Genomic DNA, 1,075,551 nt, shown 5'->3' on the forward strand with positions numbered 1-1,075,551 from the left:
ATTTAAAGGCAGGCGTCACGATGCAGGTAAGCTTGTTCAGTCATGTCTTCATTGCAGTAACTAGCTGTAATATGTTTTTCATATTCAGGGGCGTGCATTTCCAAATTAAAGCCTAACATCTCTGCTGCGAAAATTCCACAAGTACTTTTATATTTTTTGAGTTGGTTTTTGGGAAAGGGTACTCAATGACCCACCTCATGAAAAACAGCATTTCATGTGTAAAGAAACGCGGCACTTAAGTATGTGATGCAAGATTGTGTTAGCATGTGGCATTTTATAAATTTGTAGAAAAAATTGTATCTAAAAACTTGTCTCCGTAATTATATCTCATTATACAAAGAGAACAGAGGCACCTGTGTAGACTTGCATTGGTTATATTTTTAATTCTTGCTATCTTTTAGGGATCCTCAAGGAGACGGTGCACTTTGAGAACCTGCAGATCACCATGGGTCATAAATATGTGATCTATAGTGATCAGGCCTACCCCCTGTGGCCTCTACTCTACAAGCTATTTGGAGGTGCCGTACTGCAGCCTCGTCATGCTGCCTTCAACAAGGCAATGAGCAGTGTTAGGAAAGCCATTGAGGGGGGGGGGGTTAGCAGCGTAGCACGGGATTTTGCTTTTATTGACCATTTCAAGAACCAAACATTCAGATGGTAACAGGTAGGGCACATGTATAAAGATGCCACTTTGCAATGAACTGCCGAACATCTTTGTACAGCTGTCATGTGTCTATCTACTTTGTTTTGTGTCTTCCTAAATTGGTCAGTACCTTGTGCCTTTTCAGATATAAGTGTCGGCCTACGTCCTGCGGTAAAAAAATTTGGAACACTTTTTTTCGAGGCTGCCTTTCTCAGTAAATTATGGACAAGCATGGCAAGCAGTGACCTTCATAATTGAGGCATATGTCAACAGTCGCAGAATTCATCTCTGTATTCCTTTCAGCAATAATTGCAGCATGCAGTGGTGCATATCTTGTAAATAGGGTAAGTGCACTAGGAATGTGGACATCAGAAACAAGTGGAAAGGAGGCTTGCAGACTCACAACTGGATTTTACTAAGTAAAGATGACACATATAAAGTGCACAAAACCGCATGCTCAACGCTATACTTTTGCTTGCTGTATGTATGTCATCTTTCGGTTAGTAAAATACAGTTGTGAGCCTGTGTACGTCTATGTCCACTTCTGTTTCTGTTGTCCGTGCTTTCTAGAACAGTTACTCCATTTCTAAAATGAGCATCACTGCATGCAACAATGCTACCCAAAGATTTATGCTGTTCATTTGTTGACGCTGTTATGCCGAGATGCAGCTTTATGAATTTTTTATGGGAGATGAGCAATATTTATCTTGATTGATTGCAGCAGTGCATGACTACTTCCTCGTTGTTCCAAAATGTTGTAACTCTCAGCGCTCTATCATTCAACCAACCACTACAAGTACTCTGCAAGCCACTACGATGGCACACCCACAAGTAGAGATCTCTACAAGTAGAGATAACTTGCGGGATCTTATTTGCGAGATAGTTCGGGAAGACGTGTGCTAACTGGCTGCTACTGTTGTTCCAACAACCTCAGATGGCAATGCTTATGGACGTCCATGAAGAAGTCCAGCATACATTTGCCTACTGGCCATTTTTGACTGTAGTGGAAACTCTAGCCATAACTTATGCCTCTATAGCACAAAGTCTGGGTCGCATATCTGCACTCCAGACCCTCTTCGACTTGAACCGGTAGTTGAAGGGACGCCACCCTCCCATGATACAAGCGATGCCCAAGCCCCAGGAAAGCAAAGCATGGAGGACTTCAAGCCACTGCCTCTTGTGCTTCCATTGCGATGAGGCTAGCCACATTGTCATGCCTCTACAGACGAATCAGTTCAATTCAGTCGTGTCCAACTCTGTGTGACCTTATAAACCATATCACGCCAGTTTTCCAGTTTCCCACTATCTTTCTGGGAAAGAGTGAGGGACACAGGAGAACAGGTAGGCAGCGAACTCGATGGTTATATGGCATTCTCGTGGCATTGCAGATGAATCTATGTACAAACGAATAGGCATGCTCAATTCTGCCATTGCTGCCCCAAAACCACACACCGGCCAGCGACTACAGAAAATTGACGACCTGCACAGGGGAGCATGTATCATCAGATGTATGTGTCATCAGGCGATACATTTCATTCTTCATCACCATTCAGCACACAATCTGTGTGACCCGGCCACAGCTACTGCGGCTGTCTGAGGAAGGTTCACACTCCTTGTAGAGGAAACTATAGAGAGCAAGCTATGGAGACGAGGCTACTTCACAGTGAAGTAATAAAGATGTGCTGACGAATGGTGATGATGCATCTGCTACGGTGGCATCAACGACGACATTGCGATAGGTAAAGATGACTACGTGCCATTAAGTAGTGTGTAATGATGGCTTGGGTCCAGTGTGCTGGTGCTGAGAATGAAGACACCACTAGCTGTGTGAGCCTGAATCTACAACTTGCATTTTGGTCAATCAGTCTATGTCATGGTTATGACGAGTTGCACCGACAACTTGTCTTCTCGTAGCTGCCCTCAGGGCAGACCAAGGCTCTTACCAACCTTGACTTGATGATGGAGGCCACCCTTTTACTCACAATACACTTAAAGCAGCTTGTCCGTAAAGTCACTTGACAGCTCTTGCTCCTTCCCGAGCCGACCATTAAACACGGTACTGACCCTTAAGCACATGGTCCACGAGCACGTGCCTGAGTTCACGCAGTCAGTTTTCAACCTGCCTCCCGTTGCTGCACTGCTTACGTACACTGAAGTTGCCTGACAGGCACTGGCAGCAGTTGTCAGTTTGACGTCCCCTCGGGCAACCCCTGTTCCTGCTGCTCTGCCACCTCTTCAATGTTTTGAACCCTGGTGGACTCTGGACAATGTGCCTATTTGCTACACCTTCAGCATCGCCTGAGACGTGATGCATCAGTGCCATTGCTGTGTCTTGCCTGCTGCTGACAAAGCCGACCATTGAGCATATGCTTATGACCCTCTTCGTAACTTTACCTGAACCTCACCTCCTGAGCACCTGGACTACAACAGCCGCCATCTGTTTGCCACTGTTCCTTATTTCTGCGTCACCGCTCGGTTTCTTTCATGATCTGTCATCCGATACTGCCAGAGTAAATCTAGTGATCATAGTTCCAGAGGCAACAATTGCCTTTTCATTGATAAGTTGAGACTTGCCTTTACCGTCAAATGTGATGAAGGTTCCTGTGGCGAGCACTGAGGCTCTTACCCCTTTTAGATACTGGTATTGCTATGTCCATCTAGAATGAGAACCTGTGCTGCCAGATTCAAAGTGATGATGCCGTATGTGGTTTTTCAATTAGTGCTGCTAATTGACAGCTCAAGCCTTTGGCCTCATGTACTGCTAGAGTCATTATTGGGGGCTTTCTGCACACCACTGAATTTATCATACTTTTATTGAGCTGTTATGGCCTCATCGATTGCTCTCGTATTTAAGTTGAGCCCTTTCCTTTGGCAGCATGCTGGTCGATACCTCTACCACGTGCGCCAAACTAACTGACTAACTGTGCCATATGATGGTGCAATCCTGCTATGTTCTGCTATGCTGCTATGATCTTGTTATCTGCGACTCTTTTTAGTGGGCCTATGTGGTGGTCGTGGCACTGGTGCAGCGGTAGGTTTGGCGAACACGACATGGTGTGTGCGTGGTGGTGTTTAGGGTGGCATGTGATAGTGTTCGTGTTCAAATGCAGGGGTTTTTGTGCCTGAGTGTTGTGTGCAGCGATATGACAGCTTCGGTTCGCCACCTCGCTACTTGGCAAACTGAAAGGACGCGACCACTTTGGTTCGGCGTCGTCTCCCATGCTCCTTCGACTGCGTGACCGTCTATCGGTAGACACCTGACAGCTGTGCTCCGGACCAACGGCTACACTTGTTCTCAATGCTGACTTCGAACTGTTAGTGGCACGAGATGCTTGTGACCGCAAATATGCACTAGACCACCAGTCTGAACGCTGTACTTGAGTTGTCCCGCGTGGGCCGTCTCTAGTGTTTCACCCGAACGGTTGTGTGTGCGTTTGTGTATTGTCTAGATTAAGGAGAGGTGGCATCTGAGTTATAAAAGTGTCTGTATGTGTGAAGTGCCATCTGCTTTGGCGAACGAGGTGGCGAACCACCACAGCCTGTCTTCGTCAGGCCGTCTGATGGCTTCAGTGAGAACCTGTGCTACCAGATGCGAAAAGTGATGATGCCATTTTTTGGTTTTTCACTTCATGCCGCTAATTCACAGCTCATATATTCTTTGATCGCATGTACTGCTAGAGTCATTGTTCAGAGTTTTCTGTACACTACTGAATTAATTGTACTCTCATAGAGCTGTCATAATGTCATCATGCCCGTGACGCTTTGCATTGTAGCCCCATCCAGTAATGCAGCCACAGGTCGAGTTTTAACAACGTTTGCTTCAACGAATGCCGTAGATGCCCTCTCCCTCTGTTTCCGCACTCTTTTTTTTTCATAAACTAAAGTCGCCTTTGAACCTTCTAGATTTTAATCCTGCAAGACAGTTTCTAGTCAGGCCAAAGCTATCACGCATATCTTTCTTTTTTTTTGCGGCTGTAGGTTTCGTGGACCCTGAAAATCACTTTGTGAGCCCTTATTGTAGAAGCACTGACCTATGATATGCTTTTAGCAATTACCACTATGTGACGCGACATTTCGAATTCCTTTTGGTGAAGTGGTGACCACAGGCCACTAACAGTGTTTTCAACGTTGTAGCTGAGGCTCACTTTTTTTAGTGAGGTTGTGCACATATTTTTTTTCGAGTCATTGCATATGTTTACAATTCTAACAATGCAAATATTTCTTAAAATATGCAATTTAAAATTAGTGTAATGCCTTTTGCAGATAACTTTGGACCTGTATTTGCCAAACTGTAGCCTTAGCTACTTATGCACCATAAAATGCACGAACAGAAGCACACCGACAGCATTTGTGTTGCAAAAATGTATTTGGGGTTTATTTGGCAAAGTGAACATGGTCGAGAGAGTTTTGCAGAAAATAAACTGGTGCTATCTGCAATGTGATATAGCGCGAACATAAACAACTTTCATTCTTTCATCAGCGCAATCAGTATCTTGTCAACTGATTGCCAAGATTTCATCAGCTGATCTTCACATGTCCATCTTCACACGGGGCAGTGTTCGTCACCATGTGCTGGATAAAACATCCGTGTTGTATTCTTCTACCTTCCTGGAATGAAAAGGCGCAGTGTTCACAGAAATTACTGTAAAAATAAAGCTGTTATGAGAAAGCTGGAGGTTGTTTAATATTGCTCTTCAGCTGGTATTGCAGTGAATAACTACGCACATGATTATTCATGAAATGTCTGGGCACCTATATCATGGCACAGAAGTGCAGCAGTCTCCTCTTGTGAATGCACCTATCAGGAGTGGAAGTGCCACTCCATTTGCTCCATTCTGCTCCAAACTGCTTTTCCTGGTCTATCCTGCTCCAAAATGCAATATTGCTCCAAAACTGCTCCAAACTGGCTGTTTTAACGTTCTACCATCAAATTTAGTGCAACACGTGAACAATGTCTTTGCACCTGTGGCAACGATATAACGCATCTAGCACTGGGCTTAATACAAACGAAATTTTTGTAAGGGAAGGAAGCATGTGGCATAATAAATATTTGTTCGCAAGTAAATTTAATATGAGTCACTGGCGATTGGAGATAATTGCGAAAAAAAAATGCACTGTTCATGTGACGTAGCACCTCCTTTTAGCCTTTTGAATCGCCGGTCAAGAGAGAACCAAGAGCAGCAAGCGAAGCAGATAGGCGCAAACTACCGTGAGCCGTTCGGAAGAAAACTTGTCCGACTGGAAAAACCACATGAGTTATTCTAATGGTTGTGATCTAAGAACAAGCAGGCACTCATCGAGCCCCTTTTTTAGTAACAAGCTTGTCGGGCCTACGGCAGACAAAATCATACTTGAATCGTTATGGGTTGGTACTCCAAAGATGTCACTCACTAAGAAGCGTCTCAAGAGTTTTGGAAATCCATACAGGGCCTATTGCCAAGATTTCAAAAATGAGCCCGAGCATTGCTCAAGCAAAGAATGATAGAACTATTGGAAGGAGGTAGTGAAGTAAAAATGCCGAAGGATGAAAAGGCTACCCTTCAGTGCCATCTACATTTCCTGAAGCCACTACTGACCACTGCTCAGGAATTTATCAGCATAGGCATAGGATCAAAAAGGGATATGCACAAGATAGAGAGCAGAAATGTCACGCCCATAATTCTGAGCTCCAGATTAGTGGCATTGCTTGAGTGCATTGAAGTGGTAAACTCGACATTTGAATTTGTCAAGTCAGAATAGGTGAATGCGTTAGGTCACAAGGTCACACTAGGTGTTCAGTTATAAAGCACACCAGCAAGCGTTTTGTTTGCTGCTAGTCTGTTCCAAGTTGTTGGCCGTTGTCTTGTCAGAAATGAGTGCGAAGTTCGAGAGGCATTGAACTTGCATAAAAAGGAAGAGCTCCTCTTTTTCTGTCAGAAAGAGAAAAACAATTACTACAATTATCAGAGGCATTTGACCTTAGAAACCTGCTCCAAAACATAATTCAAATGCTCCAAAACTCTTGTTTTATTGCTACAAATCAGCTCCAAAATGGCTTTATTACTTCTCCCAAAGCTGCTCCAAAATGCTTGAGCCTGCTTCCACCCCTGACCTATGTATCCGATTCATTGATGACGGTCTTTAGTGGTAATGGCACATACCCACGGGGGGGGGGGGGAATAGGCCATGGTATATATCAGGTGCAAAAGGTTCATGGACAAGCAATTGGGTATTTTGATAATTACGAGTCTTAAACTAGAATTTCATAAAAAAAAAAGAAAGGAAAAGAAAAGGCAGTGAATTCTCCTTGTAGCAATCTACCTGGTGTGATTATATAATTGTGAACAGAACTGCACACAGGTTGTAGGGTATATCCCTTGGCACTTGCCCCGAAGGAGAGGAGAATAAACACAAATAGCATGCCTGAGTAATCACCATTTGAACGATCTAACAGTCACTAACGGTGTTCCACAAGGAAGCCTGCTTTGGCCACTGTTGTTCAAAGTGTTCATCAAAGACATTGCTCACATCGACATATCCATCAAATTTGTTGTGCATATATAGGGCGGATCTGGTACATATGATGTGGATGTGTTCAGAAATCTAAAATATAAATCGAGAGACAAAAAATAATTTTGGGAAACTATTGTCGAGCGCATGCCCTGAAACTCTGCTAGGTCTAATTCGACTAGCTGACGTCGCCCATGTCCAAGGACTCCAGGCCGTCATCTTTGCGGATAAGTTGACACCTATCTTGCACCTGTTGGATATTTATTAGTTTTACTACCACCACATGCAGATGACTGTTCTATTATGACGGGCACAGATGCAGACATGTTGACAAAGCAAAGCAAAGCCTTCCTGTTAACATTATTGTTGTGGTTGCAATCAAACAGACCTAATATAAATAGTTCAAAGACAACGCTAATTATTTTCCCAGGAAAAAAGATTTTTTTTTTAAATCGTACTGTCAGCAATGAGAGCCGGACATTACAATTGTAGGCTCGCAGAGAATACTAAGTGTCACGTTCAACAGTAATCTATACTGGGACTTGCCTGTTGCTGGCATGTGCAAAAGATTTGTCATGGTATCTGATGTTGTTTCATGTCAGTGAACGCTCCTTCTGATGCACATTGAAAACAAATTGAATTACTTTTACACATCAACCAATGCATTAAGACCACAGTGGAGGGTGGAGTAAACAATAATAAAATTTTGCCATCCTTTTCTTGGGGATAAATAAAATGCACCAAATGGGTAATTGTGGTAGAAATGTCTCCATAAAATATTACTTCTGAGCTTTTGCGTTGATTATGCACATGCACAGCAGCATGCTGCAATGACCTAAGAGCTGGAAATGCATCACGTGTCCAGGGAAACATCACATAAAAATGTGAAGCCGCAAAAAGAAAAAGCATGTGGGAACTTCCCACGCTTTGCCTGATGATGAATACATTCTGGAGAGGGGTGCCTGAGGGAGTGAGGGTACACTGCACAGGAAGATACGGTGGCTGTTTGGGAGAAGGGACATGGCCATAAAACCATTACACTGATCCATTGGGAGTTGAGTTCTACAGATGCTGTTTTGATCCGCTGTGTGTGACATCAGACATGCCCTGTGTTTTTCTGGCAGACAGAACCCTTGTTCGACTATTGCTACACTATCGAAGTGAAAAAGGGAGTTTCTATGTCTCCTCGCCAGTTCCCAAGGTCTGACTGCAGGAACATTGCTTACTAATACTGTTTGATTGACTGGCTGATTGACCCGGAGAGATGTGCCGTGTTTTATTGGCCAAAGTTCTGTGAGAGGGCTGGATTGATTGTTTAAAGGTTTCTTGTGGAGTAAAAAAAAAAGACAATACCGGCCCTGGGCAAGAGGTTCAATAGCCTATCATTGCTATGAACTCCTTGGTTTTGACCTTTTGCTCTTAAGACATTTGAAGTATGTACATAAGTCTGCAGAGGTGCAATCAAATTTCATTGTTTTTGTTCTCTCATCTTCGAAACGCCACTTTCTCTTAACTCGAAGACTCAGTTATGCCACCAAATGGAGTGTAGGTTCAAAACAGCCTGAGGCAAGAAGAGGGCTTTGTCGGGCTGGTTGGTTTATTACAATTGTACCAGTGCCACACTTCTGGCACCGATACCAGTGCCACACTTCTAGATATCTGCATCACCAATGTATCTTGTGGCCAGTGCTTATCAGCTGTGCTTTCCCTTGATATCAGTGACCACCTCCCAATTTTTACATGTTTGCCGACAGTGATCGTCAAGCAGAAAGTCACTTTTAGCTCTACTTATCGGGGCATTAGCTCTGCTTCGCTCGAGAAATTTTACACTGAAATAGAAAATATTCAGTGGGAAGGTGTCTACGCCAAATGCGATCCTAGTAAAGCATACAGTCTTTTCCTGGGTATATTCAAGGCCTGCTATGAGAAACATTTTCCCTTGGTGCACAAGTCTAACCGAAGAAAAAAAATACGCAAGCCTTGGATTACGACCACCCTGCATAAGAGAATAAAAGTAAAAAACAAAATGTACCATTCTTTCCTCCGATCACGTGACACTATCCTACTAAAACAATACAAGACATTCCGTAATAAATTAAATGCTGATTTAAGGACTGCAAAAACTTACTACTATCAGTGTCTGTTTGCTGAGATATACAACAACCCAAGAAAGCTATGGCAGGAAGTCAGTAATTTGACCAATAACCTTAAAGCTAAGTGTCCTCTTAATATTGCAGCTTTTTCTGATGGGAAGACTGATATAGAGGCATTGGACACAATGAATGAGTTTTTTGCTAATGTTGGCGAATACGTTTCCCCAAACAGAGACTGTACTAATTCGTTTTCGAGACTTCGCCCAAGGCTTGAGAATTCAGTTATGCTCTCCCCAGTTACTTCCCAAGAAGTCATCAGTTTCATGGCCAGAATTCGAAAGAATGTCGCGGCTGGACTAGATGGCCTGAGCAGTGTCCCTATTAAACATGTAGCACCTATTATAGCCAAACCACTCGCATTTATAATCAATCAAATGATTAAAACTGGTATATTTCCTTCTGACCTTAAACAAGCGCGTATAACCCCGGTCCACAAAGGTGGAAGTATTAGTGATATATCAAACTATCGCCCAATATCCGTTTTGCCCATATTTTCTAAGGTTTTTGAGAATGTTATTAATGCTCAACTTACAAATTTTCTTACTAAATACCATGCTATCAGTGAATCGCAGTACGGCTTCCAGAAAGGAAAATCAGTTGAAATGGCCTTATTACAAATCAAAGATGAAATACTTAAAAATATGGATAGCAAAAAATTCACTGTAGGTTTATTCATTGACCTCAGAAAAGCATTTGACTGTGTAAACCATAATATATCACTCCCAAAGTTGCAAGATTATGGCATACGTGGTGTTGCTCTTGATCTTATCACAAGTTACCTCTCAGACAGAAAACGTGTGTAAAAGTTAATGACCTGACTTCTTCGATTACAACAGTAAGACATGGTGTACCTCAGGGATCGATCCTGGGACCTTTGTTGTTCATTTTGTATATTAATGATATGTGCAATTTGCCTCTTTCACCGAAACTGGTCATGTACGCTGATGACACAAATATTTTTTTCTCCGCACAAACCGTAACCCAATTGCACACTGTCATAAATAGTTATTTGATCAAACTTGAAGAGTGGTTGCATAAAAACAGATTAACCTTGAATGTTAAAGAGACTAAATATATTATTTTCAAGCCTTATAACAAAGCCTGTGACACTGAGCTAGTCCTAAACTTTCAAGGTACAGCGTTGCAGCGTGCAACTTCAGAAAATTTTTTAGGCGTCTGGTTTGAAGAAACCATGTCGTGGAATACACATGTTAGCAAGCTGGCGATAGAATTAAGCAAAACAGTTGGCTGTCTCTATAAGCTGAGAGAATTACTTCCAGTGAGGCTCAAAAAAGCAATATATTTTGCTAATTTCTACTCTCGTCTTTCATATTGCATTTTAGTTTGGGGAGTTACAACCATCCATAGTTATAATAAACTCGAGCGGCCACAAAAAAAGGTGCTACGAATTCTTGAAAACTTTTATGGAAACCCTAGCCAGCTATCTACTGATCCCTTGTTTACTAAACATAGTATGCTTAAAGCAACTAAATTATATGATTACAAACTGTCTCTCTATATGCATAAACGTAACCTTCCCAATGATACGCACCGTCCCTTGCATGCTTACAGCTTACGCAGGGAACTAACGCCAGTGCCACATACACGAACAAATTATGGCCGGGCCACTCTTGACTACCGCATACCATCACTTTATAATGAACTTAAAGCCCACATTGACTTTACTGCCCCGCTTAACACATTTAGACACGAATTAACAAATTTTATGATGAGGCAATGAATAAATACTGCGATGTTCATATTCATTTCTGATATCTGATGTGTGTATAATTCTTTTGATTTTGATCTCATGTACATATCCATTTTTTTACTGTGTTGTGAAATCCTCTGCGAGATGCTGCCTGTAGGCCCCCAGGGCCCAGTCAAGCTGTCTACAGCTTTTTCCCTGGGGGCCCCCAACTTGTAGGTTGGAAATAAAGTGGATTTGGATTTGGATTCGGATTTATTTATTTATTTATTTATTTATATACCCTAAAGACCCTTTCAGGCATTACATATGGGGGGAGGAGTCACATGAACAAAGTTGGTTATAACAGGCACATAAGTAACAATTGCACTTAAGGATCAGAGAGGAAAAAAAAAAACAATTCAGGTCGCTATTTTTCCTTTTTTTTATACAGTAGTTATATGACCTAAGCAATTTTACATGCTCTGAAGAAACGAGGTATGCGCGCGCTTAATACCAAGCAGTAGGCTGAAATGAACAAGAAATAACACAGCACTACACATCAAAGAAAAAAAGTAATGAGCATTGCAAAATATTATTAAGAAAGTTAAGTCAGTTTAACATTCAATTCCCTCCAAAGCCTTGAGGAATGAACTATGGTCAGGTATGGTAGCGACATCTGCTGGCAAACTGTTCCCTTGTGAAATAGCAAATAGCAGTGGTGAATATTTAAACAGATTTGTGCGCGCATGTACGGGGTTGATTTTAAATGGATGGTCTACGCGAGCAGATATGTGGGGGGCAGGGCGAAGGAAAGTTTTTCGAAAGTCTGATGAACCATGATATGTTTGTGCATGAAAGATAGGCGGGCATTTCGTCGCCTAGTCTCAAGGGGCAATAAATTAAATCGTTGCTTGATACTGTTTACGCTAGTTGGGTAGGAATAATCGTGGGCAATAAACCTGGCTGCTTTACTCTGTAGAGATTCAATGGAGTTTGCTAAGTAAGCTTGATGAGGGTGCCAAATGATGGATGCATATTCAAGCTGAGACCTGACAAGTGTTGCATAGGCTAGGAGTTTCGTTTTTTCATTAGCTTGATAGAGAGTGCGTTTTAGAAAGCCTAATGTTCTAGCGGCCTTGTTGATAATGTGTTCAATGTGAGTATTCCAAGTAAGGTCAGAAGATAAATGTACTCCTAGGTATTTAATGGATGATACATGTTCAATGGCATCGTTTCCAATGAAATAGGTATGACGGACAACGCGTCGCCTTTTAGAAAACGTTTGAGCTTTAGTTTTGTCAGTATTTACTTGCATTAGCCACGTTTTACACCAGTCAGAAATAACGTTTAAGTCATCCTGTAAGATAATGTGGTCACGAGGGCTTTTAATGGGACGGTAAATGACACAATCGTCTGCAAACAAACGAGTACTAGAGGCAATGTTATAATGTAGGTCATTTATGTACAGGGGAAAAGGATCGGTCCTAAGACGGAACCCTGATGTACACCCGATTTCACTGAGACAGGAGCAGAGGCATTTTTGTTAATGATGACAGACTGAGAGCGATCAGTTAAAAAATCCTTGATCCAGTCAATGACCCCAGGGGATAAATTCATTGCATTAAGTTTATGGATTAGGCGGAAGTGAGGAACGCGATCGAAGGCTTTAGCGAAATCAATAAAGATGGCATCAATGGGATGAGTCGAATGAACAGAATGGTGAAGATCAGTGACCAACTCAAACAGCTGCGATTCGCAGGAACGTCCACGTTGAAACCCGTGCTGATTAGAAGAGATGAGCTTAGAATTTACAAGGTACTGCATAATTTGAGAGGCTATAATGTGGTCAAGGAGTTTACATGAAACGCAAGTGAGCAAAATAGGCCTGTAATTGTAAAGTGAATTTTTGTCTTCAGACTTAAAGACAGGAATGACATGAGCAATTTTCCAACCATTAGGCAATTTGCCTTTGTCGAGGGAGTACTGGAACAGCCTGCACAGCAGGGGTCCGGAGATGTGTTTGGATGGTTTTAACAGTTTTGTGGAAATTCCATCGGGTCCGGGACTAGAGTTGGAAGGCAAACGGTCAATGGCACACTCTACCCCATGACAGGAAACAGTGATATTCATGGAGTGACCAACAGATTCCAGAATTCCCGTGTCGGAAAAAGACTCTTCATCAGTAAAAACAGTACTAAAATACACATTGAATTGATTCGCCAAAAGAGTTTCGTCGATTGGCATGCCATCTATATCTAAACTCGGGAGAGCGTTAGAAGAATTGGGTTTTACAACCTTTCAAAATTTATTCGGATCATTCTGCATCATGCTAGCAATTTCAGTATTAAAGAAAGCATCTTTAGCTTCTTTTATCTGTTTTTTCACGAGAAGAGACTGCGCATGATAAGCCTCTCAACGCTGCTCCGAGTCCGAGACAGCTGCATGCCTGTATAGGCGTTTCTTTTTGCGTATACTGCGCCTAATTATTGTCGTGAACCATGGGTTACGATGACAAGGGGCTATTTCTAACACAGGCACACATGCGTACTGACATTCAAGAAGTTTATCACGAAGCAATACCCAATTGTCGTTGATCGACCGTTTCTCGAATCCATCGAGATAAAAAGACGAGAAATCGACCAGCATTGTCGTCATATTTTCAACGTCTGCCCGTCTGTAATCATATATTTTTTTTCTTTGCACGGTCGCATTTCTCGACTTCGAGGGAGAGATTAACATGAACGGCAAAATGGTCACTTATTTTATCAGTAACCATTGTTGTCGAATGCGCAGGGTGGTTCATGAAAAACAGGTCTAAAACGGCAGTGTCACGAGTTGGCGAAGTCACAAGTTGTTGTAAGCAAAAAAAAAGGGGGGAAAATCAAGCATTTTTATACATTCACTTTTATTTGTACACTCACTGAGGACAGTGTTTGAAGTCCAGTTGATGCCGGGATAATTAAAATCGCCTGCCGGAACTAACACAGCATTTAGGAACAACGACTGAACTTTAGCGATAGTATCATGAAGACTATCCGTGAAGTCAGAACTGGAGTTAGGCGGCCTGTAGCAGGCGCCAACTAAGATTTTCTTAAAGCCCAGACCGATATTCACCCATAAAATTTCCAGCTCTGAATCTACATCGACCATAGTAGATGGTACCGAATGTGACACTGCGATCATAACACCGCCTCCTTTAGCGCCAATGCGATCTTTTCTATAAATTGTAAATGCATTTGAAACAGAAAGTTCCGAGTCGGAGATGCTTGGGCTAAGCCATGTTTCTGTCCCCAAAATAACATTTGCATCGCACGTGTCAATTAGAGACAGCAAGTCATCCTGTTTTGGTAGAAGGCTGCGGAAATTAGCAAGAAGGAATGACAACGGACCGAGTTTGCTAACCGAGTTGGTTCTGAAATCACTTTTCTTGATGAACATCAGAACAGCGTTGGCTTTGCTTAAGTTCTACGACACGGTCACAGGACGCGTCATATCTGTAGATGCTGCCGTCTAGTTTTAGTTTGTTATAAGAAAAACTGTACTTTCCTTCATCTTTATTTGCCTTCGCGAAATCTCTCAACTTTGGAAGGAAGGCCGGGGAAACTTGGCGGTGCGTTAATGATAGACTGCGCGAACACGCCAAAGACAGAAAACCAGTCATGCCGAAGTAACATAGTCATTCATTCCATCAAGGACTGTGAGGCGCTTTTGAACCAAACCACAATTATCGCCAAATATAAAGATTTGACCTCACGCCTCATATCTGAGGCTTTTCACATTCACGAACTTGGTGACACGTGTGTCAGCCAACCGTCCGTTGCTCTATTCCCACAAGAGCTCACGTATCTTAATCGCGGACGGTTTTGATCATTGCTATGCGATATCAGGACCATGATTGTGTCGTAAATTGATTCTTCTTGTGCGCTTTGGCTGTTTGCTATATATTGCTATTTGTGTCGCAATAAACCATTTGGTTGTTAGTCAGCTCATGTGTCTGTCCCGCCTTCCTACACGTCCCGTCCGTTTGAGCTGTTCCTTCCTTCCATTCAGTCTGAGACAAGCATAACAATGCACTAAACATTGCAATGGTCTCGTGAGTGTGCACCATGAACATGAAAATTTGTGAATAATTTGTTTTCCTACTCATTTATTTCATTTATCACTGCTTTCATAAACCATTGCATTTTGTATAATGCACTGTTGCTGCTGCTGGTCCGAGCATAGTTTTGGCATGAATGCAAAAGCTAACAACTAGATTCTAGCGCAGTTGTACTAAGCAGTCTTGAGTTTTAAACTTTAATAAGTTGTTAAGGCATTGAGATAAATAACACGTTTTACAAATTGGTGCTGCTCAAAATAACGTAAATATGTCCTCACCCCTCAGTGGCACTGACTGCAGGCTTGGTGTTGACGGCAGCGGCTCCGCATTGTGCAGACTTGTGGCTGTGCCATGGAAGCAAGCAAACAAATGAAAGAAATAATTATTTCTGCAGCCATGAGATCTTGGGCTGTTTTCCGGCACATACACGACAACAGTGTGGCATAACACTTTAATGATACATGCACGAGCTTACTTTAGCACTCTGGCTACTGCAGTAAGAGAATCAAGACTGAACATTGCAGTAAATAGCTGTAACATGTTCAACAAGAACATTGAAGAAAATAATATAAGAAGTGTTGTCGCTTACTATCCCGGGAGTTGTCATGATTGCTTTCATCATCATGCGTCTCTCTGCGCACCATGTCATTCAGGCACTTGCAGGCTCATTTTCATCTGAAAGGGAATAACCATATGAGTCACAGATGTTTGTTAATTGCCAACATAATATAGGATCTAATTGTGCAGCTGAAAGGTGCGCCAGGGCACTGGAAACGTGCCACGATGCAGAAACTGTTGCCTTCATTCAATGCAATGGTGCTTAACAAGGATCCTTTTTTAATTTTCAGGTGTTTTTATAACACAATGAGCAAACCAGTTCAGCCTCTGCGACTTGTAAATGCACATAGGACTTCCAGTGCCGGAATGTTTTGTTCAACAGCATAAAATATTGGCACACTTCATTTCACGTGCTGACACAGGAACACAAGTTCATAAGCTTGGAGCAAAAAAAAAAAAATGAAAAGACCTCTTGCAATATTTGGCTGTGGCACTGCATTCAGCATGTGCTGTTAGGTAATGGTGTCAGACAATTGTCTGAGAAGATAAAGCAAATCATCTTGCAAACAGTTTTCATTTATTGTGGCTCCTGGTGGCTGTGCACATTTACATGCAGCTACACGACGTGTATTATATTATGCAACTCGAGCCATCCTTAGCAAAAATGCTGAAATATCATGTATCTAATTCGCACAATGTAAGTGGCTTTTTACTTTGCGCTGCTATTCCCCAGCAATCGACTAGGCGGTGTTCAGACGGGCGGGCCGTATGTATCGTGGGAAAGCATCATCCACCACCACTCCTACTCGGAGCGCACGCGATCGGCAGGCGCCGAGTCACTGCCATTCCGAGCTACTCGAAAGTGCCGTTTTCGTCACATATGACAACTAAGTGTTCCGTTCGGACAGTCCGCTGTCTTGTCCGCTCATCTGAACAGAGAAGGTAGTGGGTAGTGACTTACCAGAATCATTTTTTTTTTCTTTCGCTGGATGGCTTTCAAGGGCCTTTGCGAACGCCTTCATTGCGAAACGGAGCGAGCGCTCGTTCGCCGTCGGCGGATCCCTAGAAATCGTTGCAACTTCTTTGGACGGCGCCTTCTCCCTGCGCTGTACAGTGTATGTACAGGATGGTGGCGATCTCGAGCCACTTGCTGGTCGTCCGCCGCACTGAAACGCTTGCGCATGATGTTTTCTTGGCACGGGCAAGGGTATTGCAGCATTTGATGACACCATTCCTTTTTTTTTTCCTTCGGGATTCTTGGGAAAACTATGTGAACACGGGAGAACTATGTGGCCCGTTGCGCACAGCAGCACTCTACAAGCACTCGTAGCACCATCCCATCGGCGCTTGGCGGCTTGGCTCCATGGCTGCTGAAATCTCGTGAGATCTCGCGAGATTACGGCAAGCTGGACGTCACGCGCATACGTCTCCGGAGTACGTCTCCAGCGCCTGTACGTATCGGTAGTTTGCCCGCATGCGCAGTAGGCGTCGTATACGTCTACGTCTGTACGTCTCCGGCAAACGTCATACGTCTCCGACAAGCTAACTCTCTCAACTACTCCCGTGCGCGCGATAAAGCATCGGCCACCTTATTCATTCATATAGCTATTTATGCGGTGAAAAAGCGCTCGTGTTGTGTCCTACTCTTGGTCCTCGTTTTTCGCGCTAGCTTCAAAATGCACCTTATTCATGCTGCCCCGGCGGTACTCAATGGCGTACGCGTAACGTTGCAACATCAGTGCCTGCGGGGTTTTTCAGCCTCAACCACGAAAGTGCCTGGTGATCTGTCTGCACGGTGAAAACCGCTCCGTCTAGGTCGAACTTTGACAATGCGAACATTATCGCCAGGCATTCCTTTTCTGTCACGGAGTAATTCCGCTTCACCGATGTGAGCGTGCGGCTAGCGAACGCGACAGGGCGCAGCTTGCCCTCGTGTTCCTGCAACAAAACAGCTCCTGCACCGGCATCACTAGCATCTGTCTGCAAGACAAACTGCTTGTTCAGGTCGGGGAGGCGCAAACTAGCGGTATTCGCTATCGCGTGAGCCAAGGTAACAAATGCGTCATTCTGTTCCTTGCCCCAGACCCACTTCGATCCTTTCCGCAACAGCTGGTTCAACGACATTGCTAGCTCTTAACAACGAAGGATGAATTGCCTGTAGAAAGCAACCATTCCCAAAAACCTTCGCAAGGTTTTCACGTCCATCGGGCAGGGGTAGTTCATAATTTTCTGCAGTTTGTCATCGTTCGGTCTCAAAGTGCCATTATCAACCACAAAGCCCAAGAGGTTCACTCTCTTTGAGTCCAACTGCACTTTCTTTGTGTTGATCGTTAGACCTGCACGTCTCATTCTTTCAAGAACGGAATTCAGGTGAATGAGGTGCTCTTCGAACGACTGTGAGAATATCCCGACGTCGCCGAGGTACGCCATCGTGTAGTTGAACCTTGCATCGCCCAGCACAATGTCCATCAAACGCATGAACGCACTCGGGGCATTAGACAAACCAAACGGGAGTCGAGTAAATTCGAAGAGCCCGCGGTGGCAGGTGAATGCGGTTTTCTGTATGTCACCTTCCGCCACCTCAATCTGCAGGTACCCTCTGCTTGCATTCAGGACTGTGAGAACCTTGCGTTCCCTAACGCGTACATCACAGCCAGCGATCGACTGGAAATGGTACGCAACCGTAGGCGTCAGTGAGTTGAGCTTTCGATAATCAACACACAGCCTGACCGAACCATCTTTCTTTGGCGCTAGAACCACTGGGGACGCCCAGGGACTTTGTGAGGGTCTCACCGCGCCGGTATCTATCATCTCGTCAAGGGCGCTGTCGAGAAGCTGTCTCTTATGCGCGCTTAACGGCCGCGGGTTACATCTGAAAGGGCGCGCGTCACCCGTTTCGATCTCGTGCTGAAGCAAGTCGGTCCTGCCTGATTTCTTTTTGAAGCAATCCGAAAACGGGAGTAAAGTTTCCACAAGCCTTCGGTGATGATTACCGTGTCTTGAGAAAAACGCGATAATTGCTTCTAATGGGCTACCTTTCAGCGTCGCGGGGGAGCCGCCTGCCACACAAGCCTGGACGCTCGCCCGCTGGGCGGTGCATTCTTGCCTGAGTGCGCTAACAAAGGGAATGAGGGGGGTGAAGGGGCTGTAGCGATAGCCGTTCTCCCCCATGTCGAGCACAATGCCTTCGCTCGAAAGAAAATCTCTTCCCAGAATAACTGGTATGGCTAATCCGGGCAGATAGACGAAGCGATGCCTCCGCTTTCTGCCGTCAAAGCACACCAGGAGACGCACTGCTCCCTCCGCTTTTGCCGTCTCGGTTGCTCAAAGGGGTTTCGGCTGGCCTGACACGGATGTTACATCTACGGCAGGCCTCGAACACGTCGTCAGAGGCGTTGAGCCCGTGTCAACGAGTGCAGAGTAGCTTTGACCAGCTAACTGCATAAAAGGGCTTCAGCACGTAAGCATTCCTTGCGCTGTACAGGCGATGGGGACAAAAGCCTCTGCGCCGCCGGTGCGGTCGCCCGGTGACGCGGGAATAGATTTCCCTTTTTCCGCCATGGCTACCCCGAAATTCTCCCGCCGACAGGCTGGTGTTACCAATTATCGCCGCCTGCGGTCCGCGTTTCCCTGCATACCCCTGCGTTTCCCTGCTTGACACTCTCGTGCCACGTGGCCCGGCTGGTTGCAATTCCAGCAAAGCCGATCGTTCACCTGCCGCGCGGTCGGGGGATTTCGCGTTCCACGAAGCGGTTGGAGACGTCTTTTCTCTCTCTCCGCGCCTACGCGGACGTCGCTTACGAGCCCAGCTCGACGCCGCTGCTCAAACGCGTAGGGGTCAAGAGCGCGAGGAATAGCGGAGCCTTCCGCTGGCCTTTCCTGCCCTACCGTCATCGGCACGGAGTCCTGGCCTCCGGCCTAGGCGCATCCCGGCTCTAGCGATTCGGCTGGCCTGGGGGGTGGCTGGTAGCGCAATTCAGCGAGTAAATCTGCCTGTACTACCTTCGCTTCCTGTGCTAGGGCCTGGAGGTTTGCAAAACCACGTCCCCGCAAATACGGCTTGAAACGCGGATGGCATTGCCTGATCACGCGCGCGACCTGTTCAAGGTCGGTTGCCGTGGATTCTGCCCTCTTGTAGAGCTCCTGCATTGCGCGTACATACTCAAGGAGGCTCTCCTCTGGGTGCTGTGTGCGCAGAGTGAGCTCCTCAAGTATCCGGCGCTCGTAATCGAGGGGGGGGGGGGGGGCAAGAACTCGGCGCGGAAGCGATCTGTGAAGTCTGCCATTGACTGGAAGTCCGGTTGGCAGCGTCTCCATTGCGCCGCGCTCTCAACAAGTGCTACGAGAATTACCTGCGCTAGCACCACGTCGTCTGGGGAAACCAGTGCCGTCTGATAATCCTCGAGCTCTTGTAAGACTCGTGGACTGAGTTCACGTCCGTGTAGCTGAAATGGAGGGAGCCTCAACATTTATCCGCGGACGCGAAACTGTCGCCGCAGCTGCGGCTTGGTTGGCGCTAGCCACCGAATCGAGCTAACGGGCCAACACAGCCAACATTGCGGTCATGTGCTGCATAAGATCGGCTGCGTCGGGAACCTGTGCGGGCTCTGCCCCGTCCCTTGCCTCGCTCCCGGATGCTCCGGCACCCAAAACCGCGGTCCTATCTGCCACGTCTTTCCTCGGCTGCATTCTCACTGAACAACTAAGGCCGGCCGGGAGGCGCAGAACTGCCCGCGCACGACTACCACCTAGCCCGCGTCAGGAGGCTAGTCAAAAAGGCTAATGGTGGCGACAACACTTCGTAAAACTAACATATGCTAAAAATCTAAATTCAAACACAAACCACCCGACAATAAAAAACACACGCATACCCCAAATCAAAATTAAAACACTGTACAAACGCCACTATACTACATTCCGCCTCCTGCACACACACGATAACCCTAAAGTAAAAATGGCGTCGCACCTATCACAAAAAGGACCGGCTCGTCGTGAGCCTTGCCGTGCGCTCCCACGTCGGCAGAGTAATCGTCCACATGGATGCTAATTCAGCCCCAGTTGGGTGCAATTTTGTGGGTGATTCCTCTGCCCGATGGAGAAGCAAGACGCACACGCAGCGAGCCGTAGAAGAAACTTCTTTTATCTCCCAATAGGGGTCCGTCCATATGCCAATGCAGGAGGTTGCCGGGAGGCTGCTCTCCCGTCGTTGCCGGAAGAGCAGCCCGGCAGTGGTCAGCGGGAGATCCAGGATTCAAGAGAATCAAGAGCCAAAAGCGATGGCATGAGCCTCCCTTTATAGCCCCCGCGCGGGACCGGTTATCACGGAACGAGAGGGGAGAGGGAAGTGGTAAAGCGGCGGCGCATCGGTAGCCGCGGGAAAAGCGCTCCCTTTAAATGTGACTGGCACGGTCCGCACAGAACTTTCATGTCACTTACTGTCCAAATCACCTAATTTCGGAACAAAGAGACGCGCATCGTCTGCTCCTGCAGCTATGGAGACGGCCCCGCCTCCTGTGGTAGGTAACTGCTTTTGTCGCCAACACCGATTTCTGGTTATATGACTGGCACTCACTTAGGAGTGACGATGCCCAGGGACCTACTCGTGCATTATCTTCGATTGTTTTTGCAGACCTTAAACCTAATGTGCAGGCCTTGCACATTAGGCTGGGCAAAAGCAGCATAACGCCGACAAGAAATACATGCTTTCTATGCTGCAGCCATGGATAAGCACCCAGCAGCCAGAAGGTATCGCTCTCCGGGGCTCCTAAAGACGGAATTCGCAGCATAGCTCTATAAAGGAACGTTTTTCCATCCAAAAAGATGCGTTTTAAGTGCTCGAACATCATGTATGCATCGAAATAATGCATGCATTATGTATGAATCGAATTAAAACACCCTAGCCACCACGCTTCATTTGTGATATAGGGCCCCTTCTGTGCACAACCATGTTTATAAATATGAAAAAAGGAAAAGCGGTACAGCTACGACGTTCCTTGCTTCCCAGGAGAAATTTCTGGGATCGAACTCGCTCCGAAAGGTTTCTTTTTCGTCCGAGTTGCGCTGCATTTAAGCTAATATGAGCCCAAATGAGCTTAAAACATATTTTGTGAGTGTATAGCTTGCTTGCTTATGCCTCTGTGAACTTTTACAAATACATATGCTTTCTGAATGGTTGTTTTCTGCCCGCTTGTTTTCTTATTGACCGAACATATTCATACTCACTTTGAATTTGCAAACGTACTTCTGACATCTGTTCATAATTTGGTTATGCTGGTTTTAAACTTTCAAAAATTTGTTCATTTTTACCCAGTTCATAGCACGTTCTGTCGCTGGATAATAATACAGGATAATAATACACCAATACAGGCTCTTCGGCTCCTGTCAAGCTGTTGGTAGCAGCTTTAAGAGCTTAAACTTCTCCAGGATGTGTCTTTTCTCTCTGGAAAGATAAAAAATAGAAAACCACATCATTCTTGTTCAGGTTTCACCCTGGGAAGTACTGCTTTCACGCTAAAATCATCCAGAGTTTGACATCGTTAGACAGATGGCACGGTTATCCACGTCAGGACGATCCTAAGGCCAAATCACAAGCCACAAGGATGGTTGGCAACATTCTTGTTCGCCTCTGGTGTCCGGGTGAGTGCTTTGTCACTAATTGAAAGGACATGCTATATAGGTTTTAAAATGTATTTAGGGAAATCCCCCAAGGTGAAGTAGATTTGTAATAAGGGAGTGATTACCCATCTGAATACTAGCCATCTTGGCCCAGTTGGTAGAGCGACTGGGGCCGAAAGGCGGTGGTTCCCAGTTCGAACCCCGGACGAAAGTTTGAGGAAACTGTAGCCTTCCTTCTAGCCGTCGGCGGTACTCAGGTGGACGCTAATGAGTAATTACATTTTATGACATGCCACACTGCCTCCCGACCAGTCCATTGCTATCTTTCTGTCTGTGCGTTAGAGGTAGCATAGTATTGTGCGTTCTGTAAAACAAATGCTAATCGTTTACTGTCACGTGAGTCGCATTGCTGGCATTTTGTCAGTTATTAAAATTTAGTGGATTTAAAATGAAATTCATGTACTACTAGTAAGGTAGAAAGTTGGGCGAGTTGGTATATAGACATAGTTGAAAAAACGCACTGCGATAAAGAAGACAACGACTAAACACTTAAAGAACTGGACAAGCGCAGACTCACAACTAAGATTATTTGAATATCATCATCATCAGCCTGACTATCACTGCAGGGCGAAGGCCCCTCCCATATTTCTCCAATTAACCCGGTTCTGTGCTAGCTGCATCCACTTGACCCCTGCGAACTTCTTAACCTCATCCGCCCACCTAACTTTCTGCCGCCCCCTGCTATGCTTTCCTTCCCTTGGAATCCAGTCTCTTCGCATTACATGTCCTGCCCATGCCCATTCCTTCTTCTTGATTTCTACTAGAATGTCAGTAACTTGAGGTATTTCTCTGACCCACTCTGTACGCTTCCTATCTGTAATTGTTACCCCTACCATTTTTCTTTCCATAGCCCTCTGCGTTGTCCTCAACTTAAGTAGAACCCTCCACGTTTGAGCCCCATAGGTCAGTACAGGTAAGATGCAACTGTTGTATACTCTCCTCTTGAGGAAAGTATACAACAGTTTATATATATATATATATATATATATATATATATATATATATATATATATATATATATATATATATATAAACAAACAAACAGATCCACCTGTGCGGACCGGACTATCTGGCGGTTCCGCACAGGTGCATCTGTTTGTTTCTCTGTATATATATCTCATCTGTTTGTTCATATACACTTAGTTGTGTGTCTACCTTTAAGTGTTTAGGCGTTGTCTTTTTTAGCGCAGTGCGTTTTTTCAACCATCTGTACTACTAGGGTGGGGATAGACCTCCGAGGGAAGAGAAAGCTGTTCTACATTGGCCCAGGGCCGCAATTTTTCTTAATCTGGCCCTGGTCGTTCCCCGGCACCTGTTCCAAGATGTGCGCATGCACTGCTGAAAAGAGCGACAGCTTTTTATGGGCACCAACGCTTGGTACTGCAGTGGGCATTGCTCTGACGAATATTGTTTCGAGGGGTAAACATAGTAACACTCTCTCTGACATCTCCGGATGGTCCAGTGCATGGTGCGCTCGAATTTGATTGTTTTCCGACCAAATGTCTGGATCGGATAATCTAATGGAATGACTTCCGTTAGTCCAGAATGAGGCAGCTTTATGCCACTAAATTTGTATTCCCGCAGCCCAATTTCGAGGTCTCGACTAGCGCGCTCTAGCGTTAGCCTCAGGCGAATCGACCGCGGCGGCGAGGGCCGCCGCGCTCGGCGCTGCGGTCGGCGCAGGCCGCTCCGCGTGACCGGTGCGCGGCGCTCTGTGCCTGTTGTGCCGCTGCGCTGGCTGAACGGCTGAACGCTTGTCGCCGATGGTGGTCGCTTGAGCCCGCATGGCGGCCGCGCTGCTGCTGTGCCTGTTCTTCGCGAGCAGCGCCGCCGATGAGCCGCAGCTGTCGCGCTGCCCGGACCCCTGCCGGTGCACGGGACTCACGCTGGATTGCAGCCATCGCGGCCTGCGCGCCGTACCGCACCCTCTGCCCTCCGACGCCCGCAGGCTGTGAGTAGCGCACGTGAGCTTGCTGCTGGAATGCGGCCGGACAGTCCGGCGGGCGCCGCGCGAGTTGAAGGCACCACACGTGGGGCCTCCGCGTGCCTGTTGCCTGCAGCTCGCGCGCGCTCCTGTGTGTGCGTGTTGACAAACAAGCAGCGCGTGTGGTGATCGACGTTCCGAGCCACTCGCGGCCAAGTGAAGTGAGCGCGGGCGAGCCAAGGCCGCCGTTCAGTATGCTTGCTCGGAGCTGCATTGTGGCTTTCTCTGTGCTGGCTATAATAGCGTGCAGTTGGTGGTATATTATCCCCAGTTCGTCACTTCTTGATCTAGGCCATCTTGTAATGGGCCCCCGGCGCACTTTAAGCAGCAACCGGACGCATTTTACCAGCCCTGTAGAGGTGGTTGCCGCCTATGACTACATCGGAGCTGTGCTGCTTGCAAGTGCCGAACGTTCGCCTATCGTGAACTGATGTTCACCAAGTGGGCCGCTTGACGCCTGCCGTCACGACGCGCGTACACGGTGTCTGCGCCGTCAGTCCAAGCGAAGGTCGCATTCAGGACGATTGTGCGACGTGACTGCGCGAAGGACGGGCGTGTCTCCCCTTTTACGGACACTGGCGGCAGCCAAGTGATGACCAGTGTTTGCAAGTGCACACGTAGCACTCATTTGATGACTTTTTATTCTTTGTCAATAATGTGAGATGCCGAATCGTTACATGATATGATTTGGCAAATGTTCTTGCAAGATGATTAGAAGCCTAGAAAGTAGCTGAGCAGTCTACCTTGCCATTTCGTTGTTGCAGAAAATCAACATCCTGAGCCAGCATATTTTCTGATGATGATGATGTGTAGCAACGACGACGGAGGCACCTGCGAAAAGTAAAGTAAATTGTTAGCCGTTTCTTACGTGAGTAATGTATGCTCACAGCCCCAAAACCGTTTTCTTCCATGAAACTTTTGTAGAGAGCCCGTATTGCAGCCAAGCGGTGATGCCGCATATAGTGCACGCTTTGCGGTGGCTTGTTTTTCTGGGCGACAAAAATTGGGGTTGTCTTGCAGAAACGCCTCCAATGTATGCACGTTTTGAGAACGGCGTGGCTTCGACAGGTGCTCTCTTTATCCTCAATATTTAGCAACAGCTAGCGCACAGTGGGCGTGAGAGCCGCGGGAAACGCTTTGAGGTTGCACCGATAAATTGCGCAGGTCTGCGTGGATCCATACTTTCGGCACTCATCTTCGCGCGCAAGTACTTTTCTACGGGGACATGATGCCAACTTTCCGCTAAGTCTCGGCCTTCTCTGTTACATGAACGCCGTTCGCGCACAGACTCTGCTGACCTCTACCCTTAAAAAATCGCTCGCTGACGTCGTCCAACACTCACTGCAATCGGAGCGAGAATGGCGCTTCTATGACGTGTGCATTTCTTAGCATGCGTCACGTAGCACTGCTGCAGTAGAGCAATCATTTTTGTTTCAGGCTCCTAAGTATTAGCAATCTTAAATATCAGGTGGAGGTATATTCCAAGAATGGCGAGCTCCACGATAGAGCGCATCATGCCATTGATGCACATACCTCTGAACTACCCCTTGAGTGGTGAGATACAAGCCGACCGAAAAACAGGGCTTTGTGCAAAGTTAATGGGATCCAGTGCATTTGTCATGATATTTTCTAGTTCGCATTCAAACGTTATATGAGTGGAAGACAAAACGTTTATTTGTAGCGTTTATAATGCCATTTAATTACAATATTGGTTTGATTTATAGGGTGTCTTATTTTCTACAGAACGTGCACCATTAATGGAAGCTAAATAACATTTTTGTAACTTCACGATGCAACCTGGGATGTGGGTCGACAGGCAGCGTTTCACTCGGGAACCTGCGCGCACATATATAGGTTTCGACGACAGCAGGAACGGACTTTGCGCTGTTTTCAGCCAGACTTGTTTTCGCATCGAGAATAAATATGTCCTGAGCCTACATATCTTGGGGGAATATGGAAAAAAAGCAACCTCTTGCATCTGTTCCTCATAAGGAATATGCGACTCAACTTGTGAGCGCTGCAATGTACTTGTGGTTCCTGGGCTTTTTATTGCCCCTGATTATGCATGTCAAAATGCACTTTATCAGCCGGACCTTTTATTTCGCTTTTATCTGTTTCATAAAAGATGCTACCTTAATCCCCGCTACATGCCGTCTCGCATCGATCACATGCGCAGTGGGCCATCTTGATGCGCTAACATATTCCTTTTTTACCGCACTCGACTGCTGCGCCCAAGGATGCGAATCAGGTGGTGGATATTTCTGGAGCCGTCCACTACAGCGTCTCTCATAGCCACTTTGGGGCGTTAAACACCACAAACCAAAGCTTCACTTCACTTTATTACCTTAAAGACCCCATGTTGGGGTAATACATAGGGGTGGGAAAACAAAAATTATTGATTTTAGTGATCACGTTGATATCATTGAAATGGTTACATGAATTGTTTAGAAAACTTGATGGCAGCTACGTTGTGGCCGTTGCAGTCCGAAGAAAGAAGGATGCGGAAAAGGTGACGAGCCCGTTGACGAAATACTTGGAGCGAATGGCCGATGGGATATGTAGGGTGGTTGGCAAAGTGAACTGTAAAAAAACTTTTGAAACAAACAAAAAGAGGCAACGCGACGACGATGAGCAAGAGCTGTTAGATCTGATTGGGCTTTAAGTGCTGATACACTGATGTCGTCGTATGAATAAGCGAAATGAATGAACCTCGTGGCGCGATTTTGAACTGATTCAAGTGTGGTGATGAGATATGCTTGAATGGGATTCCAGATAGCAGATGCATATTCTAGCTTTGGTCTGATAAGTGATTTATACGCGAGAAGCTTAACGTTCTGAGGTGCATGTCGTAGATGACGCTTCAAAAATTCTAATGATCGGTTAGCGGATGTGACGATGTTTGTTATGTGTGTACGCCAGGAGAGATCCTGGCACAAGGTGACGCCCAAGTACTTGTATGAATGTACAGATTCTAAGGGAATGTTAGTAAGTGAATGCGTGAACTGGTATGGATTACGACGGCGATGAAAAGACAAGAGTTTGCATTTACTGGGATTAAGGGACATTAACCAGTCATCACACCATGCATGCATGCTGTTAAGATCATTTTGGAGCAGCGCTTGATCAGACGTGTTAGTAATTGTGTGATAAATGACTCAGTCGTCGGCAAACAGTCGAATATTACAAGCCAGTGTCGATGGTAAGTCGTTTATATAGATTAAGAACAAGAGGGGAGCAAGTATAGAGACCTGGGGGACACCTGAAGTAACCGGGAGAGGAGGGGAACTGTGGTCATTAACAAGGACGAATTGGGAGCTATTTGTGAGGAATTCTTCGATCCATGATAAGACATTAGGATGCAGATTTAGAGACGATAGTTTTAGCAGTAAATGCTTGCGGGGTACCTTGTCAAATGCTTTTGCAAAGTCTAGAAAGATAGCGTCAGTCTGTGAACTTAGGTCGAGATTAGTATGCAAGTCATGAAGGAAGATGGCTAATTGCGTTTCGCATGGCAAACCTTTGCGGAACCCGTGTTGTGAAGGATGAAGGAAGCTGTCAAGAAAGTTGATGATTTGAGAGATGACGTGTTCCATGATTTTTCATGGCACGCTGGTTAATGACATTGGAGGATAATTTAGTGGAGTATCATTTTTACCTGATTTATTGACGGGAACGACCTTTTGCATCTTGTAGAAAGTGACTGAGAGAACAATAAACACAAGTACACTGCGGAAATGTCGTTAGTATTGCGCAATATTTTAGAGGTAATTTCCTCTATACCAGCTGATGATGAAATTTTTCTATGAGCGACGAAATGCCGACTTCCGAGAACATGACAGCTGGCATATTGGACTGTGTGCTAGTGGCAGTAGTAGTCGGCGGGTGGGTCTCATTAGTGAATACGGAGGAAAACGTGTTGTTAAAAATTTCAGCACACTCACAGATTCTTTAGTTTAGGTTGTTTACTATCTGCCAGAATTTTCTAGGATTCTCAATCAGAATTTTCGGAAGAAAGGAACCCTTTGGTTTTGACGCTTGCTAGGTAGGCGAATCCACCAGTGTTGCATTTGCCGCGCTTGGTAATGCACACAAGTACGATAAAGCCCATGAAGAAATTGCTTTTCTATATAATTGCAATATCTTGCTGAACTCGGGCCGTGTTGCAGAACGCTACCTTGCATTGAATGTTTTATTGAACTAATTACTGAAGGCATCATTCTGCCAGAGGGCAGTAAACTACCAGTCAAGCACAAAATAGATGGCAGTCCTAATGCCACTTGTCCGGTTTTCACGAACGCATTGCTGTTAGGTTCAGAACGTGGTGTTCCCGTAAAGAAAACGGCCCACGTATTGCGAAAATGAGAGTCGTACGTTAGAGGTATGAAAATGACACTTCGCTAATGAAACGAAGCGTAGCTTGTTGGGCCGCTTGGTGCCGAAGGTGAAAAGAGGACGCGCTAACGAGGAAGGAGTGCACAAGGAAGACGGTGGTGATGCAATAAGATATGTACAACACTGCCAACTTTTATATATTTATTGGCTCAGAGCTAGGGGTACGTGATGAAGGACGAAGAAATAATTCAGTTATTGGAAAAAGATTTGCTGATTTTATCAAGTCCATGAGTTAGCGACGATGATGTGGTCCCTGCGCCCAGGAAATATATGAAGCACGATTTTCTGTTGAAAGACTCGCTACTGTCAGGTGCCGGATTCATGTTGGTTTCAGTTGTGGGTAGTCCTACAAAATGTGGTCGGCTTCGATATTTTCGCATTTGCATATCGGACATTCCGGGCGGGGATATAAATTCCAGAAATGAGGCCGCGTCCGAGTGAAGGCAACCCGGATCGCAATCTCCTCTGCAAGGGTGAGACCGTGGTTATCGCACACGGAGGGATTGAGGGATTGTTCATTTAAGGAGGCAGTGATGATCGCTAAGTCTTGATAGTTTTGAGTTGGGGCTAGACTTTGGTGGATGTATTCCTGTGCTGACACGTGGGAGATGGCGGCCACGAAGCAGAGTGCTAGCTCGACACAAAATCCAATCTGTTGGTCTGCGATTACTTGTTGGCTGTACAAAAGAACTGGTGAATGAAATGGTGTAGAGTACGATATCACGGCATTGCTGCTCATCCATGGTGTTGAGGTGCGCATTCTCTTGTAAAGCCAAGATGAGTGGAAGGCATGTAATGATCATCGTAGCCTCTCAGTTCACTGCATTAAGGTTATTTTAGCGCGACTTGTTTTCGGAGAAACAATCAAATCCACAGTCTAAACAGCTTGCTTTTTTTGGCGTAAGAAAGCCAAGCAGTCGCTGCCATGATTGGTGAATCGCCAGACCCAGAATATTTACTTGAACAGAGTGGAGTTCTGGGTCAGTTGGTAGGACATGAGTTAAAAAGATGGGACATGATTTACATGTTGTATACGAGTCCTTCTAAGCTGTGGCCGCGTCTATATAGGTCAGACTGGCAGATATCTTAATGAGCGCTTAAGGGAACACGCTGCATCCTTTAAATCATCCCAATCTAATAACCTGCCTAAGCATTGTTTGAGCTGCAAATACCATCCAATTTTCGGAAAAACAAAAGTTATTGGCCGTTTTAAAGGACAACTAGCAAACGAGCTTGTTGAGGCATCATTTATTCATAGTTTAGGAACCGGGTTGTTTATCTTAGGTTCATGCAAATTCAGTGCGTAGCTGAGCATAAGCACGTACAATTTCAGTTGTAAGTTAGCTCTTGACCTCCCTTGTAAATCAGAATATTTATATTTTGCCTGACAGACGGACCAGTGGTTTGCTCTCAGAAAGGGCAATTGATGACACCTAATTAGAAGTAATATATCGGGGATTTCATGGGATGCAATCAATAACGTCCTGGGGCACACAGCGTCGCGAAACAAATGGCCACCACTCAGGTCCTTGCATGTCATTTGAATTGAGGATGTCCATTGCGGTAACTGAATTGCTGCTGCGGGTAGATGCTTAGACAGCCATGTACTATAGATGAAATCCAACTTTAGCTGGGTTTCTCAAGCCACCACGACAGTCTTGTAGCTAGCATTTTCTCTGCCAGCTGTTGGTATTAAGGCCGTAAGTAGGCAAGGTCCGTTGGAGGCTTTCCTGGTGAATCACGATCTCCAGCTGCGACCCCTTCCCTGTTTATGGCGCAATGAAGGTATTTATTAACCTCTTACTGGATATTGTCCTGGCCGGGCGCTGTTACTTACTTTTGTCAATTACGACATGGCATCAACTGCCAGCGTCACGTGACAGAACAGTCTCCACCTGTTGAGAAAAAACCGCCCTCTGGTTACTGAATTTCGGCAATTTATATTCCTTGGCCACTTGTCGTCCTTTTCTCATGGTATGTCAGTGATGAGGCGGTGAACAATATCTGAGGTGATTTATTCTTTACCTTCTCTATAAAAATAGCTGGTTAACCTTATTTCGCTCATGTGGAGCCCGATATTTCTCTCAGAGGTATATTCATCTGCACTCTATATGGGCTCCAAATAGAAATCGGGGTGGACCATACTTTTTAAACCCAGTCACCAACGTTGATAGAACTCGCCTTCGACAAGCAGGTGGATGTTTCTGTATTTGCATCAACATTATCTTCATCGCTTTATCATCAGCAGCCCAGCCATGGACTAGAAATTCAGAGCTGTTGATCAATTCTGACTCAGATGAGACGGCTTAGCTGTCGTGAGGGATCCAATTCCGGCGGCCCCTTTTCGATGGAGGCGAAAGGCGCCCGTATGCTGTGCGATACTAGTGCACGTTAAAGAACCCCAGGTGGTCGGAATTTCCGGAGACCTCCACTACGGTGCCTCTCATAGTCTGAGTTGCTAAACCCCACTAACCGAACCTAAATTGGCTATCGAGCAGTAAGGAGGAGCCTCTGCCGCCTAAAGCAAGAGAAAACCTGATCGACGAGTGGAAGTGAAATGTTTACATGTACTGCATTACTTGGCTAATCTTTACAAGAAACAAACATGCAAACATTAAAAAGGTACATGCCAAAAGAACAGGGAGTGAGGATGGTTAACTGCGTGCACTTATGTCACTCTATGCATTCCTCCAACGAAATGCTGTCTGTCATTAGCATCGTCTTCGTGGCCCCTTGCCTATAATAAATTGAAGTGCGATTGCCTACATTTTACCGTTCACATTCGGAGAAAGAGCCGAGATTATCTTATTGTTGAAAAAATGCACGTCACCTTGCTTTCTACTGATTGCCGAGTTGGCAGGTGACATAGTAGGGTTATGCAGTGTTATGACCTCAGCCAAAAATGCACCCGAAGAAAGGAAATCTCTGACCGAGTAAAAGGTGGTCAAGCGCCCTTTATGTCGCGAGCTACCTTTCCACACAGAGAAACGGGTGCATACCTTCGGGTGCACATCACCAGTGTATTGCATTACAGCAACACTAATTAACGCTAATAAGCACCCGCTCATAAATAGTTATACTGCTAATGACGCTACGCATAAAACAGCTCCTATTTTTGTTGGATTTTGGTGACGTTTCGTTGTATATTCCAGTAATGGCGTCTTTGCATCTCATGTGTTAACTATATGCGTTCGATAGGCCTAAGATACTGGAAGGCTTACTGGGAACATTCGAGTCGACGAACTCGACGCTGTCAAGCTACTCTGCGCAACGAAAAATGATTTTGCGCAAGGTTTTCCAGCACCGTGAAGACCCTCAAAAAACAGCTAGGCAAATGCAATAGGCCAAGTATACAATGTCAAAAAACTTCCGAATGGCGACCTTCTCTTAGAAATTATGTACCATGAAAAACTCCCAGCAGTGACCAGCTTGGGAGAATGTCCAGTTGGTATCACCAAACACCGCTTTCTATACATGGTGAGGGGAGTCATCTTAGATGACGACCTAAATTATCCCTGTGAAGAAGAACTCCTCGAAGGACTAAGAGAACAAAATGCCATCAATGTGTTCAGAATCAACATCAGACGGGATAACAAAGAGAGACCGACCAGGCAAATCGTCCTTACTTTCTCATCGAGCACACTGCCCGAAGCTGTGGAGGTAGGGTACACAAACCGTACATACCTAACCCGCGTCGCTGTTTCAAGTGCCAAAGGTATGGCTCATAGACTTGCCGAGGCCAACTTACATGTGCGAAGTGTGCCTCCTACGAGCATCCCGCTGAAAACTGTGGATCCGAAACGCATCTTTGCGTCAACTGTGAGGGCAGCCATGCCGCTTACTCACGCACCTGTCCAACATAGAAACAAGAGAAAGATATCACACTAAACGTCAACCAAAACCTAACTTACAGGGAAGCACGTAAGAAACTCACATCGACTCACACCCCAACTTATTATTTTATGACGCAAAAGGGGGCGGCGTCACAGCAGTCTTCGGAAGCTGCCCAGGCATGGTGCACCTGAGGCAGTGACCTCTACGCCCCCAGTGGAAGTAGCTGGGGCGGCTCCACCAAAGCAGGACCTCGGCCCCAAGGTCTAACGGCGAGACCAAAGACCAATGTGGCCGAGGATGCAATGGACACAACAAACGACGATCGTCCGGGGCCGTCGACATCTGACAGCCCGAAAAAACTCTACCTTCCTCATATAAAGAGGTCGTTCCTAGTCCACTGGAACTGTAGAGGACTTTTAAGAAACTACAGCAATATAAAAGACATTCTTGTTTCATTCTTACCTGCAGCGCTTGGGCATTGAAGAAACCAATCTCGGTGCGCAGCATATAAATGTACTTAAAAAAATATAAAGTTTTCCGCCGCGACCCAGAGCCCGTCAGCAGACTGGGGGTGGGGTTGCTATCATACTAAGAAATGATAATGGTTAATATAAACTGAACACTCAGTTTGAAGCACCTTACTCACATTTAAAACAATCACAGTGTGCTGCGTGTATGCTGAGCCACATGGAAAAATTAACTCTCAATAATTTAGAACCGGAATGCACATTCTCCTTTCTGGAGAAGCAAAAAAATTGATTCGTGAGTCCTAATTATTGAAGATTTTATTCTATCTAATAACATTTGCGTACTAAACGCGGGTAAACCGACCTACTGCTCTCCGAGCACGGGAAAGATGGTGTTTTAGACCTATCTTTTTGTTCACCTTCTATTTTTAATGATTTTTAAATGGGGAGTGATCAGCTACCAATACTAATCCGCTTGTCAAGCAAATAGCTACGATGGAAACTAGTTGTGCATCGCAATATCAAAGCCTGGTACACGCAACAATGCCGGGATGCAAAAAGGAAACTTTCGCTGGGAAACCTTATAACATTTAAGAAGGCAGAATTTATTCGTCAAAAGCAGAAAAAGAATTTTGGCAGAGGTATGTGACGTCAGTGAAGTCTAAAAAAATTGTGGGAGCAAGTTGACACTACTCCCCGTTTACTATTCCTATATTGACCTCTAGAAGAACATTTGGGCAATATCCTCACACAACACTGACATTTTCTTAAGGTACAAAAGAGTGGCTGAAAGACTTCCCAATTTAATTACTCTCTGCCGGAAAACAGACTGCACAAGGGGCTTCTAATGAAGTGTACTATGAAATGTTAGCAAAATGATAATAAAGCGCTCCTTAAACTTTTTAATAAGATATGGGTGATAGGAAAGCTGCCAGAAGCATGAAAAAAAGGCCATTATTGTCCCATTGCTTCAACCACGTAAACTGCCAACCTCTGCCTGCAATTATCGGCCTTTGACAAGTTGCCTTGCAAAGACCTTCGAAAGTAATTTAAATATTCGATTAAAATATGTACTAGCATCACGCGAACTGCTCGACATTCTTCAATGTGGGTTCAAAAAATGTTGCTCGACCATTTAGTTCGCCTCGAAAACACCGTCCGGGAGGCATTTGCACAGAGACAATATTGTCTTTGCATACCACGTGGATTCTTCGCGACCTAGCAGACGTACGTGGTAGAATGCCTTAAAGATGTCTAACCTCAGGTACGCCTAGCTGCAACACTTTCGAGGAGCTTTGTTCAAGAAAATGGGCTGTATTTTAAGCCTTTTTGTTTTGAAAATGAATTCGATCAGTAAAATAATTCCAAAATCTATTATGTATTCAGTTTATGTTGATGACCTCCAGATACCTTCTACATTCACCAACATGCTGACTATTTAACAAGCTAGCAACATGGGCAGAAAAAAAATGGATTCCAGTTTTCCCCTCAGAAAACAGTGGTAGTTATGTTTTCACTGAAACGAGGCATACAGATTAACCCCACTTTAGGCCTCAAAGAATCTATTTTGCCTTTTAAAAATGAACATAAATTCTTAGGTGTAACTTTTAACAAAGAACTGACATTCCTACCGCACATAAATGCCCTTAAAAAGAAAGCCTCTCAGTCCCTTAACATACTCAAAGTACTGTCAAAGAAACACTGGGGATCAGGCAGAACATGTATATTACACATCTACCGCTACACTTCAGTTTAGATTACAGCTGCATTGTATACGGTTCTGTGCGACTGTCATAACTAAAGAGATTAGATACAATACATCACCTTGGTTTGCGTCTCTCACATGGTGCCTACAGAACCTCCCCCATTAAAAGCATCTCATCATCATCATCAACAGCCTGAGTATACCCACTGCAGGGCGAAGGCCTCTCCCATATTCCTCCAAATAACCCGGTCCTGTGTTAGGTGCATCCACTTGACCCCTGCTAACTTCTTAACCTCATCCGTCCACCTAACTTTCTGCCGCCCCCAGCTACGCTTTCCTTCCCGTGGAATCCAGTTTGTTACCCTAAGCGACCATCGGTTATCCTCTCTTCGCACTACATGTCCTGACCATGCCCATTTCTTCTCCTTGATTTCCACTAGAATGTTAGTAACTTGAGTTATTTTTCTGACCCATTCTGCACGCTTCCTATCTCTTAATGCTACCCCTACCATTTTTCGTTCCATAGCCCTCTGCGTTGTCCTAAACTTAAGTAGAACCCTCTTGGTTAGCCTCCACGCTTCAGCCCCATAGGTGAGTACAGGTAAGATGCAACTGTTGTATACTTTCCCCTTGAGCGATACCGGTAAGCTGCTAGACATAATCTGGGAGGGCTGGGAGCGCTAAACGCATCTACGTAGAAACAAATGAACCACCCCTTGCAGACAGAAGAATGATGCTTACATGTGCGTACATACTTACAGAGGTGGGCAAGCTCATGAGGTTTCGACCTCATGAGGTCGACCTCAACATCGCGGAGTGAGGTGAAGTTGAGGTGAGGTCGGCGATAGCTCGAAATGTTTTGAGTGAGGTCACGAAATTGGACCTCAACCTCACGTGTGAGTTTGAGGTTGAGTGAGGTCGTCATTGTGTGAGGTCGAAATTGTGAGGTCCAGGCTTTTTGCTGTTGCCCCTTTTGACGCGGAGTTCGAGCGTACTGCTGCGGTGTGCCCGCCGACTCTTGGTGTTAGGTTACCCCCCGTTCGGACGATCGGATGCCGCAGCCCCTGCGCAGCTTTCGGTATTCCACCGTAATGTCCGCAGCCCGAGGACGCTTCCCTCTGGTCTTCTTGGAAGATTTTTTTTTTATGGCATGAACTCCTCGTGCCCCCCGCCCGCCACCCCCGTTTTCTCAGACTTGTTTGTACCTATGCTTGCCGCCGGCTCAAACACCCAGGAGCGCGCAAAGCACGTAACTCACTCCGAAGCGCGATGCTTTTGTCGGATGCCGCAAACAAACAAGCAAACTAAAAAGCGAAGCAAATTGTCTTTTGCGCAGACTGCGCGAAGCAGAACTGTTTATCGTGTGCATGCCCGTTTCCAGGCGCTGACGTCACGGCTGCTGCCTTACATTCGATGAAGGATCTCGCTGTACATTACACGGAACCTTAACAGAAAATGGTGCAGTGAAATTGTTATAGAACGTGATACTGACAGATAAAAAAAATGAAAACATAAACAAACCAGGAAAACCGGCACAATACCGTCTGAGCATTTTATCGAGGTCCTCTCTTCCGAATTGTACGTCATCGTTCTATATTCCGGTCCTGTAAATTTATATTCTTATATTCTCCAGAATAACCTCTCTTTGGTCTTGTGCTGCTTGTTCCTTCTAACAGATTCACAGGTGGCCCCGAACAACTGCAACGCCGAATCATTGCAGCATGGGATCAAGGTGCTAGCGTTCCTCACATAACCAATACAGCGCTAAAACATGCAAGATGATGAGACGGACGGCACAGCTTATAAGAAGCAGCTGATATACAGGAAAGAAGCCTGCGCATGTTAACCATTTGCCTAGATAGAAGAGGCAAAAAAATTATATGGGGCTTGTATACAGTAAAGCCCAATAAAAAAAAAAAAATTTTGCTCCGCTAAGGCCCTTTGTTTCTCTCTCAAATTCTAGTGAAACCAAGCAATGCAGGAGGAGGAAGGATGATGTTCTTAGCTCCATAATATCAAGTCTCTCTTGAAATCTCTAGGCGCAGGAAAAAAAAAAAGAGAAAAGCGTTCTTCTACACGTTTTTAAAGCTTAAAAGTATAGAGATGTTTTCTGGCTCGACATTTTGGTGTCTAGACGGACGAATTAGTGTGGCAAACAGCGCGTGTCTCTTTTATGCTGCCGTCTGCTCGAGACGGAGAAATCAATCGGATGAAAATTTGTGTGGTCAGATATCAGAGTAATATATTCAGACATTCGTTTTTTCTTTAAAAATCAATTGAAATATACATGAATGAAACCAATTACATGCTAGCACTGAGGAATGCAGTACTAAGTCGATGTCTCAAGCCTTCTATACGTTCTGGGAAGCGCAGTTCTGTCTTTAGTGTGCGAAATTTCGTATTACTTTCGTCAACACGGTATTTCTTTATATATATTTTCTTATATGACATTTACGTTCGTGCACTTCCGAACAGAGAACAGGCTTCTTCCCTCGCATTTGGCTTTCTTTGGCATCTTTCCAAAGGCCCATAGCACAACCCTCCTTTCCACTTACCGGAGCGGTCATTTAGTTTCTCTTTTTTCTTTTTTTCTTTTTGCAAGTATTGCAAAGCGCGATATAATCTCTGAAAACGAAGCTGACACATTCGCTGCTGCCTTTGGTGTGTATTGGGGACAATTCGGCATTCACTGCATGAGCAAAACCAGATGCCTAAAGACGGACGGCGAAGGGAGGAGCGCGTGCACAGCAGGGAGCGTGGTCCCTCCGGGCTGCTTGCTCGCCTCCTTTCTGTTGTTCTTGTCTTTATTTTACGTTTATGTGCTGTAACTATACGACACTAACGGGGAAACGGTTTCTCTGGATGCACGTGCGGTGCATGCGGCGAAGCAGCTTCGGAGACACCACCGTGTAATCTATTAGTTCAGTCTTTAAAGGAAAACAGGTGAATAACACAAAGAAGAAGCTCGTCTCAGACTTGTTGGCGAAAGGGCATCCAGTATTCTGTTCGGACATACAAGAATTTGTACCGTTTTTTTTTTTTTGGGGGGGGGGGGGGCGAGGGGGAATTGGACATTTTGGTCCGGAGAAATTTGACGGGCGAGCCGATGTTCGCGACAGTAAAGTGGTTCAAGTTTAACCCTGTTTCCTAGCAGTTCCGAACCCTATAATTTTTTAATGTAAGTTTTTAATGTTCGAAGAAGCAATTTCCCCAATTATTGCAACACGCCACGGGATCACAGAATTATAGACAAACACCTAGGAGTGGCCGGTTGGGACCTCATAACATCCACAGCGTTCCTCTTCGAAATTTTCTGAAGGTACATTTGTTTACTCGGCGTTGGCCGAGTTTGGTGATTATTTGGTCTTTTGCTGTCTTTTCCCGTTTTTGTTTTGTTTTGTTGGGGATTTAGTCATCACGACAGGTCGTTTCATGAGCGGCTGTTATGGAAAATTCGTGCCCCCTTAATACGGACGACCCGAATTATGAACAGTTTTTCTGGAGACGAAACTTTTTCAGTGTATTTATGCCTCGTTAATATAAAAACACGCTGTCCGAGCAATGGACAGGGGAAGAATGCATACAGCCCACTTGGGCCCATGCATTTTTGTCTCGTTAATAAGGACATCGTTTGAAAAAAAACAGGGGAGTCCGAAGTTGAAGAAGGGCCGGCAACCTATGCCGATACGGCCGGATGCCTGAACGAGTCCTGTGGAGTTTGAAAGAACCAAAGTGGGCGTGTCGTCGTTTTAGGAGGGGGAGGGGCGCAAAAGCGGAAAGGAACGTACACAGCAAACCGAGGGTCCGCTAAGTAAGAAAGACAACAGGATAGTTAAGCGGGCGAGTTGGTGATCCATCATCCAAAAAACAGCGCGAACAAACGGGGACGACAGGAAGAAACAGCGCTTGTTCCTGTTGTTTCTTCCTGTCGTCCCCGTTTGTTGGCGCTGTGTTTTTTGGATGAAGTAAGAAAGAGCCCGAAAGGAGAGAATCGTGATATTTCTGGGGACAGCGGAAGCGCCGCAACGAGAGGTCGCAGTGGGGAAAACAGCAACATGTGGTCGCAATAAATTCTGCTGAACGTGAACAGAAGAGAGGCCGGTAAAAGCGTAAGATAGAAATAACAAGATGAGAGACAAGCGCCTAAACTGGCGGAGGGAACAGTTTTTCTTTCCTAGATCACAATGTGTGTTCCATGAAGCCGTTAACGCTTTTCGGTCAGAGTTAAGACACACCCACGAAATAGAGCGACAAAAGAAAAGCGACGAGCACGCAACCAGGACCGTCCTGGACGCCCTTCCTTCTCATGCTCCTGGTTTTCGTAAATGTTGCGCTGCCGAACTACCACATGTTGCGGTCCGGATGTCGGCTTCGCCTTGAGTCAACGATGCGGCCTTGACAAGGTCTGAGCTCTTCGTAGTCGGCTAGCCGTCGTTCTAAACTGTACTTCAGCTTGCAGTGTTTGTTTCATAGGAATACATGCAAATGGCACAGGAAAGGGCTGTTCGATAGCACTCAGCGGCCTGCCAACTTGACTCCCTCGCTTCCTTACATAAAGCTTACAAGTAAGAAAAAAGAGAATCAGAAGAACGGAAATGCAGGGAGGTTAACTAGGCAAAAAGAGTGCAAGGAATCAGGAGCCTGTAACCCTCAAATTTAGTCTGACTTTTGGCAAGGCGGGAGTTAAACGCAAAAGAACGGAGCTGAACGTACGCGCGAAGCGGGACACTTGTGAATACAAGCCGCAAAAGCCATCTCAGTCAGTCCAAGCCGTGAGGGACTGGACCAAAGTTCAACTAGGTCTCAGCCTCGCCAGGTCGACGGTAACATCGATACTACAGGACTCCGATAAATGGCTCAACGTCCGCATCGCAGCGTCAGCCACAGTCCGACAGCGCCCATTACAGTTCGAAGAAATGGAGTCAACATTGTTAATGTGGCTCGGGAATGTGCGCGCGAATGGTGCTGTCGTGAGTGACGAAATGCTTCAACAGAAGGCTCGCTGCCTCGGTAATATTATGGGTGCGTACCATTCCTTCTCCTCCGTCTTGATAGGTTTTACCTGTGATGACTTACGAAATTTTTGTTCAGTAAAACAGGGTGATGTCTACTGAGAAAAATTGTTCTACGCTATGTCTACGTATTACTAACTTCAGCTACTCAAGAGGATAGCTGACAAGATTTAAGAACAGACGTGACATTTCGGGTCGGCGGATTTATGGAGAAGGGGGTAACATCGAAGCTCGGCTGCTTTTAATTACAAATTTAATTAAATAAGCAGCCATTAATTATAGTTTTCCTCAAAAACATACTTTTCATTTTTATTCATGACTCGTTATTATGGATGACTCGCGTTATGGACAGTTTTGGTCGGAAACCAAAGTGTCCATACTAACGAGGTACGAGTGTATTCCTATTTTTTCCCAATTTAATGTATTCGGTCGCAAGAGAATGTACAGAGTGTTAAAAAATGCTTGGCAATCATCAATTTTTTTTTGCGAATTAAGAAAAAGAGCATATCGTCATTGTTGTCATCGTCACTAGGGTCAACAACATTTGTCTTTTCAGTATAAGTAAGAACTGGCTTGTTTTATTTCCAATACGGATTTTATTCATGTGAGCCGGATGGAATAATCTCTTCGTATTGCATTATGGGCGTATGCGTAGTAATGTGGTACCCATGTAGGCCTCAAAATAAAACGGACCAAAAGAAGGATAGGCGAGGAGGAGGAGAGGATTGCTACTTTAGTGCAGAATTGGACATGGGCAGTCTCCGAAGTTTTTCTGCTTTTATCCGGGATATTAATTGTTGTATAAAATTAAGAGTCAAATACAGCTTTCATACGACAAATCCTGGCTTGCCTATATATCCCAGGATTATCGAGAAATGTATATTTGGTTTAGGTTAAGGTTTAATTTAATGAGTGTTTTTTTTTTTTTTTTTTGAGGTCGAGCGCCCGACCTCAACCTCACATTTTGAGTTTGAGGTGAGGTTGAGTGAGGTCGCCAATGGTTACCTGAAAAGTGAGGTGAGGTCGCCTGGGGGACCTCAACCTCAATTTATGAGGTTGATGTTGAGTGAGGTCTCCAAATATTTTTTGAGTTTGAGGTGAGGTCGAGGTTTTTGAGGTCAAATGTCCACCTCTGCATACTATAGAATAAGGTATTTACCAAAGCATATCTGTTATCACATAGTAACGAAGTGCACTTTCAAACACTGTTCATTAACAAGCCCCAGTCAATCAGGCCCTTACTACTCCGCTTTGAAGAAATATGCGAAGAGTTAGAAATACTGGATACACTTTCAAATGTTGCTCAGTGGCACTATCCGTTGCCGCCCTGGTACAGCCTTCCCTCTACCTGTGACCTCACACTGACAGACATCCGAAAAAAGCGAACACCACATGAACACATATTGCAAGAATTCCTAACACTGTGAGAGAAGTATAAGGACTACACTGAATTTTGGCTCAAAAACAGTAAATTATGTGGGATGTGCAAGGCAAGAAGGTAATAAGGCTACCGAACTGTGCATCAATATTTACTGCCGAAAGTTACGCTATTTATGTAGACAACATTAGAAAGCATAATCAATTCATTAAGCTTGCTTATGGCTTTACAATCTAAAAATGCAGCACAACCTATAGTGGGAAACATCATTCACGACGTAGAAAAAATCAGGACACAAGGCGAAACCACAATATTCTGTTGGGAACGAGAGAGCTGACTCATGTGCTGCACAAGCTCGAAACATAAAGAAAATGCGCGTCTCCTTGCATCAGGTCAATGCAGAGAAGCTTGAGAAATAAATGGCAGAATAATGAAGAGCAAAATAAGCTACACACAATAAAATCCATGGTAGGAGAGGTCATTAACACAGAAGGACCGTTTCAGTGAGGGGATTTTTTGCCGGCTCCGTATTGGGCATACACACATGACGCACAATTTTTTTGCTCACAAAAAAGGAAAAACCTCGATGTGGAGGCGGACTAATCGTGAACCACATTTTGATCTCATGCACAGATAAGAAATAAACATTTTACTCCATTCTACAGCGAACACAACCCCTGCTTACTGTTAGGAGACAACCCACGTGTTGAAATTTTCATGTTCTTAGTTTTCTTAGAGAATTAGGGAACCTGAATAAGCTGTAATTTCCTAAACACTTTTCACTTAGAAAAGAAGCTCAGCAACCCTGTGTTTGGCGCATGACGGCCTTAGTTGCCTATGTGCCCAAAAAACTCTCTTTTCCGAAAATGATCGTCCTACAGAACGTGGGCGGACTATTTTTCCAGATTTCATTTCAAAGGTACCACGTGGTACTTATGGAGGTCGACAAAAAGCAGCAAGGATCATGCCACCCTTCATAGTTGCAGTCTCTAACAGAAGCGTTAGGCTCAGGGCATAAGGTGAACAAGATGGGGACATTGAAGACAATGTCAAGCATTCCATATTTCCAAATATCAAGTGCATTGGTGACACCCCTGTTGCTCTTAGACAGAGACGGAAATGCTGGAAGAGCTCAGCGGTGTCATTGATGGGAAGGACAGTAAAGAAATGTTCACAAAACGCTTGATCTTTAACAACACTTGCAGATATCTCAAATGTTTCAAACCCCTGATTTGGTTATGCCTTGCAGAAGCGCCGTTGTGCGAAATGCGCTTCGAAAGAACACCCCCATAAAAACCACAAACTGCGAACCATGTTTAATTAAGGTCTTGCCCAATACCTTAAGGAAAACATCTCGTATAAAGAAGCCCTTTGAGACCCTCACTGCGAAATTTAGCAGACGGGGTGGGGATCTCACTCCGGCCTTTAGTGAGGGCCATCTCCAAAAGAAGGTCAAGGGAGGGCTTCACACACCCTTCTTCGCGGGTCACTTAAGCGCATATAAAACCATGCATTTATGAAAATTTAGTAATGTAAAGAACGGATGTTTTCCCCAGTTGTTTTTATGTCCGCGGGAGACAAACCGAGGAACTAGGCACAGAATCGTTTTAAACAAATGTCGAGAACAAGCACCAAATATGAAGCGTTCAAATAACGGCACCAGAATCTTTTTCTTGGGTGCTAAACAAAGCGACAATTTCGTTTGCCTCCTGAAGAAACGTGCGAGCTTTCACTTTTTCTGTTTGTGCCTGTAAAGCCACACTTGATGGAATATGAAACGACGCCACTTTGTGTGCGCTTGGATGCAAGCGAGGGCAGCGACGTGTGGATTCCTTTTGTTTTCCAACCAAGTTTGTATCTAAAGAGTCCTATAAAATTAAATCATCACTCAAGGCCTTGGAGAAAAAAGCTTAATTTTCGCAAATTGGCCAGTAACGAAAATATGTGCGCATTACAACGGCTCGACACCACCAAATTTGCTGCACAAGTTTCATGAGTGCAAGCTTACTATCAGCGTGATGGAGATAGTTCCTACAACGCACACGAGTCATATACATTACCCTTTTGTTCGGCATTCGGGTCTGTGAAAAAGCACATCTTTCAGTCTTTAGATTTTCATTATAACGATATGAAATACATCGCATGCCCAAAGCGATGGTCAACGAGTGAGCCATTTTATTATAATTACAATACAAGCGCATTGCCTCTACAATGTCAAGATGGAGAAGATCATCATAGGAGGTGTGCAGAGAAGAGCAAAGGAAGCGTATTAATTCAGGCGCAGAATCACATCTAAAACAAATGTGAGTTGGTAGTCCCCCTTCACAATCCCTCTTCTCACAGCATACAACAGGGAAACATACTTTTTAAGCCTTATACACGCTCTCTTTATCAAATGCAAAAATGCAGCCGAAAAGCAAAAACTTCCTACAAGGAAACGACAATAAATTACATCAAGCAAAAAGGCTGCGGTTGGCCATGACCTAATCCTGCAAGACTTTTTAACAAATGGGGAAAAATGACGGCTAAAAAGAGAATCACCAAGAGCCACCTATAGGGGCGCCACTGAAAACCGCCTAGCGGTAGTCCTTCCGCTGCGAGAATTGCTGACGGTCGCGGTGGCGATTTTTTCTATGCCAGCCTGAAAGGGCATTGATGATCCATCTGGAAGGAACCTCCTACAAACAAATGACTGGCTGCATTTTGGAGCCCTGTTTTTCTGTGATTAAATACTTAACAATCTTTGCTCATGGTGACGCGCTTTCTTATAGGCATATCGGTTCACCGGATCGCAGGAAATCCCGCATTATTGTCCGTGGACGAAAATAAAGCAGTTGTTCAGATTCGTGCCAAATGCCAACTAAAGGAAGGTAATGGAGCAGAAATGAACCAGTGAGACATGTCTCACTGGTTCAAGGGGAATAAAGGTCGACCTACGCAATTAGAACGCATTCTGATCTTAAGGACAAGTGACGATGGATTGGATCGTAGCGTGTACAGTCGGAAATAGGTGAAACGCGATAAAGAAAGCGCTTACAAAAAGCAAATTGTACGTTTGCTTAGGTAAAATAGCAAAACATTTAAACATTCAGCTCTTAACAAACGCCGCCTATAGGCCATGCATGTACCACGCGCTCTGAACATTCAATCTTGTACCTGACGCTCATCATATCCGTCTTTGCGCCCTGGGGACTTGAAAAAACAATATGTAGCACTGTATTAAATAATTAAATTATTACAGGTTTACGCAGTAACCGACGTATTTTGTTTCCTGTACCTAAAAGCGAATGGTAGCGATAGTAAAAAATTGACAATTACGCGCCGATATTCTTTCAAGTGCTTTCGTATCCAAATATAATTACAAGCGGCTTCGCCAAGTGAACTCAGACAGTGCGCTGTCGGCTGTATTGCTTGCAGAGCTGGGACGAGTAAATAACAACTAAGCATGTTTCTTATAGCTTTCGAACAAGCCCCTCCGGGGTGGCGCAGTGGTTAGGGCGCCCAAGGATGCGGCGAAAAGCAAGGCGCCCGTGTGCGATGTTAGCGCACGTACCCCGTCTCTCATAGCGTTCATCGACCAAAGCATTGTGTCACAGATGCTGTTTACGCCACGATGCCAACCAATTCATATTCGCTCTCACCAACTGGCTTGCTATATCCCCGAATCCTGATATACAACAAAGCGTGCTCAACCACCTTATTCGCCCTGAATACACAGATGGAGAGGATTGGGCATTCTCAAATCGCCCCTCTCAAGTACGCCTACGCTTTACCCTTTCGTGGATTCAAGAAAAGGCTCAGTAGTTCTAAGCGCTACACTCTTTATCATCGAAATAAATTCCATACCAAATGTAACATACACTCGGTCTATGTTAATGACCTCCAGCTTATCAAGGTGTGAAATGCAGATACGCATTAAAGACACTTGGTAATTGGGCAGGAACAAATGAATTTCCATTTTCTCCACAAATTGCGGTTCCCTTCTCATTGAAAAAGTCTCGCATTCCTACTGCACATAAAGAACCTAAAAGTGAAGGCTACCTCAACGTTTAAAGTACTGTCGAGCGAACGCTGGGATCTGATAGCGCCTCCTCCACATTTACCGCTCTCTGGTGTTGACCTGTCTGGATTATGGATGTCTATGGTTCAGCCGTCGTATTTAAGGCAGTCATGCGAATCATATGGAGGCAGATGAAAAGCTCTCGCGTATTATACTCTCAGAATAAGGTCACCCAACAACTTCCAGAATTAAGCACATTGCCCCCATGGTGCAACCTCACTTTATCACCACAAGCCACACCGAAAGAAAAATACACTAATTGTACAGATGAACTTCAATAAGAGTTGTACGATCTTGTAATGCCATGAAAGGATATGCGCAAAAAAAGACACCGTCTTGTCGTTTCCTCTGTTTTGTGTTTGTGTTGTTCTTTTTTGCGCATCATGGCATTACAAGATTGTACAGAGTTTTACACAGATAGTTCACAAATCAACTCTTATGTTGGTTGTGCAGTAGTGGAGGGGAGCTCAGAATAAGTAATAAACCTCAGCAGTGTGCATGGATATTTACAGGCGAATGTTATGGCCTGGTAGAAAATAAAGTTATAAATAAGAACATTGAGAGCAGTGTATCCGTTGAGTATATTCAGAGCTCTAAATTACAGAAATGCAGTCATGCTAACGTAATAAACAAACAATATAAGGTAGAACGAGAGGTATGAAAGAGCACTGGACAACGAGAGACCTCAGTTCGCAGGTCGAGCCAACGTTTCGACAAATGTCTTCGACTGGGCACACCGATTCCGAAGAAGCTGGGGTGGAGGGGGAAGGTGGGTGAGAAGAAAGTGAGTGAATAAAAAAAGAAATGTTTTTTCAGTATGTGTTTCTCAGCCTGTGGCCTGAAAGAAAAATAAAAGCGGCAGGAAAAACTACGATGCGTGGTGGGTGATTAGTCAGCACCTAAATCAGGTTAACACCCCTTTTTTGAAAGGGTATTCCAAAGGGTTCTGATAAGAAATATATCTGCAGGGGGAAAATTCTCAAGCTTTCAGCAAAGGGGGGGGGGGGGAAATGACAAAGAACAGGACAGTGAACCACACCTGGCACACACACACACAAAGTTGAACGGTCAACTAAAGTAGGAAGTCATAAACAGGCGCAGTTTATGCTATTGCAGAGGAAGGATAAGTGTATACTTTGTCTACCCACACTTAGCCGTGCTTGGCAACTCTGGATCATGGTGGTTGAGCCGATGCTTTAAGGCTCCTCGGCGGAGGAGGTGACACACCCACGCTTCCCATAGAGCCTACCGGGGGTCCTGCCCTTTCACTTGTCATACTCTTGGTTAACCTTGGGTGGCTATATTGGGTTATAGTTAGGGTGTGCGAGTCATTACTTCCGCAGTCCCTTTGTTGGGCTGCATCGTAGCCGAACAATATACTCACCAAATGATCGCCTTGACCGAGGCTTCATTTTTCGATCTATCAAAAGAGGCCGCATCACTCACAGTGAAGTAGTCATTAAACCGGGTTTCTTCGTAACCAGATGTCTAAATAATACCCTGGTCTCTGCCTATACAGTGGCTCTTGAGGTTTGCAGCAAAGAGAAACTCCGTCGGTGCTCACAGATCATTAAGATAAGATAAGATACTGTTTATTTCATTTTTTCCAAAACATGGGGAGAGGAAAGAAAAAGCTGCTCAACAGCAGCTTGACAAGCTTTCACCCCCCGTATTCACACAGACAGCAGCAGAGCGCACAAAAGACCTGTCCATACAGATCATCCATACAGAAATCATACAGTGATAAATCTATACAGTACTAACGCAATGGGAATTAACCATAACCTCCATGAAACCCACACGCAGACAGCATACATTCACGCTCAACATGACCCTGTCATTTGAAAGCATAATACAACAATAAAAAGACAAACGATATCTGAGTAGAATAAATTCACTTTCTCTCAATGAACAAAACAGAATTAAATGTTTACTGAAGGAATAAATCTCTCAACATTGATTTTGGAACATTCATTAAGTCTTTTTGGTATAAATAGTTTAATATGCTTGGTACTGTCTCATCTGGTCGCCATAGTTAGTTCGGCTGTACCCAGGGCTCAGGATGCCTAGTTGTATAAAAATGCCTGTTTCTTCGTAAGTTTGCTAGATTAGTGACAGGCTTAACGTTCAGTTTCTTTTCATCTCTTATCATTTTACAAAGGTGATAGTAATAGAGGTTCTCCATGTTAATTAGTCTCAATTTCCTGAGCAAGCTATCTGCGGGACAGTCTGGTTTGGAATTTGTAATAATCCGGATTACCTTATTTTGCATTACTGAACGTTTCTAACGTTTGTTAATGCTGTCTTGCCCCATACTAAAAACAGTTTACGTGTGATAAAAACAATGTAAGATAGATAAGCAGTCTTGTGCTAAGCGGAAATAAATCCCGATTTCTATACAATAATCCTATAATGCGAGCTAAGCTCGTTATGACGTGATTTGTATGAGCACGGCCGCTCGATGGAAGCGCACTAGGTGCGGCCTGCTACGTCGCCCGAAACCGGCGGGAGGCGCCTACTTCCAGTCGCCACCGCCGCGGCGCCGCCGTTCGGGGACAGGCGCGCGCGGAGAGCTGCGCCTGGCTGCGCATTGAGGGAGGCGTCGGCGTGGTAGAAGCCTTTTATTTTAAGGATATAAGAGCTCGGCTTCACACAATTTGACAACAAGAATTAGTATATCCTCTCATGTCTAGTGTGACCATGTCAGCACTTAGCGCTTGCACGGCCAGGATGTATACTGGAGTGTACCGTGAAAAACTTATAGTGACGGTGGTTCAAGGCCACTCGATTGGAGAGCTCGCATTACCGTGATGTTGCATTAGTATCCAGTTGTTCATCACATTAAAATGTGACCCGGCTGTGAACAATTCGATGCTGTTCAGCTGCCACGGTAGCCTAATGCATAACCACTTAATTAACTATGTCGCGAATTCCGTGTGTCATTTTCACACCATTTACTCATTCCTGCATACAGCTTTTATACACAAATTGATGTCAACCTGTTCTAAGCTGCCAGTGCTATAAAATAGAAAAATGTCCTACTATGAGCAACCTCTGAAAATGCGATACGTAACCAACCTTTCTATCTCGTGACAAATTTTACGGTGGAAATATGAAGATGTTTATTAGGTTAAATCTAGATGATAACCTTGGATCTTCGACTCAGTTGGAGACCTTAAGCTTTGTACGCCAGAACGCTATCTGTGATGGCCTCCCGCATTTTGCATGACCGGACAAAGTAAGCGCGCTTGATAGAGCTGGTCTGCCTCAAGGTGCTACGTATATGCGCCGAAAGTTTTTATTACTATTTTTATTGGCTGCTCGTAAACCCATACAATTTTGCTGGTTCGTAATTTTCAATGGAAGAACGTGCATCGAGTGTTGCTGTTGTGAAATTCTTAGCTGTGATCACAAGAATGTTCACGCGTCAGAGCGCAACATGCAGCTGAGATTCAGCGAGCAGGCGAGTACGCTTATTTAATGGCCACACAAAAAAAGGAAGAAAATTACCAATCGCAGACGGAAAACCTTTCTTGAGAGATGTTTATCGCATAGCCATAAACATCGCTCCACTGTTGAGTTGACATTTCCAGCCCAGCTCGCTGTCAGTGGGGGCAGCAACTTAACGATATCTTGCATAGCGCCTTAGCATGGGCACGATCATTGTTTTTATAGATTAGCTGCAGGTACTGTGTACAGTGAGAAAAGAATTATGAAACCAAAAGTTTACACAGTTTGTTACTTCGCCGGACCTCTTCAGACTTCATCATCCTGTTAATGAAGGTATTTCTAGGCTGACAAAGCTTGATTACTTCCTTTGCGGGTTACATCAAGCCTCCCTTGTCCTTGGTTTTCATTAACCTGTAACTGGTCCAGTTGACTCATATTTCCTGCAACAGGCTCTTGCTCGACTGACATGCCGCCTCAAAACCGTTACCAAATATCGCATAAATTAAGCAACAACCTGGTAGTGATAAACAAAACTTGGGGTTCTTAAGTCTCCTTGAGGAGCCTCGTTAGAGTTCCCGCACTTTGCTACCTGCTTATTCACCGTATCCCGTAATTGCTGCCTCTGTCGCATATCATTAGAATGCAGCCTTAAGCCACCGCATTATATGAAATAGCACCCTACACATAGCTATATAAAGCCCCTCTTTACCGAAGCCGTACGAACGTGCCCTATAGGAGTATAGTGTGCGTGACTTGGGATCTAAGGGTCCCGCTTTCAATCATTCACATTTCACCCTTACATCTTATTGACTCTCTCTGGTTTGGCAGCTCCTGCCACATTGAACATGTCACGTGTTCTCATTGCGCCAAAGGTGTCTGGCCATATCACCAACTAAAGTGCCTCTTCCCAGAGAGGTTTTTTTCCGACTTTCCGCCGACAGAGCGGGCGCCGGATTTTCTGTGGAACGTGGCTTTTCATTTTATCGCATCAGCTCAAACAGTCTCAACAGTAAAACAAATGTTGTATGCACAGGCTCCTTTACTTGCAAGGCCACTCAGTCTAGCGCGGTAAAATTTAGAACATATTGCATGCTTATATATATAAAAAAACCCCTTCGTAGCTTTTTCTGATATGTTCTCACAACATAACCTGCAAGAAAAGCTTCTGGTGCTACCTCATCGTGTTCATCTGCGTCACAACACATCATTAACAATCCTAGTTCACTGACCAGCTCCCTGATAACTAAATAGGTTAAACAACGTGACGGGAACACAGAAAAAAAGGACGACGCAACTAGCGCGGTTGTGCAGTCTGCTTCTCCTGTTCCCGTCACGTTGTTTGCACGGTTAACCTATAATTAATCACCAACAAGTCCAATCTGCTGTCCCTTGCAGCAAATTCAATGGCAGCTGACAGGGCGTTATGCTTCAGCATATGGACTTTTTAACCTCAGCGCCGCTTTCATTTCAGAGGAAGCGAGTGCATTTTTACTCCTCGCTGCTCTCTTTGCCTGAAGCGAGCTCAGCAGATAAAATTAGAGGGTATCTTAGATGTCTCTTAAGCGGAGGACGGCGAAAGCCTACCCTTCTCCTATCATTTGCCTCTCATCGTTTGCCACAGTTCGTCATTTCAAGTCGTCGTTTGATATATTGGTGGTTTCTCAGTCATAATGAGTCTGTCTGCGTAGTCATTGTAGCCCTTATCATTCAAAACTAAGCAGGTTACTCATTTAGAGTCAGCTGTGGTCATTACATGTCGTCGTTTCACATATTGGTCATTTCGTAGTCATTAACAGGAATGATGAGGCATGCCTAACTATTATAGTCATTACCACACATTGCTAAGCACTTTTACTCATTTCTAATCAATTGCGGTCATTACATGTCGTAGTTTGATATACTGGTCATTACAAATCATTTTAGTCATTATTAACCATTATTAGTCATTAGCATTAGTAATTACCTCTATCAATGTCTATTTATAACTTTTATTGATTACCTATCACCATCAATCATTTTCATTCTTAATCTCCCTCCTTGCATGTCCGCTTTTGCGACTGGCACACCAGTGCACAGATGCGATGCACAGATAACAGGCACAGCTTCTGCGCATAGATTTTCGCTCCATGAGCCTAGAACGGCTTTCGCCTTAAAAAACAAACACATCCAGTCTCAACGTTAACGTGCTTGCACACGTGCACACAAAAAAGTTTGCGTTTACCACGCAGACGCGAGGCGAACGCGCCCAGAAAGGAAGCAAACCACGCGCTCAGAGCCGGCGACCCCGGCAGCGACATGTCCCCGAACAGTGGCGCCCTTAGTAGAAATAGCGGGCGCAACTGTAAGCTCCCCAAGGACGCGCTTGCCCATTGACGGCGGCGCGACGCAGCAGGCCGCACCCAGTGCGCTTCCATCAAGCGGCCGTGGTATGAGCATCCCAAAGCATGTACTCTGAGAAAAATACTCCAAGAGTTCTGAATTCGCTGACGATTTCAGTAAGCTGCTCGTTTATGTGCAGATAACTGTTTGATACGATATTTTGTTTTTAGCTCGAAAGACAATAGCCTTAGTTTTTTGTGCATTAACAACCAATCGATTGCAAGCACATCAAGAATGAAGTTTGCTTAAAGTACTGTTAGCGAGATTGACAAGCATTTCGTAATCATTTCCCTAAAAAAACAGGCTGATGTCATCGGCGTAAATTATAACTTTTGGGTCATCATCAATGTTAACAAGATCATTTATACAAATATTAAATAAATACGGTCCCAAAATGCTACCCTGAGGGACACCGAAAAACGTAGGTTTAAGTGAGGAGAAGCTACTATCTATACTAACCAACTGCATACGATTTCCAAGATATGATTCAATCAGTTTCAAGGCAACACCGCGTATACCATAAAATTCTAATTTCTTCAGTAAAATACCCCGGTTAAGGGAATCAAATGCCTTTGTGAAATTACGAAAACAGCCAGTACATACCGTTTTTCTTCAAGTTTTTCTAGAATAAACTCTTTTTGATGAAGCAGGGCAAGCTCAGTGGAACGGTTTTTCCTGAATCCATATTGAGATTCAGTCATAATGTTGTGTTTATCTGTAAATGACACTAGACGGGAATGAACAGCGTTTTCGAGAATTTTAGGAAAAATAGGTAGTATGGAAATTGGTCGGTAATTTGCTAAATTGTTTTTGTCGCCTATTTTGTGCAGAACGTAAACTTTCGCGTATTGAAGCTTTGTCGGAAATAATCCGCTTGTCAGACAAATATTGAAAATATGGGTAAGGGGAATAGCAATAATGTCAGCCACGAATTTGATCGGGCGGACTTGAAGGTCAAAGATATTGTGAGCCTTCTGTGAACCGTCTTTGATTTGTACATGCCATGATCTTCTTCTTTCATTTGTACATACCATCATCATCGTCCCGTGGCGCCGGCTCCAGCGCGCGCCTGGGTTCGTGATCGGATTAAAACGCTAGACAAGGCTTGGCTGTCCTTGCCGTCACGACCTCGCCGTCTCGACCTAGCCTTCTTTTACAAGTGGTGGAGGTGAAATTTGATCCCCTAGCTGCCTTGGGCCCTGCCTTTCGCTGGAGCTATGTTCCGGTCGCCGTTTGGCAACTGCCACCATCGCTATGTCTACCGACAGTACCCACGAACCGGCCGGACCCTCTACCTCGGCTGCACCACCCCCTCCGACTGTGCCCACACGACAGCGCGACCCGCCGCAGTTCGCTGGTTGTCGCGATGAAGACATCGATGACTGGCTTGACACCTATGAACGCTGCAGTGCCTACAACTGGTGGGACGATGCTCTGAAATTTCTCAACATTTCTTTCTACCTTATTGAGGTCGCCAGGAATTGGTTCATCAATCGCGAGCCCCACACAACTAACTGGCCCACCTTCAAACAGCAGTTCCGACAGTACTTCGCCGACCCGGCAGTTCGGACTGAGATCGCGAAGACCAAGCTTGCTTCCCGCCTTCAAGGTCCTGATGAGTCATATGCGTCTTACATAGAGGCCATACTTGCACTCTGCCGGCGTATTAGTCCCAACATGGCGGAACCTGAACGAGTACACCACGTCTTGAAAGGAATCAATTCTATGGCTTATAACACCCTAGTTGCTCAGAATCCTTCAACTATTGATTCCATTATTACGACCTGCCAACGCATCGACCAGCTGCAGTCCTCCCGATTGCAGCCCGCCAACGCTACTGGTCCACTATGCTGATCTCGATCTGCGGGCACTTATTCGAGCCATCATCCGCGAGGAGCTCCAGGCCCTCAAGCCTGTCTGTCGACATGGGTGCGATCATTCTTCCGTAACTTATAATGACGCCGGTCTCCGCATCATCAAAGAAGAGCTGGCAACAATCACCCAACCTATGGCATCTGACCCTCCTGCACCCCGCCCAGTACCGACTTACGCGCGCGTCGCAGCATCCCCCCCCTCCTTTGGTTCCCTCGCCCCGACCGGCACCAACGTACAATCACGTCAATGCAATAGCGACGGCTCAACCTGCACCACCCTATTACGCACCTTGGCGCCCCTCCCGACCAGTTTGCTACGACTGTGGCATTAGAGGACATATATCCCGCTTCTGTCGTCGCCGCCTCCAGAACGAGCGCCGTGGTTACGACACCTTCGAAAGTGGCATGCCTTCAACGTCATATTATCAACGCCGGTTTATTCCAAGCCCACCTCGAAGATCATCCCCACCTCCAGAATCCTCGTCTGAGCCTCGGAACCCATGCATCCCGACGCCGGTCCCTATCCCCATACCGCCGCTCAGTTTCCCCTCTCCGCCCTGCAACCGCTCTCCCTGTCCGCCATCCGGAAAACTAAGCGTTGCAGTTTCCGGAGGTCAAACTGCATTCTGCGAACTTACTAAAAGTCCTCCTGATCGCCCGTATAATGTGATTTCTGTTTTCGCTGAAGGATTACCGGTCGAAGCATTGATTGATACAGGGGCTGCAATTTCTGTCATTCACGCTGATTTGTGCTACCGTTTGCGAAAAGTGACGACACCATATGATGGGCCTGAACTCCGTGGAACCAATGACGTCCCTTTGCGCCCTTTAGCGAAGTGCACCGTACGAGTTGTTATTGACGGCGTCCGCCATCATGTGCAGTTTGCTGTGCTCTCACCATGTGCGCATCTGATTATTTTTGGATGGGATTTTTTGTCAATCGCTTCGGCGTTAATTTCTTGTAGTGACCGTGTTATCCATATGACAGACAGCGATTTTTCATCTGAAGTTTCTGAACAACATCATACCCTCGTTGCCGCCACTGATACTGTTTTGCCTCCTCAGTGCGAAAAACTGCTTACCGTTGTTTCTGACTACATCACTGACTGGGAGGTACTCATCGCACCATCTTATCGTCATCTTGCACGCGGTATCGCCTTCCCGTCTAGTCTTGTGAGGTTCTGCAACGGCTCAGCGACAGTAGCGGCCACCAACACTTTACGTGAATCCCTCGTGCTCCCAAAAGGAACTTCTCTCCCCTGCATGGTGGATGTTCAACCTTTGTCCTTAATGGTGCTCACCGCCCCTCTGCCTCAGCACCGTGTTTCGCCAGACGTCTCTCTTTCTGTTCTTACAAAGACTAATAATCCTAACCTCACGCCGAACCAACGCCAAAAACTGCTGACATTGCTTCGAGACCACCATCCATTTTGGATGCCACTTCCCCACCACTGGGACGGACTAGTGTTGCGCACCATCGCATCATTACTGAAGGTAACTCTATCGTGCGCCGACGGCCTTATCGGGTTTCCCTTTCTGAACGAAAAGGAATTGAAGAAAATGTAAATGACATGCTCCATCGCAATATTATTCGTCCCTCGACAAGCCCATGGTCCTCCCCAGTAGTGTTAGTTAAAAAAAAAGGACGGCTCGGTACGCTTTTGTGTTGATTACCGCGCACTCAACAAAATTACCCGCAAAGATGTATACCCAATGCCAGGAATTGATGACGCCTTTGTCTCTCTAGAAGGCGCCGAATATTTCTCGACTTTGGACCTCCGCTCAGGTCATTGGCAAATGCCTATGCACGAGGACGATAAAGAAAAAACCGCTTTCGCTACTCCCGATGGCCTTTATGAATTTAATGTTATGCCGTTCGGGCTTTGTAACGCACCAGCGACATTTGAAAGAATGATCGATACTGTGCTTCGTGGCCTAAAATGGAGAACTTGTTTATGTTACTTGGATGACATTGTCATCTTTTCGTCAACTTTTAACGACCATTTCACGCGCCTGAATGAGGTCCTCACGTGTCTCGCTTCAGCGGGCCTTCAGCTCAACACCAAGAAGTGCCACTTTGCACAGAAGGAAATTAAAATATTGGGACATCTAGTCAGCCATGACGGCATTCGTACAGATCCTGAAAAAAATCATCGCGGTCTTGAACTTTGCTCGTCCACAACGGACTACAGAATTGCGCAGTTTTCTGGAGACGTTTTTACCAGAACCCGGAGGAATGAGACTGGTCCGACCGCGGTATCTCCGCAAGCCTCCAACACCTACACAAAGGTGATGGATTCCACACTAGCACACCCCTGGGTCAGGGGAGTTGTAACTCGCTCGAAAACTCTTATGTCCGAACGAACCCTTAGGATAAATAAACGAAACACCCGAATAACGGTATCTGTAGATAGATAACTAGTCGAAACGCACAAACATGGCAGTGCTGGGGAGCTGTAGATATCTTGTGAAAAAGGGAAATTAAAGACATACTAGGATTGATGACACCTGTTGCTTTATGCATACAAGAAACAAACCTTGGCCCGACAATACAGATATTAACGAACAATTCTCACTGTTATGGTTCGGAACGAATACAGGAAGGCCTACAATTGGTGCCCTCAGACAAAATAATTTTTAATGGGATATTTTAAGTAACCCACAGTTTTAAACTTGGCGCGGCTATCATGCACACAAGACCATGGGGGATAAACGCCACACTAGGAAAGTTAACTACTTACTATAGTCATTAGCGATCCATCAGGATTTGTACAAACAAAGCTTAAGGTATGGTGGACACAAGAAACAAAATAGCAGAGCCCGGGGCACTGTTTTTAACTACCCGACAGCAGAGAATTTAACCACGAGAGAACTAAGGCAAGAGAGAACATCAGATCAACATCAGAGGAATTGCAGAAAAAAAAAAGCTCGTGACAAAATCATGTCTAATCTATAAAAGTTCACTGCCTTCAAAGACAATGTGGGAATAGGTCCCTAAAATCACTGGCGATAATACTCTGTTCACACTTAAAATATTAACAGCACCCGATACACAGACATAATTGAAAAGAGCAGGCCAATATTCGTTTAAACACTTCTAAGTCCTAAGTTTATCTAACTACACGCACACTTTCCATAACCACAAATCAATAGTAGAAAAACAAAAACTACCCTATAGAGCAGGCATGCATGAGGACTACAACCAGATTTTCACAATACATGAATTAATTAGTGTTAACCCGAAGAAAAAAATAACAGCAGGCCCAGACGATGTACATTTCAGGACGCTTGCCTATGTCTAAAGCTGCCGTAAAGGCACTGCTGGCATATAAAACATGGGTAAGTGGAAAAATGCGGTTAGCCTAAAAAAAGCGCTTTAATGGCCATTTTGAAACCCACCAAGTCCTAGCAGTTACAGACCAATAGCCCTTACTGGCTTGCAAAATGACTCATTTTGGTCTTGAATCCAGGCAACTTCTGGATGCGCATAAATGTGGCCTGAACTGATCATGCTTTCATCCACAGGCAGCATTGTGCATTCGACCTCCCAGGCAGGATAACCACTTCGTCTGGGCATATATGACGTTGCATCCATTTTGATAGTAAAAATGGCTAAAGTAATCCCGAGATCGACCTAGAGGTGGCGCCACCGTCGCTCCGGTAGTGTGGATCGGCAGCCGGCGGCGCTTGCAGGTCTGCTTCTGAGTTTACGGCGGTTTTGTTGGCGATGAAAACGTGACTTCTGCAGTATTTCTGCAATCTTGCAGAAAAAAAATCCAAGGATTTCGCCAATGCAGCGGAAGAAACACGGATTTTAGGAAAACAAGGCACGCAACCACCAGTCTTCTAGATTTACTTTGCACGTTTTTTACGCTGTACCACGCTCACGAGCCTAATACTTGGACCTGCCTAATGACAGCTTTGTTTTTCTTATCGAATTTTAAACAGTGTGCGCGTGTCTCATGCGAGTGAGACAGGCGATTTTAGTGTCAAGCCCATGGAGATACAAGGTTCGTGCTCTGACCTGCAGTACTTTAGAATAAATCGAAAAAGCCTGGTTCATTATATCGCGCTTGAGTCGAGGATTAAGCAGGTTAAGTGTAGCACAGAGAGTGTACTGCATGGCGAGTTGCTTTAGACTCAGTGCACATCAACTCTGGCTAGACAAGCACGCACAAGTATTTCCCAAAAATGAGAGCTCACAAAGACGTGGATGCTTTTCGCGGCCACTGTCATAGAATGTGATAGCGTATTACTGCATGCATGCGCCACTAACTGTAAATGATTTCCTGAAACTGAGGAAAATATAAGGGATTTGTGATGTGTGTGATATGTAATGGTAAATTAGTAGTAGTGCAATTATTTTGTTTTGCAATGCCAATAAATTTTACCGTGTGAGAGAACTTTTACACACTTTACAAAATTTGCGATAATGAGCGATTAATTTTCAGAAACGTTAAAGTGCAAGCTACGAATCACTCGCTGCGAAGACATCGTCATAAACTGCGCATGGTCACTTTTAAAGGATTTCTTTATCACTAATTATTGAGCAATGATTAAATCTTATGCGAAGTAAAATATTAGGGTTAATTCCAAAACAGATGCTCGCTATAAAACGATTCCGAAAGAAATGGAGGTCATCTTATCATGCGACTATAAAGATGTATTTATTCCCGAACTAAACACTGATATTTAAGCCCGAATGAAGCTGTTTTGCTCCCCTTGTCAGAAACGATGAGTTTGCTCGGAAGACAGCACTTAGACGAAAAGGGATTATATTGATTATAATAGGCTACCAGTAAATGACATTGATCTAGGTGTATTATCTAATATTTAGTGTAAAAATTAGGTGCAGAGAAGATGTTTCCTAAATGATTTCTCAAAAGCAAAATGTGCTCACTACCACTGTTACGGATGCGCAGAAACCTTCAACAGCAAAAACAGAAAAGAAAAAAAAAAGCATATTGGCACGGGGTTTAACGCATGAAATCGACATCGGCTATGACGGATGATTGAAGAGGCTGGTTTCGGTGTCGTTCTTTTTTTCTTTTCATTATTAACATCACTTCGACCACATGGGGTTGTTGAATGCGCAGTCGAATTTTCAAAACGGTCGTGATTGAATCCTCCGTTCTCGAAATCAGCCGTAGAGCGCCCTTACCACTGAGATGCCGCGACAGAGGTTTAAAGGCAAAAAAAAAAAAAAAACTACTCACACAACTCTATCATGCATACAGAAGGCATAGAGTGGCCTGTTCAAACTGCATTCTGCTATATGAAGCAGTCTGCAGTGGCATATGTTTTAGTATCTGAGGTATTCCAAGCAGAAACGGGAATATGCGATTTCTGAGCATTAACTTTTATTGACGGCAACGACCTATTTTGCTTTGACACGGCGCTAACGACAGCACCACTTCGTTTGAGACACCGCGTGTCAAAGGATTTCAAGCACCGAAGACCACGACGGATGATGTCCTTATCCAGCATGACATACTCGATACCGACAAGTATTTTTTTTAATGAAGCGTGGAGTTATAGACTGTTCATATTTATTTTTGAAGAGGCATATAAGTAAGCAAAAGCGCACAGGAACCACGAAACAAACAGAAACACTCCTGTACACGCCGCATGCGCGCGCGTAAATCACTGCGGGCTGGCACGCGACGCGAAAACGCATCCACACTGAATAGGTTTCGCCGCTGAGCCGCAAGGTGGCGACTCTGCTCGATCTCGAGGCCAATAATGTATTCCGTTCACGTAGATGACCTGCATGCACCTCCTCCAACTTATCTACCTGCGAGTTGGCTGCGTGGCCAGGGAGAAATGGATTTAAACCTTAAAAAAGGGTTGTATTCATATTCAGTAATGACTGCGACATTGCAATTAGCGTGAAAAAACACAAAGGACAGCGACAAAAGGTACCGACGGGACAGCACGCTAGACTTCAACTGACGTTTAATGCACACGTAACAGAATTTATACACTCGCATTAGGCGCATGCTCAAGAGACTGCCCCCCTCCCTTTCCTTTTGAAGAAGCATGTTGTCGTAATAAAGAGTAAACATTTAAACCAAATTGACGCGCAAGTGTTTTGACAAATAGATCATCTCTTTTTTTTCGTGAGGGCTATTGAGGGTGTGCTCACCCACTTATCCCCTGCCTTATCAATACAAAACGCCTCAAATATCTCCCTATCACCCTGCCTATGAAGCCGCCTCAGCACTCTCGTGTGGCTAAAAAGTGGAACACATTTTTCTTCTTTACTGCCTTTGGTTGTTATTCTGCATTTGCGGCAATGTGCGGCCAAATGGCCACCGGCCATCAGAGCTTAGTCCGGTGTTTTCGCTGCCTTTCATTGTTTGCCCAATATAACACAGTGGGATTAAACACACCAATGGTGCAGTTCACAAACCGTGTTTCGTTGCGCAGGGTTTTGCCTGGTACGCATTGTTGACCATGCGGCACATAGCGTTTGTGGGGCTGTTAAGACGACACGAATGCCGCACTTTCCCGCCGCCTTTTTGAGGCGATGGGACAAGTTGTGCATTTAGGGCACATGCCGTCATTACAGCAGCCTGCTGTCTTGCGTCCCTGTCGGAGCTCTTTAATAAGGCTCTGTCAGGGAAGCCCGCGCTACGCAGACGGAGGACCTCCTGCTGGACACTCATGTTCACTTGGTGCTCACAGGACTTCTGAAGAGCGGCTCTTAGGCAGTTCAGAGCTATTCCTCTTTTTACGGTCTTTGAATGGGCCGAATTATAGCCAAGAACTGGCTTTTTTGAACGAGGGAAGTATGTCCAACATAGTGAACGACTAATGCTGAGGTCAAGGTAATGCAAGCAACCCTCATTAGGAACCTCACGAGTAAAACTCACACCCTTACCACATTTTTGAAAGACACTAAAAACACTGCACAATGTCGTCCCTTCCATCAGGCGTCACACATTTTAACACAACAAGATAGTCATCAACATATCTAAAACTTTTTGCAACAAAAGTATTGTCCAAGCGCCAAAAAACTTTATTTGTCAATACACGCTAAAAACAAGTCGCTTAAAACCGGTGCAATGCGCGAACCAATACATATGCCTTGCTTCTGCAAGTAAGAACCCAGACGGCCATAGACGTCCGACGGTCGACCGACGGACGTCCGTTTTCGGACCTTCGGACATCCGACGGAAGTCCGGTTATGTTCGATATACGTACAGCGGACGTCCGTCGGACTATCGTTCGTGGATCCGGATCGCGTCCCACGGACGTCCGACGGGCAGCCGGAGGCGGACATTCGGACGTTTCCCGGAACATTGGTGTAAAAACTTGCCAATAACATTCGTGTAAAGCTCAGCAAGCATGTGCCATGAAAATTTCAGTCACATACTAGTGCTCAATGCCTTTGTCGTGAGAGTAAAGCAGACAATAGAATATGCAACAGGTTCAAGTTTCCTGTTGTCTGCTTTACTTTCACATACAAAGCACTGAACAGCAGTGTGCAATTAAAACTTCCATCAAAGAGGCACATATGCTAGCTGAGCTTTACACAAATGCCCCATTCCTGAAAACATGCGAAGTGCATAGGCATACCAGCATGCGAGGTTGTAAAAAAAGCATTTTTTTGCTTTATTGCAAAAACTGCATGCATGAAATAGTTTACACTAAAAAAATATCGATGTTAAGGAATGGCATGGTAAAATGCAGGCCAACTGGAGTATTAAGAATCTACTTGAATATTTTTTTTTAATTATCCTTGGCCGTGACAGCTCTTCCCTTGGGGAGGTGGTGGAGGAAAAGGTATTTATTGAAACCTAATATTTCAGAATTAGCGAGGAGATGATCGAGTTCTCTGTGGGCGGCCTCCGCAGGCCGGGATTCCAGGAGCAGTTACTATCCTGTGCATTTGCTCGATCAGCTGTTGCTGGTCTTTCAGGCCTAAGATGGAAAGAGCAGGTTGGGCTCCTCCTGCAATAGAAGGGAAAATGAAATTCAAGTTATCTGTGCTGAACTTTGATTACACATCTCCAAGGGCAACTGCCAGTTTCTCTCAATTGCTTTTTCCAGATGGCACTTTACGCATGCATCTCCATTCAGAACTGTCACATACTATATAGAAAGGTAATATAACTGCAGCAAAACCCATGCAGAATAACAAAAGATACAAACGTAATTTGACCAGAACCTGGCATTCAGTATTTTAATATTTTTATGTCGTCTCTTTGAACATGCCACTCTGACCAAACATGGCATGTTATGCTTGCTGCTATGCACCCTCAGCAATGCCCAAGACATGGAGTGCACATGCAGAGAAACTAAGCATAAAGGATGGTGTATATGAGTATAAAGCACAGCCAGAGCATTGCAGTATTACACAGGTACGCACTGGCGGCAGAAACCTGCATTTTGAGCGGTTTAACAGGCAGATTTCTAAAGTCATTGTTGCTGCTCTGAAAAGAAGTGATCAATAATAACATCATTTAAAATTGTTACCTTTTTGTTCTGTAAACTGCACATTTCGCTGGTTTCCATGTACCCTCTACCGAAGACATTCCCTGGGCGTGTCAGGGGTATATCGACATCAACATCTAGGCTACAAGCGTCTAGAAAGCGTCTCCTTAGAGCAGCTGCGACGAAGTAACTTATCTGATAACATGCAAGCTGCTGCAGCAGAATAAAGATAGACATTTGACATGTGGCTAAAGCCCAATGTGGAAGCATAGCCCGCCGCAGTGATTGCGCAGTGTTCATGCTTCTACAAGAGTTAAAAGTAAAGTTATTTGTTAACCCACAGCGCTATATGTGACATTACAATAGCAAGGCTTATAGTTACACAAAACACAAAAAGCTGACAACCACAAGCTCCTGATGTATTACCGGCAGCATGCAGCATGGATGTTAGTTACTGAAATATGGTTGCATAATTCTGGCAACCAGCTGTGCATGTATGTCATGGATTTCTCAACTACGCACAACAAATTACAAAAATAATAATGGTATTTATAAATGTAGCCAGCTGTTCACAAGAAACACTGTAGCTTTTTTATGGGGAAGGTAGTGGGCGCCAGAGAAACTGCCCCTGTAAAGGCGCCTAATTTGCCCCTATGTAATATCGGGGACAAAAGTGTGTGGACTACACAAACTGCAATCAAAGCACGTAACTTTCACATCGACCAGGAAACTCTGACCATACTTGTCTAAGTGAAAGTTGAACGTTAGTTCTTTCATGTGTGCAAGAGAAGTAAGGTCACAATTCGTTTACATCGCTATTCTAGTCCAAAATCTCCAGACATACTGTCCAGAGACTTTTGCCCCCACAGTATAAGCCACCACTTGGGTAAGAGATTAGTAAAAGGAGTGTATAAAAGACATTAGTGCTGTTGGACAGCCATAGCTATAAAAATGGTATTGACATTGGAGTACTGCCTTAAGGCGGGGCCTAGGGCATTACAAAAGCAAGAGTTAGTGTCCGCTGGTCCTCGTTTGAACGAACAAAAAGAGGGGGGGGGGGGGAAAGAAATCTACCTCAACTACATGTTTTGAGTGACACCAAGCCGCAGTTAGCATTAAAGGTATCACACAGTTTTGTGGAAGATTTGGGAGTGCTTTGCTGCTTTCTTACAGGATTGGACAAAAGAGCTCACCATCTTCAGAAAGGCATGTTATATAGAAATGAAAATAGTGAATTTACTGCATCTGGCCACAACAACTTGCACACGGAGAGGAAGATGAACTGAAAACTTTATACATGAATGTACGTATTTACAACAGGTGAAACAATGACCATGATCTATGCCGAAGATGAAAGAGATCAAAATCTAGCTCAGAACGAGTTCTCCAGGCCGCGGGGCCGTTTCATTAACTTTGGAACTTCGCCCAAGTTTCTCATCCCCAATGACAACGAACTCACACATGACTGGCTAACCAACATTTTGGCATGTCTTTCCACTTTCATAAGGTTCTTCACCCTCTCCCTAATACAAGCAATGCAAAAGGGACAACAAATTCGTTTCACAACAAACGGAATTTAGAGAATGGACCTCGAAATGATTGGCTCACTAGGTCACATGCCAAACTCTCTCCCCTAGGAAATAAAAAAAGAAAAAAAAAATCAGAACCCATCAAAACGGTGTCCCACGTGCGCAACCATTGCCCAAAGCTTGCACCCTTGGCGGCTCCTTTTACAGGGCAATTATTGCAATTATTGGCGTCCGAGTCAGCACCATTGCGGACCCCTTTAGAAGAGCCAACCCACATCCTCCCGCTCCGCATCATACCGTCACTGTTACACACTTGCCCTTTTTCAACGCTGCCATCTCCCACCATTGTTGACATCCAGGGTTGGAATCCTCAACGAGACCCCACTCAGCGCGCCTGCACTGAATAATTGTCACTTTTATGGGCTCCCCAACAAGGAAGAGGGCCTTACACCCTTCAACCTGACAGTGTTTTTTCTTTGAACGATAAGCAGTTCTTCCAAAAGAGGTGCTCGTTTCAAAGCTGTGCTGCCTCCGGGTGGTGGGTCCAGTCAGCGTACTAAGGACCCCTTAGTTGTATACTGTTCGTAAAGCTCCTTAAATAAAAATGAGCCCCCTACATGACACAGCAACGAGAACAAACTGCCTGTCCCCGCGTCTTCGAGTGCGACAGCAAAGTCCTCGGAAGAGGGTACTTCTTTCCCTCTCTGCCTACGTTTCCGTTAAGCACGTTAGCACTGTAGCTGCTGTAGCTGCCTCTCTGTGCGCGTCTCTCCGCCTCCTGTCCGAGGGCAAGTGGGAGACGGCCGCAGCTGGGCATTGAACAGGTGACCCAAAAAGAGCAGACTAATAATGGTGCCTAGCACACCCACCGATCCCTTACAGAAATCATTAAAGAAATGAAAGCAACACATCAGATAACGCTACAATGTTTCTAAGTGCAAAGTCGACAACTCCATGTAATATAAATATATGTACATCTCCGCACATTAACTAGACAGAAACAGTGCAGAGTAAACTAATAATTCAGTGTGTAGCAACACTATTAAAAGGGGATAAAGGCCACAGGGGGCTACGATTATTAGTACCGTTGTGCCTTTAAACTACAATAACATACTTGTTGCAAGCTTAAAATCAAAGATTCACACCTGTCCCACCCAGAGCAATGGAACACATATCTGACTCAAGTCTGCAGAGAAAGAGCAAGCTAGACTATTACAGACGCACCCTTGGTTGTTTTTCTGGCATTTCTGAGGGTGAAGAATCTGACTTGTCAGTAGCATGTATATGAATAAGAATCCAATGACAGTAAATGCATCAGATTTTCTTGAGTGGCTTTTCTTTGCTGACCACATATCAGGTGAGCTATAATTTATCCAACTTTGCCTAGGTTTATTCTATGAATAACAAAGCTATAGCAGGTACACAGTCGTCCACTCAGGCTGAACATGCGAGTGCGTGGCATGCATTTTTTGAGATGCCACTGCATCCATCGCAGCCGCACACCGTAGCGAAGAGGCAGACAGCGTGAAGTACCAGCCTCTAGTCCCTCTACCACCACTGGGGTCCCAAGCTAGGGATCCCTTGTTTTTGTCAGGACAGGTCCCCTCAGGGTCAGCTAGTGAGTAACCTCCTGTATTTGTATCTGATGGAAATGTTTTCCACCACCACCCACAATACGCAGCTGCGCATCATAGCAGATGTGAAGCAACAGCTTCTGGTCCTTCTACGCATCAGCCACTTTGCCTTGATGCATGCCTGCGCACCATAGTAAAGAGGCAGACGACATGACGCAGCAGCTCATGGTACCTTTACACGAGCCCCCCCAGTGTACTTCGATACGCACCATAGCAAATATACAGTCTACGCCACACAGCAGCTCCTGGTCCCTCTATGCATAAGCCATTTTGCCTCAATACGCACCTGCGTACCTGAGCGAAGAGGCAGACGTGAAGCTGCAGCTCCTGGGCCCTCCATGCACAAGCCACTTAGCATCAATGCACGGCTGTGCACTGTAGTCAAGAGGCGAAGGACGTTAAGCAGCAGCTCCTGGTCCCTCTACACATCAGCCATTTTGCCTCGATGCGCATCTGCACACCGTAACAAACAGCCAGATGTGACAAAGAAGCTCCTGGTTTCTCTACACATAAACCACTTTGCCTCAATGCACGTCTGCACACCGGAGCAAAGAGGCAGATGACGTGAAGCTGGAGCGGCTGGTCCCTCTACGCACAAGCCACTTAGCCTTGATGCATGGCTGTGACGGATGCATTGTTATTTTGCAAACTGCATGCCACACATTCCCATTCAAGCTAAGAGTGGACGACTGTGTAAACGTAAAATACTGGTTATTTACTTCAATGGACAATGACAAAAAGTAACATGGTGGACAATGTAATAAGAATTTGCTGCATAAAGTTTGTTGAAACCAGTTCTACATCCTACATGTAAACAAGCTAAAACCTTAATGTCGAAGGGATGTCCTGTGTGTTTAAAATCATCACGCTCAAACAACTTCAACACTGACAATCATGATTCAATATTAATATAGATAATGATACAATGCTCACTTTTAGCCATACCAAAGAAATGAGAATGCAAAGGGATGTTGCTGTTTTTTCCCCGTGGATGACAGTTTTCCATGCTCAAAGTGCTGCTTCCTGTTGGCCTACGAAATCGGCTACAGCAAATGGCATCTGAAAAATTTTTGGAAGCCTCATGCTAGTCTTCAACGAGAAAGGCATTGCCATACAGAAGCAGAACACAAATACTTTTACAACACACTAAAAGCACCAACTGCGGTGCTGTTTTTAGGATGACTAGGTACAGGTTTTGCTGTACCAAGCCAAATGTTAGCCTTCAATAAGGAAAGCATTCCCATACAGAAACAGAACACAAAAACTTTTACAACACATTAAAAGCATAAATTGCACAAATGCTTGTAAGATGACCAGGTACAGGTTTCTGCTATAGCCCACATCATGTGACCAGCGGTTATCAGAAGCCTTGTATGTGAGCATGATGCCCTAGATTCAATTTATGGCTATCACTGTATTAACAAGCATGGGTTTAAAGCTACTTTAATACGATAATCTAAGAACATGGTAAGAGCTTTCAGTGCGAGACATAAGCTCAGTATCATGCACTATAAGGTGCTGCATGGCTCTAGTGTAGCTTTGGCATTATCTCGCTGTCAATAATGCAGCGAAGTTCTGAGGAGCCTTTGAATATCTGTAAGGACAAAGCAACAATTTTGTTTTCATCTCACTTTTGCTCAGCTCGTGTTTTTTTATTATTATTTGTTTTTTTTTAGAGCCCGCGGCTTGCATGGCCTCCCAGTATGCCTGTTTTGCATAAAAGAAGGCGTTGCAGGCACCAGAGCTCACAGCCCAACTCTATCGCGGCGGCGCGGTATGTCAAATTCGTGCCAGAACAGCGCAGAACAACGGGTCAAGAAAAAGTCAAGTGCTGACTTTTTTTTTCTCTCATCTCATTGTCCGGTTGTTCTGCGCGGTTCGGTCCCACATGCATAACCGATATGCGCAAGGTGCTGTCCTGGTTTGTCAAAGCTGAAGGAGAGTACTAAACCTTTAGTTATTTAGTAGCTACAGCCGTTCCTTCTAGAAACTGTAGTTGCCGTAAAGCTCAAGAGAGAAAATCAGCGGCTGTCCATTATTAAAAAAAAAAACAAAAAAAAAAACCGTGACGTTTTCACAAGTGTAGGCATGTCGCACGATAGGCTCGAGTGCATAAGTTTTCTCGTATAGTTTTTACAACTCAGCACGTTGCGCATGGTTAACAAATTAACTCCTTTAAAGCTCGGGCAGGCACTCCTTTATCAGAGACAGAGAAGTTGCGCGGCTTACTGGCGCAGCGTCCAGTAATGCCGAGAAAGATGGCCTTCAGACTTGAGGCTGCACTTTAGTTAGTCGGCGCGGAGCCATCCTGTCAGTCTCGCCTAAAACACTCGACCGTTCGGCTGCTCTACAGAGCTGTTTCCTTACCCAAAAGCTCAGCACCATCGGTGCATCGAAAAGTTCCACTAAAGAAACAAAAGTTCGGTGAAATACTTACTTTGGAATCGGCGGGTGAACAAAGTGTGCCAGCCGCACCAAGCCACAGCAAAAACAATGCTAGCAGTGCATTACAGCCGTAGGTATTTGTAACTGCGCAGAAAATGCAGAACACGGAAACGTGAAGCCATCTTCCATGACTAAACTTCAACTTGTCATGTGGATTGGATTGGCTCATTTCAGATTGTTTTGAGGATAGGTTCGGTTTCGTTCTTTTTGAGCTTGCTGCTTGCTGCGTCTATTCAGCCACTGATTAAAATTTCACCGAAGCATCATGATAGAAAAATGTTTAATGGTCATTTAACTTTTAATCAAAAATTTTTGATGCAGGAATTCAACGATGAAACATGCGGAAAATAAAAAAACTGTTTAATGGAAACGCTTTCTATCGCATCGATTCGCTCTGGCATCATATAATGCAGACTTGACGGCATTGCTGATTTATACGCAGTTCAGACGAGCACGACGACTATAAACTATATCATAGCTGTGTAAAAGCAAATCCAGTGGCGGACGTACGGCGGCTGTCCGCTGGGCGAACGGATTCGACCATCCGCTTTCGTACGTACGCCGGAATTCCGGCGGACGTCCGAAATCGGCCGCCGAGTTACGGCCGAGGTCGGTTGTCCGTCGGACGTCAGTGGCCGTCTGGGAAGCATCGTCAAACTCAACAAGCGTTGAAGAAAGGTAAAAGTTAAGCAATTCTAAAAAGTCGTCAACTGAAATCCCTGATGAATTTTGGAAGACGGTCACACCCAGCGCATCAATTCGCTCCCTGACAGCTGTGCAGAGTTGTGTCTGTGGTATAGAGTAGGAAAGATCTACTACGTCGACGGAAAAAGCATAAAACGCATCACAGGCTGTCTCATATCTCGAAAGGAAGTCTATTTGATTGGAGTTTCGAATTAAAAATGGATCATCTGGTGACAAGTTAAGGCGCTTTTGTAGAAACTTGGAAAGCTCCCTCTGCCAGCAGTGTTTTTCAGTAACTATTGCCCTAAGAGGTATCCCTTCTTTATGGGTCTTAGCAGAAAAAAAACAAGCTCAGCCTGTCTTTCTCTGAGCCCACAATACTTTTTACAACAACAACAACAATAACAACAACAACAACAACAACACACACACGCACGCACGCGCACACACACACGCGCACACACGCACGCACGCACACCACACGCACACCACACGCACACACACACACACACACACACACACACACACACACACACACACACACACACACACACACACACACACACACACACACACACACACACACACACACACACACACACACACACACACACACACACACACACACACACACACACACACACACACACACACACACACACACACATACACACACACACACACACACACACACACACACACACACACACACACACACACACACACACACACACACACACACACACACACACACACACACACACACACACACACACACACAGCTGACATTACTACCCCACTTCAACAACCTGAAAAATAAATCTGTCCAAGCCCTTAACATTTTAAATGTGCTCTCGCGAAAACGGTGTGGTTCTGATCGAGCATGCCTTTTGCAAATCGATCCCTCTGTTGTAAGTTCCAAGTTGGCATATGAATGCATTGTATACGGCTCAGCAAGACCATCCTATTTGAAACGACTGAACCTTATTCATGAAAAAAAAAATTCGGACACCACTGTTGAATCTACACTGCAGAAACGTGAAAGCGTGAGCATTGCTGCTGCTGCACAGGGGGTTCACGTTTGTTCTGATTATCATCAACTAAATGCACGGTCATTATCATTGCTACTGTCATCATTGTCATTATCTCTATTTGAAGCGTCATTGTCATCGCTGCTAACATTCTCACGGTAGACAAGCAGAAGTATGATGTGCTTTTCATGATCTCGGGCATGACATAGTTGGATAAAGCGCTCGGCTGGGGATCCGAAGGATGCATGTTCGATTCCCGGTGGCGACAGGAATTTTATTTTTCTGATGACGTCATCATGATATGATTTGATTGACAGCTATAGTGTGACCCTGCTACGCTTTCTTTCTCTTGGAACCTAGTTTGTTACCCTAAGCGGCCATCGGTTACCCTCTCTTCGCACTGCATGTGCTGCCCATGCCCACTTCCACTATTATGTCAGTAACTTGAGTTATTTCTCTGACCCACTTTGCACGTTTTCTTTCTCTTAACGTAGCAGGAGGCGGCAGAAAGTTAGGTGGGCTGATGAGATTAAGAAGCTTGCAGGGGTCAAGTGGATGCAGCTAGCACAGGGCCGGAATAATTGGAGGAATATGAGAGAGGCCTTCGCGCTGCAGTGGGCGAAGATGATGATGATAGTGTGGCCAGACGGGGAAGCCGACAACATGAGCCATTAAAAATATTGGTCTGCGCCTATCATCTAGAATATACCGAACATCACCAATAGCCAGCCTTTACGTTGAAGGAAATGAGCCTCGGCTACAGGTTCGAAGAACTGCACTGACATGCACATATGTCCTAAAAGCCAGGTCTCTTTCTTAACAACTCTGCCATTCCACCGTCACCAAGTGCCCACCGAAAGCACCATTTTACGACAAAACACATTTTCTAGGCCGTTGATACTTCGCTTTGAGGAATTGTTCGCACTACAAGAAAATTATGATGCCTATACTTAATTGTACACTGATGGCTCAAAATCAGAGGCAGGAAGTGGTTCAAGGCAAAGGTAAAACAATGACTCCCGCAATGTTCTGCCGAGTAGAGCGAGTAAAAGAGAAAGATAACGACGTTTCGATGGAGGCAAAACGGCTGTGCGAAGAGTCCTTCACTACTGCGTCTCTCATAGCCTCAGTAGCTTTAGAACGTTAAACCTTACAAACCAAACATCTCATAACATACAGTTCTGTTGTGTCCCTAGCAAGGGTAACGAGAAAGCGGATGCATGCGCTGCACAAGCTCGGCTTGGTCAAGTAAAACAAGTGAATATGCCACACAGAGATTGCTTCAAGTTAATGTACAGTAAACAAAGAAATAAATGACAGGCGTCATGGGCAACAAACTGCATTAAGATAATGGAAGACATGTAGACATCGGGAATGGTTTATTGAAGCAATCCGCATAGCACATACCCAACTTACACTCAACGTTCTTCCAACAAAACTAGCAAAGCCTCTGTGTGAAAAGTGCGGCTTCGAACTCACAGTAAACCAAATCTTAATTTCTTGTACACATCTTGAAAAAAATTTCCTCAAAGAAGCCGGCCGGCCGGCGTTTCAAACAAACTATAGGTATCAGAAAATTTCAATGATAAAAAATTCTAACCTTGTGTTTGGCGCATCATACAGCCTTGGTGGCTTTTGCGCCATAAAAAAAAATCAATATAATTAACTTCACAAGCCTGGTTTCATGACGACGAGGGATGGTGGTGCTTAATTGTTCAGATGACTGAAGAGCAGCAATAATATCGCCAGAGTAATCGTTAGAGGATTCGTTTCCGCGCCTCCAGAGAGCAGTAATATTTTCAGTAGCATGCCCAAACAGCCGTAGGATTTAGGCACGGTAACTGTTAGCATAAAGGCCACGCCAGCTGTGCCGCCAATTAAGCCATGCCTATGGTCAAGGGGGATTGTAAGGTGGCCAGGATGAAAGGAGGACTGCAGGCACCCAAAGGGGGTCAACTGCGGAATGCACCTCATGTAACCCTCCATAACACGTTTATCACGCTCTGTTTGAGCTCTTGAGGTGGGTAGTTTTAATGCGAAAGCATTACCTCGCTACGTTCACAGATTTCTGTCCGCAGACTGCGTCCGCACACCGCGTCCGCAGACCGTGTCCGCAAAATCGTGTCCGCAGCAGTTGTAATTGAGAAGCGATAGAGGTTAATGAGTGGTGTCAATCGATAGAGGGTGACCTAATGTTGTCCGAAAAAATAATTAGGCCAATAAGTTAATTATGTAGTTAATTACAGGCAAGACACGCAAAATCGTGTCCGCAGCCGTTGTGAGTAATTGAGAGTCATCATCATCAGCCTGACTATACCCACTGCAGGGCGAAGGCCTCTCCCATATTTCTCCAATCAGCCCGGTTCTGTGCTAGCTGCATCCACTTGACCCCTACGAACTTCTCAACCTCATCCGCCCACCTAACTTTCTGCCGCCCCCTGCTACGCTTTGCTTCCCGTGGAATCCAGTTTGTTACCCTAAGCGACCATCGGTTATCCTCTCTTCGCACTACATGTCCTGCCCATGCCCATTTCTTCTCCTTGATTTCCACTAGAATGTTAGTAACGAGTTATTTTTCTGACCCATTCTGCACGCTTCCTATCTCTTAATGTTACCCCTACCAGTTTTCGTTCCATAGCCCTCTGCGTTGTCATCAATTGAGAGCGATAGAGAGTAATGAGTGGTGTCAATCGATAGAGGGTGACGTAATGTTGTGTCCGAAAAAATAGGTCAATAAGTTAATTAGGTAAATAATTAGAAGCAAGAAAACGTAAAAGTAAAGGCGAAATGGTCTCATTAGCCAATAGCTTGGCGCCACATTTGAATGTATGAAATACTAAAATAGTTAATTAAATCAGTCAATTAAGGTGACGTCACGCAGCCTGAAGTACAGGGCGTAGGAAGGGATTGGAGCGCAATTTGAAAGTACCAGAGACTAAAGTAGTATTAGGCAGTCAATAGGGTGACGTCAAGGATGTGACGGCACGCAACGGGAAGTATATAGAGCCGAAAAAAGGCAGAGGAAGGGATTGGCGCGTAATTTGAAAGTACCAGAGACTAAAGTAGTATTAGGCAGTCAATAGGGTGACGTCCCCCTTCATGGATCACTGCCTTGTCGTGGCGGAGGGGCTTGCGAAACTCGATGAAGTCGTGAGCTCTGCTGTGTAGGGCCACCCAAGATAGACAGGTCACAGCAGAGAGTTCTGACAAAATGTGATTCACTGGAGAAGGTAATGGCAACCCACTCCAGTATTTCCTGCCAAGAAAACCCTATGGCCAGTCACAATACCATTAAAGATATGGCGCCGGAAGATGAGCCCTCCTGGTTGGAAGGCGTCCTACATGTTACTGGGGATGAACAAAGGGCGATTCCTAGTAGCTCCAGGACGAATGAAGCGGCTGGGCTAAAGCCAAAAGGACGCTCAGTTGTGGATGTGTCAGGAAGCGACCGGAAAGTCCGATGTTGCAAGGAGATATATCAAATAGCAACATGGAATGTAAGATCTATGACGCAAGGTAAACTGGATGTCGTCAAGCGAGAAATGGATAGATTGAGCATTGATATCTTGGGTATCAGCGAGCTCAAGTGGACCGGAATGGGAGAATTTAACTCCGGCGACCATTATGTATTTTATTGTGGGCACGAATCAAAGAGAAGGAATGGGGTCGCTCTCATAGTAAACAGAAGAATGGGCAAAGCAGTGCTAGGGTACAACCCCAAAAACGACCGAATGATTTCACTTCGGATCCAAGGTCACCCTTTCAACATAACAGTTATCCAAGTCTATGCACCGACTACTACTGCTGAAGAAGCTGACGTTGAGAGATTTTATGCGGACCTACAATGCCTTTTAGACCACACCCCATCATCAGACGTCGTTTTTCTCATAGGAGACTGGAATGCTAAGGTCGGGAGTGAAGAAATATCCGGAATTATAGGCAAGTTCGGTCTTGGCGAGCCAAATGAAGCTGGGCAGAGGCTAGTAGAGTTTTGTCAAGAAAACAACCTGACCATAGCGAATACTCATTTTCAACAGCACAAGAGGCGCCTGTACACATGGACTTCACCGGACGGTCTGTACAGGAATCAGATCGATTATATTCTTTGCCGGCAGAGATGGAGAAGTGCTATACAAGCAGTAAAAGCAAGGCCTGGGGCCGATTGTGGCACCGATCATCAGCTTCTTGTTGCCAAAATTAAGCTTCGATTGAGGAAAACGCAGAAAACTAGAAGGACTTTCAGGTATGATCTGGATCAAATTCCATTAGAATATGGTGTGGAATTGAGGAATCGATTTCAAGAATTAGATCTTGAATACAGAGAGCCCGAAGAGATGTGGACCGATGTTCGTGATATAATACAAGAAGTTGCTACTAAGGTAGTTCCAAAGCAAAAGAAATGCAAGAAAGCAAACTGGTTATCTGAAGAGGCTTTGCAAATAGCTGAGGAAAGGAGGATGGAAAAAGTTATGGGGGAAAGAGAAAGATACAAGGTTCTCAATGCGGATTTTCAGAAAATAGCAAGGAGAGATAAGAATGCCTTCCTGAACATACAGTGCCAAGCAGTTGAGGACAACAGCCAATTAAGGAACACAAGAGGTCTGTATAGGACAATCAAAGATATCAAAGGAAGCTTCTGTGCTAAGCTGTGCGTGATAAAGGACAAACGAGGCAAGGACCTTACTGAAGCCTCAGAGATAAAGAAGAGGTGGCAGGAATACACAAAAGAACTGTACAAGAAGGACCCGAATGTGCAAACCCAACATAAGACAGTTGTGATTACTGATCTCGAGCCGGGCATCCTGAAGAGTGAAGTTGAATGGGCCTTAGCCAGCCTTGCTAAGAACAAAGTTGCGGAATTGATGGCATTCCAGCTGAGTTGCTTCAAAACCTCAACCATGACGCTGTTAACATTCTGCATACATTATGTCAGAAGATTTGGACAACCCTGCAGTGGCCACAGGATTGGAGGAGGTCAGTTTACATCCCCATTCCAAAGAAAGGCAGTGCCAAAGATTGTTTCAACTACCGCACGATCGCGCTTATTTCGCATGCTAGCAAGGTGATGTTGAAAATCCTCCAAGGTAGGCTGCAGCAGTATGTGGATCGGGAGCTTCTGGACGTGCAAGCTGGGTTTCGCAAGGGCAGAGGAACTAGAGACCAAATTGCCAACCTTCGCTGTATCATGGAAAAAGCAAGAGAGTTCCAGAAACCCATCTACTTCTGCTTTATTGATTATGTGAAAGCGTTTGACTGCGTAGATCACAGCAGATTGTGGCAAGCTCTCCAAGAGATGGGAGTTCCAATTCCCCTCATCTGTCTCCTCAGGAACTTGTATGAAGGGCAAGAGGCCACAGTCAGAACTGGGCATGGTCTTACTGATTGGTTTCCGATCGAGAAAGGAGTGAGGCAAGGCTGCATACTGTCGCCCTGCCTATTTAACCTATATGCAGAGTGCATCATGAGGAAGGCCGGTCTGGACGAGTCTTCAGCTGGAGTGAAGATTGCAGGAAAACGTATCAACAACCTTAGATATGCAGATGATACCACTTTAATGGCAGAAAGTGAAGTGGAACTCAAGAGACTTCTGATGCGCGTACAAGAAGAGAGTGAGAAGTTTGGGCTTAAACTGAACATTAAAAAGACAAAGATCATGGCGTCTTGCCCTATCAAGTCCTGGAGCATCAATGGACAAGAAGTGGAAGCTGTGACAGATTTTCTCTTCTTGGGCTCCAAGATTACCTCGGAAGGAGACTGCAGCCATGAAATTAGGAGACGCCTGCTTCTGTGAAAGAGAACAATGGTTAGCCTTGACCGCCTAGTAAAGAGCAGAGACATTAGTCTGCCAACCAAGATCCGTATAACTCGTGCTATGGTCTTTCCAGTTGTGATGTATGGATGCGAGAGTTGGACTGTGAAAAAGGCTGACCGCCGAAGAATTGACGCATTTGAATTGTGGTGTTGGCGGAGACTCTTGAGAGTTCCTTGGACTACCAGAAGATCAAATCAGTCGATATTGTCGACCATAAACCCTGACTGCTCATTGGAGGGTCAAATTCTAAAGTTAAAGCTCAGCTACTTTGGTCATCTGATGAGAAGAGAGGAGTCGCTGGAGAAAGATTTGATGTTGGGAAAGGTTGAGGGTCACCGGAGAAGGGGTAGGCAGTGAACGCGATGGTTATATGGCATCCTCGAGGCACTGCAGATGAAGTTATGTGATGTTATGAAGATAGTGAGAGACCGGAAAGCGTGGCGTGACATGGTTCATAGGGTCACGAAGAGTCGGACACGACTGAACTGAGGGTGACGTCAAGGATGTGACGGCACGCAACGGGAAGTAGAGCCGAAAAAAGGCGGAGGAAGGGATTGGCGCGCAATTTGAAAGTACCAGAGACTAAATCAGTATTAAGGCAGTCAATAGGGTGACGTCAAGGATGTGACGGCACGCAACTGGAAGACAGACGTCCATCAACAGCTCCGTGACATGTAAAAAATTTGAAGCAGAGTACCGCGTTCGCATAAGTTATAGCCTCTGGCGAATTACTTGGATACTCGTAGTTATATGTGCTTCATTATGGCTCTTTTTTACCTTGAGATGTTCCTCCTTCGATGTAGCTGACCAGATATTTCTAGTTTTAGTGACGCGTTTAGAAATCTTGACATCCGCCCATTTATAACGAACTATACGCGAGCCATGGCCATTTATGAAGCATCTCATTCTGCACAAACATGCTGTTGCATTGACCTTGCTCTCAGAGCACATATTTTTTATTACACTCCACCACTGTCTACAAAACGTTTGAAAACCAAGACATTAGAAGCTGTGCTATGAGGACAGGAAAACACGCAACAATAAATCTGTTACAACTAATAGGTGAGGCAATATAGTATTTTTACCGTATCATAAAATACATTTATTGCGGTGTTTTGATAATAATGTCTTTATTTCCTCCGCATTTTTTTCCTTCAGGAAGTTAGCGTGCAAATTTTCATTGAATAAAATTTTGTTTCCAAGGCTCTTGACAGAGTTGCCTGTTTTACTGCATCGCCATCTAGTCTATTGTAGTAGCGCTCTCTCTGTACGATGAGAGAAAGGGGTTGGTACTGAGAGGTAGAAGCCGGGCATTGCTTCCTCGGTATGTTTTCAAAAGTTATGCGTGTGTATGGATGAGCAATGTTGCAATCCACCTGAAAATTACCTTCTTTCAGGCGAGAGAGATTGGGCTGTCGCGCCATCATAACTGAAGCTGCAGCGTTACTGTGCCAGGGAAGACGCAACGCTCTACCTAGCAGTTGCCCGAAGCGTTTTGTGCGCGAAATTTTGAGGCGCAGCGAAACAAACTGAAAGCTTTGTGCACCAATAATTGCCGGCGAACGCGGGACACTGTGAAGCGGCAATGACCACTGGTGGTGAGACGGGGGCATATATTGAAAATTTTCCAATATCTAATCATTCCGATTTACTAAGTAAATCTAATAGTGGATATTGTGGGAAACTATTGAGATTCTCGGAGGTTTTAGAACAGTTTGAATTAATGCCTTAGTTATATTCGATAGCTCTCTCGAAGGGTCAGTGTGCGCGCGCTGGCTGCCCATTCGTCCGCTCTGAATCTCGGAGGCCACAACGATGTCATGGCTAGTCTATCGAGAGGTTCACCGTTAGTAGTAGCCACTAATTTTTCTTCTTCACCCTAAGATCACTCTATTGAAGGCCCCTCCGTGGTGGGGCGAAGACACCCAGGTGGTTGAAATTTCCGGAGCTCTCCACTACGACGTCTCTCATAGTCTGAGTCGTTTTGGGACGTTAAACCCCACAAAGCACATCATTATATTGTCACGTAGTGTGACAAGGCCGAAGGCAACGAAACACTGGCGTAATCGCACTGAAATCTTTATTTAGGCCGACTTGCGCCCTCGGAATAACTGAACAACTCGGAGATTGCAGCAATCGTCCCTGCACGGTCCGCAAAACTCCTTGTCGCCAATGACACAGACATTCCTCCAGTTTCTACTGCCCTCGTTCCACTCTCCTATGAAAGCGTTACTACTTCGACTGTCTTCTTCACACCTTCCGACGCCGCTTCACGCAATTCCTGCTTCCATTTTCTGATCTCAAGTTCGAAGATGGTCATAGTGCTATGTACGTCTCGAACCCATTTTCTTGCCCGTCCGTCCTGCTACGCGGCGAGTGTCTCGGTCGTATTGAAGAACGTGACCCCGCGCTTGTAAATACCCTTCCTACCATGCCTACTTCATAAGACGTTAATATCCTCAGCTCTTGCGATATAGCGACCGCTTCGACACCACTCAATGTTTTTCAACAGGCTTTCGACGCAGATCTTCCACTCGCGCAACGCGATCAACTCGCTGCCCTATTTCACTTCTGCCTTCGACCTTCCTCACACTGCTCTGGGTCGCACGTTTGTCGTTACTCACACAATCAACACTGATACAAGCGTACCTTTGCGCCAGCGTCCTTATTGCGTGTCGGCCTCTGAGCGCCAAGTCATTGCTGATAACGTGGACGACATGCTTCGCCGGGGCGTCATACAGCCATCTAACAGTCCATGGGCTTCTCCGGTTGTTTTGGTCACTAAGAAAGATGGTTCCATTCGGTTCTGCGTCGATTATCGTAGGCTAAACAGATCACGCTCAAAGACGTCTATCCTCTGCCACGAACCGACGACGCCCTGGACTGTTTACAGGGAGCCGAGTATTTCTTCTCTTTGGATTTGCGCTCTGGCTACTGGCAGGTGCCGATGGCTGACGATGACCGCTCGAAAACTGCCTTTATAACACCGGACGGCTTATACAAGTTCAACGTTATGCCCTTTGACCTGTGCAATGCCCCGGCTACTTTCGAGCGCCTGATGAACACTGTTCTCCGTAGACTCAAGTGGCAGACCTCTCTTTGTTATCTGGATGACATCGTAGTTTTTTCTACCGACTTTTCTTCTCACCTTCTCCGCCTGAAACATGTCCTCACGTGTCTCGTCGACGCTGGGATTCAGTTGAATTTGGAGAAGTGCCACTTTGCCGCCCGAAAACTCACAATTTTAGGCCACGTAGTTTCTAAGGACGGCATTCTTCCCGACCCAACCAGACGTCGCGCAGTAGCAGAGTTTTTGAAACCAACCTCCCTGAAGCAGCTCCGGAGCTTTATCGGCCTCTGCTCCTACTTTCGACGTTTCATCTTGAACTTCGCCTCTATCATCTCTCCTCTGACCCAGCTCCTTGCCGGCAGTTCCGACCTTTCAGCCCGGGCTCCAGCCTGCGATAAAGCCTTCGACACTTTTGGTTTAGCCTCCCATTCTCCGCCACTTTGATCCGACTGCGCCTACGGAGATTCACACTGACGCCAGCGGTATTGAGGTCGGTGCCGTCCTCACCTAACGTAAGCCTGGTTTCAACGAGTATGTGGTGGCATACGACAGCCGAACATTGACGAAAGCAGAGTCTAATTATTCTGTAACAGAAAGAGAATGTGGGGCCATTATTTGGGCCATTGGAAAATTTTGTCCCGATGTGTATGGCCGACCGTTCTATGTCGTGACCGATCACTACGCTTTGTGCTGGCTGGCCTCTCTGAAAGACCCATCCGGCCACCTTGCTCGCTGGGCTCTCCGTCTCCAGGAGTATGACATTCATGTCATTTATCGATCAGGGCTGAAGCATACAGATGCGGACCTCTTTCCCGCTCGCCTTTGCCTAGTGGTTCCTCGTCTGACCACGTCTGTGCTTACGATTTCTTGACCCTTGCTACTGTCGACATGGCCACCGAACAGCGGAACGACCCGTGGATCAGTGCACTTTTAGACTTTCTTTCAAGTCCTACTACCGTTCGTTGATCCAGAGCACTAGTGCGGCAAGCCCACCACTTCTCCATTCTCGACGGTCTCCTCTACCGCTGTAATTATTTGCTTGACGGACGGAAATGGCTTCTAGTCATCCCACGTCATCTCCGCGCCGACATTTGTGCTGCGTTCCATAGTGACCCACAGTGCGCCCACGGTGGCGTATTGAAAACCTACACGCGCCTCCGCCTGCGATTTTACTGGCGTCGAATTTACCGCTTTGTACGATATTTCGTGCGCGCTTGTGAATCTTGTCAACGCCGAAACACTCCTCAGGAACTCCTCAGCGAACTAGGAACTACTCAGCGACCGTGAACGCGTTTTCTTGTCCGACGCTATTCAGGCCCTCCTGAAAGAAGGCCGCATCATTCACCGCACCGCTACTTCTTACCACCCTCATACGAATGGCCTGACGCTCCGTACTCTTGAGTGACATGCTGGCCATGTGCGTGAACGACGCTCATTCCAACTGGGACCAGGTTATTCCCTTCGTTACCTACGCGTACAACACTGCGATACAGACCACCACTGGATTCTCTCCATTTTTTCTTCTTTACGGGCGCGAGCCAACCTGCACAATGGACACGCTTCTTCCCTACCGCCCTGATGTTTCTGAATCGACGCCACTCTCAGATGCCGCCCAGTATGCAGAAGAATGCTGTCAGTTTTTTTATCAATTTTTATGAATGTCTTCATGTTACATCGGGCCCTATACACCACGTGTCATAGATCAGTTTGTTGTTTCCGAACCATCCATCATAACTGTTTTTTATCACTTTTATGCCTGTTGTCTTTTATCGCTTTTATGGTCCTTTCACCTTTTGACGTTTGCTGCCTCTGATTAGCGTCGCCACGGTGTGCCTATATATTGTGTGTTTCCCTTCAATAAAAGATTGGTTGTCAGTGAGCGCTTGTCCGTGTCTTCTTTCTTGTGAATGTGTCGTTAGCGCTTTGTCCTTTTGTTAAAAAATGCTGCACCAACTAGCCCAACAAAATGTCCTTATTAAGGGAAGTTCCTTTTTAATTGTCCTTTGGAGGACGTCCCATAGAAAGACAGCATCCCAACACTGTAAGAAAACGTGCTCAATTGTTTCCGGGTTTTTGCACAACAAGCAATTTATTGTCCATGGGACGAAGATACCTTTATCATTCAGCCAGGTTTTAACAGGGAGCGTATTAGAGTGAAGTTTGAAAAGGAACGTTTTAGCAGATGGCCTCACGGGCATCTTCTTAACTCTTTTTAAAACGTCTTGCCCTGTTCGGCTTCGGTCTCAAAGTTGCTCTTCGGATGCCCGCAGTTTTGGGCGGCGGCTCACCACAAACACCGCCTGGCAGCTGAGTCTCCTCGACGCTTTCCTCGTGCGGACGTTTCGCGGCAATTAAGGCTGCTGTCTCCGGCCCAACCTCCATGGCATCAGTACAGGCAGGCTCAGTACTGAGATGCTCCTCAGCATCAGAAAAATTGATTGCATCTTCTGACGCTTGATTTGACGCGCCTTCATGGTCCAATGACGGAACGTGAGAGCCTGCAGTTTCATTCTCTGGACTGGAGACCGCCATCTGATGCTTTGTAAAAACAGTCATGGCATGCGCGTCCTGTTTTGTTGACAGACCTCTAATGTCAGCAGCCTCCTCCGCATCCACCTCGTCCATTATTAACTCGGACGAGTCTTCGCTGGTCCCAGGTCCGGCAATGCTAGTGTAGGTACGTGCACACTGGCTGTCTTCATGCCCGAACTGTCGACAGGTTCTGCAGCGAGGAACCCGGCACTCTTTGCGGATGTGACCCGTACTCCGCCAGCGTAGGCACAACGGGGGTCTGCCTGGCACAATGACGAGCGCCAGCTCACCGCTAACATTCAACTGATGCGGCAGGTCATCAAGCTTCATGCCAGCTTTCAGCTTCAGCGTGACGAGTCTAGTAGTTGAGCCCTTTTCTAACACACCTTTAACACGCCAGCGCTCCCGGGAAACTTCCGACAGCTTTCCGTACGGCGCAAATGCAGCACGAACATCCTCGTCTGGCACGTTGTGTAGCAGCCAGTGAAGCTTGAGTCACACTTCCTGGTTCGCCGGGTCAATCACCAAGGTGCGACCGTTTTTCACACAAAGCTCACCTACACTTACAATCTTGTTCACCGCTTCAGTATCCTTGAGAGTGACGGCCCAGGCTTGGCTCATCCGATACGCCCCCATTGCGATAACATCGGGAATTAGCGAGTGTTGTACTAAAGCATCCCGGAAATCTTCCACCTGGTACGGGCGGGCCCTGATATCGGCGTGCAAAAAAATACGGTATTCGAAACAAACCGACCTGTTGGCAGTGCAGGCAAAACAACTTGGTAAGTATTGTCCTGTTCAGCCGTCCTGTTACCGCGGCCTGACATGGCCGCTGAAACCGCTCCTGAGGAGCCCTGCATCCTGCGTCCGTTCAATGGCGTGGCCAGAAGCAGAATCCCCCGCGTTCAGTGCTCTTCCAACTAAGCTACATCGACGGCTGTCCTCCCCTCCGCTTGCTTGGGTTTGTATGTTCACTAACCGGTTTAAACATGTGAGCGTGCACCAGTGCCATCCTCATCCCTAGCGGCGGATGTGAAACATCCTGTTATACCGCGAGCGTCACGTAGCACGTGATCATTAGGTAGGGCGGCAGCTGGGCTACAGCCCTCTTACGCTACCATTTCGACCTCCAGATTGCCAGAACCGAGACCCTCGCAAGCTATTAAGCAGACAATTGAAAGGCAAATGAGGGGCTCGTTAATGAAGCATTTAAAGGAGCGAACAGCACTGAAAGCACTGAACGCGACATTCGGAGGTCGTGGGTTCGACTCCCACCATCGGCGCGTTTTTTCCTTCCGCTTTGCATTTAATGCTCTTTATTCCAATAATCACCATAAAGACAACATTCCTGTAAATGTCAACAGTATGAATAATAAAAAAAAGTTTGCCTTGCACTCTGAGACTGTTCGCTCCTTTAAATACTTTATTAGCGAGCCCCTCATTTGCCTTTCAATTGTCTGCTATATATATATATATATATATATATATATATATATATATGTTGTGAAAGAAGGCTAGGTCAAGACGGAGAGGTCGTGACGGCAACGACAGCGAAGCCTTGTCTAGCGTTTTAATCCGATCACGAACCCAGGGGCGCGCCGGAGCCGGCGCCGCGGGACGATGATGATGGTATGTACAAATGAAAGATGGTTCACAGAAGGCTCACGCAATCTGCCCGGGGGGTCGGAAGCGGCCAGCCTGGCCGCTCCTAAGTAACCGATGTACCGAGGCGCGCAAACGTTTTCAAGCGAGAAACATGAACAATTTCAGTACCACGGTGGCGTCGATCGGCTGGGGGATCAACAGGCGTGACTTTGTAGTTAACTGGAAAAGTTTGGCTGATGATCTCGTAGGCACCAAGGTTGCGGTGGTGGAATTTGTCACTAAGGCCAGGGGTGCGCAGTGGTGTATAAAGCAGTACTTCGTCACCGGGACGATAAGAGACCACGCGATGCGTAGAATCGTAGCGGCTCTTGCGGTCTTCCTGGCACGCTGCTGTATTGAGGCGGGCAAGATGACGGCATCTGGCCACACGAGATAAGAACTGGGTAGGTACTGATGTGGAGTAGTCTGGCGTACAGAAGAAGGAAGCGTCGAAAATTGTAGTGGTAGGACGGCCATAAACGAGGAAAAGTGGAGAATAACCGGTAGTCCGCTGTACTGCTGTGTTATAGGCGAAAGTGACGAATGGTAGAATAGTGTCCCAATTTCGATGATCCGGTGTGATGTACATGGAGATCATATCCGATAAGGTGCGGTGAAATCGCTCAGTCAGCCCGTTAGTCTGGGGATGGTAGCTTGAGGTTGTCTTATGAAAGGTGGATGACGCGTAAAGAACTTCGGCAACGACTGTCGATGAGAAGGCCGTCCAGTGGTCACTTAGGAGCGCCCGAGGAGCGCCATGACGCAATACAATTGATCGCAAGAAGAAATTTGCTACTTCTTGAGCGGAACCGGTCGGTACAGGTGCTGGCTCAGCGTAGCGTGTAAGGTGGTCGACAGCTGTTATATTTTAATGGTTACCCCCATCGGAGAGAGGTAGGGGACCATATAAGTCGATGCCGACTACGTCGAATGGTGTGGCGGGACAGAGAATAGGTTGTAGAAGGCCAGCGGGCGAAGAAGTCGGCCGTTTGCGACGTTGGTGCAGAGGGTAGAATGCGACGTATTTGGCAACGCTGGGAGATAGGCCAGGCCAAAAGAATCGTTTCTTTTTTTCACGCGGTCGTAGGTTTTGTCAACACCAAAGTGACCTGCAGTAGCGTCATCGTGGAGAGCCGCCAGTATACGTGGGCGAAGCACACGTGGCACGACTGGGATCCAGCGAGTTCCATCAGGGCAATACACGAAGCTGAGTAGGATGCCATCTTCGATCTTGAAATTGCGAAGCTGTCGGCGAAGCCGAGCATTGGGTGGGTCCGAAGCGGTCGATGATGGGACGGCAGTAGGCATCGGCTAATTGCTGTGAGCGGAGAGCGTGTTTGTCCTCAGAGTCGTCAAATGAAACTGTTGTGATATACGTCGGGGAAAGGGATGGTCGGCTGTGGTCATAGGTGGAAATGCATTGGGAAGCAAAACAGCAAGCCGATTCCGGAAGTGGACAGCGAGAAAGAGCGTCGGCGTCTTGGTGTTGGCGACCCGATTTATAAGTGACGTCGAAATGGTATTCTTGCAGGCGTAGAATCCAACGGCCAAGTCGACCTGTCAAAGTTTTGAGCGAAGACAACCAGCAAAGAGCATGGTGATCGGTCACAACTGTGAAGTGTCGACCGTATAGGTAAGGGCGAAACTTGGACAGCCCAGACGACGGCAAGGCACTCCTGCTCGGTAATGGTGTAGTTTTTCTCAGCTGGAGACGTAGTCCGACTGGCGAAGGCAATCACTTTCTCGCGCGAAGTTGCATCGCGCAGCAGAAGTACAGCGCCAAGACCGAGACCACTGGCATCAGTGTGCAAGATGGTTAAAGCGCTGTTACTGAAGTGGCCAAGAGCAGGGTCTGATGTGAGGGCGTGCTTCAGGTCATTGAAAGCAGCTTCGCACTGTTCAGTCCACACGAAAGGGCTGCCTGCTTTAAGTAGTTCATGAAGTGGAGCAGCAATACTGGCAAAATGCCTTATAAAACGCCGCAAATAAGACGCCAGGCCGAGAATACTGCGCAATTCTGTAGTCCGTTGTGGACGAGCAAAGTTCAATACCGCGATGATTTTTTCAGGATCTGGACGAATGCCGTCATGGCTGACTAGATGTCCTAATATTTTAATTTCCTTCTGTGCAAAGTGGCACTTCTTGGTGTTGAGCTGAAGGCCCGCTGAAGCGAGACACGTGAGGACCTCATTCAGGCGCGTGAGATGGTCGTTAAAAGGTGACGAAAAGATGACAATGTCATCCAAGTAACATAAACAGGTTCTCCATTTTAGGCCACGAAGCACAGTATCGATCATTCTTTCAAATGTCGTTGGTGCGTTACAAAGTCCGAACGGCATAACATTAAATTCATAAAGGCCATCGGGAGTAGCGAAAGCGGTTTTTTCTTTATCGTCCTCGTGCATAGGTATTTGCCAAGAACCTGAGCGGAGGTCCAAAGTCGAGAAATATTGGGCGCCTTGGAGAGAGTCAAGGGCGTCATCAGTTCTTGGCATTGGGTATACATCTTTGCGGGTAATTTTGTTGAGTGCGCGGTAATCAACACAAAAGCTTACCGAGCCGTCCTTTTTTTTTAACTAACACTACTGGGAAGGACCATGGGCTTGTCGAGGGGCGAATAATATTGCGATGGAGCATGCCATTTACATTTTCTTCAATTACTTTTCGTTCAGAGAGGGAAACCCGATAAGGCCGTCGGCGCACGATAGAGTTACCTTCAGTATTGATGCGACGGTGCGCAACACTAGTCCGTGCCAGTGGTGGGGAAGTGGCATCCAAAATGGATGGCGGTCTCGAAGCAATGTCAGCAGTTCTTGGCGTTGGTTCGGCGTGAGGTTAGGATTATTAGTCTTTGTGAGAACAGAAAGAGAGACGTCTGGCGAAACACGGTGCTGAGGCAGAGGGGCGGTGAGCACCATTATGGACAAAGGTTGAACATCCACCATGCAGGGGAGAGAAGTTCCTTTTGGGAGCACGAGGGATTCACGTAAAGTGTTGGTGGCCGATACTGTTGCTGAGCCGTTGCAGAACCTCACAAGACTAGACGGGAAGGCGATACCGCGTGCAAGATGACGATAAGATGGTGCGATGAGTACATCCCCGTCAGTGATGTAGTCAGAAACAACGGTAAGCAGTTTTTCGCACTGAGGAGGCAGAACAGTATCAGCGGCGGCAACGAGGGGAGGATGTTCAGAAACTTCAGATGAAAAATCGCTGTCTGTCATATGGATAACACGGTCACTACAAGAAATTAACGCCGAAGCGGTTGACAAAAAATCCCATCCAAAAATCATCAGATGCGCACATAGTGAGAGCACAGCAAACTGCACATGATGGCGGACGTCGTCAATAACAACTCGTACGGTGCACTGCGCTAAAGGGCGCAAAGGGACGTCATTGGCTCCACGGAGTTCAGGCCCATCATATTGTGCCGTCACTTTTCGCAAACGGTGGCACAAATCAGCGTGAATGACAGAAATTGCAGCCCATGTATCAATCAATGCTTCGACCGGTAATCCCTCAGCGAAAACAGAAATCACATTATACGGGCGATCAGGAGGACTTTTAGTAAGTTCGCAGAGTGCAGTTTGACCTCCGGAAACTGCACGTTCAGTTTTCCGGATGGCGGACAGGGAGAGTTGTTGCGGGTCGGAGAGGGGAACCTGAGCGGTGGTATAGGGATAGGGACTGGCGTCGGGATGCATGGATTCCACGAGGCTCAGACGAAGATTCTGGAGGTGGGGATGATCTTCGAGGTGGGCTTGGAATAAACCGGCGTTGATAATATGACGTTGAAGGCATGTAACTTTCGAAGGTGTCGTAACCACGGCGCTCGTTCTGGAGGCGGCGACGACAGAAGCGGGATATATGTCCTTTAATGCCACAGTAGTAGCAGACTGGTCGGGAGGGGCGCCAAGGTGCGTAATAGGGTGGTGCAGGTTGAGCCGTTGCTATTGCATTGACGTGATTGTATGTTGGTGCCGGTCGGGGCGAGGGAACCAAAGGAGGGGGGGATGCTGCGACGTGCGCGTAAGTCGGTACTGGGCGGGCTGCAGGAGGGCCAGATGCCATAGGTTGGGTGATTGTTGCCAGGTCTTCTTTGATGATGCTGCGGAGACCGGCGTCATTAGAAGTTACGGAAGAATGATCGCACCCGTGTCGACAGACAGGCTTGAGGGCCTGGAGCTCCTCGCGGATGATGACTCGAATAAGTGCCCGCAGATCGAGATCAGCATAGGTCGGGCCAGTAGCGTTGGCGGGCTGCAATCGGGAGGACTGCAGCTGGTCGATGCGTTGGCAGGTCATAATAATGGAATCAATAGTTGAAGGATTCTGAGCAACTAGGGTGTTATAAGCCATAGAATTTATTCCTTTGAAGACGTGGTGTACTCGTTCAGGTTCCGCCATGTTGGGACTAATACGTCGGCAGAGTGCAAGTATGGCCTCTATGTAAGACGCATATGACTCATCAGGACCTTGAAGGCGGGAAGCGAGCTTGGTCTTCGCAATCTCAGTCCGAACTGCCGGGTCGGCGAAGTACTGTCGGAACTGCTGTTTGAAGGTGGGCCAGTCAGTTGTGTGGGGCTCGTGGTTGATGAACCAATTCCTGGCGACCTCAATAAGGAAAAAAGAAACGTTGAGAAATTTCAGAGCATCGTCCCACCGGTTGTAGGCACTGCAGCGTTCATAGGTGTCAAGCCAGTCATCGACGTCTTCATCGAGACGACCAGCGAACTGCGGCGGGTCGCGCTGTCGTGTGAGCACAGTCGGAGGGGGTGGTGCAGCCGAAGTAGAGGATCCGGCCGGTTCGTGGGTACTGTCGGTAGACATAGCGATGGTGGCAGTTGCCAAACGGCGACCGGAACGTAGCTCCAGCGAGAAGCAGGGCTCAAGGCAGCAAGGGCATCAAATTTCACCTCCACCACTTGTAAAAGAAGGTCAGGTCGAGACGGAGAGGTCGTGACGGCAAGGACAGCGAAGCCTTGTCTAGCGTTTTAATCCGATCACGAACCCAGGCGCGCGCCGGAGCCGGCGCCGCGGGACGATGATGATGGTATGTACAAATGAAAGAAGAAGATCATTGCATGTACAAATGAAAGAAGGTTCACAGAAGGCTCGCAATATATATATATAATGTAAGATGGGGATTTATTGAGCAGATCAGAAGGACTGGGCAGATCAGCGGCGAGCACAGTGACAGCGTCCCCAGTCAGGTCCAACACGCGCAGCGATCACGATGTCACTGCCTGGAATGTTCCTCGTGCACTTCTTCCTCTTCACAATTACCCACGGGACGAAGAGGAGATATCCTGGCGACGTACGGCGTGAGCAAGATGGCAAGGTCGTAATAGGGCTTAAGGCGCTGGACGTGAACAATCTCGCGTCCGCGCCAGCGTAGATCATGAGACGGCGTAAGAGGTACCACCAAGTAATTAACCGGAGAGGTGCGCTCTAGAACTCGGTATGGACCATGGTATTTAGCAAGAAATTTTGAAGACAGTTCAGGAGCATTGGAAGGTATCCACAGCCACACAAGAGCGCCAGACGAGAAGTCCGGTATCGAGTGTTGGTTGCCATGGTTGGATTTATGGCGGTACTGGGTGTGAGCCGTAAATGCGCAGGCAATTTTTCGACAGTCTTCGGCATGCTGGGCTGCTTGAGACGCAGGCGTATACTCTGATATGTCTGGCTGATACGGGAGTATGGTGTCAATTGTAGCAGAGGGTGGACGACCGTAAAGGAGAAAAAAAAAGGAGAGAAGCCAGTAGTAAACTGCGTTGCGGTATTGTAAGCGTATGTGACATACGGAAGGACGAGGTCCCAATTTGAGTGGTTTGAGGAGGCGTACATAGAGAGCACGTTGCCAAGGGTGCGATTGAAACGCTCAGTGAGGCCATTAGTCTGGGGATGATAGGCGGAGGTGGTTCTATGAATAATGTTGCACTTGGTGAGCAAGGCTTTCACAACGCCACTCAAGAAAACGCGTCCTCTGTCGCTGAGAAGCTCTCGAGGTACGCCGTGGCGAAGAACAAATTGCTGCAAAATGAAGAAAGCTACTTCTGACGTTGTGGCAGATGGAAGTGCGGCGGTTTCTGCATACCTCGTCAGATGATCAACGGCTGCAATAGCCCAGCGGTTGCCGGCTGCAGTGTAGGGAAGCGGCCCGTACAAATCAATGCCGACACGGTCGAAAGGGCGTGGTGGGCTGGGTAACGGCAGTAACTCTCCAGCAAAACGTTGAGGAGATGGCTTGCGACGCTGACAGGTGAGGCATGAGCGAACGTACTTGAGTACGAAGGTGTTTATACCCCGCCAGTAGTAACGCAGCCGGAGAGGAGTGTATGTCTTGAAGACGCCCGCGTGACCGGATTGTGGGTCAGCGTGCAAATAGTCACAGATTTGCGAACGTAGCTGCCGGGGAATAACTAGCAATCACTTGCGGCCATCTGCGCTGTAGTTGCAGCGGTAGAGGAGGTTATCACGAATGGCGAAGTGGGAAGCATGGCGGCGGAGAGCACGCGATGAAGAAGCACCTGTGGAATTGGAGATAACATCGAGGAGAGAATTTATCCAAGGATCTTGCCGCTGCGCTGACGGCATGTCATTGATGTGAAGCGATGGCGGGGAATTGTCGGAAGAAGAAATGCTCGCGACCTCAGCTATAAGAGGGCAGCGGTAAAGTGCATCGGCGTCGTGATGCTTGTGGCCGGAGCGGTAAACAACGCGGACATCATATTCCTGAAGGCGAAGAGCCCATCTTGCCAGTCTGCCGGACGGGTCTTTCAGTGAGGAAAGCCAGCAAAGCGCATGGCGGTCCGTCACTACGTCAAAAGGGCGGCCATAGAGGTAAGGACGGAATTTAGCAAGAGCCCAAATAATCGCTAAGTACTCTTTTTCAGTGACAGAGTAATTGGATCCAGCCTTCGTGAGTGTACGGCTAGCATAGGCGACCACGTATTCAGTATAACCTGACTTGCGCTGAGCGAGCACAGCGCCGAGACCAATACCACTGGCCTCCGTGTGGACCTCAGTAGGCGCTGTGGGGTCGAAGTGAGGTAGGACAGGCGGTGCCGTGAGGATGCGGCGTAAAGTATTGAAGGAATCGCCGAACGTTGGCGACCACGACGAAAGGTCGGAACTGCCGGACAGAAGGTCTGTCAAGGGAGCAGCAATTGAAGCAAAATTTCTAATAAAGCGGCGAAGGTAAGAGCACATCCCGAAGAAGCTACGTAAATCTTTGATGGAAGTCGGTTTGGGAAAGGCTGCTACCGCACGAAGTTTGGCAGGATCTGGAGACACACCTTCTTTGGAGAAAACATGGCCAAGAATGGGGAGCTGGAGGGCGGCAAAACGACATTTTTTTTTTCAAAATCAGCTGTAGTCCGGCATCAGATAGGCAGGCCAAAACGTGCTTCAGACGGTAGAGGTGTGTGTCAAAGTCAGGAGAAAAGACGACAATGTCGTCGAAGTAGCAGAGGCACGTCTTCCACTTTCGGCTACGCAAAATGGTGTCCATCATCCGCTCAAATGTTGCCGGAGCATTACAAGGGCCAAACGGCGTAACTGTAAATTCGTACAAGCCGTCGGGAGTTACAAAGGCAGTTCTGGGGCGATCAGCCGCTTCCAGGGCAACTTGCCAGTAGCCGGAACGTAAATCTAGGGAAGAAAAGAGCTCGGCGCCTTGCAAACAATCGAGAGCGTCCTCGATGCGTGGGAGAGGGTAGACGTCCTTTCGCGTAATCTTATTAAAGCGGCGATAATCGACACAGACGCGGATAGAACCATCTTTCTTTTTTACGAGGACAACAGGTGACGCCCAAGGGCTGCTTGAGGGCTGAATCACGCTATTCGGAATCATTAGGTCGACTTGCTCTTCAATAGCCTGGTGTTCGGTTGCAGACACACGATAGGGGCGCTGTCGCAGTGGTGCGTGGGTGCCGGTGTCGATGCGATGAGTGACTGTAGAAGTTTGATCCAAAGAACTTTGATGAGAGTCGAAGGAGGAGCGAAAGTGATGTAGTAGGTTCAAAAGCTGAGTGCGCGGCTCTGGATGAAGATCGGCGTCGATGGAACGGAGGAACAAGTCTGTAGAGGGGGAGCGGGCGCAGGTGAAGGGGGGCTGAGCGCAGTCACGGCAGAGTGCGACGCGTCGTCAGGTTCCTCAGAGATCAGAAGAGATGCGGTTGGCTGGATGCTGCCGAGGCATTCACCATGGCGCAAACCAGTAGGGGAGTTAAATGGGTTAGAGACCCATAACATGGAAAGGCCAGCGGAAATAGCGATCACAGCGTAAGGCAGTGGAAGGCACTTGCGGCGCAGGAAAATATGGGCTGGTGTGAAGAGGACGGTCTCATCGCTAACAGAGGCACGGACAGTGACACGGACAGGCTCAGAAGAGCAGGGAGGAAGGTCGATATCTTCGGCGACGAGGACTTTAGCACAGGAATTTCGTGGATCAGCGTCTGGTAAGGCATCGGGCAAAAAGTCGAGAACCACACTTCAGCTCGAGCACAATCGATAATAGCAGCGTGACGGGACAGGAAATCCCAGCCTAAAATTACAGCGTGTGAGTAACTTGGCAGCACGACGAACTCAATCGTATAAAGGCAATTCTGGATAACTACTCGAGTGGTGCACGCTACTAAAAGCTTGATATGCTGAGCGCTGGCCGTTCGCAACAAAAGTCCCGCAATTGGCGTCTTCACTTTCTTTAAAGAGCTAGATAGTTTGGCGTCCATAACCGAAATCGCAGCACCAGTGTCAATTAGAGCCATGACAGCAATGCCCTCAATGAAAACTTCAATAAGGTTGGCCGGCGACAGATGAGGACTTGGGAAGTTCGACGGGGTCTCAGTTCTCGCCTCAGGAACTGCGGCCTCTAGTTTTCCTCACGTGAAGCGCTCTGTCGACGTCGCATCGGAGAGATAGAGTGGCGTCGCGGCGACGGTGAACGGCGGTCGGACATGGCTGAGCGGTCTGGGGAGAAATGGCGGCTGGCTGGAGGCTCAGTAGGCGCGGAATACTGAGGCGTCGAAGACCAGTACCCAGAACCATGAGTAGCTGGGGCCGACACTGGGAGACGGTTTCGACAATGACGAGAAATATGTCCAGCCAGCCCGCAAGTGTAACAAATTGGCGGGCTATCGGTCGTGCGCCAGGGATTGCGCGGTCTTGGAGCCGGTCGAATAAACTGCGCAGGTTTCCGAGCAGGACCAGGAGGCGGCTGAACGTAGGCAGGTTGCGGCGGAGCATATGTAGGTGGTGGTCGGGCAGCAACAGCCGCATATGTCAACGGGGCTGCGACAGGCACGGATTGAGGGGCTGGAGGAAGAGATTCAGCTACTTCTTGAATAATCTGGCGCAAACTGGGAGCTAGGTGTGAGGAAGGCTCTTCATGGCAGGACATAAGGGAGAGCTGTCGAGCAACTTCTTCCCGAATCCAGCTCTTGATTTGTGGCAGCAGCGCAGAATGTTCAGCTGCATCTGTCAGGCCCGCAAGTGACTCAGAGCGCATGGTGTTCGAACGAGTTATGGCCCTTTGTTTGCGCAGTTCATCATACCTTTGACACAGTGTGACCACTTCTGCGGCGGTGCGGATATCTCGAGCAGTCAGCACCTGGAAGGCGTCATCATCAATGCCTTGCAGAATGTGCTTAATCTTGTCGGCCTCTGACATCTGTGCGTTCACGCGCTTGCACAAGTCGACGACGTCCTCGATATAACTCATGAAATTCTCGCCAACCTGCTGAGACCGCGCACGCAAGCGCTGTTCAGCGCGGAGTTTCCTCACAGCCGGACGGCCGAAAACTTCAGAGAAGCTGGCTTTGAACACGGACCATGATGGAATGTCCACTTCATGGTTCCGAAACCATAAGTTTGCTACGCCGGTAAGATAGAAAATCACGTTGCTTAACTTCGTTTCCGCGTCCCATTCGTTGTAAGCGCTCACTCGCTCATAGGATGTGAGCCAGTCCTCGACGTCATGGTCGTCAGTGCCGCTGAAGTTGGCGGGGTCTCGCTGGCGGAGGGAGCCGGGACAGATGATGGCCGAGCCAACTTGTACGGCTTGGTGGTTAACGTCGTCAGGCATCGCAGGAGGTGGTAATGTGCAGCTGCTGAGTTCCGGGGCGAGAGGATAGATCTTAACCGGCAGCTCCACTAAATGTAAGATGGGGGTTTATTGAGCAGATCAGCAGGACTCGATCAGCAGGACTGGGCAGATCAGCGGCCAGCACAGCGACAGTGAACACAGTCAGGTCCAACACGCGCAGCGATCACGATGTCACTGCATATATATATATATATATATATATATATATATATATATATATATATATATATATATATATGCAGTGACATGCAAAATAGATAATCGGGAAAGTTGTGTGACATCCTGTATATATATATTTATATATATATATATATATATATAGCATAAGTAAATAGACGTACTTGGTTGCTAGAGGTTACATAAAAGTGAAAAATTGCTTCATACTGTTTCCAAGTTTATTTGTAGTCGACGTTTCGGCAGGAGCCCTGCCTTTCTCAAGACATATATATATATATATATATATAAACAGATGTCACACAACTTTCCCGATTATCTATTTTATTCCAACAGTTTCGGACGGTGGACCGTCCTTCTTCAAGGTAGAATTGATATATATATATATATATCACGATATATATATATATATATATATATATATATATATATATATATATATATATATATATATATATATCGTCCAGTACTTTCACGTCCGGCTTGTCCGCACCCAGATTTCGCAATGCCTGCACGACCGCCGAGGCTTCTACTGAGTCAAATGCATTTTCATAATCAACGAATGCTATGTATAATGGCTGGTTATATGTCGAGTATTTTTCTGTCACCTGGTTGATGGTATGGATATGATCGATAGTAGAGTACCCTTTCCAAAACTCGCTAGATCTTTTGCTTTATTGCAGTCTAAGGTTGTCCTAATTCTATTAGCGATTACCTTGTGGGGATATCATAGGTTATAGCTGTAATGGCTGTCTTCCTTCACGGTGTTCATATTCGACATTACTAAGCTTCAATTAAGCTAACACACACAGCTCAGCAGAATCCACATGGCCTCGCGATTCCTCTTCCTGACGTGATAGCGAACGGACGCAGGATCATGGGTTGGAGCGGAACGAGGTTCAGTGAAGGATTACAATGAGATTGTGCTGTCTATGTTGCCCACCGCACGTATTGTTTGAAACATATTTTTGCTGCGCGGGGACGTGTGTGTGAGGCCCTAGAAGGTCGAAGACTGCAGGGACGCCCGCGCTAACGTTGGTATGCTCCCCGACGTGGCGTTGGAAGGGTGTTCAATTAATCAAGTGTGCACCTTGAACATCGTAGAAGCCACAAAGATGCCGGCCGTTCTCAAGGAGCTTCACTCTTGCAAAGGCATTGTATTTGATCCCGGCACGGTGTCGCTGACGACGACATCCGCTTTTACGGTGTTCGGGAGCTGGAGTGAAGGGGTGCACTACAAAATGCTCAAGTTGAAAGCGCGTATGAAGCTGGACGATCTGCCCCACCAGGTTCGAGTTGGATGTGGTGGTTGTGCCCGGGCTCCAAGTGCAGGGATTGCACCTATGCTCGGTGACATGGCACCACCAATGAGAAGGGGCTCGCGTAGCCACGTGCTAGATGTGGGAGCTCCAAAAGCACCAAAATGGCTCCTGCCTTTAAAGCTGCCACCCTAAATGTCTGACTGGAAAGAGAAAACAAGGCCACCCCTGTGGACTTTTAATGGAGCACGACATAGATGTACTGGCTGTGCAGGAGACGAAATTGGACGGCGATCAAGAGAGCATGGTGCGATGTCGAGGCTTTTCGCCCTCGTTAGCCATGCACATCGGCTGGCTGTGTTCTTTTTGTTAACAAGTAGACGGGGTTCATCATTCGTAAACAAGTGCGTTTCTCGACTTTTCGCTGAACGGCACTGAGGGGCGCCTAATGTGGTTGACAAACGTGCCAGCTTTTTTTTTGTTTGTTTCAGAATGCAGCGCCTTTGCACAAAGACAAGCTTATAGTTATGGGCGAATTCAACTGTGTCCTCAGCACGCGTGACAAGGGGTTTTCGGGACAAAAGTACTCGAGTGTTGTTGCGAATAATTAGAAACAGTAACCTCAAGTGTCTGGATGGAGCCCGTGCTGTGAAGTATACAAGATTCGAGAGCTGTATAGCCATGTTCGGCTGGACCACATTTATGGATCCGTCGAGACCGAAATGTAGTAATTATGAAGTACTGCCGATGTCGTTTTCAGACATTTTTTAGTTATGTGCTCCATCGGGATTGTAAAGCGGGAATTCTTTTCCGTGGGAAACGTGGAAATTCAATAGTAAGCTACAGCGTGACGAATTTTAAAACCGTGCAGTTATAGAATAAATCGCAAAAGTAGACTCCCAGAAAAACTTGTATGGCAACAGTGGCAGTTGTGTAGAAAAACTTGAAAAGTTAAAGAAATGGGGCTACCTGTTTCAAGAAAAACCGAAAGAGAGAGACAGAGCAAAGGCAGTGTTTCTTAAGTTGCTTAACAGATGAAACATCTAAAGAAAACAAAACAAAAATCGCAAGTAATGGAAGAACGGGTATCGGGCAGCATTACTGAGGGCAAGGGCAGTAGACACCAATAGAGGAGACGCCATCCAAGCGAGCACTAGGGTTGCAAAAAGCGAACGCCGAAGGAAACGATATCGACAACATAGAAAGGGGCAGATCTTGTCGACAGACATTTAACACGTTAAAGAACCTTTCAACGAGCATTATCAAGCGCATACAGTCGACACTATACCATTTAGAACTGGACATGTTCCCCACTAAACAGGAAGCCATTGCTCCAGTGGACTCTGCTTCTGAAACGGAGCCCGGTGCAGCTAGTACCGAAAGAGGGGCATACGAAGGCCATCACAACCCCGAATCGTCACAGTAAGTCTGCCGGCATTCTTGCTGCCGAAGTACCGCAGCCTCTCGGCGGTAGGAAAGGGAAACAGCGCACAACTTCTCCTGCTGAAGGTGACACACCGCAAGGTATATTCCTGTGCTCATACAAACCGTTTCATAATGTGGCCGTTGCACTGTGCAACTGTTGTGATGTAAGGCATTATCTTGATGACATCTCTGCATCACTAGTGGAACACCACTCATTACTAGTGGTACTGTCGTGATGTAAGACATTATCTTGACGACGTATCTGCATTACTAGTGGAGCACCACCACCACCGATTAAATTTGATGATATCTCTGCATCACTAGTAGAACACCACTCATTACTAGTGGTACTGTCGTGATGTAAGACATTATCTTGACGACATATCTGCATTACTAGAGGAACCACCACCACCGATTAAATTTTACGATATCTCTGCATCACTAGTGGAACACCACTCATCACTAGTGGTACTGTCGTGATGTAAGACATTATCTAGATGACAGATCTGCATTACTAGTGGAACACCACCACCACCGATTAAACTTGATGATATCTCTGCATCACTAGTGGAACATCACTCATTACTAGTGGTACTGTTGTGATGTAAGACATTATCTTGACGACATATCTGCATTACTAGTGGAACACCACCACCACCGAATAAATTCGATATCTCTGCATCACTAGTGGAACACCACTCATTACTAGTGGTACTGTCGTGATGTAAGACATTATCTTGACGACATATCTTCATTACTAGTGGAACACCGCCACCATCGATTAAATTTTATGATATCTCTGCATCACTAGTGGAACACCACTCATTAATAGTGGTACTGTCGTGATGTAAGACATTATCTTGACGACATATCAGCATTGCTAGTGGAGCACCACCACCACCGATTAAATTTGATGATATCTCTGCATCACTAGTGGAACACCACTCATTACTAGTGGTACTGTAGTGATGTAAGACATTATCTTGACGATATCTCTGCATTACCAGAGGAATACCACCCAGGAAACTGCTGAACAACCACCATAGAATATATATTCAGTTTTTCACAAGCATCCGAGGTGCTAGGAGCGGCGTCGCCATCATCGCGTCAAGGAGCTGTCGCACAAAAGGTCCAGCTCAAGGGTCTAAATACTGTGGTTTCTCTGCCACCAAATAGTTGTTCTTTTACCCACCTGATAGATTTGCTGAATCAGTTACCTCAGCTTTTCCTCAAACCTCGAGACATGAACGCGCGCCACCCATTGTGGGGCAGCGATAAAACAAACACGGGAAAATGAACCCAGAGCTACTGAACACAGCAGAGACCATCGCCTTGAACAACGGTGATGCGTCACATTTTGAGAAAATACTATTCTTTACGAAATACTAGACAAGCATCGACAAATCTTAAAGAACAATTCCCCGCTCCAGCGGAAATCTTCCGAAAAGAACAAAGCCAATGCGCAATGGTAGAAGGCCGTTAGATGAAGAAGGTACAAAAAAAGGCATGGCAAATCTTCTAAATCGACCCAACGATCACAAATCATATCATAATAAAATCTAAAGCAAAATGTCCTTTTACGTGAGGATGGACACGATGAAAAATGATGAAAATCAAGAGCATGTTCTGTTAAACCATTTTGCTAATAATACATTGACGCTGACTTTTGATGTATTTAGGGATATGGGCTGCTATTTGAGAGCACCTTTCTTTATTCCGGACTGCATCAGAACCAGAACTGAGACGGTCGCATCACTGAAAAAAAAATTGAAAAAAGAAATTGGGTAGAAAAAAAAACAATATGCACTTTTCTTTCCTTAAGAGCTGGGAACAAGGAAGAAACAGTTGTTTGATAAGTCTCTACTTGAGAATGTACATGGTCAAAAAAGATGAAAATCAAGAGCAGATTCTATTAAACCATTTCAGATATAGTACATTGATGTTGGCTTACGCACTATTTAAGGAAGTGGGCTACATTTTGAAAGCACTTTTTTTTTTATTCCGGTCTGCATCACAATCAGAACTGTGATCTTGGCATCACTGAAAAAAAAAGAAAAAAAATTGCGAAGAAAAGCAAAATGCGCCTTCCTTTCCTTAAGAGCTGGGAACAACGAAGAAACATATGTTTAATAAGTCACTACTTGAGAATGCGCATGATCACAAAGATGAAAATCAAGAGCAGATTCTATTAAACCATTTCGCATATAATACATTGATATTGACTTGCGCACTATTTAGGAAAGTTGGCTGCATTTTGAAAGCACCTTTTTTTATTCCGGTCTGCATCACAATCAGAACTGTGATGTTGGCATCAGTAAAAAAAAAGAAAGAAATTGCGTAGAAGAAAAGCAAAATGCGCCTTCCTTTCCTGAAGAGCTGGGAACAACGAAGAAACATATGTTTAATAAGTCACTACTTGAGAATGCGCATGATCACAAAGATGAAAATCAAGAGCAGATTCTATTAAACCATTTCGCATATAATACATTGATATTGACTTGCGCACTATTTAGGAAAGTTGGCTGCATTTTGAAAGCACCTTTTTTTATTCCGGTCTGCATCACAATCAGAACTGTGATGTTGGCATCACTAAAAAAAAGAAAAAAATTGCATAGAAGAAAAGCAAAATGCGCCTTCCTTTCCTTAAGAGCTGGGAACAACGAAGAAACATATGTTTAATAAGTCACTACTTGAGAATGCGCATGATCACAAAGATGAAAATCAAGAGCAGATTCTATTAAGCCATTTCGCATATAATACATTGATATTGACTTGCGCACTATTTAGGAAAGTTGGCTGCATTTTGAAAGCACCTTTTTTTATTCCGGTCTGCATCACAATCAGAACTGTGATGTTGGCATCACTAAAAAAAAGAAAAAAATTGCATAGAAGAAAAGAAAAATGCGCCTTCCTTTCCTTAAGAGCTGGGAACAACGAAGAAACATATGTTTAATAAGTCACTACTTGAGGATGCGCATGATCACAAAGATGAAAATCAAGAGCAGATTCTAATAAACCATTTCGCATATAATACTTTGATATTGACTTGCGCACTATTTAGGAAAGTTGGCTGCATTTTGAAGGCACCGTTTTTTATTCCGGTCTGCATCACAATCAGAACTGTGATGTTGGCATCATTGAAAAAAAAAAGAAAACAAATTGCGCAGAAGAAAAGCAAAAATGCACCTTCCTTTCTTTAAGAGCTGGGAACAACGAAGAAACATTTGTTTAATAAGTCACTACTTGAGAATGCGCATGATGACAAAGGATGAAAATCAAGAGCAGATTCTATTAAACCATTTCGCATATAATACATTGATATTGACTTGCGCACTATTTAGGAAATTTGGCTGCATTTTGAAAGCACCTTTTTTTATTCCGGTCTGCATCACAATCAGAACTGTGATGTTGGCATCACTAAAAAAAGAAAAAAATTGCATAGAAGAAAAGCAAAATGCGCCTTCCTTTCCTTAAGAGCTGGGAACAACGAAGAAACATATGTTTAATAAGTCACTACTTGAGAATGCGCATGATCACAAAGATGAAAATCAAGAGCAGATTCTATTAAACCATTTCGCATATAATACTTTGATATTGACTTGCGCACTATTTAGGAAAGTTGGCTGCATTTTGAAAGCACCTTTTTTTTATTCCGGTCTGCATCACAATCAGAACTGTGATGTTGGCATCACTAAAAAAAAGAAAAAAATTGCGTAGAAGAAAAGCAAAATGCGCCTTCCTTTCCTTAAGAGCTGGGAACAACGAATAAACATATGTTTAATAAGTCACTACTTGAGACTGCGCATGATCACAAAGATGAAAATCAAGAGCAGATTCTATTAAACCATTTTGCATATAATACTTTGATATTGACTTGCGCACTATTTAGGAAAGTTGGCTGCATTTTGAAAGCACCTTTTTTTTATTCCGGTCTGCATCACAATCAGAACTGTGATGTTGGCATCACTAAAAAAAAGAAAAAAATTGCGTAGAAGAAAAGCAAAATGCGCCTTCCTTTCCTTAAGAGCTGGGAACAACGAAGAAACATTTGTTTAATAAGTCACTACTTGAGAATGCGCATGATCACAAAGATGAAAATCAACAGCAGATTCTATTAAACCATTTCGCATATAATACATTGATATTGACTTGCGCACTATTTAGGAAAGTTGGCTGCATTTTGAAAGCACCTTTTTTTACTCCGGTCTGCATCACAATCAGAACTGTGATGTTGTCATCACTAAAAAATAAAGAAAAAAATTGCGTAGAAGAAAAGCAAAATGCGCCTTCCTTTCCTTAAGAGCTGGGAACAACGAATAAACATATGTTTAATAAGTCACTACTTGAGACTGCGCATGATCACAAAGATGAAAATCAAGAGCAGATTCTATTAAACCATTTCGCATATAATACATTGATATTGACTTGCGCACTATTTAGGGAAGTGGGCTGTATTTTGAAGGCACCTTTTTTTATTCCGGTCTGCATCACAATCAGAACTGTGATGTTGGCATCATTAAAAAAAAAAAGAAAACAAATTGCGTAGAAGAAAAGCAAAAATGCACCTTCCTTTCTTTAAGAGCTGGGAACAACGAAGAAACATTTGTTTAATAAGTCACTACTTGAGAATGCGCATGATGACAAAGGATGAAAATCAAGAGCAGATTCTATTGTACCATTTCGCATATAGTACATTGATGTTGACTTACGCACTATTTAGGGAAGTGGGCTGCATTTTGAAGGCACCGTTTTTTATTCCGGTCTGCATCACAATCAGAACTGTGATGTTGGCATCATTGAAAAAAAAAAAAGAAAACAAATTGCGTAGAAGAAAAGCAAAAATGCACCTTCCTTTCTTTAAGAGCTGGGAACAACGAAGAAACATTTGTTTAATAAGTCACTACTTGAGAATGCGCATGATGACAAAGGATGAAAATCAAGAGCAGATTCTATAAACCATTTCGCATATAAAACATTGATGTTGACTTACGCACTATTTAGGGAAGTGGGCTGCATTTTGAAGGCACCGTTTTTTATTTCGGTCTGCATCACAATCAGAACTGTGATGTTGGCATCATTGAAAAAAAAGAAAAAAAAATGCGTAGAAGGCAAAATGCACCTTCCTTTCTTTAAGAGCTGGGAACAACGAAGAAACATTGTTTAATAAGTCACTACTTGAGAATGCGCATGATGACAAAGGATGAAAATCAAGAGCAGATTCTATAAACCATTTCGCATATAAAACATTGATGTTGACTTACGCACTATTTAGGGAAGTGGGCTGCATTTTGAAGGCACCGTTTTTTATTCCGGTCTGCATCACAATCAGAACTGTGATGCTGGCATCATTGAAAAAAAAAAGAAAACAAATTGCGTAGAAGAAAAGCAAAAATGCACCTTCCTTTCTTTAAGAGCTGGGAACAACGAAGAAACATTTGTTTAATAAGTTGCTACTTGAGAATGCGCATGATGACAAAGGATGAAAATCAAGAGCAGATTCTATAAACCATTTCGCATATAAAAGATTGATGTTGACTTACGCACTATTTAGGGAAGTGGGCTGCATTTTGAAGGCACCGTTTTTTATTTCGGTCTGCATCACAATCAGAACTGTGATGTTGGCATCATTGAAAAAAAAAGAAAAAAAAATGCGTAGAAGGCAAAATGCACCTTCCTTTCTTTAACAGCTGGGAACAACGAAGAAACATTGTTTAATAAGTCACTACTTGAGAATGCGCATGATGACAAAGGATGAAAATCAAGAGGAGATTCTATTAAGCCATTTCGCATATAATACATTGATGTTGACTTACGCACTATTTAGGGAAGTGGGCTGCATTTTGAAGGCACCGTTTTTTATTTCGGTCTGCATCACAATCAGAACTGTGATGTTGGCATCATTGAAAAAAAAAAAAGAAAAAAAAAATGCGTAGAAGGCAAAATGCACCTTCCTTTCTTTAAGAGCTGGGAACAACGAAGAAACATTGTTTAATAAGTCACTACTTGAGAATGCCCATGATGACAAAGGATGAAAATCAAGAGCAGATTCTATTAAACCATTTCGCATATAATACTTTGATATTGACTTGCGCACTATTTAGGAAAGTTGGCTGCATTTTGAAAGCACCTTTTTTTTATTCCGGTCTGCATCACAATCAGAACTGTGATGTTGGCATCACTAAAAAAAAGAAAAAAATTGCGTAGAAGAAAAGCAAAATGCGCCTTCCTTTCCTTAAGAGCTGGGAACAACGAATAAACATATGTTTAATAAGTCACTACTTGAGACTGCGCATGATCACAAAGATGAAAATCAAGAGCAGATTCTATTAAACCATTTTGCATATAATACTTTGATATTGACTTGCGCACTATTTAGGAAAGTTGGCTGCATTTTGAAAGCACCTTTTTTTTATTCCGGTCTGCATCACAATCAGAACTGTGATGTTGGCATCACTAAAAAAAAGAAAAAAATTGCGTAGAAGAAAAGCAAAATGCGCCTTCCTTTCCTTAAGAGCTGGGAACAACGAAGAAACATTTGTTTAATAAGTCACTACTTGAGAATGCGCATGATCACAAAGATGAAAATCAACAGCAGATTCTATTAAACCATTTCGCATATAATACATTGATATTGACTTGCGCACTATTTAGGAAAGTTGGCTGCATTTTGAAAGCACCTTTTTTTACTCCGGTCTGCATCACAATCAGAACTGTGATGTTGTCATCACTAAAAAATAAAGAAAAAAATTGCGTAGAAGAAAAGCAAAATGCGCCTTCCTTTCCTTAAGAGCTGGGAACAACGAATAAACATATGTTTAATAAGTCACTACTTGAGACTGCGCATGATCACAAAGATGAAAATCAAGAGCAGATTCTATTAAACCATTTCGCATATAATACATTGATATTGACTTGCGCACTATTTAGGGAAGTGGGCTGTATTTTGAAGGCACCTTTTTTTATTCCGGTCTGCATCACAATCAGAACTGTGATGTTGGCATCATTAAAAAAAAAAAGAAAACAAATTGCGTAGAAGAAAAGCAAAAATGCACCTTCCTTTCTTTAAGAGCTGGGAACAACGAAGAAACATTTGTTTAATAAGTCACTACTTGAGAATGCGCATGATGACAAAGGATGAAAATCAAGAGCAGATTCTATTGTACCATTTCGCATATAGTACATTGATGTTGACTTACGCACTATTTAGGGAAGTGGGCTGCATTTTGAAGGCACCGTTTTTTATTCCGGTCTGCATCACAATCAGAACTGTGATGTTGGCATCATTGAAAAAAAAAAAAGAAAACAAATTGCGTAGAAGAAAAGCAAAAATGCACCTTCCTTTCTTTAAGAGCTGGGAACAACGAAGAAACATTTGTTTAATAAGTCACTACTTGAGAATGCGCATGATGACAAAGGATGAAAATCAAGAGCAGATTCTATAAACCATTTCGCATATAAAACATTGATGTTGACTTACGCACTATTTAGGGAAGTGGGCTGCATTTTGAAGGCACCGTTTTTTATTTCGGTCTGCATCACAATCAGAACTGTGATGTTGGCATCATTGAAAAAAAAGAAAAAAAAATGCGTAGAAGGCAAAATGCACCTTCCTTTCTTTAAGAGCTGGGAACAACGAAGAAACATTGTTTAATAAGTCACTACTTGAGAATGCGCATGATGACAAAGGATGAAAATCAAGAGCAGATTCTATAAACCATTTCGCATATAAAACATTGATGTTGACTTACGCACTATTTAGGAAAGTGGGCTGCATTTTGAAGGCACCGTTTTTTATTTCGGTCTGCATCAGAATCAGAACTGTGATGTTGGCATCATTGAAAAAAAAAGAAAAAAAAAATGCGTAGAAGGCAAAATGCACCTTCCTTTCTTTAAGAGCTGGGAACAACGAAGAAACATTGTTTAATAAGTCACTACTTGAGAATGCGCATGATGACAAAGGATGAAAATCAAGAGCAGATTCTATTAAGCCATTTCGCATATAATACATTGATGTTGACTTACGCACTATTTAGGGAAGTGGGCTGCATTTTGAAGGCACCGTTTTTTATTCCGGTCTGCATCACAATCAGAACTGTGATGCTGGCATCATTGAAAAAAAAAAAGAAAACAAATTGCGTAGAAGAAAAGCAAAAATGCACCTTCCTTTCTTTAAGAGCTGGGAACAACGAAGAAACATTTGTTTAATAAGTTGCTACTTGAGAATGCGCATGATGACAAAGGATGAAAATCAAGAGCAGATTCTATAAACCATTTCGCATATAAAAGATTGATGTTGACTTACGCACTATTTAGGGAAGTGGGCTGCATTTTGAAGGCACCGTTTTTTATTTCGGTCTGCATCACAATCAGAACTGTGATGTTGGCATCATTGAAAAAAAAAGAAAAAAAAATGCGTAGAAGGCAAAATGCACCTTCCTTTCTTTAACAGCTGGGAACAACGAAGAAACATTGTTTAATAAGTCACTACTTGAGAATGCGCATGATGACAAAGGATGAAAATCAAGAGGAGATTCTATTAAGCCATTTCGCATATAATACATTGATGTTGACTTACGCACTATTTAGGGAAGTGGGCTGCATTTTGAAGGCACCGTTTTTTATTTCGGTCTGCATCACAATCAGAACTGTGATGTTGGCATCATTGAAAAAAAAAAAGAAAAAAAAATGCGTAGAAGGCAAAATGCACCTTCCTTTCTTTAAGAGCTGGGAACAACGAAGAAACATTGTTTAATAAGTCACTACTTGAGAATGCCCATGATGACAAAGGATGAAAATCAAGAGCAGATTCTATTAAACCATTTCGCATATAATACTTTGATATTGACTTGCGCACTATTTAGGAAAGTTGGCTGCATTTTGAAAGCACCTTTTTTTTATTCCGGTCTGCATCACAATCAGAACTGTGATGTTGGCATCACTAAAAAAAAGAAAAAAATTGCGTAGAAGAAAAGCAAAATGCGCCTTCCTTTCCTTAAGAGCTGGGAACAACGAATAAACATATGTTTAATAAGTCACTACTTGAGACTGCGCATGATCACAAAGATGAAAATCAAGAGCAGATTCTATTAAACCATTTTGCATATAATACTTTGATATTGACTTGCGCACTATTTAGGAAAGTTGGCTGCATTTTGAAAGCACCTTTTTTTTATTCCGGTCTGCATCACAATCAGAACTGTGATGTTGGCATCACTAAAAAAAAGAAAAAAATTGCGTAGAAGAAAAGCAAAATGCGCCTTCCTTTCCTTAAGAGCTGGGAACAACGAAGAAACATTTGTTTAATAAGTCACTACTTGAGAATGCGCATGATCACAAAGATGAAAATCAACAGCAGATTCTATTAAACCATTTCGCATATAATACATTGATATTGACTTGCGCACTATTTAGGAAAGTTGGCTGCATTTTGAAAGCACCTTTTTTTACTCCGGTCTGCATCACAATCAGAACTGTGATGTTGTCATCACTAAAAAATAAAGAAAAAAATTGCGTAGAAGAAAAGCAAAATGCGCCTTCCTTTCCTTAAGAGCTGGGAACAACGAATAAACATATGTTTAATAAGTCACTACTTGAGACTGCGCATGATCACAAAGATGAAAATCAAGAGCAGATTCTATTAAACCATTTCGCATATAATACATTGATATTGACTTGCGCACTATTTAGGGAAGTGGGCTGTATTTTGAAGGCACCTTTTTTTATTCCGGTCTGCATCACAATCAGAACTGTGATGTTGGCATCATTAAAAAAAAAAAGAAAACAAATTGCGTAGAAGAAAAGCAAAAATGCACCTTCCTTTCTTTAAGAGCTGGGAACAACGAAGAAACATTTGTTTAATAAGTCACTACTTGAGAATGCGCATGATGACAAAGGATGAAAATCAAGAGCAGATTCTATTGTACCATTTCGCATATAGTACATTGATGTTGACTTACGCACTATTTAGGGAAGTGGGCTGCATTTTGAAGGCACCGTTTTTTATTCCGGTCTGCATCACAATCAGAACTGTGATGTTGGCATCATTGAAAAAAAAAAAGAAAACAAATTGCGTAGAAGAAAAGCAAAAATGCACCTTCCTTTCTTTAAGAGCTGGGAACAACGAAGAAACATTTGTTTAATAAGTCACTACTTGAGAATGCGCATGATGACAAAGGATGAAAATCAAGAGCAGATTCTATAAACCATTTCGCATATAAAACATTGATGTTGACTTACGCACTATTTAGGGAAGTGGGCTGCATTTTGAAGGCACCGTTTTTTATTTCGGTCTGCATCACAATCAGAACTGTGATGTTGGCATCATTGAAAAAAAAGAAAAAAAAATGCGTAGAAGGCAAAATGCACCTTCCTTTCTTTAAGAGCTGGGAACAACGAAGAAACATTGTTTAATAAGTCACTACTTGAGAATGCGCATGATGACAAAGGATGAAAATCAAGAGCAGATTCTATAAACCATTTCGCATATAAAACATTGATGTTGACTTACGCACTATTTAGGAAAGTGGGCTGCATTTTGAAGGCACCGTTTTTTATTTCGGTCTGCATCAGAATCAGAACTGTGATGTTGGCATCATTGAAAAAAAAAGAAAAAAAAAATGCGTAGAAGGCAAAATGCACCTTCCTTTCTTTAAGAGCTGGGAACAACGAAGAAACATTGTTTAATAAGTCACTACTTGAGAATGCGCATGATGACAAAGGATGAAAATCAAGAGCAGATTCTATTAAGCCATTTCGCATATAATACATTGATGTTGACTTACGCACTATTTAGGGAAGTGGGCTGCATTTTGAAGGCACCGTTTTTTATTCCGGTCTGCATCACAATCAGAACTGTGATGCTGGCATCATTGAAAAAAAAAAGAAAACAAATTGCGTAGAAGAAAAGCAAAAATGCACCTTCCTTTCTTTAAGAGCTGGGAACAACGAAGAAACATTTGTTTAATAAGTTGCTACTTGAGAATGCGCATGATGACAAAGGATGAAAATCAAGAGCAGATTCTATAAACCATTTCGCATATAAAAGATTGATGTTGACTTACGCACTATTTAGGGAAGTGGGCTGCATTTTGAAGGCACCGTTTTTTATTTCGGTCTGCATCACAATCAGAACTGTGATGTTGGCATCATTGAAAAAAAAAGAAAAAAAAATGCGTAGAAGGCAAAATGCACCTTCCTTTCTTTAACAGCTGGGAACAACGAAGAAACATTGTTTAATAAGTCACTACTTGAGAATGCGCATGATGACAAAGGATGAAAATCAAGAGGAGATTCTATTAAGCCATTTCGCATATAATACATTGATGTTGACTTACGCACTATTTAGGGAAGTGGGCTGCATTTTGAAGGCACCGTTTTTTATTTCGGTCTGCATCACAATCAGAACTGTGATGTTGGCATCATTGAAAAAAAAAAAAGAAAAAAAAAATGCGTAGAAGGCAAAATGCACCTTCCTTTCTTTAAGAGCTGGGAACAACGAAGAAACATTGTTTAATAAGTCACTACTTGAGAATGCCCATGATGACAAAGGATGAAAATCAAGAGCAGATTCTATTAAACCATTTCGCATATAATACATTGATGTTGACTTACGCACTATTTAGGGAAGTGGGCTGCATTTTGAAGGCACCTTTTTTGATTCCGGTCTGCAACACAATCAGAACTGTGATGTTGGCCTCATTGAAAAAAAAGAAAAAAAAATGCGTAGAAGGCAAAATGCACCTTCCTTTTTTTAAGAGCTGGGAACAACGAAGAAACATTGTTTAATAAGTCACTACTTGAGAATGCGCATGATGACAAAGGATGAAAATAAAGAGCAGATTCTATTAAACCATTTCGCATATAATACATTGATGTTGACTTACGCACTATTTAGGGAAGTGGGCTGCATTTTGAAGGCGCCGTTTTTTATTTCGGTCTGCATCACAATCAGAACTGTGATGTTGGCATCATTGAAAAAAAAAGAAAAAAAAAAATGCGTAGAAGGCAAAATGCACCTTCCTTTCTTCAAGAGCTGGGAACAACGAAGAAACATTTGTTTAATAAGTCAATACTTGATAATGCGCACGATGACAAAGGATGGAAATCAAGAGCAGATTCTGTTAAACCATTTCGCATATAATATATTGATGTTGACTTACGCACTATTTAGGGAAGTGGGCTGCATTTTGAAGGCACCGTTTTTTATTTCGGTCTGCATCACAATCAGAACTGTGATGTTGGCATCATTGAAAAAAAAAAGAAAAAAAAATGCGTAGAAGGCAAAATGCACCTTCCTTTCTTTAAGAGCTGGGAACAACGAAGAAACATTGTTTAATAAGTCACTACTTGAGAATGCGCACGATGACAAAGGATGAAAATCAAGAGCAGATTCTATTAAGCCATTTCGCATATAATACATTGATGTTGACTTACGCACTATTTAGGGAAGTGGGCTGCATTTTGAAGGCACCGTTTTATATTCCGGTCTGCATCACAATCAGAACTGTGATGCTGGCATCATTGAAAAAAAAAAAGAAAACAAATTGCGTAGAAGAAAAGCAAAAATGCACCTTCCTTTCTTTAAGAGCTGGGAACAACGAAGAAACATTTGTTTAATAAGTCAATACTTGATAATGCGCACGATGACAAAGGATGGAAATCAAGAGGAGATTCTGTTAAACCATTTCGCATATAATACATTGATGTTGACTTACGCACTATTTAGGGAAGTGGGCTGCATTTTGAAGGCACCGTTTTTTATTTCGGTCTGCATCACAATCAGAACTGTGATGTTGGCATCATTGAAAAAAAAAGAAAAAAAAATGCGTAGAAGGCAAAATGCACCTTCCTTTCTTTAAGAGCTGGGAACAACGAAGAAACATTGTTTAATAAGTCACTACTTGAGAATGCGCATGATGACAAAGGATGAAAATCAAGAGGAGATTCTATTAAGCCATTTCGCATATAATACATTGATGTTGACTTACGCACTATTTAGGGAAGTGGGCTGCATTTTGAAGGCACCGTTTTTTATTTCGGTCTGCATCACAATCAGAACTGTGATGTTGGCATCATTGAAAAAAAAAAAAGAAAAAAAAAATGCGTAGAAGGCAAAATGCACCTTCCTTTCTTTAAGAGCTGGGAACAACGAAGAAACATTGTTTAATAAGTCACTACTTGAGAATGCCCATGATGACAAAGGATGAAAATCAAGAGCAGATTCTATTAAACCATTTCGCATATAATACATTGATGTTGACTTACGCACTATTTAGGGAAGTGGGCTGCATTTTGAAGGCACCTTTTTTGATTCCGGTCTGCAACACAATCAGAACTGTGATGTTGGCCTCATTGAAAAAAAAGAAAAAAAAATGCGTAGAAGGCAAAATGCACCTTCCTTTTTTTAAGAGCTGGGAACAACGAAGAAACATTGTTTAATAAGTCACTACTTGAGAATGCGCATGATGACAAAGGATGAAAATAAAGAGCAGATTCTATTAAACCATTTCGCATATAATACATTGATGTTGACTTACGCACTATTTAGGGAAGTGGGCTGCATTTTGAAGGCGCCGTTTTTTATTTCGGTCTGCATCACTATCAGAACTGTGATGTTGGCATCATTGAAAAAAAAAGAAAAAAAAATGCGTAGAAGGCAAAATGCACCTTCCTTTCTTCAAGAGCTGGGAACAACGAAGAAACATTTGTTTAATAAGTCAATACTTGATAATGCGCACGATGACAAAGGATGGAAATCAAGAGCAGATTCTGTTAAACCATTTCGCATATAATATATTGATGTTGACTTACGCACTATTTAGGGAAGTGGGCTGCATTTTGAAGGCACCGTTTTTTATTTCGGTCTGCATCACAATCAGAACTGTGATGTTGGCATCATTGAAAAAAAAAAGAAAAAAAATGCGTAGAAGGCAAAATGCACCTTCCTTTCTTTAAGAGCTGGGAACAACGAAGAAACATTTGTTTAATAAGTCAATACTTGATAATGCGCACGATGACAAAGGATGGAAATCAAGAGGAGATTCTGTTAAACCATTTCGCATATAATACATTGATGTTGACTTACGCACTATTTAGGGAAGTGGGCTGCATTTTGAAGGCACCGTTTTTTATTTCGGTCTGCATCACAATCAGAACTGTGATGTTGGCATCATTGAAAAAAAAAGAAAAAAAAAATGCGTAGAAGGCAAAATGCACCTTCCTTTCTGTAAGAGCTGGGAACAACGAAGAAACATTGTTTAATAAGTCACTACTTGAGAATGCGCATGATGACAAAGGATGAAAATCAAGAGCAGATTCTATTAAACCATTTCGCATATAATACATTGATGTTGACTTACGCACTAATTAGGGAAGTGGGCTGCATTTTGAAGGCACCGTTTTTTATTTCGGTCTGCATCACAATCAGAACTGTGATGTTGGCATCATTGAAAGAAAAGAAAAAAAAATGCGTAGAAAGCAAAATGCACCTTCCTTTCTTTAAGAGCTGGGAACAACGAAGAAACATTGTTTAATAAGTCACTACTTGAGAATGCGCATGATGACAAAGGATGAAAATCAAGAGCAGATTCTAATTAACCATTGCGCATATAATACATTGATGTTGACTTACGCACTATTTAGGGAAGTGGGCTGCATTTTGAAGGCACCGTTTTTTATTTCGGTCTGCATCACAATCAGAACTGTGATGTTGGCATCATTAAAAAAAAAGAAAAAAAAATGCGTAGAAGGCAAAATGCACCTTCCTTTCTTTAAGAGCTGGGAACAACGAAGAAACATTTGTTTAATAAGTCAATACTTGATAATGCGCACGATGACAAAGGATGGAAATCAAGAGCAGATTCTGTTAAACCATTTCGCATATAATATATTGATGTTGACTTACGCACTATTTAGGGAAGTGGGCTGCATTTTGAAGGCACCGTTTTTTATTTCGGTCTGCATCACAATCAGAACTGTGATGTTGGCATCATTGAAAAAAAAGAAAAAAAAAATGCGTAGAAGGCAAAATGCACCTTCCTTTCTTTAAGAGCTGGGAACAACGAAGAAACATTTGTTTAATAAGTCAATACTTGATAATGCGCACGATGACAAAGGATGGAAATCAAGAGCAGATTCTGTTAAACCATTTCGCATATAATATATTGATGTTTACTTACGCACTATTTAGGGAAGTGGGCTGCATTTTGAAGGCACCGTTTTTTATTTCGGTCTGCATCACAATCAGAACTGTGATGTTGGCATCATTGAAAAAAAAAGAAAAAAAAATGCGTAGAAGGCAAAATGCACCTTCCTTTCTTTAAGAGCTGGGAACAACGAAGAAACATTTGTTTAATAAGTCAATACTTGATAATGCGCACGATGACAAAGGATGGAAATCAAGAGCAGATTCTGTTAAACCATTTCAGATATAGTACATTGATGTTGGCTTACGCACTATTTAAGGAAGTGGGCTACATTTTGAAAGCACTTTTTTTTTTATTCCGGTCTGCATCACAATCAGAACTGTGATCTTGGCATCACTGAAAAAAAAAGAAAAAAAATTGCGAAGAAAAGCAAAATGCGCCTTCCTTTCCTTAAGAGCTGGGAACAACGAAGAAACATATGTTTAATAAGTCACTACTTGAGAATGCGCATGATCACAAAGATGAAAATCAAGAGCAGATTCTATTAAACCATTTCGCATATAATACATTGATATTGACTTGCGCACTATTTAGGAAAGTTGGCTGCATTTTGAAAGCACCTTTTTTTATTCCGGTCTGCATCACAATCAGAACTGTGATGTTGGCATCAGTAAAAAAAAAGAAAGAAATTGCGTAGAAGAAAAGCAAAATGCGCCTTCCTTTCCTGAAGAGCTGGGAACAACGAAGAAACATATGTTTAATAAGTCACTACTTGAGAATGCGCATGATCACAAAGATGAAAATCAAGAGCAGATTCTATTAAACCATTTCGCATATAATACATTGATATTGACTTGCGCACTATTTAGGGAAGTGGGCTGTATTTTGAAGGCACCTTTTTTTATTCCGGTCTGCATCACAATCAGAACTGTGATGTTGGCATCATTAAAAAAAAAAAGAAAACAAATTGCGTAGAAGAAAAGCAAAAATGCACCTTCCTTTCTTTAAGAGCTGGGAACAACGAAGAAACATTTGTTTAATAAGTCACTACTTGAGAATGCGCATGATGACAAAGGATGAAAATCAAGAGCAGATTCTATTGTACCATTTCGCATATAGTACATTGATGTTGACTTACGCACTATTTAGGGAAGTGGGCTGCATTTTGAAGGCACCGTTTTTTATTCCGGTCTGCATCACAATCAGAACTGTGATGTTGGCATCATTGAAAAAAAAAAAAGAAAACAAATTGCGTAGAAGAAAAGCAAAAATGCACCTTCCTTTCTTTAAGAGCTGGGAACAACGAAGAAACATTTGTTTAATAAGTCACTACTTGAGAATGCGCATGATGACAAAGGATGAAAATCAAGAGCAGATTCTATAAACCATTTCGCATATAAAACATTGATGTTGACTTACGCACTATTTAGGGAAGTGGGCTGCATTTTGAAGGCACCGTTTTTTATTTCGGTCTGCATCACAATCAGAACTGTGATGTTGGCATCATTGAAAAAAAAGAAAAAAAAATGCGTAGAAGGCAAAATGCACCTTCCTTTCTTTAAGAGCTGGGAACAACGAAGAAACATTGTTTAATAAGTCACTACTTGAGAATGCGCATGATGACAAAGGATGAAAATCAAGAGCAGATTCTATAAACCATTTCGCATATAAAACATTGATGTTGACTTACGCACTATTTAGGGAAGTGGGCTGCATTTTGAAGGCACCGTTTTTTATTCCGGTCTGCATCACAATCAGAACTGTGATGCTGGCATCATTGAAAAAAAAAAGAAAACAAATTGCGTAGAAGAAAAGCAAAAATGCACCTTCCTTTCTTTAAGAGCTGGGAACAACGAAGAAACATTTGTTTAATAAGTTGCTACTTGAGAATGCGCATGATGACAAAGGATGAAAATCAAGAGCAGATTCTATAAACCATTTCGCATATAAAAGATTGATGTTGACTTACGCACTATTTAGGGAAGTGGGCTGCATTTTGAAGGCACCGTTTTTTATTTCGGTCTGCATCACAATCAGAACTGTGATGTTGGCATCATTGAAAAAAAAAGAAAAAAAAATGCGTAGAAGGCAAAATGCACCTTCCTTTCTTTAACAGCTGGGAACAACGAAGAAACATTGTTTAATAAGTCACTACTTGAGAATGCGCATGATGACAAAGGATGAAAATCAAGAGGAGATTCTATTAAGCCATTTCGCATATAATACATTGATGTTGACTTACGCACTATTTAGGGAAGTGGGCTGCATTTTGAAGGCACCGTTTTTTATTTCGGTCTGCATCACAATCAGAACTGTGATGTTGGCATCATTGAAAAAAAAAAAAGAAAAAAAAAATGCGTAGAAGGCAAAATGCACCTTCCTTTCTTTAAGAGCTGGGAACAACGAAGAAACATTGTTTAATAAGTCACTACTTGAGAATGCCCATGATGACAAAGGATGAAAATCAAGAGCAGATTCTATTAAACCATTTCGCATATAATACTTTGATATTGACTTGCGCACTATTTAGGAAAGTTGGCTGCATTTTGAAAGCACCTTTTTTTTATTCCGGTCTGCATCACAATCAGAACTGTGATGTTGGCATCACTAAAAAAAAGAAAAAAATTGCGTAGAAGAAAAGCAAAATGCGCCTTCCTTTCCTTAAGAGCTGGGAACAACGAATAAACATATGTTTAATAAGTCACTACTTGAGACTGCGCATGATCACAAAGATGAAAATCAAGAGCAGATTCTATTAAACCATTTTGCATATAATACTTTGATATTGACTTGCGCACTATTTAGGAAAGTTGGCTGCATTTTGAAAGCACCTTTTTTTTATTCCGGTCTGCATCACAATCAGAACTGTGATGTTGGCATCACTAAAAAAAAGAAAAAAATTGCGTAGAAGAAAAGCAAAATGCGCCTTCCTTTCCTTAAGAGCTGGGAACAACGAAGAAACATTTGTTTAATAAGTCACTACTTGAGAATGCGCATGATCACAAAGATGAAAATCAACAGCAGATTCTATTAAACCATTTCGCATATAATACATTGATATTGACTTGCGCACTATTTAGGAAAGTTGGCTGCATTTTGAAAGCACCTTTTTTTACTCCGGTCTGCATCACAATCAGAACTGTGATGTTGTCATCACTAAAAAATAAAGAAAAAAATTGCGTAGAAGAAAAGCAAAATGCGCCTTCCTTTCCTTAAGAGCTGGGAACAACGAATAAACATATGTTTAATAAGTCACTACTTGAGACTGCGCATGATCACAAAGATGAAAATCAAGAGCAGATTCTATTAAACCATTTCGCATATAATACATTGATATTGACTTGCGCACTATTTAGGGAAGTGGGCTGTATTTTGAAGGCACCTTTTTTTATTCCGGTCTGCATCACAATCAGAACTGTGATGTTGGCATCATTAAAAAAAAAAAGAAAACAAATTGCGTAGAAGAAAAGCAAAAATGCACCTTCCTTTCTTTAAGAGCTGGGAACAACGAAGAAACATTTGTTTAATAAGTCACTACTTGAGAATGCGCATGATGACAAAGGATGAAAATCAAGAGCAGATTCTATTGTACCATTTCGCATATAGTACATTGATGTTGACTTACGCACTATTTAGGGAAGTGGGCTGCATTTTGAAGGCACCGTTTTTTATTCCGGTCTGCATCACAATCAGAACTGTGATGTTGGCATCATTGAAAAAAAAAAAAGAAAACAAATTGCGTAGAAGAAAAGCAAAAATGCACCTTCCTTTCTTTAAGAGCTGGGAACAACGAAGAAACATTTGTTTAATAAGTCACTACTTGAGAATGCGCATGATGACAAAGGATGAAAATCAAGAGCAGATTCTATAAACCATTTCGCATATAAAACATTGATGTTGACTTACGCACTATTTAGGGAAGTGGGCTGCATTTTGAAGGCACCGTTTTTTATTTCGGTCTGCATCACAATCAGAACTGTGATGTTGGCATCATTGAAAAAAAAGAAAAAAAAATGCGTAGAAGGCAAAATGCACCTTCCTTTCTTTAAGAGCTGGGAACAACGAAGAAACATTGTTTAATAAGTCACTACTTGAGAATGCGCATGATGACAAAGGATGAAAATCAAGAGCAGATTCTATAAACCATTTCGCATATAAAACATTGATGTTGACTTACGCACTATTTAGGAAAGTGGGCTGCATTTTGAAGGCACCGTTTTTTATTTCGGTCTGCATCAGAATCAGAACTGTGATGTTGGCATCATTGAAAAAAAAAGAAAAAAAAAATGCGTAGAAGGCAAAATGCACCTTCCTTTCTTTAAGAGCTGGGAACAACGAAGAAACATTGTTTAATAAGTCACTACTTGAGAATGCGCATGATGACAAAGGATGAAAATCAAGAGCAGATTCTATTAAGCCATTTCGCATATAATACATTGATGTTGACTTACGCACTATTTAGGGAAGTGGGCTGCATTTTGAAGGCACCGTTTTTTATTCCGGTCTGCATCACAATCAGAACTGTGATGCTGGCATCATTGAAAAAAAAAAGAAAACAAATTGCGTAGAAGAAAAGCAAAAATGCACCTTCCTTTCTTTAAGAGCTGGGAACAACGAAGAAACATTTGTTTAATAAGTTGCTACTTGAGAATGCGCATGATGACAAAGGATGAAAATCAAGAGCAGATTCTATAAACCATTTCGCATATAAAAGATTGATGTTGACTTACGCACTATTTAGGGAAGTGGGCTGCATTTTGAAGGCACCGTTTTTTATTTCGGTCTGCATCACAATCAGAACTGTGATGTTGGCATCATTGAAAAAAAAAGAAAAAAAAATGCGTAGAAGGCAAAATGCACCTTCCTTTCTTTAACAGCTGGGAACAACGAAGAAACATTGTTTAATAAGTCACTACTTGAGAATGCGCATGATGACAAAGGATGAAAATCAAGAGGAGATTCTATTAAGCCATTTCGCATATAATACATTGATGTTGACTTACGCACTATTTAGGGAAGTGGGCTGCATTTTGAAGGCACCGTTTTTTATTTCGGTCTGCATCACAATCAGAACTGTGATGTTGGCATCATTGAAAAAAAAAAAAGAAAAAAAAAATGCGTAGAAGGCAAAATGCACCTTCCTTTCTTTAAGAGCTGGGAACAACGAAGAAACATTGTTTAATAAGTCACTACTTGAGAATGCCCATGATGACAAAGGATGAAAATCAAGAGCAGATTCTATTAAACCATTTCGCATATAATACATTGATGTTGACTTACGCACTATTTAGGGAAGTGGGCTGCATTTTGAAGGCACCTTTTTTGATTCCGGTCTGCAACACAATCAGAACTGTGATGTTGGCCTCATTGAAAAAAAAGAAAAAAAAATGCGTAGAAGGCAAAATGCACCTTCCTTTTTTTAAGAGCTGGGAACAACGAAGAAACATTGTTTAATAAGTCACTACTTGAGAATGCGCATGATGACAAAGGATGAAAATAAAGAGCAGATTCTATTAAACCATTTCGCATATAATACATTGATGTTGACTTACGCACTATTTAGGGAAGTGGGCTGCATTTTGAAGGCGCCGTTTTTTATTTCGGTCTGCATCACAATCAGAACTGTGATGTTGGCATCATTGAAAAAAAAAGAAAAAAAAAAATGCGTAGAAGGCAAAATGCACCTTCCTTTCTTCAAGAGCTGGGAACAACGAAGAAACATTTGTTTAATAAGTCAATACTTGATAATGCGCACGATGACAAAGGATGGAAATCAAGAGCAGATTCTGTTAAACCATTTCGCATATAATATATTGATGTTGACTTACGCACTATTTAGGGAAGTGGGCTGCATTTTGAAGGCACCGTTTTTTATTTCGGTCTGCATCACAATCAGAACTGTGATGTTGGCATCATTGAAAAAAAAAAGAAAAAAAAATGCGTAGAAGGCAAAATGCACCTTCCTTTCTTTAAGAGCTGGGAACAACGAAGAAACATTGTTTAATAAGTCACTACTTGAGAATGCGCACGATGACAAAGGATGAAAATCAAGAGCAGATTCTATTAAGCCATTTCGCATATAATACATTGATGTTGACTTACGCACTATTTAGGGAAGTGGGCTGCATTTTGAAGGCACCGTTTTATATTCCGGTCTGCATCACAATCAGAACTGTGATGCTGGCATCATTGAAAAAAAAAAAGAAAACAAATTGCGTAGAAGAAAAGCAAAAATGCACCTTCCTTTCTTTAAGAGCTGGGAACAACGAAGAAACATTTGTTTAATAAGTCAATACTTGATAATGCGCACGATGACAAAGGATGGAAATCAAGAGGAGATTCTGTTAAACCATTTCGCATATAATACATTGATGTTGACTTACGCACTATTTAGGGAAGTGGGCTGCATTTTGAAGGCACCGTTTTTTATTTCGGTCTGCATCACAATCAGAACTGTGATGTTGGCATCATTGAAAAAAAAAGAAAAAAAAATGCGTAGAAGGCAAAATGCACCTTCCTTTCTTTAAGAGCTGGGAACAACGAAGAAACATTGTTTAATAAGTCACTACTTGAGAATGCGCATGATGACAAAGGATGAAAATCAAGAGGAGATTCTATTAAGCCATTTCGCATATAATACATTGATGTTGACTTACGCACTATTTAGGGAAGTGGGCTGCATTTTGAAGGCACCGTTTTTTATTTCGGTCTGCATCACAATCAGAACTGTGATGTTGGCATCATTGAAAAAAAAAAAAGAAAAAAAAAATGCGTAGAAGGCAAAATGCACCTTCCTTTCTTTAAGAGCTGGGAACAACGAAGAAACATTGTTTAATAAGTCACTACTTGAGAATGCCCATGATGACAAAGGATGAAAATCAAGAGCAGATTCTATTAAACCATTTCGCATATAATACATTGATGTTGACTTACGCACTATTTAGGGAAGTGGGCTGCATTTTGAAGGCACCTTTTTTGATTCCGGTCTGCAACACAATCAGAACTGTGATGTTGGCCTCATTGAAAAAAAAGAAAAAAAAATGCGTAGAAGGCAAAATGCACCTTCCTTTTTTTAAGAGCTGGGAACAACGAAGAAACATTGTTTAATAAGTCACTACTTGAGAATGCGCATGATGACAAAGGATGAAAATAAAGAGCAGATTCTATTAAACCATTTCGCATATAATACATTGATGTTGACTTACGCACTATTTAGGGAAGTGGGCTGCATTTTGAAGGCGCCGTTTTTTATTTCGGTCTGCATCACTATCAGAACTGTGATGTTGGCATCATTGAAAAAAAAAGAAAAAAAAATGCGTAGAAGGCAAAATGCACCTTCCTTTCTTCAAGAGCTGGGAACAACGAAGAAACATTTGTTTAATAAGTCAATACTTGATAATGCGCACGATGACAAAGGATGGAAATCAAGAGCAGATTCTGTTAAACCATTTCGCATATAATATATTGATGTTGACTTACGCACTATTTAGGGAAGTGGGCTGCATTTTGAAGGCACCGTTTTTTATTTCGGTCTGCATCACAATCAGAACTGTGATGTTGGCATCATTGAAAAAAAAAAGAAAAAAAATGCGTAGAAGGCAAAATGCACCTTCCTTTCTTTAAGAGCTGGGAACAACGAAGAAACATTTGTTTAATAAGTCAATACTTGATAATGCGCACGATGACAAAGGATGGAAATCAAGAGGAGATTCTGTTAAACCATTTCGCATATAATACATTGATGTTGACTTACGCACTATTTAGGGAAGTGGGCTGCATTTTGAAGGCACCGTTTTTTATTTCGGTCTGCATCACAATCAGAACTGTGATGTTGGCATCATTGAAAAAAAAAGAAAAAAAAAATGCGTAGAAGGCAAAATGCACCTTCCTTTCTGTAAGAGCTGGGAACAACGAAGAAACATTGTTTAATAAGTCACTACTTGAGAATGCGCATGATGACAAAGGATGAAAATCAAGAGCAGATTCTATTAAACCATTTCGCATATAATACATTGATGTTGACTTACGCACTAATTAGGGAAGTGGGCTGCATTTTGAAGGCACCGTTTTTTATTTCGGTCTGCATCACAATCAGAACTGTGATGTTGGCATCATTGAAAGAAAAGAAAAAAAAATGCGTAGAAAGCAAAATGCACCTTCCTTTCTTTAAGAGCTGGGAACAACGAAGAAACATTGTTTAATAAGTCACTACTTGAGAATGCGCATGATGACAAAGGATGAAAATCAAGAGCAGATTCTAATTAACCATTGCGCATATAATACATTGATGTTGACTTACGCACTATTTAGGGAAGTGGGCTGCATTTTGAAGGCACCGTTTTTTATTTCGGTCTGCATCACAATCAGAACTGTGATGTTGGCATCATTAAAAAAAAAGAAAAAAAAATGCGTAGAAGGCAAAATGCACCTTCCTTTCTTTAAGAGCTGGGAACAACGAAGAAACATTTGTTTAATAAGTCAATACTTGATAATGCGCACGATGACAAAGGATGGAAATCAAGAGCAGATTCTGTTAAACCATTTCGCATATAATATATTGATGTTGACTTACGCACTATTTAGGGAAGTGGGCTGCATTTTGAAGGCACCGTTTTTTATTTCGGTCTGCATCACAATCAGAACTGTGATGTTGGCATCATTGAAAAAAAAGAAAAAAAAAATGCGTAGAAGGCAAAATGCACCTTCCTTTCTTTAAGAGCTGGGAACAACGAAGAAACATTTGTTTAATAAGTCAATACTTGATAATGCGCACGATGACAAAGGATGGAAATCAAGAGCAGATTCTGTTAAACCATTTCGCATATAATATATTGATGTTTACTTACGCACTATTTAGGGAAGTGGGCTGCATTTTGAAGGCACCGTTTTTTATTTCGGTCTGCATCACAATCAGAACTGTGATGTTGGCATCATTGAAAAAAAAAGAAAAAAAAATGCGTAGAAGGCAAAATGCACCTTCCTTTCTTTAAGAGCTGGGAACAACGAAGAAACATTTGTTTAATAAGTCAATACTTGATAATGCGCACGATGACAAAGGATGGAAATCAAGAGCAGATTCTGTTAAACCATTTCAGATATAGTACATTGATGTTGGCTTACGCACTATTTAAGGAAGTGGGCTACATTTTGAAAGCACTTTTTTTTTTATTCCGGTCTGCATCACAATCAGAACTGTGATCTTGGCATCACTGAAAAAAAAAGAAAAAAAATTGCGAAGAAAAGCAAAATGCGCCTTCCTTTCCTTAAGAGCTGGGAACAACGAAGAAACATATGTTTAATAAGTCACTACTTGAGAATGCGCATGATCACAAAGATGAAAATCAAGAGCAGATTCTATTAAACCATTTCGCATATAATACATTGATATTGACTTGCGCACTATTTAGGAAAGTTGGCTGCATTTTGAAAGCACCTTTTTTTATTCCGGTCTGCATCACAATCAGAACTGTGATGTTGGCATCAGTAAAAAAAAAGAAAGAAATTGCGTAGAAGAAAAGCAAAATGCGCCTTCCTTTCCTGAAGAGCTGGGAACAACGAAGAAACATATGTTTAATAAGTCACTACTTGAGAATGCGCATGATCACAAAGATGAAAATCAAGAGCAGATTCTATTAAACCATTTCGCATATAATACATTGATATTGACTTGCGCACTATTTAGGGAAGTGGGCTGTATTTTGAAGGCACCTTTTTTTATTCCGGTCTGCATCACAATCAGAACTGTGATGTTGGCATCATTAAAAAAAAAAAGAAAACAAATTGCGTAGAAGAAAAGCAAAAATGCACCTTCCTTTCTTTAAGAGCTGGGAACAACGAAGAAACATTTGTTTAATAAGTCACTACTTGAGAATGCGCATGATGACAAAGGATGAAAATCAAGAGCAGATTCTATTGTACCATTTCGCATATAGTACATTGATGTTGACTTACGCACTATTTAGGGAAGTGGGCTGCATTTTGAAGGCACCGTTTTTTATTCCGGTCTGCATCACAATCAGAACTGTGATGTTGGCATCATTGAAAAAAAAAAAAGAAAACAAATTGCGTAGAAGAAAAGCAAAAATGCACCTTCCTTTCTTTAAGAGCTGGGAACAACGAAGAAACATTTGTTTAATAAGTCACTACTTGAGAATGCGCATGATGACAAAGGATGAAAATCAAGAGCAGATTCTATAAACCATTTCGCATATAAAACATTGATGTTGACTTACGCACTATTTAGGGAAGTGGGCTGCATTTTGAAGGCACCGTTTTTTATTTCGGTCTGCATCACAATCAGAACTGTGATGTTGGCATCATTGAAAAAAAAGAAAAAAAAATGCGTAGAAGGCAAAATGCACCTTCCTTTCTTTAAGAGCTGGGAACAACGAAGAAACATTGTTTAATAAGTCACTACTTGAGAATGCGCATGATGACAAAGGATGAAAATCAAGAGCAGATTCTATAAACCATTTCGCATATAAAACATTGATGTTGACTTACGCACTATTTAGGGAAGTGGGCTGCATTTTGAAGGCACCGTTTTTTATTCCGGTCTGCATCACAATCAGAACTGTGATGCTGGCATCATTGAAAAAAAAAAGAAAACAAATTGCGTAGAAGAAAAGCAAAAATGCACCTTCCTTTCTTTAAGAGCTGGGAACAACGAAGAAACATTTGTTTAATAAGTTGCTACTTGAGAATGCGCATGATGACAAAGGATGAAAATCAAGAGCAGATTCTATAAACCATTTCGCATATAAAAGATTGATGTTGACTTACGCACTATTTAGGGAAGTGGGCTGCATTTTGAAGGCACCGTTTTTTATTTCGGTCTGCATCACAATCAGAACTGTGATGTTGGCATCATTGAAAAAAAAAGAAAAAAAAATGCGTAGAAGGCAAAATGCACCTTCCTTTCTTTAACAGCTGGGAACAACGAAGAAACATTGTTTAATAAGTCACTACTTGAGAATGCGCATGATGACAAAGGATGAAAATCAAGAGGAGATTCTATTAAGCCATTTCGCATATAATACATTGATGTTGACTTACGCACTATTTAGGGAAGTGGGCTGCATTTTGAAGGCACCGTTTTTTATTTCGGTCTGCATCACAATCAGAACTGTGATGTTGGCATCATTGAAAAAAAAAAAAGAAAAAAAAAATGCGTAGAAGGCAAAATGCACCTTCCTTTCTTTAAGAGCTGGGAACAACGAAGAAACATTGTTTAATAAGTCACTACTTGAGAATGCCCATGATGACAAAGGATGAAAATCAAGAGCAGATTCTATTAAACCATTTCGCATATAATACTTTGATATTGACTTGCGCACTATTTAGGAAAGTTGGCTGCATTTTGAAAGCACCTTTTTTTTATTCCGGTCTGCATCACAATCAGAACTGTGATGTTGGCATCACTAAAAAAAAGAAAAAAATTGCGTAGAAGAAAAGCAAAATGCGCCTTCCTTTCCTTAAGAGCTGGGAACAACGAATAAACATATGTTTAATAAGTCACTACTTGAGACTGCGCATGATCACAAAGATGAAAATCAAGAGCAGATTCTATTAAACCATTTTGCATATAATACTTTGATATTGACTTGCGCACTATTTAGGAAAGTTGGCTGCATTTTGAAAGCACCTTTTTTTTATTCCGGTCTGCATCACAATCAGAACTGTGATGTTGGCATCACTAAAAAAAAGAAAAAAATTGCGTAGAAGAAAAGCAAAATGCGCCTTCCTTTCCTTAAGAGCTGGGAACAACGAAGAAACATTTGTTTAATAAGTCACTACTTGAGAATGCGCATGATCACAAAGATGAAAATCAACAGCAGATTCTATTAAACCATTTCGCATATAATACATTGATATTGACTTGCGCACTATTTAGGAAAGTTGGCTGCATTTTGAAAGCACCTTTTTTTACTCCGGTCTGCATCACAATCAGAACTGTGATGTTGTCATCACTAAAAAATAAAGAAAAAAATTGCGTAGAAGAAAAGCAAAATGCGCCTTCCTTTCCTTAAGAGCTGGGAACAACGAATAAACATATGTTTAATAAGTCACTACTTGAGACTGCGCATGATCACAAAGATGAAAATCAAGAGCAGATTCTATTAAACCATTTCGCATATAATACATTGATATTGACTTGCGCACTATTTAGGGAAGTGGGCTGTATTTTGAAGGCACCTTTTTTTATTCCGGTCTGCATCACAATCAGAACTGTGATGTTGGCATCATTAAAAAAAAAAAGAAAACAAATTGCGTAGAAGAAAAGCAAAAATGCACCTTCCTTTCTTTAAGAGCTGGGAACAACGAAGAAACATTTGTTTAATAAGTCACTACTTGAGAATGCGCATGATGACAAAGGATGAAAATCAAGAGCAGATTCTATTGTACCATTTCGCATATAGTACATTGATGTTGACTTACGCACTATTTAGGGAAGTGGGCTGCATTTTGAAGGCACCGTTTTTTATTCCGGTCTGCATCACAATCAGAACTGTGATGTTGGCATCATTGAAAAAAAAAAAAGAAAACAAATTGCGTAGAAGAAAAGCAAAAATGCACCTTCCTTTCTTTAAGAGCTGGGAACAACGAAGAAACATTTGTTTAATAAGTCACTACTTGAGAATGCGCATGATGACAAAGGATGAAAATCAAGAGCAGATTCTATAAACCATTTCGCATATAAAACATTGATGTTGACTTACGCACTATTTAGGGAAGTGGGCTGCATTTTGAAGGCACCGTTTTTTATTTCGGTCTGCATCACAATCAGAACTGTGATGTTGGCATCATTGAAAAAAAAGAAAAAAAAATGCGTAGAAGGCAAAATGCACCTTCCTTTCTTTAAGAGCTGGGAACAACGAAGAAACATTGTTTAATAAGTCACTACTTGAGAATGCGCATGATGACAAAGGATGAAAATCAAGAGCAGATTCTATAAACCATTTCGCATATAAAACATTGATGTTGACTTACGCACTATTTAGGAAAGTGGGCTGCATTTTGAAGGCACCGTTTTTTATTTCGGTCTGCATCAGAATCAGAACTGTGATGTTGGCATCATTGAAAAAAAAAGAAAAAAAAAATGCGTAGAAGGCAAAATGCACCTTCCTTTCTTTAAGAGCTGGGAACAACGAAGAAACATTGTTTAATAAGTCACTACTTGAGAATGCGCATGATGACAAAGGATGAAAATCAAGAGCAGATTCTATTAAGCCATTTCGCATATAATACATTGATGTTGACTTACGCACTATTTAGGGAAGTGGGCTGCATTTTGAAGGCACCGTTTTTTATTCCGGTCTGCATCACAATCAGAACTGTGATGCTGGCATCATTGAAAAAAAAAAAGAAAACAAATTGCGTAGAAGAAAAGCAAAAATGCACCTTCCTTTCTTTAAGAGCTGGGAACAACGAAGAAACATTTGTTTAATAAGTTGCTACTTGAGAATGCGCATGATGACAAAGGATGAAAATCAAGAGCAGATTCTATAAACCATTTCGCATATAAAAGATTGATGTTGACTTACGCACTATTTAGGGAAGTGGGCTGCATTTTGAAGGCACCGTTTTTTATTTCGGTCTGCATCACAATCAGAACTGTGATGTTGGCATCATTGAAAAAAAAAGAAAAAAAAATGCGTAGAAGGCAAAATGCACCTTCCTTTCTTTAACAGCTGGGAACAACGAAGAAACATTGTTTAATAAGTCACTACTTGAGAATGCGCATGATGACAAAGGATGAAAATCAAGAGGAGATTCTATTAAGCCATTTCGCATATAATACATTGATGTTGACTTACGCACTATTTAGGGAAGTGGGCTGCATTTTGAAGGCACCGTTTTTTATTTCGGTCTGCATCACAATCAGAACTGTGATGTTGGCATCATTGAAAAAAAAAAAAAAGAAAAAAAAATGCGTAGAAGGCAAAATGCACCTTCCTTTCTTTAAGAGCTGGGAACAACGAAGAAACATTGTTTAATAAGTCACTACTTGAGAATGCCCATGATGACAAAGGATGAAAATCAAGAGCAGATTCTATTAAACCATTTCGCATATAATACTTTGATATTGACTTGCGCACTATTTAGGAAAGTTGGCTGCATTTTGAAAGCACCTTTTTTTTATTCCGGTCTGCATCACAATCAGAACTGTGATGTTGGCATCACTAAAAAAAAGAAAAAAATTGCGTAGAAGAAAAGCAAAATGCGCCTTCCTTTCCTTAAGAGCTGGGAACAACGAATAAACATATGTTTAATAAGTCACTACTTGAGACTGCGCATGATCACAAAGATGAAAATCAAGAGCAGATTCTATTAAACCATTTTGCATATAATACTTTGATATTGACTTGCGCACTATTTAGGAAAGTTGGCTGCATTTTGAAAGCACCTTTTTTTTATTCCGGTCTGCATCACAATCAGAACTGTGATGTTGGCATCACTAAAAAAAAGAAAAAAATTGCGTAGAAGAAAAGCAAAATGCGCCTTCCTTTCCTTAAGAGCTGGGAACAACGAAGAAACATTTGTTTAATAAGTCACTACTTGAGAATGCGCATGATCACAAAGATGAAAATCAACAGCAGATTCTATTAAACCATTTCGCATATAATACATTGATATTGACTTGCGCACTATTTAGGAAAGTTGGCTGCATTTTGAAAGCACCTTTTTTTACTCCGGTCTGCATCACAATCAGAACTGTGATGTTGTCATCACTAAAAAATAAAGAAAAAAATTGCGTAGAAGAAAAGCAAAATGCGCCTTCCTTTCCTTAAGAGCTGGGAACAACGAATAAACATATGTTTAATAAGTCACTACTTGAGACTGCGCATGATCACAAAGATGAAAATCAAGAGCAGATTCTATTAAACCATTTCGCATATAATACATTGATATTGACTTGCGCACTATTTAGGGAAGTGGGCTGTATTTTGAAGGCACCTTTTTTTATTCCGGTCTGCATCACAATCAGAACTGTGATGTTGGCATCATTAAAAAAAAAAAGAAAACAAATTGCGTAGAAGAAAAGCAAAAATGCACCTTCCTTTCTTTAAGAGCTGGGAACAACGAAGAAACATTTGTTTAATAAGTCACTACTTGAGAATGCGCATGATGACAAAGGATGAAAATCAAGAGCAGATTCTATTGTACCATTTCGCATATAGTACATTGATGTTGACTTACGCACTATTTAGGGAAGTGGGCTGCATTTTGAAGGCACCGTTTTTTATTCCGGTCTGCATCACAATCAGAACTGTGATGTTGGCATCATTGAAAAAAAAAAAGAAAACAAATTGCGTAGAAGAAAAGCAAAAATGCACCTTCCTTTCTTTAAGAGCTGGGAACAACGAAGAAACATTTGTTTAATAAGTCACTACTTGAGAATGCGCATGATGACAAAGGATGAAAATCAAGAGCAGATTCTATAAACCATTTCGCATATAAAACATTGATGTTGACTTACGCACTATTTAGGGAAGTGGGCTGCATTTTGAAGGCACCGTTTTTTATTTCGGTCTGCATCACAATCAGAACTGTGATGTTGGCATCATTGAAAAAAAAGAAAAAAAAATGCGTAGAAGGCAAAATGCACCTTCCTTTCTTTAAGAGCTGGGAACAACGAAGAAACATTGTTTAATAAGTCACTACTTGAGAATGCGCATGATGACAAAGGATGAAAATCAAGAGCAGATTCTATAAACCATTTCGCATATAAAACATTGATGTTGACTTACGCACTATTTAGGAAAGTGGGCTGCATTTTGAAGGCACCGTTTTTTATTTCGGTCTGCATCAGAATCAGAACTGTGATGTTGGCATCATTGAAAAAAAAAGAAAAAAAAAAATGCGTAGAAGGCAAAATGCACCTTCCTTTCTTTAAGAGCTGGGAACAACGAAGAAACATTGTTTAATAAGTCACTACTTGAGAATGCGCATGATGACAAAGGATGAAAATCAAGAGCAGATTCTATTAAGCCATTTCGCATATAATACATTGATGTTGACTTGCGCACTATTTAGGGAAGTGGGCTGCATTTTGAAGGCACCGTTTTTTATTCCGGTCTGCATCACAATCAGAACTGTGATGCTGGCATCATTGAAAAAAAAAAGAAAACAAATTGCGTAGAAGAAAAGCAAAAATGCACCTTCCTTTCTTTAAGAGCTGGGAACAACGAAGAAACATTTGTTTAATAAGTTGCTACTTGAGAATGCGCATGATGACAAAGGATGAAAATCAAGAGCAGATTCTATAAACCATTTCGCATATAAAAGATTGATGTTGACTTACGCACTATTTAGGGAAGTGGGCTGCATTTTGAAGGCACCGTTTTTTATTTCGGTCTGCATCACAATCAGAACTGTGATGTTGGCATCATTGAAAAAAAAAGAAAAAAAAATGCGTAGAAGGCAAAATGCACCTTCCTTTCTTTAACAGCTGGGAACAACGAAGAAACATTGTTTAATAAGTCACTACTTGAGAATGCGCATGATGACAAAGGATGAAAATCAAGAGGAGATTCTATTAAGCCATTTCGCATATAATACATTGATGTTGACTTACGCACTATTTAGGGAAGTGGGCTGCATTTTGAAGGCACCGTTTTTTATTTCGGTCTGCATCACAATCAGAACTGTGATGTTGGCATCATTGAAAAAAAAAAAAGAAAAAAAAAATGCGTAGAAGGCAAAATGCACCTTCCTTTCTTTAAGAGCTGGGAACAACGAAGAAACATTGTTTAATAAGTCACTACTTGAGAATGCCCATGATGACAAAGGATGAAAATCAAGAGCAGATTCTATTAAACCATTTCGCATATAATACATTGATGTTGACTTACGCACTATTTAGGGAAGTGGGCTGCATTTTGAAGGCACCTTTTTTGATTCCGGTCTGCAACACAATCAGAACTGTGATGTTGGCCTCATTGAAAAAAAAGAAAAAAAAATGCGTAGAAGGCAAAATGCACCTTCCTTTTTTTAAGAGCTGGGAACAACGAAGAAACATTGTTTAATAAGTCACTACTTGAGAATGCGCATGATGACAAAGGATGAAAATAAAGAGCAGATTCTATTAAACCATTTCGCATATAATACATTGATGTTGACTTACGCACTATTTAGGGAAGTGGGCTGCATTTTGAAGGCGCCGTTTTTTATTTCGGTCTGCATCACAATCAGAACTGTGATGTTGGCATCATTGAAAAAAAAAGAAAAAAAAAATGCGTAGAAGGCAAAATGCACCTTCCTTTCTTCAAGAGCTGGGAACAACGAAGAAACATTTGTTTAATAAGTCAATACTTGATAATGCGCACGATGACAAAGGATGGAAATCAAGAGCAGATTCTGTTAAACCATTTCGCATATAATATATTGATGTTGACTTACGCACTATTTAGGGAAGTGGGCTGCATTTTGAAGGCACCGTTTTTTATTTCGGTCTGCATCACAATCAGAACTGTGATGTTGGCATCATTGAAAAAAAAAAGAAAAAAAAATGCGTAGAAGGCAAAATGCACCTTCCTTTCTTTAAGAGCTGGGAACAACGAAGAAACATTGTTTAATAAGTCACTACTTGAGAATGCGCACGATGACAAAGGATGAAAATCAAGAGCAGATTCTATTAAGCCATTTCGCATATAATACATTGATGTTGACTTACGCACTATTTAGGGAAGTGGGCTGCATTTTGAAGGCACCGTTTTATATTCCGGTCTGCATCACAATCAGAACTGTGATGCTGGCATCATTGAAAAAAAAAAAGAAAACAAATTGCGTAGAAGAAAAGCAAAAATGCACCTTCCTTTCTTTAAGAGCTGGGAACAACGAAGAAACATTTGTTTAATAAGTCAATACTTGATAATGCGCACGATGACAAAGGATGGAAATCAAGAGGAGATTCTGTTAAACCATTTCGCATATAATACATTGATGTTGACTTACGCACTATTTAGGGAAGTGGGCTGCATTTTGAAGGCACCGTTTTTTATTTCGGTCTGCATCACAATCAGAACTGTGATGTTGGCATCATTGAAAAAAAAAGAAAAAAAAATGCGTAGAAGGCAAAATGCACCTTCCTTTCTTTAAGAGCTGGGAACAACGAAGAAACATTGTTTAATAAGTCACTACTTGAGAATGCGCATGATGACAAAGGATGAAAATCAAGAGGAGATTCTATTAAGCCATTTCGCATATAATACATTGATGTTGACTTACGCACTATTTAGGGAAGTGGGCTGCATTTTGAAGGCACCGTTTTTTATTTCGGTCTGCATCACAATCAGAACTGTGATGTTGGCATCATTGAAAAAAAAAAAAGAAAAAAAAAATGCGTAGAAGGCAAAATGCACCTTCCTTTCTTTAAGAGCTGGGAACAACGAAGAAACATTGTTTAATAAGTCACTACTTGAGAATGCCCATGATGACAAAGGATGAAAATCAAGAGCAGATTCTATTAAACCATTTCGCATATAATACATTGATGTTGACTTACGCACTATTTAGGGAAGTGGGCTGCATTTTGAAGGCACCTTTTTTGATTCCGGTCTGCAACACAATCAGAACTGTGATGTTGGCCTCATTGAAAAAAAAGAAAAAAAAATGCGTAGAAGGCAAAATGCACCTTCCTTTTTTTAAGAGCTGGGAACAACGAAGAAACATTGTTTAATAAGTCACTACTTGAGAATGCGCATGATGACAAAGGATGAAAATAAAGAGCAGATTCTATTAAACCATTTCGCATATAATACATTGATGTTGACTTACGCACTATTTAGGGAAGTGGGCTGCATTTTGAAGGCGCCGTTTTTTATTTCGGTCTGCATCACAATCAGAACTGTGATGTTGGCATCATTGAAAAAAAAAGAAAAAAAAATGCGTAGAAGGCAAAATGCACCTTCCTTTCTTCAAGAGCTGGGAACAACGAAGAAACATTTGTTTAATAAGTCAATACTTGATAATGCGCACGATGACAAAGGATGGAAATCAAGAGCAGATTCTGTTAAACCATTTCGCATATAATATATTGATGTTGACTTACGCACTATTTAGGGAAGTGGGCTGCATTTTGAAGGCACCGTTTTTTATTTCGGTCTGCATCACAATCAGAACTGTGATGTTGGCATCATTGAAAAAAAAAAGAAAAAAAATGCGTAGAAGGCAAAATGCACCTTCCTTTCTTTAAGAGCTGGGAACAACGAAGAAACATTTGTTTAATAAGTCAATACTTGATAATGCGCACGATGACAAAGGATGGAAATCAAGAGGAGATTCTGTTAAACCATTTCGCATATAATACATTGATGTTGACTTACGCACTATTTAGGGAAGTGGGCTGCATTTTGAAGGCACCGTTTTTTATTTCGGTCTGCATCACAATCAGAACTGTGATGTTGGCATCATTGAAAAAAAAAGAAAAAAAAAATGCGTAGAAGGCAAAATGCACCTTCCTTTCTGTAAGAGCTGGGAACAACGAAGAAACATTGTTTAATAAGTCACTACTTGAGAATGCGCATGATGACAAAGGATGAAAATCAAGAGCAGATTCTATTAAACCATTTCGCATATAATACATTGATGTTGACTTACGCACTAATTAGGGAAGTGGGCTGCATTTTGAAGGCACCGTTTTTTATTTCGGTCTGCATCACAATCAGAACTGTGATGTTGGCATCATTGAAAGAAAAGAAAAAAAAATGCGTAGAAAGCAAAATGCACCTTCCTTTCTTTAAGAGCTGGGAACAACGAAGAAACATTGTTTAATAAGTCACTACTTGAGAATGCGCATGATGACAAAGGATGAAAATCAAGAGCAGATTCTAATTAACCATTGCGCATATAATACATTGATGTTGACTTACGCACTATTTAGGGAAGTGGGCTGCATTTTGAAGGCACCGTTTTTTATTTCGGTCTGCATCACAATCAGAACTGTGATGTTGGCATCATTAAAAAAAAAGAAAAAAAAATGCGTAGAAGGCAAAATGCACCTTCCTTTCTTTAAGAGCTGGGAACAACGAAGAAACATTTGTTTAATAAGTCAATACTTGATAATGCGCACGATGACAAAGGATGGAAATCAAGAGCAGATTCTGTTAAACCATTTCGCATATAATATATTGATGTTGACTTACGCACTATTTAGGGAAGTGGGCTGCATTTTGAAGGCACCGTTTTTTATTTCGGTCTGCATCACAATCAGAACTGTGATGTTGGCATCATTGAAAAAAAAGAAAAAAAAATGCGTAGAAGGCAAAATGCACCTTCCTTTCTTTAAGAGCTGGGAACAACGAAGAAACATTTGTTTAATAAGTCAATACTTGATAATGCGCACGATGACAAAGGATGGAAATCAAGAGCAGATTCTGTTAAACCATTTCGCATATAATATATTGATGTTTACTTACGCACTATTTAGGGAAGTGGGCTGCATTTTGAAGGCACCGTTTTTTATTTCGGTCTGCATCACAATCAGAACTGTGATGTTGGCATCATTGAAAAAAAAAGAAAAAAAAAATGCGTAGAAGGCAAAATGCACCTTCCTTTCTTTAAGAGCTGGGAACAACGAAGAAACATTGTTTAATAAGTCACTACTTGAGAATGCCCATGATGACAAAGGATGAAAATCAAGAGCAGATTCTATTAAACCATTTCGCATATAATACATTGATGTTGACTTACGCACTATTTAGGGAAGTGGGCTGCATTTTGAAGGCACCTTTTTTGATTCCGGTCTGCAACACAATCAGAACTGTGATGTTGGCCTCATTGAAAAAAAAAAGAAAAAAAATGCGTAGAAGGCAAAATGCACCTTCCTTTCTTTAAGAGCTGGGAACAACGAAGAAACATTTGTTTAATAAGTCAATACTTGATAATGCGCACGATGACAAAGGATGGAAATCAAGAGCAGATTCTGTTAAACCATTTCGCATATAATATATTGATGTTTACTTACGCACTATTTAGGGAAGTGGGCTGCATTTTGAAGGCACCGTTTTTTATTTCGGTCTGCATCACAATCAGAACTGTGATGTTGGCATCATTGAAAAAAAAAGAAAAAAAAATGCGTAGAAGGCAAAATGCACCTTCCTTTCTTTAAGAGCTGGGAACAACGAAGAAACATTGTTTAATAAGTCACTACTTGAGAATGCCCATGATGACAAAGGATGAAAATCAAGAGCAGATTCTATTAAACCATTTCGCATATAATGCATTGATGTTGACTTACGCACTATTTAGGGAAGTGGGCTGCATTTTGAAGGCACCTTTTTTGATTCTGGTCTGCAACACAATCAGAACTGTGATGTTGGCCTCATTGAAAAAAAAGAAAAAAAAATGCGTAGAAGGCAAAATGCACCTTCCTTTTTTTAAGAGCTGGGAACAACGAAGAAACATTGTTTAATAAGTCACTACTTGAGAATGCGCATGATGACAAAGGATGAAAATAAAGAGCAGATTCTATTAAACCATTTCGCATATAATACATTGATGTTGACTTACGCACTATTTAGGGAAGTGGGCTGCATTTTGAAGGCACCGTTTTTTATTTCGGTCTGCATCACAATCAGAACTGTGATGTTGGCATCATTGAAAAAAAAAAGAAAAAAAAATGCGTAGAAGGCAAAATGCACCTTCCTTTCTTTAAGAGCTGGGAACAACGAAGAAACATTGTTTAATAAGTCACTACTTGAGAATGCGCATGATGACAAAGGATGAAAATCAAGAGCAGATTCTATTAAACCATTTCGCATATAATACATTGATGTTGACTTACGCACTAATTAGGGAAGTGGGCTGCATTTTGAAGGCACCGTTTTTTATTTCGGTCTGCATCACAATCAGAACTGTGATGTTGGCATCATTGAAAGAAAAGAAGAAAAAAATGCGTAGAAAGCAAAATGCACCTTCCTTTCTTTAAGAGCTGGGAACAACGAAGAAACATTGTTTAATAAGTCACTACTTGAGAATGCGCATGATGACAAAGGATGAAAATCAAGAGCAGATTCTAATTAACCATTGCGCATATAATACATTGATGTTGACTTACGCACTATTTAGGGAAGTGGGCTGCATTTTGAAGGCACCGTTTTTTATTTCGGTCTGCATCACAATCAGAACTGTGATGTTGGCATCATTGAAAAAAAAAGAAAAAAAAAATGCGTAGCAGGCAAAATGCACCTTCCTTTCTTTAAGAGCTGGGAACAACGAAGAAACATTTGTTTAATAAGTCAATACTTGATAATGCGCACGATGACAAAGGATGGAAATCAAGAGCAGATTCTGTTAAACCATTTCGCATATAATATATTGATGTTGACTTACGCACTATTTAGGGAAGTGGGCTGCATTTTGAAGGCACCGTTTTTTATTTCGGTCTGCATCACAATCAGAACTGTGATGTTGGCATCATTGAAAAAAAAGAAAAAAAAATGCGTAGAAGGCAAAATGCACCTTCCTTTCTTTAAGAGCTGGGAACAACGAAGAACATTTGTTTAATAAGTCAATACTTGATAATGCGCACGATGACAAAGGATGGAAATCAAGAGCAGATTCTGTTAAACCATTTCGCATATAATATATTGATGTTGACTTACGCACTATTTAGGGAAGTGGGCTGCATTTTGAAGGCACCGTTTTTTATTTCGGTCTGCATCACAATCAGAACTGTGATGTTGGCATCATTGAAAAAAAAGAAAAAAAAATGCGTAGAAGGCAAAATGCACCTTCCTTTCTTTAAGAGCTGGGAACAACGAAGAAACATTTGTTTAATAAGTCAATACTTGATAATGCGCACGATGACAAAGGATGGAAATCAAGAGCAGATTCTGTTAAACAATTTCGCATATAATATATTGATGTTGACTTACGCACTATTTAGGGAAGTGGGCTGCATTTTGAAGGCACCGTTTTTTATTTCGGTCTGCATCACAATCAGAACTGTGATGTTGGCATCATTGAAAAAAAAAGAAAAAAAAAATGCGTAGAAGGCAAAATGCACCTTCCTTTCTTTAAGAGCTGGGAACAACGAAGAAACATTTGTTTAATAAGTCAATACTTGATAATGCGCACGATGACAAAGGATGGAAATCAAGAGCAGATTCTGTTAAACCATTTCGCATATAATACATTGATGTTGACTTACGCACTATTTAGGGAAGTGGGCTGCATTTTGAAGGCACCGTTTTTTATTTCGGTCTGCATCACAATCAGAACTGTGATGTTGGCATCATTGAAAAAAAAAAGAAAAAAAAATGCGTAGAAGGCAAAATGCACCTTCCTTTCTTTAAGAGCTGGGAACAACGAAGAAACATTTGTTTAATAAGTCAATACATGATAATGCGCACGATGACAAAGGATGGAAATCAAGAGCAGATTCTGTTAAACCATTTCGCATATAATATATTGATGTTGACTTACGCACTATTTAGGGAAGTGGGCTGCATGTTGAAGGCACCGTTTTTTATTTCGGTCTGCATCACAATCAGAACTGTGATGTTGGCATCATTGAAAAAAAAAGAAAAAAAAAATGCGTAGAAGGCAAAATGCACCTTCCTTTCTTTAAGAGCTGGGAACAACGAAGAAACATTTGTTTAATAAGTCAATACTTGATAATGCGCACGATGAGAAAGGATGGAAATCAAGAGCAGATTCTGTTAAACCATTTCGCATATAATACATTGATGTTGACTTACGCACTATTTAGGGAAGTGGGCTGCATTTTGAAGGCACCGTTTTTTATTTCGGTCTGCATCACAATCAGAACTGTGATGTTGGCATCATTGAAAAAAAAAAGAAAAAAAAATGCGTAGAAGGCAAAATGCACCTTCCTTTCTTTAAGAGGTGGGAACAACGAAGAAACATTGTTTAATAAGTCACTACTTGAGAATGCGCATGATGACAAAGGATGAAAATCAAGAGCAGATTCTATTAAACCATTTCGCATATAATACATTGATGTTGACTTACGCACTATTTAGGGAAGTGGGCTGCATTTTGAAGGCACCGTTTTTTATTTCGGTCTGCATCACAATCAGAACTGTGATGTTGGCATCATTGAAAGAAAAGAAAAAAAAATGCGTAGAAAGCAAAATGCACCTTCCTTTCTTTAAGAGCTGGGAACAACGAAGAAACATTGTTTAATAAGTCACTACTTGAGAATGCGCATGATGACAAAGGATGAAAATCAAGAGCAGATTCTAATAACCATTGCGCATATAATACATTGATGTTGACTTACGCACTATTTAGGGAAGTGGGCTGCATTTTGAAGGCACCGTTTTTATTTCGGTCTGCATCACAATCAGAACTGTGATGTTGGCATCATTGAAAAAAAAGAAAAAAAATGCGTAGAAGGCAAAATGCACCTTCCTTTCTTTAAGAGCTGGGAACAACGAAGAAACATTTGTTTAATAAGTCAATACTTGATAATGCGCACGATGACAAAGGATGGAAATCAAGAGCAGATTCTGTTAAACCATTTCGCATATAATATATTGATGTTTACTTACGCACTATTTAGGGAAGTGGGCTGCATTTTGAAGGCACCGTTTTTTATTTCGGTCTGCATCACAATCAGAACTGTGATGTTGGCATCATTGAAAAAAAAAGAAAAAAAAATGCGTAGAAGGCAAAATGCACCTTCCTTTCTTTAAGAGCTGGGAACAACGAAGAAACATTGTTTAATAAGTCACTACTTGAGAATGCCCATGATGACAAAGGATGAAAATCAAGAGCAGATTCTATTAAACCATTTCGCATATAATGCATTGATGTTGACTTACGCACTATTTAGGGAAGTGGGCTGCATTTTGAAGGCACCTTTTTTGATTCTGGTCTGCAACACAATCAGAACTGTGATGTTGGCCTCATTGAAAAAAAAGAAAAAAAAAATGCGTAGAAGGCAAAATGCACCTTCCTTTTTTTAAGAGCTGGGAACAACGAAGAAACATTGTTTAAAAAGTCACTACTTGAGAATGCGCATGATGACAAAGGATGAAAATAAAGAGCAGATTCTATTAAACCATTTCGCATATAATACATTGATGTTGACTTACGCACTATTTAGGGAAGTGGGCTGCATTTTGAAGGCACCGTTTTTTATTTCGGTCTGCATCACAATCAGAACTGTGATGTTGGCATCATTGAAAAAAAAAAGAAAAAAAAAATGCGTAGAAGGCAAAATGCACCTTCCTTTCTTTAAGAGCTGGGAACAACGAAGAAACATTGTTTAATAAGTCACTACTTGAGAATGCGCATGATGACAAAGGATGAAAATCAAGAGCAGATTCTATTAAACCATTTCGCATATAATACATTGATGTTGACTTACGCACTAATTAGGGAAGTGGGCTGCATTTTGAAGGCACCGTTTTTTATTTCGGTCTGCATCACAATCAGAACTGTGATGTTGGCATCATTGAAAGAAAAGAAGAAAAAAATGCGTAGAAAGCAAAATGCACCTTCCTTTCTTTAAGAGCTGGGAACAACGAAGAAACATTGTTTAATAAGTCACTACTAGAGAATGCGCATGATGACAAAGGATGAAAATCAAGAGCAGATTCTAATTAACCATTGCGCATATAATACATTGATGTTGACTTACGCACTATTTAGGGAAGTGGGCTGCATTTTGAAGGCACCGTTTTTTATTTCGGTCTGCATCACAATCAGAACTGTGATGTTGGCATCATTGAAAAAAAAAGAAAAAAAAAATGCGTAGCAGGCAAAATGCACCTTCCTTTCTTTAAGAGCTGGGAACAACGAAGAAACATTTGTTTAATAAGTCAATACTTGATAATGCGCACGATGACAAAGGATGGAAATCAAGAGCAGATTCTGTTAAACCATTTCGCATATAATATATTGATGTTGACTTACGCACTATTTAGGGAAGTGGGCTGCATTTTGAAGGCACCGTTTTTTATTTCGGTCTGCATCACAATCAGAACTGTGATGTTGGCATCATTGAAAAAAACGAAAAAAAAATGCGTAGAAGGCAAAATGCACCTTCCTTTCTTTAAGAGCTGGGAACAACGAAGAAACATTTGTTTAATAAGTCACTACTTAAGAATGCGCATGATGACAAAGGATGAAAATCAAGAGCAGATTCTAATTAACCATTGCGCATATAATACATTGATGTTGACTTACGCACTATTTAGGGAAGTGGGCTGCATTTTGAAGGCACCGTTTTTTATTTCGGTCTGCATCACAATCAGAACTGTGATGTTGGCATCATTGAAAAAAAAGAAAAAAAAATGCGTAGAAGGCAAAATGCACCTTCCTTTCTTTAAGAGCTGGGAACAACGAAGAAACATTTGTTTAATAAGTCAATACTTGATAATGCGCATGATGACAAAGGATGGAAATCAAGAGCAGATTCTGTTAAACCATTTCGCATATAATACATTGATGTTGACTTACGCACTATTTAGGGAAGTGGGCTGCATTTTGAAGGCACCGTTTTTTATTTCGGTCTGCATCACAATCAGAACTGTGATGTTGGCATCATTGAAAAAAAAAGAAAAAAAAAAATGCGTAGAAGGCAAAATGCACCTTCCTTTCTTTAAGAGCTGGGAACAACGAAGAAACATTTGTTTAATAAGTCAATACTTGATAATGCGCACGATGACAAAGGATGGAAATCAAGAGCAGATTCTGTTAAACCATTTCGCATATAATATATTGATGTTGACTTACGCACTATTTAGGGAAGTGGGCTGCATTTTGAAGGCACCGTTTTTTATTTCGGTCTGCATCACAATCAGAACTGTGATGTTGGCATCATTGAAAAAAAAAGAAAAAAAAATGCGTAGAAGGCAAAATGCACCTTCCTTTCTTTAAGAGCTGGGAACAACGAAGAAACATTGTTTAATAAGTCACTACTTGAGAATGCGCATGATGACAAAGGATGAAAATCAAGAGCAGATTCTATTAAACCATTTCGCATATAATACATTGATGTTGACTTACGCACTAATTAGGGAAGTGGGCTGCATTTTGAAGGCACCGTTTTTTATTTCGGTCTGCATCACAATCAGAACTGTGATGTTGGCATCATTGAAAAAAAAGAAAAAAAAATGCGTAGAAGGCAAAATGCACCTTCCTTTCTTTAAGAGCTGGGAACAACGAAGAAACATTTGTTTAATAAGTCAATACTTGAGAATGCGCATGATGACAAAGGATGAAAATCAAGAGCAGATTCTATTAAACGATTTCGCATATAATACATTGATGTTGACTTACGCACTAATTAGGGAAGTGGGCTGCATTTTGAAGGCACCGTTTTTTATTTCGGTCTGCATCACAATCAGAACTGTGATGTTGGCATCATTGAAAAAAAAGAAAAAAAAATGCGTAGAAGGCAAAATGCACCTTCCTTTCTTTAAGAGCTGGGAACAACGAAGAAACATTTGTTTAATAAGTCACTACTTAAGAATGCGCATGATGACAAAGGATGAAAATCAAGAGCAGATTCTAATTAACCATTGCGCATATAATACATTGATGTTGACTTACGCACTATTTAGGGAAGTGGGCTGCATTTTGAAGGCACCGTTTTTTATTTCGGTCTGCATCACAATCAGAACTGTGATGTTGGCATCATTGAAAAAAAAGAAAAAAAAATGCGTAGAAGGCAAAATGCACCTTCCTTTCTTTAAGAGCTGGGAACAACGAAGAAACATTTGTTTAATAAGTCAATACTTGATAATGCGCATGATGACAAAGGATGGAAATCAAGAGCAGATTCTGTTAAACCATTTCGCATATAATACATTGATGTTGACTTACGCACTATTTAGGGAAGTGGGCTGCATTTTGAAGGCACCGTTTTTTATTTCGGTCTGCATCACAATCAGAACTGTGATGTTGGCATCATTGAAAAAAAAAGAAAAAAATGCGTAGAAGGCAAAATGCACCTTCCTTTCTTTAAGAGCTGGGAACAACGAAGAAACATTTGTTTAATAAGTCAATACTTGATAATGCGCACGATGACAAAGGATGGAAATCAAGAGCAGATTCTGTTAAACCATTTCGCATATAATATATTGATGTTGACTTACGCACTATTTAGGGAAGTGGGCTGCATTTTGAAGGCACCGTTTTTTATTTCGGTCTGCATCACAATCAGAACTGTGATGTTGGCATCATTGAAAAAAAAAGAAAAAAAAAATGCGTAGAAGGCAAAATGCACCTTCCTTTCTTTAAGAGCTGGGAACAACGAAGAAACATTGTTTAATAAGTCACTACTTGAGAATGCGCATGATGACAAAGGATGAAAATCAAGAGCAGATTCTATTAAACCATTTCGCATATAATACATTGATGTTGACTTACGCACTAATTAGGGAAGTGGGCTGCATTTTGAAGGCACCGTTTTTTATTTCGGTCTGCATCACAATCAGAACTGTGATGTTGGCATCATTGAAAGAAAAGAAAAAAAAATGCGTAGAAAGCAAAATGCACCTTCCTTTCTTTAAGAGCTGGGAACAACGAAGAAACATTGTTTAATAAGTCACTACTTGAGAATGCGCATGATGACAAAGGATGAAAATCAAGAGCAGATTCTAATTAACCATTGCGCATATAATACATTGATGTTGACTTACGCACTATTTAGGGAAGTGGGCTGCATTTTGAAGGCACCGTTTTTTATTTCGGTCTGCATCAGAATCAGAACTGTGATGTTGGCATCATTGAAAAAAAAGAAAAAAAAATGCGTAGAAGGCAAAATGCACCTTCCTTTCTTTAAGAGCTGGGAACAACGAAGAAACATTTGTTTAATAAGTCAATACTTGATAATGCGCACGATGACAAAGGATGGAAATCAAGAGCAGATTCTGTTAAACCATTTCGCATATAATATATTGATGTTGACTTACGCACTATTTAGGGAAGTGGGCTGCATTTTGAAGGCACCGTTTTTTATTTCGGTCTGCATCACAATCAGAACTGTGATGTTGGCATCATTGAAAAAAAAGAAAAAAAAATGCGTAGAAAGCAAAATGCACCTTCCTTTCTTTAAGAGCTGGGAACAACGAAGAAACATTTGTTTAATAAGTCAATACTTGATAATGCGCACGATGACAAAGGATGGAAATCAAGAGCAGATTCTGTTAAACCATTTCGCATATAATATATTGATGTTTACTTACGCACTATTTAGGGAAGTGGGCTGCATTTTGAAGGCACCGTTTTTTATTTCGGTCTGCATCACAATCAGAACTGTGATGTTGGCATCATTGAAAAAAAAAGAAAAAAAAATGCGTAGAAGGCAAAATGCACCTTCCTTTCTTTAAGAGCTGGGAACAACGAAGAAACATTTGTTTAATAAGTCAATACTTGATAATGCGCACGATGACAAAGGATGGAAATCAAGAGCAGATTCTGTTAAACCATTTCGCATTTAATATATTGATGTTTACTTACGCACTATTTAGGGAAGTGGGCTGCATTTTGAAGGCACCGTTTTTTATTTCGGTCTGCATCACAATCAGAACTGTGATGTTGGCATCATTGAAAAAAAAAGAAAAAAAATGCGTAGAAGGCAAAATGCACCTTCCTTTCTTTAAGAGCTGGGAACAACGAAGAAACATTGTTTAATAAGTCACTACTTGAGAATGCCCATGATGACAAAGGATGAAAATCAAGAGCAGATTCTATTAAACCATTTCGCATATAATGCATTGATGTTGACTTACGCACTATTTAGGGAAGTGGGCTGCATTTTGAAGGCACCTTTTTTGATTCCGGTCTGCAACACAATCAGAACTGTGATGTTGGCCTCATTGAAAAAAAAAGAAAAAAAAATGCGTAGAAGGCAAAATGCACCTTCCTTTCTTTAAGAGCTGGGAACAACGAAGAAACATTTGTTTAATAAGTCAATACTTGATAATGCGCACGATGACAAAGGATGGAAATCAAGAGCAGATTCTGTTAAACCATTTCGCATATAATATATTGATGTTGACTTACGCACTATTTAGGGAAGTGGGCTGCATTTTGAAGGCACCGTTTTTTATTTCGGTCTGCATCACAATCAGAACTGTGATGTTGGCATCATTGAAAAAAAAAAAAAAATGCGTAGAAGGCAAAATGCACCTTCCTTTCTTTAAGAGCTGGGAACAACGAAGAAACATTTGTTTAATAAGTCAATACTTGATAATGCGCACGATGACAAAGGATGGAAATCAAGAGCAGATTCTGTTAAACCATTTCGCATATAATATATTGATGTTGACTTACGCACTATTTAGGGAAGTGGGCTGCATTTTGAAGGCACCGTTTTTTATTTCGGTCTGCATCACAATCAGAACTGTGATGTTGGCATCATTGAAAAAAAAAGAAAAAAAAAATGCGTAGAAGGCAGAATGCACCTTCCTTTCTTTAAGAGCTGGGAACAACGAAGAAACATTGTTTAATAAGTCACTACTTGAGAATGCGCATGATGACAAAGGATGAAAATCAAGAGCAGATTCTATTAAACCATTTCGCATATAATACATTGATGTTGACTTACGCACTAATTAGGGAAGTGGGCTGCATTTTGAAGGCACCGTTTTTTATTTCGGTCTGCATCACAATCAGAACTGTGATGTTGGCATCATTGAAAGAAAAGAAAAAAAAAATGCGTAGAAAGCAAAATGCACCTTTCTTTCTTTAAGAGCTGGGAACAACGAAGAAACATTGTTTAATAAGTCACTACTTGAGAATGCGCACGATGACAGAGGATGGAAATCAAGAGCAGATTCTGTTAAACCATTTCGCATATAATATATTGATGTTTACTTACGCTCTATTTAGGGAAGTGGGCTGCATTTTGAAGGCACCGTTTTTTATTTCGGTCTGCATCACAATCAGAACTGTGATGTTGGCATCATTGAAAAAAAAAGAAAAAAAAATGCGTAGAAGGCAAAATGCACCTTCCTTTCTTTAAGAGCTGGGAACAACGAAGAAACATTGTTTAATAAGTCACTACTCGAGAATGCCCATGATGACAAAGGATGAAAATCAAGAGCAGATTCTATTAAACCATTTCGCATATAATACATTGATGTTGACTTACGCACTATTTAGGGAAGTGGGCTGCATTTTGAAGGCACCGTTTTTTATTTCGGTCTGCATCACAATCAGAACTGTGATGTTGGCATCATTGAAAAAAAAGAAAAAAAATGCGTAGAAGGCAAAATGCACCTTCCTTTCTTTAAGAGCTGGGAACAACGAAGAAACATTTGTTTAATAAGTCAATACTTGATAATGCGCACGATGACAAAGGATGGAAATCAAGAGCAGATTCTGTTAAACCATTTCGCATATAATATATTGATGTTGACTTACGCACTATTTAGGGAAGTGGGCTGCATTTTGAAGGCACCGTTTTTTATTTCGGTCTGCATCACAATCAGAACTGTGATGTTGGCATCATTGAAAAAAAAGAAAAAAAAAAATGCGTAGAAGGCAAAATGCACCTTCCTTTCTTTAAGAGCTGGGAACAACGAAGAAACATTTGTTTAATAAGTCAATACTTGATAATGCGCACGATGACAAAGGATGGAAATCAAGAGCAGATTCTGTTAAACCATTTCGCATATAATATATTGATGTTTACTTACGCACTATTTAGGGAAGTGGGCTGCATTTTGAAGGCACCGTTTTTTATTTCGGTCTGTATCACAATCAGAACTGTGATGTTGGCATCATTGAAAAAAAAAGAAAAAAAAATGCGTAGAAGGCAAAATGCACCTTCCTTTCTTTAAGAGCTGGGAACAACGAAGAAACATTTGTTTAATAAGTCAATACTTGATAATGCGCACGATGACAAAGGATGGAAATCAAGAGCAGATTCTGTTAAACCATTTCGCATATAATATATTGATGTTTACTTACGCACTATTTAGGGAAGTGGGCTGCATTTTGAAGGCACCGTTTTTTATTTCGGTCTGCATCACAATCAGAACTGTGATGTTGGCATCATTGAAAAAAAAAGAAAAAAAAATGCGTAGAAGGCAAAATGCACCTTCCTTTCTTTAAGAGCTGGGAACAACGAAGAAACATTGTTTAATAAGTCACTACTTGAGAATGCCCATGATGACAAAGGATGAAAATCAAGAGCAGATTCTATTAAACCATTTCGCATATAATACATTGATGTTGACTTACGCACTATTTAGGGAAGTGGGCTGCATTTTGAAGGCACCTTTTTTGATTCCGGTCTGCAACACAATCAGAACTGTGATGTTGGCCTCATTGAAAAAAAAAGAAAAAAAAATGCGTAGAAGGCAAAATGCACCTTCCTTTCTTTAAGAGCTGGGAACAACGAAGAAACATTTGTTTAATAAGTCAATACTTGATAATGCGCACGATGACAAAGGATGGAAATCAAGAGCAGATTCTGTTAAACCATTTCGCATATAATATATTGATGTTTACTTACGCACTATTTAGGGAAGTGGGCTGCATTTTGAAGGCACCGTTTTTTATTTCGGTCTGCATCACAATCAGAACTGTGATGTTGGCATCATTGAAAAAAAAAGAAAAAAAAATGCGTAGAAGGCAAAATGCACCTTCCTTTCTTTAAGAGCTGGGAACAACGAAGAAACATTGTTTAATAAGTCACTACTTGAGAATGCCCATGATGACAAAGGATGAAAATCAAGAGCAGATTCTATTAAACCATTTCGCATATAATGCATTGATGTTGACTTACGCACTATTTAGGGAAGTGGGCTGCATTTTGAAGGCACCTTTTTTGATTCCGGTCTGCAACACAATCAGAACTGTGATGTTGGCCTCATTGAAAAAAAAGAAAAAAAAATGCGTAGAAGGCAAAATGCACCTTCCTTTTTTTAAGAGCTGGGAACAACGAAGAAACATTGTTTAATAAGTCACTACTTGAGAATGCGCATGATGACAAAGGATGAAAATAAAGAGCAGATTCTATTAAACCATTTCGCATATAATACATTGATGTTGACTTACGCACTATTTAGGGAAGTGGGCTGCATTTTGAAGGTACCGTTTTTTATTTCGGTCTGCATCACAATCAGAACTGTGATGTTGGCATCATTGAAAAAAAAAGAAAAAAAAAATGCGTAGAAGGCAAAATGCACCTTCCTTTCTTTAAGAGCTGGGAACAACGAAGAAACATTTGTTTAATAAGTCAATACTTGATAATGCGCACGATGACAAAGGATGGAAATCAAGAGCAGATTCTGTTAAACCATTTCGCATATAATATATTGATGTTGACTTACGCACTATTTAGGGAAGTGGGCTGCATTTTGAAGGCACCGTTTTTTATTTCGGTCTGCATCACAATCAGAACTGTGATGTTGGCATCATTGAAAAAAAAAGAAAAAAAAAATGCGTAGAAGGCAAAATGCACCTTCCTTTCTTTAAGAGCTGGGAACAACGAAGAAACATTGTTTAATAAGTCACTACTTGAGAATGCGCATGATGACAAAGGATGAAAATCAAGAGCAGATTCTATTAAACCATTTCGCATATAATACATTGATGTTGACTTACGCACTAATTAGGGAAGTGGGCTGCATTTTGAAGGCACCGTTTTTTATTTCGGTCTGCATCACAATCAGAACTGTGATGTTGGCATCATTGAAAGAAAAGAAAAAAAAATGCGTAGAAAGCAAAATGCACCTTCCTTTCTTTAAGAGCTGGGAACAACGAAGAAACATTGTTTAATAAGTCACTACTTGAGAATGCGCATGATGACAAAGGATGAAAATCAAGAGCAGATTCTAATTAACCATTGCGCATATAATACATTGATGTTGACTTACGCACTATTTAGGGAAGTGGGCTGCATTTTGAAGGCACCGTTTTTTATTTCGGTCTGCATCACAATCAGAACTGTGATGTTGGCATCATTGAAAAAAAAGAAAAAAAAATGCGTAGAAGGCAAAATGCACCTTCCTTTCTTTAAGAGCTGGGAACAACGAAGAAACATTTGTTTAATAAGTCAATACTTGATAATGCGCACGATGACAAAGGATGGAAATCAAGAGCAGATTCTGTTAAACCATTTCGCATATAATATATTGATGTTGACTTACGCACTATTTAGGGAAGTGGGCTGCATTTTGAAGGCACCGTTTTTTATTTCGGTCTGCATCACAATCAGAACTGTGATGTTGGCATCATTGAAAAAAAAGAAAAAAAAATGCGTAGAAAGCAAAATGCACCTTCCTTTCTTTAAGAGCTGGGAACAACGAAGAAACATTTGTTTAATAAGTCAATACTTGATAATGCGCACGATGACAAAGGATGGAAATCAAGAGCAGATTCTGTTAAACCATTTCGCATATAATATATTGATGTTTACTTACGCACTATTTAGGGAAGTGGGCTGCATTTTGAAGGCACCGTTTTTTATTTCGGTCTGCATCACAATCAGAACTGTGATGTTGGCATCATTGAAAAAAAAAGAAAAAAAAATGCGTAGAAGGCAAAATGCACCTTCCTTTCTTTAAGAGCTGGGAACAACGAAGAAACATTTGTTTAATAAGTCAATACTTGATAATGCGCACGATGACAAAGGATGGAAATCAAGAGCAGATTCTGTTAAACCATTTCGCATATAATATATTGATGTTTACTTACGCACTATTTAGGGAAGTGGGCTGCATTTTGAAGGCACCGTTTTTTATTTCGGTCTGCATCACAATCAGAACTGTGATGTTGGCATCATTGAAAAAAAAAGAAAAAAAAAATGCGTAGAAGGCAAAATGCACCTTCCTTTCTTTAAGAGCTGGGAACAACGAAGAAACATTGTTTAATAAGTCACTACTTGAGAATGCCCATGATGACAAAGGATGAAAATCAAGAGCAGATTCTATTAAACCATTTCGCATATAATGCATTGATGTTGACTTACGCACTATTTAGGGAAGTGGGCTGCATTTTGAAGGCACCTTTTTTGATTCCGGTCTGCAACACAATCAGAACTGTGATGTTGGCCTCATTGAAAAAAAAAGAAAAAAAATGCGTAGAAGGCAAAATGCACCTTCCTTTCTTTAAGAGCTGGGAACAACGAAGAAACATTTGTTTAATAAGTCAATACTTGATAATGCGCACGATGACAAAGGATGGAAATCAAGAGCAGATTCTGTTAAACCATTTCGCATATAATATATTGATGTTGACTTACGCACTATTTAGGGAAGTGGGCTGCATTTTGAAGGCACCGTTTTTTATTTCGGTCTGCATCACAATCAGAACTGTGATGTTGGCATCATTGAAAAAAAAAGAAAAAAAAATGCGTAGAAGGCAAAATGCACCTTCCTTTCTTTAAGAGCTGGGAACAACGAAGAAACATTTGTTTAATAAGTCAATACTTGATAATGCGCACGATGACAAAGGATGGAAATCAAGAGCAGATTCTGTTAAACCATTTCGCATATAATATATTGATGTTGACTTACGCACTATTTAGGGAAGTGGGCTGCATTTTGAAGGCACCGTTTTTTATTTCGGTCTGCATCACAATCAGAACTGTGATGTTGGCATCATTGAAAAAAAAAGAAAAAAAAATGCGTAGAAGGCAGAATGCACCTTCCTTTCTTTAAGAGCTGGGAACAACGAAGAAACATTGTTTAATAAGTCACTACTTGAGAATGCGCATGATGACAAAGGATGAAAATCAAGAGCAGATTCTATTAAACCATTTCGCATATAATACATTGATGTTGACTTACGCACTAATTAGGGAAGTGGGCTGCATTTTGAAGGCACCGTTTTTTATTTCGGTCTGCATCACAATCAGAACTGTGATGTTGGCATCATTGAAAGAAAAGAAAAAAAAATGCGTAGAAAGCAAAATGCACCTTCCTTTCTTTAAGAGCTGGGAACAACGAAGAAACATTGTTTAATAAGTCACTACTTGAGAATGCGCATGATGACAAAGGATGAAAATCAAGAGCAGATTCTAATTAACCATTTCGCATATAATACATTGATGTTGACTTACGCACTAATTAGGGAAGTGGGCTGCATTTTGAAGGCACCGTTTTTTATTTCGGTCTGCATCACAATCAGAACTGTGATGTTGGCATCATTGAAAGAAAAGAAAAAAAAAATGCGTAGAAAGCAAAATGCACCTTCCTTTCTTTAAGAGCTGGGAACAACGAAGAAACATTGTTTAATAAGTCACTACTTGAGAATGCGCATGATGACAAAGGATGAAAATCAAGAGCAGATTCTAATTAACCATTGCGCATATAATACATTGATGTTGACTTACGCACTATTTAGGGAAGTGGGCTGCATTTTGAAGGCACCGTTTTTTATTTCGGTCTGCATCACAATCAGAACTGTGATGTTGGCATCATTGAAAAAAAAGAAAAAAAAATGCGTAGAAGGCAAAATGCACCTTCCTTTCTTTAAGAGCTGGGAACAACGAAGAAACATTTGTTTAATAAGTCAATACTTGATAATGCGCACGATGACAAAGGATGGAAATCAAGAGCAGATTCTGTTAAACCATTTCGCATATAATATATTGATGTTGACTTACGCACTATTTAGGGAAGTGGGCTGCATTTTGAAGGCACCGTTTTTTATTTCGGTCTGCATCACAATCAGAACTGTGATGTTGGCATCATTGAAAAAAAAGAAAAAAAAATGCGTAGAAGGCAAAATGCACCTTCCTTTCTTTAAGAGCTGGGAACAACGAAGAAACATTTGTTTAATAAGTCAATACTTGATAATGCGCACGATGACAAAGGATGGAAATCAAGAGCAGATTCTGTTAAACCATTTCGCATATAATATATTGATGTTTACTTACGCACTATTTAGGGAAGTGGGCTGCATTTTGAAGGCACCGTTTTTTATTTCGGTCTGTATCACAATCAGAACTGTGATGTTGGCATCATTGAAAAAAAAAGAAAAAAAAATGCGTAGAAGGCAAAATGCACCTTCCTTTCTTTAAGAGCTGGGAACAACGAAGAAACATTTGTTTAATAAGTCAATACTTGATAATGCGCACGATGACAAAGGATGGAAATCAAGAGCAGATTCTGTTAAACCATTTCGCATATAATATATTGATGTTTACTTACGCACTATTTAGGGAAGTGGGCTGCATTTTGAAGGCACCGTTTTTTATTTCGGTCTGCATCACAATCAGAACTGTGATGTTGGCATCATTGAAAAAAAAAGAAAAAAAAAATGCGTAGAAGGCAAAATGCACCTTCCTTTCTTTAAGAGCTGGGAACAACGAAGAAACATTGTTTAATAAGTCACTACTTGAGAATGCCCATGATGACAAAGGATGAAAATCAAGAGCAGATTCTATTAAACCATTTCGCATATAATACATTGATGTTGACTTACGCACTATTTAGGGAAGTGGGCTGCATTTTGAAGGCACCTTTTTTGATTCCGGTCTGCAACACAATCAGAACTGTGATGTTGGCCTCATTGAAAAAAAAAGAAAAAAAAATGCGTAGAAGGCAAAATGCACCTTCCTTTCTTTAAGAGCTGGGAACAACGAAGAAACATTTGTTTAATAAGTCAATACTTGATAATGCGCACGATGACAAAGGATGGAAATCAAGAGCAGATTCTGTTAAACCATTTCGCATATAATATATTGATGTTTACTTACGCACTATTTAGGGAAGTGGGCTGCATTTTGAAGGCACCGTTTTTTATTTCGGTCTGCATCACAATCAGAACTGTGATGTTGGCATCATTGAAAAAAAAAGAAAAAAAAATGCGTAGAAGGCAAAATGCACCTTCCTTTCTTTAAGAGCTGGGAACAACGAAGAAACATTGTTTAATAAGTCACTACTTGAGAATGCCCATGATGACAAAGGATGAAAATCAAGAGCAGATTCTATTAAACCATTTCGCATATAATGCATTGATGTTGACTTACGCACTATTTAGGGAAGTGGGCTGCATTTTGAAGGCACCTTTTTTGATTCCGGTCTGCAACACAATCAGAACTGTGATGTTGGCCTCATTGAAAAAAAAGAAAAAAAAATGCGTAGAAGGCAAAATGCACCTTCCTTTTTTTAAGAGCTGGGAACAACGAAGAAACATTGTTTAATAAGTCACTACTTGAGAATGCGCATGATGACAAAGGATGAAAATAAAGAGCAGATTCTATTAAACCATTTCGCATATAATACATTGATGTTGACTTACGCACTATTTAGGGAAGTGGGCTGCATTTTGAAGGTACCGTTTTTTATTTCGGTCTGCATCACAATCAGAACTGTGATGTTGGCATCATTGAAAAAAAAAGAAAAAAAAAATGCGTAGAAGGCAAAATGCACCTTCCTTTCTTTAAGAGCTGGGAACAACGAAGAAACATTGTTTAATAAGTCACTACTTGAGAATGCGCATGATGACAAAGGATGAAAATCAAGAGCAGATTCTATTAAACCATTTCGCATATAATACATTGATGTTGACTTACGCACTAATTAGGGAAGTGGGCTGCATTTTGAAGGCACCGTTTTTTATTTCGGTCTGCATCACAATCAGAACTGTGATGTTGGCATCATTGAAAGAAAAGAAAAAAAAATGCGTAGAAAGCAAAATGCACCTTCCTTTCTTTAAGAGCTGGGAACAACGAAGAAACATTGTTTAATAAGTCACTACTTGAGAATGCGCATGATGACAAAGGATGAAAATCAAGAGCAGATTCTAATTAACCATTGCGCATATAATACATTGATGTTGACTTACGCACTATTTAGGGAAGTGGGCTGCATTTTGAAGGCACCGTTTTTTATTTCGGTCTGCATCACAATCAGAACTGTGATGTTGGCATCATTGAAAAAAAAAAGAAAAAAAAATGCGTAGAAGGCAAAATGCACCTTCCTTTCTTTAAGAGCTGGGAACAACGAAGAAACATTTGTTTAATAAGTCAATACTTGATAATGCGCACGATGACAAAGGATGGAAATCAAGAGCAGATTCTGTTAAACCATTTCGCATATAATATATTGATGTTGACTTACGCACTATTTAGGGAAGTGGGCTGCATTTTGAAGGCACCGTTTTTTATTTCGGTCTGCATCACAATCAGAACTGTGATGTTGGCATCATTGAAAAAAAAGAAAAAAAAATGCGTAGAAGGCAAAATGCACCTTCCTTTCTTTAAGAGCTGGGAACAACGAAGAACATTTGTTTAATAAGTCAATACTTGATAATGCGCACGATGACAAAGGATGGAAATCAAGAGCAGATTCTGTTAAACCATTTCGCATATAATATATTGATGTTGACTTACGCACTATTTAGGGAAGTGGGCTGCATTTTGAAGGCACCGTTTTTTATTTCGGTCTGCATCACAATCAGAACTGTGATGTTGGCATCATTGAAAAAAAAGAAAAAAAAATGCGTAGAAAGCAAAATGCACCTTCCTTTCTTTAAGAGCTGGGAACAACGAAGAAACATTTGTTTAATAAGTCAATACTTGATAATGCGCACGATGACAAAGGATGGAAATCAAGAGCAGATTCTGTTAAACCATTTCGCATATAATATATTGATGTTTACTTACGCACTATTTAGGGAAGTGGGCTGCATTTTGAAGGCACCGTTTTTTATTTCGGTCTGCATCACAATCAGAACTGTGATGTTGGCATCATTGAAAAAAAAAGAAAAAAAAATGCGTAGAAGGCAAAATGCACCTTCCTTTCTTTAAGAGCTGGGAACAACGAAGAAACATTTGTTTAATAAGTCAATACTTGATAATGCGCACGATGACAAAGGATGGAAATCAAGAGCAGATTCTGTTAAACCATTTCGCATATAATATATTGATGTTTACTTACGCACTATTTAGGGAAGTGGGCTGCATTTTGAAGGCACCGTTTTTTATTTCGGTCTGCATCACAATCAGAACTGTGATGTTGGCATCATTGAAAAAAAAAGAAAAAAAAAATGCGTAGAAGGCAAAATGCACCTTCCTTTCTTTAAGAGCTGGGAACAACGAAGAAACATTGTTTAATAAGTCACTACTTGAGAATGCCCATGATGACAAAGGATGAAAATCAAGAGCAGATTCTATTAAACCATTTCGCATATAATGCATTGATGTTGACTTACGCACTATTTAGGGAAGTGGGCTGCATTTTGAAGGCACCTTTTTTGATTCCGGTCTGCAACACAATCAGAACTGTGATGTTGGCCTCATTGAAAAAAAAAGAAAAAAAATGCGTAGAAGGCAAAATGCACCTTCCTTTCTTTAAGAGCTGGGAACAACGAAGAAACATTTGTTTAATAAGTCAATACTTGATAATGCGCACGATGACAAAGGATGGAAATCAAGAGCAGATTCTGTTAAACCATTTCGCATATAATATATTGATGTTGACTTACGCACTATTTAGGGAAGTGGGCTGCATTTTGAAGGCACCGTTTTTTATTTCGGTCTGCATCACAATCAGAACTGTGATGTTGGCATCATTGAAAAAAAAAGAAAAAAAAATGCGTAGAAGGCAAAATGCACCTTCCTTTCTTTAAGAGCTGGGAACAACGAAGAAACATTTGTTTAATAAGTCAATACTTGATAATGCGCACGATGACAAAGGATGGAAATCAAGAGCAGATTCTGTTAAACCATTTCGCATATAATATATTGATGTTGACTTACGCACTATTTAGGGAAGTGGGCTGCATTTTGAAGGCACCGTTTTTTATTTCGGTCTGCATCACAATCAGAACTGTGATGTTGGCATCATTGAAAAAAAAAGAAAAAAAAATGCGTAGAAGGCAGAATGCACCTTCCTTTCTTTAAGAGCTGGGAACAACGAAGAAACATTGTTTAATAAGTCACTACTTGAGAATGCGCATGATGACAAAGGATGAAAATCAAGAGCAGATTCTATTAAACCATTTCGCATATAATACATTGATGTTGACTTACGCACTAATTAGGGAAGTGGGCTGCATTTTGAAGGCACCGTTTTTTATTTCGGTCTGCATCACAATCAGAACTGTGATGTTGGCATCATTGAAAGAAAAGAAAAAAAAATGCGTAGAAAGCAAAATGCACCTTCCTTTCTTTAAGAGCTGGGAACAACGAAGAAACATTGTTTAATAAGTCACTACTTGAGAATGCGCATGATGACAAAGGATGAAAATCAAGAGCAGATTCTAATTAACCATTTCGCATATAATACATTGATGTTGACTTACGCACTAATTAGGGAAGTGGGCTGCATTTTGAAGGCACCGTTTTTTATTTCGGTCTGCATCACAATCAGAACTGTGATGTTGGCATCATTGAAAGAAAAGAAAAAAAAAATGCGTAGAAAGCAAAATGCACCTTCCTTTCTTTAAGAGCTGGGAACAACGAAGAAACATTGTTTAATAAGTCACTACTTGAGAATGCGCATGATGACAAAGGATGAAAATCAAGAGCAGATTCTAATTAACCATTGCGCATATAATACATTGATGTTGACTTACGCACTATTTAGGGAAGTGGGCTGCATTTTGAAGGCACCGTTTTTTATTTCGGTCTGCATCACAATCAGAACTGTGATGTTGGCATCATTGAAAAAAAAGAAAAAAAAATGCGTAGAAGGCAAAATGCACCTTCCTTTCTTTAAGAGCTGGGAACAACGAAGAAACATTTGTTTAATAAGTCAATACTTGATAATGCGCACGATGACAAAGGATGGAAATCAAGAGCAGATTCTGTTAAACCATTTCGCATATAATATATTGATGTTGACTTACGCACTATTTAGGGAAGTGGGCTGCATTTTGAAGGCACCGTTTTTTATTTCGGTCTGCATCACAATCAGAACTGTGATGTTGGCATCATTGAAAAAAAAGAAAAAAAAATGCGTAGAAGGCAAAATGCACCTTCCTTTCTTTAAGAGCTGGGAACAACGAAGAAACATTTGTTTAATAAGTCAATACTTGATAATGCGCACGATGACAAAGGATGGAAATCAAGAGCAGATTCTGTTAAACCATTTCGCATATAATATATTGATGTTTACTTACGCACTATTTATTGAAGTGGGCTGCATTTTGAAGGCACCGTTTTTTATTTCGGTCTGTATCACAATCAGAACTGTGATGTTGGCATCATTGAAAAAAAAAAGAAAAAAAAATGCGTAGAAGGCAAAATGCACCTTCCTTTCTTTAAGAGCTGGGAACAACGAAGAAACATTTGTTTAATAAGTCAATACTTGATAATGCGCACGATGACAAAGGATGGAAATCAAGAGCAGATTCTGTTAAACCATTTCGCATATAATATATTGATGTTTACTTACGCACTATTTAGGGAAGTGGGCTGCATTTTGAAGGCACCGTTTTTTATTTCGGTCTGCATCACAATCAGAACTGTGATGTTGGCATCATTGAAAAAAAAAGAAAAAAAAATGCGTAGAAGGCAAAATGCACCTTCCTTTCTTTAAGAGCTGGGAACAACGAAGAAACATTGTTTAATAAGTCACTACTTGAGAATGCCCATGATGACAAAGGATGAAAATCAAGAGCAGATTCTATTAAACCATTTCGCATATAATACATTGATGTTGACTTACGCACTATTTAGGGAAGTGGGCTGCATTTTGAAGGCACCTTTTTTGATTCCGGTCTGCAACACAATCAGAACTGTGATGTTGGCCTCATTGAAAAAAAAAGAAAAAAAAATGCGTAGAAGGCAAAATGCACCTTCCTTTCTTTAAGAGCTGGGAACAACGAAGAAACATTTGTTTAATAAGTCAATACTTGATAATGCGCACGATGACAAAGGATGGAAATCAAGAGCAGATTCTGTTAAACCATTTCGCATATAATATATTGATGTTTACTTACGCACTATTTAGGGAAGTGGGCTGCATTTTGAAGGCACCGTTTTTTATTTCGGTCTGCATCACAATCAGAACTGTGATGTTGGCATCATTGAAAAAAAAAGAAAAAAAAATGCGTAGAAGGCAAAATGCACCTTCCTTTCTTTAAGAGCTGGGAACAACGAAGAAACATTGTTCAATAAGTCACTACTTGAGAATGCCCATGATGACAAAGGATGAAAATCAAGAGCAGATTCTATTAAACCATTTCGCATATAATGCATTGATGTTGACTTACGCACTATTTAGGGAAGTGGGCTGCATTTTGAAGGCACCTTTTTTGATTCCGGTCTGCAACACAATCAGAACTGTGATGTTGGCCTCATTGAAAAAAAAGAAAAAAAAATGCGTAGAAGGCAAAATGCACCTTCCTTTTTTTAAGAGCTGGGAACAACGAAGAAACATTGTTTAATAAGTCACTACTTGAGAATGCGCATGATGACAAAGGATGAAAATAAAGAGCAGATTCTATTAAACCATTTCGCATATAATACATTGATGTTGACTTACGCACTATTTAGGGAAGTGGGCTGCATTTTGAAGGTACCGTTTTTTATTTCGGTCTGCATCACAATCAGAACTGTGATGTTGGCATCATTGAAAAAAAAAGAAAAAAAAAATGCGTAGAAGGCAAAATGCACCTTCCTTTCTTTAAGAGCTGGGAACAACGAAGAAACATTGTTTAATAAGTCACTACTTGAGAATGCGCATGATGACAAAGGATGAAAATCAAGAGCAGATTCTATTAAACCATTTCGCATATAATACATTGATGTTGACTTACGCACTAATTAGGGAAGTGGGCTGCATTTTGAAGGCACCGTTTTTTATTTCGGTCTGCATCACAATCAGAACTGTGATGTTGGCATCATTGAAAGAAAAGAAAAAAAAATGCGTAGAAAGCAAAATGCACCTTCCTTTCTTTAAGAGCTGGGAACAACGAAGAAACATTGTTTAATAAGTCACTACTTGAGAATGCGCATGATGACAAAGGATGAAAATCAAGAGCAGATTCTAATTAACCATTGCGCATATAATACATTGATGTTGACTTACGCACTATTTAGGGAAGTGGGCTGCATTTTGAAGGCACCGTTTTTTATTTCGGTCTGCATCACAATCAGAACTGTGATGTTGGCATCATTGAAAAAAAAAGAAAAAAAAATGCGTAGAAGGCAAAATGCACCTTCCTTTCTTTAAGAGCTGGGAACAACGAAGAAACATTTGTTTAATAAGTCAATACTTGATAATGCGCACGATGACAAAGGATGGAAATCAAGAGCAGATTCTGTTAAACCATTTCGCATATAATATATTGATGTTGACTTACGCACTATTTAGGGAAGTGGGCTGCATTTTGAAGGCACCGTTTTTTATTTCGGTCTGCATCACAATCAGAACTGTGATGTTGGCATCATTGAAAAAAAAGAAAAAAAAAATGCGTAGAAGGCAAAATGCACCTTCCTTTCTTTAAGAGCTGGGAACAACGAAGAACATTTGTTTAATAAGTCAATACTTGATAATGCGCACGATGACAAAGGATGGAAATCAAGAGCAGATTCTGTTAAACCATTTCGCATATAATATATTGATGTTGACTTACGCACTATTTAGGGAAGTGGGCTGCATTTTGAAGGCACCGTTTTTTATTTCGGTCTGCATCACAATCAGAACTGTGATGTTGGCATCATTGAAAAAAAAGAAAAAAAAAATGCGTAGAAGGCAAAATGCACCTTCCTTTCTTTAAGAGCTGGGAACAACGAAGAAACATTGTTTAATAAGTCACTACTTGAGAATGCCCATGATGACAAAGGATGAAAATCAAGAGCAGATTCTATTAAACCATTTCGCATATAATACATTGATGTTGACTTACGCACTATTTAGGGAAGTGGGCTGCATTTTGAAGGCACCTTTTTTGATTCCGGTCTGCAACACAATCAGAACTGTGATGTTGGCCTCATTGAAAAAAAAAGAAAAAAAAATGCGTAGAAGGCAAAATGCACCTTCCTTTCTTTAAGAGCTGGGAACAACGAAGAAACATTTGTTTAATAAGTCAATACTTGATAATGCGCACGATGACAAAGGATGGAAATCAAGAGCAGATTCTGTTAAACCATTTCGCATATAATATATTGATGTTTACTTACGCACTATTTAGGGAAGTGGGCTGCATTTTGAAGGCACCGTTTTTTATTTCGGTCTGCATCACAATCAGAACTGTGATGTTGGCATCATTGAAAAAAAAAGAAAAAAAAATGCGTAGAAGGCAAAATGCACCTTCCTTTCTTTAAGAGCTGGGAACAACGAAGAAACATTGTTTAATAAGTCACTACTTGAGAATGCCCATGATGACAAAGGATGAAAATCAAGAGCAGATTCTATTAAACCATTTCGCATATAATGCATTGATGTTGACTTACGCACTATTTAGGGAAGTGGGCTGCATTTTGAAGGCACCTTTTTTGATTCCGGTCTGCAACACAATCAGAACTGTGATGTTGGCCTCATTGAAAAAAAAGAAAAAAAAATGCGTAGAAGGCAAAATGCACCTTCCTTTTTTTAAGAGCTGGGAACAACGAAGAAACATTGTTTAATAAGTCACTACTTGAGAATGCGCATGATGACAAAGGATGAAAATAAAGAGCAGATTCTATTAAACCATTTCGCATATAATACATTGATGTTGACTTACGCACTATTTAGGGAAGTGGGCTGCATTTTGAAGGTACCGTTTTTTATTTCGGTCTGCATCACAATCAGAACTGTGATGTTGGCATCATTGAAAAAAAAAGAAAAAAAAATGCGTAGAAGGCAAAATGCACCTTCCTTTCTTTAAGAGCTGGGAACAACGAAGAAACATTTGTTTAATAAGTCAATACTTGATAATGCGCACGATGACAAAGGATGGAAATCAAGAGCAGATTCTGTTAAACCATTTCGCATATAATATATTGATGTTGACTTACGCACTATTTAGGGAAGTGGGCTGCATTTTGAAGGCACCGTTTTTTATTTCGGTCTGCATCACAATCAGAACTGTGATGTTGGCATCATTGAAAAAAAAAGAAAAAAAAAATGCGTAGAAGGCAAAATGCACCTTCCTTTCTTTAAGAGCTGGGAACAACGAAGAAACATTGTTTAATAAGTCACTACTTGAGAATGCGCATGATGACAAAGGATGAAAATCAAGAGCAGATTCTATTAAACCATTTCGCATATAATACATTGATGTTGACTTACGCACTAATTAGGGAAGTGGGCTGCATTTTGAAGGCACCGTTTTTTATTTCGGTCTGCATCACAATCAGAACTGTGATGTTGGCATCATTGAAAGAAAAGAAAAAAAAATGCGTAGAAAGCAAAATGCACCTTCCTTTCTTTAAGAGCTGGGAACAACGAAGAAACATTGTTTAATAAGTCACTACTTGAGAATGCGCATGATGACAAAGGATGAAAATCAAGAGCAGATTCTAATTAACCATTGCGCATATAATACATTGATGTTGACTTACGCACTATTTAGGGAAGTGGGCTGCATTTTGAAGGCACCGTTTTTTATTTCGGTCTGCATCACAATCAGAACTGTGATGTTGGCATCATTGAAAAAAAAGAAAAAAAAATGCGTAGAAGGCAAAATGCACCTTCCTTTCTTTAAGAGCTGGGAACAACGAAGAAACATTTGTTTAATAAGTCAATACTTGATAATGCGCACGATGACAAAGGATGGAAATCAAGAGCAGATTCTGTTAAACCATTTCGCATATAATATATTGATGTTGACTTACGCACTATTTAGGGAAGTGGGCTGCATTTTGAAGGCACCGTTTTTTATTTCGGTCTGCATCACAATCAGAACTGTGATGTTGGCATCATTGAAAAAAAAGAAAAAAAAATGCGTAGAAAGCAAAATGCACCTTCCTTTCTTTAAGAGCTGGGAACAACGAAGAAACATTTGTTTAATAAGTCAATACTTGATAATGCGCACGATGACAAAGGATGGAAATCAAGAGCAGATTCTGTTAAACCATTTCGCATATAATATATTGATGTTTACTTACGCACTATTTAGGGAAGTGGGCTGCATTTTGAAGGCACCGTTTTTTATTTCGGTCTGCATCACAATCAGAACTGTGATGTTGGCATCATTGAAAAAAAAAGAAAAAAAAATGCGTAGAAGGCAAAATGCACCTTCCTTTCTTTAAGAGCTGGGAACAACGAAGAAACATTTGTTTAATAAGTCAATACTTGATAATGCGCACGATGACAAAGGATGGAAATCAAGAGCAGATTCTGTTAAACCATTTCGCATATAATATATTGATGTTTACTTACGCACTATTTAGGGAAGTGGGCTGCATTTTGAAGGCACCGTTTTTTATTTCGGTCTGCATCACAATCAGAACTGTGATGTTGGCATCATTGAAAAAAAAAGAAAAAAAAAATGCGTAGAAGGCAAAATGCACCTTCCTTTCTTTAAGAGCTGGGAACAACGAAGAAACATTGTTTAATAAGTCACTACTTGAGAATGCCCATGATGACAAAGGATGAAAATCAAGAGCAGATTCTATTAAACCATTTCGCATATAATGCATTGATGTTGACTTACGCACTATTTAGGGAAGTGGGCTGCATTTTGAAGGCACCTTTTTTGATTCCGGTCTGCAACACAATCAGAACTGTGATGTTGGCCTCATTGAAAAAAAAAGAAAAAAAATGCGTAGAAGGCAAAATGCACCTTCCTTTCTTTTAAGAGCTGGGAACAACGAAGAAACATTTGTTTAATAAGTCAATACTTGATAATGCGCACGATGACAAAGGATGGAAATCAAGAGCAGATTCTGTTAAACCATTTCGCATATAATATATTGATGTTGACTTACGCACTATTTAGGGAAGTGGGCTGCATTTTGAAGGCACCGTTTTTTATTTCGGTCTGCATCACAATCAGAACTGTGATGTTGGCATCATTGAAAAAAAAAGAAAAAAAAATGCGTAGAAGGCAAAATGCACCTTCCTTTCTTTAAGAGCTGGGAACAACGAAGAAACATTTGTTTAATAAGTCAATACTTGATAATGCGCACGATGACAAAGGATGGAAATCAAGAGCAGATTCTGTTAAACCATTTCGCATATAATATATTGATGTTGACTTACGCACTATTTAGGGAAGTGGGCTGCATTTTGAAGGCACCGTTTTTTATTTCGGTCTGCATCACAATCAGAACTGTGATGTTGGCATCATTGAAAAAAAAAGAAAAAAAAATGCGTAGAAGGCAGAATGCACCTTCCTTTCTTTAAGAGCTGGGAACAACGAAGAAACATTGTTTAATAAGTCACTACTTGAGAATGCGCATGATGACAAAGGATGAAAATCAAGAGCAGATTCTATTAAACCATTTCGCATATAATACATTGATGTTGACTTACGCACTAATTAGGGAAGTGGGCTGCATTTTGAAGGCACCGTTTTTTATTTCGGTCTGCATCACAATCAGAACTGTGATGTTGGCATCATTGAAAGAAAAGAAAAAAAAATGCGTAGAAAGCAAAATGCACCTTCCTTTCTTTAAGAGCTGGGAACAACGAAGAAACATTGTTTAATAAGTCACTACTTGAGAATGCGCATGATGACAAAGGATGAAAATCAAGAGCAGATTCTAATTAACCATTTCGCATATAATACATTGATGTTGACTTACGCACTAATTAGGGAAGTGGGCTGCATTTTGAAGGCACCGTTTTTTATTTCGGTCTGCATCACAATCAGAACTGTGATGTTGGCATCATTGAAAGAAAAGAAAAAAAAAATGCGTAGAAAGCAAAATGCACCTTCCTTTCTTTAAGAGCTGGGAACAACGAAGAAACATTGTTTAATAAGTCACTACTTGAGAATGCGCATGATGACAAAGGATGAAAATCAAGAGCAGATTCTAATTAACCATTGCGCATATAATACATTGATGTTGACTTACGCACTATTTAGGGAAGTGGGCTGCATTTTGAAGGCACCGTTTTTTATTTCGGTCTGCATCACAATCAGAACTGTGATGTTGGCATCATTGAAAAAAAAGAAAAAAAAATGCGTAGAAGGCAAAATGCACCTTCCTTTCTTTAAGAGCTGGGAACAACGAAGAAACATTTGTTTAATAAGTCAATACTTGATAATGCGCACGATGACAAAGGATGGAAATCAAGAGCAGATTCTGTTAAACCATTTCGCATATAATATATTGATGTTGACTTACGCACTATTTAGGGAAGTGGGCTGCATTTTGAAGGCACCGTTTTTTATTTCGGTCTGCATCACAATCAGAACTGTGATGTTGGCATCATTGAAAAAAAAGAAAAAAAAATGCGTAGAAGGCAAAATGCACCTTCCTTTCTTTAAGAGCTGGGAACAACGAAGAAACATTTGTTTAATAAGTCAATACTTGATAATGCGCACGATGACAAAGGATGGAAATCAAGAGCAGATTCTGTTAAACCATTTCGCATATAATATATTGATGTTTACTTACGCACTATTTAGGGAAGTGGGCTGCATTTTGAAGGCACCGTTTTTTATTTCGGTCTGTATCACAATCAGAACTGTGATGTTGGCATCATTGAAAAAAAAAGAAAAAAAAATGCGTAGAAGGCAAAATGCACCTTCCTTTCTTTAAGAGCTGGGAACAACGAAGAAACATTTGTTTAATAAGTCAATACTTGATAATGCGCACGATGACAAAGGATGGAAATCAAGAGCAGATTCTGTTAAACCATTTCGCATATAATATATTGATGTTTACTTACGCACTATTTAGGGAAGTGGGCTGCATTTTGAAGGCACCGTTTTTTATTTCGGTCTGCATCACAATCAGAACTGTGATGTTGGCATCATTGAAAAAAAAAGAAAAAAAAATGCGTAGAAGGCAAAATGCACCTTCCTTTCTTTAAGAGCTGGGAACAACGAAGAAACATTGTTTAATAAGTCACTACTTGAGAATGCCCATGATGACAAAGGATGAAAATCAAGAGCAGATTCTATTAAACCATTTCGCATATAATACATTGATGTTGACTTACGCACTATTTAGGGAAGTGGGCTGCATTTTGAAGGCACCTTTTTTGATTCCGGTCTGCAACACAATCAGAACTGTGATGTTGGCCTCATTGAAAAAAAAAGAAAAAAAAATGCGTAGAAGGCAAAATGCACCTTCCTTTCTTTAAGAGCTGGGAACAACGAAGAAACATTTGTTTAATAAGTCAATACTTGATAATGCGCACGATGACAAAGGATGGAAATCAAGAGCAGATTCTGTTAAACCATTTCGCATATAATATATTGATGTTTACTTACGCACTATTTAGGGAAGTGGGCTGCATTTTGAAGGCACCGTTTTTTATTTCGGTCTGCATCACAATCAGAACTGTGATGTTGGCATCATTGAAAAAAAAAGAAAAAAAAATGCGTAGAAGGCAAAATGCACCTTCCTTTCTTTAAGAGCTGGGAACAACGAAGAAACATTGTTTAATAAGTCACTACTTGACAATGCCCATGATGACAAAGGATGAAAATCAAGAGCAGATTCTATTAAACCATTTCGCATATAATGCATTGATGTTGACTTACGCACTATTTAGGGAAGTGGGCTGCATTTTGAAGGCACCTTTTTTGATTCCGGTCTGCAACACAATCAGAACTGTGATGTTGGCCTCATTGAAAAAAAAGAAAAAAAAATGCGTAGAAGGCAAAATGCACCTTCCTTTTTTTAAGAGCTGGGAACAACGAAGAAACATTGTTTAATAAGTCACTACTTGAGAATGCGCATGATGACAAAGGATGAAAATAAAGAGCAGATTCTATTAAACCATTTCGCATATAATACATTGATGTTGACTTACGCACTATTTAGGGAAGTGGGCTGCATTTTGAAGGTACCGTTTTTTATTTCGGTCTGCATCACAATCAGAACTGTGATGTTGGCATCATTGAAAAAAAAAAGAAAAAAAAATGCGTAGAAGGCAAAATGCACCTTCCTTTCTTTAAGAGCTGGGAACAACGAAGAAACATTGTTTAATAAGTCACTACTTGAGAATGCGCATGATGACAAAGGATGAAAATCAAGAGCAGATTCTATTAAACCATTTCGCATATAATACATTGATGTTGACTTACGCACTAATTAGGGAAGTGGGCTGCATTTTGAAGGCACCGTTTTTTATTTCGGTCTGCATCACAATCAGAACTGTGATGTTGGCATCATTGAAAGAAAAGAAAAAAAAATGCGTAGAAAGCAAAATGCACCTTCCTTTCTTTAAGAGCTGGGAACAACGAAGAAACATTGTTTAATAAGTCACTACTTGAGAATGCGCATGATGACAAAGGATGAAAATCAAGAGCAGATTCTAATTAACCATTGCGCATATAATACATTGATGTTGACTTACGCACTATTTAGGGAAGTGGGCTGCATTTTGAAGGCACCGTTTTTTATTTCGGTCTGCATCACAATCAGAACTGTGATGTTGGCATCATTGAAAAAAAAAGAAAAAAAAATGCGTAGAAGGCAAAATGCACCTTCCTTTCTTTAAGAGCTGGGAACAACGAAGAAACATTTGTTTAATAAGTCAATACTTGATAATGCGCACGATGACAAAGGATGGAAATCAAGAGCAGATTCTGTTAAACCATTTCGCATATAATATATTGATGTTGACTTACGCACTATTTAGGGAAGTGGGCTGCATTTTGAAGGCACCGTTTTTTATTTCGGTCTGCATCACAATCAGAACTGTGATGTTGGCATCATTGAAAAAAAAGAAAAAAAAAATGCGTAGAAGGCAAAATGCACCTTCCTTTCTTTAAGAGCTGGGAACAACGAAGAACATTTGTTTAATAAGTCAATACTTGATAATGCGCACGATGACAAAGGATGGAAATCAAGAGCAGATTCTGTTAAACCATTTCGCATATAATATATTGATGTTGACTTACGCACTATTTAGGGAAGTGGGCTGCATTTTGAAGGCACCGTTTTTTATTTCGGTCTGCATCACAATCAGAACTGTGATGTTGGCATCATTGAAAAAAAAGAAAAAAAAAATGCGTAGAAGGCAAAATGCACCTTCCTTTCTTTAAGTGCTGGGAACAACGAAGAAACATTTGTTTAATAAGTCAATACTTGATAATGCGCACGATGACAAAGGATGGAAATCAAGAGCAGATTCTGTTAAACAATTTCGCATATAATATATTGATGTTGACTTACGCACTATTTAGGGAAGTGGGCTGCATTTTGAAGGCACCGTTTTTTATTTCGGTCTGCATCACAATCAGAACTGTGATGTTGGCATCATTGAAAAAAAAAGAAAAAAAAAATGCGTAGAAGGCAAAATGCACCTTCCTTTCTTTAAGAGCTGGGAACAACGAAGAAACATTTGTTTAATAAGTCAATACTTGATAATGCGCACGATGACAAAGGATGGAAATCAAGAGCAGATTCTGTTAAACCATTTCGCATATAATACATTGATGTTGACTTACGCACTATTTAGGGAAGTGGGCTGCATTTTGAAGGCACCTTTTTTGATTCCTGTCTGCAACACAATCAGAACTGTGATGTTGGCCTCATTGAAAAAAAAAGAAAAAAAAATGCGTAGAAGGCAAAATGCACCTTCCTTTCTTTAAGAGCTGGGAACAACGAAGAAACATTTGTTTAATAAGTCAATACTTGATAATGCGCACGATGACAAAGGATGGAAATCAAGAGCAGATTCTGTTAAACCATTTCGCATATAATATATTGATGTTTACTTACGCACTATTTAGGGAAGTGGGCTGCATTTTGAAGGTACCGTTTTTTATTTCGGTCTGCATCACAATCAGAACTGTGATGTTGGCATCATTGAAAAAAAAAGAAAAAAAAATGCGTAGAAGGCAAAATGCACCTTCCTTTCTTTAAGAGCTGGGAACAACGAAGAAACATTGTTTAATAAGTCACTACTTGACAATGCCCATGATGACAAAGGATGAAAATCAAGAGCAGATTCTATTAAACCATTTCGCATATAATGCATTGATGTTGACTTACGCACTATTTAGGGAAGTGGGCTGCATTTTGAAGGCACCTTTTTTGATTCCGGTCTGCAACACAATCAGAACTGTGATGTTGGCCTCATTGAAAAAAAAGAAAAAAAAATGCGTAGAAGGCAAAATGCACCTTCCTTTTTTTAAGAGCTGGGAACAACGAAGAAACATTGTTTAATAAGTCACTACTTGAGAATGCGCATGATGACAAAGGATGAAAATAAAGAGCAGATTCTATTAAACCATTTCGCATATAATACATTGATGTTGACTTACGCACTATTTAGGGAAGTGGGCTGCATTTTGAAGGTACCGTTTTTTATTTCGGTCTGCATCACAATCAGAACTGTGATGTTGGCATCATTGAAAAAAAAAAGAAAAAAAAATGCGTAGAAGGCAAAATGCACCTTCCTTTCTTTAAGAGCTGGGAACAACGAAGAAACATTGTTTAATAAGTCACTACTTGAGAATGCGCATGATGACAAAGGATGAAAATCAAGAGCAGATTCTATTAAACCATTTCGCATATAATACATTGATGTTGACTTACGCACTAATTAGGGAAGTGGGCTGCATTTTGAAGGCACCGTTTTTTATTTCGGTCTGCATCACAATCAGAACTGTGATGTTGGCATCATTGAAAGAAAAGAAAAAAAAATGCGTAGAAAGCAAAATGCACCTTCCTTTCTTTAAGAGCTGGGAACAACGAAGAAACATTGTTTAATAAGTCACTACTTGAGAATGCGCATGATGACAAAGGATGAAAATCAAGAGCAGATTCTAATTAACCATTGCGCATATAATACATTGATGTTGACTTACGCACTATTTAGGGAAGTGGGCTGCATTTTGAAGGCACCGTTTTTTATTTCGGTCTGCATCACAATCAGAACTGTGATGTTGGCATCATTGAAAAAAAAAGAAAAAAAAATGCGTAGAAGGCAAAATGCACCTTCCTTTCTTTAAGAGCTGGGAACAACGAAGAAACATTTGTTTAATAAGTCAATACTTGATAATGCGCACGATGACAAAGGATGGAAATCAAGAGCAGATTCTGTTAAACCATTTCGCATATAATATATTGATGTTGACTTACGCACTATTTAGGGAAGTGGGCTGCATTTTGAAGGCACCGTTTTTTATTTCGGTCTGCATCACAATCAGAACTGTGATGTTGGCATCATTGAAAAAAAAGAAAAAAAAAATGCGTAGAAGGCAAAATGCACCTTCCTTTCTTTAAGAGCTGGGAACAACGAAGAACATTTGTTTAATAAGTCAATACTTGATAATGCGCACGATGACAAAGGATGGAAATCAAGAGCAGATTCTGTTAAACCATTTCGCATATAATATATTGATGTTGACTTACGCACTATTTAGGGAAGTGGGCTGCATTTTGAAGGCACCGTTTTTTATTTCGGTCTGCATCACAATCAGAACTGTGATGTTGGCATCATTGAAAAAAAAGAAAAAAAAAATGCGTAGAAGGCAAAATGCACCTTCCTTTCTTTAAGTGCTGGGAACAACGAAGAAACATTTGTTTAATAAGTCAATACTTGATAATGCGCACGATGACAAAGGATGGAAATCAAGAGCAGATTCTGTTAAACAATTTCGCATATAATATATTGATGTTGACTTACGCACTATTTAGGGAAGTGGGCTGCATTTTGAAGGCACCGTTTTTTATTTCGGTCTGCATCACAATCAGAACTGTGATGTTGGCATCATTGAAAAAAAAAGAAAAAAAAAATGCGTAGAAGGCAAAATGCACCTTCCTTTCTTTAAGAGCTGGGAACAACGAAGAAACATTTGTTTAATAAGTCAATACTTGATAATGCGCACGATGACAAAGGATGGAAATCAAGAGCAGATTCTGTTAAACCATTTCGCATATAATACATTGATGTTGACTTACGCACTATTTAGGGAAGTGGGCTGCATTTTGAAGGCACCGTTTTTTATTTCGGTCTGCATCACAATCAGAACTGTGATGTTGGCATCATTGAAAAAAAAGAAAAAAAAATGCGTAGAAGGCAAAATGCACCTTCCTTTCTTTAAGAGCTGGGAACAACGAAGAAACATTGTTTAATAAGTCACTACTTGAGAATGCGCATGATGACAAAGGATGAAAATCAAGAGCAGATTCTATTAAACCATTTCGCATATAATACATTGATGTTGACTTACGCACTATTTAGGGAAGTGGGCTGCATTTTGAAGGGACCGTTTTTTATTTCGGTCTGCATCACAATCAGAACTGTGATGTTGGCATCATTGAAAAAAAAAGAAAAAAAAAAATGCGTAGAAGGCAAAATGCACCTTCCTTTCTTTAAGAGCTGGGAACAACGAAGAAACATTTGTTTAATAAGTCAATACTTGATAATGCGCACGATGACAAAGAATGGAAATCAAGAGCAGATTCTGTTAAACCATTTCGCATATAATATATTGATGTTGACTTACGCACTATTTAGGGAAGTGGGCTGCATTTTGAAGGCACCGTTTTTTATTTCGGTCTGCATCACAATCAGAACTGTGATGTTGGCATCATTGAAAAAAAAAGAAAAAAAAATGCGTAGAAGGCAAAATGCACCTTCCTTTCTTTAAGAGCTGGGAACAACGAAGAAACATTTGTTTAATAAGTCAATACTTGATAATGCGCATGATGACAAAGGATGGAAATCAAGAGCAGATTCTGTTAAACCATTTCGCATATAATATATTGATGTTGACTTACGCACTACTTAGGGAAGTGGGCTGCATTTTGAAGGCACCGTTTTTTATTTCGGTCTGCATCACAATCAGAACTGTGATGTTGGCATCATTGAAAAAAAAGAAAAAAAAATGCGTAGAAGGCAAAATGCAGCTTCCTTTCTTTAAGAGCTGGGAACAACGAAGAACATTTGTTTAATAAGTCAATACTTGATAATGCGCACGATGACAAAGGATGGAAATGAAGAGCAGATTCTGTTAAACCATTTCGCATATAATATATTGATGTTGACTTACGCACTATTTAGGGAAGTGGGCTGCATTTTGAAGGCACCGTTTTTTATTTCGGTCTGCATCACAATCAGAACTGTGATGTTGGCATCATTGAAAAAAAAGAAAAAAAAATGCGTAGAAGGCAAAATGCACCTTCCTTTCTTTAAGAGCTGGGAACAACGAAGAAACATTTGTTTAATAAGTCAATACTTGATAATGCGCACGATGACAAAGGATGGAAATCAAGAGCAGATTCTGTTAAACCATTTCGCATATAATATATTGATGTTGACTTACGCACTATTTAGGGAAGTGGGCTGCATTTTGAAGGCACCGTTTTTTATTTCGGTCTGCATCACAATCAGAACTGTGATGTTGGCATCATTGAAAAAAAAAGAAAAAAAAATGCGTAGAAGGCAAAATGCACCTTCCTTTCTTTAAGAGCTGGGAACAACGAAGAAACATTGTTTAATAAGTCACTACTTGAGAATGCGCATGATGACAAAGGATGAAAATCAAGAGCAGATTCTATTAAACCATTTCGCATATAATACATTGATGTTGACTTGCGCACTAATTAGGGAAGTGGGCTGCATTTTGAAGGCACCGTTTTTTATTTCGGTCTGCATCACAATCAGAACTGTGATGTTGGCATCATTGAAAGAAAAGAAAAAAAAATGCGTAGAAAGCAAAATGCACCTTCCTTTCTTTAAGAGCTGGGAACAACGAAGAAACATTGTTTAATAAGTCACTACTTGAGAATGCGCATGATGACAAAGGATGAAAATCAAGAGCAGATTCTAATTAACCATTGCGCATATAATACATTGATGTTGACTTACGCACTATTTAGGGAAGTGGGCTGCATTTTGAAGGCACCGTTTTTTATTTCGGTCTGCATCACAATCAGAACTGTGATGTTGGCATCATTGAAAAAAAAGAAAAAAAAATGCGTAGAAGGCAAAATGCACCTTCCTTTCTTTAAGAGCTGGGAACAACGAAGAAACATTTGTTTAATAAGTCAATACTTGATAATGCGCACGATGACAAAGGATGGAAATCAAGAGCAGATTCTGTTAAACCATTTCGCATATAATATATTGATGTTGACTTACGCACTATTTAGGGAAGTGGGCTGCATTTTGAAGGCACCGTTTTTTATTTCGGTCTGCATCACAATCAGAACTGTGATGTTGGCATCATTGAAAAAAAAGAAAAAAAAAATGCGTAGAAGGCAAAATGCACCTTCCTTTCTTTAAGAGCTGGGAACAACGAAGAAACATTTGTTTAATAAGTCAATACTTGCTAATGCGCACGATGACAAAGGATGGAAATCAAGAGCAGATTCTGTTAAACCATTTCGCATATAATATATTGATGTTTACTTACGCACTATTTAGGGAAGTGGGCTGCATTTTGAAGGCACCGTTTTTTATTTCGGTCTGCATCACAATCAGAACTGTGATGTTGGCATCATTGAAAAAAAAAGAAAAAAAAAAATGCGTAGAAGGCAAAATGCACCTTCCTTTCTTTAAGAGCTGGGAACAACGAAGAAACATTGTTTAATAAGTCACTACTTGAGAATGCGCATGATGACAAAGGATGAAAATCAAGAGCAGATTCTATTAAACCATTTCGCATATAATACATTGATGTTGACTTACGCACTAATTAGGGAAGTGGGCTGCATTTTGAAGGCACCGTTTTTTATTTCGGTCTGCATCACAATCAGAACTGTGATGTTGGCATCATTGAAAGAAAAGAAAAAAAAATGCGTAGAAAGCAAAATGCACCTTCCTTTCTTTAAGAGCTGGGAACAACGAAGAAACATTGTTTAATAAGTCACTACTTGAGAATGCGCATGATGACAAAGGATGAAAATCAAGAGCAGATTCTAATTAACCATTGCGCATATAATACATTGATGTTGACTTACGCACTATTTAGGGAAGTGGGCTGCATTTTGAAGGCACCGTTTTTTATTTCGGTCTGCATCACAATCAGAACTGTGATGTTGGCATCATTGAAAAAAAAAGAAAAAAAAATGCGTAGAAGGCAAAATGCACCTTCCTTTCTTTAAGAGCTGGGAACAACGAAGAAACATTTGTTTAATAAGTCAATACTTGATAATGCGCACGATGACAAAGGATGGAAATCAAGAGCAGATTCTGTTAAACCATTTCGCATATAATATATTGATGTTGACTTACGCACTATTTAGGGAAGTGGGCTGCATTTTGAAGGCACCGTTTTTTATTTCGGTCTGCATCACAATCAGAACTGTGATGTTGGCATCATTGAAAAAAAAGAAAAAAAAATGCGTAGAAGGCAAAATGCACCTTCCTTTCTTTAAGAGCTGGGAACAACGAAGAAACATTTGTTTAATAAGTCAATACTTGATAATGCGCACGATGACAAAGGATGGAAATCAAGAGCAGATTCTGTTAAACCATTTCGCATATAATATATTGATGTTTACTTACGCACTATTTAGGGAAGTGGGCTGCATTTTGAAGGCACCGTTTTTTATTTCGGTCTGCATCACAATCAGAACTGTGATGTTGGCATCATTGAAAAAAAAAGAAAAAAAAATGCGTAGAAGGCAAAATGCACCTTCCTTTCTTTAAGAGCTGGGAACAACGAAGAAACATTGTTTAATAAGTCACTACTTGACAATGCCCATGATGACAAAGGATGAAAATCAAGAGCAGATTCTATTAAACCATTTCGCATATAATGCATTGATGTTGACTTACGCACTATTTAGGGAAGTGGGCTGCATTTTGAAGGCACCTTTTTTGATTCCGGTCTGCAACACAATCAGAACTGTGATGTTGGCCTCATTGAAAAAAAAGAAAAAAAAATGCGTAGAAGGCAAAATGCACCTTCCTTTTTTTAAGAGCTGGGAACAACGAAGAAACATTGTTTAATAAGTCACTACTTGAGAATGCGCATGATGACAAAGGATGAAAATAAAGAGCAGATTCTATTAAACCATTTCGCATATAATACATTGATGTTGACTTACGCACTATTTAGGGAAGTGGGCTGCATTTTGAAGGTACCGTTTTTTATTTCGGTCTGCATCACAATCAGAACTGTGATGTTGGCATCATTGAAAAAAAAAAGAAAAAAAAATGCGTAGAAGGCAAAATGCACCTTCCTTTCTTTAAGAGCTGGGAACAACGAAGAAACATTGTTTAATAAGTCACTACTTGAGAATGCGCATGATGACAAAGGATGAAAATCAAGAGCAGATTCTATTAAACCATTTCGCATATAATACATTGATGTTGACTTACGCACTAATTAGGGAAGTGGGCTGCATTTTGAAGGCACCGTTTTTTATTTCGGTCTGCATCACAATCAGAACTGTGATGTTGGCATCATTGAAAGAAAAGAAAAAAAAATGCGTAGAAAGCAAAATGCACCTTCCTTTCTTTAAGAGCTGGGAACAACGAAGAAACATTGTTTAATAAGTCACTACTTGAGAATGCGCATGATGACAAAGGATGAAAATCAAGAGCAGATTCTAATTAACCATTGCGCATATAATACATTGATGTTGACTTACGCACTATTTAGGGAAGTGGGCTGCATTTTGAAGGCACCGTTTTTTATTTCGGTCTGCATCACAATCAGAACTGTGATGTTGGCATCATTGAAAAAAAAAGAAAAAAAAATGCGTAGAAGGCAAAATGCACCTTCCTTTCTTTAAGAGCTGGGAACAACGAAGAAACATTTGTTTAATAAGTCAATACTTGATAATGCGCACGATGACAAAGGATGGAAATCAAGAGCAGATTCTGTTAAACCATTTCGCATATAATATATTGATGTTGACTTACGCACTATTTAGGGAAGTGGGCTGCATTTTGAAGGCACCGTTTTTTATTTCGGTCTGCATCACAATCAGAACTGTGATGTTGGCATCATTGAAAAAAAAGAAAAAAAAAATGCGTAGAAGGCAAAATGCACCTTCCTTTCTTTAAGAGCTGGGAACAACGAAGAACATTTGTTTAATAAGTCAATACTTGATAATGCGCACGATGACAAAGGATGGAAATCAAGAGCAGATTCTGTTAAACCATTTCGCATATAATATATTGATGTTGACTTACGCACTATTTAGGGAAGTGGGCTGCATTTTGAAGGCACCGTTTTTTATTTCGGTCTGCATCACAATCAGAACTGTGATGTTGGCATCATTGAAAAAAAAGAAAAAAAAAATGCGTAGAAGGCAAAATGCACCTTCCTTTCTTTAAGTGCTGGGAACAACGAAGAAACATTTGTTTAATAAGTCAATACTTGATAATGCGCACGATGACAAAGGATGGAAATCAAGAGCAGATTCTGTTAAACAATTTCGCATATAATATATTGATGTTGACTTACGCACTATTTAGGGAAGTGGGCTGCATTTTGAAGGCACCGTTTTTTATTTCGGTCTGCATCACAATCAGAACTGTGATGTTGGCATCATTGAAAAAAAAAGAAAAAAAAAATGCGTAGAAGGCAAAATGCACCTTCCTTTCTTTAAGAGCTGGGAACAACGAAGAAACATTTGTTTAATAAGTCAATACTTGATAATGCGCACGATGACAAAGGATGGAAATCAAGAGCAGATTCTGTTAAACCATTTCGCATATAATACATTGATGTTGACTTACGCACTATTTAGGGAAGTGGGCTGCATTTTGAAGGCACCTTTTTTGATTCCTGTCTGCAACACAATCAGAACTGTGATGTTGGCCTCATTGAAAAAAAAAGAAAAAAAAATGCGTAGAAGGCAAAATGCACCTTCCTTTCTTTAAGAGCTGGGAACAACGAAGAAACATTTGTTTAATAAGTCAATACTTGATAATGCGCACGATGACAAAGGATGGAAATCAAGAGCAGATTCTGTTAAACCATTTCGCATATAATATATTGATGTTTACTTACGCACTATTTAGGGAAGTGGGCTGCATTTTGAAGGTACCGTTTTTTATTTCGGTCTGCATCACAATCAGAACTGTGATGTTGGCATCATTGAAAGAAAAGAAAAAAAAATGCGTAGAAAGCAAAATGCACCTTCCTTTCTTTAAGAGCTGGGAACAACGAAGAAACATTGTTTAATAAGTCACTACTTGAGAATGCGCATGATGACAAAGGATGAAAATCAAGAGCAGATTCTAATTAACCATTGCGCATATAATACATTGATGTTGACTTACGCACTATTTAGGGAAGTGGGCTGCATTTTGAAGGCACCGTTTTTTATTTCGGTCTGCATCACAATCAGAACTGTGATGTTGGCATCATTGAAAAAAAAAGAAAAAAAAATGCGTAGAAGGCAAAATGCACCTTCCTTTCTTTAAGAGCTGGGAACAACGAAGAAACATTTGTTTAATAAGTCAATACTTGATAATGCGCACGATGACAAAGGATGGAAATCAAGAGCAGATTCTGTTAAACCATTTCGCATATAATATATTGATGTTGACTTACGCACTATTTAGGGAAGTGGGCTGCATTTTGAAGGCACCGTTTTTTATTTCGGTCTGCATCACAATCAGAACTGTGATGTTGGCATCATTGAAAAAAAAGAAAAAAAAAATGCGTAGAAGGCAAAATGCACCTTCCTTTCTTTAAGAGCTGGGAACAACGAAGAACATTTGTTTAATAAGTCAATACTTGATAATGCGCACGATGACAAAGGATGGAAATCAAGAGCAGATTCTGTTAAACCATTTCGCATATAATATATTGATGTTGACTTACGCACTATTTAGGGAAGTGGGCTGCATTTTGAAGGCACCGTTTTTTATTTCGGTCTGCATCACAATCAGAACTGTGATGTTGGCATCATTGAAAAAAAAGAAAAAAAAAATGCGTAGAAGGCAAAATGCACCTTCCTTTCTTTAAGTGCTGGGAACAACGAAGAAACATTTGTTTAATAAGTCAATACTTGATAATGCGCACGATGACAAAGGATGGAAATCAAGAGCAGATTCTGTTAAACAATTTCGCATATAATATATTGATGTTGACTTACGCACTATTTAGGGAAGTGGGCTGCATTTTGAAGGCACCGTTTTTTATTTCGGTCTGCATCACAATCAGAACTGTGATGTTGGCATCATTGAAAAAAAAAGAAAAAAAAAATGCGTAGAAGGCAAAATGCACCTTCCTTTCTTTAAGAGCTGGGAACAACGAAGAAACATTTGTTTAATAAGTCAATACTTGATAATGCGCACGATGACAAAGGATGGAAATCAAGAGCAGATTCTGTTAAACCATTTCGCATATAATACATTGATGTTGACTTACGCACTATTTAGGGAAGTGGGCTGCATTTTGAAGGCACCGTTTTTTATTTCGGTCTGCATCACAATCAGAACTGTGATGTTGGCATCATTGAAAAAAAAGAAAAAAAAATGCGTAGAAGGCAAAATGCACCTTCCTTTCTTTAAGAGCTGGGAACAACGAAGAAACATTGTTTAATAAGTCACTACTTGAGAATGCGCATGATGACAAAGGATGAAAATCAAGAGCAGATTCTATTAAACCATTTCGCATATAATACATTGATGTTGACTTACGCACTATTTAGGGAAGTGGGCTGCATTTTGAAGGGACCGTTTTTTATTTCGGTCTGCATCACAATCAGAACTGTGATGTTGGCATCATTGAAAAAAAAAGAAAAAAAAAATGCGTAGAAGGCAAAATGCACCTTCCTTTCTTTAAGAGCTGGGAACAACGAAGAAACATTTGTTTAATAAGTCAATACTTGATAATGCGCACGATGACAAAGAATGGAAATCAAGAGCAGATTCTGTTAAACCATTTCGCATATAATATATTGATGTTGACTTACGCACTATTTAGGGAAGTGGGCTGCATTTTGAAGGCACCGTTTTTTATTTCGGTCTGCATCACAATCAGAACTGTGATGTTGGCATCATTGAAAAAAAAAGAAAAAAAAATGCGTAGAAGGCAAAATGCACCTTCCTTTCTTTAAGAGCTGGGAACAACGAAGAAACATTTGTTTAATAAGTCAATACTTGATAATGCGCATGATGACAAAGGATGGAAATCAAGAGCAGATTCTGTTAAACCATTTCGCATATAATATATTGATGTTGACTTACGCACTATTTAGGGAAGTGGGCTGCATTTTGAAGGCACCGTTTTTTATTTCGGTCTGCATCACAATCAGAACTGTGATGTTGGCATCATTGAAAAAAAAGAAAAAAAAATGCGTAGAAGGCAAAATGCAGCTTCCTTTCTTTAAGAGCTGGGAACAACGAAGAACATTTGTTTAATAAGTCAATACTTGATAATGCGCACGATGACAAAGGATGGAAATGAAGAGCAGATTCTGTTAAACCATTTCGCATATAATATATTGATGTTGACTTACGCACTATTTAGGGAAGTGGGCTGCATTTTGAAGGCACCGTTTTTTATTTCGGTCTGCATCACAATCAGAACTGTGATGTTGGCATCATTGAAAAAAAAGAAAAAAAAATGCGTAGAAGGCAAAATGCACCTTCCTTTCTTTAAGAGCTGGGAACAACGAAGAAACATTTGTTTAATAAGTCAATACTTGATAATGCGCACGATGACAAAGGATGGAAATCAAGAGCAGATTCTGTTAAACCATTTCGCATATAATATATTGATGTTGACTTACGCACTATTTAGGGAAGTGGGCTGCATTTTGAAGGCACCGTTTTTTATTTCGGTCTGCATCACAATCAGAACTGTGATGTTGGCATCATTGAAAAAAAAAGAAAAAAAAATGCGTAGAAGGCAAAATGCACCTTCCTTTCTTTAAGAGCTGGGAACAACGAAGAAACATTGTTTAATAAGTCACTACTTGAGAATGCGCATGATGACAAAGGATGAAAATCAAGAGCAGATTCTATTAAACCATTTCGCATATAATACATTGATGTTGACTTGCGCACTAATTAGGGAAGTGGGCTGCATTTTGAAGGCACCGTTTTTTATTTCGGTCTGCATCACAATCAGAACTGTGATGTTGGCATCATTGAAAGAAAAGAAAAAAAAATGCGTAGAAAGCAAAATGCACCTTCCTTTCTTTAAGAGCTGGGAACAACGAAGAAACATTGTTTAATAAGTCACTACTTGAGAATGCGCATGATGACAAAGGATGAAAATCAAGAGCAGATTCTAATTAACCATTGCGCATATAATACATTGATGTTGACTTACGCACTATTTAGGGAAGTGGGCTGCATTTTGAAGGCACCGTTTTTTATTTCGGTCTGCATCACAATCAGAACTGTGATGTTGGCATCATTGAAAAAAAAGAAAAAAAAATGCGTAGAAGGCAAAATGCACCTTCCTTTCTTTAAGAGCTGGGAACAACGAAGAAACATTTGTTTAATAAGTCAATACTTGATAATGCGCACGATGACAAAGGATGGAAATCAAGAGCAGATTCTGTTAAACCATTTCGCATATAATATATTGATGTTGACTTACGCACTATTTAGGGAAGTGGGCTGCATTTTGAAGGCACCGTTTTTTATTTCGGTCTGCATCACAATCAGAACTGTGATGTTGGCATCATTGAAAAAAAAGAAAAAAAAAATGCGTAGAAGGCAAAATGCACCTTCCTTTCTTTAAGAGCTGGGAACAACGAAGAAACATTTGTTTAATAAGTCAATACTTGCTAATGCGCACGATGACAAAGGATGGAAATCAAGAGCAGATTCTGTTAAACCATTTCGCATATAATATATTGATGTTTACTTACGCACTATTTAGGGAAGTGGGCTGCATTTTGAAGGCACCGTTTTTTATTTCGGTCTGCATCACAATCAGAACTGTGATGTTGGCATCATTGAAAAAAAAAGAAAAAAAAAAATGCGTAGAAGGCAAAATGCACCTTCCTTTCTTTAAGAGCTGGGAACAACGAAGAAACATTGTTTAATAAGTCACTACTTGAGAATGCGCATGATGACAAAGGATGAAAATCAAGAGCAGATTCTAATTAACCATTGCGCATATAATACATTGATGTTGACTTACGCACTATTTAGGGAAGTGGGCTGCATTTTGAAGGCACCGTTTTTTATTTCGGTCTGCATCACAATCAGAACTGTGATGTTGGCATCATTGAAAAAAAAAGAAAAAAAAATGCGTAGAAGGCAAAATGCACCTTCCTTTCTTTAAGAGCTGGGAACAACGAAGAAACATTTGTTTAATAAGTCAATACTTGATAATGCGCACGATGACAAAGGATGGAAATCAAGAGCAGATTCTGTTAAACCATTTCGCATATAATATATTGATGTTGACTTACGCACTATTTAGGGAAGTGGGCTGCATTTTGAAGGCACCGTTTTTTATTTCGGTCTGCATCACAATCAGAACTGTGATGTTGGCATCATTGAAAAAAAAGAAAAAAAAATGCGTAGAAGGCAAAATGCACCTTCCTTTCTTTAAGAGCTGGGAACAACGAAGAACATTTGTTTAATAAGTCAATACTTGATAATGCGCACGATGACAAAGGATGGAAATCAAGAGCAGATTCTGTTAAACCATTTCGCATATAATATATTGATGTTGACTTACGCACTATTTAGGGAAGTGGGCTGCATTTTGAAGGCACCGTTTTTTATTTCGGTCTGCATCACAATCAGAACTGTGATGTTGGCATCATTGAAAAAAAAGAAAAAAAAATGCGTAGAAGGCAAAATGCACCTTCCTTTCTTTAAGAGCTGGGAACAACGAAGAAACATTTGTTTAATAAGTCAATACTTGATAATGCGCACGATGACAAAGGATGGAAATCAAGAGCAGATTCTGTTAAACAATTTCGCATATAATATATTGATGTTGACTTACGCACTATTTAGGGAAGTGGGCTGCATTTTGAAGGCACCGTTTTTTATTTCGGTCTGCATCACAATCAGAACTGTGATGTTGGCATCATTGAAAAAAAAAGAAAAAAAAAATGCGTAGAAGGCAAAATGCACCTTCCTTTCTTTAAGAGCTGGGAACAACGAAGAAACATTTGTTTAATAAGTCAATACTTGATAATGCGCACGATGACAAAGGATGGAAATCAAGAGCAGATTCTATTAAACCATTTCGCATATAATACATTGATGTTGACTTACGCACTAATTAGGGAAGTGGGCTGCATTTTGAAGGCACCGTTTTTTATTTCGGTCTGCATCACAATCAGAACTGTGATGTTGGCATCATTGAAAAAAAAGAAAAAAAATGCGTAGAAGGCAAAATGCACCTTCCTTTCTTTAAGAGCTGGGAACAACGAAGAAACATTGTTTAATAAGTCACTACTTGAGAATGCGCATGATGACAAAGGATGAAAATCAAGAGCAGATTCTATTAAACCATTTCGCATATAATACATTGATGTTGACTTACGCACTATTTAGGGAAGTGGGCTGCATTTTGAAGGCACCGTTTTTTATTTCGGTCTGCATCACAATCAGAACTGTGATGTTGGCATCATTGAAAAAAAAAGAAAAAAAAATGCGTAGAAGGCAAAATACACCTTCCTTTCTTTAAGAGCTGGGAACAACGAAGAAACATTTGTTTAATAAGTCAATACTTGATAATGCGCACGATGACAAAGGATGGAAATAAAGAGCAGATTCTGTTAAACCATTTCGCATATAATATATTGATGTTGACTTACGCACTATTTAGGGAAGTGGGCTGCATTTTGAAGGCACCGTTTTTTATTTCGGTCTGCATCACAATCAGAACTGTGATGTTGGCATCATTGAAAAAAAAAGAAAAAAAAATGCGTAGAAGGCAAAATGCACCTTCCTTTCTTTAAGAGCTGGGAACAACGAAGAAACATTTGTTTAATAAGTCAATACTTGATAATGCGCATGATGACAAAGGATGGAAATCAAGAGCAGATTCTGTTAAACCATTTCGCATATAATATATTGATGTTGACTTACGCACTATTTAGGGAAGTGGGCTGCATTTTGAAGGCACCGTTTTTTTTTCGGTCTGCATCACAATCAGAACTGTGATGTTGGCATCATTGAAAAAAAAGAAAAAAAAATGCGTAGAAGGCAAAATGCACCTTCCTTTCTTTAAGAGCTGGGAACAACGAAGAACATTTGTTTAATAAGTCAATACTTGATAATGCGCACGATGACAAAGGATGGAAATGAAGAGCAGATTCTGTTAAACCATTTCGCATATAATATATTGATGTTGACTTACGCACTATTTAGGGAAGTGGGCTGCATTTTGAAGGCACCGTTTTTTATTTCGGTCTGCATCACAATCAGAACTGTGATGTTGGCATCATTGAAAAAAAAGAAAAAAAAAATGCGTAGAAGGCAAAATGCACCTTCCTTTCTTTAAGAGCGGGGAACAACGAAGAAACATTTGTTTAATAAGTCAATACTTGATAATGCGCACGATGACAAAGGATGGAAATCAAGAGCAGATTCTGTTAAACCATTTCGCATATAATATATTGATGTTGACTTACGCACTATTTAGGGAAGTGGGCTGCATTTTGAAGGCACCGTTTTTTATTTCGGTCTGCATCACAATCAGAACTGTGATGTTGGCATCATTGAAAAAAAAAGAAAAAAAAAATGCGTAGAAGGCAAAATGCACCTTCCTTTCTTTAAGAGCTGGGAACAACGAAGAAACATTGTTTAATAAGTCACTACTTGAGAATGCGCATGATGACAAAGGATGAAAATCAAGAGCAGATTCTATTAAACCATTTCGCATATAATACATTGATGTTGACTTACGCACTAATTAGGGAAGTGGGCTGCATTTTGAAGGCACCGTTTTTTATTTCGGTCTGCATCACAATCAGAACTGTGATGTTGGCATCATTGAAAGAAAAGAAAAAAAAATGCGTAGAAAGCAAAATGCACCTTCCTTTCTTTAAGAGCTGGGAACAACGAAGAAACATTGTTTAATAAGTCACTACTTGAGAATGCGCATGATGACAAAGGATGGAAATCAAGAGCAGATTCTGTTAAACCATTTCGCATATAATATATTGATGTTTACTTACGCACTATTTAGGGAAGTGGGCTGCATTTTGAAGGCACCGTTTTTTATTTCGGTCTGCATCACAATCAGAACTGTGATGTTGGCATCATTGAAAAAAAAAGAAAAAAAAATGCGTAGAAGGCAAAATGCACCTTCCTTTCTTTAAGAGCTGGGAACAACGAAGAAACATTTGTTTAATAAGTCAATACTTGATAATGCGCACGATGACAAAGGATGGAAATCAAGAGCAGATTCTGTTAAACCATTTCGCATATAATATATTGATGTTTACTTACGCACTATTTAGGGAAGTGGGCTGCATTTTGAAGGCACCGTTTTTTATTTCGGTCTGCATCACAATCAGAACTGTGATGTTGGCATCATTGAAAAAAAAAAGAAAAAAAAATGCGTAGAAGGCAAAATGCACCTTCCTTTCTTTAAGAGCTGGGAACAACGAAGAAACATTGTTTAATAAGTCACTACTTGAGAATGCCCATGATGACAAAGGATGTAAATCAAGAGCAGATTCTATTAAACCATTTCGCATATAATACATTGATGTTGACTTACGCACTATTTAGGGAAGTGGGCTGCATTTTGAAGGCACCTTTTTTGATTCCGGTCTGCAACACAATCAGAACTGTGATGTTGGCCTCATTGAAAAAAAAAGAAAAAAAAATGCGTAGAAGGCAAAATGCACCTTCCTTTCTTTAAGAGCTGGGAACAACGAAGAAACATTTGTTTAATAAGTCAATACTTGATAATGCGCACGATGACAAAGGATGGAAATCAAGAGCAGATTCTGTTAAACCATTTCGCATATAATATATTGATGTTGACTTACGCACTATTTAGGGAAGTGGGCTGCATTTTGAAGGCACCGTTTTTTATTTCGGTCTGCATCACAATCAGAACTGTGATGTTGGCATCATTGAAAAAAAAAGAAAAAAAAAATGCGTAGAAGGCAAAATGCACCTTCCTTTCTTTAAGAGCTGGGAACAACGAAGAAACATTTGTTTAATAAGTCAATACTTGATAATGCGCACGATGACAAAGGATGGAAATCAAGAGCAGATTCTGTTAAACCATTTCGCATATAATATATTGATGTTGACTTACGCACTATTTAGGGAAGTGGGCTGCATTTTGAAGGCACCGTTTTTTATTTCGGTCTGCATCACAATCAGAACTGTGATGTTGGCATCATTGAAAAAAAAAAGAAAAAAAAAATGCGTAGAAGGCAAAATGCACCTTCCTTTCTTTAAGAGCTGGGAACAACGAAGAAACATTGTTTAATAAGTCACTACTTGAGAATGCGCATGATGACAAAGGATGAAAATCAAGAGCAGATTCTATTAAACCATTTCGCATATAATACATTGATGTTGACTTACGCACTAATTAGGGAAGTGGGCTGCATTTTGAAGGCACCGTTTTTTATTTCGGTCTGCATCACAATCAGAACTGTGATGTTGGCATCATTGAAAGAAAAGAAAAAAAAATGCGTAGAAAGCAAAATGCACCTTCCTTTCTTTAAGAGCTGGGAACAACGAAGAAACATTGTTTAATAAGTCACTACTTGAGAATGCGCATGATGACAAAGGATGAAAATCAAGAGCAGATTCTAATTAACCATTGCGCATATTATACATTGATGTTGACTTACGCACTATTTAGGGAAGTGGGCTGCATTTTGAAGGCACCGTTTTTTATTTCGGTCTGCATCACAATCAGAACTGTGATGTTGGCATCATTGAAAAAAAAGAAAAAAAAATGCGTAGAAGGCAAAATGCACCTTCCTTTCTTTAAGAGCTGGGAACAACGAAGAAACATTTGTTTAATAAGTCAATACTTGATAATGCGCATGATGACAAAGGATGGAAATCAAGAGCAGATTCTGTTAAACCATTTCGCATATAATACATTGATGTTGACTTACGCACTATTTAGGGAAGTGGGCTGCATTTTGAAGGCACCGTTTTTTATTTCGGTCTGCATCACAATCAGAACTGTGATGTTGGCATCATTGAAAAAAAAAGAAAAAAAATGCGTAGAAGGCAAAATGCACCTTCCTTTCTTTGAGAGCTGGGAGCAACGAAGAAACATTTGTTTAATAAGTCAATACTTGATAATGCGCACGATGACAAAGGATGGAAATCAAGAGCAGATTCTGTTAAACCATTTCGCATATAATATATTGATGTTGACTTACGCACTATTTAGGGAAGTGGGCTGCATTTTGAAGGCACCGTTTTTTATTTCGGTCTGCATCACAATCAGAACTGTGATGTTGGCATCATTGAAAAAAAAAGAAAAAAAAATGCGTAGAAGGCAAAATGCACCTTCCTTTCTTTAAGAGCTGGGAACAACGAAGAAACATTGTTTAATAAGTCACTACTTGAGAATGCGCATGATGACAAAGGATGAAAATCAAGAGCAGATTCTATTTAACCATTTCGCATATAATACATTGATGTTGACTTACGCACTAATTAGGGAAGTGGGCTGCATTTTGAAGGCACCGTTTTTTATTTCGGTCTGCATCACAATCAGAACTGTGATGTTGGCATCATTGAAAGAAAAGAAAAAAAAATGCGTAGAAAGCAAAATGCACCTTCCTTTCTTTAAGAGCTGGGAACAACGAAGAAACATTGTTTAATAAGTCACTACTTGAGAATGCGCATGATGACAAAGGATGAAAATCAAGAGCAGATTCTAATTAACCATTGCGCATATAATACATTGATGTTGACTTACGCACTATTCAGGGAAGTGGGCTGCATTTTGAAGGCACCGTTTTTTATTTCGGTCTGCATCACAATCAGAACTGTGATGTTGGCATCATTGAAAAAAAAGAAAAAAAAATGCGTAGAAGGCAAAATGCACCTTCCTTTCTTTAAGAGCTGGGAACAACGAAGAAACATTTGTTTAATAAGTCAATACTTGATAATGCGCACGATGACAAAGGATGGAAATCAAGAGCAGATTCTGTTAAACCATTTCGCATATAATATATTGATGTTGACTTACGCACTATTTAGGGAAGTGGGCTGCATTTTGAAGGCACCGTTTTTTATTTCGGTCTGCATCACAATCAGAACTGTGATGTTGGCATCATTGAAAAAAAAGAAAAAAAATGCGTAGAAGGCAAAATGCACCTTCCTTTCTTTAAGAGCTGGGAACAACGAAGAAACATTTGTTTAATAAGTCAATACTTGATAATGCGCACGATGACAAAGGATGGAAATCAAGAGCAGATTCTGTTAAACCATTTCGCATATAATATATTGATGTTTACTTACGCACTATTTAGGGAAGTGGGCTGCATTTTGAAGGCACCGTTTTTTATTTCGGTCTGCATCACAATCAGAACTGTGATGTTGGCATCATTGAAAAAAAAAGAAAAAAAAATGCGTAGAAGGCAAAATGCACCTTCCTTTCTTTAAGAGCTGGGAACAACGAAGAAACATTTGTTTAATAAGTCAATACTTGATAATGCGCACGATGACAGAGGATGGAAATCAAGAGCAGATTCTGTTAAACCATTTCGCATATAATATATTGATGTTTACTTACGCTCTATTTAGGGAAGTGGGCTGCATTTTGAAGGCACCGTTTTTTATTTCGGTCTGCATCACAATCAGAACTGTGATGTTGGCATCATTGAAAAAAAAAGAAAAAAAAATGCGTAGAAGGCAAAATGCACCTTCCTTTCTTTAAGAGCTGGGAACAACGAAGAAACATTGTTTAATAAGTCACTACTTGAGAATGCCCATGATGACAAAGGATGAAAATCAAGAGCAGATTCTATTAAACCATTTCGCATATAATACATTGATGTTGACTTACGCACTATTTAGGGAAGTGGGCTGCATTTTGAAGGCACCTTTTTTGATTCCGGTCTGCAACACAATCAGAACTGTGATGTTGGCCTCATTGAAAAAAAAAGAAAAAAAAATGCGTAGAAGGCAAAATGCACCTTCCTTTCTTTAAGAGCTGGGAACAACGAAGAAACATTTGTTTAATAAGTCAATACTTGATAATGCGCACGATGACAAAGGATGGAAATCAAGAGCAGATTCTGTTAAACCATTTCGCATATAATATATTGATGTTTACTTACGCACTATTTAGGGAAGTGGGCTGCATTTTGAAGGCACCGTTTTTTATTTCGGTCTGCATCACAATCAGAACTGTGATGTTGGCATCATTGAAAAAAAAGAAAAAAAATGCGTAGAAGGCAAAATGCACCTTCCTTTCTTTAAGAGCTGGGAACAACGAAGAAACATTTGTTTAATAAGTCAATACTTGATAATGCGCACGATGACAAAGGATGGAAATCAAGAGCAGATTCTGTTAAACCATTTCGCATATAATACATTGATGTTGACTTACGCACTATTTAGGGAAGTGGGCTGCATTTTGAAGGCACCGTTTTTTATTTCGGTCTGCATCACAATCAGAACTGTGATGTTGGCATCATTGAAAGAAAAGAAAAAAAAATGCGTAGAAAGCAAAATGCACCTTCCTTTCTTTAAGAGCTGGGAACAACGAAGAAACATTGTTTAATAAGTCACTACTTGAGAATGCGCATGATGACAAAGGATGAAAATCAAGAGCAGATTCTAATTAACCATTGCGCATATAATACATTGATGTTGACTTACGCACTATTTAGGGAAGTGGGCTGCATTTTGAAGGCACCGTTTTTTATTTCGGTCTGCATCACAATCAGAACTGTGATGTTGGCATCATTGAAAAAAAAAGAAAAAAAAATGCGTAGAAGGCAAAATGCACCTTCCTTTCTTTAAGAGCTGGGAACAACGAAGAAACATTTGTTTAATAAGTCAATACTTGATAATGCGCACGATGACAAAGGATGGAAATCAAGAGCAGATTCTGTTAAACCATTTCGCATATAATATATTGATGTTGACTTACGCACTATTTAGGGAAGTGGGCTGCATTTTGAAGGCACCGTTTTTTATTTCGGTCTGCATCACAATCAGAACTGTGATGTTGGCATCATTGAAAAAAAAGAAAAAAAAATGCGTAGAAGGCAAAATGCACCTTCCTTTCTTTAAGAGCTGGGAACAACGAAGAACATTTGTTTAATAAGTCAATACTTGATAATGCGCACGATGACAAAGGATGGAAATCAAGAGCAGATTCTGTTAAACCATTTCGCATATAATATATTGATGTTGACTTACGCACTATTTAGGGAAGTGGGCTGCATTTTGAAGGCACCGTTTTTTATTTCGGTCTGCATCACAATCAGAACTGTGATGTTGGCATCATTGAAAAAAAAGAAAAAAAAAATGCGTAGAAGGCAAAATGCACCTTCCTTTCTTTAAGAGCTGGGAACAACGAAGAAACATTTGTTTAATAAGTCAATACTTGATAATGCGCACGATGACAAAGGATGGAAATCAAGAGCAGATTCTGTTAAACAATTTCGCATATAATATATTGATGTTGACTTACGCACTATTTAGGGAAGTGGGCTGCATTTTGAAGGCACCGTTTTTTATTTCGGTCTGCATCACAATCAGAACTGTGATGTTGGCATCATTGAAAAAAAAAGAAAAAAAAAATGCGTAGAAGGCAAAATGCACCTTCCTTTCTTTAAGAGCTGGGAACAACGAAGAAACATTTGTTTAATAAGTCAATACTTGATAATGCGCACGATGACAAAGGATGGAAATCAAGAGCAGATTCTGTTAAACCATTTCGCATATAATACATTGATGTTGACTTACGCACTATTTAGGGAAGTGGGCTGCATTTTGAAGGCACCGTTTTTTATTTCGGTCTGCATCACAATCAGAACTGTGATGTTGGCATCATTGAAAAAAAAGAAAAAAAATGCGTAGAAGGCAAAATGCACCTTCCTTTCTTTAAGAGCTGGGAACAACGAAGAAACATTGTTTAATAAGTCACTACTTGAGAATGCGCATGATGACAAAGGATGAAAATCAAGAGCAGATTCTATTAAACCATTTCGCATATAATACATTGATGTTGACTTACGCACTATTTAGGGAAGTGGGCTGCATTTTGAAGGCACCGTTTTTTATTTCGGTCTGCATCACAATCAGAACTGTGATGTTGGCATCATTGAAAAAAAAGAAAAAAAAATGCGTAGAAGGCAAAATGCACCTTCCTTTCTTTAAGAGCTGGGAACAACGAAGAAACATTTGTTTAATAAGTCAATACTTGCTAATGCGCACGATGACAAAGGATGGAAATCAAGAGCAGATTCTGTTAAACCATTTCGCATATAATATATTGATGTTTACTTACGCACTATTTAGGGAAGTGGGCTGCATTTTGAAGGCACCGTTTTTTATTTCGGTCTGCATCACAATCAGAACTGTGATGTTGGCATCATTGAAAAAAAAAGAAAAAAAAATGCGTAGAAGGCAAAATGCACCTTCCTTTCTTTAAGAGCTGGGAACAACGAAGAAACATTTGTTTAATAAGTCAATACTTGATAATGCGCACGATGACAAAGGATGGAAATCAAGAGCAGATTCTGTTAAACCATTTCGCATATAATATATTGATGTTTACTTACGCACTATTTAGGGAAGTGGGCTGCATTTTGAAGGCACCGTTTTTTATTTCGGTCTGCATCACAATCAGAACTGTGATGTTGGCATCATTGAAAAAAAAAAGAAAAAAAAATGCGTAGAAGGCAAAATGCACCTTCCTTTCTTTAAGAGCTGGGAACAACGAAGAAACATTGTTTAATAAGTCACTACTTGAGAATGCCCATGATGACAAAGGATGTAAATCAAGAGCAGATTCTATTAAACCATTTCGCATATAATACATTGATGTTGACTTACGCACTATTTAGGGAAGTGGGCTGCATTTTGAAGGCACCGTTTTTTATTTCGGTCTGCATCACAATCAGAACTGTGATGTTGGCATCATTGAAAAAAAAAGAAAAAAAAAATGCGTAGAAGGCAAAATGCACCTTCCTTTCTTTAAGAGCTGGGAACAACGAAGAAACATTTGTTTAATAAGTCAATACTTGATAATGCGCACGATGACAAAGGATGGAAATCAAGAGCAGATTCTGTTAAACCATTTCGCATATAATATATTGATGTTGACTTACGCACTATTTAGGGAAGTGGGCTGCATTTTGAAGGCACCGTTTTTTATTTCGGTCTGCATCACAATCAGAACTGTGATGTTGGCATCATTGAAAAAAAAAAGAAAAAAAAATGCGTAGAAGGCAAAATGCACCTTCCTTTCTTTAAGAGCTGGGAACAACGAAGAAACATTGTTTAATAAGTCACTACTTGAGAATGCGCATGATGACAAAGGATGAAAATCAAGAGCAGATTCTATTAAACCATTTCGCATATAATACATTGATGTTGACTTACGCACTAATTAGGGAAGTGGGCTGCATTTTGAAGGCACCGTTTTTTATTTCGGTCTGCATCACAATCAGAACTGTGATGTTGGCATCATTGAAAGAAAAGAAAAAAAAATGCGTAGAAAGCAAAATGCACCTTCCTTTCTTTAAGAGCTGGGAACAACGAAGAAACATTGTTTAATAAGTCACTACTTGAGAATGCGCATGATGACAAAGGATGAAAATCAAGAGCAGATTCTAATTAACCATTGCGCATATTATACATTGATGTTGACTTACGCACTATTTAGGGAAGTGGGCTGCATTTTGAAGGCACCGTTTTTTATTTCGGTCTGCATCACAATCAGAACTGTGATGTTGGCATCATTGAAAAAAAAGAAAAAAAAATGCGTAGAAGGCAAAATGCACCTTCCTTTCTTTAAGAGCTGGGAACAACGAAGAAACATTTGTTTAATAAGTCAATACTTGATAATGCGCATGATGACAAAGGATGGAAATCAAGAGCAGATTCTGTTAAACCATTTCGCATATAATACATTGATGTTGACTTACGCACTATTTAGGGAAGTGGGCTGCATTTTGAAGGCACCGTTTTTTATTTCGGTCTGCATCACAATCAGAACTGTGATGTTGGCATCATTGAAAAAAAAAGAAAAAAAATGCGTAGAAGGCAAAATGCACCTTCCTTTCTTTGAGAGCTGGGAGCAACGAAGAAACATTTGTTTAATAAGTCAATACTTGATAATGCGCACGATGACAAAGGATGGAAATCAAGAGCAGATTCTGTTAAACCATTTCGCATATAATATATTGATGTTGACTTACGCACTATTTAGGGAAGTGGGCTGCATTTTGAAGGCACCGTTTTTTATTTCGGTCTGCATCACAATCAGAACTGTGATGTTGGCATCATTGAAAAAAAAAGAAAAAAAAAATGCGTAGAAGGCAAAATGCACCTTCCTTTCTTTAAGAGCTGGGAACAACGAAGAAACATTTGTTTAATAAGTCAATACTTGATAATGCGCACGATGACAAAGGATGGAAATCAAGAGCAGATTCTGTTAAACCATTTCGCATATAATATATTGATGTTGACTTACGCACTATTTAGGGAAGTGGGCTGCATTTTGAAGGCACCGTTTTTTATTTCGGTCTGCATCACAATCAGAACTGTGATGTTGGCATCATTGAAAAAAAAAAGAAAAAAAAATGCGTAGAAGGCAAAATGCACCTTCCTTTCTTTAAGAGCTGGGAACAACGAAGAAACATTGTTTAATAAGTCACTACTTGAGAATGCGCATGATGACAAAGGATGAAAATCAAGAGCAGATTCTATTAAACCATTTCGCATATAATACATTGATGTTGACTTACGCACTAATTAGGGAAGTGGGCTGCATTTTGAAGGCACCGTTTTTTATTTCGGTCTGCATCACAATCAGAACTGTGATGTTGGCATCATTGAAAGAAAAGAAAAAAAAATGCGTAGAAAGCAAAATGCACCTTCCTTTCTTTAAGAGCTGGGAACAACGAAGAAACATTGTTTAATAAGTCACTACTTGAGAATGCGCATGATGACAAAGGATGAAAATCAAGAGCAGATTCTAATTAACCATTGCGCATATTATACATTGATGTTGACTTACGCACTATTTAGGGAAGTGGGCTGCATTTTGAAGGCACCGTTTTTTATTTCGGTCTGCATCACAATCAGAACTGTGATGTTGGCATCATTGAAAAAAAAGAAAAAAAAATGCGTAGAAGGCAAAATGCACCTTCCTTTCTTTAAGAGCTGGGAACAACGAAGAAACATTTGTTTAATAAGTCAATACTTGATAATGCGCATGATGACAAAGGATGGAAATCAAGAGCAGATTCTGTTAAACCATTTCGCATATAATACATTGATGTTGACTTACGCACTATTTAGGGAAGTGGGCTGCATTTTGAAGGCACCGTTTTTTATTTCGGTCTGCATCACAATCAGAACTGTGATGTTGGCATCATTGAAAAAAAAAGAAAAAAAATGCGTAGAAGGCAAAATGCACCTTCCTTTCTTTGAGAGCTGGGAGCAACGAAGAAACATTTGTTTAATAAGTCAATACTTGATAATGCGCACGATGACAAAGGATGGAAATCAAGAGCAGATTCTGTTAAACCATTTCGCATATAATATATTGATGTTGACTTACGCACTATTTAGGGAAGTGGGCTGCATTTTGAAGGCACCGTTTTTTATTTCGGTCTGCATCACAATCAGAACTGTGATGTTGGCATCATTGAAAAAAAAAGAAAAAAAAATGCGTAGAAGGCAAAATGCACCTTCCTTTCTTTAAGAGCTGGGAACAACGAAGAAACATTGTTTAATAAGTCACTACTTGAGAATGCGCATGATGACAAAGGATGAAAATCAAGAGCAGATTCTATTTAACCATTTCGCATATAATACATTGATGTTGACTTACGCACTAATTAGGGAAGTGGGCTGCATTTTGAAGGCACCGTTTTTTATTTCGGTCTGCATCACAATCAGAACTGTGATGTTGGCATCATTGAAAGAAAAGAAAAAAAAATGCGTAGAAAGCAAAATGCACCTTCCTTTCTTTAAGAGCTGGGAACAACGAAGAAACATTGTTTAATAAGTCACTACTTGAGAATGCGCATGATGACAAAGGATGAAAATCAAGAGCAGATTCTAATTAACCATTGCGCATATAATACATTGATGTTGACTTACGCACTATTCAGGGAAGTGGGCTGCATTTTGAAGGCACCGTTTTTTATTTCGGTCTGCATCACAATCAGAACTGTGATGTTGGCATCATTGAAAAAAAAGAAAAAAAAAATGCGTAGAAGGCAAAATGCACCTTCCTTTCTTTAAGAGCTGGGAACAACGAAGAAACATTTGTTTAATAAGTCAATACTTGATAATGCGCACGATGACAAAGGATGGAAATCAAGAGCAGATTCTGTTAAACCATTTCGCATATAATATATTGATGTTGACTTACGCACTATTTAGGGAAGTGGGCTGCATTTTGAAGGCACCGTTTTTTATTTCGGTCTGCATCACAATCAGAACTGTGATGTTGGCATCATTGAAAAAAAAGAAAAAAAATGCGTAGAAGGCAAAATGCACCTTCCTTTCTTTAAGAGCTGGGAACAACGAAGAAACATTTGTTTAATAAGTCAATACTTGATAATGCGCACGATGACAAAGGATGGAAATCAAGAGCAGATTCTGTTAAACCATTTCGCATATAATATATTGATGTTTACTTACGCACTATTTAGGGAAGTGGGCTGCATTTTGAAGGCACCGTTTTTTATTTCGGTCTGCATCACAATCAGAACTGTGATGTTGGCATCATTGAAAAAAAAAGAAAAAAAAATGCGTAGAAGGCAAAATGCACCTTCCTTTCTTTAAGAGCTGGGAACAACGAAGAAACATTTGTTTAATAAGTCAATACTTGATAATGCGCACGATGACAGAGGATGGAAATCAAGAGCAGATTCTGTTAAACCATTTCGCATATAATATATTGATGTTTACTTACGCTCTATTTAGGGAAGTGGGCTGCATTTTGAAGGCACCGTTTTTTATTTCGGTCTGCATCACAATCAGAACTGTGATGTTGGCATCATTGAAAAAAAAAGAAAAAAAAATGCGTAGAAGGCAAAATGCACCTTCCTTTCTTTAAGAGCTGGGAACAACGAAGAAACATTGTTTAATAAGTCACTACTTGAGAATGCCCATGATGACAAAGGATGAAAATCAAGAGCAGATTCTATTAAACCATTTCGCATATAATACATTGATGTTGACTTACGCACTATTTAGGGAAGTGGGCTGCATTTTGAAGGCACCTTTTTTGATTCCGGTCTGCAACACAATCAGAACTGTGATGTTGGCCTCATTGAAAAAAAAAGAAAAAAAAATGCGTAGAAGGCAAAATGCACCTTCCTTTCTTAAAGAGCTGGGAACAACGAAGAAACATTTGTTTAATAAGTCAATACTTGATAATGCGCACGATGACAAAGGATGGAAATCAAGAGCAGATTCTGTTAAACCATTTCGCATATAATATATTGATGTTTACTTACGCACTATTTAGGGAAGTGGGCTGCATTTTGAAGGCACCGTTTTTTATTTCGGTCTGCATCACAATCAGAACTGTGATGTTGGCATCATTGAAAAAAAAGAAAAAAAATGCGTAGAAGGCAAAATGCACCTTCCTTTCTTTAAGAGCTGGGAACAACGAAGAAACATTTGTTTAATAAGTCAATACTTGATAATGCGCACGATGACAAAGGATGGAAATCAAGAGCAGATTCTGTTAAACCATTTCGCATATAATACATTGATGTTGACTTACGCACTATTTAGGGAAGTGGGCTGCATTTTGAAGGCACCGTTTTTTATTTCGGTCTGCATCACAATCAGAACTGTGATGTTGGCATCATTGAAAGAAAAGAAAAAAAAATGCGTAGAAAGCAAAATGCACCTTCCTTTCTTTAAGAGCTGGGAACAACGAAGAAACATTGTTTAATAAGTCACTACTTGAGAATGCGCATGATGACAAAGGATGAAAATCAAGAGCAGATTCTAATTAACCATTGCGCATATAATACATTGATGTTGACTTACGCACTATTTAGGGAAGTGGGCTGCATTTTGAAGGCACCGTTTTTTATTTCGGTCTGCATCACAATCAGAACTGTGATGTTGGCATCATTGAAAAAAAAAGAAAAAAAAATGCGTAGAAGGCAAAATGCACCTTCCTTTCTTTAAGAGCTGGGAACAACGAAGAAACATTTGTTTAATAAGTCAATACTTGATAATGCGCACGATGACAAAGGATGGAAATCAAGAGCAGATTCTGTTAAACCATTTCGCATATAATATATTGATGTTGACTTACGCACTATTTAGGGAAGTGGGCTGCATTTTGAAGGCACCGTTTTTTATTTCGGTCTGCATCACAATCAGAACTGTGATGTTGGCATCATTGAAAAAAAAGAAAAAAAAATGCGTAGAAGGCAAAATGCACCTTCCTTTCTTTAAGAGCTGGGAACAACGAAGAACATTTGTTTAATAAGTCAATACTTGATAATGCGCACGATGACAAAGGATGGAAATCAAGAGCAGATTCTGTTAAACCATTTCGCATATAATATATTGATGTTGACTTACGCACTATTTAGGGAAGTGGGCTGCATTTTGAAGGCACCGTTTTTTATTTCGGTCTGCATCACAATCAGAACTGTGATGTTGGCATCATTGAAAAAAAAGAAAAAAAAATGCGTAGAAGGCAAAATGCACCTTCCTTTCTTTAAGAGCTGGGAACAACGAAGAAACATTTGTTTAATAAGTCAATACTTGATAATGCGCACGATGACAAAGGATGGAAATCAAGAGCAGATTCTGTTAAACAATTTCGCATATAATATATTGATGTTGACTTACGCACTATTTAGGGAAGTGGGCTGCATTTTGAAGGCACCGTTTTTTATTTCGGTCTGCATCACAATCAGAACTGTGATGTTGGCATCATTGAAAAAAAAAGAAAAAAAAAATGCGTAGAAGGCAAAATGCACCTTCCTTTCTTTAAGAGCTGGGAACAACGAAGAAACATTTGTTTAATAAGTCAATACTTGATAATGCGCACGATGACAAAGGATGGAAATCAAGAGCAGATTCTGTTAAACCATTTCGCATATAATACATTGATGTTGACTTACGCACTATTTAGGGAAGTGGGCTGCATTTTGAAGGCACCGTTTTTTATTTCGGTCTGCATCACAATCAGAACTGTGATGTTGGCATCATTGAAAAAAAAGAAAAAAAATGCGTAGAAGGCAAAATGCACCTTCCTTTCTTTAAGAGCTGGGAACAACGAAGAAACATTGTTTAATAAGTCACTACTTGAGAATGCGCATGATGACAAAGGATGAAAATCAAGAGCAGATTCTATTAAACTATTTCGCATATAATACATTGATGTTGACTTACGCACTATTTAGGGAAGTGGGCTGCATTTTGAAGGCACCGTTTTTTATTTCGGTCTGCATCACAATCAGAACTGTGATGTTGGCATCATTGAAAAAAAAAGAAAAAAAAATGCGTAGAAGGCAAAATGCACCTTCCTTTCTTTAAGAGCTGGGAACAACGAAGAAACATTTGTTTAATAAGTCAATACTTGATAATGCGCACGATGACAAAGGATGGAAATAAAGAGCAGATTCTGTTAAACCATTTCGCATATAATATATTGATGTTGACTTACGCACTATTTAGGGAAGTGGGCTGCATTTTGAAGGCACCGTTTTTTATTTCGGTCTGCATCACAATCAGAACTGTGATGTTGGCATCATTGAAAAAAAAAGAAAAAAAAATGCGTAGAAGGCAAAATGCACCTTCCTTTCTTTAAGAGCTGGGAACAACGAAGAAACATTTGTTTAATAAGTCAATACTTGATAATGCGCATGATGACAAAGGATGGAAATCAAGAGCAGATTCTGTTAAACCATTTCGCATATAATATATTGATGTTGACTTACGCACTATTTAGGGAAGTGGGCTGCATTTTGAAGGCACCGTTTTTTTTTTCGGTCTGCATCACAATCAGAACTGTGATGTTGGCATCATTGAAAAAAAAGAAAAAAAATGCGTAGAAGGCAAAATGCACCTTCCTTTCTTTAAGAGCTGGGAACAACGAAGAACATTTGTTTAATAAGTCAATACTTGATAATGCGCACGATGACAAAGGATGGAAATGAAGAGCAGATTCTGTTAAACCATTTCGCATATAATATATTGATGTTGACTTACGCACTATTTAGGGAAGTGGGCTGCATTTTGAAGGCACCGTTTTTTATTTCGGTCTGCATCACAATCAGAACTGTGATGTTGGCATCATTGAAAAAAAAGAAAAAAAAATGCGTAGAAGGCAAAATGCACCTTCCTTTCTTTAAGAGCTGGGAACAACGAAGAAACATTTGTTTAATAAGTCAATACTTGATAATGCGCACGATGACAAAGGATGGAAATCAAGAGCAGATTCTGTTAAACCATTTCGCATATAATATATTGATGTTGACTTACGCACTATTTAGGGAAGTGGGCTGCATTTTGAAGGCACCGTTTTTTATTTCGGTCTGCATCACAATCAGAACTGTGATGTTGGCATCATTGAAAAAAAAAAGAAAAAAAAATGCGTAGAAGGCAAAATGCACCTTCCTTTCTTTAAGAGCTGGGAACAACGAAGAAACATTGTTTAATAAGTCACTACTTGAGAATGCGCATGATGACAAAGGATGAAAATCAAGAGCAGATTCTATTAAACCATTTCGCATATAATACATTGATGTTGACTTACGCACTAATTAGGGAAGTGGGCTGCATTTTGAAGGCACCGTTTTTTATTTCGGTCTGCATCACAATCAGAACTGTGATGTTGGCATCATTGAAAGAAAAGAAAAAAAAAATGCGTAGAAAGCAAAATGCACCTTCCTTTCTTTAAGAGCTGGGAACAACGAAGAAACATTGTTTAATAAGTCACTACTTGAGAATGCGCATGATGACAAAGGATGAAAATCAAGAGCAGATTCTAATTAACCATTGCGCATATAATACATTGATGTTGACTTACGCACTATTTAGGGAAGTGGGCTGCATTTTGAAGGCACCGTTTTTTATTTCGGTCTGCATCACAATCAGAACTGTGATGTTGGCATCATTGAAAAAAAAAGAAAAAAAAATGCGTAGAAGGCAAAATGCACCTTCCTTTCTTTAAGAGCTGGGAACAACGAAGAAACATTTGTTTAATAAGTCAATACTTGATAATGCGCACGATGACAAAGGATGGAAATCAAGAGCAGATTCTGTTAAACCATTTCGCATATAATATATTGATGTTGACTTACGCACTATTTAGGGAAGTGGGCTGCATTTTGAAGGCACCGTTTTTTATTTCGGTCTGCATCACAATCAGAACTGTGATGTTGGCATCATTGAAAAAAAAGAAAAAAAAATGCGTAGAAGGCAAAATGCACCTTCCTTTCTTTAAGAGCTGGGAACAACGAAGAAACATTTGTTTAATAAGTCAATACTTGCTAATGCGCACGATGACAAAGGATGGAAATCAAGAGCAGATTCTGTTAAACCATTTCGCATATAATATATTGATGTTTACTTACGCACTATTTAGGGAAGTGGGCTGCATTTTGAAGGCACCGTTTTTTATTTCGGTCTGCATCACAATCAGAACTGTGATGTTGGCATCATTGAAAAAAAAAGAAAAAAAAATGCGTAGAAGGCAAAATGCACCTTCCTTTCTTTAAGAGCTGGGAACAACGAAGAAACATTTGTTTAATAAGTCAATACTTGATAATGCGCACGATGACAAAGGATGGAAATCAAGAGCAGATTCTGTTAAACCATTTCGCATATAATATATTGATGTTTACTTACGCACTATTTAGGGAAGTGGGCTGCATTTTGAAGGCACCGTTTTTTATTTCGGTCTGCATCACAATCAGAACTGTGATGTTGGCATCATTGAAAAAAAAAGAAAAAAAAATGCGTAGAAGGCAAAATGCACCTTCCTTTCTTTAAGAGCTGGGAACAACGAAGAAACATTGTTTAATAAGTCACTACTTGAGAATGCCCATGATGACAAAGGATGAAAATCAAGAGCAGATTCTATTAAACCATTTCGCATATAATACATTGATGTTGACTTACGCACTATTTAGGGAAGTGGGCTGCATTTTGAAGGCACCTTTTTTGATTCCGGTCTGCAACACAATCAGAACTGTGATGTTGGCCTCATTGAAAAAAAAAGAAAAAAAAATGCGTAGAAGGCAAAATGCACCTTCCTTTCTTTAAGAGCTGGGAACAACGAAGAAACATTTGTTTAATAAGTCAATACTTGATAATGCGCACGATGACAAAGGATGGAAATCAAGAGCAGATTCTGTTAAACCATTTCGCATATAATATATTGATGTTGACTTACGCACTATTTAGGGAAGTGGGCTGCATTTTGAAGGCACCGTTTTTTATTTCGGTCTGCATCACAATCAGAACTGTGATGTTGGCATCATTGAAAAAAAAAGAAAAAAAAATGCGTAGAAGGCAAAATGCACCTTCCTTTCTTTAAGAGCTGGGAACAACGAAGAAACATTTGTTTAATAAGTCAATACTTGATAATGCGCACGATGACAAAGGATGGAAATCAAGAGCAGATTCTGTTAAACCATTTCGCATATAATATATTGATGTTGACTTACGCACTATTTAGGGAAGTGGGCTGCATTTTGAAGGCACCGTTTTTTATTTCGGTCTGCATCACAATCAGAACTGTGATGTTGGCATCATTGAAAAAAAAAAGAAAAAAAAAATGCGTAGAAGGCAAAATGCACCTTCCTTTCTTTAAGAGCTGGGAACAACGAAGAAACATTGTTTAATAAGTCACTACTTGAGAATGCGCATGATGACAAAGGATGAAAATCAAGAGCAGATTCTATTAAACCATTTCGCATATAATACATTGATGTTGACTTACGCACTAATTAGGGAAGTGGGCTGCATTTTGAAGGCACCGTTTTTTATTTCGGTCTGCATCACAATCAGAACTGTGATGTTGGCATCATTGAAAGAAAAGAAAAAAAAATGCGTAGAAAGCAAAATGCACCTTCCTTTCTTTAAGAGCTGGGAACAACGAAGAAACATTGTTTAATAAGTCACTACTTGAGAATGCGCATGATGACAAAGGATGAAAATCAAGAGCAGATTCTAATTAACCATTGCGCATATTATACATTGATGTTGACTTACGCACTATTTAGGGAAGTGGGCTGCATTTTGAAGGCACCGTTTTTTATTTCGGTCTGCATCACAATCAGAACTGTGATGTTGGCATCATTGAAAAAAAAGAAAAAAAAATGCGTAGAAGGCAAAATGCACCTTCCTTTCTTTAAGAGCTGGGAACAACGAAGAAACATTTGTTTAATAAGTCAATACTTGATAATGCGCATGATGACAAAGGATGGAAATCAAGAGCAGATTCTGTTAAACCATTTCGCATATAATACATTGATGTTGACTTACGCACTATTTAGGGAAGTGGGCTGCATTTTGAAGGCACCGTTTTTTATTTCGGTCTGCATCACAATCAGAACTGTGATGTTGGCATCATTGAAAAAAAAAGAAAAAAAATGCGTAGAAGGCAAAATGCACCTTCCTTTCTTTGAGAGCTGGGAACAACGAAGAAACATTTGTTTAATAAGTCAATACTTGATAATGCGCACGATGACAAAGGATGGAAATCAAGAGCAGATTCTGTTAAACCATTTCGCATATAATATATTGATGTTGACTTACGCACTATTTAGGGAAGTGGGCTGCATTTTGAAGGCACCGTTTTTTATTTCGGTCTGCATCACAATCAGAACTGTGATGTTGGCATCATTGAAAAAAAAAGAAAAAAAAATGCGTAGAAGGCAAAATGCACCTTCCTTTCTTTAAGAGCTGGGAACAACGAAGAAACATTGTTTAATAAGTCACTACTTGAGAATGCGCATGATGACAAAGGATGAAAATCAAGAGCAGATTCTATTTAACCATTTCGCATATAATACATTGATGTTGACTTACGCACTAATTAGGGAAGTGGGCTGCATTTTGAAGGCACCGTTTTTTATTTCGGTCTGCATCACAATCAGAACTGTGATGTTGGCATCATTGAAAGAAAAGAAAAAAAAATGCGTAGAAAGCAAAATGCACCTTCCTTTCTTTAAGAGCTGGGAACAACGAAGAAACATTGTTTAATAAGTCACTACTTGAGAATGCGCATGATGACAAAGGATGAAAATCAAGAGCAGATTCTAATTAACCATTGCGCATATAATACATTGATGTTGACTTACGCACTATTCAGGGAAGTGGGCTGCATTTTGAAGGCACCGTTTTTTATTTCGGTCTGCATCACAATCAGAACTGTGATGTTGGCATCATTGAAAAAAAAGAAAAAAAAATGCGTAGAAGGCAAAATGCACCTTCCTTTCTTTAAGAGCTGGGAACAACGAAGAAACATTTGTTTAATAAGTCAATACTTGATAATGCGCACGATGACAAAGGATGGAAATCAAGAGCAGATTCTGTTAAACCATTTCGCATATAATATATTGATGTTGACTTACGCACTATTTAGGGAAGTGGGCTGCATTTTGAAGGCACCGTTTTTTATTTCGGTCTGCATCACAATCAGAACTGTGATGTTGGCATCATTGAAAAAAAAGAAAAAAAATGCGTAGAAGGCAAAATGCACCTTCCTTTCTTTAAGAGCTGGGAACAACGAAGAAACATTTGTTTAATAAGTCAATACTTGATAATGCGCACGATGACAAAGGATGGAAATCAAGAGCAGATTCTGTTAAACCATTTCGCATATAATATATTGATGTTTACTTACGCACTATTTAGGGAAGTGGGCTGCATTTTGAAGGCACCGTTTTTTATTTCGGTCTGCATCACAATCAGAACTGTGATGTTGGCATCATTGAAAAAAAAAGAAAAAAAAATGCGTAGAAGGCAAAATGCACCTTCCTTTCTTTAAGAGCTGGGAACAACGAAGAAACATTTGTTTAATAAGTCAATACTTGATAATGCGCACGATGACAGAGGATGGAAATCAAGAGCAGATTCTGTTAAACCATTTCGCATATAATATATTGATGTTTACTTACGCTCTATTTAGGGAAGTGGGCTGCATTTTGAAGGCACCGTTTTTTATTTCGGTCTGCATCACAATCAGAACTGTGATGTTGGCATCATTGAAAAAAAAAGAAAAAAAAATGCGTAGAAGGCAAAATGCACCTTCCTTTCTTTAAGAGCTGGGAACAACGAAGAAACATTGTTTAATAAGTCACTACTTGAGAATGCCCATGATGACAAAGGATGAAAATCAAGAGCAGATTCTATTAAACCATTTCGCATATAATACATTGATGTTGACTTACGCACTATTTAGGGAAGTGGGCTGCATTTTGAAGGCACCTTTTTTGATTCCGGTCTGCAACACAATCAGAACTGTGATGTTGGCCTCATTGAAAAAAAAAGAAAAAAAAATGCGTAGAAGGCAAAATGCACCTTCCTTTCTTTAAGAGCTGGGAACAACGAAGAAACATTTGTTTAATAAGTCAATACTTGATAATGCGCACGATGACAAAGGATGGAAATCAAGAGCAGATTCTGTTAAACCATTTCGCATATAATATATTGATGTTTACTTACGCACTATTTAGGGAAGTGGGCTGCATTTTGAAGGCACCGTTTTTTATTTCGGTCTGCATCACAATCAGAACTGTGATGTTGGCATCATTGAAAAAAAAAGAAAAAAAAATGCGTAGAAGGCAAAATGCACCTTCCTTTCTTTAAGAGCTGGGAACAACGAAGAAACATTGTTTAATAAGTCACTACTTGAGAATGCCCATGATGACAAAGGATGAAAATCAAGAGCAGATTCTATTAAACCATTTCGCATATGATGCATTGATGTTGACTTACGCACTATTTAGGGAAGTGGGCTGCATTTTGAAGGCACCTTTTTTGATTCCGGTCTGCAACACAATCAGAACTGTGATGTTGGCCTCATTGAAAAAAAAGAAAAAAAAATGCGTAGAAGGCAAAATGCACCTTCCTTTTTTTAAGAGCTGGGAACAACGAAGAAACATTGTTTAATAAGTCACTACTTGAGAATGCGCATGATGACAAAGGATGAAAATAAAGAGCAGATTCTATTAAACCATTTCGCATATAATACATTGATGTTGACTTACGCACTATTTAGGGAAGTGGGCTGCATTTTGAAGGCACCGTTTTTTATTTCGGTCTGCATCACAATCAGAACTGTGATGTTGGCATCATTGAAAAAAAAAGAAAAAAAAAATGCGTAGAAGGCAAAATGCACCTTCCTTTCTTTAAGAGCTGGGAACAACGAAGAAACATTGTTTAATAAGTCACTACTTGAGAATGCGCATGATGACAAAGGATGAAAATCAAGAGCAGATTCTATTAAACCATTTCGCATATAATACATTGATGTTGACTTACGCACTAATTAGGGAAGTGGGCTGCATTTTGAAGGCACCGTTTTTTATTTCGGTCTGCATCACAATCAGAACTGTGATGTTGGCATCATTGAAAGAAAAGAAAAAAAAATGCGTAGAAAGCAAAATGCACCTTCCTTTCTTTAAGAGCTGGGAACAACGAAGAAACATTGTTTAATAAGTCACTACTTGAGAATGCGCATGATGACAAAGGATGAAAATCAAGAGCAGATTCTAATTAACCATTGCGCATATAATATATTGATGTTGACTTACGCACTATTTAGGGAAGTGGGCTGCATTTTGAAGGCACCGTTTTTTATTTCGGTCTGCATCACAATCAGAACTGTGATGTTGGCATCATTGAAAAAAAAGAAAAAAAAATGCGTAGAAGGCAAAATGCACCTTCCTTTCTTTAAGAGCTGGGAACAACGAAGAACATTTGTTTAATAAGTCAATACTTGATAATGCGCACGATGACAAAGGATGGAAATCAAGAGCAGATTCTGTTAAACCATTTCGCATATAATATATTGATGTTGACTTACGCACTATTTAGGGAAGTGGGCTGCATTTTGAAGGCACCGTTTTTTATTTCGGTCTGCATCACAATCAGAACTGTGATGTTGGCATCATTGAAAAAAAAGAAAAAAAAATGCGTAGAAGGCAAAATGCACCTTCCTTTCTTTAAGAGCTGGGAACAACGAAGAAACATTTGTTTAATAAGTCAATACTTGATAATGCGCACGATGACAAAGGATGGAAATCAAGAGCAGATTCTGTTAAACAATTTCGCATATAATATATTGATGTTGACTTACGCACTATTTAGGGAAGTGGGCTGCATTTTGAAGGCACCGTTTTTTATTTCGGTCTGCATCACAATCAGAACTGTGATGTTGGCATCATTGAAAAAAAAAGAAAAAAAAAATGCGTAGAAGGCAAAATGCACCTTCCTTTCTTTAAGAGCTGGGAACAACGAAGAAACATTTGTTTAATAAGTCAATACTTGATAATGCGCACGATGACAAAGGATGGAAATCAAGAGCAGATTCTGTTAAACCATTTCGCATATAATACATTGATGTTGACTTACGCACTATTTAGGGAAGTGGGCTGCATTTTGAAGGCACCGTTTTTTATTTCGGTCTGCATCACAATCAGAACTGTGATGTTGGCATCATTGAAAAAAAAGAAAAAAAAATGCGTAGAAGGCAAAATGCACCTTCCTTTCTTTAAGAGCTGGGAACAACGAAGAAACATTGTTTAATAAGTCACTACTTGAGAATGCGCATGATGACAAAGGATGAAAATCAAGAGCAGATTCTATTAAACCATTTCGCATATAATACATTGATGTTGACTTACGCACTATTTAGGGAAGTGGGCTGCATTTTGAAGGCACCGTTTTTTATTTCGGTCTGCATCACAATCAGAACTGTGATGTTGGCATCATTGAAAAAAAAAGAAAAAAAAATGCGTAGAAGGCAAAATGCACCTTCCTTTCTTTAAGAGCTGGGAACAACGAAGAAACATTTGTTTAATAAGTCAATACTTAATAATGCGCACGATGACAAAGGATGGAAATCAAGAGCAGATTCTGTTAAACCATTTCGCATATAATATATTGATGTTGACTTACGCACTATTTAGGGAAGTGGGCTGCATTTTGAAGGCACCGTTTTTTATTTCGGTCTGCATCACAATCAGAACTGTGATGTTGGCATCATTGAAAAAAAAGAAAAAAAAATGCGTAGAAGGCAAAATGCACCTTCCTTTCTTTAAGAGCTGGGAACAACGAAGAAACATTTGTTTAATAAGTCAATACTTGATAATGCGCATGATGACAAAGGATGGAAATCAAGAGCAGATTCTGTTAAACCATTTCGCATATAATATATTGATGTTGACTTACGCACTATTTAGGGAAGTGGGCTGGATTTTGAAGGCACCGTTTTTTATTTCGGTCTGCATCACAATCAGAACTGTGATGTTGGCATCATTGAAAAAAAAGAAAAAAAAATGCGTAGAAGGCAAAATGCACCTTCCTTTCTTTAAGAGCTGGGAACAACGAAGAACATTTGTTTAATAAGTCAATACTTGATAATGCGCACGATGACAAAGGATGGAAATGAAGAGCAGATTCTGTTAAACCATTTCGCATATAATATATTGATGTTGACTTACGCACTATTTAGGGAAGTGGGCTGCATTTTGAAGGCAACGTTTTTTATTTCGGTCTGCATCACAATCAGAACTGTGATGTTGGCATCATTGAAAAAAAAAGAAAAAAAATGCGTAGAAGGCAAAATGCACCTTCCTTTCTTTAAGAGCTGGGAACAACGAAGAAACATTTGTTTAATAAGTCAATACTTGATAATGCGCATGATGACAAAGGATGGAAATCAAGAGCAGATTCTGTTAAACCATTTCGCATATAATATATTGATGTTGACTTACGCACTATTTAGGGAAGTGGGCTGCATTTTGAAGGCACCGTTTTTTATTTCGGTCTGCATCACAATCAGAACTGTGATGTTGGCATCATTGAAAAAAAAGAAAAAAAAATGCGTAGAAGGCAAAATGCACCTTCCTTTCTTTAAGAGCTGGGAACAACGAAGAACATTTGTTTAATAAGTCAATACTTGATAATGCGCACGATGACAAAGGATGGAAATGAAGAGCAGATTCTGTTAAACCATTTCGCATATAATATATTGATGTTGACTTACGCACTATTTAGGGAAGTGGGCTGCATTTTGAAGGCACCGTTTTTTATTTCGGTCTGCATCACAATCAGAACTGTGATGTTGGCATCATTGAAAAAAAAGAAAAAAAAAATGCGTAGAAGGCAAAATGCACCTTCCTTTCTTTAAGAGCTGGGACAACGAAGAAACATTTGTTTAATAAGTCAATACTTGATAATGCGCACGATGACAAAGGATGGAAATCAAGAGCAGATTCTGTTAAACCATTTCGCATATAATATATTGATGTTGACTTACGCACTATTTAGGGAAGTGGGCTGCATTTTGAAGGCAACGTTTTTTATTTCGGTCTGCATCACAATCAGAACTGTGATGTTGGCATCATTGAAAAAAAAAGAAAAAAAAATGCGTAGAAGGCAAAATGCACCTTCCTTTCTTTAAGAGCTGGGAACAACGAAGAAACATTTGTTTAATAAGTCAATACTTGATAATGCGCACGATGACAAAGGATGGAAATCAAGAGCAGATTCTGTTAAACCATTTCGCATATAATATATTGATGTTGACTTACGCACTATTTAGGGAAGTGGGCTGCATTTTGAAGGCAACGTTTTTTATTTCGGTCTGCATCACAATCAGAACTGTGATGTTGGCATCATTGAAAAAAAAAGAAAAAAAATGCGTAGAAGGCAAAATGCACCTTCCTTTCTTTAAGAGCTGGGAACAACGAAGAAACATTTGTTTAATAAGTCAATACTTGATAATGCGCATGATGACAAAGGATGGAAATCAAGAGCAGATTCTGTTAAACCATTTCGCATATAATATATTGATGTTGACTTACGCACTATTTAGGGAAGTGGGCTGCATTTTGAAGGCACCGTTTTTTATTTCGGTCTGCATCACAATCAGAACTGTGATGTTGGCATCATTGAAAAAAAAGAAAAAAAAATGCGTAGAAGGCAAAATGCACCTTCCTTTCTTTAAGAGCTGGGAACAACGAAGAACATTTGTTTAATAAGTCAATACTTGATAATGCGCACGATGACAAAGGATGGAAATGAAGAGCAGATTCTGTTAAACCATTTCGCATATAATATATTGATGTTGACTTACGCACTATTTAGGGAAGTGGGCTGCATTTTGAAGGCACCGTTTTTTATTTCGGTCTGCATCACAATCAGAACTGTGATGTTGGCATCATTGAAAAAAAAGAAAAAAAAAAATGCGTAGAAGGCAAAATGCACCTTCCTTTCTTTAAGAGCTGGGACAACGAAGAAACATTTGTTTAATAAGTCAATACTTGATAATGCGCACGATGACAAAGGATGGAAATCAAGAGCAGATTCTGTTAAACCATTTCGCATATAATATATTGATGTTGACTTACGCACTATTTAGGGAAGTGGGCTGCATTTTGAAGGCAACGTTTTTTATTTCGGTCTGCATCACAATCAGAACTGTGATGTTGGCATCATTGAAAAAAAAAGAAAAAAAAATGCGTAGAAGGCAAAATGCACCTTCCTTTCTTTAAGAGCTGGGAACAACGAAGAAACATTTGTTTAATAAGTCAATACTTGATAATGCGCACGATGACAAAGGATGGAAATCAAGAGCAGATTCTGTTAAACCATTTCGCATATAATACATTGATGTTGACTTACGCACTATTTAGGGAAGTGGGCTGCATTTTGAAGGCACCGTTTTTTATTTCGGTCTGCATCACAATCAGAACTGTGATGTTGGCATCATTGAAAAAAAAAAGAAAAAAAATGCGTAGAAGGCAAAATGCACCTTCCTTTCTTTAAGAGCTGGGAACAACGAAGAAACATTTGTTTAATAAGTCAATACTTGATAATGCGCACGATGACAAAGGATGGAAATCAAGAGCAGATTCTGTTAAACCATTTCGCATATAATACATTGATGTTGACTTACGCACTATTTAGGGAAGTGGGCTGCATTTTGAAGGCACCGTTTTTTATTTCGGTCTGCATCACAATCAGAACTGTGATGTTGGCATCATTGAAAAAAAAAAGAAAAAAAAATGCGTAGAAGGCAAAATGCACCTTCCTTTCTTTAAGAGCTGGGAACAACGAAGAAACATTGTTTAATAAGTCACTACTTGAGAATGCGCATGATGACAAAGGATGAAAATCAAGAGCAGATTCTATTAAACCATTTCGCATATAATACATTGATGTTGACTTACGCACTATTTAGGGAAGTGGGCTGCATTTTGAAGGCACCGTTTTTTATTTCGGTCTGCATCACAATCAGAACTGTGATGTTGGCATCATTGAAAAAAAAAGAAAAAAAATGCGTAGAAGGCAAAATGCACTTTCCTTTCTTTAAGAGCTGGGAACAACGAAGAAACATTGTTTAATAAGTCACTACTTGAGAATGCGCATGATGACAAAGGATGAAAATCAAGAGCAGATTCTATTAAACCATTTCGCATATAATACATTGATGTTGACTTACGCACTATTTAGGGAAGTGGGCTGCATTTTGAAGGCACCGTTTTTTATTTCGGTCTGCATCACAATCAGAACTGTGATGTTGGCATCATTGAAAGAAAAGAAAAAAAATGCGTAGAAAGCAAAATGCACCTTCCTTTCTTTAAGAGCTGGGAACAACGAAGAAACATTGTTTAATAAGTCACTACTTGAGAATGCGCATGATGACAAAGGATGAAAATCAAGAGCAGATTCTAATTAACCATTGCGCATATAATACATTGATGTTGATTTACGCACTATTTAGGGAAGTGGGCTGCATTTTGAAGGCACCGTTTTTTATTTCGGTCTGCATCACAATCAGAACTGTGATGTTGGCATCATTGAAAAAAAAGAAAAAAAAAATGCGTAGAAGGCAAAATGCACCTTCCTTTCTTTAAGAGCTGGGAACAACGAAGAAACATTTGTTTAATAAGTCACTACTTGAGAATGCGCATGATGACAAAGGATGAAAATCAAGAGCAGATTCTATTAAACCATTTCGCATATAATACATTGATGTTGACTTACGCACTAATTAGGGAAGTGGGCTGCATTTTGAAGGCACCGTTTTTTATTTCGGTCTGCATCACAATCAGAACTGTGATGTTGGCATCATTGAAAAAAAAAGAAAAAAAAAATGCGTAGAAGGCAAAATGCACCTTCCTTTCTTTAAGAGCTGGGAACAACGAAGAAACATTTGTTTAATAAGTCACTACTTGAGAATGCGCATGATGACAAAGGATGAAAATCAAGAGCAGATTCTAATTAACCATTGCGCATATAATACACTGATGTTGACTTACGCACTATTTAGGGAAGTGGGCTGCATTTTGAAGGCACCGTTTTTTATTTCGGTCTGCATCACAATCAGAACTGTGATGTTGGCATCATTGAAAAAAAAAGAAAAAAAAATGCGTAGAAGGCAAAATGCACCTTCCTTTCTTTAAGAGCTGGGAACAACGAAGAAACATTTGTTTAATAAGTCAATACTTGATAATGCGCATGATGACAAAGGATGGAAATCAAGAGCAGATTCTGTTAAACCATTTCGCATATAATACATTGATGTTGACTTACGCACTATTTAGGGAAGTGGGCTGCATTTTGAAGGCAACGTTTTTTATTTCGGTCTGCATCACAATCAGAACTGTGATGTTGGCATCATTGAAAAAAAAAGAAAAAAAAATGCGTAGAAGGCAAAATGCACCTTCCTTTCTTTAAGAGCTGGGAACAACGAAGAAACATTTGTTTAATAAGTCAATACTTGATAATGCGCACGATGACAAAGGATGGAAATCAAGAGCAGATTCTGTTAAACCATTTCGCATATAATACATTGATGTTGACTTACGCACTATTTAGGGAAGTGGGCTGCATTTTGAAGGCACCGTTTTTTATTTCGGTCTGCATCACAATCAGAACTGTGATGTTGGCATCATTGAAAAAAAAGAAAAAAAAATGCGTAGAAGGCAAAATGCACCTTCCTTTCTTTAAGAGCTGGGAACAACGAAGAAACATTTGTTTAATAAGTCAATACTTGATAATGCGCATGATGACAAAGGATGGAAATCAAGAGCAGATTCTGTTAAACCATTTCGCATATAATATATTGATGTTGACTTACGCACTATTTAGGGAAGTGGGCTGCATTTTGAAGGCACCGTTTTTTATTTCGGTCTGCATCACAAAGAGAACTGTGATGTTGGCATCATTGAAAAAAAAGAAAAAAAAAATGCGTAGAAGGCAAAATGCACCTTCCTTTTTTTAAGAGCTGGGAACAACGAAGAAACATTGTTTAATAAGTCACTACTTGAGAATGCGCATGATGACAAAGGATGAAAATCAAGAGCAGATTCTATTAAACCATTTCGCATATAATACATTGATGTTGACTTACGCACTAATTAGGGAAGTGGGCTGCATTTTGAAGGCACCGTTTTTTATTTCGGTCTGCATCACAAACAGAACTGTGATGTTGGCATCATTGAAAAAAAAGAAAAAAAAATGCGTAGAAGGGAAAATGCACCTTCCTTTCTTTAATAGCTGGGAACAACGAAGAAACATTTGTTTAATAAGTCACTACTTGAGAATGCGCATGATGACAAAGGATGAAAATCAAGAGCAGATTCTATTAAACCATTTCGCATATAATACATTGATGTTGACTTACGCACTAATTAGGGAAGTGGGCTGCATTTTGAAGGCACCGTTTTTTATTTCGGTCTGCATCACAATGAGAACTGTGATGTTGGCATCATTTAAAAAAAAAGAAAAAAAAATGCGTAGAAGGCAAAATGCACCTTTAAGAGCTGGGAACAACGAAGAACATTTGTTTAATAAGTCAATACTTGATAATGCGCACGATGACAAAGGATGGAAATCAAGAGCAGATTCTGTTAAACCATTTCGCATATAATATATTGATGTTGACTTACGCACTATTTAGGGAAGTGGGCTGCATTTTGAAGGCACCGTTTTTTATTTCGGTCTGCATCACAATCAGAACTGTGATGTTGGCATCATTGAAAAAAAAGAAAAAAAAAATGCGTAGAAGGCAAAATGCACCTTCCTTTCTTTAAGAGCTGGGAACAACGAAGAAACATTTGTTTAATAAGTCAATACTTGATAATGCGCATGATGACAAAGGATGGAAATCAAGAGCAGATTCTGTTAAACCATTTCGCATATAATATATTGATGTTGACTTACGCACTATTTAGGGAAGTGGGCTGCATTTTGAAGGCACCGTTTTTTATTTCGGTCTGCATCACAATCAGAACTGTGATGTTGGCATCATTGAAAAAAAAAGAAAAAAAAATGCGTAGAAGGCAAAATGCACCTTCCTTTCTTTAAGAGCTGGGAACAACGAAGAACATTTGTTTAATAAGTCAATACTTGATAACGCGCACGATGACAAAGGATGGAAATCAAGAGCAGATTCTGTTAAACCATTTCGCATATAATATATTGATGTTGACTTACGCACTATTTAGGGAAGTGGGCTGCATTTTGAAGGCACCGTTTTTTATTTCGGTCTGCATCACAATCAGAACTGTGATGTTGGCATCATTGAAAAAAAAGAAAAAAAAATGCGTAGAAGGCAAAATGCACCTTCCTTTCTTTAAGAGCTGGGAACAACGAAGAAACATTTGTTTAATAAGTCAATACTTGATAATGCGCACGATGACAAAGGATGGAAATCAAGAGCAGATTCTGTTAAACCATTTCGCATATAATATATTGATGTTGACTTACGCACTATTTAGGGAAGTGGGCTGCATTTTGAAGGCAACGTTTTTTATTTCGGTCTGCATCACAATCAGAACTGTGATGTTGGCATCATTGAAAAAAAAAAGAAAAAAAAAATGCGTAGAAGGCAAAATGCACCTTCCTTTCTTTAAGAGCTGGGAACAACGAAGAAACATTTGTTTAATAAGTCAATACTTGATAATGCGCACGATGACAAAGGATGGAAATCAAGAGCAGATTCTGTTAAACCATTTCGCATATAATACATTGATGTTGACTTACGCACTATTTAGGGAAGTGGGCTGCATTTTGAAGGCACCGTTTTTTTATTTCGGTCTGCATCACAATCAGAACTGTGATGTTGGCATCATTGAAAAAAAAAGAAAAAAAAAACGCGTAGAAGGCAAAATGCACCTTCCTTTCTGTAAGAGCTGGGAACAACGAAGAAACATTGTTTAATAAGTCACTACTTGAGAATGCGCATGATGACAAAGGATGAAAATCAAGAGCAGATTCTATTAAACCATTTCGCATATAATACATTGATGTTGACTTACGCACTATTTAGGGAAGTGGGCTGCATTTTGAAGGCACCGTTTTTTATTTCGGTCTGCATCACAATCAGAACTGTGATGTTGGCATCATTGAAAAAAAAAGAAAAAAAAATGCGTAGAAGGCAAAATGCACCTTCCTTTCTTTAAGAGCTGGGAACAACGAAGAAACATTTGTTTAATAAGTCAATACTTGATAATGCGCACGATGACAAAGGATGGAAATCAAGAGCAGATTCTGTTAAACCATTTCGCATATAATACATTGATGTTGACTTACGCACTATTTAGGGAAGTGGGCTGCATTTTGAAGGCACCGTTTTTTATTTCGGTCTGCATCACAATCAGAACTGTGATGTTGGCATCATTGAAAAAAAAAAGAAAAAAAAAATGCGTAGAAGGCAAAATGCACCTTCCTTTCTTTAAGAGCTGGGAACAACGAAGAAACATTTGTTTAATAAGTCAATACTTGATAATGCGCACGATGACAAAGGATGGAAATCAAGAGCAGATTCTGTTAAACCATTTCGCATATAATACATTGATGTTGACTTACGCACTATTTAGGGAAGTGGGCTGCATTTTGAAGGCACCGTTTTTTATTTCGGTCTGCATCACAATCAGAACTGTGATGTTGGCATCATTGAAAAAAAAAGAAAAAAAATGCGTAGAAGGCAAAATGCACCTTCCTTTCTTTAAGAGCTGGGAACAACGAAGAAACATTGTTTAATAAGTCACTACTTGAGAATGCGCATGATGACAAAGGATGAAAATCAAGAGCAGATTCTATTAAACCATTTCGCATATAATACATTGATGTTGACTTACGCACTATTTAGGGAAGTGGGCTGCATTTTGAAGGCACCGTTTTTTATTTCGGTCTGCATCACAATCAGAACTGTGATGTTGGCATCATTGAAAAAAAAAGAAAAAAAAATGCGTAGAAGGCAAAATGCACCTTCCTTTCTTTAAGAGCTGGGAACAACGAAGAAACATTGTTTAATAAGTCACTACTTGAGAATGCGCATGATGACAAAGGATGAAAATCAAGAGCAGATTCTATTAAACCATTTCGCATATAATACATTGATGTTGACTTACGCACTATTTAGGGAAGTGGGCTGCATTTTGAAGGCACCGTTTTTTATTTCGGTCTGCATCACAATCAGAACTGTGATGTTGGCATCATTGAAAGAAAAGAAAAAAAAATGCGTAGAAAGCAAAATGCACCTTCCTTTCTTTAAGAGCTGGGAACAACGAAGAAACATTGTTTAATAAGTCACTACTTGAGAATGCGCATGATGACAAAGGATGAAAATCAAGAGCAGATTCTAATTAACCATTGCGCATATAATACATTGATGTTGATTTACGCACTATTTAGGGAAGTGGGCTGCATTTTGAAGGCACCGTTTTTTATTTCGGTCTGCATCACAATCAGAACTGTGATGTTGGCATCATTGAAAAAAAAGAAAAAAAAATGCGTAGAAGGCAAAATGCACCTTCCTTTCTTTAAGAGCTGGGAACAACGAAGAAACATTTGTTTAATAAGTCAATACTTGATAATGCGCATGATGACAAAGGATAGAAATCAAGAGCAGATTCTATTAAACCATTTCGCATATAGTACATTGATGTTGACGTACGCACTATTTAGGGAAGTGGGCTGCATTTTGAAGGCACCTTTTTTATTCCTGTCTGCATCACAATCAGAACTGTGATGTTGGCATCACTGAAAAAAAAAGAAAAAAAATTGCGTAGAAGAAAAGCAAAATGCGCCTTCCTTTCCTTAAGAGCTGGGAACAACGAAGAAACATTTGTTTAATAAGTCACTACTTGAGAATGCGCATGATGACAAAGGATAGAAATCAAGAGCAGATTCTATTAAACCATTTCGCATATAGTACATTGATGTTGACGTACGCACTATTTAGGGAAGTGGGCTACATTTTGAAGGCACCTTTTTTATTCCTGTCTGCATCACAATCAGAACTGTGATGTTGGCATCAGTGAAAAAAAAGAAAACAAATTGCGTAGAAGAAAAGCAAAATGTGCCTTCCTTTCCTTAAGAGCTGGGAACAACGAAGAAACATTTGTTTAATAAGTCACTACTTGAGAATGCGCATGATGACAAAGGATAGAAATCAAGAGCAGATTCTATTAAACCATTTCGCATATAGTACATTGATGTTGACGTACGCACTATTTAGGGAAGTGGGCTACATTTTGAAGGCACCTTTTTTATTCCTGTCTGCATCACAATCAGAACTGTGATGTTGGCATCACTGAAAAAAAAGAAAAAAAATTGCGTATAAGAAAAGCAAAATGCGCCTTCCTTTCCTTAAGAGCTGGGAACAACGAAGAAACATTTGTTTAATAAGTCACTACTTGAGAATGCGCATGATGACAAAGGATAGAAATCAAGAGCAGATTCTATTAAACCATTTCGCATATAGTACATTGATGTTGACGTACGCACTATTTTGGGAAGTGGGCTACATTTTGAAGGCACCTTTTTTATTCCTGTCTGCATCACAATCAGGACTGTGATGTTGGCATCAGTGAAAAAAAAGAAAACAAATTGCGTAGAAGAAAAGCAAAATGCGCCTTCCTTTCCTTAAGAGCTGGGAACAACAAAGAAACATTTGTTTAATAAGTCACTACTTGAGAATGCGCATGATGACAAAGGATAGAAATCAAGAGCAGATTCTATTAAACCATTTCGCATATAGTACATTGATGTTGACGTACGCACTATTTAGGGAAGTGGGCTACATTTTGAAGGCACCTTTTTTATTCCTGTCTGCATCACAATCAGAACTGTGATGTTGGCATCACTGAAAAAAAAAGAAAACAAATTGCGTAGAAGAAAAGCAAAATGCGCCTTCCTTTCCTTAAGAGCTGGGAACAACGAAGAAACATTTGTTTAATAAGTCACTACTTGAGAATGCGCATGATGACAAAGGATAGAAGTCAAGAGCAGATTCTATTAAACCATTTCGCATATAGTACATTGATGTTGACGTACACACTATTTAGGGAAGTGGGCTGTATTTTGAAGGCACCTTTTTTATTCCTGTCTGCATCACAATCAGAACTGTGATGTTGGCATCAGTGAAAAAAAAGAAAAAAAATTGCGTAGAAGAAAAGCAAAATGCGCCTTCCTTTCCTTAAGAGCTGGGAACAACGAAGAAACATTTGTTTAATAAGTCACTACTTGAGAATGCGCATGATGACAAAGGATAGAAATCAAGAGCAGATTCTATTAAACCATTTCGCATATAGTACATTGATGTTGACGTACGCACTATTTAGGGAAGTGGGCTACATTTTGAAGGCACCTTTTTTATTCCTGTCTGCATCACAATCAGAACTGTGATGTTGGCATCACTGAAAAAAAAGGAAACAAATTGCGTAGAAGAAAAGCAAAATGCGCCTTCCTTTCCTTAAGAGCTGGGAACAACGAAGAAACATTTGTTTAATAAGTCGCTACTTGAGAATGCGCATGATGACAAAGGATAAAGTCAAGAGCAGATTCTATTAAACCATTTCGCATATAGTACATTGATGTTGACGTACACACTATTTAGGGAAGTGGGCTGCATTTTGAAGGCACCTTTTTTATTCCTGTCTGCATCACAATCAGAACTGTGATGTTGGCATCAGTGAAAAAAAAAGAAAAAAAATTGCGTAGAAGAAAAGCAAAATGCGCCTTCCTTTCCTTAAGAGCTGGGAACAACGAAGAAACATTTGTTTAATAAGTCACTACTTGAGAATGCGCATGATGACAAAGGATAGAAATCAAGAGCAGATTCTATTAAACCATTTCGCATATAGTACATTGATGTTGACGTACGCACTATTTAAGGAAGTGGGCTGCATTTTGAAGGCACCTTTTTTATTGTTGACTCATGAACTATTCAGGAATGTTGACTGCTGTTTGAAAGCACCTTTCTTTATTCTTGTCGGCATCAGAACCAGAACTGTGATGTTCACAGCATGGAAAAAAATTGGGTAAAAAATCGCAATGTGTGCTTTCCGTTTCTTAAAAGCTGGGAAGAAGAAGGAAACAGTTGTTTCATAAGTCACTACTCGAGGATGGATATGATGAGAAAGGATGAAAATCGAGAGTATGTTCGATTAAAACATTTTGTTAATATCGCCGCGAAACGTTCAAAACTGTATTTGTTGTTTTTTAACAGCCGGCGCCGTATGGTCTTGTGACTATGATTCTGGATCGCTTATCTGTTCTGTATTTCCGGAGTCCTCCACTACGGCGTCTCTCATAGGCTGAGTCGCTTTGGGACGTTAAACCCCACAAACCAAACCAAACCAAACCAAACCTTTATCAGTTTCGTTCTAGCGCAAGATGCACCGAGATCTGTCTCGAAGATTCCGGCCACTCGTGTACAGTGTTCGAGCTTGCGCTGGTAGCTGTTTACGACGTTGTCTAGATTGTTCTGAGCAGACTTTAAATTGAGCGTTGACGAGTGTGACGGGCACTCCCTGTTCGACGATCGACGAGAACGTTTGTTGCTATCGCCGCCGCCGAGCTGCTTAGTTCTTTTGCGGGTGCGAGTCAGCCCAATAAAGAATTCCTTCAGTGCAATCACCGACTCTTCATTTGTGTCATCGACCTTGTGACCACCACGTGACATCTGGTGGAGGTGCTAGCCTTGATCCTTCAAGTGAAGACTTCAGCCTAGTTCCTGTCACCCTTGGGGACCAGCCTACGGGTCACTGAGCCAGCCGCCGACTCCAAGGCCTACAACCGGAACACGGTCATCTGTCTGACCCCGTTCGACTCCAGAAGGCATCAACCTTGGAAATGGCCCAGCACCAGTCGTCTTCGTGCAGCCCCTGGAGCCCCTAGTCTTCCAAGGACTGCCCAGTGAAGATGCGGAAGACTGGATGGACTTTTTCGACCGTGTGGCAGAATTCAACGGCTGGAACGACGTCGCGAAACTCCGGCAAGTCTACTTTGTTCTTCAAGGACATGCCCGAGTTTGGTTCGAAAATCATGAGGAAGCTGTGAAGGATTGCGAGATTTTCAAGGAAGTGTTTTTGACTGCCTTTGGAAGTTCTGTCCGAAAGGAAAGAGCTCAGGCCCTCCGCCAATCAAGAGTTAAACTCCCTAACGAGCCACTCCTGGCGTACGTGGAGGAGATGAAGCGCCTCTTTCTCCGCACCGACCTTAACATGACCGAAGGTGAGAGAGTCAAATTTTTAATGCGAGGCGTTAAAGAATCGCTTTTTGCAGGTCTGTCCGAAATCCGCCAAAAACCGTGGCGGAAATTTGAAACGGAAGCATCTACCATCGAGAAGACTTTGGACACCCGGATGCGCCACTACGAGCGACAACTTGAGCCGGAATACTCAAGCCACTACCCCTGCGCATCTGCAAGCGGAGAGAACCTTCGGGACCTCATTTGGGAGATCGTGCGAGAGGAGCTCCGCCGATTGATTCCATCATCGCAACAACCCCAGGTGGCGACGCTTGCGGACGTCGTCCGTGAAGAAGTCCAGCAGGCGCTGGGCGTACCTCAAGCGACGGCTGCGACTGTTCCAGCACAAGAGGCAACAGCGATGAACTACGCTGCTGCATTACGCCGCCCTGCGCCCCGACGTGATGGCTTTCCGAGCCCTCGCCGCTACCGTCCTGTTCCTGAAAGCCGCCCCTTGGCCCCCACCCGCCAAGCCTAGCGACGACCCCCAAGCCCCAGGAAGTGCGACGCCTGGAGGACAGCAAACAACCGACCGCTCTGCTTCCATTGTGGTGAGGCAGGACACATATTCCGTCACTGCCCGTACAGGCGGATCGGCCTCCGTGGTTTCGCTGTCGACGCCCCACGACCCCGTCCTGGCGAGCGACCACAGGAAATCAATGACTTCCTGCGCAGCGGAGAGAATTCGTCGCCAAGGCGTCTGTCACGCTCCCCATCGCCGTACAATGCCCGATTAGCGTCGCCGGGATGCAGTTACGTGCAAAGACGGTCTCCTAGCCCCCGTAGGGGAAACTAAAGGCAGCAACCTTTGGAGGTGAGGTTGCTCAACGGCGAAAAGACGAAGATCCTCCGCCGCCGACGACCACTAACGACGACGCAGCTATTTCATTGCCGCTCCACACGACGACATCGACGACAACACGACCAGAGTGCAAGCCGACACCGTCGCCCAGCGTAGTAACAACGGTATGCCCCGGCCATGACCTGAAGAAACGACGGAGCCGAGATCGGACACCAAGGCCCACGTGCAATGCGAGGACGCGAATAAGCGACCTTGAAGTTGATGTCGACGGTCGCAGAGTCACTGCCCCAGTAGACACTGGAGCTGACTATTGTCATCAGTGGACCGTTAGCCTCTCAGCTTAGGAAAGTTACCACCGCTTGGGATGGCCCGCTGATTCGCACCGCAGGTGGCAACCTGATTACTCCATCGGGACGATGCACTGCAAGAATAACCGTAAATAGGCGTACTTACCCCACCAGCTTTGTGGTCTTGCAGCAGTGCTCCCGAGACGTGATTTTAGGCATGGACTTCCTAAATGAACATAGGGCTATCATCGATCTCTGATCCAAGCTCTTCAAGCTCTCTGCAGACAAAGCCATACCTGCTACGACGACTTCGACGCAACACGTCGCTTTAAACGTCCTCGACGAAGAATTGACCGTGCCGCCTCGATCAAGCGTCGCATTCAGCGTAGGTAGCGCAGACATCGAAACCGCTGAATGCATCGTCGAAGGAAATATCCAATTGCTCTTGGCATGAGGTGTCGGCATCGCAAGAGGCATCGCGAAATTTCGGAGAGGACAAGCTCAGGTGCTGGTAACAAACTTCACCGAAGAATACCGGCATCTCAACAAGGGCACGACGATCGCTTTTCTCGACGAATTAGCGGACCTCAAAGACGTATTCGCCCTCCACGACCAACCATTGGAAGACGCACCGGACCAAAGAGCCCAGTTTTTAACTGCATCGACACTGCATTTTCACGTGCGTCAGAGAGCGAAGCGCCCGGCTGCCCCAACAGCGTCATTCCCTACTTCGACATCGAGCAGCGCTGCCCAGCGTCAGTGACATCGACACGTGTGATAGCGGATGGTTTAAAAGCTTGTACCGCTTGTTACCACGCCAGTGGGCACGGAAGCTCAAATAGGATGAAGGACTCACGGTTCATCGTTTTTGTCATGCAGGTTGGTCATCCCCTTCTTTTGCCTAGCAAATGTTACAAGTCAGATGATCCGTTTTTGGTTGTGCTTCCGTGCCCAGAAGCGTTGCTTTTACCTTTTTTTTCTTTGTTGCTATTGCTTTGCGGTGATATTGAAGAAAATCCAGGGCCTGATAAAGCCATGGCGGAATTGCTTCAGATGGTCAAAGATACAAACGAACGTTGTATCCGAATTGAGGCTAACCAATCCAATATGTCACAGACAATAGCGGAACTTAAGGTTTCCCACGAGACAGTTTCTGCCGCTGTCACCGACATCAACGTGCGGTTGCAGATTGCAGAAAATAATATTGGCGCTCTTCAGAATTTACAGCAAGAACTAGCCAACGCACGCGAGTCGCTAAGTCACGTAGAACAAGAAGCAGCTGAGTTGCGTGCCCGTCTTGACGAAGACAGGTCCCGAAGGGACAACCTGTTATTTTACGGTATATCGGACGCAGAAACTGAGAATTCTCGTCAGTCCGAAGAAAAAGTTATCGCTATGGCTTGTGACAAACTGGGCATTAGCTTAACGTCTGAAGACATAGTTCGTGCGCACAGAATAGGTAAATATGTACCGGGCAAAGATCGACCCCTCATTGCCAAATTTTCCAGCTACAAGTCAAAAGAACTTCTCTTATCTAAACGATCCGAACTGAAGGATAGTGGCACAAGCATGACCGAAGATTTTTCTGCATCAACTCGCTACGCTCGTAAAAAGTTGGTGGAATTCGGCCTTAGCTTAAACACAACTTTCAAACTGCGGTACAAAAGGCTGTATGCAAATAATAAGTGCTACATGTTCAATGCTTCCGAGAATTCTGTTTACCAAACTTTCTTGCAACCCCCAACTGTCTCACCAAATGCCAGTGCTGCTTCCTCGAGGGCGACCAGATCAGGCCGCATCTACTCTTCCGCGAACTAGGATCACGCGAGGGGTGGCGGCAGACCGTCAGAACTATCTATACTGTTCACCAACATTCGCAGTCTCGTTCCGAAAAGAGACAGTCTGAGCGCTCTAATCAATGACACAGATGCTGATATAATCTTATTAACTGAAACTTGGTTATCTAATAAAATTGCAAACAGTGAACTCTTTCAGTGCCAGAAACAATTCAATGTGTATCGTTGTGACCGAAATGAGAGAATAGGTGGTGGTGTCCTCATTGCCGTGAATGATTGCATTGACTGTGCTCTTTTGAATATATCAACCAATTTAGAAATGGTGTGGTGCTGCTTAACCATTAGTTTTAGAAAGATCGTTTTTGGAATTTGTTACCGCCCGCCTGACTCAAACAGCTGTTTTTGCGAAGATCTTCATGACAGCTTAAGCCAAGTACTGGTACGATTACCCGGTACACCAGTTTTCCTTCTGGGCGATTTCAACTTCCCTTCAATTCAATGGACTCATTTTTGTCCGCTTGCAAAGCCGGCTTCCGCTGAAACTACTAGCTTTCTTAACACTTGCTTAGATTTCAATCTATCTCAACTGGTTCATCATCCTACACGTGTTTCTTCTACCACATCTTCTTTACTTGATTTGATACTAACGTCATCACCTGATATTACATCCCCAGTGATCCACTTGCCCGGACTCAGTGATCATGACGCGTTGCATTTTTCTGTTTCCGTACCAGCCTCTAAAAGGAACAAGCGCCTGAAACTTATCAGAGATTATAATAGAGCTGACTTTGCCGCTATCAATGCCGATCTTTCTTCTTTTCTCGACAGCATCTTATTAAATCCTAATGCATCAGTCCATGACCTATGGGCATCTTTTGAAAATAAAGCGTTACACCTAATAAAAGCATACATTCCCCTAAGGAAAGTCTATCAATCATCTAACGCGCCATGGTACACAAGACACCTTAACCGTTTATCAAACACCAAAGGTAGGCGTTTCCGAGCAGCGAAAAAATCGCCGACTGCTGACAAATGGTCCGCTTACGCCATTGCAGCAAAAGAATACACCAGAGCTTTGAAGGAAGCAAAATTTAATTTCTTTAACACCACCCTCCCATCGTTACTTAAAACAAACCCAAAGCGCTTTTGGAATGTCGTGAAAAGCCACGATAATCAAACTATAACCCTCACTAACGAATCAGGTGATGTAATACCAAGCAGTCATTGTGCTTCTGTACTTAACCTTGCTTTCACCCATTCATTTAGCTCCGCATCCTCTAGCAGCTTTCCCCCATTCATTTAGCTCCGCATCCTCTAGCAGCTTTCCCCCATTCAATTCCCCTAATTTATTTCCAATGGACCCGTTCATATTTGATTCATCTGGTATACACTCGATTATTAACAATCTAAAAAGATCTTCGTGCGGCATTGATGGCATTACGTCCAAATTCTTGCAGGGCACTGCAGAATATAGTTCCATTATCCTAAGCATAATTTTCACGAACTCCCTTAACAATAGCTCTTTACCGAAGGACTGGAAAACAGGCAAGGTGGTTCCTCTTCGCAAGTCCGGTGACAAACATAACCCCTCCAACTATAGACCTATTCTCATTGACATCAGTTCCATGTAAAATCTTTGAACACGTCATTTTCTCACATCTCGCTAACTTCTTGGAATCAAATAATTTTTTTCATAGCAGTCAGCATGGGTTCCGAAAGTCCTTTTCTTGCGAAACTCAATTATTAACATTCTGCAATGATCTTAATACATTTCTGGACACTGGCTTTATTACCGACCGTATATTTCTGGATTTTTCGAAAGCATTTGACAGAATTAACCACCACCTACTCTTATTAAAACTCGGCAGACTAAACATTGATCCTTTGGTTTTAAACTGGATTCGAGAGTTTCTTTCTAACCGCACGCAGTATGTTACCACTAATGACAGTGACTCTTCTGAGGTACCAGTCGGTTCAGGGGTACCTCAAGGATCCGTTTTAGCACCGTTGCTTTTCTTAATTTACATCAATGACCTTCCTAATCAAATCTCAAGTTCCATCTGTTTATTTGCTGACGATTGTGTCATATACCACAAGATCGAAAGCAGTAACGATACAATAACACTCCAGCATGATCTGAATAACATTGTAAACTGGTGCGCGATCTGGCTAATGGAACTAAACACTTCAAAATGTAAAACAATGAGAATCTCTCGAAATCAGTCAACGTGCTCCACTTACGTACTTAATAATACTCCACTTGACCAGGTTAATTCATACAAATATCTTGGCGTGCATATTACTAACAATCTCACATGGAATCAACACATTGAATACATTACATCGAAAGCTAACCGCGTTCTTGGCTATCTCAAACGTAACTTTTCTCTAGCCCCAGCACCTCTAAAAAAACAATTCTACATCACAAATGTCAGGCCTATCCTCGAATATGCATGTTCAATATGGGACCCAGGATATGCCACTCTAATAAAAATCCTTGAAAGCGTACAAAATCGTTCTGTCCGTTTTATGCTTAACAATTATAATCGTACTGCTAGCGTTACTGATATGAAGATTGCGCTTAACCTTCCCCTTCTTTCTTCCCGTAGAAAACTATCACGTCTTTCCCTTTTTCACAAAATCTACTATCATAACCAGATACTTAAGTCACGTTTCATTACACCAGCGTCCTATATCTCCCCACGTGTGGATCACCGTTTCAAAGTTCATGTACCTTCGCAGCGCACAGTCGCCTACTCATATTCATTCCTGCCAAGGACCTGTCACGACTGGAACCACCTGCCTGCGTCTTTAGTTGCTATCACCGACACCGATCATTTTCGCAAAGCACTAACAAATATTTCAGAAAGTGAGTTTATTCCTATATGAAAACATTTTTTTTTAGGTTTTGTTCCTTACTTCCTTTTCTTTCGCATACTGTAAGCTATCTGTTTTTGTTTATCTATTTTGTTCAGTTGCCATATTACTCATTTGTCTCTATTTTGCCGATGCAATTATGTTCTTCATCTTGTTTGTATTTCATTTATATAATGATGTGCAAAAGCCCCTCCCCTCTATAACGCTTCTTGTAAGCCCTGAGGGTACAAATAAATAAAATAAAATAAAAATAAAAAAATTTCGTCAGCCCACATTTGACATCAACCCGGCATTGACCCACAGCAGGAAAGACCAGATTCGCAGTCTTCTTCGTAGCTACAGGGAGTGCTTCTCGTCAGCATCGAAGGTACGGCAAACACCATTGGCCAAGCACCGCATTATAACGGACGAACACGCCCGACCTCTGCGCCAAAGCCCTTATCGTGTATCGCCGCGAGAACGCCAGGCCATTCGCCATCAAGTTGAGGAAATTCTGCGTGATGACGTAATCCAGCCATCGAACAGCCGCTGGGCGGCACCAGTCGTTTTGGTGAAGCAGAAAGACAGCACACTTCGCTTCTGCGTTGATTTTCGCCGCTTGAATAACATAACTATAAGAAGGGTGTCTACCCGCTTCTCCGCATCAACGCCACTCTCGACCGGCTCTGCAATGCAAGGTACTTTTCATCGATGGACCTGAAGAGCGGATATTGGCAAATTGAGGTCGACGAAAGAGATCGCGTGAAGACCGCATTCATCACACCGGATGGTCTTTTTGAGTTTAAGGTGATGCCATTTGGCCTCTGCTCCGCACCAGCCACATTTCAACGAGTAATGGACACAGTCCTGGCAGGCTTGAAGTGGCAAATTTGTTTGATATATTTGGACGACGTTGTTGTCTTCTCGTCAAACTTTGAAGACCACCTAAAACGACTGCAGACAGTGCTGGAAGCCATCAAGTTATCGGGACTAACGCTAAAAGCAGAGAAGTGTCACTTCGCCTACGAAAAACTGCGGTTCCTAGGTCGCATCGTTAGCGAGGATGGTATTCGCCCAGACCCGGAGAAAACAGCTGCAATCGCGCAATTCCCACCGCCTGCCGACAAGAAAGCGGTGCGCCGATTCCTTGGATTGTGCGCTTATTATCGACGATTTGTCAGAAACTTTTCGCGCATCGCCGAACCGTTGACGCAACTTACAAAGGCTGACGTACCTTTTAAATGGGAAGCGTCGCAAGGAGAAGCCTTTGACGAACTTAAGCGCCGCCTGCAGTGCCCTCCTGTACTTGACCACTTTGATGAAAACGCCGAGACCGAAATTCACACCGACGCGAGCAGTGTGGGCCTAGGAGCCGTTCTCGGCCAGAAGAGTGTCGGACTGGAGAAAGTAATCGCTTATGCTAGCAGGTCTCTCACAAAAGCCGAAGTCAATTACTCGACGACCGAGAAGGAGTGCCTCGCGATCATCTGGGCCACTTCTAAGTTTCGTCCGTACCTATACGGCCGACCATTCAAGGTGGTAAGCGACCATCACGCGCTCTGCTGGCTGGCTAATTTGAAAGATCCCTCCGGCCGCCTTGCCAGATGGAGCCTACGACTTCAAAAATTTGACTTGACTGTAGTCTATAAGTCGGGCCGGAAGCATTCCGACGCGGACTGCTTATCACGCGCTCCCGTCGACGCTCCCCCGAAGGACGATGACGACGACGCCTTTTTGGGGCCGGTAAGCGCCAGCAGTTTCTCAGAACAAGAACGATCAGGCCCTGAGCTGAAAGCACTAGCCTATTACTTAGAAGGAAAGACCGCTTCCCCTCCTGGTGTGTTCAGGCGACATTTATCATCGTTCGCCTTAAGCAATGACGTCATCGTAAAGAACTTCGCTCCCAACAAGGCAGCGCATCTTCTTCTTGTGCCTAAAAACCTCAGACAGGAAATTCATGCGTTGCACGACGAGCCAGCAGCAGGGCACCTCGGTTTTGCACGCACGTTGCGTCGAATCCAGGAGAAGTACTACTGGCCGCGACTGCCTGCCGAAGTTGCCCACTACGTGAAGACATGTCGTGAGTGCCAACGACGCAAGACGCCGCCGATCAGACCAGCAGGACTACTAAACCCGATTCCGCCCCCAGACCTGCCATTTCAACAAATTGGGATGGATCTCCTCGGCCCCTTTCCAGCTTCGTCTATGGGTAACATGTGGATCATCGTGGCCACTGACTACCTTACCCGTTACGCCGAAGCAAAAGCGCTACCAAATGGTACCGCGGCAGAAGTCGCCAAATTTTTTGTCGGACAAATTCTTTTGCAACACGGCGCCCCAGAAGTGCTCATCACGGACAGTGGAACGGCGTTTACGGCGGAGTTGACGCAAGCAATCCTGGAATACAGTCATACAAGCCATCGACGAACAACTGCGTACCATCCCCAGACCAATGGCCTTACGGAGCGCCTGAACAAAACGATAGCGGACAAGATCGCCCTGTACGTCGACGCTGAACACAAGACCTGGGATGCCATCTTGCCGTACGTGATCTTCGCGTATAACACGGCAGTCCAGGAGACGACCAGAGCGACCCCGTTCAAGCTTGTGTACGGCAGGGAGATCACGACGACGCTCGACGCAGTGCTGCCGCACGTTAACCAACGAGGACAACCTTGACGTCGCCGCCTACCTGCAGCGTGTAGAGGAAGCCCGACGACTCGCACGGCTGCCTATCAAAGACCAACAGTGCACCGACAGCCGACGATACAACTTACGACGACGCCACGCAGAACACCAGGACACCAAGTGGGGGTTTGGACACCAATTCGCCGTCGCGGTCTAAGTGAAAAGTTGTTGCGTTAATACTTTGGACCGTACAAAATCATTCGCCGCGTCGGACCACTGGACTATGAAGTCATTCCCGACGGAACGTCAGCATCACAACGGCGACGCGCATGCCCAGAAATTGTACATGTTGTACGACTGAAGCAATATTACGCTCGTTGAAGAACTGTGGTGTTTAAACTTTTTAGTGTTTATGTTTAAGTTGCTTTGTTTTGGAACATCGATGCGATGTTTTCTTAAGGGGGGAGCAATGCCGCGAAACGTTCAAAACTGTATTTGTTGTTTTTTTAACAGCCGCCGGCGTACGGCCTTACCACTCTGATTCTGGATCGCTTATCAGTTCTGTATTCTTTGTTTGTTAATGCTCGATGTTGCGAGTCGCACCTTTATCAGTTTCGTTGTAGTATAAGATGCACCGAGATCTGTCTCGAAGATTCCGGCCACTCGTGTACAATGTTCCAGCTTGCGCTGGTAGCTGTTTACGACGTTGTCTAGATTGTTCTGAGCAGCCTTTAAATTGAGCGTTGACGAGTGTGACGGGCATTCCCTGTTCGACGATCGACGAGCACGTTTGTTGCTATCGCCGCCGCCGAGTTGCTTAGTTTATTTGCGGGCGCAAGTCAGCCCAAGAATTTCTTCAGTGGAATCACCGACTCTTCATTTGTGTCATCGATCTTGTCACCACCACGTGACAATATTACATTGTTGTAGATATTTCAGCTATTAGGGATGCTGGCTGCATTTTCAAAGCACCTTTTTCAAAGCAGAAACAGAACTGTCACAGAAACAAAATTGGGTGGAAAAGAAGCAATTTGCGTCTTTAAGAGCTTTCTTTAAGAGCGTTCTTTAAGAGCTGGAAACAAGGAAGAAACAGTTTTTTGATAAGTAACTACTTGAGGATGAACATGATCCAGCAAGGAATAAGCTTGCAGTGCTTGCGGTGTAGGGAAGCAGTTTTGTTTTGTTGTGAATGGTTCGTTTACTCTCCATTATGGCGGTTTTTCGCATTTTTAGTTCTCAGGTAAGCATGGAGAAGGCAAGATCCAAGGGATACAAGGTGGTCGACTCTCGGGCACATACTTTGCAAAATAGTTTGTTATGCGGTATATCGCGTCTACTTTTTCCATCGCGGTTCATCAGGTATTGTGCGCAAGGCATGTCCGTAAGAGCCACTTGCGCACAACGAAACGTATGGGCCCTACGCTTTGCAAAGTTTTGCGGTCTCAGCGAGATCAGGAGACATCTGGCATATGAAAACAGTCACTCATTCCACGGCAAAGGGATGGCTGCAAGGGCCTTCAACCTGAAACTGTTGCGGCACTTTCGGGCTAGTGACGAAGCATCTTATCTGTGGCACACACGAGCCGCAACATTTCGCTGGAAGTAGTAGTCGTGACTGATTTGTGTGCCAGCTTTTCTTTACTCTGTCATGTAGTTGCATTCTTGTTTCTCGGGGTGCAGACCACGTGACACTTTTTTGTCGTTTTTCATTTCAGTGACCTGGAAGGGAACAACATCAGCGTGATCGGCAAGGATGACCTAAAAGGACTGAACAAGCTTCGCATCCTGTAAGTGACGTTTCTGGATGGCTAGTGTCGCTCAAAACCGCGCTTTTGTCAGATGAAAAAAAAAAAAAAAAAGATATGTAGACACTGAAACAGATACCTTGGCACCTTTATTCAATTGAAATAAGTACTTCAGTAGAGTTAGTTCCTTGGCCAGTTGGTATTTTTGATGTAAACTCGTAAATTTTTGGCGCAGCGGGAGACGGCAAAATAAAGACGAACACACAGCTTCAAATGCACTCAGGCAAGCGCTGGCGCACACCTTTCAAGGAAAAAGAAAAGAAACGCATCACATCTTTATCGGAAAAAAATTTGGAAATAACATCTTTTCTGCGTTACACAAAAGAACTGAAATATCGCTAACACATTCTGAGCCTGCCCTCTGAATCGGGCGGATTTTATTATGCTTCTGCTCGAAATCCTCCAGAATGCATCGGTGTACAATCCTTGCAAGTAGTGCAGTGTTAGCAGCTTCCCTGTCTCTTGTGTGCTCCCTGCCACACGTCAGGGAGATTTCGTAAACAACGCCCATTCTGCAAAGTGGTTCCCGTGCCTCTTTTTACGAACGAGCTAGGCGCCACAAGATCCTCCAGGAGCTCCTGGAAGGCTCCTGCCTTCTGCCATCCCCTTCCAAGTTCCTTTCCCGTCGAGACTCCTGTCTTGTCCGACAAGCACAGACACATAGTCTTCCCACCCCTCACATCCTCCATTATATAGCCGGATGCCCCTCCCGCCCTAAATGCTCTTACTGCTCGGGATACCCTGACACCACGCACGTGCTGTGGGACTGCCCACACAGCCTCCAATCCCGCCAACAGTACATAAACTCTCTCCCACCCAATTATCGACCTAGTTCACTTCGGGAGTGGCTCGCTCCACCTGAAGGGGCACACGAGGTGGCATGTTGGAGGGCCCTCGTGTGCCATATCAACAGGGTCCTTCCGGATGCTTAATTATTTTTTTTTCTGTGGCTCTGGACTAAGGGCCCACTTACGTTAGCTTTGTTTTTGTCTTAATTGAATAAAGTTTATTCACTCACTTACGCCCACATGTTTATTTTCACCGTTGATGCGTCGAGCCACGTGGCTTCCGCGGAGCTGAAAATACCAATGGCACATTGTGCTGATTTGCCCCCTTTTTGAGGTCATGGCAGATTTTTTCACGTAGGGCATCACTTTAGGCCTTACTTTAGCCTGCGGAGGGGTTATTGCCTCCTTACCAGTTGCGGGTTTCAAGTTCTTCGAGGCCTCTTCTGCAACGGCGACAACAGCCGACCCATGGAAGCCAGTGACCTTAAGCCTAGCCAATTGTTTGCTGAAACTGTATTGCATATCGTGTACACATGATTTTCGGAGTGCGGACTCTAAGGAAAGTTTGGCGATCCCTCTCTTGACAATTTTTGTATGGGATGAATTTAGCCCTTATTGTACTCTGGGTTAGAGCTATTGCCACTGAGCGGGGTGCACAAACTTATGATCGCAATTCGATCCAGTTGAGCTTTGCAGGATTTGTCTTTTTCGCGATGTTTTTGTACATGACTCCTTATAAAACTGAAAGACAGTGTCCACTATTCAAATATGGTGCCAATATATGTGTCTGAATGACAGCGGCCCCTAAATGCCGTAGTGTAATTTCTGAAAATCATTTCGCACTCCAGCGAACAATCAAAACGCCTTCGCTGATATTTCTCACATTTGTTTCTACCAATATCTTTGGTCCGTTCGAAGTGGGCTCACTGTTATATACCCGCGAAGAGTGTTGAAATGTGTTCAAAGCGCCACTTTATGGCCACTGAAAAAAGTGATGACTCAAGGCTCTGCGCGAAATGTGACAGCGAACGTATTTACAAAGAGGCATGAAAATGATTACGCTTGCCTGGGAATATAGCCGATGGGATGCTTGGAGGCAACCCCAAAAGGTGTCGCTATCTGTTGAGGTTGTGGGCAGGTCGACATCCTCCCTCAACAGGTGGTCTCATCAAGCTCTTTCTTGGTAACTGAAGGGACTATTGAAACGGAGAAGAGTGCGGCATCCAGCTCGGATGAGATCGGCCCCCTCGTTAAATGGGGTCCCTCTCTTATAAAAGAAAGAAAAAATCCGGTAACAGCGTAGCGAGGGAGTGAGCACTTCCTTTTGTGGTATTTGACTGAAATGTAGTGCTTCCCTTTCTACATATATGAAATAGTCCAGTTTGTTTAGGTTGCAAAAACCGTAAGGTGCTTTATATTGGTGAAATAGGATTGAGGGATACATCTTTACCACAATAAAAAAAAACGCAATTTACATCTAATTCCTTCCTGAAACATCTCTCTGCTTAATATTGGTCTGTGTTCCTCACCATACTGACAAAGAATCAGATGCTTGTATTTATCTGTTTTGTAAATGGGATCTTTCTCAGGCAACCCGAATGGATGCCTGTTGTAATCAACTTGTTTTGATCGCCGTCAATGATCCCGAGCTAACCGTGACACTGGAAGCTGCACTCAGCTGACTGACTACTGTCCCAGTCTGAAGGCAGCTTTGAAAAACTGCATTCAGAAAGCCTCTGGGTCGATCAGTGAGTGGCGTTATAGATACGGCACATTCTTTTACTCGGTGGTTATGCGACAAGGTCTCAAGATCACGTGAGCGAAACAATATAACCCCTTTCTCACAATAAATTTCAATACGGCGACGCAAAGCTGGAAAACAATCTTGGCAGGGCGCATCTATCACCAGCTGAGTTAACTAAAACAAAATGGACAAGTTTAGCTAAATTGTGACTAATTCCCTTTTATGATACCTGTTTTGAGTCTTATCCAGAAAAGCATCGAGAAACAGGCCACAATTTAGGTGAAGACTTTCTTATAGTTAATATAGTTCCTCACGTTGAACATACCCGTTTTTAAGCTGCACAAATCTAGTTGAAAGGGAGACTTGCGCATGGAAGCACGAATGAACCTTACAATAATTTATTTTCACTTGAAGATCTTCCGAACGTGCTGGAGATGTAGTTGTGAAAGCCTCAAACCTCCCCTGATATCCATACAAGCTGCCTCGACAAATTTGTTCTTTGTTCTAGAAACGCCTCTTGACATTCATCAGCGTGGTTTTAAGAAAACATCCTCAACAACACTGTCCGAGAAGCGTTTAAAGACAACACATGAACTAAGCTTTGACACAACGTGGAAGTTCCTGCCATTTCACGTGCGCTTTGGGTCAACTCCCTTGAGGAACTTAACCTCAAGCATTACGCCCTTTGCTGTAAAATAACCAAAATAATCCTTATATTTAGAAATATTCATTACTGTTTTCTTGTACGTACCACTTTGAGACCTCTTTCTGTAATATATACTTTATGCATTTCTTTATTGACAATAAACTTGGTTATCTTACATAGGGGCACAATTCCCCAGCACATAGGAACAACTGCAGTTAGCTATAAATAAGTTACGTGTTCCAGTTCACCCCACAGAAATGAGCGGCTGTCCTTGCGCGAGGCACCTGAACGAAATCGGGCTACCTGACAAAAGTGAACACACATTTCTGGACGTTGAAAAGACAGCGTCCCGATCCCTGAACACAATGAAAGTACAGTTACGAAAACAATGGAGGTCCGACAAATATTTTGCACGTCTATCGCTCTGTGGTACACTGAACCTTACAGTAGCGATGTGTGGTCAGCGACACCGTCATAGTTTCAACTCCTGAATCCAGCACAAAACGCGTGTTTCAGCTTCTCAACTGGGGCCTCGTGCGTAAAAAGCCTATACGTCGTGATGAATGAGATGAAAACCGAACAACGAGTGCGCATCTAATTAAAACTTTCTCTAAACGCCTGTGCTACCCCGGACATTTGAAACACTAGGCCTTTTTTAAATGTCCACTTTAAATGTGACTGGGGTAACATTGACCACAGACAGGGCATCTAGTATTTCTAACGCTGTTCGATATTTGTTCAGGCCTTTGGAAATCCCGAGTTAGGAATTCTAGGTCGCTGTCTGGCTCCAAGCCACTACAAACTCCCGCTACAGTGCGTCCTTCCCGCTCTAGAAAAAAGGAAGCACCGCAGGTCGCCCCCGATTACGGTTTCGTCGGTGCTGTTCCCTCACATAGGCGGGCGCCATATCGTACTGAATTGTTCCCCGGCCCCCTCGGGCTGACAACAATGGTGGTTTATGTAGGTCAACATTACCCCAGTCTCTAAGTGAACATTTAAAAGACTATTCGGCATTTATTCAGGCCTTTGGAAATCCCGAGTTAGGAATACTAGGTGCGCTGTCTGGCTCCAAGCCACTACAAACTCTCGCTTCAGTGCGTCCTTCCCGCTCTAGAAAAAAGGAAGCACCGCAGGTCGCCCCCGGTTACGGTTTCGTCGGTGCTGTTCCCTCACATAGGCGGGCGCCATATCGTACTGAATTGTTCCCCGGCCCCCTCGGGCTGACAACAATGGTGGTTTATGTAGGTCAACATTACCCCAGTCTCTAAGTGAACATTTAAAAGACTATTCGGCATTTATTCAGGCCTTTGGAAATCCCGAGTTAGGAATACTAGGTGCGCTGTCTGGCTCCAAGCCACTACAAACTCCCGCTGCAGTGCGTCCTTCCCGCTCTAGAAAAAAGGAAGCACCGCAGGTCGCCCCCGATTACGGTTTCGTCGGTGCTGTTCCCTCACATAGGCGGGCGCCATATCGTACTGAATTGTTCCCCGGCCCCCTCGGGCTGACAACAATGGTGGTTTATGTAGGTCAACATTACCCCAGTCTCTAAGTGAACATTTAAAAGACTATTCGGCATTTATTCAGGCCTTTGGAAATCCCGAGTTAGGAATACTAGGTGCGCTGTCTGGCTCCAAGCCACTACAAACTCTCGCTTCAGTGCGTCCTTCCCGCTCTAGAAAAAAGGAAGCACCGCAGGTCGCCCCCGGTTACGGTTTCGTCGGTGCTGTTCCCTCACATAGGCGGGCGCCATATCGTACTGAATTGTTCCCCGGCCCCCTCGGGCTGACAACAATGGTGGTTTATGTAGGTCAACATTACCCCAGTCTCTAAGTGAACATTTAAAAGACTATTCGGCATTTATTCAGGCCTTTGGAAATCCCGAGTTAGGAATACTAGGTGCGCTGTCTGGCTCCAAGCCACTACAAACTCCCGCTGCAGTGCGTCCTTCCCGCTCTAGAAAAAAGGAAGCACCGCAGGTCGCCCCCGATTACGGTTTCGTCGGTGCTGTTCCCTCACATAGGCGGGCGCCATATCGTACTGAATTGTTCCCCGGCCCCCTCGGGCTGACAACAATGGTGGTTTATGTAGGTCAACATTACCCCAGTCTCTAAGTGAACATTTAAAAGACTATTCGGCATTTATTCAGGCCTTTGGAAATCCCGAGTTAGGAATACTAGGTGCGCTGTCTGGCTCCAAGCCACTACAAACTCTCGCTTCAGTGCGTCCTTCCCGCTCTAGAAAAAAGGAAGCACCGCAGGTCGCCCCCGGTTACGGTTTCGTCGGTGCTGTTCCCTCACATAGGCGGGCGCCATATCGTACTGAATTGTTCCCCGGTCCCCTCGGGCTGACAACAATGGTGGTTTATGTAGGTCAACATTACCCCAGTCTCTAAGTGAACATTTAAAAGACTATTCGGCATTTATTCAGGCCTTTGGAAATCCCGAGTTAGGAATACTAGGTGCGCTGTCTGGCTCCAAGCCACTACAAACTCTCGCTTCAGTGCGTCCTTCCCGCTCTATAAAAAAGGAAGCACCGCAGGTCGCCCCCGATTACGGTTTCGTCGGTGCTGTTCCCTCACATAGGCGGGCGCCATATCGTACTGAATTGTTCCCCGGCCCCCTCGGGCTGACAACAATGGTGGTTTATGTAGGTCAACATTACCCCAGTCTCTAAGTGAACATTTAAAAGACTATTCGGCATTTATTCAGGCCTTTGGAAATCCCGAGTTAGGAATACTAGGTGCGCTGTCTGGCTCCAAGCCACTACAAACTCTCGCTTCAGTGCGTCCTTCCCGCTCTAGAAAAAAGGAAGCACCGCAGGTCGCCCCCGGTTACGGTTTCGTCGGTGCTGTTCCCTCACATAGGCGGGCGCCATATCGTACTGAATTGTTCCCCGGCCCCCTCGGGCTGACAACAATGGTGGTTTATGTAGGTCAACATTACCCCAGTTTCTAAGTGAACATTTAAAAGACTATTCGGCATTTATTCAGGCCTTTGGAAATCCCGAGTTAGGAATACTAGGTGCGCTGTCTGGCTCCAAGCCACTACAAACTCTCGCTTCAGTGCGTCCTTCCCGCTCTAGAAAAAAGGAAGCACCGCAGGTCGCCCCCGATTACGGTTTCGTCGGTGCTGTTCCCTCACATAGGCGGGCGCCATATCGTACTGAATTGTTCCCCGTCCCCCTCGGGCTGACAACAATGGTGGTTTATGTAGGTCAACATTACCCCAGTCTCTAAGTGAACATTTAAAAGACTATTCGGCATTTATTCAGGCCTTTGGAAATCCCGAGTTAGGAATACTAGGTGCGCTGTCTGGCTCCAAGCCACTACAAACTCTCGCTTCAGTGCGTCCTTCCCGCTCTAGAAAAAAGGAAGCACCGCAGGTCGCCCCCGATTACGGTTTCGTCGGTGCTGTTCCCTCACATAGGCGGGCGCCATATCGTACTGAATTGTTCCCCGGCCCCCTCGGGCTGACAACAATGGTGGTTTATGTAGGTCAACATTACCCCAGTCTCTAAGTGAACATTTAAAAGACTATTCGGCATTTATTCAGGCCTTTGGAAATCCCGAGTTAGGAATACTAGGTGCGCTCTCTGGCTCCAAGCCACTACAATCTCTCGCTTCAGTGCGTCCTTCCCGCTCTAGAAAAAAGGAAGCACCGCAGGTCGCCCCCGGTTACGGTTTCGTCGGTGCTGTTCCCTCACATAGGCGGGCGCCATATCGTACTGAATTGTTCCCCGGCCCCCTCGGGCTGACAACAATGGTGGTTTATGTAGGTCAACATTACCCCAGTTTCTAAGTGAACATTTAAAAGACTATTCGGCATTTATTCAGGCCTTTGGAAATCCCGAGTTAGGAATACTAGGTGCGCTGTCTGGCTCCAAGCCACTACAAACTCTCGCTTCAGTGCGTCCTTCCCGCTCTAGAAAAAAGGAAGCACCGCAGGTCGCCCCCGATTACGGTTTCGTCGGTGCTGTTCCCTCACATAGGCGGGCGCCATATCGTACTGAATTGTTCCCCGGCCCCCTCGGGCTGACAACAATGGTGGTTTATGTAGGTCAACATTACCCCAGTCTCTAAGTGAACATTTAAAAGACTATTCGGCATTTATTCAGGCCTTTGAAAATCCCGAGTTAGGAATACTAGGTGCGCTGTCTGGCTCCAAGCCACTACAAACTCTCGCTTCAGTGCGTCCTTCCCGCTCTAGAAAAAAGGAAGCACCGCAGGTCGCCCCCGATTACGGTTTCGTCGGTGCTGTTCCCTCACATAGGCGGGCGCCATATCGTACTGAATTGTTCCCCGGCCCCCTCGGGCTGACAACAATGGTGGTTTATGTAGGTCAACATTACCCCAGTTTCTAAGTGAACATTTAAAAGACTATTCGGCATTTATTCAGGCCTTTGGAAATCCCGAGTTAGGAATACTAGGTGCGCTGTCTGGCTCCAAGCCACTACAAACTCTCGCTTCAGTGCGTCCTTCCCGCTCTAGAAAAAAGGAAGCACCGCAGGTCGCCCCCGATTACGGTTTCGTCGGTGCTGTTCCCTCACATAGGCGGGCGCCATATCGTACTGAATTGTTCCCCGGCCCCCTCGGGCTGACAACAATGGTGGTTTATGTAGGTCAACATTACCCCAGTCTCTAAGTGAACATTTAAAAGACTATTCGGCATTTATTCAGGCCTTTGGAAATCCCGAGTTAGGAATACTAGGTGCGCTGTCTGGCTCCAAGCCACTACAAACTCTCGCTTCAGTGCGTCCTTCCCGCTCTAGAAAAAAGGAAGCACCGCAGGTCGCCCCCGATTACGGTTTCGTCGGTGCTGTTCCCTCACATAGGCGGGCGCCATTTCGTACTGAATTGGTCCCCCCCTCGGGCTAACAGCAATGGTGGTTTAGGTAGGTCAACGTTACTCCAGTCATTAAATGGACATTTAAAACATTGTTCAGCATTTAGTCATGGCCTTTGGAAATCCCTAGTTAGGAATACTACGTTTCAAAATGCAGCCCACTTCCCTAAATAGATCATAAGTCAACATCAATGTATTATTAGCAAAATAGAACCTGGTTTTGATTTTCATCCTTTTTCACCATGTGCATTCTTAAGAACTGTTTCTTCCTCGTTCCCAGCTCCTAAGAAACGAAAGGCGCACTTCTACCCAAGTGGGGATTTTAACAGGCACTCCTCCTTTTGGGGTAGTGAAGGTACTGACACAAGAGGTCAAAGTTTTGAGTACTTTATATTATCAAATAGCATGTGTCTGTTGAACACGGGAAAGCCTACATATTGCGGCCACAGCTCGGGGAAAATGAGCTGTCTTGATCTAGCTTTTTCATCACCATCCATTTTTAACGATTTCATGTGGGATGTTTTAGGTGCTCCTAGGGGGAGTGATAATTTACCCGCCATTTTAAAGTTACCATCCTGTATACCCATCATCCTATCAAGGCCACGGCGTCGGCAGCTTCACATCGCTGATTGGTCAGTTTGTAAACAAATGCTACATTGGAAAAACAATAGTCTGAAGAATTAACTACAGACGAAATAAATGAAAGGTTTTCTACATGCATAATATCAGCAGCTTTATTCCACAAACACGCATGGAAAATGCACAAAGTATGTTGGACGGAGGAGTGCAAAGCAGCCAAAAACACAAAGCGTATCCTCCCTCGATACCCAACTGCAGCGAACCTTTAAAAAGGCAAGAGGTATATAAGGCAAAAGGCAGAGAAAATCTCGTGGCATAATTATGTTTCATCCATAAACAGCTCCAATAAAATGCGTGAAAATGTTCAAACGTTCACTGGCGATTATACCCCATTTACGTTTCCAATGTTGACAACACCCGGAACACAATCAACACTCGAAGAACAGGCGAAAATTTTGGCAGAACACTTTTAAAAGTTTCGAGCTCTTCTAACTATACAGACACATTTCAGAAACACAAGTCAATAACAGAAAAACAAAATTTCCTTTTCGTGCAGGCACAAATGAATAATACAGCAAGCTAATTACATTACAGGAATTAAATGCAGTGTTATCTCGTGGTAAAAATAGGGCGAGGACCAGACGACATATATTATTCTATGCTTCACATCTGTCCAAAGCTGCCATAGATGCCCTGTTGAAATTTTTTAATAAAATATGGATAACTCGTAAAATACCTGAAGCTGGAAAAATAAAATAATAGTACCGTTTCTGAAACCCGGAAAACCACCTGCAAGCCCTGACAGTTACAGACCAACAGCCCTCACCAGCTGTCTCTCAAAATCTTTTGGAAGCATAGTAAACATCCGACTCACTTTTGTTCTTTAGTCCCGGCAACTACTAGATATATATACATCAGTGCGTGTTTAAAAAGGCATCCTCAACAACTGATCACTTGGTCCGCCTCGAAAACACAGTCCGGGAAGCGTTCATCCGCAGACAGCATTGTATCGGGGTCTTCTTTGGTCTGGATAGGGCCTACGATACCACGTGGAAGTTCCGTACCCTCCGTGACCTAGCAGACCTATAGTTTCCGTGGCAGGATGCTGAACTGCTTGATCGACTTGCTGATAAATCGCACGTTCAGAGTCCGTCAGGGCGCAACACTCTCACAACATTCATACAACAGAATGATGTACTTCAATTATGAATCCTCAGCACAACCCTATTCATAGTAAAAATGAATTCCGTAGCTAAAGTAATCCCGAAATTCATAATGTATTCTGTTTTATGTAGATGACCTCGAAATAGCTTGCACCTCCTCCAGCGTATCGACCTGCGAGCGACAGGTACAGATAACTATAAACAAGCTTTCAATTTGGGCGGACAAAAATGGATTCAAATTCTGTACACAGAAAACTGTAGCTGTTCACTTGTCACTAAAACGGGGCTTTCAAACTGATCCTACACTGTACCTTAACCAAACTCCACTACCACTTTAATTTTTTGTGTAACTTTTGATAAAACGCTTTCCTATCACATATAACCAACCTAAAGAAAAAAGCATACTGTCGTGATGAAAAATAGTTTATGGTTGAGCACGACCATCGTACTTGATCCAATAACCATCCGGTGCTTACCGAACCTCGATGTGGGAACTTTTTCATGTAAAATACACCTGTTATTCCATATTCACAAAATGCCCATCCAGAATTTTTTTCAGCAACAAGCCCAATAAAACCACTCCTCCTACGGTTTGAAGAAAGATGCCATGACCACCATGGAACACCATCCCCGATGTTTGTGACCTGACACATGAACTGATAAAACAAGAATATCTGGCGCTAGAGAAAAATCACCCTGCATTTTATACAGATGACTGAAAAACCAAACATTGTGTTGGAAGTGCGGAATGAAACAGAGAAATCAATACTTTTTCACACAGCGGAATGTTGTGCAGTTTGTGTCGCGGTGGAGAAAAGGAAAAAAAAAAAAGCGTTATCGTCAAGTTTGCATTGACCTCCATTTTGGTATAATGAGAGCATGCGCAGCGCGAGATGAAACAGGCGAACGTGCAGAGATGACATGTCCACAAAATCCATGTGCTTGGAGAAATAAACGGCACTCTACGCACCAGGAACGTTTCTTCCAAGTAGTCGTCTACGGATAGGGCACACACATCTAACGCTCAATTTTTTACCAACAAAGAAAGATAAACCATTATGTGAATTCTTTGGTGAGGAGCTCACTGTAAATCACATTTTAATAGCATGTAGCAAGATTTGAGAAAAAAATATTTTACCTTATTTTATATTCATCCCAGCACTGCTTTTAGGAGAACATGCACTAGTTCATTTTTCACAAGTTTTAACGTTTCTCTAGAAATCCAATCTGTATTTTATACTTATTACATCCCATTTGATTCAGGACTGATTTAAGGGGAACACTTTTTTCTTCAGAACATTTCAGTCCAGGTTTTTATGGCAACTATAGTAATGCAGACATCTAACCATAGCCGTAGTTGCTCATCTCAGTTGCATGCACAAATCTTGAACCAAGCCATACGTGCGTGGAAAGTATCACGTGGGGCGCACATTTTGCCTTTTTCCAAGTCAGTTGCTCCGGTTGTCTTTTATTTGAAGGCTGTGAAAAACATAGGATTTGAAACCCCATCTATCCCAGCAGGCTCCGTAGACTGTTTTATTGCATGGGAAAAGATGAAACCCAGGCATCACCAGACTGCATAATGCGATCCCGACATACACAGAGAATCCAAACCGTCACAAAATAATTGTAGAGTGGAAGTGGCCGGCCCATGGGCTGACGTGAAGCCGGCCATCTTGAGGGGGCAAGAAGCTGTTCGCCGGCGTGGCCAGTGATGCAAGGCTTTTGGGCTATCAAGCGAGCCATGTGTCCGAATCGATTTGAACCAGGTCTCGACGATATCCGAGTACTGCGGCGTTTTAAGCTCTATTCAGTCGCAGCTCTACCTCAATATCAAACCTTTGAGTCAAGCAATGCGTAGCTTGTATGGAGTAATTAATTGCAAGCCTTAATTAAACAGCGAATTAACTGCTATTAAACTTGGGACATTTTCAACATCATCGAGTCATATGTCGAATATAATTGCTGAGTTAAGTCTAGGTCCCAATTCATTCTGCTAATTGTAAATAAGTATTAAAATCTATACTATAGCTGCAAGTCGTATATCGTTGGATAGCTTATGCGAGTATAATTGCAGCGGATGAACTGCACGTCATAACAATTATCGCAAATTAGTGAATAAGAGTGAAATGTATGCTATACTTTCTAGTCTTGCAGTGTAGCTTATATCGAGTACGGTTTCACTAAATCACTTTACTAGAGCCTTCTGATTATTAGTGGTTTAAATTGAGCATTCTGCTACAGTAGAATCCAAAATCAAACAACTCTAAAAGGCACACAAAGCGTTCACCGAGTTAAGCGGTCAAGTTCTTTCCATTTGAGCAGCACCGTGCAACCCATGAATGCCGGCCCCTCTAAAGCTTAAAACTGCCTGCCTAAAGTAACAAATAAATTAATGTGCTCGCTTGAAATGTAGAAGCGAACAATCATCCAAGTTAAGATAAAAGAACTCAAAGCATGAAAAATAACAATGCATGCAACAAGCCTGAGTAAATGTTTAATTCAGGATTTTGAAAAAAGCAAAAGGAGAAACACAGCTGCAAATAATAAACCTGACAGGCAACTTTATTAAGGTGCCACCAAGTTCGGAGTGCTTGTGACCAGCTAACAAAGTAACAAACAGCATACAAGCACGGAGCCTCGTGGTTGACAAAAACATGAATACGAGCGTCAAACAGTTTGTATTTTGGCAAGCATAGAATTTAGGCTGAAAGATACTTGTTGCTGAAATAGCAAGCTAATGCACCACTCGCGCATAGTAAAGTAATGAATATAATTCAAGAATTTAAGTGTACCTCTTCCGAATGAGACATCATCGTTATGCACATTTTTTTTTAGCTACAAATAGTGACACTAGTCACAGTTAATGCCACGATACTGATTCTGGGTGGAATAGACGACGTTGGTGTCGCCGGGACAAACCCCGCGTTTATTCAGCACTGGTTTTGTACAAGATATGACTAGGCCGTTATCACAAGGGCCTTGAACACAGACCGCGCTATGTGCTGGGCTGATTGCGATACAGATTACGATACACTGGGTAATCAACTCTCACTGGTTCCTAAATAAAGTAAGCCTTGAAAGGACGGGCTTCAGTTTGGAATTAGTACTAAACATGTTCCACTGTTTTTTATGTGATGAATCCTGATTTTATGTAGAAGCTTGTAGGAATTCTTGCCCAAGGATCCAAGAGACGCTGATTCAAGTGAAAAAAAAAAAAAAACATATTTTTCTCTGGCGACACTCTAGCACTAGCTCTTTTGTTTTCAAATAAATTGTCTGAATGATTTAAAATTCTGCTTGCGATCGATGCAGTCCCTTCTCCGTTCACTTAATTACTAATTGCATAATTTTTTCTTTATAGTAGAGGGCTGCTACATACGTGTTATGAATGCGAAATAAATTCCTTATTAATCTAACTTGATTGAGCATAACCAAAATTAGTCGCCTTTAATCCACCCCCATCATCATCATCATCATCATCAGCCTGACTATACCCACTGCAGGGCGAAGACCTCTGCCATATTTCTCCAATTATCCCGGTTCTGTGCTAGCTGCATCCACTTGACCCCTGCGAACGTCTTAACCTCATCCGCCCACCTAACTTTCTGCCGCCCCCTGCTATGCTTTCCTTCCCTTGGAATCTAGTTTGTTACCCTAAGCGACCATCGGTTATCCTCTCTTCGCACTACATGGCCTGCCCATGCCCATTTCTTCTTCTTAACTTCCACTAGAATGTCGGTAACTTGAGTTATTTCTCTGAGCCACTCTGCACGGTTCTTATCTCTTAATGTTACCCCTACCATTTTTCGTTCCATAGCCCTCTGGGTTGTCCTCAACTTAAGTAGAACTCTCTTGGTTAGCCTCCACGTTTCAGCCCCATAGGTGAGTACAGGCAAGATGCAACATGTTGTACACTTTCTTTTTGAGCGATACCGGTAAGCTGCTAGTCATAATCTGCGAGTGCTTGCCAAATGCGCTCCATCCCAATCTTATTCTTCTTGTTATTTCCTTTTCATGGTCCGGATCAGCGGTTACTACCTGTCCTAAGTAGACATATTCACCTACTACTTCCAGTGCTTCGCTACCTAACGTAAACTGCTGTTCCTTCCCGAGGCTGTTGAACATTACATTAGCCTTCTGCATAATGATTTTCAAGCCTACCTTTCTACTCTTCCTGTCTAGGTCACCAATCATTATTTGGAGTTCATCCCCCGAGTTGGTAAGCAAGGCAATCTCATCACCAAATCGCAGATTACTGAGGTATTCTCCGTCTACCCTTATCCCTAACTGCTCCCATTCCAAGTCTCTGAATACTTCCTCTAAGCAAGCTGTGAATAGTACTGGGGAGATTGTGTCTCCTTGCCTAACACCTTTCTTTATGGGAATTTTGTTACTTTCTTTATGCAGAACTATGGTTGCTGTACAGCTATTATATATATCTTCCAGCACTTTCACGTACGGCTCGTCTACCCCGTGATTTCGCAATGCCTGCATCACCGCCGATGTTTTAACTGAGTCAAATGCTTTTTTCGTAATCAATGAATGCTATGTATAAGGGCTGGTTATATTCCGAGCATTTTCTATCACCTGATTAATAGTATGGATATGATCGATATTAGAGTACCGTTTCCGAAAACCTGCTTGATCCTTTGCTTGATTGCAGTCTAAGATTGTCCTGATTCTATTAGCGATTACCTTAGTAAATACCTTGTACGTAACAGACAGTAAGCTGATTGGTCTGTAATTTTTAAGGTCCTTAGAGTCCCCTTTCTTATGAATGAGGATAATGTTTGCATTCTTCCATGGTTCCGTTACCGTCGATGACACCAGACACAGCGTATACAGGGTGGCCAGTTTTTCTAGCACGATATCCTCCCCGTCCTTCAGCAAATCTGTAGTTATCTGATCCTCTCCAGCTGATTTCCCCCTTTTCATGGTTTCTGATGCTTTCTTGACCTCGTCCTTCGTCACTAGTGGAATGTCTGACTGTTTTTCCTTGCTGCTAATCTCGTTACGGTCCTGACTACTTTGGCTACTGCAGAGATCTGTATAGAACTCCTCAACTACTTTGACTATCTTGTCCATATTCGTGATGACGTTGCCCGCCTTGTCCCTTATCGCATACATCTGGTTTTTGCCTATGCCCAATTTCTTCTTTACCGCTTTAAGGCTTCCCCCGTTCTTTAAAGCATGCTCAATTTTCTCCATGTTATACTTCCTTATATCGGCCACCTAGTGCTTATTGATTAGCTTTGATATCTCGGCGAATTCAATCTGGTCTGTTGGTTTGGAAGCTTTCATACTCTAGCGTTTCTTAACCAAATCTTTCGTCTCCTTAGACAGCTTACCGGTATCCTCTCTAACTATGCTGCCGCCTACTTCTACCGCACATGCAGTAATGATATCTCTGAAATTACTGTTCATTGCTTTTAGGGTAATGTCGCCATCCTCGGTTAGAGCTGAATATCTATTCTGTAGCGAGATCTTCATTGAATCACTGCCTTGTCGTGGCGGAGGGGCTTGCTAAACTCGATGAAGTCGCGAGCTCTGCTGTGTAGGGCTACCCAAGATAGGCAGGTCACGGCAGAGAGTTCTGACAAAATGTGATTCACTGGAGAAGGTAATGGCAACCCACTCCAGTATTTCCTGCCAAGAAAATCCTATGGCCAGAAAATCATATGGCGCCGGAAGATGAGCCCCCCAGGTTGGAAGGCGTCCCACATGTTACTGGGGATGAACAAAGGGCGATTCCTAGTAGCTCCAGGACGAATGAAGCGGCTGGGTTAAAGCCAAAAGGACGCTCAGTTTTGGATGTGTCGGGAAGCGACCGGAAAGTCCGATGTTGCAAGGAGATATATCACATAGCAACATGGAATGTAATATCTATGACGCAAGGTAAACTGGATGTCGTCAAGCGAGAAATGGACAGATTGAACATTAATATCTTGGGTATCAGCGAGCTGAAGTGTACCGGAATGGGAGAATTTAACTCCGGCGACCATTATGTCTTTTATTGTGGTACGAATCCAAGAGAAGGAATGGGGTCGCTCTCATAGTAAACAGAAGAATGGGCAAAGCAGTGCTAGGGTACAACCCCAAAAATGACCGAATGATTTCACTTCGGATCCAAGGTCACCCTTTCAACATGACAATTATCCAAGTCTATGCACCGACCACTACTGCTGAAGAAGCTGACGTTGAGTGATTTTATGCAGACCTACAATGCCTTTTAGACTGCACCCCATCATCATACATCGTTTTTCTCATAGGAGACTGGAATGCTAAAGTCGGGAGTGAAGAAATATCCGGAATTATAGGGAAGTTCGGTCTTGGCGAGCCAAATGAAGCTGGGCAGAGGCTAGTAGAGTTTTGTCAAGAAAACAACCTGACCATAGCGAATACTCATTTTCAACAGCACAAGAGGCGCCTGTACACATGGACTTCACCGGACGGTCTGTACAGGAATCAGGGACACGGGGACGAACATGGCAGACAAAGGTGGAACTACTGTGTCTTCGGTAATACTAAAAGCTGTTTCTTCATTGCGGCCACTTTCAAAAAGAGTCGGCAGATGCGAGGCGTCAAAATGAACCTCTTGACTCCGGCAGTCCACGGTAGCGCCAGAAAACTTCAAGAAGTCCATTCCTAAAATGATGTCATGCGTAGAGTGGGGTAAGACTACGAATTCGGCTTGAAAAATTGCACCACCCACAGACACTTGCGCACTACACACACACGCCTCTCCACTCACACCACAAAACGTTGAAGCACGGTCATATTCAAACATCACTTTGCGTCCCAACAAGCGCCGAAACTGATTACTCCTGACAGACACAGTCGCACCCGTATCCACCAAAGCTAATGTAACACACCATCAATGAACACACGAATTTTGTTTTTGAGCATTGTAGTTGGAGGGATGTTGGCACACAGCGCATTTCCAGCGGCCTCACCCCCATTGGTCGCACTGGTTAGTTTTCCTGCTGAGAATGCTGAGGCGACTTGGAGCGCCGTCGTGGTAATGGAGAACGACGCGTACGGAAGGCGGGTGGTGGAGTAACACTTCTATCAGATGCAGGGGAGTGGTCGCGGAGATTCTGGTTATGGATGTTGCGGTAATACCCATGCTGAGTATTTGATTGTTGAAAAACGGGACTGTATTGCCGATTGTTGGGTACTGTTGGAAGCGCCGGACGGTTATAGCGAGGTGGGAACCTACTGCGGCAGTATCTGGCGATGTGCCCTTCGACGCCGCAGCGGTAGCATATCGGCGGGGAAGGTAGAAAATGCTGTTGTGGATAAGAGCAGCGGACAGCTGGGCGCGTCATAGGCCTGGCTGAATGCTCATACTGCTCAGGAATCCTGGTAGATCGAATGGAAGATCTATGTGCACTTGAGGCGACGTCATACCTTGGGGCGTCAGGCATCGACGCATTCCGGTTGGCGAAATGCATAGGAGGATAGTCAATAGAAGCTGCAACTTCAGGAGCTTGTGGTAAAGGCTGCACTGTAATCGCTTGTGGTGGTGAAGCCGGCCGTCTAGATACCCTCTGGACAGAGACCTCAGCAGATTCATGCAGGGGAAGTGGGTTGAGCCGCAGGAGTTCTTCCCCCACGATTTGCCGGATCGTCGACGGAAGATCTAGTTGGGCGTGGTCATCAAGGCTGGCCACTGTAGGCACGTTGGCCAGCCGCCCAAATTTTGGCACGATACGACGCGTTTTGAGAGCTTGAAAAGCGTGGATGTGTTTAATAACATCGGAGACGGTTTCAAGGGTGTCTTTGGCGATTAAAAAGTTGTACACGTCAGCCGCGATGCCCTTCAAAATGTGGCCGACTCTGTCTTCTTCGGGCATGTTGGAATTCACACATTTGCACAATCTGAGGATCTCTTCTGTATAAGTGGCGCAAGTTGCATCCGGCAATTGAGCTCTTTGAGCGAGGGTCTGCTCAGCCCGCTTTTTGCTCGCTACAGAGTCACCAAAACGCTGTTTGATCTCGGTGGCAAACCGCTCCCAAGTTGTCAAATTGTCCTCGTTATTCTCGAACCAGGACATAGCCGTGTGAGTTAGAAAGAAGACATTTGTGAGCATGGTGATAGGGTGCCACCGGTTGTACCGACTAACTCTTTCATAATGAAGTAGCCACTTCTCAACGTCCTCACCTTCTTCTCCTGCAAACGGTCGTGGTTCCCGGTAAGGCTGGCAGGGAATAGAGCTGGAGGGGGCAGGCCTGCCACCAGCCTGGTTTGCAGCGTCGCAGCTGGCGCGGTTAGATTCGGTGTGATCCATGATGGTTGGAAGCGGTGCCAGTCCAGCAAGGCGGCGACTACGTCGAAACTCCAGTTGGTTTGCTGCGCCGTACTTAGGGATCGAACGGAGCACCTTCCACCAAATTGTTACGATGAAATAGCAAAGGGGTGTTTATTTACAGTGATATGGCAGTGGGATAAGGTGAAGCCTACTAGCCCCCAGGCACCAACGCTTTCTCCTCTTCTTCTCCCATCACAATCCTTCATCGTCGTCAGTGGCGTGACAATATATATATATATATATATAGAACAAAAATAGGTGTTTTTGGTTGCTAGATGTATTCACGCGCAAAGAATGCTTTTTACTGCTTCTTGTTTAAGTTTTATTTTTTTAGTCGACGTTTCGTCAGGAGCCGAAACGTGTCTCACTGGACTACAATGCAGCGCACCACCGATCGGCGTTCGATTGAAGAGCGTTAGTGGTAGGCATGTTTGAATTTCACTCCTAGGTTCCAAATTTGGGTGTCAACATCACGGAATGACGATTCGTTTTGTACCACCCACCGTACCCGCCACGGTGTCTCAGTGGTTAAGGAGCTCAGCTACTGGGCTGGTTACCCGGGTTACCCGGGTCGAAAGTAGGCAAAACGCAAAGGTGTCCGCGTTCTGTGAGATGTCATTGTAGGTTAAACATCCCCTGGCGGTCGAAATTATTCCGAAGCCCTACACTACGGCACCTTTTGCGAAAGCAATACTACTCGCACTTTCAAGCCTTCGCGTGACCCGGCTGTAGTCACACCCCACGTGACGCTGTGACGTCACACCCTACGTGGGCTGGCAGGAGGCTGCCAACTTAGGTCTCTCGTTTCACATGGGACGGTTATGTCAGAATCAGCCTGCTAGGACCCTGGCATTCACGCTACCCCTATAGGCCACTAAGGCACGTTCATATGGGTTGGTTAAAGCGGGCTTTATATGTGGGCTGAGGAAGAAGAACGCTCGGTCACCCGCAGCTAATGCTTTCGCTCAAAATTTGGTTCATCAGCGTTGAACCCTTTTTCTCTCTTTCTTCTTTGACTCCTACCTCCCTCTCTTCCCCTATGGTGCTGTTTAGGTGTCCACTGAGAAGTGTCACAAATACATGCTCCTTTCCTCTAATCCAATTTAACAATTTATTGGTACGGCCCCCGGAAATACCAAATCACCAGAGGTCGTCTGAACGACTCCCTCACACATTTTACAGCTCGACTTAACTAGGCAGTTTTGTGTTCATTAACCCGTCGAACCGTTTCACACCGGTCCGATCCTCAGGTGAACAGCGATTAGACCACAATTTTGAACCAAATTGTTCGTCCTGCTCTACGCAAGGAAATAATTTTACAAAATACTTTCGGCACATTTACTGATTTTCGTAAAGCCTTTGACTTCATAACATTGTGGAAGATAAATTGCGTAGATATGGTGTCAGAGGAAAGGCATTGCTGCTTATCATATCTCGATAAAAGCGAACAATGTGTTAGCATTATTGGCTTTTGCTCCTCCTTTTAATATGTCAAGTGGGATGAGTCAATAACATTAAAGTTGCATAAAAGTCTCAGAGTAGTTTTTGATGAGCATTTTAAGTGGCCTGATCATAATCAACACATCACTGGTAATTTATCAAAAAATTGTAGGTGTGCTCTGACGATGTCATGATATTCTGCCAGTGGAGATTAAGAAAATGATATGCATTATTCAGATGAACTATTGCCATTTTGTGTGGGTACACACTTAAACCAGCTTCTTGTTGTGAAAAAAAAAAAGTGATTCGTATTATTTCATCTGCAGACCTCCATAAACCACCGTTATTTATTTTGCAGTAATACACAATATAATTTTGCTTCCAATGAAATTGAAGGAATCCTTGAAACAGGCCAACCTCGGCAACGTACTAGTTATTACTGTCAAGTCTTCATACTGGCTACAATGATATGAATGGTGGCATGAAAATACCGGTCTCAAGTAAAGTATCTTGTTGAGAAATTTTCTTAAAAATGTCATGGATAATAATATGTAGTTTTTTTTTTCTCTTGAGTGTCAGTGTTTCGTTTTCTGGCGTGCTTCTTTTTCCTATCTGTGTCATCTCAGAAAAAATATATGCTTACTAGTGTAGTTTGTATTCGTCCTCATGGATTCCACAAGAGCTGAGTGGTAGCGTGTTCTGGATTTTTATGTTTCATGTTTGCTTGTATGCATGTTTTTTTCCTTTCTATGACTTCAAATCAAGCCAGTTTATTTTGCAGGGGAGCTGCAAGAAAAAGCTGCCCCTTGGCAGCTTCACTGGCCCGCAGCATTCAGTTTGGCATAGCGGCAGCATCCGTAACCAGCACAAAACATGTAAAAAGAAAGAACTTATGTACAGTACAGCATTGCAATATAGGGTCAGTTATCATTGAATAATTCAAGCGAGAACAATCATATTTTAAATAGTATTGCAAATGAATAAAAACAAAAAAAGGAAAGAAACGCACACGAAAAGTGTCACGAATAATGTATGTATTGATACATATATTAGAACGCTCCTGAAGTTCTAGTTATGTGTTGAAGCTTCTTGTACGTGCACGAGCATACATACTCGTTTAGTAAAGACGGAAGTAGAAGAACCGAGTTGTTCTTTTAACACATTTTCTCTTTGTTGTATAAGCGCAGTCTCTTTTTTGTTGTTTCCCTTTTAACTCTGAACCGATATTTATAAAGGTGAAAGACTTTAATTATTCTTGAAGCATCTCACTGAGCGCTGCATAAGGGGCATTGTATATTTCTTTTGCAGTGGGTGAGTCATCTGTCCCCAGACCAAATGGCATTGGGTATAATAGGTTTCACCCGTGCAGGAACCTATAGAGTTAGCTCTTGTGATACATAATTAGCATCCCACCGCGTACTGGATGAAAGTACCACCCCGAGACATTTAAAATGGTCGACAATATCAGTTGTATTGTTATTGAGCAGAATATTTAGGCTAGGATGGACACACTTATTTTTTGCTCAAAAGATTACTGCTTTTGTTTTCATTAATCCACATGGAATTAACAGTGCCCAATCGTGTAATGATTTCAATGTAGTATTACATAAATACATTATTTTTGCAAATGAGACTCTGAAAAGAATAGGCTTACATCGTCGGCATATATTACATATTTTGCAGCAGTGGATATACTAACAACATCGCTGAGATATATATTGAAGAGCAACGGCCCTAAAATGCTCCCCTGTGGCACACAAGTTTCGCGGTCTATCTGAACTTCGATGGGACTGATATGTTTGTGATTGACAAGATTAAAGGCCTTCGAGAAATCCACAAGTGCCTTATTCTCAAATTAGGATCTAATTGCTCAAGCAGTGCCACGAAAGCCATATTGGAATGGTGTCATTTTCCCGAATGAGAAAATAGGCAAAATCGATACTAACCTTCGCAACCTGCATTTTATCTGTAAAGAGTGCGGCAATCAAACACATGTTACAAAAAGTGAGCAAGAATCGGTGCAATGACATCGGCTGGCAGAATTGCTCTTGTCTGGGGTTCATAGTAAGCACCATTCGAGCCCGCAAAGAAATCGCTACTTTCCGTCGGACAGCATGCGACTACCCACGGTGCATGTTTAATCGAGACCATTTTTTGCCTCAAGAAGCGTAAACTCTATTCGTCGGCTTAATTATTTTGAAATTGTTTAAAATGTCTCAGGTTTACGCGTAGTAAGAAATATCTGTTTATCTGTGGCTTTCGTATATTCCGATGCTGTCGGCGCTGCTTTAGAGGAAAGTGGATGTTGTAAATGCAAACAGTTGCGTCATGGTGTTTAGCTACAGCACTCCAGTCTGCAACGGAGACCTAGAAAGCGTCTAATGTTTGATGTGTAAATAATTGGCTTGCTGCACTTTTATTGTGTAGCCAGTTTTCGTTGCGCAAAGAAATACAGGAAGATGATCGCTAATATAGCAAGACAGGACTCCCGCATGAACGGTAGATAATACAGGATTGGCGATAAAAACGTCTAATACAGATTTGGAATGCGTAGTTACCCTAGTGGGTTCACTAATCACGTTAACAGATCTATTGGAAAGTATAATTGTATTAAATTCCCCCTGGAAAGGATTACTGCAGCTCATATCTATGTTGAAGTGAAAGCTGGAACATTATCGTGTGGTAGCAAACTGACTCTGTGATCAATACACCAAGTATTTCATGGTAATTGTGTTCTAGAAAATGGCCAACAAAACTCCTTATTAAGACAAACAACTCTCATCATCCGTGCTCTGGGTCAGCATGATATAATACTACAGAAAAATCCTCTAGGCACTCATTTCTAACAAAGCGTTGTGGGGTTGTAGTAGGGGGATAAATGCGTTTGCCCCGGCTGACAGTCCGAGCTCTCGCCGACCACTACGGGCCCTGCTCTTGGGAACAACAAACATGCATTTATTGCTGCAATAATATTGATACGTGGCGAGGTTAGTGCACGAAGGTTAGTCCAGGTTGACGCAGCACACAAAGCACAGAATCACAACAGCGTTAACCTTCTTCTAGCACTAAACGTTGCTACCACTTTGTCGTCGTCTGTGTCACTGTTTCTGATCGTTGTCTTCTTTAGCGTCCAGCGATGCAGGGCATATATGTCACATTACCCCCCCCCCCCCACGAAAAGCACAGTCCCGGTGCGCGCTAGGACGAACTACTGCAGGGGTAGTACGGCTTCATTCTGGCGACACGAACAATCTCGGTGCGTGGCATAGAGGACTGTCGCGGCGGATGTACAGGGGCGACCTCGTATGTCACAGGGGTGACTGGCCGTAAAACACGGTAGGGTCCTGAGTAGCGTGGCAAGAGCTTCTCACACAGCCCAACTTTACGAGCGGGAGTCCAGAGCAAGACGAGTGAGTCCGGAGAGTAGTGGACATCCTGGTGGCGAGAATCATGGCGCCGTTTTTGAGAATTTTGGGAGGAGGCCAGTCGTCTGCGAGCAATAACACGGGCTGCGTCAGCTCGGGAGATGGCGTTAGGAACGTAGCAACTGGCGTTAGCGGTGGGAGGCAATACGCTGTCAAATGGAAGGGGAGGTTCACGGCCGTATAGAAGATAAAACGGTGAGTAGCCCATTATGTCGTGACGAGAGGAATTGTACGCGAACGTTACAAACGGCAAATTAATATCCCAGTCACGGTGATCATCCGAGACATACATAGACAGCATGTCCGTGAGCGTGCGGTTGAGGCGTTCGGTGAGGCCGTTCGTTTGTGGATGGTAAGCGGTGGTAAAATAGTGCTTAATGGAGCAGTACCGAAGAATTTCGTCGACTACTCGAGCAAGAAAGCAACGGCCACGGTCAGTGAGCAGCTCGCGTGGATCACCATGGAGCAGGATGACGTCGTGGAGAAGAAGCGCAGCCACATCAGTTGCACAGCTGGTGGGTATCGCTCGGGTGACAGCGTAGCGCGTAGTATAATCCGTGGCCACTGCAATCCATTTATTCCCCGACGCAGAAAGTGGGAAAGGCCCGAGGAGGTCAAGACCAACTCGGGAAAACGGGTCTACTGAGATGTCGATCGGCTGCAGGGATCCAGCAGGCATAATCGACGGCTTCTTCCGTCGCTGACACCGGTCACAAGAAGCAACGTAACGTCGAACAGAGCGATAGAGGCCTGGCCAAAAGAAGCGGCGGCGGACGCTATCGTACGTACGAGATACGCCAAGATGACCCGCTGTGGGTGCGTCGTGCAGCTGTTGAAGAACGGTGGTACGCAGGTGTTCGGGGACTACGAGCAGAAGCTCGGCGCCATCTGGTCGCATATTCCGTCGGTATAAAGTGCCGTTGTTGAGCATAAACAGAGCAAGGATAGCATCAAGGTGATCGGTGCTGAGGCGATTGATTATGCTGCGAAGCTTGGGATCTAGGCGCTGTTCATGGTGAATGTTTGAAAGGTCAGAGATGGCCAACACATATGTGTCATCGTCGCACTCGCTCGCAGGTGGGGGATCTACCGGGTTGCGGGACAGGCAATCGGCGTCAGCGTGCAGTCGGCCAGACTTGTGGACGACGGAAAAAGTGTATTCCTGAAGGCGGAGGGCCCAACGACCCAGGCGACCAGTAGGGTCCTTCAGCGTAGAAAGCCAGCATAAGGCATGGTGGTCGGTGATGACGGAGAACGGGCGGCCAAACAAGTAAGGGCGAAACTTTGTAATGGCCCACACGAGGGCTAAGCACTCACGTTCAGTGATCGAGTAATTCCGTTCAGCCGCAGAAAGGAGGCGACTGGCATAAGCAATGACGCGAGTGCGACCCATCTGCTGCTGGGCGAGTATGGCACCAATACCGTGACCACTGGCGTCGGTGCTTACCTCCGTTGGTGCCGAAGGATTGAAGTGTGCCAGTACGGGCGGGTTGGTGAGACCTGCAATGAGCGCAGAAAAGGCTTCGGATTGTTCTTGGTCCAAGCAAAATGCAGCGTCGTTCTTCAAAAGATTGGTGAGTGGACGAGCCGTCTCCGCAAAGTTAGGTACAAACCGCCGAAAATAGGAGGAAAGCCCAAGAAAGCTACGCACGTCACTGGTACAACGGGGTGTAGGAAATGCCCTTACAGCACGTATTTTGTCTGGATCGGGTTGAACGCTGCGAGCGTCGACCACGTTACTGAGCACCTTGAGTTCACGTCGGCCGAAGCTACATTTCTTCGAGTTCAGCTGAAGGCCAGCTCTTCGGAAGACGCCAAGAATGGCATCAAGGCGATGAAGATTGCTCTCGAATGTAGAAGAAAATACAATGACGTCATCGAGATAGCACAAGCACGTCGTCCATTTCAAGCCGCGCAGGAGAGAGTCCATCATGCGCTCGAATGTTGCTGGCGCATTACACAAGCCGAAAGGCATCACCTTGAATTGATACAGGCCATCGGGAGTGACGAAGGCGGTCTTCTCCCGGTCCCGTTCGTCGACTGCAATCTTCCAATAACCGGAACAAAGATCAATGGAAGAGAAATAGCTGGCACCGTGCAAGCAGTCGAGGGCATCATCTATCCTGGGGAGCGGGTAAACGTCTTTCTTTGTAATTTTGTTGAGGCGTCGGTAGTCAACGCAGAATCTCCAGGTATTGTCCTTCTTTTTAACAAGCACGACAGGCGACGCCCAGGGACTGCTCGAAGGCTCTATAATGTTTTTTGCTAACATCTTGTCCACTTCATCTTGTATGACGCGTCGTTCGGAAATAGCGACTCCATAAGGTCTTCTGTGAATTGCGCGGGCGTCTCCGGTGTCGATACGATGTGTAACGAGGGACGTTTGTCCTAAGGGGCGGTCACCAAAATCGAAAATGTCACTGTACGAATTCAGAAGACTCGTAAGTGCTGTAGCACGGTCAGGGCGCAAATTAGGTGCAACCATTCCTGATATGCGAGCCTCCGGAGATGGGGACGGTGCAGGTCGTGTCGACACTTTAGCAGTAGGGTCAGGCAAAAGAGCGGCAACTGTGACGTCAGACAGTGGGGTCAGCTCGGCGAGAGTAATGCCCTCAGGAAGAACGTGCACAAAAAGGCCGAAGTTCAAGACTGGAATATAAGCGTTGTTGTTTTCTACGTGCACGATGTTATGAGGGAGAGCGATTCTACGCTGCAGTGTCACGTCGGTTATGGGGCAAACAACGTAGTCGCCATCAGGAACGGAGGGGAAAGGCGTCATGAGCACATACACTGCAGTTTCTGGTGGCAGACGAGTAAATGTAGAGGAGCGGAGACGGAGCGTTGAAGTATCAGAGGCCTGTTTGTCAGGACAGAGTGGCAGGTCCAGATGAAGCAGTCCAGAAGAACAGTCAATGAGCGCGGAATGTGCAGTTAAAAAGTCGAGTCCTAATATAACGTCGTGAGGGCAACTGGTGAGGACTGTAAATAGGACAGGGATATGGCGGTCGGCAATGGTAATTCTTGCAGTACACATACCAATAACAGTAGCTGTATTGCCATCAACAACACGAACGGTAGATGAGGAAGCGGGTGTGAGGACTTTGTTGAGGCGTTGATGGAGCGAGGAACTGAGGACGGAAATGTGGGCGCCAGTGTCAATAAGGGCAGTAACTGAGACTCCGTCCACAAACATGTCAATGAGGTTACGTCTGGGTGCGAGGGTCAGTTCCGAGTTGACAGTCCGGGTCGGTAATGCAGCGTCACTCCCGGGCGCTGCACTCGCTAGTTTCCCGAGTGGGCGCCGGCGTATGATGGGGAGGAGTTGCGACGAGGCAGCGGGGAACGAGATCGACGAGACCGTGGAGATGGAGATCAGCTGGAGTGACGGACACTTGAGACGGCTTCGGTGTGAGGTTCACCAGGGTGAGCAGGGAAGTGTCCAGGTCCATCATATGCGGGGCGGAGCTGTTCAGGTTGGGCAGGGAAGCGTCGAGGTCCGTAGTAGTACCGATGATCAGCGTTGTAATAGGAACGAGGTGTGGGAAAGGTGCGACCGCGGCAATAACGGGAAGTGTGGCCGGCTCGACAGCAAATAAAACAAATTGGCCTGTCATCTGAGGTGCGCCACTCTGCAGGATTGCGATTAACGTAGCGACGTGGGGGAGCTTGGCTAGTGTTTCCAGCAGCCACTACAGGAACAGGATGCGATGGTGACGAGGGCGGTACTTCGTTGGAGGAAAGACCGACGTTGGCACGTTCCTGTCGGACAACAGCCTGTAACATGGCCACGGTGTCAGGCACTGGAGATGGGAATGGTGCAGGAGCTAATGCCTCGAGTTCTCGCCTGACGATCCGAGTCATTGTTGCGGACTGAGAAGGCTGTTGCAGAGGAGCCAGATCATCACAGGATGATGTGGCTGCCGTGTTCGGAAGGCGCTCAAAGCGATGTACCAGGCGTCGTTGTTTAGCCTGCTCGAATCTTCGGCAAACTTGAAGCACCGACTCGACTGTAGAGCAATCCATGCAGAAGAGGATGTTGAACGCGTCATCTGCGATGCCCTTGAGGATGTGCCCTACCTTTTCACTTTCCAGCATGGAGCTGTTCGCCTTGCGACACAGCGCGAGCACGTCTTGGATGTAGGCCAGGTAGGACTCCGTGGTGGTTTGGGCGCGAGACGAAAATTCTGTTTTGGCTGCGAGAGCCCGTCCAATGGGCTTCCCGAACAAGTCGTGAAGCTTTTGCTTGCAAATTTCCCAGGTCACCAGCTCATGCTCGGGATTTTGAAACCATGTGCGAGCGGTTCCCGCCAAATAGAATATCATGGCGATTTCCACTGGTCGATCGGAGCTGGGCGCCCGAGCCGGCCTAAAGCGCTACAGAGCGAATCAGCCTTGGTCGACCAGCGGAACGTGTAGAGCGCGCGGCGGAAGTAAAGCTGAGCCAGTTTCAAAAGTTGTAGCCGCATCCCAGCGCCAAAATGTTTGCGGTTGATAAATAGGCAGGAGTGCGGCCCTCAACAACTTGCTTTCTCATTTTTTTAACGCTGCAGACGTTTTTCGATAGACGCATTTCGACATATTCGCGCAAAAAACGGTGACATCCAGCGTCCTCTGTCGATGTCGCTGAAACGGTCAAAAACAGCCAAAAGAATCCAGGGACCAGCAGCATCCGGAAGTGACCGCGTCAGCGACTAGGACTTCCGGCGAGATCCGACTTCGGTCGGCGGATCGAGCTGGAGCGTCCCGAGCTGCCCCAAACGACCAGCGGAATACGCGCAACCTATCTTAGTCGACCAGTGGAAATCGAAATCATCGTCCCGGAGCAAGAAAACGTGCTCCGTAGCGACCAGTGGAAATCGCCATCAGATTGGCCAGCATGATGGTCGCGTCCCAATGATTGTTCCGGCTACATCTCTCGTGTTCATCCAGCCAGTCGTCCACATCTGTCTTGTCTTCGCCATTGAAGATCGGAGGGTGACGGATTTTTGTGAGGACGAGTGGTTGCGCCGATGTTGTTGCGCTGGTAGGAGCTGCCTCAGTGGTCATAGTGGCCGTTGTTGACGTTGTGATCCCAGGTAGGTGGCGGCCACTGCGCAAATCCAGCTTTCGGCTGCTTAAATGGATTTATGTGTGCACACGGGGATCTTTGGTCACCTCCACCAAGATGATACGTGGCGAGGTTAGTGCACGAAGGTTAGTCCAGGTTGACGCAGCACACAAAGCACAGAATCACAACAGCGTTAACCTTCTAGCACTAAACGTTGCTACCACTTTGTCGTCGTCTGTGTCACTGTTTCTGATCGTTGTCTTCTTTAGCGTCCAGCGATGCAGGGCATATATGGCATATATGTCACAATATGTTCGCCCACGCTAGGGCGGGGGATAAACTCCGAGTCCGGAGAGGGCGAGCAGGCGGAAAAAGTCCCGCGAGGATACGTCCCCTCGTGCCGAGTTCCCGATGCCCGACTTGCTTTGCCCGCGTGCAAGACCAGACAAGACCAGGGGTGGCGCTTGTGGATGGATGGATGGAATATAGGAGCGTCCCCTTTGAAACGGGGTGGTAGCAGTAGCTATCATGCTCATTTTTCTCCCTATATCCTAATTATTGATTTAGATTGGTTAACTATACCATCGTTCTATTTATTAAATTTTTGTTTCTACATTACTAACATTATGTCACTTCTCTGCTTTTAAGCCACCAATCTTCCAGTCGTTTTTTGCTAGCTTCCACCGCCGGTTTATTCACCCGGCCACTGGTATCTCTAAACCCCAGAGCTTCAGGAAGAGTGACTGTGCCTGCATCGACTTCCGGATGGATACCACCACATTGGAGTATAATATGGTCAATTGTTTCACTGGAGTTACCACATACAGCACATGCGTCATCTTCATTGTTAAATTTCTTTTTGAAGCTGCGTGTTGTAAGACACCCTGATCTAGCTTTAAAAAGTAGGGCACTGCCTCTTGAGTTATCAAAGAAAGCTACCTTCCTGATCTGCCTTTTCCACTTTCGGTATAATTCCACACTCTGTTTCTTTTCCATAGAATTTATCCAATTTTTACCTTCTCTGTTTTTCACCTGTTTCTTAACGCTCTTTATTTCTTCGTCCTTGTGACCAGCATACTTACTAGTTATTTTCCTAGTTCTTTTCTTCCATTGTGAGTCAACGCTTTTTAAGTACAGGTATTTAAATACTTTAGCTGCCCATCTGTTACATTCCAATTTCCTCAGGCGTTCCTCATATAATATTTTACTCTGATCTTCCCGTACTTCGAATGATGCCCAGCCTATACTGTGATACTAGCGTCATTTCTCGATAGTTAAACATCAACCATCGACACTGGCGCCTTCTCGTGATAGCTAGAGTGACTACCGCGGGGGAAAGCCGACTTTAAAAAGAAGGAGGGACATTTTAGAGACCCGAAGGGAAGTTTATCTGCAATTTTATTCGTTCGGAAGGTAGGTCAAAATCGCGATTATAGTTTACTATCAGTCCCTCTACAGTTTGTCGTCATCTCGGCTTTTGATTTGCACCCTGCGCGCACAAGAATGGGCCCAATGGTATACTAAGCAAAGTGGTACGTTTTAGCTTTAGCCCTGCGTTTTGTTTCCTTCGGCAACTTTGTCAGGTTCTCTTGGAATCCTTAAGATCGCTTTTCTTTTGTAGCCATTCATCCCGCTGACGTGTCCCGGGCACTTCCTTGATAACTTGATACGAATTGGCAGACAATGGATTTAGTCATCTGCTCCTAAATTCGAGATCATTGACCTGCTGCTGGACGTCAAGCTCCTGGACAGTTTTTCTCATTGACTTAATTTCTCTCGATTTTGCACTGGCAGTTCGTCATGCTCAGCTCACTCGAATGTTCCTCTGAAGGATGGCAGCGAAACATTTCCCATTCTGTACAGACATCGATGTAACAACTGAAATCCAACCTGTCACAGACTCTTCCCACCTGAAGTGACGAAAATGAAATTCCTTCTTGCAGGCACCTGATGGAGAATGAGATACACACGGTGCACCGGAGCGCCTTCGCCGACCTCACGTCCATGGAAAGACTGTGAGTACAATTGGCACACTGTGCTTACATTCATGTATCAGAACAAAATAGAAGATGCTCTGAAAGCTAGGTGAACAATTCATGTCGCTACAAGGCACGTAATTATACAATATCTGTACAAAAAAAGGCATGAACGTTTTAACTGAACGGGTGAAAAAAGCTATAGAACATTTTGTACAAGTTGCCTAAATTAGGAGTATGGACAGTGGGTGCAGGAAAATGAGCCGTTGCCATGTCAAAGAAAATATTTACTCGCAATTAGACCTTAGTTAAATATTATTTATATTTTGCTGTTTGTACGCACCACTTCTTTTTTACGCTCAGAAGAAAGATTCATTTTAATTTGGTTTCGTTCATGATATCCGTGATTGTAAAGGAGTTTTCTATTAATCGCGCTTATATGTTTTTTTTTTTTTTCTTTTTTTTTTTTTTTTTGCGCTGGTCCCCATAAAAGAATATAGTATTGCAGACGAGAAAACGTTCGAGTATAATTTAGTAGTCTTTTTAACCACACTGGCAGCAAGTTTATTGCTTTGACGGTGAAAAACCTGTTCGTATTTTTTGAATTTGTAAACACCAGTTTAAATTATTGGTGAAATAACTTCAAGGTATTTGTAATAGGTTAATCATCCTAGCAGTTCACCCCGAAATTGCATGTTTGATTCATAGCCTTATTTATGAGAAATCGCATACTTTCTTTAGTTGTGCTATAATTTATAATCGCAATCCACATTGACGGTCGTTCGTCTTTTAAGCATTTACATGCCTGTCCGTGAAAGCGTCGTGACTGTATTATGTCGGATAAAACATCATTAGGCGATGGCTTTCTAGAGTAAAACCAAGCGTCGTCGAGAGGAAACTGTGCTCTCATTTTGGCTAGTTAACTTTCATTTCATTACCGCGGACACATTCTTTGCTATCACCAGGCGCACTTCAATACTGCCGGAGATTATGAGCACCTCAAGCTTCACAATAGCATTCGTAAAATGACTCGTAAAACGCGTCGGTATTTGGGATTTTTTGAAATGTCGTAACAGTTCTAATCTGTAAGTGAAATATTATAGCGCTTGAAAACGTTTTGTTGGCATATATAGAATCACCTAGACTTGAACAATTTCTATTGATATCTAGATATTTGAAGTCACCGGCTAGTGGAAGCATAGAAGCTTATAGATGCCTATTCGTTTAGTCAAAGGACTCACCCAGATATGTAGTTTCAGCATTTTATGCCGGAAGACTGTACCTACATTCACGAAACTCTACTTGAACTATGTTTTGTACTATACTGCATCTAGAACAGCGCAAATATTGGAACAATTCTTTTTTAGGGCAGAGCCATCTTTGCCTGTGACGAGTTGATGATCTGAATGCATCGCTGACATCCCAAAAGAATAGGTCAAAGTGAGGGCCACGCTGTAATGAGGAGCTCCTCACAAAACTTTGTCCATGCCTCGGATCCCCAGCCAAACGCTTTACCAATTGAGCCACGCCCGGGATCGTGAATAGCGCACCTTAATTCTCTACCGTGAGGATGATAGCAGTGATGATGATAGGCGGCGCATTGGACTGAACTACATTAGATTGGACTGGTTTTCATTGGACACGATTGGATTGGATTCTGCTTGACTGGAATAAACTATACTTGATTGACTGGAATGGATTACATGAGACTGGATTGGTTTGGATTGGATTGGATTACACTAGATTGCATGGGAACTGACCCTGACAACGTTTAACGCTAGAACCCTTACTAGTGAAGCTAGTTTAGCAGTGCTATTAGAGGAACTAGAGGGTATGAAATGGGATGTCATAGGGTTTAGTGAGGCTAGGAGGCCGAATGAGGCATATACTGTTGTGAAGGATGGGCATGTACTGTCTTATCGAGGTTTACCGGAGAGACGAGATCTATGAGCAGGTTTCCTTGTCAATAAGTATATTGCTGGTAATATAGCTGAGTTCTATATTATTAATGATAGGGTGCCAGTCATCGTAATTAGGCTTAATAAGCGATATAAACTGAAGGTTGTACAGGCCTATGCACCTACATGTAGTTATGATGACCAGGCAGTTGAAAGCTTCTATGAAGATGTAGAATCGGCTATGCGAAAATTAAAGACGCAGTATACTGTACTAACGGGCGACTTCAATGCCAAGATAGGGAAAAAGCAGGCAGGAGACCAGAGAGTAGGTGACTTTGGCATTGGCTCTAGGAATAGCAGGGGGGAGTTACTAGTTGAGTTTGCAGAGCGTAATAACTTAAGAATCATAAATACCTTCTTCAGCGAACGGAAGAACCGGAAATGAACATGGAAACGTCCTAACGGGGAGACTAAAAATGAAATTGTCTTCATACTGTGTTCAACCCCCGCCATTATGCAAGATGTAGAGGTAATCGGAAAAGTGCGATGCAGTGACCATAGGATGGTGAGGTTCCAAATCAGTCTAAATCTGAAGAAGGAACGCAACAGAGTAGTACGAAAGCAGTCCATCAACAAATTAGCGGTGAGGGGGAGGGCAGAAGAGTTCAGGATCTCGCCACAGAATAGATATTCAGCTATAACTGATGATGGCGACATTACCCTAGAAGCAATAAACAATAATTTCAGAGATATCATTACCGAGGGCGCTGTAGAAGTAGGCGGTAGGATAGTTAGAGAGGATACCGGCAAACTATCTAAGGACACAAAAGATTTGATTAAGAAACGCCAGAGTATGAAAGTTTCCAATCCAACAGACCAGATAGAATTGGCAGAGATATCAAAGGAAAGCTAATCAACAAGCGCAAAGTTGCCGATATAAGGAAGTATAACATGGAGAAAATTGAGCATGCTGTAAAGAACGGGGGAAGCCTGAAAGCGGTGAAGAAGAAATTGGGCATAGGCAAAAATCAGATGTATACGCTAAGGGACAAGACGGGCAACGTCATCACGAATATGGACAAGATAGTCAAAGTAGCCGAGCAGTTTTATATAGATCTCTACAGTACCCAAAGAAGTCAGGACCGTAACGAGATTGGCGGTAGAGAAAAACAGTCAGACGTTCCACCAGTGACGAAGGACGAGGTCAAGAAAGCATCAGAAACCATGAAAAGGGGGAAATCAGCTGAAGGGGATCAGATAACTAAAGATTTGCTGAAGGACGGGGGGGATATCGTGTTAGAAAAACTGGCCACCCTGTTTACGCAGTACCTGGCGTCATCGACGGTACCAGAACCATGGAAGAACGCAAACATTATCCTCATTCGTAAGAAAGGGGACACTGGACCTTAAAAATTACAGACCAATCAGCTTACTGTCTGTTACGTATAAGGTATTTACTAAGGTAATCGCTAATAGAATCAGGAAAACCTTAGACTCCAATCAAGCAAGCGATCAAGCAGGTTTTCGGAAAGGGTACTCTACTATCGATCATATCCATACCATCAACCAGGTGACTGAAAAATGCTGGGAATATAACCAGCCTTTATACATAGCATTCATTGATTCATCATCATCATCATCATCAGCCTGATTATACCCACTGCAGGGCGAAGGCCTCTCCCATATTTCTCCACTTAACCTGGTTCTGTGCTAGCTGCATCCACTTGACCCCTGCGAACTTCTTAATCTCATCCGCCCACCTAACTTTCTGCCGCCCCCTGCTACGCTTTCCTTCCCTTGGAATCGAGTTTGTTACCCTCAGCGACCATCGGTTATCCTCTCTTCGCACTACATGTCCTGCCCATGTCCATTTCTTCTTCATTTCAACTAGAATGTCGGTAACTTGAGTTATTTCTCTGACCCACTCTGCACGCTTTCTATCTCTTAATGTTACCCCCCCCCCATTTTCCGTTCCATAGCCCTCTGGGTTGTCCTCAACTTAAGTAGAACTCTCTTGGTTAGCCTCCACGTTTCAGCCCCATAGGTGAGTACAGGCAAGATGCAACTGTTGTATACTTTCCTCTTGAGCGATACCGGTAAGCTGCTAGTCATAATCTGTGAGTGCTTGCCAAATGCGCACCATCCCAATCTTATTCTTCTTGTTATTTCCTTTTCATGGTCCGGATCTGCGGTTACTACCTGTCCTAAGTAGACATATTCGCCTACTACTCCCAGTATTTCGCTACCTAATGTAAACTGCTGTTCCTTCCCGAGGCTGTTGAACATTACCTTAGTCTTCTGCATATTCATTTTCAAGCCTACCTTTCTACTTTTTTTGTCTAGGTCATCAATCATTATTTGCAGTTCATCCCCCGAGTTGCTTAGCAAGGCAATGTCATCAGCAAATCGCAGATTACTGGGGTATTCATTGATTACGAAAAAGCATTAGACTCAGTAGAAACCTCGGCGGTGATGCAGGCATTGCGAAATCAGGGGGTAGATGAGCCGTACGTGAAAGTGCTGGAAGATATATATATATATATATATATATATATATATATATATATATATATATATATATATATATATATATATATATATATATATATATAGTTCTGCATAAAGAAAGTAACAAAATTACCATAAAGAAAGGTGTTAGGAAGGAGACACGATCTCCGCAGTACTATTCACAGCTTAGAGGAAGTATTCTGAGACTTGGAATGGCCGGGCGCACTGAGGGATAAGGGTAGGTGGAGAATACCTCAGTAATCTGCGATTTGCTGATGACATTGCCTTGCTAAGTAACTCAGGAGATGGACGGCAAAGAATGATTGGTAACCTAGACAGGAAAAGTAGAAAGGTAGGATTGAAAATCAGTATGCAGAAGACTGTCACCCGTTAATAATTATGAGGATTATTAACGATTCGCCCTTAACGGTGCGCACACTCCCAGACACCCTTAGAGTTATTGGGGGTATTTGTTCCGGTCGCAAAGGAGATGCCCTCGACTTGCGTGACAAGCTCAGCCGGAATTCAGCTACCTTGTAGTGACAGAAGGGGGTGGCCATTTGGTGCCCACCTGTCGCCGGTTCAAGCCAGAGTAAGGGTCGGAGTCAGAAGTAACAAACAAAACAAACATTATACACAGCAAGAGACGATACAAAGGAATACACAAGAACACTTGAAATGCACAGACGAGAGGTTCACAGAATACAAACGCTAAACATGCAACTAGAGAGATATTCAATAACACAGAGGCTTACAATACAAGTCTATACATGAGAGAGTCACGTAAACAAACACCAAATTGTTCACCGGGCACTGTTGTAGTCTGACCCCTCGAGAGTCACGATGTGGCCGCCATGCAAGACGAGCGCCGCTCCCTCGTGGGCTTGCCAGCAGCGGGCGATTCCCGGGAGTCCAGCCGAAGCACTCGCGAACACGCCGCAACCACTGACTGACTGACTGACTGACTACACAAACGGCGCGGCCTCAATAAATAGGGCGCGCCGCGTCTGTCTGTTAAGGCGCGCTAAGGCTAGCGCGCACACACACTTAGCTTCGCTGGTGAGAGCGCTCCCTTTTCCTCCCGTCGAGCCGCGCGTCGTCATTGGCCACGACCCGTAGAAAATTCTGGAGAGCTCTGGCTTATTCCAGATGAGAAAGAGGGTGACGGCGACGCGTACAAAGCGACGGGCTCTCTCGCGCCGGGAAGGAGGCTTTTCTCGAACCTTGTGGATACTTCCATGCGGCGCCGCAAGGGCCTCGCGCCGCGCCGGCTTGATAAAAATGTGCGCCGATTTCGTGGCACTAAGGTAATGCTCAACAGCCTCGGGAAGAACCGCAGTTTACGTTAGGTAGCTAAGCACTGGAAGTAGTAGGCGAATATGTTTACTTAGGACAGGTAGTAACCGCAGATCCGGACCATGAAAAAGAAATAACAAGAAGATTAAAATTCGGATGGAGCGCATTTGGCAAGAACTCGCAGATTATGACTAGCAGCTTACCGGTATCGCTTAAGAGCAAAGCATACAACAGTTGTATCTTACCTGTACTCACATATGGGGCTGAAACATGGAGACTAACCAAGAGGGTTCTACTTAAGTTGAGGACAACCCAGAGGGCTATGGAACGAAAAATGGTAGGGGTAACATTAAGAGATAGAAAGCGTGCAGAATGGGTCAGAGAAATAATTCAAGTTACTGACATTCTAGCGGAAATTAACAAGAAATGGGCATGGGCAGGACATGTAGTGCCTAGAGAGGATAACCGATGGTCGCTTAGGGTATACAAACTGGATTCCAAGAGAAGGAAAGCGTATCAGGGGACGGCAGAAGTTAGGTGGGCGGATGAGGTTGAGAAGTTCGCAGGGGTCAAGTGGATGCAGCTAGCACAGAACCGGGTTATTTGGAGAAATAGGGCAGAAGCCTTCGCCCTGCAGTTGGTATAGTCAGGCTGATGATTACGACGATGGATGGGATTAGATTGTATTCGAAAGGAGTAGGCAGCCCACTGCCAGGCACACATGCGTATATCGCCTAGCTTTCGCTAGCCCTGGGTGAATTACCAGAGGTGAAGCACAACTAATGTTTTCTCTTTCCACTTGAGCCATGAAGCTCGTCATCCAGTCACGGTTGTCTTTCTTATTTAGTTTCAGCATTAAAAGGCCGTCACGGCGACTCCTTTCTCTCAACAGGGGGGTTTCTACAGAGCACGCCGCTATGGCACGGAAGAACGACACGGCAGAGTGTCTCAGCATGTCGCTCTCTCCTCCTCCGCTGCCGAGATGGAGGCCAGGAGGGGAAGGATGAGAGCTCCCCTTGTTCGCTGCATCGTGCGGGAATGCCGAATCCCGCAAGATGCGAAAAGCAAGGGGCCTGTGCGTTCTCAGCGTACCTAAAGTCGAAATTTCCCTTCACTACCTCCCATGGCGTGAGTCATTTTGGGACGTTAACCCCAATAAACCAAACCAAGAAGCTTAAAATCGCGGGGGTGTATACAGCGGTTTCGTATTGGTTGGTTTGGGTAAGTGTAGCCAGCTTTGAAAGGACGCTTGTTCGAATCCGGGCATAATGTTTTATATACTTATTTAGATGAGTACTAATTATATCTCCGCGCATTTTTTCGAAATCGGAGCCACTTTCTTTCTCCTGAAACATACAGGAATTTCCGGAATCACAGCAGTTTCATGCAGTTCAACCTGCGCAATAAACCGGTATATCGAATTGTACGTGATTTTGTTGCGCGCCGTATGCCTGTACGGCATCACAATTCGTATCGGAATTGTGACGCAACGATACTTGGAATTATATATGCAGTGCAGTGCTAACCGCTAAGCAAAACCGTCGATCCTGAAGGTGCGGTCAACAGACAAGAAGAGCTCAAGAGAGAAAGAGGCATAAGATGCTGAAACACTACAAGAACGGGCTGACCGCAATAGGCTAAGACGCTGTTCAACGGAAGCTTTCTCACGACTGCCGGATTACCTATTTATTTATTTATGATTACCCTCAAGGCCAGGGGAATTTCAGAGGGGAGTGGTTACAAAAATAATACAACAGAGGTTAAAGAACAAAATTGAAAAATACAAGCGTCATGTTCCTGGTTATACATTTTTAGCTGCTATAGTAAGAATATAGTTGTAAGTGCAAGGCAAAAATAACATTGTTGATTGTAACAGCAATGACTACAATTGTTAAGGGCCTGAGTATACAATGTTAGCTAAGTTGGCACGCAGGCTGTCTTGAATGCTGGCTGTCGATCTGGGAAGGTGTGCGGGAAATAAACGACTGAGCTTTGGTTTTGTATGATGTGATGTCGACTTAAAGGGCAACTCCGGTTGTTTTTTCATCATTTTGTGTTTTTAATTGAATTACATTCCTCGGCACGTCCCGACTCCAACACAAAAATCCGTTTTCCAAAATTCCAATTAGAAGTATTTTTAAAAAAGAAAAACAGCAAATCGAAACCAAAACTGCTTTCACGGCCAGAAACGACGTCCCATTTGACGAAATGGTGACGTCACACTCAGTATTAGAAAAACACTCGTACGTGCGTTGGATGGTGAAAATAAAGTATGGAAATCATGATGCACTGCATAAAATGTCTGAGGTAGTTCAATATAAGTCCCACAATTTCATAATCACACGGGAAGTGAACAATAACGCCGGTATACTGTTTGTGACGTCAGAAACTCAGTGTTGCCTGCAGAAATACTCCCAACTTAAGCCATGAAAACGGCATATTTTAAAGTCGTATTGCGCGTGAACGGATTATCGTACGGCGCCCAAATTTTGTAGAATGCGTCAGAAGGGAGAGGAGAACCTTTGGTAAAAGTTTCACTACAATATTCGAATGTCAAAAAACCCCCGGAGTTGCCCTTTAATGTGCATCATCAAGCCGGGATGAGATGAAATACGGAACAAAAATGAGTTCATCTCGTAGAATGGGGCAATTGTAGAAAATGTTATGAAATAGGCATAACCGTGAGGATTTTCGACGGGGGGCTAAAGTAGGAATATTTAGCGTGTTTTTCATGGAGGTGACACTTGCTGTACGATTGTAGTTAAGAAGGATGAAGCGGGCAGGGTTGTTTTGCACTAGCTCGAATGAAATAGTTAAGTTAGTAGAGCTTGGATTTCAATATGATGATGCTTATTCGTGTTTAGTGCGGATAAGCGTTTTATACAGCGTTAGTTTTAATGAAGTAGGAGCGGGGGAGACGTTGCGCGCAGGTAGCCTAACATGCTGTTAGCGTTGTTGATTACGGTGTTAATGTGGAGCGACCAAGTGAGAGAAGACGTTATATGGACGACAAGATATAGATATGATGTGACAGCTTCGAGTACAGTGTTATTGAGATTATATGTATTAGTAGTAGGTAATGTGCGGTAAACACGTAAAACTTTGCATTTTGAAGAATTAAGTTGCATTAGCCATAATTTACACCATGCAGATATGGAAGTGAGATCGTCTTGTAGAGCACAGAAGTCGTTAATGTTAATTTCACGATAAATAACGCAGTCATCAGCAAAAAGGTGAAGGTTAGAAGATACACAATTAGTTAAGTCGTTAATATAAATTAGAAAGAGGAGAGGGCCTAAAACCGAACCCTGGGGTACGCCAGTATCGATGGGACGTAATGGGGAAGATGTATTGTTAGTAGTGATATGATCGGAGGACCGGGAGCTATAGGACTTCACCGCAAGGCGTTGAGGAAGGCAGAAGACGGCAGGAGTTGTTAGGAGAAGAGCAAACTAAAGATTTATGTTACATATTTACAAAACAAAAACGTGCAAGCACGGGAAGGAGCGAAGTGGCTCTTAAAAAACTGAGAGCACAGGCGAGTCACACTGAAGCAGCTCTCGTAGGCTGCTTAAATCACCTTTCAGTCCCACTGTGGAACCCGCAGTTTCCCAAACGTCCAATAGGCGCTGAGCCGCTTTTTTTGGCTCCGCCCATGGCTTCTTTGGCTCCGCCCAACTGTTCCACCAGCACCTCACGCACAAACGCGCACACATACACACACCTCCTCGCACTTGTAAATACGGTATACCACTGCACAACAGCCAGGCCGTCCCCGTTGTTCTCTCTGAAACGGCGATGTCCCCATCTGGTTTCAGCATTCTTCAATGGCGCCGGTCAGGCGATGGTGCACACACCCTCAGCAGCACAATCCTGGAGTGAATTTTCGTTGTTCTTCTCGAAAATTAGGTTCTTTTCGGTGACTTGAAGACGTGGCAAATTGCACCACAGGTGCGCCCCGTCCAAGACGTTGATCAGAGACGACGAAATATGGATAACGACACTTGAGAGTTACAAAGAGATTAACTGAAGTTTATATACAAAACTTTACAATATTTACAGCAAGGTTAGGCAAAATATACATGGATCTGGCTAGCTCGGCCTAGCCGAAGATGTACACATCAAGCCATAGCTCAGAACATCAGACTGGTCTCTCGGGCTTGGTTTTAAGCCCTCCGTGTCCAGCCCACATTTCAGTTGCGTCCAATCGCCACGAACTTCAACATGATTGGTTCGTGGCCACGTGCAACTTCAGCAGTGTGAGTGAAACCCTTTCCCCACAACGAAAGAAAGAAAAACACGAAACAAAATGTCACATGCTGTCCACATTCCACTGCACACCTTGCCGCGTTCTCGCGTCAAGATCATCAAAGCAAATGAGCAGGGTCTTTAGCGGACCGCTGCCGTCTCTCGCCCCCGCTCTTCCTAGAACTTGTAAAGTTCGTGACCTCCGGCTTAGCGGCGGCGCGCCGAAAAGACGCTCGATCAGTCGGTCCTCCCGCGGACGTCTTTCCCTTTGTTCAACGTTCCCCATTCTTCCACCGGCGCCGAATGCCACCCTTCTGTCTGGACGCGGCGTGTCTGCGAATGGACGTTTCAACCGCGACGGCGGTGTCGTGTCGGCTCGTATAAAAAGCATACTGCAGGTATGCACAAAGCAGCTTAACTTCCCCCTCTTGGGTTCGATCGCCTGTCAGCCGCCCGGTGACACTCGTCACTCTAATGGCATTCCTTGCTTTATCCGGTGATCCGCGGCGCCTACTCGTCTGCATGCAGCTAGCACAAATTCATGCTACAAGCGAACCTACCACGAGGTACTGAGTACATAGCCGCTAATCCGGGGGTGCCTAGCGATACCTTACACGCCCCTCCCAAGATTTTACAAGGGGCCCAAATGACACCTGTAAAATTACAACCAACAAAAGGTATCGGCGTACGTCACGAAACTCCCCTGAGGGTGGTGAACGTAGCTCTAGAATGTAACCACTGTTACAACTTCACACATGCACTCCAACAAAACCTTGCTGGGTGAGAAACACAGGTAGTATGCACACACACAAATGCATGATACTTGTTCGAAGTCCAAGTTCGTGCGCGGCGTTCAGTTCACACTTTCACGCACGTACCGTACTGCTCGCGAACAGCACAGAGAACTCAAGTGCATGCAATAAAGGGAAATACTGGAAAATTCGGTTGCTTGCATGTCGACATCAAACACTGGCATCATAAGGCATGCAGCCCGTCCGTCACGTGTTCCACACAGCTTCACAGTGTCCCCCACGTCACACCTCACTGAGCCTTGTCAGCATCAGACGTTTCCTCCCTTCCCTGCATCCCGGCGCAATCACCACTGTCTGTCTCCCAGTTTTCGTTTGGTAACCTGGACAGTGCGTCGGGTGTTCATGCACCCCTCGGAATCCTACACAGACAGTAATGCTTACGCCAAAATGAAGGGCAAAGAGGACTCACTCGCTTGTCGGAGCAGAAGTTCGCTTCCGACCTTCGTCGCCTCTCCCTTGTCCTTCCTACTGTCGTTGTTTCCAGCCTCCTTGTAGCCGATGATCAGGATCGCGATGCCTGCAACCGGTCCTGATGACGCGCCGCTGCAGCTCCCCTTCGGGATCTTTGTTTCAGCAGCCGGTCCTTTTGACGCGCCGCTGCTTGCTCTAGATCAAGCCCTTGGTGCCTACAGCCGGTCCTTGTGACGCGCCGCTGCACTCTTCACCTCAGGATCTTGGTTTCAGCAGCCGGTCCTTTTGACGCGCCGCTGCTTGCTCCAAATCAAACTCTTGGTGCCTACAGCCGGTCCTTGTGACGCGCCGCTGCACGCTTCACGTCGGGATCTTGATTTCAGCAGCCGGTCCTTTTGACGCGCCGCTGCTTTCTCCAAATCAAACCTTTGGTGCCTACAGCCGGTCCTTGTGACGCGCCGCTGCACTCTTCACCTCAGGATCTTGATTTCAGCAGCCGGTCCTTTTGACGCGCCGCTGCTTGCTCCAAATCAAACCCTTGGTGTCTACAGCCGGTCCTTGTGACGCGCCGCTGCACTCTTCACCTCAGGATCTTGATTTCAGCAGCCGGTCCTTTTGACGCGCCGCTGCTCGCCTCAGCGGTAGCCTCCTGGCTGCCGCTGTCCTTGCTGCTGCTTCTCTTGTCTGCTCTCCTGGAATGCCGCTTCCCTCCTGCGTCTGCGTTGCAGGAACGTCGTCGTCTCTCCCCTGTGCTCCCACAGGATCCTGTCGGCTGCGCCAGTGAATTTTCGTTGTTCTTCTCGAAAATTAGGTTCTTTTCGGTGACTTGAAGACGTGGCAAATTGCACCACAGGTGCGCCCCGTCCAAGACGTTGATCAGAGACGACGAAATATGGATAACGACACTTGAGAGTTACAAAGAGATTAACTGAAGTTTATATACAAAACTTTACAATATTTACAGCAAGGTTAGGCAAAATATACATGGATCTGGCTAGCTCGGCCTAGCCGAAGATGTACACATCAAGCCATAGCTCAGAACATCAGACTGGTCTCTCGGGCTTGGTTTTAAGCCCTCCGTGTCCAGCCCACATTTCAGTTGCGTCCAATCGCCACGAACTTCAACATGATTGGTTCGTGGCCACGTGCAACTTCAGCAGTGTGAGTGAAACCCTTTCCCCACAACGAAAGAAAGAAAAACACGAAACAAAATGTCACATGCTGTCCACATTCCACTGCACACCTTGCCGCGTTCTCGCGTCAAGATCATCAAAGCAAATGAGCAGGGTCTTTAGCGGACCGCTGCCGTCTCTCGCCCCCGCTCTTCCTAGAACTTGTAAAGTTCGTGACCTCCGGCTTAGCGGCGGCGCGCCGAAAAGACGCTCGATCAGTCGGTCCTCCCGCGGACGTCTTTCCCTTTGTTCAACGTTCCCCATTCTTCCACCGGCGCCGAATGCCACCCTTCTGTCTGGACGCGGCGTGTCTGCGAATGGACGTTTCAACCGCGACGGCGGTGTCGTGTCGGCTCGTATAAAAAGCATACTGCAGGTATGCACAAAGCAGCTTAACTTCCCCCTCTTGGGTTCGATCGCCTGTCAGCCGCCCGGTGACACTCGTCACTCTAATGGCATTCCTTGCTTTATCCGGTGATCCGCGGCGCCTACTCGTCTGCATGCAGCTAGCACAAATTCATGCTACAAGCGAACCTACCACGAGGTACTGAGTACATAGCCGCTAATCCGGGGGTGCCTAGCGATACCTTACACCTGGTCTTAATGGCCATCGAGCGGCACGTGCAGCAGCATCTTTGAGTCAACAGTAGCTGGGTCACAACACGACGGCGTGGCTCCTGGTTCGCCCGTGGTCCATTGTTCAGAGGTGCCGAAAATCAAAAGACGCCGACAAAAGCGCTTGACTTCAATTAGCCTGTCGGGAAGATCCGTGCTCCTTTGTCCCCCGTCAACACGCCTCGGCCAAGGAAAAACCACATCCGGCCTTCGCTCCCCGAATGCGCGGACCCTCCGGGACGGTTTAGGGCCCCGTGCATAAGAGTAGCTACGAACTGAGAGCGGTTACAAAGAAAATATTCAAGCCAGGAAAAAAGATTTGGATCGAGGTTAAGTTTACTTAGCTTCAGGAGTAGTAGTTTATGGGGTACTTTTTCAAACGCCTTTGCGAAGTCGAGAAAGACGCAGTCGGCTAATGAGCGGCGATCGAGGATGGTAGCTTGTGTGCGAATGATACTGATTTACGCAAGACAACCGCTTACGGAAACCTTACTGTGTATTAGTAAAAAATGAATTGGAATCCAGGAAGTTTGCAATGCCCGAATATAATATGTATTCTAAAACTTTACATGGAATGCTTTTTAAGGAGATGGGGCGGTAATTCAGGGGTGAATTCTCGTTACCTATATGTATAGACGGGGATCACCTTCCCGACCGTCCAGTCAGGAGGTAGGGCACCAGTGTGGAGGGACTGGTGAAATATCTTAGAGAGTAATATTGAATAGTAAGTTTTAGCACCGTTTAGAAATTTTAAATTGATTAAGTCACTGCCTGGGCTAGAACATGTTTTAAGGGAGCCGATTATCTTCTCAATAACTCGGGTATGATTATTATTGGATCGATAGTTAGGTAGTTATAGTTTTTAGTTTGCGGAAATGTGGCGTAGTTACACGGAACAAAACTACTGCAGAAGGCAGAGTTGCAAAAAGTTGCGCATTCTTCATCAGGGATGGAAAGGCCGTTAGCGTCTAATAAGCAAAGTGTGTTATTATCAGTTGGAACCCTCCAAAACCTTTTTGGGTCCATGGAAAGAATGTTGGGAAGCGTATTATGAAGAAAATTATGCGTCGCGTTTTTCAGCACGTAAGCAGCGGTGGCGTAGCGGTAGAACATCCGCCTCGCATGCAAGAGGACCGGGGTTCAAATCCCGGTGCCGCGCAATTCTCCACCGGATTTAAAAAAAAAAAATCCGCGTGTCGATGGAATTGCATAAACACGTTTGGGGTGCGACCTGATGCCGGTGAACACCTACGGCAACGCACTCCCTCACCAGAACAGGAGTTGGCCACCCTGGTGCAGTAATTGGCCGCAACCTCCTATGATAAGCTCCATATAACCCCGGCCCTTAGTCACCAGCCACTGCGGCACAACTGACCACGGCGGCGGTCAGACCTGTGACGCAGCAGGGGGTGCTAAGAAAGTCTGGCTCCGCTGGACAGGCCGTCATTGGAAACTGACCCTGGCAACGTTTAACGCTAGAACCCTAGCTAGTGAAGCTAGTTTAGCAGTACTGTTAGAGGAACTAGAAGGTATGAAATGGGATATGGGGTTTAGTGAGGTTAGGAGGCCGAATGAGGCATTTACTGTACTGAAGGATGGGCATGTACTGTGCTATCGAGGATTACCAGAGAGGCGACAACTAGGAGTAGGTTTCCTTGTCAATAAGTATATAGCGGGTAATATAGATGAATTCTATAGTATTAATGAGAGGGTGGCAGGCATCGTAATTAGGCGTAATGAGCGGTATAAACTGAAGGTTGTACAGGCCTATGCACCGACATGTAGTTATGATGACCAGGCAGTTGAAAGCTTCTACGAAGATGTAGAATCGGCAATGCGAAAAGTAAAAACGCAGTATACTGTACTAATGGGCGACTTCAATGCCAAGGTAGGGAAAACGCAGGCAGGGGACCAGGCAGTAGGTGACAATGGCATTGGCTCTAGGAATAGCAGGGGGGAGTTACTAGTTGAGTATGCAGAGCGTAATAACTTAAGAATAATGAATACCTTCTTCAGCGAACGGAAGAACCGGAAATGAACATGGAAAAGTCCTAACGGGAAGACTAAAAATGAAATTGACTTCATAATGTGTTCAACCCCCGCCATTATGCAAGATGTAGAGGTAATCGGGAAAGTGCGATGCAGTGACCACAGGATGGTGAGGTCCCGAATTAGCCTAAATCTGAAAAAGGAACGCAAGAGATTAGTAAGAAAGAAACCCATCAACGAATTAGCGGTGAGGGGGAAGGCAGAAGAGTTCAGGATCTCGATAAGGAATAGATATTCAGCTCTAAACGAGGATGGCGACATTACCCTAGAAGCAATGAAGAATAATTTCAGAGATATCATTAGTGAATGTGCGGTAGAAGTAGGCGGTAGCATAGTTCGAGAGGATACCGGTAAGCTGTCTAAGGAGACGAAAGATTTGATTAAGAAACGCTAGAGTATGAGAGCTTCCAATCCAACAGACCAGATTGAATTCGCCGAGATATCAAAGCTAATCAATAAGCACAAGGTGGCCGATATAAGGAAGTATAACATGGAGAAAATTGAGCATGCTGTAAAGAAAGGGGGAAGCCTTAAAGCGGTAAAGAAGAAATTGGGCATAGGCAAAAAACAGATGTATGCGATAAGGGACAAGACGGGCAACGTCTTTACGAATATGGACAAGATAGTCAAAGTAGCCGAGCAGTTTTATACAGATCTCTACAGTACCCAAAGAAGTCAGGATCGTAACGAGATTGGCGGTAGAGAAAAACAGTCAGACGTTCCACCAGTGACGAAGGACGAGGTCAAGAAAGCACCAGAAACCATGAAAAGGGGGAAATCAGCTGAAGGGGATCAGATAAATAAAGATTTGCTGAAGGACGGGGGGGATATCGTGTTAGAAAAACTGGTCACCCTGTTTACGCAGTACCTGGTGTCATCGACGGTACCGGAACCATGGAAGAATACAAACATTATTCTCATTCATAAGAAAGGGGACTCTAAGGACCATAAAAATTACAGACCAGTCAGCTTACTGTCTGTTACGTATAAGGTATTTGCTAAGGTAATTGCTAATAGAATCAGGACAACCTTAGACTGCAATCAAGCAAAGGATCCATCAGGTTTTCGGAAATGGTACTCTACTATCGACCATATCCATACCATCAATCAGGTGATAGAAAAATGCTTGGAATATAACCAGCCCTTATACATAGCATTCATTGGTTACGAAAAAGCATTTGACTCAGTTGAAACCTCGGCGATGATGCAGGCATTGCGAAATCAGGGGGTAGACGAGCCGTACTTGAAAGTGCTGGAAGATATATATAATAGCTGCACAGCAACCATAGTTCTGCACAAAGAAAGTAATAAAATTCCCATAAAGAAAGGTGTTAGGCAAGGAGACACATCTCCCCAGTACTATTCACAGCTTGCTTAGAGGAAGTATTCAGAGACTTGGAATGGGAGCAGTTAGGGATAAGGGTAGACGGAGAATACCTCAGTAATCTGCGATTTGCTGATGACATTGCCTTGCTTACCAACTCGGGGGATGAACTGCAAATAATGATTGGTGACCTAGACAGGAAAAGTAGAAAGGTAGGCTTAAAAATCATTATGCAGAAGACTAAGGTAATGTTCAACAGCCTCGGGAAGGAACAGCAGTTTACATTAGGTAGCGAAGTACTGGAAGCAGTAGGCGAATATGTCTACTTAGGACAGGTAGTAACCGCAGATGCGGACCGTGAAGAGGAAATAACAAAAAGAATACGATTGGGATGGAGCGCATTTGGCAAGCACTCACAGATTATGACTAGTAGCTTACCGGTATCGCTAAAGAGGAAAGTATATAACAGTTGCATCTTACCTGTACTCACCTATGGGGCTGAAACGTGGAGGCTAACCAAGAGAGTTCTACTTAAGTTGAGGACAACCCAGAGGGCTATGGAACGAAAAATGGTAGGGGTAACATTAAGAGATAGGAAGCGTGCAGAGTGGGTCAGAGAAATAACTCATGTTACCGACATTCTAGTGGAAATTAAGAAGAAATGGGCATGGGCAGGACATGTAGTGCGAAGAGAGGATAACCGATGGTCGCTTAGGGTAACAAACTGGATTCAGGGAAGGAAAGCGTAGCAGGGGGCGGCAGAAAGTTAGGTGGGCAGAAGAGGTTAAGAAGTTCGCAGGGGTCAAGTGGATGCAGCTAGCACAGAACCGGGTTAAGTGGAGAAATATGGGAGAAGCCTCCGCCCTGCTGTGGGTATAGTCAGGCTGATGATGATGACGTAAGCATGGGTAGCCCCGTAATACGCCTCCCATTTTTCTTGACTGCCGGACCTTTTGGCAGTTCGGTAGAAGCGCGTTTTCCTATTTGACAGCCGTTTTAAGTATGAGTTATACCACGGAGCTTTTGAGTGGGAAGATATAGACCGTAACGGAATATAAGTATTTATCAGGTCAACGATTTTAGTAAGAGATTCCAGTTAGTTTCAACAGAGCTGTTATCAAAGCCCACGGAAAAAAATGGGAGAAAATCAGCGAGTTTCGGGATAATAGCCGGAAAATTAGCTTTTTTTTTATAGGTACGGATCTGTTTTGTTATCTTGCGAGCTGGTGAAGTATGTACGCAAATGAGAGCGATAAGTGGTCACTGAGTCCAGGCAGGTACGTAATTTTTGAGGCAATATTGGGATGTGTGGTCAGTATCAAATCAAGGATGTTAGGTGTAGTGTTGGTAATTCTTGTCAGTTGAGATGCTAGTTGGAAAAATGAAAAAGTGGAACAAAGGTTTATAAAGTCGGTGCTTAGACTAAAAATTGGACTCTTGGGAAGACCAAGATATGTTGGGAAAGTTCACCCAGTAAGAAAATAGGCGCCTTTGGGTGACATGTAGAAAGATCATTTATTACATCGATGATAGAAGGAGGGCGATAGCATACACGTGTTCTATGCATGTCCATCGCGAGGGATTATTTAGAAACAGCTAGTAATACGCCACCACCCTGACGTGATGTGCTGTCGCAGCAATATCAGAATCAAGCCAGCTTTCGGTGAGCGCAATAATAGGGAGTTTTAGAATAGGGGGACCCTATTGGTTAGGGGGATAGGGTAATAGCGGGGCGCGAGTGCGCATGCGCAGAACCCATTCGGACTTTGGGTTTTTGGGTCAGCGGACGATGGTCACCCTATCTCGGCGAAATAGCGTGGACCCTATCGCCGGATAGGGTCGGGGAAAACGGCGGCGTCCGGCCAAGCGGCGGCCGCTCGCCTCGGCACACATTCGTCGTTACCGTTCACGGCAAACGAAAGGCCAACGAAGCTCGTGCTATGTCTCATGATGCCCGCACCACCAAATTTAAGCGATAAAGCGCCGCATATTTTCTGATTGCTTCCGGATTCACCGAGCTGCTAGGCTTAGCAAGTTCGCCTCGTTTGGTTGCCATGGGGACCAGGCGTCGGAAAGCGCGGAAGGTTCAAATGAGGTTTCCCGGCTCAGCCTGGATTGGTTAAGGTTGGCCGATTTCGTCTTGTCTGAAGAAAACAGTTTATATAACTGGTATTTTTAAGATAGCTTTGTACAATGACAGCAGTTTCTGTTTAATAAAATAGCGTTGTTGGCTTTTATATATTTATATGCTTTTCATGGTTTACCGCCTGGGCGCTGCAATCGACAAACGCAAGCCCGCTCCGCTGCGTCGGGAAGAGCCCTATTCTAAAACTCGCCGGTCGGCTCGAACGTTGCGCCATGGCACGTTATTTTCTTGGGGGCCCCAAGGCTTGGGTTTTCCTATTCTAAAACTCCCTAATATCTGGGTTGTCCCCTTACGTGATGCTATCGGAATGTTCGGCATCAGCTGTGGCTAGCTGAGGTGTGTGTTCATGTGATGATTCAACTGGCAAGTTCTTTATCAGTTTGATGTTGGTGATGCGGTCACACATGCAGCATTTGTTGTTAACGTAAAGTTTGTTATGACGCACTTGGAACTTATGTGATTGCGGCAGGCTGTTGGAGAAATCAGTAAGCTGCTGGCGCGCTTTTCGGGTGGCTGGCGAAAAATCTTCCGACACGGAAATGTCGTCAGATTTAAGTTTAGATCGCGAGGCCAGTATCAAAGAACGAACTTTAAACGAAAGGAAACGGACAACTATGGGCCGACACCTGTCCACTGAAAATGAGCCTATGCGGTGAGCACGCTCTATGAACGAATCGGGAAATTTCACTGTCAAAGGCATTTGAAAAGGCGGCGGACACCTTGCTTTCCGTTTCTTCCCAGGTTTCACGATCGGCGGGTATACCTCGTAAGATTAAATTGTTGCGGCGAGAGCGGTCCTCAAGGTCGTCTATACGGGCCTGTAATTCATGCTTAAACCTGCCTTTTTTTCCTTCTTTTATGTTGCCTTGGGCAAATGCGCTCATCTGTACTTGCTTTCTTCACTTAGACATTTTATTTATACAAGTGCTTAGAATAAACAACGGCCCTTGGGGTAGTGTAAGATGCAGAGAAAAGAAAGCTGATTGCATCTTGGTTACGACGAGGTTAAATTTCGTGGTTACTAGATATAGACAGTTGGAAAACTCTGCTGGCGCGCCGCGCTGCGCCAGCGTGAGTTGATCACAAAGCTGCCGCAGCGCCCCTCTCCACTGCTGCGGTAGATGGGTGAGGCCATTGAGCTAATACACAGGCGGAAATTTCAAAAAACTGCTAACCATCTTTCAGCAATGCAACAAAAAATAAAACTGTGTTTACGTTTTTAAACACGTGATTGTATGCATGAAACTCCACCACGTTTGCACACGTATCTCAAGCAGGCAGGTAGCAGACGACCCGCTTGAGCCACGTCTGCAACCTCCTTGCTTCAGACGCGTCAGTAGACGCGATGGCTGTCATATGCGTACAAAAGTGGGTTTAAAAACGCAAACACAAATTTTATTATCCGTTGCATCGCTAAAAGAAGGTTAGTAGTGTTTTAAAAAATTTTGCCTTTGTATTAGCACCATGGCCTCACCTATCTACCGCAGCAGGGGGGCGCTGTGGTCGCTTTGTGATCAACTCACGCTGGACCGGCGATTGTTTTGGTCCACTGCGCACCGCACTGTTGTTCAACTGTCTCTATTTAAGAACGTTGCCCGCGGCCTCGGTTAATTTAAATGCTAGCATGACACCGAATTCTTACAGGAAAGGTCCATTCTGTTGCAAGACGGTGGAATTTGCAGTCGTGCGCCAAAAGCAGCAGCACGCAGTTGTACGTAGACGGAATCGCAGTCCAAGTGCAAATTATAGCCACAAAACAGTTGTTCTAGTTTGCGACCTGTGGAGGAGCTATGCACACAACTGACAGACATGGAGTTTCGCATGGAGAGTATGGACATCCATCGCCTGGACATTCAGCAGAGAAATAGACCCAGCAAGAGAAGAACAGCTCAGATGGAGAAGATGAAGCGGATGACGTCTTGAGCCTAATAAGAGAGCCGGAGTGAGAAACTTTCATCCCAACCACACTGCCATAGATATCAAAGAGAATATGCCCTTTCAATCGAGACGGCCGCGTGTTACTATACTGATCACGTCTTTCTTTCTGTGCATGAAATAAAATAAATCATGTGTGACGACCAATGTCTCTTCATTGCTAATCAATATAAGCTCAACAATAGGCCAAAACCAGAGGCTCTCGCTACGTATATCCTCGCGTAGCCGAGCTGCCAATTTTTTCAAAGTTATCACCCCGCATTACCTGACTCTCAACATCATTTGCATGGGCCTCAGAGCGTCGCATTCAAGCCTGTTTGGTTTGTGGAGTCCCAAAGCAGGATTTGAGAGATGCCGCAGTTCGGCAATTTCGACCACCCTAACTGGCATCGTACAGCCTTGCTTTCCGCCTCCATCGAAACATCGGGTCAATTCTGTCTGGATTAAGCCTTAACATGTACTGCGGCTGGACTAGCATTGCAAAATAAGTGCAGGGGATTTCCGAGACTATCTGTGGCGCTGCAGCGGAAGGCCTTGAGCACCCATGCTGGGCACACACACATCCGCTTTACCGTTTGTTGGGCAGCGCAGATTTCTCTCCATTCAAGCCATTTTTTTTTTGTCTTGAGGAAACATCCGAAAGACTGCCTGTACGAATTACTTTCCAGCTGATCACTATTTGGAAGGGCGCCTAATTGCTTTCGAAAACGGCGTGTCATATATCATTTCAGCGGCAACCTGCTTTGGTCATTTGTTCCAAGCTGTTTTATTTCTATTGCAGGCGCCTTAACAACAACAAGCTGACGAGTTTGCCGGACTTGCTCTTCGCCACTATGGTCAACCTTCAACGCCTGTAAGTCCCATTTTTAAAAACCTTCACGGGGATTCCCGCTCAAGTGTTAAAACTCGTTATTTACAATTGTGGAAGTGGCATATCAACTAAAATGTTCAGTGTCCCCTGGAATTAGTGCTTCCTGGGTGGCCAGGTCCGAATATTTGAACCATGCTTGCGGTAATATCTCGTGGCTTTTATTTGCCTTTTAAAAGCAGCCGAAAGGGACTTATTAAAGCGTTAGAGCCCCTTATTGCAGGACGTTGAAAGCTTCCGTTGCTCGTCTGTTTGCCGCGATGCTGTGGATTTAAAGGTGTTTACTGATTGCATAAAACAGTAATTGAATTCTAGCTAAGTTCTTAGTTTAAAACCATAATTTCATAATTAAAAGATTGCCGGAAAATTTAAATAATGATAAGTAATAAACATGCTGTGATACGTTACTTGAGACTGAATAAAACGCAGGAAACGTAGCAAAGGGCACCCTTACACGACAACGCCTATTTTCTATACAGATAGCTTTTGTAAACTTTCTGCTGTAAAAAGAGCATTTTCAAGCTGTCAAAAATGTTCAGGACTTCATCTGGCAGTTTTACGTACTCTGTGTTGGATGATGTTCTGAAATGGTGTGCTGATTATGAAAATGTGAAAACAGGAGAATTTTCGCCAATCGCTGTTAGTCAAGGGACGCCGTGCCCACATTTCGTCTTCGCCGCTGGCTGCAAAGTTGGGAAAATCTTCTCTTGAAATAAAACATGAGGAATATTTACCGACAAGAACGGCAACTATTTAAAGTTTCTCAGTGCTCTTCATTTGTTCGGTTTGTTTTGATAAACGCATTACACGAGTCAGCTTTCTTGCTTAATGACTGATGCATCCGGGACGTCTGCAGAGATTTCTCTCCAAACATCGCCTATTGAATGCGACGAATTGCCACACGCCAATTCTCTTTAATGTACTAGAAGTTGGATCAGAAAAAAAAAATCTCAAACCAGTACGGTTTATGAAATCTCATAGAAACTAACATAGCTGAAAGCTCAGCATTGCTATCGAGAAAGGTAATTTTGTTGTCTCTTATTTAGGGTACTTGGTAGTTACGTGGGGTTCAGAGGCGTAGCCAGGGGGAGGGCTTATGGGGCTTCAGCCCCCCACGAAATTTTTGCGTACTGTCATACACTGCAGACCAAAACAACCCCCAGAGCCGGAAATCAACCTGCACTTTGTCTCCAGTATGTCTTTTCACGCTCAAAAAGAGATTTCGGCGGGAATAAAAAGGCGAAAGGTGCATTAAGTTTTTTGAAATCGTTCATTGGACTATACAAAGGACAAGAAGCCACACTATCAGACAGGCTGACAAAACACGCAGAGGTGGAATGCTTGGAGAAAAAAAAAAAACGAAAAAAATAAAAGCTAGGAGGGAGCGTGACGCCACATGCGCAGCCTCCGCAGGCCAAACTCGATCTTCTCACGCCGCGCTGTCTTTCTCCATCTCGGGCCTCTTCGCATTGAATCTCGGTTGTTTTTAGCCGCTATGAATGCTCCGGTGGAAAGTCTGTCGAAGTGGTCTGCTGAGAGTCCTCGTCTGTTCGTAACACTACAGTTTGTTAGAGTGCAGATGCTGTATTATAATCAAAGTTATAAGCACTCTGGAGAGAGCGCAGGCAACCATTTTACCTGCGGGTCCGTCAGGAAGATTACGTATTCGAACTAATGCTAACTGCATGGCTGGAAAACTGGCTATGATCAGTTTTCAATTGTGCATTTAAATTAATTTTGGTCTGAAACAATACCTGGCAGACAGTTGAGAGGATGGTGATAGGTAGCCCCCCTGGAAAATAATTTCTGGCTAACGAAAGACAGGCTAACACGTCTCTAATGCAGGCCGTTTTATTTTCACACCATCGAAACGCTTCGATCCGCGGACTTTGGGCAAAGTCGGCAACAATTTATTTTACAGATATGATCAAGGTTTACTGTAAGTTGGAACATGCTAGATAACATACCTAGTGAGGCTGAACTTGAAATGCCTCAGCGCGTAATCTTTTCAGCCTTTGCCCAAACCACATCTCTACTTAGTACTACAAGGCGTTTCTCAACTCTTGGACAGACACCCGCTGTCGTGAGTATCGAAAGCGGTGGAATCCCAACGCGTTGGTTATGTTAATTGGACCAAAATTGATATAATGGACCACTCCTGGTTCAGTGGTCACTCGTGGTACCCGAAACTTGACCTCGGCCAAACGAAAAAATTATATCCAAGTGTAATGGACTGCGGCACGCAAATTTAGCCATCGGCGAAATTTCGGCCGGGTAGGCCAAAAATTCATCTCTGCCTGAACCAAAATAAGTATCCAAATTTGGCGCAGCTAGGCCATCCACAAAACAGTTGACCCCACCCTAAATAGTTACATTAAATGGCATCGTTTGTGCCCCCTGTTGTTTGCATTCGACCAGTGTCGTTTCCTATATGCGTTCTTCTTTTAGGCAAGATGAATGCGACCCCCCTTATTCCTGCTCTGTGGATGTAAGGAATCGCTTTTGAAGAGGTGCAACGAGTTTTGAACGGACACATTTGAAGCCGATAGCTGGTGATCGCTTTGACTGCTTTTTCGCTTGCCGATGCGTCCTTTAGCCAGAAATTGGCGCCCCTTGCGAATCCTGTTCACGTGCGCTTCTGTCGTACCCAGGGCAAAAAATAGCTAGTGCTGCCAGTAAGGTTAACCACATAATATGTTTGTTCCATAAGTTTCTTTCCTCGCTCAGCCGTAGACTGACTGGAATGGCCTTCCACACGACATCGCTTAAATCACCCACGTTTTGGAGTATGACTGCCATATTTAACCAATAATATTGTGAGCCTTCCGTGGATGTTCTTTAATTTGTACATGCCATGATCTTCCTCTTTCATTTGTACATACCATCATCATCGTCCCGTGGCGCCGGCTCCGGCACGCGCCTGGGTTTTGTCATCGGATTAAAACGCTAGACAAGGCATCGCTGGCCTTGCCGTCACGACCTTGCCGTCTCAACCTAGCCTTCTTTCACAAGTGGTGGAGGTGCGGGGTTTCTCCCCTATAGAAAACCTAGGCCAGGGGGCGCTGCGCCGCTCTGTGCGTCAGCGCCCTCCATGGAGATCCCGTCAAAACCTCCGCGCAGTGCGGCCGCGTCGTCTGCTCCCCGCCGCATAGAAAAGCATGCTGCCGTCTGCTCCGCGCTGCTTTCCAGCACGTGTTTGCGCGCGCGCGCTCGGTTGTTTCTCTCCTCCTCCGGCCGCATTCTGGCCGCCGTCGCGCTCCAACAAAGGGAGCAAGAAAAAAAAAACGAATGAAAAAGTGACGGCGCGCTTTTTCGCAAAACTCGTGAAAGTGTTTTTCTCTCTTTCGTGTTGAAACGATGGTTGTCGGTTTTTTTTTTTAGGTATCTCGTAGCGCTCGTATCTCGCACCTCTGTTTGTAACTGGCGGTGCCGCAGCAGCCATCGCAGAACCAAGTCGGCCTCAAGAAACAGATATATGTCATCAATGCCATCACTCGGCGCTTGTAAAGGGAAAACACATATCGTCCTATCCTCATACGCGATCCTGCTTCGGGAGCTCAAAACTGCGCATTCGCTAGAGGAGATAACTGAACTAGGAATTGCACAGCGTAGCTGTGGAATTAAGAAGACAAAGGTTTACTTGGAGAGATGTCCCCGCCTGCATGAAAAGTCGTCAGGCATTTCCTCGCTCTTCGTCTCGCGGAGAGAGGAAACTGCCGAAAAAAAATGGCATGCCTCGGCTTCTCGTCAGTGATCCAGGTCGTTAAGAAACCTCTCATCGTTAAAGGTAGATAAGTCATTGATTTCGGATGGCAGCGCCACAGCAGCGAACTCCCCCTGACCGCTGTCAGCAGGAACCAAAGGGTAAGGCGGCATGCTTTGTGCCTTTGTAGGGAACGCGTCCTAAACGCGCCGAAAGCAGGCACCACGGCGCCGGCAGCATCGCCTAAAACGTCTGTCCCCAAAGAGTAGGCCCCTTTCAAGTGAGCAGTCACAAATGGAAAGGAAGCTCCCCAACCAGCGCCCGGAGCACGTCGCTGTGTACATGCGTATCAATTCTCAACGAGAAGGCTGGAGCCTTCATTCTCTGAACAACGTGGGAGAGACATCAAGAGGTGCCGCCTCAAGTCCTTCAAAATACCTGTCGCTTGCCTCTGCCTTCGAGTACCGAATTCGCGTTTTTTTTTGTCTGAGCCTGCCAACAAGCGCTCTTTGAAAACAATGTCCGCGGCGATCAATTAATCATAATTTCTCACTTTCGAAAGCACCGATAAAAAGCGTGCCTCCAGCCAGCCTCTATGTCAGCCGGGGCACAGAAAAAAGCAAAAGTAAGAAACACCATTGGCAAAGAGCGCCGGCTTTGCGCGCACAGACGCACGACCATCCCCCCTCGTCCTCACTCTCCTTCTCCCGCTCCGCGTGCACGTGCGGCTGCCTGTAGCACGCGCTCCCGAGCGAGCGGGCTGCGCAGCCTCCGCAGACAGTCGCGCGTAGCGCGGGCGCGGATGCGCGTAGGTTTTGTAGTTCCTCTACGCTCCGCTGGAAACCAAGCGCTGCGGCGCGCACGGGAGATCCCGACCGCCATATTCACGGCGCGTTCAAATGCTCGCCGCCGAAATCGCACCCCCATTCCCCAGCCGGTGAGTCAAAAGTCCTTCTTACGTAGCGTTGCCCCTCCAAGGAAAACCTTGTTGATGTATAGCTAGTCGGCATGTTCTGTATTATTTGCAAGTGCAATAAATAGCATTGGAGTATTCCCCGTCCTCCTCCGCGGGTCGCTAGCGAGTCGGAGTAGGAGCGGGGCGGAAGACCGTCCCCCTTATACGCCCAGACTCTTTGAGAGAGTATGCGTGCAACTAATTCATAGAGAGACTCAAAAACTACATGTTAACAAAACTATTTCCTAAAGTAAATGATTAATCTCATACCAAACGTTTTGTGCATCTCTCGGCAGCATTTCAATCAAGCTCGCATAGAGCTGCTATAAGAAAACTGCTAAGAGCGTTGCCGGGGCTGCTGCATCGGCGAGCAAAAAGCGCAGAAACATCCCCGTGACGAGCGCACTGTCCTCGCGACGATCTGGTACTGCAAGTAAAGCAGCAGTCAAAGCGAGCCGTAAACTTACCGAGAGCTACCTCGCACCGATAACTATCACTTTGTGGCGCTGACAGCAGTCCACGCGTTCCGTCATTCGTGTCGGTGGACGGCTGTACAGAGAAAGCCCAAAACATGCTTTTTCAACCGCTTCAATTCACGGCTGGAAAGCGACCCTCTATCGACCACTGCTCTTCACTCACACATTGGCCAGAACGGAATCGCAGAACCTTCCCATTCTGGCACCGCGCAGAGGGCAATCTGCAGATAGTACCGGGGAGCAAGCATCTGGCAGCAATCGCCCCCTCTTGCCAGGCATGACGCCATCGCTGTCTTGAACAGGTCCCGCAGCTTATCCTGTCCGACCGAAAGTAAACACGGCGAGCCCTTCGGTGTAATCCTCTGCTGATCCGACCGTGTTTGCTGACAATCCGGGCCTGCCGTTTCCCCGCATTTTGCCCGGATCTGACTCATTATTTGGATCTTGCCAGGGGTCTTGTAACTGTCGGGAAGGCACCTTTTGCCAAAAGAAATATTAATGCGCTTATATCCTGGGTTTGGCTCATTTCAGAGCAAAACTCCTCAATTATTCTCCGATCACCTTCCCAATTTGCCCAAGAAATTCTTCCTTTTTGCATGTTCCCGTCTCTTTCAAAGCGTTGTTTCAGCAGAATACCTTGAATATTACTCATTCATTATCTTGTGCTCCCTTCGCAGTCTTCAGCCGACGTTTCCGGATCTTTAAGCCCGCTAGAGTCGTACCCATTTCAGGCTTCCTCCGCACGCTAGACCTCTCTCAATCCTTATTGCCTTGTGCTGAACCTATCTTGCCTATGGGCCTCGATGAGACCTAAGGCCGTCCGCTGGAAGGTTTTGATTCCCTTTCGCTCACTGCCTGTTTGTTATCTGTACACAAAGCTGATTGAAGTACCGTTAATTTGTTTACTTGCTTATCACTATCCCACAAGTAACTGCCAAGGAGAAATTAAAACTTTGATTCCGTCATTGATAAACCATGTCTGGAGGGGGAAAATCAAATACGCCAATAGAGGAGGCGCATGCATGACATTCAGTCACCAACTTAAGGCCTGCTTCTTGTTTGATTCAATTTCGAACAGACTGCATTACAACTACTTGGTTTACCACTGCAGGACATTTCCTTCTGCTATAACACAATTCTTCCCTTAGCAAACGTGCCCGAAGACTGGTTAACATTCGTTGCGCTGGCATGCTGCGCCCGTTTCTGCGTCGTCCTCGCCGTTGCCCATCGTAACCGCAGCCGGGGCAGCGCGCCCTTGCGTGTAACCTCCCCTTCCGGTTGCTGCGCACCAATCAGTACACGCGTCTAACAAAGACAGAGTCTGGTCGCCGTCTTCTTGCCCGACTTCACATCCAACACACCCAACTCACAGAGGAGAAATGTCGCATTCCCGAAAAATGGAGACGCGCCCTCCATGTGCGGCCTCTCCCCGCCAACATGTCCAAAGAGGACCATAATGGTCGACGCCTGGCGCGGGCGGAAGCCTTGGACCGCCATTATGGAAGCAAACCAGGAGTTTTCTATGTGGACGTCTCCGGCCCAAACCCTAGGGGTTGGTACACAGCCGCAGTCATCCACAAGGGCAAAACAGTAGATGGCCTTACGTCCAAGGCCCAGTCACCAACACACGCAGAAGAGGTTGCCATCGCCCTCGCAGCCTCTGACTCCTCCTCCAAATACATCATAACCGACTCGCGAGGAGCTTGTCGGAACGTCCAGCAAGGGTGGACTGCTCCCTTAGCTTACCGCATATACAAAGTTGCAGTCCAGATTCGGATCCCGCGTACCGATCTCTCGTTTGGGCTCCAGGTCACCAAGGTCTCCAAGGGAATGAGGCAGCCGACGCCGCCGCCCGCGCGCTTTCTCTCCGGGCATTTCCCACGAGACCCGACGCGGACCAGGATTTTGATTTCAGCCCAGTTTACAAATTTAAAGAAATATGTGAATATTACAGATCTACGCACCAAACTCTTCCCACCCCGTGCAAAGGGCTGGGGAAGGCTAACGAGCGGGTGCTCCTGCGCCTGCTCACCAATACAATGCTGTGCCCGGCTACTCTAAAACATTTTGATCCGCAATTCGACGGGCTGTGTTCGCACTGTGGGGAGGTGTCTGACACCTACCGCATGGTGTGGGCCTGCCAGAAAAACCCATCTTTGCCGCCTATCCCCAACCCCACCCGAGAGAACTGGGAGGCGACCCTGTCCGGCTGCTGCACCCTAGAGGCCCAAAAGGTCTTAACGCACCGCGCCCGGGCTGCGGCAAATGCCAATGGAGTGCCTGTCTAGGCATCCCACCTAGTGTATATACCTATATGTATTATAATACAGTCGTGCCTCGTTAATATGTACACTTTGGTTTCCGACCAAAACTGTCCATAAAGCGAGTCATCCATAATAACGAGTCATGAATAAAAACAAAAAAGATTTTATTGAGAAAAGAGAATTGTAATTAACGACTGCTTTTGTACATAACGGTGCGCACTGGACTCAAAATTCCACAGAAGACCGGCAATTTTGAGTGCATTGTCCTTGTCATTGTTGTCTTAAAATATTTTAGTGCAGTCTGAAGCGACTTGCTTACCATGACACCCGTGATGTTGGGCTTTGTGTTGGTCGAACTTTCGAGCACGAACTCCTCACTGGCCGATGAATCAGCGTCTAATTCTCTACTCACCGCCACTTCCAAAATGGCCTCTTCACTGAGCAAATTAGCCGCTAAGTAGCTGCTTGAGATTCTCCTGAGGCGAGGAAACAGCTGAGCTGTCGATACTAGTCCCTCGCAGCTTGGATTGACTGAGATGGCTTTTGCCGCTTGTATTCACAGATTTCTTCGTGTACGTTCAGCTCTGTTCTTTTGCGTTTAACTCCCGCCTTGCCAAAAGCCAGACTCAAGTTGGGGGCTACAGGCTCCTAATGCTGCGCACTTTTTTGCCTAGTTAACCTTTCTGCCTTTCCGTTCCGATTCTTTCTTTTTTTCCTTGTACTGTTTCTGTAAGGAAGCAAGGGAGTCAAGTTGGCAAGCTGCTATGCAGAGGGCTATCGAACATCCCATCTTCTTGGCGCCGTTTTTATGTGTTCCCATAAAACAAACACTGCAAGCTGAAGTACAGTTTAGAACGACGGCTAGCCAACTACGATGGGCTCAGACCTTGTCAAGGCCGCATCGTTGACTCGAAGCGAAGCCGACATACGGACAGCCTAGTGTGCAAAGTTTGGCAGTTCGGCAGTGCACAGGGACGAAAACCAGGAGCATCAGAGGGAAGCGCGTCCAAAACGGGACGCCCGGTCCCGGTTACGTGTTCGTACGTCGCCTTTCTTTTGTCGCTCTACTTTGTGAGTGTGTCTTATCTCTCACCGAAAAGCGTTAGCGGCTTCATGGAACACATATTGCGCTTTGGGAAAGAAAACTTCAGTTCCCACCGCCACTGTAGGCACTTGTCCTTCTTCCTGTCATTTCTTTCTTACGCTTTTACCGGTCTCTCTGTTCACGTTCAGCAGAATTTATTGCAACCACATGTTGCTGTTTGCCAGACTCCGGCGGCACTTCCGCTGCACCCAGAAATCTCCTGGTTCCCCCCTTTCGGGGTCTTTTCCCGAAATCGGCCGTGGGATTTGCTCCAAGGCGCCGCCGGTCCGGCGAGCGGCGGACTCCGCCCCACGAAAGACGGACCAGTGAGCGCGCTCGCTTCTCTCACGTGACTCTACGTCACGTCTTGCGTGTCGCGACCGAGCGAGCGCTGGCGGAGCGGCCGCGCGGCCATCGCGGGCTCGCATGCAGACGGCGGTGCGTGAACACAGAGAGAGAGAGAGAGGAGAGAAAGAGAGAGAGAGAGAGAGAGAGAGAAAAGCGGGGGTTGCCCTCCTGTTTGGTGCCCCGCGAAGCGCGCGCTGATAAAGAGACAACAGATGTGTTCCTTTTTTCTTTTTTTTTTTTCATTTTTCAATGCACCGGGTGTCGCAGGTACACATAACCTCCTGCAAAACTTAACGAATGGGTGTATCAAAAGAAATTTTGCAAGTTCTGGCGACCCATTCCTTTATTGATGACAGAGTTATTATATATGTTCCTATAGATTTCTTCGATTTCGCTGACTGCCATGAATAATATTATAGATGTGCGCATTTATGCTGAGCTTGGATACTGGCTTGATATATATCCGTACCCATTTGTTGTTCCGTAGTACGTGCGGTGTTTGTACTGAGGCTGACATAAGAAGGCGTTCCAACTCTGAACTGCTGCGAGAAGTCGCGACACTAAAAGCGGAATATAAGAGACGGGTAATTTTTTTTCTTATCTGAGATGCTGAGGTAACACTATTTTCAAGTAGTAGATTTGGAATTTCACTCCCTTTCATTTTGGAGCTACGCAAACGGTACCTCGTTGCAAATAGTTAATCTGGTAGTTTTTCTCGCCAACTTAAGTCGATCCAAACGCAGAACAGGTTGTTGACAAATTGAAATCATGTAAAGCATGTGGCTCACAAGTTGAGCTAAGAGCCATTATATAGACACAACCAGAACCAAAAACAAGTACGGAGTGGCAAACAAGGTTCGAGGCAGTAAAGAAGAAGTCAAAACGACTGCCGCACAGGTGAAGAAGGGAAATGAAGAGGTAATGGGCGAGGTGAGGAAAGGAGCAGAGGACAAAACTGAACAAAGAAAAGAGAGAGAGAGAGAGAGAGAGAAAAAAATGCAAGCAGCGGGTAAGTGGCGCGGCAAGAAAACTTCGTCAAGGGGAGGAGGTCTAAGAAAGCAAGTAAAGAAAAGGCATATGAATGGGGAAAAGAAATGTAAGAAAAGGTCGCAATCTCCCCGCAAGACAGAGAATTCCCTTTCAAGAGGAAGCCACCGCTTTTGAAGCCGCATTGCTTGCACTTGCAGGTGATAGCAAAATATTAAGCGCTACCTTAATATTACGAATGGTGGTATCGACAGGAACGTTTCATTGCTGGTGAACAATGCTTATATTGATAGCAGTCTTGAGTTGCGTGGAGTTTCGTACAGCTACTGAAGCACCAAAGCACAAGAGGCTGACAAAAAAATGCCGATTTTATTTAATTTTGCAATATGCAGGACGTCACAGCTAACCTCGACTTCCGACAGATTTGCGTGAAATATTATTTCAGTCGGCGCCATTCTAACTTGATTTTTTAATGCTTGTATCAAAACCATCTTGCCATGTTGTCGCGAACAATTCTTTTATTGATAGAATAGTTCATTACGTTTTCTGTGATTGTGCTCATTGCGAAGAATAATTTTATTGGAGTGAGCATAACTTTCTGCGGTTTAATACATGCTTGCTATAATTATACTCATTTTTTTAGCGCAGTACGCGTTGTGAGCTGAGATGAAAACTGATGGAAATGAACGGCGGCGCAACACGGAAACGGACACAGACAAGAAGGGGACACCACATGCGCACGTGGTGTCCCCTTCTTGTCTGTGTCCGTTTCCGTGTTGCGCCGCCGTTCATTTCCATCATGCACCAACTCGCCCCCCAGGCTGTTATTCTGAGATGAAAACGTTTTCTAGCTCCAAACTGCTGCTAGAGCACGTGAGACAGCAAGTTTCATTTTTTTTTCCCCGTACAGACGCGGAGCACACGACTTCCACCGCTGCAGAGAGGGCAGCCGCCCTCCGTATTTTTTTTTTTTGTTTCTTGCAGAAGAAAAAAAAAAGCGCTCTGACGTAGAGTCACGTGGGAGCGGCGAAGCCCCGCCCGAACAGGTTTGACGGCGTCCGGCGGCCCTTTATGTTTGAACATCGCGCCGCTCCATCCGTCGTGGGGTGTCCTCCGCCGGTGCCGCCGCGACGGAGAGGAGCCTACGTTCCGCTCCGCTTTCGCCCCCCCCCCCCCCCCCCTTTCTTATGGCGATTTCCACTGGTCGATCGGAGCTGGGCGCCCGAGCCGACCTAAAGCGCTACAGAGCGAATCAGCCTTGGTCGACCAGCGGAACGTGTAGAGCGCGCGGCGGAAGTAAAGCTGAGCCGGTTTCGAAAGTTGTAGCCGCATCCCAGCGCCAAAATGTTTGCGATTGATAAATAGGCAGGAGTGCGGCCCTCAACAACTTGCTTTCTCATTTTTTTAACGCTGCAGACGTTTTTCGATTGACGCATTTCGACATATTCGCGCAAAAAACGGTGACATCCAGCGTCCTCTGCCGATGTCGCTGAAACGGTCAAAAACAGCCAAAAGAATCCAGCAGCATCCGGAAGTGACCGCGTCAGCGACTAGGACTTCCGGCGAGATCCGACTTCGGTCGGCGGATCGAGCTGGAGCGTCCCGAGCTGCCCCAAACGACCAGCGGAATACGCGCAACCTATCTTGGTCGACCAGTGGAAATCGAAATCGTCGTCCCGGAGCAAGAAAACGTGCTCCGTAGCGACCAGTGGAAATCGCCATTAGTACGGCGACACGCAGGCTTTGGTTCTTTCCAACCCCACAGGACTCGTTCAGGCATCCCGCCGTATCGGCTGTCGCGTAGGATCGCGGGCGGCGCGCCCTTCTTTAACTTGCGTTCGGACTACTATTCTTTTTTTCAAGCACTGTACATATTAACGAGACAAAAATACATGGGCCCAAGTGGGGCGCGTGCATTCTTCCCCTGTCCATTGTCCGGACAGCGAGTTTTCATATTAACGAGGCATAAATACATTTAAAAGGTTTAGTCCCCAGAAAAACTGTCCATAATTCGGGTCGTCCATATTAACGGGGCACGACTGTAAATGTTTTCACCACCGCCACCACCACCGCACTCCTGCCCCACCGCTGCTTGTACCCCCCTCTCCCTCCGTGCACGGCCCGACCCGAGGGAGAGCGAGCCCCGCCGGGGTGGTGCAGTGGTAACTTGTAAGACGCCCGACTACTGTGCCGGAGTACCCGGGTTCGAACCCGACCTCGGCGACTGCGTTTCAATGGAGGCGAAACGAAGAGGCGTCCGTGTGCTGTGCGATGTCAGCGCACGTTAAAGATCCCCAGGAGGTCGAAATTACTCCGTAGGCCTCCACTACGGCTTCTCTTTCTCGCTTTCCACTTTCACTCCCACCTTACGGCGCGGGTGAGGTGTCCACAGAAAACAAGTGAGACCGCGCCTTTCCCTTCCTATAAATCAATCAGGGAGAGCGAAGATCGCGCGCTCTCCCTCAAAACCGGCCGTGCTCCGATTGCTGCGCGCGCTCCTGGCGCCATGTACCCCCCTCCGCAGCGCCGGCTCTGCATTAGCGGATCACGGTACGTGCATCCCTAGCCGAAACGCCACGTTGACTTGTCTCGCTAGCGGCGTCAGTCGCTGCTATCTCTTCGCCGCGCAACGTTCCTACTGGCGCTGCCTCTCGCGACATTGCTCTCTTCGCTCCTCCTCCAATGCCACCCCTGTGCGGCGGCAATCAGAGCTCCGGATCGGTGGCGGCGGATCTCGATAAGTGCACCGCCCGCAGAGCCGCCGTTCGCCACTGCGAACCGCCTGCCTAAGAGTTGTCTGTAATTGTACATAGATGTCTTGCACTAATTATTTGACTCAATCTATCGTAAATCTGGAACAGCTGCGCTCAAATTTCGCATTAGGAAGTAACTTAATCGTTGGCAATTTGTATCCTCTTTTGCCATTCACTGCGCAACAATGTGAGATATTTGAAAAAGAAGCAGCATCAAGAGTTTAAACGGGAGAGCAGAAAATACCAAGCAAGTAATTAATAACAGGGAGGACATGTAAAAAATGTTCTGTATTAGCCTGCAAACAAAAGCTTGAGATGAAGCCAAGCACGATAACTTTCTACAACATAGAGTTGAAGCAATGTACACATCAACTATTATTAGGAAAACAGACCAGAGGCCCATCACAAATGCCAGTCCAACTCGAGCCTAAATCATCCTACAGAGCATCCTTTTCTAGAAGCTGTCATGTTTAAAGGTCCCCTGAAAGGGACCTTGTAAGAAGGCGTTGTAAGAAGGGTAAACAACGCCATAACACTGATAGTTATTGAACCACCCATCATTCTCCCGCAAAAATTTTCGATCTAGCTTCTGCAACACCAGAGATATCGGCGATTAAAAATGACCCTTCCAATTTTCCCTCTCAACTCGTACGCCGAAGGGAGACATAAAAAAACAAAGAATACAAGCAAGTTCAAAGCTCCGCCCAGACATACGTCACTTCGACGAACTTCCGGTTGCCGCGCGCTCGCTCGCTGGCGTACTCCGCCAACCCGTCCTCGCTTGCACACGCCTGAGGAGTTCGCCAGTTCGCGCAGCGACGGTTAGTGTAACCGCGAACCCGTGGTTATCCTATGTTACACGGCGGACCAAACCATGGTTGCACCACTAACCGCGGTTACCGCAAACCGAGCTTGACGACCTCGGTTTGCGTCGTTAACCGAGGTTATGAAGGCGTCTGTTGACGGAAGCTACTCGTCGGCGCCCGAGTGCGCGAAACGTACGAGCGGGTCTGCTTCACAAAGTTATTCATTTGCCCACTGTATCACGTTTAAAGATCGATGTATAGATTATGGTGCCGCCCGACGTCTTCGATTACGGCCGACAGCGCAGCGACTGCGTACTGAAGCCTTGTCGTGCCTACAGTATCGTTTGAACGGCTTGTTGCTGAGCAGAACGGCAAAAAATACGCGGCCTTAGCTATGAAAGTACACGAGTTTGCAACGCTTGCAGCACGGGATGCCGCGAGCAGGCTGAGGTACGTTACACAATTACCGCGGGGGTGGAACGTGCGAGCGCGGCGAACGCCGGCGCCGTGCGTGACCGTCCCTAGTCGTCGCTAGGCCTATTGTTTCGCTTCGAAGCCGTGGGGTCGACGCTTTGGAACATGGTCAACGCTGTCGTAAATCGTCTACTTATGAAACTGCCTTATAGTGATTCCTATCCTGCCATAGTAAAATAATTATAGGATTAACTCTGCCGACGCATTAATCGCAGAGCTAGTACGAGCAGATCGGATCAGCCGAAATGCACCAGCGGCAGCTGACTTGAGCAGAAACTAGCTTGTATCGCGGCTATCGCTCTTACCAGCAATTTGCTGCTGGTCAGCGATCCTCACGAGGGCTTCATACTTGATATTCGGCTCAGTATTCCAGACGCCAACAAAGTTTAGCACGCTTTATTTCGGACATCGGTGCTAACGATCCGCCGTGTCGTTCGCGAACGGCATGCGGGAGGAGGGGCCACAGCGGCGGTGTTTACGGCGGTCGAGGAGGTGCTGCCATCGTGCGGTGCTTGACCGTGCTATTGACGCCTCGTCGGACGACACTCCGATACTCCTGAAACCACGTTATATAAACAAGATATTTGTAAATGCAGCTTCGTTCTGCCGATCCCTGCGTCGCTTCGGTTGTTGCACTTAATGGGCAATGGCCACCTAACCGATAAGGGCGGCGAGCTGTAACAGCCCGCACAGAGTTCGAGCAGCGTACGAGCAGACGACTTTCGCAGCTACCGGAAGTGTGTTCGTGACGTCATGGTTGCAGTGACCGCAGCGAATGGCAGCTTCTAGCAAGCCTTGCCAGTCAACCGAGCCGTGACGTCACGGGATTAGGAAATAGTTCCATGCGACACCGCCAAGCGACATTTCCTCTGCCCGCGAATTTCAAAAAACGCTGTTTTTTAAAAATTAATAATAAATCGCTGGCTTTGTTCCAAGGAGTTATACTATGCGTTAATGCTCAAAAGGATGTGTTCTACACACGGAACACGTTTGTCAGTGGTTTCTTGTGGGCCGTTTCCGTGGACCTTTAAAGGCAACAAACGGCAGTCAGAATGCGGCCCAAATAATACATCTTTTCAATCAATGCTACAATGGGCTGGCAATTTACCCTCTATTCTAACCGCATGTAGCTTGAATCCCTTCGTACAGGGAGAGGGGCATTTTTCGGAGTCGTAAAAACGCTACCTCGGCTCTGGGGGAACAATAACACCTCAGCGTCGGTCGGATAAGCTCCATAATGGCTGTCTTTTGCTGTTGTCCGATAAAACATGAATACCGTACAGGCATACCAACGCTTACAGGCTGGCTATCACGCCTACATAGATTAGAAAGATGAATCCCACAACAAAGTAGCAAGCACTCTGTGCAAACCCTGGATATTTAACTATTTGGAGTAAGTGGCTAGGAGCAGTTACAAGCGGTTGCCGGGTCTGTTGAGGGTGCCAGCATCAACTTTGGGAAATATGGCGGTTCTCTGGCCATAACCCGGAAGAATACCATTTTGCATTCAAGAATCGCTAGCTAAGCGATCCGCAGGCAATCTAATCTTCCTCATTCACGCAGGTAGGTTGCACCTCTCCTTCCTGCGGATCTCTCGCGCCTACAATGGGAGGAAATTGAAAATACTCAAGCAGAACAGTTGGAACAACTTAGAGCTCAGCCGCACAAAAAGAACGATCAACAGTGCAACCAGTATGACGGCCGAAAACGCTGCTTTCAAGTGAACGATGAAAGAAGCGACAATATAAACAACTTCCGCGGCATCCCTAACAGTCCCACTTGAAGCACATTTCACAAGTAATCCAACATCTCGCGAGAAAAGAAAAATGCATTCTAAAAGGACTAACACCAAAAGAAAGAACGAGCTGCCTTTTTCCTGGACTGCGAATTAATCTGGACGGGCCAGTGTGTTATCAAAGTTCAATGATCGGAAAGAGCAACCACATTCCAAATCGGTCAGCATTCCGCTATGTCGCTGATACATCTCAACAGTCCAAGTTTACAGAAAAAGAATTTATGCATGAGTAAGATGCATCTTACGTGCAATACAGAGCAATATTAAATGGGAGATCTCAACATGGATACCTTAAATCATGATTCGTACAGCTATGCATACATTGAGGTATCTAACAAACCATGGCCTACAGCATTCCTCGATCACAACTAATCGTTTACAGCAGGAAGTTTCTTTGATTGGATAGTCCAACTTGACGTGGCACATTTTTTCTCTCTTTTGAAACAGTGCAAAGAGTTCCAATTGAAATAAGCAGCAGCTCGTGTGCCAACATAAACCTGTACTTGCGCTAGGATCATAAAAACACTTTATGTCTGAATTTGCGCAAAGAAATCATGAGCCACTAATACATACCAGGTGTCGCATGGTTATTTTGAAAAGTACGTCCATGCCGCTGGATTGCATAGCGAGGTGGATAGAGCTTAGTAGTTGAGCAATATTTAACTAAAATTAACTAATGGACTTTTATTCTAGTGGCCAACGAAATGAAGGCCGTCAACATAAAACCTGTATTCTTTATCGGCAGTTTGAATCAAAAATATGCCTTTTAGAGCTGGCTTCCTGCACATTTTTGAAAACGGATATCAACGGACATTTTAAAAATGTGCTTTGCGGGAAGCCATCTTTCCGAGTTAAAAGTATTTTTCACTATAAATATTTCGAACGGCACTGAAAATAAGTAAAATTTGAAAACTGCACTCAGCTTTTATGGCCTTCATTTTCTTCATGTATAACATGGCCCCCCAAAATTAAAAACCATAAGTAATTAGGCAATTTAGTTAGATATTAATTATTGAGCACTATAATGTGCTCCGCTTTGCTCATTGGGCTAAAGAAATCAGCGGATATAGTGTGATTGCAGCTGCGGTAGTGAGTCTTAACGGAATATCTCGCCACGACACCGCATATTGGGATATCCTCGGCCTACACTTGAGTGAGTGAGTGAATAAACTTTATTCAATTAAGACAAAAACAAAGCTAACGTAAGTGGGCCCTTAGTCCAGAGCCACAAAAAAAATGATTAAAAAAAATAATTAAGCATCCGGAAGGACCCTGTTGATATGGCACACGAGGGCCCTCCAACATGCCACCTCGTGTGCCCCTTCAGGTGGAGCGAGCCACTCCCGAAGTGAACTAGGTCGATAATTGGGTGGGAGAGAGTTTATGTACTGTTGGCGGGATTGGAGGCTGTGTGGGCAGTCCCACAGCACGTGCGTGGTGTCAGGGTATCCCGAGCAGTAAGAGCATTTAGGGCGGCAGGGGCATCCGGCTATATAATGGAGGATGTGAGGGGTGGGAAGACTATGTGTCTGTGCTTGTCGGACAAGACAGGAGTCTCGACGGGAAAGGAACTTGGAAGGGGATGGCAGAAGGCAGGAGCCTTCCAGGAGCTCCTGGAGGATCTTGTGGCGCCTAGCTTGTTCTTGGCGGGCTATGGTCGGGGGGTGATAGTGGGTGGGCCAGGGAGTGCGCGAGTCTCCCGGAAGAGCTGCTGCACGGGAGAGTTGATCAGCCAACTCGTTGCCCGGCACTCCATCGTGGCCTGGAACCCAGTCTAGTGTATAGGTCGTATCCTGGTATTGGGCTAAGTGAACTGAGAGTTGGTGGAGGATGTGAGGGGGAAGCGCGTGCTCAAGAAAGGCACGAAGCGCGTCTTGGCTGTCAGTAAGTATGGTGTGCTGGCTAGGAGTGGTGTGGCAGAGTATGGCTGAGCTTAAGGCCTGGATCTCAAGAGATAAGGAGGTGGGAACATGTGAAAAGTGGGTGACAATAGGCAATTGTCTTGGGGCTATAACAGTCACTGTGCCTTGCTGAGTCTCGGCATGGTATGAACTGTCTGTATAGGTAATATTTTTCGGGTCTGGGTAGCGGTAGCGTAGTGTGCAGATGCGAGCCTTCCTGCGGCCGGCATGGTTTACTGGGTGCATGTTGCGGGGTAAGGGTGGTATATGTATACGAGGCAAAACTTTCCAAGGAGGTGGTTTTGGTGGAATCGGGGGAAGGTCGTTGACGTTGTAGTGAAGAGAGCTGAGAATTTGTCGGCCATGATGCGTCAGGCGGAGGCGCGATTGCTGTGCTAGGAGGTGCATGTCGATTCTCGCGTCGAGAGGTGTGTGGAGAGCGGTTTCTTCGAGTTTTGAAAGCGGGGTGTAGCGGGGCACCCCGAGTGCCAGACGTGTGGCGGGGCGCAGGAGTCTGTTAAGTTTTTGTTGTTGGGAGGGGGTAAGTCGTATGTATGGGAGGACATACATGACTCTAGTGTAGAGGAGGGCCTCTGTGAGGCGGCGTATGTCATGCTTCTTGAGGCCCTGGCGTCTACGTGTCATGCGTCCGATTATGTGAATAAGTTGAGTGAGCGTTCGTTGGCATCTGTTAAGCCATTCGGTGGCTTTGCCATCCTCCGTGAGGTCGAAACCGAGTACTTTGATTTTTCGCTCACGGGGAAGGGGTGTGTCGCGTAGGGTGAGGTGGATAAGATCGCGATCGGCTTGCGCTCGAGCTCGGTGAGGGTGATTAGTGACCACTACGTATTCAGATTTAGTAGGAGAAAGGGCTAGCCCTACCTGATGAGAGAAGTTGACAACTGTATCAATGCCTTGTTGAAGGGTAGATGAAATAGTGCCGGGGTTGCCTGTGGACGTCCAGAGAGTTACGTCGTCCGCGTAAAGCCCGAAGGAAAGTGACGGCACCCTTTCGAGGAGGAGTGGTAGAGGGCGAAGAGCAAGATTGAAGAGGAAGGGTGAGAGAACAGAGCCTTGGGGAACCCCGCGAGTGGGTGTCCAATAGGGTTGAAGGTAGTTAGGCAGCTTTATAGCGTGGCGACGGGTCGTGAGAAAGTTGTGAATATAATTGTACAGGCGGGAGCTGCAGGTTAGACATTTAAGTTGTTCAAGAATGGCAGAATGGTAGATCGAGTCGAAAGCTTTTTGGAAGTCGAGACCTACAATGCAGCGGAGTTGATGACTGCTAGTGTACTGATAGACCTCTTGCTGAATACGGAGCATCGTGTCTTGCGTGCAGACATGAGCTCGAAATCCGGTCATGGTCCAATGAAGGGAGTCGGGATTATCTGTGAGCCAAGTGAGGCGAGCGAGAACCATCTTCTCCATAAGCTTGCCCACACACGACGTGAGAGAAATCGGTCGAAGGGTGTCTAGGGTTGCTCTTTTGCCGGGCTTCGGAATGGGAACTATATGAGAAGTTTTCCACTCCTCGGGGAGGATCCCTGTACGCCATACTTCGTTTATGTGACCGAGCAGGGCTTCTAATGCAGTGTCAGGGAGATTGCGAAGGTGGCCATATGTTATGCCGTCGGGGCCAGGGGTCGTTCGTTGTCGAGACTGAGAAAGAGCCGTGCGGAGTTCAGCCATGCTGAAATCCACATCGATGGGAAGGTCAGTGGGATTGCTTTTAGGTGGGTCTGGTACAGGAGCTGCAGGATGGGGCGGAAAAAACTTAGTGTGGAGTTCGGAAGAAAGCGTGGAATCAGAGAGTCCGGTAGATATCTGTAACTGCGGAATGTGCGTGTGAACACGTGCCTGCCCAATCATTGCTTTCAGTATGTGCCATACTCTGGCCGTGTGCAGCTGGCCGCCAAGCGAGTCACAGAACTGGAGCCAGTTGCTGGTCTCCAGCTGGCGTGCGTAGTCCAGGGCCTCTGCTGTAATGGCCTCTAGCTTAGATCTGAGCAGACGGTTCTGCTTATTTCGCCTCCACTTCTTTTGCAGCGCGTGGCGTTGGTCCCAAAGATGGAGCAAGTGCGAGTCGATGGCAGGGACTTTGTCAGTTATTTTAATACGTTTAGTCGTTTCGTGCGCGGTCTGTGTGACATTTTCTTGCCATTCGGAGTAATTTTGAGGGGACATCGATTCAAGGCGCCTTCTGAAAAGGGCCCAGTCCGTCAAGTGAGCTCTGCGGGCGCTTTTTGTACGTTTGGAACATAGAGGAAGGTGGTAAGTGATAATAACGTGATCGCTGCCGAAGGTGAGATCAGTAGTTTCCCATACACCGCCTGGTGTTCTCAGGGACCATGTGAGGTCAGGAACCGTGTCGCGCTGGACGCTGTTGCCCTGGCGTGTTGGTGATGTGAGGTCGTTACAAAGGCTAAAACCGAGAGTTTGTGTCACCGTGCGTAGGATGCGGCCCGAGTGAGTAGTACGCGTGTAGAGCCAGTCGGGATGGGGAGCGTTGAAATCACCAGCCCATACAACTGGACATAGAGGATACTGCTGAAGAAAAGGAGTGAGCCATTTGAGAGAAGGCTTTGCGGATGGTGTCCAATAGGTATTGAGTGTTAAAATTGGATCAGGTATGTGAGGGATCTGGGTTAAAGTGCATACATATTCTGTCTCTGACGTGTTGTAGGGACTGGTATCGATTTGAACGGTTGGCAGGCTTTTGAGAACATAAGTGATGGTGTAGACAGGGGAATGTGCTTGCCGTTTGGTACGTATGCTTGGTTGGATATATGAGGTATATCCTGGAATATTGTAACGGCCATGCGCTTCTTGCAAGATAATGATTGCAGGGAGATCGTTGAGGGATCCTAAGTACAGGCGAAAGGCAGCGGCCTTCTTGCGAAGTCCCCGGCAATTCCATTGTAGTATGTAAGGGGAAGCCATGATCTAAGGTGTAGTAGCGTGTGCGGCGGGTGTTATAGGTTGACTTGGGGGAGACTCAATGGGCAATCGCTCCATGATTACATTTAGCTGTGCTTGGAGCTGAGTTTGCACAGTAGTTATGTGTTCGAGAGCAGAGTAAATCTGCTCCATGCGTGTGTTCGGCTGCTCTTTCGTAGCATTCAGTTCTTGGATGGTTTGTTCCATCCTTGTTTCGACGGTGCTGACACGAGTGGTGAGCTGTTCGATAGCAGCGAGGACGGTGGCTAGTGTGGAAGGGGTCGACTCGACCTCCATGTTTGTAGTGACGGGGGGAGGAGGAGGGAGTGTCTGAGTGACTGTGAGTGAGGCAGGGGGGTAGTGGGGCTTGGATAACTTTTTGGGGGGCGGCGACTGATTAAGTGGCTCGCTCACCTGATTGGTCGTGCTGTGCTCTGCGTATGACACGCGGCGTTTGGGAGCAGCAGGCTGCACCGGTTTAAGGGCAGGCTTGAGTGGTTGCCGGGATGGTGACGACGACGGCGACTTCTGGCCCTTTCTGCGGCGCGGTGATGAGGATGAAGTGCGGGAGGCAGGGCCAGGAGAGTTGTTTGCAGAGTTGCTGCGGGCTTTGTCGGTCAAGACAGCAAAACGGTTGCTAGTGCGGATGGCGGTGCGTGAGAGGTGTGATGAGTTTTGAGGATCATCTTGTGCATCGGATGCGGACTTGGAAGAGTCTTGGTCTTGAATGCCGCCGTGGCGTTCTATGTAAGTTTTCTTTCTTGCTTCAGTGGCGGCTTTCCTTTGAGGGCAGCGGAGGTCTGTGGGAGGGTGGTCGTCTCCGCAGTGGTGGCAGTGCGGTTCGCAAAGGCTTTGGCTATGGCCTTCATCCACTGGCCGGCTGCAGACGGCGCAGATCGGTGCTAGGTTTATATTGGGGCAAACGTCCAGTCGGTGTCCGATTTGGTAGCAGTGCGTGCACAGCTGGCTCTTTGGTTGAAAGGGGTAGCATCTGTAAGGGCACCTATTCACCAGTATATGGCGTGGAACCACTTTGCCATGAAAGGTGATTTTTATACTGTTGGTTCGGCCCATCTGGTGGGCATCGAGTATGATATGCTCGTCCACTTGCAGCATTGCTTGCAGTTGAGGTCGGGTGGCTTCGCTGATCCCGTGAATTACGCCGTGGCAGGTATTGTATCCCGAGGCAGCGTAGGTGTTGACGGGGACAGCGCTGTTGTCCGGTAGCTTGATTTCAGTAAGCTTTAACAGCTTGGTTTTGGCGGAACAGGTACACACGTCTGCCGCTATTAGGTTCTGCGTTGGTCGTAATTTGAAAATGGTTTGGTGGACTTCCTTCGGTGTGAGTGCCGCGGCCGGGGCTATGAGCGTGTGAAGAAGGTGGCCCGGGATGGTACGGACGGAGAAGCCTCCCTTTGGTCTTATGATGACTGTAGCCATTTCCTTCTGGGGAGGGTGGCGTGGCGGAACGGTCTTCCATTCCACAGCGGGGCAGAGGGCGGGCGAAGCGGAATTCTCTACTGTCATGGCTTGGTTTCAGTGGGGTCAGAGGGCACCTGTAGGCGTCTGGTCTGTTTCCCTCAGCGGGCGCGGTGCGAGGCGGCGGGTGAAACTTGAGCAGCACGGGCGAGGAGGTGCTGGGACCGACGCTTGCAGCCGAGGAGCTGCGCGCCCGCGGCCCAGCGACGCTGCGGTGGTGGTTTTTCGGCGTCTCACTCGGAGTTCTCGATGTCGCGGAATAAACTGCAATTTGCGGGTGAAATTTGGTGCGAATCTTGCCGGTTTTGCGCTGGGGTGATCCCTGTAACTTGCGCCAGGCGATGGTGATGCTAGTGGAAGCGTGAGTTGAAGAGATCCGGTTGATACGGGGTGAAGAAGCGGAGCTCGATATGGACGCGTCCGTATCGTGCGGCGACCGCAGCGCCCCTCCCTACACTTGAAATGTCTACGAACTTGCGCTTTCTGAAACTGTACCCGGGTTCGACCCCGACCACCGGCGGCTGCGTTTCCATCTAGGCAAAATAGAGAAGCGTCCGTGTTTTGTGCGATGTCAGTGCACGTTAAAGATCCCCAGGAGGTCGAAATTACTCCGGAGCCCTCCACCTCTTTCCTCCCTCCCCTTACGGTTCAGGTGTCCATGGATAAGTGTGACAGATACTGCGCCTCACTAATGCACTAATTATTATATTATATTCGTACAATAGTAGCGCCGTGTCATTCACGCGCACATAGATTCCTTTAGGTAGGGAAACCTGTAGTGTCACGCGGATGAGGCTATGATGACGTTGGCTGCGTTCGCGATTGATGGCTTTTAGGCATGTAACAAGGGGTTCTTTTATTTAAAACGATTTTTTCCCGATTCCGACTTGTCGATCTACGATCGTCAAGAGGCTGCAATAAGAGATAGCTCTCGTAGAGAAACCGCTGACAGTGAGCGGAATTGTCCATGACTAGAAATGCGCAAGGCGCGGCCGGGCAACCATGAGACCACAGACTGCAGTGTGATTCGAATGTACTTTTTCAGGATGTGCGCGCCTTCACTTTCTTGTAAAGCAATTACTATGCAAAGATGGTAAGCAGTGATGATGGTAGGTAATACAAATAAAATAATCATCCATGATAATTAGTGGGTTAATAACAACTGAAAATACTGCCGAAGCGCGCCGGGAGAAAATACGCCATAAACGTCGCTAATGTCTATAGAGCGTAACCAAATCGCAACTTAGACAAAAAAAAAAAAATACCGACCAACGGCTAAACCGAATTAAACCGTCTAACTCGGTTTAACCTTAGCTGAAAGCCTGCTAACTTTTTATGTGTGTGAGCTTAATTGGCTGTCTGCTCATGACTGTTAACATAACGGTATTTATTCAAATCACTGTTGCGATAGCTAGATAAGCCAGCACATATGCAGCAGTATAGGCTCGTTATATACACATGTCTCATGCACCGCTCCTCAGTTGTAGAGTGTGATGTATACGCATTTTTGTGGCCAAAGGCGCTATTTCATGTTTCTATTCCGAGAAACATTTTGCTCAACTTATGGGGCTGTTATAGGGGCAAAAATGCGTTTTCCCACATTATTTGCGGCTTACTGTCCATACCGCCGACCTCGATCGCGAGAACACGCCGACTACGGTGGGCTCTTTGGAACAAAGAAACAACGCGTGCTTACAACTGTCCGATAAGCAGACAGACGCGCGTCCATTGCTGACCACGCCTTCTTTAATGTTGCGTCGTAAAATTTACAACGGTCACATGACTTGATGTGATCGTACATGCAAGCACATGCTATGGATATGTCTTGAAGAACTTGCACTTTTGGCATGATCTCATAGTAGATGCCGCGCCGACTCTAGCGTGGTGTCCGCACTGGTACGGCCCGTGGACTTTTGGGTCAGCAGAGTCCTCTCTCTGAAAGGCAGATGCGGCCCGCGAGACCAAAGTGCAGATTCTGCCGGCACACTTGTGCCTTGACGCCAGGGCTGACTCGTATCGCCACGGCTGGGTGGATGCGCCAAACAGGCAGCGAGACGATGTGCTGAGGCCAGTAAGCCGGGATGGCTCCGGTGAACCTGCCTTTAACGAAAGTCACTATTAGTGAGCCTTTCAGGACTACAGGCGTGCATATACTGTTAGGATGTATAGAACGCATTTGCTTAATGCTAAACAGTGTAAAGCTGACAAATTGAATGCATAATATTGCGAGTTTTAGTGCTCACAGTGATTGTAGCATAAGTAGAAAATCCCAAAGGTATACAAACTGGTGAAAAAATATCACATATGCATCAAGCAAATGGTGTGTGGGCAGAAGTTATCGCTCAAAAGCAAAGCAACCCAGCCATGGAGAACAAAGGAAAAAAAATACAGAGCACACTACAATGAACGCTACATCGAAAGCCCTGTCACGGTGGCACTGCAGTGAATGAAGGCTTCGGGTTCAGTCCCGGCAGGGGTGGAAGCATTCCCATGATCATGCTCTTTCCTAAACTATCCAGCTACATACAAACAGATGATCATGCAAGGACAGAGCTTCATTTTGACACGGAAATGGACAAAGACAACTTGCGAAGGTGTTTTCGGTCGGCACCTACTAGTGTCAAGCGCTCCATGAAATTTTATCGCTGCAGGTCCTGAACTTCGACTGCATTCGATTAGATTTTCAGCATGCTCACGGCAACCGTACGGTACTTCGATTACCGACGACGCTAAAATAAGGAGCACCTCGGGGAATCAGCTGTTTGCTTGCAGGCCGCCATGTGCACGCCATGACGGCGCCGGCGCACCCTCGCGGCAACAAAAGTTACCTAATAGCAAGTATAACTACAAAACTAAGAACGCTTCTACTTGAGCTCAATGTTAATCAATACTAAAAATAGTATCTTGCCAAAATAAACCTTTGTCTGATTTATTTATTGCGTAATTATTGCGTCGTGTTACAAAAAGTTAGGAGACGGTCCCTGCTCAGTTTTGTGCCACACTGTGGCAACAGCATTTGCCGAGGATTTAGAACTACCGGGGCGGAGCCACGCTAAAAGTCACTGGTAATTGGACGATTTCGCATACTCGTCACGATTGACGTCTCAAGGCTGCGTCACAGCTCCGTAATTTTGACGTCACGCTCACAAACTTGTGAGCGTGACGTCAAAATTACGATGCTGTGACGCAGCCTTGAGACGTCAATCGTGACGAGTATGCGAAATCGTCCAATTACAGCGACTTTTAGCGTGGCTCCGCCCCGGTAGTCCCGAATCCTCGGCAAACGTTGATGCCACAGTGTGGCACAAAACTGAGCAGGGACCGTCTCCTAACTTTTTCTAACACGACGCAACTAATACGCAATAAATAAACCAAACAAAGATTTATTTTGGCAAGATACTATTTTTAGTATTGATTAACATTGAGCTCAAGTAGAAGCGTTCTTAGTTTTGTAGTTATACTTGCTATTAGGTAACTTTTGTTGCCGCGAGGGTGCGCCGGCGGCGTCATGGCGGCCTGCAAGCAAACAGCTGATTGTCCGAGAAGGTGCTGCTTTTTTAAGCGGCGTCTGAAATCGAAGTACCGTGCGGGTGTGGTGAGCATGGTGAAAATCTAATAGAATGCAGTCGAAGTTCAGAGCCTGCAGCGATAAAATTTCATAGAGCGTTTGACACAGAAATGGACAAAGAAAACTTGCGGAAGTGTTTACGGTCGGCGCCTACTAGTATCGTTGAGAAAAGTGCTGAAAGTTTAACGTGCAAGCTGTGTGGTTCTATTTGTTTCTCTTTAGGAAATGCAAGACGACTGTGAAGCATGTAGTGTAGGCCAAAATGAAGCTCCGTGGTTGCATGATCATCTGTTTGTATGTAGCTGGATAGTTTAGAAAAGAACATGATCATGGGAATGCTCCCACACCTGCCGGGACTGAACCTGAAGCCTTCATTCACTGCAGTGCCACCGTGACAGGGCTTTCGATGTAGTGTTCATTGTAGTGTGCTCTGTATTTTTTTTTCTTTGTTCTCCATGACTGGGTTGCTTTGCTTTTTAGCGATACCGTCTGCCCACACACCATTTGCTTTGTTTGTATACCTATGGGATTTTCTACTTACGAGCACTAAAGCTCGCAATATTATCCATTCAATTTGTCAGATTTACACTGTTTAGCATTAAGCAAATGCGTTCTATACATCCTAACAGTATATGCAGGCCTGTAGTCCTGAAAGGCTCACTAATGGAGACTGCCCTATGCAAACAGTGTACATAGCACTGCTTGTGTCGTGTTTGTGCACTGCTAAGTGCCATACTTTGCTTCCTGCTTCTGAAATGTGCCAAACCTATGACAACTACTATGCAAGCCTGTAATCATTAAGCAAATAATCCTTTGTGTTTTGCCTCTGTGTCGCAGTTTTATGCACAATACTTTCATTTCTTGCTTCTGAAGATCAGACCTGCGATGAGTACTGTGCCAGCTTACAGGCTCTAAAAATTCTTGTATGTCCTCTCTGTGTAGCACAATTGTGCAGCACGTCAAATAACTGCCGATGCTATTGCAGGAAGTTGGTTTCGCTGCTGCATATTCAAGCGTGTGAAATGCTGCAGGAAAATAAAGGTTCACAGTGGATACACGTGCTTCTAAAAAAACTTCTGTGAGGCCTTCCCATTCCGATAGGCATCACAATTGCTGCCTCGTTGTGAAACACTTTATGTACTCAAACACATGCACACACACACAAACACCAACATACACGGTTGTAAGCAACAGTGAAGGGGGGTGTACGAAGACAAATTTGACTTGACAGATGAGGTGTTTTAACGCATGGTTCGAGAAGATGCATCTTTATCACAACAGGTTTCTGGCACAGACATGAAACGAGAAGACGCTGCACTTGGCTGCCTGTGATGAGTTGGTCAGCTACGTGTGGTATATCACGGCCGATTGCTGTGCTGTGATTGACGCCAAAGCGGTCGCCGCACCATGGGCAGCTGTGCCAGCCTCTGGTGGTAGGTTCTGTGGAACAGGCTCACAACATGATTCTGTATGCCTTTTCACTAGAGGTATGCATGGCAATAGTGATCCCACTTCCAAGTAGCCAGTGCACAGATGTGACCCTTTCTTGTCCAAGCCAGCAGCACCCTCCTCGTCTGCAGGCAGGCAGGAAGACATCCAACGAAGTTATGCAACAAGGCACATGCTATACGCTCTGGCTGGTAGAGGAACGTCTAGTATTTTTGCAATCACTGGAAGCGGGTCTTCAGCACGTCGATGCAGTTATCCACCATTAACCTTGTGGAGGGGTATGCCTTGTTCTATAACCGTTATGGAGAGTCCGGACCGGGATTCCATGGCACTGGCAGCCATGTCTCCAACAGGTGCCCCTCTCACCAGCATAACCGAAAATGGCACGCTGTTAAGCACATTCTTCGTCACGTCGTTGTCGACCTCAGCAGCCTCATAAACTAACAGCCTTACTGACACAATGGAAGAGTCGCATCAAGTAGCTCATTGCCAGGTTTTGCTGACGATGACATTCATGGGCGTGCAGACAATGAATCAGAACGTTTCAGCAACACTGCTGTAAGGACAGCCTTGCACTTCATATCGGTATAAATGATGCCCCATTCCTACTCAATACAGGCATCAAACACACACATCCCCATCTTCGTTTCTTACGTAGGCATTTCAGCAATGTACTAGTGTCTTATGTTCCAGCTTTTATAAAAGCCCAAGAACGGTAATACATGTGAGGCATGTGGAGCCTACCGTTAACTTATCTTGCAAACAGCAGCGCGGCTCAGTGTCGTGAATTCGACGACTCGCAGCAGGCCGGCCTCGACCTGTGTCATGCCTGTGTGCAGCCGAGAGTGTCGCCAGAAGAAAGCATCATGCCAAGATCCCACGTAGGGAGGTTCATGGCCAAAATCATGTTGGCATCTCATATCTGAAACAGGGACATCACAAGGCTACTCGTAGACGACCGATGTGCCGTCAACAAACCCGACGACGCCGGGTATGCTGCCGTGACGAAGGAAGCCTTTCTTCTCCGCCGCCTTAGCTGCACGCCGCCGCAAACGCTTTCGAACTGTCGGCTGCGCGAAGCCGATGTTCGCCTCGTTGCCAGTAGCGGCTTGGAAGCCACTAGCAGTTCGGAAAAAGCGCAGTGCACACATTATCTGCCGCCGCACACACAGCGCACTCGGCCGCACACACCTATCTCAGTTCATCGCGTCGCACAGTCACTGTACTATATCCTTCTCGAGTAGCAACAAGCGTCGAAACATCTCGCCGGGCACGTCAAACAGTCTTCGTACACCGTCCTTCGCCGATGATCGCGTCGGGGCGCCGCCGCTACCGCCTCACGAGAACGCCGGCCGCCGCATAGATCGCCGCCATTTTCCCTTTGCGAGCGCTCACAAACAAGTTGTGAGCGGCTCGCGTCGCTCACAACCCCCGCTCACAATTGGCCCGTAGCCAACGTCATCACTTCAAGTGTGTTCATGACGTAAACAGCAGACGTCGATGATGTAAAGGACGGCCACCCCCGCGGTGTTGCCGCTGGCCAATAGGAAGATTGTGAGTGTGAGTGTGATTGTGAGTGTGAGCCGTCTGTAATACGGCCCCAGTACGCAGACGTGACGTCATTTTTTTAAACCGGATGCGACGTCATGGGTTGCAGCAAGCATTTCGCTCCGGCAACCGGGGGCCCTATTAATTCTCGACAATTCGCCATTTTGTTCAAACTGTGACGTACGCGTGACGTGTGCAGTAGGATGGTGCCAGTTTACGTAAGCACACAATCGGGTCACGCATTGTGAAGAAAAAGAGAAATAAAGTGACAGAAAAAGCGCGCTGTCGTCTGCTACTACATATTGGCGCCAAGTATGAACAACGACGATGCTCCTGCAGGAACCGCGATTTGGAAGCCTCGGGTTGCATTGAGTGAAGTATGCTGTGGAGGTGTGTCATGACATACTTGTGGTCGGACATCAGCTGCGCACGGAAAAGCGAGTTTCAGCTGAAGAGCAAGAACGGCAGTGGAATATTCGCAGTGGTGCAAAATGGGAGCGGAAAGTAGCATTGCTATTCATAAGCGCCGATCACCTCTCACGTTCACTTATCAGCGGCTTTTAAATGCAGGAACTAAAACGTTCAATCACTTGGTCGTAAACACAAGGAATCGACAGATTTCAGAAGGAATCGACAAAGTAGCTTCAGCACTGACGAAGAGGCGCCGGCGCAGCCGGTAATGTCCATCTCCGAGGACAACGCTTGCAGTCTCAAATTATCAATTACTGTAAGGTACTGGCCGTACTACCTACCTTTTTCGAAAAGCCGAGTTATGACCAGCTACCGTCAGGTCACCAAGCCTGCTTAAGTTTTATCATACTGTGTCGGCATGAGTTGTTTAGAGCGCGGAAAGCAGCTCAGAGAGAGAGAGAGAGAGAGAGAGAGAGAAAGTCTTCCACACACACGAAGTAGAAGGCTGGGCCTTACACCTAGTCGGTTAAGTTTTCATGCGCTGGTGTGCAAAAAGCTCTTGCGAAACGCAAAAGACGTCCGAGAAAGAGAAAGAAACAAAAGAACGGAATGGCAGGAAGGTTAATTAGGCGACGCACAGGCTACCTTACACGTGCAGAGGAGGATAAACGGAGAATGAAAGCGAAAGATGACTGAGGAAATCGTGGTATGGAGCTAGGGCAGCGCCGCGCGCGCGTATTCCTTACTCTCGAAACGTTAAAATGCAAATCAATAAAGGGAGATTATTTTTCGGCTGTATTAAAAGAAGCAATCAACACAAATTGTCACTCAACTACATCATATGATTAGAGCGTACCGTCATAACGTGCTCCGGAGTACTTTTTTTCTAAAAAAAAGAGCAAATGGTGAGCCCGCATGCATATTAAAAAAAACTAAATATATGTAACACATCATATGGGGCAAGCAAACATGTGCCATGTACATGGAACATACACTCCTTTAATAAAATGGAAGGTGTGAGTATTTTTGCTTGCTTTTCGCATCGTGGAAAGGCTGCTAAATTCTTTAACAATGCAGTGAGTGCATAGTGCAAGGCAAAAAAGGCAGTTTTAGGGCCGTCGTTTAAAACAGTTTTTGGTGATTCCTCGCTGCCGGTCGCGCGAAATTCCTGCACAGCCATCGAACCATATGACCCCTCAGGTAGTATTCACGACCCGACCCGACAGAAAATTAGAAAGCATCGCGGTGCTCTCTGAAATACATGATGGTTTGGTGGGCGCTGTTTAACATAAAGACAGAGAAGAAAACACGGAACTGGCGATTTTATTTCTTTTCTTTGTCTTTGTGTTAAAGAGCGCCCATGAAACCATCATGAACAACCTACAACTCGCCCAACTTTCCCTTCTGATGCTCTCTGAAATGCCTCATCTCACGCAGAAAAACCGCTTGAGTTGGCGGGCCGCATTGCAGCGCTTGGCATCGACGGCGCGAATTGATGGTATTTCTATGAGAGCAAAGCATTTGCATCGGGAGGGTAACTATGACCCTCGTGCTCCTGTAAATCTGCGACTTCAATATTAATCCTCTAAAAGATGAAGCAGCTGAAAAGTACCCTTATGACGCGTTTCAGTGCTTTACGCAATTACATCAAGATGTGTCAGCTTATTTCACCGCCCACCGAACTGTCTACCAAACTACGCTGAGCTAACAGCTGCCTGCACTGCACGTCCAATTCACCATGTTTTTTCGCGGCCGCCTCAAATGGTTCGAAATGCGGCGCCCAACTTTGGTCGTTTACAGCAATGGCAGAGCATCCTATATGTAATGAAAAGTCATTTTGGCGTCATAAATAAATGTTTATGCATGACGTATTTCCCGCCATACAACTTCACCCAATGAGATTTCAGGAGTCGGCTCTTGACAGTGGGCAGTTCATTTCAGCCCATTCGTAATGCAAGCGTAAGTGCTTCCCTTTCTATCGTATATACCTCTGTTTTCCCTCCACAATTACTTATAAATACCATCCAGAAATTATGAATACCGCAGCTAAAAATCCGTTTTCACACTCACGTCATTTTTACGTCACCGCAAAAAGCCATTTCGACACACCGAATTTTGAAAACACAAATTTGAAACGCGTGACTGTTCTGAGAACCAATCAGAGAAACAAAATGGAGCCAAATGGCGGCGCATGTTTGTCGAGAATAGGGCCCCGGGTTGCAGCAGATGGCGCCACAGTGATCTACCATAGATTACCAATAGCCGATAGCGGAGGCTATGCGAGCCGATCGTGGCAGCCACAGCTTTGCATGGCTAGGGTAGGTGTGAAAAGCGCGGCGCGTTTCTCTTATCAAAAATGGCCCCGCTGCTCACCGATGCCGCCAGGGGCGCTGATGCTAAGGCCGCGGTAGATCAGGGTGCCTTAGAACACGCAGCTACAAAAAGAAATTTAACAATGGAGATGACGCATGTGCTGTATGTGGAAACTCCAGTGAAACAATTGACCATATTATACTCGAATGTAATGGTATTCATCCGGAAGTCGATGCAGGCGCAATCACTGTTCCTGAAGCTCTGGGGTTTAGAGATAACAGTGGCCGGGTGAATAAACCGGCGGTGGAAACTAGCAAAAAACGACTGGAAGATTGGTGGCTTAAAAGCAGAGAAGTGGCATAATGTTAGTATTGTAGGAACAAAAATTTAATGAATAGAATGATGGTTTATTTAACCATTCTAAATCAATAATTAAGATACAGGAAGAAAAATGAGCATGATAGCTACTGCTACCACCCCGTTTCAAAGGGGGCGCTCCTATAATCCATCCATCCATCCATCCATCCATCCATCCATCCATCCATCCATCCATCCATCCATCCATCCACCCATCCATCCATCCATCCATCCATCCACCCACCCACCCATCTATCCATCCAGCCGGCCGGCCGGCCGTCCGTCCATCCATCCATCCATCCATCCATCAATCCATCCATCCATCCATCCATCCACCCACCCACCCACCCATCTATCTATCCAGCCGTCCGTCCGTCCGTCCATCCATCCATCCATCCATCCATCCATCCATCCATCCATCCATCCATCCATCCATCCACCCACCCACCCACCCACCCACCCATCCATCCAGCCGTCCGTCCGTCCGTCCGTCCGTCCATCCATCCATCCATCCATCCATATATCCATATATCCATATATCCATCCATCCATCCATCCATCCATCCATCCATCCATCCATCCGTCCACCCGTCCGTCCGTCCACCGTCCGTCCGTCCGTCCGTCCATCCATCTATCCATCCATCCATCCATCCATCCATCCATCCATCCATCCATCCATCCATCCATCCATCCATCCATCCATCCATCCATCCATCCATCCATCCATCCATCCATCCATCCATCTCATACATACATACATACATACATACATACATACATACATACATACATACATACATACATACATACATACATACATACATACATACATACATACATACATACATACATACATACATACATACATACATACATACATACATACATACATACATACATACATACATACATACATACCGGTTAGGGTGGATCGCTGCTCATGCTGGGGGCAAGTGTGCTGCATAACTGCATGATTTGTGCACCGTGCTTTGGCTTTAGGATGCCGCTGAAGGCGAGAACTGGACGGTGGTTTGTCGACATAATGCAATTATGAGGTCCGAGTTAAGAACTATTCACCAATCAGAATGGCATTCTGTCTAGAGCAGAAGACACGCAGTTGCGCGAATCATTTCGTTTCCAACATAAATTTGCGGAGGTTTAATTTAACGGCAGCTGGACCACTCATAAAGTTCAATTTGTGTGCTGGCATGAAAAGTAGCTGACCTCCAGACGCCTTTCTAGGACGCCCATCCTTTTCCGCGCTGCTAGGATGATTACAATGCCATCAGATTTTAATTCATATGCTTTCAGCTCGGCTTCCTCAATAATATGTGACATTTTAGTTTAGTGTCACCACCTTTAGTTGACTCCTCCGTTTGGTTTTTTCAAAGTCCACACGTCGACTAATAGCTAACAACAATCTGCCTCTTAAGAGCTTGAATTTGAAGCTGATATGATGTAAACAGAGCATGCAAATTCGCGCTTATTAGCGCGAATTTGCATGCGTGGAAAATGTTAACATATGGTGTTGCATGCTTTTCTTTTGCTCTTTAGATTATTACATGGCAAGAATACTTTGTTTCGTGCAGTGCGCTTGTATCGTGAATTAGCGAAAGGCAATGGCAAAATTGTACTGGCGGGTGCCGGACTTATGTTTCACCCCATGGAGTTCTTTTACATGGTTTGTAATCTCAGCAATTGAACGGTTTTGGATTCCCTCTTCAAAAAAATGCTCCAATGAAATGTAGCTCATGGAGCATAAAAAAAAAAATGTGATGAGTGTGCACTTACCCAGCAAAACAGAAAATGACGTGTTTCTGGCAGAACACTTATTTATTAAAGCTATTATTATGCGAGAATCCGGTCGCTGGCATATGTGGACATGATGGTACCCCAAAACGACTTCAGGTGTCCAGAGAAACAAGTGTGGCAGACACTGCACTTTTCCCTTAATCTGCAGGCCGCTAAAGCAGGCGTGGCTTCACCCTTTTTGCTTCTCTTTCATCTTCCTATTAATTTACCCCTTTCAAAAAAATTTAAAACCTTGTTAAACAGTAAAATTTAACGACTGAATTCGCCAATAGTTTTCCACATGTCAGTCACCGACTTAGCGTGGAGGCAATTTATACTGAAAATCTAGTAATTCGTTCCCTAGTGTCATAACAAGGTAATATAGGGAGTGTGTTGGATACAAAAGCCCGCCAAGGTTCTACAGCATCGATGCGACAAATCAGAGCTGGGCACGTCTTCTTTCTTCATTAGGCAAGCAGCCTTGCAATCCTCACAGGCGATGGACAACACACGTTTCCTTGCTACGTAGCCGGCGATATAATAAACATGTTACAGGGTCTCAATTAGACGTCTCTTAAGAGAAGAATGGCGAAAGCCTATCCTATAATTTGCCTCTTATCGTTAGCCTTTTGTCGGCATTCGTTGCAGTGCTACATAGAGTTATAATTGATTTCCAGAAAAGGAAAGGCGCCGTATCTATCACTTTATCCGGCAAGTGTGAGTTTGACGGGACACCATGGCTCCTGTCGCGTGGCGTTCCCTGGCGCGTGTTAAAGTGTGGCATTGTAGATGGCAGGGACGCATCCCGCCCCGGCCAATCAGAAGGCCGCAAAAGCGGGACACAACGACATCATGAGCCATTCAAGGCTTGCGCCTTATTAAGGCGGTTCTGCTGAGTAGGAAGCACTTCAGCTGCATCGGATTGAAGTGGTCGGCTTTCTTCTCCACCGTCGTTCAGTAGTTCCTCCACAGATAGCAACGACTCAGCCACGCTATCAGGCACACTGCCACCATTGGGACTTCTTTGGGACGAAGCGTTGGGCCTTCTTTTTTTTTTCTGTTGGTGGTATTCTTAAAGCGCGCGGCAAGGAATGCGAAGCTAGCCACACAGCCTTGCGGACGCCGAGGCGACAGCAAAAGAATCTACAAAATTCAGAAGGCAAAAAGCAGCTCGTGCGATGCGTTCTTACCACGCGCACAACGCTACTGCAGCAATTGTGGGCTCCTCGCTCCATCCTCGCTCTGACGGCGCCGCTGTCTTCAGCGCCCCCACGCGGCATCGGCGCGTTTTGGGGGCAGCTTTCGACGGCCGCTTTGCATACCTCAAAACGTTCCAGCCACCCTACCTAGGGGCCCTATTTTCTACACACATGGCCGCCGTTCGGCGCCATGTTGTTTCTCTGACTGGCTGTCAAAAAACGTCTCGTGTTTCAAATTTGTGGCGCGAAATTGCGGTCTGTCGAAATGGCTTTTTGCGGTGGCGCAAAAATGACGTGGACGTGGAAACGGATTTTTCGCAGCGCTCTTCATGGTGCATGGATGGTATATATAAGTAATTGTGGAGCTAAAACGAGATGGTAGAGAGAAAATCACACTTGTATTACGAATGAGGTGAAATGAACTGCCCACTGTCGAGAGCCGCCTCCTGAAATGTGATTGGCTGACGTTGTGGGGCGGGAAATACGTCATGCATAAACATTACATGATGACGTCAAAATGACGTTTCTTTACATAAAGGATGTGCTGCTGTAAATGACCAAAGCTGGGTGCCACATTTCGGACCACTTGAAGAGGCCGCGAATTAGATGTGCAGTGTAGGCGGCAGTTTGGTGAAGTAAGCTGAGACAGAAAGCACGTCATAAGGGTACTTTTCAGCCTTTTAGAGGATTAATAATGAAGACGCAAATTTACAGCCGCACGAGGGTCGTAGCTAGCTTCCCGTTTTGCTTTCATCGATCCTCGCCGTTGTTACCAAGCGCAGCAATGCAGCCCGCTATCTTAAGCCGAGCTATTTCAGAGAGCAACAGAAGAGAAAGTTAGGCGAGTTGTAGGTTGCTCATAATGCTTTGCTGGGCGCTATTTAGCGCAGAGACAAAGAGAAGAAAAGAAAGAAAGGCGCCAGTCCAGTATTTTCTTTGTGTTAAACAGCGCCCATCAAACCATTTTAGAGAGCACCGCGATGCATTCTAATCACCGGTACGTCTGGACGGTTTGTGAGTAGGGGTCATATGGTGTGATGGCTGTGCAGGAGCTTCGCGCGACAGGCAGCGAGGGATCCCAAAGACTGTCTTAAACGTCGGCCCTAAACATTGCCTTTTTTGTCTATCACTATACTCACTGAATTGAACAGCCTTCCCACGATGGAAAAACGAGCAAAAATGCTGAAAGCTTCTGTTTTAATAAAGGAATATGTGTGCCATGTACATGCTCATGTTTGCTTGCCACATGTGATGTGTTGCATATTGTAAAGTTTTTTTAATATGCATGCGCGCTCACCATTTGCTTATTTCTTTGGAAAAAAAAAATAAGTACTTCAGACCACGTGATGACGGTGCGCTCTAATCATGCGATGTTATTGAGTGAAATTTGTGTCGATTGCTTTTTTAATACAGCCGTAAAATAATATTATTTTATTGATTTGTATTTTACCGCTTCGACAGTAAGGAATACGCGCGCGCGGCGCCGCCCTATCTCATACCAGGATTTCCTGTGATCTTTCGCTTTCATTCTCCGTTCATCCCCCTCCGCACGTTTACTGTAGCATCGCCTAGTTAACCTTCCAGCTATGTGTCTCTCCCAGACGTCTTGCAAATTTCGCATGAGCCTTTCGCACGCCAGCGCATGAAAATTAGGCGTAAGGCCCATCGTGTGCCTTTCATTTTGTCGGTTGTGTGTGACACACACCTCCATCTCGCTTTCTTTGCGCTACTTTCCGCGCTCTACACAAATCAAGCCGACACAAGGTGTTAAAAACTTAAGCAGACTTGGTGACCTGACGGTAGCTGGTTATAACGTGGCTTTTCGAAAAAGGTGGGTAGCACCTAACAATAATTGATACTTTGAGACTGCGATCGTTGTCCTCGGACAGGGACCACGCCGCCTGCGCCGGCTTCGTCAGTGCTGGAGTCACTTTGGAAATAAGTCGATTCCTTCTGTTTACGACAAGGTCCTTCAAGTTTTAGTTCCTGCATTTAAAAGCCGCGGATAAGTGAACGTGAGTGGTTATCGGCGGTTGTGAGGAGTCTGCGCCAACGGATGTTCCGTTGCCTTTCTTGCCCTAAAACTTGCGCAGCCTTTCCGTGCATAGCTGGTGTGGACCATGACACACTGAGAGCGCAGCCTCACCGAGACTTCCGAATGACTCGGTTCCTGCAGGAGCGTCGTCGTTTTTCATTCTTGGCGCCGATATATAATAGCAGACGACAGCGCGCTTTTTTCTGTCACTTTATTGAAGGCCCGATTCTGTGCTTACGTAACCTGGCACCGTCCTACTGCACACGTCACGCGTACGTCACAATTTCAACAAAATTGCGAGTTGTCGAAAATAGGGCCCCAGGTCGGCTTGACAGCGCCACATGCTTGGACAGCGACCAATCAGCGCATGAGCAGGCTTGATCATGTGAGCCGATGCGGTAGCAGGTCACGGTGTTTGACGTTGGCTGATCGGGCAATGCTTTTTTTTTTTTTTTACTGATAAAACATTTTTTTTTCGGACGCCAGCTAAGGGCTCACATTTCCAAGCCAAGAGAGCAGCATCTTCACGGTAATCAGTACCTTTGTTCCACATGCCCTACCACGCGAACCGCCAAGCTTCCGTTCATTGCTGCTTTTTCACTTGAGCCGCTGGCAAGCGGTTTGAAATCAACGTGCTTGGCAATGCCAATAACATCCGGCCTTCGGTCGAAACGTCGGAGAAAAGCCTTTAATGGCTCATACTGTCGTCGACAAAACTGTTTGCGCGAGCAGCGCACCTGATTGGTCGACAGAAAAGTGACGTCACCAGCCGCCAAATTCGAAGCGGCCAACCGGAAGTCTCGTCTAACGTTCCTGCCATCTGCAATCCAACACTTGAACGCGTGCCAAGGAACGCCACGCGACGGGAGCGATGGAGTACCGTCCAAACGAAAGTGTGACAGCACTGCAACGACGCCGATAAAGAAAGGGTCATTCTCCTCTTAAGAGACCCTCTAATTTTCTCTTGCAAGCAGACAAAAAACGCTACCCTTCATGTGTAAGCGTCGGCGCTCGCACCTTTGACGTCATCGCGCGCTCAAAAACGAAACTAATTAATTAATTGGCTTTTTGGGTCTCTCTGTTTGGACCGCCATGCGTCGACTAAAGCAAAAATCGCGAATCTGAAAATATGCATACTCCTTTAAATCCTGAGGTACAGAAACGCTATAAACGAAGCGGCGAAAAAAGCAGAGAAAAATGAGGGGCTCGTAATCACTTACAAAAGTGGGAGCCAGCAGCCACTGACACAAATGAAAGCATAGAGCATTTCTTATGCTGAGAAATGTTAATTAGCAGCACAATCCTGGATATACTCTGTTAGACAGTTAACCAGATGCACAACCTCCGAATTTCGTTTCTGGCGTTTTTCCGACATAGCTATGGCTGCCGAGTCTTGTAAATTATTAGATATTGTGAGCCTTCCATGGAGCTCCACGCCTCGGTTCGCCATCATAATAAACGCCAGGCACGGCGTACCTTGCCTTGCCGTCTGTACCTGGCCTTCTTTCACAACTCGATCCCCTTGCTGCCCTGACTCGCTGGAGCTACGTTCCGGTCGCAACTGCCACCCTTGTCATGTGAACCGAGAGCAGCCCTGACTGTGCCCACACGAAAGCGCGACCCGCCGCTGGTCGAAGACGTCGATGACTGGCTTGACACCTATGAGCGCTGCAGTGCCTACAACCGATGGGACCATGCTTTTCTAAACGTTTATTTCTACCTTACTGAAGCGCCAGAAACTGGTTCATCAACCGCGAACCGCTTTCACGTTCATTTCAATGCCAGTCTAGCCCGTCGGCCGGATTCCGTGTGTCCTTCCTACTCTCCGTGGCAAAGGGATCCGTTTAAGAGCAATGCCAGACCTGAAAATACCGCTGCCACCATTGTGATGTCCCGGTTATAGGGGCTCATTTCGGGGTGGAGAGCAGGAGTCACACAAAATAGGGTCAGTAACAGATTTAATCAGAGCTGGATGCCCCCGCTCACCCGACGGTCTTGAGGTTGCGTCTGGACGCCACTGCGATAATCAGGTGCTAGAGGTGGGAGATGATGGCCATAGCTGCAGGCTATGGCCATCATCTCGCGTCTATTGAGCTCGCCGTGTACACGGTGAGCTCAATAGACGCGGCGCCAGGACTAGCGAGCCATCTTCGTATCTTCAGGCAGTCGTCCCTCGGGAGACGAGGCTGGCTTGACCGGCTCTAGAAGGTCTCTCGTTTCTCTCTGCCCCTTCGTCCTGTTGCTTTTCTTGTCCCCTCGGGTCCTTTGTTCTCGTTCCCGGAACCCTCGCCATACTCGCAACAGCGCACGTGTAGCCGTCGTGAGCGCGTCGTCGCCGCGTTCTAGCATGCCGTTCTGCGACCCTTCTCGTATCCGGTTTTGGGACAAAAGGCGACACGAGCAGGCAAAATTGTGGAGAGGCCGGTTGTTCTCAGCAACGCAACGAACGCGAAAATCCGGGACCAGGTGCAGAGAGTGGATGAGTGGAGTGTTGGCGAAGCCCACCATGACTCTCTACCGAGCGGCGGAGACAGCTATCGGCCGTGAGCACTGTTTTGACAATTCGTGCGGTAGCGGCGGAGGCCCGCTGCGGAGTGCTTCGCGCGCGAAATTTGTAGGCGGTCTGGGCACCGCTTGCGCCACCTGTGGAGTGGCGGAGGAAACGATAGGGCATGTGGTCCCCCGGTATAACACCGATCTGAACTAAGTGGTCGCATAGAACATCAATTGTGTGTGGGTTTTTGTATTGTATTGTTATTATTTTTTTGTCCGTCACGCCGACAAGCGGAGGCGACCCGTTAAAAAGGGGACAGCCGTCATCACCACGCGCAACCTGTGTCCCAAGTTCCGGCACAGGCAATTTAGCCATCCCACTCGCGGCTTATGGGGCGCTCGGAATCATCCCGGACAGCATCGAGACTCTCCTATGGCCGCGAGGCAGTGCGCGCACGCGTGACAGGGCAATGGTGAGCCTGTGTGCGTTTATCGAACAGGCGGGCTTCAAGTCCCGTTTCCTTTTCGCCAGGTAGTGCGTGCGTGACCCAAAACTCTGTGTGGGCTACCTTGGACGTATGCTGCTGGGCGCCCCACCCTGACAGCTTGTGCATTGTGTCGCGCGCAACAACTGTCTGCGACAGGACGTGCGCGCGGCTATTTATATACACCCATGTAACTGTATTGTGCACAATAACAGTGGCCGCTCGCGCGCAGGCATTGTGGACTGTGCTCGGACACTTGCGCTCAGGCGACGCGAACTCGTTGCCCTTTTTGTATTTGTAAATAATGTATCCCCCTGTCTTTCTTCCTATGTCCCCTTGCTGTTCTCTCCCCTTTTCTTTCCTGCTGGTTCAGATTTTAGATAGCGGCCGGCAACATTATTTTCCATCTTTTTGAATATTCAATAATAAAGCACCACAGCGAAGCTAACACAAGCCAGTTTTTGCTGGCTATCACAGTCGGATATTCTACAGCCACCGGCAAAGAATTTTCTATCGCAGTGAGAGGGAACCTTGTGGGAATGTTGTTTTGAACTGCCCGCGGCAGTGCCAGACAGTGCTCCACTTTTTCCAAGGGATCGACAAGCCCCGCACTAATTTTTGTTGACCGCCTGCTCCAGCATCACTAGTCAGACTGCCACATGCTTTGGTGCACGCTTCCAAGCATATGTGCTGCGCTGGAGCTCGTCCGTTTGTATCATGTCTTAACAAAGTGCGCCACTACAGGGTCAAGAATAACATGATTTCGTCATATTAGCACTAACCCTTTATTGCACAACTGCGGGCTTTTGCTTGAGCAACTGCGCTGTTTTAATAACCGGCTGTGAAAGGACGTTGCTAGTTGAAAGATTGGCTCGTGTGAGAATCTGAAACTACCTCAGGATGACATATCTTGTTGTGGCATGCACCAAAAAGGCCCACTGGGGGTCGTCGCGATTCGCGGCTTCATCTGCTGGGCCACCTTCTCACGCGTGAGGTCGGAGGGACAGCTGCACCAACAAAGGCTGCACCTGGGCCGCCGCTAATCCGGCGCGCTGGCTGTGGGGCACATCTCTGAGCCCCCAAAAATAGTTGCAAACCGTCTGCACTTGCCCCGCGGTGTGCGCGTGTGTCGGTGAATGCGTGGCTTTCCGAGGGTTTATTTTTATCGTTTCACCAATATGTGCTGCGCGAAACAACGCAATGAACGAAAAAGCGAACGCAATAAATGAAGGAAAAACATTGGTTTAGGCCGCTCACACTATGAAAGAGGTATCCTTGTTTTTGATCCGCCACACTGAGCCACCACGGGTGGGCCATAAAGCTTTACGTCATGAAAGATATTCAAAGAAATATTGACACCCGTGCCTATTATTGACGCGAATATATGAAAGCTTTTTTTTTTTTCAACAGCCGCTGACGTGCGGCAGTATCGCCGTGACTTTAGCGTAAAAAAAAAAAAGAGCATGTGCTCTTTGTATGTTTTTTTTTCATGCTTGGCGACGTTGCTTTGTCATTTTCTTCTGTATCTCGAATGATTCCAGACAGCAATCCGTTGTGCGCCTTATTCTACCGAGCGCTCTTGCTGTTATCGCCGTTTTGTTCTTTTGCGGGCGCAAGTAAAGACTACTTTCAGCGCCAGGCTTTGGCATCGTCACCAACACGTCCTACCTGGGATGATCGGCGACTCCCCGCACCAGAATGTCTTGGGGTTCCACTCGAGGAGCCAGGCCAAGCCCCGTGCCGGCAGAATATGTTTCCTCGCATCAACCGAGCAGCCCCGTTGTTAGCCGCTGCGAGTGAATTTCAGTCGCGCACTCCAGAATCCGACGTTCTTCGTTTCGAACACTCCAGCAAGTAGGTGGCGCTCGCGAATGGACGGAGGAAAAACCCGTCATTCGTTGCGCTTTATATTGTCTCAAACCTGTAATGGATCTACCCGCTGCTCTTTGAGATGGTGTTGACATCAACAGTCTGCGCGATTCGAACGCACACAGTCCTTGGGCTTCGAATAAAACAAAGTCGCGGTGTGCCGGTTTCAGCCTTTGAAAGCAAATATTCGTTTTTACGAAATTTTCCAGTCGCTCTTCGCTGTCCCCAAGAGAGAGAGCACCTAAACGGAGAGCCGTGCGATGTCAGCGCACGCGGATCCCCAGGTGGTCGAAATTTACACTTCCCTCCCTTACGGCGCGGTCCAGGTGCCCACAGAACAAGTGTGACAGATACTGCTCCTTTCCTGTCAACTAATTATTATTAAGCGGCAGCAAGTACTCAGGGTGGAGCCAGCACGGCCGAGACAAGCAGGTGGAAATGGAGAGCGCCGCTGAGGGAATACGTCACGCAAACTTCCGGCGAGCTCCGCCGATAGAGCAGTCTTGACTGCTCCACGGAGCGATCGCGGCGATTTGTTCCTGTTTGGAAGACATGATCCGTGTTCCGAATCTATGTTTGGAATACTATTGCTCCGAAAAGAGAAGGAAGTGCTCCAGCTCTGCGATTGGAATTGATCATAAGCCGACTGACGTAAGCATACTCCCCCAGGTACTCTTCGTTTTGGCTGACGCTGCGAAGCTTCGTTAGGCCAGTACAGTGCAGGCCATGCTATTCTTTGTCGGTATAATAAGAGAATGGATTTCAAATACTCAATGCGCTTTTTCCAACGGTTCCTATTGTTGTATGTTCTGACAACCGGGTTTTGTTAAGCTGTAGGAGTGAAAAATAAAAGATGCCTTTCGAATGCTCTTCTCGCTACATATACGGTATTTGGCGATATTTGGTTTCATGCGTTAACATGCGGCTCAGTAAAATGGCCATTTACAAATATGTTGGTAGTTTAGCATCAGTATAAGCGCCGTCGCTGTTGCGCTTGAAATGCTAAACGCACTATGGTTTTTTTACCCGTACTCTCGACACCTGCAGGCGACTGCGTGAGCGATCGTTCTTCAATATGTGTGCAGTGCCTCACTACTCACATTTGTTCCAGAGAGCACTTGAGCATTTTGAAGCGCACTCTCGTTTACGCAATATACGAAGGTAGACTTCCATGCAGGTTGCGTACTCTAAATGGCAGCGATGGTGTTTTTTTCTGGGACTGCCCTTCACATGTAATGAATGCACACGTTTCGCTTTCTTACTTTTTTGATTCTGTGTGTGCTTTTGAGAGTGTGTGCTCTTTGCCGTGGTCGTTGTTTGCACGTGTTTGCAAACTTGGCATCTATTCTTTCCACATGGCAAGCAACCCACAGGATCTGCTTTATCGACAGTAGAGTGGACTACATAATTTTGTAAATTTTTGGTCGTCTGATGTAACCCGCGGAGCCACAGGAAAAATTTTGAAGAGGCGATCACTCTGTTCGATAATGTTAGTGTTTTTTAGTATTTTGTTGATGTTCGGAAGGTTGTTTGCGAAGGTTAAGATCAGATTTGCTCGGTGTTCATTTTGTGCTGCCTTCCGGCCTTCCCCAAACATTGCATTGCGATCGATTAATCCCGCTTTTCGGATGGCATCATCAATAACGAGGGGCGGATAGTGGTGGTGTTTCAGAACCTCCCGCATGCGGTTGGAATTTTCTGCAATATACATACATACATATATATATATATATATATATATATATATATATATATATATATATATATATATATATATATATATATATATATATATATATATATATTGTAGGGGGTGTGTTTATTCAGTCCACACAGAGGGATTCAGTTGCTCAGGATGAATTCGCAGCAGAGCGTCAGGCGTACCGAATCACGAAGACAACGACCAACTTCTTCATCCTCGAGAGCGCCAGCACGCGATGCATGTCAGTGGCAATAACGATGAAGATTTCCACACTACAGGTTCCCCCCGGGTAGAGAAGAAGCCATCCTGGCGACTCATGGAGCCGAAAGGACAGACGGATCGTAGTATGGCTTGATTCGGTCCACATGAACTATTTCGCTTCCACGGCGACGCAAGTCCGCAGAGGTCGTAACGGGCTCAATTACGTAGTTGACAGGAGATGTTTTTTTGAAGTACTCGGTATGGACCGTGATACCGAGCAAGGAGCTTCTTTGAAAGGCCGGCGGTTGTGGCAGGAACCCAGAGCCACACCAAGGAGTTGGGTGCATAAGAAGGAGCCTCGCCAGTGTCACGATGGTGTTTTTGTTGCCACTGGTTTTCCTTTGTAAGCGAGCGAGCTAGCTGGCGGCCAGTATCCTGTAACTGAGGGATCAGTGGTAGCTGGCGGGCGACCTCTTCTCGAACGAACGCTTTGATTTGTTGAAGCAAAGGGCTGTCCTCTGATGGAGTAGAACCGCCCAGCGCTAGTGCAGAGATGGCGTCGTCTCTACCACTGGACCGCCGGGTAGAAGCGCGCTTTTTACGAAGCTCGTCATAGCTCTGGCAAAGTGTGATCACGTCATTGACCGAGGCAGGACTTTTCACCCACAGCATCTGGCACGCGTCCTGAGAAATGCCCTTTAGGATGTTTTCGATCTTATTCGGACATTAAGGGGTCGACACGCTTGCAGAGGTCAACGATGTCTTCTATATAACTCGTGAACGACTCTTCGGCTTGCTGAGTGCGCTCGCGCAAGCGTTGTTCTGCTCGGAGCTTGCGAACTGCAGGGCGGCCGAACACTTCCGAAAAATTCTTCTTAAATGCAGACCAAGATGGCAGGTCTGCCTCATGGTTGCGAAACCAGAGGTTCACAACGTCGGTCAGATAAAAGATTACATTACTTAGTTTGGTAGTGTCGTCCCATCTATTGTAGCTACTGACACGCTCGTACGTCGACAACCAATCGTCGACGTCTTGATCGGCCGTGCCACTGAAGAGGCATGGGTCACGCTGCCGTACAGCTCCATAACAGAGGACCGTGGTTGGGAGGGATGGTGATGTCGAGGCGGTATCATCCGGCATGGTGGACGCAGATGGCAATGTGCGGCTTCTTAGTTCCAGGGTGGACGGGAACGTACCCAGAAGCACCTGCACCAATTGTAGGGGGTGTGTTTATTCAGTCCACGCAGAGGGATTCAGCTGCTCAGGATGAATTCGCAGCGGAGCGTCAGGCGTACCGAATCACGAAGACAACGACCAACTTCTTCATCCTCGAGAGCGCCAGCACGCGATGCATGTCAGTGGCAATAACGATGAAGATTTCCACACTACAATATATATATATATATATATATATATATATATATTGTCACGGACAACAGGGCTAGACGCGACTAAAACGACGGAACGAAGCTGAACTAGCAAGCAAAGTTCCGCGCACAGCACGCGAGCCAACTTCGGCGTCCTTTCTTCCAGGCGCCACCTGAGAACATCAGAGACACCAGGTGGCATTACTCCCCCTCCTAAAAAAAAAGCGAAAGCACAGACTGGGCGCGAGCGATGGGCGATGCAAGTCAGTACAGAAACCGAATATAAAACGGAGGCGGTGCCCTACACAACTAAACGAGTGCATAGTACACTGCACATTACCGCGTGAAATACGGTTTCATGCGGACAACGTGCACCACCTCGGAGCGTGGTTGCCGACGCGAGGTCTGCACAGTACCCGCTGGAAGAACTTCGTATGTCACTTCTGTGACACGACGCAGAACCTTGTAAGGTCCAAAGTGACGCGACATCAGTTTTTCAGACAAGCCGGGCCGGCGCACCGGTGTCCACACCCAAACTTGCTCTCCTGGTTGGTATGTGACGTGTCGATGACGGAGGTTGTAGCGACGTGTATCCTTGCCCTACTGTTGCTGAATGTGGATGCGGGCAAGTTGACGTGCTTCCTCGGCGCGCTGAGCAAACTTTTCAGCGTCTGGGATGAGAGGGTTATCCGTGCAGCGCGGAAGCATGGTATCCAACATCGTCTGAGCGTCGCGTCCATAGAGCAGGCGAAATGGAGTAAAACGCGTCGTCTCTTGGATGGCAGTGTTGAAGGCATATGTGACGTACGGGAGAATCTCGTCCCAGGTCTTGTGCTGGGAGTCTATGTACATTGCAATCATGTCGGCGATCGTTTTATTGTGTCTCTCCGTGAGGCCATTCGTCTGTGGGTGATAGGCAGTGGTTTAGCGATGGCTCGTGTGACTCAGCTCAGATACGTCGTGCATAAGTTGTGCCGTAAACTCCGTGCCTCGATCGGTGGTTACTTGGGACGGTGCGCCATGGCGCAACACGATTCTGCATAAAAAACTGAGCGATCTCAGATGACGTGCCACGCTTCACCGCCTTGGTTTCCGCATACCGTGGGAGATAGTCGGTCGCGACTATAATCCATTTGTTACCGACCGATGTCAGCGGAAATGGGCCCAGAAGGTCGATGCCGATTTGGTCAAACGGTGTTCGGGGAGGCGCAATAGGTTGAAGCAAACCCGCTGGCTTGAGAGGCGGCGCCTTTCGACGTTGGCACTCACGACAACCTCTGACGTAGCGATGAACGGTGTCAGCAAGTTTAGGCCAATAATAGGCTTGACGAACTCGGGAGAGTGTGCGTGCAAAGCCCAAGTGGCCAGAGGTGGGCTCATTATGGCAAGCAAAAAGGATATCGGCACGGAGGTCGGCTGGCACTACGAGGAGGTACGCTCGGTCAACAGTGCTGGAGTTCTGTTTGAATAGAACGCCATTCCGGAGACAGAAAGCAGACAGATTCCGAGCAAATTGCCGAGGGATATCAGCAGCGCGACCCTGCAGGTGGTCAATGACAGGGCGAAGGTCCGGGCCAGTTCGCTGTCGGGTCATTATGTCTGAAGCACTCACCAGTCCAAGAAAACCGCTCTCGTCGTCCGTGCTCTCATCGACTAAACCGACGGGTGCGCGCGACAGCGCGTCAGCATCTTCTTGCCTCTGGCCAGATTTATACACAATGGTGTACTCAAATTCTTGGAGGTGAAGACTCCATCGTGCTAGGCGCCCCGATGGGTCGCGGAGGTTAGCCAGGCAGCACAAGGAATGATGATCGGTGACCACTTTAAACTGGCGGCCATAGAGGTAAGGCCTAAATTTCATGATTGCCCACACAACCGCAAGGCATTCATTTTCCGTAGTGGAGTAGTTTGTCTCGGCGCGGGAGAGCGTGCGGCTGGCATACGCTATTACCTTTTCGACGCCAGCGGTGTTGAACGAGTACAGCGCCAAGGCCGATATTGCTGGCGTCGGTGTGGACTTCGGTGTCAGCGTCTTCATGAAAGTGCGCAAGAACAGGGCTTGTTTGCAGTCGTCTGCGCAGCTCCGCAAAAGCCTCTTGTTGCTCGGCGCCCCACACGAACTGTGTATTATCGCGAGTGAGGCGAGTCAGGGGGGCGGAAACTTTGGAAAAATTGGCGATGAAGCGGCGGTAGTACGCGAGAGACCCAGGAAGCGTTTCAAACTTCTCTTGTTTGTAGGAACGGGATATTTGGCGACAGCAGAAGTCTTGTCAGGGTCTGGCCTCACGCCCGCGGCGCTCACGACATGACCAAGAAACTTCAACTCTTTGTAGCCAAAGTGGCACTTTTCGGGCTTGAGCGTCAAGTCAGCTGACCGGAGGGCATCTAATACTGCGCGCAGGCGTTCGAGGTGTTCTTCAAAGGTTTCAGAGAACACGACAACGTCGTCGAGATAGGCTAAGCAGATTAGCCATTTGAGGCCGGCGAGAACGGTGTCCATCATGCGCTGAAAAGTAGTCGGCGCTGAACATAGGCCAAAAGGCAGCACTTTGAACTCGTACAGTCCATCTGGGGTAACAAAAGCTGTTTTTTCGCGGTCCCGCTCACCGACCTCAACATGCCAGTACCCGCTCTTCAAGTCAATGGAGGAGAAGTACTGGGCGCGACAAAGCTTGTCGAGGGAATCGCCGATACGGGGCAGCGGGTAGACGGCTTTTTTAGTGATGGCATTTAACTTTCGATTATCAACACAGAAGCGAAGGGTCCCATCCTTTTTCTTTACCAGCACGACAGGGGATGACCACGGACTCTTGGATGGTTGTATTACACCATCACAAAGCATTTCCTGAACTTGTGTCTGAATCGCTTCATGGAACGTTCCGTCGTTGAGATACGGTACGGCTGCTGGCGGATAGGGCGGGCGTCGTCAGGAGTAATGATGCGGTGCTTCACGAGAGGCGCTTGCCGTACTTTCGATGAGGACGCAAAACAAGTGCTGAACGCTAGTAGGAGGGCACGTAGCTCACGATTCTGTGTGTCCGAGAGATCCGGACTAATATCAAGACGGTCAAGTGGGGGCTGCACAGTGCTAACAGCCGCAAACGTAAAACATTCTGAAACATCGCTAGGGAGTCAGCAAACGCGATCGCAGTAGCACGAAAAAGATTCCGGGGTTCGTTGGGAGCTTAGACCGGCCGTCGCGGTGGTGGATGAGGCTGCGCGCTGTACAGATGCCGTGGGTGAGCAAAAGAGACTGGTTGCCTTCCGCGATCGCATGCCCGTCTCGCAGGTCGTCGCAAGTAAATTGGCGCGTGGCGGAATCGAAACGCTCTCGGCGGAAATTCGAAGGGCGGCGCGGCGTTGGCGATTCTTGGTGTCAGTATCAGCAGCTTTCTCAGTTGAAAATGTCACTGTGCGCTTCCGGAGATCGATAATAGCTCCGTACTCCCGGAGAAGATCAACCCCAATGATAAAGTCACGGGAGCAGTCAGGTATAACGAGGCAGCTTACAATGAACGTGGAGCTGCGAATTTGAACTCGTGCCGTGCACAGACCACTAGGAGTTACGACATGTCCACCAGCGGTGAGAATCTGCGTGCCAGACCATGGTGTCATTACGTTTTTAAGAAGCGCTGCTAGCTTCCCGCTTATAATCGAAAAATCAGCGCCAGTGTCCACCAATGCGCTAACCTTATGGCCGTCGAGAACCACGGGTATGTCCAGCGAGAATCGATGCTCATGCGTAGGAACTGTCGTCGGTGCCGTAAAATCTAGATCGCCCACAGGTCTCCTTGTCAGGGGGTCTTCGTCACATCGATTGCAAACAGCCTCGCTCCTTGAGGTCGCTGTCTTTAGTTTTTCCGGTGGGGACTTGGCGATCGTCGCTGCGCCATCCAGGATGACCTGGGCTGCGGCGATGGTCGGCGTGGGGACGTGGATCGTGACTGCCGCTGGGAAGTTGGCGTCATGCGCTGCTGCGCTAAGTAGTCTACAATCTCTCAGGGTCATTGGCCTATTGGAGGGCCACGCATGTCGATGGGAAATCCGTGAAGTCCAAGGAGTCGATAGGGGCACTGGCGATAGAGATGACCTAGTTCCCCGCAATGGAAGCACAGGCGCTGGAGATTTGGGGCGCGCCACAGGTCCGCCTTCCGCTGGGGTCGTCGTCGGTTGTCGACGAACGGCTCAGTGTGTGCGGAATACAGTGAGCCTTGATCGGGTGGCGGTAATGGCGCTGAAGCAGGGGCAGGGCGTCGCGCCGTATCTGCATAAGTTGGACGTAGGTACTCCGTGGGGCAAGGTTGTGGATCAGCGGGCGCTACCGAAGGCTTCAACGCTTGAAGCTCTTCGCGGAAAATGCTACCTACAGAGCCGACCATCGGCTGTGGAGCACCGAAAAGCGTCTGGAGCTCTTCGCGTACAACTGAGCGGATGATGTCGCGTAGGTTTGGGGTTGTATATATATATATATATATATATATATATATATATATTATAGTTGTTGTATGTACATAATTGAGGCCTAACTTTTAAGGTGCAAAAGTGGCTGATTGAGCGAAGTGAACGATACAGCAAATCTTCAGCACTCCCTCCGCTGCCTCTCAAGCCAAACCAGCTCATACCTCACAGCTAGGGAAAAAGAAGAAAGGAAGCAAGCGTGCATACTGCTTTACCGAAGGCAGCTCCAAGCCGTCACTCGTTTGAAACCAAGCTGTCTACGTTTGCTAGCCTGCCCGCCCCTAAACCCCCTTTATTGAGGGGCTTTACCCGCCCCTCCTTTCAACCTCTCCCCACTAATAGGAAAAAAATACAGAAGAAAGCTTGGGTGCTGTTAAGTGCGGACGGCTAGATGCTCTCCCTCCGCCAGCTCGAAGCCGCGCTCCGACGGCCAAGCGCTTTTCTTGCTTTTCTCACTGCCCCAGTAGAATAAAAAAAACAACACAAAACGTCGACAGGACACGCAGAACTGACGTAGTAGCTTCACGTCACCTTTGTGTCACATGATTGCGCGTTCACGATCTGCAAAAATACCCTCCCGCCCCGGAACGGCTAAAAAATCTGGGAGGATATTTTTGCAGATCCTGAGCTCGCAGTCACGTGACACAAAAGTGACGTAGAGCTACGTCACTTCTGCGTGTCCTGTCGACGTTTTTTTTTTATATAAATTCTGCTGGGTGGTGAGAACAGCGCTTGACCATCGGAGCGCTGCTTCGAGCTGGAGGGGGGACAGCATGTAGCCGTCCGCCCTCAACAGCACGTATACTTTCTTTTTTTTTTTTCCTATTAGTGAGGAAAGGTTGAAAGGAGTTGCGGGCAGGCTAGCCAACGTAGACAGCTTGGTTTCAAACGAATGACGGCTTGGAGCTGCCCCCGGCAAAGCAGTATGCACGCTTGCTTCATTTCTTCTTTTTTTTTCCCCTAGCTGTGACGTATGGGCTGGTTTGGCCTGAGCGGCAACGGATGAAGTGCTGAAGATTGCTGTGTGCATGTACTTGGCTCAACCGGCCGCTTTTGCACCTTAAAAGTGACTCCTCAATTATGTGAAAGTATATATATATATATATATATATATATATATATATATATATTGACGTAAAATTGTTTGTCCATAAAATAAGTACCATTGTGTAAAATTTCACAGCCTAATCCCAAACATCAACGATTACACGCAAGATGCTCTCATGCAGCTAAAGTTATTTGTTTTTTTTTTTGCCACTACAAAACTCCATGTTTGTGGGCGTGCGTGTGTGCAAATAACTCATGCGCAGGTACTCAATATATCTGCGGCCCCGCATAAGGTTAGTACTCTGGAAGCAAACTCACAATCCCTGCAGCGCGTTGCGAAGAAGCAGACTCGCGACTCGGAAGTCCCTGCGTCGCTTCGAATACCAGCTCTAACCCCGCCAGACCACCGGAAGAAAGAGAATGAAAGCAAAAGTCTGCGAACGCGCTCACTCATTTTCCCGGGGGAGGAAAATTCGGTTTTTCTGCTGCCCATAGTCATGTCAGCACTGCTTGGAGCCATGGGGGAGGGGAGAAGACTGTGTTGGAGGAGGAGCCATGGCGTGGACGAAACAAACTGCCGCGAGCGCTTCCTCAAAAAAAAAAAAAAAAAAAGACTCCGTGAGATACGCGTACGTGACGTGTAGGCTACGTCACCCATGTGTCACGTGACTGTCCATCAAGGACCTGCAAAAACATTCTCCCCAAAAATGTGGTCTATACGGACCGCGCCGCCACTTGGCACTGAAGGAGCTCAGCACCGATTATTAGAGGGCCAGCTGTGCATCATGTAACTCGTGCCGTCGTTGCGTACCAGGATGCCGCGCGTTCCGAAGGCGCGAAGGTCTCGTTTCGCTTCCCTGCTGACAGGGCGCTGTCGGAAAAATGGAAGCGTGCAATACCGCGGGAAGAGACTTTTGATTCTAAATATGCGCGTGTTTGCGAAAAGCACGCTGCGGCCATCATTCGTGTCGAGTAATTCACTGTGAACGGCGACGCGGTACCACTGCAACGGGAAAGCTCAGGCCTGATCCCATTCGAATGCCAGTCTAAACCACGTAGGCGGTCGCCAGTAGCTCGGAAATAGGGGAGATCGCGGCGGTCTCGAATTTCGTGACAGTAGAGGCCTTACAAAAATTGTATCAAGTTTATTGAATGCTTATTCATTCCTGGCAATACAAAATATCGAGATCAGGGCTGGGCAAGATACTTTGAAAAGCTGGGCAAGATATTTTTCGATACCGATACTCGATACGCTGAAAAATTGTATTTCCGATGCCGATATACAATACAGGATCAAAATCGTGTTTCGATACAGATACTCGGTACTGTATCGTCGATACTTTGATACATCACTGAAATCTTTACATAACAAAGGCTGTAATACGATTAGCGGCATTAGGAAATCTTACCTTGCTTTCTGGAGTCTTTAGAGCATTCCTATGCCGTAGTTTTTCTGAAAGGGCTTAACGAATACGCCAGCACGGAGTTATTTCGGCAGCTGTCCTTTTCAGAACTTCACATAGAATTGAAGCCATGATTACAGTTAAGCGATTGCTTTACAAGCAGCCTAGCGAAATATTTCTTTAAACTAATGCTCTTCATGCGAACCGACCTGTGAGCACTTGGCTATGTATACAAATACAAAGGTGCAGTCGGAGTGCGTTTGTAGAAATGAGCATGTATATTGCCATTAGTCAGATAACGAACTTTGAAGCTCTGCATGTTGTTAAAAGCCAGAAGGAAAACAATACAATGCCTAAAAATTATTTAGTCCGGAAAGAGCGGGCGAGCTGAGGGGCCGGTGCATTTGTAGGAAATTGAGGCGGTACTACACGCTGAGCTCTGTCAGAGTCTGTACTACCGTCTGAGCGACGCAAATGAGAAAAGCCTCTCTACATGCGCACACGAGCACACCGCAGTGTTGTATGAGATGGAGATGCCTTTTATCAGCGTCTAAGAGTGAACCATAGCCGCGTTGGCTCAAGCATCCTAGAGGTATTTCAGAAACTTGAGGTTTCCTTAGCGTCGCTGGCAAAATACCGCTGGTTGTAGATAAAAGATAGAAGTATTTTTTTTTAACAGAGTGGCTAATATGGTGTCAAAGAATTGGCATATTTCAAAAAGTAAAGTTTTTTTTTTCCTTTAAGACATATCTTTACACGTTTTATTCAAAGTATGCTCAAATGTTTTTCGCAATAAACGTTGTTTGACAACGCATAATTTGTTGTTCAAGGTGTGCTGGAAAATTTCATGCATAGCTTTCGTGTCGTGCATTTCATAAAATTTTGGACGTAATATGTTTTCCAGAAAAAAAATCTAGTAGAAGCTTGTTACTTGGGCAATTACAAATGATAGATTTGTTTTCCGTGAAACGCCGCAACTACAAGAACGGGGCTAGCCGACTGCATCCTGGTGACTGAGGCCTCAGCAGCTTGTGTTCTTGCCGCCAAGCAGAGCCGGCACGCGGAGCCCAGGGGTTTTGGGTTGTGCATAAGTTACAACGTCCGACAGCACTCTGAAGGCCCTGCTTGACGAGAATTAAACGGCGCAGAGACGGGAGGCGGATTGCGAAGGGTGGGCAGAGCGGGTACAGCAGAGTGCGTGATCCCTACAGCGTGGTCGCCTTGCGTTACCGCTTTGTTCATATGTGTGCCTGTTAAAGGCTGAGCAGCTTCGTGGTACGCACTCAGTGCTCAAAAGTCAAGCACCTACTTACCTTTGCCTGTTTCAGTTTTAAAGAACCTGGGAATGTGGTTGACGCCGAGGGGCCGGTGCATTTGTAGGGAATTGAGGCGGTACTACACGCTGAGCTCTGTCAGGGCCTGTACTACCGTCTGAGCGAGCGCCGTCAACCCAAAGTTTCAGAGCGGTTGCAATATTTAAAGTTTTCTTTAGTTTCGAGTATCTTCAAAATATACGATACTTCAAAAAATTATTTTCGATACCGATACTACGATACTTTCATTTTCAGTGGACAATACCTAATACCGATACACAAAATGTATCTGAAGATAGTATCGAAGATACATGTATCTTCGATACTACCCATGACTGATCGAGATCCAATTGAGAGCTTATATATTTCTTGTGTGGAGTTTCAGTTTAAAATTGGCAACCGTGTTTTAATTCGCTACTTATTAAGTCAACTTAATAGACAAGGTAATTTATATTTAATTGCCTGCACGCAAACCTTCAATTCACATTTAGCTGCATGTTTATAAACTCTCAATGTGTGTTTAATTGCCTGCAAGTTCACATTTAGTTACATGTTTATAAACCCTGAATATATGTTTAATTGCCGCGAAGTTCATATTTAGTTGCACATTTATAAACTCTGAATTCACATTTACTTTCCTGTGAATTAACATTTAATTGCCAGCAAGTTGAGTTTAATCTTCCTGGCCAGCATTGTTGTGGTCTTGTCTTCAGGCCAGCAGTGTCACAGCTCTTGCATCTCTTCTACTCTCGAGTGGGGAAGTCTAAAAAGAAATACAAGTCGTCATGCAATTAGAGAGTAATCAGTAACCCCCAAGGAATGGTTCAGTAAACGTTTTTGGAGTTTGATAAGCAAGAAAAATTACATATGTATATTATAGTCTTCAGATCATGGAATGCTTCAGTAAACTTTTTTCGAGTTTGATAAGAAAGAAAAATAACATATGTAGCAGATTATAGTCTTCAAATCATGACTGAGTTATATGGCACCATGCAGTAATGCACAGATATATAATTTAAACAAATTTGATACAAATGCTGAATAAGTAAGCTGCATATAACTGGAGTGCTCATACTCTTTCTTGAAAATAAAATATCTAAAACCAAGTCAAGTAAGTATTAACACCTACACCCACCCTAGTGCAACAGAAGTGCAGCACTGATAGTGGCTAAAATGCAGCAAACACAGCCACTGGTGAATTGCAGCTCCAAAAGCAAAGAGTGAGTGCTCCTGAAACAATGTTCACATCTCTGACCTGCCATCACCATCTGTATATTATGCCAAACTGTGAAGTATTTGAATAGCCTTCCAAACGTTAAAAAAAAATTAAGGTGACACTTAATCTGCTTTAATTATACTTGATAGTGTTTCATACACAGGAATGATGTCATTTTCCCTTTATAAATGAATTTTTACTTTCATTTTTTTGTTTCATTTTTCACACATCAATACTTAGCATCAACAAACATTGGCTTTTCATTCTGAGCAGTCTGACATTTTGAATGCACTTTTCAGTTTTTCAACTCTTCCAAATTATTGATCAATAACAGTCTAAATTTTCAAAATGGGCATCAAGCATTTGCTTTCCATTGTGATCTTTTTGCACCTTTGAGCTTCATTTCTCAATTTTTCATATTTTAAATTAATCAAGTACTCTCATTTTTTTATTAGCGTCATGAAGCATTGGTTTTCCATTTGAGCAATTTGACATCTATAAACCCCCTTTTTCCAATTTTTTTCAATTATTGCAAATATTAAATTACAAACTGCATAGTCTAAATGGTCTTAATACCCGCAAGCATTGACTTCACGTTCCGAGCATTCTACGCATTTGAAACCCCTTTTCCAATTTCAATTTATGGATAAACTTTACACTCCTCCTCATCATCAAGCATTGGCTTAAAATTATGAGCAATTTGACACATTCGAACTGTTTACAATTTCTTTTTTCTGTTACTTCAATCAAATAACTGATAAACTACATAGCCTCTCTCACCATACTGACACTTTTGAACCTTCGTGTTTCCAATATGTCACATTTCTCTATTCATCAATTAAGCAATGATTCCATTAACTCATCATTGCCTATAACACAACAATCAATAATCAATCACTAGAACTACAAACTACCACGACACAATTTCGTTAACGTAGCCCCCAGTTGTTTACGACATGCGGTGCCGACGACTACTGCTACTACTAAAACTTATCCGACAGCTTTTTGACCGAACGAGCTGTATCAGCTATCACTTAAATTTGAACTTCAATATCTGCATTGAATCAAATGCTCACTACTCATTCTCATTGGAATTGACCATGGCAGTGGATGGCACTGAGACATAAGTAGCAGAAACACGCACAGTTTGGTATCCAGGAGAGGAGAAAAACATTAGGCATGGAAAAACATTAAGCCTGCTTGCATGCAGGCTTATCAATTTTAGCGGTCACTTATAAGGACTCAGAACCTCAACTTACTGTATGGGCACCAACAGTCAGTGTTGAAAACCAAGCACTTTTGTGTTTCTTGCTAGTCTCGCTTTCTTATCTGCTTTGACAATCCGTTTAAATTTTCAATGAGTACCAAAAGGAAGCAGCTGGTTACATTATGCAGTCATATATAAAAAGATAAACATACCAAGGTCAGCATTAAGTCGCACCAGATCCAAGGCTTCCTTGGGTTGTATGCCATTGCACACATTGCAATGCCTCCCATAAAGGGATTTGCCTCAGACCTCCGCCGCTGCAAAGACAAGGCAGAGTAAACCTCTGGCAATTTTGGAGCACTGCCAAGGCACCCTCTTCAACTAGCTCGGCTCCGCCAATGTCCACCTGTAGAGATAAGTGAGAGAGTGGTCAAACGTGTGTCGGTTTTTATATACACAGATAAACCACTGTGTGCTAAGTAATGAAAAACATTCACAAAATGGGCCTAACGTTTTTAAAAAGGCACCATTACAAGATTAAACTAAACTGGCTGCCATGTTAAGCAATTAACCACTTAGCAGATATGGACTAGTCAGGCTTGTCACAAGCTGGCCGTTAATTCTGGCTCTTGAGCAGCCCAGCTCATGTATTTTCTGGCACTCAGCGTCCAGTGTGCAACCAGTAGGACTCGTCTCATAGGTGATGCGACAGGTGCTGGTGTGGGTACTAAAATACCACTTGCTTTGTTGTCATTTGTCAGATTTATTTCCAAGAGATCAGGACCTGAGACTATCTGATGGTGAAATAGCCAAAGCCAAAAAGTCATGTAAACTGACAAAAGTGAAGACTGCTTGTATCAAGCAGCCCAGCCCAGCAGCAACTGCGAAGAACTCGAGGCATCTGCATTATTATGGATCCCAATTGCGACTTGGAGGTGCCTGGCAGGACAGCCAGGAAGCAGCATAGCCGTCATGATTGGTCACTAGGCTTGCATGTAAAAACCTCTTGAGCAGCTGCTGTGCATGCAAAGCTGTTCATCAGACATCGCCGTTCACTGAACTCAAGACCTTTTTATACATTGTTTTTCAACACAGAAATGTGCAAGAAGTGTTTTAAACTTATCATGGGCTTGGGGCGTGTAACGGTCTCCTTTCCTGCCGTTTCAGCTTTCTCGACTTTGCTTCCAAGACTCGGAAATGTGGCAGTCGACACTCACTAGAAATCCAGTGCACGAAAAGCAAAGGATGCTCAGTTCCATAAAGAGAAAATTATGGTCACATGTCTCCATTACAGCTTACGCTGTTCACATAGCCTACACAGGTGTAACGAACCAACTCGTTATTTTGCCATAACTGCTTTACTAATTCATGTTGCAGCAAAGCCTACAAACAAAATAACCACTGCTGAATAATCTCGAAAAAACTTTCCTACTGCCACTTGCGAGCTTCATTTTCAATATAGAGCAGTTCATTCTCTGCTTGCAGCCTGTCGACATCAACAGAAGATGGAGTGCTTGGTGCGTCGGGCTGAAATAACATTTTTCACATATGACGACAGCACTCCTTGCCACTACCATGCAGTATAATACTAAAATAACTAAGCATAACTCAGTAAGTAATAAAAAAATAACTTTAAATACAGTCGCAATTATTTAATTGCATTTGCACACAATATTAAAAAACGAGAGAAAATGAAAATGCGTCATTTTTTTTTTAAGATATCAGCTTGCGCTTGGGAATTCGAAAATAGCCATTTTGATTTCCTAGATTCCTGTTATAAATGACTTAGGCTACAGCTCACTGAACTACATACATCAATGTAAAAAAAAATACTACAGGTTAAAAAAATTGTTTTTGAGCAATAAACTCCTCTGTTTAACCCTAATCTGGTTCAAGTAAGAATACAAGCATTAGGGGGTAAAAAAAATCAATAATTTCTGAATTCTTCATCGTGGCAAATTTTGATTAAGACGAGAAAAGAATTTTTATTTATTTATTTATTGATACCTCAAAGGCCTCATTTAAGGGGTATTACATGAGGGAGTGGTTGACGAGTACATGAATCATTCGATGGATGATCTGAAGGTTGATGGGTCGGAATGAAGTACGACGGTGTTTGCCAAGTCATTCCAGTCCCGTGGGGTGCGAACAAAAAAAGATGGCAGATGCGCAGATGTCCGGGCAGGTGGAGGGTAAACGGTCTTTTCATGGTGCGTGCGGCTGGATGTATGGTGGGCGGGGCTGATCACAGACTTGAGCAGGGGGTGATGGTAAAACTTGTGAAAAAGGTAAAGTCTAGCAAGTTTGCGTCCATTTTGTTTTAGTTCAGTGACACTTACATGATAGAAATAAGCCGAGTATATGAACCTTGCCGCGCGATTTTGTGTTGCTTCTAGTATGCTGGAAAGGTTATTTTGGTAAGGATCCCAGACAGCGCGTGCATACTCTAGTTTGGGACGAATAAATGTTAGATAAGCTAGTAACTTAACTGATGGGGGAGTTGCGCGCAGTGTTCGCCGAAAAACGCCGAGCACGCGATTAGCATCGTTTGTTACCTGCGTTATATGATGGGACCAATTTAGATCGCGGGTTAAATAAATGCCTAGGTATTTATACGTTGATACAGCGACAATTTCGGTGTTGGAGATAAAGTATTTTGATGATGACAGGGAGCGACGACGATGGAAAGATAGTAATGATGTTTTCTTCGTGTTTAATGACATTAACCAATTATCGCACCAGGTTGTTACGCTTTCGATGTCCAGTTGAAGAGTTTGGGGGGTCATTGCTATTAATTATAGGACGGTAAATAACGCAGTCATCTGCAAACATCCGGATGTTAGAGCGTATGTTAGATGGTAAGTCATTTATATAAATAAGAAAAAGCAGAGGCCCCAGGACAGTGCCCTGGGGAACGCCGGACATAACAGATGTACGTGAAGACGAATATTTGATAGCTAGAACAAATTGTTGCCGGTTAGTGAGGAAGTTGCGAATCCATTCTAAAACAAAGGAATTAAGGTTCAGGCGGGTAAGTTTTAATAAAAGCCGTTTATGAGGAACTTTGTCGAATGCCTTTTCAAAGTCTAGGAACAGGGCGTCAACAGGGATGTTAAGATCAATGTTAGAGCTTAGGTCGTTAATGAACAATGCTAACTGAGTGTCGCAAGATAAACCTTTGAGAAAGCCGTGTTGACTGGGTTGAAAAAAGTTGAACGATACTAGGAAATTCATAATAGGAGAAAAGAGGCCATGTTCCATCAACTTTGAAGGAATGCTAGTGATAGATATGGGTCGGTAATTATGACGTGAAGATGAAGAACCCTTTTTTGGAACTGGAATGACTTTGCCCACTTTCCAGTCATGTGGTACAGCACCTGATGACAAAGATTGTTGAAAGATATGAGACAGTATGATACTAGTAGTATGTTTCGTGTTTTTCAATACCGTTGCATTGATGCCATCAGTGCCTGCTGATGACGTTAGTTTTAATGAGTCTATAAGTTTCAGAATACCATTGTGTTCAAAACTGATAGCAGGCATTAGCGGGAAATCAAAGAAAGGGAAATTAGGGAGATCACCGTCTGGTTCGTGGGTGAAGACGGAACTGAAGGTTGAGTTCAGAACTTCCGCCACGTCTTGTTCTGCGATAGGGTTACTGTCTTCGTCGCAAAGTGTAAGGGTATTGTTGGAGTCGGGATTGATGTGTTTCCAGAATTGACGAGGGTTTGTGCGAAGCATATTAGGCAGTGTAGATGAGTAAAATGAATGCTTGGCTTGGAAAACTTCAGAGGTGTAAGATTTTTCGGCATCGTGGTATTTTTGCCGTGTGTTGGGATTGTTTGTTCTTGTGGCGGATCGAAAAAGCCTTTTTTTCTTGTTGAGACGCTTGAGAGTGTTAGTGAACCATGGTGAAGCAATGCGCTCAGTTATTGTGATTGTGGGAATGTATATTGAAATCAATTCGCGCCTTTTGTTCTTAAAAAGCGACTAGTTAGTTTCGAGTGTGCGTTGTTAAAAGTCGATTAAAAAACTGGTACAGAATGTTTCGAGTTCATTGTTAATGCTTTTGTAATCGCCTTTATCATAAAGTGTTATTATTTTGGTAGCTTTTTTTGGTTTGGGCAGGTGGCTAAGAAATGTGGCGTAGATTACTGAATGATCACTAAGTCCCTGAAGATATGATAGCATCGATAGGGATTCTGGGTGAAAAGTTAGAATCAGATCTGGAATGTTAGACGATTCTGTAGTTTGGCTTGTAGGGGTGGTGATCAGTTGAGTTAAAGTAAATGTCTGGCACGTGTTGATAAAATCACACTCTGAAGAATTTGGAGACGACTGAGTTGGGTCAGACCAGTCTATTGCGGGAAAGTTAAAATCGCCTAGTATGAAAATAGAAGCATGTGAAAGTTTCGAAGTTGCTATGTGAAGGGCACTGTGGTATTGGGGAACGAACGAAATGTCACTATCGGGGGGGGGGGGGGGGCAGCAAGCGCAGATTACTGTTGGCGGAAACGAGGCATTTGAGCAGATAAATAATATTTCGAGAGAGGACTCTACATTTAAGTTGTAGCACTGAAGGTTGCAGTGTGTGGCTACTAAGACACCCCCGCCTCGTTTGCCAACACGGTCGCAGCGGAAAACATCAAAATTTGGAAATATGGGATGCACTTGGTTGTTGTGTATTGATTCCCAGGTTGCAGTTAGTACGACAATGTTGCATCCAGTGGAGACTTGCGATTGCATCGCGTTTTGGCAGAAGGCTTCGGATGTTAGTGTACAGAAACGAGATTGAATGAGGTAGCGAACAATTATGGGAACTGGCTGAATGCTACGGGGAGTTGCTTGTGCGATCACGCGTGTTAATAGGTATTACCTGTTGTGACTCGTGATCGAATATATATGTAGTACACTCATTCGAAATCTCTCTGACAAGGACAAAGAACATTTTCTGAGCATTATAAACTTACATTGGGAAGAAAGCACACTCCCAGCATCTTGGAAACAATCACTTATAAGTAGTAAGGTTGAAAGTTGGGCGAGTTGAATCTGGTTCATTTTGAAGATAGCGCGAAAAACGAGGACCAAGAATAGAAGGACACAACACGAGCGCTTCGTGTTGTGTCCTTCTACTCTTGGTCCTCGTTTTTCGCGCTACCTTCAAAATGAATCACTTATAACCCTACTTCCAAAGCCAGGCAAAAAACCTGCGCTTCAAAACCTCCGCCCAGTTTCTTTCACATCATGCCTGGGAAAAACCATGGAGCGGATGGTGCTCAATCGGCTCGAGACTCATCTTGAATCCATAGATTTCTTTCCCCCTCAACAAATTGGCTTCCGAAAAGGTGTGTCTACTCAGGACCTATTTTTCTCCTCATGCACGAATTTGACCCTCCGCCCACTTCCCAGATCCAAGCCATAGTGGCCCTTGATGTGCGAAACGCTTTTGATAACCTTGCCCACGATCCTCTATTAAACAGCCTTGCCTCTACTGGCTGTCCAAAGATGTATGGCTACCTCACAGCATTTCTCCGCGACCGTACGGCCAAGTTCCGTCTCCCCGATTCGATATCTGATCCTTTCCCCCTCACACGTGGTACTCCTCAGGGCTATTCTGTCACCCACCCTTTTTAACCTTGCAATGACTCCCCTATCTCGTACTTTAGCGTCTATCCCAAACCTAAAACACACATTCTATGCAGACGACCTTACTCTTTGGTGCACTTCTGGGTCTCCTGGAGCAGTAGAGGAGACCCTACAGCAAGGTATCGATGCAGTCGTTAGTTACCTTGATAAAGTAGGGCTATCTCCCGCACATGAAAAATCCGAATTGCTGCTGATTGCAAAAACTCGCTATCAACGCCAACATAACCAGCTGATCAATCTCACAATGGCAGGTCACCCCATCCCTCGTGTATCATCCTGCCGGATCCTCGGACTTCATATCTATGAGTCAACCAATCAGGCCAATGTATCTACAACCGTTAAAGTTTGCAATCAGCTTACGCATCTAGTTCGCCGCATAGTCATTAAGCACGCCGGGCTACGCGAGAGTCAAGTCAGGCAGCTTGTCCACGCATTAGCACTTAGCAAAATTTTATATACGATTCTTTACCTTACACTAACTTGTCGCCAAAGACATCAGATTGAGGTTGCGCTTCACATATTGTACAAGGCCGCCCTTAACGTCCCTGTACATACGTCCACGGAGCGCCTATACTCTACGGGGCTGTTCTTGCCCCTGGGAGACCTCATACAACAACATCGCGACCGGCAAATGGCACGTCTTTCTAGCACCAAACAAGGACATTGGATACTACAGCAGGTTGCACTCAAACCTATAGACCTCCCTATAATTACCCTTCCTTCTTCGCTCCCGGATAACCTCAGAATAATCCCCATTCCAAAAAACGTTGCACCCGACACTAACACAGGCAGACGTTCCGCTCGCGTTTCCAACCATGTTCACCCAACAGATTTCACGATCATCTACACAGATGCATCACAAACTAACGTCGGAGCGGCTGCTTACTCAATTCAGAGCTGTAGCGATGTAGTGACGCATACCCTCGGTCCTTACATAGATCCTCCTTCTACAGCGACTTTCGAGACCCTACCAATAGTTACCAGTATTCAAGACCTCGCACAAGCACCCCCTAACCCTTCAGGATATACCATATACACTGATTCAATACAAGCTATACGCGCCATTCACACGGGTCGCATTCCTGAAGAACTACACGATGATCTACACAGAGCTCTTACCAAACTACGTCCCCACACTGTAACACTGCGGTGGATTCCTGGTCACGCTGGAATCCCAGGCAATGAGGTAGTGCATCGCCTCGCCCGCGAACTTCAACACCGGGCGCCTGGGATTCCCTGGCCTTATCCACCAACGTGGGACACTACTCTTCACTACAAAAAAGAAATCAACGTTCACTACGACAACATTAGAGAAACTCTTCGTACACTTCCTCTTCCTGATAAATCTCTCACTACCACGCAAATGCGCATTCTTAGACGCATACAACTAAATACACTGCTTACTCCTGCCCGATCTTTTCTATACAGAATCATACATTCCCCTGCATGCCCAAATTGCCCAGAACACTATGCAAACTTGGAGCATTGCATCTTTTCATGCCCTGTCGCCCTCCAATCTCCTCACTTTCCACACCCTCCTCCCCCAACGTGGCGGGCTTGGTTAGCCTCTGACCAGCTGCAAGATCAGTTGGCGTTGGTGACCCTGGCCCAGGACATTCTTAACGCTTAATGTAATGCGTTAAATAAAGTTGTTTCCTCCTCCTCCTATATGTAGTATTTCCTATTTTCATCGTCTTGTGTCGGAGAGTGAATTTTCCTTGCTGGGTTTTTGCAAATCAGATGAGTTTCTTACGGACTAGGCGGGTATTTGGGGAATAGTCTTCAGAAAGGCTGTAGTCGGTTCCTTTTAGTTTCTTTGCATTAGTGAGGACTTGTTCCTTTACCTTGAAATGTGCGAATTTTACTATTATTGGTCTATCTTTGTTCTCGTCGTACCGGCCAAGCCTGTGTGCCCTTTCTATGTCAATCGGCGCGATTGAAACATTGAGGTTAGTGCAGCAGAGATCAATTATCAGTTTTTCTGACTCCACCCACGTTTTGCGGTCGGTGTCTTTAAGGCCAAAGAACACAAGGTTAGATCGACGGGAACGGTCTTCAGCGTCATCTACTCTATGCATCATATATTGTATTTTTTTGCGAATTGTTTTTAGCCAGAGACTGGACGTTATCAAGCTGGGCTTTGAGCGTGCTCAATGAAGCGCAGTCGTCTCCAATTTTTGTCAATTCTTGAAGAAGTTGAGGTCTTGTGCCGCAAGTTGCATCGTCGCATAACTAACTATACAGAACATGGCCTTCCCGCATGGCGCAACACTTATTTTATTACAACTTGTCCATCGCTTGTTTTCGTGTAATTTTAAAACTGAGGCTAAATAAAGAAGATATCGCGTGATATTCAGCGGTGCGCTATTATAAACGATATCATTTTTGCTTTCGAAATTCTAACGGACCCGGTTTTGCGCCAGGCAGCCAAGAACAGAAAAACGAGACGGTATGAGCCGCAACGACAGGCGCAACACACAAGAGCAGCCATCAGGAAGCCACTACAAACACGAGCGTGGCTCGCTTATGTCCATGGAAACAAATTAGCCCATTCCCAATGCATTGGAGAAAGTGTGGTCAAAATTTAGGGTTAGCCAAGTCGGGCCATTAGCAACGGTGACGTATGAAAACTCGGGCCACTAGCAACAGCGTTGCTAAGAGCCCTAGGTACGCGAGCGTCGCGGAGAAAGAGAATGCGGAGGGTCAAGGAGGAGGAGAGACGTTGCAGCGTCCGGGTGCGGCGCGTGAGGAAGGAAAGAACTTAGGAGAGGCCCTGACGTCATTTTTTTGAAGCCGGCGCGGCCGCGCCGCGACCGGACGCTGCAACGTCTCTCCTCCTCCTTGACCCTCCGCATTCTCTTTCTCCGCGACGCTCGCGTACCTAAGACTCTTAGCAACGCTGTTGCTAGTGGCCCGAGTTTTCATAGCAACAGCGTCCGCGTTGCTAATGGCCCGACTAGGCCAGATTTTAATTATTCGGGCCAACCTCTCTGCCTTCAATAAATCCATCTATCTATCTATTGGCTAACCCTAAATTTTGACCTCACTTCCGCCACACTTTCTCTAATGCATTTGGAAAGGCAAGGGCCTCTCCTAATTTGTTTCCTTCTTCCATACTCCATACTTATGCTCGTCCGCGCGCAGCTGCCAAGCAAGCATAAAAGGGCTCTTGATGTGCACAGCTTCACCACTTGTAATAATAGGTGTTATAGGTAATAGCCATCAAGGAAAGCAAGCAGGTTATTTTCCAAAAGCAGGCCCATATTTAAAGTAAGGAAAAAATAGTGAATTTTGACATGCTCTCGACGTTTTAGATATTTATGCCGCACCAAACTACAAGCAGACTCACATCAAAAGCAAACGCCGTGAAAATAACATTTTAAAAAATTGCCGAGTTTCTTCTGAAAATAATATAGAGCAGTACCTTGTTTATTTTTGTAAATGTTCAAACTGCGCTCATCTCACGAATATTCTTTTAAAAAAATTTACCTCTGATTACGAACACTTGGGACAGTTTTGTTTACAAATCAGGGCCACCGAAAGCAACAGCCTGGGATGTTGGCGTTGAAAGGCTTTTTTTTTTTTTTTTTTTTTTTTGCTACAGACTACTTGCATACATCATAAAACCAAATGAAAGATGTCGCTGAAATTTCTTACATCTCACGAGCCGACTCGGCGCCGTCAGTCACTTGTGGCTCAGGCTTCTGCGACTCGGCACTTTCTGCAACACGGGAGCGCTTGCACTCCAACGCCTTTGTCCTGCCTACAAAAAAATGTGGTAGCCAATTTCGACCACCTGGGGATCTTTAACGTGCGCTGGCGTCCGTGTGCTGTGCGATGTAAGCGCACGTTAAAGATCCCCAGGTGGTCGAAATTACTCCGTAGCCCTCCACTACGGCTCCCCTTTCTATCTTTCCACTTTCACTCTCACCTTCATCCCTTCCCTTGCGGCGCGGCTCAGGTGTCCACAGAGCAAGTGTGACAGATACTGCACCTTGCGCTTCCTGTGAACCAATTATTATTATTATTATTCATCAGCGACGCCCGTAAATGCATGCGCACCAACGTCCGACTCGCCGCTAAAATCAGTGCGACCATCAGTACAAAAATCGGTGCGCAGGCAAAAATGAATACGACCATGCTTCCAAGCGTGCGAACACACCCTTAAAACGACCGTTCAAACGCCTATAACGTATGCATTTGCACAAACTGTAATAAAAAAAAAAGAGTGTACCTACCAACGTCCAGAAGGAAGGCCAGGGTCGGCTCCTCTTCTGCGGGCCACCGCACGTTGACAACTGTTCCGGCCAATTCTTCGGGCAAGCATTACATTTCCGACATCCACTTCACAAGAACGAGTGTCATCGTCAAGTCACCAAAAAGCAGAAAAAACAGAACCACGCCGACGACGCTATTGAAACAAAGAAGCAACGCGAGTCATCGCTCCACACCACGGCAAGGAAACAAGTGCAGCGTGCAAAAAGCGGGGCACGCTATGTTGTAGGCACTGTCAGGTTAAGCTGGCGGCAATTGTGGCAACCCGTACTGCGGAGACGCTAAAACTTTGGGCGGTTCGAAACTAAAAGCAAACGAAAGAACGCTTCCGACGGGTCGGCGCCGGTCTACCGGCCTCCTCTCTGCAGCGCGCCGCTCATTTGTCGGACGCTTGAGACGCCTTTTCCAACGCCAATCAGGGCACGGATTTCACAGACGCCGTGTCATGATTCGCCGTAGGCCCTCTCTCTCTTTTTATTTCTCCCTTTCTGTTGTTGTGCATGCCATGTATGGTTGCCAGTAAGGCTGCAATGACGTCACGTGAATAAGCTCTATACATAACATCTAGACAGCTTGTTCTCCTTCGCTGCCCACTCACATCAAGGGAAAATGATCATGATGATATTGGTGGGGCTATCCCTTTCGTTTACATCGAAGTGAAGAAATAAGTGAAGTTCACGTTTCACGTTTGTACTCGTATCCGTGGTCATGTGCTCGATGCTCTGAGATGAGGCGATTTCGTGACCTGCTATTTCGCGAGACCGCAAACAACAGCGCACACACCACCTCTGACTTCGTAGAACCATAGCGCTTTGGCTGTCGCAACAGCCCTAAACATGGGCATAACCATAAGACCTTCTTCCTCGCTGATAATTTCATACCCGAAATGAGTCCGAATTGATCTACCCCGAGCGCAGTAGCAGAGGCCGTAAAGGCGCGAAAGTCGGCTCTAAGTTCAAATTTCGTGCGCAGAAAGGGTTGTCATGAAGCGAGTCGGTGTCAACACTCTGTGTCGATCGGCGCTTGTCGCGGGTCTCCATAACGAATCGAGCTGCGCGACCTCCGCGAGTCGCCAGTGTGAACCAGCCTTAACGCAAGTTCAGGCTCAGCAGTCGGTCGCAGTCGCGGCAGAGGCGACAAGGAGACGGCGGCAGATGGGAGGTTTTGTTCGGTGCGGGCAGTAAAGCATATTCGAATCGCGTTGGGTTTTGCGATGATGGCACTGAGAAGGCGGCAGCGCATGTTTTCGTGCGCTGGCCGTGGCCAGACTGAACGTAGTTTTGCAAAAATTCTTTACCAGCCGAAATAATTAAGCTTGACAACACGTACGCGCATATACCAGCAAATCAAGAGGTACCACTTCTTTCAAAAATTTTGTGTGCTCATCTATGTTGCAAGGTGTGCAACGTATGCGTGTCTGGGATTTCTTTTTAGTTTTTGAACCGAAAGAGCGAATGCTATAGCTCAGTAATCAGCAAGAAAACATTCACCCCTTCCACCTTTCGCGGCGAACACGGCGGAAGGAAACGTTGAATATGTACCTTTTTATATGCGGGAGCGCTTGTTGCTAGACCAAGCTAACTCTCATAACGTTAGAATAATATGCCCTGATTGTATGGTTAAATAATGCAGCATGAGCCTATCGATTTCGGCCTTCTCGACAATCTCTAGACGAAGCCTAAAACAAGTCCGAGGATCACTAAGGTCGCATATTATAGTGAAGGCTTCTCAATTAAAAATAGTATATGCGCATATAATATTTTTGCTGAAACAAAAAAGGCTCTCAGTGACCACCGTGCACGGCGTGCATACAACAGTGCAGCCGACACCATGAATAGATGTCATGCGGATGATATCTCGTTGTAATGTCAGTGGCCAATGGTTGCCAGACCTGGAAGCTGTTTTCGATTATAATAACAACAACAATTCATTTTAAAACTATCTATACTGCACCGAATGAGCTCAAATTTCGAGGATTTATAATTAATGTGTGTGAAGTGAAATTCAGTGATTTTGTGTTCAAATGTTAGCTATCAGGACCCTTTAAGTGTATTTAATTAGCTTTATATTAGGCCATATCACTGAAGAACGTACAACCTTTCTAGTGGATTCATGAGAAATTGATTTTTTTTTGTCGGAGTTTTCATTAATTTGTATTCAATTAACTTTCTGTTACGCGGATCAGTCAAGAATAAACTGTTTAATGATTGGTGAGAAATTAGCTTTTTGTTGCTTGAGTTTTAATTAAATTGTAGTCAATTAACTTTATGTTTGATCATATCAGTCAGGAATATATTTACTGTTTAATGATCTGCAATAAATTCGGTTTATATTGTTTAATTTTTGATTGAATTTTAGTCAATTAACTTTATGTTGGTCATATATGAATCAAGGACATATTTACTTTTTATTCACCCAGTGAGGAATTGATTATAAATTGAATTCCTAATTATTGAGGTTTAATTACGTTGCAGCCAATTAACTTTTTATTCATCGTATCAATCAATAATGTTAATATTTTATTGGCTAAGGAGAAATCGACTGTTAATTGATTTTGTGTTGCTTGAGTTTCTATGTCAATTAACGTTCTAATCCTACATATGAATAAATAACATATTGACTTTTATAGAGATTACTGAATTGCCTTTAAGAATTTATAGAGTGTTTATATATTCTCAATAGTTAATTGCCCCTCAATGTCCATTTTTTAAGGGGGAGCTCAGTTTACATTTTAGGAAACAGCGATATCTGTTCGTACACAACTAGTAAACAGCCGCCGAGGTGCATTACTGGGAAAACATCACGCACACTCGTGAAGTGCCGAATCTTATGCTATTATCCTTAAGCACTCGTTTCTCGAATTCATGGCGACAGAAAAAAGCTTGAAGCAGAGATCAAAATCAACGCCACGGGAGCAGTAGCAGCCGCGGCTGTGGGCGGGAACAAGAGAAAACGGCGGCGGCTATTGGTCGGCAAGGACAGCAGGGTACTGCGATGGCGTGAACGCCGACGCGCGCCCGAGAGCTCCGATCTCGACGACGTGGTGGCACTGTAGCCTGAGATCAGCGTGCCGCTGACAATCACCATAGAGCGACAAGGGCAAATACAGTGTCTTTCCCAAGTCTCATTCTTGTAACCGCTGGATCGTCATCTGCACTGATTACCACACTCGTTACTGTGAGACGGCAGCCCTTCTCATCGGCTACTGCACAGCAAGTCTCCCTCTTCCTGCTGCACTTTGTTATACTGCGCCATGGGCCTCCCCGAGTGTTGATCAGCGACCGAGGGCGTCAGTTCACCGCTGATGTTGTCGAAGAACTCCTTTGTTTGTGCCAAACGCATTTCCGACATTCTGCCCCGTATCATCCGCAAACAAATGGGTTGACCGAGCGAACCAACCGAACACTCACCAACATGCTTTCTATGTACGTCGCCGCCGACCACAAGGACTCGGACTTTGTGCTACCTTTTATAACATACGCATGCAGTACCGCCCAACAGGAAACAACAAGTTACAGTCCATTCTTTCTCCTCTATGCCCGGTCTCCTCGACACATCCTCGACACCATCCTCCCGTTCTCCACTGACGACGATCCTGGGATTGCTGAGATCTTCTGCCGGGCTGAAGAAGCCCGACGGATAGCCCGCCTGAGAACTCTCGCCTCACAAAAGCGCTCGAAATCCCGCTACGACGACCACCATCGCCACGTCACCTACCTCCCTGGCGAGATGGTCTGGCTTTGGCGCCCACTAAGGAAGCGTGGCTTAAGTCAGAAACTGCTCGCGCACTATATCGGTCCCTATGTTATCCTCGAGGCAATTAGTGACCTCACCTATCGGATTGCGCGCCTTACCAAAAGTGGCCGACGTTCTTCACGAACTGAGCTTGCCCACGTCGCGCGTCTGAAACCTCGTGCTGACGATTGACTCGCCCGGAGGGGGAAGTGTTACGGACGTGTTCTCAAACAGAGGAAAGAAAAAGGAAGTGTGCTCGACCTTTGTCTTGTGTCGTGTTCGCTGGCCGTGTGTACCTAGCGTACTGAACCGACTAGAACGTCTCGGTAGCGACGCTAAGGGCGTAACATACAGCACAGAAAATGTGCTCACGGTCTGCCAACCGATATCGGCTGACGATTTGTGACTGCCCCTTAGCGTAGCGCTACGTGTTCAGCACGAACTGCGTTTTGGCTTGCATGCGGCAACTTTGGCGATCGGAGAGAACCGCGTGTAGGCAAGGAACAAGTAGACGGTTTATACTGCGCAGTTAGTTTCACGCGTCCGGTGAGGCATTCGTGTCATGAATGTGGTGGCTTGAGCGAGTTAGGGAGAATATCTGTGACGAGCCGTCACGATTTCAAGCACTTGCCTATATAGGGAACCAAAGCTGGAGTTTGCTCCGCGACGCCAGCGCTCGGTTTCCAGCGGAGCGGAGAGGAACTACAAAACCTACGCGCATCCGCGCCCGCGCTGCGCGCGGCTGTCTGCGGAGTCTGCGGAGTCTGCGCAGCCCGCTCGCTCGGGAGCGCGCACGTGCACGCGGAGCGGGAGAAGGAGAGTGAGGACGAGGGGGGATGGTCGTGCGTCTGTGCGCGCAAAGCCGACGCTCTTTGCCAGTGGTGTTTCTTACTTTTGCTTTTTTCTGTGCCCCGGCTGACATAGAGGCTGGCTGGAGGCACGCTTTTTATCGGTGCTTTCGAAAGTGAGAAATTATGATTAATTGATCGCCGCGGACATTGTTTTCAAAGAGCGCTTGCTGGCAGGCTCAGACAAAAAAAAAAAAAAAAACATGAACGCGAATCCGGTACTCGAAGGCAGAGGCAAGCGACAGGTATTTTGAAGGACTTGAGGCGGCACCATTTGATGTCTCTTCCATGTTGTTCAGAGAATTAAGGGTCCAGCCTTCTCGTTGAGAATTGATACGCGTGTACACAGCGACCAGTGCTCCGGGCGCTGGTTGGGGAGCTTCCTTTCCATTTGTGACTGCTCACTTGAAAGGGGCCTATTCAACTCTTTGGGGACAGACGTGTTAGGCGATGCTGCCAGCGCCGTGGTGCCTGCTTTCGGCGCGTTTAGGACGCGTTCCCTACAAAGGCACAAAGCATGCGCCTTACCCTTTGGTTCCTGCTGACAGCGGTCAGGGGGAGTTCGCTGCTGTGGCGCTGCCATCGGAAATCAATCACTTATCTACCTTTAATGATGAGAGATTTCTTAACGACCTGGATCACTGACAAAAAGCCGAGGCATGCCATTCTTTCGGCAGTTTCCTCTCTCCGTGAGACGAAGAGCGAGGAAATGCCTGACGACTTTTCATGCAGGCGTGGACATCTCTCCAAGTAAACCTTTGTCTTCTTAATTCCACAGCTACGCTGTGCAATCCCTAGTTCAGTTATCTCCTCTAGCGAATGCGCAGTTTTGAGCTCCCGAAGCAGGATTGCATATGAGGATAGGACGATTAACGTATGTGTTTTCCCTTTATAAGCGCCGAGTGATGGCATTAATGACATATATCTGTTTCTTGAGGCCGACTAGGTTCTGCGATGGCTGCTGCGGCACCGCCAGTTACAAACAGAGGTGCGAGATACGAGCCGGTACGAGATACCTAAAAAAAAAACCGACAACCATCGTTTCAACACGAAAGAGAGAAAAACACTTTCACGAGTTTTGCGAAAAAGCGCGCCGTCACTTTTTCATTCCAGTTTTTTTTTCTTGCCCCCTTTGTTGGAGCGCGACGGCGGCCAGAATGCGACCGGAGGAGGAGAGAAACAACCGAGCGCGCGCGCGCAAACACGTGCTGGAGAGCAGCGCGGAGCAGACGACAGCATGCTTTTCTATGCGGCGGGGAGCAGACGACGCGGCCGCACTGCGCGTAGGTTTTGACGGGATATCCATGGAGGGCGCTGACGCACAGAGCGGCGCAGCGCCCCCTGGCCCAGGTTTTCTCCCCTATAGGCCGTCTGCAGGGTGTCGTGGCGGCACGAACATTGCTTGACTCGCTTCTGACACCAATTATCCGTGGCCTTCTGGGCTGCAGGAGTCGTCATAGCCCACTTTAACTGGAGAAATCGGTGAGCTTTCGTCTGGTTTATGTGGGGAAGAAAGCAAGCGCGCAGGGGAGTACAACAAAACAAAGTCGTATGGCTGATAAGGCGCTCTGATTCGTGGTCATCGAGAAACGAGCCCTTGGCTTTGAAGCGCTTTCGTTGCGCGCAGACGCCGTGTGCTGCTGCTACTGCACGTAAAGTTTCGCTATCTTGCAATCTTCGACTAGGCTCGTCGCCATCGAACAAAGCGCGCGTTCTGGCTGTCTGTGGTAGGTAGTCGACTTAGGGAGAATGAGCAAAGCTCACCCACTTCGGCAAGGTGGCTGGCGCGTGCTTGCAGCGTCAACCACACAGTGTTGTGGGCGGGAACTTGTAGAATAGAGAATGTGCGGCGCCAATACGGAGGGCTCCGTTTCCAGCCACGCACGCGGTCTTCATCGATGTGGACAGAAATCTGTGATATCGAGGGCACACAGCTCTCGGGGTGCCTCAACCGGAGTACAAATTAATGTTCGAATCCGAGGCGAAGCGTAAAGGTAGCCGTTGTCTCCGCGGCTAGCTCCGGCAGCGCGCTCGGAGCTGACCGCAGACGGCTGTACACTGTTCGTGCGTATATATAGCGACACCAGGAAGTGAAATGAGCGGCGCCCATCCAGTGCTGCGGCCATTCATTACTGCGTGAGTGTAGCAGACCATGTATGCAGAATCTGCAATACGTGTCGCCAGAGTTTGCCCGCATCATCAAAATTCGGTCGCCTCGACATTCTGAAATCTGACCTCGCCTGAATTTAACCTAAAATGGAACTTAAATTTGATATCAGCGATTTAATAGCGACCTCCAATTTGGGGGCCCCCCCCAAAACTTGGCCACCTCGAATTTGACTTGGCGCATATCTGATGAGCGCAAGCTCAGGACAAGTTCACTTTCATTTAATGTAGAACAAGATAGGAGATATTAAAATATGAAACCACAGTGAAAAAGAGTGCGGAAATTCAAGAAGGATAAGCAGTAATACCACTTTTCCAGCTCTAACGCCATTGCGCTAGTGCACGTGTCAGAGGGTTTGCTTTTAATTATGACTTCAATAACAATCGTGCAAGTCCTAGACGAAAAATGTTCATACCTTCAGCAAGTTCGGAAACCTGGGCATGCATTACGAGCCACACAGTATGGCTCAGAAGTAGACGGGCTCTAAACTTTTGACAAAGGCTGTACATAATGTTCTCTTTCTTCAATTTTCTTTGGATCATGTATATTTACTTGGCCTTCTTCGACAACGAATCATCACAGCATTTCGGGTCGTCTCGCAATAATATTGGAAAACGAGAGACGTATTTAAATTCAGCTGTTCAAGCGACTTCTCCAAAAGCAAAGTTCCTTGTTCGGTTGCAAACAGCCAGAAAAAATGAAAAGAATATTTGTGTAATAAAAATCTGCAGTCCCATGACTACGAGACATACACGACAGCAGTGCACGGAACTACAAGCTTGTGAAAATAATCAAGACAAAAAGAAAGAAAACATAATCTAGCTTTATATTTTCATCTCCTTTGCCATAGCCCTGGTTATTGCGAAATATTACGCAAATTAGCAAAATACAACAGTAATATTTGCTCTAGAAGTCAAGCCAGTAATAAATTTTCAAACTAGCAATCAAATGTATGTAGTGCGCTCTGTAACGGTTGCCATATTTCGTGCTCTGCAGTAACCAGCTGTTGAAAAACGACAGCGTACGTATTCCAAATCATAGAGGCTTTGTGAAAATAAATTGAATTGAAAATTGAAAATTTCCACTTCTGTTTGCTCGTTTATTTGTACCAGTGGGTAATAATTGGCGTTTGGTCCAAATTCCAAATGGTGCCAATTGCTCCGAGGAAAACGCATAACAAGACATTTTCGAATGGAATCAACTGTTTTTTTCTCGACAGTGCCGGGTTTTATCTGGAACACCATAAAGTTTCTTTCGAACACTTTATGTTTAAGTGGAACGCGCCGAAGTTGGAAAAGCGGCTGTTTCTTTTCAATAGAGTATGTTCCAGTTAATACGAGCTCGTTCCAGTTAAAGAGAGAGACAGAGACGCGACATAAGTGTACTGTTCCAATAGAGCAACTTGATATCGTCTAGTCCTAGGTAAATTATTTGGAACAAGAGATTTATCTGGAGCTTATGTGGAACATGTCGCATTTATGTGGAACTAAAATTAAAAGTGTATCCTACCGCCTACTTCTACAGCGCACTCAGTAATGATATCTCTGAAATTATGGTTGATAGCATCTAGGCTAATGACGTCATCGTCGGCTAGAGCTGAATATCTATTCTGTAGCGAGATCCTGAATTCTTCTGCCCTCCCCCTCAACGCTAATTCGTTGCTGGACCAGATTTAGACTAATTCGAGACTTTATCATTCTGTGGTCTCTGCATTGCGCTTTCCCAATTACCTCTACATCCTTCGTAATGGGGAGGTAAGAACAGAGAATGAAGTCAGTTTCATTTTAGTGTCCCCGTTAGGACTTTTCCATGTCCACTTCCGGTTTCCATTAGTACAGTTTACTGCGTCTTTCCTCTCCGCATTGCCGCTTCTACATGTTCGTAGAATCTCAACTGCATGGTCATCATGACTACATGTTGGTGCGCAGGCCTGTACAGTCTTTAGCTCATACCGCTTATTAAGCTTAATTACAATGCCTGCCACCCTCTCATTAATTCTATAGAGTTCATCTATATTGTGCCATATATGCCTTGCGTCGCTGGACGTTGAAAAAGACAACGATCAGCAGCAGTGACACAGAAGAAGCCAAAGTGGTAGAAACGGTTGGTGCTAGGAGAAGGTTGACGCTGCTGTGCTTCTGTGAGCTGTGTCATCTTGGACTAACCTTCGTGGACTAACCTTGCTGCGTATCATCTTGGTGGAGGTGACTAAAAATCCCCCTGTGCACAGATAAATCCGCTTAAGCAGCCAAAAGCTGGATTTGCGCAATGGCCGCCGCCTACCTGGGATCACAACGTCAACAACGCCCACTATGACCTCTGATCCAGCTTCTACCACCGCATCAACATCGGCGCCGCCACTCGTCTTCACAAAAATCCGCCACCCCCCCCATCTTTAATGGCGAAGACAAGACAGATGTTGACGATTGGCTGGATGAATACGAGCGCTGCAGCAGAAACAATCACTGGGACGCGACTATCATGCTGGCGAAGCTCATTTTCTATTTGGCGTGAATCGCTCGCACGTGGTTCCGAAATCACGAGCGCGAGCTGGTGACCTGAGAAATTTTCAAGCAAAAGCTTCACTACTTGTTCGGGAAGCTCATTGGATGGGCTGTCGCAGCCAAAACCGAACTTTCGTCTAGCGCCAAACCCATCACGGAGTCCTACCTTGCATACATTCAAGACGTGCTCGCGTTGTGTCGCAAGGCGAACAGCTCCATGCTGGAAAGTGAAAAGGTAGGGCACATCTTGAGGGGCATCGCAGATGACGCGTTGAACATCCTCTTCTGCATGAATTGCTCTACCGTTGAGTCGGTGCTTCAAGTCTGCCGAAGATTCGAGCAGGCTAAACAACGACGCCTGGTACATCGCTCTGAGTGCCTTCCGAACACGGCAGCTACATCATTCTGCGATGATCTGGCTCCTCTGCAACAGCCTTCTCATTCCACAACAATGACTCGGATCGTCAGGCGAGAACTCGAGGCCTTAGCTCCTGCCCCACTTCCATCTCCACTGCCTGACACCATGGCCATGATACAGGCTGTTCTCTGCCAGGAACTTGCCAACGTCGGCTTTCCTCCAACCCCGTACCACCCTCGTCACCATCGCATCCTGTTCCTGTAGTGGCTCCTGCAACCACTAGCCAAGCTCCTCCACGTCGCTACGTTAGTCGTAATCCTGCAGAGTGGCGCACCTCAGACGACAGGCCAATTTGTTTTATTTGCTGTTGAGCCGACCACACTTCACGTTATTGCCGCAGTCCTACCTTCCCCACCCCTCGTTCTTATTACAACGCTGACCGTCGGTACTATTACGGACCTCGACGCTTCCCTGCCCAACCTGAAGAGCTCCACCCCGCATATGATGGACCTGGACACTTCCCTCCTCACCCAGATGAACCTCACACTGAAGCCGTCTCAAGTGTCTGTCACTCCCGCCGATCTCCATCTCCACGGCCTCGTCGAACCCGTTCACCGGTGCCTCGTCGCAGCTCCTCCCCATCATACGCCGGCACCTATTCGGGAAACTAGCGAGTGCAGCGCCCGGGAGTGACGCTGCATTACTGACCCGCACGGTCAACTCGGAACTAACCCTCGCACCCGGACGTAACCTTATTGACATTCCTGTGGACGGAGTCTCAGTTTCTGCCCTTATTGACACTGGCGCCCACATTTCCGACCTCAGTTTTTCGCTCCGTCACCGCTTCAACAAAGTCCTCACACCCGCTTCCTCATCTACCGTTCGTGTTGCTAATGGCAACATAGCTACTGTGATTGGTATGTGTACTGCGAAAATGACCATTGCTGACCGCCACATCCCTGTGCTATTCACAGTCCTCACCAGTTGCCCTCACGACGTTATATTACGACTCGACTTTTTTAACTACACATTCCGCACTCATTGACTGTTCTTCTAGACTGCTTCATCTAGACCTGCCACTCTGTCCTGACAAACAGGCTTCTGATACCTCAACGCTCCATCTCCGCTCCTCTACATTTACTCGCCTGCCACCAGAAGCTGCAGTGTATGTGCTCATGTCGCCTTTCCCCTCCGTTCCTGATGACGACTACGTCGTTTGCCCCATAACCAACGTGACACTGCAGCATAGAATCGCTCTCCCTCATAACATAGTGCATGTAGAAAAATACAATGCTTATATTCCAGTCTTGAACTTCGGCCTTTTTGTCCACGTTCTTCCTGAGGGCATTACTCTCGTTGAACTGACCCCACTGTCTGACGTCACAGTGGCCGCTCTTTTACCTAACCCTACTGCTAAAGTGTAGACACGACCTGCATCGTCCCCACCTCTGGAGGCACGCATATCAGGAATGGTTGCACTTAAATTGCTCCCTGATCGTGCTACAGAACGTACGAGCCTTCTTCGCAGAAGACCTTATCGAGTCGCCATTTCTGAACGTCGCGTCATACAAAATGAAGTTGGTTGGTTGGTTTGTGGGGTTTAACGTCCCAAAGCGACTCAGGCTATGAGAGGCGCCGTAGTGGAGGACTCCGGAAATTTCGACCACCTGGGGTTCTTTAACGTGCACTGACATCGCACAGCACACGGGCGCCTTGCTTTTCGCCTCCATCGAAAAGCGGCCGCCGAGGCCGGGATTCGATCCCGCGTCGTTACAAAATGAAGTAGACAAGATGTTAGCAAAAAACATTATAGAGCCTTCTAGCAGTCCCTGGGCGTCGCCTGTCGTGCTTGTTAAAAAGAAGGACAATACCTAGAGGTTCTGCGTTGATTACCGACACCTCACTAAAATTACAAAGAAGTACGTTTACCCGCTCCCCAGGATAGATGATGCCCTAGACTGCTTGCACGGTGCCAGATATTTCTCTTCCATTGATCTTCGTTCTGGTTGTTGGCAGATTGCAGTCGACGAACGGGACCGAGAGAAGACCACCTTCATCACTCCTGATGGCCTGTATCATTTCAAGGTGATGCCTTTCGGCTTGTGTAATGCGCCCGCAACATTCGAGCGCATTCTCCTGCGTGGCTTGAAATAGACGACGTGCTTTTTGCTATCTCGATGAAGTGGTTGTATTTTCTTCTAAATTCGAGAGCCATCTCCAATGACTTGATGCCATTCTTGGCGTCTTCCGAAGAGCTGGCCTTCAGCTGAACTCGAAGAAGTGTACCTTCGGCCGACGTGAACTCAAGGTGCTCGGTCACGTGGTCGACGCCCGTGGCGTTCAACCCGACCCAGACAAAATACGTGCTGTGAGTGCATTTCCTACACCCTGTTGTACCAGTGACGTACGTAATTTTCTTGGGCTTTGCTCCTATTTTCGGCGGTTTGTACCCAACTTCGCGAAGACGGCTTGTCGACTCACCAATCTCCTGAAGAAGGACGCTCCATTTTGCTTGGACCAAGAACAATCCCAAGCCTTTTCTGCGCTCATTGCAGTCCTCACCAACCCGCCCGTCCTGACACACTTCAATCCCTCGGCACCAACGGAGGTACGCACCGACGCCAGTGGTCACGATATTGGTACCATTCTCGCCCAGCAGCAGACGGGTCGCACTCGCATCATTGCTTATGCCAGTCGCCTCCTTTCTGCGGCGGAACGGAATTACTCGATCACAGAACGTGAGTGCTTAGCCCTCGTGTGGACCATTACAAAGTTTCGCCCTTAGTTGTCTGGCCGCCCGTTCTCCGTCATCACCGACCACCATGCTTTATGCTGGCTTTCTACGCCGAAGGACCCTACTGGTCGCCTGCGCCGTTGGGCCCTCCGCCTTCAGGAATACACTTTTTCTGTCGTCCACAAGTCCGGCCGACTGCACGCTGACGCCGATTGCCTGTCCCGCAACCCGGTAGATCTGCCACCTGCGAGCGAGCGTGACGATGACACATGTGTGTTGGCCATCTCTGACCTTTAAAACATTCGACATGAGCAGCGCTTAGATCCCAAGCTTTGCACCATTATCAATTGCCTCAGTACCGATCACTTTGTTGCTACCCTTGCTTTGTTTGTGCTCCACAACGGCACTTTATACCGGCGGAATATGCGACCAAATGGCGCCGAGCTTCTGCTCGTAGTCCCCGAACACCTGCGTACCATCGTTCTTCAGCAGCTGCACGACGCGTCCACTGCGGGCCATCGTGGCGTATCTCGTACGTACAACAGCGTCCGCCGCCGCTTCTTTTGGCCAGACCTCTATCGCTCTGTTTGTCGTTACGTGGCTTCTTGTGACCGGTGTCAGCGACGGAAGAAGCCGTCGATTATGCCTGCTGGATCCCTGCAGCCGATCGACATCTCAGTAGGCCCGTTTTCCCGAGTTGACCTACCTCCTCGGGCCTTTCCCACTTTCTGCGTCGGGGAATAAATGGATTGCGGCGGCCACGGAATATACTACGCGCTACGCTGTCACCCGAGCGATACCAACCAGCTGTGCAACTGACGTGTTGGCGTTTCTTCTCCACGACCTCATCCTGCTCCATGGTGCTCCACGCCAGCTGCTCACTGGCCTTTGCTTTCTTGCTCGAGTAGTCGACGAAATTTTTCGGTTCTGCTCCATTAAGCACTATTTGACCACCGCTTACCATCCACAAACGAACGGCCTCACCGAACGCCTCAACCGCACGCTCACGGACATGCTGTCAATATGTCTCGGATGATCACCGTGACTGGGATCTTAATTTGCCGTTTGTAACATTCGTGTACAATTCCTCCCGTAACGACACAATGAGCTACTCACCCTTTTATCTTCTATACGGCCGCGACCCTCCCCTTCCGTTTGAAAAGCGTACTGCCTCCCACCGCTAACGCCAGTTCCTACGTTCGTGACGCTATCTCCCGAGCTGACGCCGCCCGTGTTATCGCGCCGCCGCCGACTGGCTTCGTCCCCAAATTCTCAAAAACGACGCCATGATTCTCGCCACCGGGGTGTCCACTACTTAGGTCAGCATTTCATGCTGGATGAAGCGTTTATTTTCTCGATAATGCAATGCTGAATAGTTGACCATTGTATAGCTCTTCGGCGATCATTTTGCCAATGAGAGCTCAAACCGGAAATGCTAGCTTTGTGCGCTGCTATTGGTTCGCGGGAGCAGTCGCTTCCGTTTTCACTTTACGCGTCAAATATCTGGCGAGATAGGCGGCAGCGGGCGCTTTCTCCAACGCCGGGAGTCGAGTGGAAATCGCCGCCGTAAAGATGATCCATGTATCCCAGCCTTTAATATTGTCACGACTCAAGCCACAGGGAGCCGTGAAGGTAAGACCCGAGGGTCAGGTTTGCTTCTAGCTTTGATGACAGCACAAGCGCGCCTCTCGAGCCAACAACCGCTTCGTCGTCGTCGGTACCAAGCACGGCGGCCTCTGACTTGAGAGGCAGACTCTCAAATGGAAGTGCATTTTTGCTGTGTTGCTGCAAAGCCTGCAAGGGTGGACGTTATTTGTTTTTTAGTGGTGGCCGACAGCGGAGCCGCAGCCACACAACACTTGGGAAACAACAATTTGCAGGTGAAATGCTTGGTTGTAAGGTCGGCCCTACGCATGACGTCCGTAGGATGTCAGATTGAAAATGCTGGTTCATGAACGAACATCTTCAGGACATAGAGTGGAATATGTCCGACGTTAGCACCGTCAAGGGACGTCTTTGCCAAAAGTAACCAGGCTGCGGGTTTCGCTTCTAGGTCAGGTAGTGAAGGATTCGTACCACTTCTGAAACTGTAAATATGTGCAAAGTAAAGGAGAACTCCTGCCCTCACTTATTAACAAGTTGTGATCCTCCGCGAAGCCATGTTGGCTTTAGAATACAAGCGAGCAGCAAAACATGCAGCCTGGTTACTTTTGGCAAAGACGCTACGTAATCAGACCTTTGCCGGACGTCCGTCCGAAATTTTTGGTGTCGAAAAAAATGAGTTCCATCCACTTGCACTTTCGTACCGCTGAAAAAAGCAGCGCGGTGCGTTTATAGCCCAAGAATGAATATTCTTTATAATGTAGGGCAGGTTCATGTTTGTCAAAACTGTATGGAGTCGACTTTGTGCTCTGTGAATGACGATGTGTTCTTTCTGTAACCCCCCTGCTATAACGCCTTCGGATAATGCGGGATAAGCTTCGAATAAACAATGCTCACAAACTGAACAAAAGGGTGGCGTTTGCAGAAAAGAATTGAGGCTTGACTCTGTTCTCTGCTCGACCTTCCCTCAAGTAAGCATGCGTGTGGGCTGCAGTGAGATTGAGCGTGCACCACAGTGTGGTAAATGATCACTTTCGACATTTTAGTGTATACTGGCATCAAGTGAGGTAAAACTTATCGTCTGAATATGGTTTGCAGGGATTTGAGCCACAACAAACTGGCCGCGCTGGGGGAGAAAATGTTACGAGGCTCGGCACTGCTGAAGAATCTGTAAGTATAGACCGTTTTATCATGGGCCAATTTATGTAGCAGTTGAGAAAAACATGGGCTTGTCGCATTTTTGACTGAAACATGAAGGCAGTTAGAAGTGAGCGGAATTTCGGCGTCTGATCGGGTCGGCCTCCAAACCCGATTACAATTGGTAACTTTTATGTGGGTGAGAGAGCCGCACCACTGGCCGCAATACTTTCGATCTACTTTTTGTTTCTAGAGACGGACTAGTTTCGTGCTACATTTACTATACTCTACTGCTTGAGCACATAATGATGCATTGAGCCCATGCTGCTTTGGGTGACGTCGACGGCGGGAGCTCCTTTTTGTAGCTGCGTTCGTATGATGCTGCCGTCATGCAGACGATATAGAAAATCGACCTTATAAAATAGGGACTTTGTGGAATAATGTCACATAAAGCGAAAGTTGCTTTTATTACCAATTATGTTATAGCCCATTTGCTATCGCGAAATTTGCACATTTCAAGCAATGGCTGTCATTTTCATCAACACATTCACATTTATTATCGCCAGCCAAAGCATGCGGGACGATAATTTTCAGTAAAAATTGTTGTAGCACTGTTTCACTAAAAAGATAACCAATCTAAAAGCATCAGATGTTTGGTTTGGGCTAATTGGTAGCAGTTTCTTGAAGACATAGCGCAAAAAGACGGGGACAACTAACACAGATGTAGCGCCTGTCCTGTCTACATCTGTGTTAGTTGTCCCCGTCTTTTTGCGCTATGTCTTCAAGAAACTAATAGCATCGTTTTCTCTAAGTGGGACATGCGTAAACTTCAGATGGCCACACCTTCGTTAATTTTAGGGGACTGCGCCGAAATATTTCATTCTTCTTTGCAAGACACAAAGAATGTCATCGGCTTGTTAACGGCTGCTTATTGCACGGGTATTCAGTTTTTCCCTTCTCAAGAGAAGGGAAAAACGGGCGCCCAAAACACAGCGTTAGGGAACTTTCGGTTGATGCTCGAAATTGAGTGCCCGCTCGTGTTCGCTATATTGATGGAACAGCCTAGAGTGATACGCACGCGTACTACCTCTGTTAATCTTTTTTCTTCCGTTAATAATCGGTTTTTGTTTATGCTAGGTTTTTCTAGCCGCGGCAGTTAGTACCCGAGCTGCAGCCGGCGGGAACACGGAGTAAGATAGACGGAGCGCCGACTCCGCTGTTGGGAAGTACGATATTTTGCTACACCGAAGAAAGCTTGGTGGCTATTCCGATAGATGGCGCTCCGATTTATCAAGTAACCTAGATTTTAACCTGTCATATAGATTAGGTGGAAAGGCGGTAGAGCAGCGCCTCCCCGGTTTGATGTATGCAGACGATATTGTGCCGCTAGCTGAGAGTCTGGAAGAATTGCAAACTCTAGTTAAGTATTGCGGACACGAAGGTCGGGACGCTCTAGGCTTCAGTTTTAGCGCGGTTAAGACTGGTCTGGTGATTTTCAACGGCTCAACTGATCAGGGTCTTAAAATACAAGGCCATGAAATACCTAGAGTAGCTGAATATAAATATCTGGGGGTATGGGTAAACGAAGGATTGGCATACATTGGAAAGCATGAGCAATCACTTAAGGCCAAAGGGCGAAGAAATGCCGGGATAATGAAGCATAGGGCATTGTGGGGATACAACATGTATGAGGTTTTGAGGGGTACTTGGAAAGGAAGTATGGTGTTCGGACTTACTTTCAGAAACGCGGTTTTGTGCCTAAAATCAGAGGTACAGTCGACATTAAAAATAAACCAGAGAACCGTTGGACGATTAGCACTAGGTGCCCACTGCAAAACCACAAACGAGGCGGTACAGGGAGATATGGGCTGGGCATCGTTCGAAGTACGGGAAGCTCAGAGTAAAATATTATATCAGGAACGCCTGAATAAATTGGACAGTAAGAGACGGGCAGCTAAAGTATTTAATTACCTGTACTTAAAAAGCGTTGACTCACAATGGAGGAAAGAACTAGGAAACTAACTAGTAAGTATGCTAGTCACAAGGACAGAGAAATAAAGAGCATTAAGCAACAGGTGAAAAACACAGAAGGTAAAAATTGGATAAATGCGATGGAAAAGAAACAGAGTGTGGAATTATGCCGAAAGTTGAAAATGCAGATCGGGAAGAAAGCTTTCTTTGATAACTCAAGAGGCAGTGCCCTACATTTTGAAGCTAGATCAGGGTGCCTTAGAACACGCAGCTACAAAAAGAAATTAACCCAGAAGATGGTACACCTAAACATTTCGTATGCATTCATTTGGTTTTGAGACACCAGTTATTGAGTGAACCAATTACAAGTTAGCACAGATGCGATTATAAGACAGATGGTTCAAAACAATAATTGTAGAAATAAAAATATCTAAAATGACGACATAGTTAACCGTTTAAAACTGCATTTAATATATAAAAAAGAAAGAAAATCAATTGAGAAGCAAAGTGACTCAGGAAAAATAGCGTCTTATTTCATTCGCACAATATTGGTTTTCTTTTAAAGGTCGTAAGATGTGGCGCATACAAAATACACAGTTCCAAATACAGAAGAAATGTAGCGATAAACACTGTCGCACATTTGAACACAATCCCAAGTAGCATCTTGAGAAACTACTAAAAAAAAAACAACACATGTGACAAGCGTAAAATGCATCTGTATGTCCGCAGTCTACATGGTGGCTGGGTAAACAATAGGCAAATGCACAAACACCGAAACATATACGCGTTGCTCAAAATGTTTCAAATGTATGATTTTTAGCTACCAGAACACTTGTAGTGTTTAACAACAATATTGAACGCCATACACACAAGAGGGAACATCGATGTGATTAATTTGGATTAGAGGCACGAACCTCGTGGCTTTGCTAACGCCGCTTCCAGGTTAACCTTAGTTCTCAGCCTGCCGCCTAACATGAAATTTCTGACAACCTCATACGGTTAATATAATGCGCCATTTTAGTAGCAAGTGCGAGAAAAATATCTCGGTCCCTTAAATTTGGCAAACGACTCATGCAGACACAGTCATGCATTTCGTGGGGACGGAGTGTTTCCCTCATGGAATGGAACACTGAAACGCGCAGCAGCACGGCATTGCGCGCACAAAACTGTTCGCGCCACAGGAAACGGCACCACGTCTAATGGCGGCAGCGAGAAAACATTTTGCGCGTGCTGATTACGTTGGTCACTGAAGGGCAGCCAACGGCAGAAAAACCCACTCTCTCTTTGGGAGGAGAGCGAGGAGAAAAGTGTCAGGGAAACGGCGGGAAATATCTTACAATTTCGCTACTTTCCAAGATAGAGGGGATTTAATGAGAGTGGGCGCTCCTCCCTTATCTTACTCCTTGGGCGGAAATGAACAGGGAGGGAATTAAAGAAATGGGCGAAAAGAAGAAGGGACCGAGATGTGTAAACAGCGTACAAAAGATAAAAAGCGCTGCTATGAACTTAGCCGCTTTGTGTGCAAAAGACTGCGCTGATATCACCACCGCACCTACCATTGTTGATGTCTGGGAAACGCTGTGACTTGAGATCAATTCTCGCACCGACTAGGCGAGTTTTTCCTTTAGTTGGGTTCACCTGTTCTTGTTTCATCCTTCTAATGCTCAACTGAAGAGCGAAAGTAGTGAACAATTCACAGCAAAGACACAACCGAAATTTTATTCGAGTTACTACTACTGCCGGCTTTCTCGTTACTGAAAATAAGTGTTACTCTGGTTAATTACTGCCACAGGAACGTGACGATTAAAGCAATTGATTACTAGTGCGTTCCTTCCAATCTTCATTGCCATAGCACAAATTTACCCCGCCTACTAGTGCGCATTTCTTGATATTTTAGATGTACTGCTCACATGAGTTAAGGCCATTTTACGCCCATTCAACTAGACTTGTTGCTGGGCCGGTATGCGGTGCTATTGTTACCGCACCGAGAGTCCCATTTTCCAAAGCTTGGGCGTTGCTTATCGGTGAAATCTTGGGCCAACGTTTTTCTTTTTTTGAGTCTATGGTTTGCTTGACTTTGCTGTCCTGAGAACGTTGCTTTTGACAGTGTGTCGCCCAGCAAATTGCTTTTAACGGAAAACTGCGATACCACTACTCTCAAAGAAAATCATGTGTTGTATGATTCTGCCGATAAGGAATTCAAGATGCAGTCTTGGGGCATCTTGCTTGTAACGTGCATGTACGGCATTAATACCGCAATATTTCTGCTCAGGTCACTTGAGCGAATATTTTTCCGTTAAAACGCAGCGCCGTGGCGAGGAGGACTGGAGACGGCAGTCACCTACGCTCTAGCTGCTGTGGTGCGGAGGATGGTTTTATGTCCGATGAGAGTGGAGGGAAATCTCGACGGGGTTCTTTGACGTGCAATGACACAGCACAAGGTAGCCTAGGGAGCCTCCATACGAACGCCGTTCTTGTTGCCCAAAGGATTCCGGGAGAAAGGGGCTTCGACCACACCTATTACCTGCACAGAAATATGAGTTCCATGAGCGGCCGCTAAATTTAGCTGGCTGCCCCTCCACTATGGCAGCTCTTCTTTCAATCCCTCCTTCCTCCATTTTTTTACGGCTTCGTTCAGGTGTGACAGGTATCGGGCTTTACCTTTCTTCAGACTAACTTACAAATTTACTCATTAACATAGAAACTGCAGTAGTTTACTGCAGCGGTAGATAATTTATTTCATGTTTTATCACGAGGAGATGCGCAAAAAAAGCTGCCGATGATCAACTTCACAAGCTCACACAGACAACAACAAAACATACAAAACACGTGTCTATACAGATCCTCTATGAAGAAAGTATTCAGTAAATCATTAACCTGTGTGTCATTACCATTGACTTTAATTGAAAACTATTTAACTGCAAGAGAACAATTTACCGTCGTAAATTATGCAGTTTCACACGTAAAAACAATGAAATGTTCGCACGCTGATGACACCAATGTTTTTTTTTTCTCAGGTATTGACCCCTACACGCTTGAAAGAAAGGCGAACTCTTGGTTGGCAGGCTGTAATCAAGCAGGATGCAACTAACTGCTAGTTAGACAAAATACATTCTGTTTAGGGCAAAAGGCTCCTGACAACCTGAACCTAAACTTTGAAAACACTCAGCTAAATCAATGCTCACAAATTTGTTTTCTTCGTGTTGCATTTCAAGAAAACGTATCTTGGGACTTGCGTGTAGATCAGCTTCGTAGTGATCTTTGTCGAGCAGTTGGCATCTTCCTGTTTATTTATTAATTTATTTATTTATCATCATAACCACAGCGCCATTGTTTGGCATTACAGTTGGGAGATACTATCTCCCAGTGTCCACAAAGCGACAAATACTCCCCCATTTAAGCTTCTCTTGTATGGTTAACAACGCGTCAAGCAAATATAAGCCCTCTTTTTGCTACACAAAAGCGAGCATTGCGGGCTGTCGGGAACTTTTTAAAGCTGCCGGTATTTAAGTCTTATATAGAAATAAGTCAGGTAGAGGCACGAAATATTCCGCCAGTACAAGTTAGATAAAATAGCCTTCGAAAATACATACCACACTAAGATAAGCACATATGACCTTCGAAAACAGCGAATGGAAATACCTGGTGCATGGATAAATTATGGTCTTCAGATGTTACGATGGCAAATTCCTTCAGCACCCTATTATCATGCACATTACATACACAACTCCCTCTAATTGCAAATATAAAAATATAATTTATTTATTTATTTATTTCAGTTACCCTCTTGGCCCGGTGGGCATTATAGAGGGGAGTGGGACTTGGCAAAAAAAAAAAAGGAGGGGAGGAAAGAACATGGGTACATGGCATTGTAGGTTATGAAGGCAAATGATGTTTACAATGCAGAATTCACACAATAAAATAATAACAGCAAACAAAACAAATTATACAGGTTGCAAATTATTGAATGTATAAATACAGGATAGGGTGGAAAAAAAACAACAATGACGCTCACGATATCGCATACAAACAGCAACACTCGATAAAGAAAAGGGAAGCAGATAAGAAGTCGCGTACAACGCGCAACATGATCGCTGGAAGGCCAAAGTGCCCAACTTAACCTATAAAACTATGGAACTAAAATAAATATTACTATCAATCGTTGCTGCACAGTACACACAGCTTTCTTTTAAATTCATCGACATTGTCAGCAAGCACCAGCGTTTCAGGCAGGCAGTTCCACTCCGTTGCTGTTTTGGGTAAAAATGAATATTGATAAGATGCAGTTCGAAAATGAGGCATTCCTACTTTACAAGAGTTATCGATGCGCGATGAGACGTATGCCGGTGATGTTATAAGTGAACTTCTCAGGGTTAGATTATTGTGATACATATTAAAGAAAAGGCACAAGCGGGAGATTTTTCTGCGTCGCGACAAAGGTTCCAATGACAATGTGTGCTACACTTGATAAACGCCCATAGTCGCCGAGAATGAAACGTGCAGCGCGCTTTTTAAGGGACTCTAGAGTATTAGTTAATAAATCTGTGCGGGGGTCCCACACCGACGCAGCATACTCCAGTTTTGAACGGACGAGGGATTGATAAAGAAGTGGTTGCCATAGAAAAATTACGTTTAATATAGTTTGTGATAATGGAAATTATGTGCTCATTCCAAGTTAGGTTTGATGCGACGCCAAGGTATTTATATGATTTTACTGATGCCCCTTTAAGGTTATATGAAATAAGACAAGAAATGAGAAAACCGCATTTATTTGCATTGCAGTGTCACATTCCATGCAAAACACCAGTCAGAAACAGCATCCAGGTCAGCTTGAAGCACACTTATATCATTAGTAGTTTTTACTGAGCGATATATGACACAATCATCGGCAAAAAGTCTAACTGTTGACTTAATGTTGTTAAGCAGGTCGTTTATGTAAATCAGAAATAAAAGAGCGCCAAGCACAGATCCTTGCGGGACACCTGAAGTTACAAGGACTGACGAGGAGAGGTAGCCATTAGCGCGAACAAACTGCGAGCGATTAGTTAATAACCATTCAATCCATTTTAGCAAGTTGTCAATATTAAGCATGCTCAATTTATAAAGAAGTAGCCTGTGAGACACTTTATCGAAAGCTCGACAAAAATCTAAACATATGCAGTCAATTTCATACCCTCTGTCAAGGGAAGAATGTATATCATTTATGAATGCCACTAACTGTGTTTCACATGAAAAATGTTTTCTAAAACCATGTTTAAGAGGCGAAAAAAAATGACGAAGATTCTAAAAAGGTGGCTAGGTGTGAAAAAATGACGTGTTCCATGATTTTGCAAGATGCAGAAGTTAGAGATATTGGTCGATAGTTGTTAGCCGCATGCTTATCGCCTGATTTATGGAGTGGAACTACGCTGCCTACTTTCCAGTCGTCTGGCAAAATCCCATGTTGTAGTGACTGTTCGAATATCTTAGGCAATATAATCGCAGAATAAGTTTTAGTGTTCTTTTGTACTTTGGTATTGATGTAATCGGGCCCACAAGAAGAAGACAGTTTCAAACGCTCAATTATACTAAATAATCCATCATAGTCAAATCTAATGGGATCCATTGGAAATTCAGAAGAACTTTTGTAAACAGGAAGAGGGGAACTAAGGTCGCGTGAAAACGCTTCAGCAAAGGTCTGATTCAGAACGTTAGCGCAGTTGCTCACAGGAATGGGATTAGACTTAGAATCAACAAGCGATATTGCTGACTGGCCTGGCTCGTGTATAATGGTCCAAAAATTTTTTAGATTATTTAACAGAAGCGATGGCAGTGTGAAATTAAAAAAAATTTGTTTCGCTTCTTTCAAGGCATTTTTATAAGCTCTAACAGTTACTTTTAGCGTTGAGCACAGCTCATGTGTTTTTGACTGTTTCATTTTGGAAAATAGCCTTCTCTTTTTGTTGGCGTTTTAGTGTCTGGTTGTACCACGGTGCGTGTCGGTTGGTCAAAATGGTTTTAAGAGGAATGTAATTAACTCATGAAGCACCCAATTCTCATTTACCGATCGCTCTTCAAATCTATGAATCAAGTGGTCCAGAAAAAGTTCTAGAGCCTGATTGAACGCTGTGAAATTTGCCCCAGAGTAAATGTAGACAGTTTTAGTTTTGTTAAGCGATGTAGGCACTGGTAAGTTCAATGTAATGTGCAACAGTAAATGGTCACTTATTCTAGGCATATAACTAACACCCGAAACAAATTCTGGAACGGTGGTTAATAACAAATCCAACAAGTTGGAAGTAGATGATGTAACTCTCGTTGGTTCAGTAATCACCTGAAATAATGAAACAATTAGCACAAAGCTCTGCAAAATTTGATGACTCTGATGTCCCGTTATTCGCAATACTAGTGCACGACCAGTCGATATCAGGAAAATTGAAATCACCAAATAAAAAAACTGGAATGAAATATGTTTATATTTTATACTTGAACCGTGGTTATACTACGTTTATTATTTAGCATAACCCAAATGCTTGTAGATCTGTCCTTTCATTATTTATGGTAGAAGTGTTACATCATGGTTCTTCTGATTTTTGTAGCCTGTCATCCGGGTGGCGTGGCCTTGTCAGGCAGTGTATGCCTTTTGCCATTGTCACCTCGGACAACCTTCTTTTTTTGTTCTCTGAAATAAAATTGAAAGAAAAACTTTCATGAAATACACAGAAGCAGCATAGAGTCCCATTCAATTTGTTTAAAATTTCAAGGCATCATGCAGAAAAAAAGAGTGCCTAGAATGAAGCATGCGTACTTTCACAGTACACCAAAAAGCACAGCAAGAACTTTGGTGCACATATCTTTGTGCAGTTAAAGAAATGTTTGCTGAAGCAATAATTAGCTTAAATCAGCATTCAAAATCGAAATGAAGTCTACAGTGTTTTGGTAAAAATATTTGACCATACTTGGTATTATCTGTCGTAGCATATGGTAGCCATAATTAGTTCGATTGCGCGGCACTGCTCTGTATGCCTAGCGCTGTTAATTGACTTATTCGTTCGCAAGTTTGCCAGATTACTGATCAGATTAACGCTTTGTTTCTTTTCGTTCCTTAACATCTTGCAAAAGTGACAGTTATACAAGTTTTTCATGTAAATTAGTCTCAATTTCTTGAGCAAGATATCTGTTGAGCTGTCTGGTTGATAACTTCGAATTATCCAGATTACTACCTGTTTTCTAGCGCTTATTGGTGGTTTTCCCCATGTATGAATGAGAAATTGTGCTAACCGGAAATAAGCCTCGATTCCTTTAAATTATTCCTACAATGCGAGCTAAGTTCATTATGACGTGATTTGTGCGAGAGTCTCATAGCATGTACTCTGAAAGAATTGCACCGAATTTTTTAAATTATTTGACAATTTCAATACGTCGAAACTTACGTGCAGAAAATTACTCGAAAAACAACCGCTTTCGAATTATTAACCAAGTCATTACAGGAACAGCAAAAATAAAGTTTGCTTAAAGTGCTAGTAGTGCGATGGTCGAGTATTTCGTAACCATCATCAGCATCATCATCAGCCTGACTATACCCACTGCAGGGCGAAGGCCTCTCCCATATTTCTCCACTTAACCCGGCTCTGTGCTAGCTGCATCCACTTGACCCCTGCGAACTTCTTGATCTCATCCGCCCACCTAACTTTCTGCCGCCCCCTGCTGCGCTTTCCTTCCCTTGGAATCCAGTTTGTTACCCTAAGCGACCATCGGTTATCCTCTCTTCGCACTACATGTCCTGCCCATGTCCATTTCTTCTTTTTTTCCACTAGAATGTCGGTAACTTGAGTTATTTCTCTGGCCCACTCTGCACGCTTCCTGTCTATTAATGTTACTCCTACCATTACTCCTACCTGGGTTGTCCTCAACTAAGGTAGAACTCTCTTGGCTAGCCTCCACGTTTCAGCGCCATAGGTGAGTACAGGTAAGATGCAACTGTTATATACTTTCCTCTTTAGCGATACCGGTAAGCTGCTAGTCATAATTTGCGCGTGCTTGCCAAATGCGCTCCATCCCAATCTTATTCTTCTTGTAATTTCCTTTTCACGATCCGGATCTGCGGTTACTACCTGTCCTAAGTAGACATATTCGCCTACTACTTCCAGTACTTCGCTACCTATAATGTAAACTGCTGTTCCTTCCCGAGGCTGTTGAACATTACCTTAGTCTTATGCATATTGATGTTCAAGCCTACCGTTCTACTTTTCCTGTCTAGGTCACCAATCATTATTTGCAGTTCATCCCCCGAGTTGCTTAGCAAGGCAATGTCATCAGAAAATCGCAGATTACTGAGGTATTCTACATCTACCCTTATCCCTAACTGCTCCCATTCCAAGTCTCTGAATACTTCCTCTAAGCAAGCTGTGAATAGTACTGGGGAGATGTGTCTCCTTGCCTAAAACCTGTCTTTATGAAAATTTTGTTACTTTCTTTATGCAGAACTATGGTTGCTGTGCAGCCACTATATATATCTTCCAGCACTTTCACGTATGGCTCGTCTACCCCCTGATTTCGCAATGCCTGCATCACCGTCGAGGTTTCAACTGAGTCAAATGCTTTTTATGGTATGGTATGGATATGATCGATAGTAGAGTACCGTTTCCGAAAACCTGCTTGATCCTTTGCTTGATTGCAGTCTAAGGCTGTCCTGATTCTATTAGCGATTACCTTAGTAAATACCTTATACGTAACAGACAGTAAGCTGATTGGTCTGTAGTTTTTAAGGTCCTTAGAGTCCCCTTTCTTATGAATGAGGATAATGTTTGCATTCTTCCATGGTTTCGGTACCGTCGATGACACCAGGCACTGCGTATACAGGGTGGCAAGTTTTTCCAGCAAGATATCCCCCCCGTCCTTCAGCAAATCTGATCCTCTCCAGCTGATTTCCCTCTATTCATAGTTTTTAATGCTTTCTTGACCTCGTCCTTCGTCACTGGTGGAACGTCTGACTGTTTTTCCCTACCGCCAATCTCATTATGGTCCTGACTACTTTGGCTACTGTAGAGATTTGTATAGAACTCCTCGGCTACTTCGACTATCTTATCCATATTCGTGATGACGTTGCCCGCCTTGTCCCTTATCGCATACATCTGGTTTTTGCCTATGCCCAATTTCTTTTTTTACCGCTTTAAGGCTTCCCCCGTTCTTTACAGCATGCTCAATTTTCTCCATGTTATACTTCCTTATATCGGCCACCTTGCGCTTATTGATTAGCTTTGATATCTCGGCCAATTCGATCCAGTCTGTTGGATTGGAAGCTTTCATACTCTGGCGTTTCTTAATCAAATCTTTCGTCTCCTTGGACAGCTTTCCGGTATCCTCTCTAATTATATAACCGCCTACTTCTACCGCGCACTCAGTAATGATACTTCTGAAATTATTGTTCCTTGCTTCTAGGGTAATGTCGCCATCCTCGGTTAGAGCTGAATACCTATTCTGTAGCGAGATCCTGAACTCTTCTGCTCTCCCCCTCACCGCTAATTCATTGATGGGTTTCTTTCTTACTAATCTGTTGCGTTCCCTCTTCAGATTTAGGCTAATTCGGGACCTCACCATCCTGTGGTCACTGCATCGCAATTTCCCGATTACCTCTACATCTTGCATAATGGCGGGGGTTGAGCACATTATGAAGTCGATTTCATTTTTAGTCTCCCCGTTCGGACTTTTCCATGTCCATTTCCGGTTCTTCCGTTTGCTGAAGAAGGTATTCATTATTCTTAAGTTATTGCGCTCTGCAAACTCAAATACTAACTCCCCCCTGCTATTCCTAGAACCAATGCCATAGTCACCTACTGCCTGGTCTCCTGCCTGCCTTTTCCCTACCTTGGCATTGAAGTCACCCATTTGCACAGTATACTGCGTCTTTACTTTTCGCATTGCCGATTCTACATCTTCGTAGAAGCTTTCAACTGCCTGGTCATCATAACTACATGTAGGTGCATAGGTCTGTAGAACCTTCAGTTTATACCGCTTATTAAGCCTAATTACGATGCCTGCAACCCTCTCATTAATACTATAGAATTCATCTATATTACCCGCTATATACTTATTGACAAGGAAACCTACTCCTAGTTGTCGCCTCTCTGCTAAACCTCGATAACACAGTACATGCCCATCCTTCAGTACAGTATATGCCTCATTCGGCCTCCTAACCTCACTAAGGCCTGTGACATCCCATTTCATACCCTCTAGTTCCTGTAAGAGCACTGCTAAACTAGCTTCACTAGCTAGGGTTCTAGCATTAAACGTTGCCAGGGTCAGTTTCCAATGGCGGCCTGTCCAGCGGAGCCAGGTATTCTTAGCACCCCCTGCTGCGTCACAGGTCTGACCGCCGCCGTGGTCAGTTGTTCCGCAGCCGCTGGTGACTGAGGGCCGGGGTTTTATGGAGCTTATCATAGGAGGTTGCGGCCAATTACTGCACCAGGGTGGCCAACTCCTGTTCTGGTGAGGGAGTGCGTTGCCGGAGGTGTTCACCGGCATCAGGTCGCACCCCAAACCTGTTTATGCAATTCGATCGACACGCGGATTTTTTTTTTTTAATCTGGGGGAGAATTGCGCGGCACCGGGATTTGAGCCCCGGTCCTCTTGCATGCGAGGCGGATGTTCTACCGCTACGCCACCGCTGCACCCCCTTTCGTAACTATTGTACCTCAAAAAACAGACAGGTACCATGTGCGTAAATTATAAATTTTGGGCCATCTTCAATGTTAACAACACCATATATATAAATATTAAATAAATACGGCCCCAAAATGCTACCCTGGGGAATATTAAAAGAAATAGAAGGGCGAGTTATTATTTATCCTAACAGACGGCATGCGATTACCAAGATACGATTCATTTAGTTTCAAGGCAACACCACGTTCAGTAAACTACCGCTGTTAGGTGGGATGAAACAATTTCTTTTTAACGCGGTAGCGTTAAGGAGCTCGTGTCGCAGAAAAGCCGGTGTCGTCGGCGTCCAGTGAGCGATAAATCCCGGCATGCACTTCATAAATAAACATGCACTTCATAAATAAAAAGCAAGTTCCAAGATGGGCTGGGTGGGAATCGAACCATGGTCTCCGGAGTGTGAGACGGAGACGCTACCACTCAGCCACGAGTTTTTTCTTTTTTCTTTTTTCCGAGGTATACATGAACAACAAATTGTCACACTTAATAAAACACTTCAGCTGCCCTTGAGCTGACGCGTGTGAGGGTATTGGGGCATCCTCGCACCGATACCCGCGCGGCCCGAAGGGGAGAAGCGGGTGAGCGAAGATAGTGATCTAAAGAAAGGAAAGACGCTTGATTCTACAACCTGTGAGGGTGCACGGCGAAACGTCAGGGGCGAGTGGCGCGCCACGTGTCGGGGCAGCGCCGCACATTGCGAGGAGGGGTTCTTCTGTGTTTGCCGCAAGATGGCTCTGCATGTGCGCAGAGCGCAGAAGAAATGTAGCGGAAACGTACTTCGCTACTCGTGTAACTGCGACTTCTGTAAGCAACATGCTCATAATTACCGATATACACTGCAGTATAACGTTCTACGGCATGTTTCTAAGGCAACATCGCATTCACTAGAAGCGCTTTTGTACCGCTTTCAAGCATCGAACTCAGCCACGAGTTCGATGCTTGAAAGCGGTACAAAAGCGCTTCGTCAATTAATAACGGCACTCAAACAGACGCAATATTCATGGATTTCTCAAAGGCATTTGACAAAGTTTCTCACAAAAAGCTACTATATAAAGTTTTCCAAAACAATCAGTTATGGAAAAGAATTTGTTTCTTTTCATCCGCATCAGTAACGGTGGATTCGGGAGGATCTTGTTAGGTGTTTGTGTTAATGATATTGTGCAAGATATTCCACATTAAACTTTTTCCTCACGACTGTATTCTGTACTCCGAAATGAGCATCATATCGAACCAATTATTATTAAACAGCGCACTTCAAAAAGTGTCACGACTGGCAGATGGTCATAAATAAACTGTATTCATGAGAATAACGCGTAGGATGAAACCATTTTACTACAGCATTAAAGGTCCACGGAAACGGCCCCCAAGAAACCACTGATAAACGTGTTCAGTGTGTAGAACACATCCTTTTGAGCATTAACGCATAGTATAACTCCTTGGAACAAAGCCAGCGATTTATTATTAATTTTTAAAAACAGCGTTTTTTGAAATTCGCGGGCAGAGGAAATGTCGCTTGGCGGTGTCGCATGGAACTATTTCCTAATCCCGTGACGTCACGGGTCGGTTGACTGGCAAGGCTTGCTAGAAGCTGCCATTCGCTGCGGTCACTGCAACCATGACGTCACGAACACACTTCCGGTAGCTGCGAAAGTCGTCCGCTCGTGCGCTGCTCGAACTCTGTGCGGGCTGTTACAGCTCGCCGCCCTTATCGGTTAGGTGGCCATTGCCCATTAAGTGCAACAACCGAAGCGACGCAGGGATCGGCAGAACGAAGCTGCATTTAGAAATATCTTATTTATATAACGTGGTTTCAGGAGTATCGGAGTGTCGTCCGACGAGGCGTCAACAGCACGGTCAAGCACCGCACGATTGCAGCACCTCCTTAACCGCCGTAAACATCGCCGCTGTGGCCCCTTCTCCCGCATACCGTTCGCGAACCACACGGCGGATCGTTAGCACCGATGTCCGAAATAAAGCGTGCTAAAATTTGTTGGCGTCTGGAATACTGAGCCGAATATCAAGTATGAAGCCCTCGTGAGGATCGCTGACCAGCAGCAAATTGCTGGTAAGAGCGATAGCCGTGATACAAGCTAGTTTCTGCTCAAGCCAGCTGCTGCTGGTGCATTTCGGCTGATCCGATCTGCTCGTACTAGCTCTGCGATTAATGCGTCGGCAGAGTTAATCCTATAATTATTTTACTATGGCAGGATAGGAATCACTATAAGGCAGTTTCATAAGTAGACGATTTACGAGAGCGTTGATCATGTTCCAAAGCGTCGACCGCCGCGGCTTCGAAGCGAAACAATAGGCCTAGCGACGACTAGGGACGGTCACGCACGGCGCCGGCGTTCGCCGCGCTCGCACGTTCCACCCCCGCGGTAATTGTGTAACGTACTTCAGCCTGCTCGCGGTATCCCGTGCTGCAAGCGTTGCAAACTCGTGTACTTTCATAGCTAAGGCCGCGTATTTTTTGGCGTTCTGCTCAGCAACAAGCCGTTCAAACGATACTGTAGGCACGACAAGGCTTCAGTACGCAGTCGCTGCGCTGTCGGCCGTAATCGAAGACGTCGGGCGGCACCATAATCTATACATCGATCTTTAAACGTGATACAGTGAACAAATGAATAACTTTGTGAAGCAGACCCGCTCGTACGTTTCGCGCACTCGGGCGCCGACGAGTAGCTTCCGTCAACAGACGCCGTCATAACCTCGGTTAACGACGCAAACCGAGGTCGTCAAGCTCGGTTTGCGGTAACCGCGGTTAGTGGTGCAACCATGGTTTGGTCCGCCGTGTAACATAGGATAACCACGGGTTCGCGGTTACACTAACCGTCGCTGCGCGAACTGGCGAACTCCTCAGGCGTGTGCGAGCGAGAACGGGTTGGCGCGAGTACGCCAGCGAGCGAGCGCGCGTTAACCGGAAGTTCGTCGAAGTGACGTATGTCTGGGCGGAGCTTTGAACTTGCTTCTATTCTTTGTTTTTTTATGGCTCCCTTCGGCGTACGAGTTGAGGGGGAAAATTGGAAGGGTCATTTTTAATCGCCGATATCTCTGGTGTTGCAGAAGCTAGATCGAAAATTTTTGCGGGAGAATGATGGGTGGTTCAATAACTATCAGTGTTATGGCGTTGTTTACCCTTCTTGGTGACCCCTTTCTGGGGACCTTTAATAATACATCGCTTTCTGAACTAAGCAGCTGTAAGTACTTAGAGCTGTGAATTTCTAATGATCTTAACTGGACTACTCATATTAATTACGTGGCTGCAAACGGTGAACTTTTTGTTCTCAGGCGCGCGCTTTCTACTCCGTCTTTACGGCTTTTGGCTTACAAATCAGTTGTATTACCTATTTTAGACTACGCCGTCATCACTTGGGACCCTTCACAAAAACGAATATTGCTAAACTAGAAAAGAGAAGAGCTGCGCGTTTCATTTGTAACATATTTACCAGAACTTCCGTTACACACCTCCTCCTCCCTTGGCGAAAAGAGATCGTTACTCAAGGCATCAGCTAATTAATGGCCATTACAAGACTGAATCAAATCTCCCTCGCCAAAGGCATTAATTCACTATAACCCCTCGCATAACAACACTGTAAAATATTCCCCCGCATTAAATGCGCTTCTCTCAAGCTGACGCTTTTTCGTATTTGCGTCTCCTTGTGTGTGATTGGTTTTTTTATTTTTAAACGCTCGGTACATATTTATTTGTTGTTGACTTGAACCCAGCTGTGCCTTGTGTATTTTTAGACTTATCAAAAGCCGCCCAGGGGCCGTTGGATGGCTGGATCATGTTATCACGCAGCACATCCTCAACTTGATCGCGTATGGCCTGGCGTTCTCGTGACGATACACGGTAGGGGCTTTGACGTAGCGGTCGAGTGTTTTCGTCCGTGATGATGCGATGCTTTGCCAACGGAGTTTGCCGTACCTTCGACTCTGAAGAAGAGCACTCGCTGTAGTTTTCAAGAAGAGTTCGAATCCGGTCTTGTCTGTCTCGGGGGAGCGCTGGAATAATGTCGAAATTGGGCTGTTTGGCTCGGTTGGGTGCATCGTCTTCAAGTTGGCTGGGGAGCGCGAATACTTCTCGGGTGTCCGCTAGCTCGTCAAGGAAAGCAATCGTCATGCCCTTGTTCAGGTACCGGTATTCGTTGGTGAAGTTCGTGACAAGCACATCAGCTTGTCCATGACGGACACGGTACGGACGATGCCTATTGCCATGCCAAGTCCTCTATCCAGTAACAATTAACTGAGTGTTTCCTTCGACAACCCCTTCCGTGATTTCGACTTCTGTTGTAACCACAGGGACGATGGCGCCTGATTGGGGCGGTACGCTGAATTCTCCGCAGAGGACGTTGAGAGCGACGTGATGCGTCGAAGTTCTTATAGCAGGTATGGCTTTGTCGGTCGAGAGCTTGATGAGTTTGGATCGGAGGGCGATGATCGCTCGATGTTCGTTCAGAAAATCCATGCCCATAATCATATCGCGGGAACAGTGCTGTAGGACGACGAAGCTGGTAGGGTAGGTACGTCCATTTACTGTAACCCTTGCGGTGCAACGCCCCGACGGCGTAATAAGATTTCCACCAGCGGTGCGGATTAGCGGGTTGTCCCAAGTGGTCGTCACTTTCTTGAGCTGGGCGGCGAAAGCTCCATTGATGACAGAATAGTCGGCACCGGTGTCCACTAGGCCGGTAACCGTGCGTCCGTCGACAGCAACCTCAAGGCCGCTTGTTCGCGTCCTAGTATTGTACGCTGGCTTTGTTGCTCGACCTCTGCTTCGTCTTGTGCTCAGGTCGCGGACTGGGCACACCGTCGTAACGTCGCTGGGCGGCAATGTCGATGTCAACTTGAAGTTTGGTCGTGATCTCGTCGACGTTTTCTTGTGGATCGGCGATTTAATGGCTGCATCGTCGTCACTCATCGTCGGCGATAAAGGATCTTCGTGTTTTCGCAATAAAGTAACCTCACCTCCAAAGGTCGCTCTATTTAGTTTCCCCTGCGCGGGCTTGGAGACCTTCCGCGCACACTGTCATCGTAGTTACGGCCTGGCGACGCAAAGCGGGCCCTGTACGGCGATGGGGTCGTGTTTTCGCAATAAAGTAACCTCACCTCCAAAGGTCGCTCTATTTAGTTTCCCCTGCGCGGGCTTGGAGACCTTCCGCGCACACTGTCATCGTAGTTACGGCCTGGCGACGCAAAGCGGGCCCTGTACGGCGATGGGGACCTGAACCGACGTCCTGGTAGCGCAGTCTCACCTCTACGCAGATAGTTGTAGATTTCTTGCGGTCGTTCATCTGGGCCTGGCCGTGGAGCCTCGACTGCAAATCCGCGGAGACCGATTCGCCGAGACAGGCAGTGACGCAGAATGTGGCCGGCCCCACCGCAGTGGAAGCATAATGGCCGGTTGTTCGCTGTCCTCCAGGCGTCGCACTTCCTGGGGCTTGGGGGTCGTTGGTAGGGTTGGCGGGCGGGGGCCAAGGGGCGACTTTCAGGAACAGGACGATAGCGGTGAGGGCTTGGAAAGTCATCACGTCGGGGACTGGGCGACGTAATGCAGCAGCGTAGTTCATCGCTGTTGCCTCTTGTGCTGGAACTGTCGCAGCCGTCACTTTAGGAACGCCCAGCGCCTGCTGGACTTCTTCACGGACGACGTCTGCGAGCGTCGCCACCTGGGGTTGTTGCGATGATGGCAGCAATCGGCGGAGCTCCTCTCGCACGAACTCCCGGATGAGGTCCCGAAGGTTCCCTCCGCTTGCAGATGTGCTGGGGTAGTTGCTTGAGTAGTCCGGTTGAAGTGGTCGCTCGTAGTGGCGCATCGGGGTGTCCAACGTCTTCCCGATGGTCGATGCTTCCCTTTCAAATTCGTCCGCAGTTTTCGGCGGGTTCCGGACAAGTCCTGCAAAAAGCGACTCTTGAACGCTTCGCATTAACAATTTCACTCTTTCATCTTCGGTCATGTTAGGGTCGGCACGGCGAAACAGGCACGTCATCTCCTCTACGTATACAGGGACGGGCTCGCTTTGGAGTTGAAGTCTTGATTGGAGGAGGGCCTCAGCTCTTTCCTTTCAAACAGAACTTGCAAAGACAATCAAGAACTCTGCTTTGAATATATCCCAATCCTTTAAAGAAGTCTCTTGATTTTCGAACCAAACTCGGGCATGTCCTTGAAGAACAAAGTAGACTTGCCTGAGTTTCGCAGCGTCGTTCCAGCCGTTGAATTCTGCCACACGGTCGAAAAGGTCCATCCAGTCTTCCGCATCTTCGTCCGGTCGTCCATGGAAGCAGAGGGGCTCACGGTGTTGGACGAAAACAACCGGTGCTGTAGGCTGGGCCATTGTCATCATCGATGCCTTCCGACATCGAATGGGGTCCGGCAGCAGACCGTGTTCAGGTTGGAGCCCTTGAAGCCGGTGACTGGTTCGGTGGCCTGTTGGCTGTTCCTCCAGGGTAACAGGAACAAGGCTGGGGTCCTCGCTTGAAGGATCAAAGGCAGCACCTCCACCAGATGTCACGTAGTGGTGACAAGGCCGTTGACACCAAAAGAAAACACAGGCTTGATGGTACTGAAATTAACTCTTTATTGGGCTGACTTGCGCCCGCAAGCGAACTAAGCAACTCGGCGGTGGCGATAGAAAAGAGAAGTTTATTTGGTATCTTGAACGTACATTTGAAACCACAGACGATCGTGGGTGCGATGTTTATACAGTAGTCAATAATACACGCTATTCACTCTGCTCAAACAAAGGGTAATAATAACCACAGCCAAAGCTGTCCCTAGGGCCTCTCTTCTCTTAAGGGAGATAAAACTCAGATGCACATCAAGGTGTGGAAACTATCCCCCAAAAGAAAAGACAGTTTGACAGGGCGACCGATTACAGCACATAAAGGCGCAATATAAGCTTGAATACTGCGCTTACTCAAGACCTCGGGTACAAGCTTAAGAAAGGGGGGAAGGGGATACGAGGCTCGCAGGCTAGTACAGCAAGGCCGGCATCTTCAGCCTGTTGTCACCTACAACAAAGAAGCGCGTATGCCAACGCCGCAGAAACCGCGCCTCACCATCTCTTTCTAGCTGATCAGACAAGTACTTCCAGATGACGAGGCGCACATTCCGCAGCGCTGGGTACATTGCGCGAGCAGGAGTCTGACGTGCCTCAGCGAGGCAGCGACGCCGCCACAGTACATACATGGTGGCGGCGACAACTAAACGTGGAAAAAGGCCACGCTGGCGTCTTGTGCCAGAGCCTACGCGAACTCTAAACATGCGCTGCACGAGGCGCCACATCGTGCGTGCAACAACACATTCAAAGAAAACATGCTGCAACGTTCCTACGCCACCACAATTGGCGCATCTATCGTTGGGTACCACGCCCCACCTGGCGAGGCGCTGGCGCGTGGAAAGAACCCCCCAGCGCCTGTTCCACTCCAAATCTACAACTTCATTGGGCATTCGGCCTGTCGCCAATGCCCGCCATTTGGAGATGGTTGTCATCCGGACTTCATCCGGTGTAAGGCGTGCACACGCGATTTGTTCGCTAATCTGAATGGGTGGCGTGTCTGTAAGGCTCGCATCAGGTAAGTCGGCGTCTAACGCCTCTTTCATTCCCGCGACAGCGCGATAGAAAGAGGACGGCCTCTCCGCTTGGGGGCCTACATGCCTTCCAGGGCTGAAATCCCGACGTGCCGTGCTTAACCAGTAGAAGAGTAGTGAGCGCCCTGGGTAAGACTCCCTTGTGAGAAGTGAACCCACTAACCTCACTGCCAGCACCCGCGACACAGTAGGGATGCACGGCAATCCAAGGCCCCCCCCCCCCTGTTTGTCGGCAGTGTTAACAAGTGACGGGCAAACAACGCAGTCCGGCCGTCCCACACAAAGCCGCCTACAAGAGACTCGAGGCGGCCCGCTGTACGGCGCGGAATTATTGCGACGCGTGCCACATAAAAAGCGAAAGCGCACACACGAGTTTTCACAACCGTGGCTTTTGCCCTTAGTGAGAGGCTGAAAAGTGCGGCCTCCGAAAGAGCGCGTGTTGCTCGCAACACAACCTCTTCCCAAGTACGGGAAGAAACTCCACTTGTTTCGAACAATATCCCCAACACACGGACTGCGGCCACAAAGTTCTCCGCCACAGGCAGTGGATCTCTGAAAGACCCAAAACGCAGCGCCTGGCTTTTACTAGGGTTGAGCTGTGCACCTGACAGAAGAGCGTATTGGTCAAAGGTGGATAGGAAGACTCTGAAGCTCTCGCTGTCCCGAACAAAAACACAGATATCATCCGCTTACGCGGAAACCACTAGCGTTTCCTGTCCTATCATTGGGAAGCCCCGAATTCGTTTGTCGGCGACTACTTTACGCAGAAAAGGATCCAGAGCAAGCACGAAAAGGGCCGGTGAGAGCGGGCACCCTTCTTACCCCTCGTGTTACCGCAAAACTGCCTGCGATGGTGCCATTGAGGACGAGTTGGCTGGTTAAACGATTATATAGGGATCTTATGAGTCGTACAAATTCAGTCGGTAAGCCAAAGCAACTAAGCACATTAAAGAGATAGCTGTGATCTACGTTACCAAAGCCTTCGCCTGGTCTAAAGCAACGAATATACCACTGACATTTTTGGCATTTGCGTAAGCGAATACATCTCTCGTTAACGTAAGGGAAGCAAACACCGACCTACCAGGTACCGCGCAGGACTGGTAAGGGCTTACTAGGTCCTCTAAGTAGGCTCGCAGCCTCCTGACAAGTAGAGTGGCAATCAGTTTATAACAGTGTTCAGGAGGGTAACTGGTCGCCAAGACGCTGAGCTTGATGGTGTCAAGCCATCCTTTAGGAGCAAGACGATGCGCCCGGCGCTAAACGAGGGTGGTTTCGTGCCATTTGAAAGAAAGCCGTTTACAAGCTTAAGAAGCAAACCTCCGATGATGTCGAAAAAGGTGGTGTAAAAACCTGCCACTATCCCATCTGGACCAGGCGCAGTTGACTGATTCATGGCCCCTAAAGCGTCGCGCACCTCCTCCATAGTAGCTTGTAAGTGCCACGCGTGCCTCTTCAGGAACCTGAGGGAGGGGCCCGCAGAAGGAGCTGACAGCTTCTTCATAGCCTTCGCGTTGGTCGACGCCCTGGGAAGAAAACAGGGCAGCAAAATGGCCGCAAAAGATGCTCATATCGGCTTCATCTGAAGAGGGAGTACCATCTTCCAAGATTACTTCATCCACTTGCGGTGGCCGAACTTTAGACTGACCTTGCGAGCGCGCGTAACCAATGTCAGCTGTGTCAACAAGGGGAATGCGTGAACCTGCTGCCATACGTGATGAGCGGGAGCTGTTCTCAAGGATGCGATGATACCGAGTGCGCAGTGTGTCAAGATACTCTCTCATTGCGAAAGTTAACTCGCCGCCATCGCGTACAATCCGCATACGTCTGAGGACGTCGTTAAGCGCCGTAGTAACACGGACGCGCCGCGCTTTCCCCGTGAGCACGAGAACGTCTCGCCATCGTGACTTGAGGGTATCCCAGCCTGTGGGAGTCAAGTCAGTCACATCCGCTACCAATGCACGCAGTTCCGCGTGAATCGTAGTAATGCACTCATCATCATGCAGTATGGATGCGTCCATTCGCCACATTAGTGGGCTGTTGGAGCGTCCAGGCGCCCCCTGTAGAGTGACCATTACTGGGAGATGGTCGCGAATATTTCCGACCGCTGCAGGAAAGGGCAGCACCTCACACTCATGCAAATAGGCCAGCAGGGTAGAGGGGACATAAACTCGGTCTAGCCGGCTAGCACTCCGACCCCTAGTGCGCGTTGCCACAAAATTGTCCCCATATAGTGCGACCCATGTGTCCAGAAGGCACAGGGAGCGGACAAGCTTCCCCAGTTCTTTTGCATGACAATGTGACGTGCCCTGTCCGGGCCCCCTGATGTCGCGCCATGAGTCCAAAACACAGTTAGTCTCCAAGCAGGACGTGTGGAACATCATCCAAAAAATGTGGTGCAATGGATTTGAAGAACTCGTTCGTCAAACTACGCGTGACCGGCGCGTAAACGTTCACGAAACGAGTTCTCCGGCCGTCCAAAAAAACGTCCACCGCAATCAAGCGACCGTCGAGACCGAATGTGCAGTGAGCACTCGATCGGAATGCAGGGTTAAGAAAAACGACACCCACGCCGCAAAACCGCGAGTCCGTCAAAGAAAAAAGGCATCAACAATAAAATAAGAACGAAAGGAAATGACATCTGCAGGTGTACGGAAATTGCGTTCCTGCAAAAACAAAGCATCAACTTGATACAAACGTGCAAGGTGTAGCACTTGCCGCTGCTTATCGGGATTACGGAACCCTTGCACGTTAAAAGTAAGAAAGCGAAACCTAGCCATCATAACAAATGAGTGAATGAAACCAAAACAGCAAAGAAACGCAGCTGGAGAACAAACAAAACGGCGAAGGACTCACGATATAGTTTTGCGAACCAAGTTTGCGAGTGCACCCTGCGTCGGCGCCATGGAAAGGCATGACGGTGTCCCACAGGTCCCCGCTGAGGTTCCGGCTGTTAGCTGGACCGACGACGACGCGGCAGCGGCGATACACGGACTATAGGCGGCGAAAACGTCCCGTCAGAGCGAGTGGCTATGGAGGAAAGCACACAGTCACACTCGAACCAACACACACTGCACCGCACGCACCGTCCATCGTTCACCACCGGCGCCGGCGAAGCCGTAGCACCCATAAGATAGCAGTGGCTGGTGTGGAGCGCCAAGGTAGCGGCGCTTCGGCCACCGCAAAGCGGGAAAGGATGAGGTTGGCCGTCATGGCCTGTCACCTTGAAGAGTGGCGCCATAGCGCTCACGTCTCGGAAAACGAGACATCCATCGGTGCGTCGTTCTCAGCGGTCTTCGGCTTCTTTTTTGGAGCCGAGGGCGTCGTCGCGCTTGCTCCACCATCCGATGCCGAGTGCTGGCGCTTTGTTTCGTCAGCGCCATCCAAAAGCAATGTTTTCCGCACACTTGTGCGTTGGGTCTTGGGAGCACTTGCGCCCAACGCGCGCAACGACCCGGGCAGGAGACTAGGTGTTCTGGGAAGCTGGGATTCATGACTGTAGTCTTCCGACTGGGCATGCACGGTAGCTCCAGGGGAGGGGAAAGCCGCCGACTCCGAATAGGCCTCGGGCAGAGCGCTCTCCTTCGTAATGGGTGCGTTCAGAGCCGCACCCTCGTATGTCGGTGTGGCGGGAAGGTGCGACGCGTCCGAGTCAGTCACTGACGAGAAGGACACACGCGACGACTCGTCGTCGGACGTAACTTCCGAGCTCCTGACGTAGGATTCCGGCGACAGGGCGGCGGTGGACGCCCTGTCCAGTTCGCCCTCAGAATGTGTAGTGGGGGTTTTACTGGACACTACCGAGGGCTCATTGAGGACTGTCACTGCGGCGTTTCCACCTTGGTGCGACATGGTATCAGGCGTAGCAGCGGCCGCATACGAGCGCGGCATCACGCAGTCCTTGGTCACGTGGTTACCGCCGCACCGTTGACACGCTGCTTGGCACGCCTCTGTCTCGTGGCCGTACGTGGAGCAGCGGCCACAACGTGCCGCGGTGCAGGAAGCACCAAAATGGCCCTCTGCGCCGCACTTGGAGCACACTCGCTTCATCCCACGATACTCCAGCATCGCACGGCGCCCAGCGACAGTGATGAAGTTGGGTGGTGCCCGGAGCATGTCTAGCTTTACCAGCCTCGCTCCGTTACGCACATGACTCTTTCCCTTGAAAACAGGCTCGGTAACAGCGCGGACCTTGCCGTACGGACTTAGAGTGGCGGCGAGGGAGTCGTCGCTCACTGACGGGGGTAGACGGAACACCGTCACGTAAACCACTTGAGCAGCCATTTGCGCCAGTGGTACTTGCTTTCCAGCGACGAGGATTGTGCCCGCCGCTACCATCTTAGTTGCTTGAGCCATCGACGAGACGGCAGCTAGGAACTTTGTTCCGCCGAGGTGCTGCAGGTACTGCAGGCCCCCGACACCGACGACCGCCTCGAGTGCATCAATTAGGTCGTCCGCCGGAGCAGGCTCCGGTAGGGTGAACTGAAAGCATTGCGCTTTCGTAGGTCGCTGGTCTGGAGGCGGCAGGTTCATGGCTGCCCTAGCCCCGGACACCACAGCTGGAAGCGTGGCGCCTGGGCCCTGTATCTGGCAGCGGGGACTCCAAGGACGAGTTGGATCCGGGGGCCGCCGGAGTAGGCGTCACTGAAGGCAGTTCAACGACGGCGATAGCGACAAAAGTGCTCGTTGATCGTCGAACAAAGAATGCCCGTCACACTCGTCAATGCTCAATTTAAAGGCTGTTCAGAACAATCTAGATAACGTCGCAAACTGCTACTAGCACAACCTGGAACATTGTAGAAACATACGCAAGTGATCGAAATCTTCGAGACAGATCTCGGCGCATAGTTCGCGACAAAGAAAATGATAACGCGTCGTATCGCGACAACGAACATCAACTAACACGGGATACAGAATCGATACGCGTGCCAGGATCACAGTGATAATCCCGCATGCCGGCGGCTGTTAAAAAAAACAACAAATACAGTTTTGAAGGTTTCGCGGCAATATTTTCTCACTCTTTCGTAGTGTTTCAGCCACTTGTCAATGTCCTCCTTAGGTTTTCCAAAGAATGTCCGAGGCTCTCGTTCGCCGTGGATGGTCTTGGTTGCTCGGTATTGCCGTCTTCAGTACGTAACGCTCCGTGTTCGCTACCTCCGCCAAAGCTGTACGCACGGGGGTTTATTTACAGGGATCGGTCGAAGCAGGACCTCTGCGAAGCATACAAACGTCCTTTCTTCTTTGTCCAGGTCCGCCCGACCGTTCTTCTTCCGTCGATTTTCTGCACAGACATTATGTTTTGGGGCGTACTGGTCTTTTCTTCATAGAAGGCCGACATCGTACTTGCAGTGTACAATAATAAAACCGTGTTTAAGACTGCTCTTTACTTGTATTGCTATGGGGCGCATTCCCACTCTGGACGTCGAAGGTGCTGCTAGTGGCGCGCACGTCGCCCCGGAGATAGATGGGCACGGAGCCTGCCGGACGATGACATTACCGGTCATCTCGAACACCGCTCTCGTTTTTTATTGGTCCCAGTGTGCGTTCGTTCCATCGGTTGTCTTGATGGAACGCCAGACAGCCTTTTCAGTCGGCTTTTCAACCGGTTTGGCACATGTTGACAGTCTCCCCATTCTCCCGATTACAGCAGTACACGTCGCAGCCTTTCCCTACACCGAGCAATAGGGGACCCAGGCATCGTATCGTGGCGCTGCGGGCGAACAGCGCCATCTCTGAGCGGCTGCGCATAACCTATCTGTCCCGCCGCGTGCGCTTTCTCGCTTGCGCTATGAGGTCGGTGAGAAAGATCGCTTCTCCCGTGGTTTGTTGGCGTCTCTCAGTCACCAATGCTTTTTTCGCTTTTCATATTGCCACGAAACCTGCAAAACTGTATTTGTTGTTTTTTAACAGCCGCTGGCATAAAGGCTTATCACTCTGATTCTGGATCGCGTATCAGTTCCGTAATCTTTGTTTGTTAATGTTCGATGTCGCTAGTCACACCTTTATCAGTTTCGTTGTAGCGCAAGATGCACCGAGATCTATCTCGAAGATTCCGGCCACTCGGGTGTCTTTCCACAATGTTCCAGCCCGTGCTGGTAGCTGTTTGCGACGTTATCCAGATTGTTCTGAGCAGCCTTTAAATTGAGCGTTGACGAGTGTGATGGGCATTCTTTGTCCGATGATCGACGAGCACGTGTGTTGCTATCGCCGCCGGCGAGTTGCTTAGTTCTTTTGTGGGCGCAAGTCAGCCCAAATAAAGAGTTAATTTCAGTACCATCAAGCCTGTGTCTTCTTTTGGTGTCAACGGCCTTGTCACCACTACGTGACAATATCGTAATTGCTCGGCCCGCTGTGCTTGCGTCCGCCTTGCACGTGTCCTGTTTGTACGTTGCATTTAGCTTCTTTGCTTCCGCGGTGCTTTATTCGTTTTGGCTCCATGCTGCTGACCCGAACGTCCCTGATTGGCGGCGCTTTGTGGTGTGGGCGAAATACGAAAACGCATTTTGTCGTGAATAAACAACAGGTGACTGAAATTTGGGAGTTTCTACCGTTTGTCTACATCGAGAAAGCAATGGTTAGACGTCCGCTGAGAAAATTTGACGTACACGAGCTCCTAATTTCTCGCCGTATTTGTCGTGGAAAAGCTTCTCAGTTAATTGTTCTCGGGGGAAGGCTTGAACTGCATGAACCACCCCGGAGATGAGCGTCAGTATAACAGTGTGCCCATTTTGAGCTAGCTAACTGGCCGAAGACAGCTGTGTCTTTCGAACCACACGCAACGGCACTCCTTTAAAAGGGCACCTCATCCCTGCGCGATGATTAAGTCGTGTGACCGATGTTGAACGATAACCGTACTCATTTACGTCATCGCTGTTCCGGGTCGGCCGGAAGACAATGCTCTGTTAAAGCCACGCACTTGACGAAGTCATTAGGCATTAACATTCTCCACCCAGGGTCAACTCGACCTGTCTGTACTCACCATAAACCTGTTCTCGCTAGGTCCCGCCACCTATCTACGTCTGAGTGTCTGAAGCCGACGCCTTTCTTTGTTATAATGTATAGTCGTGGCTAGCGTATTTAAGCTATGGGAACAAATCTCTGCTGATCTGGCTTTGCCCGCCCGTGATTTTTGGGTCGATAATCTCAAAAACTACTAACATCTTATTGCTTTTCATACGCTTAATGCAGCACCATATTTGTACGATCAGGTCTATAAAATGCAAGGGTTGTTGCTTGCTACCGAAAGTGTACGACATATCAGAGGGCGCATTTTGGCTGCCTGGGGGCAAACTTCATCTTTCTTGTTACCGCAGGAAATTTATCATTCCAATTACTTCCCCGTCACAGCTATAGAGTCGTGACCTATTGCATTGATATTTTGCATATACTGTTCGTGCCACCTTCAATGCCACTAGACATCGCCGCTTTTAGGCGACGCCAACTGCGGAGGGAGGTGCTCATTACATAAACTGAACTACTTTAGTGTGGGGGAAACGCTATATGTCGGTAATAGAACACTAAAATAATTGGATAAGTTTTTCTTACACGTGATTGACTGTCGGCTCATAGCCCTTTTTCATCCCAATCTGCTCTGGAATATCCATGGTTGTTCTTCACTGAGGCATCACACTGGAAATGAAAATGTTTTGTTTTCATGCAACGAGCTGTTAGAAGCACAGTGTAGGAGGTACGTAAATCAATGCGTGTTATTAACGCCTATGCAGACCAGACGTGTTGTGCTCCTCATGGTTCTAGGGAGGACCACCTCAACATGCAGGTAATGTGCATGCGCGATCTCAGTAGACATTGCAAAGATTGACAGCCCGCTCACAGAGGAACGCGGGACGAACGTCTCCAAGGTTAGGGCGCAGTCTGGTCGGTTATCGAAGGTGCTCGTGGGTTTGCGCAACAAAAGGGGCTCAGCATTTAACTTCATCGTGACCGGTGTCGCAACACAGCCCCTCACAAAGCACCGAATGTCTTGTATACCACACAAGACCACGCATCGCCGGTCAAAATCTTGTTTATTTATTTATTTACAATATGCTGCCGGCCTCAGTCTTGGGGCAGGAGTGGGCAGAATAACATACGGGAACAAAATAGAGAGGAGAAAAAGCATTACATAAAAAAAATGCAGTGATACAACGACCACTCGGAGTAAGTTTGCTCAGGACAGGTGCAGAACAAGTTGCCAGCCTAACACTTCTTGATCAATTCCAGCTATCAAAAAAGAAATCAAGCACGAAAAATGGAGACGTGACATGGCGCATAAATGGCATGCTCGAACGCTTGAGCAGGAAACGAAATCTGTGAAAACGGAGCGCTCGATGGTACGCAGTGTAGATGCTGCCGCAGAATGACTGTACTGGCGGTGCATTCCACTCGCTCACTGTCGAAACTAATTGAATTGATTTGATCATTTTGGGCACCTAGAAACTGAATTCATCTACACATCCTTATCTTGTCCCAGCATATCGTGATAAAGTAAATAAATACATGTATTTCAGTCTGCCTTTGTAAACCGTCGTAATTTAAGCGTCTCCAAGGTTGCTTTCTTTATACCAATTGTCAGAGATACTTGCCAGCTATAGCAATGAAATACAAACCTAACCGATTTTCTTTGGATACTTTCTATCTGTGTGATATTTTTCTGGGTGTATGGGCCCAATACTATTGAAGAATTGGTGTAATATATGTTTTGTGGTAGCGACCTCCAAGCTTGCGCATTTTGAAATATATGTTCGTTCCATCTGAGGTCGGATGTAAATACAAAACTCACCACTGATGCTATATAAGAACATTTTAAAGGGTTCTCGTGTAATTGACACAGCGACCGTTTTCTTTGCATTGATAGTCATTTGCATGTGGCGCACCACGCTCCTACTTTGTCCAATGAGCAGTTCAAACAAACCTGGTCATTTAGGCTTTTGATTTCTTGATGTAATATGCAGTCATCTGCAAATATCCCTTTTTTACGTTCACTTGTTTTATTTAATTATTGATAAATATTAAATAGACAAGGGGCCCAAGGGCGGATCCCTGTGGAATGCCCGAGTTAATAGGTGTTCAGCCGCGCGCCATCAGTAAACACACTCTGTCGCCGTAATGACAAATACGCAGAAATCCATGCAAGCAGTGAATCATTTTTAAGCATTTTCTGCAGCTTTATTAAAAGTTTCGGGGAGAAACACGGTCGATTGAAGGCCATGTCAATGTCTAGGACTTTTTGCGAATTGGTGATTCGAGAAGCTGTTCTAAATATCCCTGTCAATATGCTCAAGAGTTTTCGCACATGGGGTCAACAATGCACCTAGGGGTAAGCGGCAGGCATTACGTAGCCAAATAAACTGATACAGTCATCGAACATTTCTGCTTCCGTTGTATAAGTGTTTGAAGGCACAAGCAATACGACGTGTCGCGCCCTTTCTCAATACCGTTGAGCAGAAAGAGTGGGCTCGTTATGATACAAGCAGTCTACGAGTCCAGGGATATTTTTTTGTGTTTTCACGTGTATACTGACAAGAATTAGTCCTGTGATTAATTAGGGAGAAAGAATAAATTCAAAGCGCAATGAAAAACAACGGCAGGTTGTTTTCCCTTCCGCTTTGGATTTAATATTCTCTCTCCCTAAATCATTCTTGTCCCCCAATTTGAACTTGAAAACATAAAACAAATATCTCCTACCTTGGCTCCTTCAATGTAGTTGAATATGTAATCGTTTAATAGTTGGTTAAACAATTTCTATAGTTAATCGCCTTCAATATCTGTTTTTTCTCAGTCAAGTGGACAACAATGAGATTTCCTGCATTGATGACGCAGCTCTTCGCGGCCTGAAGAACATGGAGATCTTGTAAGTAGCAGCATTTTCACGTGCACTGTTTTTTTCCTTCAATGGAGGATACTAAAATTACACGCCCCACGCGTGTTGCACAAAGCACGCGAGAATTACCTTTTCCGCCTTTACTACGTACGAATAACTAAAAACTACAATGTTCAAAATGGCCAGCTAGAAAGCGACCCTGTCATTGGACGGCTCCCCAAAATAGGGAGAACAAAATGTCCTATTCATTTACGCTGTTTTCATGAGCACACGGGAGACCAATTAAGCTGTAATCTCCCTGCGTGGACTTGGAATGGCACCTTCATAAGTGGATGGATGGCGCTTCCTTTCGTGCCACTTGAGATAAAAGCCTTGTGCACCCTCGCTGCGTCGAAAGGCCACCCGGAAGAAATACTCCACACCTAGAAGAAAAATGAAAAGTTTTAAACCGAGGGTGTTCGAAGAAAAGCACAGATCATCCACAACGCAGCAAGTTTAAACACAGGAAGACGACGCTATTGGTCTAAGTACGACGATAATGGATCATAACACACCGGTAATAAAGGTGAAACAGATCTGAAACGGACGAAAGGCAAACGTTGTGAAGCTAAAAGTTAAAACAGGCGGTGTTTGGTAAATTATGTGTAAGCATGTGAAAACGCGCTGGTAAGGAGAGATAACATACATCTTGCTTCACCCTTCCAAATCGTGGCCGTGAGTTTGGTTTTCGGACCGTATCGGCTCACTTTTGTTTGCTTTACCTTTGTCGTGCCACCCTGTGTCTTATGGGTGCTTCTTGAAAGATTTATGTGTAGTGGTTCGGCGCCCTTCTGGAATCAAGTGTCGTTGGGTTTCGTCACTGTTGATTAATATAATACTTTGAGAGGGGCTTGATTGATTGCCACAACTGCAGCACAGCCCACTCAGCAAGGCTCCTCTAATTTTCCTTTTTACTCAGCGAGGTGAACCTGCATGCTGTGCTTTCGCTCTGGTGGGGCTCTCTTCAGCAATGCATTTCATGTGTGCGTCAGCCAGCATTTCCCGTTTCAGGACCCTCAACAGGAATAACCTGACAACTCTGGGCAAGGACCTGTTCGACAACATGAAAAAGCTGCGCGTTGTGTGAGTGGCGCTTTGCTTTTTTTCATCATATACAGGATGTTGTTTTTAGCTGTTTACATCTCGTTATTTTAAATGCAATGCGACGACATATTAAAACAGGACAGCAGCTTGGGCAACTTGGTTATCCATCTGTGACAAAAACAGCGCATAGCAAAGGGACAAGACACAAGCGCTGTTGAAAACAGCCCGAGGTACTAGAAAGGAAATTAACCAGGACAGCGCTTGTGTCTTGTCCCTTTGCTACGCGCTGTTTTTGTCACATGTTTTTGTCTCAAGTATTAAAACAAATTGGAGGACGCTTCGCCTTTAAGAGTTGAACGCCATAACCTCAATGCTTTGAAGAAGATGAATGGATGTCTACGAATTTGAATCGGCTGGTGGCTCGCGCCATCTGTCGCGGCAGCACCGTACGATCGAAGGAAAAGTCCAGTGAGCGCCGCATCGCAGGTAAGTTCTTTGCTACTCGCCTCTAACTATTACTTTCGTAATTGGTTTCTTTCCAATGACGCACCTAAACATAAGGAGGCAATGCATAGGTTAAGTCCACCTTTATTCCGAGATGAACAAAAATGTTCTTTTTCAAGCTACACACGATTGCCTGTCAAGCCATTTCTTCATGATAAGATATTTGTGCCATGGACGGTGAATTGCCGTCTCTGTAACGTGCCTGAGACAATTGATCATTGCTTTATTCTGTGCCGTGAGGCTATGTTCTTTGGGACATACTACACAGTACTCTAGGGCATTGAAATTACACCATGTACTAATAAATTTTTGCCTCTTGACAAACACTCTGTCGTGCCTTACGATCTATTTGGGTGGATGGGACTGTTCAGTCTTTGGAAAAACCGTATGATGGGCAGGCATGCCGAGCCTGCAGGATCATCCAAATCAGTGTTTCGGGAGCAGTGTATATGCTGCACGCGAAGAACCTTCAAACTGACTGCCGTACCTAGATGTATGTGTGTGCCTCCCAGAATTTTGATGTTTTGATGGTGGTGCTTTGTCGGGCTGAGATATGGGTTAACTTGAGACATGAACAGTTTTAAGTAAATGGAGTTTTTTTTTTTTTTTTATACGAATGTTTTCCCATGCAATAAAAAAAAGGTTCTGGGGCGAAGTGGTTGCGTGCTCGCCTCGCACCGTGGACGAAGTGTGTTCGACGGCGCTTGTTTCCGCAAAACATTTATTATTTCTTTTACTTTTGATTTTTGAGTTACAACCACAACGCCGGCTTTTCTGCGACACGGGGCCCTTAACGCTGTAGCCGGCGTCGCTTGTTTATGCCATAGAAGCAGTCAGTGTTATTTCCGCGATAATATAATGCCCAGCAACTCAGTTTTAAAAATGTGCATTCTGGCAAGCCAGCTTTACGAGCTAAAAGTGCATATTTTTGACGGTAAATATTTCGCACTGCATTGCTGATAGTGAAATATTTAAATCTGGACTGAGTTTTTCTCTCGATGGCCTTCATTTTCTCTCCACAGCAAACACGGGCAACAACCACATGGTTTAAAATAACGACCTGTAAGCAGTTAAATCCATGTATCTCCCCAGATGGCATCTCCTCGAGAACGCCGGAACACTGGCCAACCACGCCGGTTATGCCTTCCCCAGGAGCACTGTCCTTAAGAATACCATAAACCCTGAGCTAAGTGTAAATGGACGTCGATGTCTCATGCGCCACATGGTTGCTGCGCAGGCGGCTGTCGGAGAACCCGCTGTCGTGCGACTGCCGGCTGTCGTGGCTGGCCTCGTGGCTGCGCCGCCACCTGCGGTTGGGCCTCTTCACCCGCTGCCACACGCCGGCGGCGCTCAAGGGCAAGGCGGTCGCCGAGCTGCGCGAGGATGACATGGTTTGCGGTGAGATTCCAACAGCAGTCGTCTGCAGCGCAGACCAGTTTAACACACCAGCGGCGCTTGAGCCAAGGGGGGAAACAAATGGTACGCGTCCATCTTGGGTGTCGGCGGTGTTCTTTGGCGCTCGCCAGCTCATTTGCGCCGAAAAGGCAGCCAAAATAGAAAAAAAAAACGTCCACGCTGCGTCCCGTTGGAATGAGAGATAGCCAATGATAGTCGCCTGTGCTGGCACGTGATTCTGTACGCAACTCAGCCGATAGCGTGCGTGAATACTCTAGAGGTGAGGTTCCTGCCTTCATGTCGTCACGTTGGTGGCAAGTTTGGAGTTTAATAGAAACTGCTTTTTCAATTAGAAAAAGTAACGGGTAAAACATTCGCAGGCAACCAATGGTGACGACTATCTATAAAGAGTCTGTCGAAGCTTACGCGAGGGCATAGGCGCAACAGTTGCACTCTACGTCACGCTATCCTAACTCAAGTTTACACATCAATAGCGAGTCCACCATTATTTCAAATCGCACTGGGCAATGGGTAAACTTTTCTAAAAGCAAGAGCGTGACGTCGGAAATGGCAACCAAGCATCGAACGCTGTTGCTGAACACGCCGGAACACATGGTCTTGAGGTCCGCCGAGGTGGTGCAGTGGTTAGGGCGGTCGACTACTGTGCCCAAGGATGCGGGATCGAATTCCAGCGGCCGCTTTTCCAATGTCAGTGCACTTTAAAGAACCCCAGGTGGTCTAAATTTCCCTCCACTACGGCGTCTCTCATAGTCCCTTTGGGACGTTAAACCCACCACCCAACCAAAACAAGTCTTCGAACGCGTGGAATTTTCCCTACAGAGATGAGGGTCATATTGTATCTCTTCGCCAACAGAGCAATGAATGCATTTGCGACATTCATTCGAGGAAGCGTCGCCTGGTCAGCTCAGTTACGCATATTCTTGTTGTCGCTAGCTTTCCTTGCATTTGCGCTGCGAATACTTTTCTTTAGTCGTAGAAATGAAGGTAGGCCACAACACATATAGGGAAAAACAAAACATGCTATGCGATACGCGTATGGATGGCTTCTTAGCTCCGAGGTATTTGTGAAACAACGCATGCGTCACATGTACAGAAAAGCTGCAATCTTTATTGTGTATTTTTCATGCGTATTAAGTGAACTGGTATGCTCCAGTGTAGTCATTCTGGTTGAGCTTCACCGGTCCGGTTCGAGTTAAGAAACGGAAATGCTCTGTCCAAAATCTGAAGAAGGCACGCAACAAATTAGTAAGAAAGAAGCCCATCAACGAATTAGCGGTGAGGGGGAGGGCAGAAGAATTCAGGATCTCGCTACAGAATAGATATTCAGCTCTAAACGAGGATGGCGACATTACCCTAGAAGCAATGAACAATAATTTCAGAGATATCATTACTGAATGTGCGGTAGAAGTAGGCGGTAGGATAGTTAGAGAGGATACCGGTAAGCTGTCTAAGGAGACGAAAGATTTGATTAAGAAACGCCAGAGTATGAAAGGTTCCAATCCAACAAACCAGATTGAATTGGCCGAGATATCAAAGCTAATCAACAAGCGCAAGGTGGCCGATATAAGGAAGTATAACATGGAGAAAATTGAGCATGCTGTAAAGAACGGGGGAAGCCTTAAAGCGGTTAAGAAGAAATTGGCCATAGGCAAAAGCCAGATGTATGCGATAGGGACAAGGAGGGCAATGTCATCACGAATATGGACAAAATAGTCAAAGTAGCCGAGGAGTTCTATACAGATCTCTACAGTAGCCAAAGTAGTCAGGACCGTAAGGAGATTGGCGGTAGGGAAAAACAGTCAGACGTTCCACCAGTTACGAAGGACGAGGTCAAGAAAGCATTAGGAACTATAAAAAGGGGGAAATCAGCTGGAGAGGATCAGATAACTACAGATTTGCTGAAGGACGGGGGGATATCGTGTTAGAAAAGCAGGCCACCCTGTATACACAGTGCCTGGTGTCATCGACTGTACCGGAACCATGGAAGAATGCAAACATTATCCTCATTCATAAGAAAGGGGACTCTGAGGACCTTAAAAATTACAGACCAATCAGCTTACTGTCTGTTACGCATAAGGTATTTACTAAGATAATCGCTAATAGAATCAGGACAACCTTATACTGCAATCAAGCAAAGGATTAAGCAGGTTTTCGGAAACGGTACTCTACTATCGATCATATCCATACCATCAATCAAGTGATAGAAAAATGCTCGGAATATAACCAGCCCTTATAGATAGCATTCATTGATTACGAAAAAGCATTTGACTCAGTTGAAACCTCGACGGTGATGCAGGCATTGCGAAATCAGGGGGTAGACGAGCCGTACGTGAAAGTGCTGGAAGATATATATAGTGGCTGCACAGCAACCATAGTTCTGCGCAAAGAAAGTAATAAAATTCCCATAAAGAAAGGTGTTAGGCAAGGAGACACACTCTCCCCAGTACTATTCACAGCTTGCTTAGAGGAAGTATTCAGAGACTTGGAATGGGAGCAGTTAGGGATAAGGGAAGATAAAGAATACCTCAATAATCTTCGATTTGCTGATGACTTTGCCTTGCTAAGCAATTCGGCGGATGAACTGCAAATAATGATTGGTGACCTAGACAGGAAAAGTAGAAAGGTAGGCTTGAAAATCAATATGCAGAAGACTAAGGTAATGTTCAACAGCCTCGGAAAGGAACAGCAGTTTACATTAGGTAGTGAAGTACTGGAAGTAGTAGGCGAATATATCTACTTAGGACAGGTAGTAAACGCAGATCAGGACCATGAAAAAGAAATAACAAGAAGAATAAGATTGGGATGGAGCGCATTTTGCAAGCACTCACAGATTATGACTAGCGGCTTACCGGTATCGCTAAAGAGGAAAGTATATAACAGTTGCATCTTACCTGTACTCACCTAAGGGGCTGAAACGTGGAGACTAACCAAGAGAGTTCTACTTAAGTTGAGGACAACTCAGAGGGCTATGGAACGAAAAATGGTAGGGGTAACATTAAGAGATAGGAAGCGTGCAGAGTGGGTCAGAGAAATAACTCAGGTCACCGACATTCTAGTGGAAATTAAGAAGAAGAAATGGGCATGGGCAGGACATGTAGTGCGAAGAGAGGATAACCGATGGTCGCTTAGGGTAACAAACTGGATTCCAAGGGAAGGAAAGCGTAGCAGGGGGCGGCAGAAAGTTAGGTGTGCGGATGAGGTTAAGAAGTTCGCAGGAGTCAAGTGGATGCAGCTAGCACAGAACCGGGTTAAGTGGAGAAATATGAGAGAGGCCTTCGCCCTGCAGTGGGTATAGTCAGGCTGATGATGATGATAAAAAGGTGCTCGAAATAGAAGGCTCGGTGTCGGGACAGAATGGCAAAATGGTATCGAGAGAACGTCGAGGCGGACGGGCGTAGAGAAGGAAAAATGGAGTATACGCAGTTGTTTCATGCTTCGAGGTGTTATAGGCATATGTAATGAAGAGAAGCACGTCATCCCAGTTCTTGTGCTGCGAGTCGACTTACATCGCAAGCATGTTCCTCAGTATCTGGTTTGTACGTTCAACGAGGAGGCCATTTCTCTGAGTGGTATGGTGTAGAGTGACGCAACTGGCAAGCACAATAGCGCAGAAGCTGTTCCACCAAATCGACCGTAAACTGGCGGTCACGGACACGAGGAGGCCCATGACGGAGGACGACAGCGTGAAGAAGAAAGAAAGAAAGACGTCAGCGGCGGTGGCGGAAGGGACGGCGGCAGTATCACAGTAGCGAGTGAGATGATCAACGCACACGATGACCCAGCGATTGCCTTTGGACGAGCGAGGAAACGGGCCTATGAGGTCAACACCCACTTGCTCATATAGTGTGGTCGGTGGTGTCACCGGATGTAAGCGGCCCGGCGGAGAAGTCGGGGGGAGCTTGAACCGCTGGCACGGCACACAGGAGGTCACGTAACGCTGTGTCGTTCGACGCATATTTGGCCAGTAAAACATTCCTTAATGCGGGCAAGGGTCCTGGAAAATCCCAAGTGCCCAGCTGTAACGTCATCGTGCATAGCGTGTAGAACAGAGGCGTAGAGGCTAGCTGGAACGACGAGCAGAAAGCGCGTACCGTCAGACAAGTAATGTTTTTTGGTAGAGCAAACCATCGCGAATGCAGGAAGCGTTCGCAGATACCGGATAATGAGCTTTTTCAAAAAGTGCTACCTAGTCTTGATCTTTTCGTTGTTCTCACTGGAATGTGGCAAGATCCGTAAATTGTGCGGAAACGGCGGCAAGATAGTCAAACTTGTCGTCGCATAGAGTAGTTGCGATAGGCAGCCGAGAGAGGCAGTCAGCGTCGGCGTGTTGGCGGCCACTTTTGTACGACACTGTAAAGTTGAACTCCTGAAGGCGTAATGCCCAGCGGGCCAACGGACCGTTGGGGTCGCACAGATTCACCAGCCAACAAAGCGAATGATGATCAGTGATGACTTTAGAGGCACGTCCATAAAGATACGAACGAACCCGCTGTACCCCGAAAATGACGACAAGGCACTCTTGCTTCGTCATGGTATAATTGCGTTCAGACTTGTCGAGGGTGCGACTTGCGTAAGCGACCACGTGTTGATTCCCGCCATGTCGTTGTATGAGCACAGCACCTATGCCGATGCCACTGGCGTCAGTGTGGAGTTCAGTGGGAGCTGTCGGTCTTAAATGACGCATGCAGTGTGGGCCGCGATGTAAGAAGAAACTTGAGCTGGGGAAACGCATAATCACATTCGTGAGTCCATTTGAAGGGAATACCTTTCTGCAAAAGCCATATCAGTGGGTAGGCTACGTCAGAAAACTTGGGGAGGAAGCGCCGAAAGTAAGAACAAAGTCCCAAGAAGCTCCTGAGTTCTTTCACAGATTTGGGCTCTTTGACGCAGTTGACAGCTTCAATCTTCTCTGGGTCGGGCCAAACACCGTCTTTGTAAACCAGATGCCCAAGCACAACGATCTGACGTTCCCCGAAGCGGCACGTCTTGGAGTTCTGCACGAGACCGGCTTTCTCCATGCATTTAAGTACAACAGCTAAACGGCTGTCACGCTCGGCAAATGTCCTCCTGAAAATCACTACGTCATCTAGGTAACACATGCAAATTGGCCACTTTCGTCCACGCAAAAGGGTGTCCATAAATCTCTCAAAGGCAGCCGGAGCATTGCATAGGCTGAAAAGCATCACATTAAATTCTGTAGTGTGGTAATCTTCATCGATATAACCACTGACATGCCTCGCGTGCTGCCGCTCTCAAGGACGAAGAAGTTGTTCGCTGCCTTGCTTTTTCGCCACGCCTGACGCTCCGCTGCGAGTCCCTTCTGAGCGGCTGGATCCATCTGGGTTTGCCGATAAGCACACCCCTACAATTGGTGCAGGTGCTGCTGGGTACGTTCCCGTCCACCCTGGAACTAAGAAGCCGCACATTGCCCTCTGCTTCCAGCATGCCGGACGATACTGCCTCGACATCGCCGCCCCTCCCAATCACCGTGCTGTGTTCTGGAGCTCTACGGCAGCGTGATCCGTGCCTCTTCAGTGGCACAGCCGACCAGGACGTCGACGATTGGTTGTCGGCATATGAGCGCGTCAGTAGCTACAACAGATGGGACGACGCTATCAAGCTAAGCAATGTAATCTTTTATCTGAGTGACGTGGCGAACCTCTGGTTTCGCAACCATGAGGCAGACCTGTCATCTTGGTCTGCATTTAAAAAGAATTTTGCAGAAGTGTTCGGCCGCCCTGCAGTTCGCAAGCTCCGGGCAGAACAACGCTTGCGTGAGCGCACTCAGCAAGTCGAAGAGTCGTTCACTAGTTATATAGAGGACATCGTGGACCTATGCAAGCGTGTCGATCCGCTAATGACCGAAGCGGATAAGATCGAAAACATCATGAAAGGCATCTCTGACGACGCGTGCCAAATGCTCTGGGTAAAAAATCCTGCCACGATGAGTGACGTGATCAAGCTTTGCCAAAGCTACGACGTGCTTCGTAAGAAGCGCGCTTCTACCCGGCGGTCCGGTGTTAGAGACGACGCCATCTCTACACTTGCGCTGGGCGGTTCTACCCCATCAGAGGACAGCCCTTTACTTTAGCAAATCAAAGCCTTCGTTCGAGAAGAGGTCGCCCGCCAGCTATCGCTGGTCCCTCAGTTACAGGATACTGGCCGCCTTGCTCCTGACATGGCTCCGTCTTTGGCCCCTACCATACGGCGTACCGTTCAAGATCACATCGCTGATGTCCTTCCGCCCAGCTCCATGCTCCCGCCCAGCCCTGTGCTGCCGCCCAGCCCCGTGCCGGCGCAAGTAACGGCACCACTGACTTACGCCCAAGTTCCGGCCAGGCCGCTCATGCCATCAGCATCTCTTTCCTACCAGGCCGCTCCTTCCAACCTTCCTTCGCCTTTGCCTGGGTCTGCATTCCATGTCCCTATTCCAAGGGTACGCCAACGCCCTACGAACCCTTGGCGTACCGCGGACAACCGGCCAATCTGCTACTCTTGCGGGCTGCCGGGCCATATCGCACGCCTTTGCCGCCAACGCCTTCCACCTTCTCGACCTGAACTATGGAACTACTCCTACAATACAGACCAGCCCTCGCCGAGAAATCCGCCCAGTTCCGACTTTGTATCTCGTGACAATCAAACGTACACAACTCGCCGATCATCTTCCCCTCGTCGCCGTTCACCATCACCGCTTCCCCGACGTTCTGCCGGCGCTGTTGAGGGAAACTAACAGTCGCAGTTCCCGGGGCAAGAACTGCGCTTGGTTCGAACTCTTCAAGTCCTCAGTCTTCTCCCGCTAACGTAATACAAGCGTTCGTCGACGGTGTCGCAATACTCACTCTTGTTGACACGGGCGCTGCTGTATCCGTCATCAGTGAAGCTCTTTGCCGTCGTCTTCGTAAGGTGACCACCGCACTTTCCGACTTTTCGCTTTGCACCGCCTCATCACAGCGCATTCATCCCTCAGCGGCGTGCACGGCCCGTGTTCTCATCGAAGACGTCTTATACACCATCGAGTTTATTGTACTGTCTCGCTGCTCACACGACATCATCCTGGGCTACGATTTCCTTTCCACTCATCATGCCGTTATTGACTGCGCCCGCGCGGAAGTTTCCTTTTTACCTCTTTGTGATACCGTCTTGTGTGACGTCCCTACCCAGCACCTCCACCAATTGTAGGGGTGTGCTTATTCGGTAAACCCAGATGGATCCAGCCGCTCAGAAGGGACTCGCAGCGGAGCGTCAGGCGTGGCGAAAAAGCAAGGCAGCGAACAACTTCTTCGTCCTTGAGAGCGGCAGCACGCGAGGCATGTCAGTGGTTATATCGATGAAGATTACCACACTAAAATTAATATAACCCATCTGGAGTCACAAATGCAGTCTTCTCTTTGTATTTCGGGTGCATCGGTATCTGCCAGTATCCAGACCGTAAATCAACTCAGAACTCCAAGAAGAGCGTTGGATGGGAGCTGCCTGCAGGGAGCAGCTATCACAGGGGATTGCACTGAAGTTCACAACATCTTGATGGCGGGAGAGTTCATCACAGACAATTTGGCGAATCATGTCGACTAAATGCTCGTGAAAATCCACGCTTGCAACAGTGGTCACATTAGGCGAGCGGCCGAACTTCGGGGTTATGCGACGCAGCTTTAAAGCGGCGAACGTACGACAGTGCTTGATCACGGCCGTGAGAGAATCAAGTTGTCTTTTGTAATTAAATGTTATATACGTCCTCCGCGATGCCATTTAAGAGGTGGCCAACTCTGTCTTCTTCAGACATGCTCGGATTCACCGCTTTGCAGTTTTAGGACCTCTTCAATGTATGTACGTTGTACATGTTTTTCCAGGCACTTGGGCTTGATGGAGTAAAGTCTGCTCAGCGCATTTCCGTTTTGCCGGGGTATCCCCGAAACAACTGCGAATTTTCTCTTCAAAACGATTCCAGCTAGGTAAGGACGCTTCATGGTTCTCAAACCATGTCAGGGCTGTGACGTCAAGTATATACGTCGTTTTCACACACATGGCATGGCAAACTCTTTTCAAGATGTAAAGTTTCCTTTTTCGACAGGGCGAGAGAAGTCGAGCTAACACAATTATCACCTTCCCTGTGAATGTCGAAGGCCTCACAAATATCTCGCTTTAATCTAGTGCCGCCCCTGTTAGCTCGTTAGCTCGCCTTCTCTCAACAAGCTGCCGAGTAACAAGGGGCGCTTTGTGTCGACGCTTTGGCCTAGACAGGCAACAAACGGTATCTAGTTTCTGTGGTGATGTGGCCTGTCGTCGTTGTGTGCTTGTTTAAAAGCAAAAAAAGCGGAAGCAGTTGGGCGCAAAAAAGTTATATAATTTTGAAAGCGTTTTGAGTCGCTGGCCGAAATTTTGTAATCAGATGAGACGCCACTTAGATGGTTAGAAAGATCGGGCAAAGTGCAGATGTAGAGGAAAAAACTAGGTATATTTCCGAAAGTGTCGATTGTTTGTTGAGCAGAAAAATGGGTTCCTGTGGGATAACATTACCCGTTAAGGACACTGTTCATTGCCTGAGGAACAACATTCTTTCGTTGTTGACGCAGATAAGGAAGGCGGGTTTGTTGTGTTGCCGGAATCAATGTATCAGGAGCGGGACAAACAAGCGGTAGAGCAAAACTTTATACCAATAAAAAAATCTGGCAAAAAAGTAAAAACACAAGTTTTGAAAATGTGTGAGGACATGAATTTGAGGGCGCTCCATAAGTCTGTGAACGCAGCCAAAGTGCAGGGTCTGAAGGTATTCTTTGCAGCAAAAACCCACAAAGAAGGCCTCTCAGAGCTATAGTTTCTGAGAAAAAGGCTTGGCAAGACGTGTTATCCCAATACCTACAGAGTCAGAAATTGAAAAGATTTTCTGACAGAAAAGAATTCAGCTTCAGAAGCCAACTTGGCGTTTTCAGTAGACGTTGAGGAGATCTTTTATTCTATTCCCAGAGCTAATTGAAATGAGAAGGTTGAGACTTCAGAATGTCAGCGGGGTCTCGATGTTTTATTAGTATTTATCTATCGTGTACATTTATTCGTTTTAATGGCAAGTTTTATGTGCAACGAAATGGTGTCTGCATAGGCTCTTGCATAGCTCCTGTACTCAGTGAGATCTTTTTAGCCCAGTTTGACAAGCGTTTTGAAACGTGCCTGACTGAAGAAATAGTGTAGTCAAATGTTTTAGGCGTGTTTTCATTGTTTTTGTGAACGTCCGAAATGATTGTAAAAAACCAGAGGTTGCAGTGTTCGGCGGAACTAAGGTTTACTCATCAAGTTCCATTAGACGGGTGTCTCCAGTTTCTAGAGATATGTCTGTATTTTAACACGGGGCACATTCGTTGGATGCCACGCACAAAAAAGGAAAGCTTTCGATAAAACGGGGGATGGCGAAAACGTGCCTGCGTAGTAGGTCGTGCGACCACAAAATCGCAGAGAGTGTAAGTGGTTCGGCTGGCCAACGCCCCTTTGGAAACTGTGTGGCGGATTGCCTGATCAAAGATATCAGGGCTGGTGGGCGCTCGATCATCAGGTGAAAATGGCGGCGAAGGGTTGAGGCGAACAGCCCTACCTTACGTTCATCAGCTTTCGCACCGGCTGAAGAGTGTTCACTGCCCCCAATAAGCTGGTCCACATTTGCAAAGCTGTGAACGAAGAAGCCAGCCTGCCCAGTCAACCATGAACGCAATGCAAAACTGGTGTTATCTACCGCATACCACTATCTTGTGGGAAGTGCTACGTTGGGCAGTCGGGACGGTGCCTAAACGACAGCACCGTACGTTGGTTAGCGGGGGACGGTTTTCTTGCACAACACTGCCAGCATTTCAAGCCACGTGTGTGCTTGGCACTAGATTAAACTGAGAGATTTGCGTGATAATTGTGTTAGCTCGCCTTCTCTCGCCCTGTCGAAAGAGAAAATCTTGAAAAGAGTTTGCCACGTGCTAGTTTTCTTGGTTTTTATTTCAGTGTTGCGTGCGCACCTCCCACCAAACTGTATTTATGTGTGTTCTGTCCAAGTAAAAATTTCAGCTGATGTTTAGCGCTCGTCCTGTGTGTCCCTTTTTTCTGTGTCCTCGTCTTGAGCACTGGACTTAAACTTCAAATGGATTCCAACCAACTAACTCAGCTTTCTGCTTTGAGGTTAACAAGTTCGCTGGGGTCAAGTGGATGCAGCTAGCACAGGACCGGGTTAGTTGGTGGAATATGGGAGAGGCCTTCGCCCTGCACTGGGTATAGTCAGGCCGATGATGATAGTGTCACCCTTTCCCCTAATCAATGCGACAAGCTTGTCAACTTGCTCTTGCGTTTCCGTTCCTCATTCATCTTTATCCAGACATCGTTTGGACGCACATTTGTCGTAACTCTTTGCGTTGACGCCGGAACGTACGCCCAATTGCGCCAGTTCTCTTAACGCGTATCGGCTGCTGAACGTCAGGTCATCACTCACTGACATGCTTCAGCGCGGCGTTATCTAGCCTTCGCACAGCCCTTGGGCCTTTGCAGTTCTTCTCCTGAGGAAGTAGGATGGGTGTAGCCGGTTGTGTTGATTACGCGGTGACTAAACAAGATTACGCGCAAAGACCCCCTTCCACGTACTGATGATGCCCCCAATTGCCTGCAAGGTGCCGAATTCTTTTCATATGTGGACTTGCGCTCTGGCTACTGGCAGGTGCTCATGGCTGCTGACGATCGACCGAAAACGGTGTGACCCCTGAGAGCGCCTATGCATTTAACGTCATGCCGTGTGGGTTGTGCAACGCGCCGGCCACCTTCGAGCGCATTATGGACACAACTCTGAGCCGACGCCAGTGGCATGACTGTCTACGTTACCTGGACGATGTTCTGTTTTCAAAATATTTTGCATCCCATCTAGACCGTCTCAAGCGCGTGCTGCAGGCTTGACTGACAACGGCTTGCAAATAAATTCGAAAAAGTGCTGCTTCGAAAAGGAAGCTGCTGAAGTGCTCAGCAGCTTCCTTTTGGGATATGTTGTTTCGAAAGGCGGTGTTCTTCCAGATCCTGCAAAACTCCGTGAAGTCACCGAGTTTCCCAACTTCACTCGCAGAGCCGCGTAGTTTTACCGGGCTGTGTTCTTATTTTTGTCACTTCGTCTGCAATTCTATCTTACCACCAATGACTGAGCTTCTTGCCGGTGGCACCATTCTTTCGTCTCCGAGGCATTCTCGTCGTCCTTCTCCTTGGGGCGTCTACCGAACTCTGTACTGATGCCAGCGATGTGGGTCTCGGCGCTGTTCTTGCACAGTGAGGCTTCCACGAATGCCGAAAAATTATTCTGTCAAGGAAAAAGAGGGCTTGGTGATTATTGGGGCCATCGGGAAGTTGCGCCCTTTTCTGTTGTCATAGATCACCATGCACTCTGCTGACTGACCACCCTTAAAGACGCAACCGGCCCAACGAGTCACAAGAAATCCCTTCACGCACCGACATGTCCACTTCCATCCTCCATTGTGTGGCTTTGGGGCCCTCGACCTCTCTTCGAAATACCACGGTCCGTATTGTGTTATTTGCCAATTTCAGTGAACTGCATTACTGCACCGGCACGGGATATGCCGCGGACATGAAACGTTTCTCCATTAGGATATACCTCTTTTTTCTCCCGGTAGTGTCGCACCCACGCTCGGCTACTGTTTTAAAGAAGACGAGCCTAGGTCAAAAGGTACATGGTGTCAAAGAAGACGCGACTCGCGTGCTAGTTGAGCGCTCGGCCGGAGCGCTGGCCTAAAATACAAGTTATTCTTACAAAACAAACGCTGTATGCTGAAAATGGCACACGTCCGCTTTCGTCTCGATGGTAACATATCAAGCATAACTTGATTTCGCACGTCAGAGAAGTTAGATGAAAATACCCCTCTTTTTCAGGGGTCTCAAACACGCAAAACTCTGTGGGGCGGGCCCGCTGGCTAGAAAAAGCATATATGGTTCCTAAAGCGTGGATCAGCCTCACGGCTTTACTACCAGGCTTGATTTTCAAATCAACCCTGGTACCTCGTCGGCAGAGGTTCTTTTTGGAAAAGAGGCAGTCTGCCTGAACTGTCGATGGACATCACCTTCCTTCAAGAGGAAGGCGTCAGACACCCCGTCTCCTCTTTCATTTTCAAGTATAGTTTAGTCTTTTGAGGATAAATAACTCGTATTGATTAACCGCCCTTTCAGTACCTCTCTCCGAGCGATTCTGAAGGTACTCTTTTTACGCTCTTCTATTCCACTGAGAATGGGCGGGCGTAGTCTGGGAACGACCAGTTTGCTTTTATTAATTTTATTGTTATTAGTTTCCTATTGACTTTGTTCTTTCTTATTGTTTTCCAGCTGCTGGCTTGGGAGCAACAAATCTAAGTGGGCTAGCATAGTAATATGAGTTTTAAACTCCTCCTCTATGCCTTTAGTGAGCCGTAACGTACTGGGTATCACTTGCAAACATTATTTTAAATCAATTCAACTCTTTATTTGCATCATCCCGATGTTAGGAGCGGAAATAAAGCGTTCGCATTGGAGCATGATTGCTCGCCTGCGCCCGCAAGTTTTTAAGTATTGGCAACAACATAACGTAATTTCGAATGAGGAGGTAGTAAGCGAGACACCGTTCAGTACCTCCACTGTTTCGACCTTCTCAGTACCACGGAATCCGCCACAGCGGAGCTGAGCGCGCCGCTGCCCAGCAGCAACTCACACTCATTGTATAGACTTTATGCAAAAACTGGCGCACCCTTGTGCTGAGCGCGCGTGTTTCCGCCATGTTGAGAGGTTCTGGATACCGCAGCAGTATATGGCAGTACAGGATTCGCGACGCGCAAATTGGCATTTACCATTGTCTAAGGTACCCAAATATTGCTGTGTACCTTGACGTACAGAAAAAACGGCTAAGGATAACCAGGAGAAATGGTGCCAGCTTGACAAATTTTTATTAATGTGCAGCATTACTTGGCTTATGTGCACCATGTATGCAATGCGTCTGCAGAATATGTCTGCAGTGGCTGTGTAGGTTATGATGAGTATAAACCCACACGTGTTATATCGTTCAAGTGCTAATGTCGAGTATAATTGCGCTTTACTAACTTAGGTTTCAATTAACTGTCGTTAATTAGTTAATGGGGATTACGTTGAACTTTATGCTACGTCATTAAGTCATATACCATTGGATAGCTTCAATACAATTGCACTGGCCTAATTGTATATGACTATGTATTGTTAACTTATTTCAACTAAACTGAACTTTCCGGTAAAACATGTCATATCGCTGGATAGCTTATATCGAGTACGACTGCACTACACTAATTGTAATTCTTAATTAATAACCGTGAAATACTTAAATGCGAATAACAACATGTGATTAACTTTAGGCTAAAACGTGGAATTATATATTTTTGAAAAGGCCTCAACGAGAACCAAAATCGAGCGCTAATTAAACCACACAAATATTGTTAAACTGATAAAACAGCCCATTAACCGAGCTCATGTTTGTCTACCTAGGTTAGAAAACGGCGCAACGGAAGCAAAACAGTAGAACGTAATGAACAAAACAGTAGAACAGCAGGAATGAAGCAGAACAGTAGAACGGTAGAAATTAGCAGCATGTAAGGAGACTTAAGTAACCTAAGTTTTTTTTTCCTCGCTGTGACCACGATACCAGGTCAGCTGGAAGCCCCTACCAGGTGTCGAGTTCTAGAGAGGTAATGATTGAATCGCTGAATCGTAGCACTCCGCGGTCGGCAGGCAGTTACGGCTCACTGTATCGGTTGGCTAGTAGTTTCTCACGCGGTGTAGGACGGGGGTTTATTTGATGGTACTGGGACGGGGAAGATCAGCGGTGAACACAGCTTGTAGAGAGTCAGGTCGAATACGCGAAGCGGTAGCAATGCCACTGACTGAAATGTTGCCCACGTACTTCTTACTCTTCACAATTACCCACGGGATGAAGAGAAGCCATCATTGCTTACGGCGTAAGCAAGCTTGGCAAGGTCGTAATAGGGTTTGAGGCGCTGGGCGTGAACAGTCTCGCGTCCGCGCCGACGGAGATCATGAGACGGTGTAAGAGGTTCGACAACATAATTCCAGAACACGTATGGGCCAAGATATTTGGCAAGAAATTTCGAGGACAGTCGAAGAGTATTGGAGGGTACACGCAGCCATACAAGAGCGCCAGACGAGAAATCCGTTGTCGAGTGTTGGTGTCATGGTAGAATTTATGGCTTTACCGGGTGTTAGCCGCGTGCGCTCGAGCCATTTATCGAGTCTTCCGCATGCTGGGCAGCTTGAGAAGCAGGAGTATAATTGGATATGTCAGGTTGATATGAGAATATGGTGTCGATTGTAGCAGAAGCGTGACGGCCGTCGAGTAGATAACAAGGAGAGAAGTCAGTAGTAGACTGTGTTGCGGTATTGTAAGTCTATGTGACGTACGGAACAACGAGGTGCCCATTTGAGTGGTTGGAGGCGACGTACATAGAGAGCATGTCGTCAAGGGTACGCTCAGTGACGCCATTAGTCTGGGAATGATAGGCGCACGTGGTTCTATGAATTATGCTGCACTCGGTGAACAAGGCTTTCACAGCGTCACTCAACAAAACGCGTCCTCTGTCACTGAGCAGCTCTCGCGGTGCGCCGTGGGGAAGAACAGATCGCTGAAAATGAAGGAAGCTACATCTGACGTAGTGGCAGATGAATGGGCGGCGGTCTCTGCATACCTCGTGAGATGATCAACGGCACGATAGCCCAGCGGTTGCCGGCTGCAGTGTATGGAAGCGGCTCGTACAAATCAATGCCGCCGTGGTCGAAAGGGCGTAGTGGGCAGGGTAATGACAGCAACTCTCCAGCAGAAAGTTGAGGAGATGGCTTGCGACGTTGACAGTTGAGGCATGAGCGAACGTACTTGAGTACGAAGGTGCATGTGTTCCGCCAGTAGTAACGCAGCCGGAAACGAGTGTATATCTTAAAGACACCCGCGTGAAATAGTCAGATTTGCGAGCGTAGCTGCCGGGGAATAACTAACAACCACTTTGCGGCCATCTGCGCAGTAGTTGCAGCGGTAGGGGAGGTTACCACGAATGGCGAAGGGGGAAGCATGGCGGCGGAGTGCACGCGATGGAGAAGCAGCTGTAGGATTGGAGGAAATCGAGGAGAGAAGTTATCCAAGGATCTTGCCACTGCGCTGACGGCAAGGCATTGATGTGAAGCGATGGCGGGGAATCGTCGGAAGAGGAAAGGCTCGCTACCTCAGCTGTAAAGAGGCACCGGGAAAGGGCGTCGGCATTGTGATACTTGCGGCCGGAGCGGTAAACGAGGAAATAATATTCCTGAAGGCGAAGAGCCCATCTTGCCTGTCTGCCGGAGGGGTCTTTCAGTGCGGAAAGCCAATAAAGCGCATGATGGTTCGTCACTACCTCAAAACGGGCGGCCAGAGAGGTAAGGGCGGAAGTTAGTAAACGGCCAAGTAATGGCTAAGCACTCTTTCAGTAACAGAGTAATTAGATTCAGCCTTCGTCAGTGTACGGCAAGCATAGGCGACCACGTATTCAGCACAGCTTGATTTGCGCTTAGCGATCACACTACCGAGTCCAAGACCACTGGCGTCCATGTGGACCTCGGTAGGTGCTGTGGGGTCGAAGTCACGCAGGACAGGCGGTGCCTTAAGGATACGGCGCAGAGTATTGAAGGCATTGTCGCATGTTGGCGGCCACAGCAAAAGGTTACAACGGCCGGACAGTTCTGTCAAGGGAGCAGAATTTCTATTAAAGCGACGAAAGTAAGAGCACAATTCGAGGAAGCTATGTAGATCTGTGACGGAAGTCTGTTGGGGAACGGCAGCTACAGCACGAAGTTTGACAGGATCTGGAGATACACCTTTTTCGGAGACAACGTGGCCGATAATGGTGAGCTGGCGGGCGGCAAAACAACATTGTTTCAAATTCAGCTGCAGTCCGGCGTCAGAGAGGCAGGTGAAAACGTGCTTCAGACGGTAGAGGTGGGTCTCAAAGTCGGGAGAAAAGACGACGCTGTCGTCGAGGAAGCATAGGCATGTCTTCCACTTGAGGCCACGCAAAATGGTGTCCATCATCCGCTCAAATATTGCAGGAGCACTGCAAAGGCCAACCCTAGTGAAAAATCCCGTATCGCGCCAAACGGGTTTGAACCGGTCCTGTATTATCCCGTATAAATTTCATATCGGTAGGACCAGCCCTGTATGAAGCTTAAGGAGGTATATACCGGACAGGTCATGCTCCGGTATGAATCTCAATCCGGACGGGCCAATATGGAGTTAGTATAGGACAGACCAATTCCAGTGTGCACCTCATACAGGACATCCCAGTCCGGTATGAATATGTTTTAGGGCAGACGAGTCCTGTATTGAGCTCATATACAGGACAGGTCATCTCCGGTTTAACTGATGCGGACAAACCCGTCATGATTGGAACTGATACGGGACAGAGTATTTCCGCTTCTCAACACAATTCGGGCGGATCATGAAGCTCAACCAGATTGACCACATCGAAACATGCTAGCGCCCTAAATAAGCATGAAACCATACATATTATACGTTACAACGTTTCTGTATATGTGGAGTACGCGTTGTTTCACAAATACCTAGAAGATATGAAGCCGTGGATGTGTGCGCTAGCAAGTGCATACGCGCATCGCGTTGATTTTGCGTGTGCAACAGTCGCTGCAGCTTGTACGATCTTGCGGTGCATCTTCATATCTGCGACTAAAGATCTGCCACTTTCAACGCGAACGTGCAAGCAAGAACGTAGCGTTTCGTTAGCGAGGATAAAAATACGCTCGAGAATATATGAAACACATCGCTAACCATCGAAATATGCACAGGTTAGCCGGAAATCGGGAGTCGCTTCCTCGAGTGTTTACGTATGCAAAACACTTGGTCAGAAGTAAATTCATTGACGTCGCTGCTCCGCTTGGAGCAGGTGGAGCTGAAACAAGCAGTATTACAAGCGTTGGTGCACCGCATATCTCTGTACGTAGCAAACATTACATGCGTTCGAAGACGATGACAAAACACATCAGTACTAGTAAATTGCGACATTCTGAGGTTCTTCTGCAAGAAAGTGATGCATTTTAAAGATGCGGGACACGGATAACCCTTCGTGATAGGCAGAAAAAACATTCAGCGTGTTTAAAGGGCGATCGGTCAATTACGACCACAAATTCTACACCCTACAAAAATACAAATTACGAAAGAGCAATGTCGACACATACACAGAAATATAACCTCTGCAACCGTATCCCGCCGTGGTGCAGTGGTTAGATTGTGTGTTAGTTGTCCGTGAATACCGAAGTTCGAATCGCGACGTGCGGTGTTTATTTTTAGTTTTTATTTTCCAAATGTAGTCGTGTTATTTTATAGCTCTGCATGCTTTTCCAGCCTGGCGTCCAGTTTGTTTTCTGAAACAAGGGCCGCGGACCATACAGGAATTTTCGGAATGAGAGCTCCGCGTGGTTTCATTTCGGTTCAGCCTGCATCAATTAACCCGAAACCGGACGAACCCGTCATTGCTTGAACTGATACCGGGCAGAGTATTTCTGCTTCTGAACAGAAGCCGGGCCGATCGATGAAGCTCATCCAGAATACCAGCGTACTAAATAAGCGTGATACGAAACACATACAACTATTCTGTATACAAAGAGCACGTTTCGTTTCACAAATACCTCAATTTTACGAAACCGTCGAAGTGTGCGCTAGCAAGCTTATACGCGCATCGCGATGCTTTTGCGCGTCCAACAGTCGCTGCAACTCGTACGATATTGCGGTGCGTCTTCATATCTGCGACTGAAGATCTGCCGCCTTCAATGCGAAAGTGGCAGCACGAACGTACCGTTTCGCTAGCGATGACGAAAATATGCTTGAGAAAAAATAAACATCGCTGACAATCGAAAGATGCACAGACAGCCGCACACCGGGCGACACTTTCTCGAATATTTACATATTGAAACGATTCAGTCGGAAGTGTATTCATCGACGTCGCTGCTCCGCTGGTAGCACGGGAGGCTAAAAAGCAAAGTATTACAAGTATTAGTGCACCGGATATCTCTGTACGTAGGAAAACTTGCAAGCGTTCGTAGACGATGAAAAACACATCAGCACAGTAAATTATGATATCTTGAGGTTTGCCTGCCATAAACCGACGCATTATAAAGATACCGAACATTTGTGAACCCTCATGATAGCCTGGAAAAAGATTCAGCGTGTTTAAAGGGCGATTGGGGAATTACGATCACAAATTCTAGAGCCAAACAAAATATACAAAGTACGAAATAAAAAAATTAGCTACATATACTGAATCACAACCACTGCAGCCATAACCCGTCGCAGAGAAGTGGTTAAGGTGCCTGTCTCAAAAGCGCGAAGAGCGAAGTTCGATTCCTGACTTGGTGATTATAAGTTTTTTATTTCTTTTTATATTTTATTTATTTTTTAATGTAGTCGTGGTATTTTATATTGTTGCATGCTTTTCACAGCCTGGCGATGCGTTTCTTTCCGGAAGCGAGGGCCATCAACCATACAGGCCATTCCGGTATCATAGCTACGCGCGGTTTCATTCCAGACTTTCCAGACAGTACAGGAATTTCCTGAATAGCCCACAATCCTGTATCCCAAATTCTGTATAGTAAACTTGTATACAACTTCCTGTATGAATTTCATACAGGATTTTTCAGTAGGGAGACGATATAAGTTCGTACAAGCCGTAACGAGTTACAAAGGTGGTTTTGGGGTGATCAGCCGCTTCCAGGGGGTGCGGTTTCACGTGTGCGAAGCTTGGTAGAGCCCAGCAAGGGCGCTCAATATAGCGACGGAGCTATTCGCTTTTCTTGGCAACTGCCCTGAAGCAGGTAATATGTCGCGTTTCTCGCTGTATAATTATACCTGCTTATGTTCTGTAATCCGCTGCTGAAACGCACAAGCAGAATTGCGCTTTCCTGTGTGTTTGATGCGCCTGTGCATCGCACCTCGAAATTTTAATATGCTTTCTTCAAAGCGCCTTGCGTAGTGCCACATCACGGGTCGTAACTAGGGAAAGCTTGTGAACCCTTTCAAGCCACCTGATCTCTCTTTTAGGCTCGAGAAATTGTGTTAGCCCCTCGGGGTGGCTGTTTAAAAATATGTGCAATGATTGATTTAACAAATTTTTGCGTTTGCTTGTAGGTAAGTTTTGGTTTAAGTAAAGAACTAAAATGAAACCTTCCTCACGCTTACCCATTATATGCACATGATTGCTTTCTCGCTCGCGGAACCCTTATTTCAGGGCGACACTGTCTGGTAAACCTAACACGTATTCGTCCTAGAAACGAACAACAAGAGCTCACCGTGTCTGCTATCACCTGCTTTTCTGTTTTCCGCAGTTGCCGAGAAGAGCGAATAGCCCGTCGCTATACTGAGCGCCCTCGCTGGGCACAACCAGGCTTCGCACGCGTGAAACCGCAGCCCGCACATCATACGCGCCTAGTTTTTTTCATCCAACAGGCGAGAGTGAGGGTGCGAAGTTACGTTAGCTGCTGTACCCTCGAAGCTGACGAGCACCGATAAGCCACAGCGAGCGCAACGCCGCCACACGGCCGCGTGCTTGCTCCGCCAGCCTTCGGAGCAGCCTGGTTACTTTTGGCAAAGACGCTACAGCTAGGGAAGAAAAGAGCGCGGTGCCTTGCAAACAGTTGGGAGCGCCGTCGATGCGCGGGAGAGGGTAGACGTCCTTCCGCGTAATCTTATTAAGGCGGCGATAATCGACACAGAAGCGGATAGAGCCATCTTTCTTTTTTACGAGGACAACGGGTGACGTCCAAGGGCTGCTTGAGGGCTGAATCACGCAATTCTGGATTATTAGGTCGACTTGCTCTTCAATAGCCTGGCGTTCGGTTGCAGACACACGATAGGGGCGCTGTCGCAGTGGTGCGTGGGTGCCGGTGTCGATGCGATGAGTGACTGTAGAAGTTTGACCCAAAGAACTTTGGTGAGAGTCGAAGGAGGAGTGAAAGTGATGTAGTAGGTTCAAAAGCTGAGTGCGCTGCGCTGGATGAAGATCGGTGTCGATGGAACGGAGGAACAAGTCTGTAGAGGAGGCAGTCACGGCAGTATGCGGCGCGTCGCCAGGCTCCTCAGAGATCAGAAGAGATAGATAATGCCGAAGCATTCACCATGGCGCAAAGCAGTAGGGGAGAGCCATAACATGGAAATGCCAGCAGAAATAGCGAGCACAGCTCTAGAAGGCACGCAGGAAAGAATGTGAACCGCTAACACGAACAAGAGTAGACGAAGGAATTGCAGCGTCGCAAAGTCATCTTAATTTAGCGCAATCAATGATGGCACGACAGGAAATCCCAGCACGACAAACTCGATTGTATGCAATGAGTCCTGGATCGTGACTCGAGCGGTGCATGCTGCTAACGGCGTATTGTGTTCACCAGTGGCTAGAGAGAGTCCTGAAACTGGCGTCCTCACTTTCTTTAACGAGCGACAAAGCGTCTCTAAGTCGACATCTTCTATGTAGCCCGTTAAGCTTTCGCCTATCTGCTGCGACCGCTCACGCAAGCGCTGTTCAGCACGGAGTTTTCTGACTTCCGGACGGCCAAACACTTTTGAGAAGTCGTTTTGAAGGTGGCCTAACTTCGGATATACTCCTCGTGGTCCCGGTACCACAAGGTAGCCACGCCGGTAAGATGAAATATGACGTGTCGTCGTCCCACTGGTTGTAAAGGCTCACTTGTTCATAAGCAGAACCAATCTTCTCCCAATCTTCTACGTCGGGGTTATCCGTCCCGCTGAGGATAGCTGGGTCCCGCTGTAGAAAGGAGCCGACACAGATGACTGCCGGGCCCGCCTGCCCAGCTTCGTGTCTAACGTCCTCGGGCATCGTGGGTGTCAGAAGAGTGCGGCTTCGGAGCTCCAGGATCGATGTTTTTAACCAGCGACACTTCACCAAATGTAGGATGGGGGTTTATTTCATGGGAAAGGGAAGATAAGCGGTCAGCAGAGCCCGTACACAGTCAGGTCGAACACGCGCAGACGATAGCAATGTTACTGACTGAAATGTTCCCCGCGTACTTCTTCCTCTGCTCAGCGGGACTAGTTTTGCGCCTGGAGCCTCGGCTTCATATGCCCATTTTTTATCGTTAACGCTCAGTTTGCTTTTCTGCATGTCTTACACGTTCTTCTTTTTGCGAAGTGTCACAGGCAGACGCATGGAAAGAAGACCTTCAGCTAGCCCGGCGCACGCAGTAGGCCGCGGAAATCCGTCTTTCACTGCTCGCGATCAGCTGTTTGGTCTTCCAGAACATTTTGCGAAGATCGAATCTTCTAAGGCAAATTCTTCAAGTTATGGTGTGCGCCCACACTGCAGAATCGGCAGTCATGGTTAGGCCGTCGCTCTGCCGATCACCTGCTATCATGTCACCGAAGTGCGAGCAGCAATGCAAATTATCAGGCCATTTTGTAGCGTGTCCAAGCTACACCAGGGCTGTGAGGCGCACTGCAGTGGAATGCTGTAGAGTAATATCGAGCACCTGGACATCTCGTCTTAAGTTTATATTTCCATATAAGAAAAACGGCTGGGATCGAACCTGCATCCTTTGTCTCACAAGGTCAGCCTTAAAGGGGTCATGCAATGCCTAAAACGAGGTAAAGCAAATCGGTCGAGAGATAGGTACTCCCTCACAGGTCAATTCACCGCAAGAATTTTTTAGCTAGCTTCATTAACACCAGAGATATCGGCGATTAAAAATGGCGCTCCTCCTCGCTCCCCTCAACTCAACACTCCGAGACACCAGAAAAAAAAACGAAGAAAACAGCTCGGGAACTCCGCCCCGCTAGCCCCGCCCACGAAGCCTCATCGGGTGACGCTCGGTTCTCAGACTTCCGGTCGTCGCACCTGTTTTCCCAAGAGCGTCGCCCATGCATTCACGGTCTCTGCCTTTCCCGTCCCGTCTGCGTTTGCATAGCTTTCAACCTTGTCTGCTGTCTTCCTCGGCCGCCGGTATCTTCAGTTTCTTGACCCCTCGGAATTGTGTGCGACAGCAGCCCGAACGACTCGGGTCGTTCGCGAGCGCATACCTGCAGGTGGGAGTCCACACATACCGGCGGCCGCCGCGGAGAGATCACTTTCCTTCATATCCCTGTCCCATTCAGCGCAAATTAGCGTGCACTCCTGCCGAGCACGGCTTCTACAAGACCGCTTTCTTCTCTCGCGCTGCCTGGGTCAGTCTCTTTGGTACCGTCTTCTGCGGTTTGACCAACGGCGGCCGGTGACTCCTCGCGGAGTTGACGCGATAGCATCGACTCTGCATGGATGCTGGCAGACGATCGAGCGTGCGAGTTGCCCGCGTGCAAACATATGTCGTCGTCACTTTTAGTCCGGAGCTGCTTTCATTATGGTCGGCGAGAGGCATCTCTTGTGCATAACGAATGGAATGTATACGCGTACGTATCACCGACGAGAGCACGGACTGATGATCGCTACAGAGTTTGGATATCGGATGACAGGTGAGCACGAATTATTCGTCCGCGAATCTTAAAATTGAGATTAACGAAAAGGATAGTGTAGTGTTTTATTTTTTTTTTTTTTGACGTCCTTTCGCACATCGTTTAGGAAGTGCCAATGCGCAACGTGCACGCGTGTTTATCTCATGTGTACGCATCGTCCGAGCAGAATCGACGGCGCAAAACATCAGCAAAGCAGCTCGGCACATTCAGTTCGGCAGCGCAGGTTGCCACTGATTTTCGCACCGACACGCAAGAATCGCGCACATGAGCATGCGAGCGGCTACGCTAGAGACGCAGCGAAGCGGGTGATTCCAAAACGCCGTCCGCCGTGGCTTCGACGCAAATAAGGCCTAGCGACGACCAGGGAGCAGCGCACGGTCGGAGCGTCGGAGTGCCGTCGGTCGCAGCGCCCGCGGACGGCATCTCTGCGGTAACCTGGCGACATCCGGTGCTGCACATAAGCGGTGCGAATTTGTGTACTTTCGCGATGAAGCTGAGGACAGACCTTTTTTGACGCACGTTTCATTTACACGAAGGTTGATGCTGCCTTTTTAATCGTTACGGTGTTGAATCGGACCTGCGTGCTCTTTTGGCACTGCTGCACCGACGCGCACTTTCAGTCGGACGCACATAGTTTAGGAAGTGCCAGTGCGTAACGTGCACGCGTGTTTTATCTCATGTGTACGCATCGGCCGATCCAGAAACAACGGTGCAAAACATGAGCAAAGCAGCTCGCCACATGCAGTTCGGCAGCGCAGCTGGTTGTCACTGTTTTCCGAAGCTACACGCAAGAATCGTGCACAGGAGCACGCGAGCAACTACACTAGAGACGCAGCGAAGCGGACGATTCTAAAATGCCGTCCGCCGTGGCTGCGATGCAAAAGAAACAAGGCCTAGCGACGAGCAGGGAGCAGCTCACGACCGGAGTGCCGTCGGCCGCAGCGCCCGCGCCTGGCGGCATCGGGTGCTGCACTTAAGCGGTGCGAATTTGTGTACTTTCGCGATGAAGTTGAGGGTACACCTTTTTTTTGACGCACGTTCCATTTAATTATTAACACGCCGCACAAATGGTCGATGCGGCAAAGACGAGACGGGACTACAGTACGTTGCTGCGCCGTCGGTCGGTACATAAAGGTTGATGCTGCCTATTTAATCGGTACGGTGTTAAATCGGACCAGCTAGTGCTCTTTTCGCACTCCTGCACCGACGCGCACTTTCAGTCGGACGCCACCACCTTTTCGGTTAACATCGCGAACCGAAGCGTCAAACTCGGGTTCACGCATGCATTGCAGCACTCGAGCAGACGGCTTTCGCAGCTACCGGAAGTGTGTCAGTGACGTAGAGGGCGTCGCGGCTGCAGCCAATGGCAGCCTGTCGTGGCATGTCACTCTGGGACTGGTGACGTAGGAAATCACGGCAGAATAGTACCAAATCTCGCCGCCACGCGGAAATGGCGCAGCCCGCGAATTTCAAAAAACACTGTCTTTAAAAATTAATAACAAATCGCTGGATTTTTTCCGATGAGTTTTACTTTGAACGAATGCTCGGAAGCATTTGTTCTGCACATTGAAAACGTTTGTCAGTGACCTTTCTAGCCGTTTCATCCCCCCTTTAAACACTATAAATGAGCAAGTTTCATGAAGGTCTACTCGTAATCGAGTGTGTGATCGGGAGATGGCGTCGTTTGTGCAATGCCGGCGCTGAGCGTATACCTTAACCTCAACGATATGATCGTCGACGCAAAAAGAAAACGAATAGAGGCCAACGATTGAAGAGCACTGGAAGTTTGGCACTTCAAAACGAAAAAAAAAATATTCTTGCTCCAGTGCACTTCCTTGCCTTCAACGTACGACACCGCAGTTAATTTTTTCCCTGCCGCAGTGCCTCTCCAATTCTGTTTTCGACGCATAAATGTGGGGACACACTGGCGAGAGAACGCGCGCGGAGCGCCGTCAGTTGAATGGCTCCTGCGCGGCAGACAAGCCATGTCAGTTCCACGCGGCGGCCGCCGCGTAGGCCACGTGACATGATCCCTCCTTGTGTTGGGCTGCGCGAGCAGAGGCACGATTCTTATTTTTTGGCCAACAGACCGCATTTCAGCTTCTCGTTGTCCCTGTCATGTACTAAAATTTGTACATTTTTCCCGACGTCAATGTTCAGTGGGCGCTCGGGTCACACAACTCGGCTGCGAGATCGAATGCGGTAGATTTTCGCGTAAAAGTGAAATAACCGAACTGTCTCGAGTTCTCTCGACTGAGGCTCAGTGGGAGAATGCTTGCTTTGTCGTGGCTGGGACGGAACGCTTGATCGTGGTCTCACCGCTGGACGTTAACTTCTGTAGTAGCCACGTCGCTGGACTTCTCTAATTGGCTGCACCAGATTCGTCGCACGCGGCCTACGAAAATGGCTCCTCGACCTAAGCAGCACGCCGCGCTCGTTTTCCCGCCAGTGTGTGCGTATGTTGATAGGTACCTGCAAAGCCGCTCAGAAACGCGGACAGCAATTCATCATCATCATCAGCCTGACTATACCCACTGCAGGGCGAAGGCCTCTCCCATATTTCTCCACTTAACCCGGTTCTGTGCTAGCTGCATCCACTTGACCCCTGCGAACTTTACCTCATCCGCCCTCCTAACTTTCTGCCGCCCCCTGCTACGCTTTCCTTCCCTTGGAATCCAGTTTGTTACCCTAAGCGACCATCGGTTATCCTCTCTTCGCACTACATGTCCTGCCCATGCCCATTTCCGCTTCTTAATTTCAACTAGAATGTCGGTAACCTGAGTTATTTCTCTGACCCACACTGCACGCTTCCTATCTCTTAATGTTACCCTTACCATTTTTCGTTCCATATCCCTCTGGGTTGTCCTCAACTTGGGTAGAACTCTCTTGGTTAGCCTCCACGTTTCAGCCCCATAGGTGAGTACAGGTAAGATGCAACTGTTATATACTTTCCTCTTTAGCGATACCGGTAATCTGCTAGTCATAATCTGTGAGTGCTTGCCGAATGCGCTCCATCCTAATCTTATTCTTCTTGTTATTTCCTTTCCATGGTCCGGATCTGCGGTTACTACCTGTCCTAAGTAGATATATTCGCCTACTACTTCCAGTACTTCGCTGCCTAATGTAAACTGCTGTTTCTTTCCGAGGCTGTTGAACATTACCTTAGTCTTCTGCATATTGATGTTCAAGCCTACCGTTCTACTTTTCCTGTCTAGGTCACCAATCATTATTTGCAGTTCGTCTCCCGAGTTGCTTAGCAAGGCACTGTCATCAGCAAATCGCAGTTTACTGAGGTATTCTCCATCTACCCTTATCCCTAACTGCTCCCATTCCAAGTCTCTGAATACTTCCTCTAAGCAAGCTGTGAATAGTACTGGGGAGATGTGTCTCGTTGCCTAACACCTTTCTTTATGGGAATTTTGTTACTTTATGCAGAACTATGGTTGCTGTGCAGCCACTATATATAGCTTCCAGCACTTTCACGTACGGCTCGTCTACCCCCTGATTTCGCTATGCCTGCAACACCGCCGAGGTTTCAACTGCGTCAAATGCTTTTTCGTAATTAATGAATGCTATGTATAAGGGCTGGTGATATTCCGAGCATTTTTCTATCACCTGATTGATGGTATGGCTATGATCGATAGTAGAGTACCGTTTCCGAAAACCTGCTTGATCCTTTGCTTGATTGCAGTCTAAGGTTGTCCTGATTCTATTAGCGATTACCTTAGTAAATACCTTATACGTAACAAAAAGTAGGCTGATTGGTCTGTCATTTTTAAGGTCCTCAGAGTCCCCTTTCTTATGAATGAGGATAATGTTTGCATTCTTCCATGGTGCCGGTACCGTCGATGACACCAGGCACTCCGGATACAGGGTGGCCAGCTTTTCTAACACGATATGCCCCCCCCCCCCCCCCCCCCCCCCCGTCCTTCAGCAAATCTGTAGTTATCTGATCCTCTCCAGCTGATTTCCCCCTTTTCATAGTTTGTAATGCTTTCTTGACCTCGTCCTTCGTAACTGGTGGAACGTCTGACTGTTTTTCCCTACCGCCAATCTCCTTACCGTCCTGACTACTTTGGCTACTGTAGAGATCTGTATAGAACTCCTCGGCTACTTTGACTATCTTATCCATATTCGTGATGACATTGCCCTCCTTGTCCTTTATCGCACACATCTGGTTTTTGCCTATGCCAAATTTCTTCTTTACCGCTTTAAGGCTTCCCCCGTTCTTTACAGTATGCTCAATTTTCTCCATGTTATACTTCCTTATATCGGCCACCTAGCGCTTATTGATAAGCTTTGATATCTCGGCCAATTAAATCTGGTCTTTTGGATTGGAAGCTTTCATACTCTGGCGTTTCTTAATCAAATCTTTCGTCTCCTTAGACAGCTTACCGGTATCCTCTCTAATTATCCTACCGCCTACTTCTACCGCACATTCAGTAATAGTATCTCTGAAATTATTGTTCATTGCTTCTAGGGTAATGTCGCCATCCTCGTTTAGAACTGAATATCTATTCTGTAGCGAGATCCTGAACTCTTCTACCCTCCCCCTCACCGCTAATTCGTTGATGGGTTTCTTTCTTACTAATTTGTTGCGTTTCTTCTTCAGATTTAGGCTAATTCTGGACCTCACCATCCTGTGGTCACTGCATCACACTTTCCCGTTTACCTCTACATCTTGCATAATGGCGGGGGTTGAACACATTATAAAGTCAATTTCATTTTTAGTCTCCCCGTTCGGACTTTTCCATGTGCATTTCCGGCTCTTCCGTTTGCTGAAGAAGGTATTCATGATTCTTAAGTTATTGCGCTCTGCAAACTCAACTAGTAACTTTCCCCTGCTATTCCTAGAACCAATGCCATAGTCACCTACTGCCTGGTCTCCTGCCTGCTTTTTCCCTACCTTGGCATTGAAGTCGCCCATTAGTACGGTATACTGCGTCTTTGCTTTTCGCATTGCCGATTCTACATCTTCGTAGAAGCTTTCAACTGCCTGGTCATCATAACTACATGTGGGTGCATAGGCCTGTACAACTCTCACTTTATACCGCTTATTAAGCCTAATTACGATGCCTGCCACCCTCTCATTAATACTATAGAATTCATCTATATTACCCGCTATATACTTATTGACTAGGAAACCTACTCCTAGTTGTCGCCTCTCTGGTAAACCTCGATAACACAGTACATGCCCATCCTTCAGTACAGTATATGCCTCATTCGGCCTCCTAACCTCACTAAGCCCTATGATATCCCATTTCATGCCCTCTAGTTCCTCTAACGGCACTGCTAAACTAACTTCACTAGCTAGGGTTCTAGCGTTTAACGTTGCCAGGGTCAGTTTCCAATGGCGGCCTGTTCAGTGGACAACAATTATCGGTCGTTAATTCTCTCTTAAACTTTGAGATAGAAGGATCGTCAAACAGAAAAAAGCCACTGATACGTTCCGTACCGTGCAATAGCACGACAACGATCTCCCAACATGGCGCCGCTCGTTTTGTGTTTCCTCTGGTTGAAGGAAGGGGGTATATCATGATAGAAAAACTCTATACGCAACTACGTTAACATCATCTTAATGCATATTAAAGGGGATGCTAAGGACTTGAAAAATGGTCTGTTACGTTGTGAGATTCTCTACGGGGCTGCGGCTCCGCTCTCAGAGCAAACAACGCTCCGCTAGCTCAGACCACAGTGGTGGCCCCCAAGAACAACACGAACACCGAGGAACAAAGGGTAAACCGGTTTAATGGTTTTCCCCGGCCGCGCACGCGCGATCAACCAGTTCAGTTCACCTGATGCCAGTCCCTGCTTTTCCGGACGCGTCCGGTCAGCTGGCCCGTCCGGTCCATTCTCTCAGAGGCTGCACACCACCACACACACCACACACGCACTACCTCTCCCCGAAAACCACACCCAGCCAACACATCGCGCTCTTCCCCTGCCACAGCAGTCGAAGGAGAGAGGAGGAAGGAGGCTGTCACGTGATGTAGAGAGGAGAGGCCACACCTCACCCTCGCCGCCGCGTCGTAGCCAGGAGGGGAAGTAGCGACGATATGTTCCTTCCCACAACGTATTTACTAAGGTAATCGGGACAACTTTTGACTGCAACCAAGCAAAAGCAGGTTTTCAGAAAGGGCACTCTACTATCGATAATATCTATACCATCAACCATGTGATAGAAACACGCTCGGAATATAACCAGCCCTTATACATTGATTACGAAAAAGCATTTGACTCAGTAGAAATCTCGGCAGTCATAAAGGCATTGCGAAATCAGAGTGTACACGAGCCGTATGTGAAAGTACCGGAAGATATCTATAGTGGCTGCACAGCAACTATAGTTCTGCATAAAGAAAGTAACAAAATTCTCATAAAGAAAGGTGTTAGGCAAGGAGACACAATCTCCCCAGTACTATTCACAGCTTGTTTAGAGGAAGTATTAAGAGACTTGGAATGGGATCAGTTAGGGATAAGGGTAGATGGAGAATACCTCAGTAATCTGCGATTTTGCTGATGACATTGCCTTGTTAAGTAACTCGGGGGATGAGCTACAAAAAATGATTGATGACCTAGACAGAAAAAGTAGACAGGTAGGCTTAAAAATCAATATGCAGAAGACTAATGTAATGTTCAACAGCCTCGGGAAGGAACAGCAGTTTACGTTAGGTAGCGAAGCACTGGAAGTAATTGGCGAATATGTCTGCTTAGGACAGGTAGTAACCGCAGATCCGGACCATGAAAAGGAAATAACAAGAAGAATAAGATTGGGATGGAGCGCATTTGGCAAGCACTCGCAGATTATGACTAGCAGCTTACCGGTATTGCTCAAGAGGAAAGTATACAACAGTTGCATCTTACCTGTACTCACCTGTGCGGCTGAAACGTGGAGGCTAACGAAGAGGGTTCTACTTAAGTTGAAGTCAACGCAGAGGACTATGGAACGAAAAATGGTAGAGGTAACCTTAAGAGATAGGAAGCGTGCAGAGCGGGTCAGAGAAATTATTGCAGTTATTGACATCTTAGTGGAAATCAAGAAGAAATGGTGATAGGCAAGGCATATGTGCATAGAGAGGATAAACGATGGTCGTTTAAGGTAACAAATTGGATTCCAAGTGAAAGAAAGAGTAGCAGGGGGCGGCAGAAAGTTAAGAAGTTCGCAGGGGTCAAGTGAATGCAGCTAGCACAGGACCGGGTTAACTGTAGGAGTATGGGCCCTTCAGTGGGCGTAGTCAAGCTGCTGATATGGCAGCACTTTTGCATAAGGTCTTTGAGCGCAGGTGGCTATAGCGGATAGAAATGCGCTTCGACCTCCTAGGGACGATCTCAGCCGTCCGTAGGCTCGCATATTGTAGCGTCGCAACGACGCCTTCTGGACGTAAACGACATAGCTCGAGGTAGCACGTACCCACAGAATAAAGTGGAGCACGGGGAAAAATCTGTCATGACGCGAACACTAAACGTGTGAAGCTGAACATCCGGGTGACCCACACGCATCGATTGCAGGGCGCGCCGCGAAACGAAATTTTGTTCGTTCGATTGCTCCGTTTTCTTTTGGGGGCACAAACTGACAAAACATAAGGAAGTGTGTATGTTTGTGCCGGGCCAATGCGTTCTTGGCGTTTGTCTCTGTTTTTATATTCGTTTACCTTCCTTTTAGACTTTTTAGTGCAAGCAAAGCAGCACTTGGTTGAACATTTCAAGAAATTTGCGAGCTCCGGTATAAACACACAAGGAATCAGAAAAACTTACGTACGCAGGACAAGTGCGCACTGACAACTATGCTATATTCATGACATGGTTACCTTTAAAACAGTCCACGCGCATCCCCTGATAAAAGAAATCTCGCAATTTCATTGCACAGCCAGTGTCACATCCCCACACACGTAACGCTTCTTTATTAGCTCTATCTCCTGACTTGTTAGCATAATTGACTATGTGTTTACGCACTTCCCCGGCTTCCCATATCTGAAACGCTTCTTTTATTTCTTTTCTTTCTTTGAACGGCCTATTATGGTGGTTCCTTAAAATTCTGGATTGCATATGTGTTTGGTACAATGGGGTGCAAGGTTTCCAGGGTTAATGATTTGGCATTACAGTGTTCCTTTAACCTCGTTTTCAAACACCTGCCGGTTTGGCCTATATATAACTCATTCCACACGACAAGGGAATATTGTACAGAATGCAAATCACATTCACTGAATTATTTTTTTTGTGCACAGTTTCGCATGGGGCGTTGACTCTGTCTTTTCGATGTTTACTCAGTTTAACCGCGCCGTGGTGGTGCAGTGCATAAGCGCTCGACTACTGTGCCCAAGGATGCCGGATTGAATACCGGCCGCGGTGGCCGCTTTTCGATGGAGGAGAAAAGAAAGGCGCCCGTGTGGTGTGCGATGTCAGTGCACATTGAAGAACCCCAAGTAGGCGAAATTTCCGGAGCCCTCCACTACGGCGTCTCTCATAGCTTGAGTCGCTTTGGGACGTTAAACCCCACACACCAAACCAACCTTTGCTCTTTTTATGACACAGGCTCATTAACTTTTTCGGAGCAGTGAACACGAGCTGAACACCATACCTACTAGCTACTTTTTTTAAACCATGGGATACACTGTACATAAGGAATGACGACCATATTACTAGCTTGCCCTAAATTCCTTTTCCGCATCCTTTTGCTGTCACTCATGTTCTGTAGATGCTTTTGTGCAACTGAAGTTAAAAGTACCTTAACGTATCCACTCTTCCTTAGCCTATGAACGTGCCTAGTGAGGCTACGCTCTACTTGATGAAAATATGATTTCTTAATGCATTGCGATAAACTAATTAATGCTAGACTATTTTTCATTATTTTAGCAATGATAGCTTACGTTTTTCTCTAATTTTGTCCGGTACATCCAACACGCGTGCTTCTCCCTAATCTCTATGTATAAGAATCTAATCACCGAATCCCTTGCAAGCGCTCGAAAGGCGTCTAGAATACTGTGCACAGCCAGGCAATTTGCTTTCACAACAGCGAAGCAAAGCAAGAAGTCATCTACAAATCTAAATTCCTCCAGTAAATCAAATTGTGCCAACCTTGCTTTCAAGGCCCGACTCCCTTTTGCCATATAAATATCAGAAATGGCCGGTGCAATGCAAGATCCTATGCTAATACCACTCTTGTATGTACCATTTGGAGCCGAAATTTTTGCAACCAATGAACTAAGGTATTTTCCAGCAATTTTAGGAAACCTGAGACGCTAATACAGCACTCGTTCTGGAACCTCACTGCACCAAACTGATCAATACATTCTTCCACGGCGGTTAAAGCTGCTGCGACCGGATTACTAATGTAGATATCTTTAACGTCAACAGACACACAGGTAACCGGGGGCCTACTTTAAAGAATGCAATGACGTTCTCGGACCCTTGAATCTTAAACAAACAGGTTACCCAGTTGCAATCTTGCGAGATGCTCTTGTAAAAAAGCATTCAACACCTCACTGCCAAGTGTCCCTGTAATCAATAAGGGTCCATTCTTTTCCTTGTGAGTCAAGCTTAGCTGTTTACATTCCTTGACTTGTTTCGCGAGTTGTCCAAGGTCTAGACTGGCACAAAGGTCGGCCTATGCGAGATGTAGAGGGCGGAAGGAAAATACGGCCGGCTTTAACCAAGTGCTCACGCCCGGGATTGTGAAACGCACATCATAGTTCTTGTCTGCCGTGAAGATGATGACGATAACGCCATACCTACTGCGACGACATCGACGCTTCTAAACGGAGACCGTGCCGCCCCGATCAAGTGCCGTCGCTTGTGTAACGCCAACATCGAAGGCCTTGAAACGAGGGCATCGCATGAGGTATCGCCCATTTCCGGCATGGACAAGCTCACGTGCTGGCCACGAACTTTATCGAAGAATACTGGCATCTCAACAAGGGCACGAAGATTACTTTCCTCGGTGGCCTAGTGGACATCCGGAACGTCTTCGCCCTCCCCGAAAACCCCGACGATGATGCACCTAACCAAGGCTACCAGCTCACGTTCGACCTCAATCCAGCGGTACCCCGAGCGTAGCAAGACCAGATACGCATCATTCTTCAAAGCAACAGCGAATCCTTTTCGTCAGCATCGAAAGTGCGTCAAACTAGACTGACCAATCATCGCATTGTCACGGACGAACACACCCAACTTCTGCGGTAAAGCCCCTACCGTGTATCCATCCATGGTCAAGTTAATAAGGTAAATGCTTCGCGAAGACATAACCCAGCCATCGAAGAGTCCCTGGGCGGTGCCAGTTCTAGTGAAAAAGAGTTTTTGCTTTGATTACGGCCGCTTGAATAGTGTAACGAAGAAGGATATCTACCCGTTCCTCCTCATCGATGATACACTGGATCGGCTTTACAACGCTAAGTATTTTTTGTCTATAGACCAACACCGTGTTTACAAACAAAGTGGCCGCTCGCGGCGCCGCAGCCGACTGGGGGTGAAAAATAGGGTTAGCGTCCATAGGAATACATGGAATCGAAATATTCCAAAGCAGTTTTCTCATTTCACAGGACACCTGTGATATCGTTATTCGGTACAAAGCAACTATGGACATCCTAGAACAGATCATCAAAATATGAAATCTCATTACCGAGGCGAAGTATTAAAATACCGCGAAACATGTTGGGGTGCGAGTTGGGAGGGCAACCCCTAGAAATACATGTAAACACAACTTACCGGAACATTTTTCTCATTTCGCAGAGCATCAGAAGTGGTGGCCGGTCGTTAAATGTTGACCAGCGCTTTGAAGAAGTGTGTGATAAAGTACGGTGCGTCATTACGGAGTCAGTCTACTTTTAAAACTCCCCGAATAACCTGTGTTAGGAATCCAGACACCGCCAAAAGGCAAGCTGGGTGTACCGAATCGCGCAGTTTTGCTTAGACTGATATGCTGCCGCATATTGTAAATAAGCTTGATAATACTGTCGCTCCACTGATACGCCCTAGACAGAATTACATTTAAACATCAGTTGTCAAACGCCATACGACAATATGAACCGAACGAGATTCGCGCATTGCAGCAGACGACAACGCAGCTGGCGATACCCACCGCGGCCGCCTCCAGCTCCGGAGGGTCTGCTAGCGACAGCGCCGGTGGTGCATGGTCGCTTGCAACTGTGGGCTGTCAGTTTACCTTGTTATGAACGGTCCCGCAAGTCGTCAGATTTGCATTACTTGCAAGAGAATGTAGTGTGTCATGCAACTTGACGTCGGGGCGTCGTACAAGACGTTCACCACAAAATGGGAAGGGTTCAACGCTGCTGAACCGAGCAAAATGGTGCGGTAAGGTGTGTTTACATGTATTTCTATGGGTCGCCCTCTCAACTCGCATCCCCACACGTTTCGCGGTGTTTTAAAGATACTTCGACTCGGTAATGAGATTTCACACTTCCACGATCTATTCCAGCTAGGCGTTCATGGTTGCTCTGTACCGAATAATGACATCACGGATCACCTGTGAAATTAGAAAACTGTTTTGGAATATTTCGCTTCCATGTATTCCTATGGGCGCTAAGCCTATTTTTCACCCCTAGTCGGCCCACGCTGCGATAGAAGCGCCACCGCATCGTGCTTACGTCACAGGTCGGTGTTGGTCTATGGACCTAAAGAGCGGGCACTGGCAAATTGAGGTCGATGAAAGAGACCGCGACAAGATGGCGTTCATAGCACCAAGCAGCCTCTGCTGCGCACCAGCCACGTTCTAGCGAGCAATCTGTGCTGGCTGGCTTGAATTGGCGTACTTAGACGACGTCGTTGTTGTGTCTTCCAGCTTTGAAGACCACCTGAAAGGCTTCGCACAGTGCTCGACGCAATCAAGTCATCGGGGCTAACATCGAAACCAGAAAAAATACCATTTCGCCTAAGAGGAACTGCGGCTTCTAGGTGACATCGTTAGCAAGGATGATGTTCGTCCAGACCCAGAGAAAACAGCTTCTATCGCACAGTTTCCACCGCCCGCCAACAAGAAACTTGTGCGCAGATTCTTTGGGCTGTGCGCTTATTGTCGACAATTTGTCAGAAACGATTTGTTCATCGCCGAACCATTGACGCAGCTTACAGCAGAAGCCTTCGACAAAATTAAGCGCCGCCTACAGTCCCATCCTGCCCTGGGCCACTTTGATGAAAACGCCGTGACCGAAATTTGCACCGAAGAAAGCAGTGTGTTTTTGTTGCGCATGACAGGAGGAAGAGCGCATGACAGGAGGAAGTCATCGCGTACGCTATCAGGTCCCTCTCAAAAGCCGAAGCAAATTACTCGACGACCGAGAAGGAGTGCCTCGAGGTCATGTTGGTCACTTCAAAGTTTCGCCCGTACCTATACGGTCGACCGTCCGTGGTGATAAGCGACCACCACGCGCTCTGCTGGCTCGCCAACTTGAAAGTCCCCTCAGGTCATCTTGCACGGTGGAGCTTACGCCTCCTAGCATTTGAATCACGGTGGTCTACAAGTCTTGCCGCAAGTATTCCGACACAGACTGCTTGCCACAGGCCCCTTTTGACGTGCCCCCTAAGGACGATTACGAAGATGCCTTCTTAGGACCGGTAAGCAGCAGCAGTGCTCACGACCTTGAGAGACCTAGCGTACTGCCTAGAATGCGAGACCACTTCTCCCCTGACTGTGTTCAGGCGTCCGTTGTCGTACTTCGCGTTGCGCAACATAGTGACGAACTTCGCACCCAACTGGACCACATGCCTCCATATCGTGCCGAAGGAACTACGAAAGGAAATTTTGCAGGCTTTCCACGATGAGCCGACAGCAGGACATCTAGAAATGGCACGCACGATGCATCCAGTCCAAGAGAAGTATTATTGACCCCGGTTACTTGCCGACGTTGCACATTACATGAAAACATGCCCTGAGTGTCAGCCACGCAAGACGCCTCTAATTAGACCTGCTGGGCTACTGAACCTTATACGACCCCCGACCAAACCGTTTCAGCAAATTGGAATGGATTTCCTTCGCCCCTTTCCGACTTGATCTACAGGTAACAAGTGGGTCACCGTGACCACCGATTATCTTACTCGTTATGCTCAAGCAACACTGCCTAATGGTACCGCAGGAGAGGTAGCCAAGTTTTTCGTCGAGCGCATACTCTTTCGACATGGTGGTGGTGGTGGTGGTGGTTATTTATTGTATATACAAAAGGAAAGAAAAGATGTTTGCCAGCCCCGGTATCTGCTGTCTGATATCTGAAGCACCTGAACTGGGGCGGCGGAAATAAAGGGATAGCGAGGAAAAAGTAGAGGAAATCAAAGAGGTGAGCGATAGGGAGACAGAAAAGGGTAGGTAAAAATAAAAGAAATATATACACTATAGTACAGTATACAGTTGTTTGCTTGAGGCCCACCCGCAAATGTCTTAGATCACTGAGCACTCGGCACATCGGGCGGGCCTCCGCAATAGCTCTGCGTCCAGGCAACTGTTCACAACGCACGCACTGGCACACTACAAAACACTGACGGCTGTCATGGGCGATCGGCCGTTATTGTGGGAAATAGCACACGCAGAGCGTCAGTCACAGCGCGCACTATCTGGCGAGGTGAAATAGGCGGATCATCAAGCCCGCCTGTTCGATATACTCACACAGGCTCACGTGTGCTCGCTCGCTGACGCGCACTGCCCGGCGGCCACAGGAGCACAGCTACACTGTCCGGGATTACCCCCTGCGCTCTGTAAGCCGCCAGCAACTCACGTCGTGGTTCGGCTGGCGCGGCGCAGTGCAGTAGAAGATGTTCGATAGTTTCTACCGCGCCACAGCCGTCACACACGTCACTGGTGGCAAGTCCGTGGCGCATCCGTCGTTCTCCAGGCCACACACATCCAATGCGTGCACGGAGGATCATTGCGCGTTGCAGCCGAGTCAGCGAGCGGCCGCTGACACTGAATGCGCTCACCTCTTGCGATGCGTGGGTCGGGGTGATGCGTCCTGAGGTGATCGTCGATTACCGCACGCACGTCCTCCAAAGCGAGTTGCTCGTCGCTAGGAGGGAGTTCATGTGCTGCGGTCGCGAGCTCGTCGGCACGTTCGTTTCCCTCTATGCCGCAGTGCCCGGGGATCCACTGTGCCCATATACCGCAGCCGCGCTCCACCAAGCGCTTGAGACGCGCGCGAATCTGACACAGCAGCGGCGTTCCCCGGCCGGTGGTTCGAAGGCGGCTGAGTGCAGCGCGGGAGTCGCATAGCACGGCACACCTGGGTGGCGGCGGAGTCAGTTCAAGCAGTAGATCCAGGCCTAGGCGTAGGCCCAGCAGCTACGCCGTGGTGGAAGAACCCAGGAATGACAGGTGCAGCTGTCTGTGCAGTTGCAGGGCGGGGATGGTAGCCGCCGCCGCTAGCGAGCAACTATCTCTGGCCACGGAGCCGTCGGTGTAAACGAGGAGGTGGTGTGGGAGTTCCTCGCAGATGACGGCTCTGGTCAGCTGCTGCACTGCACAGAGCGGTGTGGTGCGTTTCCCCGCGATTCCGACAACTCTCGCTGAACCTCCGTAGCAGCGGGCCAGGGCGAGAAGAGGTTGTAGGGGGGCGTTGCATTGGTGAGCTGCTCGTACTCGAGCAGCGCCGCTCCCATGCGCGAGTGGCGATGATGTCGCAACCGAGGTGATAGCGGGCCGCCGTCCTCTGCGCGCTGTAGGTGATCGATGTGTCGGAGCGCCCGCCGCGTGACCTGAAGTTGTAAAGGCCACGCACTTGCCTCGGCCAAAGTAGCTTCGCATTGGGAGTTCTGAGGAAGGCCGAGGCAAATGCGGAGCGCCTTGCGATGTTCGACCTCCAGCCTCTTCCAGCATGGTTTACGGTGCCCCCGAAGTGGTAATCACGAACAGGAAAACAGCATGTAAAGCGAAACTCACTCAAGCCTTCTTGAAGTTGAGCCAGACAAACCACCAAAGGACGATCGCCTACCACACGAATACGAACGGACTGAAGGAACGTCTGAATAAAACTATAGCTGACGTGCTCGCCATTTACGCCAACGCCAGACACAAGACCTGGGATCTTGCTCTACGTTATCTTCGCATATAGCACGGTCATCCAGGAGACTACCAGAGCAACCCCGTTCAAGCTTGTGCACAGCAGGGAGCGCACGACAACGCTTGACGCGATGCTACCGCACGTGACAGAAGAAAACAACCTCGACGTCGCCGCCTACCTGCAGCGTGCAGAGGATGGCCGATGACTCGCACGGCTGCCTAATAAAGACCAGCAGCGCACCGACACCCCGCTATATAGTTTACGACGACTCCGCGCAAAGTAAAAGCCAGAAGACCAAGTGTGGGTATGGACGCCAATTCGGCGTTGAAGTGAAAAGGTACTAGGCCGATACTAATACAAAGTTCTTCGGCGCATAGGACAACTTGACTAAGAAGTCATCTCCAACGGCATCCTAACGGCGAAGAAATCGTTCTCAGTTTTGTAAGCATTGAGACGTTTAAAGCGGGAGTAATGACGCGAACGATCGACTTTATCACCAGCGCAAGGATAGATTCTTTTCATCTTCCTTCGCCGGCTTTGAACTGAGCGATTGACGACCGCCACCGATTGTTTACTTCTTTTATGCCGTTTAAGGGGGGAGTAATGACGCGAAAGATTGGCCTTATCACCAGCGCAAGGATCGATTCTTTTGATCTTTCTTCGCCGGCTTTGAATTGAGCGATTGACGACCGCCACCGATTGCTTACTTCTTTTATGTGTTTAAGGGGGGAGTAATGACGCGAACGATCGGCCTTATAACCTGCGCAAGGATCGCATCTTTTGATCTTTCGTCGCCGGCTTTGATTTCAGCGATTGACGACCGCCACCGATTGCTTACTTTGATGCCGTTTAAGAGGGGAGTTATGAAGCGAACGATCGACCTTATCACCAGCAGGGGGATCGATTCTTTTGATCTTTCTTCCACGGCTTTGAATTGCGCAATTGACGACCGCTACCGAGTGCTTACTTCTTTTATGCCGTTTAAGGGGGAGTTATGAGGCGAATGATAGACCTTATCACCAGCACAAGGATCGATTCTTTTGATCTTAATTCGCCGGCTTTGAATTGAGCGATTGGCTACCGCCACCGATTGCTCACTTCTTTTATGCCGTTTAAGAGGGGAGTAACGACGCTAACGATCGGCCTTATCACCAGCCCAAGGATCGATTCTTTTGATCTTTCTTCGCCGGCTTTGAATGGAGCGATTGATGACCGCCACCGATTGCTTACTTTTATGCTGTTTAAGGTGGGAGCAATGACGCGAACGATCGCCCTTATCACCAGCGCAAGGATCGATTTTTTTTATCTTTCTTCGCTGGCTTTGAATTGAGCGATTGAGGACCGCCACCGATTGCTCACTTCTTTTATGCCGTTTAAGAGGGAGTAATGACGCGAACGATCGGCCTTATCACCAGGGCAAGGATCGATTATTTTGATCTTTCTTCGCCGGCTTTAAATGGAGCGATTGACGACCGCCACCGATTGCTTACTTTTATGCTGTTTAAGGTATGAGTAATGACGCGAACGATCGGCCTTATCACCAGCGCAAGGATCGATTCTTTTGATCTTTCTTCGCCGGCTTTCAATTGAGCGATTGATGACCGCCAGCGATTGCTTACTTCTTTTATACTGTTTAAGGGGGGAGTAATGACGCGAACGATCGGCCTTATCACCAGCGCAAGGATCGATTCTTTTGATCTTTCTTCGGCGGCTTTGAATTGAGCGATTGACGACCGCCACCGATTGCTTATTTTTAAGCCGTTTAAGGGGGAGTAATGACGCGAACGATCGTTCTTATCACCAGCGCAAGGATCGGTTCTTTTGATCTTTCTTCGCCGGCTTTGAATCGAGCGATTGACAACCGCCACCGATTGCTTACTTCTGTTATGCCGTTTAAGGGGAGGTAATGACGCGAACGATCGGCCTTATCACCTGCGCAAGGATCGAATCTTTTGATCTTTCTTCTACGGCTTTGAATTGAGCGATTGACGACCGCCACCGATTGCTTACCTCTTTTATGCCATTTAAGGGGGGAGTAATGACACGAACGATCGGGCTTATCACCAGCGCAAGGATCGATTCTTTTGATTTTTTTTTGCCGGTTTTGAATGGAGTGATTGACGACCGCCACCGATTGCTTACTTTTATGCCGTTTAAGGTGGGAGTAATGACGCGAACGATCGGCCTTATCACCAGCGCAAGGATCGATTCTTTTGATCTTTCTTCGCCGGCTTTGAATGGAGCGATTGACGACCGCCACCGATTGTTTATTTTTAAGCCGTTTAAGGTGGAGTAATGACGCGAACGATCGTTCTTATCACCAGCGCAAGGATCGGTTCTTTTGATCTTTCTTCGCCGGCTTTGAATCGAGCGATTGACAACCGTCACCGATTGCTTACTTCTTTTATGCCGTTTAAGGGGGGGGGGTAATGACGCGAACGATCTGCCTTATCACCTGCGCAAGGATCGAATCTTTTGATCTTTCTTCCACGGCTTTGAATTGCGCAATTGACGACCGCTACCGAGTGCTTACTTCTTTTATGCCGTTTAAGGGGGAGTTATGAGGCGAATGATAGACCTTATCACCAGCACAAGGATCGATTCTTTTGATCTTAATTCGCCGGCTTTGAATTGAGCGGTTGACGACCGCCACCGATTGCTCACTTCTTTTATGCCATTTAAGGGAGGAGTAATGACGCGAACGATCGGCCTTATCACCAGAGCAAGGATCGATTGTTTTGATCTTTCGTCGCCGGCTTTGAATTGAGCAATTGACGACCGCCACCGAGTGCTTACTTCTTTTATGCCGTATAAGGGGGGAGTAATGAGGCGAACGATCGGCCTTATCACCAGCGCAAGGATCGATTCTTTTATTCTTTCTTCGCCGGCTTTGAATTGAGCTATGGACGACCGCCACTGATTGCTTTCATCTTTTATGCCGTTTAAGGGGGGAGTAATGACGCGAACGATCGTTCTTATCACCAGCGCAAGGATCGGTTCTTTTGATCTTTCTTCGCTGGCTTTGAATCGAGCGATTGACAACCGCCACCGATTGCTTACTTCTGTTATGCCGTTTAAGGGGAGGTAATGACGCGAACGATCGGCCTTATCACCTGCGCAAGGATCGAATCTTTTGATCTTTCTTCGCCGGCTTTGAATTGAGCGATTGACGACCGCCACCGATTGCTTACTTCTTTTATGCCGTTTAAGGGGGGAGTAATGACGCGAACGATCGGCCTTATCACCAGCGCAAGCATCGATTCTTTTGATCTTTCTTCGCCGAATTTGAATGGAGCGATTGACGACCGCCACCGATTGCTTACTTCTTTTATGCCGTTTAACGGGGAGTAATGACGTGAACGATCCGCCTTATCACCAGCGCAAGGATCGATTCTTTTGATCTTTCTTTGCCGGCTTTGAATTGAGCGATTGACGACCGCCACCGATTGCTTACTTCTTTTATGCCATTTAAGGGGGGAGTAATGACGTGAACGATCTGCCTTATCACCAGCGCAAGGATCGATTATTTTGATCTTTCTTCGCCGGCTTTGAATTGAGCGATTGACGACCCCCACCGATTGCTTACTTCTTTTATGCCGTTTAAGGGGGGAGTAATGACGCGAACGATCGGCCTTATCACCAGCGCAAGGATCGATTCTTTTGATCTTTCTTCGCCGGCTTTGAATTGAGCAATTGACGACCGCCACCGATTGCTTACTTCTTTTATGCCGTTTAAGGGGGAGTATTGACGCGAACGATCCGCCTTATCACCAGCGCAAGGATCGATTCTTTTGATCTTTCTTCGCCGGCTTTGAATTGAGCGATTGACGACCGCCACCGATTGCTTACTTCTTTTATGCCGTTTAAGGGGGGAGTAATGACGCGAACGATCGGCCTTATCACCAGCGCAAGGATCGATTATTTTGATTTTTCTTCACCGGCTTTGACCTGAGCGATTAACCACCGCCACTGATTGCTTACTTCTTTTATGCCGTTTAAGGGGGGAGTAATGACGTGAACGATCCGCTTATCACCAGCGCAAGGATCGATTATTTTGATCTTTCTTCGCCGGCTTTGAATTGAGCGATTGACGACCGCCACCGATTGCTTACTTTTTTTATGCCGTTTAAGGGGGGAGTAATGACGTGAACGATCCGCCTTATCACCAGCGCAAGGATCGATTCTTTTGATCTTTCTTCGCCGGCTTTGAATTGAGCGATTGGCTACCGCCACCGATTGCTCACTTCTTTTATGCAGTTTAAGGGGGGAGTAATGACGCGAACGATCGGCCTTATCACCAGCGCAAGGATCGATTCTTTTGATCTTTCATCGCCGGCTTTGAATTTAGCGATTGACGACCGCCACCGATTGCTTATTTTTAAGCCGTTTAAGGGGGAGTAATGACGCGAACGATCGTTCTTATCACCAGCGCAAGGATCGATTCTTTTGATTTTTTTTGCCGGCTTTGAATTGAGCGATTGACGACCGCCACCGAGTGCTTACTTCTTTTATGCCGTTTAAGGGGGGAGCAATGAGGCGAACGATCGGCCTTATCACCAGCGCAAGGATCGATTCTTTTGATCTTTCTTCGCCGGCTTTGAATTGAGCGATTGACGACCGCCACCGTTCGCTTACTTCTTTTATGCCGTTTAAGGGGGGAGTAATGACGCGAATGATAGACCTTATCACCAGCACAAGGATCGATTCTTTTGATCTTAATTCGCCGGCTTTGAATTGAGCGGTTGACGAGCGCCACCGATTGCTCACTTCTTTTATGCCATTTAAGGGAGGAGTAATGACGCGAACGATCGGCCTTATCACCAGCGCAAGGATCGATTGTTTTGATCTTTCGTCGCCGGCTTTGAATTGAGTGATTGACGACCGCCACCGAGTGCTTACTTCTTTTATGTCGTTTAAGGGGGGAGTAATGAAGCGAACGATCGGCCTTATCACCTGCGCAAGGATCGAATCTTTTGATGTTTCTTCCACGGCTTTGAATTGAGCGATTGACGACCGCCACCGAGTGCTTACTTCTTTTATGCCGTATAAGGGGGGAGTAATGAGGCGAACGATCGGTCTTATCACCAGCGCAAGGATCGATTCTTTTGTTCTTTCTTCGCCGGCTTTGAATTGACCTATGGACGACCGCCACTGATTGCTTTCATCTTTTATGCCGTTTAAGGGGGGAGTAATGACGCGAACGATCGGCCTTATCACCAGCGCAGGGATCGATTCTTTTGATCTTTCATCGCGGGCTTTGAATGGAGCGATTGACGACCGCCACCGATTGCTTACTTTTATGCCGTTAAGGGGGGAGTAATGACGCGAACGATCGGCCTTATCACCTGCGCAAGGATCGACTCTTTTGATCTTTCTTCGCGGGCTTTGAATTGAGCAATATACGACCGCCACCGAGTGCTTACTTCCTTTATGCCGTATAAGGGGGGAGTAATGACGCGAGCGATCGGCCTTATCACCAGCGCAAGGATCAATTCTTTTGAGCTTTGTTAGCCGGCTTTGACTGAAGCGATTGACGACCGACACCGATTGCTTACTGTTATGCCGTTTAAGGGGGGAGTAATGACGCGAACGATCGGCCTTATCACCAGCGCAAGGATCGATTCTTTTGATCTTTCTTCGCCGGCTTTGAATGGAGTGATTGACGACCGCCACCAATTGCTTACTTCTTTTATGCCGTTTAAGGGGGGAGTAACGACATGAACGATCCGCCTTATCACCAGCGCTAGGATCAATTATTTTGATCTTTCTTCGCCGGCTTTGAATTGAGCGATTGACGACCGCCACCGATTGCTTACTTCTTTTATGCCGTTTAAGGGGGGAGTAATGACGTGAACGATCCGCCTTATCACCAGCGCAAGGATCGATTCTTTTGATCTTTCTTCGCCGGCTTTGAATTGAGCGACTGACGACCGCCACCGATTGCTTACTTCTTTTATGCCGTTTAAGGGGGGAGTAATGACGTGAACGATCCGCCTTATCACCAGCGCAAGGATCGATTATTTTGATCTTTCTTCGCCGGCTTTGAATGGCGCGATTGACGACCGCCACCGATTGCTTACTTCTTTTATGCCGTTTAAGGGGGGAGTAATGACGTGAACGATCCGCCTTATCACCAGCGCAAGGATCGATTCTTTTGATCTTTCTTCGCCGGCTTTGAATTGAGCAATTGACGACCGCCACCGATTGCTTACTTCTTTTATGCCGTTTAAGGGGGGAGTAATGACGCGAGCGATCCGCCTTATCACCAGCGCAAGGATCGATTATTTTGATCTTTCTGCGCCGGCTTTGAATTGAGCGATTGATGACCGCCACCGATTGCTTACTTCTTTTATGCCGTTTAAGGGGGGAGTAATGACGTGAACGATCCGCCTTATCACCAGCGCAAGGATCGATTCTTTTGATCTTTCTGCGCCGGCTTTGAATTGAGCAATTGATGACCGCCACCGATATCTTACTTCTTTTATGCCGTTTAAGGGGGGAGTAATGACGCGAACGATCCGCCTTATCACCAGCGCAAGGATCGATTATTTTGATCTTTCTGCGCCGGCTTTGAATTGAGCGATTGACGACCGCCACCGATTGCTTACTTCTTTTATGCCGTTTAAGGGGGGAGTAATGACGCGAACGATCCGCCTTATCACCAGCGCAAGGATCAATTATTTTGATCTTTCTGCGCCGGCTTTGAATTGAGCGATTGACGACCGCCACCGATTGCTTACTTCTTTTATGCCGTTTAATGGGGGAGTAATGACGCGAACGATCCGCCTTATCACCAGCGCAAGGATCGATTATTTTGATCTTTCTGCGCCGGCTTTGAATTGAGCGATTGACGACCGCCACCGATTGCTTACTTCTTTTATGCCGTTTAAGGGGGGAGTAATGACGTGAACGATCCGCCTTATCACCAGCGCAAGGATCGATTCTTTTGATCTTTCTTCGCCGGCTTTGAATTGAGCGATTGACGACCGCCACCGATTGCTTACTTCTTTTATGCCGTTTAATGGGGGAGTAATGACGCAAACGATCGGCCTTATCACCAGCGCAAGGATCGATTATTTTGATCTTTCTTCAAAGGCGTTATTTTAGTGAATTGCATTTGTAGCCAAAGGCTTTCTACGTGGCAGCGGGATTCGGCGATTTCTTTGAACCTCGATCGTTCGACAATGTTTTCTTCACTGAGAATTTCTGTAACCTTTCAGAACCTTGTGCGTCTCAGAGACGGTGGATATGGGAAGAGGACGACCTTTAAAAGTATGGAGTGTAATGTGCAGGCTCCGGCGGGATGCCTCCGGTGGGCTGCATCGGCACATGTCCGTCCCAGTGCAGCTGCATGGAGGGCGTGGTGGACTGCCGTGACAAGGGGCTCACTGCAGTGCCGGAGCACATACCAGAGTCCACCACCGAGCTGTGAGTGATTCATGTCCAACATATTTCAAAACAGTATTTGTCAGTGCCTAGTTTGAAGCCGCCAAACGTGACTGCTGAGAGGGAGGATGTAGTCAGCGGGCGGACGTTTTTCTGCAACGGCGGTGGCAAGGTCAAGTTGAACAGGTGTAGAGCAATATGTGACCACCTTCCTTACATAATATGCGGCAAACTGGCCTCAAATCTCCTAAAACTCTTCTTTAATTCTAGTAACATCGGGTGTGCCGCAGGGTCTGTTCTGGGCGCCTTCTTTTTTCTTTACATTGCCGATCTACCAACGTCTGTCTTTTTGGTCACAATAATTGTACTGTTTATCTTGTTAATAAGGATACTATTAACGTGCAATTGTTGCAAACTGACCTGGAAACAATCGTTAACACATCATCCTAAATATAACCAAATGCAAAGTGCTGCCTAAAATCTTCCAGTCTATTCTATTAACAATACGGCCTTAGAGCCAGACCTGCCTTACCGATATCTTGACGTTTTTCTCACCCAGAATCCCACCTGGAAAGTTCATGTCAGCCATATTATTGCCAAAGCTGATCGCATGTTGAGATGCCTAAAACAAACCTTTTTTACAGGTTCTTCTTTCCTTAAAATAATGCTATATAAATTTTTGGAGCATAGGAAACTTGAATATGCCTCAGCAATTTCCTCTGTGCTGTTTCGTATTCTTAAAACTACTTATACAATATGTTCTTATTCATTTTTTGTGACTGATGGATATTATAGGTGCTGTTGTGAGCTTCAGTCGCAATCTTGTATACCATACCCTGCACAGCCTTACCCTTTTTTTCCCTATGATTATAGCATCCTCCATAGTTTTGAAACATTATGTAATGTGCTTACACCGGCATTAGGTCCTTACACCTGCTGATCGTGTATAATGGCGCAGAGTATTTTTCTCGCGTTATTTATTATATTAGGTACCCTCTTGTGCATGGTTAATTTCTATGCAAATATTTGTACCGCCCACCCCTCTCTGATGCCCTCTGCATGGACCGAATGAGTTTGAACATAAATAAATAATTAAAAAATGGTGTGGACATGTTTAACACTAAGAGGCTTGCGTTCTTACGGTTTCTGTTGTTTTTACTCGCAGGAGACTGGAGCAGAACCAAATTACGGACATCCCTTCGCAAGCATTTGCGCAACTAAAGTGGATACGACGAATGCAAGTTGACCTTTCAAAGCCCTTGCTGCGAACATTGACCTCACCGAGACTCTCTTCTCCGCAGTGACCTCAGCAGCAACCAGATAACCAAAGTGGCCCCCGACGCTTTCAGGGGACTCAAGTCACTCACGTCACTGTGAGTTTTTGCACTTTCCTGTAGCGAGCTGTTTTCGCTTACCAAATTACAGCTCGGTTTTTATTTTTGCAAAGTCAGATTTGTTTCTTCTTTAGCGTATATGGCTTTTGATTATTGAGCCACTCTTGTGCGCCTGGTTGTCAGCATGTGGTTGGCAAGAAAATGCTAATGATGTAGACAAAAAGCGTTTGCTTCTATGAACCAGGTTTTGAGTCGTCGCGCGTGGCTAAGCGAAATGATCTGCGTGTTGATGGCCCTTTTCTGCGTGATAAGTTATTTAACAGGCCTCTAAGTTGGCGCTGACAAACATGCTTAGCCAGCGAGGAGGCCTTTTATTGTCCTAGTTATTTTCAACCTTGACTAAGTTTAGCTGCTGCTCGGCACCCTGCTATTTATTAGGCGTAGCATGCCATCAATACTCACCCTTTTCGATTAAAACAAAATTTATTAAATTTAATTCGGCCGGTTTTTTATCGGTTTAAACAAGAAAGTCCAAACATGCACCATGCTTAAAAGGGCACTAAAGGAAATTTTGCTTTTAATTGCTGTACGCATTCTGGGAGTTTATTTTGCACTAATTGGAAACAGTTCATAATTACAGGCCTTTCAATTACTACCCGTTGTGGTGTATTCTGGTTGTGACTCGTCGCACCGAACGTTGCGGCATAAAACTAACATAGATGATATGTTCTGAAAAATATGTTGTTTATTCGCGGAAGCTTAAACTACAGAGTGCGCCTTGTAAACTGATGTTGGTTAATTGTCGAACCGGAATTTGAGGTTTCTGTGAGCTCGGGTTCCTTCGGAGTCCAAGCGGGTTCGAGACGAAAAATAAAAACAAATATTGACTTTTCTTGTCAGCCCACTTGATGCTGTTTGTTTTAATGCGTAGCTATGTTCAAACTGAAGAAAATAAAACACAATTTATTTTATGGAGGTGTTTCGACTTGACGCACTATAAAGTATAACAAGTTATCTCGAGAGCTTTACCTTAAAATAAACTAAATAACTCTTGTCCTAGCAGTGGTTTTTAGATCCACTAAAAATGGCTGGAACAGTGCAACAGTGAAGGTAATTTTTCTCCGATAGTCAGGGGGAGGTAATGTGGAGAATTCGCGAGGGTCTTTTTCCCGGTTCCGCTTGTGTCGGCCAACGTATCCGCAAGAACCAGTGACCACTAGTCCACTGCGACCACCACAAGCTTTAGGATCTATGGTTGAGAAATGGCAAGAGAGTGGAGTTGAAAGCAAAATGAATGAGGAGGAAAAATGTTTGGGCGTGTTGGTTCATCGTCACACAAAGCAAAGCGCAAAAACCAGACAAAGGACAAGGTGAGCACGGTCCTGTCCTCACCTCGTCCTTTGTCGGTTTTTGCGATTTGCTTTGTGTGAGAAGAGGAGGGTTGGAGGCAAACTCAGGATGTTGTTCCCCGTTGAAAATAGAGGATATGTATATGGCTTATACCTAACAAAGTTTGGACAAACATTTTCAATATGTTTGCAAATACTATATGCTAGTGTTTGACCTCGTAAGAGATAATGTGAGACAAAAATCTCTACTAAGTGTCTTTTTACGGAAACGCCATCTCTCGAGTAGTGGGCCTTCCTCTAAGGCAGGTATTTTGTAAGGTCGTAACATTTTTCAAGATCCGTGAGTATATCTAACATTAAGTTACAGGTTATTCAGCGCAGCGAAATTTCGGGAGATACGAGCTAAGAGCAGAGATATATTTCATTTCATTTCATTTTATTACCCTAAAGGCCCAAGTGGGCATTACATAGGGGGGGGGGGGGGGGGGGAGAAGTCATAAAAACATTGTTAAAACGTTTCATACTGTCATCACATGTTAACAAGAAAAAATGAGAAAAAGTGATATACAGAACTAACAAACAATTACAAACAATATTACCTACGTAATTAATGGCAACACGAGCACAAATCAGAGAAAAAAAAAGAAATAAACGAGCGTAAAAACTTAAAACAGGCGCAGTTCTCAGTTTATTAAGCATTTTCGACTAAGCAGGGAACATCGTTTCCAAGGCTTCTCTAAATTTTTCATGGTTCGTGAGGCAAACAATATTTTTATTTAGATCGTTCCATTCACTAATTGAGAAATGAAGGAAGGAATACTGTAAAAAATTTGTTCGCACGAAAGAAGGCTCGACTTTGTGATCATGGTCGCGGCGAGGAAAGATTTGAGTGGCCGGTTTTATTTTCTCGATGCTGTAATTTGAAGGGTTATACTAAAGCTTGTGGAAAAATATTAGGCGATTAATTTTTCGCCTAATCTCTAAAAGCCGGAGACCTAACTCTCGCTTAATTAAAGAAATGCTAGAATACGAGGAATAATTGCATGCAATAAAACGCGCAGCTTTGTTTTGCAGAGATTCAAGTTTAGCTATTGGTATGATTGATGAGGATTCGAGATAATCGAGGCATATTCGAGTTTCGGCCTTATGATTGTGTTATAAACAAGAAGTTTAGTGTCTTTGTTGCAATCAGGTAATGACCGTCGCATGAAACCCCCTGATATGTAGTCAATGTGCGTGTTCCAACTGACTCCTAAGTACTTGTGACTGGGTGTGTTCTCAATGGCTAGGTTATCAATCGTATATGTGTAGCAAATTGCCTGATTACGTGTTGTGAAACGAACAAGTTTAGTTTTTGTAATATTGATAGTCATCTGCCATTCAGAGCACCATTTGGTTAGGCCTTGTAGGTCATTTTCTAGTTGTAAACATTCGGTGAGGTTAGTCACAGAGCGATAAATAACGCAATATGTGATAAGTGGGACAGTCATTTTTCTATATGCCTGATGACCCCCCATCGGAACCGAAGCACGTAAAATGTGGTCTCTTCCTTGGAAAGTATGATAAACCTGTTGATAAAGAAATATTGGTCTCATAGGCAGCAATTAATCACTCATTACCCAAGCGCAGCCTGCAAAGCGATGAGGGACAGTTAAAGAGCAACGCGTGTCAAATGGAAAATAAATTTAATATTTTTCGTGCTATCTTCCCATGTCAGCGCAGTATTTGCGGTTACGAATTTTAAATTTACGCGCTTTAGATATTCGAGTGATTTGCCATCGCGTGTGCTGCTGATTGCACTGTTTGGTCAGGATGGCATTCGCAATGATGTAATGCCATTGAGACCTGGTGTTGCGCTGTGTGGTGTACAAAATTCCCTATCAACGCCTTTCGAGTAACGAGGTGTACAGGCAATAGAGTAGTGGCAGTATGGGAATTATAAATTGTATCCTGTGCATTTAGTGTGGCGTCTGCTATGAACAGAGCAGTGTTTATTGAATTGGCTTTATGGCGATTTCTGTTGCCTTTTACACCATTGCTAGGAACCGTGCACCAACATAGCCATGCCGGCCAAAGGATGTCCGTTGCTGGATATTTTTCGGATAAGCTGCTTTTGCCCCCAGCAAGGCTGTAAAACAGAGAAAAACTTTATCGCATATTTTGTTCTCCGCAAATATGAAAACAAGCGCATCCATAATCTCGGTGATTGGATTTCCGCAAAAAAAAAAAAAAACTACTGATTTCCTATTCGTGAAAGGCAAGCCAGAATGTGAATAAAACATTTACAAGAAGTCGGGGAGAGAGCGTATGATGTCATGAAGAAGAGAGGTCTATCAGCAATGTTGCGGCAACGTTAAAGGGACACATTGACGTTCATCTGGCCGCTAATTCCAGCCAACCTCTAGGTTATTGACACCGTGCCGACGTCAGTTCAAAAAGAATTACAAAAATCGGAGCGCCGAAACGAGAGTTATTCGGTTTATAATATTCTAAATACAAGAAAAAAAGAACAACGTGTCTAAGCCGGTGTGAGAGGGAGCCCCTCTCCCATTTCGCTTGCCCAGCGCTCGACTTGTGCGGAACCTATGAGAAGCGCAGCTTTCTGCTGACGTATTGGAAGCTATCCACCATGGTTGCCTGCCCAACTTGACCTTTAGCCGCGCGTTTTGGCAGCTTCGTTACCATGGTAACGACGCTGCGAAGCTGTGCTATGAGGACCGGCTTCTTCGTCTGCCCAAAGCTAACCTAGCCCACCAGACACTGCTAGGATAAGCTGCTTCACACCATCTTTGCGGGGGTGCGGACGAGGTGGACCCGACAGTCATCAAGTTTGCGTCGCCGTTTTGTTGTTCTGCCGGCCTCCAACGCTGCTGTTGCCGCGGATCACCCATCGCTACTTGCGCGAAAGTTCGAGGACGAGTGCGAAAGGTGGAGGAATGGCGTACAGGAGCTAAGGCGAATTAAGCCTACCCTCGACCTGTACAGGGCCAGCAAGAACTCCTTGGGCCTGCTAGAAGTAGCCCGCTGCGGAGAGCTGCGGACTCGGTTGGGGCGAGCGCGCTTCACGAGTGATCTCGACACAACTTGTGCCATCTGTGAAGCGTCGGCAGAAATGATCAGACACGTGATTTTGGACTGTCCAGCGATTTCGCCGACCTCCGAGATCCGAACGTTGTCACCTGCCTTGGAATTTGAGGAGCCTGCGGGAGGGGAGACCCCAAAGCGGCGTCTCGAATTGTGGTGGCAACGGGAAGCACTGCGACCTCGGCGGCGGTTGGTGACTGCTGTGTAACCTTTGTGTACAATGTTTTTTGTGCTTGTGTACCGTAGAGCCTGGACAGCGAATGAGCGGACGTTTTTGTTCTTTTTTCTCTGTCTTTTTTTTTTCAATATTTGGCCCCGCCGCGCCTGAAGGCAGCGGCGACCCGCTACAGCTACAAAGGGCAAAGCCACCATCACCATCATTCCAGCAAGCAGACGCTCCACCGCTCTTGTTGACAGCACCGCATTTACCTGAGTTTACAGTCCCTATCTTTGCAAGCACTTCAAGAATGCACGCGCAACTAAAACACCTTTCATTTGTTTTCTGCGTAGTAACTTGAACAACATTCGATTGTAAAATGTAAACTGCGTGCTCATCCAATCAACGAAGCAGCGCCCAAGCGAGAAGAAAACGTCATATCCGTTAACGAACTTCGCCGTCGTGTGTCGCTCACATCGATGCCAAAAGCCTGATTATTGAAGCGGATTAGAATATTAGGCGCTATGATTTCGCCGCTATGATTGGGCTTTGGGGCATCGGGAAGGTGTAAAGAAGCTAGAGGCCGGCTGGAATTAGTGGTCTGGAGAACGTCACGGCGCCCCTTTAAGGCGGCAAATCAATTTGATTTCATCGATCATATGAGAAATAGACGATATTGTCACGTAGTGGTGACAATGCCATTGGCAACAAATAAGGGGGTTCACTTGAATGCACTCTTTATTGGGCTGGCTAAGCAATTGTGCTCGGCGGTCGTCGTTCTACGAATGCTCGTTTTAAAGGCTACGAAGATCGAGACTGCAACGGGTACCCTGGAACGAAGCACGCGCGAATGGCCGGAATCTTTGAGATATATATGGGCGCATTTTTCGCGACAAATACAATGATAAGGTCTCGCAGCAAAATAAATCTACAAAAAAAAGATACATAATCAATGCGTCCTCTTGAATCGCAGTTGCATGCTGGTGGCTGTAAGGCCTCGTCTGCCATGAAGGGTTTCGGCCGATCCAGTGAATACCCTCACTGAGGAGCTCTCAGATACCGCACATCATATTTTCCACATCGAGGATCCTCCACGGTTACCATTTTGGACTTTTTTGCTCAACTATACTTGGTGACTGCTTTTAAAAGTTTGGCATCGTACACGATGCAGCCATTAATGGTTGTCGGAGTTTCTAGCTTTGGTCCTGGGTTCCGTACCGGGTCTGTATATTGTCACGAGCTTTCGCAGAGAATAAACAGAAGAAGAACGGCCGGACGGATTGGTAGAGAAAGAAGAGAAGGAAGGCCACAAGGACGTTCGTACGCTTCGCCCCGCTTCATTCGATCTCTGTAAATAAACCCCCCGTGTGTACTAAGGAGCTGGGCTGTCATTATCATCTATAATTATCATATATCACCGGATATTGTCTGTGCTCAAATATTGCGCCTTAAGGGACGCTTCAAACGAAAATGACAATAATTGGAATCACTGTCAATCACTCCTCTTTGGTTCTTGCTCATTGGTGGCGTTTTGAATCTACACAAGAAGAGCACAGGGTTTGTTGCTCAAACATCGTTACATCTTAATACAAAGTAACGTCACGTCGCTATTGACAACTTTATTTCGCCCCAGTCCTGCTTCATTGGATCTCTGTAAATAAACCCCCAGTGCGTACTAAGCACGTAACAGTTGTAGTGGAGGTGCGAGGTATCAAAAACTAAGCTTTCCATATATCGAAGGAGACTCGCTGGTTTGCCACCAGTGCCATCGGACATCACCGAAGACAGCAATACTGAGCAACTGTCAACTCACAGACAACCCGCTCCACTGCTTCGCCGCCGGTATCAGCCGCGCATTTGCCTCCAGGGTGCATAATATGCACCAATGCATCATTCACAGCAGGGAGTTACCGCTGTGTACAGTCCCTCCCATCCTCATCTTAACTCTCGCGCAACGTGTGGCGTGGATACATGCACCCCCCTTGCATGGGAGCTTCAGGCGATACACAACGCAATTAGTTCCCTCCCACTTGAACCCACATTTGATACTGTTCACATTTACACTGACTCCCTAGCCGCCCTTAAGCAGCTTAAGGCTCTTCGGCGCACATTCAAAATTACACAATTCATTCAGCAGCTCTGTAAAACATGCCCCTGTACTGTGCGTATACACTGGATTCGCGGCCATGCTTACGATCTATATAATATCCATGTGGATAAAATGACACACCTTGACACATCAGACATCCCGCCACCTTCCCTCTTCCCCCAGATCCGCTGAGGTCCCATGTTTCCGAGAAGGAATCTTTGCGCCAGCGAACACGCGCTGTAATTCCTCCGTGTTCGTACTTTCTCCCCCATAATCTCACTCGGGAGGATGAGGTATCTGTGCAGCGGATTCGGGCAGGAGCGGCTCTGACGCCTTCTGTGCGTCATCGGTGGCGTGACGAACGCTTACAAGTGACCGAAAAGTGCCAGCATTGTGGTGCTTCACCGGAACTGTGTGATGCAAAGCATCTATTGTGGACCTGCCCAGCTACGGCATCCGTGAGACAGTGCTACCTTCGGAAAGTAGCCCTGTGGTGGGACCTTGACTGTGATTACAGGAACTGGACGCTAAACAATCAGTTTATCGGCAACCTACGTGATTATTTAAGGGAGACCTGTTTGCACTATTTCTTCTAGCTTCCTTCTACTGCCCGATTCCGTTTCGCTATGCCTGATGGCAAACGTGTGAAAAAAAAAAGAACCCGGGACCATCCAGGGCGAACAACTGGCCACATTATCGATAACCCGGACATTCTTGGGAAAACCTGAGGAGGACGTTGACGAGTGGCTGGAAAGAGTAAGCAAATACATTCGCTGGAACTAAACTGGCAAACGTGGTCTTCTTCCTTGCTGCCACTGCTTTCGACTGGTTCGACAATCACGAGGGTTACCAAGCGAGATCAAGAATTTGGGGATGAAGCTGCAAAGACATTGCTTCACCATACCAGGAGAGACTGCGTACATCGAAGCTATCTTAAAGCTAGTGAATCCCAATATGCAAAGTCGGCCATCTTTTAAGGAAGATGTTTATAACTTCCTGATTAGCAAAGAGAGCACCACTGCCGAAATTATAAAACATTATAGAACATTTGAAGCTCTCAAGCTGCGTCGAATCACCCCTAAATTTGGAAAACTGGCCGATGTCACTTCTGTAGCCAGTGTTGAAGCCTGTTCTCCACTTTCTATTGCTAATATGGTACGAGAGATTGTGCGCGAGGAATTGTCCAGATCCAAGGATCTGCCGTGAAGACCATCTGCGGCGTAGTTGTGCACCGCAAGCAGATGTCCACTCCGTGGGTCCCGCATATGGACGATCGGAGTGGCTCTGCCCAACGTTATGCCGACCAGCCGAGATATTGCCGTTTGCCCACTGCTCAAGACTATCCGGCGAACGGACACCGATACCCGACTATGTCCGCTTGGGAGCATTCGACGTACTTACATCTGGTCGCAGTGTGACGCCGCCACCTCTCGTTGCGGCTTTCCCCTGACCAGAGGCCGCACCGAACTGTGGACACTTTCCCTCGGGGACTAAAACTCGCCCGTTTCGAGGAAGGAGTGTCAGGCTCCGTCGTGGCGTTAAACAGATCTGTCATTGAGCAGCACGTGCAACCAGGTATGGAGACCCAAGTTACGGCTATAATTATTAAGTCTCTTTCTACAACCGAGCGCCGCATTCTAATGGAACAGCTTCTGAAACACGTGACAGTGTTCGACTTTGCCAAGGACGACTCAACACCGCTGGCTACCAGTCGTATTCATCACACGATCAACATTGGATCTGCACCTCTGATAAGTCAGAAGCCCTATCGAGTCTCAGCAACGTAAGGTAATAGGATCCTAAAGTGCGGCATTATTCGAGAATCTTCTAGACCTTGGGCAGCTCCAGTCATCCTTGTTATAAAGAAAGATGGCACATGAAGGTTTTGTGTTGACTACCGTCGCTTAAATACAGTAACGAAGAAAGATGTCTACCCACTTCCACATATAGATGACGCAATAGACTGTCTGCACTCAGCTTCATACTTTTCTTCTGTTGACTTGAGAACAGGCTACTGGCAAATTCCCATGCACACTGCAAATAAAGAGAAAACGGCATTCGTAACACCAGACGGTCTCTGTGAATTCAATGTTATGCCTTTTGGATTATGCAATGCGCGTGCCACATTCGAGCGGTTCGTGGATACAATCCTGCGTGGACTAAAGTGGCAGATTTGTTTATGTTATTTGGACGACGTTGTAATTTTTGGCAAAACATTTCGTGAGCACAAGAGTTGTCGGGATGTCCTGCTTGATTGCATACAACGAACTAGACTTATACTGAATTCGAAGAAGTGTCATTTTGAAGATCGTGAAATAATTGAAATAATTGTTCTTGGTCACTTCGTTGACAAAGAAGGTGTTCGACCAGATCCAAATAAAATTCAAGCTGTCAAAAGTTTTAAGGCGCCCCAATCAGTAAAAGAGTGGCAGAGCTTTTTAGGTCTATGCTCGTACTTTCGACGCTTTATACCAAGGTTTGCAGATATCGCTTACCCACTCACGTGTCTGCTGCGTAAAGATGCACCATCCAATTGGACAAGCAAATGTGACGCAGCTTTCCGTCACCTGAAATTTCTTTTGACCTCGGGCCCACCCTACGCCACTTGTGCCCATCATCACCAATTGAAGTACACACTGACGCAAGTGGTACCGGTATCGGCGCTGTTCTTATACAACGCCATGGCCGCGATCAGCACGTGATAGCATGTGCCAGCCGCTCGTTCAGTAAGTGCGAAAGAAAATACGTGGTTAACGAGCAAGAATGTCTCGCGATTGTTTTCGCTGTACAGCGCTTCCGCTCCTATTTTTATGAGAAATCCTTTCACCATCGTGACCGACCACCATTCACTTTTCTGGCTCGTGAGTCTTCGTGAACCCTGTGGACGGCTCTCGCACGATGAGCTTTGCGCCCTACAAGGGTTCAATTTTACTGTGGGGCTTAAAAGCGGCTATAAACACTCACATGCTGGTTGTCTTTCGCATTTCCCGCTTCAAACGACTGATCACGACGCGGACAACTTGGACGAATACTTGGCTTCACTTTCACAAGCCTTCCCCGATCTTGGAGTTTTGCGAACTGAGCAACGCGAAGACCAGACATTAACCTATTTGTTCGATGCGGCGAAAGATTCTACTAAGAACGTGTTTCGCATTCGCGAGGGATTGCTTTACAAGAAGAGTTTTGCCTCTTGGGGAGCACGCATGCTTCTTGTCGTGTCGGAAAGCTTACGCATCACAGTTCTTGAAATGATGCATGTCACAAGCTGCCTCACCTATACATGTGGACATATATTATGGTGAGGCCACCAAAAGTAATAGGAAAGAATATGCCTCTGCTCGTGCCACTAGGTATAACGGACTTAAACCATTGAAAAAAAAATGAATATGGATTGCTCGAATAAATAATTCTGCATTGAAAAAAAAAGAAAAGGGGGGGGGGGTGGAAGGGAAAGGAAAATAAAATAAAACAAATTAAATAATTTGAACTATCCAGGCCGCCACGGGAACGGGCCTGCTCATAGCGGATTTATTTCTTTGGTTATTGTGGTTGTGTTCGTTTTCATCCCGAATTGGTTCTTGCTGATAACATTTCGTTGCTCGGCTGCTGTCCCGGTCAGAGAGTGGCGGGTGAAGCGGCCGGGCTTGCGTCGGTTGGAGGAGGCTGGAGGTACCGGACTTGTTATTGCTTCCTTGAGGTGGGGGTCGATCAGGGTTTGGTTTGGGATTCCGCGAATTTTTAATGGAAGTTAGAGTCCCCCGGCCCTTGGGTTTGTTTCTGGTTTAGAATATTTTTACCTTTTTTTCCCTCCCTTCCCTCCCCCCGTCCCCCTCCCTCCGCTCACCCCTAGTATGTTTCCTTTTGGTGAGTGGCGCTCAATTTTGTATGGGTGATTGGCGATTCTGAGCGGAAGTTGCGGGATCTTCTGCCTCAGATATAGAGCGAAATTCACGGGATTTCGTCGCTCCTCTGAGCAGGCTTCGACGTGATGGTGGGGTATCGATCACGCATCCTTGACGCGGGCACTGCGTAGCCGGCCGAGAGTATAAAATGGCAGACAACAGCACTCCCGCGCCAGTGCGCTCTGGAAAGATTCAATCTTCCGGGCATCTCTCACGGCCGCTCTGGGAAAGCGTCTTGTGTTTCCCCGGGCCCGCGATCGACGCATCGTTCTCCTCAACTGTACGGCCGCCGCTAGCGAACTCAGACTTCGACGCCTCAACTAACAAGAAAGCCGTGAGAATTCCCTTTTTTTTTTTTGCCACAGACTGTTGTTTAATCCAACGAGCATTGTTTTCACCTTTGTTAACCTTTACCTGACTTAGTAATATTTTTACGCTGTGTTTTCTATCTAACCCTCGACCATACTTATTATATCTGGAATACGTGTTTTGTTATCCTTGTAGTCATCTTTTATCGCAGTGTTTTGTTCATTCTCGGGTTTTCCTCTTGTCATTACTGAGTCGTCTTTTATCACTATTGTGTCGTGGCATTTTTTTTAATGTACTTTATTATTATGCAGTGTAATTTAGATTGCTATCTATAAATATTCAATTGTTTGTAAAAGAAACGGAGCTTGAACTTATTCCTCAATCACACACCGACACACGCACTTAACAAGTTGACCGGCCTAACTTTTAAATGTGTTATCAAACTTCATAGAGGGACCACGGGTAACCGTAAAGGGGATCCCGCGCCTCTTTTGACCGTAAAGGCGGAGGTTTGGGATATAATTGGCGTCCGCGAACAGGACGGGCCAACCAAGTGTCGGTGAGAGAGAGAGGAGTAGGCGCAAAATGTTTTTTTAGTGTTGTGTCCAGTCACTGCATAAAGCTTCCCCCTAAGATGGCTGAAGCAGAGTTATTGAGTATGGCTGAACTTTTGGCTTTCAAGAGCTGCTCAAATGGGTAGATCAGGAGCGTCGCAGAGGACCGACGGAAAGAGGAGGCAGAACTAGATCGAAACTCCGGATGGCGGAGAAAGAAATGGAACTAGAGTCGCAGAACGCCCAACTCGGGATGGCGGAGATGGAGAAAGAAATGGAACTAGAGTCGCAGAAGGCCCAACTCGGGATGGCGGAGATGGAGAAAGAAAAGGAACTAGAGTCGCAGAAGGCCCAACTCGGGATGGCGGAGATGGAGAAAGAAATGGAACAAGAAGTCGCAGAAGGCCCAACTCGGGATGGCGGAGAAGGAGAAAGAAATGGAACTAGAGTCGCAGAAGGCCCAACTCGGGATGGCGGAGATGGAGAAAGAAATGGAACTAGAGTCGCAGAAGGCCCAACTCGGGATGGCGGAGATGGAGAAAGGAAAGGAACTAGAGTCGCAGAAGACCCAACTCGGGATGGCGGAGAAGGAGAAAGAAATGGAACTAGAGTCGCAGAAGGCCCAACTCGGGATGGCGGAGATGGAGAAAGGAAAGGAACTAGAGTCGCAGAAGACCCAACTCGGGATGGCGGAGAAGGAGAAAGAAAAGGAACTAGAGTCGCAGAAGGCCCAACTCGGGATGGCGGAGAAGGAGAAAGAAATGGAACTAGAGTCGCAGAAGGCCCAACTCGGGATGGCGGAGATGGAGAAAGAAATGGAACTAGAGTCGCAGAAGGCCCAACTCGGGATGGCGGAGATGGAGAAAGGAAAGGAACTAGAGTCGCAGAAGACCCAACTCGGGATGGCGGAGATGGAGAAAGAAATAGAACTAGAGTCGCAGAAGGCCCAACTGCGGATGGCGAAGATGGAAAAAGAAAAGAAGTTACTGATGCTCCGACGAGACCTACCGAATAATCTGGCAACAGAAACTAATAGCACCGGAGAGACGAGGTCAGAAACGGGAGACGGTCAAGTTGCTCGGCCCGAACGCATAAGCCCGCACAAGCTGATGCCGGTTTTTAATAAGGGCAGGGACGACCTTGACCTCATGCGTTTCGAGCGCGTAGCTAAGAGTCAGAGTTGTCTTCGCGATCAGTGCGCTACATCGCTTAGTCTGTGTTTAAGAGGCGAGGCGCTCAGCGTTTTTAGCCGCATGTCTGCGTCCGAGTGCTTGGACTACAACAAGCTTCGGCAGGCACTCATGATTCGCTTCCGTATTACAGAGGAAGGAGTCAGAGAAAAAATCAGGTCTGCTAGTCCCCGGAACGAGGAAACGTGTTCACAATTAGTACGCGTCTGCAGAACTTCCTAGACAGATGGATATAGCTGTCGGACACAAAGAAAGAGTACGCAGATCTCTTTGACCTGATTCTAAAGGAACAGTTCCTTTCTACCTGCGCCACTCCACTACAAAGTTTTTGAAAGAAGGATACATCCTCCGCGGAAACAGTAGTAAGGGCAGAAAAGCATATGGAGGCCCATGGCTGGTCGAATTTCGGAAAGCGAAGCACAACGAAAGACAAGGCAGCAAACGCCGTCTCCAAGACTACCGACAGAAAAGGAACGCGGCTTCAATCATGTGTTTCACCGGGCCGGCGATCGACGCATCGTGCTCCTCATCTCTACGGTCGCCGCTACCGAACCACTCAGCTTCGACGCCTCAACTAACAAGAAAGCCTTGAGAATTCCTTTTTTGCCACATACTGTGTTTAATTGAACACTGTTTCTGCCTTTGTTAGTCTTTACCTGACTTAGTAATATTTTTACGCTGTGTTTTTTATGTAACCCTTGCCCATACTTATTATATCTGGAATACTTTAGTTATCCTTATAGTCATCTTTTATCGCAGTGTTTTGTTCATTGTCGGGTTTTCATCTTGTCATTTACCGAGTCTTCTTTTGTCACTATCATATCGTGGTGTTCTTTTTTTAATTTTTTGTAGTACTCTATTATTATGCAGTGTAATTTGGACTACTATCTATGAATATTCAATTGTTTGTAAAAAAAAGGGATCTTCTTGAACCTATTCCTCAATCACACACCGACACACATACTTCACGGGTTGACCGGTCTAACTTTTAAATGTGTTCTCAAATCTTATAGTGGGACGACGGGTAATCGTAAAGGGGATCCCGCTCCTCTTTCGACCGTAAAAGCAGGGGTTTGTGACGAAGCACGACGATGCCACGCCTGGACACTTGGGAGTGGCCTGAACACTGCACCGCACACAGCAGCACTGGCCGAAGATGTGTTCAACTATTAAGCGCTATGTGGCCAGCTGTGTGGCGTTTTAGGGTGCCGACTTCAAGCCCATCGGGAAATATGCGGCCAGTCACACCTCCAACAGCCCCGTTAGAGCAAGTTGGCATTGACCTTCTTGCACCTTTTCCACGGTCCTCTAAAGGAAACCGATAGATTCTTGTGTGTGAAGATTATTTAACCTCCTATTATGAGACATCTGCGATACCATCCGCTACTGCGTCCGAAGTATCTCATTTCCTGCATCGATTCGTCATTCTTCGACACGGCCCTCCTGCATTTCTTCATTAGTGACCGTGGACGCTAATTCACAGCGCACGTTATCGAAGAACTTCTCCGCCTCAGCGCCGGCAGTTTTCGCCATTCGACACCCTATCATCCCCAAACGAATGGTGTGGTAGAACGCGCTAATCGGATGCTCACCACCATGCTGGCTATGTACGTCGCTGCTGACTATAGGGACTGTGATAGCGTCCTCCACAACACAGCGCAGCATGAGACAATTGGCTACAGCCCCTTCTACCTGCTCTATGCTCGCACGCCTCGCTGTGCCCTCGACGCCATACTGCCATTTTTCATTCATGGTGAACCTTCTCTTGCTACCACACTCTGCAGAGCTGAAGAAACTCGTCAGTTTGCCCGCGTTCGAATTTTATCTTCGCAAGAGCGTTCTAAGTCCCGCTACGACGCCCGACGCTAACAATTTTCTTACGTTCCTGGTGACATTGTGTGGTTGCGGACACGTCTGCGTAAGTGTCATCATCATCATCATCACCAGCCTGACTATACCCACTGCAGGGCGAAGGCCTCTCCCATATTTCTCCACTTAACCCGGTTCTGTGCTAGCTGCATCCAATTGACCCCTGCGAACTTCTTGTGTCGAAAACTGCTGTCACACTACACTGGACCGTTTGTTGTGTTAGAACGCATGAGCCACCTGAATTACGTTATAGCACGCTTAACTGCGAGTGGTCGACGGTGACGCCAGTCTCAGGTGGTGCATGTAGCCCGCCTCAAGCAGTTTCATCCCAGAGATTCTGTTTAACTCATCTGCGAAGAGGGAAATGTCACGAGCTTTCGCAGAGAAAGTAGAGGGGGAAGTGCAGAAGGACGTTCGTAAGCTACGCCGCGGTCCTGCTTCGTTCGATCCCTGTAAATACACCCCCGTGCGTGCTAAGCACGTAACAATATTAAGCATGAAATTCTTCCTTTGTCGAGGTCACGTCGAGCCAACATCCTGACACCGAAACGAAACCACTTTTGTACGGTGGCGATGCGTTAACGAGGCATATTTCTGTTCGATGCAGTATCACTGTATTACACTGGGCATCACCTAACAAACTATAGAAGGTCCGACAAGCGCAACTTCATTTTAATCTTAGCCAGCTAATATGCCTGTTAGGATGTTTAGCGCTTTTGCCGCATTCCTATTGCTCAAGATTGAAATCGTGTTTTTTTGTGGTCTTGTATCGACCCCTGTGCATCTCCTCAGCGTACCTCTACTTTCTGAAGGTATCACTTAAAATACGTGGAATTTTAGGCCGTGCAAAAAACATCTGCACCATGCACTTCATTATATTTCGTTGACTACCGGGGACCTTTAATAGAGGGCCCCTAAAGGGTAACGGCGGCGCTACGCCCCAAGTACAGTGTCATGGTCCCACGCCCGTAAACACTTGATGCTTACATCTATCATCGATTACGGAAAGGGCCGGCCATCCTCTTCCTGTTTCTTGCGAGCTAAGCCCTCTGGGTGTTTCGTAGAGTTCAGGTGAACTTCCCATTTTTATCGGCCGCCGTTTGTGAAATTTCTAGTGCTCTGCAGAGTTGCTTGCACGTTTCCTCTCGGCCTGCGTTCGAGTAGCAGAACAGACGAATGAGGTTTCCGGATGCAGAGGGTTCAAATCGTGGCGGCTGATGGGCACTCCAGCACCCTCTGAAAACTGCGGGGTCAACAAAATTTATGACGTTGAATGACATCAGGACTACGTAAAATATTGGGGCGAATTATGAAGTGGTGTTTTTCTGGATGTACCTCCGTATTTACGAGGCCATAGTTTTGAAGAGAGCCTTTCAGCGCTCGCCAATCTTTGGCATTCAGCTGTGCTCGAATCATCCTTTTTGAGTGCAGTTTACAGTCAAACCTGACACAGGAAGTGAGCCAAATAGTACTTCCCAAGGAACAGCCTCAGCATACGTATTACAGTGTGACCTGTAAAGGGCTCGCATAACCGCACAATTCGCAATATTGTGTAGAACGAGTATGGCTCATAATGCTTTACTATGTCGACCCTACGAATTAAATGGTAAAGCATAAAAACAAAATGTGCCACATAGCCAGCACCGACCAACATTTGTGACAAATCATCATCATCATCAGCCTGATTATACCCACTGCAAGGCAAAGGCCTCTCCCATATTTCTCCACTTAACCCGGTTCTGTGCCAGCTGCATCCACTTGACCCCTGCGAACTTCTTAATCTCATCCGCCCACCTAACTTTCTGCCGCCCCCTGCTACGCTTTCCTTCCCTTGGAATCCAGTTTGTTACCCTCAGCGACCATCGGTTATCTTCTCTTCGCACTACATGTCCTGCCCATGTCCATTTCTTCTTCTTAATTTCTACTAGAATGTCGGTAACTTGAGTTGTGACCAATGCGCATACGTAAAGCAAACTACGCACGCAGACGGGAGCCCACATGTGTAGTGTGACACCGAGTCCTCGCTGTTGCACGATGCATCAGTCCTATTGATGAGCAACCGCCGCTTTGAAGAAACGAAAAGCGTGACACAACGGCGCACTTGCAAGTATCCTTGCGTGCATCGCACATTTTGAGAGACGCGTACACCACGTGACGGCAGCGATGAGAAACTGCTTCTGTGCCTCCTTCGCAAGCACTAACAAGGCCCGCATCAACAAGTAGACTGTTTTAATAAAATAGCTTCCCTCTTTTACAAACCAAAGTATAAAATATTTATTATTGTTATGTTGGTGTATAGTATTTAAATTGTAGTAATAGAATTTCTTAATCTCAGAGTTTAGCTGCCCGGCCTGTGTCAGTGCTGCAGTCGTATTAAACCGCTGTTGGGCCCAGATTTGCCGCCAATATATTTCCGCCATGGACGTCTTCTCTCTCGCGTGTGCAGTGACCAAGCCGTCGGTGGCGCGCGTGCTCGCGCCATCTCTCGATAGTTGGTGTTGAATGGATGCATGGATGGAATATAGGAGCGTCCCCTTTGAAACAGGATGGTAGCAGTGCTATCATGTTTCTCCCTATATCTTAATTATTGATTTAGAATGGTTAACTATACCATCATTCTATTTATTAAATTTTTGTTCCTACATTACTAACATTATGTCACGTCTCTGCTTTTAAGCCACCAATTTTGCAGTCGTTTTTTGCTAGCTTCCACCGCCGGTTTATTCACCCGGCCACTGGTATCTCTAAACCCCAGAGCTTCAGGAACAGTGACTGCGCCTGCATCGACTTCCGGATGGATACCGTTATATTCGAGTATAATATTGTTAATTCTTTCACTGGTGTTACCACATACAGCACATGCGTCATCTCCATTGTTAAATTTCTTTTTGCAGCTGAGTCTTCTAAGGCACCCTGACTAGCTTCAAAAAGTAGGGCACTGCCTCTCGAGTTATGAAAGAAAGCTTCCCTCCTGATCTGCCTTTTCCACTTTCGGTATAATTCCACACTCTGTTTCTTTTCCATCGAATTTATTCAATTGTTACCTTCTGTGTTTTTCACCTGTTGCTTAACGCTCTTTATTTCTCCATCCTTGTGACCGGAATACTTACTGGTTAGTTTCCTAGTTCTTTTCCTTCATTGTGAGTCAACGCTTTTTAAGTATAGGTATTTAAATACTTTAGCTGCCCATCTGTTACTGTCCAGTTTCCTCAGGCGTTCCTCATATAATAATTTACTCTGAGCTTCCCGTACTTCGAAAGATGCCCAGCCCATATCTCCCTGTACCGCCTCATTTGTGGTTTTGCCGTGGGCACCTAGTGCCAATCGCCCAATGGCTCTCTGATTTATTTCTAATGCCAACTGTACCTCTGATCTTAGGCACAAAACCGCATTTCCGAAAGTAAGTACGGGCACCATAATTCTTTTCCAAATACCCCTCAATACCTCATACCTATTGTATCCCCACAATGCCTTATGCTTCATTATCCCGGCATTCCTTCGCCCTTTGGCCTTAAGTGATTGCTCATGCTTTCCAATGTATGCCAATCCTTCGTTTACCCATACCCCGAGATATTTATATTCTGTTACTCTGGGTATTTCATGGCCTTTTATTTTAAGACCCTGATCAGTTGACCCGTTGAAAATCATCAGGCCCGACTTAACTGCGCTGAAACTGAAGCCTAGAGCATCCCCCTTCGTCTCCGCAATACCTAACTAGAGTTTGCAACTCTTCCAGACTCTCAGCTAACAGCACAATATTGTATGCATACATCAAACCGGGGAGGCGCTGCTCTACCGCCTTTCCACCTAATCTATATGACAGGTTAAACCTAGGTTACTTTCTTGTATCCTCCGTTGCAGGTTTATCATATAAAGCATGAACAACGGCGGTGATAGAGGACAGCCTTGTTTTAATCCTTTGCATACTTTGACATCTTCCGTACTTCTTATCCCTCCCCATGTTATTTCTACGTGGTTATCCAGGTATATTTCCTGTAGAAACTCTATTATCTCATAAACGATACCTTCTTTTAAAATTTTCCACAGGAGTTCCCTGTTTACGTTGTCGTACGCCCCGTTTATGTCCAGAAAGGCCATATACAAAGGTCTATTTTACACCCTAGATATTTCGGTGTATTGTCCAAGCACGACCAGGCTATCATCTAAGCGCCTACCATTTCTAAAGCCGTTCTGAAGTTCTCCGAGTATCTAGTTACTTTATACCCATTCTTGCACCTTTAATTTCACCGCCTGCATGGCCAACCTGTGCATAACAGATGTTATGGTAATCGGCCTGTAGGATTTTATGTGCATCCTTTCTCCTTTCCCTTATAAAGAAAATTCATTTTACTCTGCCGCCAGCTGTCCGGAATTTCCTTATTCGTTATGACTGTTTCCAGAGCTTTTAACAACGTTTCCTTACTTTTTGGACCAAGTTCATTAACCAACTTGATCGGAATTCCATCTATTCCTGTAGATGTGTTTTTAGGAATATATTTTTCTGCCTTTTTCCAGTTTATATTGGTCGGTTGTAAGCTGCTTTGTACTGCTACATTGTGTTGCTTCCTGATTTGCGGAGATTGTTGCTTTAAATGACTCGGCTAAACTGATATAATGTAGTTCACTGCGTTGTCTCCCTTTAAACAATTTCCCTGATTACCTTTACTCCGATCCTGCTTTCTTTTGATTATTTTTGCCTAGCCAGCTTATATGGTTCCAGAATTTTCTTGCTCCGCCTCTAGAGGCATCGTGTATGTCAGCCATCCATCGATCGTTAGAATGCTTTATTTTACTTTGGACGAGGGCCTGTACCTCTAGTTTCTTTTGTGAATATGATTCCCATTTTTGGTCGATTTCCTCCTAAGATACCTGTGCTTTCTTCGCCTCTCGGTGTTCCCTTGAAGCAGCCCGTCGTTGTTCAATAGCTTTCCTGATTTCCTTATTCCACCATCTCCGTGGCTTCCTCTTTCCATTCCAGTGGTTTGCTACTTCAACCTCCTTAATTTTCCTCCTTATGAGTAGTTCTACCTGTTCATAATCCCAGTCTTCGTGGGGCTTTTCTCTATTGCTTCCTCTATGTCTGCTGCTATCTGTGCTATTTGATCGTCATTTAATTTTCCTTTTACTTTTTCTCTAAGTTCCATTTCTCTTTTCATCGAGGGCCCCATCTGCAGACTAATACGTTTATGATCACTTCCCAGACAACACTCCCCTTCTTCGTCTATTTCGATTTTTGTGACCTTGCTATAAATTCCCTGCGACATTAGACAGTAGTCAATGGTCGTCTGCCTGTTGCGGAATTCCCGCGTGATTTGGCCTTCACCATTTTGTTTCTCTATTTACTATAACTAGATCGTGTCGCTCACAGAACTCTAGCGTTAGCTTCCCGTTACAATCCGTGTATCCATCCAGATCGTCGATATGGCCGTTCATGTCCCCCAGCAGAATAATATCGGCCCCGTCTCCAAAGTGGCTTATATCGTCACTGAGACATTCAATAAGATCCTTGTTTTCTTGCCGGCATTGGTGTCCTGTTCCTAAATAAACTACCCCTAGCCATGTCCTTATGCCGGCAATTGTTCCTGATATCCAGACATGTTCTTTACAAGATGATTTTATTCTTTGCCAATTTGTTCTCTGGTGGATCAACATACCTACCCATCCACCCTTTTTTTTTCTTCTCGTTCTATTGCACCCTTCCCAGACGTAGGCTTCTATAAACGGCGGATCGTGTAGATCCGCGAGATCAGTCTCGCATAAAGCGTACACACCTATTTTGTCATCCTTCAACTGCTGTTGTATCTCTAGCAATTTCGCTCTTTTTCTACCTCCTTGCATGTTTATGTAGCTGATCCTAGTGTTAAATTTCTTTTTGTACTTTTGTTTCTCAACCTGCTCCTTGCCATTTTTTGGAGCTCAGCCTCCGTTATTACACTTTCTTCTGCTTCACTTTTAACTACCTCAGTGCACGGAGTCCTCGCGGACCCCCTAAAAAAGCTACAGCCCTGCCTGCCAGGCGCCAGCCGATCTCTGCTCCCACCCTTATGTTAAAATGAATGCCATCTCGCTGAAAAGCCCTACCAAAACCTGCTTTATACACCTCCCTGTTTACCTCAACCACTTCGAAACGCTTCTCCAGGTTTAACTTTCTTGTGTTCTGATTAACTGTCACCATGTCCTTTTCTAGCTTTTGCACAGTCCCGGTGTGGTCTATGTTAGCGAAATACAACGTTGATAATAGGGCTTTAGACGGGACACATGGACTATTTCGGAGGTTGGAGCTGTAGACCTTCGGATACACAGATTCAACTTCGTAGGTGACGTCGGTCATGGGGCGCAAAACACGGTAAGGGCCAGTGTAACGGGGCAAACGTTTTTCACACAAGCCCACTTGACGGCACGGGAGCCACAGCAAAACGAGAGATCCAGGAGTGTAGTAGACATCACGGTGGCCGCTGTCGTACCGGATCTTTTGGGAGTCTTGGGATGCAGAAAGCCTGGCATGAGCTATCCGGCGTGCATCATGAGCGCGGGTGACGGCATCACTGGTGTAAGTACTGGTGGCGTCTGCCGCGGGTAGGGAGGCGTCGAAGGGTAGTAACGGGTGTCGGCCAAGTAATAAATAAAATGGGGAGTATCCAGCGGTAGAATGGACAGATGAATTGTAGGCGAATGTGACAAAAGGGAGATGAACGTCCCAATCTCGATGGTCGTCAGACACATACATGGCTAGCATGTCTGTGAGGGTACGGTTTAGACGTTCCGTGAGACCGTTGGTCTGGGGGTGATATGCGGTGGTGAATTTGTGGCGGACGGAGCACGAACGTAGAATTTCGTCAACCACTCGCGACAGGAAACAGCGGCCACGGTCAGTTAGTAGTTCACGAGGAGCACCATGATGAAGAATCACGTTTTCTAGAAGGAAGTCAGCGACGTCTGTGGCGCAGCTGGTCGGGATGGCTCGGGTAATAGCGTACCGAGTAGCGTAATCGGTGGCGACGGCGATCCATTTGTTCCCCGAGGCGGAAACTGGAAAGGGGCCAAGGAGGTCAACGCCAACACGGGAAAATGAATCAGTTGGTATGGGGATCAGTTGCAAGTGACCTGAAGGCAAAATTGCGGGTTTCTTCCGACGTTGACACAGTTCACACGTGGCAACGTAGTGCTGGACGGAGCGGCAGAGCCCCGGCTAGTAGAAACATCGGCGCAGGCTGTCATATATTCGGAAGACACCCAGGTGGCCAGCCGTGTGAGCATCGTGGAACTGTTCAAGGATGGTGGAACGCAGGTGTTGGGGAACGACGAGCAAAAGGTCTGTGCCATCTGGTCGCATGTTACGTCGCTATAGGGTGTTCTCGTAGAGCACAAATAAGGCGAGAGATGGGTCAGGGCGGTCGGAGGTAAGACGGAGGATAATGGAATGCAGAGAAGGGTCTAAGTGCTGTTCCTTGGCAATGTTAGCAAATGCCGAGACAGACAAGACACATGCATCATCGTCAGAGTCTGCAGGACTAGGGGAGTCGACGGGATGACGTGACAAACAGTCTGCATCTTGGTGAAGTCGGCCGGACTTGTAGACGACGGAAAAAGTGTATTCTTGTAATCGTAGCGCCCAGCACCCCAAACGGCCAGTAGGATCTTTGAGGAGGGAGGAAAGCCAGCACAAGGCATGATGGTCTGTTATCACAGTAAAAGGGCGGCCAAACAAAAAAGGGTGGTATTTCGTAATAGCCCAGACAAGCGCCAGGCACTCTCGCTCTGTGATAGAATAATTTTGTTCGGGTGTTGAGAGGAGGCGGCTGGCGTACGCAATCACCCTTGTACGGCCGTGTTGTCACTGAGCGAGTATAGCTCCTATTTCATGGCCACTTGCGTCGGTACGGAGTTCAGTATTGGCGGAAGGGTTGAAGTGGGCCAAGACTGGTGGAGTAGTTATAGCAGCAGTAAGCTCCGAGAAAGCTGCAACTTGTTCAGGCCCCCAATAGAATGAAACGTCTTTCTTGAGGAGTTGGGTGAGCGGACGAGACTGCGAAGTTCTGGACGAATCGTCGGAAATAGGAACATAGGCCAATAAAGCTTCGGACATCGCTGGATGAACGTGGAGTGGGAAAATCTCTGACGGCACGTATCTTGTCAGGGTCAGGCTTAACGCCGGAAGCATTAACCAAGTGACCAAGGACTTTGATTTCCCGATGGCCGAAACTGCATTTCTTTGAGCTGAGTTGAAGGCCAGCGCTGCGGAATAGCTCGAGAATGGTAGAAAGGCGAGAGAGGTGGCTGACAAAAGTGGACGCGAAAACAATGACGTCGTCTAAGTAACAAAGACAAGTCGTCCACTTGAATCCGCGCAGCAACGAGTCCATCCGTTCGAAAGTTGCAGGAGCGTTACACAGGCCAAAAGGCATGACTTCAAATTGATAGCGGCCGTCAGGGGTGATGAACGCTGTTTTTTTACGGTCTCTCTCGTCGGCAGAAATCTGCCAGAAGCCGGAACGAAGGTTGATGGATGAAAAGTAACTGGCTCCGTGCAAACTATCAAGCGCGTCGTCGGTGCCCGAAGAGGATATACATCTTTTTTGGTTATCTTATTCAAATGACGGTAGTCAACGCAAAATCTCCAACTGTTATCCTTCTTCTTGACCAACACGACAGGGGATGCCCAGGGGCCACTGGAAGGCTCGATTATGTCGTTCGCTAACAGCTTTTCGACCTCCGTTTGAATGACGCGTCGCTCGGCAAGCGAAACACGATAGGGCCGCCTGTGAATAGGACTGGCGTCACCGGTGTCAATGCGGTGGGTGACAACTGTCGTTTGACCCAATGGACGGGTACCGAAGTCAAAAAGGTCACTGTAAGTAAACAAAACCTTCTGTAACTCAGCGGCGAATTCAGGTTGCAAATCAGCTGCAATCATGCTGTTAAGCGGATCAGGGCGCGATGTGGACGACGAGGAGTTGTTGGCAGGGACGGCAGTTGTATGATCTGTAGACAGAGCTGAAATGGCACAATCGGTCATCGGGGACAGCGCAGCTAATGAAATTCCCTCGGGCAGAATTTGAGTTGAAAAGCTGAAGTTAAGGACAGGGAGAGTGGTGCGGTTCTGGGAGATGTGCACAATTAGATGAGGAAGGGTGACGTGCCGCTGCAGCATGACATCAGTAATGGGACAAGCGAGATAGTCGCCATCTGGGACGGGTGGAAATGGCGACATAGGGATGTAAACGGCAGTTCCATGAGGAAGGCGGCTAAACTGTGCTGATCGAAGGTGGGGTGAGCAGGAGGGGTCTTCATAGCAGAGCGGAAGGTCCAAGTGAAGTAGGCCGCTAGAGCAGTCAATAAGGGCAGAGTGGGCTGTTAAGAAGTCAATGCCAAGGATAACGTCGTGGGGGTATTCATGTAGGACGGTGAACAACACTGGGGCATGACGGTCAGAAATTGTAACTCGCGCCGTACACATGCCAACCACGACAGCAGGGCTGCCAGTGGCGACGCGAACAGTGGACGAGACGGCTGGCATAAGGACTTTCTTGAGGCGACGGCGAAATGAGGAGCTAAGAACGGACAGTTGGGCGCCTGTATCAATTAGAGCAGAAATGGGAACTCCATCCACAAGGACGTCGATACGGTTATTTTGTAGGGCAGGGGTAAACAGAGGTTTTTCGGTCCGGGTCATAAATTCAGCGTCACCTCCGGGAGCTGCATTGGCTAGTTTTCCGGTAAGTGGCCAGTATAGGACGGTGCCGAACTGCGGCGAGGAAGAGGAAAACGCGAACGTCGTGCTTGCGGGGATAGTGAACGGTTGGCAGCACGGACAATGAAACCGGGTTCAGCACGGGTCTGGTCGGGGCGAGGTGAGGAATAGCGAGGGGCATAGTCTCCGCGGCGGTCGACGAAGGTGTACTGACGAGATGGCGTGTACCAGCGGTTATGGCAGTGACGGGAAATGTGGCCAACGCGAGAACAAGTGAAACAGATGGGGCGATTGTCGTGGGTACGCCATTCATTTGGGTTGAGGTAACGATATCGGGGCGAGAAACCGACGTTGGTTGAGGCAGCAGCAATAACTGGAGGGGCAGTTCCTGAATCCGTGGTGTCGGTGGTGCTGGTAGAAGGGAGGCCCATATTCGCAACCTCTTGGCGAACAACAGCCTTAATAAATGATATAGTAGCCAGGGTGTTGTAGAGAGTATGCGACAGCGAGGCCGCGGGAGTCATTGCCTCAAGCTCTTGGCAGACAATGCGTGTCAAAGTGTTGTCGTTAGCAGGCGGTCGAGGAGTCGGGATATCGATACAGGAGGAGCTAGCAGCCGTGTTCGGCAGCCGGTCGAAACGGTGAGATATGCGCCTCTGTTTCGCCTGCTCGAAACGTCGGCGCACTTGCAGCACAGAGTCCACGGTGGAGCAATCCCTGCACAAAAGGAGGTTGAAAGCATCGTCAGCAATGCCTTTTACTATATGGCCGACTTTATCCTCTTCAGGCATGCCTTGGTCGACTTTGCGGCATAGAGACAGGACGTCTTAGGTGTAAGTGAGATAGACTCCGTAGACGTTTGGGCGCGAGAGGCGAGCGCTTTCTTGGCGGAGATGTGGCGGCCAATATGCTTTCCGAATAGGTCATGGAGCTTCTGTTTGCAGATACCCGAAGATGTTAGCTCGTCTTTGTGGGTTTCAAACCACACCCGCGCGGTCCCAGCCAAGTAAAAGATTACATTCGCGAGCATGAGTGTGGCATCCCACCTGTTGTGCTTGCTCACGCGCTCGTATAAGGCTAGCCAGTCGTCTACGTCGACGTCGTCGGTCCCGTAGAAGGTTCCGGGGTCACGGGGGTGGGCCATGACAACAGCAGGTGCGGCGGCTGTAGAGGTAGAGGCGTCTGTAGTCACTGTAGCGGTTCCGATGTGGTGGCCGCTGCGGAGATCCAGCTTGTGACAGGGGATCGAATAGTTTCACCTCCACCAAGAGATGTTACGTGGAAGATTTACAGTCCGAAAGCTGTCCGCACAACTAACGTTGATGAGGGCACCGATTTCACAAAACTCAGCGTCGTCGTCTTCTCGGAGTCTGTTGCACTTCTTCATCCTCATCACGAACAGCGAATACAGCTAAGTAACGATATATATATATATATATATATATATATATATATATATATATATATATATATATATATATATATATATATATATATATATATATATATATATATGTACAATGTTGTCAAGCCGTCTATACTGGCAGCTAGGACAGTATTTACCACTCTATGCCATGTCGTGCTCAATAATCGAAAGAGATGGCACCTGACTGGACAATTACGACCACCATATTCCATTAGGTACACGATGTTGGCGAGCCGTTCGATATGCATGAGTGCTATTACCCGCTGGTAGCCAGTTGATTGCCAATATTAGGCATATGTGAAGTCCACTGTGTCTTCAAATGATATGCTACGCCTGGTCGTGTCATTACTGCCAGTGCATTGGAACAACGAGCCACTGGTGGGTCAGGAATCGCCAGTCAAGCCACAGATTCTGGCCGGCGAATGTGCTGCTTTTATACGTTTATTGTGAAACTTGCCTCCACGCTTCAGGTAGTCAACATCGCATCCAAGAACATAAGCAGACAGTAACCTCGGACGGGGGCACGAAAACGCATGCTGGCCTTTGGTTTCTATTTCAAGTTGTGTTCCATAGAGGTTTAATATGGATTGGTTGGTTCGTGTTGGCAGAAACAACCGCCTTCACCCCACTTCATCTGTCATGAACACGTGTTGTTCGCGGCCACTTAAAATAACGCACATGTGCTGAATGCTATGCTACATAATTGATTCAGTTTTTAGTCTTGATATAACTTCCCAGAGGACAACTATTATTTTGCGGCTCAGCAAAATAACTCTCAACGTTGTCATTATCATAACGTGTTCCTCTGCACTTTTGTGATCCCCGCTGAGAGAAAAGCGCGCGAAATCCAAAATTCTTACACCTTTCAACATGGCACAGCAATAGCAAGGTTTCTGTGCTGGCTTGTCTTGCTCAGGTCAGTATTTACGATTTCTCCATCCGCTGTGTTGTGCTCTCAGGGAGTTCACAAAACGCGCCTTCAGTGTTACATTTTCGAGGTCATAATTGTCGAACTCGGTTTACTTTGGTCAAGGGTGTAGAGCCGAGTGAGTTGATAATAGTCCATTGTGGATGGAACAGCTCAAAAACAAACGAAGGGAGAAGACCGTGAAAACGAGCGCTGACTTTCAACGATTTTTTTTATTGATAAAGAGCAAATATTTTGTACACCGGCGACACTTGGTACAAAATAGACGATATACTTACGTAGGCACTTCCAAGTGGTGCGTATTTAAGCGAGCAATCACTTGGTGAACTCCTGTTAGAAAAAAAAATTCTCACCCCTCCTTTTCGAGCTCTTTCTATCAGTAAACAAAAAGAAGGCTAGGCTGGTTAGCAATACGCTGCCTTTTTCGGATGTCGTAGGCCTACGTCTTGTAGCTTTATCCCGGCGGCGAATCAAAACCTTTTTGCTGGCAACTAAAGAGTCGTGATCTGCTGAGATAGATTCAGGAAGGTGCTGAGGCAGACTAATATTTTATTGAATGACAACGGCATCTCAAACTACGGTGTAGCTCAAATCTATGAAATGCTTGTTCTTTTTCAAAGAAAAATTAACTGAGTTTTTTGCTTTGCACCGGCGAAAGTGAAATCCTTCATGCAGCACGAAGCCGGATTCAGGAGTGGCGGCTCAGAATTGGGACACTTTTTGGCTGCAGCGCTTGCAGCAATGCACCAAAAGTGACATCATGGCATCTTGGCTTTTTCCAGAGTCCTGTACGGGAACCGGATATCGGACCTTCCACAAGGAATATTCCACGGCCTTACGTCGCTGCAGCTGTTGTAAGTCCTGTCTTGCGTGTTATTTTGTCATGGAGTTTGCAGCACCGTCTGCGCCCTAATTTGCGGCGGAGAACTGCGAAGCATTTTCCGGTATAGATTGAGGATTCGTGATACAAAAACCATCAACTCGGAACCCTTTTTGAGACACGGACAGGTTCTTCTTCTTGTTTATTTCTTTTTTTGGGGGGATTCCTAGTGTATGTTGCAAAGCGCCTCCGATTCGTCTGTGTTATATGGTGTCAGCGGCTTGGTTTTCCTACAACGAATGTCGTTGAGAGCGTGTCAGCTGAGCGAACTAGGCAGTGTGCATCGTCCGCGCACATTGTTAACGATGGAGAGTACTCTCTCTCGTCGGTCTATCATAAGCTGTGTAGGGATTTCATTGGGCAGATAATGCGCTTCCCCCGCTTACTCTCCAACCTCCGATCCTACCCCGCGCGCGCCTACCGAGGTGGCCTTCGGAACAAAGGAAAAAGACGTGCCGACAACTGACAGACATTGCTGCAACGCCAGGTAGTAAGAAAACACGCTAATGAATTTAGGTCGTCCGACTCACCAACAAGGTTACGGGCGAATGTTCACCCACGCTATTGCAACAAGCTAAGGAAACTTTTTTCACTATCACTTTAGACAATTTCTCAAAGAAGCGCCAGGGAAATTTTGGAGCTATATGGGCGGCAACAAATCCAGTAGTATTTCGTTAATGGTTGACGGATCCCCAGTCTCAGAGGCAAAATTGGTTGCCGATGAATTTAACAGCTACTTTCAATCCGTATACGCCTGGAAAGATACTAATCTTGTTACTAAGCCTGAAGGGTACATTTCTTCTATGTCTGATATTATTGTGTCCCAGGAAGTCATTTTAAACTTACTGCTTAATCTTGACACTAAAAGAGCTGACGAACCCGATAGTATTCCTACAGTTTTCTTGCGCCGTGGGCTTCAGTCGCGAATTGCAGATATTCGACAATATTTTCATGCAAATCGCATCCCTATCCTTGTTATTTGTGAGCCGAATGTACCAAAGATCTTACGGCTGTCAGGCTACGAGGCATTTGCATCTCCAACGCACCAGGGAAACAGCAAGGTCATCATTTATATTCGGCGAGAACTCACATATGTCATCCTTCCGGTTACTCCCAGCAACGACAACCAGTACGTTTGCCTGACAGTGAAGAAGCGCAATCTCACGTTTACACTTGTGGGTGCGTATATGTCGCCATCCAGTCGTTTTAACGCCACACGATTGAGCGACTTGATGGCGATTACACCTGGCCCTTGGATCATCATAGGAGACTTTAACGCTCACCACATGATGTGGGGAATTGTTTGAATGAACCTCAAGGGAAGAAAGCTTGTGTCCTTCACCTCTGATCGTGACCTGGAATGTCTTAATGACGGTGCACCGACCTTTATTCGAGGGGCAACTTACAGCAGCTGTCTTGATTTAGCTTTCGTGTCTCGATGCCTTACCAGCAACGTCCAATGGTTTGCAGATATAGAAACACACGCAAGTGACCACATTCCTACATATGTGATCATTAATGGCCTTTCAACATCCACGTCTGTCCCACGAATACGCCACATCGATTGGTCGGCATTTCAAGCACTTATGGAAGGTGCTTGCACAGCAGGCCTCTCTGCTAATATTGAAGAGAAAATTAAGGAGGCCATGATAAACGCGACGTCTTTCTTCACCCCAGTGCCTACCTACACAGAGTTTGATACGAAATTACAGCGTCTGCGAGCATTGCGACGGAGGGCAGAGCGTAGATACCAACGCAAGAAGTCGCGCCTCGACCTCAGAGATGCGAGGCGCCTGCAAAAGAAAATTCAGCGCCGAATTCAAGCCCACCAGGCAAAACGCTGGCGGTCATTCTATGGAACGCTTGATCCCCGCAAGCCGCCTTTATCACGCATCTGGAATGTCGTTCGTGGTCTCCGAACATCCCCTATACAGCTCTACCCATTCAAATCTCTTGCACTCTATCAAAGACGTAGTGAGGTCGAGGTAGCAGAAAATATCTGCGTTAGGGTAGCAGGCCAATCGACTCCAACGGCAACGCTACATTTCAATGATGTTCCAGCTTCACGGGATTCACGAATGGACCTTCCCTTCTCCCTGGAGGAACTTGACGCTGCGCTGGTTTCTTGCAGACGGTCATCATCACCGGGTCCCGACGGTGTAGCATACACTGCGCTTGCAAATCTTGGACAAGAAGCTAGGCACGCTCTTTGGGAATATTACAGCAAATCATGGAGTGAAGGTACAGTTCCAGACGAGTGGAAGTGCAGTCGTTTAGTTCCGCTCCTGAAACCTGGCAAATCGCCTCTGGACTTGACATCATACTGCCGCGAAACCTTCAAAACTGTATTTGTTGTTTTTCAACAGCCGCCGGCATAAAGGCTTATCACTCTGATTCTGGATCGCGTATCAGTTCCGTAATCTTTGTTAATGCTCGATGTCGCGAGTCACACCTTTATTAGTTTCGTTGTAGCGCAAGATGCACCGAGATCTATCTCGAAGATTCCGGCCACTCGTGTGTCTTTCCATAATGTTCCAGCCCGTGCTGGTAGCTGTTTGCGACGTTATCTAGATTGTTCTGTGCAGCCTTTAAATTGAGCGTTGACGAGTGTGGCGAGCATTCTTTGTTCGACGACCGACGAGCACGTTTATTGCTATCGCCGCCGCCGAGTTGCTTAGTTCTTTTGCGGGCGCAAGTCAGACCCAATAAAGAGTTATTTCAGTACCATCACGCCTGTGTCTTCTTTTGGCGTGTACGGCCTTGTCCCCACTACGTGACATCTGGTGGAGGTGCTGCCTTTGATACTTCAAGCGAAGACCCAAGCCGTGTTCCTGTCGCCCTGGAAGACCAGGCTACAGGTCACCGAGCCAGCCGCCGACTTCAAGGCCTATAACCCGAACACGGTCTGCTGCCTGACACCATTCGATCTCGGAAGGCATCGGCGCTGACAATGGCCCAGCCTACTACAGCACCGGTTGTTTTCGTCCAACCCCGTGAGCCCCCTGCTTCCACGGACGACCGGATGAAGATGCTGGAGACTGGATGGACCTTATCGACCGTGTGGCAGAATTCAACGGCTGGAACGACGCTGCGAAACTCAGGCAGGTCTACTTTGCTCTTCAAGGACATGCCCGAATTTGGTTCGAAAATCATGAGGCAGCAATGAAGGATTGGGAGATTTTCAAGGAAGCGTTTTTGACTGCCTTTTCAAGCGTCGTTCGAAAGGAAAGAGCCCAGGCCCTCCTTCAGTCAAGACTTCAACTTACTGACGAGCCTGTCCTGGCGTACGTTGAGGAGATGAAGCGCCTCTTTCGCCGCGCCGACCCTAACATGACCGAAGGTGAGAGAGTCAAATTTTTAATGCTAGGCGTCAAAGAATCGCTGTTTGCAAGTCTTGTCCGAAATCCGCCAAAAACCGTGGCTGAATTTGAAACGGAGGCGTCTACTATCGAGAAGACGTTGGCCATCCGGATGCGCCACTACCAGCGACCACTTCAGCCGGACTGCTCAACCCACTACCCCAGCGCATCTGCAAGCGGAGAGAACCTTCGGGACCTCATTCGGGAGATCGTGCGAGAGGAGCTCCGCCGATTGATGCCGTCCTCGCAACAACCCCAGGTGGCGACGCTTGCGGACGTCGTCCGTGAAGAAGTCCGACAGGCGCTGGGCGTTCCTCAAGCGATAGCTGCGACAGTTCCAGCACAAGAGGCAACAGCGATGAACTAGAGCTGCTGCATTACGTCGCCCTGCGCCCCGACGTGATGACCTTCCAAGCCCTCGCCGCTACCGTCCTGTTCCTGAAAGCCGCCCCTTGGCCCCCGCCCGCCCAGCCTACCAACGACCCCCAAACCCTAGGAAGTGTGACGCCTGGAGGACAGCGAATAACCAGCCATTATGCTTCCACTGCGGTGAGGCCGGCCACATTCTGCGCCACTGCCCGTACCGACGAATCGGTCTCCGCGGATTTGCAGTCGACGCTCCACGACCACGCCCAGGTGAACGACCGCAAGAAATCGACAACTATCTGCGTAGCGGTGAGATTGCGCCACCAAGCCGTCGGTTCAGGTCTCCATCGCCGTACAGGGCCTGCTTTGCGTCGCCAGGCCGTAAATATGATGAAAGCGTGCGCGGAAGGTCTCCAAGCCCGCGCAGGGGAAACTAAGTAGAGCAACTTTTGGAGGGGAGGTTGCTCAACGGCGAAAAGACGAACATCCTCCGCCGTCGACGACCGCTAACGACGACACAGCCATTTCACCGCCCCTCCACACGACTACATCGACGACAACACGACCACAGTGCAAGCCGACACCGCCGCCCAGCGAAGTAACAACGGTATGCCCCGGCCATGACCTGAAGAAACGACGGAGCCGAGATCGGACACCAAGGCCCACGTGCAATGCGAGGACGCGAACAAGTGACCTTGAAGTTGATATCGACGGTCGCAGAGTCACTGCCCCAGTAGACACCGGAGCCGACTATTCAGTCATTAGTGGACTGTTGGCCTCTAAACTCAGGAAAGTTACCACTGCTTGGGATGGCCCGCTGATTCGCACCGCAGGTGGCAACCTGATTACTCCATCGGGATGATGCGCTGCAAGAATAACCGTAAATGGGCGTACTTACCCCACCAGCTTTGTGGTCTTGCAGCAGTGCTCCCGCGACATGATTTTAGGCATGGACTTCCTAAATGAACATAGGGTTATCATCGACCTGCGATCAAACTCATCAAGCTCTCTGCTGACAAATCCATTCCTGCTACGACGACGTCGATACAACACATCGCTCTAAACGTCGTCGATGAAGAATTGACCGTCCCGCCCCGATCAAGCATCGCAGTCTGCGTAGGTAGCGCAAACATCGAAACCGCTGAAGGCATCGTCGAAGGAAATAACCAATTGCTCTTTGAACGAGGTGTCTGCATCGCAAGAGGCATCGCGAAATTCCGGAGAGGTCAAGCTTAGGTTCTGGTAACAAACTTCACCGAAGAATACCGGCATCTCAACAAGGGCACGACGATCGTTTTTCTCGACGAATTAGCCGACCTCAAAGATGTATTCGCCCTCCACGACCAAACGCTGGAAGACACACCGGACCAATTCCGTCAGCCCAAATTTGACATCAACCCGGCATTGACCCACAGCAGGAAAGACCAGATTTTCAGTCTTCTTCGAAGCTACAGGGAGTGCTTCTCGTCATCATCGAAGGTACGACAAACACCACTGGCCAGGCACCGCATTATAACGGACGAACACGCCCGACATCTGCGCCAAAGCCCTTGTCGTGTATCGCCGCGAGAACGCCAGGCCATTCGCGACCAATTTGAGTGAATGCTGCGTGATGACGTAATCCAGCCATCGAATAGCCCCTGGGCGGCACCAGTCGTTTTGGTGAAGCAGAAAGACAGCACACTTCGCTTCTGCGTTGACTACCGCCGCTTGAATAGCATAACGAAGAAGGATGTCTACCCGCTTCCCCGCATCGACGACACTCTCCACCGGCTCTGTAATGCAAGGTACTTCTCATCGATGAACCTGAAGAGCGGATATTGGCAAATTGAGGTCGACGAAAGAGATCGCGAGAAGACCGCATTCATCACACCGGACGGTCTTTTTGAGTTCAAAGTGATGCCATTTGGCCTCTGCTCCGCACCAGCCACATTTCAACGAGTAATGGACACAGTCCTGGCAGGCTTGAAGTGGCAAATTTGTTTGGTATATTTGGACGACGTTGTTGTCTTCTCGTCAAACTTTGAAGACCACCTAAAACGACTGCAGACAGTGCTGGAAGCCATCAAGTTATCGAAACTAACGCTAAAAGCAGAGAAGTGTCACTTCGCCTACGAAGAACTCCGGTTTCTAGGTCACATCGTTAGCAAGGATGGTATTCGCCCAGACCCCGAGAAAACAGCTGCAATCGCACAATTCCCACCTCCTGCCGACAAGAAAGCTATGCGCCGATTCCTTGGGCTGTGCGCTTATTATCGACGATTTGTTAGAAACTTTTCGCGGATCGCCGAACCGTTGACGCAGCTTACAAAGGCCTTTTAAATGGGAAGCGCCGCAAGGAGAAACCTTCGACGAACTTAAGCGCCGCCTTCAATGCCCCTCTGTACTTGGCCACTTTGACGAAAACGCCGAGACCGAAATTCACACCGACGCGAGCAGTGTGGGCCTAGGAGCCGTTCTCGTCGAGAAGAGTGCCGGACAGGAGAAAGTAATCGCCTACGCTAGCAGGTCCCTCACAAAAGCCGAAGTCAATTACTCGACGACCGAGAAAGAGTGCCTTGCGATCATCCAGGCCACTTCTAAGGTTCGCCCATACCTATACGGCCGACCATTCAAGGTGGTAAGCGATCATCACGCGCTCTACTGGCTGGCTATTTTGAAAGATCCCTCCGGCCGCCTTGCCAGGTGGAGCCTACAACTTCAAGAATTTGACTTCACTGTAGTCTATAAGTCGGGCCGGAAGCATTCCGACGCAGACTGCTTATCAGGTACTCCCGTCGACGTTCCCCCGAAGGACGACAATGACGACGCCTTTTTGGGACCGGTAAGCGCCAGCAGTTTCACAGAACAACAGCGATCAGACCCTGAGCTGAAAGCGCTAGCCGATTACTTAGAAGGAAAAACCACTTCCCCTCTTGGTGTGTTCAGACAACATTTATCTTCGTTCGCGTTAAGCAATGGCCTCCTCGTGAAGAAGAACGTCGCACCCAGCAGGACTGCGCAACTTCTTGTAATGCCTAAAAACCTCCGGCAGGAAATTCTGCAGGCGTTGCATGATGAGCCCACAGCAGGCCATCTCGGATTTGCACGCACGTTGCGTCGAATCCAGGAGAAGTACTACTGGCCGCGACTGTCTGCCGAAGTTCCCCACTACGTGAAGACACGTCGTGAGTGCCAACGACGCAAGACGCCGCCTATAAGACCAGCAGGACTACTAAATCCGATTCCGCCCCCAGACCTGCCCTTTCAACAAATTGGGATGGATCTCCTCGGCCCCTTCCCAGCTTCGTCGACGGGTAACAAGTGGATCATCGTGGCCACTGACTACCTTACCCGTTACGCCGAAGCAAAAGCCCTACCAAATAGTACCGCGGCAGAAGTCGCCAATTTATTGTCGAACAAATTCTCTTGCGACACGGCGCCCCAGAAGTGCTCATCACGGACAGGGGAACGGCGTTCACGGCAGAGTTGACGCAAGCCATCCTGGAATACAGTCATACAAGCCATCGACGAACAACTGCGTACCCTCCCCAGACCAATGGTCTTACGGAGCGCCTGAATAAAACGATCGCGGACATGATCGCCATGTACGTCGACGCTGAACACAAGACCTGGGACGCCATCTTGCCGTACGTGATTTTCGCGTACAACACGGCAGTCGAGGAGACGACCAAAGCAACCCCGTTTAAGCTTGTGTACGGCAGGGAGGCCACGATGACGCTCTACGCAATGCTGCCGCACGTAACCAACGAGGATAACCTTGACGTCGCCGCCTACCTGCAGCGTGCAGAGGAAGCCCGACGACTCGCACGGCTGCGTATTAAAGACCAACAGCGCACCGACAGCCGACGGTACAACTTGCGACGACGCCACGCAGAGTACAATCCAGGAGACCAAGTGTGGGTTTGGACACCAATTCGCCGTCGCGGATTAAGTGAAAAGTTGTTGCGTTGATACTTTGGGCCGTACAAAATCCTTCGCCGCGTCGGACCACTGGACTATGAAGTCATTCCCGACGGAACGTCAGCATCACAACGGCGATGCGCACGCCCAGAAATTGTTCATGTTGTACGACTGAGGCCATATTACGCGCGTTAAAGAATCTGTGGCGTTTAAACTTGGAAGTGTTTATGTTTAGGTTGCTTTGTTTTGGAACATCGAGGCGATGTTTTTTTTTAAGTGGGGAGTAATGCCGCGAAACCTTCAAAACTGTATTTGTTGTTTTTCAACAGCCGCCGGCATACAGGCTTATCACTCTGATTCTGGATCGCGTATCAGTTCCGTAATCTTTGTTTGTTAATGCTCGATGTCGCGAGTCACACCTTTATCAGTTTCGTTGTAGAGCAAGATGCACCGAGATCTATCTCGAAGATTCAGGTTACTCGTGTGTCTTTCCACAATGTTCCAGCCCGTGCTGGTAGCTGTTTGCGACGTTATCTAGATTGTTCTGTGCAGCATCTCAATTGAGCGTTGACGAGTGTGGCGAGCATTCTTTGTTCGACGACCGACGAGCACGTTTATTGCTATCGCCGCCGCCGAGTTGCTTAGTTCTTTTGCAGGCGCAAGGCAGCCCCAATAAAGAGTTATTTCAGTACCATCACGCATGTGTCTTCTTTTGGCGTGTACGGCCTTGTCACCACTACGTGACAATACCGTCCAATTGCACTGGCTAGTTGCGTTGGTAAAGTATCTGAAAGAATGCTGCTTACACGTATTGAATGATACCTGGAGCACTACCGCATATATCCGGATATTAGGTCAGGGTTTCGACGTGGACGCTCTTCGATTGACAACGGGGTGGACCTGGTATCATCTGTACAACACCAAAAAATTTTGAAGTGCTTACCTGCGGCGTTGTTCCTGGATATGAAAACCGCATATGACAACGTCACCTACCAGACCATTTTGGACGCTTTGGAAGCTGCCGAGCTTGGCGATCGTGTTCTTTGCTGGATACGCAGTTATTTATCCAACAGATCTCACTTTATGCAGACTGAAGATGGCCCAACACCTTCTCATTTCACTTCCCGTGGAGTCCCACAGGGTGGAGTACTAAGCCCAACGCCCTTCAATCTTACTCTTGTCGGGCTTGTCGACTTACTACCACAATCGGCGCAACTTTCAATACATGCAGACGACATCTTTATCTGGGCATCAGGAGTTACGCGCCCACAGGTTAGAGCGAGGCTTCAAAAGGCGGCAAGTATAGTTGCGACCTACCTCCACCTGCGTGGTCTAGAAATATCAACTGAAAAGTTTTCGCTAGTTGCATTTACACGCAAGAACATGTCCCCTTACACCGTACGCATTGATGGAAAAACCCTTAGAAAGCAGCCATCGCTTTCTGGGAGTTATCATCGACCGAAATCTTTCGTGGACTCCCCATATTTCATTCATGAAAAAGAGGCTTACAGCAATTACTCACGTACTTGCCTTTATTGGGGGAAAGTCATGGGGAGCGTCCATGCGGTCGATGCTCCAACTATACCGTGCATTATTTATGGAACTTCTTCGGTACAGCTTACGTGCACTTGGAAATATCAAGAAAACCAACTTAAGAATTCTAAAGAGCGTTCAAGCTCAAGCTCTGCGAACCTGCCTGGGATTGCCGAAATGTGCCTCTACGGCTGCTACCATTTTAATTGCACAGGAGCATCCCATATCTACCTACCTAACAGTTGACTCCCTGAGGGCACATTTCCGACACATCTCTCGGGTTCCCTGTCATCATTTGGCCAGCCTTCCCATTACCAGGCCGCGTACATCGTTTACAGAGACCGTTGATGCGCATCGCGCAATATTGTCGTCCCAGTTTACACCCGCATCTAGACCGTCCTCTCCACTATGAAGCCTGCACCAACCACACGTGCTTCTTTCAATACCCGGCATCAGGAAGAATGTAGAGCTATCGCCGACAGAACTGAAACAGATCACTCTTGGATCATCATCATCATCATCAGCCTGATTATACCCACTGCAGGGCGAAGGCCTCTCCCATATTTCTCCACTTAACCCGGTTCTGTGCTAGCTGCATCCACTTGACCCCTGCGAACTGCTTAATCTCATCCGCCCACCTAACTTTCTGCCGCCCCCTGCTACGCTTTCCTTCCCTTGGAATCCAGTTTGTTTCCCTCAGCGACCATCGGTTATCCTCTCTTCGCACTACATGTCCTGCCGATGTCCATTTCTTCTTCCTAATTTCTTCTAGAATGTCGGTAACTTGAGTTATTTCTCCGACCCACTCTGCACGCTTTCTATCTCTTAATGTTACCCCTACAATTTTTCGTTCCATAGCCCTCTGGGTTGTTCTCAACTTAAGTAGAACTCTCTTGGTTAGCCTCCACGTTTCAGCCCCATAGGTGAGTACAGGCAAGATGCAACTGTTGTATACTTTCCTCTTGAGCGATACCGGTAAGCTGCTAGTCATAATCTGCGAGTGCTTGCCAAATGCGCTCCATCCCAATCTTATTCTTCTTGTTATTTCCTTTTCGTGGTCCGGATCTGCGGTTACTACCTGTCCTAAGTAGACATATTCCCCTACTACTTCCAGTATTTCGCTACCTAATGTAAACTGCTGTTCCTTCCCGAGGCTGTTGAACATTACCTTAGTCTTCTGCATATTGATTTTCAAGCCTACCTTTCTACTTTTCCTGTCTAGGTCATCAATTATTATTTGCAGTTCATCCCCCGAGTTGCTTAGCAAGGCAATGTCATCAGCAAATCGCAGATTACTGAGGTATTCTCCATCTACCCTTATCCCTAACTGCTCCCATTCCAAGTCTCTGAATACTTCCTCTAAACAAGCAGTGAATAGTACTGGGGAGATTGTGTCTCCTTGCCTAACACCTTTCTTTATGGGAATTTTGTTACTTTCTTTATGCAGAACTATGGTTGCTGTGCAGCCACTATATATATCTTCCAGCACTTTCACGTACGGCTCGTCTACCCCCTGATTTCGCAATGCCTGCATCACCGCCGAGGTTTCAACTGAGTCAAATGCTTTTTCGTAATCAATGAATGCTATGTATAAGGGCTGGCTATATTCTGAGCATTTTTCTATCACCTGATTGATGGTATGGATATGATCGATAGTAGAGTACCGTTTCCGAAACCCTGCTTGATCCTTTGCTTGATCGCAGTCTAAGGCTGTCCTGATTCTATTAGCGATTACCTTAGTAAATACCTTATACGTAACAGACAGTAAGCTGATTGGTCTGTAGTTTTTAAGGTCCTTAGAGTCCCCTTTCTTGTGAATGAGGATAATGTTTGCATTCTTCCATGGTTCCGGTACCGTCGATGACACCAGGCACTGCGTACACAGGGTGGCCAGTTTTTCTAGCACGATATCCCCCCCGTCCTTCAGCAAATCTGTAGTTATCTGATCCTCTGCAGCTGATTTCCCCCTTCTCATAGTTTCTAGTGCTTTCTGGACCTCGTCCATCGTCACTGATGGAACGTCTGACTGTTTTTCCCTACCGCCAATCTCATTACGGTCCTGACTACTTTGGCTACTGTAGAGATCTGTATAGAACTCCTCGGCTACTTTGACTATCTTTTCCATATTAGTGATGACGTTGCCCGCCTTGTCCCTTACCGCATACATCTGGTTTTTGCCTATGCCCAGTTTCTTCTTTACCGCTTTAAGGCTTCCCCCGTTCTTTACAGCATGCTCAATTTTCTCCATGTTATACTTCCTTATATCGGCCACCTTGCGCTTATTGATTAGCTTTGATATCTCGGCCAATTCGATCTGGTCTGTTGGATTGGAAGTTTTCATACTCTGGCGTTTCTTAATCAAATCTCTCGTCTCATTAGACAGCTTACCGGTATCCTCTCTAACTATCCTACCGCCTACTTCTACCGCGCACTCAGTAATGATATCTCTGAAATTATTGTTCCTTGCCTCTAGGGTAACGTCGCCATCCTCAGTTAGAGCTGAATACCTATTCTGTAGCGAGATCCTGAACTCTTCTGCCCTCTCCCTCACCGCTAATTCGTTGATGGGTTTCTTTCTCACTAATCTGTTGCGTTCCTTTTCAGATTTAGGCTAATTCGGGACCTCATCATCCTGTGGTCACTGCATCGCACTTTCCCGATTACCTCTACATCTTGAATAATGGCGGGGGTTGAACACATTATGAAGTCGATTTCGTGTTTAGTCTCCCCGTTAGGACTTTTCCATGTCCATTTCTGGTTCTTCCGTTTGCTGAAGAAGGTATTCATGATTCTTAAGTTATTGCGCTCTGCAAACTTAACTAGTAACTCCCCCCTGCTATTCCTAGAACCAATGCCATAGTCACCTACTGCCTGGTCTCCGGCCTGTTTTTTCCCTACCTTGGCATTGAAGTCGCCCATTAGTACAGTATACTGCGTCTTTACTTTTCGCATTGCCGATTCTACATCATAGAAGCCTTCAACTGCCTGGTCATCATAACTGCATGTAGGTGCATAGGCTTGTACAACCTTCAGTTTATACCGCTTATTAAGCCTACTTACGATGCCTGCTAACCCTCTCATTAATACTATAGAATTCATCTATATTACCCGCTATATACTTATTGACAAGGAAACCTACTCCTAGTTGTCGCCTCTCTGGTAAACCTCGATAACACAGTACATGCCCATCCTTCAGTATAGTATATGCCTCATTCGGCCTCCTAACCTCACTAAGCCCTATGGCATCCCAATTCATGCCCTCTAGTTCCTCTAACAGCACTGCTAAACTAGCTTCACTAGCTAGGGTTCTAGCATTAAACGTTGCCAGGGTCAGTTTCCAATGGCGGCCTGTCCAGCGGAGCCAGGCTTGAATACTTCACTCTTGAATACTTCCATGCAAATCGTTTGTACGTCTACACCGATGGTTCAGTGAATGCCGTGAGTTCTAACAGGCTCCATGGTCACACCCTCAATTAATAAAGAAATAAAAGGACAATTCACCAGACAACAGCTGCAGAGCTAACCGCTCTTCGTGTCGCAATTAGGCATATTAGTCAGTAGAGCCCCACCGGTGGTCTATTTTCACAGATTCAAAAGCAGCCCTGCAAGCATTAAAAGCGGCTCTTCGCCGTGGAGCTCATGAACAACTCGTTACGGAAATACGACAAATTCATCACTGTGCAATTAATGGAGGACATGACATCATCTTCCAATGGCTTCCAGGACACAGCGGCATAGCGGGCAATCTTCGGGCGAACGAAGTCGCACGCACAGCCCGGCGATTGTGTGTTGATTCCCTTTTCCAGGGCAGACGCAGCGGGCAGGCTTCGCGCACTTGCATGGGAACACACACTCTCCTGGTGGAATTCTGGCCAGTTTCCGAACTGCTGCTTAAAATCCCTGGACCCTGACCTGAAGCTCCGCCTTCCACCTGGCCTACCCCGACGCGAAGAAACTTTGCTGTGCCGCCTGTGGGTTGGTGTAGCAATCACAAACTCGTGTTCTTTTATGATAGGCATGGCAAACAGCCCTACATGTACAAACTGTGGATGCGACGAGTGTGTATAGGCCACATTCTTTGTGAGTGCCCGATATACAGTGAGGAAAGACAGTGTCTGTGCCGTTCGCTGGAGCACCTAGATGGACGCCCATTGAGTGAAACTGAGATTTTAGGTCTCTGGCCACGGCGATCCTCTGCGGTGAAGGCCTCCCAGGCACTGCTCCGCTTTATGAGAAGCACAGGCCTAGTCGAAAGACTATGAGTTTGCTATGACATGACTGTAACGTAATGGGATGTGGCGTGTCTGTTATTTGACTGTATTAACTTCAACTATCCCTCTCGCAACTTTTATATCCACTCATCCCCTTCCCCCAGTGCAGGGTAGCAAACCAGTTGCTTTTACTGGTTAACCTCCCTGCCTTTCATCCTCATCTTCCTCCTCCTTGCGCCGTTACTCGGAATGGATTTTGCACTACTTGTTCCTCATTTGTAACGCGTCACTAGCGCAGTGTTCTCTTCCGGCAGACTGGAGAGGTGCCCGTGTTATATCCATATTCAAGTCAACTGATCGCCTGTGTGTATCCAATTACCGCCCAATCTCCTTGACCTCAACAAGTTCCAAAATATTGGAACTGTAGGGGTGTGTTTATTCAGATGGATATAGCCGCTCGTGAGGAATTCGCAGTGGAGCGTCAGGCGTGGCGAATCAGCAAGGCAGCGACCAACTTCTTCGTCCTCGAGCGCGCCAGCACGCGATGCATGACAGTGGCTATGAAGACGAAAATTACCACACTACATTTTCCCCCCGGGTAGAGAAGGAGCCATCCTGGCGACTTAAGGCCCAACTGCAACGACATATCCTTGGCGTCGGCGCTCAGCGTCGGCGCTGTTGGCGTATGCAGAAACCGGTTTGAGCATGCGCACGGTACGAGACGCCAGCAAACTTGAGCGGAGCGCCGAGATCTGTCCGTGCTAGATTTCGGCGTCAGCGTTCACGCAGGCGCCGCGCTGCTCACCCGCGTAGGTCTCTCATTGGCGCACGTCTAGGCGCCGTACACCAATGAGAGGACAGGGTGGCCGCGACCTCTGAATTTTGAATTTTCGCTCGCGCCGAGTCTTCGCGTGCTTTTTCTTTTTACTTTTTTTTTTGTCATCGCTTTGCGTCGTCGCACGTGGCCGTGATGGCAAAACCCTTCGCCGCCCATCGGTTGATCTCAGCCGTGGAGGAACAAAACTCAAAAGATTCGTCTCAGCTACGGTCGCGGAAAACGGGACAAATTGATGTTGCGTCGATAGCATTGCGGACTGTATTGAAAAGCCGAGAAAAATGTGGGAGATGTATACGTTTATTTGTGCAGAAGTAGAAAGTGTAAAGTGTAATTAAGCTCCATGTCTAAATTACATCTCTTAACGCTTTAAAAAGCAGAAATTATTGAGTGAATATTAAAACTGTAACGACGCACCAGCGCGAATACAAGCGTCAGCAGTGAGCGGCAACTGTGCCAGCGCCGAGTCCCATGGAGATGCCCACCGCTTGTGACGCCCACTGTGGCACGGCGCTGACAGCGCCGACGCTGAGCGCCGACGCCCAGGATATGTCGTTGGAGTTGGGCCTTTATGGAGCCGACAGAACAGACGGATCGTAGTATGGCTTAATTCGGTTGACATGAACTGTTTCGCGTCCACGGCGACGCAAGTCCGCAGAGGGCGTAACAGGCTCAACTACGTAGTTGACAGGAGATGTTTGTTGGAGGACTCGGTATGGACCATGATATCGAGCAAGAAGCTTTTTTGAATGGCCGGTGGTTGTGGCAGGGACCGAGAGCCATACCAGGCAGTTAGGTGCATATGTAGAAGGCTCGCCGGTGTCGCAGTGGTGTTTTTTCGCCACTGGTTTTCCGTTGTAAGCGAACGGGCGAGCTGACGGCATTCTTATGCGTACTGGGCGGCGTCGATTCAGACATCAGGGCGGTAGGGAAAGAGCGCGTCCATTGTACAGGTTGGCTCGCGTCCGTAATGAGGAAAGAAGGCAGAGAATCCAATGGTGGTCTGTATCGCAGTATTGTACGCGTAGGTTACGAAGGGAAGAACTTGGTCCCAGTTGGAATGAGCGTCGTTGACGTACATGGCCAGCATGTCACTCAGAGTACGGTTGAAGCGCTCGGTCAGGCCATTCGTCTGAGGGTGGTAAGAAGTTGCGGTGCGGTGAATGATGCGGCATTCTTTCATTAGGGCCTCAAGAGCTTCGGACAAGAAAACGCGTCCGCGGTCACTGAGCACTTCCTTCGGAGTCCCGTGGCGAAGAATCAAGTTGTTGAGAAGGAACAAAGCAACGTCTCTTGCGGAGGCAGAGGGTAACGGTGATGTTTCAGTGTAGCGAGTAAGATGGTCTACTGCCACGATAATCCACCGGTTTCCAGTGGAAGTAGTAGGAAGAGGGCCATAGAGATCTATGCCAACGCGGTCAAACGGACGAGCAGGGCAGGGTAACGGCTGCAACGAAACAGGGGACTTCTGTGGAGTTTTTCGGCGTTGGAAAGATTCGCAACCGCGCACAAAATGTCGTACGAAGCGGTACATTCCACGCCAATAAAATCGCAGACGTAGGCGCGTGTAGGTTTTCAATACGCCACCGTGGGCACACTGTGGGTCACCATGGTACGCAGCACAAATGTCGGCGCGGAGATGACGTGGGATGACTAGAAGCCACTTCTGTCCATCAAGCAAATAATTGCGGCGATAGAGAAGACCGTCACGAATGGAGAAGTGGTGGGCTTGCCGGACGAGCGCTTTGGATGAATGACCGGGAGTAGGACTTGAAAGAAAATGCAAAAGTGCACTGATCCACGGGTCATTTCGCTGCTCGGTAACCATGTCCACAGTGGAAAGAGTCGACAAATCGTAAGCACAGACGTGCTCAGACGAGGTATCACTAGGCAATGGCAAGCGGGAAAGAGCATCCGCGTCCGTATGCTTCAGACCTGATCGATAAATGACATGGATGTCATACTCCTGGAGACGGAGAGCCCAGCAAGCTAGGCGACCGGATGGGTCTTTCAGAGAGGCCAGCCAGCACAAAGCGTGATGATCGGTCACAACATAAAACGGTCGGCCATACACATAGGGACGAAATTTTCCGATGGCCCAAATAATGGCCAAAGATTCCCTTTCTGTGACTGAATAATTGGACTCTGCTTTCGTCAATGTTCGGCTGGCGTATGCCACAACATACTCGCTGTAGCCAAGGCTTACTTTGGGTAAGGACGGCACCAAGCCCAATACCGCTGGCGGCAGTGTGAATCTCCGTAGGCGCAGTCGGATGAAAGTGGCGTAGAATGGGAGGCGAAACCAAAAGGCGGCGTAAACTGTCGAAGGCTTTATCGCAGGCCGGAGTACAGGCTGAAAGGTCGGAGCTGCCGGCAAGGAGCTGGGTCAGAGGAGCGATGATAGAGGCGAAGTTCAAGATGAAACGTCGAAAGTAGGAGCAGATTCCGATAAAACTCCGGAGCTGCTTCAGGGAGGTTGGCTTCGGAAACTCTGCAACTGCGCGAAGTTTGGTGGGGTCGGGAAGAATGCCGTCCTTAGAAACTACGTGGCCTAAAATTGTGAGTTTTCGAGCGGCAAAGTGGCACTTCTTCAAATTCAACTGAAGCCCAGCGTCGGCGAGTCACGTGAGGACATCCTTTAGGCGGAGAAGGTGAGAAGAAAAGTCGGTAGAAAAAACTACGATGTCGTCCAGATAACAAAGACAGGTCTGCCACTTGAGTCCACGAAGAACAGTGTCCATCAGGCGCTCGAAAGTAGCCGGGGCATTGCAAAGGCCAAAGGGCATAACGTTGTACTCGTATAAGCCATCAGGTGTTATAAAGGCAGTTTTCGAGCGGTCATCGTCAGCCATCGGCACCTGCCAGTAGCCAGAGCGCAAATCCAAAGAGGAGAAATACTCAGCTTCCTGTAAACAGTCCAAGGCGTCGTCGATTCGTGGCAGAGAATAGACGTCTTTGCGCGTGATTTTGTTAAGCCTACGGTAATCGACGCAAAACCGGATGGAACCATCTTTCTTGGTGACCACAACAACCGGAGAAGCCCATGGACTGTTTGATGGCTGTATGACGCCCGGTGAAGCATATCGTCTACGTTATCAGCAATGACTTGGCGCTCAGAGGCCGACACGCGGTAAGGAAGCTGTCGTAAAGGTGCGTTTGTACCAGCGTCGATTGTGTGCGTAACGACAGACGTGCGACCCAGAGCAGTGTGAGGAAGGTCGAAGGCAGAAGTGAAGCTCTGTAGAAGGGCAGAGAGTTGATCGCGTTGCGCGGGTGGAAGATCTGCGTCAATAGCTTGTTGAAGAACATCGGGTAGTGTCGAAGCGGTCGCTATATCGCAAGAGCTGAGAACATTAATGTCTAATGAAGTAGGCGTGGCAGGAAGAGTATTTACACGCGCAGGATCAAGTTCTCCAATACGACCGAGACACTCGCCGCGTAGCAGGACGCATGGGCACGAAAATGGGTTCGATACATACATTGCACTAAGACCTTCTTCGAACTTGAGAACAGCAAATGGAAGCAGGAGGCACGGATGGCGTGAAGCGGCATCGGACGGCGTGAAGAAGACAGTCGAAGTAGTAACACTTTCACAGGAGGGAGGAACGAGGGCAGCAGAAAATGGAGGAATGTCTGTGTCATTGGCGACAAGGAGTTTTACAGACCGGGTAGGGACGTCACACAAGACAGTATCACACACAGGAAAAAAGGCAACTTCCGCGCGGGCGCAGTCAAAAACGGCACGATGAGTGGAAAGGAAATCGTAGCCCAGGATGACGTCATGTGAGCAGTGAGCCAGTACAATAAACTCGATGGTGTATAAGACGTCTTCGATGAGAACACGGGCCGTGCACGCTGCTGAGGGATGAATGCGCTGGGATGAAGCGGTGCGAAGCGAAAAGTCGGGTAGTGCGGTGGTCACCTTGCGAAGACGACGGCAAAGAGATTCACTGATGACGGATACGGCAGCGCCCGTGTCAACAAGAGTGAGTATTGCGACACCGTCGACGAACGCTTGTATTACGTTAGCGGGAGAAGACTAAGGACTTGAAGAGTTCGAACCAAGCGCAGTTCTTGCCCCGGGAACTGCGACTGTTAGTTTCCCTCAACAGCGCCGGCAGAACGTCGGGGAAGCGGTGATGGTGAACGGCGACGAGGGGAAGATGATCGGCGAGAGGTATACGTTTGATTGTCCCGAGAAACGAAGTCGGAACGGGGTTGAGTTCTCGGCTAGGGCTGATCGGCGTCGTACGAGTAGTTCCAGGGGTCAGGGCGAGAAGGTGGAAGGCGTTGGCGGCAAAGACGGGCTACATGGCCCGGCAGCCCACAAGAGTAGCAGATTGGCCGGTTGTCTGCGGTGCGCCAAGGGTTCGTAGGGAGTTGGCGTACCCTTGGAATAGGGACATGGAACGCCGACCCAGGCAAAGGCGAAGGATGGTTGGAAGGGGCGGCCTGGTAGGAAACAGGTGCGGTTGGCATTAGCGGCCTGGCTGTAACTTAGGCGTACGTCAATGGTGCCATAACTTGCGCCTGCGCAGGGCTGGGCGGCAGCACGGGGCTGGCCGGGAGCACGGGGCTAGGCGGAAGGACATCAGCGATATGGTCTTGCACGACACGCCGTATGGTAGGGGCCAAGGATAGAGCCATGTCAGGAACAAGGCGACCAGTGTCTTGTAATTGAGGGACCAGGCATAGCTAGCGGGCGACCTCTTCGCGAACGAAGGCTTTGATCTGTTGAATCAAAGGGCTGTCCTCTGATGAAGTAGACCCACCCAGTGCTAGTGTAGAGATGGTGTCGTCTCTAACACCGGACCGCCGGGTAGAAGCGCGCTGCTTTCGAAGCTCGTCGTAGCTCTGGCAAAGTTTAATCACGTCACTGACGGAGGCAGGATTTTTCACCCAGAGCGTCTGACACGCGTCCTCGGAGATACCTTTCAAGATGTGTCCGATCTTAGCCGCTTCGGACATTAGTGGGTCGACACGTTTGCACAGGTCGACGATGTCCTCTATATAACTTGTGAATGACTCTTCGGCATGCTGAGTGCGCTCACGCAAGCGTTGTTCTGCTCGGAGCTTGCGAACTGCAGGACGGCCAAACACTTCCGCAAAATTCTTCTTAAACGCAGACCAAGATGGCAGGTCTGCCTCATGGTTGCGAAACCAGAGGTTCGCCACGTCGGTCAGGTAAAAGATCATGTTACTTAGCTTGATAGTGTCGTCCCATCTGTTATAACTGCTGACACGTTCATACGCCGACAACCAGTCGTCGATGGTCGGCCGTGCCACTGAAGAGGCATGGATCACGCTGCCGTAGAACGGCAGAACACAGTACCGTGGTTGGTATGGGCGCCGATGTCGAGGTGGTCTCGTCCGGCATGGTGGAAGCAGAGGTCAATGTGCGGCTTCTAAGTTCCAGGGTGGATGGGAACGTACCCAGCAGCACCTGCACCAATTGTAGGGGTGTGTTTATTCAGATGGATATAGCCGCTCAGGAGGAACTCGCAGTGGAGCGTCAGGCGTGGTGAATCAGCAAGGCAGCGACCAACTTCTTCGTTCTCGAGCGCGCCAGCACGCGATGCATGGCAGTGGCTATGAAGAAGAAAATTACCACACTACAGAACATATATTCTGTAATCCAAGAGAGCATTTTGGCGGGCTAGTTGGTGCATAATAGAGGTGAAGAAAAACAGCGCGAAAACGAAGACGAGACCACAGCGCCTGTGTTGTGTGGTCTCGTCTTCGTTTTCGCGCTGTTTTTCTTCACCTCTATATATTCTGTCCGCATTCGACCGTATTTTTTGAACAAACTGTTATCAGACGCACAGCACGGGTTTCGGCGTGGCTTGTCGACTGTGTCCTTAGTGCATGCCATTATTTTGCACTCGCAATTAATAACAAGGAACAGATTAACTCTATATTTTTGGACTATGCGAAAGCTTTTGATAAAGTGCCTCATAATAACTAATACAGAAACTTTACGAGATCGGAATAAATAGCAGACTTATCGAATTCATTAGGGCTTATCTAGAAAACAGGTACCAATACGTCCAAGTTGACAAGTACTGCTCGGAAACACTGCAGGTAACATAAGGGCTACCGCAAGAACCGGTTCTGGCACCAATTTTATTCCTTTTTTATGTTAATGATATCTTGAAAGTCATACACAGTGATGTTAAGATAAAGCTTTTCGCAGATGACTACGATGTTTAAAGCTCAGTTAAATGTGTAGCTGACCAAATTAAACTTAACAAAGCCCTCGCTCATGTTTCAGGCTGGTGCACAAATTGGAACATGCTTTTAAATGCTGACAAGTGCTTAGTCCTCCGTATACCTAGGAACAAAACCGTTTTAAAACATTCTTATTCTTTGGATGGCATTGCACTTAAGGAATCGCCTGCTGTTAAATACCTCGAAGTTACTATTACACACAATCTTAGTTGGGATCTTCATATTAATACAGTTTGCACCAAAGCCTTTAAATCTCTGTGGTTTATTCGACGCAAGCTTTCAAAAGCACCTATGAACGTGAAGCTAGCAGCATATAAAGCGTTAGTCCGGCCACGTCTGGAGTATGCTTCGTGTCTATAGGACTCTTATACGGCGAAAAATATTCACAAAGTAGAACGAGTTCAAAGAACAGCGGCCAGATTCATTTGCAACAAATATAAACGCACTGATCGCGTGACAGAAATGCTTGATTATCTTTGTCTCGATAAACTTCGGGCGAGGCGTTCTGAATGCAGGTTAAAATACTTGTATTTATTATATACCAACATAATCCAAATCAACAATCACAATTTTATTACCCCTCACAGTCTGCGCACAAGCCCGCGTTTTATTAACGGGAAAATGATTGAAGAATATACCCCCTGAACAATACCTTCATCTCTTCCTAGAACCATACACGCTTGGAATAAATTACCTAGGAATATTGTGGACAGTCCCAGTGCCGAACAGTTAGTCGCAAATTTGAAAATGCTTCGGTGAAGTTATATTCCTGCATTGTTTTTTTTTATATGTTTCATGCTTTGACTTTCTGTATTTGTGTGTGATTGTCTTTGTTATGTATTCTTGTGATGTAGTTTTTCTTTGTGTCCACCCCTGCCTGGAGTCAAGCGACTCTGCAGTACTTCTAAATAAAAAAAAAAACTCTCCGAGGTCGGATGGTACGAGCAGGCGTGAGAAGTCCCGTGAGGCTCCAGCGAGTACGGAATCCGCGGGAATGCGTCCGCGCGCGATGCGTCTCCCATGCCTCAGACGCGTCTTCCCCCAACCCCGTGCTCAGTCACAAAGCCGCCGGTAGCGCTCATGCGGTCGCAACACTGGTGTCATCTTACGGTAGTTAATGTAACTATACTGACACTGGGGCCATCTCGTGATAGAGTAATTACCGCGGCGGCCTCGAGGCAAAGCCGACTTTAAAGTGGATGTTGAGAGACCGCTGCCATAACTCAGACTTAAATATCTGCTCTTATGGCAGGAGCACAAGCAGCGCTGGCTTACAACTGTGTTATATTCAGAAACCGAAGATACGCACTGAGCGAGTAAGGTACCCGGCCTTTCCAATCGGGAAAGGACCGTTGACTGGCATAATCAGGGTAAACCGGGGAACAAATGTGAGCTATAAAGCACGTACGAACAGAACGAACTGCTCCGCCATGAGACGATCATGCAGTGAATATGTGACGGCTAAAACACTGCCCGAACCTGGCAGCCTCAGCATCATGTCTTGTCGCTGCCTGCAGGGACACAGATTCCTTGTCGAGGAGTGAGGCAGCATCCGCACCGTTTGATGCTTTCCATGATAATCTCTGTTGTCGTCTGATCGTGCCTGTCAAAATGTAGTTCTCAAGTAGAAGCAGGGCATTACGGGCAGTTGTCTTCCGCCGCGTGACGCTTGACAAGACCTGCCGTGCTTTGTCTCCGATGAAAAACACAAAGTAGTAGCGTACCTGGTCACATGTTCGCCGCGCTACCAAATGTGAGGCTATTGGCTCACCTTTACTGGCCGAGATCGACCTCAGTTTAGTAGTCCGGCGAGCAACAAAGTCATGATTAGACATGAAAACCTCGGGATCAATATTGTCGTGATCCGGTGTGCATACATGGATCATTTGGCCACTTATGCGTATCAGTTGACGAATTATTTATAATATGATATCCGTTTAATGTCAAACGCAGGCCATAAGGATGCCGTAGTAACTAACCCTGAATCGTGAGGCGGGTAGTTATGTTGCTGAAATGCCAGTTTTCACTCTTCTCCTCAAATAGCTGAAAATTCCGTCGTTTCTATGGCGCCCATTTGGGTACAGAGCGACTGCAAATGCCAGGAGTGGCACGCAGCTGTCATTGACGTTTGCGGAACGTCAGCCACGGCCACAAAGTTGTGGGTAAATGCCGCTACGAAAGATTTGCACCATTTAGTGATGCCGCTGAACGCTCTATGCTGGACACCTAGGCCAATCTCTTGAGCGTCACATAACAGCGACGCTTCGTACAGGAAGCGAGTCTAGTAAAAGGAAACTGCCATGAAACTGGGATGCACTGGCTGGCGCCGAGGGAAGCTCGCGCCTCTGTTGAAAATTTAATCTGCCCGAATCGACGACAGCGATCTCTGATGCCTGCCCGCTTCTTTCCAGGCTACTCAACGCCAACCGGATATCATGCATAAGGAAAGACACATTCAGGGATCTCCGGAACCTAAATCTTCTGTACGTATCTGTTTTCTGTCCTTGCTTCGTGTCTTATGCAACACCGGTGCCTTGGCGCCGTTAATGATTCATTGTTGGCGTCGGAACGAGTAGCATAAATTAAAACGCATGCTGCGTCGATGCCCCTCTTTCTTTATGGAAGCACGAACTGGCTTAAAATGCCTTTAAAAAGATGAAGGCAACAAAATTAAAAAGAGAAATAAGGCGCTCTCTCTGTCAAATAATGGAAATTTAACCATCGCGCTACAAACGAAAAGCAGCTGTCCTGCAATTTCCAGTCACAAAACTTGAACCTACATCGTGATGCATTAAATATTTATCACCTGGCTTCTATAGTTGCATTCGATGGAAACTACACAGGAACTTAGCGAGGCACTGAACCCTCTCTACGAAGGAATTCAAAGGAATTTGCCACTCGTGTTGGGTTTTATTTGCCCGATTGCAGAATAGAAAAGCAGCTTATAGGGGTGGGCGCTCGAAATTCTGGAATTCTGGGGCAATATGAAACATATTCGCTTAGTCCCTTGACATGTTTTGTGGCAATAGACGACGTCTTTTCCTTCGTAAAATGAGATATCTGCAACGGCTTTTAAAGAGGACGAACGCCTTACTCATAGTGTATGCGAAATTCTCGCGGGAATTTAATTCTTAAATGGTCTAGCTTATGGGTTTAACCGTCTGAAGTGAACTGAGGCTATGAGACACCATAGAGCAGGGCTCCGTTTCAACCACCTGGGGTTCATTCATGTGCACAGCCTCCATTGAAAAGCTGCCACCGTGGCCATGATTCGACAACAGTCGAGTGCCCACTGCGCCACCACGGCCGAAATCATGTAAATTGGAAATACTGCATGGGACCTGAACGCCATTCATTCAGTACATTTAGGAATTTTCGCTATTTCGTCACAGGGGCGCAGATCCGTGTGCCCGAAAAGTAGCCGAGGCCCTGGAATTGTGTTTCACAGTTTGGATTCCCAGGAAGAACATTTTCCAACTAATATATACCCAAGTTTTGACGGTTATTTTGCCTTGTGGTGTATTCTAAGATATGCTAGTTAGCCTTCACCATTGAATGTTGCGTAGCAGAGGCGTAGGCGAGGCGGTTAACGTGGCAGTGGAATGATTGAGTTGCCTGCTCGGTGGCTGTGATGATGGAATGTCCCGCTGCACTGGCCGCGCATAACTTGAAGCTTACGAAGCACCCGAGATAATTTGCTGAAGCCACGACAATTTCGAATGGAGTGGCAGTAGTTGTGGCTAACTTTCTGCCAATGCTCTTAACTGGGCCAGTTGGTGAACGAATTCAGGCATGGTGCACAAGGAGGACACACACGGCGGGTAGGCAAGCGTTTGTCCTGTTCGCCGTGTGTGTCCTCCTTGTGCACCATGCCTGAACTTTCTGCGTAGATGTGGTAGCATATCTCGTCATAAACGAAGGCAGCATTGAGCAGAAACAAACGCCACAAATCTCTGTGGCAGTTCATGAAATTCAATGGCGTTAACACGTACAAAGAGCACTTGCAGGCCTTCTATACTCTAGAAAAGGTGGAATTTTAGTCTTTTTGGTGGTAAAAGATTTGTCGCTGAGCTGACACGTTTTTTGGGCTAACGTTATGCTGTTCCTAGTAGACTAAATATTTACACCCTTGCATGCAGTGTAACATTATTCTTCTGATATACTAAACTCACACTGTCATAAGAAGTGTAACTGTAAGCGGCCTAGTATAAGGTTACATTTTTATAGGAGGGCTAAGGTTTAGCCCGGAGACTGTATAAGTATAACCTCCCATCAAAGGTGCAAGTTTGCACTTCAAGCACATAAAGTTATCCCGTATGTAGTGATGCAAATGAAGTTACCATATCAAATGCTAAACTTATGTTGGGATAGCCAGAGAAAAGTTTCCACTTTTGTGGTGCTAGCTTATATCATCAGAAGTTGGATAATGTTACCCTTATATCGGTAAAATGTAATGTCTTACTGCATAAGGTATCTGTGCATCATCTGGTGCGATACATATGCTTTCCATGAAAAAGCACTATTCACCCCTTTGTAGTATAAACATGTCCACTGAACGTGGAACTAGCTGACCAATAAGATGCAAGCTGAAATGCCGGGACTTTTCCTGTGCCATCTAATTTCACATTGAGCAATCTTTCAGTTAAGATGAGCTGTGTCATTTTGTGTTCGAGCAGTAGGCTGTGCTGCAGAATGAACACAAAGATTCATCACAACAATCAGCTAAGGAAACATACTGTAGTATTTATGTCACATCATATTGCGCCAAAGTTACACCAATGGACTTGACAGTCTTCTCTATATATTTAGGCAGAAACACCCGGTGGCCTGCACAAGAAGGAAACATTTAATTAATCAATCGAACAGAAAGTCTCGATATAAAATTCTTACAAGGTAAAGCGTTTTGGATTAACGTTATGCTGTCCCTGGGAGACTAAATATTTACACCCTTGCATGCAGTGTAACATTATGCTTCTGATAGACTTAACTCACACTGTCATAAGAAGTGTAACCCTAAGCCACCTAGTATAAGGTTACATTTTTCTAGGAGGGCTAAGGTTAAGGTTTAGCCCGGAGAAGGTATAAATATAACCTCCCATCAAATGTGAAATCACAAACAATAAATTAAGGAACGAAAATACCCCAAATCACAGCTATTTATCTCGCTCACATATGCATAGACGATAAGAGGTGCACTGCCATCATAGAAAAACTTCGCACTGTAATCAATGATAAAACATTAGACATATTCTAGTCAGGAGCAGGGCTAAACCATAAGGACCACAGATGCAAGACTACTGAGAGGGTCACGTCAAGAAACAAGAACATGTTGATGGGATGGGAACTAACAAATACAGATAATGATGCTGAGATATGGTATTTATTTATTTATTTATTTATTTATTTATTCATATACCCTCAGGGCCCGAAGGCATTAAAGAGGGGAGTGGGAAAGATACATTGGTACAGGGTACAGTGCAGCATAAAACAACATAGGAGAAACAATAACACGGCGAAAAGTGATAAAAAAAAAGAGGATTGGCGCAAAAAAAAAAAAAAAAAAGCGGAAAAGCAGTTGAGGCAAAAAAAACATTTCCGACAGTCAACAATGTCACCGAAAACGAACAAAAACAATTGACTACCATCTATAAATATAGATTACATACGGCAGTCTTAAAAGAATTTGGGTCCGTAATATCAGCAATGTGCCTAGGAAGGTGGTTCCAACTGACAGAAGTGTTTGGAACAAAAGAATAAGAGGCGTGTTTAGTACGACATGACGGAACACCTACTTTGTGAAGATGATCAATGCGACCTGAAACATATGTGGGGGTAGTTAGTAGCCGGCTCTTAAGGACAGGATTGTGGTAATAGATTTTGTGAAATAGGAATAAGCGAGAAATTTTTCTGCGTAGTGAAAGCGGTGGTAATGATAATGTTGTTTTCATAACGGTAACACTGGAGTTACGGTGATAGTTGGAAAGTATAAAACGTGACGCGCGGTTTTGAACAGATTCGATTTCAGATTCTAGAGATGCAAGGCCAGGGTCCCAGACAGAGGCTGCATATTCCAATTTAGGACGAACAAGGGTTTTATAAAGAAGCAATTTTATTGAACTAGAAGAAAGGTTAAAGTTTCGGCGCAGGTACCCCAACATGCGGTTAGCATTGTTAGTAATAGATTCCACATGCAGATTCCAAGAAAGATTGGAAGTTATGTGCACACCAAGGTATTTATACGAAGACACAGTTTCAAGAGGAGTATTATTGAGGTTGTAATTAGCTACTTCATTGTTACGACGAGAAATACGCATATGTTTGCACTTGTTAATGTTAAGCTCCATTTGCCATAATTTACACCACTCTGAAACTTGGTTAATATCAGACTGAAGAACAGAAATGTCAGAGTCACTGTTAATTTCACGGTAAATAACACAATCGTCAGCAAAGAGACACACAGAAGAAGCAATGCTGTTAGGCAAATCATTAATATAAATTAGAAAAAGTAGGGGCCCAAGTACGGAGCCCTGGGGAACGCCTGAGCCCACTGGAGAGGAACGAGAGTTCGATTTATTTGCTGTCACGTATTGAGAACGGTTAGTGAGAAAAGACTGAAGCCACGAAACGATGTTAGGGTCGAGTTTGAGGTTACTTAATTTGAAAAGTAGTAATTGGTGAGAAACTTTATCGAAAGCTTTGGAGAAATCGAGGAATATACAGTCTGCTATGGAACCCCGGTCAAGAATGAAATGAAGGTCTTGTGAAAAGCATAGAAGCTGAGTCTCGCATGAGAATGTTTTACGAAACCCGTGTTGGGAATGACTGAAGAAAGAATTTGATTCAAGAAAATTGGCGAGATGAGAGCAGATGACATGTTCCATGATCTTACATGGGATGCTAGTAAGTGAAATGGGTCGGTAGTTATTAGGAGAATGTTTGTCCCCAGACTTGTGCAGGGGAACCACCAATGATTAAACAAACACTGTCGTTCATTGTTCCGTACCTTTAGTTCTCTATTTCTACATTCATTTGCTTCTGCTGGTAATCTTTTGTCCCAACACGTTCCCCTTTCTCCTTCTCTGCTGATTTTTATTCTGCTACCTATGCATTTTGTTTCTCTTTTCACATCTACGATCCCAGTGGTGCGATTTCTAAAGAGCCTATAGTTTGACCCAGCCCTTCGCAACAATGTCTTTGGTCTCTCATGCCATTTTCTTACTGTCCACAGCGTGATTTTTTCTCTGTGAAAGCTGTGTGCATGTTGTTAATTGAGTCTCAAGGAGCAATACTAGGAAACGTAAATTCGAGATCTCTGTTTTCTCGCCTTTTATTCCTTGTGAATTCATTTCGTATGATAGCAAGGCATAAAGCTCTTTCCTGTGGGGGAATTTCTAGGGTCATTTCATTGCCTTTTGCACATGCTACATTCCCTGAGAAAGGCACGCATCTGGCCTTACAAAAGTAGAGAAGAAAAATCTTTGGTCTCAAAGTGAAATGGCAGGAAGGCCAAAGTCATCCATCTAAAACACTTTCCAAATCTGTGCACTACTGAAGTGATGCAATAGAGACATAACTACGCATCCCATGCCAAGGAAAGACAACTTTTACATACATCCTTACTAATTCCGTACTACACCTCTGTATTATGCCCGTGCAAAAAGCGCTGGCTACAAGACCCTTTTTCACCGGCCACGGAGGCCGCTTTTCGGAGGCAGCGAAAAGCCTAGCGCCCGTATGCTGTGCGATGTCAGAGCACGTTAAAGAATCCCAGGTGGTCTAAATTTCCGGAGTCCTCCACAACGACGTCTCTCGTAGCCTGAGTCGCTTTGGGACGTTAAACCCCACAAACGAAATCAAGCCTTTATCACTGAAAATCCAAGAAGCATAAGGCAACCTTCTTTCAAACTCTGACTTTTGATTGAACAAATTACAAGGCTTGATTTTTTATTTGTGCAACACTGCTTCATGAAATTCAGGCCGCACGTGCAGTAGCACTGAAAATTGGTAGAATTCCATTTTGTCAGAATAGTATAATGCCACAGATACCTCTTTAAATGCCTAACTAAACAAATTGTAAATACTGACAGGAAAATGCAAGAATGCTTATTAAAACAGTGCCTTATATAAATTCCCCCGGGATGGTTTTCTTAACCTTTACAGATTTTCATTTTAAAAGTTATGAAAGATACATCTGTCTGTTCTGCGCCCATGGGTTTTATAATAAAGCAAGGTGGACCTCATGTACTTGATAAAGCTTAATGATTATGCGATTAATTAACAATGAATTATTCTTTAATTATTTAATTTTTATTTTATCAGGCAATATTATGCAGAAAAACTGAAGGCCATAAATATTAAAGGTGAGCCCATTTGAAAAGTTTATTAACTGGCACTGTGGTTCAAAATATGGCATATGCATTTGAAAATTCATTGAGTTGGCTTTTACACAATGCATAAATAAAAACCGCACCACTAGCACTGATGTAGAAGGATTTGGGTTTGGCAGTAATATCAAGTGCAGCAATCATATTTTATGCACACATGTGCAGTCTGGGAAAGCTCCCTCAAGAAAATGTCTAATGCACATTGTTGTTGTTCAATAGTCCAAACAACACTGCCAATTACGATAACATCCATGCCGAGAGCCTTCAATTCTGCATTATTATTTGCCCCTTAATGATTGAGATAATTTAACTAATTCTGGTTAATTAATCGTTACGTCCTGTCGTAGATATAGTGTCTGCCTTGCAGTGCAGCCCACCTCCTCACTGTGCAGCAAATCTGAAAACAATATAAAATATCGCCAGTTTCTGGCACTTCTATAAATATTAAGTTTTTTTTTGCTGTGCAAATACCTACTAATTAGGTGCATGTGAAATGATAAAAAATATTTACGTTATTTGGTTTCTGAGGTTTAACGTCCCGAAGCAACTCAGGCTATGGAGACGCCGTAGTACAGGACTCCGGAAACTTCGACCACCTGGGGTTTCTTAACGTGCACTGACATCGCACAGCCCACGGGGGCATTGCTTTTCACCGCCATAGAAAAGAGGCCGCCGAGGCCGTAATTCGATCCCGCATCCTTGGGAACAGCAGTCGAGCGCCGTAACCACTGCGCCAACCCGGCGGGGTTGAAAAGTATTTACATCAGAGACCATAACCTTCCTTCTGAACATTTGTGCACACCATACAGATGGATTTATTTAGAAGAAGAAAAAGCTACACCGATCGTCAAGGATAAAAAGGAGGAAAATGTGCTTAGATCAATTATTGCTATAAAAATGTTTTCCTAGACAGCTGAAATCACCGGATGGCTCCAAAGCCAAAGTATTGCTAGGGCTGTTTCTACACAGCATGCTTCTAAAGCACACCAAACAATAATGCATTGGCCGCAATCCACAGTTACATATACCTCACATACGATGGAGAAGAAGAAGTGGAGGTCTCCGAACATCTAAAGCTAGCGCTCTTCCACTTCTCTGGATTTTTTATCGCTGTGAGCTATTTGTGATCTCGTCATCCTTCGGGATGGCGGCACACGACCCCTGCGCCCACCCGCCACCCTCGGACAGCCTGCTGCATACTCGACAGGTCAACTCAACGTCGCGGACGTGGAGCTTCCAGACTCAGCGGATGACTCTACAGTGACTGAGATGGATTCTGACTGCAGCTACACGCCTGTACAGTCGCGCCGCCTGAAAAGGAAGCTGCGCCGAACATCAACAACGAGTGAGTTACAAAAGAAGAATGCTGGCAAGCAAGGTATCTTTTCCGTGGCCTTCGTACCAACAACGGCAACGGCAAATCTGGATGTTATAAACAGACACCACCTGACCCAGTTTTTTGACCAGCTGGTTCCTGGTGAAGTTGACGAAGTCAGAAGTAATCCCTGGAAGAATGTCCTTACGGTGGGTGTCAAATACCAGGCTACAGTGGACAAGCTGGAAGGAATTGCTGCGCTTGGCAACATGCTGGTCCGTTCCTTTCTTGCACATGGGAACAAGACTACCGCAGGTGTAATCACGGACGTTGACCCCGAGATAAGTGAAAGCGATCTCTGCGCGCTGATCAAATCTACGGCACGCATTGTGGATGTTCATCGTTTCGGCCGTTCGAATTGCGTTAAATTAGTCTTTGAAACTGAATCCCTCCCATCCCACGTTAAAGTGGGCTATGTGAGACATCCAGTTCGGATGTATGTTCCAAGACCTGTTCAGTGCTATAAATGCAACAAGATCGGACATGTGAGTGCCGTTTGTCGAAACGAAGTATCTTGCCGTCGATGCGGCGGTACGCACCCTCATGACACATGCCAAACAGAGACTGTCAAGTGTGCTAACTGCTCGGGTGCTCATGAGGCGACGGCTAAGGACTGTCCTAAAATTCGGAACGAAATACTTATACTAAAGAAGATGGTGCGAGATAATTCGACTCATCAAGAAGCGGCTGCGTCTATTCGTCACCGCAAGCAACGTTCCCGACGCCAACACAAGGAATCGGAAGGCAAACCTAGCCTGAATAAGTCAATTTTACAGTTCACGTCAGCTCAGGTGCAACAACAGATTGAGCCTAATCCTGCTAAGAATGCTCTGCCTGTAATGTCACAGGCAATGTCACAGACAAAGGATCAGACAGAAGCTGTATTACCTGCCGCCTCTGATGTTGAGTGGCTTGCTCTACCATCAAACACCACCGCCAGGCCTCATCCCAGTTTGGTTGCCACACGTGGGGAAAATTCCGACAACCCCGACAGTCAGCAGGTGAAAGAAATGCTGAAACAGCTTGTTCGTTCAATGCGGGTGCTGCTCTTAGCATCAACAAGCAAACAGCAAAGTTTGCTGTTCAGTTTTTGGACGCATTTGAGCCGCTCTTGGCAGCATTGCAATAATTCACAATGGTGCAACAAACTAACGCCACCTCTGTGGCGATGCACTTGGGCCGCAGTGTAGTGATGCAATGGAATGCCCGAGGCCTGCGTGGTCGTCTGAGTGACTTCCGACAGCGGGTACAGAAGTACCGCTTTCCTGTGATTGTGATCTGTGAGCCCAACATGCCGGCTGTTTTCCGCCTGTCTGGATATGTTCTGCTATGGTCTCGAGAAGCAGACGAAACAAGCAAAGTGCTGGTGTGTACGCCAAGACATTGCACACGTCCGCCATGCTCTACAACCCCACGACACGAATCACTACATGTCGGACATTAACCCTGAAAGGACGAGTATGTTCTGTAATTGGCGCTTATATTCCGCCGAGGGGTGGCTTGGACAAGTCCTATCTATTTTCAACAGTCCAGTGTTGTGCAGCCCCTCATATTATTGTGGGTGACTTTAATGCTCACCACCCTCAGTGGTGTAGTGCTATAATGAGCAATCGAGGAAGAGACCTGGCAGACTTCATGCATACGCAAGACCCCGTAAATATAAACGACGGCTCACCGACGTTTCTACGCGGAACAACCTACATCAGCTGCTTGGATGTGGCGTTTGTTTCCAGAAGCCTCCATCGCTCTGTTTCTTGGTGTAGTTATGTGGAAACGCATGGGAGTGATCACATACCAACGTACGTATGCATCAAGTGGTTCGCACCTGCCTCTTCACCTCGTGTGGCCCGCCTTTAGGGCATCGGTGGAGACTTCCAGCGTCGGCCTCCAGTCACCATCTCAAATAGAGGGCCTCATTACTTCCTCTCTTAGTGAGAACACTCGATATGTTTGTGTGCCGGCGTCGGTGTCCATCATCGACGTGGAATTCGAGCGGCTTCGCACGGTCCGTCGGCGGGCTGAAAGGAAGTACAGAAGAACGAAATCCGCGCAAGATCTCGCACTTTCTCGCAAAGCTAAACGACAAGTTTTACGCCACCTGGAGAGGTTAGGACGACAATGTTGGAGGCAGTTCTACTCATCACTGGATCCCCGTAAGCCCCTGTCGCGTGTCTGGTATGTTGCGAGAAGCTTGTGCACACCTCCGCAAGAAAGGAACCCTTTTCGTGCCCTGGCCCTTTATCAACGCCGCAATGAAATTGACGTAGCTGAAGATTTTTGTAAAATGGTTGTGGGCACAAACCAGCCACAGTTACCAATTTCAGAGGTTTTTCCGCCACCTTCGCCGAATGGTCAATACGCCTTGCCCTTTTCAATCGCTGAATTAGACGCCGCTCTTGCTTCTTGTCGGCATTCATCGGCACCTGGTCCTGACGGGATTACTTATTCTACATTATCAAACCTAGGCAAGGATGGTAGAACGGCACTACTTAATTATTTCAATGATATATGGGCTTCTAGTACTGTTCCTGAACACTGGAAGATTAGCCGCATGGCTGCTCTTTTGCAGCCTGGAAAGCCCCTCTCGAACTTACCTCATACCGGCCAGTTGCCCTGACAAGCTGTGTTGGAAAAGTTATGGAGCGAATGGTGCTATCAAGACGAGTGATTTCTAGAGAGTAATTATCTTTATCCGAATATGATGACTGAATTTCGCCGGGGACGCTCTCCCATCGACAGCGCCATCGACCTTATGGCGACAGTAGAACACGAAAAGCGTCACCGTCGACTAGTAGCTGTTGTCTTAACGTCCTCCATGATGCTATTCTTGATGGACTTGACGACGTGGGAGTTGGTGGCCGGCTGTACTTGTGGATTGTGAGCTATCTCAGTGGTCGGTCTGTTTACATGACTATGCCTGAAGGAGATACTACCCGCTATCAGGTCGGTCGTGGAGTTCCTCAGGGAGGAGTCCTCAGCCCAACTTTATTTAACGTTGCGCTAATTGGCCTGGTGAGTGAACTGCCAACTAACATTCACATCAGTGCATATGCTAACGACATCTGCATCTGGGCTTCTGGTTCGACGCGCCCACAACTACGTGCGAGTTTTCAACGAGCTGTGTTATCGACATCGATATACCTACGGTGTCAAGGTTTACTTTTAGCGGCAGAAAACTGTGCAGTGATCGCATTTACGGGAAAATGTGTCAGCCGCTACCCGATTACTCTTCATGGAGTCGTAATACCGTACATATCCAGGCACAGATTCTTGGCGGTAATTAATGACCACCGACTATCTTGGTCAAAACATATTACTATGGTGAAGAAAAGGCTCATTAATTTTTGCCATGTACTTCGTTTCATAGCTAGCATCAAATGGGGACCAACTGAGTGCTCCTTAATACGGCTTTACGAGACTGTTTGTTGGCAACATCCGGTACAGTGTCCTAGTACTCTCTAGTATGAGCATTTCCTGCTTGAGCACTTTAGAGAGCGTGCAAGCGCAGGCACTGAAAATATGCCTTGGACTACCCAGATGCACCTCTAACAAAGGCACAATTGAAGAGGCACATGCTCGCCCGATATCCATATACTTGTCACACGAACCACTTCGTGTATATTTACGAGCACTTACTAGACACCGTTTTCACCCACTCAGCAAGATTCTGGATGTTCGGCCGGACTGCAGTTTTACAAGTGCACTCCGCTGCCATCAGTCGCAAGTACCGACAGGATATGCCCTCCCATATCGTCCCGCCCAACCACCATGGACGATGGATAAACTTTTGGTGCACCTTCGTGTTCCCGGAATACTAAAGAAATCAATGGTGCCACTTAGTGCACCCAAACAACTTACTCTGGTGCACATCTGGTCAGAATATCCTAATTATATTCACGTATACATCGATGGATCTGTGTCAGCACAGGCATGCGCTGCAGCTGTGGTCATACCAGCTCAGAAAACGACTCTACATTTCCTTTTAGGACATACTTCAACATCAACCGCTGCTGAACTTGTAGCCATTCGGGAATCTACTTGCTATATATGTGGGGAATCACCTCAAAAATGGTGTATATTCACGGACTCAAAGACTGCATTGCAAATTTTGGAAAACTTCTCACGCCACACTGCATACCAGTCCCTGGCGCTAAACATTATGGAGCTCTTCAAATCTGCCCAGCTCCAAGGTCACAGGATAATGTTTCAATGGATCCTGCCAATTGCGGGCTCCGTGGGAAGGAACAGGCCGATGTTGAAGCGAAAAGCGCACTCAGCAACGGCCTCCAAACAGCTGTGCCTTTTTCAAGAGCGTATACGACATGCCTTCTTACGAGTTGTATGAAGAATGCTACAGCAGCTTACTGGGCCCAGCCAGAAGCCCGACACATTCGTCTAAAAAGGCTCGATCGAACATTGAAATTTTAGGTTCCGCGTGATATTCCGTGTCATCAGGCATGCTTGCTACATAGACTTCGTTTAAACATGGCTTTCACGCGCAAGTACTTGCATTTAATTGGACAGGTGGACTCGCCGGAATGTTCAACTTGTGGCATCCCAGAGACTGTGGACCATATTGTCACGTCTCGATAGAACGCCAAGGAGTGTCTAAGATAAGAACGTTTTAATAATCGACTGGAACGAGTCTTGCGCTCAAGCTTCCTCTTTCTTCTTCCAGGCTCGCGCTTTTGTTCCCAGTCGTGATCTTTTGCGTCCTCTTCTATGCGGCATTTGCCTCCCTCCTCAGGAAGCATCGTCCCGATGAGAACAAAAGGTCAGCCCGAGTGATACGGCTTCATACGTACGACGTGGACGACGTCAGCTTGGTGCTGGCGTCGCTTTGACGTCGACATCCCGTCTGGCACCACCTCATAAGTGACGTCGGTTAAACGTCGCTGAACAACATAGGGTCCGAAGTATCGTCGCAAAAGTTTTTCACAAAGTCCACGGCGGCGAATATGCGTCCAGACCCCCACTTTGTTGCCAGGTTCGTACATTACATGTCGGTGTCTATGATTGTAGCGTCGTGCATCATGCTCCTGCTGATTTTTGATCTGCACACGCGCTAGTTGGCGAGTTTCCTCTGCACGCTGAGCGAATTCCTCGGCGTCCTGATCGAGATCATCGGTGTCGGCATTCGGGAGCAACATTGCATCCAGCATAGTTGTTACTGGTCGCCCGTGAAGGAGGCTGAATGGTGTCATGCGAGTGGTGTCTTGGCGTGCCGTATTGTAGGCGAACGTGCCGTAGGGAAGTATTTAGTCCCAATTCTTATGGTTCACGTCGACATACATGCAAAGCATGTCTGCGAGGGTCTTATTGAGGCGTTCCGTCAACCCATTGGTTTGAGGGTGATAGGCTGTAGTTTTACGGTGACTGGTACCACTGAGGCGAAGAACGGTCTCCAGAAGTTCGGCCGTAAATGCAGTTCCTCGGTCAGTTATAATAAGTGCCGGAGCGCCTTGCCTCAGGACAATGTTCTCAACAAAGAACCCAACTGCTTCGGCAGCGGCACCCCTTGGCAGAGCCTTGGTCTCCGCGTAGCGGGTCAAATAATCGGTGGCGACAATTATCCATTTATTCCCGGCTGTAGACGTCGGAAATGGTCTCATGAGGTCCATGCCAATTTGCTTAAAAGGTGTCGTTGGCACTTGAAGAGGGTGGAGTAGGCCGGCTGGTTTTATAGGGGGTGATATACGGCGCTGGCAGTCTATGCACGTACGTACATAGTGTTTCACTGTCGCCGGCAGTTTTGGCCAGTACTATCCGTGCTGTACTCTAGCCAACGTGCGGGTGTAGCCTAGGTGACCGGCGGTTAGCTCGTCGTGGCACGCTTGCAGAACTTCAGTGCAGAGAGCCGATGGGACGACGAGTAGATGACTGTTTCCCCCAGGACGGAAGTTCTTGTAAAGTACGTTGTTGGGAATAAAGAATGAAGGGATTACTCGGGCGAAAATCTTTGGAACAACAGTAGTTCGGTTCTCCAAGAAATCAATAAGAGGGAACAATTCCTGGTCCTCTAGCTGCTGTTGGGAAAGCGTTGATTCATCTGACACCTAAAAACGCACTGTCTTCATCAGTCATAGTGGAAGGTTCGACCGGCGCTCGCGAAAGGCAATCTGCATCCGTGTGCTTCTTTCCAGATTTGTATATAACTGCCATGTCGAATTCTTGTAATCGAAGACTCCAACGCGCGAGTCTCCCTGAAGGGTCCTTTAAGTTCGTCAGCCAACAGAGAGAGTGATGGTCGCTGACGACTTGAAAAGAGCGAGCGTACAAATAAGGGCGGAACTTCATAACCGCCCACACCACTGCAAGGCATTCTTTCTCGGTTGCCGAGTAGTTCGCTTCTGCTTTAGATAGGGTCCTGCTGGCGTAAGCAATTACTTTTTCCACACCATCCTGGCGCTGCACCAACACAGCCCCTAATCCCACGTTGCTGGCATCTGTATGAAGCAGTGTAGGGGCGTCGTCATCAAAGTGCGCCAGGACAGGTGGTGTCTGTATACGCCTCTGCAGCTCATTGAAAGCTTGTTGCTCTTCCTCACCCCAGCGAAAGACAGTGAGGTTAATGGCCAGGCAATTCGTGAGAAGCCAGCAATAAACCGACGGTAATAGGCGCAAAGACCCAGGAAGCGCCGCAATGTCTTTTTATCAGTAGGTGTTGGGAACTTGGCGACTGCGGAGAGCTTTTCAGGATCAGGCCGGACACCTTCTTGGCTAACGACGTGACCTAAGAACTGAAGCTCCTCGTAACCGAAGTGGCACTTCTCGGGATTTTGTGTGAGGCCAGCAGATCTTATCGCCTGAAACACAGCTAGTAAACGGAGTAGATGCTCTTCAAATGTGGCCGAAAACACGATCACGTCGTCAAGATACACTAGGCATGTTTGCTACTGAAGTCCCGAAAGCACAGTGTCCATCAGCCTCTGAAATGTTGCTGACGCCGAGCTTAAACCGAACGGAAGGACCTTAAAGTCATACAATCCGTCGGGAGTGACGAATGCTGTCTTCTCCAGATCCCTCTCATCCACTTTAATTTGCCAATATCCACTTTTCAAGTCCATCGATGAGAAGTAACGTGCGTTTCGTAGGCGATCAAGGGAATCGTCGATGCGAGGGAGAGGGTACACGTCTTTTTTGGTCACTTGGTTGAGCTTGCGATAGTCTATGCAAAATCGTAAGCTGCCGTCCTTCTTTTTGACAAGTACCATGGGGGAAGCCCAGGGACTCTGTGACGGCTGGATAACGTCGTCTCTAAGCATTTCGGCCAACTGGCGCTGAATGGCTTTCGGAGTCACCCGGTAAGGATTTTGTCGAATCGTGCAAATTGAGTCATCCGTGATAATCCGATGTTTTGTCAAAGGCGTTTGGCCGATCCGCGATTCTGAAGCAAAACAGTCTCGAAATTGATCTATGAGATCCAAAAGGCGGTCCCTTTCCGTAGAAGACAAATTTGGGCTCACATCAACGATGGTTACGGGTGTCTTGCACACTGATCTTTTCTGTTGCAGCAAGCAGCAGTGCTGCGCATTTGGGAGGCTGTCGAAAAATTCCACAGTTGTGCCTTTCTGAATTTGCTGACGCTCGTCGCTGAAGTTTGTCAGCAGCACTTCGGTATGCCCATTGGACAATTTGACCAGCTCTCGAGCTATAGAAACACCTCGGCTGAGTACCAGGGTAACTGCCCGTTCGGCGACGCCATCGCCTGTATGCGCCACGTCGCATTTCACTTCAACAAGAGAGCATGATCGCGGAGGTAATGTCACCGTCTCATTGGCGATGCGTAAGGACAATAGTGGTACTTGCGCATAACCAAGGTCTTCCTGGTTATTGGTGAAGGCAACGACGCTGTCACTAATGCTTATTACAGCCCCATGAAGACGCAGAAAGTCCATGCCCAAGATGAGGTCTTTGCAGCCGTCAGGGACAATAACAAAGCTGCCAACAAATACCGCGTTTCCTATTCCTATCCGGGCAGTGCATTTCCCTGTCGGTGCCAGTAGCTGACCCCCAGCACTTTTTATTACTGGCCCAGTCCATTCAGTTTTGACTTTGCGCAGTGTGTCGGCCAGTTTCTGGCTAATAATTGAAAAATCCGCCCCGGTATCCACCAGAGCATGTACCTCCAGCCCATCAATGGAAACGGCCAGGTCAGCGCTAACAAAGTTATCTGGGTTGCTCGTTTCTTTCGGCATTTGCGGCGGAAGTGTGGCAAGGTCGGCGCTGTCAGCTTTGTCGTCATGGCTGATCATCTGGTGCGGCATTTTCGGCGGTAACGTAGGCGGCATTTTTGGCGGTATTGCGGCAATGTCAATGTTAACGGCGGCGTCAGAAGCACGGGTTGTCGAAAATTGCGGTGGTGATGAGGGGTTTAACACTTTTCGATTGGCTGCAACCTTCCCTCGCGAGGTTGCGGCTGTTAGTTTCCCCGGCCAGGGCTAGGGGACCGCCGTCCGCTACCGTCAGCAGTGCTGCGACGCATCGGCGAATAATAACGCTGTGGCGATGGGGAGGAGCGGCGGCGGAAGCCCGGGGATTCGGTTTCCCTGCTGACCGGAGGGTCGTCCTCTATTTGGGCAGAGTCAGCGTCGAAGCGGCGGCGAGCAGAAGCAGGCAGAAAGGCTTGCCCCTCTTCGCGGTAGCGGCAGTACCGATATACATGGCCAGGTTGTCCGCAGTAGAAACGGAGTAGTCGGCTGTCATAACTGCGCCACCTGTCAGTTCCGCGCAGTTGAGAGCGCCTGGAAGGCGCCCACTGAGGTCCCTGGAAGAACCGCGTCTCCTGACTGCTCGGTGAGCTCAGTGAGCTCGGTGGGGCGTGGTCTGGAGGTGGGCGACGAAGGACCGCGGCATAGCTCTCGGGATGCAGCTCGAGGTAAGGTGCAGGAACGTCCGTCTTGTAACTGGCCGATTGGGGAGCGTGGTATGGTTCGGAAAGGACCTCCGCGTCGTCGACTGGACGAGACTCGTTGCGTGGTGCAGACAGTGATAGGGCGCACCGAATTTCATTCCTCACAGCTTCCATGAGGTCTCCTGACGACTGAGCCTTCGCAGCCGTAATTCGCTGCACCTCCTCAAGAACAATTTCTCTAATGATGTTTCGAAGAGTGGTGTTATCTGTTGCAGTCAGCGCCGCCGTAGTCGTTGCGGCACAGTTGACAGGTCGGTTGTACTGGCGGCACCGGTCTTGGAGGGCTCGCTCTATAGCCGTAGCGTCCTTAATGAACTCACTCACGGTTTTGGGTTGGTTGCGTACCAAGCCCGCAAACACCTTTTCTTTAACACCGTGCATGAGATGCCGTAGCTTGCGTGGCTCACTCATATCAGGGTCGGCAGGGCGAAAAAGGCGTGCCATGTCTTCCGTAAACATAACCACGCTCTCATTCGGCTTCTGGACGCGCACTTCAAGCAGGCGTAGCGCATTGTCTCGTCGATCACTTCTCGCAAAGGTGTCTACCAGCTGGCGGCGGAAGTCATTCCATGTGGATAAGCTGGCCTCGTGGTTTTCCAACCACGTTCTAGCATTATCCTGAAGGGCAAAATAAACATTGCAAAGCTTGTGATCTGCGCTCCATTGATTTATCTTGTCCACTCGCTCAAACTGGTCAAGCCAGTCCTCCACATTTTCAAACGCTTCCCCGCGAAAGCACTCTGGCACCTTGGTGTGCTGAAGAGTCAACGGCGTAAGGTCGGGATGTGCCATTGCTTGGGACACCTGGTGAACTTGGGCGTTTGAAGAGTCGTTCGGCAGATGGCTGAACTCCGGGGATAGGCCTAAAAGGCGGCGGCTAGCGCGATGCACCGGCGTGTCGATGTCTGGGATCCGCTGTGGACTGCCGGAATGAGTCTTATGCTTACCCCAGCGCGCTCCACCAGTGTCACGTCTCGATAGAACGCCAATGAGTGTCTAAGATAAGAACGTTTTAATAATCGACTGGAACGAGTCTAGCGCTCAAGCTTCCTCTTTCTTCTTCCAGGCTCGCGCTTTTGTTCCCAGTCGTGATCTTTTGCGTCCTCTTCTATGCGGCAATATATTATTGGTGTGCCCAGTGTATGCGGGCGAAAGAAGTATGCTAGCCGCTTCCTTGAAGCGTTTGGACAAGAGGCCTTTGTCGGAGGAACTGCTGCTGAGCGCTTGGCAGGACAAGGGGAAGGGTGTCTAGGCAGTGCGTGCTCTTTGCCGTTTTTTGTGCGCCAGTGGCCTTGATTCACGCTTGTGAGGCAAGCTACTGTGCCGGTATATATATTTTATATGCCTTCTCGCGCATCGTCACCCATCATGATCTTGTTTCTTCTCCCCTTCCCATTCCCCAGTGCAGAGTAGCAGGCCAGATTTGAATTCCGGCCAATCTCAGTGACAGTACTTGTACACAATGCGCCCTTCCTATGGCCAGGTACACTGATATAGATGTGCCAACAAGGCATTAGAATAGTGGTTCGTCATAACGCTCAAATTCCTGAAAAACGTATTGGCAAAATAGATGTTTAAACAACTCAAATACTTTGACAATGAGTTCCACTTTAGAAAACTACAGCACGTAGTTTCAGATATATTGGTAAGAATAAGTGCCACTTTTGAGTTGAGTAATTGATCGAGTAAACTAGATTTGCTCCAGGCCACTGATGACAAATTTATCGATAGCAATGCTTGCCACCTCTTCTTAATTGGAAATAATTGACTCAGTGAGCTGGATTTATGCCAGACTACTGCTGGCACACAGACAGTACACATTATCTTCAATAAGGTAATGGCTGTGTACCAACCAATTGCCATAAGGGTTCTAAAGTGACTAGCATAATATATGAAAGCAGAAACTGTAGAAGGACAAAGTATGTTATTATTGGTTAGGAGCTTGGCCCACATTTTAAATAAGAAAGCTTCATGGAAGCTGTTAATTCCCAAATTAAACCTCTTACACTGACATCACATTTAGCATCAACTCTACCAAGAAGTGAGTCGGACTATATTAGGTCAAGAAAGAGGAGTATGCTTTGGTGCTGAAGATATGTGATCACAAACCTTTTCACCAGTTCAGTGATCTGAACAGGATCACTTTTATGGCTAAAGCCGCTCATGGAACGCAATCCCGTGCATCGGGCGCGGGATCTGTGCACCGAATGTGGGCTCTGATGTGTCACTTGCTAATAACGGATGTATGAGGAGGAAACTTAGGACTGAAAAGAATTAATGGTGATTGGCATTGAATAAAGGTTATACAATTGATATTGATAGGGTTAAGGAATAGTGATAATGACTAATAAAATGGTAATAAAAATGATTAAATACGACTACGAAACGACCAGTATGTCAAATGGCGACGTGTAATGGCCGCAACTGTCTGGAAATGAGTAAGCATGCTTAGATATGAGTGGTAATGACTAGGCACGACTCAGCATGACTACGGAACGACCAGTATGTCAAACGACGACGTGTAAAAGCGTGCCAGCTCTTTCTTTTTTTTTTCAATCTGTTTTTCGCTCCATGTGGAACAGCACAGTGACCTACCAGGATACTTTGTTGGGCGAGTTGGTACTTATTCATTATCTTGTCCTTTGTCTTCGTGTTCGTGCTGTTTATACTGTTTTTCGCTCCATGTGGAACAGCACAGTGACCTACCAGGATACTTTGTTGGGCGAGTTGGTACTTATTCATTATCTTGTCCTTTGTCTTCGTGTTCGTGCTGTTTATACTAATAATGAATAAGCACAGTGACACCTTCTGCCGCGTTGGTGCTAGCCGAAAGAAGTTCGCCGTTAAAGGGGACTGGCAGTTTCCCAGTCGTTTTGAGTTAATGGCTGTTTTGTATCCTCGAGAGCCTCCTGTGACGTGTCTATTGCAAGAGTTTCGAAAAACAAGCACATAATTTCAAGACATCGAAAGACATAAAACCGAGACTAAAAAGCCGAAACTCGAGCGGCTGCTTGGTTCGACATCGGAACTGACGTCATGGGTTGGTTCGCCTAATGGGCAAGCTTCCCTAGTCCTTCTCGCACAGCGAAAGTGCCTTTGTGCTACGCGCTTTTGTCAAAATGTCTGCTGGAGCGGGAAACGCGTATTCAGAAACCAGAAATTATTCAGCAAGCGATTTATGAAATATTTTTCAGCCTTGTCGTGCGAGAGAGTCGACCTGTTAGAAAGTGGTCATCTCGCGCGCATCTAATATGAACGTAAGAACTAAGGCGAAATATGTGTTCGTGCGGCTCAAGTTAATCGAAGAAAAGCTGCCGCACGATCGCCTTGCCTTATGCACTCCGTGAAAGCATGTGGTAATTTCCTGGGGACGTTTTTCGGCTCACCCCATGGCAGGGAAGGTTATGGATGCGCATTCGAACTTGTAATTTCAAGTTACACTCCAGAAATTGATCAAAAATCCCAGTCGCGAGCTTACGTACATCAACTACAATAATATATGCCTGCTATACATGACATTTTCCCCATCTCACTACCTCGTGGGGATGAAAAAGGCATGCATGCACAATACACATATCGGATAAAGATCTGGCAACGGGCCTGCGCCAGCCTTCTGAAGCAGTTCGGTGCATGGTTTCTTTTGCTTGCTTTACCACGCAAAACAGTAAAAAAAAAACATTTGGGGTTTATGCACGGTTAAACCAGTGGTCGTGCGAAAGCGGTGCGACGTTTCGTTTGAACAGCGTCTTTAACCTTGAAGGCCTCGCCTTCAGAAAAGGGGTCCGCTAGCCATGGTCTCACCCGACGAGTGACAATTAGTTCGTCTTTTTTTAAAAACACCGGACTATTTCCGGATAAACGCAAAAGCATTCAATGAAAGGAACAAACAAAAGAAACGCCACTGCGCTGGAGACATGTCGACGAGCACGACAATACACTGCCAAGGATAAAACCGAACGAGGATATGGGCTTCACTGCGGCAAACGAAACACACTGCGGCGCGAACAGGGCGAGCGATGGCGCCAAAGCACTAGCTGCAGCACAATTGCGACATTGCTCTTCACGTGGCAACAACTCACGCGAATACGCCTAGGCCATTTCTGCAGGCACTCCTTCCATCTTCGTGTCGCCGTTCTTCTTTCTGTCATCCGTGCATACTCCGCTGGTCCATGACGCTCGCTGGCCGCCCCGCGTTGGCCTCCCCGCCGGGGCAAAAGGCCCCGCGCATTGCTTCTGACGCGCTTATCTACCCTCGTCTCTTCGTCGCTCGGGCTAGTCCACCGAAGAGCGAGCGGCGGCAAACCCTTTTGCGGCATCATTTAGGGGGTGCGAGCGGCGAACTTTATCCCCAACCTCGAACTGCAAAGGACGCCTGCCATTGTTGTACTGGCCGCAGTGCTCCATGCGGGCAAGGTCCATGTTTTCCCTGGCCTCCTTTAGTATTCCAGCGAGACGACTGGATAGGTCCTGAGTGAATCTTTAATAATTGAGTATTTAGTTCAGAGTCATGGGTAAGGGCATGTTCAATAGGAAATCGAAGCTCACGACCAAGAAGTATAGCTGCCGTTGTAAAACCAGTCTACCGGTTTACTGTGGTCCTTGTAGCGAAGGCCATCTCCTGCACACGGGAATCCCAGTCTTTGTGACGGTCTGTGAAAGCTGTAAGCATGGTTTTTAGGTTTCGGTTGACCCGTTCTGTTATGTTAGCCTGAGGGTGGTAGGGAGAAGTCCTTTTACGCTGTACCCCGAGAGCTTTACAGGTGTCAGCAAATGCCCTGCCCGTGAAATCCGTGCCATTGTCAGCGATAAGCTAGGCCGGGAAGCCGAACCTAGTGAATGCACCTAGGAGCTTATCCCAGATTACCTTAGAGTCTACGTAGCGGGTATAATTCTACCCATTTAGAAAAATGGTCAGTGACCACTGGCAAGTAGTGTTTTCCTTTTACTGATCTAGAATAAGGACACATTATGTCACAGGCAACAATATCCCACGGGCAACGGCTCTCCACAGGTTGCAAGAAGCCTGGTTGTTTCCCTCTCCTCGGCTTCGCTGTTTGGCATATAGGACAAGTACGGATGTATGTCAGGACATCCTTTCTCATGCGAGTCCATGTCACTGGTCATTAGTGGGCTGGGCGTCCAGGAGCTCTTGCCTAGAGATTAATGTTCCCCAGGCATCTGCGGGCACCTGTACAGCCAGGACTGCAGGTGTTAGCTCCCCTTCTCCGGGAAGTGGAGCTCTGGACAGGGCGTCTGCTACTTTATTGAAGGCTTCCTTGCGGTATTCCACCCTGTAATGGTAATTTTGGAGAGCGAGAGCCCAGCGGGCTAGGCGGCCGGCTGAGTTTTGCAACTCTAAGAGCCATGACAACGCCTGGTGATCTGTCTGAATGGTGAACTCAGCCCCATCCAAATACATGTCAAATTTATTTAGTGCGAACACTATCGTCAGACACTCTTTCTCTGTCACGCTATAGTTGCGCTCTGGCCCCGGGTATGACTCGCAAATGTCAAAGGGAAAGCTTCCCTTGATGCTCCTGGAGCGGTATCGCACCTATGCCGTACTCACTTCCATCCGTTTGCACCGTGAATGGCAGGTTTAGGTCGGGAAACCATAGGCGTGCCGTATCCGTGATGGCTGCGGACAGTGCTCGAAATTATCCATCCTCAGTGTTCGTCCAGAACCAACGGGCACCTTTCCGAAGGAGCTGATGGAGGGGTCGTGCTAGGTCGGCGCAGTTCGGGATGAAGTGTCGGTAGAATCTTACCATGCCCAAAAAGCGCTGGAGGCTCTTGACATCTGTCGGCGGTGGGAACTGCAGTATGGCCTGGAGGTTTTCTTCATCTGGGCGGACTGTGCTTTGCTCCACTATGAAACCAAGGAGGTTGATTCTGTTTTCCACCAACTGGACCTCGCTGGGATTGATGGTGATACCTAGCTGCATCCTGCATTCGCTGAAGCACATTGGCTAGATGAACGAGATGTTTTAGACTCTCCGAAAACACTACTACATTATTCATGCAGGCCATGGCTTAGTTATATTTAGCGTCTCCGAGCACAATATCCATTACTTGCTGAAAAGTAGCAGATTAATTACACAGACCGAAGGGTAGCCGTACAAACTCGAACAATCCTTGATGGCAAGTAAAGGCATTTTTCTCAATGTCACGATGGTCAATCGGGATCTGCTGAAAGCCTCTGCTGCAGTCAAGAGTAGTGAAAAACTTTGCTGATCCAAGTGAATACATGACCGCGTCGACTGATGGAAAGGGGTAGGAGTCTCGAACTGTTGCGGCGTTTAGCCGCCGATAGTCGACGCATAAGCGTGCCGTGCCGTCTTAGGCGTGAGAAACCAGGGAACGCCAAAGGCTTTTGGGAGGTCTCACCGCACCAGTGGCCTGCATTTCGTTGAGGGCACCATCCAATAGTGCTCGCTTGTGGACGCTCAAGGGCCTCGGGTTGAACTGGATCGGACGAGCACCACCGGTGTCGATCCTGTGGGTCAGAACGTTTGCCTTCCCAGGAGCTTCCGTGAACATTACGAAGGGCCTCTGTGTCCTCTCGATTCTACATGTTTCGGCTGTTGTCCCTCTGAAAGACTTCAAAACAGTGAGAATACCACTTCCAGTGGCGGAGCCCGAATGGCTGTTTGTGGCCAGCAACTGTGACTGCAAAGCACTTGGTTGTACTGTGAACTAATATGCCGCAGTATTCATGCTATACTGGTAAGTTTGGTTTTGAAGGTCTATCACGATTTCCGCCTTGGCTATGAAGTTACAGCTCAATATCACTGGACAGGAAAGGCTGGGAAGGTGTAGGAAGCGCTGAATAATCTTTCGCCCATTGATAGTGGCTGTTAAACGGGCTGCCGAAGTTGCGGGCGCTACATGAGCAGACGCCATACGCAGGTTGGTGCTTACACTCCGTAACCGCAGGTGTTTCTAATGACATGAGTTTTTTACTCGATCGCCGAAAACTGAGACTGTAGAGCTTGTGTCTAAAAGCGCAGGCACTTCTATTCCGGCCACACTCACCGTAACCAGCGGCGCATTGTCAAGGTGGGTCTCATTACAACGAGAGGTTGACGGAACAGCGCTCACCGTTTGTTCCTAGAGCTTTTTGGGTAATGCCGATGGCTCCCACATTGATCTGGGCCGGGTGTGGGCCGGGTGAGCGGCTGTCGTCTCTGCTCCACCGACGGTCGTTCGCAGTTGTATTTTGTGGCAGCAGGATTGTACGACGACCAAAATACCCTGCTTCGTGGCGTGATTGCACCCCGAACTCCGTCAACGGGAGGGGGCGGACGACGACTTGCACCCTGTGGTTTCTACGTGGACATAGGCCATCAACCACCACGGGTTCGAGCGTCGCGCGAGCCGAAGCCCCGATCAGCCATCACCACGCGCACACTGAAACACCGCAGCGCGCACTCAACCTCCACCGGGAGGAGAGCACTTCGCTGCAAGGACACAAGCCTCCAAATTCACAAAGGAGACGTTTATTGAAACGCCATCCTCCAGCGGCACACACACACCCACACGCACGCACACACATACACATATATACAAACGCACATATACACACACATACTCAGGCACCGTATTCCGGGAGCGCGCACGAAGTGACGGAGTGCGCGCCGCAAGCACGCAAGGGCGTGCTGTGATCTCTCTCTCGCAGTGACCAGAGGGTTCCTTTGAGAGAGAGTGGGCAACCACCGCAAGGTACGCCTGTCGCGGATCGTTGGATCACTATCGACAGGCTCGAGCTTCGCTCTCAGGTACGACCCGGAGCAGACGAACTCGAGTACACACTGGTCTGCGCGGACAAAGGCCAGCAGACAAGAACAGTAGCGTACGCACCTTGCGATGTCTCGGAGGGGTCTCTCTCTCTCGGCCCCGCTCGGAGGGTCGCGCAAGCGCGGCCGACGAAGCGGTGCCGTGTTCCCGCCAAAAGGCGCCAATGGGAACAGCCACTGGGACGCCAGGGCGGAGCTGTGGCCCGAACGGCAGTGACAAGTCGTCCGAGCCTCTCTCCGCCGCCTCAGGCGGGAGAAAGGGAACGAGGAGAACAACTGGGAAGCGGGCGGCGGCCGCGCAAAGGGCAGCCGCAGCAAGCCCGAATCCCACAACCCACAACTCCGTCAACGGGAGGGGGCGGACGACGACTTGCACCCACAACTCCATCAACGGGAGGGGGTCGACAATGGATTGCACCCATAACTCCGTCAGCCGGAGGGTACCCGGTCTGGCCTGCCATGCCGTGCAGTCGGCTCGCCACCGGCGAAGGTGCACCAGGGACTGCGACCTCGTGGAAGTCGCCAGCCCCCGTACGACAGCTGGGAGTCACCCTGCTGTGTGCTATCGATGATCCGAGCTACGCACAGGACGGCTCGACGCAGGTCTCCGCTGGGGGAGTTGGCTTGTAGTGAAGCTCCGCCAGGAAAGACGCCTCGATGCGGGACGCTTCCCTGGCCATGTCATCGAAGTCCAGGAACTGCCGGCGTCGGAAGTATGGCTGCCATTTTGGTTGGCACCGATGTATGGCATGAGCCACCTTCTCTGGTTCCGGAGCTCCAGGATCTGCCCGATCATGCAGCTCTTGAAAACTGCGCACTAACTCGAGCAAGCCCTCGTTTTCGCCTTGCGTCCTAGCGCAAAGCTCGTCTTTCTTGCAGATGACGTAGGCAGGCGGCAAAAACTCTTCTCGAAAACGCTCTATAAAATTCTGCTTTATTCTGAATGGCCGCTGTCTACGCCTCCAGGTTTCTGCGGAATCTATTAAGGCTGCAGGAATCACACGCGTGACCAGAGCACTGTCCGAAATCGCCATTGCCATCTGATAATCGTCAGTTTCATGAAGAAAATCGCGAACAGATTTCTTGTCGGCATATCCTTCAAACTTCGGCACGGGCAAATTCAGCTGCAGCTGGTTATCGCGATACGAGGGAGTAGGCGCTAACGAAACTGGCTGCTTCCCAAAATTTCTCTGAACAGGGCCTTGGATTCAAGTATCTGGGACAGTAGGCCAAGTATTCTCGAATTCCGACGGTTCGGTTTTCCGGTCTCCTAGCTGCTCATGCACAGAACCCGCATAGGTGGAAGGTGGAAATGCAGCTGTTAACTGGGCGCTTGCGCCAGGTAAGTTGAAGTAATCCGTCATAGCTCCGCACGAAGGCGAAGAATGTTGTCACTAAAGTTGCGACACTCGCGGAGTAAATCAAAGCTCGAGCAAAAATCACGTTGGGCGCCAGATGAAGACCGCGCCTTCAGAAAAAGGGTCCGCGAACCATGGTCTCGCCCGACGACTGACAATTAGTTCCAGTCTCTTTTAAAAACACCGGACTATTTCCGGATAAACGCAAAAGCATACAATAAAAGGAACAAACGAAAGAAACGCCACTGCGTTGGAGACATGTCGACGAGCACGATAATACACTGCCAAGGATAAACCGAACGAGAGTATGTGCTTCACCGCGGCAAACAAAACACACTGCTGCGCGAACAGGGCGAGCGATGGCGCCAAAGCACTAACTAGCGACATTGCTCTTCACGTGTCAAAAATTCACGCGAATACGCCTAGCCATTTCTGCAGGCATCTCCTTCCATCTTTGTGTCGCCGGTCTTGACGTTTTCAGATAGGAAGGGGACTTAGCACCCGTAAGTGCCGCGTCCCAGGATCGCACATAATCCATTAGCCTATCATCATTCATCCGACGCCCCCGGCAAGTTCCCCTCCAAAAATGGGGGGAGAGCTTTTTGTTTTGGGGCGAAGGTCCTATCCGGACAAGGGCCGCAACGCGCCAGGAAGGCGGTCACGGTCACGGGGCATCTGCCCCCTCCCCTGACGAGGAGCTCAGTTCTGCGCAGTCGCACTGGCCTGGGAAGGCCCCTCCGCATAGCACACATGGCGCAACACTGACACCCGTGGTCTCGCACAGCGGTGATGGTGTCCGCTCATTCCGCCGCTTCGCCTGCGTGGCCTTCTTTCCGTCGTCCGTGCACGCCCCGCTGGCCCGTGACGCTCGCTGGCCTCCCCGCCGGGGCAAAATGCCCCGCGCCTTGCTTCCGACGCGCTTATCTACCCTCGTCTCTTCGCCGCTAACATCCCGCCTCAAGATTAGCTGAGAGAGCATTTTGGCGGGCTAGTTGGTGCATGATAGAGGTGAAGAAAAACAGCGCGAAAACGAAGACGAGACCACACAACACAGGCGCTGTGGTCTCGTCTTCGTTTTCGCGCTGTTTTTCTTCACCTCTAAGATTCGCTGCTCGCTCATGCGCACTACTTATGGCAGGTAGTAACCGCAGATCTGGACCATGAAAAGGAAATAACTAGAAGAATAACATTGAGATGGAGCGCATTTGGCAAGCACTCGCAGATTATGACTAGCAGCTTACCGGTGTCACTCATGAGGAAAGTATACAACAGTTGCATCTTACCTGTATTCACCTATGGGGCTGAAACGGGGGGCTAACCAAGGGAGTTCTACTTAAGTTGAGGACAACCCAGATGACTATGGAACGAAAAATGGTAGGGGTAACATTAAGAGATAGGAAGCGTGCAGAGTGGGTCAGATAAATAACTCAAGTTACCGACATTCTAGTGAAAATTAAGAAGAAATTGGCATGGGCAGGACATGTAGTGCGGAAGAGAGGTTAATCGATGGTCGCTTAGGGTAACAAACTGGATTCCAAGGGAAGGAAAGCGTAGCAGGGGGCGGTAGAAAGTTATGTGGGCGGATGATGAAGTTCGCGGGGGTCAAGTGGATGCAGCTAGCACAGAACCGGGTTAAGTGGAGAAATATGGGAGAGGCCTTCGCCCTGCAGTGGGTATAGTCAGGCTGATAATGATGATGATGATGATGATGATGAATAGAATCAGGACAACCTTAGACTGCAATCAAGCAAGCGATCAAGCAGGTTTTCGGAAAGGATACTCTATCGATCATATCCATACCATCAACCAGGTGATTGAAAAATGTTCGGAGTATAACCAGCCTTTATGCACAGCATTCATTGATTACGAAAAAGCATTTGACTCAGTTGAAAGCTCGGCGGTCATGCAGGCATTGTGAAATCAGGGTGTAGACGAGCCGTACGTGAAAGAGCTGGAAAATATACATAATGGCTGCACAGCAACCATAAAGGAAGTAACAAAATCCCTATGAACAAAGGTGTTAGGCAAGGGGACACGATCTCCCCAATACTATTCACAGCTTGCTTAGAGGAAGTATTCAGTCTTAGAATTGGAGCAGTTAGGGATAAGGGTACATGGAGAATACTTCAGTAATCTGCGATTCGCTGATCACATTGCCTTGATAAGTAACTCAGGGGATGAGCTGCAAAAAATGATTGATGACCTAGACAGAAAAAGTATAGGAAGGTAGGCTTGAAAATCAATATGCAGAAGACTAAGGTAATGTTCAAAAGCCTCGGGAAGGAACAGCAGTTTACGTTAGGTAGCGAAGTACTGGAAGTAGTAGGTGAATATTTCTACTTAGGGCGGGTAGTAACCGCAGATCCGGACCACGAAAGGGAAATAAAAAGGAGAATAAGATTGGGATGATGCGCATTTGGCAATTACTCGTAGATTATAAGTAGTAGCTTGCTGGTATCGCTCAATAGGAAAATATACAGAACAGTTGCATCTTACCTGGGCTCACCTATGGGGCTTAAACGTGGAGGCTAACCAGGAGAGTTCTACTTCAGTTGAGGACAACCCAAAGGGCTATGGAACGAGAAATGGTAAGGGTAACGAGGAGATAGAAAGCGTACAGAGTTGGTCAAAGAAATAACTTAAGCTGCTGGCATTCTAGTGGGAATCAAGAAGAAATGGGCATGGGCAGGACATGTAGTGCGAAGAGAGGATAACCGATGGTTGCTTAAGGTAACAAACTAGATTGCACGGGAAGGAAAGTGTAGCAGGGAGCGGCAGAAAGTTAGGTGGGCGGATGAGGTTAAGATGTTTTGCAGTGGTCAAGTGGATGCAGCTAGCACTCGACTGGGTTAATTGGAGTGATATGGGAGAGACTGTCGCCCTGCAGTAAGTATAGTCAGGCTTATGGTGATGTTGGCGATGACAAGCAAGCCATATATACAGCTAATAAGCTGACTAATACGAGAGTGCCGCCCGCTGATGCTTCGATGCTAAACAAACTATAGGCTTAGGCCTAGTGACGACCACGGAGGAGCGCAAGCTTTCCCCGCGCGCTCTGCCGGCCACGGGCGCTCACGAGTGGCATCCCGTGCTGTGAACGTTGCGAACTTCTCGCCTACTTTCGTGATGCAGCAGGGAGCGGACCTTTTTCGACTTTGTGTTCAACGACACGCCAAGCGAACGCTGCGAAGACGTGACGATGCTACCGCACGTGGGTGCTGCGCCGCTGGACAGTTTAGGCTGCATAGAAGCGCCGTCGGACAGGCAGTGGGACGCCTGCATATTACTATGTGTTGCTATTTAAGTATGATTTCATGTGAAAAAATTAATCTGACCTGCTCGTCCACTTTTCGCGATTGAACAGCGGTGACCGTACGTAGGCGCTGTCGTTTTCTCTGTTAACGATGGAAACCGAAGTCGCAAAGCTAGCTTCGCGATAATCACGGCTAGCGGTGTAACTACATAGCATAAACGCTGTCGTTTTTTCATGTGAACAGCAGTACCCACGCCAACGAAAAGCATGGTAAAGCATGCCCGTGCGACATCTAGAGGCTTCTTTAGTGAAGTAATATGGGCTAGTTGGTTCATACTAATTGAACGAGTAAAACTGCGCGAAAAAGATGGGACGTCTTTGTTTGTGCTTTTTTAGTCAAAACCATGTATTTGGGTGCACAAATAAACTGAATATCGGTTTGGAGTAACTGTGCTTGCGATAAAATTGTATTTTAAGGTATATTCGCGAAAATAAATTAATTTCCACTCAGGGCTGCGGCATCCGTACCGACGCTACCGTCATTTCAAAATGATACTGGATTTTGCCGTGTGACAGCGAGCACCGAAAGTGTCATTTTTCATTTTGCCGTGAATCATTCAAATATTTATTTGTTCTTTTTCAGCAGCCACCGGCATCCGGCCTTATCACTCTGATTCTAACGTACGAATCAATTTTGTATCCTTTTCTCGTTCATGCTCGTTGTCGCGAGACGCAGCTTTATCATTTCCTTTGTTGCGGCAGATGATTGTAGGTGCATCTAGAAGGGTTCAGCTACGCGCTTGTATTTTTACAATGTTCCAGGTTATGATAGTCACCGCTCGCGGTTTTATCTAGATGTTTTTCCGCCTCTTTTAAATTGAGCGCTGACAAGTTAAACGGGCATTCTTTGTTCAACGACTGCCGAGCACGATTGTTGCTATCGCCGTCGTCGATTCCTGACTTTTTTTGCGGGCGCAAGTCATCCCAATAAAGGATTTCATTCAAGTGCAACGCCAGTGCCTTCATTTGTGGCTTGTCACCACTACGGGACATCAACTGGAAGTGCGGCCCTTTGAGATCCGGCCTACCTCTTCGACCTCAACATCGTTCCCGTCGCCCTGAGGGGCCAGCTTGCAGGACACCGAGCTAGCCTTCGACTTTAAGGACTCCAACCCGAACACGGTCTGCTTCCGGACCCCTTTCGACCCCGGAAGAACGCCGCAACTTTGAAAATGGCCCAGTCTACAGTACCGGTTATCTCCGTGCAGCCACGGGAGCCCCCATCTTTCAAGGACTGTCCATTGAAGATGCGGAAGACTGGATGAACCTTTTCTACCGTATCGCAAAATTCAATGGCTGGAACTGTGCTTCGAAACTCGGGCAAGTCTACTTGCTCCTCAAAGACATGCCCGAGTCTAGTTTGAAAATCATGAGACTTCTTTGAAGGATTGGGAGACATTCAAAGCGGAGTTTTTGACGGCTTTTGCAAATTCCGTCCAGAAATAAATAGCCAAGGCCCTCCTCAAGAATTCAGCCCCGAATGAGCCGCACGTTGAGGAGATGAAGCGTCTCTTCGGCTGCGCAGATTCCGGTATGACACGAAGGTGAAGTCGATCTGTGGTATGAAAGATTAGCTATTTGCAGGTCTACTTCGCCAGCCGTCAAAGGCTGTTGCCGCGTTCTGCCAGGAAGCCGCTAATAATGAAACGAACTTAAAAGCAAGGACTCGACCCTACAATCGGCCTCTTGACACGATGTGTGCAAGCCACTACGACTCCTGTCGCCGCGAGCACAGACGTTGTGTCGCTCACGGACGTCATTCGTCAGGAAGTCCAGCAAGCACTGGGCGTTCCTCAAGGAACGGCTCCGATAGCTCCAACGCAAGAAGCAACAGACATGAATTACGGTGCTGCATTACGCCGTCCTACACCCCGACGCGACCCTCCCATCCCCCTCGCCGCGAACAACCTGCATTTGAACGTCGTTCCTTGGCCCCCGCCCGCCAAGCCTACGCACGGCACTCAAGCCCCAAGAAATGCGATGCCTGGAGGACTTATAACAACAGACCAATCTGCTTCCATTGCGGTGAGGCTGGACATCTTCTGTCACTGTCCTTACAGGCATATCGGCCTGCGTGGTATCGCCATCTACGCCCCAGACCTCGTCGTGGCGAGCGACCAGAAGAAATCTAGGACTTCCTCCAGAGGGAAGGCGCGCATTGCCCAGACGCCTGTCACGTTCCGCCTCGCCGTACAGCGCCCGATTTGCGACGTCGAGTCGCGGTTACATGCAAAGAAGGTCCCCTGGCCCCTGTAGGGGAAACAAAAAGCAGCATCCTTTGGAGGTGAGGTTTCTCAACGGCGAAAAACCGAAGACCCTCTGCCGACGACACCGCTTTTACGACCACGCACCATATGAAGACTACCTCGACGATCACGCGCCCAGGCTCTAAAGTGACACCGCCAGTACGTACGATGACAACACGACCAGAGTGGAAGGCGACACCGCCGCTCAGCGGAGTTACAATGGTGTGCCCCGGCCGTGACATCAATAAACGACGGAGCCAATATCGAACATCAAGGCCAACGTAAATGCGAGGGCGCGAACAAGCGACCTTGAAGTTGCTTTCGACGGTCGCACAGTCACCGCCCTAGTAGATACCGGAGCCGACTATTCAGTCATCAGTGGACCACTTTCCTCCCAGGTCAGGAAAGCAACGACAGCTTGGGATGGCCTCCTGATTCGCATTATTGGTGGTCACCGCATTACACCTTCGGGACGATGCACCTTAAGAGTAACGCTGAATGGACGCACTTATCCTACCAGGCTTGTGGTCCTGCAGCAGTGCTCCCGCGACGTGATTTTGGCATAGACTTTCTAAATTAACATAGGGTGATCATAGACCTTCGATCCAAGCTCATCCGTCTCTCGACGGACAAAGCCATACTACCTGCTAGGACGACTTCGACCCAACACGTCGCTCTAAACGTCCCCGACGGAGAATTGACCGTGCCGCCCGATAAAGTGTTGTAATCGGCGAGCGTAGCGCAAACATCAAACCGCCGAAGGAAACACCCAGTTAATGGATAGAGGACTTGGCATCGCAAGAGGCATCATCCATCTCCGTCATGTACAGGCGCAGGTCCTGGTCATTAACTTCACCGAAGTATATCGGCAGCTGAACAAGGGCAGCGGACATCCGAGATGCATTCGCCCTGCCCGACCAACCACTGGAAGACGCACCGTACCAATTTCGCCAGCCTACGTTTGACATCAATCCGGCATTGCCCTATCGCAGAAAAGACCAGATTCGCATTTTTCTTTGTAGTTACAGCGAGTGCTTCTCGTCATCATCGAAGGTGCCACGAACCACTTGCCAACCACCGCATTATAACGGACGAACACGCCCGACCTCTGAGCCAAAGCCTCTATCACGTATCGCCGCGATAACGCCAAGCTATTCACGAGCAAGTCGATTAAATGCTTCGCGACGACGTTATCCAGTCATCAAATAGCCCCTGAGCGGCACCAGTCGTTCTGGTGAAGGCGGGACACTTCGTTTCTGACTACCGCCGGCTACGAAGAAGAATGTTTACACTCTTCCTCGAATCGACGACACACTCGATCGGCTCTGCAATGCAAGCTACTTCTCATCGATGGACCTGAAGAGTGGCAAATTGAGGTCGACGAAAGAGATCGCGAGAAGACCGCATTTATCACACCGGGCGGCCTTTTCGAGTTCAAGGTGATTTGGCCTCTTCTCCGCACCAGCGATGTTTCAACGAGTAATGGACACTCTGCTGGCGGAATTGAAGTGGCAGATTTGTCTGGTATGCTTCTCAAAATATGACTCGACGTTTTTAAGAAAAATATCAAGGCAGATATCGTCCATAAATTCATGTGGCAGCCTATTCCATTCTTCAATAGCTGAAGGAAAAAATGAAAATTTGAATGCGTCGCATCGAGCTGGGAAGGGTCTGATGCACTTCCCATGATTTAACCTCTTCGAACGATGATATGATGCCTTGATGTACTGATCTGTATCAATTTTGATTCCACCGTTATAAAGAAGGTATAGAAATTTCATGGAAGCTACTCGTCGCCGACAAGAAAGGGTAGGAATACCCGCTTTAGTTCGCATGGATGATACACTATCGTGGCGTGAGTAGCTGGAGAAAATAAAACGAAGGGCCTTATTTTGAATTATTTCTAATTTTTGGCTGAGGTATGATTGATGAGGGCTCCAAATAATGCTACCGTACTCAAGGATGGGCCTTATGAGGGTATTATAGGCTGTTAGCTTTACATGAGAAGGAGCTGCTGACAGTTTTCTACGAAGAAATCCAAGTTGTTTGAATGCTTTTGCACACGTGTTATTTATATGAGTGTCCCAGCTTAGTTTAAGGGTAAATGTGATGCCTAAATATTTCACCGTATCAACCCTCGTTATGTTGCATCCTGATAAACTGTAAGAATATACAAGAGGCGCTTTTTTACGTGTAATTGTGATGGAAGAAGTTTTGTCGATATTAATTTCCATTCCCCATGATTTACACCATTTGGCAATACTATTTACAGAAGAATTTAAATTTAATTGGTCATCCCGTGTACGTACCGCAGTGTAGAGAACGCAGTCGTCAGCGAAGAGCCTTATTGTCACCCCAGGTTCGGCGCAAGCATGAATATCATTAATATATATCAAGAATAGGATCGGTCCCAAGACGGATCTTTGTGGGACCCCGGAAGAAACACTTATTCGTCTGATTGTGCGTTGTTTACTTCCACGTACTGCATACGGCCTGTGAGGTAAGAGGCTATCCAGGTTACTACTTTTGGGTTAATGCCAATGGCACGAAGCTTCTCTATTAATTTGGAATGTAGGACACGATCAAATGCTTTCCTAAAGTGAATCAGTATAGCATCTGCTTGAAGCTGAGAATCAATCACTTGTGCAAAATCATGAGTTATTTCCAGCAGCTGGGTAGCCGTTGACAGTCCTCTTCTAAAACCGTGTTGTCTAGTGTAAATTAGGTTATTTTCTTCCAAATACTTTGTGATGGATTTATTTATGATGTGCTCCATTAGCTTGCAGTAGCAGCTAGTTAGTGAGATGGGCCTATACATGTCTACAGACAGGCTGCTGCCGCTTTAATGAACCGGAATAACCTTTGCACAAAGCAAGTCGGAAGGAAGAGCACCTGTTTCAAGAAAAAGTAAAAATTTTGTGCAAAAACGGAGCGAACTGCTCCGCGTATCGCTCCAGAAATGTATTTGAGATGTTATCTGGACCAGGGGTCTTTTTAACGTCAATCTTCAAAAGCAAGTTAACAATACCAGTCTCGGAAATCTCAATATCTGGCATCAGTGATTGTGGCTCGCTTGTGATAGCACTCGTGGCAAGCTCGCGAGCAAAGACAGATTGAAAATATAGATTGAAAGAATTTGCGATAATGAGGGGGTCTGTGTCTACCGCACCATCTATTTCCATTTGTGATAAACGGGGTTCAGGGTTCGATAAATATCGCTAGAACTCTCCTGGATCGCTAATGATAAAGTTAGATAAAGTGGTCGAAAAGAATGCATCCCGCGCGGTTTTAATTTTCAATTTTAGTTTCCTCGCCAGTTCGCATATCTGAGTGCGATTTCCCTTCCTTCTACGCATTCGCTGTAATCTTTGCTTCAGATGAATGGCGGTGCGTGTAATCCACGGGGTTTTTCTTTTTGTTCGTTTTATTCTCGTAGGTACAAATGTCTTTTCGCATTGTGTTATCGCGCGTTTCACCTGTAGCCACATTGTTTACACTGCAGGAATCTGTACAAGAAAAACTATCGAGAATTGTTTCTAGGTAATCCATGATGCCTACATCATCTGCCCTGCTGTAGTCTTTGATAGTGATTGAAGAGTTGCTGTCATTACGGTCAGCGTTGTGGCGCAGGTGAGGAAAGGTAAGAAAAAGCAATTTATGGTCAGAAATTCCGTCTTCCACGCTAACTTCAGGACGGAGAGAACTAGATACAAAGGCTAGATCTAATACGGAAATAGCTTGTCCTTGGAGGCGCGTTGGCTCATTTACTACCTGAGATAGCGAAAAACTAAGCATTATATCCAGGAGCTTTTCACAGTTTGAAATTTCGTTCCTTCCAATTGCTAAGTTTGTCCATTCGATACCTGGTAAATTGAAATCGCCTGTTAGGATGAGTTTTGTGCGAGCGTTAACTTTGCTATGCAAGAAGTCGTGCATCTCAAGAAGATAATCAAGGGGTGCTTTCGGTGGTCTATATATACCGCCCACTAGTACCAAGTTGCCCTGAACGTTAATACTGCACCACACACTTTCATGATTTGGTATACCACTATCTTTTTGGAAAGAAAAGTCTTGCTTTATTGCAATGGCTACACCACCTCCTCGCCCAACACGATCTGAGCGGATCAAGGCATAAGAGCTTGGAACTATTTCTGAGTCATGGATATCCGAATGCAGCTAGGTTTCAGTTATTACAACTAAATCCGGTGAGTACAGCAACAGCAATTCTTCAAATTTTTCGGTTTTGTTCACGATACTTCTAGCATTGAAACATAATAATGGAACTGGAGCCTCCCGCAGCACTGTTGGCAGACTTCAGTAGCATTCGTTTGTTTTCGCTTTTATCCCAGATGTGGTCGTTTATCTTCAGTTTATTAAATATGAGAGCCACCTTATCAACGTTGTCGCGATTTATCTTAGATGATTGCCATAGCTTCTTGCGTACTTCACAGAACCGGTACAGAATAGTCCTCAGCGATTGAAAATTGCCTACCTTTTAGTTTGAAGCAGTTTTGAAGAGCATTAATTCACTATATTTAACTGGCCAACATTTTCTTTTTGGGGGGCGAAATTCTGTTGCGCCATTGAAGGGCGTGAACAGCGGTCGAAGGTGTCTAGTCGTTAAATTTCCTTAATATTGTGCGATGTATTAGATATTGCTTCCAATAATTGCGCTGCTGCGAAGCCATTATGAAATACACAAACGACGTCTGTACTTGAGAAACGAGTGTGTCTTTCCCACTGTGGGAAAGTGAGCTTTCAAATGCGTAATTTTCACATTTCTGCGTACTTTGTTGTTGACGGCTTTGAATTTCAAATTTTGTATAGCACATAAAAATCGCAAATGAAAACGTGTATGAGTGTAGCATATATGATATCTGCCTTGCCCCGCAGCCCACCTGCACTGGCCACACAGACGAATCTTTCATAAAGGAAATAGGTAAGCATTTAGGTAGTCAGCCGGCCAATAAGGGAGCTTAAAGAATGCATAATTAGGCATGTCATGAAACCAACCTATCCATGTAAATCGTGCAACGGCCAGGAACTATTTATAGGCAGAAGGTGGACATGTGGTTTTATTAGCTGACCAAGTCTGTTTGTGAAGATATTAGGGTTTTTGTTGTTCGTAACCTATGAAAGATTGTGGTTACCGGCCGCAGCCAACGTGAAGATCTCGGGAAGACCCCACGCGAACCTCGAAAATAACGAACGTCGCAGGCTAATAAAAGCACGGAGGGTTGATCTAAATCGGGCACGCGAAAGACGTGGCAGCTGCGCTGTTCAGTACCTCTTTCTTACATAGAGCGAACGGCAGCCGATTACGTTTAATAACTCAGAGCTGCGTTTCTACCGGTGCACTCTCACCTGGGACGTCGAAAGTGCAATCACTGCAGACCAATCAGTGGGCAGTGAGCGTCTTATTGTTATGACGTCATGAGTAGCGTCACTTGATTCTGTTAAATGATTGTGATGCCAACAGTACCTCAGTCGGCATCGCTGATAGCCTGACTCGCCTTAGGACAATAAACCCTATGAAGTCAAACAAAGCCAACAACACCTTGTTGTTGACGCCTTTTTTGCAGTAGACAGTGAATACGTTTTCAATTTCTATGGAGGTCCACGATGAAGAATAAGATTTGATAACCCGATCACCATAAAATCCGGGAAGAGCGAAAACCATGAGCATAGATATGTGAGGTCAAAATGAGACGTTCATTTTACTCATTTCGCACCGTACTCCAGACAGTGATTATTATACACCTTGTGAAAGTACGCCACCCACTATTCAGGTTGTGTTGCGGGGCTAGTTTGTCGACCATTATGGAATCACTGGCAAACGAGGACCCTTTATGATTGCATGATACCTTGGTTGGTATGTTTCAACTGTGGAATATCCATATCCTTCTACAGAAATCCAACGGATAAGCAACCATACCTGTATTTTACCAGTCATCATCCGAGACATTGCAAGCAAGGAATATTTGTAGGAGAAGCGACAAGGGTTAGAAGAATATGTAGCGATGATAAACGAACTACAGTGATACAAATCAACGCTAATTCAAAGAACCTATCCTGGTAGGTAACTCCGTGAAAAAGTAATCACTTTCAAACCGCAGCCAAGACCAACGCCAGCCTTGTTTTGTAACTAAATACCCCAAACATAAACAATATTCCGCGGAAATACCACTACATGCTAACGTGCAATGAACGCCTCAAGAAAATATTCCCCGAGGCACCCACGGTAACATACAAACGTAACACGAACCTCAGTGGTACTCTAGCACATTCCAAACTCGACAACAAGCATCCAACACAACCACATCCTTGCTCTCGACCTAGATGAAAAAATTGCATCATATACAAAAAGACACCATGGTTAAAAGTACTGCAAGCGATTTCACGTTTCACATAAAATCAGACTTTAATTACAGGACAATCAGTGAACATGAGGCTTAATGGTCATACGGCAGATACAAGCAAAAACCTCCCGAAAGCACTTTCCCAGCATTTCAATGAGAAAGACCATAAATTCGAATCAATTAAAGTATATTTCGTCCAGTCAGGCTTCAAATCTTCAAGGGACAAAAAATATAGAGAGGCATATTTAGTCCATAGTTTTATAACATTGGAGCCGCAAGAGTAAATATCTCAAATGGAACGTCGGAATCCCTTACATATATTCCCTCTGCGCCATAACTAATCGGGAAAATATTCTCATATCACAGCACGTGTACAAAATAGCATACGCGTGTTTCAAACATGCTTGCTTCTTATCACTGCCTTTCTTTTTTGACCTTTTATTATTCTTTGACCTTCTCTCTTCAGAGCGGAAAGCTTTTGAGAACTGTTCCATGACCCTTTGGAATGTCCCCTTTCAGCATCGAACCTGCATTAGGTCCACCCCGCCTGCTGTTTCCTTTACATGCCCAAGAAATGCTGCTTGACCCACTTTCCTCTCCCCCCAACGTTTCTTTCGGAACCAAAAGCGTATTTAAACCCCTGCTGATAGCGCTACCCAAACGAAGACAAGTCCACTTGTCGAAACATTGGCTCGGCTTGCGAACTGAGGCTGCCGCCCACTACCCTTGTTCAGTGCTCTTTCATATAGTTAGTATAGTAGCATTTTCAGCACATGAGAAACATTCAGAAGACGCAAAACAATGTGTTACGTCGTTAATATAAATTAGGAATAGTAGAGGCCCGAAAATAGAGCCTTGAGGCGCTCCTGTGTTTATCATTTTAGTATCATTAGATTCCGCTGGATACCGCAAGGTTGTGACGTCACCGACCATACCGAACTTGACGTCACATCCGGTCACGTATAATGACTGAAACTGAAGTCATCATGACGTCACATCTAGTCATGACCGATGGCATCACCAGACGATTCACGCATATAGACGCTGACCCCGCGGGGCGCCCGATTTAGGCGTCCGTGATGCGCCTTTGGCGCTTCCTCGAACGCCGCACCAAACGGAATACAGAAGCAGATGCAGTACAGCAGGAGTTAGCGACGTTTAAAACAAAAGCCCATGGAGGAAGGAAGCAACTTAGGAGAGGCCCTTGCCATTCCCAATGCATTGAAGAACGTGTGGCGGAAGTGACGTCAAAATTTAGGGTTAGCCAAGTCGAGCCATTAGCAACGGCGACGCTGTTTCTATGAAAACTCGGGCCGCTAGCAACAGCGTTGCTAAGGGCCCTAGCTACGTGAGCGTCGCGGAGAAAGAAAATGCGGTGGGTAAAGGAGGAGGAGAGACGTCGCAGCGTCCGGTCACGGCGCAGCCGCGCATAAAAAAAAATGACGTCAGGGCCTCTCCTAAGTTCTTTCGTTCCTCCACGCTTTCGCCTCATCGACTTTTGTGGCCGGAAAAGTGCCACACACTTTTTTTTTTGTATCTCGATGGTGTCGGTCTGTCGCTCCTCTACCTCAGCCATCATTTCTAATTTGCCCAAATATGGTGCTCATATGCGTCATAGAATCTTTAGCTCTTGTTTTCATCTGGTATACCTTTGATGTCTTCAAAACGCAAGGTGCCATCGACAAGAGCATTAGCCAGTCCTTTACAGCAGTCGATGGTTTGTCCGCTAATGCCTGTCCAAGGACTTTCACTCATTTTAAAGAAGAAAGAGCGGTCCAGGAGTGATATCAAGACCCTCGTAATGTAATGCACAAAGCAGTAGCCAGAGGTGTAGTTCACAGTTGTTGCTTGCGAATGCCTGGATAACTTTGAAATATTGCTGATAATGGTCGGGCAAGTCTATTTAGGCTGTAGCCGGTTGCGCAGAAAAGAATGAAACTTGATATGCGCATGAGGTGCCACTGTCGCGCTAAGTCTCCGGAGATCACGAATCCGATTGTCAGCGCGCAGCGGAAAGCGCAGGCTGTCCAGGGGATGAGCCTGCGCCGCTATCGACGGAGAGCAGTGGCGTCGCGAGCGGGGTGCGGGGGGTGCGGCCCGCACCGGGTGCAGCGGTCAGTGGGGTGGAGCTGGGCAGTGAGAGGGGGGAAGGCGGGGGGGGGGGGGGTAATACATTATTGTATAAAAACGTGAAAAGGCGCTCATTAGTGCCGCTGAGACACTGACTGGCAAGCGTGATCTTTTCGTAGAACGAAGTACTCTGTTGTGAGGAGTGCTTGGAAAGACACACCTTAGTTTATGCCACAGACTCCACGCCATTTTTATGTTGGAGCGTGTGCCTTGCGCGTACCCTGGAAACACCAGCATTAACCCAATACCCATCGGAAACCACTGCGCGGGAGCGTGTTAGGCTTCATTCTCACAGCCTCCTCCGTCACCTCCGTCGCGCCGGCATTTGACGGAGGAGGGGAGCTGATGGTGCCAGTACTCCCGAAATCGGGTGGCCGGTGCCGTGAGGTTTTGCTCTACGGTGCCGCCGGTCTGGCAAGCGACGGACTCCGCCTCACGCAAGACGGACCTGTGAGCGCGCTCGCTTCTCTCACGGGACTCTACGTCACGGCTTGCGTGTCGCGACCGAGCGAGCGCCGGCGGAGCGGCCTCGCTTGCTCGCATGTAGACGGCGGTGCGCAAGCACAGAAAGAAAAAAAAAGCGTAGGTTGCGCTCATGTCTGGTGCCCCACGAACTGCGCGCTGGCAAGAGACAACAAATGCCTTTTTTTTTTTCAATCCACTGGGTGTCGCAGCTAAACACGACCTCCTGCCAAATTTTACGATGTTTCAGTTGATGTGTTACTTGTGTGTTTGAATGGTTGTATCAAAAGAAATCTTGCAAGTTCTGGCGACCCATTCCTTTATTGATGACAGAGTTAAATGTGTGTTTTCCTATAGATTTCTTCGATTTTGCTGACTGCCATCAATAATATTACAGAAGTGCGTATTAATGCTGAGCTTGGATACTGGCTTGATATATATGCGTACCCATTTGTTGTTCCCCAGTAAGCGCGATGTTTGTACTGAGGCTGAGATAAGGAGGCGTTCCAACTCCAAACTGCTGCGACAGGTCGCGAGACTAAATGCGGAATATAAGAGACGAGGAATTTTTTTTTTACTAGGGTGCTGAAGTAACACTATTATCAAGTAGTAGATTGTAAATTGCTGTCACTGATAAAGGAAGAATAGCACTTGAAAAAAAAATTCAATCATTTGGACAACAAGAGGTGCCATGTCGCATAAGGCTACATTGCATCTGGTGCTATAGTATAATATTCGTAACACACTTTCGTCCCTTTCTCACTTTTGATCGCTGCACTCTAGAAGTGCAGGCGATAAATTCTTGACAACACATTTATCGATGCTTATGCATTTCTTATGTTTCGCTGATCTGCGAGAACACTGCGAAGGCGTTCTGCCTTTTGTTTTACAGCAAGGAAGGCGAATAGTTCATTATGTTTTCGCTGATTGCGAAGAATAATTTCGCTGATTGCGAAGAATAGTGTTATTGGAGTGAGAATAACTTTTCTTGCGGTTTAATACATGGCTGCTATAATTATACTCATTTGTTTTGGCGCAGTACGAGCGGTGTTTGTACCGTTACTGAAGCTGAGATGAAAACGCGTGCTAGCTACAAACCGTTGCTAGACCACATGGGACAGCACGCTTCTTTTTTTTTTTCATACAGACGCGGAGCATGCGACTTCCACCGCTGCAGGGAGGAATCAACATTTATTAGGCCCGAAATAATTCGGTGGTGCATGCAGACGAGGTGGTTCCCTAGTTGAGCGACCCATATGTTCCCAGCAGCTCCTGGCCCCTGTCCGTCAGTGCGAGCTGAATCTATAGGGCGGGGCTGGATAACAAGGTCTCCCATCGCTCAAGGGGTTGGGGATTGGGGGTATTGGCGGGAAGGGAAGGAGGTAGGGTTGTGTTTTGTGCATTCTGCCAAAACGAGCGGCAGGGTGCCCTTTTCTCTTTTTACAAAAAAAGACAGAGCATATCGTGTTCCGCAGGGTACATGCGGTTCATCAGTACGGAATGCGCAAACGATCCCGCCTGCGCTCGACGCAGGATCGTCTGTTGTTGCCTGGTGAGTTTGGGGCGCGGCTCTGGCAGTCTTCACCTTTCCTCTCGGTACATCCGGGTAATTTTCTGAAAGCTGATAATCGGATGCGGTAGCTCTTCCGGCTCTTGCTCGCCCGGGATTGACATTTCTCGGGCATGGTAGTCTGCGATGGTGTTGCCTGCTACCTGCGAGTGAGCCGGGACCCACACGAGCTCAATGGCTCTTCCCGGAGGCTTGCACATGGATAGAAAGGCTCGGGCCGCGGAGGAGATTACTCCCCTGCGGAAGCTTCTGTAGGCAGTCTGAGGTGGTGAATACGGTGTCCACGCTCGGCCGTGCGAGTGCGAGGGCCACGGCCGCTTCTTCAGCATCTGCAGGGTCTGTTGTCTTTATGGACGCGCTGACGATCAGCCTGTCTTTTGACGTAACCACCACCGCTGCACGGTCAATGTGTTTTCGGAGCGAGGCGTCCGCGTAGAGGACCCTGGGGTTCTCTTCCAGCTTCCGGGTGCCTCTCGTCGTCCTTGCCCGGCGTCATGTTCCGGGGGTTTGTTCTGAATGGTCGTCTTCCAGTCTTCCGGAAGGGCTTCTTTAAGGGGTACTGGCTCAATTTGCAATCCTATCTTGCGTAGGACGGCTCGTCCGTGTTTCGTGTGACTGAGCCGGATTCCCTGATTAGAGAGGTGGACTTCAATGAGCTCCTCCATCGTGTTGTGGGCGCCCATGTCTAGCAGTCTTTGCGTGGACAAGTATTGGGCGCTACCACTGGAGCGAACGGCGCTAGAGTCGACCTAGGGGAGCAAGTGGGATCACGTGACTCCTCTTGCGGCAGCAGACGCTCGACTGAATTTGTGCGTTTCAAAAGCTAATAGTCGCGTTTTTTTCTGTAGTTTTGCTTGGTAACGAGTGTCAGCATTGCACTTTTGATCTTGCATCGCTGCTGGGGTTTATTTAAGTCACGATTCGTTATTTCTTTGTATCCGGACGTACAGTCGTGAGCAAAAGTGGAGAGACCACGCGCTTTGAGAAAACTACCTGCCAGCTTTTTCTGACAGTGAAACGGTTATTTCTGAGAAATGCATTAGGTATCATGCTTAATATACTTGCCTTCTTGCCCAAGCAATTTTCTCTGGCACATCTTTTTATACATAAAAAAAAGCAATCGTAGCAGTTAGCATGGTCTCTTCACTTTTGCTCACGACTGTACGTGACAGAACCTGGCGTAATACGCTCCCATTGTTACCTGAAAAAAAAACACAAAAAGCTCACGGGACCTTTCTTATTCAAAATTTGAGTAGGCAAAGAAGCGAGTGGTCATTCTCTTGTGCAGCAGACATTTCAGTGAGTTCGCGCTAAACAGTTCGGTGAGTAGCGGCAGAAGTAACGGTTTTAATTTGTGCCTATCATTTGCGAAGCTAATGACGACGTATTGCCGGCAAAATAAAAATATGCTGCTTTCACGGAGCAGTACGCTCTCAGAAGAAGGAAGGATCGTGCGAAAGACACGTCTCATTCTTCTGAACGAAGGTGTTGGCACTCGCAGTTTCACTCAAGTGAACAAAAGATGCTGCAGCCACAGGCAGCGGTATTCATGGTGAGCAGTTTCAGGCAGTGTCTGCAGTGCTGATGTATTTTCAAATGTCAGAGCACGGGGATAAATGGGAAATAGAGCATTACAAGTTGTGATATGTTGAGGTATGCGTCAGCAAAGTTATTCTGCGCGGGGAAACAAATATGTGCGCTCAAACCATGATTGCCAATAACCGATAGTCAGTGCGCAAGAATTCGCTGCGTGGGAAGCACTTTTTCCACACTTGCTATAAAATAAAACCCCGTCTTCCCCACACTCTAACTTGTCTGTTCTACTATGTTCAACGGAGCAGGTGAACGGGACCGCTTCCGCCGGCGCTATTTGAAGGCGGTCAGCATCGGTGAGACGCCTGGAAGCTCTGCTAGCAAAGAATTCCTATAATTGAGATTCAGCGGCAGCTGACTAGCTTCAGTTCCTTCCATAATGGCAACAACGCTGGCTGGTCTGCGTCCAAGTAAACTTATCCCTTCGGCAGCATAGCTGGTCTTGCTCAATGAATGGGCATAATACCTCAGATTAAGCTTAAATAAGCCTAAAATTAAGTGTAAATAAAGAAATATGTGAATGCAGCATTAGCTGAACTGCATAAGAAACGATCACACCGCCGCTGTTCAACGCGCGTTATCCCACTTAGTACGTCACGCCGAGAGGTCGCGCCACGGTATGTCATCGCGCCCAATATGGGCATGCCGAGTGCTTGCTTCGTTGCCTTACGAAGCATCCTGTTTAGGTTGTCCCTAATCGAATTAGTCAGCCGGAGATGGGGGCGCAGTAGGTACTGAAGTAAAACTTGTTGCTGGGCTAGTTGGTTCATGATCGTACGGGAGAAAAGTAAGCGCAAAAAACAGACAGCACAAGAGAAGAGACAGGACAACGCGCTACTGGCAACTGATTCTTTTAATGAAATCCACACACAATATATAGGGACATCGTCACACCACCTATCGGCTCCGTACACGCCAGAAGGCAATACTATCTAACAATAAATTCCATGTTTAACATAGGGTGGACTAAAACCGATGAAAACACCGATCACTTTAAAAACAAAATGACACGTGGTGTAAAGGGCCAAAGTAACATGTTGGAATAAATAAGAAGTGAGAGGAACTTAAAGGCATAAAACCCAACCCCGAAACCCCGAAAAATCATTTAACATTCTAAACCTTCTTACATTCTTCAATGTTTTAAGCACTATAAGCACCATGTGCCACCACAAAACAGGCAAATAAAACTTCTATGATGATGGGACCCAGTGATATGTTGAGAAGTGCAGACGACGTAAAAAGCACGCGAAAAAATAAAAACCAGAACAAGCACATGTACCAGCGTAAGCATTCACCAACGGTTTCGTCTTCTTAATACACACAGTATATAGTAGCACAGCTCGTACTCTTGTTCTTTGTTCAGCCAAATTTTTCCAAAAAACTTTCTTCACTCTTATACAGGAAAACCGAGGCATCGCTTACACAATTTTGGCCCTTCTTTCTAATCCAAAAAGCTTCCTTTAGTTCACGGGCAACACGTTCTCGACTTTGGTCCAAAACAACCGTTCTTTCTAAAACGGGTTTGCACTAGCGTTCACAGTCCTTGCAATGCAACGGAAGATTAGACCTCGTTCCAGTGTTCATTGAACGTTCATGCTCCCTTAACCTTTCATTCAAACAGCGCCCCGTTTGCCCAACGTACGTCTTACCACAAGTGAGAGGAACCTGATATGTAACCCCTTCATTGCACTCTACGTACCTATGCCCATGCTTTGTTCCACATGTTCCGTCTTTCTGTTTCTCTGTGTTTATACGAGGACACAACGCGGCCAGCTTACAGGGGGCAGAGAAAACTACTGGTACCTTAAACTTGGAGGCTACTTTTTTCAATTATGGGCTACCTGATGGCTATAGGGAATAACCACCGGCCTATTTATTTCGGTTTCAGGATTCGACTGTTTGTTTTTCTTTCCTTTTAATTTTTGAAGAAGCGACTCCACTACCCCCGTCATGACTGACTGGGGGAAGCCTGCATTCTCAAGCCTGGCTACCTGTTGCTGGAAACTTGCTTGCATAGTATGGGGACATGGCTTTACAATGGCTGCCTCTAGGGCTGATGCTGCAATGGCTCGCTTCACTGTCTTTGAGTGAGCTGATTGATAGGATAAAAATCCTTTCTGCGCATGTGGGTGGTGCATCCAGCATAACATATCCTCTGCTATAAATAGCTGCAGGTCTAAAAACTTTAACGTATCGCCTTCAGGCTGCTCTCGCGTAAACTCTAATCCTTCTCCAAGCTTACACAATATTTAAACACATTCATTAACTGTGCTTAGGTGGGAGCGCTTATCCTGCTTACTTAGAATAATCAAAAAATCGTCTACAAATCTGAAAACCTTTAAGACTTTTTCTTTATCTAAATGTTCTTCCACCCTGCGATCAATCATTGAAAGAAAAATGTTACTCAGAACAGGCGCAACGCAGGAGCCAATACATATCCCTTTTCTCTGAATGAAAAACCCGCCTTCGAACTGTACAACTGTAGCGTTTAGGTAAAATTCTAGCAATGACATAAAACTTTCAAGCGAAACACCGGCTGCATTCTGAAAGGGCACGATCCCGTTCTCTTCTATGCATTCGCGAACGGCTAAGAACGGCTCCTCTCTTGTGTTTGTCTGTTTTTTGAGCTTACTTCTCTCCCGGACGCAGTAGCTAACCCGCGACACGACGAACGTGCTTATCAGGCGCGTGGAATCGTCCTCTTTAAGGCCTCGGTTTCTGTTAGAACCCTTCTAATCATACTGAGTATCTGTTCGGTTGTAGTCTTGATCTCTGTGACGGCGGATGTGCCTTGCCGTCGGTCTGAAGTAGTTGGCCGAGGATCCTAATCTGCTGTGTTGGCTTGATGGCTGTTTCGTCGATGGTGACGATCGCGTTCGGCGGCAGCTCTTTCTTGGATTTTCCCGTTTGGATTGTAAGCAGCTCCGATTTCTGGGGAGCGCAGCTCAGTCCGCAGGACTTTGCGTGCTCGTGCACTGTCGTAGCCGCCTTCTGCAAGGCTTCCTCCATCCAGGCATCAGCCCGGCTCGAGCCGTCCACACCGTAATATCGTCGACGTAGAACGCATGGTCCACGCCCTCGATTTGCCTGACTAGATCGGGCAGGGACAGGATGGCCAGATTGAAGAGCAGGGGCGACAAGACCGATCCTTGTGGGGTGCCCCTATCACCGAGCTCGACAGGGTCTGACTTCTCCTCCCCTATCCTGGTGATCGCTGTTCGGCGCGACAGAAAATCTTTTATGTAGCCGAATGTCTTTCGGCCACACCTGGTCATATTCAGATTCTGCAATATGCTCGCATGGGACACGTTATCAAACGCTCCCTCCAGGTCGAGGGCGAGTATCCCGCGCGGCGCGTGCCTCGTTGCCGGCGTGACGACCAGTTCGTGAAGTTGGATCATCACGTCTTAGGCGCTGAGATGTTGCCTTAAGCCTTACATCGTCTCCGGCATCTGATCCGTTTCTTCGAGGTGCTTCTGCAGCCGGCGAAGGACCATGTGCTCCATGACCTTTTCCGCGCAGGACGGAAGGCATATGGGCCGCATGTTGTCTATTGTGAGGGCCTTGCCGGGCTTTGGAATGAAGCAGACTTCGGCGTCCTTCTATTCCTTCGGCAACCGCGAGCTCTCCCAGGGTTCGTTGATGTCCCCTAGGAGGCTACGGGCCGCTTTACCGCTCACTTTACCGAGTATTTTGTACGTTATGGCATTCCTGCCGGGTGCACTTGTTACTTTCAGCTATCGCTGTTCACAGTTTCGTCATGGAAAACAGCCGGTCCAGCTCTTCGTTGTCTTCGTACCTCTCGGGCCCCTTCTCTGTCTTTAGGTACTTCGCCTTCAGGTCTTCGAGGAGCGGCCGTCTCCCTTGTACCTGTTCAATACTTTGTTAAGGTTGCGATTGTTTGCAGTTTTGCTACTCAGCGGGTCAATCAGATGCCTCAAGAGACACCACGTCTTCCACGTCGAGAGCTTGCCCAGCAGGCCGTTGCAGGTCTTCAGCCAATTCTCCCTGCATAGTTTTGCCGCGTGCTCGGCGATCTGTTTGTTCAAGGCTGCTATGCGCTTGGCCAGCTTTCGGTTGTGCCTCTGACGTGTCCATCGCCGCGTTAACGAGTGCCAGGCCGCCCACATGTGGGTCAGTCTGGTGCCCACGTATGGTGTCTGTGACGTAATTCTTGGGTAAATTTTTGGAGGGTCTTCTAGTAGTCTCTCGCCCATTCGGTGTAGGTCTGTTGTGTTTCAGCTTGTCCCGATTCTTCCTCAGATGCCTCTTCTTGTTCCTGGATGAACTTTCTCATCTTGTCCCAATCCGTGATCCGCGCTGTCCCCGACATAGCCCGATATTGGGAACCTCGGATCGTGATGCCGATCACGCTGTGGTCAGACCCCAGGTCCACTTCTTCGCTTCTCCAGGAGACGTCTAGCCTGCCCGATAACCACGAAAGGTCTGGCGTGGTGTCCCTCGCGGCACTGTTGCCTCTTCTGGTAGTTACGTCCGGCTCGTTCAGGAGAGCCATCTCGTAATCCTTCATTGCTATGGCCAATGCTTTTCCTCTTTTTGACTGTAACTTATAGCCCCACGTTGTGTGAAAGGCATTAAAGTCGCCGAGGATCATGAGTGGCCTGGTCCCCGCCAAGCCTTTCGCGTGGCTCACGATGCGGTCAAATTCGTACTGCCGTTGTGACGGCCGGCACTACTCGCTCATTAAAAATAAATTAAAGAGCACTGCAGAATCTACATTACAGTAATACGAAAGCACGGAGGCTGCTGTTGGTTGCTTCTGGTTGCTTCTAGTAGCTTAATTCACTTCTTGTTTGCCCATTTTAGTCTTTGGTACATTCAAATTGCGCAGCAATCCTTTCCTATGCCCTTTTTCGGCTCTTCGTCCGGTTGCATGATGCACATCCTCTACCTCACATTAATTCACTTCTTGTTTACCATTTTTAGTCTTTGGTACTTTCAAATTGCGCGCCAATTCCTTCCTATGCCCTTTTTTCGGCTCTACTTCCGGTTGCGTGACGTCACATCCTTGACGTCATATCTACTACGGCACCCGTTTCTCTGTTTTCGCTTTCACTCCCACTTTCCTCTCTTACCTTACGGCGCGGTTCAGGTGTCTACAGAACAAGTGTCGCAGATACTGCGCCTTTCCTTTTCTGTGAACCAGTTATTCTAATTAATTACCTAATTAATTTATTGGCTTAATTATTTTTTCTGCAGCAACATTACGTCAGCCTCTATCGATTGACGCCACTCATTAACCTCTGCCACTTCTCAATTACCCGCAACTGCTGCGGACACGATTTTGCGGGCGCGGTATGCGGACAGAAATCTGTGAACAGCGAAGTAAGGATTTCGCGTTTTTAAATTGCCCGCGCTGCCAATTTCTCTTGCATGAATTTCGACCAGCGTGTGCTTGCACCCGCCCTGCGCCGTAACATGTTGAGTTGCCGCCACTTTGCTGCGGACGAGCACCGCCGTTCCGTTCTCCGTGGGGTCCGTGTAAGTGACGTACCCCGGAAGTCTTCGCTTCCCGTTTGTTTCCTGTAGAGCAATTACTTCGGGCTTGTTGCATTCCCCGTCAATGTGTAACATTAGTTCCGCTTCTTTCTTGCGAATCCCACGGCAGTTTTATTGGTAAATTATGGTGGTGTCCCGCCCCCCCCCCCCCCCCCCCCGGTTTTTTTTTTGTGCTTCTTACTTGGCTTCTGCATCATCCTTTCCGGGCGTATCGAGTCGATTGCGCCTTTTCGCAATCGTGTTTTTTATTTTTTCGGCCCGCTATTTTTCCTGGGATGCGAAGTGGTTCCTCACCGATAATGCAAAATGCAAATAAAATAATGCAAAAGCAGTAGCCAAAGGCTTAGTTTGCACTCATAACTTGCGGCTGCCTGGATAGCTCCTAAACGTTGCTGATGGTGGTCGGGCAAGTCAGTTTAATCGAGAGCTGATTGCGTAGAAAGGGCGGAAGTCTTGATATGCGCATGAAGTGCCACTGTCGTGCCAAGTCAGTGGAAGTCACGAATCCGTTGGTCAACTCGCAGCGGAATGAGCAGGCTGTCCAAAGGATGAATCCTCTGCACCGCTATCGACGGAGAGCCAACTGCAGCAGTTCAGCAAGGCGACGAATAATGTCGAAAGCAGTAGCCCAAGACTTAGTTCACAGTCGTAAGTTGCCGCTGCCTGTATCGCTCCGAAATGTTGCTGGTCGGGCACGTCTATTCAAGCTGTAGGCGGTTGCGCAGAAAGGGCTGAAATCTTGATATGCGCATGAAGTGCCACTATCGCGGGGATTTGCAGCCGTGTTTTCGTTGCTAACAGGTTCTATTCGCATTTTGTAGGTTATCCACGCATGCTGTCCTTTCGTCTGAGCATCGACAGTTTTGATCGGCGTTTTTCTGGCTCCTGCATGTGATAAGCTTCATCTGATTTCATGCCATCGTGTAATCAATTATCTCGTGCGCAAGGAGCCACCAGCACCCACTGCGCAACAGACTCCGTCAGCGACGCTTACAGCGCCCATTATATTGCCACATAGAAGACGACGCCAAAGATGATGACTGGCCCCACAAGCGCGAGTCTGGAAGAGAAGGAAGTTGGAGCGCAAGACTCGTCCAGGTTGATTATTAAACCCGTCCTATCTTTGGGTCCTCCTTGGCGTTCTATCGAGACGTGACACTGGTGGAGCGCGCTGGGGTATGCATAAGACTCCTTCCGGCAGTCCACAGCGAATCCCAGACATCGACACGCCTGTACATCGCTCTAGCCGCCGCCTTCTAGGCCTAGCCCCGGAGTACAACTATCTGCCAAGCGACTCTTCAAACGACCAAGTCCATCAGGTCTCCCAAGCCATGGCACATCCCAACCCTACGCCGGTGACTCTTCAGAACACCAAGGTGCCAGAGTGCTTTCGCGGGGAAGCGTTTGAAGATGTCGAGGACTGGCTTGACCAGTTTGAGCGAGTGGCCAAGATTAATCAGTGGAGCGCAGATCACAAGCTTTGCAATGTTTATTTTGCCCTTCAGGATAATGCTAGAACGTGGTTTGAAAACCACGTGGCCAGCTTATCCACATGGAATGACTTCCGCCGCCAGCTCGTTGACACCTTTGCGAGAACTGATCGACGCGACAATGCGCTGCGCCTGCTTGAAGTGCGTGTCCAGAAGCCGAATGAGAGCGTGGCTATGTTTGCGGAAGACATGGCTCGCCTTTTTCGCCGTGCCGACCCTGATATGAGTGAGCAAAAGAAGTTACGGCATCTCATGCACGGTGTCAAAGAACAGGTGTTTGCCGGCTTAGTACGCAGCCCACCTAAAACCGTGAGTGAGTTCATTAAGGAGGCTACGGCTATCCAGCGAGTCCTCCAAGACCGGTGCCACCAGTACAACCGACCGGTCAACTGTGCCCCGACGACTGCGGCGGCGCTGACTCCAACAGATACGACCACTCTTCGAGACATCATTAGAGAAATTGTTCTTGAGGAGCTGCAGCGAATTACGGCTACGAAAGCTCAGTCGTCAAAGGCTCTCATGCAAACTGTGAGGAATGAAATTCGGTACGCCCTATCACCGTCTACACCATGTAACGAGTCTTATCCAGTCGACAACGCGGCAGCCCTTCCCGAACCATACCACGCTCCAAAATCGATCAGCTGCACGGCTAACATTCCTGCACCTTATCACGAGCCACAATCTGAGAGCTACGCCGCGGTCCTACGTCGCCCGCCTCCAGACCACGCCTCACCGAGCTCACCAAGCCGTCAGGAGACGCGATTCTTCCAGGGGCCTCAGTGGGCGCCTTCCAGGCGCTCTCAACCACGCCGAACGGACAGGTGGCGCAGTTATGACAGCCGGCCACTCTGTTTCTACTGCGGACAACCTGGCCACGTATATCGGTACTGCCGCTACCGCGAATAGGGGCAGGCCTTTCCGTCTGCTTCTGCTCGCCGCCGCTTCGACGCTGACACTGCCCAAACCGAGGACGGCCTTCCGGTCAGCAGGGAAACCGAATCCCCGGGCTTCCGCCGCCGCTCCTCCCCATCGCCACAGCGTTATTCTCCGCCGATGCGTCGTGGCAATGCTGACGTTGGCGGACGGCGGTCCCCTAGCCCTCACCGGGGAAACTAACAGCCGCAACCTCGCGAGGGGAGGTTGCACACAGTCTAAAAGTGTCAAAACCCTCACCACCGCCGCAACTGCCGACAACCTGTGCTTCTGACGCTGCCGTTAGTATTGACATTGCCGCACTACCGCCGAAAATGCCGCCTACATTACCACCGAAAATGCCGCACCAGATGAGCAGCCCCGACGACGAAGCTGACACCGCTGACCTTGCCGCACTTCCGCCGAAAATGCCGAAAGAGACGAGCAACCCAGATAATTTTGTTAGCGCTGACCTCGCCGTTTCCATTGATGGGCTGGAGGTACATGCTCTGGTGGATACCGGGGCGGATTTTTCAATTATTAGCCAGAAACTGGCTGACACGGTGCGCAAAGTAAAAACCGAATGGACTGGGCCAGTAATAAGAAGTGCTGGGGGCCAGCTACTGGCACCGATAGGGAAGTGCACTGCCCGAATAGGAATAGGAAACGCGGTGTTTGTTGGCAGCTTCGTTATTCTCCCTGACTGTTGCAAAGATCTCATCTTGGGCATGGACTTTCTGCGTCTTCATGGGGCTGTAATCAGCATTCGTGACAGCGTCGTTGCCTTCACCAACAGTCATTAAGACCGTGGTTATGCGGAAGTACCACTGATGCCCTTACGCGTCGCCAATGAGACAGTGAGATTACCTCCGCGATCATGCTCTCTTGTTGAAGTGAAGTGCCACATAGCGCATACCGGCGATGGTATTGCCGAAAGGGCAGTCACCCTGGTACTAAGCCGAGGTGTTTCTATAGCTCGAGGGATAGTCAACTTGACCAACGGGCAGACCGAAGTGCTGCTGGCAAACTTCAGCGACGAGCGTCAGCAAATTACGAAAGGCACAACTGTGGCCTTTTTCGACAGCCTCCTAAATGCGCAGCAGTGCTTCTCACTGCAACAGGAAGAATCAATGTGCAAGACGCCCGTAACCATCGTCGATGTGAGTCCAAATTTGTCTTCTTCAGAACGGGACCGTCTTTTGGATCTCATAGATCAATTTCGAGACTGCTTTGCTTCCGAATCGCGGATCGGCCAAACGCCTTTGACAAAACATCGAATCATCACGGATGACTCGATTCGCCCGATTCGACAAAATCCTTACCGTGTAGCTCCGAAATAACGTGCAGCCATTCAGCGCCTGGTGGCCGAAATGCTTAGAGACGACGTTATCCAGCCGTCACAGAGCCCCTGGGCTTCCCCCGTGGTACTTCTTAAAAAGAAGGACGGCACCTTACGATTTGGCATAGATTACCGCAAGCTCAACCAAGTAACTAAAAAAGACGTGTACCCTCTTCCTCACATCGACGATTCCCTTGATCGCCTACGAAATGCACGTTACTTCTCATCAATGGACTTGAAATGTGGATATTGGCAGATAGAAGTAGACGAGAGAGATCGGGAGAAGACAGCATTCGTCACTCCCGACGGATTGTACGAGTTAAGAGTCCTTCCGTTCGGTTTATCCTCAGCACCAGCAACATTTCAGAGGTTGATGGATACTGTGCTCTCGGGACTTAAGTGGCAAACATGCCTGGTGTATCTTGACGACGTGATTTTGTTTTCGACCACATTTGAAGAGCATCTACGCCGTCTGCTAGCTGTATTTGAGGCCATACGACCTGCGGGCCTCACACTAAAACCCGAGAAGTGCCACTTCGGGTACGAGGAGCTGCAATTCTTAGGTTACGTCGTTAGCCAAGAAGGTGTCCTGCCTGATCCTGAAAAGCTCTCCGCAGTCGCCAAGTTCCCGACACCTATGGACAAAAAGACATTGCGGCGTTTCCTGGGTCTTTGCGCCTGTTACCGCCGGTTTATTGCTGGTTTCTCACGAATTGCCTGGCCATTACCTTCGCTGACGCGTGACAACGCTGTCTTTCACTGGGGTGAAGAACAGGAACAAGCGTTTAATGAGCTGCGGAGACGTTTACAGACACCGCCTGTCCTGGCGCACTTTGATGACGACGCCCCTACACTGCTTCATACGGATGCCAGCAACGTGGGCTTAGGTGCTCTGCTGGTGCAGCGCCAGGATGGTCTGGAAAAAGTAATTGCTTACGCCAGCAGGACCCTATCTAAAGCAGAAGCGAACTACTCGGCAACCGAAAAAGAATGCCTTGCAGTTGTATGGGCGGTTATGAATTTCCGCCCTTATTTGTACGCTCGCCCCTTTCAAGTCGGTAGCGACCATCACTCGCTCTGTTGGCTGACGAATCTAAAGGACCCTTCAGGGAGACTCGCGCGTTGGAGCCTTCGATTACAAGAATTCGACATGGCAGTTATTTACAAATCTGGAAAAAAGCACACGGATGCTGACTGCCTTTCGCGAGCGCTAGTCGAACCTTCCACTATGACCGATGAAGACACTGCGTTTTTAGGTGTCATAGATGACGCAAGGCTTTGCCAACAGCAGCGAGAAGACCAGGAATTGCTCCCTCTTATTGATTTCTTGGAAAAACGAACTACCGTTGTGCCTAAGATTTTCACCCGAGTAATCTTTTCATTCTTTATTCGCAACAACGTACTTTACAAGAAAAACTTCCGCCCTGGGAGAAACAGTCATCTACTCATCGTCCCATCTGCTCTCCGCAGTGAAGTTTTGCAAGCGTGTCACGACGAGCCAACCGCCGGTCATCTAGGCTACACCCGCACGTTGGCTAGAGTCCAGCACGGATACTACTGGCCAAAACTGCCTGCGACAGTGAAACACTATGTACGTACGTGCATAGACTGCCAGCGCCGTAAGTCACCCCTTGTAAAACCAGCTGGCCTACTCCATCCTCTTCAAGTGCCAACAACACCTTTTAAGCAAATCGGCATGGACCTCCTGGGACCATTTCCGACGTCGACAGCCGGAAATAAATGGATAATTGTCGCCACCGATTATCTGACCCGCTACGCGGAGACCAAGGCTCTGCCAAGGGGTACCGCCGCTGAAGCAGCTCGGTTCTTCGTGGAGAACATTGTCCTGAGGCATGGCGCTCCGGCGCTCATTATAACTTACCGAGGAACTGCATTTACGGCCGAACTTTTGGAGACCGTTCTCCGCCTCAGTGGTACCAGTCACCGTAAAACTACAGCCTATCACCCCCAAACCAATGGGTTGACGGAACGCCCTAATAAGACCATCGCAGACATGCTTTGCATGTACGTTGACGTGAACCACAAGAATTGGAACGCAATTCTTCCCTACGTCACGTTCGCCTACAATACGGCACGCCAAGACACCACTCGTATGACACCATTCAGCCTCATTTACGGGCGACCAGTAACAACTATGCTGGATGCAATGTTGCTCCCGAATGCCGACACCGACGATCTCGATCAGGACGCCGAGGAAATCGCTCAGTGTGCAGAGGAAGCTCGCCAACTAGCGCGTGTGCGGATCAAGAATCAGCAAGAGCATGATGCACGACGCTACAATCATAGACGCCGACATGTCATGTACGAACCTGGCGACAAAGTGTGGGTCTGGACGCCTAGTCGCCGCCGTGGACTCTCCGAAAAACTACTGCGGCGATATTTGGGGTCATATGTTGTTCAGCGACGTTTAACCGACGTCACTTATGAGGTGGTGCCAGACGGGGTGTCGACCTCAAAGCGACGCCAGCAACAAGCCGACGTCGTCCACGTTGTACGCATGAAGCCGTACAACTCGGACTGACCTTGACCTCCTACTCCCTTTTATGCTCATCGGGGCGATGCTTCCTGAGGAGGGGGGCAAATGCCACATAGAAGACGACGCCAAAGATGATGACTGGCCCCACAAGCGCGAGCCTGGAAGAGAAGGAAGTTGGAGCGCAAGACTCGTCCAGGTTGATTATTAAACCCGTCCTATCTTTGGGTCCTCCTTGGCGTTCTATCGAGACGTGACAATATGCCTACAATTAGCCGCGAAAACAAGCGCCCACTGGGATTTGCAGCCGTGTTTTTGTTGCTAACGGGTTCTACTCGCATTTAGTAGGTTATCCACGCATGCTGCCCTTTCGTACGAGCATCGACAGTTTTGATCGGCGTTTTTCTGGCTCCTGCATGTAATAAGCTTCATCTGATTTCATGCCATCGTGTAATCAACTATCTCGTGCGCAAGGAGCCACCAGCACCCACTGCGCAACAGACTCCGTCAGCGACGCTTACAGCGCCCATTATATGCCTACAATTAGCCGCGAAGACAAGCGCCCACTGGGATTTGCAGCCGTGTTTTTGTTGCTAACGGGTTCTACTCGCATTTAGTAGGTTATCCACGCATGCTGCCCTTTCGTACGAGCATCGACAGTTTTGATCAGCGTTTTGCTGGCGCCTGCATTTGACAAGCTTCATCTGATTTCATACCATTGTGTAGCCACCTATCTCGTGCGCAAGGAGCCACCAGCACCCACTGCGCAACAGACTCCGTCAGCGACGCCTACAGCGCCCATTGTCTGCCTACAATTAGCCGCGAAGACAAGCGCCCACTGGGATTTGCAGCCGTGTTTTTGTTGCTAACGGGATTGTAGGTGTATGTCATGCGTACTGTTTTTTTTGCGGGCATTAGTGTTTCCGTTATCGGCTTCGAATCCCACTTCTGTATTGGTATCGACGTGTGTGAGTATCGTGCCTGTATATAGGCTGTTTTGCTGCGCACAATAGGCGGTGACGCTCGCAGCGAACTGTTTGGCTGCGATCACCAGGCCTGTCTCACCTGTGGAAGCCAGGAGGACGTTAGCTTGTAGCCTTGTTTTGTGTCACGCTAGTTTGCGCTGGCAATGTGAAAACAAACCCAGGCCCGGAAAAATTGGATAAAGTCTTATCGCTTGTGTAAAAACTAGCTGTGTCAACTGAAAAATTCCAAAAAGAAACATCTAACAAACTGGAAGAAATTCACTCCAATGTTGCAGTAAAAAGGCGGCTCTCCAAGCTCTCCACGCTTTGATGTAGTCGACAACCTGCGTGAGGACGTTAACAGTGTGAACACAACACTCAGTGAATCTCGCGCTCAGCTAAAATCCCTGGAGTCAAAGCAAACACAACAAGCAAACCTGGTCCTTGACGACCTGAATAACAGAATGCGCAGGAACAACCGCGTTTTTAAGATTACTGAAGAAGAGTCTGCAGAGAAATGGAAAGATGCAGAAAAGGTGATCATATCAGAAAACCTTGGCATCCAGCCAGAGAAAATCGAACGAGCCCATAGGGTATGACAACACAAAAAGAACCACGTCCTTCTAATAGTTGTAAAGTTCTTGAGCTTCAAAGACAAGTGCAATATCCTGAGTAACGCTGGCAAACTTGGACATAGAGACGCCCCGGGTATGGATGGAAGATTGTTCACAGAGAATTCAGTTCGAAAGAAAGAAGCTCTGGGATTTTGTACGTGTCGAACGCGAACCTGATGAATAACATTGTTACGGACTTGGTCTCAAGCAGAGCACGGAGGAGGGATGAAGGAGACCAGGAAGAGTGCTGGTGGGGCGTTTGCGGCTCGCAAATTGAACACAACTAGCCACATACTTCTCAGTGGTTTCACGCGTCCGCGGCCAGTATAAACGTTCTTGGATGCGATAGAGCGTCCGTGCAGATCCAAGGTGTCCCGAAGTGGGGTCGTTGTGCATAACGCGCAAAACAGAGGAGCGTAGGCTGACGGTCACCACCAGAAGGTAGCGGAGACCAGTGGCAGAATAGTCCTTTTTGTACAAAAAACCACCCCGTATACAATAGGGACTGGAAGCTGTAGGGTCCCTTGCAGCGGTAAAGAATGGTTGGAGATTCTCGTCCTTCCTCTGCTCAGTGCGGAACGTACGGCACGCGAGCGAGGCGTTCATTGTGCTCATTGAACGTCCGGCCGAAAATCACATACATATGTGACATTTTAGCCCACGTAGGAGCGCGTCCATAAATCTCTCGAAAATTGCAAGAGCATTGCAGAGCCCGAAAGGCATTACATTAAATTCAAACAGGCCATTGGGTGTGATAAAAGCCGTTTTCTCCTTGTCGTCAGGGTGCATAAGGATCTCCAAATATCCTGATCGCAGATCGACGGATGAAAAGTATGATGCGGAGAACAGACAATCTATGACGTCATCGAGCCCGGGAAGGCGATACACGTCTTTCTTTGTTACAGCATTCAGTCGGCGATAGTCGACGCAAAAGTGCCATGTACCATATTTCTTCTTGACCATATTTACAGGGGCGGCCCAGGGACTGCATGACTCTTGAATAACACCCTTTTCGAGCATATCCCGAACCTGTTCACTGATGACCTGGCGTTATGTTGGCGACACTCTGTACGGCTTCTGTCGAATTGGATGTGAGTAGCATGTGTCACTGCGATGCCGGGTACGTGTCACGGGAATGCACAGTGAACCGCTGGGCTCCGAAAAATCAAAGATGGAAGAATACTTGACCAGTAAGGCCTCCAAAGCGTCACGCTGTTCACTGGTTAGAGAGCGGCTGATCATCCGATGCAGTTGCGAGTCAGGGAGTGGAGCGGCAGCAACTTCGCCAGGTGCACCAGTAACCAAAGCCACCGACGGAGCGTTGTCTTGGCTGCACGTCGCAATCTTCATATTCCCAGGCAAAACTACAGCTTGCGAAGAACAATTGATAGCCCAGAGCCATGAGCAGCCTTTGACCACCGACAGTAGGCAATGAGGAACCAGAATGTATTTCTTTGCATGGTTAGATTGAAGTAGTGCCACCGTAGCGTCGAAGGTGTCGGAGGCATGGCTGGCGCACAAAACTGGGACGCACATCATAGACAGGGCTGGCACATTGGTATCCTCTGTTACGCAGAACACATCCTCACGCTAGTGTGGCTGCTCTAAAATCCAGAAAGAAGGAAACCATCAATGCAGAGTTCAACAGAGCGACAGTCGACCGCAGCGCTACACATTCTCAAAACGTCAATACCTAGAATTATGTCATGCGTGCATCGCGGAAGCACTGCAAACTCCGCTGCGAATATCGTTACACCCAGGGACGCCGAAGCACTACACATTCCCAGTGGATACAACACCTCACCACCCGCGCCATGAAAATTCACATTTCTGTCCCAAACAAACATAAGTTTGCGTCCTAATCGTTTCTTAAACGATAAACTCATTATTGAAATGGCTGCCCCAGTATCCAGTAAAGCCAATGTCGCCACACCATCCACAAGCATATATACTGTGTTCTTTAACATAACAACTAATGGAGGAATTTCTACAGGCAGCGCACAGTCTCCAGCGGCCGTACCTCCAGCTGCCGTGCTGACTAGTTTTCCGGGAAAGGTGATGGAGAACGCCGCCGTGGCCGTGGTGACGGACAGCGGCGCGCAGAGGAGGCAGGTGGTGGTGAGAAACTTCGGTCGGAAACAAGAGAGCGGCTGCGCGGTCTATCGGTCTGGGGATATTCATACGAAGATGGGGGCCTTTGCCAAGGAGAGTCGTAGAGACGGTTACGTGGCGGAGCATGCTGGACGGGCCGATCGTAACGGGTGAGTGGGCGGCTGCGGCAGTATCAAGCTACGTGCCCCTCAATGCCGCAGCGGTGGCACACGGGGGTTGTTCGACTAAAACCTTGTTCCCTGGAGGGTTCCGATGAGGAAGGGCGCAATGGGTAGCGAAACTCATCTAAAGACCTTCGGGCTGGAAGCTGGAAATAGCGAGCAGGTGGTGGTTGAGGACGGTACTCATAGTGCGGATCGTAGTGCGACGAGAAGTTAGCCGAGCGTGAGTCGTAGCGAGGCGGATGACCAGAGCTATCGAACCTTGGCGTCGGGGTGTTGGAGCAAGCTTCAGCGTGTGCCGTATTGATAGAATTCAGAATGGGCATTGAGGGGAGCAAGGAGGGAGCCCCTCGAGAGCCGACAATGTCAAAGGGTAAGGATGGTGGACACCGTGCAGCAGGCTCGAGCCGCTGCAGTTCCTCGCGAACGATTTGTCGGATCGTCGATGACAAGTCCATGAAGCTGTCTTAAATGCTCGCCACAGATGGAACGTTGGCGAGCCGCCCAAATTTTGGCATTATTCGACGAGTCTTCAATGTCTCGAATGTGCGAAAGTGCCGAATTACATCACAGGCAGCTTTCGGGTCATCTTTCGCAATTGGAAAATTATAAACATCATCTGCGATGCCCTACAGAAGATGTTCTGCTTTATCTTCCTCGGTCATAATAGCGCTTGCTGTTTTGCATAGCTTCAGGACCTCCTCTATGTAAGCTGTGCATGTTTCCGCCGGTAGCTGAGCTCTGTGCGCGAGCACGTGTTCAGCCCGCTTCCTTCGTGCAAGACAGTCGCCAAAGCACTGGCGCAACTCGGTAACGAAACGGTCCCAGGTGATAAGAGAGTCCTCATGGTTTTCGAACCAAACAAGAGCGGTATGTATGTCTTAGGAAAAAAACACATTTGTAAGCTGAGCGGCAGCGTCTCATCGGTTGTAGCGGCTCACCCATTGCTAGTGGGTCAACCACTCGTCGACGTCCTCGCCTGCTGCTCCCGCGAAAGTCCAAGGCTCCCGATAGTGATTCGAGGAACCGTTCGCTGCGCCTGCAGGCCGGTCTTCAGCCTGGATCACCGCGTCACCACGGGCTGCTTGCGGGTCGATGGCCGATTGCATGGCGCTGGTTTGCGGTGCGAGGCCCACAAGGCGACGACTCCGGCGGGGCTCCAGTTGTATCTGTGCTGAGTGTAGCGCCAGGGATCGTTACTCGGCTCCTCCGCCACAATGTTACGCCCTTAGCGTCGCGACCGAGACGTTTTAGCCGGTTCAGTACGCCAGGTACACGCGGCCAGCGGGAAGCAACACAGGTGCCACAAGACAAAGGTTGAACGGGCGCGCACACTTCTTTCTTCCCTCCTCCGGGCTCTGCTTGAGACCAAGTCAGTAACACTTCCCCCGTCGCAGGCGAAGCCCTCTGGGCGAGTCAATCGTCAGCGCGAGGATGACAGGGTTTCAGACGCGCGACGGGAGCAAGCTGAGATCGTGAAGAACGTTGGCCACTTTTGGTGAGGCGCGCAATCCGATAGGTGAGGTCACTAATTTTCTCGAGGATAACATAGCAACTGATATAGTGCGCGAGCAATTTCTGGCTTAAGCCACGCTTCCTTAGTGGACGCCAAAGCCAGACCATCTCGCCAGGTAGGTAGGTGATGTGGCGATGGTGGTCGTCGTAGCGGGATTTCGAGCGCTTTTGTGAGGCGAAAGTTCTCAGGCAGGCTATCCGTCGGGCTTCTTCAGCCCGGCAGAGGATCTCAGCAATCCCAGAATCGTCGTCTGTGGAGAACGGGAGGATGGTGTCGAGGGTGTGTCGAGGAGACCGGGCATAGAGGAGAAAGAATGAACTTTAACTTGTTGTTTCCTGTTGGGCGGTACTGTATGCGTATGTTATAAATGGTAGCAGAGTCCCAGTCCTTGTGGTCGCCGGCGACGTACATTGAAAGCATGTTGGTGAGTGTCCGGTTGGTTCGCTCGGTCAACCCATTTGTTTGCGAATGATAAGGAGTAGAATGTCGGAAATGCGTTTGGCACAAACAAAGGAGTTCTTCGACAACATCAGCGGTGAACTGACGACCTCGGTCGCTGATCAACACTCGGGGAGGCCCATAGCGCAGTATACCAGAGTGCAGCAGGAAGAGGGAGACTTGGTGTGCAGTAGCTGATGGAAGAGCAGCCGTCTCACAGTAACGAGTGTGGTAATCAGAGCAGATGACGATCCAGCGGTTGCAAGAATGAGACTTGGGAAAGGGTTCCAAGGGGTCTACCCCGACCTTCTCAAAAGGGGATCTTGGAGGCGTCACAGGATGAACGGGGCGCGCACACTTCTTCCTCTTCCTTCTTCACTCCTCCGTGCTCTACTTGAGACCAAGTCCGTAACAATATATACTGCTATTTGACAAGGTTCTGTTCATAAAGAAACTTTATATATATAGCAGCCTGCAGGATCAGGTCATTCTACTAGGAAGGCGTGAGACAGGCAGCACCGAATGACATACAAACGATGTAACCTGAAGGAAGCTGTCCATAATCGTATCAAATTTTCGGAGCCTGTTATATAAACAAGATAAGCTGTGAGCTTTCACTCAATGCTGTGATGCCGATATTCTTGGCACCTGACGTTACGAACAGCGAAATCTCAACTGTTTCACCATATTGTCACGTATCGATAGAACGCCAAGGAGGGCTCAAAGATAGGACGGGTTTAATGGTCGACCAGGACGAGCTTTGCGCTCAAACTTCCTTCTCTTCCAGCCTCGCGCTTGTGGTCTCAGTCGCCATCTTTTGCGTCGTCTTCTATGCGGCATTTGCCCCCCTCCTTAGGAAGCATCGTCCCGATGAGAACAAAAGAAAGTAGGAGGTTAAGGTCAGCCCGAGTGGTACGGCTTCATACGTACGACGTGGACGACGTCAGCTTGGTGCGGGCGTCGCTTTGATGTCGACATCCCGTCTTTCACCACCTCATAAGTGACGTCGGTTAAATGTCGCTGAACAACATAGCGTCCGAAGTATCGTCGCAAAAGTTTTTCACAACGTCCACGGCGGCGAATAGGCGTCCAGACCCCCACTTTGTTGCCAGGTTCGTACATTACATGTCGGTGTCTATGATTGTAGCGTGGTGCATCATGCTCCTGCTGATTTTTGATCTGCACACGCGCTAGTTGGCGAGTTTCCTCTGCACGCTGAGCGAATTCCTCGGCGTCCTGATCGAGATCATCGGTGTCGGCATTCGGGACAAACATTGCATCCAGCATAGTTGTTACTGGTCGCCCGTGAAGGAGGCTCAATGGTGTCATGCGAGTGGTGTCTTGGCGTTCCGTATTGTAGGCGAACGTGACGTAGGGAAGTCATCATCATCATCAGCCTGACTATACCAACTGCAGGGCGAAGGCCTCTCCCATATTTCTCCACTTAACCCGGTTCAGTGCTAGCTGCATTCACTTGACCGCTGCGAACTTCTTTACCTCATCCGCCCACCTAACTTTCTGCTGCCCCCTGCTACGCTTTCCTTCCTTTGGAATCCAGTTTGTTACCCTAAGCGACCATCGGTTATCCTCTCTTCGCACTACATGTCCTGCTTATGCCCATTTCTTCTTAATTTCCACTAGAATGTCGGTAACCTGAGTTATTTCTCTGACCCGCTCTGCAAGCTTCCTATCTTTAATGTTACCCCTACCATTTTTCGTTCCATGGTCCTCTGGGTTGTCCTCAACTTAAGTATAACTCTCTTGGTTAGCCTGTACGTTTCAGCCCCATAAGTGAGCACAGGTAAGACGCAACTGTTATGTACTTTCCTCTTTAGCGATACCGGTAAGCTGCTAGTCATAATCTGTGAGTGCTTGCCAAATGCGCTCTATCCCAATGTTATTCTTCTTGTTATTTCCTTTTCATGGTCCGGATCTGCGGTTACTACCTGTCCTAAGTAGACATATTCGCCTACTACTTCCAGTACTTCGCTACCTAATGTAAACTGCTGTTCCTTTCCGAGGCTGTTGAACATTACCTGTCTTCTGTATATTGATTTTCAAGCCTACCTTTCTACGTTTCCTGTCTAGGTCACCAAGTATTATTTGCAGTTCATCCCCCGAGTTGCTTAGCAAAGCAATGTCATCAGCAAATCGCGGATTACTGAAGTATTCTCCATCTACCCTTAACCCTAACTGCTCCCATTCCAAGTCTCTGAATGCTTCCTGTAAGCAAGCTGTGAATAGTACTGGGGAGATGTGTCTCCTTGCCTAACACCTTTCTTTATGGGAATTTTGTTACTTTCTTTATGCAGAACTATGGTTGCAGTGCAGCCACCATACATATCTTCCAGCACATTCACGCACGGCTCGTCTACCCCCCGATTTCGCAATGCCTGCATCACCGCCGAGGTTTCAACTGAGTCAAATGCTTTTTCGTAATCAATGAATGCTATGTATAAGGGCTGGTGATATTCCAAGAATATTTCTATCACCTGATTGATGGTATGGATATGATCGATAATAGAGTACCGTTTCCGAAAACCTGCTTGATCCTTTGCTTGATTGCAGTCTAAGGTTGTCCTGATTCTATTAGCGATTACCTTAGTAAATATCTTATACGTAACAGACAGTAAGCTGATTGGTCTGTAATTTTTAATGTCCTTAGAGTCCCCTTTCTTATGAATTAGGATAATGTTTGCATTCTTCCATGGTTCCGGTACCGTTGATGACCCCAGGCACTGCGTATACAGGATGGGCAGCTTTTCTAACACGATATTCCCCCCGTCCTTCAGCAAATCTGTAGTTATCTGATCCTCTCCAGCTGATTTTCCCCTTTTCATAGTTTCTAATTTCTTGACCTCGTCCTTCGTAACTGGTGGAACGTCTGACTGTTTTAACCTACCGCCAATCTGCTTACGGTCCTGACTACTTTGGCTACTGTAGAGATCTGTAACGAACTCCTCGGCTACTTTGACTATCTTGTCCATATTCGTGATGACGTTGCCCTCCTTGTCCCTTATCGCCTACATCTGGTTTTGCCTATGCCCAATTCCTTCTTTACCGCTTTAAGGCTTCCCCCGTTCTCTACAGCATGCTCAATTTTCTCCATGTTATACTTCCTTATATCGGCCACCTTGCGCTTATTGATTAGCTTTGATATATCTGCCAATTTAATCTGCTCTGTTGGATTAGAAGCTTTCATACTCTGGCGTTTCTTAATCAAATCTTTCGTCTCCTTAGACAGCTTACCGGTATCCTCTCTAACTATCCTACCGCCTACTTCTACCGCACATTCAGTAATGATATCTCTGAAATTATTGTTCATTGCTTTTAGGGTAATGTCGCCATCCTCAGTTAGAGCTGAATACCTATTCTGTAGCGAGATCCAGAACTCTTCTGCCCTCCCCCTCACCGCTAATTCGTTGATGGGTTTCTTTCTTACTAATTTGTTGCGTTCCTTCTTCAGATTTAGGCTAATTCGGGACCTCACCATCCTGTGGTCACTGCATCGCACTTTCCCGATTACCTCTACATCTTGCATAATGGAGGGGGTTGAACACATTATTAGGTCAATTTCATTTTTAGTCTCCCCGTTAGGACATTTCCATGTCCATTTCCGGTTCTTCCGTTTGCAGAAGAAGGTATTCAAGATTCTTAAGTTTCGTAGAGAAGTATTTCGTCCCAATTCTTGTGGTTCACGTCGACGTACAGGCAAAACATATCTTCGAGGTTCTTATTGAGGCGTTCCTTCAACCCATTGGTTTGAGGGTGATAGGCTGTAGTTTTACGGTAACTGGTACCACTGAGGCGAAGAACGGGCTACAAAAGCTCGGCCATAAATGCAGTTCCTCGGTCAGTTATAATAACAGCCGGAGCGCCATGCCTCGAAACAATGTTCTCAACGAAGAACCTAGCTGCTTCGGCGGCGGTACCCCTTGGCAGAGCCTTGCTCTCCGCGTAGCGGGTCAGATATTGGTGGCGACAATTATCCATTTATTCCCGGCTGTAGACGTCGGGAATGGTGCCGGGAGGTCCATGCCAATTTGCTTAAAAGGTGTCGCTGGCACTTGAAGAGGGTGGAGTAGGCTGGCTGGTTTTACAGGGGGTGATTTACGGCGCTGGCAGTCTATGCACGTACGTACATAGTGTTTCACTGTCGCCGGCAATTGTGGATAGTAGTATCCGTGCTGTACTCTAGCCAACGTGCGGGTGTAGCCTAGGTGACCGGCGGTTGGCTCGTCGTGGCACGCTTGCAAAACTTCAGTGCGGAGAGCCGATGGGACGATGATTAGATGACTGTTTCCCCCAGGACGGAAGTTCTTGTAAAGTGCGTTGTTGGGAATAAAGAATGAAGGGATTACTCGGGCGAAAATCTTTGGAACAACAGTAGTTCGCTTCTCCACGAAATCAATAAGAGGGAACAATTCCTGGTCCTCTAGCTGCTATTGGGAAAGCGTTGCGTCATCTATGACTCCTAAAAACGCAGTGTCTTCATCGGTCATAGTGGAAGGTTCGACCGGCGCTCGCGAAAGGCAATCTGCATCCGTCTGCTTCTTTCCAGATTTGTAAATAACTGCCATGTCGAATTCTTGTAATCGAAGGCTCCAACGCGCGAGTCTCCCTGAAGGGTCCTTTAAGTTCGTCAGCCAACAGAGAGAGTGATGGTCGCTGACGACTTCAAAGGGGCGAGCGTACAAATAAGGGCGGAACTTCATAACCGCCCATACCACTGCAAGGCATTCTTTTTCGGTTGCCGAGTAGTTCGCTTCTGCTTTAGATAGGGTCCTGCTGGCGTAAGCAATTGCCTTTTCCACACCATCCTGGCGCTGCACCAACACAGCACCTAAGCCCACGTTGGTGGCATCCGTATGAAGCAGTGTAGGGGTGTCATCATCAAAGTGCGCCAGGACAGGTGGTGTCTGTAGACGCCTCCGCAGCTCATTGAAAGCTTGATGCTGTTCTTCACCCCTGCGTAAGACAGCGTTGTCACGCGTCAGTGAAGTTAATGGCCAGGCAATTCGTGATAAGCCAGCAATAAACCGCCGGTAACAGGCGCAAAGACACAGGAAGCGCCGCAATGTCTTTTTGTCCGTAGGTGTTGGGAATTTGGCGACTGCGGAGAGCTTTTCAGGATCAGGCTGGACACTGGCTTCCGACGTGACCTAAGAACTGCAGCTCCTCGCAACCGAAGTGGCACTTCTCGGGGTTTAGTGTGAGGCCCGCAGATCGTATGGCCTGAAACAGCTAGCAAACGGAGTAGATGCTCTTCAAATGTAGCCGAAAACACGATCACGTCAAGATACACCAAGCATGTTTGCCACTTAAGTCCCGACAGCATAGTGTCCATCAGTCTCTGAAATGTTGCTGGCGCCGAGCATAAACCGAACGGAATGACCTTAAACTCATACAATCCGTCGGGAGTGACGAATGCTGTCTTCTCCCGATCCCTCTCATCCACTTCGATTTGCCAATATCCACTTTTCAAGAGAAGTAACGTGCATTTCGTAGGCGATCAAGGGAATCGTCGATGCGAGGGAGAGGGTACACGTCTTTTTTGGTCACTTGGTTGAGCTTGCGATAGTCTATGCAAAATCGTAAGCTGCCGTCCTTCTTTTTAACAAGTACCACGGAGGAATCCCAGGGGCTTTATGACGGCTTGATAACGTCGTCTCTAAGCATATCGGCCACCTGGCGCTTAATGGCTTCACGTTCTTTCGGAGCCACGCGGTAAGGATTTTGCCGAATTGGGCGAATCGAGTCATCCGTGATGATTCGATGTTTGGCAAAGGCGTTTGGCTGATGCGCGATTCGGAAGCAAAGCAGTCTCGAAATTGATCTATCAGATCAAAAAGGTGCTCCCGTTCTGAAGAAGACAAATTTGGACTCACATCGACGATGGTTACGGGCGTCTTGCACACTAATCCTTCCTGTTGTAGTGAGAAGCAGTGCTGCGCATTTGGGAGGCTGTCGAAAAAAGGCCACAGTTGTGCCTTTCGTAATTTGCTGACGCTAGTCGCTGAAGTTTGCCAGCAGCACTTCGGTCTGCCCGTTGGTCAAGTTGACTAGCCCTCGAGCTATAGAAACACCTCGGCATAGTACCAGGGTGACTGCCCTTTCGGCAATACCATCGCCGGTATGCGCCACGTCGCACTTCACTTGAACTAGAGAGCATGATCACGGAGGTAATGTCACCGTCTCATTGGCGACGCGTAAGGGCATCAGGGGTACTTCCGCATAACCAAGGTCTCCATGATTCTTCGTGAAGGCAACGACGCTGTCCCGAATGCTGATTACAGCCCCATGAAGACGCAGAAAGTCCATGCCCAAGATGAGGTCTTTCAACAGTCAGGGAGAATAACGAAGCTGCCAACAAACACCGCGTTTCCTATTCCTATCCGGGCAGTGCATTTCCCTGTCGGTGCCAGTAGCTGACCCGCAGCACTTCTTATTACTGGGCCAGTCCATTCAGTTTTTACTTTGCGCAGCGTGTCCGCCAGTTTCTGGCTAATAATTGAAACATCCGCCCCGGTATCCACCAGAGTATATACCTCCAGCCCATCAATGGAAACGGCGAGGTCAGCGCTAACAAGGTTATTTTTTTGCTCGTCTCTTTCGGAATTTGCGGCGGAAGTGCAGCAATGCCAATGTTAACGGCGGCGTCAGAAGCACGGGTTGTCGGCAATTGCGGCTGTAGTAAGGGTTTCGACACTTTACGACTGGTTACAACCTCCCCTCGCGTGATTGCAGCGGTTAGTTTCCCCGGCGAGGGCTAGGGGACCGCCGTCCGCTACCGTAAGCAGTGCTGCGACGCATCGGCGAATAATAACGCTGTGGCGATGGGGAGGAGCGGCGGCGGAACCCCGGGGATTCGGTTTCCCTGCTCTGCTGACAGGAGGGTCGTCGTCGATTTGGGCAGAGTCAGTGTCGAAGCGGCGGCGAGCAGAAGCAGGCGGAAAGGCCTGCCCCTCTTCGTGTTGGCGGCAGTACTGATACACACGGTCAGGTTGTCCGCAGTAGAAACAAAGTGCTCGGCTGTCATAACTGCGCCACCTGTCAGTTTGGCGCAGTTGAGAGCGCCTGGGAGGTGCCCACTGAGGCTCCTGGAAGAACCGCATCTCATAACAGTTCGGTGAGCTCGGTGGGGCGTGGACTGGAGGTGGGCGACGAAGGACCGCGGCATAGCTCTCGGGCTGCGGCTCGAGGTAAGGTGCAGGAATGTTAGCCGTGCAGCTGATCAATTTTGGAGCGTGGTATGGTTCGGGAAGGGCTGCCGCGTTGTCGACTGGATTAGACTCGTTGCATGGTGTAGACGGTGAAAGGGCGTACCGAATTGCATTCCTCACAGTTTCCATGAGGGCCTTTGACGACTGAGCTTTCGTAGCCGTAATTCGCTTCAGCTCCTCAAGAACAATTTCTCTAATGATGTCTCGAAGAGTGGTCGTATCTGCTGCAGTCAGCGCCGCCGCAGTCGTCGGGGTACAGTTGACCGGTCGGTTGTACTGGTGGCACCGGTCTTGGAGGACTCGCTGGATAGCCGTAGCCTCCTTAACGAACTCACTCACGGTTTTAGGTGGGTTGTGTACCAAGCCGGCAAACACCTGTTCTTTAACACCGTGCATGAGATGCCGTAGCTTCCTTGACTCACTCATATCAGGGATGGCACGGCGAAAAAGGCGAGCCATGTCTTCCGCAAACATAGCCACGCTCTCATTCGGCTTCTGGACGCGCACTTCAAGCAGGCGCAGCGCATTGTCTCGTCGATCCGTTTTCGCAAAAGTATCCACCAGCTGGCGGCGGAAGTCATTCCATGTGGATAAGCTGGTCTCGTGGTTTTCAAACCACGTTCTAGCATTATCCTGAAGGGCAAAACAAACATTGGACAGCTTCTGGTCTGCGTTCCAATAATTGATCTTGGCCACTCGCTCAAACTGGTCAAGCCAGTCCTCCACATCTTCAAACGCTTCCCCGCGAAAGCACTCTGGTACCTTGGTGTTCTGGAGAGTCACCGGTGTAGGGTTGGGATGTGCCATGGCTTGGTAGGCCTGAGGAACTCGGGCGTTTGAAGAGTCGCTCGGCAGATGGTTTTACTCCGGGGCTAGGCCTAGAAGGCGGCGGATAGCGCGATGCACAGGCGTGTCGATGTCTGGGAACCGCTGCGGACTGTGGGAAGGAGTATTATGCATACACCAGCGCTGACCACCAGTGTCACGTATCGATAGAACGCCAAGGAAGGCCCAAAGATAGGACGGGTTTATTGGTCGACCAGGACGAGTCTTGCGCTCAAACTTCCTTCTCTTCCAGCCTCGCGCTTGTGGTCTCAGTCGCCATCTTTTGCGTCGTCTTCTATGCGGCAATATTTAGAAGGCAAACTTATCGAGGTGGCGGGGTCATAATTGCTATGAAAATCGTTTTCAAGCCCGTATTGTAGACGCCGGTTCCGACTTGGACAGTTTGTGGATTGCAGTGCACCTGTTGACCACTATAGCCTGTGCAATCGGTGTATGTTACCGTCCGCCAGATGCACGAAGTGATTTCGTTGATAACCTCAACGAGTCACTTAGCTTCTTACAAACCCAGCACCCTACCACACCAATAATGTTGGCTGGTGATTCCGATCATGCGGGAATAGACTGGCAGACGTGTAAATCCACTGACGGTACAAGGCAGCGAGAAAGTTTGGAATTTGTTGAACTACTTTCCTCGTTTAACCTGACCCAAACCGTCTCTCGTCCAACACGTGGAAACGCCCTTTTAGATCTGGTGCTAACGACAAAAGCAGAAATTGTGCTTGTAAATGTGTTGGATTGTATTAGTTACTACAATGTCTTGCACTGCGAGTACGCGTTAGAAATATAAAAGCCTGAATTGCAAAACAAGATCATATACGGTTATACCCGAGCAAATGTTGGCAGCATCATCGGGGTACTTTTTATCATTTTGTGAAGAATTCTTGCGCACGATCTCCCGTCGTGATAGCACAGAAAATTGACGGATAGTTGAGAGTTATTTGATATTCCAAAGATAACCACCATAGCACTAGTTCGCTTCACATGTAAAGCGATTGTACTTCCTCGGACGGTGAGTGGAAGCTTTACAGGCATTCAGAGCTACTTGAAAATAACACCTGTAGTGAACGAAGAGCGGATTCACGAAGACGAAGAAGAGGAAGACGAAGTGCCGCTGCGCTGCTCGAGCTCTCTGGTTTTGTGCCTTGACGGACTGTGTGCTAGTGCTGTTCGCCGTGCAGCTGACAGAGGGCTATATTCCCTGTTGAACAATCAGTAAAACCCCTTTCGCTTGGTGGAGGTGAGGATTTCCGTCCGCCCTGGAGCTTCACAGCCGCACACTACCAACAACAGCCATGACCGACACTACCACCCCTAGTACAACCAGCTCCTCGTCCCCCGTCTTCTGCGCTGGAGCTTTGCGCCAACGGGACCCTCCAATCTTCAGCGGAACCGGCGACCACGACGTCGAAGATTCCTCATATGAGCGGGTCAGTACTCACAACAAATGGGACGACGGCCTTAAACTAAATAACGTCATATTCTACTTGACGGACGTTGCCAACCTGTGGTTCCGCAACCACGAGGCCGATATCTCCTCGTGGTCTGCTTTCAAGACCACTTTTTCTGATATATTTGGCAGTCCTGCAGTGCGCAAGCTGCGCGCTGAGCAACGCTTGCGCGGCCGTGCCCAGCTACCTGGCGAGAACTTTACAAGCTATATTGAAGATGTTGTAGACCTCTGCAAGCGCGTGGACACTTCAATGACAGAACAAGCCAAGATTGGTCACATTTTACAAGGAATAGACTACGACGCGTTCCAGATGCTTCCGGCCAGAAATCCAGCAACCGTCGTCGACGTAATCACTGCTTGCCAAAACTTTGAGAAATTACGCAAGCGCCGTAAAATCACTCGTTCCTCGCTCTCACACCAGGAGCCTCTTGCAGCTCTAACACCTGTAGCAGAACAGTCCTCATTGCTGCCCCAAATAAAGCAGTTTGTTAGAAAAGACGTTGGCCGTCAACTGTCCCTCGTTCCCCATCGTCCTGACGCTTCCTCTCCTTTGGTGCCAAAGTTGCAGCAAGTTATCCGTGAACAAGTCGCAGAAGCACTTCCCAGGCTTCCTGAAGCTCCTGCTGTCGCTCCATTGAAATATGTCGAAGCACCAGTACAGTATAGCCAACCTTCTGTACCAGCCCCTTCGACCTACGCGGCAGTGACCGCGACAGCGACCTACCCGTCGCTGTCGTCGTCGCATGGCCGCGCCTCCCGAGCCTGCGTCTTCTGATTACTCCCCACCGCTGCTTCGTTCTGCCCACTCTCCGCCTGCGTACGCCACAGAACAGCGTTCGTATACAACCCGTCCTTCTCCTTATCCGTGGCGCCGGTCACTGTCACCAATGCGCCGGCGACCACCACATGCTGACGAGGGAAACTAAGCTCCGCGGTTCCTGAGCCAAGAACTGTGTGCTCTGCGAAAAGCTGAAGGCCTCATATTTTGCCCACGAACGTTATAGTGATCTCTATTGATGGTCTGTCCGTATATGAGCTGGTCGATACGGGTGCTGCAGTGTCAGTGATTCATGAGCGACTCTGCCGACGGTTACGAAAAGTTACGACGTCATTTGACGGTTTGTCGCTCCGCACTGTCAGTGAAGAGATGATTGCACCTTTAGCAGCATGTACAGCACGTGTCGTCATTGAAGGTGTTTTGTACAGTGCGGAGTTCGTAGTTTTGTCGTCTTGCTCCCACGACGTGATCTTCGGATGGGACTTCTTGTCTAAAAATAACGCCGTGATCGATTGCGCTCGAGCTGAAGTGGAATTTTCTGCACTGTGCGACGCACTGCCCGACGACAACAGTTCAGTGTGTCCTCAAAAGCTCACCATCGCTGAAGATGTCGACGTAGCACCAGAGGCTTGTGCCCTTGTGCCTCTTTCGGGTCCTGCTGTGTCAACCGTTAGTGTTTTATTTACGCCGTCTGCATTCTTCATCCACCGCAAGCACCTGCCGATGCCGTCTGCTGTTCTCGATGTTCACGGTGGCTTCACGAAGCTACCCATCTACAATCCGTCTCCGCGCCCGATTACTCTTCTACGCGATGAATCTTTTGGTTCTATTCAACCAGCCCAGCTTCTATCCGACCTGGATGCCTCCGAGACCTACCGTAGTAACTACATCGATGCTCTGCAGTCCGATCCGACGCCTGATTCGTTGCCAGACGACTTCTTCCGAACCGCCATCGATGACGCTCTTCCTTCCACCTATCGGACGCAGCTTGTGGCCATTTTACAGACGTTTCGCTCCGCCTTCGACGCTGCCCACACACCTCTCGGCCGCACTTCCACAGTTACGCATCACATTCAGACCGGCTCTAACTCGCCTTTTCGACAGCGCCCCTATCGTGTGTCAGCGGCAGAGCGTCGCGTGATCAATGAGCAAGTTGAGGACATGCTACAACGTGGTGTAATCCGTCCATCTCAAAGCCCCTGGTCTTCACCAGTGGTGCTAGTAAAGAAGAAAGATGGTTCGTTTCGGTGTTTTATCGATTACCGGCGCCTCAACAAAATTACCCACAAGGGAAATTACCCCCTTCCGCGTATAGACGACGCTCTTGATTGCCTCCAAGGTGCCGAGTACTTTTCGTCTCTTGATTTACGTTCCGGTTACTGGCAAGTGTCAGTGGCCGCCTGTGACAGAGAGAAGACCGCATTTCTGACGCTGGATGGCCTCTATGAATTTAATGTGATGCCCTTCGGTCTGTGCAATGCGCCCGCCACATTCGAGAGGATGAGGGATAACACCTTGCGGAAGTTCAAGTGGCACATCTGCCTCTGCTACTTGGACGACATCGTTGTCTTTTCCACCGACTTTGCTACGCATCTAGAGCGCTTGCGGCAAGTTTTGGTTTGTCTTACAGACGCGGGCCTACAACTGAATCTCAAGAAGTGTCACTTCGGTGCCAAGGAGTTGACCATTTTGGGGCACATCGTCTCTAAGGAAGGTGTTCGCCCTGATCCGGCCAAGCTGCGCGCAGTGGCGAAGTTTCCTAAGCCGGTCTCGCTCAAGCAACTTCGAAGCTTCATAGGTCTATGCTCCTATTTTCGGCGCTTCCTACGGAATTTCGCTTCTATTATTGCACCCCTGACGAAGCTACTCGGGGGAAACAGTGACTTACTGCAGTGGTCGGCCGAGTTCGAAGAAGCGTTTGCCGCATTGCGTCATCTTTTGACATCGCCGCCAATCCTTCGCCACTACGACCCGACAGCACCACCGAGGTCCATACTGATGCGAGTGGCGTTGGCCTCGGAGCTGTCTTGGCACAACGGAAAAACGGCTTTCACGAATACGTCGTCGCCTACGCGAGTCGTGTCCTCTCTAAAGCTGAATGCAACTACTCAGTTACAGAAGAGGAGTGTTTGGCAATTGTGTGGGCACTAACGAAATTCCGACCCTACCTGTACCGCCGCCAGTTTGACGTCGTCACGAACCACCACGCGTTGTGTTGGCTGTCCTCTCTTAAAGACCCGTCCGGCCGCCTCGCACGATGGGCTCTCCGCCTTCAGGAATTTGACATCCGCGTTACATATCGCTCTGGCCGTAAACACATGGACGCCGACGCTCTGTCTCGTTCTGCCCTCTCCAACGAACCTGCGTGCTCCACGGCGGCTGATCCCGTCCTCTCGTCTGTAACCATCGCTGATATGCCTGCGGAGCAGCGCAAAGACCCCTGGCTCGCATCTATTATCGACATCATGTCCACTTCTAACGCTGCTGCGCCTTCTCGGACTTTACGCCGTCAAGCACCACACTTTGCCCTACGAGACGGTCTTCTCTACCGCCGCAATTATATGCTGATGGACGACGGTGGCTTCTCGTCATTCCCCGCCATTTACGACATGAAATTTGCGCCTCTTTCCATGCCGACCCTCAGTGTGCCCACCCTGGTGTAGTCAAGACGTTTCAAAGAATTTCTCAATGCTACTATTGGCGCGGAATGTACGCTTATATTCGCAAATACGTCCGCTCCTGCATCGCCTGTCAGCGCCGCAAGTCATCCACACCTCGTACTTCTGGCCCCTTGCAACCCCTTCCATGCCCGGCCCGTCCTTTTGATCGCGTTGGCGTTGATCTTTACGGGCCACTTCCCTGCACGGTCTCTGGGAACCGCTAGATTATCGTCGGCATCGACCACCTCACCCGATATGCGGAGACTGCCGCCCTACCTGCCGCTACTGCCCGTGAGGTTGCCCAGTTTCTGCTTCATCATTTTGTTCTTCGCCACGGCGCACCGCGTGAGCTACTGAGTGACAGAGGCCGAGTATTCCTTTCCAACGTCGTTGAAGCTCTACTGGCCGAATGTCGAATCATACATCGGACCATCACAGCCTATCACCCTCAAACTAACGGGCTGACTGAGCGCTTCAATCGTACTCTCGGAAATATGCTCACGATGTACGTTGCCGCCGATCAGACTAACTGGGACGCTGTTCTTCCTTTCGTGACGTACGCTTACAACACCGCCACGCAGTCAACTACCGGATTTAGCCCTTTCTTCCTCCTCTATGGCCGTGACGCATCGTCCACGATGGATACTATATTGCCATATTGTCCCTACTCCTCTGAGTGGACTCCCCTTTCCGACGCTGCAAAGCATGCGGAGGAATGTCGCCAGCTGGCCCGCAGTTTAACATCAGAATCTCAAGGGCGCCAAGAGCATCGTCACGACAAAGATCAGATGCCACATGTTTTCCCTACAGGATCCCTCGTTTGGCTCTGGGTTCTTGGCACCCCAGCGGGATTATCATCAGAATTTCGAACTGAGTACTACGGCCCCTACCGCATCGTTCACCAAACCTCCCCTGTAAATTATATCGTGGAGCCACTCACTCCCTCTTCGGACATGCGTCATCGCGGCCGCGAAACTTTGCATGTGAGCCGCCTCAAAACATACTACGACCCGCTCGTCTTGTCCTCGCCATAGGTCGCCAGGGTGGCTCCTCTTCGCTCCCGGGTAAATTGTAGTGAATGAAGAGCGGATTCACGAAGACGAAGAAGAGGACGACAAAGTGCCGCTGCGCTGCGCGAGCTCTCTGGTTTTGTGCCTTGACGGACTGTGTGCTTGTGCTGTTCGCCGTGCAGCTGACAGAGGGCTATATTCCCTGTTGAACCATCAGTAAAACCACTTTCATACCAACAAGTTTTAGAAAAGGAGGGCGAAGGCAGGGATGTTAACCAGAAAGAACGAATTCCGGTTGGCTACCCTGCACTGGGGAAGGGGACTGGGGTAGAAGAGGATAGGAGGTGAGAAAGTCGCAGTCTGTCATAAATCCGAAGGGCTGTGCAACAAACGTCAAATCAATTGTCAAGGACAGTGAGCTTCCCCTTCAGAGTTTAATTCTGTCGTTAGCTCCGTTTTCACTAATTAGATCCCAATCCCTCTTAAGTTCTATGATCATCACTCATGAAGGAATAGTACTGATGGTATATGCCCTCAATTGTTAACAAAACCAGTAGTCTCTCATATTCTTGCAGCCTTATTCCAGCAGTCTCTTGACACTGGGTACATGCCAGACTCATGGAAACTTGCTCGTGTTACCCCTGTATTTAAATCCGGTCACTCATCGGTGGTAACGAATGGCAGAACCATCTCATTAATCAGTATACCTTGCAAACTACTAGAGCATACCATATCATCTGCCATTATGAAGTACTTAATAGCGCATAAGATTCGTACATGATCGTCCCTGTGAGACTCAGTTGTTTGAATTATTAACTGACCTTCATCATGCCACCTATGCTAAATTAAGAACTGATGCTATAATTATTGATTTCGCGAAACTGTTTGATAAGGTACCCCATAATCGCTTATTACTAAAACTAAATAGTCTCGGCCTAAACAACAAGGTTGTTTCCTGGATTACTGACTTTCTTGCCAACCGTTGTCTATATATATTCATATAAATGGGTGCTGTTCTTCCCCAACCTTGGTAAAATCTGGCGTCTCGCAATGCTCAGTACTTGGACCGATTCTATTCTTGATCTACATTAATGACATAAGTGACACCGTTACTTCTACTATAAGGTTATTTGCTGAGGATTATGTTATTTACAGAAAGATTACCAGCCCTGCCGATACTAACTCGTTGCAGTCTGACATTGATAGAATCGCCGTTTGGTGTGAGCAGCGGCAAATGCAGGCTAACGTCTCTAAAACAAGGAGAGGTATATTTACCTCCAGTTCCAGGCCCATAATCATTGTTATTTCTTGAGTAGTACTCCGATCAAGAATGTCAGTACGCTGAAATACCTAGGTGTTCATCTTTAGTCCGATCTAACATGTAACAACCACATCGATGCAATTGTAAGTAAATAATCTGAAGCAATTGGTTTCATCAGGCGTCATTTGCACCAAGCTAACCCTGCCACCAAAAATGGAACACACCTTTGTAATTTGGAATCCGCATCAAATGTACGTAATTAATAAACTAGAGTCGGCTCAGAATAAAGCAGCTAGATTTGTAACCAGAAACTACTCTCGCCATTGCAGCATAACCGCCATCAAAGCATTGCTAAAACGCGCTAATATCTTATTTTCACAGGCTGCATAAAAGTCACTCATCGTTCCCTATATCCTATATCAGACCCGCCCACCGTATACTCCCGCGCTTAGATCACAACTTCAAAATCGAACCCATATTTGCACGTACCCATCTGCTTATCATTTCCCTTTATTTGTCGCCATCCACCATTGAAACAAGTTACATGAAGACATCGTTTCCGCATTAAATCATGATGCTTTCATGCAGGAACTGAAGAACCTCTGGAGCATAAAGTCTTAATAGATAGGCAACATTCCGCATAATATCAGTGTCCAATTTAATCTGTTGCTATTAACTGCTGTGTCAGTTTTTGTGTCCATTTATGTATGTGTGCTTTGAACTGGTATTGAACAAGGGTAAATGGGGTACGCCTCAGTTCGCAGGTCGAGCCAACGTTTCGACAAGTGCACTTGTCTTCGTCTGGGCAAAGCCATCATCACTGGCAGGAGTTTAGATACGCTTTTGCTTCCGAAGAAGAAAAGCTTGGGAGGGGGAAGTGGGTGAGAAGAAAGTAGGTGTGAAGGAGTGGGGAGGGGAGGATGGGTGAGAAGAAAGTAGGTCATAGAGTGCAAAAAAAACTTCAGTATGTATTTCTCGGCCTCGAACCAGGGATCCCGTGGCCTGCAAAAGAAGTAGAAGCGGCAGTACCAGGAAAAACTACAACACCGGATAGATGATTAGTCACCACTTAAGGGAGTTTGGTGCAGATACACCTTACAAAGAGACAGGCTTTGCAAAAGGCCTTGATAAGGCATATATCTAAGGGGAACAATCCTTAAAACTTTCTGCAAAGGTTAGGGGAGGGGATAACTACAAAGTCACAGGATAATACCCGCTCAGTGAACCACCACTGACATGAAAAAAAACCGTTCGAGGACAAACTCAAGCAGCATGTGATAAGGAGGAAATTGTGTTTAGAGGAACTTGTACAGGTTATGCTATTGCGAAAGGGAATAGAGTGTCCATGCGGTGTGAATAAACTGTGCAATTAACGTTATGGGGGGTTCTTTTCCCGAATAGTTACGTTGCAGAGGGAATATACTTAAGGGATTCTAACATTCCTTTAGGGATATATTTTTCTGCTAGTTCCAATGTTCTAAATTTATGAATTAGATATGCCTCTCTATATTTTCTGTCCCTTGCAGATTTAAAGCCTGACAGGAGAATATATAATTTCATTTCTTCGAACTTATGGTCTTTCTGATTGAAATGCTGGGAAACTGCATTCGGGAGATTTTGCCTGCGTCTGCCCGATCTCCATTAAGCCGTGTATTCATTGGTTGCCCTGTCTCTCCGATGTGCTGTTTATGACAGACGGTAGCTAACGTTTGAAGATGTGCAGTTAAAGCCTGATTTTATGGGAAAAGTGAAGTCGCTTGCATTGCTTTTAACCGTGGTGTCTTTTTGTATATGACTGCACGTCTAGGTCGAGAGCAAGGGTGTGGTTGTGTTGGATGCTTGTTGTCGAGTTTAGAATGTACTAGAATATCTCTGAGGTTTGCGTTACGTATGTATGTTATCCTTGGTGCCTCCGGAAATATTTTCCTGAGGCGTTCATTACACGTTAGCATGGAATGGTATTTCCACCGAATATTGTTTATGTTTGGAAGGGCATTGGATTATCTAGTTACAAAAGAAGGCTGGCGTTCGGTGTTTGGTCGTTTCGTGACCACATCGTTGCGGCTTAAGGCGCTTTCGAGGGCCATATTAAAGAGACACTAAAGAGAGAAAGGAAGTGGGTTTGCATCGATAGAATGCCAGTTCCTGATTACAAAAAAACACTCTTACTGAAAACAGAGCTGTTATAAGGTAGTAAAGAAGAATAACAGAAATACAGGCATCGCCACCACAGCCAAACGGCCGAAGCTCGCAACTACAAATCACGTGACGCGCTAGGGATCCCGGAGGCTGACAAATGCGAATTACGTTGCATGTTTGAATGCGGTAGTACGTTTTCTCTCAAATATGATAACACGCTTTTATCATACGTGAACGACGGCGAAAAGAAAACGTAAACTTTGAAAGGCAAATACAAAAATATACTTGGAGGCGCCACAGGCGCCCACTTCAGTTTTGGTTATGTTTCGGCTTAGGCATTTCGTGCGCACTCGGATAGTTTGTTTGAACCTGCAGCGCCTGAATTACGAGCTTGGAGCAGCAGATGCGCCTTGATGATTCCCATTTGAGCATTCGGAGGCACGAGCGAGCGAAATCCGCTACCGCCGACACACTCCTTCGTTCACACTTCTGCGCCAACAAATCGCCGCCGTTGCCACTTCGACTGCGACCTGACCGCTTGACTGCAGCTACGTACGCCACGAAAAGCATACATATGCTAAGTACTGAAGGAAAAACGCATTATCATTCAATTGTTCACTAAATCATGGCACATCTGACCAACATATACTGCGTCAACAAGACCTTCAACGTGCTATTTGCAGGCGTCGTAAACAAAAGGGGCATACTTTCCGCTCATACCGAGGAGAGCGTCGATATATTGCGCTCGTCGCCCGGCGGAAAAAAGGGCCTCGGGTAAAAAGTAAAAACTAAAAGTAACGAAGCACCAGAAATACATTACAAAAGGTTAAAAAAAATCGATTTGTAAAAAAAAAAAAAATGCCAGAAACCGTAAGACTCGAACTCGCTACTGCTTGCTCCGTAACGTTCGGCGCTAAGCGCACGGCTACGCCGCGCCACAAGAACCTCAGAAATATTTCTAGTTTTTATGTCATGGCCCCATTTACAATAAAGTGTTTCTGCTGCCGGTTTAAAAATTACAGCTTCTTGATCATCGGCGCATGCTGCCTGCTCTCACGTCTTGCAACTAATGTTCTGGATGGCTATGCGCACTATGTAGTGCACTGGATCCATTTTAACATGTGGAATTTCACAGCGCTGTCAAATGTAGTGGCGCCGGCACTTCAGTCATGTTCTGCTACCGTGGACGTAATTTTCGCTGAACACGGAGCTGTAGCACAAACCTTGAAGGAAAAAAGTGCGACGAAGCTTCAAAACTGACAAGCGCAGCAGCGAGGACACTATTTTGCTGGTAACTAAATCTTATTTGTATGTAAACATGTCAGGAAGCGTTGCGATGACCGAGGGCTCGGTTTGTTTATACACAGTGCAAGAAGGAGCGCAAAAGCTTCAGAAACATGTAAAGTATTGTGCATTACAAGCGCTCTATGTTTTTTTTTTCTTCCTTTATGGGCCCATCGCTCGGTAAATTACTCTCTTCATCGTTTTATTTATTTCGGCTGAGGCCGTCATTGCGAGTACGCTGTTGCCAAGTTGGCCCTTGAGGGATGCGACGCCGCGGGCCGCGCCGGCTCGCTAGCTATCATGGAGTCTCCGCTTACGTCATAGTGTGCGTCACTCAACTCCAACTACGTAGTTGGAGGCCACAGTTTGAATTCGACCGGCGGAAACAAGAAAAAACCTCAACTTCTTATCGCAATATCTCAGCAATTATTCGATTTTTTGCTGCCGGATATGCGGCGACAGTGTCACCAAATGTAGTTTATTAGATTTTCATACCATCTTTGGCTGTCTTTAGTGTCCCTTTAAGGGAGTTACCGGGATAGTTCCTCTGGATTAGTGTTGCTTTCAATGAATGTAGTTCATTTAGGTAGTCACTATCATCGCTACATATTCTTCTAAGCCGTGTCGGATGTCCTGCAAATATTCCTTGCTTACAATGTCTCGGATTTTGACTCGTAAAACCTAGGTATTGTTGCTTATCCGTTGGCTTTCTGTACAAAGAAGTTTTAAGTTTTCCATTTTCCACTGACATCGTGGTGTCGAGGAAGTCGACTTTTAATTGCGACACTCCATTCGCGCCGACTTACACGAATGTATTCGTGGGAGTTCTAGAATCCCATATACTAAATTCATTTCCGGAAAAGCCACTTATATACCTTCGCTATATTGATGATATTTTCATGATATGGCAGCATGGATCAGAATCACTTCAGTCCTTCGTCTCGCATCTTAATAATCATCACACTAGTATTAAATTCACTTGTCAGTCGTCGCAATTAAAAGTCGACTTTCTCGACACCACGATGTCAGTGGAAAATGGAAAACTTAAAACTTCTTTGTACAGAAAGCCAACGGATAAGCAACAATACCTAGATTTTACGAGTCAAAATCCGAGACATTGTAAGCAAGGAATATTTGCAGGACATCCGACACGGCTTAGAAGAATATGTAGCGATGATAGTGACTACCTAAATGAACTACATTCATTGAAAGCAACACTAATCCAGAGGAACTATCCCGGTAACTCCCTTAAAGGGACACTAAAGACAGCCAAAGATGGTATGAAAATCTAATAAACTACATTTGGTGACACTGTCGCCGCATATCCGGCAGCAAAAAATCGAATAATTGCTGAGATATTGCGATAAGAAGTTGAGGTTTTTTCTTGTTTCCGCCGGTCGAATTCAAACTGTGGCCTCCAACTACGTAGTTGGAGTTGAGTGACGCACACTATGACGTAAGCGGAGACTCCATGATAGCTAGCGAGCCGGCGCGGCCCGCGGCGTCGCATCCCTCAAGGGCCAACTTGGCAACAGCGTACTCGCAATGACGGCCTCAGCCGAAATAAATAAAACGATGAAGAGAGTAATTTACCGAGCGATGGGCCCATAAAGGAAGAAAAAAAAAAACATAGAGCGCTTGTAATGCACAATACTTTACATGTTTCTGAAGCTTTTGCGCTCCTTCTTGCACTGTGTATAAACAAACCGAGCCCTCGGTCATCGCAACGCTTCCTGACATGTTTACATACAAATAAGATTTAGTTACCAGCAAAATAGTGTCCTCGCTGCTGCGCTTGTCAGTTTTGAAGCTTCGTCGCACTTTTTTCCTTCAAGGTTTGTGCTACAGCTCCGTGTTCAGCGAAAATTACGTCCACGGTAGCAGAACATGACTGAAGTGCCGGCGCCACTACATTTGACAGCGCTGTGAAATTCCACATGTTAAAATGGATCCAGTGCACTACATAGTGCGCATAGCCATCCAGAACATTAGTTGCAAGACGTGAGAGCAGGCAGCATGCGCCGATGATCAAGAAGCTGTAATTTTTAAACCGGCAGCAGAAACACTTTATTGTAAATGGGGCCATGACATAAAAACTAGAAATATTTCTGAGGTTCTTGTGGCGCGGCGTAGCCGTGCGCTTAGCGCCGAACGTTACGGAGCAAGCAGTAGCGAGTTCGAGTCTTACGGTTTCTGGCATTTTTTTTTTTTTACAAATCGATTTTTTTTAACCTTTTGTAATGTATTTCTGGTGCTTCGTTACTTTTAGTTTTTACTTTTTACCCGAGGCCCTTTTTTCCGCCGGGCGACGAGCGCAATATATCGACGCTCTCCTCGGTATGAGCGGAAAGTATGCCCCTTTTGTTTACGACGCCTGCAAATAGCACGTTGAAGGTCTTGTTGACGCAGTATATGTTGGTCAGATGTGCCATGATTTAGTGAACAATTGAATGATAATGCGTTTTTCCTTCAGTACTTAGCATATGTATGCTTTTCGTGGCGTACGTAGCTGCAGTCAAGCGGTCAGGTCGCAGTCGAAGTGGCAACGGCGGCGATTTGTTGGCGCAGAAGTGTGAACGAAGGAGTGTGTCGGCGGTAGCGGATTTCGCTCGCTCGTGCCTCCGAATGCTCAAATGGGAATCATCAAGGCGCATCTGCTGCTCCAAGCTCGTAATTCAGGCGCTGCAGGTTCAAACAAACTATCCGAGTGCGCACGAAATGCCTAAGCCGAAACATAACCAAAACTGAAGTGGGCGCCTGTGGCGCCTCCAAGTATATTTTTGTATTTGCCTTTCAAAGTTTACGTTTTCTTTTCGCCGTCGTTCACGTATGATAAAAGCGTGTTATCATATTTGAGAGAAAACGTACTACCGCATTCAAACATGCAACGTAATTCGCATTTGTCAGCCTCCGGGATCCCTAGCGCGTCACGTGATTTGTAGTTGCGAGCTTCGGCCGTTTGGCTGTGGTGGCGATGCCTGTATTTCTGTTATTCTTCTTTACTACCTTATAACAGCTCTGTTTTCAGTAAGAGTGTTTTTTTGTAATCAGGAACTGGCATTCTATCGATGCAAACCCACTTCCTTTCTCTCTTTAGTGTCTCTTTAATATGGCCCTCGAAAGCGCCTTAAGCCGCAACGATGTGGTCACGAAACGACCAAACACCGAACGCCAGCCTTCTTTTGTAACTAGATAATCCAATGCCCTTCCAAACATAAACAATATTCGGTGGAAATACCATTCCATGCTAACGTGTAATGAACGCCTCAGGAAAATATTTCCGGAGGCACCAAGGATAACATACATACGTAACGCAAACCTCAGAGATATTCTAGTACATTCTAAACTCGACAACAAGCATCCAACACAACCACACCCTTGCTCTCGACCTAGACGTGCAGTCATATACAAAAAGACACCACGGTTAAAAGCAATGCAAGCGACTTCACTTTTCCCATAAAATCAGGCTTTAACTGCACATCTTCAAACGTTAGCTACCGTCTGTCATAAACAGCACATCGGAGAGACAGGGCAACCAATGAATACACGGCTTAATGGAGATCGGGCAGACGCAGGCAAAATCTCCCGAATGCAGTTTCCCAGCATTTCAATCAGAAAGACCATAAGTTCGAAGAAATGAAATTATATATTCTCCTGTCAGGCTTTAAATCTGCAAGGGACAGAAAATATAGAGAGGCATATCTAATTCATAAATTTAGAACATTGGAACTAGCAGAAAAATATATCCCTAAAGGAATGTTAGAATCCCTTAAGTATATTCCCTCTGCAACGTAACTATTCGGGAAAAGAACCCCCCATAACGTTAATTGCACAGTTTATTCACACCGCATGGACACTCTATTCCCTTTCGCAATAGCATAACCTGTACAAGTTCCTCTAAACACAATTTCCTCCTTATCACATGCTGCTTGAGTTCGTCCTCGAACGGTTTTTTTTTTTCATGTCAGTGGTGGTTCACTGAGCGGGTATTATCCTGTGACTTTGTAGTTATCCCCTCCCCTAACCTTTGCAGAAAGTTTTAAGGATTGTTCCCCTTAGATATATGCCTTATCAAGGCCTTTTGCAAAGCCTGTCTCTTTGTAAGGTGTATCTGCACCAAACTCCCTTAAGTGGTGACTAATCATCTATCCGGTGTTGTAGTTTTTCCTGGTACTGCCGCTTCTACTTCTTTTGCAGGCCACGGGATCCCTGGTTCGAGGCCGAGAAATACATACTGAAGTTTTTTTTGCACTCCATGACCTACTTTCTTCTCACCCATCCTCCCCTCCCCACTCCTTCACACCTACTTTCTTCTCACCCACTTCCCCCTCCCAAGCTTTTCTTCTTCGGAAGCAAAAGCGTATCTAAACTCCTGCCAGTGATGATGGCTTTGCCCAGACGAAGACAAGTGCACTTGTCGAAACGTTGGCTCGACCTGCGAACTGAGGCGTACCCCATTTACCCTTGTTCAGTACTCCTTTATACCGTGTAAAACATCTTCTTCCTCTCGTTCTACCTTGAATTGGTATTGTATTACATGCCTAATTGTGGACCATATTTTCCTATATGTAACCATGTAACCCTCCCCCACCTATGTAATGCCCGTAAATGGCCTTTATGGTATTTGAATAAAAAAGATAGTGGAGATCACGAATCCGATTGTCAGCGCGCATCGAAATGAGCAGGCTGTCCAAGAGATCTTCGTCATTGACGGAGAGCCGACAGCAGAAGTCCAGCAAGGCGACCAAGTCTTAGTTCACACTCATTACTTGCGACTGCCTCGAACGCTCCGAAATGTTGTTGATGATGGGCACTACTATATAAGTGGGAGCCGACTGCGCAAAAAAGGTTGAAGCCTTGATATGCGCATAAGATGCCACTGTCGCGCCAAGTCACTGGAGATCACGGATACGATTTTCCTCCCACGGCGGAGTGCTCAGGCTGTACAAGGGATGAGTCCTCTGCGCCGCTATCGGCGGAGAGCCAACAGCACAAGTCCAGCAAGGCGACAAATAATGGAGAAAGCAGTAGCCAAAGCCTCAGTTCACACTCATTACTTGCGGCTGCCTGGATCGCTCCGAAATGTTCTGGGAAAGTGCTAGAGACAGGAGGTTTTCGTTGGTCGTAGGCTTGAGCAGTCAAAAGGTCCGGCAGAACTAAAACAGTTTCGAGCAATTCTGCTTGATTTGCTTCGTCACCGGTGGTTGTACTTGACCAGGGGATCGCAGGCGCCTGGTAGGTATCGCGTGCGAGCAAGTGTACCAGCTCCTTACCGGTAATTCCAAGGATATCCAGATCTCCCTCCAGCGTTTAATAGATTGGCATTCAAGCCTCTCGGCGGTCCGTGTGTAGGGGACATGTTTTGTTGGAGAGGGGTGAGGCGGAGATTCGATGGGAGCGGGGTGTTTGGAATATATTGAGGGAATTAGATGGAAGGAATTCTCGCTGGTTGCTAAGTCTGATGAACTCCCGATAGTTGGGCGCTGCTTACGGAGTTAGATGAAGTATGAACTGTGAAGAGACAAACCGGCGGTGTAAATGTTTTGTTTGGAGGCATGCATTGGTAGAAAGGCATTAAGGGTTTTTAGAAGGTTTTTAGTAGACATGGAAGGCGGAATGACGAGTAAATCTGTTTCTGCGCAATCGTAAATAAACCTTGTCTGTTGCTTTACTGCCAATCTCATTATTGTCCTGAACTCAGGGAATGAAGTGCGAAGAATGATTGATGACCTAGACAAGAAAAGTAGAAAGGTAGGCTTGAAACTCGATATGCAGAAGACTAAGGTAATGTTCAACAGCCTCGGAAAGGAACAGCAGTTTACGTTAGGTAGCGAAGTACTGGAAGTAGTAGGCGAATATGTCTACTTAGGACAGGTAGTAACCGCAGATCCGGACCATGAAAGAGAAATAACAAGAAGAATAAGACTGGGATAGAGCGCATTTGGCAAGCACTCGCAGATTATGACTAGCAGCTTACCGGTATCGCTCAAGAGGAACGTATGCAACAGTTGCATCTTACCCGTAGTCACCTATGGGGCTGAAACGTAGAGGCTAACCAAGAGGGTTCTACTTAGGTTGAGGATAACTCAGAGGGCTATGGAACTAAAAATGGTAGGGGTAACATTAAGAGATAGAAAGCGTGCAGAGTGGGTCAGAGAAATAACTCAAATTACTGACATTCTAGTGGAAATTAAGAATAAGAAATGGGCATGGGCAGGACATGTAATGCGAAGAGAGGATAACCGATCGTCGCTTAGGGTAACAAACTGGATTCCAAGGGAAGGAAAGCGTAGCAGGGGGCGGCAGAAATTTAGGTGGGTGGATGAGGTTAAGAAGTTATCAGGGGTGAAGTGGATGCAGCTAGCACAGAACCGGGTTATTTTGAGGAATATGGAAGAGGTCATCGCCCTGCAGTGGCTATAGTCAGGCTGATGATGATGTTGCTTTAAAAGTATCTCATTGAAGAGGAGGGTTACCTGAGTAAAGAGGCTACAACTGAAGCGTCGACTGAATGCTAGCAAACGTCTCACCTACTGGACTGACGAAGAATAAGGCCGCATCGCTGAGATGAGCTGCAGGTTCTTTCCGAAGAGATTGACGTCACAGAAGAGGTGTTCGGCGTAGCCAAGCGCAATTGTAGCGAAAAACATGTGTAATTAGATACAGGGGCAGCCAGATCAGTCTTTCTTGCGCCGCAAACCAGGTGGCGTATTGATAGTAGAAAGGAGTAGCTTTGCCGGAAGCATGTTTGCACCCCCTGCTGTCGTTTGGCGACGCAGCTATCGTCCGCATGTTTCATTGCTGCGCTTAGAAGATTCTCCATTACATGCTTTTGGGTGGCAACTATTTTGTTATGCAGCGCCGCCATTCTTGGAGGTTTCTACATTTCGCGCTTGCATGACCTCATGCCTCGGATCGCAAGTAGATGACAATGGCCAAAATGAATTTTTTACTTTCGCTCGCTCCGGATTACTGTAGAGGAAATCGCAGTGGCCATTTATGCCGTTCTTGTGCTTCGGCGGCTGATTGGTAGCATTGGGAAGCGTCTTTTTTTTTCCTACGAGTGCCAGTGTGCTTTCCTTGTGCTCAAAACGCCTGGATCTTTCAGGTCTCTCTATGACAACAGCATCCAGTCGCTGGCTAATGGATCATTCGCTCCCCTGAACAACATCCAAACACTGTGAGTTTCCTTTTTTATTTATACACCATGTATGTTGTTTTCTTTGAAAGTTTGAAAATGTTAGACGGAAGTAACTCGACTTAGATTTATTTTAGCGCTGGGTCTATATTGGGGACTATGGCGGACAAAGGGGCAAACTATTTGAATTAGTTGGCGAATTAAGTAATTGCGTTAATTTACTTTTGATATTTTAGGGAGACTCGCAGCTCATTGTGCGCGTTACAAGGCTCCACTCTGCTGGGCGTCGACACACGCAGGGTCAGAAAGTACGCATTCGCAGAGCGGACTCGCCGCTGTGTGATCACTGGCCCTGTAACGCCCGCTTTTTTAGCCAACTAATTGAAGCCTTCTACGTCTTACCTGGTGCCCGCCCTACCACCCAATATAGCCTGAACTCACCAAGTTACCCTTTTTCAAAATTCTTGGACCTTGTTGGCTCCAGTAGGCAGTTATGCACAGTGCCAGTCATACTGTGCGGGGACGTGACTCGCCATTGCATGTGATCTCGATGTGGTGCTTCGAGTCGTCGGCATTAATTTGCTGCCCATTTGAGCACAGTAGCGTTCCGTATGTGTGCAGCCACGCCGTCAACTGTGGCAGTGGTCAGCCCGCTCATTTCTCGAATGCGGTTGCTGTTTTGTGTAAGGCAACACATTATTAGTCATCTAGTCCAGACGACGCTCTTTATTAACAGGATAGTTAAGCGGGCGAGTTGGTGATACATCATCCAAAAAACAGCGCGAACAAACGGGGACGACAGGAAGAAACCACAGGAACAAGCGCTGTTGAGACAAGGAAGTTGATTCGTGACCCGAATCCCTTCCCATGCTTGCTCTTTATTACTACGGGGACGAACGCGTCAGATAACAGTAAATAAGCATCAGGACACTATGCAGAACCATCGCTCACTCTGGTTGTTCTTTACAGCCGGCGCATGTATTGTGTTCATGTATCTTTTTTGTAATGCTGTGTAGCGACCATGCAGATGCACTTATTTCAGGCACCTGGCGCGCAACCCGTTCATCTGCGACTGCAACCTGCGCTGGCTGGCTCTGTACCTACACCAGCACCCGGTGGAGACGAGTGGCGCCCGCTGCGAGGGGCCCAAGCGCATGCATCGGCGGCGCCTCTCCATCCTGGGAGATACCAAGTTCAAGTGCAAAGGTGGGCGCCATTTTTAAACCTGAACCGGTACAATGTATCTTTATACAGACAAGCCCAACACTCATTTTGATAACGCGGGCAATGTTAAGCTCAACATGAGGCACAATTGCCTGACGGACGTTATGCAAATGTGCCTCATATAAAACAAACAACTATGACAGCGAACGACTCCGCATTTGAAAAGCACCCCACAGCGAAGACCCGAAAACATCAGACAGCAGCCGCGATTTAAGACTGCCGCAGCTAGGGCTACGTTTGTATGTTATGGACAAAGCCCGATTGGCGTGGCACGAGAGCAGCGGTGAAAGGGGAAACACTATCCGTCATGAAACAAGTTTGGTACCACTCACCTTGGTTGCTCCACCTTTCACGACATGTTCTGTCCGCACGCAGTGCTGCTCGCGGCATCTTTGCGAATTTGACGACAATTAGAGATGGGACTGCAAAGGTCTTAGGCGTGGGCTGATGATGATGACTGTAGGATATTTTAGGGGAGGAGATACTGGTCGCCATGTTGGACATCATAGTGGCATCACACTTGGCGACGATGGCAGTGGGAAAAGGTTGTAGGGAGGGGAAGACGACGGGGAGGGCGTAGCGGTATTATCGGAATTTAGTCGCCACTTAGACGCTCACGACCCTATAGGCCTGCTCCCACCGACCCCTTCACCTCCCTGCACCACTCCCCTGGTCACCAAGAGTGATGCAGGACGTACGTCTCCAGAAATAATGAATAACCATTTCCAGAAAGTTCAAGAGCAGCCGGTGTTCGTAATGTCGGTTCCAAGTCTGAAAGAGCAGTTCTACTTTAGCATCGGCAGGGCGACTAAGATTTCGATATCCAGTCTGAAGCTGGTTACTGGTAGAAGCTGAGCATGTGTCACGAAATTGGCCCACATTATTGTTAAGCTGAAGCAAACTCACGAGCGGCGTGGCGTAGACGCTTCGGGAACATTGCAGAAATATCTCCTTTCCACGCACTGAGAGCACGTCGCCTTGCTCGATCTGAGTGTCACCTTACCCAGATCACCAGGAGGTGGCGGCGATTGCTCGGCGGAGAAGCGACCAGTTGTCTCCAAAAAATTCCGCCGTGCCTGACCAATGACGGCGCGTCTCGGTTGCAAAGACACATGTACTGCGAAAATTAAGTGCATGTGCGTGCGTGCCTTTGCGCATTGTAACAGGCAGGCGTGGCGCGCTCTATAAATTGAGATCGCGTCGCTTCGCGAAACTAGCGAGTGTTGCAGTCGACAGCAAGTGCTACTGCTTGGCTCCCGGGATCAACCCGCTGTTCGGCAAGCATCTGCGATGCAGCGGCGTCGTTCTGCGAGACGGCCACAGCGTGACCCTCCAGATATGCATGCGACAGTGTCTGGTGTACAGTTTTGTATTTATTTGGTCTGACTCTCACATGTTCTGTTTTAGCGTCTTTAGTTACAAGCTTCGCCTTGCTTTTTGCAAACCCTGTCTTTGTATTCTAAGAAAAGTGTCAATTCCCCTCTATCGTCTCTGCTGTATGTCTGTTTTGTCCGTTAACTCTGGCTCCGACCCTTACTCTGGCTTGAACGGGTGAAAGCTGGGCATCAAACGGCCACCCCTTCTGTCACTGCAAGGTAGTTGACTTCCGGCTGAGCTTGCACGCCAGTCGAGGGCATCTCCTTTGCGACCGGAACAGTTACACCTCCCTTCAACACACACTCGTTCTAAGGGTGTCTGAGAGTGTGCGCATCAACGAGTGGCACATCATTAATAACTATAGTTAATAACGGGAGACAGTTATTCTGGCGCCCGGGACAGGCAAGTCCAGAGAGCTGAGAACGAGTTGAAAGGGTTTACGAAGAGGTAGTGAACAGTGTAGCAGCAGGGCGATAAGGAGAGGTGCCGCGCAGGAGTGGTTGTGTTGAGCCCAGTGAGTATTGCTGTGTGTTAGCGTTTGGGCGGTTCAGACTGAGAATGAATATCAAGGAGATGATTGAGTTGGGCCTACAAAAAGGCCTAAGAGGAGAACTGCGAGAATGGGTGGACCGAAAAGGAAGAGGTTACAGAAGAGAGAGGTAAAGAAAAAAGAAATAATGACAGAGGAATCAGGCAGAGAGGCGACGAGAACAGAGCAAGAAAAAAATGACGGAGGAAGAAAGCAAAGAGAGGCTACAAGAAAACAGAGTGAAAGAATTGCAGAGGCAGCAAGCAGAGGCGGAGAGGCAACGAGAGGAAAGAGGGAGAGAATGTAACAAATGTACATTAGAGGAAAGTTATTTTCAAAGGGTATATGATATTATTCAGAAGCTGGCTCAGTTTCAGCGCTTGAGGGGAATCACCGAGTCTGTGGAGGGAATTCATGTCTATATAGGTGGGAGAGTGTACTGACTCGCTTGCTGGCAGCCGCAAAAGAGAGTCAGACTAGCTCCAGAGGTCAGAGTAAGGTAGTAGAACAGGCTGTTCCTGCAACAGAAATTTCATAGAGCGCCTTGCTGGAGCTAAGATTTCGAAGGAAAGTGAAAATGGACCCTCTCAAACAACTGGTCTCGCAGAATTTCTGAATGTGGTTGTTGAGTCAGAAGGTTCATCTACGAGTGTTTCGCTTGAGGATGAAGAATGTTCCAATGTGGCTGGAGCTGACGACAGTATTGCCCTTGAAATTGAAGAAATCGTTCCAAGAGACGGCTCGACTACCAAGGAGGTTCTCTGCGCTGAGGAAGATGAGGAACCTTTTTCTCAGAGAAGGATGACAGTGCAGAAATTAGACTTATGGAGTCGGTAACGGAGGACAGAGATGAATGCACTGCTAGTGAAAATCTGATTCAAAAAGTTGAGAAAGAAGGGTTTATTAAAAGTGAGTACGATGTGTCTCCAGCGAGTAATGAGTCCTGCCCTAAGGGACAAGCAGTCGGCGAGGCCAAGGAAAGCATTGGGGATTGTACTTCGTCTTTTGTTTAAATTTTTACTTGATAATCACATAAATTAGTAATGTAATGTGTTTAGGCGAAATATAAATAAACACAAAGTAGAAGGAAAAACAACGTGCCGATGGTGGGAACCGAACCCACGACGTCCGAATATCGCGTCCGGTGCTCTTCCAACTGAGCTACATCGGCCGCTGTCCCCCCTGCTACTTTCTTGGGTATTAATGTTGTCTGTATACGAACCTTGAGAGTGTTCACCAGCGCCACCCTCAACTATAGCGGTGGACGTGGAACGTCCTGTGTTATCGCATGGCCTCCGAGATCACCCTCGCGCGCGTTTCTCTCCGGCCGTTCTAATCGGCGCGCGCTCCAGCCAAATGTTGTAAGTTTGTCAGTTCCTCCAGGCGCCAACAGACGGCAGTGCGCGCCTATGCGTCGTAAAGTCCCTCGATAATTTGAAAGTAGCGACACTCTCCTCCACTCTGGCACTTTACTCCTCGAATATCCTCGCCCGCCGCCTGCGCGCGCTGCACACGGCACGCTTTTTTGGGCAGCGCTCCTTCGCCGTCCGGCAAATTGGCTGGCACGCGCGCGCGCTCTTAAGTTTGCGTTTTTTCCACGCTCTGTTATCGAATAAAGACACGAATAAGACATGCGACTTGCTTGACTGTACCGCGAGCCACATAAATTAGCGTCTCGTACGCGCAATGAAAGTGCAAATTACGAGCGCTTGCCGCATGAACAAAAACCGCTTGCTGCATACACCTCACATTACTTTTGACTTTTCATTACCGTGTGTCTCAACCAGTCATAGCATATTAAGCATAATATTTACTATATATTTGAACATTCCTGAATATTCTCAGCATACCGATGCTGAGTTAAATGTATTTTCACCTCAAACTAATTTTAGCGGAAGTAAAGTTTATGCAGTTGTTAACGAGCGGAGTTTCATTAATGCGATGGTTGCTATCAAGAGGCTGGAACAAATGCTTTGATGGTCATCCTAAAATTTTTCAATAAGGTTTAGACTGAGTTTGGTACCGCGCAGTGCACATGCAGCTGCTTAGTTGTTTTCGTAGTTAAAAATTCTGGCGGGTGCTTGAAAACGATCGAATATCAACTTTTTTCTGTTAAGAATGAAACGGATCTAGCTCCTGCTGTCGGCAGCCTTGAATTGACGTCGAGCCGAAACCGAGAGCCAAGATCAGGACACCGATTTCCCGTCGTCCGTACCCCAAAATTTGGCCCCGTCGACCACCGATACTTCACCTTGTCGGAAGTTCATCCACATTGGTGTCAACTCTAATTTTAGTATGACCAATATTTTTTTCCTTTGCTTTGACTAGACTAAAGAAACGTGACCCACAACGCTTTCAACTCTTTAGTGGCAAAATGTGGAAGAAGTACAGGCCTTCTGTTGATAACTGCGACAGGGTGCGCACGTACAAAATACTCCTATGTCAACTAAAGACCAAACAGCATTGTTTTCTTTGTACACACTAGACCTCTCGGGTCCAAGGCCGACGGCTACTCTACGCTACGAAAATGGACGTGACGCCCGCGAACTAGGCAAATAATTAAGGAGGCCCACCTAAATTTGGAAGTCAAGACTGAGTTGGCCATGCGCAAATTAGGTTATAGACACCGATTTCCGGTCAGACTCGGACAAATTTTGGGGATTCAGAGGGCCACATTTCGGGGGTGGCCCTCCTAGATTGGTAGATTACCACTGAATTTCCCATACTCAAATAGGTCGGACACCAATTTTGGTCAAATTGGGGCGAAGACAAATTTCGGGGGTCCAGAGAGCTAAATTTTGGGAATAGGCCACCTAGGTTTGGAGGCCACCACTCAATTCGCCATACGCAAATTAGGTTGGACCAATTTTGGTCAGATCGGACGAGGTCAAACTTCGGGGGTCCAGAGAGCTAAATTTTGGCAATGGCCCACCTAGGTTTGGAGGTAATCCCTGAATTCGCACTACGCAAATGAGGTTGGTCATTAATTTTGCCACCTTTTGAAGTGGTCAAATTTAAGGGGTTTCTGGGGCTACATTCTGAGGGAGGCCCACCGAAATTTGGACGTAACCAGTAAATATTCAAATTAGGTTGAACATCAGTTTTCGCCAGATCAGGACGAGGTCTAATTTCGAGGGTCTAAAGAGACAAAATTCTGATGATATACACTCTGTGGACAAGTTCTGCGAAAGAGTCCTCTACACGCTCCTGCGACATAAACCTATTAATGAATTAACAATCTTCCTCATTGCACGCGTTAGCGCTGAAAAGCGAGACCTTTAGTTCAGAAATTAAAGCGGCTATTGTATGCGCATTGTATGCATCAGCTGTCGCTATTATATTGCACGTTGAGCGGAACCATGAAGTCAAAACAATAACGCGCATAACGGCGCAAAATGATCAGTGAATCAAGTGAGATTATCAGCTTTGTGATGCGCTTGCAAGCAGTTCCATGTCGCTTGGAACAAATGCACAGTACGTCGCAGAGGCAGCAGAGGTGACTAGTCTTCGTCGGGGTGAAGTGCTTGCGGCCGATGTTGTTGAACCACTTATTTATTCGAATGGTGGCCTTCTTTCCGCTCGGAATTGCGAAAAGAATGAAGCCTTTTTCACGACAGCTTGTGCAAATAAATATGCAGCCGCTCGGTATAGCGCTGCATTAAAACAGCGCGAAGTGCAAGCACGAAATGCTAGGGAGCTCGCTCCTACAAACAGCGGCTGCCTTAAAAATGGCGCCGGCTAAAAATGAAAACACAAAAAGAGCGAACTTTTCGCGCGCTTTTCCCGGCGACGGCCCGCGGAGCCAATCACCGTTGAGAAGAGCGCCGATGGGAGAGTTGAGAGAGGAGGATCTGCGAGGGGGCGCGGAGCGGCGGCAAAGTTCACAGAAAGTCGCTACTTTCGTTTTATCAAGGGATTTTAATGCGTCGATGCATCGTCCAGCCCGCTCGGGGTGTATCTCCGCTGGCGGTTCTCTCATTTTTTTTGCGCGTGTACATTGACGAAAAATTTGTTACGAGCGTGTCACGTAGCCTTTCATTTTTAGCTGGTTTTCCAGCAAAGACTGACCGCAAAGTGTGTCCGAAATGTTTCACAATTTAAGTGTTGTGTTTACTACCGAAGCGGAGTGTTGATGTTCTTGCTGCGTTCACATAATGCGTTCCGTTCTACTTAGAATTTACGCATTGTGCTCGTGTAGATAGTCTTCTTAGCTTGTGAAACAGTTACTCGTCAAGACTACCACGTGTAGGTGGTAGTCTTTGAGTGCCTAACGGTCACTCGTGTAGCCGGCATCAATTAACGTTACGAGCGTATGCTCGAGTGGTCAAAGGCATGCATGTTTCTCAGCTGCAAGGTCTTGTTGCAGTTTGGTGAACTGATGAGACATTCGTTTTCCTCCCCATTTTTAATCCTAAGGCTTCTGCGCTTGCTTGCAAATATAACAAATTCCAGTGGAGCGTACATCGCTACAGTCCATGTGTAGCGTTCATATCGATAGCTTATGTTGCTTACTTCGAGAGGTGCTCTAGCTTTGTGCACTAAGAAAGGACCATGCCACTCAAGCAACGAAGATAATCATAGAAACGTTGCTTAGGCCACAGCTAATCAACGCAGGAAAAATAGTAATTGATCAAGGAGCTTACCAGAAAAAAAAAAAACCTGCTGAGCAAGATAGGAGCTGCGTGTTTAGTCTGGCGAGTTTTATCTTTGCGATAGAAAACTACGCAATTAGTCATCATATGTTGTGATTGAACTTCGTAAATAACGAAATGTTTGTGTGTACTTCTTGATTGTGCTTGTCTATATTGTTTTTCTCTTTGTCCACCTCATGAGTTTTGTAAATAAAGAAATATGTACGTCTTTTTTAAATTCTCACAGTGTTTGCCTCGTAATTTTGTTCGGAAAGTGGCTAGTATCATTACAACCGGCGGATGTTTAGTGCCAAAAATGTTCTAATAAATTTCGCATATCATTGAAAGTTAATGAAAAATTGCTAACTAGTATGGCAGGCGTGTATGATCGTGCCATTCTATAGTCTAATCATAATTCATTTGAATTAACCCATTTGCTCGGCTTGGCCCTCTGCGTGTAAGGCATAGGAGTAAAAATTAAAAATAAAATCACTGCACCCAGTCTCTAGCATATGCAAACAAGTTAAAACAAGAAATAAGCTGAAACTCGCGTGATAATTGCGCACATTTATGCTATGGCGGGCCGCGTAGTTTACAAACGAGGTAATAGCTTCTCCTCACTTTCGATCGTATAAGCTGATCCGTTTTTATCGGGATCACTTCCGAAAACCTCGCATATACTCATATGAAGGCAGAAGTGCCTGAACGTGTCTCGATTACCCTTCACTTTTATCGAACTTTTTTTATTATTACGCAAGCTTGCCATAAGGCATGTTGTAAAAACACGTGTAAATTGTTTTCGGTAAGGACTCTATCGAACGTGCTTGTTTACGATCTTCCAAGGTTGCTTTAAAAACCTGCGAGAAATAAAAATAGCTATCGTGACATGCATCTAAGTAAGCAATAATCATGTGGCTGTGGCGGAACCATTTAGAGAATTGCATTCGTGCGATGGATGTTTATGTAAGTCGCCGCACTCGTAAATACTGTATTTAGCCAGTTAACGAACTCGCAAATGTACGGCGTGTATATACACACTGCCAAAAAAAAAAAAAGACGCGGAACCGCAGCAGAGAGCGCCAGAGCACGCATGCATGCTTCGGACAGGTATGCAGCTTCGGGTAGTCGCTGCCTAACTTTGCGCAGGTGGGCCTTAATATTATTAGTACTTTAACGATAGCGAAATTATTGGCTGCTCTCTTGCCCGTGGCATTTTAAAGCTGGCAGCTCGAATGTGGTACGAGCGCAAGCTGAGAAAACTCGTGTTTTATAGTTGGCGCCAAGCTGCGGCGGAACACTTGATGCATAGGTGGCGAGCGCCGCGGTGCGGCGAAAGACGCTGCCACGCCCCTTTTCCAACTTACGCTCTCTCCGGCCGATTGGAACGGCCGGGGAGAAACGTGCGCGCGGAGATGATATCGGAGGCCATGGTTATCGCCAGCGTCACGTAGAACGTGATCAAGAGCGAGGGCGAAAGCTGTGCTAGAACCTTCTTACGCTACCTATGGCTTCAAGACTGCCAGAACCGAGACCCCCGTAAGCTACAAGCAGATCAATTAAGGGGAAATGAGGGTGCTCGTTATAATACATGAAGGAAAGAAGCCAACAGTCTGCGAGGCCAAGGAAAGCATTGGGGATTGTACTTTGTCTTTTTTTCAATTTTTACTTGATAATCACATAAATTAGTAATGTAATGTGTTTAGGGGAAAGATAAATAAACAAAAAGTAGAAGGAAAAACAACGTGCCGATGCTGGGAACCGAACCCACGACCTCCGAATATCACGTCCGGTGCTCTTCCAACTGAGCTACATCGGCCGCTGTCCCCCTGCTACTTTCTTGGGTATAATGTTGTCTGTATACGAACCTTGAGAGTGTTCACCAGCGCCACCCTCAACTATAGCGGTGAACGTGGAACGTCCTGTGTTACCGCCAGCGTCACTTAGAACGTGATCAAGAGCGAGGGCAAAAGCTGTGCTAGAACCCTCTTACGCTACCTATGGCTTCAAGACTGCCAGAACCGATTCCCGTAAGCTACAAGAACATAAATGAAGGGGAAATGAGGGGAAATGAGGAGAGCAGGTGCATTCGCCTGCTCTCCCACTCGAATTCGCCATAAGAAACCACAAAGTCTAGGTCGTGTCCAGAGTTGTCCGATGCCCAGGCTTCCCCTCAGTGCGGCGATTCCATGCGGAGCATCACCGGGGCTTGTAAAAAGGTGTAATGCTCTCGCCACCACCCCTTTGGCTCCAGCCCTAGACGGCTGCAGGAGCCGCGCGAACCGTGGCTAGAAGCCCGATCATAGCATCTCATCCGCCGTGTGAAGAGGTCTCGAAAGGGGCCAGATCTCCTCGGTGTCTCTTGAAGGGGCCGTATCAACTGGGCTGGTCTCCGGTTTTGTCCAGAAGGGGGATGTCTGCAGGCTGCAGGCCGAAGGTCTCGGGAGGGCATTAGTGATGATGTCTGCACAGTACCCCCACTCCGGCAAGGCAAAAGCATCGCCTGCTCCGGAGGTATGCCAGGCAACTAAACAATAAATTTTGAACTAGGCTACAAGAATGATAAAGTCGCTTCCTCCTGTTATATGCCGCAACGTTAAAAAATATATACCATAAATTACCATAAATGCGTACGCACAGCTGATATGCTTCCCCTCTACCATGTTAGAGCGCTTTCAAGCGCCCTGTCCTGGGTCGCGGCCTGCCTCTTAGAGATTTCCTTTCGCAACGGAGCGGTGTGTCTTCGTTTGCTGGCTGGTAGGTTGCTCCCGCGCGCTCATTTAGCTCGTTTTTTTTCGCCATTCGTTCACTGGCAGGACATCTCAGAACTCGGAAGAGTGTCATCGCTGGCCTGTTCAGCTGCTATCGCATCCCTGTCTACCCTCGTTAATTCGGGGAAGCCGTCCGATTGGGAAGGATTCCTCACTCGATTAACTCAGCTGGGCTGAAGAAAATAGCTGTCGCCGCGTCTTCCTGAGCATTTCTTTCGCATGGAGCATGCTCTTCAGCTTCAACTAATGTTTCGACTGGTCCGCGATTTCGCGGGCTTCTCAACGCGTAATGGCGTGTAAAGAGGGGCATTCGTAGCTCAGTCCCTCTTCTCTGGCTGAGCCTCTGAATGGTTAGAAAAGAGGTATGGCAACGGCCCCGACAAGGCGACCGTCACAGCCGCTTCTGTATGCAGTAGGCCAAATGAACTCTCAATTGTGACTCGTGCGACCGGCAGACAAACGCTGTGTTCCTGATCCACCTCTTATCCACACGCATTCGCCGGCGAAATCCTCCATTTCCGAGTATCCTCCTCTTTGGGTTTGCGCTCTGGCTACTGGCAGGTGCCGATGGCTGACGATGACCGCTCGAAAATTGCTTTTATAATACCTGACGGCTTATACGAGTTCAACGTTATGCCCTTTGGCCTTTGCAATGCGCCGGTTACTGTCGAGCGCCTGATGGACACTGTTCTTCGTGGACTCAAGTGGCAGACCTGTCTTTGTTATCTGGATGACATCGTAGTTTATTCTGCCGACTTTTCTTCTCACCTTCTCCGCCTAAAGCATGTCCTCACCTGTCTCGCCGACGCTGGGCTTTAGTTGAATTTGAAGAAGTGCCAGTTTGCAATTTTGAGGCCACGTAGTTTCTAACGACGGCATTCTTCCCGACCCCCCCCAAACTTCGCGCAGTTGCAGAGTTTCCGAAACCAACCTCCCTGAAGCATCTCCGGAGCTTTATCGGCCTCTGCTCCTACTTTCGACGTTTCATCTTGAACTTCGCCTCTATCATCGCTCCTCTGACCCAGCTCCTTGCCAGCAGCTCCGACCTCTCCACCTTCGACACTTTACGCCGCCTTTTGGTTTCGCCTCCCATTCTACGCCACTTTGATCTGACTGCGCCTACGGAGATCCACACTGATGCCAGCGGTATCGGGCTTTGTGCCGTCCTTACCCAACGTAAGCCTGGTTTCAGTGAGTATGTTGTGTCATAAGCTAGCCGAACATTGACGAAAGCAGAATCTAATTATTCAGTAACAGAAAGAGAATGTTTGGACATTATTTGGGCCATCGGAAAATTTCGTCTGCATGTGTATGGCCGACCGTTTTATATCGTGACCGATCACCACGCTTTGTGCTGGCTGGCCTCTCTGAAAGACCCGTCCGGTCGCCTTGCTCGCTGGGCTCTCCGTCTCCAGGAGTATGACATCCATGTCATTTATCGATCAGGTCTGAAGCATACGGACGCGGATGCTCTTTCCCGCTCGCCATTGCCTAGTGATACCTCGTCTGACCACGTCTGGGCTTCATCATCATCATCAGCAGCAGCATGACTATACCCACTGCAGGGTGAAGGCCTCTCCCATATTTCTCCAATTAACCCGGTTCTGTGCTAGCTGCATACACTTGACCCCTGCGAACTTCTTAACCTCATCCGCCCACCTAACGTTCTGCCGCCCCCTGCTACGTTTTCCTTCCCTTGGAATCCAGTTTGTTACCCTAAGCGACCATCGGTTATCCTCTCTTCACACTACATGTCCTGCCCATGCCCAATTATTCTTCTTAATTTCCACTAGAATGTCAGTAACTTGAGTTATTTCTCTGACCCACTCTGCACGCTTCCTATCTCTTAATGTTACCCCTACCATTTTTCGTTCCATAGCCCTCTGTGCCCACGTCTGTGCATACGAGTTATCAACTCTTGCCACTGTCGACATGGTTACCGAGCAGTGGACTGACCCGTGGACCAGTGCACTTTTGCATTTTTTTTTTCAAGTCCTACTCCCGGTCATTCATCCAAAGCGCTCGTCCGGCAAGCCCACCACTTCTCCATTGGTGACGGTCTTCTCTATCGCAGCAATTATTTGCTTGATGGACGGATGTGGCTTCTAGTCTTCCCGCGTCATCTCCGCGCCGACAATTGTGCTGCGTACCATGATGACCCACAGTCTGCCCACGGTGGCGTATTGAAAACCTACACGCGCCTACGTCTGCGATTTTATTGGCGTGAAATGCACCGCTTTGTACAACATTTTTTGCGCGCTTGCGAATCTTGTCAACGCCGAAAACCTCCTCAGAAGTCCCCTGTTTCGTTGCAGCCGTTACTCTGTTCTGCTCGTCCGTTTGACCGCGTTGGCATAGATCTCTATGGCCCTCTTCCTACTACTTCCACTGGAAACCGGTGGATTATCGTGGCAGTAGACCATCTTACTTGCTACACTGAAACATCACCATTACCTTCTGCCTCCGCAAAAGACGTTGCTTTGTTTCTTCTCAACAACTTGATTCTTCGCCACGGGACTCCGAAGGAACTGCTCAGTGACCGCGGACGCGTTTTCTTGTCCGAAGCTCTTGAGGCCCTACTGAAAGAATGCCGCATCATTCACCGCACCGCAACTTCTTACCACCCTCAGACGAATGGCCTGACCGAACGCTTCAACCGTACTCTGAGTGACATGCTGGTCATGTACGTCAACGACGCTCATTCCAACTGGGACCAGTTTCTTCCGTTCGTAACCTACGCGTACAATACTGCGATACAGACCACCACTGGATTCTCTCCCTTCTTTCTTCTTTACGGGCGCGAGCCAACCTGCACAATGGACGCGCTTTTTCCCTACCGCCCTGATGTCTCTGAATCGACGCCACTTTCGGACGCCGCCCAGTACGCAGAAGAATGCCGTCAGCTCGCTCGTTCACTTACAATGGAAAACCAGTGGCAACAAAAACACCACCGCGACACCGGCGAGCCTTCTACATATTCCCCTGACTCCCTGGTGTGGCTCTGGGTCCCTGCCATATCCACTGGCCTTTCAAAGAAGCTTCTTGCTCGATATCACGGTCCATACCGAGTCCTCCAACAAACATCCCCTGTCAACTACGTAGTTGAGCCTGCTCCGCCCTCTGCGGACTTGTGTCGCCGTGGACGCGAAACAGTTAATGTGAACCTAATCAAGCCCTACTACGATCCGTCTGTCCTTTCGGCTCCATATGTCGCCAGGATGGCTCCTTCTCTACCCGGGGGGGGGGGGGAAGGTAGTGTGGTAATCTTCTCCATCATAACCACTGCCAAGCATCGCGTGCTGGCGCACTCGAGGACGAAGAAGTTGGTCGCTGCCTTGCTGATTCGCCACGCCTGACGCTCCGCTGCGAGTTCCTCCTGAGCGGCTGGATCCATCTGGGCTTACTGAATAAACACACCCCTACAGGTGAAACAAATGCAAGATGTACCACATCCATCGTGGCGGCAGAGTCGCGCAGAACATGACACTTCAAGAAGCGTAGCTTGGTGGGCCAGTTGGCTCATAGTTGAAAACCAGCGAAAAGAGGACGCTTTAACAAGGAAGGAGTGCACAAGGACGACTTCCTTGTGTCCTCCATTCTTGTTAACGCGTCCTCTTTTCGCTGGTTTTCACCTTGGAACATAACACTCCCATTTAAGGTCATTTCGCGAGTGTATGGCTTCAGCAAGCTCATGTTTTCGGCGTAGAAGGTGGTGAGCAAAAAAACTACCTTCTCCGTTCGACAGCCGCTCGCGATGTGTCCGAGTTCGTTACAGAGAAAACAGGCTACCAGCTTCCTCTTCTCAAAAGTTTTAGCACGTTCCGTCTCCCTCTTCGTCAAAATCATTTCTTTTACACGAAAGATGGCTTTTACAAGCTTTTAAATTGCATTGACATGCTGCATTTCCCTCTTATGGTACGCAGTTTCGTAAAATCCTTCCTGAAAACAGAAGATTTGCAATACGGCTTAATGGCGGTTGCGTCGGATCATTTTTCTCTGTTCGCGGTGTAGCTCAGGGAAAAACTGTACTGTCTCCAAAGCTGTTGAACATTGCCTTCATTTCCCTTGCATGGCACTTACATAATGTCCCTGAAGTCAACTTCTTGTTCTTTGCTGAATTACGGTGTGGAGTACACACCATGACCCAAGGGGGGTTGCCCCAAGCGGAGGCCTTGCAGTGAACCTTGGATATTACTACCAATTATGTTAACTCTATCGGCCTAGAGCTTTTTATGAGCTAAACAATGCTCACGTCGGTCGCCAACCGCTGGGGTCGCCGTAAACTCGCGGCAACGCTAATCCTTCTCCAGACATATCTTGAATCCCCCTTCACGAAAGTCTGACACTGAAAATTCTCGGATTGTCGATTCATCAGTCGGGAACGGGAACCGCCTGGCTTTCTCAGGCTAAAAAGCAGGCGATGCAGACCTTGGGCCTAGTCAGACGTATTGCTCCTAAATCCGGTGGCGCTCGCTCCCACGTCGCACGGCATTTGGTGACAGCGATCCTACAGCCAGGCCTCATTTATCAAGCACGGTTTCAGGACTTGACAAGCGCTCAATGGGGTCGTCTAGAAGCAGTAAATAGAGAGGCTATGAGAACCATTACTTGTCTCCCCCGCATCACACCGGTCGCGGCATTACAAGATAATTGCTCAACACATTAGATGAACTGGTATAGCAACGCCGTGATGCTCGTAGCTTAAGGCGACCCTTTTGGACTCACCGCGAGCACTCCGGGCATATGCTACATCGCACACCACATTGCCGCCGCCATCGCCAGTTCTTCCTGCGTGGAATATTGTTCAGCTGAGCGAAAACAAGCCTACTGACCTTCATAGACCCACGACATCCTTATGCGGCATCATCCCTTCGTGAAAGGACCGCAGAGCAAGACACCAAGCTGCCCCAAGGCTCAATAACTGCATATGTAGATGCCAGCGCTGACGGATGTGAAACGACCACTGCAATTCCTTCTCCTTGGAAGCCGGCGCTTAATAGCACATACAGATATAAATTTGCAGAACCTCCTTTCTGTGCTGAGCTGGTTGCCGTCCAAGACACGCCTCGCTGTCTATCCGTCACAACCTTACTACCTACAGCCAAAATTGTCGTCCGCACCAACGCCCTTCAAGCAAAACGTCTGCTCCGACGCGTCACTGCAGTGTTGCCAAATGTCCGTGAGCAAAAGTAGCTAGATTGCAGTGTGAAAGTAGCTAAAAGGAGCTAAAAAATCTAGCAAGGAGCTAAAAGTAGCTAAATTGTTTTTCCAAGATTTTTTACTTTACATTTTGGATATATAACGCATTTATTGGCAGCTCTATTATAGTAAAAATTAAACACAGCTGTCAAGACATGGTTTCCTGCAGGCGACTATGCATGACAAGTGCTAACTAACGAATTCCGAATGATAAATGTGCTCAGGTTTCGATTCCGATAATTTAGGTAGACGTAGTTTTCGCAAAGCATAAGGCTTGCGCGCTAAGAAAAGACGAGCTGCGAATGTATCACTACTCTGTAAACATGTAAATAATTGACTTTTATCTACTTTTTGCGCGTACACAGAGGCCTATGGACGGAGAGTTATGAAAGGTTTAATGACTGTCCAGGCGATATCTTCAGTTTGCGACTCGGCGTAACTCGGACCAGTGGGCCTCTTGGCCTCTTTGATCCGCTCGGCACTGACCGCGCATGATCCGCAAAGAGGGTCGAATCAGACAGTTGATTCCAGGCTTATTAAGTAATAAGAATGCGTACACACATGCACAATAGTGTTCCGCGAGCACGACTTCGATGCTCATCGGAGCCCCCGCGCCGCGCGATAGGAGACACCCGTCAGAAGCTGCGCCACCGCATCAGTCGCATGGCCGCATCGCCTCTCTTTACTTTGTGAGCTTTTTTTTTTTCTTTTTCCCGCTGAGGCAGACATGGAGGAAGCTCCATGGAGGCAAAGGCGGCGAGGCATACGGCATACCAACACCCCCTAAGTGGCGCCTTATATTGCATCCTCCTCTCTCTTTTCAAGTGTTTCCTTCTTTCTCTCAAGTACTCGAAAGTTTGTCTGGTTTGCGTCTTGTTTATGAACTACCAGATGGCGCTATGTGCCTGACGTCAGTTTTGTCATGTGTATCGTCTGTGGAAAGATTTTTCGCGCCAGAATAGCAATTTTCCGAAATGTAGCCAAATTTAAGCTAGATTTCAGCAAAATAGCTAGATTTGTAGCTAGATGTTGAAGAAAGGAGCTAAAACAGCTACTCGTAGCTAAACTAACTTTCTTGGTAGCTAGCTGAGTCCAAAAGTAGCCACATCTTGCTACAAAGTAGCTACATTTAAATTGCCAACACTCAGTCGCAGCTCAGACATCTGCCATAATACACATCGTCTGGCGGCTCGTCTCTCGCAAACCGTTCGAATTGAGTGGGTTTCAAGTGACCTACTCAGTTCGCAAACCTATACAGATTCTGCAAACCGCCAGGTGACTCTACCTTCATCAATGACACGCTTCCTCACTGTGGATGATTCCACTATGCTTCTCACAAGAAAGGAGCACCTCCGGCGCAGCACACGCGCGCTTGTCCCACCGTGTGCGGTAACCCTCCCCAGCGGTCTTACCCGCGCAGAGGAGGTTCCGCAACGGAGGCTTCGGGTCGGGGTTGCCCTCACACCTGCTGTAACACGAACATGACCTCAATACCAATATCTGTATCAGTGTCCTGTGTGTCCTGTCTGCAAATCACAAAATATTGATGCTGATATTCACCACTTGTGGGTTTGCCCGGCACTAAAGCCGACGAGAATTCGGCACCTGACGGCATTGGGCCTTTCGCCGAACTACCCATCTTCGAACATTGCTTGGACGCAAGAAACTTATCATCGTTCTCTCTTGAACTTTATTAGAACAGCCAACCTTATTTATTTCATTTAATACCCCTCTTAATTTTTTTTTACATATTCCACTATGCCCTGAGGCAATACACAAAGTTATTAAAAAAAAGAATATAAATAAATGCGCAAAAGAATACCACAAAAACCTGGAACATTGTGGAAACGGACACGAGCGGCTGCAATCGTTCGATATATATCTCGGCGCATCTTGCGTGACAAAGAAAATGATAAACCTGCGTCTCGATGGCACTGGGCATGAACAAGGTCGTTCAACGCGTTTCAATCAGTGATAAGGCCGCGTGCTGGCGGCTGTTGAAAATACCTACAAATAAGGCTTTCAGTGCGGCAATATCAAGGTCAATGAAATAGGTCGCGTTACTTGGAACAAAAACTCGTGCAGCTGCCTATTGCCAACGGCATCAACTCGATGATAAGGATTAATGATGCAAAGGCCCCCTGCGACCTGTGTTGCCAAATATTAAAGCGCTAAAAATAAGATTACACCAAAGAACTAGAAACTAAATATAATATTCACGCGCTCCAATGAATGGAGTTTAGCGTTTTTTCTTAAGAAAAAACGTGCACATTTGTAGTAACGGACGGACGGACGGACGGATGGATGGATGGATGGATGGATGGATGGATGGATGGATGGATGGATGGATGGATGGATGGACGGACGGACGGACGGACGGACGGACGGACGGACGGACGGAATATAGGAGTGTCCCCTTTGAAACGGTTTGGTAGCAGTTGCTATCATGCTCGTTTTTTCCCCTATATCTTATTGTTTTGATCGGTTAACCATACCATCATTCTATATATTGTAACAGATGAAATGGTTTTAATACAGGTGAACGTCGTATGAAGGACGGACGCACACGGCTCAGAAAAACCCAGATCAGTCTGCGCGCGGCTCGCTTCCCCTGCTTCTTCTCTTTCTGCTGCTTCTCATGCGTCGCTACGCGGCGTAACAATTCCCCCCGGGCAAACGATTCTCGTCCTCGAGAAAATTAGGCAGATCCAAGATGGCAGCGCTTCAGGCGAGCCACGTGAACAACTTGTGTCTTGCGGGATCGGCGGTTATCCGTCGTGACTTTGGCGATAACGTAATTCACGTTATTCAGTTGGTCCAGCACGACGAAGGGGACATCGTACTTGCAGAGAAACTTCTCATACAGTCCTCGCTTGCGAATGGGCGTCCAAAGCCAGACGTAGTCTCTAGGGGAGTAAATAACTGCACGATGATGCAGATGGTAGTGTTTTTTGGAGCGGCTTTGAGAAGCCAGTGTGCGTAAACGGGCTATACGACGGGCTTCTTCGGCACGGCATAATATCTGGGAAACAGACGCATCGTCGTTGGGGGAAAATGGAAAGATGGTGTCAAGGAAAACGTGGGGAGTTCTTGCATAGAGTAAATAGAAAGGAGAATAGCCGGTAACCTCATGATTTGCAGTGTTATAAGCGTACGTCACATACGATAGCACTGCATCCCAGTTGCGATGGTCAGACGAGACGTGCATGGACAGCATGGTTGTGAAGGTGCGGTTGGTGCGCTCGGTGAGAGCGTTGGTCTGCGGATGATACGGTGTCGAGTGTCAGTAGTGTGAACCACAAAGTCGGAGCATTTCTTCCACGACATCAGAACTACCGACCACGATCACTTATAATAACACAGTGTGCGCCATGGCGAAGAATCACTAAATGCAAAAGCACTTAAACTGTTGTACCAAATTTACCACAACAAAACAGGCATTCGAAAGTAAATATACTTACATAGGCCACATTATGTTCCTGCTCGCACAGATCATTGTTTTAAAATTTTGGAATGCAGTGCCAGAACTAACATATATGCCAGTTCCTTTTTTGTTCGATCCATCAGTGAATGGAATCGGCTTTCAAGTCATCAAGTGTGCTCCATTAATGAAGATGTGTTTTTTTCCACTCTGTAACCCCCCTGCTGTAGCGCCCTCGGGCTAAGCGGGGTAATCATTGAATAAAGAATAAAGAAACATCAGCAGCCTTTGCGGTAGCGAGAGCAGTGGTCTCCGCATATCTGGTAAGATAGTCAACGCAGACGGTAACCCAGCGGCAGCCCTCTGCAGTCTTTGGAAAGGGACCGAGCAGGTCAATTCCAATCTTTTCAAAATGTGAGGTAGGTGGCTTGACGGGTTGTAAAGGTCCGGTCAGCGTGGTGGTGCGTGCCTTACGTCGCTGGCATTGTTGACATGTCGCAACGTATTGCTTGGTTGTCTTATAAATTTGTGGGTAATAAAAACGCTGGCGAATTCGGTGCAGGGTACGACAGAAGCCTAGATCTCCAGAGGTAATGTCATCGTGCATGGCATGCAAAACTTGTGCACGGAGACTTTTTGAGACGACCAAAAGGAGGGCAGCACCATCAACTGAGTAGTTCTTCTTGAACAAAACACTGTCTTCAATAGTAAACTGCGTTGACACTGCTCTTCCTTCTGTCTCTTGTATAAGAGGCTGTAGTGACCGGTCGTTGCGTTTTTCTCGCCTAACGGTCGCCATACTATGAAACGTCGACGCGATTGAGGCTAAACACCCGTCGAAGCCGTCTTCATCGTGAACGAAAGTCGGCAAATGGTGCCGTGACAAGCAGTCTGCATCACTGTGATGTCGTCCACTCTTGTACGCGACACCAAAGTTGTATTCTTGTAGGCGCAATGCTCAGCGCGCCAGACGACCAGATTGGTCGCGAAGTCCGATGAGCCAGCATAGCGAATGGTGGTCAGTAACTATGGTGAAGTAGCGTCCATATAGGTATGGTCGGAACTTGTGCACAGCGAACACAACTGCGAGGCACTCCAATTCGGTTCCGTTCACATTTTGTCAACGTGCGACTGGCATATGCAACAACGTGCTCAGCCCCACTATGCAGCTGCACAAGCACCGCCCCAAGCCCGATACCACTGGCGTCAGTGTGAATCTCCGTCACAGCAGAAGGGTCGAAGTGGCGCAGCAGTGGTGCTGAAGTTAGGGAAGACTTGAGCAGATTGAAAGAGGATTCGCATTCTGGGGTCCTAACAAACTACGAATCCTTGTGCAGTAGAGAAGTAAGGGGGTGGGCAAGTTGCGCAAAACCAGCAATGAAGCGATGAAAATAAGAACAGAGGCCAAGAAAGCTCCGAAGACTTTTCAGGGTGCGTGGGGTTTCGAAGTCGCGTACTGCAGCAATCTTCTGTGGATCCGGTCCGATCCCATCTTCGTTGACGAGGAACCCAAGAACTAAAGTTTGTCGCTCTCCAAAATGCCACTTCTTCGAATTCAAAATGAGGCCCGCTTTGCCAATGCATTCAAGAACATTATGGAGCCTCTCATTGTGCTCTTGGAAGGTCTTTCCAAAAATGATAACATCATCAAGGTAACACATGCATATTTCCCATTAGAGGCCACGAAAGATAGTGTCCATAAATCGCTCGAACGTCGCGGGAGCGTTGCATAGTCCAAAGGGCATTACATTAAATTCGTATAAACCATCTGGTGTTACAAAAGCAGTCTTCTCACGGTCTGATGGATGTAGAGCAATTTTCCAACAGCCAGATCGCAAATCAACAGAAGAGAAATATGACGCCGAATGCAGACAATCGACAGCGTCATCAATGCGAGGTAATGGGTATACGTCTTTTTTTGTTACCGCATTCAAACGACGGTAGTCTACACAAAATCGCCAAGAATTGTCTTTTTTTCGCACTAGGATCACAGGTGCGGCCCATGGACTGGAAGATTCTCGGATGATTCCTTTCTGCAGCATTTCGTCCACCTGTTCTTGAATTATCTTGCGCTCTGCCGGGGAGACTCTGTAAGGTTTTTGGTGAATAGGGGGTGTGTTTACTGTGTTAATTTTGTGCTGTAGCCGCGAAGCTGGGAAATGGCTACCCGATTCGTTTGAGGCAAAGTCGAACACTTGGGCATGCGTTGTCAAAATATCTTGCGCAATACAACGTTCACTAGATGGGAGCGATTTGTTGACCATGCCCTCAAACTCAGCACAATATTCAGTCTTGTCTTTCGCGGCTCCTGTGCAATCGGAAATAATTCCAACGGTATTAGTCACATAATTCTCAAATCTCGCGAGTGTCAAACCAGAAGGAAGACGGACAGGCTCTTCTGACACGTTCACAGCCCAGAGGTATGCGCGACCATCCTCCGCCTCCACGACCCCCGGAGCGTGGCACCAAAATATTTTTTTTTGCTCCATTCGAGACATCTGGCTCGACGACTATTGAATGTTTACCCATGAAGGATTCAGAGGACTCAGATGACTTCACGGGGAGAAACGTCGCCGTCATCGCAGGCAGCAGCACATCTTCATTCAGGGCGAGAACTGCCTGATGACTCTGAGACATGAACATGTTATCTACTAATGCGGGGATAATGTACGGCTGCAAATAAATTTCACCGGCACTAAAGTATAAAGTCGCACCACACTCGCGCAAAAAGTCAACACCCAAGATAACGTCATGCGTGGCACGTCTCAATACAACGAATTCTGTCCTATAGCACTCGTCAGCAATTGCAACTGAAACTGAGCACAGGCCAACCAGAACTAACGTTTCACCCCCAACTCCACAAAACGTAGTGTTTTTATCCCACACAAACATAACTTTTTATCGAAGGCGGTTCTTAAATGAAAGGCTCATAACTGAGACAGCGGCACCAGTGTCAACCAAAGCATCCGTTTCAAGATTGTCTTCACACACTGACACTTTGTTCTTTAGCATGACGATATGCAGAGGTATGCGTGAAATTGACCGTCCGGCGACCTTACCTCCATCGGTCGCACCACCTAGTTTCCCAGCGGTGGAGAAACAAAGCGGCGACGTGGGGATGGCGAACGGGGTTGTCGCTGCGGCGGGGGAGTGATGCTGCGATCGGACACAGGGGAGTCATTCCGTGCATGGCGTTGAGGCGAAGAGGGTCGATAGAAGGTAGCGGGTGGCTGCTGCTCCCACTGGGCACCATTCGTGAAGCGTGGTGCTCGTTGGACAGGGGGTCGGGTAATTTGACAACGCGGGCAAAAGCGGAAGATATGTCCGCTGCTCCCACAGCCGTGACATACAGGTGGCTGGCGGCTCTGGTAGTTCACTTCGGTATCCCTTGGAGGCCGAGATGGGGCGACAGAAGCGCGACGAGGAGCACCACGGGGCACTTCATCCGGATGGGCTGGACGCTGCTGGAAATGAGGGTGCGATGTTGGTTGCAGGGTCCGCTCCACGCCGTTGTTGTAAGCTGGTTCGCAGTTATTTTGTGCAGCCCATGGCGTGCTCTGTTCCCATGATGATACGGACCTGGATGCCGGGTGGTAAAGTAAATCGAAATTTATACGTTGCCGCTGAATATCCAGCTCCTCGCGTATAATCCTCCTGACCATATAAGCGATGTCTGCAGTCTCCGGAATGTCGATACCGGCAACAGTTGTGACATTAGAAAGACGGCCAAATTTGGGTGCTATCCGACGTGCCCTTAACGCCTCAAATGCCCGGCACTGCTTGATGACATCTGTTACTGTGGCAAGAGTGTCCCGCTAAATAAGGAAGTTGTACACATCCTCAGCAATCCCCTTGAAAAGGTGCCCTACCTTGTCTGCTTCTGACATCTGCCGGTTTACAATGAGACAAAGTTTAAATATTTCCTCGATGTAACGTGTGCATGTCTCACCGGGCAGCTGGGCTCTCTGGGAAGTTGATGCTCAGCGCGTTCCTTCGTCGCAAGGGTATCCCCAAAGGACATTGTAATTTCTTCAACGAATCGGTCCCAGGTCGTCAGGATTTCTTCGTGGTTATCAAACCACGTCAGAACGGTGCCAGCGAGGAAGAAACCAACATTGTACAGACGTGCGATCGAATTCCAGCGGTTGTACTTTCTGCATCTTTCATAATGTTGGAGCCATTCCTCAACGTCATCTTCGGGCTCACCGTGGAACGTACGCGGCTCTCGCTGGTGGCGAAAGGTCGTCGTCTCTTCAGGTCGCTGTTCATGAGTCTGCGTCGTGCGGGTGGTAGCCATTGAAAGGTACTGTTGAGGAGATAAAGGTGGCAAACCTGCTACACGACGGCTGCGACGAGGTACTGGCGGATCCAGAACGTTTTTACCCAGCGCCTAGCACCAAATGTAACAGATAAAATGGTTTTAATACAGGTGAACGTCGTATGAAGGAAGGACGCACACGGCTCAGAAAAACCCAGATCAATCTGCGCGCGGCTCGCTTCCCCTACTTCTTCTTCTTCTCTTTCTGCTGCTTCTCTTGCGCCGCTACGCGGCGTAACAGTATTTAATTTTTGTTTTTAAATTACTAACATTATGTTACTTTCCTGCTTTTAAGCCACCAATCTTCCAATCGTTTTTTACTACTATCCACCGCAGCGACCTCTCTCGACCGTTTAGTATATCCGCTGCATAGGCATAGAGAAAGGATTGGGTAAAAAGCGGACACTTGGCGAAATCTGGTCCCAGAAAATTACGCATGACTGATAACGTTAGTTCAGCTCCTCCAAATAGATTGCGCCATTAGCATTTGTCGCGCGCGCATCGCGCACGCGGTTGCCGCTGGCGCAGACCAAAGCAGACTCCAGAAGGGCAGGGTCGTCTACGCGGGCTGCTTGTTTGTTCGTGAGGACGGACTGCGTACTTTTACAGCTTTCTTGGCCTTCGAAGTGGAGCTGCTGCAGTTTGTCAGGACAAAATGAAGAACGTTATTTTGCCAAAAACCGCTAAATTTCACCACGCCGTTTAAGCGGACCGCGCCGGCCAGTTTCTTGCTCAGCTCGTGAACAGGCGCCGGTGCGCACGTCACGGGTCGGCCAGTTCGTGACAATCCCGGCAGCTTGCAGCAAAGGCAAGGTGAGAAATATTTTCTGTTTGCAAACTACGCTACATTTCAAGCAGTTTAGCTCAGCACTCTGGCTGACGCGGTTGTGAAGGCCTATACGCTTATGACGCAACAAGAGCTGCGCAGTTAGATAACCCACGTTCTTTATTTGGTGGTTACTTTTGCTTGGTTTCTTGTTGACTTTCACGTGCTGGGGCTTTTTTTATGGCCTTCACCAGTGCACAATCTCTTTCAGGTGGTATGTGTTGGCCGGATGAAATCTGAACATCGAAAGAGTAGGCTAACGTTATAAAGACGAGCTTTCTCGCGTAGTTTATACGTGACTGTTATTGTTAAATTGGAGGAAAAAAACGGTAACGCACAAAAAGCTGGAAAACCAGGACTTGTGTGTCGAGGACTGTCATCTGCGACGAAAAACCCGCATTGGACACGCGCAGCAAGGGAATGCGCTTTTAAAAAAGGCAATAGAAAAGGAAACGCCCAAGTGTTTCTAAACAGCTTGATACTAAAGAAGTGGCACGCCGATAATTATGTCCTCTGCGTTTCTGAAAACATGCATTCCACCCTCGCATTTATTTTCAATGCTCCTAACGCACACTATTGACGTCTGTCCGGTAGCCCCTGTGTTGTTGCTACGCGAATGAAACGCGTAGTCGGCCGTCCATGCAGCTGTTCAAAGACTAACATCGGGAAATTAAGCAATGCTTGGAAAATACTGGTAGGGATCTTCGCCGTGTAACTTGATATGTGTATTTTACGTGGGTACGCACGCCAGGTTAGATAAATCATTGACCATGTTCCTAATTGTATTCATTTACAGATTTGTCGCGTTTAATCTGTTTACACAGTTTCGGTAAAAGGTATATCATGATGACAAATATTTCTAATGTAAAGTTTCCAGCTGATGCGAGGATTCGGCAGTCTCTGCTGTTTGCCCTGTTGAAACAATTGCACCAATATCACGCATCCCACCAGTCAATAGGTTTGAGCTTTCACTTTCGGCTTGCCATTTCACGTGACTTAATTTGCGCGTCAGTTATTTCTACAATGATAAAATTGTTATTCAACGTAAAAAAATGTCTTAATAGGCATGAAATAAATGTCCCTATTGTTTCCTGAAATAGTAATATCAGCACATATTTTCAGATTCTATCAAATTGTCGGAACATTGCATGTATATAAGCTTGATTGGTTTCTATTGTTTACCGTACCAAAGAGACGCATGCTATAACGACGCGCATAACAGAGGAACCATTCTTATATTGACAGCATTCAGGATATGAATTTAACGAGTGCTAGTTACATTTTCATTGTAGAATGAATGGAAAGCACTTTGTAACATGAAGTCTGAATGTTTTCCAGATTATTTCGGGCTTACAGAATATTTGTGATTAGGAACCCTTCAAACTTTGTGAAAACGGTAATGCTGAAGATGAAAAAAGTGACCGTCGGCTGTAATTTTGCTGCCAAGGTCGTATCCAAAAGCACATGATGGTGTGGAGAAGGGATGCGCATTTAAGGCGAAAGCAGTGTCTCTTTGGCATAATACCCAAGACGACTTGATATTTGCTTGAAATCTGTGTTTAAAATAAAATACAGGGTATTCTGAGGGAGCCACGGATGTATTGGGAGCATATTGTATGTCTATTTTCTTATGTATCATTTTCCATACTTTGTATATCTGCATGTAATGCTACATTTGTCTACCTATGTACTGTTTCTTGCCTTGTGCAATATTTTGTTTCCCTTTTTTTTAATGTACACGTGGGCTGATGTATGCTACGTTTTGTCTTTCTTCCTGGTTGCTTTTATGCACCACATTGTGACAGAATTGCATCGGTTTTATGTTTTGTATGAAGCAAAATAAATGTTCATTTCACAGAGCTCCTGGCATCTTTCATGCAATACTGCTGTTTGGCAAAGGCTTTGACGCAGCTGCGTTGATGGCCAGTCAGGAGTAATTGTGACCTAATTTTATGTATCATTGCTGAATATAAATAGAAAAATAATGCCACACCGTACAGAACTTAAATAATGTGCCAACAGGGCGCGGCACTACGGCAAGCGCTTGCTAAAACATTCAAACTGCGCGCCTTTAACCGAAAGCGGATGTGCGTCAAGCTTCAGCCGCTTGGTGCACTATAGTCAATTGGGCCGCTATTGAACAACGACGGGCTGCTTCAAGGGAACACCGAGTGGCAAAGAAAGCACAGGTATCTCAGGAGGAAATCGACAAAAAATGGGAATCATATCGACAAAAGAAACTTGAGGTACAGGCCCTCGTCCAGAGTAAAATTAGGCAGTCCACCGATCGCTGGATGGCTGACATACACGATGCCTCTAGAGGCGGAGCAAGAAAATTCTGGAACCATATAAGTTGGCTAGGGAAGAAGAATCAAAGAAAGCAGGATCGGATTCGAGATAACGAGGAAAATTGTTTAGAGGGAGACAACGCAGTGAACATTACATCAGTTATAGCCGAGTCATTTAAGAGCGACGATAGGGCTATCTCCGCAAATCAGGAAGCAACACAAGGTAGCAGAATACAAAGCAGCTTAGAACTGGCCAATCTAAACTGGAAAAAAGCAAAAAAAAATATTCCCAAAAACGCATCTACAGGAATAGATGGAATTCCGATCAAGCTGATTAATGAACTCGGTCCAAAAAGTTAGGAAACGTTGTTAAAACCTCTGGAAACAGTCATAACGAATGAGCAAACTCCGGACAGCTGGCGGCAGAGTAAAATGAAGTTGATTTAAAAAGGGAAAGGAGAAACGATGCACATAAAATCCTACAGGCTGATAACCATAACATCTGTTATGTACAGGTTGGCCATGCAGACGGTGAAATTAAAGGTGCAAGCATGGGTAGAAAGTAACAAGATACTCGGAGAAATCAGAACGGCTTTATAAATGGCAGGCGCTTAGATGATAGCCTGTTCGTGCTTACCCAATGCATCGAAATATCTAGAGTGGAAAATAGACCTTTGTATTTGGCCTTCCTGGACATAAACGGGGCGTACGACAACGTAAACAGGGAACTCCTGTGGAACATATTAAAAGAAGGTATCGTGCGTGAGATAATAGAGTTCCTACAGGAAATATACCGGGATAACAAAGTAGAAATTACGTGGGAAGGGATAAGTACGGAAGATGTCAAAGTATGCAAAGGATTAAGACAAGGCTGTCCTCTATCAGCGCTGCTGCTCATGATTTATATGATAAACCTGGAACGGAGGATACAAGACAGTAACCTAGGTTTTAACCTGTCATATAGATTAGGTGGAAAGGCGGTAGAGCAGCGCCTCCCCGGTTTGATGTATGCAGACGATATTGTGCCGCTAGCTGAGAGTCTGGAAGAATTGCAAACTCTAGTTAAGTATTGCGGAGACGAAGGGGACGCTCTAGGCTTCAGTTTTAGCGCATGTAAGTCGGGTCTGATGATTTTCAACGGCTCAACTGATCAGGGTCTTGAAATACAAGGCCATGAAATACCCAGAGTAGCAGAATATAACTATCTGGGGGTATGGGTAAACGGAGGATTGGCATACATTGGAGAGCATGAGCAATCACTTAAGGCCAAAGGGCGAAGGAATGCCGGGATAATGAAGCATAGGGCATTGTGGGGATACAACAGGTGTGAGGTTTTGAGGGGTATTTGGAAAGGAATTATGGTGCCCGGACTTACTTTCGGAAATGCAGTTTTGTGCTTAAATCAGAGGTACAGTCGACATTAGAAATAAATCAGAGATCCGTTGGACGATTAGCACTAGGTGCCCACGGTAAAACCACAAATGAGGCGGTACAGGGAGATATGGGCTGGGCATCTTTTGAAGTACGGTAAGGTCAGAGTAAAATATTATATGAGGAACGCCTGAGGAAATTGGACAGTAACAGATAGGCAGCTAAAGTATATAAATACCTGTACTTAAAAAGCGTTGACTCACAATGGAGGAAAAGAACTAGCAAACTAAATAGTAAGTATGCTAGTCACAAGGACGGAGAAATAAAGAGCATTAAGCAACAGGTGAAAAACACAGAAGGTAAAAATTGGATAAATTCGATGGAAAAGAAACAGACTGTGGAATTATACCGAAAGTGGAAAATGCAGATCAGGAAGGAAGATTTCTTTGATAACTCAAGAAGCAGTGCCCTACTTTTTGAAGCTAGATCAGGGTGCCTTAGAACACACAGCTACAAAAAGAAATTTAACAATGGAGATGACGCATGTGCTGTATGTGGTAACTCCAGTGAAACAATTGACCATATTATACTCGAATGTAATTGTATCCATCCGGAAGTTGATGCAGGCGCAGTCACTGTTCCTGAAGCTCTGGGGTTTGGAGATACCAGTGGCCAGGTGAATAAACCGGCGGTGGAAACTAGCAAAAAACGACTGGAAGATTGGTGGCTTAAAAGCAGAGAAGTGACAATGTTAGTAATGTAGAAACAAAAATTTAATAAATAGAATGATGGTTTAGTTAACCAACCTAAATCAATAATTAGGATATATGTAGAAAAATGAGCATGATCGCTACTGCTACCACCCCGTTTCAAATGGGACGCTCCTATATTCCATCCATCCATCCATCCATCCATCCGCAGAACCCTATGGAAGTACGTTTGATGAAAATAGCTCTTCAGGCAAGTTGGTTCAAACTGCGCGCCTTTAACCGAAAGCGGATGTGCGTCAAGCTCCAGCCGCTTGGTGCGCTGCAGTCAATTGAGCCGCAGGACAATATGGAAGTACGTTTGATGAAAATAGCTCTTCGGGCCAGTTGGTTCATCAGTTCAGTTCAGTCGTTCAGTCGTGTCCGACTCTTCGTGACCCTATGGACCATGTCACGCCACGCTTTCCGGTCTCTCACCATCTTCCTAACATCACATAACTTCATCTCCAGCGCCTCGAGGATGCCATCTAACCATCGCATTCACTGCCTACCCCTTCTCCGGCGAACCTCAACCTTTCCCAACATCAAATCTTTCTCCAGCCACTCCTCTCTTCTCATCAGATGACCAAAGTAGCTGAGCTTTAACTTTAGAATTTGACCCTCCAATGAGCAGTCAGGGTTTATGGTCAACAATATCGACTGATTTCATCTTCTGGCAGTCCAAGGAACTCTCAAGAGTCTCCGCCAGCACTACAATTCAAACGCGTCAATTCTTCGGCGGTCAGCCTTCTTCACAGTCCAACTCTCGCATCAATACATCAGAACTGGAATGACCATAGCACGAGTTATGCAGATCTTGGTTGGCAGACTAATGTCTCTGCTCTTTACTAGGCGGTCAAGGCTAGCCACGGCTCTCTTTCCCAGAAGCAGGTGTCTCCTAATTTCATGGCTGCAGCCTCCTTCCGAGGTAATCTTGGAGCCCAAGAAGAGAAAATCTGTCACAGCTTTCACTTCTTGTCCATCGATGCTCCAGGACTTGATAGGGCAAGACGCCATGATCTTTGTCTTTTCAACATTCAGTTTAAGCCCAACCTTCTCACTCTCTTCTACGCGCATCAGAAGTCTCTTGAGTTCCACTTCACTTTCTGCCATTAAAGTGGTATCATCCGCATATCTAAGGTTGTTGATACGTTTTCCAGCAATCTTCACTCCAGCTGAAGACTCGTCCAGACCGGCCTTCCTCATGATGCACTCAGCATATAGGTTAAATAGGCAGGGCGACAGTATGCAGCCTTGTCTAACTCCTTTCTCAATCGGAAACCAATCAGTAATACCATGCCCCGTCCTGACTGTGGCCTCTCGCCCTTCCTACAGGTTCCTGAGGAGACAGATGAGGTGAATTGGAACTCCCATCTCTTGGAGAGCTTGTCGCAATCTACTGTGATCTACGCAGTCAAACGTTTTCGCATAATCAATAAAGTAGTAGATTGGTTTCTGGAACTCTCTTGCCTTTTCCATGATCCAGCGAAGATTGGCAATCTGGTCTCTAGTTCCTCTGCCCTTGCGAAACCCAGCTTGCACTTCCGGAAGCTCCCGATCCACATACTGCTGCAGCCTACCTAGGAGGATTTTCAACATCACTTTGCTAGCATGCGAGATAAGCGCGATCGTGCGGTAGCTGGAACAATCTTTGGCACTGCCTTTGGAATGGGGATGTAAACTGACCTCCTCCAATCCTGTGGCCACTGCAGGGTTGTCCAAATTAGCTGACATAATGTATACAGAACGTTAACAGTGTCATGGTTGAGGTTTTGAAGCAACTCAGCTGGAATGCCATCAATTCCGCTAGCTTTGTTCTTAGCAAGGCTGGCTAAGGCCCATTCAACTTCACTCTTCAGGATGCCCGGCCCGAGGTCAGTAATCACAACCGTCTTATGTTGGGTTTGCACATCCGGGTCCTTCTTGTACAGTTCTTCTGTGTATTCCTGCCACCTCTTCTTTATCTCTGAGGCTTCAGTGAGGTTCCTGCCTCCTTCGTCCTTTATCACGCCCAGCTTAGCACAGAAGCTTCCTTTGATATCTTAGATTGTCTTATACAGAGCTCTTGTGTTCCTCAATTGCCTGTTGTCCTCAACTGCTTGGCACTGTATGTTCAGGAAAGCATTCTTATCTCTCCTTGCTATTTTCTGAAAATCCGCATTGAGAACCTTGTATCTTTCTCTTTCCCCCATAACGTTTGCCATCCTCCTTTCTTCAGCTATTAGCAAAACCTCTTCAGATAACCAGTTTGCTTTCTTGCACTTCTTTTGCTTTGGAACTACCTTAGTAGCAACTTCTTGTATTATATCACGAACATCAGTCCACATCTCTTCAGGCTCTCTATCTTCTAGATATAATTCTTGAAATCGATTGCTCACTTCCACAGCATATTCTGTTGGAACTTGATCCAGATCATACCTGAAAGGCGTTCTAGTTTTCTGCGTTTTTTTCAATCGAAGCTTAAATTTAGCAACATCAGTGCCACAATCGGCCCCAGGCCTTGTTTTTACTGCTTGTATAGCGCTTCTCCATCTCTGCCGGCAAAGAATATAATCGATCTGATTCCTGTACAGACCGTCCGTTGAAGTCCATGTGTACAGGCGCCTCTTGTGCTGTTGAAAAAGAGTATTCGCTATGGTCAGGCTGTTTTCTTGACAAAACGCTACTAGCCTCTGCCCAGCGTCATTTGACCGAACTTGCCTGTAATTCGGGATATTTCTTCACTTAATGCCGAAAGTTGGGCGAGTTGGTTAACATTCATGATGGAAAATAGCGCGAAGGTACACTAAGGACGGAAGGAAGTAAGACACGGACAAGCGCTATTCCGTGTCTTGTCCGTGTTTTACTTCCTTCCGTCCTTCGTGTACCTTCGGGCTATTTTCCATCATGAATATTTCTTCACTCCCCACCTGAGCATTTCAGTCTCCTATGAGAAAAAGGACGTTTGATGATGGAGTGCGGTCTGTTATCCCATTTATTACACCATGTACATACATGGTGTAATAAATGGGATATGACGCTAAATTTAGATAAAACTGTATACACGAAGATAACTAACGAAAAGGCTTCCTTCTCATTTCCTTACAATATTTCATCTCACCTTCTGACCGAAGGCAGCGAGTACAAGTATCTAGGAGTTACAATAACGAAAAACCTTAGCTGGAATAAACATGTATCAAACGTATGCTCCTCAGCCTTTCGTAAACTCTTAGACATAAACTAAAACTTGCCCCACCTGAACTTAAAAAATTAACCTACTTTTCAATAATAAGGCCATCACTAGAATATGCGTGCACCGTCTGGGATCCCTACACTAAACGTAAAATCGAGTTCCTTGAAATGATTCAACGCAAAGCCGTCCGTTTTATTTTTTCAAAGTATCGTGTAACTGACTCGCCAACGACCCTCATGAGAACTCACGGTATACATTGAAACATTACAGCTGCGCCGGAAAATTCAAAGACTGAAACTACTTTTTTTACTAAAAAACCATAAACTGTCTATGAATGCAGACCCCTTCCTTAAACCTAACACTACGCGCCAAACACGAAATCATCATGCACAATCATTAACCCCTTACAGTGCTAGGATTAACGCCTTTAAATACTCATTTTTTCCACGCACCATTGAGGAGTGGAACAGGTGTCCGCCAGATCTTTTAACCAGAGCTGATTCTTTTGACTCAATGTTTTCTTCATAGCATTTAATTTGAGAGCCATTTATTTCTACGTTTACTTTTTGTATTTTGCATCTGAGCCTTGTATTTATTGTTGTATTTTGTGTTACAACTTGTATTTAACATTTTTCAATTTTGCTAATTCTGTTCTTTTTGCATGTATTGTGTATTCGCCCCTCCTGCTTGGGCCTACTGTAGGCCTGCTGTATGTTCTAAATATATAAATAAAATAAATAAAAGGCATTGCAGGTCAGCATAAAATCTCTCAACGTCAGCTTCTTCAGCAGCAGTGGTTGGTGCATATACTTGGATAACTGTTATGTTGAAAGGGTGACTTTGGATCCGAAGTGAAATCATTCGGTCGTTTATGGGGTTGTACCCTAGCACTGCTTTGCCCATTCTTCTGTTTACTATGAGAGCGACCCCATTCCTTCTCCTGGATTCGTGCCTCATAAAAAGACCAGCGCAAAAAAAAAAAAAAAAAAAAAACTGGGACAAAGGGACAGAAAACGACAGGACGGGCGCTGTCCTGCGCTGCTCTTTTTATGACCTATGGAAGTGTCCGCTCTTTACCCAATCCCTTTCTCTATGGCGTATGTGCCCGAATACTTTTTACCCGTGGGTTGTGTGCGTCAGCGGCCTCGGTTCAACGTTGCGTGCTGGCTTTTGCAAGTGCAAAGTGGGTCAGCTATGTCAAACAGTATTTCATTCTGCTGGTTTTGGTAGAGCTTTACTGCAAGGCGAAGACTGTCTGTGCTCGATGAGAAACTGATTGCCGCTGCATGTGCGCATTTCCGGACGATGGGACAATGCTGCGTCACAGCTCGGCGGCTCGGCTCGGCCTCCCAGGCACGTCGCAAAAGTGGTGGCTTGCTTTACGGATACACGTCTGCATGAGCGGCGTATCGCTGCATGTTTTAATTGAGCGGTGAAGGTGAGATTTTATTGCCCCCAAGAAGCGTGTCGCATTGCTCAAAGCCTTCCGTTCCGCTCCCCTTGCTGAGTGGTTTGCTTACTGCGTCTTATTACCGCACCAGCATTCGCTGAATGTGCTTTAGCAGGTATCACTGGTAGGTTTGTATTGTCAGGGGGATCTTTTTCACAGATATGTTACAGGTAAAGTAGCTGTAAAATTGTAACCCCACAATGACTCGTCTCAGCGACAAATAAAGCACGAGCAAAACAACGTAACCGCGACCAAGGCGAGATTTTAGTTCTAAGGAGTGAAGTTTCACTTTGCAGACGAATTGGTTTGAAACTGTCTTACCCTTTTATAATCTCAGTGCGTATCGTTTGCAGAGACTACGCTTAGGTCATTTTGTTATCATGAGGATTACAGGAAGACCATGACAGATGAATGAAAGGTGGTCGGCTCCTACAGGTCAAGATTTGCGTTGTCGTGACGCGTCTATACATCTAATCGTGATTTAATAAAGCCTGGCTTTCTATGCAGTACAGCTTCACTCATTTACGCCCTTAGTGAAATGCCTCAAGCCATGTGCTTGCCAAATTCACTTGAAGCGTGCCCGAAGAAATAAGTCCCAGAGTGCGTTTACATGACCCGCTACGAAAGACGGGGCTAACGACGACGGAGGCAGAACGATGCTATGATAAGGATGCCGCAACATTTCATTTAACGTAGAACGTGACAGTAGAAATCCATGTCAAGTTGGCTGAACAGTTGCGGTGTCCATTTCTCCGCCTTATCCGAGCATCGTTCTGCCTCCGTCGTTGTTAAACGTGTTTCGCTGAAACAGTAAGAAAAAATTAAAACTCCTCGCCATTATAAGTCACTATGACATCACGGGTTTTTGTGACGTGCAAAGTCACGTGCTTGTATTGCATCACAGTTGGCAGGGGAGCTTAGAAACTCTGGATCAAATCAACACGCAGGCGTCTATGGGAGTTTGATCCTTCTGCCAAGGCAATATCGCGAGCGCCGGCTACAGACATTTTATGGACAAGACTTTGAAACGAAGCTTTCAGAAGCTGAGCTACCACGAATAAACCGAACACTACCGAACATTTTAGCAAGACATTGTGCTGCTTTTTGTTTTTCAAGTGCGCAGAAGCGCCCGAAATCTACGCAGGAATTTGCGCGTATATCAAGTGCAAGGGGAGGCACATCTATATCTATAGTGTCTTTCGGCAGTTTTATGGAGAGTGGTTCTCATAATTAGGCACAACAGTGCTCACAATATTGCTTAACTTATTCGGAATACTGTCAGACGTACCGCAGAGTAGCTCCTGCCCACACCAATTCCAACTAAGAAGAGTAAACAAGCGGACTCGGTTTTTCACGACGAGCGTTTAGCATAAAGCGCCGCAGTACTGAGGCTGAATTGACGTTCGTAAAATAATGCAGCACTCGCGTTCGCATGTTTACGAGCTCTGCTCTCTTGGCATCCCCCAAGCAGGGTCGCGCCGCCTGCCGGAGTACGGGCACACTACGAACAGCGGGGCGCCCGCCGCGCTGGCGAGGCCGTTCGTACACACTATTTCAGCACCATGGTTCGGGCTGGCTGTGACCCGCTGAGCCCCAAGCCGGATGCTTTGTCCTGATACATGTCTTCAGCCTGCGCAGATCTGCTTCCACTCGTACCAGATAGTTTGTTGGCCTCTTTCTGTTAAGCCGCTCCGGGGAATTTGAGTTGGCTTATCTTACAACCCCAAGTCTCCAGACAGTGACCAGAGCGAGAATAGTGCTTCTGATCTTGAGCTGGCTAAAAAGCCGCGTTCTACCGCTTCTCCAAGTCTCCCAGCGGGAGCTGTCTCAGGATGTGCGTCCAGGCTGCTTCCTCGGTGGTTTAGCGCTGGAGTGTAGGGCGCCGCGTCTAGAGTCGTCCAGCGGAGTCTCCAAAGAGCTGCCGGTCGATCTTCAAGCTTGGAGTGATGTAACAGACCTCAAATGTCTCCATGGACAACAGGAGCGCGCCTCTGAAGCATTACGCGAAGGGAGAGCTCAGCGCCAGAGAGATACGAGCGAAGTATCACATGCGGAGAGGCACGTCATCTTGTAAAAATTGGGCTGTCACAGACAAAAATTGCAAGACTGCGCTTGAGTCTGCTTAGGAGCGCAAGTGGCAAAACCACTTTGCAGAACACTTGTGACTAACTGCATCGACATTTTCATACTTAATATTATCACCATCACTAGCACTAGGATCATTATTATCAACTAGATACAGCCATTGGTTCTACCATTGTTATCATTGTCCCCAACTGCTGCTTCATTATCATCGCTATCATCCTTACGCTAGACAAGAATTGCAGTCGCTTTCATCACGAGCCCAGCGCAGCGTAGTCAATAAAGAAAAATAACCCCAGCGTGCCGTTTACGCGCTCTGTAGTTGTCACGTTCAGTGGGTGTGATTTCAGTCACTTAATTACCTTGTCTTAAAGATGAAAAGCGAGCACTCATTGAGGGATCTATCGCTTTACACGTTACCTAGCTTAACATCGAAGTTAACTTTAGAAGTCTCCTGGCCCGTAGCGAGTTCTATATAGCTCATTTTGGATAGAAAAACAGCGCAAAAGGACAAAGGACAGACTAGCGCTGACTACATTTTGTACTCAGAAAACAACAAATATATTTTCACGTGGCGGTGATAAGGTCGATGACACAAATGAAGAGTCAGTGATTGCACTGAAGAAACTCTTTATTGGGCTGACTTGCGCGCGCAAAAGAACTAAGCAACACTGTGTATGTTTTCTATTTATCTGAGAAAAAAAGCGAGGGTACAAAAACCATGTTGAAATTAAATTGCATAATCAAGCCTCGAGTTCCCGAAGCGCCATTTCTGACCTCACGGTGAACGCCCAACTTCTTTCCTCAAGAGAACTTTGCCATTCGCATGCCAGGCAAAGTAGAACTTGCTTATTGTGGCCCAATCTTTGCTTTCCGCAGTAGCTCGCGGCTGTGGTTTGTCAGCTTTTCCATCACAAATGCATCCTTTTTCGCTTCTGCCAGCTTTTTTCGTTTCTCAAGTCATAGATCCCGTTGCGGGCATACCTCACAATGATTCCAGGGATTCATTTGGCAGGTAGACAGTGACGTCGCTAGGTTGCAACAAGTATAGATGAAAGGTCGTTTACGTTCTGGTGCTATTCGCCTGGGGGAGAACAGCCGGCTTGCTTCTTCTGTTTGTCTTTCCTTTGTAATTGTTAACTTTGTTGTCAGGGCTTTTTTTATGAGGACGCGTCCGGGCGCCCGTTGAACATGAAATACGCGAGGAAAGGGTCTTCGACCGGGAAAGCGGGGCTCAGACCTGGTGAGGTGGTGGTCGGCGCGTGAGACAACAGCAGGCACTAGACACAGGAATTATGACTCTCGGGGAAAACGACCTACGCCGCATCTGCCGCACGTACCACCTAAAGGGGCCTGCAAATGTACACACCGCAGTGACCTCTGGCCTGTGCAACCGGAGGAGTGTGCTGATCGCTGTTGCAGCCGCGTGAAAAACCGAGGGTCGTCTTACGGGTAGCACACGTTGTTTCAAAGACAGATCCGTGAGAGCCAGGCGTGCCGGCGACGCGGAGACCATCTCCGCGTTGTCGTTTAACCTGTCAGCTCAGACCAATAACGGGCGATTATCTTTCCTGCTCAGCGCATTACCAACGGTGCAGAACCGACGCAAGCTGGCAAAACACAACACGAAAACGGGCGGTCACTCGGGAAGCGCGACGTTTACACACAAGCGGTCTCGTGTTTCTGGCTTCGCTCGCGAAAGTGCCGTTTCTAACGCGATGCCTTCGTGGTATTCGAGCGGAAAGGCGCGCACCGCGCCGTCGACTGAACATAAATAGAGAGATTTAGCTTTCCGTGACTCTACCGCACGTGGTCCCGACATGTGGCGCCATCTATCGACGTCAAGGGGGGTCTGGGCATGCGCAGTGGCGGTAAGATAAAACTCTCCCCGCAGCGCTCTCGCCGAACCGGCCCAGACAAAGGAGAACAGTAAGGCACATCCGGTGTTGTCAGTTGTAAAGTTGACGGAAACATCGCTGCAGCACACGGCGCTCATGTTGATGAGCGTGGTAGCAAGAAATTCTTTTTGCCGCTCTGCTTACGGCCAGCAGGGTTCAAACATTGCCCTCGTATATCTTGCTGCCCTGTGTGCCCTTGCACGTGTATGCATTGCTGGTGAAAGAGGCGTTCATGTCTCTTTGTTAATTTGTTTTGCCTTGCCCCTGATTTTGAGAGGGTATCTGTGGGCCATGTCCACAGAGGGAAAGGGCGAACGATTGGCGGGAGGCACTCGGTGCTCGCGAGGGACTAATCTCGGAGGTGCCGACGTTGCATTGGTTATTTAAAAAATGCGGCTTTGAAATTCTGATTGGCTTGAAGAAGCTCTTTTCCTCCGATTGGCCCCGAAGTTGGTCCCCAGGATGTTGAAAATGTATACTTAAGATGGGTGTTTGGGTGCGAAAAAAACGGACTGACTGCCGACTTACCCAGTCCGTTATCTGAAGAGGGAGTACCGTCTTCCAAGATTACTTCATCCACTTGCGGTGGCCGAACTTCAGACTGACCTTGCGAGCGCGCGTAACCAATGTCAGCTATGTCAACAAGGGGAATGCGTGAACCTGCTGCCATACGTGATGAGCGGGAGCTGTTCTCAAGGATGCGATGATACCGAGTGCGCAGTGTGTCAAGATACTCTCTCATTGCGAAAGTTAACTCGCCGCCATCGCGTACAACCCGCATACGTCTGAGGACGTCGTTAAGCGCCGTAGTAACACGGACGCGCCGCGCTTTCCCCGTGAGCACGAGAACGTCTCGCCATCGTGACTTGAGGCCTGTGGGAGTCAAGTCAGTCACATCCGCTACCAATGCACGCAGTTCCGCGCGAATCGTAGTAATGCACTCATCATCATGCAGTATGGATGCGTCCATTCGCCACATTAGTGGGCTGTTGGAGCGTCCAGGCGCCCCCTGTAGAGTGACCATTACTGGGAGATGGTCGCGAATATTTCCGACCGCTGCAGGAAAGGGCAGCACCTCACACTCATGCAAATAGGCCAGCAGGGTAGAGGGGACATAAACTCGGTCTAGCCGGCTAGCACTCCGACCTCTAGTGCGCGTTGCCACAAAATTGTCCCCATGTAGTGCGACCCATGTGTCCTGAAGGCACAGGGAGCGGACAAGCTTCCCCAGTTCTTTTGCATGACAATGTGACGCGCCCTGTCCGGGCCCCCTGATGTCGCGCCATGAGTCCAAAACACAGTTAAAGTCTCCAAGCAGGACGTGTGGAACATCATCCAAAAAATGTGGTGCAATGGATTTGAAGAACTCGTTCGTCAAACTACGCGTGACCGGCGCGTAAACGTTGACGAAACGAGTTCTCCGGCCGTCCAAAAAAACGTCCACCGCAATAAAGCGACCGTCGAGACCGAATGTGCAGTGAGCACTCCATCTGAATGCAGGGTTAAGAAAAACGACGCCCACGCCGCAAAACCGCGAGTCCGTCAAAGAAAAAAAGGCATCAACATTAAAATAAGAACGAAAGGAAATGACATCTGCAGGTGTACGGAAATTGCATTCCTGTAAAAACAAAGCATCAACTTGATACAAACGTGCAAGGTGTAGCACTTGCCGCTGCTTATCGGGATTACGGAACCCTTGCACGTTAAAAGTAAGAAAGCGAAACCTAGCCATCATAACAAATGAGTGAATGAAACCAAAACAGCAAAGAAACGCAGCTGGAGAACAAACAAAACGGCGAAGGACTCACGATATAGTTCTGGGAACCAAGTTTGCGAGTGCACCCTGCGTCGGCGCCATGGAAAGGCATGACGGTGTCCCACAGGTCCCCGCTGAGGTTCCGGCTGTTAGCTCGACGACGACTCGGCAGCGGCGATACACGGACTATAGGCGGCGAAAACGTCCCGTCAGAGCGAGTGGCTATGGAGGAAAGCACGCAGTCACACTCGAACCAACACACACTGCACCGCACGCACCGTCCATCGTTCACCACCGGCGCCGTCGAAGCCGTAGCACCGATAAGATAGCAGTGGCTGGTGTGGGGCGCCAAGGTAGCGGCGCTTCGGCCACCGCAAAGCGGGAAAGGATGAGGTTGGCCGTCATGGCCTGTCACCTTGAAGAGTGGCGCCATAGCGCTCACATCTCGGAAAACGAGACATCCTTCGGTGCGCCGTTCTCAGCGGTCTTCGGCTTCTTTTTTGGAGCCGAGGGCGTCGTCGCGCTTGCTCCACCATCCGATGCCGAGTGCTGGCGCTTTGTTTCGTCAGCGCCATCCAAAAGCAATGTTTTCCGCACACTTGTGCGTTGGGTCTTGGGAGCACTTGCGCCCAACGCGCGCAACGACCCGGGCAGGAGACTAGGTGTTCTGGGAAGCTGGGATTCATGACTCTAGTCTTCCGACTGGGCATGCACGGTAGCTCCAGGGGAGGGGAAAGCCGCCGACTTCGAATAGGCCTCGGGCAGAGCGCTCTCCTTCGTAATGGGTGCGTTCAGAGCCGCACCCTCGTATGTCGGTGTGGCGGAAAGGTGCGATGCGTCCGAGTCAGTCACTGACGAGGACACACGCGACGACTCGTCGTCGGACGTAACTACCGAGCTCCTGACGTCGGATTCCGGCGACTGGGCGGCGGTGGACGCCTTGTCCAGTTCGCCCTCAGAATGTCTAGTGGGGGTTTTACTGGACACTACCGAGGGCTCATTGAGGACTGTCACGGCGGCGTTTCCACCTTGGTGCGACATGGTATCAGGCGTAGCAGCGGCCGTATACGAGCGCGGCATCACGCAGTCCTTGGTCACGTGGTTACCGCCGCACCGTTTAGACGCTGCTTGGCGCGCCTCTGTCTCGTGGCCGTACGTGGAGCAGCGGCCACAACGTGCCGCGGTGCAGGAAGCACCAAAATGGCCCTCTGCGCCGCACTTGGAGCACACTCGCTTCATCCCACGATACTCCAGCATCGCACGGTGCCCAGCGACAGTGATGAAGTTGGGTGGTGCCCGGAGCATGTCTAGCTTTACCAGCCTCGCTCTGTTACGCACATCACTCTTTCCCTTGAAAACAGGCTCGGTAACAGCGCGGACCTTGCCGTACGGACTTAGGCGGCGGCGAGGGAGTCGTCGCTCACTGACGGGGATAGACGGAACGCCGTCACGTAAACCACTGGAGCAGCCATTTGTGCCAGTGGTATTTGCTTTCCAGCGACGAGGATTGTGCCCGCCGCTACCATCTTAGTTGCATGAGCCATCGACGAGACGGCAGCTAGGAACTTTGTTCCGCCGAGGTGCTGCAGGTACTGCAGGCCCCCGACACCGACGACCGCCTCGAGTGCATCAATTAGGTCGTCCGCCGGAGCAGGCTCCGGTAGGGTGAACTGAAAGCATTGCGCTTTCGTAGGTCGCTGGACTGGAGGCGGCAGGTCCATGGCTGCCCTAGCCCCGGACACCACAGCTGGAAGCGTGGCGCCTGGGCCCCGTATCTGGCAGCGGGGACTCCGAGGACGAGTTGGATCCGGGGGCCGCCGGAGTAGGCGTCACTGAAGGCAGTTCGACGGCGGCGATAGCAACAAACGTGCTCGTCGATCGTCGAACAAAGAATGCCCGTCAGACTCGTCAACGCTCAATTTAAAGGCTGCACAGAACAATCTAGGTAACGTCGCAAACAGCTACCAGCACGGGCTGGAACATTGTGGAAAGACACCCGAGTGACCGGAACCTTCGAGACAGATCTCGGTGCATCTTGCGCTACAACGAAACTGATAAAGGTGTGACTCGCGACATCGGGCATTAACAAACAAAGATTGCGGAACTGATACGCGGTCCAGAATTACAGTGATAAGCCTGTATGCTGGCGGCTGTTAAAGAACAACAAATACAGTTTTGAAGGTTTCGCGGCATTACTCCCCCCTTAAAAAAACATCGCCTCGATGTTCCAAAACAAAGCAACTTAAACATAAACACTGCGAAGTTTAAACACCACAGATTCTTTAACGCGCGTAATATGGCTTCAGTCGTACAACATGTACAATTTCTGGGAGGGCACGTCGCCGTTGAGATGCTGACGTTCCGTCGGGAATGACTTCATAGTCCAGTGGTCCGACGCGGCGAATGATTTTGTACGACCCAAAGTATCGACGCAACAACTTTTCACTTAATCCGCGACGGCGAATTGGTGTCCAAACCCACACTTGGTCTCCTGGATTGTACTCTGCGTGGCGTCGTCGTAAGTTGTATCGTTGGCTGTCGGTGCGCTGTTGGTCTTTAATACGTAGCCGTGCGAATCGTCGGGCTTCCTCTGCACGCTGCAGGTAGGCGGTGACGTCGAGGTTGTCCACGTTGGTTACGTGGGCCTTGGTGTCCGATCTCGGCTCCGTCGTTTCTTCAGGTCATGGCCGGGGCATACCGTTGTTACTACGCTGGACGACGGTGTCGGCTTGCACTCTGGTCGTGTTGTCGTCGATGTCGTCGTGTGGAGCGGCAATGAAATAGCTGGGTCGTCATTTTTGGGGAATCGGCGGCGGAGGATCTTCGTCTTTTCGCCGTTGAGCAACCTCACCTCCAAAGGTTGCTGCCTTTAGTTTCCCCTACGGGGGCTAGGAGACCGTCCTTGCACGTAACCAAGGCCCGGCGACGCAAATCGGGCATTGTACGGTGATGGGGAGCGTGACAGACGCCTTGGCGATGAGTGCTCTCCGCTGCGCAGGAAGTCATTGATTTCCTGTGGTCGCTCTCCAGGAAGTGGTCGTGGAGCATCGACAGCGAAACCACGCAGGCCCATCCGCCTGTACGGGCAGTGACGGAGGATGTGTCCTGCCTCACTACAATGGAAGCAGAGCGGTCGGTTGTTTGTTGTCCTCCAGGCGTCGCACTTTCTGGGGCTTGGGGGTCGTTGGTAGGCTTGGCGGGCGGGGACCAAGGGGCGGCTTTCGGAAGCAGGATGGTAGCGACGAGGGCTTGGGAGGTCGCGTCGGGGTGCAGGACGACGTAATGCACCAGCATAGTTCATTGCTGTTGCCTCTTGCGCTGGAACACTCGCAGCCGTCGCTTGAGGAACGCCCAGCGCCTGCTGGACTTCTTCACGGACGACGTCCGCGAGAGTCGCCACCTGGGGTTGTTGCGATGATGGCATCAATCGGCGGAGCTCCTCTCGCACGATCTCCCGGATGAGGTCCCGAAGGTTCTCTCCACTTGCAGATGCGCTGGGGTAGTGGCTTGAGTAGTCTGGCTGAAGTGGTCGCTCGTAGTGGCGCATCCGGGTGTGCAACGTCTTCTCGATGGCAGACGCTTCCGTTTCAAATTCCGCCACGGTTTTTGGCGGATTTCGGACAAGATTTGCAAAAAGCGATTCTTTGACGCCTCGCATTAAAAATTTGACTCTCACCTTCAGTCATGTTAGGGTTGGCGCGGCGAAAGAGGCGCTTCATCTCTTCAACATACGCCAGGACAGGCTCGTTAGGAAGTTGAAGCCTTGACTGAGGGAGGGCCTGGGCTCTTTCCTTTCGGACGACGCTTGAAAAGGCAGTCAAAAACGCTTCCTTGAAAATGTCCCAATCCTTCATAGCCGCCTCATGATTTTCGAACCAAACTCGGGCATGTCCTTGAAGAACAAAGTAGACCTGCCTGAGTTTCGCAGCGTCGTTCCAGCCGTTGAATTCTGCCACATGGTCGAAAAGGTCCATCCAGTCTCCAGCATCTTCATCCGGTCGTCCATGGAAGCAGGGGGGCTCACGGGGTTGGGCGAAAACAACCGGTGCTGTAGGCTGGGCCATTGTCAGCGTCGATGCCTTCCGAGATCGAATGGGGTCAGGCAGCAGACCGTGTTCGGGTTGTAGGCCTTGAAGTCTGTGGCTGGCTCGGTGACCTGTAGGCTGGTCTTCCAGGGCGACAGGAACACGGCTTCGGTCTTCGCTTGAAGGATCAAAGGCAGCACCTCCACCAGATGTCACGTAGTGGTGACGAGGTCGATGACAGAAATGAAGGGTCGATGATTGCACTAAAGAAACTCTTTATTTGGGCTGACTTGCGCCCGCAAAAGAACTAAGCAAGTCGGCGGCGGCGATAGAAACAAACGTGCTCGTCGATCGTCGAACAAAGAATGCCCGTCACACTTGTCAACGCTCAATTTAAAGGGTGCACAGAACAATCTAGATGACGTCGCAAACAGCTACCAGCACGGGCTGGAACATTGTGGAAAGACACCCGAGTGGCCGGAACCTTCGAGACAGATCTCGGTGCATCTTGCGCTACAACTAAACTGATAAAGGTGTGACTCGCGACATCGAGCATTAACAAACAAAGATTGCGGAACTGATACGTGGTCCAGAATCACAGTGATAAGCCTGTATGCCGGCGGCTGTTAAAAAACAACAAATACAGTTTTGAAGGTTTCGCGGCAATATGTCACTCCAAAAATATTCCTCATAGAACATTTTCTGCGTGGAACCTATATTACTTTGTGCAGGCCTGCATGTGCAGTATATATACATGCATATGTATACTTATTTATTAAAGGGCCTAAACTAGCCAAGGGATTATATAAATATTTTATACCTATTCTGCGCACGTATATTGTTGCCAAATAAAATGAAATGCAATGAAAGAAAAACCACCAACGGGTCCTGGGCTCCATGTGGTCGCAGGAGTTTTTTAGCAGCAGGCGCTGCGGGCATTTAGTGGCTCATCTCTGCTGCACCATTGCGGGGAGCGTGTTGAGAAGCGCTTCCTTTAGTTCGGTTCGATGGCATGAACTATGGCACAGCACGCAAAGCCATAAACAGAAAAAAAGGAAAGGCAGGTACTATGCGGCCGTTTCACCCAACGCGTTGTTGCGTGTGGAGATTCTTCGAGGCGCCGGGAAGGGCATACGCATGTGTTCGCACTGCCCCACAAGCAGCACCGTGCTATTTCACGGAATAGCGGTTCGCCGGTTCTCAAGCATGTGCGGAAGAAAGCCCCCATCACCCTTCCGTTTTCTCCCTTAAAAAAAGGAAGGGGGGAGGACCACCCTCGTTGCAACGTCGTAACCGGCGCTGGTGCTCTCTGGCGACGGACGCACTCCACGTGAGATTTTCTTGTCGTAACCCCGGACAGCGCGACTCCAGCGTACTATCATCGATGCTGATTCCTAACGTCGTCACGATCCTAGGGACACCATTTCGAAGAACGTGCAGCGACCATTTACGGTCGATTTTCCCCGCGACTACGCCCTATGCTTTGCTATGCCTACCGCGCCGCCTCGGAGCACCGCGGCTACGCCGAGCCGCCTGCCGCCATGAAGGTCACTGTGGAGAGCCTAGAGCTAACACCCGAAGAATTTGCAGCTAGTGAGTGGCTTACTCAGGTGAATAAGCTCCAGGAAGCTAGAACAGTGAAGGGGACACCCGCACCCGAAGTTCCCGGCTCTCACCGCCGTATTCACAAACACGCCTTCACTCGAACTTCTACTCCAAGCGGCCCTCGAGGCCTGTTTTTCGTTTCAAAAAGCAATCTCCACTCGAATCGCTCCTCCAGCGGCGGAGAAAACTTGAGTTCGATCCGGGATTCACGCGTGATCGCATGCACTCCTTCAGTGAGCTAACGCAGGCCTATCGGGCCGAGCGACTACTCTACCCTCCACACCCATCTTTAGACAACTACCACCAGACGCTCTGGCGACGACTACAAACGCGCACCCTCCCGTCCCCTTATAGTGCGTATCGCTACCACCATACCCTCACCGATCCCTCCTGCATCCTTTGCAACAACCCCATCGCCACCCTCGCCCACATCCTGTTCCAATGCCCGGTGGATCCTCCCCCGCGGGGTCTAGAGCACCTTACCACCTGGGAGGACTGGGAGACCCTGCTGCACTCTGAGGACCCGGTCCGGCAGAAGATCGCCACAGACTGGGCTGCCGACGTCATGAACCATAGAAACATGAACGTTTGAGTGTAGTGGGGCCGTGCGTGGGCCCAGGGGCATGCATGCCCCAAACTCCTCTGTTTTAATAAGGTTATTACCTACCTACCTAACCTGAGTTTTCTCGAGAATCTCGAGTCTGCGAGGAGGCTACCTTGGCCGCTCCTCGACCGCCACTCCGCTTGTAAACATGGCCGACATTGCATCGCTCGCTCGCTGTGTGGAATTCGTTCTACCGGTATATCAAACTTTTCACGAAAGAAGATACGACAAGGATGCACCGAACCTTCCTCTAAAGCATCAGCTGAGAGTGACAGTGACCCAGGACTTCTGGCACGCTGTTGTTTTACGAATGCGGCCATGGCTATCCTTTGGCCGTCCCTGCCGCTCACGCCGAACATGAACAACCGTGATCAGCCACCGACGTCTGTGCTGTTTGATCGTCGCATCATCGCATTGCGCTTGTGTTGCGCGGGCACATTTCAAGTCGTCACTGGATAAATGGACAACCTTTTCGGAGCCCACCGAGTGCAGAGTTGAGGCGCGATTTGGCCAAATGGTGAGCTGGCCCGCGGCCGGAGTCGAGCTGAGGCGGCGCACTCTCCGTGGCTCGCCCCGCGCGCTTCCGCAGACAGCGCCGAACTTGTGGGGGAACAGCGTGTTGTATCCAGTAAGCTGGCGAGCACCGGAGGCGCGGTGGGTCTGTGCGGACATCAATGGCTTGCCCGTTGCCCGAGGGTACGTAGCACGTCTTCAGACACGCGGCCGGCGCGACGCAGTCGAGGGAGCGTGTTGGTGTGCTCCTCCTACGGAGGGATATTCGCAGCCGACGAAGAGCATGGCTTTTCAAGCACGTTTTCAATTAGGGCTCCCTACTTGTTTGGAAACCGCACGCGGCATTTTCTTCTGGAGAGTCGAATTCAGCGTGCATGAGCTGCAATGCGCTGCGAAGCAGCGCGCATGTTTAGCTCGCCTCCGAGCAGGCCAGAGCCATGCTCGTAGGAGTTCGTGGCTTGTACGTTTTTTCCTGCAATGTATTTTGACGCCCGGCAATAAAAAACGTCTGCCAAAGCCTGGTAAAAGAAAGTATGTCAAGCCTGGCAATTAAAAAAAAGGTCTGTCAAAGCCTGGCAATAACAAATAGGTAAAGCGGCAAAAGCCGAGCGTAGATCTCACACCAAAAAATAAACCGAAGTATTCACACCATTTCTCGAAGCCTATGTCACCAACAGCGACTGTTGCCAGATGCAAAAACATTTTCAGCCATTTTTCACAGCCGCCCTTTTCATCCAGCCCACAAAACAAGTTACACTATGCTGTTAACGTCGAGGTCGTTTGCGAAAGTTGTTTAGAAGACTTGACATGAAAAAGTGAGCATGTTACAGAGTTCAGCACGCAGTTTTCAGGCCAAAAGTTCATCTCAATCTCGTCCCCATATGCCACTTGCGCTGCTCCGAGTGGAGGAGGTATTCTCGAGGAGAACTTGTCAGCGGAAACGCCGAGGGGCGTTCTTGAAGCCGAATCGGCCCTGCAGAGTGGAGTAGCGGCTGTATTCTCCGCTCCAAGGAGTGGAGGTGGAGCGCCGAGTCGAGGCGCGTTTGTGAATACGGGCGTCAGGATGGAACGCCAGCGTCCCAAACGACCCCCGCGACTCCGGCCGATTGTGAAAACGTAGCAGACGCGCTTACACCTCGCCAACGTGGACGTCAACTCGCTAGGCGCTCGGTAGCTTCCAAACAGCCCCACCTGCCTAGCAACACACTCCTCTTCCACCCAGAGGGGGATTACTACTCGCCAAGACAACTACGTTTCAACTGCCCGAAGCGATCTGCACGGCAGCAAACTTCACCCGCGACTCCATCCGGCATGAAGACCTTATACAAGACAACTACGTACAGAACACTTTCGCTTACTGCACGCCAAACATAGAACGCGCTGAGCGCATAATACATCTTAAAGAGCTCGTCATCGACCAACGACCGTATGAAATATCACTACTGTGCACCAGACGGCTCTTCAGGAAGAGCAGTGATCAGAGGGGTTTATCTCCGTCTCGATCGTGCAACTATCCAAGCGGAACTCCAGGACAACCGAAACCCTCCTATCGAGGACTTCAGAAGACTCCAACACCACTGCCGTGCTGATCACCTTCGCCCAACCCCAGGTCTTCGCATGTATCTATTTTTGCAACAGAAAACACCGCTGTACCATCTTCAAAAAGAAACATGAGGTATGCTACCGCGGAGTCGAGCTGGGCCATTGATCCGACGTATTCGTGAGCGCAGCGACCAAATGCCGAGGCTGTGGGCTTCTCAACCCGGCCGACAACCACTTCTGTACGCCGATCTGCCGTCTCTGCGGAAAAGACCACATCACAGGTCACAGTCAGTGTAAAGAAATATTTCGCACTCCCTACGCCGTCAAGCGCTGTCAGTGAGAAAATCTCAAACAAGCTGAAGCTGCTGAGCAACAAAAACAAGCACCCTCACGCCGGGTAACTTTACAACATGCCAGCCGCTGGGTTCGTCAACGTTCCGGCAGTAATCAACGCAGTCCCAGGGACTGCTCGGACTCCTTCCCACTCCTCGGGCCCAATGCCTCCAGACGATTATCTCGGACGCCGTCCAGAACGCGGCCAGGTACGCCTGCAGTCGTCCAGCAGCAGCAGCGGCAGCAGTAACCTGCTCCTCGGGGCAGCTCCAAGGCCCGGTTCCGCCAAGCCCGCCACCGGCTCCACCTCAGGCGGGGAGTACGCTAGGAGGGACCCCCACTTCTCACGCACTCGAATACGCCATTACACACCTCACGGCCGTCGCAACACAACTGATCCATAGAGTCGAAACTATCGAAACACCTAGACGCGCCTCTTCATACATCCTCCGCGCCAGCTGGCACTGCCCACAAACATAAGGCTCTTGCCGCGAGCGATACGCAAATGGAAGACATACACGCACAGATCGCGCGCCTCGAAGCCCATGGCGTCTTCTTTCAAGGCCGTATCCAATCGCTCGAGGAACATATTGAGAACTCCTTTCGCACCGTCAGCTCTCAATTTGCTCTACAGCTAGAAAATCTTGGTAAGGAAATCGACTCCCTCTGCAAACATGAAGGCATAACCCCACTCCTGGTTCAGACGTGAAATCGCCCTACGATCTCCACTCCAGACTTCTCCCAACTTAATCATGGCGGCTCTCTCGGGTACACTACCATCTGGCAATGGAACTGCAGGGGGTTCGCGCGCAAGAGTGCGGTCCTTCAGCAGTTACTTAACGCGAGCGACCCCCCTGAAATGTTCGCCCTTCAAGAAGCAGGAAAATACCCGAAATTGGCTGGATATCGGACTTACACAAGGGGACGAGCAACACCCCAGGTGGTTACTCTAGTTAAGCGAAACCTTACGGCTATCTTGCATGAGCTAGACTCCACTTTCCCAGACCATGTCCTTCTCGAAATTCTCCCCCAACCCTCTCGTGCGACCAGGCAATGCCTTTTCGGGCTCAACGTCTACAGCCCACCACGATCAAACATGGCTATCTTCGGGCCACCTTTCCTCCGATTACAGCAGCTGGCGCCAGGGCAACCTCTAATTATTCTGGATGATTTCAACGCTCTGCATGAAGCATGGGGTTACCTCTATGATACGCTCAAAGACCGATTGCTTTAGGACGATTGGTACACACTCCATCTGAACCTCTTAACGGATATCACCAAACCCACTCGGAAAGGAACGGTAGTCTCCCGGGACACAACCCCGTATCTCGCCTTCACGAAACCAGGGATCGCAGCTACCTGGTTCAATACTCGGGAAACATTCGGCAGCGACCATTACGTTCTAGAGATTGTCATGCAGGAGCCTACTTGACAATGTACATGACAAGCTAAAGTAGTCAACTGGGACTGCTTTTGCGCCAAGCGCAAAGAGCAAGGTTATTCCCAAGCTATCACAGATATCGCCGCTTGGTCAGCCGACATCCTCAAACAAGTTGCAGACGTCACTGCTGAAGTAGCTGTGCATGACTCCATATCAAACTACGACAGACATTATGCCCAACTGTGGGACTGCAAGTGCAAGCTTGAGGCCCTGATGCAAACTCGAAAGTGGGATTGGGATCTTCGACTACGGCTCGCCCGAGTCCATACCAACATCGAGAACTATGCCGGAGAGCTTACACGCCAGCACTGGCATGATATAGGAAGCTTGTACTAAGCGATGCATGCCGGGTAATCCGCCATGATGTTGTCGCCGCCAGCAGATGGCGGGCAGCCCAGCCAGGCTGAATTGAGCAAGTGTCTTGTCTTTTTCGACAGCCCAAGCGGCTTTTAGTGCGCTGCCCTTACGTGCGTGCATTTGTCGGCAGATTCCTGAGCAACGTACGCGTCGACGCTGTGCCCGAAAAATCGGGCGCACTATGATGAAATGCAAAGCAGTGCGACGCGGACCTGTTCAAGCCACGACTGACTACAATATGTGTCTGAACCTGGCCGCCCGTCGACATCGCCGACATTAATGATTTTTAGTTCTTTCATGTAGTTTGATACTAGCCCGGATTGGCGTCGATCTCGTGTATGTTGAACAGTGCGAGCCATTCGCGTCGGCATCGCTAGAGGAATCACTTGCCTTCTCGCCCTCGGGCAGACGTATTTTTGGAATCGCGAAGAATGCGCAGTCGGCCGGTCCGATCGCGCCAGCATCGCCTGCGCGCACTACGCGACCACATGTAGACAAGGCTGTGTGGCAGTGCTATAGTGTTCTAGCAGTGCCGTGCTGCGTCGTCTGCTGCCAACGACAACATCATGGCGGATTATCCAGCATACATCGCTTCATGCAAGCTCCATATATATGACCAGGTGGATAAGGCTCCTAACACCTGAAGCACCTGGCAACTACTCCGTTACCTCGTCGACCCTGAAGGGAGCAAGTTCCAATCTCGTCAGCAATTCCAGCGTATCTTCCACCAATTTCCCGGCACCTCAGACGCCCTCAAACAAGAGCTGGTAGACACCTACATCCTCTCGGGCCAGTGATATCTCTCCCTCCTTATCAGGGGAAAGAAAACGTCCATTTAGATGCTCCCATCACCTTACCAGAGGTACGAGCCGAGCTCCATCGTCTCAAGACAAGCTCAGCTGCTGGGCCGGACCGGATATCTAACCGTATGGTTCGCAACCTCGACAACGCCTTGGTTCATGCGCTCACATACTTACTCCAAAAATGCTAGGAGCGGGGAGCCATCCCGCGAAAGTGAAAATTCGCCAACCTCGTTCTCATCCCCAAGCCAGGCAAACCAACTAACCTACTCTCTCAATCCTCCGCCCCATTTCTCTCACGTTCTGCGTGGGAAAACAATTGGAGCATGTAACTCAGACTCATCTTCTCCGTTACCTAGACGAACATCACCTACTCCCAGACACGATGTTTGGTTTTCGACCGCACCTTGCGGCCCCAGACATCATGCTCAAGCATCACGTGCTGACACACAACACTTTCGACACCAAAGTCATAGTTGGTCTAGACGTCGCCAAGGCCTTTGACAACGCACGGCACGAAGCCATTACAGAACCTCCAGACTCTAGGGGTGGGACAACGAACGTATGCATATATGTGAAAGAAGGCTAGGTTGAGACGGCAAGGTCGTGACGGCAAGGCCAGCGATGCCTTGTCGAGCGTTTTAACCCGATGCAAACCCAGGCGCGTGCCGGAGCCGGCCCCGCGGGACGATGATGATGGTATGTACAAATGAAAGAGGAAGATCATGGTACCCAGGTAGCACAAAGTGGGCTATGAAGGGTGGGCCCCGGTGGGCCCGATGTAGGCAATGCAGGACAGCCCCGGTGGGCTCAGTGTGGGTGCTGCAAGAGGGGCCGACATAGGCCCGAAGGGGGCTGTCGACAAAGCCCCAATAGGCCCCACTAGGGGCCAATGCGGGCAGCCCTTGTGGGGCTGGCCACATTTTACCGGCATTGTTAAAAAAGCACATTCCGCCAACTCCCCGCGATGGTCCTACTTTGGACCGATTTGGGCAGCCGCTTTGGAGGAACATTTTTTTTTATTTCAGTTAGCCCCTCAGATAATGACATAGGACCAATGCGGGTTCTATAGCGGTAGCCGCACTTGGGCTTGCCCACATTATTCTCATAGGGGTCCGACGCAGGAAATTGATTAAAAGCCCTAGTCCAAGTTTTCCCATTCAATATTTATGCACATAATTAAGTATTTATTTTATACATGTCTGCACTTTCTAAACAGCCACAATATAAATTTTACAATAATTCATAACATTCATCTAGCCGAAATGACTTCATGTACATCTTGTTCAGGCTATGGAGATGTGTGTTCTGAACAGTAATTTTGTGCTGAGAGTTGCAGGCTGTCCAAAGCAACCACATAAGAGGCAACAGTTAGCAATCAGTTTGTTTTAGTATTTGTAGCGCAATCTGCATGAACGCGAGAACTAAAGCCGTGTAAATTTCTAATCGACTAAACATGGCAACAACTGTTATGCAAATCATCTATAATAGTAATTTAGGGCAACATCTAATGCAAATAAAGGTTGGAAACAATGATTACGCAATTGCACGCACGCCTTCTAGCCCCATTACGGCCGATGTGGGACCTACAGCGGTTTTGTGTGGGCAGCCCCAATTGGGCTGGATGTTGGTTTTCAACCTAAAGTTCACTTGCTGTTGCACGTGCCTTCACATTCCCCACAAGGGACCAATTTTGGTATCATGGGGGCACGCCCGCCTTCCAGCCCCATTACAGCCTATGTGGGACCTAAAGAGGTTTAGCTAAGGCTGCCTCATTTGGGCTTCACGAGGGCTTGCCCAAATTGAGCCCTTATTCATATTTCACCTGCCCTCAAGTAACCTAAAAGGGCCGATTGGGGCAGCATGTGTTTATGTCCGTTTTCTTGCCCCACTACGGCCGATGTTGGTCCCACAAAGATTTAATGGGGGCGGCCTCATTTCGGATTTATGAGGGCTTTCCCATAAAAAGCCCACATTTAGGTTGGATTGCCCTCAAATATCCGGCAAGGGACCCTTGTGGTTTGGATGCAGGAATGTGCTCTGCATTAGCCCAAGAAACGCCGCTATGGGACCCATGCGGGAGGAACAGGGGCAAGCCCAAATGGGGCTTGCCCACATTTGCCCCATCGGGGACCGATGCAGGTTTTATGATGGTTTCCCCAGCCCCACTTGCCTACATCGGACCTACTGGGGCCCCACATTCTGTGCTACCTGGGTATGTACAAATTAAAGAACATCCACGGAAGACTCACACAATCTGCCCGGGGGGTCGGAAGCGCGCAGCCTGGCCGCTACTAACTGATGCATCGCGGCGCACAAACGGTTTCAAGCGACACATGAACAATTTCAGTTCCACGGTGGCGTCGATCAGCTGGGGGATCAACAGGCGTCAGTTTTTAGCACACTGGGGAAGTTTGGCTTATGACCTCATAGGGACCTACGTAGCCGTGGTGGAATTTGTCACTAAGGCCAGGGGTGCGCAATGGTGTATAAAGCAGTACTTCGTTACCAGGACGAAAAGAGACCACTCGATGTGTAGAATCATAGCGAGTTTTGCGGTCTTCCTGGCACGCTGCCGTGTTGAGGCGGGCAAGATGACGGCATCTGGCCACACGAGATAAAAAATGGGTTCGTACTGATGTGGAGTAGTCGGGAGTAGAGAAGAAGGAAGCGTCGAGAATTGTAGTGGGAGGACGGCCATAAACAAGGAAAAATGGAGAGTAACCGGTAGTTCGCTGTACTGCTGTATTATAGGCGAATGTGACGAATGGTAGAATAGTGTCCCAATTTCGATGATCTGGTGTGATGTACATGGATATCATGTCCGACAAGGTGCGATGAAATCGCTCAGTCAGACCGTTAGTCTGGGGATGGTAGCTTGAGGTTGTCTTATGAAGGGTGGATGACGCGTGAAGAATTTCGGCAACGACATTCGATAAGAAGGCTGTACCGCGGTCACTTAGGAGCACCCGAGGAGCGCCATGATGCAATACAATTGACCGCAAAAAGAAATTTGCTACTTCTTCAGCGGAACCAGTCGGTACAGCGTAGCGTAGCGTGTGAGATGGTCAACAGCTGTTATAATCCAATGGTTACCCCTATCGGAGAGAGGTAGGGGACCATATAAGTCGATGCCGACTACGTCGAATGGCGTGGCGGGACAAGGAAGAGGTTGTAGAAGGCCAGCGAGCGAAGACGTCAGCCGTTTGCGACGTTGGCACAAAGGGCAGGATGCGACGTATTTGGCAACGGTAGAAAATAAGACAGGCCAAAAGAATCATTTTCTCACGCGGTCGTAGGTTTTGTCAAACCCAAGGTGACCTGCAGTAGCGTCATCGTGGAGAGCCGCCAGTATACATGGGCGGAGCACACGCGGCACGACTGGGATCCAGCGAGTACCATCAGGGCATTACACGTAGCGGAGTAGGATGCCATCTTCGAGCTTGAAATTGCGAAGCTGTCGGCGAAGCATAGCATTGGGTGGGTCCAAAGCGCCGATAAGGTGGTCGATGATAGGACGGCAGTAGGCATCGACTAGTTGCTGTGAGCGGAGAGCGTGCTTGTTCTGAGAGTCGTCAAAATAAACGGTTGTGATATACGTCGGGCAAAGAGATGGTCGGCTCTGGTCAGAGGTGGAGATGCATTGGGAAGAAAAACAGCAAGTTGATTCCGAAAGGGGACAGCGAGATTGAGCGTTGGCGTCTTGGTGTTGGCGACCAGATTTCTAAGTGACGTCGAAATGGTATTCTTGCAGACGTAGAATCCAGCGGCCAAGTCGGCCTGTCAAATTTTTGAGTCAAGACAACCAGCAAAGAGCATGGTGGTCGGTGACAACTGTGAAGTGCCGACCGTATAGGTAAGGGCGAAATTTTTGGACAGCCCAGACGACGGCAAGACACTCCTGCTCGGTAATGGTGTAGTTTTTCTCAGCTTGAGTCAGAGTCCGACTGGCAAAGGCAATCACTTTCTCACGCGATGTTGCATCACGCTGCAGAAGTACAGCGCCAAGACCGTGACCACTGGCATCGGTGTGCAGGATAGTTGGAGCGCTGTCACTGAAGTGGCCAAGAACAGGATCTGATGTGAGGGTGTACTTTAGTTCATTAAAAGCAGTTTCGCACTGTTCAGTCCACACGAAAGGGCTGCGTGCTTTTAAGTAGCACATGAAGTGGTGCAGCAATAGCTGCAAAATGGCCTTATAAAACGCCGGAAATAAGACGCGAGGCCGAGGAAACTGTGCAAATCTGTAGTCCGTTGTGGACGAGCAAAGTTCGAGACCGCGATGATTTTTTCAGGATCTGGGCGAATGCCGTCATGGCTGACCAAATCTCCAAATATTCTAATGTCCTTCTGTGCAAAGTGGTACTTCTTGGTGTTGAGCTGAAGGCCTGCCAAATCGAGACAGGTGAGGACTTCATTCAGGCGCGTGAGAGGGTCATTAAAGGTTGCCGAAAAGATAACAATGTCGTCCAAGTACAACAAACAGGTTCTCCATTTTAGGCCACGAAGCACAGTATCTATCTTTCTTTCAAATGTCGCTGGTATGTTACAAAGTCCGAAAGGCATAACAATAAATTCGTAAAAGCCATCGGGTGTTGCGAAAGCGGTTGTTTCTTTGTCATACTCGCGCATAGGTATTTCCCAATAATCTGAGCGGAGGTCCAAGGTCGAGAAATATTCGGAGCCTTGGAGAGAGTCAAGGGCGTCATCAATTCGCGGCATCGGATATACATCTTTGCGGGTAATTTTGTTGAGTGCGCGGTAATCAACACAAAAGCGTACCGAGCCGTCCTTTTTTTAACTAGCACTACTGGGGAGGACCATGGGCTTGTTGAGGGACGAATTATATTGCGATAGAGCATGTCATTTACATTTTCTTCAATTACTGTTCGTTCAGAGAGGGAACCCCGATAAGGCCGTCGGCGAACGATAGAGTTACCTTCAGTAATGATGCGATGGTGCGCAACACTAGTCCGTCCCAGTGGTGTGGAAATGGCATCAACAATGGCTTGGTGGTGTCGAAGCAATGTCAGCAGTTCTTGGCGTTGGTTCGGCGTGAGTTTAGGATTAATAGTCTTTGCGAGAACAGAAGAAGAGACGTCTGACGAAACACGTTGCTGAGGCGGAGGGGCGATGAGCACCATCAGGGAAAAAGGTTGAACATCCGCCATGCAATGCAGAGAAGTTCCTTTTGGGAGCACGAGGGATTCACGTGAAGTGTTAGTGGCCGCTACTGTCGCTGAGCCGTTGCAGAACCTCACAAGACTAGACGGGAAGGCAATACCGCGTGCAAGATGACGATAAGATGGTGCGATGAGTACGTCCCCATCAGTGATGTGGTCAGAAACAACAGTAAGCAGTTTTTCGCACTGAGGAGGCAAAACAGTATCAGCGGCGGCAACGAGGGGATGATGTCGTTCAGAAAAGTCAGATGAAAAATTGCTGTCTGTCATATGGATAACACGGTCGCCACAAGAAATTAACGCTGAAGCGGTTGACAAAACATCCCATCCAAAAATCATCAGATGCGGACACGGTGAGAGCAGAGCAAACTGCACATGATGGCGGATGCCGTCGATAACAACTCGTACGGTGCACTTCGCTGAAGGGCGCAAAGGGACGTCATTGGCTCCACGGAGTTCAGGCCCATCATATGGTGTTGTCAATTTTCGCAAACGGTAGCACAAATCAGCTTGAATGACAGAAATTGCAGCCCCTGTATCAATCAAAGCTTTGACCGGTAAACCTTCAGCGATAACAGCAATCACGTTATACGGGTGATCAGGAGGACTTTTAGTAAGTTCGCAGATTGCAGTTTGACCTCCGGAAACTGCAACACTTAGTTTTCCGGATGGCGGACAGGGAGAGCGGTTGCGGGGCGGAGAGAGGAAACTGAGCGGCGGTATTGGGAGGTGGACCGGCGTCGGGATACATGGTTCCCACGAGGCTCAGGGAAGATACTGAAGGTGGGGAGGATCGTCGAGGTGGGCTTGGAATAGACCGGCGTTGATATTATGAGGTTGAAGGCATGTCACTTTCGCAGGTGTCGTAACCACGGCGCTCGTTCTGAAGGCGGTGACGACAGAAGCGGGATATATGTCCTCTAATACCACAGTAATAGCAGACTGGTCGGGAGGGACGCCAAGGTGCGTAATAGGATGGTGTAGGTTGAGCCATCGCCACTGCATTGACGTGATTGTAGGTTGGTGCCGGTCGGGGCGGTGGAACCAAAGAAGGGGGGATGCAGCGACGGGCGCGTATGTCGGCGCTGGGCGGACTGCGGACGGTTCGGATGTCGTAGGGTGGCTGATGGTTGCTAACTCTTCTTTAATTATGTTGCGGAGAACGGCGTCATTAGAAGGTGAGGAAGAATGATCGCACCCATGTCGACAGAAAGGATTGAGGGCTTGGAGCTCCTCGCGGATGATTGCTCGAATCATTGCCCGCAGATTAAGGTCAGCAGAGGTCGGACCAGTTGCGAAGCTGGGCTGTAATCGAGAGGACTGCAGCTGGTCGAGGCGTTGACATTTCGTAATAATTGAATCAACACTTGAAGGATTCTGAGCAACTAATGTGTGATAAGCCATAGAATTGATCCCTTTTAAGACGTGGTGCACATGTTCAGGTTTCGTCATGGTGGGAATAATGCGCTGAGAAAGTGCAAGAACAGCCTCTATGTAAGACGCATATGAATCATCGGGACCTTTGAAGGCGGGAAGCGAGCTTGTTCCTCGCGATCTGAGTCCGAACTGCGGGTCGGCGAAGTATTGTCGGAACTGCTCTTTGAAAGTGGTCCAGTTAGTAGCGTGGGGTTCGCGATTAATGAACCAGTTTCTGGCGACCTCAATGAGATAGAACGAAACGTTGAGGAATTTTAAAGCATCGTCCCACCGGTTATAGGCACTGCAGCGTTCATATGTGTCGAGCCAGTCATCGACGTCTTCGTCGCGACGACCAGCGAACAGCGGCGGGTCGCGTTGACGTGTGGGCATAGTCGGAGGCGTCGGTGCAGCCGAGGTAGAGGGTCCGGCCGAGTCGGGATTGCCCTCGGTGGACATGAATATGGTGGCAGTTGCCAAACGGCGACCGGAACGTAGCTCCAGCGAGAGGCAGGGCCCAAGGCAGCAAGGGGATCAAATTTGACCTCCACCACTTGTGAAAGAATGAAATGGGATGTCATAGGGCTTAGTGAGGTTAGGAGGCCGAATGAGGCATATACTGTATTGAAGGATGGGCATGTACTGTGTTATCGAGGTTTACCAGAGAGGCGACAACTAGGGGTAGGTTTTCTTGTCAATAAGTATATAGCGGGTAATATAGATGAATTCTATAGCATTAATGAGAGGGTTGCAGGCATCGTAATTAGGCTTAATAAGCGGTATAAACTGAAGGTTGTACAGGCCTATGCACCTACATGTAGTTATGATGACCAGGCAGTTGAAAGCTTCTATGAAGATGTAGAATCGGCAATGCGAAAAGTAAAGACGCAGTATAATGTACTAATGGGCGACTTCAATGCCAAGGTAGGGAAAAAACAGGCAGGAGACAAGGCAGTAGGTGACTATGGCATTGGTTCTAGGAATAGCAGGGGGGAGTTACTAGTTGAGTTTGCAGAGCGCAATAACTTACGAATCATGAATACCTTCTTCAGCAAACGGAAGAACCGGAAATGGACATGGAAAAGTCCTAACGGAGAGACTAAAAATGAAATCGACTTCATAATGTGTTCAACCCCCGCCATTGTGCAGGATGTAGAGGTAATCGGGAAAGTGCGATGCAGTGACCACAGGATGGTGAGGTCCCGAATTAGCCTAAATCTGAAGAAGGAACGCAATAGATTAGTAAGAAAGAAACCCATCAACGAATTAGCGGTGAGGGGGAGGGCAGAAGAGTTCAGAATCTCGCTACAGAATAGGTTTTCAGCTCTAACTGAGGATGGCGACATTACCCTAGCGGCAATGAACAATAATTTCAGAGATATCATTACTGAGTGCGCAGTAGAAGTAGGCGGTAGGATAGTTAAAGAGGATACCGGTAAGCTGTCTAAGGAGACGAAAGATTTGATTAAGAAACGGCAGAGTATGAAAGCTTCCAATCCAACAGACCGGATCGAATTGGCCGAGATATCAAAGCTAATCAATAAGCGCAAGGTGGCCGATATAAGGAAATATAACATGAAGAAAATTGAGCATGCTGTAAAGAACGGGGGAAGCCTTAAAGCGGTAAAGAAGAAATTGGGCATAGGCAAAAACCAGATGTATGCGATAAGGGACAAGGCGGGCAACGTCATCACTAATATGGACAAGATAGTCAAAGTAGCCGAGGAGTTCTATACAGATCTCTACAGTAGCCAAAGTAGTCAGGACCGTAGTGAGATTGGCGGTAGGGAAAAACAGTCAGACGTTCCACCAGTGACGAAGGACGAGGTCAAGAAAGCACTAGAAACTATGAAAAGGGGGAAATCAGCTGGAGAGGATCAGATAACTACAGATTTGCTGAAGGACGGGGGGGATATCGTGCTAGAAAAACTGGCCACCCTGTATACGCAGTGCCTGGTGTCATCGACGGTACCGGAAGCATGGAAGAATGCAAACATTATCCTCATTCACAAGAAAGGGGACTCTAAGGACCTTAAAAATTACAGACCAATCAGCTTACTGTCTGTTACGTATAAGGTATTTACTAAGGTAATCGCCAATAGAATCAGGACAACCTTAGACTGCAATCAAGCAAAGGATCAAGCAGGGTTTCGGAAACGGTACTCTACTATCGATCATATCCATACCATCAATCAGGTGATAGAAAAATGCTCGGAATATAACCAGCCCTTATACATAGCATTCATTGATTACGAAAAAGCATTTGACTCAGTTGAAACCTCGGCGGTGATGCAGGCATTGCGAAATCAGGGGGTAGACGAGCCGTACGTGAAAGTGCTGGAAGATATATATAGTGGCTGCACAGCAACCATAGTTCTACATAAAGAAAGCAATAAAATTCCCATAAAGAAAGGTGTTAGGCAAGGAGACACAATCTCCCCAGTACTATTCACAGCTTGTTTAGAGGAAGTATTCAGAGACTTGGAATGGGAGCAGTTAGGGATAAGGGTAGATGGAGAATACCTCAGTAATCTGCGATTTGCTGATGACATTGCCTTGCTAAGCAACTCGGGGGATGAACTGCAAATAATGATTGATGACCTAGACAGAAAAAGTAGAATGGTAGGCTTGAAAATCAATATGCAGAAGACTAAGGTAATGTTCAACAGCCTCGGGAAGGAACAGCAGTTTACATTAGGTAGCGAAATACTGGAAATAGTAGGCGAATATGTCTACTTAGGACAGGTAGTAACCGCAGATCCAGACCTTGAAAAGGAAATATCAAGAAGAATAAGATTGGGATGGAGCGCATTTGGCAAGCACTCGCAGATTATGACTAGCAGCTTACCGGTATCCCTCAAGAGGAAAGTGTACAACAGTTGCATCTTGCCTGTACTCACCTATGGGGCTGAAACGTGGAGGCTAACCAAGAGAGTTCTACTTAAGTTGAGGACAACCCAGAGGGCTATGGAACGAAAAATGGTAGGGGTAACGTTAAGAGATAGAAAGCGTGCAGAGTGGGTCAGAGAAATAACTCAAGTTAATGACATTCTAGTGGAAATTAAGAAGAAGAAATGGACATGGGCAGGACATGTAGTGCGAAGAGAGGATAACCGATGGTCGCTGAGGGTAACAAACTGGATTCCAAGGGAAGGAAAGCGTAGCAGGGGGAGGCAGAAAGTTAGGTGGGCGGATGAGATTAAGAAGTTCGCAGGGGTCAAGTGGATGCAGCTAGCACAGAACCGAGTTAAGTGGAGAAATATGGGAGAGGCCTTCGCCCTGCAGTGGGTATAATCAGGCTGATGATGATGATGATGATGATGACTTGTGAAAGAAGGCTAGGTTGAGACGGCAAGGTCGTGACGTCAAGGCCAGCGATGCCTTGTCTAGCGTTTTAATCCGGTGACAAAACCCAGGCACGTGCCGGAGCCGGCGCCGCGGGACGATGATGATGGTATGTACAAATGAAAGAGAAAGATCATGGCATGTACAAATTAAAGAACATCCACGGAAGGCTCACAATATACGCGACTTTCTCACGAACCGGAGAGTGCAACTTGACACCGCCCCAGGATATCCTTCCATCATCTCCCCTGGGAGCCGGGGTACACATCAAGGCTCAGTGCTTTCCCCCTCCTGTTCAATATCGCGCTGCTTAGCCTACCCAAGAATTTGACAGACATCCCCCACTTGCACCCCAGTCTCTACGCCGACGACCTCACTCTGTGGATTACACACGGCAGTGACGGCCAGATAGAGGATGGTTGGTTGGTTGGTTTGTTTGTGGAGTTTAACGTCCCCAAGCGACTCAGGCTATGAGAGACGCCGTAGTGGAGGACTCCGGAAATTTCGACCACCTGGGGTTCCTTAACATGCACTGACATCGCACTGTACACGGGCGCCTTGCTTTTCGCCGCCAGCGAAAAGCGGCCGCCGAGGCCGGGATTCGATCCGGCGTCCTTGGAAACAGCAGTCGAGCGCCGTAACCACTGCGCCACCCCGGCGAGGCCCAGATAGAGGAGACTATGCAGATTATGCAGATAGCCATCGATCGCGTTGGTACCTACCTGGCCACAGTCGGCCTATCCTGCTCGGCCACGAAGCCTGAAAACATTATTGTCCCAACCCCGGATAGACGCCTAAGATCACCTCCGTTATCCTTCAGTCAGCGAGTACAGGGCACCCCCATACCACGTACCGACTGATTCTGCATCCTGGGCCGTCATCTACAAGATAATGGAGGAAAAGCCACTACTCTTCAGCGAATAGATTAATCTGTATCCAGATCAGGCGCTTGCTCAAGAAAGTCGTCAACAAGCATAAGGGCATGCACGAATCCCACCTTTTGCAACTCGTACAACCTTCGCTTGTACGCGCTTTGCCTACGTCGCCCCTTACCTTCGCCTCACGCGAACAGATCGGGAGCGACTGGATGCATCACTACGCAAGGCATACAAGACGGCATTGGGTCTACCCATGTCCACATCCACCACCAAACTGATGTACCTCGGGAACTTCTATATATGAGCGCCTGTCGCTGACACATGCGGGCCGCGCAGTGCTACCTACGCCAGGTAGAAATCACCTTTCTGAGGGCGATTTCTGCGTGTACGGACCTCACGCTTGAGCAGAGACTCAGTCTTTGTATACCTCCGCTTCCCAAACGTATGCATCCAGAGTATCACACAGAGCGCAGAGCCGACCGAGCCCGCGAACTCTAGAAATGTTTTGCCGGTCGCCCGGACGTTACATACACAGATGCCTCCCACCACCCCCTTCGCCCCGCTACGGTTGCGGTTGCATTGGCACCGCACCGAAACTGGTAAAATGCCTGCAGCATCCTCAACGCCGCAACTGTTACCGCCGCGGAAGAGGTTGCCATCGCGTTAGCTCTAACTGACCCCTTGACCCAAGTCATCATCATCATCAGCCTGACTATACCCACTGCAGTGCGAAGGCCTCTCCCATATTCCTCCTATTAACCCGGTCCTGTGCTAGCTGCATTCACTTGACCCCTGCGAACCAAAGTAGTCGTTACCAATTCTCAACAAGCAATTCGTAGCTTCGATGCAGGTTGTATATCCCGACAGGCACACACTATCCTCCGATCTCTCCCCTTACCGCCGTCTACACCTCGTCTTATATTGGCCCCAGCCCATGAGGCGCTCAGCGGGAACGCACGGGCGCATGCTTTAGACCAAGAACTCAACTACCGGGCGGAGCGCTCTCCTCAGCCTGCCGTTTCCTCTGACACTCCCCAATGCACTCATTCACGCCTTGTTACGTACATGGACATCCTCCAACATTATCGGCTCGAACGGTGTCATACCCCCCAGCACACTGGGCACTATCCCGGTGCGAGGCCGTCCATTGGCGCAAAATACAAACAGGAGCCTATCCAAACCCATGGCTATATAGCAAACTTTTCCCAAAATCTTATTGCACCTACGTGAAAACACTGCTCACAACCGGCCACATTCATTCACATGATGTGGACATATACACAACACAATGCAGACAATTCACCTACAGTGGATGCGTGGGAGTCCATCCTGCGTACTACCGAGCTCGCCCAACAGCGCCAGCTCATTTTTCGCACATTGGAGGCTGCAGAGTCCCAAGGGATCCCTGCTGACCTCCTCTAAGAAGTGCAACTAGTCTTTCGGCTGGTTCCCTTATTTTGGGGAGTAAATAAAGAGCTTATCATCGTCATCTCGGTTCTTTTTGAAAGCGTGCGTTCACCGACACTCTCCGATTTTCTCACATTGCATCTTGTTCGTCGTGGAGTGCGTGGCCACTGTGGCCTATCGAACGATGAATGACTCGCCTGATCAACAGCAACTAATTTTCCAAAAGTACCTTCAAGACTCGCATCTCGAAAGCGGCAATTCGAGAGGGTACATAAAAGCCGACGACGATCTAAAGCTTTTTGAAAGATCACTCGCCGCTGCAAATGTGAAGTACGCTGTACTGGGATATATCCTGTGCTTATGTTCCGGTCAGTAAAACGGCTATTATGCGTACTTTATAATCAAATCGCACTCCGCGTATCTCTACGTAAATGCTTGCTAAAAATCACAACAAAGCTGGTCCTGAGCAATAACTACGTATGATTATTTCTATATTTTCTTTGATGCAATCTAAATGTAACGAAGTTCCTCGTTCCTTGTACTCTGTCAAAACTAGCGCGAAAAAAAACGAATAAAAAGCAGAAAGGCAGCTCGGCAGGACGCAACGTAGAAGCAGACGACACCCGCACTCAGCTGGCTTAGCTGCCGCCGACCGACCGACCGGCCGCTCGGGGCGCGCTCGTCCAAGCGGTGACGTAGAGGCACGTGACAGCAGCGAGGGACCGCCCTCAGGATGCTGGGAAATTTGTGTCGTCCAACTTTGCTCGCGGTGTTCGTTTGATGCCCTCCGCCAGCTTTTGAGGCTACGCATTCCGGGCAGGTCTGACTCCCTATGTTGCTGGCGCCGTCTTGGTCCCGCTTTTATTTGTGACGTTTTTTCGAGACATCCGGTTTAATGGAGCTGCGACCGTGTGGGAAGTGTTCGATGGAATACCCGTGAACGGTGAGGCTTGTGATGTTAGGTGAATGCTCGAAGGTGCGGTATCCTGTATCACCTTTTTTTAATGTGTGACTTCCTCGAAAACACGTCGAGAGCAATGGATGTCACAGAGTGAAATTGTATTTTTGCTACAAAAAAAATAAGCTTTACCGGCCGTCAGAAATACTAATAGAGATGGATAGCTCCACATAACCTAAATACTGTGATAATATATGTATTATCCCACTCCTTTGCCACGACAACTCACTTTCTCGGGCGCCCGCTGCCTCTGTAGAAAGCCCTCTGCGAACTCCCACATCCACCTTAGAACAAATCCGCTTCTTTTGCACAGCTTGATTACTTTCCCTTAACCTCTTCCATAATTTGTGACACTCTGCGACTGAAATGGTCAAAGCAACACAAAACGACAGATTGCGTTATCTGGCGTTGTTTTGATCCCGGTAGTCGAGCCGCTCAGTGGGTCCGCGGCGCAAAATAGGCGCATGTTCCAAGTGCCACCGTCAGAGCGTGTGGAAGGTTAGAGGGTCCTAGCTAACAAAACACTTCAGCCTAAGGCTTGTATAATAATATTTCTCGTGTATTATTGCATGTACTATTTAATAATGAACAGCAGGTAGGAAACAGCACAAAATGCTTGTCAGACATAGTTGATGAGGCATTTCCAGGAAAATCGCAGTCTTTTAAACGAGGGGCATAACCCAGCGGTGCACTGAAAGCAGGAGGTGGTGCATGGATAAGTATGCAATAGTAGCTTTGGATACAATAACGTTGATAAGATTGTGTGCGAATCGGTCCATACCTTTTATTGAAGTACTTTGAAGATCGTTAATGGCATCATAAACATGGTAACTTTATTATCAGTTCAGTCGTTCAGTCGGTCCGACTCCTCGTGACCCTATGGACCATGTCACGCCACGCTTTCCGGTCTCTCACTATCTTCCTAACATCGCAAAACATCATCTGCAGCGCCTCGAGGATGCCATCTAACCATCGCGTTCGCTGCTGTCGTGACGCTGGGGCTACGTCGACCCGGCCTTCACTTGGTAGCGTGCAGAGACTCGGGGTTGAAGTAGGATTGAATCTTCGAAGTTGGTGAAATATGTACAAGCAGGTTTAATGGCACTTTGAGAAACTTATTTACAAGATTATTTACACGAAAAAGAAGGGTACATCAGCAAAATGGCAAGCGTTAAGAGTTCATAGCGAGAAGCGACTGGATGAGCCGTTTACCCAGGGCCCAGAGCGACATTTCGTGCTCTGCAGCGTCCTTAAAACCCCCAATGTCCAGCCCCTCTCTGAAGATGCTGACGAACCAAATCCAGGGCACGCCCCTCAGATATCGGCATCCAATCGAACACATCACTGCACTGATGGTCTGAAGCACTGACTGGCCCGGCATTGTTTCGTTGAGCCTGGTCACTTGTTGGCGGGAAAAGCTTGGGAACGGCGAGGAGGTACATTTCTATTCTTCAGCCAAGAATCGATAGGCAGCTGGTTCCGGCAAGTGGATTTACTTCTCAGAAACCCAAGTGCACGTGGGCGCCGCATACGCTCCCAGCATTGTCCGTTTTCGACAATTGCAAATCTTTCCTGCATTCCCGGGAAATCACTTAATGGCCGTATGAGTCATGCTCCTTTCTTGTCCTGCACGTCAGCGGACATGTCACTCTGTCGTCTCCTTTGGATAGGAGGCATTCATCACTGGAGGATAGCCCTTCTCGACTGGAAGGGTGAACAAAAGAAAGAAAGCACTTCCTGCTATTTCCCGCAGGGGGACGTTTCTTTGTGTTTTTCCAGACGTTCTCTTGACAGGGTCAATTTGGCATTTGCAGGGTGTCCACAAAGCAAAACAGGCTTACAAAACAGGATTCCTGGAAACAGGCTCACTTAGAGCCATTGGACCATCACCACATATCCACAGCACTTATTCATGCCCACAGGCGAACAATAGAGCGCGCAAATGCGGATGCACGGTCGTAACAGCCTCCTCCCCCGCCAGAAGAGTCTCGGAGGGCAGCAGTCGCAGCTGCTGCATGAAGAGACGACTTAATGGCCTGCACGTGAACACTTGAAGCTCGCTGTTGCTTGTCGCGTTGTCTTGATTGTTGTAGGCCAAATTGCTCGAGCTGACTGAAACTCAACCACATGTCTAAACAAGCACTCGGCTCCCGTCTGAAGAGACCAGGTTAAAAGAAAACTGCCATTGTTGTTCGAGAAAAGCCCACTCTCAAGACGTTCAGGACCCACGTATGCCTCGAAAACCAAACGTGCTGCTTTACATAGTCACATATATTCAAGCGCACGAAAAAAAAAAAGAACCTGAGTATCAATTTGGATACATGGTGAGGAACATCTCGGACCGCTTAGAAAGAGCGGCTAAGCGCGTCCGCATTCCCATTTAGCTTCCCCTTTTTGTACCTTATTTCAAAATTGTACTGCTGTAAAATCAAGCTCCACCTAAGAAGGCGACTGTTCTTCGATGTCGCAGTTTGCAGCCAAGCCAGGGGACAATGGTCCGTCTCTACGGTGAATTTGGCCCCTCCAAGATAGCACTGCAATTTTTGAATGGCCCATACAATGCAAGCGCACTCTTTCTCTGACGCGCAATAAGCCCTCTCTCTAGAACTCAGTTTTCTGCTCAGGTAGAGCACCGGGTGCTCATTACCGTCGTCATCTCTCTGGCAGAGAACAGCACCTAGCCCTCGATCACTGGCATCACACTGGACTGTGAATTCTCGGTCATAGTCTGGAGCTCGCAATACCGGACGGCTAATCAGCACAGCCTTCAGGTTTACGAAGGAGGCTTCCTTTTGTTCGTCCCAGACTACATTTGTCGGTTCTGTCTTGCGGAGAGCGTCGGTCAGAGGGCTGGCCAAAGCTGAATAGTTAGGGATGTAGTGATTGTAGTACCCAGTCAGACCCAGGAATGCTCGAATTTCCGTCTTCGTGCTCGGCCGCGGGTAGTCTGCTACCGCAGAAATCTTAATCTCGCTGGGTTTCCTGAAACCTTGACCTACATTGTGACCCAAGTAGTCCACGGTCGCCCTTGCCAGGCAACATTTCTCGGCCTTTACGGTTAGTCCAGCTTGACGCAAAAGGCTCAGTACAGCTCTTAGATGTACCATATGGTCCGCCCATGAGTCGGAAAAAACCGCAATGTCATCTAAATAAGGCACCGCGAATGTTTCACACCCCTTTAAAACCCTATCCATGAGTCGGGAAAAACAAAATGGAGCATTTTTGAGCCCGAAACTCATCATTGTTGGCTGGTAGCTGCCCGTCGGAGTGACGAAAGCCGCGTATCTGCTGGCGCGTTCAGTGAGCGGTACTTGCCAGTATCCTCGAGTAAGGTCCAGCGTAGTCACATATGCCGCTCTACTGACCTGTTCTACTCTCTCCTCAATATTCGGAATAGGATACACTTGATCCCTGGTGAGAGAATTTAGCTTTCGGTAGTCTACCGCAGGCCTAGGGTCTTTACCTGGAGCTTCTACTAAGATCATAGGCGAAGCATAATCGCTTTCCGAGGATTTTATTACTCCCAATTCCAGCATGCGAGTTACTTCCCTATCCAGAATTTCTCTTTGCCTTGGAGAGAATCGGTAGCACCTTGATCGCACTGGCACGTCTGAAGTCAGCTCAATATCGTGCTCAGTCAAATCAGTCCTGCCTGGCCTGTCCACGAAGCAGGCCTCAAACTCTGTTATTATTTCGCCCAGATCGGACAGCTGGGATTTCTTTAGTTCTCCTCTCTGCTCCGTCTTTTTGAGAAGCTCCTGAGCGTTGCTTCCTTTTCCGCTGAGGCAAATCAAGTTGTCCCCCATCTCCTCGGGAAGGTTTAAAGTTAGATTTACCACGGCTTCCCTCTGCACATAAGGCTTCATAAGATTGCAATGATAAATGCGCACTTCTTTACGCCTACCGGGAATTTTCACTGCGTAGTTAGTGTTAGAAAGCTTTGCAACGACTTCAGCCGGTCCTTCCCACTGTACTTCGAGCTTATTCTGCCTTGAACTTCTCAGCAACATCACCTGGTCCCCGATACAAAACGTCCTTTGACGGGCTGTCTTATCATAGTACACCTTGGAACGAGCCTGGGCTGACTTCATGCTGGCCTCAACGAGTTCCTTAGTGTTATGTAAGCGATTCAAGAGGTTCAGAATGAATTCTACTACTGTTGGGTCTTCTCCGCGCCCCTCCCAGGCTTCGCGCACCATTCGCAAAGGTGAGCGCAGTGACCTTCCGTACACCAACTCGGCTGGGCTAAATCCAGTGGATTCGTGCGGCACTGACCGCAAAGCGAAAAGCGCTGCAGGCAGGCAGGTATCCCATTCGCGCTTGTTTTCATAGCACAGTCCCCTCAGGACTCGTTTGAGAACAGAGTGCCATCTTTCTACGCTGTTGCTCTGCGGATGATGGATCGAGCTATGCACTACCTTAATGCCGCATCGCTCGAGAAATGAGGTGGTGAGGACACTCGTGAAAACGCTACCCTGATCACTTTGGACCTCGGAAGGGAATCCAACTCGTGCAAACACTGACAGCAGCGAATCCACTACACTCTCGGACGTCACCTCGCGCAGCGGAACAGCCTCTGGAAACTTTGTGGCTGGGCATAACATAGTGAGGATATAACGGTACCCTGACTCTGTCACAGGAAGTGGCCCAACTACATCTATTACTAACCGGTGAAACGGCTCGGTAATGATTGGTACTAACACCATCGGAGCTTTCCACTTATCTTGCGCCTTTCCAACCCGCTGGCACGTGTCGCATGACCGTACAAAATTTTCCGTGTCCTTAAAACATCCAGGCCAATAGTATTCTTGCAACAGCCTCTGCTTTGTTTTCTTTATTCCAAGGTGACATGACCACGAGCTGCCATGGGAAAGTCGCAGTAAGTCTCCGCGGTACTTTTGGGGAACGACTAATTGGTCCCGCTCTACTCCGCGCTTATCCTTGAATAAGCGATACAGCACTCCCTTTCTCATCTCGAAAGAAATATTGTTTGCTGTCTTAGTGGCGCGGTGGCGCTCCCTTATCTGCTGTATCTTGGGATCATTGGCTTGCTCTATAGCTAAGTCCTCTCGGGTTCCACTTAAAAGTCTCGTGAGATTACTAGACACTGGCGGCAAGAGGTTACTCTCAAGAACGTCCTCATTCCGCGTCTCATCAAGCTCACTTTCAAGTTGACATATCTGAGATGCCTCGCTCTCAAAGTTTTCTGACCTGCTATCTTCCGCATTTACCACTGTTTTAACTGCCGTTTCCTCCGCTGTGGATTTTTCTGGAATGAGCAGTGTAGCTAGTTCTCGCGCCTTTGAACGTGTTAAGGCTTGCACAACTCTGTCTCCGAAAAGGATGCCCCTCTTTCGCAGCAGCATGTCCGATTTGTTGGAGAACAAATACGGATAGCACTTAGGAAGCTTTCCTGAAACGGCAGCCTCGGTTGTTAATTCGCCGAAAGGGCCCTCGATGACCACGTTCGCGATCGGCAAGCACACACTCTGTTCCTCAACTACCTGTCGGATCCATGCACACTGTCCTGTATAGTCGGAAGGCGATACATACGCCGGATGGACAACATCCATCGTTGCGGCCGAATCGCGCAGTACCTTGCAAGGCTTCCCGTTGACTACTAGGTCATGCAGGTAGGGTTCTAAAAGCTGCATATTTTCATCGCAGTCCCTGACATACGAGAAAGCAATCTTTTCTTTCCGGCAGTTGACGGCAATGTGACCCTGCTCATTACACCTAAAGCATGTGAGCGGCTTCCTAGCCTCAAGCTTATTCTTTGTGTTCTGCACGTTGGTCACTTCCCCACTTTTCTCACTGCCGTCCTTTCTAGGGAATTTGCCTGAAGAAACCTTCATTTCTTCGTTTCCAACTCTAGCAAAGTGCCTTTCCTGACGGTTTTTCACACTGAACTTGGGATTGCGGGGCCTATCCACTGCTGGGTTGCTGAATTGTCGGCGCGAAGCATACTCCTCAATAAGTTCGGCAGCTTCAGTTGCCGACTTAATTTCGCCTCGGTCCTGTAACCAATTTCTTTCTTTTTCTGGGAGGCAGTTATAAAACTGCTCCAAAAGAATTCGCTCGACTACAGCGTCCCTATCACTGTAGGAATCTGTGCTCTTTAGCCACTCGCCCAAATTTACTCTTAAATTGTACAGGAATTCAGGGTAACTCTCGTCCCTGGACTTAGTAGCGTTCCGAAAACGTTGTCTGAACGCCTCGGCGCTAAGCCTATACTTTCTCAGAAGGCAAGCTTTGACCTTCTCGTAGTTGTCCGCGTCCTCCTTGCTTAGCCGCGCGACAACCTCCGCTGCCTCGCAGGGCAGAACCGTTAATAATCTCTGAGACCAAGTGTCTCGCTGGAAGGACAGTTTTTCGCAAGTTCGCTCAAAGTTAGCCAGATACAGACCGATATCCCCTGATATCACATATGGCTGCATGTACTTTGACATCTTGAAATCTGCCTCCTTGTTTAGAAGAGGTACCGCTAGCTGGGGACAATTGCCCGACCTCTTGCTCAACTCTAGTTCTAATTTCCGGAGCTCAATTTCTAGCTCCAGCCTTTTTGCTTCTCTTTCAATTTCACGCTTCTTTTCCTCTTTTTCCCTCTCAAGTTCACGCTTCTTTTCCTCTTTTTCCCTCTCAAGTTCACGCTCTTTCCCGCTCTTTCTGCTGTCTGAGCTGCTCCTCCTTTTTTTGTCCGATGAGGTTCCATGCTTCACTGAGCTCCTCATCATCGGTTCCCAAATCAGTGATTGCTTTTATAATCAAGGGTTTTCGTGCCAAACCACTTGTATCAATTCCCAATTCCTCACACAATAGCAACAGGTCCGGTTTCTGCAGCTTTTGTAGGTCCATGATCGCTCCGAGTGTCGGCTACTTCCAAAACAACTGTGCAAACTACCAAACCTAAAGGCGTTTCAACACTTTTTACCAGTTCTAAAATCTAACCCTGTTCTAGAACCTGGTCCACATCAGAAGAAAAGCCAAGCACTCACCCACACATGCGATCGATGTTCCGAGCTGCTCTCTTGTTGGCCGATTGTTGCTCCTGCTTGTTGCTTGAGATGCCACCTCCGATCACAAGATGTTGTGGCTTGTAGCTTCAGATCCACCTCCAATCACCAGATGTTGTGGCTTGTAGATTCAGATCCCAACGCTGGTCACCAGTTGTCGTGACGCTGGGGCTACGTCGACCCGGCCTTCACTTGGTAGCGTGCAGAGACTCGGGGTTGAAGTAGGATTGAATCTTCGAAGTTGGTGAAATATGTACAAGCAGGTTTAATGGCACTTTGAGAAACTTATTTACAAGATTATTTACACGAAAAAGAAGGGTACATCAGCAAAATGGCAAGCGTTAAGAGTTCATAGCGAGAAGCGACTGGATGAGCCGTTTACCCAGGGCCCAGAGCGACATTTCGTGCTCTGCAGCGTCCTTAAAACCCCCAATGTCCAGCCCCTCTCTGAAGATGCTGACGAACCAAATCCAGGGCACGCCCCTCAGATATCGGCATCCAATCGAACACATCACTGCACTGATGGTCTGAAGCACTGACTGGCCCGGCATTGTTTCGTTGAGCCTGGTCACTTGTTGGCGGGAAAAGCTTGGGAACGGCGAGGAGGTACATTTCTATTCTTCAGCCAAGAATCGATAGGCAGCTGGTTCCGGCAAGTGGATTTACTTCTCAGAAACCCAAGTGCACGTGGGCGCCGCATACGCACCCAGCATTGTCCGTTTTCGACAATTGCAAATCTTTCCTGCATTCCCGGGAAATCACTTAATGGCCGTATGAGTCATGCTCCTTTCTTGTCCTGCACGTCAGCGGACATGTCACTCTGTCGTCTCCTTTGGATAGGAGGCATTCATCACTGGAGGATAGCCCTTCTCGACTGGAAGGGTGAACAAAAGAAAGAAAGCACTTCCTGCTATTTCCCGCAGGGGGACGTTTCTTTGTGTTTTTCCAGACGTTCTCTTGACAGGGTCAATTTGGCATTTGCAGGGTGTCCACAAAGCAAAACAGGCTTACAAAACAGGATTCCTGGAAACAGGCTCACTTAGAGCCATTGGACCATCACCACATATCCACAGCACTTATTCATGCCCACAGGCGAACAATAGAGCGCGCAAATGCGGATGCACGGTCGTAACACTGCCTACACCTTCTCCGGTGACCCTCAACCTTTCCCAACATCAAATCTTCCTCCAGCGACTCCTCTCTTCTCATCAGATGACCAAAGTAGCTGAGCTTTAACTTTAGAATTTGACCCTCCAATGAGCAGTCATGGTTTATGTTCGACAATATCGACTGATTTGATCTTCTGGCAGTCCAAGGAACTCTCAAGAGTCTCTGCCAGCACCACAATTCAAACGCGTCAATTCTTCGGCGGACAGCCTTCTTCACAGTCCAACTCTCGCATCCATACATCACAACTGGAAAGACCATAGCAGGAGTTATACGGATCTTAGTTGGCAGACTAATGTCTCTGCTCTTTACTAGGCGGTCAAGGCTAACCATGGCTCTCTTTCCCGGAAGCAGGCGTATCCTAATTCCATGGCTGCAGTCTCCTTCCGGGGTAATCTTGGAGCCCAAGAAGAGAAAATCTGTCACAGCTTCCACTTCTTGTCCCTTGATGCTCCAGGACTTGATAGGGCAAGACGCTATGATCTTTGTCTTTTTAATGTTCAGCTTAAGCCCAAACTTCTCACTCTCTTCTTGTACGCGCATCAGAAGGCTTTTGAGTTCCACTTCACTTTCTGCCATTAAAATGGTATCATCCGCATATCTAAGGTTGTCGATACGTTTCCCAGCAATCTTCACTCCAGCTGAAGACTCGTTCAGACCGGCTTTCCTCATGATGCACTCTGCATATAGGTTAAATAAGCAGGGCGACAGTATGCAGCCTTGTCTCACTCCCTTCTCAATCGGAAACCAGTCAGTAAGACCGTGCCCAGTTCTGACTGTGGCCTCTTGCCCGTCATACAGGTTCCTGAGGAGACAGATGAGGTGAATTGGAACTCCCATCTCTTGGAGAGCTTGCCACAATCTGCTGTGATCTACGCAGTCAAACGCTTTCGCATAATCAATAAAGCAGAAGTAGATGGGTTTCTGAAACTTTCTTGCTTTTTCCATGATCCAGTGAAGGTCGGCAATCTGCCCTCTAGTTCCTCTGCCCTTGCGAAACCCAGCTTGCACGTCCGGAAGCTCCTGAACCACCCACTGCTGCAGCCTACCTTGGAGGATTTTCAACATCTTGCTAACATGCGAAATAAGCGCGATCGTTCGGTAGTTGGAACAATCTTTGGCACTGCCTTTTTTTGGAATTGGGATGTAAACTGACCTCCTCCAATCCTGTGGCCACCGCAAGGTTGTCCAAATCTTCTGACATAATGTATGCAGAATGTTAACAGCGTCATGGTTGAGGTTTTGAAGCAACTCAGCTGGAATGTCATCAATTCCGCTAGCTTTGTTCTTAGCAAGGCTGGCTAAGGCCCATTCAACTTCACTCTTCAGGATGCCCGGCTCGAGATCAGTAATCACAACCGTCTTATGTTGGGTTTGCACATCCGGGTCCTTCTTGTGCAGTTCTTCCGTGTATTCCTGCCACCTCTTTATCTCTGAGGCTTCAGTGAGGTCCTTGCCTCGTTTGTCCTTTATCGCGCCCAGCTTGACTCTTTGATATCTTTGATTGTCTTATACAGAGCTCTTGTGTTCCTTAATTGGCTGTTGTCCTCAACTGCTTGGCACTGTATGTTCAGGAAGGCATTGTTATATCTCCTTGCTATTTTCTGAAAATCCGCATTGAGAACCTTGTATCTTTCTCTTTCCCCATAACTTTTGCCACCCTCCTTTCCTCAGCTATTTGCAAAGCCTCTTCAGATAACCAGTTTGCTTTCTTGCATTTCTTTTGCTTTGGAACTACCTTAGTAGCAACTTCTTGTATTATATCACGAACATCAGTCCACATCACTTTATTATCAGCACATTGAAATAGGCGACGAGGTTCAACTATGTAGTTCAGAAAAGTATTAAATAAGAAAGGACTAAGAATAGAACCTTGAGGAACATCAGGATTTATATCAGTGAAACCACTGCGAAAATTAGCGACCAACTGCCGCCTGTTGTGTAGAAAATTTTTATTTTATGTACTATTTGTTTATTTACATAATACTACAAATCGCCCAAAGGCCTTGTTGTGGGGGAATGATACACAAAATGAAAAAGCAGACAATGGCCATGGAAACAACGTAACATTATTAGAAGAATCAGGTGCACACTCTTAGACGAAATTTCTACAGTTCAAAAGCAGTACAGAACAAAGATTCAATATGATAAAACAAGTTGGTATTGATTAAAATTTCAACGCTTATAACAAAACAAAGATGCTGAGCCACAGCCTGACTACGCGCTATCAGTCCCTCAACTCACGCGCGAATTATTTCTCGCTTGCTGACACAGTTTATTCCCTTCGACAATACTGCGGGGAAGGAAGAATGACTGGCATACTTCTGTTAATTTCGCCTATTTTCATGTCTTTGGGATATGAACGTATACGGTTTTAGGAGGACGTGGCAGTTGATACGATCAATCTGAGCAACAAACACCTACCTACAGCATATCAAGCGTGTCCCAGTTGAGCATGTTCTTCAGGGCGGGGACGCTAGCGTTGTTCTGATATGAGTTTGTTACAAAGCGTGCTGCATTATTTTGCATTGTTTCTAACTTTTTGGCGAGGGTTGCAGACTCCCAGACTGCGGATTCCAGGTTAGGGCGACGTTAGATACGTATAAAACTTCGACTTCTCGCGATGTTTTCCTCAAGTTTATGAAATTAAGTATGCGACTAGTTTTTACCGTTATGTAGTCTATATATGGCTATTCGAGGTTAGGTTCGTTGCAAATGTGACTCCCTGGTGTTTTGCTTCCTCACTCATTACTATCTGGTGCTCATCTAAAAAGCAGTCGTTTCTTATGGGCTCGCGTTTCCTACAGAGCCGTAAGTGATAGCGTTTATTGTTATATGCTATTTACGACACCACGAAGCTATGTGGTCCTGATCTGCTTGCAAGCCAATGGTGTCCAGGTGATTGTTAATGCAAATCATCGGCATGTAATTTTAACTTGGACGTAACATCTAAGCCTATGTCATTAATATATACTAAAAATAACAGTAGCTCAAGTACGGACCCCTGTGGGACGCCTGATCTAACTAAGACTGAGTCGGAATCTTATCCGTTAATTACTACTTTTTGATTACGGTTTGTGGGCTTTAACGTCCCAAAGCAACTCAGGATATGAGAAACGCTACTACTTTTGGGTTTCTCAGGTAATCTTCGATGAGGTTTAGTTAAACGTGAGCTGTGATAAACACTGTCAAACGGTTCATTCACATTGAGAAATAGCCTACCCAGTTAGACTCAAATGCAGAGTTGTGAACATGAGAGGGATGTTTCTGCCCTGCACAAATTCTTACAAGAAATTACACAATGTTTCTCAAGAAAACGCTGCATATACTCTGGAAACGTGTTTTTCCACTATTTGGGTGCTGCTGGGAATATATTTCTACCTTGATTTGTGTTTCCAACATTGGTATTTGGGCAGATTAGAAGCATAAATGTCTGCAGGCTCGGAGGAGCACCGGACACGCCTGGCTGGCGACTGCGTGGTGGACCGTGACTGCCCGGACCAGTGCGTCTGTGAGGGCACCATTGTGGACTGCTCCCGCCAGGGCATGCGCGAGATCCCCACCGACCTGCCGAGCTTCACGACCGAGCTGTGAGCAGTCGTTTTTATTCCTTGTCACTGTGAAGCCTCACTACTGTTCATTTCAGGAGGCTCAATGACAACCACATTGTAAAGGTTCGCAACAGTGGCATTTTCAAAAAGCTACCAAATCTCAACAAGCTGTGAGTATTCCTCTGAATGTATAGCCTTTTTGTGACTTTTCTGAGAGCTTTAAAAGTGCTCAAGTTGTGTAAGCAGTACGCGCACTTTAATGCATGGCGTTTCTTTGTGCGAATATGACATTGTCGTGCATTGTTGCCATGGTCAGAAGCGGTAAACATGTAATGCTACCAAAGTGTGCTACTGTCTGGTTAATATTTGTTTCAATTTTCAGCGACCTGCGAAATAACGCCATCTCTGAGATCGAAGACAATGCTTTTCTTGGGGCTGAACAACTGGCGGACTTGTAAGTATCGTCATGAGCATTTGTTGAGAAAAGGATACGGTTTGGGCTTCTTTGCTTTCGACTAAACCCAAGAGCAGAGAAATGACGTCTGAATATAGACCCACCATGAAAATAGAGAAAAAATGGATTCATTTAGTCGCCGGCAGTGATTGCCAGTTAGATGTGCTTTTTTTAGGACAGCTCACAGCAAGACGCTGCTAGCCGCACTCCGTTCACTCAGCCTTAAGCTTAGCTTCTTAATCGTTGCGGTCCGGGAACTAAAGTGGACTCGTCAATTGTTCTTTTTTTTTTTTTCAGAATGGTAGCTAATCAATGAATTTGTGGGATTTTAACTATTCACCAGAGTTGAAAAATAGCATCTTCGTTTTAAGACACATTAGGCCATAAAAAAAGTATTTAAAAAGGAAATACCTCTTTGAACCTTCAAATAACCGGGCCGCCCGCAAAGAGACTTCGTGATGCAAACCGTTCATTGTGATGCAAGAAAGCACAAAAAGATAGCAGAATTATATTTTCGGTGCGATCTAATTATCCGTGCATCAGTTGGAAAAGTGCTTCACAGAAAGTCGGCACTGCAGATGCCTCCAAGTGCACTTTCAAGAATCCGTTTACCTAGGGGGTGATGCTCCTCGTTTGCCGGTATACAGAAAATTCATTGATTTGCCCCCTACGGGGCCGCGTGCTGCTACATATGCCTGCCTCAGGGTTACAACCGGCTCTTGGTGTTTTAATGGCGACACTTTTTGAGCCATCGTAAAGGACTCAACTAGGGTAAGACGGTCAAATGAAGCAACAACCCCGCCATGGGTGGCGCAGTGGTTACGGCGCTCGACTACGGTTCCCAAGGATGCGGGATTGAATCCCAGCCTCGGCGGCCGCTTTTCGATGGAGGCGAAAAGCAAGGCGCCCGTGTGCTGTGCGATGTCAGCGCACGTTAAAGAACCCCAGGTAGTCGAAATTTTCGGAGTCCTCCACTACGGCGTCTCTCATAGCCTGAGTCGCTTTGGGATGTTAAGCCCCACAAACCAAACCAAATGAAGCAACGATGTGAGGTTTTTTATTTTATTTATTTCGAACATACTGCTAAGCCTCTTTAGACGCTGTTGCAGTATTGGGATACATCAGGATAGTTAATTTGTAACACGTCATGAGTTATACAACCACTACGGAATAACATCACAATTGAGTTCATGTGCGATAATGTCAGTCTAAAGTGTAATATACAATGGAACATGAGTACACATGAAGTAATATTTCTTAACACGTAGTACACAAATGCTAGATTAGCATGTTAAAAAACGATTGCGGCATGTTAGAAAGAAAAATGTGCAGAGATTCAGAGCCAACAACGTCCCCGGGTAACATGTCCTATTCCTTAATCGCTTGCGGAAAAAATGAATAACGAAAGGTGTCGGTATGAAATTTATACTCTACTAAATGCTGTGAATGTTTAGTTCTAGTATTCCTTTTCGATGAAGTGACTAGGTGAAGCTCAGAATTTATATTTAAAGCACAATTTATTATAAGGAGGAGGAACTTAAGGTGTGAAGTCCGGGCGCGGTTACTAACAGTGGCAAGGTTCGCGCTGTTCAAAAGTTCAGTTCGGGAGTCGTTACGTCGATATTTGTTGAAAATAAACCTCACTTCTTTCTGCTGGACACTTTCTAATTTATATATGCATTGTGTGTGCAGAAACCAGCGAAGAATGTTGTGCTCGAGCTCAGGCCTAGCAACTTGGTATTCTTGACCTCACCACCGAGGTCGAGTCAAACTTCGTGTTGCCTTTTCTATACGTCTTGGTAAAACGCGATATTGGCAAGCTATCTTTCAGCGTTTATAGGACACCTACCCACATAGTCCACCCGGCCTCACGTAAGAGATCAGTCGCTGCCACCTTATTCAAAAGAAGCAAACGCATATACAGTTCTTCCGAAGGCGACTGACGTTGACGTGGTGCGGCAAGAACTTTCACGCAACGACTACCCGACGTCATTTTTGGCTTCGGTCGAAAAACAGCCGTGTCGATCAGCATGTAAAACCGCTGTGTCCCCCCTGAAGCTTGCTGCTATTCCCTGGAATCAGCGAGGCACGCATCCTGCGCACCTTTAACGCCCACATTCCGAAAGACATGCTTTGGTCAACGTACAGGACGTTCTTCCGAAAGAAAAATAGCCCGGCGTGGTTTACAGCATCCCCTGCTCCGACTGCGACTGTGTTTACATCGGCGAAGCTGGTAACATTGAAAGGCGCCTAAAAGATGATAAAAATGATGTCAGAAACAAAAAATGGGCTCAAATCGCCGAGCACTCCGTATCAAAACAGCGTTATCGACTTGAACAAGGCACATGTTCTTGGAACTCAAGAAAAAAATTTCCCTCCCTTTCACCTGTAACGTTTAACAATACAAACGACCAGTCACACCTTGAACCGAAACTGTGGAAATCTGAGAACGGCTTTAAACGTACATAAGCTCGCGCCTTCGCTGCTCGTTTTTTACTGTGAGCAGAAACGTCATGTTGTGTTTTCGTTTATTTTCGGCGTCAGCACGTTTGGTCTCGAGGGATGGGATCGGTCGAAAATGCTTTTGACGTTATATATTGCACATGTTCTTTCCATTTCAGGTCTTCGATATATTTGGACTCTTGGAGTGGTTTTAACAATTTCTTTCCAACTTCATACGGGAAAACGAGCGGAGCACAGTCATGAAAACTGACTTCTCTAGATTCAAAGTTATCTGCCTTGGCCGACACCATGTTACTATTTGACCAAGTGCCTTGTTTAAATTTACCTGATCGCCATGTGACTCAATTTCTTAATACATCATGCAGTCATCTGCGAACATTCCGACTGTTTCATATTTGATGTTAGGTCATTAATGTAAAGAAGAAACAAAATAGGTGCTGGGGTACGCCGGACATTACTTCAACATGCTGTGATGCGCAACCGTCATAATGCACATCTGGTAGCATTCTGAAAGATAATCTTTTATCCAGTTCGTTACTTTATTACAGCCAAGGAAGTGATGAAGCATAAGCATCAGTTCCAGGTGCGATCGAACGCTTTTGATAAGTCTAGAAATAAGATGTCAACTTGACTGCGATTGTCGAGAGCGGATACGAGATCGTGGATTGTTTCTACTAGCCGAGCTGTAGTTTACAGCCCTTTCACGAAGCCTAGTTGGTTCGGAAAGGCAGGTTACGATGTGCTTCAGAATGATATGTTCAAGTATCTTCGATGCAGCTCAGGTGAGTGAAATAGGGCTTATTTGTGGCGCCTCCAGATTTATGAACGGGAACTACTTTTGCAATTTTCCAATCTCGTGGAACAAGTATACCCACTCTACGTATCTCTTGAGGAATGCATTTGGATGATTGTCGCTAGATTTCATCAAGATTAAGGAGATATTTATGATTATAGGTGAGTTATAGAATTATCGCCAAGCGTGAAGACTTATTAAAAGTACTGATTAAATTCCCTCTTTAAGGCCTCATGCGGTGGTACCGTCTTTCCCAAAAGTAACCAGGCTGCTCCGAAGGCTGCCGGAGCAAGCGCGCGGCCGTGTGGCGGCGTTGCGCTCGCTGTGGCTTATCGGTGCTCGTCAGCTCCGAGGGTACAACAGCTGACGTAACTTCGTACCCTCACTCTCGCCCGTTGGAGGATAAAAAATTACCGACGATTACGTTACTTCCTAATGCGAAATTTGAGCGCAGCAAATAAGCTGTTTCACCTTTTCGATAGATTGAGGCAAAGAAATCGAGCAACACATGTATGCGCTATGACAGAATTTTTTTTATATTTTTCACACGTATTCCTTTAACAAAGACTCCCTTCTCGGCGGCGGCGATGAGCTTCTGCTTCAGCCTCGTTTACACCTGGTTGCTCTCGACGGTGGCGATGAGCCTCCGCTTCGGCGGTGCGAACGGCAGGGTCTTCACGACGGCCGCGATGAGCTTCTGCTTCAGCCTCGCTTACTGCTCTGGATTCTGGCGGCGACGGCGCTGGGCCTCTGCTCTGGCAGCTCGTTTAGCAGCAGCAGCAGCAGCAGACGGAGGACTTCCACCGGTCGTCTCGCTCATGGCTCAGAAAGAACTGGCAGATAATTTCGCAGTGGCGAACGGCAGCGGCAATTTCGGCTCGGGCGGTTCACATATACAGATCCGCCGCCACCGATCTGGCTCTCTGATTGCCACCGCACAGGGGTTGCATTGGAGGAGGAGCGAAGAAAGGAATTAAGTTCGAGCCGGCGCTTTGACAACCGGAGACTCGCAGGAAGAGGGGGGAGGGGGGCGGCGTGTACACCCAGCGGCAAACGATGGGGGTAGAAGCGCGCGCAGCAAGCGGACAACGCGATAAAGGGAGGAGGGAAGAGATAGCAGCGACTGACTGATGCTGCTGACGCCGATAGTGAGTTAACCCCAGCTGCGGAGTTGGTTTCAGGGACAACGCCGCCGATGCCGACGCAAACAATATGATACCCTCGCTTCCGCAGCGCCAAGAACCAGGTCCAGCCGTGGGAAGGTGGTCACGTATTCGTCGACGTGCCGGGGCCTACGTGAAATAACCGGCGCGTCGGCAACTGAAGAGCACCCTATCCGCCACACAGGAACAGAGGGGGGGGGGGGACCCTCCCCTCCTCTTTCTGCATGGCGGCGACGGTGTTCTATGCAGTCACGTTATCTTGACTCTCTAGCGGCGTCAGCGGCATCCAGCGGTATCAGTCGGTCGCTGCTAGCGCTGGGGGGATGAAAGGGGGGCGGAGCTGGTTACGAGGCCGACGCCGACGCGAAACCCAGGAACGGACGCCAAAGAGCTGCGCTCTAAAACTAGGCGCGTATGATGTGTGGGCTGCGGTTTCACGCGTACGAAGCCTGGCTCAGTATAGCGACGGGGCTATTATCTCTTCTCGGCAACTGCGGAAAACAAAACAGCAGGTGATAGTAGACACGGTGAGCTGTTGTTCGTTTCTAGGACGAATATGTGCTAGATTTGCCAGACAATGCTAATCTGAAATAAGGGTTCCGCGAACGAGAAAGCAGTCATGTGCATATAATGGCTAAGCGTGAGGAAGCTTTCATTATCGTTTGTTACCTATACCAAAACTTACCTACAAGCAAATGCAAGAATTTGTTAGAATCAAACATTAATCTTATTTATACACAGCCTCCCCAAGGGACTAGCACAATTTTGCAAGCCTAAAAGAGAGATAAGGTGGCTTGGAAGAGTTCACAAGCTTTCCCTTAACTTTGTACCGGAGTTACGGTCCGTAAAATTGCAGTACGCAAAGCACCTCGGAGAAAGCATGTTGAAATTTCAAGGTGCGTTATCATTCTTTTTGTACAGGCGCATCAAACACGCAGGAAAGCGCAATTCTGCTGGTGTGTTTCAGTAGCAGATTGCAGAACACAAGCACGTATAATTATATAGCGAGAAACGCGACATCTGCTTCAGGGCAGTTGCCGAGGAGAGCGAATAGCCCCGTCGCTATACTGAGCGCCCTCGCTGGGCATAACCAAGCTTCGCTCACGTGAAACCGCAGCCCGCACATCATACGCGCCTAGTTTTTATCATCCAACAGGCGAGAGTGAGGGTGCGAAGTTACGTCAGCTGTCGGAGCTCACGAGCACCGATAAGCAACGGGGAGCGCAACGCCGCCACACGGCCGCGCACTTGCTCCGCCAGCCTTCGCAGCAGCCTGGTCACTTTTGGCAAAGACGGTACATGGCTTTTCCTGTGGTTTCGAAAGTTCCGATATTGCCAAAATTTTTGGGAAGCGGTTTTGATGAAATATATAAGAGTAATGTTTGTATTGGTTTCACCGCGCTAACACATTGAACGACAGAAAAGACAAACACCACGGAGCGCAGTAAAACACCATTTTAGCAGTAATGTTTGTATATTTATGCTTTGCAGTTTTAATTGCTTGCTTTAGGTCATGTGAAAGTTTGCGAATTTGTTCATTGTATATTGCCAAAGGTTTGCATCGTTTACGTTGTCTTAGTCGTGAAAGTTTGCGCTTCATGTGCATGGTGTCCTGAGGTATCCAAGGATTGAATTTATTAACAGTTTTTATTCGTGTAGGAACATAAAATGATAAGCAGTGCTCTACTTTGTGCTTAAGCGTCAACCATAGATCATTGCATGATACCGACGCGTACATAGCGGCAAAATCTTAATAAAAGCAATCAAAGGCATCAAGAACACCAACATCGTCAGCATTTTGCCAATCATAAAGTTGTATCTCTCTTTTGGCATGAGCTGGAACAGTCATCGATAATGAAGAAATGTTCGCTTTGTGATCTGATATTCCATCAAGTATTTCGTAAGAGAATTTACAGTTAGCAAAGCTATCATAAAAGTTAAAGCACACTCGTCGCTGTAACGTGGGTTGGTTCTCGCACAATTTGTATGAGGCCGAAAACAGACGCAAGCGCTTCGACACTAGTTTGATCGAGAGAATCCCACGCTATACCTGGAAGGTCCTCAGTAGGAATATTTTTGTGTGGAATGATTAATCAGGCAGAGAGAGCATAGACCGGAGTTTCATTAGCAAGCACCCAAGTGGCATATAGGTCCTTCCTAATTAAAATAATGTCCACCACGAGAATGCCTGTCTTTGAGCAAAATAAGATGTCCTGGTGGAAATATATTGGATACGTGCACGTTTCAGTGATGGTATTTAAGGAGAAACGCTCTGCTAATATATAGGGACTGCCTAGGTTAGCCACTTGGTTCGCGGTAGACGACCGAGCATATTCAGCAGTACGCGTGTGACAGATCACGTCCTCTCGATGTAGCCCAGTTATCTGACGTGCAATATCTGATACTTGTAAGCTCATGCAGGTTGCTCAAACGTATTTGCTCTTCTCGCTAGGCTACGTGTTGCGGCGATCACCGCAGGAAACTTCATTGCAGGGTGCCTATACTTCTTGCGTTTGCTATGACTATTCTTCTGGGCTGATCTTCTCGGGGTCGCTGTTGTGGGCGGACATGTTTTTCTGATAGGGGTACTTTTTGTTCTTGAGAAGCATCCCACAAGAATTTTATCATACACGAGTGAAACTTGTCGCGCTTGTCTCGGTTAGCCTTGCAGCTACCCCACAATTTTTTTCTCATGTTGCGTACTCGCTGGGAGAACACTTCGCTAACCGAAACATTTGAGCCCTTAAGCTTCGCACAGTTGCTCATACTCTTCGTTTTATCTCTGTAATTCACTGCTTTGATGATGACACGTTTTGTTTTCCCGTCTTGCTCCCAAGCGATGTATTCTTTCCATCCGCGAGATAACCACACCAAGTTTTTCTTGAAGGATCTTATCAGTTACTTCTTCTAAACTTTGAGTTGTCCCTCGTCCGGTTCGGTTAAGCCAAAAATGATCGAATTCGGCCCCCTGCTTCTGTTTTCGAGGTCGTCTGCGTTACGCTCCAGATATGTCACGCTCATTTGAAGGTGTGCAGTTTTATCTTCAGCATCTTTTACTCTGACCTCGAACTGCGCAAGAATGTCCAGCTTATTGTTGATGGCTTCCAAAGACGTCTTCTTACTTTTTGGCTGTTTATAGCTTTAAAGGACAATAGACACCTCATTTTTGGGTTCGTGCATTATCATTTGTAATGATTCCGATGACATTACTGTACACGGATCACTACGTCACACTCGCCTATTATGACTGCTGAATATTTTATAATCGAGTTTCTTTTTCACCTGTTTCGGTTTCAAGAGCCTATCGATGGCTTTGACGTCACAGTCAAGTCTAGGTCACGCGAGGGATGAAAATACAGCGATATAACCATTGCTGTGTCATTTGAATTCAGTACAATAATAAAGCCAGTCTGCCTTAAGAACAGGAATCATTACAAGTGAAGAATGAGCGATTATATCACTGTTTTTTCATGCCGCGCATCAAGACATGATGTGGCGTCACAGCCATCTCTCGGATATCGAAACCGAAACTGGTGAGAAAAGAAAATTCAATTATACATTATTCAGTGGTAGTAAGCAAAATTTGCGTGCGGATCTATTTACAGGAATGGCTTACGCATCATTAACAAGAAGAAAATTGCGGCCAAAATTTGGTGTCTATAGTCATTTAATGTCAGCCTCGAAGTTCAGCTAAGGCCTCTTGCATATTAGAGCTATAGATTGCTTTCCATATCCCCAGCAAGTATTAGGTGTTCCAAAGATACGATATAGCTCTGAAGGGCCAAATGCACCTGCCATGGGCACCACCACAAGAAACAAGCCGTCACTTCGGAAGAATTTGCCAAGGCGTTTGCTCACCTGGAGCAAAAGGACGAATGGGTTGGTGACGCGCATGTTCGCTTCGATGCCGCCGTGCCCAATCAGCATCGCATCGTAGGTATCTCTAGCTAAGATTATCAAACACACCGTGCCGCAGTTGAACCATCTTGCTGACCACTCTTGAAAGTGAGTGTTTATGTGCTTTGTTTAATTCGATCATTTTATTTATTATGTTTCCAGGGAAATTTTCAGTACCCATTTTGTGCCCTAAAAACCCTTAATTCAGCATTTTTCGTTTTCGTATGTGCTTTAGATATTTTTTTCCGAAATGCAAGAACAATGTGCTGAGTATGCAAAAGTCTCACCTGGGGCCCTATTTTCGACACGCATGGCCGCTGTTCGGCGCCATATTGTTTCTCTGATTGTTTCACATGCTTCAAATTTGTGGCGCGAAAGTTTGAGCTGTCGTAATGGCGTATTTGCGGTGATGTCAAAATAACGTCGGCTTGCAAACGGATTTTTAGCGGAGCTATTCACGCTTCCTGGATGGTAAATATAAGTAATTGTATTAATACCGTTTCTTGGGCTAGTTGGTTCATATTTCTACTGTGAAAAACTGCGCCGAAATAAACACACCACAAGAAAGAAGACGGGACAAAGGCGCTACTCACAACTGAATTTATTGAAAACCACGAGTGATCTTATATAGGCGAAGTTTCCAAAGGGAAAGAAGGTTGGGAAAAAGAGAGGGGAAATCATCAATCGACCATCGAGAACGCAAGTAAAACTCGGTTAATGGATAACAGAATCTAAAAACCTAATTTCGGAGGCCAGAAGAGATAATGAGGGGATGCTGATACACCTGCTGTCAAACTTCTTAATGTAGAAAGCCTCCAAACTAACACGTGCCGTTTTATCCTTACTCTTTCCAAGAATCTTGGTCTCATTCAACCTGGCCCCGCATCCGTTGCAGTTGATTACGTGCGCAACCAAATGTGCGTACTTGTCTTTTAAATCTGACAAATTTCGTGCATGTTCCCCCAAACGCTCGTTGATGCATCGGCCAGTTTGGCCTACGTACAACTTTCCACACGTCAAGGGAATAGCATAGACCACTCCAACAGAACACTTTGTAAACGGAGAGTCGTGCTTTATCTGGCAACCCCCTTTTCTTGGGTTGCAAATTCGGGGGCACAACTTTCCCAACTTGTTAGGAGCCGAAAAAGCGACGCTCACGCCATGCCTGTTGGCCACTTTCCTCAGGTTGTGCGAGGTTCTGTGCATGTAAGGCACAACAAGCGGCTTCTGCGTCCTCCGTCTATCCTCTCCAGTACATCTTCGCGTACCTCTCTTGATCATTTGAAGGAGGGTCTCGCAAACTGCAATCAACACAGAGCAGGGGAACCCAGCCGCCGAAAGCCGGCTCATCTGATTATGGAAGCTGGTTTGCAACTGATGCGGGCACGATTTCCTGAGCGAAGACTCTAAGCAATGCGAAGCTATTGCTCTTTTCACAGTTTTCGAATGCATAGAATCATAAGGCAAAAGATCTTTTTTAGCACGTGGGTAATAGCCCCAGCAAACGTGTCTTTCAAGGAAGGTTAGTTTCAGGTCTAAAAAACTGTAAAACGTTAGTGTCGGGTAGTTCATGGGTAAAAGAGAGCCCAAGTCCATGTTTGTCAAAAACACTTAAAACATCACCTACTGTAGAGGGGTAGGTGATGGAAGTCTGCTGTTTTAAAAGCACTAAAAAATCGTCAACATACCTAAAAATATGTAAAACCGCCCCCCCCCCCCCCCCCCCCCCCCCCCATGGAAACATTTATCGAAAGATTTGTGAATCTTTGTTAAAAAGATGTCGCAAAGAAACCGGGGCCACGCAAGACCCTATACAGACACCACTGCGCTGCAGATAAGGCAGATTGTCAAAAAGAATAAAAGTAGAACATAGGTAAAATTGCAATAAATTGATAAAATTATCCACCGACAATCCTGAAGAATTCTGAAAAGACACGTCGCCGTTTGCTTCAATGCACTCCTTTACAGCCAACAAAAGCTGGTCTTGAGGAATAGTCTAAAAAGACACGTCGCCGTTTGATTCTATGCATTCGAAAACTGTGAAAAGAGCAATAGCTTCGCATTGCTTAGAGTCTTCGCTCAGGAAATCGTGCCCGCATCAGTTGCAAACCAGCTTCCATAATCAGATGAGCCGGCTTTCGGCGGCTGGGTTCCCCTGCTCTGTGTTGGTTGCAGTTTGCGAGACCCTCCTTCAAATGATCAAGAGCGGAACGCAAAGATGTACTGGAGAGGATAGACGGAGGGACGCAGAAGCCGCTTGTTGTGCCTTACATGCACAGAACCTCGCACAACCTGAGGAAAGTGGCCAACAGGCATGGCGTGAGCGTCGCTTTTTCGGCTCCTAACAAGTTGGGAAAGTTGTGCCCCCGAATTTGCAACCCAAGAAAAGGGGGTTGCCAGATAAAGCACGACTCTCCGTTTACAAAGTGTTCTGTTGGAGTGGTCTATGCTATTCCCTTGACGTGTGGAAAGTTGTACGTAGGCCAAACTGGCCGATGCATCAACGAGCGTTTGGGGGAACATGCACGAAATTTGTCAGATTTAAAAGACAAGTACGCACATTTGGTTGCGCACGTAATCAACTGCAACGGATGCGGGGCCAGGTTGAATGAGACCAAGATTCTTGGAAGAGTAAGGATAAAACGGCACGTGTTAGTTTGGAGGCTTTCTACATTAAGAAGTTTGACAGCAGGTTTATCAGCATCCCCTCATTATCTCTTCTGGCCTCCGAAATTAGGTTTTTAGATTCTGTTATCCATTAACTGAGTTTTACTTGCGTTCTCGATGGTCGATTGATGATTTCCCCTATCTTTCTCCCCATCCTTCTTTCCCTTTGGAAACTTCGCCTATATAAGATCACTCGTGGGTTTCAATAAATTCAGTTGTGAGTAGCGCCTTTGTCCCGTCTTCTTTCTTGTGGTGTGTTTATTTCGGCGCAGTTTTTCACAGTACAAATAAGTAATTGTGGAGGGAAAAAGAAGGTGTAGATGATAGGGAGGAAAGCTATTGTATTACGAATGGGGTGAAATGTACTGCTTGCTGTCAAGGGGAGCTTCCTGAAATCTTATTGGCTGGCAATTGGTAGCGGGAAATACGTCATGCCTACACTATATACGGTGATGTCAAAATGATATTTCATGACATAAAGGATGAGCCGCCATTGCCGTAACTGGCAGAAGATGGGCGCCACGTTTGGGACAGCATTGAGGGGAGCGCAAAAAAACATTGTGAATTTGACGTGGAGTGTAGACAGCTGTCAGCTCACCGCAGTTTGTTTGGTGAAGTAAGCTGAGACATCTTGTTGTAATTGAAGAAAGCACTGACATGACGTCATATTGGGACTTGCGCAAACTTTTAGAGGATTAATAATGACGACGCTCGGAGAAAGCATCGATCCACGCGGTAGTTGCCGAGCACAGCAACGGCGGTTGATCTGCAGGTAAACACTTCCCTGGAAGAAGAAGCAGTAACTACGAAAAAACGTCCCCAAAGTAAAGACTGACCCTAAAAAGGATTTCTTCCGGACCTCACATGAAAAAAAAAAGATGCACATTTTATGCCATTATTTCTTGCCTTTGAATTATATGTAATCATCATCTGGAACCTGCGTCCTCTGGGCGCCTGAGATGTTTACAAGAACTGCATAAAAGCATGGTGAAAGAGCCATCTGGCTTTTTATACGTTGCGTGGTTCCGAGCTCCGCAGCTCGTTAAACGATCATAAGACAGGTCTAAACAGCTTGGTAATACTGACACTGAGAAAGGTACCAGCGGATCGGCGTGTGGTAGTCTCGGGGAACTGCCCAAAGCAGAAAAACGTAACTAGAATTGCCTCCCAGAACTTCTGGTGACGAGGCTCAACCGTTCTTCTGAAGACGGTGTAGAATCGTGATCAGGGTGATGATGGTATAAGCGGGACGAGGCTTAACCGGTCGTGCACCATGGCCACCCTAAAGCACCGCTCCAAGCTTCTGGTCCGGTAAAGCCGGTGGTCAGCTCGCGTTTTCCCCGCAAACAAAGCGAGGACGAGGCGCTGTCACTGTATTACCGCTGCCATCGCTTTTTTTTTATGAATGTCAGCATCATGCAGTTTTATGTTCGCGGTCAATTACAAGCCGCCAGGTAAAACCGCTATAATTAAGTTAACATACATCATTCATCATTGCAGCTCGCCTCGGGGAAACGCAGTCTACGTCCTATAGCGCAGGATTTCAGTCTCCGTTTTGGGACATTTTTTCCTACTTCGCAAATAGGGACATTTTTCCCGTGGACGTTTTTACCGGCTCCCGCATTTCAGAGAGCACCGCGATGCTTTCTAATTATCTGTCCGGACGGTTCGTGAGTAAGATAGCCTGAGGGGACATATCATGCGGTGGCTGTGCAAGGAACTTCGCGGCGAGAGGGAGCGAGGGATCTCCAAGGACTATATTAAACATCTGCTCTAGAAACTGCCTTTTTTTGTCTAGCACTATGTACACTCACTGCGATGTTAAAGAATTCAAAAGCCTTCCCACAATGGAGGGGGGGGGGGGGGGGGGGTAAAGAAGCAATGAAATACACTGACAGCTTCTATTTTAATAAAATAACGTATGCGCCATGTGCATGGTGCCTTGGGATGTGTTTCATGCAAAGTTTTGTTTTGGTATGCATGCAGGTTTACCATTTTCTTATTAGAAAAAAAAGTACTCCAGAGCACGTTATGACGATACGATCTAATCATATGATGTTGTTCATTGGCATTTTGTGTTTATTTGCTTCGTTTAATACAGCCAGAAATAATCTCCAATTATTGATTTTCATTTTACCGCTTCGACAGTAAGGGATATGCCCACACGGCGCCGCCCTATCTTCATGCCGCGATTTCCTCAGTCACCTTTCGCTTTCTTTATTTTCCATTTATCCCCGTACTGTGGCATCGCCTAGTTAACCTTCCTGCTATTCCGTTTCTCTGTCTTTCTTTCTCAGACATCTTTCACGTTTCGCACGCCAGCACATGAAAATTGAACCGACAGGCTGTAAGGCCCAGTGTGTGCCTTCCACTGTGTCAGTTGTGTGTGTGTGTGGAATACACGCAGACACACGCGTTCTTTCTCTCTCTCTCTCTGCTTTCTGCGCTCTACATAACTCAAGCCGACACAAGATATTAGAAACTTAAGCAGATTTGCTGGCCTGACTCGCTGGTCGCGGCTGTTGGCAAAAATTGGGCAGCACAGCCAGTACCTAAGAGTAATTGAGACTGCGTTGTCCTCGGACATGAACCATGCTGGCTGCGCGGGCACGTCTTCACCAGTGCTATTTCGGAAATCTGTCGATTCTTTTTGTTTACGACGAGGAGCTTAAAGATTTTAGTTCTTGCATTTAAAAGCCGCTGATAAGTGGTCCTGAGAGGTCATTGCGCTTATGAGGAGCAATCCCACATTCCGCTCCATTTTGCACTAACCCGCTGCGAATATTCCGTTGCCGTCCTTGCTCTTCTGCTATAACGCTCCTCGCGTCTCGTAAACTCGCTCAGCCTCTCCGTGCGTAGCTGCTACCAAATATCCGACCGCAAGCATGTCATGACACACTGAGACCGCAGCGGCTCGGTTCCTGGAACATCGTTGTTTTTCATACTTGGCACCAATACATATTGGCAGACGACAGCGCTTTTTTTCTATCACTTTTTAGAGTGCAGCCATCTGGCCCCCGTTCCTTTGTTTCGTGTCGCATTGTCCCTCATAACTAGCTCCGCAGCCGGGGCAGCGCGCGCTCCTGCCGCCACCGCTCGCTGCTACGTGTGCCCTCCCCTCTTCCTCCGTGGCGGCAACCGCGCGCGTTCTGCGATTGCTGCGCGCGCTCCTGCCGTGGAGCAGGGCAGGAGCGCGTAGCCGCTGCGTGTACCCCCTCCCCCCCCCCCCCCTTCATCTTGCGTGGCGGCGACGGTGGTCTCTGGTCGCCGAAACGCCACCTCGGCATCAGCCTATCACTGTGCGTGTATCCGAAGCCGAAACGCAGTCACGTTTACTTCTCGCTAGCGGCGTCAGCGGCACCAGTCAGTCGCTATCTCTTCGCTGCGCGACGTTCCCATGGGCCCACGCGCTGCCTCTCGCGACATCCCGTTAACTTTACTGCTCTCTTCGCTCCTCCTCCAATGCCACCCCTGCCTTGGGTGACGAAGCCAGGGCATAGAGAAAGGGATAGGGTAAAGTGCGGACACTTCCAGTCGCTATCTCTTCGCTGCGCGACGTTCCCATGGGCCCACGCGCTGCCTCTCGCGACATCCCGTTAACTTAATTGCTCTCTTCGCTCCTCCTCCAATGCCACCCCTGCCTTGGGTGACGAAGCCAGGGCATAGAGAAAGGGATAGGGTAAAGAGCGGACACTTCCAGTCGCTATCTCTTCGCTGCGCGACGTTCCAATGGGCCCACGCGCTGCCTCTCGCGACATCCCGTTAACTTAATTGCTCTCTTCGCTCCTCCTCCAATGCCACCCCTGCCTTGGGTGACGAAGCCAGGGCATAGAGAAAGGGATGGGGTAAAGAGCGGACACTTCCATAGGGCCAGCGGCCCAATTGACTGTAGTGCACCAAGCGGCTGATGCTTGACGCACATTCGCTTTTGGTTGAAGGCGCGCAGTTTGAATGCTAGCAAGCGCTTGCCGTACTGCCGCGCCCTGTTGGCACATTATTTCTGTTGTGCTGTGTACAGTGTGGTATTATTTTTCTACTTATTTTCAAGAATGAAATATAAAGTTAGGTCACAATTACTGCTGACTGGCCATCAGCGCAGCTGCGTTAAAGCCTTTGCCAAAAAAAAGATGCCAGGAGCTCTGTGAAATGATCATTTATTTTGCTTCATACAAAAACAAAACAGATACAATTCTGTCAGTTTGGTGCACGAAAGCAACCAGAAAGACAGAAAAAACGTAGGATACGTCAGCCCACGTGTACATTAGAAAACAGTGAAAAAAAATCACACAAAGCAAGGAACAATACATAGGTAGACACATGTAGCGTTACATGCAGATATACAAATTATGGAAAATGATACACAAGAAAATAGACATACATTATGGTCAAAATATATTCGCGGCTTCCTCACAATACCCTGTATTTTATTTTAAACAGATTTTAAACAAATATATTTCAAGTAGTCTTGGGTATTATGCCACAGACACATTGATTTCAACTTTCCCTTTCCCACCCTTTCCCATACAATCATGTGTTTTTGGATAAGACCTTGGCAGCAAAATTCCAGCAGACGGTCACTTCTTCCATCCTCAGCATTACCTTTTTCGCAAAGTTTGAAGGGTTCCTAATCACAAATATTCTGTAAGCCCGAAATAAGCTGGAAAACATTGCCTACAAAGTGCCTTGTATTCATTTTACAATGACAATGTAACTAGCACTCGTTAAATTCATAGCCAGAATACTCAACAGTGTCAGTGTAAGAATGGTTCGTCTATTATGCGCGTCTTTATAGCCTGGGTCTCTTTGGGACGGTAAATAGAAAGCAATCAAGCTTAGATTGCAATATTCTCATGTGGTCAATTTATTGGAATGCGAAAATATGTGCTGATATTAATATTTCAGGAAACAATTCGGACATTTATTTCATGCCGATTAACACATTTTCCATGTTAAATAACAATTATATCGTTTTAGAAATACCTGATGTGCACATTAAATCACGTGAAATGGCTAGCCGAGAGTGAAAGCTCGAACCTATCTACTCGTGGAATGCGGAATATTGGTCCGAACCTCTTGCACATGCGCCGCAAATGTCTCACCAGAGCACACAGCAGAGAGTGCCAAATCCTGGTATCAGCTGGAAAATTTACAGTAGAAAATATGTCATCGTGATACACCTTTTACTAACACTGTGTAAACAGATTAAACGCGAGAAATCTGTAAAGGAATAAAGTTACGAATATTGGTCAATGATTTATCGAACCTCGATCGCGTGCATACCCACGTAAAATACACAAATCAAGCTACACGGCGAAGATCCCTACCAGTAATGTAAAAAGCATTGCTCCATTTCCCGGTGTTATTCTTTGGTTTTAAAAGCTGCATTGACAGCACACTACGCGTTTCATTCCACAAAAATATTTGATACCTGGCGGCAACAACACAGGGGATACCACAGAGCGCGTTAGTTGCACTGAAAATAAACGCGCGGGTGGAATGCATGTTTTCAGACACGGAGAGGACGGAATTGCTTTCAGTACGTGAAATAAACGAAATGCATCAGGCGTGGGTTATCTCACTGCGCAGTAACCTTCACAACCGCGCCAGCCAGAGTAATGCAGCATAGTTTGCCGGGGTGTCACGACCCATGACGTGCGCATCGGCGCCTGTTCACGAGCTGCGCAATTCAAGAAACCGGTCAGCCTAAACTGCTCGAAATAACGTTCCCGTCCTGACAAACTGTTCCGCTTGGAAGGCGTCATCCATTTCGTGTCATGCGTCATTTCCTGGGTGTAGCGTCTGGTCGAAACCTAGTTCAGTCCGGAAGAAAACAAGAAATTAACAATTTTTGGTGGAAGTATGTGATTTCTGTATACCAACCCAATTACTCGTGAAAGATTAATTGTCAGATACGTGGGCATCCCATGGCACATTATTTTGAAAAATAACGCCTAGTCTCTTAACTGTGCAAGTTATTTCAGTGGGTGTACCATTTAATCAGGTAGACGCGCTGATTGATATAGATTTCTTTTTAGTTCCAAATATCACTACTTTTGTTTTATGCTCATAATTCCAAGACTGGTTCACGCGTCCATTCGTCTAAGTTTGCTAAAATAAAATTTGCTACATCGACAAGGTTGTCTACAGTTTTAACCCCAAGTAATATGCTTAATTTGTGTTGCCAGCATACATGGTGAATTTAGCAGCTGGTTTGATATTAAAGATGTCGTTCACGTAAATGTTAAATAGAAAAGGCCCTTGCATGCTTCCCTGCGGAACACCTGAGGTGATTCTTAGTGGATCTGAGTGATGACCATTTACAAGAACTATCTGTCTGCGATTATCAAGATATGAACGCATAAGAGACGAGGCGTTACCACGAATGCCATAGTTTTTGAGTCAGAAGATAGTGGTAAATGCTATCAAATGCCTTTGACAGGTCAACAAAGATGCCTAGCACAATTTTGCCGTTATCAAAATGCTGGAGAATGTATTCTCTTTGCGTTAGCAAAGCGGCCTGAGTGCCCAGGCCCTTACGGAATCCGTACTATCAGCTAGCAGATTATGTTTTTGCTCAAATTGAGTTAACCGTTTCAAGATCACGTTTTCAAAAACCTTTTAAAAGACAGGAAGTATTGATAGCGGCCGATAATTTTCCTAGTCGTTCCTATCACCTTTCTTGAAAAGTGCAATGATGCGCGCACCCAACGAGGAAAAGTGCCTTGATTTAAACAAAGCTTAAAGACCTGCGTGAGGCATGGAGATCCGCCACATATTTTACAGGTTTTATTTGAATACTGTCAATATCTTTGGCACTATTGCTCTTTTAGGTGACAATTGGGGTAGTTGTTTCCCCTTCGTGCACCGGATAAATAAATATAGAGCTAGGATTGCAAGAAATACATTCTGAATTATTATTTGCTGTGCTATTGCCACCAACATTGAAGGTATCTGTTCTTTAATTCACTACCATTTATTTCATGCTATGTATTTTTTCTGATTGTAATTTATTTGAGTTTTGTCCATGTTACATCCGAGCATGAAATTCAAGTATTATATCTTTGTCCAAGCGATTCCCAATTTTTTAAATCTTGGAAAACTTATTGCTCCCTCTATAAATTCACCATGTAAGGCATTTTTTTTTTTTCGAGCAGATAGCTGAGCGGAAATCCACTATTTGCGTATTTCTTTTTCTGTTTAACGAATTTCAACGGAAAACTAGCCTCATATATTCATCTGAATAAAGTAAAGAAAGCTTAATAAGTATCATTTAAAATGCAGTATCCCAGGAAGTTCGAAGTACGAAAGGTAGAAAGACTGTAATGTTATTGGCAGAGTAAACTGTGCTGACTGAGGCTCCGCTGATGCCCCTTGAAACATAAAAATATTTACAGATGGTCGCTTAGATCTGACACGAAGAGTTTTAATCCAATCAGGAATTATATTTGTAATGAACACGTCAATTAAAAATGGCGAATTCTCAGTCACTCTTGTAGGAAGATTGATAGCACGCATTACATATCTATAGCCTAAGTATTGGAGAACCATGTTTTCATCAGGTTAATATTGATGTCAGCGCCAAAGATTAAGTGTAGTTTGTTATCATTGATGAAGGAAAGGAAATGTTCTAAATATTGCAGAAAATGTGCGACAGGCCCATTCGGCGGGCGATAGCAAACACGAAACATAGTGTTATTATGTTTCACTTACAGTATTTCATAGTCCTGTGTCATTGTCGAAAACTCGCTATTTCGCACAGAAATGGTTTTATATTTAGTATGCACACCCCGCCGACTCGACCGGTTGGCCAATTCAGATAGAAAGTATTTTGGGATGGAAGCCGAAAAATATTTACGACATCAGTACACCCTGTCTCCATCAGCATAATGACAACAAATGATCATTGGTTTGTTTGTTCGAAAAAGAGTCGTAAGTCATTTTCCTTGTTAACAAAAGAACGTGTGTTCAGATGAAAACACTTGAAAGCCCTGAGAAATCTAAATGACTAGTAAAACTAGTCACATAGGACATATTGGGTGCTATTGCCATTTCGTTCTTTCTAGTCAAATGAAACCTTATTTGAGTTTATCGCGGAATTGAAAATGACCACCGCATTCGCTCCGTCAGTTTTCCGCAATAGAACTGGTCAGTTCTCTCTTTATTTTTTATTCGATTGTTACTCCGCTTATCCCGAGGGCGCTACAGCAGGGGGGTTACACAGTGGAAAAAGCACATCTTCATTTATGGAACACACCTGTTTTCCCGCCACTTATCTCTGAATGGCTGGTTCGCAAAACGGCAGATTATTCCTGGTGTCTTATCTGCCTTTGATGGGAGGCGAGTGGTTGCCACCACATCAGTTTCCAGAAGCTGAGGCAAGTTGTTCAGCGCTGTGAACTTATTGATTTCATGGAGCAAGTTTTCGTTCTCTGCCGGTTTGATGCCGTGAAATTCAAGGTTAAGCTTTCTTCGCCGTTCCAGATTGTCTACCTCGTTTTTCAGAGTCGCAATTTCACTGTCCTGGGCCTCGACCTTCTCTCTTCTGTTAACTTCGCTTTAATGTTTTTTTCTATTCGTCGTACCTGCTCGGCCATGAATTGGACAGCAAGGCTTTCAACTGTTTCTTTGAGGGGTAGAAGATATTCCAGTCTTAATTTGTTGATGGATTGCAGCATCCTGTGCATCTGAGTCATTATTATCAGGCAGTGGAGCATGACCCTTTGCACAAGCTATGCAGCGCCACGCACTGCGGTACTGCTCCCCCTAGAGTGACATCAGAAATTCCTGCACATTTTCCAGTGTTGTCCACAACCACTGCAATCTATTTTTGCATCACGTTCTTCCAGTTGCATTCCACACGATGTACCCTCCTCTAGAGGCACTTTGACAATAACAGAAATGGCGATACATATTAAACAAATCTGTAACTAACCTGCAATGCCAGAGTCCCGTGCCGCTGCAGTTGCAGTCACTGGGCTTGCTTTATAGCTTGACCGACGGGCTTCAGACGCCATTCTTAGCGCAGAAAAACACACACGAGAGAAACTTCCCGTGTGCTTCGTTTTCTCTCGTGTGTGTTTTTCTGCGCTAAGAATGCCGACTGGTGGAAGCGATGCGCCAGCCTCGAACATAGGTTCCGCTTTGCGGCAATCACATTGCCATAGTTGATGGTAAGCGAAGGCTCGGTCGCAGCGTATCTGCAATGCCAGAGAATTACTGCTTAACACAGCGCCTGTCATGGTCCGGTACTGCGGTTATTACCTTCCAGCGTCGCACATTGTAAAGTGCTGTTCATTACCGAGGCTTTTAAACATTACCTTTTTGCTTTTCCCTGAGTTACTTACCAAGCAGATGTCACCAAGGAAACACTAATTACCGCTCCATCAACCCTTATCCATGTCCTTCTTCCGAGCAAGCAATGCGCAGAATTGGGTCACCTCGCGTAACACCTTTCTTTGTGCATGGTTGCTCTGCTAGTTATCATCCAGTAATTTCACTCGTCTACGCCCTGATTACGCAATGCCTACATGAAATGCAATGAATACTCGTTACATTGCGAGATGACGTTCAGGTTTTGAGGAAGCGACTTGGAGTGCAAGCTTCAGCAATGGACCTAAGCCCATATTAGAGACATATTCAGAAATGATCACTGCCTTTCATATCTTCGCCTGGATTCCAGGCTGCTCTTTTTTTAGTGCAGATTAGGTAAGAAGATGTATTGGCTTGATTGGCATGCAGTCCTGGAAGGGTTTGAGAAGTGCCAAGTTGCAAGCAGTGCCATGATAGGAGCCACTTGGTTCTCAGCGCGCAACGACACATTGATAATGGAACAAACGTAAGACAGACAGGACGATAAGAACATTGCCAAGCAGCAGTTGGTCTATGGAGTATGTCTGCAGAAGGTTGTGGGGATTCTCACGGGGCTGCGGCTCCGCTCTGAAAACCGAGGCCACACCGCTAGCTCTGGCCACAGCAGTGGCCGTGAAGAACGACACACCGAGGCAAACATAGCCAGCGGGCCAAGATGTTTATTGGGAACGCCCAATGTTCTTCCTCGGTGTCACTGCAGCATCCGCGCGCTACGGCGTCGCGGCGTAGTCTCTCTGGGTGAAGCTGCTGTCCGCCGAGATGAGAGGGGAGGGGGAAGGAGGGGCCGTTCTCTCACCCCTGCGCTCTCCGCCACAGCACCGCAGGAAGGAGGCCAGAAGGGGAAAGATGAGGGCTCCCCGAGAGAGAGAGAGGGTGTTCGCCGCGTCGTGCGGGCGAGGGAAATGTTGAATTCCCACAAGGTCGGCGATGATTTGCCCGCTAAACGTTTACCTGCATGTGTCGTAGTTGCCGTTGGAGTTGGTGGGTATAGGGTGAGACACTTTCGTCTATAGATTTTTTTGCGGCTCAAGTCGTACGTGTGTACAAACCAAAGCGACAAGAAGATCTAGAAGGAATGTCGTTGCTATGACAACCACATACACAGCATACAGATAGGCCTAGCAGCTTGAAATTATCTAGAAAACCAGGGATATTTGTAGCTAATACCTCGCCGTATAGACGAGAGTGAGTGTAGTACAAGAGAATTCCAACTTTTAGTTAGTGCTAGCTATCGCGTCGGTGAAAACAGCAGCGAGGTGTATTCGTTCCTGTGGATGGATGGATGGATGGAATATAAAAGCGTCCCCTTTGAAACGGGGTGGTAGCAGTTGCTATCATGCTCAGTTTCGCTCTATATCTTAATTATTATTTTAGATCGGTTAACTACACCATCATTCTATTTGTTGAATTTTTCTTTCTACATTACTAACAGTGTGTCACTTTTCTGCTTTTAAGCCACCAGTCTTCCAGTTGTTTTTTGCTAGCTTCCACCGTAGGTTTATTCACCCGGCCACTGGTATCTCTAAACACCAGAGCTTCAGGAACAGTGATTGCGCCTGCATCGACTTCTGGATGGATACCATTACATTCGAGTATAATATTGTCAATTGTTTCTGTGCATTTATCACATACTGCACTGCACATGCGTCATCTTCATTGTTAAATTTCTTTTTTTAGCTTGTAAGGTTCCGTGAACGGTGAAGTGACAGGCAGACATCAGGAAGGCGAATGGCCAGCCTTTATTCCGTGCTCTGTTATATAGGCCCCGGCCAGCCCGATCGGCGAGGGCAATGATAAGAGGCGCGCCTTGTGCCTAGTGGCACGAGTGACGCAGCTTACGCTGGCCCACGTCTTATCGTAACGCGATACATCTTTTTTCTCTCGAAAAAAAAAAAAAACAAAAAAAAAACTCATTACTTCAGGTGACTTGATTAAAGTTGCTGTCGTACTGAAGGCGCTGTGGAGGTCGTCTCTGCCTACTGGATCGTCTCGGGGGAGGAGTGTGCGCTTGTGTTGTAGCCGGAAGAGTGGCGCTCGAAGTTTCAGGAACTGTTGCAGGCGGTGTGGTCCGGTGATCAGCTTCTTCCACGAGATCGTAGTCAAGTGCCTCCGGATTGAAAGGCTCGCTTGTGGGAAGCAGATGTTGCCGGTTCCGCCTAAGGACCTTGTTTCTTTCGGTTAAGATTTTGTACGACCTTGGGTGCGTTGTGGCGATAACTTTCGCTTTGTGCGACCATATTTTCTTTTTGAATCTGACAGTTTGGCCCTTTTCAAGGGGTGGAAGTGGGCCTCGTGAATGATCAGTCTGAACATGCTTCTGTACTACCGTCTTGGTTTGGTCTTTGAAATCTGGCAAAGTTGACCTCAGTAGTCTTCCTTGTAACAGCTCTCCCGGAGACCGTCCATCTTCTAGAGGAGTCGACTTGTAACTAAGGAGACCAAGAGAAAAATCATCACCCGCTTCCATTGTTTTCTTCAAAATCCGTTTGATTATCTGTACTCCCTTCTCCGCTAAGCCGTTGGAACGGGGAAAGTGTGAACTAGATGTCACATGACGGAAGTTGTACTTGCTTGCGAAAAGGCGGAAGTCTCGACTGGCGAACTGGGGCCCATTGTCGGTGCACACTTCCATCGGGATTCCATATCTTGCAAATATGGCCCCCAGTTTTGTTATGACTGACGCCGACGACGTGTCGTTGAGCTCCTCGACTTCTGGAAAATTTGAGAAAGCATCGTACACAGACAGATAAGATTTTCCCCCGTACTGGAATATGTCGACGCCAACCCTATACCACGGATAGTCTGGTACCGGCCTCATAAGCAGTGGTTCCGCAGGTTGGCTGTACGCGTGACGTCTGCACACCGCGCATTTTTTAGTCATAGCAGTGATTTGTGCACTCAAGCCAGGCCAGAACACAAATCTTCGTGCCCTCGCTTTACATTTATTGATGCCCATGTGGCCTTCATGAATGCGTTCCAGCATCTCTTTCCGCATGCTCGCCGGCACTATCACTTTGCTGCCTTTTAGCACGATACCTTTCACTACGGAAAGTTCGCTGGCGAAAGGTTTCAGCTCTCCTTGTATGCGTGTTCCAGCATAAATACTTTCTTTTACTGCGCAAAGGTACGGGTCATTATCAGTGGCGTCCACAAGCCGCTTTAGCGTGGCGTCACTCACGAAAGCATTCACCGTACTCACAGCATGGATTTCGATGTCACCTTCACCTGCTGCGTCATCTTCTGTAGTGGCTGCTGCGGCTCGTGACAGCATGTCGGGCAGAAGGAGCTGTTTCCCTGGAACATATTGCATAGTGAAATTGTACTTCAACAATCGCAAAAAGAACCTTTGAAGCCTTGGTGGCATGTCCCCAATTGATTTTTCAGCGATTGCAAGCAGGGGTCGGTGGTCGGTCTCTAAAATAATATGTCGGCCATAGATGAAGTAGTGAAATTTCCGACAGCCGAACGCCACTGCCAAGACTTCTTTTTCGATTTGCGAGTAACGTTGCTCAACTGAAGTGAGCGTTCGTGACGCGTACGCCACGGGCCGCCAGTTATCGCCATGAAGCTGCAGTAGGGCCGAGCCCAAACCATTCCGTGACGCCACTTTTGTTTCTTTGCTAGGGTCGAAGATAGCAAGCAGTGGCTCCTCGCTCAGGCATTTGCAGATTTCTTGCCATTCTTGCGCGTGGTTGGGAGTCCATTCAAAAACTGCGTCATGCTTAATCAAACTGCGCAACTGCGGGGTCTTTAGTGCCAAAGAAGGAATATATTTCGAAAAATAATTTGCCACGCCGAGTAGACGTTGCACTCCCTTCTTATCTGATGGAACAGGTATTTCAGTTATGGATTTGACGAGTGCTTGGTTAGGAGTTATACCCTTTTTCGAAATTATGTCGCCTAAAAATTCGATTTCCTCGACTCCAACCTTACACTTCTCTGCATTTAGTGCGAGGCCGGCCCGCCTCGATAATTCAAATACAGATTTTAAGCGTTGATCGTGCTCCTCCCTTGATGTTCCCCATACCAGAATGTCATCCACGTAAACGTGCACACCCGGCAGCGACTCGAAGATTTCGCTCAATATCTTCTGAAAGACTTCAGACGCGGAAGAGATGCCAAATGGCAGCCTTAAGAAACGGTACCTCCCAAATGGTGTTGCGAAAGTACAAATGAGCGAAGTCTTATGGTCAAGAGGGATTTGATGGAAGCCAGCTTTTGCGTCTAGACGGCTGAAAACTTTCGCGCCGGCCAACTCTGCTTCTATGTCTTCCCTCCGCGGCATCTCGTAATGTTCTCTCTTTAAGCACGCATTAATCTTTCTCGGATCCATGCATAGCCTTAGCTTTCCGTCTTTCTTTTTAACAATTACTAAAGGGCTCACCCAGTCCGTTGGCTCATTGACTTTTGTTATGATGCCAGCCTCTTCCATTCGTTGCAGCTCGTGGCGCAGGGGCTCCCGCAGTGCCAAGGGTACACGCCGAGCGGCTTGAACGGTTGGGACGGAACCTTCACGGAGCACCATCTTGTATTGGCGTTGGACGCACCCGGTGCCTTGAAAAATGTCGCTGTACTCTTCAAGCAGTTTTTCGGAGCTGTTCTTTATCACCGAATCCACTTTTCGGGAAATCAACCCGAGCCGTTCCGCTGCCTGAAGACCAAGAAGCGCCTGACATCCTTTCTTGACCACGAAAAATATCAAGCTGCAATTTTGTTCGCCGATAGCCACGCGTTGGTTGATAACGCCCAAGTGCTTGATTGTGCATCCACTGTAGGATCGCAGGGTGGAACTGCTGTGCTTGAGCGGTGGCGTAGGCTTGATGTTCTTGTAGACAGAGTAAGGCAATAGGTTTGCTTGCGATCCCGTGTCCACTTTCAACAAAACGGCTGCATTACCAACGTTTGCCTTAACCATCCAGTCCCGTCGACTTGCCACGCTGTCCACGCAGATGTCTAAGATGTCGAAGTCTTCATCATTGTCATCTCTCAATTCACTTACTTGTGCTGGTTTTCGGTAGCGTACGGCGAAGTGATTCTTTCCCTGGCATTTTCTGCATGTCTTCCCATAAGCAGGACAGGTGAGTGCCTTGTGTTCTCTGCCACACTTCGAGCACCTTACTTTGTTTTGCAGCCTTGTTCCTTTTTGAGTCTCCTTCACAGGATCGACCTGTTTTTCTTTCTGTCCCCATGATTCGTTCTGAAGAGCTGCTGCTTCGAATGCTTTGCAGATTTGTTCCGCTTTGGGCAACGTCAGCTGATTGTCCTGAAGAAGTTTTGCCCTGAGGGTCTCATTATTGATTCCAATTACTATCTGGTCGCGGATCATGGAATCAGTTAACCCTTCAAAATTGCAGTGTCGTGCCTGTTTTTTCACGTCCCGTGAAAACTGCTCAAAGGTTTCTCCTGCATCCTGGAATCTTGTCCGGAACAAGTATCGTTCGTACACCTCATTCGTCTGTGCGCCCCGGTAGCTGTCAAACTTTTTTACGACGGTCTTATAGTCCTCTTTGCTTTCGCCATCGTTGAATGTAAAATTATTAAAGACCTCGATAGCGTCGTCACCGGCTAAAGTTAAGAGCATCGCAGTCTTTGCTGAATCGCTCAACGGACTGTCATGTGGCTTCACTACGGTAAAGTATAGTTCCAGCTTCTGTCTAAAGAGCTGCCAATTCTTGGAAACGTCACCTGTGATGCGAAGTGGGTCTGGGGGTTTCAGAAGCTCCATCCTTGCAGCCTGGCGTCGAAGTCTTCTGTCTGTTCAGGGCGCTGTCGATGACGGGGGACCACTTCTGACACCATGTAAGGTTCCGTGAACGGTGAAGTGACAGGCAGACATCAGGAAGGCGAATGGCCAGCCTTTATTCCGTGCTCTGTTATATAGGCCCCGGCCAGCCCGATCGGCGAGGGCAATGATAAGAAGCGCGCCTTGTGCCTAGTGGCACGAGTGACGCAGCTTACGCTGGCCCACGTCTTATCGTAACGCGATACATAGCTAAAGCAAATTCTAAAGTTAAAGCTCAGACACTTTGGTCATCTGATGAGAAGAGAGGAGTCGCTGGAGAAAGATTTGATGTTGAGAAAGGTTGAGGGTCGCCGGAGAAGGGGTAGGCAGCGAACGCGATGGTTAGATGGCATCCTCGAGGCGCTGCAGATGAAGTTATGTGATGTTAGGAAGATAGTGAGAGACCGGAAAGCGTGGCGTGACATGGTCTATAGGGTCACGAAGAGTCGGACACGACTGAACGACTGAACTGAACTCTTGAGTTATCAAAGAAATATTCCTTCCTGATCTGCATTTTCCACTTTCGGTATAATTCCACACTCTGTTTCTTTTCCATCGAATTTATCCAATTTTTACCTTCTGTGTTTTCACCTGTTGCTTAATGCTCTTTACTTCTCCGTCCTTGTGACTAGTATACTTACTAGTTAGTTTCCTAATTCTTTTCCTCCATTGTGAGTGAACGCTTTTTAGGTATAGGTATTTAAATACCGAAGCGGACGGCCAGCGCGCCGCCATGTTGTCAACGCATCCCGCAAGGCACGCAGCAACGGGCGCCCGCAAGAGATCCGCGCATCCGTTACCCGCATCGTCACTGCCCAAATAAAAGTTTCTATCTATATGCAGCGGTAACGAATATATCACCCGACAAGAAACACGGAGCATAAAAGTTAGGACGGGCTGAATAACAACACGTCGCTTAATCTGCCTCGCGTTGTGAAACGCCTTCTTTGCCTGCTTGTTTTCTGCCAATAAGGAAAAGTACTCTCTCCATTCTCTTGAGGCGAGCGCTACAAACGCAACCTTTTCATAATGCGCAAAAATGCATGAAATATTTGGATCACAACATTCAGAAGCACAAGCAAGCAATGCGCGGAGAAGAACGCGGAAAGTACGGATTGTACAACTGCTGCACTCCGTCGCTGGAATTGCCGCTGCTTTGTCGTCAAGGAGAACGAAGGGGCCGGACTCCATCTGATCAACCGCGGCCATTCGCAGCGGCCTGGGAAGTTTTGACTACGTCGTCTGTTCTAATCCCTGTGACAACCTCTAACCTGACTAAAAGTACAACAACGAACAGTTTGATGCGATTGTCAGATGAAGGAAGGCAAAAAACGTGGCCGCGGACGGGTCTTGTTGCATCCAGTGGTGCTTGGCTTACTGCGTGCGTCATTACAGGGCCGCTTGACGTCATCTTCCTACTTTCCGTTTTATGATTTCACCATCTCGCGAATGAACGACGCCGGTTTTTCTCTCAGAAATCGACGAACGCAGAGGTCGCAAGCAGGAGCCATTTCCACCTCCAAGTTGCACCGTGAGACGAGGTCACGTGACTAAAGCATAGCCAATCATTTATGATTAAGAAAAGAAATTGTATATTCTGAGGTTTATTGTTCCAAACTGCTCATGAGGGAAGTCTTATTGCAGGGCTGTGAATTCTTTAGACCACCTGAGATTATTAGCAAGTGCTGACATTGTCAAGCACACCTGCGTGTTTTTTTTTAATTGGTCTCTATCAGAGTACAGCAGTGAAGCGACAAGAGATGTTTTAATTTCGTATGCTTTTATTGATCGAATCCAACCAAGGATATCGAGCTCAGGAAGCGAGTGCGGATCGTGTTCAATTATTGCACTGAAATCTTTCTTCTTTGAAAATCCCTTGGCCCGCTGTGCTGCAGAAGCAGGGCCGGCCGAAGCTTAATCCGAAGCCCGCCATAAACCATGTGACTTCATTTACGCCGAAAAGAATATCCTGCCCGTCACTGTTGTGATCACTGTCATGTTATTTCAGACATGAAGCTCATATTAGGAAGCCACACACTAGTTGACACCGGGACATTGAATAAAGGACCTGGGTTGCATAAACGCAAATGGATACATGCCAAACACTTTGCCGATAACACCGTAAGGCGCCTTCCTGTGAAGTCTCAAATATCAATCCCGAAAGCTCCTTTTACGTTGCTCTCTTCTATTCAGGCGGCTTAAGAAAACGTGTCGTACTCATAAACGTTCTTATTCTAGATTTAAACACCACTGAGACATTTAAAGGCATGGCTGTCAAATGCAGCACCCGGGGAAAACATAAACGTGCGGGCAGTCGACGGCCGAAGCGGACAAATTCTCAAAGGAGGAGGATTGCAGCGCCTTTGGGGCACGCCAAGAAGACAAGAACTGTTTACATCTGGGTTTCTGGGAAGGCAACCGCCAGAGCAGTAATTGTGTATCTCGAGTTTCTGCGGCGCACAAAGTGTTGAGCATTGCCCAGTCGGCGGTCGTGTAAATACTGGTCCATGTAGAAAGATTATGCATAGCGAATGTACTCGCTCAGGGTCATTCTGAGACAGCTGTGTTTGGTAAAACTGTTCTGGACAGTCTAAGCGCAGATGCTGAAATTATGATTCTGTTGGCAGTGTCAACGTAGTAAAGCGAAATAATGAGAACTATATCCAGTCAATCTCCAGTTTGTTTTTCTTGTGCTTATCTGGCAGCAAGAGTCGGCTAATAAAATAGTTTCCCAATAATCGTTTTGTGGTACGAAATGATAGAAATAAGCCGACATTTTCGCCTCTACACCAGCTGACTGTTTGTGCACATTTTGGTGGCCTCTAGCAACCTCACTTCTCAGAGAGGCTAATTTGTCATACTTTGGCACGCAGGCTTCTCACGGAAAACAAGCTGAAGCAGGTGCGGGCCAAGATGTTTTCGGGCCTGATACGCCTGAAAACCCTGTAAGTGCGACTCTGCTTTCGACCTTCACATTTTGCTAAACAATTCTTCCTTGTGTCGCAGGATGCTGCGCACCAACCAGCTGACGTTCATTGCCAATGACACGTTCGCTGACCTGGATTCCGTACATCTCCTGTGAGTGGCTCATTTATGATGTGCCTCTATGTGCACGCTTGTCAGGGCTGCGGAAATTTCCACTGCCTGGAGTTCCCGCGTGGTTCAGTTGTTGAGCCCTGTTTCTAACGGGATAAGCACAAAAAAATTCAAATGATTCCGCAGTTGGCCGCCTTGACCTTCATCACACCGCATGCGGCTACAAAATGACGTCTTGCCGCATCAGAATTGAGATTTTGGCGAGAAAAAAAAAATGGAAAATGCCCTCCTAATTATTGTCACAAAAATCAATGAGTCGCGTGCTTTCCCAGAGACAAGGTCGTCTGGGAGGTTTTCAGGGCATGATAGTCATTTCGTAGCATTGGCGTTCCTGTTGATGAGCAGCGATCCACAACTGCGGAATGAAGACAAACAAGTTTAGGGATCCTTGATTCGTAACCGTGATCTGTAGATGTGCAGAGGGCTACATACTTAGGGTCCTGAGAATGTTTTTCTCGTTAAGCGGACGTGTTGGAGTCTATGTGACGGGAGTAATAATGTTTGCACGCTTGTTTCCCCTTGATAACTCAGATACTCGTATGAGCTCTTTTTGTGAGTACCTGGCTTTGGTTATGATTTGGCCTCACATGTACAGGTTGGTTGGAGAAACATTGGGAGGCCTGAGTCAGCGGCAAATACGCATGGCTGCTTTATTTTGAAAGCACGGCGGTCATTTACTTCTCGGTAACGATGCATGTGCATTCGGCTTCTGAGGGCCGTTGGCAGCTCACGAATCCACGCCTGAGAGATGACGCAAACGGATTGCTTTTCAAGCCGTCGGCGTTGCCTAGCAACTGTCACATGGTATAGACCGAGAGCTGGGCCAGGAGTTGATGCCGTCGGCGTGGCACGGCGGCCGTATGCTCCAGGGCGCCTTTCGATTATTATGTGATGCGAGGAGGTATACGGGTAGAGAGCAGACGCTGGCAGTATAGAGGGATGGCAGAGCAGCCCGCCCAAAATGAAGCCATACGAAAACGGCAGTCTGGAGAGACCGAAGAACAGCGTGCCGAACGATTGGAAAAGCAGCGACGGCAAGAAGCGGAAAGACAGGCCCGACTAGCTTCTATGACAGGAGACGAAACGTGGAGTCCTGCAGGCCGAAGCCTCTGCTGCTCGGTGGAAGTCTCACTACTTTACTCATCATCGAAACGTCTTTATTGAGATCCTCTGTGATCCACTAACCTTAGCGTAGCCAGGGGGCCGTATCTCTCGCTACACCTCAGTAGAACTGCGAGCGAGTTGGTACATAATTAAACAAAACAATTTCGCTACACCATTAGACTTAACTGTAGTTAAACCACAGCTAATGTTTTCCTAGCCGGATGGCAGGAGGTGCTGTTTTAAGGTCATAGTCAATGCCATCGGTGCCTTTAACCACTGATTCTGTGACCCTAGTGCGCCAGGGCGTCACCCGACAAGAACGGGGTTCCTTTCGAGCATCTGCGCTTTGGTGAAGCTGGTAATGGGAGCCAACAGTAGGTCAGTCAATAACTGTGGAATGAAGGCAAAGGGGTGAAGAGACGATCATTGTGGTGCCGCCGTAACCCGTAGACCTGCCCCTCGCGAGCGGTTTATTTAGATGCAGGTGGCAGGGGTATTTTCTAGGCCGTGACCGTGTAGTCGGGAATATGGCGCATAATGAAAAAGAATGCTTTGAAGAGTAATTGGTACGGCTTTTTTTCTCAGCGCTGAAACCTGCCACTTTTTCACCCGCCGCCATTCTCTCACGGCACCTCTGCAAGTGACTGCAACTTGTTTCGTGTCTCAAGCCTTGCTGAGCATTCACGCAGGCCTAGATGTTTTGTAATGCATATGAGGTTGTTCGTCCCTGTCTGTCTGCAGGTCCTTGTACGACAACAAAATCCGGTGCATCTCGCGGGGTTCCTTCGACCGCATGTCCTCGCTGGCGACTCTGTGAGTTACGCAACACTGGCCGCCAGCGGCAGATGGGAGTGCAAGCTGTACGCCTTTTGCAGGAACCTGCTCGGCAATCCACTGCACTGCAGCTGCCACCTGCGCTGGTTGTCGGAGTGGCTGCGGCGCAGCGACACTGTGACTGGCAGCCCGCGTTGCCACTCACCAGTGCACCTCAAAGACCTGCCACTGCAGGACGTCGATCCTAAGCAGCTTGTGTGCTCAGGTGAGTAAACTCGTGCCTTGTACGTAAGTGTAGACAATGTGCTATTAGCCCACAAATTAATCAACTTGGGATGATTTCAGAGAAGCGAATTCTAACTGAATAATTATTGACTTGAACTGTGTATTGTTACGGGGCGGCAAAGGAATAGAGAACAGATAGGTGCCCTATTACGATGACTTTTTGATGAAAGCCAGTGGGCTTAGCGCGAGCACTCCTGCCCGTTCTACTGCTCGCTTCGTCCGTAACATTACCCATGGCCTCCGGGCGATCGTGGACGAGAAAGATTGTCGACGGCAATGGGATTCATGACAGAACCATGGACGTGACTAGATGGGTGAAGATAGAAGAAGGAAAACGCTACGATGGTCCCCGGGTGAGGTCGCTTTCAGGCCACAGGAGATTCGCGTGTCTTTGGTCGGCATGTCTGTGGGGTCATCGGGTCTCTCGTCGTGTCTAGTATCAGTATTTAACTGCGCTTCTCCGTCGTGTCTTGTGGTCGGGGACGGCGGCTCCGGAATGCTGGGGAGTAACCAACCGATGCCTCCCAGGAACCCGCTGCCGAAAAAAGCTCAGACACAGGGCGCCCAAGCTCCGGGCCATGATGAGGAGGGATGATAGGCGTACCCCGCACCTCCAACAAAAATGATGCAGGGCGGCAAGCTGTTGAAGAAAGGAAACAGGATAGGAGATGATGAGACCCATTGAATAGAAGCAGCAGGCCTAACGTGAGCACTCCTGCCCGCACCACTACCAGCTTCGTCCGTAACGTCACGTAGTGGTGACGAGGTCGACGACACAACTGAAGGGTCGATGATTGCACTAAAGAAACTCTTTATTTGGGCTGACTTGCGCCCGCAAAAGAACTAAGCAACTCGGCGGCGGCGATAGAAACAAACGTGCTCGTCGATCGTCGAACAAAGAATGCCCGTCACACTCGGCAACGCTCAATTTAAAGGCTGCACAGAAGAATCTAGATAACGTCGCAAACAGCTACCAGCACGGGCTGGAACATTGTGGAAAGACAAGCGAGTGGCCGGAACCTTCGAGACAGATCTCGGTGCGTCTTGCGCTACAACAAAACTGATAAAGGTGTGACTCGCGACATCGAGCAGTAACAAACAAAGATTACGGAACTGATACGCGGTCCAGAATCAGAGTGATAAGCATGTATGCCGGCGGCTGTTAAAAAACAATAAATACTGTTTTGAAGGTTTCGCGGCATTACTCCCCCCTTAAAAAAACGTCGCCTCGATGTTCCAAAACAAAGCGACTTAAACATAAACACTGCGAAGTTTAAACACCACAGATTGTTTAACGTGCGTAATAAGGCTTCAGTCGTACAACATGTACAATTTCTGGGCGTGCGCGTCGCCGTTGTGATGCTGAAGTTCCGTCGGGAATGACTTCATAGTCCAGTGGTCCGACGCGGCGAATGATTTTGTACGGCCCAAAGTATCGACGCAACAACTTTTCACTAAGTCCACGACGGCGAATTGGTGTCCAAACCCACACTTGGTCCCCTGGATTGTACTCTGCGTGGCGTCGTCGTAAGTTGTATCGTCGGCTGTCGGTGCGCTGTTGGTCTTTAATACGCAGCCGTGCGAGTCGTCGAGCTTCCTCTGCACGCTGCAGGTAGGCGGCGACGTCGAGGTTGTCCTCGTTGGTTACGTGCGGTAGCATTGCGTCGAGCGTCGTCGTGGGCTCCCTACCGTACACAAGCTTGAACGGGGTCGCTCTGGTCGTCTCCTGGATTGCCGTGTTATACGCGAAGATTACGTACGGCAAGATGGCGTCCCAGGTCTTGTGTTCAGCGTCGACGTACATAGCGATCATGTCCGCGATCGTTTTGTTCAGGCGCTCCGTAAGGCCATTGGTCTGGGGATGGTACGCAGTTGTTCGTCGATGGCTTGTGTGACTGTATTCCAGGATGGCTTGCGTCAACTCTGCCGTAAACGCCGTTCCCCGGTCCGTGATGAGCACTTCTGGGGCGCCGTGTCGCAAGAGGATTTGTTCGACAAAAAATTTGGCGACTTCTGCCGCGGTACCATTGGGCAGTGCTTTTGCTTCGGCGTAACGGGTAAGGTAGTCAGTGGCCACGATGATCCACTTGTTACCCATAGACGAAGATGGAAAGGGGCCAAGGAGATCCATCCCAATTTGTTGAAAGGGCATAATTGGGGGCGGAATCGGGTTTAGTAGTCCTGCTGGTCTGATCGGCGGCGTCTTGCGTCGTTGGCACTCACGACACGTCTTCACGTAGTGGGCAACTTCGGCAGGCAGTCGCGGCCAGTAGTACTTCTCCTGGATTCGATGCAACGTGCGCGCAAATCCCAGGTGGCCTGCTGTGGGCTCATCGTGTAACGCCTGCAGAATCTCTTGCCGGAGGGTTTTGGGCACCACGAGAAGCTGCGCGGTCTTGTTGGGTGCGAAGTTCTTCTTCACGAGGAGGCCATTGCTTAACGTGAAGGATGATAAATTTCGCCTGAACACACCAGGAGGGGAAGCGGTATTTCCTTCCAAGTAATCGGCTAGCGCTTTCAGCTCAGGGTCTGATCGCTGTTGTTCTGCGAAACTGCTGGCGCTTACCGGTCCCAAAAAGGCGTCGTCGTCATCGTCCTTCGGGGGAGCATCGACGGGAGCGCGGGATAAGCAGTCTGCGTCGGAATGCTTTCGGCCCGACTTATAGACAACAGTCATGTCAAATTCTTGAAGTCGTAGGCTCCATCTGGCAAGGCGGCCGGAGGGATCTTTCAAATTAGCTAGCCAGCAGAGCGCGTGATGGTCGCTTACCACCTTGAATGGTCGGCCGTATAGGTATGGACGAAACTTAGAAGTGGCCCAGAGAGGCACTCCTTCTCGGTCGTCGAGTAATTGGCTTCGGCTTTTGTGAGTGACCTGCTAGCGTAGGCGATTACTTTCTCCTGTCCGGCACTCTTCTGGACGAGAACGGCTCCTAGGCCCACACTGCTCGCGTCGGTGTGAATTTCGGTCTCGGCGTTTTCATCAAAGTGGCTAAGTACAGGAGGGCATTGCAGGCGGCGCTTGAGTTCGTCGAAGGCTTCTCTTTGCGGCGCTTCCCATTTAAAAGGTACGTCAGCCTTTGTAAGCTGCGTCAACGGTTCGGCGATCCGCGAAAAGTTTCTGACAAATCGTCGATAATAAGCGCACAGCCCAAGAAATCGGCGCACAGCTTTCTTGTCGGCAGGCGGTGGGAATTGTGCGATTGCAGCTGTTTTCTCCGGGTCTGGGCGAATACCGTCCTTGCTAACTATGTGACCTAGGAATCGGAGTTCTTCGTAGGCGAAGTGACACTTCTCTGCTTTTAGTGTTAGTCCCGATGACTTGATGGCTTCCAACACTGTCTGTAGTCGTTTCAGGTGGTCTTCAAAGGTTGACGAGAAGACAACAACGTCGTCCAAATATACCAAACAAATTTGCCACTTCAAGCCTGCCAAGACTGTGTCCATTACTCGTTGAAACGTGGCTGGTGCGGAGCAGAGGCCAAATGGCATCACCTTAAATTCATAAAGGCCGTCCGGTGTGATGAATGCGGTCTTCTCGCGATCTCTTTCGTCGACCTCAATTTGCCAATATCCGCTCTTCAGGTCCATCGATGAGAAGTACCTTGCACTGCAGAGCCGGTCGAGAGTGTCGTCGATGCGGGGAAGCGGGTAGACATCCTTCTTCGTTATGCTATTCAAGCGGCGGTAATCAACGCAAAAGCGAAAGGTGCCGTCTTTCTTCTTCACCAAAACGACTGGTGCCGCCCAGGGGCTGTTCGATGGCTGGATTACGTCATCACGCAGCATTTCCTGAACTTGATCACGAATGGCCTGGCGTTCTCGTGGCGATACACGATAAGGGCTTTGGCGCAGAGGTCGGGCGTGTTCGTCCGTTATTATGCGGTGCTTGGCCAGTGGTGTTTGTCGTACCTTCGATGACGATGAGAAGCACTCCCCGTAGCTTCGAAGCAGACTGAGAATCTGGTCTTTCTTACTGTGGGTCAATGCCGGGCTGATGTCAAATGTGGGCTGACGGAATAGGTCCGGTGCGTCTTCCAGCGTTTGGTCGTGGAGGGCGAATACATCTTTGAGGTCGGCTAATTCGTCGAGAAAAGCGATCGTCGTGCCCTTGTTGAGATGCCGGTATTCTTCGGTGAAGTTTGTTACCAGCACCTGAGCTTGACCTCCCCGGAATTTCGCGATGCCTCTTGCGATGCCGACACCTTGTTCTAAGAGCAATTGGATATTTCCTTCGACGATGCCTTCAGCGGTTTCGATGTTGGCGCTACCTACGCAGACTGCGATGCTTGATCGGGGCGGGACGGTCAATTCTTCATCGAGGACGTTTAGAGCGATGTGTTGCGTCAACGTCGTCGTAGCACGAATGGCTTTGTCTGCAGAGAGCCTGATGAGCTTGGATCGCAAGTCGATGATAGCCCTATGTTCATTTAGGAAGTCCATGCCTAAAATCACGTCGCGGGAGCACTGCTGCAAGACCACAAAGCTGGTGGGGTAAGTACGCCCATTTACGGTTATTCTTGCAATGCATCGTCCCGATGGAGTAATCAGATTGCCACCTGCGGTGCGAATCAGCGGGCCATCCCAAGCGGTGGTAACTTTTCTGAGCTGAGAGGCTAGCGGTCCACTAATGACAGAATAGTCAGCTCCGGTGTCTACTAGGGCAGTGACTCTGCGACCGTCGATATCAACTTCAAGGTCACTTGTTCGCGTCCTCGCATTGCACGTGGGCCTTGGTGTCCGATCTCGGCTCCGTCGTTTCTTCAGGTCATGGCCGGGGCATACCGTTGTTACTTCGCTGGGCGGCGGTGTCTGCTTGCACTCTGGTCGTGTTGTCGTCGATGTCGTCGTGTGGAGCGGCGATGAAATGGTTGCGTCGTCGTTAGTGGTCGTCGGCGGCGGAGGATCTTCGTCTTTTCGCCGTTGAGCAACTTCACCTCCAAAGGTTGCTGCCTTTAGTTTCCCCTACGGGGGCTAGGAGACCGTCCTTGCACGTAACTGTGGCCCGGCGACGCAAATCGGGCATTGTACGGCGATGGTGATCGTGATAGACGCCTTGGCGACGAGTGCTCTCCGCTGCGCAGGAAGTCGTTGATTTCCTGTGGTCGCTCGCCAGGACGGGGTCGTGGGGCGTCGACAGCGAAACCACGGAGGCCGATCCGCCTATACGGGCAGTGACGGAGGATGTGTCCTGCCTCACCACAATGGAAGCAGAGCGGTCGGTTGTTTGCTGTCCTCCAGGCGTCGCACTTTCTGGGGCTTGGGGGTCGTTGGTAGGCTTGGCGGGCGGGGACCAAGGGGAGGCTTTCGGGAACAGGACGGTTGCGGGGAGGGCTCGGAAAGTCATCACGTCGGGGCGGAGGGCGACGTAATGCACCAGCGTAGTTCATCGCTGTTGCCTCGTGTGCTGGAACAGTCGCAGCCGTCGCTTGAGGAACGCCCAGCGCCTGCTGGACTTCTTCACGGATGACGTCCGCGAGCGTCGCCACCTGCGGTTGTTGCGATGATGGCATCAGTCGGCGGAGCTCTTCTCGCACGATCTCTCGGATGAGGTCCCGAAGGTTCTCTCCGCTTGTGGATGCGTTGGGGTAGTGGTTTGAGCAGTCCGGCTGAAGTGGTCGCTCGTAGTGGCGCATCCGGGTGGCCAACGTCTTCTCGATAGTAGACGCCTCCGTTTCAAATTCCGCCACGGTTTTTGGCGGATTTCGGACAAGGCTTGCAAAAAGCGATTCTTTGACGCCTCGCATTAAAAAATTTGACCCTCTCTCCTTCGGTCATGTTAGGGTCGGCGCGGCGAAAGAGGCGCTTCATCTCCTCAACGTATGCCAGGACAGGCTCGTCAGTAAGTTGGAGTCTTGACTGAAGGAGGGCCTTGGCTCTTTCCTTTCGGACGACGCTTGAAAAGGCAGTAAGAAACGCTTCCTTGAAAGTCTCCCAATCATTCATAATTGCTTCATGATTTTCGAACCAAACTCGGGCATGTCCTTGCAGAACAAAGTAAACTTGCCTAAGTTTCGCGGCGTCGTTCCAGCCGTTAAAATCTGCCACACGGTCGAAAAGGTCCATCCAATCTCCCGCATCTTCATCCGGTAGTCCATGGAAGCAGGGGGGCTCACGGGGTTGGACGAAAACAACCGGTGCTGTAGGCTGGGCCATTGTCAGCGTCGATGTCTGCCGAGATCGAATGGGGTCAGGCAGCAGACCGTGTTCGGGTTGTAGGCCTTGAAGTCGGCGGCTGGCTCGGTGACCTGTAGGCTGGTCTTCCAGGGCGGCAGGAACACGGCTTGGGTCTTCGCTCGAAGGATCAAAGGCAGCACCTCCACCAGATGTCACGTAGTGGTGACGAGGTCGACGACACAACTGAAGGGTCGATGATTGCACTAAAGAAACTCTTTATTTGGGCTGACTTGCGCCCGCAAAAGAACTAAGCAACTCGGCGGCGGCGATAGAAACAAACGTGCTCGTCGATCGTCGAACAAAGAATGCCCGTCACACTCGGCAACGCTCAATTTAAAGGCTGCACAGAAGAATCTAGATAACGTCGCAAACAGCTACCAGCACGGGCTGGAACATTGTGGAAAGACAAGCGAGTGGCCGGAACCTTCGAGACAGATCTCGGTGCGTCTTGCGCTACAACAAAACTGATAAAGGTGTGACTCGCGACATCGAGCAGTAACAAACAAAGATTACGGAACTGATACGCGGTCCAGAATCAGAGTGATAAGCATGTATGCCGGCGGCTGTTAAAAAACAACAAATACTGTTTTGAAGGTTTCGCGGCAGTATGTTTTCATTTCTTTAGAATGTACCCTTCAGCGCTGTAGGTACAAAGTGGAATAAAATAACGTGAAAGGAAGAAGACCAACAGCAGCACTACATGAGGCAACTTCTTTATTGCGGCAGCGTTGCAAATCTATGTTCTTTTCAACAATAGCCGGCATGCAGCTTTATCACTTGGCTTGTGACGTGCAGATCTATCTTGGTGGTGCAGCGAGGGCCTGGACGCGGTTTTATCACTTTCTTCTTAGCTCAGGATGAGCCGAGATTTGTCGCAAATTACTGCAGCCTCTGTCCTCATATTTTTTTCAGACTGTTCAAGTTTCCTTCGGCCCGTTTTATCTAGATTTTTTTCGCTGACTTTAAACTCGGCGCTGCTGAATGCAGCGGGTATTCATAGTTCGATGACCGCCGAGCACGCTCTTGCTGTTATCGCTGCCGACGAGCTATTTCACTTTTTTGCAGGTGAAATAAGTCACTCCAATAAAGAGCTGATTTCAGTGCCACACCAGTCTCTTCGTTTGTTACCGATAGGATTTTCGCTACCACGTTACGCATGGGTTGTTCCAAGCAAAGTCATAGGACCACCTGCCGGCGGCTGTTGAAAGCAAATAAACATTCCTGACGTTGTCAGCACACATAAAATAAAATAAAAACACGAATCAATAAAAAAAAAAGAGGTTCGAAGCGCAATTTTTGGAAGTGGCAGAATAAACTGCAGAATCGGAATAGCCATTCGGAATTTTGGAACACCCCACGTAGCACAACGTGTTCTATGAAAGGGGGGTCTGTGCTGGGCTCATGCGGGGCCCATGCGGGTTTTGAAATTTGTGCCCAGTATGGCTTCTTGTTCGCCGCCCACATATGCCCCGATCGCTCCGATTTCATGCACATGTGGGGAGCCTAAATGCGGGACCCATATAGATTTTGCAGCTGGTGCACAGGAGGGCACCTTATTGGCTGCCTACATTTGCCCTCTCTCGGTACCATGGTCGCTCTGGGGAGCAGAGCAGTTCGGCGTGGCCTGCGGAGACACGTCAGAAGCGGTCAGATGAATGTTGCGTCGCTGATGGTAGTCTCCTCGTAATCCTCAATGTCCTCCAGCGGTTGCTCGGAAGACAGCGTGCCGGCCGGCTCGCTGGCAGCAGGCTGGGCGGGTTGCGGCAAAGCTGCGGCTGCAGCGGCCACAACCATGGCGTGCTTAGCCTTGGACGCGAACGTCCTCGCACCACACTTGATCAGCGCGTGGTCCGCGCCGCACTGAGGGCAGGGGAGGGCACATGAAGCATGGCCGAAGGCCCCGCAGCGCGCACGTGGTCGAAGGCGCCGCAGCGCCGGCAAACACCTGCGACCCCCTCGTACTCGCACTGCAGGGTGAACTCGGCCACCTGCAGGAAGTTCGGTAGCGGCCGCCGCAGGTCCATCTTCACGCGGCGGTTGCCGCTCGGGATGCCCTCGAACTCCGTGGTGATGGACTCCATGGGCCCGTACCGCTCCAACGCCTCCCGCAGCTCCTTCACGTCGAGGTCATTCGGGAATCCAAACACGCGCACAGTTGTGCTAAGCTTGCCGCGGTACGCGAAGCGAACCACGGTGCCTCGCACGGTCACAACCGGGTCCGAGAGGAAAGCCTGCACTGCCCTCTTATTCTTCAAAAAGATTTCAAAGCGGCCAGCTTGAAAATCTTCAACACCTCCAATCTTTGACTTACTGATGCGTTTTACAAGCTCCTTGCATATCTCTGAGTTGTTCACCCCCTTCGGCACGTGGCCGAAAAAGGTAAACGGGCGCAACATAAGCTGCAGCGGTGCCATCGCTACAGCTTGCGAGCGGCCTCGCTAGCGTTGTGCCTAGCCTAACCACGTGCAGGCCATAGCGGCGGGCGTCAGTCGTGAGCGACGGAAGAGCATGCGTTAGGAAATTTTATTTTCACGCTCTTTGCCAATATTTTTTCGAGAGGCAGAGTTAAAGGTAGCCTGGTACGGGCTCGAAAGATGGCACAGTTACTTCTGCACATTTTCTGGCAATATTTCACAACTGATAATATTGTAAGGGCCAATAACACGTACTCGTTACCATATTGTGTAAATGTACATATAACTGTTATCTGAATCCTCCAGAACAAGCAGTTACAGGATCGTATATTACGAATTACATAAATAAAAGGGCACCCTACAAGATAAGATGGAGGCATTCCGGTGTGTAAAGCCAAGTAAGCGATTTCTTTTGTGTAGTGATATTGCATACTCTCAGTAATATTACTCCGCCCGCGCAGGCTTTTGATGATTTGTTGGTCAATGTTTCTTTGTTTGCTTACCAGTGAGTTATTGTACTTTAATTGTTCTTCCGGTGTGGTCTGTAATTGACTGTGTATTTGTTTACATGCCTTATGGTTTAAAATGTAAGAAAACAAAACTCACCTGACTGATATAGGGTTTTGTACTGTGTATATTTCTTTTACTTTCATTATTTGTGTATGCCTGTGATACTCATCATAAAATTGTGCCTATTAAGTGTCTTCATTATATTCATATTGTACCTACATATATTTCTTTTTGCACGCACTGCGCACAAATGTCACTATTGTTTTGTTTCTTTCCTTTTATGTTCTGATCAAGGCTACTGTTGCGTGCCAGCCTGCCGCAATATTGTATTTTCGATGCTTACTGATCATGTAGCAGAGGGCTGAGGCCACGTCAGGCGACCGCGCCTTTGGCCTCAGCCTCCTTTTAGGCAAATGTCTAAGAAACAAAGAAAGAAAGCTACGGCCCATTTAGGGCTTACAGTGGCATTTCATGGCTAGCCCGGACTGAGCTCACCTTCTTACCTCGCGGAACCGAATATGTATGTTGCGTTTGCCCTCATAAACACTAAAAGACGCCCAAATGGACAGCAGGCAGGCACTGCCGCTTTTCAGTTCTGCCACAGGCCAAGCGGGATAATACCGCATTTAGGCCAGCTCATCTACTTTCTGCATTAGGACCATATTTGCGTTGTTTGTATCTGCTCTAATGTGCCTCTAAATGGACCGAAGTAAGCCGCGGCACGGTGCGGGTAGTCCGATTACGCGAACCGTATTCGTTTTGTTGGTAGGGAGCTGTCATGCACACGAAAACCGTGCCTGCGGCTGCTCCAACATAGATGGCGCTACCCCGTTCTAGTGCGAACTGCCCATCTACTGAAGAGTCCAGAAACGCGCCAGAAGAATGATGGGCGCCTTGTATGGAGTATTTATATAATATGCGCAGTTTGGGGCTGGTAAATGTTGATTTAGTACACAGTGCTTGGGGAATGAAAGCAGCGTGGTGTAGCCTGCAGTGGTCCTGCTGCCGTCTGGCTTCGTACCAGATGCGTGTGGGAGCTTCGTTTGAGGTCTCCTCGTGATGGTGGTGCTCGACTGCCGGCTTAGTAAAACGGATGCCACGAAGACGGAGGCAGCTTGACAATTCAAGGCTGGCACATTAAAGATTAAGCAATGAGAGCTGTAGCGTCTAGTCTTAAGGCGAACCTTTTTACTTAACCCAGCTTTGTCCTGCGTAAAGCTCAGATCCCACGGCTGGTGACCTGTAGACGAGAGTGACCACATGCGCAAAACACAAAGATCGTTCATTTGGATCGAAACTGCCGCCCCTATCTTGTAGACTTGCGCACATACTTGACAGGTCCGTCATTAAAAAAGGTGGCTTAAATCAATCCAAGTCGAATAGGGAATGTTTTAATCATGACATTATGCGCTTACAACGATGTCCTCTTGCAGAATTTAATGCAACCTTAAAGAACTTGGACTGTTCTAAACAGAATATGTAGCAACAGCACAGTGAATTTTCGTTGCACATTCTTCTTGAAATAAGTTCTTCTTGGCGACTTGAAGACATCACAAATTGCACCACAGGTGCGGCCCCGTCCAAGACGGTGATCAGAGACGACGAAATATGGATAGCGACACTTGAGAGTTACAAAGAGATTAACTCAAGTTTATATACGAAACTTGGCAATATTTACAGCAAGGTTAGGCAAAAGATACATGGATCTGGCTAGCTCGGCCAAGCCGAGGATGTACACATCAAGTCATAGCTCAGAACATCAGACTGGTCTCTCGGGCTTGGTTTTAAGCCCTCCGTGTCCAGCCCACATTTCAATTACGTCCAATCGCCACGAACTTCAGCACGATTGGTTTGTGGTCACGTGCAACTTCAGCAGTGTGAGTGAAACCCTTTCCCCACAACGAAAGAAACACAAAATGTCACATGCTGCCCACATTCTACTGTACATCTTGCCGCGTTCTCGCGTTAAGATCATCAAAGCAAATGCGCAGCGTCGTTAGCGGACCGCCGCCGTCTCTCACCCCCGCTCTTCCTAGAGCTTGCAAAGCCCGTGACCTCTGGCTTAGCGGCGGCGCGAAGAAACGACGATCGGTCCTCCCGCAAACGCCTTCCCCTTTGTTCCCCATCACTCTTCCACCGGCGCCGAATGGCACCCTTCTGTCTGGACGCGGCATGTCTGTGAACGGACGTTTCAACCGCGACGGCAGTGTCGTGTCGGCTCGTATGAAAAGCATACGGTAGGTACGCACAAAGCAGCTAAACCTCCCCCTTTGGGGACTCGATTGCCTGTCAGCCGCCCGGTGACATTCGTCACTCTAATTGCTTTCCCTGCTTCATCCGGTGATTCGCGGCGCCTTCTTGTCTGCACGCAGCTAGCATCGATTCGTGCTACAAGCAAAACTACTACGAGGTACTGAGTACGTAGCCGCTAATCCGGGGGCGCCTAGCGATACCTTACAAGCACCTAAAAACCGTTAAAAATTCCACCTCCGGCAATGTACCATTTCTTTCTCCTAAACAGTGTAAGAACCCGCTAAATTTAGGGAGAATACCGCTTACTTGCCAACGCTGCCCACAGGGGCGCCACATTGTGGTGCTGACCAAAATATAGTTGCTTTGGCCAGTTGGTTCATACTTAGCGCATAAAAAGGCCAGCGAAAAAAAAAAACGGCGACAAAGAAACACAAAACGACAGGACGGGCGCTGACTACCAACTGTTTATTGTCAGGAAAACCAAACACAATATAAGCCAAAAACGCAGACCATGTGACCATTGGGAGGAAAAAAACATGTCATGTCTTTCCTGGGGCTAACCTAATTTTTACATCCAAACCTGCGAAAGACACCCGCACACCCCACACGCGCCATATAGCAAATGCAGAGAGGAAGAGAGACTGCATGACGCATGAAGGGTGAACAAGTTGAAACGGCAAGAGCGTGGCCTAAAGGAGGCGTCAGAAAGACATTTAAACGAAAACGACCAATCACCAAGGTGAAAGCGGTAAAAACAGCGAAGCCAAAGCATAGTCACCATGGTAGAATTACCTTGGAATTACTATGGTAGCGTAACTCCCATAGAAGCCTGCGTGTCGACTCTGAGCGAGGCTTTAGATTTCCGGCGCCCCCTGTGAACTGTGAGGCACAACAAACACGTGACGTTGCTTGTGACGTCACAGTGACGTACTTTTGGCGGGGAATTTGATTGTCTTTTTACTTATGAATGAAAAACAAGGCCAACATCGACGGAGGCAGAACGATGCTCGGATAAGGCAGAAAAATGGACACCGTAACTATTCAGCCAACTTTACTTGACATGGATTTCTACTGTCAAGTTTTACGTTAACTGAAATCTTACGGCATCTTTAACCACCTTATCATAGCATCGTTCTGCCTCCGTCGTCGTTAGCCTAGTCTTTCGTCGCGCGTCATGTAAACGCATTCTGGGGCTTATTTCTTCGGGCACGTTTGTGAACAAGGGCCTTCAAGTGAATTCGGCAAGCACATGGATAGAATCACATGGCTTGAGGCATTTCACTAAGGGCATAAATGAGTGAAGCTGTGCTGCATAGAAAGCCAGGCTTTATTAATTCACGATTACTTACATAGACGCCTCACGACAATGAAGTGTAGGAGAGCGACCACCGCTCATTCGTCGCGGTCTTCATGAAATCCTCGTGATAACAAAATGACCTGAGCGTAGGTCTCCAAACGAGACTCGGTGAGATTATAAAAGGGTAAAAGATCTTGCTAACAAACAAAGTACATATCAGCGACAAAAAACAACAAAAGCAAACGAACGGAATAACTAACGCTAGCGCTAGAACGCCAACCTGTAAGAGCTTAGGTAAGCAATTCAAATTGGGATTGCTAGTATTTAGAAGTTAATGCGTCTGAGAAGTGAAAATATCTGCGATATAGCTTCGCTCCAATAAATCTCGCCCTGTTCACGATTCCATTATTTTAATCGCGCTTCATTTGCCACTGAGAGGAGTCCATGTGAGGCTAAGAATTTACAACTTAAGCATTTAACATATTCATGAGAAAGATCCTATTGTCAATAGGAACATCCCTGTGATAACAGCTAAAGCGCATTCAGCGAACGTTGGTGCGGTAATACGACGCAGTAAGCGAAACACGCAGCAAAGGAAGTGGGACGAAAGGCTTTGCGCAATGTGACACGCGTCTTGGGGGCAATAAAATTTCACCTTCACCGTTCAATTAAAAATAAACGGATAGAGAGAAAATCAAAGAGGTGAGCGATAGGGAGAAAGAAAAGGGTAGGTAAAAATAAAAAATATATACACTATGACACAATATACAGTAGTTTGCTTGAGGCCCAGACAGGACGGTGTTTTATTATTCGGGCCAGGGAGCACTTCCTCGATGTACAAAACACATCCAGGAGAAATCTTTTAGACCACTGTAACCAGTCTGGCCACAAAGGCGAGCCGTTATTAGCGAGCACGAGGTTCTTGGGGACGGCAAAAGGGAGGTGATAGAGGCATATTTCATTGCTGAGGCGGGCGACTCTTCTGTCAGCACTCCATCGATTTCATTCCACGAAAAAGAAATGCGTTACCTGGATCATATCTAAATCCCCTTTATTTCAAGTTTTTCCAGTTTTTCAAGTTTCTTTGATTGCGCAGGTTGTAATTGACTGCCTGTTTTGCTCTGTTTTACGGAATCTTAACCGGGTTTGTCTTAGTACTTTTTTATCCCCCCTTTTTCGATTGTATATTGATTGTATGTTTATTAAGTGTGACTGCTTTTGCTTCGCTGTCTTTACCGCTTTCTTTTGACACCGCCCTTGGAGGGGCCATGCTGTTACCCGTTTCAACTTGATCACCCTTCTCTTCCTCTCTTTACTTGCTATCATGGCGCGCGTGCTACAAAGATCGGTGAGGGTCTTTCGCAGGTCTGGATGTAAAAATTAAGTTGGCCCCTGTAAATACCTGACATGACTTGTTTTTTCCCGCGCCTCCTCTGAATGGTCACATGGTCTGCGTTCTTGGCTTGTGTTTGGTTTTCCTGAGAATAGATAGTTGGTAGTCAGCGGCCGTCCGGTCGTTTTGTGTTCCTTTGTCCCCCTTCTTTTTTTCTCTTTTTGCGCTGGTATGCGCTGAGTGCGTAACAGTAGCGGTCCTATTCTCTTTGAGGCCTGCCGATGCCACACTATATCCAAACCAAATCGCGCTGCCACTCAAACACAAATTTTTAGCCATCACTTTTGACAAAAATACCTCATGTAAAGAAAAAAGCTTCCTTCTCTCGAAAACTATGGGTGCATAGTATACCTTCCTATCTGAAACGACTGGATCAGTCTTCACGTAGAAGCGAAGAACATGCAGTTATGTCCTTAAAATCCGTTCACAGCCGAAACACCTTTGTTATTCTTCAACAAGCCCCGGGCAATAAACTCTTGCGTTTTCAAGAAATATCTTGTATATAACGAATGAGATGCCCGCCACAAAACACGAACCACTCCCTCCATGGTATACTATCCCCGGAGTTTTTCACCTGAAGCTAGCAAATTTTCAAAAAATGCGCTCTCCACATGAACACATACTGCAAGAAAAATATAAGAATTACACTGCATTTTACACAGACGGTTAAAAACCGATGAATACGTTGGAAGTGCTATAGTCCAAGATGAAACAGCAGAAACAAGTCTACTTCATTGTGCATTAGTTTTCACTGCAAAGTGTTACGCTGCTTGTGCTACTGTGGAAGAAGTAAGGAGTGAAAGCATCAAAAATAACGTCATCTACACAGATTCTTTAAGCTTCACTGCATTAAACTATAAAAATGCCGTTGAACCACTGATTGGCAACATATTGGAGATAACTTCCCGAAAACCTAACCAACCGATGTACCGCGGCGCACAAACGGCTTCAAGCGAGATACATGAACAATTTCAGTTCCACGGTGGCGTCGGTCTTCAAAGCCTGTGTAAAGCAAGATGAAAGGTCACGACGTGTTCCGTTTGGTGCCCCGGCTGCTAAATGAGTCTAGCGATGGCTCTAGCGCCCTTTTAAGCGAAGTAGAGGGCGTCACGTTGTCCCACGGGACAGGCCGAGTCAGCAGCGGTTGTTCAGGCACGTTGTCATTCACAGCGTTTGTTCTTCGAAGCCTGTGTATAGCAAGAATAAAGATCACGACGTGTTCCGTTCGCTGCCCCGGCTGCCAAATGAGTCCGGCCGTGGCTGTAGCGCACGTTTAAGCGAAGTAGAGTATGTCACGTGGTCCCACGAGCAGGTCGAGTCAGCAGCTAAGCAGCGGTTGTTCAGGCCCGTGGTTAGTCACAGCGTTTCGTCTTCAAACCTGTGTAAAGCAAGACCAAAGGTCGCGATGGATTCCGTTTGCTGCCCGGGCTGCCAAAATCAAACCTAGGTCGAGAGGAATTTTGTACTCATTGAAAACCGATGGGTACCCGGCGGCACCAGAGATCGAACCTTGGACCTCCAGAATGCGAGTCGGATGCTCCACCACAAGGCCACCACAGAGAAATCACACGAGTTGTTAACCTTTTAGTTGAGGTCAACAATAAATGGGCATGGGCAGTACGTGCATTGTGAAGAGAGAATAACCGATGGTCGCTTAGGGTAACAAATTTTATTCCAAGTGAAGGAAAGCCTAACAGGGGGTGTGTGAAAATTAGTTGGGCTGGTGAGGTTAAGAAGTTTCAGGTCAAGTAGATGCAGCTAGCACAATACCAGGTTATGGTGGAATATGGGAGAGGCCTTCGCCCTGCAGTGGGCATAGCCCGGCAGATGAAGATGAAAAATGTTGCTGAATATTACAGTGGAAAATAAGTGAAAGCAGCGACCGTTTCAGTCGCTAGCCTTTTTTCTGTTTTGTTTTTTACTCTCCGCCACAGCCTCTGTGAGGATGATGCTGCCCGAGATGAATACACTCAGTAGCAATGTTTAGGCGATTGGAGTTGAGGAAAAAATTATTGCTGTGGGTCCAAGCAAGGCATGCTAATACAAAGCATAGAAACACTGCTAGATGGGATGCCATGCGACTGGTCGGCCAGGCAACGCGGAAGTAAAATGTTTTTCCGTGAATACGCAGTCCACAAAATTTTTCGAAGAGTACATTTCAGCCTATAAAGGACTTTTTAACTGTGAAAACACAGTTTGGAAAGCGATAAATGGGATTTTGAACTTGGTAAAGGAGAGATGCAGTCATTGTAGTTTTGGGAATGATCATGCTGAGTCGCTGGTGTTTATGTCTTGTTCATTAGGCGAGCTCATCGCGCCTGCTCCCACACGAAGCTCCAAGCTGCTCATCTTAGACCACATTTTCTGAGCGATGTATATACAGCTTCATTGCCATGCTTGGATTGTATACGAAATTAAAATTACAACACAGTCGCAATGCGCTCGATATTTTTACATTGCAATCTGAATATCTGTGCAGCACTGGTAGGGCCTTTTATACGCGATGGGATGCTCTGCTGAGTGGCATATTTATTAGATTTTTATTTTTGTCTGAAAGACTACGCAAGTGTTTGACAGTAGGATCTTTATTAAATTTATTTGCAACTATTAAAAAAATCGCCGATGCATAGTGTTGTCTTGTCTCACAAGTAAAATGTCTCTAAATGTGCAAAAATAAGCGCTCTCGACTTTTACAGCCATTTTTGTTGTTGCCACCTGGGACCGTATATAGCTAGTGTAGCCAGGAAAAACACTGGCAAAAGAAGCCCGTTTCAGGTGCCTGGTCTTGGAGTCTTGCCCAAAACGTTCTAAGAGCACACGACGCCTGAAGTCTGTTCTGGATATCATTTCAAAATAGTTCATCACGCTAAAAAAATGTGTCAGGATAGACAATAAAAATGAGCCAGTGTAGTATAACATGTTAAAACATATATATGCTACTAGCACAGGGTTTTCAGTAGCAGCCCTTGCAAGGAACATACAGAATGATTTAAAGGAGAAGCCACTAATATATCGCCTGAAAGTTCGCAATGAATAATTCATTTGGCCACCCACTACAGGCAAGAGAAAGTGTACTTCTAAATTATGGCCACCGTAAAACCTTCTGTGAACACAGTGCTGGACCCGAGAATATACCCAGTGACCAAGATAATTAAATACAATTCCATACCTGCCGACCTTTCCGAATCGCTTGGTGCACCCCCGAATTTTTCCCCAAACTTTCAGGTTGTACTATCGCTGTCCTAAATCTCCTGATTAGTGTTCCTGCATAAAAACGGTTTTTGCGAAACCTGCACCCAGGAATCCGCATTGTCATTGCCACCATCAGAGGCCGCGCTAGCACCATAGATATCATCGGCTGCCGATAAAGGCCAATTTCAGCCAAGGCAAAGTAGCTGTGCCTCTATTATTGGCAATTCGCCATTTTGTTCAAATTGTGCCGTGCGCATGACGCGTTCAACAGAGCGGTGTCAGATTACTTAAGCGCACAATCCGGTTAGGCCGTCCGACGGTAAAGAAAAATGACTAAAAAAAATTGCCGATGATTACGTTACTGCCTACTGCGAAATTTGAGCGCAGCTTATTAGCTGTTTCAGCTTTTCGATAGATTGGGGCAAAGAATTCGAGCAAGACATGTATGTACAATTACACACAACTTTATCTCACATATCCCTTCAAGAAACGCTCCACTAACGGGACTGTCAAGAAGGAAGCTTTGCGGTAGGCGGTGTGTGGGCCCATGTGAACGTTGCGCGGCGAAGACTGACTGATGCCGCTGGCGAGTCAAGTCTACATGGCTCTGCGCTTCGGCTTGGGATGCACACACCATGATCCGCTGACGCCGAGCCGGCACTTCAGCCACCGGAGAATACCGTCGCCGTCACGCAGGAAGAAGAGGAGGGGGATGAGGGGGGGTACACGCAGCGGCGAGCGGTGGCGGGAGGAGAGCGCGCAGCAACCGGGGAACACGAGGGGCGCGCGCTGCCCCGGCTGCGGTGCTGGTTACAAGGGACAACGGCGACGGCGTGAAATGCAGGAACGAACGCCAAAGGGCTGCGCTCTAAAAAGCGCCGCCGTTTGCTACTGTATATTGGCGCTAAGTATTAAAAACGTCCTGGAACCGAGCCACTGTTCCGTGATGCCTCCAGTTGTGGGGGGTTCTTTCTAGGCCGTCGAGTCTCGTCTGAGGTCTAGGCCGGAAACTCCGAGCTCCCGCGATCGTACACCACGGGCAGCCGTTCTCACGGCCGCAAAGTGGTAATACGAAGTGCGACACAACACTGAATAGGACTTTGCAAAGGACCAGATATTTATTAGGTCTTCCCAGAAACGCTGGTGATGATATTACTGCCGACCCTATCCTTCTGGATGGGGCCTGATAGTTGAAGGGCAAAATGGTGACAACAAAGAGGTAGAGCGGGGAGGTATTTACCTTGCGTCTTTCCGTTGTCGCGGCTCGCTGTCGTCTCGTCCTCTCTCCTCGACGGTCGACGGTTCCCGCCGATCTCGGCGCATCTTGCCATTTGTCCTTTTTCGGCCGATCAGCGTCGCGTCTGCGACGCCTAGCGGTGCGCTCCTGCGCCCGGCGAGGGAAGATGGAAACGCGGCGCTATCGAGCAACCCGTTTGGGTTACTCGCATGGTTACTCGTTCTCGGAGGAGAAGGAATACTTTTGTCCCCCTTCGCCCTCCGCGGTGCACGGTGTTTCGGAGGGATGCGCGGTTCTCCGCGATCGCTACACAGTTGAGTAAAGTTTGTTGCGTTGTATCATTGCGGTCACTGCAGCAGCTATGGAGGGAGAGATAAAGGCGAAAGAGCGGCACCAAGATATTCGCAGTGAGATTGGCTCCTCATAAGCGCCAACGACATATTCACTCATTATTTGAATTCAGGAACTAAAACGCGTATCCCATATTGAGGAACGCAAAAAAGGGAGATTATTTTCCGGATGTATTAAAAAAGTGAGCACAACGATGGTAACTAGCATCATCTGATTAGAGTGTAGTCTCCTGTTATTATTTTTCATTTCACCGTTTCGGCAGTAAGGGCATGCGACTTGGCCCAGCTTCATGTCGCGATTTGCTCGCTTTCGTTGCTTATTCTCGCTCTATACCACGTGTACGATGGTTTCTCTGTCTCTGAGACATCTTTCGCGATTCGCAGGAGCCTTTCGCAGCGCACGAAAATTTCGCAGACCAAGTATACTTAGACCAAGTACACCAAGACTTACTTGGTAATTGGTTGTGTGTGTGTGTGTGTGTGTGTGTGTGTGTGTGTGTGTGTGTGTGTGTGTGTGTGTGTGTGTGTGTGTGTGTGTGTGTGTGTGTGTGTGTGTGTGTGTGTGTGTGTGTGTGTGTGTGTGTGTGTGTGTGTGTGTGTGTGTGTGTGTGTGTGCGCGCGCGCGTGCGTGCGTGCGTGCGTGCGTTTGTGCGGAAGACACACACACACACACTGCGCTGCTTTCCGCGTTCTACACAACTCATGTCGTCACAATATGTTATAAACTTAAGCAGACTTGCTGACCTGACGGTATAGCTGGTCATATTGTGGCTGTTAGAAAAGGGGAGAAGCACAGCCAGTAACTAACACCAGTTGATACTCTGAGACTGCGAGCGTCGTTCTCGGACATGGACGATGCCGGCTGCGCGGGCGCCTTCGCCAGTGCGGAAGCTACTTGGAAAATCTGCTGATTCCTTGTGTACCGCACTTCTTCAACAGCCGCAGAACTAACCGCTCTACGTGTCGCTATTAGGCATATCAGTCAGCAAAGCCCTCAACGATGGTCTATTTTCACAGGTTCAAAAGCAGCTCTGCAAGCCTTAAAAGCGGCTCTTCGCCGTGGAGCCCATGAGCAACTCGCCGCGGAAATACGACAACTTCATCACTATGCCATAAATGGAGGACATGACATCATCTACCAATGGCTTCCAGGACACAGCGGCATAGCGGGCAATCTCCGGGCGGACGAGGTCGCACGAACAGCCCACCAAGACGGCGATGTGTGTTGATTCCATTTGTGTTGAGACGCAGCGGGCAGGCTTCGCGCACTTGCGCGGGAACAAACGCTCTCCTTGTGGAATTCTGACAGTTTGCGAACTGCCGCTTAAAATCCCTGGACCCTGACCTGGTGCTCCGGCTTCCACCTGGTCTACCCCGATGTGAAGAAACTTTGCTGTGCCGCCTGTGGGTTGGTGTAGTATTTACAAACTCTTATTCTTTTGTGATAGGTATGACAAATAGCTCTGCATGCACAAACTGCGGGTGCGACGAGACTATAGGCCACATTCTTTGTGAGTGCCCCATATGCAGCGAGGAAAGACAGTGCCTATGCCGTGCGCTGGAGCGTCTAGATGGACGCCCACTAACTGAAATTAAGATCCTAGGTCCCTGGCCACGGCAGTCGTCTACGGTGAAGGCCTCCCAGGCACTGCTCCGCTTTATGAAAAGCACAGGACTGATCGAAAGGCTATGATTTTTTATGTTACATGATATGACTGTGACGTGATGTGACATGTCGGTGATGTAACTGTACTGCCATCACCCATCCCTCTCTCACCCACAACTTTTATACCCACCTACCCCTCTCCCTCAGTGCAGGGTTGGTTGGTCGGGAACTTTGGGATATTCACGGGGGGGGGGGGGGGGGGACCGGACACGGGTTATGCCGGCCTAATGTCGCGGCGGTACTCTTGGTGTCCGGGGGATGGGGACGTGGGGAGGAGTAGGGGGGGGGGGGAAGAGGGAGATCGTCTTGGCCCGCACCAGACAATCAGCCCGGTGAACATCGGCAGGTCGGTAGTCCAGTGTGCAGCCTCCGGTGCAGCAGCGCTTATGGGTGTTCCAGGCGAAGCCTGGTACTGCGCCTCTGCGAGGCACAGGAAGGACTGCTGGTGACAGCAGGACGCCGCGGCGAATGGGACAACCGCCACAGCAGGAGGGGACCCCGATAGACTGCTGCCAAGGCAGCAGCGCGGCGGGTGGCGCTGAGGAGACCGTCCGTAGACAGCGCGCCGAGGCCCGCGAGCAGGGAGCCCACGGAAAGCTGTCCCGGAGTATCCGGGTAGCAGCAGGAGGGGGCGCCAGGATTCACGGACACACGTCGTCCATGGCGGCGAGGTGGAGCCGCCTCGGCGCACACCACTGGTGCTGCGAGGACGGCGGGTGGCTTTCGCGTGGCAAACGTGCTGGCTTGGCAAGAAGCACGAGCGCAGCGAGGACTGCGGCATCACAAAGATGTCAGCAGGGAGTCACCGCGACGACGAGGTCGGGTGGCAACTGGGGAGGCCGCCGGGAACTGCTGAGGCAGCAGCAGCGCGGCGGGTAGGTCGCCAGGATCCACAGCAACACGTGGTTCATGGCGATGGAGGAGGCACGGTTCTCGTGCCACCAGGGTGTGTCCCAGGTCCGAGGAGCTGCAGGAAGCCGCGGGCGGTTCTGCAGGCTGCTGTCCATGAAGTAGAGGGAGGGGCCGCCGCCGCAGCAAACGACGGCGGCCCCGAGGAAATCCTTTTTCGAGGAGTAGGGCGCCGCGGCCGCCGAAGCGGCCCGCCGAGCTAGGCCTCTAGGAGAGGTAGCGGGTGGCCGCTGACGCAGCCGACTGCTGGGAAGACCTCCTAGTTGTAGGGACTCGCCGGCGCTGGGGAGCGCGCGACGAGCGAGGACGTACGCCTGCCGCTACGGACGGTAGCGGGCGCAGGCGAAGGTGCTCGGCGGCAGCGAAGCTGGCGCGACGGAGCGAGGCGCGACGATATCGCGGGAGGCAAGCGAGGACACGTCCACACACCTCGGAGATGAAATTGAGGGTGCAGGGTAGCAAACCAGTTCCTTTACCGGTTAACCTCCCTGCCTTTCTTCCTCATCTTCCTCCTCCTCCTTAAACGTTTTAGTTGTTGCATTCAAATGTCGCTAATAAGTGTGAGAGGACAGCGGTGCTTATGAGAAGCAATGCCACTTTCTGCTCCAATTCTGTGCTACGTCACTGCAAATATTCTTCTGCCGTCTTGCTCTTGAGCTGTCTCGAAAACTCGCTCAGCCTCTCCGTGCGTAGCTGCTGCCGAATGTTCGACCGCAAATATGTCAGGATGCACTGAAACCGCAACATATTTCACTCGCTCTCGCTGCAACTAGAGGCGTCCGCATCGCGCCCTTCGATTCCTGGGACATCATCGTTTTTCACACTTAGCGCCGATATATAAAACAGGCGATTTTTTTACTATCTTTTTTTCTTTGGAATGCGCCACCCGATTGTGCGCTTACGTAATCTGGCACCGTCCTACTGCTCACCTCACGCCTACATCACAAATTGACCGTCTAGAATAGGGGCCGCTTTTGACCGGTGGCTTCTTGTAGGCGCAGTGGATGTAGTCTTAAGGGCAGCGTTGAAGGGCCGTCGATCTTCTTGTTTCGGTTCGGGCTACTAATGAATAAAAAACTATACTAAACGCCGCCCAGAGTAAACAGCGCCGATCAGTTTGCGTCGGAGGCGTAGCGAGAACACTCGGACGCAGGCTTCTCGGCGACTTGCATTTCATGCATGTTGCTGCTATTAGGGCTGATTAGCCACTGCTTGAAGATGTGCCTCCCCCCAGAAATACTGAACGTGGCATCCCTTAGGCACCAATAAAAAACCGACTTCCATGTTTGTTGCCAGGTATGGGAAAAGCAAGCGCGAAAAAAAGAATCATGTCAGTGGAAGCGTTTAGGGCAAGCGGCAGTTATGTTCCATCAACGCCCTGGCCTTCTCGATCAAGTTGCGCTACCTTCCTCTGTGGAAGTGACAAGAATATACAACTACTTGCAGCTTAAGTAAACGAGCACGCTTTCCTTTCATTTTCGGAAATAATGAAACTTGGCCTCGAGAAAGTCACATATCACAGCTGCCACTTTCAATCAGGCAACGCGAAATAAATCTTTGAAGGCATGCAATGACGAACCCGTTTACGTTTCTCCGCAATTGTACCTTGATTCTCGTGCACGTTCCTGCATGCGGTCAAAACACTTTTTCGGACATCGATTAACTAACTTTCATCACGTGCACGATTTAAAACGCGCATCTCTTCAAGCACCTCTTCGGCCGACGTTGGCGCCGCCAACAAGGGTTAGGATTCCTTGTTGGATCCTAACCCTAACATGGTTAGGATCCTAACCCTAACATTGCCTAACAGGGTTAGGATCCATCCCTAACACGGATGGATGGATGGAATGAATAGATGGAATATAGGAGCGTCCCCTTCGAAACGGGGTGGTAGCAGTTGCCATCACGCTCGTTTTTTCCCTATATCTTAATTATTGTTTTAGATCGGTTGACTATACCATCATTCCATTTATTGAATTTTAGTTTCTACATTACTTACATTATGTCACATTTCTGATTTTAAGCCACTTATCTTCCAATCGTTTTTTGCTAGCTTCCACCGCAGGTTCATTCACCCGGCCACTGGAATCTCTAAACCCCAGGGCCTCTGGAAGAGAGACTGCGCCTGCATCGACCATGGATAGATGGAGGATGGAATATAGGAGCGTCCCTTTTGAAACGGGGTGGTAGCACCAATTAAACATTCGCACGCCACTTTCATTCTCAGGAGTACACTGCCTGCCTTCAATGGGTGTAAATTAATGTTACAAAGGCACTTGTTTTTTTTCTTATGAACTGCTGACTGCAGGCACCTCCAATCGCTTCGCGTTCGTTTGCCGAGCATTGTTGGTGACTGTCAACTCCTACCCCAGTTTTGTTTCTTATGATGTTTGTTGCCGCGGGGCATAAAAAGAATCTTATGAAGGATGAAGAATATGATCAAATAAATGGAGAAAGGTTGGCTGATGTAATGAAGTCGAGGAGTGAACGATGATACGGTCCCTGGGTCCAAGCGGCATATGACAACGGATCATGGGAGGAGAGGCCAGCTGCTACCAGGTGCCGGATCCGCGTCGGCTTCAGCTCTGGACATTCCCACAACAGCTGGTGGATATCGGCTTTTGTATCTCTGGACATGCAGACGAGGCCCCTAGGCTGGGGATACAAATCTCGAAATTGAGGCCACTTTCGAGTCACGGCAGGTGTTAGGGCCAGCCCAACTCGAATCCTCCGACGCGCCACCTCCTCTGCACAGGTTAGACCTTGGGGGAGTATACCGTACATGGAGGTATGAGAGCACGTGTACGGCGTCTGAGGTGCTCCTTTCTTGTTAAAAGTAGGGTAGCATTATCCAATTTATCCGGTTTGGCGATGACGAGGTTGAGGTGGCAAGGAGGGTCGCAGCATCCGCATGGCTTTGAGCACTTAAAAGGTTATGCGGAGCTCATTCAATACGAATTGGCTGCGGTATGCGGGCCGTAGAATATTTTGGCAGATTTCTGTGCTGGTACTGACGCGTCTAAGTAGCTTTGTCACCTGGAGGGCATCAGTGCGTATACCGCAGTTTCCCATCAGGATTCTGGCGTTGCTGCTAACCTTCATATCGTCCAGAGCGTTAGATTACATTTCCTTGTAGTTGGTAGCTTGAGCAGTATATGCTCTGCCTCTGGTATTCGACCAAATAATTTTTATGACACTTTGTTCCCTGTTTATATTTGATATTGTCCAATTGACTCCCCACCCTGCGTTCGCCCAGAGGAGCATAAGCATAAAAAAGCAAACTGGAAGAAGAAGTATCCCTGTGCTTGTTCGGTATCCTAGAATGCAACCCAGCTGACGATAGTGAGCTTAGTTGAATAGCAGGGTTTCTTTTTTTTTTCTCACGGAAACTGGTCAAGAATAAAATGGGCACCCATGATCCTTTAATTACACAGAGAGCCTTCATTTGGATTTGAAACATTCAGTACCCAGTTTCAAAACTTTGTCAACTTAGCGGGAAAACCGCCACGTTCAACGTGAGGCCCGTTATTACCAGGGAACATACTGAAAAACCTCCTAAGCGAGGCGTCCTACTTCGAAGCGCGCCGCTATGTTAGCAACGTGATTTCATTGCATTCAAGAGTGGTGAAACTCGGGAAATATGTAACACGGACATATTATTTCATATGCCCATTTTAGACTGGATTCCGCAGCGTGGGAATGTGCTGCGATGTATATTGCAAAATGAACCGGATTTTTCTGGAATTAGACTCCTCCACTTCTGGCGCAGCTTCACGTGAGATGCGCGCTAAGTGGCTCGTCGCCAAACGTTTATTAACCCGTGCGACAAAGTATTCTTCCGCTTTCTTTCTGGTTTTTCATTCTTGTGGCATAGGAAATTACTCGAGAGTGAGCCGTCTGGTGTTCCCAGTGTGAACGTGTAGTTGTTTCTAAGTCAAATAGAACACTTAGGTATTTCAAGACAAGCAGTGTCAGCAGCCACGCATCGATAATAGGAGCTGAGAGAACGGATTTAACCAGCATATTTATTTGCAGGCGTTCGTCGCAAGGAAGTGTAAAAATACTCAGTAGACCTATAAGGGAATAACTGAGGAAAGTAAACGCATCTGGAGAATGTATCATATCACTGTTCTGTTACACTATGTAGCAGCAAAACTCAGAACGCGCTTTGAAAGACGGCACAAAAATGTTACATTCGAACAACGAGCATGGTTAGCATCATAATTGTGTTAATAGGAGCATTATGCGAATGTTTGATGATGCCGTGCCAGCCGCGCACAATTGACCGCAATGAGGAGGCGCAGGTTTTTGAGGATGACCATAGTGGTGTATGTCATAAGTTACGTAGTGCTTGAGTTTGTCTTGGTGAGCACCGTCGACGAGCTACTTACCCGATAGCCGAACTTGACCTTACAGACGAAGACCTGCACGAGGGATGCGGCTCAGACGAGCTGTGCCCTCGCGGTTGCACCTGCGTTGGCCATGCTGTGCACTGCTCGCGCCAACGGCTACGGCAGCTGCCCAAGCACCTGCAGCCCACCACCTCAGAACTGTACGTCTTTCATGCTTTGCCAGCAAAAACAATACTGGTTTATTATGTTGGTCGCATTGTACGGGTTTTATGTTTGTGCCCAGTTAGCACTCGTGCTTCCCCAAAAACACTGTAGTTGCGGTGTGAACGCTGTTATCATTCTGTTACACATGTCCGCCTTAAACGATGCCTCAAGAAACCGCTTTTCCATCTTGCCTTGTGCACGACCAGGTACCTGGATGTGAACGACATAACGGAAATACCCAAGGACCTCAACCTGCTCAAAGATGTGACACGGATGTAAGCTACTTCGCTCAATTCTTTTTCCTGTGTTTTTGTCAGTGTCCATCTGACCTTCAAATACTAACTGTTGCGATGTGACACTGTGCCTTTCCTATAAACCAACACACAATTTCAACGTGTACTAGCCATTGAGCTGCAAGTAAGGAAAAATGTAGCTATAAATATACTGTGCATTCCTTTCCCCAAACATCCAGCCACTTGACTTTAAAAAAGGGGACTTTCACCTGATTAAGTGCATGTGTCTACCGAAAAATATCTTGCACATGCCCCAAACCTAGCTCACAGAAACAAATATGTGCCACGCCGCGTGTCGCAGTGGTTCAGACGCCCGTTCCGGAGTGCCGGGGTTCGAACGCGACCGTTTCCATGGAGGTGCTGTGCGATGTTAGTGCACGACGCCCAGCTGGTCGGAATGATTCCGCACCCCTGCACTACGGCACCTCTTTCCACTTTCACTACCACCTTCTTACCTTCGCTTACGGCGCGGTCAGGTGTCCAAAGAAAATGTGACAGATGCAGGGCCTTTACATTCGTGTATTTATACAATATAAAAACGCGGTATTATTGGAGAAATTCCGGCTACAGTCATAGCTTTCTCTCGTAGGTACTATACTCGGGGACACCTTTTCTTGGCAATGAAGCCAAAGCTACAGAGCCAAAACGCACCATTTTCCTACGCAGCTGAATATAGTCCCAAGTTACATGAGTTGTTTATGTAAAAACAAATTGAAATCATAGCGCTAGTTATTTACGTATATTTTTTATAACAGAACTGATTTTCCTAAATGAAGCTGTTATGCCTAAAACACTTTTCTTGGTTCCACCAGGTTTTCTTCTGTGATATCTGTCGCGGGTTTTAGAGACGCCCCGACTTTGCAGACAAGATGGTGACTGCCGCCTGTTCGGGTCGTTCCGGTTCTGGTTCGTTCACTCCGCAACGACTTGAAGCGTTTTCACCAGACAAGATTTGAATCAAGTTCAAGAGACGCTGGCTGTCGAAGCAAACGAAAGAAATGATCTGCAACGTCTATGTAGGCCGGAAGCCGCGCGCTCGAACTACATGGCGGAGCGACACGTTTAAAGGCCACGCCTCCCTACCTTTGCGCCCATTGCCAAGAAAACGTGTCATAGCCATGCTTAATTCATAGCATATAGGGGCGAAAGTTATGGTCCCAAAGGCGCGGCGAGGGTCTCTCCTCGTGACGTTGTGTTTCCATGGCCGGACAGCTGCAACCTATAAATCAGGCGCTGCATTTTCTTGTGCTTCTTTTTACTATTATGGTGGCGGATGATTCGCGTTTGCGAAACAGCGGAGTATACCTACTGATTCTGCACTTAAAGCTTAATTAAACGGATTTAGCCGTGATGATGACCTGTTTCAAATAGTGAGAATGGGTTAAAGGCGATCAAGTGAGACAACCTTCGATAAATTCAGCGCTTCGTAAAGCTTATGCGCTTAGGTGAATACCGCAAAAATATTCAGAGACACAGCTCTCAACAAGCATTGCTTATATAGGCAATTGAAAGCATGTACAATGCACTTTGAGCACAGTTTTTCATTCGTCGAATAATGTATCTGAACTCATCCACCTTTACTTGGCACTCAAGAAAAATTAAAAGTAACAAAAATATGCAGCACTGCACTAAATAAGTTAACTGTTGCGGGTTTACGCAGTAACCAAAATATTTTCTTTCCCGTACCTAAACACGAATGGTAGCTATCGTCAAAAAATTCCCGATAACACACCGATGTTGTTTCAAGGGCTTTCATATCGAAACATGAGACAGGAATAACAAGTGCCTTGCTAACGCCAACTAAAACAGTACGCTTTCGGTCGTATTACTTGTCGAGCTGGCACGAGTAAATACAATCTCCGGCTCGTTTTTTTTATAGCTTTATAACAATTAGTTATGACAAAAACTATTTCTGGAGATGCCCCGTAGTTTGTGTCACAGTGCATTGGCAGCGGATGCTGTTTATGCAACGGTGCAAATGCCTTAGAAAAACGATCACATGACGCGACGGCCGCGTAGCAATACACGGCTAGCAGACGACGCGGCCGGGTCCACTAACGGATGTACTTATCAACTCCGCCACCAGTGGCGTGGCCGTCGGTTGGCACGCCGCCGATACATACCTGCTGGCGCTGATGGCTGCGCCGACCAATTTGTAGCTTTGACAGTAGTATGGTATGCTTTCGTGCATTTTGTTATTTTGGCATCTTCGAAGAATTGGTGCTGATGCATTTTCACATCACCGGTAGTGCCCGTAGGTCGAGTCGTGCCTGCGCATCAACTTTCAAAACTCTGCAGCGACCAGCAGTATTTTCGCAGTGTTTTCATTCAGGGCAGTAACGCAGGGAAGATAACTACAACTCAGCACCTTCTCTAGCTGAAGGAATTTCGCTGTTTTTGCTGCCAGCTCACGAGCCATTGATGTGCGTGAGAAGGGAATAGGCCGGGTCGCCTGAGTTCAGCATACCAAATAGCGTTCAGCTTATCTTACATGAGAGGAACGACTTAGTTATTGCTTTGATTGTGGAAGCCTTTTTCTGCGTAGCAAACTTAGCTGGATATTAATGGATTTACATTCTTTGTGTTATTCATTTCAGAGACCTCAGCAACAATCAGATATCCATCTTGCCGAACAACATCTTCTCGAACCTCTCCAAGCTTTCCACGCTGTGAGTTTTTTCTTGATACGTTCCTTCGTAAGATATTTCATTAATGTACTTCGGGTTTTGTCCAGAATCCTCAGTTACAACAAACTGCAGTGCATTCAAGTTGACAGCTTCTCCGGCCTCAAGTCTCTACGAATTCTGTGAGTATTTTGTGGCTTATTGCAGCACGAAATTCCCCATTTCTTAATTTTATAACCCTTTAATGGCATTGATTTGTACCACGCAGACTCAGTCTGTCGAGGCGCAAACAAGCAGAGAAGCAATACCCTCGTCGTGGCTTTTTCACGGAGCTATCGGTGTTCGCATAGCTCTTTCGGTCGTATGCGATGATCAAGGAAGTAATACGCAGTTAAGCGCACCTCTGGTGCCGCAGCGCACTATACTTGCTCACTAGCGACGGGTGCAGTTATAAGCAGCGACGTTCCATGCAGGCTTCTGATGCGAGCAATTAAGATGGAGCGTTTGGCTCTGCGCGTATATTGGCCCGGCTGGGGCGCGCCACAGATACGCACGGCATGTGCACAGACATTTCTTAAACCATAATTCGTTATAACCTGCTTAAAAAGAGCAATCGTGACATCATGAATCCAGTGTTGTTCTGCAAACCACGGAGCTTTGTACATGTTTCCTCTTTTTAGCCTGTTTATCGCCATGGTCTGAAAGTTACAAATGCATGGCGCCGCTCTTCACAGGTCTCTGCATGGCAACGACGTGTCCATGATACCAGAGGGCACTTTTCGGGACCTGCAGTCTATCACGCATATGTGAGTGCAGCCTTGTATGCACTTGGCTAGAGACAGTGCAATCTTTATCTGAGCGGGTTTACGCATTTCACAGCTGGGATCCATCAACAGGAGTGCGAGTAGAGAGTTCTAGCGCAGTCTACAGTGCCCGATCCAGCGGAACGCTATACTGACCCGTAAGCATGTGAGCCTGAGCGCAATATGTGCATGACGATCTAAAACACTTTTTCCATGCTCTTCGCGTCTTGGCTCCTCGGGTAACCGATAAGTGTCGACACCACTGTGGTGAACGCAACCTTTATACATTGAGCTCTACTCACCGTCCGTTTAACGTTCGTGAAAATGTTGACCCACTTCTGGGCGTCTCCGAACGGCCTTGTCACCGCCACTACCCGCAGAAGGCAAAGATCTTGCGCGGTACTCGCTTGCAGGCGTGCTTCCTCTACGTCCGTGCTCGATGCAGCCGACGCGCCAACCTTCGCCTTGGTGGCCGCCATGTTAGGCTCAGTCGACGCTCGCTCGCTATGCTCGCTCCGCTGATGTGACTAGATGATCGGGTGAGCGTGCAGCGCCGCGAACCCGTTGGCTGCTTCAGCGCCCTGCGCATGCCCTGTGGCGGCCCCGCTGGCAGCAAATCCGCTCAGCGTAAGCAGTGCCTCAATGCTCAGTTCTTGTAATAGAGAGGTCACATCTCAGCAATTTGTGGACACGGCCGCATGTACTACTTGCTGAAATATGTATTCTCGCTTTATTCACGCAAGCGAGCGTCCAGTACTGCTTGCACGACGCCGACGTCTTGTGTAATATTCTATTTTGAAAGCATTCTGTTCTAATGTTTGGTACAATCCCTGTGGTCCGAAATGTCACCTCTCTATTGTGCAGTGTGTATCACTGCCATGGCAGAAAAATGCTGTGTCATTTTGTGCAGAGATGTAAGATGCTTCTGAAAATATAAAAAGCATACTTATGATACCATTAACGGTGGAACAGACTTTCCCGTGGCACAAGTGCTTTCCATGGTGCGCTGACACGTCAAGGAAATAGTGCCAAATTTTCGCGCACGGAAAACGAGTGTACAGGTGCGGACATAAGTAAACGGAGCGCGCTTTTCCGTTCAAATTAAAATCATACCTTCTGGAAGGGAGATAAGAACACAATATTTGTCCAAGTGAAAGGGCATTGGCGTCTAGTACCGGTTCGAACATACGACGAGTGTTAGTTTCAATTATGTGATGCTTGAAAAATTTTAGAAGACTGCGTGCTCCGTTTACTTTTGTCCGCACCAGTATGTCTGCTGAAACACACAAAACAAACTACGTGAGTTTATTATAATATATTTCAAGGGCTGTTGACTGGTTTTCCTAACTGTTCGTACTACCCCTGCGTAGTTAACATGAGCTGTGACAATGCGAAAACCACACATACACTAGCCCAAGCTCATTTTAAATTCTCCGTGGCAGCTGTTAGAAGATCGGCCAACCTTGGGCTTTACTTCCCCCGCTTCGTTCGTGCAGAGCCCTAGGCGCCAACCCGCTCTACTGTGACTGCAATCTCCAGTGGCTATCGGATTGGATCAAGAAAGACTACATTGAGCCGGGCATCGCGCGTTGCTCCGAGCCGAGCAACATGAAGGACAAGCTGGTACTCACAGCGCCATCCAACCATTTCGTGTGTGCCGGTGAGCCCTGCTGCCTGTGTGGCATACCGAAATGCCTACTCCTCGAGTGTGCGCGCAATTTTAGCGAATATGTTCGACGGCGCTGATATCACTGCCCAAGGGAACGAAAAACTATAGGGACACTTAAGCTCCGTCTTCAAGCATTAATCGTTACCTCCTTAATTAGTGCCTGTATTATCTCGCAGATATTAAAATTCCTTCGTGAGCTACCACGTTACCTGGTGGTTTATGGGGTTCCCTAAGCGACTATGAGGGCTGCCATAGTGGAGGGAAATTTTGTTCACCTAATCACAGCACCAGCTGCCTGGCGTGAGGTGCCCGACTGTTTTAGTGCATATCAACATGTCGCACAGCCAATCAGTGCCTGAGCAGTTCTAAACTTGACCTACATATATCGGGCTTTTGCGGAGCACAAGTGCAGACATCTAGGCGTCCGAATGCGTGGTAAATTCAAACACTTTTGTATTAATGACAAAATCAAATGTTAACGAGTATTCATTTTAGCATGACACTTTGTTATTATTACGTACTAATGCAGGCTATGCTGTTATTATTATGTGCTACTTTACATCTCAATCGAAATGGCGCTGCGAGCGGTTCTCTAAAGCTTTCGCTATTACATACCGGAGGGTTCGCTTGCGCCCCGCGAACTAGTGGCCTCGTTTCCCCAAGCGGTGGAGCGCCTGCGCAGTCGCCAAGTAATAACCAAGCATCAGAACAAGAAAAAACACCGTCTCTTGTCAGCGGACTTTCGGTCGCAGAAACTCAAGGAGAACCTTGGGCAGAAAAAAAAATTGGCCAGCAGTGTTTACGTCTTTGACAAGGACCGAAGGTCTGGCATTCATATCCAGTTGCAAGTGGCAGAGGTCACTTTGTCTTTCCTATCTGATTCTCGGTCTGCTGTTTCTATCATTGATAACAGTACTTTTTCAGCGTACTTTTCAACCTTTCAACTACTTGAAGCACTTCGTGTAACACTCACTGATTATTCCAAATCTCCCAATAATTGGCTAGGATGTTCCACTGCACCAGTCCAGTATCATGACAGAACTGTTTCTATTCTTTTCTTAGGGTACTACACTTATGGGCTTGGATGCCAATCGAGCTCTCAATTTATTTATTATGGGAGCAACGTTGCAGCGCTTTCAGACGGCGGCAAATCTCGTCGAAAAAATTCCTTCCACCTCAGTGACAGAGTTTCCGACACTCTTTTCAGACGAAGTGGTTCCAACAGGAAGTGAAAGTGCGTCCGAACGTGCAACCTGTAGTTGCCAAACTACGACGGTTACCACAATCTGACAGAATACTATGCAAAGTTCATTCCATCTCTAGCTACTGTAGTAGAGCCTATAAGAGCTCTCCTACGCAAGAATAACCCTTTCATTTTGTCAAATGAAGTGCGCGAAAGTTTCAACAAAGTGAAACTTTTCTTAGCTTCTGCACCTGTCTTGCAAATGTTTGATCCCTATTTGCCCACTGTTGTGACTACCGATGCTTCGGATGTAGAGCTGGGAGAAATCCTACAGCAAGTGGCTTCTCATGGACTCTAAACGGTAGCCTTCGCATCTCGTACCTTGTCTCCTACAGAGCTAATGTATTCATTTGGTGAGAGAGAAGCAATCGCATGCATCTTTGGGCATGTTAACGGTGGCATGTCTACTTATGGGGTCGTCCATTCACGTTGCGGGCGGACCATCAAGCTTTAGTTTCATTGCTTTCAAGTCAGGGCGCCGGTCAACGACCGCTTCGAATTGTAAGATGGTACAATAAATTATTTTGCTATAACCTTGATGTTCGGTACCACAAGGGATCTAACAACCAGGTGGCAGATGCACTTTCTTGAGTGTCAGTGCTAGTTCCTGACAGAATGTCAGATGACAGAGAAGAGTTAATCGCTTAAATTGAGCCAGCTTGTTTCACAGGTCAGGAGTTTAAGACAGACCTCATAGGAGACGCTTGTCTTCAGGAAGTGCAACGGTTTGTCCTTTCCAGTCGGCCGATAGCTAATAAATTGCCTTTGAAACTTGTCTTTTTTTCCCTTTAAAGGGATGAACTCTCATCATTGATGGTCTCTTTTATCAATCTGACAGAATTGTAGACCCCATTTCGTTGACTGATCAGCTGATTGCTACAGCTCATGAATCCCATCAAGTGATTGTCCACTCTAAGGCACGTCTCAGGGAAAGGTTTTGGTGGCCTGCGATAGATGGACAAATTGAAAATGCTATAAAGAACTGTCCTAGAGAGAGGGTCACACAGAAGCAAGCCTACATCAAGGAATATACAGACAAGAGGCGTGCTGCGAAGCCTCCATCATTCCAAGTTGAAGATCATGTGGGAGTTCGCAAACCAATAATCCATTTCAAGACTTACAGAGCCTTCTTCAAGCCACAACAAATCATTGAGCAACAAGGACAAGATGGAAAGGTGTGAAATGCATCGAAGCTCGCCAAGAGCCAACAATCCAGCTTTCAAGAACCAGAAGAGTTAGACTTGTTTTTGGTGTCACTTTCGTAACACACCAGGGACCATACACAAGCTCTTATGCACTCGAGTCTCCCAGTGCCATCTACAACTAGTCTCCAACTAGAACAATAACTGTAGTTTTTCTACCATGTCCGGACAGCATATGTTTCCTCGATCTCCTCTGCGAGTCTCCGCAGAACGTGCGTTATCCCCTTCAGTGTGTGGTGATACAGTCTTCACCCAATGGTGCATTTTTTTAGCAGTGGTCAGTGCCTCCAAATGCCAGCGTCCAGTATGGTGACAGCCAGAACATAAACTTTCACTGACCACTGAGCCTCTTCTCCAGGGAACATCGGCCTGCAGCCCGTGCCAAGTCCACATTCAGAATCCCCACAGAGGCCCAAAAAGACTGTAAGCCCTATTGGCTTACAGTCTTTCTTTGTTAAAAGTGGCTTGATAATGAAAAAAACATTTTTGAAGTCTTCGCCCTGCGCATAATTTCGAGTTCCGATTGCCCCTAACGCCGGAGCCAAGATCAATGAACGCCCGGCGGACAACGTTGCTCCCGCCTCTGTTTGAATGCACATTAGTTCTTTTGCGTGTAGACAGAGAATGTGTATGTTTTCTTGCTTGTGTTCACTGCTTTAAAAAAAATTCTTACATGTTCCGTGTCAAGCGAATCTTTATTGCTAGTGTACTTTTCCGAATCAATGTATCTGTCAATCTTTTTCTCCCAAGGAAGGGAGTATGTTATATTGTGATTTATGTCTTTCAGGGCTTGTTTCTGTTTCAGTTAGTTCTTGTTAGGGTTCTGTGGATTGTCTTGTACTTGTGTTTGGATTTGTGTGTGTGACGCCACCTTGTCTGTATATATACCGTGTCCCGCCAATAAACGGCTTTATCGACTCTTGGTTATGGAACAGCGTGAGTGACCCCAGCTCTCCTTACTAGCGGCCGCCCCGGCCGACACAACAGGTTCCTCCGCTGTGGACGTCAAGGGCTTGCAGCAGCTCACCACGACAAACTTTCGGCAGGGTAAAGCGGTGTCAACAGAGCGAAGCGTCTAGAAAATCTTGATGTTCAAGTTGAAGGCTGGAATAGGCTTTTGATTTTCGCCCTTGTGGTTGCAGGGAAGGTTTCATGCGACGACATAGACCAGGCACTCGATGGGGATACCAGGCAGCAAGAACCAACTCTTAACGTAGACAAGTACAACCTTGCGGCTGAGCTAGAGGCACCCACGCAAACGGAAGGAGTGGACGGAGAGGTAAATAATGAAACCAGAGCGGCGGAGGGCAGAGGCGGCGAGGGTGAGCAGAGAGATGAGTCCGCGAAGGTGGAGACCAAGGCTGATGGCTTCTCGTCGAGCAAGGAGGGTGAGGACGAGCTCAAGGAGCCAAACTTCGAGCCAGACATGGCGTCCACGCTGACCGAAGTGAAAATTGCGGACATGGGGATCATCGCCCAGCTGAATTTCTTGAAGGTCAAACCGTCAAACTTCCACCAGGTGGTCGACCAGATCAAGTTTGCACATTGGTGTGAGCACTGCGTGAAGCTAGAATATGCGTACGGCATCACTTGAGACAGCCGTGCCCTGGCCTACTCGGACATTCATTGGACTTTCCCTTATTTTCCCCCTTGCCCTGGGGGAAAGATGTAACGGCGTGGAAGAGAAGGAAGCGTCGTGTCAGCGCACGGTGCAAGCCCGTGGAAGAGAGAGGGTGGAGAACGATGAAGCCAGTGGTGTGCGAGTGACTGTCTCCTCACTGTGACCCTACCTCGTATGCGTCTGTCTCCTGAGTGTGATCCTACCCCGTATGCGTCTGTCTTCTGAGTGTCGTTCTATCCCGTAACAATATATAGATGGACTTGAGATATCACGTATGTGAAAAAGCGCCGGTCTCGAAGTTACTCTCTATTATAGTTTCCTGTGTCAAATTGCCCCATGCTTTCTAACCTGGGAGTGTTGGTGCGTATGCGTAATACTTCAGAGTGTATGAGTTTTTAATGTGTTCATGTGCGCAGCATCGCGTGTCTAATGCCCCACGTCTAGATACTGCAGATACTACCGAGATATAGGCTGAATCAGTGTTGAACGCCCTGATAATTGCTTTAGCAGACGGTCGTTAATTTATTCTTTTTAGCTAGAGAAGGTATTCGTGTGTTGAATCAGCCCAATAATTTCAACATGGAATTTCAATTTCAACAGCACAGTGGCCACTTTTCCCTTGAAATTGCCTCAATATTCTGCCCGCCCTGTATGATATCAACATTGATTCAAGACGGCATGTTGAGTCTGCTCAACAGAACCCCAACATGAGCGCGGGGCTACTTTTTAAGGATTCTGGTTTGCTGGAGCCATAAAACAAATATTCTGTGCGTACCCTTTTAGGGCGACGATCAGACTTTCGGGAGGAGGAATGAGCCACAAGTATGCTAGTTCGGCACTGATGCCAGCCACCCACCAATAAGCCTAACCAGGGGACGTAGATTGACATAAATTTGGCTTTACGCCAGCTGTACATCAGTGCTATTACCAAATACGGAGTAACCAAGGTAGGTTAGCGCACACAAGATTTACAGTAGCCAGCCGACAAAAAGGAAATATTATCAAGAAAGTAGAAGACAGGAAAGTCGTGAGAAAGCGGATAGGTAAGCAAAAAATGGAATGATAGGAAAAAGCGCTGTCAATTTCCTCCGGTCGTCAGGCCGGATGGGTAGCGTGGCCAAAACGGTGTGTTGCCGAGGGGCAAAACACACAACCACCACGATCCTCTCAGACATGGCGATGCTACGCGTGGTTCGTGGTGTCGCACAGTACATGCAAACATCTGTTTGAAGAGATAGTTCAGGGGTGTAGTTTAATACCCCCGCCACATGGCAAATTTAATGTAATTTCCATTGAATGACATTCGTTCAAAAATGAAGTTCAAAATGACAGCAACCATTTTCTGCTCACAGCCCCGTAGGAGCGCTAGTTGCTAATTTACACCTTCCGATTACTGTAACACAATTTATGACACAATCGAAATTAGAGCAAGGCCACGAATAGGCAATTGATTATTTCCACTGCTGCCTCGGTGCGAAATCATTCAGGCCTAGCGATGACTAGGGCGTAGGGCCTCTAGCGGGCAGCACCGTTGCGGTAATCTTGCCGCAACCGGTGTGGCAAGCATTGCGATTTTGTCGTCTGCTTTCTTGATGAGGCTGGTGTCCGGCATTTTCGACGGGAATTTTCTTGTCTATATGTTTTGTAAGGTGTTTATTGGAGCACCAAGACCGTATGCAACGTCCGCAAACCAAAGCGACGGGGGTAGCGTTCGAACCAACAGGGCAGTATCAACAAGGCTCCGGCTCCACTTCGTCTACCTCTTCGGGTTGGCGCGCGAGCTGATGGCGATCGGGATTACTACAATACCCCCCGGCGGAAAAGGAGCCATCCTGGCGACTCATGGTGAGGAAAGGGTAGGGGGATCATAATACGGCTTGAGGCGGTCGACATGTACAGTTTCTCGGCCGCGGCGGCGATGATCTGGAGATGGGTTCAAGGGCTCTACTACGTAATTGACGGGAGAAGATTGTTCGAGAATGCGGTAAGGTCCATGATAGCGCGATAGGAGTTTGGATGAGAGGCCGGGTGCTGAGGAAGGCACCCAGAGCCTAACGAGGGCGCCTGAGGGATATGAAGGCGCTGGATTTGTAGGGTCCCGGTTATGCTTTTGTTGAGCCTGGTTCTCCGTTGTGAAGGAGCGCGCCAATTGTCGGCATTCTTCGGCAAATGTGTGCGCTTCAGACAGTAGAGTGGTCTCTGAAGCGTCGGGGTGGTAGGGCAGGATAGTATCCATGGTGGGCGTGGGTTCACGACCATATAAAAGAAAGAAGGGGGAGAACCCAGTCGTAGTCTGCGTAGCCGTATTGTAGGCATGCGTTACGAACGGCAGCACTTGGTCCCAATTAGAGTGAGCGCTATCAACGTACATGGCTAGCATGTCACTAAGAGTGCGAATAAATCGCTGAGTCATGCCGTTCGCTTGGGGGTGATACGCTGTGGTGCTCGGTAAATGATCTGGCACTGTTTGAGGAGGGCTTCGACAGTGTCGGAAAGAAACGCACGTCCGCGGTCACTGATCATTTCTTTCGGTGCGCCGTGACGAAGAACGAGGCGATGCAGAATGAACGAAGCAACATCCCGTGCGGTGGCAGACTGCAAGGCCGATGTTTCCACGTAACGGGTTAGGTGGTCAACGGCTACGATGACCCAGCGATTGTTAGCCGAAGTGGTCGGAAGCGGGCCATACAGATCGATACCGACACGGTCAAAAGGGCAGCTGGGGCAAGGCAATGGCTGCAACGGAGCGGCTGGCTGAGGGGGTGGATTCTTGCGACGTTGGCAGGCGGTACAGGATCGGATGTATTGACGAATGAAGCGGTACATACCGCGGCAGTAATATCTCATACGCAGTCGAGAATAGGTTCTCATGACACCTGCATGGCCGCATTGGGGATCGGCGTGGAAAGAGGCGGAGATTTCAGCACGGAGATGTCGCGGAATCACGAGAAGCCACTTTCGCCCTGTAGGGTGGTAATTGCGGCGGTATAAAAGTCCATCACGAGTGGCGAAGTGGTGGGCCTGACGACGAAGTGCACGTGACGGAGACAGCTCTGCGGGCGTAGACAGGAATGTTAAGAGGGAGGATATCCATGGATCCTTCTGCTGCTCAGATTTCATGTTGGTAATGATGAGCGGCGACATATCGTAGGCACAAACGAGGCCAGCCGTCGAGTCGTTAGGAAGCGGTGAACGGGAAAGGGCATCAGCGTCGGCGTGCTTGCTTCCAGATCGATAGATGACGTGGATATCGTACTCCTGAAGACGTAACGCCCAGCGGGCGAGGCGGCCGGAGGGGTCTTTGAAGGGAGGATAGCCAACAGAGCGCGTGGTGGTCGGTAACAACGTAGAATGGGCGACCGTAAATATAAGGACAAAACTTGGTAATGGCCCATATGATGGCCAGACACTCCTTTTCGGTCACGATTCCGCTTTCGTGAGGGTACCACTAGCGTACGCGACGACATACTCGGAATATCCAGGTCTCCGTTGAGCAAGAACAGCGCCCAGACCTACGCCGCTTGCATCAGTGTGTATTTCGGTCGAGCAGGCAGGGTCAAAATGGCGGAGTATAGGGGGAGAGACCAGTAGACGGCGTAGTGTACTGAACGCAGCATCACAGGCTGGTGACCAAGAGGAGAGGTTCGGGCCTCCGGCGAGAAGTTGCGTTAAAGGGGCGATGATACTGGCGAAGTTGCGGATAAAACGGCGGAAATACGAACATAGACCGACAAAACTGCGAATTTCTCTCAAGGTTGTGGGCTTGGGGAAGTCTGCGACGGCACGAAGTTTGGTAGGATCCGATAGAACGCCATCCTTGGATATGACATGACCAAGTATTGTGAGCTTGGTAGCGGCAAAGTGACATTTCTTTAAGTGTGAGGATCCGGTAGAACGCCATCCTTGGATATGACATGACCAAGTATTGTGAGCTTGGTAGCGGCAAAGTGACATTTCTTTAAGTTGAGCTGTAGGCCGGCTTCAGTAAGGCACGTAAGGACACGCTGAAGGCGCAGAAGGTGGGAAGGGAAATCTTTCGAGAAAACGACAATGTCATCTAGATAACAAACACACGTTTCCCACTTGAGCCCACTGAGAATGTTATCCATCATTCTTTCGAAGGTGGCAGGGGCGTTGCACAGTCCGAATGGCATCACATTGAATTCATACAAGCCATCGGGAGTGATGAAGGCTGTTTTCGGGCGGTCAGCGGAAGCCATCGGTACTTGCCAATAGCCAGAGCGCAAATCTAGCGACGAAAAGAACTCCGCTCCTTGCAAACAATCTAGCGCGTCGTCAATTCGTGGTAGTGGGTAAACATCTTTGCGGGTTATCTTATTTAGACGCCGGTAGTCCACACAGAAGCGGTTCGTGCCATCTTTCTTCGTCACCAACACTACGGGGGAGGCCCAAGGGCTGATATGGTCGTATGATGCCCCGTTGAAGCATATCGGCGACATTGTCACGAATGACGCGGCGCTCAGTGGGCCAAACGCGATATGGTCGCTGCCGCAGGGGAGCGTGAGGACCAGTGTCGATTGCATGAGAAACGGTCAAGGCGCGGCCCAAGGAAGGCTGGGACACGTCAAAAGATGCACTGAAGCGCTGAAGGAGGGCGACTATTTGGTCCCGTTGAGCGGACGGAAGGTCGGTCGCGATAGCTCGATGAAGGACGTCGACAGGAAGCTCATCACTCGTAGCAGCACAAGACGTCAGGGCAGCGACGTGAGGAAAAACTTCAGGTTCGGAGAACATGTAAGTGCGATCAGGGTCCAGCTCTTCAATGTAGCCGAGGCACTCCCCGCGAAGAACAACCGTCGGGCAGGGAGAAGGGTTGGAAGCATAGATGACACAGCTGCCATCAGAAATCGTTAGAACGGCGAAAGGAAGAAGGAGGCGGTTATGGTGGGCGGAGGCGAGTTTAGGCGTAAAGAGAACAGGACGACAAGGGAGGGCAGATGTCGAAATAAGGGGAACGAGAACAGAAAAAAAAGGAAGGAATGTCGGTGTCTGCAGCTACAAAGAGTTTAGCAGGGCGCACAGGCGGGTCACACAGGGAAACATTACACACAGGGGAAAGCTCAACTTCAGCACGGGCACAACCAATCACAGCACTGTGAGTCGACAGAAAGTCGTAGCCGAGGATGATGTCGTGGGAGCAGGCGTAAAGCACCACCATCTCGACGAGATACGTAATGTCTTTGATGCAAACTCGTACCGTGCACGCTGCCACAGGGGTGATGCGCTCTGAACTGGCCGTACGAAGCGAAAAGGCAGAAAGCGGCGTCGTGACCTTGCGAATTTTGCGGCGAAAAGCATCACTAATTACGGAAACGGCAGCACCTGTATCCACCAGCGCAAGAACGGGAAAACCTTCTACGAACACTTCAATGACGTTGGCGGGAGAAGGCGGAGGACTTAACGAGTTCGTCAAACGCGCAGTTCTTGCCTCCGGAACTGCGGCATTTAGCTTTCCCCTTGCGTAGGGCCCTGTCGCCGGAGCATCGGTGAAATCGAACGTCGGCGAGGCGAAGGTGAACGGCGTGTCGAGTACTCAGCCCGAGGTGGAGACGATCCAGAAGAGACGTTGCTCAAGGGTGGCTCGGGATTGTAGTGGTAATGACGGACTGTGTTCTCAGGATGAAGCGGGCGCTGACGGCAAAGGCGAGCGACGTGACCCGGGAGCCCGCAAGCATAGCAAATCGGGCGATTGTCGGCGGTTCGCCATGGGCTCGTAATGCGGCGTCGCGGTCGAGGGATCGGAGACTGAGGGGCCATGAAACAAGGTGGAGCATAAAATGTAGGGCCGTTCTGGTAAGACGATATAGGAAGCGGACCGCGCTTTCCAGCGGTTACTTGAGCGTGAGTGGGGCTTGCACAGGGGCGATGGGAACACTAGAAGGTAGCGCTTCGGCGACTTTCTCCTCGATAACTTGGCGGATAGCCGGCGATCTGGATGGCGCGTTGGCCGGCGCTAATTGTGAAGTGCAGACGGTCGGCTGAACTGGATGGAGGAGGGACAGCTGGCGTGCAACTTCTTCGCGGATGAAGTCTTGGATATTCTGCATAAATTGAGACTGTTCCGCCGATGACGTAGCCAGTGTCAAGCCAGCAATGCCGGCAGGTGCGGCAGCCCGCCGCGTAGAAGCGCGTTGCTTTCGTAGCTCGTCAAACCTCTGGCACAGGGTTATAATGTCGGATACGGAAGTAGGGCCCCTGGCCGACATCATATAGTACGCATCATCAGTGAGACCTTTTAGAACATGTGTGACTCGTTCGGGCTCGGGCATGGACGGATTGACCCGCTTGCAGAGGTCAACCACGTCCTCAATGTAGCTGGTAAACGTTTCCTCGGGAAGTTGAAGCCGTGCATTGAGGCGTTGTTCGGCGCGGAGTTTGCGTACCGCAGGACGGCAGAAGACATCCGCGAAGTTCTTCTTGAAGACAGACCATGTCGAAAGATCGGCTTCGTGGTTTCGAAACCACAGATTTGCCACGTCCGTGAGGTAGAAGAGGACGTTGCTCAGTTTTATGGAATCGTCCCAGCGGTTGTAAGTGCTGACGCGCTCGAAAGAGGCCAGCCAGTCGTCAACGTCGTGGTCGTCGGTACCACTGAAGAAAGGTGGGTCACGGGGGCGTTGTGCCCCGGGACAGAAGATGGGGGCAGGGATGGGCGCCGATGGTTGGCTGGGAGCGTCCCGCATGGTTGTGACCGACGGCGGTAGCGTGCGGATCCGAAGTTCCAGGGAGGACTGGGGCGACGACCGAGACACCTCCAACAAATGTAAGGTGTTTATTGGAGCACCAAGACCGTATGCAACGTCCGCAAACCAAAGCGACGGGGGTAGCGTTCGAACCAACAGTGCAGTACCAACAAGGCTCCGGCTCCACTTCGTCTACCTCTTCGGGTTGGCATTCGATGTGATGGCGATCGGGATTACCACAGTTTATATATTTGTTTGTTTGTTGTGCTTAAGACAATACATAAGTAGTGCGAAGGGGCAGAGGCAAAAGGCGATAGCAATGATCGCCTGACAGGGCCAATATTCCTGCAAAAACTTGCAGTAAAATAGTGCAACACATAGCAATGACTGTACATAAAGCAAACTTACACATGAACAGAGGGAATCTGTCGATTTCAAAGGGGAAAACAGGAGTAGCCTTGAAACCAGCACTAGGCAGTCGAATTATACAATTATGTAACAACCTAAGTACAGAACAGATTGACAGTATGAGCTGATTAAAAAAGTACAACGGTGTGCATATTCCGCACAGTGGACAATGATAAAATCACAGCGGTTTATCATATGCAAGCAGCGTCACTGACCAAAGCCTGTAGCTATGCTTACAGCACTAAATAAGTTTTTACCTTTTTCCTGAACAGTTAGGAATTTTTCACCGGAGCAATTCCATAATTCGTTCTGATGAAAGCTTTCAACTGAACGTGTACATTCTTAGTGTAGGTAGAAAAGTTGGCTATTTGCTTTCACCTGTAGACAGAGGAAAGCCGCTGGTAATGCAAGGCTTCACTTTTATATATACAATCTAAGTATTCGTACAAGTGTTCATACGACGATACGCCACAAATGAATCTTAAACCTTTCTTTTGCATCAGATATAACCTAATAAGGTTTGATTTTCAAATAACACCCCAAAAAAGTAGACAATAAGTCAGCCCGGGTTGAATTAAGGCGAAATATAGTGAAATATAAAGCTGGCGTTTACGCCGAGCAAATGATCTTGCGAGGACGGAACTCGACGGGGCTGTGCTTAGCTGCGCCGTCGGGCGATAATCGAAGGTTCTGTAAAAGCACCGTCGGTCAATACGCTAGGCACTGTCTATTTCACGTGTTCCTCTTGGATTAGTGTGCAAAGTGTACGTTGTTGAAACAACTCGTTCGCTTTTAACAACGGGGTGCCGACGCACGCACCTTTCCTACGCTTTCGTAAACAAACGCTAACTTCGTAATGGGTAATCAACAGGTTGGTTACGAGTCATGCAAGACATGAATTTATAGGCTGTCATTTTTGCATTGAAGGCGCACCAACATTTCTGTATCCATTGCAACTGGCATCATTGGCAAGTTTTGGTCTCAGTGAAAAACTCAAGGTAATTTCGTGTTAGGTGCGCCATTTCCGAGGCAACCCATAAGTTAGCGGGTGCACGTGGTAGCAATTGTTCCTCGATCTTCAATCTTGGCCATAAAGGTACTGGATTATCACGATTACACGAGTCCAGTTTCACACAAAGTTCTTTATTTGATCTAGCTGGTAAATCCCCGGGCAGAAAACAACGTACTAGAAAATGGTCACTTATGTCTGATTTTAAAGCACCCGCTTTTACATCATCAAAAATCGTGACACAGCTTGCATTATGTATGTCTTTGTACATTCAATAGTCTGAGGAAGCATCGATATTGCGATCCTCTATCATGACAATTTCAAGAACCTTTTCCCAGCAACCTTTCTGTGAAGGATAGGAATCGTATAGTGTACGTGCCTTTGGGCAAATTCATGTATGAGGTAACTGGCGCCGAGAAAGGACGAAATTTGACCCACATAAGGCGCACAAACAACTGGTAGTTTGTTTTCAGGAACGCAGATATAAACATAAAAGATTCACATCATACAGATCTCGTGACATAGTTCCGAAGCTGCTCGGAATTATGTGCGTCAAGGTCAACTCAAAACGTCGTCAGCCGATCTGTAGAAAAAAAGTGCGGCCAGAAACACGTCATTTGCGATAACAAGGAGGTTGTTTACTCTATTCCTCTTGATTGCGGTTCCACATACGTTGGTTTGGTTTGGTTTGTGAGGTTTAACGTCCCAAAGTGACTCAGGCTATTACAGACGCCGTAGTAAAGGGCTCCGGAAATTGGGGCCACCTGGGGTTCTTTAATGTGCACTGACATCGCACAGCAAATGGGCGCCTTACTTTTCGCCTCCATCGAAAAGCATCCCGCATCCTTGGGCACAGTAGTCGAGCGCCCTAACCGCTAAACCACCAACGGCGGGGCTCCACGTACGTTGGATAGACGGGAAGTTGTGTAATGTACAGACTGTACGAGCTGCCTTATAAAATCTCTCTATCAACTATCTGGTCACATTAGTGATCACTGCACAAAACATGGATGCCAACCCGATTTCAAAAATACCTCTCTATTGAAAAGGGTACAAAACCAAACCATGCACCCGATAAAACGCAGTAGAAATTGTAAAGCGACGCGAATCTTGCATAAGCAGCCCGTCGGTTATCCGCAAAAGAGTGAGCGTTCCTGGGGATCAGTGCATGAATGGCGCTTGTTCTCACGAGATCTTTATGATGTGAACCTTTCGTGTGTATCACTTGGCCGCATATATATATGATATGCTTTCCTGGAAATAAACTAACAGTTGTTAGTGTTCCTTACGTGTATCGTGTCCAATTCTGTCCTTTCTCGGTGTACCTCAGCCAAGAATAAGAAATATCTAAAATAAGCAAATTGCGGTTTTTATACACAAGAGAAAGCAATATATCTGGCTGTACATTCGTGACTCTCATTTCATACCTTAATTTATACACTCGCAGCTACCCCGTTTTCCTGGGTGAGACAGCAACATGATTAAACGTATTGCGTGAACACTGATGGCTTACACTTCGACTGGGGAAGAACATGAGAAAACTATTAAAGCAACATTTCAAATGAAAATAGCAAAGGACATCCAGAAATTAGATCATGTGAGGCGGTCAAGGTCTTCCTTCCAGTGGGCAACAACCGCGCTTTCACCGTTTGCGCGCCTCACAAAGACCTTACCAATGGCATGCAGTGCAAACGCATGATTTCTTCGCTATTGTAAGCAGGTTGTCAGAGTGCCTAGTCATGTTTTCTTCGCTCCGTCTTTCCTCTTTGACAACCAGTTGTCTTGCCTGTTTTGGCACGTAGCGTATGTACAGCTATAGAAGCAAGATGAGAGGGAACACGGGAGAGGTTTTCAAAGCGCTGCCACCGATATGTGCCACCGGTAAATTCACGTACAAAGTAAGCTTGGTTGGCTGCTCTTTCCGAGCGTGCCCCTGGTGCCACCCATTCTCGTCTTCTCTTGGTGGCAGCGCATTGTGAAAGGCCTATCATATTGCTTCTAGCTGTACATTTGTGATGTCATCTGGTGGCGGCACTCACCGCTATTTCGTTCTGCAAGAAGTCTAGCCGTGATGTACTGTCGCGATCAGAAAAGTGTGAGACGCCGGAGCGCCATCTAACGCACCCCCCCCCCCCCCTACTTTGCGCGCGTCGTACTACATCGGAACCGGCGTCATTTGGCCGGCTAGCGTGTGTCAGTGTGATGGGCGATTGTGTGCCGCTTTTCGCTGCAATTGTGTTTTCTCTGCTACTCCTATAGGCTTCACTGGTGTAGTCATGGATTTTCAAAGCACCAGGACGCATTCCGATAAAGCAATTGTAGTCGCTCCTCTCGCGTGCACCATTGACTGTTTTGTGCGTTCATCGCTCGCATACGTCCGCACGGCCTCGATGGTTCCAGCGCTCTCAGCTTGACGCCGGAACAGCTGCAACCAGAGAGTGCTGTTGACGTAGGCCAAGTTCACGCGAGTACTAGCTTCTCTGAATGCTGAACTCGCGGACACATCTGATGGACATGTTGCCAAACATTATTATGTTTTTGAATATTTATTGTTTATCATCAAGCAACTAGTCCAGGGCGATCGAAGCACGCAGGAACAAAGCTGTCGTTGAGACAGCTTGACGAAGACGACCTCTCATTGTGTCGCAGAACAATGTGTATATAACTTAATTGTTTGACAATAGTGTTGAACCAAGGGATTCAGCTCTAACTTCTTTAAAGCCAAACATTAATCGCACATCTTTCAGTGTTTGCTTAGCGTAGTGGTATTTTCCATTTAATTATCCAAGTCATTCGAAGCTTTGTTTCCATTAAAAACTATGAAGAGTGCAAGAATAAAAACAATTTGAGTTGCACATTCAGTTCTTCGCTGTCACACATATCTTTGAATTTCAATTAGCAGAGCTTTCGTAGGGTGGATTGTAGTGCTGGCAGCTATGAGGGCGGGGCCCGTGGGGTGGAGGGGTGACGCTCCTGAAGGGTGGAGGTGGGTAGAGGGATGTCCAGAAAGAGGCAGCTCCCTATAACGATTCATTCGCCGAAAGCCACACGCCGAGTGCAGGAGGCTACAAATGCCGCCATTTTGGTGTCGCTCGTACGCATTCCATCGGATATCGAGCCTGACGCCGATCTAGTGCCAAAGAACCTGCGATAGGAGCGGGCGGGTCGCAGAACGCACTTTTGCCAAGTCCCGCAATATTGTGACTGCGATATCGCGCTGTGTGGCCCTCAGACAAGCCGGAGCCGGACGTGCTGGCCAAGTGCGACGCCTGCTACACGTTCCCGTGCCACAACGGGGCCACGTGCCGCGCCGTGCCGCTGCGGAAGTACGAGTGCGTCTGCCCGCCAGGGTACCACGGCCGCAACTGCGAGTACCTGGTTGACGCCTGCTATGGAAATCCATGCGAAAACCACGGAACCTGCAAGGTGCTAGAAGCTGGACGTTTCAGGTACGTCACCCACTTGGGCAGTAATAGTTGGTCGATCAATTTTTTAGGATATGTGCCCTCCGCTTAAAAAGAGTTACCATCAAGTGCTGAGCCCAAAGAAATATCAGAAGCAAAAACCAAAATTCATAGACGGAACCGAAAGAGGATATACGGTCACCGATAAATAAATTGTAGGAAGCACTTAAGAGCGATAAGGCCTTTGGAGCTTAGTGCTACCATGGTATTTATTTCGCACTATAGGTTGTTCAACGCTACTGCACCGAATGTCGAGCGATATCTCTGTTGTTTGGTTTGTGAAGTTTAACGTCCCAGAGCGCTATGAGAAACGCCGTAGTGGAGGGTTCCGGAAATGTCGACCACCTGGGGTTCTTTAACGCGCACTGACCGAAAAGCGGCCGCCGGGATTCGAACCCGCATCCTTGGGCATAGTAGTCGAGCGCCCTAAGCGGTGAGCTCTGTTGATAGAAGACACAACGCTGGTTGCATTCATTTCTTTCATCTACAACGATTATAGGACATTCAAAACCGGCGTGGCATATCCTCAGAATCGTCTATGCATTCGGCCCGGCACCAGAGTTAAAATCCATGATACGATGCAGACGCGCTTCAAATTGATCAGACGATGTCCCGTGATGGTGCGCCAGGTTGCCTTCTGTCTCACCTCTCCGTGGAATGCCTCCTTTCCTCCTCAACGCGGTGCAGGAGCAACAGTCGATATATACTATCGATAGTCGATTCAGGTAATCTGCATAATTTCTAAAGTCTATCGATAGGGCTATAGGTAGTGCTATCAATAGTTTAAAACCATCCGCTCGAACGTACTGGTGCGTAAACTAGGTTCCCTGATATGGTAAGGGCTCTTCATTACAGATTAGCAATAGGGGCAGCCTACAACAACGGGCAGCGCTTACCAATAACAAGAGTGCTCGAAAAGCACTGCGCAGCGTCATTCTATTAATCAACACAACTGTACCTTATGTAGGGTTGCTGGATAAAGTGTCGCACATGCTCTCTGCTTGCTAAGATCGGTGCATTCAGGACATTCAGCCATCAAAAGCCTTTTTCAAGCTTCTGAAAAACGTTTCCACTTACCGCATGTTATTCCAACTCTGCTTTCGCGGTTGAGCATCTTTTCTGCTCCATACCTTAGGCAGGTGTTTCTATTGACACTTAAGGTGCAGGCGACATCTGTAGAAAAAGTTTGGCTGCTACCTTCTCCTTTTCTCGATGCTTCCTACAACCAATGTTTACTTGTTTTTAGCGTGTATTTACAAAGAAATCGTGCCTTGACTGTTGTCGCTGATATTGAGGCAGCGCACCAGGCAACATAGACAGGACAAGCGCTACCAATTACCCGCCTTACTAAAAACTGTTGTCGCTGGATTTTTCAGACATGTAGATTACTACCTTGTTCTGTTGAAATGGTAGACAGTATTGTTGAGCGCGTGTTTAGCGTTTTTCAAGCCCGTGGAAAACGTTTAAATTCTCAAGTCCCTGTTGAGGGTTTCTTGCCAGACCTTGACCTCAGTATTACCTTAAATGATGGCATACATCCCTCGCTCAAAAAAGCCTGTTCTAAGCTACATTGGGGCTTATTCGAAAATAGTAAAATGGCTTTAAACTGCCTAAGAGCCGCTCTTAAAAAGTCAGCAACAGGCTCGGCGCTGGCTTCCTTGAGAGCGTGGTCTTACATCCCAAGAATGTGTCGCACGGTTCTCCCCATACCTGCGGAATTAAGCACCGTCACGAGGGCTATGGAACGAAAAATGGTAGGGGTAACATTAAGAGATAGAAAGCGTGCAGAGTGGGTCAGAGAAATAACTCAAGTTAATGACATTCTAGTGGAAATTAAGAAGAAGAAATGGACATGGGCAGGACATGTAGTGCGAAGAGAGGATAACCGATGGTCGCTGAGGGTAACAAACTGGATTCCAAGGGAAGGAAAGCGTAGCAGGGGGAGGCAGAAAGTTAGGTGGGCGGATGAGATTAAGAAGTTCGCAGGGGTCAAGTGGATGCAGCTAGCACAGAACCGGGTTAAGTGGAGAAATATGGGAGAGGCCTTCGCCCTGCAGTGGGTATAATCAGGCTGATGATGATGATGATGATGATGATGACGCTAATTCCACTTGTGACAACTGCTATATTGGGAAAACAGGCCTGTTTGCTGCGGAAGCACTGGATAACAGTCGCAGCTCTGATGGCCGGCGGCTATTTGGCGGTGAATTGTCGCAAAGAAAAATCAGCTCCGCTTTTTTATGACGCCGTGTATTGACGCGGCAGCCAGGAAAATTTTCAGGCGTCTTGCATCGATAAGCAATAACCCTCACGAAAAGGATTATATATCAAAAGCCCATCTTGGATTTTTACGGCAGCTTATTTGCTTTGTCGATAAAGGGGGAATACAACAAAGGAGTTCCCTGAGCATGCGCTAATGCAAATATCTTTTCTTTAACGTGGACAATAAACCTCAGTCCCCATCTCGAGAATGGCTCTGCATATCATGCGCCTTTCCACAGCTTTTTACACGCACCTGAAAATTTCCAAATCGAAACTCGTAATAGCGCATGTTTATATAACGCTTCGAATTGTCGCTTTAATACAAAATTGCTGATCATGTCCGATGCTACAGCAGGAGGAACACGCTAACAACTGATATGATTCAGTTGTGGCACTTGTTCGTCTCGCAGCAGTCAAAGAAACGTGGCGGTAATTCCGTATCTTCATGCCGTGCCCCATAGTTTGAAAAGGATTGGGAAGGTGTGGGAGTCCATGTTTTTTTTTTTTTTGGCATCGGTGTGAATATGTTATCATCCGCCGGACTATACTCACTACATTGCGAAGGCCTGTTCCATATTCCTCCAATTAACCCGGTCCTGTGCTAGCTGTACCCCTGCAAACTTCTCAACCTCATCCACACAGCTGACATACCCCAGCTACGCTTTCCTTTTCTTCTGAATCCAATTGGTTACCCTAAGCGACCATCGCTTATCCTTTCTTTGCACTGCATGTCCTGCCCATTTCTTGTTCATTTCGACTAGAATGATATTAACTCGATTTCTGACCCACTCTGCACGCTCCCTCTCTTAACGTTACACCTACCATTTTCCTTGCCATAGCTCGGTAATGTGTGCGCACGTGTAAATGCTTCAGAAAAGCACGTAAAAGCTGTTTCCGTCTGCACAAAGAAGCGCCAAGATGTACCTTGCAAAAGAAAACATTGTCTACTCTCTCCTTCTGTCCTGGGATAACTACTATGTTGGACAAAATTGTCTTAACTGGGAACCCTGTAATAACGTTGCATTCCAATCCGCTGGTCAGAGATTGTCACAAAGATGGCATTGTTGAGGAGGTTTTCGTTTGTCGCTGAGTCAACGTGGGGCTACAAAACTTGAGCATTAGTGTGACAATGAGAACCTGCCGGTCATGCCTGCTAAAGCACATTCAGCTAACGTTCTTAATGCGACGCAATAACCAAAACATGTAGCAAAGGGAGCAGGCGGAATGCGACACGCGTCTTGATTGGCGCGAGACGCATTGTTGGCATTCGTCTCACTGAACGAAATGCTTCAACTCAGCAACGCCGCTGCTTCGCTCTGAGCCGCCTGCGTGCAGTGTAAAAAAGAGATTACCGTAGCCCCCAGCGACTTTTGTGCACCTAGCGGAGATGGCGGTAGCAGGCTCTACTTTCGCATGCATCGTGTTGGTTCGTGCAGGTGTAGATTTTCCCAGGTGACAAGTGCACGGAGGTTTTTCGTTTCGCTTGGGGCTATGCAAAGAAACGCAGTATCAACGACACAATCATGCCAGATCGTCTTGATTGGGGTGAGCTTTTATGTATTTTTTAAATAAAACAGCACTGAATCGGTAGAAAACATTAGCGTCAAGTAGTAGTCCCAAGGTGATGTTTCAGCTATCACCTGATAGGTGCACTTGTAAGGTGTGTATCATAAACAAAATACGGCCACGTGACAAGTTTACAACGATATTTTAAACTGAATGTGGATGCTTTCGATGAGTAGAACTGAAAGTTAATGAAAAGAAATAGAACACATATGTGTGTACAGATTAATGTCTTCACCAAAACCCGTGTTGGAAAGAAGTAACAACATTAGGCAATTGAAATGTATAGCTGTTGTATCGTGGCAAAAAGAAGAATTTTGTGTCTTTTGCGTTTTCTCGTTGTTGCTGCACCATGCCACAGCAGCCGTAGCCCCCACTTCCCGAAGGCCTGAGAACACAGAAATTGTTAGCTCTGATCCGCTAGTGCAGGCACATACACTTTCTGCTAGGAAAGAAAACCTTCTGGAAGGATACCCACTGCACATTTAACGGCACAACGCATTACGTCACCTTGGTGCTTTCACTCCCGTTAATGCGAAATTCGCGTGGTCCCACATAGGAAACCTAGCATCGTTCAAGGAGTATGCTGCGAAAGGGAACTATCCTCTGCCACAAGTATATTGCTGCGTTAAAGTAAACACTAACAAACATGCAATGTACCTTTTTGTCAGAACGCATAACCAAATTCACACAAAGGCGATATCATAGCTCAATTCACTTATCCTGAAGCCACTGTGTGCAGCTTTAGGGAATAAAAAAAATGTGTTTCCCTATAATATAATCTGTGTTTCCCTTCAATCAAAGATCAGCTGCCAGTAAGCGCTTGTCCGTGTCTCCGTTCATGTGAACGGGTTGTTAGCGTCCATTTTTGAAAGAAAATTCCCCTCGCGCCGAATGTTTGCAACGCTTGATGCCGCCCTGCGAGACTTTCGCATCTACGCGTATCATAAGCGTGCAAAGCAAACTGCACTCTTACCAACACATTACCGTCGCGCAGAAGAGGCATGCGAAAGCCACGAGCGATTTGTACGTGCAGTGTTATCAGGGGCAACAAGAATCCCTGGCCATTCTTCAGAACAAATGTTATTTTTAAAGCACTGAGGGCGCAGTCCAAATGAAAAGTGTACAGTTTGGGCGCATCCCACGCACTGCTTGCCACACGTGTTGCCAACATAGGAAAACTAATGCAGAGCGGCGATAGTCTCTGTTGTTCTCATTTCATGACATAGAATTAAGCTGTACAAATAGAAACCTTATACATTGTCGTTGTTCTGCACACTGTACTGCTCTTGGCCAGCCTCATTCTGCTCTCAAATTCACACGAACAGAAAAACATTAATCTTGGACATGTAGCTGTAGTGACAACCAGAAACGCAACAGTAAATTTAGTTGCATGCTTTACAACCTTTTGTTTGTTACTGCGGGTAGCCGCGATATCGGCGGCGTCGGATCCAAACCACGCTCTCCCTCGAGACCGTACATTTATCCGGCGCAGCATGTGTGGCTGAAGTTAGGCTCTAGCTTACCACGCCATAAATAACGAAGAGGGCGGCTGCCGGCCGACTAAGCAAAGACAAGGCCGCTTTCCTCCTCTCGCGGCTCCGGGAGTTACTATACGATTTAAAATGGCTATAGCAATAGGCCAATAAACTGGCGTCAAGTGCATATAACTTATTTATATATCGTGCGTCCTAATTTATAATTTGTGATTTCTTTCGTGGTACTCGCTTCGTATTGGTCGGTTTGTGGGGTTTAACGTCCCAAAGTGACTCAGGCTATGAGAGACGTCGTAGTGGAGGGCTCTGGAAATTTCGACCACCTGGGGTTCTTTAACGTGCACTGACATCGCACAGCACACGGGCGCCTTGTTTTTCGCCTCCATCGAAAAGCGGCTGCCAAGGCCGGGATTTGATTTCGTATCCTTGGGAACAGTAGTCGAGCGTCGTAACCACTGCGCCACCCCGGCGGGGTGCGCTTCGTATTGTAGCTAAGTATAGTGTTACGTTCATACCTGTGACAAAGCATTTCTATATTTACTGCTCTTCAGCTCATTGCAGTTAGTTCAAAGTAACACTAAAGCATGATTACTTTGACAGCATTTAAGTAGAATCTGTGAGATCCAGGTGCATCTCATGCACTTTACTGCTTTTTAACTAGGCGTGTTTGTCAATTTCCAAAGTGAACAGCTTGTTAAACATGGAAATAAACAAAACTCAATGAAGCCGTATAAAACAGTCGCATGAAGGCTTTATGATTATTTTATCGCTTCAGTGCCTACGTCAAAATATTCCAGTTTAATTTTTCCAATTCCTGGCACCTTCCTTCAGAAGAGTTCACTTTTCGTTTGCAGGTGACTGTCAAAAACTTAGTTTCTTTTAATTCTTCAAGCCGTGAATTTTTGTTTTTCTTCCTTCCTTCATGTAGAATTCCTGAAGGCCGAATGGCGTCATTTTCCAGTGCGCCCTCTTTTTAGCTCAGAGCTCGCGATTGAAGGTACAATTGGGGCCTTATTAGTCTCATGGAAATGGAGCTCGGATCATCAGCTAGACTATACCCAAAGCAGGGCAAGGCCTTTTCCTTCATTGAACCCGGTCCTGTTGCATCCACTTAAGCCCAGCTTACTTAACATCATCCACCCACCAAATTGTTTATTCTTAGCGACCATCCGTTGTCCTGTCTTCGCAATGTATGTCCTGCCCATTTCGTCTTCTTAATTTCAACCACTGACCCAGTCTGCTCGTTTCCTATCTCGTAACGTTACACCTGCCATTTTTCGTTCCTTTGCGTTCTCCTCAACTTTAGTAGACCTCTTTTCATTAACCTCCACGTTTCAGCCTCATAGGCTAGTATCGGTAGAATGCAACTGTTATACACTTTTCTCTTGAGGGTAAGCTGCTAGTCATAACGTTTAAGTACCTGCCAAATGCGCTCCAATCTTATTCTCCTAGTTATTTCCCTTTCGTGGTCCGGATCTGCGGTTACTACCTGTCCCAAGTAGACATATTCGCCTACCAATTCCACTGCTTCGTTACCTATGTTAAATCGGTGTTCCTTTCCCAGGCTGTTCAACATTACCATAGTCCTCTGCATATTAATTTTAGGCCTACCTTTCTGCTTCTTATGTCTAGATCATTCATCATTAGTTGCAATTGGTGCCCTGAGATACTTAACAAGACAAGGTCATCGGCAAATCGCAGATTACTGAGATATTCTCCATCGGCCCTGATGCCTAACTTCTCCTATTTCATGTCTTTGAATACACCCTCTAAGCAAGCTGTGAATAGTACTGGGGAGATTGTGTCTCCTTGTTTAACATCTTTCTTAACTGAAATTTCACAACTTTCATTATGCAGAACGATGGTTGCTGTGCAGCCACTATACATATTTTCCAGTACTTTCACATATATCTCACCTACACCCTGATCTCGCAATGCCTGCATTATTGCTGAGGTTTCGACCGAAGCAAATGCTTTCTCGTAGCCAATTAATGCTATATATATAGGCTGGTTATATTCCGTGAACTTTCCTATCATCTTTAATGCTATGCATATTTGTGACAACTGACGAACACAGCACGTAGCAAAGGGACAAGACAGAAGCGCTGAGACACAACTGTCTTTATTTCGAAGAAATATGACCTCTTATACCATCGCACCACACATATAATAGCATGCGTCTAATAGCGTATAATAGCATGAGATTGCATCTAATAGATGCAATCTCAATGACAAGCACAGTCCTCTAATCAAAGAAGCAAGTCATATTCTTAACACGTTCCATTCTTTTTCGGTAATGCAACAGACGACGTGCTCACACAATAATCACTCATCCTCGCTATCGAAGCTGTCTCGATAATCTCTCGGACCAGCTGTTCTTTGTGCCTCGCAATTACTTTGCATTTGCTGAGCTTAAGTTCACAAGTCTCTGAGGGGCAGTCCCTGCAATGAATCACCAGGTTTCTGGACGCTTGCTCGAAATTCGTTTTGTACTCAAGAAGTCTTTCTTTCATGGAACTGCCGTCTCTCTAATGTACTCTTTCCCACATGCCACAGGAAACGAGTGAACGAGGCCCGTTGAACATTCTACAAACGTGGTTTGGTGCTTAATGGAGTAGCCCTGTTTCTTTTATGCATCGCAGTCGTTCACCCGTCTGCACAAACTTTTGAGTTTGTTAGGGGTGCCATCATCCCATTCACGCCTGCTTTTCGCCCAATTCTCTTTAGGCGATGAGATACGTTGTGAATATAAGGAATTCCCGCTGCGGGCCTCCTTTCTTTCTTTTTCTTTGACTCAACCTGCCGTTCGGGCTTGGCCCGCATGAAGGACTTTTGCATCCGCTTGGCAACTGATACCAGCAAGTGGGGCGGGTAACCCGCAATGCCAAACCGTTCTGTTTGACGAAGAAAGCTCACTTCCATTGTGTAGATTCACGACTCCCTCAGGGAATTTGTCATGCGCAAATTCACAATAGCTCTCTTAGTCAGCCTTGAGTGTGCCGAATGAAATGGCAGTGGTGCTTTCTTCCCTCTAGGCTCATAGGCCCAGCTAGCTCTCTTGTTACCTCGAGTCGCAAGTCCAAAAACCTGAGAGACCCTTGGGCAGGAAGCTCATGTGTGACGGCAAGCGGTTGCAAAACTTGTACAAAGTGACCCGCCAAAGTGACCCTGAGGAAGGCGTGCCTCCACAAAACGGAAGTCAGCTTTCTTCGTCGAGCAGAACGGTTTTGCATTGCGGGTTACCCGCCGCACTTGCTGGTATCAGTTGCCAAGCGGATGCAAAAGTCCTTCATGCGGGCTAAGCCCGAACAGCAGGTTGAGTCAATGAAAAAGAAAGAAAGGAGGCCCGCAGTGGGAATTCCTTATATTGCTCAAGAAAGACGTCTTGAGCACAAAACGAATTTCGAGCAAGCGTCCAGAAACCTGGTGATTCATTGCAGGGACTGCCTTTCAGAGACTTGTGAACCTGAGCTCAGCAAATGCAAAGTAATTGCCAGGCACAAAGAACAGCTGGTCCGAGAGATTATCGAGGCAGCTTCGATAGCGAGGATGAGTGATTATTGCGTGAGCACGCCGTCTGTTGCATTACCGGAAAATAATTGAGCGTGCTAAGAATATGATTTGCTTCTTTGATTAGAGGACTGTGCTTGTCATTGAGATTGCCTCTCTGATATGGCTGTGACGCATGTTATTAGATGTGTGGTAAGATGGTATAAGAAGTCATATTTGTTCGAAATTAAGGCAGTTGCAACTCAGCGCTGGTGTCTCGTCCCTTTGCTACGCGCTGTTTTGGTCACAAATGGATAACCAACTTGCCCAAGCTGCGTCTCTCATAGCCTGAGTCGCTTTGGGACATTAAACCCCACACACCACCAATTTGCTCAAGTTTCTGTCCTGGCTATGGATGTGATGGATGGTAGGGTACCCTTTCCGAAAACCTGCTTGATCCTTTGGTCGATTAAAGTCTAAGGTTGTCCTGACCCTATTAGCGATTACCTTAATAAATATCTTGTACGTAACGGATAATAAACTGATTGGTCTGTAATTTTTCAAGTCTTTAGCGTTCCCTTTTTTATGAATTAAAGTAATGTGAGCGTTCCTCCATGATTCCGGTACTTTCGGTATCATCAGGCATTGCGTATACAGGATGCCTAGTTTTTATAGCACGATATCCCCTCCGTCCATTAAAAAATCTGTCGTTATCTGATCCTCCCCATCTGCGTTCCCCCTTGTGGTTTCTTCGTGGTAATAGGCCACCAACCACCGCGGGTTCGAGCGTCGCGCGAGCCGAAGCTCCGATCAGCCGTCACCACGCGCACACTGAAACACCGCAGCGCGCATTCAACCTCCACAGGGAGGAGAGCACTTCGTGGTAAGGACACAAGCCTCCAAGTTCACAAAGGAGACGTTTATTGAAACACCATCCTCCAGCGGTACATACACACACACACACACGCACACACATACACATATATCCAAACGCACATACACACACATACTCAGTCACCGGGTCCCGGGAGCGCGCGAGGAGTAAGGCTCCCCTGCGCGCACGAAGTGACACGGAGTGCGCGCCGCAAGGGCGTGCTGTGATCTCTCTCTCGCGGTGACCAAAGGGTTCCTTTGAGAAAGTGTGGGCAACCACCGCAAGGAACGCCTGTTGCGGGTCGTTGGATCACGATCGACAGGCTCGAGCTGCGCTCTCAGGTACGGCCCGGAGCAAGTGAACTCGAGTACACACTGGTCTGCGTGGACAAAGGCCGGCAGACAAGAACAGTAGCGTACGCCTCTTGAGATGTCTCGGAGTGGTCTCTCCCTGGGCCCCGCCCGGAGGGTCGCGCGAGCGCGGCCGTCGAAGCGGTGCCATGTTCCCGCCAAAAGGTGCCAATGAGAACAGCCACTGGGACGCCATTCCGGAGCTGTGGCCGAGCGACAGTGACAAGTCGTCCGGACATCTCTCCGCCGCCTCAGGCGGGAGGAAGGGAAAGAGGAGAACAGCAGGGAAGTGGGCGGCGACCGCGCAAAGGGCAGCTGCAGCAAACCCGAATCCTACATCCTCCTCTCCTTAATTGCCCTCCTACCCATCAGCGAAAGCACGCGGCAGGTCCCCAGCATGAAGAAAAGAATGCTATCCTCATGCAACAAGTAAACTACGCTTCAGCTCCAACCAAAAAGATCTCGAAAATACAGACACTGAAGAAATACAAACATTAGCAAGGCGCACAAAAAAAAACAAGATGGCATGAAGAATAATGTACAAAGTCCCACAAAGTTCCGAAGGCGAAGTAACAACTGTGTACAGAACACCTCAAAGTTCGTCAGTGCGGCTCAGAGAGCCAGCGATGACCGGTGACTCACCGCACGTCGACTTCTGGGTGGCCAGTTAGCAATTGTTGGCTGCAGACGATGTCCGTCGGTGGCGGTACAGGTTAAGTGCAGGGACAGCAAACGCGCCGAAGGAGCCCAGGCGTGGAAACTCCGCGGCGATCCAAGAGGCTCATGTGGCGACCGCGCGGAGCTCTTTACACCACGCTCAACACACGCCGGCAAACACACACGGCACAACGTCGTCGCCTCCGCTCTTGGCACGCGCACGCACAGCCGCAGCCACACACACACCACACAAAGGGTGGCGCCGACCTTCAGAGACGGACCTGTCCCAAACACCTTCGCAGTGGCGGCGGCTGTGAAAGGGGTCATTCTCTACGCTCTCCATCCCCAAACGACCCCAACGTCTCCTCCACACACGCAGGAACAGCAGCAAGACGGGGCTGCCTAATGAGAAACACTCGGAATTTCAAGCGGAAAGAGGAGAAAAAATGCGCGCTCTACAAAAGAAGACACTCAATGTACAATATTTACAAGATAGGAAGAAAGAACGGAAACAGAAGCGAAAAATGTGAAAAGACACGCACACACACACACACAAAATTAAAAAATAAAGCACACAGGCTGGAACTGAGCTGCCAGAAAAGGGGAGGACCAACCTTGCTTCCGGGTAGGGTTCGACGAGAAAGCTCGCTCCGTGAGGCGGTATGCCTTCGGTTGCTGAAAAGGCCCGCCGTTCGGCATCAATCACACAGGTGAACGTCGCCTCACCTTGTACCGGTGCGGGGCACGGCTGCGTTTCACCGCATAGGGTGTGCCTTGGCGCTTGCCTGTGATAGCAATGGGCACCAGCGCAAGCTCGTCAGACAGTTACGCATAGGCCTTCAGGTCTGCAATGTAGGCACGGCTGGCATTTCCCGTAGGGGGATTCTCTAGCAATGAGCCCCTGCTTGTTACTGGGGAAATGCCCCACGAAATCGCAGGTGGCCATCTGCCACGGACGCACACTGTCAGTTTCGTCTTGCCCGGTGACTTGCCACCCCTCGACTTCTCCATTTGACAGACATGGCAGGAACGGCAACAGCGGAAAATGTCGGGCTTCATGCCGGGCTGCAGTCACTCATTGACTCAGTTTCTTAAAACCTTGGAGCCACTCAGATGACCAGCCAATGATTTGTCGTGAGAGAAACGCAACAGAGCGCCGCTCAGACATTGGGGAATAGCCACTGCAAATGGTTCATGGACTCATCATCCGTGGCTACGTATTTCAGCGGGAGCCCGTCATGGCCCAGCAAATATGAATCCCCGAGGCACGCCGCGACACACGCTGGCTCGTGCCCCCCTGCGCCCGCTCAATACAAGTAGCGTAACGGCGCTGCGCCCGCTGCAATAGAAGCAGCGTAACCGCGCTTCGTCTCCCAAATACCGTCGCTGACATCGCGACAAAACGAGCCATTTTGCTGGACCGTCATAGCTCTTCATGGCTGAAAACGATCCCAGTCATCCCAAAGGAGAGCCTGGTTTCGTCCCTCCCATAGGCTCGCAGCAAACCTTCCGCTGGCATCGGAGTCTCAGAGGTGCTCACAAAGAGCTTTCACCCACGCCTGCTTTGCGAAGCGCTGTTTACCTACATAGCGGAATGGGGGAACCCGTCTGCGGACGTCCCCTTCGTGCCGATCTGCGGCTCGTCCGCTGTTTCGCCCCCTTCGCCTGCCGGCGTAAAGACGCCGCCGCAGGCAAGTGGGGCACGGGATAGCGCGTCGGCTGCTACGTTCGTTCTCCCCTTTAGATACTGCACCGAAAAGTCGAAATGCCGTACCAGGAGAGAATGGCGCGCCAGCCGACTCGCAAGTTTACGAAGCCGCACCAGCCAACTGAACGCGCTGTCGGCGCGGTTTCCAGAGGGAGCCCGGCCGATGCCTCGCCGTTCCCCGAACCGAAATGACTGCAAGCGGGGTACGGGTGCTGTTGTGCGTAGATGCCGGCAGCGGCGGCGTCGCGCACATTGCTTTCGCAACGGCGTAAAGCTGAAACAGCGGAGGCATATGGTCAACGTTCGCACCGCAGGGTGGTCCGAAGAACCATGTAGCGTGCTTCAGTACCTTTGCCGAATGCCGCGGAGGGGACGGCAGGCATGGCGCATGAGCTTGATCGTCAAGGCGACTGGCTCGGCCGATGTGCTGTCCAACGACACATGGAGCCAGGGACAATTCACGTTGGGCGCCAGTTGTGGTTTCTTCGTGGTAATAGGCCACCAACCACCGCGGGTTCGAGCGTCGCGCGAGCGGAAGCCCCGATCAGCCGTCACCACGCGCACACTGAAACACCGCAGCGCGTACTCAACCTCCACAGGGAGGAGAGCACTTCGCTGCAAGGACACAAGCCTCCAAGTTCACAAAGGAGACTTTTATTGAAACGCCATCCTCCAGCGGTACACACACACACACGCACACACATACACATATATACAAACGCACATACACACACATACTCAGTCACCGTGTCTCGGGAGCGCGCGAGGAGCAAGGCTCCCCTGCGCGCACGAAGTGACACGGTGATATCTCTCTCGCGGTGACCAAAGGGTTCCTTTGAGAAAGAGTGGGCAACCACCGCAAAGTACGCCTGTTGCCGATCGTTGGATCACGCTCGACAGGCTCGAGCTGCGCTCTCAGGTACGACCCGGAGCGGGTGAACTCGAGTACACACTGGTCTGCGCGGACAAAGGCCAGCAGACAAGAACAGTAGCGTACGCACCTTGCGATGTCTCGAAGGGGTCTCTCCCTGGGCCCCGCCCAGAGGGTCGCGCGAGCGCGGCTGTCGAAGCGGTGCCGTGTTCCCGCCAAAAGGCGCCAATGAGAACAGCCACTGGGACGCCAGGGCGGGGCAGTGGCCGAGCGACAGTGACAAGTCGTCCGGACATCTCTCCGCCGCCTCAGGCGTGAGGAAGGGAAAGAGAACAACAGGGAAGCGGGCGGCGACTGCGCAAAGGGTAGCTGCAGCAAGCCCGAATCCTACACCCTTTCTATAGCTTCTAAGGCTTTCTTAACCTCGTCCTTCGTTACTCGAGGAACGTCTGATTGATCTTCACTACAGCCAATCTCATTTTTGTCCTGACTACTTTGGCTACTGTAGAGGTCCATATAGAACTCCTCGGCTACATTGATTATCTTGTCCATGTTAGTGTTGAAATTGCCCGCCTTGTCCCTCAATGTATGCATCTGATTTTTGTCTGTGCCTAATTCCCTCTGCCACTTTCAGGCTATCACCGTTATTTAGAGCATGCTCATATTTGCCCATGTTATACTATCTTATGTCGGCCACCTTGCGTTCATTGATTAGCTTTGATATCTTTGCAAGTTGTATCGGATCTGTTGGGTTGGAGGCTTTCATAATTTTGTGTTTTTAAATCAAATCTTTCGTTTCCTGAAATAGTTCACCGGTATCGATCCTCTAACTATTCCACCCCCTACTTCTACCACGCACTCAGCAATGATATCTCTGAAAGTATTGGTCATTGCCTATAAGCTAAGGTCAGCACTGAATATGAGAGCCTGAATTCTACTTTTCTCCATACTGTTAATTCGTTGATAGACGTCTTCCTCACTACTCTGCTCCGTTCCCTTTTCAAATCCAGATTAACTCGAGACCTTGCCACCCTGGGGTCACCGCATCGAACCAATCCGCCTACTTATACATCCTGCACAATGCCAGGGTTAGAACACAGTATGAAGATAAATTCATTCTTAGTGTCCCCGTTAGGGCTTTGTCATGTCCACTTCCTGTTCTTCCGTCTACTGTAGAAGGTATTCATGATTCGTAAGTTATTGTGTTCAGCAAACTCAACTAATACATCTCTCCTGCTATTCATTAACGCACTGCCATAGATTCCCAATGCCTGGTCTCCAGCTTGCTTTCTGCCTACCTTGGCATTGAAGTCGCCCATCAGTACAATATACTGTGTTTTTACTTTTCCCATTACCGATTCTACATCTTCGTAGAAGCCTTCGACTCTCTGGCCATCATGACTACATAATTCTACATCTTCGTAGAAATCTTCGTAGAAGCCTTCGACTCTCTGGCCATCATGACTACATAATTCTACACCTTCGTAGAGGCCTTCGACTCTCTGGTCATCATGACTACATGTATGCGCGTATGGTTGTACAACCTTCAATTTATACTGCTTAGTAAGCTTAATTACGATGCCTGCCACCCTTTGATTAAGGCAATAGAATTCATCTATATTATCAGCTATATCATTGACAAGGAAACCTACTCCTACTTCTCGTCTCTCCGGTAAACCTAGATAACACATTACATGCCTGTCCTTCATTAGAGTATATACCTTACTTGGCCTCCTAACCTCTCTAAGCATTATAAAATCCCATTTCATGCCCTCTAGTTCCTCTACGAGCACTCTAAACTAGCCTCACTAGCTAGGGTTCTAACATTAAACGTTGCCAGGGTCAGTTTCCAATGGCGGCCTGTCCAGAACCAGAAATTCTTAGCACCCTCCTCTGCGTCACAGGCCTGACCGCCGCCGTGGTCAGTTACTCCGCCGCCGCTGGTGACTAAGGGCTGGGGGTTTATTAGACTATGAGGAAGTTTAATGATAATACCACCTAGTTAAGGCTGTCAAAGCGGGGTTAGATTTCATTCACGTACCTTGGATCTGGCGTAAAATCCACGCGAGGAACTGCTGTCATCCAAGCTTTTCTGTGAGCTTCATTTTTTTTTTGGAAACCAACTAGTAATAACTTTTGAGCTACCGTTGTAATTGCCGCAATACTCATACACACAGCATCGGCCCATGCTCAGGCGGTTTCAAAATGCGTGAGCTGAGCACCACATCATGTGTTCAAAGGGCATAAGCCAAGAGAAAACAGTTTGACGTTCTGAAGCTCGAAAACGTAGACGGCGGAAAAGAGTAATGCTGCACGTTCGCTGCTTAACCTGCCCATTGGCAGATAGAGCGGCAAGCTCCACCTGCGTTCAATCCCCCTGCGCTGCACAGAACTCCTACTATCGTTGGCGGTCGGGCAACTAGTGTGACCTAAGCCCCTGTGGAGCGGAGTTAACACTAAGCGCGTGTGCATGACTGTGCACTACGTCACAACGGGGACTTGTGTGTTATCCGGGTCTGTCTGTGGTGCTATAGCTGCAAGATCCTGGAAGAGAACAGTGTTCTAAAATTGTCTAGGAAATAAACATTTAACGGGGTAGGTGATCGGATGACCTTCGCGATTATTAAGGCGAAAGCCCTACTTGGCTTTTGCGAAAGTGTGTCCACAAAACGGGGAAGAAAAACGCAAAATGTAACGTATGATATGACGTCGCATTGAGACGAAACTGGAAGGCATGAATGTGTATGCAATGACAAGTGGTATATAAATGTCATATGATAGCAGTCATTATAGTTTAGTCATGAGTCAGTCAGATCGGAGGTCCAGTGTGCATGACTATAGAGTCCGTGACTTGTGTAAGTCACTCATGGTAGCCATGTGTCACGGCTCCGAAAGTAGTGCCAGACGCCTTCCCGAACCGAGGAAGGGGGTGGAACCTTGACGACCAGCCGGTTATGTTCAGCGTCGCTAATGAGAACACGAAATCAATTATGATATATTCTCAGTATTATACGCAGGATTATAGGACGCAAGTATTTACATGCATTTAAGACAGCACAGTGAAGGTAGCGTGAAAAAGCAATTAATTACTAATACATCAGTCAAATTCTCACTCATCGAGCTACATGCAAATTGAACACAGACATTTAAAACGAGATAAGACGAGTGTAGAGAAAGTTCAGAGTAACTTAGGAAACGGGCATATTGTCCTGCGAGCGCGGCGGCACTCCACTCACAAAGGAGACGCAGCTCCTGAAGGCGATGGTCTTTCCGGAGCCCTGGGGCGCAGTCTTCCGGGTGCAATGCGGCGGCGGTTCGGGGAGCCCGGAGTGCTTGGAGGCGAGAAGCGCACTGCCATTGGGTCCGAGTCGGGTTCTTTTCTAGCCGTCGGTTGACAATGCACAAGATACGCCCACTCAATAGTTCACTCCCCAAGTCAGGGTTCGTAAAAACAAACACGCACGAGTGCACCAAGTAGCTGACACACAGGAAGGGGCACGTAGTCCCCGCACCTTCCACACTGCATGGCCGCCATGTTTCGGAAGAAAAAAAGTAAGTCACAACCAAAAAAGGAGGCACGTACGCTAACAACTTCGGTCCTGCTAAGGGTCACTTTGCAGGCGATAAAAATTTACCCATGTACAACACAAGCAGGATGGACGCCACCGCTCGCGGCTACTCTCCCGCATCAATTAAATAAATAGTCTGAACAAATGTACAGATAATAAAAATCGGTTGTTTTATGTTTGTAAAAATGATATTATGCTATGTACCACTGCAATGCCTCTGTAGGGTCAAGCCTTTCCAGTACTGGCTTTTTGCCGGCACTGTTCCTTATTCACTGCACGGAAACCACCCCGTGACGAGGACGTGCTCCTGCCATGACCGGCAAGGAGTATACACTGACATCAACTCTTCTAGAATACCACATATGTTTAAATATAAATGCTGCCACTTTTGTGACATCATGACACTGAAAAATGTCTAGTCATGACACTCCAGGCGCTACTAAACATCAGCCAACGCACGTGTTTTCTCATTGCTCCAATGCAGATATCTGCAGTGATCTGTTTTTCTTTGTTTGTTTTTTCAAGTTGACTTGCGACCTCCATTACATATATACCCGGCGTACGAGCCAAAAGTACCAATATGTTTTAGATATTGCATCCTCCAAGATATTGTAAGCAATATTGTGTCATTAGGAATCTCCTGGCCTTATTCAGCCATATTTGTTCTTCTTGAAATCTCTATTAGTACAGATAAATTGGGCACTTGTATATTTATTTCAGAAATAAAATTTTTGATTGAAATGTTTGCAGCAAAACACCCTCGACGTAAAATGACTTGCATGATGCAGTCTTATTTATTCAGCACCCGAAGACATTATTGCGCAATATAAGTGCTCTAGCCAGGTGAGGAGACATTCAAACAACACACGGAAAAGCCATGAAATGTAGCAAAATCAAGCACACATGCGCGTACATTAAATGATATAAAGTTGAGATTATATGATTTATGATTAAAAGCACCGAACGCTTCCACACATGCGCAGTCAACGACATTTTTGGGGAGTTTGTTCCAAACAGATATAACATGCGGAAAGAAAGAGTTCTGGCAACCGTTAGTTGGACATTTTATTTCTCGCACCTTAAAAGCATGATCACAACTTGCAGATACAAAATGGACATACAGAGTTTTATTAATTTCGGTTTTATGATAGAAGGTTTCCGGTGCGCATACGCTTATTACTTACAAGTTCTTACTTCATTGCTGAAACGACGCTGTGTCGTAATCGTTGGCGACAAAACGGTTCTGTACGCGTTTTAAACCAGCCGATAATGTAACCATACATGGATATCCCACACCGCGTTCAAATAGTAGGGAAAAGCGTGAAAGTGGGCATTTGCATCACCTGTGCAGTTGCCACTGCCCGCTGGGCTTCCAAGGGGACCGGTGCGAAACCAACATCGATGACTGCTACAAGAACAAATGTGAAAACTACGCAACGTGCATCGACGCCATTGGAAGCTACTCGTGCGCCTGCAGCCCTGGCTACACCGGTGAGCATTTCTTCTTTATTTGCATATTATACTCAAAACGCGCCGCTAGGTGGTGCAGAGCTTAATTCTCGATAGAGCTAAATATTTGCCCTCTTGATCCCCCTCCTATACTTTTTAATCACGCTTGTGATTCAGCTATAACAGTGAAAAGATATGTTTTCTTTTCTTTCCAGGCAACTATTGCGAGAAAAAGATTAACTTTTGCAGCAAAGAATTCAACCCGTGCAAGAATGGGGCTACTTGTCATGACCATTTGACACACTACACGTGAGTTTTTGGTCTTCAAGCATAGTTTGCGATACATTATGCGCTGCCCGGAGTAATATTTCCATTTTGCGAGCACTGACTGCGTACACAACCATTTTTATCTAGCTAGAGTGGTAGGCACAAAGGAGTAGTGGTCGACCATCACTACTGCTGCATCCTTAGATTGGTATTAAAGTGGGACATACCAAGGAACGCTTTTTAGCGCCTGTGCATTCTGTCTATACAGTTGTACGGCAAAACAAGCACTAGGACGGACGGACAGACGGATGGATGAAAGGAAGGAAGGAATATAGGAGCGTCCCCTTTGAAACAAGGTGGTAGCAGTGGCTATCATGCTCATTTTTCTCCCTATATCTTAATTATTGTTTTAGATTGGTTAACTATACCATCATTCTATTTATTGAATTTTTGTTTCTACATTACTAACATTATGTCACTCTTCTGCTTTTAAGCCACCAACCTTCCAGTCGTCTTCCGGTTTATTCACCCGGCCACTTGCGGGCGCCACCTGTACTGCGGCAGCGCAGTACAATCGCGGGTGTGAGCGCCGCATACTGGCGCTGATTTTCGCGTTGCAACAACGGAGAACAACGCCGACGCCGGCTTTTCTGCGACATTAGAAGAACCGCTTTTTGTTGACTTTTTATTTGTACAATAATTTTGTGCGCCTTGTTGTTAAACAATAAATGGTCCACTGCATAGATATTTAACCACAATTCACATTGTTTACTAACGGTGACGTGAGCAATATTGATATGTAATCATTTTGTATTTATTTTAGCGGTATAACCGAATAATAGCGCCGTCATGAAATTTCAAGGAACTACTAGCGAAAAGTATACGACATAGGGCCCATTTCTTAATATAGCTCTTGCTTCGAATACTTTACCATATAAAAGTGTACTCCTTTTATATCATGAAAGATAATCTGTCCTCGGGGAAGCATGAAAAGAGTTCCCGGAAAAATATATTCAGTAAATCATTTAAAGCCATCGCGCCAACTCACCAGTAACAGATCCTCGAGTGAATTCATGCAGTTAAAGCAACACAGTATCCGAAACGCGCAGCAAAGGTAACGGAAAGCTATAAAAGCTCACCTTCCGAGCAGTCTCTCCGAGAAGCACATCATTGTGTACCGCATGCAATCCCCTGGAAGAGGCTACTATAATTACTCCAAGAAGTCCTCTACACATGATTATGTTTTGTTTTTTTAATCACTAGTTCCAATAAATCAATACGAAGATGCCCTTCCAAGCGATGTCTCTGGCAATAGGTTTCCGCAAAATTTTGGTCCCCTAGCAGCCCACTACGCATTCGCGTTTACCGGAAGAGCGCCATATTGGCATCAGCAGTGGCACACTGCTTGTTTTATGCCGGGTCGTTCGGGTACAGTAAACAAGTTTCACTACGGGGAATCGAGGGGCGCCGTGGCGACGCCGGGCTTCTTCATGTGACATTGATGACCCAGTTTGCCTGTAGGACTACGCACTCGTTTTAACCTCCTTGGACATTTTTTACACTGTTATCACGTACCACTCATGTGTCACAAGGCGTTTTTTTTTTCTTCATTGTTTCACTGTAGTTATCGCATAAAGTTGCTCAGAAGGGCATAAAATAAATTCTTGCCCGTTCACATCTGAGTAATAACAGTGAGCTTTGCCATCTTCTTAATAATATAGGTCTGTCACAAATACTTGTGTTGAATGTAAAATTCGAAAATGAGGAGCACATGGGGAATGTTTTGAGTGCGCGAGTGGATTTTAGCCTTGTGATTACTAATTTGATATTGCAACACAGCTTTTTTAAAGAATACCAATGCTGAGACAGCTCCCGTGCACGTCTGACTGTCGCTATATTAAAATCATATTTGCTTCTGTAACACACAAGGGACATTAGAAAGAAGGAACACAGGACTGACGCTTGTCTTGAACTGTCGTTTAATGAAACATGTCATATAGACCGTTTTCACGGCGAGGAGTAAAATAGCCTCGAACCGGAACGCGGGGATAGCAGCAGGGGCGGCAGGGCATTCTACGGAGAAAGGGCACACGTTGCAGTCCTTTGCACACAGAGTGTCTTGAATAGCCGCAAAGCTTCTAAGCCGATTAGCTGATGTGAGCGATGTGCTTTCTTTCCCTGCTCTTTCTTCTTTCGCCCCTTTCTTTCCTTCCCTGATCGTTCATTACCGCCGGCCGCAGTTTAGCTGCTAAGAGCTGCCGCGGTTAGCACAATCTTTTTTTACTCAGTTGTTTGCATTAACAAAAAATAACAACCAAAAGGAGATGATTACCAGAAGATAAAAGATTAACAGCGGTGGTATGCGCGTGTGTCGCTCTACACTGTTCCACTTGCAACTCACTCAATTGGGCGAAGACGAGCAGCTTCTGAATTTCAAGCCCCAATCGAAAATGTTTCGCTTTGGCAGCCTTTCGTGCGAGTTCCGAACACTGTGTTTGTAGAGTAGGGACCGGAAAAACTGAATACCCGTGCAACAACGGCAGACTTTGGGCAACAAGCGGATGATATTCCTTGCGGAAAATATTTACGAGATGCCGCCAGGTAAACAACTATTTCGATTCAGTCACCTGAGGTTAATGCAAGTGTGAAAGAACCTGTCCCATTTGAAGACAACGATATGCTAATAAATTGGTTGTCAACGTATTTAGTGCAACAGCGCCATAATATTTTTTTAACATGCATCTCGTAAGATTTTGCTGCCGATAATAAATGGGAATATGATCATAGGAATAGCAGCGATTGCTTCCAATAAGCAAACCTTGCGACGAAAAATGGACTATATAATTGTTGACAAAAGCAACTTTGGATGAGGTCATTATGGAACATTATTTCATGAGGTCACTATTCCATAGGTATCAATTTTATCTTGTATTTAGATGTCATCGTCACTCCCCGCACATAGTGGCAAACAGGTGGTTGAGTCGTGTAGGCAATGCTGAAATCCGATTGCCTGGTAGTGGACGCTTGAACACCCTGCCTGATTGTCACCTAACAAAAGTAGCCAGGGTAGAGTAAATGGATCCGAAATGGATGCTTAAGACCAGAACCCCAGTGGAGGTGTGGGAACTTCCGCAGTAGCCGCTCAAGCAGTAAAGAGTATATGAATGATCGGTTGACCCAACAAATGTAGCGCGATTAGCATTGCTCCTAAACGTGACATGAAACGGCTACATTCGCTTTCTTTCTTTCCTCAAATTGTTACGGTAAGCCGTCTCTAGAAATCATTTAAGAATAAAAAGTAGATCGAAAGCTGCCCTCACTGCCAGTGGTGAGCTGCCGCCTCTCTGTGCCACGTAAAAGTTACACACTAATTGCAATCAGGCTTGTAGCCTTCAGCCGACCTGATCAGGAGCATAATTGTTTGTCATTTCTGACCGAAGGGCTCGCCGCTACTGAATTTTTTTTTCCTTTCAGCTAGGCACTTTCAGAAAGCAAAAATTTGCACGCGAAAGCTCCAAAATGCCGATTTCCGCTACTTGTCGCCTGTTCCGCGGATGGGACCCCACATACCAGCATGGCAGTTCACAACTCGGCCGCTAGATGGCGCCACATACAAAAAATGGCAGCGCCCATGATAAAACGGTCTATATACTCTCAAAAATGGTCATCACACATGCGCAGTGGGAGTCTAACGCTTAAGGTAGGATAACTCTTTTTCAGACAGATATACAGATGTAGTGCTGACACAGTTTTGGCCTTCTTTGTTTATGCACAGGGCTTGGAATATTTCTCTTTCTGTTTTAGTCTTTTTTGTTGCCAGTCCGCGCGTGTTCTGAAGGATCAGTGTGCAGGGTATGGGGTTTGGGTCGCCAAGGTATCTTTTGATAAGGCACCGCTTGCATTGATCAGCTAGAATTCCCCCAGTTTATATAGATCCCGCAGCCAAACGATATTCTCTCAGCCTTTCCTTTAAGCATCGACCTGATTTTCCACGAGTGAGCGTACACGACACCGACTTTACACGGAACGAACTGCGTTTGGTGCTTTTTAGCACAAACTGGCGGCCTTCACAAGAGGGCATAAGCGCACAAGCTTATTTGAGGCAGTCAATACAAGATCGACGCCACACTTTTTTAAACAGTGCGACACGTTGTGTACATAGGGCGCCGATTGGGATCGGCTTTGTCGCCCCGTTCTCACTTCTTTCAGGAAACACAGCGTTCTCTAGGCGAATATTTTGCAACGGTTTCAGAGATGCTATGATGACAAGACGTATTGAGAGCAGCGCGGATGGCATGCATGGCGATACCTCTCTTAACCAGCTTCCGATTGATAGCCTCCTTATTTTGTCCTCGGCTGATACAACCAGCAAACACGTGCCCTTTCAAATTTTATGCATATGTAAAGGAACTGCAACCTATCGTCCTTTGGCATTTCAGTTCTGAAGGTTAAACCCTGGCTACTGGAACACATCAAGCACATTTCCCATCTTCCCTGTTGTCAATCGTTTCAAGATTCATTACCACAAGGTAGATATCTAAAAATGTGTTTTACTTTGTCAGTGTTTATCCGCGCAACAACACTTTGGTCACAATAGGCTAAAAAGACGTCACTAAGTGCTGGGGCGATACAGGAACCAATGCATATGCCATCCTTCTGAACATATTCTGCACCTTTATGCATTACAACAGTCGATGAAAGGTAAAACAATACCAGGTGTAAAAAGCTGTCGATTGACGTTCCAATATAATTCTGAAAAGTAATTACAGTGCCACTTTCAATGCGCAAAACAGTCATGATTTCTCCTTGTGATATGGAATACAAAAGATCTTTTACGTCTGTGGAAAAAGTAAAATTGAACCTTCGTGATTCTTAAGATAATTCACTAGCTCATTATAGAATCGAAATTTATCTTGCAGGAAGAGCGCCTTGCCACGACTCCCTTTCTGTGCTCAGCGGCACATCATCTTTATGTGTTTTCACGGTGAAGAAAACGCTGAGCGCCATATCCTGACAATTTTCTTGATCAAATTATCGAATCCCATCTCCCTACACAGCCTTAACTCCCACCTTTTTGCTTTGCGGCTCATCATAGTCGGGGTATTGAAATTCGTAGTTATTGCCCTATCAGCTGGGGGGAATATCGCTGATCACTGCAAGCGGTCCCTTATCAAAAGATTCCCTGGCGAACCGAACCCCATACACTGCACACCTATCCTTCAGAACACGCACGTACTGGCAACAAAAAAGGACTCAAGCAGACAAAGTTTCGAAGCCCTATGCATAAACAAAGAAGGCCAAAACTGCGTCAGCACTGCATCTGTATATCTGTCTGAAAAAGAGTTATCCTACCTTAAGCGTTGGACTCCCACTGCATATATGTGATGACCATTTCTGAGAGTATATATAACATGTCGTTTCAATTAATTACAGCTGAAGACTAGCGTCAGTCCTGTTCATATGTGTTTCTTCTTGTGTGTTAAAGAAGCGCTAGCAAATATGATTTCAAATGCTTTCCAACTCGCCCAAGTTTCCGCCTTAAGGCCCGGCTCCATGGGGCGCACGAGAGGCGCCTACGCGCCCTGACAACGGTGCAAAAAGTACGCATCTCGATGAAGCGTGTTGTTGCAAGTCCTCGTAGGCTAAAACCGACCGAAACAGTTCGACTGCTACTTTAAGCTTGAGTGACTTCCATCGCCTAGGCACATGCTCGATGCTGTCTGCGCGATTGCAGCACAAGGATTTTTAAGCACATTTCACTTATTCTCGTCGTAAACAATGCGCTTACCTGCGCACCTCAGACGCCACTTCTTCCCATATAGCTTCTTTAACTTCTTTATTTTATGCGGTTTGTGGCTGGCGAACTACAGCGAGTGGAGCCGCTACACTGCGGCGATGAACCTTTCCTTGTCGGTCGACAAACTTTACGCACAAAAAAAAAAAAAAAGCAAACGGAGAGGGATCGCGGAGACCATAGAGAAAGATTGGTGAAGAGCGGACACTCCCATAGGGCCTAGTGGCCCATTTGACTGTAGTGCACCAAGCGGCCGGCGGCAACTACTTCCGGTCTTGCTGAAAGGCGCGCGATTTGAATGCTTGCATGCGCTGCGTCCTTCCCGGCCCTTTGGCGCATTATTTTAGTTTTACATGGTACGATAGTGTTTGTATTTATGTTCAGCATGCATAACAACATGAAACAGATTCCCAGTTCTTTAAACTGGCCATCAACGCAGCTGCGCCACAGCCGTTGCAAAACAGTATTGCAGAAAAGACGCCAAGTGCTTTGTGAAATGAACATTTATTTTGCTGCATATAAAACGCATAAGAGATGCAACTGATGCATTCACAAAACTTGGCACACATTAGGCGATGTGCACAGTACAGAGACAAAAAATAGCATTACGTTGATTTCCGAATTATGGCAAATGATATGTAACAAAACAGGCATTATACATAAACTACACAGTCGCAGTCGTGGCTACATTAGCAAGGGTAACTTGTATTGTTCAGGGCAAAGAGGACTACTGACGCTTGGGGGAAGGCCACTCCGTTCACTCGTCGCATCTTCCGTGCTTTGGCTTTGGCTTCCGTGCTATGCAGTGCTGTTGGAAAAGGAATGAACATGATGTTGCAATGAACTGTAAGGCCACTGCACCGCGCACACATCTGTGCATGTGGGTGCGTACTGAAAACTTGGTGCGCAGCAGTTATGGTCCAGAACAGAAAATCTGTCATTCGTAAAATAGATACAAAAGCTACTCTTGCAACGCAGAGGTCAGGAAATGCAGGCGAACCGAACCTATCTGAAAATGCACTTCTACAGTGAGTGAAATAACATCCACTAAACTAACAATATTCCTCAAAAGCACTGAACAGCTGAAACAATGAAGCTTGCAGCATGAAAAACCATTTCTCACTTTAACGTTGTCCCGTTAAATGCAACGCGACACCACGCAAAACTAGCCGTTCGCAAAACCGCGGCCTGGATCCATCGCGGCCGGCGAGCACGCCATGTTGGCTTGCCCTTCATACGCGACTTTGTGAAGCGCAGACCACCGTGCTGAGCGAAACTGCCCGAACTGCCTCGCGATTTGACAAGAATGAAACATTTCTCACCTTGCGGTTACTCTGTTAAACGGGTCACCACGCAAAACGAGCTGTTCGCAAAACCGCCTCACGCCATGTCACGTCACCGCGGCCAGCACGCCTTGTCATGCCTGTTAGCTTGCCCTTCACGCTCGACTTTTTGAAGCGCAGTCGCCGCCGTACTGAGCTAAACTGCCTGTGCGCAGTTTGACAAGAAAGTCAAGACATTTCTCACTTTACCGTCGCCCTGTTAAACGCGACACTTAGGAAGACTAGCCGTTCGGCAAACCGCGTCAGGCCTGGCCACACCGGCCGGCTAATACGCATGTTTGGCGCGACGGCGTGCCTAGATGCCTTCACATGCCACTTTGTCCAGCGTGCTGAGATAAACTGTTCGAAATGCTGCTCAGTTTCGCAGGAACACAACATATTAAACCTCGCTGCGGTTGGAAACTGCCGGAGCGTCACTAACTGCGCCTTCTCTATGCCTGAACAGCCTGTTCACGAGCTGCGAAACTTAATTGGCACCGGCCGGCGTGCTTATGGTAAACTGCTTGAAATGCAGCGTAGTTCAGCAAAAAACGTTGCTCACCTTGACGTCGTTCCATACCGCAGTCGTTCCGCGTAGCAGCCCACGAGAAAGAAAAAATTACCGACGATTACGTTACTTCCTAATGCGAAATTTGAGCGCAGCAAATACGCTGTTTCACCTTTTCGATAGATTGAGGCAAAGAAATCGAGCAACACATGTATGCGCTATGACAGAATTTTTTTTTATTTTTCACACGTATTCCTTTCACAAAGACTCCCTTCTCGGCGGCGGCGATGAGCTTCTGCTTCAGCCTCGCTTACACCTGGTTGCTCTCGACGGTGGCGATGAGCCTCCGCTTCGGCGGTGCGAACGGCAGGGTCTTCACGACGGCCGCGATGAGCTTCTGCTTCAGCCTCGCTTACTGCTCTGGATTCTGGCGGCGACGGCGCTGGGCCTCTGCTCTGGCGGCTCGTTTAGCAGCAGCAGCAGACGGAGGACTTCCACCGGTCGTCTCGCTCATGGCTCAGAAAGAACTGGCAGATAATTTCGCCGTGGCGAACGGCAGCGGCAATTTCGGCTCGGGCGGTGCACATATACAGATCCGCCGCCACCGATCTGGCTCTCTGATTGCCACCGCACAGGGGTTGCATTGGAGGAGGAGCGAAGAAAGTAATTAAGTTCGAGCCGGCGCTTTGACAACCGGAGACTCGCAGGAAGAGGGGGGAGGGGGGCGGCGTGTACACCCAGCGGCAAACGATGGGGGCAGAAGCGCGCGCAGCAAGCGGACAACGCGATAAAGGGAGGAGGGAAGAGATAGCAGCGACTGACTGATGCTGCTGACGCCGATAGTGAGTCAACCCCAGCTGCGGAGTTGGTTTCAGGGACAACGCCGCCGATGCCGACGCAAACAATATGATACCCTCGCTTCCGCAGCGCCAAGAACCAGGTCTAGCCGTGGGAAGGTGGTCACGTATTCGTCGACGTGCCGGGGCCTACGTGAAATAACCGGCGCGTCGGCAACTGAAGAGCACCCTATCCGCCACACACTCCTCTTTCTGCATGGCGGCGACGGTGTTCTATGCAGTCACGTTATCTTGACTCTCTAGCGGCGTCAGCGGCATCCAGCGGTATCAGTCGGTCGCTGCTAGCGCTGGGGGGATGAAAGGGGGGCGGAGCTGGTTACGAGGCCGACGACGACGCGAAACCCAGGAACGGACGCCAAAGAGCTGCGCTCTAAAAAATATGCGGTCTGTGCCGCACAGGCACGGCGAGCCACGAGCAGACAACCGCTCGCTCCCTTCGTCTGCTCCGGCGGGCCACCGCTGCAACGAGTGCCGTTGCGCGTGCGTCCGCGCTGGTGCCGCCATTCATCAATCGGCGGCAGCGCAACAAGTCGCGCGTCATTTCCTGGGGCCAGTTTTCGCCGAGTATCCGCTTTTTACCAATCTCTTTCTCTATGCGGAGACGGCGCGTACCGATACCAAAAAAAAAAAAAGAGCAAACAGAGACAGATCGCGGAGACGACGCGAAAGGCATCCTCTGATTGGTGCACGAGCCAAAAACCGGCGAGTCTCCTCACGCGACCGCTACGGAAATATCTGACATGGACAGATATCTGCTCCGCGCCTGACTGGTCACGCATGCGCAGACAGACTCCAGCGTACGTTCGTGCGCGCTCTCGGGCGCTCCATGGAGCGGGGGCTTTATTGTTGCTATATTATCAGTGGGGGCAATTTGCGTTTGAATTCTGGGTATCGGTTGGCTATCTTTTTACCGTGGAAACAATCCAGCACAAACGTCATGTTGCCCATTGGGTACGATCGGAGAAACAACAAAATGACTGGAATTATTCCACATTTATCTGGTTTTTTTTCAGCCACGCTTTCTCATTGCAGGAAACAGAGAAAGCACAATCGCTGGTGTGGCGGGTCGATTATGAAGAACGAATACGCATATCAAGTACGGACTTCTGGCGATGAAAATATAACTGGCATAATATTGTTACGTATATGTCATACAGTGATACTACACAGTGATAGACGACAAAGCTGAAGAAACGGTTGGTGCTTGCCTGTTTTGATTTCCCCTGTTGTGGTACTAGCCTTCTGCCACGTATCATCTTGGTAGAAGTGAATCAAGATCCCCGTACGCGCCGATTAGCCCATTTATGCTGCTAAAAGCTGGATTTGCGAAGCGGCCGCCACCTACCTGGGATCACAACCACGTCTCAAATGCAGCAATTCTGATCTTTTTGAGCTTTATTGCAAAATTGTACAAGTAGTGCGCACTCCAAATGAATTTGCGCGTTTTAAAACTTCTCATATACATAAAATAAATGGTTTAGTAAAAAGTCAAGCTAACTGAAACAATATTCAACCGTTCAGCGGAGCCAGGCTTGTAACAATTGCTTAGTCATTTCTGCCGACTGGTGAGTACAGCTCGGCGTGCATTCACTAGCATTCATATCTCCAGCGGGCAGCAGTATAATGTATCGCCTAACGCAAATATTTGAGCCGCCCGATAGGATTATTAAAGGACATTTTCGCTCATATTACGAGAAAAAAATGTCCGTTTGGTTGTTAAACATCTTGGCCAAGGCGGTTACTGTGGTGTTTATTTGTGTGCAGTAGCATCGATGTATCACCCGATAAGCACAATAATTGGTATGGACATTTCGAAAAAGAACTAGCCATAACCCAGCCCGATGAATGCATGACAAAACGCAAATACATGACGAGGCTTTGGAAGAAATAAAAAAGGGATGTTGCCTGAGCAGCCACCATTATGCATTAATTCATAAGCGCCATTTTGCATTGGCATGACTAGAACTGGACAAGAACATTGTGTAATATTGCCGCATTCCTATCAATCTCGTGGCGCCGTCATGCGGGCGTACTGCATTACCGGACATTTTAGCTGGTCTTGTGACAGCGGTGCTTCTTAGTCTTTAACTCTCGAGCTCCCGACAGCCTTACCGCGTCCCAGAGCTGCGTCACAGAGATTAAACCAACCTTCTTACCTACATTGGCTATATGATGGTGACATTTGATGGAGCCGTGCTGGGTATCCTCCCATGTACGCTGATTTCGAAAGCACCTTTGAAGCCAGTTCCTAGTGCATGAATACCTGTCCACAAGGCGATCCGTCTCCTGCGAGGCCTACAGCCTGAGTTCAGCGGCAGAGAACACCTCCAAGAGACATGATTACTACCTCGAACAGCCATACTCCTCAGCAGACTTGAACGGTGCCGGCGTCTGTCCTCCACACACCTCGGTCACCGCCTTCGTTCCACGGTGATAGGTTCGAGAACATTGAAGGCTGGTTAGCTAATTTCGACCGTGTGGCGGGCTTCAACCAGTGGGGCAGTGAGCACAAGCTACAAAACGTTTACTTCTCATTGCTGGAGTGATGTTAAGTTCGTGTTCGGCAGGTAGAGAAGCAGAAGACGATGATCTGATGATGGTCAGGAGGAGATATATTTTTACAGAAGCAAAATAGTTTACATTGGCAAACCGTAAGTTACAGCAACAAGAGTCACACAGACAACTGCAACTTAAAACAAAATAGTCTCACACAGAGAAGTCGCTGTACAAGCCCTTACTTTTCTACCGAGCATTTCGGTTAAAGCCTAGGGACTGTAAATACGTGCTAAGCACGCAGCCTCAATCTTGACTGTCGAACATGGTCCGAGGACCGCTTTTTGATGACAAACATCATCATCAACATCAAAGCAGCCAATCAAATTATTTAAAAACATGCCACAACCCCAGTGGGTTGGGAATAATTTCGGACCCAGGTCCTTAATTACATCAAATAAAAATACAACATTCAAAACACACACTCTTTCCACTCGCCGGTCCCCAAACCCTCTCGCACGGCGCCTGTCTTTGCCTCCCCTCCTCAGCGTGTTTGCGACGCGACCCTGCAGCTGGCGCCTTTGTGAAAGAAACGCCGCGGGGGATTCTGAAGACTAGGCCACCCCGCCGTCCCGTTCGAGGAAAAGGTGTGGGGGGGGGGGGGGGCAGCACTGTCCCAGAGCAGTGTAGCGTCGCTGTTGCTCGCACCCGATGAGCCGCTGCGTGGGGGCTAAGTGCCGCACCTATTGTCGTCTTCTACAGGGCGTTTAGTGAGCGCTTGGGGCAGGGCAAAACGGCTTCATTATCGGGGTCTCTCTGCCCCGATGTTTCGCGGCACAGCGGGAGATCGCTGGGCTGATTGCCTACTTGGGAGGGCCGAGGGTCGCGCCTATTGTCACCTTCTGCAGGACATTTAGTGAGCGCTTGTGGCAGTGCAAAAAGCTTCATTAACGGCGTCTCCCTGCACCCATGCTTGGCGCCACGGCGGGACATCGCTGGACGAGCCGGCCGTAAAGTGGTTCGCAGAAGCGTGCCACTGTTGTTCCCGGCTGATAATTGGATGCGTCTGTCGTTCGCTTCTTGGCGACGCCTCGGGGCGAAAGGACGAAACAACCCAGGCCTCCCGCGCGCCCGCGCCCAAGAAAAGGGGAGAAAAGGAGAAAAAAAACAACAGCGCTCGCTCCTTGGCCTCGGCGCGTGGGGGGTTCGACCGCCAGCTCGACTCCACGTGCGAGTCGCTTTTCACTGCGGCCTTACACGTCCCTCCTAAGAGGGTAAATGAGCTTGGAATCCGGTCATTTCAGCCTAATACAACAAAGGCCGCAACAACCCGCGAAGAAAACAAAACATGTAAGACACTTCGCACGTGAATGGAACACCAAATGAATCTCGCGACACAAGATGGGTATTACACAAAACAAATCACACATTCGCATTGGCGGACCGGACAGTGTTCGTGAAAGTCCCGCGCGCGAGCAATTGGATGTCCTCACGCCAAGTTCACGCGCACTCCACCGTTCACATCACACATTGCACCGGGTACGCGGGAACATTCACGCGTCGCCGAAAGGCCATGGCTCAAGCGTGTGCTTGCTCTACGCCCCAAGTCACATTGGGGACACGAGTTAACGCGTCGGCGTTACCATTGCTTGACTCTTTCCTGTGGGTCACCGTCACATTGTAGGGCCAGCGCCCATCGCGCGAGTTTTGCCCCATGAGGCGTATTAGTAGTGAGATAGGAGAGGGGGTTGTGGTCAGACTTCACGTTAATTTCTGCCCCGTACACCCTGATCAAATTTCTTTAGTGCCCAGATAATGGCGAATGCTTCCCGCTCGATAGTAGACCAGTGGATCTGCGTTGGCGTGAATCGGTGGCTGGCAAACGCTATCGGCCTTTCCCGTCCCTCGTCTCCCATCTGCGCCAAACAAGCCCCCGCTGCAACGTTGGACGCGTCGGTGAACAGCCAATATGGCCTTTTAATGTGGGGGGTGTTCAGCGATGCAGCTTCGCACAGAGCTAACTTGAGCCTGTCGAGCGCGTTTTGCGCTTCCTGGCTCCACGGAATCGTGTTAGGTACACCTCGCCTCGTCAAAGACGTGAGTGGTGCGGCCACCTCGGCGTATCCTTCAACGTAATCGCGGTAGTAACCACATAAGCCTAGCAGACTCCGTAGCTGTCTCTTTGTCGCGGGGGGCACGAGCCCACGAATGGCCGATATCTTTTCTGGGTCGGGCCCATGGGTTCCGCCTCCCACTATGTGTCCTAGGTACTTAATGTGGGCCTGTGCGACCTGACACTTTTCCCGGCTCACTTTAAGCTTGGCGTCGCGCAACAAACCAAAAATTTTCTATGTGCCGCAAGTGTTCAGAGAAAATGGCGATGTCATCGAGGTATGCGGCCGCATACGCCTGATGTTTCGAGAGGAGGGTGTTCATTATCCGCTGAAAGGTGGCCGCGGCGTTCTTTAGCCCGAACGGCATGACGCGCCAAGCATATTGTCCCTCGTGAGTTACGAAGGCGGTCAGATGTTGGCTCTCCGGAGCTACCGGCACCTGCCAGTATCCGCGTCGCAAGTCGATAAGAGTGATATACCTAGCGCGGCCCACCCTCATGATGAGCTCTTTAGGGGGTGACATTGGAAAGGCATCCGTGCGCGTCGCTGCGTTTAAAGCGCGATAGTCAACACACATGCGCACCGATCCATCCTTCTTACCCACGCATACAACGGGATGGGCGTACTCGCTTTCCACCGGATACACCAGCCCGAGGTCTAGCAACTCGTTTACCTGGCGGCTCACCTCACTCCTTAATAACTCCGGCACGCGATATGGGAAAGTGCGTTTGAGCTGGTGGCCTTCGTGCAGCTCTATCTTATGTGCCCCAACTCGTGCGACTCCCGGCGTTTCGCTCAACAAATCAGCGTAAGCGGCAAACACCTCCGAGATCTCGAGGCGGTCCTGAGTAGGTCGGTGTGCGAGTGTCTCCGCATCTATAAGACAACCACCACATCTCTCAGGCACAGACCGAGGGGTGTACTCGATTTCACCAAACTCCTCGTCTTCCTCGAAAACTACTCCGACATGGCTGACACGTGCGTAGTAGGGTCGCAGCCTGTTCGCATGCACTGTCGCTGTAGCCGTTTTTCCCTTGTCAATTCTGTACGAGTTCTGCCTCTCTTGCGCGGTTACGACGAATGGACCGAGCCATTTGGGGGCCATTTTACTGCCAGGGTCTGTGTCAAAGAGCAATACCTGGTCTCCGACGACAAACGTCTTGCTCCGTGCGCGCCTGTTATACGCCTGCGCGTAACTTCCCTGACGTGCGCTCGCCGTCAAACCCGCTACTTCCGCTGCTACCTCTAGCTGCTCGCGTAGCTGTCGCAAATACTTCGCGGGTTCTTCTCTGAGTGTGTTCGGGAGGGGTTGCTGGCCTGTCCATGTTCGCTGCAGAATTGCTAGCGGTCCGATAGGGTTTCTACCGAACAAGAGCCTTTGCGTCAGCCCACACTTTCTTTAAGGTTTCGTCTGATACTCGGTCGAATCTGAATACCTGGCACTGTTTTAGGGCTGCGTCCGCGTCATCCTGGATGGAGATTACTTCTTCCTTCTCGCTTTCTTCCAGATCTACTTCACAGGGCTGTTCCGTCGCCACACCCTGCTCACCACCCATTAGTTTGTCTGCCTCAGGCCCCGCCGCTTGCTCCTCGTGTGATGTAGAGCTCAGCTTTGCGCTCTGCTCCGCCATGGTGACAGACGCGTTAACTGCTTCAGACAGAGGGCAGGCCTTATTCATAACAAGTGCCTCGTAACGACTGTCTATCTCCGAAAGCAGTTCCCAATCCTTCCCAACGATTGTACCGGCTCACCCGCTCGTAGTTGGTTAGCCACTCGTCGACGTCCTCGTCAGGTTTTCCACTAAATGTGCGCGGCTCGCGGTAGTGCTGGCAGTTGCTCACCGCAGGTGTTGTTCGGTCAGCGTCGCCGTCTTGAGCAATGTTAGATAGTAGTGGTGGCAAACCAGCGAGCCGGCGGCTTCGTCGAAGACAACGGGGATCCGTGTTGATCTACCCAGCACCTCCACCACAACTGTTACGTACTCAGTACGTAACGGGGGTGTTTATTGGTAGTCTAAAGCGCTGTGAGTCACGCAAGGAGCACCAGCACACACCACTGTGTCTTCCGTTTCTTCGTCTTCTCTCTAGCCTCTTCTTCCTTTCCTGACGCCCGAAGCACGTGACAATATGTAAACACACTGCAGTGCCAGCATGCTTCCTTTTCTCAAGAGCATCGCGACACAGTAACACGTCACTTTTATCCACAGTAGACTTCGTAAATACGTTCGTCAGTCAGATCGCAATTTCTTGAGGACCTCCAGCGACTCCGCCGCCAGAACGTCGTTCTGATAGTTCCTGGTACACTTGGAGCATGTCCGAATGAAGCGTGAACCGTCAAAAACGCGACTACTCTTCACAAAACACCACAAATTTCGCCACAAGCAAGGAACAGCAATACATTCACAAGGGACGAGTTACGCGTGGCTTATATTCTAGGCACTATAGCGTGGCCCTCAATCAAGGAGGTTATATAATACTGCTGGAGCGGAGGTCCTGGGTACCCGCCTATGCGACCGGGTGAAGCCTGGCGGCGCGGCCGGCGGCCATCTTGCTCAGGGCAAAAGGCGCTTGCGCGGCTAAGCGCTGCGTGGAGAGATCAGGTGGCTGAGGCTTAGAAGCGTTCGATACCACTCGTTACGACGATCAAATTATTTTTCGCTTTATGGGGACACTTAAGGTTTTCTTTTTCTCGGATACTTTGCCCCGCGGCACTTTTCTGGACGGATGCGTGTGGCAGGTTCCTTGAAGAAAATCTTTGCTCACGTGCCGCCACCAACTCCGCGGCGGTCCATTCAAATCGGCAGGCTATTTTTATCAGCTGGTAGAGTACAAAAAATGTTTTCTGTAAACAAGAACACTCACGATGACTAAGAACGACAAAAACAAAATAAAACTTTCTCTTGATCGCAGTTGCGTTTTCTGATTTTATTCGTTGTCACTCTGTCTGCGAGCAGCTTTAGTATTCGAATAAAAAGTGAACAACATAACTGACGCAGCAGTTATCTCTATAACTTCTGTCAAGAACAAAAATGATCTGACGAATGGGCCACAACCAGAGGAGGCCTATACTAAATATAGGCATATATTTAGCGGCCTGCAAAAAATGGCGAGCTTTTTCATGCGTGTGAACAATGGAAAGACACTGATGACTACAGGTAAAAAAGCGTGGATATGCTTCACTGGTACTTGAATATTATCTCTCTGGTGAGCACTTCTCTCACCTTGTTTTTGCAGTTCTTTTCATTAATCATCTTTGCGATGTGATGGACTCTGATTTTCAGGTACCGTCTGTTGCAGAAGTTTGCAGCCCAACGCGCCGGGCGGAGGAGCAGTATCGCTCCCGAGAGGCGGCGCTGCGCCCGCTGGCGCTGCCTGGTGACGCAGCTATGAAGAGTGAGGAGGCTTGTTCTCTTTCCCTCATCCCGCGGGTGAGAGCAAAGATGTGCGATATCAACCGCTGGATGAGGGCAAGAGAACAAGCCTCCTCACTGTTTATAGCTACGCCACCAGGCAGCGCCGGCGAGCGCAGCGCCGCCTCTCGGGAGCGATACTGCTCCTCCGCCCGGCGCGTTGGGCTGCAAACTTCTGCAACAGACGGTACATGTTAGCAACCTTTTTGGACAGGACGTAAATGAGATTATCGAGGGGGTTGCAGTCCAAAAGGTGAGGTTCAAGCTCGCGAAACAGCGCCTGCTCAAACACAGTTGTCACCACTTCTGCCAAGATACTTTGACATCTTATATGCAGGGTTTTGACATCTTTGCACTGATGTTGAAGAAATCATATGCCCTTTTCCATAATATTACATATCTTTACCACATCCTTGGATGGTGCAATGAGACCGCCTCTGCTTTTTGCGGCTACCAAAGCCGGGCACTCTGTCGACTGTAATGCCATGCAGCACTCCTCACATGAAGTCGCAAAACGCCCTCTACGGGCCACAAACTCTGCTATGTAGGGAACTACTGCACGAGCGAACTCCGACAGGCTCTTTGGGAGATCCACGCGATCTGTATAGTCGTGATCGTCATCCCAGGCTTCAAGCACAGACGATCTGCTTTGCGTTGTAACCTCTGTCGACGATTCGGCATACGTTACGGTGCTTGGCACGTTAAGCACGGTCACTAGATCTTTAGAGCAGTTACCGGCTTCAGATGAGGTGACCTCTGTCTGTATCAGAAGCCTTTTGTATGCAGCTCTGAACTGACACCCCTTCATGGATCACTGCCTTGTCGTGGCGGAGGGGCTTGCGAAACTCGATGAAGTCGTGAGCTCTGCTGTGTAGGGCCACTCAAGATAGACAGGTCACGGCAGAGAGTTCTGACATGTGATTCGCTGTAGAAGGTAATGGCAACCCACTCCAGTATTTCCTGCCAAAAAAACCCTATGGCCAGTCACAATACCATTAATGATATGGCGCCGGAAGATGAGCCCCCCAGGTTGGAAGGCGTCCCACATGTTACTGGGGATGAACAAAGGGCGATTCCTAGCAGCTCCAGGACGAATGAAGCGGCTGGGCTAAAGCCAAAAGGACGCTCAGTTGTGGATGTGTCGGGAAGCGACCGGAAAGTCCGATGTTGCAAGGAGATATATCACATAGCAACATGGAATGTAAGATCTATGACGCAAGGTAAACTGGATGTCGTCAAGCGAGAAATGAACAGATTGAACATTGATATCTTGCGCATCAGCGAGCTCAAGTGGACCGGAATGGGAGAATTCAACTCCGGCGACCATTATGTCTTTTATTGTGGCCACGAATCCAAGAGAAGCAATGGGGTCGCTCTCATAGTAAACAGAAGAATGGGCAAAGCAGTGCTAGGGTACAACCCCATAAACGACCGAATCATTTCACTTCGGATCCAAGGTCACCCTTTCAACATAACAGTTATCCAAGTCTATGCACCGACCACTACTGCTGAAGAAGCTGACGTTGAGAGATTTTATGCGGACCTACAATGCCTTTTAGACCGCACCCCATCATCAGACGTCGTTTTTCTCATAGGAGACTGGAATGCTAAGGTCGGGAGTGAAGAAATATCCGGAATTACAGGCAAGTTCGGTCTTGGTGAGCCAAATGAAGCTGGGCAGAGGCTAGTAGAGTTTTGTCAAGAAAACAACCTGACCATAGCGAATACTCATTTTCAACTGCACAAGAGGCGCCTGTACACATAGACTTCACCGGACGGTCTGTACAGGAATCAGATCGATTATATTCTTTGCCGGCAGAGATGGAGAAGCGCTATACAAGCAGTAAAAACAAGGCCTGGGGCCGATTGTGGCACCTATCATCAGCTTCTTGTTGCCAAAATTAAGCTTCGATTGAGGAAAATACAGAAAACTAGAAGGCCTTCCAGGTATGATCTGGATCAAATTCCATTAGAATATGCTGTGGAAGTGAGGAATCGATTTCAAGAATTAGATCTAGAAGACAGAGAGCCCGAAGAGACTGATCTCGAGCCGGGCATCCTGAAGAGTGAAGTTCAATGGGCCTTAGCCAGCCTTGCTAAGAACAAAGCTAGCGGAATTTATGGCATTCCAGCTGAGTTGCTTCAAAACCTCAACCATGACGCTATTAACATTCTGCATACATTATGTCAGAAGATTTGGACAACCCTGCAGTGGCCACAGGATTGGAGGAGGTCAGTTTACATCCCCATTCCAAAGAAAGGCAATGCCAAAGAGTGTTCCAACTACCGCACGATCGCGCTTATTTCGCATGCTAGCAAGGTGATGTTGAAAATCCTCGAAGGAAGGCTGCAGCAGTATGTGGATCAGGAGCTTCCGGACGTGCAAGTTGGGTTTCGCAAGGGAGAGGAGCTAGAGACCAAATTGCCAACCTTCGCTAGATCATGGAAGAAGCAAGAGAGTTCCAGAAACCCATCTACTTTTGCTTTATTGATTATGCGAAAGCGTTTGACTGCGTAGATCACAGCAGATTGTGGCAAGCTCTCCAAGAGATGTGAGTTCCAATTCACCTCATCTGTCTCCTCAGGAACCTGTATGAAGGGCAAGAGGGCACAATCAGAACTGGGCATGGTCTTACTGATTGGTTTCCGATTGAGAAAGGAGTGAGGCAAGGCTGCATACTCTTGCCCTGCCTATTTAACCTATATGCAGAGCGCATCATGAGGAAGGCCGGTCTGGACGAGTCTTCAGCTGGAGTGAAGATTGCTGGAAAACGTATCAACAACCTTAGATATGCGGATGATACCACTTTAATGGCAGAAAGGGAAGTGGAACTCAAGAGACTTCTGATGCGCGTACAAGAAGAGAGTAAGAAGTTAGGGCTTAAACTGAACATTAAAAAGACAAAGGTCATGGGGTCTTGCCCTATCAAGTCCTGGAGCATCAAGCGACAAGAAGTGGAAGCTGTGACAGATTTTCTCTTCTTGGGCTCCAAGATTACCTCGGAAGGAGACTGCAGCCATGGAATTAGGAGACGCCTGCTTCTGGGAAAGAGAGCAATGGTTAGACTTGACCGCCTAGTAAAGAGCAGAGACATTAGTCTGCCAACCAAGATCCGTATAACTCGTGCTATGGTCTTTCCAGTTATGATGTATGGATGCGAGAGTTGGACTGTGAAAAAGGCTGACCGCCGAAGAATTGACGCGTTTGAATTGTGGTGTTGGCGGAGACTCTTGAGAGTTCCTTGGACTGCCAGAAGATCAAATCAGTCAATATTGTCGACCATAAACCCTGACTGCTCATTGGAGGGCCAAATTCTAAAGTTAAAGCTCAGCTACTTTGGTCATCTGATGAAAAGAGAGGAGTCGCTGGAGAAAGATTTGATGTTGGGAAAGGTTGAGGGTCGCCGGAGAAGGGGTAGGCAGCGAACGCGATGGTTAGGTGGCATCCTCGAGGCACTGCAGATGAAGTTATGTGATGTTAGGAAGATAGTGAGAGACCGGAAAGCGTGGCGTGACATGGTCCATAGGGTCACGAAGAGTCGGACACGATTGAACGACTGAACTGAACTAAACTGTTCATCACTACCGATCTGCACTGGTAGCCGTCGTGCCCGCTTTCGTCACGGTTCGTCTTGGCACCTTCAATTACTTCTCACAAATATGCTATGGGGCCTTTGGGGACCCCCAACTACATATTGCAAAAATAAATAATGATGATGATGCTGGACTTCAGGCCAGCCATGCCACACCTCACACAACTGGAGGACCGCAAAAGAAGCGAGAGACACTTTTTACTTACCCAATAGCCACCATGGTCCTAGGCTTTGTAGAAGTCGCTTTACATATTTGAGTCTTGCCAGAGGTTGTCACACCGCTCACACCGCCAAGTCCGTTCAAATTTACGCAGACGCTTTAGAAGTGATGCCCTAAAGCCATTCATGGTGACGACAACGTTTAAATCATGGTAAAACCGCAAAATACTAGGCGTGTACGCGTTCACAAAAACGTGCCACCCCCACGGACCGCCATTACCGACATCACTCTGGTCTAGACTTCGGAACGGCTGCTTTCGGCTCGTAGAGGTGTAGAGGCTCGAGCGGAGGGAAAGAAAACTACGAAAACGATGATGCCGTAGGCGCTGAAAATCTCCATTTGTCAAATTGTAGAGCAAGAAATACGCGAAGTAATCCAAATTACTGATATTATTATTTTATAACTTCTTGCACACAACAGTATTTGCCGCGCTTCGAGCGTTCTAGCCGATCTTCCGAAGACGCGTTATTCGCGTCGTCTGCTACGCGCTAGCAGACAGCAGATGAAGAAAAGTCTCGGACCCTATGCAGTGACAAAAAAAAAAGAGTTTCTCGCATCCGTGACGCTTCGAATAACTCATAGCGGCAGCTAGCTCACTGTGGGTACTATTTGAAAAAATACTTAGCTTGTTTGAAAAATATTTTGATAGCATGACTCGAACCAAATTAGTGTAAACCTAAATGAAAACAAGCTCCCAACTATAAGCAGCAATCATTGCCAAGATAAACTTTGGATTTCGACTGTTAGAGGTTTTCTGTGCAATACCAGTAGGTTATCTACTGAGACCAGTACCGCTACTGGTCCCAGTAGATAACGTGTTGAAAGCAGTAGTTACTACTGGTTTTCTGCTAGAACCAGTAAGGCCAAAAATAAACCATTAGGCTGTCTCCTGTCAGTACCTTAGTTATTGGTTCCAGTAGCCACTGCGACCAGTAACTACTAGAAGCGGCTGAGAATTCTCAGCTGCTTGTGTTTGTTCGAAGCCGTTCGAAGCTGGCTTTGGGCCAAGTTGTACCGGATGTACCGACGGGGCCTGGGTGTTCCCCACAAAGTGCCTTTTTTTGCTTCTTTTTCATTGTATCTTTATCGCCTCCACCTCGTTATTTTGCTCCTTGCGCGCTGTTCTACCTGTTGTCTTCATGTTTATCTTGCTTACAGCCTTGAAATACATGGCCAGCAGACAGCTAGTGATGTCTCTCCGTCTTGTGGATTCTGAATTGTTTATCTTTCACTGCGTTACTCCAGCTAGCCACCATTTCGCTCCACAAATCCTGATTATCCACTGCCGGCGTTCTCATGCCCAAGCGGCCGCGCCTCTCCACTGCTTCTTCACCACCAGCAGAACACAGCGGGAGAGTTCGGCCTTTCTTTGATAATGCCGCTCCTCCACCACCGCCTCCGGCCTGCCTTCCATGATATCAGTCACGAGGTCAGCCAGTCTACATCAGGAGTGAATGATGTTGAGTCACGAGGGATGTCAGCCACCTTAAGTTCTCCAATGAATCGCCTCGGATGGAGCACCGCGACAAAGCAGACAGGGGTTGAAGAAGACCGCGGTGTGAGTCAGTGTCTGGAATTATGTGGCAGAGGAGGCAGCGGTCATATTTACGCGTCGCTGGAGCGTTCGTAGATACGCTGCCTGCGTTTCATTTCAGCACTGGTATTTTAGTTATTTTGCGCTGCTATTTGATGAGAATGGGTTGCTGTTCTATTGTAGGTTGCTCTAACCATAGCTGGAAAGGATTTAGGTTGTTCCAACTCCCCCTCAAAAAAGGAAAAGACGTATTTGTATCTCTAAACTTCTACGCGGCGAATGGACACTGGATGAGCGCGCTGAAATTTGAGAGGTACGAATCACTGTCTTTTTTTATGGAAAGTTTATGCATGTAAGGTGATAGTCACAATACAGCAGGCGATTTTTCTATAAGCTACAACTACTCTCTACACGCTGCTATACTGAAAAGGTGTGCCTTCTGTATGTGGTGAACTGCAAGTGTTTTCTGTTGGCTCACAAAGTTCACTGAAGAGGCATAATTTTCAACCTGCTGGCCTCTGTAATCACGTGTGTGAAGGCACTAAATATTCAATCAAATCCTACGGATAATGTTTATATATCATGCGACAATGTGCCCTAAATGCATAGAAACTTGCAGCACAGAAATTATTGCGCCCTTTGTGCAACGTAAAATTAGAAACAATGATCGAGATAAGTCAGACTCCTTGCATGTGGTTCTGTTGTTGTTTGAATTTATTATGAATTGAATCAGATTTTTACAGGCGCACTTCGAGGACCCTCAGTTTTAGCAACGTAGGCAAGATGGACTAAAACTCCGCACAAGTGCCTACGGTTTTTGTCGATAACGAGCCTGCAAGAAGGAAACCTCGGAGGAAATTCAGCTAAAGCTTTCGGGCGTGCATTTTGTTGTGTTTATATGCGCGATAAAAGACAAAACACTCCACTACATTATCAAATGCGTATTGAAATCAATATACCTCCATGGAGATCTCACGTGCAATTAAATGGAAAATTCACACTGCTGTGTGGGACACAAAATCCCGATGCGTCGTTCACGCGCGCCGCACAGACCACTTGCGGCGACGTAAAAATGGCGCACGGGAGTGCGGCTGCTTCCCGGCTACGCCTATTTGCCAGACTCTTCCGCTATATATCGGTTCTGCTCGCGGTCAACAGAAGTTTCTCTAAGTTGTACCTTGCTGGCGGCCCGCAGGTGTACCTGCGTGCTGGGCTTCGATGGGGCCAACTGCAGCATCAACGTGGATGACTGTGCCGAGCAGCCGTGCCTGAACGGCGCCACCTGCGTGGATGGCGTCAACAGTTACCGCTGCATGTGCCCGCAAGGATTCCGCGGCGCCCACTGCGAGCTGGCGCCCATGGTGTCCATGCTGTACCCACGCACCAGCCCCTGCCAGCAGCACGACTGCAAGCACGGCGTCTGTTTCCAGCCTGGGGGCGCCGACTACGTCTGCAAGTGCAGCCCGGGGTTCAGCGGCCGCCGCTGTGAGCTACTGTCGAGCGTGAGCTTCCGCGAGGACTCATTCCTCGAGTTCGAGCCCCTGCAAACGAGGCCACGGGCCAACATAACGCTTAAGCTGGCGACGCGCCGTGAGTTTGGCGTCATCGCCTACACCGGTGAGGACCAGCACCTGGCTGTCGAGCTTTTCAAAGGGCGTGTGCGGGTGAGCTACGACGCGGGCAACTACCCGGTATCGACCATGTTCAGCTTCGAGACGCTGCCGGACGGCGACTACCACTCGCTGGTGCTGGTCGTGGACAAAAAGAACGTCACGCTTACGCTGGACGGGGGTGTTGCCCGCTCTGTGGTCAACGAGGGACCCCGCGAGTACTTGGAGCTCCGCTCGCCGCTTTACGTAGGTGGCCTGCCCGCCGACGTGGCGTCTGCGGCGCTGCGCCAGTGGCACGTGCGGAACGCCTCCAGTTTCCTCGGTGCGTTAACACATTTAATGCTCACAGCCGCGTCTGGAAATTGAACCTTGAAATTCGTGAGCTAGAATTCGAAGCTGGAGCCTCGCACAGGACAGCACTTGTCGACTACTGCGGTGCAGAACTTTACATGCAGGACATTTAAGCAATTCCAAGACTTATTCAGCAGACTTTGTATTGTTTTATGTCTGCTACTGATGGGTATTAGTTTCACAATTTTACTCAGAAGGATTAAATGCTATAACACTGTAGATAACGATGTTGATTCATTGTTTACCTTTTTCAGACTACAATTTAAAGCAATATAGATGTGAATGCAAGAAGAGGGCTTTGTCGGGCTAGTTGGTTCATGTTGAACGAAAGGAAGAAAGAGCAGACGGGACGTGTAGAGAGGCGAGATAGACACACGTCCCGTCTGTTTGAGCTGTTTCTTCCTTTCGCTCGACTTATTGCACTTGGTCAATTAGTTCTCAGAAATGAGATTGATAAAATGAGCAGACGTAGGCAGGGAAATGAACTGCTCATTATGACACTGAGTTATCTTTTAGCCATAAATTGGTTGCACAACTAATTCTGCACAAATCAGCACCACAAGGAAGTATTCCACTCCACTATAATTGGTTTTTTGTGCCCTAAAAGTGTATAAATATTGAATTTTTTGGTGCATCTTTTCTTGTAATAATATGTCAGGTGTTTGCATACATAGTTTACGATGTGGTATTAGTCGAGCTATGACGACTAAATAATTTAATTCAGATTTCTCTTTCATGCTGTTTCGGTTTCAACAGCAAATGATGCCTGGCACTTCATGGGTGCATATAGGTCATGCGACAAAACCACCATGTAGTTACTGCCTCTTCGTTTTATTCCATAACACTAAAGCCAGCATGCCTCAAGGAGAGGAATAATGGAGAACCAGCACTTATACTGCTTTTTTTCATGCTTCACATTATTAGCAATACAAACTCTTGATTTCACAGAGCTATTGAAAGAAAATTTTGATTATAAGTTGTTTAGCATTCCTAAGTGAATAGCGCGCAATGATTTATGCATAGTCGTGTGTTAAACTTCTGTGCTATAAATATATGTGTCTATACTTGTTCAATAGGTATGATATATTGAGCCCATCATTTCACTACACTTTCCTGCTTAGTGATTTAAAGCAAAGGCGTCGGTTCTAGCAGTCATGATACTATCACCACAACTGCCACCCTCACTTTTTGATCAGGTTACTTGCGGTTGTGGCACTTGCAGTAATACAGGACATTTTGTGTTTGCCGTCAAAGGTGAGGGTAGCACAGGTGAACACTCTGAAGGTTGCCTCACACATGACATACACCCAAAAGCAGAAGATTGGACAGCTGCCACATACCACAGTTGGCACACCAACATACGCTACATAATTAAGAAATGCATTTGTATCCATCAAGCGGCATGTAGTTGTTTAATACATTGTAATCAGTTATCTTTCAGCCTTAAAATGAATAATAGTTTTCTGTTGATCGACACTACAAATTAAAGATGTCATATGTTCCTGTCCTTCTTTAGTTTCATTAAGTGAGAGATATTTGTGCTTGGTATTTTAAAGCAGTTTTATTTGGCTTTGTGTAGTACATTGTCACAGTGGTGAATTTCCATATTGTCATAACAATTGTAGTGCATGGTCTGAGTATGTTGCATTTCACATCTTGGCTTGAAATTGAATTTCGTGCTTAATTTGCTAGCTTCAGGCTTAAAGCTTATACAGCTACCTGCGCCAAGGTAACGCGAAATAATTGCAATCGGGAGCAATTTGATGGCTAAGTAATTATCATCTCAGAGAGCTATAGTGTAAACACAGTGGGCATATGTTGGCGCCTTCCCTCCTCATTCAGTGGAGTAATATTCTGATTCCTTGTTGCAGGCTGCATGAAGGAACTGTATGTGAACAACAAGCCGATGGACTTGATGAATGCACGCAAGCAGCAGCGCGTTTCACCTGGCTGCACGGAGTATGATGACCCCAAGCCATGCAAGAACCATTTCTGCAAGCGGGGAAAGTGTATTCCTGTTGACCGCTACAACTATGAATGCAGTTGCCGCAGTGGCTGGAGTGGTCCTTTCTGTGACCAGGGTGAGGACCTTTATTTTATCATCGTTCTAGCTATAACCATTAGCACAAAGGTCTTTCCTGTTTACCTCCAATTAACCTTCTCATGCATTAGCTATCGGTACCTTATCTCTGCAACCTCCTTAATCTTACTGCGCACCTGATAAATCTGCCTTTTTTTTTTATTTAAGCATACTGTAAGCCTTGCTAGGCCCTTACAGGAGTGGGTGAACTGATGGGACCGTTATACAAAATGAAAAACATCAGAAACACAAAAAAAATGGAAAACATACGCACTGCAACACTATAACGGGCATTCAATTTGTCGCATATGAAGCACTCTGAAGAACCGCGAAGCGACACAATAAAAGAACACGTCAGACAATAGGTAGTAATAAGATAACATCCTAAACTGAACACTCGCAGTGAATAACGAAAGACATTTTAGGAACGATTTTTTGTTTACACCATTTGCTTCTCAAAATATGACTCGACGTTTTTAAGAAAAATATCAAGGCAGATATCGTCCATAAATTCATGTGGCAGCCTATTCCATTCTTCAATAGCTGAAGGAAAAAATGAAAATTTGTATGCGTCGCATCCAGCTGGGATGGGTCTGATGCACTTCCCATGATTTAACCTCTTCGAACGATGATATGATGCCTTGATGTACTGATCTGTATCAATTTTGATTCCACCGTTATAAAGAAGGTATAGAAATTTCATGGAAGCTACTCGTCGCCGACAAGAAAGGGTAGGAATACCCGCTTTAGTTCGCATGGATGATACACTATCGTGGCGTGAGTAGCTGGAGAAAATAAAACGAAGGGCCTTATTTTGAATTATTTCTAATTTTTGGCTGAGGTATGATTGATGAGGGCTCCAAATAATGCTACCGTACTCAAGGATGGGCCTTATGAGGGTATTATAGGCTGTTAGCTTTACATGAGAAGGAGCTGCTGACAGTTTTCTACGAAGAAATCCAAGTTGTTTGAATGCTTTTGCACACGTGCTATTTATATGAGTGTCCCAGCTTAGTTTATGGGTAAATGTGATGCCTAAATATTTCACCGTATCAACCCCCGTTATGTTGCATCCTGATAAACTGTAAGAATATACAAGAGGCACTTTTTTACGTGTAATTGTGATGGAAGAAGTTTTGTCGATATTAATTTCCATTCCCCATGATTTACACCATTTGGCAATACTATTTACAGAATTTAAATTTACTTGGTCATCCCGTGTACGTACCGCAGTGTAGAGAACGCAGTCGTCAGCGAAGAGCCTTATTGTCACCCCAGGTTCGGCGCAAGCATGAATATCATTAATATATATCAAGAATAGGATCGGTCCCAAGACGGATCTTTGTGGGACCCCGGAAGAAACACTTATTCGTCTGATTGTGCGTTGTTTACTTCCACGTACTGCATACGGCCTGTGAGGTAAGAGGCTATCCAGGTTACTACTTTTGGGTTAATGCCAATGGCACGAAGCTTCTCTATTAATTTGGAATGTAGGACACGATCAAATGCTTTCCTAAAGTGAATCAGTATAGCATCTGCTTGAAGCTGAGAATCAATAACTTGTGCAAAATCATGAGTTATTTCCAGCAGCTGGGTAACCTTTGACAGTCCTCTTCTAAAACCATGTTGTCTAGTGTAAATTAGGTTATTTTCTTCCAAATACTTTGTGATGGATTTATTTATGATGTGCTCCATTAGCTTGCAGTAGCAGCTAGTTAGTGAGATGGTCCTATACATGTCTACAGACAGGCTGCTGCCGCTTTTATGAACCGGAATAACCTTTGCACAAAGCAAGTCGGAAGGAAGAGCACCTGTTTCAAGAAAAAGTAAAAATTTTGTGCAAAAACGGAGCGAACTGCTCCGCGTATCGCTCCAGAAATGTATTTGAGATGTTATCTGGACCAGGGGTCTTTTTAACGTCAATCTTCAAAAGCAAGTTAACAATACCAGTCTCGGAAATCTCAATATCTGGCATCAGTGATTGTGGCTCGCTTGTGATAGCACTCGTGGCAAGCTCGCGAGCAAAGACAGATTGAAAATATTGATTGAAAGAATTTGCGATAATGAGGGGGTCTGTGTCTACCGCACCATCTATTTCCATTTGTGATAAACGGGGTTCAGGGTTCGATAAATATCGCCAGAACTTTCCTGGATCGCTAATGATTAAGTTAGATAAAGTTGTCGAAAAGAATGCATCCCGCGCGGTTTTAATTTTCAATTTTAGTTTCCTCGCCAGTTCGCATATCTGAGTGCGATTTCCCTTCCTTCTACGCATTCGCTGTAATCTTTGCTTCAGATGAATGGCGGTGCGTGTAATCCACGGGGTTTTTGTTTTTGTTCGTTTTATTCTCGTAGGTACAAATGTTTTTTCGCATTGTGTTATCGCGCGTTTCACCTGTAGCCACATTGTTTACACTGCAGGAATCTGTACAAGAAAAACTATCGAGAATTGTTTCTAGGTAATCCATGATGCCTACATCATCTGCCCTGCTGTAGTCTTTGATAGTGATTGAAGAGTTGCTGTCATTACGGTCAGCGTTGTGGCGCAGGGGAGGAAAGGTAAGAAAAAGCAATTTATGGTCAGAAATTCCGTCTTCCACGCTAACTTCAGGACGGAGAGAACTAGATACAAAGGCTAGATCTAATACGGAAATAGCTTGTCCTTGGAGGCGCGTTGGCTCATTTACTACCTGAGATAGCGAAAAACTAAGCATTATATCCAGGAGCTTTTCACAGTTTGAAATTTCGTTCCTTCCAATTGCTAAGTTTGTCCATTCGATACCTGGTAAATTGAAATCGCCTGTTAGGATGAGTTTTGTGCGAGCGTTAACTTTGCTATGCAAGAAGTCGTGCATCTCAAGAAGATAATCAAGGGGTGCTTTCGGTGGTCTATATATACCGCCCACTAGTACCAAGTTGCCCTGAACGTTAATACTGCACCACACACTTTCATGATTTGGTATACCACTATCTTTTTGGAAAGAAAAGTCTTGCTTTATTGCAATGGCTACACCACCTCCTCGCCCAACACGATCTGAGCGGATCAAGGCATAAGAGCTTGGAACTATTTCTGAGTCATGGATATCCGAATGCAGCTAGGTTTCAGTTATTACAACTAAATCCGGTGAGTACAGCAACAGCAATTCTTCAAATTTTTCGGTTTTGTTCACGATACTTCTAGCATTGAAACATAATAATGGAACTGGAGCCTCCCGCAGCACTGTTGGCAGACTTCAGTAGCATTCGTTTGTTTTCGCTTTTATCCCAGATGTGGTCGTTTATCTTCAGTTTATTAAATATGAGAGCCACCTTATCAACGTTGTCGCGATTTATCTTAGATGATTGCCATAGCTTCTTGCGTACTTCACAGAACCGGTACAGAATAGTCCTCAGCGATTGAAAATTGGCTACCTTTTAGTTTGAAGCAGTTTTGAAGTATTTTTATTTTTTTCCGAGAAGTCCTATAATCGAAGTATGACCGGTCGTCCACGATTTTGATTACTTTTTCCAAGCCGGTGGATACTCTCGATAGACCTAACTTCAATGCCTAGTGTGCCTTTAAATATTTCATCCTTGACCAGTTTTCCAAGATACGCAGTGTTTTCGCCTTCGTCTTCTTCTATGCCGTAAATGATAATGTTGTTTCGGCGACTTCTATTTCCAAAATCATCAAGTTTGCTGTTCATCTGTTCTAAGTGCTTGTGCATAACACTCAAGGCTCCCTGGCATTTTTGTACCTTCTCATTGTTCAGCTGAAGTGAGGCAAGGCTTGTTTCAATTTCCAAAAGCCGGGTTTGTACATTTTGCAGACCGGTTTCTAAGAGAGCTTGGGAAGATTTTATAGATGTAACAGTTTCAAGAATTTTTTCAATCTTTTCGGTATTTGGACCAGGGTTTTCCTCTACATCGCCACTGAGCTTTAACAGCAAACAAATAACTCGTAACAAATCTCGAACACATTGAAAAACAACGCCAGGGCTCGGAAGCACCACCAAAAAAACACAATTGCTCCTTAGAGTATCAGGATAAGGTCGTTTTTTACCAACCTGGACGAAGTAAACCACGAAGTTTAGCATCGTGTTCCGGGCGGTGCTGCCAAGCCCACTCAAAGGCATTGAAGGATGGACCGGACTTTTATAGGGCTCCGATGATGTCGCTGGGGTCGCTGTAGTGCCAAAGAAATGTTCCAAGGTGTACATCACTGCGCAGCTCTCCACGTGCGGTAGATACGTCTTATGCAGCGCGACTGTTGGGTGATCAGGCATGCGCTGGGGCGTCATTGCCGATGTCACCCTGCAGGCATAGGCGTCTACTGATGGATGATAGCCACTGGTGTTCCCGAGGAGTCCCAGCAAAGCCTGGACGAAGTAAACCACGAAGTTTAGCATCGTGTTCCGGGCGGTGCTGCCAAGCCCACTCAAAGGCGTTGAAGGATGGACCGGACTTTTATAGGGCTCCGATGATGTCGCTGGGGTCGCTGTAGTGCCAAAGAAATGTTCCAAGGTGTACATCACTGCGCAGCTCTCCACGTGCGGTAGATACGTCTTATGCAGCGCGACTGTTGAGTGATCAGGCATGCGCTGGGGCGTCATTGCCGATGTCACCCTGCAGGCATAGGCGTCGACTGATGGATGATAGCCACTGGTGTTCCCGAGGAGTCCCAGCAAAGCCTGGACGAAGTAAACCACGAAGTTTAGCATCGTGTTCCGGGCGGTGCTGCCAAGCCCACTCAAAGGCGTTGAAGGATGGACCGGACTTTTATAGGGCTCCGATGATGTCGCTGGGGTCGTTCTAGTGCCAAAGAAATGTTCCAAGGTGTACATCACTGCGCAGCTCTCCACGTGCGGTAGATACGTCTTATGCAGCGCGACTGTTGGGTGATCAGGCATGCGCTGGGGCGTCATTGCCGATGTCACCCTGCAGGCATAGTCATCGATTGATGGATGATAGCCACTGGTGTTCCCGAGGAGTCCCAGCAAAACCTGGACGAAGTAAACCACGAAGTTTAGCATCGTGTTCCGGGCGGTGCTGCCAAGCCCACTCAAAGGCGTTGAAGGATGGACCGGACTTTTATAGGGCTCCGATGATGTCGCTGGTGTCGCTGTAGTGCCAAAGAAATGTTCCAAGGTGTACATCACAGCGCAGCTCTCCACGTGCGGTAGATACGTCTTATGCAGCGCGACTGTTGAGTGATCAGGCATGCGCTGGGGCGTCATTGCCGATGTCACCCTGCAGGCATAGGCGTCGACTGATGGATGATAGCCACTGGTGTTCCCGAGGAGTCGCAGCAAAGCCTGGACGAAGTAAACCACGAAGTTTAGCATCGTGTTCCGGGCGGTGCTGCCAAGCCCACTCAAAGGCGTTGAAGGATGGACCGGACTTTTATAGGGCTCCGATGATGTCGCTGGGGTCGTTCTAGTGCCAAAGAAATGTTCCAAGGTGTACATCACTGCGCAGCTCTCCACGTGCGGTAGATACGTCTTATGCAGCGCGACTGTTGGGTGATCAGGCATGCGCTGGGGCGTCATTGCCGATGTCACCCTGCAGGCATAGTCATCGATTGATGGATGATAGCCACTGGTGTTCCCGAGGAGTCCCAGCAAAACCTGGACGAAGTAAACCACGAAGTTTAGCATCGTGTTCCGGGCGGTGCTGCCAAGCCCACTCAAAGGCGTTGAAGGATGGACCGGACTTTTATAGGGCTCCGATGATGTCGCTGGTGTCGCTGTAGTGCCAAAGAAATGTTCCAAGGTGTACATCACTGCGCAGCTCTCCACGTGCGGTAGATACGTCTTATGCAGCGCGACTGTTGGGTGATCAGGCATGCGCTGGGGCGTCATTGCCGATGTCACCCTGCAGGCATAGTCGTCGATTGATGGATGATAGCCACTGGTGTTCCCGAGGAGTCCCAGCAAAACCTGGACGAGGTAAACCACGAAGTTTAGCATCGTGTTCCGGGCGGTGCTGCCAAGCCCACTCAAAGGCGTTGAAGGATGGACCGGACTTTTATAGGGCTCCGATGATGTCGCTGGGGTCGCTGTAGTGCCAAAGAAATGTTCCAAGGTGTACATCACTGCGCAGCTCTCCACGTGCGGTAGATACGTCTTATGCAGCGCGACTGTTGAGTGATCAGGCATGCGCTGGGGCGTCATTGCCGATGTCACCCTGCAGGCATAGGCGTCGACTGATGGATGATAGCCACTGGTGTTCCCGAGGAGTCCCAGCAAAGCCTGGACGAAGTAAACCACGAAGTTTAGCATCGTGTTCCGGGCGGTGCTGCCAAGCCCACTCAAAGGCGTTGAAGGATGGACCGGACTTTTATAGGGCTCCGATGATGTCGCTGGGGTCGCTGTAGTGCCAAAGAAATGTTCCAAGGTGTACATCACTGCGCAGCTCTCCACGTGCGGTAGATACGTCTTATGCAGCGCGACTGTTGAGTGATCAGGCATGCGCTGGGGCGTCATTGCCGATGTCACCCTGCAGGCATAGTCGTCGATTGATGGATGATAGCCACTGGTGTTCCCGAGGAGTCCCAGCAAAACCTGGACGAAGTAAACCACGAAGTTTAGCATCGTGTTCCGGGCGGTGCTGCCAAGCCCACTCAAAGGCGTTGAAGGATGGACCGGACTTTTATAGGGCTCCGATGATGTCGCTGGGGTCGCTGTAGTGCCAAAGAAATGTTCCAAGGTGTACATCACTGCGCAGCTCTCCACGTGCGGTAGATACGTCTTATGCAGCGCGACTGTTGAGTGATCAGGCATGCGCTGGGGCGTCATTGCCGATGTCACCCTGCAGGCATAGGCGTCGACTGATGGATGATAGCCACTGGTGTTCCCGAGGAGTCCCAGCAAAGCCTGGACGAAGTAAACCACGAAGTTTAGCATCGTGTTCCGGGCGGTGCTGCCAAGCCCACTCAAAGGCGTTGAAGGATGGACCGGACTTTTATAGGGCTCCGATGATGTCGCTGGGGTCGTTCTAGTGCGAAAGAAATGTTCCAAGGTGTACATCACTGCGCAGCTCTCCACGTGCGGTAGATACGTCTTATGCAGCGCGACTGTTGGGTGATCAGGCATGCGCTGGGGCGTCATTGCCGATGTCACCCTGCAGGCATAGTCATCGATTGATGGATGATAGCCACTGGTGTTCCCGAGGAGTCCCAGCAAAACCTGGACGAAGTAAACCACGAAGTTTAGCATCGTGTTCCGGGCGGTGCTGCCAAGCCCACTCAAAGGTGTTGAAGGATGGACCGGACTTTTATAGGGCTCCGATGATGTCGCTGGTGTCGCTGTAGTGCCAAAGAAATGTTCCAAGGTGTACATCACTGCGCAGCTCTCCACGTGCGGTAGATACGTCTTATGCAGCGCGACTGTTGAGTGATCAGGCATGCGCTGGGGCGTCATTGCCGATGTCACCCTGCAGGCATAGGCGTCGACTGATGGATGATAGCCACTGGTGTTCCCGAGGAGTCCCAGCAAAGCCTGGACGAAGTAAACCACGAAGTTTAGCATCGTGTTCCGGGCGGTGCTGCCAAGCCCACTCAAAGGCGTTGAAGGATGGACCGGACTTTTATAGGGCTCCGATGATGTCGCTGGGGTCGTTCTAGTGCCAAAGAAATGTTCCAAGGTGTACATCACTGCGCAGCTCTCCACGTGCGGTAGATACGTCTTATGCAGCGCGACTGTTGGGTGATCAGGCATGCGCTGGGGCGTCATTGCCGATGTCACCCTGCAGGCATAGTCGTCGATTGATGGATGATAGCCACTGGTGTTCCCGAGGAGTCCCAGCAAAACCTGGACGAAGTAAACCACGAAGTTTAGCATCGTGTTCCGGGCGGTGCTGCCAAGCCCACTCAAAGGCGTTGAAGGATGGACCGGACTTTTATAGGGCTCCGATGATGTCGCTGGGGTCGTTCTAGTGCCAAAGAAATGTTCCAAGGTGTACATCACTGCGCAGCTCTCCACGTGCGGTAGATACGTCTTATGCAGCGCGACTGTTGAGTGATCACGCATGCGCTGGGGCGTCATTGCCGATGTCACCCTGCAGGCATAGGCGTCGACTGATGGATGATAGCCACTGGTGTTCCCGAGGAGTCCCAGCAAAACCTGGACGAAGTAAACCACGAAGTTTAGCATCGTGTTCCGGGCGGTGCTGCCAAGCCCACTCAAAGGCGTTGAAGGATGGACCGGACTTTTATAGGGCTCCGATGATGTCGCTGGGGTCGCTGTAGTGCCAAAGAAATGTTCCAAGGTGTACATCACTGCGCAGCTCTCCACGTGCGGTAGATACGTCTTATACAGCGCGACTGTTGGGTGATCAGGCATGCGCTTGGGCGTCATTGCCGATGTCACCCTGCAGGCATAGGCGTCGACTGATGGATGATAGCCACTGGTGTTCCCGAGGAGTCCCAGCAAAACCTGGACGAAGTAAACCACGAAGTTTAGCATCGTGTTCCGGGCGGTGCTGCCAAGCCCGCTCAAAGACGTTGAAGGATGGACCGGACTTTTATAGGGCTCCGATGATGTCGCTGGGGTCGCTGTAGTGCCAAAGAAATGTTCCAAGGTGTACATCACTGCGCAGCTCTCCACGTGCGGTAGATACGTCTTATGCAGCGCGACTGTTGGGTGATCAGGCATGCGCTGGGGCGTCATTGCCGATGTCACCCTGCAGGCATAGGCGTCGACTGATGGATGATAGCCACTGGTGTTACCGTGGAGTCCCAGCAAAACCTGGACGAAGTAAACCACGAAGTTTAGCATCGTGTTCCGGGCGGTGCTGCCAAGCCCAATGTAATCAACACCTTTGCCCTATCTATTACTTGCTACATGCATTATATGCCAAGCTTACTTTGTTTTCTTGATTTCAGCTAGAATGGTATTAACTTGGGTTTCTTTCCTAACCCACTATGCTCTTTGTGCCTCTTAAAGTTGTATCAATCATTTTCCTTTCCAAAGCTTGCTGTGCTGTCACAGCCACTTTCAGGCATTTTTGTTATCGCATTTCTTTTCCATATGTAAAGATTGGATACACATACTACTTTCCTCTTGAGGGACAGTCATAAGCTGCTATTCACCCCACCAGGGTGGCGCTCGACCAAGGATGCGGCATCGAATCCCGGCCTCGGCGGCCGCTTTTCAATAGTGGCGAAAAGGAAAGCGCCCGTCTACTGTGCGATGTCAGTGCAAGAATCCCAGCTGGTCGAAATTTCCGGAGTCCTCCATTACGGCGTCTCTAGGTTGAGTCACTTTGGGACGTCAAACCTCAGAAATCAAAACCATAAGCTGCTATTCGTGACCTGAGAGGTAGTACCCGGCAAGACCACTCCACTCCTCCCTTAATTATTTCTCTCAAGTCACTAGCTACCTGAAAGGGGACCTGTAACATAATTCGAGTGCTTTGTTTTGTTTGTTTGTTTCAATTGTTGAGTTATGGCGATGTTACTACCAGCGATCGTAACGCGCATATTTAGATATTGAATATTTTAGTTTGCTCGAGAAGCAAAATCACTGTAGTGGCGGTGTTGGCACACAGTGGCGGTTCTTTGCAGCGGATATGACGTCAACAGATGCCCGTTTCACAATTGAATAAGTAGCAAATGCACTGCAAATTGTGTCCATTAGGAAACATTTGTTATATCGCGTTGTTCTATTTTGAATCCTTCACGTTTGCTTTACACAAAGGAACTGCAAAGCATGTGACTCAAAAAGCATGAGCAGAGGCGCTGGTTGAATCACAGACCTTCACTGCTTTCACGACGTATACATGTGGACAGCTACCTGTGGCTATGCAGCCAAAGTTAGGCAGGAAAGAATATAATGATTTCGGCAGTCGCCCTTCGCTATTGTAGGATGCCTGGAGCTGGAGAGAAAATGGCGATCATGGAGCGCGCTCATGAGAAAAGATCAATAGTTTCAATAGTTGGTGTGTGTGGTGACAAAGGAATGTCCCCTGCCTGCTCCCAGTCTCTTTGTTCCTCATTCTATTTCTTCGAGGCGCCATGAAGGAGACCTGGTCGACTTTCGCAAAAACGTGTATAGCGACCGGGAGAAACATGAAAAAGACATCGTCTGCAACGTTGTAGTGACGGGCTCATGTAGACTGTTTCGACTGGTCACGCACGTGTCGTCACTAGGCAAATGAAATGCAAAAACGAAAGACCGGGAAAGTTGAGTTGAGGGCAATTATTGGTTTGCTTGTAGTTTGAAAATTCATTCCTTAATAACTCCGGTTCTAGTGCACTGATTTCTGTAATTCTTTCTGATTCGGTATCTGCATGACATTAAATAATCCACCTAAAGCATAACAGAGAAGCGTTGCAGGGGCCTTTAAGGAGGTGCATTCTTTCATCATTGTTTTTAGCTGCTAGGGGTCTGCAAAGGGCATTTTCCAAACCAGGTCAATTATGAAATAATTACTTTAGCAAATATTAACCTTCTTGTGCAAATATTCTTCAATGAGTAATCACGCAAAGCAGTGAAGTGCTAGCTGCAGCGCTCTAAGTATTAGCTATGAAAACACCAAACACTGATCCCTAGTGGGAGTTGAAACACAAATTCAGTGTATTAACTCTATCATCAAGTTGTACGCAAAGGGAAAGTACTATTTGTTGTTCATGATAGAAAAACATTAAGTAGAGCCACATTCACATAACCTTGTATGTGCACAGGGAGATAAATATGACCTCTGAATCAGAGCCAGGTTCGCTTAGCCTGCAATGTCTTCAATCAGTGAGTACATTTCATTTATTTGTCCCTTAAAGGCCCGAAGGCATTACATACAGGTTGGAGGGTAGTAGCAGAGAACACAAAAGAAAGAAAGGGGGGAAAATACACGGGGTACCAAAAATAATATACAAACTAAAAGCAAGAAATAAACATACAAAAAGAAAACAAGGAACAGTTGGCACTTCGGTGTCGCAGTATGAATATGTTTATGAGAAGTGATTAGCCAGTTTCTCGCGGAAAAGGCGGCGATCGGAGCATGTAATTACGTTGTCGGGAAGGCCATTCCAGAGCACTATGGCGTCGGGAAAAAATGAACTGCTCATTGCGGAGGTGCGGGTTTTAATGCATGCGATTGGGTTACTGTGGTTTAGGCGGGATGACGTACGTGGGGGTGGCTGCAGCAACAAATGTCTTGGTGAGCGATAAAAGAAAGAGTGAAAGAGGCATAGCCGGGAAATAACACGGCGAGTTGCTAGTGTTTGAAGGCCGAGGGATCGTTTTAGTAATGTTACGCTGGTATTTCTTGAGTACTGCGATGTAATAAAACGGGCGGCGCGATTTTGAATGGCTTCAAGGTCTGAGATACGATTGTGATGGATGCCAGACAGATGACGCGTACTCCAATTTAGGACGTACGAATGTTATGTATGCCAACTTTTTTACTTCAGGTGATGCAGATTTTAGATTGCGCCGGAGAAAACCAAGTGTGCGTGATGCTTTGGAACAGATGGTCTGAATGTGTGTTGTCCATGACAGCGATGATGTGATGTGTACTCCTAGGTATTTATAAGATGATGTTCTCGTGACGGCGACCGATTTTATGTTGTAAGTGCTATCAATAACTGTGTTTTTGCGGGAGAATGATATGTATTGGCATTTATTTAGATTAAGAGGCATGTGCCATCTGTCACACCACGCTGAGATAGTGGTTAGATCCTGTTGAAGAGCGGCAATGGCGCTAGCGCCGTGGATGGGGCTGTAAATTACGCAGTCATCTGCGAATAAACGTAGCGTTGATTTTATGTTGATCGGTAGGTCATTGATGTAGATGAGGAATAAAAGAGGTGATAAGCCTGCACCTTGAGGTACGCCGGATGTTACGTCGGAAAAAGCTGAGCGACAGTTATTAACACAGGTGAATTGCTTACGTCCTTTAAGGAACTGCTCTAGCCAGGAGAGCAAGGTTTGTGCAATGCCGAGCGATGACAACTTAAAAAGAAGAAGATTATGGGAAACACGATCAAATGCTTTTGAAAAGTCGAGAAAGATAGCGTCGATCTCGACAAGGTTATCTAAGTATTGTAGAATGTCGTGGGTGAATTCGGCGAGCTGGGTCTCACATGACAGCTGCTTCCGGAAGCCGTGTTGATTCGGATAGAAAAAGTTCATTGATTCTAGGTGGGTCATAAGATTGGAAAAAATAATGTGCTCAAGTAGTTTAGACGGTATACTAGTGAGGGAAATGGGACGATAGTTGTTAGGGCACGTGCGGTCATCCGCTTTAAATATGGGTGTAATTTGAGCTTTTTTCCAATCGTCAGGGACAACCCCGGTATCTAAGGATTGCGTAAAAATTAGATGCAGTACCTGGCTAGACAATGAAATGGTATTTTTTAGTAGCTTGCTGTTAATTTGATCGCAGCCGGCAGATGTAGATATTTTCAGTGAGGCAATAAGCTTTGATACACCATCAGGGTTAATTTCGATTTTAGGCATTTCTGAGAGTGAGATTTCTGGAATGTGTTCATTAGCAGTAACGTTAGCAGCGGAAAAAACTGACGTAAAGTAATTGTTGAGCGCGGTCTCACAGTCATCGCTTTTGATTGGTTCTCCATCAGCATCTAGGAGTTGTACATGGCGATCTTGTGGTTTATTAGATAGCATGCGCCAGAATTTGTACTACGATAAGCTCCTACGATGTACTACGATGAACTACGATGTACTACGATAAGCTCCTACTGTGTGCACTTTGAACGCTGCCATGAGCATGAACTGCATCATGGCATTGGGTCTCACGCATATTATGAGCCTAATAGTGGCACGTGTGATCACTCGTTTTGGGATACCTAACTATGAAATGAAAGTATGGTGGACCTTATTCAAACTTCATGCCGCTTATTTGAAACGTATTTGAATACTTCAGCACCAATTTGCATGGCCCCAGACTATCATAAACTCTTCCTTTCCCAAACTGCGGAGCATTAGTTTCCTTCACGTCGATTTTAGACCCACCATTCTGTTTTGCCTTTCTTGGTCCTCAATCACTCTGCAGTTCATTTTCGAAGTTACTGTGATGTATTGTTAGCAAATGAGTACTAAACTTTTTCTTGTCCATAAACTTTATACCCAACTTTGAAATACTATACTCTGATTATCTCTTATAACACGAGATTTAAGTATCCAGCAAATCATGCTTACTTGGTGAATTGGAGTGTGTTTTACTATAGCAGTGGTCAGGAGTGCCCTGTGGTGGTTTTCCTAGGACAAAATAAAATATGGTACCAGGGAAGAAAGGCATTTCGAGAGCCTTCAAAAGGCAGTGTAATTATTCAAAGCATCATCTGCTTCCTGTACATTACTGTAGAAATTTTGTGATAGTTTTGCAGGAGTGTTATCATTTTGTACCAAGGGATCATAGATATTTCACTCGCATTGCACATTTTTTGCAAGTACTGCTCTGTTCCCATTTTTATGGACCGTGCAAAGAAAAAACTTGTATCCACTGATACCTTTTCATAGAGAACAAAAAAAATGCTATGCTCTGAGGCAGAATTTCACAGTGAGCTTTATATGGGCTGCGGTACAAGCACTCACTCTTCGGTCACTAAATTAGTGCTAGAATTCTTGCTTCAGGCAATAGAAGCAGAGATTATCACTAGATGAATGCGCTTCGGCACGCCGGAAGTAACCATTCTTGGATACCGTATTCACGCCGCCAATCAGCCGACCGAAGAAATTGTCGATGGTCTAAAGAAGCTCCCAGTCCAATGACCAAGCAGCAACTTCATTCTTTTCTCGGAGTGCTAAACTTCTACAACATATCCTTGCACGGTGCAGCTCGCGCCTCGAGCCTCTATACCGCCTCCTTACAAATTATCAGGGGTGAAGATGGCACCAAGAAGAAGCCGACGCTTTCAGCGCACCAAGGAGCTCATAGACATCCGATATCTTAGTCTAGAGGATAACAGATGGTCGCTTAGGGTAACAAATTGGATTACAGAGGAAGGAAAGCGCGGCAGGGGGCGGCAGAAAGTTAGGTGGGCGCATGAGGTTAAGTTCGCAGGGGTCAAGTGAATGCGGCTACCACAGGACCGGGTTAATTGGAGGAATATGGGAGAGGCCTTCGCCCTGCAATGGGTATAGTCCGGTTGATAATGATGAAGATGATGATCTTAGTCCACTACGGCGTGCCCAATCCGCTCACGCTTGCCTGCGACGCATCTGCCTACGGCATAGGATTTGTCCTAAGTCACGAAGACACAACCGGACAAGGATCTCCTATAATATTCGGTTCCCGTACTCTGAGCTAGACCGAAAGAGACTATTCTCAGAGAGACCGAGAAGCTCTGGCTGTCGTTTCCGGCGTCAAGAAGCTCCATCAATACCTTTATGGCAGACATTTCAAGGTCTACACTGACCACCAACCGCTGCTGGATCTGCTGCATCACCGTCGTCTAATGCCTAGTCTAATTTCGTCGAGGATGCTTCGATGGAATTTACTGCTCACACAGTACGACTATGAGCTTATCTATCGACCAGGATGTCAAATGGGCAACGCTGATTCGCTCAGCCGCTTTCCGCTGCCCTCTACAAATGGCGAAAGTCCCATTATCGCAGATGTCCGGCTGCTCTAAAGCCCACCAAAAGCCTTCGCGAATACGTCCAAGACTTCTCAACTGACAAAGAAGGACAGTGTGTTGTCGCGAGCACTAAAATGGATTCGTACTGCATGGCCATCAAAGGTAGAGGACGAATTTCAACCTTACTTCGTGCGCCGCAACGAACTCTCCGCTTATCGTGATTACATTCTGTGTGGGCTCCCGGGTCGTGATTCCACCGCAAATCTGCTGGGAAGTTCTTCAGCTACTTCACTCATCAGACCCAGGAATCGTTCGCATAAAGAAACTCGAGCGAGCTTACGTGTCGTTGCCAAAACTGGACAGGGATCTGGAAAACACCATCCGTGCGGGTGAGACAAGAATCCACGAACGCTCCACCGCGCGCTGTAGTGCATCCCTGGGAGCAGACTACGAGACTGTGGTCTAGGCTGCACGTGACTTCGCTGGACCAGTCCAAGGCAGGACATTTCTTAATTGTCGTGGACTCGTTCTCCAAATGGCTGGAGGTGGTTGACGACTACTTGTACTGCAGTCGTTATTCGTGCAGGCTGTTCGCCACGCACGGACTTCCCGGCGTCTTCCTATCTAACAATGGTTATTCACTTCAGCTGAATGCCGGCAGTTCCTCGCCAGGAACAATTTAGTCGCACCCTACCATTCTTGTTACAATGGACAGGCCGGGTGCTTCGTTCAGGAAACAACCGACTAAAGGGGGCGACATCGAACTTCAGCTGAGTCGTTTCCTGTTACAACAGCACTTGCAGCCCTGCACGACCACAGGAAGAAGCCCGGCGGAGCTACTGTTCTTACGTCAGCTTAAGTCTGTCCTAGACTCCTTGCACCCTGATTCCCAGGAAGGCGACTCGTGACGCGACCAGCTATCACAGAAGTTCCGCGCTACACCAACCCGCAAGTTTGTGCATGGTGACTGTCTTCGCGAGGAATTTTTCAGCACCTGGGTCGCAGTGGCTTCCCGCTATCTAAAGCCCGCTATCATCTGCTCCTGCAAATGACCTGTGTCCTAAGAAGTCAGACTCCTCGATAGTACGCTCTGGCGTAGGCACGTCGACCATCTTAAGAAGAGGGACTACCCAGCCGACGCTACCCAGCCGGCGCGCGCCTGCGTACCGAAAACGTCGGAGTATCCGCGCCATATATCTCCGCCTAAAACCTCCGCGCAGCGCGGCCGCGTCGTCTGCTCCCCGCCGCATTGAAAAGCATGTTGTCATCTGCTCCGCGCTGCATTCCAGCGCGTGTTTGCTCGCGCGCGCGCGGTTGTTTCTCTCCTCCTCCGACCGCGTTCTGGCCGCTACTAAAAAGAACTAGAATTAAAATTGACGGCGTGCTTTTTTCGCAAAAGTTGTGTGATAACGGTAACGGGATGGATGACGGCTTTTTTTTAAGTATCCCGTACCGCTCATATCTCGCACCGCTGTTTGTAACTGGTGGCGCCGCAGCAGCCATCGCGGAACCGAGTCGGCCTCAAGAAACAGATATACGTCAATCGTTCTTTCCTAATACGCGATCCAGCATTGGGAGCTCAAAACTGCACACTCGCTAGCTGAGATAACTGAACTAGGAATTTCACAGCGTAGCTGTGGAATTAAGAAGACAAAGGTTTTCATGGAGAGATGTCCCCGTCTGCATGAAAAGTCGTCAGGAATTTCCTCGCTCTTCGTCTAGTGGAGAGACTGCCGCAAAAATGGCGTGCCTCGGCTTCTCGTCAGTGACCCAGGTCGTTAGGATCCCCATCCCTCATCGGAGAAGGTATATAGGTCATTGACTTCGAATGGCAGCGCCGCAGCAGCGAACTTCCCCTGGCTGCTGTCGACATGAACCAAAGGGTAAGGCGGCATGCTTTTTGCCTTTGTAGGGAACGCTTTGAAAACGCGCCGAGAACAGACACCACAGCACCGGTAGCATCCTGTGTAGTCGTCACACTGCTGAATCGAATGGGTCATTATAGGTGGCAGCATTTACTTTCTTCACCTTGTTGGGGGGTCGCCTAAAACGTCTGTCCCCAGAGAGTTGAATGGGCCCCTTTCAAGTGAGCAATTACAAAGGGAAAGGAAGCCCCCCAACCGGCGCGCGGAACACTCATCGCTGTGTACACGCGTATCAATTATTATCCACGATAAGGCTGGACACTTCATTCTCTGAACAACATGGACAGAGACATCAAGATGTGCTGCCTCAAGTACTTCAAAATACCTGTCGCTTGCCTCTCGCCTCGAGTAGCGAATTCGCGTTCATGTTTTTTTTTTTCTATGTCCGAGCCTGTCAACAAGCTCTCTCTGAAAACAATGTTCGCTGCGATCAATTGATCATAATTTCTTGCTTTCGAAACCAACGATAAAAAACACGTTTGCAGCCAGCCTATTTGTCAGCCAGGGAACCGGAAAGCGCAAAATTAAGAAACCCCACTGGCAAAGAGCGCCGGTTTTGCGCTCGTCTGCACGCGACCATCCCCCCTTCTCCTCACTCTCCTTCTCCTGCGTCACGTGCACGTGCGGCTGCGCGTGGCACGCGGGCAGGCAGCCGTGCGCAGCGCGGGCGCCGCTGCGCGTAGGCACGGCCGGTATCAAGGGAGAGCGCGCTTCTCTTACGGCCTCTCCAATGGGGTCTGTTTCAACCTCCCGCCGCGCCTCGGTGGGGTCGCCACCGCCCCACTGCTGCGCCCCTTCTACCGCCGTTCACGCGCAAGGGAAACGTGCCCTCGCTCTTCGCTCCGCCCGCATCGGTTGCAACCCGCAGGTTCTAACATTTCACCCTTTATGGTTTATACAAAACGCCCTATTCAGCGTCTAAGATTTATCTTGTATGAGGAATAAAAAACAATCAATAATCCGCGCGCGCGCGCTTTCGTCAGGGCGGCTGCGCACGGTCGAATGAAGTTTCGGGTACACTTACCTCAACACTTTTTGCCCCCAAATTTTGTACCAAAATAAATGTACCAGGCTATGCAGTGTGCCTTTGAAAGCGGTAAGTAGGTGTAGGGCGACTTGACGCGAGTGCATGGCAAACTGATGGGTGGAGATTTTGTCAACCGCTGCAGTTTTCATTCAGAGCAAAAGAGGAGGCGAAAATTCATGGCGCGTCTCAGATTCAGAGTAAGGAACAAAAATATACGCATATATAGGTAACATTTTAGTTGTATAGTGGAGCAGGCTGCTCTAGCTTCATTCAAAACATATCAGTCGGTTGAAAGACCGAAGATATGTGTACGTAGTCTCGCGACTGACGCACATGTATGACAGACGTAGTCTGCTTAATACATAGATAAACAACAACTTTTAATCAAGGAATTGGGCATAAACAGTTATGCATAATTGAAAAGAGCTGCAAACAATAAAACAAAATGGTCCTTCAAAGCTACACATTGTACTGCATATCCATCAGTTGATCAAAATGCGACCTGCGGCTAGAAAATTCAGTCTCAAAATCTTCCTGCACGGCTTTTGCACATAAGGTGTTGGCCTCTCGTTCTTGTCTGTCACTTTCTTGGCATAATTGCATGAATTGCCAGGAATAATTCGGATAAATTTTCCAATTATCAAAGAAGTGGACCTTATAACATGGCGGTTGTCAATTCCTTCCGGGCAACTCAGTGGTGAGTTCGCAAGTGCTGATTGAATCAGGATATTAAGTACTTCAACATTTGTGTGTAGTAGGTGAACGATAGATTTTAAAAAAAAAAACGAAACTTGTCCAGTAGGGCAACAAGCTCTGGTTTAGGATAATGCAGTCCACTGGAATACTATTCCCGTAGAAGAGTGTACATCGGGCTGCTTCTTTCTCTAGTTTCAAGAAGAATAGCGCAAGCCTCACACCAGCAGTTGATTAATGATATATCCATCAACCGGAATATGCGACAGTGGGATGGCAGGACACTTGAGTTCCTCGGTTACTGATTGCGTCAGAAATGATTTTTTTCTTTTTCATCGACGCAAGGTGCCTTGATTTTTTTCTGAGATGAAATGTATCGCTGTTACGGCCCTCGCATCTAGCATGTCGTTCCCTTCCGCACTTTAGCCTTACGTTCCCGAAAAGAACCTCAATGGGGTCGCTATAGGGCTACAAGTGTGTCTTCTTCGATATAGCAGGGGAACTCATTTGTAAGCCACCTGCGTCATTTAAACTCTTGTACCAACTTCTTGCATATAGTCTGTATAAAGTTCTCCGGTTCATTAAGAAGCTGCTCCACCAAGTGTCATTTGTCTCTGACGGATCCACCACCGGGAAGCCAGAAATCTTTACTCTCGTAGTCCAATTGTATGACTCGGCGAAGCATTTTGTACGGGCCGAATTATCGGCGCAAAAGCTTTGGACTAAGTCCGCCGCGGTGAATCGGGGCTTCGGTTCGTTGCTGATCTTTAATGCGAGTGTTAGGGCTGTACCTTGAAGGCAGGCGTCCAACTTCGTCTGTGACGTGCGGTAGCAGTGCTATCGCAAGTCCAAATGGGCTCGACCTGGTACTCTCCTGGACGGCAGCGTTATACGCGAAAATGATGTAGGGTAGAATGGCGTCCAATGTATTGTGTTCGGCATCGACGTACATGGCGAGATCGTTTTCCTGAGGCGCTCCGTAAATCCGTTGGTCTGGGGATGGTATGCTGTTATACGTCGGTGTCTTGTATGACAGCAGACCACGATGGCTTGCGTCATCTCCGCCGTAAGTGCTGTTCCCCTGTTCGTGAGGACCACGTCTGGGGCGCCGTGTCGCAAGCGAATTTTTTCGACTAAAACTGGGCGACTTCGGGCGTGGTACCATTTGGCAGGGCTTTTGCTTCGGCGTAGCGAGTAAGGTAGTCAGTGGCCACGATGATCCACTTGTTACCGATAGATAAGTCAGAAAGGGGCCGAGCAGATCCATCTCAATTTGTTGAAAGGGTTTTTTTCGGGGGCAGTATTGTGTTCAGTAACCAAGCTGATCTGATCGGCGGCGTCTTGCGTCGTTGCCACTCACGGCACGTCTCTTCACGTAATGGGCAACGTCGAGAGGTAACTGCGGCCAGTAGTCCCTCTCTTGGATCCGATGCAACGTGCGCCCAATCCCGAGGTGTCCTGCTGTCGGCTCATCGAGGATGACCTGCCAAATTTATTTTCGTGGTTCTTTAGGCATGACAAGAAGGTATGTGGCCATGTTGGGCGCGAAGTTCTTCACGAGGATGTCGTTGCGCAGCGCGAAGGATAACTGGCATCTGAACACAGCAGGAGGGGAAGCGATCTTTCCTTCTATGTAGCCTGCCAGGTCTTTCAACTCAGGGTCCGAATGCTACTGTTGAGCGAAACTCCTGGCGCTTACCGGTTCCAAGAAGGCGCCGTCGTCGTCTTTTGGGGGCGCATCCACAGGGGCCCGGGACAAACAGTCTGTATCGGAATGCTTGCGACCAGAGTTGTAGACCACTGTCATGGCGACGTAAACTCCACTGAGCAAGGCGGCCCGAGAGGCTTTTCAAATGGCGAGCCAGCAGAGCGCATGGTGATCGCCTACTACCTTGAATGGTAGATCGTATAGGTACGGACAGAACTACGTGGCCTAGATGATCACGAGGTACTTTTTGTAGGTCGTCAAGTAATTGGCTTCGGCTTTTGGGAGCGAGCGGCTAGCGTACACGATATCCTGTCCGTCGGTTTTCTGAACGAGAACTGCGCCTAGGCCAACGCTGCTAGGGTCGGTGTGAATTTCTGTCTCGGCATTTTCGTCGAAGGGCTCGAGGACAGGATGAGACTTTGAGCGGCGCTTCCTTAGAGGCTTCCGTTTGAGGTGCTTTCCATTAAAATGGGACGTCTGCTTTTGTAAGCAGCGTCAAAGGTTTGCCTAGGCGTGAAAGGTCCTTCATAAATCGTCAGTAATGTGTGCACCGTCCGAGAAAACGGTTTACAGTTTTCTTGTAACCTGGCTGTAAAAACTGCGTGATCGCAGCTGTTTTCTGTGGGTCGGGACGAACTCCCTCTTTACTGCTTTCAACGGTAAAGCTGACAACTTGATTGACAACTGCTCGAAGCCTTCTCAGGTGGTCTTTAAATTTTGAAGAAAATGCAACAGCGTCGTCTAAGTATACCAGGCCATTTCTAGGGAGAATGTTTTGAAAACGATTAGGGGGGTGTTTAATTTTAATTTACAAGGGTATTCAAAATATTAGCTTCAGAAAGAAAAGAACAGCACATTTCAGTGTTTTGAAAACACTGGCAGTGCCATTAGCGGCTTTCTGGTTCGAAGCGAATGTTTCAAATTCAACGAATTCAATTCAAGCAGAAATGGCACTGCCAGTGGTTTCAAAACACTGAAATGGGCTGTTTACTCTTTTAGCTATTCTAACTATTCACTTGGAATTAAGTTTTACTAGTATTCGCATATAATTTCCTAGAAAAGCAAATATCCGCAAATCTCTCATTTATTTGCACAGCTTCGCTGATCATCTCACTGAAATATATGGCTGCGCTGTACAAAAGGGCTTAAAGGTCCTTGAAGGCTGCTTATATACCGGATGTTTGAATGAAACCATAATGTTCAAAGATTGGCTTTTTAGATATCAAGTACTGTAGTAGCAGTACCGGCAGACATATGTCACACATACTGACTATAGTAAGCTAGGTAACAAATGTCTAAAAGTTAACGTTTCACCTTTGCAGTTTTGTTGCGATGAAAAATTTGTAGCCGGCCATTAATCACTTGTAAGAATTTCATGAAGGCAATTTCATGGCGTAGCAACTTTAGCTACTGCGTTTTAAATAGATTCAGCATGCCGCAAAACAGTGAGTAAACATCACGCAGTGGTAAACCTGTAATGTGGCCTCTCCCCTGTGTGGGTTGGAGCAGGACAGATCAGGTCACGTGGCAAATGCCCAACAGAACAATGTGTCGAACCACGCATTTCGAAATAGGGCGTGCCAAAGGAAATTGCGTTTTTGTAATTTTATAACACGATATGTCTGTTACGGCCTCCTATAAATCTCCAAATGCATTCTAGCACCAAGGTATGTCTGTTGCACTATAACCTTAAGGTTTATTGAACCTGGTTACTAGTTAGCAGATTCACCTGTTGTCTTGTACCTGCAAAAACTGGTACTGCAAGTCCAGTAAAGTAATTTCAATCTCAATAATTCTGGTTCACTTCGCTGAAACGTGTAAAGGATTGCTCGGAGCATCAGTGTTCCTAGGAGATGTTAGGGTATGCGTACCTCATATGGATGACTTTCTGAAGATTAGAATTTGATGGTTTGGTTTGTGGGATTTAACGTCCCAAAGCGACTACGAGAGACGCCATAGGAGAGGGTAGCTCCGGAAATTTCGGCAAGCTAGGGTTCTTTAGCCTGCACTGACATCGTACAGCACACGGACGCCTAGCTTTTCGCCTCCATGGCAAAGAGGCTGCCGCGGCCGGGCTTCGATTCCGCATCCTTGGGCGCAGTAGTCGAGCGCCCAAACCACTGCACCACCGCGTCGGGACAGCAAATATAATTTGAATCTGACAGGTTATTTGCTTATTGACACTTAATAGGTTGTTAGTCCGATATGAAGTGCAGCAAACAGATGCAGCCTATCTGATTTTATGTTTCATACATTTTTGATTCCCATAGGTTGGTTGTTTCTGTGAAGATTTTTGCTGAGGAAACAGAAGGAACATAGTGCAGTCCACTTATAGAGATATTGAGAAAACCGGAAACTCTGATCGCTATAAGCGATTATCTTTATATCTGGACTGGCGAAGAAAAAAAGGAAATACAAACGAAAAGCACACACCTACGTATTTTCCCATGCATGTAGGCATGCCTCCTTACCAGCGATAAGTCGGGTTGAACAACGCTAATCATCGTAAAGAGCGCTAAACAGTTTATTAAAAGATACATCAATAGCCATAAAATATGAGTATAGACACTGCGTTTTTCGCTTCCTGCTTTACCGTCTGAAATGACGACATTATTGCGATCACCTCGTGATATTCGCCTACAGCCGCTGAATAAATTTCTAATCGAATTTTTTTTCGACCACTTTCGGTTTCTATTTCAGCAGCCGAGCGATGGCTGTGACAGCAGAGCCAAGTCTAGGTCACGTAAGGTGTGGACAAAGAATCGTTCCTGTGTCGTTTTAATTCACGACAACAGTAAAGCGAGCCTGCCTCAAGGACAGCAATTGCAAAAAGTGAGGAATCAGCTATAACATCCCTCTCTTTTTAAGCCGCGCGTGACCTAGACTTGATTGTGACATCACAGTCATCGCTCGGCGTCTAAAACCGAGTAAAGAAAATTCTATTAAAATTTATTTATTGGAAGTATGCAAAAACCACATAGTGATCTATATAAAGCAATGTCTTACACATTATTAACAAGAAGAAAAATAACCACCAAAATTTGTTGTCTATACTTTTCAGCATACTTTAAAAAAGTTGGAAATTCGCGCTTGCTTGAGCAGCAGCTGGAGCTTGACAATCGCTTTGTTCATCGCTTCCAGTAGCGCGTACCTTGTGGTAGTCCTTTTTTGTGTGCACTAAACTGATTAGCGATTGGATGAACTGCAGGAGATACGGAATGAACTGTAGGACGGTATGGAACGCTCACCAAGATCTGCTGACTAAGGAAGCTTCCGTTCAATCAGCATTAGATATTGCCTCTGATTACGCTTCCTCCATTGGCCTTCAGCATTCCGTGCGTAAAACTACATACACGTCTGTCGCCAACCGCTGGGGACGCCGTAAACTTACTGCAAGTCCAATTCGTCTCTGTCTATCAGGCACCACACTACAAGATAATCCGAGCGTAAAACTTCTGGGCTTAACGATTCACCAATCATGATCAGCGACTGCTTTAAAACAAAATATTCAGACTATGGGTTTGGTTAGAAGAATTGCCTCTAAAACGGGTGGCGCTGGCTCGTCTGCTGAACGCCAATTAGTGAGGGTGGTTCTGCAGCCGCGTATTGTTTACCAAGCCAAGTTTCAGCATCTTACAAGAGGACAATCGGATCGCCTTGAGACCGTGAACCGAGAAGCTATGAGGATCATTACAATTGCCTTCCACGAATCACACCGGTCGTAGCGTTACAAGACAATGCGCAGCTCAACACCATCGATGGGCTGGTGCAGAAGCGCCGTGATGCTCGCCGACTTAAGGCCACTCTATCACATTCCAAGCAAGCACTGAGGGCGTAGGCAACTTCACACATTATTCTTCAGCTACCTGCGCCAGTTCTTCCTTCCTGGAAGTTTGCAGTCAGACGACAACAAGCCAACTTATGAGTTGGCTTGTTGTCGCAGACCGACGTCCGCAGACCGCAGACCAACGTCTACCAACTCGGCATCGTCGCTTCGCCAGTGATTCGAAGAGCAAGATGCTCACCTGCCTTAAGGGCCCATTGTAATGTACGTGGATGTAAGCAACCAAGGCTGTGAGTCATAAACAGTAATCTACTGTCCGTGCAGCTGAATAAGACCACCACATTTCAACTTCCGGGAACGTCTACATCTTTCTGCGCTCAGCTCGTGGCAGTTCAGGAGGCACTGGGCTCCGTGACCACCATACTATGCTCCCTGCGGCCCACGTTGTCATCCGCACTGACGCACTTCAAGCAGTACGTTTGCTGCGACGTGTCAGCCGTTCTCCAAAACTATGTCAAGACATACCCAGCTTGCGGAACGCATCCCGCAGTCATTACGTATTGGGTCGGTCCCACGGGGCCTTCTCCCTTCCCAACGTCACGCAGATTTAGCGTCCCGCCCAGTGACCCAAAACTCATCATTGCCACGGCTCCTTGATGCTGACCACGCTACCCTCCTTTTATCAAGAAAGGAACACCTCTGGTGCCGCACGCGTGCTCTTATCGCTCCGTGTGCGGTAACGCTCCCAGCGGTCCCACCCGTGCAGAGGAGGTTGCGCTTAGGAGGATCCGGATCAGGGTTGCCCTCACACCAACTGCCACTCGGACGTGGTCTCACTTCCGGCACATCCCCGCCCAGGATGTTCAATATGTAAAAATGAAAATATTGAATCCGACGTTCACCACTTGCTGTGGGACTGCCCAGCACTGAAATCGACACGAATCCGGCACCTGACGATAGCTGACCTTTCAGCAAGCAATCCTGCCTCGTATATCGCCTGGACGCAGGGACCACATAATCGCTCACACTTGGACTTCGTAAAATCAGCCAGCCTTCTATTCATTTAATCATCTCTTCTTTATTCATCTCATACCCCATTGATGCCCTGAGATAATAAATATCGTTACAAAAAACTGCAGGACATTCCCACGCGAAACTTCCAACCTTGAAACCCTGACAGAAATCCCGATGAATCTGCTGTTTGATCTCGAGAGCTATCGTATAGTCGTGTTCGTCGCCATCTTCCACGGACGCACGATCGGCGATGGCAATACCGCCGCACCCTTTGCGCGGCGACAGGCAGCGATTACGATTATGATAGCACTCATCCGTTTTCGCTGCATATGTCTATTGGCCGACGTAGAAAACGCGTCTGGCAACAGTGGTGAGGTCCCATCTCTAGGGACTGCAAACGCAGCCAATTCCGCCCTCTGTAAAAGGTTCCGTGGACAAACTGGACCTAAACAACTACATACCCGTAGCTACTACACCGGTGCTGGGTCGGCTCACCGTGCAGATATTGTGAAGAGTAATCTGCAGCGCTGGGCCGAATGCAACGGCATTCTCGGAGAGCTACAGGCGGGTTTCCGGACCGTCAGACTCATTGAGGAAAACTTGTTTGTCCTCGCACAGTGCATTGAGATCGCCCATTGAGGTAGCCCGCTCTATGTGGCTGTCTTGGACATATCGAAGGCATACGGTCGGGTCAACACAAAGCTTCTTTGGATAATTCTGCGTGCTCATGACCTCGACGAGGCAGACCTTGACCTGCTCCGAGCACTGTACACAGACGCCACGGCGAAAGACAAGTGGGGCAGAGACACCACGGCTCCGATAAAGGTGCAGCGCGAATTGAGACAGGGCTACCCTCTTTCCCCGCTTTGTTTATGCTGTACGTGGCGGGAGTGACTGGAGGTGTCAGGTTTTGGATACAAGCTGGAGCTCCATGAAGTGGCCAACTGGTTATCTGTTACATTCCAGCCTTTGTTTACGCTGACGATTTCGCCTAGGGCAGGCTCCACGGAAGAACTGCAGTGCCTACTTGATATCTGCTGCGCGGAAATGACTAGGCTTTGTTTGCAGTTCAATGCGGAAAAGTGCGTGGTGATGTCATGGGGTACGAGAGACTCTCAGCAGCTGGCATGATATCCCCAGGGAGACCCGGTGCGCATAGCGGGAACCGCGAAGTACCTGGGCGTGCACCTCAAAACAGGACCTAACTACCTAGCGCCTCACGAGCCGTACGTCAGAGTGCGAGCCACTAGACAATGGTTTCCTGGGTCGGCAGGCGCTCTGGGCGTTCAATCGCTATTGGGTGAAGTCGTGCGTGCCCTGTGGAAGATGGTTACGGTGTCCGGGATGACATCCGTCGACGCCACGCTATGCCTCTCGGCTAGAACGCGCGAGTTTTAAGAGAGGAGAGAGAGACGTGGGCAGGGTGTCGCTCGGTGTACACAGGAACACTCCTCGTTTGCGGTGCAAGAGGAATTTTCGAAGCTGTACTATGAGGACCGCCTTCTCCGTCTGCCTAAAGCTAGACTAGCCCACCGTACGCTGCTCTGTACCATCTTTGCGGAGGTGTCGACGAGGTGGGCCCGACGGTCAGCAAATATGTGTCGCCGTTTTGGTGTCCCGCGGGTGTCCATCGCTGCTGCTGCCGTGGAGCACTCGAGGGCTACTGGTGCGAAAGTTCGAGAACGAATGCAGAAAACAGAGGTGGAGGAGTGGCGTATAGGAGTTAAAGCGAAGCCTACCCTGGACCTGTACAGTGCCAGTAGAGAGGTAATCTGCCGGGAACGACTATATGAACTCCCTGGGCAGTGGCCTGCTGGCAGAAGCCCGCTGCGGAGTGGTGCGGACTCGCTTGTGGCGAGCGCGCTTTACGACCGATCTCGACACAACTTGTGCCATCTGTTGAGGGTCGGAAGAGACGATCAGCCGCGTGATTTTGGACTGTCCAGCGATATTGCCGGCTTCCGAGACCCGAACGTTGTCAGCGGCCCTGGGATTTGAGGCCCCTGCGGGAGTGGCGACCACAAAACAATGTCTAGAATTCTGGTAGCGGGGAACCCTGCGACCTTGGCGGCGGATGACGGCGGCTGTGTGTCTGTGCGCTTGTGATCGTAGAGCCTGGACAGTGAATTGACGGACTTGTTTTCTTTTTTTTCTGTTTTTTCTCTTCATTTTTTACTTCGCCGTGCTGGACGGCAGGGGCGACGCGCTAAAAAGGGGCAAATCCACCATCACCATCATCAGGAAAACGGATTGCATAAACCAATGCCTCCTGTAGTAGAGTGCCTGCAGCGCCGTGCCCCGTCTCTTTCACTGAGAGACTGTGTGGTTGTGCTAGTCTTACGCCCACCCCTGTAAGGTTTTTTTAGCATCCCTATTTGTAAGTATTAATAATGCACAGTATATTATAAGTGATGTCGTTCGGAAGCGAGCAAATCTCAACTTTAGAGGGCAGTTTGGCGTCCTGTACGCAAGGGGCGCCACAGTTCGGTCCTATTCTTATGCTTTATTAAAAAAAGAAAAGGGGAGAGGGTGAGGCGGCCACGCAGACCCCTCACGCTGCAGGCACTGTCTAAAGGAGGCACTGAATATACTTACTCGTTGTTGCCCATGTGAGTCGCACTGTTTACCGTTTGTTCGGTGACTCCGGTACACCCAAAGTGGACAAGTTGCTACTAGGTTCAGATGAAGAGGAGATGTACGCCTAACACACACCAAGCAAACCCGACGACTCTACCTGAGACGCAAGAGCCCACAGCGGCATGCGAGTGGCATGCCGCATTCAGTGAGCTCACAGCCATTGTTCGCGGTACCACTACAATTCGATTCGAATGCGGAAACTTGGACAAACTACTACGCGCGACTGGAATTTGGTGCAAATGAAATCATCGACGACGTACGAAAGTACGCGACTCATAACGTGCCTCAGCCCGGAGGTGTAGGGTCGTCTTCGAAACCGACTGGCGCTGAAAAAGCTGCGAGATGAACCCTATGACGCCTTCATTACACTGCTCAAGCAGCACCTGAATCCGGCACTGTCGGAAATATACTAAACGTACCGGTTCTAAACCCGAGTACAGACCACCGGCGAGAAGGTGGCGGAACTTCGCAAAATTGCCGACGACTGTGGCTTTGGCAGCGCATTCGAACGTAACCTGCGATTTGTAATCGGTTTACGAGAGAAGATGGTTTAACTCTTTGCTAATTTGGTCTCTCATTCTTCAAGAAGCAGTAAATATCGTTACGTCGGCGGAATTGACGATACAGAACGTTTGAGCGCCTACTCTATGGAAACGTTTCGGAATCGGCGAACGAAGGGAGCGTCGTAGCTTTCACGAAGAAAATGCAACACGCCAAGGGAAAGACGCCGCGTAAGTGCATTCGCTGTACCGATTGCTCACATGATGCTCCTAACTCTCCACACAAAACGTCGATATGTTATAAGTGCCACGCGCAAGGGCATTTATTTAAACTTGTTTCGGCGGTGGAAAAGCGAACAAGCCCACAAGTTTCAGGCAACGCGATGAGTGTGGAAGGGGGTGACAACAGCTCTTAAGTTCTTGACATTTTCACAGTAACAAGCGAAGTTACTGTGGTTGAGCCGGTCTACAAGACTGTGAATTGGGGTTCAGTGGATCTCGACATGCAGACTGATACGGGTTCGTCAGTCTGCATCTTTCCTAAGAAACATGCCATTGCCATGCCAAGCAGTGGCCAGCCCTGAAGACCACAAGGAGCGTCTTGCTACTTGGGAAAGTTACCTGTCAGCGGGGTGCTCCACATTACACCGCAGCACCAGGACTACAAAGCTGCTGCTGAACTGTACGTCGTGCAGTGCCCAGCACCTTCACTGTGTGGTACAGACGTAATCCAAAAACTGCTGTCTGGCCAGGAGGTAGGCTCAATACACTCTCTAAACAGGGTAATCTCGCATGTCACAGAGAAGCTAAAAGAGAAGTTTAAAGACTTCTCCCAGCCAGGAACAGGACTGATGAAGGGCACCCCTGCCAGAATTGCTGTGAAAAACGATGCAACTCCAAGATTCCTGAAATCCGTTCACTACCCTGTCCACTACACTAAAACATGGGACTGGGACTGGAATGCGTCGGCAAGGGATCCTGTCACCAGTCAGTCACAGCTATTGAGCAATGCCAATTGCCCCAGTAGTAAAGTAAATGGAACCTTGAGAATCTGTGGGGACTTCAAGGTCACAGTCAGCCCCGAGTGTTATATCAACCCGCTCCTAAAAATTGTAGACATTTTTGCCTCTCTCAAAAGGGGCTACTGGTTTTCAAAGTTGCATGTATGTGAAGCCTGCTCCCACATACCACTGGACGAGCAAGCAAAACAAATTGCTGCACTTAAAGCCCACAAAGGCCTATTTGCTTATAATTGGGTGCCATATGGAATTGCATTGTAATGCCATATGGCATGATGTAATGCCCCATAACAGGGGCCTTTGAGGTAAAATAAATAAATAAATAAATTAGCCCCTGCCATATTCCAAAGGAAAATTGAAGAACTGGTAAAAACTGTGACAAGCACTCAAGTCTTCTTAGATTATATCCTGATTTCAGAGGCAAAGAATAGCTATAGGAAGACGGTGAATGAGGTTCTGGAGATCTTGCGAGAAAATGGCATCCGCTCGCGGAAAGGCAAATATGTATTCGGAGCACAAGAAGTGACCTACCTGGGACACGAAATTGGCGGACACGACTTGCATCCAGCGGAAATAAAAATAGACACCATAATGAGGGATTCAGCACCCAAAAATCTCCAAGAACTCACATCCTTCTTGGGCCTGATCACCTATTACTGCAGCTTTTTGCCTAACATGTCTCCCGGCACCTCTACCGCTTGCTATAGAAACGTAACAAATGGAAGTAGGCAACTGCAGAGCAGAGAGTTTGAAGCTGTTAACTTATCTCTGGTGAACACTGATTTGCTCATGCACTATGACCCGACGACGGAACTAGTGCTAGAATGTAGTGCCTCACCAGATGGCATTGATGCAATGCTTTTTTACGTTATCAATTTTATGGAAATGCCAATAGCGTTCAGATCCCTACCCTCACAAAAGCAGTTGGAAAGGGAGGCCCTGGCTCTCGTGTCTGCTGCGGTGAAGTTCCGCGACTACTTGTTGTACAGGAAGTTCACATTGAAGAATGCCCATAAACGACTGGTTAGACTCAAAGAAAACAGACCAATTCCGAGTACCGGAGCATCACGCATTCAGAGATGGGCGATTACTCTTGGTACCTGCAAGTCACCATAAATTATAATGCCGGATCCAGCTACGAAAATGTAGACGCATTGAGTCGACTACCTGTGCCAGCCATTGAAAGTGAACTGCAGATTCTAGACCCTGACCAATACGACAATGAATTAGTAGCCAGCATCTTGGACACAGCACCACTCGCAAGGAAGCAGTTGGCAGACGTGGCTGCAAAGGACCAACCCATGCAGTGCATCCGTGAATATGTGCAGCAGAGATGACCCAAGAAACTTCCAGTCCAACTATGATCAAGTACTGCCACTCTGGAGATGTAGGAATTCATTCACTAAAAATCAACAGCTCATCTTCATTGGAGGCAGACTAATTGTTCCTGAGGTAGCAAGAAGAGCATTCCGGCTGGAATTTCCCGAAGCGCATTCTGAAATCAGTACCACAAAAGCTTTGGCAAAGACATTTGTGGGGTGGCCAGGAATTGATTAAGGCAATGAACAGCTCCTGCGCAAATGCACTGTCTGCCAACGAACGGTACTAATGCCACCGTCCGAGAAGTCAGCTGCATGGCCAGCAACAACCTAGCCCCAGACTCGCATTCGCATAGACCATGCTGGTCCAATTGGAAACAAAATGGTGTTGGTTGTCGTTGACAGCTAATCAGGCTGGATTAAAGCATTCGCAACCAATAGTGCAATTAGTGCAGCAACCATTGATACCTTGAGGAGCATATTTGCATGATTTGCACGGTGTCTGATAATGGCAGTGCTTTCGTCAGTGTAGAATTCGAATAATTCATCACGAAGAATGCCATCCGTACAGCACCCTTTCACCCCCAGTCTAATGGGCTAGCCGAAAGAGCGGTGAGGGGAGTCAAAGAGGGTCTAAAGAGGCTCTCAAATGGAACACTTTCAGTTTAATTATACCGATGGCTGCACGATAGCAGGCGCACACCATCCGGAGGTAGCGGCAGATCCCCGGCGGAACTGTTAAGTGCCCGAAGGACACCTGGTCCTGCTTCTGCAGAAACCACAAAGCTGGAACATTGGAAGGCACATACCAAGAAAGGGAAATGGCTCCATGGGCAGACCATCCTTTTGCGTAATTTTGGCCTAGGTCAACATTAGATGAAGATAACTATTCAACATGTCTTGGGAAAGCAGATGCTCAAGATCTGCATAGCTAAAGGGCCTGTCACCCAATTCTTCGACCAGGTTCTTTGCTACGATAATTGTAGTCCCACTGAGGAGAGTGTATAGTTAAACGCACATGAAGCACAGTCGAGCGAATACTCAATACCATAGCGAATACTCATTTTCAACAGCACAAGAGGCGCCTGTACGCATAGACTTCACCGGACGGTCGATCTGTACAGGAATCAGATCGATTATATTCTTTGCCGGCAGAGATGGAGAAGCGCTATACAAGCAGTAAAAACAAGGCCTGGGACCGATTGTGGCACCGATCATCAGCTTCTTGTTGCCAAAATTAAGCTTCAATTGAAGAAAACGCAGAAAACTAGGCCTTTCAGGTATGATCTGGATCAAATTCCATCAAAATCTGATGTGGAAGTGAGGAATCGATTTCAAGAATTAGATCTAGAAGACAGAGAGCCTGAAGAGATGTGGACTGATGCTCGTGATATAATACAAGAAGTTGCTACTAAGGTAGTTCCAAAGCAAAAGAAATGCAAGAAAGCAAACTGGTTATCTGAAGAGGCTTTGCAAATAGCTGAGGAAAGGAGGATGGCAAAAGTTATGGGGGAAAGAGAAAGGTACAAGGTTCTCAATGCGGATTTTCAGAAAATAGCAAGGAGAGATAAGAATGCCTTCCTGAACATACAGTGCCAAGCAGTTGAAGACAACAGCCAATTAAGGAACACAAGAGCTCTGTATAAGACAATCAAAGATATCAAAGGAAGCTTCTGTGCTAAGCTGGGCGTGATAAAGGACAAACGAGGCGAGGTTCTCACTGATGCCTCAGAGATAAAGAAGAGGTGGCAGGAATACACAGAAGAACTGTACAAGAAGGACCCGGATGTGCAAACCCAACATAAGACGGTTGTGATTACTGATCTCGAGCCGGGCATCCTGAAGAGTGAAGTTGAATGGGCCTTAGACAGCCTTGCTAAGAACAAAGCTAGCGGAATTGATGGCATTCCAGCTGAGTTGCTTCAAAACCTCAACCATGACGCTGTTAACATTCAGCATACATTATGTCAGAAGATTTGGACAACCCTGCAGTGGCCACAGGATTGGAGGAGGTCAGTTTACATCCCCATTCCAAATAAAGGTAGTACCAAAGATTGTTCCAACTACTGCACGATTGCGCTTATTTCGCATGCTAGCAAGGTGATGTTGAAAATCCTCCAAGGTAGGCTGCAGTAGTATGTGGATCGGCAGCTTCCAGACGTGCAAACTGGGTTTCGCAAGGGAGAGGAGCTAGAGACCAAATTGCCAACCTTCGCTGGATCATGGAAGAAGCAAGAGAGTTCCAGAAACCCATCTACTTCTGCTTTATTGATTATGCGAAAGCGTTTGACTGCGTAGATCACAGCAGATTGTGGCAAGCTCTCCAAGAGATGTGAGTTCCAATTCACCTCATCTGTCTCCTCAGGAACCCGTATGAAGGGCAAGAGGGCACAGTCAGAACTGGGCATGGTCTTGCTGATTGGTTTCCGATTGAGAAAGGAGTGAGGCAAGGCTGCATACTCTTGCCCTGCCTATTTAACCTATATGCAGAGTGCATCATGAGGAAGGCCGGTCTGGACGAGTCTTCAGCTGGAGTGAAGATTGCTGGAAAACGTATCAAAAACCTTAGATATGCGGATGATACCACTTTAATGGCAGAAAGTGAAATGGAGCTCAAGAGACTTCTGATGCGCGTACAAGAAGAGAGTGAGAAGTTTGGGGTTAAACTGAACGTTAAAAATACTGTGAGCACTGTGTGGCGCTTCATCTTCCACACGGCTGAACGTGCTGCTTCATCTTCATCCTGCTCCCTCTTGTAGATACCCATCGTCATCGCGGAGTGTGTTTGGCTGCAGTGGGCGACCAAGGCTTCAGGTCTGCAATAAAGCCTGATTCCCCAAGTCCGACCTTCGCGTTACCTTACACGTGGTGGAGGTGCGCCTTGATTTCCCCGCTGCTTCGTCACCTGCATCCACCTGGGGCTTCGTTCTGGCCGCCGTTTGACCCCGACCACCGTCGTCATGACTCAAGAGGGCCACTCCGCTATTCCGGCTTCTACCAACTCGACTCCAGCTCCCCTTACCACTTGGACTGTCAGTAGCCGTCAGCGCGACCCGCAGATGTTCGCCGGTCTCCGCGGCGACGACGGTGATGACTGGCTCGACAGCTACGACCGGGTCAGTGCTTTCAACCGGTGGGACTATTCTCTTAAACTAATTAATGTGTCCTTTTATTTGACTGATGTGGCCAAAACGTGGTTTCTAAATCATGAATCGACGATTCCGGACTGGGCTACCTTTAAACAAAAGTTACGCCAGATTTTCTGCGCTCCTACTGTTCGCACGGAGTCCGCCAAGAAGAAGCTAGAAGCCCGACTTCAGCGGTCCAATGAGACCTATACCTCTTATATCGAAGATGTTCTTGCACTTTGTCGGCGCATAAATGACACCATGCCAGAGGCCGAGCGGGTTCGGCACGTCCTTAAAGGTATTGGGCCACTCGCCTATAACGCCCTGGCCGTGCAGAACCCTACCACAATTGACGCCATCATATCGACTTGTCAACGCCTTGACGAACTACAATCAATACGCCTGCAGCCTGATCCCACTTCATTTGGTTTCACTGCCGAAGCTGACCTCCGTGCGCTTATTCGTGGATTAATTCGTGAAGAGCTCTCGGCTCAAGGTAATTTGTGCCGCCCTGCATCTGAGCCACATCCTTCAAGTGCCGGCCTGCGTAGCATTGTCAAAGAAGAGCTGGCCACAGTGACCTATTCCCCGCCAACATCGGTCGCTCCTACCATCTGTCAGGTGCCAACGTACGCCCAAGTCACGTCCTTGCCGCCTGCGGTTGGAGCGCCTACGCCACCGGCGCCTACCACTGCTCATGTCGCTGCATTGGCACCACCTGCCGCGGCGCCGACATACTACCCCAACTGGCGCCCAGCCCGCCCTGTTTGTTATTACTGCGGGTACCGAGGCCATATTTCCCGCTTATGTCGTCGCAGGCTCCAGAATGAACGCCGCGGCTACGAATAATTTGAAGCAGACTACCCTCCTCGCTTTTCCGGCTCTAATCACCGTTCATTCCCTGATTATCCCCGACGTTCATCACCCCCGCCAGAAAGCCTCGCTCCGCCTGCTGGTTACAGGCCTTCAAGACGCCGTTCTCCTTCGCCTTTCCGCCGCTCAACCTCGCCTCTCGGTCAAGCTTCTCTGACGACCCCCCGCCTGTCGGAAAACTGACCACTGCAGTTTTAGGAGGGAAAACTGCACTCTTTGGCCACCCCGAAAATCCTCCGGAACGTCCCTGGAATATTATCTTAGTGTGGGTTGAAGGTTTATCTGTTGAGGCTTTGGTTGACACGGGCGCCGCTGTTTCTGTGATACACACTGACTTGTGCTCCCGCTTGCGAAAAGTGAAAACGCCTTATGATGGACCTGAACTCCGTGGAGCTAATGGTGCAATAATTCGGCCTTCTGCTAAGTGTACTGTGCGAGTTTTTGTTGATGGTGTCCGCCACCATGTACAATTTGCCGTGATGTCACCGTGCGCTCACCCAATTATTTTAGGCTGGGATTTTCTGTCTGCCGCACCAGCCAGCATTTCGTGTCGCGACAGGGTCATTTACATGAACGAGAGCGATCCGTCTTCTGAACCTCCCGAGCCCCGTCATCGCCTGCTTGCCGCTACTAACTCAGTGTGGCCCCCTGGATGCGAACAACTTGTCGCGCTTACTTCTACTGACATTGATAACGGAGATGTGCTAATCGTGCCTTCTGATCGCCATCTGACCCGTGGAATCGCGCTACCACCAAGTCTTGTTCGGTTTGAGCATGGCACAGCGCTTGTCGCTGCTTGTCGCTTGTCCCAGAGCCCATTGTGCTGACTAAAGGGACATGTTTTCCTTGTGCCCTGGACATTCACCCGGTGTCCCTCACCACCCTTACCGCCCCCTCTTCCTCACCAGCAGCTTCTTTCGACGCTTCTCTCTGTGTTCTCTTTGGCACCATCAATCCTGACTTTCCTGCGACTAACCGCCAAGCTTTGCACGAATTACTTCGAAAACACCAAGCCTCCTTTGATGTCACTTCTCCGACCTTGGGCCGAACGTCTTCTGCACAGCACCGCATTATTACAGAAGGTACTTCTACTGTTAGCCGCCGCCCTTACCGTGTTTCCTTATCAGAACGTAAAATCATAGAAGATAATGTGAATGATATGCTCCGGCGAGACATTATTCGGCCATCAGCTAGCCCCTGGTCATCTCCGGTCGTCTTGGCAAAAAAAAAAAGGATGGGTCCGTGCGTTTTTGCGTTGATTACCGCGCACTTAACAAAGTCACTCGCAAAGATGTTTACCCTATGCCACGAATTGACGACTCCCTCGACTGTCTTCAGGGCGCCGAATATTTCTCCACTTTGGATTTGCGTTCCGGTTACTGGCAGATACCGATGCACGAAACCGACAAAGAAAAAACCGCATTCGCTACTCCCGATGGTCTTTACGAAGTCAATGTCATGCCTTTTGGACTTTGTAATGCCCCCGCTACGTTTGAGCGCATGATTGACACTGTTCTTAGAGGACTTAAGTAGAAAACATGCTTGTGCTACCTGGACGACATAGTTATTTTCTCTGCGACTTTTTCTGATCATTTATGCCGCCTTGATCAAGTATTAACGTGCCTGGCATCCGCCGGTCTCCAGCTGAACACAAAAAAGTGCAATTTCGCCAAGAAAGAAATCAAGATCCTGGGCCACCTCGTCAGCCGCGATGGCATTCGACCCGACCCTGACAAGCTTGCTGCAGTTTTGAACTTTGCACGCCCTCAGCGGACTAAGGAACTACGCAGTTTACTTGGCCTGTCTTCGTACTTTCGCCGTTTCATTCGCAATTTCGCTACCATTGCTGCACCGCTCCACCGCCTCCTTACCGACCGTACTACTTTCAATTGGTCCGAAGAATGCGAAAAAGCTTTCCAAACCCTAAAGAATGCCCTCACTTCGGACCCTGTTCTCGCTCACTTCGACGACACTGCTGCCACCATTCTTCACACCGATGCCAGCAGCCTCGGTATCGGCGCCGTACTTCTGCAACGTGATACCGCTTCTCGGGAAAAGGTGATTGCGTTTGCCAGTCGAACTCTAACACCAGCGGAACGCAACTACACCATCACTGAGCAAGAGTGCCTCGCCGTCGTTTGGGCAGTTCAGAAATTCCGCCCCTACCTCTACGGCCACCATTTCACGATCGTTACCGATCACCACGCTCTGTGCTGGTTATCAACCCTCAAACATTTGACTGGACGCCTGGGCCGTTGGATTCTGCGTTTGCAGGAATACCACTTCGATGTCATATTCAAATCGGGACGCAAACATCGAGATGCCGATGCTCTTTCCCGCTGCCCGCTATCAGAATCACGACCTACTGCTTCTTCGCGCCTTCCTGCGTGCACCCTTGACGTCCCAATGTCGTCCAGAGCTCCAAACATCCCCTGTGCTACTCCTGCCGCTGCTCCAGATCGCTATGCCATTATTTCACACCAGCGAGCAGATCCCTACTGTATTTCCCTAATCAACCTTCTCACCGGTGCTTCTCACCCTCCTACCGCTAGGATGCGCAGACAACTCCAAAAGTTCAAAATTGACAACGGCGTGATCTCCCGTTATATTTATTGCTCTGAAGGCACCCGTTGGGTCCCCGTTATTCCGAGAGCGCTTCGCACCCGTATCCTGGCGACTTTCCACGATGATGCTACAGCCGGTCACTTAGGCTTTCATAAAACTTACCACCGCGTGAAAACCCGTTTCTTCTGGCCAGGCCTCGCCTCAAGTGTGGCAAAATACGTCGCCTCTTGTCTGCCATGTCAGAGCCGCAAACGACCCACTTCTCCTCCTGCTGGCCTACTACAGCCGCTACCTTGCCCTGCTACTCCTTTTGCCGTTTCTGGCATAGACTTATACGGGCCACTTCCATTGTCCGCACGAGGTAATCGCTGGATCGTCACCGCCGTCGACCACCTAACACACTACGCTGAGACCGCTGCCCTGCCTAATGGCTCAGCACATGAGGTCGCGACCTTCTTTTTGGAATCGCTCGTACTGCGCCATGGGGCCCCTCAAGTGCTTCTCAGCGATCGTGGTCGGACATTTCTGTCGACGATTGTAGCCAAAGTTATTGAGGCCTCAACCACACATCACAAATTGACCTCCAGCTATCACCCGCAGACCAATGGGTTGACTGAGCGGTTCCGCCGCACGCTTTCTGACATGTTGTCTATGTACGTCGACCAGGACCACCGAAACTGGGACGTAATACTTCCTTTTGTTACGTTCGCCTACAATACGGCTGTACAGCGGACCACAGGTTACACCCCGTTTTTCCTCGTTTACGACCGTTCTCCCGCTACCTTTCTTGACGCCTCTTTCCTTTCTACACATGCCAGTTCCTCATCCTCTCTTCCTGACCAGTTCCTTTCCCGAGTGGCCAAATCTCGCCGGCTTGCTCGCATCAAAACGGAAGCTAGCCAGGAAGACCGCAAGTGCCGCTATGATGCCACCCATCGCCAAGTTTCGTTCCGTCCCGGCGACGAGGTGTTACTTTGGACCCCATTACGCACTCCTGGCCTTTGTGACAAGTTACAGCACCGTTACATTGGTCCTTACACAGTTCTTGCAAAAACCTCCCCGGTCAACTATCGCGTCTCCCCTGTTTAGCCTCCTCCGGACTGCCGTTACCGTGGCACTGAAGTTGTCCACGTTTCACGTATGAAACCTTTTATTCGGCGCAATCCTGCGGACTAATTGCGGCCAGGCTGGCCGCTTCAACTGCGCGGGCGAAATAGTGTGAGCACTGTGTGGCGCTTCATCTTCCACACGGCTGAACGTGCTGCTTCATCTTCATCCTGCTCCCTCTTTTAGATACCCATCGTCATCGCGGAGTGTGTTTGGCTGCAGTGGGCGACCATGGCTTCAGGTCTGCAATAAAGCCGGATTCCCCAAGTCCGACCTTCGCGTTACCTTACAATACAAAAATCATGGCGTCTTGCCCTATCAAGTCCTGGAGCATCAAGGGACAAGAAGTGGAAGCAGTGACAAATTTTCTCATCTTGGGCTGCAAGATTACCCCGGAAGGAGACTGCAGCCATGAAATTAGGAGACGCCTGCTTCTGGGAAAGAGAGCCATGTTTAGCCTTGACCGCCTAGTAAAGAGCAGAGACATTAGTCTGCCATCCAAGATACGTATAACTCGTGTTACGGTCTTTCCAGTCGTGATGTATGGATGTGAGAGTTGGACTGTGAAGAAGGCTGACCGCCGAAGAATTGACGCGTTTGAATTGCGGTGCTGGCGGAGACTCTTGAGAGTTCCTTGGACTGCCAGAAGATCAAATCAGTCGATATTGTTGACCATAAACCCTGACTGCGCCGTGGAGGGTCAAATTCTAAAGTTAAAGCTCAGCTACTTTGGTCATCTGATGAGAAGAGAGGAGTCGCTGGAGAAATATTTGATGTTGGGAAAGGTTGAGGGTCACCGGAGAAAAGGTAGGCAGCGAACGCGATGGTTAGATGGCATCATCGAGGCGCTGCAGATGAAGTTATGTGATGTTAGGAAGATAGTGAGAGACCGGAAAGCGTGGCTTGACATGGTCCATAGGGTCGCGAAGAGTCGGACACGACTGAACTGAACTGACCATGATAGCGTATATAAAGACATCACACAACACTATAGACCCCCTAAACAAAGAGAAAGATAATATTTAGAGACGCCTGCAGACAAGAACTCCATGCTCATGACCAGGTGGTTGATGTCATTCATGGTGACGTTTCTATCCGATTGTTCGCCGATGATTGTGTGGTTTTTAAAAATATCACAGCGCATAATGATCAAACAATCTTGCAAACAAATCTACAGGCTATTCATGAGTGCTGTGTACGATGGGGAATGCAACTTAATACAGAGAAAACAGTCTTGTTGCGAGTTACTAGGAAGAAAACTATCAGCGCCTTTTCTTATTTACTTAACAACAATATTATAACAGAAGTAGAGGCGCATAAATATCTTGGTGTTACGCTTACTAATAAACTAACCTGGTCTCCGCACATAGGCTCCATTTGCTCTTCCGCTCTTGGTAAGCTATCGTGCCTAAAAAGAAACCTTAAGGGCGCACTTCTCCAAGATGATATGCCTACATTAAAGCCAAACTCGAATATGCCGCCACTGTATGGGATCCGTACAATAAGAAGGAAATACTGCAGCTTGAGCAAGTACGAAGAAAATCTGTTCGGTATATCTTTAGTAAGTACAGAAGGCACGATTCTCCATCCTTGTTGATGCGGCAGCATAACATAGAATCTCTGGAATCTCGTGGAAAAGTTAGTCGGCTCGCCTTTTTGCATAACTACCTCTCAGGTAAGCTAAGGTTAAATTTGCGGATTGCGTAAAGCCACATTACACCAGGAAGCCTAGACACACACACACCCTCGCTCTTGGCTCCAATCTTTGCAAGAACAAACACCTTTAAGCATTGTTGTTTTCCCAGAACTGTCAGTGATTGGAATTCCTTGCCTTTGCACACTTTCACAGCCAGCGACTTTGTTAAAGAATTTGAGCGTCAATTCTTGTGTCGTTAATTGTACTGCGCTCGTTATGAATATTTTTACTCGTATGCAATTTCTTTTTGTGCAGCCATATGCTTGTTATATGTGTATTTACATTTTTGTTATGGATGCCCCTCCCGCCTGGACCATGTATATGTATGGTCTGCAGTATCTGCAAAAAAAAGAACACAATGCAGAGAGGTACTCAAAGTTGCAAAAGCACAGCAGACATGGTTCAAATAAGCTGAATATTCCCAAACATAACGCAAACACATCACGAAGAAAGAACAGAGGCCTCCTGGGAGTCTCTGATGCTCAGTTCGTACCCGACAATAACACAGCTTGCTCTCATCCAACTGGCTCAAGACTTCACCCGGACCCAAGAGCTCTGAACCGCTGTTTGAGCGGATGGGTGTACCCCGGCCAAAATAAAGCTATTTCAATCATTTAATCAATCTAGATGCACCTGGCTGCTTTACTTCAATGTTTTTGTTATCTTTAAAGTGAATGCTGCTGAGTGAAGCAGAGATTCGTAGTTCAGTGACTGCCGAACACGCTTCTTGCTGCCGCTGAAGCAGAAATACTTAGCTTTTTGGCAGGTGCAAGTTATCCTAATAAGAAGATAATTTAAGTGCCACGCGAGTCTCTTTTCGCCTATGACACTGTCACCACCTCGTGGCAATATGATCAGTAAAAAATGAATATGTGTCTGAGATCTCGCTTTCACACTGAATAATATAATATCACTTCGTAGTCTAAGACTGATCTAGCAATGTTTGTTTCAGGGCTGGTTGGTCCACGTTTTTATGGTGGAATCCTTTCTAGCACAACACATAAGCACGACAAGATAAGTGTTCATAACTGATTATTCAGAACGAATGCGAATACATATTGTTAGATATGATAGCGCCCACTTAGAAGAACGGTATTGCAGCAACATGTTTCGGGGCTAGTTGGTTCATGTTTCTTAAGGTTGAATCATGAGTGCATTAGAGGGAGAAAATATGGCGCTATCTCACAGCTGTTTATTCAGAAAGAATGGGCGTGTATATGTATATGCATATCTTCCTGAATAAACAGTTGTTAGTTAGCATCTGTCTTAATGAGTACGCTTAGTTTTTCCTAAAGAAACGGTTGGTAAGAAGGACTCTACAAGCTGAAACCAATGGGCGCAAACGTTTAAAAATTGAACTTGTGCAGGAAAAAAAGTACAATGAAAACGTGTACGTACGGACAGGACGTGCACTGCCCTGTTAGTAAGTTCGCCTTTCTGCCATCCTTTCTTTTTAACTCTATTCCAAATTCTACTTAAAACTAGCTCAAACTAGAACATGAATTAGATACAGTCTATCAGAGCATTAGTAGGTGGCTTCTGATTTGCTGGATTGTGCACAGGCTGTTAACAGGTTTATTTGTCGTTGCTGTGAAAATAGGGTGCGTATGTAGTACCAAAATTCAAACCTGGCTTTATTTGCCGCATTAAGATGCAAGCTAAATGCAAAAGACGCCCACGTGCTGTGCGATGTTAGTGCACGTAATATATCAGCAGGTGGTTGCAATTATTCCAGAGCCTTCCACAATGACATCCTTCCCTCTTTCGCTCTCACTTTCCTCATCTGCCAAAGAGTCAGGTACTGCACCATTCCCTTCCTCAAAGCCAATTTTCAGTTTGAGTGGATGTGTGGGCCAGCCCAAAATACTCTATGGTGATAAAGTCAGTTTCAAGAATATTTGAGTCATTTTTATTGATTCTCAATATGCTCTTGCCAGGTGCAGTGTTTGACGCTTATGGATCAGAATTGAAGTCACGTATGTGAAGGAGAGGTATCCACAGATGCTAGGCATTTTGCACCACTCCTGCAGCTATCACTGAAATTTTTTTTACCACCTGTAATCAGTGCTGAGTATTGAAGAGCAGTAGACACTGCTCACCAATCTTGTAGGATCGCAGACACGGTTGTAATTCTTGCTTTCCTCAAAACACAACATTAAGATTGCAGAAACCACAGGTTTAATGCATTCTCAAAAACTTATTTTGCATGTGGTTCGACCAGTTTTCACAGCTCAGTGCCGATGGTCATTGTCAAATGATCTGTAGCATCAAGTTTTGGCCCTGCTGCTTGTGTTCCTCAGTCAGGCGCTATCAAATACCTCAAACACCTGCATCAACAGCAGTGTTGAACGAGTGCCATTTTACAGACTTGGTCAGGTTAACACTGCTGCATGTCATACAATTTCGAGCATTGGTTTCATTGGTCCTCGCCTCTTTTTTTTTCAGCCCCAACTTGCCAGAAGGAGCAGTACCGCGACTACATTGAAGAAGATGGCTGTCGGTCACAGAAGAAGGTCAAGATGGCTGAGTGCATTGGTTCGTGCGGTGACCATTGCTGCCGTGCTCACAAGACCAAACGGCGCAGCGTCAAGATGGTGTGCCCTTTGGGCAGAACGTACACCAAGCACGTGGAAGTGGTGCGCAAGTGTGGTTGCTCGCGCAAGTGTTGAGGGACTCGTGGCTGCGCATCCAGTAGCTGCACAACCTGTCATTTTTGTTCCTAAAAGTGTGCGCAGTGCTCGCTCAGATGGTTGTAAGGAATAATTGGTCCTTCTTACCAGTAGCTTTTTAGCTTGTACAGTGGTGAGCAGCCTTGTCTAGAGCGCGCCGACGGCGCTCTGCGGAGCCACATCTAACGTTAGGCTCTGGGTTTGAGCTATGCGTGGCAAATCAGAGGTATGCCTGCTCATCACTTCCTTGTGCAGCCCTTGAGAGTATCTTTCGTGCCGCTAGTGTCGCACTGCCTGCATTTGTGAGGATGTGACGGTCGCCAGAGCGTCGCGATGCCGCTCTGTTTCTCGAGTGTAATGAGACGGCCAGGCAAGCAAGTGCGAGTGATAGCGGATTAACGCGCGTTCCTGCATACGCACCACTCACCGCCTATGCTTTATCGTGGAGGAAATCAAGTTCTTCTAACTGTACGGATGCCAAATGCTGTGTCCCTTACAGCTGATAGCCCGGCCCAAAAACGCACCATCAAACAATACGCCTGCAATGCGTTGTGCGTGGTCGTAACCTTATACAGAGAGGACGAAAACAGGCACCAAACAACCAACCAGGCCCAATTCTCGCACTCTAGCCTGGTGCTTGTTTGAAGCGCGCGATCATCCGCTATCACTTGCAATTTCTTTAGAACCGAGCGATCACCCGACATCAAATTGCACTTCCTTGCCTGCCCGCTTTGTGACTCGCGCGAAACGCGTTGGTTTTCCGCTGCATATGATAAGCGCGTAACAGGCGACATGAAGCGCAGGCGCTGAGCGGAAATGAGGTCGAGAATCCACGAGCAGGCACTGCTTGATTTTGGCCGCGCATGCGCACTGGATGTGTAACTCAAACCCAGGGCCTAACGTTAGATGACACTGAATTGCTCCGCCGAGCACCGTCGGTGCGCTCTAGATAAGGCTGCTCATCACTGTACTATCATAGTGCATTTTCGCAGTGCTTACAAAATGGCTGGAACCGTAGCACTGTAAGGTGAATCTGAAAATGAGCAGATAGATAGCTGCCCTGGATATGAACGTTTTTAATATGACTAACAGGCTGAGTAGTATACAACGGTCACATATATGACCATTTATTGCAAGAAGCAATGTTTTTCAGCAGAATTTTTTCTTTCATTCTTAGGAACTGTATGATGGGTAAAAATAAAAAACAATAAGAAATAGCAGTGCAAAGCTTATCATAATACTGCAATGATGAGTAACATCTCTTACCTCCTAATTCTCATAGTATACTTGGTTTTCTGTGATAAATATATTGATAATTATTGCTTCTGCTTTCAACATAGGTGAGGTGACACAGCCTTGTTTTGAAATTCATCATTGCTTTATGAATGCTCTCCTGTGGCTACATAGGGCGCTCGCAGTCATTATTTCAGGATAATGTACATGGTAACTCCTTGGTGGAACAAATAACCTAAGAAATAATGCATGCATATATTTCATGACTTTTTTCACTTCTCTGAAATTGTGTCTAGCATTATCACCTTTGTAGAAGCATGCTTCAGCATTTTAGTGCAAACATTATTTTAAGACAAGCTCATACCTTTTACATACTCCAGGCACTTTCTCAAAGTGGTTTTGCACAGGTCACAACAGCTGTAGATTCATGTGATGCCTCTGTCTGGTACTCTACAAAGGTGCGAGAAAAACCTTACCGAAGGAAATGAACTCTCTCATAGAGGTTTCGAAACTTTTGCCTGTCACCTCAACTAGTTCCAGGACCCTTTTGTATAACATATTAAAGAAGAATGGCACTAGGACATAAGCAAACTTTGCTCACTGCTTTGGGGACCAAAATGGCAGTAAGGAAATATTAACTAGTGTTACTTAGTTACTGTTTCGCGCCACTAAGAATGTTTTTCCTCTTGCCCTGTATTGCAAGGCAACTCATTTTTTATTCTTTTTTGTTTTCTGTTCCTGACATTGAGAGATATGATTTGTTTTGCACCTTATTTATACATTGAAGCATCACATCTTTGCAATGAAAATTGTTCACATGTGACCTATGTTTAACTAGATAGCTAATCTGTTCATAGAAAGCTTTAGGCTCTAAGTTCATCACCTGCATATATAGAATCTTGTCACCACTATATTTGGTGCAGCTGTGCTCTAGCAGATTGAGCCTCTAATCTAGTGTGAGAATGTTTTGCTATTCCATGTCATTGAAGCTAGAAATTGCCAGTGTTGTTAAAGTGTGTTTATGACTAGATAATGAGACCTAAGCTCTATACAAAAATGTCAACTCATTATATTTCACATTTCAGCAACTTTTTTTTTCTTTATAAATGGTGCGCTCATATGCAGTTAACCTGAATACTTCTTGTAACTGGCAGGTTTATTTAGTGCTGCAATCATAGAATTCTGCTCTGTATGCGAAATATTTGCAGTGCATTAGTGCATGTTTTTTGTATCACGGGAAAATACTGAGTTCTCTTGAAGGGAGTAGGTGCCATGTACAGCTCAGATTTGAGACCTTACGCCATTCATGAAGTCAGTATCATGTAACGTGTGCCAAAGAAACAGTAGTGCCCCTTGGGTACAGTGAGCTGAGCACTGATTCTGATGCCTGCAACAAACTTTCTAATGAAGCCATTTGTTTCAATGTACAAACTTTAGGTTACCCCATCAGTGTTTAGCAACTGCCAGCTGCTGATTGGTAATTCCCTGTCTCATTATTTCCTATCGTTTCAATCTTCTATGCAGAATATCTGAAGCACAAAATTGTGCTCCCAAGTTTTACACAACTGTGTTTGCTGAAATTACACCTGTAGGGCTTAAATGTGTTTGCCACTTAGGTCAGCAGAAAGAAACTTGTAGCTTTCACAGTGTACTATTGAAGCCTTAGTCTGTTATCATGAGCCAATGAGATCATAGGCTGTTTTGCAGCGTTTACGACTTTCGATGCTTAGTTATATACTTACACAAATAGAATATGATATACAGTAGACTCCCTTTAAAATTATCACCAAGGGACCATTCATACTTTTTGTCTTGTTTGAAGTTCACTTATCAGAACTGCTTCTGAAAGTGTGAAGAATTTTCAGAACTGTATATGCGAACCAATTAATGAAATAGCCTTGTTGAAAAAAATAACTGCTGTTTAAGCATTTATTGCCATATTGGTGGCATTCAAGGAGGTTATAAAAAGCTGCTGGAGGGGAAGATACCTATCCCGGCCAATGGGCTTGGATGAGGCCTGTGGTGGCCATCTTGAGGGGGGCAAAAAGCGGTCTGCCAAGCACTTGGAAGTGATGTTCGCAGTCGCTGCCATGTGTTTCAAGTGTTTAAAAGATTTTTAAGTAATAATGCAATACTATAGGCTATCAAGCGGACCATACTGGAAGTCTCCAAATCGATTTGAGCCATTTGGATATTTAAAAACCTCGATGATATCCGAGTACTGGAAAGTTTTAGTTCCACTCATTGCAAAAGTCGCTGCTCAACCTCGCCGTCCAACTTTTTAGTCAAGCCATAACAATGCAAGTGTTATATAGTAGTGTAGCTTATGTAGAGTATAACAACACTGGATTACTTGTAGGTTTCAATTAAACATATTCAACTGCCATTCAACTTTGTACTTTATGTAACATCATTATGTGATATATATTTAGATAGCTTGTCTCGTGCATAATGTCACAGGTCTAATTCTAGATCCTAATTAATTATTGCTAATTCGGTAATTGTGAATAAAATTATTAATTACGCTATAGGTTTAAGTTGTATATCCCTCGATAGCTCATTCTATGTATAATTCTGGATAAGCTGTGCATTATATTTAATTACTGCTAATTAGTTAATTGTGACTAAAATTGAAATTTATGCTATAATTTCAATTCATATTGTTGCATAGCTTATATCGAGTACTGTTGCACTAACGTCTGCGCTACAAAAAGTCCTAAGTTCTGACGATTACTGATTATGATTAAAATTGTACTTTATGCTACAACAATTCGAATCATATATTATTGAAATGGTCTCGATGAATGGAATAACAAAATCATGTAAAATAGAGCTAACCTGAGTTAGACGGCCATTCTTTTTCCAATTTAGTGGCACCAGTATGCAGCTTCCTCAATCGTGCCGTGACACGAGGATTAGCAGGTCTTTGCCAAGGCGCGCTGTGGTTGGATTGACAAGAACCGTCTAAAGCTTAAAATATACCTAACTCCAGCCTAAAGTAGAAAGTAATATGCACAGTAGTTTGCATTTCTTCAGGTTCTTTACTGCTCTTTCTTGAGATGTAGAACGAACAGTCATCTAAGTTGCTGAAAAAAAGCTTTGAAATAAAGCTTTCAGGTAAATAAAATAGCATGCATTCAACAAACCTGAGTAACTATTGAACTGAGTACTTTAAGAAAGCGAGAAAAACATAGCTTCCAATGTCTCACAAAAAGAAACACCTATTACTGTAAATAATTACCCGACCATCACACTGATACATGCAAGGGTGAAGGAACAGGCTTGTTGGTAAATCATCTTGGAAAGCAAAACAGCGCACTTCAAAACACAGACACAGAAAGGGAACGACAACACAGCGCTGACTTCAACTGGTTTTTTATTAGAGAGCGACACAATACATATGTACGAAACGTGGGCGAAAAAGAATTGATAACAGCTGCTGAGCTTGCACGTGGCGGAAAGACAAGGAATGGAAAGTTAAAAGGCGCACGATAACAATACAGGTCAAAACAAGGCAGAACGGTAAAGCTATGAAGAAGCGAGAAAGGGAAAGGCCGAAAGTTAAAAACAGTTACAGATGACACTATCCGAAGATATGATAGAAAAACAGCGCAAAAGACGTGCACGGAGGAGAAGAACGGACAGGACGAGCGCTGAACTCACAACTGAAGTTTATTGAAAAAAACACAGATATATAGCCCAGCCAAGCAGCACCAAACCGCACATTAAACAAGAGAATCATGATAACCCCCCACACACACCATGTTCAAGAAATTCAACCTCATTATCATTCATATGCGAAGATATGAATTGACTAAAATCGAAAAAAGAGCCAAAAGGGGCATTAAGAGCGATAAAAGAGCCACAAGGGCAATAAGAGCGATAAAAGAGCCAAAAGGGGCATTAAGAGCGATAAAAGACCCAAAAGGGGCAATAATACCGATAAAGGAGACAAAGGGGCATTAAGAGCGATAAAAGAGCCAAAAGGACAATTAAGAGCATTACAAGACCAAAAGGGCATTAAAAACAGAATACCTAAAACAACCAAGGCCAGGCCGCTAAAGGCTGAAGAGTGTACACCGGAATCTAAACATTAAAACTACTGCGCGCCTGGTTCAAGTATTCTAACTCGCGTTTAGTCAGGGCTGTTCCCTTTCTGTGTCTGTGTTTTGAAGTGCGCTGTTTTGCTTTCCAGAACACTGATACAGCTTTATTAAGCTTAAAAGCTTGTATAGCACTCATAATTTAGCTGTGAACGGACTTTGAATTTAGTGAACACTTCGATTATTCTGCGTTATTTTGCGATGGGTAACAATATGCTCCAATTGCATTATATGATTCGCTGACAGTATGCAATGTTAAGCTGGAAACGAGCGATGTTTGCCTTACCGTCGATTATAGGCATATTGTTGCAATATAATTTACAATTTGCACAACAGCATCGTAAAGAGGATGCAGTTGATCAAACTGCAGCTTGCGACATTTTTTAATACAGTAGTGCATCTAGCTATACTGCTGTATTCATTGTGTATAAATACAACTCCTCAGGATTCTACTCACTTCGAAGTGCTGATGTCATTATAATTTAATGAATCTTCTATATAATTGTCTAGTTATCCGCAGCTTATTTTATGATTATTTCAGTTAGCGGTTGGATCCATAGATGGCGCGGGATAATGTGTAATGGTTCTGACGGCATTTCCGACTAATTTCCTATTTCTATGTAGGCAAACTGCTTTTGGCTTGAGTTATTTATTTTGACTGGTAAATAATCGGGTGACATCATTTCAAAAAACTCCACTCCTAACTAAAGTAATTTCGTAAATACAGAAAGTGCAAGCCATGTCTATGCATACTATTGATTACCTATTTCTCCTCTCTAAATTCTATGACTCAATTGACTCAATTTCAGGCGAATCTATTAAAATTTTCAGGTTGTTTGCCCGACCGCCCATTGCAATTCAAAGAAAAATTTATTCGTCCATCGGTGCACTTACAATAACAATTAACCAAAATAACCTGGAAATATAGATGAATGAAGCGTGAACAATCAAAATTTTAATATATATATATATATATATATATATATATATATATATATATATATATATATATATATATAATGCATGTCTTTTAGTTTTTAATCTAAAGAGGTGGAAATTTTTCTGATTTTCCTGATACGCCAGAAGTCGACAAAATATTCTCTTTCAGAAATCTTGAAGAAGCAAGGATTTGCGGGTTTTACAAAGCGTTTGAAATAGAGAGAGAAAATAAATTTAGCGTCGTAGTTCATTACACATTATTTCCAGGCTTGTTTCCATGGGAAAAAGAACCGGGCAAAGCGGTTCGCAAAACATCTGATTTTTAATCATTTTGTTTCCCATAGCCGTAATGCTTAGCACCCAGCTGCAAACTCTAAATATAGCTAAAATGACCAATAATGTCACTTTGACGGGAATTTGCAGCAAACTCATTTTTTCTATGAGATACAAGAGCGTGAAAACTTAGTAAAATGCGAAACGTCACACACGCGACATTTCATATGGACGAACCTATGCACTGCCCCTCCCAAGATGGCTGATGCCGGCTTCATGTCTTGGACACCACTCTCACTCTAGCAGTTTTTATAACCTCTTTGATCTACCATTTCTGCTAGCAAGGTATTATGCACTCTCGACTGATCCCCAGTCTGTTATTTTTTTGCGGGGTTGTGCAAACTGGGTTGCCGCCACAAAAGCAGACAACCTGCCCAAATTTCCAAGAAATCATCTGCTGCCCTCATAATGTTCAAATAATTGTGCTGAAATATCCAGGTAAGCATCATCTCCATTGGAAGTCACTAGTGCAGAATCACAGATAATATATACATGCTCTTTCACTTCAGTCCAACTTTGCTATCTTCCAATGCACCAGTAACCCACAGTGTTTCACAATAGCTGTCATGGTGCATTCTACAATGTCAAACTTCGAAGCTACTTCACTCTTCAAAAGCCAACTGGTGCAAACTTTGGTCAGCACTTCGGCCTTCTCATGAAGCTCGAGTGTATTTTTTTTTTCTGAATAATTAGCAAATTAGTCATAATCGCAACACGGAAGCCACAGTGAGCACAAAAGCAAGACAACACACACCGCAAAGTGGCGTGACAGCATAAGGCATGGTTGAAGGTACCAGCGCTGTCATGGCGATGCGGTCGCACAATCGCCACTAAGGAATGGCATTGGCTGTGTTTACTTTCATCACTCTCTAGGGCAGCATCCGTTGCATCAGGCTTTCTTCTTTTTTTTTTTTTTTTTTTTTGCTTCTGTCGCCCAATTTCGGCTCCACTCTCTGGTTGCATGCAACGATTGACTTTTTGTCCTTACACTCCGCCTACTTTCCATCCGTGATTGTGGAACCAATGCAGTTAGTCTACGTGTAGATGCATGATAAAGCCAAATAACACAGCAAGGCTTGATTGGTGTCAGTCGGCATCTTATATACAAGTGTCATCACTCAGCACTGGGACAAACAACTAACGAGCGAGGCCTCTCCAGGAGGTAGGCAGGGACTGGTTTATCTCATAATTAATCTACGTATTCGTCCGGCAACACAAACGTAGTGTGACCGCAGAGGGCACAGTTAGCGCTGGAACAGCATCTGTACTCTTGACTTCGACAAGCGCCTTTTCAATGATGATGCCTAGTCGCCGCGTTTTTTTTCTCATCTTTTATTTCTTTTTATCGCAGTGCTGTGCAGACACTGGGATACAGTTGCACGGGTGGGGTGTGGTTGGATATGAAACTTTATCTTAACCGATTAGCATGGGTCAAGTGTGTATCTTGCGTGGATTTCTTTTTGTACTTCCTGTACGGGAAACCGAAGAAACTTTCTCACATAATTCATCTTATCCTAAAATTCATTTCGAAGAGTATATCTTAAAAGGAGTCTAGTGGGCTTATGGAGAAAGGCCATCATAAATATGAGAAGGAGGCATAGAAACTGGATGAAAGCATTTTCATTGGTGTGTTCAAAGTGGCCATCTTTTAAGTGCTGGCAGGTGTTACTACCTTTGCTTTCTAAGTATGCTTGCATACCAGATGGAAGGTCTGTTAGAGTCAGGAAAACTGTTTAGCACTTCTCAAAATGGAGTGAGCTTGGCGATAGAAAATTTCAAGCAGTTGCCTATGCATCTCACGATAAAACTATTACCTTCACTGACATGGTGCAGTTGCAAATGGTATGACATCTCTGCTATTGAACATAATTTTTATATTTCATCTTAATATTTTAAGACATTTATAGCATTTGAACACCAGTATCCATAATGAAATTAGCTTATGTCTGTTCATTTGCATGTCTATAGTCGGGCTGCTGAAATAATGTAGACGGGTTTCTTTACAACTCACCACTGCCACAAAACAGCATACTTCACTCTGCTGTTATGTCTATTTTGACTAATATAAACTTTGGCCAAATCTTTCGAGAAGTTTGCCATCTTCAAAAAAAAAACAGTTTTCAGACTTGGTAACTGTATTCAAGGGGCGCTTTGCATAGCATCTTCTTAGATGCTGTTTCCACTAGTGCAAAACTGCATATCAGTGTTTAGCTTACAGCTGTTTGATTAACCCCCAGCTCTGGATGTATCAGTGTATGCCATTTGGGGCAACGTTTTTAGTGTAAACTTTGGCCAGGACTTATTTTGAAGAGTTATTGCTGGTGTTCGATGATAGATATATTTTGCATCCACCTGGCACTTTTGGTTCTAGTTTGCACAAAATGCCACCAAGGAATAACAGTGTCAGAGTTGGTACATAACTGTATTTTTACATATGTTCATAGCTTGGGTTGTAATACGCATAAAATATTTTGTTGTTACTGATGTGTGTTGTGATGTGCCCACAGATCACAGATGATTATGAGCATGAAAATTTTAAAGCTATATATATATATATATATATATATAGCTAGGTTGATAAGGAAAATTGCTGGCAGTCTATTGAGTTTCTGTTCAGACTGTTTTCTCTGCATTTCAACTTGTCAACACGCTTCTATTTTTCACCAGGGATGTGCGAAGACCATTAAAGTGGCCTGGATGCAGAAGGTGTTAGAAGTAAAACAGTGATTTGATTAGTCACACTGCAATTAAGTTTAATACTCTGAAGAAAGCCTTCGTTCTTAAAAGTGTGGCAATGGGGAAAACCAGAATTTATACTATCGGCGGAAAAAGTAGCCTATTGAAGGAATTTTTTTAATTTTAAACCGGCTGCGGCTACCAGTAAGCTATATTTGGAGTTTACCTGTTATTATTGCTGCTTTTACTCAGCATAGCACTTCATATATGATCCTGTAGCTGTCTGGAGCACTATGTAGTTTTCTTTCTGTATATAAATGATTCACTTCAACACTATATATATGTAAGGCTGAATCACATTGTTTACACATTTACAAGCACACTTTATGTACTGATGCCCCAAAAGTAATACGGAGCGCGCGAGCGGTGGCCGAAATGGAAAAAACTGCATACCAGCGCGCTCTATCAGCAGATGCACGGCAAAGAGCGAGGGGGCGTCGGCACATTCGGCTGACCCATGGAGGAAGGAAAGCTTAGGAGAGGCCCTGACGTCATTTTTTTGAAGCCGGCGCGGCCGCGCAGCGACCGGACGCTGCAACGTCTGTCCTCCTCCTTTACCCTTTCTCCGCGACGCTCACGTACCTAGGGCCCTTAGCAACGCTGTTGCTAGTGGCCCGAGTTTTCATAGCAACAGCGTCGCCGTTGCTGATGGCCCGACTTGGCTAACCCTAAATTTTGACGTCACTTCCGAATGCATTGGGAATGGCAGGGGCCTCTCCTAAGTTGTTTCCTTCCTCCATGGGCCCATCTTGATAACTTGATGCTCGCGCTATCGCCGCCACGAGCGAAGCTGCGCTGCTACCGTCCCTGCCCACCACTGGCGCTTTCAATAACTCATGGTTTGTTGTTCGTCCGGGCCGTGCAGAAATGTTGGCCATCGGCATCGTGCGCTTTATGCGTCGTCGGAAACTGCATTATCTTTGGCTACGTAACAGCCGAACTTTGCGCCTCACTTGGCGGCGAGTTTGTGCGCCGACGAGTATAAACGCTCGTGCAACGCTTTGGCAAGTGGGGTGAAAATTTGTTTCGCTTTAGGCAACGCATGAAAAACAAAACACAATAGCATGCATGTGCTGTCTTTGATACAAATAGGCGCTCAACGGCATAGCAAGTGGGCTAATATTTCGAGACCAATTTCAACACAAGTTCACTTTCTTACACTGGAGAACAAAGTTAAACATATAAAGGTAGAAATGGGTGGCAGAAAGGAAACAGTTATAAAAAATAACATTTAAATGTACCATTTTATGCAAACTCAAGTTTCATAACCGGTAAAGCCCCCAGTGGGTTTACGACATAAACGAAGCGCCGAAAAAGAGATTCGTACGAGAAGTCGACGTAGCTTTCGGAGGTGGTCTCACATCTTCTTGACAGCCTGCCACCCAAAAGTCATAGGGACTAGTTCTACAGCTGATACGAGGTAGATTGCTTTCCAACGTTCACCAAACGACTTCACTTATTTTGGATGGCAAAAAACAGCGCAAACGGACGAAGGACAAAGTAAGAAGAGCACACAGACACAGATGCTCTTCTTACTTTGTCCTTCGTCCGTTTTTTCCCATTCAAAATGAACTTCGACCAACTTGCCTAACTCAGCATCCTACTGCAGTAGACTTATGTTTATATTGGCGTCCTTTGGCATCCACTCCAACAGCATCTTCCAGCAAGTCTTTTATGACTCGCACAATGTGGACGGGACCACAGTGTTACAGCTGGAAGAATCGTTAAAGGATCGTCCAAGTCATATGAGATAGCAGCCGAGCGCTTTGCAGTAACTGGCTTCGTTCATGCTGTCACCTTGGTAATCGATGAGAAGAAGGCTAGACGCCTTTTGAAAAACACGCCCACACACACATATTTATCAACGAACGTTGTGGAAGTTCCCATTCGACGAAAAATGTCGCCCAGAGTTCCACTGGGTATTAGACGCCAAATTGTTCTATGCGCGCAGGGTGTATCGCAACGATAAATATGCCGCAGGACTGGAAGGTCGATGACTGCAGTGAATCGGATAATACAAGCTTACAGGGATGAAGGCGGCCGATTTGGCCATGCTTTATGTCCAGGTCACAAACGGAGCACTTCGGCTGACCAACTGATCGTCGCTGTTGCCGTAGCAGATCCTTTTCAGAGCGCAAAATAAATTCTAGATGTCCTCAACCTAGACATCAGCCTCGCCCCATTCGGAACCGTCTCCAGGAAGCCGGATTAAGTAGATGTGTGGCGGCGCAGAAGCCGTATTTGACGGCAAGACAGAAGGCGCCTAGCATTTGCTTGCGCCCACGAGCAGTGGACAGTGGATGACTGGCGACAAGTCATATTTACAGATGTACCAACTTCCTCTTAAGATGGGACCAGCAGCGGCATGTTTGGTGTCCATGTAATTGCAGGCATGTTCGAAAAAGACTGATTTGTGTGAAGAGCGCAGTGTTTTAAAGAACAGTAAGGCATGGGCAAGTAAAAGTATAGAAATGAAACTGTTTTTCTTCGCTAGTCCTTTTGCAGCAATTACTTATGTTCTGTAAGCCGAAACGTTTTTCTCTTTCTCTGTGGCCTGACAATTATGGTTTTGAGTTAAATGCGTTTTTTTTTTAATCACGCATTACATAGGAGCTGATCCATGCATTATTATTTCGCACATAGATACCTGCCCGACTTGGCGACGCAAATAATCAGCAGTGGTCGTTTTGCCGTGAACGCCTAGAGCTGTCAGTGCAGAAGGTCTCTGCCCTCTTATTAGACTGCCATCAAAGTTTAACGGAGCCAGCTACTACGATGTCCTCGACCACTATCTCGCCCCGTACGAGCGGGACAGGCCATTTAAAGATGGAGTAATCTTCCTGCATAGCCCCGTCCACACTGAGCGAGTTGTGAAAGCCTTGCTTCAAGAATAGGCTGTGCAGCTATTGGCGTGGACTCTAAAAGGTGCCGATATGAACATCATTGAGAACGTTTGGGGAACTTTGAAAAGTAATCTATCTCGTATCAATCCCAGCATGGGTCCAGGTGACCTCTGGGAGGCTGTCAAGACGGTGTGGGATAACCTCCCAGAGCAACCCGGATACGTCGACTCTTTAATTAGTCCCTTCCTCGGCGTATGACCGATGTCATTAACGTGAGCGAGAGCTTCACCTGTCATTAAACTTGGAGTGTGCATAAAAAGAAGTTTTTTCTTTTATTCGTCTCGACCTTGATGCCCTATTCTCCTTGCATGTTTTCAAAATATAGCCGATCACAGACGACTAAATGAGAGACAACTTCCTTTTCTATTTGCCTTTTTTTCTTCCAACGTAAGAAAGCAAATTTGTGCCGAGGGAAGCGATCCTTAATTAACTCACTTGCTATTCTGTGCAGCTCCTATCTTTAAATGAAGACAACGAAGGCAACACCGGCATGCTATTTGTTTTTCATGCACTTGCCAAAGCGATGGATGAGCGTTTGCATTCTATAGCTCGCGCACAAACTCGCAGAACACATCATGAGCTAGCTGTTTTTTCATCACAATAAAAACAGTGCAAATTCCATGATGGACGCAGAAAGGGAAGACGCTCAGAGGACGACGATCCGCTGTAGGATCAGCGCCTGTGTCTAGTCTTCCCTTTCTGCGTCCTTCGTGAATTTTGCTCTGTCTTTATTGTCACAAACTTGTCACGAAACGAAGAGCGAACCACGGCGGTCACGCAGGCTGAAAATCGTGCCATTCCTGAAAAAGCAAAAAGCGCCAGCTGCCGAACGCCAAATTCTACACGGGCGGGCAAACAACAAACCCTTAGATGATGTATTGAAAGTGCCCCCGGCGAGCACTGATGGTAGCAGTGCAGCTTCGCTCGTGGCGGCGATAACACGAGCATCACGTTATCGAGATCGGTCAGCCGGATGCGCCGGTGTACCCACGCTCTTTGCCACGCATCTGCTGATAGACCTCGCTGGCATGCAGTTTTTTCCACTTCAGCCACAGCTCGCGCGCTCCGCATTACTTTTGGGGCACCTGTACACTAACACATTTCTTTTTTACTGCTGAATGTGTACATACAACCATGCGTGTAGCCACTACCGGCATGACCATAACATCTGAAATGGAAGACCAAGAGAACCGTTCACATTATCAGTGATCGACTGGAATTAAGCTCTTGATTTTGTACAGTCAGTGCTTTTGTCCCTTTGTATAACTTTGTTGCCAGGACTGCCTATTGCACTTTTTTGCATTTATGCAAGTAAAAATGTAAACTGATCCTTATGTCTGATCTTTTCAATAATTTTTTTATGATTTGGTCTCTTCTTTCCATCTTGCAGATGAAGAATTAGAGTGTTCTTGATAGAGACATCTATATACAAGGTCTTCAATGAACACTTTCTAGAATGAAAAATATATTTTCAGAACAAACTCTCGGGCGTGGTGGACAATGCAGTTTGCTGTAAAACTCTTCGAATCGTACAACTCATAACCAAAAAACCCAGTAGTTAGCTTTTATATATCGCAGTTGTCCGGTTAGTCCCAATGGAGAGTTCGAAGCCATGAACAAGACGATGCCATGTGGTTTAGAATTCCCTGTTGCGACTAATCGCCCAACTGCGAAATTTAAAAAAATTGGCTTGGTTTGTATGGCTTGCGGGGTTCAACGTCCGAAAGTGTGAGTACTCATGCTATCAAAGACGCTGTAGGGAAACTTCAACCACCTGGGGATGATTACTGTGAACTGAAATCACAGAAGGAACGGGCGCCTTGCTTTTCACCTTCATCGAAAAGTGGCCGCCGTGGCTAGAATTCCATCACACGTACTTGGTTACAGTAGACGAGCGCCCTGGGCTACCATGGCGGGGCAAATAAAATGTTTGTAAGTAGGTTTTAGTTCATTAGCTGGATAATTAGTCTAGTTTTGCAGCATATTGTGTTCATCAAGGCTGAGAATTTTTCTCGCGAATATTTTTCTCTGTTCTGAAGTAACTATCTGCAGTGTACGCAGAAGTAATCGTCACACGCATGCTCCGTGAGAGGGTTCAAGTAGTTGTTTATAGCATCGACCAAATGTTGCGTAAGTGTGGCAGCTTTGACAATTGTTTCAAACCGATTGCAGGAAGCCCACGAGATATGGTAGATATTTTATATATTTAACAAATATCTATTTTAGTTTCTTTTAAGAATCTACCCAAACATTGAGGTACCCCAGGGACATCCAAATGATCTCCACAATGGAGGGCTGGGGTGGCCTAGAAAAGTCTAGGGAAGTCCCATAGAAAGTGGAAAACATCCCAACTGAGAAAAAAATAATTTGGGACAATGTAGAAAACAATATCATTTGGAGAAAAACTTAGGGTGTTTTTGGAGCGCACTGCAAGCCTTTTTTTTTTTTTTTGCTTTTCTCTGTACTCTGAATTACATTCTTCGTTGTTAATCTAGGTGCAGCCTTTTTACCCGGGGTCTTCGGAGAAGCATGTAACTACTTTGTTCTCCAAGAATGCTTTGTTTCCAGCACTGATAATAAAGTTGCACAGTCATTTAGTTAGTCACAACAATGATGCCTATGGGAACATGTACTGCTCAGAACATACTCGTTATTTACTGTGAAGAAAAAAAATGAAATCAGCTTTGACCCAATTTCGCTGCGTAGTTGTACTGTGTATTCGATGTATGACACACATGCTTTTTCCATGCCCTTCAGTGGCACTATATCTTGTTCAAATTCATTTGCACTCCCAAATAAGCTGGCTGCATTAGCTAATAATAGTTTCCTATAGGTCAAAAAACTCTAGGGGCACTTTAGACCACTAAAGTCCTGTGGTGTCTGATTCAGACCAGACGCATGAGACGGGACCACGCAAGCGCAGTATGCAAAAACCCTCCTTTATTCGTCACAGTGAAGCCACTTATATAGGGAATCATATTGAATGACGATGACGATATGTACACTGAAAGAAACGAAACTGAAACAAGAAGTAAGGATACAACATCGCCTCACACTTGAAAAATACAACATAGTAATTTGCAACAACCAAAATAACACGAAGTAAACACTTATTGTTCAGGTAAAGAAAACCCAAATCTTTCTACAGGTCGGCGTACCCTAGTGCTGCGACGCAAAGGTTGCTCCACCGAATCCTCTAAAGGAGCAACCACTTGATTAACTTCAACCCTTGTTTCCGGCAATCGCAACAATTCACCCTGTTCAGCGTCTGCGCGGCTTTCAGGCCCAGCGGTACCCGAGCAGTGATGAGGCAATTCCCATGGCCATTGTTTTATTGTCTGCGACTGATTGCAGGGAACCCGAACTAGTTTAGACGCGTTCCAGCAACGACCGTCGCTCATCAAAAAGCTATTTTTGCCTTTTCTGCCGACAATCTTGAAAGGTCCCGTGTAGTTTACCGACGCTTTCCCACCGTCTGCTGTCTTGCGTACACGAACGAAGTCCCCTACTCTAAAGGCTGGTCTTTTCGCACCTCGCCTCCTGTCCGTATACTGTTTTGCATACATATGCTTCGTCCTAACCCTAGCAGGAACATTTTTATTCGAATCGGCATGGCCACCCTCTCTTGTCGGCAAACCCACTGTATTGAGTCTTGTCCTTGGCTGGCGCCCGTGGAGCAACTTAATTGGTGACACACCCGTTGTCGCATGCGGCGTCGACCTATATATGCCGAGATAGTCAACCGCAGCAGCCTGGAGGGGCCGTTGCTCCAATCGGGCAACCTGCATGAAATCTTTCAGCACACGATTAAAACGTTCAATCGCGCCGTTTCCCTGTGGATAGTACAGAGAAGAACAACGATGCGCAATACCCCTCTCTCTCAAGAATGTTTCAAACATTTGCGAACTAAACTGAGGCCCATTATCTGTGACAATTTCTTCCGGATAGCCTTCTCGGCTGAACACAGTCTGCAAAAATTCGACCACACTCTGTGACGTCACTGTAGATGAAAAGGCAACCTCAGGCCACTTGGAATGATAATCGATCAGCGATATCATGTACCGTCTGTTGCAGAAGTTTGCGGCCCAACGCGCCGGGCAGAGGAGCAGTATCGCTCCCGAGAGGCGGCGCTGCGCCCGCCGGCGCTGCCTGTGACGTAGCTATAAAGGGTGAGGAGGCTAGTTCTCTTCTCCTCATCCCGCGGTTGATATCGCACATCTTTGCTCTCAGCCGCGGGATGAGGGGAAGAGAACAAGTCTCCTCACTCTTTATAGCTGCGTCACCAGGCAGCGCCGGCGGGCGCAGCGCCGCCTCTCGGGAGCGATACTGCTCCTCTGCCCGGCGCGTTGGGCCGCAAACTTCTGCAACAGACGGTACCTACAGTTTGAAGGGGCCCAGCCAATCGGTCCCACTATATCCATTGCTAACTTCTGCCATGGTAGCGCTGTAAACGTCACCGGCTGCAGCGGTGCAAACGACGGTTTAGCGGACTTGTCCGCGGCCTGGCAGATATGGCAAAAATGGATTGCTTCTTCTACCTGTTTATTCAAACGCGGCCACCAGTAAAGATCACGTAGTCTCTGCTTCGTCCTCACAATTCCTGGCTGACCTTCGTGCGCAAAACCAACAAGGAGCGAGGTTAATTCACTCGGAACAACTACCTGCTCGCCGCGCATCAAAGGCCATCGACGACAGAAAGCTCTTCCCGCACGTTAAAGTAAGTACGGCATTACTTCTGCTGGGAAAGCTTTTCTAGGCGCCCAACCATGTACCACGTGCACAACAACCTGTTGCAGTGTGCTGTCTGCAGCAGTAGCCACCTGCAGCCGTTCCTTTGTTAGGCACTCTGATACAACGGCCACAATTTCTCCCTGCATCGTCTGCTGCGAATCACAGTCAAGAGGTAGGCATGAAAGCGCATCGGCCACGACATTTTGCGATCCCTTTTGGTACTCTATGTCGAAGTTATAATACAAAAGTCGAGCTGACCATCTGGATATGCGCAAAGGTCGGCGTCCTGTACCGGCAGCTGAAAGTAACGTCACCAGTGCCTGGTGGTCCGTACGTAACAAAAATTTTCTACCCCACAAGTAGACGTGCCAGCGCTCGCACGCGAAGAGACAAGCAAGGGCCTCACGTTCCCCAGCGGAGTACTTCCGCTCAGCAGGAGTCAGGGCACGTGATGCGAAGGCCACCGTGCGTACGCTGTCACCATCGCGTTGCTGAAGAACGGCTCCCAGACCCTTATCAGAAGCATCTGTCGTAACAATTACATCAAGGTCTGGGTTAAACATTTGTATGACTGGGCTTGAAGACAAAGCTGTCTTAACAAGCTGGAAGCTACGCTCAGCCTCATCATCCCACGTGAACTGTTGACCAGACCGCAGGAGCCTTCTAAGCGGCTCGACGAGATCAGCAAATCGCGGCACAAACCGAGCATAGTAACCAGCGAGACCCAAAAATGACCTCAAAGTGGCAACATCGTGAGGAGCAGGCACTTTGACAATAGCGTCAACCTTAGACTGCAATGGTGTGAGCCCTTTTGAGCTCAACGTATGCCCTAAAAAGGATAGTTCTGAAACAGCAAATGTGCATTTCTGGTTGAGCTGGAAACCTGAATCACCAATGCGTTTTAGCACCTGGTGTAGATTCTTGTGGTGCTTCTCACGTGTCTTGCCCCACACAATCACATCATCAATGTAACAAAGTACGCCTTTACAATCTTTCAAAATATGCTGCATCATTCTCTGAAAGGCTGAAGGGGCAGATGCAAGGCCAAAACACACTCTCTTAAAACGAAACAATCCTTCGTGTGTGATAAAGGTGGTTAGTCCCCGACTTTCCGGATCCAGTTCTAGCTGGTGGTATGCCGACGCTAAGTCGAGCTTTGAGAAGCACGTTCCTCCAGCTAGTTCATGAAGTAATTCCTCTGTATGCGGAAGAGGAAACCCAGACGGCCACTGACGTCCGACGGACAACCGAACTCGGCCGCAACTCGGCGGCCGATTTCGGACGTCCGCCGGAATTCCGGCGTACGTACGAAAGCGGATGGTCGAATCCGTTCGCCCAGCGGACAGCCGCCCAACGTCCGCCACTGGATTTGCTTTTACACAGCTATGATATAGTTTGTAGTCGTCGTGCTCATCTGAACTGCGTATAAATCAGTAATGCCGTCAAGTCTGCATTATATGATGCCAGAGCGAATCGATGCGATAGAAAGCGTTTCCATTAAACAGTTTTTTTTTTATTTTCCGCATGTTTCATCGTTGAATTCTTCCATCAAAAATTTTTGATTAAAAGTTAAATGACCATTAAACATGTTTCTATCATGATGCTTCGGTGAAATTTTAATCAGTGGCTGAATAGACGCAGCAAGCTCAAGAAGAACGAAACCGAACCTATCTTCAAAAAAATCTGAAATGAGCCAATCTAATCCACCTGACAAGTTGATTTAGTCATGGAAGATGGCTTCACGTTTCCGTGTTCTGCATTTTCTGCGCAGTTACAAATACCTATGGCTGTAATGCACTGCTAGCATTGTTTTTGCTGTGGCTTGGTGCGGCTGGCACACTTTGTTCACCCGCTGATTCCAAAGTAAGTATTTCACCGAACTTTTGTTTCTTTAGTTGAACTTTTCGATGCACCGATGGTGCTGAGCTTTTGGGTCAGGAAACAGCTCTGTACTGCAGCCGAACGGTCGAGTGCTTTAGGCGAGACTGACAGGATGGCTCCGCGCCGACTAACTAAAGTGCAGCCTCAAGTCTGAGGGCCATCTTTCTCGGCATTACTGGACGCTGCGCCAGTAAGCAGCGCAACTTCTCTGTCTCTGATAAAGGAGTGCCTGCCCGAGCTTTAAAGGAGTTATTTTGTTAACCATGCGCAACGTGCTGAGTTGTAAAAACTATACGAGAAAACTTTTGCACTCCTCGAGCCTATCGTGCGACATGCCTACACTTTTTTTTTTTTTTTTTTTTTTTTTTTTTTTTTTAATGGACAGCCGCTGATCTTTCTCTCTCGAGCTTTACGGCAACTACAGTTTCTAGAAGGAACGGCTGTAGCTACTAAATAACTAAAGGTTTAGTACTCTCCTTCAGCTTTGACAAACCAGGACAGCACCTTGCGCATGTTGGTTATGCATGTGGGACCGAACCGCGCAGAACAACCGGACAAGGAGATGAGAGAAAAAAAAAAAAGTCAGCACTTGTCTTTTCCTTGACCCGTTGTTCTGCGCTGTTCTGGCACGAATTTGACATACCGCCGCCGCGATACAGTTGGGCTGTGAGCTCTGGTGCCTGCAACGCCTTCTTTTATGCAAAACAGGGGTACTGGGAGGCCATGCAAGCCGCGGGCTCAAAAAAAAAAAAAAAAAAAAAAAGAGAGTTGAGCAAAAGTGAGATGAAAACAAAATTGTTGTTGCTTTGTCCTTACAGATATTCAAAGGCTCCTCAGAACTTCACTATTATTGACAGCGAGATAATGCCAAAGCTACACTAGAGCCATGCAGCACCTTATAGTGCATGATACTGAGCTTATGTCTCGCACTGAAAGCTCTTACCATGTTCTTAGATTATCATATTAAAGTAGCTTTAAACCCATGCTTGTTAATACAGTGATAGCCATAAATTTAATCTAGGGCATCATGCTCACATACAAGGCTTCTGATTACCGCTGGTCACATGATGTGGGCTATAGCAGAAACCTGTACCTGGTCATCTTACAAGCATTTGTGCAATTGATGCTTTTAATGTGTTGTAAAAGATTTTGTGTTCTGTTTCTGTATGGGAATGCTTTCCTTATTGAAGGCTAACATTTGGCTTGCTACAGCAAAACCTCTACCTAGTCATCCTAAAAACAGCACTGCAGTTGGTGCTTTTAGTGTATTGTAAAAGTATTTGTGTTCTGCTTCTGTATGGCAATGCTTTTCTCGTTGAAGACTAGCATGAGGCTTCCAAAAATTTTTCAGATGCCATTTGCTGTAGCCGATTTCGTAGGCCAACAGGAAGCAGCACTTTGAACATGGAAAACTGTCATCCACGGGGGAAAAACAGCAACATCCCTTTGCATTCTCATTTCTTTGGTATGGCTAAAAGTGAGTATTGTATCATTATCTATATTATTAATATTGAATCATGATTGTCAGTGTTGAAGTTGTTTGAGCGTGATGATTTTAAACACATAGGACATCCCTTCGACATTAAGGTTTTAGCTTGTTTACATGTAGGATGTAGAACTGGTTTCAACAAACTTAATGCAGCAAATTCTTTTTACATTGTCCACCATGTTACTTTTTGTCATTGGACGCAGTCGTCCACTCTTAGCTTGAATGGGAATGTGTGGCATGCAGTTTGCAAAATAGCAATGCATCCGTCACAGCCATGCATCAAGGCTACGTGGCTTGTGTGTAGAGGGACCAGCCGCTCCAGCTTCACGTCAACTGCCTCTTTGCTCCGGTGTGCAGACGTGCATTGAGGCAAAGTGGTTTATGTGTAGAGAAACCAGGAGCTTCTTTGTCACATCTGGCTGTTTGTTACGGTGTGCAGATGCGCATTGAGGCAAAATGGCTGATGTGTAGAGGGACCAGGAGCTGCTGCTTAACGTCCTTCGCCTCTTTACTACAGTGCACAGCCGTGCATTGATGCTAAGTGGCTTGTGCATGGAGGGCCCAGGAGCTGCAGCTTCATGTCTGCCTCTTCGCTCAGGTACGCAGGTGCGTATTGAGGCAAAATGGCTTATGCATAGAGGGACCAGGAGCAGCTGTGTGGCGTAGTGTGTATATTTGCTATGGTGCGTATCGAAGTACAATGGGGGGCTCATGTGTAAAGGTACCATGAGCTGCTGCATCATGTTGTCTGCCTCTTTACTATGGTACGCAGGCATGCATCAAGGCAAAGTGACTTATGCATAGAAGGACCAGGAGCTGTTGCTTCACATCTGCTATGATGCGCAGCTGCGTATTGTGGGTGGTGGTGGAAAACATTGCCATCAGATACAAATACAGGAGGTTACTAGCTGACCCTGGGGGGGCCTGTCCTGACAAAAACAAGGGGTCCCTAGTTTGGGACCCCAGTGGTGGTAGAGGGACTAGAGGCTGGTACTTCACGCTGTCTGCCTCTTCGCTACGGTGTGCGGCTGCGATGGATGCAGTGGCATCTCAAAAAGTGCATGCCACGCACTCGCATGTTCAGCCTGAGTGGACGACTGTGTACCTGCTATAGCTTTGTTATTCATAGAATAAACCTAGGCCAAGTTGGATAAATTATAGCTCACCTCATATGTGGTCAGCAAAGAAAAGCCACTCCAGAAAATCTGATGCATTTACTGTCATAGGATTCTTATTCATATACATGCTACTGACAAGTCAGATTCTTTACCCTCAGAAATGCCAGAAAAACAACCAAGGGTGCGTCTGTAATAGTCTAGCTTGCTCTTTCTCTGCAGACTTGAGTCAGATGTGTGTTCCATTGCTGTGGGTGGGACAGGTGTGAATCTTTGATTTTAAGCTTGCAACAAGTATGTTATTGTAGTTTAAAGGCAAAACGGTACTAATAATCGTAGCCCCCCGTGGCCTTTATCCCCTTTTAATAGTGTTGCTAGACACTGAATTATTAGTTTACTCTGCACTGTTTCTGTCTAGTTAATGTGCTGAGATGTAGATATATTTATATGACTTGGAGTTGTCGACTTTGCACTTAGAAACATTGTAGCGTTATCTGATGTGTTGCTTTCATTTCTTTAATGATTTCTGTAAGGGATCGGTGGGTATGCTAGGCACCATTATTAGTCTGCTCTTTTTGGGTCACCTGTTCAATGCCCAGCTGCGGCCGTCTCCCACTTGCCCTCGGACAGGAGGCAGAGAGACGCGCACAGAGAGGCAGCTACAGCAGCTACAGTGCTTAACGGAAATGTAGGCAGAGAGGGAAAGAAGTCCCCTCTTCCGAGGACTTTGCTGTCGCACTCGAAGACGCGGGGACAGGCAGTTTGTTCTCGTTGCTGTGTCATGTAGGGGGCTCATTTTTATTTAAGGAGCTTTACGAACAGTATACAACTAAGGGGTCCTTAGTACTAAGCACTAAGGGATCCTTAGTACTAAGCGTACTAAGGGATCCTTAGTACGCTGACTGGACCCATCACCCGGAGGCAGCACTGCTTTGAAACGAGCACCTCTTTTGGAAGAACTGCTTATCGTTCAAAGAAAAAACACTGTCAGGTTGAAGGGTGTAAGGCCCTCTTCCTTGTTGGGGAGCCCATAAAAGTGACAATTATTCAGTGCAGGCGCACTGAGTGGGGTCTCGTTGAGGATTCCAACCCTGGATGTCAACAATGGTGGGAGATAGCGGCGTTGAAAAAGGGCAAGTGTGTAACAGTGACGGTATGATGTGGGTTGGCTCTTCTGTTGTGGTCCGCAATGGTGCTGACTCGGACGCCAATAATTGCAATAATTGCCCTGTAAAAGGAGCCGCCAAGGATGCAAGCTTTGGGCAATGGTTGCGCACGTGGGACACCGTTTTGATGGATTCTAATTATTTGTTTTCTTTTTTTTTTCTTAGGGGAGAGAGTTTGGCATGTGACCTAGTGAGCCAATCATTTCGAGGTCCATTCTCTAAATTCCGTTTGTTGTGAAACGAATTTGTTGTCCCTTTTGCATTGCTTGTATTAGGGAGAGGGTGAAGAACTTATGAAAGTGGAAAGACATGCCAAAATGTTTGTTAGCCAGTCATGTGTGAGTTCGTTGTCATGGGGGGGAAGAAATGTGGGCGGAGTCCCGAAGTTAATGAAACGGCCCCGCGGCCTGGAGAACTCGTTCTGAGCTAGATTTTGATCTCTTTACTCTTCGGCATAGATCATGGTCATTGTTTCACCTGTTGTAAATACGTACATTCATGTATAAAATTTTCAGTTCATCTTCCTCTCCGTGTGCAAGTTGTTGTGGCCAGATGCAGTAAATTCACTATTTTCATTTCTATATAACGTGCCTTTCTGAAGATGGTGAGCTCTTTTGTCCAATCCTGTAAGAAAGCTGCAAAGCGCTCCCAAATCTTCCACAAAACTGTGTGATATCTTTAATACTAACTGCGGCTTGGTGTCACTCAAAACATGTAATTGAGGTAGATTTCTTCCCCCTCCCCCTCTTTTTGTTTGTTCAAATGAGGATCAGCAGACACTAACTCTTGCTTTTGTAATGCCCTAGGCCCCGCCTTAAGGTAGTACTCCAATGTCAATACCATTTTTATAGCTATGGCTGTCCAACAGCACTAATGTCTTTTATACACTTTTTTTTACTAATCTCTTACCCAAGTGGTGGCTTATACTGCGGGGGCAAAAGTCTGTACAGTATGTCTGTAGATTTTGGACTAGAATCGCGATGTAAACGAATTGTGACCTTATTTCTCTTGCACACATGAAAGAACTAACGTTCAACTTTCACATCGACAAGTATGGTCCGAGTTTCCTGGTTGATGTGAAAGTTATGTGCTTTGATTGCAGTTTGTGTAGTCCACACACTTGTCCCCGATATTACATAGGGGCAAATTAGGCGCCTTTACATGGGCAGTTTCTTTGGCGCCCACTACCTTCCCCATAAAAAAGCTACAGTGTTTCTTGTGAACAGCTGGCTGCATTTATAAATACCATTATTTTTTTTTGTAATTTGTTGTGCGTAGTTGAAAAATCCATGACATACATGCACAGCTGGTTGCCAGAATTATGCAACCATATTTCAGTAACTAACATCCATGCTGCATGCTGCCGGTAATACATCAGGTGCTTGTGGTTGTCAGCTTTTTGTTTTGTGTAACTATAAGCCTTGCTATTGTAATGTCACATATAACACTGTGGGTAAACAAATAACTTTTAACTCTTGTAGAAGCATGAACACTGCACAATCACTGCGGCGGGCTATGCTTCCACATTGGGCTTTAGCCACATGTCAAATGTCTATCTTTATTCTGCTGCAGTAGCTTGCATGTTATCAGATAAGTTACTTCGTCGCAGCTGCTCTAAGGAGACGCTTTCTAGACGCTTGTAGCCTAGATGTTGATGTCAATATACCCCCGACACGCCCAGGGAATGTCTTCAGTAGAGTGTACATGGAAACCAGCGAAATGTGCAGTTTACAGAACAAAAAGGTAACAATTTTAAATGATGTTATTATTGATCACTTCTTTTCAGAGCAGGAACAATGACTTTAGAAATCTGCCTGTTAAACCGCTCAAAATGCAGGTTTCTGCCGCCAATGCGTACCTGTGTAATACTGCAATGCTCTGGCTGTGCTTTATGTTCATATACAGCATCCTTTATGCTTAGTTTCTCTGCATGTGCACTCCATGTCTTGGGCATTGCTGAGGGCGCATAGCAGCAAGCATAACATGCCATGTTTGTTCAGAGTGGCATGTTCAAAGAGACGACATAAAAACATTAAAATACTGAATGCCAGGTTCTGGTCAAACTACGTTTATATCTTTTGTTATTCTGCATGGGTTTTGCTGCAGTTATATGACCTTTCTATATAGTATGTGACAGTTCTGAATGGAGATGCATGCGTACAGTGCCATCTGGAAAAAGCAATTGAGAGAAACTGGCAGTTGCCCTTGGAGATGTGTAATCAATGTTCAGCACAGATAACTTGAATTTCATTTTCCCTTCTATTGCAGGAGGAGCCCAGCCTGCTCTTTCCATCTTAGGCCTGAAAGACTAGCAACAGCTGATCGAGCAAATGCACAGGATAGTAACTGCTCCTGGAATCCCAGCCTGCGGAGGCCGCCCACACAGAACTCGATCATCTCGCTAATTCCGAAATATTAGGTTTCAATAAATACCTTTTCCTCCACCACCTCCCCAAGGGAAGAGCTGTCACGGCCAAGGATAATTAAAAAAAATTATTCAAGTAGATTCTTAATACTCCAGTTGGCCTGCATTTTACCATGCCATTCCTTAACATCGATATTTTTTTAGTGTAGACTATTTATGCATGCAGTTTTTGCAATAAAGGCAAAAAAAAATGCTTTTTTTACAACCTCGCATGCTGGTATGCCTATGCACTTAGCATGTTTTCAGGAATGGTGCATTTGTGTAAAGCTCAGCTAGCATATGTGCCTCTTTGATGGAAGTTTTAATTGCACACTACTGTTCAGTGCTTTGTGTGTGAAAGTAAAGCAGACAACAGGAAACTTGAACCTGTTGCATATTCTATTGTCTGCTTTACTCTCACGACAAAGGCATTGAGCACTAGTATGTGACTGAAATTTCCATGGCACATGCTTGCTGAGCTTTACACGAATGTTCATCATCATCATCAGCCTGATTATACCCACTGCAGGGCGAAAGCCTCTCCCATATTTCTCCACTTAACCCGGTTCTGTGCTAGCTGCATCCACTTGACCCCTGCGAACTTCTTAATCTCATCCGCCCACCTAACTTTCTGCCGCCCCCTGCTACGCTTTCCTTCCCTTGGAATCCAGTTTGTTACCCTCAGCGACCATCGGTTATCCTCTCTTCGCACTACATGTCCTGCCCATGTCCATTTCTTCTTAATTTCCACTAGAATGTCGGTAACTTGAGTTATTTCTCTGACCCACTCTGCACGCTTTCTATCTCTTAATGTTACCCCTACCATTTTTCGTTCCATAGCCCTCTGGGTTGTCCTCAACTTAAGTAGAACTCTCTTGGTTAGCCTCCACGTTTCAGCCCCATAGGTGAGTACAGGCAAGATGCAACTGTCGTATACTTTCCTCTTGAGCGATACCGGTAAGCTGCTAGTCATAATCTGCGAGTGCTTGCCAAATGCGCACCATCCCAATCTTATTCTTCTTGTTATTTCCTTTTCATGGTCCGGATCTGCGGTTACTACCTGTCCTAAGTAGACATATTCGCCTACTACTTCCAGTATTTCGCTACCTAATGTAAACTGCTGTTCCTTCCCGAGGCTGTTGAACATTACCTTAGTCTTCTGCACGAATGTTATTGGCAAGTTTTTACACGAATAGCGGGCCCTGCAAGCATGTTCCGGGAAACGTCCGAATGTCCGCCTCCGGCTGCCCGTCGGACGTCCGTGGGACGCGATCCGGATCCACGAACGATAGTCCGACGGACGTCCGCTGTACGTATATCGAACATAACCGGACTTCCGTCGGATGTCCGAAGGTCCGAGAATGGACGTCCGTCGGACGTCTATGGCCGTCTGGGAAAGCATCGGCAATTACTGCCTTGTTCACTTCACGTAGGTCCACACACAACCTAATTGAACCGTCCTTCTTCCTCACGACGACGATCGGTGAAATGCACTCCGATGCGTCGACAGGTTCAATTATATCTTCGGCCAGCAGGCGTTTTTGAGAGCGTGACGTCAAAATGACGAGGCTCAGACATGTGAAGTGTGACGACATCACGGCTTTAGCCAATTACAAGCAGGCTAGGGTGCTTAATAGCAAAGCCCCACCCCGGAAACTTTTATTTGCACGATAAAGGGGCCGTGTGCGAACACTTTTCGTGAAAACGCAGCGAATAAAAGTATAATTGTTCTATTTACCTAAGAAACATTGTTCGAAGCTATAATACGGCAACTAAAAATAGAAGCATTTTCAGTATTACAATTAAATGTGCGCCTAGGTAACGATTTTCGCCGCGAGGGTCAGCTGACGACAGCGAGGCGTGAACATGGCGGCCTGCAAAGAAACAGCTGATTTTCCCGTCTAGTTGCTGCTTTTTACGCGTAGTTTAAAATCGAGGTCCTCTGCGGATGTTGTTAGTTGCCGGAAACATCTGACTGAAAGCAGTAAAGGCTACGAACCTGCAGTGAACAGCTTGGTGAAAGTGTCTGTCACGAAAATGGCTGTGGCTAAAGGTACGTCGGACGGACCCGATCGGTAGGGTTCTTCCGACGGACCCAACGCATTTTTCTCCGATATGGGCCTTGGGATCCGTCGGGAAAGCCGGACGGATCCGAGATCCCCAGATGTGGTTGTAGTAACAACATGGTAGCCATATGTAGCCAAATCGAAGTTGGTATGAGGTGTACGTGCGAGGTGCAAGAAGTATGTACTACCATGTACTACATACTGCATGCGTGAAATGTGAAATTACAAAGAATAGTACAGTGGCAAGAATAGTGCCTAGAATGGGTGATTTACTACGTGATAGCATGATGATAGGTTTACGTGAGTTGGACCGCGGCAGGGTGGCAAGCACGACCAGAGCGCAAGCGCATGTAATCGCGGTGTTGACGGCCAGTCCGCGGCCCGCACGCCCGCTCATTTGGTCCTCGTTATTATGTGGATTAACGTCTACTACGGTCGTTATGTAATTATGTAGTTTGGATTCTTCAAAGTTTCCTCACTTCCATCTGTGATGAGATGCGTCACGTAACGCATCGCTTTCTGCTCGCATTGAGGTTTGGTGCTGCAAGTTCTACGTAGTACAACAGCGCTGCAAAAGTTGGGCACCGCCGGCGTGTCTCTAGCCCAAGCATCGCGTCATTCGTGTTTGTTGTACAACTGGAGGTGTGGTTTGTGCTTACCGTGAGATGCTGTGATTACGGATTACGTCCTACTAGAGTGCTGTGTGAGACTACGAAGAGTGCTGTGATGAGTGCGCCGATGTCCGGACGGACATAGTGTGTCCGTTTATGATCGGCAATGTTGCACGTGCATGTCAGTGTTTATTAGGTGCAGTGGTAATTTATTTACACGCGCTGTGCAACAATCAGACAAAAATAAGTCATCGACAATTTGTTAGCCTGTACTACAGAGTTCAAAACTCGGAAAATGGGAATGCACATGATGTAGTTTTCGCATGTTGGAGTGGACCGAAAAATAAGTGCCCAGCCCACACCGCCGGGATGCGCATTACTACAGGTGAAATGGCTCAGGTTTCTGTAAAATAGCTGCCTGGCACTGTACCTTTCTAAATGTTCAGGCTTTGTACTATTGTTGAAGGCCACTTTATCATTAATAAAGGAACGAATATGCTTTATGTGTTAATGACTAGTGCTTTTTCAACATATTATGTTCATTTTTTTTTTTCATTTTTCCTTAGTTTCCTTTGTTTTTCATGCTAGACAAACACAAATAGTCCACTTTTAAACTTGTCAGTCCAAAGCTGAACATGAATATCTGCCATGCATGTGACAGCTTTAATGCTAGAAAGGTTGACATGTATAGCATGTACGTACACGCTGCGACATCTTAGTGGCATGTTAGGCTTCTTGCCCCAAGGTCGTGATGTTTAATACCAGTGATGGCAGTCGCACTTTGGTGCAGGTGAAATGCAAATGCTTCTGTTTTCTGCAAGATGTCAATGCAAAGTACAAAGCCCGGGCAGTCAAATTAGTCTGGAGCTCTCCACTACGGTATTCTTCATAGCTACATATGTCACTTTAGGATGTGAAACCCTACATACCACAGGTAGGCTGCATTGTTTTTTAGATTTTGTAACCTCTCATCTATGTTTTGCAACATTTGGCTAATTTTAGTTCCCAAACAGTTGCTAAAGATGAAACCGAAGCAGTTCTTGGCATGGTTTGCTGCTTAGATTAATTTGCTAATTGCAGTTCTTTAAAACTTGCATCAATGCTGGACAGTTCAAATAGCAAGCAGTTGAATTACAGAAATGATGTGAATCATGCATTTCAGTTCTGACAAGTGGAAAGTAACGGTCCCCTCCTTGCATGCATAGGTGCCTTTAGACAAATACATACTCGGGTGTGTGATTGTGACGCATATCAAGGGTCAACAGAAGGCCATGTGGAGCCAGCGTGATATTCTTCATGAAGGCTAAAGTAAAATTGTACAACAGCTGCTGTACCATGCAGAAAAAAATTGATCATTTAGTGTATGATTAACTGACCATGAATAGCATCTTACTCAGAGTATGATGTGATATATATCTGGTTTAGCATCCCAAAATAACTACGGATATGAGGAACACAATAGTTGAGGGCTCCGGTATAATTTCGACCATCTGGGGTTCTTTTACATGCACTGACACCGCACGGTGCTTGACGGCCTATTGTTTCGCCTCTATTGAAATGCCCCTGCTGTGGCTGGAACCAAATCTGCATCTCTGGGTTCAGCAGCCAAGCACTCTAACTACTGAGCCAGCACAACGGGGCCAAGTATCAAAATGCATGCCATTACATTTCTTTCTAGCCTGTGGTTTTCTTCACAGAACTAATGTATACAAGGAAAAGTAAACAGCAAGAAAACACTAGTTTTATTGCACATTATATTCACATTTCAGCAAATATTCTCTAGGAAAAAATTTCTCATAATGTTTTCATGGAAACCATGAACAAAACAAAACAATGCACTTACTCCACTCGAATTATTAATGGGCAAGGTTGCATCTATGCTACTACACTGCACTTATCACAAAACCACAAGCCCCATCTGCTTTGGCCAATCACTTGATGAAACTAACGGAGACAGATGTCGCACACCACAGACTGGTCGTGTCGCAACATACCTCTGCATATGTTGCATTTCAATTTCATGCCTAGTTTCAACTGTTGCCAGCATTACTAGTCACCCATCTTTTCTGAAATTCCTTTTTACGCTGTTGGGATCAGCATCCTTGTTAACGATGGTCTCTGGCATTTTGGATGCTATCATTTTCACATCTTCCTCATCTGGAAGAACGAAGGAAATGACAAGCTTTGAGCAGACAAAAAATTAGGGAGACTCCTAATCTCCACCTGTAAGGGTATGGTGTGCCAGCGTTAATGGTTCTTGTCTGCAGATCCCACTGTGGATTCTCGTTAATTTACATGCCCTTTGCTACAAACATTATTACTAATTCCTTAATTCATGTCTCTGTTATCTCAGATATACTCTTTAGCATACGGTCGTAGGCTGCCCTGTTAGGTGATAGACAACCTGGCATAGACCTCTGTAAGCCTCAACCTTTCTTAATTGGAGCTGAAACGTTGAAGCTGAAATATTTCAAATATAACTTTGTAAGCTTGGCTTAACAGCTCCTGCCATGTCGTGTGGCCTCGTGACATTTGGCTCGTGGCCCTTTTGGCTTGTGCACAGGGGTCATCTGTTAAATACTGGTTAACATGCATGAAAAATACATTTTCACACAAACTGGTGGCAAATGGTCAAGTGGTGCACTGCAGATTCTGAAATGTATACCTATATTCATGCAAGGATCGCATCATCACATAACATGATCAAGAGTTCTATCAGTACCTATAGTTACATAGCATTTCAATGCCCATTAAAGGACCACCTCAGACAATGGTTGTTGTTATCTCAAGACCTGTTCTAACAGCGTACTGACGCCATTCCACTGAGCGATGGACATGTATATGCATACCCTAGATAGCTCATGATTGTGGATCTCATTTATTTCTATGACTTCCAAGGAGTTCCTGTCGTCAGAAACTTTATGTAATCGGGACAGTAGTCTTGAAAGCTGATGAAAAGAAATAACCAGGTTACCTTGACACAATGCTAAATTACAGAGGGGGAATATACTGCATGAAGATACCAAGAAGCTTGTACAAAGAAAAGTGAGAGTGAAATGGCAGGATTTTTGAAACATTGAAATAAACTGCAAACTATACTTGTCAAACCTGTCATTAAGGAATGGAAATCATGCAGTAATCAAAAACACAACATGGAGGACATTTTAGGTCATCTTCACAAAACACATACCCAAACCTCACACACAGCTTCATACTTATGAAAGAGGACAAACCAATATGCAAGGAGTGTGGAGATGAACTAACAATAAACCATATCTTACACGTGCGCCAGAGTCGAGAAAAGAGGAAGCATTTTGTACAATTTGCAACATATCCCTTTCCATCCCAGCATGATCCTAGGAGAGACGTGCAAATTTCCTGCATTTTTAGTTTCCTAAAATGTTCCTAAACAAGCTACATCCTAAAGAACATTTTAGTCATTACACACAAAATAAATACATTAAACCTTGTTCTTGGTGCATGGCAGCATTAGTCGCTTAGGCACCATAAAAATCAACACAATGCTGTAAGGTATACCTTGGTTAGCTATGTTATATGAGACAAGCTTTCGGCCTGGTGTGGTCCTTATTCACGTGACAGCGCTGTCATGAGGGTCTATGTCCCAGCGATCGGAAAGTGACCTATTCCAATAATTTTACAAACTGAAGGTGATTGTACAGATTTCTAAAGACTGGAGTGCTCAACTGTTTTATCAACGTCCGCCTGCTTTGACAGCCTGGAGTGAAACTGTTGAAGAGAATACATTTTTGAACATTTAACGCGTTTCTGAAGGCGTTGCTTTCAATTACGGGGCCAACAAAAAGCAGGTGAATGTCAAACGCCGCCTAGATAGGCTTTCTAGCAAGACAGCGGTGTAGCGTGGAAAATCGCTCCGCCGATCCATCGCTGGCGCCGCTGACTTGAAAGGCGAACTGTTCAAACTTATATAGCTACTGACCACACCTGAAACACTGAATTGCGCATGATCAAGGCAGAGTTTCTCTAACACTGAGCACTGGTAGCTATCGATTTCGCGCCCAATATTGTGAAAATCTGTCCTCTCTTTGATCATTGATACGTCCACGGTTGAACATTTATGCGCCTCGGGGTAGGCCAGGCGTGGGAACATGGATGCGTGGTTGTAGCAACGATCAGTTGCATGACACACTCTGCAAAATTCCAGGAGTCAGCTTCTTCAACGAAATGTGCAGCGCACATTTCTACCGCGTACCTAAGTCCGGCGATGCATGCATATCGATCCCGATCGTTTCAAAGCTGCGCGGCCGTTCAGTCGGGTCACGCTAACCTCGAGCATGCGGGGGTTTAAACTACATGTACGCAAACTTCAACGACAAGAAAAAGATGCAGCCTAAGCACTTTAGTCTAGTCTTCCCCTATATACCAAAGAACATTGCTGTTCACAGGGAATTCGGATCATTCACGCTTCCGGCTTTCCGGTTGTGCACTCTTGCGGTGCGGTCCAGTAGGTCTTCGCCTCGACGAGTCGATGTGCAGGCCTCTAGTAGATTCGGCATGTCTTCTGCCACGGCTCTGAGGTAGAATTTAAACGAAGAATTTAGCTAAAAACATCCTGTTTCCTCGGTCTGCATGTGAGGAACGAGCATAATGCCATTTCACATACATACTTTGGACTGCCGAATGTTAAGCTGCACGGCGAGGTGTGTGTGTGTTGTGCCGGCGCTAGATCTTCGGAGGTCGATGCAGGACCTAAGACAGCGTAAATGCTAGGAATAGCTCGCTCGCATTACGGGCAGATCGAGGTGATAGTTCAGTGCGAAGCGAAAGTTGCTCGTGAATGTGCGTATCTCGATGCCAGCTGGTGGAGCTGGTGCAGTACGTAGCATATCGCCTGCAGCTATGTTATGTGCTTGACAGCGATGTTTGCCGTACACAACCCTAAGTGAAGACCGTGATCTATGTTAGAACGGATGCACTCTTCGTAGCACCTCATCGAGAGTCGCGGCTGATATCATCTAGCTGATATCATAGAGGATGAGATCCATTCACGCGTAGCAAGCGGAATGTGGCCGCGTTCGACGTGCATATAGCCATGAGCCTGTATATCGACGTCCGCCGTATCTTTACGAGAATCGAATGGATACGTCGGACGTACCTTTAGACACTTCGCACGAAAATAGCTTGCTGAAGAGTGTTTTTCATCAGTGCTTACCAGCGATGACAAGAGCGACGAGCGGTAGCCATGTGATCTAGTGTTGTTTCTTTGGAAAATACAAGAGGAAAATGAAGGCTACACTATTACTTCTGCTGACAGATGGAAGCTGACAGTATCAGTAAAGTAGGTGTCAGCCGCTATGCAAGAGCTCGCGACTGCAGTGCGGGAAACGAGATCCGACGCACGACCCTTCACCACTGACTTGTCGTGCAAGCCACAGTGACTCGCTGCTGTGCTTCGCAACCAGTTGACTTCAGGCACATTGGGCTCGGTTCTTCATATTGCGATTGATGCTACTGCTGCTCCATTCCGTTCATGTTCAGTAGCTGATGTTATGTGTGAGGTACAGAAACCGACGTTTACGCTCCGTTTTGGTTTGTTCAAGAGAAAGAAAGCACAGTTTTTTTGTTTTTTTTAATTGTCACCGAGGCGAGAACGAGTTTGTTCTACCAGACCTCAGTTTAGAGGCGATAAAGGTAGGCCTGAGCAGGGATGTCTAGTATGTTGCATTTCGCGCAGCGGGAAGAGTGATGGTGTTGGTCGCACATTGTTGCAAGGCCTCCCTGACGGTGTCATAGTTTCTGTTCGTGCTAGACGGTGTCCACTCTGTCGGCAGGAAAAGCAAGCGTATCATGCATGTGATGCCGCGAGCGAGCTCGAAATCGGCTCAATTTCTGCGATCGCACTATGACAACTAGCTTTCAAGTGCCTTTATATCCATCAAAGAGTCTTTAGTGCTTCAAAATATGTTCATTTTACACACATTACGCATTCTCTTTCAATATTGTGTGAATTATGTACAAGCCTTTTCTATTAAAATATCAGTTTGAACAGAAGATGCATTTTTTTCGTTATTTGTTGAAAAGACTTAGAAAATAAATGCCAATGACAAAAGTAGCTGTGCAAAATGTGTATATCACACATTTATGGCGTAGTCATTTATTGGATGCTTATAGTTTAGCTTCCTCTACTGTCTTCAAGCTGTTTAGCATTCTTCTTGACAGTGTTGCACGTTTTATTAGTGTAAACCTTTATTCACACATAACCCCAGCAATGCATTTGTTATGATTGCAGTTATTTTATTGTCACTAAGATTTTTGTCATTCAGCAGTCATTCTGGGCACTGAAGCCAAGTAAAATGCACTATTCTCCTAGCAGCTGCTACAGCAGAGCAGCAGCTACAGCTTTGTTATATCTGATATATAAGCATTTTGTATACTCCACCATGCATACAGTACCTATTTGTATAGGTAGCTTCAATATGCAATGGAATGGCTTCTTTGGGCCTAGTCATTTATTCTCGAATGTACATGTCAATGTTGTATGGTCAATGTATATCAAGGTACATGTGCTTCTCTATATGCTGCCTCTTTTGCAGTAAAAACACTCAAGTGAAATGCTGCTGCCAAGAAATAAATGTTTCTACTGAATATAAGTGGCAGTAAAAAAAAAAGATCTTTGTTGGTAGTATTTTCTGATTACAATCAGCATCATGAACATTTACTGCCTTGCTGTAATACTGCACTTTTCAGTTTAAGCATGTTTACACCACAGTGACCACAGCCAACTGTACCAGGCTGCAAGACGGTAGCAGAGAAGGGACAGCGAGCTGGGACTGGGATGGCTTGGCGCTGGTGTAATCAGCCATGACTTCAGTGGGTAGTTGCCGTCTCATGGGTAACCAAAATATGACATCCACTTAGGCCCATCTTTTGCTAATCTCAACAGCTTTTGAGCATGCTTTAGCACTCAATTGAACATCCATACTAAGTAGCCCACAGCCAGAATCGTAAACATTCGCAGGAATGCTTACAACGTGTGCCAATGCTGTTTAGGCAAGCATCATTGTAAGGACAGCCTTGTAACTTGGTAGTGATGATTACCTGCATAACAGAAGCACCCCGATTTCTTAGGCAGCAAATAAATTTAAACACTATAAATATTTGTCTCCTATTGCTTTTGCCATGAACAAAATTTCACTGCAACATGCATTCTTTGGCATATAGCCCGTCTCAGCATATTCAGGAAATGTATCTCTTGCCAAAGCCGAAATCTAAGTCAATCTCTCCCTGCAAGGCTTGTTTTCAAAAAAAAAAAAAAAAAAAAAAAAAAAAAAAAAAGTCTTGTCCTCAGAAAAGACTCCCGGTCTTTGCAGAAATGAAAAGAAGCAGGCGTTTTAACGGCGCATTCACTTTCAAGCCGCGAATGTGTCGCAGGCACGGAGCGTGACAAATGGCCCGAAACCAGTCATCGAGCAGCAAGGCGCGCTGGACAATCAATAGTCCCTTCATCCTGTGCTTTACATGTAAAGGGCAGGTATACAAAAACCTTTCGACAGCTCTCGCTAGGTCATTTTGAAGACAACTGTTAAAAAACAATGCACGAGTGGGAACGAGACCTTTTGGTTGGAAAAAAAGCCTTGCAGAGAAGCCGACTTACAACAAGTGGTATTGCACACATCAATGCATATAATCAAGATCATTCGATGACCAACACGGGTTTTTAGAGCTTAATCAGGAAAAAGACGCAAGTGTTCAGCAGACCTTCGATCACCTTTCGGTGCACAGGAGTACCGCTATCAAACATTATGGTGTCGCAGCGCTGGCAGACAAAGACAAGACTAGGGACACACACAACTGCACTGAACTTACAACTTTATTTTGGACGCTTTTGATTCGCGCATATATAATTGACAGCAGGATGAAATGAAAAGAAGCAGGCGTTTTTACGGCGCATTCACAAACGCTAGACGAACGCGCCGTGGAGGAGGCGTTGGTCCGGTGGGGCAGCCGGGGTCACGAAATGCGCGTGTTCGCTTCGCAGATCTGAGATAAAGCAGGCACAATACAAGTTTACTATGATCTTCAGAACTCTTCGGCAAACACACGCAGTCAATAACAAAATCTACTCACTATTGTGATGTTCACAACGTGCGTAGAACCCCTTGCCTAGCGACGTATCCTTGACGGCAATCATCGTTCCGCCCGATGGCTTCCGCTACCGACGCACTGCGTGATGCAAACGATCTTACATTCCCTACGTACGTTGGAAGCACGGTATAATCGTGGTTGGAAGCCTCCGGTAGCAAAAAAATGCGGTGCGCTTGCCGCCGCGGTGACGACGCACTCGCCCGCAAGCCGCCGTTCATCGATGTTCGTCGGCAATCGTCGCGCAGTCACTACACTTTCTGCTTGTTCCCGAGTTGAACAGAGCCGGAGCAACTTGTCCGGCAAGTCAAACGCGTGCTCGTGCTTCATTCTTCGCTGTGGATCGCCGATACAATGCCTCAAAGCAGCGCATCGCAATTTACGCGGCCGCCATTTTCACGCTCAAACGTTTGAGACTGCTTCTGTCGCTCTCAAAAAAACGCTCTCAATTGGCGGCCATATTTAGGTGCTCAACGTCATCATTTCTTTCGTGTTCATGACGTCTGATGACGTCCACCGGTGACGCAGAACTGACCGGTCAGAACTGACCAATAGGACATAGGCCTTTGAGAGCGATTCGTTTGAGAGCGGTGCGTACGGCCCTGAACGATCTCGCGGCGGCGACGATTTGCTTTTCACAGCCCCTTTTGATCAGTTAGTCCTCTATCGCCTGCTAAATCCGTGTGGTCTTTTTGTGTCTCACGCTTTTTTAGCGTGCTATGTCAGTGAAAAATGCCTGGCCGTCGTCGAAATTACTGCTTCGCTCCTGGGTGCAGACATGTGCAAATACCACTTCACTCGCACACTATACACAGAGCCGTTCAAGATATTCCATTTCCTATTTGAAGAGGGTTAGAGACGTATCGATAGCACAAAGGGCATTAACTCAGAGAGAAATTAAAAAAGAAAGAGGACCATGCACAAGAAGATCGCGAAAACTTCCTAGTCTGCATGTGTAGGATTATGTCCACTTGTAAATATTCGGCCAGATTTTTCGGCTGTACGTGTTCCAAGTCTTAAAATAAACGTTATTACATAAGAGTGCCTTGTGTTTATTTCCTTTACGTGTTCTGTTGGGTTTAGAGCGACGCAATGCATATAAATAGCTTCTCGCAATGCGCTGATGTCGAATTTCGCGCGCATAGTTTGGGAAGAACACTGCTTAATAACATGCATTTCCGCAGCCGATGGTAGTTGTAAAAAAAAAACAGGTTACGTTGAAATTGGCCCTGTGGTATTCTCACTGCGAGAATGCGGCGACCATTACCGTTATATTATCAAAATATCATTGCACATCCTGAAGGCACCCTTCGCCATTCTCTGCGGTGCACAAATTACCCGGCGCCATAGGTCACTGCATACTGGTAAGATGCAGCAAAAGATGTATCGTGCATCAGACGTCATGAATATTGCATTTCGTTCGGCAAATCCAGCAGTGAACGGTACCCGTTCTACTTCGGCGCGCGGTCTAGCTTCAGGTTACGCTGGGAAGCGCGCCATCTGCCGGTGTCGACATGAAGTGCGTCACGCGCCGCCGCCATGTGAGCGCACTACAATATTCTAGAACACTGTAGTCGGATGGATGGATGGATGGATGGTTGGATGGATGGATGGATGGATGGATGGATGGATGGATGGATGGATGGATGGATGGATGGATGGATGGATGGATGGATGGATGGATGGATGGATGGATGGGTGGGTGGGTGGGTGGGTGGATGGATGGATGGATGGATGGATGGATGGATGGATGGATGGATGGATGGATGGATGGATGGATGGATGGATGGATGGATGGATGGATGGATGGATGGATGGATGGATAAGGCTGAACCCTTTGAATCGGGCGGCGGCGCCACAGGCCGCCTAGCCGTGAATAGTAACATATAGTGTGGACCTATTCTTGCCTTCCTTTCAGCCACCAATCAGCTAACCTTCGTTTGGTTATTTCTACCCTTTTAAAGTCTATTTTCCCTTCATTATCCTTAAACCCCAATGCTTTGGCTAAATCTGGCCCATTGCCTTGAACTATAGGGCGGAGCCCTTTACAGGAAATTATTAAGTGTTCAGGCGTTTCCTCATCCTCCCCACACACCCTGCACAGCGTGTCTATCTCTTGGTACTTGACTCGGTACGTCTTAGCCCGCAATACTCCTGTCCTAGCCTCGAACAACAATGGGCTGTCCCTTGAATTATCGTAAATGTTTTCTTTGGCTATTTCCTGCTTGAAAGTTCGGTACATTTCTAATACTGATTTAGTCTCCATCCCTGTTTTCCACAGACCCCCCTCTGTTTACTTAACCTTTTTCTTATTTGATAATTCCTGGCTGGTCCCCATACTGCTGTCCAAATATTTGCTTGCCAATTTTCTTGTCCGCCTTCTCCATCTTGTGTCAACATTCCTCATGTAGAGGTAGCTGAAGACTTTCCTAGCCCACCGCTTTTCTCACATTTTTCTCGATCGTTGCTCAAACGCTATCTTGCTGCCAGCTTCCTTGCTCTCAAAAGAAGACCATCCCAGGTCACCCTGCACACCCTGGTTTGGCGTATTCCCATGAGCTCCCAAAGCAAGCCTACCCACCCCGCGCTGCTTAATTTCCAACCGTGCTCGGACCTCTGATCTCATACACAGGACTGCATTGGCAAAAGTCAGACTAGGAACCATCACCCCTTTCCAAATCCCTCGCACCACTTCATACCTATTGTAATTCCACAGCGCCCTGTTTTTCATGACGGCTGCGTTTCTACTTCCCTTAGCTGCCACATATTTTCCATGCTCCGTTAGGTATTCAGCTCCAGTATTTATCCACACCCCAAGATACTTGTACTTATCCACCACTTCCAGCATGTCCTCCTGTATCCTATGTTCGCCGGCCTCATTATCATTAAAAATCATGACTGCCAATTTTTCCTTGCTAAACTGCAGACCTAACTTATCTCCCTCTGTACCGCAGATATCCATCAACTCCTGCAAATCTACCCTGTTGTCAGCCACCAGTACTATATCATCTGCATGCATTAGTCCTGGTAATGACTGTGGGATAAATTCTCCTTGCTTGAATAAAGAAAGGTTGAAGCCGAGTCCACTCCCCTCTAGTTTAGCCTCTAATCCTTGCAGGTACAGCATGAACAACGAAGGTGACAGGGGACATCCTTGTCTAAGCCCCTACTTTACCTCTTCGACACCTTTTTTTCCCATTTTATTAGCACCTGGTTATCCTTATAAATATCTTTTAAAAGATTGGTTACTCCACTTTCCACACCTAACACATCCAGAATACTCCATAAGTCTTCTTGAAGTACACTGTCATAGGCTCCTTTGATATCTAGAAAAGCTAGCCATAGGGGTCTGTGTTCCTTTTCTGCTACCTCGATACACTGATCGTGTCAATGAGAACAGATTGTCCTCTAACCTCCTTTGTTTCCGGAAGCCATTCTGCAGCTCTCCCAGCACCCCCTTGCTCTCTACCCATGCCTGCAGTCTGTCCTTTATAATCTGCATCACCACCCTGTAGACCACTGATGTTACTGTTATGGGACGGTAGTTGCCTATGTCAGCTTTGTCCCCCTTTCCCTTATATATCATGCTCATTCTACTTAGTCTCCATTCATCAGGAACTTTGCCACCATTAACATTTTGCTCACCACCTCTCTTAACGTTTCCTTAGACTTTGGGCCCAACATCTTTAATAACCTAATAGGAATACCATCTGGGCCTGCTGATGTGCTACTTGGTACTCTCTTCTCAGCCCTTTCCCACTCTCTTTGTCCAATTGGAACAATTGCACTAACCGGTCTATCGTCCTCTACTAAGGCACCTACGACATTTTTTTTGTTCTTTAAACTTTTCTGACATCGTTAGTCGTATATGCTCTATTGCCTTTTCCCCTTCTAGCCGAATACCTTGTTCTGTAACAATAGACCTCTGCTCTAGGCTAGTCTTATTACTAAGGGAATTCAGGTGTTGCCAGAATTTCTTAGCTGCATTTTTATCCCTTTTGTTTACTTCTGACAGCCACTGGGACCCTTGTCTTCTAATTTTCTCATTGATTAAGTAGGATGCCTCCCTTCTACATTTTATGTATTTATCCCATTTTCTCTCAACGTCTGCTTCTGGGTCTCCCCTATGCTTAGAATATCTGTGTTCCCTGGAGGCTTCCTGACGTTTCTCTATGGCCTTCTTCACCTCCCCATCCCACCAGCTCTTTGGTTTTCGTCTTGTCCTTTTTTTTCCTGACTCGCACCTTAGCCAACTCTAGCCCAAACAGTACCATTAACTTTGTGTATGTCCACTCTGCTTTATTATCCTTAGAGATTACTGCTTCAATTTGGGTGCTTGCTGTTTCTATTTGCTGCTCCGAGTAAAAGATCCCATCTGGCTGGTCATCATGTTTCATTTCTGAATTAGTTTTTATTCCAAAACTCATCTTGATACGTTTATGATCACTGCCTAGACTCCTGGCACCATGTTCATCTATGTTCATGACCCTTAGCCTATCGTACATCCTGTGTGACATTATCGCATAATCTATTGTCGAATGCAGACTCCCTACCTCCCACGTTATGACCCCGTCACACTTCTCAGTACTGTTACAGACAACTAAGTCGTGTCTTTCACACATATCCAGCAGCATGGTACCTGTCGAGTCTGTGTATTCATCTATATCTTCTATATGAGCATTCATGTCCCCTACTATAATTATTTCGCATCCTTTTCCTAGCTCATTAATGTCACCTGCTATACATTCCATGGCGGAAGTAGAATGATGGCGAAGGCTGGGCCCAAAAGCGGTTCAGCGGTACCGCAGCATAGCCACACGTCGGGGGGCCAACCACTCAGATGAGGAAATTATATTACTACAAATTAAAAAGTATCAATCAACATAAAAGAATAGACATTTTGATAACTTTGTTTGTGAAGGAGGTAAGGTATTTTTTAAATACATTCTTAATTTTTTTTTTAAATCTTGCAACACACTCTTATCACCCCACCTCCTTGATGTTGCATCGGTCAGGAGTCGCTGCCAGAGGTAACCAAGGCAACGGAGATAACGAAGCTGACGAAGCACGAAACGGTTTCTTATCGCTGTCTGCTGCTCGTCTGCTGTGGTGCGGACCGCCCGGAAAAGCGTAATTTAGTTTGCAAGTCTGAAAGTGTCCCTTTTGCGAAGATTTCGACGTCCTTGCTGGTCGCTGCTCTGTCGCCGTTTAGTGAGATTTAATATTTCCCTGCAGCCGTGTTTTTTTTTTTTTTTTGGTTTCGTCCCCTTCGTCGTGCGGGCAGTGCAAAGTCTCTTTGCAGCAGTGTATTGCGCTTAGCGTTTTATCGCAAGATGAGCCCGCACAAAGTGAGGAAGCGATGCTCTGTGGCACGTTGTGACAGCGTGGACTCAACCGTCGGTGTCTTACCGCTTCCTGGCTGACTTTCACCGGTGAGCAGATCTAGAGGATGCACACAGACTCAATGTATGCTCTAATGCTGTTAAGCACGTTTGTTGATTCTAAAGCTGTCTGGACTGGTGCAATCTTGAAATTGCCTTGAAAACTGCTGTATAACTTCTGCCGAATAATTTAAATGTGAAGAGTAATCCCAGTGCTCTATGCTCCAAGTATGTTTTGATGCACCTACTAATTCATGACATTTTTATTTAAATTGCAGCTGTCATAGCTTTGTTTTCTGCACATGCATGTTTCTTATCTGGTGATGTTTCGTGGCAGGCACTTCAAGCCTTTTCCATGCCTCGGCTGTGATCATTGAGATGATTAGCCCACTTAAACAGCGCTACTGTTTGTGCTGTCAGCGACATGAATTTTTATTGTCGTGATTTGTTGCTGTATTTTATTGGTTGATGCAATAAACCATGAATATGAAAACCATAATTGTTCGCTTGGTACACTCTGTTGCGAACTGGGCACGGGACTGCCCCGTTGCACCAGTGTTTCTGGACCGCACCTTACTGTGCTGAGGGACAAAGTAAATGGCCAAAGTACTTGCATGACTTGCAGCAGTATTTGTATTATGTATTTGCATGCATGATTATTTGGAAGTGTTGCAGCCTTTCTATGCCGCCACCTTTGCCAACCACTTTCATTGTGCTGGAGCAACTGCTTATGAACAAGGGCGTAAACAACAGAAACTCATGTTCTTTTAGATGGCAAAGGTTGGCGCGCGCTGAAAGGCAACAACCTTAAAAACATGCAGGCTCGTCAATGCAACGCAACGGTTAAAAAAAAAAAAACTTTTTATAATTCGCGCCAAATTAAACGTATAGATGACGTCATTTGACGTCATGGCCCCCCAATTTTCATTGGTCGCTGGAGCCCACGGCCGGTCTCGAGGGAGAGAGCGCTTCTCTTCTCTTACGGCCTCTCCAATGGGGGTCTGTTTCCACCGCCCGCCGCGCCTCGGTGGGGTCGCCACCGCCCCACTGCTGCTCCTCTGCTACAGCTGTTCACGCGCAAGGGAAACGCGCGCTCGCTTTTAGCTTCGCCCGCGTCAGTTGCAACCGGCAGGTCCTGACATTTCGCCCCTTATGGTTTATACAAAGTCCGTAATCAAAATCGAACATTTATCGTGTACGAGGAATAAAATACAGTCAACAATCCGCTCACGCGCGCGCTCCTTCGTCAGTGCGGCCGTGCACGGTCGAATGAAGCTTCGGGTACACTTCAACATTTTTTACCCCTAAGTTTTGCACAAAAATAAATTTGCCAGGCTATGCAATGTGCCTTTGAATGTTTTAAGCAGGTGTAGCGTGACCTGACGTGAGTGCATGGTGAACTGTTGGGTGGAGATTCTGTCAACCGCTACCGTTTTCGTTTAGATCAGAAGAGCGGCGCGGGCAAAAATTCATGGCGCGTCTCAGATTCAGAGTAAACAACAACAATTTATTCATATAGTAAAAAGACCACTTGTCTAGTGGAGTGGGCTGTTCTAGCTTCGTTCAAAACATATCAGTCGATGAAAGACCGAAGATGTATATGTAGTCTCGCGACTACTTTTAATCAAGGAAATGGGCATAAACAGTTAGGCAGAATCGAAAAGAGCTGCAAACAATAAAAAAATTGTCCTTCAAAGTTACACATTGCACTATATGTTCATCAATTCATCAAAATGCGACCTGCGTCTAGAAAATAATTCAGTCTCAAAATCTTCCTGCATGGCTTGTGCACATAAGGAGTTGGCCTCTCGGTCTTCTCTGTCACTTTCCTGGTATAATTAATTGAGAAGACGAATTCTGAGAAATGTTTCAAATATCAAAGAAGCGGACCTAATAACATAGGTAGCTGTTGTCAATTCCTTTTGGGCAACTCAGTGTTGAATTCTGAAATGCTGACTGAATCAGTATCTTAAGTACTTCGAGAACATTTGTGCGTATAGTAGGTGCACGGCAGCTTTAAAAAAAAAAAAAAAAAAAAAGAAGCTTGTCCAATAGGGCAACAAGCTCTGGTTTCGGATAATGCAGTTCACTAGAATATTGGCCTCGTAGAAGAGCGTACTACATGGGTCTCCTTCTTTCGCTAGTTTCAAGAAGAATAGCGCAAGCGTCACACCCGAAGTTGATTAACTAAACGATATATCCAGCGACGTAAAGTAAACCGGAATATGTGACAGTGGGAAATGGGATGATAGGAGATGCCATCACTTCCTTCAGTGCCTTGATTTTGCTCTCAGATGAAACGTCCGTCTTGGCAATGTAGTCATGTGCCGCTAGCTGTTACGGCCCTCGTATCAATCATATGTCGTTCCCTTCCGCAAATTAACCTTACTTTCCCGAAGAGAGCCTCAATGGGTCGCTATATAGGGCTTGAAATGAGTCTTCAGTGAGAGTGTCCTTTTTTAACGCTTTAGAAGTTTCTTGCATACTTTCGATATAGCAGGTGAACTCATATTTGTAAGTCACTGCATCGAGTATCACCTTCATCATTTATTGGCCTCTTTTTACCACTTCGAGCACAAGTGGTGTCATGAACATCAAACATTTTTTTATTGTTTTCATAATAAGCTTCATATCATGTAAAAATTTCATTAAAACAATGTTTATTTGCAAAATTAAAATAATGTTTATAATACCACACATTGGCTAATATAATTGTAATAACATTTAAAACTCAACCCTACAACGTTTACTTTGACTCTTATACTAATACTTTATATCATGCAAGCATTTTGCTCTTTAAATTACATTTTTATGAAATCATTTTTATCTTCGGTGTTACATATGAATGGTTTCGCATCTAGCGCCAAAGACTTTTTTGCTGTAGCAGACGAGTTGCTGTCATGTTAGCCTTGAGGAAGCTTCGATGTGATCACTTCTCATTCAGTTCTTTTTTGTTCCTATTCTTGTACAGGCTTGGGAAAAATTCGGATTAAAATGGACAAAAGTAGCTACCATGCCGTAATGTATGCCATGCTTGTCGAACGTTTGCGACAGTGTTTTTTATATTCGTTCACGTGTGTAGTACGTTGACGACATGCCGCTGCAGCATCTACCTTCTGTGTTCTTTAATTTCGGGGCTGCACTCACCACGAAACTCGCGAGCGACAGCGCGAAACCAAGCAAATGCCACCCGCCGCCGCTGAAGCAGACCCGGAGCGAACAGTGAGCAGGTCGCGCCCCTTGCGGTGGCGGAGAGCGTAACTCAAGGAGAAAAGTTCCCATTGTTCCCGCGGCGATTGAGAAAGCCGTAAGAAAGAGCGCGCGCTCTCCCCCGAGACCGCGCCGTGGTCCATGGAGCCTTCGCTACCATAGTACATGCATGGCGGAAGTAGAATGGTGGCGAACATGGTGGCGAAGGCTGGGCCCGAAAGCGGTTCAGCGGTACCGCAGCATAGCCACAGGTCGGGGGGCCAACCACTCAGATTAGGAAATTATATTACTACAAATTAAGAAGTATCAATCAACATAAAAAGAATAGACATTTGGTAACCTCGTTTGTGAATGAGGTAGGGTATTTTATAAATGGGGTATTTTATAAATTTTTTAAAAAATTTTATAAATTTTATAAAGTACTCACTTATGGGGCTGAAACGTGGAGGCTAACCAAGAGAGTTCTACTTAAGTTGAGGACAACCCAGAGGGCTATGGAACGAAAATTGGTAGGGGTAACATTAAGAGATAGAAAGCGTGCAGAGTGGGTCAGAGAAATAACTCAAGTTACCGACATTCTAGAGGAAATTAAGAAGAAGAAATGGACATGGGCAGGACATGTAGTGCGAAGAGAGGATAACCGATGGTCACTGAGGGTAACAAATTGGATTCCAAGGGAAGGAAAGCGTAGCAGGGGGCGGCAGAAAGTTAGGTGGGCGGATGAGATTAAGAAGTTCGCAGGGGTCAAGTGGATGCAGCTAGCACAGAACCGGGTTAAGTGGAGAAATATTTGAGAGGCCTTCGCCCTGCAGTGGGTATAATCAGGCTGATGATGATGATGATGATGATTTTATAGATACATTCTTGACTTTTTTTTTAAATCTTGCAACACTCTGGATGCAGCTAGCACAGAACCGGGTTAAGTGGAGAAATATTTGAGAGGCCTTCGCCCTGCAGTGGGTATAATCAGGCTGATGATGATGATGATGATGATTTTATAGATACATTCTTGACTTTTTTTTTTAAATCTTGCAACACTCTTATCGCCCCACCCCCTTGATGTTGCATCGGTCAGGAGGCGCTGCCAGAGGTAACCGAGGCAACGGAGATAACGAAGCTGACGAAGCACGAAACGGTTTCTTATCGCTGTCTGCTGCTCGTCTGCTGTGGTGCGGGCCTTGGTGCGCCCGGGAAAGCGTAATTTAGTTCGCAAGTCTGAAAATGTCCCTTTTGCGAAGATTTCGACGTCCTTGCTGGTCGCTGCTCTGTTGCCGTTTGGTGAGATTTAATATTTCCCTGCAGCCGTGTTTTTTTGGTTTCGTCCCCTTCGTCGTGCGAAGTCTTTTTGCAGCAGTGTATTGCGCTTAGCGTTTTATCGAAAGATGAGTCCACACAATGTGAGGAAACGATGCTCTGTGGCACGTTGCGACAGCTTGGACTCAACCGTCGGTGTCTTACCGCTTCCTGGCTGACTTTCATCGGTGAGCAGATCTGGAGGTTGCACACACACTCAATGTATGCTCCAATGCTCCTGTGTTAAGCACGTTTGTTGATTCTAAAGTTGTATGGGTTGGCGCAACCTTGAAATTGCCTTGAAAACCGATGTATAATTTCTGCCGAAGAATTTAAACGTGAAGAGTGATCCCAGTGCTCTATGCTCCACGTATGTTTTGATGCACCTACTAATTCATGACATTTTTATTTCAATTGCACCGGTCATAGCTTTGTTTTCTGTACATGCATGTTTCTTATCTGGGGATGTTTTGTGGCAGGCACTTCAAGCCTTTTCCATATGCCTCAGCTGTAATCATTGAGATGATTAGCCCGCTTCAACAGCGCTACTGTTTGTGCTGTCAGCGACATGCATTTTTATTGTTGTGATTTGTTGCTGTATTTTATTGGTTAATGCAATAAACCATGAATATGAAAACCATAATAGTTCACTTGGTGCACTCTGTTGCGAACTGGGCACGACTGCCCCGTTGCACCAGTATTTCTGGACCACACCTTACTGTGTTGAGGGACAAAGTAAATGGCCAAAGTACTTGCATGACTTGCAGCAGTATTTGCATTATGAATTTGCATGCGTGGTCTCTACTTGGAAGTGTTGCTGCCTTTCCATGCCGCCACCTTTGCCAACCACTTTCATTGTGCCGGGGCAACTGCTTATAAATAAGGGCGTAAACAACAGAAACTCGAGTTCTTTTAGATGGCAAAGGTTGGCGCGCGCTGAAAGGCAACAACCTTCAAAAGATGCAGGCTCGTCAATGCAACGTATATTCTAGGCACTATAGCAACACGGCGGTTAAAAAATAAAAAAAAAAAAAAACGTTTATAATTCGCGCCAAAGTGAACGTATGGATGACGTCATTTGACGTCATGGCCCCCCAATTTTCATTGGTCGCTGGAGCCCATGAGCCGCCATGTTTTGTACGTATGGGCCTCTATGGAGCCAACCCTAATCTAAAAACGTTGATGGAGCCTTCGCCTTGCCTTCGCTACATATACCTTGGTATACCTTGGTTACATGTACCTTGTACATTCTACCATTTTTTTTGTCTTCCTCTTTGGCAGTTGCTTCTGTCCACAGGCATACAAAGCCAAGGAGTGTTTGCTCCCCTGCCACTTTTCCTTTTAGCCATAAATGTTCCTTACATTCCTGTTTGACTCTTTGCCAATTTGTACTTTTATGGATGAATGCCCCGATTCCCCCTCCCTTTCTGCTACCCTCTGTTCTGTTGCAGTATTCCCATGCATAATCAGGGTTACAGGGTGGTTGCTGGGTGGTCCTTGGGTTGGGTGGTCCTTTACCCAGTTTCAGCGCTCCTGGCGGCGGCCGCCGGCATTCGTCGCTCGCGGTCGAGGGCACGGTCGGCACACTTGCCAATATATTCTAGGCACTGTAGTTTGGTTATGATTTCGGTCGTGTGCACTGTTAGAAGATGAGTTTTGCTCGGTTAACTCGGTGTAGGGATTCTACTGCATAAAATGATTAAGTTTAGGAGCGGCGTTGTGATCGGTTGCATTACCGCTGCACTCGGGTGAGTTGTGGTGCGGTCGGTGGGCGCTAGTGATCCCGGTCGGTCCTCCTTGCAGGAGTGGTTACGCTCTGCGTCATGACTTCTATGGAGCGGGGCCCTCGGTTGCCGAGTCGCCGTACATATACTTCACAGGTAGCACGTGCCAGTGAACGCATATTTGCATGCTTAAGGGATTTACCTTCCAGAATCAGCTCCTGCGACTGAAGCATCTTCGCCATGGATTCATATATTTCGCAAGGAAACTCATTGGCATCTGTTGTCGGAGGCCCGGTCTAAAATGCAAAGGGTACGACACAAAGCCGTGAAAGCGCTTGGCGGCAGCAGTTGGAGTGGTATGTTGTTTCTGTATATGTGCAGAGTCTAAATTTACCGCTTGTGTTGTGTGTCACGCTCTGTGGTAGTAGATAGGGTGTTTTTTTTTTCTTTTTTTTGTGCTTTTGGAATTGCGGTGAGAGAAGACACTTTTTTCAAAACAGTGGAGTGGACCTTGTTCAGCGTACCGAGCCTGAACAGTATAAAAGGTCATGACTGGCAGCATTTCAGTTTTAATGTTTAGGGCCCACTGGAGAATGACAACTGCATGGTAATAAAATCGATTGCGTCTGTGGCCTCTTAATGAACATTGACTAAAGTAAAAGCTTATTTTTGTGCCAGTAGTGCTCAAAATAGCACGAGAAGAGGAGTAGGAAGCATCGGCCCCCATTTTGTGTTGCCACCAGGTCAAAAATGCATCGCAGTGTTGCCTTAAGTTCCACCTCTCTTATGTTCGTGGTATTATGCTGCATTAAAAAAAAAAAAAAAAAAAAAAAAAAAAAAAAAAAAAAAACAACAACTTTTTGTACAAACGTATGTTGCCTTGCGGAACATCTCTTTATTTATTTATTTTGTTTAGGAGGTCTTGTTTATGAGGTCTGTGGGTTAGTTGGTGAACCATATTTGACACTAAATATTTGGAAACATTTGGCAGGAGTGGAGACAAAGCACTACTAACTATTTGCCAGATTGGTAGAAACGTATCGGAGAGAGGGGGTTGTGCATGGACAATATTAAAAGGAGGCTTACAAGACTCAATGTCATGCTTTGTGCCATGGCAAAGAGTGGTGATACTTAAATAGTACAAAAAGAAAAATGCAGCATAGCTCTACAAAAGTGCAGCCATCAGTCAAAAGGAAAGTGTGATTTGAGCCTTTTCCTCTGTTGGTTTTTTCATAGATTCAGAACTTTGTGAGATAGCCCAAGCATGTGACTGTCGGACAAGCGTGGGACTTGCGAGGACAGCAGATTCTGACTTGCGGTGCTTCTTATCACCCCCTCCAATACCAGATTATATAATGAAGGTAAGTTGTGCAAATAACTTTGTCAAAACTCCAAGGCAAACAATTCGTGTGGTGTGATAGACATGCTGTTTGTGCCAATTACTTGTGGGAACACATTGCTTGTCCTTGGCTGTTTTGAAAACCTCCATGCTCTCTTCCCCTTGGTGATACAGTGGTTAGAGCGCTTGATCACAAGGGCATGGGTTCAATCCTGGCCGCTTTTCAATGTCAGTGCACGTTAGAGAACACCAAGTGGTCAGAATCAATTCGGAGCCTTCCACTATGGCATAGCCCGAATTATGAGCCAAACCAAGCCCCTCTCCATACCTGGCTGTGTTGTCTTCAATTTGAAGCCCTTTTTGCTAGCCTCCAAATTTCTGTTACATACAAGACACAACCATTACACACTCTCTTCTTGCATAATAGTGGCAATGCCAATGCCTTGGCATATTCAGGGGTGGAAGTGCTGCTCCATTTGCACTGTTCTGTTCCAAACTGTTTACAGTATTGCTCCATGTGGGCTGCCGCGGTGTTATAACGTGTTATAACTCTGTCACCGATGACAGGGTTATAACGCATCTTGTAATAATAGAAACAAAATTTTTGAAACCTTAGGTGGGTGTATGCATAGATAAGACGTCAGGGGACAGAGAAAGTCGACACCTCTGTCCTGCGTCTTCTACAGTTTGTCTCCTGATTTCGGAAGCTAGTGAAGCATGGAGCATAACAAATATTTGTTCTCAAGTTTGGTTTATTTGGGTTTAACGTCCAGAGACGTCGTAATGGAGGGCTTTCGAAATTTATACCATCTGGGGTTCTTTAACATGCACTGATATTGCACATTAAACGTGTGCCTTGTTTTTCACTTCCATCGAAAAGCGGCCTCCACTAGAAACGCACTAGACATGTGCTCCAAAACATAATAAGAATGCTCCAAATTCATTTCAATGCCCCGAAACTGCACCAGAGGGTCATTGTTACTGCTCTCAGAGTTGAATGCTTGAGCCTGCTTCCACCCCTGCATCTTAAGCTCTAGGTGGTACTTTAGTTCTCCATGTGCTGCAGTTGCAGTTCCTCCCACGAGTTATTGTCATGAGCAAATCAGAGTATAGAGGAAGAGAGTGTGTTGAATTGCTAATTTGGACAAAGCTACAAAAAACAAGAAGAGCGAGTGCCCCTTCATACCTAGTTAGCGCTGTCTAATGCAGCATGTATTTTGCTTTAGTTGTTTGTATTCTGTCCAAGATGGTAGCACAAAATGGGCACGTGGTTTAAGCCTCAGACCACTAGACACTGTTCTGACTAGAGTACCTGCCTTCGTGGAAATGTCGTCGTCACAAGCTGTTCCATAGACTCCCCAATATTTCTTCTCTCCTATCCCTGTGCTCAGCGATGGCCTTGTAATATCTGTCCTCTATGGCATCCTGGTACAGGCATCCAAATCTTTAACTGGCGTGCGCGAGTGGTGACTTTTCCTTGCGTCAGCGCTGTATGACGGGGCGAAGCAGTTTGATGCTGAGCACCTCAGCATGGCCCATCGTCTTCCTTTTTAAGAACGTCACCCCACATTATCAGACGAACAGGCAATGTGCAAGTGGTTTTGTTTTATGTTTCCAGGATCAGCAACCAAGCAGGGAAATAAAAGAGATAGACCGAACACGCTAAGCGATAAACCGAAAAACGTGGATAGTTTGTTACTTTTTGACGTAAAGGTTCTTTTCAACTCTAGAAAGGGCAGTTAGCAGCGCACTGATTACTTTATGCTTCGTCATGGTGGTAAAGCTATAGAGGGCGAAATTTCAAAGCTATCAGATGAAATTTAAGCGATGCTGCTCTGCACGTTGTGCTTCTGGCAGTTTGTAACAATTATCAAAATGCTGCTCTGTATACCTGAAGGGGGAAGACAAACATAATGGGATGTCATCGCAAAGGGAAGGTGCTAAAAAACACGGCCTGTCTCGCGCATTATTTCTCTGTGAGAAATATTCTTTGTTACTGTCTGAAATATTGCAGCACTTTGATTGCATCTGAGTGACACAATGAAAATTGAGGTTGTAAGCCATTTTACTTTGCGTTCCATACAAACAAATGGTAAAAAACGAGAATGAAGGTGTGACCAATAATGAGCGACTACGGCAGGCAGAGTAGAGCGCCAGCACAAGGGCGGCCTTCAGCTCTTCCCTCTGACTGCTGATGGATCGGAAGTAGCGGTGTGGAGGCCCATTTTTGACATGTTGGCTTTGAGAATGCCCTTAACATTTTCAATGATGTTCATGTCCGCGCTCAATCTGTCACTCCAAGGTTATCGAGGTGCGTGTGTGGATCGGGGAGAGATCATGCAGGGAATGTCTATCTCTGTAGAGTCCATCCAGCACGTGAGGAAGTAGCCGGTGGGCAATGATGGCAATATAGGTTGTGGAGCCCAGCCGGCTATCAATGCAGTGAAGAGGCCATCCTTTGTGATTACCCCCACATGTTCACAGATGTTCGGCCACTTGCCTTGACGTAATGGGAATCATACCTTTAAAAAAAGCAAAATAATAACATCATATATAATAAAACAAGCTACGAGACAAAAGTTATCAACTTATCTTTTTGCGGCTGGCCGGTATACTTTTTGTGCAGAAGGTGCTCTCATCTGTGAACGTGACATTTCACCAATCGTCAACGATCCATTGGAGATGCTCTTGAGCAGCCTTTTTGTTATGGCACTGTCAGAATGTCTGCACCGCCATCCTGGTTCTTATTCCTGCTTCTCTTAGCCATTTTCGAATTAATTAACCTGACCGATTAAGGCAGCCTTTATTTCACCCGCTGTCATGAACGGGAGTGCAGTCAACAAACCTTGTTTTTCTGGTGAGCATCTCCAATCCGTTTTTCTTCGTGATAAGCATTCTTTGCATTGAAGCACCAGCTACTAGAGTACAATTTTCTTCTGCGAAAGCCCAATCACATTCCTATAATTTTTAGTCTCTTCGCTTCAGGTACGCGAGGTGGTAGCAGACGGAAGCACTGGAGTTTCCCAGCTTTCTTACAGCTTCACCGCCGCGCTGAAGCATAAAGCGGGCCCTTTCCTTCTTCAGATGAAAAGAGTCTTTGCATCTGGAAGTAGCAGACTCACGTTCTTGAGTTTATCGCTTGATTGTGCGTGTTCGGTCTTCCTTGCTGATCTTGGAAACAGAAAACCATTCGCACGGGTCTGATAATGTAGGCCGTTCTGTCCTCGCCCCGTCGTCCCTGGACAGGCAGTAGGTCTGGGCCAGTCAGGATTATGTCACTCTCTTTTCCTCACAACTTGGTTGTGGGCAGCCTTGTGTTCAGTAGCTACAGTCGCAGTTGCAGGAGCCTTGTTGGGCTCTCTTGTGGGTGGCTGCCACCATGGCCAAGAAAGTACTTCCAACGGAGCTGAATCGCCCCAATGAAAAAGCATACATTATAGTGAAAAAACAACCAGTAAGAATGATATCTGCACTGATAGTATTGATGAGTCTGTGGCTACAAGGTGACCCTCTTTCTATACATTTCTCCAAGAGCCCCGCTGCTGCTGCATTAGGGACTAATGGGCCCGGCTATTTCTCCCATTACATGCGGCACTTTCTTCATCTCCTTCAAAAAATGGTCCATTCATCCACAAACGCTGTCCAATGAAATGGCATGCCCATTACACTGTTGATAATAAAAGTGAATTCAGTAGCAAAAATAATACTCCATTATGTCATCATCATCATCATCATCAGCCTGATTATACCCACTGCAGGGCGAAGGCCTCTCCCATATTTCTCCACTTAACCCGGTTCTGTGCTAGCTGCATCCACTTGACTCCATTATGTACATGACTGCAAATTGAATGCTCATTCTTCATTGAGATCACTGTAGCTGCTTGGGCAGACTGCCAAAAATGTCCGGCTCCTCACTCAAGCGAGGCTGACATATTGACTCCACTGTATATATCTAAATGAAACCTTACTGCCTGTAAAATAGAAATTTGTGGTTGTAAATTTTGATGAAAAAATTCCTCATATTGATAACCTGAAGAATGTCTGTGACATGCCTTTTTTGCCATGGTGCATAGTGAATGGCTCAGCTAAGCCGTTCTACTGGGGAAAATTAAATTTAAAACTCTGGAATAAAGTGCACTGCCCCGCACGTTAGCCAGATGATTGCTTTCTTTTCTGAATCACGGCTCCTGCGCATTCTAAAAGCCATAGTTGTTATCTGCTGGGTGTCAACATTGCTTTTCACTAGGGTTACCATGCCTCGACCTGTGCTCGAAACCCACTGGTCTTTTTCTGAGGAGAGTGTAATGTCTTCACGTGAGGCACTTATTTCACCCCTTGCAACCAGGCTGGCATGCGCATACATTCCAACATCTTACCAGCGCTACAAGCTGTCCATCGATGTTGCTCAGAGACCCAGCCCTCTGTCACCTTGCTATTACGTGGCTTTATACTCGGAAAAAACAGAATCTTGCACATATGGTTCTAACGGAGCTCTTTATGGGGGGGTGCGGTAATATGAAAAAAATGAGACTCATATGGTTGTCTTCGTGCACATCACTTGCAGAATGCTACATCATTTCTGTATGTGTAGAAAAAGTAATAAACACGAATATTGAAAGCAGCATCATCTGCACTAATTCTATCAACGTAATCACACAAGTGGACTTGAGATAGAACCCTTAACTGAAAACATCATACACAACCTGATAACATTGAAAACACATGTAATTAAGTTTTGCTGGAAGCCATTATAATCTGGATGCATGTGCCCAAATGCCAACATAAAATTGCACGAAGCTTATACAGCAGGAATTGAGGGGGGATGACAAATTGCACTTACCTGAAGCAGTCCAGGTTGGTACTTAGGAAATAAGCCTACATTTGTGTAGAGGACCTACATTAGAAGCCTGGTCACATGGATCCCTTTTTGCGCAAATATGGCCATAGTTATGCGCTAGGTGCCTTGAATGCACAGCATTGTTTTCTCCCCACGTGCTCGCCATGAACGGATCTAGCCTACTGAGCAGAAGGCCCACTGGTGGGTTTGGACTTTGGTAACCAGATGTTTAGGCATGCTCTCTCTTATGGCCCCACCTAGTCAAAGCGTTCAGTGCTAGAGTTGATTGGCACTGTGAAAGGCACATGAGGCGACCTTAGGGCCAGCGTGCTCTTATTGCGAAGAACATTCCAGCCACCAGTTAGAGGAACTTGATCCTCAAGCGTTCATGAATGTATAACTTGTTGTTTTTGTATAATAATGTAGAAACGTAATTCTATGCATGTACTGTGCCACTATGTATTTACAAAATTGTCATCTTAGGCATGATAACTAAAAATTTCAATATCCTGAAATTGCAATTATAGCACCTAAGTCTGAGCACCAACCCACATTCTACGAGTTTATTCACAATGTGTACAGAACATATCGGAAGCAGAAAAGGCACTCAATCAACAGGTTATTGAATATCACACAACTACAACTTTTTGATATGATAGGCCTCTGACAGAATCCTAGCCTTATTATTGCCTAGAATTGTTGTCTTCTCAAGAGGTGCCGCACGCATTAGTGTCATTATTTTCGACATTTTTGGCAGATTCCCTAGCGGCCAGTTTGGCCACCACTCCTGTGGCACAGTTAATGTAGGCGATGCCTTTTGTTACAGGCACAACCACTCTGAAAGCTTATTGGGCACTTGTCATGAACCCCTGCCTTTACCCGCCGTCCCTCTGTGAGGTTTGAGGACATAGCTAGGCCGGTCAACCCGTTGGTGTGTGATTGATGATTAAGTCCAAGAAAGTCACAGTTTTTCACAAACAATTGGAATATTTATGGCTAGTAGTCCACTGCATATTCATAGAACACAAATAAAAAAAAGGACTGCCGTGACACGATAGTGATAAAAGATGACTGGGTAAATGACAAGGGAAAACCCAACAATGAACATATACTGCGATAAAAGAAGACTAAAATAACAAAGCAAGTATTCCAGATATAGTAAGTAGGGGCAGGAGTTACACAGAAAACACAGCGTAAAATACTAAGCCAGATCAAGGTTTAAACAAAGGCAAAAATAATATTCAATTAACCGACAGTCTGTGGCAAAAGGGAATTCTCACGGCTTTCTTGTTCGATGAGGTGTCATAGTCGTAGAGTTGATCGCTAGCGGCAGTCGTACAAGATGAGAAACGATGAGTTGATCGCGGGCTCGGTGAAAAACAAAAGACACTTTCCCAGAGCGAGCGTTGCTCGAGAGACTACATCTCCCCAGAGCGCACTGCCCTGGGTGTGCTGCGATCTGCCTTTTTATACGCTCAGCTGGCTGCGCTGCTGCCCCGGAGAGTCATGTTGAAGCATGCTCGGAGGAGCCTGTAACTTCCGCTCTGTATGTACTTGTGATAACGCTGTTGTTTGAAAGTTGGTGTACATAAGGAACCACCACTGGCTTTGAAAATAGGGTTTCCTTTCTGGATGTGTTTTTGTGGGAGGGTTTCAGGAACAGCTGATATGACCAGGGAAGCCTCTAGTCGCGGGCAAGATATTTGAAGCAAAGTGAGGCTCATAGCTAAGCAGCTCTTTGTTGGCAAAGATGATCTCCACAGGGAGTTTAGGGGAAACCTTTGAAAACCAGTCAAATAGCATGGTTAAGGGATGTAAAGTACTCAGACCTTACAAGAATTAAAACATCATATCAATCAACATATTTCAACAAAGACATGCCCTCCTTGAAACGTCTGTGCAAGTAGGCGGTCAGTTACAGATAAAAATATCTCGCATCAAATGGGAGCTACTCAGGAGCCTTTTACGCTGCAAAAAAAAAAAAAAAAAGTCTAGTTGTTTTGAGAGATAAAAGTAACGTGTACGTAGTGTTCTAGTAGCGTTAGAAAATTGTCTCTGAGATACCATCTGAGTTGTGGACTGTTGGCCACTTTTGTCTGCTTCTGCAAGGTGTCTTGATGTAAGTGGGGTTGAACTAGTGTGCTTCAGTAGAGTTAGTTGTTGGGCTAGTTGGTATTCTAGATTTAAGGACATAGTTTTCAGCGCAAAGGCACGCGGCCAGAAGAAGAAGGAAGCTAGTTGGTCCTTGCCTTTGTTTGCGTGGCCTGGCATTTGCCTTATTGCACAGGTTCAACATGGTTGTAAAACTGAGACGCACCATCTGTTGCACCCATTGCAGAACAACAGCCATGCCAAAGGGCATAACGTCTCAGCAAGGCACACTGATTTGCATGCGCTGGCAAAAGTCTTGTGATTCTAGAAAAATTGGACGCAGCACCCACACAGTCGACATGCTGGAACTGTGAAACTTTTTCTCCTTATTTTGCACATATTTTAGAAGAAATGCTTAAAGTTATTGCTACAACTTACTTTTGGCTCGTTTAGGTGCAAAATAAATCCAGAACTGGGCATTCTCTTCGCGCCTAAACCCGAACAGCTTGGTCAGCCATTACAACCTTGGATGAGCTACCTGCAGACTCACTGGTCAGCTGAGCCCCCGTGTGCTGTGCGATGTCCCCCAGGTGGTCCCCTCCACTAGTCGCTTTAAACCGAACCATTGAATGAGTGAAATGGTCACATCAAGAAACTTATATTATGGCATTAATTAAGGGGGATGCAGCTTTGAGCAAAAACTTTAAAATTATAGAGCTTGTTGGAAATGATAAAACTTTAGTTATATCTCAATATCATTTTTTATACTATACCGTAAAATTCTGAGGAAATTTTGACACAGGTCGAAATTACATCTAAATTGAGGGGGGGCTGCTTTCTCAGAACAGCACTGAAATTCTACATAGTGAAAACAAAATTGCAAAAAAATGGAGCATTGTGCACATGGATTTAAAATCTCTCCAGAATGATCGGGCTAAGATGAGGTGTGTGCCTAAACGTCCACATCCAAGTGCTCTTGCTATGTTGATCGACACACTGATTGTCTTATTACCTACACAACGGCCTCAGCACATGCGAATTGCATATCATCAGACTCTGAACGTGGGCGAATTTGCGCTGACTGCACTTCTGATCTAATCATGCCTCTAAAAGAGATCAGGGGTGGAAGTGCTGCTCCATTCTGCTTTCCCTGCTCCAAAACGCGATATTGCTCCAAGATTTCTCCAAGCTTCGATGTTTTCTCATCAAATTTAGTGCAGCACGGTTTGCCACACTGTGGGCTTGATTAAACAGGGTGATGGCATGTTGTGAATTGCATGCATACGGGCTGCCATAGTCGAAACAATGGTAGCGGTAGCAGAGGTATATATATCTCGTCTCACGCTGAGCCTAGTACAATTAAAATTTTTATAAACTAGAAAATTGTGGATGTTTGTTGAAATGTAATTTAAAATGAGCCACAAATTAGCTGCAAAAGAACGCTCTGTGTATGTGACATAGCGTTTTTGAATCATTGGTGGTTCTACTGTGAAACGAAACACCACCAAGGCTCGGCAAAAGCATACTTGGAACTTAGGTATGTCACGCGTGAGTGAAAACCGCCGCTTAAAGAAGACAAACCAGGATCCATCCTGAACGGAACCAAGAAACTGTCGGCACGCAGCATACGAAGCAGAATGGAGCAAGGCAGAAGGCCTTAAGTGCGCATGTCTGCTCAGAAGCAATAACCATTCAGACAGTGGCAACACAAGAAAGCCAGACAACATGGCTCACTCACGAGGCCCACAGCTGTGCCCCTTGAGGGCGCAGCAACGCACCTCAAAGAGAGGAGGACGTTATGACGACGACGCCTGTGCCGTGCGGCTGCCGTGGGGATAGACAAGGAACTCGAGCTTTGGAGCTGGTGTGGGAAATACGCAAGAGGTTGCCCTCTTGGGCCGACGTACCGCGACCTGTGCTTCGGATAATCGAGTCGCACCTTCAACTATGCATCGGAGGCCCCAGCGAGACAACTTCGAGCGACACCCTTCATCAGCACCGTTAAGACATGTACCAATTGGAACAGTTTCTATTTTCACTTATTAGAGAGAGAGACCCTTAAATGAAGAACAGAGATTTTAGCCGGCGTTTAAATTTCGCTGACATGCTACTCTGTGTAGGAAGGGGAATTAGAGAGGTAAAGATGGAAAAAGAATCATGAGGAGATTAAAAGAAATGGAGAGGAAGATAAAATGCAGCCATTAAGTGTGTTCTAATGTGCATCGTGGAGTAATTGTATAAAATGAAATGATGAAATGCATGGTCTGATAAATGTGCTTATAGAGTTCACAGCATGAAAAATGCTGAAGGGTAACATTCAAGGTGAACTTAAAGTTTGTCTAAAAGTACAATGTCTTTTAAATACTTAAATAAAAAGTTCATTGCGAGTCTCTGTTGACTAGGGCAGGCTAAGGGACCTAAAACAATGTTCATTGTTAAAGGCACTGAGGAGAGCTTTTCCATGCTATGTTCGTAGTACGCCCGCTCGTCAGCGTACGCAGGACACTCAAGTAGGATATGTTGCACGGTTTCAACCGAACCACTGTTGTCACAAAGCGGACTGTTCATTTGACCAAAACGGTATTGCAAGCTATTTGTATATACACAGTTCAGGCGGAGTCGATGGTAAAGTTTCTAGTTGGCGAGGAAATTTCGGAGGGAGTCTTGACCTTAGATGTGGGTCAATCAAGTAAAGAAATTGATAGTGACTTGTCGGTAAGCTCCAAAGTCGATACTTTGCTTCGGTAGCATTCACTTATTAGTTATGATTAAAGACTCTAAAGACTCTAAATTAGAATCGTTTGTTATTTGCATAAAGCCCACCTGCGTGTGGAATTACTGTGCATGTGCATGATTATTGTTGCAGTGTAACGCCCTTACTTATGATTGTTTTGTTGTTTATTATTGCAGTAAACGTTGGTTTGTGAGATGTACACCTCTCTGGGTTTCTCGACTCGCATTCTAGATTTGGAAGTGACAAGGTATCAGTCAATAAAAGGGATGTGAGCAGCCACTAAAGAAGGAGGAAAAGGCACTCCCTGAAGGCACTACTGGTCCAGAATTATGCACAAGATAGCACAAATGTGCTGCTCATCGATGTCAACTAGTGGCTGTGCATGACTCAACCTTTGAATCTATTCAGTCAGAATAATGAAAAGCTTTTAGTTATATGTTCAGTTCAGAGTCTGCTAGTCAGTTCCAAATTGTTGCTCAGGTCAGTTGTGTTATTTTAATGATTTGTACATGTCTTGTCCGAGATGTGTACATAATCAGCAAAGGCATGGTGAAAATTGCCATTGCATTTCTTATTAGATACGGCGCTTGTATTTGAAAAAAAGGATGTCTTATGGATCTTGCAGTATAGCCTTCAAGAGTGCCTGAGAATGGTGCTGTCAAGGCTACCAGAAACGGGGGTCAAGTCCTGCATCACCAGGAGTGCACTGCAAGCAAAAGTGCAATACTTTGATGACCACCATGTAAGGCTTTTGATTGGTCCTCTTGTGTGTCATACAAATGATTTAGGCTGTTTTCAACTACAGCATGGTTTCGTGCTTGCATTTTGAGCGTTTTTTTTTTTCCCTTTTTTTTTTTTTTTCCCAGATGTTTTCACAGTCATCACTTTATTGTCTACAATGTTGTCACTGCTATGTGTGTGACAGTAGTATGTCTTTTAGTAAAGCTTTATCATATGGATAACAGTTAGGCTTTGTGGTGTTTGTATACTTGCTTAACATCTGTGTTTTTCGTCTAGTTACAAGGTGTAAACCGTAGAAAGTGGTGATTATGAGGGAGAAAGTTATCAAAGTGGGAAACAATATACAACGCTATTTGCAGTTGATTGTCAGTGCACTGCTTTGTTTTGAGTGCTGACTTTCCACCCATTGCTACAGCGGTGGAAGTACCTCCTTTTGCCTGCCGTACACTGAAGGTTCCTTAATTTACCTGCCTAGATAATCGTCTCCTTTCTGCCAATTTTCCTGTTGTAATCAGCCCCACTGTCATTTTATAACAGGGCGCCCAATTCAGTGTACTGCTGTGGAGGGGAAAATTTATTCTGACGCACCTGGATGTATCTGGCCTGGTGAACAATTTTATCATTTGCAAAGTTGATTGCCCCATTCATTTTAGCAGCATGCTTAGTCTTTTGATGTTATCATTTAGTCTTTGGGGAAGCGAGACAATCACACTGCTTTTTTCACTGCCGTATGTTGTCTTAAAGGCGCTAATGGAAATGGCCCACCTCTGATATTTAGGTAGCGCACCCCTAAAATTATGTTCAATGGACAGTCGAGCTTTGCACGCATTATACTTTGTTGTTTGGCAGAGTAAGTAATCTGTATGACCTAAACACCCATGCCATAAGTAGATTCCTGTGGCACAGGAGGGAATAAATTTTTTAATATGTGTACAAAATATCTTGCAGTGTAATAATAAAATACTAAGATTTCTGAAATTAGTTCCCCAGTAATGAAATTTTATTCTTCAAAGAGATTAGGTAGGTAGGTACAAATTAAAGCCAGGCATGGAAACAACAATTAATTTATTTATTTATTTATTTATTTATTTATTTATTTAAGCATACTGTAAGCCTTGTTAGGCTATTACAGGAGTGGGCAAACTAGTGGGACCAGCATACAAAATGCAAAACATCAGAAACACACAAAAAATGGAAACCATGGGCACCGCAGCACTATAATGCACATTCCATTTGTCGCATATGAAGCACTGGGAAGAACTGCGAAGCGACACAATAAAACAACACGTTAGTCAATAGGTACTAATAAGACAAAATCTTAAACTGAACACTCGCAGTGAATAAAGAAAGACATTTTAGAAATTGTTTTTGGGTATACCATGTGCCTCTCGAAAATTGATGTTTTTAAGAAAAATATCAAGACGGATATCATCCATGAATTCATGTGGCAGCCTATTCCATTCTTCAATGGCTGAAGAAAAAAATGAAAATTTATATGCGTCGCATCGGGCTGGGATGATGCATTTTCCACCTCTTTGAACGATGATGTACTGATCTGTATCAATTCCACCGTTATAAAGAAGGAATAGAAATGTCATGAAAGCTAAGTGTCGCCGACAAGAAAGGGTGGGAATGCAGTTTGCATGGATGATACACTATCGTGAAGGGCCTTATTTTGAATTTTTTCTAGTTTTTGGCTTAAGTGTGATTGATGAGGGCTCCAAATGATGCTGCCGTACTCAAGCATGGGCCTTATGAGGATTTAATAGGCTGTTAGCTTCACATGAGAAGGAGCTGCTGACAGTTTTCTACTAAGAAATTCGAGTTGTTTGAATGCTTTTGTACACGTGTTAGTTATATGAGTATCCCAGCTTAGTTTATAGGTAAATGTAACTCTTAAATAATTCACCGTCTCTACCCTCGTTATGTTACATTCTGATAAACTGTAACAATATGAGGGGCTTTTTTACGTGTAATTGTGATGGAAGAAGTTTTGTCAATATTAATTTTCATTCCCCAGGATTTTACACCATTTGGCAATACTATATACTAAAGAATATAATTTTAACTGGTCATCCCGTGTACGTACCGTTGTGTAGACAATGCAGTTGTCAGCGAAGAGCCTTACTCCAGGTTCGGCGCCGGCATGAATATCATTAATATATATCAGGAATAGGATCGGTCCCGGAGAAAACACTTACTCGTTCTGATTGTTTACTTGAACATATTGTGTACAACCTGTGAGGCTATCCAGGTTACTACTTTTGGGTTAATAGTAGGGAGCTTCTCAATTAATTTACAATGTAGGACACGATCAAATGCTTTCATAAAGTCAATCAGTAAGGCTTGAATCAATCACTTGTGCAAAATGATTTGTTATTTCTAGCGGCTGGGTTGTTCTGGTGTAAATGAGGTTACTTTCTTCCAAATACAGCAGTGGAATGGGCCATGTAGTCTGGTGCCACTTTTGTGAACCGGAATAGCTTTTGCATGGAAGGAAGAGCACCAAGGGGTAAAACTTTTGTGCAAGAACGCTTCAAAAATGTATATGAGATGTCTGTACCAGGGGTTACCAGTCTCGGAAATCACAATATCAGTGATTGTGGCGCACTTGTGATAGCGCTCGTCGCAAGCTCACGATCGATTGAAAGAATTTGTGATAATGAGAAAGTCTGTAACTACCATCTCTTTCCATTTGTGATAAACGGCAAAAAATTAGGCAAATATGTCAATAAATATCACGTACTTGCAAACGAATCATCGGACAGATGGCATGCAGATTGAGGTTTTTGCATGTTTCAGCGACATCAGCAAGGTTCCACAGTCAACGTAGCCGCGCACGACTTTTTGCAGAAGCTGCATGTCACGTATGAGTCGCCTGTCACTAAGAGTAGACATGTTGAGGCCTGCCAAGAGTAGTAAAAACGACGGTGACCAACATAAAGGATGTGTATGAACTTACGCTGGACATTTTCAGTTTTCGTGCAGTAGGTGGCAGACACGATATTCCAGGCTCCTGACGCGAACTCAAGACGTGGTCTCACAAGAGCACAGTATAGAATGTGTCGACATTGTGCCATCAAACTTTTTTTGCCAGTCCAGAGATAAGACCAATATGTCTCAATGCCCTTAACATGTTAGAAATTCAGAAAGAAAAAAGATTAGCACTAGTGGTGTGCAAAATAGTCCTTTTTTTTTTTAAGTGAACCAAATACAGTCACGTAGTGGTGACAAGGCCGTTGACACCAAAAGAAGACACAGGCTTGAGGGTACTGAAATTAACTCTTTATTGGGCTGACTTGCGCCCGCAAAAGAACTAAGCAACTCGGCAGCGGCGATAGCAACAAACGTGCTCGTCGATCATCGGACAAGGAGTGCCCGTCACACTCGTTAACGCTCAATTTAAAGGCTGCTCAGAACAATCTAGATGACGTCGCAAACTGCTACTAGTGCACCCTGGAACATTGTGGAAACATACGCAAGTGATCGGAATCTTCGAGACAGATCTCGGCGCATCTTTCGCGACAAAGAAAATGATAACGCGTCATATCACGACAACGAGCATGAACAAACACGGGATACAGGATTGATACGCGTGCCAGAATCACAGTGATAAGGCCACATGCCGGCGGCTGTTAAAAAAACAACAAATACAGTTTTGAAGGTTTCGCGGCATTACTCCCCCCTTAAAAAAAACATTGCCTCAATGTTCCAAAACAAAGCAACTTAAACATAAACAATGCAAAGTTTAAACATCACAGATTCTTTAACGCGCGTAATATGGCTTCAGTCGTACAACATGTACAATTTCTGGGTGTGCGCGTCGCCGTTGTGATGCTGACGTTCCGTCGGGAATGACTTCATAGTCCAGTGGTCCGACGCGGCGAATGATTTTGTACGGTCCAAAGTGTCGATGCAACAACTTTTCACTTAGTCCGCGACGGCGAATTGGTGTCCAAACCCACACTTGGTCTCCTGTATTGTATTCTGCGTGTCGTCGTCGTAAGTTGTATCGTCGGCTGTCGGTGCGCTGTTGGTCTTTGATACGCAGCCGTGCGAGTCGTCGGGCTTCCTCTACACGCTGCAGGTAGGCGGCGACGTCAAGATTATCCTCGTTGGTTACGTGCGGCAGCACTGCGTAGAGCGTCGTCCTGGCCTCCCTGCCGTACACAAGCTTGAACGGGGTCGCTCTGGTCGTGTCCTGGACTGCCGTGTTATACGCGAAGATCACGTACGGCAAGATGGTGTCCCGGGTCTTGTGTTCAGCGTCGACGTACATGACGATCATGTCCGCTATCGTTTTGTTCAGGCGCTCCGTAAGGCCATTGGTCTGGGGATGGTACGCTGTTGTTCTTCGATGGCTTGTATGACTGCATTCCAGGATGGCTTGCGTCAACTCTGCCGTAAACGGCGTTCCTCTGTCCATGATGAGCACTTCTGGGGCGCCATGTCGCAAGAGAATTTGTTCGACAAAAAATTTTGAGACTTCTGCCGTGGTACCATTTGGTAGTGCTCTTGCTTCGGCGTAACGGGTAAGGTAGTCAGTGGCCACGATGATCCACTTGTTACCCGTAGACGAAGATGGAAAGGGGCCGAGGAGATCCATCCCAATTTGTTAAAAGGGCAGGATTGGGGGCGGAATCGGGTTTAGTAGTCCTGCTGGTCTGATCGGCGGCGTCTTGCGTCGTTGGCACTCACGACACGTCTTCACGTAGTGGGCAACTTCGGCAGGCAGTCGCGGCCAGTAGTACTTCTCCTGGATTCGACGCAACGTGTGTGCAAATCCGAGATGGCCTGCTGTGGGCTCATCATGCAACGCCTGCAGAATTTCCTGCCGGAGGTTTTTAGGCACTACAAGGAGTTGCGCAGTCCTGTTGGGTGCGAAGTTCTTCTTCACGAGGAGGCCATTGTTTAACACGAACGAAGATAATTGTCGCCTGAACACACCAGGAGGGGAAGTGGTCTTTCCTTTTAAGTAATCAGCTAGCGCTTTCAGCTCAGGGTCTGATCGCTGTTGTTCTGCGAAACTGCTGGCGCTTACTGGTCCCAAAAAGACATCGTCGTCATCATCCTTCGGGGGAGCGTCGACGGGAGCGCGTGATAAGCAGTCTGCGTCGGAATGCTTCCGGCCCGACTTATAGACTACAGTTAAGTCAAATTCTTGAAGTCGTAGGCTCCATCTGGCAAGGCGGCCGGAGGGATCTTTCAAATTAGCCAGCCAGCAGAGCGCGTGATGGTCGCTTACCACCTTGAATGGTCGGCCGTGTATGGACGAAACTTAGAAGTGGCCCAGATGATCGCGAGGCACTCCTTCTCGGTCGTTGAGTAATTGACTTCGGCTTTTGTGAGGGACCTGCTAGCATAGGTGATTACTTTCTCCAGTCCGGCACTCTTCTGGACGAGAACGGCTCCTAGGCCCACACTGCTCGCGTCAGTGTGAATTTCGGTCTTGGCGTTTTCATCAAAGTGGCCAAGTACAGGAGGGCACTGCAGGCGGCGCTTGAGTTCGTCAAAGGCTCCTCCTTGCGGCAGTTCCCATTTGAAAGGCACTTCAGCCTTTGTAAGCTACGTCAACGGTTCGGCGATACGCGAAAGGTTTCTAACAAATCATCGATAATAAGCGCACAGCCCAAGGAATCAGCGCACAGCTTTCTTGTCGGCGGGTGGTGGGAATTGTGCGATTGCAGCTGTTTTCTCCGGGTCTGGGCGAATACCATCCTTGCTAACGATGTGACCTAGGAACCGCAGTTCTTCGTAGGCGAAGTGACACTTCTCTGCTTTTAGCGTTAGCCCCGATAACTTGATGGCTTTCAGCACTGTCTGCAGTCGTTTTGGGTGGTCTTCAAAGTTTGACGAGAAGACAACAACGTCGTCCAAATATACCAAACAAATTTGCCACTTCAAGCCTGCCAGGACTGTGTCCATTACTCGTTGAAATGTGGCTGGTGCGGAGCAGAGGCCAAATGGCATCGCCTTGAACTCAAAAAGACCGTCTGGTGTGATAAATGCGGTCTTCTCGCAATCTCTTTCGTCGACCTCAATTTGCCAATATCCGCTCTTCAGGTCCATAGATGAGAAGTACCTTGCATTGCAGAGCCGGTGGAGAGTGTCGTCGATGCGGGGAAGCGGGTAGACATCCTTCTTAGTAATGCTTTTCAAGCGGCGGTAATCAACGCAGAAGCGAAGTGTGCCGTCTTTCTTCTTCACCAAAACGACTGGTGCCGCCCAGGGGCTGTTCGATGGCTGGATTACGTCATCCCGCAGCATTTCCTCAACTTGATCGCGAATGGCCTGGCGTTCTCGCGGCGATACACGATAAGGGCTTTGGCGCAGAGGTCGGGCGTGTTCTTCCGTTATAATGCGGTGCTTGGCCAGTGGTGTTTGTCGTACCTTCGATGCTGACGAGAAGCACTCCCTGTAGCTTCGAAGAAGACTGCGAATCTGGTCTTTCCTGCTGTGGGTCAATGCCGGGTTGATGTCAAATGAGGGCTGACGGAATTGGTCCGGTGCGTCTTCCAGTGGTTGGTCGTGGAGGGCGGATACGTCTTTGAGGTCCGCTAATTCGTCGAGAAAAGCGATCGTCGTGCCCTTGTTGAGATGCCGGTATTCTTAGATGAAGTTTGTTACCAGCACCTGAGCTTGTCCTCTCCGGAATTTCGCGATGCCTCTTGCGATGCTGACACCTCGTTCCAAGAGCAATTGGATATTTCCTTCGATTATGCCTTCAGCAGTTTCGATCTCTGCGCTACTACCTACGCTGACTGCGACGCTTGATCGGGGCAGCACGGTCAATTCTTCGTCGAGGACGTTTAGAGCGACGTGTTGCGTCGAAGTCGTTGTAGCAGGTATGGCATTGTCTGCAGAGAGCTTGATGAGCTTGGATCGGAGGTCGATGATAGCCCTATGTTCATTTAGGAAGTCCATGCCTAAAATCACATCTCGGGAGCACTGCTGCAAGACCACAAAGTTGGTGGGGTAAGTACGCCCATTTACGGTTATTCTTGCAGTGCATCGTCTCGATGGAGTAATCAGGTTGCCACCTGCGGTGCGAGTCAGCGGGCCATCCCAAGCGGTTGTAACTTTCCTAAGCTGAGAGGTTAACGGTCCACTGATGACTGAATAGTCAGCTCCGGTGTCTACTAGGGCAGTGACTCTGCGACCGTCGATATCAACTTCAAGGTCACTTATTCGCGTCCTCGCATTGCACATGGGCTTTGGTGTCCGATCTCGGCTCCGTCGTTTCTTCAGGTCATGGCCGGGGCAGATCGTTATTATTTCGCTGGGCGGGGTCGTGTTGTCGTCGATGTCGTGGAGCGGCAATTAAATACAGTACAACCTCGATAATTCGAACTCGGTTAATTCGAAATCCCGGATAATTCGAAAGTTTTCTGCGGTCCCATATTTTCCAATGTAAATTTGGCCGGATAATTCGAACAGGCGGCCTGCGCCAGCCCGGTTAATTCGAAAATTTGGACTGCTATGCGGCAATGCCTGATCCATGTTTCGCCGCAAACCCGGCGAAACGACGGCCCTACGGAGCCGCGAGGCAAAGCCACATAGTAATGGTGATGATTTATAGGCGAAGCGCCCCAGCCGGAGCACTCTCTGCACAAAAATCGGTCCACAGTGCGCCTCGCGCACCGCCGAAACACGCGCCTGCAGAGGAGAAGACGTGCTTCACTGCAACACGGCGGGCATACCGGTTTTTATCACGTGACCTCGCCCCCACTCCATCCCTTGGTGTGCTTCGCCCACTCTTCCCCCGTGCCTCCGACGCTGCAAGTACGCCACCACCACCGCCGCGCCGGTCTCGCCTGCGCCATTTCTTTGTGTTGTGCGCTGTGGTTAGGGGTCGGCTACTGTGCCGTTTTTTTGGGTGGGACTGTGCAGAAGTGCTAGCTTTGTGACCGTAGCAGTGCAGAAATGCCAAAGTACAAGACTTTAACGCTGCAGCAGAAGTTCTGCTTGATCCAGAAAGCAGGCAAGAGCGCTTGTTCGAAGACCGAGTTGGCCAAAAGGCATGGCGGGCCCCTCTCGACGTTGTCCACAATATTGAGCAACAAGTCAAAAATACTAGAGGCTTACGGCAGGACCTATACTTCGAAGGGGTCACGAGTGCGGGCTCCCACGTATCAAGATGTGGAAGCTGCTCTGCTTTGCTGGCTGCAGAAAGCAAACGCTGCCCACCTTCCCGTCAATGGAACGCTACTGCGGGAGAAGGCCAACGACCTAGCTCTACAACTTGGGCACGAGGAATTTAAGTGCAGCAATGGATGGTTTTGCCTTTTTAAAGAACGCAATAATTTAACCTTTCTCACCGTCTGTGGTGAGAGCGGCAGCACTAACGAGAGCGTTGTCGAGGATTGGAGAAACCACACATTGGCGCCGCTGCTTAGCGAGTACGGTGCAGACGACGTTTACAACCTTGACGAGGCTGCACTTTTTTATAAGGTGCTGCCAACAAAAACATTCGCAGTGAAGAACACCGCCATCAAGGGTAGGAAACAGGCCAAGGACAGGATTACTGTGCTGTTCGGCGCAAACATGTGCGGTAAAAACAAGCTGCCGCTACTGGTCGTCGGGAAGACGGGGAAGCCTCGCTGCTTCAAAAATGCGCGGCTGCTGCCAAAGGATGAACTCGTCTACAGGCACAATAAGAAAGCCTGGACGACAGGTGCAATATTTGAAGAGTACGTGCGGCAACTTGACCGCAAGTTCGCGGCCACGGGCAGGAATGTCCTATTTGTCGTCGACAACTGCCCGGCACATGGCGACATCCCACATCTCCAGGCCATCAGGATGGTATTTTTACCTCCGAACACCACTTCGATCTCACAGCCGATGGACCAAGGCGTCATTCACCACACTAGGAAGATTTATCGGTACCACCTGCTCAAGCGCATGCTCCTTTGCTACGACAATGGCAAGGAGTACTCCATCGACCTCCTCGGAGCCATATGCCTCATGGTGTACGCTTGGAAACAAGTGGAGTCCACATTGATCAGGCGGTGTTTTGAACACGCTGGTTTTTCCAGTGAAAGCACTGCTGATGCCGATGCAGACCACCCATGTACTACTACTCTTGACGAAGAAGGAGCAGAGTATTGCGACCGCATCAATGCGCTCTGCGCAGAGGATGAGTCCAACGCAGTCGGCTACGCCGAGTATATCAACATTTTGAATTACTACTGAAAGTAATCAGAGATGCTGGTTTGCCGCGTCCGGTAGTTTGCGGCTCCTAAGGTCATGCTCTCGAGTTGGTCAAATAGACGAAACATCTCTGAACTTCCACCACGGCACTCAACAAAACTGCGGATAAGCTCTGCGCAGAGGATGAGTCCAACGCAGTCGGCTACGCCGAGTATATCAACATTGAGAGCGAAGAGCAGACTGGCTACTCTGACTTGGAGAGTGAGATCACTGCTGATACGAACATGCGCGATGACAGCGACGATAGCGACGACGACACCGACGAGCCTCCCCGAGCACCTGCTCTTGGTGAAGTTATCGGATCGCTGAACGTTATCCGCAGTTTTGTTGAGTGCCGCGGTGGAAGTTCAGAGATGTTTCGTCTATTTGACCAACTCGAGAGCATGACCTTAGGAGCCGCAAACTACCGGACGCGGCAAACCAGCATCTCTGATTACTTTCAGTAGTAATTCAAAATATGCCGAATAAAGGTAACACGTTCCTGCAACGAATTTTTTTGCCTAAGTCTTATTTCTTGGTGTGTTCGGTTAATTCGAAAACCCGCTTAATTCGAAGATTTCTCGCGGTCCTGATGACTTCGAATTAACGAGGTTGTACTGTAGCTGCGTCGTCGTTAGTGGTCGTCGGCGGCGGAGGATCTTTGTCTTTTCGCCGTTGAGCAACCTCACCTCCAAAGGTTGCTGCCTTTAGTTTCCCCTACGGGGGCTAGGAGACCGTCCTTGCACGTAACTGCGGCCGGCGACACAAATCGGGCATTGTACGGCGATGGGGAGCGTGACAGACGCCTTGGCAACGAGTGCTCTCCGCTGCGCAGGAAGTCGTTGATTTAGAACCCCGCACCTCCACCAGATGTCACGTAGTGGGGACAAGGCCGTTGACACCAAAAGAAGACACAGGCTTGAGGGTACTGAAATTAACTCTTTATTCGGCTGACTTGCGCCCGCAAAAGAACTAAGCAACTCGGCGGCGGCGATAGCAACAAACGTGCTCGTCGATCGTCGGACAAGGAGTGCCCGTCACACTCGTTAACGCTCAATTTAAAGGCTGCTCAGAACAATCTAGATGACGTCGCAAACTGCTACTAGTGCACCCTGGAACGTTGTGGAAACATACGCAAGTGATCGGAATCTTCGAGATAGATCTCGGCGCATCTTTCGCGACAAAGAAAATGATAACGCGTCGTATCGCGACAACGAGCATGAACAAACACGGGATACAGAATTGATACGCGTGCCAGACTCACAGTGATAAGGCAACATGCCGGCGGCTGTTAAAAAAAAAATACAGTTTTGAAGGTTTCGCGGCAATACTAATAACCCAGCTTCGGCACCAAATCAAATACGAAGGGTGTAGCTACTGACCAGATCAAATCTGAATTGTGTATTGAATGAAACAAATGAAATGCAAATTGAATATTCGTATGATTATTTGCTGCTTTACAAATGACTGCAGCTGTCAGCTAATCGTTTAACATACCTTTAGATTCACTGTTTTTAGATTTGAAAGCTTTTGATAAGGTTCCCCATAATCGACTTTCCTTCAAACTTTGATGATTTATTCTTAATGTTCTTAATCCCCTAGTCTTTAATTGATTATATAGTTTTCTGACCAGAAGTCATTTGTTCATTTTTGCAAAATAATCACTTCATTTTTTTTGTGTGATTTCTGGTATGCCTCAAGATTCTGTTCTGGGTCCTCTTCTTAACCTACATTAATGACGTCCTTAACATTTCTAACATGCGTCTGTTTGCTAATTGTGTTGCTCACCATCCCGTTACCAGTAGTTAAGGTGTTGTTATTCTACAACGCAACCTACTAAAAGTTATAAAACATGGTTAAAGGCCAACAGTAGTGAAATTTTCCACTCCATAAAAGGAGCATTTTATAGCGCGAAGAGCTTTCTGTAGACCTCAGCGAGCTACTGTATTATTCGGGTAGTGTGTGAATGAACACGAGCTGGCAACACAGACTGCGATTTCTGATCTTGAGAAATGCATGCGATGCACGCATTCTCCCAACTGACCTCCAAGCCACATTTCAACCTTCAGCTTTTTACTACAAAACACGCTGCGAGGTGGATGCGTCATCTGCTACACAGGTTTTAAAAAGCTCATAACAAAACCACTTTCCTAAGAAGCATAAATATCAGTTAGTCATCACATTAACGGCCATTTTAGTCATTGTATCCCGCCCTTGAAAAAAATCCTTGCAAGTGCACCACAACAAGAGTGATAGTAGAAGCTCTGGGTGGCAGCCCTTGCCTGGGCACGAAAGAGGTTTCTTGGTGCTTGTGTAAGTTGGTTCAAGAACTGTAGCCAACGTAAAATTTCACTGCAAGTGGCTACTTGTGCAACCTATTCTCTCATATGTACCCTCAATTCGATGGCGTAATAATTGTTACGACCTTGAGTTTATACTCGACTTTGAACACGCAGTGTAGCAGATTCACACAGGCAAGTGGAACGAGGAGGAGGAAGACGACATTTGGGAAGTTGGGGGGTGTTGAAACTGAGTGCCATGTTACCATATTGATAGCTTTGGATTAAAGACAGTCAGAGGTGGCCTGGTGTACGCCCAGTACACTGAAACATTGTGGAAATTTGTTGACGAGAGGGATAATTTTAAGTGGGTCCTGCCATACTGTGAGACAGGAAGAAGCGTACTGCAGACTCCAAGAGTAAAGAAAGCGTTGAAAGGCCAGCTTGTGTGCAGCTTACAAGCAAGATTGTTTTCGAGTAGCCTCCTATGCCTGGCGACATGCCACTCGCTCGGAGGAGCTTATGAGATGTAGGGAGGATGACCTTAGTCATGGCTTGCAGCAGCCGTCAACAGAGAACGATGGAAGTGCATTCAGTAGCTGTAAACAAGACAGGAAAGACATAGCAAAGATACTTCGGCTCCCTTGAAAAAGTGCAACTTCTAAAATGGCACACCGACCTCTGTATATCCTACACGCAACAATTGAGTCGTGCCAAGCCGCAAGCACTTTTGTAGTGAACAATGATGGTAATGGAAGAGAACAAATCATTGAGCAGCCTGGAAAAGTGGCGGCCATGTTTCACAAGCACAGAAAGAAAGATGACGGACTGAGAGTTGCAGTGCATTTAGCAATTCACAAGTGTAACAATGTACAGTAGATTTCTACTCGGAGTTAGTGTCTTGTGTAAAACATGCTTTTAAGTTGGCACTTCAACATGCGCTTCTAGGCATAGAAAATGCGGACTGAGAGTTGCAGTGCTGGCGTTACGACAGGAACTTGGTCCTTGGCATAGAAGGGACGGACTAAGAGTTGCAATGCATTTAGCAATTCGCAAGCGTAGACGTAAGGCTCCGCTGGCAATACAAAGGCCAGTGCGCAGAAAAAGAACACGGTGGAAACCCAGAGTTGATGTGAAGGCTGCGCATTTAGAACTTGGAGATGCAGCTATGAACTTGTAACGTTGATATATCCGCCTTGGATATATCAAGCCCTTCACAGCAGTCACCAAGAAGACTAAGAGGGATCACGAGCCTTACAAAGTGAGCCTCAAGCCAGACCAGCAGGAACTGCATTAAATCATCAGTACTGTTCCAGAATCAGCTAAGTGAACCTTTTCTCTCAAAGTAGAGCAAGTGTTGTCACAGCTGATACTAGGAGGGGTGGTCCAACAGAACCCCTGGACAGCGATCATATCTTAAATCGGGGGGGGCACTATCAACTTCCGGTCTACAACTCTAGACAGCTTCTTGGACGCCATCCATGAATCGAAGGTTTTCATCCTAAGGGGTGCCACAGGCTGCAAGAAAACTACCCAGGTGCCGCATTACTTACTGGACTCCTACATGATCAAAGGGGTTGATGTTGAACTATGTATTTGGTCACCCAGCTTTGACGAATCACCCCAGTTTGTTGGCGGGCGTATAGCAGAATGTTCAGAAGAACTTGCACAGCGTGGGCTACGGTGTGATTCGAATTTGTGCTGCCATGCTCCTACAGATGCATCTTGTTCTGCACGCGTGGTGTCCTGTTGTGGAAGCTTGTCTCTTGTCATCATTGACGAGATTCACGAGCAAGATGTCAGTGCTGACCTCATCATGGTGGTCATCAGAGCTTGTTGCAGATTCACGCAGGTGTCTGCAAGCGAGGAGGAGGAAGACAGATTTTGGGGGCGGCATGCGGTTGAGACTGAGCACCATTTGCCATATTGATAGCCGGGGATTAAAGAATCAGAGGTGGCCTGGTGTCTGCCCTCTTTCTTCTGTACCTCAGCGATGCTAATAACTTGTTTTCGCATCAGAAAGGACCAAACATTATGCTGTGCAAAAACCAGAAGGGGTTGACATAGTGTGGACACTGTACACGTCATACTTGCCTGCCGTTCGCTCGGTGGTACCAATGTGCATTGCATCAAAGCTGCAGCAAAGGGGCTTTGCATCTACATAATCACCACTTGATCATATAATGTGTAACCTTGTTATTAGTTTACCATCTGACAATAGCCTCTCATCAAAATGGACATATTAATGCAGCCAAGTTGCAGAAGGGTTGGATGCAATAGTGTGGGTGATTGTTGTGGTGAAACTCGATCCCCACGCTGCTTTGTGCCCTCTCGCTGGAACTGCGTTCCGGTCACCGTTTGTCAACTGCAACTTGTTAACCGAGGGCAGCCCCAAACTTGCTGGACCCTCTGCCTCTGCTGCACCTCCCCCTCCGACCACGCCCACCTGACAATACAACCCATCGAAGACGTGGATGACTGGCTCGACACCTATGGATGCTGCAGTGCCTACAACTGGTGGGACAGTAGTTTAAAATTCCTCAACGTTTCTTTCTGCCTCATTGAGGTTGCCAGAAAGTGGTTCATAAATCGCGAACCCAACACCACTAACTGGCCCGCATTCAAGCAGTAGTTCTGTCAGTACTTTGCCGACCCGGCTGTTCGGACTGAGGTCACGAAGAAAAAGCTCGCTACTTGCATTGGAGGTCCCAATGAATCATATGCGTCTTATATAGAAGAAGTACTTACTCTTTGCTGGCCTCCCACCATGCCAGAAACAGAACATGTACACCACGTCCTAAAAAGAATGAATTCTGTGGCTTTTAACGCACTAATTGCCCAGAATCCTTCAATTGTCGATTTGATCATTACCAGCTGCAGTCCTCCCAATTGCAGCCAGGCCTCGCTACTCCCCCACCTCTACTGACCTCGAGTCCACTGATTTGAGCAGAAAAGCTCCAAGCCCTCGGCCCATTCTCCTGCACCTGCTAATGGCGCCTGTCTCCGCAACATCATTAGAAAAGAGTTTGCAACAATCACCCACTCTATTGCCCTCCTGCGCAGACTTGCACTCGCTGCATCCTCTCTTTGTCCCCTCACCCAGACAACCACACCAATGCAATGGCTCAAGCTGTGCCATCCTATTACACACCTTGGCGCCCGACCAGTATGCTACTACTGTGGAGGACATATCTCCTGCCTTCAAAAGTGAGCCTATTATCAACGCCAGTCTTTTCCTCTTTGCCGCCGGTCTGTACCTCGTGGGCTCGTCCCCACTCCGCAACAGCTCTTCCGCCATTCAGAAGTAATTTCTGTTTTAGCTGAAGGATTACCGGTCAAAGCTTTGACGCAATTTCTATTATTCATGCTTCTTTGTGCTACCTTTTGCTGAAAGTGGCAGCACCTGAAATTCGTGAAACAAATGATGCCACACTGCGCCTTTGCGAGTTGTTATTGACGGTGTCCGCCACCATGCGCAGTTTGCTGTGCTCTCTGCATCTGGGATTTCTTGTCCCAGCTTCAGCGTTAATATGAGACAGAGATTTTTCTGACCGACATCATCCCCTCACTGCTGATACTGTTCCTCAGTGTGAAAAAATACTTGCCATTGTTTCTTACCGCTTCACTGATGGGGATGTACACATCGCACGCCTTCCCGTCAAGCCTTGTTGGCACGCGAATCCCTCGTGAACTTCACCCCCATGCATAGCGGACGTTCAGCCTATATCCCTGATGGTGCTTACCGCCCCTCAGTCAGACGTCTCTCTTAACCTCAGGTTGAATCAACGCCAAGAATTGCTCACATTGCTTCGCCTTTTTTGGTTCCACTTCCCCACTACTGGAACATACATATACCAGGGAAATCAATCGTGCGCTGATGGCCTTCTCTTTCTCTCCCCGAAAGTCATTGAAGAAAATGTCCATGATATGGTCCGCCACAATATCATTTGCCCATGGTCCTCCCCAGTAGGGATAAAAAAAAAGGACGGGTTGGTACGATTTTGTGTTGATTATCGTGCGCTCAGCAAAATTACCCTCTCTACCCGATGCCACAGATTGGTGCCACCCTTGGCTTTCTACCAAGGTGCTGAATATTTCTATACTCCTTTTCATACATCAAGTGCAACACTGCCAAAGCTACAGCTCTTGTTTGCGGTCTCCGTATCCGCGATGAAAAATAGTGCCTGCTCTTGACGAGAGGAAATAATAGTTATTTTGTCTGCAAGCTTAATACATGTTACATTTGCCGTCAACTTCATAAAAAGCACCTTTTGTAGGGAGAAAGGATCGGATTCGGTGAATTTGTATGTTTTTTATGTCGTTTTCGTTCGTGTCGCGTTTTCGCTGCCCCGCAACCTTGCCAGCTGTGCCACTAGATGGCGCTGGCTGTGCCTTCCGCATTGCGCATCTCTTTTTAAGAAAATGGTTCTTCGGTACGCATTTTTTTCTACAAGATCCGCACTGCGAAGATGTCTAGGCATGTGAAGCAAGTTATTTCAAACGTGTATGCTCGGAATAGAGCCTGTTTCTGCGGGAACTACTCGGCCACAAAATGAGCGCGTAATGATACGCCTCTTTTTTTTCTTGCGGACTACTTGCGTAGCTTTCGCTGCGTTGCACGTGATGTATGAAACGGAGTATAGACCTTGAACCTCCGCACAGGTTATTGGCAGATACCTATGCATGAGGACAACAAAGGAAAAACCGCAACTCCCAATGGACGAATTTAATGCTATGCCCTTCAGCCTCTGTAATGCACCAGCAGTATTGAACGAATGATTGATACTGGGCTTCCTGAAGTGGAGAACCTGTTTGTGCTACTTAAACGACATGTTTATCTTTTCATCAACTTTTAATGAGTTCTTAGGTGCCTCGCATCAGTGGGCCTTCAGCTCAACACCAAGAAGTGCCACTTGGAGGAAATTAAAATATTAGGATGTCTGGTTAGCCATGACGGCATTTGTCCAAGCAAAATCATTGCGGTCCCGAAGTTTGCTCATTGGACTAGCGTTCTATTTTCGGCGGTTTATTAGACATTTTGCTGATATTGCTGCTCCACTTCATGAACTACTTTATGCGGACTGACTAGTGCGACATTGCTTTTAACCTGAAGCACACCCTCATATCGGACCCTGTCCTTCAGTGACACTGCTCCGACCATTCTACATACTGATGCCAGTGGTTTCGGCACTGTACTTCTGCAGTGCGACACAACTTTGCGTGAGAAAGCAGCCAGACCATGATTCCAGCTGAAAGGAATGTTCTTCTGGGCAGTCCGAAAATTCCACGCTTACCTATACAGTCACCACTTCACAGTTGTGACCAATATCACCATGCTTTTTTCTGGTTGTCGTTGCTGAAAAATTTGACAGGAGAACTTGGCCATGGGATTCTACGCCTACAAAAGTACCATATCGACATCATTTATAAATCGGGTCGCCAACACCAAGATGCCGACGCTCTTTCTCGCTCCCCACTTTCAGAATCAGCCTGCTGTTTTTCTATGCAGTGCCTTTTCTCCTCGCCGACCCTCTCTCCCTCCAACGCACATCGCAGTAGTTCCTTTTGATGACTTTGATAACAAACACATTCCGCTCGCAGCCCTAGCCAACGCCTACTGTCGTCCCATCATCGGCCGTCTTATTGGCGCTTCAACCTACCCAATGCTACGCTTCACCTACCGCTGCGCAACTTCAAGCTCAAAGATACTACGTTGCTAAGTGTATTGCCCTGATGGAACCTGGTGGATCCCAGTCGTGCCGCGTGTGCCCCATATCCTAGCGGCTCTCTACGCTACTGCTGTCACCTAGGTTTTCACAAAAACTATCACCGCTCAAAGAGACATTTGTTTTGGCCTGGCCAATCCTTCAACATGGCTAAATATTTTGTTTCCTGCCCCTTGTGTCAATGTTGCAAATGGCCGACTTTTTCGCTCGCTGGCCTCTTACAACCCCTTCCCTCCACAACGTTTGAGGTCGTCAGTATCGACTTGTATGGTCCCTTGCCTCTCCGATCTGGGTAACCATTGAATCATCACAGCTGTCTACCATCGTACGCGCTATGCTGAGACAGCACCCGTGCCCACATGCTCGGCTTGAAAAGGCTGCAAATTTCTTTTTGCTATCTGTTGTATTGCAGCGTGGTGCTCCTAAGTGACCACGGGACAACCTTCTTGTTGACAGTCGTTGCCTTCTTAACACATCACCCACCCTCCATAAGACAACCTCAGGCTACCGTCCACAGACCTATGGGATGATTTTCTTGTACGTAATACCGGATCATCGAAATTTAGATCAGCATCATCATCAGCCTGACTATACCCACTGCAGGGCGAAGGCCTCTCCCATATTTCTCCACTTAACCCGGTTCTGTGCTAGCTGCATCCACTTGACCCCTGCGAACTTCTTAACCTCATCCGCCCACCTAACTTTCTGCCGCCCCCTGCTACGCTTTCTTTCCTTTGGAACACAGTTTGTTACCCTAAGCGACCATCGGTTATCCTCTCTTCGCACTACATGTCCTGCCCATGTCCATTTCTTCTTCTTAATTTCCGCTAGAATGTCGGTAACTTGAGTTATTTCTCTGACCCATTCTGCACGCTTCCTATCTCTTAATGTTACCCCTACCATTTTTCGTTCCATAGCCCTCTGAGTTGTCCTCAACTTAAGTAGAACCCTCTTGGTTAGCCTCTACGTTTCAGCCCCATAGATGAGTACAGGTAAGATGCAACTGTTGTATACTTTCCTCTTGAGCGATACCGGTAAGCTGCTAGTCATAATCTGCGAGTGCTTGCCAAATGCGCTCCATCCCAATCTTATTCTTCTTGTTATTTCCCTTTCAATGTCCGGATCTGCGGTTACAACCTGTCCTAAGTAGACATATTCGCTTACTACTTCCAGTACTTCGCTACCTAATGCAAACTGCTGTTCCTTCCCGAGGCTGTTGAACATTACCTTAGTCTTCTGCATATTGATTTTCAAGCCTACCTTTCTACTTTTCCTGTCTAGGTCATCAATCATAATTTGCAGTTCATCCCCCGAGTTGCTTAGCAAGGCAATGTCATCAGCAAATCGCAGATTACTGAGGTATTCTCCATCTACCTTTATCCCTAACTGCTCCCATTCCAAGTCTCTGAATACTTCCTCTAAGCAAGCTGTGAATAGTACTGGGGAGATTGTGTCTCCTTGCCTAACTCCTTTCTTTATGAGAATTTTGTTACTTTCTTTATGCAGAACAATGGTTGCTGTGCAGCCACTATATATATATATCTTCCAGCACTTTCATGTACAGCTCATCTACCCCCTGATTTCGCAATGCCTGCATCACCGCCGAGGTTTCAACTGAGTCAAATGCTTTTTCGTAATCAATGAATGCTATGTATAAGGGCCGGTTATATTCTGAGCATTTTTCTATCACCTGGTTGATGGTATGGATATGATAGATAGTAGAGTACCGTTTCCGAAAACCTGCTTGATCCTTTGCTTGATTGCAGTCTAAGGTTGTCCTGATTCTATTAGAGATTACCTTAGCAAATACCTTATACGTAACAGACAGTAAGCTGATTGGTCTGTAATTTTTAAGGTCCTTAGAGTCCCCTTTCTTATTAATGAGGATAATGTTTGCATTCTTCCATGGTTCCGGTACCGTCAATGACACCAGGCACTGCGTATACAGGGTGGCCAGTTTTTCTAGCACGATATCCCCCCCCCCCCCCCCCCCCCCTTCCGTCCTTCAACAAATCTGTAGTTATCTGATCCTCTCCAGCTGATTTCTCCTTTTCATAGTTTCTAATGCTTTCTTGACCTCGTCCTTCGTCACTGGTGGAACGTCTGACTGCTTTTCCCTAAAGCCAATCTCATTACGGTCCTGACTACTTTGGCTACTGTAGAGATCTGTATAGAACTCCTTGGCTACTTTGACTATCTTCTCCATATTCGTGATGATGTTGCCCGCCTTGTCCCTTATCGCATACATCTGGTTTTTGCTTATGCCCAATTTCTTCTTTACCGCTTTAAGGCTTCCCCCGTTCTTTACAGCATGCTCAATTTTATCCATGTTATACTTCCTTATATTGGCCACCTTGCGCTTATTGATTAGCTTTGACATCTCGGCCAATTCTGTCTAGTCTGTTAAATTGGAAGCTTTCATACTCTGGCGTTTCTTAATCAAATCTTTCGTCTCCTTAGACAGCTTACCGGTATCCTCTCTAACTATCCTACTGCCTACTTCTACAGCGCACACAGTAATGATATCTCTGAAGGTATTGTTCATTGCTTCTAGGGTAATGTCCTCGTCCTCGGTTAGAGCTGAATATCTATTCTGTAGAGAGATCCTAACTCTTCTGCCCTCCCCCTCACCGCTAATTCGTTGACGGGTTTCTTTCTTACTAATCTGCTGCGTTCCTTCTTCAGATTTAGGCTAATTCGAGACCTCACCATCCTGTGGTCACTGCATCGCACTTTCCCGATTACCTCTACATCTTGCATAATGGCGGGGGTTGAACACAGTATGAAGTCAATTTCATTTTAGTCTCCCCGTTAGGACTTTTCCATGTCCATTTCCGGTTCTTCCGTTTGCTGAAGAAGGTATTCATGATTCTTAAGTTATTGCGCTCTGCAAACTCAACTTGCGCTCAAATTGTGCTCTGCAAACTCAAACTCAACTGCAAATTTAGATACTATTCTACTATTCATCACATTCGCCTATAATACAGCGGTTACTCTCTGTTTTTTCTCGTTTATGGCCATCCTCCCTTCACAATTCTTGACAGTTGTTTCTTCCCTATGCCCGAGTATTCCTCCACATCAGTTGGTATCCCGTGTGGCCAGATGCTGTCGCCTGGCTCGCCTCAACACTAAAGCCTGCCACAAGAGTCGGTTCTACTCATCGTGTGGTCTCTTTCGGTCCTGGTGATGAAGTACAGTTGAGCCCGCTTATAACGAACCTGAGCGTCATGCGGAATTCATTCATTGTATCCAGAAGTTCGTGATAAGTGGGCCGCTCACAAAAAAAATTACATCAATGAAAAAAAAATTTATTCAGAAAAGAAGTCTGTGATTGTTGTCTGCTTCTTAAGTGCGCATCCGATGAAGGCGGTTTCAAGCTCATTCAAAGCTGCGATGTGTTCATCCCCCAAGGCCTTAAAATATACAACATTTTTAAGTGCCTCAATATGGTTCGCTGCTGTGCTCGCGCTTATGGGCGCTGGCTCCGATGGCTCGCTGTCGTCGTCGTTTGATGCTTCGGCGTCGCTTGATGCCCGCACTTCCCGGATGGCCGTCTCATCGCAAAAAGACTCCGCGACTTCAGCAGCGTCATCCGCATCTACAAAATCTTGCCGATCGATATTGTGACTGGCCAGGTCAGCGTCAACAACCGTCGCCACAAGTCGTCATCAGGCTGGTTTTGTCGAGTGTCTTCAATGCCTGCTTCAGTTGCGTCGGCGAAGCCGGCCTTGTGAAAACAATTCCGGATGGAATTGGGCGTCACTTCCATCCACGCTGCTTTGATCATTTCCACCGCCGAGTACAGCAAGATCTGGAGAGGCACATTGACAGTGGGACGATCAACTTCAGTCAGCATCCGCTGCACAACACGGCGCCGTTAGGCTGCTTAAATGACTGTATTATGCCCATGTCCAGCGGTTGCGCTTTTGATGTTGCATTTGGGGGCAGAAAAAGCAGTTCAACTGCCGTTAATGAAGCCTGCACATGGTGGGTAGTGCAGTTGCCAAGAATGAGAACTTTGCGCCCTTTCTTTGCCATGCTGCTGTGAAAATCGATGAGCCATTCCGTGAACAACTCGCGTGTCATCCACGGTTTTGAGTTGTATCTGTACCGCACAGGTACGTAAGTGTGGAAACATCGTGGCCTCTTTGACTTGCCGATGACAAATGGCAAGCACCGATCGCTTCCGTCCATGTTCGTACACAGTAGTACAGTTATCTGCATTTTGCTGTGCTTACTGCCAGCACACTTGTCACCCTTCATAGCGTGCGTTTTGCCAGGCAGCATTTGGTAGAATAGGGCCGTTTCATCGTCGTTACATACGTCCCTTTCAGCACACTTTGATACTTGGGCCAAGTTTGTTGACAGCCACATACTGACGTCTTCGTCATTTACCGCTACCGATTCGCCGTTGATGCACTTGAAAATTATCCTGTGGCGGAGCTTGAAGCAATGGAGCCAGCCTTTTAAGGGGGAAAAATTTGGGAAGTCCAGGAGGAATGCAAGGTCTTTTGCCTCAGACATCAGCGGCCGGCTGATAGGCACATTGCATGCCCGAATGTCAAGGACCACTTAAGGAGCGGGTCTTCAATGTCTGCATATGTGGCCTTCCGTAGGCACTTCCTCTTCGCGGAGTCCGTGGCGGCATTCTTATAAATTTTGTCTTTCTCTTTCAGTATTGTGGATATTGTTTACTTTGACATATCATACTTTTTAACCAAGTTCGTGAGTCTTCGTGCCTTGAGAAAGATCTTTCACTATCGAAAGTTTTGTAGCCAAGTCCAAAACTTTACGCTTCACTGTGAAGTAGACGCTGGCAAATCCGCCATCTTGAATATAGGCTTCACACTACTAGGAAACAAACAACACACCCGCACAACCGCAAGCAAGAAAAACGAGTAAGCGACTGCACACTGCGCCACTGTCAGTCATGTGAGACGTTGGGATAGAGGGAAGGGGTGAGGGGGAAGGGAAGGCGGGTTCGACAGCATGTGATTACATGCTACGTTGTTGATTGGTAGCAAAATTGACCGTTGCTCTGGCGTTGACGGTGGCGAATGGGGTCCCGTGACTAATGAGATGTTGTCCTTTTCTTCGACCTGCGTGTTCACGTGTGCTGGGCTCGGCTAGGGCTTTTTTTTTTTTTTTGCATTTCGGCGCTTTCTTTGTCGTGTCGTCGCTTCTCCGTGCCTCCGTCTTAGATGTTGTGAAAGATAACCCGGGACGTCGCTTGCCGCATTAGAGTCGCTCCTAGTTCCTCCAACGAGATGCCGCGAGAGATAAACCAGGAAGCCGCTTGCTGCGTCTGCGCTGCCCCTCATGCCTCGGGTGAGATGCCGCGGGGGAGTCAGGAATGCTGATTTTCGCAGCTTGCAGAGCACAGGATCCACGGATCCCAGCATGTGGAAAGTGCTCCGCGGCACCAAGGCGTTCGCTGTAGCTGATCGGCTAGTCTCACAGATGTTCGTTGTTGCCGAGACAGAACGCCATAGCCCTAATGTATATTTTGACTGTCGCACCGGACTTGTTCGTGATAAGCGAGCGTTCGTCTTAAAGGGGTCATGCCACGGTCATCCAATATATTACAGTTTTGTTGACAGGCAGGTAATACTGGACCTTATTAATCTATTTCCGAAATTTGAGCGCCCTAGACACATTCCTTATTTCGAAATAAGTGACCGAAGTTCACACTGCGAACCTCCTCCCACCGACAGTGATCGCAGTGTTGAAACGCTTGGTGATGTCACAGGCCGACACTGGCCACCGCGTCGTCTGCTGCTGTGCCGGCGCCGATATGCAGCCAATACACTGTACTGTGTTCGCGCCTGCTAAACGACCAACATGACTCTCAATAACTGTACTCAGCATGTTTCTGAAAACAGAACACAGACTGTAGTGAAGCGCGATTTAGTTCTTGCCCAGGCATCCACCTTCGAGGTGACTGGCGCATCGTCCGATGGCAGCACTGCTCCCACCACCGTAAACTCCGCCGCGCCAGCGATACGGCGGATTCCTTGCGCCAGTGTCAGAAAAGCATGAATTTTTTTTTCTCGTAATAATAGGCCCTCGAAAAAGAAATTTCAAAAATGAATGCTTCTTCTGAAATGCCGACCCATACGGTGGGAGTCCTTGTTCATAGCTGGTGCGGTACTGGCCGTGTTCTTGTACGCTAGCTCGTCACTGCTAAGGCATCGCCGAAGATAATCATTTCCTTTACTACAAAACAGTAGGGCTCAGAGTAAAAGGAAGTTTCATGATCGAGTTGCCCATTTACTAAAACGCCTTGCTGATCTATTACAAAGTGCCGTCCACTGTGGCTTCGATGTGAACTTAGGCCTAGCGACGATAGGGAGAAGCAGACAGCCAGAGCGCCGTCGTCCTTTGCGTTCGCGGGCGGAGCCGTTGCTTGCGGCATCCGGTGCTGTAAGCCTCATGAGCTTATCGTCTACTTTCATGATGCGGCTGGGGCCAGACTTGGGCCGCTATAAGACGGGACGGCCGGGGTATTGGATGCCTCGATGTAGTGCGCGGTACCCTATACACAACATACGCTGCCGGGCGGTGCCCGAAGATTGTACAAAAGCGTCGTCAGGCTGCACTATATACATTATACATTTTATGTGTTGCTTTTGAGACGTGTTTCAGTTTACAATGTGTACGCTGTTCGAGAGAAGCAGTTCGTGTGCCTTTCGCACCTGAATCCCACTAACAGACGCCGCTATTCGGTTAAAAGCACAACAGATTGAAAAGAAGCTCACTTTTCGGTAACCTGAGTACGTAGCATTACCGTGGCTTCGTATAGCCGCGGTCGACGTTGCTCGTGCACAGAACATGCAGCAGACGACGTTGCATTGGCAGATCAGGAAGCTGTTCACGCAGAAACATAAATACTAGTTTTAAAAATATCTGCAGCTCTGATGCAGCTTTGAGGTTTATTTGCTTGGCACATCAGGAATAAGATGCGATAAACAGTTTATATTCCAAAGTTGATGTCGTAAGTCGTCCTTTAAGTATAAGTGGGCTCGACTGTACTACTGTACAAACTGCACCCTTTGATGAGGTCCCTACAGGGTCATTCCATGTTTCTTGCCTGAATCCACCCCCGATTCATTTTGTTGTTTTAGAATAAATGCCAGGTCACCTTGCATGAAGCACTGCTCCAAGGCAAATGATTTTAAATGCATCATGGCTGCATCAAAGGCCAATGTAAAGGTCAGAAAGTAGTATGTGGTATTCTTGTTCTCTCAAGACCCCTCATGTTTGAGGACATGCTGCTGTTTGAAGACCTGCATTTCTTGCTTGTGCTGTCCAGGAAAGGTGTACAGTTCTTTTAAGAGCCAGATTGCTGCCTGCAATCTTGAGTGCTTGCATGTTCAGACAGTAATAGTGGCCGAACAAACGCCAGCACGCATTTCTTGATCTATGGACATTTTCTTCTGGAAAACTGCTGCAGCGCGAGGGGAATCTGCATCTGCCAACCTTTGAATACCGCATTTCATATCCTACAAGTGCGTCTTGTTTGAAGGAAGCTCTTTGGTGTCTTTCTGTGTCTCGTCATATTCAGACAGGGTCATCACCATAGCACAAAACTCTGGCAACACCGTCCACTTCTAGTTGTTGTCATGGCCCAAGATCCAAACCTGATTCAGGCATATGACTTGTTTGTACACATAGTCTCCGACTGATGATGTCTGATACAGTAAGGTTGTCTTGCAGCAGGAGCGGTGGCCCCCCGCCCAGCAAGCAGAGCTGCTATGCCTGCAGGCCCTGCTGAGCCACACGGCGCTGCCCGAGCACAGGCACCTCCTGGTGGAGCAGTGCGCCTTGCTGCCCCTGCTGCAGCGGGTGGTACAGGAGCATAGCCACGACGTGGCCCTCCACAGCTTGGTTGCCCAGATGCTGGCCAACCTGGCCCTGGACCCAGCTCTGCACGAGCCCATCTTCCGTGCTGGTATTCACTTTGTGCCTCATAATTTGGCATCTATTTATTCTTCACTTTGTGGTTGTTCAGGCTTTGAATCAAGTGAATCACAATCACTGGCCAAGCCTTGGTTTTGTGCTTGACAGGGTGCGCACAGGTCCTTTAAAAACCTTGAAAACCCTTGAATTTGAAAATTTCGTTTTCAAGTCCCTTGAAAGTCCTGGAATTTTCGCTGCTGCTTGAAACTCCTTGAATTCCTAGCGTGCTGCATGCAAATGGTTAATACTCAGAAAAAAAAACAAACAAAAAAACGCGGTTAATATATTTGTATTATTAGTATTGTGTTTCAGTATCTGCGTCTCAGGCGTAAAAAATCAGTTTGTGCTAATATAGCCAACTTTGCGCGACGATTAGCCATATTGCAGCCACTCTCTGAAGCCAACTTGAGCCAATGCAATCCAATTCGATTTTGGCGCTTTGTTATGGTGGTTGATGGCATTGCATTTTTACGTGTGGTCTGCACCCGACTTGTTGCGGCTAAAGCATCCGACTGCAAAGGAAACGCCTGGAAAATGCAAATTTCAAGGCGCTTGGCTTCACAACGATGCTTACAAAGTCTGGATTGCACCAGATACGACGAGTGAGCACCGCGCAAGATGCAAGCCTTGCAGCAAGAGCTGGTGACGAACGCAGAGATTCTGTGCACTTTGAAGGTTGTCACATCGCATTTCTCCTATCGGTCATCATCGGAAGCAGGCCAGCTATTCCAGCGTATGTTCCCGGACAGTGACGTGGCCAAAGCGTTTTGTTGCGGACAGAAAAAATGTGCCTACGTGACATGCCATGGTTGAGGCCCTTCTTTTTATCTGCTTTGCAGCGGGAGATAAAAGATTGTGATGACTACGTGGTACTCTTCGGCGAGTCCACGAACGACTATATCCAGCGGAAACAAATGGATGTTCACATCCGGTTTTGGAATTCGTCTCACAAGGGGGCAACGAGGTATTATACCTCGGTGTTTATGGGGCACTCGACATCCGAGGACATCCAAGGAAAGCTGCTGAGTGCGCTCGAGCTTTTCCCTCTTGAGAAAATTGTTGAGATATCAATGGGTGGTCCAATGTTAACCTTAAGTTACTTAAGAATTTCTAAGAGCACCTGCATCAAGCGTACCATGTTCAATGTCTGGACATTGGGACCTGTGGCCTCCACACCATGCACAATGCCTACAGGGCAGCTGTTACAGCAAGTACGTGGGGAGTTGACTGTCTGCTCTCCAGTCTGAGCGCGCTTTTTTATGGTTCTCCTGCAAGGAGGGAAGACTTCTCAGCAGTTACCGGTCAGGAGACTTTTCCCCTGGACTTCGTTGCACACCGGTGGTTGGAGAATGTCCCTGTGATAGAGCCTTGCTATTGTGGTGTGATATTAAGAAGTTCATTGCAGCTGCAAAGGTTGCCGTAGAAACCCTGAAGGACCTCTCGTATATTTCGCAATATATTGCATGCGACGCTGTGGAGAAGGCAGGGGGCGTTCTTAACGCTCCTATTACGAAAGACCTAAGGACTGCTGTATCAGCTGCCCGGCAGCAGTATGCTGCTCACCTGTAGGCAGTGAAAAAAAAGCAGTGTGATGATGTCGGAGAGTCAGAGGCACTGCATCGACGAAGACATCGGCGCGATGAAAAAAAGAAAAAGAAACTCGAGGCAACAATAGCTGACCTCCAGGTTTCAGCAGATACGTATGCTGAAAAGGCAGAGGCAGCTAATGATCTGAAGTACATTGTCAGATCCAATAGTCTGAGGAAGGCTGCACGGAGCAAGACTGAGGAACTGTGTAGCCTCAACGAGAAGATTTAGGAAAAGCGGCAGGAGCTCCCCTGAAGTTGCCATTAGCAGTTTTGCAGAATGGATTGCTCTTTGACATTGGTGCAATGCATTGCAGAGTGTTTTTGAAGATAGAACATTTTTTAATTATATTGGCTTAGTGCAATACAAGCTGTTCCTTGAAATATATCTTTTTCGATTTTGTTAAGTAAAATTGGTACCTGATATTGAAAACTGCTGCATGTGGCATTGTGTTGAGTCCTTGAAAATACTCCAACTGGGCCTTAAAATTCCTTGAATATCCTTGAATTTACCCGTTATGAATCTGTACGAACCCTGCTTGAGAATTTTGCCAGCTCGCGAGTTGGATGTGGCATTTCGAAAATATGCGTGATGCTGCCTCGCTCCTGTATATAACAAACGGAACGTCCTGTTGCTCTATGTGTCCAGAAGTGTCAATTGCAATGGCCAATTTAGCGATGAAAGAAACTAACCACCTTCAGTCTGGCACCCAAAGTTTTTTACAGCCAACTGTTTCTGCATTTTGAACACTACTCATGATTTCTGGACAGCCTAAATGCCCAAAATATGCATATTTATTTATTTGAAGGTACTGTTAGTCCCACTTCGGGCTGTTACAGGATTGGGTTGATAGACAGGATTTGAATACAGTCAGGCATACAATTGGAGCAAAGAAAAAGGAACATCTCGCAACAATCCTTTGCAAACAAAAAAGCATAATGAGAAAAAAAGATAGCAGAATCAGAATCAGTTTTGGCTTGGCCAGCTGTGAAGTAACTATCTTATCCCTGTGGAAAAGTGAATATTGGCCATTCCTCTGGAATGGTTGAAGGTGGCATATCCCACAGGATTCATGTTTGCTAGCATAGCTGTTCGAATAAGCAGTCCTGAGCTGGTTTTCATTTCAGCCTTGTGTGTCTTTTATCCAAGGTCTTGCGAGGTATTTCTTTTCCGTTATGGTTTCGAGAATGACATTTCCAGTAGGGAAGTACTGCTGGCAAGTTGCATTCCTTTCTCTGGGTAGGTGAAGCCAGCATCTACTCTCTCTGAAATGCTTCATTTTGGGTAGAAATGGGAGCGTGTGGAGTAAACAGCTCAAATGCAAGATGCTGGGGAAGCAAAACTTTTTAAATTCAATCCAGGGGTGGACACACGATCGAATAGTCGGGTCGTTAATGCTTTTGGAATTGGATGGTGGTGTTGCTTAGCTGTTTTCCCAACTGATTTAGAAAGGTACTCACTGACTGGTTCTGCATGACAGTGTACTGTCACCGTGTTTTTTTCCTTGTACGTCTGAACCTATACAAGGGGTCGATTTGCTACTAATATAGCTCCACAATTTATGAGCTGGTTCTTTAATAAAGTTAGTGTGCATAGTGCAAGAAAGTAGCCTCACGCATTTTTTTTTTTAACTACTCTGGTGAGAGTGCATATATTATTACATATTTCTGGCAGTTTCTTTTCTGTAATCTTTTTATCTTCCGTGGATAGTGCTTTTAAATGACCTGCCTTATCATAGGTTCTAATGGAATGCATGATATGGGCTTTAAACTGTTTTTCATTTATATCGATCTGCAATCATTTGCTTCGTTGAATGCACGCACATACGGCTGGCAGACAGAACGTTTGCAGATCACTTGTGGCTGCATGTATAGAATAACACTTCTAAAGCACTGTGTTGATCAGTTAATTGCACATCAGCATATAACAGCATTCACACGCAGGAAATTGTTCAGAAAAGCTTAGACAAGTCCTTTATGTGAGTGCAGAGTGCATTCTTCCCCAAATTCTGGAGGTAAAGCACTTTGCTTTGCCTTTGAAGCACTTCTACATGCTCGTCACTCTCAGATCTAAAATGTCCTCGTAGTCATCCTCTATGGCACATGTGCCATTTACTTGCGCGAGAATTGCACAGTCTGTAAGCTTTTTGGGAGCACACAAGATCCACATCTGCAGATAACAATTCCTCAAAAGATTCTGGTACCTCAGCAGTCTCTTGGATGCTCGCCCAAGCTTCATCCTCAAGGAAGCTTTCCACACTATCCATATATGGGCCCTTTTTTCGCCACATTTAAAGCCTGCTTGTCTGAAAGAATTTTCACAGCTTCACTTCTCAGGCCATTCCAGACACCTGAAATAACCTCAACAGCAAACTTCGCTTCAGTTACTATTGTAGAGTCTTGCTGCCTGTTGAACAACAGGTGCTCTACCAACCTTGTTTTGTACAGCAACTTGATACAGTGCATAATCCCTTTTTCTATTGGTTAGAGTTTGGAGGGAAAAAATACCTTTGGTGGCTTTTAGCATGAGAACTTTGGTGCTGCAAGAAGCATTGTCCACAAAGAGAAAGACATCAGGATTCTGAGCTTTCATCTTATGATCAAATTTTAACAACGAGGAGTTAAAAATGCTGGATGTCATTCATGCATTTTGGTTTGCTTTGTAGGTGATAGTAATGCAGTGCCAGTGGCTGAAACAACAGGGTCGTTTTGACTTTCCAGTTATGGGGAAGCACTCCTTCTCAGTTCCTGACATACTACAAAAAAAAAGAATGCTGATATATAACATAATTTAGCTAAAGGAATCTCAAGTGCAGCATGTACGAGTTGGTACGCTTCAGTTGCATTGCATGAGCACACCTGAGTTTTGTCCCTTCTAAATAGTGAAGAATTTACTCTAGGGACCTGAAAAAGTTGCCCTTAGTAACCAAGTGTCTCTTGCATGCGATGTTAACGTGGAAGATATAGGAAAACCAACCAAACCATTTACCGTATTTACTCGCATAATGATCGCACTTTTTTTTTAAATACTGACGCAAATTTCGGGGTGCGATCATTACGCGGGGTAAATTTTCTACAAAAAATTTTTGAGCACCGAAAACGCAAACAAGTTGCAGGTCAGACGTCTTAGAACATATATCTCGATTACAACCAAAAATAAAAGCTGAGTAAGGCTTACCTTCGCAATAAACACGCACATTAAGCATCACATGGAGTGCACAATGCCCATTTATTTTTTTTCGTCAGTACTCTAATCAAAGTCTGAATCCTCGCCATCCTCGCTTTCACTGCTGCACGACTCATCGGAAACGGCAGTGTCGTCGCTGGGAGCATCTTCACAATCCCACAGGAAGTCATCTTTCGTTCCATCCAAAGCGTTAGATATGCCTGTCTTCTTAAAACTCTTAGCCACTACCTCGTCGGGGATACTGCTCCATGCTTCTGTGATCCATGAGCACAGCATCTCCACGGATGGCCTTCTAATCTTTCCGCTCGGCGTCAAATCATGCTGGCCCATCGCCATCCACTCAGCATAAAGTCGTCGAACGTTGTCCTTGAACGGTTTGTTCAAAGACACGTCGAGAGGCTGCAGCAGCGAAGTCAGGCCGCCAGGAATGACTGCAATGTCCGTGCGCAGCTCTTTCAGCTTGGCACGCACGCTGTCCACAAGGTGACCCCTAAAACTGTCCAAAACCAGAAGCGAGGGAAGCAGAAATGCTCCTGGTCTTCTTCCCCAAACAGTCTTGATCCAGTCGACCATCAGGTCTGCAGTCATCCACCCTTTCATCTGTGCACGTATATGGATGCCACGGGGAAAGTTTCCCTTCGGAATAGTCTTCCGTTTGAAGATCACGTATTGTGGCAGCTTCCGCCCGTCGGCCGTCACAGCAAGCATGACTGTGCATCGCTGTTTTTCTGCGCCAGACGTCTTCACGAGGACGCTCCGAGCACCCTTCTCGTTCACAGTTGTAATCCGGGGCATGTCGAACGTCAGTGTAATTTTGATCGGCGTTTCCAATTTGCGACATGAGGTGACCGCATTTTTCGCGAAGCCTAGTGACGAAGTGATGGAAGTCTATCACTTTGTTTTCATACGCGGCTGGGAGCCGCTGGCACAACGACGTCCGCCGCCTCAGGGAAAGTCCATTCCGTCGCATAAAGCGAGTCGTCCAACCGGAGCTAGCGCGGAAATCCTTTGCGGCGATTCCCAGCTTCCTGGCAGTTGTGCGCCTGCGTCTGTATCATTTCTAATGACACTGCACAACCATCCTTGCGCAGGTCCCTCACGTATTCTAGGACCGCCTCCTCAACACGAGGGAACTTGCCTGTTTTGGGTCCACGGAAAGCCCGCCGTGTCTTGTCCGTAGCCATCAGCTTCTCGCGCTGCTTCTTCCAATAGCGTATCCTCATTTCGTCCACGCCGAAATGCCTACCAGCAGCGCGGTTGCCATGCTCCAGTGCATAGTCGACAGCCTTGAGCTTGAACGCGGCGGTGTAACTGGCATACCGCCCCATGGTGAAATGGCGTAAACTTGCACAAAAACACAAAGCACGCTACGACGCTGCCGAATTGCAAAATGGCGAACACCGCAAAGCATGGAATCATGGGAACTCCAACGTTACTAGACTAGGTTGGGAACTCGTCGGAATGCATTCGCTGTGGGATGACTGCAGATCAACCACCAGGCGGCTCCATGTTCGGGGTGCGATCATTACGCGGGGAATTTAAAAAATGGAATTTTGACCTCAAAATTCAGGGGTGCGATCATTATGCGAGTAAATACGGTAAATGTCTCTTGTCTCTTGTAGCAAGATTTTACTGTAGTTGGCTAGTTGAAGTCACTCGTTAATGTGTAATCATACATGAGATATGCCTGTAGGCATTATTGAGTAAAACTATTTTTTCAAGTATAGAGCTCTCCTCTTTGCGAATGATTTCATGATAACTTCCGGATGCAGCGCAACAAGAATCTCTTCCAACTGATCTACTTTATACAGAATACATTAGCGACTGTGTGGTTCATCTTCCTCTTTCGTTCTCATCCTATTTATAAAGCTAGCCATTAATGCTTACTTTATGAACGGTTTTCTTGATTTCCCTAATAGGACACGAGAGGTCAAATATTCGGAGGCTTTGAGCATTATTTGAACATTCATGACAACACATATTGTCCTACATTTCCACGATATATACAAACAGAAATTATCTATGTACATATTTTTTCAAGTATCAAGCAAATACAGTAGATTTTCTAGTCATTATCTAAGTAGAGATACTGGTCACAATTCGTGGAAGACTTTCATTGTTGTAGATGAACCTCAGACTAATTATGCTAAACAGACAATCATCAAATTATGAAATTATGTAATAAGATCCTTGATATCACAAGAATATATGGAAGTCTGAGAACTTTCAAATGCCGAATAAAACTCGTTTTTACTTCAAATAGGAAACCAAACACATGACTACAATAGATATGAAATTGCAGTGCATTGTGCTTTTCCTTTACATGTTGCAAAGTTTCATGATAATAGTTGTTATATTTCCTTACGTTTTGATATTGGCACGCGCTTGACTACATCATTTTGTACAGTGGTGATGGTTGTAACGTGGTGTTTCTTTTTCTTGTTTTTTATTTTTATTCATGCACATCTACATATGGTGAAAATTGTTGTACCCAGCTGTATGTATTTTGTACCCTTTATTTTGTACCCTTGCTGTTGCGCCCAGTGAGGCCAGGACCTCGTCAGGAGACTAATTACGTCCTTTTGTCCTGCCCCACAGGCAGTACCATGTATTGCCCACACAATCAATAATAATAGTAATCCCCTGGACCTCAGCCCCCAACGACTGCGAAGCAACTGACCACGGCGGCGGTAAGACCTGCAACGCAGCAAAAGGTGCTAAGAAACGGTGGCTCCGGACAGGCCGCCATTGGAAACTGACCCTGGCAACGTTAACGTTAGAACCCTAGCTACAGAGGCTAGTCTAGCAGTGCTGTTAGAGGAACTAGAGGGTTTGAAATGGGATGTCATAAAGCTTAGTGAGGTTAGGCATATACTGGGGGGGGGGGTACTGAAGGATGGGCACATACTGTGTTATCGAAGGTTTAGCGGAGAGGCGAGAACTAGGAGTAGGTTTCCTTGTCAATAAGTATGTATATAGATGAATTCTATAGAATTAATGAAAGGGTGTCAGGCATCATAATTAAGCTTAATAAGCGGTATAAGCTGAAGGTTGTACAGGCCTATGCACCTACATGTAGTCATGATGACCAGGCAGTTGAAAGCTCCTACTAAGATATAGAATTGGCAATGTGGAAAGGAAAGACGCAGTATACTGTACTAATGGGCGACTTTAATGCCAAGGTAGGGAAAAAGCAGGCAGGAGACGAGGCAGTTGGGGTTTATGGCATTGGCTCTAGGAATAGCAGGGGGGAGTTAGTAGTTGAGTTTGCAGAGTGAATTAACTTAAGAATCGTGAATATCTTCTTCAGCAAATGGAAGAACCGGAAGTGGACATGGAGAAGCCCTAACGGGAAGACTAAAAATGAAATTGACTTCATACTGTGTTCTAACCCTGGATTTATGAAGGATGAAGAAGTAATCGCAAAGGTGCGATGCAGGGGCCACAGGATGGTAAGGTCTGGAATTTGTCTAGATTTGAAGAGGGAACGAAACAGATTAGTAAGGAAGAAGTCCATCAACGAATTAACACTGAGAGGGGCGATAGAAAAATTCAGGATCTCGCTACACAACAGATATTCAGCTTTAATGTAGAAGCAAAGAACGATACCTTCAGAGATATCGTTACTATGTGCATGGAAGAAGTAGGCTGTACGATAGTTAGAGAGGATACCGATAAGCTGTCTAAGCAAACAAAAGATTTTATTAAGAGACCCCAATGCATGAAAGCCTCCAACCCAACGGACAGGATAGAACTGGCAGAGCTATCAAAGCTAATCAGTAGGTGCAAAGTTGGCAACATAAGGAAGTAACATGGGAAAAATTGAGCATGCTCTAAAGATCAGTCTTAGCCTGAAGGAGGTAAAGAGGAAATTGGGCGTAGGAGAACGCTGAGACTGAGACACATACCCACGCGAGCAGTCGGCCTAGGCGCTGTTCTCATTCAGAAGAATGCCGGACCGGAGAACGTAATCGCCTGTGCTAGCAGGTCCCTCTCGAAAGCCGAAGCCAATTGCTCGACGACCGAGAAGGAGTGCCTCGCGATCATCTGGGCCACTTCAAAGTTCCGCCCGTACTTATACGGCCGACCATTCAAGGTGGTAAGCGATCACCATGCGCTCTGCTGGCTGGCAAATTTGAAAGACCCCTCCGGCCGCCTTGCCCAATGGAGCCTGCGTCTTCAAGAATTCGGCATCACAGTCTACAAGTCCGGCCGCAAGCACTCCGATGCAGACTGCTTGTCACGAGCCCCCGTTGATGCGCCACCGAAAGAAGATAACGAAGACTCCTTCTTGCTACTGGTAAGTGTCAGCAGCTTCGCACAGCAACAGTGCAAAAGACCTGGCTGATTACCTCGAAGGAAACATCGCTTCTCCACCTATGTTCAGGCGTCATTTATCGTCATTCGCTTTGAACAATGACGTCGTCATGAAGAACTTCGCAGCCAACAGAAACTCGCAGCTTCTTGTTGTGCCCGAAAACCTCAGACACGAGACTCTGCAGGCGCTGCACGATGAGCCAACAGGAGGTCATCTTGGATTGGCGCACACGTTGCATAGGATACAAGAAAAATATTACTGCCATTGTTGCCTGCCGGCGTTGCTCATTATGTGAGAACGTGCCGTGAATTCCAACAACGCAAGACACCCTCGACGAGACCTGCTGGTCTGCTGAGCGATACTGCCGCTGATTAAGCCCTTTCAGCAATTTGAGATCGACCTCCTCGACCCCTTCCCAACTTCATCAGCGGGGAACAAATGGATCATCGTGGCAACCTATTACATGACCCGCTACGCCGAAGCCAAAGCCCTGCCCAACGGTACCGCAGTAGAGGTTGCCAAGTTTTTCATCGAACGAATTCTCCTGCGACATGGTGCTCCTGAGGTGCTCATCGCGGACAGAGGAACTGCATTTACGGCTGAGCTCACGCAGGCCATCTTGCACTACAGTCAAATGAGCCACCGTAGGACTACCATCCCCAGACCAACGGACTTACGGAGTGCCTCAACAAAACGATCTCAACATGATCGCCATGTACATGGACGCCGAACACAAGACCTGGGACACCATCCTGCCATACGTGATCTTCCAATAACACGGCAGTCCAGGAGACGACCAGAGCGACCCCGCTGAAGCTTGTGTATGGCAGGGAACCCACGACGACGCTCGACGCAATGCTGCCACAAGTAACCAACGCTGACAACCTTGACGTCGCCGCCTACCTGCAGCGTGCAGAGGAAGCCCGACGACTCGCACGGCTGCGTATTAAAGACCAACAGCACATCGACACCCGACGATACAACTTACGACGACGCCATGCAGAGTACAAGCCAGGAGACCAAGTGTAGGTTTGGACTCCAATTCGCTGCTGTGGACTAAGTGAAAGGTTACTGCGTCGATACTTTGGGCCATACAAAATCCTACGCCATGTTGGACAACACGACTATGAAGTCATTCCCAACTGTACGACAGCATCACAGCAACGACGCGCACGCCCAGAAATCGTACGTTGTTAGTCTGAAGCCTTATTACGCGCGTTAAAGAATCCATGATGTTTAAACTTTGTAATGTTTATGCTTAAGCTGCTTTGTTTATTTTGAAACATCTAGGCGCTGTTTTTTAAGGGGGGAGTAATGCCGCGAAACCTTCAAAACTGTATTTGTTGTTTTTTAGCAGCCGCTGGCTTGCGGCCTTATCACTTTGATTCTGGCACGCATATCGGTTCTGTATTCTTTGTTTGTTAATGCTCGATGGCACGAGACATACTTTTATCAGTTTCTTTGTCGCACAGATGCGCCGAGATCTGTCTCGAAGATTCCGACCACTTGCATATGTTTCTACATTGTTCCAGGTTGTGCTAGTAACAGTTTGCGACGTTATCTAGATGGTTCTGAGCCGCCTTTAAATTGAGCATTGACATGTGCGACAGGCATTCTTAGTGCGATGATCGATGAGCACGTTTGTTATTATCACCGCCGCCGAGTTGCTTAGTTCTTTTGCGGGCGCAAGTTAGCCCAAATAAAGAATTTGTTGTTGCAGTGAGTTTCAAGCCTCCTCATTCGTCGCCAACGGCATTGTCACCACTACGTGACAATATAATCATTGGGATTTCAGCCTTCTGCTGTGGTTTGTCTACATGGAACAAGTTGGTACACGAGATTACTGAAATTCCACATTTAAGAAACGCGGAATGAGCACAGTTGCCTAAAGAAACATTCATCGAGGGAGGCCCTGCTGCATTGTGAATTCGTCTTTTGCGCGAGTTTTCTGCTCATGCGCGAAGCCGTAGCGGCGACCGATGGAAACACATTGGACGGCGTCGACCGCCTTTCTCAGTGCCACCAGCCCCTGTGCACTGGGCAGCACGGTGACCGTCACAGGCTTGGCAAAGCGATGCCAATCACATCTGCCGCGTACGGTTGCCACCCTCTAGGCGTGCCGGGATGCAAGACGCGGTTTTTCAGGTTTCCTTCGGCGAGCCGCGACCAACGACGACGTAAAGCTTGAATTAGGGCCACCTAGCATTCAAGATGTGAATGGCCGACCTTAGCAACTGACTGCGTACTCTCCACTGTGCGAAAAACACTTCGTTACAGGTATGTATGCATCTAAAGGAAATGTGCATGATGAAAACATTCTACTGGAGTTTTCACCAAGCCTGGAAACCACTAGTGATAGCCGCAATGAGCATTTTTTCGCCGCGTGTTCGCATTATGTGCAACGGAGCCTAATGGCGATGTATTTTGTCGTTTGTTTTCTTTATGTGCGAAGGGGCCGGGTAGTGCAGATATCGCAGGTGGCTGTGTGCGGTAGACTGTAATATTTAGCATGTTTTATCGCGACTGCCACCTGACTAAAAAGAGAAAAAAAAATTGGGCGTTTGTTGTAATGCACCGCCGTTCGCGAGCCGAGTGGTTGAGCTGATCATGAGGCTTGCGAACGGCAGTGCATAACAACAAACGCCGTATTTTTTTTTCTTGTTAGTCAGGTGGCAGTCACGATAAAACATGCTAAATATTACGGCCTAGCGCACACAGCCACCTGTGATATCTAAGCTACCTAGCCCTTTTGCACATAAAGAAAAGAAACGACAAAATACATCGCCATCAGGCCCCGGCGCAACTAAAGCAAACACGCACTGAAGAAATCCTCATTGCAGCTATCACTGGTGCATTACAGCCTGGGTGCAAACTCCAGTAGGTACTTTTCATCATGCATATTTCCTTTAGACGCATACATACCTGTAGTATCTGTGTTTTTGCCGCTCGGAGCATATGACGCACTTGACACTCTTGCACGACGCACAGTATTTTGTTTTTTACCTTACAGGCTCGCTTTCATGCTCGCCAAAGCATTCGAATTTTGTTCCTTCAGTGTACACAATCGGATGCACTTCGTTAGGGAGCTAGATAATCGTCGTCTTCGTCCAACCGTTTGCAACGGCAAGGAAACCGCCCGGCACAAATGAGTCTCCTGGAGAGTTCATGCTCGTTCACTTGCTGAGTGGATCGCTCTGGACGTAGAACAGCGTTGGTTCCTGACCGAGTTGCGCATCCGATATGTAGGAGATGCGCGTGTGTCACCAAGTCGTTGATTCCGCAGAAATCGCGGCGGAGGCAAAAAGGTTGTGGATCCTTTCACAACAGAATGACCATTCTCTGTGCACCGAGAACCTTTTCACCACTGCGACCACATCCGTTCTGAGGGCAGAAATCAGCTACAGCACTGAATCATCCGTTGCCAGAAAAATGCCGCGCGTTTTCTGCAGGTGGTGCATTCCGGCCGGGACAATGCCCTTTTCAGGGGTGTGTATAAGTGCCTCTCTGCCACTGTAGCTGCACGCATTTAGATGATGCGATGAGGAAGCGACGCCCATTGCACCATGCCGGCGCCGTGGTGACCGCATTGTGCTCGGTAACTCAAGACACCCCGCGCATATACACCGCTTGTAAGTCACAGGGGACGATTCCACCTAGCTCTGCAGCATCAACAAACCCCTGGCTGCTTTGCCCTTTGAGATCCCCCTCTCTCTCTCTCTGCCTCCGCGCTCTCCTGTCTGCCGAGAACCTGCACGCTGAGAGCGTCTCTGTCACGTCGAACACGGCCCGCGCTACACGTTCTTACAATACGAAGACAGTGTATGCGTGCGTTATGAGTGAAATGTGAAAACGCTGTAACATTCCCCCATTCTGCGTGAACATGATATACTGCAATCACTGCCACTACTTTCCGCCCCGAGGCCAAAAAAGGGGGGAGCTTTCGCTTTCTACCTGCGTTAGCGTGGCCATTTCGTATGGTGCGCTTTCATGTCGTCTGCTACACTGCCGTCCAATGTGTTTCTCGCCCGCTCCCGCATGATGGCGCCACATCCTCCCGCAAAAGGCGGATTGCGAGGAAGACAAGGTTGGCCATCTTTAAAAGGGTTTTCCAACGTTTGGCCTCGCTGGCCCGCAGAGTTGTCAGTGAAGGCGTCAGTGCCCCACCACCTTCTAGGAACACCTACTCCTGCAGTCCATTTTTCACTGTGGCTATCAAATTGTGCGGGTTTGTCCAGCTTCTGATGGGATGTAGTCTTGGTTATGAGTAGTTTCAAAAACCTTTAAGGTTCTAGCATGAGCCATCCCTTCCTCAGCATTGGCTTTTTGCTCGATTGTGGAGCAGTGGTGCAGCTTTTCTTCTTTTGTGGAAGAATTACCAAACCCTAGTTACCTTGTTGTAGTTGTGCGCATGAGCAGTCGAGGAAATGCCACTCAATTAAATTGCGGAAATGCGCGTTACAGCTCGTTTTGTAGGGCTTATTATTAGGTGGCACCATATAAGAATATTGTTGCGAAGAAGAAGATCGGCAGTGGCGCGAGAGGAGCCCTCGTGCTAGGCAAGTCATTAAATCATTGTTCATCCTGACGCCATTTTGTGCAGTCTTCTTGCTTGCTGCCGCGCAGCTTCGCCCCAGCCCTTCCTGCCCAGACCCAACCAGCCGCAACTACCGCCGCCCAGCCCCCAGCCCGGATCTGAAGACAAGGCGGACACACGAACTGACCAGAGACCAGATCAAAGCAAAGACCCGAAGGACCCAAAGAACTGAAAGGCACGAACACGCAACCCCTCCCCCGCCCAGCCGCCCGACGCGACCTCGAGCCATCGATCCCATAAATGCTTTGGTGGCAGATGGCTGAAGAGCTCCAGGGCAGGTGGATCACCCAAGCATCATCATGGTCATCGTCATCGCGATGGCAAGCACATCATTCTCTTCTATCTTTTCTTGAACATCCACACCGTCATGTCACCACCGCCTTCAACGAACCGATCAAGACGATCGCTTGGTGGCCCGGGAAGTGTTACGAAGAAGATCGGCAATGGCGCGAGAGGAGCCTTCGCGCTAGGCCAGCCATTAAATCATTGTTCATCTTAACACCATGTTGTGCAGTCTTCTTGCTTGCCGCCACGTAACAATATTTTAGGTACATGACCAACTCTGGTGCCAATGGCCTGTCATTGCCAGCTATTATTTTGCTCTGCTGATCCACCCCATGTGTATTGAAGCCGACTTGAAAAACACCACCAAGAAAAATTTGCTAGTGCCCCATGCCATTGTTGTTTGTACCCATCTGCGGACTGTGAATATTTCACCGGGATCTGTTTGTTTACCCTGTGGCCACCTCAAGTTGGCCACTTTTGATGATTGTCAAGTCCTTAAAACCATTCTGTTTGTTTCTCCTGATCCACACCCTAGGGTGGAAGCATGCATATTAACTGGACGATAAAGACATCCCTTTCCTCATCCGACCAGTGTGACTTGTGTCAAGTTTTGGCGCATCTGTGTTCGGTTTTGCTCAAAAGGCCGATTTTAGTGTACTGCCAGCTTCACATATGTCACATCAGATCAACACTGGTGACATGACCCCAACTGGTCAGCCCTGTTGAGTGTCCTCAGCTGAGCAGCGGATAATCAACAAACAGGTCCAATAAATGCCGAAGAAAGGGGTTATACGAGAGTCCTCCCGTTCCTGGGCTGCCCCCGTCATCTTGGTTTGGTTCATGGGAGTTTAATGTTTTAATGTCCATAAGCGACTCAGACTATGAGAAGCGCCGTAGTGGAGGGAAATTTCGACCACCTGGAGTTCTTTAATATGCACTGACATTGCACAGCATATGGGCGCTTTTTGCCTCCACGAAGGACAACTGATTATTGTCGATTAAATGCTGTTACGAAGAAGAGTGTTTATTTTTGATGCATCACTGTCTTCATTCCGCTTCCTATTTCTCATCTGTTGATCAGTCGGACCGAGAAAAGACTGTGACCCCTCCTGTGCGGCTTAAAACGGGTCTACTATCTTTAATGGGAATTCGTAGGGATGGATTGTGACGGCCCAAGATACTTAGCTATGTGAAAACGCATGGTTCTTCCCAGGCTGGGTTGGCATCCTGGCTCGCTGGCTGCGCTCGTCTCAAGTGTTACTCTCGTTCCCTGCGGGCCGGGCTCTGGCTAACATGGACACGGATTCGCTGTGGCCCACAGCGTACAGAGATGGCGTTTACCTGTTGCACCCCCAGTACAGGGACAGGTACGTTGCTGGGGCACTACTTCTTACATGTATTGTCTACTGCTATGCCTTCAGAGAGACCATACCTGAGTAGTAGGCATGCGTCCAGTGCTTTGTAAAAGGGGTTGTTAGATTTTTTCATTGCTCATTTTGAATAAGCAAAATGTGTACAGATGGGAAAAAATAGGCAAGAAAATTGCGGACAGTCCCAAGATAACTTCTGCTAAGACCATCTGATTCAGTGTATTGATTCAAATCGGAATTTAAACAAGAGCGTTAAGGAAGGTAGCATTTGTGGGCCTCTGTAAGACAGTCATATGAAGAAACGAAAATCATGAATCCCCTTTTGTGGAAGATGGTGTTTCCTTCATTAGCTGATATAAGTGATTGGCACTGTTCCTGTAATGGCAAAAGAAGTGATGACTGTGCTTTTGCAGGGAGCCGTCAGCAGATGTCATTTTTGTGCATGGCCTTTTGGGGAGTGTGTTCAAAACTTGGAGGCAGCATGACAGCAGCCAAGGGAGCGAACCCGCCCGGGAGCCAACAGTGTCAGCCGTTCGAAGCAGTGCCTGCAAGATCGACCATGCGTCCCCCCCCCGGCCAATGCCCCAGTACACCATGTGCTGGCCAAAGAGCTGGCTAGCTCAAGATATACCCGACACACGGATATTGGCTCTGGACTATGACACATATTTGAGCCACTGGTCACCCAACTGCCCCCTGGAATCAGACAAGTGAGTGCCGCCGCCGTTAGCTTCCTGCATACACATGCTCTGCCTTTTTGCAGGCGAACCCTGGTGGCAAGAGCTGCTGACATGTTGGCCAAACTGAATGGAGCCGGTGTGGGAGACAGGCCCATTATTTGGATCACACATTCTATGGGAGGTAGGAGCATCCTACCCTGGCTTAGCCCTAGTAGCTTTGCTGCTGTTTCATTCTAATGCTTGTTGCCCCCAGTTGGTTTTTTTCGTACAATACCCGCAGCACCACTAGGGCATTACAGCGGGGGGCACAAAACATCATAAAACAAATCCACAGTTTTGCGGCAAACTACATCCTCTGGCAATGCATTCCAATCATTTATGGTACGCGGAAAAAATGAATACTTAAACAAATCAGTACGGCATTGGTATGCTCGAAGCTTCAATTTATGGTCATTTCGAGAAGAAACATAAGTTGGTGTGGATAAGAGTCAAATGGAAGCCTTGCAAACCTGTGTTGATAAAGTGAATACAGTCAAACCTCCATGTGGTGGATTCCTCATATTTGAACACGTTGTGCAGCTTGGCACAAGTGCACGAGGACAAAGCACCAACTGTGCATCCATGTGGCACCACCACAGTCGTCCTTTCATGTCTTGACCCAAATTTCATTATAACCAAGTTTAATTGTATACTTATGAGCAACTTGCAAGTCTGCACAAGTAAGAAATTGTCAGCTTTTGCTCACTTGTAGCGCTAAGTGCAGGTAATTCCGCTTCCAGTTCCACCATTTATCTGTACAAGGGTCCTGGTTGTTGACATAATCGATCTAAAATTCTCTCTAATGTGCATGTTGTTATCTACTGCTCCGCTTTCTCAGCGCATCATTTCTTCCTTGTTCATTCCTTTACACACTCGTGAAATGATAGACTGACTGCCACGACGTTGACACCATTGACAAACAAGTTCTAGTTATACTATACTATGCGCATTGGTTGTGAAAACTGCCAGTAGTAAAATCTCGCTACTTTGGGCAATCCGAACTAAGAATGCGGCCCAGGTAAGCTGGCTTGCAATTTAGACGGTCATGTTGAAGTGAAGCCAGTGATCGTCACCTCCCCGACCCTGGATGGAAAACCTCTGCCACGCGTGTTGTGGTAGGCATGATCGGAAGTTCCCCATTGTTTAAATATAGTGTAGTTTCACTTCTTAAATTCAATCCATCCCGTGTCACTGGCCCTTTAGGTTTACTTTGGAATGGCATTTATGCAAACAACACTTTACAATACCGCAATTTAAAAAAATCCGGTATGCTTTCCTTGGCCTCGCCGACTGTTCACTTCTTTCTTTCATGTATCATAACGAGCCCCTCATTTCTTCAGTTTTCTGCTTAACTCTTTCCCTACCATGGGCAAAGTGGCCGTTTTCTATAGGTTTCAGTAGATTTTTTTTTTTTCTGTAAGAACTATCATGTCTAAAATTTTATTTAATACACAAAAAGAAAGCTAAATAGATTCATTTTCATGCATACAACTTTGAATATGAAGTTATGGGTTGTAACACACAATTTTATTTCCCAAAAACAAGATTTTGAAAACCATTGAAGAAAGCTTAACGAAATGCACTTGTAAATGAAATGATAAAATTTTTTTTAATTTTTCGAGATATACAAAATGCAGAGCATTATATTGGCCACTCCCAGTTCAGTATTAAATAGTTCTTGATGCATAATGAGCAATCGATGAGGGCCACTGCGGAGCACCATGCCGAAATGCAGAGTCGGCCACATTTTAAAGGGCATCGTGAATGATGTGTACAACTTAATAATCGCCAAAGACAACCTCGACACTGTCTCTGATGTCATTAGACACATGCGCGTGTTTGAAGCCCTCAAAACACGTCATATTGCGACGAAATTTCGGCAGCTGGCCAACGTGCCTACCATGGCCAGCCTTGATGACCATGCCCTACTAGATCTTTTCTCGACTATCCGGCAAATCATGCGAGAAGAATTTGTGCGGCCCAATCCACTTCCCCAGCATGAATCTACTGAGGTCTCTGGCCAAAGGGTCCTGAGAACTGGCTTCTTCACCACCACCACAAGCGATAACAGCGCTACCTTTCTTCCAAGCTTCTCAAGTTTCAGCTTCGATTGACTATCTGCTTTTGCAGTTCGCCAATCCGACTCCGTCGATGCACGACGCCTAAAGGTATGACTTCGCGTCAAGTAATTCTTGATCTTCAATCCAACCTACCAGGATTTCTGAGCAGTACGAGCATTCGGCCAAAACTACGGCGCGCCCTGTTGTTCCTGGCTCTTATCAGCAGCAGCATTTTTAACCTCCCGCACCGATCTGATACTGCTGTGGCTTTGAAGATCACATCGCCACAGTACCGCAGTAGATTGGGCGCCTCCAACAGTACCCAATAATTGGAAATATAGCCCTGTTTTACAGCAGTCAAATGCTACGCGTGGGTATTACCGGAACATTCCGAAGGAGAATCTACGGGACCATTCCCCAGCATCTGATCAAAGTGTTACTCCTCCACCCGCTTTCCATGCGCCCGTTGCCCATCACCACGGCGGCGCTCCGTATCGCCTTGTCAGGAAAACTAACCAATGGAGGTGAGGCCACTGGAAATTTGCAAAAGCAAAATTCATGTATTCATTGATAGTGTGCGTGCATTAGCTTTGGTTGATACGGGTAAAAGTAGTGTGTCTGTGATGAGTAACGAGTTTAGGCGCTTGTTGGGACATAAGGTGATGTTTGAATACGATCATGCTGCAACATTTTGTGGAGTGAGTGGAGAGGCGTTGCGGCCTCTGGGTGTGTTTATTGCACGAGTGTCTGTGGGTGATGCAATTTTTCAAGCCGAATTCGTCTCCCTGCCCCACTCAATGCATGATATCATTTCAGGAATTAAGTTTTGTGGCGCTACCGTGTACTGCCATAGTGAAGATGTTCATTTTAACGACTCTCATCTGCCGAGTCTTTTTGAAAGCTGACGTAATGAAGAAACTGTTTTTAGTATTACCAAAAACACAGTAGTTCCACCCTTGTCTGCCATGTTTGTCCCCATGTCCGCTCCCCTTACTGATCAGATCACATTTCAGGCAGTGGCGCGTCCAGTTCACTCGGCATGCCCCAAGAAAAATATTATTTTAAAAATATTATTGCTCATTGTATGATATCTGTACATGACGGTAGTTATGGACAATTAACCCAGGGGCGGATTAATAGTGATGAGGGCCCAGTTCAAAATCATCTCCCTATAGCCCCCTCCCCATGTTGCGTTTTAGGATTTCCTACCGAAGAACACACTCTACATTTACTCCAATAATAACATCGCCTGAGCATATACTTTCCCACAGAGCACACGGACAGACTGGCACCTAGACTGGGCTATTCTAGAAATTCACAGGACACACAACACCCTCCCTCAAAAATCTCAAACGAATTCATGAAAAGTCAGTTTCTTGAGCGGTTATTTTCTTGGCTAATTCGATAGCGCAGGACAATTACTAGAGATGGGTCTTAATCATAAGCTCTTCGCAAATTCCTGCTGCAAATATGATACCAATCGCCTAATAGTTTTGTGAGTTCGTCCAGCAAGACAAATTGAAGCTGGCCTAACGCATTGTTTCTACAGAGACTGCGATATTATGTTCCATATGATCACTTACATTATAGCATGTTATGTTTATTACTCCAAATGCAGTAGTAATGCAAGGCGCTAAATCTTTTCGAAATGATGGTGCCTGTAGAAAACGACATCGCTACTGAACTGGCACAAAATTAAAGTTAACCAACCTCAAATAATCAGTTAATATATGTACATTTTGTACATATTGTCCACATTTACAGACAGCATGTTTATATTTTGCACATAATTTCCGCTCTTAAAACAAAAGGAAGCTGTATTGCATGTGTCACATACCTTTTCTACTTTTTGTTAATTGGAGAAATATGGGAGAGGCCTTCGCCCTGCAGTGGGTATAGTCAGGCTGATGATGATGATGATGATAAAGATACATTTTCCACCGTCGTAGAGGGCGATTGAGAAAACATATGATAGCTTTAATAGCTGCTGTTTGCCTCATCCTCATTCACGTAATGCATTTTCTTTAGAATAGAATGAAGACTTAAGCCGTGTTATATCTCATGTACAAGGCGAAGCTTAAAGGGACACTGCAGCACTCTTTGCAAAAATTTGGTCATGCTGCGAACTTGAATATCAGATTGAAATTAGGCAGAAGAAAGCAGAAAGTCTTTTTTTCAACAGAAATATGCAGCTCGCGCAATGGCGCTCACCGGGGGTTGCGCGACAACATTTTGAAGACCGGGTAAGCTACCGATGCGGCTCCTTCGCTGTGCTGTGTGCTGATCGCAGCTCTCTGCGGCTTTGTGAATGTCATTATGGCATGCCATTTCCACACAAATGACCATCGGGATTTTGACCGCATGTATCCGTACCAGATGCGCCCACAAAAGATGCAGCACTTCCTTTGTGGGGAGCGTAGGTTTGGCATGAAAACTTGCTTTGGTTAGAGTAAGACATTTTGAAAAGTAGTGTGTGTCATTATTAGCATAAAATACATGGCAGTAAAATCTTGGCGAGCATATTCCTGGGAAGGAAGGGCAGCGGACAATGCCCTAGCTGACTACCTACGTCTCGGGCCTCCCGCCCTGCCCGAAAGATCATTGTTGTGAAAAATTGACCCATGGCTTGGTGTATCAAATCCTGCTTTGAGTGCCAGTCCTCGTACCTTGGGGAAATTAAGAATTTTGTAGAAAGGGTGAAGCAGTACACAGCTGCCACCAGACAAATGAACAATAAGCGAAGCGCGGTTGTCGAGCTCAGCAATGCATGCGAGGCATTGACGGGGCCATCGTGCTGGAAATCAAGTCAAATATGCACAGAATGCTGCTTGAGTCATAGGACATGTAGCAGACGTAGAGAACCTTTCCCTTTTATCGTACTCTCACAATGCACGTTCGTTGAATTGATGGCTGTTGTATGTTGAAAGCCAAGCTGCAGTTCCTCCTCACCCATACCTTCATGAGAAAACCATGTTCCGAAATGTGTTTTCTTACAAGAGCCTCGTCGTTTTCATTTCTAACTTAATTTGCATCCCCAAACAAGACAGGAATATGTAAAATGACGAGGCAGCAACGGGTGCAAAATCACAAGGTCATATATGAGCAACTTCGATGATTGCTTGCTTGGGCGCATCGAAGGAAACCTCGCTCTTTGCGCTCGTTACCTGAATAAGCCTATACCCAGCTGAGCGGTACACTCCTTATCTTCTAATAATGCTCCCGTAAGGGTTCCACAAACATATCGGGCCATAGCCTCCTTTATACTCTCTGTGCCTGTCAGCGCACCACACGAACAATACAGTGGTGCCGTCAGGTAAAGTTGCACGGCGCTGCCGCTCCCGTCGCTGAGGGCGCCACTGACGTATGTGTCGAGGCACACGGGTACGAACGTCAAAGCGAGGGCGGGGGAGCGCTGTTATTCGCTCACGGGATAACTGTCCCTAAGCATGAATCATGCATATTCAGCATATTTACTTCTAAGGCCGACATCCTCTTAGCATAACAAGTGATCATAATTGTTAGCCAATGACACCAACGCTATGAAATTTTATGTGAGGCAGTTTCAAGAAATTTCAAATGGCGCGAAAAACTGCATGACTGCTCCGCTAGTGCCAATAGTAATAGAAAAATTACAATGCTAGTTTTTAGTTATTCGTTTAGTTATGCTAGTTATTCGCTCGCGGGATAACTGTCCCGAAGCATGAATTGTGCATATTCAGCATATCTACTTGTAAGGCCGACATCCTCTAAGCATAACAAGTGATTATGATACTTGTTAGGCAATGACACCAACGCTGTGACATTTTATGTGAGGTAGTTTCAAAAAATTGCGCATGGCTCGAAAAACTGCATGACTGCTCCGCTAGCGCCAATGGTGATAGAAAAATTGCAATGCTAGTCTACGCTGCAGTAAAACAAAATTTAAGAAGAAAGGCACCAGCATTTAATTTACACATTTCACAACAGCAGTTGTGCTACAAGAGTACCAGAAGTGGTGTGATGAATAGTTGCCACAGCTAGGGAAAAATGTTCACGGTGACTGCTGTCACTGATGGGGCACTTCAGAAGCCAGCTTGATTTACAGATGATTGGAACAACTGCATCGCATTATGCCATTGAGATGTGTAAGGAGAACAATTTCGGTATCAGCTGTTACTTTCAATGATTCAGCACGTCGTACAAATGTTTTTTGTTTTGTTTTGTTTCGTTTTTTTTTTTTACTTGAAAAACAAGGAAGACACGTTGCATCTTTCTGTTTCGCTCCCTCCAAAGTAAACGTCACAATAGGCAAAGCTCGTGTTTTTATTTTTTCACAGAATTGTGCAGTTAGCGAAACAAAAAATACTGCGCTGGAGCACATGTAACATACCACACAGACGAGCTAACCAGGGAGGAAGTTAGCACCGCAGTCCAGAAAATACACGTGCAGATTTAATATTATTACCTTACTGACGCGTAATAAACATATTTTCTGGTGCTGTCATTATTTTTCACAGGCCTCAACGCGGACGAGTACGAGTATTGCAGTTTCCGAAGTTAGAGAGGGACACAGCGATTTAGTTTACAAGGGAAACTAATATAGGCTTTGCACGATTCAGTTTCACTCACTTTAAAGTAGTCATCTTCACAATAGCTAAAGCTTGTGTTTCTATTTTATCACAAAATTTCGTAATTAGCGTATACTGCAAAAAAAACAAACTGCGCAAGAGCACATCCAACACACTACACAGACGAGCTAAGCAGGGAAGCGATTAGCATTTCAGTCCAGAAAGCACACGTGCACATCTAACATTACTATTGCAGTATTGACGCTTAATAAACACAGTTTTTGATGCTGTCATTATTTTTCACAAGCCTCAGTGCAGCTGAACACTGCACAGCGATCGCCGGAAGGATAAAGCAAAGCTGGCACTTACTAGTTGGTGCAATGCTGTATTCCTGCAGCACACAAAGGCAGAGAAAAATAGAAGCATGACCTTGCACGCTGCAAAACAGTCCACGAAACAGCGAGAGAGCGACAGCGCGTAGCTATCCGGACCGCTTTGCAACACGGCGCACCCGGCGGCCTGGCTAAGGTGACCCTACGTCGCTGTTGCCATCTCTCGGCAGCCAGCGGCGTAACTTCTCAACGGAGGAGGAGCGGCAGAGACGGGCGCAGAGTTGCCAGGCACAGAGAGTATAAAGGAGGCTATGATCAGGCACATGCCGTGCTGGAACGGATCTTGCAAAGCCTTCACAACCTAGCTTCGACACAGTAGTGGGCTCTTCTTAATCATCTGCTAGTTCGCAAAAATCATCAGTATGTGCTGCTGATGAGTTGTCTATGTTTAGCACAGAAGCCGTTGCGCGGAGCTTTTGCGCAAAAAAGAAAAAAAAAGAGACACGAATGCAACCATGCGCCAATGCTGTCTGCCCGTCCCATCGCAAGGTTGCTCTCCATGAACTGATCGCAATCAACGCTAAACGCAAAGGTTCACATACAAATGGGACCTGAATAGTCAGAAAGTAATGGAACTACAAAGTACAAGCCTTACCTCCCTTTTATTCCTTTAATAACCATGGTTTTAGGAAATTGTGACTGTCCCGACTCTTTTATGCAAGGAAATAGAAGGAACCGTGTCATGGTTCAGCCATGCCTTTTTGTCAAAGCCCTAATCGCATTAGGAACAAAACTGCATATAGTCACAGTCACGAAAATGCTTTGAGTAAAATGTTTCTTTGGTTGTCTGGAATTTACCTCTCCTCTCTTGTGAGCAACACCACATTGCACCGCGAGCTTTTAACACAATGGAAGATTACATTGTTGCGTCCACAGCTGTTCCTGCATCCGAATACATGCAGAGTTGTGTTGTGTCAGGTGCACAACACTTAAGTTGACGTGTTTTGAACGTCCGCAACGCACGCAAGACGAGGAACAGCGCACGCTGAAAGCTCCCTCCGTTGGCTCCGAATGCCTCCGGCTCCTCACAGTGACGTCACGACGGACAGAGAAACGAGGTTTCTCTCTCCACTTTTCTCCACTGTAGCAGTCGCGCGGGGCACGGGAAATTTGAATTGTGTGCTTTCAGTTGGTGATTGCACAGGTGTTTCATGCATAATCGAAAAAATAACTTCACAGACATGATCAAAAAATATACTTCAAAAATCTATGGTATTGGCACATTTGAAAACTGCTGCAGTGTCCCTTTAAGCGTCCTCCTAATTTTTTGCAGAAACATTAGATGTTTATACAATTTGGAACATATAAATTTAAGTATTTCACAGGAATTAAACTTTTAAGGCTAAAACATATCTTGGCTCGAGCGCACCGTGTACAGAAAGTGTAACCAGGAAACATCCATCGCACTGCCACTGAACAAAAAGATATGTCCATTGAGAACCACCATCCCTCCGAACCCCAGATGAGTGTGGAAACCTCTGCTTCACGCCGGGCTCATGAGAAAGATTGCAAATCTCCTTATCTAGCATAAGAATGATAGCAGCGATAAAATTGACGCTCCAGTTGATGATAGTAACGACAATCACGGTGCATTTAGTTGGTGACTGTGGTAATATAGTGATAGCGATGACAATGACTATTGCGATAGTGATGATGATAGTGCCGATGCAGTTAATGAGAAAGTCCTGTGAAGTGGTTTTTCTCCATTTCTGCTCTTAAATAATCTTAAGTGCAGTCGCATGCTTTGTATAACATGTCAGCTTTTTTTTCATTCCATTTTTAAGCATGTAAATAAAAATATGTTCCCATAAGCGTTTTCGAGCCTTTTGTTGGGAAAGTTCCATGATGAGATCGTAAATGTTGAAGCTCCTGTAAATCTCATGTTTCTGCTCACAGCAGCGACAAATTACTGGGGCGACGGTCAGCTATGAGCAGTCATAATCTCTAGCTAATAATTTATTGCTTTAGGTCACAGTTTTCACTACAGTCTCGTTATAACGAAGTCTCATTTTGCACGGAAATTCGTTCGTTATATCCGATATTCGTTGTAAAAGTACACACAAATTCCTACAAAAAACACTTCTGTTCATAAACCCAAGTAAAGGCTACCCTAAAATGGAAAGCAGAGAGCTGAAAAAAAAAGCATTTTTTTTTCTTTAAAGCGTGGTATAAGCATGCGAAACCTTACCTTTCATTTTGCACTGCCAAGCAAAAATGAGCACACAAATCGGGATTTAGGCCACGCAGAACTGATTTATTTAAAAAACGACGTAATCTTCATTTGGTGGCACTTCACACTATTCGATAGAATAAATTTCTCAACGAAATCGACACTGTGCAGCGCTTTCCCAATGTCAGCTGATTTGGCCACAGGTAGGTTCTCAAGGTACCTTCTCAATTTCCTCGCCATATCGGCGGCCTCGGTGCTGCTGAGAGCTCGATCTTCGCCTTCTTCACTCTCATCGCTGCTCGTAGCATCATCTGTAGGAAGCAGCTGATCGACAATTTCTTGGTCGGTCAATTCAGGCGCCACAGCCAAGTTGTCATCGGCAGCAATGAAGTCCTCGAACGTAACATTCGGAACCGCCAGTTGACGCCATGTCGTCTCGTCGAAATTGTCCGCTTCACCTTCAGAATCGTGGGCGTCGTTGGGCTCAGTCTCGCTGGTGGATTGGGCTAGGCCAGCATCAACAAAGCAATTTCTTATTGTCGACTGTGCCACTTCGTTCCATGCACCGTACAGCATGTCCAGCGTAGTTTTGAGGTTTATGGCCGTTGATATGCTCCTGTCTGTGTCAAATACGAGCTGCGTAACCAATCGCTTTCGGTAGCAGCATTTTAGTGAGCGAATGATGCCCCTGTCTAATGGCTGCAGCACTGAGGTCGAGTTTGGCGGCAAAAAAACTAGGCAGACCGTTTCAAGTGGTACAGACACCTTATGGGCAGAGCAGTTGTCCAATATAAGGAGCACTTTCCTGCGCTGCTCTGCCATGTCTTTGTCGAAGGCCTTCAGCCATGCTTCAAAGACTGACGACGTCATCCACACTTTTTTGTTCGAGCGATAGTCCGCTTGGACATTCCGGGCGTTGCGCAGGCACCTGGGGCGAGCAGATTTACCAATAACAGTTAGCCGCCTTTTATCTGACCCATCCATGTTGACACAAACAACAACGGTGACACGGTTTTGCTTTTCTTGCCTCCTCGGCACAGTTCGTTCTTCGCAACGAGTGACCTTTCCGGGAGCAGCTTAAAAAAAAGCGCAGTCTCGTCCACGTTGTAGACATCGCACATCTCGTAGCCATCCAGTTGCATGCGGAAGCTTTCTGCCCACTTCTCGCAGTTCTCTACATCGACGGCTGCTTCTTTGCCCGACAAGGTATGGCAAACAATCTGGTGGCGGTCTTTAAATCACTGCAGCCAGCCACTGCTTGCATAGAAGTCATCGTGGCCTAAGACGCAAGCGAGACTTCTTGCCTTCATTTGAAGCACGGCACCAAACACAGGCAGGTTGCGCACTAACGTCCTTGAACCACGCGAACAAGGCATCTTCAACATCCTGGTGGTGACAATACCTGACGCGCTTCCTGTCGTTCTTCACGGCGCCTGCAGAGTGCACGTTTTCTATCTTCTGCCTTGCGCTCAGTATGGTTGACAGAGTGCTAGGCGCAACGCCGAAGTCTGCGACAATCTCTTTCTTCTTGCGCCCGCTGTCGACCGCCCTGAATATTTTTATCTTTGTTTCAAGAGAAACTGCTTTGCGTTTCGGCGCTGCCATGCTGCAAGACGACGGCACGACCTCGAGGAAAGTGAGCACACGCGCGGGTCGGCAAAAAGTAGGGGCAGGGGCACGCGGGCGGTGGTTCGATCACGTGCAGGTCACATGCCAGGCAGCCGTTGATGCTAGATTCACTCGCGGTCCCTAGATGGCTTGGCGTGCGAAAGCGCGGGTGATTCAAACACATTTTAGGTGGAGGAAATTGATAAAACCGAAATTTAGCATTTTGAAAATTTTTTATTTGCTTCTTTGCGAATTTTGAGTCGTGTGAATACGAAATATGCTTCGTTATAACCGATTTAGTGTCAAATTTTCAGTTTTTCATTTCGTTATACAGATAGAACTCCCATAGAAATAAAGCACAGCCAACCAAACTTTGCTTTTACTTCGTTATATCCGATAATTCGCTGTATCCGTGTTCGTTATAACGAGGTTCGACTTATGCTCAGATTAATAGAATACACAACTGGCCTCAACAGTAGTAATGACAGAGGTCAGTTGGTTTACCAGTAGGTACAAGCTGATTCTCAACTGAAAGCTAGCTAGAACCCATTGATTCCACTTTATCACCAACTGGGACCGACTGGCTTCCATCTGGTTGGCATCTGGAACCAGTTAATGCCAGTTGAGTTCCAGCTAGGACCAGTCGAAAACAACTGAAACCAATTAGAACCAGCTAAAACTATTTTATTTATTTCAATGTTGTTGTTTTGGTTTTGTTTTTTCATTTATTTAGGCGAGTACGAAGTTTTGTACTCTGACTGGAGAAATACGAGACTGGCTTTGGAGTTAAGCTTATGATGCGACAAACAGCATTTGAAGCATTCTACTTTGCAATACATAAGCTCTAATTTGCATCATGGGAAATCGGAAAGATTATTTGACTATTTATCGGACCGAAACTCGAAATTCGACATATTTTTCCAGCTCTCTGGGGGCCCCTGAAACCGGAAGGCCTGGTTAATTTGAATCCTTTGAACCCTGGATAATCTGGCCCTGAATTAACCTATCGTCCGAGCCTGCAATTTTACCAACTCGATTGAAGCTTGCCTCATGTGGACCCGATGTGCCCTGTGTTGTTGCTTTGGTCACAGATGCTACGAGTGCCCCCGTACTTACGGCCGCTGATCAATCTTCGCTCTTCCACATGATCAGCGCCGATCTGAGCTCACCTCAATGCCGTACTAATGTGGGTAATATTCTAACCTTCTCGCCTATGTTTGACTTTTCTCAAACAAATGGACCAACCTTTCGCCCCGTTTCTGAGACCCATCATACCATCGACACTGGTTCGGCTTGTCCTATACGTCAAAGGCCATATTGTATGTCGCTATTCGAGTGCAAAGTCATTCATGAGCAATTGGAGGACATGCCAGAAAGAAGGTGATACAGGAGTCATTCAGCCCTTGGGCAGCTCCTGTCATTCTCTTGTGCAAGAAAGATGGTTCGTGGTGATTTTGTGTCGATCACCAATGTCTAAATTCTGTTCCGAAAAAGGACGTCTATCTGGCGTGGCCTTTGTCACACCAGATAATCTTTTTGAATTTGTTATGCCATTCGGACTGTGCACTGCGCCTGCCACATTTGAAAAATTTATGGACACAGTTCTGTGCGGCTTAAAATTGGACATTTGCCTTTGCTATCTTGACAATGTCGTCATATTTTAGAAATCCTTCCAAGAGCACAATGACCGTCTAGTCTGCGTTTTGAACTGTCTGCACACAGCTCCACCCTAATTCTGAGCTCAAAAAAAGTGCCAAGCGCTGGTGCTAGGACATCTTGTCAATTGTGATGGTGTTGTGCCAGATCCCCAGAAAACCACACCTGTTGAGTCCTTTAAATCTCCGCAGACAGTGAAGGGGCTGCACAGTTTTCTAGGGTTGTGTTCGTATTTTAGACGCTTTATACATCGCTTTTTTTTAAGTTGAGGACAACCCAGAGGGCTATGGAACGAAAAATGGTAGTTAAGAGATAGAAAGCGTGCAGAGTGGGTCAGAGAAATAACTCAAGTTACCGACATTCTAGTAGAAATTAAGAAGAAGAAATGGACATGGGCAGGACATGTAGTGCGAAGAGAGGATAACCGATGGTCGCTAAGGGTAACAAACTGGATTCCAAGGGAAGGAAAGCGTAGCAGGGGGCGGCAGAAAGTTAGGTGGGCGGATGAGATTAAGAAGTTCGCAGGGGTCAAGTGGATGCAGCTAGCACAGAACCGGGTTAAGTGGAGAAATATGGGAGAGGCCTTCGCCCTGCAGTGGGTATAATCAGGCTGATGATGATGATACATCGCTTTGCTGACGTTGCTTACTCATTGACGTGCCTTCTCCACAAAAACGCCACCGCTGACAGGACACCAGAGTGCGAAGCGTCACTCCTTCAGCTGAAGTTTCTTTCCATATCGGAACCCATTCTTCGTCACCTTGATCGGCTGCATTAACAGATGCTCACACGGATGCTAGTGGAATTGGCCTCGATGGAGTCCTTGTCCAGTGCCACAACGGAACGAGAGCATGTTATTGCATACGGAACTCCTACCCCGACCAAGCCAGAGCGAAATTGCAGTCACCGAACAGGAATGCCTGGCTGTCGTTTTCGCTATGCATTGTTTCCGTTCATATTTGTATGGACGGTCGTTTACTGTCGTAACTGACCATCATTCACTCTATTGGCTGTAGAACCTTCGAGACTCATGTGGTTGCCTCGCACGTTGGCCCTCCGGAAATATGACTTATCCATGGTTTATAAAAGAGGGAGGCATCATGCAGACGCATATTGTCTCTAGAATGCCAGTGGCCATGGCCGAATCTGACAGTGACGATTTCGACAATTATATATTGGCCCTCAAGTTTTCAAAACAGAACAGCAAAGGAGTCTGCAGCCCCTCTTTGCTGCCGCCCAAGGCAGCGGAAGTCATTTTTGTGTGCCCTCCTATGGAAAAAGAGTTACTCCCCTGTTCGATTCCTACTCGTGGTTCCCAAGACACACTGACGCACTGCGTATCATGCACGATGATCCGACTTCTGGGCATCTGGGATCGATTCAAATACTCCACCGTGCTCAAGAAAGATATTACTGCCCAGAACGCGCTTAATTGAACAATATGTTACCAGTTGAAAGCAATGTCAACGCTACAAACATCCCACCACAGCTCCATCTGGCTTGCTGCACCCTGTGAAGACCCTGACAGCTCCATTCGTTCAAGTAGCCATTAACCTCATAGGTCCATTTTCATAGTCCTTGAATGGAAATCGCTGGATTGTAGTCTGCGCGGACTACCTCACACATTTCTGTGAACCTGAAACTATTCCATCTGCTACGGCACATCGAGTGTCGCTTTTCCTGCTGCGCTCAGTCATCTTACGACATAGGCCGCCACGAATTGTCAGCACTGATCGTGGCCGTCAATTCACCAATTCAACTTCCCGACACTCGATGCCATACCATCCCCAGACAAATGGCTTGACTGCGCGCGTTAACAGAATGCTTACCAACATGCTAGCCATGTATGTGGATGCAGGGCATAAGAACTGGGACACCATACTGCCTTTCATTATATATGTGTTTAATACCGCCACGCATGAGATGACTGGGTACAGCTCATTCTTCCTGCTGTATGCCAGACCACCACGCTACTCCCTCGATACCATCCTGGCCTTCTCAAGCTGTGAGGATCCTCACCTGGCTGCGACCCTCTGCCTCGCCGAAGAATCTCGGAGAATCACCCGCTTACGATCTGGTGCTTCACAGCAACGCTCCAAAATATGATATGATGCCAGTCACCGGCGTATACTCTATACAGGATTTAGTCTGGCCACGGCCTGCATCAAATACTCTGCTCACTATGACTACCCATATGTGATAGTCAAACGAATCAGTGGTTCAACTTATCAAATAGCCTGCCTGACCACATCGGGTCATCAGTCTGCCAAAACCGAACTGTGTCATGTTGCCCGTTTGAAGCCGTGTCAGCCTCGCACCACTAATGAACATTCCCAGAGGGCTTCGAATGATTAGGAGGGAATATAACGCTACTGACGATAAAGTATTGGGTGGCAGAAGGGAAGGCAGAGGCGGTGGTGTTTTGGAGCTAGTAGGCCTCACCTTGTCTCATTTCCAGAGCACTGTAAATAAACACCCTTTTGTTATTTCACCGTAACAGTATTTAATTATCTGTCTCTCTAATTTGATTACAGCACTAATTTAGTTCAATAGCAAAAAGAAAAATTTTTTTTTTAATCCCCTACGCTTTCCGTGGCCTCACCGACTGTTGGCTTCTTTCCTTCAAGTATGATACAAATGTTTTTACGGCAGTGTTTTTAGGGCCATTTGGTAAGCAGAACTTTGGAATAATTGGAATTTGTAGTAGAATTTCAAGAATATAGGCCACTGTCTGTGAGATTGGTCGCCATGATTACCTTTAACTGTGCTCATATTTCGCTGTACAGTGGAGGCATGTTCTTCTCAGGCCTCCTGGTGAAGCAGATGTTGGCACTTGCTAGCGAGTCCCCTCAGTATGAAGCCATGGTGCGCAACACCTGTGGAGTGGTATTCTATGCGGTGCCCCACCGCGGGGCTGACCTGGGCGATGCTGCTGCCAGCTTCAGGCTGCTCCTCTTGCCCTCGGTGGAAGTGCAGGAACTTGGGAAAGGTGTGTTCTCCTCCTCATGACAGAGCTTGTGCTTTCATTTCCTCTTCTTTCACAGACTCGCCACACCTCCTGGAAATTCATGAGAGATTTGAAACGCTGGTAAAAACATTCAACATCTCCTGCCTCAGCTTTGGAGAAAGTGTGAAAACTCTTCTGGGGTTTCGGATGAGCAAAGTGTTGGTGCCTGTGGAATCTGCGGGTATGTCTTTGCGTGCAGCCACAGTTTAGAGCTATTGAAATTGTGGCCATTCTGTGTAATAATGTTCCTGCTTCTTTCCTGTATTTCGTCCTTGTGACTTCTTTAATACTCCATGACGCACTGTTTTCTGTGCCCTTGGTGGCACAAAAACTAAACAAATAGGAATCTGCTTGGGTGTTGGCATTGGTCCTCTGGAGGGTTCCCCCTTCGTGACATGTTGCACTAGAGGTCATCCAGGAAGAGTCAAATTTCTATTTGCTCAAACGGACTGTCAGTGCAGTGGGTACATCACCGTCAGTGTTGAGGTGATTTAGGCAGGCGTGCATTGCTCAACCAAATTCCGCCTGGTTTGTGCTTGGTCATACCAATATAGTAGAACTGATCATGAGATTATGGTGTAAATAAAAGCAACTCACAATCAGAGGTAGGCAAATGCCCTCATTTTGGCCTTTCCTCCCTCACTTTTATATCAGTGGCCCTCCCTCACCCTCACTTTTAAAATTTTCCTGGCCCTCCCTCGCCCTCTGTTAAAAAAAATTGCTGGTCCTCACTCACCCTCATGTTCAGCAGTTTTAACACTGTAGTTATTTTTCATTATTTTCGATCTATGGCAACGCTATACTGAGTCGAAGTAGACGCAAACTATTCTCTGTGGCCACTTTCGGCGGTGTCAAGCCGTGTTGTTCATTTATGCTTAGGAATTCGAATTTCTCGAAGCTAACAATGGACTTTAAAAAATGACTGAGGGCTGCGTTGATGCTGTGGCGAATCACTGGCAAGAGCCATCTGATACTTGTTCCGACAGCTGCTGACAATGAGACATGCAGAGCACCAAAAGTGCAACGAGGAATTTTAACAGTGCCCTAAGCAGGTGATGAAAGGCGAAATTGCCGGGAGGAAGCAAAATAGCCACTGCCATAATTAATCCAGGCAAGCCTGCCTACCGGTTCACACTCCATATGTTTGAAAGGGATAGAGCGACGAAATATCCCCACCACATGTGCAGGGAATATATTCGAACTTCTAACCAGCTGCAGACTGAAGGCATGAGGTCTATTCAGACAAGTGAACAATGTAATCTAGTTCCTAGTAACAGCAAAATGCTATCATACAGAAATTTAAATTTCTAGAGGGTCAGAGGATCCTGATCCTCGATCGCTTCGCTTAAAAGAAAGAAAGGGAGAAAGGGGGGGGGGGGGGGGGGGGGACAGCATGAGAGCCTGGGGCCGTGCGCTACAGTTTTAGACATGTACATGCATGGTGTCATTTGGGAGACGCTACTTAAAAAGCAGTTGTTTGGACACGGCGCCTTAAGTACCATCAATGATGTGCTCCGATCACGTCCGACTTCCTCCAGGAACATACAAAAAACCTAAAGTGAAACATGCAACTCTGTTGCGCTTCTGATTTTCACAAATGTCACCTCAGTGGTGCCTAAGATTGTTTTATTTTCATTTGTTACCCTCCCATCTCAGTAGGTAAAAAACATTCCACAGTGGGTCAGGCCCGGTCCGTGCAGACTTCTATCACCGAGTGTGAAGTGATGTTTTGTAGCTTTCCTCGAATCTAAACCCTGCTTTATGTCAGTTAGCCCTTTCGCTGTCGGGCGTTCAGTGTTCTGCAGGTGTTGTTAATTAACATCATCATCATTATCAGCCTGATTATAAATCAGATAAATGAGGATAATATAAGAAAAAACTGCTCGATACTTCTTGACAGACCGAATTCGAGCTTGAATCGTATTTATAATCAAGAGCCATCGCTCCAGTCCGCAGTCGAAGGTTCCGCGCAGTCAGCCATCCGAAAGTAACCGTGCGCATGGAGGGCGCACTTTCGGTGACCCGCACAATGGAGATAAATGGTACGCTGTGAAATCAAGATGACAGAGAGAGGTGGAAATAGGCTAAAAACAACCTCCTTTGCTGCTGCTAGCCGCAAGTAAGGGCGCGGCAAGAGAGAGTGAAAGCAGTTATCGATTTATGTGTCGACCTATTGGAGAGGCAACGGCGCGAGCCCCTGAACGTGACGCGTCGTAGCAGACGCGCCAACAGAATAAAAATAAAAACCTGCAAACCTGCGGCAGATGGCAGGACAACCCTTGAACCCGTAATCGCACGCATGCACCACGAAACGCGCGCCGCATGATAGCTTAGCGCGATAGAGTAGCGCGTGCGGAGCGACCGTGGCCCCCAGCAAAGAAGGTGACGGGGGTGGGCGCAGTCGCTCCATACTCTTCAGTACATACGTACATACCAATACTATACCAACACAGCGCGGGGCGAAAATACTAACTTGTAGAAAGATATTATAGATGGCACAGCTTGTCTAAGTGCGTCAGCTTCGCGCTCAGGCGCAAAGTTTTGAACGCACGATAGAGAACGTACCGGTATGTCAGTGACACTGTGGCGGGGAAGCGCGAAAATGTACCAGTACGTTCGTGACAGCGAAACGGTTAAAGATTCCAGTTCCGCGGTTGCACTATTTATGCAGCATTCGATCAGCATCGCTTTTTCGTTTTATATCGTGACATACCAAGCACAGGAAACCATGCTTTCGATAAGCAGCCGTTGAAAGCAGACATACACGTGGTTCACCTCTACAGCGGAGCTGATCTTGGCAAAGTAAGAACACTGACACGCTGGCGTGTGTGGGAAAGCGTTCTATCAAAGACTCCTTAAGTCATCTGATAAGGCGACCGAGGTTTCAATTCTTAACACAAGAGGCGAATTTCATCTTAAAGCAGTATGCTTTCTATTGCCGAGCTTGAATGTGAAACAGGACCATGGCAGCTACTACAACAATGGACGGCCAGTTGCCCACCCTCTGTCAGTGCACCTACTGCTGCGTGGTGCTCCTGAAGTGTGACAGCAACATCCAATTTGTCCTATGTAGCTTTTGACACAGGACAGCGGTATCGGCACTCTCCCACGAGATGAACCTGCCCACATGCTGCATTTCTGCTTGTGCTTTCCCTGCACCATATTGCACACGCCAGCCAGTTTTTTGGGTGCAGTAAAGACTACTAGGACGTCACCTTTCTGAGCCACGTCATTTAAGCAGTGAGGGATTTCATGGTAAGGTGGAATGGCAACGGGTCTTGTGCCTTGCGCTTCTTCACTGCGGCGGTGCTCCTCTACTCTCTTCTTTGGCAAGGGCCTCCTCCACCTCATCATTGGCGAGGATCTCTAAAACAGAGGTGGCCACCTCGCTGGAAAATCTTGCACTGATCAGTGTTTGCAGCCAGACACTCATGCTGTGTGTCATTTCATGTAGGCAAGATTTGTCAAGAGCGGCATGCAGGTAGCTTTTAGCAATACCCTTCTTAAGCTTGGAACGAGCTGACTGGGGTTTAAAATACATCCACCCATTTGGATTTTGCGGGCAGCAATAGATATGCATTACGATGCATGACACTTATTCCGACTACAGAACAGATACTGTAAATCGAATAAAAAAAAATATTAAAAGAACCTTACTCCAGTACAGGACAGGTTAACACTAAATGCGAACACACTAGAGTTTGGACATTGGAAATGAAACAACTCTTTCGCAACATTGTGCTCAATGCTCATGCACTATTACTTCCCCAAAAATTTTAAAAATTGTCTTAAGAAGATAGAAAAAATAAAACTAATGCTACAGAAATTGCAGAAAAAAGAGAATTTGTTGTATATACGTGCCGTACATATTTAATGCACGATATGACGATTTTGTTAATTCACAAAGAAGCAAAAAATGGTAAATTAAAAAATTTTGCTCGTTTCTGCAAACAATTTCATTAGATGTTCAACTGCGGTTTATGTGTTTGGAGCTTTATCCGCACAAATTCACTGCTGTTGATTTTGTTGTGAATTGATTTACACTGCTTATGAAAGCTCTACGTAAAACCCTGCTGCCCAGACAGTCAAGAAACACCTTCTCATGCGTTGACTACTCATGCAAGCTACTCCGGACGGGAGAAAAAAAAAAAAAAAAGCGCGTGGCAGGGTCGCAGCAGATATCACTCCACCTTGGTCTTTTGTGTTTAAAGAGACGCAGTGACGTTCATCAGGCCGCTAATTCCAGCCAACCTCTAGGTTCTTTGCACCGTGCCGACGTCAGTTCAAAAATAATTACAAAAATCAGCTTGTGGAAACAAAAGTTATTCGGTTTATAAAATTCTAAATACAAAAAAAAAGAACAGCGCTCTGAGCTGGTGTGAGAGGGAGCCCCTCTCCCATTTCGCTCGCCCAGCGCCCGACTTAGCGGAACCTATGAGAAATGCAGCTTTCTGCTGACATATCAGAAGCTATCGACCATGGTTGCCTGTCCAACTCAACCCGTAGTCACGCTTTTTGGCAGCGTTGTTACCATGGTAGCAGCAACCACATGTGTTGCATGACTGCTGAGGTGTCGGGTTTTGCATTCCAGCCCTTGTTTACACGGACGATTTCGCCGTTATGGCGGAACTCGCAGGAACGCCGGCGTCCATCACTGGTGCTGCCACAGATCACTCGAGCTCTACTTGTGCGGAAGTTCAAGAACGAATGCAAAGGTGGAGACAGAGGAGTGGCGTAAAGAAGCTAAGGTGAAGCCTACCATGTATATGTACAGGGTCAGCAAGGAGGTCATCTGCCGGGAACGACTATATGATAACTCCCTGGGCAGTGAGCTGCTGGCGGAAGCCCACTGTGGAGTGCTGCGGACTTGGCTGTGGCGAGTGCACTTCACGAGTGATCTCGACACAACTTGCGCCATCTGTGGACCAGCGGCAGAAACGATCAGCCACGTGATTTTGGGCTGTCCAGCGATTTTGCCGACCTCCGAGATCCAAACGTTTTCAGCTGCCTTGGAATTTGAGGAGCTTGCGGGGAGTGGAGCTATCTTTACAAGCACTTCAAGAACACACGCAGAACTAAAACACCTTTTATTTGTTTTCTAAGCACAGTAACTTGAAGAACACTCGATTGTAAAATCTAATGTACGTGCTCAACCAATCAGCGAAGCAGCGCCCAAGCGAGAAGAAAACGTCATATCCGTTAACGAACTTTGGCTTGTGTCGGTCACATCGGTGCCAAAACACTGATTATTGAAAACGCGTTAAAAGATTAAGCACTACGATTTCGCATTGGGCTTTGCATCGGGAAGGTGTAAAGAACCTAGAGGCGGGCTGGAATGAGCGGTCTGGCGAACATCACGGCACCCCTTTAACATCGCTCTTGGTAACTCCCTGCAGCTCCCTAAGGGGTTGTTTCTAGACTTTTCTTCACCATGAGCGCCAGGGCAATTCTGTGGCTTTCGTTCCTGCTTCTTCACCATTTCGTGTTTTTCCTTTCTCTTTTAAGCCTAGCTGTAGTGCCTGTGCCTCGTTCCATTACATCTGTTTTCTATACAACACAGGCCCAGTGGAGGAGAGTGTGTGGTCTGCCTTTTGCTTTGCCGCATACTTTTTGTTTCTGCATAAACTACGCTTTTCGTGGAACATTTTCCCTTGCCCTCAAACTGTATCTCCCTCACCGCTTCTGCCCTCACGAATTTTTCAGCGCTGATCCTCCCTCACCAAGCCAAGTCCTCATGAGGGCCCATATCCGGTCACGATCACGTATCCAAGAGGGCTCTTGTTATTGGCGCGAGGGCATGCTGTGGCGACACCTCTGGACTGCCCCACGTGATGCAATAAGTGGGATAATGCGCGTTGAACTGCTGCTGTGCGATCGTTTCCTATGTAGTTTAGTTGCGCCGCTAATGCTGCATTCACATATTTATTATTTACACTTCGGTTTGGGCCTGTTTCTGTTTAAGCTTAATTTGAGACATTAGGACCATTCATTCAGCAAAACAGCACTTCATCGAGTCAGCTAGCTGCCAAAGTGTGGGCCCGGCTGATAAGCTTACTTAGACGCAGACTGGCCAGCGATTATGGGAGAAACTGAAGCTTCCACACAACCGGCAAGCTGCCAGTGAATCTCATAAGAATTATTTGCTTGAGGAAGCAGAGCTGCCAGGCGCCTGACGGTGGTTGACCACCTTCAAATAGCGCCGGCGAAAGCAATGCTGTTCACCTGCTCCTTTGAACATATTAGAACAGACAAGTTAGGGTGTGGGGAAGACGTGGTTTAATTTTTATAGCAAGTGTGAAAAAGTGCTTCCTACACAGCGAATTTTTGCGCACTGACTATCGTCATTGGCAATCCTGGTTCGGGCGCTCATATTTGTTTTCCCCGCGCAGAGTAGCTTTGCTGACATATCACAACATGTAATGCTTTATTCCCCATTTATTCACGTACTCTGACATTTGAAATTACATCAGCACTGCAGACGCTGCCTGAGACGACTCATCATGCATTCCGCTGCCCGTGGCTGCAGAACCTTTAGTTCACTTCAGTGAAACTTCCGTGTCAACGCCTTCATTCACAAGTAAAATGAGACCTTCTGTCTTTTGCTCGATTCTTCCTTGTTCTGGGAGCGTACTGCTCCGTGAAGGCGGCATCTTTTCCATCTTGCCAGCAATATATCTTCGTTAGCTTCACAAGTGATAAGCGTTAATGAAAATGCGCGTGCCGTTACTTCTGCCGTTACTCACCGAACTGTTTAGCGCGAACTCACTGAAATGTCTGCTGCACACGAGAATGACCACTCGCTTCTTTGCCTATTCAAATCTTGAATAAAGAAGATTCCCCAAGATTATTTTTCGGGTAGAAATGGCAGCTTGCGCCGGATACAGAGCAATAATGGACCGTGGCAATGGCTTAAATAAATTAGCAACCTCAGCAACGATGCAAGGTCAGAAGCGCAAAGCTGGCACTCGTTATCAAGCAAAACTGCAGAAAAAAAACCGCTACTATTACGTTTAAAACTAACAAATTCAATCGAGCGCCTGCTCCAGCAGCAGTAAGAGGAGTGATCCCACTTGCTCCCCTAGGTTGACGCTAGCGTCGTCTGCTCCAGTGGTGCCGCTCGCACACAATATTTGCCTTCTTTCTATTTGCCTTCTTTCAAATGTGCCCTGCAGCAAAAACCGCCTTTTGCATTATGTGTCACTGTTTGGAACTGAAACTCAGATGCACACTACTCTACACTAAAGATGTTCAAATGCTGTTAAGATTTATTACTAGCTTTTATTGGGGGGCCAATGGTCATGCTCATGGTTTCCAGCCTGCATAAAAACTGCTGTCCTAATGAAGCACATGTGAACAAGTTGGGGTCTTGAAATATCGGAAACGACTCCTTTCTGTAATGAGCAAGCACCAGCAGAGGGTAAACTGTTGAATTGCGTCCGCTGGAGGAGACATTGGCAGGACAAATAGACATGAAACAGCAGAATTGGCCAGACCCAAAGCAAGTTGGTCGAGAACATAGAAAAATTTAGTTCAGGGAAGCTCCCCAGAATGGCTCGTAAACACTTTAGATGCACACGCTTTTGCCAAGAAACTGGGGAAGACTATTTGTAAAGGACATGAGCTTGTGTGCTTTAGCTGAGTAGAAAATGTTGCCTTGAAAACTGTGATATCAGTTTAGTGCAGCAGTCTATGTGGGTGAATGCAAGCCTCTTTGCAGTGCCCTAGGGTAACACAATATTAGGACTGTCAAGTATATGAAGCGCTTCAATCTCATGATTGTGGCAAAATACACACCTCTGATACCCTGTATTGCTTGTTATGACTGGTGTTATAAGAGAGGTGCACAAAATGTTACAAACCCAAAAAGCCTGTAGAAAATGTTAGCCGACATTGGTACCGGTACCATGCTTTTCTGCATGGATTACAAACTAGCTTGCCATTTGATTGATTTAACCGAATACTTTTTTGATTTAACCAAATACTTTCTTCAGACCCTGGGTTTGGAGATTTCTTTGTGGTGGACACCAGTCACTTGGAGATCTGCAAGCCACACCGGTGGTCGTCCTTCAGCTACCAGCTGCTGCTGGATTTCTTGGATCATGCCTTCTCCTCCATCAATCAGGATGCTTACTGGGCACACCAGTCGCGACTCCGCCAGCTGGAGCTGTACTTTGAGATGGGGGTGTTTCAGTGGTAGCAAATAAATTGGATCTTGTCTATTAATCATGAGTATGATTCAATTGGGTGACAATAGCACTGTATGCAACTACGGTCTAAAGAGGTGCAGAGCCAAAATGACACCCGAATTAGGGAGTAATAATGCCTTTTTCCACAATGCAGTGACATATATTTCCACAAGATATGCATTAAGGAGAAACGCTGGTTTTTCCTGACCAATTTCATGAGTCTTTCATTTGTTGACCTCTCCTGGCCAGCAGTCCACTTGAAGAACGGCCTGCAACAAAGAAAACACTAAGCAGAAATTCACTGCCATTTTAACCAAGTTAAAACATCAAGGAAACATCTTGCATTCCTTAGTGTGGCCAAACTTGTATGGTGGTGTAACTGAGACAGCATTACTGCCCCATTGTCCGCGAGAGTTAATTGGGTTGTGCAGTAATGGCTTTCACGTTGACTGAACGCGCAACTCGGCCACAAAGCTCAGTGGTGTCCAGGAGGAGGAGGAGGAAAAACATTATATAAACTTCCTTTTCTTCCTGAGTGGAGCCCTCAGTCCAGGGCTCCATGTGCCGCCTCAATCCTGCAGGCCCGCCAGAACAGCTGTCGCTGGTCTTGCGGGTTGTTGCGAATAAAACGGTCTCAGAAAGAATAAATACAAATCAGTCCATAAGCCCATGGGCCACGGCAATCCTCTCGGCCCGCTCGATTAGCCGGCGTTGTTCGGTCAGCTCCGTGCGGGACAAGGCATCTTCCCAAGATGAGAGGGTGGGGTGAGGTACAGGTGGAATGCCGCCGGGTGGCTTTGGGCAGGCCCAAACAGAATAATATAGTGTAGGTCGGTGTTGTTGGCTGGTGGGGCATTTATCTGGGTAGCGGGTGGGGAAGAACAAATGTTTGTGGTACAAATTTGTATATGTGTGAGTCTGCAGTTGTCGCCATGCCACAGCTTCGGCCTTGGTGAGTGTTGGGTGTGGCGGTGGCAGAGTTCTTCTTTGTGTACGGTAATATAGTGTAATGTGGGTGTAAGACTGTAGAACTGTGCTGGCGTCCTCTGTGTCTACTTCCCCCTCCGCTTCTGTCGACAGCGCCCGGAAGGTTGCTGCTCGGGCGAGCGCGTGCGCACTCTCATTGCAAGGAAGGGAGGAGTGACCAGGAGTCCAAACAATTTTAACAATGGGAAAGGTATCATAGTTTATAGGTGAGAGCACGCGTGAAGCCTCGAAAGATATTGTATTCTTCGCGAAGGCGCGACATGCAGCTTGTGAATCTGTGATTATTGTGTATGTCGGACTGGTGGGATGTTTGTAACATGTGTCCATGTGGTGTATGAAGGCGAGTGTTACCGCTATGGCAGTCTCCTCAGCCGTCGTGCTCGAGTTCCTACCACGAACGGAGCCCGTAATCTTAATTGAGCCACTGGCGTCCGTAACAGCTAGTGCCATAGCGTCTGTGCCCGATGGATATCTCGCCGCGTCGACATATAAAACAGTTTGGACACCTCTGTACTGGCGCAGGAGTGCCTTGACTCTAGCGGTCCTACGACGAGTGTGGAGTGCGGGGTCCATATTCTTTGGGACTGGCGCGACCCTGATCTTAGCTGCCAGTTTGGGCGAGATGGCATGGTACCTCTGTTGCAGCGGTGTTGTCGGCTCCGGGTAGCCTAGTCTACGGAGAACAGTCCAGCCCACTCTAGTGTCTCGAAGGTGCGTGAGTTGGCCATTCCTTTGGGCTTCTATCAGCTCTTCTGCGGTGTTGTGGAGGCCAAGCTGAAGCAGGCGATGCGTCGAGGTGTACGGGGGAAGTCCGAGGGCTGTCTTTACTGCCGATCGTAGAAAGATGTTCAGATGATTGAGTTCAGTTCGATTGAACTTGTGATAAGGGGCGTGAAACGTCATACGGCTGATTAATAGCGCCTGCACGATTCACATGGTATCCCTTTCCTTGAGCCCCCCACGTCTGTTGGAAATACGGCGGATCAAGTGCGCCACCTGCGCAAATTGCTTCTTCAGCAGCTGTATAGTGTTGGTCGCTCTGCCGTTGCTCTGCAGATACAGGCCCAGTACCCTTAGTCGATCCACTCTAGGGATGGGAATTCCTTCGAGATGCAAGTCGGTTTCCCGGTCGACTACTTGGGTCCTTGCTCGTGCACGAATCACAAGCAGTTCTGATTTCTCAGGTGCGCATGTAAGCCCGCGCTCAGTTGCGTACTGCTGTGTCATCTCAATTGCTTCTTGAAGGCTGTCTTGGATGTGGCCGTCAGAGCCTTTGGTGATCCATAACGTGATGTCGTCAGCATAGAGCGCATGATGCAGATCAGGAATTCTTGACAGCAGCGGAGGAAGTCCTGCCATCGCCACGTCGAACAATGTGGGCGACAACACCGAACCCTGTGGGGTGCCTCGACCAGTGAGACGTATCGGTTCAGAGTGTATGTCTCCGATGCCCAGGGTAGCAGTTCGATCCATGAGGAAAGCCCTAACGTAATCATAAGTTCGTTGACCAAGATGGCATCGTGCGACAGGTTGTCAAAGGCCCCCTTCAGGTCTAAGGCCAGGACAGCACGGGCCTGGGTCCTGCCGGGATGATCTATCACTTCCTCTTTAAGCTGAAGGTGAACATCCTGAGTAGAGAGATGCGGCCGGAACCCGAACATGGTGTCAGGGAAGAAGATGTTGGTTTCCAAGTGTGGGTGCAGCCGCCGGAGCACTACATGCTCCATCAGTTTCCCAACACACGACGTCAAGGATATGGATCGAAGATTCTGGAGGGCGAGCTGCTTGCCTGGTTTCGGAATTAAATTTATGTCAGCATGACGTCATTCTTGTGGGAGTGTACCGGTATTCCATACGTCATTATAATAACTGGTCAAGGCACTTATTGATTCGTCGTCAAGGTTCTGGAGCACATTATATGTAATACCGTCCGCCCCAGGGGCAGTGCTCCTTCTCAGGCTCGCGAGTACTGCTCGAACCTCTGATTCCGTGATGTCCTCGTCCAGGGGTGAATACTCATTTTGATGGGGGTAGTCTCTATATTGCGGTCTGGGACCCGTCGGTATATAGCGTGCCTCCAGGGCATGCAGCAGTGCAGTGCTATCTTTCGCTTCCTTATGGAGGAGTTTGGCAACCGCTTTAGAGGTTTCCTCTCTGGTCTTGGATGGGTCGAGAAGGCCTCGGAGGTGTGACCACGTTTTGGCCGTTCCGAGTGTTCCCTGCAGCCTTGTGCAGAGCCTGTGCCAGTTGGAACTCGTGAGCTCTTCCGCATAGCGCTCTGCCGCAATTTTAAGTTCCACTATACGTTTCCATAGCTTGCGATTGTGTCGCTGCTTCTGCCATCTTCGGACAAGTCCTCTTCGAGCTTCCCACAAATGGAGGAGGTGCGGGTCGATCTCAGGTGCCTTTTCTGTGGCCTTCACTACGGAGGTGGCATTCTTCAAATCCATCTGAAGCTGTCTCACCCATTCAGCCAAAGAGAGTCGCTCTCCTTCTTTCAAAGCAAGTCTGTTTTCGGAAGGCGTCCCAGTCCGTGAGGCGCAGCTGACCAGACACGCGGCCCACTCGCACTTGCATCACCGTCTCAAGGATAAAATGGTCACTGCCCAGAGACTCTTCTAGGTTGATCCACGTGCACGGATGTTGCGTGCGAACTAGTGTCAGGTCCGGGCTAGTGTCCCGGTTCATGCTGTTGCCCATACGGGTGGGATGGTCGGTTTCAGTCAAAAGAATCAGTTGGGTGCGGGCAATAGCTAGGGCCAACTTACGGCCCTTGGGAGTTTCGGTTTTGTAGCCCCACGAAGGATGGGACGCGTTGAAATCACCCATAATTAGTAAAGAGTTCTCACGTGGCTTCACAATCTTGAGGGCGTCATGAAAGAGCTCTTCAAATACGTCCCCCTTGCCCGTTTTGGAAGGACTGTAAACATTCAACACAAATACACTGCCATGGCCTCTTTCTCTAGGCAGGAGCTCGAGCAAAACGTGTGAAATGTGTGAGTGTTGTGTCATTGAGCAATCAATCGCGGTCATATCATTGTTAACCAAAATGGCTACGCGTGGTGTTTCGTAGGGATCCAATATTTGTTGCGTGAATGTTGAATATCCTGCGAGTCTTGGTGTGCAGTTCGTTTCTTGGAGGGCGATGATGTCTGGTTTGCGTCCGCGAGACTCTATGAATTGCTGCAGTTTTCTGATGAAAGCCTCTGGAATTCCACTGCCATGCACCCATGGTAGAAGCCGGCGGTGCACTTTTTGACTGTCGTTTGTGCTTAAGGTGTCCCGCCATAATTAGTTGAACACGGGCTACCTTATCCTTTAAAACTGAGCACGTTCCGTGGCCAGCCCGGCTTCACGGCATGCGGCGCAACAAACAGCGGAGTCCCGCACACTGCAAGATGTGATGCGGTGAGGTCCAGCACAGCGTGTGCAGACAGCTTTTGAGAGGTCGTCCGCATGCAGGCAGCGGCTCAGCCCATGCCCATACTCTGAGCACTGCGTGCAAAGGGGAACGTGCAAATCCTCAAAGACTGCGATTGACGTCCAGCCTACAATGACACTTCTGGCTGCCATCAGGCGGCGAAACGCAGCCGGGTCCACTTCAGTAATATTTGCATAAGTTCCGCCTCTTTCTTTATACGAAACACTCACCTTACAAGTGGCAGGGTCCAGCTGCAGCGATGGGTTCTGGCGGTTTAGGGCAGCAATCAGGTCGTCCGTGCTAACGCCCGCAACCACTCCGGCAAGTTTCACATGAGGATTTTACTGCTGCGGCACTCGAACAGCTATCGAAGTGCGGGTCACCTCAGTACGGTTGATCGCCTCCTTAATGCGTTCGAGGTCTGAGCAATCTTTGGAAACGACTGTGACCGCGGTGTCACAGTCGAGTGCGTCGCAAAGTGACTGCTCTGATGCCTTCAGTCTCAGGATCGATGTTAGCCTTGAGCACGGTGTCCACATCATGGCCTGCAGAGTCGGAGGGCTGGATGGGTGACAAAAACATGACGTGATCTGGACTGGGGATCACAGAGGACAAGGTGCCAAAAGAGTCAATAGGACCAGCAGACGGAGTTACAGGGACGCAGCTGGCGGCATCCGAAGTATCCTGAGTAGGCTGCTCGCGCACCACGGACGCAAAGGATCGAGGAGCCGCTGTTCTACTTCGGAGGGCCCGCAAATCTTCCACAGCCTCCGTGAGCCGCACTCGTTGCTCCGCAACCAATGATTTGAGGGCCTCAACTTCGCGGTCTCTTTCGCGTAAAGTGGCGAAAAGGACATCTGAAAATAACGGCTTGAGGGGCTAGTTGGTGCTGCATCGTATTCAGAAATATGGCGCAACAAACACAAGAGAGGACATCTGAACGTCCACGCTTGCCAACTGCAACAGCGAAGAACCTTGATGATTCTCAGTATAGCTCGCTGACGGCCGTGATAAGCTCTGCACGAACAGTGGCCTATACTTTGTGCAGTGGGTTCAGGATCGTTGCTATTATACCCTCGTGGAGGGCCATGGCCTTCGCAGAACTGCCGAGTTGAATACGGTCTGGGAGAACAGACGCCGAGTCCGGAGAAGACTGATGTGTGTTACCAGCAAGTGCATCATCCGATAGAGCCTGCAGCTCAGAGTTCAGGGAAGAATGAGCGTCGTGATGATGCGCCTGCAGTTGTCCAGGTGGTAGAGGTCCGTCCCAAGAGCCAGAGCTCCCCGCCAGGTCTAGGCCACCAGAGGCGTCTGCAGGGCTTGGTGACCGGCCGTGGATTTCGTTCGAGGCGGCCATGCTAGGCCTCGCTGGTAAGAGGCCCTGTGGCCTGCGGCCACCGGCTGCCCTTCAACGAAGCTAGGGCCGTGCCAAGGTGAGCCCTAAAGGTCCTTGTTCAGCGACAAAAGCCGCCCAAGGCGAATAATAAGTTAAACACAATAATAAGCTTGAAGTGTTCGAGCTGGCCTTTGTGAAGCTGTACCACACTTGGGAGGAGGGGCGTTCGCCACAAATGTTTTTTGTATTTTTCTACATTTTTACCGTGTTTTTTACGCCCCCCACCCTCCCACCCCATTAGTTTTTTGCTCGGCCTTTTCCAACTGCGCGCGCTTCTCCTGTCGTCTTCCGTTTCGCGTGTTTCCAGCCTAGACATAAACGCCCAGCGGGCGGCCAGGGCTCGTCCCTGTCTCGCCGTCTTGTGTCGTGTGGCTCTCGCATTGTTTGTGCTTCGCTACGTCGCTCGAGCTGGCTGAAACTGCTACCATTTCGCTGCGCAGGCCGCCTTTTCCAAGCGCGCGCCCTGCCCAGGCGGTCGCGCCGGCCGCGTGTCTCCCTATCAAACTGTTCCGGCGCTCATTCGTGGTGCTGCCTGTTCGCCGCTAGTGCTGCCCCCTGGGTTTCTGCACGGTGCCTATACGCAGTGCCTGGTGTCATCGACGGTACCGGAACCATGGAAGAATGCAAACATTATCCTCATTCATAAGAAAGGGGAAGGACCTTAAAAATTACAGACCAATCAGCTTTCTGTCTGTTACGTATAAGGTGTTTACTAAGGTAATCGCTAATAGAATCAGGGCAACCTTAGACTGCAATCAAGCAGAGGATCAAGCAGGGTTTCGGAAACGGTACTCTACTATCGATCATATCCATACCATCAATCAGGTGATAGAGAAATGCTCGGAATATAACCAGCCCTTGTACATAGCATTCATTGATTACGAAAAAGCATTTGACTCAGTTGAAACCTCGGCGGTGATGCAGGCATTGCGAAATCAGGGGGTAGACGAGCCGTACGTGAAAGTGCTGGAAGATATAGTGGCTGCACAGCAACCATAGTTCTGCATAAAGTAACAAAATTCCGATAAAGAAAGGTGTTAGGCAAGGAGACACAATCTCCCCAGTACTGTTCACAGCTTGCTTAGAGGAAGTATTCAGAGACTTGGAATGGGAGCAGTTATGGATAAGGGTAGATGGAGAATACCTCAGTAATCTGAGATTTGTTGATGACATTGCCTTGCTAAGCAACTCTGGGATGAACTGCAAATAATGATGACCTAGACAGGAAAAGTAGAAAGGTAAGCTTCAAAATCAATATGCAGAAGACTGCCAAGTGCAGCTGCTGACTATAGCTGTTAACAATGTTGAGTCATACGCTTAAACGTAGAGCTTATGTGTATCCCCGACATATATCGCACCAAGTAGTGACACACAAGCGATCTTTATCTGAAGAATGGTGGCAGCTCAGATGGAAAAATGTTCATGTCAAGCCGCACAACAAAAAAACACTGAAATTGTGTGATTCAGCAACTTCAGCTACAGAATTTTTTTATCGCTCTGGCAGCAAAGAAGCCAGAAGAGTCAGAAGAAGCTCTGATTTCAGCTTTTAGCGATTCAGGTACTACAATTACAGTGGCCAAAGGTGCACACAGTTTCCGTACCCACTTGCTTTTGAGTATGTACACATGATCGCTGCATGTTCTCAGTTTTATCTCTGTTTAGGAGGGTGTCCACAATTGTTAGCAACAATCTGCGGATACTGGCACACAAGCGTGTAGTTTTCACGTAGATAGGAACCTAGTGTATACTTGAGTGAAGGCTCTCCAGCTTATGGTACAAACTATTCGTAAAAATAAAAATAAATATGATTGTACAGGGATTTTGGGGAAACCCAACAGGTTGCTTGTTTTGATGGATGTTTGGAAGGAATGACTAAGTGAAATGCTCAAGTTCATAGGCCTCTTGTTCGTCCAACACGGGCATTATGAAACTTCACTGGCTGAAGCTGCATTGGAATGAGGGCAACATCTGCAGTGGTTTGCTTCCACCAGGAACAATGCTGTGAATCTGCTTCATAGCAGTGCTGGTGCTCCTCAAAGTGGCAGTCCTGTACAATGTAGACCAGCTGCCACAAGTAAAGCGCCGGTACATCAATCAAGTGTGAAGCCCTCACAGCCACATTAGGCAGGATTTGCATGTAGCTTCCCGAGAAGAGTTCAATAAGCAGATATTTAACCTTCGTGGCACACCAGCTCAAATTTTGTGCCAACTATAAACCACAAAAAGTTTACAAATGCACGAAATGAGTTGTGCTATGAGCAAAAGAAGACCGGGCTTAAAAATAATGTTTCTAGCAATTTGGCAAAGTTACGAGAATGGCAAGCCTTCACAATGAACCACATAACACATTGGTTCCTGGTATTTGGCTTCACTGCATTTTATTGGTGTAGTCAGGAGAATAGGAATTTCCAGCTTGCAACAACCACCCCATCTTGATACATCAAGGCAACTGCTGCAGACATACAACAGATCCGAAGGCATGTCGCCTAGCACACATTACAATAGATGCTGTCAAGAGAGTGCAAGAAGTGGCCAATTCCATGCCCAGTTACTTAAGACAATGCCATGTTTCGGACACCATCACACACAGAGAACTTTTGCTCAGATAACCACAACTGTGTTATCCCCGCAAGGTTCAAGTGTTGTTGTATATGACAAACTCTTTAATCCATGCCAGGCCTGTTCACATATCAATCTGTTGCTTTAATTCTAAAGGCTGAAAACTAGAGAGGCAAAAAATTGCAGTCACACATTTGTGCTTCTCCACCTCCCGCCACGGCAAATCATGCGTCCAAAATCACTCTGAATGCTTTCCAAATAATAACACATCAGCAAATGCAAAGGTGACAATATTCCACAACAAGATTAAATACATTGCAAGCAAGGTATTTTAAACTTAACTAGGAGCACGCTCTAAACCAGTAGAAGGAGTGAGAGTATCCATTTGGTCACACCAGTTACAGCGCACTGCACTACCGAGGTAGCAGAGGAATCCAACTGGTGGAAGAAACTCGTACGTCGGCCCCGAGTATTCCTTGCCTCTGCAAATGTAAATAAATGAGAGCAATACTGCAATTACGTTTAGTTTGCATAAATTCAGCAAACTCACTCACAGTAGAATTTGATACGAGTAAAGCAAGTGAGAGTGCCTGCCGCAGAAGGAAAAAGCAGCAACGAGACTGGCAGTCAATGCTAGCACAAATACAAATATTTAGCACACTTGCAAAACACTGAAATAGCAACAAAGAGACTAAGTTAAATCATGTGTGCAGTAAGTGCGGAATATGCTGCGGCTTGTATGGAATTGTAATGAAGAGTGCTTATAGCAGCAACTTACAAGCTCTTTGACAGGATTACGAGGTAGTACATGCAACGGTGCCTCACTCTCCTCAACAAAACATACCACCTCAGGTTAATTATTGCTTTGTTTTCAAATAAGCTGTCAATGGCCTTGACAGCAGCTTGAAGCGAAGCAGTATGGGAGCATTATTTCTGCTATCATTCCCAGTCTCCTCAAAGTGATGACACTGCTGGAGCAGGCAAAATATATATATTAGGGAACTCGGCGGTAGCGACATGCATTCGAAGTGTTAAGTCTATATAAACAAGCTCAACGAGTTCTACCAATGCAGTTATTTTCGTAGTAAAAGGGCAGATACTCTCATGGGCAAGAACCTATGATAGCCGAAGCCCTCATTGCTGCATGCACCGATGTGAGTACTCGACAGTGGAACGTGTGAGCATATAAGCACAATAAATTCGTGCGGGTATACGCCCGTATCTTGTAAACATTTCGTGCTGAGCAGTAGGCTCATTTTACTCCGGGGCTCATTTCGCACTGGGCCAGTTTACATTTATACTGCCTCTCAGCTGGCCAGCAACTCCCCTTCTTTAGCACTTCGTCGACACTGCAGCACCACGTATGGGCCGCATGGATGAATGCCTTTCGAGTTTTTTGACAGAAGCACGACCGTTTCTATGGGCCCAGCCACTATCTGCTGAAGCTGCGAGGAAGGCAATAAAACCTCCTGATCATAAACCAGCGCGTTCTCGCTGGCGCACACCAAAATGCCTGCTACTGCCCAAACAACTAGGTCACAAACGAAGAATCTTAAAGCAAATTACAAACTTCCGTGACTGTCGACTCACAAATAGTTTCACATCATCTGTAAGTCGCCGCGTACGTCCCAATACCCCAGTGCACCCCGAAGACAACAGCAACCGGCGACCGATCGGTGCACAGCAGCAGGTATGCAACGGTTGTTTCAAGCGCGAAGAAACGGGATCGACGCCATTATGCAGTCTCCACATGCCTTCGCCCGGAGGCGCGTATTGACAAACCATATCCCGTAGGAGCACTCGAGCAGACGACGCTCTGACGCGCAAGCACGTGACACAACGTCACTTCCGCGAGTAGCAGCGACGCTGTTTCTCCCTAGCGCCTTGTGACGAGACTACTCATGGTTTCAGTTTCGTTTCATGCAGGGCTCGCATTTACGTTTTTTTCCCGCTGGTGTTTGTCAAAGGTACTCATGTTTCGGTGTCGTTTTCGCGCAGCGCCCGTATTTTCGCACGGCTGTCGGCTGAAGTTCACGTAAAAATAACGCGAATTGCCGTCGGCTAAAAGTTCGGTCACGCGATCACGTTAATTTCGGTCCAGTGACCACTGCGCGGGCTTTTTGCTCTGGTGTTCTGTAAACGTCGGTCGGTTACCGGTCACGTGTTACGTAAATTTCAGTCCAGTGGTCACTTGCGCGGCTGTTCTTGTTCTGGTATTTTCTGGAATCGTCGCTCGGCTCGGCTACACCCCGAAGTTTGCACTTCTCCCCATCCGCATAGCTCTACGCATTTCGTCCGGTGCTTCTGGGTTGTACGCACGTGCACTTGGCTCATCCGTTGCGCGCTGCGCTAACCAGGGTGATTTTGTGCTTGGCGAACTTGTGTGTCCATTGCGGATAACTAGAGATGATGGACGAGCTCCCAGAGCCGCTCGAGCTCGTAAAAGATGAGCTCGCGTCAAAAGGGCTCGGATCAGTGTATCGCGCGAACCTGACAAACGAGGCAGCCGTCAACGAATGGCTGGAAGCCTACAGCGTCGAAACCAACAAGTCTTGGATTGTGCAAAAGGTTCAAAAGGATGGAGAAAGATACGTACTTTGCCGATCAGCCAGTATTGCTCATAGCAGTATATTTCAATCATTGTCAAATAATTTATACTCGGCTAGTGCTATATGTGGGTTGAATTTCAGTCAATTTAACAAAAAGTGGAGCTACATTTCTCGCTTATACACTGGAGTCGAAAGTACACGAGCGCAATATATTAGGCGATAGTTTCCATGCAGACCAATGCAGTTAACTGGCAAGCGCGAGAGAAGAGGCTTTTGAAGGAAGTCATCACCTCGAAGCTAAATGACTAATTGTAGAAATGATGACACAAAGTGCTAGTCACATGCCGTCAATCTGATAACTTTCCCTTGTAAACGTTCGTAAAATCAGTTTACAGAAAAAAAAAATCTTAGCCAAAGAACTTATACTGAGTGAACATCTAGTGAATATCTGCCGCAAATGTTAATAATATATCATTATAGTATACATTATAATGTCCACGTTGAAGAGAGTAGAAAGTGGACATGTACCGAATACCCACATATGCCCACACATCTCTTGATGAGATATTAAATGATATTCTGTAGATATGTAGCCAACATCTTTTTAGGGATCAGAGCAATTGCTGAAAAGTGCCAAAGAAGATAATTGTTTATCCAAGGTAAAAATTTCCTACTGGTTTCTTGCGGGGATCCTACTAGTTCCAGTAGTACTGGTTTATAAACACGTTCCCCATAGCCACTGGAATCGGTAGCGGCTGGGTCTCCCTGCAGAAGGTCGGTTGGGTGCATTGGTTCTGGTGGGCCTGTTGACCTATGAAAATCTTGGTGCAGCAGCTGCCTAGGGCCGCACTATCAAAATGAAGACAAGGGCAAAGGTTTCATAAGTATGAATCATACTTTATTATTTTCCATGTCTACAAAAGTTCTGCAATCTGCGTGGACACTTTTGTCTTGCTGTGTGGTACTGCTGCAGGTGTTCCAGCTTCAATCAGATGTTGCAATGAAGTTAGCTGCACAGCAAGATTTTTTTCAGAAAAACATACAGCACCACACTACTTTAATTTGAATATCAACAATTTGGAAAGCAGCCATTCAAGAACAATGCATTTGGATTACGTTTGTGTACTTGCATCGCCAAGGGCTTAGATTACTTCCAACCAAAGCCATCATCTCAGCTTTTAGACATTAGTTGATGGCATGGTACCCTGCCAATTTAACAGTCAAACCATTCCATATGTGACACACCACAAATTGTTAGTGCTGTGCTTCGCATGCTATACAGCTGCTTACAGTGTGATCAATCATGTTTCTGTCTAGTTTGAGCTTTTTCAGAATCAGTGCGTGGCGAGCCTGTGTATGAATTTGGACCAGAATATGAGAGTGAAAGTGTGTGCAATGACAACTGGTGCATGTGGAGAATATGCACTTCATGTGTTATATGTCGACTATGCGAGACAAGTGCAATCCACTGTGTGCGTGGTCTTCTCTATAACTCGAACCAATTCACTGCACTACAACATTGTCATCAACCATTTGTATCCTCATTCTCCTTTTATTTCCCTTTTCTCCCTTCTCTAGTGTGGAGCAGCACGCTAGGGTCATATTGCTGCTGGCTGAACTCCCCACCTTTCTTTTCGTTGAATTATTTTCATCGCTATCTTGCTTATTCACTGTGCTTTTGGCCTCCTTGCAAACACAAATGTGGCTATTTGCAATTCAAAGTAGGTTCTTTGATGGCTGCATGGCTGCCCAGTGTCATTTGTAGAACTGAAGTCACATCTGCCACTTTTTCCTGCCAAAAAGTTGAAGGCATTTGCCAGTAAAACAAACTGCTTCTGCATAAATGGTTTACAATGTATTGCTTGCCGTGCATTTACTAAACAGCAAAGCCATTGTTTCACCTAAATTTAGAAGCAGTGTATTTCAGTTTTGTTTAGTATAGTGTCCCAAATTGACTTAGGCTTTGCAGGATTCTGTAGTGTAGGTCTCCGGCTCATTTTTGACCAATGATTTTTTTTTAACATGCACTGACATCACACAGTAAATGGGTGCCTTACATTTTTCTCTATCAAAACATGGTCACTATGGCTGGGATCGAACTCAGGTTCCTCAAATTTAAATGCCTAAAACTGGTTGTTTCATACTATTTCCTAGACGACTTTCATCGGGGTAGCCTTGTAGTACCTAATTTACTATAGCCACAAGTCCTTGTAGTACCTAATTTACTATAAACACACTTGTGGCACATGATGATGACATTAACAAGCGTTTCTTTGAAATGTTGGATTGCTAGCTGACCAGTGTGCAAACCATAAGGGAGTGATGTCAAAATACTCTGGTTCTCCCCTCTTCAAGTGTTGCTATAATTTGTGAGCTTAATCCTTTAATTTTGTAGCAATGATTCCTTTTTCAAAAAGATTGGTAGGCATAATGGTGCATGTACAACATGTCACCTAATTCAGAAGCTTTTGAAGCGGCTGTAAGATAGTTTGGAATTCAAGTTAGCCAAGGTCACTTAGAGATGTATACAAGGAATAAACAGTTGTTGTGAAAACCAGCACTTATTTATTTGACTCAATATTGAACTGCACCATTCTGCGTAAGCATGTTATGGGGTGCCCACAACTTCAAAAATAAACACTGTTGTTTCTTCTTGCCATGACACTTGAGCAGAATACCAATCACATACATAAAGAGTTACAAAAAACAAATTACACAGCATGCTATGCCACTGCCTCTGCTTAACAGGTGCAGTTAAGTTAGCTATTGCGCTCAACAAATGCCTATTCAACACAGTGCTCTCAAACAAGCGTGAGTACTTTAAGAGGGTGGAAATTCTGGCTGGTTGGTGCATGATCTGTGGCTAAAAACAGCGCTAACACGAGACTAAGCAGACGAAACAGCATCGTGTCCCTTCTGCTTCGTCTCGTGTCAGCGCTGTTTTTAGCCACAGAAGCGTGAGTACTTGGTTATCGAGTTCACCTAATATCCCACTACTTTCAGAATCAATAGTTTGACGTCGCCAGATTATGGGCTTCAGAAAAGGGCGGTTGCCGCTATGACCAGGGCGCCGTAATCATGCGTGCGTTCACAAAACGAGAGCATGTTTTCATTTCAAGGATTATTACCGCTAATTTCAGAAAACTGGCTTCGCTGTTCCAGCATGTTGCCATATAGAAACATTTCCGTATTTAAATGCCGGAAACTGGAAAAAGAAAGAAAAAAAAACAATCCTGAGTGAAAACAGCTGCTCACAAGGTAGCATAAAATGAGAGACGGCCTTTGAGATGTAATTTAGCATCGGTAGTAGTCTACATTTGCCCTTGGGTAGGCCAGTAGCTTTAGCATCCTTAGCGAAGACCCCCGAGCAGCGATGCAGCATCACAGCAAATGTTGCACAAATACACCACGTAACCAAGTTTTTTTTTTTCTCTCTTTTTTTCCCTCCTTTTTACCCCCCATATTCCAGCGGTGCTTATCTAAATATTGCAGTGCTAGTAACCAAGGCACTTTCAATGATTAGTGGCTCCAAGGCGAGCTCCAACGGCGCTGCGCAGCTTTCTTGGAATCGACACACTTGCACATCCAGCACCAGCACAGTCGGCATCCAGCATGTTTAGGCAGCAAAAGTTCAGCAGTCGTGGCTTCACAAAATCGCTTGCTGTCAGAGTCAAACACCAGACTTCGAGATGACGGCCAAGACACTTGTTTCGAACTGCAAACATCACAGTATCCAGCATCCAAATGGCACGGCTTGGGCCACTGCGTTAATAAAGCCTCAAAACTGCGGCCGCAGCACCCCTTAAGTCACAGGCACTACCACTAAGCCATGGTAGAAGGATACGCGTTTGTCTGGTTAACCAACGCCCCAACGCCAGCGTCGGCGAAGCAACGGTGCGAGCGTGTGCGCCGCCATCTTCCTTTGACATAAAAAAAATAAAAACAAGCAAAAAACAATTTAAAGGAAGTGACGTCGTGTCACGTGCTTGTGCGTCAGAGCGTCGTCTGCTCGAGTGCTCCTACGGGATATGGTTTGTCAATACGCCGCCCCGGAGACTGTCGCGTGATTACGCCGCGTCAGTAATTGTGACTACCGCATAGCTGCACTGCCGTGTAAAAACTCGTTAAAAAAGCTGCAAGACGGTAGCAGAACGCCGACAAGTGCTTTACCTAGAGCTCGCGGGCATGTACGAAACACCATCATTCGCGTACGACTCACCGTAGTCGGAGGCTGCAGACAGGCCAGGGACAGGACCGAAGGCTGCGCTGTTGAATTTAGGGCAACAATCCACGAACTGAATCAGATTTTCACCGAATTTGCATCTATCGGGATGATGCCCCACAAACTACAACAAGCCGACGCATGAAAAGTGACCTAGGGCTCGCAAGGCGCGAGCACCCGTTGCCCGAAAAGCGCGCCAGCTTTTGTTCGGGTGGCTCGGGCGCTGTGAAACGGGGTCTGAGCAGTCTGAGCAAGGTAGATATACAATGGTAGCGAAGGTTCCATAGACGCCCATTGGTCCAAAAAATGGCGGCTCATGGGCACCGCCATATTGGGGGGCAATACGTATGAGTGACGTTGAATGACGTCACGCATACGTATGTTTTTAGCGCGAATTTTAAAGTGGTCTTTTTATAGAACCCGCCTTTTCAAGCCGGTATCTCATGAAGGTTGCCTTTCAGTGCGCACCAACCTTTGCCAGTCAAATGTGCTCGAGTTCCTGCTAGTTATGGCCTTGCTAATGTGCAATTCGGAACCCAATGAAAGTTACTGGCAAAGATGGCAGCATAGAAAGGCAGCAACACTTTCAGACGCTGGCTTACCTTGGCTGGCTAAGAATGCTATCATGCATGATTCGTAGTGAAAATCTTGGTGGAAATACTGGTGCTAGTACTTTTGAGTACAAGGTATGATGCACAAAGCACAGGCTCAAGTGCACAGTTTGCAATACAGTGTACGGCAAGTATGGTTTTCATATTCATGGTTTATTACAGCAACCAAACAAATACAGTGATAAAGCACACCAACAAAAAATACACGTCACAGGCAGCTCAAGCAGTAGTTTCTTTAAGCTGGCTATTCATCTTAATGGTCACAGTGCGGATAGAAAAAAGCCCTGCAGTTCCACGAACGTTGCCAGGTAGGAAATTGAAAAGCATAGAAGACAGTGCTAAGACAGCTTCAATTGAGGCAAACATGACATGACATAAGTAGGCGCATCAACACGGGTCGCAGCCTTTTTGACGACAGATACGCAGACGGTTCGAAGTGCTTGGAACAAACCCGCAAGTCCCGCAGCTGCCATGGTGTCTTCTTCTCCAGGCTGACGTTGTGGTAGAACTGCACCCACGCTCGGCACCTGGACGTGATGCAACGTGCACGTTATTCACAATTGCGCCGTAAGGAATACTGCATACTCCAAACGCCAATGCGTCATTATTCCTGTCAATGCTAACTGCAGTAATTATATTTCCATTATATCTGAACTACGGTAGTAAATGCTCGCCCCAAGCTCTCAGCGCCTAAGAGTGCGGTTATGTACGCTCGTCCTCATGGCATGCGGGTAGCTACACTTTTCTATGGTTAAGATTGACGAGAATGAAGTGCGTTTAAAGTTACCCTAACGGTCATGCATATGCAGAATAGCAATAAGAAGACAGGCAGTAACTCCTGCTGGGTGAATTCAGTTAAAGCACCCTCAAGGCCGCGCATATACACTTGGCTGAATTTTGATACTACCAGTTGCGAGGGTCAAATTGGCTTCGCGGTGTTGGAAAACTAAACAGTGTTGTGCTCAGACTTGTCAGGCAGCACAATTGGTTTTAAATTGGCCTTCCGGTCAGTGGCATGCGCGAGGTTGCTCCTGAGAGCCCGGTATCAAGTTAACGCTGGTGATAGCCGGCTGCATGAAACTCACCATAAATCAGACAAATGGTGGGCCTCTTTCGCACAGCTCAGCACTTAAAGTGTGTGCCCTGTAGTGTAGTACATAAATATCCCCGCAAAAATGAAGCCACGTGCGCACGAACTGGTTACAGAAACAGAAGCGAACAGCCCAACGAAAGCATTCGGAGCATACCTAGAGCAGACGCCTTGTAGCAGACGACACTGACAAGAGCTCACCTGTGAAAGTCCAGCGGGAAGCGGTGTAGCTTGACACCGACGGCACTGTCCATGCTGTCGCAATGTGCCACGGCGCATCGTTTCTTCACACGCCGCAAGCTCATCTTGAAATAAAGCGCTAAGCGCTTCAAAAGAACAGCGCGAAGCGTGCAAAGACGGAAGAAGACTTCGCACTGGCCGCACGTCGAAGGAAACGACAAAAACCGAGAAAACTGCCGCAGCGGTGCGGCGGGGTGCAAATTTTACAAAACGGTGACAAAGACGCGACGCGCAAGGACGACGAAAACTTCGCAAAAGGGGCATTTTGAGACTGGCGATAAGAAACCGCTTCGTGAGCTCCCGCGGCCACTGTGGCTGGGTGCCGAAACAAGGCCTGCAAAGTCAAGCTGCAAATGCATCGCAAACTCATCAACAGGGGGCGTAACAAGAACGTTGCAAAAAAATTAAAAATGCGGAGTAATGTTTTGCTAAAATAGTTTACCTATTTTATAAAACGTGGCATTAAAATATTTATTTGTTTATGTTGTTTTATACCGTTTTTATTTATGCTTTTGAATTTCATTATCTAAGTGTTTCAGCCCCCCCAAAGTGGCTGTGCTGCTGTCGCGCTAGACCGTTTTTGGGCCCAGCCTTCGCTACCATTCTATATATACCTTGGTCTGAGTTTGAGGCTTATTTCCAGAAAAAAAGCAAAATCCGTCGAGAGAATCAACGCATCCTCCTTTCCACTTTGGTTCTGGGCGCGCATGCGCAGTTCACGGAGCCGGCTCTCTGCAAGTATAGGCACTGTAGCCCGGCTCCGCTGCGTCGGGAAAACCCCTATTCTAAAACTCGCCGCTCGGCTAGCACGTCATCCATAATAAAGAGTCATGAATAAAAACAAAAAGGATTTTATTGAGAAAAGAGAATTGCAATTAACGACTGCTTTTGTACATAACGGTGCGCACTGGACTCAAAATTTCGCAGAACACCGGCAATTTGAGTGTATTATCCTTGCCATTGTTGTGTTCGGAAAATTGTAGTGCAGTCTGAAGCGACTCGCTTACCATGACACCTGTGATGTTGGGCTTTGTGTTGGTCGAACTTCGAGCACGAACTCCTCACTGGCCGATGAATCAGCGTCTGATTCTCTACTCATCACCACTTCCAAATGGCCTCTTCACTGAGCTAAGTAGCTGCTTGAGATTCTCCTGAGGCGAGGAAACAGCTGAGCTGTCGATACTAGTCCCTCACAGCTTGGATTGACTGAGATGGCTTTTGCCGCTTGTATTCAGATTTTTTCGCGCCTACGTTCAGCTCTGTTCTTTGCGCTTAACTCTCGCCATGCCAAAGCCAGACTCAAGTTGAGGGTTACAGGCTCCTGATGCTGTGCACTTTTTTGCCTAGTTAACCTTTCTGCCTTTCCATTCTTCTGATTCTTTTTTTTTTTTTTTTTGCCTTGTACTGTTTCTGTAAGGAAGCAAGGGAGTCAAGTTGGCAAGCTGCTATGCAGAGGGCTATCGAACATCCCATCTTCTTGGCGCCGTTTTTATGTGTTCCCATTGAAGGCCTCCGCCTTATCTCAGGGGGCTCGGGAGCCGCACACCGAGCGACGAATGACCACAAATGAAGGCTGCTCCAGGAACAAAAACACTTTAATTATGTTAGAAAAGAATAAACAGAAGAAATCAACTGGGTTAGTGTGTATCAAGGTACATATGCAGAAGACGAGCCTACGGGTACGGCGAACGTTGCACTGGCGAGTCGACCAAATATCAGTGTTCTCTAAAATAAAAACAAACACCGCTGGCGGATACACATGCGGCACGTTACAGCACGCGCGAGCGAAAATAAACGCCCCCCAGGCGAGTTCACTCACGCAGGTTGTTCCTCCGGCGGGGAGTGGCCGCACTCTTGACGCCGACCGACAGACACTGCCGCGACGCTCGCGACCCAGTCCAAAAAAGCCCCACGGCGCCGATCGCTCCCCGCTTATCTAGTCCCGATTAAGGGTCATGTGCACACACCTGTGCACATGACCGGCTGGCGTGACATGCGCAGAAGGTCGCCGCCGGTTCTGTCCCGCCAAGCGCTCGCTCGAGGTTACGTGGCCCACATTCCCCCCCTCACAAGACCAAACCCCTCCCAGGGGTTGGAAAAAAAAGGAGAAAAACGACAAAAGAAAAAAAAAATGGCACGGAGAATCGGCAGGGTCCAATAACACACCATGGAAGAACGGAAAAAAAGGAAACAACAACGAGGAAAAACAACACCACCGACAAAAGTTTTACACATCATCAATGTCGATGAGGTTGCCGTCGGCCGAGGTGTCCCGGGCTGAAGGGCCATGTGGCGCCTGCTGGCCCTGGTGGAGAGCCGTGGCAAACTGTATCAGCATACGTTGCCTGGCGCTGTTCGGAGCTCCCGGTTCCAACGCCTCTCGAAGGGTGTTGTGCAGCCGCCGCTGCTCCCGGTGTTGTGTGCTACGGTTGTGTGCGTCCTCCGATATCACACACGTGTCGCACAGTGCACACCACCCCACGTTTGCTTCTTCGCGGAGGGGCGGGATGGGGTCCGAACTGCGCAAGTCGTCCAAAGTACGGCCGGAAAAGGGCGCTGGCACCGGCAGGGTGCCCCTCTCCGGGCGGAGCTGGGTCTCCCAGGCGGCGGCAGAGGAGAAGGAGGCCTCCGTACCACCCCCTATGTGGCACCAGGTTGCGACGTGTCGCTGTCCTCTTTGGCCCGGGGGCGCCCCACCTTTGTGCCGAGGGAGATCTCGGTAATAGGGTTGCCGATACGAACTGGAGTGGCGTGGCATCCTGCGTAAAGCCGCAAAGGCGACAAAGATTCGCATGCATAGCCGCGTATAGCAGTGTACGATAGTCGGCAGGACAAAATGTGAAACACTTCTGTGGTTACAATTCGTTTTGACGCTCGTGGTATGTCCTGAGGTCAGCGACATTGACTGGACCAGTATTTCGGCCACTGTGCGTTTCACGAAGGAGGTAGGAAAGCCTAGACACCTGCTTTGTTACCACGTAAGGACCAATCCATCGCGGAGCGAGAGAAGCCGCAAAGGCCTTTGACGCGTCGCTAAGGAAATGTGCGCGCCGCAGCACTTTGTCACCTACCGCAAACTCCAGTTGTCGCCTGCCTTTGTTGTATTGGTTACAGTGTTCTAGGCGGGCGAGATCCAGGCTCTCTCTAGCTTCTTTCAGGGTTCCGGTCAGGCGTTTAGCCAGATCTTGAGTGTACCTAGAATAATTGTGATCTGGTAAATCAGAACTGTACGCGAAATGATTCTCAATAGGAAAGTGAAGTTCACGACCGAGGAGGATTGATGCCGGCGTAAACCCAGTGGACCGGTTTACCGTGGTTCTCGTAGCGAAGGCCATTTCCTGTAGCCGTGCGTCCCAATCCTTATGGCACTCTGTGAATGCCACCAGCATAGTCTTTAGATTTCTGTTCACACGCTCTGTGATGTTAGCTTGAGGGTGGTAGGGTGTAGTCTTCTTTTGCTGCACGCCAAGAGCTTTGCAAGTGTCAACAAATATCTTGCCTGTGAAGTATGTGGCATTATCTGTGATAAGTTGCGCTGGGAAACCGAAGCGAGTGAACGTTTCTAAGAGCTTATCCCAGATCCCTTTCGCGTCTAGCTTGCGCAATGGGTACAAGTCTACCCATTTCGAAAAGTGGTCTGTGATAACAAGCAAGTAGCGGTTCCCCTTAGTCGATCTGGGGTAAGGGCCCATCACGTCACAGGCCACAATTTCCCATGGGTAGCTGCTCTCTACTGGTTGCATAAGGCCCGGTGGTTTACCTCCCCTCGGTTTGGCAGTCTGGCATGTAGCACAAGTTTGAACATACTTCAGAACATCCCTTCTCATCCGCGGCCATGTCACAATGCGGCACAACTTTTCGAACGTCTTCTTCCCATCGCTATGGCCCGCCAGGTGTGTGTCATGAAAGTACTCTAGAAAGTGCTTGCGAAGGCTTTTGGGAACGAGCACACGAAATGCTGACTCACCACTGTCTGTGTCGGCAGCAGGAATATACCTTAGGATCAAGCCATCTTCTGCTTCAACGTAGCAGTCATAGTTTCGGTTAGGCGCCTGGCTCCCTGCCGGGTCGGCGCTGGTCAGACTCTGGCGTATCTGGCTGCACTGGTCGTCTGAGAGTTGAGCGTCAAGGAGCTCTTGACGGGACACCAGTGTGCCCCAGGAGTCTGCAGGCACTGTCACAGCGTGGACTGCGGGTGCTCGCTCGCCCTCACCCGGAAGTGGAGCTCGAGACAGGGCATCGGCCACTTTGTTGAATGTGCCTCTTCTGTATTCTACCCTGTAATTATATTTTTGGAGAGCGAGTGACCACCGGGCAAGACGGCCAGCTGGATTTTGCAGCCTTGAAAGCCACGATAGGGCCTGGTGGTCGGTCTGAATAGTGAATTCGGCGCCATCTAGATACATGTCGAATTTCTTTAGTGCAAACACAATCGCGAGACACTCTTTCTCTGTCACACTATAGTTCCTTTCCGGTCCCGTCAGTGTATGACTGGCAAACGCCAATGGGCAAAGCTTTCCTTGATGTTCTTGAAGCAATACCGCACCAATTCCATACTCACTCGCATCCGTTTGTACTGTGAATGGCCGGTTAAGATCTGGAAGCCGCAGGCGTGCAGTATCCGCGATGGCTGCCGACAGTGAACGGAACGATTCCTGTTCCGCTTCTGTCCATGACCAGCGGGCACCTTTCCGGAGGAGTTGATGGAGGGGTCGCGCTAGGTCGGCGCAGTTCGGGATGAAGTGGCGGTAGAATCCCACCATGCCCAAGAACCGCTGGAGACTCTTTATGTTTGTTGGTGGTGGGAGCTGTAGAATGGCTTGGAGTTTCTCTTCATCTGGGCGGACTGTGCCCTGTTCCACAATGAAACCAAGAAGGTTGATTGTGCTTGTGACTAACTGAACTTTGCTGGGGTTAATGGTGATGCCCGCATTTTGCATTCGTTTAAGGACACTGGTTAGATGAAGGAGATGCTCTTCCAGGCTTTCTGAGAACACTACCACATCATCCATGTAGGCCATGGCATAGTTAAATTTAGCGTCTCCGAGCACAATGTCCATTACACGCTGAAAAGTAGCAGGTGAATTGCTCAAACCGAAAGGCAATCGCACAAATTCAAACAGTCCCCGATGGCACGTGAAAGCAGTTTTCTCGATGTCACAGTGGGCAATCGGGATCTGCAGAAAACCCCTGCTACAGTCAAGGGTTGTAAAAACCCTAGCTGACCCCAGTGAGTACATAACAGAGTCAACTGACGGGAAAGGGTAAGAATCTCGTACTGTCACAGCGTTCAGACGTCGATAATCGACACACAACCGTGCTGTGCCATCTTTCTTAGGCGCGAGAACAACAGGGAACGCCCAGGGACTTTTTGATGGTCTCACCGCACCGGTAGCCACCATTTCGTCGAGGGCCCCATCCAGCAGCGCTCGCTTGTGGACACTTAAGGGCCTTGGGTTGAATCTGATAGGACGAGCATCGCCGGTGTCGATCCTGTGGGTTAGTACGCTGGCCTTCCCCGGAGCCTCCGTGAACATTGCTGCATAGGGCCTGAGCACTGTCTCGATTCTGCATTTTACCGCTGGTGGCCCAGTGAAGGAATTCAAAACAGTTAGAATACCACTTCCTGTGATACTGACCGAATGGCCGTCCGCAGCAAGCAACTGTGACTGTGGCTCAGCGGCCTTGCTCTTGAACTGAAATGCTTCTGTACCGGTGCCGTACCGGTAGGTGCCCTTACTGAGATCGATCACGATCCCTGCCTTGACTATGAAGTTACGACCTAGTATAACTGGCCAGGATAGTCCGGGGAGGTGTAAGAAACGCTGTCTAATCTTATGACCATTTATATTAACTGTTAGGCGGGCTGCCGAGGTTGTGGGTACTATGTGAGTCGATGCCATACGAAGTTTAGTGTTCACCCTCCGCAACCGGACATGTTTTTTCTCACAGGAATTCTTTACCTGATCGCCGAAGACTGACACCGTAGACCCTGTGTCAAAAAGGGCTGGAAGTTCCAGTCCTGCGATTTTTATCAAGACTAGCGGGGTCTTGTCTGGTTGGCCTTCCTCACAAGAAGTTGACGGAACTGCACTCACCGAGTGTTTGTAGGGTTTCTCGGGGCCTGCCTCATGCATAGCAGGTGGTGACAATGGTACCTGTGTCGATGGCACCTGGGTTGAAGGCACCTGGGTTGGTGGCACCTGGTTCGATTCAGGCAGGAAAGGTAGCGACTGGATCAGCTCTCCCGGTGGTTGGCCACGTCTGTGCGGCCTGGCCGCTGGATGGTGCGATGACCAAAACACCCTCCCCTGTGTTGTCCTGGATCTGCGAATAGGAGGACAAGTTGTGCCCGGGGGCGACGCCCACTTCTCACTTGATGGCGACACCGTTGCACCCGGTGGTGACACCCACGTTGCACCCGGTGGTGACACCCGCGCTGCACTGGTAGGTGACACCCGCGTTGCACCCGGTGGTGACACCCACGTTGCACCCGGTGGTGACACCCACGTTGCACCCGGTGGTGACACCCACGTTGCACCCGGTGGTGACACCCACGTTGCACCCGGTGGTGACACCCACGTTGCACCCGGTGGTGACACCCACGTTGCACCCGGTGGTGACACCCACGTTGCACCCGGTGGTGACACCCACGTTGCACCCGGTGGTGACACCCACGTTGCACCCGGTGGTGACACCCACGTTGCACCCGGTGGTGACACCCACGCTGCACCCGTAGGTGACGTCCACGTTGCACCCGTAGGTGACGTCCACGTTGCACCCGATGGTGACACCCACGTTGCACCCGATGGTGAATGGTAGCCGGCAGCCGCTGTAGGTGATGTCCGGGAATCGCGCGGTCCGACGCGGGGTGTCCCCACTGCTGCCACACAAGGAGGCTCAGGACCTGCGTTTTGCAAAAAGGCATGCGACCCCGAAAAACCGTGGGCCGGCGAATGGTTTTTTCTGCTTACCACCGCCGGCCGTCTTCGTTTCCCTGCTGCCGATAGCCTCGGGGGCTAGGGCACTGGCTCCTGTAATGGCCCTGACCGCCGCACTTGAAACACACTGGACTGTTTGTGTTGTCCCTATCCTGATGTGCCGTTGCACCGGAACGTCTAGTACGGCCCTCGGTAAGCCGTGATGGAGACCGCATGCTCCGATTGCGGGTTTGGGAATGGCTCAGTATTTCAGCAGGGTGGTGACTGAACGGATCTACCGAGCGAGGCAGCTGGGGTGGCAGTTCAGAGTTCCTGGTTACCGCGGATGGGCCGGACCACGCACAAGACGGTTCCAGGGAGGTTTCAGGCGGAGGTGGTGGCCGATAGGTAAGCTCAGCTAGCATTGCGGCCTGAATATCAGAAGCAGCTTTGGCAAGGTGATCCAGTGTTGCGAAGGTACGTCCCCGCAAGTATGCCTGAAAGCGTGGGTGTGCTTGACGTATCGCGCGCCTAACTTTTTCGGTTTCCGGCGCGGCAGGGTCGGCACGCTCATATAGTTCCTGAAAGGAGCGGATGTATTCTAAGAGGCTTTCCTCCTCGGCCTGTGTGCGGGTGTGCAGTTCGTCCTTTATACGAATGTCATAGTCGGGGGGTAAGAATTCCGCCCTTAAGAGCTCCTCAAAGTGCGCCCAGCTTTGAAAGGTTTGTCGACGGCGCCAGCGCGCGGCGGAAGCGGTCAGAGCTACTGGCAAGACGCGTTGTAGCATAATATCATCGGGCAGTGCTTCTGCTTTGCGGTAGTCCTCCATTTCTTGTAAGAAGTCTGCTACTGACCTCATCGGTATGCCCCTCGTATTTAGGCACTGCGAGCTGTGGGCGGAAGGTAGGTGTTGTTTGTGCCTGACGCTCCAGCATCACGGTTAATTGACTGAAAACCGTAGCCAAATCTGGTAAAGCCTTCCCCTTGTCAGAAGTTTCTGCTGCTGCCGCCCCCTTCTCTTCATGATTAGACATTGTGTTAGCTGTGTGGTCCTCTGACTCGTTAGGCGAAGTTGTCTTACCAGAACGTAACCGCATTGAAAAGTGAGTGATTCATGTGGAAATATGGAGCACGAGGATTGGAAACTTACGTTGCAGCGTAGGTGGGCGTAGTCCTAGCAGGCTCTGAAGGGGCGGATCTTCGCTCGCCGTCAACAGGGCACCCTGTTCACCATCCAACAACCGGACGGCACCAAGTGGTCTTCGCGGCACGGATGCGCACTCCGAAATACCGGTGACAAGTTCCTGAAAGCTTGAACAAGGAAAACAAAACCCGTTGGGCGCCAAATGAAGGCCTCCGCCTTATCTCAGGGGGCTCGGGAGCCGCACACCGAGCGACGAATGACCACAAATGAAGGCTGCTCCAGGAACAAAAACACTTTAATTATGTTAGAAAAGAATAAACAGAAGAAATCAACTGGGTTAGTGTGTATCAAGGTACATATGCAGAAGACGAGCCTACGGGTACGGCGAACGTTGCACTGGCGAGTCGACCAAATATCAGTGTTCTCTAAAATAAAAACAAACACCGCTGGCGGATACACATGCGGCACGTTACAGCACGCGCGAGCGAAAATAAACGCCCCCCAGGCGAGTTCACTCACGCAGGTTGTTCCTCCGGCGGGGAGTGGCCGCACTCTTGACGCCGACCGACAGACACTGCCGCGACGCTCGCGACCCAGTCCAAAAAAGCCCCACGGCGCCGATCGCTCCCCGCTTATCTAGTCCCGATTAAGGGTCATGTGCACACACCTGTGCACATGACCGGCTGGCGTGACATGCGCAGAAGGTCGCCGCCGGTTCTGTCCCGCCAAGCGCTCGCTCGAGGTTACGTGGCCCACACCATAAAACAAACACTGCAAGCTGAAGTACAGTTTAGAACAACGGCTAGCCGACTACGAAGAGCTCAGACCTTGTCAAGGCCGCATCGTTGACTCAAAGCGAAGCCGACATACGGACAGCCTAGTGTGCAAAGTTTGGCAGTTCGGCAGCGCAACAGGGACGAAAACCAGGAGCATGAGAGGGAAGCGCGTCCGGGACCGCACGCCCGGTCCCGGTTGCGTGTTCGTACGTCGCCTTTCTTTTGTCGCTCTACTTTGTGAGTGTGTCTTAACTCTCACCGAAAAGCGTTAACGGCTTCACGGAACACACATTGCGCTTTGGGAAAGAAAACTACAGTTCCCGCGGCCACTGTAGGCACTTGTCTTTCTTCCTGTTATTTCTATCTTACGCTTTTACCGGCCTCTCTGTTCACGTTCAGCAAAATTTATTGCAACCACATGTTGCTGTTTTCCCGACAGCGGCGGCACTTCTGCTGCACCCAGAAATTTGCTGGTTCCTCCTTTCGGGGTCTTTCTTACGCTGACCCTCGGTTTGCTGTTCTTCTCCGCTCTTGCGCTCCTCTCCCCCTCCCTTAGAACGGCGACACGCCCGCTTCGGTTCTTTCCAACCCCACAGGACTCGTTCAGGCATCCCGCCGTATCGGCTGTTGCGTATGTTCACCGCCCGGGCGGGCCTTTCTTTAACTTGCGTTCGGACTCCTCTGCTTTGTTTTCAAGCACTATCCATATTAACGATACAAAAATACATGGACCCAAGTGGGGCGCGTGCATTCTTCCATTGTCCGGACAGCGGGTTTCCATATTAACGAGGCATAAATACATTGAAAAGGTTTAGTCTCCAGAAAAACTGTCCATAATTTGGGTCGTCCATATTAACGGGGGTCATATTAACGGGACACGACTGTACAGGTAATTTATTGGGCATAGGGTGTGACATGTCCAGACGATACCAACGACAATGGCAACAATTTGGCCTCACAGATTGGCACCTATATGTTTTAATTGTTGCAATAAATGTTTTTCAGTCACTTAACAAATTGCTATCCATATCAGAAACAATACTCATGCACTGAAAAATAAAATGAAAATACTGAATAGAATGCATATATATACCTTGGTATGTACTGTACATTTAGGGAGCCAAGATGTGAAAGTTGTCCAGAATAAACAAGCGGCTGCGTCTCCAAGACTGCAGCAAGACTGCTGACAATAAAAACAAAAATGGCACAGACACATGTAAACACTGAAATGAAGTGAGTGCTCTACCAATTAGCAGCATTGCATATACGATATCAGCCCAAATTTATAGTCTACTAACACGTATACAGTAACAAGGCAGCTGCAAGTGACCTGAAGGAAGTTAAGCAAACTACCTTTCTGGCCGCATTTTGGCAGCTCGCTGCATTCCTTACTCTGGGCCTCAAGCAAACTACTGTATATTGTGTCATAGTGTATATATTTCTTTTTATTTTTACCTACCCTGTCATTTCTCCCTATCGTTCACCTTTTTGATTTCCTCTACCCTTCCTCGCTATCCCTTTAATTCCACCGCCCCAGTTCAGGTGCTTCAGATATCAGATACCGGGGCTGGCAAACATCTTTTCCTTCCTTTTGTATATATAATAAAATAACCACTAAAGCAACAAAGGCTGCTAATGCTAATTATCTTAAATTACAATCAAATAAGCAGACCGAACTGTAAAACAAGTGCCTACGTTGTCGTGTAGCGCTGTCGCAAGTTCCTGATAGAAAAAAAAATGTATTAGCGCGAAGCTTTGTTGGAAAGAATTCCATTCCTTCCCCACTGCTTGTTTCCGACGGGTGACTGCATTGAAACTGTCTGTAATGCGGTGTGTTGTTGACTTTGTGCAGTGTTTCTTTCAACTAGAGTAGTATTTTGATGCGTGATTTCACCCCATTTAGTTTTGTATAAGTATTTATTTATTTATTTATTTATTTATTTATTTATTTATTTTTTTTTTTTGCGTTTTCTGTCAATACCAATGCCAAGGTCAATGTACAACTGGTCGCGCAACTTGGAAGAAAACGCGTGCAGCTGCCTACTGCCAGCGGCATCAACTCGATGATGAGGGCTCCTGCGAACTGTGAGGCAAATTACTAGCGCACAGAAAATAATTGATCTGCCAGAACTCCAAAGAACTAGAAAGTAAACATAATATTCGCGCTCAGGAATGAATGCAGTTTTTGTTTCTTGCGTAAGAAAAAACGTGTCACGTTTTTAATAATATTTTAACTTGTTTCTAACGGCCTCTCTCGGCCACTTATTATCCGCTGCGTAGTTGCCCAAAGCTCAGGTATGGTTCAGACTGTACAGACCGAAGCTTTTTTCATCCGCGGAATGGGTGCGTCGTCGGCCCGGTTCAACGTTCATCGTTGCGTGCTGCGTACAGAGTGGGTTATCTGTAACAAACAGTCAGTATTTCATTCTGCTGGTTTTGGGTAGAGCTTTACAGCAAGGCGAAGACTGTCTGTGCTCGATGAGAAACTGATTGCCGCTGCATGTGCACATTTCCGGACGATGGGACAATACTGCGTCACAGCTCGGCGGCTCGGCTCGGCCTCTCAGGCACGTCGCAAAAGTGGTGGCTTGTTTTACGGATACACGTCTGCATGAGCGGCGTATCGCTCCATGTTTTAATTGAGCGGTGAAGGTGAGATTTTATTGCCCCCAAGAAGCGTGTTGCATTGCTCCAAGCCTTCCGTTCCGCTCCCTTTGCTGCGTGTTTTGCTTACTGCGTCGTATTACCGCACCAACGTTCGCTGAACGTGCTTTAGCTGTTATTACAGTGATGTTCCTATTGTCAATGGGATCTTTCTCATGAACATGTTAAATGCTTAAGTTGTAAATTTGTAACCTCACATTGACTCCTTTCAGTGGCAAATGAAGCGCGAGTAAAATATCGGAATCATGAACAGGGCGAGATTTATTGGAGCGAAGCTATATCGTAGATATTTTCACTTCTCAGACGCATTAACTTCTAAATACTAGCAATCCCAATTTGAATTGCTTACCTAAGCTCTTACAGGTTGGCGTTCTAGCGCTAGCGTTAGTTATTCCGTTCGTTTGTTTTTGTTGTTATTTGACGCCGATATGTATACTTTGTTTGTTAGCAAGATCTTTTACCCTTTCATAATCTCACCGCGTCTCGTTTGGAGACCTACGCTCAGGTCATTTTGTTATCACGAGGATTTCATGAAGACCGTGACGAATGAGCGGTGGTCGCTCTCCTACACTTAAAGATTTCATTGTCGTGAAGCGTCTATGTAAGTAATCGTGAATTAATAAAGCCTGGCTTTCTGTGCAGCGCAGCTTCACTCATTTATGCCCTTAGTGAAATGCCTCAAGTCATGTGGTTCTATCCATGTGCTTGCCGAATTCACTTGAAGGCCCTTGTTCACAAACGCGCCCGAAGAAATAAGCCCCAGAATGCGTTTACATGACGCGCGACGAAAGACTAGGCTAACGACGACGGAGGCAGAACGATGCTATGATAAGGTGGTTAAAGATGCCGTAACATTTCAGTTAACGTAAAACTTGACAGTAGAAATCCATGTCAAGTAAAGTTGGCTAAACAGTTGCGGTGTTCATTTTTCTGCCTTAACCGAGCATCGTTCTGCCTCCGTCGTTGTTGGCCTTGTTTTTCGTTCATAAGTAAATAGACAATCAAATTCCCCGCCAAAAGTACGTCACTGTGACGTCACAAGCAACGTCACGTGTTTGTTGTGCCTCACAGTTCGCAGGGGGCGCTGGGAAACTAAAGCTAAAGGAAACAGCAAGCACCCAAATTGAAGCAGTAATCTCTAAGGATAAGAAAGCAGAGTGGACATACACAAAGTTAATGGGACTGTTTGGGCTAGAGTTGGCTAAGGTGCGAGTCAGGAAAAAAAGGACAAGACGAAAACCAAAGAGCTGGTGGGATGGGGAGGTGAAGAAGGCCATAGAGAAACGCCAGGAAGCCTCCAGGGAACACAGATATTCTAAGCATAGGGGAGACCCAGAAGCAGACGTTGAGAGAAAATGGGATAAATACATAAAATGTAGAAGGGAGGCATCCTACTTAATCAATGAGAAAATTAGAAGACAAGGTTCCCAGTGGCTGTCAGAAGTAAACAAAAGGGATAAAAATGCAGCTAAGAAATTCTGGCAACACTTGAATTCCCTGAGTAATAAGACTAGCCTAGAGCAGAGGTCTATTGTTACAGATCAAGGTATTCGGCTAGAAGGGGAAAAGGCAATAGAGCATATACGACTAACGATGTCAGAAAAGTTTAAAGAACAAAGAAATGTAGTAGGTGCCTTAGTAGAGGAAGATAGACCGGTTAGTGCAATTGTTCCAATTGGACAAAGAGAGTGGGAAAGGGCTGAGAAGAGAGTACCAAGTAGCACATCAGCAGGCCCAGATGGTATTCCTGTTAGGTTATTAAAGATGTTGGGCCCAAAGTCTAAGGAAACGTTAAGAGAGGTGGTGAGCAAAATGTTAATGGATGGCAAAGTTCCTGATGAATGGAGACTAAGTAGAATGAGCATGATATATAAGGGAAAGGGGGACAAAGCTGACATAGGCAACTACCGTCCCATAACAGTAACATCAGTGGTCTACAGGGTGGTGATGCAGATTATAAAGGACAGACTGCAGGCATGGGTAGAGAGCAAGGGGGTGCTGGGAGAGCTGCAGAATGGCTTCCGGAAACAAAGGAGGTTAGAGGATAATCTGTTCTCATTGACACAGTGTATCGAGGTAGCAGAAAAGGAACACAGACCCCTATGGCTAGCTTTTCTAGATATCAAAGGAGCCTATGACAGTGTACTTCAAGAAGCCTTATGGAGTATTCTGGATGTGTTAGGTGTGGAAAGCGGAGTAACTAATCTTTTAAAAGATATTTATAAGGATAACCAAGTGCTAATAAAATGGGAAAAAAAGGTGTCGAAGCCTGTAGAGGTAAAGAAGGGGCTTAGACAAGGATGTCCCCTGTCACCTTTGTTGTTCATGCTGTACCTGCAAGGATTAGAGGCTAAACTAGAGGGGAGTGGACTCGGCTTCAACCTTTCTTTATTCAAGCAAGGAGAATTTATCCCACAGTCATTACCAGGACTAATGTATGCAGATGATATAGTACTGATGGCTGACAACAGGGTAGATTTGCAGGAGTTGATGGATATCTGCGGTACAGAGGGAGATAAGTTAGGTCTGCAGTTTAGCAAGGAAAAATCGGCAGTCATGATTTTTAATGATAATGAGGCCGGCGAACATAGGATACAGGAGGACATGCTGGAAGTAGTGGATAAGTACAAGTATCTTGGGGTGTGGATAAATACTGGAGCTGAATACCTAACGGAGCATGAAAAATATGTGGCAGCTAAGGGAAGTAGAAATGCAGCCGTCATGAAAAACAGGGCGCTTTGGAATTACAATAGGTATGAAGTGGTGCGAGGGATTTGGAAAGGGGTGATGGTTCCTAGTCTGACTTTTGCCAACGCAGTCCTGTGTATGAGATCAGAGGTCCGAGCACGGTTGGAAATTAAACAGCGCGGGGTGGGTAGGCTTGCTTTGGGAGCTCATGGGAATACGCCAAACCAAGGTGTGCAGGGTGACCTGGGATGGTCTTCTTTTGAGAGCAGGGAAGCTGGCAGCAAGATAGCGTTTGAGCAACGATTGAGAAAAATGGGAGAAAAGCGGTGGGCTAGGAAAGTCTTCAGCTACCTCTACATGAGGAATGTTGACACAAGATGGAGAAGGCGGACAAGAAAATTGGCAAGCAAATATTTGGACAGCAGTAGGGGGACCAGCCAGGAATCATCAATTAAGAAAAAGGTTAAGGAAACAGAGAGGGGTCTGTGGAAAACAGGGATGGATCGAGACTAAATCAGCATTAGAAATGTACCGAACGTTCAAGCAGGAAATAGCCAAAGAAAACATTTACGATAATTCTAGGGGCAGCCCATTGTTGTTCGAGGCTAGGACAGGAGTATTGCGGACTAAGACGTACCGAGTCAAGTACCAAGAGATAGACACGCTGTGCAGGGTGTGTGGGGAGGATGAGGAAACGCCTGAACACTTAATAATTTCCTGTAAAGGGCTCCGCCCTATAGTTCAAGGCAACGGGCCAGATTTAGCCAAAGCATTGGGGTTTAAGGATAATGAAGGGAAAATAGACTTTAAAAGGGTAGAAATAACCAAACGAAGGTTAGCTGATTGGTGGCTGAAAGGAAGGCAAGAATAGGTCCACACTATATATTACTATTCACGGCTAGGCGGCCTGTGGCGCCGCCGCCCGATTCAAAGGGTTCAGCCTTATCCATCCATCCATCCATCCATCTAAAGCCTCGCTCAGAGTTGACACGCAGGCTTCTATGGGAGTTACGCCATGGTAGAAGAACAAATGGTAGCGTAACTCCCATAGAAGCCTGCGTGTCGACTCTGAGCGAGGCTTTAGTTTCCCAGCGCCCCCTGCGAACTGTGTGGCACAACAAACACGTGACGTTGCTTGTGACGTCACAGTGATGTACTTTTGGCGGGGAATTTGATTGTCTTTTAACTTATGAACGAAAAACAAGGCCAACAACGACGGAGGCAGAACGATGCTCGGATAAGGCAGAAAAATGGACACCGTAACTGTTCAGCCAACTTTACTTGACATGGATTTGATTTCTACTGTCAAGTTTTACGTTAACTGAAATGTTACGGCATCTAATTACCTTATCATAGCATCGTTCTGCCTCCGTCGTCGTTAGCCTAGCCTTTCGTCGCGCGTCATGTAAACGCATTCTGGGGCTTATTTCTTCGGGCACGTTTGTGAACAATGGCCTTCAAGTGAATTCGGCAAGCACATGGATAGAACAACATGGCTTGAGGCATTTCACTAAGGGCATAAATGAGTGAAGCTGCGCTGCACAGAAAGCCAGGCTTTATTAATTCACGATTACTTACATAGACGCTTCACGACAATGAAATCTAAGTGTAGGAGAGCGACCACCGCTCATTCGTCACAGTCTTCATGAAATCCTCGTGATAACAAAATGACCTGAGCGTAGGTCTCCAAACGAGACGCGGTGAGATTATAAAAGGGTAAAAGATCTTGCTAACAAAGTATACATATCAGCGTCAAAGAACAAAAACAAACGAACGGAATAACTAACGCTAGCGCTAGAACGCCAACCTGTAAGAGCTTAGGTAAGCAATTCAAATTGGGATTGCTAGTATTTAGAAGTTAATGCGTCTGAGAAGTGAAAATATCTACGATATAGCTTCGCTCCAATAAATCTTGCCCTGTTCATGATTCCCATAATTTACTCGCGCTTCATTTGCCACTGAAAGGAGTCAATGTGAGGTTACAAATTTACAACTTAAGCATTTAACATGTTCATGAGAAAGATCCCATTGACAATAGGAACATCACTGTAATAACAGCTAAAGCACGTTCAGCGAACGTTGGTGCGGTAATACGACGCAGTAAGCAAAACACGCAGCAAGGGGAGCGGAACGGAAGGCTTTGAGCAATGCGACACGCTTCTTGGGGGCAATAAAATCTCACCTTCACCGCTCAATTAAAACATGCAGCGATACGCCGCTCATGCAGACGTGTATCCGTAAAGCAAGCCACCACTTTTGCGACGTGCCTGGGAGGCCGAGCCGAGCCGCCGAGCTGTGACGCAGCATTGTCCCATCGTCCGGAAATGCGCACATGCAGCGGCAATCAGTTTCTCATCGAGCACAGACAGTCTTCGCCTTGCAGTAAAGCTCTACCAAAACCAGCAGAATGAAAACTGACTGTTTGTTACAGATAACCCACTCTGTACGCAGCACGCAACGATGAACGTTGAACCGCAGCCGACGACACACCCATTACGCGGATGAAAAAAAGCTTATCTGAGCTTTGGGCAACTACGCAGATAAGTGGCCGAGAGAGGCCGTTAGAAACAAGTTAAAATATTATTAAAAACGTGACACGTTTTTTCTTACGCAAGAAAGAAAAACTGCATTCATTCCTGAGCGCGAATATTATGTTTACTTTCTAGTTCTTTGGAGTTCTGGCAGATCTTATTTTCTGTGCGTTAGTAATTTGCCTCACAGTTCGCAGGAGCCCTCATCATCGAGTTGATGCCGCTGGCAGTAGGCAGCTGCACGCGTTTTCTTCCGAGTTGCGCGACCAGTTGTACATTGACCTTGGTTACGCCGTTACGCTACCATTTGTTCTTCTACCATGCCAATGCCACTGTACCAATGCTGTCCAGGGTCAGTTTTTTGTACTTTGTTTTGTACCGTGCCTCTCCTGCTTGGACCATGTTTGGTCTGCAGTATGTGATAAATAAATAAAATAAATAAATAAGTCATTTTTGCTGCACTGCTTATCGATACATGTTTTGATAAACGAAGTGTCTAAAGGTACGTCCGACGTATCCATTCGATTCTCGTAAAGATACGGCGGACGTCGATATACAGGCTCATGGCTATATGCACGTCGAACGCGGCCACATTCCGCTTGCTACGCGTGAATGAATCTTATCCTCTATGATATCAGCTATCCGCGACTCTCGATGAGGTGCTACGAAGAGTGCATCCGTTCTAACATAAATCACGGTCTTCACTTAACACGGCAAGCATCGCTGTCACGCATATAGCTGCAGGCGATGCTAAGTACTGCACCAGCTCCCCCAGCTGGCATCGAGATACGCACTAAACTATCACCTCGATCTGCCCGTAATGCGAGCGAGCTATTCCTAGCATTTACGCTGTCTTAGGTCCTGCATCGACCTCCGAAGATCTAGCGCCGGCACAACACACACACACCTCGCCGTGCAGAACATTCGGCAGTCCGAAGTATGTATGTGAAATGGCATTATGCTCGTTCCTCACATGCAGACCGAGGAAACAGAATGTTTCTAGCTAAATTCTTCGTTTAAATTCTACCTCAGAGCCATGGCACAAGACATGCCGAATCTACTAGAGGCCTGCGCTGCTACTGCGGCGAGCTGCACATCGACTCGTCGAGGCGAAGACCTACTGCACCGCACCGCAAGAGTACACAACCGGAAAGCCGGAAGCGCGAATGATCCGAATTCTCTGTGAACAGCAATGTTATTTGGTATTTAGGGGAAGACTAGACCAAAGTGCTTAGCCTGCATCTTTTTCTTGTCGTTGAATTTTGCGTACATGTAGTTTAAACCCCCGCATGCTCGAGGTTAGCGTGATCCGACTGAACGGCCGCGCAGCTTTGCATGCATCGCCGGACTTTGGTACGCGGTAGAAAATGTGCGTTGCACATTTCGTTGCAGAAGCTGAATCTTGGAATTTTGCAGAGTGTGCCATGCAAGTGATCGTTGCTACAACCACGCATCCATGTTCCAACGGCTGGCCTACACCGAGGCGCATAAATGTTCAACCGTGGACGTATCAATGATCGAAGAGAGGACAGATTTTCACAATATTGGGCGCGAAATCGATAGCTACCAGTGCTCAGTGTTAGAGAAATTCTGCCTTGATCATGCGCAATTCAGTGTTTCAGGTGTGGTCAGTAGCTGTAAGTTTGAACAGTTCGCCTGTCAAGTCAGCGGCGCCAGCGATGGACCGGCGGAGCGATTTTCCACGCTACACCGCTGTCTTGCTAGAAAGCCTACCTAGGCGGCGTTTGACATTCAGCTGCTTTTTGTGGGTCCCGTAATTGAAAGCAACGCCTTCAGAAACGCGTTAAATGTACAAAAATGTATTCTCTTCAACAGTTTCACTCCAGGCTGTCAAAGCAGGGGGACGTTGATAAAACATTTGAGCACTCCAGTCTTTAGAAATCTGTAGAATCGCCTTCAGTTTGTAAAATTATTAGAATAGGTCACTTTCCGATCGCTGGGACATAGACCCTCATGACAGCGCTGTCACGTGATTAAGGACCACACCAGACCGAAAGCTTGTCTCATATAACATAGCTAACCAAGGTATACCTTACAGCATTGTGTTGATTTTTATGGTGCATAAGCGACTAATGCTGCCATGCACCAAGAACAAGGTTTAATGTATTTATTTTGTGTGTAATGACTAAAATGTTCTTTAGGATGTAGCTTGTTTAGCAACATTTTAGGAAACCAAAAATGCAGGAAATTTGCACGTCTCTCCTAGGACCATGCTGGGATGGAAAGGGATCTGTTGCAAAATTGTACAAAATGTTTCCTCCTATTTTGTCGACTCTGGCGCACGTGTAAGATATGGTTTATTGTTAGTTCATCTCCACACTCCTTGCATATTGGTTTGTCCTCTTTCATAAGTATGAAGCTGTGTGTGAGGTGTGGGTATGTGTTTTGTGAAGATGACCTAAAATGGCCTCCATGTTGTGTTTTTGATTACTGCAAGATTTCCATTCCTTAATGACAGGTTTGACAAGTATAGTTTGTAGTTTATTTCAATGTTTCAAAAATCCTGCCATTTCACTCTCACTTTTCTATGTACAAGCTTCTTGGTATCTTCATGCAGCACATTCACCCTCTGTAATTTAGCATTGCATCAAGGTAACCTGGTTATTTATTTTCATCACCTTTCAAGACAACTGTCCCGATTTCATAAAGTGTAGGGTTTCTGACGACAGGAACTCCTTGGAAGTCATAGAAATAAATGAGATCCACAATCATGAGCTATCTAGGGTATGCATATACATGTCCATCGCTCAGTGGAATGGTGTCAGTACGCTGTTAGAACAGGTCTTGTGGTAACAACAACCATTGTCTGAGGTCTGAGGTGGTCCTTTAATGGGCATTGAAATGCTATGTAACTGCAGGTACTGATAGAACTCTTGATCATGTTATATGATGCGATCCTTGCATGCATATAGGTATACATTTCAGAATCTGCAGTGCACCACTTGACCATTTGCCACCAGTTTGTGTGAAAATGTATTTTTCATGCATGTTAACCAGTATTTAACAGATGACCCCTGTGCACAAGCCAAAAGTGCCACGAGCCAAATGTCACGAGGCCACACGACATGGCAGGAGCTGTTAAGTCAAGCTTACAAAGTTATATTTGAAATATGTTCTGGGACGTTTCAGCTCCAATTAAGAAAGGTTGAGGCTTACAGAGGTCTATGCCAGGTTGTCTATCACCTAACAGGTCAGCCTACGACCGTATGCTAATGAGTATATCTGAGATAACAGAGACATGAATTAAGGAATTAGTAATTATGTTTGTAGCAAAGGGCATGTAAATTAACGGGAATCCACAGTGGGATCTGCAGACAAGAACCATTAACGCTGGCACACCATACCCTTACAGGTGGAGATTTGGAGTCTCCCTAATTTTTTTTCTGCTCAAAGCTTGTCATTTCCTTCGTTCTTCCAGATGAGGAAGATGTGAAAATGATAGCATCGAAAATTCCAGAGACCATCGTTAACAAGGATGCTGATCCCAACAGCGTAAAAAGGAACTTCAGAAAAGATGGGTGACTAGTAATGCTGGCAACAGTTGAAGCTAAGTGGAAAGGCATGAAATTGAAATGGAACATATGCAGAGATATGTTGCGAGACGACCAGTCTGTGGCGTGCGACATCTGTCTCTGTTAATTTCATCAAGTGATTGGCCAAAGCAGATGGGGCTTGTGGTTTTGTGATAAGTGCAGTGTAGTAGCATAGATGCAACCTTGCCCATTAATAACTGGAGTGGAGTAAGTGCATTGTTTTGTTTTTGTAAGATGTTCATGGTTTCCATGCAAACATGAGAAATGTTTTCCTAGAGAATGTTTGCTGAAATGTGAATATAATGTGCAATAAAACTAGTGTTTTCTTGCTATTTACTTTTCCTTGTATACATTAGTTCTGTGAAGAAAACCACCGGCTAGAAGGAAATATAATGGCATGCATTTTGATACTTGGCCCCGTTGTGCTGGCTCAGTAGTTAGAGTGCTTGGCTGCTGAACCGAAAGATGCAGATTTGGTTCCAGCCACAGCAGGGGCATTTCAATAGAGGCGAAACAATAGGCCGTCATGCACCGTGCGGTGTCAGTGCATGTAACAGAACCCCAGGTGGTCGAAATTATACCGGAGCCCTCAACTATTGTGTTCCTCATAGCCGTAGTTATTTTGGGATGCTGAACCAGATATATATCACATCATACTCTGAGTAAGATGCTATTCATGGTCAGTTAATCATACACTAAATGATCAATTTTTTTCTGCATGGTACAGCAGCTGTTGTACAATTTTACTTTAGCCTTCATGAAGAATATCACACTGGCTCCACATGGCCTTCTGTTGACCCTTGATATGCGTCACAATCACACACCCGAGTATGTATTTGTCTAAGGGCACCTATGCATGCAAGGAAGGGACCGTTACTTTCCATTTGTCAGAACTGAAATGACGATGCACATCATTTCTGTAATTCAACTGCCTGCTATTTGAACTGTCCAGCATTGATGCAAGTTTCAAAGAACTGCAATTAGCAAATTAATCCAAGCAGGAAACCATGCCAAGAACTGCTTCGGTTTCATCCTTAACAACTGTTTGAGAACTAAAATTAGCCAAATGTTGCAAAACATAGATGAGAGGTTACAAAATCTAAAAAACAATGCAGCCTACCTGTGGCATGTAGGGTTTCACATCCTAAAGTGACATATGTAGCTGTGAAAAATACCGTAGTGGAGAGCTCCAGACTAATTTGACTGCCCGGGCTTTGTACTTTGCATTGACATCTTACAGGAAACAGAAGCATTTGCATTTCACCTGCACCAAAATGCGACTGCCATCACTAGCATTAAACATCACGACCTTGGGGCAAGTAGCCGAACGTGCCACTAAGATGTCGCAGCCAAGGCCTCAGATTTACATGGGAGGAACCAGTTAACAACGAACTGCAGTTCTTAGACTTAAGGCTTGTGTTCAAGAACGATCATATTTGCTGGACGTACAATCCCAGATCAAAGAAAGGATTGCTACCTTTTGACAGTGCCCACTCGAAGCTCGTCAAAAGAGCTATAATTGCGAATTCTCTTCAGAGCGCTTTAGGAAAATCTTGCCATCACATGATGTCGGTTAGCTTTGGCGCCCAAGTAAAAAGGCTGGAAGAAGCAGGCTACCCGCCCCCTTTAATATTGGCTGTTTCTGAAATGTTGCTTCAGAAAGTGAAGAGAAAAAATGTTGAAAGAAACCCGGAAGTACGAAGGAAGCCTATGCCAGTTATTCCCTACATCCATAAAGTTTCCCATGGCATCAAAAAAGTTGCAAGTAAATTTCAGGTTCAAGTTGTGTTTTCTGCGCCTTCAAAACTTTCTAAGCTTTGCTCAATGAATAAGCCAGATAAACGACCGGTTTGCGCTATTAGACATCAAAATAAGTTCACCAAATGTAAGTCAAGAGTTGTGTATCAGATTCCTTTGAGTTGTGGTATGGTCTACATAGGGCAAACCGGTCGTTGTTTCAATGAGCGTGCCAGTGAACATATGCGGAATGTTCGCAATCAGCATGGAAGCTTCCTAGCAGACCACTGCAAATCCTGCCAAGGGTGTCGTCCGGAACTAGAAAAGACGATTTTTTTGAAATCTGGTAGGGATAAATTTGAGCGAGAACTAGTAGAGGCTTATTTCATCAAGAAAGTAGGAAGTTTGTGCGTTAGCAAGCCGTCCATATCTATCAGCGACTCTGAGGTGGCTTTTCTTGAAGGATTCCTGTAGATTTTACCTTGGTTTTATTTATCCTTGATAGGTGTTGTCGGTTGTTTTCGTTTTACGTTGACGATGAGGTGATTCCCTTAGCTTTTAAACTTCTTTTGCACGTTCTTTCCGAGTTTCTGTTGGTCATTTTTGTCTCCATTGTCACCTGTTAAAGCCTTCTTGTACATATTTTTTTCCGCGTTTCTGTTGGTCTTTCTAATATTCTTTGTCACCTGTATTTGTTATTGCGGTCGAAGGGAAGATTACAAACACACGTGCCGTGTTTGTCTTGGGCACGAGCGTATCTGCTTTGTGTGGTTGATTTCAATTTGTGGTTGATATGTTTATTCCGTGTGTTTGTGCACTCCGATAATCTTAGGACTCTTTCGAACAGGTTGTTTTTATATTTTTTTGGATGGCGTGCTTTACTGCGATGAATTGCTATATTTTTTTTTTTGTTTACTGGCTGAATATGTTTTTTCTTGTCTGTGACCAATACCGCCGGAGATCTGAGTGCTCCACGTGGATGACTATGTGATAGGCTTTTGTGATACGGTTTTGGTGCTACATAAGAATGAAAGGGTTTGCCGAATAAACATCAGTTGAAAGTTGGCGCCTGTCCTGTTATTTTGGTGTTCCTTCTTTGTCCTCGTCCCTTTCGCGCCGTCTTCATAATCCACTTCAACTAGGGACAAAATTTTACCCGAAAAAACCCTATTTATGGCGGGTTTTATCGCCCGCTCCCGTTCCCAGGCATCGCCACCATCGCCTTCGAACTAAAGGTCTCTTCGATATGGCTGCACCAGCTGCACTAGTTCAAATAGTGCAGCACCACCGTCCTTGGTTTGCACCAGGTTTGCTGGTGCCGCCCGCGCTGTCTGCACTTCTCTGCTCGTTTTGTCAAGGTGGCATGTTCTGCACGAGTTCTCGCCCATTCTGCGCTCGCTCGTGAGCAGGTGCAGAAAAAAAGTGCAGCCTGCGCCGCTTGGCCAAGAGCAGACGACGCTGCGCATCGTTCTGCAGAGCTTTGTAAAGTCCGCTCCTTCAGAATCTGGACGGTTTGCTGCTAACGGATCCGCGAATGGTTGCGTATACAGGGTAGTTGGGCCGTTGGGCTGCATGTTGATGATTAGCATTTTGTTGATGGAGGAGCGGATTATATGTAATTGTGGCCACATATGTAATGGTACGTGGCCGTGATAAGGCACATTCGCGCGCGTTGTGCTATGTAGTATTTTTTTGTTTGTTTGTTTTATCGTGTTGTGGTGCACTGGTCTTGACTTAAGAAGACGGGTAGCTACGAACAGAATTCAGTTTCGATCGAACGAGTTTCTGTCGTGCACCGATCCACACGATAGCGTGCGCAGCGACTCTGCGGCTTGTCACCCACGGAGTACACCGCGCAGTGAGGTATATATGTGCATCTTTTCAGCAGCATGCAGCGCTTTGCTGCATGCAAAGTACACAGCAGCATGCACGCGACAGCGCGAACCGAGCGAAACGGCGACAACGCTCTGTGTAGGTTGTGTGGCTGGCATAGTGGCTTAGTACACCGCAAAACTATTGCCAAATCTAACAACAGTCATAACGATTGCAAGAATTAACGTTATTATGCGGCAACGTGGCAAAGTAAAATGTATTTACAGCAAACCGTATCGAATGTGTGTGAACTTGCACGCACACCGGTGTCGGAACTGGCTCTGCACGCTCACGTGACCGTCTGGCACCGCTGCAGCACTATTCAGAACTAGCCAGTGCAAGCCATTTCGAAGCTTCGAACCACGTGCTTCGAACCATAGAAAAAGCGTCCCCATTGGCTAGGGTAGGGTCCCTAGAAATATTCTACATTGGCTTTACGGGAACGTGCAGGATGCTGTGAAAATTGTGTCACCCTCATGAGGACATCATGAGGTTGCTTTTTGCACCATGGTTTTCTTTTTTGAAATGACATGCGGCCACTTACGATGTGTGATACGGTCACAGGCGTATTAGAAAACAAAATGCATTTCTTAAAATTGTCCATTCAGAGCACCGTGTGCCGTTGTACGACGCGTGCCTTGTGCGACACATCACTGCAAATCGCGGCGGCGCCTGGTACTTTACGCTCTTCTTCGTTATCAAGACATTTGCAGTATGCTCATCTTGTGAAAAGCATCCGCCATAAAAGCACGAAGGGCAGCGTGTCGTCATTGTTCATGCCGGTTCCAGTAAAGGTGTCTAACAACCCGGATGATATCAATGTAGGAGAGGAGCTCACAACCAAGCTCAAGAAAGGTAAGTAAAACGGTTAAGCAGTCAAAGCAACTTGACTGGCTCTTGCTTGGGCAGCCACTGTGAGAGCGCAAGCATTGCACGATGAGCAGAAGCTCACGCGCCTACATTTCTTGCCCCGAAGTGTCTGTCTGGTACGCTTTGTTGATTTCACTTCTAAGCCCGTGTTTTGTTGATTTCCAGAGGACCTTCTAAAGTTCTTAAACCAATTCAGTAAGCGTCCAGAGGTTGTAAAGTGGAGCGAAGAGAATGGTCTTGATGGTAAGGAGATGTTTATCTTTTGCTTGCCTTACTTTGGCCGAGAAGCCTCGAGGATACATTTTCTTGCAGCTCGGTTGTTTCACCAAGCTTTTGTCAGCTTTCGACGCTACTGCATGGAGTCTGAGCAGCTGCCTGCTGACTTGCACATTGTCTTCAGTGATCTTCTTCAAGGAGGCAGTGCGTATTCCAGTTTCGCATTGATTTTGGTTCATGTATGCCTGATTGGATTGATCGCATGCAGGGCACCTGGACGATCTAGTTCCTTATTTTCTTCAGCATGCGAAGCAAATATTCCCTCATTTGGAATGTATGGAGGAGCTGCAGAAGATCAGTGATCTCAGGCTGCCTGCGAACTGGTAACCTTTCAACATTGTCTGATGGTTTTTAGTGCCAGTATAATTGGAGGCAGCGGTGGAGTGGAAGTACAACATCCACCCTGCATGCAAGAGGACTGTGGCTCGAATCTTGGTGCTGCGCAATTCTCCACTGGTTTAAAAGAAAATTTACGTGTCGTATGGAATTGCACAAACAAGTTTGGGGTGCGACCTGATGCCAGTGAACACCCGGAAATGCACTCCTTCATTAGAACAGGATTTAGCCACCCTGGTGCAGTAATTGGCCACAACCTCTTATGAATTCTCTAGTAAACCCCGGCCCTCAGTGCCCGGCAGCTGCGGAGCAACTAACTACGGCTGCGGTCAGACTTGTGACGCAGGGGAGGGTGCTAAGAATTTCTGCCTCTAGACAGGCCGCCATTGGAAACTGATCCCGGCAATGTTTAATGCTTGAACCCTTGCTACAGAGGCTAGTTTAGCAGTGCTGTTAGAGGAACTAGAAGGTATGAAAAGGGATGCCGTAGGGTTTAGCGAGGTTAGGAGGTCAAATGCGTCATATACTGTACTGAAGGGCAGACATGTATGGCGTTGAGATTTACTGGAGAAGCGAGAACTAGGAGTAGGTTTTCCTTGTCACAAAGCATATAGCTTCGTGACAAGGCATAGGCAAAAACCAGATGTATGCGATAAGGGACAAGGCGGGCAACGTCATCACGAATATGGACAAGGTAGTCAAAGTAGCCGAGGAGTTCTATACAAATCTCTACAGTAGCCAAAGTAGTCAGGACCATAATGAGATTGGCGGTAGGGAAAAACAGTCAGACGTTCCATCAGTGACGAAGGACGAGGTCAAGAAAGCACTAGAAACTATGAAAAGGGGGAAATCAGCTGCAGAGGATCAGAGAACTACAGATTTGCTGAAAGACGGGGGGGTGGGGGGGGGGGGATATCGTGCTAGAAAAACTGGCCACCCTGTAATACGCAGTGCCTGGTGTCATCGACGATACCGGAACCATGGAAGAATGCAAACATTATCCTCATTCATAAGAAAGGGGACTCTAAGGACCTTAAAAATTACAGACCAACCAGCTTACTGTCTGTTACATATAAGGTATTTACTAAGGTAATCGCTAATAGAATCAGGGCAACCTTAGACTGCAATCAAGCAAAGGATCAAGCAGGGTTTCGGAAATGGTACTCTACTATCGATCATATCCATACCATCAATCAGGTGACAGAAAAATGCTCTGAATATAACCAGCCCTTATACATAGCATTCATTGATTACGAAAAAGCATTTGACTCAGTTGAAACCTCGGCGGTGATGCAGGCATTGCGAAATCAGGGGGTAGACAAGCCGTACGTGAAAGTGCTGGAAGATATATATAGTGACTGCACAGCAACCATAGTTCTGCATAAAGAAAGTAACAAAATTCCGATAAAGAAAGGTGTTAGGCAAGGAGAGACAATCTCCCCAATACTATTCACAGCTTGCTTAGAGGAAGTATTCAGAGACTTGGAATGGGAGCAGTTAGGGATAAGGGTAGATGGAGAATACCTCAGTAATCTGCAATTTGCTGATGACATTGCCTTGCTAAGCAACTCGGGGGATGAACTGCAAATAATGATTTATGACCTAGACAGGAAAAGTAGAAAGGTAGGCTTGAAAATCAATATGCAGAAGACTAAGGTAATGTTCAACAGCCTCGGGAAGGAACAGTAGTTTACATTAGGTAGCAAAGTACTGGAAGTAGTAGGCGAATATGTCTACTTAGGACAGGTAGTAACTGCAGATCCGGACCATGAAAAGGAAATAACAAGAAGAATAAGATTGGGATGGAGCGCATTTGGCAATCACTTGCAGATTATGACTAGCAGCTTACCGGTATCGCTCAAGAGGAAAGTATACAACAGTTGCATCTTGCCTGTACTCGCCTATGGGGCTGAAACGTGGAGGCTAACCAAGAGAGTTCTGCTTAAATTGAGGACAACCCAGAGGGCTATGGAACGCAAAATGGTAGGGGTAACATTAAGAGATAGGAAGCGTGCAGAGTGGGTCAGAGAAATAACTCAAGTTACCGACATTCTAGTGGAAATTAAGAAGAAGAAATGGACATGGGCAGGACATGTAGTGCGAAGAGAGGATAATCGATGGTCGCTGAGGGTAACAAACTGGATTCCAAGGGAAGGAAAGCATAACAGGGGGCGGCAGAAAGTTAGGTGGGCGGATGAGATTAAGAAATTCGCAGGGGTCAAGTGGGTGCAACTAGCACAGAATCGGGTTAAGTGGAGAAATATGGGAGAGGCCTTCGCCCTGCAGTGGGTATAGTCAGGCTGCTGCTGATGATGGTAGATGAGTTCTTAGCATTAATGAGAGGGTGGTATGCATCGTAATTAAGCTTAATAAACGGTATAAGCAAAGGTCGTACAGGCCTACACGCCAACATTTAGTCATGATGACCAGGCAGTTGAAACCTTTGCGAAGATGTCGAATGGGGAAAGTAAAAACACTGATGGGAGACTTCAATGGCAAGGTAGGTAAAAAGCAAGCTGGAGACCAGGCAGTGGGTAACTGTGGCATTGGGTCAAGGAATAGCAGGGGTAGAGTTATTAGTTGAGTTAGCTGAAAGCAATAACTTAAAGAATCATTAATACCTTCTTCAGCATAGGGAAGAACTGCAAGTGGACATGCAAAAGCCCTAATGGGGAGACTAAGAATAAAATTGACTTCATAATGTGTTCTAATCCTGAAATGGTTCACGATGTAGAGTTAGTGGAGCGGTTCAATGCAGTAGCCACAGGATGGTAAAGTCTCGAATTAATCTGGATTTGAAGAGGCAAGGGAACAAATTAGGGATGTAGAGGTCAACGAATTAGCGGTAAGGGGAAAGGTAGAAGAATTCAGGATCTCGCTGGAGAATAGATATTCAGCGCTAACTGATGAACCGACCTTAGCCTAGAAGCAATGAACAATAATTTCAGAGATATCATTACTGAGTGTGCGGTAGGAGCAGGCAGTAGGATAGTTGGAGAGAGTACTGGTAAACTATCTAAGGAGATGAAAGATTTGATTAAGAAGCGTCAAAGTATGAAAGCCTCCGACCCAACAGACTGGATAGAACTGGGAGAGATATTAAAGGTAATCAGTATGCGCAAAGTGGCCTACATAAAGAAGTATAACATGGGGAAAATTGAGCATGCTCTAAAGAACGGTCGTAGCCTGAAAGCGGTAAAGAGGAAATGAGGCATAGGCAAAACAAAAATAAACATGGCTTAGCTCTGCGATGCCTGGATATACGTAGCGGAAAGCAGTGACAACCTTGGGATTAGAAGAAGTTAATTTCTCCAGTCTTTTGCGCCGTTTTGTTCGTCAGCAGCTAAACTCTCCTTGGCTTTCGTGTCGAGCGCGTCTAAGTTCGCCGGCGTTCTATAATTCCTTGACAAGAAAGGAAAGGCGCAGCATCTGTCACTCGTGGAAAGCAAGAAGCGCCGTCCGGCGGCGTTGGAGCGCACTCGTTCCCACTTGGTCCTCATAGCTGACGGCAGATGGGTGACGTCACATTCTAATTGAGTGACATAACCGTTTTAGTCTGGTACTTTCAAATTGCGCGCCAATTGCAGTATCTGTCGCGCGGAATCCCGCTATCATCCTCACTGTACACAAGCAGAATTATGAGCAGCGCTTCACGACCCGCGGCGTGGCACAGCAGTAAAACGCTCGGCTGGGGATTCAAGGAATGGAGGTTTGATTCCTGGATGGATACCATATTTTTTTTTAATGAGGAGGAGTCGCACACCTGTTAAGCATTGCTTGGCAATGGCGGCAGAGCTTGGTGAAGGGGCTGTGCATTTGGCCTTGGCTGTGACGTCACGGCATATGCGAAGCACAGCTCTGACCCTCGTAGTGAAGCTTTTCACTTCAAACACCTGCGCCTCTCTTGGTGACGTCATTCGGCGAGTTCACGCATGTGCCGCTATGGCTAAAAGTGATCACACGCCAGACCCGGTGTTGACTAACCTAGTGAAGCTTTTCGCTTCAAAATCAGATGTATGCACTGAAGGACAAGGTGGGCAGTGTCATTATTAACATGTACGAGATAATCAAGGTAGCCGAGGAGTTCTATACGGACCTCTACAGTAGCCAAAGTAGTCGGGACAAAAATTGGCTGTAGTGAAGAGCAATCAGACATTCTGCCAGTAACGAAGAATGAGATTAAGAAAGCCTTAAAAGCTATGAAAAGGGGAAAGCAGCTGGGGAGTATCAGTTAACTACAGATTTGTTGAAAGAGGGGGGGGGGGGGGGATATAGTGCTAGAAAAACTGGCCACCCTGTATACGCAATGTCTGATGCCATTGAAAGTACCGGAATCATGGAAGAATGCTAACATTATCTTAATTTATAAGAAAGGGGACGCCAAGGCCTTGAAAAATTGCAGACCAGTCAGCTTACTATCTGTTACATACAAGGTATTTACTAAGGTAATCGCCAATAGGATCAGGACTACCTTAGACTGCAGTCAAGCAAAAGACCAAGCAGGTTTTTAGAAAGGGTACAGTACCATCAATCATGTCCATACTATCAATTGGATGATAGAAAAGTGCTCGGATTTTAACCAGCCTCTATACATAGCATTCATTGACTACGAGAAAGCATTTGACTTGATAGAAACCTCGGCAGTCATGCAGGCATTCCGAAATCGGAGTGTAGGTGAGCCATGTGTAAAAGTACTGGAAAATATTTATAGTGACTGCACAGCAACCACCGTATTCTGCATAACGAGTAATAAAATTCCAGTTAAGAAATGTGTTATGCAAGGAGGCACAATCTCCCAGTGCTATTTACAGCTTGCTTAGAGGAAGTATTCACTTTCTGAATGGGAGCAGTTAGGGATAAGGGTTGATGGAGAATACCTTGGTAATCTGCAATTTGCTGATGACATTGCCTTGCTAAATAACTGGATGAAATGCAAAGAATGATTGATGACCTAGACAGTCAAAGAAAAAAGGTAGGCCTAAAGATTAATATAAGTCTAATGTTGAGCAGCCTGGGAAAGGAACAGCAGTTTAGATAGTGAAGAGCTGGGAGTGGTAGGCGAATATGTCTACTTAGGACAGGTAGTAACAGCAGAGCTGGACCGCGAAAAAGAAATAACCAGGCAAACAAGATTGGGATAGAACGCACTCGCACATTATTATTAGCAGCTTACTAGTATTGCTCAAGAGGAAAGTATATAACAGTTGCATCTTACCTGTACTCAGTTATGGGGCTGGAACATGGAGGCTAACAAAAAGGGTTCTACTTAAGCTGAGGACAACATAGAGGGCTATGGAACAAAAAATGGTCGGGGTAAGGTTAAGAGATAGGAAGCGTGCAGAGTGGGTTAGAGAAGTAACTCAAGTTACTGACATTCTAGTGGAAATCAAGAAGAAGAAATGGGCATGGGCAGGACATGTAGTTCGAAGAGAGGATAAGCGATGGTCGCTTAAGGTGGATTCCAAAGGAAGGAAAACTTAGTAAGGGGTGGCAGAAAATTAGGTGGGTAGATGAGGTTAAGAAGTTCGCAAGGGTCAATTGGATGCAGCTAGCACAGGACTAGGTTAATTGAAGCAAATATGAAAGACCCTGAAGTGGTCCGGCTAATGATGATGAAAAGGTTGTGTCTAGGGCTTTCATTTGCATTGTTTGTAGTGTGAAGGTGCATAAACGGGTTAAAACAGTGCAGTAGTGATGTGATCCTTTCTGGATTGGGGTTGAGACTTTTGACAATAAAACTTTCGTAATGGTCTCGCATGAAGGTGTATATTATAATGACTTTGCTTAATAGCTCATTCACTTCTTTTTACGCATGTTATGACCGACAAAGGAGGTTATTATTGTCATCTTGTGTTGTTTCTTGCTGTAAGGATGTGCTTGCCTAGGCAGCTGGCTCCCACTAGAACTCCTTAGATGCTTTGCTATTGTAAAATATTTTCATTGCAGGAGGTTGTTGGCCTGCAAGGCATCGGTGCATGAATATGGTTGCCGGAGGACAAGAGGAGTTTCGAATACTAAATACCACTTTCATTTACCAGGTATCCTGAAGCGCGTGCTATACAGCGGAAAGTTATTTTTCATGCTGGGCCCACCAACAGCGGCAAAACACATGCTGCCCTCGAGCGTTTCCAAACTGCAAATTCTGGCCTTTATTGTGGACCTTTGAAGATGCTTGCAGTAGAGGTTTTTCAGAAGACTAATGAGAAGGTAGGTTCCTCACCAATATTGACTTTGCAATAATTTTTAGATTTTATTTTTCTTAATTGGGTTGTCATATATGACAAACACGGGTATGGACAGTCATTTTCAAACAATACAAATGTTGGAAGCTTGCCCTGTGACTTGACAGTGTTTTTTCACCTTTATCTTCACCGTCCAGATACGGGCTTGTTGTTACCATTGAATACGTTTGCTTTTAGTGCCAAGATAAGGCACAGTTAGATTGGTTGCCCAATCTTGTTTCTCTGTTTGAAAATTATTTTGCTGTTGTGTTGGTTGGTCTCAGTGTTGCACCTTAGTGCAGATTCACTTTCAACAAAACTAATCCGTGATATGTTTTACGCAACATGAAATAACACACCTTCTGATGGCCAACCTCAGTTGACAATGAATAAAGGATGCAGAAATGCAACGACTCTCAGAGACTGCACTAGGTTTAACTGAAAATATAGAAAGGGCTGGCCAAGCGCTCATGCTAAGTGGGCTATTCACTTGCACCACCTGGACCAAAGCGTGGCTTAAATTATGCTTCGATTGAAACCTGTGCTAAAAAAATTTGTCACGCAATTTTCTAACAACAACAATGCCAAGAGTGCTTGATAGTGCTTTGCATATTTTAATGCAGTGGCATTAAAGGCCCCATTCTGCAGAAAATTGGGCATTGTCAACATTGAAAAATTATGGGCACTGGGAGTTCATGGGCATCTCTGTGAATTGCCATTTTTGTCTCCCGTATCAGGCAACACTCATTCTCACCAGGATAGTGCCATTGTGCAACCCTGCAGGGTCTCAGGTAAGCAAAAACAATATTTTGCAGAGAAATGTTGTTTTTGCTTTTGTTTAGTGCTTTAGTCGCAGCCAACATAGTCATAAATTAAACAGTAAAAACACTCTTTGCTTTTGTGAGGCTAACCTCATGAAAATCCTCTATCTGTCAAGGCACCCTAAGTGTTTCTGGCTATGGTGCAAGTGGCATTTTGACAGAACGGAGCATAACAAACTATTGATGCAAGCATTGGAAGCACGCTATGTTGATGAGAGCGTATTGCACCAGCGATGCACAGGGATTCTGTTTAGTGTACCTTTAAAGGTCAAGTTCAACGTCCCCCAGTTTTTAATTTCCCTAATTCTTGGACAGTTTGTCTTCTCCAAAGTCTGCCTTGATGGCATTTATGAATGCAAGGGAGGACTCTTTAATGAAAAGCAGAGAGCTTAGCAGGCATTTAAGATTTCCTGACATGGTACTCTTTGTAAGAAATGGAATTGGGGAAAGAAAGGTGGAATGGGAGAGGTGTTGAAAAAAAAAAAAAAACATGGAATGCGATCATTAAATGCGTACTAAGTTGCATCGTCGAGTAATGTCTAACATTCAAGTGGTGAGATGCATAGTCTGACAAATGGGCTTAAGAAGTTCACAGCATGACAAATGCGTGATAACGACCTGCGAGTGCACCAAGTCCATAGTGTGAAAAATGCGTGAAACTATAGCTTTTCAACAAGCCCAATGTCTTTTATATATGGTCAGTTACCTCTCGTCAGCGTGACCCTCCTGTTTTCGCCGGTCTCCGGGGTGACGATGTCGAAGACTGGCTACAACAGTACGATCGGGTCAGCACTTTTAACGGCTGGGACTCTTCTATGAAGCTACTAAACGTCTCGTTTTACCTCTGTGACGTGGCTAAGGCGTGGTTCCTCAACCATGAGGACGCCATTCCTGACTGGCTTCAGTTCACGACACAGATCCGCCAGATCTTTGGAACTGTTGGTGCTGGTCCGGCCTCTTTCCAAAAGAAGCTAGAGACCCGTGTGCAGCTTCCAGGAGAGACATACACATCCTACATTGAGGACGTACTCGCCCTTTGCCGGCCAATCAACAGTGCCATGGTTGAAGGTGAACGTGTTGGTCATATTTTAAAATTGGCTCTTTTGCCTACGCTGCTCTAGCTGCCCAGAATCCTGTCACGGTAGCAGACATTCGTGCCACTTTCCAGCGACTTGACTACCTACAGTTGCGCCAGCTCAACAACTCCGAGCCAAACTTCCGAAGCTGACCTGTGCACCATGATCTGCTCTATTATACGGGAAGAGCTCCACAATGATATTTCGTCGGTGCCTGCTTTCTCACGCCCACCTGTTCAATCTCCTGAGTTGCGTGGCATTATCAAGGAGGAGCTTGCTTCATTCACTCGTCCCATGGCTAGAGAACCACCAGCCCCTCCCTACGTTCCGACGTATGCTGAAGTCACTGCGGCACCCCCTCCTTGTCCTCCTACCCATCACGCGCCTGTGCCACCCAGCCTCGCTGCCCTGTCCCATAACCAGCGTATGGTAATTGGCGGCCTCTCCCACCTTGTCCAGTTTGTTTCTACTGCGGCATTCGCGGCCATGTTACACGCGTCTGTCGCCGACCGCTGCGAGATTAGCGTGCAAGCTACGGGTACGTTCGACATGACGGCGCATACCAGCTTCCTCCTCGCCAGTATTACGCCGACAATGACCTCTGTCGCTCTTCCTCTCTGTCGACTTCCCCTGACCGGTCTATGACAGCACGGCCATCGCGCCGTCGCTCCCCATCACCCTTTCGCCGGATTTCATCGCACCTTCGCCCTCCATCTTCAGTTTCTGCCTGCCACACGGAGAACTAACCTGTGCAGTTTCCGGAGGTAAAACTGCACCGCCTCTGTCGCTCCGATTCCTCCTCTGCTCCCATCCAACATGTTGACTGTATTCGTTGAAGGAAATGTACTGTAAGCTTTAATTGATACCGGCGCTGCTATTTTCATTATGAAGCTTGACTTGTGTTTAAAACTCCGTAAAGTGCGTTCTCCTTACACCAGTCCTCCTTTACATGCTGCAAATGGAGAGAATATTAACCCTTGTGGAGTGTGTACAGCCCGAGTCACCATTGACGACATCTTGCACTTCATTGAGTTTGCTGTCCTATCCTCCTGTGTCCATCAACTCATCTTTGGCTGCGATTTCCTCCAAAATGCCTCAGCAGTGATTACGTGTTCTCTCCCACTCTTGAGGTCACTGAATACAACATTGTTGCTGATAGAGGATCACCTTCCTCCCGCTTAGTTATGCTTGCCGATCACGTCCTCTATCCGGGCAACGAAAATATTCTATCTGTGACTTCTGACACCGTCACCGATGGCGACGTCCTGATTACACCCAGCCCTCATCTCCTGTCAAGAGGTATTATCATCATCGTGTTCCTTCTTCGCTTCTCCAGCAGTTCTTCTCTTCTCGCCGCCTTCAGTACCACATTAGAGCCCATTCTTCTGCGCCGCGGCTCTACTGTTGCATCAGTTGCTTCCGCCCAGCCTGTCACTCTTCTTCCCATTTCCAGCTCCGATCGCTCTGATTCATCCCCTGCCTTGCTCAGTGCAGCACTTCGCCACACGATCAGCACCGACCTGATAGCAGACCAGACAGACACATTGCTTGCTGTATTGAACAAGCACGCAGACTCATTCGACATCAATTCCGGCGCATTGGGTCAGACCGCTGCAGCAATGCATCGCATCCACACCAACGGATCAGGCATAGTTAGACGCCGGCCATATCGTGTGTCTTCAACCGAGTGCAAGGTTATTCCTTTGTGTCTGTGTGCTGTGTGCTGTGTCATCTTGGACTATTCTTCTTGGACTAACCTTGCCACGTGTCATCTTGGTGGAGGTGACTAAAGATCCCTGTGTGCACAGATAAGTCTATTTAAGCAGCCAAAAGCTGGATTTGAGCAGTGGCCGCCACCTACCTTGGATCACAATGTCAACAACAGCCACTATGACCTCTGAGGCAGCTCCTACCACCGCAGCAACATCGGCGCAGCCACTCGTCCTCACAAAAATCCGCCACCCCTCCATCTTTAATGGTGAAGACGAGACAGATGTTGACGATTGGCTGGATGAATACGAGCGCTGCAGCAAGAACAATAACTGGGAGCGACCATCGAATCTCATTTTCTATTTGACGGGAACCGCTTGCACGTGGTTCCAAAATTGAGAACAAGAGCTGGTGACCTGGGAAATTTGCTAGCAAAAGCTTCAAGACTTGTTCGGGAAGCCCATCGGACGAGCTCTCGCAGCCAAAACCGAACTTTCGTCTTGCGACCAATACCCAACGGAGTTGACATGCTCGCGTTGTGTCGCAAGGCGAACAGCTTCATGCTGGAAAGTGAAAAGGTAGGGCACATCTTCAAGGGCATCGCAGATGACGCGTTCAACATCCTCTTCTGCATGGTTTGCGTGGTTGTTAAGCTGGCATGCTACTAAAAAGAAATTAAGAAAAAAACATTCGCGGTTTAATCCGTGCTACACTTAGATTATTCCACTGCAGGAATGCGTGCGTGCACGTTCATTTGAAATCAACGAAATACAGATCGTGAGGAAATGTAACATGTGATACCAAAGTAACACACATAGTACATTGATGTGTCGAGCAAAGATGTAATCAGTGCAAGATGCGTTTCTGGTAGTGACTTGAAGTGGGTTATTTACAATAACCATAGGTCATAGCATCTTAGCTGCATAAGTGGCAGTTGACGAGTGGGATATAAAAAGGAAAAATGGTTGTTCAAGCACATGAACCTGATTAACGGAGTATATGGCTACTTTTTAGACAAGTGGCACCATCTGGTGCCATTAACGTAATTCAGACATAAGTGTTAGATGGCGCCACTGGTCTAGCAGCGGTAATTCTTGGTACCGGCTAGAAGTTTTCGCAGACTAACAATATTGTGCCTTCGTAATATCATTATTGGAGGTAGTAAACGATTAAAGACTATTCACAGTTAATACTTATTCACCTGACATTATTTTGAAGTAACACTTAGAACAACAGCACATGAGAATTTCTGAAAATCCTCAGTAACCGTTCAGGATTTCCACCTGCCTTGGTGTATGGAACCGTGACAGATAATGGGAGCTGAAAAGGTAGCCATTGAATGCATTCTTGAATTAAAAAGGGTGAAACACAAATGGCTTATATTCATATACTCCCAGACACAAAGGAGTTTTAAAGGGTGTGTATCAGTCCATGTCCCTGTGTACATGCGATTCTTGCTGGGATTGATGGACTATCGTACTGCCTCTACGGCTGCTACTGAAAGAAAACAATATAAGCTAGGCAAGAACGGTCAGTAGAGTGTTTATTATTACTGCAAATTTGATAAACGCTACATAACGAGCTCATATGTGACATGAGGTGTCTACTCTCCTGCTGATATGAATTAACGGTGCTAGGTGTTATCAAATGTGTCCTCTCGAAGGTCGTCTTAATAAAATGAATCTAGTTGGATGTCGACAGTGCCAACCAGTTGCCATTCTTTTCTGTGCTAGCTTGACAGATTGATGTGGCAAAATGGGCACCAAAAGGAAAACAAGGAAAATAGGGCAACATGCACGTTGCACGGGTGAATGGTAGTGTCGGAACGCAGCGCTGCTCCAAATAGGAAATGGTTGGGCACGCAGGGATCCCGAAGCCACTGGACTGGCTGATCTGGGTTAACCTTGTCACCGGAAGGGTTCTCAACAGATTGGTTTGCTCACTGCCGATTTATATTTATTGGAAAAAGTGTTGACCCCTTCCAACTTACAGCCTTGAATATCTGTTGACTCCATATATATGTCTACTTATATCCCCCTCTTACAATCCCGTACGAGATGGCCCGTGCAGCTCAAAGCAAAAACTGCTTAATGATGCAATGCCAAAACCATTAACAGGGCACGCCATGTGACCTGGTGACAGGGGAGGAGCGCAGGTATGCACTTCCTGATGGTCAGCCTGCTTCCCATGTGGCCTGCACGGTTGAAATGGCCACAGTTCACACCCCTTGTGAGTAAATCTCTCTATATGTTTAGAATTTGCTTGTTTTCTCGAATAAGTGGCTTGAGTAATTATTAATCACTTGGCTCGTTGTATATGCTAGCGTTGTCATTTTTTGGTAGAATTCAACCCAAATGTTTGCAGGAATGAAGGGCCTCAATTTTTTCTTTTTTTGGCATGTGCTGCCTCCCACCTTCTTGCGACCAGTCAAAGTGCTCCTTGGGTATTCAGTTTTCAAAGTATTGAGAAACTCTCCTTAAAGGGGAGGTATGCCAGCCAGTTACCGACCCCAAAAGCCCCATGATAGTAGCACAGGGCCTCACTAGAGGTCTCTTCGATTTGGCTGCACCAGTTAAATAGTGCAGCACCGCTATCCTCATTTTGTCAAGGTGCGCGAGTTCTCGCCCATCCTGCACTCACTCCAGAAGAGGTGCAGAAAAAGTGCAGCATGGCGTACGTGCCGCTCGGCAGAGCTTTGTAAAGTCTGTCTCCTTCAGAACCCGGACGGTTCGCTGCTAACGAATCCGCGAATGGTTGCCTATACAGGGTAGTTGGTTTGCATGCTGGTGATTAGCATTTGTTGATGGAGGGGCAGTATTACATGTAGTTCTAGCCACATATGTAGTGGTACGTGGCCGCGACATGGCACCTTCGCGCGCGTTATCCTATGTAGTATTTTTTTTTGTCGTGTTGTGACCTAAGAAGACGAGTAGCTGCGAACAGAAATCAGTTACGATCGACTGAGTTTCTGTCGGGCCAAGTGTGTGTACCATACGATAGCGTGCGCAGTGACTCTGCGACATCAAATTTGTCGCCCACGGAGTACATAGACATCTGAGAGCGCGCAATGAGGTATGTGCGTCTTTTCAGCAGCTAGCGCTTTTGGACAGAAGTCCGCGGAAACCAATCAAGCCTCTCGTTAGGCAGTCTTACTTAAACTAATACTCATGGCAATTCTGCTTGTAATGTTATTTCTCTCGTACCCAGGCACATAATGGCATCGCAGATCGGCCGATATGACGATCGTGCAGTCGCGAGTACATTGGTCAATTGGTTGCAGTCAACGTACTGTTAGTCGTCGTCACTTTCCGATCGAGTGCTGTAGACCTACGGCAACTGGCTTCGAAATTGGACGTGATCATGTTACCACACGCAATACATGATGCGCGCACGCATCTACTAGGTTGCAGATTCCTACACTTACATACTCGTTTTGGCAGCTGCCACCGCACGCCATTGTCGGAACTGGCATTGCACGCTCACGTGACCGCCTGGCACCGCTGCAGCACTTTTCAGAACGAATGCAGCCAGTGCAAGCCAAATTGAAGAGACCTTAAGACTGGTTGGAAATACGACGTATGATGCTTGCAGGATCCACCTAGGGCAGTGGCCAACCTTTGAAAGTGTGACCAACTGGCCCTTCGTATATAGAAGAGGAATTGAATATGAATATGGTGAAAAAAAATAAATGGCTAACTGAAAAATGGCAAATATTGTTCATCTTATTTATTTGTGAATAAAATTAAACTTGAATTGCACACCCTGCTGAAAAAGGCAGTATTGATTTTTACAGGATTTCATATACATTCGAACCCAGATATATCGAACCCGGATATATTGAATTTTGGTTATATCGAACTCACGGAATATCCCCTTGAAAATCCCATGTAAAAGTATAGGAAAGCCGCGTCATATATCGAACTTAATTTCACCGGTCGTTCGATATATCGAACTCTGCACCATGCACTGAAAAGTGTGCCTTCCCCAAAGACGATCGAATCACCCTTGGCCGTTTGCCGCGTGACGTTTTCAAGCCACGCGCGGAAGGAATGAGGGGACAGTTTGGCGACGGCTGGCGTGGGCAGCGCCGCGCCCATTCCCCAAAAGCGGACATTTGCAGTTATCGTTTCCCGCGTGCCAACACATGACGTTTGCAAGCCATGTGCGTGGGTGTGCCCATCCTTTTGCCGAGCTATCTCTTTCCTTCAGCACGCACTACGCATGCGCCAAGCCAGCTCAGCCCGTTTGCAGACGGGCGTCGAACGCTTTCCCCAGCGTGTGTTGCGAATCCTCTGCGCACGGCGGCTGAGCGGCTGACGTGGCTATGGCGCCTGCGGACGTTAAAAAGCAGCAGCGCGCTCTCTCTCTCTTTTTTTTTTTTATTATTATTATTATTATTATTTTTTTTTTTTTTTTTTTTTTTTTGCGAGTCATCTTTTCTTATTGTTGTGCTGTTCGGACGTTAAGAAACGGCAGGGTTTTTTTTTTTTTTTTCCTTTTTTTTTTTTTTGCGGGAGTCGTTTATCCTTGCATGTATAAATCAACGAAAGCACGCGGTCAGCTGCTGTGATCATGACGCCCGCCCCAAGCGCGGCGTGATAAATCGAACCAGGCTTGTGCAATCAAGCCACCATGGGCACTCTGCCAAGTTCGCTCCCTGCCACGGCAGGAGCTATCAAAAGATAAAGGCGCCCCGACGTTAACGCTGCGCAGCATCTTGGCACACTGCCAAGAAATGAGCTGTGGATGAGACGACCGAAACAGAGTGGCGCGTGCCATCGACATGCAAGCGAAAACGCTCGCGATTTCTGCCGCGGTGACACAGAAACCTTGTTTTGAGCTGCCGCGGTGGCTCGAGCAGCGAGAGGGACGCAGTTCCAACAAGTTTAAATTTTTTCGCTCTGTCGCTGCCACTCGTCGCTGAGATCGCTTAATCGCTTGTGAGCGAGCTGGCCTTAACGCTTTTTTTTGTTCCCCCAAATTCTCGAGTGCAAAAGTGGAGGGTGGGTTCATTATGTGAGTGAGTTGATTACGCGACAAATACGGTATCGTTTTTTCGCATCGTAAGTGCTGTCACAAGCCGATTTTTGTATATCGAATTATCGATATATCGAACTATTTCGCGATCCCCTTCGAGTTCGATATATCCAGGTTCGACTGTACTGTATTTTTTGTGCTGGAAGGACTTCTATAAAACCGAGTGGAGCTGTCATTAAAGGGCAGCTGCATCACTTTTTTTAAAAAATGAGTTCGGAATACAGATATATAGTTTACGACCCCCTGAACACGAATAAGATGTTAAATTTAGTCATAAGTGACCGCAAACTACTTTTTAATCAGAAAAACGTGCACCAACGCCGTGGAGCGTTTTGAAAGTGGCGCTCTTGCCTCTGATTGGTCAAGCGCGCCGTGACGTCAATGACGGCATGCCATTGAGTGGTAGCGGCGGTCCAAGCGATTGTACATGCACGCACGTGCTTTTCTGTGGATGTATGCCGCTGAACATGCAACGATCACGCTGCTCAGGGGAATATGATATTGAGCCGTACTTGTTCGAACCAGCGGCAGCTTCGGAACAAGGTGACACTGGCGGCAGCGGCGACATGACGAGCGAGGAGACAGCGCTAACCTTTTCCCGCATGGGAAATTCACACCGGTACGTACCGCTGCGCTGCACTGCTGTATGCGCCTGTGATCCGCTCTCAATTGAACATATCTGCGTTACTCGTGCCCTAAATCTCCTGCCTGACTCGAACGAAGCAGTGTCACGTCAATGCGCTTGATGTTCCGATTGTAAACAAATGAATTCATCCAGACGAGCCGTCGCCCCAGTTTTGTTGCGTGAATTTAAACAAGAGCAGCAAACACCAAAAGTCATGCTCTCAGCTCCCGCAACCTCGAGTACGTATACATTTTATTCTGGCGGGATTTAGCAAATTAACGCGGGAGCGCGGTACCGACGAGAAGCCAGGCCGCTGCCTTGCTGCGCGCGCGTAATCCCATTTAGAACACCGGTAAAAGTACCGAAACGCTAGGACAGCTATCGGCAGTCACGCGCTGCCATGTCGTGAGTTTAGCGCACTTCATTTAGCTGCGCTTAACATCGCGACTTCGACCACAGACATCAAGCTGCCCCGATTTCTTCTTAATTGGGATAGCTGTTGAAATGAGTCTGACAGTGGGTAGCTCAAAAGAAAGATGAACACAGAAGGCTGGGAGACAAGACACACACTAGACTTGCGACTGAATTTTACTCCGGAAAGAACAAGTTTATACGCATTTTTTTATTTTTATCCAGGTGCAACCAAGGAAGATAAAAAAATGCATAAATGCATCCTCTTCGGAGTAAAATTCAGTTCGTGTGTCCTTGTTCCGCTGACAGAGATATATAACGCGCCCCAGTCCGACGCGCGCGGCTAGCGCGCGTCGGACTGGGGCGTTCAAGTTCCCGGTTCAAGTTACGAAGCACGGCGCGCACTTTGTACTGGGTGCGGCGTTGGGGTTCCTGGCTATGCATGAGCGCGTGTAGAAGGTATGGCGCTTCTCACATCCCACTAATTACCCACTCCCTCCTCTTAAAAAAAAAGTCCTACTCTCTGACATTACTTCTCACAGTTTTCCAGCCGCGTCAGCAGGCGCCAATGCTGAATAGTTTTACTTTCACCTGTGCCTTCATCTGCCCGGCCACCCATCTGCCCCACAGAACAAAAACTTAAACAGAACAGAAGAGCAATATGATGTATTGGGCCTCTTACTTCGAGTTTTCTTCTTTTTGCGAAAACAGCTCTTGGCGGCGGACAGGTGCTCTTGTGTGCGAAGACAGAAGGCACAGCACCGGTTTTCAATCGCGCAGATTTGATCGGTATCCCAAAAGATCGCATCAACGACAAGCTTTGGTGATAGGCACTGTCGCGAAAATGATCTGAGCAGATCACCGACGATTTTGTAGGCGTGAAATCCTTCCTCTTGACCGCGGCAACCCACTTGCGCTCCTTTGGGAATTTATGAAACGCGACATCCTATCGGCCGCCAGTGTAATAGGCTGCGCAGAACCACGGCATGGTCGTTCTTTTCGTGAAGAACGGTGCAAGATGCACTGAAAAAGCTTGCGGTAACGTTCGCAAGAAGAAAACAAGCGCGAGACAAGAAAAAAGTTGCACTGCGTAGCCTGCAAGCGACAGGTGATGCAAGGCCTGCTCGGGCAATAGAAGCGGAAGAGAGGTAGACGCCGTCCTTGACGTCACTACCGCCTGTCGTGCTCCTGTCGTCTGCTACTGACATCCCCCCCTCCAGCGCTGTGCACTGCGGAGAAGCCTGAACGGGGTAGCAACTTTAATCGATGATTACGTCACTATTACAAAAGCTAAAGCCAAAATATTTCGTATACTTAACATACAAACCCTGCAGATTCGACCCTCTGAAGCGCATCAAATTCTAAAACCGGTGCAGCTTCCCTTTAATTCACCCTTCAAGGGAACATGTGTCTGAATTAACTCAAGACTGATGTTTTCTTGCCACTTTGGTCAAGTGCTGTTGGGATCTTGATTGTCTTAAGAATGCAGAAACAGGGGCGAATATTTTTGCAGATGATGTGGCAGTTATTGACGAGATCCAGATGATGCGTGACCCCCAGCGAGGGTGGGCCTGGACCCGAGCCCTCTTGGGCCTGGCAGCCAAGGAGGTGCACCTGTGTGGGGAGGCGGCTGCTGTGGGCCTCGTGCGCACTCTGCTGGCCTCCCTGGGAGAAGAACTGGAGGTAATAATTGTTTTGGCTTAGCCCATTAGTGTGGCATTTTAATGAGGGGCTGATAATAAAGCATGCTACCAGCTGGCAATTCTTTATGTTGGGCTAGTTAAACTTTATTTGCCTAGGGAACAGAATATGATGCAAGTGTTGTCACTCTTGACTCCAATCGGGAGAATAGAAGAGGGCCCACTGGGGTCAGGTACGAGAGGTGACTTGCTGGCCTAGCCTACTGCGTTCTGATACCTACTTTGATGAGGGATATGCAATGACATTCTTTATTTAGCGCTATCAAAATAAATTTTTGGTTTTTGCCTAGATTTTCAAGTGTGGCAATCATGCAGTTAGCCTTTTACTTTTAACTTTCATGCACGTCAGCTACAAATACAAACAGTGATGATACTTAAAAGGACTATGAAATGGCTGGAAAGGCCACTGATAAACGTTTTGAATGTGTAGAATGAATACTTCCAAATGTTCCCCTGAAGTACAACACCTTGGAACAAAGGCAGCGATTTATTAATTTTTAAAAACTGCGTTTTTTGAAATTTGCGGGCTGCTCTGTTCTCATGTGGCGGTGAGATTTGGAACTATTCTACGATGAGTACATACGTCACAACTGCAGAGAACGACACTTGCCATTAGCTGCAGCCACAACAGCCTCTACGTCACGGACACACTTCCGGTAGCTGTGAAAGTCGTCTGCTCGAGTGCTGCATGCACTGCATGCGTGAACCCCTGAGCTTGGCACTTCGGATCGCGATGTTAACCGAGAAGGTGATGGCTTCTGACTGAAGGTGAGCGTCGGCGCCGGAGTACGAAAAGAGCATGAGCTGGTCCAATTCAACTTCGTGCAGACTGTACTCTTCTGCTTCAGATCATATTTCAGGAGCAGAACATAAAATAGGTGTCAGCCTTTATGTATCGATCGACAGCGCAGCAACAGCGTACTGTAGTCCCACCTCGTCTTTGCAGCGTCGATCATTTGTGTGGCGTGTTGATAATTAAGGAGGGACATGGCTTTTAAAGCTATCTTTCTTCATTTTTGTCCAAACCTGATAAAACTTTGTATTCTGAGTAAGTTTCTTGCACTGATTTCAAATATGTAACCATTTTTCCAATTGGCCAATTAGTCAAAAGATAAGTGAAGTTAATTGTTCATAATTTGCGGAAACAGTAAAAAATAACTGCACTGCAAAAAATTCACATGGACATTTTGCTAGGTACTAGAAAGTATAAGGAATACAATGTTAGAAGCACTTTCTTGATATAAGAAATATTAGCGATGTTATAGCAGTTCAAAGTCTACTGTTCCAAATGTGGGTGCCCTACTGTCTGATCTGGAGCAAAAATGGACAACTTTTGAAAAGTAAATTGCAAAATCTGTACCTAACATTGTGTGCTTTGCACTTTTAGCTACATGCCACAACAAAAATTATGGTTCTACCTCCATTAAAGGCAGAGATATCGCTTATGCAAATGAGCAAGAAGCAAGATGGTTGTTTTGAGAAAACGAAAAAAAAAAAAAAAGAGAGATTAACTAAAACCATTTTTCATTTCCCCGCAGGGGGCACCTGTTAACCCCTTCACCGTTTTTTTATATCAACGAAATTCTTAACAAAACTGCTTATTTTTTTCGTGCTGATTTCGGCTATTATGCTGCCATACGTAAAAGACGTTTATGTGGTAGACAAAAACGAAGTTAACAGGTCAGTGCTGCCATCTGTCGAGCAAAATGCCATCTAAGCCACAAACGAGCGCTGCTCGTTCGAAACGCTGAAGGAAAGAACCTATTCAGCGAGGACGAGCTATAGTCGTCCAAAACGGTTTGGGGACGGCTTTGCAAGGACGAGCGCAGCTCGTCCGAAACGTTTAAGGGGTTAAAGCAGGTGTTTGTGTGTATTGTGCAACACCACGGACCCTGAGCACCCACGCTTAGCCGTGTCTGGGGAAAAGGGGATCCTGGTGGTTGAGCTGATGCCAAGTGTTTGGACCTTTAAGGCCCCTCGGCGGAGGCGACACACCACTTTGGCCCACCCTTCCCACAGACGGCACCTCCGGGCTGATCCACACGGGGGAAATCGGTAGTCGCCCTTTCCTATCCTCCCTGCCATCTTTCACTTTCCTATCCTTTCTTTCGACTGTCCTGTCTCCTCTTCTTTTCTTGGTTTTTCCTTCTTCCAGGCGGTAAGGGTAAACCTTGTGTGGCTAACACCCTGCGTAATGCCATATTTTGTTAGAGACCAACACCGATCTGCGACGTAAGCGCGATGCGGTGGCACTTCTGTTAGCGCACCACCTAACGCATGTTTCTTGCTTTATTTTTTTTCTCTCTGCTTTCGAATTCATCAAGTTGACATTTATTATTTTTTTTTTAGAGAGGGGGGTAATGTAGCGTGTGCAACAGCAGCCGCTAGGCGGCTGCTCATCGACAGTCTCGTGCGCGGACTCGAAGAAGTGGCCCCGTGGCGTTCGAGAAGAAGCTGAAGTTAGCTGCCGTCTCTCGGTGCTCCGAATCTGCTCTTCTGCGCCTGCTAACTGCTCAACCCCCCCCCCCCCCCCCGTTAAAACCCAACCTTCTGGTTACGGGCCTAAACGGCTACGTGACAATATATCGAACGACCGGTGAAATTAAGTTCGATATATGACGCGGCTTTCCTATACTTTTGCATGGGATTTTCAAGGGGATATTCCGTGAGTTCGATATAACCAAAATTCGATATATCCGGGTTCGATATAACCGGGTTCGACTGTACTCTATAAACAGCAATTTGAAAGCTGCCTCTGCTAGCTTGTTTGGAAAAATCCCCCTAACCATCAGTCCCCACCGCTCTTTGAATGCCATTCATAGAGTAATCTCAGACTATGACCTCATACACTTAACAGAAGAGGAACTTCTTGAAGGACAAAATACAGCGAGATGGGAAAGAAATCCTGACTAAGCACTTCTCACATTTGCCTCTAGCAAACTTCCGGACACTGTTGAAGTGGGATACATGAAACTAAACGTCAAACAGTACATTCCCAACCCACGTCGTTGCAACAACTGTCAAAAGTATGGCCACAATTCCCAGAGCTGCAGGGGCCAACAGACCTGTGCGACCTGTGCTGCTGAAAACTGCCAAAATGAATAATATCTGTGCGTTAACTGTGAAGGTGACCATGCAGCCTATTCACAAACCTGTCCTACATGGAAAAAGGAAAAAGAAATCGTAACACTGAAAGTCACAGAGAACATTACCTGCAAAGAAGCTCAAACCAGACTGTCATTGCTGCACAAACCTGCATACTCTGTTGTGGCGCAAGAGGGCATGGCGCCGCAGCAGGCTTCAGTACCTGCCCAGGCCAAAAACAGTGAGCCTGGCGCAGGGGCATCTGCGCCCCAGGTGGCAGTGGCTCGTGCTACTCCACCTCACACCAAGCAGACCGTGCGGTCTGTCCAGCCGACCGGCCACAAGGCCTCCCCGCACACGGGGAAACCAAACTCAAATCCCTCTGTGCGTTCTGCACGGACGTCCATTGCATCAGAAGATGCAATGGATACAACTAACCAAGGTAGTCTTGAGCCGTCAACATCCCAGAGGCGGCGGGACTCTTTGGAAAAAAGCTAAAAAAGACAAACCCCGAATAATGGGGCCAAAAGCTCCCTAGTTTGTTTCTGTTTACCCACATAGAATAGGATGGCTTTCATAGTGAATTGGAACTGCAGGGGACTGATAAATAACTTACAGGATATAAAAGACATATTAGCTGTACACTCACCTTTTGCTCTATGCTTACAGGAAACTAACCTGGGTCCCCAGCACACAAGAATCTTAAAAAAATTATAACGTCTTTCGCTGCGACAGAGCAGGCAAATACTCTCTGGCAGCGTTGCCATCTTAGTTCAAAACAGTATTGCAGCTCGGGAACTCGCACCAACAACTAGGTTGGAAGCTGTGGCCGCCACTCTCGTAACTTACAAAACAATCACTATATGCAGTCTAAATCTCCAGCCACATATTAATATAACTCTTAATGAATTAGAAGACCTTTTAAATCAACTGCCAGAACCTTTTCTGCTGGTAGGAGATTTAACGCCCACTCTTCATTTTGGGGGAGTGAAAAAATTGACATGCAAGGCCAGATTATAGAGGATTTTATATTATGCAATAACGTTTGCTTGCTAAACACCAGTAAACCTACTTACTGCTCCCCAAACTTGGGGAAAATGAGCTGTATAGATTTGTCTTTTAGCTCAGCCGGTGTTTTTAGCGATTTTAATTTGCATGTTTTGGACAACCCCTATGGGGCGACCACTTACCCACACTAATAATCTTATCTGCACCAAATGTCATCCCCAGAAAACCACAATGCTGGAAACTTCATATGGCAGTTCAGTTCAGTTCAGTTCAGTTGTTCAGTCGGGTCAGACTCTTCGTGACCCTATGGACCATGTCACGCCACGCTTTCCGGTCTCTCACTATCTTCCTAACATCACATAACTTCATCTGCAGTGCCTCGAGGATGCCATCTAACCATCACGTTCGCTGCCTACCCCTTCTCCGGCGACCCTCAACCTTTCCCAACATCAAATCTTTCTCCAGCAACTCCTCTCTTCTCATCAGATGACCAAAGTAGCTGAGCTTTAACTTTAGAATTTGACCCTCCAATAAGCAGTCAGGGTTTATGGTCGACAATATCGACTGATTTGATCTTCTGGCCGTCCAAGGAACTCTCAAGATTCTCCGCCAGCACCACAATTCAAACGCGTCAATTCTTCGGCGGTCAGCCTTTTTCACAGTCCAACTCTCGCATCCATACATCATAACTGGAAAGACCATAGCACGAGTTATACGGATCTTGGTTGGCAGACTAATGTCTCTGCTCTTTACTAGGCGGCCAAGGCTAACCATTGCTCTCTTTCCCAGAAGCAGGCGTCTCCTAATTTCATGGCTGCAGTCTCCTTCCGAGGTGATCTTGGAGCCCAAGAAGAGAAAATCTGTCACAGCTTCCACTTCTTGTCCATTGATGCTCCAGGACTTGATAGGGCAAGACGCCATGATCTTTGTCTTTTTAATGTTCAGTTTAAGCCCAAACTTCTCACTCTCTTCTTGTACGCGCATCAGAAGTCTCTTGAGTTCCACTTCACTTTCTGCCATTAAAGTGGTATCATCCGCATATCTAAGGTTGTTGATACGTTTTCCAGCAATCTTCACTCCAGCTGAAGACTTGTCCAGACCGGCCTTCCTCATGATGCACTCTGCATATAGGTTAATAGGCAGGGCGACAGTATGCAGCCTTGCCTCACTCCTTTCTCAATCGGAAACCAATCAGTAAGACCATGCCCAGTTCTGACTGTGGCCTCTTGCCCTTCATACAGGTTCCTGAGGAGACAGATGAGGTGAATTGGAACTAGCTTTCGCCAAATTAAAAAAAGTTAAGTTTTCACTTCGCTACAAGACATTGCACATTGGTGCTAAGCCTTATATGTACGATATCCCATCGCAAACCGTTCAAGAGATATAGCGGTCACCCCCCCAAAAGTAATCAATACCTGCCCCTGTACTTCACCAAATAATCATCTATCATTCTTTGTAACCTTCACTAATATTCACAGTTTTATGCCGAAACGAGAACGAGTGTCTAGCTTAGTCACATCATCTAACAGCAGTATGCTCTTGTTAACTGAAACCTGGCTTACTAATGATATGGCTTACCTGGCTTACTGGCTTACTAATGATGATATGCTGAAGTTATTGCCGATTTGCCAAATTTTTCTGTTTTTCAAAAGGACCGCATAGATTCTCGAGGGGGTGGTGTACTGATAGCTGCTGGACCAGAATTATCTTGTTCACCCATCCGCCTACCATCTAACTTAGAGATACTGTGGCTTTTGTGCTGTACTTATAATCGGCGTGTGTTATAAGCCTCCGCATGCAAGCCCAAACTTCTCCCGCGAACTCAACAATATGCTCAACCAGCTCATGACCTCTTATTTGAACGCGCATTATTCTTCTATTTGGTGATTTTAATTATCCAGAAATAAACTGGCTCAACCGCTCTCATTCACAGCCAATCAGTGCAGAATCAAGAGATTTTCTAAATGTTTGCTTGAACTTTAATCTTTACCAACTAGTAACCAGCCCAACACGCATCGCAGACGATTCAAGCAACATTTTAGATTTAATACTAAGCTCTCATCCTGACAGTTTGTCATCCATTACATACTTAGAGCCCATCAGCGACCATAAAGTTATTCAAACAGATTTTTCCTTCTGCGCCAAGCGCCATGAAATACAAAAGAAAACAATCACCCTCTATGACAAGGGTAACTACAATGCTATTAATCATGAACTGAGCATTTTTTTCCCACTCTTCGAAGCCGGTTATAACCAGAGATCTGTTAACGAGAATTGGCTTATATTTAAAGATAAACTCCACGAACTAACACAAAAATTTATTCCTAGAATAACTTTTCGTGAAAATCGCTCTAAAGCCTGGTCTTCTAAGACACTAAAAAGACTCGAGAATAAAAAGAAGCAGCTTTTTCGCACTGCCAAATTGAAAAGCAGTTCCGAAGCGTGGGAGAAATACTTTTCAGCCGAAAAAGGAATACTTGACTTCTGTCACCAATGCTGAACACGCATTTTTTAACAGCGACCTACCGCGCATGCTATGCGATAACCCAAAAAAATTTTGGCGCGTTATCAATCCCGAACCATCACACTCAATAACCCTCACTCATGCATCCGGTATTCAAGCCTCCAACACAGAATGCGCTAACATCTTCAATACGGCGTTCTCGTCAGTTTTCACCCAGGAGCGCCACCCGCCTCCAAGGATACCTCCTACTAATGCCACCTTACCGATGGACGCAATAACTTTTTCTTCAACTGGCATCTCGTTTTTAATTGAGAAAATGAAACTTTCCTCGTCAGCCGGCCTCGACGAGATAAACACTAAACTACTAAAAAACACGAAGTGCATTAGTGCAGTGTATCTAGAATTATTGTTCTCGCAATCACTTTCTACAGGTCTCATTCCGGAAAACTGGAAACTTGGGAAGGTCGTTCCACTCTACAAATCAGGTGACAAAAATTCCCCCCTAAACTACCATACTATTTCTCTTAACTAGCGTCCCCTGCAAGATCATGGAGCATGTCATATACTCTCAGGTAATGGACTTCTTAGACTCTAACAATTTCTTCTATCCATCCCAACACGGTTTCCGTAAGGGGTATTCATGCGAAACACAACTAGCCATGTTCCTCAACGACTTACATGCTGACCTGGACGCTAACCTTCAAGTTGACGCCATCTTTCTGGATTACGCTAAAGCATTTGATAAAGTTCCACATCAGCGATTAATACAAAAATTTTCCATTCTAAACTTACATCCTAACATGCTAAACTGGATCAAGGCCTTCTTAACAAATCGTTTTCAGTCAGTCATTGTAAACAACCACTCTTCCAACCCTCTCCCTGTAACATCCGGCGTCCCACAAGGCTCCGTTCTTGCGCCCCTACTGTTTTTAATACAGTCGAACCCGGTTATATCGAACCCGGATAAATCGAATTTTGGTTATATCGAACTCGTGGAATATCCCCTTGAAAATCCCATGTAAAAGTATAGGAAAGCCGCGTCATATATCGAACTCAATTTCACCGGTCGTTCGATATATCGAACTCCGCACCACGCACTGGAAAGTGTGCCTTCCCTAAAGACGATCGCATCACCCTTTGCCGTTTGCTACGTGACGTTTTCAAGCCACGCGCGGAAGGAATGAGGGGACAGTTCGGCGACGGCTGGTCTGGGCAGCGCCGCGCCCATTCTCCAAAGGTGCGCGCGCATCTGCAGTTATCCTTTCCCGCGCGCCAGTACATGACGTTTGCAAGACATGTGCGTGGGTGTGCCCATTCTTTTGCCGAGCTATCTCTTTCCTTCAGCACGCGCTTATGCATGCGTCAAGCCAGATAATCGCACCCGTTTTCAGACAGACGTCGGACGCTTTCACCAGCATGTGTTGCGAACACTGCGCGCGGCGGCTGACGTGGCTATGACGCCTGCAGACGTTAAGAAGCGGCAGGTCTCTCCCTCTCTCTGTGTGCGGTTTTTTTTTTTTTTTTTGCGAGAGTCTTCTATTCTTATCGCTGTGCTGTACGCGGGGCGTAGTGTAAGATATGGCCGGCTGCGGACGTTAAAAAGCGGCAGGTTCTTTTTTTTTTTTAGGGGGGGGGAGTCGTTTATCCTTGCACGTATGAATCAACGATCATGACGCCCGCCCAAGTGCGGCGTGATAAATAGAACCAGGCTTGTGCAATCAAGCCATCACGGGCACACTGCCAAGTTCGCTCCCCGCCACCGCAGGAGCTATCAAAAGATAAACAGATAAACGCGCTGCCCTGCGCCGTGATGTTATCGCTGCGCAGCATCTTGGCACACTGCCAATGAGCTGTGGATGAGACGACCGAAACGGAGTGGCGCGCGTCATCGACATGCAGCGAAATCGCTGCGGCGGCACAGAAACCTTGTTCCGAGCTGCCGCGGTGGCTCGAGCGGCGAGAGGGACGCAGTTCCAGCAAGTTGGAAATTTTTCGCTTTGACGCTGCCGCTCGTGGCTGAGATCGCTCAATCGCTTGCATGTGAGCGAGCTGTTTTTTTTTTTTTCTTTTTCCAAATTCTCAGGTTCAAAAGTGAAGGGTGGGTTCATTATGCGAGTGGGTTGACTACGCAGCAAATACGGTATCGTTTTTTCGCATCGTAAGTGCCGTCAAAAGCCGATTTCTGTATATCGAATTATTGATATATCGAACTATTTCGCGATCCCCTTCGAGTTCGATATATCCGGGTTTGACTGTATATAATAACGATCTCCCACAGTATGTATCCTGCCAAATTCGAATTTTCGCTGACGACTGCGTAATTTACCGCCAAGTAACAAACATAACTGATCAAGAAGCCCTCCAGCAGGACCTTAACCAAATTGAACAGTGGTGCAAAAATTTGCTTATGACGCTGAACCCTAGCAAATGCAAGCTTCTTTCCATTACCCGTCGCAAAAAGAGTCATGCCTTCCATTACAAAATCGCTAATGAGTCCATAGAATCTGTATCATCTTTCAAGTACTTAGGCGTTACATTATCTAATGACCTAACATGGAAGGCACATGTTGCTAACATGATATCATCTGCCAGCAAAACTCTGGGATTTCTTAAACGTCACCTTCGCCTCACCTCGCATCACGTGAAATTGCTTGCCTACAAGTCACTCATTAGACCTAAACTTGAATATGCATCTGCCATATGGGACCCGCATCATATTAACCTCATAAACGATCTAGAAGCCGTTCAAAACCGCGCTACAAGGTTCATTCATTCTTCTTACTCGTGCGGCGTCAGTGTTTCAGCCCTAAAAGCTAAATCAGCACTATCGCCTCTTTCCGTTCGTCGTCGCATAGCCACGCTATCACTGTACCGTCCCCCCTACATCACGCCAGCATCTTGCATTTCCCACCGCACTAGCCACACGCATCAAGTTTTTCGCCCACGTGCCCGAACTGTTACTTTTTCAGCCTCCTTCTTCCCACGTGCAGCTAAAGATTGGAACGGCCTTCCCCAGCATATCGTCGACATTACCTGCCCTTTATCGTTTGCCAGCAATCTAAACAACATTTTTTGTACATGATCTCACATATTGCATTGTCTTGTACCTTTTCTGCTCATCCCACACCTTACGTAATACCCCGCATGGGGTCTTTAAGGTAATAAAATAAATAAATAAATAAAATAAAATACAATAAGCCTTCACGTAACAATATAAAACAGAAATTCGACTTTAATTTGGCATCAAATCCCAACGTCCCAACCACACAGTGGTGACTGCCACTGAGCTCATATATCAAAGAGAATCTCTACATTCAAAATTCTGCATACGTTCAATCGAAATGGCCGCGTGTTACTGTACTGATCACCGAGCCATCTTTCTTTCTATGCTTGAAATAAAAATTATCTGTGACGACCAATGTCTCTTCACTGCTAATCAGTAGGCTCGGCAACATGCCGAAACCAGAGGAAAGTATATCTTGACGTTGCCTAACTAAGCTATTGCCAATTTGTTTTTTCTTTCCTTCTTCTTAAGTGCGGACAGTCGAGTAAAGGTGCACAGGTGGGGTGCGACTAGTTGGAAGATTCACCTTAACCAATTAGTGCGTGCCAAGTGTTCATCTAAAGCGGATTTTTTTTCTTTGCATTCACTCTATGGGAAGCCAAACAAACAACCTCCACTGTTCATCTTAAGCAAGAGTACATCTTGAGAGTTTACTGTATTGGTTTTGTACAGGAAGGACCTGCAATACAGTAAACTCTGGTTATTCGGCCTTTATCATTGAATGGGCCTAAAGAAATCACAGTGGCATTTCAGATGGTGTTTTCTTCCCAGTTTCATCAAGTGCCCACTTTACAAAGTGGAGGATGATTCGCAGTCTGTGTGCGGTGCGATGAATGCAAAAATTCTTGGTGTACATATTTTGTAATTTTCAAATGTGAAATTTCCTCACTTTTTCCAATGTGAATATGAATTCGACAACAAACATATTCTATTTGTATTTGAAATCTTTTGCACACACCTATGTTTCAGATGGCATGATTTCTCAGCTGACAAATTGTGGCGTTGTTTAGCAACTGAAAGTTAGCACACAACATAATTTCTCACTGTGGGCTCTCCGGGTTTATACAGCTTGGTTAGAGAGTATACTGACCTATATTTAATTGCATCCAAAGGGACGCCTCCTGATGCTTTTATGAAATGTTCAGTACCTGGCATTGACCAGGACTAAATTGACTTTGTAGGTTCGGAAGTACAAACGCCTGACACAGCTAGTGGTGGAGAACAGAGCGCTTGGTGAGTATATTTGAGGGGGATGTGAGAACAGAGCTTATGTTAGCATTGTTTTTCTTTAGAGAGCTTGGAAAAGATCCAGCCAGGCGACTGCATCGTGTGCTTCAGCAAAAGTGACATCTACCAAGTGAGCTTGCACATCGAGCGGCAGGGGCTCGAGTGTGCGGTCATATATGGCGGCCTGCCCCCGGGCACCAAGCTGGCACAAGCCCACAAGTTCAATGACCCTGCCCACCCGTGCAAAGTTCTGGTGGCCACAGATGCCATTGGCATGGGCCTCAACCTGAGCATTGGCCGCGTCATCTTCTACTCCCTTGTCAAGCCCGCACTTAATGAGCGGGGCGAGCGACAGCTGGACACCATATCTTCCTCTCAGGTGCCTCTCTATTTACTCACGCGCACTACCTAAGGTATTTCAAGCACATGAGGCTTTAGAGCTTAACACATTGCTTGGACATTTTACTCCATTTGCAACAGCCACAGCTGCTCAGTACTGGCATCTAGTACTAATCATGATAAGAGTGACACGTTGGCCCAACAATAATTTCAAGCTTTTTATTCCCATTTGAAATCCTCATATGGGCATGTAACTTGGCCTCTGTAGGCTCTGCAGATTGCAGGCCGAGCGGGCCGTTTTGGCAGCCGCTTTGAGGTTGGCCGGGTGACCACAATGAAGCCCCAAGACCTGCCTGCACTGAAGCAGATTTTGGCAGCCCCAGTGGAGCAGATTCAAGTGGCAGGCCTGCACCCCACGGCCGAGCAGATCGAGCTCTTTGCCTACCACCTGCCACATGCAACGCTGGCCAATCTAGTGGTAGGTTTATCATTTTGACCTACTCTCAGTAATACTAATGTATGTCCAAACATCCAGCTGTAAGCAGTCTTGAATGTCTCTGCCAATTTTTTTTTTCAAATGGTAACATCAAACATTTCGTGCCATTCTAACATTTAAGTGCGTGCTGGGGAATTTGCACACCACAGAGGAAAATTACAGCTCCTGTAGCATGTACTAATTACAGGTGTGCAAATATTTGCAATTTTGAATATGAATTATATGACGATATTAGTTATTCAGTTCAAAAAAGGGACACTTGAGAATTCGGCTGCGATCGAATACCCCAGACTTGTATAAATCTGACCGCAACAAATTCCTCCTCAGATTATTAAAGATGGATTTGGCACAAAGGCGTCCTCTTTCTTTTGGGCTGCTCACATTTAGATGCTGCTAGGCTCTCCACCTATCACCCTGCAGACTTCTTCCAATGGGAGCATCATCATATGCAAACATGGACGGGTCACCTTTTACTTGCCGAGTCACTGCAACCAAATTTTCTGCCTGGTTGATTCCAATTTTATTCCCTTCTGGTTAATATTTTACTACAAAGTCATTTGTCCTGAAGGTGGTCTGTGTTGGAGTATTAACTAGTCGGCCCTTTTTCATGTCATGGCTGTTTAATTGTCAAATGGCAAAAGAAGGTACAGGTGCACCATACAGATGTGGCTGAGCGCATATCATGGATGCATTGGGTAAATTCGTTACAAAGAAACATCTTGCACTCCATGCCAGAATTGAGGCTTTTAAAAGTTACTGCTTGAACATGTGTTCTCATTATGTCTTAAATCATGTGTTCTACAGTCTTAACTGTTCTGAAGTTTTCACTTCATTTTAATACCTTAAAGGCCCCCAAGATTGAGGGTAATACGGTACATAACGCGTAGAACAAAAAACACTTGCATGAGCAGAAAACATTAAAAACATATATTACCGCTGTTGAAAATGGCAGATACATGGTTTAAAAATGCGGGTGGACAAGTTATTGCGACGTGGAAGTCTGTTCCAGTCCAGGGCATAATGCGGCAAATGTGGTAGTGCGGGAATGTGAACAAGATGACTAACGCGGAGCAAAATGCATGCTGGAGGGCTGATGTAAGGTGCGAGATGAAGCTAACTGTAAAAGAACTTGTGAATTAAGCACATACTTGCGATTCGACAAGCCAGGGTTGTTAGACCAAATTTTCTTTTTAATTATAATATGCTGACGTTATACGAGTAGCATGAATGAATCAATCTAGTGCCTTCTTTCTGAACCGATACTAACAAATTTGTTAGATATATTTTATATTTGGTTAGGGCTCCAGATGCATGAGGCATATTCCAGCTTAGACCGTACAAGTGATTTGTAAGCTAGTACTAATTTCAGGTTTCATGGCGCAAGGCGCAGATGACGGTTTTAAGAATCCAAGACTTCTGTTAGCAGATGATATTACTCTAGTGATATGTGCGTTCCAGGTTAGATCATTGATCCTCGTTTTGCCCAGGTATTTTTAAATCTAAATTACCGTATTTACTCGCATAATGCTCACACTTTTTTTCGTGGAGGATTGATGCTACTTTAGGGGGTGCGATAATTATGCCAGGAAAGTTTTGGAGCGAATGTTTTGGAGCACTAAAAGCAAATTTAAATAGCTAGTATTGTAAATATAACTAAAACTTTACTTTCAAGCGGAACTTACCTTTATTATAAATGTACAGGGTCGCCTAAAGCACTATTTGCCGCTCGCAGCCTCACCAACACTCCCCGCATTTTGTGGTATAGACGCTTTTACAGAAGGGTGAAGGGCGCTGCCATGTTGGGGCGCCGGGTTGCTCCTATAGCACAGGAAAGAGTTGACGACACCCCCCCTTAACAGCTCAGATTTCTTCGAGGACAACAGACCATACAGTTGTACTCTTGATCAGAGTCTTGATCCGAGTCTGTGTCGATACTGCAGTCGCCATCTCCAGTAGAATGCGCAGAGCTTGTTGATGCTGAAGTGCCTGCTGGCAGTACGGTTGTCATACTCTAGCGCATACTCGAAAGCTTTCAGCTTAAATGCAACTGTATAGCTTGCGTACCGCCCCATCGCGATGCGGCACCAAGAACACGGGAGAACAAAACAAGTAATACAGATGGAAATGAGACAGGTCTTAAAATGGTGGAATGTGCACCATTGTGCATGAGCCTTCTGTAGAAAGATGTCTCGCCCTATCTTCGCAAAGGGGGTTTGGGTGATCAAAGCCCGCGTTCTTTGACAGTGGCTGTCTGAAAGCGCATGCGCAAATGCATGTTGGGTCGTAAAGATCGCCTCACGTGGAAAGGGCAGCGTGTTTTCAGCGCATTCGGCAGGCATCTTTATAGAGGTGAACAAGTTGAGCATCTTATACTGGAGTGTGGCAGTATTGATCAAAATGTCCACGTGTACATAGTTACTCTAGCCGAGGCCCTGGTGTTTAGAGGTAACAAAGAAAGTGTGAGCGAATCGGCGGTAGAGGTAAGCAAGAGGAAGATTGGTGGATAAATAGCAGGGAGGGGACACATGGAAGCTAAATTGAAATTAAACATGGGTATTTAAAGATGACCTGGGACTAAAAGGAAGGTGGTTAAAGTTGACGGACTATCTAAGGTAAAAAACATGAAAAGGTAATAAAGATAACCTGGGACTAAAAGGAAAGTGGTTAAAGTTGACTGACTATTTAAGTTAAAAAACATAAAAAAGGTTGAGCATGGTGATGACTATCACCAACCCCGTTTCGAAGGGGATGCTCCTAACATCCATCCATCCATCCACTCACTCACCCACCCACCCCATCTGTTCATCCGTCTACTCACCCATCCATTCACCCATTAATTTTCGACAGCTGTATTGGGGGGTGCAAGCATTATGCGAGTAATTATGGTAATTCGACCCTGTCATGTGAGATTACACAGAGAACATGAGAGGATGATGTTTGTGACTAAATGATGCCAGTTTGCATTTGTTATGGTTAAGTTCCATTAGCCATTGGTTATACTAGTCCTGTGTGTAATTTAAGCCTTTTTGCAGAGCAGTTTGATCAGAGGGGTTATGAATTGTGGAATAGGTAACACAGTTATCGGCGAACATACGAATGTTACAGGATACTTTAGTGGGTAGGTCGTTTATATATATTAAAAATAGAAGAGGACCACGGACTGACCCTTGCGAGATGCCTGATGTTAACAATGAACTAGAGGTTTCATTTTTAACATAAACAAATTGGTTGCAGTTAGTTAGAAATTCTTTTAGCCCTTACGGTATGTTAGGGTTTAAGTTTAATGAGGAAAGCTTTAGTACTAAGTGGTTGTGAAGTACTTTGTCAACAGCTTTGGCAAAGTCTAAGAAAATAGTGTTGGTTTGAAGGTTAGAATCAAGGTTCACATGCAAGTCATGGGCGAAAATAGCTAATTGTGTTCCGCCGGATAGGCCCTTACAGAAACCGTGCTGAGAAGCATGAAATGAAAAAAATTATTATTGTCTAGAAAATTCATGTTCCATAATTTTGCATAACACGCTGGTTAACGAAATGGGGTGGTAGTTTTAAGAGGTGATTCTTTGTTACCCGATTTGAAGACTGGAGCGACCACCTTTCAATAGTTGGGTAAGCTTCCTGTGGAGAGTGCAAACAGTAACAATAATATGCTTTTATTTGTTTGGTGGTGTCAGTGCATAATATTTTCTATGATAGATTCCATGCCCAGAAAATGTGATTGAAGAGGCCAAGGATAAGCAGTTGTGACTGATGGTGGCATATTGGTTTCGTGCGTGAAGACTGGTGAGAATGCAGTGTTGAATATATCAGCGCATTCAATGACGCCTGCTCCCGAAGTGTGTTGGTATGTGTGGTGATGGGCGTCTGCTGAGGGTTAAGTACTTGCCAGAACTTTCTCAGGTTATTTGTTAGGACCTTAGGCAGGTCAGTGTGAAGAAATGTGCGTTTGGCGCTATGAATGCACTGCAAATAGATATCCTTGGCCGCATAGTACTTGCTCCATGTGCATGCACTTGTTTTCGAGTGTTTTTAGTGACTTTGAAAACCATGTTTTATTCTGATTGGCACACAATGTGATTGTGGGTAATTTCACTGTAATTGTCTTTGTTATAAGGCGAATTGTTTTACTGTATATTTGGCGTGATTCCAGTGCGGAAGTGAATGTCGCATGAATAACTTAGTGGTCGCTCGTTTCGCGGAGATAAGCAAGAGATGATAAACTTTCAGGTTGATTTGTCAGTATGACGTCCAAGACTTTAGGAGATTCACGAGTGGTGTGTGTGGGTTCCATTACTAACTGGGTGAGGTTGAAATTTAGACAAACATTAATGAAGTTGGTTATTTCTGCGTTGCCTGTAGGGGTTAGGTTCTGCCAGTCAATAGTTGTGAAATTGAAAACACCAGAAAGAAGAATGTGCACGTTAGGATGTTTAATAGCGAGTTGATTTAAGCTATCTTTAAGACTATAAGAAAACATTTTATTACTGTGGAGTGGTTTGTAGTAGATACCTATTATAATGGATTGAGGTGCGGAAATATCAATTACCTATGATATTTCTAGCTCTGATTGAATGTTAGCAATGGCACAAGACAACTGTTGGTTAGTGACGATGAGAACACCTTCTCCGCAGAAGCCCTCGCTTATGGAAAACATTAAAATTTGGTAGATCGGGTAAAACTTGTGATTTAGTGGTGTCTTCTGTGAGCCATGTCACAGTTAAGATGAGGATGTTCTCTTGTGGACAATAAAACAAAATTATAAATGTTCTTGTGTTTGGGAAGGAAACTGAATATGTTTGTGAAAGTCATGATAAAGAAAAATTTCAATGCAAGGGATTCATCGAATGAACAGTGTTTTGTAGCGCAGGGAAAATTTTCCGGTTTTGGACTTTTCAGAGGCAACAAGATGCATTCATTGCAGACATGGTGTGAAAAGTCCCACGCAATGCTATTATCTTTCAAGTTGCAGCCTAATGAAAGGATTAATTGTTTAGCTTTAAAATATTCAGCTATTATTGGGGCATGCACTTAAGTGGTGGCCAAGATCGTGGGTATGTTTGATTTCTTTAGCTTTGATTTGTTAGATCAAAGTGATCACGGTAGAGGTGGAGGGCTGTTAGTAGAAAATGAGGTTGTTGTAATTCTCAGCATCATCTAGGCAGGCTTCTATTCCTTTTGGCTGTTTCGTTTTTGCTGGTAGATGGGATTTTCAAGGGGACATTCTGTGAGTTCGATATAACCAAAATTCGATATATCCGGGTTCGATTGTAATATCAAGGCGTGAGATATGTGATCGGAAATGGGGAAAAAAATGCGTCAAGTTTGGCCGACAGTGAGGCGTAGTCGCCTTTTTCGTAAAAGAACGCCTTGCGTGGTCCTGAACGGTGGCAGGTTTGGGCTGAACAAGATAACTTAGTGACAACAACATCATGATCACTGATCCCGGGCAATGTGACAATATTTGATACAAGATCACGGTCATTACAGAAGAATAAGTCCAGTACATTTGCGGTAGTACCGCTCGTCCGAGTCGGCGTGTTAACAAACTGTAGGAGAGAATGCGCAGTAACCATTTCCTGAAAAACTGTGTACAGTAGGGATGCATTGTTAAGTACAGGCTTTAACGAGGACCAATCAATGTTCGGCAGGTTAAAATCGCCAGCAAGTATTATATATGTTGTTTGTAAGCTTAACAGTATATTGCTCAACTCAAACAGAGGTTGGGAATTGCTAGAAGCGGGTGATCTGTAAAACGAACCAGCTGCAAGAGAGATGCCGTTTTTTAGAAGGATTTTGCACCACACTGTTTCACAGGATTCGGTTTCAATGTCTATCGGCATGCTAAGTATATTGTCATGGATAAGAACAAATACACCACCACCGTGCACGTTGCGGTCTGGTCTATAAACGACATAATTGCGCGGAAAGATTTCGTTGTCATTGATTGTATCGTCCAACCAAGATTCCATTAAAAAGACAACATGCGGCTTCGATGATTCGAGGAGTGAAGCGAATTCTATCGTTTTATTTTTTTAGACTGCGACAGTTTACTGTAATAGACACTAGGTCATGAGCATTACTTATTCTTATTTTGCGGGAGTGTGCATTCTGTAATGGTTACGAAGCAAATAGATCCACAGTGTCTGTTGACTGTTGTAAAAAAAAGTTTGGTTGCGCATTTTCAATTTGTTGAAGTTAATCTTGAATTCGCCTCCACGCGTCTGAGCAAACTGAAATAATTTTTGCCTATCAAGTCGTACTTTTCTTGAGTAGTCTTCACTTAGTGCAAAATTTGTTCCTTTCAGCTTTGAGGCCACAGATAGCACCCGTTGTTTATCTTTAAGCGATGGGAATTTTACAATCAGTGGTCTCTGTTTCATTTGGGAAAAATTGCCGATTCTGTGCGCCCTTTCAATGACTTCAGGGCCAATTGTGACGTTCAGTTGTTGCAAGCAGAAAGAAATCGCTTTCTGCTCGGAGTCAGCCCATGATTCTTTCAAGCTATTCTGAATTCCACAGAAGATTAAATTGTTCCTTCTACATTTGTTTTCCAAATCATCTTGGCAGTCCTGCAGTTTCATACACGAGACAGCAAGATCTGAAGAAAGTTTCTTTGCGTCATCCGTTATAGAAAGGACGTTCCCTTCCACAGAATCAATTTTTCCTGCCAATTGCAGCAACTTTTGCTCCAGATCCTGCTGTTTCGTACGAAAGGCTTGAATTTGTTCAAGGATTTCTGATTGTGTTTGTTGCATTGATGGTATTGTCATGATCACATCGAACATTTGTTTTTCTTGTTGAGCTGACAGGGGTCCGGGATTTTGTTCAATATCCCCTGAAAGCAATAACAACCTGCGAATAGCATGTGCGCTCGACAGACACTGCATAATCGTCAAGAAGGCAGTGGATGGTGAGTTGGGATCTTATTTGATACCAGTTTTCTAAATGGTCTACTGCTAACAGGACGATAAAAGTAACCAACCTGAAGAAAGACCAAGCATGAATTTCTGGCTGCCATGTCGGTGCCAGATCCCAAACTGGGCGCTTGATGCAGCTGCTTATGTAGACATGTGGTGAAGTGTAGTGTCCCAGGTTGCCAGCAAAGAAGATGATAGCTGAAGGGTGACGGCAGCACAGCCACATCGAGCGGTAAGCGGTAGTCCCAGTATGACGGAAACGTTATATAAATATGAACTTTAGCAGTTTAATAGATAAGTATTCTGAGAACATAGTGTGGAAGTATTGTAGCTCTAGCATGAACCTTTTTTGAGATAAAGGTCAGCAAAATACGTAACATTTAGTTTCCTAGGCCTTATTCGAGGAATTTTATAGAAACATCTACACTACCCACAAAAGCGAATATTAACTGAATACAAAGAAAATATGCATATATTTAGTCGGACAATTTTCAGCTGCGTAACTTTATTATATTTTGTAAATAAATGAAGGGGAAATGAACTCTCTCAAGGTTCTTTTACAGGCAGCACTAATACCCAAGAATGTAGCAGGTTAGACAGCCATCGATGTAGCTCAGTGGTAAGAGCACCGGACGCAATATTCGGAAGTAGTGGGTTCGGTTCCCACCATCGCCAAATTGTTTTCCTTCTACTTTATATTTAGCTTTCTCCTAAACTGATTACAGTACTAATTAAGGTGAGTACCAAAGTAAAAAAAAAAACTTTTTTTGGTCTCGCCGACTGTTTGCTTCTTTCGTTCATGTATTATATTTTGTCTAATTCGTAACCCCAAAGCTGGCCAAAACCACAAAGAAGATATGCACAGCACTCCACCTCTTCGTAATTATTAAATCCCTGCACCTTGAAAACATTTTCGCAGCAAAACCAATTGCAGATCTTTCTTTCCAGTCATCAGAAAACAATATATCAAATTTTCAAATAAATATGAAAGGTCGTCCGACCATGCTTTGTTTGATCTTACCTGACATGTAAAGAGCAGCATTGTATTTGTCACACTCCCAACGGCTTTCACTCCTCTTCCCGCGTGCTTTACAGACAGCACACCTTGGAGATGGATTTTTCTTCACAACATTGGGAAAATGAGCCCACTTACCTGAGTATGTTCATTCCCAAACTGTTCTAAGGCAGGTCATTCATTCAACTGTAAGGGCACAGTCATGGACATTCGTTGCCCACTTGTTTTCTGACAATATAGATTTTCATTCTCATGAGAGCAAAAAGCCGAGCCCAGGTGCTAAAAGGAAATCCTGACAGTTCATACAGCGTAAAAATGTACGAAGTGTCAGTAACATGTGCTGAAACCCCATCATACGTGGGTCTTAACATGAGTGAGGATACTGAACACGTTCACTAATACAAGGTTCGAGAGGCGGAACTTGTAATAATGCAGCAAAGAAAACCCATGAGAAGCACAAAGAAATAATGAGTGTTCTATCCCGATTCGTGTGCAGTAAAGTGTCAGCAAATGAAATGATTAAAGAAGGCACAGTGATGGCTCCGCAATCTGTGAAAGAGCTTATGTCAAGGTAAACGCTAAGAAGGCAAAAAGTACGGAGAAGCACAGCTAATGATGTTTCTTTTCGGAGAATGGTCATCTGGCGCGCCACGGGCAGGCAGCGCAGCGGAATCCAAAGAAAGAACTGTGAAGGCATGTGCCGCACTATCTATATCGATGCTTTGTCATCAAGGAGAGCAAGAATGAAAGGGCTGGACCCTCTCTCAGAGCATACCCTCGCCACCGGCGCGAATGTGATAGCAGCGCCGCGATAGTGGAGAGCAAAAGTTTCCAGGCAACTCTGAATAGCAGCGGAGCAGCTGCTTCCTTGCTATTCGGAGCTGCCTGGGAACTTCTGACTACCCCTGTACACCTTCACAACCGATATTTTAGGCCTTTGCGATTAGCCGCTGTGGGATTCGGGCTTGCTGCGGCTGCCCTTTGCGCGGCCGCCGCCCGCTTCCCAGTTGTTCTCCTCGTTCCCTTTCTCCCGCCTGAGGCGGCGGAGAGAGGCTCGGACGACTTGTCACTGTCGTTCGGGCCACAGCTCCGCCCTGACGTCCCAGTGGCTGTTCCCATTGGCGCCTTTTGGCGGGAACACGGCACCGCTTCGACGGCCGCGCTCGCGCGACCGTCCGAGCGGAGCCCAGAGAGAGACCCCTTCGAGACATCGCAAGGTGCGTACACAACTGTTCTTGTCTGCCGGCCTTTGTCCGCGCAGACCAGTGTGTACTCGAGTTCGTCCACTCCGGGTCGTACCTGAGAGCGCAGCTCGAGCCTGTCGATCGTGATCCAACGATCCGCGACAGGCGTACCTTGCAGTGGTTGCCCACTCTCTCTCAAAGGAACCCTCTGGTCACTGCGAGAGAGAGATCACAGCACGCCCTTGCGTGCGCGCAGAGAAGCCTTGTTCCTCGCGCGCTCCAGGGACATGGTGACTGAGTATGTGTGTGTATGTGCATTTGTATATTTGTGTATGTGTGTGCGTGTGTAGTGTGTGTGTGTGTGCGCCGCTGGAGGATGGCGTTTCAATAAACGTCTCCTTTGTGAACTTGGAGGCTTGTGTCCTTGCAGCGAAGTGCTCTCTTCCCTGTTGTGGAGGTTGAGTGCGCTGCGGTGTTTCAGTGTGCGCGCGGTGACGGCTGATCGGGGCTTCGGCTCGCACGACGCTCGAACTCGCAGTGGTTGGTAGCCTATGCCCACGTAGAAACCACACCGCTTAGCCTACATTTGTCCATACCTCTGACTCAAGGCAGCTGAGAAAGATAAAATCGACATCATCATCAAAAAGTGCGTTAAACAAGCAATAGGGCTGCCTATCCGCATGTCAAATGAGTCACTTCTAGATCTAGGCATACTCAATACGCTAGGAGAGATCATAGAGGCAGTTAAGATCGTGCAATATGAACGCCTCTCTGCCACACCAACTGGCCAATTTCTTCTTGCCAAGCTAAACATCAGCTATGAGGGTCAGGGTGGAACCAAAGTGGATCTGCCAAATGAGATCTGCAGCCAGCTAAATATTCCACCCATTCCGAAGAACATGCACCTCGAACACCATACGGAACACAGAGCTGATAGAACCAGAAATCTGGCAAAACTTTTTCATGATGACAAGTCGGTGGAGTACGTTGGTGCAACAGACTGGTGATGAAGACAGAATGGTAGCGGCCGTTACTGACGAACAGGGTAACCTGCTGGTTAGCAAGGTGGTTTCCGCGACTCATACGAACACGGGGGAAGAGGTCGCCATCGCCATAGCAGGATCCTCGGCAAAAACCATTGTCAACGATCCGAAAATAGCAATCAATAATTACATTGCGGGGCGAGTTTCCCCACAGGTAGATCCAATTCTACGTAACATCCAGATTTGTAGGCCGCATAGTATGGACACCTGCTCACGCCTTCCTCTTTGGGAACTAAGCGGCCTTACTTTCAGAGCTGGTCACGAACAAGGACAAGCTAGTCAAGTACAGAGGTATCCTGCAGCACTACAGGCTTGCCAGACTGAAGTACCCACCCGCGGGCTTACTAAACATCAGGCATCGGTTTGGAGACGACTCCAAATCAACTCATTTCCAAACTCCCAATGATGTAGCTTAGTCAGATATTTAAGAGAATCCCCCGAGGTGGAGTAGATTTCTAATAAGGGAGTAATTACTCATCGACATCTACCCAAGCGCAGCCATACGGCTGCAAAGGAAAGCTATACAGCTTTCTCAGAAACTTCGTAGGTTAGGAAAAATTTGTCCGGATCCGGGGATCGAACCCGGCACCACCGCCTTTCTGGGGCAATCGCTCTACCGACTGGGCTGACCCCCTAAATATTTGACCAACACCATTCCTACTTTGAGTTATAGATCAATTCGCTCTCGCCCTACCATCTGTTCTGCTAGGCATCCTGGTTAGCTCAGTCGGTAGAGCGACTGCCCCGGAAAGGCGGTGGTGCCAGGTTCGATCCCCGGATCAGAACGAATGTTTCTTCAACTACGAAGTTTCTGCGAAATCTGTATGGCTGCACTTGGGGGGATGTCAATAAGTAATTACTTCCTTGTTAGAATTACGTAGCTGCTATTACAAAGGGCAATACTCAAATGCAAAAAAATGTAATGATAGGGCCGATCTAATCATATGATCTGGAATTGTGCTCAAGCTTCACAAGTGAGTCTATTCATTAAAGATTCTGAACACTGGGAGATACTATGGTTCAGCTCCGACCTGGAGACTCGACTGCAACTTATCCAACTGGCCAAAGACGCCGCCGAAGCTCAAGGGCTAACGGCCGTTGTCTAGGCAGAGGGTGACCTGTACGCTACTCCCCTGTATCCGTCGGACAATAAAGTTTTTAATGCGAAAGCATTATACTTTGCTATGTTCACAGATTTCTGTCCGCAGCACATGTGTGCAAAATCGTGTCCGCGGCAGTTGTGAGTAATTGAAAAGTGATAGAGCTTATTGAGTGGTGTCAATCGATAGAGGGTGAGGTAATGTTGCGTTCGAAAAATAATTAGGCCAATAGGTTAATTAGGTTTTTAATTAGAATAACTGATTCAAAGGAAAGGCGCAGTATCTGCCACATTGTTCTGTGGACACCTGAACTGCACCGTAAGGGAAGGGATGAAGGTGGGAGTGAAAGCGGAAAGAGAGAAAGGGCTGCCGTAGTGGATATGACGTCAAGGATGTGGATATGACGTCAAGGATGAGTATAGGAAGGGATTGGCACAATTTGAAAGTACCAATGACAAAAATGGGTAAACAAGAAGTTAATTAATGTGAGGTAGAGGATGTGACGTCACGCAACCGGAAGTAGAGCCGAAAAATGGCATAGGAAGGGATTAGCGCGGAATTTGAAAGTACCAAAGACTAAAATGCGCAAACAAGAATTGAATTAAGCAATTAGAAGCAACCAACCGCAGCATCTGTGATTTCGCATTACTCCGATGCAGATTTTGCAGTGCTCTTCAATTTTTCCATCTGTCCAAAAGGTCAATTTTTCGAACCGAATGTGGTGCCAGCAATGCTGTGGAGATGAATCATACTCTGAACAAAGACAGCGCAATCACAGAATAGTGTTGTCCTCTTCTGTGGTTGTCCTTTTTATGCACTGTATTTGTTCCGACTGTCTTGCCATGACAGACGCGAACAACCAGTCTTGCTAGGCGAAGCAAAGTTATTTGGATGGACTAGCTAAGCTCTTTGTTCATCACTGCCATTTGAGGCAGGGGCAGCAAGGGAACGCTCGTTGTCGTCACAGTAGCCTACAAAGACTGCAATCGGACTTAAAATGGAATGTGAGCACTGTCCGCTGCGGCTCGCTTGGACGCCGCCGCCCGTGGTGAATAGCGAGGGGGGGTCATTCACGAAGTCTCTCTCGTTTTGTCTCACCATCCTCACTACTGTTGTTAACCATGGAAACTGAATGTTATTGGTTTGCACGTGCATTCGCTCATAGCATGAGCTGCATCTCAGTGAAGAATATTCTAAATGGAAGGCACCACTACACACACCACCTTCAGTATGGGCCAGATCACACTAGGCTATAGCTCTCATCTGCGTAAATGTGGGGAGTGGAGAAGTTAGTGATTTTTAAAGCAGATTTTTCTCAGGAAAGATATTTTTCAGACTGTTGGATTATTCGGAACGCCGTCCGAAACATTGGTCGGCGACTAATAAAATGCATATGGTAGTGCCTATTTTGGGGGGAATGTTTCACTGACAGCAACCTGACACATTGCTGACGCACTAGGACGTTTTCACGTGACGTAAAGTGAACCTGCCTTCTAACAAGCTTAAGAGCCCACTTGTATTGGCATGCCTCTGTTCCAGGACATTTTTGTCAGTCTGTGCAAAGTGGATGCCTCATCATACTTCATGTGCAACCTCGAGGGATTCAAGTTTCTGGCTGACATGATTCAGCACGTGCCCCTGCCACTGCGGGCACGATACGTCTTCTGCTGCTCGCCCATCAACCAGAAGATGCCGTTTGTGTGCAGCATGTTCCTCAAAGTAGGTCATTCCTTTCCTATTGCACGCCAGTGAGAAAAAAGTTTACAAATGGTTGAATGAAATAAAAACACCTTTAGTATTGACAAGCATATATTAGCATCAGTTATGAACAGCTCCTTTTTTTAGAAGGGATTTAGTTGCAGATGCAATGGAAATGCCAGGCGCCCCCTAATCCAGGGCATTATTGCTCTTGAGCTGCGCGCACGTATGTAAGTGCCTAGTTCTCATCTAGGCACTCATTTTTCATGCTGATTGATGACCACAGTTTGTACTTTTGCTGCTCGTGATTCATTTTTTTGCCATTGAAGCACATTAAGAGGTGAAAACAACTGAAATGCACTCAGTGGCGATCGTACAATTTCATCTATCCTCGATTAGTGATTTTCTAATTAAATGAAAAACACTGGAAGGCTGTTTTCAATGGGCCGGCCTCCATCATCTAGTTGAGCGTGCTTGTATGTCGACAGATTCCATTGAAACTGAAAGGTGAATTATAAATCAGTACTATACCGTGAGAAAAGCATCATCTACAGCAGATTGCATGTGCGGCTTTTAACTACTTGTGTATTAATCTTTCATTTTGTTATATGCTTGAAATATTGAGCATTCTATAAGCGCTGAAAAGCGAAGCACAAAACATATGGGGGAATAAAATCAAACAAAGGATGGCCGGTTGACCTTATAAATTTATTTTAAAATTTTATATATTGTTGCCTGGAAAGAAGAGGTCTGCAATTGGTTTTGCTGCCAAAATTTTTTTCTAGGTACAGGGAATTAATATTGGATGAAGAGCGTGCTTATCTTCTCTGCTGTTTTGACCAACTTTGATTATGGTTTACACAAAATATAGTAAAGCTAGGTAGCTCAAAATACTTTGACTAAATATATGCATGTTTTTATTTGTATTCAGTTGTTTTTGCTTTTCTAGGTGGTATAGATGTTTTTATAAAATTTCTCAAAATCAGCCCAAGAAACAGTCTTCCTTACTTTGCAGGCCTTTATGTCAAAAAATCTTTATGGCAGAGTGGAAATAGTTACTTATCAAACTGGTAATGCTTTTTATATACAGCAAAGCGCGCTTACTGGTTCATCCTCCATGGGGCAGAGGGATGCATATGGAATGCATGCAGTGTTGCAGAAAAATAAAATGGCAGCGACGTTGGGGCATTTTTTTTGTAGCTCTTGACCAGCTATAGAGAGAAAAAGTCCGGCAAATTGAACGAGAAAAGTTTCAAACATCCGAAATTTTGGTCTGTGTTATACATTGGCTCTATGTGTGATGATGCCGTGGCAAAGTCCGAATAATCAGGCAGGTCTGGAAAATAACTTCTCTCAGGGCACGAGACGCGCGTTCATCATCCGCTAAATTGTCCTTGAGACAGCTAAACTTTGAGCTGATTTCTTTGGGTTCTCACGCCATTCTTGGACTTGAGTTTTATGCGAATATCAGCTTTACCTGCTGTGTAAATGTAGCGTAAACATGTGATTCTTAGGCTTTTTTTATTGCCAAGCTTGCTTAGCTATGTTTCTCTAAATTGTTTTCAGTTCCTTAAAAAAATGCACCTAAATGTCCAAAGGAATGATGCAGCAATGTCAGCTGTTCAGTGCAGGCGCACGAATGACTAGGCCGGCTGCAGCATGTTTATTAATACCCATTAAAAAGCGCCCCCTGTCAGCAGGTTGTCATGATATTACGTACCTCCTCTCTTTATAGAAGAGGGACACACACAATAAAGCTCATGAATAAACAACTAAACATATCAACCTGACAATTATCCCTTCTTCGGCCACTGCGACGAAGGGATGTCCGGTACTCCCCGATGCGGCTCAATGCTCGGGCGGTGTGTTCCTGTACTTGTCAGAATAGCCTGAGGCGATGTCTCGAGCAAAAGCTGCAGCCTTAGTGTCAGGTTGTTATTGTCGACCCACTTTATCAGCCAGAGTGCTCGGAAGAGCCGCATGCGGTGGTCCTTGATTATCTATTGAATTGGCCATGCAAGCTCATGGTGCCTTGTCAACAGTCTCGGCACTGCTGCGAACCCTTGGTCAGACTTGCTGGCCCCCAAACTTGGCCTGTTCTGCTGGCTCCTTGACTGATACCTGGTTTCTGTGAATATTTTTGTGCAGCTGCTTCACTGCCTTTTGATTGTCCAGGCAAAGTAAGTCGAGGGCAGTTTTCAATTTCCTGTCCAGTAGAAGCTCAGCAGGACAGCAGCCAGTTGCCTCATGTGGTGTCCTGTATGTCAGTAGGATTCTAGCCAGTTGGGTGCGAACATCTCCCGGCCTTCTTCAGTTTCTGCTTGATGGTCGGCACTGCCCGCTCTGATGCGCCATTGGACTCTGGCTGATATGTTGGCACCAGTATCTGTTGGATGCCGTTCTTCTGCAAAAATACCTCCTGGCACGCGCGGGCCGTTGTCCGACACGACATCTGGCAAGCCTTCACCAGCAAAGATATCTGTCTCAGGCTCTGGATAGTTGCTGCTGCGGATGGAGTTGTCACTAGATAGACCTCTATCCATTTGGAAAATGCGTCCACCATGATGAACAAACACACATTCCTCATCGGACCTGCGAAATCCACATGCAAACGCGACCACAGCCTCCCAGGAAAAGGCTATGTGCAAACAGGCACTGGCCTAGGCATCCGCTGGTTTTCCTGATAAAACATGGCATGCCTGGACCGCTGCCATAATGTCTCTATCCAGTCCCGGCCACGAAACATGGCTGCAGGCAACCGCTTTCACTTTTGAAATTGCAGGATGACTTTCGTGTGGAAGATGCAGTACTTGAGCCTGTAGCGATGCAGGGGTTACCACTTTGTTCTCTAATAAGATGCAGTCACTCTGGACGTGTTTTTCAAGGCTCACTCTAGCTATCCACAAAGCTTCTCGCAACTGTAGCAAACACGGATCTTTGTTAGTGGCTGCTGCCAATAGCACCCCCGGGTAACAACTTCTGGAGGGCGTTCAATGTTAGCCTCACTCACTGGCAGCCGAATGAGGCCATTCGCGTGAGGTCCACCAGGCTTATACCTCAAGACATAGTTGTATCCCGACAAGAACAATGCCTAGAGAAAGACACGCAGAGAACATGACTCTGGTCTGCTTCCAAGAGACCCAACAGCGGCTTCAAATCTGCGACCCCAAAGGTGAAGTATGTAACTCCGAATACAATAGCGAGTGCCTCTTTGTCTAGCTGAGTGTAGTTCCTCTCCGCCGAGGCCAGGCTTCGCGACTCACTATTGGTCGCTCCACTCTTGCTGCTTCCCTCTGTGTAGCCTTCCCCGGATCAAAATGTGCCAACGTCGATGCTGACGCCAGTAATGCCTGAGCTGGCTCCCACGGTGTGCCTGGACTCAGCAGGTGATTGAGCGAGTGAAGCACTGCTGAAAACTGGGGAATGAATTTCCTGTAGAAGTTAACGAGGGCAATGTAGCTTTGGAGCATTTTGACGTCTTGTGGTGTCGGAGCCAAAAGGACCGCTTCAATGTTCTTAGGGCTTGGCTGCAGGCCTTTGTTTGTAATTGTGTGGCCCAAGTACTCAACTGCACTTAGCCAGTGTCAGGCGGAGTCCTGCTTCCTGGAGGAGCTCAAGGACACTGCACACATTCTTCCAGTGATCCTCATCGCTCCATCCTATCACCAAAATGTCGTCCCAAGTAAACAGCAGCGTGTGGCAGATCACCCAGCAAGTTGTCTGTTTTGCACTGACACTACGCCGAACGGAAGCCTGGTGAATTGGACCCTTCAGCGTATTGATTGGTTCCAACTTTACTTGTTGATACACAGGTTCTTCAATTCTGGGAATCCGCTGAACATTACTGGGTTAATGATGACCTTAAAATTATGTACTTGTTTGACTACAGGTGTGCGGCCCTGGACAGGACATGCGATGCCTTTGCATGCATTGTGTCTCCGAGTGCAAATAGTGGAAGCGCTGCACCAATTGCTACACTCTGGTTTCCCTGCACCATCCTTCTCCTATTGCTCCAAAACTGCTCCGACATAATAATGATGGCACTGGTGGCAGAGTTATAACACACCTTGCACTGTGCTTAATACAAGCAAAATTTTCACAAGCTAGGGAAGTGTGGAGCATAATTTAATATTTGTTTGCAAGTGAATTTAATAGGACCCACAAGCAATTAGAGGTAATTGTGAAAAAATGCTCTGTGCATGTGCATAGCACATTATTTCAGGTGTTTGAATCACCGGTGAAGAGAGAATCGAGAGCAGCAAGTGAAGCAGGTAGTGCTAATTACCACGTTAGTGTGGTATGAACTGTTAGGAAACTTGTTCGGCAGCAAAACGTGCACAAGCTTTTCTAGCTTTAACAACAGGTACTTCACCATTGAGCCTGGTCAATGACAGTCACATCAAGCCTAGGCCAGACAAAAGCCAAGTGTTATAAGGTGATGTGCCTAGAACACTTCCCAGGGGTGTTGGAAAACCATACAGGGCCTATTGCCGTTAAAACTGAAATCCCAGCATTGCTTAAGCAAATACATGATACGTGTGGATGAAAAGGCTCGGGAACAGCGCTTGGCAATTACAGGAAAAAGGAGAGTATAAATGTGCCCATTAGTGGCACTGCTTGAGTGCATTGACCCCACTTTTGATTCTATCAAGGCAAAATAGCGTTTCTGCAAGTCTGCTCCAGATGGTCAGCCTGTGTTGTTTTAAACATTGTTACATGTTTTGGCCATTTGTCTTGTGTGCATAGTCTGCAAAAGCACTGAATGTTGCATAAAAAGTAGGGATTTTGTATTTCAGGAATGGAAAACTGAAATTAGCATTTCACCCTGGAAACATGCTCCAAAACTCATGCATAATTGCTCCAAAGCTGCTCCAAAATGGCATTATAACTACTCCCTGAGCTGCTTCAAAATGCTCGAGCCCGCTTCCATCTCTGCCTGCCTCACTTTAGTAAACTGGTCCCTTCATGTAGTGAAATGTTGGCCTGTACGCCTTTTAACGTACCAAGCGACTCCGAGAAAACACCTACAAATTCCTTGACGAGGCTTGTCACGGAGCTGACTGCATTAAGCTCTTTCGGTTTTTGATATGGTATACATCCAGTCTCTTCCCAGCAGAGTCGGACATGGCCCTTTCGTGATAAACAGTGGCAGCGTTGCCCTGAATAACTTTTCCATTTGATGTCAGAGTACTCTTTGCTCCAGGAAACATGATGTTGAACTTATCCTCACCTATGATGGAGACCCTAGCTTTGATGTCCAATTCCATCACTATTAACGAGGACTTGCATGGGCTGATCTGGCCGCTTGTATCGTCCACATGTTGTAAGCAGCATCCGTCCGACTGTTGTGCCACTTAGCGCGGTCTCAGCTGATTTCTGTGGCCCACCTCCAGGACGCTGCAGACCTTTGCAAGGTGTCCTTGCTGCCCACACTTGAAGCAAACACTAGTACTGTGCTGGCACAGCGTCACCGAGTGTTCGCCCCCACACGCAACCCCGTTACCGAGCCCCAACTCTTCTCGGCGCTCGTTCCACGAAATTGGCTGTCCTTATCATGCTTGCCGATACTGCTTGTGTGCAAAATACGTTTGCATCTTTCCTCGCTTCTTCAATGGTAGTCACCAACTTCTTGGCGGAATGCAAGGTTAAATTTGCAGCTTCCAGGACGCATGCCTGCATTCCTGCATCATTAATACAGCAGAAAATCTGACCCCCATCATGCGATCGCGCGACGCCCATCCAAAATTGCAGTCATCCACAAGCCTGTTTAGTGCCACAATATAGTCGTTGGCAAACTCATACCCACACGAGCAAATTTAACGTCATTTGAATCGAATGACATTAGCATGTAATGCCATTATTCGCCTGTTAAACGAGAAAGTTTAATGACATGCGCCATCAAATGAGTTTTGAGAACTCATTCGCATTCGATCTCAAACCGAATGTATACTCTCGACGCCAGATACGCAGCAGAAACAAGCAGCGCGATGAAATACTCTGCGCACAGTGTAAGTTAAAAATTATATTTCTGGAGTTTTGTTTTAAAAACTGTTATATGTATAATTGACCGCACTGCAGGCTCTCGTGGAACGCCATTACTCTCGGTCGCAGCAGCGGTCCAGTCATGCCAGTGACTCACATTCATTTTGGGTTTTGTGTTCTTTGGTTGCAGCTTCTCTCTGTGCATTTATTTCTGAACTTTTTAAAGTTGTAAGTTGTAATATTTTACTGTGTGGCACCGAAAGAAACTGGATGGCATTCGATGCAATGGAATGACATTAGATTAGAATCTCATTAAATCTGCTCGTCTGACAGAGATACCACTTTCCTGCCTCCACCTTGAGAAAAATTTGAAACTTGTGATGACTTTGGACACCTTCGGCTTGAAATGGGAGCTCAAAACTGCTAAAATTGCCATGAGTATCGCATCCGCAGGCTTCATAGGCGCAAGCAAGCTTCTCAGCAGTGAATATGTTGTCGGCCCGCAGGATGTCAGGAATACCACTTTCTGCTTTTCTTCAGTGACTTTGTTGGCAGCGATGTACAGCTGAGCGCACTCCTGGTACTCCACCCACTCGGTCGTGTCCGAGTCGAGTGGTTCCAGCTTTCCGGTGGCCATCTTCACTTGTTCTTGCCGTGCCGCTCACTAAACCATTTTGCCACCGGGTCCCACCCTCATCGCCAGTTGCGACATCCAAAGGAATGACGCAACAATGCCAGTTGTTCAGTGCAGGCGCCTGACTGACTATGCTATGCCGGCCACAGCACATCTGTTAATACATGTAAAAAAAAAAAAGCGCCCCCTGCTGACAGGCTGTCATAATATAACACTAACTGCTATTAGAGGTGCATATGAAGGTAGTAACCAAAACTTGCATGGTTTGCGGCATGAGAATCATTCGCTGCCTTAGCTAACCTCACATGCCCCTGATCAATCCATCTACTTTAAGCTGATAAGGTACATTTGATGTATGGCTTGGCTAGATTTCAAGCCCAAAAATTGTGTGAATTCCTAATGGCATTCACTGTGTTATTGTTAAGTAGGCTACATTTTCAGTCTTAGTCAACATATTTAGAATCTGAAGACAGTTTTGAAAATGAGAACATGTGATTTTCTGTGGAAAATATTACAGTGAGGCTACCAACTATTGTCTTATAACATATGATATTTAGTCTTGAAATGCAGTTTTCTCAGTTTCATACTTCCTGAACCTTACGTAACTTTTTGGTGACTTGCTTATGCTTTATAAAAACATCATCTTTTTTTTTTTTTTTTTAAAGAAAACTGAGGTGTCTACTGTTCATTTTTTTGCATAACTCACAATCTGTCATTGGAAACAAAAGAAGTCTGTTTTCAGTTTGCACGGCAGTACAGCCGCAATGAGCCACTGACCTGCCAGTGGCTGGGACGAAACATTGGGTGGCCCTTTGCTGTCCCCAAGGCCATCATGGATTTGGTCCATCTGGAAGCGGTTTTTGATGTGCTGGACCTCTACCTGTGGCTAAGGTGAGAGATCTTCATTCACTTGAATCTCTTTTGCTCACCCATTGACACATCACAAAGTTTATCACGTGCACATTTTTGAATTGAAGGACGCCAAGTTGTCAGTGGTGCAACAGCTGCGATCCGACTAGCCGCAAAAGTTTGCTGTTGGTGAAAATTAAGACCTGCAGTTTCACTGGTAGAGATGCAGAAAAAGAAAACCACATGCTTGCTTGCTGGCTGAAAGACTGTCTTGGATTGTCTGCGATGCAGACAAATTTGACAGATGCTGCAAACTACATCTGCTGTTTGTAAGGCTTTAGCTGAAGCGGCACAGCAGGCGCTGCATGTTTTTAATGTGCCGTGTTTTTTATGCGTCACTTGCTGTTCTGTTGGGCCATTCATGACCGACTCCTCAGATAGTGTAGCAGGTGCATCAGTTATGCTAATGTAACGTGAAGGGGGCTCATTAAGTTTTCACCAGTGGCTCATGAGTGTTTCGGACATCGGTCGGTTGGGAAACGCACAGCAGTCTTAGATTTTGACGCAACGCATTCTAAGACTGCCCAGAATAACATTTATGACTGGTGGAACAACGAAATACTTATAAAGTTTGCTTTGTGCACAAAATATGTAATCTGATATCCCGAGTCATTGCCCACCTTCTCTTAGGCAAAATATCGGCTAACTCGAAACCACTGAGTCATCGCTTGCCCTCTAGAAAACGTAAATTATGCACACGCCAGTTTTGTTTGCTTACAACTTTCTTCCTTATCTGATTTCAGCATTTGCCTATTTTTGTACTGCATTCGCTTTTGGCTACAGGCTCGTCACAGTCACAGCTGCTTCAAATTGGTCTATTTTGCAGCAACCCTCGTACCACACAAGCTGTGAATTTCATAAAGCATTGTTTTATGATTCCTGCAAGCAATATAAGATCCCGCAATTAATGGGCGATTCTGGCAATTTTTCAATACACTTTGTATTACAAGTTCTTCTCAACATCAATATTATGTGTGCCAAATAGCGCAGTTGAGGACGCACTCACGACTCTCGCTATCAAATAAAAAAATTTTGTGACCAACACTGTCTCGATGACATCACAGTCGTGGAGCAGACGACTGTGCGAGTCTTGTTCCTAGAAATAGGTTCTTATCCTGACATGCACGAAGTGGCCGTGTCCCTCCTCGAAAACAGCCTTGCAGCAACGGGTGTTGTTGGATGCACTAATTATAGTAGAATCTCGGTGATACGAAATTCAAAGGGAGACGAAAATTTTCGTATCACCCGAAATTTCGTATCACCAAAGAGCAAAATCCGTTTTCAAGCCTTCCAACAGGTACGAAATATTTATTTTCGTTTAAAGAAATCGCGTATATTCTTCTGCACCTTCTTTTCCGCGAGATCTGATAACAGAGAGTTTTGAAAACTGAAAAATTGGGCCGCTGTCTTCTCCCGCACAGACTCGGAGGTCACGGTCACGGCGCGCCGCAGAACATCGATGGCGTGCATCGTTTCTGCTGCCGTCGGCGGTGGGTCATCAACGCTTTGGTCGTCGTCATCTTCGTCACTGCATGGAATGCCAGGCTGTGATGACGCTTCCTCCGCAATATCTTCAACCGTGCGGAGATCACAGGTGGCGAGGTCGTCGTTCGCGGTGACGAAATCGTCGACGCAACAGTCGACGTCAAGTTGATTCCAGACATCGATGGGAATCGGGTCTGGCACTTGCGAGGCAGTAGCCACAGCGGATTTGAAAACCCCACACTTCGTGAAACAATTGGCGATGGTCGTAGGAACGACGCGATCCCAGGCAATTGCAAGAAAATGCACAGCGTCGAGAAGAGTGATCTGGAGATTCGCGTCCTTCCTTTCAATCTTGGCGAGGAGGCGGCACACCAACAAAGCTTTGAAATGGTGCTTAACATTCCTTATAATCCCAGCATCCAGTGGTTGCAAATGACTTGTTGCGTTCGGGGGCAGGAACACCACCTTAACACTCTGTAGTGTCATTTGTTTTGGATGGGCGGTGCACTGGTCCAGCAGCAAAACTATTTTTCTGTTGTGGCAAGACATCTTGCGGTCGAGGTACGTGACGAATTCCATAAACAAAGAAGACGTCATCCATGCTTTTTTGTTCGCCTTGTAGACGCAGGGCAATAGACCGGCTGCCTTAAAGCATCGGGGCTTTTGATATTTGCCAATGACTGTCAGCGGCATCTTTTCCGATCCATCGGCGTTGCAACAAAACAAAACTGTGATACGTTGTTTGCTCTTTTGCCCGCCCCGGCAGGCATCGCCTTTAAAGCACAAACTTTTTTCGGGCTGGAGATTATAAAACAGCCCTGCTTCATCTACATTAAAAACATCACGTGCCTCATATCCCGCTATGTAAGACGGCAGTGTGGTTGTCATCCAGTCTTCCACGGCGGAGGCGTCGACTTTTTTTCCTTCACCACAAACGGTCTTGTAGGAAAGATTATGATGCACCTTGAACCGGTGAATCCATCCACCGGAGGCCTGAAAGTCACCAATTCCAAGTGTGAGTGCGATGTCCGCTGCCTTCTCACGAAGCACTTTTCCGTCGATGTTGACGCAGGCCGCCGTGACCTATCTGAACCACGTTAGAAGAACCTCTTCCAACTTCACATGGTGGGCAGTTTTGGCTTCTTTAGAATTCATCGCGAAGTGCTGCACATTCTGCATAATTAGGTCGCGCTGACCAACGATCGTTGACGTTGACAGCGGCAGGCCTAGCTCCTTGGCCATGTCAGTGCGCCTTTTCTTGGGCTCTTTGTCCACCTTATTTAAAATTTCCAATTTGTCTTTAAAGGTCAGCGCCTTTCTCTTCCGTGACATTGCAGTATGATGTACCTTTTCGCGTTGCCGAGATGATCACAAAACGATGCGCTATCAATGCGGTGTCAGCCTCAACAAACGAGAAAACGAAGCAACGTGTTGCCGCTGCAGCAGAGACTCCTGAAAGCGGAAGAGTGTGGCCTGCGGGGCGGCGGAGAAATGTGGAGAGGGCCGCAAGGCCGTGCGCACAACTAAAAAAAAAAAAAACAAAATGCGGGGGGGAGGGGAGAGAGCGCGGGAGGGGAGGGCAAGATATTGTTGCCTTCCCTCGCCAACTTCGCTGCTGCCGCGGGTTTCCAAGCCGGTTTTTTCCCGCTGTAATATTTTTTTTCTTCTTTCGCGCGCGTGTGCATGATCCGTGCTATCAGTGCTGCGCCGCTGCGCACGCTTTTCTCGCTGTGCGTGTGTGCGTGGGCCTCGACCGGTCGTGATACCGAAGTTCGTATCACCCGTAGCAAAAAGAAAAGTGTTCGGAACATCCGATTTTTTGCCCACTGAACGCAATGCAATTCGGCCGGGGAATTTTATGAATTCGTATCAGCCGAGTTCGTATCACCGAGATTCTACTGTATTATGCAAAAACGCAACACATGTGGTAGGTGGTTGGAATGCCTGCTAAGCCGTCAATATATGCAGCAGTGAGATGGAAACGAACATTCAATATCAAGATGGGAACATTTAGCCACTTTCAGTGTTTCACGAAATGCATCAAGTAGTTTGAGTTCATAAATGGCTTAGAAATTCTAGTGAGTACTTAGCCACATTCCAGACCACTCGCTCCTTCTGCCATGCCCATCTGTAACAGCAGAATTAAATCGTATACTGCTTCGGCAGTCCTGTGTGATGATGCTCTGTGTGCACTCAGTATCTCAATTGGGTGCTTGCCATGGTCTTCTGAGAATGGGCAGTCATTCTCATTGAAACTGAACAAGGTGCCTTGCTGTCACAGTTCAATGGCATCAGGGACATTGAGTGGTGGATTGAGAATTGTACCAGACTGCTAATTATTGCTTGTGCAGAAGTCGCCTACTGTGGTGAATAAGCCTTCAGTAATATACAGTCGAACCCGGATATATCGAATCTCGGTTATATCGAACTCGCGGAATATCCCCTTGAAAATCCCATGTAAAAGTATAGGAAAGCCGTGGCATATATCGAACTCAATTTCACCTGTCGTTCAATATATCGAACTCCGCACCGCGCAGTGGAAAGTGTGCCTTTTCCAAAGACGATCGCATCACCCTCGACCGTTTGCCGCGTGACGTTTTCAAGCCACGCGTGGAAGTAATGAGAGGGGACAGTTCGGCTAGGGCAGCGCCGCGCCCATTCCCCAAAGGCGCGCGCATCTGCAGGTATCGTTTCCTGCGCGCCAGCACGTGACGTTTGCAAGCCATGTGCGTGAATGAACCAGAGAGAACCGGTGGGAACAAGTGGGGAAAAACGCGACAGAGCAAAGCGCAAGGGTGTGCCCATTCTTTTGCCGAGCTATCTCTCTCCTTTCTCTTACCTGGCCTTCGTTCGCAGTAGCACGCGCTACGCATGCGCCAAGCCAGCTCAGCCCGTTTTCAGACAGAACGTCGGACGCTTTCCCCAGCGTGTGTTGCGAACCCTCTGCGCGCAGCGGCTGACGCGCCTGCGGAAGTTAACAAGCGGCAGATCTATCTCCCCCCCCCCCCCGCCGAGAGTCTTCTATTTTTATCGTTGTGCTGTACGCGGCGTAGCGTAAGATATGGCGTTACGAAGTGGCTTTTTTTTTTTCTTTTTTGCGGGAGTCGTTTATTCTTGCATGTATGAATTAACGAAAGCACGCGGTCAGCTGCGATCATGACACCGGTTTTAGCATTTTTCGCTTCAAACAGCATTTGCAGCTACTGTATCACGCTTTCCAATATTTGATGGCAGTGGACTACGCCCGCCCCCCAAGCGCGGCGTGATAAATCGAACCAGGCTTGTGCAATCAAGCCATCACGGGCAGTCTGCCAAGTTCGCTCCCCGCCGCCGCAGGAGCTATAAAAAGATAAACACGCCGCGACGACGTTATCGCTGCTCAGCATCTTGGCACACTGCCAAGAAATGAGCTGTGGATGAAAGGACCCAAACGGAGTGCGACATGCAAGCGAAAACGCTTGCGATTTCTGCCGCAGCGACACAGAAACCTTGTTTCGAGCTGCCGCGGTGGCTCGAACGGCAGAGAGACGCAGTTCCAACAAGTTGGAAATCTTTTGCTCTGTCGCTGCGGCTCCTCGCTGAGATCGCTTAATCGCTTGCATGTGAGCGAGCTGGCCTTAACGCTTTTTTTTTTTTTTTTTTCAAAATTCTCGAGTGCAAAAGTGAAGGGTGGGTTCATTATGCGAGTGAGTTGATTACGCGACAAATGCGGTATCGTTTTTTCGCATCGTAAGTGCTGTCCCACGCCGATTTCTGTATATCGAATTATCGATATATCGAACTATTTCGCGATCCCCTTCGAGTTCGATATATCCGGGTTCGACTGTATTTCATCCATTACCTTGGTATGGCCAGAAAATTGTCGCTGTTGCCCCTTAAGGTTGTCAAACCACACTCGACGCAAAAGAAAAAGAAAGAAAGGAAATCACATTCTCTAGCTTTTTCCAATCTATGTTTGGTCCCCGAAGTTTAAAAATTTATCTCCTTAGTTTTATGGTTTCCATTGTTTCATTTTTATTCCGATAGCATGCCTTGCAATGTAAAATACTGTAGCATCCTATCACATGCGCTGGTAGTCCGGCCAAAGACAATGACGACAAGCGTCAGCTCACGCATAGTGCGCGAGCAGACCAGATTCGGTGCTTTGCAAGATGTACATCTCGCTGCGTACATTCTTGTTTCCGCCTGAGCCTGGTAAAGCATATTTGTGGCAGTGATGTCTGGTTCTTGTATGCCACAAATTGGGCCTCAGGCGCTTTGCTGTCTTCGCCCTCTGCCCCAGATGCACCCTTCATGATGTACCTTCAAGCTTCCAAATGCTGGTCGTCAGATTTGGTTCATCAACATCAAATCACTGTTCCGTCGCCACCATGTCAGTTGGCGGTTGATTGGCCATGTCGTCCACCTACTGCTGCTGTGATTGTTCGCGACATTCTGCGATCTCCTTGCCTGACCTTATGACCACCTTAAGGCGACGCTCACCCAGCGCACCGAAACAGAATCACGTTGATTGCAGCAATTTTTTGCATCCAAGGAGATCGGTGGCCAAAAAGCTACCAACTTACTATGTGTGGCTACATGTGCTGACAGTGCACTTCTATGGTAATTTTTCCTGCAGCGTCTTCCACAGCAGGTGTGCATGACATTGACTGCTTCTTCATCTATGACCCTGGAATCTCTGGCTCAGCCAGCCAACAGGAGTTGGGCTAGTCGGTAACTGCCTACTGGAATCATTTTCTAGTAAGTAATTTTTATTTACTCTTAAAAAATGATTCCAGTAAGTAGCCAACAGGGTTATGGATCAATACAGTCGAACCCGCATAATTCGAATTTTTGGTTATATCGAATTCACGGATTATCCCCTTGAAAATCTCATGTAAAGGTATAGGAAAGCTGCGTCGTATATCGAACTCCGCACCATGCACTAGAAGATGCGCCTCTCTTTCCCTGTCTTTGTTCGCAGCAGCATGCACTACGTATGCGCCAACAAGCCAGCTCAACCCGTGGCAGCCAGAACATCGGACGCTTTCTCCAGTGTGTGTTGTGAACGCTCTGTGTGCAGCAGGTGACGTGCAATGCGTATCTTGTGTCGCCGTGCTGAACATGCGGCGTAGCGTAAGCTATGGCGGCTGTGAACATTAAGAAGCGGCAGTTGTTTTTTTTTTTTTTTTTCTTTCTTTTTTTCTTTTGCGAGAGACGTTCATCCTATCATCGTGCTGAACGTGGGACGTAGCGTAACTATGGCAGCTGCAAACATTGAGAAGTGGCAGATTTTTTTGCGAGAGTTGTCTATTCTTGTTATGCTGAACGTGCGGCGTAGCGTAAGCTATGATGGCTGCGGATGTTTGGAAACGGCTGTTTTTTTTTTTTTTTTTTTTTCCCGAGAGTCGTTTATTTTTGCATCTGTGAATCAACGAAAGCACGTGGTCAGCTGTGATCATGATACCAGCTTTTAGGACTGATCATTTCAAATGGCATTTGCAGCTATCACGCTCTTCAATGATACAATACAGTATAAAGTTGAGCTATTTGGTCAGACATGATGAAACACGCAACTGAATAGATGACAAAACATAGAAGAGGCACACAGACATACATAGACGATGACGATGCTGCACTGGCAACTAATGATTTATACCCGCACACCTTTTTACTTCTTCAATGTACACATCACTTCATCTTTCACTGTCCTCCCAGTGATATAAAAAATTCTTTCTCTTCTTCAATAAGAGAACAGAAGGCGTGCTAACACAATCCTCACCAGCCGCAGATATTGCCCAGGCTTCCCAGAATCTCTCTCTCATCAACTGATCCTTATTCTTTCTCAAAACTGCTATGTTATTAAGGTCTGCTGGGGACTTTTCTTGCTTACATACAGTGCAGTCTTTGCAGTGCAACACAAGGTTAGTTCCAGACTTGTCCAATATTTCAGAGGCTTATTCTCTTATCCTGTCATTGATGCATCTCCCAGTCTGGCTAATGTATTTCTTCCCACAGACCAGGGGAATCTGATAAACTATCCCTTGGATGCATTCAGAATATCTTGTTCGGTGCACTGTTTTACATCTTAACTCTTTCCCTACCGCGCCCATTGAACATCGTTAGCCAGCTAACGATGACTTCGTGCGCTTATTTTGAACCCTTTCGCATCGCTCACGGATACGCTATACTGTCTGGTATGTAGTCGGATAATTGAATTTTCGATTGTGATGCTGTTTACATCTTTTCCGGAAAGCAGCTATTTTCGAGCACGCTCCGAACTCACGGCAACGTCTCGGTTGCATGCGAGAATGGCGGCATCTGCGTCGACGACGCGCGCTTCGAAACGTCACAAATCTGACTACTATGCACTATCAATGATCAATGTTATTGATGACCCAAGCAGAAACGACTCTGAAGAGGCTGCCAATTATTATCAGAATTCAGTTCCTACCCCGTTGACGACGGAAACTAGCCTGGAACACCGGCGGCCGCACTCTGGCCCGCTAACAATGACTTCGCATGCAAATTTAGAACATTTCCGCGTCACTCACAGACACGCTGTGCCATCTAGCGTGTAGTTGGGTAACTGAAGCTTAGCTTTTATTGCTGTGTAATTTTTTCCTGCGAGGTGGCTATTTTTGACAGCGCTCCGAGCACGCTGCAGCGTCAGAGTCATATGCGAGAATGGCGCCATCCGCATCGACGACGCGCGTTTCGACATGTCGCAAATCTGACGATTCCGCATTGTCTACGACCAATTTTATCGGTCACCTAAGCAGCAGTGACCCTGAAGATGCTACCTTATCGTCTGAATTCAGTTCCGACCCTGATGACGATGGAAACCGGGACATCGGCGGCCACACTTTGTTGGCCTGTTTTGCATGCGTCTGGGACTGCTCTGGATGTTTTTTTGTGTTTCATATCATTCTTCTCATTCCCAGGGTGTCAACATCATTTGGGCACCATATTTTGCCTCCCACAAAACAGGGAGTGGTGTTCTGCCCAAGAAAGGAACCGGGCATCCGTTTCGGCATGGCGCTCTGCTGCAGCGCTCGTTGATTGCTCATTATGCATCAAAAACACTATTCAATAAACTTTTATTTTTTCACAGGGAGTGGCCAATATAATGCTCTACATTTTGTATATCTCGGAAAATTATTTAAATTTTTGTTGTTTCATGAAAGAGTTAATGCATCCTGACTCTCCTTGATGGTAACGCTGAATCCACCTGGCAAGTCGTGTTGCTTACAGCTGATGTTGCTGCTCTTTACACACACCGGGTGCATTCTTGGCAACATCGCCATTCCAGCCCTGGTCATGCTAGTTCTCTTTGCTGTTACCACTGTCACTGCAGCTCTGCTGCATGAAATGGTTGTGCTGAACACTGATTGCGACCGGTCTTCTTTTATCTTACCGATACTGCTGTGGCGGAAGTGCTGCTTCATCCTGCTCGAAACGGGCTGCCTCAGCCATTAATGATCAGCATCAGCTGGATTATATCTACTGCAGGGTGAAGACCTCTCATATTCCTCCAGTTAACCCGGTCCAGTGCCAGCTGCATCCTCTTGACCTCTGCGAACTTCTTATCCTCATCCGCCCACCTAACTTTCTGCCGTCCCCTGCTACACGCTCCTTCCCTTGGAATCCAATTTGTTACTCTAAGTGACCATCGGTTGTTCTCCCTTTTGCACTACATGCCCTGCCCATGCCCATTTCTTCTTGATTTCCACTGGAATGTCAGTGACAAGTTATTTCTCTAACCCACTCTGTATGCTTCCTATCTCAACGTTACACCTACTATTTTCTGTTCCATAACGCTCTGCATTGTTCTCAACTTAAGTAGAATCCTTTTCGTTAGCCTCCACATTTCAGCCCTATTGGTGAGTACAGGTAAGATGTAACTGTTATGTACTTTCCTACTGAGCGATACCGGTAAGGTGCTAGTTATTATCTGCGACTTGCCAAATCTGCTTCATCCTAATCTCATTCTCCTGGTTATTTCCCTTTCATGGTCTGGACCTGCGGTTACTACCTGTCCTAAATAGACATATTTGCCTACTACTTCTGGCATTTCACTACCTATTGTAAACTGCTGTTCCTTCCCGAGGCTGTGGAACATTATCTTAGTCTTCTGCATATTACCCGCTGTGGTGGCGCAGTGGTTGGGGTGCTCGACTTGTGTCTAAGGGATCGAATCCCTGCCACGGCAGCCGGTTTTTGATGGAGGGGAAAAGCAAGGCACTCGTGTGCTGTACGATGTCTGTGCACGTTAAAGTACCCCATGGGGTCGAAATTTTCGGAGCCCTTCAGTATGGTCTCTCTCTTAGCCTTAGTTGCTTTGGCACATTAAACCGTATAACCTAACCAAACCAAAATCTCTGCATAATAATTTTTGGGCTCACCTTTCTGTTTTTCCTATCTAGGTCAGCAGTCATTCTTTACCGTTCATCCTCTGAGTTACTTAGCAAGGCAATGTCATCAGCAATTCGCAGATTACTGAAGTATTCTCTGTCAGCCCTTATCGCTAACTGCTCCCATTCCAACTCTGAATACTTCCTTTAAGCAAACTGTAAATAGTGCTAAGGAGGTTGTATCTCCTTGTTTAACACCTTTCTTTATGGGAATTGTATTACTTTCTTAACAAACTATGGTTGCTGTGCAGCCACTATAGATGTCTTCTAGTACTTTCACATAGGGCTTATCATTTCGCAATGCCTGCACGACTACTGAGGTTTGAACTGAGTCAGATTCTTTTTTTTGTAAACAGTGAATGCTATGTATAGGGGCTTGTTATATTCCGAGCATTTTTTTATCACCTGGTTGAGAGTATGGATATGATTCTATTAGCAATCACCTTAGTAAATACCTTACATATAACAGATATTAAGCTGGTTGATCTGCAATTTTTCAAGTCCTTTGTTAGCCTTATTCCATGACTCCGGTACGGCTGATGTCACCAGTCATTGCGTATACAGCGTGACCAGTTCTTCCAGCATCATATCCTCTCTCCCCACCCCTGTCCTTCATCAAATTTGTAGTTACTTGTGCCTCCCCAGCTGCTTTCTCCCTTGTAATAGCTCCTAAAGCTTTCCTGTCCTCGTCCTTCGTTACTAGCAGAGCATCTGATTGTCTTCACTACTGCCAATCTCATTATTGTCCTGACTACTTTGGCTACTGCATAAGTCAGTATAAAACTCCTCGGCTGCTTTGACGATCGTGTCCATATTCGTGATGGCATTGCTCGCCTTGTCCTTTAGCGCATGCATCTTATTTTTGCCTATGCCCAATTTCTCTTCACCGCTTTAAGGCTGCCCCTGTTCCGTAGAGCATGCTTGATTTTCTTCAAGTTTGGACACTATGCACCTATTGATTAGATCTGATGGCTCCGCCAGTTCTGTCCTGTCTGTTGAGTTGGAGGCTTTCATGCTTTGGCGTTTCTTATATCCCTGTCACACGGCCGACTCAGAACTACCTTGAACTTCCTTGGCGTAAAGGAGCGCAAGGGAGGAGTTTCGCTGCAAAGGAGTAGTCGCCGTATCACACGGCCTGCAACGAGCTCTTCACATAAGCCTCCAGGGCACCATTTGGCACTGCTTATTTTGTACAAACACGTAGCAAAATAAAGCTTAGAACAACTGATATATTTTTACACTTATCTTTTCTTTGCGAAATGCAATTATCTAGACATATCATTGTAAAATAAAACACAGCGATTTTGTCCGCTCTGCTGGACACCATGTGCGGCGTTTGTGATTCGGTGCTCTTTTTTGTCGTTCTGTCTACAGTGATTAGCTCATTTTTTGGTGCATTTTTGTCGTTTAATGAATGATAACCATCTTGTGCTACTGTTCTGCCCGCCATCTCCACGTGCGAGCTGCTAGCAAGCAAGAGTGTGATGCAGTTGCAAGAATCAGACACAACTAACCGAGCTGACATACTGATCTTTTTTTTGCAATAATAACTAAGGTATTTAAGAGGAAAAATAAAATGACTCGGAAGTGCTGCGCATTGAAAACGAGAGCACTCCTTTCACCCTTGAAGGAAGATGACCAATCTCCTTTCATTACGAACTCCCTTAGACTTCCCTCTGACACGGCATGCATCTGCCTCGATGTAAACACGACCTTGGCGAAGGGATTTGAAAGGAGTTCAGCCGTGCCCGTGTGACAGGGGCATTAATCAAATCTTTCGTCTGCTTGGATTTGAGATATGCGTTGAAATGCAAAATGTGAATTGACAAAAACAAGATTTTACCAAAATGTTGTGAGAGTACACTTATACCCCAGTCACACGGGCAAGTTTAGTGACACTTTCACGAAGTGCACTTACATAGGAAGAGTGACACTTTCGGTGCTCACTGTCACACGGCAAAATCAAGTGTCATTTTGAAATGACGGCAGTGCCGATGCGGATGCTGCAGCCCTATGTGGAAATTAGTTTTCACAAAAATACCTTAAAATTCAATTTTATTGCAAGCACAATTACCTTAAGCTAATAGTCAGTTTATTTGTGCATTTCAGTACATGGTTTTCACAAAAAAAAAAAAAAAAAAAGTATCGCGATGTCGCACGCGCTTTTCGCTAACATGCATGGTTACTGCTGTTTACAAGCAAAACCGACCTCGTTTATTATATATAGTTGCGCTACTAACTGCGGTTCAACGTTACTGCGGTTGTCGTGAACGTAGCTTTGCGACTTTGATTTGCATCGTTAACCGGTAGCGACTATACATGGAACGGAGTCACCGGTGTTCGAGCGCGAAAAGTGCACGAGTTGTATGATTCAGAGCAGCGTGCATTTTTCACACGAAATCATCTCCGACGGCGCTTCTATGCAGCCTAAAATGTCCAGCTGCGCAGCACCCACGCACGGCAGCATCGTCTCGTCTTCACAGCGTTTGCTTGGCGTGTAGTTGTAACTCAGTGTCGAAAAATGTCCAGTTTCCGCAGCATCACGAAAGTAGGCGAGAAGTTCGCAGCGTTCACAGCACCGGATGCTACTAGCTTTCCGCTCTATGCCGCCCGTAAGCGCCCGTGAACGGCAGAGCGCGCGGGGCAGGTAGCGCTTGGCCGTGCGCTCCTCCGTGGTCGTCGCTAGGCCTATAGTTTGTTTCGCATCGAAGTATCAGCTGGGCGGCGTTTTCGTATGGCCAGCTTAATCGGATATATGGCTCACTTGTGGCACTGCCTTGAGAGAAATGAGAATAATGAGAGAAACGTGCAATTCAAATCGACGACTCCTTAGGAGCGTAGCTAGCGTATACGTGTACTACAAGGGTGAGCTGCGCCGCGCCGCCGGCGACGATGGCTCTGAAGTAGTGAGCAGAAGTTTGCTTGTATCGCAGCTATTACTCCTGCTAGCGACTCGGTACGGGTCAACGATCCCCAACAAGGATTAATTTCTGACATTCCTTTACTCCAGGGATTATTATTTACGGGAAAAACTAATGCTCGCACACTTTTCTGACGCCGGTGACAGCGGGGCCGGATGCGCCGTAAAGGTGCTAGCTTGGAGCTGGTGGCACTGGCAGCTTGCGGGAGCAAAAGCGGTGTGTCTTCGGCCGGCGCTTGAGCGAAATGCTGCCTGTTAAGTGACGACGTTCTAGAGATTGGGTTACAAATAACTCCAACTTCGTTGATGCAGCTTGAGATACCGCATACCATCGAGGTGCAGCAGCAGACGAACGCCTTCGTCTTAGCGCAAGCACTTAGAGCGAGGGTAGCTGTTCAAGTGTACGCATTGTTTTTAGTTGGTGACAGCTTAAATCCCTTGCCTATTGATAGAAACGCTCATAAAATTACGATAAATATTTCAAAACATTGTAATTCTCAAAAAATGTGTGAGTAATATGAAGTGTCCTGCTGTCGAGACTACACACTCGCCTGCCGGACAAAGTGTAGTGAGTTCCCCAAACTCACTTTGCGCTGAGTGTGTTCGGCAGCGAGTGTCATTAAAGTTCATCGTGTGACACGATGCGAATGACACTAAAGGCGAGTGCACTCGTTGAAAGTGACACTAAACTTGCTCGTCTGACCGGGGTATTATACATCAAAATAAAAAATGTACAATTTCTCTGGAAGATGCGAAATGTTTGGCCTTTTGTTGGCCACCTTCTGTGAAAGAACAAAAGTTCTCAGTTGAATAGTATTCTTAGTACAAAGCGATAACTGGAAATGGAAAATGAGGCGAATGGTGGTCACAGCACGAAGGAGAATTTGAGTGTTGTCTCGTGGATTATTGCCACTTTTTTTAAAGCTGAACTGTGTTGTTTGTTACTTAAACGGTACTGCCGGCATAATTTGCACTTATGTATACTGCTTACTTTCATCAAATTAAGCAGTGCAAAGATGTACGAAGTTGGTGCTGTGTATGCAACATTTTCGATGATTCGTAATATTTTTTTCTTAAGTCTTTAGAGCCTCAGTAGATTTGTTTTTGTATTCGTTCCCCAGACTAAATGAGAGATCATTATAGATAATTAGTTTAGCTCTCTACTGAGGAGCATAGCGATTGTGATTTAATATTCCGGTTATGCATCCTAATTTATTTATTTAAGAAATACTGCAGGCATATTAAATGCCCAAGCAGGAGAGGTCGTTTGCATCAGATGTCGAGTAGTTTGAAAACAATAAAACAAAAATTTTACACAGCGATGAACTGATAACACAAAGAATACAATGCAAGAACATATGACACTTTAATTGGGAGGCGAAAAAAACGGCAAGTCAATCGGTAGGGCGTTCCAGTCTGCAATTGTTCGTGGAAAAAAACGAGAATTTGTACATATTAGTTCAGGCAAATATAGGTGACAAGGCAAGACAGTGCTTATGGCGAGAGGGTCTGGAGGAATCTTTTTTCAGGTAGGTGTCAGGTTTAATGCCAAGTGTGGAAAAGATTCAAGGAAGGGCTTTCTTTCTCCTTTCATTAAGCGGCCGGCAAGAAGAATCATAGATGAAGGTGAGTCACGGCGTATGTATTGATTAAAAATAAAACGGGCTGCTGAGTGTTGAGTATTCTCAAGTTATTGGGTGTCATTCGATGTATAAGGGTCCCATGCCACACAGGCATATTCAAGTGTGGGTCTGATATATGCTTTGTATGCCTTAAGTTTTAATGGGCTTGGACACTCACCCATGCGATGTTTTAAAAAACCGAGCCTTTTACGTGCTGTAGAGCATATACTCTCAATGTGCCTTCTCCATTTTAGTCTGGAAGTAATCGTTATGCCTAAGTATTTATATTCATTTACCTGCCTGACTAGGTTTCTGTTTATGTTATACTGAAATGCAAGTTTATTAATTTTATTTGTGATGCTAAGTACAACAGTTTTCTCAAAGTTAATGGCCATCGCCCATTCATTGCACTATCGTTCCAAAAATCGCAAATTTTTGTTTAGAGTTATTTGATCATGAAGGGATTTAATATCTTTAAAATTTTACAGTCATCGACAAATAATTTAATTGAAACTGTTGGTCCCAGTGCTTCGACCAGATCATTTATATAAAGGTTTAAACAGTGTAGGCCCTAAAACCGAACCCCGGGGAATGCCAGAAAGGGCATCTAGTAAACAAGAATTGACACCAACAGTAACAAAATGTTTGCGCTTTGTGAGATAAGAGGATATCCATGTACAATTTCACTAGGCACACCAATCATTTGCATTTTAGTGATCAGCTTATGAGGCACTCTATCGAAGGCTTTTGAGTAATCTAGGAAAACAATGTCAACTTGTCCTCCAATATCTATGATTTTAGAAATTTCATCAACTGTTGTAACTAACTCTGTAGCTGTGGAAAAGCCTCGTCGGAAGCCGTGTTGTGCATTGGTTAATATTTCATACCGTTCCAGAAATTTATTTAGTTGAGTAACCAGTATGTGTTGTAAGAGTTTGCAAACAGTAGATGTTAATGAGATAGGACGGTAATTATTGATGTCTAATCTACAACTCTTCTTAAATACAGGAACGACTCTTGAAACTTTCCAGTCATCTGGTACGGTGGCAGTCTCTATGGATTGTTCATATAGTATTACTAAATATGGTGCTAAAAATTCAGCGTACGTCTTGAGAAATGAATTTGAAATGTCATCCGGTCCTGATGCTTTCTTAGGGTTAAGACGCATAAGTAAGTTTAACTCTTTCGGGACCGCCCGAAAAGAAGGCAATTGTGATACAACTTGGAAAATATTTTTTTATTCAATGACATTTTCTGCTAGCTTGTTGTAACATATATTGTTATGCAGCTAAATGAACGCACTTTCACGAGAAAAAAATTGAGATGCCTTAAAAATATACATGATATCACAAAAAAATCTCAAAATATAACTTTTCTTTTTAAAAAAACAAAAAAGAAGGAAATTCTTGAATACGGAAATAAAAAAGAGTAATAAAAATATTTCAGAATATACAAAATGTGATACAATGCCTCTTTTCTAACTTCAAGACAAAAAAAAGTGGGAGGCTTATGTACAACATTTTTTTTGTGTGTGCTTTCTTGCGGCCTGACGCGAGGTTGACGCCATGGTTCTCAATCTGCGCCGCCGCCGCGCCAAAGATTAAAATCTCCCGCGTCGCCGCCTGCCGTGAAAAAGGCAAACTACACCAAAACCGAAAGTTTAGATACTAGACTACGCACTAGATGGCGACACGTGTTCCAATGAGCGGATATTTGAGCTTGAGAGCGCGCGCGATTTGATCGTGCATTTTTACACGATGGCCTATGGCGCGGTCCCGAAAGAGTTAAAACACCTCTGGTTACATTGAAATTAACTTGGACTATCTTGACTGGCATTGCTTATCTCATCGTTTTTGAAAAATACACTTTGAAAATAGCGATTGAAAGCATTTGCTATCTCATTTTTATCTGTGACAGTGCGGTTATCCAGAACTAGTTTGTCGAGCTTTGAATTATCTTTACGGGAAAGAAACTGCCAGAACTTCGCAGGATTTTCTGTTACGAAACGTCCAAGTGTTTCCGTAAAGTAACGGTTCCTACTTTCGCGCAATTTAGTGGCTAGGGTTGATTTAAGGTGCACAATAAATGTGGAGCTGGCAGATTTATTCCTACGACACCGTCTAAGTTTACATTTTAAATGGATAATTTCTCTGGAAATCCAAGGATTAGTCCTGGCAACCCTCTTCCTCTTGTTGGGGATAAAGTTTCGCATACAGTAATGGCAAATGGACCAGAAATTTCTCCAGAGTGTGTTAATGTCAGTGGAGTGAAATGTGTACAAGGAATCTTCTAAGTAATGGACAATGCTAACATGGTCAGCCAAAGCGTAGTTTTTTACAGTGACATATTTTTCTGTGGTGGGTTTTGAAAATCTTGGAAGAAGGCAACTGAAAGATACCAGCTTATGGTCCAATATTCCCTCATGTATATCTGTATTATAGTTATGTATGCTATTGGAACAAAAAACTAAATCCAGAATAGACTCCCCAGTTGGAGTTACACGTGTGGGTGAATGGACTGTCTGGGTTAGATCAAACGCAAGGAGCATGTCAAACAGAGCCTCGGTGCTTTTAACATCACTGCTTCCTGTAGCCATTGTATCCCAGTTAACGTGCGGAAGATTGAAATCTCCGGCGATTACAAAACTACGCTTTTTGAAAGTACTCAGGTGATCATGCATACAGTGCACAAAATCAGGGTGTGCACCAGGTTTTCTATATACAGCAATAACAATGACAGGGTTTCCAAAGAAATCGACCTCACAAATGATACTTTCGTGATCATCACCAATATCAGGCATCACGCGTGAAGAAATGCTACTCTATCACCAGTTTATCGTGAACTAACTTCGGTTTCGTTCCAGGCTGTTCATCTGCTTTTGTGGACTGCCATAACTTTTTCCTTCTTTGCTGCGTGGCATATGGATAATCATGTGAAATCTATATGTCGGTATCTTTCAGCTTATGGCAGTTCTTAAAGATGGCCAGTTTTTCGTTGTAATTGTACACTCGGGAAATTATTGGCCGGTGTCTGTTATGTGCCCTGCCAATCCGATGAATGCGTTCGACTGTAGTAATCGTTACTCCAAGTTTCTCATAACATATTTCTTTAAATACTTTTTCTTCTAAATCTGACCGAGTTTCATTAGGCAATTCCCGGATCCCGAACACCACAACGTTGTTCCTTCGAGCACGGTCCTCATAATCAGCTTTTTTTTCCTGTTCCGCTACAGTTTTTTCCAGGCGAAGCACAGTACCTTCAAGCTTTTTAATATTTTCCTCGTTCGCTTTTGATAGGTTCAGAACTTCATCTAGTTTAGACAGTTTTTGGTTTATCTGACTAAGAGTCTCATCCCGAGCACTATTAGAAGCTTTTAATTCTTTCAATTCTGCCAAGATATTCTTTAGTGTTTCGTCTTGGTTAGGGCCTGGATTGGTTTCTACGTCCCCACATAACAGTAAAAGAAGAGTAGACCAGCAACCAGCAATAAAACCAAACCACTTTTGAGGGCACGGCATATCACAATCCCATAGCAGCTCATCTTAATAGAAGCATAGGAAGTGTAATAACCAACCTGCACAGCCAGCCAAGCGTGGTTAGACATGATATCCCGCCGGACGCTGCCATGCCCTCTGAGGTTGAAGGGGGAAGTAGGCGCCTTTATAGCGCTGTCCGATGATGTCACCGCAGTAGAAAGCCAGAGATGGCATTCATGGTGACCCCTGCAGTCTGTTGCCTTGCTGACGTTGACGGAATGATAGTGATAAGATGAACTGTTCCACTGGCTTGAAGGTTCGCAGATCCACGGCGCATATCCGGTTAGTCCAATGCAGTAAGGACTTTGCAAATGCGTCAGAAACAGCACCTGCACAGCCAGCCAAGCGTGGTTAGGCCTGATATTCCACCGGACGTTGCCGTGCCCTCTCAATTTACTAATTGACTGTTGACGTGATCATCCCATTGTAAAGTTGAACTAAAATATTGTGATGCCCAGATGAGACCACAACGAGAAAGGGACGATCATGATAAAGGGAAGCGGACGAACAGTCGGCTCGTGCTGGGGGCCCTGGCAAGTGGACTCAAGCCTCCGATGCTTCTCATACGAGCAATAAAACCTCGTTCGTAACAATATACCCATAGTATCTTATCACGTACACAATTCAGAATAGTTCATACTACTAGGCAAAAGTTTATTCCGCTTGCTCGATATGGGAAGAGAAAAAAAAAATACAGGAGTGGTGAATGCATTAACATTACGGTCTTCTATTCATATTTTCTTGTAGGCTTTCATGAATTTCATTTCTCATTAATGTTTCTTCACTTAAATTTGCTGAAAAGCCGCTCAGGAACATTGACTTGCTTTTCGCTGAGTCATTGTTTTTGTTTTGTTTTTTTTTTTTTTTCATTTTTTGTGTTCTTTCCGTGACCGCCACTGTATGGCCTGCCCCTCCTCTCCACTACCTGGGCCTGGGCCCAGGCTTTTCACAATAATATGCGGAATGAAACGTGAACAAATATTTTATCATCTAAATCATTTTTCACTGGTCCACTTTGAATTCTATTGGAGTCCACTGAAATATGCTTTAAAAGAGCCCTGAACAGACTGTTCTGAAGTGAGCAGGTGTGTCATTCTTTCCACAAGCTGCTAGCGAGGCGAACCGAGCAGCACCGTTGAGGAGAATCACGGAACAAGTTCACTGACAAAAACTACTTGGCTTGACAGCAGTCTCAATTGGTCTTGGTCTAATTACAGTTTTTTTGTTCCACTCACTAGAATTCCTCATGGCATATGCAATGCCCAAAGTAGAGAATAAAACGAAACGTCTTTCTGCGCAAACTGATCGTTCCCTTTCATATTGAGCGGCCATGTACAAAGTACTGCGCACGGAGAGCAGTGGTAGAAATCAAGCAGCGAGCGCAGCTTGAGGAGGGGCTATGCCTATGTGCGTATTAAATTACATTTTGCAAGATTTTCCGCTTTTCATTTACAATGCCTGGTCGTCACGCCGGTTTCTGAAACGAAGCGTTGCCCATATGTTTAGGGGAAGGAGGCGGAGCGATACCCCCGTGTCATCGGGCGCCTAAATTCACCACCTCTTAAGGCTGCCCATACGCTCCATCTGCGGCAGCTAGGAAAGGAGAAGAAGTAAAGGAAATTCGAAAGCACGTGCAGAAGAACCACAGCGTCGGAGCAGCCGTTGCCAAAGATGAAAAAAAAAAATGCAAAATATAACATGCAGAGTGCAAAGATGTGGCCACTACTCCATTCACCCCACATTAGAGAGACGAGGAAAAAAGTTCAAAATGAAAACGTGCTGTGAGAGGGCAAGAAAGACCAGGATGGCAATATGTAGCCGTGACGTAGGTTCTACGTTGCCCTTGTTGTCACGTGATCCTCCTCATCTGGCATGCGAAAATTGAGTCCCTTCTGAGGCGGGCATCAGTGCGCTTTTAATTTTCAGTAGGCTTTTGACGTTCTTAACGGCCATTAACACTAATGACAGCCTTTCTCACTATAGTAAATTACAGAATATTGTTACGGGGAAGTACTTGTTGGGACTCTCTGCAATGGGTGGAATTCGACGCATGGACTTCAAGGGCCGTCCAGCATCCACCCTGTCTGCATTGTCATCTTCTAGAACAACGATCCATCATTCACGTCGTCATCGTCTGCAAGAACACCACTTCGTCGGTCACGCATCCCCCGGTAACACTATCCCTCTCGGCAAAAGGCAACGTCCCGGTGCGGGTTCGGCATGCGGTGTGGAGTGGGAATAATATGGCTTGAGGCACATGCATTATTTCGGAAGTGGGTGTAGCGGACGGTGACTTTGGGCGGAGCGGTGCAATCTCATAGATTACGTCAGTCACTCGGCATAATAATAAAATTAATAAATAGCTTTTTGTTGTGAATTATTAATCTATTCTCATGATCATCAGCCGCTACATTTTTGAGCCTCTTCACTCATCAGGGAATTTGAACTGAAATAATCTGGGGAAACCTGGAAAAGTTGGAGATTTTAAAAATAGTGGTTTGCTAGACACCCTGTAATTATGGGTGTGCGAATATTTCAAACCAAGAATATGAATCATTATTTGATTTGTATTTTAAGAACTGATATTCAGAATTTTCCAAATATTCGAAAATTACTGGAAAATTTCCAAATTCACTACATTTTCACTGCAATGCTTCACGGTGTGGACTGTGCATGCAGTGAAGTATCTTCAAAATGAGGCCTTCCCTTTTGTTTAAGGTGCACAAAGCACCTGACGATACATCGTTTCATCTCAGATGCAGATTAAATTTACTGTGATGCAAATGGTTTTCTCAGGCCCATTTGATAATTTGAGCTTCGGTTAATTAAGACATTTATTCTGGTCCCTTGAACGCCAAATTAGCCAGAGTTTACTTTATTCATCAATGACACCTTGACCTGGTTTTATGCAGGTCCTTCCTGCACGAGAAAACTGTTTTTTTATAAAATCCTGTATAAATTTATACTGGATTTTTCAGTAGGGTTCTGTGCAATTCTAGTTTAATTTTATTTCTAATGCCTTGTGAATTGCAAAATGGACAAGGTGAGCCCTGCTGACATCATTTGAAATGGGAATGTCTGTTTTGCTGGCAGCTACCGCTTTCCCGACCTGTTTCCGGATGCTGAGGCTGTGCGTGCTATGCAGCAGGAGCTGGACCTGATCATCCAGAAGGGAGTGCTCAACATCACACAGCTTTTGCATGCCAGCATGGACGGTGCTGCCGAGGAAGCAGGTGGGACACTGTTCACACTGAATTTTGTGTTCATGGTTGTGCTTGCATACCCCGTTCATCTGCACGTAACCAGACATCATCTAGCCAGGGGTTAGCTGTTTTATTGGGTGGTGACTACAGTGATACGAATTCCAAAAGAGCATGCAAAATATTTGTATCATCCCGAATTCGTATGATTCAAAACAAGCCAGCTTCAACATGAGAATGAACACAAAAATGAACCAAACTTTATTATGGCGAACTATTTCCGGCCGAAAAAGTCCATAATGCTTGTCTGCACTTTTTTGCCATTGATGTCGCAGACTAGCCCTGCCTGAAATGCATAAAAACATGCAGCGGTTTCGTAGCTCACGCTGCTGGTATAACTTAGGTCGCGGCCCAGAACATCCAGAGCGTGAAGAGTATCTGCCGTTGACTGTGGTTGATCACACTCGTCGGCGTCTTCACCATCACTGTCAGGCACATGTTCGCCATCATCGGCTTCGCTGACCAAGTCTTCAATAGCCCTTAGCCCACAGGTCGCGACGTCGTCTGTGGTAACGAAGTCTCGAACCGAAGCTTAAGTTTCCAGGCTGTCCCAGCCATCATCGTGAAGTCATCTGGCTCTTGATAATCTCCCGCCGAAGCCGCATCAAGTCCGATGGCAAATCCGCACTTTCTAGAACAGTTCTAGATTGCCTCTGCAGTTACATTGTCCCACGACATGCCTAGAAAGTGCAAAGCATCCAAGAGATTGATCCACAAATTGGCTTCTTTACGGTAAATTTGGCTACCTAGCCATGCCTTAATTCTAAGTTTTTAACTACCCATTATTTCAGAATATAGGCCTTGAACAATGGAAGTTAATTAGTAATTATCTTGCAAACTATTGGGCTATAGGAAAAAAGACTGCATATTTGAAATCAGCATGAAGAATTCAGTAAGGCTGTGAATGTTTATTACAATTTGCCAAAAAATAACAGAAATAGCTCTAGGACCCCCCCCCCCCCCCCCCCATGTCCCCCCTTAAGCAACTAGAACGCATCATCCGCAGCAGGGGTGGAGAGAAGTCAGCGGCGACGGCATGTTCCCTTCTTGAGACCAGCCGCGCCGGCCCGCTCGCATGCGCTGCTGGTTTGCGCATTCGTATCATTCGCAGTAGGTTCAGAAACTGTTTGTATCACCCCAAATCTTAACATATTCTGTACAATGTAGTCCGTTCAAAGCATTCTTAAAATTCGTATCATCCCGAAATTCATATCAGCTGTAATTGTATCATCGAGATTCGAGATTCTACTGTAGATGCAATGACCATATTTACTGTATTTACTTGCTTAATGAATTCCCCCCCCCCCCCCCCCCCTTTTTTTTTTCTAGAAAAGTTGACATTAGTTTAGGGGGAGGGTTTATTACGCAAGGAAAAGGTTCTTTTTTTTGTGTGTGTGTGTGTGTGTGAATTCAAGTTTCGTGTCATCCGTCTGCTCATCATCATCTAAAAGTGCGTGGTCTGCTTGTAAATGTATCGCAATTTTTATTTTGTCATTTTTCGCTTCAAAAGTTGTTTGCTGTTATCACGCAATGATCTGATGATGTTTTGAAAGTCAACAGTGGTGGCCAATCGCTGCAAAATAAAGTGAACATTGGCGCTGCTGATCAGGCATGAGGCTTATAAAACTCATAGGAAGGTCACAGGTGTAACACTAAAGTTCTACTTGTGATCTCAAAAATATCTTGGTTCTGAAGGTGACAATGGCATTTCAGTGTGAAGGATGTTTAACATTAGTAGTAAAGGAATATTTTTAGTATGCACAGTATACAGGCGAAAAGCAGCCGAGTCCTTTGTAGTATTCCTTCTTGCCAGCTTTGCGAAGAGGTTAAATCTATCGCATTAAAAAGACGGCTGCTCGCGTGATTCCAGCACGGGGCCCGCTTCCTGGGTGTGGTATTTACGACTTAAAGTAATGACCTACACTTAATTTTTATCTTGGTTTTCAGTTTGCATATCTTATGTTTTTCAGTTTCGTTATGTCCAGGATTTAATGTATTCATAAACTTAAGGACCATTGGCAGTTTTCTCACATTTTTACTGGTGGCATTCTGTATTTGTGGATGGGCTGTGCAACGCTTTAATGTGCACAGAACACCTCTATTGAATTGGTCATTTTGGTGCATTAGCTCCAAAGCAAAGGTTCATTGTAAGTGCTTCATTTCATCTTTCTCATCTCTTATCACGTGCGGCAGAGACAACACTGCCCCTGACGAAGAGTGTCAGTTGGCCAGTACTGAGATGAAATAAATATTTTAAATCCAGGTGCACTGTGGTCTTTTTTTTTTTCTGGCATGAAAACTTTGTCCTAATCATTTTGAATCGCCGTTTTCACAAGGTCGTTCTGTGCATGCGCACCCTCCCTGGTTGAAAACAAACCACCAGCCCCAGCTGCGCATGCACTATTCATGGCCTTCGTGATGATCTCGGGGGCCATGTGCAGTTCGTATTGGTGTGAGATATATGCGACAGATGGCGGTACCTGTGAAGTACAGACATCGCCATTTCGCAAGCGGCTGCATCACCCAACAACGTTTTCAACCAGTAGCAGACAAATTTTTAACCACTCCCAGGGGGCGCCACATCTTGTGAAAAAGGCAGATTCTGGTACCGTTCTGGATATTTCAGATCTGTGTGAGGGGTGTGGGAATTTTATCGCAGGGGAACCTGAGTCCCCAGCTCAGCTACCGTGGTTTGTTACCTTGAGCTGCGCCATCCTATGGGAAACGTGGACATGCATCTTCCAACTTGGGCTACCCTACTTGTGTTTGGTTACTTTATTTTTTGGTCAGCGAGGAATGTGAGTTAGGGAAGCCTTTATGCAAAAACTAATGAGCCTCCCTTTGATCCTGTTTGCTGCTGTCCCCTCTGTTCTGCCACTTTCAGCGCCAAACGAGAGAGCACCCCAGTTTCAGGGCAAGCTGGCAGACCGGCTACTTGCTCAAGGCCTGCTCACCAAGGAGCAGCTCCTGGAGCTCCAGCGGGAATGGCAGCGTGCTAGCCCTAAAGATCGCCGCACTAGGAAGCCCAAATAATACCATGACTGTCATAGGAAGATATCTGTATTTTCCAGCAGCTCTTTTCAAATAAATTTTGTAACAAGCCTTTTGTGTTTTATATACATGTTTGGATAAGGACAACCATTTCTTGCTTTCACTGAAACTTGATGGGGAGATGTGCCTATGCAAAGGGATAAACAAATTGTATATCACAAGTGGTGGAAATTTGTCAGTTGTGCCATTTCATAAAGTTGCTAGTGTGCATGCAGACTTAATTTTCGCTGCACATTACTGTTTACTTATTGAATGTATGCAACTTGTACTCTTAGAAGAAATGCTATAAAATATTTTTTTCAGTCAACTTTCAGCCCTACATTATGGCATAGTCCATTGAGGGTATTTGGCAGGTTCTTTATTTTAGACAGATTTATGGCTCGATACCAGTAGGTTTTTTCTTTACATCACATTAAAAGCTGGCAAAATTCAAAAACAGTAGAATGGACAACTTTTGATTTCAGTTTTGAAAAACATCTATGGTTTTAATTAACACCTCCCTGTGTAATTCTCTCTACAGCATAACTATAAGGCACCAAAAATTGTTGAATTATATAATGCTTAACGTTACAAAATCCTCATTCTTTTGGTATTCCACTTTCTTCATACACTATTCCGACCAGACGGGATTCAATCAGACCCTCGACTTCAAGTAAGTACAGAACTCTGTCCTATAAATTGCTTAGGGCTGCCTCTTTCGTCATAACTTGAAATCAGATTTGTCCATTTTTTTATTTTTGAGCTTCGGAAAATTTTCAAGTGGTGCAGGGGAAAAACTTGTCTATAACTGCAAACTCTGCCTGAAATCACTTGCCATATGCCAGAACACAGGGCTGAAAATTGCATTTTTTGCAGCATGTGGCTCCTGGAGCTAAGTTGATGTTCTTTCATCAAAAGACGGAATTAATAAAACGTGTTTTTATGGCATTTCTAAAGGTACAAGTCTCAATACGGACGTGAAATAAAATTTCAGTGTGCATGAAGTAGGGCTCCAAACTTGCAACTTTACGAAATGGCAGAAACGATTTGTTTCAAGAAAACTACGATGTACAGCCTTCTAAGCTCTGTTGTGCCGCTGCTTTGGCATATTAGTTGAGGTCCTCCCTATTGGAGACTGTAGGACAAAACAATCATCTTACCATCAAGAGATTCGGAACACTGGAAATGCATTACAAGCCGCACGAAGTGACTCTGAAGAAGACCCTCTGTGCTCTACACTGTTGACTAAGGCTGTACCTTGCAAAACTAAGGTTAATTTCTTTGTGTTAACCCATTTACCCATCCTTTCAGATTGCTATCAGTACAACTGCACTTAGGTATACTTTCTCTTTCACCTTGTACCGTCTTTGCCAAAAGTAACCAGCATGTTTTGCTTCTCGCTTGTATTCTAAAGCCAACATTGATTCCCAGACGATCACAACTTGTTGAGAACAGAAACTCGCCTTTACTTTAGTCAGTGTTCACGTGTAGAGTGTGGATAAAGACAGACTGAAATAAACACTGCACAGATCAAGGTCTATGTAGAACTGGTCGCGCAACTTCAAAGAAAACGCGTGCAGCGGCCTACTGCCAGCGGCATCAACTCGATGATGAGGGCTCCTGCGAACTGTGAGGCAAATTACTAGCGCACAGAAAATAAGATCTGCCAGAACTCCAAAGAACTAGAAAGTAAACATAATATTCGCGCTCAGGAATGAATGCAGTTTTTGTTTCTTGCATAATAAAAAACCGTGTCACATTTATAATAATATTTTAACTTGTTTCTAACGGCCTCTCTCGGCCATTTATTATCCGCTGCGTAGTTGTATAGACAAGCGTCAGCCCATGACGTCACCGGAGAGACAGCAGTGACTTTCGTGGTGTAGGCAAAAGCGCGGGCCGTCTGCGTTGGATGCGCGGCGATTGCTGTGTTTTTGGGCATAATTCCCAATATTTATACGAGCTGTGGTGCGGTTGATTGCGCTACGAGGCACAAAAAGCAAAATGGCACTTGTTTTAACATGTTTCTTGGGGTAGAATAAAGGTGAGTGCGAAGGGCAGCGGCATTGAATTCGAGCCTAAATAACGTTCACAAAGTATCAAAATATCGTCTACGTTATCTGATAGGTGATTCAACATCGTTACTTGCCTAGATTTTCCGAAATCGAGAAAAAACTGCTCTCGGTGGCGTGCACAATTTCCCCAGAAGAGAGTCGAAACGCTGCTTCGACATGGTGCGCCATCTGCCGAGCAAAGAGGCAAGCTCCATCCCGTCCGTTGGCGCGCTTGCCTCGCTGCCCGACAGATAACGCACCATGTCAAAATAGCTTAGGGTGCCTACATCGAGGCACCCTAAAATAGCTTTTCGACTCTCTTCTGCGAAAATTGTGCACGCCACCGAGAGCAGTTTTTTCTTGATTTCGGAAAATCTAGGCAAGTACCGATGTTGACTGACTTATCAGATAACGTAGACTATATTTTGCTACTTTGTGAACTTCAGCTCGAAGGGGGTAGTAGATTTTCCATAGGAATGTTTTAAATCCCAGCCCTCAAATATTCAAGTCCCTGTATATGCGTTGCAGTTCTTCACCGAAACTACAGGGACTTATTTAGGGGCTGGGATTTAAAAAATTCCTATGCAAAAACTACTACCCCATTCGAGCTGAAATAACGTTCACAAAGTATCAAAATATCGTCTACGTTATCTGATAAGTGATTCAACATCGTTACTTGCCTAGATTTTCCGAAATCGAGGAAAAACTGCTCTCGGTGGCGTGCACAATTTTCGCAGAAGAGAGTCGAAAAGTTATTTTGACATGGTGCGTCGTCTGTCGGGCAGCGAGGCAAGCGCGCCAACGGCCGGGATGGAGCTTGCCTCGCTGCTCGACAGATGACGCACCATGTCAAAGCAGCGTTTCGACTCTCTTCTGCGAAAATTGTGCACGCCACCGAGAGCAGTTTTTCCTCGATTTCGGAAAATCTAGGCAAGTAACGATGTTGAATCACTTATCAGATAACGTAGACGATATATTGATACTCTGTGAACGTTATTTCAGCTCGAATGGGGTAGTAGATTTTGCATAGGAATTTTTTAAATCCCAGCCCCCAAATATTCAAAACCCTATAGATCAGTTCGTTTGCAACCCTTAATTATCATGATTGCTTTTCGGCGGCACGACGAATAGCGCAAGAACAAACGCCTGCAGCTCGTGCCCATTTTGATATGCTATTAAGTTGCAAGAAATTCAGACGCGATATATTCCGTGTGCGTATGATCCCGCAGGGAAGCTGCACTGTGAGTTCTATTCACTTGCAGTGCTGCCCGTGCATATGTTCACACAGAAAGGACACAAACGCTGCTGTGAAGGTAATTGCAATTACTTTGAGCGCGGTCACTCCAGTACGATATATTGCTGGCTATAACAGGCCCGGACCTGTAAAGTATAGCTTTTCTCTGTTTGTACTTTCACGAGTTTCAACCAGTCTCTTCATCGCCAGTTCTATAGTAAACATTGTTATGATCCGGGCAGTCCCGCAGCATTATTTCTCATTTCTAAATTTTATTTTTGGAGGTCATTATAAGATCCTGACGAACAAATTAAAGGATTTTTAAGTATATATGGTACATGGAGTTCAATGTCCCAAAGAGGAATCGACTATGAGGGGTGCAAAATAAGCAGAATAAGATTATATTAGCATTTGAATAAAAAAATTCCATGTATATTAAAAAAAAAGCTCAGCAGATCACGCAAATTTCGCTGCAAGCGATCGTGGAGAACGTTTCATCTGCACTCATATGCGTCTCTCCTATAGAGCAAAGAGAACAAAATGAGAGCTTTCGTACTGGCATTCATGTACATATTAACCTGTGAATGACCTTGCTACATCTGTAAGATGAGATAGACGTCAACGTCTTTTTTATCGGGCAGGCGAAAACAAGTTAGCAGTGCACTTTGCCAACATGTTAAAAAGATCTAAAAGATTGAGTTCTTCTTTTTAGATACGAAATTCTATGACTTAAGTTGCCGGTAAAGTGAGCTAGAAATGTGATTTCTAGTTTACTATATATAGTTGCCGATAATATTGTTCTTTAGAGTGAGTGCTTGAAGCAACAGAAAGGCAGTCAATAGATTCGTCATATGAAAAACACACTTCCAGTCATTCATATTGTCGTCCTCCTTGCATGCGCTAGGAATAGGCCTGGGAGGTGAACAGGGTTGACTATTAGTCTTTCTTACACATTGCGCTTTCTCGTTTTTATTTAACTTAATCACTCACGGCCGTCGCCTACGTACCGCAGCCGCGCGCTGTTGAGGCCACGGAGAAGGAAGCCAATGCAGCGCTCTTCGCCGAGTAATTCTAGCTGTAATCGGCTGATAATGTGCGGAAATACTCACCAGGCATAAACCAAGCTATTTCTACGTATAAGCGCAGCTTACGTTTCAATATATTCGCACGCGCGAACTGGTTTCGAAGGCAGCGTCGCTTTGCGACCAGACCATCTTTATTGGAATGCTCCGTCGCTTCTGCGCATGCGCCAGCTGAAAGAAGTGAGGAGGAATAACTTGCCGGACGTGACGTAAAACTTGTTCGATGTTTTGTTTGTAAAATGTCTGCCGCGTCTCGTCGCCGTTTCTAGCGATAGGCCGATCCGGCTCCGTGATCGCTCGCAAGCCGGACTGTGGCGATGGTGGCGGACGGGTTTCTTGGCATCGTAGTTTGAATATCGTAGCCGAGTGGCCGTGTGTGGCCGTGTTCCCAGGTGTTCCTTTCCCACTTGTTATAATACTCCTTGAGCTTCGGCCTCGCGTACTGCTGTTCGTTAAGCGGAATGCTGTGATAGCACCGTCTCCGACCTGTGGACTCTGCGACGCTAGTTCTGCAATGCGTCTCAGCCCGCCCTTGTCGATGGAACATGCCTGCAGTATGTTACAAGTAACTGGTGTATTCAGCATTCCATATACTTACTTGCATTTCCCGAAATTTATAAGAGTCACTGCCTTTGGATCATCCGAAAGTACGTATACAATCGGACTGAGGTGTAGTACACGCAAGTAACGCAACACATGGGATGCGAAAAAACATGGAATCTCACTGTCATTTTTATCGTTGTCCTCGACTTCGACACCACTATTTAGTAGCATTGGTAAACTTTAATCACCTGGAAATACCAGTATAAAAAGGCCGGTTTGAGCCTGTAATTTGTACGAGGTCGGTTAGGGTATCCACAGGGCAATTGTTTTGCCATTTTCGTCGCATTTATCGGATGTACAAACACGGAATTCGGTGTCCAATTGATGCAGGCAGCTTGGCACAGCTAATTATTATAAAGCTCCGGTGCGGTAGCCAGCCCGGGACTAACCGGGAAATGGAACCTCAACCGGAAAAGCCAGCTATTCATCACAGCTCTCAAGCTACTCGCTGCCGGCCTACTGGACTAGTCATGCAACCGTGGAATCCAGGTATATTTTCAAGTAAACTTCTGTACTTAAGAGTGCCGGGAGGTAGACCGCCCGCGCAAAGAAAAAATGCTCTCCACATCTCCCGACGCAGTCCTGCCTCTAGTTTTGCTCCTAAAGTTGAAGGCTCGAAGCGCAAGCTGTGAAAGTCCTGGTATTTTTGCACAGTATCTTCCAGCTGCTCTAGCTCTAGACAGTTCTTGTGTTGAATTCCTGTAGTAGTGTGTTTTTTTTTTTGTTTTTGTTTTTTTTTTCGGAAGACATCCCACGGCATCCTATTCGATCAATGTTATTTCTACTTGCCCCGTTGTGCTTATCATTGTAGACAAGCATGTAGACGTGTCAAAACAATAAACAGTGCTGCGTTCGTGATTCCATCTTTGTCCAGTCATTGCCCTTGCGACTAGTTGCAGCATGCTCCAAAAACAAAGTTTGCCAAATAATTATTTCCTCTGCCTTAGGGAAAACAGGCCAGTTGTGAAAGCTGCAAAGATATGGACTGATATCCCTTCATATTGTTTCACACAATCATGCTAATGATGTGTTGCACCTTCAAAGATTTAAGCAGTCTGCTTGCCAGCGCAAGACGGAACATTTATTGTGGACTGCATATTGGTTGTGTAGTGTCAAAATGCACACATGCATCTCGATTTCAGGTCATACAATACCCTCGGGTGGTCACAAAATACTCCATATGTCATGATAGCCAACTGCAGCTATGGGATAAAAAAGGTATATGGACATAAATGATTGCAAGAGTAACAAAACTGCGCAAATTTGCACTGTTAAAAATATTAAACACTACACAGCGAAAGTAGTTTTGCCAGAACCATTGCTGTGACTGACATGGCAAACAGTGCTTGTTGCCTTTAGTGATGTGTTGAGCACAAGGCCTGCATGGAGATTTTAATCCTGTCAATTAGGCGGAGTTATGTCCTGTGTTTGTTGTGTTGTCATGCATGCAGGCAAGGTAATACCATATGGTCCTTGGTTCCAACGCTGCAATTCTGAAAAAGTGACTGCCAACACAGGTCCGATGTACACCGTCCTACTGCTGACCGTGTATATTCCTAAGTGATGTCCAAGTCTTGGGCAGACACTAATCGACGCAGCTCACAAAGCAACATTCCTGCCAAGGTGGTTGCCTACCATAAAAACCACATGCCATAGCTGCCATTCATGGCAGCCCAGAAGTAATGAAGTGCTGACGAAACATATTTCAGATGTTCAGTGAGTTTACACAAGAGGGAGTTGTTAATATGGTTAATTAGTCACCAGTGAAATTTACACTGTATTTATTTTGTTAAACAAAACTCCTTTTGTGAAGTAAAACAAGCTAAAATTAGCCACGGGCACAAAGTAGGCAAATGGCAATACATATTGAAATACTTATTGTGAATTGTTTTATTGTCGGATTCCTTTGAAGGGATACTAAGGAGGATGGAAAGCAGTTTTCCTGTATCGCTAAGATACAGTGTTCTAATCTTAGAGACCACACCAGTCGCTTTGGGACGTTAAACCCCACAAACCATTAAAGAGACCACTTAAAATGAAAGCAGAGGTTTTAAAAGGATGGAAAGACCAAAAAACAGAACAAAGATGCTGCCATTACCGGCCAATTTTGCAAGTAAAATGCATGCTTCCACACAAAGGTTTTGGTGCAGATTACTGCAAGATATATTGTGTCGTGAGCCACTCTAATGTGGCAGAGACACGTCCTTTTTAGCAAGGTCATCATAAATCGACTCATGGAAAGGCTTCCAATTTAAATTTTCTCACCAATAAATACTATATGCCACAATTGCTGCCAGACAACACAGCCACAATGAGAGAAATAATCAAATATTTACTGAGACCAATGACCCAATGGAGTTGTCCTCAGTGTCCCTTTAAAAGGGTGCACTGAAGCATTCAAGCAAAGTATGCACTGATGCATGCGAGAAAATATTCTGAGGTAACACAATCTTTGCTCTAACAGAAGACTGGCAACTTCACCACAAAGAGGGAAAACAGCTGCCTAGGTACACTGGTACAGCACATACAGCAATTGCAATAATTAGCAGACATGCATTGCAATTCACAGAATGTCACGAAATGTGGTCGCTAGGTTAAATGTAGTAGCATTAAATGTGCAAGCATATTTGGAGATTGCCGAGATTTATTTGTTGCTTCAATTATTTATTTCATATATACGGCCACACCTTTGGTCAACAAAAAAAAGAGCGTGCAGGTGCAATGAAATGGGTCAGATTAGATGTGCTAGGTTTCTCTCCAGGAGGAGCAAGGAGAGAATCATTCTCCTGTAACCAGTTGACGGCGGATTCATCCAAATGTGAAGGTCCGATGTTCGACGAACCAAAAATGACCTACACGGGCATCACTGCCAGCCGTCGACCAGAGCATATGCAAGAGAGGTGGTCATGTGTAGCCTAAGCACGGACATCTGCACGAAAGAAGGAAAAAAAAAAAAAAGAGCTCACATTTTGGGTATCACATCAAAAATATGTGTAAGCCCACTCAGCAACCAAAAATGACATACACTGTGCATGCATACAACGCATGAATATGTCAGCGCAACTTAACAGTGTTGGCCGTTCATGTCATATCGTAATTATGGTGCAGTGAGGCTTACTGATGAATTAAACAGGCTCTGCTCATCACAAACCTCTCAGCAGCACCTTCCCACAATCAGTGTCCTGACCTTTCAATAAGACAGCTTTCTCCTCCTCACATTGCTAGAATGCATCAGAACGTTCTTGCTCACAGCATATAAATACGATCAATATGATAAAGCTCACCATGAATGTCATTACGGTTTCTTCCCCTCCCCCCTTATCATCTGCCTGCAGCTCTCTTGAGCTATCCACATCCAAATGAGAACAACTTAAGGGAATAGTGAGGGCAAAATGAACTTGGTCTATACCAATAAATTGCTGTGTTCTAATAATGAAACACAGGCTTTTTCTATGGTAGAAGTTTTATAGATTACAAAAGCATGGAAACTAAAATACAGCTAAGCCACCAATGATCACTTCTGTAAGTAAACCGCGGTGACGTTACTTAATGTTTACTCCGGCAGATCTCCAATGCACGACTACACAGCCGTTCACTACTGATTGATGATAACTGTGTTTTGCAGCATGAGCTGCATCTCGTAAGGATTAAGGGGACTCTCTTGGAGAAATTTGTGATGGCTACATGACATTTTCCGAATTGTGACCATGTGGTCTGTGCATGTACAACAGTATGGCGCATGCGCAGAAATAAAAATTGCCTGCAAGCAAACTTCTGGTCTGAACCCTGAGGCACTAAGGCCACTCTCTTGTCGTCGGAGTGTGACGCCACGCACCATGTGATGGGTGCATAATAAAAAGCATATAAATGGCACACGGCTACGAATGTGATTTGAACCCATCGCAAGCTACACAGGTCAGATTCTCTGGGTGCTGCATTAAACAACTAAGCTATAGCTTCACCTTGACATCGCACGCATTATACAGCCACTTTCTCATGCTGTGCATCACTGTCTTCATCAACTTCCACTTGTGCACAGTTTAGTCACAAAGCAAGACCATGCAGACAGAAAACATTTCAACATGTGGGCACTGAAAAAAAAAAAAAAAAAAAAAAAAAAAAAAAAAAAAAAAAAAAAAAAATCGTCTAATGCTCACTTCATATGCCCTAGGGAAACCCTCCAAGGTTAAGCAGACTTGCAATAAAAAGTGATTACTCATTGCCATCCAACCGATGGCAGCCCTATTGCTACAAGAAAAGATATGCAGCTTTTTCAACCAAAGAGGTTTTGATAAAGCTGCATAGCTTTCCTTTGCAGCCTTATCGCTGTGCTTTGGTGGATGCTTATGAGTAATTACTCCCTTATTCCACTAGTCTTGTAGGTCAGAGGGGAAGGGGGTAGTTTGGTAACGCTGGGGGCTTCCATCGGCCGAGTCCGTAACTCTGTTTTCTTGGGCAGCCATGCTGTGCTACAGGCCACAACAATTTTTCAGACTGTTCTACGCCATTTCTGTGAGAGCAAAGCTTACTGCCTTCTTGTCGTTTTATTCATGCTGCAAATGGGTTTTACTCTACAAGTAGTTCTTATGGTCATGACACCACAGGTGCAAATCAAATGTTGCATTTTGATTGTTTTCAGAGTAATAAATGCACCTCTTGCTGCCAAAAAAATATCAACCAACCTGGAAGAACCCACATAACGATTTTTTTAGATGAGTAGGATGAAGCTGTCTGCAGTGTCCCTTTAGGGAAGCAGCAGTGCAAAGCTTAAATAACTGAAAGGATGTAAAAGCTGAGAAGCTATTCTCTATCTAATCGATAACTTAGACAAAAAAAATTGAGTTGCTGCACATTAGTCCCATAGGCATCTGTACTTCAGTGAACTTTCGAAGTTTACTACATTCCTTTTTTTTTTTTTTGTTTTTTTTGTTTACATACTGCCCATCGAAATTTCTCAGCTGTGTTCAGCCCAGCCAAGGAACCGAGTGAAGGCATTCCTTTCATTACAATTTCTCAAGAAATGCAACTGTGGGTGTATTTTCTGTAATTCTGTCTGCTTTCTTAGTAAACATATGAAATTTGTAATAGTACTTAGCCATACAACAAGGGGAAGTTTGCTGCTGGAGAAGAGTAAAAATACTGGCATATTTCTGTAGATCTTTCCCTGTGATGACAATACTAACAGAATATCTGTTTTGCAAGAATTTATATTTTCTCTAAGCTGGGGACGGTGGCGGCATTGCTATGGGCAAAATATTTTTCTTAGCTGTGGTAGATATGACCAGCCTTATTTAACTAATAGCTATTTTTAAATTAGCAACTGAGTGCTTTAAACTATAGCTGTAATGAAACATTATTCGTCTTATTTAAATCACCTTCAGGGGCTCCCCCACGCACTAACATTAGAGGAGAGGAGAGGTGTCAAAACCTGGGAATTCACGAAGTGCTTGCAAGAGTATGGACGGAGGTCTGGTTCCACCTGGAGCGGGCATGTAGCCTCTTTAGTGAGCAGAAGTTCTCGGAGCTCTGGTGTCGGCCGCCTGTTATTTTTTTTTTTTTGTGATGGGTGGTAGACTTTGTTTTGTTGTGATTTCATTTAAATATCTATGTTTGGGGGCATGACATGGATGGTATAAGTAGGATAGAACTTAAACAAAACAGCAGTTGCTAACAATGAACAATGAATGTTTCCCGGCATGTGTGTTACTCCACTGAACGGCAAACAGTCAGTTTTTGATGTGTAAGTACACCAAACAAGCAAGAAGCATTGAGAGTATTCTTCAGCTGGTAATTTTGTCTGATGGTTAGCTTCTTATTTAGGTAACCAGAAAGACCTTAAACAGACTATTTTCTGTGACAAAGAAATTGTGCATGGCAGTTACTGCAGACTTAAGTTGTATCCGAGACTATAGAGGGGAAGCAGTTGTTATATTTATTTTTGGTGATGTGGTCGCATAGGACAAGCAATATTTATGACTCTGACACTGATGAGAAATTGCAAATGAACACTTTACACAAGGGCAGAGGTCGTACTTATGAAAAAGAAAAGAAAGAAACTAAAGAAAAAGGACTACATAAAATGTGTTGAGAAACTATATGGCATTTCAGGTTACTAGCAAACCTAAGAATGCTGCAAAACATGTGCACCTTTGCACCATGATATAACAGATCAACATAAAGCTATACACGTGCAGCCTTTTATGAAATGCACACAGAAATTTCCAGTGCTCCTGCTGCTATTGGAATAAACGGTAGAATTTCACCCCTGGTGGGCACTTCACGCAGGTGCATTGAGCATCCAATGATGCAATATTGTATGCGTGACATTGCGAAATCCTTACAACTGCAAACATACTGCCTTATGCCGCCGTGAAACAGCAAGGCATAGGCTTCCGCTGGGGATCACATAGCGTCGCTTCCATCTTGTGGCATGATTGTTATACTTGCACCGTGGCTCTGTCGCTTTGAAGCTAGGATTGTTATTGTATTTGCCGTACTTTCTTTCATGAGGAAGTCATAGTTTCTTCCACCATAAGCCAGGTAAAGAAAATGTGTCCCTTTGCATACATGCTCGTCTCCCAGCGCTATTAATAAAATTCTCAGTAGTGTGCAAAAAAAAATAACATTTGTTAAGGAGTTGACTTAGAAAAACAAGGGGGCTGTACATACCCCTTAGGTTGAGTGTTGGGCATCACTGCATCACTGACCTTCATTTTAATGGTGGGCTCGTTACTGCCCGCTATCTAGGCAGCAGGCAGTTACATCATCTTTTACTGTCAAGTTTCTAAGATATTCAGAGCAACATTCCTATTTTGAAAATTTACATTTTAAAATGTCCTGCCGTGTTTCTTACCCCTAAAGCTAGGTATACTTTTTTTATCTGGACGCGGAGTGTTCGACTGCCACAAAGAAAATATAGTCGAAAAAAGTCAGCAGACTGTCCTTCAGATGTGAAGCATTTGCTACATTGTACAGAAAATGCTTTGGACTTCTGCACACTATGCCATTTCATACACAACATGCAATGCTGCCAAAGGCAGTATGCCTGTGTACCGACTGCATTCGTGCCTGAGAAACAGTTTGTCTTACATCCAAGTCCAAAGTGCAGACATGGATCGTCCAACTGAGCTATGGAGACATCTATCTTAACACTGAGCGTATTCATCAGTGCCATCCTTGACTACAGCAACGGATGCAGAATTACCAGCATTACCGTATCTGTCATGTGGAATGTGATGAAACAGCGAAGCAGTGTGAGAACCTCCTTATAGTGCAAATGGCATCAAGACTACCAGAACAGAAGCTGTCATTAAGTTACTGGCCAGACAACAGAAAGGAAATCAGCAGCTCTTTATGTAGCCAACAGCCACTGTGACTAAACAATGTTGAGGAGAATGCTTTCTCTTCTTAGTTCGTAGTTCTGGTAAGTGGAAAATGAGGTGTGCATTTTTTTTTTTTTTAGTTGACAGACTATTTGAGAGAAAATAAAACAATCCTACTCACTGGAAATGAGGTTCAGTCATTTATTCGTCTTAATAAGCTTTGGCGGGTCGCGATGGTGCGGTACATATATCGCCACTAACTGCTCAGATGCTTTAAACTGAAGGAGGAGTCAAGAAAATGTGCAATAAGGAACTGTGACATCAAAGTTACACAGGCCTACGCGAATGGTATATAACAACACGAGCCCTTTCAAAGCAGTTATTTTCATAGCTGCAGATAAATCAGGGCCCGCTTGCACAAAACAATCTTAAGACTGTCTTAGCTAAGTCCAGACTTAACTGGAGTCTAAAGAATAGGCCACTAGCATGGCCGCTTAAGACTGGAGTCAAGACTGGGCTTCAGTCCTGACTTGAATAAGTCGCTTGTATGATTACGACTCTAGTGTTGTCTTGGTTAAGACACAAGGACGCCAGGTGTCTAAGTAGAGAAATTAGGGAAATACAGGGATGCGCTGGCACTGTCCCTGCTGTAAGATGTACACATTCCGTCAATTTTGCGTTGCGTAAAATCCGTGCCATTGCTTTTTGCGGCTTAAGATTGTGTTACGAGGAAAAATGCCCCAAGTGGTTGCTGAGGCCGTTCTGAGAAGCCACTCTGGTGAACATGAACCCGAAGCGTTCGAAGTTCGGAACACGAGCCGTCTTAAATAAGCTTGGTCTTTCTAAAGACACCATTTAAGTCTGGACTTAGCTCGGACTTTATCGTGCAAGCCGGCCCAGGTCATAAATGTACGGCACTGCAGTGTTCTAAAAGGTGAGAGAATTGTTATTTTGAATCTATGGAGCAATGACCTGTAGTAGATGATTTTGGTGCACGAAATGCTGTTTTAAATACAAGAAAGGTTATACACATATATTTCATGCAGAACTTTACAACGAACAAAAAATTTTAGAAATGTTGCAAACAAGGTCCAAACAAGATATACATTGAGCATTATCGGCAGGTGGCCAGCTTCCACGATACACACGTCTTAGGATCCGGGATTTAGAACTGACATGAACAGTCGTTCCTTCAGGAAGAACGTTAGTCAAGTAGTGACTAACGTTCTTCTTGAAGGAACACCAACCGGAACGACGCCCCTTTTTATACTGGTATTTCGAGGTGATTAAAGTTTACCACTGCTACTAAATAGTGGTGTCGAAGTCGAGGACAACGATAAAAATGACAGCGAGATTCCATTCAACTACGCACTCGATCGGATACGAGTTTTTCGCATCCCATGTGTTGCGCTGTACACCTTACTTCCGGATGATCCAAAGGCAGTGACTCGTGTAAATTTCGGGAAATGCAAGTAAGTACTTGCGACATACTGCAGGCATGTTCCATCGACAAGGGCGGGCTGACACGCATTGCAGAACTAGCGTCGCAGAGTCCACAGGTCGGAGATGGTGCTATCTGTAACTAAGAGAACGCATGGGAATATCACAGCTTGCTGCTTGACGAACAGCAGTACGCGAGGCCGAAGCTCAAGGAGTATTATAACAAGTGGAAAGGAACACGTACGGCCACACGGCTACGATATTCAAACTACGATGCCAAGAGACCCGTCCGCCACCATCGCCACAGCCATGTCCGGCTTGCGAGCGATCACGGAGGCGACACTGGCGACCAGGCCCACGCCCATCGCTTGAAACGGCGACGAGCAGCGGCAGACATTTTACAAAGAAAACAAAACAAAACAAGGCTACGTCACATCCGGCAAGTTATTCTTCCTCACTTCTTTCAGCTGGCGCATGCGCAGTAGCGACGGAGCATTCTAATAAACATGCTAATAAAAAGGTCTGGTAAGGAGTGTGCGGCAGTGTTGCCAATTTAGCTACTTTGTAGCTAGATTTAGCTACTTTTGGACTCAGCCAGCTACCAAGAAAGGTAGTTTAGCTACGAGTAGATGTTTTAGCTCCTGTATTCAAAATCTAGCTACAAATCTAGCTATTTTGGTGAAATCTAGCTTAAATTTGGCTACGTTTCGGAAAATTACTATTCTAAAGAAGGCCGAGGCTGGAGACACGCCCGTGGCAGTAGCCGCCCCACACACGTTTCTCCTGCTGCCACGCACGAAAATACGTCACACTCACGTGACCCGCACATGATGACGTCAGTGGATGCGCGCTTCCGTTTAAAATGGCGCTCTGCAAGTGTTCAGCCGAGTAGCGTTTCACTTGTGTGATATTTGCTCGTCATAGCTTTAAAGGTGTTAATTTTGTTGCGGCGGTGTTAATTATTGCTATTGGTACGCATGAGCTATTTTGTGTTGTGAGTTGTGCGGTAAAGGCGAAGTGTTGCACGCGCGCAGCGAGAAAAAGTCAATTGCTGCGTTCCTGTCTCGTGCAAGATACTACATATTTTGGCGACGATGATGTTAGCTTAATCCAAGACCTCGGCGTAGACTGCTGACCGTCCATCATGAGCTTTTCAGGTCTTCAGCCGCCTCCGCCCTTCCGTGGGAGTAATGGAGGCTGGCGTCTGGTGCCTCCACTAGATACCTCCACATTTTCTATACATTGTCGCCGTCGTTCCCTTCAGCACCTACCGCTGCTGCCTCACACTCCGGTGACGATGCTATCTTTATACTGGCGACGCATTACAAATCTTCCGTAAATGTGATCGCCGCACGCCACCGTTTTCACTGCAGAGTACAAACTGCCGGAGAGATAGCATATGAGTACATCGGTGCTCTTCGCAGCCTTGTCGGCGACTGCGGTTTTGGGAGCTTCGCGGACATCATCAGGGACCAGCTGGTGAAGACCATTAGTCACTATTTCAGTGAACGCCATCTCCTTCTTTACTCTGTCGCGCTAGACAGTGCCAGCAAGCTTCCTGTGAAGCAAAGGAGCTATCAGAAGAGGTCGCACCAGTACAGCGCGTGGGATGCGAGTGCACATCAGAACGGGTCCTTCAGGTCCCTTGCATCAAATGCAGTTGCCACCTATGTAAATCTTCATCTGCACTTCCGGAGTGTTCGCGCTATCGCCGCGGTTCTCCTGCCCACTTGGCGAACGACTCCACATGGCAAGCTCGCAAACGAAAGTGTCGTCGGTGCGGCGAAGTGGGCTATTTGGAATCTGTCTGCAAGTCGTCTGATCGTTCCAGTGAAGTGCAGAAAGTCGAAGATGATTCTTCCAGCAGTGCTGCTATTGTTCAGGTCTCTACTGTTCCTCTGCAACCTGTTGCTTTGCCAGGCAAGCTTTGGGATAAGCCTGCTATTGACATCGTGGGGCGTTTCGACCAAGCTCCTAGTAACTGTCGCTTTGCAATAACACTCATTGACTATTACAGTAAATGGCCAGAGGCTTCTTTCACAACTGCCACAGTTTAAGAATTGCTTCTAGGTACATTTGTTCACGAGGATTACCCTGAGGAAATAGTGTCGGATCACGGACCACAATTCTCATCCTCGGGGTATACGTAACTGCTACTCCTCAGTTTATGACCCTTAACCCAATGGACTTGTAGGACAGTTTAATAGGGTTTTCAGGGCATATGTTCATATGGCTCTTTGCGAGCAACGTGACCTACGTCCGCTATTATAACTCTGTGTCTACCACTGTGCGCCACATTCCACGACAGGAATCGCACTAGCCATCCTAGTTCATGGCCAGATGCCTTGCATAACACTTAACGTTGTGTGCCTGCCCGGATCAGTGCTTCTCGACTGATCATACAAGAGCGCTGAAGCTCTATTGCCAGTGGCTAGAGCAGAAGCAAGCCAAATATAAGCTTTAATGCAGACCAGCGGAGTGGAACCAAGCACTATGACTTTCAGACTGGCGACTATGTGCGAGTTTGCAAGCCGATTGTGTGAGGCAAGCTGGCTGCTCGGTTTCAGAGCCTCGAAGAGTTGTTGAGCGAATTGGACCAGTCTCACACCTGCTGGATGATGGGCGAGTGTGGCACGACCAGTCTCACACCTGCTGGATGATGGGCGAGTGTGGCACTCGTCCAAATTATGAGCTGTTAGAACAGTTGTTCAGCGCCAACCTCCGCCCTCAGCTCTGATGGCTCTCCCCGCTAACATTTTGTTGCCCACTGACTGCACCCGAGTGTCGACCAGTCCACTACCAGAAACGCAGACCAGAGTCCAACCTCGCATAACCCCAATAACGCAGATGTTAGCCCGGGAACTTCCTCATTTCTGGCTTTGCCCGACACAGAACCGACAGACCCCCCTCAACCAAAGTGTGCCTCAACAGCAGCAACTACTACTCCTCTTCCTTCTCCCCGCAGAGTAAATGTGAAAAGAAGCTTCCCGCAAGGTTTAAAAGACTGTGATGTATTAGAGGATATTTAGCCATTTGCCAGCAAGGCTTTTTCGTTTTTTTTTAAGTGCGGTGGAAATGTGATGAAGACGGTGTTGTTGCACATGTGTACGCAAGAAAACTAGGAAGTGAAATACAGAACGGCTGGAGAGTAGTCAATTGCTGCATTGCTGTCTTGTCTACGCTACAAGTTGCATTATGTTTCTTTGGTTCGAACCCGGGTGCTTCAGAACGATAGTTGGTTATGTAAAGTGTTGCTCAATTCAGGTGTAGGCATTTGGTAGGAATGAGCTAGTCTTTTGCATATATTACATAGCCCTTCTGGCCTTTTGTGCATATTGTCGCGTGCAAGATAAAGGGATGTTCCTTACTTTTGCTAACCTTCAAATAGTGTGTCGTGTGGTGGCTGCATGGTGACTAGGACAGTGAATTACGTTGACCAATATTTTTCATCATGTCGCAGTCACGATTTTGTACGAGCAGACAGAAATAGCTAAAGATGTTTGCACGGGGCAAATGACATCTATGTTCTCATTTACCAATTCACTTGACCGGTTAGCTTACGGCATTGTCGAGAGCAAGCCTTTGGCGTAAATCGCTTTCTTTGCCATTCTCCTGTGAGACCAGAACAAGTACACAGCTAATGTAAGCCAGACCACTCAACTTCTACATACAAACGATCGTTATAGGCAGGCACTGCATTGTGTATCCAAGGTGGTGAGGGAACCATATCTGGTAGACTACCGTAGGCCTGTTCCTTGGCTGGAGTTGCAGAGGCGCTCTATTCAGCGCACCTACTGGAGGAATAGTCGAGTCTCCCCATTTTGGGCTGGAACTGACCTGCGACGCTATTTATTAGGACTACTTTCCACCAACAAGGTTATCTGCTTTTACTTCAGGTTTCCATGAAAATAATTAAATAGTGCTCCTTTGTTAAGGCGCTACACTGATCAGCTTCCTTTTTAACAGTGATCGGACGTTCCAAGAGCCTAAATGGGGAATGTTGCATACACATGCAGTTAAATTACTTAGCATTTAGTAAACATGTTTATTCAGTCATATTTTTTGACCTACTATGTCTAAATATTAAAGCATCCTTGCAGCCAGTGGAATTACATATTTTAATCAATAGCTTTATGGGTTGAATTCATGATCGAACCGGACGAAAAGCACAACAGCTGTATACATTCCAGACCAACTTGGGCTATGAGCGACACTGTAGGGGAGGGCTCTGGATCATTTCAATCACCTTTAACTTCTTTAACAGGTACTGACTGTTCACAGTACACGGGTGCTATGCTTTCTGCATCAATTCAAACACGGCTGCCACGGCTCAAACCACTGTACCCTGGTTCAGTGGTTGAGCATCTTAACCACCGAGCCACTGTGGCGGGGTAAAAGTAAAAAAATAGGTATATAAGCCTTGACTTTTTTCTTTGCACACACCATAGTTTATTCCATCCTTGTCTCTGCTGTAACACCCTAAGTTTACTTCACTTGACAATAATGAATCAAAAGCCAAGACATTTGTGATAGCCACAGTTGCTTATGCGCCATAAAACCCCATATAGAATTCTGTGTATGGAGCCGCAACTTTAAACCCAAGCTCTAAGGCCATCTTAGCCCATGCAGTGCTGAGGGCACTGCTGCCACCCAGTCAAGTGATCTTGCAACTTTGGTGACAGGTTGCAAAGCTTGAACAGTTACTGTGCACTCCTAATGCACTGTATGCAATGACTATGGCGAAGGAAGGCGAGAGACGGTGGCAGGCGGGCACCATCTACAAAGCTATCCGATAGCCCCTTTCGGGCCCTGACAGAAAGAACACTTTCATATAATGCCTCCTTCCTGGTAAGCATGTGAAGCTCTCATTGTTACAATTTTGTTTTTTGTTTTTCTTTTGAATTATGTTTATGAAGAGCAGTACTCTCCCCCATTTTTTTCTTTGTGCCACCCCACCGAGAGTACCATAATGGCAGAACCTGATTCTCTGCAAGAACAAAGAGTAGAGTTGCCTGGCACTTCCTATGATTTTGTTACTCTTCAGAAATGCTTGCTTTTGTCGCAATGCCCCGTCTACTTACTCCCTTGGCTTTGGTATCTGTGACAGCACCTTTTGCATGACATTGTGGCCTATAAGGTTTGACAGCAGTAGTCAGTAAGCCAAGCACAGATTCCTCGTGAACTTTTACTAAAGCTTTCGTAGCACACTTGTTGCATGCAGGTTACCTGCATGGTTGGTCAAAGGACCCCATGCCTTGGGGTGTGCAGTTAAGCTGCACAATGGGGAACTTGTGAAGCTGCCAAAGTTTCTCAGGGAAGCAGACAAGACCATCCTCACCTTACATACATCTTGAGCTTTGGGCTATTTGTGCCTGTGAGTCAAAAGATTGTGACCTATTATATACATTCTGCTTCATAAAGTGCTTTTAAATGGCACCTTCGTTTCTTAACAAAGGTAGGACTTTTCAACAACCAAGATAAAGCAAAAAAATTATGCCGAATTCAAATTTACTGCAAAAGCATGGGGCAAATAAAGATGTGAGGTATGTCTGATGCTGTGGCCTTTGTCTTCAACTATTTGAGGATGCCTCTTGCAGTTGGCAGGTGACATGAACAGGTGACTCCTGTGACGTCACAAGACCGCACGTCACGGTGGAATCGGCAAGTGCTGCTAACTTTAGCTTCGCCATTGAGATGGGAGGGTGAGATCAGAATCGCCTTTTGAGTCCCAGGCTAGACATGCTACCCTAGGTCACACAAGCACATTCATACGGCTTGGTTAAAGTTGGGCTTTATATCTATGTCACTCCCGGCAGCTTGAGCAGCACACATTATGGCCCACCTCACAGCATGCCTCTGGCAGGTGGCATGGCTGGCCACTTTTCGGCTGTTTCTGTGACATCATCTGTCTTAAATTTACCTGCCTTTGTGTTTGCTTACATTAAATGTGCGTGTGACATCAGCAGCGACATATGTTCTCATGTGGTTCAACCATGTAAACTGTCCTGATCTTCAATCTGCTTTAAAATAGCAGGCCTGGTCCTTTGTGGCAGTTGTCAAATGCCGAGAAACTTGCGCTAAGCGATACAAGGAACAGCAGGCAAGAAGATACAGTCATCTACATACACCTTATATCACGTATATCAAAATAAACTACGCCAAACTAGTGTTCTTGCTTGCTTTATTAAATTTCCCACATTAAAAATTTTTTTCAGGTTATATAACAGCAAAAGAGCAGCATTTCTTCGTTACAGTACAGATCTAAGTATGATCATTTTTGCATTAACTACACTTACATTGAATACTTCGGCTCACAAAAAGACTGAGGTAGACCCTAAGTTCCATGCCGCGGCGACCCCTTTTGTGATGGGTAAACCAAGGCGCCCTTGGGTTGTGCGATGTCAGCGCACGTTATAAAACCCAGGTGGTTTAAATTTCTGGACCATTCTACTATGCTTTGAGACGTTAAACCGATTAACTAAAGAAGTAAACCCCAAGTGATCTTTCTTTACCCACACAGGAGTAGCACATTATACGGCTGAAAAGAAAGTTAACTGAATCACAGAAAATGTGAGCACATACAGCTGTAGGTATAATAATCTACTGGTAGTAAATTTACTGCCAGCTGGTTCTTAAAAGGACATGCATGTGTACACATACTGCTATGACAGGAAGCACACTTCTAAGCAGTAATAATTTTTTTTTAGTGCCTAAAGCTTTGAATAAACATGTGCTTGTCTTTTGAGTGTCCTGCGTACGCTGACGAGCGTGCGTACTACGAACATAGCATAGAAAAGCTCTCCCCAGTGCCTTTAACAATGGGCATTGTTTTAGGTCTCTTAGCCTGCCCTAGGCAACAGAGACTCGCAACGAACTTTTTATTTACGTATTTGAAAGACATTGGAACTCACCTCTAATGTCACACTGTGGCATTTTTCACGCTGTGAACTATATAAGCACATTTATCGGACTATGCATTTCATCATTTCATTTTATACCATTACTACACGATGCACCTTAGAACACACTTAATGGCTGCATTTTATCTCCCTCTTCATTTCTTTTAATCTCCTCAGGATTCTTTTTCCATCTTTACCTCTCGAATTCCCCTTCCTACACAGAGTAGCATGTGAGAGAAATTTAAACGGCTAAAATCTCTGTTCTTCATTAAAGGGTCCCTCTCTTTTTGTGCATGTCTTTTGACCTTGTGGCCAGCAGGCACCACCACAACACTTTGAACTCGCACAGAGAACATACTTTTGTCAGCATAAAGGAATTTTTCAAGCTCACAAGACTTTTAGAATAAAAACAACCAAAGTAATATATATGTCTCTTTGTGTGCATTCTTGTGACAACGTACCAGGCACATGGACTCTTGTGAAATTGCTGCACCTACTGTCCACTGCTGTACATTTAAACACCCAGCACACCAATCCTGTTTTGATCTGTATTTTTTCATGTTTTCGAAATAGCACAAGTGCACTGGTCCACAGTCAAGAGATGTGTAAGAATGCCCTTCCCGGTTGAATTGAGGCCTTTTGTAGTTACAGAGTCAGCACCTGTGACTCAAGTCCCAACATCAACTACAGTTGATGTCATGACACATAAGCCAGGGTGGGGCTCATTTCTGGAAGAGTCAGTATTTTAGTCCACATGGGCATGCCTGCTACGAGCAATGATGAATATGTTTTGAAAATGCCCAAATATTGCAGACAAGAAAAGCATGCTCTGCAAAGTCTGCATTAACCGTGCCCATGACATGGACGAGCAGGGTCATGTTTTTCTAGTGAAAGTAGCAAAGGACAATTAAGCTCGGCTCAGTGACTACTTTTATTTCTTGAAGTACTGGGGAAGGTGGAGAGGTTCTGGATGAAAACAGAACATATATGAGGCAACACAAGCAGAAGTGCTTTTAAACTGATGAAGAAAGTATACTGAAGTTCTTTTGGACAGCAATAGAAAATGAATTGACTGGTTCTGTTCAGAATTTGTGGTAGTAGCACAGCACAAAAAGGTAAACAAGGATCAATATATTTCTAGCATCATCCTGACATTTCAACTCATTTGGCATCCTAGACAGTATGACGAAATATTTACAGCTATATGAGAAAAGTTAACCTTTGTTTATATTTTACGAATTAACAGTTAACTAAAATGAACAAGGCAAACGGAAGAACCGGAAATGGACATGGAAAAGTCCTAACGGCGAGACTAAAAATGAAATCGACTTCATAATGTGTTCAACCCCCGCCATTGTGCAGGATGTAGAGGTAATCGGAAAAGTTCGATGTAGTGACCACAGGATGGTGAGGTCCCGAATTAGCCTAAATCTGAAGAAGGTACGCAATAGATTAGTAAGAAAGAAACCCATCAACGAATTAGCGGTGAGGGGGAGGGCAGAAGAGTTCAGGATCTCACTACAGAATAGGTATTCAGCTCTAACTGAGGATGACGACATTACCCTAGAGGCAAGGAACAATAATTTCAGAGATATCATTACTGAGTGCGCGGTAGAAATAGGCGGTAGGATAGTTAGAGAGGATACCGGTAAGCTGTCTAAGGAGACGAAAGATTTGATTAAGAAACGGCAGAGTATGAAAGCTTCCAATCCAACAGACCAGATCGAATTGGCCGAGATATCAAAGCTAATCAATAAGCGCAAGGTGGCCGATATAAGGAAGTATAACATGGAGAAAATTGAGCATGCTGTAAAGAACGGGGGAGGCCTTAAAGCGGTAAAGAAGAAATTGGGCATAGGCAAAAACCAGATGTATGCGATAAGGGACAAGGCGGGCAACGTCATCACTAATATGGACAAGATAGTCAAAGTAGCCGAGGAGTTCTATACAGATCTCTACAGTAGCCGAAGTAGTCAGGACCGTAATGAGATTGGCGGTAGGGAAAAACAGTCAGACGTTCCACCAGTGACGAAGGACGAGGTCAAGAAAGCACTAGAAACTATGAAAAGGGGGAAATCAGCTGGAGAGGATCAGATAACTACAGATTTGCTGAAGGACGGGGGGGATATCGTGCTAGAAAAACTGGCCACCCTGTATACGCAGTGCCTGGTGTCATCGACGGTACCGGAAGCATGGAAGAATGCAAACATTATCCTCATTCACAAGAAAGGGGACTCTAAGGACCTTAAAAATTACAGACCAATCAGCTTACTGTCTGTTACGTATAAGTTATTTACTAAGGTAATCGCTAATAGAATCAGGACAACCTTAGACTGCAATCAAGCAAAGGATCAAGCAGGGTTTCGGAAACGGTACTCTACTATCGATCATATCCATACCATCAATCAGGTGATAGAAAAATGCTCGGAATATAACCAGCCCTTATACATAGCATTCATTGATTACGAAAAAGCATTTGACTCAGTTGAAACCTCGGCGGTGATGCAGGCATTGCGAAATCAGGGGGTAGACGAGCCGTACGTGAAAGTGCTGGAAGATATATATAGTGGCTGCACAGCAACCATAGTTCTACATAAAGAAAGCAACAAAATTCCCATAAAGAAAGGTGTTAGGCAAGGAGACACAATCTCCCCAGTACTATTCACAGCTTGTTTAGAGGAAGTATTCAGAGACTTGGAATGGGAGCAGTTAGGGATAAAGGTAGATGGAGAATACCTCAGTAATCTGCGATTTGCCGATGACATTGCCTTGCTGAGCAACTCGGGGGATGAACTGCAAATAATGATTGATGACCTAGACAGAAAAAGTAGAAAGGTAGGCTTGAAAATCAATATGCAGAAGACTAAGGTAATGTTCAACAGCCTCGGGAAGGAACAGCAGTTTACATTAGGTAGCGAAATACTGGAAGTAGTTGGCGAATATGTCTACTTAGGACAGGTAGTAACCGCAGATCCGGACCATGAAAAGGAAATAACAAGAAGAATAAGATTGGGATGGAGCGCATTTGGCAAGCACTCGCAGATTATGACTAGCAGCTTACCGGTATCGCTCAAGAGGAAAGTATACAACAGTTGCATCTTGCCTGTACTCACCTATGGGGCTGAAACGTGGAGGCTAACCAAGAGAGTTCTACTTAAGTTGAGGACAACCCAGAGGGCTATGGAACGAAAAATGGTAGGAGTAACATTAAGAGATAGAAAGCGTGCAGAGTGGGTCAGAGAAATAACTCAAGTTAACGACATTCTAGTGGAAATTAAGAAGAAGAAATGGACATGGGCAGGACATGTAGTGCGAAGAGAGCATAACCGATGGTCGCTGAGGGTAACTAACTGGATTCCAAGGGAAGGAAAGCGTAGCAGGGGGCGGCAGAAAGTTAGGTGGGCTGATGAGATTAAGAAGTTCGCAGGGGTCAAGTGGATGCAGCTAGCACAGAACCGGGTTAAGTGGAGAAATATGGGAG

At 46.1% G+C, this 1,075,551-nt stretch overlaps 6 protein-coding genes, 3 long non-coding RNA genes, 1 other non-coding gene and 2 pseudogenes across 18 annotated transcripts; 4 read left to right on the forward strand and 8 right to left on the reverse strand.

The window, feature by feature from the left end:
- The first annotated feature begins 24,035 nt into the window (after positions 1-24,035).
- sli (slit guidance ligand) lies at positions 24,036-817,244 on the forward strand. The gene is made up of 34 exons (XM_084583167.1): positions 24,036-24,258; positions 222,555-222,626; positions 252,576-252,647; positions 273,804-273,875; positions 354,253-354,324; positions 384,324-384,395; positions 385,416-385,487; positions 387,190-387,350; positions 432,164-432,299; positions 433,423-433,494; positions 433,559-433,630; positions 460,922-460,993; positions 483,866-483,937; positions 570,275-570,346; positions 571,347-571,510; positions 645,387-645,537; positions 645,594-645,668; positions 645,881-645,952; positions 674,960-675,031; positions 675,093-675,164; positions 677,028-677,099; positions 677,162-677,325; positions 703,160-703,295; positions 703,506-703,574; positions 706,190-706,261; positions 706,327-706,398; positions 706,951-707,022; positions 708,516-708,679; positions 724,108-724,324; positions 742,530-742,669; positions 742,843-742,936; positions 765,935-766,671; positions 768,572-768,781; positions 810,742-817,244. The coding sequence occupies exons 1-34, from the start codon at positions 24,092-24,094 to the stop codon at positions 810,963-810,965; spliced, it is 4,305 nt and encodes a 1,434-aa protein (XP_084439293.1). The 5' UTR covers positions 24,036-24,091; the 3' UTR covers positions 810,966-817,244.
- LOC146206954 (uncharacterized) lies at positions 60,414-67,020 on the reverse strand. The gene is made up of 3 exons (XR_014702286.1): positions 66,882-67,020; positions 65,378-65,503; positions 60,414-60,798 (listed from the first exon to the last, which is right to left on the reverse strand). It is a non-coding gene; the product is annotated as an uncharacterized LOC146206954 (long non-coding RNA).
- On the reverse strand, positions 579,809-579,881 carry TRNAS-UGA (transfer RNA serine (anticodon UGA)). The gene has a single exon. It is a non-coding gene; the product is annotated as a tRNA-Ser (tRNA).
- Positions 667,997-672,257, reverse strand: LOC146206956 (uncharacterized). The gene is made up of 3 exons (XM_084584077.1): positions 670,689-672,257; positions 669,504-669,598; positions 667,997-669,016 (listed from the first exon to the last, which is right to left on the reverse strand). Exons 1-3 carry the CDS (start codon positions 672,027-672,029, stop codon positions 668,845-668,847), a joined length of 1,608 nt encoding a protein of 535 aa, XP_084440203.1. The 5' UTR covers positions 672,030-672,257; the 3' UTR covers positions 667,997-668,844.
- On the reverse strand, positions 771,958-773,060 carry LOC146206957 (uncharacterized; annotated as a pseudogene).
- Positions 817,245-829,675: 12,431 nt separating the features above from the next.
- Positions 829,676-836,344, forward strand: LOC146206958 (uncharacterized). The gene is made up of 3 exons (XR_014702342.1): positions 829,676-829,806; positions 831,176-831,301; positions 835,863-836,344. It is a non-coding gene; the product is annotated as an uncharacterized LOC146206958 (long non-coding RNA).
- A 21,868-nt stretch (positions 836,345-858,212) lies between these two features.
- On the forward strand, positions 858,213-935,021 carry LOC146206959 (protein SERAC1-like). Of its 5 annotated transcripts, none has more exons than XM_084586521.1 (12): positions 858,213-858,428; positions 858,484-858,560; positions 858,614-858,760; positions 859,641-859,765; positions 870,031-870,147; positions 895,057-895,291; positions 910,483-910,636; positions 911,053-911,349; positions 911,403-911,500; positions 926,598-926,780; positions 926,836-926,879; positions 934,790-935,021. In XM_084586521.1, the coding sequence occupies exons 1-12, from the start codon at positions 858,376-858,378 to the stop codon at positions 935,000-935,002; spliced, it is 1,743 nt and encodes a 580-aa protein (XP_084442647.1). In that variant the 5' UTR covers positions 858,213-858,375; the 3' UTR covers positions 935,003-935,021. The 5 variants fall into 5 exon arrangements, with proteins under 5 accessions (XP_084442647.1, XP_084442912.1, XP_084443052.1 ...); XM_084585768.1 differs by having other exon boundaries at positions 858,214-858,428; positions 926,836-926,979; XM_084586152.1 differs by having other exon boundaries at positions 858,214-858,428; positions 895,060-895,291; positions 926,836-926,979.
- Positions 935,022-943,430: 8,409 nt separating this feature from the next.
- On the reverse strand, positions 943,431-950,363 carry LOC146206960 (uncharacterized). The gene is made up of 2 exons (XR_014703287.1): positions 950,116-950,363; positions 943,431-943,829 (listed from the first exon to the last, which is right to left on the reverse strand). It is a non-coding gene; the product is annotated as an uncharacterized LOC146206960 (long non-coding RNA).
- Positions 950,364-950,775: 412 nt separating this feature from the next.
- LOC146206961 (52 kDa repressor of the inhibitor of the protein kinase-like) lies at positions 950,776-952,369 on the reverse strand. The gene is made up of 2 exons (XM_084587077.1): positions 952,021-952,369; positions 950,776-951,256 (listed from the first exon to the last, which is right to left on the reverse strand). The coding sequence occupies exons 1-2, from the start codon at positions 952,122-952,124 to the stop codon at positions 951,079-951,081; spliced, it is 282 nt and encodes a 93-aa protein (XP_084443203.1). The 5' UTR covers positions 952,125-952,369; the 3' UTR covers positions 950,776-951,078.
- A 1,247-nt stretch (positions 952,370-953,616) lies between these two features.
- LOC146206962 (uncharacterized) lies at positions 953,617-962,710 on the reverse strand. Of its 2 annotated transcripts, none has more exons than XM_084587173.1 (3): positions 961,994-962,710; positions 960,131-960,291; positions 953,617-954,818 (listed from the first exon to the last, which is right to left on the reverse strand). In XM_084587173.1, exon 3 carries the CDS (start codon positions 954,815-954,817, stop codon positions 954,287-954,289), a length of 531 nt encoding a protein of 176 aa, XP_084443299.1. In that variant the 5' UTR covers position 954,818; positions 960,131-960,291; positions 961,994-962,710; the 3' UTR covers positions 953,617-954,286. The 2 variants fall into 2 exon arrangements, 1 of the variants encoding a protein (XP_084443299.1); XR_014703369.1 differs by lacking the exon at positions 953,617-954,818 and adding an exon at positions 958,805-958,966.
- LOC146206963 (uncharacterized) lies at positions 959,030-960,082 on the reverse strand (annotated as a pseudogene).
- Positions 962,711-976,276: 13,566 nt separating the features above from the next.
- Positions 976,277-1,051,528, forward strand: Suv3 (Suv3 RNA helicase). Of its 4 annotated transcripts, none has more exons than XM_084587288.1 (14): positions 976,283-976,801; positions 976,982-977,059; positions 977,129-977,236; positions 977,301-977,415; positions 983,467-983,635; positions 989,374-989,485; positions 994,825-995,012; positions 1,005,831-1,005,882; positions 1,005,942-1,006,255; positions 1,006,484-1,006,693; positions 1,019,507-1,019,686; positions 1,027,024-1,027,172; positions 1,048,240-1,048,379; positions 1,051,291-1,051,528. In XM_084587288.1, the coding sequence occupies exons 1-14, from the start codon at positions 976,477-976,479 to the stop codon at positions 1,051,437-1,051,439; spliced, it is 2,289 nt and encodes a 762-aa protein (XP_084443414.1). In that variant the 5' UTR covers positions 976,283-976,476; the 3' UTR covers positions 1,051,440-1,051,528. The 4 variants fall into 4 exon arrangements, with proteins under 4 accessions (XP_084443516.1, XP_084443553.1, XP_084443414.1 ...); XM_084587339.1 differs by having other exon boundaries at positions 976,285-976,801; positions 994,843-995,012; XM_084587390.1 differs by lacking the exons at positions 1,048,240-1,048,379; positions 1,051,291-1,051,528 and adding an exon at positions 1,035,599-1,035,749 and having other exon boundaries at positions 976,277-976,801.
- Positions 1,051,529-1,075,551: the final 24,023 nt, after the last annotated feature.

This window comes from Amblyomma maculatum, chromosome 1, assembly GCF_055883805.1.
Source record: "Amblyomma maculatum isolate TAMU_Amacu chromosome 1, ASM5588380v1, whole genome shotgun sequence".
Classification (NCBI taxonomy): Eukaryota; Metazoa; Arthropoda; class Arachnida; order Ixodida; family Ixodidae; genus Amblyomma; species Amblyomma maculatum.

Bases quoted from the DNA above. Each gene is read 5' to 3' on its own strand.
- sli (XM_084583167.1), top strand. From the start codon at position 24,092: ATGGCGGCCGCGCTGCTGCTGTGCCTGTTCTTCGCGAGCAGCGCCGCC. The intron at 677,326-703,159 runs GTGAGTAAACTC...TTGACCTTACAG, and splicing joins TAAGCAGCTTGTGTGCTCAG to ACGAAGACCTGCACGAGGGA. The intron at 742,937-765,934 runs GTGAGTTTTTGG...GGCGGCCCGCAG, and splicing joins GACCATTTGACACACTACAC to GTGTACCTGCGTGCTGGGCT.
- LOC146206956 (XM_084584077.1), bottom strand. From the start codon at position 672,029: ATGGAGCTTCTGAAACCCCCAGACCCACTTCGCATCACAGGTGACGTT. The intron at 669,599-670,688 runs GTGAGCCCTTTA...AATATGTTCCAG, and splicing joins TCAATGAGCCAACGGACTGG to GGAAACAGCTCCTTCTGCCC. The intron at 669,017-669,503 runs GTGAGTACGGTG...CAAATTTTCCAG, and splicing joins GTGACATCGAAATCCATGCT to AAGTCGAGGAGCTCAACGAC.
- LOC146206959 (XM_084585768.1), top strand. From the start codon at position 858,376: ATGATTAAGTTTAGGAGCGGCGTTGTGATCGGTTGCATTACCGCTGCA. The intron at 858,561-858,613 runs GTAGCACGTGCC...TTTACCTTCCAG, and splicing joins GCCGTACATATACTTCACAG to AATCAGCTCCTGCGACTGAA. The intron at 895,292-910,482 runs GTATTCACTTTG...GGTTCTTCCCAG, and splicing joins CGAGCCCATCTTCCGTGCTG to GCTGGGTTGGCATCCTGGCT.
- LOC146206961 (XM_084587077.1), bottom strand. From the start codon at position 952,124: ATGAGCTTGCGGCGTGTGAAGAAACGATGCGCCGTGGCACATTGCGAC. The intron at 951,257-952,020 runs GTGAGCTCTTGT...CATCACGTCCAG, and splicing joins TTCCCGCTGGACTTTCACAG to GTGCCGAGCGTGGGTGCAGT.
- LOC146206962 (XM_084587173.1), bottom strand. From the start codon at position 954,817: ATGCCACGCCACTCCAGTTCGTATCGGCAACCCTATTACCGAGATCTC.
- Suv3 (XM_084587288.1), top strand. From the start codon at position 976,477: ATGCGGCCACTTACGATGTGTGATACGGTCACAGGCGTATTAGAAAAC. The intron at 976,802-976,981 runs GTAAGTAAAACG...GTTGATTTCCAG, and splicing joins CACAACCAAGCTCAAGAAAG to AGGACCTTCTAAAGTTCTTA. The intron at 983,636-989,373 runs GTAGGTTCCTCA...AACCATTAACAG, and splicing joins TTCAGAAGACTAATGAGAAG to GGCACGCCATGTGACCTGGT.